General features: G+C 42.6%; 2 protein-coding genes, 1 long non-coding RNA gene and 1 pseudogene across 6 annotated transcripts in view; 2 read left to right on the top strand and 2 right to left on the bottom strand.

The window, feature by feature from the left end:
- Window positions 1-308, bottom strand: part of LOC126456667 (uncharacterized) — a 303,806-nt gene extending 303,498 nt beyond the window's left edge. The window contains exon 1 of the mRNA XM_050092410.1: window positions 246-308. Within this exon, the coding sequence (XP_049948367.1) occupies window positions 246-308 (63 nt within the window). The remainder of the gene's footprint in view (window positions 1-245) is intronic.
- A 56,249-nt stretch (window positions 309-56,557) lies between these two features.
- LOC126458601 (uncharacterized) lies at window positions 56,558-124,645 on the top strand. The gene is made up of 3 exons (XR_007585666.1): window positions 56,558-56,629; window positions 111,769-111,829; window positions 124,509-124,645. It is a non-coding gene; the product is annotated as an uncharacterized LOC126458601 (long non-coding RNA).
- Window positions 116,624-805,216, bottom strand: LOC126458600 (ankyrin repeat and fibronectin type-III domain-containing protein 1). Of its 4 annotated transcripts, XM_050095753.1 has the most exons (18): window positions 804,839-805,216; window positions 535,063-535,156; window positions 303,598-303,705; window positions 287,333-287,411; window positions 272,822-272,925; window positions 226,051-226,359; window positions 216,466-216,579; window positions 201,069-201,257; window positions 190,757-190,982; window positions 190,272-190,404; window positions 175,790-175,903; window positions 168,062-168,274; window positions 167,637-167,803; window positions 166,385-166,603; window positions 159,190-159,445; window positions 153,846-154,413; window positions 124,525-124,856; window positions 116,624-117,327 (listed from the first exon to the last, which is right to left on the bottom strand). In XM_050095753.1, exons 3-18 carry the CDS (start codon window positions 303,686-303,688, stop codon window positions 116,992-116,994), a joined length of 3,450 nt encoding a protein of 1,149 aa, XP_049951710.1. In that variant the 5' UTR covers window positions 303,689-303,705; window positions 535,063-535,156; window positions 804,839-805,216; the 3' UTR covers window positions 116,624-116,991. The 4 variants fall into 4 exon arrangements, with proteins under 4 accessions (XP_049951710.1, XP_049951711.1, XP_049951709.1 ...); XM_050095754.1 differs by lacking the exon at window positions 303,598-303,705; XM_050095752.1 differs by lacking the exons at window positions 535,063-535,156; window positions 804,839-805,216 and adding an exon at window positions 322,659-322,845.
- LOC126459694 (5S ribosomal RNA) lies at window positions 653,112-653,229 on the top strand (annotated as a pseudogene).
- Window positions 805,217-1,031,506: the final 226,290 nt, after the last annotated feature.

The following is a 1,031,506-nucleotide window of genomic DNA, read 5'->3' as shown; positions in this document are numbered from 1 at the left end:
ATATTAGCTTGCAGATGTTAAACCCAATCTTCATTACTTAGATTGCAGAATGAGTGATGTGGCTTCACACACACTTCTCCCATGAGACAAGCAACAAACTAGGTACTACAGTTACCTTGTGACTACTGATTAGTATTAAAGCTGATGATTAATAAAATGGGTGTATCACAGGTACTCATATATTTTTATCAGTTACATTGACACTACAATATGACAGGCATGGAGCAAAATTCAATTTGTATTACCTCAGGAGTCCCCAGTGCAAAATCAATAAGAGCTGGTAATGGAACAAGTGTATCTGATGGCATTTTTGTTGATAAACTTTTCTGTACAGCTTGAAGAAATGTATCTCAAAGTTTTCATGCCTGTAAACAGTGAACAATATTAGAAGCATTAAAAATTGCAATTAAGTAACAATTAAGATCTTCCGTTATTTCTCTCTAAGATCTAATCATACTGCAGAAGACTGTGTAAACTCTTAAGGCCAAGTAGAAAATGTAATCAACTTAAATCAAAATAAAGAACTTGAATAAGAACATTAAAACAAATAAGAATTATCTTATTACAAATGAATGAACATAGTTTTGCTTTTTATTTTGCAAAAAGGCTGAAGTCTCTGTCATCAACGAGAGTCATGTACTACACTAGTTTTCTAAAAGTAGTTGAAAAAAGACCTACAAACTATTTTAAATGTGTGGCTGGTATTGCTGTACACATTATAAATAAAACTGAGATCAAAACAGAACTGTATTAAATTCATTTCATCAAAAACATCTTTGAGCATTTTTTGTCTTGAAATTTAATACATTTGCTCCAGTGTTGTAACCCCCCCACACACACACACAGTGGCTGGTTGCTCTCTCTCTCTCTTTCTCTCTCTCTATCTCTCTCTCTTTCTTTCTCTCTTTGTGTGTGTGTTTTGTTTACTTCAGATGAATATGAAGATGGTATCCATTCTTTCGGACATGTCCAAAAGAACAGATCTTGCAGCTCTCAAAGAATGAAATTACACTGAAATCCAGACTTTTAGCAGCTTACAGGCGTTGATAAATATCAACGGAGACAGTTGAAAATGTGTGCCCCAACCAGGACTCGAACACGGGATCTCCTGCTTGCATGCCAAACACTCTACCCGTCTGATCCACCAAGGACACAGAAGACAGTGTGACTGCAGGGACTTATCTGGCATGCTCCCCGTGAGACCCACATTTCCAACTTAACTGTCCACACACTACATTTGCTGTGTCCCTGCCCACTATACTCATTACTGGCAGCAGTCAATCTGCCAATTCCGGTAAGAGTGTGGGCAATGTGAGTGCATCCACACTGAAGAGCATTGGCCAGTAAGCCTTATCTATATGAAGATGGTATCTGTTCTTTTGGACATCTCCGAATCGGTAGACTGACTGCCGCAAAATTTAGTGTGTGGACAGTAAGTTGGAAATGTGGGTCTCATGGTGAGCATACCAGAGATAAATCCCTGCAGTCACACTACCCTCTGTGTCTTCAGTGGCCCAAACGGATAGGGCATCAGCCATGTAAACAGGAGATCCCGGGTTCGAGCCCCGGTCGGGACACACATTTTCAACTGTCCCCACTGATATTTATCTATGCCTGTAAGCAGCTAAACGTCTGGATTTCAGTGTAATTTCATACTTCAGATGAAGGTCTTCTTGCCACAAGCTTATTTATTTAGCGGCTTTTTGTTGTGTCTGTCTGGGACTCAACATCCCCACTATATGGTCTGTACCAATCTATTTTTTTCATAATATTGTCATTATTCCACATCTGATTTTGCATAGTTTAATATTCAACTTGTTCCTGAATACTTCTTAACACCTCCTCCACATGTTGATGGGTCACTTCCACTCATTTCACTGTTGTAATCCATTATAGTGTTTAGTGCAAATTCAGATTGTTTACCATAAGATCTTGGTATAGCAGGAAATATAGTTATTAGGATAGAGGAGGGCAGAGAGAACAAGAGTGAATGCTACCTACTTTTGAAATAATCATTGCCAAAGAACATTTCTAAGACTGTGCTGTCCCATGTAAATTGGTATAGAAAAAGACCAAATAGGAAAGATAGCAGTAATACAATTTTAGAGAAAGACAGGAGGTGATGTAGGGATCCTAATGTTGTCAGCAGTATTTTTAGAGAATATTATGTTGAAGTAATGGAAAAACTCAAAAAGAAAACAATATCTCACAAAAATCAAGAAATATAAATAAAACAATATCTCACAAAAATCAAGAAATATAAATAACGTATCCAATGTATAGAATATATTTTTCTGCCACCAGCAAGTGAATCAGAGGTAGCAAATATAATACACAGCCCAAATCCCAAAAACACAGAACATATTGATGGAATACAAATATGTGTAATAAAGTACTGCACTCACTGGCTAATGAGACAGCTGACTGATTTGATTAACCAACTTTGGAAAAAAGAGTATGATTGTGCCCTCAGGATGTGATAAATGTATTATAGGGTGTATATGTGGACAAGTAAAAAAAAATCCCAGATTTTTCCCGGATTTCCCAGTTAAAAATACACTTTCTCCCGGATGAAAACAGACTTTTTCCATGTTATTTAGTGATAGTTTGTTTTCCCTTGGAACTGTAAAACTTATCAATCCTTTGAATGGTTATGTTTTTATACACGGGCATCGAATTTCCCAGCACTTTAGAAAACGAAACTCAGGGAAGAAAACTCCTTTTAGAAAGATTTTTGATAAGCAGCAACACGTCCACTGCATATTTTCTTATTACAAAAGTATAAATTTGAATTCCACCAAACACCGCATCTTACTTTCCAAAACATTGTAATCAAGATTGCAATGCACTTTTGTAAGCCAGTCATGGCTCATGTCACGTGATCCCGTCAGCCGATGATAGTGGATATTCAGACCACAGGACACGTGATGTAGTCAGCTAATAGCAACATCACTGTTAAGTAGCGTGCAAACACAAACAGGAAAAGTTAATGTTTTAAATTAATATACATAGTTTTGCTACAAGGAAAGCAAAGCTTTCACATATAGTATTGGTCTCTAAGGTTAATAAGCTGACAGAGAAGCTAAGCTTTCACATGTAATGTTGATATTTTTTGTGCTTGTTACACTTTAAGATGTATCACACAAATGTGCCAGCAAAATTTTTAGCTAAGTCCAGTGACTTGTCCTCAAAGTTTTCTACAACTAAACTGGTTACCGCAGAGGAGAGAGAGCTTCCCATAGTACTACATCAATTTGCTCATAGTAACGACATGGATGTCTGATCTTCTGGGCTCAAAATACTTCTAAATGGCTCATCATCAAACACTCTGTAATTTAAGAAATTCATCGTATATTCTTGCACATAGTTCAACTTGCGTAAAAGGAAATTTACTTTGAAAGTAACGCTTTTCAAACCACCAACGCAATATCTTACCACAACCTGTTAGAAATAGGTTCATTTCAGCAGTCGTCAGAGAGCGCCAGATAACAGGTGCCACCACACTTTGGCAGCTGCTATGACACAGGAAGTCCGTATGTTCATACGCGTAAAACATTAAAAGATCTTACATTATGTTATAAAGGAAAAAATACATCAGAGGATACTCCAAGAGCATCAGAATTTTGTGAACCATACTAAAATGGCACATTGAAATTGCATACTTAATGAGCACATTCATATGTCCAGATTCCCAATGAAGTAGGCCTCGACCTGATATTAAGCTTTTCAGTGTGGGTTTCGGGATGTAAATTTTCTGGGGGAAGAGGGAACAGTGCTGTCTGGCAGAGCATGCAGGGCCTAGAGGTAGCAGTCAAGCTACCTGGTAAAGTGTCATGAGGCTGTGAGGATGGGAAAGATGGGAAAAAAGGGAATGGAAAAGAGAGTAGCAGAGAAAAGGAGAAGATTCATGGGCGCATTGGCAGAGAGCTGTGCACAATGAGGGTGAAGGGACATGAGTAGGGAGGAGGTGATAGGATGGAAGGGGCAAAAACTGTTGGGTGGAGGGTGTCATGTCAATAGGTTACCACAGGTTGAGGCCATAATGATTTCAGGAGTTAAGAATGTGTTGTAAGGATAACTCCCATCTGCTCAGTTCAGAAAAGCTGGAAGTGAAAGGGAGGATCCAGATGCCCCTGATTGTGAAGCTGCCACTGAAATCAAGTATGTGATGTTCAGCTGCATGTTGTGTTACAGGGTGATACACTTGGCTCTTGGCAAACAGTTTGGCAGTGCCATTCATAGATGGTTGCTAGTCATACCAACAAATAAAGCTGAGCGATGATCGCAGCGGAGCTGGTACACGACATGATTGCTTCATCAGGTGGCCCGGTCTCTGATGGGGCAGAATAAACATGTGACAGGACTGGAATAGAAACTGTTGGGTAGGTGGATTGAGTGTGTCTTGCACCTGGATCTTCCACAAGGATATAAATCCCTATGGCAAAAGATTGGGGATGGGAGGGGCATAGGCATGGACTAGGCAGTTGGCAAGGTAGAATAAGTGATGGAACACCACTTTAGGAGGAGTGGGAAGGATTGTGAGTGGGATGCCCCTCATATTAAGCCATGGTGATAAATAATCAAAGTACTAACTAGGCAAAAATGCAGCTACTGTTGATGATAATTGGTGAGATTAATTTGGATGTAGGTCTGGATGGAGTCCTCATAGGGGAGGAGGTCGATGTTCAGAAAGGTGGAACACTAGGTTGAGGAGGACCAAGTTAAGGGGGTGGAAGAGAAGGTATTGAGTTTGTGAAGGTATAAGGATAGCGTGTCTTTGCCATGAATTCAGATCATGGAGATATCATCAATGAATCCGGAACATATCAGGGTTTGGGGCTTTGGAAGGCTAGGAAGATTTCCTCTAGAAAGCCCACAAATAGGTTGCCACAGGAGGGAGCCACATTGGTGCCCATGGCTGTACCACATATTTGCAGTGTTCCTCCTCGCCAGCCCCTCATGGCACCCAGATGCTGCATAGCCAATATTTTCAACCTGCCACAACCCTGAAAAATCCCTGGCAGTACTGCACTAAATCCAGAGCCAAAACAATCCCAGAACACTTTCCAATAAAATCCTCCACCCCACAGAAGTTTCAGTTCTATCCAAAGGCCTCATCTTCAGCCATCGCCCAAATTCAGCCATGTTGGACTTCTCAAAGCTCTACTCTCCTTTTCCCAGTTCCTGCAATGGAAACACTTCTTTGAAGCCAATCCTACCAACTAAAGCCAACCTAACTGCAATGTTTAACCTTGCCTCACCCAGTTCATATCACCATCTAACCGTTATTCTCCATCCTCCCTTCCACACCACCCCCTGGCTACCTTCCAGGAATTCTTTACTCCAACTTGGCTCTATCATCCATCCTCAGGTTCCTTCCTAAAAACACCAACCTTTGAGCAGAAGAGAGGACAGCCATACACAGCCTCAAAACAAATTCTGACCTGTTGTTGCGGTCTTCAGTCCAGAGACTGGTTTGGTGCAGGTCTCCATGCTACTCTATCCTGTGCAAGCTGCTTCATCTCCTAATACTTACTGCAACCTACATCCTTCTGAATCTGCTTAGTGTATTCATCACTTGGTCTCCCTCTACAATTTTTACCCTCCACATTGCCCTCCAATGCTAAATTTGTGATCCCTTGATGCCTCAGAACCGGTGCCTTCTTCTGGTCAAGTAAGTTGTGCCACAAACTCTTCTTCTCCCCAATTCTATTCGATACCTCCTCATTAGTTATGTGATCTACCCATCTAATCTTCAGCATTCTTCTGTAGCACCACATTTTGAAAGCTTCTATTCTCTTCTTGTCCAAACTATTTATCATCCATGTTTCACTTCCATACATGGTTACACTCCATACAAATACAGGGTGATTCAAAAACAATACCACAACTTTAGGAATTTAAAACTCTGCAACAACAAAAGGCAGAGCTAAGCACTATCTGTCGGCGAATTAAGGGAGCTATAAAGTTTCATTTAGTTGTACATTTGTTCGCTTGAGGCGCTGTTGACTAGGCGCCAGCGTCAGTTGATGCTAAGATGGCGACCACTCAACAGAAAGCTTTTTGTGTTATTGAGTACGGCAGAAGTGAATCAATGACAGTTGTTCAGTGTGCATTTCGAACGAATCCGCGGGAAACAACTCAGTATGAACGTGACTCGCCTAAGGTGAACGTTTTCTGTGCCATTTCAGCCAATAAAGTTTTTGGTCCCTTTTTCTTCGAAGGTGCTACTGTAACTGGGCTACAGTATCTGGAGATGTTAGAGAATTGGCTGTTCCCTCAGCTCGAACAAGAAGCACAACAATTCATATTTCAGCAGGATGGAGCGCCACCACATTGGTACTTATCTGTCCGTAACTACGTACCTGAACATCAACTACCCGAGGCGATGGATCGGCCGCCAGGCAGCCCATGACAGATCACTTCATCACTGGCCTCCAAGAAGCCCTGATCTTACCCCCTGCGATTTTTTCTTATGGGGGTATGTTAAGGATATGGTGTTTCGGCCACCTCTCCCTGCCACCATTGATGATTTGAAACGAGAAATAACAGCAGCTATCCAAACTGTTACGCCTGATATGCTACAGAGAGTGTGGAACGAGTTGGAGTATCGGGTTGATATTGCTCGAGTGTCTGGAGGGGGCCATATTGAACATCTCTGAACTTTTTTTTGAGTGAAAAAAAACCTTTTTAAATACTCTTTGTAATGATGTATAACAGAAGGTTATATTATGTTTCTTTCATTAAATACACATTTTTAAAGTTGTGGTATTCTTTTTGAATCACCCTGTACTTTCAGAAATGACTTCCTGACACTTAAATCTATACTCAATGTCAAAAAATTTCTCTTCTTCAGAAACGCTTTCCTTGCCATTGCCTGTCTACATTTTATATCCTCTCTACTTCAACCATCATCAGTTATTTTGCTCCCCAAATAGCAAAACTCCTTTACTACTTTAAGTGTCTCATTTCCTAATCTAATTCCTGCAGCATCACCCCATTTAATTCGACTACATTCCATTATCCTTGTTTTGCTTTTGTTGATGTTCATCTTATATCCTCCTTTCAAGACACTGTCCATTCCATTCAACTGCTCTTCCAAGTCCTTTGCTGTCTCCGACAGAATTACAATGTCATCGGCGAACCTCAAATTTTTTATTTCTTCTCCATGGATTTTAATACCTACTCCGAATCCTGACCTAATGAACCTATTTTTCAGACAAAGTTCCCACCACTGTCATAATGAACTGCAGTGACTACCAGGTGGAATGCGCCTAACAATTGTCTAACCCCCTCCACCTATCAAATGTGCCACAGTGATCCCTTGCCAGAAGTCCGACGTAACCTCCAGTCCCTGCGTATAGCTTTAGGCACTTCCCAGAACCTTTCCAATGGATCCATTTCCCTCCTCTGCCATGTTACAATCCACACACCCATCTTCAAAATGCTCCCCAAAGTCTACAAACCCAACAGTCCTAGACACCACATTGGAGCTGGTTATTGTGCTCCCGCTGAAAGAATTTTGGCCTTTATTAACCAACCCCTCCACTCCATTGCCCAAAATATAGCCTTCCACATGAAAGATACCAACCACTTCCTTCACCGACTCTCCACTACCCCCCCCCCCCCCCTTACCCAATGGAGCCCTACTCATCTCCACTACTTCCCTGTACACCAACATCCCTAATGCTCATGGTCTTGCCGCTGTTGAGCACTACCTCTCCCAACATCCTTCCGATTTCAAACCCAGCACCTCATTCCTCATGCACATTACTAACTTTGTCCTGACACATAACTCTCCTTCGAAGTATGCTCCCTTGGCCAGCATTACTGATGGTCTCACATAGGCCGTCACAGACAGGCACTACCGCAGACCTCGTTCACAATCAGATTTCCCATGCCATAACCCCATACACCTCAACCCCCCCCCCCCTCCCCTACCTAGAACCAGCTACAAAGGAGAATCCCCCTCGTCACCATACCATCCTGGACTGGTACACTGAACCACATCCTTCAGCAGGGATTTGATTATTTATCATCATGATTTGATAAAAGGGGCATACTACTCAAGATATTTCCCACTCCTCCTAAAGTTGTGTTCCACTGCTAACTAAATCTCCACAAGATCCTTGTCCATCCCTATGCAACTCCCAATCTCAACCCTCTGTCACAGAGATCACATCCCTGTGGAAGATCCCGGTCTAAGACATGCCCAGTCCACCCAATCAACAGTTCCTATTCCAGTCCTGTCACAGGCTTATTCTATGCCGTCAGAGGACGGGCCAGCTGAGAAAGCAGCCATGTCGTGTACGAGCTCTGCTGCAACCATTGCTCAGCTTTCTATGTTACTATGACTACCAGTGTCTATCCACTAGGATGAATGGCCACTGCCAAACTGTGGCCGAGAGCCAAGTAGACCACCCTGACACACAATGCGGCTCAACGGAACATGCTTGATTTCAGTGGCTACTTCAAAATCCAAGCTATCTGGATCCTCTCCTCCATCACCACCTTTCCTGAATGGAAGAGAAGGGAGTTATCCTTACAACACATTTTTGGCTTCAAAAAGCATCCTGGCCTCAACTTAACACTCTGCCAGTGCACCCACCAATTCCTCCCCCCTCACCCCCAAACTCACGTCTCCATCCTCATTGTGTACTGGACTCTCCCAGTGCACCCTCCAATATTTTTCCCCTCTTTGTTCCTCTCCTTTCTGCTCCCTTTTCCCCTTCCCTCCCTTGCCCACAGCCTCCCAACACTGCACTGTATAGCCTTGTCTGCCACCTGTAGCCTCTGCAGGCTCTGAAATGCAGCACTGTTTCCTCTTGTCCCAATCCACACCCTTTATTTCCCAACTTTCCCCACTCCACTAAGGATTGTTGCTCCTGTTGGACACATTTCAGTTTTAGTCTGGCCTGAGCAGCCAGAGATAGGGGTCATGTGTAGATGAGAAGTGTTTGCCTGTGTGAATGCATGTGTGTTTCTCTTTTCTAAGTAAGTCATGGCTGTAAGATTAATGCGTAATTGTAAGAGTCTATGGGTTGCATGCAGCTATACCGTACGTAACACGCTCTCACCAGCCGACCTATCTGGAACGCTGACTATTTGCTTGGTCAGTACCGGCCGCAGTGCGATTCAGGCAGTAAGCCACTGGCTGCCATCCATAGCATGCTGTATTAACTAGTGTGGCCTCAGGCGCGAATATGTCTCTTTTCTTAGCTCACCATGGAGCCTTTCGATATGGGTGCGCATAGCGTGTGTGTTTTATAATCAGCCTCTGTTAAAAAAACTACTTTAACTTACCTCTCGTGTTCGCGTATTGCCGTACCTCAAGGACCCACTGCTTACAAATCCTGACAAATATTTTGTCTAATTATCAGCAGCCTTTTCAGTAGTTGCAGGGGCAACAGTCTGGGTGATTGACTGATCTGGCCTTGTAACACTAACCAAAACGGCCTTGCTGTGCTGGTACTGCGAACGGCTGAAAGCAAGCTTTACTGTATGATTCAATGATGATGGCGTCCTCTTGGGTAAAATATTCCGGAGGTAAAATAGTCCCCCCTGTGGATCTCCAGGCGGGGACCACTCAAGAGGATGTCGTTATCAGGAGAAAGAAAACTGACGTTCTACGGATCAGAGCGTGGAATGTCAGATCCCTTAATCGGGCAGGTAGGTTAGAAAATTTAAAAAGGGAAACGGATAGGTTAAAGTTAGATATAGTGGGAATTAGAGAAGTTCGGTGACCGGAGGAACAAGACTTCTGGTCAGGTGAATACTGGGTTATAAATACAAAATCAAATAGGGGTAATGCAGGAGTAGGTTTAACAATGAATAAAAAAATAGCAGTGCGGGTAAACTACTACAATCAGCATAGTGAACACATTATTGTGGCCAAGATAGACATGAAGCTCATGCCTACTACAGTAGTGCAAGTTTATATGCCAACTAGCTCTGCAGATGACGAAGAAATTGATGAAATGTATGAAGAGATAAAAGAAATTATTCAGATATTGGAGGGACACGAAAATTTAATAGTCATGGGTGACTGGAATTTGATAGTAGGAGAAGGGAGAGAAGGAAATATAGTAGGTGAATATGGATTGGGGCTAAGAAACGAAAGAGGAAACCATCTGGCAGAATTTTGCACAGAGCATAACTTAATCATAGCTAACACTTGGTTCAAGAATCATAAAAGAAGGTTGTATACATGGAAGAATCCTGGAGATACTAAAAGGTTTCAGATAGATTATATAATGGTAAGACAGAGATTTAGGAACCAGGTTTTAAATTTTAAGACATTTCCAGGGGCAGATGTGGACTCTGACCACAATCTATTGGTTATGAACTGTAGATTAAAACTGAAGAAACTGAAAAAAGGTGGGAAATTAAGGAGATGGGACCTGGATAAACTGAAAGAACCAGAGGTTGTTCAGAATCTCAGGGAGAGCATAAGGAACAATTGATAGGAATGGTGGAAAGAAATACAGTAGAAGAAGAATGGGTAGCTTTGAGGGATGAAATAGTGAAGGGAGCAGAGGATCGGGTAGGTAAAAAGACAAGGGATAGTAGAAATCCTTGGGTAACAGAAGAGATAATGAATTTAACTGATGAAAAGATAAAATACAAAAATGCAGTAAATGAAGCAGGCAAAAAAAAGTACAAACGTCTCAAAAATGAGATCGACAGGAAGTGCAAAATGGCTAAGCATGGATGGCTAGAGGACAAATGTAAGGATGTAAAGGCTTATCTCACTAGGGATAAGATAGACACAGCCTACAGGAAAATTAAAGAGACCTTTGGAGAAAAGAGAACCACTTGTATGAATATCAAGAGCTCAGATGGAAACCCAGTTCTAAGCAAAGAAGGGAAAGCAGAAAGGTGGAAGGAGTATATACAAGGGCGATGTACTTGTGGACATTATTATGGAAATGGAAGAGGATGTAGATGAAGATGAAATGGGAGATACAATATTGTGTGAAGAGTTTGACAGAGCACTGAGAGACCTGAGTCGAAACAAGGCTCCGGGAGTAGACAACATACCATTAGAACTACTGACAGCCTCAGGAGAGCCAGTCGTGACAAAACTCTACCATCTGGTGAGCAAGATGTATGACATAGGCGAAATATCCTCAGACATCAAGAAGAATATAATAATTCCAGTCCCAAAGAAAGCAGGTGTTTACAGATGTGAAAATTACCGAACTATCAGTTTAATAAGTCACAGCTGCAAAATACTAACACGAATTCTTTACAGACGAATGGAAAAACTGGTAGAAGCCGACCTCAGGGAAGATCAGCTTGGATTCCGTAGAAATGTTGGAACACGTGAGACAATAATGACCCTAAGACTTACCTTAGAAGAAAGATTAAGGAAAGGCAAACCTATGTTTCTAGCATTTGTAGACTTAGAGAAAGCTTTTGACAATGTTGACTGGAATACTCTCTTTCAAAATCTGAAGGTAGCAGGGGTAAAATACAGGGAGTGAAAGGCTATTTACAATTTGTAAAGAAACCAGATGGCACTTATAAGAGTCAAGGGGCATGAAAGGGAAGCAGTGGTTGGGAAGGGAGTGAGACAGGGTTGTAGCCTATCCCTGATGCTATTCAATCTGTATATTGAGCAAGCAGTAAAGAAAACAAAAGAAAAATTCGGACTAGTTATTAAAATCCATGGAGAAGAAATGAAAATTTTGAGGTTCGTCGATGACATTGTAATTCTGTCAGAGACAGCAAAGGACTTGGAAGAGCAGCTGAATGGAATGGACAGTGTCTTGAAAGGGAGGATATAAGATGAACATCAACAAAAGCAAAACAAGGATAATGGAATGTAGTCGAATTAAATTGGGTGATGCTGTGGGAATTAGATTAGGAAATGAGACACTTAAAGTAGTAAAAGAGTTTTGCTATTTGGGGAGCAAAATAACTGATGTTGGTCGAAGTAGAGAGGGTATAAAATGTAGACTGGCAATGACAAGGAAAGCGTTTCTGAAGAAGAGAAATTTTTTGACATTGAGTATAGATTTAAGTGTCATGAAGTCGTTTCTGAAAGTATTTGTATGGAGTGTAGCCATGTATGGAAGGGAAACGTGGACGATAAATAGTTTAGACAAGTAGAGAATAGAAGCTTTCAAAATGTGGTGCTACAGAATAATGCTGAAGACTAGATGGGTAGATCACATAACTAATGAGGAGGTACTGAATAGAATTGGAAAGAAGAGAAATTTGTGGCACAACGTGACTAGAAGAAGGGATCGATTGGTACGACACATTCTGAGGCATCAAGGGTCACCTACTTAGTATTGGAGGGCAGCGTGGAGGGTAAAAATCATAGAGGGAGACCAAGAGATGAATACACTAAGCAGATGCAGAAGGATGTAGGCTGCAGTAGGTACTTGGAGATGAAGAAGCTCGCACAGGATAGAGTAGCATGGAGAGCTGCATCAAACCAGTCTCTGGACTGAAGACCACAACAACAACAACTCCAGTTAGGCTAGAATATGAAAGGCAGTGATGGATTTTTATTTTACATTTTAGTGTGTCATTGGCGTTAAATTAGATGAAATGTCACAATCCATTCAGAGTAACGTTGTCGATGTACAAACTGTTACTAATGAACTGCAAGAAGAGATTCGGCAGTTAAAAGCAGAAAGAAGCAAGCATAACATTCCGAAAGACTTGGCAAATGATAGTTCATGCAGTACAGGTACAACTACAATAAAGAATTTTTCATTATTGCCATCAGTACCAGTGTTTAGCAGGAAGCCTAAAGATGATGTGAAGGTGTTTTTTTTCATAAACTTGAAGGTGCCGCCCTGTTAGGATCTTGGACTGATGCCGATAAACAAGCGGTTGCCAAATTAAGAATTCAGGGAGCAGCACAAGATTTCATTAGCGCGGAGCCTGCTTGTGTAAAAACAGAAGATTACAATGAGTTTAGAGCGACTGTTGTTCAGAGATTTAAACTGATAACCGCGATCAGATTTTACAGAGAACAGCTTCACAGTTTGCGAATGAGATGAGACTAATCTATCGAGCAGTTTGCTGAGAGAATTCGAAACATCAACACTCAAATGTACAAGTGAGTAGAAGATGAAAATCGCTTTCAGTTGTTCGAAGCCGACCAGAGAGCCTTGGACACATTCATTCATGGGTTGCACAGAGAGGAAGTAAGCAAAGCTGTTCGATTGGTGTGACGTAAAATGTTTCAGGAAGCAGTAGAATCAGCTGTTGGTTTTGTTTAAGCACTAAGATGACCGAATGAGATGCAGAAACAAGAACGCGGAGTTTTCAACACAACAGTACAATGCTACAGATGCAATAAGCTGGGTCACAGGCGTAAGGATTGTAAAGAGAGTGAATCTGCTATCATTGCAGGATTCAGGGTCATATTTTGGGAGATTGTCGCAACAAGAAGAAAGGTAATGCGAACAACAGACAATCTGCCATATCTTTAAACGAGTATGGGGATGTACGCGCCACCACTCCGTCCGCCTCTTGCCAAAACAGTGATTCCTTTTAGTTCCAGCGAAAATCAGCCAGAAAATGACTTTGTGATAGGTGCTCTATATCGTGGGAGAAACATCATGGTGTACTCGGATTTAATTTCTTGTCCGCTAACGAGGCAGAGATATTTGCCGCAGAAAGAAAGAGCAGACTAGGCTGTAGCAACTACAACCTAGGAAATCATTCTTCAGATTGTACTCAAAGGAGTAGCAATACTGATGTCGTGGGAATTGACCTACCAAACAATGCAACAGTCCTAACCATCCGAGTTACTGTTCAAATTGATCAGCCTCGGCAAATTCCCAAGGCAGCAGGAAAGACATTCTACGTTGAAGTTGTCACCCCGAAGCAAGGAAGGAACTTTGTTATTAACTGAGCAATCCGAGAAAAGTGAGTTACTGCATACAATGCATTGTTATGTTGCTAGAAGTGTAGGTGTCGCTACAATGGTGAGACAGAATGTTGCAAAAGTCCTGGTTACAATAACGAATATGAGCAATGAGGATGATGTTTTGCCATGAGGAACAAAAGCTGCATAAGTGTCGAGCATAAGTAATAGTGACGTAATACATATTCCAGATGAGGTAACAAATGCTGCAGTTATAAACATAGATTTTCGTAACAGTACCGCAAAATTATGAGGAGATGAAGTTAATAATGAACTGATGCACAAGATTTGGAGGAAGATAAAACATTTGACAGCTGATGAACAGAAAATTTTAGAGCCTGTTTTGTTGGAGTATGCAGATTTACCCTTCACTCATTTAGTTCAGTACCATATTCATACAGGGAATGCAGCCCCAATCACACGGAAACCTTACCGAATATCATTTAGTCAAAGAGAGTTGGTAGAAGACATGGTTAAAGAGCAATTAGAAGCCAGAATTTTAAAACCAAGAGATCCTTTAGACCCACCGTGGTGTTTGCCTGTTGTAATTGTAAATAAGAAATCAATTTCTGGAGAACCACAGTTCCGTTATTGTGTTGATTACCGATCTTTAAATTCTGTGACCACACCTGACATTTACCCCTTACCAAATGTAGTGGAAATCTTGGATTACTTGGGCAGATGTCGAATTTTTTCAGTATGTGATTTAACAAGTGGTTATCACCAGTTAACGGCGCATCCAGATGTTCAAGCAAAAACTTCATTTGTAACAGCAACAGGAGTATACAAGTACCTTTGTCACATAGTTTAATTCTTAATTTCTTTGCGTGTTTTTGGTACTTGCATTGTTTAATTCATAAATTTCGGGTGTATTATAGTATTTGAGAGTTGTAGCATCACGTTTTAGTACCTGAATAGTGTAAATTCGCATAGTCGTCTGTCTCCTGGTTTTTTTAACTGCCAGTGTCGGTTGGTCACAGCCAGTGTGCTCCCTGCCACTGGTGAATAAGCAGCTGCCAGCAGAAAGTCGTATACTCCTAGCTCACTTATTTGTTACATAGTTTAATTCTTAATTTCTTTGCGTGTTTTTGGTACTTGCATTGTTTAATTCATAAATTTCGGGCGTAATTGAGAGTTGTAGCATTGCATTTTAGTACCTGAATAGTGTAAAATCACGTAGTCTCCTTCCGCCGCCGAGCAGTGTGTCAGCAGTGCGCAAGTAGCAGCATTACTGCATTTACTAGTCAATCTTGTATTTTAATAACCGTTTAAATTTTGTGTCGATTTGTTTGTGCTCTCTATAGATTAGTTCAGACGTTCTTTGCACAACAGTTTTTAGCTTGGATAGGGACTGCAACTGCTGTGTTCGGATGCAGGCTGGGTTGGCATCGCTTCGCTCCCTGCTGCAGGCAGTGTTGGCTTCGGTCACACAGCTTGAGGCTGTTGCCAATGGGCATCACTGTGGGGGTCCGGATGGGGGTTTGTCGGGGACGGCCAGCTCGTCCCATGCAACCCCCAATCGGACTATGACTGTGGCTGCCTGGGATACTGCCCACATTGAGGCTGATCCCTCACCTGTGGTAGAGTGGGAGGTCGTCTCGAGGTGTGGCAGGGGGAGAAAGACATTCCGGAGGGCTGAATGGAAGGCCTCTCCAATTTGTCTGACGAACCGGTTTCAGGCTCTGTCTCAGGCTGATACTGATCTTTGGCCTGACATGGCTGCTTGTCCTGTTCCACAGGTTGCCCCTCAGTCTGCAAGATCCGGGAGGTCGCAGAGGGTGGGCTTACTGGTAGTTGGGAGCTCCAACGTCAGGCGCGTAATGGGGCCCCTTAGGGATGTGGCAGCAAGAGAGGGGAAGAAAACCAATGTGCACTCCTTGTGCATACCGGGGGGAGTCATTCCAGATGTGGAAAGGGTCCTTCCGGATGCCATGAAGGGTACAGGGTGCACCCATCTGCAGGTGGTCGCTCATGTCAGCACAAATGATGTGTGTCGCTATGGATCCGAGGAAATCCTCTCTGGCTTCCGGCGGCTATCTGATTTGGTGAAGACTGCCAGTCTCGCTAGCGGGATGAAAGCAGAGCTCATCATCTGCAGCATCGTCGACAGGACTGACTGCGGACCTTTGGTACAGAGCCGAGTGGAGGGTCTGAATCAGAGGCTGAGACAGTTCTGCAACCGTGTGGGCTGCAGATTCCTCGACTTGCGCCATAGGGTGGTGGGGTTTTGGGTTCCGCTGGATAGGTCAGGAGTCCACTACACGCAACAAGTGGCTACACGGGTAGCAGGGGTTGTGTGGCGTGGGCTGGGTGGTTTTTTAGGTTAGATGGCCTTGGGCAAGTACAGAAAGGGCAACAGCCTCAATGGGTGCAGGACAAACTCAGGACATGTGGGGACCAAGCAGCAATCGGTATTGTAATTGTAAACTGTCGAAGCTGCGTTGGTAAAGTACCGGAACTTCAAGCGCTGATAGAAAGCACCGAAGCTGAAATCGTTATAGGTATAGAAAGCTGGCTGAAGCCCGAGATAAATTCTGCCGAAATTTTTACAAAGGTACAGACGGTGTTTAGAAAGGATAGATTGCATGCAACCGGTGGTGGAGTGTTCGCCGCTGTTAGTAGTAGTTTATCCTGTAGTGAAGTAGAAGTGGATTGTTGTTGTTGTTGTGGTCTTCAGTCCTGAGACTGGTTTGATGCAGCTCTCCATGCTACTCTATCCTGTGCAAGCACCTTCATCTCCCAGTACCTACTGCAACCTACATCCTTCTGAATCTGCTTAGTGTATTCATCTCTTGGTCTCCCTCTACCATTTTTACCCTCCACGCTGCCCTCCAATACTAAATTGGTGATCCCTTGATGCCTCAGAACATGTCCTACCAACCGATCCCTTCTTCTGGTCAAGTTGTGCCACAAACTTCCCTTCTCCCCAATCCTATTCAATACTTCCTCATTAGTTATGTGATCGACCCATCTAATCTTCAGCATTCTTCTGTAGCACCACATTTCGAAAGCTTCTATCCTCTTCTTGTCCAAACTATTTATCGTCCATGTTTCACTTCCATACATGGCTACACTCCATACGAATACTTTCAGAAATGACTTCCTGACACTTAAATCAATACTGGATGTTAACAAATTTCTCTTCTTCAGAAACGATTTCCTTGCCATTGCCAGCCTACATTTTATATCCTCTCTACTTCGACCATCATCAGTTATTTTGCTCCCCAAATAGCAAAACTCCTTTACTACTTTAAGTGCCTCATTTCCTAATCTAATTCCCTCAGCATCACCCAACTTAATTAGACTACATTCCATTATCCTTGTTTTGCTTTTGTTGATGTTCATCTTATATCCTCCTTTCAAGACACTGTCCATTCCATTCAACTGCTCTTCCAAATCCTTTGCTGTCTCTGACAGAATTACAATGTCATCGGCGAACCTCAAAGTTTTTATTTCTTCTCCATGAATTTTAACACCTACTCTGAATTTTTCTTTTGTTTCCTTTACTGCTTGCTCAATATACAGATTGAACAACATCGGGGAGAGGCTACAACCCTGTCTTACTCCCTTCCAAACCACTGCTTCCCTTTCATGTCCCTCGACTCTTATAACTGCCATCTGGTTTCTGTACAAATTGTAAATAGCCTTTCGCTCCCTGTATTTTACCCCTGCCACCTTTCGAACTTGAAAGAGAGTATTCCAGTCAACATTGTCAAAAGCTTTCTCTAAGTCTACAAATGCTAGAAATGTAGGTTTGCCTTTCCTTAATCTTTCTTCTAAGATAAGTCGTAAGGTCAGTATTGCCTCACGTGTTCCAGTGTTTCTACAGAATCCAAACTGATCTTCCCCGAGGTTGGCTTCTACCAGTTTTTCCATTCGTCTGTAAAGAATTCGTGTTAGTATTTTGCAGCTGTGACTTATTAAGCTGATAGTTCGGTAATTTTCACATCTGTCAACACCTGCTTTCTTTGGAATTGGAATTATTATATTCTTCTTGAAGTCTGAGGGTATTTCGCCTGTTTCATACATCTTGCTCACCAGATGGTAGAGTTTTGTCATGACTGGCTCTCCCACGGCTGTCAGTAGTTCCAATGGAATATTGTCTACTCCGGGGGTCTTGTTTCGACTCAGGTCTTTCAGTGCTCTGTCAAACTCTTCACGCAGTATCGTATCTCCCATTTCATCTTCATCTACATCCTCTTCCATTTCCATAATATTGTCCTCAAGTACATCGCCCTTGTATAGACCCTCTATATACTCCTTCCACCTTTCTGCTTTCCCTTCTTTGCTTAGAACTGGGTTTCCATCTGAGCTCTTGATATTCATACAAGTCATTCTCTTATCTCCAAAGGTCTCTTTAATTTTCCTGTAGGCGGTATCTATCTTACCCCTAGTGAGATAGGCCTCTACATCCTTACATTTGTCCTCTAGCCATCCCTGCTTAGCCATTTTGCACTTCCTGTCGATCTCATTTTTGAGACGTTTGTATTCCTTTTTGCCTGTTTCACTTACTGCATTTTTATATTTTCTCCTTTCATCAATTAAATTCAATATTTCTTCTGTTACCTAAGGATTTCTACTAGCCCTCGTCTTTTTACCTACTTGATCCTCTGCTGCTTTCACTACTTCATCCCTCAAAGCTGCCCATTCTTCTTCTACTGTATTTTTTTCCCCCATTCCTGTCAATTGCTCCCTTATGCTCTCCCTGAATCTCTGTACAACCTCTGGTTCTTTTAGTTTATCCAGGTCCCATCTCCTTAAATTCCCACCTTTTTGCAGTTTCTTCAGTTTTAATCTACAGTTCATAACCAATAGATTGTGGTCAGAGTCCACATCTGCCCCTGGAAATGTCTTACAATTTAAAACCTGGTTCCTAAATCTCTGTCTTACCATTATATAATCTATCTGATACCTTTTAGTATCTCCAGGGTTCTTCCATGTATACAACCTTCTTTCATGATTCTTAAACCAAGTGTTAGTTATGATTATGTTGTGCTCTGTGCAAAATTCTACCAGGCAGCTTCCTCTTTCATTTCTGTCCCCCAATCCATATTCACCTACTATGTTTCCTTCTCTCCCTTTTCCTACATTCGAATTCCAGTCACCCATGACTATTAAATTTTCGTCTCCCTTCACAATCTGAATAATTTCTTTTATTTCATCATACATTTCTTCAATTTCTTCGTCATCTGCAGAGCTAGTTGGCATATAAACTTGTACTACAGTAGTAGGTGTGGGCTTCGTATCTATCTTGGCCACAATAATGCGTTCACTATGCTGTTTGTAGTAGCTCACCCGCATTCCTATTTTCCTATTCATTATTAAACCTACTCCTGCATTACCCCTATTTGACTTTGTGTTTATAACCCTGTAGTCACCTGACCAGAAGTCTTGTTCCTCCTGCCACCGAACTTCACTAATTCCCACTATATCTAACTTCAACCTATCCATTTCCCTTTTTAAATTTTCTAACCTACCTGCCCGATTAAGGGATCTGACATTCCACGCTCCGATCCGTAGAATGCCAGTTTTCTTTCTCCTGATAACGACGTCCTCTTGAGTAGTCCCCGCCCGGAGATCCAAATGGGGGACTATTTTATCTCCGGAATATTTTACCCAAGAGGACGCCATCATCATGTAATCATACAGTAAAGCTGCATGCCCTCGGCAAAAATTACGGCTGTAGTTTCCCCTTGCTTTCAGCCGTTCGCAGTACCAGCACAGCAAGGCTGTTTTGGTTATTGTTACAAGGCCAGATCAGTCAATCATCCAGACTATTGCCAACTACTGAAAAGGCTGCTGCCCCTCTTCAGGAACCACACGTTTGTCTGGCCTCTCAACAGATACCCCTCCGTTGTGGTTGCACCTACGGTACGGCTATCTGTATCGCTGAGGCACGCAAGCCTCCCCACCAACGGCAAGGTCCATGGTTCATGGGGGGGGGGGGGGGGGTCCATGGTTCATGGGGGGGGGGGGGGGGTAGAAGTGGATAGTTCCTGTGAATTATTTTGGGTGGATGTTACACTCAACAACCGAGCTAGGTTAATAATTGGCTCCCGACTCAGCAGCATTAGTGGCAGAACAGCTGAGAGAAAATTTGGAATACATTTCACACAAATTTTCTCAGCATGTTATAGTCTTAGGTGGAGATTTCAATTTACCAGATATAGACTGGGACACTCAGATGTTTAGGACGGGTGGTAGAGACAGAGCATCGAGTGACATTATACTGAATGCACTATCCGAAAATTACCTCGACCAATTAAACAGAGAACCAACTCGTGGAGATAACATCTTGGACCTACAGACCTGAACTTTTCGACTCTGTAAGTGCAGAACAGGGAATCAGTGATCATAAGGCCGTTGCAGCATCCCTGAATAAGGAAGTTAATAGGAAGGTTTATCTGTTTAGCAAGAGTAATAGAAAGCAGATTTCAGACTACATAACAGACCAAAACGACAATTTCTGTTCTGACACTGACAATGTTGAGTGTTTATGGAAAAAGTTCAAGGCAATCGTAAAATACGTTTTAGACAGGTACGTGCCGAGAAAAACTGTGAGGGACGGGAAAAATCCACCGTGGTTCAACAACAAAGTTAGGAAACTACTGCGAAAGCAAAGAGAGCTTCACCCCAAGTTTAAACGCAGCCAAAACCTCTCAGACAAACAGAAGCTAAACGATTTCAAAGTTAGCGTAAGGAGGGCTATGCGTGAAGCATTCAGTGAATTCGAAAGTAAAATTCCATGTACCGACTTGACAGAAAATCCTAGGAAGTTCTGGTCTTACGTTAAATCAGTAAGTGGCTCGAAAAAGCATATCCAGAAACTCCGGGATGATGATGGCATTGAAACAGAGGATATCACGAGTAAAACTGAAATACTAAAAACCTTTTTCCAAAGCTGTTTCACAGAGGAAGACCACACTGCAGTTCCTTCTCTAAATCCTCGCACAAACGAAAAAATGGCTGACATCAAAATAAGTGTCCAAGGAATAGAAAGGCAACTGGAATCACTCAACAGAGGAAAGTCCACTGGACCTGCCGGGATACCTGTTCGATTCTACACAGAGTACGCGAAAGAACTTGCCCCCCTTCTAACAGCCGTGTACCGCGATTCTCTAGAGGAACAGAAGGTTCCAAATGATTGGAAAAGAGCACAGGTAGTCCCAGTCTTCAAGAAGGGTCATCGAGCAGATGTGCAAAACTATAGACCTATATCTCTGACATTGATCTGTTCTAGAATTTTAGAACATGTTTTTCACTCGAGTATCATGTCGTTTTTGGAAACCCAGAATCTACTCTGTAGGAATCAACATGGATTCCGGAAACAGCGATCGTGTGAAACCCAACTCGCTTTATTTGTTCATGAGACCCAGAAAATATTAGATACAGGCTCCCAGGTAGATGCCATTTTCCTTGACTTTCAGAAGGCATTCGATACAGTTCCGCACTGTCACCTGATAAACAAAGTAAGAGCCTACGGAATATCAGGCCAGTTGTGTGCCTGGATTGAAGAGTTTTTAGCAAACAGAACACAGCATGTTGTTATCAATGGAGAGACGTCTACATACGTTAAAGTAACCTCTGGCATGCCACAGGGGAGTGTTATGGGACCATTGCTTTTCACAATATATATAAATGACCTAGTAGATAGTGTCGGAAGTTCCATGCAGCTTTTCGCAGATGATGCTGTAGCATACAGAGAAGTTGCAGCATTAGAAAATTGTAGCGAAATGCAGGAAGATCTGCAGCGGATAGGCACTTGGTGCAAGGAGTGGCAACTGACCCTTAACATAGACAAATGTAATGTATTGCGAACACATAGGAAGAAGGATCCTTTATTGTATGATTATATGATAGCGTTACAAACACTGGTAGCAGTTACTTCTGTAAAATATCTGGGAGTATGCGTATGGAATGATTTGAAGTGGAATGATCATATAAAATTAATTGTTGGTAAGGCGGGTATCAGGTTGAGATTCATTGGGAGTGCCCTTAGAAAATGTAGTCCATCAACAAAGGAGGTGGCTTACGAAACACTCGTTCGACCTATACTTGAGTATTGCTCATCAGTGTGGGATCCGTACCAGATCGGGTTGACGGAGGAAATAGAGTAGATCCACAGAAGAGCGGCACGTTTCGTCACAGGGTTATTTGGTAAGTGTGATAGCGTTACGGAGATGTTTAGCAAACTCAAGTGGCAGACTCTGCAAGAGAGGCACTCTGCATCGCAGTGTAGCTTGCTCGCCAGGTTTCGACAGGGTGCGTTTCTGGATGAGGTATCGAATATATTGCTTCCCCTACTTATACCTCCCAAGGAGATCACGAATGTAAAATTAGAGAGATTTGAGCGCACGGAGGCTTTCCGGCAGTCGTTCTTCCCACGAGCCATACGTGACTGGAACAGAAAAGGGAGGTTATGACAGTGGCACGTAAAGTGCCCTACGCCACACACCGTTGGGTGGCTTGCGGAGTATAAATGTAGATGTACCTTCGTATGCCGTTTGGACTTCATAATGCTCCATCTACATTTCAATGCCTGATGGATTCAGTTTTACGAGGGTTTACCCCAACACAAGCACTTGTTTACCTTGATGATGTAATAATTTTTGGAGAAAACATGAAGCAGCATACTGAGAGACTACAAGCTGTTTTTGAGCGTATAAGAACAGCAAAGCTGTTTTATCAATATAAATTTTGCACAAAGTAAAGTTAACTACCTCGGTCATGTTATAACCAGTGAAGGTGTTCAACCTGATCCAAAATTAATTGAAGATGTAAAGAATTTTCCTGAACCACAGAATTTGAAAGAACTATAACCATTCTTTGGATTGTCAAATTTCTACAGATGATTTACAGTCTGTTATGTGAATATAGCATGTTTAATGACACAGCTACTGAAGAAAGGAGCCACATTTAATTGGTCAAAAGAATGCAAAAAGGCAATGGAAGAACTTAAAACTGCTCTAACCACAACCCCAGTGTTTGCCTATACAGACTTCAGTAAACCTTTTATTCTTTGAACAGATGCATCCAATTTTGCCATAGCTGCAATCTTGTCTCAAGAAGTTGATGGTCATGAACATCAAATCTCATTTGCTTTCAGACAATCAAACAAAGCAGAATGTAATTATACTACTACTGAGAAGGAGATTTGTGCTTTGGTTTTTGGTATAACACATAACAGATGTTTCTTAACAGGAAGAGAATTTACAGTTATTACAGATCATGCCGCACTTAAATGGTTATTGAGCTTAAAGTATCCAAGTTCCAGATTAACAAGATGGGCATTAAGACTGAGTGAGTACCAATTTAAGGTTATTCACTGACCTGGTAAACAACATGGGAATGCTGATGAAATGAGTCAAAAAGTCAATGTTTGTGTTACAATAAGTCAAGAAGAAGAGTAAAGGCAGCTCAAGAAGAAGATCCACTATGCAAATTATGGAAAAATGATCAACATTTTGTCGAAATAGATGCCTTATTGTACAAAATCACTAGTAAAGGAAACTGCCTAGTTATTCCAGAAAGCATGAAAGAGCAAATCATGAGAGAACAACATGATTCTTTATTATCAGAACAGTGTGGTAAAAAAGCAACAAATGTTAAAGTAGCTCAAATATTTAGCTGTTCAAGTCGCAAGGCTGACGTTTTCGAGTTTGTTTCACAATGTGATTCCTGTAACAGACGGAATAATATAGGAAAAGTAGAGCACCATTGCAAGAACTGCCAGAGACAAGTGAACCATTTGAACGAGTAGGACTAGATGTCGTAGGACCATTTCCTAAAACTAAAGACGGCAACAAATATATATTGACAATGTTGGATCATTTCTCTATACACCTTCTCATGATCCCAATACTTGATCAGAGCGCTGAGACTATAGCTAAAGTTTTTGTAAAAGAATGGATTCTTAAGTTTGGATCACCATTAAGTATAATTAGTGATCAAGGAATGAATTTTATGAGTGAATTACTTAAACAGACTTGTAAGCTCATGCAAATAACACAGTTAAGGACTACACCAGCACACCCTGAAGGAAATGGAAGAGTCGAGCAAGTCCACAGAAATATTATTAAAATGGTTAGCCATTATGTGAGCAGCAAACACGACAATTGGGGTGTCTGTTTACCATACTTGGTAAGTTGTTACAATGCCAAAATGCACAGTTCAACTGGCCTAAGTTCATATGAGATCGTCTACAGAAGAAGAATGCATCCACCCTTGGACTTCGCACAATCAACTGCCGGAATCAGCAATGAACACTAAAGGGTTCTAGCACGCTAGCTAAAGGAAGCATAGACGGGAGTGAAACAGCAAAATCGTCAATCCTTTCTTCAGCAAGCAAGACTACACGACTGCCAAGCAGCAGTCCCACAGTATCGAGCTGGATATCTTGTGTATCCGAGCAATGCGGTGTTAAAGAAGAGTCAAGTCAAGCAGTTTAAGAAGTTTCGGAAAGGACCACATCGAATCTTGGAGGTGTTGTCACCAGTCACTCTTAAGTTCCAATTGGCCTTTCGTTCGATTGTCATCCATGTTAGTCATGCAGAGCCATTTCTGGATAGACTTCCTGTAGTATCGCAAGACGACGAGGATCGACCGAGTGGCAGACCTGCTGTTCTCAAACCCAGGAAGTGAGAATCGCGAGGTCACAGTCCAGACTTCGAGGCCGAGGCATCGCCACGTTCTGAGCAATCCTGTTCCAGACACCCCTACAATCTGCATAAATGTGTGTAGTGTGTGAGAATGCTTATGCATGTGGTTATTTCAGCCACGTGCTTATGTGAATGTGTTGTGAAAATTTAGTACTGAAGCTACTGGACAAGTGCACAGTGAAACTAAACCTTTTATTCCACAGGTTACCACGATAAACTCATTTATTTTATGTTCATTGTTAACTCTTGTATTTAGAACTAATTAACCATGTTCATTTTTATTCTAATGTTTGCTATGATAGCGTACTCTACTAATGCTGTAGTAATAGTATCACAGAGTACAGGTGGTTTGTTTGAACCACGATCAGACATGGTAGTTTCAACAAGTAATACAAAACTTGTCCTCAAGTACAATCTGAGTGAAATCCAGCAACAGTTCAATTCTGTAAAGAAGCAAATTGATCTAGTCCAGTACAGATTCAACTAACCTATCTAATGAAATTATCATATTAAAGAATATGCAAAGAACTATTACTAACCACACAGTTTTCATTGAACAGATTGTAAAGCAATTTATCTCACATTTCCATGTAATTTGTAATGAAACGAATGTAAATATCCAGAACTATTCCAAGGATTAAACACTGTGGGTGCACACTTAGATTTAAGCACTCTTTTGTTAAGGATTACTGATAGTTTAGCAAATGCTAGAATTGGTGCCCTTAACTTAAGAACAGCCTTAGAAAGTAGTTCAAATGATTGTCTGAGCAGTGTACTACTGCATTCAGAACAATTTTTTAGATCCTACTATCAATTAAGCAGAAGCTAGATGCAACCTAAACTATGATTTACCCTGTTAACTCTTACAATTTATACAATTACCATAAGTTAACAACCACACACTCTTTAATGATTAAAGATGAATTAACTGTTATTGTTTCTCTACCCATTGCTAGATCAAAGCATAATTTTGAAATGTATAAGATTTATACTTACCCTGTGAAATGGAGACAGGCAGGTATTCATGTAAAGTATGAGCTGAATGATTACCTACTGATCAGCAAGAATCGAAGATATTTTGTGTTCCTAAATGAAAATTATTTGCATACATGTAAACGTAGTCATAAGTTAATTTTCCCCGAATCGGCAGTATTCTTAGAGAGTAGAGTGTACAGCTGTGAGAAAGAATTGTTTATGAATAGGGACAAGAAAAAATCGGTGTTATTTTATGGCAAAAATCAGTGTTATTTTTTGCACTTTCCGGTGTTATTTGTTGGTGTTATTTTATGGCAAGCTTTTTTTATTATCAGTTATCTAGTTTTGTCATATTTAACCATTTTTCAATGCTATGTAGAAAATGGAACTATTCCTAAGATAGGATGGGCCAAACATGAGGCAAGTGTAGAGAAAAATTATTTTAACAAAATTTTTGACACAAATAATTATTTAAAAACAAACACCAAAGGTAAAAATGAAAACAGCAGTATGATGCAGATATTTTATTGATGACATGTTTCCCGCTTCTTCATATCGTTCTTGAGCCATGGAGACCACAGAAGCCAGTCTCCGCTGCTCAAGAATGATCTGAAGATCCACTAGGAGCGTGAAACGTGTCATCAATTAAGTACCTGCAACAGAGACTATTATTTAAATTTTTAACATTTGTATATTGTTGCTGCGCTTGGCCACAATGGTGTGGAGTGTTACGTGTATTTTAAATACTGGGGAAAAAAATTATTTATCAATGATGTAGCCAGAAGATTAAAAAATACACAGAACTTCTTTTTTTCTTTCAGGTCCGCAATCAGTTTATGACACCCAATAATTTTTCTCATCGACTTAAATATGTATGTTAAATGCTTAAAATTTTTTATGGAATAGCAATAATGAAACTTAGAAGAAAATCTTTTAATGTAAAGAAAAATCTCTCCCTTTGCAATGCTATTCTTAATAAACAAAATGTCTTGGCTGCATCCCCGAGAGATTTTTCTGTATGATTATCACCAAGAAAGCTTGAAGGTTATTTTGTAAGTATTCCTAAGTAACAAAATATTCATAAACATTTACAAAAGGTATTTAACTTGGGTTAAAAATAAGACAAAATTTAATTTTCTTAATTTTTTTTAATGTTCACTCAGATGTTGCTGGGAAACAAAGTTTATTATATGTTTCAGCACACGTTTTAAGTTTTAAATTCCATTCTACACCAGTAACACAGTATTTCACAGTATTCAGCTGTTTTTACCAAAATCTGGATAAAGGCACAGACAAAACATCTGATATTCTTACCTTACTAATAACAATGAAGTGTAAATGTAAAATATCGGAACGCAGGAACTGCATTAGCCTCGAAACGATTGAAAAACGCGCCGCAAACAAAACACGAGTCAACTGAAGTGTACCTCCACTCTATCTCAGACAGCAGTGCGCATTCACGAATCTGGCAGCTTGGCAGCGTAAGAAAAATTTTTCCGGGTAGATGCTGGCTGCTTCCTCTCACTGTTCATGCACCAAACAGCCACACTCCAAGTGGCAAATAGCCAGAAGCAGGAGTACGCGATTTCAGTTCTGCGCATGCGTGGCAAGCTGTCTGGTAACTGCTTAAATGAACTATATTTCAACGACATTTGAAAACAATCATATCGATATTAATTAAAATTTTCGTAAGTTAATAAGTGCAGAAAAATACGCACTCATTCGCAAGGTTTGGCAGCGGGCATACGCAAAACAGTTGTCCTGCAAATGAATGGTCTCTGTAAACTTGACTAATGGCTTCAACACAGTCATGTACAATATTAACTTGGTTTGTGTACTATCATGGAGTACACCCTTTCCTTTGTTTGGGTGATTTGAGAAAGGGTTCTGACACGTGAAACCGATCATCAATTAAACAAAAGTAGCTGAATTTTGCAACTTTTGCTGGTATCTACATCAAACTGATTAACTAAAGTTGCAGTCCTGTTATTAATCCAGCGTGCTGGAAACCCAAAAGGATGAATTTTATAGCTGCTCGTTTCTGTCGTAGAAATTAACGCTGTCCTGTAAGATACCTGCCACACCAACTATTCGGAACTCATCACATATTCGGAAGTAAAGACCGAAATATTTATTTCATTCTTCGACCTGTAATCAGACGGAAATGCGTCATTTATTGCAGACCATTGTGGTAGAGTTGTAAGCTCAATGACTGATAACGGTGTTAGCAGTGTTCGCGATCACCCTCCTTCCAAATACTTGAATTACATTCATAACAAAAGACCCAGACTGTGTGGACAATGTTACGAACGAAGAAAATATACACTCCTGGAAATTGAAATAAGAACACCGTGAATTCATTGTCCCAGGAAGGGGAAACTTAATTGACACATTCCTGGGGTCAGATACATCACATGATCACACTGACAGAACTACAGGCACATAGACACAGGCAACAGAGCATGCACAATGTCGGCACTAGTACAGTGTATATCCACCTTTCGCAGCAATGCAGGCTGCTATTCTCCCATGGAGACGATCGTAGAGATGCTGGATGTAGTCCTGTGGAACGGCTTGCCATGCCATTTCCACCTGGCGCCTCAGTTGGACCAGCGTTCGTGCTGGACGTGCAGACCGCGTGAGACGACGCTTCATCCAGTCCCAAACATGCTCAATGGGGGACAGATCCGGAGATCTTGCCGGCCAGGGTAGTTGACTTACACCTTCTAGAGCACGTTGGGTGGCACGGGATACATGCGGACGTGCATTGTCCTGTTGGAACAGCAAGTTCCCTTGCCGGTCTAGGAATGGTAGAACGATGGGTTCGATGACGGTTTGGATGTACCGTGCACTATTCAGTGTCCCCTCGACGATCACCAGTGGTGTACGGCCAGTGTAGGAGATCGCTCCCCACACCATGATGCCGGGTGTTGGCCCTGTGTGCCTCGGTCGTATGCAGTCCTGATTGTGGCGCTCACCTGCACGGCGCCAAACACGCATACGACCATCATTGGCACCAAGGCAGAAGCGACTCTCATCGCTGAAGACGACACGTCTCCATTCGTCCCTCCATTCACTCCTGTCGCGACACCACTGGAGGCGGGCTGCACGATGTTGGGGCGTGAGCGGAAGACGGCCTAACGGTGTGCGGGACCGTAGCCCAGCTTCATGGAGACGGTTGCGAATGGTCCTCGCCGATACCCCAGGAGCAACAGTGTCCCTAATTTGCTGGGAAGTGGCGGTGCGGTCCCCTACGGCAATGCGTAGGATCCTACGGTCTTGGCGTGCATCCGTGCGTCGCTGCAGTCCGGTCCCAGGTCGACGGGCACGTGCACCTTCCGCCGACCACTGGCGACAACATCGATGTACTGTGGAGACCTCACGCCCCACGTGTTGAGCAATTCGGCGGTACGTCCACCCGGCCTCCCGCATGCCCACTATACGCCCTCGCTCAAAGTCCGTCAACTGCACATACGGTTCACGTCCACGCTGTCGCGGCATGCTACCAGTGTTAAAGACTGCGATGGAGCTCCGTATGCCACGGCAAACTGGCTGACACTGACGGCGGCGGTGCACAAATGCTGCGCAGGTAGCGCCATTCGACGGCCAACACCGCGGTTCCTGGTGTGTCCGCTGTGCCGTGCGTGTGATCATTGCTTGTACAGCCCTCTCGCAGTGTCCGGAGCAAGTATGGTGGGTCTGACACACCGGTGTCAATGTGTTCTTTTTTCCATTTCCAGGAGTGTATATTAGCATGCAGTGGAACCATGACACTATCCGTTACGTCATGGCTTACTCATTCGGCTACTGTCTTGTCTCAATGATCACATTTCTTCAAGCCTTATATTGTTGCTGCGTTATTAACTGCATTTAATAAGCATTGGTGAAGTGTTTGTGATAGATTATCATTGCGCCATTGCTTTGAAATGGCACACTGCAAAAGAAATAAATAATCAAAATTCACACAGAGGTGAATTCACAATGTTAGTGGCGGCTGATCTATAAAACTCAGAAGTGGAACTCTGAGCTTAACCAGACTGAAATCTCAATTTCAGTCACAAACCCAGTCTAATTAAATCAACATGGATACAGCACCTTCAAAGGCAAATTACCCCAGTGGGTCAAATCCCACGGTTGAAAAACCGCAAGTGGTCTATTCGGATTCTGGGGAGACCACAGAAGTGTGCATGGAGGTAAATCGGAGTACCTCAAAACCCCGTAATAACAAAATCAAACCAAAATCTAGAATTTGGCTAAAGACATTTAATGTAAATTCTCTCTTAAAAATGGGAAAACTGAAAAACATCCTGGACAAATCCAGAGAACGTAAAATCAAAATTATTGCATTTCAGGAATCATGATATACAGATGAAAATCCCTTTGATTCGGAAGGATACAGGATATACAAAGGAAAACCTGGAAAACGAGCCATGGCAAATTGTCCACAATTTGGAACTGGATTTATAGTAGATACATCAATACTTGATTCAGTCGCAACTTTCAAATCTTACTCGGGTCGGCTCTCCACGATGACAATAAAATCAGCTAATAAGATATACACCCTAATCAACGGACATGCACCAACTAACATCACTAACAAAAACAAAACAGAAGAAGTAGAAGAATTCTGGAACCAATTAGATAATATTCTCCAAAAAATACCAAATAACCATGTCAAAATCCTTATGGGCGATTTCAATGCACAAATCGGTAAAGAAAAGAAATATCGATATTGGGTAGATAAATGGTCAGGGCATACACAGACCAATCAGAATGGCATGCGACTCATTGAAATCTGCAAAAACCATGACCTATTTTTCAAATCAACATTTTTCAAGAAAAGAGCCTCGAAAACGAAAACTTGGATCTCACCTAATCCATTACTAGGTGAATATCAGTTGGATCACGTAATGATCTCTCGCGTAAATACAGTAGAAATCATGAAACAAAGTCCTTAATGGACTAGACCTAGATTCCGACCATTACCCAACAAAATTCTCCCTAGATGTCATTCCAGAAAAAAGAAAATTCACTAAGAAATCTCCACACCGTAAATATGATGTACAAAAGATAAATGGCAATGAACAATTTACAAAAGAAACGCAAAATTTAAAACCACAAAATTGGCAACAACTGCAAGCAGGACTTTTAAATGCAGCTGAAACTGTAGCACCGCACACAAGAACACGTAAACACCCATGGTGGACAGATGAGTGTGACCAACTGATAAATCTCAGACAACAGGCGTGGCAAAATTGGTTGTGCAACAAAAATCAAAAGACCCTGGAACATCCCAAAGATACCAGGAAAACAGTCGCAAAAGCAATACGAACAGTCCGTAAACAACACGAAGACAAAAAATTGCAAGACATAGAAAATGAGTTCAAGAAAAACAATTCCCGAAATTTCTACAGAGTATTCAAACAAAAATTAACAAAGTACTCTCCTCCATCACTCCAGTTCAAAAATGACCATGGGGAAATTGCTCATACCAACACCGAAAACTGTGAACTTCTTGCAAAATACTTTTCTAAATTACTGAACTGTGAAAAACCTGCAGAAAAATTTGAGTTCCATCGTACACAACGAAACCCAGACTCAAAGCCACCAAGTTTACAAGAGATTAAAGAGATAATTCAGTCACTGAAAAATAACAAAGCATCAGGAGAAGACCTAATCATCACAGAATTATGGAAAAATGCAGGAGAAAATCTTATTGCAAAACTCAAAGAAATTATACATGAAGTCTGGAAAACTGAAAAAATCCCCACAGATTGGAAGACAGCAATCAAAAAGGAAGTAAAACAGACCCCAACAACTATCGTGGAATCTCTTTATTGTCAATAACATACAAAATTCTGTCTAAAGCCCTACTAAGCCGTGCAGAACCTCAGCTGGATTCAAAACTAGGCGAATACCAAGGTGGGTTCAGAAAAGGTCGATCTTGCGTAGAACAAATCCTTAACTTGAAAAACTCAATGAAATATTTACATAGTACTTCAAACAAAAGTTATGTCATCACGTTTGTCGACTTTAAAAAAGCATATGACAGTATAGACCGAGAATCCCTTTTTGAAGTATTAGCAGAATTTGGACTAGATCAAAAGACAAAAAATATCATAAAAGAAACACTCACGGAAACCAAATCCAAAGTAAAATTTATGGGAGAATTGAACACAGAATTTGAATAGACACAGGAGTACAACAAGGGGATGTACTGTCCCCAGTGCTCTTCAATTGTGCTCTTGAAAAAGTTGTTAGAGAATGGAAAAAAGCAGGTGCACCAGCACACAGACTGGGACCAAGACATAAGGGCATAGAATTACACTGTTTAGCATTTGCTGATGACATGGCACTGATCGCACAAGACATTACCGATGCACAGAAACAGCTAGAATTATTACAAGAACAGGCAGCTAAAATAGGATTACAAATTTCATTTGAAAAAACAAAATTTATGACTGACGTCAAAGATGCACCTTCTGATCTCAAAATTGGTAATAACTACATCTCTCGAGTAAAAGGATTTAAATATTTAGGTGAATGGATCGCAGAAAATTGTAATGAAAAGAAATCTGTCAGATCAAGAGTCCAGAAAATGGAGATGGCATTTCAGTTAACAAAAAACATTTACAACAAAAAGAGTCTCTCGTGGAACTGCAAAATACGACTCTATACAACAGTAATTAGACCCGAAGCTCTCTACGCATCTGAGACACTAAACCTTCAACACAGAACACAAAAAGAGGAATTAGAAGTGAAAGAACGTAAGATAATGAGGAAAATCCTAGGACCAAGAACTAAAGATGGGGTACATTATCCAAAACCCAATGCAGAAATATATAAAAATATCCCCAAAATAACAAACACAATGCGTATGAGAAGAATCCAATTCATGGAGCACTTAGAAAGAATGGACTCAAACAGGTTAACGCACAAAATCCATACCTTTTTAAAGAACAAAACTACAAGACCGAACTGGTACAAACAGACGGAAAAAGACCTGAGAGAATTAGGGTCTCCAAATCTACATGATAGAAATGAAATCACAAACACACAGGGTTTTGAGGAAGAAGAGAAAAACTAACCGACATACATGGTCTACGCAACGAAAGTTGTTGTTTACGAAGGAATACTGGGCGAAAAGGAAGGCCAACAAATGTTGATTACGCGTGGTCCTAAGTGATCCATCCGCGAAGAAGAAGAAGAAGACACAGAGGTCGTTCGTACGCGCTCGCAAAAGTCGACAGTCGAAAGGCCCTAGTAACGTCACGACTGCAAAAAGTAGTGCGACAGTTGAACATCAAACGTCATTAGATTTACGACACTTCTTACGAGGACACAGAAATTTTCTTGAAAAACTCCAATTTTGCGTTACTTCCTTAAAAACTGCCGAATTCGCGTTACCTCCTTAAAAGCAGCTGAATTCGCTTTATTTCCTTAAAAAACCACCAAATTTGCGTTATTGTTTAAACAAATTTTTCCTGTCCCTATTTATGAAGCATCCCCTAAGAGATGATTGCCCTAGAATTTTAATGTGTCTTTTTCACCCATTTCTTAAACGATGTTCTGAAGGTATAATTTTCTCATTTAACTCCACCCTTGGTGTCACATTTACATATAAAAACTACACCTGAGCTACCCTTTACACTAAAATTCAATAATAGTGGATTCGTCTTGAATGCCACACATTGTGTTTTATCATGTGAACTATTTGATATGCCTAGTGTATTGCCAACTACATTTCATGCAACTGGACATTTGCCGTCAATAAGAATGTTATCTGTTTATTACAATGATTCATACATATTAACATATGGAAAGCATTCCTTATCAAGTTTTCTGAAGACAATGATTTAATTAAGAACATCCATGAAAATTCGATTTCTTCCAATAATGAGTTAAACTTCATTGAAGTAGCAAACAGAATTAAGTCCTTCGACTCATCCAGTAATGTTAACGCATACTTGATTGTCAGTATTGTGTTTTTATTGCTTTTATTAATTTGTCTTTTATCAACTTCATTTGTCATGTATGAAATTGCCATCCTGAAGGCACGCTTCTCTGTACCGAACGTTACTGTGTCTGAAAATGAAATATATGTTTCAATGCCTTCTGATGCCACGAAAGGTGAAATAGATTCATAACACCCAGGAGGTCGTTTTGACCCACCTATGGTTGCTCTTTTCGTCTGGGGAGAGTGATGTAAGGATCTACTGGTTGCACACAGCCATATGGTACATAACACGCGCTTGCCAGCCAACCTATCTGGAATGCTGACTATTTGCTTGGTTAGTACACGTGTGTCCGGCCGCAGTGCACCACAGGAGAGTAAGCCAATGGCTGCCATTCATAGTGTGCTGTATTAACTAGTGTAGCCTCGGGTGCGAATATGTCTCTTTTCTTAGCTCACCAGGGAGTGTTTCGATAAGACTGTAATTAGGACGTCAGACACAGTGATGATGGGTGCGCGTAGTGTGTGTTTTATAATCAGCCTTTGTTAATAAAACTGTTTTAACTTACTTCTCGTATTCGTGTATTGCCGTACCTCAAGGACTCACCGCTTACAAATCCTGACAAATATTTTGTCTAATTATCATCTGGGGCAACAACACAAACAACCCCCTTATATAACAATCTTTCCATTGTGCCTGTTGAAAGCAACATTAAGAGAGTGGTAGGAATTCCATTGTTATGCAGGCAAGAGTGAAGGTGACAAAGAATATTATAAAATTATCAGTAGCAAGACTGATGATCATCACTATATACTGGACACTTACAGAATACATTTTGTGTATAATTGCTAACATATTCAATTTTGTTTCCAGTTGGATATGAGTCTATGATTACTTTATCATCTACTAGGCTTGTTTTTTGCTTTTACTTCAACCGATAGAGGTACTTAAAGTACCCTCCACTACACACCGTCAGGTGGCTTGCGGAGTATGGATGTCGATGTAGATGTAGATTATTTTATGTAAATTTACTCTCATAGAAAATTTAAGAAAAACTGGCATGACATCAGTCCCTGACTTGATTTTCTAATTTATTTACTCTAGAAGTGACAGATAAATAACGTTCATTACTAAATTAAGATTCAATTTAAATGTCAACTTGCAAACAAAAATAACATTTATATTTTTAATTTAATTACTACTACTTGATGGATGAAATTTTATATAGAACAATGTACTCGACTCCAATTTAAAGTGTTGTAGAATTTTTTTCATTACTTGAACTTAAGCAAAAGTTTAAACATATTTAAGAACTATTTTGCAATAAAAAATCTGATTTATGGTATGAGATAAATATAAGCCTGTGACAGAATCCGCCACAGGACAGGTGTGGCAGAATTTTTCCAGACACTGTATTGCTCAGCATCAGTTGTAACCTTTTTCAGTTCTATTGAAGATTTTATTAGCAATCTGTGAAAGTTTGTATGGAGTTACATAGCTGAAATTATTGAGGGAAGAGCCAACCAGATGGGTATTCAAACTGGTATTTAGAATCTGTGATACTCAAGACATACTGTCAGACTTTCAGAAAAATATCATCCACATAGTTCATGAATACAGCAAGGTCAGATATATGTGAGAACAATTGCACAATCAGCTTAACAGCTGTTACTGGAACATGCAAGTTGCTGACAAGAGTAACACACAGAAGAATGGAAAAGAATATTGAGGATTGGTTACGTTTGCTTTTGGAAAGGTAAAGGCTGCAGAGAGGAAATTTCACTTGGAAACACTTACACATGCTTCTTACAGTCATGATCACCATGCAATTTCTATATTTTTGGAGCCCTGGGAAAAAAAAGAAAAAAAGATATTTGCATCCTTCAAAAAAGGCATTTGTTACCATTGACTTGCTTTGGATGAAGAGGTGCATGCCTGGGTACAACCATGATTCCATAAGCAACCACAAACATTTTTCCATGAAGGCAGTCACTGTCTTGTTTCTCAGTGGGATAATTATATTAAAAGTTATGTTGATTACTTAATTTGATACCCTTGCATTGGAGTCAGTGGATATCAGACCTAGATGAATGTGGAATGGCCCTTTTTTAATCACAGCAAAAAGAACTGAGGTATCCAATTTATTTGTGTGTCAATTTGTAGAAAACCCATTAATATTTTTGTTTTGTTAATACATTTAGTATCTTGGGAATTATTTAAGACCAAAACTAGGTTCCAGGTAGGTTGGAGAAATGTGATACACTCGTTTTCCAATGTCCTTGTAATTTTTCCAGAAACTGGAAAGTGATGTGCATTAATATTTTTTGTAATTCTGTTAGCTATGAGCCCCTCTTAACTTCAAGAAAAAGAAAAAAAAATTGAAATCAAAAGCTTCATAAAGACCTGAGCTATAAGTATTTCCGTATGTAAGGACCACTTTGCATGGAGAGTCTTTCAGACTCAAATTATCAGAACATCACTATATTGAAAACTGAATATAAAAAGAAGTATTAGTGGAAGCCAACAAAAATGTGCTGATGTTCTTATAAGTATAAGCAAATGTACAAAGTTTCATAAAAACCTGAGATAATGGGTGACATGCTATGACCCGGTAAATGTTTTAATTTAGATTCTAGGTTGTCACAATCTGAAATAGTCGATGTTCCGTATATTAAAGTGCTCTATAATTCTGCATGGTCGTAACTGTGCTCATAGATAAAGGTCTGTGTACATTGGCTGTCTATAAATAGAGTGGCTCGGGTCACTGGTTTCTGTTCAGTCAACAACTACAGAAAAGACAACTTCACTTTTTTCTGTTTCTGTCATAAACCTGATACTTAGTTACATGAAATTCTAAAGACCAAAAACTGATGTAGTGTATTCATTCTGTGAGGTCAGATTAATAATGTGTCATTCATATATTGAGAAAAATATGTTGGCCTTAGGAAAATGAAGTTCAAAGCATGTTCATCAAAATCTTTCATGAGAAAGTTGTCAGTGGGCAGTGATAAAGGAGATCTCATAATTGTGCCATAATTCATTTAGTAATATTTACCATTTTACAGAAAATAACTGATTGTTAAAATATTTTGAAAAATGTTTGATAATGCCAAGAGAAAAATATCTGGCTGGAAGATACAACATGACTATTCTACGCACTTTAATAAATTAAGATGCCAAGTGTAGGTTCAGCTTAGTGTCATTTGGGGTTAACTGTGTGTCCTTGGTTATAGCAGAGAATGCTTTAGTCAAGTACAGATGAAATGGTTACAGAGACTAAATGTAGTCACCAATATCTCATTAGGATGTTTCACCAGACTGTAAGTAGAAGTCTCAATAGCACTGATGAATACTATGCCACCTTAACATATTTTAGGGACATTATATAATCTTGACTGTATTATGATCATGACATATGGAGATTAACTTTTTGCACAAATGTGACACAGCTTGAACACCACTAAAATTTTATCTAGCAAACTTATATTCAGTATTTCCATAATGCTATCAAGTGATACAGATAATTTCTTTCTGCAGCAACAAAATGCCCCTGGCATAAGTAACATATTTTTCTGTTTCTGAATAGGCTGTAAACAGTATATAGGATACTATGTGGCAACCAAACTAGCATGAGAAAAGTTGTGTTTTATAAGTAAGATAGTTAACTTCAGTTCTTCCTGCAACAGTTTTGTAAAGAATTACTTACAGAATTTTATGCTAAAATTCGTAACTTTTTCAACTCTTCATCTTTCATTACAAAGTAGCATTTCAGAAACCCAGTGGTCACTCTCATAAATATTTCGGTATTCTTTTGTTTTTGTTCTCTTTATTCTGTGTAATCTGAGAACTGTGAAAAGGGAAACCATTAAAAAACTAGTATTCAATGAAAATCTTTTTTGTGATATTGTTATATTTTAATATATTGACTATTTACATGTGACTAATAGTACTGGAAAATGATTTTTTGCAGGATGTGCCTTCCTCTCACAGCAAAAAAGCAGGCTGTTAAAAACAAATAATTTAAAGGCAAGGATCTGAATTAATGTGAAACCTTCAGAAGAAATGCAATATTTGAATATAACACAAACTTTTTATAGTGTTGGTTGATTTATGATGAGGTCTACATTGCATTATCATTATAGATCCTCTCAAATAATATTATAGTATCTTATGTACATTCTTGAAAAATTAACAGAATTACAGCGCACATATATGCACCAGTTATACCAAAATAGTGGATTGTTTTGTATTTTGAGCAATATTATTTTCATTGCTTTGGACATCAAATAGGTCACAACAAAATGGAGTGAGCCCAGTTTATATGAAAGTTAATTACAATTAAGACATTAGATCAAACTACAATACAGCATTTTATGATAAAGATTGCATAAATAATACAAAGCATTAGGAACATAGCAGCATTACTATCAAGTAATGGATTATTGAAATGTGTGAAAATAAATTGCACTTATGATTACTGCACAGTTATTGAAGAAAAATGAATTATCGAGCACAGCCATTTTAAACTTTTGATTAGATGTATTTAATTAATAGAATAATGACAGTCTCAATATACTTACATGTTTATGATACTCATATGCTAAATTAGGCCCTAAACAAATTTAATAATGCATCATACCCAAAAGCTCAGTCATACATAAAAATTTACACAAGTTTGAAACTTCCTGATAGATTGCAACTGCATGTTGGACAGAGACTAAAACCTGGGTCCTTGCCTTTTGCTTTAAAAGTATGCCAAGAGTTTATATTTTTTAGGTGTATCTTAAATAGTACTACTACATTAATAACATTTAAATGCCTGTTGGAGATGAACTGAAAATATTTCTCTAAAAATAATTAATTCCTTGAAGCCTACATTTCTTTTTATCTCTATGTAGGCAGTTTTTTGTGATCATGGAAATTGCTATTCATTTTGCTGTGAAAATTGTTTCTGCCACTAAAGAGGTGTAATGTAGCTTCTGGTATTATTACATAAAATAAGGGAAAGGCAATTGCTCACCTGCAGCAGACCAATGCATGGAGCACAGAAATGCATGACAGGAAACAGCACTCACAATAGCTTTCAAGCTCTAGCTCCTTTTCTAGCAAAAGTACACACACTCACAACCATACAGACACCCAAATGCACACTCCCATGGCCACGACAAAACTAATTATTGATATTTTAGTATTGAAAGCAGCTGGCTTAGGTGATGAAGGTGAGGAGGGTGTTAGTGAGAAAGAGGCAGGTCTTTGAACAGATAAGTCAATAGCTGCCCAACAAGATGAAAAGAAACAAGGTACAGCAAAAAGAGGCATATTAAAAGGGAGAGGGATGGAAAAAGGGAGCAGAGAAAGGTGAAGATGAAGAGGGAGGAAGGGAGAGGAGAGACAGGTTGAAAGGGGGGAGGGGGAAGAGAGAATGCCCATGTTGGGGGGGGGGGGGGGGGCTCAGGCAGAGAAGGAGTGATGTACACGGCATGGACAGGTGAGAGAAGGGTAAATGTAAGGTGAAGCAGTGGGAACAAGTTAGTAGAGGTTGAGGCCACGAGGATTGTAAGAGTACAGGATGATGTTGGACAGACAATGCCCATCAACGTAATTCATAAAAACTTGTGCTAGAAGGGGTATCCAAATGGCATATGTAGTGAAGCTACTGTTGAAGTTATTTGTATTGTGATGTGCAGTGTGTCTGGCAATTAGATGGTCAAGTTTGTGATTTGCCACTGTTGGGCAGTGGCCATCATCCAAGTAGATATTGGTTACTTATCACACTCACATAGATTGCTGTACAATAGTTGCAGCACATCTATTATATAACATGGCTGCTTTCATAGATGGCCCTGCCTTTTATTGGATAGGAAAAGAATGTGACTGGACTGTAGTAGGAAGTGGTTGGGAGGGGTGTATGGGACAGGTCTTGCATGAGAACCGACCACAATAGAATGACCTATTGGGTGCAGGATTGGCAGTAGCATTGGACTGTCGATGAACACGGATATTCTGTAGGTCTGGTGGCATGCAGAACACTACTTTGGAGGATGTGGGTATGATATCCTTCACCTGAGGGCACGATAAGAGGTAGACGAATACCTGGTGGAGGATGTGGTTGAGCATTTTAAGCCCAGAGTGATACTGGGTGATCAGAGGAGTGCTGGTCAGTGACTGATTAATGGGTTGCTTATGTCAGAGGAGGAATGGCGTTGGTTATCTGTTTATGGAGGAGCTGCACATGCTACTGTGTGTCAGTAAAAGCTTTGGTAAGGTTATCGGTATATTTCGACAACTCTTGCTTTCCACAGAAGATGCAGCATCCAAGGATGGCAAGCTGTTAGGAGACTTTTTGACATGGAACTGGTGACAGATGTCAAAGTGGAGACAGTGTTGGATGTTTCTGAGCTTAATATGCGCAGATGTATTTATGGAGCCATCTGAATGGTGGAGATCGACATCTAGGAAGGGGGCTTGATGAGCTCAGAATGGGCAGGTGAAGTGGATTTGGGAATAGTTGTTGAGGTATTGGAGGAAAGAGCAAAGGTTGTCCTTGCTGTGAGTCCAGATCATGAAAATCCCATGAGTAAATCTGAATCTGACATGTAGTCAGGAAAAGGTGAAATAAAATTTTATGATTTTTGCATGTTTCCATGACATGCTATGACCTGACCTTACGCAAGGTCATAAAATGTGCCAGAATGATAATTTTTCTTACATAGCTCTCCCACGACTTCATTTGTGAAGTATTGTATGGCATTCTTCACTGATAATCATTTTTAAACGGCAGTTAACAATTTATGCTCAGTTAAATGTATCAGTATTCTGTCATAGGCCACTTTCTTGTTGGTGTAATTGTTGGGAAATCAGTGATGAGACAGATACATTTCTCACAGATGCCTAGGTTATAGAGAACTGCTAATTTGATGTGGATGCATGGCAGCTGTCAAAAAGCATGAACTGTTCCTTCTTGGATGATTTTATTGAACACCATCACCCCACAACCTCAGATCCCATTCTGTCACACATCTATTATCCAAATCCCTCTCCAATCCTGAGACATTCATTCTTTCCACGACCTAACTTTCTGTCCCACACCAATATTAAAAAATTATGTCTAATCAAAGATCTCCACTCGTTCACCTGAAACCTCAACTTGAACTACATGTTCCCCACCAAATACTGATCCACAAACAACAAAATGAGCATTGAATCCTGCCCAGAACATTTTCAACCCAAATCTCAAAGAGAGTTAATTAGTTATTTGTTCCATAGACCATGTTCATGCTAAACATTAGGATATGATGTGTTTGTATGCAGCACGGCAAGAGGCCGAGTCAGCATGACAAAGGAGTGTGGCCAGCTGCTATTGCGAGTTTAACCATTACAATGCAAATCTTCTGTCCATGGTGATGGGGATTTCCTCGACGTTGGAAGGACAAGTTCCGTTGAGTTGGTTACAAGTTACACAGGCCGAATGAATTGGAGTCGTCAAGTTGCTTCGATGGGTGGTGTTCATTGTTGCTGTTGTTGTTCTCCTCAGTCCTGAGACTAATTTGATGCAGCTCTCCATGCTACTCTATCCTGTGCAAGCTCCATCTCCCAGTACCTACTGCAACCTACATCCTTCTGAATCTGCTCAATGTATTCATCTCTTGGTCTCCCTCTACGATTTTTACCCTGCCCGCTGCCCTCCAATGCTAAATTTTTGATCCCCTGATGCCTCAGAACATGTCCTACCAACCGATCAATTCTTCTAGTCAAGTTGTGCCACAAACTTCTCTTCTCCATAATCCTATTCAATACCTCCTCATAAGTTACGTGATCCACCCACCTAATCTTCAACATTCTTCTGTAGCACCGCATTTCAAAAGCTTCTGTTCTCTTCTTGTCCAAACTATTTATCATCCATGTTTCACATCCATACATGGCTACACTCCATAAAAATACTTTCAGAAAGGACTTCCTGACACTTAAATCTATACTCAATGTCAAAAAATTTCTCTTCTTCATAAACGCTTTCCTTTCCATTGCCAGTCTACATTTTATATCCTCTCTACTTCGACCATCATCAGTTATTTTGCTCCCCAAATAGCAAAACTCCTTTACTACTATAAGTGTCTCTTTTCCTAATTTAATTCCCTCAGCATCACCCGACTTAATTCGACTACATTCCATTATCCTTGTTTTGCTTTTGTTGATGTTCATCTTATATCCTCCCTTTCAAGACACTGCCCATTCCGTTCAACTGCTCTTCCAAGTCCTTTGCTGTCTCTGACAGAATTACAATGTCATCGGCGAACCTCAAAGTTTTTATTTCTTCTCCATGGATTTTAATACCTACTCCAAATTTTTCTTTTGTTTCCTTTACTGCTTGCTCAATATACAGATTGAATAGCATCGGGGATAGGCTACAACCCTGTCTCACTTCCTTCCCAACCACTGCTTCCCTTTCATGCCCCTCGACTCTTATAACTACCATCTGGTTTCTGTACAAATTGTAAATAGCCTTTCGCTCCCTGTACTTTACTCCTGCCACCTTTAGAATTTGAGAGAGAGTATTCCAGTTAACATTGTCAAAAGCTTTCTCTAAGTCTACAAATGCTAGAAACGTACGTTTGCCTTTCCTTAATCTTTCTTCTAAGATAAGTCGTAAGGCCAGTATTGCCTCACGTGTTCCAACATTTCTACGGAATCCAAACTGATCTTCCCCGAGGTCGGCTTCTACCAGTTTTTCCATTCGTCTGTAAAGAATTCGTGTTAGTATTTTGCAGCTGTGACTTATTAAACTGATAGTTCGGTAATTTTCACATCTGTCAACACCTGCTTTCTTTGGGACTGGAATTATTATATTCTTCTTGATGTCTGAGGGTATTTCACCTATCTCATACATCTTGCTCACCAGATGGTAGAGTTTTGTCAGGACTGGCTCTCCCGAGGCTGTCAGTAGTTCTAATGGTATGTTGTCTACTCCCGGGGCCTTGTTTCGACTCAGGTCTTTCAGTGCTCTGTCAAACTCTTCACACAATATCGTATCTCCCATTTCATCTTCATCTACATCCTCTTCCATTTCCATAATATTGTCTACAAGTACATCACCCTTGAATATACGCCTTCCACCTTTCTGCCTTCCCTTCTTTGCTTAGAACTGGGTTTCCATCTGAGCTCTTTATATTCATACAAGTGGTTCTCTTATCTACAAAGGTCTGTTTAATTTTCCTGTAGGCAGTATCTATCTTACCCCTAGTGAGATAAGCCTCTACATCCTTACATTTGTCCTCTAGCCATGCCTACTTAGCCATTTTGCACTTCCTGTCAATCTCATTTTTGAGACGTTTGTATTCCTTTTTGCCTGCTTCATTTACTGCATTTTTATATTTTCTCCTTTCATCAATTAAATTCAATATTTCTTCTGTTACCCAAGGATTTCTACTAGCCCTCGTCTTTTTACCTACTTGATCCTCTGCTGCCTTCACTACTTCATCCCTCAGAGCTACCCATTCTTCTTCTACTGTATTTCTTTCCCCCATTCCTGTCAATTGTTCCCTTATGCTCTCCCTGAAACTCTGTATAACCTCTGGTTTAGTCAGTTTATCCAGGTCCCATCTCCTTAAATTCCCACCTTTTTGCAATTTCTTCAGTTTTAATCTACAGTACATAACCAATATATTGTGGTCAGACTCCACATCTGCCCCTGGAAATATCTTACAATTTAAAACCTGGTTCCTAAATCTCTGTCTTACCATTATATAATCTATCTGATACCCTTCAGTATCTCCAGGATTCTTCCATGTATACAACCTTCTTTTATGATTCTTGAACCAAGTGTTAGCTACGATTAAGTTATGCTGCGTGCTAAATTCTACCACACGGCTTCCTGTTTCATTTCTCACCCCCAATCCATATTCACCTATTATGTTTCCTTCCTCAAATTCCAGTCATCCATTTTCGTCTCCCTTCACTACCTGAATAATTTCTTTTATTTCATCATACATTTCTTCAATTTCGTCATCTGCAGAGCTAGTTGGCATATAAACTTGTACTACTGTAGTAGGCATGGGCTTCGTGTCTATCTTGGCCACAACAATATGTTCACTATGCTGTTTGTAGTAGCTTACACGCACTGCTATTTTTTTATTCATTATTAAACCTACTCCTGCATTACCCCTATTTGATTTTGTATTTATAACCCTGTATTCACCTGACCAGAAGTCTTGTTCCTCCTGTGACCGAACTTGACTAATTCCCACTATATATAACTTTAACCTATCCATTTCCCTTTTTAAATTTTCTAACCTACCTGCCCGATTAAGGGATCTCACATTCCATGCTCCGATCTGTAGAATGCCAGTTTTCTTTCTCCTGATAACGACGTCCTCTTGAGTAGTCCCCGCCCGGAGATCTGAATGGGGGACTATTTTACCTCCGGAATATTTTACCCAAGAGGACGCCATCGTCATTTAACCATACAGTAAAGCTGCATGCCCTCGGGAAAAATTACGGCTGTAGTTTCCCCTTGCTTTCAGCCATTCGCAGTACCAGCACAGCAAGGCCGTTTTGGTTAGAGTTACAAGGCCAGATCAGTCAATCACCCAGACTGTTGCCCCTGCAACTACTGAAAAGGCTGCTGCCCCTCTTCAGGAACCATACGTTTGTCTGGCCTCTCAACAGATACCCCTCCATTGTGGTTGCACCTTCAGTATGGCTATCTGTATAGCTGAGGCACGCAAGCCTCCCCACCAACGGCAAGGTCCATGGTTCATGGTGTTCATATTAACTAAATATTCCAGTGTTCTAAAAACCATTTGGAATTCTTCCAGTAGCTTATCACTGAATTTGGTGTCGTCACTTGATACCTTGACAGCAATTAAGGAAGTGTAACGACGCCCACCAAACAGACACGAAGCATGGCTAAACACATAGCTAGAAGTGTAACTAAGTAGTGCATAAGTCTGTGTTTGGCATTCCAAACTGCACTGAAATATTTTTCCCATTCTACCTGTTATGTCATTATTTTAGTTTGGCCTTTAACAGTGCACCGAGATTAGTCTTGCTATTCTCACTTTTACATCATTATTTTAGCGATGGTTTTAAGGGGTTGGCTAACAAAATTTTAAGTGCTGTGACTGCCCAAGTAAGTCATGGAGGTTAATGTATCTCATGCCTCAGAATATCGTCTGCCGATGATGTGTTTTATGTTGCAGACAATTGGCAGTGGTTGGCACGAGCAAACTGGGATCGAACAACCAAGGTGGCAGAGTGATATTTAAGGCCTTCCCCCCCCCCCCCACCCCCCACCCCCCTACATGCCTCAAAATATGTTGTTACTGTCCTGTAATTCCATCCTTTCGGTGGAGAGTTATGGTTTCTGAAGCTCAATCACAGTGCAAAGTTGAGTACCTCTTTTTTTCATTTACTGTCCCATGGATTTCTTGAATTGTTAAAAATCTTTTGGTGTGTTTGCGTCCGTCACTAATTCTCATGTAGAGTGGAAGCGGCCCCTGTTAAGGGAAGATCTTCTCTTTATAGTCAGGTACTGAAATCATATGAACCTGGTATATGCAAGTAGTATTGTTCTAATTAATCTGAAGTTGGCTGAGTAAACTTTAAAAATTTTGGGGCTTGTTGAGCTCAGAACTTTGATGTGAGTTAGTCATGTTAGTCATATTTTATGAATCAGATTTTATGAACATTGTAGTAGTTAATGAGAAGTTGGTCGAGTAAACCTTAAAATTTTGGTGTTTGCTGAACTCAGAACTTTTAACTGGGATAGTTATGTTAGTCATATTTTACGGGCATGCTTTTATGAATATTGTGTTTGAATTATGAAAAGTTGGCCAAGGAAGCCTTAAAACATTACTGTCTGTTGAACACTGGGTTGGTTATGTCAGCCATATTTATCTTAATAATGATTTTATGAATAGTGTTTTATTTAATGAAAAGTTGCCCGAGTAAACCTTAAAAAATATTGGTGTTTGTGGAACTCAGCACTTTTTTCTGAGCTAGTTAAGTCAGTCATATTTTACAAAGGATACTTCTACAAATATTGTTTTTAAATTACGAAAAGTTGGCCAAAGAAGCCTTAAAACATTACTGTTTGTTGAATTCCAAACTTGGATGTGATGAAAAGATAGATAAAAGAGTTTCCATGTAAGTGATGAAGTGGGTGTGATTTATTTGTCAGTCATGGTGAATTAATTATGGGTCCATGGACATGGTTTAAATTAATGTAAGTTAATGAAAGAAAATGATATGTGGAAGATGTCTTAAAAGATCTTTGTGTTTTATAAGACAAACTTTGTTGCAATTGTGGTTACTGTGAATGTATTATGAGCAATGTATTTGTAATAAAGAAGTGTGTGGCAACTACAACTGATTTTAATTGTAATTTCAGTGTGTCCTTAGGGACCACACCCCAGACGTGACCCACAAACCACTCTGAGGGATCTACACCAAATCACTGTTGAGGATTGGGGCAGTTTGGACCAACAATGCTTTGATGAATCTGTGTATAGTATGCCACGACAAATCAGGCATGCATCAATGCAAGAGGACGTGCTACTGCATATTAGAGGTACCTGTGTGTACAGCACTCTGGACCACCACCTCTGAAGGCCTCACTGTATGGTGGTACAACATGCAATGTGTGGTTTTCATGAGCAATAAAAAGGGCGGAAATGATGTTTATGTTGATCTCTATTCCAATTTTCTGTACGGGTTCTGGAATTTTCATTTAAAAGGTGGTAAATAACTTGTTAAGAAAAGGAAAATCTTCAATGCACTTAGGTACGTATGATAATTCTTAGGCTATTGTAGCCACACCTCATGAAATTGTTTTTGCTTCCCTTTAGCACAGGAATCAGTGGGCTTCCCAACAGGTGACATGTCCCTCACTCTCTCATTTTGTTTCATGGAGAGACAGCAGGGGGATGGGTGCAATAAATTGAGTTTTCTCTGGTCCCTGGGCGGTGTTGTAAGATGGATATCAACCACATAGCATATACAGGGTGAAGCGAAATTCGCGCACTTGGACTTCGCAGCGCGACTCGCCACATGCCAGGCACAAAAAAATGTGTTTCACAAAATCGCATCCGGCGAGTACATCCAGCAGAAAAAGGACTTTAAAGAGTGGCAATCTGGCAACACTGTAGCCACATGCAGGTAACCATCTCTGTTAGTACATATTAGTCATGCTGTACAGTTGGTGCAATGGATGGAGTTTTGGGTTAGCATGCAGGAGGTTGATTGTTCGATCCTGGGTTGAGGTATATGTTTTTTATTTGGTAAAAGTAGTCCAGGTGGTATGGTATCTGGCATCTTAATTGTCAACAGCGATTTCATCGGGTCTTCTAGAAAACATTTGCACTTATGTACTACTCTCATAGAAATGGAGGATTGGTCAGCTTTGAAAGAAGCCCTTTCCACTTCATGTGTGTGAATTTCTTCACACCACTTCATCTGCCAGACTCAAAACCTGTTTACTTTGTTCCCTCCTCCAATGGTCCTGTGGATTAGTAACAACTATTATTCTTGCCTCGTTCAGGTCCATTACATTTCATTAGGGCCTTATGTTACCAGTAGGAATAGCAATGTGCTTTGCGAATAATGTCCAAACTCGGTTACTATTTGTATGTGTTATCACCATGGTCCTGCTAATTATGTCTTTCTACACTGAGTCCGGTAACCACATGCTGTTTAGTATGCATCTCGATGCATTATTATTATTACTATTATTGTTATTCTATTGATGGGATTTTGGAAACATCACGTTTATTACTGTTAGGGAAACAGTGTAATTCAAAACCGAACATTTCACAATTAGTGGTGTTGGGATGAATCATGCAGAGCAATATCTGTCAGAGAGGTAACGCGCTTTAGGTGGAACAGGGCGCAGGACTGATAGCGTGTTGATACTCTATGCGGTGTTCACTAGACAGGGACTTGTTGCGAGTGGAGTAACGTGTCCGTAACAGGCTCCAATGTACATGTATACACATATCAAATTTTCTCATTGTAAACCTCTAAATCAGTATGGCAGATGTATGGTGTACACAAATGATGAATATGTGGATATGCTTCTGGTCCTTGGTGCAGCTGATACCCGGCCCGATCTTGCCACACATGAATATGCTGCTAGATATCCTCGTCAACACCATCCAGATAAAAATGTGTTTCGTTGTCTGGAGCTCCATCTTTGGGAGTCAGGTTCTCTCCTTCCGCCATCGTGTGACAGTGGTCATCCACGGACTCGCCATACTCCAGCTACTGAGGAAGCTATTCTGGAGGTCATACACCAAGAACCTCAGCGAAGTACACGTAGTGTAGCAAGGCAGCTGCGTCTCTCACAGGGCATGGTCATTAACGTGCTGCATGAGCTTGGGCTGCACCTCTGTCATTATGCTTTCACGCAACACCTGCATCCTGCAGATCGCCATCAGCAGACGCAATTCTGTGATTGGTTCCAACAACAACAGGAAGCCAATGATGACTTCATGAACACTGTAATATGGTCAGATGAAGCAGCATTCACTCCTGAGGGTGACTTCAATATGCACAATGCCCACCATTGGTGTGAGGTTAACCCGCACGTCACCCACAACTGTGGATATCAAGTTCGCTTTGGTATCAACATCTAAGCCAGAATATTGAGCAACAGGTGTTTGGGACCCTAATTGTTGCCTGACCAGCTGACTGCACGAAGGTATCATCCATTCCTCTCACACTATCTGCCTGATGTGCTGGAAGATGTTCCACTACATGTTCGCCAGAGGACATGGTTCCAACATGATGGTGCGCCTCCACACTCTGGAAGTAATGTGCGACAGTATTTGGACAAAACATTTCCAGGGAAATGGCTTGGACATGGAGGTCCAGTTGTATGTCCAATGCATTCACCTGACGTAAACCCCTGGATTTCTTCCTGTGAAGACATCTGAAGGAGCACGTGTTCTCTACTCCGTTGACGAATGTGAATGAATTGGTAGCATGTGTTCATGCTGCTCTTGTTACTGTGGACGCTGCTTTGCTGCAAAGGGTCCAGTGCGGTATGATCTAGTGGGTTTGGATGTACAGAGGGGCCCCTTTGAGCATTTGTTGTTCTGATTATAACATATTCTGTTGTGAAGGTCATGAGGTGATTAATATGGACATTTTTATTGTCACTGGTTGCTAGTGCGCGACATCTTAGTGCTCATATTACGTGTAGTATAAATGACAAGTACTGTGCTATCAGCTTTAGCATCTTGAAATTGATATTGTTTATGTAGTTATTCTGTCCTATGACAGTTCATTTGTTTCAATGTCTATTTCTTATTTGTCTAACCATGTATTTGTTATGTTCAGCATAAATTTATTATACATGTGACCTAAGAAATAGTGTATAATACAGTATGAAATGTCGGAATGAAATTAGCAAATAAAAAAAAAAAAAAAATGCACCCAACCCAGGATCGAACCATCGACCTCCTGCATGCTAACCCAAAACTCTATTCACCGCACTAACTGTACACCACAGCAAAAGTGTGCTGCTAGGAGTAGTTACCATGCATGTAGTTACAGTGTTGCCAGACTGCCACTCTTTAACGTCCTTTTTCTGCCGGATGTACTCGCCAGACGAAATCTTGTGAGAGACATTTTTTTATCGCTAGCATATGAGGATTCGCGCTGCAAAGCCCAAATGCGTGAATTTCACTTCACCCTGTATATCTTACCTACTCATAAAAGACGGTGTCCAGTAAGTTCATGCTTAACACCATGTAACAAGTTAGAACAAAAGTTCACATCCAGTTAGCAAATACACAACAACTGAGTATCAGTGACTTGTAAATGCTACCTGTCAGTATATTGTAATTGTTTTTGGTGGCTGTATAAAGACCAAAGTGATTGCACTAGTTTTGTTATGCTACATTGCCATAGTATTTTCATTCTCTGGGAGCTGTGACAAAGTTTTTATAATGTCATCAGTGCATGAATGTGTCTGGTGTGCGGAGGTCTTGTGCATTGTGAAACTGAAACTGGCCAGCCCATCAACTACAACTATAATAAAAGTAATACAAGGCACATACTATAACAATTGTGTAGTGTACATCATTCCCAATAACTTGAAAGTCAGTTTTCAGCTAATTTCTGTGAATTATCAGACTGCAAGAATCAAGAACCCAATGACAATAGAAGTAGAGGCTGTTGCACCTGCCTCTCCTATACAGGGCCCCTTCACTTACCACCGGTATGCCACTCCCAGTCATGTGGAGACGTGGTGATTGTACACATTACATATTTTGGATCATGTGGCTCACTAGAGTGAAGCGTACAGTTGTGTCTGTGATTTCTGATGTTTTGGAGAAGGTTCACTATGGCATGACCCGCAAGTAAAAGTGATTAGCATCTGCTGAGAAAGATAGTGCTTTGATCAGGTACAGTAAGCAGACGTTTTTTGAATTCTGCCCTTGCTTAGCCACAGTCATTGAATTGTTTTAGATCTCTAGGAACTGTTGTATCTTGTTTGGCAATTGGACTGGCCATTAGTAATCAGCTTATATGTCACACTGAATGAAGCAAGTTCATGAATGCAGATATTCATATTCAGGTCTTGTTTTAAAGTGATTTATATTTATATTGTTGTCTTGTTGTTATACGTTGTGTCTAATACTGAACTGTTTCAGGCAAACCTTTCAGTAGTGATTAATTCTGTTGTAGTCCATATGTAACCCATCTAAATATTTAATAGAACCAGGTGCATGTTTAAAAGCAACCAGGTTTTGAGAAAGATTGTCTGGGATCCGGAACCATCAGAGTTCTTAATCAAACAGAATCTACCTTTCTCAGACGTTTTGTTTTTAATGCTCTGTTATGTAACTGAGAGTTTCCTAGATTATTCTGAAGTTCTGTTTTAAATATTGCACTACATAAAATAACGGAAAGCCACCAACAGCTGATCAATGCAAGAAGCACTTATACGCATAACAGAAAACAGCATTCACACTAGCTTTTGTGCACTAGCTCTTTTTCTAGCAAAAGTACACACAATCATACAGACACCCAAATGCACACTCTTGTGGCCACAGTCTGAGTACCATTAAGCTTTATTTTTAAAGCTGTTCTGGTTGATAAGCATGGTGTGCATACAGTTTTTAAGTGAAATTAAAAGGAAGGTCAGCATTGGCCGTAATATTGATGTTTTATTGATAGCTGACCTTTCTTTTAATTTAACATATATGGTCATTGTGCACACAGCACTCCATAGAGTTGCCAATCAATAAGTTTTTAAGTGGCCTTTAAATTCTTAAGAGGTTGAGTTAAATTCCTTGTGAACCTGGTTTTTACATCTGCTAATGTGTCTGGTCTGCTTTAATAGGTCACTTTCTTGTGCATTAGATAAATTTTGAGATTCAACTTGTGATTTGTCATTAATTGTAAGGGTGAGAGTTGCCTTCCATCCTGCAATCTGGTACTGCTACTGTTAGCGGTAGCAGAAAGCACTGATTGACTGAATTCTGTTACATTTTAAATAATTAAGTTTCAGCTGCTATACCGACCTTATGTTTTTTCAGAATGCCTGCTGACTCAGCTAGAAAAGCTGAACTCATTTATAAGTTACAAAGAAAGAAGATACAACCAAACGGAACCATTAGGCGATATAGGAAATTAAGTGAGTCTGGAAATTAAGCGAATCAGAAAGCTAGAAATCTTGGTGGCAAGTGACTGTCCACAAAAATTCAAAATCCATTACAGGTATTTTTCACAATTACTCAGTTCTGTCTTTGGATTCAGTGGACCAGATAGTCAAGTTTTGGTATTTTACTTTTAAATTTCAGAACAGAGCACGAGCTGTGGAAATAAGAGATTTGGATGTGTTAAGGGAGGGATGGCTTGCTTGAAGAGGTACTAGAGATCATACAAGAAAATAACACCTCAAAGCAATTTCAGGCTAAATCTGCCAAATAATTTCTCCTGTAGTTCTGCAGGAGCTAATCAATATGACCGATGAACAAGGAACTCAGGAATCTGGAGCAAGATATGCATTTAAAAAAAGTGAGGTAGCTTTGAATTCTCATGTAGTGAAGAACAGGTGATGTGTCATATTTTATGTGGGCTAACATCTGGCAGCACCCAAAGAGTAGTATTTCGTAATGTCCTCAAAACTCTAGGTCAGGACCATGCGGTAGTTTGCAAAATTCAGGCTATTGAATTCATGGATTCGCAGATGGCTGTGCATATCTTAAGGGAAGGTTGTCCTAATAACAAGAGGTTCAGATGGAAGAATGGGAGGGGAGGGGTCAACAAAGAAAGGAATGAGGAATGAAAGAGTAAGTAGTTCACAAGTATATAAGAAGAAGATTATCCTAAGTTAACTTGTTGGAACTGTGGAGATGCAGGGCTTGTAAAGAGGGAGTGTGCATGGGAAACAGGCTGAAGGCAATAATTATGACAGTTAAAGCACAGGAATAGAAAATTAATTGGTGCTATTAATGATAACAAAACACCAGCTTTGCCATTTGTTTGTGCGACATTAAATAATAAACTAGAGTGCCCGTTACTTTACTTGGGGATACCACTTCTGTGGTCAGTTACAAGTGGTTTGTTGCTAAATAGGGTGTTTGTAAATGGGGAAAGTTGTAGTTAGATACTGGACAGCGTTTTACCTCTGATGAATCAAGCCTGGTTGCTTGAACATTATTGTCAATGATTTTGCATGGAAGATGGGTATAATCGTGGTGAAATATTTGGCCACCAGTTGCATTTTGGCTGCTGATGCAGTTCCCTAATTTTGTTTCTGGTCTCTTTCATCAAATGTTTATGACTCCTGGAATTTTTTAATCAGAACAGCATATTTGTTTAGCTGTGCATATTACAGCTGCCAGTTTAACATTTATTTCTTGTAAGTTCTCTATTTTCTCTAAGGCTCGCAAGATTGCTAATTTTGTACTTGGTTAATGGTGCACCCATTTTCTAGTGTCTACTTTTTAGTTGATACGACAGGTGAGCTGTTAATGACTATTACCACTCCTGAACCTGTTCCATTCTCAGAATAACTCCTTCAGATATTGCCTAGAGTTTAATAATATTGGTGTAAGGCCTTTTACAATGCACTATACTTCAGTAGGTGTCATTCTGTAAGCATTAGCAATCTTTATGTTGATCAGGCGGTGGATTCTTCAGATCTTTGTACAGTTATATTTTCTTCTTAGTGCATGAATTGAAACAGGAGCTGTGTATACCTATATTGGTAGTATAGTGCTTTTGCAAATTATTTTCATTGCTCCTAAATCAGGTCCTCAGTTGAGCCTTGTTGATTTAGATAAAATATTAATAACTTCCATGTATTTTTCAGTTGTATACTGTATATGTTAATTAAAATTCTATTTAAAATCAATAATTATATCCAGTATTTTAATTTTTGTCTTTATGCCTCCTCCTTCTTATTAGCATTATTTTTTATTTTTGCTCATTAAAACAGATTTTGTTTTGGACCCAAGCTGTGATTTTTCTCTATTGCAGAGCTGCTCAGCAATAACGACACTGTCTGCTTTCGCCAACACTATTAAGTCAAATGCAAATACTACTGTTTTTGTATTAGCTGTGTAATCGAAATTCAGCAGAGAATTATATTGTATATCCCAAAAACCTTGGTCACAGCAAGACTCCTGAGGGCACCCTTTTGTCACATTCTTTTCTAGTTTGGTGTCTGACTAATAGGGCACGCATGTCAGTCAGAAACCAAAACCATCAAATATGGAGTGCCGCAGGGATTGGTAATGTGGCCATTGTTGTTTAATTTGTTGGTTAATGATACAGAGGTCAAAGAGAGACAGAAGAAAATATTTTATGCAGATGACATGACAATACTGAACAATGACCAAACTGTGGCTCCGCTTAAGAGAAACGCATACATATCTGCAAACACCACAGCTCATTGGCTCCTGGAAAATGGGCTTGTTGTAAACCTAAAAAAGACTATGTATGCAGTCAAATGATTTTTTATTCCAGTCTTTGATCACAATATAAATTCCTTTGACAATGACAGGTTTCAGTCAGTAATGACCATCTTCATATCTATTCTGCACCATTTCAAAGGAATTTATAGTGTGATCAAGGACTGGAATTTAAAAAAAAATTTACAGTAGGCCTATTGGATTTCTGTTCACGTTCGCGACTATGTTGCAGCTAGTGTATGTATGCAGCGTTCACAAATAGAGAGAAGGCAGTGCACGTGGGTTTCGAGGTGGATGTAACGAGACCTGAAGAAGTAGAATCCACTAGGTTCTTAGGTATTAACGGAGGATAACAAGATGAAATGGAAACAACATGTTAATTCTGTCTGTAAGAAACTCAGCTCTGTCATATTTATAATGAGGCAGACAAACAGCTTCTGTGTACAATATACCATGGACTCTTCAAACCATACCTGCAGTATGGAGTGGTAGTGTGGGGAAACTCAAACGTTCAAGAAATGAAAAGGGTGTTCACATTTTTAAAAAAAGCAGTCAGAATCAAATTAAGAAGAAAGATTCCTGAAACATGCAGAAACTGCTTCAAAAGGCTAGGCATCTTAACTTTTTCCTCCTTGCACATAAATAAAACTATACTGGTACTATGTGTCACAAAAGATGGGGCAGAGTAAACTACAAATGCTAGTGTACCCACACACAACTGAAAGTGTGTGAAAAGGACCCCAGTACTCAGATATCAAATTACTAAGCAGTCTGCCTAAAAAAACTGCTTGACAACGTACATGACACTAATTTCCCAAAGAATCTAAAAGGCTGTCTGGTGGAAAAGGAATTTTACAGTTTTGATGGGTACTGCTCACACTAAATTTGTAAATATATATTAGAAATGCGTGCAATCGCTAACCGAGAGGCCACTGCCTAGCGAAAGCATTACGAAGAGGTAGAGAAACAGGGAGACAGAGTCAATGCACTCTGCGCCCGCGCCCCCAGTTAATCCCCTCCGCTGTCATGCCGCATGCATCGGCAACAATTGAATTAAACTACGCAAGCTTTTAGTCGCACGTCCATGTTTCAGTTTAGCTTTCTATTCACTTGTACAGTTGAATATGTTTACGACGTGTAGTGAGTAACCTCTTATGCGCCATGCCGCCAGAAAAAAGAAACGTCGTTTCTTAGATAGCTGAGCATCCTGGAACATTTATAAGTGGCGGAATTGTTTTACATTGTCAAGTTTGTGAGAAAAAAGTTTCGGGCAAAAAAAAAAAAAAGTTTCAAATAGGCCAGCATGTCAAGACAAGTCTTCATAGCGCAGGAAAGCAGAAGAAAGGACCACGACAACTTCTGACAAGTTGCTGTAGCTGGGATTTGTCCAAAGGTAACCAAAAAAGTCGGTTTAACACCGATCTATGTGAAGCATCCATTTCAAACAATATTCCTCTTCACAAACTTACAAACCCTATCCTCACAGGCTTCCTGCACAAATATTGCTTAAATCAAAATATACCACGACAACTTCTGACAAGTTGCTGTAGCTGGGATTTGTCCAAAGGTAACCAAAAAAGTCGGTTTAACACCGATCTATGTGAAGCATTAACACCGATCTATGTGAAGCATCCATTTCAAACAATATTCCTCTTCACAAACTTACAAACCCTATCCTCACAGGCTTCCTGCACAAATATTGCTTAAATCAAAATATACCAGATGTATCAACATTGCGTAAAAATTACATACCAATAATTTACGTAAATGTTCTGGAAGAAATAAGCAATGAACTCATGGACAGCATTATCTGGATTTCAGTTGACGAAATTACAGATACTTGTTGCCGTTACATTGCAAATTTATTTAATTGTTGGTGGTTTACAAGAAGAGCCTTCTTCGTATTTAGCAACCTGCAAATAACTCGAAAAAGTAAATCATTTTACGATCGCCAGATTTGTGAATGAGAATATTAGAAAAATACTTCCAGAATCTTCTGCAGCTGTAAAGGTGTTTGTCTTTATTTCACATGATGCTCCCTATACGATCAAAGCAGGAGAAGTCCTCCGAGTATTTTATCCCAGTTTGATTCATATGATGTGCTTTGCTCATGGAGTACAACGCCTTGCTAAAGAAGTACGTTCCACGTTTGTGAATGTAAATATACTGATTTCATTCATAATGAAAATGTTTCTAGAGGCTCCTGCTCAGATGAAGACCTACAGGCTACAACGAATAACTACTTCCCGATCCGCGGTAATTCGTTGCCCGTTGGGTACTGGGTCGAAGCTGTGTCGTTTTACAAGGAACATTTCGAGGCCATTAGAGAGGTAAAACGACTTCGATAGAGCAGAACAGCAGAGGCTTTGGCAGTTTGCCAGTGCAAGGAAGCTTTTAATGATTCCATATTAGAAAAGACATTGCGGTGATTAGCACTCATATTTTTCATATACCTGCAAGTATTAAAAATCTTGAAACCCAATGTTTGGCGTTGAATGAATCAATTATGTTAATGAATAAAATTAATCTAGTGAACTCCTCTTTGCTGGAGGCATTCCCAAGAAAACTTAAGGAAAATTTTGAAAACATTATCAAGAATAACCCAGGCTTTGAACCCTTGTGCCAAATTGATAGCTTTGTTAATGAATGGGTTAGGTGAACTTTTACCAGAAACAATAAGTGCCAACATAGCACCCAAATTTAAATATTGCCCAGTTACCTCAGTTGATGTAGAACGGTCCTTTTCTGTTTATAAAAATGTGTTGAGTGATCGAAGGCACAATCTTACTGCCGAACATTTGGAACAGTACTTGGTCGTTTATATTTACAATAGAAGAAAAATGTAAAATAAATTGTAAACGATGCTCCGGTACAATAGGATTAATTAAAAATTAATGCTGTTTAAAAAATTCGTGATTGTGTGTTGTTTTTTAAATAAAATATTACTGAGTTTTTGGGCTTGCCTCTGTGCGTGCGACGTATCTCGCTGAGACTCACTCGCATCCGCAAATTACCGACAACAATAGCAAAGAAGGAACAATTCTTGAAACATAGTATGCGTCCACAGTTTGCAAATTTTTAGAAAATAATCCCAGAAAGGCCCCCTTCCTAACATCGACAAAAAAGTATTCAGAAAATGATATCGGCATTCTAAATGTACCGATTTTTCGCATGGCCGGCGCTCTTTCTCGTAATTAATATGCACAAGTTCGAGATATAATGCACGCAGTAAGTACCATCGTTTTTCATTATTTGATCTTGCATTGTTCGACACTTTTCATGCATATTTAAGCATCTTTCATGCATATTTGAAGGTTTTTAAGATGCATATAATCTGGTCTGTAGTTATGATGTATTTGATAATGAAGGTTTTTGTATTTTTGACGTGTAAAATATATATATATATATATATATATATATATATATATATATATATATATATATATATATATATATATGCGCTGTACACTATGTTATCCTACAGGATCAAATAAAATTCAGTTCTTTGCTGTTAGTGCCAACTTTGCTATTTTGTCACCGAAATAATTTTTAGCTAGATTGCATAAGTTCGTAGGACATTTACATTCTAGTAGTGCTTTAAGGATGCTGGACACCAATCTGCAACAAAATCTCCCTTAACATCAAGACTGGCCATTATTACATACTGTCCTTATGATATGCACACCTCTACAAAGTTATTAATAGCCAACAATGCATCAACTATCCCTTTCTGTGGAGTAAATCCATACTGATTATTGTTTAGGAGATCCTTAGAGAAGACATGATTCGCAATTCTGTTAATTAATAGCTTTTCCAGAGCTTTTCCCTCCATATACAGAAGGTAGGTGGGATGAAATTACGACACTTACATGCTGTTTTCTTTACCAGACGCTATACAATTTTCAGCAGGAGTCTTGTTTGCAGGCAAAGTCTGTTATTATTTCGTCTATTTCTGTCTGTGGTTTGTAGCATCGAGATCTTAATAGTTTATGGTGTTCCATTTCTTGAGTTTGATCATCCTCAGACACAAAATATTTGAGCTTGTGTGTGGCAGTTACTGTTAAATCAGTTGTTGCCATGTTATTACTTGCCTTAGAGTTGGAGTATTATTTCTGATTTTCCGTGATGCGATTTGATAGACTGTGTTTGAAGCATTATTTGTTGGGGTCAAGCTACAGTATTCCTTGCAGGACTGCATTTTTGTTTTCAGTAGAGTTGTGCTATATTCCCTCTTTTTCTTTGCAATATTGTTGCCATCATAACTCACTCAGCTGCGCAGTCACTTGATAAATTCACCTTAGTGTGTTGTGATCCCTCCCCCATGCAGTTAATTCAGATGTCCACCAGGGGACAGATTCTCTCCCAGTCCTCTAGCTCAGCCAATTTTGTATCTTAAACACTTTATTACACTGTGTATCTAGAACTTATTGAAATTCTGTGATAAGATTTTCAGTATTTGTCTCCTCTTGAACTTTTACTGCCAAATTCTGGTCTGTTTGTTTTTAAGTTGTGTACATTGTATTTGGTAAATATTTTTGCTTAAGTCTTCCAACAAGTACCCTTCAAAGTCTCTCAGGTTTCCAGTATATACCATTGGGCAACTCCTTTGCAAAAAGTAATAATCTTGTGGTTGGAGCAACTCTCTTCTTCTTCATCACACATCCATTGGTTTAGCATCAACAGTAGATGATAGGTGGCCATATTTAAATCAATATTGCTATTTCCTTCACTATTTTTCAGAAGTGGTCTATGATTCCCTTCATTCAGTAGGTACAGATTAGTGGAAGCCAGAAATTCTTCCTTCTCCTTCCCTTTGTTACTGTATCATGATACACACTAAATCTTGTATTGGTGTCCTTAGCAATTACTAAACCAACTCCTTTATTGTAGGCTACCATCTTGTCAATTTTTCTCAGGTCATGTCTGACAAGTAGCTTATTGTCAGTTGGTGACCTTTTGCCCGAGAGGAGCAATACTCAGCTCGTGCTTACTCAGTAGAGAAGGGCTAAGAGAAATATTGAAAAAGCCCACCAAATGGAAACTAAGTACAATGTGGGGAAGCAGCAAAATATCTACCAAACTGAGAAATAAGTTTTTGTTAAGAATGTTTAGGCTATGAATAAAACCACTGAAAAAATCACAAAGAAGCTGTCACCCAACTTCAAAGGGTTCTTCCAAATTAGTAAGTTTCTAACCCCAGTAACCATTTTGTTGATTGATCTTCATAACGGAAGAGAAGTAAGAGCTCACCTTTACGAAATAAAAGACTGATTGGATTGTTTAGCAGCATGCCATCAAATCAGAGGTGGGGGAGGAGTATGTGTCAAGGGTGACACTATTTTGTTTTTATGCAACTAAGTTGGCACCACTCTGATTTTCTTAGTCACTGGGCAAAGATGGTGTATGATTCCTGTGGTGGAAACAGCAATATTGCGTAGCTCCAAGATGGGTCAAGGAAGTTTGCTGTGACCTGAGTTCAGGGTTATTGACTTGGTGGGGGGGGGGGGGGGGGGTGTACAAGGTAAGGCCGACAGCAGTGGAGGCAGGCCCATGTCCTGTCGGGCAGAGTACACATTTGGCGTTTTGGAATGTGTGAGTTCTCACATTTTGGAGACAGTACATTATGACATGACCCCACAAGTAAATGTGAAACATATTGTAAGCTGATGTACTGTGAATTCTGCCCTTGCTTAGCCACAGTGACTGAGATGTTTTAGGTCGCTGAAAACTGTTACAACTTGTTTGGCAGTTGAACTGGCCTTTAGTAGTCAGCTTACACCTTGCAGTGAATGAACCATGTTAATGGGTGCACATATTCACATCCAACATTAACATACTATGTCTTGTATCTAATAGCGAACTGTTTCAGCTAAATGTTTAAACTGTGGTTCTGTTTGATGTAATCTACAGGATGACAGTTATTGAACTATGGATGTTTGGATTTAGATTATGACATGTTCGATAAACCTGCCATCATTGGCAATGGTCTGGCACAGACGAATAGTGAAATTCTACATGGCCTGCTGAAGTGTCGGAACATCGATGCTGTTGATGACCTCCTGAATGGCAGTTTTCAGCTCAGCTATGGTTTTGGTGCTATTGCACCTTGTTTTTAATATAGCCTCATAAAAAGGAGTCACTCATGTTCAGATCCGGAGAATATGCTGGCCAATTGAAGTCCATGCCAGTGGCCTCTGGGTACTCCAGAGACAGAATGCGGTCCCCAAAGTGCTCCTCCAGGACATCAAACACTCTCCTGATTCGATGGGGTTTAGCTCCGTCGTGCATGAACCACATCGTGTCAAAATCAGGGTACTTTGGATAATGGGGATGAAATCATCTTCCAAAACCTTCACATACTGTTCGGTAGTCACCGTGCCATCAAAGAATATTGCACTGATTATTCTGTGAGTGGACATTGCACATCACACAGTCACTTGTTGAGATTGATGAGACTTCACAATTGCAGAATGCAGATTCTCAGTCCCTCAAATGCGCCAATTTTGCTTATTGACGAACCCATCCAAATGAAAGTGGGCTTCGTCACTAAACGAAACCATCCATGCACAAATAATTCCCATCATGACCTGCAGCCAGCCATGCAGTTTTAATGTCCTAACGCAAACTGGTCAGAAGTTATGATGATTTTATACGATATAGTTCAATAATTGTCACCCTGTATATGTAACTCATCCGTATGTATAATAGAACTAGCTGGATGTTTAATAGCAGCCAGGTTTTAATCAAGTTTGTCTGGGACCCAAAACTGGAACTATTTAAGGGAAGCTATCTTTCTTCAATGTTTGGTTTTTTAATACTGTTTTGTATAATTGACAGTTACATTTTGAAGTTCTGTTTTGAATTTTAATCTGACTACCATTAAACTGGGTTTTTAAAAATGCTCTCATTGTTAAGAGTTGTGTTTAAACAGTTTTTAAGTTGCCTTTAAATTCTTAAAGGGTTTAAATTCCTTGTGAGCCTGGCTTTTACAGCAGTTAACATATTTGATCTAGTTTAAGCAGTTGCTTATTTAACCACAAGTTGAATTTTGAGACTCAAATTGTGATTTGTGATGCATTGTAAAAATTTTTATTCCAGTAAATGTATCATTTATTGCAATTTGTAACTCAACTCAAACAATTGGTTCCAGCTTCCATTCTGCTGTTTAGTGTTGCCATAAGCTGCTGATCCTCCTGTACTGATAGAGGCTTATTTATTTATTTATTTATTCTTTATTTGTTATCTTTTTTTGCATATAGTCACCAATTGGTGACTTTTGCAAACGTCATAGCATTTTTATACAATTTTTGTATGCACTTGGCAATATATGGTATAGAACTTCATAATGCAACATACAGTTGTTACATAGTATAGGTATTTGCATTTACAGCATGTTGTTACAAAAATAATATACATTACAATCATGTCAGAAAGTACATTGTATAGATAGAAGAGTTAGGCCTACATTTAAGAATAGCTACATTTTAATATCAGTATCCATTCAGTGAGTACAAACATTTGAGAGTTAAGAATGATTTTAATTCCCTTTTGAATACTTTACCTCTGTGGCATCTTATAGCATTTGGCAGTTTGTTAAATCATATCTGGCCATTAATCCAAGGACTATGATCTGTTGTCTTTGGTTTAGTTCTCTTTCTGAAGAAGCAATCTTTTTGTCTTGCATTATGGGTATGCACATTGGAGCACTTAGTTTCATTATTTTTAAGGTCCACAAAGAATGTTATTAGTTTGTACAGATACAAGGAATATACTGTTAGATATTTACCTTGTACAAAGGTTTCCCTACAAGAATCTCTGTATCCTAGTCGGTGCATGGTCCTGATTGCTCTTTTCTGCAGTGTTAGGATTCTGTTCATGTGACTATCAGCAGCACATCCCCATACATCTATTCCATAATTAATATATGTAAATATTGTCCCATAATAAGCAGTTTTTAATGTTTATTCAGATTCTAATTTTGATGGTTTGCTAATTAAGTGCAGTGAACTGCTGATTTTATTGCATACAAAATTAATATGGTCTACCCATCTAAGATTTTCATCTAGGTATATCCCCATAAATTTACATTTGTCAGTGTCTACTTATTTGATGCCACTTACATTATCAATGCAGGTTTGGTAAGAATTACCAAATTTAAATGGTAATACCTGGGATTTGCTAATATTGATTTTTAGACCTTGATCATGGAAGTAGTTATTTGACTTAAGCCATCATGTCTGTGACGTGGATGGTTGATGCCTCACTTGTCTACATCTTCCAGATACCATTGTTGTTGCTTTGTGGGCTTGTATTAAATGTGGGAAGAAAGAGATTTTGGCTCTCTTGAACCTATTGGCATATAATTTTTTTTAAACATTTCCACACAACTGTACGCTTATTTTTGACAACTTTCGATGGCCTCTACAGTGACGTACCAAAGGCTATACTACAGTGGCTATTTTGTTATATATGGACATTATAGTATGATATAGGTTCACACACAGTTTAATTGCGTCCGATAGGTCTTAAAACAGTTGTCCATATGTAGACAAACATTGCACTGATCACTTCGAAAGCTGGATTCTCTGCATTGTCCTCTTGTCACTATGCACCCATCATCTTCTGGTAGGGGTTGGTTTTTTGTCTTTTGTGGTATTTTTCTATAAAATGGCCCCAGTCTCTTCAATGGAGTCATAGTTTCCTCATTAACCGAGTCTCCAGATCTGAAACTGCAACATTTTTCTTAAAGGGCACTGCCATATTGAGACAAAAATCAGTGAACCTAATTCTTCTTTTTGTTGAAGCACTCTGTCCTCAGGCCACAAGTGGCCTATCAGGACCATCCAACCGCCATCTCATCCTCAGCTGAGGATGCGGATAGGAGGGGCGTGTGGTCAGCACACTGCTCTCCTGGTCGTTACGATGGCTTTCTTTGACCGGAGCCGCTACTATTCGGTCGAGTAGCTCCTCAATTGGCATCACAAGGCTGAGTGCACCCAAAACAATGGCAACAGCACATGGCGCCCCTGATGGTCACCCATCCAAGTGCCAGCCGTGCCCAATAGCGCTTAACTTCGGTGATCTGACAAGAGTCGGTGTATCTGCTGAGGAAAGGCTGTTGCCCTCTTTTTGTTGAGTTTACCATATCTACATTACACTTGAATTGAGAATTTCCATTTGTAATATACAAAAATACAATTTTATGTTACTTCATATATCTTCTCATGAACGGACATGATAAACATTGAACACGTGCAGCAACACCACCCATTCCTTTGTTTTAATCAGTGATACACTTAGATTTTTGTCTTAGTCTTCCTGTTCTTTCTCTGTGCTTCGTAGTCTGGTCTATAATGAATGGTTGTGGTTGGCAGCATATGCACTGATTTTTTGTCAATTCATTTGACTGCTAAAATTTTATTTGCTGATACAAAAATCAGTTCACCTCTTTGAGCACTGGATTCTTGAACTTGTGGCAGCTGTACAACAGAACTGTGTGGATGCCTGCTCACCAGTATTCACCTGTTAGTGCAGATTTTACCGTAGGGCCAACATCTGGCATTGGTGCAGTGCTCACGGGCATCGGAGAGACAGAAGTGAAGACCAGCGGAAGCTAGACCTCCTTGCCTTGTGGACATATATGCCAGTTGCAGATTCTGTCAGCCACAAACCATGTAGTTTTAGTACAACACGTGCTCCCCACCATCATGCATGTGAATTGGAACAGATGCTGATCATTCATTCTGTCCTTTCATGTCTGTGAATTAAATAGTGCCCCCTAAGACAAGAGGTAATTTATGTGTTTGGCCGCATGTGCATCCTTTGTCTCTCTGTAGCTGCAGGACCATACTACGCATTCAATCAGTGAGGAGTGTGCAACCTCTAGGATCAGTGCTCAAGCTATTTACTGCAGTTATGCAACCACAGCATGTGACCATTTCAGACAGTACTTCTGCAAGTTCTTTAGTGTACCATCCATTGTCAGTAAATGTATTATTATGTAATCATGTGTTTGATCAGTTACCATCGCCTCAGTCTACACCCTGAACTTAGTGCATGGAGGCAGCAGTATGAATTGACTCACTGCATGATGGACTTGAAAGCGGGAAAAACCACTGATTTCCTGCTTCACTGGTGACCCCGAAATGATCTGTAGGCAAAACACATGGTGATGAACTTGATCAGCAGAGGTATACAGAACTGTGAGTGGACTTCCGGGCAAATGTTTCTGTGCTTGCCTGTAGTCATGAGTGCATGTGGTTTGATGTTGAACGTTTATTCTTTTTGTTTGTGTGGTTTCTTTGTTTGTGTCGTGTTGTCCTTAGTGTGTGTTGTCTCCTGTGTGTGAGAACTTAGCCATTGCATTATGATAACTATGGAGGAATTCCAGAAGGCAACAGAAGAGCTTTTGGCATGCAGTCAGCTCCTGGAGAGCGATCTACAGATAAGGCCTGCACACACAGACCTGGCTCACCTGGAGCCAGCTCGTGGAAATTTGCATGCACAAAATAGCATCACAGTGATGCCACATGTTGTCACTGGGCCAACGACTAGTGCTGGATGCTTGTTAGTTAGGCTGCCCCCCCTTTTGGCCCTGTGACCCACTCACGTGGATTAGCCAAGTGGAGGCAGTTTTCCCAAGTAACGATGTCACTTGCGAGCACTCCAAATTTGGTTTCATCATGAGCCAGCTCGATAAAAACCATGCAGCCAAAGTGTGGGACATAATCACTGCCCCACCGACACAGTCCTCATATAAATGACTGAATGAAGAATTGATCTGATGGATTTCATCATCCAAAGAACAGCGGGTGCACCAGTTGCTGCACCAAGAGGAATGCAGTGCTGGACACCTTCTCAGTTTCTGCGGAGCCTCGCATAGTTTGACATGGTCCCAGAATCACTGTTGCACACTGTGTGGATGGGCAGCAAGTGGTAATAGCTGAGCTGATAGATATGCAGTTGAACACCTTTGCAAACTTGGCTGATCGGGTACATGCAGCTGTATGCCTTTGCAAACTTCGCTTATCAGGTACTTGATGCACTGACCACAGTGCCTAGAACTGAAGCCACTACATTGTATGGCATTGTACCCCCACCTCTGTGGCAGCACGCACCTCCTGCAACCACCGACTAAGGCTTCAAAATACACCACCCAATGTAGAACTTGTCTGCCCAGGTGCCAGCACTTAACCACACAGGTCGATTGTTGGTGCACTCACTGGCAGAGGGCAGCAGACATCACAGCAACTGCAGATTTGGCTAAAGGCCACCCAGCTCACACAATTGGCAGCAGCCATTCTAACGGTATCCTGCTGGTAGTGGAACAGCCATCGAATAGTTACTTTTGTAGCCACACCCATTTCGGCAACAAAGCAACCGAGTGTTGTCCATCGTGCTCACACCCAAATGTCAGCTGCAATGAGGCCAGGACGCACTCAGCTACAGTGCAGCATCAAAGCATCTGTTCATAGCAGAACAGGTTGGGGGCATGAGGTACCTGGTTGGCATGGTTCAGATTCATCCATTTTCCCTTAGACAATGTTAGGAAACTGCAGTAAGGCTGAAACATTGTGTCTCATGGTGGCAGACAATTCTGTCATATAAACACATAGTACTCATCACCAGAATGTGGCTCTCAGGGGAACGGATTTCTTTGGCCACTGCAAGCTGCTGGCTGACACTGCAAACAACCAAACTGTTCAACTCCACAACGAGTTTTAGGTTAGCGGTGGTGTGACATCGGGCAGTGATCTTCAGCATAAAACTCGTGGCATGCTCTGGACCATACAGAGACATCCTGGAGACATTTATGGAGCTTACTCACCCGTCTGGGGCACTGAGGGAAGTTGAACATATGATTCTCCACCACGTTATCACTGCACTCAGCCGTCTAACCTTGTGCTGCCCATGTCACTTCACATTTGATAGGCTTGCAGTAGCAAAGGATGAGTTTGAGACCAGGCTGTGACAAGGCATCGTGCAACCGTTGAGCAATCTGTGGCCTTCCGCCTTATACTTATTGCTGAAAAAGGACAATTTGTTGCACCCATCTGCGGACTACTGCACACTGGATTCAACAGGTGCTGCTCCTGCTGAATTTTAGTTATACCTTGGCAGGCTCAACCATATTCAGTAAGATCAACTGTGCGAAGGCATACACACAGATCCCTGTGGCGCCTGAAGAAATACAAAAAACCATGACCTTCACCCCATTTGGGATCTGCAAGAGTATGTATATGATGGATGTTTGTCATAGTTTCCTGGATGGGGTTTTACAAGGCTTATAAGGTTGTTTTGCATACCTTGATGACATCCTTGTGTTCTTGAAGTTACCTGGGCTCCACCACAGACACCTGATTACCACCTGCTGGTGCCTCAGCGAGGCTGGCATCTTTATAAACCCACTGAGATGCATATCTAGGTAATGGAAATTGAATGTCTAGTGCATCTAATCACCCCTGCTGTATCCAAGCCTTTACTGGACAAGGTACATACGATCTTGAAACATGCCATGTCCACAGACCCACAAAGGCTTCCGCTGATACTTTGGTATCACCAGTTTTTATTGTTGCTGTCTGCATAATGCTGCCGCAGTGTTGTAACCCTTGACTGCAATGCTATGTGGTCCTACTGACAAAGCAAGGTTTCTCATTACCTGGAAAGACACAATGGAACAAATCTGTGCTGAGTCCAAACTAGCCTCACTGAAATGACACTGCTCACCTACCCGATACTTGACATGGAATTAGCCATAGTGGTGGACTCCAGCCAGACCACTATGGGTGCACTACTCCAACAACACATTGACGGCAGCTGGCTGCCACCCGATTTCTTTTGCGCAAGTTATTGGTGTCACAGTGCTCTTGGAGTGCGTATGACTGGTTTCTTTTTGTCCAAGTTATTGGCGTCGCAAAGCTCATGGAGTGCATATGATAGCGAGTTGCCTGTGGTGTACCATGCAGTTAAATACTTTCGATCATCAGTGAAAGCCCAACCTTCTATTATTTTCACTGACCACAAGCTGGTAAGTCAAGTGTTGCAGAGCAACATCAACTGTACACCACACCAATGACAGAATCTGGAGTATGTGTTGCAGTTAACCAAGGACATTCACCACATTTCCAAGATGGACAATTTTGTCACCGACTGCTTGTCCTGCAATTTTGCTGTTACCTCGCCCACCGTCATCCCTCCACCCCTATGAGTTTTGAGAGCAGGAGAGTGATGAACAATTGGACAGCTTCCACCATGACATCTTCAGTGCCCTATGACTGGAACTAGTGCCCATTCTTGGTTCCTCCCACGACATTTGGTGCAATGTTTTGACAAGTGCACACCACCCGTATTTCTCAGACAAATTCCAGCACATCACATTTGACTGTGTCCATGGGCTGTCACACCCTGGTGTAAACACCACTGTGATGCTCATGGCTGTGCATTTTGTCTGACTGGAACACTGGAAGGACTGCCACCAATGGGCACACACCTGTGCTGCATGTCAAAGTTGGGAGAAATACACTATGGGCTCCCTTACTCTGTTGCAAGGCAAGCAGTATCTACTGACAATGGTGGGTCATTTCACACACTGGCTAGAGGCAACACCAATAGCGGGCATCATCATCGAGACCATCACCACTGCCTTCATCGACACCTACCCCAATCATATAACAACAGACTATAGCAACCAGTTTGACAGCTCACTGTGCACACATGTCACCCTATGGTGTGGCATGTCTCTACATCAAACAACCAGCTATCACCTAGTGTCTAATGGCATGGTCAAGCAGCTCCATCAGATGCTGAAAGCATCCCTGATGTGTTATGACATCACCTGGATGGAGGCACTTCCACTCGTACTTCTTGACCTGCAGGTGTCACTGAAGTACGAGATCAACATTTCACCTGAGACCTTGTCCACAGTCAATCGCTCACCATTCCCAGCGAACTCATGGAGGAGGTACCACCACCAAACGACATCTTAGCCCCACCACAGCAGACTGTCTGCACAGTCACGCAGCTGGCCTCTGAGTGCACACACTGCAGCACATGGCATGGACAGAATATTTATTTATGCTGATTTACAGTAATGCAAGTGTGTTATGTTGTGCATAGACGTAATGGAGCTGCGCAACTCTGGACTGCACTACATGGTCACCAGCGATGAGATGTAAAAGTAAGCCGACTAAGGTTTCGATTTTGAATGATTTCAAGTTGGCTTATGTTTACTTCTTCAACATGGCGGAGGACCTGTCAATGGACGACACTCCCCATGCAACCATTCAGGCAGAGCACACTCCCTTAGCTGTTAGCAATGTGCAGATGCCACCAGTTGTCACCACACAGCCACATGCTCAGATGCGTCGGCCACCCCCACCACAGCAGCTAGTGGACTATGTCACACAAGTCGGCTACCACGTCCATTTCAAACACCCGTGCTGCATCATAATGTGTCATACCACATGATGCAGCCAGCACGCACCCCACTTGCTATCTGCCATTGCGAAACTATCTCTGCTGGACTGCCTCACCAGCTGCAGTCTTGTCTCTAGTCAAGCTCTCGATGGATGTCACCTCTCATCTCTGTGGCTGTTTGTCTGTTGCAACTGCTGAATCCACTGGCACTCCTCTGTGCTTCTAATGTGTCGAGCATTGAGGCTGGATCGACTCCCCCAAGTGCCTCCACTTTGAGCTCCGGACACCATCTCCCACACCGCAAGGTTTGTCAGTCACAGTTCCGGGACCAGTGTTCGAGTTCTAATGGCACGCATTCACGTGAGTGTAGACTCTCCGTGTCTCTGTGCTCCCACTGCTACAGGTGTCGAGGCCGCATCAAGTGCCATGCCATAGTTCTGCTGCATTAGGTGTATCAAGAACTCAGTGCCTTATGAACAGAACATCTACGTGGACATTTTGTTTGGTGTCTTTCATCCACATTTAACCATATGCCATTGTTCTCCAAAGTTACATCTGTGCATTGAACATCTCCAGCCACACATCGCCACAGACAGCTCCCAGACAGCACTGCCTGTCACTGCTTCACCAGTGGGCCATGTGAGGACACAACCAGCCAGCCTTGCATGATGCCATGCACCAATGCACAGTCACTCTTGTCTGGCCCACCACTGTCGCATTCACACTGACATCAGCAGGAAGTGCACAAGGCCCGAACATATGTTGGCCGTAGATGGATTAGCCTCTTGCGGTTACAGAGCCATTGTCATTAGAGGTAGAAGTTGTAAAATCACTGTTTTCGGATTCTGTTTCATCACTTAATTCATTTTTGTCAAGCAGTTAGAGTATTCTTTCAGCTTCAGTTTTGTATAGATCAGACATCATGCACGCTACTGAAGCATCGAAATCACAGCGAGCTTAACACCATAAAAATTGCCTGCTCAGGAAAATCACTGACCTGTTTCAACATATAAAGCTTCTGCCATCTGTTGGCAGTGCTTGTGAACTAATGTCAGAGTGGCCTGTAAAGCAGAACCCTGCTAAAGTGGCCTGTTAAGAGTCTGCTACATGGTGATGAAAATGTTGTTGTGCATTAATACACATAAGTAAAATGATGGATATATTGAGCATTCTAAGGCAATGAGTTAATTCCATGTCATGGTGCTAAGAAGCTTCATTACAGTGTATGGTAGTTGTACACCATACTATGTCCAAGTCAGAGTTCTGTTCCCTTAATTATTTGTTATATCACATACTTAACCCCCACCCATCCCCATAAAAAATTAACCTTGCCAGGATGTAATGGCTTGCATGCATCAATGATACAGTAGTCATACCATATGTATAACCACAAGCTATCTGAGGAGAGGCCAGACAAAGCTGTGGTTACTGAAGAGGGGGAGTACCCTTTCCGTCAGGAGTAGCAGTGGGTGACTGACTGGTCTTGTAACATTTATCAAAATGGCCTTTCATATTGGTACTGTGAACTGAAAACGACGTGAAACTACAGCTGTTATTTTCTATGAGGGCAAGCAGCTATACTGTATGGCTAACATGATTACATCCTCTTGGGTAAAATATTCTGGAAATGAAACAGTCCTCCAGTTTGATCGCTGGGTGGGATTACTTAGGAGCCTGTGGTCATCAGGAATAACAAAACTGATATTCTGTATGTAAAAGTTTGAAAGTTAGATCAAATAATAGGGCAGATAGTTTAAACAATTTAAAAAAAAATGGATAGGTTGAAGTTAGATATGGTGGTAATTAGTGAAGTGTAGTTGCAGGAAGAATGGGACTTCTAGCCAGGTGGGAGAAGGTTATAAATGCAAAATCAAATAGATGTCATGCAGGAGTACATCTGTTAGTAAGAAAATAGAAATGCAGATATACTACTCTGAAGAACACAATGATTGCATAATCATACCCAACATGGACATGTCAACACCCACCACAGTAGTACACATTCATATTCTTACTAGCCCTGCAGATGATGAAGAAATTGAAAGATTGCGTGGTGAAATAAAATAGGTTGTTCGGATGGTTAATGGAAATGAAAATTTAATTGTAATGTAAAAGGAGGAGAAGGAAATATTGTTGTAAAATATTGACTGGAGGATATGAATGAATGGTGGAAGCTACTTTGTACAAATTTGAACAGAGCATAACTTCCCCATGCAAACATTTGGTTTAAGAATCATGAAAGAAGGCTGTATACATTGAAGAGCCCTGGGGACTATGGAGAGTTTGGGATTAGATTATAAGGTGGTAAAACAGAGATTTTGAACCCAGATTTTAAACTGCAAAACATTTCCAGGAGCAAATGTAGACTCTGATCATAATTTGTTGGTTATTGACTGCAACTGAAAAATTACAGGCCGGTAGGAAATCAATGATAAATTGAAGGAACCGGAGGTTTTTGAAATTTTCAAGATGACCATTAGGCAATAATTGGTTGAAACAGGGGAAAGGAATACAATATAAAATGAATGGGTAGCGTTGAGAAATCTACAGCTTCCTCTATATTCTGCAAACCACTGTAAAGTGCATGGCAGAGGGTATATCTTGTACCAGTTATAAGGCCTCTTCCTCCTTCCATTCATGTAGGGAGCACAGGAGAATGTGTGTACTGTCATTAATCTTGTCCTCACAATCCTTCAGGCGTGATATGTAAATGGTTAAGATGGACTCACAGTTAAAGTGAAAAAAATATTGGGTCCGGCAGCAGTATATTAGTTCTTATGGGAAGTTCTATCGGTAACACAAATTTCGGTTAAGATGAATTGCGAACTCATTTTTCAGTACCTGTAATTAAATTTCATTTTAACACAAACTTTTGTAGTTACATTTTCTTGTACTCATTTTGGAAAAAAATTAACACTTAAAAATACTGTAACATCAAAGTTTAATGAGAGCCCATTTGCAGAGAACCACTTAATGGTTTTCTGAAAAACATCGTTTACAATTTCATCAGTTAATTCTTGTCTGTTGGGTGTGATAGCTATACTTGTATCATCGGCAAAAAGTACCAGCTTTGCATCTTCATGAATATAGAATGGCAAGTCATTAACATACACTCCTGGAAATGGAAAAAAGAACACACTGACACCGGTGTGTCAGACCCACCATACTTGCTCCGGACACTGCGAGACGGCTGTACAAGCAACGATCACACGCACGGCACAGCGGACACACCAGGAACCGCGGTGTTGGCCGTCGAATGGCGCTACCTGCGCAGCATTTGTGCACCGCCGCCGTCAGTGTCAGCCAGTTTGCCGTGGCATACGGAGCTCCATCGCAGTCTTTAACACTGGTAGCATGCCGCGACAGCATGGACGTGAACCGTATGTGCAGTTGACGGACTTTGAGCGAGGGCGTATAGTGGGCATGCGGGAGGCCGGGTGGACGTACCGCCGAATTGCTCAACACGTGGGGCGTGAGGTCTCCACAGTACATCGATGTTGTCGCCAGTGGTCGGCGGAAGGTGCACGTGCCCGTCGACCTGGGACCGGACCGCAGCGACGCACGGATGCACGCCAAGACCGTAATATCCTACACTGTGCCGTAGGTGACCGCACCGCCACTTCCCAGCAAATTAGGGACACTGTTGCTCCTGGGGTATCGGCGAGGACCATTCGCAACCGTCTCCATGAAGCTGGGCTACGGTCCCGCACACCGTTAGGCCGTCTTCCGCTCACGCCCCAACATCGTGCAGCCCGCCTCCAGTGGTGTCGCGACAGGCGTGAATGGAGGGACGAATGGAGACGTGTCGTCTTCAGCGATGAGAGTCGCTTCTGCCTTGGTGCCAATGATGGTCGTATGCGTGTTTGGCGCCGTGCAGGTGAGCGCCACAATCAGGACTGCATACGACCGAGGCACACAGGGCCAACACCCGGCATCATGGTGTGGGGAGCGATCTCCTACACTGGCCGTACACCACTGGTTATCGTCGAGGGGACACTGAATAGTGCACGGTACATCCAAACCGTCATCGAACCCATCGTTCTACCATTCCTAGACCGGCAAGGGAACTTGCTGTTCCAACAGGACAATGCACGTCCGCATGTATCCCGTGCCACCCAACGTGCTCTAGAAGGTGTAAGTCAACTACCCTGGCCAGCAAGATCTCCGGATCTGTCCCCCATTGAGCATGTTTGGGACTGGATGAAGCGTCGTCTCACGCGGTCTGCACGTCCAGCACGAACGCTGGTCCAACTGAGGCGCCAGGTGGAAATGGCATGGCAAGCCGTTCCACAGGACTACATCCAGCATCTCTACGATCGTCTCCATGGGAGAATAGCAGCCTGCATTGCTGCGAAAGGTGGATATACACTGTACTAGTGCCGACATTGTGCATGCTCTGTTGCCTGTGTCTATGTGCCTGTGGTTCTGTCAGTGTGATCATGTGATGTATCTGACCCCAGGAATGTGTCAATAAAGTTTCCCCTTCCTGGGACAATGAATTCACGGTGTTCTTATTTCAATTTCCAGGAGTGTATATTACGAACAGCAGAGGACCCAAGACCGAACCTTGCGGCACCCCATTCTTGATTGTTCCCCACTTTGAGAAATCACCAGTTTTTTGCATATTATGTGAACTGTTTATTTCAACTTTCTGCACTCTTCCAGTTTGGTATGATTTAAACCATTTGAGTGCTGTCCCATTCATACCACAGTGCTTGAGCTTATCTAGAAGTATTCCATAATGAGATTTTCACTCTGCAGCGGAGTGTGCGCTGATATGAAACTTCCTGGCAGATTAAAACTGTGTGCCCGACCGAGACTCGAACTCGGGACCTTTGCCTTTCGCGGGCAAGTGCTCTACCAAGTGAGCTACCGAAGCACGACTCACGCCCGGTACTCACAGCTTTACTTCTGCCAGTACCTCGTCTCCTACCTTCCAAACTTTACAGAAGCTCTCCTGCGAACCTTGCAGAACTAGCACTCCTGAAAGAAAGGATATTGCAGAGACATGGCTTAGCCACAGCCTGGGGGATGTTTCCAGAATGAGATTTTCACTCTGCAGCAGAGTGTGCACTGATATGAAACTTCCTGGCAGATTAAAACTGTGTGCCCGACCGAGACTCGAACTCGGGACCTTTGCCTTTCGCGGGCAAGTGGTAGAGCAGACCCGGACGGAATGTGGCAAGACAAGGCGCCGACTGCAAATGAGCCTTCATGCGGACAAAAGCCTGCTCACACTCGTCGGACTAACAGAAAGGAACATTTTTGCATAACAGCTGATGCAGAGGATGAGTTACCGCCGCCGTGGATGGAACGAATTTGTGATAATAAGCAATCTTGTCTAGAAACGCCTGAAGTTCTTTGACCGTAGATGGTCATGGTAGAGCAGTAATGGCCGCAACGTGCTGACGTAGAGGACGTATACCCTCACAGGACAAGTGGAAACCAAGATACACAATGGAGGGTTGGAAAAACTGTGATTAGTCCAGATTACACTTCAACCCAGCCGAATGCAGAACCCGAAACAGTGAACGCAAATTACGAAGGTGCTCCTCAGTGGAGGCCCCCGTGACAACAATGTCATCCAGATAGTTGATGCAGCCGGGAACGGAAGCCGTGAGCTGTTCCAAAAACCGCTGAAAAATGGCCGGCGCTCTAGCGACGCCAAATGGTAACCGCTGGTACTGATACAACCCACAAGGAGTGTTGATGAAGAGAAATTCCTTGGAAGACGCATCCAACGGCAACTGATGGTATGCCTCCGATAAGTCAAGTTTGGAAAAGAACTGGCCCCCAGTGAGCTTGGTAAATAACTCCTCTGGACGGGGAAGAGGATAAGTGTCAATGAGGCTCTGAGCGTTGACAGTGGCTTTAAAATCACCACACAATCGCAGACTCCCGTTTGGTTTAGAAACCACCACGATTGGCGATGCCCATTCGCTGGAGGTAACAGGAAGGAGAATCCCTGAAGCTGTTAACCTGTCTATCTCAGCCTTGACAGATGCACGCAACGCCACCAGAATAGGGCGTGCCCGGAAAAACTTAGGGCGAGCTGTAGGTTTAAGAGGAATGTGGGCTTCAAAATCCTTGGCACGACCCAGATCAGCAGAAAACACGGACGAGAATTCAGAACACAGTCCATCCAGCTGTTGATACGGAATATCCTCAGATATGAGGTGCACATCATCATCAATGGAGAACCCGAACAACTGGAAAGCATCATACACGAACAGGTTTTCAGTGCCCGCATGATCCACCACATAAAACGTGAGGGGCCTAACAACAGACTTGTAGGCAGTGGAAGCATCAAACTGGCCAACAATAGGAATTTTCTGCTTATTATAAGTCCTCAGATTTCGCGTAACGGGAGACAAGGGAGGGGAGCCCAACTCCAAATACGTGCGAGAATTAATGAGAGTTACTGCAGAGCCAGTGTCCACTTGCATGCGAATGTCTTTATCCAGAACACGAACAGTGACAAACAACTTATTTGTTGGAGAAAGCACACAGTTAACATCCATGTCCGATGACTCGTCCTCGTCGACAGGAACTTTAGGGGACTGACACACAGAAGCAATGTGGCCTTTTTTTCTACATGAATTACACGTGGCCCAACGTTTTGGACACGCGGCCCTGTCATGCTGTACGAAACATCGTGGACAAGAAGGAAGTGCGGAACGAACCTGCTTCTATTTGCGCACCAGCAGCGTGAGACACTTCAGAAGATTGAGCGATGCTTAGAACTTCTGACAACGACGGGTTTAGCAGTTGTAAGGCACGTAGCTGAACTTCTTTATCAGGAGCAAGCTGTAGAATAGCATCCCTAACCATTGAATCAGCATAAGACTCAAGACATTTCCGACTCGGACCGTGTAGTTCCGCCGCCCAAGCCCGGTAAGATTGATGGGGTTGTTTACGACACCGGTAGAACGCCATGCGGGTGGCAACGATGTGGGTGTTTTTTCAGTAATAGGTAGACAATAAGTCACACATTTCTTGGAAGGACAGAGAGGCAGTTCCCGCAGAGGGGCTAACTGAGATAGCAGCTGATAGGTCCGTGGGGAAATCCAAGGTAGAAACAACGACTTACACGTAGGAGCGTCGACAACGCCGAAAGCCAAGAAGTGTTGCCGCAAACGCTTCTCATAATCCTCCCAGTCTTCAGCGGCCTCGTCGTAAGGAGGGAATGGAGGCGGAGAAGAGGAAGACAGACGATGAGTAAGCGACATCGACAACACCTGAATAGCAGCCGTCAGCTATGTTTGTTGTTCAATGAGCGCTTGCATAAGCTGTTCCATGTCTGCCCCGACACGAACACACAATTCCACAACGCAGGAAAACAAATATCCGACCTCGTCGCCAAAAAGTGTTATAACCTTTAATCACTAATAAATTGCGTGGATATACAAACGTAGAACAATAGCGAGTTACATGCTACCAACTCCGAATCTGTCATTAGACTGCCATCCCGTGACATGTGGCCGGCGCCGTTCATAGTTAGGTGGCACTCCCGCGCTCAGCCGAGTTGCGGAGCGCCTCTATCGCTGTGTTCACGTACTGACGTAGCGGCACTGTTAAATATTGTGGCACTGTCACAACATCCTCGTCTCACCTTATTCTTTCTACTCATATGTGCAGCTAGTTTATAACCACTGATATTTACCTTTTCCATATCAGACACAATGTGATGCTCAGACAGGCATAGTATATCTATTACATTATCAGGTTGAGTGTCATCTAACCAAACCAGGATCTCATCTACTTTATCCTTCAATCCCGGAATATTTTAGTGAAAAATGGTAACATTGTTTTTTACTTTTCTTTTGTGAGAATCTACTTTTTTCTTTAATCCACCAGTATTTTGGTTAAATAGGTTAACATTAATTTTTTGCTTTCCTGTTGTGAGAATCTTGGGAGTTTTGGACCTCTTTAGCACCTGCCTGCCTGAACTTCTCATTGGTCACTGATATTAGTCTAAAAAAAGAGGTACATCCACGAGTACTAGTATCCCCCCTAATGGATTTCGCTAACAACCCTGCCAGTTTACCCTTCCCTTTCCTATTGAGGTGTAGGCCATGCCTTGTGAAATCCCCCCTATCAGTAGCCTCGACAGGAACCAATCCAATGTCTGACAGAGTGGCCGCCCTATGCAACTGATCCAACTTCATATTTACCCTCCTGACAGAGCGGTTCAACTGGGGCTGATCGTGCCGCACGAAAGTAGGCACCAGCCCAACATTGGTATGGGTCGTTGCAGAGGCTATTTTCACCAGCTCACACTCAATACTGTAGCTCTGATCCCTATCAGTACTGTTTCCCACTCCACCCACTATCATCACATGATCCTGCTTTGAGAAACCCTTGCACAAGGAACCTATATCCTCTACCACCTGGCTAAGACATGCACTTAGCTTGAAAAAGTTTGTGACCTGGGACCTGTCACCTAATTTTTCCTACTTTTTCTGGCCCACACCTCTCCCATGGATGCTACCTAGCAATCATTACTTCTATCAGAACTTGACTTTGTTCTGTCCTACCTATCCTAAAAACGGTGCTGCTCCAACACCTATGACCACTGGTATATTACCACTCATGGCAGTGCCTGCCCCCCCCCCCCCCCCCCCCTACATTTCCTGCTATTAGCCCAGCCAGTTTACCCTTCCCGTTCCTGTTGAGGTGTAGGCCCTGTCTAGTATAATATCAAACTTGTATGTGTGAGAGAGATGGTGACTGGACATAGTGAAGTATAAAACCATAATATGTAAAAAAGAAAAGTATGAGGTAATTATGTAAATGCTCATTATGTTGTCTTACTCTTCACTGAGAAAATGTGTGATTTGTAATTGTTAAGATGAATCATCCAGTTCATGGCAAGACGTTTCAATTATGATCAGTGGAATGGAAAAATAACTATACTAATCTAGAAGAGTAATGGAATAACAGAATAACAGCATTTTTGTACTGGGAGAAGAGTCAGATTGTGTCTATGCATTAGTCATAACTACAAACACTCCAATGTACACATTCTGTTTATATCCCACTGATAAGTCTGTATTTTGATCTACTATCTTTGTTTCCTTACTGTATATGTGATGCTTTTGGAGACAGTATTAGTAAAATAGATAATATTACCAAAGACTTTTTGTTGGCTTTTTAACAGACGGCAGGTCTACATGGAGTTAGTGCTATTTAGTTCTGATTTCATTTGTCAATGTAGCATACCCATCAGGGAAAATGTGGTGTGAGAACACTTCAGAACCTACTTTAAGGTAAAATTTATCATTAGTGATTTAGAGGCTATAGTAGTAATGATGGAATGGTTGTCTGTCCATAATGGTCAAAAAAATCTTGTAAGCTGTTTATGGGTAAAAAAGAAAGATGCCAAATGCTTTTTCAAAATCTTTAGCGTCATATTTACAACAGCATTGCTTTTACTCTAGTGATGAACATTTGAATGTGTAAAATTATTTAATGGCAACTATAATTGTACATGTATGATCTTGTCAACAGAGAGAGCTCTCAGATGTTCTGCTGTTTATTTTGAGAATGATCTTCATCTGTTATTTGAAACTCATTATTTAAACATTACTTTTCTAACTTGCTTTGTACTGGCCTGGAACTTGAACTCTGAAACTTGCTTTCCACAGACAATGCTCTTACCAGCGGAGTTACGCAAACCTGAATCAATACACAACCACACAGCTTTACTTCTGTTGCAAAGTAAAACATTCATTTTGGAAACATTTTCATAGATTTTTCCATATTTCATTTATTAGCAGTCATCATGTGACATAAATACGCCAACTGCTAAAAAAAGTGAACCACCCAGAAGACACAGTCAAATGTCAATGCAGTTTCATACATGTGACACAATATCAGCAGGTATGTAAACATTCAGAGTTCTAATTCTCTGTGATACATAGAATGGCCACCAGAGCAAATTGGTTTTGTTCAGACATCATGTTGGCACCCCACCTGGTATGACATACAAGTGGCCTAAACAGCAACAGATATTGAATTATCACTGCGAAGGAAATAGAAATGCCGCATTTTCGTGTGAGACAGTGCTATCAGCAACTGATGAAGTTTGAAAGGAGCCTCATTTTGGGTCTCCTTATGTCTGGCTGGCCATATCTTTCAAGCTATAGAATTTGTGGGACATTTGAATGTGACAGGAGCTCAATGTTGACTGCATGGGAACTTAAGTGGTGACATACTTGTCATCAAGGTTCTGGTCAATTATGTCTGACCACAATGAGACTCAACAACTTGGAATTACTGCATCTGGTATGATTTCAACTCCTGATAATGGCTGATTATTTTATATCCTATCTTGATACTGTTAGTTATGTAGCTTATGTATCTAAATATTTCAAAATATTGTACATGCTGAGTTTCATTCAGATTCATTGTTCAGATTGTTATTTTTAATGTGCTGCTTATTCTAATATTTGTAGTTTTCATTAAAGTATTATTAATCAAAATATATGAATAATTAGAGACATTTTACTGCAGTGTGTCATAGTAAATATTGTGTGAGCCAACACATTTGTGGGCTTAGTGATGCCACTCATTACAAATATGAATAATTAAACTTTTTACTATAGGGTGATGTAAATATTGTGTTAGCTCTTACATATAAATGGGATTAGTGACACCACTCATTATAAATACTGGCAGTCCAGCTTTTTAGTAACATAGTTCAAATTGTATGAAACTAATTAACTTACAAGATAAATGACAGTAAAGTTCAGGAGCAATTTGATTTGACATTGCAGATTTTGTCTCCGCTTGTTTGATTCCAGTGTTATCATTATACTTTTGTTTGCCTGAGTATAGTGCACAACCATGTTGTACATGAAATACTGATTGTTCAATGTTTACTATTCTAAATGCTTGATTTTGAACAGTAAATTGCAGGTTTTTGGCAAAGTTCATTGTTAGGCACTCCAAGTGAAAGATTGAGTGTAGCTGTGCTTCACATTTTACATCATTTTTGTGAGATACTCTGATGCTTTTGTGTTGTCCTTTGGCGTGCTAGAGTAAAGGGCATCAAGAAATAAACCAAGAGCAAGTTGTGTAAACTGTGTGTAGTTCACACATTTATTTACTTTTATTTATGTACATTAGCCAACTTCCTGTTTTCCCTTTGTGTTCGAGTAAAATCATGTGTCAGATAAATTCCTCTTGAAAACTTAAAACTTGATTGACATAACATTTAAACATAGTTTTCATGTTTATTCTATCAAAACATATGTGTGACATGATATAATACATATTTTTATACATAGTGTGCCATGGAGAAAGTATTTAGTGCTATAGCTTTAGTTATAATCAGCATTTGTGCTTTATAAATTTTAGCAGTAACATTCAAGCACTGTAAAGTCCAGCACGGAATAACAGCGATGTTACAAAAGGGTAGATCACTACTCAGCATGTAAAGGAGAAAGGATGTGCTGAGTCACAAACAGGCACAGTGAAAAGACTGCTAAACATTCAAGCTTTCAGACAATAAAGTCCTTCTTCAGAAATAGAAAACACATAAACACATGCACACACATTCACACAAGCAAATTCTCTCTCTCTCTCTCTCTCTCTCTCTCTCTCTCTCTCACACACACACACACACACACACACACACACACACACACACACACACACACACATGGCCACTGTGGCCCAACTGTGTGTCTGACATGAATAGCAATCTGGGATGGGAGGTGGGGGTAAGGAGGGAGGAGGCACGGAACAGAGAGGAGCATGGGTAGCTGCTTGTGAGGGTGTGTAGCAGTGTGGTGGTGACAGTATAGGTTTGGTTTTGCTAGGTGCCAAGTCACATGGCTGTGTTGGGAGAGACGAAGGGGGGTGGAGAGGAAGCAGAGAGAGAGTAGAGAAGTGGAAAAGACTGTAAGTGAGTTGAAATCGAAGGCATGTGTAGTGGTAGACTGGAGGCAGGGAAGAGGGTAGGTAGGTGGAGGACAGGGACTATCAAAGGTTAAGGTCAGTGGGTTATGGGAACAAAGAGCATGTTGTAGAGACAGTCCCCACGCGTGCAATTCAGAAAAGTTGATGTTGGTAGGAAAAATCTAGATAGCACAGGCTGTGATGTAGTCATTGAAGTGGAGCACACCATGTTGGACAGTATGTTCATCAGCTATGTGGTCTAGCTGTTTCTTGGCCACAGTTTGGCAGTGGCTATTCATATGAACAGGCAAATTGTTGTTAGTCATGCCATTGTAGAAAGTAGCATAGTTTGTAGATCATGTGGCTGTTTTCACAGATAGACCTGTCTTTGATAGCATAGTATATGCCAGTGACAGAACTGGAGTGTTGGTGATGGGAGGATGTATGATACAGGTCTTTCATCTAGGGTTGTTGCAAAGATATGAGCCATGAGTTGAGGGGTTGGTAGCAGGACTAGAGTAGAGATGGGCAACAATACTGCGTAGGTTCGGTGAGCAGTGGAATACCCATGGGTAGAATATTCTTCGTTTCAGGGCAAGACAAGAGGCAATTGACCCTGGTGGAGAATGTGATTCAGTTGCTCCAGTCCTGGCTTGTACTGAGTTACCAGAGCTGTGTTTCTTTGTGGTCAGATAGTGGGCATGTGGGAGGTTACTGGAAAACAAGGCATGAGAGATCTGTTTCTGAACAAGTTTGGGAAGGTAATTTCAGTCTGTAAAGGCCTTAGTGAGATCCTTGGCATAATTGGAGAGGGACTTACCATCACTACAGTTGCAGTGGCTAGGCTGAATGGAAGGGACTTCTTAGTATGGAATGGTTGTCAGCTGTCAAAGTGGAGGTATTGTTGGTGGTTGGTTGATGTGGTTGGAGGTACTGATCGAGCCATCCATGAGGTGGTGGTCAACATTAAGAGAGGTTGTTTGTTAGGTTGTGAAGGACCAGGTAAAATGAATGGGAGAGAAGGTGTTGAGGGTCTGGAGGAATGTGGATAGAGTGTCCTCACCCTCGGTCCAGCCTGTATTCCAGAGTTTATCACTATGTATAAAGGTACATTATTGAGATTATTCAGAAGTTCTGTGTATTGTGTATAATGTATTCTGTAACAATGGTATTTGTGATTTAGTTAGTGTAGCACGCCTCGTAACTAACATATTGTGCTATATTTCATCTACATCTACATCATACCCACAAGCCACTTCGTGGTGTATGGCAGAGGGCACATCTGGTAACACTAACTGATTTCCCCCCCCCCCCCCCCCCAACCTGTTCCACACACAAATGGCATGGGGAAAGAGTGATTGTCAGTAAGCCTCTATTGGCTCTAATTTCTTGAGTTTTCTCTTCATGGTCATTACACAAGGGAGGAAGTAATGTTGTCCAACCCTTCCGGGAAAGCACTCTCTCAAAATTTCAATAGTAAACCTCTCCATGATGCGGAATGCCTCTCTTGTAATGTCTGCTGATTGAGTTTGTTGAGAATCTCTCTAATGCTGTCGCACCAACTAAACAACCCTGTGATGAAACATGCCACACTTCATTGGATCTTCTCTATCTCTTCTATCAGTCCTGCCTGGTAAGGATCCCATGGTGATGAACAATATTTAAGAATCGGTTGGACAAGCACCTTATATGCCAATTCTTTCATGGATGAGTTATATTTCCCGAAGATTCTTCCTTTGAATCTCAGTATGGCACCCGATTTTTCTGGTCATTCCACTTAAGTCACTATGGATGGTTACTCCTACATATTTTATGTTAGATACTGTTTCCAGCAGTTTCTGAACAACATAATTTTTTTCTTTCATCAGGTGTGTATATTGTGTAAAATACCCTACATTAATGCAGTTTTCAAATTTATTAGCACCTGTAATCTCTAAAAACTTCAGGAAATTAGTAACTTTTATCCCAGAGTTTTCTATTGCCTTAATAAAAATTTCCTTTTGTGTTCTAATTACTCCAGTTATTAAAGAAAAATAGTATTGGTTTTAGCTTAACAGGTCGAGAAATTAATAGCAAATCAGCAAGCTTATCTTAAAGATATTTGTTTATTGTTCTGCAAAATATTGCACCAGCCACAATGCAACACGACTGTGAACAGTGTTCTCAAGTGCGGGATGAGTTAGTTGATGTTCATAAGCAGCTGGAAATCACAACTAACTACTCTCAAATAGTTGGAAGCTGCTGGAAATGGGTGTGTTGGAAGAACTATCAAGAGTTGTGTGACAGAGATACCAAAGCTACCTCTACTCCTACCCTCTCTTGTACTTCCTGTCTTCTGTACTGGAAGTGTTGGATCTGTCACTACTCATACACTTTACTGTGAGTGGCATGTCAATGGTAGAGCTACATGCCCATTACAGGGGGACATGAGCCAGGGACAACTCAGGGTGCTAAAGCCATTCCGATGACCAGCAAGTTCGAGGTGCTGACTTGGACTGAAACCAAAACTGAGTCAGTGAGACTGACTCCACATGTTAGAAAACTTACTATGTTGTGTTTCAAGAGGAGGCAGATGCAAAGGGTATGGGTCTATAAATCACTGGCAGCTCAATTGTGTGGTGAATAATGGTACCCCTTAGGCAGATGGCAACAAGGGTGTGGAATGAACACCAGGTGCCTCAGTGTGTGTACCTGGGAGCCTCATTCAACATGTTGAAGAGGTTATAGCAGCAGCCATGGCACATGCTGGAACAAACTATGTCTGTCTTTCTGGACACTGATGCCATACTTTGATCATTCCATTGACTAACAGAGAAGTCTGAGAAGACCAGCACTGCTTACGGAGTTTCAGTGAACTCATAATTTGCAGCATTATTCCAGGAACTGATCATACCCCCAGACTCTGAATTGAGTGGAAGGATTGAACCAGAGACTTCAGAGATTATGTGACGAGCTAGGTTGTGGCTTCCTAGACTTGTGCCATAAGTTTGAGAACTGTAGGGTCCCCCTGGATGGGTCATGTGTGCACTATGCATCAGAGACCGCTACCCAGCTAGCTGACTGTGTATGGGGTTCACACAAGGCTTTTTTTTTTTTTTTTTTTTTGATCCAGTCAAGATATGGTAGCTGTAGGGGACCTGGAAGTATCAGTTTAAAATCCAAAGAAATGCCAGGTACAGGAAAAAGCATTAAAATTCTAGTGATTAATGGCTGAAGTGTTCACAACATAGTTTGAAGCACTCCTAAGATGCGATGGAGCTCACAAAGTACTCGATAAAGAAAACTGTTTAACACCCAAAATTGAAAGCAGTGAGATTTTTGGGAAAAATTTAAGCCTAAATCAGAAGCATATGCCAGTGGTAAATGAAGATGGTGTATTTGTCGCAGTAGACAAGAAAATCAAATCCACCAAGATAGAAACTGAAACTGCATGCATGTGCAATTGTTTAGGCAAGACTCATATCAAAGTTCTGCATAAATTTATAATTAGCTCCTTCTATCAACCAACAAACTCACCTTGAAATGTAACTGAAAACTGTAGAGAAAAGTTAACTAGTATGTAAGTTCCGCAGTCATATTGTCATCATTGAAGAAATTTTAATTATCCAACAATCAACTGGAAAAATTTAACAGTTTTGTAAGTGTTGGACAAGACAACACATCCTGCAAATCCGTACTAAATTGTTTCACTAATAACTACAGCTACATGTACATGACTGCCCTGCAATTCACAGTAAAGTGCTTGTCAGAGAGTTCTTCGAATCTCCTTCAAACTATTTCTCTGCCATTCCACTCTATAACAGCATGTGGGAAAAATGAACCCTTAAATCTTTCTCTAGGAGCTCTAATTTCTCTTATTTTATTATGATGATCATTTCTCCCTATTTAAGTTGGCGACAATAAAATATTTTCACATTCACAGGAGAAAGCTGATGAATGAAATTTTGTGAAATGATGTCACAATGAAAAACACCTTTGTTTTAATTATTGCCAACCCACCTTGCCTTCCATCCCTCTGACAATCTCTCTCCCATTTTCCAATAATACAAATCGAACCACCCTTCTTTGAACTTTTTCAATGTCCTCCATCAATTCTATCTGGTAATTATCCTATACAATATAGCAACATTCTAGCAGAGAATGAACAAGCATAGTGTAGACAGTCTCTTTAGTAGACCTGTTGCATCTTCTAAGTGTTCTGTCAATAAAACATAGTCTTTGGATCCCCCACCTGAATATTTTCTATGTGATCATTCCAGCTTAAATTATTTGTAATTGTAATCCCCTGGTATTTAGTCAAATTGATGGCCTTTAAATTTGTGTGATTTATCTTGTACTCCAAATTTAACAAATTTATTTTTGTACGGGTGTGTATGATCTCTCGATCTTCCTTATTGAGAGACAATTGCCACTTTTTGCACAATTCAGTGTGGAACAACCAATATTGCTTCTGTTTTACTCGATGACTTTCCATCGATTGCTATGTTCTAAGACCCTTCTGAGAGGAAATCACAAATCCAGTTGCACATTTGAAGCGATACTCCATAGCACACAATTTGATTAGAAGACGCTTATGAGAAACAGTGTCAAAAGTGTTCTGAAAATCTAGAAATATGGAATCAATATGAGATCTCCTGTCTGTAGCACTCATTACTTCGTGCAGAAAAAGAGCTAGTTGTGTTCCACAAGAACGATATGTTCTGAATCTGTGATGACTGTGTGTCAATAGACCGTCACCACTGGGGTGATTCATAATGTTCAACATAGAATATGATGCAAAATCCTACTGCAAATCAGTGTTAAGTCTTTTGGTACAAATCTTTCATCTAGCAAACAATTGAATATGATTTGCTAGGTATGGGGCTAGTTACTCATGTTGGCAATTGTTCCCAATTCGAATTCTGGAATATTTGTATCATCTTCTTTGGAGAAGGAATTTTGGAAAACTGTGTTTAATAACTCTGTTTTAGTGGTGCTGTCATTGGTAATATTACCATTGGAAATATAGTGAAGGTATTGATAGTGTCTTGCCACTAGCGCACTTTACATACCACCCAAATCTCTTTGGATTTTTTGTCAGATTTTGAAAAAAAGAGTTTCGTTGTGGAAGCTGTTAAAAGTGTCTCACATTGAAGTCTGTGTTGAGCTTCAGTGAAACATTGCCAATCTTGGAGATTTTGTGTTCTTTTAAATTTGGCAAACTTGTTTTATTGCATCTGCAACAGTGTTCTGACCTGGTTTGTGTGCCATGGGCGATCAGCACCATCTATTATTAGTTTATTTGGCATAAATCTCTCAATTGTCTAAGATAATATTTCTTTGAATTTAAGCCACATCTTGTCTGTATTTACGTAGTTAGTTGGGAAGGAATGGAGGTTGTCTCTTAGGAAGGTGCCAAGGGAATTTTTATCTGCTTTTTTAAATAGCTATAGTTTGCATTTACTTTTGGTGAACTTAGATGTTGCAGTGGTCAGTCTTGCTACAAAGATCTTGTGATCACCAGTCCCTGTATCTGGCATAACATTCCCTGTTTGCTCAGTATTATTTGTTGCTAAGAGGTCAAGTATGTTTTCGCAACCATTTACACTTTAATTGGGCTTCTTAGCTAATTGCTCAAAATAATTTTTGGAGAAAACATTTAACACAATTTCTGATGATGTTTTATACCTACCGCTAGCTCTGAATACATATTTTTGCTGACAAATAGAGGGTAGTTGAAGTCAACACCAACTGTAACTGAATGAGTGGGGTACCTATTTGTGATGAGACTCAAGTTTTCTTTGAACTATTCAGCAACTGTTATCATCAGAGTCAGGGGGTTGGTGAAGGAAGCAATGTTCATCAGTGCTTTCTGTTAGCATTTGGAGCTCTGGTTCTTTCCTAACACAGCTACAACAGTTTACAGCTACAATGTTGATTGTTACTATGTCAGTCCTCTTCCTGTGTTAGTCCTGCACCCTTTGAAACTGAGGCTCTTTGTGCACTGCATTAGAACATTTTGTCTGAAAGTCCACTCATGATGGACATATATTGGATCTAATAGGAGCAAACACATTTGACCTCTCGGATGATGTCCACGTAGGTACTGTTACCAGTGACTATGAGGCAGTTATAGATGATAATGATTACCAAAGTACAAATAGCAGCTAAAACAAGTAGAAGAATTTATATGTGCAGTAAACTAGATAAAGAGGCAGTACTGTCATATCTCAAGAAGAAACTTAAAACATATAGCTATAGGCAGGAGCATGTAAAAGATTATATGAATGCTTGGTGTCTGTTCTTTTGGACATGCAGCTGTGAAACATTGTATGTGAATTAAAAGGGATCACTGCTATCAGCTGCAGTGGGAATTTTCACGGAATTAGCAGTGACAAGTAAAAATGTGTACCAGATCAGGATTTGAACCCACGATCTCCTGATTACTAGGCAGTAGTTAATGCACCTGCCTAGTAAGCAGGAGATCCTGGGTTTGAATCCTGGTCCAGTACACATTTTCACTATTCGCTGTTGATTCCGTGTAACATCTCACTGCAGCTGACAGCAGTGATCCCTTTTGAATTTACGTAGCATGTAGTAGAACTGTGGCTCAGGTTTAGAAGAATATTTGACCATGCACTTGATATACTTGAATTTAGTGAAACAGTTCACGATTGGAGAGACCCTCCATGGTATACAGTCACTGTAAAGAAACTTCTCATTAGAAGCTGTAAAAGAATGTATATGGCTATAGAGAGAGAGAAATATTGGATGAAATGTGTTCAGCTTTTAAATTTGTGAAGTGTTTAACGACTACTGTAGCAGAACATTACTGAAAGATCTCTCTCAAAACCTGAAGAAATGCTGGTAGTATGCAAGGTCTGGTACCAAAGTTAGGGTGCAGACACCCTTTACAATACAGGGACTGAAACTGTGGGTAGCAAATAAGAAGCAGGGAGGCTAAACTCATTTTTCAAAAGTTCCTTTCAAAAATGAAAATCCAGGGATATTGCCTCAATCTAAATCTACATCACTAGAAAGAAATCTTCAGGGTCTGATGGAATCCTTATCAGATTATATATGTAGATCCCTCCCACCTGTCTACAACAAGGCTAGCAGCAGTGATCCCCAAAACTATTCTCCAGTACCCTTTTTTTTGTAGAATCTTAGAACATGTTCTGAGCTCAAAGATCAGAGTGACCACCTCCATGTCAACCACAGGGATTCTGAAAGCATCAGTTATGTGAAACCCAACTTGCACTTTTCTCACATGACATCCTGAAAGCCATGGAGCAAGGCAGTTGCATATGGGCAGTACTTACTGATTTCAGAAAGGCATACGATTCACTATCACACCTGTGCTTATTATCAAAAGTATGTTTGTGTGGGGTATAAAATGAAACTTATAACTGGACTGAGGATTTCTTGGTAGAGAGGATGAAGTATGTCATCTTGGAATGGAGAGACATCGACAGATGTACAAATACTTTGGGTGTGCCCCAGGTATGTCTGTTGGGACCCTTGCAGTTAATGTTGTATATTTATAACACTGCAGAAAGTATAAATAGTAACCTCAGACTTTTTGCAGATGATGCAGTTGGGCCATTCTATATCAACTGAACCACAACGTGCAACCCACAGACTCCAATTTTCATGAAATTTGGTACACTTGGTTTGTTTATATATGTAGTGACTAGTTTAAAAGGTCAGGCCTCTACCTTAAGCCATTCCAGAACTAGAGCAATCTGGTTTTCAGCCTAAAATGCTAAAAAAAATTCATCTGTGGGTGTCACAAATTCAGTAAGTAGTTTTAAATTTATTTAATTTATCCCAAAATTGAAGTAGGCAAGATCTGAAATTTTCCATACTTATGTAAAATTTTCTGCAGAATTCAAATATTGTATCAGATTTGCTGTAGTCACATTTTAAGTGTCATTTGAGCATTAACAATAGCTTTAAAACACACTTAAAAATCTTTGGAGAAATAACAACAAGGCCTGTGACAGAACTGAACATGGTAAATATATACACCATGTGATCAAAAGTATCTGGACACCCCCAAAAACATACGTTTTTCATATTAGGTGCATTGTGTTGCCACCTGCTGCCAGGTACTCTATACTAGTGACCTCAGTAGTCATTAGATATCAGGAGAGAGCAGGATGGGGCGCTCCGGACTTCAAACGTGGTTAGGTGATTGGGTGTCACTTGTGTCATATGTCTCTACGTGAGATTTCCACACTCCTAAACATCCCTAGGTCCAATGTTTCCGATGTGATAGCGAAGTGGAAACAAGAAGGGACGTGTACAGCACAAAAGCGTACGAGCCGACCTCATCTGTCGACTGACAGAAACTGCTGACAGTTGAAAAGCTTCATAATGTGTAATAGGCAGAAATATATCCAGACGATCACACAGGAATTCCAGACTGCATCACGATCCACTGCAAGTACTATGACAGTTAAGTGGGAGGTGAGAAAACTTGGATTTCATGGTCAAACAGCTGCTCATAACCACACATCACACCGGTAAATGCCAAATGACTCCTCGCTTGGTGTAAGGAGCATAAACATTGACCAATTGAAGAGTGAAAAAACATTGTGTGGAATGACGAATCGCGGTACACAATGTGGTGATCTGATGGCAGGGTGTGGGTATGGGTATGGCGAATGCCCAGGGAACATCATGTGCCAGCATGTGTAGTACCAACAGTAAAACTCACAAGCAGTGGTATTATGGTGTGGTTGTGTTTTTCATGGAGGGGGCTTGCACCCCTTTTGTTTTGCATGGAACCAACACAGCACAGACTGTGCCCTCCATGCTTTCCACTGTTAAAGAGCAATTCAGGGATGGCGATTGCATCATTCAACACAATCGAGCACCTGTTCATAATACACAGCCTGTGGCAGAGTGATTACACAACAATAACATCCCTGTAATGGACTGGCCTGCACAGAGTTCTGACCTGAGTCCTATAGAACACCTTTCAGATGTTTTGGAATGCCTACTTCATGCCAGACCTCACTGACTGACATCGATACCTCTCCTCAGTGCAGCACTCTGTGGAGAATGGGTTGCCATTCCCCAAGAAAACTCCCAGCACCTGATTGAATGTATGCCCGTGAGAGTGGAAGCTGTCATCAAGGCTAAGGGTGGGCCAACACCCCATCGAATTCCAGCATTACCGATGGAGGGCGCCACAAACTTGTAAAGACACACACACTATCAAATTTCCCTCCCACACCAGATGTCACTAGTGATCATACATCTTTTAAAATGTATGCCATAACTAGTGTGGTTAGTGCACAATCTGATCATTATATTTCAATTACATTGGTAAGTTACAATTGAATACTTATGAAGCAGCATGATTAATTTACTGTTGTTCACTCTACCATAGAAATAAACCTGTTGTAAAAAGTTAACTTACTTGGAGGAGTATGACAAGTAGACCTGTAGATTGCACAAGTTACCCATCACACAACTTTGGTACTTTCCTGCAAGCAAAGTGCCATAAGACTATCTGTTTGGCCGAAAGTAACAGTGAAGACTACATCCGATGAAGACAGTGATGTGAAGACTGAAGACAGGGCAAAAGGGGAAACAACAAAAGATTAGGAAGAACTGTATAAAGTTACTACCATTTAACACGTACGAATGGATCACCAGTGAAAATGCATTCACCAGCGGCGCACCTAAATGAAAGTTATGTGAAATGTAAAATAAAGGCAGCTCGGCAACATCTACAAAATAAAGTGGCTTATCTGCTTCATGTTCGAGAAGAAGAAATACATAAAGACAGTAGGTCTGTGTCTGAAAGTATAGCAACCAAACATGAGGAAAAACAAAAGGTTAATGATTTAGATGGACTGGTTGAATTAATGAAAGAAAAATTACCAACTGTAAGTAGGTGGGAAAAGATTCATATTCTTACTTTAGCTTCTCCATCATCGGAAGAGAAAAAATTGAAAGAACTTTTGGTGTATCACGAAGAATGGTATTTGAAGCTAGGAACATTTGTGATATAAAAGAAATCTGCTCACTGCTGGACCCAAAGGAAGGGAGAAAGTTACCTGAAGAAGCTGTATTACTTGTAAAGAATTTTTATGAAAATGATGAGTACAATAGACTGATGCCTGTTGCAAAAGATTATGTCAGCATAAAAAACAATGTTCATGCTCAGAAACATTTAACACCTAGCAATTTTGAGCAGTTGCAAGCAGCATTTAAGCAAGTTCGTTTTAAGATTAAACTAGGATTTTCAAAATTTTGTGGGTACTTGCTGGTTCATCAGAAAATGCTATTTGTGTATGCACTACACACCTGAATGTTGTCTTGCTTTTATGTGGCCTAAATTTAAATGTTAAGGATGATGTAAACTCTTTCATAGATAAAATTATTTGTAGGAATAAAAGGTGGACTGCATGTTAAGAATTTGTAATACATGTCCTCCTTCAACAAATTTAACAGATTACATTGAAACTAAATTTCAACTTGAGGAAGACAATGAAATAAATTTCCAGTAGTGGGTATCAGTTGGCAGATATCAGCTTATTGATATGACCCTACCATTTAATGAATTTACTGATATGTTAGTAACTAAACTAGAAACTTTAGTTCCACACAGTTATATAGCAAAAAGTCAGGCTGCATATTTGAAAGAGAGAAACCATAATATAAACAAAAATGAGGTGAAAGTATTAATGGATTTTGCTGAGAATTATGGTTTTTTGCTACAAGATGCAGCACAAAGTTACCATTACACTCATATATTCTGCGCTACACACCCTGCTGTTATGTACTACAAAAATCATGACCCTTAAGAATTATGCTATGTATGATTGTTTTGTATTTCTGATTATTTAAATCATGATGTTGCTTTTGTGTGTAACATTCAGTCAAAAATTCCAGTGTGAAACACTTACTACAGCTATAATAAAATAGAGCATTTTACAGATGGGCACAGTGCTCAGTAACAAAAATTGAAAAAAGTTTTTAAATTTTTGTCATCAAAAGGTTGATATTTGGAATACTGCCATGTGGTCTTTCTTCGCAACAAGCCCTGGATAATCACCTTATGGCATTGGGAGCAATGTGAAATGGATGGTGACAAAGGCCAGTTTACAGAGGCCATATAAGGAGCAAATTTCTGTCCTAAAAAAATGATCAAGTTTTGCAGAGGAAAATTTTCTAAAATCCATTTTTTTATTTAGAAGAAAAAGAAGTAAGTTCCAAAAGAAGTAATCTGCAACAGCGACTTACAAAATCGAGAACTGTTGACTGGCATCAGAAGTATCCACCAATTCATAGCTTTATCAAACATGCAAAAAGAGTTAGCAGTTACAGTAACTATGCTTTACAATTTAACATTTCTGATGTGCAAACACATATTGTAGATTCCTTGAAACTAAATTCATTTGTTTGCTGTAAATACAATTCTAATTGGTATACTGCTCTTATAAAAATTATAAATTTAGATCAGGGAGATGCCAGAATTAGATTTATACATCCAGCAGTTCCAACAGTACCTTTTTACTGGCCATTTAATGTGTGCTGGATATTGTTTCAGAATATATTCTGTACAACCAACAACAATGACAGGTAGTCAATATCAGGTTTCAGTAGAGTGGCAAAAATTAATAAATGAGAAATGGAGTGGTTTGTAGCTAATTTATTTTTTAGAATAATTTTTAGTATAAACTGTTTTTTTAAATAATCAGTTGAATAAATTTCTATTCCTGTACTTTTACAAGTATTATTTGCAGTAAATTTTTGTTTCTTTGTGTAAACTTGGAATAATTTGTTAACATTCCCTAAATACTGTTTTTTATGACTATTAGTGTAGTTGCCATTTCTCCAAAGATTTTTTAAGTCTGTTTTAAAGAAAATTTCTTCTCATTCCAATAACATCAGCCAGAATATTGGGACACTATAACTACAGTCTGCAAACAGTAATACATAATTTAAGTTGTGGGCATTTAAAAGGAAGTGATATTTCTATATTTAATGCTCAGATGACCATTGTAATGTGACTGCAACAAATCTGATAGAATATTTGAATTTTCAGAAAATTTTACATAGGTGCAGAAATTTTCAAATCCTTCCTACTTCAATTTTAAGAGAAATTAAATAAATTTAAAACTACTTATTGAATTTGTTACAGCCATGGATGAATTATTTTTTAGTATTTTAGATGGAAAAGAGGCTGATCTAGTTCTGGGTCAGCTTTAGATAGAGGTCTGAAATTTTAAACCAGCCATTACATATGTAAACAAACCATGTGTACCAAATTTCATAAAAATCCAAATTGTTGGGCAGCATTTTGCAATTTTTCTGGTTCATTTGACCTGATATGACCCATTTATCTACAACAAGGTACTGTCTGAAAAAGCAACACAAATATTCATTTGAATCTTGATAAAATTTCAAAGTGGTGCACAGATTGGCAACTTGCTTTAACTGTTCAGAAAAGTAAAATTGTGCATTTCACAAAATTATGAAATATACTATCCTATGACTACAACATCAATTAATCACAACTGGTATCAGACAACTTGTACAAGTACCTGGGTTCAACACTTTGGAGGATTATGAAATGAAATGATTATGATAGAGTCAATCAGAGGGAAAGCAGGTGCCAGATTTCAATTCATTTGTAGAATACTACAGAAATGCAGTCAGTCTGTAAAGAAGAGAGCTTACAAATCACTCATGTGACCCATCCTAGAATATTGCCCAAGTTTGTGGCACCCAAATCAAATAGGACCAACAGGGGATACTGCATGTATACAGAAAAGGGCAGCACAAATGGTCATAGATTTGTGTGACCATTGGAAGACTGTCACAGGAATGCTGAAGAAATTGATCTGGCAGACACTTGAAGACAACTGCAAACTATCCTGAGAAACCCAAGTTGTAAAATTTCAAGGAACAACTTGAAATAATCAGTTGAGGAATATATTACATATCACTCTCATATGGATTGTGAGGACAAGAGTAGATTAATTACAGCACACATGGAGGCATTAAACAGTCATCCTCCTCACGCTCCATTAGTGAGTGGAAGAGAAAGTAGCCTTAATAACTGATACAACGGGAGGTACGCTCTACCATGCACTTCCCAGTGGTTTGCAGAGTAGGTTTAGATGCAGAGTGAAGTTGAAAATTTTGCCATCCTTCTGGGGTAGAGTACTGTCATAGCTTTTTGGCAGTTCTGGATTTCCAGAAGCTAGAGTTTATTGTCTATAGTGAACAAGAGAATGCATGGAAGTACCACGTCTTTGTGATTCTTTTCAAACATGCATGTGAAAGAAGCCCTGAGAGGGACAGTCATGTTTGGCCATAGTTTTTAGTACTCTCCATTGGTATTAGGTTTTTAGAGCTAATAGAAGGCTAAACAATTCTTTCGTCAAAGAGGTGTACTTGACTACATTTAGTTAAACTGAGAATAAAGCATGTTGTTTGAGAACAAACTCTTGTGTTTGCATTCATGTTACTGGGGCTTCTTGTTCTTTTAACTATTATCCTGGGACTTAATAACCCATGAATTCATGGACATTAATGGAAATCATTAAGATGTTAAGTGGAGACAGCAAGAAGTGATCAAATATGGGGTTTTGTTAGCACAATCTGACAGCCACAGGACTCAGTGCCTCACCAGTTAATCTTACCTTGCAGATCAAAGTGAGAGCTGCATCCCTTATTAAAATAATTTGATTGGTGTAGCGAAACTAGTGACTAGAGTGGTAGAGTGCAGCCCTGGAGGTCTATGGTACAAGTGACAAATTTTCCTCATTCCAGTCCCTCCAGGATGGCATCTTGGTGCTGTACTAGCATCAGGTTTCACCTTTTCTGTTCTCTCATCATCATTCTGCACAAACACAACATCAAACTATATGCTCATCCATTACAGTCAGCTACACTCTGCCTGCTATCAGAGTGAGTAAGGGAGTTTTTTTGTGGAGGTAAAAGATGGCTAGGGAATGGGCTCACCACACTCCCCCTCCTAGTGCTGCAGAAAACAAAAGGCTGCACTCTATCTGCTGTTAGGACAAATGCCCAGTCAGGGTTGAGCACCACAGCCTTTACTTCCTTCCAAAATGCACACACAAATTTTGTTTATTGGCTTCACTAGTCCATAATGCTCCTGTAGTAGGAATCTTGAGGATACGTTCACTTTGCTAAGTCCTGAGATGGCCATCGATTATGAAGCACAATGGCACCTTTCCATGTTGTGTGTGTGAGTTGTGAATATTGACCTGCTTTATAGTCATATGGAATGATCTTATGGATGCTGTATGCCAAGAACATGGCAGATTTGAGTATAGTATAACTTACAATATTATAAAAGGATAGAGTGTTACTCACCACCTGTGTTGCAGACAGGCACAACAAAAAGAATTTTACACAATGAACTTTCAGCCAAAGCCTTATTCAGAAAGAAAACACACATTCACACAAGAAGGCACACTAAGCACCAATTTAAACAAATTATATAAAATGTTTGATACATTAATAATAATATGTTATTATTTTTGCATTTGTAGCCGTCTATGGCTTATTAAAAGGGAGGGTGATAGCAAGCTATATTAGGAAGGAAGAGAGAGGGCAGTAACAAACTGTGAACCCCACCTCCCAGACCCAAACCCTAGGTCCCCTGCCTGCTCATCCTCCCAACCACAAGTTCCTCAGTTTGGTCAAAAATTTTGTTTCATGCCCATTTTATCATACTTATGTTAGTAAAAATTGATGGGATACTGAGTCAAAAGCTTTTTGAGAGTCAAGAGATGCTGCATCCACCAGACTGTCTTTATTCATGGCTTGCAGAGTGTCATGCGAGGAACATGCAAGTTGGGTTAAGAATGACGGGTGTTTTCAGAATCCATGCTGGTTGGCATGCAGATTGTTCTGTTCATGGTATCACATGCTGGATGAGTTCAGCATATGTAATGAAATAATAAGCAACCAGTTGCAGCCAGTTTTTTTATAGGAGTGTACAATAGATGGTAGTTGGTGAGATTGGATGGTGGTTTTGTCAGTGCTTTCCTCCAATTATTGGGCACACTTTTTCAGCTAACTCATCTGTGAATCCTGTACAGAATGTGACAGAAATTCCATCAAGTTCAGGAGACTGATTTAATTTTAGCTGTTTCGCAACACCCGTGATGCTAATTTCTGTATCGCTCAGTGATTTGGGGATTAAATTATGGCAGTACTTCTGCATCTCCCTTTGTAAAGGAACATTAAATGCTTCTTCACAGAGACTGCATATCATGGAAGGTCTCTCCCACCATGAGCTGCTGTACTATCTATCCAGTGCTTTGTCAGCTACTACAGGTTGAGCTACAATTCCTGCAATAGCTCCTGCCAAGTAATAAATATCTTGAGTTTCTCTGCGATATATGAGATGATTGCCTCTGCATCTAACTTACTAATTGTGTAAATGTTTCCACTTGTTTTAGTTGTCCTTTGTATTTTAGTAATCATTGTTGCTACAACTGTCTCATGATCACTGATACCTGTTTCAGTATGGACGTACTGAAAGAGTTCATATCTGGTGATGCCATTATATCTAATAAAGGGTATTTTCATCAAATATGGGCTTCTGAACTGTTTGTTCCAAGTATTTATGGCACTGGATGTATGCAATATAATGCAGTCGTGTGCATAGCACATTGTTTGAACCACATCAACATTGAAAGTTAACTCTTTTCTTAAAATGTGTGGAGGAAGGAAACATTCTTGATGATCAGACAAATGATTTAGGAGGAACTGAAAATATGAAAGTTTTATGCTACACATCTCCAAGAGTTTAAATGGTTTTGAGTCTGGGGAAAAAGTATGAGATGATACACAGATCAGGGATGTGCAGACAACACAGGCAAAAATTACATGCCAGGGCTGGTAGCCAGAGGTTTCAAAAGTTCAAGTAGGTGCCCTTGCTAGGTTATAGTGAAGGAATGAGATTGCCATAAAATGTTCACAGATTTTATGTTAGTAAACATGAGATTACTTGTATTTGTAAGTCCAGTGCAGTGGTCAGGAAATGTGAAATGAGATTTGGTTTATTTGAGGAAAGATCATGTAACTATCCCCCCACCCTCCACCCCTCAGGAACCACAGACCTTGCCATTGATGGGGAGGCTTGCATGCCTCAGCAATACAGATATCCGTACCGTAGGTGCAACCACAATGGAGGGTATCTGTTGAGAAGCGAGACAAACATGTGGTTTCTGAAGAGTAGTTGCAGGGGCAAAAGTCTGGATGATTGACTGATCTGGCCTTGTAACATTTACCAAAACAGCCTTGCTGTGCTGGTACTGGTACTGTGCTGGTACTGGTACTGGGTGAAAGCAAGGGAAAACTACAGCCGTAATTTTTCCTGAGGGCATGCAGCTTTATTGTATGGTTAAATGGTGATGGTGTCCTCTTGGGTAAATTATTCCGGAGGTAAAATAGTCCCTCATTCGGATCTCCAGGTGGGAACTACTCAAGAGGATGTCGTTATCAGGAGAAAGAAAACTGGCTTTATACGGATCGTAGCATGGAATTTCAGATCCTTTAATCAGGCAGGTAGGTTAGAAAATTTTAAAAGGGAAATGGATAGGTTTGAAGTTAGATATAGCAGGAATTAGTGAAGTTTGGTGGCAGGAGGAACAGGACTTCTAGTCAGTTGAATACAGGGTTATAAATACAAAATCAAATAGAGATAATGCAGGAGTAGGTTTAATAATGAATAAAAAAATAGAAGTGCCGGTAAGCTACTATGAACAGCATAGTGAACGCATTATTGTAGCCAAAATAGACACGAAGCCAACACCTACCACAGTAGTACAAGTTTATATGCCAACTAGCTCTGCAGATGACGAAGAGATTGAAGAAATGTACAATGAGATAAAAGAAATTATTCAGATAGTGAAGGGAGAGGAAAATTTAATAGTCATGGGAGACTGGAATTCAATAGAAGAAAAGGAAGAGAAGATAAACCTGTAGGTGAATATGGAATGGGAGTAAGGAATGAAAGAGGAAGCCGTCTGGTAGAATTTTGTACAGAGCATAACTCTATCATTGCCAACACTTGGTTTAAGAATCATGAAGGAAGGTTGTATACATGGAAGAGGCCTGGAGGTACTGGAAGGTTTCAAACAGATTATATAATGATAAGACAGAGATTTAGGAACCAGGTTTTAAATTGTAAGACATTTCCAGGGGTAGATGTAGACTCTGACCACAGTTTATTGGTTATGAACTGTAGATTGAAACTGAAGAAACTGCAAAAAGCAAAAAGATGAGAATTTAAGGAGATAGGATCTGGATAAACTGAAAGAACCAGAGGTTGTAGAGAGTTTCAGAGTGACCATTAGGGCATAATTGACAAGAATGGGGGAATGAAATACAGTAGAAGAAGAATGGGTAGCTTTGAGAGATGAAATAGTGAAGGCAGCAGAGGACCAAGTAGGTAAAAAGACGAGGGCTAGTAGAAATCCTTGGGTAACAGAAGGGATATTGAATTTAGCTGATAAAAGGAGAAAATATAAAAATGCAGTAAATGAAGCAGGTGAAAAGGAATACAAGCATCTCAAAAATGAGATCAACAGAAAGTGCAAAATGGCTAAGCAGGGATGGGTAGAGGACAAATGTAAGAACGTAGAGGCATATAGGTTGGTAGGACACGTTCTGAGGCATCAAGTGATCACCAATTTAGTATTGGAGGGAAGCATGGAGGGTAAAAATCATAGAGGGAGACCAAGAGATGAATACACTAAGCACATTCAGAAGGATGTAGGTTGCAGTAATCACTCGGAGTTGAAGAAGCTTGTACAGGATAGAGTAGCATGAAGAGCTGCATCAAACCAGTCTCTGGACTGAAAGCCACCACAACAACAACAACAACATGTAACTATAATCTGACAAGCAGCCAAAACTTTGTTGCATAACCTCATCTTTGTCTGTGGGTACCTCACAGGCTACCATGACATCAGAAACTTTGTAGGGAGCTATTTGTCGAAAGCTTAATGTGTAACCTTTTGATTGGTAAGACAAACATTGTATGTTGTTTCTTTTGAATACGTAAATGGAGACCCTGGAGAATTGACATGTTTGGTGGAATAATCACACATAATGTGAATAATGGAACATGCCATAGTTAGTCATATCACATGTGATGTGATTCCCACCTGAATGCTTCTGGTCGGAACATAGCAGAAGGCCAACTGTCAAATAGTGGCATATATATATAAGTTTGTAGGCTTCCGTGACTAGTGTCATTTCGAATAAAATTGTCTTGGGTATTAGGCAATCTCACCAATGGCCTCGCCACAGTGGTAGCACCGGTTCCCATCAGATCACCGAAGTTGAGCGCTGTCGGCCTGGGCTAGCACTCGGATGGGTGACCATTCAGTCTTCCGAGCTCTGTCGGCAAGCGGGGTGCACTTAGCCCTTGAGAGGCAAACTGAGGAGCAACTTGATAGAGAGATAGTGGGTCCTGTCTCATAAACTGACATACGGCCAGGAGAGCAGTGTGCTGACCTGTTGACCACGTGCCCCTCTGTATCCACATCCAGTGATGCCTGTGGGCTGAGGATGACACGGCGGCCAGTTGGCACCATTGGGCCCTCACGGTCTGTTCGGGCGGAGTTTAGTTAGTTAATTAGGCCATGTCATTGTAAAACACAAAAACAACTAAACTGACAACATTTCATATGACTTGCTGCAGTCCTCTTCAGGGTGGGGGAAGAATTTTACAAAAAATAAACTGTTGGCATCACATTGACAGTCAGACAATTACAACACATTCTTTTCAGTTACATTTGTGTACCAAAAAGAAAATGCACTTATCAGCAACTGAATTAATAATAGCTGTTGTGTTGGAAAGAGACAGTTCTGTCACCACAACAAATGGGATAGTTCAGTGTGTCACATATACATCCACATCTGCATACATACTCCGCAAGCCACTGTACATTATGTGGCAGAGGGTACCCTGTACAACTACTAATCATTTCCTCTCCTGTTCTACTTGCAAACAGACCAAGGGAAAAAACAACTGTGTGTATGTCTGTGTATTATCCCTGATTCCTCATATCTTATTTTCATACCAAGTGAGGTGCCGCGCTGGTTATCACACTGGACTCACATTCAGGGGGACGAAGGTTCAAACTCGCATCCAGCTCTCCTGCGCAGGAGAGCTTTTGTGAAGCTTGGAAGGTAGGAGACGAGCTGTGAGGACGGGGCATGAGTCGTGCTTAGGAACCTCATACTTGCCCGTGAAAGGCAAAGGTCCCAAGTTCGAGTCTTGGTCCGGCACACAGTTTTAATCTGCCAGGAAGTTTCATTATGGGTTTGTTTTCCCTATTCATCTGCATTAACTTACATGTTTTTACATTTAAAGCTAGCTGCAGTACATCACGCCAGCTAGAAATTTTGTCTAAGTCATCTGTATTCTCCTACAGCCACTCAATTTCGACACCTTCCTGTACACCACAGCATAATCAGCAAACAGACAAAGATTGATGTCCACACTATCCAACAGATCATTTATATATATATAGAAAATAATAGCAGTCCTAAAGTCCCATCAAACTTTCCTGGGTTACTCTCAACGATACCCTCGTCTCAGATGAACACTCGCAATCGAGGACAACATACTATATTCCATTGGGTAGATCACATAACTAATGCGGAGGTATTGAATAGAATTGGAGAGAAGAGAAATTTGTGGCACAACTTGACAAGAAGAAGGTGCAGTGCGGAGGGTAAAAATTGTAGAGGGAGACCAAGAGATGAATAAACTAAACAGATTTAGAAGGATGTAGGTTGCAGTAGGTACTGGGAGTTGAACAAGCTTGCACAGGATAGAGTAGCATGGAGAGCTGCATCAAACCAGTCTCTGGACTGAAGAACACAACAACAAGAAGTCTTCAAGCCATTTCCACATCTGTGAACATATTCCATATGCTCATACTTTTATTAAGTGGGGCACAGTAGCAAATGCTTACCGAAAATCTAGAAATACGGTATCTGCCTGTTGCCCTTCATCTGTAATTCGCAAGCAGCAATAAGGGCAAGCAGGATTTTACACGAGCGATGCTTTCCAAGCCTGTGCTGATACGTCGACATAAGCTCCTTGTTCTCAAGAAAATTTATTATTTTTTAACTGAATGTTCAAATCTATGTTGGTGTGTAATTTTGCAGGTCCATTTTTTTACCCTTCTTATATACAGGAGTCACCTGCAAATTTTTTTTCGGTCACTTGAGTTTGCACTGGGCAAGAGATTCATGATAAATGTAAGATAAGTAAGGGACTAATGCTGCAGAGTATTCTTTGTAAAACCAAAATGGGATTCCATCTGGACCTGGCAACTTAACCTCAACTCTTTCAGTTGTTTCTCTATGCCACAGATGCTTATTACTATGCCATCCATATGGGAGTCTGTTCAGTGGTCAAACAATGGTATATTTGTACAGTTCTCCTTCATTGATGATTTCTTAAATGCAGAATTTAAAACTTTGGCCTTCATTTTGCCATCTTTAATTGCCATACCACAGTGGTCAACAAGTGACTGGATGGAAACCATAAGACCCACTTACTGATTTTACATAGGACCAGAGTTTTCTTCGATTTTCAGCCAGACTTTTTGTTAAGGTATGACTGTATTAGTTCTTGTATGCTTCACACATGAATATTTTCACAGATGAATGAATCTCTGCTAACCTTCCTCTGCTGTCATCTTCACATTCTCTTTTGAACCAAGAGTACAACAAGCCTTTGCTTCCTCAGCATTTTCCAAATTTCGCTGTTAAACTATGGTAGGTTTTTTCCGTCTTTAATCCATTTACTAGACCCATAGTTCATCGGACCGTGATTTACGATCTGCTTAAACTTTGCTCATAATTCCTCTACGTCCATCTTACTGGAACTAATTGAAGTCAGTCTGGTGTCAGGTGAGATGCTACCAACTGCTTTATCTGCTCTTTCTAGTAGATACTCTCTCCAAGCCTTCTTGACTGATTTATTAACTTTTCTGCTTATACTTGATATAATGACATCATGACTACTAATCCCCATTGCTACACTGACACTGTCGATAAGGTCCATTTCTGTAGCTGCAGAGTCTAAGATATTCTACATCTACATACATGCTCCGCATTCCACCATACGGTGCGTGGCGGAGGGTACCTCGTACCACAACTAGCATCTTCTCTCCCTGTTCCACTGTCAAACAGAAAGAGGGAAAAATGACTGCCTGTATGCCTCTATACGAGCCCTAATCTCTCTTATCTTATCTTTGTGGTCTTTCCACAAAATGTACGTTGGCGGCAGTAAAACTGTACTGCAGTCAGCCTCAAATGCTGGTTCTCTAAATTTCCTCAGTAGCGATTCACGAAAAGAACGCCTCCTTTCCTCTAGAGACTCCCACCTGAGTTCCTGAAGCATTTCTGTAACACTTGCGTGATGATCAAACCTACCAGTAACAAATCTAGCAGCCCGTCTCTGAATTTGCTTCTATGTCCTCCCTCAATCCGACCTGATAGGGATCCCAAACGCTCGAGCAGTACTCAAGAATAGGTCATATTAGTGTTTTATAAGTGGTCTCCTTTACAGATGAACCACATCTTCCGAAAATTCTACCAATGAACTGAAGACGACTATCCGCCTTCCCCACAACTGCCATTACATGCTTGTCCCACTTCATATCGCTCTGCAATGTTACGCCCAAATATTTAATCGATGTGACTCTGTCAAGCGCTACACTACTAATGGAGTATTCAAACATTACAGGATTCTTTTTCCTATTCATCTGCATTAATTTACATGTATCTATATTTAGAGTTAGCTGCCATTCTTTACACCAATCACAAATCCTGTACAAGTCATCTTGTATCCTCCTACAGTCACGCAACGACGACACCTTCCTGTACACCACAGCATCATCAGCAAACAGCCGCACATTGCTATCCACCCTACCCAAAAGATCATTTATGTAGATAGAAAACAACAGTGGACCTACCACACTTCCCGGGGGCACTGCAGATGATACCCTCACCTCCGATGAACACTCACCATCGAGGACAACTTACTGGGTTCTATTACTTAAGAAGTCTTCGAGCCACTCACATATTTAGGAACCAATTCCATATGCTCGTACCTTAGTTAGGAGTCTGCAGTGGGGCACCGAGTCAAACGCTTTCCGGAAGTCAAGGAATATGGCATCCGTCTGATACCCTTCATCCATGGTTCGCAAGATATCATGTGAAAAAAGGGCGAGTTGCGTTTCGCAGGAGCGAAGCTTTCTAAAGCCGTGCTGATGCATGGACAGGGACTTCTCTGTCTCAAAGAAATTCATCATATTCGAACTGAAAATATGTTTGAGAATGCTGCAACAAACCGATGTTAAGGATATTGGTCTGTAATTTTGAGGATCCGTCCTTCTACCCTTCTTATATACATGCGTCACCTGCGCTTTATTCAAGTTGCTCGGGACTTTACGTTGGGCAAGAGATTCGTGATAAATGCAAGCTAAGTAAGGAGACAATGCAGTAGAGTACTCTCAGTAAAACCAAATTGGAATCCCTTCAAGACCTGGCAATTTATTTATTTTCAACCCATTCAGCTGCTTCACAACCCCAGGGCTGTCTATCACTATGTCCTCCATACGGGAATCTGTACGAGACTCAAATGGCGGTATGTTTGTACGATCCTCCTGCGTGAAAGATTTCTCAAATGCTAAATTTAAAATTTCAGCTTTCGTTTTGCTGTCTTCCGTTGCCAGGCCAGACTGATCAGTGAGTGAATGGATGGAAGCCCTTGACCCGCTTACCGATTTTACGCAAGACCAGAATTTCCCTGGGTTTTCAGCAAGATCTTTTGCTAAGGTATGACGGTGGTAGTGGTTGAATGCTTTGCGCATCGCTCTTTTTACAGCAGCACGAGTCTCTACTAACTTTTGCCTGTCCTCATTCTGCTGGTCTTTCTTGTACCGCAAGTGCAACTGTCTTTGCTTCCTGAGCATTCTCCGAATTGCGCTGTTAAACCACAGTGGGTCTTTTCCGTCCGTAACCCACTTTTTCGGCACATACTTGTCCAATGCGTGATTTACAATGTGTTTAAAATTTGCCCATAATTCTTCCACATCCATTGTACTGGAAGTAAATGAAGTCGATTCATTTACTAAGTGGGACGCTAACAACTGCTTATCTGCTCTTTCTAGTAAGAATACTCTCCTATCCTTCTTGACCGACTATTTAACTTTCATAACCATAGTCGTAATGACATCATGATCACTAATTCCTGTCTCAACCCTCACACCGTCGATGAGGTGTGGTCTGTTCGTGGCTACCAGATCTAAAATATTTCCATTACGTGTTGGCTGTCAATTTAGCTGCTCAAGACAGTTTTCGGATAATGTGTTCAAAAGTAATTCACATGACAGCTTGTCTGTACCACCTGTAATGAATCCATAGACATCCCAGTCTATACTAGGTAGGCTGAAGTTGCCTCCGACTAATATAGCGTGATCCGGGTACTTCTGCAATACAGAGTGTAGACTCCCTTTGAATGATTCTAGAATTGTCACGGTGGAACCTGGTGGCCGGTAATAACACCCAACAATTAACTTTATTTCTGAAACTTCCTGGCAGATTAAAACTGTGTGCCCGACCGAGACTCGAACTCGGGACTCATTCTGTGAACTTTATTTCTCCTAGCCCTGTTAAACGTGTCCAGATAACTTGCCATTGTGTGTGGGCTGCCGACCTAGGTGCTCAAGACAGTTTTCAGAAAACATGTTCAAAAGTATTTTGCAAGAGTGCCTGTCTCTACCCCATGCAATGAATCCACAGATGTCCCAGTCTGTACTTGGTAGGTTAAAGTCACCTCCCGACTATCATTGCATGATCTGTGTATTTATTCACTAATGACCAAAGATTTTCTTTGAATAAGTCTAGAATTGTCATAGCAGAATCAGGTGGTCAGCAAAAACATCCAACAATTAACTTGAATTAATAGAGGGAAACATTCCACATTCCCTCTTTCCTGATGAGGCAACAGTTTGTTGCGAAAGCTTGAATTTTGTGTGTATGTTTGTGTTTGTTTGTGTGTCTATCGACGTGCCAGCGCTTTCGTTTGGTAAGTCACAACAATTAACTTGGTTTTACTTAGATCTGTTATACGCAACCAGGTCACTTGACTGTCACAATCAACTTCAAACTCAATAGAGACAATATTTTGTCAACTCCAATGAACACTCCCCATTCCATAACATTTAATCTGTCTCTCCAATACACATTCCATGACTTGCTAAATATCTTGGAGCTTTCTACTTCAGGTTTCAGCCAGCTCTTGGCCCCAAAAATAATTTGAGTGTGAGAACTTTCCTGGAGGAGTAAATTTGGGAACTTTGTTATGAATACTTTGACAATTTAGTCACAAAATTTTGACAGTAGAAGTGTCTTTCATCTGAATGTGGTCTGACTTTCTTTACTGCATATTGATTGGCGAGTGTTCATCAGAGTACCTCAAACTTCCACCCAGTCAGAAAATCCCCAATTGCACTGCACAAGTAGTCTGCTACCTCTTCCTTTGTGTAGTTCATCCCCTGATCTATTAAGGAGAGTCCTGCAAATCCCCACCCGATAACACCAGTCTATAAATCACAGTCAAGACTGTCACAGAGTCATCTAATACATCGTTGGACTTTTTGATGCAGCAAGAAGTCCGAGAATGTTTTATACAACAATGACATGAAACTTGCGAGCTCTGCTTGCACCACATGGTGCAAGGTCAGCAGCTTTCACCACCTCTGCCAGCTGTCTGTATGTACCAAGGATGGCCTCAGAACCCAAATGATAGCCATCATTGATGCTGACATGAGCCACAACTTGTAGACGACTGCACCCGGCCAACTCGATAATGACAGGCGAGGCCACCTCTACAGCTGGGATGAGGCCTCACCAGCAGAGATACTCAGTGCATATTGGCTTCTTTTCTAGTCCTTAATGGTATGTTTCTAAGCGAATAATAATAGAAATGGGAAACTAATGTGTTTACCAAAACATGCTATCATAATAACAGACAGCAATGACACTAAGGCTGCAATAGTAATTTTAAATAGAACTTATAACATAATTAAGGTAACATAGTTATTCAGTCACCATGTAATTACCATAGAAATAACCAAAGGGAACATTACATGGGTGGTGTATGCCCATTACAGCCACCAATATGTAGATCATGTCAGAGACCTAGCAGTGTATGCCAGAGTCAAAAAATTAGTGATACGTGCTGACATTATTTCAAGATACACCTTCTGGAACTCAAACAAAACAGATGACAGAGGATGCATAATTACTGACCTAATGTGAGAAACACAATTACATGTAATGAACACAGAGGGGTCTATACCAACATACACAGGGTTCAGTGGTATGAGCAGACATATCGACTTTACTCTAGCAGACAATGCAGCAACGGCATGCATAACAAACTGGGCCGTACACAATAATACATAGGAGGGGAAAATTGGTGCCCTTCAGGCTGAGTTAGATGAGGCTAGCCGAGAACTGGGCAGGTTAAGGGGAGAGAAGGGTAAACAGGGGTGGCAAGTGGCAACAGGCATAAGGAACAGGCCAAGAAATTCTTCTGACTGCTTTGTTATTAATGTACAAAATAGGTTTGACCTGTTGCCTCAGTCAGAAACCGATGAGCCTCTCACAGAAGTAGATGTAGACAGGGCTCAACAAGCTTTCAGCAGCAAATTGAATAAGAATGTAGGGAAGTCTGCAAAGAGAAAGAAAGTCTTGTTGCTAGGTAGTTCGCATGCTAGGGGTGTGGGCCAACTTCTGCAGGATGAATTAGGGTCGGAATACCAGGTCACAAGTTTTTTCAAACCTAGTGCTGGACTGGGACAGGTTACAGAGGATTTAGGTTCACTATGTAGAGGCTTTACTAAGGAAGATACCGTGGTTATTGTGGGTGGGCCGGGCAACAGTATTGCCAGAGATCCGGGGTACAGCATAGAGTGTGACCTGGCAAAGATTGCATCAACATCGAGTCATACCGGTGTTGGGTTTGTGTCGGTTCTGGAGCGCCACGACCAACCTCATTAGAGCTCTTCTGTCAGGAGAGTTAATTTGGAGTTGGAACGGCTACTTGGATCTGGTGCAGGGTCACACATTGGTGTGGTTCCTGTTGATTCACTTTGTAGATGGGACTATACTAGACATGGCCTACACCTCAACAAGAAAGGGAAGGGTAAACTGACTGGGCTGATAGCAGGAAATTTAAAGGGGGGAGGAACTATATCTCATGGTGGAAACACTTTTTAGTGTAAGATCAGTGTCCAGTGGGAAACTCAGCCAGGCAAGTACTAAAGCTGTTAAAAAAGTTCAAGATACTCACAAAAGTAAAGTGAAAAATAATGTTAGCATATTTCATCAAAATATTGGGGGATTGAAGAATAAAATTGATGAGCTTCTGCTTTGTTTAGAAGATATAGAAACTGAGAATGTAATAGATGTACTATGCCTGTCTGAGCATCATATTGTCACTGATATGCAAAAGGTTAGCATCAATTGGTACAAATTAGCTGCACATGTAAGTAGAGATAATACGACGAGAGGAGGAGTTGCCATATATGTCAAAAGCTTCCACAGTTTAAAAAATTTAGAAACTAAAAAATTTTGTGTAGAGCAACATTTGGAAGCATGTGCCACTGAACTAAAACTAAATGATGCCACTTTCATAATTGTAACAGTGTATAGGTCCCCCTCAGGGAATTTCCAGCTATTTCTAGAAAACTTGGATGCTTTATTGTGCTATCTGTCAGACAGGGGGAAGCAAATTATCATTTGTGGGGATTTCAATGTTGATTCCCTGAAAGAGTGTAATAGGAAGAATGACCTAGTAGTATTACTCAGTTCTTTCAGTTTGAGCTCCGTCATTGATTTTCCTACTCGGATAACAAAGAACAGCAGGACATTGATAGATAACTTTTTTATAGACCAAGATAAGTTTAAGGACATTAATGCTTATCCTGTTGAGAATGGTCTTTCAGATCATGGTGCACAGCTAGTTACAGTACATGACATAGTTCCATGCAGTATATCAAATCAGAATTTCAAAGTAGTGCATTCAATTAACAATATAAATATTGCAAACTTTAGGGAAAGCCTACAGCAGCTAGACTGGGATGAAGTGTATAAGGAACCCAATGCAGACTTGAAATATAACTTACTTCACGATACATTTTTAAGGGTATTTGAAAATTGTTTTCCCAAGAAAATAGTTAAACATAATTCCAAGAAAACATATAAAAAAACCTTGGCTAACTAAAGGAATAAGAATATCTTGCAGTCTGTTGGGGTTTTTTTGGGGAAGCAGACCAGACAGCGAGGTCATCGGTCTCATCGGATTAGAGAAGGACGGGGAAGGAAGTCGGCCGTGCCCTTTCAAGGGAACCATCCCGGCATTTGCCTGGTGCGATTTAGGGAAATCACGGAAAACCTAAATCAGGATGGCCAGACATGGGATTGAACCGTAGTCCTCCCGAATGCGAGTCCAGTGTCTAACCACTGCGCCACCTCGCTCGGTGAATATCTTGCAACCGTAAAAGAGAACTGTATCTAACAGCAAGAGGGAGTACTGACCCCGAAATTGTTCAATATTATAAAAACTATTGTGCGGTACTAAGAAAAGTTATTAAAAAGTCCAGAAGCATGTGTATGATGTCTGAGATCAGTAACTCTGATAATAAAATTAAAGCAATTTGGAATATTATTGAAAGGAAAACAGGGCAACCAAGAGCACAGGAAGACTTTAATGCCATAAAACTGAATGACAAGTGTACTAACAAACAATCAGAAATTGAAAATATTTTCAATAATCATTTTTTAAATGTTGTGGAGAAAATAGGATCTAGATCTTCACTAGAAGAAGCAAGGCTACTAATAGAAGAGGCCATACCTGTGCAGTTTGAAACAACTGTATTTCCACCAACCTCTCCCTCTGAAATCAGTAAAATAATAAACTCACTGAAAAGTAAAAGCTCTTACGGAATTGATGGCATTTCCAGCAAGGTACTTAAAAGCTTGTTCCCCACAGATAAGTAGGATTCTCAGCTACATATGTAATAGCTCTTTGGAGCAGGGTGTTTTCCCCGATAGACTGAAATATGCCGTTGTAAAACCATTGCATAAAAAGGGGGATACATCGGATGTCAACAACTACCGCCCAATCTCTCTTCTGTCAGCTCTATCAAAAATTTTTGAGAAAGTAATGTATTCAAGAGTAGCCTCCCATATTTGTAAAAATAAAGTACTAAAAAATGTCAGTTTGGTTTTCAGAAAGGCTTTTCAACAGAAAATGCTATATACAATTCCACTGATCAAATATTAAATGCTCTGAATAACCGGACATCACCCATTGGTATTTTTTGTGATCTCTCAAAGGCCTTTGATTGTGTAAATCATGGAATTCTTTTAGATAAGCTACATCATTATGGTTTGAGTGGGGCAGTGCACAAATGGTTTAATTCATACTTAACTGGAAGAACGCAGAAAGTTGAAATAAGTGGTTCATGTAATGTTAAAAGAACAGCTGATTCCTCAAACTGGGGGGCTATCAAGTACGGGGTCCCACAGGGTTCGGTCTTAGGTCCTTTACTGTTCTTGATGTGTATTAATGACTTACCATTCCACATTGATGAAGATGCAAAGTTAGTTCTTTTTGCTGATGATACAAGTATAGTAGTAACATCCAAAAACCAAGAACTAAGTGGTGTAATTGTAAATGATGTTTTTCACAAAATTATTAAGTCGTTCTCAGCAAACAGACTCTCTTTAAATTTTGATAAAACACAGTATATACAGTTCCATACAGTAAATGGCACAACTCCAGCAATAAATATAGACTTTGAACAGAAGTCTGTAGCTAAGGTAGAATTTTCAAAATTTTTAGGTGTGTCCATTGATGAGTGGTTAAACTGATAGCAACACATTGATGGTCTGCTGAAACGTCTGAGTTCAGCTACGTATGCTATTAGGGTTATTGCAAATTTTGGTGATACGAATCTCAGTAAATTAGCTTACTATGCCTACTTTCATTCACTGCTTTTGTATGGCATCATATTCTGAGGTAATTCATCGTTGAGTAGAAAAGTATTCATTGCTCAAAAACGTGTAATCAGAATAATTGCTGGAGCCCACCCACGGTCATCCTGCAGACATCTATTTAAGGATCTAGGGATCCTCACAGTATATATATTCACTTATGAAATTTGTTGTTAATAATCCAACCCAGTTCAAAAGTAATAGCAGTGTGCATAGCTATAACACCAGGAGAAAGGATGATCTTCACTATGCAAGGTTAAATCTGACTTTGGCACAGAAAGGGGTAAATTATGCTGCCACAAAAGTCTTTGGTCACCTACCAAACAGCATCAAAAGCCTGACAGATAGCCAACCAACATTTAAAAATAAATTAAAAGGATTTCTAGATGACAACTCCTTCTACTCATTGGCTGAATTTTTAGATATAAATTAAGGCAAAAATAAAACCAACTTAAACATTAGTGTCATGCAATATTTTGTGTAATGTAATATCTTGTGTCCCACAAAGCAGACTGGAAAAAGTAACAGGAATTATCTAACAACAGGACTTAGAAAACATCAATGGATGTATTGATTACAGAGCACACAAACCAACACAGGTAATACAACATCTACAAAACACATCAATACCAATGACAAAGAACTCAAAACATTCACCAGCACCATGGCCCAATGAACTCATGAGGCGCAAACAAGATGCCATATGCAGACAAAAATTATATCAAAGGACGTACTAAATAGAGACTTGAAGCATATAGGCATGCATCTGGGAATTATTTGTAACAACACAAACAGAACAGAATACATGGGGGAACCATACAAAATACTGACACAGAAGATAAAGAGCCCCACTAATGCTGGGAATGCAAAGACAAGATGATGGCATGATGATGAGGGGATGGAGGAATACAGTGGAGATTCTGCTGTATAAACAGCTCCCTGATGATTCATTGATACAGATACCCAATATCGTACAACATTAAGAGAAGACTTACACACACCATACAACTCTGCAACTGTCACCTGGTCTTTTGTGCTAGAAGAGGTTGCACTAGCAATCTCGGAGCTCAAAAAACAGAAAAGTACCTGGACCAGATGGTATGCACTCAGAAAGACTGAAAAAATAGGACCTCAGATCACCCCGCTCCCAACAACATTACTGAGCAATGCCTTACCCCTGCACACGGTACCTACAGTATGGAAAACCTCCAAAGCAGTCATTATTAAGAAATCAGCAGACAGGGATCCAAAGACTCGCAGGCAAATATTTCTAAAAAACACCCTAGCAAAGATTCAAGAGAAGCTACTGTGTAAGCACTTGCAAACACGCAGGGTTCTCAGGAGCATGAGCCAACACCAGTTTGGTTTCAGAACCAGCAAATCCATAGATGATGTCATCAACCATGCCCTAATCATAGTTAACACTACAACACAGAAGTACACCATGACAATAATGACTGACATTGCTGGGGCATTTGATAATCTCTGGTTTCCAAGGTTAAGACACCTGTAGGTACCACAATGAGTGCACAACAGTTTCCTAGACTACTGTAAAGACAGAGTAGTTAAATGACAGGAGGACAGCTGAAAAGTAATTAAAAGAATTACCAAAGACTGTCCTTGAGGGCCCATCTCCTGGGACCTAACAATCGAACCCATCCTACAACTTCTAGATGCAGATCACAGATCAGACAGAATTGTCACCAACACAGATGACGTAATAGTTGTAGTCATTGCAAACAACAGACCTCAGCTAGAAGAGGAAGCAGAATACTACAAACAATTACACAGTGGCGTCACAACAACAAACTGAGATTAGCTGAAAACAAAACAATGTACACTTTATGAAAGGATCACTCCAAAAGCATCTTTCAACAAAAGGGGGGAAGGGGGGGCAAACATCAAATGAGCACCTGTTACATGCTTTCATGGGGTGCGCATAGGTGAAAAATTAAACTTCCGTGAACATATAATGCTAACAAAAGACAAAGCAGAAAAAAATACTATGCAAACTGGTAAGACTAAATTAAAAACATTACAGACTACCACCACCAGTCATGTGGACATACCACTGTGCAGTCTTTGAACTAGTACTCAGCTTCACAGCTAGCATGTGGACACACAGACTGAACCTGATGACCAGTGAAGCTTAGCTAGGGGAGGGGAGAGAAGTTTCATACTTAGGCTGTCTGGAGCCTTCAGTACCAGCTCAGCAGATGGACTGTGTGTGGTACTCAGAATATGCCCATAGATATCACAATCAAATACAGAGCTGCAAGGTACTTATTAAAGAGGGGAAGACTAGATAAGGTACACACAATATCTGGTGTGCCAATACAGATGACATGTAACATTAAAAGTTGGCAAAGTGAGTGGGATGTAAGTGATAAGAGACATAGGCTGCATGGCTTCCTCCCTCACATAGGGAGTGGTTGAGAATGAAACATATTGATCCCAGCCGTGGTATGGTAGATTTCTTAACTGGACACGGACCTTATCCCACAAACTTAAACTGCATGAGTCTAAGACACATAGATGCACATGGAGGAAAGAAGGTTCCCCAGAACACACTGTCTTTCTCTGCAGACAATATGTGAACATTAGACATACACTACTCATAGACTACAAAAAACCACACATACATATATACACAGCAATAAGAGATTGAGAATAATGGGTACAGCTGAAATGGATTAACAAACAATATTTCAATAACAACAAATGAAGAGTACCTGTAGACCTGACATAACTGACATGCCTATATGTAACGTAGACAAACTCTACGTATCAGTCAAATAATAAGAATAGTCAATACTAGAGAAAATGTAGTGTAAGGTTCCGACTATCTAGCCAAGTAAGCACCCAATGTTGTACACGGATGAATACCTAATGTTAATGCACATGATTAGCAATACTATTTTTCTACTACTAACTAAACTTTTTTTTCTTGTTGTGACTGGCAGTCAACAGCTTGAAGAAACCATTCCAAGGTGTTCACCAGAGCCATAATCAGTGATGGCACTGGTAAATCTCTCCTCTATCCTATTACCATTTTACGTTACTCTTAAAACAACAAAATGTTATTTATATTTCAACCTCAAATTATTGTTATTTTAAGAAAGTATCAGTCTTCGTCAAATGTTGCAGATAAAATGAAAAACTACAAAAAGACGACAAATGAAAACCTGTTTGAAGACATCAGGTAACAGGTTCGAACAGTTCTTGGGTATCCGAGCGGGTAGCGTCGTAATTTCTTCACAATATTTCGGCAGATGTACATACTGCCATCTTCACGTGGTTCCTGATGAATGCTGTGCTGTTCCTCTTGGTGCCCTATATATACTAGCCGTTACCCCCTCCACCATTCCTCTTCTGGTGTCTGGGTAACGGCTAGTATATATAGGGCACTGAGAGGAACAGCACAGCACTCGTCAGGAACCACTTGAAGATGGCAGTATGTACATCTGCCGAAATATTGTGAAGAAATTACGACGCTACCCGGTCGGATACCCGAGAACTGTTCAAATTGGAAATACACCGGGAAAACTTCAGATCGCACATCAGGTAACAGGTCTTTAAATTTGCAATTAATAAATAAATATCTTCCTGAGGGGCTCTATGATGTGCCCAATGCTCCTGATGACTGGCCTGTCATCAGTTCTTGTACTGGCCACTGATTTTACTGTTGATTGCTGGAGGAGCAAGACGGTCAGTGTCAGCCAATGTGATCATGCCCATATCACTGAAGCCTGTTGCAAGGGATGGTTCATCTGTGAGGTAAAGCAAACAATGGGTCTTTCATATGTCACCATTTCAAGGATATAATGTGAGTACCTCAGTTCAGGGAAAACTGCTATCCTGTGTTAACATCGCACTATGCACTTGAAAAATAAAATTCCAAAGAACACAGAACAATCCTGGAAAGAAAATGCCATTCATAATCAGTACGTGAGTTGGAACATGAACAAAAATAAGATAGTATACACTTCTGTAGATATTGAAAGAAAAGTGAGAACAGTGCCTGACACTCCTGTAATAGCTGCACAAGATAAGGTTTTAAAAATGAGTCTGTGAAAAAGTAATCATGAAAAGGACTTAGAATGATCGAGTCTGGTGTTGTGGGATCCACTCATAAACTGTTGAAAATATAAAATCAGGCTAGCAGTCTTGAGAAGGAACAAATATTTGAAGAGACACAATAACATATTCTCATGTATCTCAGCAGACATACAGAGAGGCCTTACAAAACCAAATCTCTCCATTAAATGATACAGTCACCCATACACAGCAATAACAACAATTGCACCCAACACAATCTTAATACAATCAAGTGACTGCACCAGTGCATAAATTTAGAGAAGCAGCTAAACTGAGTAACAAAGCTACTGCCTCCATTGAATATCTTATATGAGAATAAAATATAAGAAATCAGGTTGCAGACAAAGACATACAATCATTTTTCATCCGTTAACATGCACGAACAGAATGGCTAATACTGTACTAACTAGGACAATATTTCATATTTAAGTCAGTGGCAGTTCATAAACACTCACCCACAATTATCTCATAAATGGCTTATTTCACTAATGTAAGGTTTCACTAATGATTATGATATGGCCTGTATAAAAAATCATGTGCAAAATTCCTCAGCAGTCAGCTGGGCAGCAACAAAAATGGAATCAGCAGACGGATAAACTAACCAGAAGGCATGTGTACTCACGAGTCTCTGTCATTTGATGCGAAGCCAGGACACCAGCTTATTTTACATACTTTCACCAACTTTTGTCATGTGGAAGTATCTACTGAAGTAATACTGCTCAAGTGAATGAAGTACATATTCAGCTGAATGGAGCATCAATAAAATTGTGTGTAAAGTAGATCACATCAGAAGGCTCCACAAAGGTTTTGTAATTCTTACACTCATTGCTTAGTACATGCAGTCTTTAACAGCATTAGTCACTTTCAAATGAACTCTGATTCTCACAACCATAATACAAGGTACCAATACACTTCTAACGTAGCCTTTGTTTTCTTGTCTGGGCTCAATAATGTTTCTTTATTTTAGTAAAAGTTTTCAACAACCTCCCATCAGACAAAAAGCAAGGAATTGGTAGTTCTTGTAAATCCAAAAAGAAAATAAAAAGGTTGCCTTCCCAGCCATTCCTTAAACAAATTATGTGTTAGTATGGTTTCAATAATTGAAAATTTGTCTTAGCAGCATGGCAAGAAATGGGACTCATTGTAAACAGGCCTCTAGTCTTAAAAAACGTAGATACTATTATCCTTGGACAATACAAGTCTAGTCAAGTAAACATTGACAAAGGTAGTAGACAAACAGCAGCTGCTTATTATTATTCTAGAACCAGCAGTTTCTTATCTCTCTTATTTATTTTCCCAGTGGAAACTTTTCTGCCAACTATAATATATTAATTTTGATATTCTGTTTAAGTTCAAATACAAGTATGAATAGTTTGATTATAGTTAACTGTTGCTAGAGGGAAATATGAATGAAGTTTACTCAGAATCACAAAGATTGCCAAGTAGATATTTGAAAAATGAGAACCAGTAGCTCCAACTTCAAAAGCTAATGTAAATAGCCAAAGGGTTTATTAATAACCATGTGACAGTACAATGACACTTCTAAATGGAGCAGGGTGGTTGGTGCATCATACTGTTTCTAGTGATAGTGACTCATTAAAATTTAAAAAAAAAAGTGACAGATGTTCAGTTACTAATCCAGTTGCCATCCACTTGCCAAAACTGCGCATCAATGCAAATAGAGGAGGAATTTCCTGTCTGCGAAGTTCCCAAAAGTGTACTGTGTGACTGAACAGTTTATATGTTGTACCAATGATTTTCAATGTTTACACTAAGACTTTTTTAAAATAAATGTTGCAAAATAACAACAGCAGTTGTAGACATGGCAACAGGTGTTTAACATTGCACAAAATGCTTTAGGTACAGAGAGAATTATAGGCATATATCAACTTACCCTTACCAAGGTTTATCAAAATATGAACCTTTTAGATATAAAGATGAAGTTTTCATTGTCAGTTGAAGGATGTAAAAGCACAAATTCACTTCAGAGCTGGTATGTTTATAAGAACACTGCTGTGAGATCACAAAAACTGAAGGAGCATGCCTTGAGGTATGTAACATAGTAGAAGAAACAGAGCAGTTCTGAACACAAAAAGTAAAGTAAAAACTCAAATCTTACATATTAATGACACTGAATTAAACCGATCTTATACCAAGTGATGTGTAACATGCAGAACTTGCAATCAGGAAGAACAGGTTTATCTCCTCATCAGAATTCCAAACCCAATATTTCCATTATTTCTCTAATTTGCTGAAGATAGTTTCTTTGAAAAGGTCTTGGCCTATTTGATGGCACTACCCCACACCACAAACCAACCAACAAACAAATCAACCTTATTTAATCTGAACTTGTATTTTTCTAATTGTCACATTGTTGATGGGACATTAAACTCCTATCTTCCTTTCATTTTAAACAGGTCTTTGAGTGCTGTGCTGTATTAACTGATTTTGCATAACACAGGCTAGTAGTTCTGGCAGTATATACCTACTAGCAGAAAATATTTAAAATATTTAGAAACTACAGAAACTTTGTAGAAACAGCTGTGAAGACATTGTAGAACTCATCTTAAAAGTTGATTTATTGCTGACAGCAATGCTTTAGAGTATCTAGTACTGCTGATATCTACGTACAGTTTGTAACAGTAATGGACACAACAAGAGCAGAAGTACATAGCACAATGACAGTAATTAACCTTATCTTAGATCCAAACTGTGTTTAGTGAGTTATTTATAAATGCGATAATAAACAGTCTGTTTCACCATGCTGCCCTAAAGATGATATCCCGGTCAGTTATGTTTGGAGGAAAGTATATCTTGAACTAGGAAAAAAAAGAACACTGTTTAATTTCATGGATCAGCTGTCATGAAGAACTAAAACTATACTACAAACAGCACTATAGAATTCTAAATTCTGACATTACAAAAATGAAAGCCATAATCTATTAGAAATTTGGGGAATGGGGGGGCAGTGAGGAGGGGGGGGATAATGCTCATAGTAAAGCAACCATTCCTACATCACATAAATAATTATTTTTGTTTGACAACAAAAAAATAAATGTGAAATGTACTTCAGTAAATGAACAATGATTGACTAAGTGTGATGTGTTACCTATTATGTGATGCCATTTTAAATATAAATATAGTAAAGCAAATTTCCTTAATTAATATCACAGAAGCATACTACAGTTAATGATAGCTAGTAGCTAGTGGTGCATTCAGAATCAGTTTAATGTATGACTCAAGAGTTCTACATTCTTGAATATTCTCACTCGTGGTCAAACACATGAAAACACATATTTCAATTTATGAACAAATGTCATCGATTTCCTCTGTTCATTATTCATGAGTTCAGTTCTAAGGTAAGTGGCAGCCCATCAGTTCTACAAGGACACAAAATTAAAATGTTCCTATACACATTGTAATGTATGTTATAAGTGTAACAAAGTAAGCAACTTTTAGTGTTTAACTGGTAACAGAAGAAAATTCAGTTAAGAATATGGTGCTTGCTGTGAACTGATACTAGAATCTGCAGTCATACATGAAATTATAATTCAAATAGTAATTCACATGTCAACAATGTTAGTAATAATTACAGAACAGTGTATCCATGTAGAATGAAAATTTATCACTGTCCATTCCGACTGAAAGTGTTGAATGAAGGAAGCATTCACATTCTGCAAAAATATTTAAAAAATAAATAAATCGATTTTATTACTCATTTTTAAAAGTTTCTCCTCAAGAGACACACACAGTTTCTAGAGATCTGATGAGATATTACATTTATTCTTACATACATATGTGTGTGGTTGTGTGAACCAAATTCTCATAATAATCTGCACAATATATACAATTCTTAATGACGCACACTCCTGTAGGAAACTAACAGATGCTTTTGAGTGCAATTCATTTAAATTTATAAAATAATATATCTGTATTTATAATAATTTTTCAACATATACTATTTACAACAGAATAATTTTTTGCTATTAAACATTTATTTAAGTCATTTTCTCCACATTTGTAAGTATTTTCTTTCATTTTATATTTGGAAATATCACTGTCGCTCCTTTATAGTTCATGAATTACTACTAGAGATAAGCGGTGTGCCTTGAACTTTGCTCCAATGCTGCCAAGACATCGTGTTTTTGACGAACATATAGTCTGCCTTTTTTCCATGGATTCTGCAATTGAAGTGGTTTGAAATCATCTCTTAAACACCTTTCCCTGGCACCTATAACGGCAACAAGACAAAAATTCTTTAGCTTGTCATTAGGGTATATAGGCCCATCTTTCCCTTTTAATACCACGGCCATATTTAACTGCTTCACGACCAAATCTACCACTTCACGTGCTGTTGTCCTTGGTGTAATGTGTATTTTTAGACTTGTTCCACTAGCAAGACCGGTTTCATATGCCGCATAAACCTGTGAAAAAAGTTATTTAGTGAATAATTGTGGATGGTATGTTGTCTACATTCACCTTTCAGACATTTAATTTAACAATAAATGTTTTACATTGCATGTAATAACAACATATAAAATTTTTCAGTAAAGCTACAAATGTTTATGAATATAAACAAAAATAAGAAAATGCAACCCATCACCTGTAGCTGACTGACCCAAAGCGCATATATGCACACACATAACAGCACAGAAATGTTACTCAGCTTTCAGACTACACACACACACACACACACACACACAATTTAATGGACATTTAAACACATCAGTGTGTGTCCTCCACACATGAGTGGTTGGTTGCCTTTCCTCGTTTTTGTTTATTGTTTCTATTCTAGAATTTCCACTAGTGCAGAATATATGAATGTAGTCTACAAAACAGCTATTTAGTAAAGCTCACATGCTGCTGTTCATTAACAACAGAGCTACACAAGAAAACATCAGGTTTGACAAGGAACAAGACAATGGAAAAATTGACATTAACAGTATATACAAATCAAGTACTCAAATAAATAACAGTAATAACATTAACATCAAACATGCTCTTTCCACACATTTAATAAAGCTCCACTCAACTGAAAGAAATTTAGGTACCAGAAGTTATAAGGAAACATGAGCAAAGGCAATTATATCATAGCTCCACACCTCATTTGTTCTTCGAACACTCAGTCAGTAGTGGCATATGAAAAGAAAACGTATGAATAGTTGTGCTGTGTTCTTGTATGTGCAAAAGAAAGAAGAAGTTTACTGGAATTATAAAATAATACACTTGGCAAACAGTTACAATAGATATGGCATAATCATACCACTTAAGTGGAAGTTAAATACATATGGATAAAAACAAACAAAAAAACTCTTATTACTTACTAATTTTTGAGCTAGCTGGCCTGCATCTGTTCTGTGTTACAACCATTATAATGATTCCCCCGGATACTTGACTGTCTTTTCTTCTGCATTTGTGATAATGGTAAGTCCTCGTAGAATGTAAATAATTCAGGAGCAGAGATAACAACCCACTGAACAGTAGAGGCAATGAGTCATCGATAGACAGCATGTGTCCAAGAAAATGAAAAGGAAAACACTGGGAAAGATGTGAATGGACACCAAACAAAAGATAGAACAAGTAAAGGATGGACAGTGCAACATTTCGGATGAAAGGGAGTATAAGTGTGTATGTGTATTGTAGCCTGAAAGAGTTATCATCCCCATTCTTGTTTATGTACCTGTCACAGATTCAACACATCTACTATTTGGTTAGTTGTTAATTTTAAGAGCTTCTATTTTAGCCTGGATTTTACTTAATTCTAAGCCTTACTCATTTCTGTGAAATTATATTCTGTGTTCTTCTTCCCATACTTATTTTATTCTCATCACCTCTTCATGTTTTACACAAAGGCTCATTTTTCCTCTTTTCCCTGAGTAAAAAATACCTTGGCTGTAAAAGGGTGAAGTTCTGAAGTGTTGTGCATGGCTCTCGTGTCTTTTACACTGCTCATTTATAGTACTAGTCATTAACCTTTTGAGTGCAGTTTGCAGCCTTCACCTTTAGCTTTTACATATTGTAACTAATACACAGTATTTTATAATAGAGGGAAACATTCCACGTGGGAAAAATATATCTAAAAACAAAGATGATGTGACTTACCGAACGAAAGCGCTGGCAGGTCGATAGACACACAAACAAACACACACACAAAATTCAAGCTCTCGCAACAAACTGTTGCCTCATCAGGAAAGAGGGAAGGAGAGGGAAAGACGAAAGGATGTGGGTTTTAAGGGAGAGGGTAAGGAGTCATTCCAATCCCGGTCTTTAAATATGTCTGCTTGTGTCTGTATATGTGTGGATGGATATGTGTGTGTGTGCGAGTGTATACCCGTCCTTTTTTCCCCCTAAGGTAAGTCTTTCCGCTCCCGGGATTGGAATGACTCCTTACCCTCTCCCTTAAAACCCACATCCTTTCATCTTTCCCTCTCCTTCCCTCTTTCCTGATGAGGCAACAGTTTGTTGCGAAAGCTTGAATTTTGTGTGTGTGTTTGTGTTTGTTTGTGTGTCTATCGACCTGCCAGCGCTTTCGTTCGGTAAGTCACATCATCTTTGTTTTTAATAGAGGGAAACATTCCACGTAGGAAATATATATCTAAAAACAAAGATGATGTGACTTACCAAATGAAAGTGCTGGCAGGTCGACAGACACACAAACAAACACAAACATACACACAAAATTCAAGCTTTCGCAACAAACTGTTGCCTCATCAGGAAAGAGGGAAGGAGAGGGAAAGACGAAAGGATGTGGGTTTTAAGGGAGAGGGTAAGGAGTCATTCCAATCCCGGGAGCGGAAAGACTTACCTTAGGGGGAAAAAAGGACGGGTATACACTCGCACACACACATATCCATCCACACATATACAGACACAAGCAGACATAAGCTGCATTTGCTAATATTTCAAGTAGAGAGATAATCTGAAATAAGCATTGCCATAATAAAAAAAAACTTCTATTGAATAAATGAATAACAAACTCACCACAAGGCAAATTGAAATTATAATATAGAAAAGCTAACCTTACCACAACAGTAATTTACTGTTGGCAGTTATCATCCTGGTTCAGATGAAGAGAAGTGCTGTCATTTTCCTGTCAACCACACAATTAGAACACATTCACATTCTGTCTCTATCAGTCATGCAGCTACTTAAATGACAACGTCACAGTTCATCAAAGTTTCACAGAAATTTTCAGCATTTTTGGGATTCAATTTTTGATCTCTTTTACATGATTTCATTTTAAAATTCAGCTATGAAGGCAAAGAGCAAGAAATGTATGGCCATCTCTTAAACTGCTCTAAGGCCCTGTTGCTGACAGGAGAAACATATAATTGCAGTAGGCTTGCTCAAAAATGAATTTTCCTTTTAATTTAGTCTGAAAAAAAATTTATATTGATAATGGCAGTAAAAGTCTAAGTGTAAGATCAAAATGAAAATGTGGGAATACTGTAATTGGAATTCATGTGTTCTCAATGAGACAAAATTTGCAGCACCCTTTTTCCTCATGACTGACTGTGAAAATGTGTAAGGGCTACAATAATGAAATTTGCAACACTCCTAAAAATATTCAGCAACTCAAAAGGAAGTAAGTTTACCTGGTACTGAAAGACAGAAGTAGAGTATATGGTGTGGGTCAATGCAGTTATTTTGGCGTTCAAGTAGCAGAACGTGCGAAAGTAACAGAAAGCAATCAATTCTGTACAGACAAGGAATATAAAATTTTAACAACAAAATGTGTGTTTATATAAAGGAGACACATGAAGACTTTCAGGTGGAGTGTGCTGTTATAGGGCTGTAAAAACTCGACAATGTTTATAAAAATGAGAAAGCACACAAGTGCAATGCAGATGTGGTTGTAGAGAAGACTGGTGGATTCCAGTTGGACAGTAAGGAATACACTTTTGGGGCCACTGGTGTGGCCTTAATTGTATCAACAACAATGTCAGAATTAAACAACGGAAAGTCTAAGTTGGAATGTCCACAATGTAATGAAAAAAAAATAGATTGCTACTCACTGAAAAGATGACATGGTGAGTTGCAGACAGGCACAATGAAAAGACTGCTACATATAACATTTCGGACAAAGCATTTTTCAAAAAAAGAGAAACACACGCACATTCACCAAACAAGCATACCTCATACATGCAACTGCTACCTCCAGCCAGACTGCAACAGAAATGCATTGCATGGGAGCAACAATCCAGAGTGAGGCAGAGAAGGAGAAGTATGGGTGGGGGATAAGGAATTGGCACTGCCTAGTATAGCATGCAGGGCTAGAGGTGGTGGACAAGCATAGCATTGGGAGGCTGTGGGTGAGATAGAGGAGGTGTAAAAAACAGGGAGCAGAAAGTAAAACAGCAGGAGAGGGAAAAGACCAGTGGATGAGTGCTTGGAGAGAGCAGCACACAAAGTGGGCAGTGGGGGCAGAAACAGTTGGGTGGAGGGTGTGAGGACAATAGATCACCATAGGTTGAGACCGTGATAACTTCAGGAGTGGAGAATGTGTTGGAAGGATATCTCCCATCTGCGCAGTTCAGAAAAAGCTGGTGGTGGAGGGGAGAATTCAGATGGCCTGGATTGTGAATCAGGCACTGAAACTGACTATGTTATGTGCAGCTGCATGATGTGACACAGGGTGGTCAACTTTGCACTTGAACAGATCTGTCAGTGGCCACTCACCCTTCTGGACTGCTGATTGATAGTCTTACCAATATAAAAAGCTGAACAATGGCTGCAGCAAAGCTGCTCTCTGCTGTTGCAAGCACTATTTTTCCTCTTCTCTGCTCCTCTCCTTTCTGCCAGCCATTTTGCTTCCCTCCTCTTCCTTCCCCACAGCCTCCTGATACTGCACTTGTCAGCCCTGTCCTGTCATCTCTAGTCCCTGTGTGCTCTGTCAGGCACCACCAATTCCTCTTCCCCCTTCTGTATCCTGCTATCCTTACCCCTTCTCCACCCTGCTCCAGACTGTTGCTCCTGTTCAACTTGTTTCTGTTGCAGGCTGGCTGGAAGGAATGGAGGTAGGAGTCATGTGAGTGCGAAGTGTGGTTGCTCGGGTGGATGTGTGTGCACTTATATTGTTTGAAGAAGGTTTTGGCCAAAAGCTTGTATGTAACAGTCTTTTTATTGTGGCTGTATGCAACTTCATGTGTCACCTTTATGGTGAGCACAATTTATGAATGACTACACATTAAAAAAAGAGATATGAATGCTAACTGAAAGTAAGTGGCCCCATCAGTAATTGAGTTTGCTGTAATTGCTTGTTGTCAATTTATACCAGGAAGTAAATTGATTCTAAATTATTACAGAGTACTCTTATTATGAACATCTTGAACTGATTAGTTTGTTGTTATTAGGTACACATGAAACTTCCTTTTGTCTCTCAGATCAGAATGTAATCATTGACAGATAAGTTAATAATGAGCCTTAAAAGTAATAACTCAGGTGAAGTTTAGACTCAAAGACTGTTCAAAAAAGATGTTAAATATGAATAGTTATTGTGGTGTCACCGCCAGACACCACACTTGCTAGGTGGTAGCTTAAATCGGCCACGTTCCCATTTAGTACATGTCGGACCCGCGTGTCGCCACTGTGTGATCGCAGACCGAGCGCCACCACAAGGCAGGTCTCGAGATACAGAATAGCACTCGCCCCAGTTGTACGACGACTTTGCTAGCGACTACTCCGACGAAGCCTTTCTCTCATTTGCCGAGAGACAGTTAGAATAGCCTTCAGCTAAGTCCATGGCTACGACCTAGCAAGGCGCCATTAGCCTTACATAGTTGGATAGTTATCGTAGGAAATGTCTCAACAAGAAGAACGATGTATACAACAAGGATAAATAAAAGTTAAGTATTCGAGGAGCTGCATACTTTTCTTATTAGCTTTCACTACATATCCTGTTCCAGAAGTCACGCCCGTCTGCGTTAGATAGCATGCATTTAGGCCGCCTCTATCTACAAGAGATTGGCACATTTACCAACACAACAGTTATATTTCTAAACTGTTGTTTAAATACTGAATACATTCACACAGTGACACTGAATTGTCCTGAATCTCTTAACTTTTTAAACATCATATGTTGGAAGCACAACAATTCTATCTACGGCAGTAATGTAAAGCCACAACAGATTTGTTTAGCTTAAACCAAACACATTTTGTGATTACTGTTTTCTTTTTTCTTGCTTAAAAATATGAATATGTAGTGTAAAACAGTCTGATCCCTTTACCTCACATTTTACATACGGAATTATCAAAATTAAAACCCAAGCACTGATGATATAACATACTTTAAATCAAGCATATAGATTGGACCTGCTTATTTTAGCTTAACGTGCGGTGCACTAGCATGTGATAGCAGAAGATGAACCAGACCTAAACTGAATCTGCAAGGAGGATTAACTATCCTTGGTCTGGTATCCTTAGCAGCCTGAGAAGCTTTGGAGCTAGTTTTCCATACTTGTTTAGACAAATGCTGGGCTCATCTCCAACTCTTATGTTTGAAAATATGACAGATAAACAGTTAAAATACAATAACATACAGAACAAAGTTCACACAATTCACAGACAGGCTGTGTATATGGCTATCCTCTCATAAGTTAACCAATGATTGTGGCAACATGTAAAGCATCAAACCACAATTAAATAATGTAAAGTTGTTAAATCACGAAAACAGAGGATAAAAGCTAGGAAAGAAAGAGAGAGACATATTCGAATAATTTATGAAAATAAATAGAAGTGATAAATGATAATGTTACAGTCTGGCTGGAATACAATCAGTGGAGTGAGTGAAGACATTCACTCATCACATAGTGAAAATATTGAGAAGCTGATAGGCAATGAATTGTTAAGCAGGAGTAACATAAGAATTGATCAAGATATTTACCCAGTTGTGTGAGAGGCAGAGTACCAGCAGTCAGTCTCTCTCTCTCTCTCTCTCTCTCTCTCTCTCTGTGTGTGTGTGTGTGTGTGTGTGTGTGTGTGTGTGTGTGTGTGTGTGTGTGTGTGTCTGCATAAAAAGTAGTAGAAATTGATAAATTCGCAGACTATGGCACCCTACCAACACAGTTAAAATGGAAGGTAGGCTCTTGATCATCCTTACTTGAAGTACTGATTTTTGGGCTCTGTTTTGTGACATCTTTATTTCTGAATGACCCAAATTCTGGGATATGAATAAATTTCTGTGTTGTAGCAACAACAAACACATAATATATGTCATTACAGTGTTATACTTTATATAATAAAAGTAAACAATCTGCATTCATTGTAGATGGTAGAAGCAAATATCTGTACAATTATCTGCCATTAACAATACAGTTTATGGGATACAATATCAGTTCAAAATATAGGCTACACACATTTATGGCTGACATTGTTTTATGTGATGTAGTGTAATGTGGTGACATCCGTTTTTGTAAAGGATTAATCTAGGTTCACAGATATCAGTGCTGTTTTACCTTGTCACTTGAACTCTTCTGTATGCCTGTGCTGATATGAATAGATTAATGTAAAGGCTTTGAAATTACATTCTTTTAATGTATATGTTATTTATGATACTTTTTATTAAATGTAATGAAAATCTATATTCATCCATTGCATATCATGCAAGAGCAGGAAATACAAACCTGTATAATACCAGGAGCAGGAGTGGGCACAACTGCAGTGGAAGCAGCAGCTGATTCGTCCTCATCATCTTCGCCTTCACAGTGATCAGCAATAGTGGAAGGTGGTTTGGCTGGTGAGGAAGAAGATTCATCCCCAGATGACACAGAATGCATGCTGAGAAGGCTCCCACCATAAGCACCAGGTCGAACAGACAGAAGAGGGCTCGTTGAAGCAGATACTGATGCAGTGATAGTTGATGAGCGAGATCGGGTGTGTGTCTTCATGTGTGATGGCTGTGCATGCTGCAGGAGTGTGTCCTCACTGCGGGACGGAGGTAGCCGGTTTCCTACACCTGTATATGACAAACTGCTAAATGAAGTGACTGCTCTGTTACTCCAAATTTTTCAGTTATTATGCAAAATGATTATTAATTAGTAGCACGATTTGTCTGCACTATGATTGTTAGTAAGTTATGGGGTTCCTCTTGTATGTTCACAACAAATACATACAGATATAAGAAGCAATGATGAATATCGGGTCCCTAACCCAATCCTTACTGAGATGAAACTAAAGATTTAAAATCATAGTTATTTGCACACTCACTGGCATTTACATTATAAATTTTCATTATCAGTCTCAACAGTATCCAGGATTTGGACTTGAATTCTCATCTCTACTTTCCATTGATGATGCATGGTAACTATGTTGTCCAAGTATTTGTCAAGGATCCATAGTAAATTCAAGGTTGCAGCTACCTCTCTTGTACTCATCAGTTCTTCCAAAAAGATTGCATCAAATAACCATCAAGACCGAAATGCTTTTTTTCTTTTTATATTTCATATACTTTGAATTGTAGTTATTAATAATGTTGTTTTCATTGTTTTTTGTTTTGCAGAATTTGAATGATCATGGGTGCCAAGAACGCAGAAGGAAGATATATGCAAATCAGTCACTGATTACTGCACAGTAAAACTGTTAGTTTCTGTATCTACAAGTATTCTTTCTTTCACCACCTCAAGTGTAAATGTCATTAAATAGAAGGAGATATGAATAATCTCTCATCAGTGGAGAAACAACTGACAATTTCCAAAAACGATTCAAGTAATATGTTTTAATTCAACAGTTTTCTTCAGAAATGCAGGTGTCAGCCGTTGACAAAATATATATGATGTGAGCTCATGCCCTGAAAGCTGACAAGATTCATTTTTAGATGCACATATTGCATGTCTGTTGGAGAGGAACAGCCCCTGTTGGAGGGAAGGGCATGGGAGCTGGGTAGGGGGAGGGTGGATGGAGAACACACTTCCCATAACTTACTCATTGTTTCCCCATAAAGAAGAACCATAGTTGAACATTACTTTCCAACAAGATTGAGCATACCCCAATAGAACCAGGCATTGTAGGAATATTACGAATGAAACATTCTGTAATAGACAATTCATAGATGTAAGACTTACTGACCATTTAAAACGTGATATTGCCAGGATGTTTGTTCGTACATGGCCAGAAATTGAATAACATCTGTAATTTTTTTAGATTATGAAAGAAGGCTAGCTTTGACGTGGTTTGACTTCATAAATTAGGCATTTTAGAACTGTTTTCCAACAACTAGTTGTCTGTTATCCACAACTTCCACATCCTAATGGTTTGTAAAGCCAAAAGGGGATAACGGGGAACACTGTATCCCATGACTATGGTATCAATGAGTCACAACTGGAATCAGGTAACTCATACAAATACCTGGGTGTAACACTTTGTAAATTTATGAAATGGAATAATTACATATGATCAAACAATGGAAAATCCAGGATGGAATGTAACAATACCAGAGAAGGAAAGTTGCTGCTCACCATATAGCAGAGATGCTGAGTCGCGATAGGCACAACAAAAAGATTCACACAATTACAGCTTTCCGCCATTAAGGCCTTTGTCAGCAGTAGACACACACGCACACACACACACACACACACACACACACACTCATGCAAATGCAATGTGCACACACGTCTGCAGTCTCAGAGAGCTGAAATCACACTGCGAGCAGCAGCACCAGAGCATGATAGGAGTGGCGACTGGATGGGGGTAAAGAGGAGGCTGGGGTGGGGAGGGGGAGGGATAGTATGGCGGGAATGGCGGACAGTGAAGTGTTGCAGTTTAGAGGGAGGGCAGGAGAGAAGGTGCGGAGGGGGGAGGGGGTAAGTAGCGGAAAGGAGAGAAATAAAAATAAATTAAAAGACTGGGTGTGATAGTGAAATGACAGCTGTGTAGTGCTGGAATGGGAACAGGGAGGGGGCTGGATGGGTGAGGACAGTGACTAATGAAAGTTCAGGCCTTACGGGAACGTAGGATGTACTGCAGGGAAAGTTCCCATCCGCTCAATTCAGAAAAGCAGGTGTTGGTAGGAATTATCCATATGGCACAAGCTGTGAAGCAGTCATTGAGATGAGGGATATCATGTTTGGCAGCGTGTTCAGCAACAGGGTCGTCCACTTGTTTTTTGGCCACAGTCTTTTAATTTATTTTTATTTTTCTCCTTTCCGCTACTTACCCCCTTCCCCCCTCCGCACCTTCTCTCCTGTCCTCATCTAAACTTCAATACTTCACTGTCTGCCACTCCCACCATACTATCCCTTTCCCTCACCACCCCAGCCTCCTCCTTACCCCCATCCAGTCGCCACTCCCATCATGCACTGATGCTGCTGCTCGCAGTGAGGTTTCAGCTCTCTGAGACTGCAGACGTGTGTGCACGTTGCATTTGCGTGTGTGTGTGTGTGTGTGTGTGTGTGTGTGTGTGTGTGTGTGTGTGTGTGTGTCTACTGCTGACAAAGGCCTTAATGGCTGAAAGCTATAATTGTGTCAATCTTTTTGTTGTGCCTATCGCGACTCAGCATCTCCAATAATAACATATGTTTAGTCATAGTTCAAAGCAGGTGGCAGACTTGGGTTTATTGATAGTGTGCTAAGGGAAATGCAACCAGTCTAAAAAGGATATCGCTTACCAACGACTCACGCGACCCATCCTGAAATATTGCCTAAGTTCGTGGGACCCGTACCAAATAGGATTAACAAGATATATTGAAAGTATACAGAGAAGGGCAGCACAAATGGTCACACATTTGTTTGACTCACAGGAGAGAGTTGAAAGAACTGAACTGGCGAACTCTTGATGATATATGCAAATTGTCTGGAGAGCATCTCCTAACGAAGTTTCAGAAACTCTAGGAATTTAGTACAACCCCCTACATATCACTCCCATAGGGATCATGAGGACAGGATTAGATTAATTACAGCACATGCAGAGGCATTTAAACAATCATTCTTCCCATGCTCCATATGCAAGTGGAACAGGAAAAAGCACTAATAACTGGTACAGTGGGACGTACCCTCTGCCATGCACTTCACATTGGTTTTCAGAGCATAGATGTAGATGAGGATGTAGATGTAGATTCTTCTTGATTTCTTAACTGCCTATTTTGATAACAGCTATGTAAACAAATGTGTTTACGTGTCCTTAATTTCCTGCACATACTATGCAATATGGTTCAATGTGCAGAGAATGTTTTCAAAAATGCAATTTGAAGTGAAGAAACAATGCTACATTTCTGTGCAAAAAGTGAAGAAAACTTGCACAATAAACATATAACAGCAAAAGAACTGAATAAGGAATCAAGTCACGTGAGCAGTGCTAGCTATCTTGAATGATCAGTTGCAAAAAGCGACCAAACCTTTATAGTTGTAGAGATCTTAGGTGAACATGCATAGCATACTGTACTTAAAGTCTTAGGTTATGAAGTAATGTCTAGGAAGATGGTACCTTACTCACCCCAGATGCACTGTACTCAGATTCATAGGAGTTATAACTCAACCACAATATTATTGCACTTGGCTGTTATTGGATACTTGGGGTGGTGCTGCAGTAAACAAGTACACTGACAACTAAGGAAAATGCATCACTTGGTCAATGCTTTCTGGTCACTTATGCATGTACTATCAATCCTGATTACTTGCTGACTGATGATAATCCGACTGAATCACCCTCACTCTCAGGTGCAATAATATTGTGTTTGACTGGTACTAATCAACCTGAAGATATATTCAATTACTTTCCTCAAAAAAATACTTAAAAATTGAATGTTGGTGATATTGTAATAGATTAACACACAGTAAACATAAATAAAAAGTTAAAACTAGATTTTTTAAATATTTAATTATTTGTTTGTGAACTTAGTATTTCATTTGCAGCAGTGACATTTGTTACAGCTTTTAAAAAAAAAAAAAAAAAAAAAAAAAGGGTGAGGCTTTCTATATATCCTTTATAAGAAAACTGTGTCATAAAATTCTCACTGTAAATCAGGAAATAAACAGAAAGTGCATTAAATTGTATAAATTATTACTTTTGATTAAGTATATTACTGGCAGACAACATAAATAACGAAATTACATAACATAACTGGTATATAAACACTGTTCAGCCTTTTACATCGGCATGACTACCACCCAGTTATCACTCAGGATTTATAGGCATTGGCAGAGGCTGTATACAGGCAACACACAACATCCTGTTGCAGAGCATGCTGTACAACAAGACAGTCATGACCCCGGTACCTGTTTCACCACAAGTGCCATTTGTACCTGTTTCACCACAAGTGCCATTTGGATTCTTCCTCCAGACAGCAATTGCTCAGAACTCCACAGGTGGGAACTAGCCCTACAACATGTCCTTGGTTCTCACCACCCACATGGCCCTAATTTACGTTTTCCATCTTGGCATTTCTCCACAGTAACTACTCCTTTTTCCACTTCATTTTGGTTTTCTACATCTTTCATTTTCTGACCTTTCTATTTTTCACCATCTATCCCCCCCCCCCCCCCCCCCCCCCGTTACATGCAATACATTTAGCTTTTCACTCTCAGTAACTTGTGCACGATGTTTTAGTAGTAATCGTTGTCTTGCATATTACCCTGTCTTCCATCTTTAAGCTCTCGGGTTTTCAAATCTAGTCCGGTGCAGTCCCCAACAATCAGTGTTTCCTTCTCATCCCATCTGGTAAGTCCCCCCTGCCCCTAGATCCTGGGGGACTTTTCTGAACTGTACCCCTTTCCCTACACCTCTCCTGTCCATTTCCTTCACCCCTCTTCCTTCCCCTTCAACTCTTCTGCCAGATGGGGCCACTGACTCCAAAACTAGTAAAAGCTAAATTCTTTTGTGTATGTGTTCCCCTGCTGCCACTTGGTAAGTAGATTTTTTTATCTACCCATTTAAATTACATTGTCAATAATTGATTTTTATGATCATCTTTTTACTCAGAAGTGTACTAAGTAAGCAATCTTAACCATCTGTGAGTAATTCTGTGTGACAGTCCCTTTCTTAATTTCTGGCACACAGTGTGTGGATGTAGAGGAGTGAGGTTAAATGTATTTTCATAGTGAGCCAGTATCTGGTTGCAAGATGATGCAAAACGACTAAAAACATTCACTCAAATTTTCATCTCCACTTGTAGACTGACCTAAAGTGTATTGTTTAAATGGGCTGATGTCATACTTTCATCTCTGTCTCTGTCTGTCTGTCTGTCTGTCTCTCTCTCTCTCTCTCTCTCTCTCTCTCTCTCTCTCTGCACTTCATCTAACTGAGGTGAAATTACATTAGGTGTTACACAGGGTTCAATCTTGGGTCCCCTTCTGTTCTTGATATATGTGAACAACATCCCTTCTTATCTGAAACAGGAACCTGAACTGACACTTTTTTGCTAATGATACAGGCATCATTATTAAGCTGGTAAAAGAAACTCCAATTGAAAATAATACAAAAAAAGGTCTTTGGAAAAGTCATTAATTGGTTTTCTGCAAATGGACTTGCTCTAAACATTGAAAAAACACAGTACATCCAATTTTCTGCTGCAAAAAGTACACTTTCTTCAATAAATATAACACATCAACAGAAGTCAGTAGACAGAGTAGAGCATACTAAGTTTTTGGATGTACATATAGATAGGAATCTTAATTGGAAAATTCATATTTTGGATCTTCTAAAGAGACTAGGTTCAGCAACTTTTACAATCAGAATAATTGCCAATTTTGAGGATATATAAATTAGTAAGCTAACACTTTGCATACTTTCACTCTCTGATGTCATACAGAATAATATTTTGGGGTAACTCAACATTTAGACAAGTATTCACTGCTCAAAAGAAAGTGGTTAGAATAATGTGTGGGGTTCATAGTCGCACATATTGTAGGCATCTTTTTAAAAGATTGGGAATTCTTACAATAGCCTCACAGTACATGTACTCACTAATGAAATTTGTTCTCAACAACATGGACCAGTTTAAAAACAACAGTCACATTCATCATTATAATACCAGAAAAAAGAAACTTACACTATCCTTTACTCAACCTATCTTTGGTACAGAAAGGGGTAAAATATGCTGCTATAAAAATTTTTGACAATTTACCAGATGAAATAAAATGTCTCACAGACAGCAGTAATAGCTCCAGAAATAAATCTTGAATAGGAATAAATAAATCCATAAATATAGTATAAACATTTTGTGCCATTTAGGGGAATAAGGCAATTAATAGAAATATTAATCTTTAACTCTGTATTGTAATATATATATATTTGGGCAGAGATGTTTACATATGTCTGCTTGTGTCTGTATATGTGCGGATGGATATGTGTGTGTGTGCGCTAGTGTATACCTGTCCCTTTTTTCCCTAAACTAAGTCTTTCCGCTCCCGGGATTGGAATGACTTCTTATCCTCTCCCTTAAAACCCACATCCTTTTGTCTTTCCCTCTCCTTCCCTCTTTCCTGATGAAGCAACTGTGGGTTGCGAAAGCTTGAAATTTGTGTGTGAAGTTTGGAACAGATTTGTGAATGACATCTTCATGATCTGGACTCACAGTGAAGAAGAACTCCAGAATTTCCTCTCTAACTTCAACTCCTTTGGTTCCATCAGATTCATCTGGTCCTACTCCAAATCCCATGCCACTTTCCTCGACGTTAACCTCCATATGTCCAATGACCAGCTTCACACATCCGTCCACATCAAACCCACCAACAAGCAACAGTACCTCCATTATGACAGCTGCCACCCATTCCATATCAAATGGTCCCTTCCCTACAGCTTAGGTCTTCGTGGCAAACGAATCTGCTCCAGTCCCAAATCCCTAAACCATTACACCAACAACCTGAAAACAGCTTTTGCATCCCACAACTACCCTCCCGACCTGGTACAGAAGCAAATAACCAGAGCCACTTCCTCATCCCATCAAACCCAGAACCTTCCACAGAAGAAACCCAAAAGTGCCCCACTTGTGACAGAATACTTTCCAGGACTGGATCAGACTCTGAATGTGGCTCTCCAGCAAGGATACGACTTCCTCAAATCCTGCCCTGAAATGAGATCCATCCTTCATGAAATCCTCACCACTCCACCAAGAGTGTCTTTCCGCCGCCCACCTAACCTTCGTAACCTCTTGGTTCATCCCTATGAAATCCCCAAACCACCTTCCCTACCCTCTGGCTCCTACCCTTGTAACTGTCCCCGGTGTAAAACCTGTCCCATGCACCCTCCCACCACCACCTATTCCAGTCCTGTAACCCAGGAGGTGTACACGATCAAAGGCAGAGCCATGTGTGAAAGCACCCATGTGATTTACCAACTGACCTGCCTACACTGTGAAGCCTTCTATGTGGGAATGACCAGCAACAAACTGTCCATTCGCATGAATGGACACAGGCAGACAGTGTTTGTTGGTAATGAGGATCACCCTGTGGCTAAACATGCCTTGGTGCACGGCCAGCACATCTTGGGACAGTGTTACACCATCTGGGTTATCTGGATACTTCCCACCGACACCAACCTATCAGAACTCTGGAGATGGGAACTTGCCCTTCAATATATCCTCTCTTCCCATTACCCACCAGGCCTCAACCTCCACTAATTTCAAGTTGCTGCCCTCGTACATCAGGTGTCACTCAACATCTTTGCCTCTGTACTTCCACCTCAACTGACATTTCTGCTCAAACTCTTTGCCTTTACATATGTCTGCTTGTGCCTGTATTTGTGCGGATGGATATGTGTGTGTGTGTGTGTGCAAGTGTATACCTGTCCCTTTCTCCCGCTAAGGTAAGTCTTTCTGCTCCCGGGACTGGAATGACTCCTTACCCTCTCCCTTAAAACCCACATCCTGTCGTCTTTCCCTCTCCTTCCCTCTTTGCTGATGGAGCAACCGTGGGTTGCGAAAGCTTGAATTTGTGTGTGTGTGTTACTCTTTCTTGGATGGAAAGCACAGATATGAAGGGGTTATGGTGTATTTAGTGCACAATACAGGAATTCTCCCTTGTGGTGTAACTGAACTTAGGTTAAGTAAATGCATAGTTTTTTTCAGTAACTGTAAAATTTTACCATGAGTGAGAAGTGTGGGGTCTTATCGTAGGTTTGTGAGTAGTGGCTTATGGTGTGGGATATGTTCAAAGTATTGAGATCCTCTCCTGGGAAGGCAGAATCTGTAGTAGAAATAAGTTGATAGAGGAGCAGGAGTGTAAGATCTGTACCCTTCAGGTACAGTTACAACGCACAAAGGAGGAACTAGATAGGTTGAGGAGGGTGAAGGGTGGTGGGGAATGGGAACTGACAGTTGGAAAGAAGACAGCTAGGAGGAGCAGGTATTCATACAATTATACTTTGCTTGTGTGCAGTAGATTTGACCAACTGCCAGAGTTGAGCGGAGAGGAGCCTCATGTAGCTGTAGATGTAGGGAAGGGAACAAGCAGCAGTCCTCAGCAGTTAGGAGGCCTAGGTCAGTTGCAAAGTCTAACAGAAAGAAGAAGGTTCTGCTGCTAGGTAGTTCGCACAGTAGAGGTGTGGGCCAACAGTTGCAGGAAGTGTTGGGGAGTGAGTACCAGGTCTCCAGCATTATGAAGCCTAGTGCAGGGTTGGCTCAGACGACTGACAGCGTAGGGGAGTTATGTAGGAATTTTATGAAGGAGGATCAGGTAGTAACAGTGGGTGGAGCAGGGAACAGTCTTGATAGGGGTGGGGGAATATGATGTAGGTGATGATCTGGTGAAGACAGCTACTACAACTGGTGGCACTAATGTGCATTTCGTGCAACTGTCATGATTGGCCTCATCTTAATGCAGCTGTTAAGAGCATTAACGTGGGGCTGGAGAGGGCACTGACGGCAGAGGGCATGGGTCGCATTTCGGTGGTGCCAGTTGGGTCTGTCAGAAGATAGGGTTTCACTAGGCAAGGCTTGCACCTCAATAGATATGGGAAGGGGAGGCTGGCAAAGCTTATAGGTGACAGTGTAGTGGGTGGTTGTGGGATTACTCATGGAAAAATTTCTGTAGTAGTTGGTGTTAGAGTTGCACCTTTTTTAGATTGAAGTCAGCTGATAGGTATACCTGCTTAAAGGAAGGCCCTCTAACTAAGGGCTCACCTTCAGAGGATGTCATGTTTCCAAGTAGAGAAGGAATTAGCATATTTCTTCAAAATATAGGAGGTATTAGAGATAAAATTAGTGAAGTGCTTATAGATGTTGACTCTGAAATTTTTGGTATATCGGAGCACCACTTAAATAATTTGACAATTCAGAGGCTTCCTTTACCAGGATACAGATTAGCTGGCTGTTTTTCAAGTAGTTTCTTGCAGGGTGGGGGAGTGGCTATGTACGTAAAAAAACAGTATTCCATTTTAGTCCATAGACGTATCGCGGCACTGCACTGAACAGGTATTTGAATGTTGTGCAGGGGCAGTTGAATTTAATGAAATTAAACTTACAATTGTTGTTGTTTATAGGTCCCCTAACTCTGCTCAAGCTAGAGAAGATTCTTGATTCACTTTGTAGGAAATACCAGAAACTAATTATATGTGGTGACTTCAATATAAATTTTGCATGTGATGGTGCAAGAAAAAGGATGTTGGTATATCACCTAAATTCATATGATCTGATGCAAACTATGTTTCTTCAACTTGGGTGCAGGGGAACAGCAGCACAGCTATAGACAATATTTTTATACATTCTTCATTACTAGATGGGCATTCTGTTAGTAAAAGGGTGAATGGCCATGATGCACAAATTTTAACACTAAAAGGCTTTTGTACTCAAACAAATGTTACATATAATTACAAACTATGTAGGAAAGTTAATCCAACAGCAATAGAGAGTTTTTTAAACCTTGTCAAGGAACAAGAGTGGCAGGATGTTTATAGTGCCAATAACTGATTTGCTTTCCATTAGAACGTTCTAAACATGGTACTAGCAGTATTAGGCAGCCCTGTTGGCTGACTAGTGGGATAAGGATATCATGTAGAACAAAGTGGAATTATATCAAAATGTTAGAAGTAGTCACAATCAAGCCCATTACAAACAGTACTGTAAGGCACTTAAAAATGGTATTAGGAAGGCAAAGAGTATGTGGTACAATAGTAGAATAGCTAATTCACAGGATAAAATTAAAACCATGTGGTCAGTTGTGAAGGAAATGTCTGGTCCGCAGCACAAGGTCGACAATATAAATTCAGTTCATAGTAAAAATATTTCTGTTACTGATAAATGAGATATATGCACAGTATTTAACAATCATTTTCTGAGCATTGCTGGTGAATTAAATAAACATTTAGTTTCTACAGGGAATCATATAGCTTTCTTGGCAAATGCCTCCTCTGTGATACAGATAAGGGGGAGATTGAGTCAATAATTAAATCACTAAAAACTATGGACTCTCATGGATATGATGGAGTGCCTAGCAGAATATTAAAGTACTGTGCTGCACATATTAGCCCTGTATTTAGCCACATTTGTAATTTTTCCTTTAGGAATGGTCAATTTCCTGAATGATTAAAGTACTCAGTAGTAAAGCTGCTTTATTAAAAGGGAGAAAAGGATAATGTAGACAATTTTTGACTAATTTCTATGCCATCAGTGTTTGCTAAAGTTATTGAAAAAGCTGTAATATAAGGATAATTTATCATTTTTATCACACAATTTGCTATCAAATGTGCAGTTTGGCTTTAGAAGTTGTTTAACAACAGATAATGCTGTATTCTCTTTTCTCTGTGAGGTCCTGGATGAGTTAAACGAAAGGTTTTGAATGCTAGGCATATATTTTGATTTAATTAACGTGTTTGATTGTGTTGATCACAAAATATTGTTCCAGAGGTTGGACCATTACGTTATATGGGGAGTAGCTCACAACTGGTTCACCTCTTACTTTAGCAACAAACAGCAAAAGGTCATTATTCACAATGTTGAGAATGGCTGTGATGTGGGTTCTGTGTAGGGTACAGTCAAGTGGCGGAGGGGGGAGGGGGGGGGGGGGTCGTGGGTCGTCCAGAGATGTATTTCTGTTTGCTGATGACATTAGCTTGGTAGTAAAGATAGTGCAGTTCATGACCTAAGTTCATGGCTTGTAGAAAATAAACTAACGCTAAATCACAGTAAGACTCAGTTTTTAACACAAAATTCAACAAAACCTGACGTTCTAATTTCACAGAATGGGCATATGTGTGGTGAAACTGAACAGTTCAAATTTCTAGGTGTTCAGATAGATAGTAAAGTGTTGTGGAAAGCCCACATTCAGGCTCTTGTTCAAAGACTTAATACTGCCATTTTTACTATTCGAACAGTATCTGAAGTGAGTGATTGTTCAACACAAAAATTAGTCTACTTTGCTTATTTTCATTGACTTATGTCATATTGTATTATATTTTGGGGTAATTCTTCCCATTCTAAAAGGAAATTTTTGGCTCAGAAATGGACAGTTTGGGCAATAGGTGGTGTGGTTCACGAACCTCTTGTTGACCCCCTGTTCACGAGTCTGGGTATTTTGACATTGGCCTCTCAATTTATATATTCCTTACTGTCATTTCTTGTTAACAATATCAGCTTATTCCTAAGAATAAGCAGCGTTCACTCAGTTAATACTCAGCAGAAATCAAACCTGCATATGAATCACTTCCTTAACTCTCATGCATTATATTGCTGCATCCATTTTCAATATGCTGCCACTTGAATTTAAAAAATCTTAGCAGTACTCCACACGCTTTCAAATCAAAACTGAAGAGTTTTCTCATGGGTCACTCCTTCTATTCTGCTGAGGAAATTAAGCTGATTATTGTTGTATTATTGATTGCATTTACTTAAACTTATGGATTGACTTTTCTCAGGTTCATAAACATTTTATTTTTATCTGTTATTACTTTTATGTCGTAATTTCATGTACTGACGTGTTCCATGACCTTGGAGATTTGCTCCTCAATTTGGTCCTGTGGAAATTAATGTGTAAATAAATAAATTAATATAGTTGACCAGAACTTTGAGGATGTGTATGCCTGCCCTCATGCTGCTGTGCAGTCCACCATCAGACCATTGTAACATCTGAAAGCCCCACAAATCCACAGCTGGCCACATGAGACCCACAATAAAGCCCATATCAAACTCTGTCATGTGCTGATAATGCTGTGCCACATCAATACACTGCATCTCTGTGTCCTTCACAGTGATCACTAAACATCTGACACTGTTCACACCCTTTATATATTCCAGCATGCCTGGCAACAACACCAAAGATGAATAACACTAATGCACTCTGGTGGCCATCCTACCAGTCACAGAGGACTGCAACCTCAAATCATTTACGTATCTGCTGAAGGTCTATAGGTTTACAAAGTCATGCTGTCATCCAGCCATGTCTTCTGTATACTTCACTTTTTTTGTCAGGCAGTGTACATGAAAACATTACATAATAGAGAATCTTAACACACCTTACCAATGATTATCAACCTGTATTTCTACATTAGAAACTGGAGAATAACTGTTCCTCTTCCATCTTAAATGTCATTACTGTTTATGTTTTTATTTGAAATCAGTTTGGAAATTATTTTCAGACTAAACTCAAACTACATTCCTTTTACCTTAAATTAAATTAATGTAGTCAATTTCAAGCTGACAAAACTAATATATGAGGACTATCCAGAAAGTAACAGATGTTTTGGTCTGTTGCAGTTGTGGGTAGGGCTACAGCTGCCATCTTGGTGCCATAACATTCCTACTTTCAGTACACATCCAGCAGTGATAGCATGTGGCCTGTGTCTCTACTACTTTGCTTTCTGTGAAGTGTTAAAATGTTCGCTGGAATAGAAAATTTTGCCACTTATGAGGTGCTTTCTGTGATTAGGTTTTTGTTAGCAAAAAACTGCAATTTATTGTGAACTTTATGATGCATGTGGAAAAGGAATAATGGGTCAAGCTGAGAGAGGCAATGGTGAACTGATTTTCAAAATGACTGTACCAATGTTCAAGATGAGGACCGCAGTGGTAGGCCTAACCTCATGTGATTGACAAATTGGTGATGAAAACCAACAAAAAAATTTTGTGGAAATTGTCATTTCACAGTTATGGAACTTTCATAACATTTTTCTCAAATTTCGCAGAATGTGGTGCATTAAATTGTGACAGAGAAGCTTGGTTACCACAAATTTTGTGCTAGATGGGTTCCCAAAATCCTAACAAAAGACCACAAAAATAGAGACTTGTTGCAGCGCTGACCTTCCTCAAAGATTATGAGAAAAATGGTAACAAATGTATCACGTATACTGTACTGGGATGAGACTTGGATGAAGCACGTCAGTTGCGAAACAAACAGGCAATCAATGGAATGGAGACACATAGATTGTCCCAAGAAGTCAAGGAAGTGTTTGCAAATGCTGTCAACAAGAAAGATCATGTCTACTGCATTTTGGGACTCTTAAGGGATGGATTCTCATTGATGTCTCATTGAACGTGCCACAAAAGTTCACTCTGAGAGTTATTGTTAAACATTGACAAAGTTAAGGCTGGTGATACAAAACAATCATCGGGGGAAACTCACCACAAAACTTTTGTATTTTTCATGAGAATGCACTGCACCCCCCCCCCCTCTTCCCCCCCCCCCCCCCCCCCCCACCACACACACACACACACACACACACACACACACACACACACACACACACACACATGGCCAATTGCAATTGTACCTGAGAGCTCCTATTTTGGAGGGGAGGTGTTTGATCATCCATCATACAGCCTGGATTTCGTGCAGAGCAATTATCACCTCTTCACATAATGAAGACATTGCTTGCTATACAAAACTTTGATACTGATGCCGAACTGCATGTAGTATTAAACCAGTGTTTGCAAATGCAAGCGACATATAACAGAGATAGTATTGAAAAAAGTGCCATGGTATGATAAGTGCCTCAATTTGAATGGAAAGTAAGTTGAAAAATACCTTTAAAATGTATATAATAAAATTTGGTTTTCCGATACTGTTAATTTTTTATTTCAAAATGTCTTGTTACTTTCTGGACAGTCCTTGTATTTTTGTTGAGAAATGACTCTGTAGCACTCATAGATGGTTTTTTCAACAATTGTATCTATGTTTGCAGGGGAACAGAGGGTAGGGGGAGATGATAAATGTGGAAATAGGAAAGTTGGTAAGGTTGTGCAATCGTGACAGTGATGAGTGTGCCAGTAATGTGACAACAGAGAATGTTAAAAAGAATACTGAACATGGCTCATGAATGTGAAGAAATGCTGTGCTCTATCAAACTGGATTCCTTGTATGTGGTGGGAATCTGATATTTTTCATTAAAATGCACTTCACTGACTGCGTAATAGCTGCTGAAAAATGTCTGTGTAGATGACAATCACTTGCAGAGGACTGTTACTGATGTCGCTGAGAAAACGGGACAAACCTGAACATTTGTTTATGTAGCTGCCTGCAGCAGCTTGTTTGGTGTAGAATGATGTGAGGAAATTAAACTCATTGCTGAACTTATCTGTTGCAATCCTGCTTTCAGTGCTGTATTCAAAGATGTGCTTGTATTTTGCAGACATCTGTTACCTATGATTGCATATTTTTCCTAATATGAGGCTGATCTGAATGAATAGTTTTCAGTTGGACAATGTTTTAAGTATCCTTTTTAGGATCATTGACATGTCTATTCATACACCACAAATGTGAAGCGTTTCAAAATATTCATTTCTACTTATTAAAAAAAATTAAAATGTTAGAATTACATGATTTCCACCTAAGGCAGGACAGAAGTGCAGTTTAACATTGAGTTGTCTCCTGAAACATCCTCGCTGTGTGCTGGAGCAAGATATGGTTTTGGGTTCAAGTACCAGACGTACTAGATCATAAAATACTGCTTGCTAAATTGGAAAGAAGAGGAATAAGAGGTGTGGCTCACAACTGGCTATGCTCTTACCTACAAAACCGCAGACAGAAGGTATCACTTCAATACGATATTAATGTACAGAATAAAATAAATAACACAGTTTTCCTCTCAGAGGAAAGAACAATAAGATATGGTGTTCCCCAGGGTTCTGTTCTAGGGCCATTACTTTTCCTCATTTACATAGATGATCTTGTTGAACGTATAAGCCCACAAAAAACTATCCTGTTTGCTGATGATACAAGAATAGTGTTGACTGGATCTAGCCCTGAATCCCTTCAGACAATATCTGATAACTCTATGAAAAAACTTTCTGAGTGGTTTAACAAAAATGGCCTAATTGTTAATAGTGGGAAAACTGTATGTATCAACTTCCATCTAATTCCCACATCCAATCAAAAAACTATCCAAGTAAAGTTAAATAATGATAAAATTGAAAATGTAAACAAAATTTTTGGGTCTATGGATCCAACAAAATTTAAAATGGGACACACATATAAACAACTTATCAAAGAAACTCTCATCATTGTGCTATGGACTAAGAATACTAAAATCTACTACAAGTAAATCTACACTAATGCAAGCATATCATGCGCAGTTCCACTCATTGCTCCGCTATGGAATCATCTTTTGGGGAAATTCAACTCACAGCACAAATATATTTAAACTACAAAAAAGAGCACTGAGGATAATCTGTGGCCTCAAAAAGCTGGAATCCTGTAAATGTCAATTTATAAAACTTAATGTTCTAAGCAACCCATCCCTATTCATTCAAGAAACAATCCTATTCACCAGGGAATACCTCTCAAGAACAGGCAAATTAATCCAAAACAATGATATAGACGCTCATTATACCAGAGGGCAATCTAATATCCATCAAATTTTTTCAAGGACATCATCATACCAAAAATATATAACTCATCTGGGTGTCGTATTACACAATAAAATTCCAGAACAAATAAAAACTGCTCCAGATCCAATATTTAAAAATAAACTAAAGGCATTTCTGACAAAGCACTGTTTCTATTCAGTACAAGAATTCCGGGAAATGAAAAATTATAACGTTCCTTTGTAAAATACTGTGATTAGAGTAAAACATTCTGTAGGCAAAATAATAACCTAATTTCTACTATACACAACTATGTTTCAGTTTCACTTCCCAAAATCTTTGAATGTACAAGTACACGTTCTATTAGTATTAAAACTTAATTGTCTGTGAAATCTCAATGTTAATTTCATGTTTAATGTAGTTTTTAAATGACATTGTCCTTCTGTTGTGTTTCCAGTTGACATTTTCACTATTCTGTAATCTCAGAGATTATTTGTGTAAATTTAAAGTAGCACTACATTGCCTACATGTTTCTTAGCTCCCCATGTAAATTGTTTGTATTCTCTGTATGTGAAGTTACTATATTCATCAATGAACAATTTTGTGTACATTTTTTTAAATGGCAGTCCATTGCCTATTTTTTTTTCTCCAAACTACATATTTGTTAAGAAAAATGACTTGTCCTATATCATGTGTACTTTGTACAATATATGATCCACAGGATAAATAAATAAATAAAAATAAAAATACAGTCTGGCACACAGTTTCATTCTATTCAGAAACTTCAATTTTTCACTCTGCTGCACAGTAGTGCCACTTTTAAGAGCTTCATTTCCTTCAAAAGGTTTTCAGAATAACTGATGTGATGCATTTTTACTACTGGAAATGGATTGTCTGTGTTCAGTAGCAGTTTTATCAGTGCCTCAAGACCATTTGCACAACCTGTTTGCTTCATGTGGTCCTCAAGTAGATACGTGCTTAAAGTAGTTTTTGTTTTCTAGAGAATTTAAGCCCTAGTTTTCTAAATTATTTATACAAAAAATTCATGTTCAATAATTTTGGACCATTCTCAGTATCCTTCTCATCCAGCTCTTATTCCTCATATGTGAAAGGAAGACTCATATAGATAGTTAACATATTTTGATGGTTTATGGAGCTCCAAAAAGAGCTCTCTAATCAAAGGTATCCATAAATACTTTTGCAGTTAAGGATGAGAGAGATGCCTCCATTGCCAAACAATCTAAATTGCCTCATAAAAACCTCTCTGCATTACAGATTAGAGTATGAAAAACAATTGAACATTTGTAGTCTGTCATAATTGATATTATGTCACTGTGTTATGCATTTCAAGCTCATTTTATGATAGCTTTGGTTTTATGTATGATTTACTGCACCTGTGTTGGCACTCAGTTAAGTGATATTATTGTCATGTTATGACAGGACACACTGTCCGTCCCCGGTAGTTGAGTGGTCAGCGCGACAGACTGTCAATCCAAAGGGCCCGGGTTCGATTCCCGGCTGGGTCGGAGATTTTCTCCGCTCAGGGACTGGGTGTTGTGTTGTCCTAATCATCATCATTTCATCCCCGAAGTGGCGTCAAATCGAAAGACTTGCACCAGACGAACGGTCTACCCGACGGGAGGCCCTCGTCACACGACATTTCATTTCACAGGACACACTGTTTTTCACTATTGTGATGTTATGACAGAACACACTGTTTTTCACTGTTCAGTGCACTCAAACATGGAGTAACCTACCTCCAGACTTCCACAGTTACTGCGGACCCAGAATTTACAACTGTTTGTAAATGTCAGTTTCTTGTTCATACTTTCATTTTATGCAGTGATAGTGGGCCTAAACTAACAAGTGTGTCATCAAAATCATGTCACAGACTTCTAACAATTGATCTTTTATTGTACAAACTTCTTAATGGGAATATTAGTGAGAAATGTTGCTGCTTACATGCAATACTATTAAATGTTTGACTGATTTGGAGCATCGTTTAACCAAAATATACTCCATGATGGCAAGTGTAAAAGTATAGTATATAGCTCCACGGAAAAGTCCAAATTTCAGTGGTAAAAAGAAAGTGCGTACATTGTAAGGATGAGATATGAATGTGCATCCAGTTTAGAATTATTAAACATTATGCTAAAAGTGGATATAAATAAAATTATGCCTAGGAAATGTAAGATTCTGGTGTAGCAAGGAGACTCAGCCTCCTCAGGAAAGTGGAAAATAGTGGTGAAAGGAAACTGCACTCAAAAAGTAAAAATCAGAAAGCAGTGTAACTTTAATGCATAAAAACTTTTTAAGTGAAAAATGCAGTTTGTTTTGTGGAAAATGAATCCCAGAAAGTAAGTAACCCACTGCTCATTGAAACTAGATCAAACATGGACAATACTTTGCCAACAAATGTGTTCAAAATTCCAAAAATAAATACACACACCTTCAGTGCCACAGACATATATTTGAAACATGTGCAACACAAGGACAATATTAGCCAGAGGAGAAGAAGAACTTTAAATCCTATGAGTCAGATAAATGTGAGTAGCAAAAGAATCTGTATGTAAAGGTGACAGTCATGGTCATTAAATCTCTGCAGAGTTGATAGGACAATGTAATTTCAAGGCACATGATTTCATAAAGCCACAGGCCCTATTATGTGAAACAAAAAACCTAGCAAAATTAACCGTTGTAGCTAGTTTGAAGGACAATTTTGTTATGTTGCTGAGAGGATGGAATGATGTCAGAGGAAATGAGACATACAAGGCTACCACAGAAATTAGGAAATGTTTAAATAAAGTAATCCACGTGTAGTCACTGTACCTACCCTGTATCATCCTAATTTACCACCCTTGCCATGTGTGAACCACAAAATTAGTGTTGCAAATATATGTATCACTTCAGTAATGTCAATATTACAGACATAAGTACACTATGTGGTTAAAAATATCTGGACACCTGGCTGAAAATGGCTTACAAGTTCGTGGTGCCCACCATTGGTAAAGCTGGAATTCAATATGGTGTTGCCCCACCCTTGATGACACCTTCCACTCTCCCAGGCATATGTTCAATCAGGTGCTGGAAGATTTCTTGGGGAATGGCAGCCCATTCTTCATGGAGTGCTGCACTGAGGAGAAGTATCAATGTCAGTCAGTGTTTCAAAACATCCCAAAGGTGTTGTATAGGATTTAAGTCAGGACTCTGCGCAGGCCAGTCCATTACAGGGATGTTATTGTCGTGTAACCACTCTGCCACAGGTCATGCAATATGAAAAGGTGCTCGATCGTGTTGAAAGATGCAGTCGCCATCCTCGAATTGCTCTTCAACAGTGGGAAGCAAGAAGTTGTTTAAAACATCAATGTAGGTCTGTGCTGTGGTAGTGTCATACAAAACAACAAGGGGTGCAAGACCCCTCCACGAAAAATATGATCACACCACCGCCACCGAATTTTACTGTTGGCACTACACGCACTGGCAGACGACATTCATCGGGCATTTGCCATACCCACACCCTGGCATTGGATTGCCACATTGTGCAGCGTGATTCGTCACCCAACACAACGTTTTTCCACTGTTCAATTGTCCAATGTTTACGCTCCTTACACCAAGTGAGGTTTCGTTTGGCATTTACTGGCAAGATGTGTGGCTTATGACAAGATGTGTGGCTTATGAGCAGCTGCTCGACCTTGAAATCCAAGTTTTCTCACCTCCCGGTTAACTGTCATAGTACTTGCATTGGATTCTGATGCAGTCTGGAATTCCTGTGTAATGCTCTGGATAGATGTCTGCTTATTACATATTACAACCCCCTTCAACTGTTGGCGATCTCTGTCAGCCGACAGATGAGGTCGGCCCGTATGCTTTTGTGCTGTACATGTCCCTTCATGTTTCCACTTCACTATAACACTGGAAGCAGTGGGCTTAGAGATGTTTAGGGTTGCAAACAGTAAAGTCATCAGCAAGACTCAAATATTAAGTGGTTTCATTCGAAAGACAGAATAGAACAATAAAGTCATCAGACTGACACAAATAACAAAATGGTTTAAAGTGAAAAGGACAGAGGAAAATGAACTACAGCATTCAAAGTGTCTAAGCAGGAGCTACACACAACAAAGACACCCAATAAAATTACCATGTGGTAACACTACTCCATGCATTACTGAATACTGACTACAAAATGACAGTAAAATTAAGCTCATTCACAGAATGTACATAAGCAAGTCATTTTGGCCAAGATTTCTCCAAACATAACATTGGGATTTTGCTATCTTTTTGAAAGATCAAATAAATTTCTACAATATCTATAAACACTATATTGACCCAACTGAAAAAATTTCACACTTGCTACTACTAAACTATCAGAACTTCATTTCATAATTACTAACATGCACAGACCACCTAAGTGTAAATTGTCAGTCCTCATGACCAAACTATAGGTTCTAAATATGAAGCTAGTGCTTTTTGGTGACTTCAGTGTCGATTTGTCCGAAGAAAGCAGTGCTAGAAATGCTTTGATAAATTTTATCAACACATTCAATATGTTCCCCACAATACACTGCCCATCATAACATACAAATTCCATCATTGACCAAATATTTGTTTCAGACACAAACTACAAATTCACAATCTAAATACTGAACATGTGTCATAGTGATCATGAAGCGCTCTGCTGTGTATAGAGATGCCAAGAGGTAGTAGCACACGCATAAAATTAGTTGGAAAAACTTTTTCAGAAGATAACATAATTTTCAAATGCTTACTGACTAGGGAAAAGAACAAAGTTGATTGCATATACATGACTTTTCAGAACACCCTTATTTACTATCTTAATATAGCATTTCCTCTTGAAATAAACACGTTAAAATCTAATAACAATAAGCAGTGGATTACTAAAGGAATAAAAATGCCCATCAACAGAAACAGATTTCTGCAGTTTTGTTGTAAAAAGTACAAAGTTACCCAAGAATTTTCAAATTGTTCTAAAGCCAGCAGAAGAATCTATGGCAGAGTAGCCAGATGCAAAAATTAAATGGAATGACAGTCTGATAAGAAACTCAACAAATAAATTAGATCCAGGTGGGGAGTTGTAAAGATGTGAAAAGTTCAATGAATACTTCACATCACTAGCTGAAAATTTCACCCAAGTACATTCAAAGGACTGGCCCTGTATTTGCCAGCAAGCCACTGATCTTGGCTGCCTCTATGTATGATTGTGGAACAAATCCAGATGATATTTTATGTAAAATTAAACTATTAAGCAATAAAATGTCAAGTGGCCTTGATGAAATGTCTGACTTTACAATTTAAGCACATGTTTACCATGCAGCAAAAGAAAACAGCAAAAGTTTCACTATTGCTAAAAAAAATAAAACAACAAACTAGTGATCTGTGTCAAGTTAAGTTCCTTCTCAAAAGTTCTAGAAAAACTTTATGACACTTATAACTTTCATGAATAAATATTCACCTCCTACCATCCATCGACATGGCTTTAGAAAGTCTAAATCTATACAAACAACAATTTTTGAATTGTTAGAGTTTGCTTTAAATCACTCAATGAACATAAATTAGTTGCAACTATTTTCCTCGAACTTTCTAAGGCCTTCAATGTCTTGGACTGTAAAATTCTGCTTCAAAAATTTTAAAGACAAGGAGTAAGAGGTGTAGCACATAGTTGGCTGTGTTCGTATCTAAAAAGCCTCGGGCAGAGAGTATCACTTCAATGTGAGTCCAGAACTGTGAATAAAGAAAGAAACAACCCTTTCCTTTCCAGCGAATTACCAACAAAATATTGTGTACCTTAGAGCTCATTCTTAGAACTGCAACTTTTCTGAATTTGCATGGACGATGGAGGTTGAATATAAGAGACTCCAAAAGATTACCCTATTTGCATATAGTTTACTGGATCCAGCTCAGAAACCAAAAGACAACACCAGAAGGTTCTGTGAAAATGCTTTCAGAGTGGTTTGGCAAAATTTAACTCACTATAAACACTTGAAAACTGTGTGTGTCAACTTTCATTTACTTATACCATCAAGCTAAATGTCTAGTCAAGTAAGATCAAAAAGTGATACCCTCAAAAATGTAAGTGCAACAAAATTTTGGGGGGTCTCTAGGTCAAAATGGAACATGATATAAAATAATATGTGTAGAAACTCTCATCAGTGTGCTATGGTCTAAGAACATTAAAGTCTACAACAAGCAAAGGAACAGCACTGCAGTCATACTATGCACAGTACCATTCACTGCTCTGATATGAGATCATTTTCTGAGAACACACTACTCATAGCACTAATATTTTTAAAATGCAAAGAAACAGCTCTAAGGAAAATATGTGGCCTTAAAAAGATGCAGTCCTATAAATTTCACTTTACTGAGCTTGGTGTTCTGAATGCTTATTTATCTATGACTCTTATTCACCAGGGACTAACTCTTGAAAACAGGCAAACTGCTACAAAAAGAAAGTATACACAACTACTGTGCCAGAAAATCAGATGAGATGCTGAGAACCATAAGGGTCTAAGGCACATTGTCATTAATTATGAGATTGTAGCACGTGTGCATGCTCCTGATTTTATGGTAAAAAAGCTTTATCTATATATCTGTAGACTCACACTGCATATATAAATATTCATGAAAAAGCGTTTCACAGATTTCTTGTATATTCGGTTTCATAGGGGCCTAAAGCACAGCAGAGCATAATTTTGTTGCTTTGCATTGCCCAGTTGTTATCTGGGGCTGACAATGTAATTTAGTGTCTACATCACGTACATAGTAGCAGTATTTCATAATCAGAGGTTACTTGGTATTTTTACCTTTACCTCAAGCCACAGAATGTATTTAATGAAAACGAAGATAATGAGGACCATGAAGTGCTGGAATAGGTCATAACTGAGTGTATGGTGCATTTAGTATTTGTTATTTACATTCTGATTCCCATCACTAGACCTATGTCATTAGCCTGTATACAGAAATTTTGTGAATTTATATTACTAATCAATAGAATCCTACATATAAGTGAATGGAAAATCCAGGATTGAATAATGACAATATTATGAAAAGGATAGACGGCTAATCACCATATGGTGGAAATGCTGAGTTGCAGACAGGCATTATGAAAAGAGTACTAAACATGCAAGATTTTGGTCAGGAGGCCTTCTTCTGGAATAGACAACATACACACACAGATTCACACAACCACAGCTCACGTATGCATGGCCACTGTCTCTGGCTGTTGGGGCCAGACTGTGAGCATCTGCACATGACGGGAGAAGCCATCTGGGTGATGGAGGTAAGGTGGAAGCTGTGATGGGGAGGGGGAGGGAGAGCAGGGTATGGAGTGGGGGATGGTGAAGTGCTGTTTGTGGGAGCATATAGGGACAAGGTGAAGAGAGGGTAGGGCAGCTAGGTATAGTCGTGAGTTTAGACTGCACCTAGCTGCCCTACTCTTTCTCCACCTCATCTCTGTAAGCTACCACAAACAGCACTTCACACTCCCCCACCCCGTACCCTGTTCTCCATCCTGCTCCCCACCCCAGCCTCCTACTTACCCTCACCACCCAGATGGCTTTTCCCATCATGTGCAGATGCTCACAGTCTGGCACCAGCAGCCAGAGACAGTGGTCATGCATGGTTATAAAACAAGTCAGATTTATGAGACTAATCATTTGTCTAAAAGTTATGTTTTCCCAAACATCTATTTTTCTCAAACCAGTGTGTTTGCGTTTTTGGGCCTTTATGGTTCTCAGTACCTCAAACACACACCGAGCATATTCCGAAACAACATCCTATTAAAGAAATATAATTAATATTTGTGTCATATTTCTAATACAACACTGCTTTTATCATGTAAAAGAATTTCTGATAAAAATTTAATTTTAAGAATAGATACCTAATTTCAATCCACCTGCTAGTCTGCTGATACTACGTGCACTCTAAGGGGGAGAAAAAGCACCATGAAGGAATTATCCAAATGGGATGGAAATCATTAGATGTGATCTACACATACAGACAAATAAGTGATAACAATTTCAGAAAAAAATGGCCAATTAATTCAAGAGAAAGAGTTTCACACATCAAGCAAGTCAATTACGTGTTGGTCCACCTCTGGCCCTTATACAAGTTGTTATTCAGCTTAGCATTGATTGATAGAGTTGTTGGATGTCTTCCCGTGGGATATCATGCCAGATCATGTCCAATTGGTGCGTTAGATCGTCAAAATCTCAAGATGGTTGGAGGGCTCTGTCCATAATGCTGCAAACGTTCTGAGTTGGGGAGAGATCTGGTGGCCAAGGTAGGATTTGACAAGCTGGAAGCCAAGCAGTAGAAACTTTCACCATGTGCAGGCAGGCATTATCTTACTGAAACGTAATCCCAGGCCAATTTGCCATGAAGGACAACAAAACGGGGCATAGAACTTTGTTGAGAAATCACTGTGTTGTAAGTGTACCCTGTATGGCAACAAAAGGCATTGCGCTATGCAAAGAAATGGCATCCCAGAGCATCACACCTGCTTGGTGGGTCATATGGTGAGTGACAGTCAGGTTTCTATCCCACCACTGTCTGAGGCATCTCCAGACACGTCTTTGGCCTGAAATCACATTGACTGGAGTAGAACTGCCTTCAGCAATAAATCCTGCTTGTAACTGAGCCCTGATGACCAGCAAAAAAAATGTTCAAATGTGTGTGAAATCTTATGGGACTTAACTGCTAAGGTCATCAGTCCCTAAGCTTACACACTACTTAACCTAAATTATCCTGAGGACAAACACACACACCCATGCCCGAGGGAGGACTCGAACCTCCGCCTGACCAGCAAAGAAATGTCTGTAGATTCTCTGGAGAGCACTTGGGTACCAACCTGATTGTTGCCTGCCATACGGCCTGACAACCAGGACAGGTCAACTTAATGACACAATTTCGATATACTACCTATTAGAGTATCATCGTTATCCAGTCTGCTTGCAACTTACAGTATTCTCACTAAATAAATAAAACTTTTTCTGTCTCATGATTTAACCTGCTATTATTGTCCCCTTGCACAAACCAATCCCAGTGCTGTCTATTATAGCCTCATTTATTTGTTACTTTTACATGTCCATTTCTTATCATATTGTGCTCACTCTTTTAAATTGACATGATTATCACAAAGATTTTAGTAAGAGTGTCAGATTTTTAGGTACACTGTGCACACTAGTGCCACCCTATATTATGTTGCTGAAAATTCCCTGGAGCATAATATTATGTTTTCCAAACTTAGATTCAATTCTGTAGGGGAAAAAAAGTGCTCAGCCCTTGTCATCACTGCAGCTGTATGATTCTTTGCTCTCATGTCTGTTCTTTTCTTCCTTTATTCATGTAATCTTTTTTCCTCTTATCTTCTCATATTTTTATCTGTCCATTAGCTCTCCACCCCTTTGCTTTATTCCTGTGGCTTTTCCTTAGTGTTTTCGTCTTCTAATATACTTTAATTGTTGTTTTTCCTTTCCCTCCTTTGCTTATATTCATGTTCACTTTCATAGATGTGTGAAAGAACTTCTTCTACTTCTAGCAGCAGTTTATCATAAGTTATTCGAATAACAATGTGACAGAAAAAAATGTGCAGGGCATTTCCAGTTTGAAGAAGACTGTCAGAGAGACATCTGTTGTAGAATTATGGAACACATTTTATGCTTCAATACTTTAATTTTACTGTTTAACAAAATTCTCAACTGTAGTGATCAGTAAGAGTTCAATAAACAGCTCTGTTCATCTATCCAGTTAGTAGTAGGTAATGGCAACCACATTTAAGCCATGGTCCTCACCTGATCAAGGAGTGATACAGGACTGTTAATGTTCACAATAGGGTGGATAATGCCAAAGATCTCAGGATTTTTATAGATATTAATCTGATATATAGAAAAGTAACCATGCCAGAAAATTGAATCAAAATGTACAAAGATCTACAGAGGATTAGCTCTTGCTCAGACACTGGCAGTTGATCCTCAACATAAATGAGTATAATACATTGCTCATATATTGAGGCACAGTATAATGTGTTTGTGTGTGTGTGTGGGGGGGGGGGGGGGGGTGATAAACTGGAATAATCACACAAACTAGTTGCCTGAAAAATAGATGCCATGGTAAAATTCATTGGAAGAATCATAAAGATTATAATCCAGTCATGACAGAGATAGCTTATGAAACCCTCATTCAACCAATTCTTATTACTTTTTTGTCAGTCTATAACCCATACTAGGTCTTACTTAATATAAAAGATACAAATAAGAATGCCGCATTTCACCATGGGTTTGTTCAGGAAGAACTACCTTGAGTGGCAAGCACTACAAGAGAGATAGTGTGTACCATGGAGAGGCTTGCCACTGGAATTCTGGGTGAATACATACTGACCTTATCATCTTCCCAGCAGACAAAGATTCCACCACTGTGTGTTGAACTGGAGTTAGTACCTGACAGAGAGCCCCTGCCCATTGTCTGACAGTTCCACCTACCAGCTCTGCCAGAGTGACTCCATCTCAGAAGTCCAACATAACCTCCACACCCTGCCAAAATCCTTAGGTCCTTCCCAGAACTTCTCCTCTGAATCCATCGCCCTACTCATCCCAACAACATCCCACACACCCACCTTCTACATGCTCCCCAGAAACCACAAGCCTAACAATCCTGGGCACCCCATTGTGGCTGGTTACAGTGCCCCCACCAAAAGAATATCGAGCCTTGTTCATCAACATATCCAACCAACTGTCCTCCCACATTAAAGATACTAACCACTTCCTCCACCGGCTCTCCACTATCACCACACCCTTACCTCCCAGTTCGCCCGCATCTCGTGGTCGTGCGGTAGCGTTCTCGCTTCCCACGCCCGGGTTCCCGGGTTCGATTCCCGGCGGGGTCAGGGATTTTCTCTGCCTCGTGATGGCTGGGTGTTGTGTGCTGTCCTTAGGTTAGTTAGGTTTAAGTAGTTCTAAGTTCTAGGGGACTGATGACCGTAGATGTTAAGTCCCATAGTGCTCAGAGCCATTTACCTCCCAGTTCCCTAATCGACCTCCCTGTACACCAGTACCCTCAAGCCCATGGCCTTACCATGAGTGGACATTACCTCTCCCAATGTCTTGCAGATTCCAAACCCACCATATCATTCCTTGTACACCTTGTTCCTTGTACATCCAAACCCATAACTACTTCACCTTTTTAGGAAAGGTATACAAACAAATTCATGGCACAGCCATGGGCACCCTAATGGCACCCTCCCTTGCCAACCTCTTCACAAGCCACCTCAAGGAAACATTCCTAGCATCCCAAAACCCCAAACCCTTGGTATGGTCCAGGTTTATTGATGACATCTTTATAATCTGGACTGAAGGACAGAACACCTTATCCTTTTCCCCCACAATCTCAACACCTTCGCTCTCATCCACTTGACATGGTCCTCCTCCACCCATCATGCCACCTTCCTAAATGTCAATCTCCTCCTTTCAGATGGCTCCATTCGCACCTTGTTCCACATCAAACTCGCCAATCACCAATAGTATCTACACTCTGACAGCACCATCCCTTTCACACCAAAAAATCTTTCCCATACAGCCTGGCCACCTGTGATAGATGCATCTGCAGCAATGAGAACTCCCTTGCCCAGTATGCTGAAGGCCTCAAAAAGGCTTTCACAGACAGGCAGTACTTTCCAGACCTACTTCACAAACAGATCCTGTGTCATGTGCTCACATACACCTGATCCTTACATTCATTCCAAGAACCAAGCACAAAGAAGCATCCCTCATCCCTGAATGGAATGACTGAACCACATCCTTCATTGGGGCTTTGATTATCTATTATCATGCCGTGAAATGCGGAATATCCTACCAAAGATTACTTCCAAACCTTTCCAATGTGGTGTTCTGCTACCTACCTATTCTCTGCAATATCCTAGTCCATCCCTATGTCATTCCCACCCCCAATCCCCTGCCACAGGGATCGTAACCCTGTGGAAGACCTCCCACCCACTCAGCAACACCTACCCCAGTCCCATCACAGGCTTATCCTACCCCATCAGAGACTGGGCCACCTGTAAAAGCTGCCATGTTATATGGAAGCCCTGCTGCAACCACTGCACAGCATTTTACATTGGAATGACAACCAACCAGCTGTCAAATAGTGGCACAACATACAGCAGAGCACAGCACAATGGATGCTTCACAACCCATATGATCTGGATCCTCTGCATCACCAGCAGCTTTTCTGAGCTGTGCAGATGGTAGCTAGCCTTGCAGCACATCCTTCACTCCTGTAATCTTACCGACCTAAACGTAAGGTAACTCGCCTCCCCACTCCCCCCCCCCCCTCCAAAATTGTGTGTGTGTGTGTGTGTGTGTGTGTGTGTGTGTGTACCATCCCCTGCACCAGTACCCCAGCCCAAATTGTGTCCCCACATCAGCTATTTGTGTGCTGTTATTTTATGCCCAAATCTATGAAATCACATGCCCAGCCTTCTGCCACCTGTCCTCTCTACCTGCACCCCTAGCTAGCCCACAAACGGATCCCTAATCTCCCACAAGCCACTAGGCACTTCCTCCAACACCCTCCCTGCCTCTTGCTTCCTATAGCTAGAAAAAGGAACTGCTTTCTGAAAGCTAGCCGAACTCCATAAGTTATGTTTGTCTCTCTACCAACGATGCAGTGCTTCTGCCTTTTGGTGAGTTGTCTCCTTTATTCCCAAATACCAGAACTTTCCACACATTATTACATTTAGAGAAAAGTTAGGCAGCATACCTCATGAAACCACTGTGACAAGAAAACCAGGGAAATTCAAGTTCTTACATAGTCTTTTGGACAATTAGGGAAGTGAGGAAATGACAGTGGTACTAAAGAGTACTGTACATTACACATTATAAGGTGGCATAGCAATTTCCAACTCCTCCCTCACTCCGTATGTAAGAATCTGAGTGATTTATCTTCCTTCTTCTTTCCTACCCCTTCCCCCACTCTGTCTATTCTAATTGTTTCTTTGTCCTGTCTCTCCTTTATATACTGAAAAAATGGATTTTTTATACTAAAAATCTTACAATTTATCTACCTAAGTGTGGTGTGTGCATACTAACATTGTGCTAATACTTAATGATTTAGGAGCACAAACAGCTGCTTCTGTACTGCATTTTAGTTTTGTTAACTTTGTGTTTATACTGAGATTTTGTAATTTGAATTTCCTTTATTATCATTAATTGAGTGATATATATAGTAAAAGGAGCACTTCATATCACAGATGCACTTAATTAAAGTATGCTTACTTGGAAGGGTGAAGCTAGCACCACTAGCTAATGTGTTGGTTGCACTGGAACTAGAGCAGTTGCTGATGTCACTACCAGCTGCTACAGTCACAACACTGCAATGAGAATGCTGCTGCTGTCCAGAACTGAGATGCTGTTCACTTTTACTAAGCTCTGTTCCTGCTAACAAGCAGGATGTTCCTGTAGCTGCATTCCCTGGTCCAGGCCAGCTTCCACGACTAGCACTTGACTTTACTAACTTTGGATCACGGGGTGGTAACTGCAGTAAACTACGTTTCAGGCTGCCTCCACCAGCACCACCAACAATACTGGCACCACTGCCACACCCTGTCTCATTGTCACCTCCACCACAGCTGTCTTCTGCACTCCCTGACGAGCGACGTGCAAGTAATGATCTGATGGGGATTCCTGGTGTCGCAGCATGAGGTCCGCCACCACGATCCCGAGCGAAAGTCAGTACATCCATGAGCCACCTAGCACCCTTCCATGCAAGATTCAGCTGTCCTTGGTACTCCTGCAGTTGCGCCAATCTGTCTTTAGCTGCTGCTACCTCTGATGATGAGAATGCCTATGAAAACATAAGGAAAATGTCACAATCTGGGTCTAAACCATTTTAAATACTATGCTGCTGTAGGCTGTGAAACAATTATTCTGTAGAAACTGATATAAATAGACTCAGATTAATTTTCTTAGTTTTATTAGGTTACAAAAAGCACCATATATCCATATACAGACTGCAATCAGTAAACAAGGCAAAATTAATTTTCAGAAAGTTATAAAACTTAAGTCTGCTAATATCAGCCATAATGTGTACAGAAAATACTGAACTACCTACATATAAGATCTTACACTCAACATGAAAGACAGCTCACTTCACTTCTGAATTGTGTAACCCTGTATAGCAAATATACAGAGTTAATATTAATAGATAACAAATACCAATGAGTTTATAAGAAAGAACTATGTCTCATTGATAACAGCTTGTAAAGCACTGCGCGAGTCAGTACTATCCACTTAACAGCATGCAGAAAATAATCACTACATAATTGTTTTGAGCTGACCGGTAGTTTTATGCTACTTAATTCTGCTATGTTAAACGATAGTTGAAAATGTGATGCTTGTATTATCCTTTGAATAATGGCATAATTTGTGAGAAATAAAGCCTGTGATGATAGTCTCTGACTTGAACAACAGAAGCTCGTAACATTTTAAAGGAATATTTCTATTCATGTATTACATCTGTGACATCATCAGGAAAAAATATTTTAACATTTTCCCTTTCTCTGTTGCATCAGCAGTATAGTCATCAGATTTGTATCACCAACTCTTAATATGTTTTTAGCTACTCACAAAGAGACCTCTGGTTTAAACAGCTCAACACATCATTCTCATTTTTTATGTTCATTGATGAATGAGGAAGGAAGATTAGGATTAACATCATGTTGACAATGACATCATTAGAGCAAAGTACATTCTTATATTGGACAGGGAAGAGGAAGAAACAAGTGGGGCAGTACTGTAGTAAGACACTGCATCTGCATTCTGCAGGACAGTAATTCAGATCCCCATCTGGTATTTCAGACACAGATTTCCTGTCGTTTCCCCAAATCACCTAATGTAAAAGTTGGGACATTTCCTTTGAAAAGAATAAGGCTGATATCTTTCTCTGTTCTTTCTAACAAGTTTATGCTCTGTCCCTTATAACCTCATAACTGGCAGGATGTTAAACCTATGTCTTCATGGAGAACAAAACTGGTCATGTCCTCTGCCTTAATTGATTTAGAAAAATAATGGAACACGTACATCTGGATGACCAGACAGGGAATTAAACCCATGTCTTTTAAAGTGTGTTCAGTGATGAGGTTATGTAAACTACACTCCTGGAAATGGAAAAAAGAACACATTGACACCGGTGTGTCAGACCCACCATACTTGCTCCGGACACTGCGAGAGGGCTGTACAAGCAATGATCACACGCACGGCACAGCGGACACACCAGGAACCGCGGTGTTGGCCGTCGAATGGCGCTAGCTGCGCAGCATTTGTGCACCGCCGCCGTCAGTGTCAGCCAGTTTGCCGTGGCATACGGAGCTCCATCGCAGTCTTTAACACTGGTAGCATGCCGCGACAGCGTGGACGTGAACCGTATGTGCAGTTGACGGACTTTGAGCGAGGGCGTATAGTGGGCATGCGGGAGGCCGGGTGGACGTACCGCCAAATTGCTCAACACGTGGGGCGTGAGGTCTCCACAGTACATCGATGTTGTCGCCAGCGGTCGGCGGAAGGTGCACGTGCCTGTCGACCTGGGACCGGACCGCAGCGACGCACGGATGCACGCCAAGACCGTAGGATCCTACGCAGTGCCGTAGGGGACCGCACCGCCACTTCCCAGCAAATTAGGGACACTGTTGCTCCTGGGGTATCGGCGAGGACCATTCGCAACCGTCTCCATGAAGCTGGGCTACGGTCCCGCACACCGTTAGGCCGTCTTCCGCTCACGCCCCAATATCGTGCAGCCCGCCTCCAGTGGTGTCGCGACAGGCGTGAATGGAGGGACGAATGGAGACGTGTCGTCTTCAGCGATGAGAATCGCTTCTGCCTTGGTGCCAATGATGGTCGTATGCGTGTTTGGCGCCGTGCAGGTGAGCGCCACAATCAGGACTGCATACGACCGAGGCACACAGGGCCAACACCCGGCATCATGGTGTGGGGAGCGATCTCCTGCACTGGCCGTACACCACTGGTGATCGTCGAGGGGACACTGAATAGTGCACGGTACATCCAAACCGTCGTCGAACCCATCGTTCTACCATTCCTAGACCGGCAAGGGAACTTGCTGTTCCAACAGGACAATGCACGTCCGCATGTATCCCGTGCCACCCAACGTGCTCTAGAAGGTGTAAGTCAACTACCCTGGCCAGCAAGATCTCCGGATCCGTCCCCCATTGAGCATGTTTGGGACTGGATGAAGCGTCGTCTCACGCGGTCTGCACGTCCAGCACAAACGCTGGTCCAACTGAGGCGCCAGGTGGAAATGGCATGGCAAGCCGTTCCACAGGACTACATCCAGCATCTCTACGATCGTCTCCATGGGAGAATAGCAGCCTGCATTGCTGCGAAAGGTGGATATACACTGTACTAGTGCCGACATTGTGCATGCTCTGTTGCCTGTGTCTATGTGCCTGTGGTTCTGTCAGTGTGATCATGTGATGTATCTGACTCCAGGAATGTGTCAATAAAGTTTCCCCTTCCTGGGACAATGAATTCACGGTGTTCTTATTTCAATTTCCAGGAGTGTATATACTTGCATGTCACTAGTTAATTATTCTTTAATTTACCGATAAAACACCACAGGCCACTTATTACTTCATGTATTGACTAGTTCTGCTCATTGAATAGAAACATTCTGACAACTATTGTCCTGGTGGCAACACATTAAAGGTTTTAAGTATCATTCAGCATCAGCATCAATACCACTTTGTGTTGGCGATCAGATGAGTGAAACTAGTCAATACATCAAATAATACTGAACTGTACCAGTTAATCTGTTGTTGTGTGCCATGTAGATAATGCCTGTGTTTGCTGTCTGTTCATCATCATTACAATTAACAAACATATAAACAGGTACATAATTTCACTACAAATGAAGAAATGAGAATTCAGATACTTTCAGCAGTAAAGTTAAAACTCACCACATAGCTAGGTTTATGTGCCTATCTTTAACTCAGGACCTCAAGTATTCAGTGAGTTATTATCCTTACTGTTTAAATTGTTTATGTTCCACAACAGACACAAAAGAAAAATGGGTGGAAACAGTCCAGGCTGCTATATTCAAACAGACTGAAGCAATAAATGTCACACATCACAAAAATTCAACAGGTAACTAAAACAGCACAGACCAGCCACTGTCCAAAATCTTAAGTAAGTATTGTCACTAATAACAAAATAAAGATAAGCCTATCAATACTAGAAGAATAAAGAAGTAATTACATGCATTTTAAAGAATAACTGCAGATGATCGTGATACAAACATAAAAATGTGTAACATATGACTTTGAATCCTGATTATGCCATTCAGTGATTGAGATCTACAGTAAAACCCTCTTTTTACACTTTTCATTGTCCTGACCCAAAAAAGTATAAAGTGCAGGAAAGTAAGCACAGGAAAGCACAGAAAACACAAGCAAAAATGAATAAATTACTCTTACTGTCATTCTCTTTATATTGTTCAAAATATAAAACTAAAACAATTTAAATTTTGTCTATTTAAAAAAAATCTAAAATAATTAATTGTTTTTGTGTTTTTCTAACAGCAATTAGCTCTGCTTGTCTCTATACAGTATACAAATCATCCACCACAATGGCAGTGGCCAAGTGCTGAAACACACAAGTGGGTTTCCCTCTTTGTTCTGATCGTGTCCAGTAGAGTAAATGAAATGGAAACAAAAGTCTTCCATGAAATCACACTAAAAAGATATTCGTGTTCTGATGTGAGACTTATTATTGAAAATCATTACAAAACTTATGGTAAATAAAACTTGAAACACTAAAGCTGGCAATCTGTGTAAACAGAGAATACCAGGCATGAAACTACAGCTTGCTGCTGAGAAGGTCACTCAGCTCAAGGATATCCTGGGTGAGAAAGAGGGTGGAAATTGTCATCATGTAATGAAGCATCTTGAGGAGGAATTATTACATCTGAAATCATGTCATACCATCATAGGATGTGAGACTAGTACAGATTAGCATATATCATGTGGAAGTAACAACAAATCATGAAAACCCATTATAGTGACAACCATATTCAAAAGCAGTGTTTGTATGAATGGCTGCAAAATTAAATTAAAGCTGTTGTAATACAACACAATGAGCACAAGGAAGGTTGCTGCTATTAGTCACTATCATCTGATCATTATAATCATTAAGGCAGGGACTCAACGTGCTTTCCCATCCTTTCAAACACTGTGAACTTATAATACAGGCAGCTGTAACCAAACAGGCTGACAATCAAGAAATGCTATGTTACATGATCAATAATTCTGCATATAGTCTGATTTTTCTGCTTTGCAGAAATTTGTGTAACAATCAATGTTAATGGTCATGATAATGTCAAAGAAAACTTAATATACTGGAAATGTTGTAGAATGGAATTGTTAATGATGGGAAAGCTCTGAGCTGAGAGAATAAGACTTCTATTGGGACCGACAAAAAGAATGTGCGGGCATGTAAAAACAAGGTTTTACTGTGTTTGTTTTTCACTCAGCTGTAGTTTTTTGTTAGTTCTTACTACAGTATGGCTTACATTTGAAACAAAAATATAACTGTCATTAAAAATGTAACATACCTCACGGTGAGTGTGGTGGGCTAATACTGTATCTAGCTCGAGTATACAAGACAGCCGAGAGTAGCGGGAGATGACCTCTCTCTGATATGTGCCAAGATGCACCATTTCAAAGACTTGAACAGGTAAAGATATCAAGTCACCTCGCTGCAGCAAGGTATCCCTCTGTCCTGGTACAGCACATGCTGTTTCTGCAGGTGGTACTATTATTAGGAAAGATACTTCTGAACTCAGATCAACAACCTCAGTGTCATACAATCTGTAAATTAAGAAACAATTTTCATTAAAATTAACAGCTATGACTGACATGGTACATTACTGTATCTACAAGGAACAAAATAACTATCATTTCTTTCTTTCTTTCTTTGAGGAAACCAACACAATTTCAAATAAGTCAATATTTTTTTGAGGCTAGTATCCTAAACTTTTCATTTCAGTGCCTTTTGCTCACTTGAGTTTTTGGTGTAGTTTTAATGCCCCTTCAAACACTAAATAAATGTTACGGTGAAACCAAGTATAAAAATTGCAATCTTTCAAAACACATGGTTTACATATTTTAGGAATGACTTTCCTTTTGTGAATCTACTAGCTGATACAATGCTACTCTTTAAAGCCAAGGTCTTCATAGCAGCAGCAAAAACAGTTAGTTTTGCATCCAATCACAATGTAAATTATTTTCAACTTAAACTGATGATATGCATCAGTTACTTTCCCCGTGATGTCTTCTTGAATATCCCATTGTCTTTTTGTGTTAGTTTGCCAAAATAGTTTGGCAGTTATAATACTGTTAAATAACAGTTCACTTAGCTGACTGCACCAGTCATGAGTGAAGTTCATACTCCCAGTATTGTGAGTAAAATCTTCCACGCTGGCTGTTAAAATACTTTTATTAAAAGTCACTACCAGTTTAAAAGTAGAGATGCATCACATTATGCTATGCAGATTAATCAGGGGACAGATTTTTAAAAAGTTATCACCTGTCATCAGAAGAAGCAATGATGGAAATATTAGAAAGGTTCAAGAGTAGAATTAAAATTCATGGTGAAATGATATCAATGGTAAGATTCACTGATGACATTGCTATCCTCAGTGAAGCTGAAGAAGAATTACAATATCTGCTGAATGGAATGAACAGTCTACTGAGAACAGAATATGGATTGAGAGTAAACTGAAGTAAGATGAAAGTAATTAGAAGTAGTAGAAATGAGAACAGCGAGAAACTTAACATTAGGACTAATTGTCATGAACTAGATGAAGTTCAGGAATTATGCTATCTAGGGAGTAAAATAATCCATGTCGAACAGACAAGGAGTACATCAAAAGCAGACTAGCATTGGCAAAAAGGGTATTCCTGGCCAAAAGAACGGAAGTCTACTAGCATCGAGAATAGATCTTAATTAAGGAAGAAATTTCAGAGAATGCACATTTGGTGCACAGGATTGTATGGTAATGAAACGAACTGTAAGAAAACCAGAATGGAAGAGAATTGAAGGATTTGAGATGTGTGCTTCAGAAGAATTTTGAAAATTAGGTAGATTGCTATGGTGAGGAATGATGAGGTTCGGCGCAGAATCAGAGAGGAAAGGAATGGAAAACACTGACAGAAGAAGGGGCAGAATGGTAGGACATCTGTTAAGACATCTGGGAATAACTTCCATGATACTAGAAAGAACTGTAGAGGGTAAAAACCATAGAGGAAGACAGAGACTAGAATACATCCCACAAATAACTACAAGTTTGGCTGTAAACTTCTAGAGTCCAACATATCATTTCAATTTCTAGGGGTGAATGAACACCTGAAGTTTGCAGAAGGGGAGATAAAAAGGTACATTAATTTGTTGAGTGCATCAAATTTAAATTCAGTACTACTGTAATGCGAATCACATATAATTAGACTAACAGCTGCATTCACAAAGGTATTTAACAAGTGATTTTCCAACTTCCATATGTATCTTAAATGGGAAGAACTCCTAAAATATGGTACAATGTTAAATACCCACTGCCATGCACTTCACAGTGGTTAGCAAAGATGGTATGTAGATGTATAACTGTGGACTGCAGCTCCAATGGCGGTTCTTCAGTTTATGAATGATTACAGACACTGGACAAATTTAGAGATGTTGTGTTACGATTATAACAGCCCACTATAGCCAGCACAAATGTGAAGCAGAGATTTTTGGTGGAATTAATGGAGTACTTGGAAAGAAAGATAACATTGCTCTTGTCATCCCCGTTTAGTACATTTACAGAACTGGTATTTGAGGAAGAATGTGCAATAATTCTATTGCCTCTGTCATAAAAATCATGAGAATAATGTAAGAGAGATGATAGCAAATATACAGATAAACAGACAGTAATATTTCTCTTGCTGAATATGAGAATGGACAAGGACAGCTAATAAAGGTGTGAAGCACTGTCCATCGTACAATCTGCAGTCACTTGCAGAGTACACAAAGATGTGATATAAAAGGAGCAGCGTCATGTGAGAAATTATGTACATCAACGTGAGTTCAAATGATGACATGACCATATCATCATATTATTGTACCAATAACTACGAGCTGCATTCAATAAGTAGCTCAACCCTTTTTTTCTGAAAGCAGGTTGGTTTCACTCTGAATTTCAATACACCGTATTATTCCCCACTCTTTTGACTACAAAACTCTATTTTTCAACATAGTCCCGATTCAATGCGATGGCCTTATGCCATCTTACTGGGAGGGCCCGCAGGCTTACATGGTGCCACTCTACTGGTTGACGCCAGAGCCAATGTCTCGCTACATCAGTAACCTACCCATCAACCATGTACTGCTTTCTGCAGAGTGCATCCTTCATTGGGTCCAACAGATGGAAATCAGAAGGTGATAGATCAGCAGTGTAGGGTGGATGAGGAAGAACAGTCCAATAAAGTTTTGTGAGCTCCTCTATGGATTGCCGTTTTGTTTCTGGCTCAAAGTGATGAAGCCATATTTCATCACCTGTGACAATGTACAGCATAAAACTGTCATGATCAGCCTAGTAATGTGCAAGCAACAACACACAGGTGATTCTGCATTGCTTTTGATGGTGTCCTGTTAGGCAGTGAGGAACCCAGCGAGCACACAGAGGGGGGGAGGGGGGGGGGGGGATGACGCGAATGTGTCAGTACTACCAACGGAGATGTACAGATTGTGGAAAGGTGTTTTACTGTGATCCCCTGATCAACTCAAATGAAAGTGCCCACACGTTCCAAGATTGCAGAAGTCACAGTTGTGTGTAGCCGGCTGGCACGCAGGAGATCGGACAGGTTTGCACGACCTGGTTGAGGCAATTACAGGCACCTCTCCCAATGACTCACTGTGTTCCTGTTCACTGCTGAATCTCCGTAGATATTCTGAAAGTATCTATAAATATCTGCAATGCTCTGGTTTTCTGCCAAAAGAAAGTTAATGAAACCCTCTGCTTGGAACACACTTCTGTTATAGGCGTCATTTTGAAGACTACATGTAGTGCCATCACCTATCAGAACTTCATGAAACTACAGGGGCTGAAGTGAGAATATTCCTTGATGTCCCATGACAAATTCTGCATTTTTTCAACTGAAGCTGGCCAAGAAAAAAAATGTGTTGCATAACTTATTGAATGTCCCGCGTATAAAGAACATCCAAGATCACATTGTGCAGCACCAGCAAAACAAAAGCTTACTTGTGATTATAGTAACTGAATCACATTTACTTGATGCAGAAACAGAGTAACTCAGGCAAAGATGATGACAGAATAGTAATTTTTTATCTGTCCAAATTTAATTGGTTACTTTCAATCCATGATGTAATTCAGGATTATTTTTCGAGGTAAATCACCAAGCTAAGCTCAAGTTTTGCAAGTGCAAAAACATGTAACGTGAATTATTTGTGATATGAACTCAAGAACATCCTGCACAGGCCTTTTTATGGTAGTATGGATACAAACTACTCCATTATATTTATTCCTTAATAAAATTTATATGTCTCTTTTTCAAACCAATAGCTCACTTTATTGAATCAAAATAAAAATAATCTTATCAAAGATTTAGAGTCACTTACTTAAGTCCACAAAGGTTTTCATTATTCAGAAACACACATTTTCAATAACTTGTCAGCAGCCATAAAAAGTTTAACAAATGACAAATTTCACATTAAGGGGAGCCTAAGGGATTTATTTGTAGCCAACTCCTTCAACTCCATTGAAGAGTTTCTTAACAGAATCAACTGATACATGTACGTTAGTAATAATGCAAGTGTTACATACAATCTGACCTCTGTACAAATTCACTGCAGGGATGTGATCATTGTAAATAAATGTAAAATGAAATTTTTATTTGATGATGCATGGTTACAACAGTCCAACAGTCCTTGTATCACATGAAACTTAGTGTACTGAACATTTACATGGTTTGTGACAAGCTTGCTGCCACCTCCACATTCAAGAGGACCATTTCACTTGTGATCTAAGGAAGGTAAATTAACATATTTGTTTTTCTTTGTACATATTTATTTGTGTTCCTATTTTCTGACATGTTCTGCATCCTGGAGGATCTCCTCACTATGGTTCTATTGGAACAAAAAGTACATCTAATTTAGATGAGTCAACAGTGAAGTCTTGTAGCTGACATTTCTTTCTTTTTTGTGCATACTCACATTACAGGAAAACTGCACATCATCAGTGCAGTGGACATCTATCAGCCATATTCTTTCATTTCTATCAGCCAGAAAACTGGTCATGTTATATCATGTCTCCACCACTACCACAATATCAACTACAGTAATTAATAATAAAATATATAATTTAATTTTGTGAAAAATTATGTTCAGCTCCTTGCAATAATTTATGAGTTATTAATATTCTTCCCATGACATACCTCCCATCCCTCTTCTCTCTCTCTCTCTCTCTCTCTCTTTCTATCTCTCTCTAATACACAGTGTATGACAATTGTGTAACTGAGTTTGTCTCATTGATCCAATCAAAGCAAGAGTAGTGTCATTGTCCCTTATCCTTTTTTCATCCCCGAACCACCATTACCTCTCTTACTTTTTAAAACAATCTGCAGGACTGTACAAAACCTACAACCTAATATCAGTTCAGCACTAAGAGGAGTTTAAGTTTATAAAAATGGAAACTGTATGACATAAAAACAACCATTATACTCACAGAAAAAGTGCTTAGGAAAACATAGACAAGATATTGATGTCTATAGCTCATGTTCATTATATTAACACTCGTACAGGATGCACATTCAACAGGTATCTCTAACAACACTGATTTGTGTCTGTGTGTTATGGTTGAGAAATAGTAATCAAATCTTTCTTACATAGTCTACTCATTGTCCAACAGTTCTTCTATTGGTCAGTGACTGTGTTCCCCACACTAGTGTTTAAATTTCATTATTTACTTCAGGTTTTCAAGTTCATTATTTATCACTGTGGTTCTGTGGTACAACCCCAAGTCTTGTTATCATTAAAATTAATACTGATAACTAAATACAAATGCAGTTTTTCATGACATTTTTAATATATGTACAAATAACTGTCTGATCAATGAGCAGCACTGGTACTTCCTTTGGTGTTTAAATACAGTGTGACTTTTCAGAACATTCAGAAATATTATGTGTAGAATAAGCAGACAAAAATTCCTCTTCTATTTTTTTGTTTGGCCAACAATTTGGTCAATAATTGCCCACAGTAGAAGCGACCTACAGAAACTGCTTGTCACTGGAATGAGCAGCTTTGTATGGATATCAGAATAAACTGCCACATGGGAGACTTCCCGGTTCATGTAGACAATATGTGACAGATACATCCAAGGAGACATATGTCACATCTGCTTGATAACATTTAGCAAGCAGCTCTGCTGTCCAAGCCCAGAAGAAATACAGTATTTACGAAGTTATGATCCTCTTTCACTTGATTCACTACCGAAACTTTTCATGAACTGGGCGAACAATGTGCTTCATTTGATGAAGCAGGTCCATAAATCCACACTACTACAATAAATGCAGAAGTAACACTGTCTGTTACGTTGTGACAACTAAACCGCTGAACCAGTTTTGATGAAATTTGGTGTGGAGATTAAACCCCGAGAAACAACACAGCCTACTTTAGAAAGTTGTGTCATCTTTCTGAGTATTATTGATATTTTCAAATAAGGTTTATGTGAGTGGGATGTAGACAATGCTTGTGTGGAGATCAATGGTTCCGAGTGTTTATAGGTTCCTCTGTGACAGTGTGAATCCAATGTTTACTTGTGTATGCAGTTTCTACAATTTTTGAATGAATTACTACACCACCTGGTGCAGCTGTCCAGTTTTTATTATGGAATATTGTGGAGATAAAATAATATCATCAGATGGTAAGCCCAAGAACCATGTTTAAAACTATTATGTCAGGAGAGTGTTAAGAATAATATTATTAATATTATTTATTTTGTGATACACTTTACAAAGGTAAGTCTGATTTAGCCCGTAGTTCTCAGAGAGCTCAAGGTACGATAGTTATTCGAACTCAATAAACCTCAGAGTAATTTTAGATTGACCAGAACTTGTATGCAGAATGTCATGTGGCCGTAACAGATGGGCTAGCATTAGAGCAGTCACAGCCCATCACATTTTAGATGTTGAGCATCCCGATACAGCTTCCGGGACACATGATGACTCACAATGATGGCATCATTTAAATGCTGTACAACACACTGTGAGATGCTTTGCCTAAACATGCAGAATATGGAGGCTTTTAGTGATGCTGTATTTACTATGGCCCATTAACTAACTATGCTAGTGACTGACTGGTCATGTTAGGAAGATTCAGCATATGGAAAAATAAAAGAAACATATTCATTATGTAGCTGTATACTGTCATTACTTACATTTTTACGTACACACAAACACATCTCCAAAATTGAAAATTATACATCTACACCACTATATCCCCAGATATTTATAAATTACAGTTACTTTTATATTATTAATATTTATGTTTGACTATTGCCAAAAGTTACTTGCATAACTTACAAAAATAGATCATGCAACATATATTATTAATACTTAAGAAACATGTGCCAGAGCCCACTTTGTGTGTTGGTCTCTATTACATTTTTAGCATACAGCCTACAGGAAAGTAGAAGATGAAGAAGTATATGTGGCTGATAAAAACATGTAACAGAAATGTTAAAGTTCCTTAAAACACACCTATGTGCCAGAGCATCTTGTGTACTAATCTCCATGTAAGAAAATAGTCTTCTTGCTGTGGCAGCAACAAGCTCAACGAAATACCTCTGTTGTTCAGTACCCTGCTCTTGTTCATCTCCAGTTCCTTCATCTCCTGATGTTGCACTCATTGTCTCACTTGAGCAACAGCTTTGAGCTTTATGCCTTGTGCTCTGATATTTGAGCCACTCCCACTCTTCCCTGTAAACAACCATGGCTGATAATTTAAAAGTGTTTAAAACCATAAACACACACAGATATACTCTTTAATTGCTAAATTTACTCAAACAATGCCATAAATAGTTTACAGTGAACCACTCACAGTCATTTGATTGATTTGCTGAAGATGCCATTTAGTAAAAAAAAATCAAAGCAATTGTTTTAGATGCAATTTTGATGTTTCAAGTTGTTTCTGTTTACCTGTCACTTGGAATTATTTCATTAGCCCTACTTTACTTTTGTTGTTGTTGTCATCTTCAGTTGGAAGACTGATTTGATGCAGCTCTCCATAAATTCTTTTGAGCATGCTTACTGCATTCAGCTCTTGGTCTCTCTAGCTGTTTTTGCATAAGAATTAAAATTCAAAACTTGTGCTATGATGTTCAAACACTTATTGTGTACCTACCTATGCACTGTTCAATGAATTTAATATATAGTGAGATGTTGTCTCTCCAGGTTTCATTTCTCAGGCCATCCAGGTTGTATATTACACATTTGAATAGAGGGTATAGTTCATTTGGCTATTGAATTTATCAGTTCTACTCAAAATTTAAATAAAATTGATTGGACTATGCAGAAGAGCTATCTTGACAATCATTCTGCTTTCTAGAAGAACTTGGTTTGAAGATGAAAAATTCTGACTTTATCATAATACTGTATGTGCTGATAACTGCTCACATCTTTGTCCTGTATGTGAATTTCAAACTATTTTCTGGCATTTACAATAAAAAATTAATAAATTAAACTTCTTGTATGGTTAAACATTGAAACTTATGCATCGGTTCAAATAATTCCCTGAAATCAGATTTTGAATGAAGAGATGAATATTGTTTACTTTTATTTTTGGGCTGTGCATTTTACTTATGGTTGAATATCAAACTGAGATGTCAACAGTTCTCTTAATATATCCAATACGAGAGTCTACGTATCTCAGAAAGGATAAGTGAGTGTGTAACACCAAACTAAACTCATCTGCAAGGGCAGAATATTAAAGGTAAAGTATTAAAATACTCACGATGAAACATGTGGATTATCCCTGATTTTACAGTGTGGTAAGACATTTGGTGTTTTTGTTGGCACAACAACTTGTAACAGGTCAACAGAACTTCTCATCTTCAAATAACCAAGGTATAATCCACGACTAAGCTTTATGCTGCTAACCTGATGATATGTGATCTGCTCCTGAAAAAAGAGAGAAGTTTTGTTAAAATAACGATAGGTAATATGAATAATTTAAAGATAAAGCATTTTTACTACCTCATTACCAAAGCATGGCCAAAGAGAATGTCTTGGAGATATTGACTAACCCAAAGAGCTCTAAAAGGATTAGCCACATAATAAAGTAATCTAGTGAGGCATGATGAAAAAAGAAGAGCAGTAAAATATGTAATGCACAATGTGTTGAATCAATAAGCCATTAAAAACTAGTTATTTCTTTACCTGTATAGATGCCATCAGCAGTTCACCTACATTTGGTTCTTCATGAGTTGCTAACTTTTTCTGAACTTTACTCAGTGGCAACCATCTTGAGTTTAATACTGATACAGATTTTGGAGAACGGACATAGTTGACAGTGGATATCACCAAAGTTCCCTGAGAATCACGGATGGGTTTGTGGTACAGTTGTCCTAGGTCTTGTATACTTAGTGCTGTCTGATAAACAAAACATCCATTAATGATGAATGTAACACATCAATTGCATGCATCTCATATAAAAAAGCAAGAGTGGTGATAGAACAACAGTAATTTTAATGGTTAATATTCCATGAGGCTGCAGCACACTTTTATTTATTTATTGTCTGCCTTGTGACACCTTTTTAGGCATCCTGCTTGTGCACTTCTGAATAGGACAGGTGTGGAAATAGGTTCCATGGTACCTTAGCATGGTTCTCTGATTTATAGGTCTTTTTGTATGGCTCTACTGTTTATAGGAAAAAATGAAACATATTACAGAATTGATCCTACTTTGTAGTTAACATACAGTTTTTGTGTACATCTTTTCCCAGTATTCAGATCTTAGCATGTATATTTTGCATTATTTTGTATATTCTGTCTCTGTCAATCACTCTTAATATAAATGAAAATAATGACTGTTAAATTGTCATTAAAAGTCTTTCAAAGAAACCTGCTAAACAGAAGCTATACCAGAAGACTGGAAAACAGTATTAATGCATCCTCTCCAGAAAAAAAGACATAAAACTGTCCCAGCAACTACAGAGGAATTTTCCTCCTGTAATTGATTACAAAATTCTTTCAAAAACATTACAAAACAGGCTGGAAAGCCAACTAGATGAGCAATTGGGAAAGCACCCAGGAAGATTAACAACAGAACAACCCTGTGTGGCACAAATTTTAAATTTGATATTTATAATCAGGTACAGACGAAAGAGAACCAAAATACTTCATATAACCTTTGTAGACTTCAAACAATCATATTGACAACAAATCAGTTGCAATCACAAAAGGACAAACAAACTAATACAAAAAGCAAAATTAAATTTTTAGCTGAAACTCCCAAAGTTTTTGAAATCAAACTTAGTGTAAGACAAGGCAGTGGAGTGTCCTCACTGCTGTTCAGTTGTGTATGACAAAAAGCAGCCAGGGAATGGAGGAAGAGAATAGAACAAGGAATTAAAAAAAAGTCATAATTAGTAGAAAAGGGATGACCTGAGAACTGATTGTTTGGCTTGATATCTTATGTGAATCTGTAGAAGATTCAACACTGCAGATAAATCTTCTATAAGAGACAGATGGAAAAGCAAGTCTTATGCATATGTTTTGAAAAACTAAGTATAGGAGAGACATGAAAGAGGTGCTGAAATACACTAAAATTAATTCTGGAAGAAAAAAAGGATCAAAATTTAAATATCTAATAATATGACTAAATGCATTGGACAAAGAAGCTAACTTAGCAAGCACAAGGAAAATAGAAGTGGCTTTCCAATCAACAAAAAACTTGTATAGTAAAATCTTTATCCATAAATCAAAAGCCTGGTACTACAATACTGCCTTAAGACCAGAATTCCTATACTCTTCAGAATTTCTTCTGTTAAATACAGCCAAACAGTTAGGTGAAATAGAAAACAAGGAAAGGAAAATAATCACAAAAAACTTGGATACAAAATGTGGCAATGAGGAATGAAAATTAGGAAGTAATAAATAAGTTTGCGAAGGAATAGAATGTATATTAAACACAATGACAAAAAGAAGAGCTATATTCTGTGGAACCTAAAAAGGTTATATGAGAAAATAATAACAAAAAGAATTTTAACTTTTTTTTACCAAAAAACCCAAAGATGCTAAACCAGGTCCACAGGAAATGGAAATAATGGAGTAAGAAATAGAAAACAAAAAAGTTCAGAGCAGAAGTAAGTAGTTTTAAGCATTCCTATCAGAAAACAAAGAAAAAGACATGTAAAATATGGATGTAAGAATGAAGAGAAAATGTAGGGAAAGAATGAAAAACTACTGGAAAGAAAAAAGGACAAAAGAAAGAAGACATCAGTTATTTCATGTAGGCCTCAGAAGGCCAAATCAATAAAATAAAATACTGTTCAGCCTCTAGAAATAAAAAAGTGTTTTATTTGGTATTTTTACACATAATTTTAATTTACTATGAATAACAGAATCTTTATGCAATTCACAAGTAAAAATTTAAAAAAATTATTTTTGTTTACAAAATTATGATTCTGTTTTTGAATTATTCACCCAAACAATGTTGTAACCAACATTTCTGTCAAAAGTGAGTTAGAACTGTATCTGACAGCCAGCATCTGTTGGTTAAACCTTGAGTTATTTTGGACCCTACTGTTGAATTCAAAATTTTTTGTTGCAACAAACATTGTACATGAAGGCATCATAGGTGATGCAGCAAATGTTGTGGTAGAGAATGGAGTGCAAAAATGATTCTATAACACTAGTTTTATCTTGAAGCTCTTCCATTGGTCTGTGTTTGCATATGAAAAGAGAACAATATGGGATTGTGGGCTGTCTTTATGCAAAAAACTTTTGTTATTTATTTATTTATTGCCAAACTAGTTTCGGTGACAAATACTGCCATCATCATTGGATTCTTTGATTCTAAAACATGCAGGAATAAGCATCCTTGTAAAACACTGTGAAACGTTATTACATGTGTACTGTTTCTTTCCAAATATTGTTTTCTGTGAATAATTACATAATACCATACCACAGTATGGTTTTGTAATGGTTGCCACTGTTTTCATTATATTTTCTGCATTTTTTGTTGCCGTTTTTCTTGGCGTTCATCATGTCATCTGCAACTGTGTGAGTGGCTGTTGGCAAACAAATACAAAACATTCACTTATGTATGTTAGCATTATGCAGTTGGGATTGTGGTAGTGTTGTGGATACAGTTTTGGTGTGTACTAGGTTGTTATGTGTGTCCAAAAGTAGCTGCAAGGCATTCAACAAATGTGAATACATGGCTGGCAAACTATGTAACAACCTAGTACACACCAAAACTGTATCCACAACACTACCACAATACCAACTGTATAACACTGACATACATAAGTTCACATCTTGTATTTGTTTACTAACAACCATTCACACAGTTGAAGATGACATGATGTATGGGGAAAAAAGTGCCAGAAGCAGTGGCAACAATCACAAAACCATGCTTGGACATATAGTAAATAATGTATTATGAAATTATTCACAGAAAACAATATTTGTAACAAAACAGTACATATGTAATAATGTTTTATAAGTTCGCTATTTCTACATGTTTTAGAATCAAAGAATCCATTGATGATGGTGATTTTTTTCACTGAAACTAGTTTGGGAATAAATAACAAAACTGTTTTGTATCAAGGTGGGCCCACAGTCCCATACGGGTGATTTAATAAATTAAGGAAATGTAAAGGTAACATCCAGGAGCAGAAGCACAATAAATACAAGACACTGATGGACAGTGGGTGCCTCATATATCGAGTCAATCTGATCCTGTTTCCGGAAAATTGCCACCTGAAGGGGTGAGTGGAACAATGTTGTGATTCCTGCCAGTGCCTGCCACAGGTATGTAAAGTTGAGTGTTGCACCGAAGTTTCGATGTTCTATTTTTATATGACATGGTTACAAGGAAAGTAATTCTTTATCTCAGCACCTGTCTTCCTGACCTTCATTGTAAACACACTTAGAATTCATGGTGTATGATCACAAAATTCAATTTTTAAAATCCAGTTTACAATCCTGCAGAAAGTTAAGATACGTATCCATGACAGAAAAATATCTGCGGCAAAGAGCGTGCTACAGCTTATGGACTACTTAGGAAAATGTTATTGTTATGAAATGAGCTAAATTCCTAGTAAAATGAAATACATTCATTGTTTAAAAGAGAGGGAATATGAGACAAATTATACATTATGAATATACTTATTCTTGCCTCACTTGTATTGAAAATTTGCCTTCTTGCTCTTTATTGACGCAAATTTGTCAGTGACACACTGACTGAAGTCTGCGATCGCCAGCACGAGATTTCTTTCAGTGGAAAGCATCAACAAGGCTGACAATGTTTCCTGGCTAATACAGATGGATAAGAATGATTTTATTCTTTTCATACTTAAAAAGCACCTCTCTTCTTCTTCATCCTACATTATGGGTATTGTAAGAATTAGCTTCAGCAGTTTAGAACACTCAATGAACATCTTCCCTAGGTTGTTGGTTACTACAAACTACACTTCACTAATAGCACCAAACAATGATCTAAATTCTTGTGTTAGGTAGACAGAAGATTGTTCATCCAAAAACATGCCCACTGAAAACACTTCCTTTAAGATACCTTCAGGGGACTTAGAACAGTACAAGGGAAACTTTTCTGGAAGAAACAATGATGAAGCTACAAGATGGCCTGAGAAACTTCATTGAGCAACCAGTAGAATCATCACCACTGGTGATGCCAATTTCTTCACGGATATTAATAACATTTATTTAAAATGCTGAAATGGTCTTATGGGCGAAGCACATATTAGTGTGTCCATGCTGTAGCTCACCAATGAGAACTTTACCGATGAGTTCCAACCAATAATTAAAGCAACAACTGGAAATAACTTTTTATGACAAAGAGCCTGAAAATTATAGTTTCTCTTGTTACAGAGTCACCTTCCAATACGTGATTCATAGACCCAATGATGTCTTCCATGTAGTCATAAACTGTGTTTATGGATGGAGACTGAATATTCCACCTAGTAGGGCAAGATCGTGGCAAGCATTTTCTCACCACCACATCAAGGATCATGGTCCACTGTGGGCTGTTTAAGAAGAATGCATATACTCCCCACAAACTGAAAAAAGTATTTTCACATTGTGGTTGACTAATGCTACCCTTCTCATTATAAAATTAACTTGATTGGTGCAGCAATGCACATATTCTGTGTTAGGATAGAAAGTTTTCACAGCAGCGTGTGTGCCACCAGAACAACCAGCCACAAAGAGTGCCCCATAATAGGCTTGTGCATTTAATTTTTGGGGAATCTCATTTATTTTTTGCTTGTCTAATTCTTCTAGCAAAATTGCAGGTAATGTTTGTGGATCATGTTTGGAAGAAGACAGGGAACTCGATCCTTTCTATTGGTTAACCTCTCAATGTGTAATGGTATACAACATCCATTTGAAATACATTTGATATATCACTACTTTCATTTGCAGTAACAGCTAAAAATTCTGGTTCCCTTATTTGCTTTAAAATTTCTTCTTGGCATATGTCCAACGTAATTGGCAAAAATTCATTTTGAATTGTTTTGGATGTTTCTTTGAAAACAGTTGCCTTATCCAAATGATCTGTGTCACATTCCATTCAGCACTAAAATTAATCAGCCCTGTGAAAATATCAAATGAATACAATTTCTTAAAATATTTAACTCACATCTCTCATGCCTAACTTCTTCATTATACTCCATAATTTTCCTTCTATATGTGCTACCCAATTATTCAGCTACATTTACTGCTCCAAAAAGTGCCAGTCTTCAACAATTTTGGATGTGAACAACTGAGCACTCATGCTTCTTCACTTTGATACTCAGATCATGTTTGTACATAACTCTCCTTTTAGCCATGACAGTTCCCCAACAAACAACAAGAGTGGAGAGCAGTATAACATATTTTTAATTTCACATAAACAATCAGTGTATTCATAAACATCCATTTTAAATGCTCTCTTAAAATGTCAATTTTGTACATTATTTAAAACTGGTAACTGTTGTCCTGGTCTCTTTACAGCAAGCTTCTCCTCATTAGAAAGTTGAGAAAGTCTGTATCCTAAAATTTTTTATGCTGTTTGTTTTTACTCACATTCCACAACATAGAAATTATGTCATGATCTAGTCCTTACTGTCCGGAATGTATAAGACACAATAACATATAGAAAACTGCTGTATCAAGAAACAAAATACTCAGTCACCTTGTAACACCACAGCATCTCTCCACAAGATTCTCAGGAAAAATATTGATACATATGATAAACATAAACATTTAGGATACTAGACCAAGGATTGCATAAAGGCTCAGTCAATATAACTGAGTAAGTCTGGCTACAATTTGATCCGGTAATGCCATTACACTAAAGGGAAAAACATCATAAGATCTAGCAACCAGAGGTTCATCAAAACAATGGAGAGAAGTTGCTGTTGCCAACTAACGCTTCACTTTTCCCTATCTTGTAAGGTAAGCCTTCGTCAATAAAAAGCAAACTTTTGCCCATAATAGCATACTTTTGCTGACTAAAGGTGCCTAGAGAAAATATTGACTTGAAATGTATCAGTACACCCCGGCTAAAAAATGGGTTTCTATCAGCAACTATCAAGCGAATAGTGGATTAGTACATTGGTCTGACAAAACCCATTGACTGAATACTGAAAATATAAAGCTAAATGTACATGTTTAGTAAATGTACATGTTTAGTGCAACTGCAACAGAATGGTGTTAAATTTTACAGTATCTTCTGTTGCTGCTCGTGCTCATTTGCATTACAATAAATGTTATTTGACTGGATCTGTATCATTGTATTTTATGAATATAACAATATAAGCTTTCAATTCCTGTAATGTATAGCTCAGAAAAACCAGTGTTTTTTAGAATTTCACAGCTGTAACTGCAGAGATGCAATGTCCAAGACAATTACAATGATGCCATTGTTTTCAAGGATAACGAATGCAATTGTGCAATAACTGTTATAAAAATATGCAGAATGGAGTGTCACCTCATATACACTGTCTGCATCAATAAATCCCAAATAGTTTAGTGTTAAACATTTTTTGTTCTCTTGTAAAATTTGCTTTTTGTTAGCTACAATGTTGTTTCAGCACACAATTTATTTCTTAAGTAACATTTGCATTTGATAATTAATGTAGATTTCAAATAAAAGTAAAAAATTGGTGGTAGTTGCATCATCAACTTCATGATTATATATCTTATACACTATGCACTCTACTACTGACAAATTATTAAATTTGATATGCTTTTTACTCAACAGATCTCGGAAATCTTCCACTTTTCAAAGGCAATTTGTTGAGCTTTGTTTAGAATTGTGTATGAAATTGACATCTGGGCATAGATCTTTAAAACCTATAAGTATGAAATCATTGTATGAAATAATTCAGTGAAGGCCACACAATAAGGCCCACTGTAACAGCTTACTGCTTCGCCAGAAAGATGGCATCCCCACTGATGCTAATATGTTGAAATCTACAACAATAATCTGGAAGAAAAATAATGTGGTGCAGCTTTTGGCAAATTTTACTACGACATAATGGCCATGAACAAGGCTCTCCTGCTTACAATAGTTTTGCTCCTGCTGTAAGCTCTTCTTCCAGCTGCGTCACACATTTCCCCTACCTACTTATCTCTCCCACCACAGAAAAAGGTTTCTGTTGGTCTGCAAGCTTAAGACTCACTTTTCAATTATGTTTATCCTGGCTTCAATGATTGTTTATTACTTTTCCTTAGCTGAAAGGTAGCTGGAAAAACTGAACCATTAAACTTTCCAAACTAATTATAACTAAGCAAGTGCACCTTCATGTTTTATCAGTGAAATTGAGAACCTCCAGTGTTTAGGTGAAAATTAAAAATCCAAAGCTTCTAAATTAAATATTTTAATTATTATGCTTTCAAAATGTAGGGCAGTCCAATACGATAATATTAAATCTTTACCTGCATTTGTGCAGCAGCCTGTAGCAGCTTTATCCTAAAGTGTACAGTAGAGGAACTCAGACTTTTCTCCATATCTTGTCGGAGAGATTTCACATCATCCCATGTACATGCCACCTAATGCCAATAAAGTGTATCTGCATTAACAACACTAGCAAAAATTATCTTCACTAGCTATGATGACAACTCATAAATATATGGTTGAACATATTAAGCTTGCAAGCATAATGTATTATTGCATGGGAAGGATTTCAATCCACAATCAAATTTCACTCATAGGATACAGTTAGTCATACATACGTACATGAGGCGCGATCATTTTTAAAAACAAATGTAACATTACCGCTATGTTTGTGCCATTCACCCTCTCACATAGTAACCAGCAGCATCAGTGTCAACAGGTGCCCTACACAGCAAAGCCACAGGGGCCACCCCAATAGACGGCAGTTACAAAGTTCCATGCACCCGATAGACCAGCAGGCAGCAATATGATTCCTGGAATGCTGGACCTGCAGATCTGCTTGCCTCTACAGGGTCACATCACCACAAATAGACCTGGATGTATTCTGGTGCCTTTGTGGTATTTAGGCTGGCATGACAGTTCATTCCTGATGAGCTCTCTGGGCCAAGTGCTGACTACAATGGTGGTTCATCAATCAGAGTCTCACTAAGCAACCATCAGGATCTTCAATGCCATATTCTAGCCAGCAACCTCTGCATGGAGCAGCCTGTGCTGTCATCAGGCTTCACTGAGACATGGCCTCTGCACCAGGGACAACTGTGGACTTTGTACTGGCAATTGTAGAGCTTTGTATTATTAAATTTTTCATTCCAAAGTGAACTCAGAAATTAGCTTTGATATTTCCTGGGGCTGTCAGTCCAATAAACAGTTATTGTGCCATTCAAATGAAACTCTGGCACAACCATGTACTGCCAATGTAAAAATTTTATCCAAGGAGGAGATTTAAGTTCATGGGTTTACTAATAAATGTTGTTTATCTGGGCTGTGTTCTTATTGAGCCTCCAGCAGCATGATACATATGATGCTTTCATGTATCTTCCAAGTTTTGAAAGAGCTGACATTTACTTTCTGTTCCAGAATGGCTGTGGCAAGGGACATTATCACCCAAGTTTTACTGCCTCTCCAGAATGTCCAACAAACTCAAGAAGTGCTGTTGGAGAAGATGGCTGCTATGACCACTACACCATCACAAATCTCCAGCCACCTGTCACACATTGATTAGCTGGTGAAAGGATTCCAAATGGAATCCCCACCGTTCCAGTCATCTGGTTTGAACAACGTTTCCTGGCACTTGGTATCATACGTAATGTTCAGCATTTCACACTCTTTTTGGGTGCCAAACTGTAGCATTTTATTGCAGCAGCTCAACCCAGAGGTCGACTGAGTGCCCGCCACATGAATGATTGAAGTCGTGCTTACTAGTCTATTTAGACTCCCAGGTGTACATTGAAGCTGCTCGTCACTAGTTTTTCAGTTACAATTAGCTCAGTGGATAATTGTATATGTAGTGGACAGCAAAGTTACAGGTCTGTCCAGAGAATGTTGTTTCCAGTATGCAAACGCCCAGTGCAAACAATCGGACACCATGTCTTTAGTTTGGGACATGATCCTTGTTCACTCAGCTCTTTAGTGATCACCCCGGACTTAAGGACTCCTCCTTGGATACATGACTTCCCATAAGTAGGGCTACTGAATAATGTATTAGATCCTTAGCAGTGCTGTGGGTTATCTCTCAGCTGTTTGCCACCTGCCCAATTTGCCAGACCCAGCACCAGTCTCGGCTACTGCACTGTCCCAAGTCACTCACCACAGGCAAAGACACTGTCGGTAGGCGATACTCTCAACAGGACACTGTGGGTAGGCGATACTCTCAACAGCTGCTCTCCTGTTTTGTGAAACACCAGCATCAGCAAGAGCTACTATCACCAAGCCAAATGCTTCACCTGTGGAAAAACAGGGCACGAGAAAGCAGTTTGTCAGTGAATGTGGATTGAGGGTGCCTGGACCGTCTGGATTCCAGATCAGATGGGGTGCCTGGTGTATTCCCTCCTGAGTACTGTATGTCCGGGCCGTTCTCCCCATCTACAATTGCTGTCCATGGCTGTCAATGCCATTTTCAAGTTGACACAGACTCATCAATGACCAGGAAACATATCACCACTTGGGCTATCCTCCACTCCAGGAATTCTCTGAATAGCTCAAGAGCTACAGCAACATCATCAATACAGTCAATAGCCAGTTTAATGTCCAAGTCCAGTACCAAGCAGCTTCCAGAATGCCTCCTCATGGTTGATACAACAGGGATTACAAGCATTCTGAGGCTAAAGCTTTCTAACACCCTGGGGATGGAAGTCCACGATTCTACTAACAGAATCCAACAATTCATGGCCAGCTTATACCCATGGGATTTTTGCTCCAAATATGAAACAGTTTTTTCACATCCATCGACTGGCACCACTGGATTTGAGACATATGTCACACTCGTCCCCTCCGTTGTGTGCAGTGTTCTTTTGCATTCAAGGATAAACTTCAGAGTGAGCTCCAACGCCTGCAGGATGAGGGAATCTTGACCCCAGGCCTCGACAGCCTCCATTCAGCCTAAGATCTACTAGGAAGGTGGAAGAGTTGACAGACTTCATGGAAAAGGAGAACATGGAACTGATGGGACTTATGAAGTTAGATGGAAGGGAAGAAGAAGGAGGAAAATGAGAAGGCTACACACTCTACTGGAGTGGTGGACAAGAAGCCAAAAATGGAGTAGGTATCATAGTAAAACCAAACCTAGAGGAATGTGTGGAGGCAGTAGAATACACAAGTCATAGGCTGATGAGGATTTGGCTGAAGACAAGGAATGTAGTGAAGGGCTTCATCCAAGTATATGCACCACAAACAGGAAATGGAGAAGAGAACATAGAGGATTTTCTAGAGGTATTAGAGAGTACAATTACAGACGTGAAAGCAATAATAATGGGTGACCTTAATGTGCAAGTAGGCAAAGAAACTCTGGGGAAGGAGGAGATAATTGGCCCATATGAATATGGGAGGAAAAATGAGGATGGAGAGGAATTGGTTGATTTGTGTGAAAGAAACAGGCTGATTGTGGATAACACATGTTGTTATTGTTGTGGTCGTCAGTCCTGAGACTGGTTTGATGCAGCTCTCCATGCTAATCTGTCCTGTGCAAGCTTCTTCATCTCCCAGTACCTACTGCAACCTACATCCTTCTGAATCTGCTTAGTGTATTCATCTCTTGGTCTCCCTCTACGATTTTTACCCTCCACGCTGCCCTCCAATACTAATTTGGTGATCCCTTGATGCCTCAGGACATGTCCTACCAACTGGTCCCTTCTTCTAGTCAAGTTGTGCCACGAACTTCTCTTCTCCCCAATCCTATTCAGTACCTCCTCATTAGTTATGTGATCTAACCCATCCAACCTTCAGCATTCTTCTGTAGCACCACATTTCGAAAGCTTCTATTCTCTTCTTGTCCAAACTAGTTATCGTCCATGTTTCACTTCCATATATGGCCACACTCCATACAAATACTTTCAGAAATGATTTCCTGACACTTAAATCTATATTCGATGTTAACAAATTTCTCTTCTTCAGAAACACTTTCCTTGCCATTGCCAGTCTACATTTTATATCCTCTCTACTTCGACCATCATCAGTTATTTTACTCCCTAAATAGCAAAACTCCTTTACTACTTTAAATGTCTCATTTCCTAATCTAATTCCCTCAGCATCACCCGACTTAATTCGACTACATTCCATTATCCTCATTTTGCTTCTGTTGATGTTCATCTTATATCCTCCCTTCAAGACACTGTCCATTCCGTTCAACTGCTCTTCCAAGTCCTTTGCTGTCTCTGACAGAATTACAATGTCATCGGCAAACCTCAAAGTTTTTATTACTTCTCCGTGAATTTTAATACCTACTCCAAATTTTTCTTTTGTTTCTTTCACTGCTTGCTCAATATAAAGATTAAATAACATTGAGGATAGGCTACAACCCTGTCTCACTTCCTTCCCAACCATTGCTTCTCTTTCATGGCCCTCGACTCTTATAACTGCCATCTGGTTTCTGTACAAATTGTAAATAGCCTTTCGCTCCCTGTATTTTACCCCTGCCACCTTTAGAATTTGAAAGAGAGTATTCCAGTCAACATTGTCAAATGCTTTCTCTAAGTCTACAAATGCTAGAAACGTAGGTTTGCCTTTCCTTAATCTATTTTCTACAATAAGTCGTAGGGTCAGTATTGCCTCACGTGTTCCAATATTTCTACGGAATCCAAACTGATCTTCCCCGAGGTTGGCTTCAACTAATTTTTCCATTTGTCTGTAAAGAATTCGTGTTAGTATTTTGGAGCTGTGGCTTATTAAACTGATTGTTCGGTAATTTTCACATCTGTCAACACCTGCTTTCTTTGGGATTGGAATTATTATATTCTTCTTGAAGTCTGAAGGTATTTCGCCTGTCTCATACATCTTGCTCACCAGATGGTAGAGTTTCGTCAGGACTGGCTCTCCCAAGGCTGTCAGTAGTTCTAATGGAATGTTGTCTACTCCTGGGGCCTTGTTTCGACTCAGATCTTTCAGTGCTCTGTCAAACTCTTCACGCAGTATCATATCTCCCATTTCATCTTCATCTACATCCTGTTCCATTTCCATAATATTGTCCTCAAGTACACCGCACTTGTATAGACTCTCTATATACTCCTTCCACCTTCCTCCTTTCCCTTCTTTGCTTAGAACAGGGTTTCCATCTGAGCTTTTGATATTCATACAAATGGTTCTCTTTTCTCCAAAGGTCTCTTTAATTTTCCTGTAGGCAGTATCTATCTTACCCCTAGTGAGATAAGCCTCTACATCCTTACAATTGTCCTCTAGCTCCTGCTTAGCCATTTTGCACTTCCTGTCAATCTCATTTTTGAGACGTTTGTATTCCTTTTTGCCTGCTTCATTTACTGCATTTTTAGATTTCCTCCTTTCATCAATTAAATTCAATATTTCTTCTGTTACCCAAGGATTTCTACTAGCCCTTGTCTTTTTACCTACTTGATCCTCTGCTGCCTTCACTACTTCATCCCTCAAAGCTACCCATTCTTCTTCTACTGTATTTCTTTCCCCCATTCCTTTCAATTGTTCCCTTATGCTCTCCCTGAAACTCTGTACAACCTCTGGTTCTTTCAGTTTATCCAGGTCCCACCTCCTTAAATTCCCACATCTGCCCCTGGAAATGTCTTTCAATTTAAAACCTGGTTCCTAAATCTCTGTCTTACCATTATATAATCTATCTGAAACTTGTCAGTATCTCCAGGGTTCTTCCATGTATACAACCTTCTTTCATGATTCTTGAACCAAGTGTTAGCTATGATTAAGTTGTGCTCTGTGCAAAATTCTACCAAGCGGCTTCCTCTTTCATTTCTTAGCCCCAATCCATATTCACCTACTACATTTCCTTCTCTCCCTTTTCCTACTACCGAATTCCAGTCACCCATCACTATTAAATTTTTGTCTCCCTTCACTACCTGAATAATTTCTTTGATTTCATCATGCATTTCTTCAACTTCTTCGTCATCTGCAGAGCTAGTTGGCATATAAACTTGTACTACTGTAGTAGGCATGGGCTTTGTGTCTATCTTGGCCACAATAATGCGTTCACTATGCTGTTTGTAGTAGCTTACCCGCACTCCTATTTTCCTATTCATTATTAAAGCTACTCCTGCATTACCCCTATATGATTTTGTATTTATGATCCTGTATTTGCCTGACCAAAAGTCTTGTTCCTCCTGCCACCGATCTTCACTAATTCCCACTATATCTAACTTTAACCTATCCATTTCCCTTTTTAAATTTTCTAACCTACCTGCCCGATTAAGGGATCTGACATTCCACGCTCCGATCCATAGAACGCCAGTTTTCTTTCTCCTGATAACGATGTCCTCTTGAGTAGTCCCCACCCGGAGATCCGAATGGGGGACTATTTTACCTCCGGAATATTTTACCCAAGAGGACGCCATCATCATTTAACCATACAGTAAAGCTGCATGCCCTCGGGGAAAATTACGGCTGTAGTTTTCCCTTGCTTTCAGCCGTTCGCAGTACCAGCACAGCAAGGCCGTTTTGGTTAGTGTTACAAAGCCAGATCAGTCAATCATCCAGACTGTTGCCCCTGCAACTACTGAAAAGGCTGCTGCCCCTCTTCAGGAACCACGCGTTTGTCTGGCCTCTCAACAGATACCCCTCCGTTGTGGTTGCACCTACAGTACGGCTATCTGTATCGCTGAGGCACTCAAGCCTCCCCACCAACGGCAAGGTCCATGGTTCATGGGGGGAGGGGTAACACATAGCCCCGTTAAAAAAAAAAAGTAATAATAATAATAATAAAAAATAATAATAAAATAATAAAATAATAATAAAATAATAAAATAATAATAATAAAAAAATAAAAAAAAAACTGTCCAGAACCAACAGAAGCTCTTCCAATATCCAGCACTAAAGCCCCGCAACAGCAAGACTCTGTACCGCCAACTGAAGAAGAAATTATCAAACACATAAACAAACTCAAAAATAACAAAGCATCAGGAGAAGATGGAATTGTAGCCGAATTTCTCAAAAGTCTAGGGTCTAACTCAAGAAATGAGCTAGTTAAAATTATTCAAAACATATGGGTTACTGAAGAAATACCAGAAGATTGGAAATGTGCCCTAATACATCCGTTACATAAAAAAGGGGATAAATCAGATGTGAACAACTATAGAGGAATCTCCTTACTTGCCGTCACATACAAGATATTATCAGCTTGTCTTCTTGAAAGAACACAAAAACTGCTAGAACCCAAAATCTCAGATTTCCAAGCTGGTTTCAGACCAAACAGATCATGTCCAGAACAAATTTTAAACTTGAAATTGATTACAAGGATGAGACAAATGCGAAGGAAGCCTACAGTATATGTCTTTGTCGACTTTAAAAAGGCATATGATTCAATTCACAGACCCACACTATTTAAAATTCTTGAAGAACAAGGACTGGATAAGAAGACACGGAACATCATAGAGCAGACATTAACAAATACAAAATGCAAAGTGAAATTCATGGGAAAACTTTCAAAATCATTTGAGATAAAAACTGGGGTTAGACAAGGTGATGGATTATCACCTCTGTTATTTAACTTAGTTCTGGATAGAGTCATGGCAGAATGGGAAAAAGAACTCAAAAAAGAAAAGTACTGGAAACCAATATCACTGGGAACCAAAAAAGATGACCTACAAATCCCCTACTTAGCCTACGCAGACGATCTTGCAATAATGGCAGATTCTAGTGAAATGGCAGTCAAACAGATAGAAACCTTAAAAGAGTGTGCAGGAAAAGTTGGCCTACAAATATCTTTTGAGAAAACGGTGTTTACAACAACAAATCTAGAAATTTCTAAGTTACAAACCAAATATGGAGAAATTAAGAGGTTACCATACTTTAAATATTTAGGAGAGATAATTTCTGAAAAATACTCACAACAAGAAAGAATATTAAAAGCTCGTAGGGATCTAGGGCTGGTCCAAAACATTTACAATAAAAAATGTCTATCTATAAATACAAAAATTAAACATTATAAGTCGGTAATTAAACCAATAATGCTATATGCCACCGAAACCTTGACACTTAAAAGGAAAACAGATATGGAAAACCTGAAGAAAGAGGAAAGGAAAATCATTAGGAAAATTCTGGGACCAAGATGGACCAAAGAGGGGTATAGATTACAGAAAAATTCTAAAATTGAAGAATATTCTAACATAGAGATAGACATGAGGAAGAGGCGCCTAAAATTCTATGGCCACATAATGAGACTTCCCGATCACAGACTTACAAAAAAAATAGTAAGATACGTAGCATCCCTTGTTAATGGAGGAGAATGGATCAAAAATGTAAAGAAAGATCTGGAATTAGCCAACATTACTACTGAAGACATGAACAAAAGAAACAATTTCAAACTTAAAGTTGACAAATGGGAGGTCAAACCAGAGACAAAAGCGCCGAGAACTGGAACAAAATGGAGCGAAGAAAGAAAAGCTGAATTCTCGCAAAAAATGAAGACCTGGTGGGCAAACAAGAAGAATAAGAAGCCCCAGAAGTGAACCATCTTTACTTAGCGTCTTCCATGTTGGGAGCTTTACGACTAATAATAATAATAAAATACATAGCCCGTTACAAAAATAATAATAATAATAATAAAATGGGATATGGATGGGGTGATAGATGAATGAAGATGGTCATCGATTACTTCCTGGTGGAAAAGAAGAATCAGAGACTGTTGACAGATGTAACTGCACTCCCAGGAGAGATTTTTGATGGAGACCATTGAGTGGTGGTGGCAAAGATGAGATTCAATGAATTGAAAGACATAAAGGTAGAAAGGGAAAGGAAAATAAAAGTATGGAAACTAAAGGATGGGATGGTACAAGAAAAGTTTAAGGAGTTACTTTAAGTGTAAAATCCCTAACACCGATTATGCAATGTGGAAGACGAATGGGGTAAGTTCAAAGAAGCGTTTGTAAGATCTGCTGAGAAGACCTGTGGCAGAGTGTCCAGAAGGATAAAGGAAACAGGGTGAAATGAGAGGGTGAATGAGGCAGTAAAAGAAAAGAAGAAAGCCTGGCATGAATGGAACAGAGATCAAACAGCTGAAAGTAAAAGGATATGCCAGGATAGTCAAAATAAGTGTAAGAAAATGGTAGCAGAAGAAAAGAGGAAAAGCTGGGAAAAATTCACCCGAGAGTTGGAAAAACATGTTTTTTAGTGGTAAGAAGAAGATATATGGAACAACAAAGAGTATGAGAAAGGAAAAGATGGAAAGAGTACTTTGATAAATTACAAAATGTGAGGAATGGCAGTGCAAAGGGAATGCGGCAGGGGGTCAGGGGTCTGGAAGAAGAGGAGGATGTAATGATGTTAGAAGTGGAACTAGCACTGAGAAAAATGATAACAGGAAAGGCACCTGGGATAGATGAAATTACTGTGGAGATGATAAAGGCAGCTGGACCAGTTGGGCTACAGTGGCTATATAGACTAATAAAATGCATTTGGACCCAAAAAATGTGTACCTGAAGAATGGGGAAAAGGAATAATAATCCCAGTTTTCAAGAAGGGTGACAGGAAAGTATCTGACAACTATCGAGGGATCACACTCATATCCCAAGTAGCACAAATAAAGGAGAGGATACTGGAAAGAAGAGTGAGTGAAAAAGTGGAAGGGCAATTAGAAGAGGAGCAGTATTGCTTTCGGCATGGTAGATCAACAGTGGACTCAATCTTTAGTATGAGACAGTTGATGGAAAGACTTTGGGAGTATGGGATAGATCTGGTGATGATATTTCTCAGCCTAGTGAATGCATATAACAGTGTTCCCAGGGAAAAGGTATGGACAACTTTGAAGAGAAATGAAGTTGGAATCCAAACACTTGAAGTCAGCCAGGCGATATATGGAAAAAGCTCTAGTTGTGTGCCGACACCAATTGGAAGAACTGAATGGTTTAAGAATGTTACAGGACTAAGAAAGGAAGTGTGATATCACCACTACTATTTATAATGGTGATGGATGAAATAGCCAAAGAGACGAAAGAAGCCCGTAGAGGAAGGGAGATGAAGCTGTTACTATTTACTGATGATATTGTGGTGTGGGGCACAAGCAGTAAGGAGGTACAAAAACAAACAGACATCCTAAATGATAAGGTTGAGAAATATGGAATGAAATTTAGTGTGGAGAAAAGCAAGACCATGATAGTAACCAGAGGGGATAGAGAGGGCAAGGACAAATTCATATTAAGGGGCGGGATATTGAAATAGTGGACAGCTTTAAATATTTGGGAAGTCTTTTAATGGGGAATGCTTGTTTGGAGACAGAAATTAGCAAAAGAATATAACAGAGTAGTACATTTTACAGGCGTGTGAGGGGCTTGGTGTGGGGAAGGGAAGTGCCAATGAGGTGCAAGCTGGTGCTATACTAGACTTACTTCACACCCATACTAATTTACAGCTCAGAGACTTGGACTATGAGTAGAAGAGAGGAGAGTAGGATACAATCCAGTGAAATGAAGTTTCTGAGAAGTATGCTAGCAAAGACGAGGAGAGACAGAGTGAAAAATGAAGATGTTAGGAAGGAAATTGGAGTGGAGAAGATGACTGAGAAAATTGAAGAGAATAGATTAAAATGGTTGGGGCATGTGAAGAGGATGGGAGAGGGAAGAATATGAAGAAGAACGATGGAGTTCAAGATTGAGGGCAAGAGGCCAAGAGGAAGACTGAGAAAAAGATGGATTGATACAATAAAGATGAGTTTAATGAGGAGAAACCTGCTATGGAACCAAATTGTGGAAGAAGAATGTTGGAAAGACTGAGTTAAGTAGTGAAGTACCATTGATACCCCAACCCAACCAGATGTTGGATAGAGGGGGAAACGAAGAAGAAGAAGTCTGATCTATGGATTTCGCTTATAATTACAACAATGCTTAGCATTCACACAGTCAATCAACTACATGAACAAACAGCGATTGGCATTCACTCATTCGAATTTATTCAGCTTAGCTTGTATAGCCCCATCCCCTTTTGTCTGTGGGAGACTTCTTTTTATTTCTAGATGTGATGGGGATTCGCCCGGCAGAGACATCACATACTATGCATGCATTCAAACATCAGCTTATGGCATTCAAACATCAACTTTTGATTTGTTCAGATATCAACTTAGAATGTATTCAAAAATGTTCAAAAACCAACAGGGATGCATTTCAAAATCATATGAACAATCGCTAGATCAAGGTGTGCTGGACGCTAGGCACTCTGTGAAACCAGGTTTTTTTTCCCCTTGAGAACATGAATTTGGCACTCCCTGTAACAGCCACCTGAGGCAGATACCCCAGTTGCCCCCCCCCCCCCCCCCCCACCACCAGTCCAGGTCTGCCTCCATCATCATAGCAGAACAACCAAATGGTTCACTAAAGATTTGTGGAGACTTCATTCACTGGTGGCAAGATCTTCAGACAAACTGATTTGCATGACACATATCTCCAACCCTCACCAGATGAGGTGCCCAAAAAACATCTTGGTCCTCAACATGCAATTTGGACTTTTCTGGCATAACTGGGTCCCCTTTGGCATTGCCAGTGCATTAGCTACCTTTCAACAATATTTAGAGCACCTTACATGAGAGGTGCTAACAGTGGCCAACTACTTAGATGACAAACAATCCTGTTGGCAGAACATGCGCAACTGAGCATTATAGCAGTTGAAAATACCGCTTCAGTTGTAAATTACTTTTTTTTCACACGACTAGTTTCAGACTATTATAAGCCTATCCTCAGGAGTCGTAGCTGTGCTGTGGTCCCCGAGCGCCACATGTACAGGTGCGGTGTGCTCCCTATGAGCGCAGAACAGGAAAGCCTTGTCGCATGTGGGAGGCCAATTCCACGTAACGTTTTTCACTGGTAGTGCACCATGAAGAATGAATTTTCTGTAGTAGTTGACTTTTCGACTTTTCCAGGTATGGATTTTAGTTGTTTGGTGTTATTGGGCCACATCTGCGATGCACATGCCCCAAGTATTAAATTTATGGTATGAAAAACAGAATATGTCCTTGTTACCTGTGAGACTGGCCCACAGGAGCATGCCAAATAAGGAGTTAAGGTTGGTGGCTAAATCTTGAGCATTATTACCAGTAACAATGTCATCTAAGTAGCAATCTCATCCTGGCTCTGCCTTCACTTAGACTTTTTGGGCACTCTTGGGATACTATTGGTTAATTGTTATTGATACAGGCAACAATTTTCCATATGTATCTCTACTGTCTTCGACATCCTCAGCTGAAACAGTCAAAGCACAGCCTCACATTTTTTCTGTTGAGGAGTTCCCAGATACCACTGTGACAAATAATGGCCCTCTGTTTTTCATGGACTGAATTTGGCATTTTTTGTTCAGAAAATGGCCAATGTCCAACTGCCTTGTGGAGAGGTTTGCCTGCATGTTCAAGAAAATGGACAAGCTGCACCAGCATTATGCATTGGATGAGGTACTCACATTGGTCTTAGCCTCCCAGCACACCCAAAAACTGCATGGCTAGGTGCATTGATCACAACTCTCAATTATTTTAGAATGAACTCATGAACTGCAATTATGGTTCCACATAGGATACTTCAGAACAAATGACAATTTGTGCCAGACTGCTATTTGAACCTGGGTTTCCCATTTGCTGCAAGTGGTCACTTGAACCACTTCAGCTATCCGAGCTCAGGTGACTGCTCATAACAAGGGAAATCCAAGTTCATGTGCCGATCTGGCACAAATTTTCATTTGGTCTGGAATATTAACAACTGTTGTGGAACCATAATCGAGATTTGCAAATCTCAGACATTGCATTGCAGTTCCTCAATTGTTCATCTGACTGTCCTTCACCCTCTTCCTGGAAAACAAACTGCCACCAATACTTCCTACAGGATGAGGCTAGGCACTTATCTTCACCAAGTGCTGCCAACACTGGATCTCAATGGTTGTAACATATCTGTTACATTGCATAATGGATGAAGTGCAACTCTACTGTGGCTCCAGATGACACAAACACATCAACCTGGTGTGTACTCACAGTGCACCAATGCCTCTGACAGGAAATCTTCCACAGCTTTTTGTTCCAGACGGACACCTTGACAGCCAGGATCCTCAACAGCAACCTCCAGTTGCCACTGTAAAAGGCTGTGCAGTCTCCAGATGCGACAAAGTCAGCCCTTCCAAGACCCAGGTACCCATACCAATGGACATCAATAGTAAACCCCCCTCCCCCCCTCTCCCCAAGTTCACCAGGTCGCCAGTAAGGAGACCATCACTTCCTGAGACTTCAAGGTGGGCCACATCCTCTTTTTCATTAAGGGGAGAGGGATGCTATGTTGGGACCATTCACCCTCTCATACAGCAACCACTCATACACCAGCATCAAGAAGGTGGCCTAGACAGCAACGCCAAAGGGGACACACCAGCCACAAAGGTTCTGCATTGTTTACCTGGGCTGTGTTCTCATTGCACCTCCAGTTGCATGGCACATAATAGTTATATTAACCTTATGTCATTTCTCATTGCTTTATTTATGACTGGGACAGTGCTTGTATAACAATAACTGCTTTGACAGCTAGTTACAAGGACCCAACCAGGTATTTAGGCAAACCCCTTCAGTGCTGTATTCCTATTAGCGGTGACCAGATGCACTGCATATGTATCACTGATTAAGGAGGTGATGACATAAGACATATTATAATTTTCCACAGACAATGTTTGATATGTTATAAGGTGTAGTATTATAGAACAAGAGGATCAGTGTAGACCAAATCTAATTACATACATATTAGTTTCTCATATAAACAACCAGTATGCATCTGTGCAAAAACTTTTGTACACAACCTAAGATGTTCCACGTTGTAAAAGGTTATCATATGCCTGACACTGGAACATAAAACACACAGTATAAACCCAAATATCGTTAAATAATTCAAATGTATTAATTTCTGAGTGTCAGGCAGTTTGGTCCAACATTATAATTACAAAAAAGGCACATCATTAAGTAGGATACATTTCATATGAAAATCAGGAAATATTTATTTGTCATAAAGTCCAACAATTTTTGTGTTAACTGAGATCAGTATTATCTCTCTCTCTCTCTCTCTCTCTCTCTCTCTCCTCACACACACACACACACACACACACACACACACACACACACACACACACACACACTTTCCATCAAGCTCAGTATCTCCTGTACAACATTCACCACATGTCATTAACAAATCATTCAAAATATTTGAAAGGCTTTACAACTTTATTCAGTGATATTATGTAAAATTAGAATATGCTAATGAGTAGTTGATGGCGTCACTCACACTTCAGGAGTGGCACTACAATATTTTGTTTCAAGAGTAAGAAGAGAAGGATCCACTGACTACTTATAGCAAACTATTTCCATCGCTTCCTTGTTAGTGGAGAATCATATGAAATGTATAGTTCTTATGAATGTATGATCCTTAAAATTATGGAGGTTTCAAGCATTTCAGGAAAAACAGACAAAAGATTTTACATTTGTAGGAAAAACAGCTCATGTATCACATTATTCTCTGAATGCATTTAATGGGTCATAGACAACAAAGAAGGTGCTATTTACAGTTTGTGGTTCATGTCCACATCACATTAGGTGGAGAAAGTATAGTTATTAATCTAAAAAGGAAAAGTGAAGTTTGCTAAAGTTACTGACTGCAGATGATAACAAAACACACACTAGGATTCAACTAAGGCTACAGTATACACAAGGATGTTATAAATTATTAATATTGGATTATTTATTGTATTATTTACACACACAAAATTCTCAGTTCTTTCCAATATTGTATTGTGAAGTACATCAAGTTAAAACATTTTTAAATAAAGAACACTTACCTTCATAAGCCAATGGAAATCATTGTAGATGCAGCTTGGGTATGTTTCATCTACTTCAATAACAGGTAAGAAATCTTCATTTGTAACCAGCACCTTATCTTCATGATAAAGCAGACAGGCAAGGAATACACCCCTATGGAAAGGAATTCAGCATTTCAAAAACTTAATTTAGATATATTTTAGCAATTTTTTTTCCTCATGAGCTTCAGTTTGCATTACAACTGAAACTGCACAGAACAGATCTGGAACCACTGAATTCAAATTATTTAAGCTAACACAAGGTTTTATCTATGCTATCACAGTTCATTGTTATACAAATGAACTAATGGAAGCCACATGCTTGCAGTGACACTTATGAAAAAGTTTCTGTGATGCTCTGGGACATTTGACAAATGGATTTATTAGTTTCTATAAAGAAATCAAGTAAACAACATGTCAGGATATAGACATAAATGAATTTCAACTTCATGAGAACCTTTACATACCTCCTTAAATTTTTCTGGAATTTTGAAGCAACTGTGAAAAGTTGTTTAATAGTAGTTTTCTTTCTCTGGTTTCTTCTTTGTAACCCAGGTGTTTCACCTGGTTGGGTAGCAGCCTTTATCTCAGCAGCATGTTCAGGTCGAGTATTACGCATTTCTGCAAACAGGTCATCCAGGAGCCGTAGCCTTCCTGCAAACCTGGGCTCTCGACCTTCCACATCTCGCCAACCTAATGACACAAGAGATGCAAATAAATTAGGTTAAATATCAAAATAATAACCTAGGCCATCAGTGAACCTAATAAACCCCCTTCAGTCCACAACAGGGAAATCAGGAAGTAATTGGTAAACTTTCTTCTCTGTTGAGTAAATTAACATACTGTGGCATGATTGTTCTTGGTAAAACTGAGGACATGTTTCCAATCAATGAAACACAAAATCAAGTTAGAAAGACAGCTAATAGTTAAAAGTGATAAGCCATATGAATTATAAGCGGTGTAGGGAGGGTACGAGGAATCAAGATTGACACTAACAGAAACATTGATGATAGTGATGGAAGAATATACATGTGTCAATGAGGACACAGGCAGAACCTACAAAAAGAGACAAGTGTATGTACAACAAACTATTTATGATGTAAGTGCTAGGTGACAGGAGCAGAACTGACCAAAATTACATGTATCTGTAAATAAGGCTAAGTATAGCAGTTCTTTCAAGGTTACACATGTGAGCAGATAACTTAACTGTATTAGCACTGTTGCCCAAGACATCATCTGAACTAGTCTATACATACAATGATAATCTATTAATAAAAGCCTTGCTAATAAACATTTTCGACTATGAATGTAAACTTTTTCATCAAATATACAACTTGGCTTTCGTCCACAGCAACATATACTTTTGCTACCATAAGACTTGTAACTGCTACACTGTACCTACTTCAGCAAAAGTAATCAATTTTTGAAAATATGATGTAATTGGATAGATAAAATATCCACTCACCACACAGTAGCAGGAGAAAACACATATAAAGGTTAAGTACACGTGCGAGCTCTCAGAGCCAGTCGCTCCTTCCAGCAGAAGGGTTGAAGAGGAAGGAAGAGGAATGAACAAAAAGAACTTGCAAGGTTTAAGAAATGGAGAGAGTTCAGAAAAGTTGCCCAGAACCCCAGGTTAGGGGAGACTTACCAGACAGGATGAACCAGGGTTCTGGGTGACTTTTCTGAACTTTCACCATTTCCTAAATCTCACTAATAGTTTTCCTTCATCCCTCTTTCTTCCCCTTCATTCATTCCGGTAGAAAGATCCACTGAATCTGACAACTTGCACATTTACTTAACTATACTTATTTTGTACTTAAACGAATTTTACTATCAAATGTTACATGAATACTACTCCAATCATAAACAAAATTAATTTGGGTATTCTTCTATACAAAATTTTATAATTCTTCATATAAATTGTGGTCCTGTGTTTGCAAATCATAAATGGTGATGTTAAATTTTGAACTGCCTTTGCAGTTTAAATAGTAGCTATAGATCACACAAATGCACACTCGCTTGTGCACACACACACACACACACACACACACACACACACACACACACACACACACACACAGAGAGAGAGAGAGAGAGAGAGAGAGAGAGAGAGAGAATGCCACACAGAAGGAGTAGCTAACACTTTCTAAGTATGAAGGTAATTAAGAAGAGTATAGACTAAGGCTCCACAGAAATGGCACAAACACTTCGTGGTGTATCAAACACACCAGCCTGCAGTGTGTCCCTAAAGTTTTTACATGAACTTCTCTTCCCATTTTCTGGTGAACTGCTGGTGCCTCAAACAGAAGTATGAAACATGGTGGGTATAAAGTATTTGAAAATACTGCTCACACATTTTTGGTATCACTATGGCTGATGTGTGAGCAGGTATATAATTATTATGCAATAACAATCCTAATGATACAAAAATGTTTCATAGTAATCTGAGTCACTATTCCAATCCTTTCCAAACAGCCAATCATAGTTATACCCAGAGAGTGCTGAATAAAAAATCTCTACTCTTTTCCCAGTGGCATAAAGATTTTTTATCTTTTTAGAGTACATTTACTTTTGTCAAAGCATTGTTCTACTTTTTTATCTGCAATTTCGTCTCATGAGCGTAGTTTGATCCATGTTTCATCTAATCACATAATAATGGCACAAGTCTAATCACATAATAATGGCACAGATACTTCAGACCATGCTTCAGTTTTTCGAAACACAATTTTTGGATATCTCTTCTCAAACATTTATGGTTGTTAGTGAATACAGAAGACACTGCACACTAGGTTACCTGATGTGTACAGCTTTGTTCTTGATATTACATACTTATTCACATGTGTTGCAGAAATCTCAACAATATATATATATATATATATATATATATATATATATATATATATATATATATATATATATATATATATATATATATCACTATAATGGAAGGAAACATTCCACGTGGGAAAAATTATATATAAAAACAAAGATGAGGAGACTTACCGAACAAAAGCGCTGGCAGGTCGATAGACACACAAACAGACACAAACATACACACAAAATTCAAGCTTTCGCAACAAACTGTTGCCTCATCAGGAAAGAGGGAAGGAGAGGGGAAGACGAAAGGAAGTGGGTTTTAAAGGAGAGGGTAAGGACTCCTTACCCTCTCCTTTAAAACCCACTTCCTTTCGTCTTCCCCTCTCCTTCCCTCTTTCCTGATGAGGCAACAGTTTGTTGCGAAAGCTTGAATTTTGTGTGTATGTTTGTGTCTGTTTGTGTGTCTATCGACCTGCCAGCGCTTTTGTTCGGTAAGTCACCTCATCTTTGTTTTTTTATATATATATATATATATATATATATATATATATATATATATATATATATATATATATATAAAAATAAAAACAAAGATGATGTGACTTACCAAACGAAAGTGCTGGCAGGTCGATAGACACAAACAAACACACAAAATTCAAGCTTTCGCAACCAACGGTTGATTCATCAGGAAAGAGGGAAGGAGAGGGAAAGACGAAAGGATGTGGGTTTTAAGGGAGAGGGTAAGGAGTCATTCCAATCCCGGGACCGGAAAGACTTACCTTAGGGGGAAAAAAGGACAGGTATACACTCGCACACACACCCATATCCAACCACACATACACAGACACAAGCAGACATTTTTCCATGTGTGTGTGTATGTTTGTGTTTGTTTGTGTATATATATAAAGATGTCACATCTCTGCCCAAACTCTTTGCCTTTACAAATGTCTGCTTGTGTCTGTGTATGTGTGGATGGATATGTGTGTGTGTGCGAGTGTATACCTGTCCTTTTTTCCCCCTAAGGTAAGTCTTTCCGCACCCGGGATTGGAATGACTCCTTACCCTCTCCCTTAAAACCCATATCCTTTTGTCTTTCCTTCTCCTTCCCTCTTTCCTGACGAGGCAACCATTGGTTGCGAAAGCTAGAATTTTGTGTGTATGTTTGTGTTTGTTTGTGTGTCTATCGACCTGCCAGCGCTTTTGTTTGGTAAGTTTCATCATCTTTCTTTTTAGATATATTTTTCCCACGTGGAATGTTTCCCTCTATTATATATATATATATATATATATATATATATATATATATATATATATATATATATATATATATATATATATATATATATATATAAACAAAGATGATGTGACTTACCAAACGAAAGCGCTGGCAGGTCGATAGACACACAAACAAACACAAACATACACACGAAATTCAAGCTTTCGCAACAAACGGTTGCTTCATCAGGAAAGAGGGAAGGAGAGGGAAAGACGAAAGGATGTGGGTTTTAAGGGAGAGGGTAAGGAGTCATTCCAATCCCGGGAGAAGACTTACCTTAGACAAAATGTGTATTGCACATGTTTGAAAAATTAAATAAAACCTTTACAAGAATTAGACTTAATGGCCACGTGTTTAACAAAATATTTTGCCATTTTGTAAATAATTACCAGCTTTCCAATTCACACCAACCAAACTGGTGGAAGTTGGTCTTAAAATATCACAGGGACAACTCCAAAACAGTCCCACCAAAACTTGCTTATGGAAGTGGTTGCTTATGATTTCTACAAACATAACATTTAGGGGCCATTTCAGTCAGCCAATAAGCAATAAAAGATAAAGAAAACAAACCATGTGAACTTCAGTTTGTAGAAGGAAAATAATACTGGAATATTAAACACTTACAGTAATTCTATGGACTGTGTAGGAAATACTACATTTTTAGGGATCAATAGTAATTTTCAGTTAAAGTGAAATGAGGACACACATATACTACCAAGAGAATTCCATTCGCATTTATGCAGACACACATCTATTAGCAAGAGAATGTCATCAACATTTATGCCTTTATAGTCCTGTCATCAGTGTACTTCACCAAATGTCTCATATTATACAGTATTTCCAAGAACACTTAATCCTTGGTTAAGGTATATGGCTGCAGTGTTCAAACCACAGAAAGGGGCCATAAGAATAATTACGGATGAAAACAACTGATTCAGTCAGTTTTTTTAAAACAATCAACTCATCTGATTGTTTTAGGTAATGCAGTTCAAACACCAGCTGTTTTATTTAACCTATATATATAATCTACCAGTTTCAATCATAGACCACCACCACTGGATACAAGGTAGAACAGAGAGATATATTTTACCTTAAATAAAGTGACAATGGTCAACAACCAAAACCAGTAGATGATATATATGTTAAAGAAAACAGCTAATGGTTAAAATGCATTTTATAATGTACTTAATGGCTGTTAGTTCTCACCTGATGAAAATATTAAAAAAATCATTTGATTGTAGTTTGACATAGCAGCTGAATAATTCAGTCATTGTTTTGAGTGAGCCGGCCGGAGTGGCCGTGTGGTTCTAGGCGCTACAGTCTGAGGACAATTGATTCAGTCAGTTGTAGTTTTCCATATTGATGGAACTATTAATTCATTCTTTTGAGTGAAACCAAATGAAAACAGTCAACACAGACCACTGCAGTTTCGCATGTTGACTGAATTATTCATTTTTTTCCCACGTAAAAGCAGTCTATAGTCTGTTGGTTGAAGCATGTATTCATTCTTTCACCAGAGACCTATCATTAATGTTCTAGTTGACTGAGCAATCAATCCATTCTTCTGAATGAAACCAGTCTGCAGTACTTTCATTGGTTAAACCAAAGCAATGGTATACAAACAGGGTATACATACCCCCATGAAAGTACCCCTACCCGAGTAATATATGGAGACATTTCAGGGGTATGCCATGTTCTGACTCTGGCAGGCTAGTCGGGCGTGACTGACCACCAAGTCATCCTCTGCCAATGGCATCATCAGATGCGTTATGGAGGGGCATGTGATCAGCACACCATTCTCTGATCGTTGTCGGGCTCTATTACCTTGGAACTGTTGCTAAATGGTTCGGTAGCTGCTCAGTTGGCCTTATAAGGCTGTGTGCACCCCATACCAGTCCTCCCAACAAGGTAAAATCCCTGGCAGTGTTGGGAATCTAACCTAGGAGCCCAAATGGCAGCCAACCACCCTGACAATTCTGCTACAAAAGTGGATACAATAAGCATTATACATGCTGATTTAATTACATACTTAATAGACTGATTCTTCCTTATTATGTACTGCTGTGCACGAAGCTGTTCCATATGTAATAAAAATGTTATTCATTGATATATCATTGGTGATGTAAAGCTGAACACAGAAGTTGCCGTAGGGATAGTGAAGAAGAGAGGACCATTGAAAAATTTTAGAGACTGTATGCATTTTATTTTACTGAAAAGGTGTGATGATGACCATTACTTAAAAATCATTTGATTCAGCCATTTATTTGTGTGGAAGGTAAATATACCACTAAAAAAAGAGAAAAAAAAAAAAAAACAGTGAAGCACCCAGAAGATGTAGTCACATGTAAATGTGACTTAATACATATACACACCACTGGTGGCAGGTAAATGATTAGAACAGAAGTTCTCTGTGAGAGGTAGAATGGCCATCTGAGTGCATTACTATTGTTCATATTTATGAGTGACCACTGTGACAGACACGGAGATGATGCATACCCATGTTAGACAGCATTATCAGCTCCTGAAAGAGTTTGAAAGGGGCCTTACTGCGGGTCTTTATTTGCCTGGCTGGTCAAATCATACATTACCCAGATGTGTGGGATATGTGTTTGAATGTGGCAATTGCCTGATCTTGAACTTAATGTGAATGTGGGGGCAGGCGGGAGGATCGATGTATTGTGCACCAAGCAAATCGTAATGCCTTCACATCTATGCCTGCCATCCAGCAACAAATAATGGACTTCTTGCAACAATCCATGTTATTTCACACCATTACTCATAGACTAGTAGCAGCCAGACTAGGGAATTACTACCTCATGCGTAGGCTGCCATTAACACTACAACAAAAACGGCTGCTTTTCGATCAGTGCCATGACTGGGAACAGAGGACAGTTGATGAATGGTGCTGCTTTGTGTTCAGCAATGAATCACAGCTCTGCACTACCTGGGAAGAGGTTCAAGTCTTCCAGTGTTTTGGAGATATACAGCACTGTTACTCCTAGTGTTACGGTATGGGTTGCCAGGTATGACATCAGGTCACAGCTCTTAGTGACCGAGTGAACTCTTGACAGCACTACGGTCTGTCACGGACATTCTGCATCCTCACCTGCTACCTCTCATGCGACAGTATCACATTACCATTTTCACCAGAACAATATTAATCCGCATGTGTCACGTGTCTCTATGAACTGTTTGGTTGATGTTGAGGTACTCTCAAGGCCAGCAAAATCCCCAGATTTGTCCCCAATAGAACACGTGTGGGACCAGCTTGTGCATCAACTCCATCCTAGTGCCAGTATTCAGGATATCGAGGACCTGTCACAAGAGTTGCGGGCCAGGTTGCCTCAGAATACGATATGTCTACGACACCCTACCCAGTGAGTTAGTGCATGCATCCAGGCCAGAGGAGGTGCCATGCCATACTGATAAGTGAGCCATACTGCCAAGTTCTTTGTAAATTTGACTCATTATCGTAACAGACAGATACCCTCTCCACCCATGATGTTTCATTTTGTTTCCTCTTTCCTTTCTGGGTGCTTCACTTTTTTGTCAGGCAATGTCTATTATGCTGAGAATTACGTTACCAGCTGCATACATACAAATCACACCCATTCACAAAAACCTGTTTACATACTGCAACCTCTGAAAAGCAGCAGGTTTATCTTTACAGTGGCATGAAGAAGTACTGTTCACATTCACGTACAGGCTTAACTCTGAAATTGAAATACCAGTCTGTAAACACTCTCTAACAACTTTCACATCCCTCTGGACTGCTGGGACTGACAATTGGAGCTGCCTAATCCCTGGCACATTCTGTTCCAAGCAGACACTTTTGAGTCTTTTGGCATTGTTACATCATTATTGTTGACTGCACTTTGTTGTTACAGGTTATCACTTTTATTATTGATCCAGTAATTGCTTTTTATTGAATGTTAATAAATAGTTTCTAGAGACAAATAAATCTTCTACGTCTGCTGTTATTTATTTCCGTTTTGTTTTTATTTTGCATCCTATGTTGTTTTGGCTGTGGAGCTATTTTCAAACAATATGTTTAAACCATTAACTACATATGTTTTGGGTTACTAAATTGTTTAACACTACCAGACAATACTAAATGGTGTATTTATGTGCTACTGATTATATTGTACTGAATATCATGACTATAGCTTGCAAACTGTACCAACCATGGACTGCGCATAAAAATGACTATCACCAAAAACAGATGCAGTTAATGGGTTAAACATTTTACTTGAAAATGACTAACAGATGAAATGACATATTATGTAAAATAAAAATAAAATGAAAATAAATAGCTGCCAATGCAGGAAACTTATTTTTTTCACGAAGTTTATCACAGCTGTAGATTCTGTTTAAACTACATTATTTGAAATAGCTTTTAGCTAAATTATTTGAAGTAGCTTTTAGTGCAGTTTTTGTCCATATTTATAAATAGGAGTTTCATATTCTGAAACTGTATTAATTAAAGAAATTCAAAGAAAATTAACAAATTATGACGAGTATTTATCATGAAAAAATACTTCTGAGAAGTGATAATATTTGCTTAAAAAGCAAGTGATTAAGTCGCCAAACACTAAAAAATTGTATCTTATATGTTTTCTGTTGACGTCACCTCACAATTGACTGAAAGAGAATGATCAGTGATGGGAGCAGGAAGTGAGAGACAGAGCTTCAACAAATTTAAATAAAAATGTAACTGTTTCTTTATTTAAACATAAATTTATAATGCAGCTCCAGTTATTGGCTTTTAAACCAACCAAAAATCCATGTTTAAACTCAGAAGTATGAAAAATTTGTACTTAAGCAAATAAATACATAAAATTTGAAAATACTTCAATTTTAGAAATACAGGGTGATTCAAAAAGAATACCACAACTTTAGGAATTTAAAACTCTGCAACGACAAACGGCAGAGCTAAGCACTATCTGTCGGCGAATTAAGGGAGCTATAAAGTTTCATTTAGTTTTACATTTGTTCGCTTGAGGCGCTGTTGACTAGGCGTCAGCGACAGTTGATGCTAAGATGGCGACCGCTCAACAGAAAGCTTTTTGTGTTATTGAGCACGGCAGAAGTGAATCGACGACAGTTGTTCAGCGTGCATTTCGAACGAAGTATGGTGTTAAACCTCCTGATAGGTGGTGTATTAAACGTTGGTATAAACAGTTTACAGAGGACGGGTGTTTGTGCAAAGGGAAAAGTTCTGGACGGCCGAGAACGAGTGATGAAAATGTAGCACGCATCCAGCAAGCATTTGCTCGCAGCCCAGGAAAATCGACTCGCAGACCTAGCAGAGAGCTGCAAATTCCACAATCAACTGTATGGAGAGTCCTACGAAAAAGGTTAGTTATGAAACTACCCGAGGCGATGGATCGGCCGCCAGGCAGCCCGTGACAGAGCACTTCATCACTGGCCTCCAAGAAGCCCTGATCTTACCCCCTGCGATTTTTTCTTATGGGGGTATGTTAAGGATATGGTGTTTCAGCCACCTCTCCCAGCCACCATTGATGATTTGAAATGAGAAATAACAGCAGCTATCCAAACTGTTACGCCTGATATGCTACAGTGAGTGTGGAATGAGTTGGAGTATCGGGTTGATATTGCTCGAGTGTCTGGAGGGGGCCATATTGAACATCTCTGAACTTGTTTTTGAGTGAAAAAAAACCTTTTTAAATACTCTTTGTAATGATGTATAACAGAAGGTTATATTATGTTTCTTTCATTAAATACACATTTTTAAAGTTGTGGTATTCTTTTTGAATCACCCTGTATACTTTTTATTTGCCCTCCTTGAAATAAGTGGCTTTGTTTGCTTCCAAAAAAAGTTGGCAATTCTAGTGTCAGTTCTGGAAAGGGGTCAAAAGGTATGTAAATGAAACCACTCACACCCAGAGACTGAGAAAAAACTCACCAGAGACTTATGTCAGTGTGTAGGCTATAAATAAGCGAAACCACTCAAACACTGAAAGTGAATGAAAACATTCATGCAACTAATGTGGCCACAGAGTCTAGTTTTATTGAGTTGTTTCATTCAACTGAAAAAACAGACTTAACAACAAAACAAACAACTGGCCAATCAGTCGTTAAAACTAGCCATCACTACCATCTATGGCAATCTAACAACCCAACACACACTCATTAAGAAAACTGTTGGTAATTATTACACTAACAATACTGTCCACTGATCACCTTGTAATTCAAAAGGCTGTAGGCCAACACATTGCAGCACATTGGTAAAATTCTGCTCAAGCTGCCACTAGTTGGGGGCATCAGCATCTGATGTGAGGTACAAGGATGTGTGTGCAGTGCGTCCAGTGTGTGTACTGACCCATCATGAGACAGAATAAATAGTGTTAATATTAATTTTGAAACAAACCAGACTTGTAAATAATCATACATTTGTACATTCATTACCTTTTAGCTATGTGTTATTGTTGTATTAAGTTGACATGTCTAACGTGATTGTAAAATAATCTGTGGATAAATAAAAAATTAACTAACTCGTCTTCCTGTGTAATATTGTGTCTGTCTTTGAAACCAGGCTGCAAAGGACAACTTGTAACAAGTTCACAGACATGCTAACTGATTTTTTGAATATTTTCTTCAACTCAGCAATAATTTCCTCACTTTAACAGGAAATTTAAACTCTTAACTAACACTGTACTTACTTGATGGTACCACAGACGCTGGTGTTGACAGCCTGAAGTTACCATAGCCTTTAAGGTTCCCACAGGCAACTCTAAAGTAATATCGGCATCCCTGCGTAAGGTCACCAATATGACATTCCAATTGCTTCATATCAAGAATCTCTCTTTCACCCGCCAGCGGGCTAAAGTCTTCTGAGCAGCTCCACTGCACTGTTAACAGTGATAGTATCATTTGGTAAGTTAAAGTAATTTATTAAAGACCAAAGACAATGATCAAACACAACAGTTATGTGAATCACTGATTAAAATTTTGTACTGGAAAACCCAAAAACTGCAGTCCCATACTTTTCAATATAGTTCCATTACAAGTTCCATTTTGTTAATGTGGGTGGCTAAATTATCATGGAAAAGAAGTTGGAATCACCCATCCATTAACTCACTGTATTCCCTAGACAACATAATGAGTATACTGCAACACAGATTTCCAGTTAACAGAGGAAAATTAAAAACAAAAATGTCAGTGCATTAATTACAAAAGCAAAATAACACACGCTCACCACAATAGGACAAAGAAATGCACAGATTCACAGCAAATCTCTGGTTCCCTAGAAGCAAATCATAAATATCAAATAAAAATGCTGACAAATACTTAAGTCAACTCTGTCTACCCTTTTTTTCACCAGTCTTCAGACCGGTTTGATCTGGCCTACCATAAATTCCTCTATTGAGCCAATCTGTTATCTAAGGACAGCACATGCAACCTATGTTCTCAGTTATTTGTTGGATGTATTCCAGTTTCTGTATTTACCCCTTACAGTTCCCTAAAGTAACATAGAGGTTATTCCTTGATGTCTTAACATGTGTTTTGTCATCCTGTATCTTCTTCTTATCAGTGTTTTCCATATGTTTCTTTCTTCATGAATGTTTTGAAACATGCACTTCCTTATTAACAGAAATTAAAGTGTTTCTCCTTGAGAAGGGTGTTCACTATCCAAGGCCAACAAACAATTCATGTGTCAAGTAATTTTATTTATTGGTAGGCACTATGTTTCATTTTAACCAGCTTAATTGTAATCTACAGGGGAAAGGATACAATGTTTTCAATGTTCAAAAACAAATTATGTCTTTTTGCTCTAGATTTTGACAGAGAAACTTTGATTAACATTTTAAGTCTGTTGAAACAACACCAATAAAATAATTCTGATATTGACATTGCTGTTTCAAAACAACGCTTTTAAAACTGAGAGAAGCTTTTCTCAACAGGTTTCCAAAACTGCTGGATAAAAAATTATGGACCTGAAAATTTTAATATCTTTATGCTGACATAGAAACACTGGAGAAAAACACATGTGAACTTAGTTTACAACACAAGTTGTCTATTTTGAAAGGCCTAGACAAGGAAGATATATTGATTTTTAATGCTTGGAACAGTATTCCTGACTCTCATAATCATCTGAAAAACTAGCATTTGACATTCTTTCCTTAGTCATGTCTACATATTCATATAAATAATAGTTTTACAGCATGAATCTTATCAAGAGTAAACTGATAACCATGCTACTGATGAGAACCTGACATTGTACCCAAAATTAAGAATAACAACATACCCACTTTACTTATTTTTGAAAGAAATGCAAGGTCATTGTTCACATTACTGTTTGTCAGGCTTTGTCATGATTAATTTTAGGGATACCATACATTTTAATGTTATTAATAGATATATCATTATTAAAGATGACATCAAGTCTTATTCAATGCATCTACAGTTTAACTAAGACTTAAAATTTTTAGTAAACTTTATTCGTTTTAGGGATTGTTGTTGAGTGAAAAAAGATGTAGTATCGAGTATTGAGAAAAGTATGTTGAGATGGTTCTGACCTATACAGAGGATGAACGAAAGCAGACAGAAAAAACATGTATACAAGATGATCATGAAAGGAAGAGTTGGAAGCGGTCAACCTCAGCGAACATACCTGTATCAGATTGAAGATAATTTTTGCTTAGCATAGCTTAGGAGTGCTCTAATTAAGTTAATGATAATGTACTTACCTATATAGTTCAATTTTTTTTAAAGTGGCTCTCAAAAGAAATTTCAGTTGTTGTAGCATTGACATTTGGCTCTGTTGACAAATGAGTTTGTCAACCACTAATCTAGGCCTTCACAAACCAAGGTCTACCAAACATCCTACAACTGTGGTTGGGTATACATTGGAGAAACTGTATGCACTGCAGAAAAAGTGGCGCCGAGAACACAGATGCCACACTAAATTACATGAGACCACCAAACCAGCCCTGGTTGACCATAGTATTTCAGTCCTTCTGACGGCCATTAATTTTGCAATTTCTTCAAATATTTCCTGCAGCCATTTTGCCTTTGGTACCCTGCCCTTCACATTTCTTAAGTGACTTACATTGATGTATTCCTGTCTTACCTTGAACACTTTTATACTTTCTACTTTTGTTGATCAATTGCGGTAATTTTTCTGTTACCCACAGTTTCTTTGTAGATACTTTCCATACGCCTATATTTCTCTGTTAAGCTTTTGTGACTGCTCTTTCTAGAGATGTTCATTGCTCTTCAACTAATTGCCTCCTATGGTGTTTATTATTGCAGTATCTACAGCCTTAGAATACTTCAAACCCATCTCATCATTCCTCGTTACCATAGTATCCTTGTTCTTTATACATTGATTGTTCCAGACAATTCTCTTAACTTTAATCTTCAACATTACTAAATTGTGATTCAAGTCTAAATCTGCTCCTAGGTACACCTTACAATTCAATATCTTGTTTTGGAATCTCTGTCTCACCGTGATGTATTCCAGATTGGATCTTCCCATGTCTCTGGACCTTTTCCAAGTATACCTACTTCTCTTGTATTTACTATTTCTGCCTGAAATTTATTGCAGAAATTAGTCTTTCTCCTTTCTCATTACTATTACCAACCCCACATTCTTCTATATTTCTTCCTTCTATTTCCTCCCCTGCTACCATGTTCCAACACCCCATTATTATTAGATTATAATCATCCTTTACACTCTGAATTTCCCAATCAGTGTCCTCATATACTTGCTGTACCTCTTCATCTTCTGCTTGTGATGTTGGTATGTTACCTGAACTAATGTTTTTGGTGTCAGTTTGCTGTTGATTCTGATGAGATCATACATATCACTCAACTGTTCACAGTAACTCACTCTCTGGTCTGCCTGCCTATTAGTAATTATTCCTACTCCTGTAATACCATTTTCTCTGCTGTTAACATTACCCAATATACATCTGACTAGAAATTCTTATCCTCTTTCTATTTCACTTCACTGACTTCCTCTATATCTAGATTCAGCCTTTGCATTTCTCTTTCCTACCATCTTCAGACTTCTGGCACTACACATTCTGACTCAAAGAATGTTACTTCAGTCATTTCTCATGGTCACCTCACTCTTGGCAGCTCCCTTTCTTTCAAAGATCCAAATGAAAGCTCAATCCAGAATATTTTGCCAATGGAGACATCATCATGTCACTTTTTCAATTACAGGCCACCTGACATGTGGTACACATAATGTGTCTTTAATGTGATTCTCTCCATTGCCTTCTATATCCTCATGTTGTTGATCATTGGTGATTCTTCTCCCTTTAAGAGGACGTTTCCTACTCTTAGAGTAAGAGATTGCCATCAAATTCTGTCCTCTTCTCTGCCCTCTCTGAAAAGGCATTTGGCAGAATGAGGGTGACTCCTTATACCGGAAGTCTTTGGTTCTCACTGCTGCTGATTTTTATTCAAAATTTAAAAGGCAACTTGGATCAAATATGGGGACCATGATGTTTGGACCATTGGAGAAAGACACTACCCCCACACCATGGGCTTAACTTCTGGTTATCTTCTTCACCACTAAATATTTAATAATCTGCAATAGCTAAAATTAATACTTACCATTTGCTTCAATATAGTTATGAAGCACTGTATAAATTGAATACATATAGTATGTCTTAGTGCAATAATGATAATACTAATACAGAAGTTTACACATGTTCTATTCATTACAACTTCTGTCATATTTTTTCTAGCTATTCTTCTATCTTGTATTTTCTTAGGAGCTAATGACAAAAATTCTTATTTCTATGACATTCTTAAGTTTTTTTGTTGATGTTGTTCCTAACTTAGATGCAATAATTACTGCAGTTGGCGACATCAACTTTCTGTCTGTTTATCAGCGAGAGTGTAAATAACACATTCTTACATCCTTTCATCCCTAAACCATTTTTAGTCATTTGCGTGCCATAGAGGATGATGACTTCTCAGCAGTTTCTCAAATTTAACAGTTGAGTGCAACTACCTGTGAAATACAAACACCACTTATGTCCCAAAATTCCAGCATTCACAATATAAGGGTGTCATTTCTTTATGGTCTGTTTTATGTACTTTATTCTGAGATAGTAATATCTTAATACTTGGAATCAATATGATACCTTTCATGGCAAAAAAATAATTCATATTTATGCTTGCACGATTGGGACATTTTATTTATACAGTAAAACTACACACATGCATGCTAATTTATGCTAAGAAATTCACTAACTGAATGGAAGGAATTTTGCAACAGGTTTTCTTTCAATCTGCTCTTGAGTTTTGGTGCTTCAAGACAAGGACGTTTGGGGTCTGCAAGTAGGGGACTGAAAATTTCCATGTCTTTCTGCACAAGAGTGAAGTTTGCCCAGTTACTATGTTAGTCCTGTTCAGGCTTCGTACTGTGTCCATGAAACGCACTACTGGTTTTGAAAAAAAGACCAGTCTTTATAAATGGAACATTGAAAGGACAACTTATTCTGTGATGTCACGATAAAAAATCTGTAGCCTCCAGAACTAATTCCTACAAGAATGTATCAGATCAACACCAGTCATAATGCAATGGATATCTGAAGTATCATTATGTGGAGATGATGCAATTATGTGTAAGGCAAAAGTTGTGGAATGAAGTCTTCTTGTAAGATCTAGGATATGTCAGGATCAACTTAATTTGCTATCAAAGTACATATCCAAGAACAAGTCCACTTGCTCTATCTGTTGTCCATTACGTTTCATAACATTTCCTCTTGTTCTCTCTTTGTCACATAAAATGGTATATAAAAAGCTTTTCACATTCAGTGAGAATCAATTGCAGTTGACAATACCATCAAACACACTGTTAGCAGAGCTTTCTAGATTTTTTCCCTGCTGTTTTATCCACTTCAAAAAATATAAACCTGCAAATATGGCAAACTTGCTCTCTGTAGTAGAACTGAATGGGAGACCATTTATAAATGTAAGGAATAGTACCAGCTTATAGCATTCCAGTATTGACTGTGCCCCACTCAGATGAAGCTGGAATTCCATTACTGCTTATCTGTTAGATAAGACTCAATAAGTGTCCCCATTATTCTGCTTAACACACAGAATTCTATTTTATTTACCGGACTTGCATGGTTGACATAGCTGAAAGCCTCAAATAAGTCACATAGAATTCTGACTGGTGCCAATTTGTGAGGTTGTACAATTTATTCAGTGAAGTATAAATAGCATTGTCTATTGATAGTCCTTTGACTGAGAATGTTGTGGCTGTTCACGAGAACAACAATTCTATTCAATACCAGTTTCTCCATGAGCTTGGAAAAACTTGTTAGCAGCAGGACTGGGTGCTAGTTTGTTACATCAGTTTCTTCACCCTCCTTCGAAAGTAGTTTTACATATGCATATTTTAACTGCAGTAGGACAATACCCTGTTGCAGGAATTTGTTAAAGATCTGACACACGAATGTGCTAATACAATCATGACAGTGCCTAAGTTTCCTTGTGGACATGTTATATCCCAAAAAGAACTTCTTATTTTGATCTCTTTGTCTTCTTGATCTCACTAAGTGATGGACTGTCTCTGGGGCTGTTAGCTTTCTGCAGAAGGGTTATTGTATTACTGACTGAATCTTTACAGCCAATTTCCTCTAAAACTGCTTCAAATGTGTATTAAAGAGCTTAGCAACTTCTTCAGTGATCTTTTACTATACTGTCATGAGCTGTGGGGTGTACATGCAGCATACTGGTTAGCATCACTAGCTGGTTTGCTGCAAGTCACCAGTTGAAACCTAAAAACCTGAATTATTTGTCATTTAGCATTTATCATTTCTGGGAAATTCTTCAAATATCTTACATTTGAAATGTTTGTGTATTCTGGAATATTCAACATTTGTATAAATATCAGCATTCAGGAATATCTGATGTTTGTATAAGTAGCTGCACTCTGTCTAGGTAATTCTTTTCTGGCTGTATATATTGGTATTCACGATAAATGTGCTTTCAATGCAAGGTGTTGTATTTCAGTGGTGACCCTGCTTTTGAATTTGGACTTGATTCCAGTTATGAAGTGACATAGTTTCGTGGATACACCGGGTACTTCAAAACATCTACATCACTGTGGCTCCAATTAGCCAATGTAAAAGCCATCACCTACACAGACAGGAATGCAACCATTACATCATTCCTAAGATCCATATATTCACGATGCAGATGGATCCAAAACAGTGGTAAGTCAGCTACACATTAGATCTGGCATTGATCAATGTTTTCCAGAGATGCTGATCAGGACCTGACAAAATGCTGAAAGGAGTCAACTGAGTCACCAAATACAATAGATGGAACGGCATGATGAGTTTGACCAATGTATACTTTTATTTGCATGGCACAGTCCAGAAGTGACTGAAGAATAATGACAAGAAACTGAAAAGGTGATACATATTCCAGACTGAGCTCAAGGAAATATTTGCTGACAATCAACAGTAAGCTCACTTAAGAGAAAAACTGAAGAACAGGGCCCAGTGTCATGGCGAAACAAGAGAGTCTTACGTACAGAATGTTTTGGCTCTCTGCAACATTGCAAATTCGACTGTGACACATGCCGACAAAATCTCACACTGATGAAAGGGCTCACAAAGACTCATACCAATCTCCTCTGGTAAAGGATGTCACAACAACAGAACAATTCATCAAATGGTGCCAGCTTATTGAGGAAATATAACAGAACTGAACAAAGGAGGTATGACTAACTGCCAAAAGTGGTTCCTATGGCAGTTGTGGAAGACCATCGTGACCTCGCTTCTCTCATAAGCCAGGTTGAAAGACAAGAGATGCAGCATATAATGATAGCCAGAGCTATGAGACCAAGTACACAAGTGAGAGCATCCATGAATGTTAGCCTCACACTTCAGGTCATAATTAAGAATGTTGAAGAAGAGGTGTATCAATCTTTGGTACCAATCCCCACCACCAGTAGAATGCACCAGGAAGAAAGGGCTCAGCCAGCTTGGACTTATGCTGCTGCTATCAATCAGCAACCCAGTATTCGACCAATGTGGGTACAACCAACTCCTCTGCCAAATAAAATTCTCTGCATAAGAACAGACATTTGTAGGATGGAGAGCAGTACACCAGTCTGTTTTCAGAGTGGACGTCCTGACACATTTTGCACTACTGCAGAGAAAAAAGACAAGTGTTCGATGATTATTATGCTCCCAACACATGAACTTTCAGAACAGTCTTATTCATGCCAGTCAGCTGAAGATGATAATCGTTGATCTGAGGGCTGAAGTTCATCACCACACCCTGGATCATGTTGTTCTCCAACATGCCACAGCCATTCCTTGTCACCCTACAGAAGCAGCAGCTGCTTGCCTAGCCGCCAAAATCAGGAAAACTGAGCAAGGCAACCTCTATGGAGATGAGGCCACCAAGAAATCTACATGCTAATGACAATTGTACACCCTTTGGGTGGTCAACAAGAACTTTGGATCACAAATTGTCATTAGCAGCCACAGCTCATCCCTAAAGGTATGTGTGTAAGAACAGCCAAACTAGTCAAGGAAGGGCAGCTTAGTGTCGCTGAAGAAGAACTGCACTCCACTACCTGCACAGACAAGAAAAGGGAGGAAGCTGCTATCAAACTGCCAATAGGATTTGGTGTGACAGAAAAACAATGTTGATAATAGCCTTTATGCATCAATTTCCAAAAGCTTTCAAATCCTTAATGGAGGCAGTCCATGATAAAACACTTTACCAACATTTGCAATCATCCACAATTAGCCAATGCTAATACAGGGTGTCGCCAGCTGAATGATGGATACCCTGGGAGAAACTGGATAAGTTAGTGCAAGATGACATCATTGAACCTTGACAGAGTCCTTGGTTCCTTCTCTTGGTCCTTGTGAACAAGAATGGTGGCACACAGTGTTTTTGCATTGGCTACCAACAACTGAACAAAATCACAAAGAAAGATGTCTAGCCATCACCTTGTACTGGTGACACGCTGGACTGCTTGAAAGGAGCAAAGTATTTCTCAACTATGGACATGCAAAGAGACTACTGGCAAATCAAGTTTGATGAGGCTGAGCAGGAAAAGACTGCCTCCATGATGCTTACGGTCTTTATGCATTTCAAGTTACGATGTTTGGACTATGCAACACTCCAGCCACCTTTGAACAATTGATAGTACCCTGCTTCAACACCTAGAATGGATGACATGTCTTTGCTGTGTAGATGACACAGTCATATTTTTGAAGACATTTGAAGAATATCTAAGCTGACTGACATTTGTTTTGAAGTGTGTTCAGATTGCTGGTCTGTGCCTGAACCCAAAAAAGTGCCTCTTTGTTACCAACCACCTCCTTAGCACATTCATGAAATGACAGGTTTTACCAAATAGTGCTCAGACTAACAACAATTCATAAAAGACTTCTGTACAAAGGAACATCCCTTGCAAGAACTCCTGCAGGGAGACACCAAATCCTCCTGGAATGAGGCACAAGATGAAGCTTTCCTCATCCTTAAGGGGATGTCTGGAGCTCGTGGTCTTGCAGTAGCGTTATCGCTTCCCGTGCATGGGGTCCCGGGTTCAATTTCCGGCGGGGTCAGGGATTTTCCCTGCCTTGAGATGACTGGGTGTTATTGTGTTGTCTTCATCATCATCATCCATCCCCATCATCATCATTCATCCCCATTACAGTCGGAGGAAGGCAATGACAAACCACCTCTGCTAGGAACTTGCATAGTCAGTGGTGCGGGTCTCCCGCAACATTCCCTGCGCTCCTCAGAGTATGGGACTTCATCATCATCATCATCATCAAGGGGATGCTAACAGCTGCTCCAATTCTAGCACTTTATGACAAGAATTCCAAGATAGAACTTCACATCAACACTAGTAGTTTTGAGATAGGGGCAATTCTAGTACAAATTCAGCAAGGCACTGAAAAGGTGATAGCTTATGCTTACAGAGTACTCTCCATGTAAGAAGAACTAGGCCCACTCTATAACCAAGAAAGACTGCCTTACAATTGTCTGGGCCACCAACAAGTTATGGCCATATTTATTTGGCAAAGTTTTGATCATTATGACAGATCATAATTTGTATGGTGGGAGAGTAGCCTGAGAAATCCGTCTGGTTGACTGCTGAGATGTCCACTGAGGTTTCAGGAGTATAACATTACAATGGCATAAAAAAACCAGATGCAAACACAAGGATACTGACTGTCTTTCAAAGAATCCTTTGTCAGAACACAGCAGGATGGACAAAATATCAGTCATCCCTGCGTTAAACAACATTGCTGCTGAATAGTGGAAAGATACAGCATTGCTGAAAACCACAGACATAATTAAGAATGAGGAACTGACAAAAGGAGGATTACAACTAATTAATGTAACGTTGTGCAAAAGGAACTAAGATCAAATGGGACAAAACAGTTGCTCATGATCCCTGCTCATCTGTGGCCAATGATCCTGATGTATTTCCACAAGACTCCAACATATGGTCAGTTGGGATTCATGAAGACTCACAACCAAACCAGTTAGAAACTATGTGAACCACTGTAAAGAATGCCAACTACAAATTCATGTGTTTCAGCTACCTCTGAGGCATCTGATACCAAACCTGCCTGCAGCAGTACCATTCCACCAAACTGTAATCAAATTCTTGGGGAGACGACCAAAGTTGACAAACAGAAATTGGTGGATAGTAGTCAGTCTCCTCTGATTATCTCACCAGCTATGCTGTCACCAAACATATGCCAACTGCTGAAGCTCCAGAAACTGCAAATTTCCTTGTATAACACATGATTCATCCCAGGTGATGATCTCTAACAGTGGAAAAGTTTTCCACTCGAGAGTTGTATCAGAGATAGTTCCACTCTCCAATATCACCCACAGGATGACAAGTGCCTATTGCCCACAGACGAATAGTTTCACTGAATGTTTTAATAACAGTTGGCAGATATGCTCTTGATGTATGTTGACATCAAACAGAGATTTTGGGATACAATACTGCCTGTCAAGACATTTGTATTCAACACAGCAAAGCAGGACACCACAGGCTTCACACTGTTCTCTCTGTTCCATGGCTGCAAGGTCAAAACAACAATGGATACACTGGTCCTCTTTCAGTTGGATGATACTCAGGATGACTACATGAAACATGTCATCACTGGGACCAAAGAAGCAAGGCAGCTGGCTCACATACAGACCATAGACAGGAAAAAGTGCTACAATGCCAGCCACCAGCCAGTGAGATATAGCCCAGGAGATGTGGTACGGATTTTTACACCTGCGCATAAAGTGGAACTATTGGAAAAGTTACTAAAGTACTACTTTGAACTGATTCATATCCTTCATCACTTGTCAGTCAGGGATTACGACCCCTCGTAAGAAAGCCAAAAGCACAGACACTGTCTACATGTTCTATATGAAGCCCTATTACAATCCAGAGATACAAATCAATGCTGGACAGTTCAGCAAAACTGAAGACCATCTCAGTGACCATGAAGCTTCAGTGGAAGGTGCCACCATTGATGCTCTTCATAACAACATGACCAGAACTCGAGGACCCCCCGGTGTCATCACACAGAGGACTATTGTTAAGATTTAGATCCATGGTGCTGTAATCACCTCCAATGAGAACTTCTGAAACAGGAGGTTGCTGTTTCTCTATTAGAAGGAGACATGCCACGAGCTGTAGTGCTTGCAGTGTAGTGTAGCGGTTAGCATCACTTATGTCCTGTAGGTCATCAGTACAAAACTGATCACCATGAATTATTTGTTATTTAGCATTTATAACTTCTGGTAGGTTCTTAAAATTTCCGATGTTTGTAATGTCTGTACATTCTAGAATATTCTGTTTTTGTATAAATACCTGCACTCTCCATCCAGAAGGTTAGTTCTATTCTGAATGTTCATTGACATTCGTAAGAAACGTGCTTCCAGTGCTAAGTATTGTATTTAATTGATGATTTTGCTTTCCAATTTGGTCTTAAGTATGGTTATGACAAGACAATATCTCCATAGTAACTTATTTCCATATCAGGTATACATTCCTCTTTTTCCCATTCCCTCTTTTTACAACTTGCCATGTGGTTGTTGCTTTCATGTTGGAGTTATAAATTTCAGATGTAATGTACATTGTTTCAGACTTCTTAATACATTTTAAAATATTATAATGCAAGTTATACTTCTTTTTTATGGGATCATCAAAAATGTGATTCATGCAACTTTCTTGTTTTCCACAAGAAATTCTGATCACTATAATAATGCAGGGTTTCCTTTTAGTGGCCTAAAGATTGTTTCCTATGATTTTTCTCATACAGCTTCAAACAGTGACAAAAACTCATTACAAAACAGATTAAATTTGTCATTAATACTCCTTTCCATATACATAGAGCTCCTACAGATCTGTTACAAATGAAGGTTTAAGGTATCTAGGGTATCATTATTGACTGGCCTGGAAGATTTAAAGGAATGTTTAGCTTTATCACACAGGCTGATGTCAATTAATGTAAGCATTTTCCTACCATGATCAGAAAGATTTTGCTTAAAGTGACACAGCTGCCCTGCCTCTTCTAATAAATACACTGTCAGTTAGGCTTTTATAGTTACTTGTGATTCTACTGAGAAAGTTAACTACTGCAGTCAGGGTAAACAATTCCATCAAGTGCTCTAGTTCTGCCCCATTGTTATTTTTGGTTAAAAAGCTGATACTGAAATTACCCATGATCATTAAATCCTTGGATTTGGAGTACATTTGGCTCAAAAGTTGTCCCATCTGGTTTAGAAAAATAAAGATTTTCCCTGTTGGAGCCCTGTAAACTGGCAGCACTATAACTGACATACCATTTGTGGTTATTTCAGTTCCAAGGGTTTCAAAGTAGAGATCTACACAGTAGGTACTTATAATTAGGGCTTTAAATATTAGTATACAGAAATGACAGATTGCTACCTGGCATATTGAAGAGGCACTGAGTTGCAGAAAGGCACAATGAAAAAGACTGTTAAAATGTACTACTCAATACCTTCTCTATATGGTGAGTAGCAACCTATCCTTTCCATATTGTTGTTATTTCATCCTGGACTTTACATAGTTTGATTTAAATATTACATTAATTTTAACATAAATTGTTTTCTTTCATGCCTTTATGCTAACCCATGGTCGCTGCATATAGAAATTGGTTTAGTAAAGTTAATGATTTAGTCACTAAATATGCAGAAGTCTTCCGGAAATGCATAGTTTTAAAGAACATTGCATGTCATGTAATTCTAATGCTCTAGATCAGTGGTTCCCAACAGGTGGTCCACGGACCCCCAGGGGTCCGCGAGCTATGCCAAGATACTATTAGAATAAAAAATATATTAAATATATTTCATATGATAACAGATTTTTTTGTTTTGGCCGCTTCCTGCATGAGCAGAGCTTTAGCGAACGCTATCTTCTGCATCTAGCGTCTCTTTGCAGCTGACAACTGACCAGTCATTTTACACAGAAACTTGCATTTCAGACGACAATCGGCCATTGTTAATTTGCTTTCACAGACCGTGTTGTTTACACATTCAATATTCTGTATTAAAACAGTAGTGTTTGTAATCCATTGGTTTTCGTGGAAGCTACAGTTCGCATAGTCAAAAATGGTCCGTTGGTTAAAAAGTGGTTTGTTAAAACGAGAAAGGCCTACAGATGAAGAGGAAGATAATGCCTTTGATGTTCAAGCAAGGAAGTCAGTCAATCTCGAACCGAAGTTGTCAGTGTCCATTGAACCTAAATCGTTAGCGTCCCTTGAACCTAACCCTTCCAAGAAAAGTGTTAAGCTTACTGGAAAAATTAGAAAATATAACTCTGATTACTTGGAAATCGGTTTTACATTCACTGGACCTGAGCAACAGCCTAAACCTCAATTGGATGAAAGTGCAGACATATAAAAAAAAAGTTACATTGTTGGTTTTTGCACAATTCTTATGGGAGGACCAAGTGTTTGAAGATTTTCTTTTTTCATGCGTACTACTGCATACAACAGCAGACGATATTTTTAGTGCATTAAATAATTATCTCAATGAACACTATGTCACCTGGAAAAAATATGTAGGCTTGTCAATGGATGGAGCAAAGTCAATGGCTGGCAAAAAAACAGGACTTCTAGCTTGTATCAAAGCAGTAGCCCCTGAGGTGAAATAGACTCACTGTTGGATCCATCGTGAAGCCTTAGTAACCAACAGATTGCCTGAACCTTTGCAAAAGATACTTAACAAAGTACATTACATTAAAACTCGACATCTGCAATCCAGATTATTTTCTTTGTTGTGTAAAGAGATCAGCAGTGAGCATGAGCAACTTCTTATTCAAACGTAAGTAAGATGGCTTTCTCGAGGTAGGATCTTGTCAAGATTTTTTGAACTTTGAGATGAGGTTCGTGTCTTCCTTCTTGACACAAAGTACGTGGATTTTCTCACTAACTCCTCTTGGCTTTGCTCAGTTGTGTACATATCTGATGTGTTTGAACACTTGCATGTGTTAAGCTTGAGTTCGCAAGGAAAAAATGTAGACATGTTCAAAGTTGAGGATAAGATTAGTGCTATGGTAAAAAACTGTTAGATCTGTGCGTCGGGGACAGAAAACGAGTCACTAACTAACTTTTCTATTTTAAAACAATTCTTGGAGTCATCAGAGGAGAGTTTGCCTGACCAGGTCAAGGTCAATGTAGCCGAGCATCTATGCAGCCTAGGCACCACTTGTAGAGAGTATTTCCCTGAACCTGACCCTGACGACAGATGGATTCGAAATCCTTTCAGCTGTGAAGAAACAGACAAAATCCAAGGCCTCACTGAAGAAGACCAAGATCAACTTGTGGATCTGTCCAGCTGTGGTACGATGATAAACATTTTCATCGGTGATAAAATTACAGACTTCTGGGCATCAGCACGTAAGGACTACAAGAAACTTGGAGATAAGGCAATGAAAAAGATCCTTACATTTGCAACCACATATGGGTGTGAGCAAGCATTTCCTTCCATGTGTTTCATGAAAAACAAATATAGGAATCGGCTCGACATGCGGTCGGATTTCAGAGTGAATGTTTCAAGTTTGGAACCCAATATTTCAGAAATAATGGACTGAAAATTAACTGAAAATTAAAACTAACTGTATACTGATGGAGTACTCTGTTGTAACTGTATTTTTTTCACATAAATACCTTGTATGAAATTAGTGTTTTCTTGTGTTTCACACATGTCTCACATGTCTACTCAACGCAATCTCAAGTGTCGTACACTTAAAAGACCAGTACACTCAGTTTTAATTTTTTCCTGTCATTTTCAGTTCATACTCAATTTTTATTTTTTAAGGAGTTTGTTATACTAAACATGCAGATTTGAAGACAAAGATTTTGAGCAATAATTAAAAAGTTAACAATAACAATGATGGCTAAATTGAAAAAGTTTTAAGCTCAAAATTTTTTCAATAATGAATATGTCAATGGTTTTTATAAGTACCAAAAATAGAAAACATATAAAAAGACTCTTGATTTGGCTTTTTTAGGTATTTGATACTGTGATGCTTGAAGAGGGGGTCCTTGAGAAAATTTTGTTGGAAACTCCTGGTCTAGATAAAACCCTGTCTGCATTACTTGAAAATGTAGCTGTGAGTGTCTGTTAACTCTTAAGGGGGATATTGTCTAAAGGTTAAGTTACAAGTCCCAAATTTTTTGTGTAGTGCCTGTCTACCACTCAGTGGCTAAAGCAGATGATGAATAAAACATTAAAAGCTAAGCTACAAGTGTCAAATCTTGCTTATAAATCTACCACACCTACTGCCTGACACTTCATCTATATGGTAAGTGGACATCTTTACCCATTCCACTGCACATGATTTGTATAATACATCCAACTGGTTGCAACAAGATTTTACTTCCTTTCCATTGTTTGTATTGCCCACTGGATTTCTAGTATTATATTAATGAAATTATTTTGTGTATCATCAAACTGTTATTGCCATCTAACAAGATATTGGTAAGTAGAAGAAGATTGTATTAGTTGCTAGCATTTGTGATTTTGTAGATTAATAGCATGTGACGATAAAGTCTTTATAATAATTACCTTTAAATTTTGTACATATTGCAGAATCCTGCTGCTCTGGCTCTTGAAATCTAACTGTCACTGAATTAGTTCCTGTGACATCAACAGCGACTAAAAATGGTATGTCAGGCGGACCTGCAATGATTACAGATTAAAATGGGCATGCACACACAAAAAATCTATCATAGTAATATATTATCTATGGTCTAATATACTATTTTCTCATCAATAATTTAGAAGTAAAGGAAACCACTCACCGAATAGCAGAAGCATTGAGTCATTAACAGCCAGTGTAGGTGCACAGGTGTGTAGGTGTGTGTGTGTGTGTGTGTGTGTGTGTGTGTGTGTGTGTGTGTGTGTGTGTCGTGTTTTACACACATCAAAAAAACTTTTGCATCACCTCGGTTCTGAGAGTTTCGGAACCTGTACACAAAATTGGAATAGAGATCAACATAAACATCATTTCCACCCTTTTTATTGCTCATCAAAACCATACATTACACGGTGTACCACCATACAGTAAGACCTTCAGAGGTGGTGGTCCAGATTGCTGTACACACCGGTGCCTCTAACATCCTATAGCACGCCCTCTTGCATTGATGCATGCCTGTATTCGTCATGGCATACTATCCACAAATTCATCAAGGAACTGTTAGTCCTGATTGTCCCACTCCTCAACAGTGATTCGCCATAGTCCCCTCAGAGTGGTTAGTGGATCAGCTCATCCATAAACAGCCCTTTTCAATCTATCCCAGGCATGTTCAATAGGGTTCATGTCTGGGCAATATGCTGGCCACTCTAGTCGAGCAATGTCATTATTCTGAAGGAAGTCATTCACAATATGTGCATGACGGGGGTGCAAATTGTTGTCCATGAAGACGAATGCCTCAGCAATATCCTGCTGATATGGTTGCACTATTGGTCAGAGGATGGCATTCTCATATTGTACAGCTGTTACAGCACCTTCCATGACCACCAGTTGCATACATCGGCCCCACATAATGCCCCTCTAAAACAGCAGGGAACCTCCACCTTGCTGCATTCGCTGGACAGTGTGTCTAAGGTGTTCCACATCTCTGATGACTGTCTGGTTGAAAGTGTATGTGACACTCATTGGTGAAGAGAATATGATGTCGTTCCTGGGCGGTCCATTCAGCTTGTTGTTGGGTCCATCTGTACCACTCTGCATGGTACCATGATTGCAATGATGGACCTTGCCCTGGACGTCAGGAGTGAAGTTACACATCATGCAGCCTATCGTGCTCAGTTTGAGTCATAACATGACGTGCTGTGGCTGCACGAAAAGCATTATTCAACAAGGTGGTGTTGCTGTCAGGGTTCCTCTGAGCCATAATCCATAGCTAGTGGTCATCCTCTGCAGTAGTAGCCCTTTGGTGGCCTGAGCGAGGCATGTCATCGACAGTTCCTGTCTATCTGTATCTCCTCCATGTCCAAGCAACATCGCTTTGGTTCGCTCTAAGATGCCTGGACACTTCCCTTGTTGAGAGCCCTTCTGGTGGCACAAAGTAATAATGTGGGCCAGCCACAGTGGCCATGCAGTTCTAGGCGCTTCAGTCTGGAACCGCGCGACCGCTACGGTCACAGGTTCAAATCCTGCCTCGGGCATGGATGTGTGTGATGTCCTTAGATTGGTTTAATTAGTTCTAAGTTCTAGGGGACTGATGACCTCAGATGTTAAGTCCCATAGTGCTCAGAGCCATTTTATTTAATAATGCGGACGTGATCAAACCGCAGTATTGACTGTCTAGACGTGGTTGAACTACAGACAACACGAGCCGTATACCTCCTTCCTGGTGGAATGACTGGAACTGATCAGCTGTTGGACCCCATCCGTCTAATAGGCGCTGCTCATGCATGGTTGTTTACATCTTTGGAGGGATTTAGTGACATCCCTGAACAGGCAAAAGGACTGTGTCTGCAATACAATAACCACAGTCAACATCTCTCTTCATGAGTTCTGGGAATGGGGGTGACGCAAAACTTTTTTTGATGTGTGTTTTATTTTAATATGGTTAGGTCTACATATGGATACTGTTTTCTAATAAACTTTTTCCTTACCATCTCTTTTCTTAGGTTTACAGAGAGTGTATGTACTGATATGTATCTAGTCATTTTCGCCTGTGCATGCTGATACGTGCCAAACCATTTATCATCTGTGTGTGTGTAGATATATGTCTACTTGACAAGTTGACATGTCTCAGGGAGAACTTGAAGAAGACAGCAAGTCGTGCTGTCAAAATATCATGTGAGAGTGTTGCGAATTATTATTCATGTCAATGTATCATTGGGAAACCCTGAAGAATCACATGTGACTAGTTGTTTATCAATTTTCTCTTCTCTGCATTGGCTTTTTGGATGTGTTAGTTATCCTGTGTGGGGGATATCACATTTGTTTGTGCTTATTATCCTGATGATTTTCATGTGTTGTTCTAAGTTGGTAGGGTGATTGTTATGCTACTTTCAACACCTACTGTATTCTGTGTAATATGTTTTAAAATTCCTGCATGTCATGCCTATGTATATTGTGTCACAACATTTTTATATTCCTGATCCCTGGAATTTGTCCCTCTTGATTGTTGGTTGGCTTCAGTTTGGTTGGAGAGTTTGTACCATTTTACATGCTTTAAGGAGGCCCTGTATCTTAAGTATTTTTCCACTGTGTGTTAATTTATATGTGTAAGTCATGAAGTACCGGTACCATATATTTTGTTTTTGTGTGGTGTTGTCACTTTGTATGTATGAGTTGTGTATATATGTGGGTTTAGGGCTTGTGATTTTTACTGGATTCTGGAGATGTTGAGTGGGTTGTGTTTTGTTTTGTCTTTGTGTTTTAATTTTTGAATGAGTCTTGAATGTGTGTGTTACACCCATACTTCCTACCAATTTGCATGATTGTATGCATTTCTTTTTCATAATCTCTCTTATTTAGTGAAATTCTGTTTATTCTACAGAATATGTGCCTAAGTGCAGCCAGCTTCTGGTTGTGGGGATTGTTTGATGTTGTATGTTTTATTGGGTCTTTGGCTGTATGTTTTTCCATAAATGTTGAAAGAACGTTTGCCATTTTCCTTCATTAATTTTATATTAAGAAAATTTATTTGATCTTCACTATGTTCTGATGTGCTTTGTTGATTTCTGTGTTGAGTTCATCTGCTTTTCCATTTGGCTCACATAACATACAAATAATGTCATTGACATAACTTTGATCAGTGACTACCTTTTCAAATATCTTGGTTTTCTAAACGACTTATAAAAATGTTGGCTAATATTCCTGCTATTGGGGATCGCATGGCTAGCCCATCACTGTGCAGATAATATTTATTCTAAAACTGGAAGCAGTTTTGTTGAGTGATCAGTTTGTGGATACTTTTTATATCTATTATTGCTTTCCTACTAATGTTGCTGTGGGGATGTAAGATTCGCTGTGGGGATGTAAGATTCTTGCTACGTAGAATGAAGTCGCAGATGCTGTGTGTGGTATGTCTATATTCTGTATGTGTTCTATTAGACCCATTTTGACAAAATCCTAAAACATAGATCAGTTGTTTCGGAAAAGTGAAATAGGACTCAGCAGAAAATAATGATACAAAAGTAGAAATTCTAGAAAGGCCAACATTTCAAAACAAGATTAGAAAGTTCGGGTGGTTTTCAGGAAAAGGCTGAAAGTACATCACAGTATGGACAGATAAAATCATAAAAACACACACTGAAGAAATGAAGAAATATTGGAAAGACTGAAAAACAGGAAATAAAACAAAATTCTGAGGAGGTTACCTCATGTGACCTATCGCACTTAATGACAAACGTTTCCAGGAAATGAACAACTGATGGGGAGTAATAATAGAAGCAGATAAACAAAAAATAACTTTTCTTTAGCAGAACACAGGTGACACGGATGTCAATGAAACTTTCTTTCAAGTATCCTGGTACACATTGCACAGTAATGTAAGTCAAAGGTCAACATTATCTTCTCCTTACAGGTTATGTTGTAAGAGGTTAAATAGGAACTTGCAAATATTATGCAAATCTTACTGACTGACTGGAATGGAAAAGAGATAACTGGTATAAATAGCAGAAATAAAATGTATCACTTTTCTTCAAGACAATACGCATGCTATGGCAATGGAAAAACTGAGGGATTATAAAAATAAAGTCCAGTTTTCTTGCAATTAGTCTCATCTCATTTAGTCCAGTGTTAATATTTTTCACTATCTTTCTTATCAATATTATCTCATAATATAGTAAAATTATGATTCTGGGGAACCCGGGCCATCACGATCAGAGTTCTCAAGCAAACTTCGTCCCAAGGTTCCCATGTACATTGGTACCTTTAACATTCAGACCCTAATTCAACCTGGAAAATTACACAACTTAGTAACAGAGCTAGACCAACAAAAAATTAAGATCTTAGCGTTACAAGAAACTAGATTCACGGATGAAAATACAATAGACTATGGAAACTATCGCATCTTCAAGAGCAAGACTGACAAACGAATTGCCAATGGTACACCACTCCTGGGCATGGCATTTGCGGTGCACAGAAATATATTAGGCTCAATTAGAGAGGTCTCTTCCATAAATAATCGCCTCATGACCATGCGTATCCAGTGCGCCAACAAGAAATACACATTGATAAATGTTCATGCACCCACAAACATAGACAACAAAAAACGCAAACTACAAACTGAAAAATTCTGGACTAAACTTGAAGATGTCATGGCCAAAATTCCCCGGGATGATATCAAAATCTTAATGGGAGATTTCAATGCACAAATTGGCAGAGAGAAAGAACACCAAAAAACTGTAGGAAAATATCCAGCACACAGATTCACCAACAGAAACGGACTGAGATTTATTGAACTATGCCAACAAAATAATCTGAAAATAATGTCTACATCTTTGAGAAAAAAACCTAGAAAACAAAAGACCTGGAGGTCCCCCATACAAGAGATCGGCGAATATCAGATTGACCACATTGCCATCTCCTATTTCGTACAGAAAGAGATCCATGATGTCCAAGTCCACAGAGGGGCGAACATTGACTCAGACCACTACTTAACACGCATTAAAGTGAAATTCACCCCAAAAAAATTCTATCCGAAGAAAACACACATGATGAAATTTGACACACGAACAATCAAAGAAACCAATCTGAAGGAGGAGTGGGAAAAGGAACCAGCTGACTCTTGGGAAAAATTTTGAACAAAAATTACAAAGAAGGCAAAAGAACTGATCCCATTGAAAAAGAACACAAAACACCCCTGGTGGGACTCTGGATGTGAAAAAGCGCTGGAAGAAAGAAAGAAAGCCTTTCTGAAGTATAACAGTAAAAAATCCCCAGAAAATCTAGATCACTTCCACAACACCAGAAGACAAGTGGCAAAAACAATCAGACAAGTCAAGCGGAAGTACCTCAAGGAACAGTGTGAGTCTATTGAAGAAAATTTCCGTAACTATAATGTACGAGACTTCTATAAGACCTTTGCTGGGAGAGTCAATGGATACGGCTCACGAAATCTATGTTTCAGAAAACCAGATGGAAAACTAGCGCTCACAAATCGGGAAAATTGTGAGGAGCTGGCAAGATACTTTTCCGGACTCCTCAATTGCCCTGAACCTTCTTCAAGATTCCCTCAAGAAACTGCTATCTACACAAGTCCAGAATCCCCACCACCTACACTAGAGGAGATCCAAAGACATATTCATAGACTGAAAAACAACAAGGCATCCGGAGAAGATAATATCACTGCAGAACTACTTAAAAATCTTGGACCAAATTCCCTCAAAGAACTCACTCAAATCATCATAGACATTTGGCAGACAGAAAAACTACCAGAAGATTGGAAATGCGCCCTAATTCATCCACTGCATAAAAAGGGAGACATGGCAGATATAAACAACTATCGAGGAATCTCCCTTCTCCAAGTCACTTATAAAATCCTCTCAGCTTGTCTTCTTCAACGAACACAAGAACAACTCGAACACAGTATTGGTGAATACCAAGCTGGCTTTTGCCCTCACCGATCCCGTGCAGAACAAATTTTCAATTTGAAGACAACACTAAAATACAAAGCAGTCAGAAACAGTCCGATCATTTGTTCCTTTGTTGATTTCGCAAAGGCTTATGATTCAATCGATAGGCAATCTCTCTTTATTATCCTTGAGGAGCTAGGACTCAATCCGAAAACCCTAAACCTTATCAAAGAAACGCTCACAAACACAACTTCTAAGATAAAATTCCTGGGTGAAATATCAGAGCCCTTCCTGATCAAAACCGGCGTCAGACAAGTGACGGCTTGTCTCCACTCCTCTTCAACCTTGTCTTAGACAAAGTCATCCGAGAATGGGAAAAAGAACTGAAGAATCAAAATTACTGGAAGCCTATAGAACTAGGAAGATCTAAAGATGGTATTAAAATGCCATGCTTGGCATTTGCAGATGACGTGGCCATTCTAGCAGAAAACGAGACCACAGCAATTAAACAGATAGACATTCTCAAAGAATGCGCCGAAAAAGTTGGGCTACAAATTTCCTTCCAAAAAACCAAATTCATCTGCTCAAAATTTGAAACTCAAAAACTGACTACAAAATATGGACAAATTGAGAGAGTTCCATTCTTTAAATACTTAGGCGAGGTCCTAGAACCCACAGGGGGAGAGAAAACTGCACAAAAAGTTCGACTGCAAAAACTGAAAAGAGCATACTGGAAAACCCACAACATCTACAATAAAAAGTGTCTCTCCATTCACTCAAAAATACGACACTACAATACAGTAATCAAGCCCGAAGCACTATATGCCAGCGAAACACTCACACTCCACAGAAAAGGCGACCTGGAAGGCATCCTGAAAGAGGAACGCAAAATTATCAGAAAGATTCTTGGCCCAAAAAGAACGGAAGATGGATACAGGTTACAGTCTCGGAAAACTACAGAAAAATTATCTAACCTCGCCGCAGACATCCGGAAAAGAAGACTAAAATTTTACGGTCATATCCACAGACTCCCAACACCCAGACTCTCCCACAAAATTTTAAGATACATTGAAAAATTGAAAACCATACCCTGGATACAAGAAACCAAAACAGATCTAGCAAATGCACAAATAAATTCTTCAGAAGTTATAAACAGAAATGTATACAGGCAAAAAATCAATAGTTGGAAAGTACAACCCGAGAATGAAGTTTGCAAGAGACAGGGGACAAAATGGACAGAGGAAAGAAAGAGAATTCATGGGGAAAGAATAAGAGAAGTTTGGAGAATTAAAAAATTGAATCGGAAAAGCTTTGCGTGATCCGTATGGATCCAATCGCACATAATAATAATAATAATAATAATAATAATATTATGAAAAGGATAGTTGCTACTCACTGTATAGCGGAGATTCTGAGTCGCAGATAGGCACAACAAAAAGACAGTTGGAAAGTGAGCTTTCAGCCAAGAAGACCTTTGTCATAAACAAACAATATATACACACACACACACTCTCTCAAACACAACTCACACACATCTAACCATAGTCTCTGGCAACTGAAGCCCGATCATAATATCTCATATTATTTACCACAGCCCCATGTGGGTAATGTTTCAGGGCAGCTCTTGATCCTCTATCCATGAAGACATTTTTGGTTTGGAACTACAGGGATTGGGTTTAAAGATATGACTGTCAAAGAAGCATCGTACCAATGAACTTCTTATGAGAAGTTGATGAAACAGCTGGGTAACACGTGCTGAAGTGGCTGAAGCTGGCTAGAACATCCCTTCTAGATTGTTCAAGAACATTGAGGAATGTTACAGAATCTTCCAAAAGGTTCAAGAAGTTCTAGAATGTACCAGAATGTCACAGAACATGTTCGAGAATGTTCTCAAATGCTCCATTATCCTGTTTAGTGGGGATATGTACCAGTTCGGAAAGGTATAGATAGATGATGATGAGACACATGTGTCAGTACACTTCTGGAAATGTATTAGAGTGGATCAAGGAAAGGTGAAAATGATAGAAAGTGAAATAAATTTAAGTGGGAGTGAATTGCTTAAGGTAGTGAACAGTGTTATTAAGTGAAATTTTAGTGGGGTAAGTAATATTAACATCTAACAGGATGCAGAAATGTGGAAAAAGGATGACATCTGGCCAGTGGTGAACTGGAAAGAAGGAAACAGAAAGAACAATGCAGAAATGAAACAGATGAGGAAAGAGAGAGAATCGGAGAAAATGAATAGACTGAAAGAAAAGTTGACTGAAGAACAATGAGATGAAATCAGAGAAGAGGACTGAGTGAGAAACTCATAAATTATATATAGAGAATCTGATGAAGAAACAGGATTATGAAATCAAATAAATGAATGGGTAATGAGATCATAAGTGAATAAACATTAGTGTATGAGAAGAGCAAAGCAGAAAAAAATAGAGATTACAGTTTGACAAGTGGAACGTTCTGTTATGATTCGACTAAAGAGTACAACAAACACAAAAATGCTGTCACTGACAAAATGGATCAAGTGTATTAGTTCTGCAGTACCAAGAAATTCAGAAAAAAGGAACAACCGGATTGTGCTGCATGAATGAAAAGATGATTAGCACCAATGGAAGTGCCTCCACCAGAATTATGTCAATACATGACTGGGCAAACTCCAGAACAAAAACAGTGAAGGCCATTGATTCACTCCTGTGTTTTCGATTGAAGGATAAGTCTATAATAGAGTGGAATCGCTGCATGATTTAATAAAATTTTCCAACTGTTTTTCACTGGTGATGAACAGATGGAAGGTGATGAATATCATGCAAATATAAGTGGATTGATATGGGAAATCAGTTAAGAACTGCAGAGGATTTACGTAAGTATAATGAACAGTGTCAGATAAAATAGTATCCAATGAGCATAAAGTTGTGATCTGAGCCAACAAAAGACCAGTAGGAGAACATAAATGTCAAATAAATGCACCTCAAGTAAATGAAATTACCATTGTACATGTGGGCATTGAGTACACGAGCCATGACATAATTACTCATCAAACAAGAGAAGCAATGCAATGTATCACAGAAACACATCATTCTTATGAAACATGTTAATATCTGTTAATTTTTATAAGAGGAAAAAATGTAGACTCTTCAATTTGAAACAAAGGAACTCATATACAGGCACAGAGCACAAACAGAAAAGTTACTATGAAGGAATTTTATGTGTATTGCATATTTAAATTTTTTACAATGTTCTGGGATGTTCTAGAGTTTTTAAAATGTTTTTGAATATTTTTGAAAGCTTGACAATGTTCTCAGTGTTCTATACAGAAATGTCAGTGAGTCAAAGAGTAATTTTTTTCCAAACTGTGGTACTGTTAGATACTTAAGTGCATTAAAGAGTACTTAAGTCTTTTTGAGCATTCAGGAATATTTTTGAGTGTGAAATACTAATATTTTAATGATTTTTCTGAATTTTCATTTTTACTATGTTCTTGAGTAACCTAGAATTGTCTCAGAAAACAAACGAAAATAAAGACCAAGTGAAGCCATTCAAGTACTGTCATCTCTCAGTAAAAATACCCTTCACTTCATAAGTAGATTGAAAGCATTAAAAAGTCATACTCACGAGCCTGGTCAAATCCAAGAAGCATCTTCTTCAGACCCTTAGCCCTGCGCTCCCATAGCATCAGCTGTTTATCTGTGGCTGCATCTCCGCCTCCACCACAACTAGTCACTGAAGCAGCTGCTGCTGTGTGCTGAATAACACTACTGAACGATGCCCGATGCATGTTGATATTGTTATTATTGTTGTTGTTGCAGGATAGCAGATGATCATCTATGGGTGATATCGCTCCACCTCCTAGTTCTTGTACGCGGCGTTCAGCTTCTGCCAAAAGCTGCTTTAAATGTGAACCCAGTGACTCAGGGGTTTTGACTGAAAATAAAGCAAGTAGCTATCAACAATATATGACCAACACAGTTTTTACATAAAGTAATAAATGTTTGATATCAGTTGTATAATAGTTAATATGTCATAAAATCACAATGGTCGTTCATCAGGCAATACAAATAAAAAGGATAACATCATATTAGCTTTAAACATATATCATTGTAACTATAAGAATGATTGTCAACTTTGGAGATACAGAAATCAATAAGTTAACATATTTTGGATGTTTTCATTCACTGATATCTTACAGGATAATATTATGGGGAGACTCCTCATTAGGCAAAATGTACTCATTGTACAAAAGCAAGTAAGTATTCAGATGCATCAAATAAGAAGCTGAGAATATTAATAACATCCACACTAATAGAATTTGTTATCAGTAGTAACACAAATATTCACTAGCACAACATCATACAAAAAAATAAACTGCATTATCCTTTAATGAAACAAAATTTAGCACAGAAATTGAATGAAATTAGCAGTCTAGACAGCAGCCTACCAATGTAAATAAAGTGTCTGACAGACAGCAGAAGCAATTTCAAATGTAAATTAAAGATATTTCTCTTTAACAACAACTACACCTAAGAGGAATTCTTGAACAGAAACAGTCATTTATATAGAAGAAAACCCTGTGAATGACCAGCATATAACCATATAAACATTTTTTTGTTCATTTGATATGTTCCACATCACAATGATTATTGTGAATATGATATAACAATTATCTTACACAAATTGTGAACTATATGTTAATGCTGTCTTTCTTTATACTGCTAAAGTAGATTTCTTTGTCTGAATGTTGGAAGCACTGAAATCAAGTCACACTTGTCATACAGTATGCACAAACATTAGAAATTAGCTGACACATAAAACTCCGGCTCATGTGAAAAAAGAAAAATTACATTAACAGTGTTACTGACACATCTCTTAGAATTAAAAATAAGAAGAGAGAAATACATAAAATAAGGGAAAGGGAACGACTCACCTATAGCAGATCAACAAGTACAGCATACAAATATATAACAGAAAATAGCATTTACACTAGCTCTTTTTCTAACAATAGTACACACATTCACTCACACACAACCACAAACACAGCCAATTGCACACTCCTGAGTCTTGCCATAGCCACAGTTTTGGTGTCTGTGTGGTTGTGTGTGTGAATGTCTCTACTCTTCCTAGCAGAGCAGAGCTAGTGCTCGAAAGCTAAAGTGAATGCTGTTTTTTTTATACATATGTTTCTATGTTTCTGTGCTCCATGCATCAAAACACTGTAGATGTATGGTTGCCCTCCCCTTATTTTACATAAAACTGAGAAGAGAGCTAGTTTTTGGATTGTTAGTTTAATCCCACAAGCACCTATTTTTTAATAATAAAGCACTCATTATTGAACACAATATGTTGCAATTTTTTATCTTAAGTGGAATTGTAAAATGTAGATGGCAGAATATCATGCATCCGCATTACAAATTTATGTTGATAAGTCTATTAGCATGGCACAGGGAAATATAAATAGTAAACATGCCATTGTCTTTAAAATGTCTATGGACGGATTCTTTCTTCCCAAAGTAGGGGCTTCTCTGTAATACCCTAAGAATACATATAATCTTCCTTGTTAATAATAAAAGCATTTAAATGCTAATGATTGTTAATTGAAACTGTAACATATAAATGCAGTTTGTAATACATGTCTTTCTCTGTTATTATGCTTAATATCTCTTTCCAAAAGCCTGAAAGTTCTCTTTTGATAGGTTGTGTGCACAGAGAGAGAGTGTGTGTGTGTGTGTGTGTGTGTGTGTGTATGTGTGTGTGTGTGTGTGTGAACAATATTGTGCGAACTATAGGCTACTAATTGTACTTGATAAATGAAAGGTAATAACTGAAAATTTATTTGAAATGATGATGGTAAGTGGGATTTTGTTGTCAGCAATTCAACTTTTATGTGGTGTGGATTCTCTTCTTCCTGCAGAGAAGGCCACATTTTGACCACAGTAAACATGAGTAAGTGCAGGTAACTTGCATAAATGGAATGTAAAGTTATTTATTAATTACATAGTAATGTGCAGTTCATTACTCTCCATAGTGAATTACACCTACATTACTCCATGTCTAGTATGTGTCATTTCCTTTCCCTTTCAGTAAGTCTTCTGATTAACAGGAACACAATCACAATATATAAACCTCAGACAATGAAACATGTTTTTAACTCAGTATTATTGTGTATAATTTGTATAGTTCTATAAGCTTATCACCTATAATTCAAACCCTCACTCCATATACTGTCTAAAAAGATACTCATTTTTCACTTTCATTAATGATTAGGTTTAGCCTACTGCTTTCAGAAAAGTTAAGGTACACATAAAAATTATTCATCCAAGAGGAACAATGTTAAATGTCCTACCTGCCATTTAATCTACACAATTTTATATTCAGAACCCATTCAACACTGTTAAAAGCACAGTTTCCTTCAGGTTGTTTACTAACACAGATGTGTAATTATATAGGTTATCTCTAAAATATAAGCAGTGCATTACCTACTGCTAACTGTATTTCACAAACACTTATACATGTTGCTGAAACAATCTCTTTTGTGCTGCACATGATGCTACACTTGTTGGCAATTACAGCTGATGTGCAGCTGTAAGTAGAAAGTGGAGCACTCCAGCCAAGCAGTATTGTTTTCACTTCCCCCCACTCCCTACTTCCACCTGCTCATTTCTTTCTCTCTCTCTTCCACTGTAAATTTCTCCTCTTCATCACTAATGAAATGCAAGCTTTGTATGAAAGAAAATCTATCTTAATAACCTTTCTAAAACTTTACTTTTTTCACCTGTACCAATCTAAATAAAATTCTTAGCAAAAAAGAGATTTAACTTCCTAAATACTTTCTTTTATATATAGCTTAATAGATGACCGAAAGTCTAGCACATTTCCTATGCCGTTAGTTACCACAGATAACAATGGCCATCATTCTTCATTTGACAGAAATGGTTTTCATAATGAATAATATTTTTATGAATAATTTGCTTCACCTTTTTGATGAAAATATCAAAAATATAAGAACTGGTTGAATCATTGCACTAGATGTGATTTTTTTAGATTTAAAAAATATGATAATCTGTAAAGCCACAATGGCACTAAGAAGGTTGTTTGAATTTTCCTTTCCTTGACTGATATATAAAAAATGACTACCAGAAACACATAACAGGGTCTGATCTTCAAAAAGTATTAAGTCATTGTACAGTTGTACACTGATAACAAATTACGTGATGCGTGTAACTGAATCATGATGCTTCTCGGTTTGTGTTGACTCATAAAATCCACAGTTATCTTTGCCACAAAGAAAGATTGTAGGTAACATATATTTCATTTTATGTTTGAAAGTTGTAGGCCCATTAACAGAGCACTGTACAGTTATGTAATAAATTGAACTTACAAGCACACTGTGGTACAATGTTTGGCACAGCACTTCACAACATAATATTCATGTGTATATCATCACAATTTTCAGCTTGAGAGTCAATAAATAGCCACCAAGGCATCTGACTTGTTGCTAATGTGTAACTACTTCTAGTTTGCTGTAATTATACTCTGTACAGGAAGTGCATTTCATAATGAGGAAGCAGTGTATTCATTAGCTGTGCTTGTCTGAATGAAACTGAGACTAGAGAAAGCTGTACTTATTTCTTTTATCCTCCTTTGACAAAGGAATAACATTATGTAAAGTTGTTCACACAGAGAAACCCCAGAGATGTAGAATATTTCAAGATTTCAGTTATAAAAGAAATCCAGCTACAATAAAATGCTCATGAAAGCTGCAGTAAAATATAATAATTTAAAATATAATAAAAGCTGCAGTAAAATAAAAATGTTAGGATGCTTATGTATCAAGTTATCTATGAAAGGGTTGAGAATTAGTGGCTTATGTCATTATATTGCTGCTACTCTGAAAAAAGTTACTGCTCTTCCTATAGAACAGGAGCCAACAGAAAAGATATCTGCACTACTAAATATGCCTCCAAAACAAATATGTTTTGTCATGAAGGAACCAAATGTATTTTGTCATGAAGGAAGAGACCAAGAATGTTAATGGCAGAGGAGAAAGGAGCACAAATCGAAAGCTTTGTCCATAATGGGCTGTTCATCACTGACTGACAGCACTGTCCCCTCCTAGAATCTCGAGCATAGAGCTTTTATTTATTACAGAATTCTCATACACTTCTAGAAGTGAGTTGCTGTGGTTCTGCTAAGTTTAGACAGTTGTTGCATTATGTCACTGATCACAATGAGACAATACTGTGGCCTTAGTAATTGGTGTATAATATACATTCAGTTGATGAATGAAGAGCTTTGCATTCCACTTGCCCCCTCCCCACCCCTCTTCTGCCCCGGGGATAAATTTCTGTGGACACTCATGGCTGCGACTGATCAAATAACACACAAAAAAATTCAACTTACTGCTTACAATGAATATTGGAGTTTAAACCAAATTTTGTCCATAAATGACTGTTCCTCACGGAACGTTACTTTACTGAACCAGTAAATTGATAATGGTTTTCTAGAGTACAAAACAGGTAAAACTCTTGGGTTCATTGTTCAGTGGATTAGTGGGGAATTAGAATGTTAAGACATTATGACAAGATATTATGTCTTTCAAAAGATTTATCCAACTGTGTATTACATGTTGCCTTGAACATAAGCACGAGTTTAAAAATCGGTACGGACACACTCAACCCTGTTTGGCAAAACTGTGACTAACACCACATAACAGGTTTTAAGTTGTTAAATGTCCTTCAGACAAAGAAGCATTTTTACAACACTATTTCTCAGTACTAATGCACTTTTCACTCATTCTCCACACCCAAAGATCTCATTTATGGCAGAATATGTATGTGAAATAATATGAAACCAATGGATTAGAAGAATATAACAACTGACTGAAACTGTGCACTGATTCATGACACATGTGGACAGCTCAGGTGGAAGGATATTATCGCTGGGAGCCAGGGTTGTTTTCACTCTCCCCATTCCCTACTTCCAACTGCTGAGTTGTTTATGTCTGTCACTGTACATCCATCACTTACGAAATTCAAGGTGGGCACCTATAAGTGAAAGAAAATGTATCTGAAATTACCTTTCTATAACTATTGAATTATACTGTGCCTATCTGAATAAAATTCCTAGTAGAAAATGGATATAACTCCGTAATTATTATAAATTTTTCTTGCGGAAATAATGAAAAGTCTCTTATCTGAATAAATTAAGTCACTACAATTAGTCTGACATTTGTTCGAAAGTTAGTTTGTGAGAGATGAGGGTGTTTTTATGTAAATGAGACAACCCGAGTAAATCACTACAGAATTTCTTAGCCTTCTGAGGATTTAAGGAAGTTGTCTCAAGTCAGTTGTTTGATGAAGTTCAGGCAAAACATTTCTTTCCAGGTGATTGAGGTAGTAAACAAGATGACCTTAAGGTGAACTTGTTAATCTTTAGGAAGGAATCCTCCACTCTCAAGACGAAAGGAGTTACTGCTTTTACAGACTGAAAAGCACCATTAACGACTATTGTGACTTCTAATGAGTCTGGAGTTGACAGGACTAACGGGCGCTCAATTAAGTTTGAAGTAGCAAATGTCTCTCTTCAGCTGTACAATTAGTTCCTTCCAGTACTAATGAATTGCTATTGGGCAAAATGAACAATTCTATCGAAAATAGCAGCCTTTATTTTTCTCTACTGAAGAACGTTATTAAATGTTATTTTAATTAGTGCATAATACCTCTGTCAGACCTGTCAGTACGGAAGCATGGAACACGTATAGCAAGCAAGGCATTTCTTATTCTGAAAATGCAGATGGTAACGATTATTCGAGGAGACATACCCTGAGGCATTAGACGTTTAATCCTGTGTGGATTGTCTACCGTGCAGACACTGAAATAATTTCGGTTGTATGCTTGAGAATTTTTATAGTACCGTATTTGTTTCTCAAAATATTCGCCTTTAAAATTTATACACTATAGTTTGCGATCGAACCAATTCTGAAAACTATTTTCCCACTCTGATAATAAACCTAGTTCTAGAAGAATTCAACAGCTTGTGGTGATGAAACATACATTTTGTTTGTCATTACAGACCAAAAGAAGTCGTTAGACGATAAATCATCTGAGTACTGACAATGATATATTAATTGAGCTGCTTGATGTGGTGGACCAGGTGGTTTTGTTACGATGAAGATCCATGCGTCGGGCCTGGAAACCGAAAAGTCACGGGTTCGAATCCCGGCCAAAACACCGTTTCTTCGGTCTGCTATGAATGCAGCCATAATTGCCAATGACGTGTAGATTTGCCAGAATGGCAAGTGGTTCGAATTCCACATTAAATTCCAGGTTCCTATTATGCTGTAGGATTACGCGGGTAGACTAAAGATTAAAATTTTTAATAGCAGAACATTCATATGGAATGTATTGCAATCTTCGATATACGCGGAAGCCTCTGCCTCGCGATAACTCATATGTCGACCTTCTTCAACCATGACGCGCACAGCATCAATGTTTTCACGAAGCCACAACCGATTTCGATCAAACTTCACGAAATTCATCGTTGGCGGAAGCCCGACCGCGGCGAAATTCAACAAACTGATTGTGAACAGTCTTTTCTATTGCTGACTGATTAGCAAAAGTGGATGAGGCGATTCGAGGCATTTTTGTCGAAATCTTACAAAATCAACCAACGAAAAAATACACGAGTAACTTCAAATTTTTCACAATACTATTTCCTTACACAGGCACTTTAAACAAACTCTACACTAAATCGCATAATTTAATTGGTTTCAAGTTTATGGTGTGTCGCCAGAAGGACTAGGTATTACAGTCTCTCGGCGCATTTTTGTAAATAACATTAATAATCACTAGGTACACACTACACCGAGCACGAATCAACATTATTTCACAATAGTTACTTATTGTTACGGTGCACAATACTGTTACGTAGCTACAGTTAGCAACGAGAATAAACATTTCGGAGCGGCATGAAGTCGGACTTCACCATCAAAAGAGGAAGGGAGGAAGATTGGGATTGACTTACCGTCTACATCGAGGTCTTTGGAGACGGAGCACAAGCTCGGATTGTGTCAAGGATGAGGAAGGAAATCGGTCGTACCTTTTCAAAGGAACCATCCCGGCATTTGCACAGCGCGATTTAGAGACATCGCGTAAAACCTAAATCTGGATAACCGGACGTGAGTTTGAACCGTCGTCCTCCCGATTGCAAGTCCAGTCTGGTACCCACCGCGCCAGCTCGCTGGGAGATATAGAAGGGAGATTAGTAGGGGAGAGTGAACCGCCTTGGTAGGCCTATGCTTTCAGACTTTTGCCTCTACCCAGCCCTATCAGTGCCGGATTAGCCACGTATGTAGCAGGAGTTAGCAAATGCTACGGGCCGCGCGCATTTGCCGGAGCGGGGAGGGGAGGGGGGGGGGGGGCTGCAATGTTCTCCTATACCGGTCCCAGACTTGTAAGGACTTTTGGTAGTAGGGCGTCCCATTCCTCCACCAGCGCAATTGACAACTGCTGGATAGTCGCTGGGCATGCGGACGTGCCGCAGTACGTTTCCCTAACGCATAGCACTCGTGGTCGATAAGATTTAAGTTGGGTTCTACCCACCGAATATCCTCTTGTTTCAACAGCTCCTCCATCTGCACTGTTTCATGCGGTCGCGCACTGTCATCTACAAAAATGAAGTCAGGGCCGAATACAGCCATCAAAAGATGCACATAGGGAAGGGATGTATCGAGAAGGAGTACAGTCACAATAAAGTTGACCACTGAGTGCACCGGCTTCAAAGATTTGGGGGTTAGTACGCTCACGCAACATGAGGATACGACCAGAATCACTACTCAGACTGAATCTCCTCTCATCCGAGAAGCGCATGCGACTCCACCCTCAGTTGGCCCGTGGGTGCACTCCCTATGCTTTTGGCACCGCTTTTAAGTGCGGCCGACAGCGGAACACAACGTACTGGTCATCGGGCAGAGAGACCACCCCCATGCAGTCGCTGTGCCACTGTGGAGCGTGACACTAAGTGCCTCGGAGTCCTTTTGAAATGAAATGTGCCTGTGGCAGGGACTCTCGTCGTTTAGACCGGTCGTCTGACGCAAGTCTTTTTAGTCGACGCTACTTCGGTGAGCTGCGTGTCTATGAGGACGAGATGATGATGAAGACAACATAACAACCAGTCCCCGAGTGTAGAAAATCTCACACCCGGCCGGGAAACGAAGCCGGGCCCTTGGCATGGCGTTCTGCCGCGCTAGCCACTCAGGTATGGAGGCGGACTGCAGTCCAGTTGAATCAGTTGCAATTGTACCCGCAATATGACTTGGGTCCCTTCTCGCCTGTTCAACTACACTACTGGCCATTAAAATTGCTACACCAAGAAGAAATGCAGATGATAAACGGGTATTCATTGGACAAATATGTTATACTAGAACTGACATGTGATTACATTTTCACGCAATTTGGCTGCATAGATCCTGAGAAATCAGTACTCGGAACAACCACCTCTGGCCGTAATAACGTCCCTGATACGCCTGGGCATTGAGTTAAACAGAGCTTGGACGGCGTGTACAGGTACAGCTGCCCATGCAGCTTCAACACGATACCATAGTTCATCAAGAGTAGTGACTGGCGTATTTTGACGAGCCAGTTGCTTGGCCACCATTGACCAGACGTTTTCAATTGGTGAGAGATCTGGAGAATGTGCTGGCCAGGGCAGCAGTCAAACATTTTCTGTATCCAAAAAAGCCCGTACAGGACCTGCAATATGCGGTCGTGAATTATCCTGCTGAAATGTAGGGTTTCGCAGGGATCGGATGAAGGGTAGAGCCACAGGTCGAAACACATCCGAAATGTAACGTCCTCTGTTCAAAGAGCCGTCAATGCGAACAAGAGGTGACCGAGACGTGTAACCAAAGGCACCCCATACAATCACGCCGGGTGATATGCCAGTATGGCGATGACGAATACACGCTTCCAATGTGCGTTCACCGCGATGTCGCCAAACACGGATGTGACCATCATGATGCTGTAAACAGAACGTGGATTCATCAGAAAAAAAGACGTTTTCCCATTCGTGCACCCAGGTTCGTCGTTGAGTACACCATCGCAGGCGCTCCTGCCTGTGATGCAGCGTCAAGGGTAACCGCAGCCGTGGTCTGCGAGCTCATAGTCCATGCTGCTGCAAACGACGTCGAACTGTTCGTGCAGATGGTTGTTGTCTTGCAAACGTCCCCATCTGTTGATTCAGGGATCGAGACGTGGCTGCACGATCCGTTGCAGCCATGCGGATAAGATGCCTGTCATCTCGACTGCTAGTGATACGAGGCTGTTGGGATCCAGCACGGCGTTCCGTACTACCCTCCTGAACCCACCGATTTCATATTTTGCTAACAGTGATTGGATCTCGACCAACGCGAACAGAAATGTCGCGATACGATAAACCGCAATCGCGAGAGGCTACAATCCGACCTTTATCAAAGTCGGAAACGTGATGGTACGCATTTCTCCTCCTTACATGAGGCATCACAACAACGTTACACCAGGCAATGCCGGTCAACTGCTGTTTGTGTATGAGAAATCGGTTGGAAACTTTCCTCATGTCAGCACGTTGTAGGTGTCGCCACCGGCGCCAACCTTGTGTGAACGCTCTGAAAAGCTAATCATTTGCATATCACAGCATCTCTTTCCTGACGGTTAAATTTCGCGTCTGTAGCACGTCATCTCCGTGGTGTAGCAATTTTAATGGCCAGTAGTGTATTTAGCGTTCATCTGCTGCTGCAGTTCGCCGTAGTCGATCGCCTCTTCTCCTTTGGGAAGTACCACAGTGCACCGTAACTGCTCGCTGATTGATAAGCACCATCTTTCTCCATAGCTACAACTGCCTCCTGTTGCGGGTAGAGATGGGGGATCCGCTCCTGAACTGATTCATAGAGTTGAATCTTTCAAAGGAGTGAACAATCAGTGATTCAGAAAAAAAGAACTTTAGCTCCAAACGTTTCCCACAGCAGAGAGAGAGAGAGAGAGAGAGAGAGAGAGAGAGAGAGAGAGAGAGCATCAGCTGGGCCTCTGCTGGTCAGAGCACACTGCAAGCCACACAACACAGCTGGCGCCGGCCTCTGCCCTGCTTCTGCCTTGGCTGCCTGCATTGAGCAGTGCCCCATTGGATTTTGTGTTTCACATATGCCATGCCCTCTCTGTGCTTCCTCTGCCGCGTGCAGTGTCTGGCGCACATAACTTAGCATCGCAGTCCGTCGGCGATCGTTTCAGTCGCACGTCCTGCCCTCTGGGCAGTTGATGCGAGCAACTGGACAGAGAGCTTCCTAGCGGAGAACATAAGAACTACTTGCAACAACCTGCTCGTAAGAGAACGGACGATTTGTCTCGGAGCGGGTGGCAGGTGGCCGTTCACCGCTCCCCCCACCCTCGGAAGTCGCCCGTTCAACGCTCATCCCACCGTTCTCGACTCTAGCCAGAGCGTTGAGCAAAGCAACTCAAGTGTCACTCTGGTCTCTGCCGTCTCAGCTCACGCAGTAATACAGCTCGCGGCTCGACCTGCTTGACTTAGCGCCTCTGCATCGGAGTTCGTCTCTACTGGATATTGTTCTTCGTAGTAATACCGCCATGTATATTACATTATTATGTTATGTATACATCATTTGTTTCTATTTTATTTTTATTTGTTTAAACTGATCAGATTAGGTTCCTGACGACTCCTCTTACTATAGGATTTTTATTATGGACACTCGCTTTAAATATGAGCAAAATATTGATACACCAATATTTTCCTTGTTTTATTCTGCGTAAGGCTATATGCAGCACTTTAGTCTTACAGTCAAATTCATATATATTTTTTTCTTATTCTGGTACGGATTTTGCGATTTTAGGCGTCTTCGGAAGGAAACGCTTACTTTAAAAATATATGGCTTGCAATGTATTTGTATGAGGTTAATGAAATTTTAATACATTATAGCCAAATATATTGTTAATGTAAATCTTAAGTTACAACATTTTCCGATCACCCAAAAAACCACGATAGTGCAAAATAAATCAATAATCAAAAACTTTGTCATATCGTGGAAATTTCAATAAACAATACAAAATTCTTACTCATTATCTGTGTTACTTCAAAATAGGATCAAATAAGATCAAAATACAGGTATAATACTGGAATAAACCAAGTTTAAAGGGCACTGTGCCTTCCATTTATTTTCTATTGTGAATGAGTGGTGAGGCATGAAAAAGAGCTAGTTCGTTTCAGGGAGTGAACAGTTCCGATCCAATCTCTGAAAAGAACAGTTTTGCCCATATCTAGTTGCGGGGTGAGCCGGCCGGTGTGACCGAGCAGCTCTAGGCGCTTCGGTCTGGAACCGCGCGACCGCTACGGTCGCAGGTTCGAATCCTGCCTCGGGCATGGATGTGTGTGATGTCCTTAGGTTAGTTAGGTTTAAGTAGTTCTAAGTTCTAGGGGACTGATGACCGCCGGCCGAAGTGGCCGAGCGGTTGTAGGCGCTACAGTCTGGAACCGCGCGACCGCTACGGTCGCAGGTTCGAATCCTGCCCCGGGCATGGGTGTGTGTGATGTCCTTAGGTTAGTTAGGTTTAAGTAGTTCTAAGTTCTAGGGGACTGATGACCTCAGAAGTTAAGTCCCATAGTACTCAGAACCATTTGAACCATTTGGCTGATGACCTCAGATGTTAAGTCCCATAGTGCTCAAGGCAATTTTGTGTTGCGGGGCGTGCCCCATTTGCGCTTTAGTCACTCTGACCACTCGCCATGTGACGTCTTAGCTTTTTGTGCACGACTGGGAGTCCTCTGGCAACATGCTTCCGCACTTTCATTAATTTCCATCAACGTTGTTAATATGTTACAAGGTGTATAACTTTGCTTCCGTCGTTGTTCCCCAATGAATGAAACAAATTCGTTACACATGTATCATTCAAAGTATTTTACATAGCTGGCCACTACTTTCTCCCATCTTTCAGGCAGTGTACGAATCCTGCGTCGAAAAAATTGTTCATCGTTTGAGGCGGTCCACGAATCGATCCAATTTGTGACTTTTTCATGGGATCGGAAGTGTTGGTCAGCCAGGGCAGGCACCATTGATCTAAACAGGTGATAGTCAGAGGGAGTAATGTCTGGATAACACCGCGGGTGGGGTAGGACTTCCCGTTTTAACGTTTCCAAGTTCGTTTTGACCTCTTTTGCAGCGTGGGGTCGAGCGTTGTCATACTGCACAATCACTTTACCGTGCCTCTCGCTCCACTGCGGCCGTTTGTCTTTTAATGCTCTGCTCAAACGCATTAGTTGCGTTCGATAACGAGCACCTGTGATTGTTTCACTTGGTTAACACCTCATAGTACACGACGCCGAGCTGATCCCACCAGATGCAGAGCACGATCTTGGAGGCGTGAATATTCGGTCCGGCCGCCGACGTGGAAGCATGGCCGGGATGATCTTTTTGCGTTTAGGGTTATCGTAATGAACCCATTTTTCGTCACCGGTCACAGTGCGATGCAGAAATCCCTTCCGTTTTTGCCTCTGAAGCAACTGTTCACAAACACACAAACGCCGTTCAACGTCTCTTGGTTTCAGCTCACACAGGACCCAAAAAAAGTTCCTTCTTTCTGAATCATGCCCATAGCCTTGAAACGTTTTGAAATGACTTGCTGTGTCACTCCCACTAATCGTGCCAACTCTTCTTGAGTTTGACGCTTGTCTTCACTCGGCAATGTCTCCAATTCTGCATCTTCGAAAACATTCTCTCTTCCACTACAATGCTGGTCTACGACATTAAAATCACCGTTCTTGAAGCTTTGAAACCACTCACGATACGTTCTTTCACTAATAGCATCCTTACCATACGTACTTGAGAGCATTCGATGAGACTCAGCCGCTGTTTTCTTCATATTGAAACAAAACAGCAACACCTCCTGCATGCAGTTCAAGACTTGTAAGGGGTGTCCCAAGACTATATGTCTAACATATGATGACAAGAAGATAGAAGAAGTTGACAGTTTTAAATTCTTGGGATTACAGCTTGATAATAAATTCAACTGGGAGGAGCACACCACAGAACTGCTGAAGCGTCTTAACAAATCTCTGTTTGCAATGCGAATTTTGTCAGACATTGGGGATATAAAAATGAAAAAGCTGGCATACTATGCTTACTTTCATTCCATAATGTCATATGGGATTATTTTTTGGGGTAATTCATCAAGCCAAGCTAAAGTTTTCCGGGCACAAAAACGTGCAGTAAGAGTTATATGTGGTGTAAACTCAAGAACATCCTGCAGAAGCCTGTTTGGGGAACTAGGGATACTAACTACTGCTTCCCAATATATTTATTCCCTAATGAAATTTGTCATTAAAAATATATCACTTTTTCAAACCAACAGCTCAATTCATGGAATCAATACTAGAAATAAGAATAATCTTCACAAGGATTTAAAGTCACTTAGTCTTGTACAAAAAGGTGTGCATTATTCAGGAACACACATTTTCAATAACTTGCCAGCAGCCATAAAAAGCTTAACAACCAATGAAATTCAGTTTAAGAGAAGCCTAAAGGATTTATTGGTGGCCAACTCCTTCTACTCCATTGATGAATTTCTTAGTAAAACCAACTGATTTGTATATAAGTACAACATCACTTGTGCACAATTTCAGTGCAGTAATGTGTTCATTGAAAATTTGTGTGTGTGTGTGTGTGTGTGTGTGTGTGTGTGTGTGTGTGTGTAAGTATAATCTAACTTCTGCACCATTTCAGTGCAGTAATGTGTTCATTGTAAATAAGTATTACAGTAGTTGTATTACATGTTTATTACCTTATGAATAAATAAAAACTTTTTTATTTTAAATTCAGTGCATTAGTATTTGTAAAATGACTCTTAGTGTTCATTAAAAAATGACGATCATTCCACTTGGGACCTGTGGAATGGTACATTAGCTTACTCGTTTTAGTTGTAAATATTTGTCGTGTATTGTTGTTTTTCTGACATGTTCCACATCCTGGAGGACCTCCTCACTAAGGATCAATTGGAATGAAAGTAAATCTAATCTAATCTAAATGACGAGAATTAGGCTCGTAAACTGACATTTTCAATCAAGATCAACTTTATGATGCAGACATAAATCGACAAATGCTTCAAGGAGGTTATGTTAACCGAGGTCCAAGCTAACTACCTGACGTCTGCGATATGTTTCCTTCGACCGCTACTGCCGTTTTCGTCACCTATCGGCAAACGGCGGAAGCTAAGTTGTACACCTTGTATATTACTTCTTAAGTTCTGCAGAGCAGTGTACTCTAAAAATGTATAGCATTTTACTCACAATAGAAATTCTGCAATTGACGAGTTAACAATATATTCTAAATAACTTTAAAATATAATTATGGGCAGAACTTAAAGATGAAATTAATTTTCGCACGAAGTGTCACTGCCAAGTAGAGTAGCTCGATGAAACCTCGACCGTACGTAGAAAGAACTGCTACAGTGTAGAACAGAAGGTAACTGAAGGAAATACGCTCTGAGAAAAAAAGAAATGACACTTTTATTCAGAGACAATAATTACTCTGGAGTCAGCGCGATTTATGATGGTCCCCTGGACATTACGACGGGACATGGTACTTAATGCGGTGCGTGATCATCACGGACTGCAGTACATGCTCTGCGGCGTGCCCTCATATTGGTCACAAGGTTGTTATGGAGTTCCTGTGATAGGGCGTTCCATTCGTCCTCCAGCTTCGTTGAAAACTGCCGGATAGTCATTGGTGTATGTGCACATACGTCTACCTAAGTCTATTCGCTGAATATCCTCTCGTTGCAAGAACCGCTCCACCTGGGCTGTTCGATGTGATCGTGCATTGATATCCATAAAGATGTAGTCAGAGTCGAATTCATCCCTAAAAAGACACTCATTGGGGGAGGAGTACACGTCACAATAACCTTGACCAGTGAGCGTACCGTGTTCAAAGATTTGGAGGTCGGCAGTCCATGCAACATTATGCCTCCCTACACCATAACACCTGGACCACCAAAACGACATGTGCGATAATGTTCCTGGGTGCACTGCGCGTTCCCACTTCTCGCCATATGAGAATACGTCTAGCATCGTCGAGAATGGTCATTTTGGTGGTCCAGGTGTTATAGTGTGGAGAGGCACAATGTCACATTACAATAGCACCATCTAGTTTTCGTTCATAACCTTTGACTACAAGATAAATGGTTTAAAACTGAAGTTACAGAAAGTAACTTTGTGGGAAAATAAGATACAAATATGAGCGAAATAAATAACATGAAAGATTTCGACTTAGTGGTTGAATACTGTACTCGAAAACTACAACCTGCCTAAGAAAGAGCATGCTACAAAACAAAATAAGAATTGTACATCTTATATGATCTACCTTGAAACCCAGCTCAGATGTGTACGATCCAATCTGATAAGAAATTATGGTACTAGAGTGTATACAAACTAGGTCCAAGTCTCATTTGCCTCGCAAGATACCTAATATCTCACGGAAACCTGCCGATATTCTATAGACCCCTCCAACTGTGTCGCTCCAGTAAAGACTGCTGAGAAAAAGTTCGGCTCATAACAGCACGCACAGACACCACAAACTATTCTTTCCACGCTCTGTACGAGGACGAAACAGAAAGAAGTCTGAGTTTATGGTTGTTGTTGTTATGGTCTTCAGTCCTGAGACTGGTTTGATGCAGCTCTCCATGCTACTCTATCCTGTGCAAGCTTTTTCATCTCCCAGTACTTACTGCAACCTACATCCTTCTGAATCTGCTTAGTGTATTCATCTCTTGGTCTCCCCCTACGATTTTTACCCTCCACGCTGCCCTCCAATACTAAATTGGTGATCCCTTGATGCCTCAGAACATGTCCTACCAACCGATCCCTTCTTCTGGTCAAGTTGTGCCACAAACTTCTCTTCTCCCCAATCCTATTCAATACTTCCTCATTAGTTATGTGATCTACCCATCTAATCTTCAGCATTCTTCTGTAGCACCACATTTCGAAAGCTTCTATTCTCTTCTTGTCCAAACTATTTATCGTCCATGTTTCACTTCCATACATGGCTACACTCCATACGAATACTTTCAGAAATGACTTCCTGACACTTAAATCAATACTCGATGTTAACAAATTTCTCTTCTTCAGAAACGCTTTCCTCGCCATTGCCAGCCTACATTTTATATCCTCTCTACTTCGACCATCATCAGTTATTTTGCTCCCCAAATAGCAAAACTCATTTACTACTTTAAGTGCCTCATTTCCTAATCTAATTCCCTCAGCATCACCCGACTTAATTAGACTACATTCCATTATCCTTGTTTTGCTTTTGTTGATGTTCATCTTATATCCTCCTTTCAAGACACTGTCCATTCCATTCAACTGCTCTTCCAAGTCCTTTGCTGTCTCTGACAGAATTACAATGTCATCGGCGAACCTCAAAGTTTTTATTTCTTCTCCATGAATTTTAATACCCACTCCGAATTTTTCTTTTGTTTCCTTTACTGCTTGCTCAATATACAGATTGAACAACATCGGGGACAGGCTACAACCCTGTCTTACTCCCTTCCCAACCACTGCTTCCCGTTCATGTCCCTCGACTCTTATAACTGCCATCTGGTTTCTGTACAAATTGTAAATAGCCTTTCGCTCCCTGTATTTTACCCCTGCCACCTTTAGAATTTTAAAGAGAGTATTCCAGTCAACATTGTCAAAAGCTTTCTCTAAGTCTACAAATGCTAGAAACGTAGGTTTGCCTTTCCTTAATCTTTCTTCTAAGATAAGTCGTAATGTCAGTATTGCCTCACGTGTTCCAGTGTTTCTACGGAATCCAAACTGATCTTCCCCGAGGTTGGCTTCTACTAGTTTTTCCATTCGTCTGTAAAGAATTCGTGTTAGTATTTTGCAGCTGTGACTTATTAAGCTGATAGTTCGGTAATTTTCACATCTGTCAACACCTGCTTTCTTTGGGATTGGAATTATTATATTCTTCTTGAAGTCTGAGGGTATTTCGCCTGTTTCATACATCTTGCTCACCAGATGGTAGAGTTTTGTCAGGACTGGCTCTCCCACGGCCGTCAGTAGTTCCAATGGAATATTGTCTACTCCGGGGGCCTTGTTTCGACTCAGGTCTTTCAGTGCTCTGTCAAACTCTTCACGCAGTATCGTATCTCCCATTTCATCTTCATCTACATCCTCTTCCATTTCCATAATATTGTCCTCAAGTACATCGCCCTTGTATAGACCCTCTATATACTCCTTCCACCTTTCTGCTTTCCCTTCTTTGCTTAGAAATGGGTTTCCATCTGAGCTCTTGATATTCATACAAGTCGTTCTCTTATCTCCAAAGGTCTCTTTAATTTTCCTGTAGGCGGTATCTATCTTACCCCTAGTGAGATAGGCCTCTACATCCTTACATTTGTCCTCTAGCCATCCCTGCTTAGCCATTTTGCACTTCCTGTCGATATCATTTTTGAGACGTTTGTATTCCTTTTTGCCTGTTTCACTTACTGCATTTTTATATTTTCTCCTTTCATCAATTAAATTCAATATTTCTTCTGTTACCCAAGGATTTCTACTAGCCCTCGTCTTTTTACCTACTTGATCCTCAGCTGCCTTCACTACTTCATCCCTCAAAGCTACCCATTCTTCTTCTACTGTATTTATTTCCCCCATTCCTGTCAATTGCTCCCTTATGCTCTCCCTGAATCTCTGTACAACCTCTGGTTCTTTTAGTTTATCCAGGTCCCATCTCCTTAAATTCCCACCTTTTTGCAGTTTCTTCAGTTTTAATCTACAGGTCATAACCAATAGATTGTGGTCAGAGTCCACATCTGCCCCTGGAAATGTCTTACAATTTAAAACCTGGTTCCTAAATCTCTGTCTTACCATTATATAATCTATCTGATACCTTTTAGTATCTCCAGGGTTCTTCCATGTATACAACCTTCTTTCATGATTCTTAAAACAAGTGTTAGTTATGATTATGTTGTGCTCTGTGCAAAATTCTACCAGGCGGCTTCCTCTTTCATTTCTGTCCCCCAATCCATATTCACCTACTATGTTTCCTTCTCTCCCTTTTCCTACACTCGAATTCCAGTCACCCATGACTATTAAATTTTCGTCTCCCTTCACAATCTGAATAATTTCTTTTATTTCATCATACATTTCTTCAATTTCTTCGTCATCTGCAGAGCTAGTTGGCATATAAACTTGTACTACTGTAGTAGGTGTGGGCTTCGTATCTATCTTGGCCACAATAATGCGTTCACTATGTTGTTTGTAGTAGCTTACCCGCATTCCTATTTTCCTATTCATTATTAAACCTACTCCTGCATTACCCCTATTTGATTTTGTGTTTATAACCCTGTAGTCACCTGACCAGAAGTCTTGTTCCTCCTGCCACCGAACTTCACTAATTCCCACTATATCTAACTTCAACCTATCCATTTCCCTTTTTAAATTTTCTAACCTACCTGCCCGATTAAGGGATCTGACATTCCACGCTCCGATCCGTAGAACGCCAGTTTTCTTTCTCCTGATAACGACATCCTCTTGAGTAGTCCCCGCCCGGAGATCCGAATGGGGGACTATTTTACCTCCGGAATATTTTACCCAAGAGGACGCCATCATCATGTAATCATACAGTAAAGCTGCATGCCCTCGGGAAAAATTACGGCTGTAGTTTCCCCTTGCTTTCAGCCGTTCGCAGTACCAGCACAGCAAGGCCGTTTTGGTTATTGTTACAAGGCCAGATCAGTCAATCATCCAGACTGTTGCCCTTGCAACTACTGAAAAGGCTGCTGCCCCTCTTCAGGAACCACACGTTTGTCTGGCCTCTCAACAGATACCCCTCCGTTGTGGTTGCACCTACGGTACGGCTATCTGTATCGCTGAGGCACGCAAGCCTCCCCACCAACGGCAAGGTCCATGGTTCATGGGGGGGAGTTTATGGTACAAAAGCAAAATGCAAAAGTAATTCGCGGACTATAGACACAGATTTAATATAATACGGTACGTAACTGATAAGTATTTACAATCACTTTCTTAGTGCCCATTTATTGTACTAAAAAGTTATTCATTTGCCATAAATGCTGTAAAATTCGCTAATAATAACAACAGATTCTACATTAACAACTACCATCATGTAGGATTCAGAATATACACCTAAAGGTCGATACCCAATTAACAGGTAACGAGTATAAACTGATAACTACAAAAATACTGAAGTATGTTCCTCCTCAACAGTTATTACACTCTGTTCCTTTTTACAGAATTAAAAAATGTAACACAAGGCAATATTAATCCATAATAACACAGTTTACATAGGTATAAAATGTCTTCAATGGTAAATGTCAAGCAGAAGCAGTCTCCGCATTTTAGTATTCACTTTGTCGAATGATCTTCCTCTCACATCAAATTGCTGGAAACGCGCCAGCCCTTCAAGATTTCACACCCTCCGCATCTGCAGCAACGTTACGGCAAATTGCCGCCGAGAGTGGGTAGCGCTTTCCTTCAGATGTGTTGCAACAAGCAATTTCTCGTGCGCCCTCTTCAAAGGGTGGATGGCTGCTCTCGGAATTTTGTTACTGCAGCGTGGGAGACGGAAGAGAAAGTCGAGTAAACCATGAATGTTCCGTGCGTATGTTCGAACCATTACGATTTAAAGTACAAGCAAAAGCTATTTGTGCTGTATTGAAGGATATTAGCCCTGAGAGAAAACTCGGTACGTTCGAGAGAATAAGACCATATCTCGGTCTGATACTTATGTTGATCCGTCTTACTAGCTAGTTACGTGTCAACTCGAGCTAAGGAATACTTTTTTTAGGCAGCTTCTTAAAATACCAAACGGGCTCTCTAATAAGAGGTTCCTAGGTGAAATGGCTGGCAGAAGTAGCTTTTCGGAACTTCTAGAACATTAGCCGTCCAACAAATACTCGTGCGTGTTCTTGAAATTTAACCGTAACAGAAAACATACATTTCGGCGTCACAGGAGGGAAAGAACTTTATTTAACGAGCATGGAGGAACACAGTTAATCTTTTATGGAAATTAGAATTTCTTAGAATCTGCAAAGTTAACAGCAGCATGAGAACTGTCTCACAAATCTAGGAAGAATCGGTCTCTACGAACAACAGTTACGGAAAGCCATATTAACCAAGGAGCACTAAACCAACGAAAACATAGCGTCTCTGGCGGACGGCGTGTAAACTCTTTGACACTTGCCTTGTGTACATCAGCTGGCTGAAGTATGTGACGCAAATGTGGCAGTATTTGTTAAGCTCATACATATGGTCAGTAGACTGGAGATCAAAAACTTGGAAACTGGCATATACAACAGAAGTTCTTTGGATAATACGTGGGTAGAGGCATAGACACAAGGAGAGGTATTCGGAACGAATTAGTTGTTCACTACGAAACTTTAGAAACGACAAGCAACGCTAGCTGTAAAGTGGACCCTATTCCGCAAAATTGGTCCCTTCTGATTTAAAGCAGAGATTTCTGTCTGAAAGACGTTTCCAGACCATTGGGGCAGCCGCAGGTGAGTGTTTTGCAGACATTCCAGAATCAAAATTCAGTGATGGAACCCACTCAGTATAAAATCGTTGGACGGGCTGTGTTAATCCAAAAGTTGTACTTTTGGCCTAAAAATACAGTTTTACACTGGCGCACCGAGAAATTTTCCCGTTAGCCACGTAAACCTTATGGGGCGCCATTGAGAATGACATTACTATTCTTTTAAAATTAATAATGGTAATTCCGTGTAGTTCAATGGCCAGTAGCAAGTCCTTCGACCGGGCACTCTTCGGTGGCTTGCGTGTTCTTAACCTAACGCAGTTATCCAACAGGGGAAGGAGGGCCTACAGTCTAACGTGGACTCCGAAAATTTACAATTGGTTACCCTCAACACAATGGTAGCACAGAAACTGTCCGAGTAAATTGTTTACAGTGAGCGTTTAAAGAAACGATGTTGTGGAAGTACGAAAATTTAACACGAAAATTTTGCACTATTTTCGTAAAGACTCCTAACACAACAATAATGCCTCGAACCACCACATCCATTTTTGGTAACCGAACGCTCACGGAGAAGACTGTGTAAAATTGGTTTGCTTAATGTTGCCGTGGTCGAGATTTCTCTGGCGATGAACTTCGTGAAGGTTTACCATAACCGATTGTGGCTTCATGAAAAGATCGATGCTGTGCGCAGTGTGATTGAAGAGGGTCTATAGGCCTATGCGTCTTATACAAAGTTGTGTGGATCTTGCCCTCACATGGAACCAGCCCGATTCGAAAACTGGGATGTCTGTGTTTTTGCTTTGCATTAAGCACTTATTTCCGTAAACGACGCCATTGTATAGCTTTCAAATGTAAGTTGCTGTGGACGTCATTCTCGTCTGGAACTGGCCCGGTTCGAACCCTAGGTCGTAATTTTGTGATTTTTAATTTTATAACGAACTTACCTTAATACTTCACGCCCTTACTAGTGTTCTGTTGTGCAAATTGCAGTAATGTTAACTTATCACTGTAGTGACTAATGGTGGATTCGTCTTTTAGTGTTTTTATTTTACAACTTACGTTTGTACATCGAGCGCTTTTTATTGTTTTCCCGTGGAATTGCAATTATGTTAATATGACGCTTTTGTAGCTACTGTTGGCTGTACGATCTTTGCTGCCCAACGCCAAAAATAAATAATTAAATAAAAAATGCGACTAATCGGAGCCAGACGCATAGCAAGACATGTCGAAGACGGCAATGCATTCCTTTGTTTAGCAATTTAGATCTGTTCTCGGTGGCCTTTGCGAAATTTAACCCAAGCTCAAATACACACTCGAGTCAAGCGATGTATAGAAATGTTCAATGAATTCGGCCGAGGAAATAAAAATCTGTATACAGCATCTTCACATGAGACGCAAATTGGGTATATTTGTTACTAAGCAGCAGTCTGCTGTTTGAGCGATCCAAGGTGAACCTGAACCGAAGCCAAGGAAAATGGCTCCTTCGCGAAACATTTTCACGGAAATGTCACTTTCTTTATTGGTTACACTGGATATGACGCAACTTTTGCCACAGAGGATCGAAGAACAGTTAAGGCGAAATGCTTTACAACAGTTTGTTTGCCGCAAGTCATCGACGAAAACAGGAAAAAAGGAAAAGTCGCATCGTTCTTCATTATGGCAAAGGCGCCTGTCACAACGCATGAAGCAGTAGATTATTTACTATTCAGATGATTCATTGCCTGGCGATTTTCTTTTGTTCTGTAATGCGGCATGAAATACGCGTGGATAGCGATTTTCATCATTCACGAACCTGTTTAATTATTTCAGAACCATGTTTTTCCGTCAGAATGAGAAAACAGTTTTCAGAACTCGTCTAACTGTATCAATTTTAAATGCGAATATTTTGAGAAACAGTTTGCACAAAAATAACAACTTTTTCTTTCACTGTTATTGGAAAACTTAGCAGGCATGCATGATTCAACGATCCTTTGGTTCAAAGAATGGTCTTGTAGCTATGCCTAATTTTTTAAACGGAATTTTGATGTTGTGGAATCTTGAATTTTAACTTCTGTGAACGAAATGGTTTTCTGTGGTTTATGTGAGTTAATCAATTAGCATTGGTCACGTACAGGTTATTCTACAGGTTGAGAGTTCACGCCATTTCGAGTCTCAGACTTGCTCCGTTTGAACAGGAGACGGCATCTCCAAACGGGCGAATACGCCTAACTGCCTTCTATCAGTAATTCTGATACATTGGTGTACAAAAAGCTTCAGGAATTTTTGTGCTTGTATGTTCTTCAGGGCATCAGAAATGCATAATGGAGGAGGAGTATCGGAAATCTACAGCTACCTTTTGAACGCATGGGTAAGGAACGTCGTAACTATTGAAAGTGAATACTGTATAAAAACAGGCTTGCTGTTCACATGGACATAGGTGGATATTATTGTCATGGGATGAATCTTGCAGAAGCGTTTGGAAAGATCAGATGATTGCCACCGAATTTACTCTAGCAGAAATATAGGTTGACGCTTACATAGAAGATCGCAACACACAGCCACTTTTTAAGATGCTGTTTATTTATTTAAATAGCGCTGTTACCGGTTTCGAAACGACATGTTCATCTTCATACGGTAGTTCACGTTTTACATTAGCTTTCGCCTTTTGTTTCCCCAAGTGACGAAATTTTGTTGGGGTTGTGGTGAGATAATGTCTTGTTAACAGTAATTGTGCCTCACAATGATTTTAAGTGATGTAAATGTTATTAAAGGGAAGATGCTTCCATTACTTACGATGAAGAATCCGCGCCATTATGTTCCGATACAGACTGCTTATGATCCTGTAGCAGCGAATACTGCATAATGCACATTTTTTCATGTATGTGTATGCAAATAATGTAAAGCACCAGTCGGTTCGAAACCGGCAACGGCGCTATTTAAATAAATAAATAGCATTGTAAAAAGTGGTTGGTTGCTGTAATCCTCTGCGTAAAAGTCAACCTACATTTTTGTACGTGCTCAAAATGCCAGTTTTTGGCAAAATAGCATCTAGCAGAAATGTTGTTAGTTTTGACGTGCAGAGAAGGAAAAAAAGGTCAGTGACAGGAAACAAAGCAAAAACATAAGTAACAACAAAATTCACATTTTGGCCTATAACAAAAACTGATATTGCATCTGAGGAATTTTAGAAAACAGTCTAACCATCAGTAAAATTGAAGTGACTGATAAATATTTATTTCTACGGAGAAAAAAGTTTTCGGTACTCCAGTTTCTGTAAAAACAAAAAACTGCCATACGTTTCGCTTTCTGATTACAAATACTGTAGTAGGGCAGTATGTTCAGAGAAAATGGTTTTATATGCGGCGTGTGAACAACTGTGAAGCACAGACTGAACATCCAGCCGCTGTCTTTCGTCAAACGGATGCCGCCTTCGCCTTCCCGTCGTGCCCTGCGACAATGTCGGTAAAACCCGTTCGGAGCGCATTAGCCGGAACCTCGGCGTCGGCCGACCAGCTCTACTTGGGTCAGATGACCTCCCCTCCTCTTTCCTGCGACTCTCTAGTCGCTTCCTTCGGTAGTACCGGAGACAGCCGGAGGGAGGGCACTGCTTCAGAACTCCGACTTACCGGTTAACCGTATCCACTGACCAACTCTGTTTGTAATACAACCGCATATCCGACTAAAAGAAGACGTCAGTTGGTCGGACACATACTGAGGCATCAAGCAGTCGTTAATTTGGTAAAGGAAGGAGGTGTTGGGAACAGAAGTTTTAGAGCGAGACAAAGATTTCGAAACTATAAGCAGGTTTGAATGGATGTAGGTTGCAGTCGCTTGTAGAGATGAAGTGGATAGCACACTGTGCACAATCGTCGAGAGATGCATCAAAACATTCTTCGGGCTGAAGATCACAACAGCATCCATGTTGCAATAAATTTTGTCCGTATAGTGTGTTTGTAAAAAAGTGTCACATACCTTATATTGGTCAAAACTACACTGAAGTGCCAAAGAAACTGGTATAGGCGTGCTTATTCAAATACAGAGGTATGTAAACAGGCAGAATACGGAGCTGCGGTCGGCAACGCTTATATAAGACAACAAGTGTCTGGCGCAGTTGTTATATCGGTTACTGCTGCTACAATGGCAGGTTATCAAGATTTAAGTGAGTTTGAACGTGGTGTTATAGTCAGTGCACGAGCGATGGTACACAGCATCTCCGAGGTAGCGATGAGTGTACCGTGAATATCAGGAATTCGGTAAAACATCGATTCTCTGACATCACTGCAGCTGGAAAAAGATCCTGCAAGAAAGGGACCAACGACGACTGAAAAGAATTCTTCAACGTGACGGAAGTGCAACCCTTTCGCAAACTGCTGCAGATTTCAATGCTGGGCCATCAACAAGTGTCAGCGTGCGAACCATTCAGCGAAACATCATCGATATGGGCTTTCGGAGGCGAAGGCCCACTCATGTACCCTTGATGACTGTACGATACAAAGCCTCACGCCTCGCCTGGGGCTGTCAACATCGACATTGGACTGTTGACGCCTGGAAACATGTTGCCTGGTCGGACAAGCCTCTTTTCAAATTATATCGAGCGGATGGACGTGTACGGGTATGGAAACAACCTCATGAATCCATCGACCCTGCGTGTCAGCGGGGGACTGTTCAAGCTGGTGGAGGCTCTGTAGTGGTGTGGGGTGTGTGTAGTTGGAGAGATGTGGGACCCCTGATATGTCTAGATACGACTCTGACAGGTGATGTAAGCATCATGTCTGATCACCTGCATCCATTCATGTCCACTGTGCATTCCGACGGACTTGGGCAATTCCAGCACGACAAAGCGACACCCCACACGTCCATAATTGCTGCAGATTGGCTACAGGAACACTCTCCTGAGTTTAAAAACTTCCACTGGCTACCAACTCCCCATACATGGACATTATTGAGCATATCTGGGATGCCTTGCAACGTGCTGTTCAGAAGAGAAGATCTCCACCCCCTCGTGCTCATACGGCTTTATGGACAGTCCTGCAGGATTCATGGTGTCAATTCCCTCCAGCACTACTTCAGATATTAGTCAAGTCCATGCCAAGTCGTGTTGCAGTACTTCTGCGTGCTCGAGGGGGCCCTTCACGATAATAGGCAGGTGTACCAGTTTCTTTGGCTCTTCAGTGTAGATGGAAAGTTCCTACAATATATAGAAACTATTACCTGTTTAGTTATGGGCCAATCTGTCCTCTCATTTCCATCACCCTGTTACGTAGAAGTTGACACTATAGGCAGTACTTCCTGTCGTTACTGCGTGTCGTGGCATCCTATAGCCCTTCTTCGCTGCGAACCACGCACTCTTTCTGATACATCTGGCTTCATTCGGACTGCGCCACATGCTCCTGCAACGTCTGCACGTTGTCGATGGGTTGGGTATACACTGACGCCTTTAAACGCCCCCACAGTCAGAAATCAAACGGATTCTGGTCACTCACGAAACGTTGCTGTGACGTTCTGTCGCACAATCGGTAGAAAATGGGGAGCTGCTCCGTTGTGCATAAAACACAATCGTATTTCTGCAAGGATGCGATCTCTGTTGTTGAGTCGGTGTAAGTTCATACCTGACAGTTGCAGTAATCTGAATTGACCCACCAGGTTAGCCGAGAGCGAGTTCGGTCAGAGGGGTAACTGCCCTCTGCAATAAAAAGACTGAGTTAATGGATCAACGACGAACTTAAACGGGTGTCTTATGACGTCCGCTCCGAGCAGATAAAAAAAAACAAAATGAGATTTAAAAAAAAAAGCGCTAATAATGCGCTGCTTCCTGGACTCGGGTAGGCGCGCTGGCCCCGGATCGAATCCGTCCGGCGGCTTACCGACGGAGGCCGGTGTGCCGGCCAGCCTGGATGTGGTTTTTAGGCGGTTTTCCACATCTCACTAGGTGAATCCCGGGCTGGTCCCCACGTCCCGCATCAGTGTCATGGCTCGCAGACATCTGAAGACATTCGCACTATTCCATGGATTACACTCGACACAGACAGTTGGGGTACACTGCACTAATTCCGTCCTGGGGGGGGGGGGGGGGGGGGGGGGGGGGGTGGTTAAGGGGTGACGGCAGGAAGGGCATCTGGCAAGCCAAAGAAGAAAGAAATAAAGTTGTAGTGGTCTGAGTGTGATAGTTTTGCAGGCCTACCACAACCGATAACATAACTCGTTTTTGTAAACATCTCTATCGCAAGGGCTAAGTATTGTCAGAGCTCTGTGTACGGCTACTGTTTCTGCCTACAGGTGTTAGCACTTTGCAATTGAAAACTAGCTACAGTACTGCAAACTGTCAAGGTTTTTGTTATTCTTTCTCGACTACATCAGTGCTGGTAACTCATCCGACATTTATCTGCAACAGTAAGACGACCTACACCATCGAATACTACACATTACTCGTAGCAAGTAAAACAGTAACAAGTATTTGTTTCCGGTCATATAATTATTAATTATATAGGAACCTCTTCTCCAGTTCTGATTAATACTCTCTCCTGCAGGAATATGTGACTTTTTTCAAAACACCCTGTATTTGTCCATAATTTTTTGATATACTTTGTGTGCACTGAACGTACTCGGAATGGCTTTTAGGGTGGTAAACAAAACTACGCTTCGTTTTTTTGTTCATATATGACAGTAAAACCTCCATTTGGTTATAGCAACACGTTTTCCAATATACTGTGAATAATCTGTGCCTCTTTCCATCCCTCTGGTGGATTGAAAACAATTTCGTTACTTGCCTGTCAAACAAGTTATTTTCCATCGCAATATTATATATGTGGAACGGTGCACTTTAGCCGCAAACAACTACCTAAAAAGTAATTAAGCTTGTGTGATACAGGACGTGTTAAATAGCCCAGTTATAAAACTGGTAAGGGGTATTAGGTGTTAGAGGGTATTAGGCATTCAGCTTTAATAGGATGTATAGCTGTCAGAACTTCATACAGAGATCATTCAGACGAAACATACTGGGTCGGCTAACGTCAAGTGGAAATAAGTATTTACATTTAGATTCATCATGAGCAAGAGGCCGTCGCCAAACATGAACAATGTGTGGCGAGGATATTTCGTAATAGCCGTTCCGGTTGCTGGTCCATATTCTAATGGAGAAAAATCAGTTCGCATTCTTCTGTAAGCGTCCTTGTCCTTTTCAAATCCACTCAAATTATACAACAGTTACAATAAAATTATTTTACAGGTACTCTGAAATACTGGTTTTGTAAAATCAGACAAGAGTACTTCGAGAGAAGAACGCCGCCTTTCTTCCTATCATTTTGATTTATTTTGTCTGAACACTTTCGTAACACTTTTCTGTGGTCTAAACTGGACGATTACAAGCGCGGCAGCAGCTCTTCTTGAAGAAGATCCCAAAATCCGGAGTAGTAGTCTATTTACGCGGTTTGTTTTCCAGATGTACCACGACTGCCACAAAAGTCGACCAGCAAATCTAGTCGCCACCCCACCCTTTGTGCTACTGACTTTAAGATACAGTTTGCTTCGTATCGTTCTAAACGTCATCCTTCTGTCACTTAATCGATGTCCATCCTTTAGTCACTTAATCGGTGTGACAGTGTCCAGGGGGTTTCATTTACGTAATCGAAAATCATGTGCCCTTTTTTCCCCCTCTACTGCCTATGTGCATTAACTTGCAACTATCCAATACCCAAGCAAACTGCCTTTCTGTACACTTTGTGGAAGTTTGGCTACGGCCGTACTGAATTCGTAATTCTGATCCATCTGTCAGAGTTGCTTGTAAACAAGTAATTCTCCAGCAAACAGTTTTAGAGGGCTGCTTACTGTATGCTGTTGTGGTCCTTTCGGCCGTCAACGCGGTCCATGGTTGGAATATCGGACAACGATACACCGAAATACCGACATGAGTTACTTGATATTTTTAATCGACAATTGTCCAGCCAACACATTGGTAACATTGATATTTTGTGGCAATATAATAATTTATTGTCTTCATCTAACTCATAATAAAGAAAACTCAACTGTGCTTTCTTTTTAATACTGAAATATTTACTACGTAAGCCCGTACCTATAGCTTTTTTTTAAATTTTTTAAGTTCGTGCGTATTTCCGTAACATCCTCTCACTCGAAAGTAAGGTTGAGTGCTGGAAATGTGAAGAGCGTAGCCCCCCCCCCCCCCCCCCCCCCACTGACTATACGCAAAGAACGCCCTTACAACCACGTGGAACTGCCAGAACAGTCCTTCTTTGGGACACTGTTCAACTCACGCATCACACTGGTTTGAATGTCGATTATGTCGTCAATGCTTTGACCCTTCAAGTGAACTTCTGCACTGTATTGTTTTGCGGTACGTTCACGTTGGTAACAGCAAGTTCTGTCACCTGTGACGAATTCCTACAAGAGAGAATTGTCGACGTTCTGCGTTTTTCAATCAAGTCGCGGCAGGCGTCAACAAACCGTCGTTTTTGTTCGGAAGTCAAGGTACGAGTATGCGGTTGCACCCACTTTTTCTCTTCTTCCAAATCGTCTGGAGAACGTCTTGAATATTTGAGTTAGGATGTTGCTCCATTGCGATCTGTGGCCCTCAACGCTAACACACTACAGTCGCAGTCACAAATGACTCGTCGAACACACATCTGTTACTTACAGTTTTTAGTTCGAGCTGCCGCCGCAGTTACTGAGCTGACGTCGTTTAGAAACCAGAAATAAAATCAGTCTCGATAATTTTTGGACGGACGATGTACACTACTGGCCATTAAAATCGCTACATCAAGAAGAAATGCAGATGATAAACGGGTATTCATACTACTAGAACTGACATGTGATTACATTTTCACGCAATTTGGGTGCTTAGATCCTGAGAAATCAGTACCCAGAACAACCACCTCTGGCCGTAATAACGGCCTTCATACGCCTTGGCGTTGAGTCAAACAGAGCTTGGATGGCGTGTACAAGTACAGCTGCCCATACAGCTTCAACACGATACCACAGTTCATCAAGAGTAGTGACTGGCGTATTGTGACGAGCCAGTTGCCCGGCCACCATTGACCAGACGTTGTCAATTGGTGATAGATCTGGAGAATGTGCTGGCCAGGGCAGCAGTCGAACATTTTTTGTATCCAGAAAGGCCCGTACAGGACCTGCAATATGCAGTCATGCATTATCCTGCTGAAATGTAGGGTTTCGCAGGGATCGAATGAAGGGTAGAGCCACGGGTCGTAACACATCTGAAATGTAACGTCCACTGTTCAAAGTGCTGTCAATGAGACAAGAGGTGACCGAGACCTGTAACCAATGGCACCCCATACCATCACGCCGGATGATACGCCACTATGGCGATGACGAATACACGCTTCCAATGTGCGTTCACCGCGATGTCGCCAAACACGGATGCCACCAACGTGATGCTGTAAACAGAACCCGGATTCAACCGAAAAAAAGACGTTTTGCCATTCGTGCACACAGGTTCGTCGTTGAGTACACAATCGCAGGCGATCCTGTCTGTGATGGAGCGTCAAGGGTAACCGCAGCCATGGTCTCCGAGCTCATAGTCCATGCTGCTGCAAACGTCGTCGAACTGTTCGTTCAAAATGGTTCAAATGGCTCTGAGCACTATGGGACTAAACTGCTGTGGTCATCAGTCACCTAGAACTTAGAACTACTTAAACCTAACTAATCTAAGGACATCACACACATCCATGTCCGAAGCAGGATTCGAACCTGCGACCGTAGCGATCCTGCGCCTCCAGACTGTAGCGCCTAGAAACGCTCGGCCACTCCGGCCGGCGAACTGTTCGTGCAGATAGTTGTTGTATTGCAAACGTCCCCATTCGTTGACTCAGGGATAGAGACGTGGCTGCACGATCCGTTACAGCCATGAGGATAAGATGCCTGTCATCTCGACTGCTAGTGATCCGAGGCCGTTGGGATCCAGCACGGCGTTCCATAGTACCCTCCTGAACCCACCGAGTCCATATTCTGCTAACAGTCATTGGATCTCGACCAACGCGAGCAGCAATGTCGCGATACGATAAACCGTAATCGCGATAGGCTACAATCCGACCTTTATCAAAGTTGGAAACGTGATGGTACGCATTTCTCCTCCTTACACGAGGCATCAGAACAACGTTTCACCAGGCAACGCCGGTCAACTGCTGTTTGTGTATGAGAAATCGGTTGGAAAATTTCCTCATGTCAGCACGTTGTAGGTGTCGCCACCGGCGCCAACCTTGTGTGAATGCTCTGAAAAGCTAATCATTTGCATATCACAGCACTTTCTTCCTGTCGTTTAAATTTCGCGTCTGTAGCACGTCATCTTCGTGGTGTAGCAATTTTAATGGCCAGTAGCGTATATCTCCACTGTCGTTTGAGTTTCATTTGTCACCAAAAAGAGGAAGGAGAAGAAGTAGAAAAAGAATTCGTGTGAAAGCGGTGTAAGAAATTAAATCACTCTCTTTGTGGCCCGAGGCCAAACTGGCAAAAAGTCCTACGCCTCTGTATAATCTGTGTAAGGCTAATTAGTTATCTACGAAGAAGAGCAAAGAAGCTGGAATCACGTCAATCTTTCGGACTTGGCCCCAGTATTTCATGGAATACTTAATATTTCACAACACTTTTATTAGATACAGATTCTCAGTGCAGCAACACAGGTTTAGTACGTCTGTTTAACGAAAGAAAGAAAGGAGGTAAAAATCATTTACGTCAATATGCGCCATCTTTACTAAGAGAGAAAGAAATGTTATACTATTCGTTTAATCCCAGCTTACCTTATTATTTGTTTCTGAAAATAACACTTCCACACAGTATTCTATTGTTTTTATTTTATTTATCCATATTTCATTCTTTCAAAAATAAATAAAAATAAATAATAAATTGTAGCTGCGAAATTGCTGTTTCCAAATACTTCACCAGCTACGGACCCACAAATAAAATTTTCTTTTGAAAATATTGGAACACTCACTTCTAACACTATCCCTGCGATTCTTTCCTTCCATCAACTGTTCATCTCTAATAATTATCAGCAAGAACTCATGTCATAGTATGTGCACAACCGTTCTGTTGGCGCATTTCAGGAAGTTTTTATTCTTTAGCCGATCAGTCCTTTTGGGTTTCAGCAGTTTCCTTCAACAATACATTTCAAATGCTACTAATAGTTTCCTTTCAGTCTTCCCCGTTACCCACGTTTCGCAACCACACAAAGCTATGCTCCAAAAACAGTCTTAAAATTTGTATTCTTGGATATTCGCTGCTGTTTCTTTCTACGGCAAACCCTTTTGCCATAATACTTGCTACTAAGTGGGTGCAAAGTGATCCGGATGGACTATCGCTTGAACAGCACAAAAAAACAATATTACCGCCAATTGTAATAATTATAATAATGATACCTACAGCAAGAAATGTATCTTAAAGCAAACAAATCTAAAACGTTACAATACTGTTAAACCTTGAATACGCAGTATTAATGTTCCACAATAATATTTATTTTATAGTTCGTTTTGAGCCGGCTTCGACTTCCTAGGCCATCATCAGGCGGTTCACAACGAACTATTAAATAAATGTTATTGTGGAATATTAGTACTGTGTACTCCTATTCAACTTTTTAACATGTACGTGTTCCTCGAAGAAAAAATGGATCAAATGGCTCTGAGCACTATGGGACTTAACATCTGTGGTCATCAGTCCCCTAGAACTTAGAACTACTTAAACCTAACTAACCTAAGGACATCACACACATCCATGCCCGAGGCAGGATTCGAACCTGCGACCGTAGCAGTCGCGCGGTTCCGGACTGAGTGCCTAGAACCGCTAGACCACCGCGGCCGGCTTTCCTCGAAGAACAAACGGAATATTTTATAAACATTATAATATAGCAATTGAACCATAATGCTTCTATGGATCAGAAATACTAATTTTGTACAGGAAAATGTACTTCGAAAACAATGAGAAAAAGGAACCTAAAATAGTATAAAAAATTCTAGACCCAAACCATGAAGAGGTAAACGAGAAATACCGACTCGCATGCAAATAGGAAATCGAACAATACACAAATATCCATAATGGACTTGAAAACTCGGGTTAAGGTTCTGTAGACATATTAAGTGAATGAAACCTGGCAGACTTATAAAACAGTCGAACTCCTTGACAACAGGAGTAAAGCCAAAACGGACACGTTGGGGTAGATTGGCGAGGTCAAAACTGGTCTGAAAATGGCAGAAATTACACTAGAAGATATCCTAAACCGCGAAATCTTCATGTCCAAAATTCACAAATTCCGTTTCACTAAAATTCATCTGGGTATGTGACGTCACTCTGATAAGGTCTGCCTACGATAATAACCGAAGCCTCGATAATTTTACAGCACCATGACGTGGTCACACACCCAGAGGAATTTTATTGAAATGAAGCCATATTAAGCCAATTTATCAACTACGCCTGTTGTGTGATACAGAATTTTAATAATGCAGGTCCCTAGAGCAGCAGTCAGTCACAATTTGGTTTTGATTCACTCTGTAGAGAAAACACAGTTATCGGTGTCGATATGATACATCATCTTCAGACAGCTTTCATGTCTTTTGATGAAAGCGTGCAACCTCTCTGTCGGACTTGTTAACTCGAAACCAATAACTGTGGTTTTTCAGTAAAGGAATACAAAACTGGGACTGGTTTCTGCAGTACGTTAAAAATGTTCTGAATGAACTTTTCTCTCAAATTGCAAGTTGTAAGCAACCGGAAATGCTCAGGGCGTCGTATTACTTAGGACCACTCAAGATTTATTTATGCTCGTTATCGTTTGAAAATATCCGACTAAAATGTTTACTACCCATGCTTCTAGAAGTAACCTGGATTAGACGCACTCCACCAGATAAATTAGACCATATTTTGTATTAACAAAAAAGAAGCAACACAAATTAAACTACAGGAGAAACGTGATGCGCTGGAACAGTATCTGGATCTTCACTGGAATTCCGGTCTGTGTCTTTGGCAGTAAATGTTCTTCCTTCCGAGCTATCCGAACATGCCCAAAGCAATAACTTACAGGTTTCACCAGTTATTGATTATCTCCTGTATGAACTCCATGGAGGCCTGCTTCTTACAATCAACATAGTTAAAATTCCCTTTGCCAGTTATAAATTACCGCAGCAGGAGAGTAAACCAGGGTGCCTTGTTAGATACAATGATGTTAAAACTATCTTAAATTATTTAAGGCTGTGATGTATGTCACCGCGCGAGAATCTATATTCTCTATATGATGGAGATAATAAGAATGAGAAGTGAGTGACGTATTCCGCATATTACATATTGTACAAATTCTCTTACCAAGTACTTGTCAATGTCCGACATCAAAATTGCTACAGAAACATTCAGTGTGGCAGGGTGTGCTTTTAAAAGCAATAATTACTTTTACTAAGGGGGACCCAAACGAAAGAAACATAAATTAAAATTGCCACAGTTAAATTTCCACCGTATTTAATAAAGCACTCTGTTGGATTATAATTTAAGCAGAGTAATGCGAATTGCATACAACTGCGTGCAAAGTCTTTGAGATTAAATTAATTTCACTTTTAAGGAAATCAAGCTTAGTTTTTTATGTCTGACCTCTATATCGTTTCATTTATTTTACATTTTTTTCGCTTTCTCCTCCAACATTAGCTTTTAACCAGGATAAACTCATTATTTACAGATTATCTTCCGTCCTTCCGGCACAACTTCCAGTTAACAGACACGGATGTGCTGTATTCCCTAATAAAAAAAGTATCCCTCATACAGTCCAGCCTCCAGATTAAAATAATAGATTAGAAAAGTTATAAATGCCAAGTTCGCTAATAATAATCTTTATTCTCGACAACCGGTTTCGCCGGCCGGTGTGGCCGAGCGGTTCTACAGTTTGGAACCGCTGGACCGCTATTGTCGCAGGTTCCAATCCTGCCTCGGGCATGGATGCATGTGATGACTTTAGGTTGGTTAGGTTTAAGTAGTTCTAAGTTCTAGGGGACTGATGAACTCAGAAGTTAAGTCCCATAGTGCTCAGAGCCATTTGCACCATTTTGACAACCGGTTTCGGTAATCAGTGTTACCATTTTTAGATCTCGGCAGGCAGATCATAGCATATTTCTTAAACTAGCAATAAAAATACTTTTCTTCATGTTTTGGTAGGTACGTAACAGACTAGGAGACTGATGCATCGGCATGGAAAAACTTATGTCAGTCACAACAGAGCATGTCATTGCAGCCAGGACGCCGCTATGTGGAGGAATGCGGTGAATAACTGTGTATATAATTGTTTTAATTTTGACATGTAGATGCATCAGTCTTCTGTTCTGTTATGTACCTGCCAATTCATGAGAAAGAGCATTTTTATTACTCTTTTAAGAAATACGCAATAACCTATCGATAATAAAAGTTAGTATTGACTATCTAGTGAAAGAGGTTTATCTTCTCTGATGTATAATCACAGATCGCCTCTCGCGGCTCCAAAAGAGTAAACTAAAAAAAATAAAATACTAGAGCTTCTCGTTGGCAATTCCTTTAAGTTTTTACAACTCTAGAGAAAAAGAATCGCTGGCCCTTTTTTTTTTATTCGGGGCTTACATCAGACTTTCTTAGTAACTTAAAATTCCGGCAATATGAGTCTCGACCTTCCATCTCTGACACCCAACGTCTTTTGCCTAGGTACTCTTTTCTGTTTCTAGCGTTTTTCTCTTCCCATATCTGGGACAACGTACATAAGGAACACCAGATATCAAAATCAGGCTAGCGCTCGATTCCCAATTTACTTTGTTTTTGCGCCACGAAATGGCAATGTTGAAACAAACAGTACTTGTGATACCTCATCATATCATATTGGAGACGAATTCATTGGTCCTTCCGGAATTCGGGAAGTGGAAACGATGTGATGCGATTATTTTCTGCAGTTAGCTTCCGTTGTGAGTGCATCCCCAGAAACCCGCAGATAAACTGGAGTGGAAGACTTTCTGACGAGCCAGCCAGTTGTCTAGCGGCTTAACGAGCTCTAATTCAGTAATAGGTAGCATGCATGACACGCATACGGTAGCATGTGAATTTTCTCGTCACTGAGAAAAACCACAGCCGCGGCGACCTTAACAAGGGATTTGTCACATCGTGGCCCAAAGCTGTTGCCTTTAATGTTATGGAGAGGGGAAAACCATTTCCACGAGTCACAGAAGATTGTTATTTTCATTTCCCAGACACCTAATTGGCGGGTTATACAGTGTGACGTGTGGAACATGTGGTGTCCAAAGCGACCGCCTACGCTATGCTTTATCTTTATCAGGCAGGGTTGACAGAGGACATCGAAAAAGTTACAAGATGAGCAGCTAGTTTTATATTGTGAAGTAGGCGATAGTGTGTCGTGGATATGATACGCGACGTGGGGTGGCAGTCACTGAAACAAAGGCTTTCTTCGTTGCGGTGAGAGCTTTTTACAAAAGTCCCACCACCCAACCATCTCCACTGAATGCGAAAACATTTAGTTGGCTCCCACATATATAGGCAGAATTGACTACCGTAATAAAATAAGAGAAATCAGGGCTCTCAAAAAAATTAAGGTGTCCGTTCTTCCCTGGTGCTTTTCGAGAGTGGAATGGTAGGGAAATGGTCTAATAATAGTTTGGCGAACTCTCTGCCAAGTAGACAAATGCAAATTGCAAGGTAGTCATGTGTACGTAGATACAGATGTAGATGCAGAGGTAGCTGGGAGGCAATACGAGTGCAGCGTTTAATATGTTCAAGCTTGGACAGACGGTAGCCATCCGACAGATGAAACAGTGAAAATGTTTGTACTGACATCTGAGTACCACTGAAAATGATTCTAATTTCTTGGAAAGAATGGTAACATGTCAGGAATCTTGGTTTCTCACTTACGATCCAGAACCTAAGTGCTAATACATGAATTGAAAGGGCCCCACTTCACCGAGAGCGAAAAAAGTTCGAATGAGCAAATTAAGATTCAAAGCGATGATGATTGTTTTCTACGATATTCTTGGAACTGTGTATCTTCACTGGATTCCTGAAGGTCAAACTGTTAATCAACATTACTAACTTGAAGTCATTCCTCATATCTGTGAAAAAATAAGGAACAACCAACCCGAATTCTGGAAGAACAAGTTATGGGTTCTGCATGAGGACAACGCTCTGGCTCATACACCGCCTTGTACCAGGGCTGTTCGGAAAGTAAGGTCCGATCGGTCGCGAAATGGCAATGACATTGAAAGTCCGATGAAGCTTTGCACGTATGTCTTGGGCAGTGTCTCTAGTATGCCTGTCGATTGCGTCCCGCCGCTTTTTTCAGTTCTGTGCATGCAGTGAGTACGTCAAGGTGTCTAGAACAATAGTGCTCCCGCCAAGTATGGAACCCGCTGCGAGGTTTCGCTTGATTTCATGCAACGCCACATGGCGTACCTTCTTCATGACAATTCTCGGCCACACACTGCAGGGGAAATGAGGAGGGTTCTGCAGCGCTTTCGACGGGAAGTCCATCACCCGCCATACAGCCCGAACTAGGCTCCCTCTTAACGTTTGCCTCTGTTCAGATGAAGCGCTGGCCACGAAGGCAGCTTTTTGCCACAGACACCGACTTGCAGAGCAGCGCGGAACTGGCGCGAAGCCAGGCGGCTGCCTTCTTTGACGAGAGTATTAGAAAGTTGGAACAAAACCACGACAAAAGTCGGAGCGACGCCTATGTAGAGAAGTAGCTGGAAGGTGCAGCAAACTGTTGAAAATAAAACAGTTTTGATTTTCACTGTGGTTTCCATTTCGTGACTTATCATATCTTACTTTCCGAAAATTCCTCAAGAGATTTCTAGCAAGGTACAGCAACTCAAGTGTTAGATCACCCGCCTTATTCGCCTGATCCAGCACCATATCTAAGATCAGATCTACATTAAAAGGAACAAGATTTCACTCCGTTGCAACAGTGACAGAATCATTAAGGAACTCACAGAGGAAGACTTCGAGTACAGTTTCCATCAACAGGAAATTCGCATGGAGCATTGTAGGGATAAAGAATGGGAGTATATTAATGGATGCAGTAACTAAATATGGATGTTTCTGAAATAAAATGTTTTACAGCGATAGTCGCTTTATTTTTATAGCCACGCCTCGTATACGTGTGAATGGCAGTTTCTTGGTAGTTACGTCGAAGCTGTGTATTAAGCGCTGACGCCAACTAATGATTTAAATAAAAATAAAATTTTAATATTACACATTTTTAAATCGCACTAGAAAGTATAAAATTGTTTGTCCTAGCCGCCATACAGTTTTCTAGCGCCATACAGATAGTCCTGAAAATTTGTCCTCGCAAATTTTTAGTGACTATGACAATACTTGCAAGAAACGAAAAAAGTGAGTGCATGGAATATACACTCCTGGAAATTGAAATAAGAACACCGTGAATTCATTGTCCCAGGAAGGGGAAACTTTATTGACACATTCCTGGGGTCAGATACATCACATGATCACACTGACAGAACCACAGGCACATAGACACAGGCAACAGAGCATGCACAATGTCGGCACTAGTACAGTGTATATCCACCTTTCGCAGCAATGCAGGCTGCTATTCTCCCATGGAGACGATCGTAGAGATGCTGGATGTAGTCCTGTGGAACGGCTTGCCATGCCATTTCCACCTGGCGCCTCAGTTGGACCAGCGTTCGTGCTGGACGTGAAGACCGCGTGAGACGACGCTTCATCCAGTCCCAAACATGCTCAATGGGGGACAGATCCGGAGATCTTGCTGGCCAGGGTAGTGGACGTACACCTTCTAGAGCACGTTGGGTGGCACGGGATACATGCGGACGTGCATTGTCCTGTTGGAACAGCAAGTTCCCTTGCCGGTCTAGGAATGGTAGAACGATGGGTTCGATGACGGTTTGGATGTACCGTGCACTATTCAGTGTCCCCTCGACGATCACCAGTGGTGTACGGCCAGTGTAGGAGATCGCTCCCCACACCATGATGCCGGGTGTTGGCCCTGTGTGCCTCGGTCGTTTGCAGTCCTGATTGTGGCGCTCACCTGCACGGCGCCAAACACGCATACGACCATCACTGGCACCAAGGCAGAAGCGACTCTCATCGCTGAAGACGACACGTCTCCATTCGTCCCTCCATTCACGCCTGTCGCGACACCACTGGAGGCGGGCTGCACGATGTTGGGGCGTGAGCGGAAGACGGCATAACGGTGTGCGGGACCGTAGCCCAGCTTCATGGAGACGGTTGCGAATGGTCCTCGCCGATACCCCAGGAGCAACAGTGTCCCTAATTTGCTGGGAAGTGGCGGTGCGGTCCCCTACGGCACTGCGTAGGATCCTACGGTCTTGGCGTGCATCCGTGCGTCGCTGCGGTCCGGTCCCAGGTCGACGGGCACGTGCACCTTCCGCCGACCACTGGCGACAATATCGATGTACTGTGGAGACCTCACGCCCCACGTGTTGAGCAATTCGGCGGTACGTCCACCCGGCCTCCCGCATGCCCACTATACACCCTCGCTCAAAGTCCGTCAACTGCACATACGGTTCACGTCCACGCTGTCGCGGCATGCTACCAGTGTTAAAGACTGCGATGGAGCTCCGTATGCCACGGCAAACTGGCTGACACTGACGGCGGCGGTGCACAAATGCTGCGCAGCTAGCGCCATTCGACGGCCAACACCGCGGTTCCTGGTGTGTCCGCTGTGCCGTGCGTGTGATCATTGCTTGTACAGCCCTCTCGCAGTGTCCGGAGCAAGTATGGTGGGTCTGACACACCGGTGTCAATGTGTTCTTTTTCCGTTTCCAGGAGTGTATGTATAAATGAGCATAAATAATTCATCTGCTAACTATTATCTAGTGTATGCACACGACGTTGACAACCACAAATTCCGAGGACTATTGGTATGGGGTTAGAAATCTGTATGGCTCTAGGAGAAATTACTTTATACTTTTTAGTCCAGCTTTTTACATATTTGCCCATATCCGCTTACGTCACGTATACTGCACACATCTCCTCCCCTCCCTCTTACTCTGCCCATCTCCTCTTCTCTCCCCTCTCTGCTCAGTCATGCCCTTCCACTCACACATTCCAATACTACCTACACCACACACTGCTCTTGCAGGCAGCTGAAATGTAAGCCGTTCTTAAACTTTTTCACGCTCTCCCTCACACCTACCGAGCAGACTGACGAAAAAGCAAGTTGTTATTACGAAGGCCATTCGGAAAGTGAGGCATGATCGGTCGCGAAATAGAAACCACTGTGAAAATCCGACGAGGCTTTTCACAGACGTCTTGGGCAGTGTCTCTAGTATGCCCGTCGATCGCATCAAGATGCTCTTTTCAGTTGTGAGCGCACTGTAAGCTAGTAAAGCTGCCTAGAACAACAATGTCTGCCGCCAAGTTGGAGGTCCCGCTGAGAGGCTTCGCCTTAATGAATGCAGCCCACCTAACACAACTGCCACGCACTTCCTTCTTCATGGCAATTCTCAGCCGCACTCTGCAGGGGCAGTGAAGACAATCCTGCAGCCTTTTCGATGGGAAGTGCTGGATCGCCCACAACACAGCCCTAGTTGGCTCGTCCTGAGTATCATCTCTGTTCACATGAAACGCTGAATATGAAGACAGCACTTAGTCGCCGGCTGCGTACTATAGAGCAGTGTAGAGAATTATCGGAAAGCACAGGCGGCTGCCTTCTATGACGATGGTCTTGGAAATTTGGTATAACGCTCGGACAAATGCTCTAAGTCGGAGCAGCGGTAGAGAAGAACCTGGAAGGTGTAGCTAAATGTGCAAAGAAAACAGTTTTGATTTTCACTGTGGTTTCCATTTCGCTACCGATCGTGCCTTACTTTCTGAACAATCCTCGTACATTGTCATCCAGTCCTGAGCTGTGTTTACAGTTTCACATATGTAGCTCATAGGGAAGTTAATTTAAATCAATTGCAAAATTTTTACCCAACAGACAGATGGGCAAGAAAGCGATCTAATAAAAACATATTTAAATGTTTTAATACAACAATAATATTATGTAGTTATTATTTTTAAAATCTTAAACATTTTTGGCTCGTTCCAAGTGAGAGGGATCAGAACGCCATATTAGCGGGAGGTGCAGTAACAAACTGTGACCCCTACCCTAACAAACCAAACCCTAGTTTCGCGCCGAGGCCCAGGAAGTGAATAGCAGACTGCGAAGTTTTCTATAACTTATTGTAATCTTAAATGGCGCAATAACTTTTAAATTGTTTATAGTGCTCGGGTAGCATCGGTAAACATGACTAAAAATTACTATAATTTTCTATTTAGATGTAGAACCATTTTAACTGAAACCTAATAAAGGTTATTTTATAATTCTGTTCTACTCATGTATTTTCTTCTTAATAATTAGTTTGTCCTTGTGGCTGGTTTATGTGTTCGTACATGTTCTGTTGTGACCGATCTTGTCGCATTATAAAGATCCCTGCATTTCACCAATATAACGAATGAGCTCTGAATATTCTAGGGTGAAGAGCCCGAGGATCTTTGAATGACTTGGAGGTTGATAGCCCTTGTTTCAGAAAATTTTGAATATAAATTAAGGCTTGCAACTTTAATATAAATTCTATAGAGAGAGCCAAACTGCAGTCTGAGAGTGTGTGTTTAGTGAGACCATTGATTACGGTGTTAATTACAGGTAGCGGGAAATAAATAGCTAGGATACAACATTGTTGATGATAATAGATCTTCATTCAAGGTAGTATTCATCTCTGTTTCTGATAGAACAGGTTTCATATACGCTCTGTTACGGAATCTTAAATGAGACAGATGGATTAAAATAATAATAATAATAATAATAAGAGGAGGAGAAAACGACGATAAATCAGGTTCGCTATACTGAAATTCGTGTAAACATTTACTACACACTATCACAGTCTGCCGATTATTGGCAAGGAACAGTCAGTTAGCTGGGAGCGTGTATACTCATAAACGCCATTTAGCGTGTTCGGTAATTTTTGTTACACGTCTCTAATACAGTAGATTTTCTTATCCTTCAAATTGTTTATCATTCCAATGAATAAACAAAATAGCCAAAAACTGTCAGATACTCAATTCAGCATGACAGAGAGCGTGTCGAAGTGGAGGAAACGATCCTTGGCTCGTTACAATGCAGGCCGTTATTTTCCACACAATCTCATCACATCCCCTGACACCTTGTCGTGCTGGTTAACTGTGATAGGTTAGAAAACACACCCACGATGGACAATCCCCATCGTGTCTGCATGGCAAACTAACGTTGTTTACACGTTCGTCCTGACCCATATTGCTTCGTAAGTGCGTGGTGATGAAGCTGTCATCCATTAACACTATTAGGGTTCTGCGTCATATCAGTAATTGTGTCAATGAAACATCGTCTCGTCGTCTGTTACGACTTCTGACGTGAACTTAATGTCAGCGCTTTGTGCTACAGTGTCTACAATGAATAGTCGGCGAATTTGTGGACCAGAATTTGTATGTTAAATGCCTTGCAGGCTATATTAATCAGACTTTTCGCAGACGTTGCAGTTATATTCATTATAATGAAATACTGTATGAAAAAAGTTGCTCAGATATTCCGTCAGGTCTCCGTATGATTCAAAGTGGTGCAAAGATTGGCAACTTGCTGTAATTGTTCAGAATTTAAAATTTTGCACTTTACAAAACGAAAAAAAACTTAGTATCCTTTGGCCGCAATATCACTAAGTCACAGATGGAATCGGTCAACTCATACAAATAAAGCAATTTGACTTGATATGGAATGGAACGATCGCATAGGCACAGTTGGAGGTAAAGTAGGTGGCAGATTTCGTTTCATTGGTTAGAATACTTTGGAAATGCGGCCAGTCTACAAAATAGGTTGCTTACAAAACACCCATCCTAGAATACTGCTCAAGTGAGTGGGACCCATACCGAATAGGCTAACAGGTGAAACTGAACAAATACAAAGAAGGGTAGCAAGAATGGGTACAGGTTTAACCCATTAGTTCGCAGCGTTGCATTAATGGAACACGCTACACGACTGGATTTTTATTGATTTTCTGCACAACGACGATCTTCTATAATCTTTTTATGCATATTTAAGGATTGCTAGCCATCGTTAGTAGTTGTGAGAAGCAGTCCACTACTGGGAAAAATTGGTAATTGATTTTAAATATTTTTTTCTATCGCCTGAATCTAATCACACCATGGATTTACAGTAAGTATGTCAATCAAATATGTTAATCATTACGGTTACAGAACTGTAATTAGTTCCTTATTAATCACATGTCATTTATTGAAAGGAGAACTTTTCAGAGAGAGGGCAAGGTTTTGGGGGCACTGGGACTCTGAGAGAAAAACGTGTCCCCCGAAATTGCACCCTCCCAAAGAAGAAGGAAATAAAAAAAGATCAAAGAAATTCATCCAGTCCATATGTGGCATAACAGCAAACCAGTCCTTAACAGTATTGGTTAAAAACAGTCTTGGTTGCAATTTTAGTTTTTTTATTTTTCAACGACGCGTTTCACCTTATTTAGGCATCTTCAGCTTATCTTTTCTAGATGGACGCGAGAGGCACCAAGATCCGCATAACGCGTTCCCGTTCACAGGAGCGAGTAACAGTAACATGGGGGCTCAGGTAGTAAAAGAAGTACTATTCATTTTTCCACAGAAAAGAAAAATGATGTGGTGCTTCCGTTGTTTCAGCAGCATCAAATACAACTTGCTTGAACCCAGTAACTAATGTTCAAAGATATTCTCAGTGGACAAGAAAACACAATGAATTTTCTCGACCTTCGATACTGACAGAACGCAACAAGCATTCGGGTGGATCTGATCGAGTGGATCAAAATGTGAATCAGTACAGAATAAATATCCATAATAGAAAACGGTACTGGATTCTGTTCAGGAGGAGATTCGTTATCATTGTATACAGTGCCTGGATATTCTATAGCAAAAAATGAAAATTTTTAAAGAGAAATTTTTTAAAGAGAAATTATACAGGTGTGCTTGAGGAGGACGAACACTGGACTAAAGAACTGTAGCAGATGAATTCCTCATCGATGAACTGAACCATCTGACTGTGAAAATACAACTCAGAAGAAGACAATGTGTTGGAACAATCTGTTTGACATCAGCAGGTACTCCAGTACAACAAATGTAATGTGGGACTATGTGTTCAATGGTATGCTGCTTATCTTGTTATTTTCGTTTTTGATTTGTAATGTGTACTCATGTTTAGTTTATTTCATTCAGTACAAAATGTGTAACTTTTCCATATAAATTTATATTTTGCTCTCAGTAGCGCTCAGCGTTACTTAGATGACACTGTAAAGAATGGTAATAAATGCCTTTTCACTTTAAATGCCAATTTCTTAATGCAACAAACAAGGTAAATTGGGTACTAATGAGTTAAAAACTAATTTTAAGCAATGACTCTAAGACAATACTACAAACACTTGCGTATCATTCCTGTAGAGCTCAGGAAAGAAGAGTAGACTAATTAAAGAACACACAGAGACATTAAGCAATCATTGTTCACGTGTTCCATATGTTAATGGAATGAGAAAAAGACCTAATAACAGGTACAATGGAAAGTGTCCCCTGCCATACATTTCACAGCAGTTTTCAGAGTTTGGATGTATATGTAGATTTAGCAGTAAAAAAAAAAAATAATGGACGGGAATTCTCAAATTAGTTTCAAAACAGAGCCGCACTGATCCGTAATTACTAGAAACACATAATGGAAATTACCACAGCTATCAGACACAGCAGTGATACCATCGAGCAATTTTTTTTCCCAAATTTTATTCGTTACTACCTTACATCTGTAGTCTAGGAAAGTGTTCTGTGAGGCCCTCGTTATGGTACTAGCGTTTACAAAAGACTACACAAAATGATTCAGCTGCCCTTACCCATCTGTTTGCCTTCAAATACCACACACAAAATTTTCATATGCTCTCGCACACAACGTGCGTACTATTAGTCCTACTGAAAAAATGAACAGGACCATTTTACAGGAAATTTCATGTAGTTAAATTTTGTACTAGGATACGTTTTTGCTAGAGACCGTAGTTCTCGAGTTACTCGAGAAAAACGTTCGAAAGTAAGCTTCAAACGCGTTTTTATTTTGAATAATTCGAAAACTGTGGCCTCCAGAGAAAACGGATCCCAGTATAAAATTTAACTACGTTTAAACGTCTTACAAAAAGGTCCTCTTCATTTTTTCTGTGGAACTTCTAGTCTGTGCATAGTGAGTGAGAGAATATGAAAATTTCATATGTGGTATTTGAAGGCATTGCGGTTTACACAAAACCCGTCGGTAGGGGCAGCTGTATTACCGTGTATGTTGTTGTTGTGGTCTTCAGTCCAGAGACTGGTTTGCTGCAGCTCTCCATGCTACTCTATCCTGTGCAAGCTTCTTCATCTCCCAGTACCTACTGCAACCTACATCCTTCTGAATCTGCTTAGTGTATTCATCTCTTGGTCTCCCTCTATGATTTTTACCCTCCACGCTGCCCTCCAGTACTAAGTTCGTGATCCCTTGGTGCCTCAGAACATGTCCTACCAACCGATCCCTTCTTCTAGTCAAGTTGTGCCACAAACTCCTCTTCTCCCCAAATCTATTCAATACCTCCTCATTAGCTATGTGATCTACCCATCTAATCTTCAGCACTCTTCTGTAACACCACATTTCGAAAGCTTCTATTCTCTTCTTGTCTAAACTATTTATCGTCCATGTTTCACTTCCACACACGGCTACACTCCATAAAAATACTTTAAGAAACGATTTCCTGACACTTAAACCTATACTCGATGTTAACAAATTTTTCTTCTTCAGAAACGCTTTCCTTGCCATTGCCAGTCTACATTTTATATCCTCTCTACTTCGACCATCATCAGTTATTTTGCTCCCCAAATAGCAAAACTCCTTTACTACTTTATGTGTCTCATTTCCTAATCTAATTCCCTCAGCATCACCCGACTTAATTCGGCTACATTCCATTATCCTCGTTTTGCTTTTGTTGATGTTCATCTTATACCCTCCTTTCAAGACACTGTCCATTCCGTTCAACTGCACTTCCAAGTCCTTTGCTGTCTCTGACAGAATTACAATGTCATCGGCGAACCTCAAAGTTTTTATTTCTTCTTCATGGATTGTAATACCTATTCCGAACTTTTCTTTTGTTTCCTTTACTGCTTGCTCAATATACAGATTGAATAGCATCGGGGAGAGGCTACAACCCTGCCTCACTCCCTTCCCAACCACTGCTTCCCTTTCATGTCCCTCGACTCGTATAACTGCCATCTGCTTTCTGTACAAATTGTAAATAGCCTTTCGCTGTCTGTATTTTATCCCTGTCACCTTGAGAATTTGAAAGAGAGTATTCCAGTCAACATTGTCAAAAGCTTTCTCTAAGTCTACAAATGCTAGAAACGTTGGTTTGCCTTTCCTTAATCTTTCTTCTAAGATAAGTCGTAGGGTCAGTATTGCCTCACGTGTTGCAACATTTCTACGGAATACAAACCGATCTTCCCCGAGGTCGGCTTCTACCAGTTTTTCCATTCGTCTGTAAAGAATTCGAGTTAGTATTTTGCAGCCGTGACCTATTAAACTGATATTTCGGTAATTTTCACATCTGTCAACACCTGCTTTCTTTGGGATTGGAATTATTATATTCTTCGTGAAGTCTGAGGGAATTTCGCCTGTCTCATACATCTTGCTCACCAGATGGTAGAGTTTTGTCAGGACTGGCTCTCCCAAGGCTATCAGTAGTTGTAATGGAATGTTGTCTACTGCCTTACCGAGTATTGTAACAATTATTTGGCAGTTCCTGTGCTGGAAAGAAAGCAGAGGAATAAGCGTTAACTGGCAGGTGGTGGAAGCTACAAGCTGAGAGGACTCACACTGGTTTCCTTCCTGTGCCCCGAAAGCCACCAGCATCTTTGCGAGTTGTCGGTTGTTGTTGAGCACCGCCACGTCGAGGGGCGACAGACCGTCGCTGTTGACACTGCAACAGAAAGGTACCATGTCGACATCCAAACTTCGCAGCTCACAACGCATTAGGCACGATTAATCTGGTTCGTATCGTCGCTATCAGACGGGACGAGGGCCATTCTAAAAGTAAATAACATTTTGATCTGACAATGTTCATGATGAAAAACGATCAGGTCGACTTTCAGAAGTGACTGACGAAATCGAATGAATGAGTGAGGATAAAATTCAGCAACTATTGATGGACTAAACTTAGGATTTACCGAAATTTAGCGATCACTTCTTCATCAAACTGTTTGTGGTCATTTGGGCCAGGTGGATTTCTCGACTTTTGACAGCTGCACATTTTTCATATGATACGAAAAGGACGGTGAGGAGTTTTTGAACCACATAGTTACTGCTGAGGAAATCTATGATTCGCATATAAGCCCAAGACCAAAGCAGCAGTCAGTGGGACGGGATCGTTCACGATCTCCCATAAAATCAAAAACAGCCAAACACATTCTGGGCACAAAAAAGATTATGGCCAAAGTGTTTTGGAGTCGAAAGGAAGTTCTAGTCATCGACTTGATGCCTAGCGGAGAGGCCGTAATTTCAGCGGGCTACACAGCTTATCAGAGCAAACGGCGTGGCTTGTCGTCAAGTGGCATTGCATTACTTCACAACCACGCTCGCCCACATTCTGCGAAAGATTTGCTTCGGCAGTCGAAATGGGTAGTTTTTTGAACATGCGCCTTACAGCCTGGATTTAGCTCCGAATGATTACCATCTCTTCCCAATTAATGATTAATGACTGGTTATAGAACTCGGTAGTAGCTGAATAAGCAGCAGGCATAGGACTGCTTGTGGAACGTTACGATAAATGTTTAAATTTGGACAGTGACTACGCAGACTAACAGCTAGGATATCAAAAACATGTTGTAAAATAAGTCTTCCTTCATTGTCTTGAACAAATATGTCTGGAGGAACATAGGTTCTTTACTGTTATAGTGACCCTGGTAATTTGGAGTAATTATGATGCCACACTTTACCGCGTTTCGATGTCATACAAGATTAAGAATCTCTTACGTACTATATCACAATGAAAAGAATAATTCTAGCTTTATAGATAAAAATAACTAAAATATTTTCTATTTCACAAGGCATACTAAAAGCCAATTATGTTCGTGTAAATTATATCTATAGCACGATGTCAAACAGGTGGCAACACGGGCAGTAAAATTTACTGCAGTGTATACGGCGTTATCTGAAATGTTTTCATAATTGTTCTTTTTGGTTTTCACCTTATATGAAGTTATTGAACATGCTCTCCTGTAAGCACTTGTGGATATTACTGGCATGTAGAATTCGTACTAGATACTTTGTAACTTTTGTGGTACTTTCATTACTTATGAAGTGTATTTTTTTAACTTTTGTATTATATCTCAAAACGGCCGAAAATATATTATCTCACTAATTTATCCATTAGCAGATGCTAGACATATCGATTTCTGAGTTAGTATGTGAGCAACATCATCGAGATTAATCAAGACTCCAAAATTACCAGTCTCAGTCAACACTCACACGTTTTACTAAATGATGGAAGCAGAAAACATAACACTATAACATTTGGCGGGGAACAATGAGGAAATTGGCGTATCCGAATGGGTGAAACACTAAATAAATCACAAAAACTTTACAGAAATCCGTTTCGGTATGTTGTACTCACACACTGTGAAGGCGCATTGCGGCTTACCTCAGAATCAGTGGCACGAACTTAAAACAGGAATGCCTATTCCGGCACTAACTGAAATACACTAGTACTCACTTTCGCACAAAAGAAAAACTGTCAGACTTCGGCTGTTTTCGTGCCAATCGACTGGTTCGCTGAGCAGCCTATGCCGTTAACGGTCGATGGTGTATCAACGTCGATTTTTAGGGAAGCTGTTTTAGCAGTCTGTAGACAATATTGTGGTACAATTTCATAATACTGCACAGCGGTCTTGCGTGAACACTGCAAAACCTCTCGATGCAGTTAACTTACGGAACTGAAGTTTTTTTTTTTTTATATACAAGAGCAGTGAACGGTCTCTGTGGAGCAATAAGAGGTTCACACGCTGAGGCGTAACACTTCATATTGCACCTCTGTTAAGTAAGTTTAGCAACAGCTTCATACATGAGTCATGTTTCGCATGACAGATGCGCTCGGATCCAATGACTAGCTGCACGCAGTTTCGGTTGTGGCCAAAAGGTGTCAGTATCTTACGGACTATGAAATTATCAAGCAGTGAAAACTGTGTATTTGGGAAACAAAACTGTATTTATTGCGATTATTACCACTTTCATAAGTTACTGTTGATTTAATTTGTTTATTAGTGTGAATGATGGTATGAATGGAAAGTAATATGATAAATGAATGTTGTTGTGTCTACTGACTGATCGTACGTTAGCGTGTGAGCTGTGTACTGAGAATGAATCATACTCAGGGAGAATTGTGAAGTGCAACTAGCCACTTTATCGGACTGGGGAATCAAGAAACATTTTACGGTAACTATGTTACTTAAAGAGGGAGTTATTTTTAATTGTGGGTTTCATTTAGTAAATTGTTTATAAAAGCTTTTAAACGTGTGATTGCTCATAAGTAAAAGACGCGGGATTGCGCAGTTTAATTTTAATATCGGATTGGCTACGATGTGTATCAGCAACCTTTGCGAGTATTTTTTGGGCTTAAGAATTGCTTTGTGAAGTCTGAAGAGTTCAGTTCGGATCTCAGACGTGATCATGCCCGGGCATGGATATATGGAGCCCTGAATAGATATGAAAATTTTGCGGAATAGTAGTTAAAACAAGACCGTGAAGTTTCGCAAAGTGGACGCTAACGTGTGAAAATACTAACACACGAAACTCCGATTTTAATATGTAAGTTGTGAGTATTGTACAAGGCGCGACTGCCAACTGAACATTAGTAGTGGTCGAATAGTGTAATATTTGAGCGAGCATTCTGTCACAGACAATCCGTTTTATAATCCTTTCTGGTGTCACATTTGGTTCGATACCATAAGCTGGCTATTACGATTGAGTGTGACTGCTTGTGAATGACGAAACTGTAACTTAAGATTAGCTCGGGCTTGGCGGTATTTTGTATCAAACAATATAATGAAGTTTTTACTCGCAAACTGTCTTTCAGTTAATCGCACACCTAACCCGTTACTGAAAAATGTTTTGATGCGAAAGACGTGTGGATACGAAGAAATAACCTAAAGATGAGTGTAACTGTTTTCTGTCGGACGAGACACAAATAACTGCGCCTCTGCAACGCCCGCACCATGAGCTGTATGCATGAACCGCTTCTGATTCTGACTCGGTAGAAATCGGAAGTCTTCGGGCTTATAGACTAATTGCTTCCCCACATACGAGGGGCCTTTGAAATGTCCGTGCAAAAATAAAAACTGCTTACGTCTTTGGGGTAAACCTTTTTTATTTTTCGACATAGTCTCCTTATAGACTCATACACTTCGTCCAACGCTATTCTAATTTATTGATCCCTTCCGAATAATAGGAATTGTACAAGTCTGCAAAATGGCTATTAGTTGCTGCATTCACCTCCTCGTTTGAATAAAATCTTTGTCCCACCAGCCATTTCTTCAAATTGGGGAACAAATAGCAGTACGAGGGAGCCAAGTCTGGAGAATAGGAGGGATGTGAAACGAGTTGGAATCCTATTTCCAATAATTTTGCGACCACAACTGCTGAGCTGTGTGCTGGTGCATTGTCGTGACGAAGAAGGATTTTTTTGCAGTCCAGCTCGGTTTTCAAACGGTCCAATAACGATGAATAATGTTCTTGTTGTTGTTGCCTTCAGTCCTGGGACTGGTTTGATGCAGCTCTCCATACTACTCTATCCTCTGCAAGCTTCTTCATCTCCCAGTACTTACTACAGCCTACATCCTTCTGAATCTGCTTAGTGTATTCATCTCTTGGTCTCCCTCTACGATTTTTACCCTACAAACCGCCCTCCAATGCTAAATTTGTGATCCCTTGATGCCTCAGAACATGTCCTACCAATCTGTCCCTTCTTCTTGTCAAGTTGTGCCACAAACTCCTCTTCTCCCCAATTCTATTCAATACCTCCTCATTAGTTATGTGATCTACCCATCTAATCTTCAGCATTCTTCTGTAGCACCACATTTCGAAAGCTTCTATTCTCTTCCTGTCCAAAATCGTCCATCTTTCACTTCCATACATGGCTACACTCCATACGAATACTTTCAGAAACGACTTCCTGACACTTAAATCTATACTCGATGTTAACAAATTTCTCTTCTTCAGAAACGCTTTCCTTGCCATTGCCAGTCTACATTTTATATCTTCTCTATTTCGACCATCATCAGTTATTTTGTGCCCCAAATTTCAAAACTCCTTTACTAATTTAAGTGTCTCATTTTTCTAATCTAATACCCTCAGCATCACCCGAATTAATTCGACTACATTCCATTATCCTTGTTTTGCTTTTGTTGATGTTCATCTTATATCCTCCTTTCAAGACACTGTCCATTCCGTTCAACTGCTCTTCCAAGTCCTTTGCCGTCTCTGACAGAATTACAATGTCATCGGCGAACCTCAAAGTTTTTATTTCTTCTTCATGGATTGTAATACCTACTCCGAATTTTTCTTTTGTTTCCTTTACTGCTTGCTGAATATACATATCGAATAACATCGGGAACAGGCTACAACCCTGTCTCACTCCCTTCCCAACCGCTGCTTCCCTTTCATGCCCCTCGACTCTTATAACTGCCATCTGGTTTCTGTACAAATTGTAAATAGCCTTTCGCTCCCAGTGTTTTACCCCTGCCACTTTTAGAATTTGAAAGAGAGTATGAGAGAACGATGAATAATATGCACCTGTAATAGTTTTACCCTATTCCAGATAGTCGATGAGGATTATCCCTTGCGAATCCGAAAAGACAGTCGCCACAACCTTTCCTGCCGAAGGAATGGTCTTGGCCTTTTTTTGGTGCAGATTCTCCCTTGGTAACCCATTGTTTGGATTGTTGTTTGGCCTCAGGAGTATAGTAATGTATCCATGTTTCATCCACAGTGACGAAACGACGCTTAAAGCCCTGCGGATTCTTCCTGAGCAGCTGCAAACCCTCCTTGCAACACTTCACACGATTCCGTTTTTGGTCAAGCTTGAGCAATCGAGGAACCCATCTTGCGGATAGCTTTCTCATGTCCAAATGTTTATGCAAAATATTATGTACCCGTTCATTCGAGATGCGCACAGCACTAGCAATCTCATGCACCTTAAACTCTTCTGTCATCCGTCTCCATATTATGGAATTTATCAATGATTTTGGAGTCGTGACCTCCACAGTGCGTCCAGAACGTTCAGCATCATTTGTGCCCATATGGCCACTCCGAAAATTTTGAAACCACTTATAAACTGTTCTAATCGAAGGTGCAGAGTCACCGTAATGTTTATCAAGCTTCTCTTCAGTCTCCTGAGGCGTTTTGTCTTTCATTAAGTAATGTTTAATCACCACATGAAATTCTTTTTCGTCCATTTTTTGACTATCACTCGACTTCCTTGATTCACACGAATGCCAAACACAAAGAAAAAGACCGATATGGCTGAAACTTGGTGTGCGTTCCTTCCAAAGATGCTACTAACTAAACATGACATCGACACGCGCCATCTCTCGGACTTTGCACGGACTTTTCAAACGCCCCTCGTAGATCGTAACTTCTGAGGTCCAGCTATACGGGATCGAAAAGCAGCTGCTTTTCCATCGTTGACCATGAGCTCGCCGTTCCGGTAATGTACAATGCAGAGCGTTGTTATAGTTCGACAACTGCATTGCCGCAGTGGTCACACCGGCTCCAATCAGATCATCGATGTTCAGCGCTGTCGGGTTTGGTTACCGCTTGGATGGGTTACCGTCGGGCATGCCGAGCGCTCTTGGCAAGCGCGGTGCACTGAACCCTTGTAAGGCTACACGGGGAGCTACTTGATTGAGAAGCAACGGTTCCTGTCACGAAAACTGACAACGGCCGGGAGAGCGGGTGCTGACTGTCCAGTGAAGCGCATGGGCTGAGAATGGCAGTGTCGGCCTGTACCGTTGGGTCTTCCAGGCATCTTCGGTCGAAGTTTTGTTTTTTGCTTGTTTTGAGACAATTCAAAGTTGTATATGTTACAGCTGTGGCTCTGAAATACTTCACGGATTGAAAATAATATACCAGTAATTGTCGGATATAAATTTGAATTTTAGACCTGAGTGTGTTAATTCTAGTTTTTAGTGGTCAGTTTCGAGGGAGCAGAGGAAAGGGGGGCCCGGCTTTGTTCAGTTTGGATGTGTCAGGTTCACAAGAAATCTACTCTTTGTTTACAAAAATCTGGCAACTCTGTGATGTCTGCTAACAGCCAACGCCATGATAGCTTGTATTCATCATGTTTGAGGACCCACTGACTCACTCGATTGCCTTTCTTAGCTTCCTTTTTGAAGGTGGAGGGACTGCCAAGCCAGCACGCGAGCCCCCTCGAACTGAATCACTTCATCTTAGCCTGCCCCATCCTATTTACTGCATTGTCTAAGCCATATGTGACGTTCATCCTGTTTCCGTCGTATACTGGCAGTTCACCCTGTCTGTCCGATGGAAGCTAATCCGCATTCACAGCTGACATCATAAATTCTCGGCGCCTGCAGCCCATCGTAATTTTGATCGATTAAGCACTGTTACATTTATGTTGCTCTTAAAATTTACCGGTTAATCTATAGTCTAAAAACGGTTCAAATGGCTCAGAGCACTATGGGACTTAACATCTGAAGTCATCAGTCCCCTAGAACGTAGAACTACTTAAACCTAACATCGCACACATCCATGCCCGAGGCAGGATTCGAGCCTGCGACGTGTCGGTCGCGCGGTTCCAGACTAAAGCGCCTAGAACCGCTCGGCCACACCGGCCGGCTAATATATAGTCTACTCCTTCCTCCTAGCGCTTTCCTGCTTACTTTTCACTGTACACTACGTACGGAGTGTTTCAGTTGTTAGTGGCTTCAGAGAGCCGAATGCATCGATAAAAGTTCTGTGCTTACCTCCAGAGTGAAAATCACTAGTACTTTTTAACGTTTTCGGAAATTTTCAAACGTATCATGTACACCAACTCTTAGCGTTCGTTGCTTTCCCCTTTTGTAGGTCTGATGAAGACTAGACGTAATTCTTAGGTCATACAATTTTGTCCTCCTTGTAACTGTGTATACGCCTCATTTCCAATAGGACTGCCGGCCAGTGTGGCCACGTGGTTCTAGGCGCTTCAGTCTGGAACCGCGCGACCGCTACGGTCGCAGGATCGAATCCTGCCTCGGGCATGTATGTGTGTGATGTCCTTAGGTTAGTTAGGTTTAAGTAGTTCTACGTTCTAGGGGACTGAAGACCTCAGATGTTAAGTCCCATAGTGCTCAGAGCCATTTGAACCATTTGCACCAATAGGACTCACATTTCCCTCGCTGTCATTGAAACTTCAAATTTCGATTTTATGTATTGTCCCTTTGCAGCTATGTTTAGGCATTTTGAGATAAACAATGGGGGGAGTTTGCTAGGTGTTGTAGGATAAGTTTAAGAATAAACAAGTACGATTTAATATCGTATATATTATGATTTTTCAGGTTAAAAATGGTTCTGAGCACTATGGGACTTAACATCTGTGGTCATCAGTCCCCTAGAACTTAGAACTACTTAAACCTAACTAACCTAAGAACATCACACACATCCATGCCCGAGGCAGGATTCGAACCTGCGACCGTAGCAGTCGCGTGATTTTTCAGGTGCGATAATCACTGTGCAGTAGTACATGCTCACCGCGGGTATCCATTCTCCAAGGACTTTGAACGTATTGCTCTTTTGCAGTACTTCGTTGCGGAGCGAGATTCAGTCTGATGTTTCTCCCAATTCAGGAACACTACTCTGTTAACCGCAACTTATGCCTCCACTTAGGATGCAGTGTTGGCTAGGTGAGTTCATATACCGCTTTCTTTACACTCGAATGTTGAACGTAGAGTCGCACGTTAGTGGCCCTCATCCATTCCAAAATGACATCTAGTAACCCCAAACGAGATGATGCAGTGAAACTTCCTGACAGATTAAAACTGTGTGCCGGACCGAGACTCGAACTCGGGACCTTTGCCTTTCGCGGGCAAGTGCTCTACCAGCTGAGCTACCCAAGCACGACTCACGTCCCGTCCTCACAGCTTTACTTCTGCCAGTACCTCGTCTCCTACCTTCCAAACTTTACAGAAGCTCTCCTGCGAACCTTGCAGAACTAGCAGTCCTGAAAGGAAGGATATTGCGGAGACATGGCTTAGCCACAGCCTGGGGGATGTTTCCAGAAAGATTTTCACTCTGCAGCGGAGTGTGCGCTGATATGAAACTTCCTGGCAGATTAAAATTGTGTGCCGCACCGAGACTCGAACTCGGTCCGGCACACAGTTTTAATCTGTCAGGAAGTTTCATATCAGCGCACACTCCGCTGCAGAGTGAAAATCTCAATTTGGAGATGGTGCAGTGTTCGGCGGAATCATCGTTGAATCCCCTCCGAGTTGATTTAGGTTTACTGTTGCTCCCTTAATCACTTACGGTTAAGCCCGGTATACGTCCTTCAACATGTATATGCGCCACTACCTCAGTCATTCTGGTTAGATGTCTCTAATGATATCGGAGTTAACCTCTTATATGCTTTCCTACTCCATCTTTCACCGTATTTTAATAAACGAACGTGCTTAGGGAAACAGGCCATCATAGCATAAGGACAATGTTTCGGACATTTACAACGGTAGAAAGCTATGCAAGTTAGAGATCGCAGAGAACACCTGGTTGACCCATAGGTTACTCCAATATGAAGAGCATAACCCTTACTTCCAGACTGCTCACAAAAAGGTTTTGCACCACCGTCATGAATTGCATATCTTGGAAATTTTTCTTTTAATACTTTTTTGACCACAGGGAACACGTGGTGTAGGAATAGCGTCTTTGATTCATAATCAAAACGTCTTCGGTCCCGGGTTCGATCCCCGCCACTGCCTAAATTTTGATAAATAATCAGCATTGGCGGCCGAAGACTTCCGGCATAAGAAGTCAGCCTCATTCTGCCAACGGCCTTCTCAAAGAGGGCGGAGGAGCGGATAGAGGTTCAGGGCACTCTCTTGTCCTAGGGGTGGGAAATTGCCCCTAAAGGCGGAAGAATCAGCAATGATCAACGACATGAGGATGCAGAAGGCAATGGAAACCACTGCATTAAAGACACGTAACGTATATCCACAGGATATGTGGCCTGTAATTGAAGAAGTGTCATGATGATCTCTCCATTGGCAAAAGATTCCGGAATAGTCCCCCATTCGGATCTCTGGGAGGGGACTGCCAAGGGGGAGGTTACCATGAGAAAAAGATTGAATAATCTACGAAAGGATAACGTTCTACGAGTCGGGGCGTGGAATGTCAGAAGCTTGAACGTGGTAGGAAAACTAGAAAATCTGAAAAGGGAAATGCAAAGGCTCAATCTAGATATAGTAGGGGTCAGTGAAGTGAAGTGGAAGGAAGACAAGGATTTCTGGTCAGATGAGTATCGGGTAATATCAATAGCAGCAGAAAATGGTATAACAGGTGTAGGATTCGTTATGAATAGGAAGGTAGGGCAGAGGGTGTGTTACTGTGAACAGTTCAGTGACCGGGTTGCTCTAATCAGAATCGACAGCAGACCAACACCGACAACGATAGTTCAGGTATACATGCCGACGTCGCAAGCTGAAGATGAACAGACAGAGAAAGTGTATGGGGATACTGAAAGGGTAATGCAGTATGTAAAGGGGGACGAAAATCTAATAATCATGGGCGACTGGAATGCAGTTGTAGGGGAAGGAGTAGAAGAAAAGGTTACAGGAGAATATGGGCTTGGGACAAGGAATGAAAGAGGAGAAAGACTAATTGAGTTCTGTAACAAGTTTCAGCTAGTAATAGCGAATACCCTGTTCAAAAATCACAAGAGGAGGAGGTATACTTGGAAAAGGCCGGGAGATACGGGAAGATTTCAATTAGATTACACCATGGTCAGACAGAGATTCCGAAATCAGATACTGGATTGTAAGGCTATGGCAAAAAAGGCATTTCTGCCCAAGAGAAGTCTACTAATATCAAATACCGGCCTTAATTTGAGGAAGAAATTTCTGAGGATGTACGTCTGGAGTACAGCATTGTATGGTTGTGAAACATGGACTGTGGGAAAACCGGAACAGAAGAGAATCGAAGCATTTGAGATGTGGTGCTATAGACGAATGTTGAAAATTAGGTGGACTGATAAGGTAAGGAATGAGGAGGTTCTACGCAGAATCGGAGAGGAAAGGAATATGTGAAAAACACTGATAAGGAGAAGGGACAGGATGATAGGACATCTGCTACGACATGAGGGAATGACTTCCATGGTACTAGAGGGAGCTGTAGAGGGCAAAAACTGTAGAGGAAGACAAAGATTGGAATACGTCAAGCAAATAATTGAGGACGTAGGTTGCAAGTTCTACTCTCTCTGACATGAAGAGGTTAGCACAGGAAAGGAATTCGTGGCGGGCCGCATCAAACCAGTCAGTAGCCTGATGACCAAAAAAAAACCGCTACTTGCACATGTGACACGACGTTCATGTATCACTATGCCATAGTGTTTCATTTTTCTGCTTCTATTGCACGCGAGTACTGGGCGTGTTTGGTTGAGAGGAAATGTTTGGTTTTTTCTTGCTGGGAAGGTATGCTCCCGCTGTGGTTTCTAGTTCCTGATTGTCGCCAGAAAACGACCAGTGAGTTTTGTTACGAGTGGCGAGCATCCTCAGGGAGTTGAGCTGTTTCGTGTGAGTGGGACCGTGGGCCACTCCGTGCATTTGCTGGCTGGAGCTGACGCGCATCCTCGCTGAGGACACAGGCTGGCGTGCTGCCATTGCCGTCCCCGGAGGATAAGTGGACCGGAGATTTTTGCTTTTCCTGTACCGATCTCAAAAGTCGGGACGGAGGGAGCCGCCCAAGCCATTGAGTTCGTCATGAAGGTGGCGTCCAATCGGTGGGACATTGATACATTCCAATACCAACATTCTGTTTGTTAAGGTGCGTTTTGGGTACATATAGTGAGAAGTATCTGACGTGTTTCCCTGTTGTTGTTTTTTTTTGTGAAATAAACAATATTCTCGTTTGTTGCACTGGCAACAGCATAGAGTCGTTCCCTCCATGAGGCATGGGGAGCTTTCTTTGAAAGTTGAGGGCAGAGAAGAAGGTTTCTGGTCTATTCGTCTTTCGTCTCCCAGCCGCCATCTGATGTTGACCGGTGCACTCTAGCTGATTTTTCGGAAATGTGTACCAATTGAGATAGCATGATCCATATGAACCACACAGACTATGTTTGGCAGCATGATTTCAGAACAGCATCTCCTACCTATTGCCCAGCCCTGGTGTCAACATTTTGGCGGTGGGTTCGTCTTTCAGAACGGTAATGCACATGCCCACTACCTCGTGAACAGCTTCCTCCAGAAGGCACGAATCAGCCAAATTGAGAGGCCTACGGCATCAGCTGACACGAACCACACTGACTATGTTTAGGAGCATGGATCCACAGCGGCATCCGAGGAACACTCCTCATACGACGGATGATGTCAGGAGGGACACTGTTAAAGACTGGAACAACCTCTCGATCACATTTTCGACATTATTTATAGGTGAATCCAAGCACATTACAATGCATTGGATGAATCAACATGGTATTGAATTAACTTCTTGTGAACTGGGTCCTGGTGCCGGCAGAGGTTCGAGTTCTCCCCCGGGACTGGGTGTGTGTGTTCGTCCTTAGGATAATTTAGGTTAAGTAGTGTGTAAGATTAGGGACTGATGACCTTAGCAGTTAAGTCCCATAAGATTTCACACACATTTGAACATTTGAACTGGGTCCGTAGCCTGCATAAATTTCTAAACAGACATCATTTGACACTTGTGGTTGTCAATATTGTGTACGGGGTAGTCAAATGAAAACGAGACAGATGAAAAACGGTAGGTACACTGTTTATTATTTCAAAAATAATCGCCACAATTGTTAATACATTTTTCCCACTGCTAGAAGAGATGGTCGCCTTCATGGAAAAATGATAGCGGTTGCCAACGAAAACACAGTTCTACACAGGCGTTCACCTCTTCGTTCGAACCAAATCGGCAGCCACGACTGTATTCCTTCAGCGCTCCAAAAATGTGGAGAGATCGGAACCGTATGGAGGATGTATAACGGCTGCCCGGGGAAACTCCCGTAGCGTAGTCGAAAGAACCTTGGCAACACGTGGGCATGCATTTTGTTGCCAGGTTGCTTCGAGTACGCTGCAGAAGTCTCGCTGAGAAGCCCTTACACATCCTCCCCACAGTCCCGAGTGATTTTCATATTTTTGGAACTCTAAAGAAAGATTTCTGTGGCCGTCCATTTGCTTCGGACGAAGTGGTACAATCGTGGTCTGTAGACAACCGCAAACACTTTTCCATGAAGTCATTGACCTTCTCGTCTCAGAGGAATACATGTATTAACAGTTATGGCAAATACTTTTGATATAATAAGCAATTCATTTACTTTTTCCACCTGTCTCGTTTTCATTTAACTGCCTCTTATATTTTGCTATTGCAATCTCCGCGTTACGCCATTATCAAGCACAGTTAATTGGTATTTATGTCTTTTCTTGACATGGCACCAACTATTTAAGCTTGAGACCACCGCAAACTGCAACAGCAAAATAAAGCCTTTCAGTCGTAAGTGGAATATGGCGTCAATTCAGCGGTATCGCATGTTACCCAGCAGGATATCTTCGTTTCACAGATAATTATTGTTTTATTTTGGTTTTTATTTCACTATTAATTATTTTTCAGTTTCTGAAAGCTTATTCTTTCATTTCCTGTTCGCCTTGTAACTACGCCCACATTCGTTCACTGAAGTGCAGGTGGTGCGAAATATTTTTTGACCATTTTATATGGACAGTGCTCTTAGCCCTAGGAATAAAAGGGATTCTGGGCAGAAGTTTCATCTAATATTTTGACTGACAATGTTGCTCTCAAACAACATTGATTACCAATACCCATCGTAAGAGCACCAAGAGTCCTAATGCATTTCGACTGATAGAGAGATATGCATTTGGAAGCACCTATCTTTATAGCAGGAGAGCTCTTGGCATTCTTTATTGCGAATGAGGGAATATTTTCAAACAGTCTTCGTCAATTCAGTTTTGTAAAACATATGTAGGTACGTTTACTGAAAAGAAAGTAATATGTTTGGCACTGTAAGAACCTAATTACTAATTGGCACCATCCTATATATTTTTAAATAAATGGAAACATATATAGTTAGTTACATTCGGGAAGGTCCGTTTATTCGATGAAAACCAGTTAATAATTTTTTTCTCAAAATTTTATAGCAGTGCCAAATAAAGGGTTTGTACGGGACCTAGCTCTATCTTCGTTTAAACGACAGAAATGCAGAGTGGGCACCATCCATTCCTCTTGTTAGCAGTAAAAGTTGTATGTTGTCATAAAAAAGAAATTTGGTCGGTGTTATCTCAAGTATTATTCATTGGCACTGATCGCTCGAACTTAAAAAGCGTCTTCTGACTTCCTGTTTTCCTATTTTCTATGGTCTGCGCCAGCGCTGCCTTCCTCATCGTAAATTTAAATCGTTCAGTGCCAGAATCCCAGTTTGCAGAAGAAGAATATGGAGTGGAAGAAAGGAAAGTTCGTGTTCTCTCAATAGCTAGCGGTATGCTCGCTGAAATATCGACCGTATTTGACAATTCTGCCCCGTTTCAGTCTTGTGAGATTCTCTCAAACATGGGATTTAATTGTGAATGTTATCCAGACGGCGGATTTTATTTAGAGCTTACGGTTTTCGTTCACATGTGACTCCTACTTTTCTCATAGGAGCTGATGTATTGCCGTCGTAGCTTTTTAATTTCCACAACTCTTATCTTGGGAACCGCCAATTTCTTCTTCCCGTCCTCTTACAGCTAAGGTTTACAAATTTACGTTTCGTTTCAATTATACCAATAATTGTCACTTTTTTTTTCATGAAACTTTTGAACATCTTCAGTTTATATCAGCTCATGAATTTTTTTCTAAAATTAATTCAACAACGTCATTATGCTAAACACGAAAACATTATTATCTTTTTTTACGAAGTATGAGCTTTATAAACTAACAATAACGCTAGCTTCAGTTTTCTAAGTAGCTCTTCGGATTCTCGAAATCCGACAAGACGGAACAGCATTGTAATGCAAGCATAATAAGTTATTATTCAATATAATAAATAAGAAGAAATATTAAAACTTGCCAAGTGATGTTAATAAAATACATACTACGGAAAACACACCAAAATATGGCGGAGAATTGCAAAGTCTCACCTGTTCACGTCTACGTCCGTCGATTCTAGGATGGTTCTTGCCCTGTCGATGTGTCCATGCTCCACGGCAGCAAACAAGGCTGAAAAATAGGAAGGTCTTGTAATATTTGGCATATCAAGGAAGCATAATTTAACGGACTACACATTTCCTGTAATACATTAATACCAAAAGATATTCAGACAATACATTCAAAAGACACTGTTCAGAAGTAAGCAAAATGATCAAACAATACAATAGAAAAACTATGGACTTGCGTAAATGGGTTATAACAGAAGATCAAGAGCTTCAACTATAAAAATATTATATTCAGATAGATTTACAATCAGTTCAGATGTGTTTTCTAAACTTTACTTTAAAAATATGCGGCACTAAAGGTTATGCCTCAGTAATTAGCAAAGTCAGGGCGACAGTCATCGAATTTAGGTTTTCCGCGTTTTTCCTACATTGTTTAAGGCAAATGCTGGGATGTTTCTCTAGAAATTGACACGCCCAATTTCCCGTGCTCCGTCTCTAAGACGCGCGTTGTCGACAGGACATCAAACCTCAATCGTCCTTCTAAGGAATTGGTTCTCACTGACTCCATGGTTAAGTGAAGAATGCAGAGGAAACAAGTACACAACCAGGACATACTGGGAATCATGAAGTGCGCCAAAACTTGATTCGATTAGTTGATAATAGTTTCATATACCTTTCTGGAGCAAAGTTTAGAAACGTCATTCCAGCCATACGACAAGCTTAGTCCGCTCAAATGCTACCGGACGGCGAAAGTGCACTGCACAATTGTCGTTCACCTAAACAGCAGTAAAGCGACACGTGTTTGGTAAACAAGCAGTCAGATAGGTTAGAGACGCCACAGGGAACGGAGTGATAAACAGGATTAGGAAATAGCGCAATAACTCTGATTTATGTCCGATGTGGGTACCTCCATCCCTCCGTACTGAGTCAATACGAACGATCATTCGTCAACACCTACAGTCGCTTGAAATCGTAGAACATACATAAGAAGCATATTCTACTGTTGTGATTACAGCCAAAAATCTTGTCTGCCAGCAGTGGTGTAATGGCGCACTTCATGCACTTATCACAAACAGATACAAAAGCCTCACGCACAAATTTTCAGCTCGATTCCTCTGTTTTGTAGATGTTGTTTTCCTATTGCGACGATGTCTGCAGAACTATGTTATAAGGCGAGAAAAGAGCCACACACCCAGCGAATCGAGGTTAACTGTCATTATAGTTTCATGTGGTTCCCCAAACTAAAACAACCAGGCTAAGATCGTTGGCACTGCCTTCTGTGTTCAGTTACACGGTCCATTCACATTCCTAATGGAATCCAATCTCTCTGAAATTAACGTGACCGCTGGCTATACTCGACGTCAACGTGTAACAACCACTCACAGACGGCAGATGGCAGCACTAGCAGCGGGTGGTATATAAAGCGTGTCGAGCGGAGGCGGAAAAAGTGCAGTCGCCGTCGTAATGAGGAAACGGCGCGGTTTATCTGACACCCAAAATGCATTACGTTGGCTTTCGGGACAAGGATGGAAGCAGTGACGAAACGGATAAGTCTGTAAACTGTTTTCGTGCCGCCGTGCTTAAATTAAATCGTGAATGGCGAAATGGCGCTATTCAAAACCCGTGCCGAGGAAACCATCATGGGCCATAGGTGACAGGGATGGCGACGGCTGCGGAGATGTGTACGGGCGAATAGAGGTGCAATTGTTTAGCAAGTGACCGCCCAGATGAACCGAGGGGCTTCCAACAGTGTGTCTTTAACAACCGTGCAGCGAACGTTGCTGCGTGTAGGTCTTAGCAGGCGCCTGATTCGTGCACCCATTCTGACTGCTGTTCATCTCGCGACGAAGGCTGGAATTAGCACGCCAGTACCGCGATTGGGACGTCCACTGAGTGGCCACAGGTGGCCTTCTCAAATGAACGAGTTTTTATGCTCCATCAGCGTCAAACGTCTGACAGCAAACACTCTGCGACATTCGTCGGAAGGGTCCAGACTGGAGAAGGGAGCGTTATGGTCTGAGGAATGTTTTCGTTGGCATTCATTGTGTGATCGTGTCATTTTTGAAGGCACAATGGACCAACACAAGGTTGCATCAATCCTTGGGGACCATGTCCATCGCTACATGCAATATGTTTTTCCTCAGCACAATGGTATCTAGCAGCAGGACAATGCAACGTGGCACACAGGTGGCAGTGTATGTGAGTGGTTCGAAGAGCACCACAATGAGTTTGTGGTGCTGCCCGAGTCACCAACTCCCCGATTTAAAGCCAATCGAGATTCTGTGGAATCACCTCGATTGGTCCGGTCACTGCACTGGAGTTGGCATAGTTCCACTTTCCCACTGGCCCACTGGTACCTTTCGGAACCTCCCTGACTTTCTTCCTGCATCTCTCGCAGCAGGCTGCGCTGCAACACGGTGTTATTCAGGTTTTCGACAGGTGGCCATATTAACGTGGCAACGGCCTTGCCGCAGTGGATACACCGGTTCCCGTCGGATCACCGCACTTAAGCGCTGTCGGGCGTGACCGGCACATGGACGGGTGACCATCTGGGCCGCCAAGCGCTGTTGCCATTTTTCGGGGTGCACTCAGCCTCGTGATGCCAACTGAGGAGCTACTCGACCGAATAGTAGCGGCTCCGGTCAAAGAAAACCATCATAATCACCGGGAGAGCGGTGTGCTGACCACAAGCCCCTCCTATCCGCATCCTCAATTGAGGATGACATGGCGGTCGGATGGTCCCGATTGGTCACTTGTGGCCAGAGGACGGAGTGCTTCCTTTCCTTCATATTAATGTTGACTGGAGAATATATATCATTGTACTTCTTCTCATTAGTCTTCTAACTGGTTCATTGCAGCCAGCCACGACTTCCTCACCTTCTACATCTCACAGTAGCACTCACACCCAACATCCTCAATTATTATTTCATATATTTCAACTGCCACTTTCCCCAACACTTTTTGCCCTCTACAGTTCATTCCAGTAACATGTCCTACCATCTAGTCCCACATAGAGTTTCCCACGCATTCCCTTTCACCCGATACTGCGGAGAAGCTGTTCATTTCTTACATCACCAGTCAACTTCGCTTTCAGTCCTTTCCTGTAATATAGTGTCTCAAACGCTTCGAATCTTCCAGTTTTCTCAAAGTTCCATATTCACTTCCATACTCCCCTGTGCCCCAGACGTGAATTCTCTAACATTTCTTCTTCAAATTAGATCTAGATTTGATACTAGTAGATTTTTTTTTTTTTTTTTTTACCGAGTAGGCCCCTAATGCTCTCTTTGGCAGTGCTAGTCTGCTCCTTATACCCTCCTCGCTTCATCTGTACCTCTAGTATCTCTACTGGCAGTATACATCGATTGTCACGGAGGGTGGCCACATCGAAATTTTCCACGCCGCCGGCAGTACTTGCTCATCGATGACTATACAGGCAAGACCAGTCGACATCGTCCAGCCAACTAGTGTCACATTTGCCCGTAAGTTACCACCTCTACTATAGCTGCTAGTTCCAAGCCCTTCTACAGCCGTAAAGCTGGACTTTACTGTTTACGCAAACCTTGCGTTTTCAGGATTGTGATTTTAATTTCCACACCTCAAATTGCCTTTCATTTTCTAGTCTGTTGTAGCGTATTTCCTATCTTTGCATTTCTTCTTCCAGCAATCAGAAGCTTGTATTTACCATTTCCAGTTGCACTTTCTAGAAGATATCTAGGTTGTCTTTGACTTGTGCAAACTGCAGAAAGTACTGCATAGTCCAGAGCGGTGTATTTTAGTTTCGTGAGCTACTAACATCTTTTTTAATTTGTTTCTCTAAGTAACAGTAAAATGATGGGGAGTCTTATACTAGATGAACGAGTTAATATGAACCACACTAGGTGCTATCAAAAGGAGCAGAATAACCTTTGTGCATAAGACAAATATGTGACCGTCGCATATAAATTTAAGCACGAGGAAGCCTTTTATGAAATTTATTGTTTGGAGTACAGTCGTAGATGGAAGTGCAACGTGGACAGTAAACAGCGCGTACAACAGGAGAACAGAAGGTTTCGAACAGCAGTGTTATGGAAGAGTGGTGAAGATGTTACTAGAAGACTAACTAATGAAGAGGTAGGAGAAGAAATTCACGAGGTTAGTTGACTAAAACAGGGGAAAGGTTGCTAGGACCGCCCTCAGGCAGCAAAGAGTAGTTAACTGATAACGGAGACGTGTGGGTCGTAAAAATTGTAGAGAAAGACCAAGGCCGTATCAGCAGGCAGATTCAGATGGATGCAGGGGTGAATGAATTACCTATGAAAAAACTAGCATCTTTCAGTCTCTAGACTGAAAACTACTCCGACGACCAATGAGAAAGCTGATGAGGTATAGCTGAGGCAAGAGGCAGAGGGACAAATTGTTCAGTCGACAATAGCGTACATCACCTATCCGCTTCAGTGAACTGGAAATATGTTTCATGCATGTGGAAGATTAAAGTACATAGCGAACTGGGTACCTCTAAGTAACTTAGAGGAAACGGGAAACAAGGTTACCCGAAGTATTTTCGTAGCGAAGGTCTAAAATAAGGGTGTGGAACATCACCTATTTTGTTTAACATTTATGTGGAACAGGTCCTGAGAGTCCAATGAAATCAAGAAACAGAAATTCCCTAAAGGTCTGCAATGTGGATTACTGTTCTATACATTAATACTGTAAGACGTTCCATTCCGGTCTTCGGAGCGTAAGTCCTGAGCAGCTATTCGCGGTAGTCGGACAATCCTTGAAACTTCCAACAAAGGCTCCCAAATGGAACTTTGCCTTTATCGCGTTGTGTTTCTGACCGAGTGAGCTATCCAGATACAACCCACAACTCGTGTTAACAGAATGAGCTCTGCAAAGGCCTCTCTCCTCTTCGTGAACTCCACTGAAGCTTTCCTGCATACCCTGTTGGAATAGCTCTGCGTCGCATTCCTTATAACACAATCATTTGTGCCTTCCGTTACTTTTTGTACACAATATATATGACAGTTATTGTAAAAATGAAGAAATAAAACAAAAGCGTATACATGGCCTCTGTAGACCTGCAGAAGGCGTATCACAATTTCCCTAGAATAAAATTAAGGTAAGCAATGAGAAGGGTTAATGTGAGAGAAAAAGATTATACAACAACACAAAAGTAATCACTAAAACGGGAAACAAAGTTACCCGAAGTATTTTCGTTGACGAAGGTCTAAAATAAGGGTGTGGAATATCACCTATTCTGTTTAACATTTATGTGGAACAGGTCCTGAGAGGCTGGTACAAGAAATGCTCAGGTATGGGCATAAAGACTGATGATGATATTCTTCACTCTCTTTTATTTGCGAACGACCAGGTAATATTATCACAAGATGAAGAAGACATGGAATACATACTGAGAAAGCTTAACGAGGACTACAGCAAATGCTGATTGCGAATAAATCTGAACAAGTCGGAGTGTATATGTATGGGACAGGATCTGGTGAAAACTGACACAGAGGAAGGAGAAATAAAATCCAGCAGAAGCTTCAAAATATTTGGGAACAATGATAGATAATTTTGATGCACGTGAGGCGGATATTAATTCCATAATAACAGCCGGCCGTGGTGGCAGTGCGATTCTGGCGCTGCAGTCCGGAACCGCGGTACTGCTACGGTCGCAGGTTCGAATCCTGCCTCGGGCATGGGTGTGTGTGATGTCCTTAGGTTAGTTAGGTTAAGTAGTTCTAAGTTCTAGGGGACTTATGACCTAACATGTTGAGTCCCATAGTGCTCAGAGCCATTTCAACCATAATAACAATGAGGAAGAGAGTTAGTAAGGCGTTGCATTGGATAATGCGTAGTAATCATATTCGGCAGTACACTAAGAATTGGATATTCCACAATGTGGTGGAGATTGCACTCCTATGTGGAACTGAGATGCGGTCTCACACGAGAATAGTTTGGGAGAAAATTAGAAAAGTGTAAATGGACTGTATGAGAAGACGTCTGCAATTAACGAGGAGAGTTACGATACGAAATGTGGGGGCATGGAGGCGAATGGAGACAGTGTTCTCCAATACAAAACGCTGAAAAAGAGAACTTCAGTAGGAGGGACACGTACAGAGAATGTCTTACCGTAGGTGACTAAGGAAGATTTTAAAGTGGGAGCCCTCGGAAAAAGAAGGCGAGGATGACCAGGGGTAATGTGGGAAAAATGTATACTCGAAGCAATGGAAGACAGAAATCTGGGACCAGTTGACCGCAACTACAGAGACCTGTTGATGTCCAAAACGGCTTAGTCCTAGGGGTAAACATCGAGGAAGAAAAAAAATTACCTTATGTCTCCACTATGTCTTTATGTTGTTGAGCTATTGTTGTCCAGAGAAGTAATCTATTTTAAAATATTATCTCGATCACTCGTAAATATCAGACTGGAGGATGACTTTTTCTTCATCGTGCGTATTAACATGCCAACAGGGGTTTTGATGAGGCTCAAGGAAAAGAAGACCTAGGTAAACACCGCGTACCAGTACTCAGTTGTGGAGGTTTAGAGTAGAGAAGAGATAGCTAGCCGCATTTGCTCCTCCGTCCCAGACTGAGAAGACGACTGTCATTCACGGGCGGCAGGTGCCATAGATACAGCTGACGTCTGGCTACAGTCGCCCTGATAATGCGTCTACACAGCCAATAGCTCCGGGCGCCACAGCATCAGCCATTCCTTCGTATGCCGTAATGCTCTGTGCATTACTGCAAACATTCCGTGCGGCGTCAAAGGTGATCTGCACAGAGAGAGCGCATATTGACTGTCGCCCACACTCCCCCCGGCCGCGGTGTGGTCACTGCGGCTGTTGGTTTCACAGTGGGATACGCCCGGTAATTGTAATTACAGTGCAGTTACTCACAGACACGCAGTTTCAACTGTAATTAGCGTGTGGCAGAGAATATTGGTAGATATTCTAATACCTTAACGTGGAACCGATTTACGCTTGAAAAAATTAGTTCCTACACCACTGGACATTAAAATTGCTACACCACCAAGATGACGTGCTACACACGCGAAATTTAACCGACAGGGAGAAGATGCCGTGATATGCAAATGATTAGCTTTTCAGAGCATTCACACAAGGTTGGCGCCGGTGGCGACACCTACAACGTGCTCACATGAGGAAAGTTTCCAACCAAATTCTCATACACAAACAGCAGTTGACTGGCGTTGCCTGGAGAAACCTCGTTTAAGGAGGAGAAACCCGTACCATCGCGTTTCCGACTTTGATAAAGGTCGGATTGTAGCCTATCGCGATTGCGGTTTATCGTATCGCAACATTGCTGCTCGCGTTGCTCGAGATCCAATGACTGTTAGCAGAATATGGAATCGGTGGGTTCAGGAGGGTAATGCGGTACTCCGTGCTGGATCGCAACGGCGTCGTATCACTAACAGTCGTGATGACAGGCATCTTATCCGCATGGCTGTAACGGATCGTGCAGCCACGTCTCGATCCCTGAGTCAACAAATGGGGACGTTTGCAAGACAACCACCATCTGCACGAACAGTTCGACGACGTTTGCAGCAGCATGGACTATCAGCTCGGAGACCGTGGATGCGGTTACCCTTGACGCTGCTTCACAGACAGGAGCGGCTGCGATGGTGTACTCAACGATGAACCTGGGTGCACGAATGGCAGAACGTCATTTTTTTCGGGTGAATCCAGGTTCTGTTTACAGCATCATGATGGTTGCATCCGTGTTTGGCGACATCGCGATGAACGCACATCATCCGGCGTGATGGTATGGGGTGCCACTGGTTACACGTCTCGGTCACCTCTTGTTCGCATTGACGGCACTTTGAACAGTGGACGCTACATTTCAGATGTGTTACGACCCGTGGCTCTACCCTTCATTCGATCCCTGCGAAACCCTACATTTCAGCAGGATAATGCACGACCGCATGTTGCAGGTCCTTTACGGGCCTTTCTGGATACAGAAAATGTTCGACTGCTGCCCTGGCCAGCACATTCTCCAGATCTCTCACCAATTGAAAACGTCTGGTCAATGGTGGCCGAGCAACTGGCTCGTCACAATACGCTAGTCACTACTCTTGATGAACTGTGGTATCGTGTTGAAGCTGCATGTGCAGCTGTACCTGTACACGCCATCCAAGCTCTGTTTGGCTCAATGCCCAGGCGTATCAAGGGCGTTATTACGGCCAGGGTGGTTGTTCTGGGTACTGATTTCTCAAGATCTATGCACCCAAACTGCGTGAAAATGTAATCACATGTCAGTTCTAGTATAATATATTTGTCCAATTAATACCCGTTTATCAGGTGCATTTCTTCTTGGTGTAGCAATTTTAATGGCCACCAGATGCAAATCTGGTGGTGTGACTGCATACAAAGACATATAAAAATATTTCCATACGTAATAGTTTAGGAACGGATCGTGGGCAGGAAATGCCCCACGACTGAGAAACTTGATGCTATTATCAACTGCCACTTTCACACTTTGTTCGATATGAGCACCGGAGATGTCGACAAGATGCTGTACAGCGCCAGATTCGCTCCTGGTGGCCAAAATCGAAACTATTTTTGTTTAGCGTAAATCGGTTCCGCATCAACGCATTAGAATATCTGCCAACTCTCGCTGCCATACGATAATTAAAGGCCACACTGGATCTCTGTACGTAGCTGCAGTTTAATTGTAACCACCCGGTATTACACTGGGCCACAGCCTCGTGACAAACAGCTTCTGTGTTTTCATTTCTCTATACAGCACACTATATCCAAGTTCTTTAATTCTGTCAATTCTAACTTCCGAAGTGCTAAAGGAATTACTCTCTTGGACTCAGAAATATGGGAGTTTAACTATAGGGTGGTCAGAAAAATGCTGAAACGCTTGTAAGGGTGTTGCAGGGTTGGTTGCCATGAAAAATAGCTTTAAGAAGAAAAACATTCGATACTTTGAACCGTTTCTGAGTTAATTAGTACTAAAGTTAGCCAGTCAGGTCACTAAGCGCGCAAATTCAAGCGTCCATTCAGAGGCGGGTGTAACCAAACGTGTTCTTCGTTTGGTTGTCTTAAAATTTACTTGGGACAGTAGTAAGAATGGAACCCGAGTCAAAGATCGAAGAGTTTACTGCGCTATCATCTGTGCTGTGTGAGCAACAGACATTAACTGCATCTGACGGGTTGCTTGAATTTGCGCGCGCAACGGCGTTATTGGCTAACTTCAGTGTTAATTAACTCGGAAACGGCACAACGTATCGAGTTTTTCAAAAAATGGTTCAAATGGCTCTGAGCACTATGGGACTCAACTGCTGAGGTCATTAGTCCCCTAGAACTTAGAACTAATTAAACCTAACTAACCTAAGGACATCACAAACATCCATGCCCGAGGCAGGATTCGAACCTGCGACTGTAGCGGTCTTGCGGTTCCAGACTGCAGCACCTTTAACCGCACGGCCACTTCGGCCGGCCTCGAGTTTTTCTCTTACTAGTTATATCTCAACAGAACTTATCCTGCAACACCCTTAGAAGCTTACCAGACTGTTTCTGATCACCCTGTACGTAAGAGCTGTCAAACGGTTAGTGAAATGATTTGTTTAAAAGTAAGAAATAAATTAGATCCGAGAAACATTTGAAGTGCGTTTCAATGATACTCGAAATCACGTACAACAAATGAGGTGTCGATTCAGAATTTAAAGTTCAATGTTTACCTTAGAATTTTGTGTAGTAGTAGAGGATATGTGTCCGGTGGAACTTCAGATTCTCAATCGGCATATCAATTGCTGTGCATGATTTCGAGCATCATTCAAAGGCCTGTCAAATGTTTCTACAATATTCTTTAATTCTTACCTTTAGACAAAACATTTCACAAAAAATTCGACCATTTTTTCAAAACTTTCATTTTCATATTTTGTTCTTAATTTCCCTGATTATTTTCAAATTTCTTCTTTTTTTTTTTTTTAAAAAAACTAGGTCTCGCACTAGTCAATTTGATATCCCGTTCGTCCATTTTTCGGTCTTCATTTGGTTATGAAAATTCGGACAAAAACCTGTTGCATAATTTATAGCGAGTCTTGTTTTCACTTCGCTGAGATACTTAACCGAAAAAAGGAAAAGAAAAAAAAGAAGAGAATTACTTACAAGGCCTGGAGGCGTATGTGATGAAAAGAAGCTGCAGAATATCACGGCTAGCTAATGTCCCAAATACAGTCACGAAAGAAGAATGAAAATGACAGAAGATATGAAAGAATAGAATGAAACAGGCTGCTGTGTTATGGAGAGTTCCGCGAGCCACGGGCAGCTCTTATTCGCCATATTGAAGGCATTGATGAAAGTTGGTAGAAGCCCTCCAGTGAGGCAGCAGGTACGCCTCATTTTTTATTTCTGTTTCTTTAAAATGAACATGAACAGTCACAACCGCAAGAATGTTTTTTTAAGCTACCGTTTTCGGTCTGTTTGAGAGCGTCTTTAGACCTACCAACATGACGGTAGACGGTGGCAGTGAACGGAGCAGGCCATACCACTCCATGAACTGTAACTGCTTTTTTTAAATAATAAAAAAATACCTCTGTTATCCAAGAGAAATGTTCTCAAAAATTACTTGTTTCTGTTTTTCTTTGGTAAGTTAACAATTCTGGTCGCATCGTAGACTAGAAGGAGGAAATGGAGGCAACAAGATAATATTAACAATGAAGAGCTGTTAGGAGAAAAAGACGAAGGCACTTCATTGTTTCATTGCACCATTGCCGAACAAATCACTGGAAACAGTCACATCCATTAAACATCTGGGAATGTGTATGAGGGGCGACTTAAAGTGGAACTGTCACGTAGAAGTAATCGTAGGAAAATCATATGCCGGAGTGTAATTCATAGATTCCTTAGAAAGTGTAGTCCACTCACGAAAGAGAGAAATACTAGTTTGACCGATACTTGACTATGGCTCCTCAGCCAGAACTCTTAGCAGGAAAGATTTCTGGAAAAAATAGAGAACACACTAAGAAAAGCGTAGGGTTTCGTTACGGGTTCGTTTAATAAGCGTGAGAGAGCCACAAAACGGCTAGTGTACCAGATGGTACAAGAGACGACGTGCATCACGATGTGGTTTTCAGTTAAAATTCCGAAAGCGTACGTTCCTAGATGAATTACTTCCCCCTACATTTACCAGTCGTTCTTCTCGTGTATCATTCTTGCATGAAACAGGAAAGGAGGAGAGGGTGGGAGAGAGCGACAATGAAATACGAAGGACGCCCCCTACCCTAAACCGTCACGCTTTCTAGGATGGCTTGCGGATTGTAGCTTCTGGATGTAGATAACAGAGATTGTGTTCATCGGCTGAAGTAGTTCAGTACATTGAATAACTTTTCCACAGGCACTATTAGGGATATTTCTTTTATACACGTGACTAGTGTCGAGACATTTAATCTCATTATCAGAAACAGGAGAGACATTCCGGCTTGTGCAAGACACTGTGTGTTCGCTTTTTTTGACCCAATCATGTTCATCTCTTTTCGTGCTATCTTCAGTGGGACTTTTTTTTGCTGTATAGCCTGAAATTTATAAGGTGGTAACTCTTGAATTTCAGGCCAAATTTATTCATATACATATAAAGCAGTGACAGTACGACATCAATTTTTGCGTTGGTTTAGGTATACCCTACCTTCACCAACAAGGTCCGTCGGCTCTATTTCCAACTGAGTACGTTTGAAACATTACGAGCAAGGGCCCTTCAACCAGCAGGGAATTTTGACGATCTAACGCACCAGTTGGACAGAATTTGGGAAGACGTCACGCGGAAGACATCCAACAACACCATCAATCAAAGCCAAGCCGAATATCTACTTGCATAAGGGCAAGAGGTGGACCAAGGCGCTATTGACTTGCTCAGTTTGTGAAGATCTTTAACTTCAAAAAAAATTATTTTTTTCTGAAACTGTAATCGTTTCTTTTCTTTGAACAAGTACATCACATCCTTCGATTTCAGTCCCATTCGGATAATTCCTTCTTGGTCCGTCGTTTTCTTAGTTTCAGAGGATATATATGAAGTGGTTCCTTCATCTTCGGAATCAAATCAAAATCACAAGGACTTAAGTCCGGGGAGTACGGTGGACGGTACAGTACATTCCAGTCCTATCGAAAGACAGAGCAGCCACAGCTTGCGCTGTATGGGCCCGCGCATTGTCGAGCACAATGATGGGTGGGTTGCGCAGAAAATGTCGCCGCTTCTTTCGCGAAGCTGGTCGCATGTGATGCTCCAAAAACGAACAGTAATACTGTGCATTGACGGTCTGCCGTGGAGGAACGTAATGCGTTAGGACAACACCATCACAGTAGTACCGTCAACAGAACATAACCACATCGCTGGCAACGGGTTCTACACAACGCTGGTGACTACTTTGAAGGACAGTAACAGGTGCAAACATGTAACTGTTTTGTATCGGTTGTGATTAAATAGTTTCCACTGTTTGTGAGTGTGCAAGGGTAGCGGCGAGATGGGGGGGGGGGGGGGGAGAGGGGGAGTTGTAGTTGTTCATATAATTGTTTTATTGTGTCAAACAGTGTTTTTCGTAGAGTGATATGTATCCATTTGGTCTGTATTTTCCATGAGCGACTGATTTCTGTATTGATAAGTCTCTTCTATTCTTAATATTTGGTGCAGGCAACCACATATAAAAAGATACTTATAATGAGATGTTACCAACTGCTGATCTGTGACACAATGATCCACATGAGATTGAATTTCTTGAAACCGGTCATGTGAGTATATAAACACCAGTGACCGATGTAGAAAAATGTATTCATTGTATTTTTGAATTATGTGGTAGTGGTATAACAATGATGGAAGGAGAAAGAAAATTATAATGTCTCGTCCACGTCATGATCATTAGTTTCTTGGCTCAGTTGTTGAATGGGAGATATGGCCGTCTCATTTTGGAAGAAATGTCCTACGAGTCTTGAAAGTGATTCAGGGAAACCACACAGAATCCAGATGAGGACACGGACAATCGAAAGTAAGAGCTCCACCTCTCACAAACAGGGTTCTACTATAGAGACCAGTGATCAGTGTACCAAAAGGAATAGATTGGTTAGATGTATACTAACACATCCTGAACTAGTTAATTTTAAGGGAAAACCAGAAAGGAGAAGTTGTAATGAAAGACATGTAATATGCAGCAGAGCTTTGATGTTTGATGCATCAGAAATGATAGACGACATCTGACTTGTAGAAAAGGTGAGCATTTAAAATATACAGTTTTTATTGACTGTTTCCATCGTCGTATACCGCTGAACTCTTCATCAACGTACGAGTCATGTTGTCTGAGAATAATGTGGACAAAATCAGGTATCGTTATTTCTTCGTAATGTGAGCAGCGTCTTTGACGTTGCGGATAAAGCAGATGTCTCTGTATTAAACTGAACTGAAGAAAATAAAAGTCGACAAAATCAGCAAGCTTTAGCTCTCTTAAGTGGCAATGGCGTTACATGCGAAAGGCAAAGTGGTAGATTATAGTCCAGATCATCAGGAAAATGGGGAATTTCACTAAAACACACACTCAGTTACAGTTCAGTCAAGCATTTCGACTAAGCTATTCTGTACCATATTCTGTATCCCATGGTTATCGGTGCGGCAGGGTAAGAATGATAATTCTTATAGAGTTTAGAAGATAGTAGAGCCGAACTGGACGATTGAAGCTTGGAATAGCATCACGAGGCGAACATTATTTTGTATGTCAAAATATGTGAAACACCTTGTAGCTGATGTGGAATAGGATGATGATTTAAGAACTGTAGCGTAGAGCCTCGCCACAGCAGTAAGCACCGAGTAATGTAGGGAGGAATTGTGATCACGGCAGCGTCATAACACGTGGCCACTGCTGGACCGCCCCTGTTTCCGCTCTGACTCTTGCCTCTGCTCTCCACCCCCACCCCCTACCAATAAGGGGTGGGGATGGGAGGTGCAGGAGATGGGGGGAGAGGGAGCATTAAAGCCGGCAGTCTGCAGCGGAAGCTTCGATTGGCCCTCGCCGCCCAAATTGAATTCTGAATCGGAAATTTATCGCCGCGAGTGGCAAATTACAGGTATGGGGGGGGGGGGGGGGTGAAATTCTGCGAAGCCGTTATCGGCAGGAGCGAACTGGGACCCGTATAAGCGATGGAGCGATAAAATGTAGATAGGTGTGCAGAAACGCGCCAACGCGTAAGTATCTTTGCAGATTACTGTTTACCGGGAACTTATTGCCGTGACTGATAGACTGTTAATTAAATGACACTCGTGAACTACCGCATCAGTCTGATGGAAGTAAATGAAGACACACCTGAAAAATTCAACAAAGAAAAACTATCATTAGCAAGTAGCAAATGAGGGGCACTTGCTGTCGCTTCCATAGCTAAATTGATACCATGGGTAAAATTGCGAGAAGAGGACGACAATATGGCGATGTTTGGCAATGAGAATTATGTTGTCGCTGCAATGAATATCGTAGTTTCTCCTCGATTTGAGGATACAGAAAAACAAAAGGTATGTGAAGCAGCAACAAAAGTAAATCGTGTGTACTGTAGATCATATCAGCAGGATTTATGTAATATGGAATGTTCTGGGGTCTTGGTCCATATTTTTAGAAGTAATTCGTAATACGTTAATTTTAACTTCTTTTTTTTTTCACGGTAAATGATAACAGCCAAACAGTTGGCTGTTTTCATTTAACGTGAAGAATTTCAACAGTTGCTGTTTCAGCAATGTTTAAATTTTTTAACTTCTTTTCTTATTTAAAGAAAAAAAAACCTCTACGAGCACGTCCAGAGGAACGCACCATTCGGCAAAGTGATCCTCTGCTATATGGCTTCATTCGGATGTAGTATGAGGTCAGTACACCGCTCGCTTGGCCATTGTCTGCTTTCTACACTTTTTAGCCACTACTTCTGATTCAAGTAGCTCCTCAGGCTAAGGAGACCCCATTCCAGTCTTCCCCCCCAAGTAAAAGTCACTGGCAGTACCGGGAACCGAACCGCGGCCCTCCACGATCACTCAGCTACGGAGGCGCACAATATTTTTTTCTTATATCCTCTGGCTTGTCCATTAGACGTCATTTATCACCATCAGCGATTTGTCCTACACTGTTCAATACAGAGGTCCTGTACCTTTAGGACAAGAGACCATGTCATGGTTTGCAAACTAATCTCTTGAAGACAGATCTGTACAGTGGCAATATTTCGAAACTATAGCATATGTGTATGGGGAGCATTGCTGCGACATTTTAAATAGATGAATATTGAATAAAGACTGCAGCTTCCTGAATTTGTGTAGCCTTCCCTCCCTTCAACAATATTCCTTAACAAAGAGTCAGCCAACTCGAACAATGGGATTTTAGTCTTCTAGACGAGAGCATTGCCACAGATAGAATTTCACTTGCTTCTATTTTTCTTTATTCTGTTGTATATGTGCTCCTAACTTAATAAATTTTGCCCTGCAGCTCGGATATTGTCAAACCATCTATGTTATGATCGCGAGCACCAATAAGTTGCTTATTTTTGTAATCAGCATCACTGAAATCCCACAGACACCTATGCAAAGCATAGATATCCAAAAATCGAACATTATTCTCCGTTCCCCATTTCATATTTCAGTTTGTCTACACTCTACGAACACACGTAACCTCAAAACTCATGTAACTACTGTCGCCAAAGTTGGAACACGCCGAAAGTCTTTAGTTTCACAGAGTTGCGCAAAGATAGGGCGCGCATGCGCAGTGGGCGGTAGCGCAGTTGCCTGCGTGAACTAGGCTAGTCAGTGCGTCCACTTTCGTATCTCAGTTTCAAACAACAGAGCACCGTACTGGTGCAGACTTAACAATCGCCAAAGGTATTATTAGTAATTATTACACAATTCTGATGCAAGAGAACGAGCGCACTCGAAACTTGCCACAGTATATTTATAATAATAACATATTTTAAAAAATTGAATTTGCACCTACAGCGTTATTAATACACACTGCAAAACTTTAATGTAAAAAGAACATGAGCTACAGCAACTTTACACATAACTATTTTTCATATAACTTTCTTAATACTATAATTTTCAAACCAGACTAATCATCAGCAGATTCAGAGGATAGAAGTAGATACAGATTCTGCTATCAGAAAAGGTGAAGATAAAATTCTAACTACAGAGGAGTCATAGATCACATGTGTTCTGTGATTAGCTATAGTGAAAAAGGCGCATATCGACAGGAAGAGAGGTAGTGAAGAAACTAATTCGGTGTGTTGTGTTTTGATCCTTACCATGTAAATGGATATTGATTTTGTTTATTTTGGTATCTAACTTCTTCTTGGCTGTTTTAGTGAGATTTAAGCCATCGACCAGAAACTCCATGCCTTCCTCCTGCAACTCTGTAAAATAAACGGAATAAAAGAAGCAAAACTGAAAAAGCACACACATACGCTGCAGCCGTACTATAGCTAGCTCTAAATGAAAACAATTATTCTACTTGGACATAAGAAAACGTCTACAAAAATGAATGTAACGCTTGCTGCATGTATCCTATAGCTATAGCATCTAATACTAAGACACACATAGCATTCTTTCATTGTGTACTGCCAGTCGCATTGCTAAAAACAAAGGAAATCACAAAGGATTAAAAACAAAAGAGGAGGGGAACACAAAGCAAGAGGCGGCCGATGTTGCCAGCAGAAAGCCGAAACATTCAGTGGATCTGAGCACGCGGCTTGCGCCGAGCCACAACAAAGCAATTACGTTTCGGAAAGCACGAAGCGAAATCCGATGGCCGTGCTACTCGGCCACCGGCTCTTTTTCAGCTGTGAGGAATGGAAAACATCGTCACCGCCGACAACTGAAAACAAGCCTTTCAATTTGCCAAACTTTTGTTGCGGGTTCACATTCAAGCGCTAGCGCCATATTCTCGTGCGTTTATAGCGTATGCAGGTGAGGCTAATTTTCGCTTCTCTGTGTAATTAAATATACTTCCCTTTCTTCTTCAAACATCTTATCATGCTGAGCTGAGCTGCCCTTATTAACGGTGCTATGGAAGTAGCTATCTTTTTTGTCTTTCGTATTTCATTAACTGCTATCATGACGAGTTAACAGGAAGCATATAATCAATATTGCAGTCAGTGTCTATTTCGTTCTTAGAACTGATATCATAAAAATGCAACTGCAATTAGGCTGGGTTCACTGTTAACAGTGATAAGCAATCCAAACGGTTAATGTTCAGTAGGTATAAATTGTAATTGTGGTCCATGGTGAAGTCTTTTGACAAAGGTAACTCTTCTGTTTTCGTTATACACTGGAAGTATATTTCAATAGAAAAGATATTTTAGCTATCATGTAGGAAAGCGTATTTCTCTTTGCTGTACCCAGGTCGCATATCAGGAAACAATCTGAAAAACGCAGACAGTATTTTTAGAAGAGGCTTATCTACACTTTTAACAGTTCACCACTTTACGTTCCCGGTAATGATAAGTGTCTTGTTAGTATTAATTTTACGAGGCACATCACAAATCTATGCACCGGTCGACTGCAAAATGTAGAAGCCCTTCAGTGATTAGATTTTATTTACACAATAATGCACGCAAGTAACGTTCCAGAATGTGTTATTATTTTTCTTCGAGTGAAAGCGAGCTGAAAATAGCCGTGAATGGGAACAATTCTACCCTGAGTGATTAAGAAAACCGAAGCGACGGAGATGACTTTAATTCTCCCCTCCAAATCGTGACTGGTAAAAAATATGTTTCCCAATGAAACAATAATTCTACTGTTATCAGTCACTGTTTATTTATTGCCACAACGTGCTTCATCATCAGTTGTACTTAATGTGGATTAATAAAGCATGTATGTGTCCGGTTACGGCTTGGAGCTAGTTGTGGCCCTTGCTAGTAGAGATAATGCAATTATAAACCTTCGAAACGCATTGTGGAAATAGGCAATGACTGGTAACAGCAAACTTTTTGTTTTACTCGATATCAATAACATTCACGGTAAAGCATAACCAAAAATTTTTGTAACCAAAATTACTTTTACTGAGTCAATATGGAGCAATCTAAGCAATAGTGTCGTGATAACTGGGGTTTGGTAAGTTTCATGTGCCTGGAAACATCAGTAATGCAGTAGCTCGTGCTGCCAGTTTCGAGAGTCACAGCTGGTGTTTACAACGACTACATGGAAAGATGACATCTTTAGCTATGTCGATTCATGACAAGGGATTTGTACAGATAGTTATTTCGATTGCCCAGACACGGAAACTTTTCTAATTTTTCTGGTGACTATCACCTTTCCGTATACAGCAACAATTTGTTAACATTAGAATACTTCCAGAAGTTCGAGCCGATGGAATTCTATGTTGTTGTTGTTGTTGTCTTCAGTCCTGAGACTGGTTTGATGCAGCTCTCCATGCTACTCTATCCTGTGCAAGCTTTTTCATCTCCCAGTACCTACTGCAACCTACATCCTTCTGAATCTGCTTAGTGTATTCATCTCGTGGTCTCCCTCTACGATTTTTACCCTCCACGCTGCCCTCCAATGCTAAATTTGTGATCCCTTGATGCCTCAAAACATGTCCTACCAATCGATCCCTTCTTCTAGTCAAGTTGTACCACAAGCTCCTCTTCTCCCCAATCCTATTCAATACCTCCTCATTAGTTACGTGATCTACGCACCTAATCTTCAACATTCTTCTGTAGCACCACATTTCGAAAGCTTCTATTCTCTTCTTGTCCAAACTATTTATCATCCATGTTTCACTTCCATACATGGCTACACTCCATACAAATACTTTCAGAAACGACTTCCTAACACTTATATCAATACTCGATGTTAACAAAATTTCTCTTCTTCAGAAACGCTTTCCTTGCCATTGCCAGTCTACATTTTGTATCCTCTCTACTTCGACCATCATCAGTTATTTTGCTCCCCAAATAGAAAAACTCCTTTACTACTCTAAGTGTCTCATTTCCTAATCTAATTCCCTCAGCATCACCCGACTTAATTCGACTACATTCCATATCCTCGTTATGCTTTTGTTGATGCTCATCTCATATCCTCCTTTCAAGACACTGTCCATTCCGTTCAACTGCTCTTCCAAGTCCTTTGCTGCCTCTGACAGAATTACAATGTCATCGGCAAACCTCGAAGTTTTTATTTCTTCTCCATGGATTTTAATACCTACTCCAAATTTTTCTTTTGTGGAAATCTAAGCGAAGTAAATAAATAAATTTGTTCCTTTGTATTAATAGCAGGGCCTACCTGGAGAGTAACGGTGGCCGCGTATTAAAACGACCACAATGTATGTGCAAGCTAACAATTATTGAACTATATGAAAAAAACGTAAATTAGTTACAAACTACAGCGTATACATACTTTATTCAACATGTAAACGTCACTCCAGATATTCGAATTTTAGTTTTGACATGTTCGATACGCCTGCCATGATTGGCGATGATATGGCGCAGATGAATAGCGGAACTCTGCATGACCCGCTGAAGTATCGGAACGTCGATTCTATCCATGGCTTTGGCGTTAGTGCTGTACACCTAGTCTTTAATACAACCCCACAAAAAGCAGTTGCATGTGTTCAGTTCCGGAGAATATGGCGGCCAATCGAGGCCCATGCCAGTGGCCTCTGGGTACCCCAGAGCAAGAATGCCTTCCCCAAAGTGTTCCTCCAGGACATCAAACACACTCGTGCTTCCGTCTTGCATGAACCACATCTTGTCGAAATCAGGGTCACTTTGGATAATGGTCTTCTTCCAAAACCTTCGCGTACCGGTCGGTAGTTACCGTGCCATAGAGGAATATCGCACAGATTATTCCGTGAATGGACACTGCACACCACACAGTCACCCGTTGAGGGCAAAGAGACTTTTCTAAATCGAAATGCGCATTCTTAGTCCTCCAGATGCGCGAATTTTGCTTATTGACCAACCCATCCAAATGAAAAACAGACTAAACCAAACCATGCGTATACTAATTCCTCATGCCCCGCGGCCAACGGTGCAATTTAAACGCCCTAACGCAAACCGTTCAAAAGTTATGATGATTTTATTTCATGTAGTCCAATAATTGTTACCTTGTAGTTTACGTAGTACATTTCTATCTACTTCTTCTGTAACCTCTTCCATGATCAACTGGTGCTTTATGAGCTCTCCAGTTTTATGCCACGTTTGCAAAATTATTACCTACAAATATTTGCCTGTGTTACTTGACGTCATAACTGGTTTTTAGTATTCATCATAGTGTTATATCGTAATACTGCAAATTTATTTATCCGATGCAACACACTGCAGTATTTAGAGCGCATATTTCTGCTGTAATTAACAGTTTCAGGTTCACAATCATAAGTTTAATGCTATCTTTATATCATGGTAACTGAATTACTGTAATATTTCCGAGTGGCAGAAATGGTTTTATGTGTTTCATAACCCAATAACTGAATTACTGTATTATTTCCGATTGGCAGAAATGGTTTTACGTGCTTCATAACACAACAGGCATGAACAAAAATATTAAGATTAAATGGTACACTTAGGTTTAATAGTCGAGAGATTTTCATCTGAAGAAAAGACACAAAAATCCAAAATCGGTTCGAGGTACAAAGTAAACAACACACTATTTGCTGACTTTATTCTGTCCACTCCCCTCAAATAAGCTGTCGAATGTCGCTTCGATAAATATAAACCTTATTCATCCTGAAACTTCCCGGCAGATTAAAACTGTGTGCCGGACCGAGACTCGAACTCGGGACCTTTGCCTTTCGCGGGCAAGTGCTCTACCATCTGAGCTACCCGAGCACGACTCACGCCCCGTCTTCACAGCTTTGCTTCTGCCAGTACCTCGTCTCCCACCTTCCAAATTTTACAGAAGCTCTCCTGCGAACCTTGCAGAACTAGCACTCCTGAAAGAAAGGATATTGCGCAGACATGGCTTAGCCACAACCTGTGGAATGTTTCCAGAATGAGATTCCTTATTCATCCTCATTTAGGATAAAACTAGCTGCTGAAAAGATGCGGTATTGTTTAAGCAACGTAGAGTCACAGCCAACAAACAACGAATTGGGCTGTGGATTTAAATTTTTTCCGAAAAACGGAAAGTCAAATGTCTTTAATGCACTAAACTGAACTGTAAGACGGATCATACCCATATATGTCATTATTAGTAAAGAAAAGGCGATTCAGTAAAAACTCTTCCATTTGTTCCGTGTTTGCATAGAAGAACTACAGTATCAGAAATGAATCCGCCTTGATGCAAAACACCTTGTTATTCGTTTATTTTACCAAACTAGTTTCAGCGACAAATATCACCATCATCAGTGGGTTTTTTAATCCTATTTATTGTATGTTACAGCATGTTTTTGAGAATTATTGTCGTTGTTTGTGACATATTTTCTGTGCGCTTTTTTTGCCGTTTTTTCATACAAAGCTACACTGCCGAAAATTACGTTTTTGGGCAACATTCTTTAAGGCTCGCGGTTTTTTTTCGACTTCTCAATACATGTCGGGTGCATTCTATGTGAGCCAGAAGCGTCTGATGGCAAAAGAACAGTTATCTGTTCTTTCTTCATTTTGTGTCCTGGGGCAGACTTTCCTTTTGAGGTAGCTAAGGAGTATGCAGGCAACATCTTGAAATTAACTGCCGTTTCATCTACATTATAAATTTGGTCCTTGGTGTAGCCTTGGGTGTAATCTTCAAACTTTGGTTTGAAAACATCAACCGTGTCTGGGGCTGCACAGAACTTTTCTCCACATATATTCAATTGGCGAATGCCGTATCTGTTTTTAAGCCTGTCTATCCATCCAAAGCTTCATCAAAAATCATTTCCTTCCCCGCCTAACAACTCAGCTAACATTTTAGGTTTTTATTGCAGTACGAGGGCAGTCAAAGCCATGCCCTGCTCTCGTTGTTGAGTGAACAAAAAGATAAAAGGCTTCGCCTACTGATTCAGAGTTGGATTTTTTCACAGTTCTTCTGCGAGTATTTTTCACAACTTGCTCTAGAAATTCTGATTTCAGTTTCACTCATTCTGGAACGGCAGGAACACCAACAACGTAATTAGCTGCAATAGTATCCAGTAAACTTCCTTTTTCAGCCACTCGCATGCATAATTGTCGGTAGTGTAGCTTTGCTTGATCTGGTAAGCCAGTTGGTGGTGAAGCAACCCAAGATCAGATCTTCACTTCCTCCCTCTAACAGCTTATTCTCGGACAGTACAGTTTTCGCGATTTCCGGAGGCATTTCGGATAACCCGAGTTTCGGTCAACCCGAGTTTGGTTAACCGCGGTGTTGCTGTATCACCATCTGTAACACTTTTTGTCTTCCGAGGAATTTTTTAAAATAATATCACATACATCTGCAAGAATTTTAAGTGCTCGTGAAAAGGGGTGTACGCTGGTATAATGCTTATCAGTGCCCGATGTGAGTTGTTCAGTAAATGAGACAGAAAATTTGAAGACCAAAGCTGGTCTCTATTTTTTTCATTTTTCCTCTCTCTAGGTAGAGCGTGCTGTTCGCTTATTGATCCATGGTGCAGTCAGGGACTTGTCAGCCAAATATCAGAAAAGCCGATACTGGGCAGAAGGAGCGCCAATTAGGAAAATTTGTGAAGGGGATTTCCGGTTCCAGCGTTTGCGCTACGACGAAGGTAAAGCTCTTGGAAACCTTGATTAGAGTTGGTTAGAATCGGGAAGGGAAAACTATTTTTAGCTTTGAGACAGAATATCGCAGACAAAAAATGATAGTCTAGTGTATGTGAAAGCGTATGTGTTTATCAGTACTGCCTGCAGTGTAAACTTGACAATTTGCTCGACATGTGCAGTGTACCTACGTCGCTTCGCTGCCGGAACGCAGTTTCTATCTCTTATACTATATCTATGCAACAACTGAGGTGAGATGATCGAGTCAGCAGCTTCTGTCTTCACATGTTCTACTTATATAAGTGAAAAATTTGTATGCAAGCGCTGTACTGCTCTTTTATGAGGGTTCTTTGTTAAAATATTCATCGCCCCGTTAAAAATATACAGGACCTTAGGGGTACAAGTGCAGAAATTGTGACCACTGGTGCCTTAATATTTACCCATTTCATTGTGTTTGTTGGTTTTTCTCTGTGTCTAACAGTCTTCCCGCAAACACGTCACATAATTTGTTGTTTGATGTTTCCTACATGGTCGTGACTGCAGCACTAAGTGTATTACGCCTCTCAGTATAGACTAACAGTTTTGCAACCACGTGTCTACACTTTAACACCTGACTTGCTGTTCAGGGGAAGATAAGCATAATTATCACGTGTCGTGATACGTCTAACCAGCCTAAAATTATAGTAGTCATAATAATAAAAAAAAATAATAATAAAATTATAGTAGTCATAATAGCTATAAATATTAGTCTGCAAATGAAGTAAATACTGATGTAATGTTGTTCAGTGCACTGTCGTCAGTCATCAATAACATATCTGCACTTTTAACCCTAACACTCTGTATCTAAAAAAAACTGCAGTACTTCTCCAAGTACACAAAATTTTGAACGTTAGTCGCAATGTCACTTGTCGCAGACGTTGGCTGGATACCTAGAGATCCATGTCATATGGAACATATCGTTTATTGTAACCTAGTTACTAATTTGACCAACTAAATCTTTCTCGAAACCGAGGTTTAGGTAGATTTATAATGAAGATGGCAAGACGTCTGGATATGAGGTTAGTCCGTGACGAATGCGGCCAGACTAGGGTTACTTTGGTACTGCAAAATAGGTGCCGTATATATACCCAACCAACTGGTAAAAAATCAATAATTCTAGAATCAGTCGCTCAGAAGCTGTGAAAGCCCCAGTGTTCTTCGTAACTGGTAAAAGACGTCGGTGACATTATGTGGTATATCGACTGTTGTACAAATTTTGTAGCAAACATCACCGTTTCTCTTAAGATAATTATCGTTGATTATAACTTAGGTGTGATGTGGCTTTGCGGTTTGAGAAAGAATTTGGAATTGTAGCAAGAAAACATTTCATTTCTTACAAATATAGTCACATATATATTTACAGTGCAGTTTTCTACTACGAGGGTTACACCAAAAGAAATTGCACACTTTTTTTTTTTAATCCGTCTTTTATTCTACGTGTTTGAAAGTTTTACAGTGTGTAGATGCATCTTACAGGAACAATATTTTCATTTCTCCACATAATTTCCATCCCTCTCAACTGCCTTACTCCATCTTGGAACCAGCGCCTGTATACCCGCACGGTAAAATTCTGGACCAACCTGTTGGAGCCACTGTTTGACAGCGTGCACAAGGGAGTTCAAAAATGGTTCAAATGGCTCTGAGCACTATGGGACTTAACATCTGTGGTCATCAGTCCCCTAGAACTTAGAACTACTTAAGCCTAACTAACCTAAGGACATCACACACATCCATGCCCGAGGCAGGATTCGAACCTGCGACCGTAGCGGTGATGCGGTTCCAGACTGAAGCGCCTAGAACCGCTCGGCCACACCGGCCGGCCACAAGGGAGTCATCATCTTCAAACCTTGTTCCACGAAGAGAGTCTTTCAGTTTCCCAAAGAGATGACCGTAGCGGTCATGCGGTTCCAGACTGAAGCGCCTAGAACCGCACAGCCACACCGGCCGGCCACAAGGGAGTCATCATCTTCAAACCTTGTTCCACGAAGAGAGTCTTTCAGTTTCCCAAAGAGATGATAGTCACATGGAGCCAGGTCAGGACTGCAAGGCGGGTGTTTCAGTGTTGTCGATTCGAGTTTTGTGATCGCTTCCAAGGTTTTTTGACTGACATGTGGCCGTGCATTGTCGTGCAACAGCAAAACATCCTGCTTTTGTCGATGTGGTCGAACACGACTCAGTCGAGCTTGAAGCTTCTTCAGTGTCGTCACATATGCATCAGAATTTATGGTGGTTCCACTTGGCATGATGTCCACAAGCAAGAGTCCTTCGGAATCGAAAAACACCGTAGCCATAATTTTTGCAGCAGAAGGTGTGGTTTTGAATTTTTTATTCTTGGGTGAATTTGCATGATGCCACTCCATTGATTGCCTCTTCGTCTCTGGTGAAAAATGATGGAGCCATGTTTCATCACCTGTCACAATTCTTCCAAGTAATTCATCTCCACCGTTCTCGTACTGTTCCAAAAGTTAGCTGCATACCGTTTTTCTTGTTTCTTTGTGAGCCACTGTCAACATCCTGGGAACCCACCTGGCACAAACCTTTTTTAACGCCAACACGTTCAGTATTCCGCAAACACTTCCTTCCCCTATCCCAACGTAGTGTGACAATTCGTTCATTGTGATGCGTCTGTCAGCAGTCACCAATTCGTTAACTCTCTGCACATTGTCTGGAATGTGTGCAGTACGAGGCCTGCCGCTGCGAGGACAATCCTCAATATTGCCGTGCCCGCTTTCATCACGTAACCTGCTTGCCCACCGACTAACTGTACTGCGATCGACAGCAGCATCTCCATACACCTTTTCAAGCTCTTGTGGATGTTTCCCACTGTCTCGTTTCCACAGCACAGGAATTCTATGACAGCACGTTGCTTCTGACGAACGTCAAGTGTAGCAGCCATCTTGAACATGTTCCACACCCAGGAGGATTCCCTCTTTTATGGGTCTATGGACTGAATAATTAATCTAATCCAATCTAATTTAAGACATGCTGTGACGGCGCCACTCACGGGAACAGGTTGAACTAAGTTTGAAAACAAGCGGGAAGGATGTAGCTACATACTGTAAAAATTTCACACATGCAGAATGAAAACTGTATTTTTACAAAAATAGTGTGCATTTCTTTTGGAGTGACCCTCGTAGATCGAGAAAATTAATATCAGAATTAATACGCAAATGTCATTCAGAGATAACATCTAATCTTGCAGACGCTCGGAAGAGAGATAACACAACATCCTCCTCTCCTTAAAAGTGGACTGGCCAATTTTTTTGTCACAAGCTACGCACATTCTAAATGAAGAAGCGCCCATTTTCGGTTTCGATCTGAAAGACTTGGGTGAGTTTTTAAAGTAGACATGTGGCACATTAACGGCACGGCCCTTCGTGTGGGTTGTACAATGACTGTTCGTCGACCGCCCGGATGAAACGCCAGAGCGAATCCGGAGTCTCCTCGTCTCGAGCAGTGGTGCACCGATGTGCGACGGAATAACTTCCCGCTACAACAGGATGCGGCTTTGTGGCTACGGAGGCTGTCCTCGATTTCGCGTCTCTGGGCCTAATGGGGAAACATATGGCAACACAAAAACAAAATAAGTCTGCTCCGGCGAATGCAAAGACACGAGCGCCCCTGTTCTCTAAAAGCAGACAGCGTACTTACAGACGATAGCTGTAACAGACCAACTTACAACGCGACCCTGAAAGGACGACGGTGCATTCTGCAACAACTCAAATTGCAGTTTGTCCAGGGTACATTTTTGCCTTATGATGTTACATTTCTGTTGTTAAGAGGACTTGAAAAAAATTATATCGAGTATCCTAGTTGCCATTAGCCCCGAGTAAGGGGGTACAGTAGTTTCATATGTTTCATTCCGAAGAACCAGTGCCCAACCCTGCCTTCTTCGCCAGGCGCGATTTGCGTCGGCTGTGCCAACGTAAAACGTGGTGCGTGTAATGTTACCCGATTCTGCGAACTGCCTTAGGTACGGAGCAGAGAACTTCAGGAGCGCTGAAACCGTCTGTGGAGAGTTGGGAAATTAGCGGAAAAAAAGATCTATCAGCTAACACCGTGAACCTAGAGACTTTTCCGACGTATCATAACGTCCATCTGCGTATACACAGTTTGGAAACTAAACGACAGAGATAATATATAATGAGACAAACATTTTTGGCGTTTCATTCAGTTTTCACGACTTGTAATTCAGTTATTCTCGTTCGTACTCCTTTGAGGTGATTTAATTACATATTGATATACAGTAAGAAACAACACAGTATTTTATTTAATAGGCACTACTGTCTGAAGCTGATAGTAGCCAACGCTCGCACCTGATGGAAATGGAAATGTCGTGTGGCTAGGGCCTCCCGTCGGGTAGACCGTTCGCCTGGTGCAGGTCTTTCGATTTGACGCCACTTCGGCGACCTGCGTGTCGATGGGGATGAAATGATGATGATTAGGACAACACAACACCCAGTCCCTGAGCGGAGAAAATCTCCGACCCAGCCGGGAATCGAACCCGGGCCCTTAGGATTGACAGTCTGTCACGCTGACCACTCAGCTACCGGGGCGGACTCGCACCTGATAAAGAGTGATGTGAACTTTCTTTCTATTTGCACCATCGAGCAGGGTACGCTAGAATGCATGTTTGATAATCGGCCTAATTCTAATTCATTTCTATTTTTCCATTCTACTTTTACAACGTTGCCATTTCTATGGCACATAATATACTTTACCATTCATCACTGGAAAATATTCAGATGTGTTAAATCTCGATGTCATCTGGCAAACTCAAGTGCGTCTCCTCATCCTGTTTGGGGTCCCTGAGAATTCCGATACACGTATGTTCGCATGCCACAACTACGAGGGTTGTAACTTAAACAGTGGCAACTATTTATTCACAACCGATACAAAAGAGTAACATGTTTGCACCTGTTTTAACTGTCCTTCAAAGTAGTCACCAGCATTGCTCAAAGAATAGCTTACCGTAATCGAAACTCTCTGGTCGCAATGGTGGCCTAATTCAGCTGACGTTGTAAGTCTAAAAGTTAACTGCTTATTTTTTCCATTTGCGTAGGATCAACCGTCATAGTGTTTTATTATATGTTTCAGTCTCTGATCACTGAGACTGTATTATTACCTGCTCCTACTTACGACCATGTCATCGTTAGAAGATCTGTTTACGAAGAACAAAAAAGGAAGATAGTGAAATAACAAGAAATAGTACGAATAATTGTGGTGAAAGGAATGGAAAGAAGGGGGATGAGAAAGAGTTAGGAAGGAAATAACGACCTAATCGCATAGGGCATTGCGGCAGTGCATTGGCGAGAGTTGAAAGTTAGCGCCGGAACAGTGTTCAAACCCGGATGCTGTGCTTCTCTAGAACGCTTGCGTTAACCGCCTGGACATCCGGACGTGCCTTCCGTCAGACCCAAATTCTCAACTTCCCGATCGCCGCACCGCAACGACCACCGCCCATTATCGCTGTACCCGTCGGAGTTCGGACATTGGTCGTGCATCCACACCGAAACTTTTTCATCAAACAGCTATCGCGCCCATAGGCTCTTACGTATGAGTTGTGCCTATTCTGCCGGACATGACTGACAAAAACCGGTCACATATATACAGGGCGGTTCATTGACAGTGACCGGACCAAATATCTCACGAAATAAGCATCAAACGAAAAAACTACAAAGACCGAAACTCGTCTAGCTTGAAGGAGGAAACCAGATGGCGCTATGGTTGGCCCGCTAGATCACGCTGCCAAAGTCAAACAGATATCAACTGCGTTTTTTTAAATAGGAACCCTCATTTTTTATTACATATTCGTGTAGTACGTAAAGAAATATGAACTTTTTAGTTCGACCACTTTTTCCCCTTTGTGATACAGGGTTATTACAAATGATTGAAGCGATTTCACAGCTCTACAATAACTTTATTATTTGAGATATTATCACAATGCTTTGCACACACATCCAACAACTCAAAAAGTTTTTTTAGGCATTCACAAATACTCGATATGTGCCCCTTTAGTGATTCGGCAGACATCAAGCCGATATTCAAGTTCCTCCCACACTCGGCGCAGCATGTCCCCATCAATGAGTTCGAAAGCATCGTTGATGCGAGCTCGCAGTTCTGGCACGTTTCTTGGTAGAGGAGGTTTAAACACTGAATCTTTCACATAACCCCACAGAAAGAAATCGCATGGGGTTAAGTCGGGAGAGCGTGGAGGCCATGACATGAATTGCTGAACATGATCTCCACCACGACCGATCCATCGGTTTTCCAATCTCCTGTTTAAGAAACGCCGAACATCATGATGGAAGTGCGGTGGAGCACCATCCTGTTGAAAGATGAAGTCGGCGCTGTCGGTCTCCAGTTGTGACATGAGCCAATTTTCCAGCATGTCCAGATACACGTGTCCTGCAACGTTTTTTTTTCGCAAAAGAAAAAGGGGCCGTAAACTTTAAACCGTGAGATTGCACAAAACACGTTAACTTTTGGTGAATTGCGAATTTGCTGCACGAATGCGTAAGGATTCTCTACCGCCCAGATTCGCACATTGTGTCTGTTCACTTCACCATTAAGAAAAAATGTTGCTTCATCACTGAAAACAAGTTTCGCACTGAACGCATCCTCTTCCATGAGCTGTTGCAACCGCGCCGAAAATTCAAAGCGTTTGACTTTGTTATCGGGTGTCAGGGCTTGTAGCAATTGTAAACGGTAAGGCTTCTGCTTTAGCCTTTTCCGTAAGATTTTCCAAACCGTCGGCTGTGGTACGTTTAGCTCCCTGCTTGCTTTATTCGTCGACTTCCGCGGGCTACGCGTGAAACTTGCCCGCACGCGTTCAACCGTTTCTTCATTCACTGCAGGCCGACCAGTTGATTTCCCCTTACAGAGGCATCCAGAAGCTTTAAACTGTGCATACCATCGCCGAATGGAGTTAGCAGTTGGTGGATCTTTGTTGAACTTCGTCCTGAAGTGTCGTTGCACTGTTATGACTGACTGATGTGAGTGCATTTCAAGCACGACATACGCTTTCTCGGCTCCTGTCGCCATTTGTCTCACTGCGCTCTCGAGCGCTCTGGCGGCAGAAACCTGAAGTGCGGCTTCAGCCGAACAAAACTTTATGAGTTTTTCTACGTATCTGTAGTGTGTCGTGACCATATGTCAATGAATGGAGCTACAGTGAAATTATGAAATCGCTTCAACCATTTGTAATAGCCCTGTAGATAGCGCTGTAATAGTCACAAACGTGTACGTACGTGGTGTCACGTAACATTCCGCCAGTGCAGACGGTATTTGCTTCGAGATACATCATCCGTGTTAAAATGGACCGTTTACCAATTGCGGAAAAGGTCGATATCGTGTTGATGTATGGCTATTGTGATCAAAATGCGCAACGGGCGTGTGCTATGTATGCTGGTCGGTATCCTGGACGACATCATCCAAGTGTCCGGATAGTTACGTTATTTAAGGAAACAGGAAGAGTTCAGCAACATGTGAAACGTCAACCACGACCTGCAACAAACGACGATGCCCCAATAGGTGTTTTAGCTGCTGTCGCGGCTAATCCGCACATCAGTAGCAGACAAATTGCGCGAGAATCGGGAATCTCAAAAACGTCAGTGTTGAGAATGCTACATTAACATCGATTGCACCCGTACCATATTTCTATGCACCAGGAATTGCATGGCGACGACTTTGAATGTCGTTTACAGTTCTGCCACTGGGCACAAGAAAAATTACGGGACGATGACAGATTTTTGAACGCATTCTATTTAGCGACAAAGGTCATTCACCAACAACGGTAACGTAAACCGGCATAACATGCACTATTCGGCAACGGAAAATCCACGATGGCTGCGACAAGTGGTACATCAGCGACCTTGCCGGGTTAATGTATGGTGCGGCATTATGGGAGGAAGGATAATTGGCCCCCATTTTATCGATGGCAATCTAAATGGTGCAATGTATGCTCATTTCCTACGTAAAGTTCTACCGATGTTACTACAAGATGTTTCACTGCATGACAGAATGGCGATGTACTGGGAACATGATAGATTTCCGGCACATAGCTCGCGAGCGGTTGAAGCGGTATTGAATAGCATATTTCATGACAGGTGGATTGGTCGTCGAAGCACCATACCATGGCCCGCACGTTCACCGGATCTGACGTCCCCTGATTTCTTTCTGTGGGGAAAGTTGAAGGATATTTGCTATCGTGATCCACCGACAACGCCTGACAACATGCGTCAGCGCATTGTCAATGCATGCGCGAACATTACGGAAGGCGAACTACTCACTGTTGAGAGGAATGTCTTTACACGTATTGCCAAATGCAATGAGATTGACGAACATCATTTTGAGCATTTATTGCATTAATGTGGTAGTTACAGGTAATCACGCTGTAACAGCATGCGTTCTCGGAAATGATAAGTTCAGAAAGGTACATGTATCACGTTGGAACAACCGAAATAAGATGTTCAAACGTAGCTACGTTCTGTATTTTAATTTAAAAAAACCTACCTGTTACCAACTATTCGTCTAAAATTATGAGCCTTATGTTTGTGACTATTACAGCGCCATGTATCACAAAGCGAAAAAAGTGGTCCAATGAAACATTCATATTTCTTTACTTACTACACGAATATGTAATAAAAATGGGGGTTCCTATTTAAAAAAACTCAGTTGATATCCGTTTGGCCTATGGCAGCGCCATCTAGCGGGCCAACCATAGCGCCATCTGGTTTCCCCCTTCAAGCTAGACAAGTCTCGTTCTTTGTAGTTTTTTCGTTTGACGCTTATTTCGTGAGGTATTTAGCTCGGTCACGATCAATGGACCACCCTGTATAACAAGAAACTAAATTATAAGTCAAGGTAACTTCTATGGATTTGAACATAGTAACTCGTCAAAAGAGAAGACCCTGAGAGGAGACTAAAAGGCAGACAGGTAATAGCACTACATAATAACACTATTAACACAGCTAAATGTAGCCTTCAAAATCGGTTCACAAATTTGTTGAAAATGTGAGTGCCCATCAGCGTCTGTTCAGTTGACAGGCTACTATGTAAAGTATCCAAGTACGTATAGCTGTGTATAGAAGTCAGTCTGATTATTAAATTAGCTTCTTAGTATTCAATGGAAAATGGAATGACCGTGCGGCATTGTCGGCCGCGAGACCCTGTCCTGGGTGTTGGTCGCCTGGTGCAGGTGCATCTGACGCCACTTCGGCGACTTGCGCGTCGACGAAGGCGAGATGGATTTTTTAGAACAACATGAACACAAGTCCCCGAGTGAAGAAAATCTGCGATCCGGCAGGGAATTGAGCCCGGGACGTAGCGAATAAGAGGCAGCGACGTTAACCATTAGACCCCAAGCTACGGAGCAGAAGTCAGTAAGGTATATAAGAGACTCTCTCTGGAGTATGGAAAGTAGGATGGAGTTATTGCATAACTGCGAGGCAGGTACGTGGGGCGATACCTGGATTCTTATTCGGTATGAGCGTCGTCCGCAAAAGACAGGGTCTGAGTTTGAGTCCGGATTCCGAACACAGCTTTACATTACTATCAGCATATTTCATTTTAAACAGTTCATCTGATGATTACTTGATAACAAATGCAAGCTGATAATGGACTGATCTGAGGCTGAAATATAGAGCATTTTACAAGACAGTCACTGTGTGTTCCTAAAGGTAGCATGCCTAGTTTGTGCTACATAGTTTTATTTTCGTTTCTGAAAGGCGTATGTATAGGATGTAAGGTATGTATGTGCTGATATTTTTATATTGGCACCTTAATATGTATACACGTAAGGGTGTCGCATATTTTTTGGTTGCGTCGAACATCTTCCCACAAATACGATACACTTTACGGCCTTATGTTTTCTGCATGGCCACAAATGCACCACTAAGTCAACTACATCCGTCAGTATAGACTAACCGTTTTGCGTCCACGTGCCCACACTTCAACACCTGACCTGCTGCCCATGTGAAAATCAGGATTAGCGGCTTGCTCTTGCCACGTCTGCTTGGAGGTACTAACCAACCTAAAAACATACTATATGTCAGATAGCTGTAATTATTAGTCTGCAGAGGAAGTAAATTGACAACCTGTATACAGGGCGATTCAAAAGTAACTGTACACGTTTCGTGGGTGCAATGTATGCATCAAAATAAGAGTAAAATGTAAATGAAGTTTTGTCTGAAATTGCTTTATGGTGCATAATTTCATTTGTGATAGGCATATATCATGGGCCAGTAGAGGTTTTTGACGTGTCGTGTTCGCCGCATATCGAATGATGTTGCTTTGTGCACTCCTCTACACTGCTCGGTTGATTCTGCCACGGGACGCCTGTGTTTATTTGACATGGGTATAGTCCGTTGTACAGTATGGCGTTGCTGTAATGTGCCGGCTCCAGACGGACTACGTATATTCATTCTGTCGGTAGTTCATAGACTGCTGTCGTTGCGTACAATACGAAGATGTACTCAAATCGTGAATACGCGGATATACACCTCCTTTATGACACAGCAGAAGACAAGAGCAGCAAGACGACAGCATATGTAATGTTTACAGATAGACCGTTTCCAAATCATCAGACTTTTTCAGCTGTGGACAGGCGTTTAAGGGAATACGGCATTCGTAATGCACCACGGTTACGTCGCCCTCAACTGGATTGAGGAGGTGTCGAGAACATCCTGGAAATGGTACATGGAGATGCGACCACCAGTACCCACCCTGTAAGTGGCACTGTATGGGTTCCTCAACCAAATGTATGGCGTTAGCTTCGGAGACGTCAATTCCACCCATTTCACATGCACAAGGAGCAGGAGCTGACAAACGTAGACTACCCCAGGCGTTACTCGAGTATTGTGCTGCTGATCCACTGTTCACTTGTCGGGTACTGTTTACGGATGAGAGTCTCTTTCCCCTTGCGGATATCGTGAACGCTCATAAGGTGCACTTGTGGGCATTTCAGAATCCTCGTGTAACTACAATACAAGGATATGAACATCGTTTGGCAGTGATCATCTGGCGTGGTATAGTGGAGAATCAGTATCGCGGACCGTATGTTATTCTACACTGCCTGACTGGCAGAGTGTGTCGAGGTTTTGGAACATCAGTTGAGTGGTCTGTTTCATAACGTCCCACTCGCTACACGAACCAGCGTGTCTTTTATGCACGATGGTGTCCCTGTACATTTCAGTCGGGAAGCAAGAGAGTATCTCAGTGTGAGGTATCCCGATAAGTGGATAGGTCGTTCAGGACCAGTTGCTTAGCCCGCCAGATCTCTAGATCTTAACCCCCTGGACTACCACCTTTGGCGCCGTCTCAAGGAGCTCGTGTATGGTGTTACAATTGAGAATGTAGCACAATTGCACCAGTGAACTGAAAATGGTCGTGAAACTGTACAGAATGTGATTAACAGAGCCCGCAACATTCAAAGAGCGAGGAGACGTCAAGGACATCATCGTCTTCGTCTACATGGACATAATTTTGAACATGTTCTGGGGTAAATGTACAGTATGTAACTGGGTTGAATTTAGGGTCGCTTAGTGTAGTTGCTTTCTGAGAAGAACTAATTTTGTGTTGTTTGTGTTTCTCTTGTGATCCCTACTCTGCTGCATAACTCTGAAATAAAGAAATTTCAGAAAAAAACTTTATTTAACATTTTATACTTGTTTGGATGCAATAATTACGCCCACGAAGTGTGTACAGCTAGTTAAAACTGTGTGCCGGACCAAGACTCAAACTCAGGACCTTTGCCATTCGCGGGCAAGTGCTCTACCAACTGAGCTACCCAAGCACGACTCACGACCCGTCCTCACAGCTTTAATTCCTCCAGTACCTCGTCTCCTAGCTTCCAAACTTCACAGAAGCTCTTCTGCGAACCATACAGAACTAGTACTCCTGGAAGAATGGATATTGCAGAGACGTGGCTTAGCCACAGCTTGGGGGATACGTCCAGAATGAGATTTTCACTCTGCAGCGGAGTGTGCGCTGATATGAAACTTCCTGGCAGATTAAAACTGTGTGCCGGACCGGCGCACACTCCGCTGCAAAGTGAAAATCTCATTCTGGAAACATCCCCGCAATATCCATTCTTCCAGGAGTGCTCGTTTTGTATGGTTCGCAGAAGAGTTTCTGCGAAGTTTGGAAGGTAGAAGACGAGGTACTGGCGGAATTAGAGCTGCGAGGATAGGTCGTGAGTCGTGCTTGGGTAGCTCAAAAATGGTTCAAATGGCTCTGAGCACTATGGGACTTAACATCTATGGTCATCAGTCCCCTAGAACTTAGAACAACTTAAACCTAACTAACCTAAGGACATCACACAACACCCAGTCATCACGAGGCAGAGAAAATCCCTGACCCCGCCGGGAACCGAACCCGGGATGGGTGCTCAGTCGGTAGAGCACTTGCCTGCGAAAGGCAAAGGTCCCGATTTAATCTGCCAGGAAGTTTCACATCAGCGCACACTCCGCTGCAGAGTGAAAATCTCATTCTATTTACAGCTACTTTTGAATCACCCCGTATTTTCTTTGGAACACTATATTAATTGCTGCGCGGAGAGAAGATAAAAGCCGAGCTTGTTTCAAAATGGTTGCTGACGGTCTGGATGGCAGTAGTAGTAAACAGCGCAACGAGCCGCGACAGCGATCAACAACATCCCGTACTGTGGCTGTGCCTGGGGTGCGCGGCCCACATCGAGTTCCGCCTGTTGTCGGTGGCGCGGCCCTTCACGTGGGCGGCGTCCGGCAGCTTGGGCCACAGGTAGGGCGACGACAGCCTCTTGCTGATGTGCGACGGCAGCGTGCGGAAGCTGCGGCTGTGGGCGGCGTCGCCCAGGCTGTGGTTGTGGCTGCCGCGCAGCACGACCGCCTCGTGCGCCAGCTCCTCCAGCTCGGACAGCGACGACGACCGGCGCACGGCGGAGCGCTGCGGCGGCGCCGCCTCCCGCGCCGCCGCCCCCGCGTGGCGGCGCTGGCGCAGCTGCTGCTGTTCGCTGAGCAGGCCCAGCACGGACACGACCTTGGGCGGCGGGGGCGGCTGCGCGCTCAGCAGCTTCTCGGCGCACGCGTCCGGGGGCGGCGTGCGCAGCACGGGCACGCGGACCGCCTGCGGGGGCGGCGCCGGGGGCGGCGCCGCGTCCGTCTTGAAGCGGAGGCGCAGCAGCCGCGCGCGGCGCAGCGACGCGCTCAGCCCCGAGTTCCGCTTGCGCTGCGAGAGCTCCATCTCAGGCGCGCGGCGAAGTCGTCAGCCGTTGTCGTAGGTCCGGCACGCGCTCATAGTCTCCACTTCTTCACTCGTCGCGCGTACGAACGAAACCACTGTGCGAGGACGTCGAACTCGAATTCCCGTTTACTTGCACTCTCTTATCACGTCAACGTTATCACTCGACGCACAAAGTCGCTTAACAACAATCCGACAGTAGATGCGGAGAACAGTTTAACGAAAACCTAAAGAAGAACAGACAAACTCAAAGTAACTCAACGAGGGAAGCAGATACAATATACAGGGTAAAATTACTAAATAAGCAGCAACCAGTCGCAAAATCATGTTTTCTTTATTTACTTTTGCAAATCGATTTCAACTGAATAACAGCCATCATCGGTGCTTTCAACGTATACGGTCCCTGAGTAGTAACACTCTGGCTGTTATTCAGTTGAAATCGATTTGCAAAAGTAAATAAAGAAAACATGATTTTTGCGACTGGTTGCTGCTTATTTAGTAATTTTATGGTTTACGGTCGCTGCACAACTTGGGAACCATATGGAGCCTACCATTCAGATATACAGGGTAAACTAGAACTCCACCGACAAACTTTCAGAAGTGATAATATGGAGAAATGAGAAAAGAATGTCTAGTAAGCACGGGATCTAAAATGCGTACGTTAATAATTATAAGCATTTGTTCACCTCCTTCATTGAATAAGTGCTCATAGTTCTCAAGGGAAGCATTTAAGAACGCATGCTTACATCTACATCATACGCCACACGCCACCTAATGTGTGGCGTAGATTACTCTTCTGGTACCACTGATTCCCCCCCCCCCCCTCCTCCCCCTTCCCTGTTCCACTCGCGAATAGAGCACGGTAAGAATGACTGTCGGTAAGCCTCTGTACTGGCTCTAATTTCTCGGATTTTCTCGTCGCCGTCATTTCGCGAGATGTATGTGGGATGAAGTACTATGTTGTCCGACTCTTACCGGAAAGTACTCCCTCAAAATTTCAAGAATAAACCTCACACTGTTGCACAACGCCTCTCTTGTAACGTCTGCCACAGGAGAATGTTGAGAATCTCTGTAACAACTCTCGCACCTTCCTGTGACGAAAGGCGCTGCTCTCCATTGGATATTCTGTCTCTTCTATCAGTCCCACCTGGTAACGATCCCACACTGATGATGATGATGTTGGTTTCCGGGGCGCTTAACATCTTGATCCTCAGCGCCCGTATAATTTCCAAATCTTTCCATTTCCAGTCTCGGCACTTCTCGAATGATGATGAGGACAACACAGACACACAGTCTCCGGGCGGAGAACCCCACACTAATCAACAGTATTCAAGAAACTGTTGAAAAAACGCCATACAAGCCACTTCGTCCGTGGATGAGTTGGATAATTTACTGAACTTTTCTTCTTGTTGGGCCCATAACAGCTCCTCCCAAAATATGCAACGACCCAGAAGAACGCCGCTGCAACCGTGGCCGAAACGTTGGTTTTCTTCTGTAGCAGCAGTAGTTTTATACATTATGACGCGGTACCATACCCAGAAAACTTTTATGTCGAAAGTAGATGAGGTGTGTTTCACAGTATCGAAGATGAACAAGTGCAAGTATGCGTTTTAGACCCCATGTTTACTGGACTTTTTTTCTTTTTTTGGAGCGTATTACCACCTCTGCAAGTTTGTCGGTGGAGTTCTGGTTCACCCTGTGGATTATATTTAATGTATAAAATAGTCTAGATCATGCGCTACGACTGCTTTCTGTCAAATTAGGTCTTCTTCAGACTTAGGACTAAAAAACAGAGAACTATTGCTATCACGACGTCAGCTGGTGTGCATAGTGAGTTGTAACATCGCTACACCAGCCACATAACGTACAGTAATTCGAAGCCAATCTTAAAAGTGAAAATTGTGATTAACCTCCTGACATTAAAATTCATTATACTGAGTCAAATTGTGTACTCAGGTTCGTAACTGCTGATAGTAAGGATGGACATTACTAAGGAAGGGCACGCTCTGTTCTGTAGGATTTCCCAGAAGTAGCAACTCTAAACTGTAAGATGTGACAATGTGTAAAGTTGTAAAGGGCGACAACGAAAACTGGACCTGAAATAATGTGCTAAACACGCTTTATTATCTATCAAAAGGTACTCTTCAGAATGTTGAACAGCCGTTTTATAATGTTGAGATGTATCAGCTTACACCCATCTTAACTTTATACAACGGCTGTTCAACGATCTGAAGAGTACCTTTTGATGGATAGTAAAGCGTGTTTACCGAGATCTAGTGTCTACAAGGTGATTATTATTAACGTTTAAAAAAACCCTGAAGCGACTTTATATGATGCTGAGACATGTGGTCTAATATCAGACACGTGGGAACGTAAATGTCGGAAAATACCTCAAAAGTGGATGAAAATGTTGAACGTGTGAAGTCACCAGGCGATGTGCACTGCACGTTCAGCGGTTGGACTTGTGGATCATACGGTCGCCGGTGTGCGGCAGTGCTACACATCGCTCCGCTAGGCTTCGTTCTTTCATTAACCGATGTGATACGGTAGCTGCCGCGGCAGTGGTAATACAATACTACAACGAATCGGTTTACATTTAACGACCTTGCCGATATGCAGCTCTATTGTGGCGCTGCTAATTCCAATACGCTTGCAATAAGATGGATTTACGCAGATCCTTTCTCACAGCTTCTTTTACCTTCTCGTGTATCGTTTGCTACTGCGGATCATCGAATGCGTGAAACAGGGATCATGCGCGTAAGTAATTACTGAAGGCGGAAAAATGCATTGAGGGAAGGTAATACAGTGTTCAGACAGGCTGTGTTCTGAAGTCTAGGGTAATTACCAGACAAGATCTAACATGTGAAATACTTTCTACGTTGTTAATAATTGTTTTATGGGTTTTTATGTTAAGAATCAAGAAGTATGTTTTGCAAATACGTACAGTAGCTTAAAACCTTGTTTCGCGAGTTTAAACGTAGAAGTCACTACAGCTTCCCCACTCATACTGTATTTGAAGCTGCTCCCGTCGCATGTATATGTTTATCATTAATTTCAATCTTACATGTCTAGGACGTACCGGTATAAGAGACCAAATGGAGGGAGCTACGTTGGCGCGATACAACAGGACTCTGATAGGGAAACGAGTACACGGCAAGTCGCTGGCCAGTGGGGTATTTCGTTGTCAACGGTGTGGCGTGCGTGGAACGGAAAGGCTTAAAAGCCTACAACAAGGCTAAAATGCACAAGTTGTACGGAACGGATTGTGCGCCTCCTACTGAATTTAGTGAATGGTTTCGTGCGCCATACCAAGAGGACACTGCTTTTAATTCTGTTGTTATCTTTACCGATAAAGTGACATTTAATGAAGAAGCAGTGGTTAGAAAAGGAGTGAGGCACGGTTGTAGCCTCTCTCCCGATGTTATTCAATCTGTATATTGAGCAAGCAGTAAAGGAAACAAAAGAAAAATTCGGAGTAGGAATTAAAATCCAAGGTGAAGAAATAAAAACTTTAAGATTCGCCGATTACATTGTAATTCTGTCAGAGACAGCAAAGGACTTGGAAGAGCAGTTGAACGGAATTGACAGTGTCTTGAAAGGAGGATATAAGATGAACATCAACAAAAGCAAAACGAGGATAATGGAATATAGTCGGCCGGCCAGTGTGGCCAAGCGGTTCTAGGCGCTACAGTTTGGAACCGCGTGACCGCTACGGTCGCAGGTTCGAATCCTGCCTCGGGCATGGATGTGTGTGATGTCCTTAGGTTAGTTAGGTTTAAGTAGTTCTAAGTTCTAGGGGACTGATGACCTCAGATGTTGAGTCCCATAGTGCTGAGAGCCATTTTTTGGAATATAGTCGAGTTAACTCGGGTGATGCTGAGGGAATTAGATTAGGAAATGAGACACTTGAAGTAGTAAAGGAGTTTTGCTATTTGGGGAGCAAAATAACTGATGATGGTCGAAGTAGAGAGGATATAAAATGTAGACTGTCAATGGCAAGGAAAGTGTTTCTGAAGAAGAGAAATTTGTTAACATCGAGTATAGATTTAAGCGTCAGGAAGTCGTTTCTGAAAGTATTTCTATGGAGTGTAGCCATGTATGGAAGTGAAGCATGGACGATAAGTAGTTTGGACAAGAAGAGAATAGAAGCTTTCGAAATGTGGTGCTGCAGAAGAATGCTGAAGATTAGATGGGTAGGTCACATAACTAATGAGGAGGTATTGTATAGACTTGGGGAGAAGAGGAGCTAGTGGCACAACTTGACTAGAGGAAGGGATCGGTTGGTGGGACATGTTCTGAAGCATCAAGGCACCAACAATTTAGTATTGGAGGGCAGCGTGGAGGGTAAAAATCGTAGAGGGAGACCAAGAGATCAATACACTAAGCAGATTCAGAAGGATGTAGGTTGCAGTACGTACTGGGAGATGAAGAAGCTTGCGCAGGATAGAGTAGTATGGAGAGCTGCACCAAACCAGTCTCAGGACTGAAGACCACAACAACAGCAACAATGAAGAAGGAATCTTAAATACCAAAAGTAACATTTATTGGTCCGATGCTAACCCCCATAAAATGTATGAGCACGGCTGGAAAGACAAATTTAAGATTAATACATGGGCGGGAATTTTGGGCAGCCAAATAATATGAACGAACAGGTTACCTGATGAAGCAAATGACCCTAATTACTCACTCTTTTAAGGAAGGTTCTGCTAGAGCTACTTGAAGATGTTTCTCTGAAAGTAAGAGAAAACATGTGGCTACATCAGGATAGAGCTCCCCCGCACTATGCCATCGCATCAAGAAACTGCTTAAACCAGGTGTATCCAGGTAGGTGGATTGGGAAATGCGGGCCAGTCTAGATACCAGCAAGATCCCCGAATTTAAACCCACATTTATTTTTATTTATTTATTTATTTATTTTTTGTGGTTGATGTGAAGGAGATAGTTTACAGCACACCAGCAGTGTCCCAAATGAACTAACAGCCTGCGTAGCCAAATGATCGCTGTAGAGATCCAAAATACGGAGGGTGTTTTCGAGCGCGTGCTTGAAGGGATGACAGAGCGAAGCAGTACTTGTACTCAAGCACACAATACAAATTTCAAATACCTTTTAAATGTGATCTGTTGTAAACGTAGAAGTTACAGAATTATTGTCCTAGCTGTACTGAAGTAAATGTTATTTTGTTTTGTGTTTCTTTCCTTTTGCCCTACTTTTTTTATCTTATCTCAATGCAAACACATAATTGTCTAACCGAATGGAAAAAAAGTACTGCCTCCAAGACGCAAGACTCGAACCCTGATCCCCACGCGTTGAAGTCGTGCATGTGGTTTGGAAGGACGTGTGACAGACCAATGGGCTCAAAGCGCTGCACGTGCGGCAAGGTGCATCATCTGGTGACGTCACACGGTCAACATTTATCATCCCCCTTTAGGGTACTTCCTGACATTTGTGACCTATGTCTTACATGAAATTACTTACCTTAGCGACGAGTATGTTGCATCGTGGGTTTTTAAACGCTAATAAGAATCAACCAGTGTATAGGCTGAACGGGGTTTCATCTCATGAAAAGAAAAACTGACGATTAAGATGTTCCTGTACAAATTCGTTCAGAAGCATCTAGTAGAACTGAAAAGCGTAAACTGGTCCAGATGTTCAGAGCCACGTATAACAGCAAATTAGTGGGGGTGAAGATGCACGTCTTTTTCGTAATGTTCTGACACAACGATACTTTAATTGTACAGCTAAAATTGTTACGATTTTGTCAAAATTTTCTACGTTTATTTTTGACGTTATCACTATTTTCTAACGTTACGCGTAATTTCGGATCTAATTTTTTATTTGTATCAGACTGCCGCGAAAATTTGAAAACAGTTTTTGACCCAGTTTTTCTGCAGCCCTTTACCTCTAGAGTGCAACGTCGTGGCCAATACAAAAACCTACCTCAAAGGAAACGTGCGCTGATTTCAGAAGATCTATCGTTACTATCCGTGAATGTGATACTGACTTTCAACAATCATTGTTCCGAGGATTTTTCACAAAACTGTTGACTTTGCGTACCTACAAAGCAGCGTTAACATACAGCAAAAGTATACAATCTGCTACAAAATTTGATTGGTCCTTGCTATCATAATTAAGTTGTGGGAGATTTACTCACTACTGCATTAGAGCCTCCGAGTTCTTGACAAATGGGGAGCTCTCAATTTTACTTCAGTACATAACTGCAATTATACAGTCTTCTGTTACAACTGTTCTAAAAACTAACTTCGAAAAGAAAAAAATCATTTAATTTCAAATCTGTCTGCGAGAACCAGAAACAACATAACTATCCGAGCAATAAATCTACTGACAAAATATTTGTACCAGTTCTCTTATGTATCTTAGAGACAGTCAGTGGTGTTCTCACTTTCAGTACTTTAGTTTCAACGACGGACACAGCCAACGAAATTTTTTGAATGGTAACAACATCATGCTCCTACACTTCTAAGTGGTATGATACGTCACTGTCGTTTTTAATTTTAAAGTCTGCTGCATTTTAGCAAAGTACGTCTAGATAAACATTTGCTAGGTTTTAATATATTTACTTCAAAAGGCTATACACTCCATAAATTCCGCGCACTGGTTATTACAAAATGAAAGAATATTTTAATGCAACCAGCAATAGCCAGTACTTGTTATCATTTCTTTCTTTCCGACTAAACACCTCACAGCGGTACTGCAAAGAACGGAATATTACTCACTTTCACTTTATTTTCATTTATTATTGGGTTTCTCAAGCCGGTAACAAAGAACAGGGAAAAAAAGGACGTTTCTAACGTCATATCGCTAGTGGAAAATCCGGCGAAGCTGTGTCGACGCGTGAGGACTAGTTCCTCGTTTCTGCGTAGTGTTTTCGGGTGATGCAAGAAGCGCGGCCCCACCGCATGATCTTTCCACAGAAGTAGTGCGTCTGCTGTCCTAAGAGCGGGTTGCTATTGGCAGCGCGTGACGGCAAACGCAACTCCAAGTCCCCCCTTTCAGTCGGGTCGTCATTTGAACGCAGTTTGCACTTCCCCTGTGTTTTGGTTGTGTTGGCGTCTGTGCCAGGAAATATGCACAATACAGCAGCTGGCAGCTTAATATATCTCCTAATTCTAACCACGAAAGATGGAGAAACAATCTGGAGAGGACTGCGTCAGAACAAGTACAATGCAGAAGAGGTTCGTGCACCCTAGTACCGCTCAAAATGTCGATTTCCCCCTCAGTCAGCAAAAGAAGTAATCAACAGTTAGCAAAGGAAGTAATCAAGGAACATTAGTCGAAAATTATGTATCAGTCCGTCAGCTGCTATAAATACAGGGTGACAATTATTGAACTACATGAAATAAAATCGTAATAACATCTGAACTGTTTGCGTTAGGACGTTCAAACTGCACGTTTGGTCGTGGGGCATGATGGGAATTAGTATGCGCATGCTCATTGTTGTCGGCCATTTGCACGTGGAAATATCAGGGTATAGCGCTGGTGAAAGCCTACTATGCGAGCAATAACTTCGGTCAAAGGAAATCTACGACCGAAAATTTGGAAATTTGTGGTAAAGTCTTATGGGACGAAACTGCCGAGGTCATTGGTCCCTAAGCCTACACACTACTTGTTGTTGTTGTTGTGGTCTTCAGTCCTGAGACTGGTTTGATGCAGCTCTCCATGCTACTCTATCCTGTGCAAGCTTTTTCATCTCCCAGTACCTACTGCAACCTACATCCTTCTGAATCTGCTTAGTGTATTCATCTCTTGGTCTCCCTCTACGATTTTTACCCTCCACGCTGCCCTCTAATACTAAATTGGTGATCCCTTGATGCCTCAGAACATGTCCTACCAACCGATCCCTTCTTCTGGTCAAGTTGTGCCACAAACTTCTCTTCTCCCCAATCCTATTCAATACTTCCTCATTAGTTATGTGATCTACCCATCTAATCTTCAGCATTCTTCTGTAGCACCACATTTCGAAAGCTTCTATTCTCTACTTGTCCAAACTATTTATCGTCCATGTTTCACTTCCATACATGGCTACACTCCATACGAATACTTTCAGAAATGACTTCCTGACACTTAAATCAATACTGGATGTTAACAAATTTCTCTTCTTCAGAAACGCTTTCCTTGCCATTGCCAGCCTACATTTTATATCCTCTCTACTTCGACCATCATCAGTTATTTTGCTCCCCAAATAGCAAAACTCCTTTACTACTTTAAGTGCCTCATTTCCTAATCTAATTCCCTCAGCATCACCCGACTTAATTAGACTACATTCCATTATCCTTGTTTTGCTTTTGTTGATGTTCATCTTATATCCTCCTTTCAAGACACTGTCCATTCCATTCAACTGCTCTTCCAAGTCCTTTGCTGTCTCTGACAGAATTACAATGTCATCGGCGAACCTCAAAGTTTTTATTTCTTCTCCATGGATTTTAATACCTACTCCGAATTTTTCTTTTGTTTCCTTTACTGCTTGCTCAATATACAGATTGAACAACATCGGGGAGAGGCTACAACCCTGTCTTACTCCCTTCCCAACCACTGCTTCCCTTTCATGTCCCTCGACTCTTATAACTGCCATCTGGTTTCTGTACAAATTGTAAATAGCCTTTCGCTCCCTGTATTTTACCCCTGCCACCTTTAGAATTTGAAAGAGAGTATTCCAGTCAACATTGTCAAAAGCTTTCTCTAAGTCTACAAATGCTAGAAACGTACGTTTGCCTTTCCTTAATCTTTCTTCTAAGATAAGTCGTAAGGTCAGTATTGCCTCACGTGTTCCAGTGTTTCTACGGAATCCAAACTGATCTTCCCCGAGGTTGGCTTCTACTAGTTTTTCCATTCGTCTGTAAAGAATTCGTGTTAGTATTTTGCAGCTGTGACTTATTAAGCTGATAGTTCGGTAATTTTCACATCTGTCAACACCTGCTTTCTTTGGGATTGGTATTATTATATTCTTCTTGAAGTCTGAGGGTATTTCGCCTGTTTCATACATCTTGCTCACCAGATGGTAGAGTTTTGTCAGGACTGGCTCTCCCACGGCCGTCAGTAGTTCCAATGGAATATTGTCTACTCCGGGGGCCTTGTTTCGACTCAGGTCTTTCAGTGCTCTGTCAAACTCTTCACGCATTATCGTATCTCCCATTTCATCTTCATCTACATCCTCTTCCATTTCCATAATATTGTCCTCAAGTACATCGCCCTTGTATAGAACTTCTATATACTCCTTCCACCTTTCTGCTTTCCCTTCTTTGCTTAGAACTGGGTTTCCATCTGAGCTCTTGATATTCATACAAGTCGTTCTCTTATCTCCAAAGGTCTCTTTAATTTTCCTGTAAGCGGTATCTATCTTACCCCTAGTGAGATAGGCCTCTACATCCTTACATTTGTCCTCTAGCCATCCCTGCTTAGCCATTTTGCACTTCCTGTCGATCTCATTTTTGAGACGTTTGTATTCCTTTTTGTCTGTTTCACTTACTGCATTTTTATATTTTCTCCTGTCATCAATTAAATTCAATATTTCTTCTGTTACCTAAGGATTTCTACTAGCCCTCGTCTTTTTACCTACTTGATCCTCTGCTGCCTTCACTACTTCATCCCTCAAAGCTACCCATTCTTCTTCTACTGTATTTATTTCCCCCATTCCTGTCAATTGCTCCCTTATGCTCTCCCTGAATCTCTGTACAACCTCTGGTTCTTTTAGTTTATCCAGGTCCCATCTCCTTAAATTCCCACCTTTTTGCAGTTTCTTCAGTTTTAATCTACAGGTCATAACCAATAGATTGTGGTCAGAGTCGACATCTGCCCCTGGAAATGTCTTACAATTTAAAACCTGGTTCCTAAATCTCTGTCTTACCATTATATAATCTATCTGATACCTTTTAGTATCTCCAGGGTTCTTCCATGTATACAACCTTCTGTCATGATTCTTAAACCAAGTGTTAGTTATGATTATGTTGTGCTCTGTGCAAAATTCTACCAGGCGGCTTCCTCTTTCATTTCTGTCCCCCAATCCATATTCACCTACTATGTTTCCTTCTCTCCCTTTTCCTACACTCGAATTCCAGTCACCCATGACTATTAAATTTTCGTCTCCCTTCACAATCTGAATAATTTCTTTTATTTCATCATACATTTCTTCAATTTCTTCGTCATCTGCAGAGCTAGTTGGCATATAAACTTGTACTACTGTAGTAGGTGTGGGCTTCGTATCTATCTTGGCCACAATAATGCGTTCACTATGCTGTTTGTAATAGCTTACCCGCATTCCTATTTTCCTATTCATTATTAAACCTACTCCTGCATTTCCCCTATTTGATTTTGTGTTTATAACCCTGTAGTCACCTGACCAGAAGTCTTGTTCCTCCTGCCACCGAACTTCACTAATTCCCACTATATCTAACTTCAACCTATCCATTTCCCTTTTTAAATTTTCTAACCTACACACTACTTAATCTAACTTAAACTAACTTACGCTACGGACAATATACACACCCATGCCCTAGGGAGGACTCGAACCTCCGACGGGGGAAGCCTCACGGACCGTGACAACGCACCTTAGACCTCGCGGCTACCACGAACGGCTATTTGCGACCGACTTTAAGCTGAAGACAAACGGTCCAAGTGTCCCAACAATCAAGAATTTGATTCGCAACTTTGAGAGAACGGGTGGTGTTCGTAATAACAGCGCTGGCAACGTCGCCTGAAAACATCGAAAAGACACGCGCTCTGTTCCAAACCAGCACTAGAAAACTGATCAGACGAGCTGCACAACACATGAGAATCAACCGGCAGACACTGCAACAAACTGTTGTTGAATACCTGCATATCTTCCCACACAAATTTCAAAGCCATCAGCTATTAAACCCCAGGGCCATGGAACAGTACTTGTGTTTCGCCAACACTATTGTCCACATAATTGACGAACAGAACTTCGATGTGAATATGGTTGTTTTAGCGACGAAGCCCACTTTCATTTCTATGGGTTCGTCAATAAGCAAAATGTCGCATTTGGGGACTGAAAATCCGCATTTCGTGATCGAGAAGTCTCTTCATCCTCAACGGGTGACTGTGTGGTGTGCAGTGTCCAGTACGGAATAATCGATGGAATATTCCTTAATGGCACGGTGAGTACCAAACGGTACATGAAGGTATTACCAGATGATTTTATCCCCATTATCCAAAGTGACCCTGATTTCGACAAGATGTGGTTCATGCAAGACGGTGCTCGACCTCATCGAAGCCCGAGAGTGTCTGATGTCCTGGAGGAGCGCTTTGGGGACCGCATTCTGGCTCTGGGGTACCCAGGGGCCACTGGCATGAGCCTCGATTTGCCGCCATATTCTCCGGATCTGAACACGTACGACTCCTTTTGTGGGGCTATATTAAAGCCAAGGTGTACAGCAATAACGCCAAAACCATTGTTGAACTGGGAACAGTCATTCAGGAGGTCATCGACAACATCGACGTTCCGACACTTCAGTGAGTCACGCAGAATCTCGCTATTCGTCTGCGCCACATCATCGCCAATGACGGCAGGCATGACGAACATGTCACACAACCCAAATACGAATATCTGCAGTGACGATAACGTATTGAATAAAGTATGTGCATGCCGTAGTTTGAAACTAATTTACATTTTTTTTCATGTAGTTCAATAATTGTCATCATGTATGTTTGTAGGGTTCTGTGCCTTAATCTACAACAACGGAACTCTTATAGAATTGTTCTGTTGTCAGCATGTCTGCCTGTTTGTCCAGCTGTCCGACTGTTAATAACACTTTCTCTCTGGAGTGGATTGACGTATCAAGTTAAAATTTATGTCGCATATTAAGGTGTAAGGTCCCATGGCGGCGTAAAAAATTTTAGCTTCTAATTCACTTCAGTCAAAAGGTACGGCCATTTATTTCACACATTTTGATACTCGAAAACTTTGTCATCAAAACCTACTGGGTGCTGCCAGTTGACCTAGAATCATGAAATTTGGCAAGAAGCAATGTTTCACAGTACAAGTAAAGGAGAAATACGAAAATTGTTAATTTGTAATTATATAACGCGTTAAAATATTTTTTGTCATTTTTTTGTCCGTCTTTCTGTTTGTCTGTCCGCCTGTTAAGACCTTTTTCTCCGGTACACTTTGGCATATCAAGTTCACATGTATGTCACATAGTAAGATCTATGATCCCTTGGCGTTATACAATTGTAAACTAAGTCAATGCAATCAAAAGACACGGCCATTTATGTGACATATTTTGATACCTTAAAACTCACATATCAATACCTATAGGATGCTTCCCATTATCTTAAAATCATGAAATTTGGCAGTAAGCAAGGTTTCAAAGTCCAAGTAAAGTAAAAAATCTGAAACTTCTAGATTTGTAATTATATCACTCCCAAAAAAAAAAAAAAAAATCTTTTGCCATTTGAACATGCGTTGCATTCATCATCCATCAAAAGCTTAACAGATAACATTACTGCATGCAAACATATAATGTCAATTGCAATCATATTTTATTAAGTAAGTAATTTTTCTTTATTAAATCTTCTCGCTCTACATATATAAACTGACTGCCCTGCTCGTTTCTTTTCGTATGTCCGGGCTGGTCTGAGGAACTACTGTAGAGAGTCTGATACGGTCTTGGAATTTCCGGGCCCAATACGTCGCTAGTATCGATATCGATAACAGGCAAAAATCGTTGAGATTCTCGAGTCCCAGGATGGATGAACTATACAGACGTTTTGTACAGAACCTTAATTGCGCGAGTTCTGCTAGCACTTGGCCAATTATTTTTTTATTGCTACCAGCTACAGTTGTTGCTAATCATTAGGCATCTGATTACAGACATCAAACTTTTGTAGAAATATGACATACCAGTTGATGTGCTGGCGCTTTCAGTAGCATAAACAGTGAGCAAGGAATTAATCAGCGCGGACTTCGATTTTATTGCATCCTTTGCCTAGTTGTGCACGGTTATTCACAAGTAACTCCGCGGTTTCAGAAGAGGATTAGGCGAAAACTACAAGAAGTACGGAAAAAAGGCACATATTATTGGAAAGACCATTTCTCTAGTTTTCGATTCGTAAAATGCGCTGTGTCATAGTTGCAGTAGGGGATGGGGACGGGAGGGGGGTAGGAGAGCCAGAACGAATAAACAAATTATCCGCTCCGTATTTTTTGCCTCGAATTAGTTCGCGCCTACAGATAGGCAACCCAATTAACAAGTTTGCAAAGTGGGCCGCTGTCACGACGTCGCGGGCAATTTTCGTCAGCGACTTCAGTGAGTTACAAGCACGTTTTGACGCTTGTTGCTCCACAAACAGTAACTACATTGACCCCTTGTGAGTTAAAAACTTGCATAGGTGCTCCACCCACCGGTCTGTGTCTTTTCTCTGTATGTTTCTGAGTTTTAGTGCACACATCTTCTGAAATGCTGGAGGCACTTATGAATAACCCTGTACGATGGCGGTTAAGTGCTTATATGCATGAATGCCAGGTTTATCATAGAGGGACCAGAATAAGGTGCTTTGTTGCGCTGAAATCGGTAACAAATAAGGCAAGATTGTTAAATACATCTGAAGGATTCATTCTCATCGACAGAATCCACGCATATATATACGAGGGGCGTTCAGAAAGTAAGCTCCGATCGGTCGCGAAATGGAAACGACTATGAAAATCCGATAAAGCTTTGCACAAATGTGTTGGGTAGTGTCTCTAGTATAACCCCAGTTAGCATCACGTCGCTCTTCGCATTTCTGAGGTCGCAGTGAGTGCGTAAAGCTGTCTAGAAAATAGTGTCTGCCGCCAAGTACGAGGGCCTGGTGAGAAATTTCGCCTGAAGCTATGCAGCTAACATTACATAACAGTCGTGCTGTTTCTTCTTCAAGACAATTCTCAGCCGCATTCTGCAGGGGCAATGAAGATGCTCCTGCATCGTTTTCAAATGGAAATGTTAGATTACCCACAATACAGTCCGCAATTGTCTCCCCCTGAGTTTCATCTCTGGTCACATGAACCGCTGTCTTTGAAGACAACATTTTGACACAGACAACGAGGTGTAGGCCAGCGTGGAGAATTGGCGGAAAGCACTGGCGGCTGCCTTCTATGATGAGGCTATTGAAAAGTTGGTACAACGCTATGACAAAAGTCTAAGTCAGAACGGCGACTACGTAGAGCAGTAGCTGAAAGGTGTAGCTAATTGTTAGAAGTAAAACATTTCTGATGTTCACTGTGGTTTCAATTTGGCAATCAATCGGAGCTTACTTTCTGAACAGGCCTCGTATATATATATATATATATATATATATATATATATATATATATATATATATACGTGGATTCTATCGATGAGAATGAATCCTTCAGATGTATTAAAAAATCTTGACTTATTTGTTACCGATTTCAGCGCAACAAAGCATATATATATATATATATATATATATATATATATATATATATATATATATGTGTGTGTGTGTGTGTGTGTGTGTATGTGTGTGTGTGTGTGTGTGTGTGTGTGTGTGCGTTTGTGCGTCCGATCATAGTTGAGGAGATATGACGTCATAAACAATGAGATGCACAAAACCTCCCGCATCATGCATGACGTTTAAATTTATTACTTATGTGCTATTAAGTCTATTCGCAACAAATATCGCATACAGTATCCACATACGCTGCTAAATGCATGTACGAAATTATATCACGGTACGGGACATTCTTCATGAGATATAACGTCATAAACCCAGAGATGCGTGAAAAAATGCCTCGTCATGCATTACGTTTTAATCCAATCATTCTTTAGGCTACTATACATTCCTGCAATCGAGTCAGCTTGAGGAATTTTTGACACCTGGCAGCGCTTTTGAGAGCTTTCCAGTGCGAAGCATAAACGGCTGTAGGCGAACAATAGCCGTCTACAGCGCTGTGAAGAAGCGTTGCCATAGAGACGTTTACAAAATCTTGCTGCAGACACGCGAAGCAGCTGTATTTATTTATGTGTAAATGATGCATACTTCTTTGTACGACCGTTTCATAATTTCAAAGGTATTTTCACAAATATTCGGAAATGAAATGTTTTAGGTATTACGAGGCTAAGTAAGATCTGATGGGGCGCGAAATGGAAACCACAGTTAGAACCCTAGGAACCTTTGCACAGATGTGTTGGGCAATGCCTCCAGTATGCCTGTCGTCCCCTCTTTTTAGTTCTGAGCGCACAGTGAGCACGTAATGATCGCCAGATAGTGTCTCTCGCTAAGTATGAGGGCATTAAGACAGATTTCGCTTGATGTCTTTCAGCCCACATACATGTAGCATAATTGTCATGCATTTCATTCTTCATGATAATTCTCCGCCGCACTCTGCAGGAGCAATGAAGATTCTCCTTCACTATTTTCGATGGAAGTGTTTTATCTACACCAATACAGCCCGCAGTTGACTCTTTGGGTTTCAACTCTGTTCATATGAACCGCTGTCTGACAGCATTCTCGCACACACAACGAGCTGTAGAGCAGCCTAGAGGATTGGCGGAAAGCACAGGCGGCGGCCTTCTACGACCAGGGTACTGGAAACCTGGTACAACGCTGCGACAAATGTGTTAAGTCGGAGCGACGACAGATCTAGGTGGTGCAGTGGTTAGCACACTGGACTGGCTTTCAGGAGGACGGCGGTTCAAACCCGCGTACGGCCGTCAAGATTTAGGTTTTCCGTGATTTCCCTAAATAGCTCCAGGTAAATGCCGGGATGGATCCTTCGGAAGTGCAAGGCAGACTGCCTACCTCATTCTTGACACAATCAGAGTTTGTGCTCCGTCTCTAATGACCTCGATATTGACGGGACGTTAAACCCAATCTTACTTCTTTTTCAGAGCGGGGAATATGTAGAGAAGTGGCTGGAAGGTGTAGCTAACTCTTTCAAATGAAACATTTTTTGATTTTCACAGTGGTTTCCATTTTGCGGCCGATCGGATCTTACTTTCCCGTACACAACAAACACAGTTCGTTTTTTGTTTCCGTTTCTAATAGAAAACTGCCAAAATCAAAACCCGGGCAATCCGGGGTTTGCCGCCCGCTGGTGGCCGAGCGGTTCTAGGCGCTTCAGTCTGGAGCCGCGCGACCGCTACGGTCCCAAGTTCGAATCCTGCCTCGGGCATGGATGTGTGTGATGTCCTTAGGTTAGTTAGGTTTAAGTAGTTCTAAGTTCTAGGGGACTGATGACCTGAGATGTTAAGTCCCATAGTGCTCAGAGCCATTTGAACCATTTTTTGAATGCCGGGTTTGTCAGCTGGTAATTAACTAAACCCGTGTCCGCTGGTAACTAACTAAACCCGTGGGCTTACTTTCTTGGAAACATCATCCTACTTTGACAAGAAGGTAGGTTTGTGAAGTTCTAGGGAAAGATATTCAAATATATCATTTCTGTGTTCATCTGGCCATTTATCTACATCTACATCTACATTTATACTCAGCAAGCCACCCTATGTTGTGTGGCGGAGGGCACTTTAGTTGCCACTGTCATTACCTCCCTTTCCTGTTCCACTCGGGTATGGTTCGCGGGAAGAACGACTGCCGGAAAGCCTCCGTGCGCGCTCGAATTTCTTTAATTTTACATTCGTGATCTCCTCGGGAGGTATACGTAGGGAGAAGCAATATATTCGATACCTCATCCAGAAACGCACCCTCTCGAAACCTGGACACCAAGCTACACCGCGATGCAGAGCGCCTCTCTTGCAGAGTCTGCCACTTGAGTTTGCTTAACATCTCCGTAACGCCATCACGCTTACCAAATAACCCTGTGACGAAACGCGCCGCTCTTCTTTGGATCTTCTCTATCCCCTCTGTCAACCAGACCTGGTACGGATCCCACACTGACGAGCAATACTCAAGTATAGGTCGAACGAGTGTTTTGAAAGCCACCTCCTTTGTTGATGGACTACATTTTCTAAGGACTCTCCCAATGAATCTCAACCTGTCACCCGCCTTACCAACAATTAATTTTATATGATCATTCCACTTCAAATCGTTCCGTATGCATACTCCCAGATATTTTACAGAAGTAACTGCTACCAGAGTTTGTTCCGCTATCATATAATCACACGATAAAGGATCCTTCTTTCTATGTGTTCGCAATACATTACATTTGTCTATGTTAAGGGTCAGTTGCTACTCCCTGCACCAAGTGCCTATCCGCTTCAGATCTTCCTGCATTTCGCTGCAATTTTCTGTATACTACAGCATCTTCTGCGAAAAGCCGCATGGAACTTCCGACACTATCTACTAGGTCATTTATACATATTGTGAAAAGCAGTGGTCCCATAACACTCCCCTGTGGCACGTCAGAGGTTACTTTAACGTCTGTAGGCGTCTGTCCATTGAGAACATCATGCTGTGTTCTGTCTGCTAAATACTCTACAATCCAGCCACACAGCTGGTCTGATATTCCGTAGGCTCTTACTTTGTTTATCAGGCGACAGTGTGGAACTGTATCGTACACCTTCCGGAAGTCAAGGAAAATGGCATCTACCTGGGAGCCTGTATCTAATATTTTCTGGGTCTCACGAACAAATAAAGCGAGATGAGTCTCACACGATCGCTGTTTCCGGAATCCATGTTGATTCCTACAGAGTAGATTCTGGGTTTCCAGAAATGACATGATACGCGAGCAAAAAACAAGTTCTAAAATTCTGCAACAGATCGATGTCAGAAAAAAATGGTTCAAATGGCTCTGAGCACTATGGGACTTAACATCTGTGGTCATCAGTCCCCTAGAACTTAGAACTACTTAAACCTAACTAACCTAAGGACATCACACACATTCATGCCCGAGGCAGGATTCGAACCTGCGACCGTAGCAGTCGCGCGGTTCCGGACTGAGCGCCTAGAACCGCGAGACCACCGCGGCCAGCTCGATGTCAGAGATATAGGCCTATAGTTTTGCGCATCTGCTCGACGACCCTTCTTGAAAACTGGGACTACCTGTGCTCTTTTCCAATCATTTGGAACCTTCCGTTCCTCTGGAGACTTGCGGTACAGGGCTGTTAGAAGAGGGGCAAGTTCTTTCGGGTACTCTGTGTAGAATCGAATTGGTATCCCGTCAGGTCCACTGGACCTTCCTCTGTTGAGTGATTCCAGTTGCTTTTCTATTCCTTGGACACTTATTTCGATGTCAGCCATTTTTTTCGTTCGTAATCCACTCGTATGAGTGGATATGTTAGTGTGTTGTGTGTGTGTGTGTGTGTGTGTGTGTGTGTGTGTGTGTGTGTTTCAGTGTACGCGGTCATGTTCACATGTAGCAGAGTACTCAGCTGAGACTGTGATGACAGTGGCGCCGGCATAGGCAAGAAAAGCAGAAATATGAACGGCTGCGGAGGAACGGAAACCGATGTTCCGGAAGGCCGGACGGAGCAGCACGTCCGCTCACTTTCGAGAAGGCCCTAGCAAAGCGAGTTCATTTGAAGACGGGAGGAGGCCCGTAGAGTTACTGAGGAGTGGCACACAAGAGGCAATCTCATTCCTTTTGCCCCCTCAGACACTCGAGTATCTTAAAAGGCGGCGGAGGGCTCTCAGAAAGATTCGCGGTCGCCGGCGAGCGCCGATGACGCTGCCGTCGACGACGCGCTGCGCCGCCCCGCCCTTATTGTGTTTGTGGCTCCTCAAATTAAATCCGCCGAGTTGTTGACTGGATTTGGCCGCGGCGCAGTGCAGCGTCGGGTGCCCCGCCCGTTCGCCTCTGGTTACCATAAATGCATATTCATCGCAGGTCTTCGTGGCGACCTCGTGCAGAATCAATGCTTTGTGGCGCGCCGGTGACTACTGACGCGGCCGCTGCTTGTTATCCAATTAACACCGGCGGCTTATTTGTACTTCTGATTGAATGAACGGCAATGCAGTCTACACAACTAGTCCCTAACTCACTTCTTCAGCCATTTCGCCCTCCCTTGCTTCGTAATCGTATTCCATCGACCGGTAAGTTTAAATGCGATGAATATTCCTTATGTACGTCTCAAACGGAGAGGCCTTCCTGCTAAGGGCTACCATATGACAATAAAATAAACCGTTAAGGTTCGTCTTCAGCAGTGTACTTCGCTATTTAATGAGCTGCGTACACATGGGAAACTACACTGTGCAACACAATTACGGTTAAAAGGTTGAATTCCTGTTGGTGGTGATTCGAGGGCTATTCAGAAAGTAGGGAACGTTTCCTTCTGACGCCGGTAGACGCGCGCCGATAGCGTATACAGGGTGTTACAAAAAGGTACGGCCGAACTTTCAGGAAACATTCCTCACACACAAATAAAGAAAAGATATTATGTGGACATGTGTCCGGAAACGCTTAATTTCTCTGTTAGAGCTCATTTTAGTTTCGTCCACCTACGTTCAATGGAGCACGTTATCATGACTTCATACGGGATACTCTACCTGTGCTGCTACAAGATGTGCCTTTACAAGTACGACACAACATGTGGTTCATGCGCGATGGAGCTCCTGCACATTTCAGTCGAAGTGTTCGTACGCTTCTCAACAATAGATTCGGTGACCGATGGATTGGTAGAGGCGGACCAATTCCATGGCCTCCACGCTCTCCTGACCTCAACCCTCTTGAGTTTCATTTATGGGGGCATTTGAAAGCTCTTGTCTACGCAACCCCGGTACCAAATGTAGAGACTCTTCGTGCTCGTATTGTGGACGGCTGTGATACAATACGCCATTCCCCAGGGCTGCATCAGCGCATCAGGGATTCCATGCGACGGACGGTGGATGCATGTATCCTCGCTAACGGAGGACATTTTGAACATTTCCTGTAACAAAGTGTTTGAAGCCACGCTGGTACGTTTTGTTGCTGTGTGTTTCCATTCCCTGATTAATGTGATTTGAAGAGAAGTAATAAAATGAGCTCTAACATGGAAAGTAAGCGTTTCCGGACACATGTCCACATAACATATTTTCTTTCTTTGTGTGTGAGTAATGTTTCCTGAAAGTTTGGCCGTACCTTTTTGTAATACCCTGTATTTTGGTATGTGCATGCTCGGCAGCTCAGTCGGTATCCATCCGTGACAGGGGAAGGTCTCTGCGCGTCTGGTTTTTCTCGATATTCGAATTTAAAATTTGCGCTGCAATCGAATATTCCGCCAGTTGTGAGGTGCGGTCTGTCATACGGTTTTTGTTGGAAAAAAACCTAAAACCTATAAAAATTTATCGTGAACTGTGCGAAGCAACGTAATGAGTGAATGTTCCGTCCGGCAATGGTGCATTAGGTCGAAAAAGGGCCGAACCAACTTTCATGACGAAGAGAAGAGTGGACGCCCGAGCATTGTGACTGACGATCTTGTCGCTAAAATTGACGAAACGATTCGTGAAAACCGTCGTTTCACAATAACGGAGCTTTCGCTTTCTTTCCCACACGTTTCACGAACTTTGTTGTTTGAAATTGTCACTCAGAAGCTAGGCTACCACAAATTTTGTGCACGATGGGTGCCCAAAATGCTTACAGGGCACCATAAAGAACAGCGAATGGGGACAACGTTGACATTTCGGGAGGCCTACCATACACATGGTGATTCGTTACTGGATCGAATAGTAACCGGTGACGAGACTTGGGTGAAACAAGTCAATTGCGGGACAAAATTACAGTCCATGGATTGGGTTCACACAGCGCCCCCCCAAAAACTAAGAAAATATTTGCAAACCTTGTTAGCCAGGAAGCTGTTGGCGCCAGTGTTTTGGGATAGGTAAGGTGTGCTTCTAATTGATGTTCTCGAACGTGGAGCAACCATAAATTCTACCCGGTACTGTCAAACTTTGCACAGCCTAAGATGAGCAGTTCAAAACAAACGCCGAGGAAAGCTGACGTCCAAAATTTTGTTTTTGCACGACAATGACCGACCTCACACAGCAAACCGCACTAAAGAACTCCTTAATTCATTCAAATGGGAAAGTCTCTCTGATCCTCCCTACAGCAACGATCTTCAGTCAAGCAACTTCCACTTGTTTCCCAAGATGCAGAACTGGCTTGCAATGGGCTTTGATGACGACGCGGAACTCCAGGCGGGCGTGACTCACTGGTTGAAGTCTCAGGCGGCAGAATTTTACGACGAAGGTCTTTCAAAGCTTGTCCACCACTATGATAAGTACCTCAGTGTGTTTGGTGACTGTGAGGAAAAGTAGTATGTCAGTCGCTCTTTCAGATGTATATAATAAAATGTATTTCTTGTACTCAGTTTTTTTAATGCCAAAACGTTCCCTACTTTCTGAATAGTCCTCGTAGTGTTCCTAATTTGTGGCTGCTAGTCTTCTGCTGAAGAAGGCTCAGAAGAATGATACGAAAAATAGACTTTTTCGAAACCCCGTAATTATTTCCCGTTGCGATCTTTAAGTTTGAAATTTCGCTCAAAGGTGTCTACAACCTTTCTCTGTAATGATGAAAAACCGTGGTTCCCTGTGACGTCACCCTCGGGCTCGGGGATACATCAAGCAGCAGGATGTCAGCACACGCGAAAAAGGGTGACATTTCAGAAATGCCTGTGAGGTACAGGGTGGGTTAAAGACGTCAGACTGGCACCAAATTTCACCACAATTCCGCCCAAGGCCATCGTGGACGCGTCACACGTGAGAAGGTCGTCGCACCCCCTCTTGCCCACATTTTACCACTACTTTTGACGCCACTGCGACGGAGGTTAGAACCGCCACGCCCAGTGTTGAAAACATGCGGTTTTCTCACAGTGGCCGAGGAAAATGTTTCAGACACACAGCCGCTCAGAATCTACACAAAAAGGCCTCAGGGGTGACATAAAGGGCGTCAACTAAACCACCCCTTCCATTGAGACAGTGATTCCCACACATTTTGCGGTCGAAAACGACGGTTCGCAGTACTTTGAGCACCAAGACGACGGTCTTGACAGTCTTTGACACTGCTGACACTCCACAGACTCTTTAATCCTTCTCTAAGGACATCGTGGACTGGTAACCTCACTGCACGTGAGGGCACCTCCTTGGAGTGCAGTGCGATTGCAAATTTTGCTCTGTTAGACAGTGTGGAACCACAAGGAAATGTTCAAAACCATTCGACGAAATTTGAGCGTGATCCGAAGCAGCAAAGGGTGGTTACGCTTTTCCAGCCCTCCTGGTTTTGGCCCCTCCTGTGGCATGATTACGGAGGGGTGCGACATTGACACATCCGTGAATAAGTAGGAGAAGGTTCATCTAAGACATACCAGTTCGGCAATACTGTAAGTGCCACTCACCCACATTTGTTGAGCGCTCTAAATATGTACCTGTACAGAGAGAACAGGTGAGAGAGTCCTGGCCGCCGGCAAGTAGGCATGCCGGAAGGGAGAGGTGTCATGTGGTTCCCCACCTGCAACCAACCTAGGACCTGGTCCCCTTGGAACGTCGTATATGCAGTAGAACTGGTATGAGGCGGTCATATGACTCTCCACCACTCATGGCGGTGAAGTGCTGTGTATGTGCCAGTCGGTTGTATGGAATGCACACGGTAAAATGGGTAGCATGGAGACGTGGCCAAATCCAGAGAGTAGCTCACTCCGTCGATGAAGTTATCTGATTTGTTGGTGTATCAAAGCGGACTGTCCAATCTGATTACAATGTATGATGTACTACTCTCAGCAACGTAAAAGGGCGTAAGAACAGTCGTTAAAACCGACGGGGACGAGAGACGAGTGTCACGCCTTGTTAATGACTATCGGTTTCAAATCCAGTTGAAATTGCAGGTCCATCTCAACCATTTCCCGAGTAAACGTTGCGAAAGGAAACTGCATGCAGTGGACATTTGGAGTCGAGTACCTAAAAGAGCCATTGCTTGCAGCGACACATAACGTCTTCACTGGGCCAAACAACGCAGAAACTGGACAGTTGCTGAATGCAGTGTGGCCCGACGGGTCACGATTTTGTCACGGTGTCGAGTGCACCGACAGTCCAATGAGGCATTTAAGCCGGAGTGCGAGGAGGGTGTGATTCAGGCCTGTCATGGTTCTGTTACGTCTTTCTTTTTTTTTACCTTAACTTGGGCCTTCTCATTCAAGTTACCGTGAACATGAACTAGTATGTTTACTTCAACGTTCTCGGTGATCCAGTGCTACACATCCCGCTACATCTTCACGGTGAATTGGCTTTGTTGTGCCCTGTATTCGAAAATGACAACAAAAATGGTTCAAACGGCTCTGAGCACTATGGGACTTAACTTCTAAGGTCATCAGTACCCTAGAACTTAGAACTACTTAAACCTAACTAACCTAAGGACATCACACATATCCATACCCGAGGCAGGATTCGAACCTGCGACCGTAGCGGTCGCGCGGTTCCAGACTGTAGCGCTTAGAACCGCTCGACCACCACGGCCGGCCGAAAATGACAACAGACAGGTTCACAGTCATATGTTCCTGTTTTGACATAGGTGGACACTAGCGCTCATTGACTGGCCTACTAAATCACCCGATGTCAGTCCTTGCGGAAATGCTTGGGTATTTGTAACTCCAGATGAAAAATGGCAGCTGACATCTCCGCAATCTGCTAGTTCTATGGAATCCTCAATGAGTGGTTTCAGCTGGGTATGGTGTACCTGTAGACGCTCTTTTTCGTGGAATTGAGACTATCACCAAGACCGGAGGCAATGTCACAAGATATCAGCGCGATGTCTCTTCGAGGGGTACTAATATTTTATTCGGAGTGGCCAGGTAAGCTGTGCCACCAGCTACTCACTTATGGGACTCCGCACCGGATTTTTGTCTCCAATCCAGCACAATCATCATTTCGCGACCTCTTCGCACTACGGTTTCCAGCTGCTTCCTGCGGTCTTCCTACTACCTGTTTCTTCACTGCACTTTTACCGTAGCACCTGTCCTAATCCAAGCAAGAGAGCGCATCGGCAATGGAGAAGTGCAAATATTATTGTAGGTGACCTTGAACTCTTCAACGAACTGACAAAAAAATTACAGTATACCAACCGCTTGCTAGGGTTGTCTGGTGATAGGGATCCATCTCAAGATCTCGGGTCTAGTGAAGCAGGGGATACAACCCGTCGGCTTTGACCAATGACGTCAGAATTGGCCAGAGAGCATTTATTACACAGACGAAAGAGCTGACAAGACTGTTCAGAAACGAAGGAATACTAGAGACGAAAAATATAGTTGATATACATCAACGCAAGTAGTATTTTCACGTTAAGGATATCGCGTGTTTGTATCATATTATTTCTGTGGAAAAGCACGAGATGTGTTGTTTCTTTCATTTCCGCTACCACTAATAATCTGTTCTTACGTAGATAGTAGTACTACCTATGGCAGAAGGAGCTACGTGTATAATATTTGTATCCCATACTTTAGTTGACCTACGTATATGTACACTGTTAATGAAAACGTGGAAATGGACGTACATTACATTTGCAACCTGTACCTCAGTTGAATTACGCGAAGATGCATTAAGACTACACAGGAAGAGTTAAAAAATAAGTAAATAAGTAAAGGAGATAAGAAGATATGAAAATAAATTTCTCAAATGACTTGGATTAGTAAAGAATAAAACATTAATCCTGGTCGCTTTACGACGACTCTTTTGTTCACTCTGTTACGTGTCCTCACCTTCCTTCGAAAAACCGGATAGGTCGTACTTGTCGTACAGACATTCGAGGCAAATTTACTCGTGTTATCAAGGACATCTAATGAAAACAGGCTTCGTGCAACTACAATGTTGTTTCCGAAGATTCGGTGGGAAACTGACTTGGGGTACAACTATACTAAGGTGAAAAAACTCGAGGGGTACCTCATTTTGCCCGTCTTGGTGCTGCAACTCGACGTTATATGGACTGAACAAGTCGTTGGAAGCCCCCTGCGTAAATATTGAGCCACGCTGCCTCACTAGCCGTCCACGGCTGCGAAAGTGTTACCAGTGCAAGATTTTGTGTTCGATGGAATTCATGTCGGGCGATATGGGAGGCCAAATCATTCGCTCGAATTGTCCAGAATGTTCTTCAAACCAATCGCTAACAATTGTCGTCCGGTGACATGGCGCATTGTCATCCATAAAAATTCCGTCTTTGTTTCGGAACATGAAGTCGATGAATGAATGCAAATGGTCTCCAAGTAACCGAACATTACTATTTCCAGTCGATGATCGGTTCTGTTGGACCAGAAGAGCCAGTGCAGTCCACGTAAACGCAGCCCACATCATTATGGAGCCACCACCAGCTTGCACATTGCCTGTTTACATCTACATCTATATGGATAGCCTGCAAATCACGTTCAGGTGCCTGGCAGAGGGTTCATCGAACCGCCTTCACAATTATCTATTATTCCAATCTCGTATAGCGCGCGAAAAGAATGAACATCTATATCTTTCCGTGCGAGCTCTGATTTCCCTTATTTTATCTTGGTGATCGTTTCTACCTATGTAGGTCGGTGTCAACAAAATATCATTCGGAGGAGAAATTGGTGATTGGAATTTCGTGAGAAGATGCCGTCGCAACGAAAAACGCCTTTCTTTTAATGATTTCCAGCCCAAATGCTGTATCATTTCTGTGACACTCTCATATTTCGCGATAATACAAAACGTGCTGCCTTTCTTTGAACTTTTTCGATGTACTCCGTCACTCCTATCTGCTAAGGATCCCACACCGCGCAGCAGTATTCTAAAAGAGGACGGACAAGCATAGTGTAGGCAGTCTCCTTAGTAGACTTGTTACATTTGCTAAGTGTCCTGACAATAAAACCAAGTCTTTGGTTAGCCTTCCCTACAACATTTTCTACATGTTCCTTCCAATTTAACTTGTTCGTAATTGCACTTCCTAGGTATTTAGTTGAGATTGGACTGATGTATCGGGTAACCGGTGTTTCACGGATTCCTTTTAGCACTCATGTCGATGACCTCACAGTTTTCGTTATTTAGGGTCATTCACCAATTTTCGCACCATGCACATATCTTTTCTAAATCGTTTTGCAATTTGTTTTTATCTTCTGATGAGTTCATTAGTCGATAAACGTCAGCGTCATCTGCACAACAACCTAAGACGGCTGCTCAGATTGTCTGCAAAATCGTTTATATAGATAAGGAACAGCAAAGGGCCTATAACACTACCTTGGGGAACGCCAGAAATCACTTCTGTTTTACTCGATGACCTTCCGTCAATTACAACGAACTGTGACCTCTTTGTGGCCGTGCGGTTCTAGGCGCTTCAGTCTGCTACGGTCGCAGGAGCACTATGGGACTTAACTGCTGAGGTCATCAGTCCCCTAGAACTTAGAACTACTTAAATCTAACTAACCTAAGGACATCACACACATCCATGCCCGTGGCAGGATTCGAACCTGCTACAGTAGCAGCAGTGCGGTTCCAGACTGAAGCGCCTAGAACCGCTCGGCCACCGCGGCCGGCTCAAAATGAAATGTCCCACGCGTCTAGCTTCAATTACCATTACGTGTTCAAAGTCTGTTAGTTCTCTTCGTGAGGCCATAATCACATCGGACAGCTTGTCACATGAATCGCCATAGTACGCAAATGACAGCTCCGCCAACGCACTGCCCTTTTATATGTTGTGTACGCAATCATACCGCCACCTGTATATGTCTATATCGCTACCACGTAACTTTTGTCATTCTGTGTAAAAATATTTCTTTGATGGAAATTAATTTTAATGCGTACCACGCTCCTGGCGCGCGGTGGGCAGTCAGTGGTTCTTCGTGACAAATTCCCAGCACTCTTGTTCGGAGCTGTTTTCATACAATAAGCCTTAAAATTTTCTCTGCTCCGCTGGCAGATGTCTTGGTCGCTATGCCAGCGCCGATTTCGTCGAACACCGACAATCGTAAAAGTTCCGTTCGTCGATTTCTAGAAAAATATGCGTTTTCGGGTACCATGTATGATGATTACAAATTGCTCAATTTTCGGTTATCCGTAGATCCCATCAATTTTGAGTCGACTGAGCGCCAGGAACTTTAGGAATGGTTTTCTCAAAAACACGAGGTGATGAACCAAAATATCTCCAAGCCTTTCATTTTCGGTTGTCAGTTAAGGCGCTGGTTTTTCTCGGCTGCCGCGCTCCTAATGCGAGAGTGCATTGTCCAGAGGCTATGCTGTTCTCACCTTCGTGGACATGGGAACAGAGCTGCTAAGCGATCGGAGAGGGCTTACCCAAAGCTTTATTGCTATACCCTATTTCTATTTATTTATTTATTTTCCCACAGTTTAGAGCGCTGGTGTTGAAAATCTTGCAATGTGCATTCCCTTAACACCAGATTGTGCACAAACGTGCTGGTGTGTCTTAATCGATGGTGACGTTTTGAGCCCCTAGCATTCTCCCTCGCGTTCAAGATGACCTATTGCCTTCACTGGATCTCATATGACGCGTCGTCCAATAGGAGTGTTGGCTGTGCGCTGCCTTATCCCACTTCGAGCGATTGCTTCCGTCTTCGTCAGTCTTCCGTGGACTCCGAGAATGACTGCAGTTCATTTTGCCTGATAAGCGCAACTCCAGTAGCGCTGTTGCATGAACCGCTGAAAACAGATCCATTACTGGTATCCTCTCCCTCTAACGTAACGCAGATACATCGCTGCAAAAAATCTCGTTGCTCTGTAACAATTGTCAAGTGGTGTACTTCGTGAAAAGAGGCTCATCAAAAGACATCAGAAATTCATTACAACAACAACTTCAGGAGATGGCAGTACCCACACAGTGCACTCGCCAACTTCCGATGTTTCACGTAGAAAGGAATGAGGAACACAAAGTAGGGTAAACAAAGACAGGCGGTAGAGGGGGCAGAGAAACGTTGTATACGGGGAGGGGACCCCCATTCTCTAGAGGAGGAGGAGGAGAAAGGATTGTCAGCGCGCGTCCCCCACCCCACGCATCCATTCACGCAGAGCCGCCACCGGGGAGGATTCTAATCCCGCGCGGAGATCTTGCAGAAAACGGGCAAGGCCGCGGTATAAACAGAACAGAGGCTATTCTGGGCAGTTCCTTGCGGAGCACTTTGCGAGTGGCCCTCGCCGGGCCTGTACTCATTACGGCGCTACAGCGCCGGCGAGAGCGGCAAGTTTTAATTGGCAGCCGGCGGCTGGCCGGGCGCCAGGGTTCCGTAGACTGGACTACCCGGCGCGACCCGACCGCGCTCTACCCGACTCTACCAGCCCGCGGCGCGTCGGTTCCCCGCTAAACGAGTGCCGCGCCGCCTCTAATTAACCGCACGCCGCTTCTTTCCGAGACCACTTCATTTATATCGGCAATTTGTTAATTGTGGCAATTCGCGGCGATCGAGCGTAATTAGCTTCCCGCCGGATTCGGCGGATGTTGCATGCTCCGGGAACATTGCAGGTCCCGCGTTCCGTAGATTGCGGAAGGTAATCATTGTCGACAGTCTGCGTGTCGCGTGCTATAGGCTCATGACGCCAATGAAAACAACTGTTAGAATTATTAGGACTAATGCTTTGTAATTACTGAGTGAATGTGGAACCAATATCATCAAAGTCTTTTATCTTGGCTAGACACTCTTGGAGATGACTTGTAGTTGACTGAAGCTGACCTGCATTACGTGTATAAGAAAATGACAATTTTTGGCTCTGAAAATGTACGACTGGAGCACATTGCCATTTGGTCGGTCTGGTACCGTCCGAAGAGTCCTGCTACGTTTGTATACAGGTGAAGATGGAAATTGGACTCCGCCTGCGTTTGGTTTGTCTGTACGTAATTAACACTGCTGTCTGACACCCATAAACGTTTCTCTAATAATAACAACCAAATAAAAGCAAAAGGATAAAAGAGCGCACTTTGGAGAGTGGGCAAAATAAGACTTGTCATCGAAAATGTTTCATACACCTCAAGATAAACACATCAACTTACGTCACCTGCCCCACGTCTAGATAATGTAAGTTGGGTTGCCCTTCTTAAGGTCCATGAAAGGCACTGAAAAAAAAAAAAAAAAAGAAAAAGCCGTATCACGAAGGAATTATCCGAATGTCACGAAAATTGGTAGATGTGATGTCCATGTACAGACAAACAAATGATTACAATTTTAGAAACACTGGATGATTCATTCAAGAGAAAGATTTCCACAAATAGAGCAAATCAATAACGCTTTGCTCCATCTATGGCTCTTATGCAAGCATTTGCTCGTCCGGGCATTGACTGAGACATTTGATGGACAACCTGGTGAGGGATTTCGTGCCAACTTATGACCAGTTGGCCGGCCGTCGTGACCGAGCGGTTCTAGGCGCTCGAGTTGCTCAAAACTTCCTACGACATGTTCCGACTCTTCCATGCCCGGCCTATTCCCAGGACTTGTCCTTCAATAGAGCATTTTTGGGGTCAACTGAAACGCCAGAGACAGGTGTGTCGCTCTACATCATTTGGAGGTGGCTGTTCAAGATTTGTGTGCCTTTCTGCCTTGAGACAATATCAAACGTCTCATCAACTCCATGCCGCAACGTGTTGCGAAATGTATTGGAGCAAAAGGTGGACCAAAGCATTATTGATGTTTTACTGTATGTGTCTACTTGTACACACTGTGTTTACTTGTCTTGATTCTGGGATCAATTGAATCTCTCATCTGTATCATTATGTCTAAAATACTTCATTTCGATACGATGCTCCCCTCTTGGCGCGCTATTTTCAGTGAATTTCATACACCTTAAGTTAGGCAACCCAACTTACAGCGTTCACAGCCATACTATGGAAAGGTTTACTGATGAAGAAAGAGTTCGTCGTGTATGGATTTTCCGAATGCAGTGAAACAACGCTTTGATGACCAGTCCCCGAGGCGACGGCAATTACATCACAGCACTTTGGCGGACAGAGGTTGTTGTACATGGCGTATCGCACGTTTTGGTCATTGTGCACTACTGGCCATTAAAACTGCTACACCAAGAAGAAATGCAGATGATAAACGAGTATTCATTGGAAAAATATATTATACTAGAATTGACATGTGATCACATTTTCACGCAATTTGAGTGCATAGATCCTGAGAAATCAGTACTCAGAACAACCACCTCTGTGCGTAATAATGGTCTTGATACGCCTGGGCATTGAGTCAAACAGAGCTTGGATGGCGTGTACAGGTACAGCTGCCCATGCAGCTTCAACACGACACCATCGTTCATCAAGAATAGATTGCGACGAGCCAGTTGCTCGGCCACCATTGACCAGACGTTTTCAACTGGTGAGAGATCTGGAGAATGTGCTGGCCAGGGCAGTAGTCGAACATTTTCTGTATCCAGAAAGGCCCGTACAGGACCTGCAACATGCGGTCGTGCATTATCCTGCTGAAATGTAGGGTTTCGCAGGGATCGAAAGAAGGGTAGAGCCACGGGTCGTAACACATCTGAAATGTAACGTCCACTGTTCAAAGTGCTGTCAGTGCGAACAAGAGGTGACCGAGACGTGTAACCAATAGCACGCCATACCATCACACCGGGTGATACGCAAGTATGGCGATGACGAATATACGGTTCCAATGTGTGTTCACCGTGATGTCGCCAAACACGGATGTGACCATCATGATGTTGTTAACAGAACCTAGATTCATGCGAAAAAATGACGTTTTGTCATTCGTGCACCCAGGTTCGTCGTTGAGTACACCATCGCAGGCGCTGCTGTCTGTGATGCAGCGGCAAGGGTAACCGCAGCCACGGTCTCCGAGCTGATAGTCCATGCTGCTGCAAACGTCGTCGAACTGTTCGTGCAGAAGGTTGTTGCCTACAAACGTCCCCATCTGTTGACTCAGGGAACGAGACGTGGCTGCACGATCCGTTATAGCAAAGCGTATAAGATGCCTGTCATCTCGACTGCTAGTGATACGAGGCCGTTGGGATCCAGCACGGCGTTCCGTGTTACCCTCATGAACCCACCGATTCCATATTCTGCTAACAGTCATTGGATCTCGACCAACGCGAGCAGCAATGTCGCTATACGATAAACTGCAATCCCGATAGGCTACAATCCGACCTTTATCAAAGTCGGAAACGTGACGGTAAGCATTTCTCCTCCTTACACGAGGCATCACAAGAACGTTTCGCCAGGCAACGTCGGTCAACTGCTGTTTGTGCATGAGAAATCGGTTGGAAACTTTGCTCATGTCAGCACGTTGTAGGTGTCGCCACCGGCGCCAACCTTGTGTGACAGCTCTAAAAAGCTAATCATTTGCATATCACAGCATCTTCTTCGTGTCGGTTAAATTTCGCGTCTGCAGCACGTCATCTTCGTGGTGTAGCAATTTTAATGGCCAGTAGTGTATTTTACATGCTTCTGCTCTCCGGTGAAGATATTTTTTGCAGAAACTAGGGTAACCGCATAACAAACCGAATAAATCGTAATTACATCATTACTCTGCACCGATCCTATAGAGACAGTAGATCCCTTATGTCAAAAATTGGGAAGGTATCCCCGAAAACCCTCTGAAGTTTGTCGGTAGATTTGTAGTTTACCCTGTATACCATGGAATTAATGTACACTTAAGTACTTTCAGAGATTGCAGTACTACTTTATTTTTAAGTAGTTTTATGTAAATTTACCCGGAGATGTTTTATAAAAGTGAACTGCTAAAGGCTGCTTGAAAACGTTTCCTCGCTCGCGATTAAAAGAAGTTAACAACTCTCGTGCTTGAAAAATAGAATAATGAAAGACAGCTCTCGTGCTACAATGGAAGGTGGTTCCAACTGCGTTCCTAATGGATGACTGACAGCTGCACTGCCACTACAACGCATCTCATACGATGGATAGAGGTAATCAGTTTTTCTTGAGAGCAGTATTGTTAAAATATTGATAATCGGTGTTGCTACAGATCAATCAAATGGTTAATCAGCATAAAAAGCGTCTTACAGAGAGTTTACCACGCACAAAGAACGGTGCTGAATAGGTATTTCGTGTAGTGCACGAGTGGTAGCGAATACTCCCAAACGAATTAGTTTCTTTTCTAATTCTGCAGGCTATCGCGGCCGTTGTCACTGAAGTTAAAATCTTCTGGGTTATTAGTCCGCGTCATATTTCTACTAAAATGATCGACGTTTCGACCCCTCTGCTAGGATCTTCCTCAGGATCTTAGAACACTCTAGCAGTAGTGGACACCATAAGATCCTGAGGAAGATTCCAGCGGAGGGGTCGAAACGTTGATCATTTTAGTAGAAATATGCCGCGGCCTAATAATCCAGAAGATTTTAACTTCCACGCAAACATCCGCCATGCTCCGGCAGCAGATTGCCTTCCGCCATTCTCAGCATCTGTTAACTACCGTCCAGCTCCAGGGTCCAGTCCATCGCTCTCGATCGAAAGTATAATTCTATGTACCGACTTGACAGAAAATCCAAGGAAGTTCTCATCTTACGTTAAATCAGTGAGTGGCTCGAAACAGCATATCCAGACACTCTGTGATGATGATTGTGGTGTCACCGCCAGACACCACACTTGCTAGGTGGTAGCCTTTAAATCGGCCGCGGTCCATTAGTATACGTCGGACCCGCGTGTCGCCACTGTCAGTAATTGCAGACCGAGCGCCACCACACGGCAGGTCCAGAGAGACGTCCTGGCACTCGTCTCAGTTGTACAGCCGACGTTCATAGCAATAGTTCACTGACAAATACGCTCTCATTTGCCGAGACGATAGTTAGCATAGCCTTCAGCTACGTCATTTGCTACGACCTAGCAAGGCGCCATAATCCTTTGCTATATATATTGTGATGCCTGTACCATCAGACCAATGTTCACCAATTGTGGATTAAAGTTATTAAAGTTATTTGCTACTATAATTTCCCTTAACTGTTCCAGACCTCACGCCAGTCTGCGTGAGCTTAACGCGTGCCTTTCGGCCTCCTTTAGCAACACGGTGTTGGCTCTTGAGCCAACACTACAATGATGGCATTGAAATAGAGGATGACACGCGCAAAGCTGACATACTGAACACCTTTTTCCAAAGCTGTTTCACGGAGGAAGACTGCACTGCAGTTCCTTCTCTAAATCCTCGCACGGACGAAAAAATGGCTGACATCGATATAAGTGTCCAAGGAATAGAAAAGCAACTGAAATAACTCGACAGAGGAAAGTCCACTGAACCTGACGGAATACGAATTCGATTCTACGCAGAGTACTTCAAAGAACTTGCCCCCCTTCTAACAGCCGTGTACCGCAAGTCTCTAGAGGAACGGAAGGTTCCAAATGATTGGAAAAGAGAACAGGTAGTCCCAGTTTTCAAGAAGGGTCGTCGGGAAGATGCGCAAAACTATAGGCCTAAATCTCTGACATCGATCTGTTGTAGAATTTAAAAACATGTTTTTTGCTCGCGTATCACGTCATTCCTGGAAACCCAGAATCTACTCTGTAGGAATCAAAATGGATTCCGGAAACAGCGATCGTGTGAGACCCAACTCGCCTTATTTGTTCATGAAACCCAGAAAATATTAGATACAGGCTCCCAGGTAGATGCCATTTTCCTTGACTTCCGGAAAGCGTTCGATACAGTTGCGCACTGTCGCCTGATAAACAAAGCAAGAGCCTACGGAATATCAGACCAGCTGTGTGGCTGGACTGAAGAGTTTTTAGCAAACAGAACACAGCATGTTGTTCTCAGTGGAGAGACGTCTACACACGTTAAAGTAACCTATGGCGTGCCGCAGGGGAGTGTTGTGGGACCATTGCTTTAACAATATATATAAATGACCTAGTAAATAGTGTCGGAAGTTCCATGCGGCTTTTCGCGGATGATGCTGTAGTATACAGAGAAGTTGCAGCATTAGAAAATTGCAGCGAAATGCAGGAAGATCTGCAGCGGATAGGCACTTGGTGCAGGGAGTGGCAACTGACCTTAACATAGACAAATATAACGTATTGCGAGTACATAGAAAGAAGGATCATTTATTGTATGATTATATGATAGCGGAACAAACACTGGTAGCAGTTACTTCTGTAAAATATCTGGGAGTATGCGTACGGAACGATTTGAAGTGGAATGATCATATAAAATTAATTGTTGGTAAGGCGGGTGCCAGGTAGAGATTCATTGGGAGAGTCCTTAGAAAATGAAGTCCATCAACAAAGGAGTTGGCTTACAAAAAATCCGTTCGACCTATACTTGAGTATTGCTCATCAGTGTGGGATCCGTAACAGGTCGGGTTGACAGAGGAGATAGAGAAGATCCAAAGAAGAGCGGTGCGTTTCGTCACAGGGTTATTTGGTAACCGTGATAGCGTTACGGAGATGTTAAGCAAACTCAAGTGGCAGACTCTGCAAGAGAGGCGCTCTGCATCGCGGTGTAGTTTGCTCGCCAGGTTTCGAGAGGGTGCGTTTCTGGATGAGGTATCGAATATATTGCTTACCCCTACTTATACCTCCCGATGAGATCACGAATGTAAAATTAGAGAGATTCGAGCGCGCACGGAGGCTTTCCGGCAGTCGTTCTTCTCGCGAACCATACGCAACTGGAACAGGAAAGGGAGGTAATGACAGTGGCACGTAAAGTGCCCTCCGCCACACACCGTTGGGTGGGTTGGGTGGCTTGCGGAGTATAAATGTAGATGTATATGTAGATCTGAATCGTGACGGTCGGTTTCTTTATGAGAATGAAGACTTTGTCTGCGAATTGCACTGAGGGGCTCTTGTCGCATTATCATCAGTGTCACAGCGTCGTCTTCTACATCTGTACGCCAGAAATCACCTTAGAGTGTGTGACCCTTCTCTGTCCCATTCTCAAACGTTGCATGGGAAGAATGGCTGTGTATAAACTTGTGTGCGGTCTCTAATTTCTCTGATTTTCTGGTCGTGCTTATTATGCGAGATGTGCACTGCCGGAAAAAAATGCAATAGCCTTCAGGACAGGTGAATCGTGGCGGCTGGCGCTAGGGCGTTCCACTTTCATCGCTGATACCGATATTCGGCTGCAGTGCTGTCTTTGACTGCTCCGCCGGCGGGTTTTCCGGGTGAACGTGTAACGAGTGAGTCTCCGGTCGGCGTTCAACGAGCCAACTTGTGATGAAAACAGGCCCGCGTCCCCAACCGGTGTGCATGGGCCTCGCCGTGCTTGCCGCCCTTGTCTTTTGGCACGCGCCGGATGTACGGTGCCGGTCATTGGACGCCATGACGGGCAAAATTGTGGTGGGTTCGTCGTCTCACGCTGAACAGCTTCACAGCTCGTAATTTGCAAGCTCCAAGTTACGTATGACTTTTATTCTGTGTTTAACTAAGAAGATTGTTGAAACTTATTGTGGCATGGGTAGCTGCCGGAGATGGTTCTGAACTTGGTTCCACAGTGGCTACTTTAAGGAGGCTGATGTTCATCATTCCGTTTTTGATCATCCGTGGAGTGTGTGTTTTAAGTGGTTTTCCTGCAAATTTTAACTTTTTTTAAGACAATCGCTTTGGAACTGGCTGCGGTTGTATACGTGCCCGGCACCCGCAGCGGCCGGAGTGGCCGTGCGGTTCTAGGCGCTACAGTCTGGACTAAGCACTTAAGCAATTCTCCTAACTGAGTGCAAAATGTGCGATTTATAGGTCCGCAACAAAATGTTATAACACATCTAGCACATGCTCCGTTTTCTTTTCCATTCTGTTTGATGACGATCAGTTGGCTTTAGGGAAGGTAAAGGCACCAAAGAGTCAGTTCTGATGTTGCTGTTGGTAATGGAAGGAAGGCTGAAGAAAAATCATAACAAGTTCATAGGATTTGTCGACCTGGATAAAGCGTTCGACAGTGACATGATGTTCGAAATTCTGAGGAAAGTAGGTGTAAGCTATTGGGAGAAACTGGTAATATACAACATCTACAAGAGCCAAGAAGGAATTAATAAGAGTGGAAGACCAAGAACGAAGTGGTCGGATTAAAAAGAGTGTAGGATATGGATACAGTCTTTCGGTCCTACTGTACAATCTATGCATCGAAGACGCACTGAAGGAAATAAAAGAAAGATTCACGAGTGGAATTAAAATTCAAGGTGAACGGATATCAGTTATAAGATACGCTGGTGACATTGTTATCCTCAGTGAAAGTGAAGAAGATTTACAGTGTCTGCTAAATGGAATGAAGAGTCTAATGGGTACAGAATATCGTTTGAGAGTAGAACGAAGAAAGACGGATGTAATGAGAAGTAGCAGAAATGAGAACAGCAAAACATCACGAATTAGATGGAGTTACGGAATTCTGCTGCTACAGAGGCAGCAAAATAGGTCATGATGGACATAAAAAGCAGACTAACAGTGTCAAAAAGGGCATTTCTGTCCAAGAGAAGTCTACTACTATCAAACGTAGTTCTTAATTTGAGGAAGAAATTTCTGAGAATGTATGTCTGGAGCACAACATTGTGTGGTAGTGAAACACGGGGTGTGGGAAAACCGGAACAGAAGACAACAGAAGCATTTGAGATGCGGTGCCAAGGACGAATGTTGAAAATTAGGTGAAGTGATAAGTTAAGTAATGAGGAGATCCTGCATAGAAGCGGAGAGCAAAGGAATATATGGAAGAAGAAGGGACAGTATGATGGGACATCTGTTAAGACATCAGGGAGTGGCTTGCATGGTACTGGAGTTCTAGAGGGTAAAAACTATTGAGGAAATCATAGACTGGAATACAGGCAGTAAATAATTGAGGACGTCGGTTGCAAGTGCTACTCTGAGATGAAGACGTTGTCACAGGAGAGGATGTCATGGTGAGCCGCATCAAGTTTGTATTATAATGGATCCACTTTCTGTTTTCTCCATAAGACAATATGTCACAGTGTACTGAATTTCACAATGGCCTCTGAAAGCCCATCACTCTGCCTATGCCGGCATGGGGCCTGTCAGTGTCTGAAGTAGTATTTGCGGACCTGTTCCTGCGGAAGTTTGCTGTAGAACGCTAACGTGCAACAGTTAGTGAGGAGCAAGAGCTGGACTGAGCCCGTGGGAGAGATTAACGACTGTTGGAAGTCCAGTGCTTTAGCCAGCATCGAAGACGTTTTTGGTGTGTATCCAATAAGGGCTGCTTCCTAAGGAGCAAAAAGAGAATAGATGTCACACATTTCTTACACTGATATGTACAATAATCACGTACGAGCAAAAAGAGAACAGATGTCACACAGTTCTTAGACTGATGTGTACAGTAATCACGTACCTACCCTCTAACTCCCTCCTCCCTGTACCCCTCCCCCTTCCCCAAAAGATCGAATTGCATCAGAAAGAGGGGGAAGGTACTGAAATAAAAGACGACCAAATACAAAAACATGGTTCAAATGGCTCTGAGCACTATGGGACTTACCTTCTCAGGTTGTCAATCCCCTAGAACTTAGAACTACTAAACCTAACTAACCTAAGGACATCACACACATCCATGCCCGAGGCAGGATTCGAACCTGCGACGTAGCGTGTAAGTAGGCTGTTTAGGTTTTTATATTCGTAACACCACGTAGCGCTCTGTATGAAAATCACTGGCTGTGCTGTGTGCAGTCTGTGGCTAGTTTACATTGTTGTCTGCCATTGTAGTGTTGGGCAGCTGGAAGTGAACAGCTCGTAGCGTTGCGCAGTTGGACGTTGGAGGTGAGCCGCCAGTAGTGGTGGATGTGGGGAGAGAGATGGCGGAGTTTTGAAATTTGTAAGACTGGATGTCAATTATGACTATTAAGGTAAATACATTGTTTGTTCTCTATTAAAATCTTTCATTTACTAACTATGCCTATCAGTAGTTAGTGCCTTTAGTAGTTTGAATCTTTTATTTAGCTGGCAGTAGTGGCGCTCGCTGTATTGCAGTAGTTCGAGTAACGAAGATTTTTGGTGAGGTAAGTGATTTGTGAAAGGTATAGGTTAATGTTAGTCAGGGCCATTCTTTTGTAGGGGTTTTTGAAAGTCAGATTGCGTTGCGCTAAAAATATTGTGTGTCAGTTTAAGCACAGTCCTGTATAATTGTTCAAAGGGGACGTTTCAAGCGGTCGCGCGGTTCCAGACTGTAGCGCCTAGAACCGCTCGGCCACTCCGGCCGGCGGTCAAATACAGGATAAGTAGCTGATAACCAAATGCACATGTTGTAAAACAGGGGTCAGTGCCACAGGAGAGGAAGAAAATATTGATAATCTCGGCAGCCGGGCGATTCACTGGCCGCGCTCTGCCTTACACGGCGTCCAGAGCGAACAGTCCAAACATCTCGGTCGGCTGGTGAAGCAACTTTGCGCCAGAGTAAACATTCGCTTTGCCCCAGAACTCTTGGCCCCTAACGACTCGAATCACAGCTGTGCAGCTGTGTCCTAACACGTTTCGACACGGAGAGCACACGCGAAGAAAGCAGCCACTCGTGACGAAGCGTGCGGCTAACCGCAGGAAGCGCTGCTCCGCGCGTCCTGTACGCTCCAGGACGTCCTGCTCTCAGACAGAAGAGTTGCAACATCCAGAAGCGGAGACCAAACATACCAGTGTGCGGACCACAGTTCCAAGGTAGCGCTTTGAAGCCGGAAATGTAATTTTCCGAAAACACCGAAGAAAAAGACTTTATTTTCTTTATTCAAAGTTGTCCACATAAACGGCAGAACCTACGACACACATTTTATCAAGTACGCGTTAGGTTATCGATATCGAAAGAGTTAAGAGATTTGCAGCCTGAACCACTATCTGTCGTTGCTACGAGTGCGTAGCATTCCTGGCCCACTGTTGTTGTTGTTGTGGTCTTCAGTCCCTGAGACTGGTTTGATGCAGCTCTCCATGCTACTCTATCCTGTGCAAGCTTCTTCATCGCCCAGTACTTACTGCACCCTACATCCTTCTGAATCTGCTTAGTGTATTCATCTCTACGATTTTTACCCTGCCCGCTGCCCTCTAATACTAAATTGGTGATCCCTTGATTCCCCAGAACATCTCCTACCAACCGATCCCTTCTTCTAGTCATGTTATGCCACAAACTCCTCTTCTCCCCAGTTCTATTCAATACCTCCTCATCAGTTATGTGATCTACCCATCTAATCTTCAGCCTTCTTCCGTAGCACCACATTTCGAAAGCTTCTATTCTCTTCTTGTCCAAACTATTTATCGTCCATGTTTCACTTCCATACATGGCTACACTCCATGCAAATACTTTCAGAAACGACTTCCTGACACTTAAATCTATACTCGATGTTAACAAATTTCTCTTCTTCAGAAACGCCTTCCTTGCCATCGCCAGTCTACATTTTATATCCTCTCTACTTCCACCATAATCAGTTATTTTGCTCCCCAAATAGTAAAACTCCTTTACTACTTTAAGTGTCTCATTTCCTAATCTAATTCCCTCAGCATCACCCGACTTAATTCGACTACATTCCATTATCGACGTTTTGCTTTTGTTGATGTTCATCTTATATCCTCCTTTCAAGACACTGTACATTCCGTTCAACTGCTCTTCCAAGTCCTTTACTGTCTCTGACAGAATTACAATGTCATCGGAAAACCTCAAAGTTTTTATTTCTTCTCCATGGACTTTAATTCCTACTCCGAATTTTTCTTTTGTTTCCTTTACTGCTTGCTCAATATACAGATTGAATAACATCGGGGAGAGGCTACAACCCTGTCTCACTCCCTTCCCTTTCATGCTCCTCGACTCTTATAACTGCCATCTGGTTTCTGTACAAATTGTAAATAGCCCTTCGCTCCCTGTATTTTACCCCTGCCACCTTCAGAATTTGAAAGAGAGTATTCCAGTCAACATTGTCAAAAGCTTTCTGTAAGTCTACAAATGCTAGACACATAGGTTTGCCTTTCCTTAATCTAGCTTCTAAGATAAGCGATAGGGTCAGTATTGCCTCACGTGTTCCAATATTTCTACGGAATCCAAACTGATCTTTCCCGAGGTCGGCTTCTACCAGTTTTTCCATTCCTCTGTAAAGAATTCGCGTTAGTATTTTGCAGCTGAGACTTATGAAACTGATAGTTCGGTAATTTTCATATCTGTCAACACCTGCTTTCTTTGGGATTGGAATATTATATTCTTCTTCAAGTCTGAGGGTATTTCGCTTGTCTCATACATCTTGCTCACCAGATGGTAGAGTTTTGTCAGGACTGGCTCTCCCAAGGCAGTCAGTAGATCTAATGGAATGTTGTCTATTCCCGGGGCCTTGTTTCGACTCAGGTCTTTCAGTGCTCTGTTAAACTCTTCACGCAGTATCATATCTCCTATTTCATCTTCATCTACATCCTGTTCCATTTCCATAATATTGTCCTCAAGTACATCGCCCTTGTATAGACCCTCTATATACTCCTTCCACCTTTCTGCTTCCTCTTCTCTGCTTAGAACTGGGTTTCCAAATGAGCTCTTGATGTTCGTACAAATGGTTCTCTTTTCTCCAATGGCCTCTTTAATTTTCCTGTAGGCAGTATCTATCTTACCCCACTGTTAAGTGTAACGAAGCCTGTTGGCTGTTAGGTAAGGTAACGTTCTAATATGAAATAATATGAAGCTATCTTCAACCCGAGGCTGTGGGTATGTTTTAAGATTCGTGGTACGAAAGGCAAGGTTTCGGTTTCGTATCCCGGTTTTAATGTGTCAGAAAGTTTGGAAACAGCTTATAGCCCGTTGCAGAGTGGAAGATTAATTTTTCGGAATTAACCTGTCAGTTGATTTCGTGAACCTTGTGAATTGTTAATTAAATCACTAATGACTACTAGCAAGATAGTACACGCATTCATGTTGTGCTGTAGAGCGCCTGTTTGCTTCATATTAGTTGGTGATAGCTCTTGAAGAGCTCGGTTACAGAAAAGTCGAAGCGGAATTCAGCGTCATCCTGTACCACCGACAAATATGGCAGCCATACTGGCGCCTCTTACGGTTATCTCGTTCCCAAGACGAGAAAAACAAACATCAAAAGGTTCAATGTCTTGCGACCTCGCCCCCGGTATTATGTGAGCTGCAAGCGTATGCACGACGTCAGACACAATCTTGTTAGACGAAGAGAAAATCCTACAAAAGTAAGTTTATTTTTGACAATAGTCCTTGGCATATTTGAAATATGCAATTTCCGTGTCTTGACCGCATTATTTATTTCAGTGCATCTACATGCAGGAGTGTGACGAAGCATGTTGTAAATATTATTCTAGTTTGACGTTTGGTGCATGCCGCCTTCATGGGGCTCCAATTTTGATGACCAGTGCGGCATTTAATTCTTCCTAGTATAACGTTTCCAAATTTGGACATTAAAACGTCGTGATTTTTGTATCTTATTACTAAAATGTCAGAAGTGTACAATAATTATTTTTCATCAGAGACATAGTTTGAACAATGTAGCTATCATCCCTGACAACTGCAATTATATGTAATAATATCTTTTCTTCTTCTATAACAAAGCGGTCGTGATAGACGCTACGACTTCTGTCTGACTTTTGTTTTTACTGGTCATGGAGAAAGCGTCATTTACGTTGAGGAGGTGTGTTTGTTGTAATTGAACATTTATGAAATGTTACCCATGTCATTATTTAAAGTAACCTTCCGATCCCTCGTGTCATCGATTTGAACATTTAAACAGTGTCTTGCAATTTATAGCTGCCGCGCCGCCAGGAAACAGAACATCGCCGGTGTGCAACAATCAGCCGCCATTACATGGCAATTTCAAATATTACAAAATGTTTCTTGTCTGTTTCCATAGCAGCAGCCTCAAAACAGTTTAAAGCGTTTTATTTAATAAAATCTTGAATAGAAATGAGTTTATTTTATTACAGTGTCAATATTTACAATATTTTAGACCCAAGTTAGATACGGCAATTTTGGCCCTGACTACGTACAAAGGAAACTTAAAATACAGGAATTATTTAGACGCCTCATATGTTGAAAGTGAACGCACCAACAGAAAGTAAATGCAAAGCCAGTATTGTATTCCCTTTACACATTTTTATTTCATTGGCTTGCCTACGGAGTCTGACCTCTGTTATATGCAAGTTTACGTGCTTTATAGGCAGGCTTGGTGTCCGAATATCAATTAACGGGACCGTAAGCAAGAATAAAATGAAATACTAGGCGTCATCCGAAACATTGTCACCTACATGACGTGCGAAATTGGGCCTGCTATTGACACGAATTCAGCGGACGTGCCGCTCTAATTAAATGAAACAAGTACGAACGCGACCTGAATTCACCGTAGTTTATATGCGCCGCCGGTAGCGTTGTTAATCACACGATGGCCCGGTGACACTTGAGAGCGAACGTTCCATTTGGTGCGGCAGGATTCCGTTCCGGTGTCACACGTGGCCGGCACCGACGTGGCGGAATTTTCCCATCAGCACAGGCTTTTGCGGATAGCGGACGAAGCTCGGGTTTCGCAGACGACTAATTGCAGAACGAAGACTCGCAAGTGTCTGTCTCTGGGACAGACTGCAGACGACCCCCAGTAATTGGTCAGTGGTGGCACGGAAGCTGTACAAATTCGCCTCATTTAGCACGTTGCTCGAGAGATTTCGCACGGAGGAGCCGTTGTGCCACAGTCGAGAACCTTCACCTTGTTCGCGGCGCTAGGGAACTAGAAGTAGTTGACGGATTAAACTGAACACAGAGGACAAAATGGTTCAAATGGCTCTGAGCACTATGGGACTTAACTTCTGAGGTCATCAGTCCCCTAGAACTTAGAACTACTTGAACCTAACTAACCTAAGGACATCACACACATCCATGCCCGAGGCAGGGTTCGAACCTGAGACCGTGGTGGTCGCGCGGTTCCAGACTGTAGCGCCTAGAACCGCTCGGCCACCCCGGCCGGCTCACAGAGGACAGTTTGCTTCATTACAGCCTACAATATCCAGGAGACGACGATACCTTTCTAGCGTGACTAAACATTAATGACATCTAACTTGCATTTTGAAATTGTCTCAACCCAAACCATGAGGACCAAAATGGAAACTGAAAGGCGTTTTTGTTCACCACTTTTGAACATTCTAGCACCATGCAAAGAACGTAGGATCTGCCAGCTGCCGCACGTTCACTCATACAAAGCTGTATCTGAAAGCGTAGCACTAAGAATATGGAACATCTTTTTTACAAAACTCAGCTGTTAAAAAAGGTATTCTTCTCGCTAGAGAAGTTTTATTTGCCCAGATCGCAGTAAGCACATATATAGACACGCAGTTACGGAAAATTAAATTGTCATCTTCAAATGATCTACGTACATCGACCCTTGTGCCACTCAATGTAGTGCACAGTTATCTAGTCATTAACACATTTGGAAGAAACTCGCTGAAGAGGACGCACCAATGTAACGTCACGTATCATATAATAAACACATACGTACGGTAAGCACTCACTAAAGTTTAAGATAAAATACATTTCGTTCACAAAGTACTGGTTGCCGTGTCTGTACTGACAGCTGACGACACATTGCCAAACCGTCTCCGGTAAGAAGATTACATTTAGCAAATTCAGAGGTCGGTCTCCTGGTAACCATAACTCAGCTGTCTTAAAGACAGCCCTTCATTCGACGAGCAACAGGGGCATGACATGGAAGCTTGTAAGTTAAAAGAATGGAGAGGCTGAACCGTGGTGCTAGCACAGAACCTTCTTCACGTCACACGGTCTAACATCTCCACCAACAGTCACAGCACCATTCCATGACCTTGTGCTTTGTTGCCGGCCGCGGTGGTCTAGCGGTTCTGGCGCTGCAGTCCGGAACCGCGGGACTGCTACGGTCGCAGGTTCGAATCCTGCCTCGGGCATGGGTGTGTGTGATGTCCTTAGGTTAGTTAGGTTTAAGTAGTTCTAAGTTCTAGGGGACTTATGACCTAAGATGTTGAGTCCCATAGTGCTCAGAGCCATTTGAACCATTTTTTTGTGCTTTGTTTCCGTAAGAATTGCAATTATGTCAGGATTTCAATGAACGATGAAAGACGGTGCTCGGGATCAGTACTGGAATCTTTCTTCCCTAGTCAGATAAACTCCAGTGATGATAATTCTCCCACTACTAGTGTTGTGACTTGGCAAGACAGCCAAGCCACTAGGAGATAGCCGATAGGCACGCGTTTAAGCTCACGCAGGCTGGCGTGAGGTCTGGAACAGTTAAAGGAATTGAGTCTAGTAAAAAAAGAACGGAGCTTCTGGAATATTTAACTTTAATCCATAATTGGTGAACATCGGTCTGACGGTACATGCATCACAAGATAAATAGCAAATGATAATGGCGCCTTGCTAGGTCGTAGCAAATGACGTAGCTGAAGGCTATGCTAACTATCGTCTCGGCAAATGAGAGCGTAATTTGTCAGTGAACGATCGCTAGCAAAGTCGGCTGTACAACTGGGGCGAGTGCTAGGACGTCTCTCTAGACCTGCCGTGTGGCGGCGCTCGGTCTGCAATCACTGACAGTGGCGACACGCGGGTCTGACGTATACTAACGGACCGCGGCCGATTTAAAGGCTACCACCTAGCAAGTGTGGTGTCTGGCGGTGACGCCACAACTAGGTTTAAAATTATCTACCTTCGAGATGGAATACTATGGCGTTTTCGGTCACAGCAGATACAAATACGAATGTAAGTCAGATCAGTTATCGACTATGCTGTCGAAAGTCCGTTAAACTTTAAATAGGAAGAGAGTACATTTTATTACCGCAGAGTAAATAATAGATATTTCAGTAATGTTCATGAGATGCAGCAAAGTCCCTCAGAAGTTAATGTAACTGGAGGCGTTGAAGAAGGTTTTTTGACTACCGCTACCAGTGACTTGTAGCGGTAGTTCAAAAACCTTTGCGTATTTCTTGAGACAGTTACGGTCCAAAAATAGTCCAAATGGCTTCAAATTATTCAGACCCTTTTCACTTGTAGTGAAGTCGAGTCGGTCGGTTGTTGCTTACCGAAGTGCTGTCAAGAATTATTTTCGTCAGAGGTTCGATGTGTGTAAGGAGATTTCCACGAAAAACGTTTTGTGAACGCGCTAGCAACAGTGCGAGGTCTCCGCTGTTTAAAGACAGAATGGAGCGTAATCGAAGACATCTGGCGACAACCTTGCGCTGAAGCCCGGCCGGGAAGAAACCGCGTGTGACAAGAATTCGACATAGGAAGAAATCTTATGTCGCAACCGATAGTGATAAATATGTACCGCAAAGTAGAAAAAAAGTTGTAATACTAGATACAATAATTATGAAACTACGTTTTATCCTCTAAATTAGGCACGTAAGACATTGGTACTACTGTGTGTTCATAGCGATTTACAATTTGTCCATGTCGACTGTATCATCTTTTCATTATCACCGAGAGTGCGGCCATTCATTAACAAAATAAAAGAGGCTACAAATTCCAGAGATAAAGTCCTCGCAGGATACGGTTGGCCGATGTGCAGTGGCCAAGTTTCGTCCAAATGCGCTGGACGAGTTCATTCGTTTGTTCCGAAGGGGAGGCCAACACCGTTTGCCCGCTTTCGGTCGGTCAGCGACGCGTAGCGATAACAGAATCGAGGCACACGTCCTGCAATCTTTCCCAGAAGATTTTACAGAAACTACTAAATAAAAAAAATCATTTTTGCGTTACTTATAACTTTTCATGTCAGCTTCATGATGACATGGCCATCATTTCGTTAACAGTCATAGTTATTGTGATATTCGCTTTAACCAAGACAGTGCACGAATTTCGAAGAAGTATACATGAAAAATAGGGGTCGCTATGATTTTGCGTTTGGTGCATGTTAGATAATATGTTGTTGCGTATGAAATTTAGCTAACACACTGACATTTTCTTTAGACTTGGGCGAAGGTCTCTATCTATCTGTCATCAAACTCGAGAAAATTGATTTGATGTAGTACACTCATTTGCGATCGCGCCGCGCCAGCGATAAAGCCAGAACGAAATGTCCACAACATTCCTTACATTTCATAAACGGTTTGTGATATCGAAATGAGATTTTGCAAGACTTCATTACCTATTGTGTTATTCCACTAACTACAGATATTTTCGATGAAAGAATGTAGTTTTTAAGGGCCATCGGTAGCTGGTGAAAAGAGAAATGCTGTTGGTTTTGGAACAACGTAAATGAAAACATTACACGCTTATTTTTGTACGCAGGATGTGCTTTTTCAGAATCTAGTGACCTTATTTTTTCTCAGTTATTCACTTTACAAACTTAATAAATCTCTGTCTCAGATTTCTCTCACAGTTGCGTCTCTGCAACATGTCAGTGTGGTGACATTGCGTAAACTCCGTTACGTTTTGCCAAAAGAACCAAATTTTAACATGTCAAGAAGAGAAATGTAGGTGTTAGTCAAAATTTGCCACTCATGACGCTTCTCTGAATGTTACAGATGGTTAACAAGCCAGGAGAAAATAAATCGCTGCTTTTGTCTTATTTTCAGCGGAATTTTTGTTAGGCACTAACCAATGCAGAGATAATAGGGTTCTTCACAGGAGTGGTTGGTTGCTCATTGTCTAAAACGAAGACAACAGAAACAGCTAAAAGCAGAAAAACGAATAAATAATAAATGAAGAGCTCTCACCTTGCAGGACGGTGTTTTTGTTTGTTTTTGTATGCCTTCTAAGAAGATTGTCGTGCATTAATTATTAATTAACTACTCTGAAAGCATGAGAGAACAGAGCTACAGCGGTTAGTGAGGTGTGTATGACAGCTGCAAAAGATGGGAACAAATGGAGATAACGGCTACAAGACTGGAAAGAACCAGTACTATGAAAAGCACATGCTAAAAATTGAAACAAAAGGGGTTGAACGAACAAAGAGACGGTGGTGTCATACTACGTTTGGTTTCGTTTATAACAGTAGGGATAAAAGTCAGTTCAACGAACAAGCCAACATGGGCAACAGTCCTGTGGGGCCTACAGTGATGTGATGGCAGAAGATATGTAGTTGTTGTGGTCTTCAGTTCTGAGACTGGTTTGATGCAGCTCTCCATGCTACTCTATCCTGTGCAAGCTTCTTCATCTCCCAGTACCTACTGCAACCTACATCCTTCTGAATCTGCTTGGTGTACTCATCTCTTGGTCTCCCTCTACGATTTTTACCCTCCACGTTGCCCTCCAATGCTAAATTTGTGATCCCTTAATGCCTCAGAACATGTCCTACCAACCGGTCCCTTCATCTTGTCAAGTTGTGCCACAAACTCCTCTTCTCCCCAATTCTGTTCAATACCTCCTCATTAGTTATGTGATCTACCCATCTAATCTTCAGCATTCTTCCGTAGCACCACAATTCGAAAGCTTCTGTTCTTGTCTAAACTATTTATCGCCCATGTTTCACTTCCATACATGGCTACACACCATATAAATACTTTCAGAAACGACTTCCTGACACTTAAATCTATACTCGATGTTAACAAATTTCTCTTCTTCAGAAACGCTTTCCTTCCCATTGCCAGTCTACATTTTATATCCTCTCTACTTCGACCATCATCAGTTATTTTGCTCCCCAAATAGCAAAACTCCTTTACTACTTTAAGTGTCTCATTTCCTAATCTAATTCCCTCAACATCACCCGACTTAATTCGACTACATTCCATTATCCTCGATTTGCTTTTGTTGATGTTCATCTTATATCCTCCCTTCAAGACACTATCCATTCCGTTCAACTGCTCTTCCAAGTCCTTTGCTGTCTCTGACAGAATTACAATGTCATCGGCGAACATCAAATTTTTTATTTCTTCTCCATGGATTTTAATACCTACTCTGAATTTTTCTTTTGTTTCCTTCACTGCTTGCTCAATATACAGATTGAATAACATCGGGGAGAGGCTACAACCCTGTCTCACTCCCTTCCCAACCACTGCTTCCCTTTCATGCCCCTCAACTCTTATAACTGCCATTTGGTTTGTATACAAATTGTAAATAGCCTTTCGCTCCCTGTATTTTACCCCTGCCACCTTCAGAATTTGAAAGAAAGTATTCCAGTCAACATTGTCAAAAGCTTTCTCTAAGTCTACAAATGCTAGAAACGCAGGTTTGCCTTTCCTTAATCTATTTTCTAAGATAAGTCGTAGGGTCAGTATTACCTCACGTGTTCCAACATTTCTACGGAATCTACATCTACATCTACATCTATACTCCGCGAGCCACCTTACGGTGTGTGGCGGAGGGTACTTATTGTACCACTATCTGATCCCCCCTTCCCTGTTCCATTCACGAATTGTGCGTGGGAAGAACGACTGCTTGTAAGTCTCCGTATTTGCTCTAATTTCTCGGATCTTTTCGTTGTGATCATTACGCGAGATATATGTGGGCGGTAGTAATATGTTGCCCATCTCTTCCCGGAATGTGCTCTCTCGTAATTTCGATAATAAACCTCTCCGTATTGCGTAACGCCTTTCTTGAAGTGTCCGCCACTGGAGCTTGTTCAGCATCTCCGTAACGCTCTCGCGCTGACTAAATGTCCCCATGACGAATCGCGCTGCTTTTCGCTGGATCATGTCTATCTCTTCTATTAATCCAACCTGGTAAGGGTCCCATACTGATGAGCAATACTCAAGAATCGGACGAACAAGCGTTTTGTAAGCTACTTCTTTCGTCGATGAGTCACATTTTCTTAGAATTCTTCCTATGAATCTCAACCTGGCGCCTGCTTTTCCCACTATTTGTTTTATGTGATCATTCCACTTCAGATCGCTCCGGATAGTAACTCCTAAGTATTTTACGGTCTTTACCGCTTCCAATGATTTACCACCTATGGCATAATCGTACTGGAATGGATTTCTGCCCCTATGTATGCGCATTATATTACATTTATCTACGTTTAGGGAAAGCTGCCAGCTGTCGCACCATGCATTAATCCTCTGCAGGTCCTCCTGGAGTACGTACGAGTCTTCTGATGTTGCTACTTTCTTGTAGACAACCGTGTCATCTGCAAATAGCCTCACGGAGCTACCGATGTTGTCAACTAAGTCATTTATGTATATTGTAAACAATAAAGGTCCTATCACGCTTCCCTGCGGTACTCCCGAAATTACCTCTACATCTGCAGATTTTGAACCGTTAAGAATGACATGTTGTGTTCTTTCTTCTAGGAAATCCTGAATCCAATCACAAACCTGGTCCGATATTCCGTAAGCTCGTATTTTTTTCACTAAACGTAAGTGCGGAACCGTATCAAATGCCTTCCTGAAGTCCAGGAATACGGCATCAATCTGCTCGCCAGTGTCTACGGCACTGTGAATTTCTTGGGCAAATAGGGCGAGCTGAGTTTCACATGATCTCTGTTTGCGGAATCCATGTTGGTTATGATGAAGGAGATTTGTATTATCTAAGAACGTCATAATACGAGAACACAAAACATGTTCCATTATTCTACAACAGATTGACGTAAGCGAAATAGGCCTATAATTATTCGCATCTGATTTATGACCCTTCTTGAAAATGGGAACGACCTGCGCTTTCTTCCAGTCGCTAGGTACTTTACGTTCATCCAGCGATCTACGATAAATTGCTGATAGAAAGGGGGCAAGTTCTTTAGCATAATCACTGTAGAATCTTAAGGGTATCTCGTCTGGTCCGGATGCTTTTCCGCTACTAAGTGATAGCAGTTGTTTTTCAATTCCAAACTGATCTTCCCCGAGGTCGGCTTCTACCAGTTTTTCCATTCGTCTGTAAAGAATTCGTGTTAGTATTTTGCAGCCGTGACTTATTAAACTGATAGTTCGGTAATTTTCACATCTGTCAACACCTGCTTTCTTTGGGATTGGAATTATATATATGAAGTTACAACAAAGTATGTCTTACTCTGAAGCAGAGTGTGGAGTGTTGCCAAACTTCTCTACAAGTTAAAGGTGTGCACCGGACTGGGACTTGAGCCACGAACCTTACTTTCCATTCCTGGTGTACAGGTAATTTTAGATAACAGGAGAATCCTTTTTGACAGCACTGAAATCCATCATTTAAGAATGTTAATGATGCTGTATACTTCATATAACTGACACTGTCAGAGCAATTCGTAAGTTGTTTATTGCTTCTAAAAGGTATTGGTCTTAGTTCGACTCTCAGTTAGATTTACAGTTTTAATCAATCAGGAAATTTAATACTGATGGTTAGTTAATACTTTATGATTATGTGTCGATGTCTGAAAGTTGATCAACTGACTCAGTGCTTCGTACTAAGATAATGGTAGTGGTATTGTACTACCATATCCACATCAACTATGCAATCGACAACGTGAAATGCTGGGGATGTTTCTTCGGGTCTCACTTTCAGTTCCGCCTTCCCTTTTCCAATAGCAATTTATTATTAATTATCTCTTTTAATGAAAATTATTTTGTCTAGTTGTTTCGATCACTTCCTTTGTGTGTATGTAGTTCATGGTAATTTTTGTTTGATTACTTTTCTACATATGTCGCAACCATTTGTTCTCAGGCACACACACACACACACACATACACACACACACACACACTGGATATATTATTCTTCCTTTGTGTGTGTGTTTTGACTATATATCTCTGTGTTGTCAGACTGGCGCCACTAGCTTGTAGAGTGGTGTTCGTGGATTCGAGTTAATGATCCTGATAAAGATTAACAAATAACCCAGCTGTACTGTTACACACGTACTGCGTTACGACCGGTTTCGTTCGTTAAAATCTTCACTTTGCCTAGTTGTGGTAAAGTCATGACATAAACGTAATAGGTAATGTTACGTTACGGAAATTGGTGCGGTTTATAGTTTACACCATATCTTGTTTGTCTTCCATGCATGATGAAGGATATGAGACAATCAAAAAGAAAGGACGATTAAGATTTGACATTCTGTCGACGAAAAGGTCATTACATACGCAACAGAAGCTCGTATTGATGAAGGAGGGAAAGAGAAACACGACGTATCCCTTTTAAAGGAACCATCCCGTTACTTGCCTTAAGCTAATTAGGAAAACAGGAAAAGACTTCAGTGTAGTTGGGCGGACAGGGATTTGAATCGCTGTCCTATTGAAAGCGAGTCCGTTGAGTTAGCCATTGCGCCTCTTCGCTCTGGGAAGCAAGACGAAACACACAAGATATGTTTATTGGCAACCTACAAGTGAATCGTATAGAACGTTGTCTGTACAATGATACGAATTCACAATTCACGTGTCAAGCTGGCTGAATCAATAAGTCCAAGACCAAAAGGCCCCAAGGTCCTCTCCTAGTTTTTAACTCAGTTTTATTTGTGAAACTTCCAAAACCGATTCTGCCGTCAAACTGGAAGATAGTATGCTTTCAGACGTTACGCTGAGAAAATATAAGAGCTCACAAGGTGGTAGGTATTAAATACTATAAGAAACATAACGCACATTTTGGACCAATGATGAAGCGTGTAGAGGGTAAGTATAGTTTAGAATGGGATTCTACATGAAAATCGTTTCTTTCGTGGTCAACGATAAAATCAACAACTGATATTGCGACCGGTTTTTACAGCTATGTGACCGTAGCTCCTTACACTTCCTTCTTCTTTGCCGAATGCCTGATGGCGATAAAAACATTCAAAAAACGATATCACGAAGTATGATCGCACATACACTGACTGCATAGTGATGTAACCGGCTTGTACTGTTCCCCCATGTAAATGGTTGATTCAAGAAAAAGGCTATGGAATTGAGTAGTTCGTCGCGATTATCATTTTTTTAATGAAGTGTGTCACAAAATGTGAGTGCCCCTTTTGTGACGTCAAACGAGCAAATAAATAATTACGTCACATTTGATACACCGAGGCTGACAGTGTTGTGTGCCTGTAGTCCCAGTTAAAATACGGAACAGGTCATTGCTGGTGACCCACCAGGACGCACCTTTTCAGGTGCCGGAAGAAGCGATCTCTCGACCTGCCAATCGGAACGACAATCGCGCGGTGGCCCCGATAATCGATTGCGGTCAGTCCGCATTACGCGAGCGACAAAAGGGAGCCGTCCAGGATCCAATTAATCCCACGGCTATCAGAACCGGCGGGCCGATAGTGACGGTCGAGCTAATGCGGTGACAATGGAATCTATTGCGATAAAATCGCCAATCAGCCGCGCGGGCTCAGCCGCTGCGGAAAGGTGCATCCTTTTTGTAGCAGTTGGATGACGTATCGTCGCTTTAATCCTCAAAGAAAGAGTGTTTTCTCGGACGAAGGGCTTTCTGTCAACATGACTTAAAGACCCTGTTTGTCTTGGATTTACTGTCTAGTCCGCAGATCGTCAGTTTCGATGAAACGTAGGCGTACTTTCTCAGTACAGAATATAAAATCTGAATATAAATCCGCATTTTCAGGCGTTATGCTCTTCGATTTGCTACGAACTTCAGACTGAAAACTGAAGATGTATTAATTACATGTGCTCGTAAATCACATGATAACCGAATGTAAAATATGATAAAATTTTAGAAGGAAGGTCAGCGTTGGCCGTAATATTGATGGTTTATTGACAGCAAAATCGATTTTCAATCACATAGTGATGATCTTCAGTGCTGTAGTGTACAAATTAAACTTATGGCCACTGGTGTCAAGTTATTATCAGTAACCAAAGCTATGAAACGATCACAATAACTGAACTGTTTCAATTATTGTGATCGTTTCATGGCTTTGGTTACTGATAATTTAATTTAATTTGTACACTACAGCACTGAAGAGGATCACTATGTGATTGAAAATCGATTTTGCTGTCAATAAACCATCAATATTACTGCCAACGCTGACCTTCCTTCTAATTTCACGTATATGGTCGTTGTGCACACAGCACTCTATGGAGTCGACAATTGATAAAATTTTATTAGGAACTGTTTCACCGACAGCAGGCATTCTCGGCATCCCCGAAATTAAACTCTTCTGATTTCTTCTCGAAGGGCACCACAACCTCGAAAAGTAGCATATTTATATTTTGCACCAGACTGTTACTTTAATTTAAAAATTTATTTAGGGTTGCTAGTCAGTTATGAGCACCTGCTCACTCTTACTCACTCTTATGTGCACAATAGACGTGTGTGTGAGGATGGGGGGGGGGGGGGGGGCTTCGTGGATATCTCTTCTATGACTGCGCACAATGCCTAGCCATGCGCGCCATTGATTGCTACTTTAAACTGCTTACGAAGATGATGAGTACACTTCTGTTGTGCACCCGAGAATGAGCACACGCTCGAAAGTGAGAAGTAGAGCTTAGCAGAGTACACATTTAGAATAAAAGTCTGGTGAAAACGATGTTCTTGTTAAAAAGATACTTGCTGACTTGTGAGGGAAAAGCTATGGCTAGACATATGTTGTAGTGTGAGACATGTCTTCTGCACACGGTGGAAGCATGGACACTGGACATGGCCACAATGGGAAAACTGAGTGCCTCTGAATTGTAGACCTACGGTCACGCTCTCTGAATCTCTTAGACCGAGGAAGTTCCTAAGCATAAAAAGTGAGGCCCTTTTTAAAGTGTTAGAGACTATAAAATACCATCAACAAAAGGATACTTGGATTTCTCAAGCAGGTGTTGAAGCAGCATGAGGGATACAGACAGTATTTTAAGGCAATACTTTCGGCAGGTGTGGAGTTAGGAGGAAAAGAATTCCATTTTTCAGATTTCAGGCTTCAGTGAATGACCTGTTCCGTAAGGCAAAGTCTGTAACACATCATTTCCTGGCCACACTTGTGTACTGCCCCAGTGATTATTGTCTACGAAAGGGTCGGTTTCAGGGGGAAGAAGTCTTTCTTCTTGATCGGCCGGTCTTTCCCTAATCCGTTAAATGGGTAGTGGTCTGGGCATAAAGGCCTGCTCAAAGTCTAGTCATTACCAATTGACGGTCTTCGTCTTCCAACACACTTTCCAGAGAAACTACTAGGAGTCCTGACGGGAAGTGACACTTTACAAAAGCGGTACAAGCGCGAGGAGGAAATGGGCAATAAAAATGCCTACATTCTGCTCTTGACTCTGATTGGCTGGTAGGCCTAGGTCCCTGTTGTTATTGTTGTTGTTGTTGTTGTCTTCAGTCCTGAGGCTGGTTTGATGCAGCCCTCCACGCTACTCTATCCTGTGCAAGCTTCTTCATCCTAGGTCCCTATAATCATAAAAATTAATGTACGTATATATGTATGTATGCATGTTCCACATTTCCCCCTAAACCACTGGACCCGTTTCAACCAGACTTGGTACACATATCACTTACTGTTTGGAAAGTATCGCTGTGAGAATAAGTACCTCTTGTCTATCAAAGGGGTGGGGTTAGGTTGAAAAGCAATGTAGTCCACGACGCAAGAAAACGCATACTTCAGTCATGCAGAATGAGAGCACTTAGAAACTTTTTCTCACTGACACTTACAAAATGATGAAAGGGAAAAGGTTTATCGCTTGCTACATTTTCACTGTTTATAAAATAAAACAGCTGCATGAATCGTGGCGTTTTAATTTATTACTTCATTACTACTAACCGTTTTCGCGACACGTGTTGCAGACGATTGTACATATACCACTGAATGTACCAGCAAATTTATATCACTGCACGTCACAACAATGAGATGCGTGAGAAACTGGCGCATCATGCGTGACGTTTTAATTTATTACTTCTTTACTACGAAGTCTATTTATAAAGCATTTCGCAAACAGTGTCCTCATATACCATTGGATGCTCGTGCCAAATTATATCACTGTATAGCACACACCTCAGGAGATATGACGTAAACATTGAGCTACGTGAAAATGAAACTGCAGGGCGAAATTTGCTAGAGATACAGGTGAAATATGTGTACAAATACTTGTGAGATACGTTAAAAATATGTGAAATATACCTGGCATGTGCTTACACGGGCAAACCCACGGGTAAAAAAGTTCATTCTAAACTTCTGGAACGATTTCAGCCAAATTTGGTATACATATTTGTTACGATCCTGAAAGAAGTACTTAGAGAGGAAGGGTGGGGGTGGGGGGGGGGGGGGGGAGGGCAAGCAGGTAAGAAACGTCAGAGCTATTGGGGTGAGCGTTATGACGTGGAGAGAGAAGGGGGCAGCGAGGGGAAAGGAGTAGACGGACACAGACAAAGGGAAGGAGATGGACAGGGAGTGGGAGAGAGGGAACTGGATAGAGTGCAGAGGACATGGGCAGAGAGAGAGAGAGAGAGAGAGAGAGAGAGGGGGGGGGGCGGAGGAGATGTACAGAGATAGGAGAGGAGGAGATGAATTAGTAGAAGGCTGCAATAATTACATACCCGGTTAAAGCCGTTTAGTAGTATTAAATAATTTCGTGAAGCGGTCTGGAAATCGCAAAAATGACCTCTCGCACCGCAGTCCTCATGGGGTGTAGAAGTTGTGCGCTCTCTGACACGGAGTTGGTGTACTCCAGAAGTCGGGAGAACGATTCTTCGCGATCAACTGCATTTTTCTTGCAGTACGGAAAGGTGAGAGACTGCACGAATGCGTTCCCACGCGCGAGTGTGTGTTTCGGTCTAAACGGATCCGGTTTTCTACAAGAGTGTCGGCGCTTAGCGACTGTGCGGGTGTTCACAAGGTGGAGACCTCGTTCTAGGTTGTGGACGCAAGCAGCTAGCTGGACGCTGGTGTTTAGTGGATGGGCTTGGTTTTCATCGTATCCGACGATTTACATCGGTTGCTGAGAAAATCTGAGTGTGGTGTTGGATCACTCTTTCCCCACGATCTTACATTGTATTCATTTGTTGTTGTCCAGAAAATTATCGGCAGTAGCCAGTTGGAGTTAACACCGACTCAAAGGAAGGCCTCGGCGCTTGTTCGTGATGTCACGTCAGCTAGGCACGGCGAACGCCAGGTCTGTTGCAGGCATACTCATAATGGTGGTGTCTTCCTCTCTGACACAGAAAATGTGAAACTATTGGCGTTAGTTGACCGACACACATTGTTCTGAGATATTTCTGCAATCAATTAATTGTGCAATTCACTACACTTCTTAACAAACAGTGTACTCCTGAACTTCAATTTCCACCTGTTTTAAGGACTGACATACAAAAACAACTTCATGGACCAGCAGCAACAGAATTCGTGCTTCTTTACCTTATTTGTAAATCTGAGGAAGTAGCGTTTGTACTGCGTTGCTTTTACAAGAAACTGTGAACATATTGGTGCTCTTCTTTAGGTATCTTGGTTGACTATGGGGTGAGGAGCACTGAATGTTAATGAAATATCTTGCGATTGTACACGTTGGGGGAGGGGGTGGGGGACAGAAGAAGAGGCAAAAGAGAGATACTTGTTTTATCAAATAAAATTTTTTCATCTTATAAAGTTTCTCCTTTCAGTTGCAAGAGGGGAATATTTATCTTTTCTAATGTGCATGTTTAGAAACGTTTAAGCTCAGCAGTATTTTCGATGTATGAAGCTATTTTGTTTCCTGTTTAGAATTCCTTTCTTTGAAAACGACCGTAATCTAATGACTGGCAACAGTTGGACATTTACACATGTAAATTAGTTCACATTTCCAGTGACGATGTCAAACGAAAATAATAAATAAAAGAAACGAGTTCATTGTAAGGGGGTTGGGGTAAGTTTCGATAACAAAATGGATCAAGTAAATATAGTTTATTGAATGGAAAATTTCCGAAGCTTGCAATGGGGCAAAGCATCTTCTCATATTGATCTACGTTTGTTTCGACAGGATTCAGTAATACAGAACTATGATCTTCATTTGTAGCTTTACGATAGTAAGAAAATCTTTCATCTAAATAAAACTGCAGAATCCAAAACAATACCAAACAGTTTGTCCAAAAATAAGAGATTTACAGTGATAAGCACGCCCAGGCGTTTCTGCCTGCAACAGACCTGGCGTTCGCCGTGCCTAGCTGACGTGACGTCACCAACAGGCGCCGAGGCCTTCCTTTGAGTCGGTGTTGGTTGGAGGCGATGTATGAACCGCCAGCGCCATGCATTTCCAGTCGACAGGTCGGATCTCGAAATATTTCTGCCAATAGTTGCTACAGAGCGTTAATTACTGATTTTTGATTACTGGTGAGTTTAACACTGTCTTGCCGGTCACAGAAAGGCTGTCGACCCGTATTGAAACTGCTTTTACATGTGTAGCATTGCAAAGAATCGATCCGGGTCCGCTAATAGAACGTTTCTGATTAAATCCGTGAATCCGTACGAATCTGGAGCCCTTTGCGCGCTGCACATTACCAGGAGTACATTGTGTATGTTCAGTCCCGGCTACGAGTGTGACTTCTCGCGACGCAACGGAGGCTTCGAGACAAGGACGAAAGGACGTTTCACATCTGGTAACGAACCGACGCTTGAAGAACGACTGTGTGTGTCTAAAATTAAACCATTTACTATTTGAAACGCGAATGCACTCAAATTATCCTTATTACTTTACATTTCCTTAAATAATGCACTTGTGTGGCTCAGCTGAATTGTGTCATTATCACATACCAAAAAATGTAGCGCTCAGTCATCAATCGGTCTTAGGATTTGTTTCTGTCACATATCGCTTATTCTCCGTCTGGTAACGAAATGTGTATTTCGAAAATGTCGAACTACGTCGTAGTCTGGAGTCCAAGGTTCGAAGAAGACAAGGACATACCAAACAAAGCACTCCACGCGTAATAAAAAAGGAGAGCGGTGATCATACCAACCTTCGGATGGATGACACTGTTAAGGACCACAACAAAAATACTCTGGAAATTTGTACTATTTATTTTGACTTCTTTACATCATTAGTGGGAAAATAATCACTACGGTTAACGATAGGAGGATAAATTTTTAATCTGTTGCCCTTCCTCTTATCATGGACCTCATTAACACTGTCGTGGAGAACGCTGTTCCTGATGGAAACAAACAGGAATAATGACTGTGTATTTACTGAAATTTTCCCGAGGGCTAGAATGTTGCGTCACCTTTCGGCCGTGCACCCGCGATAGTATCATTATTCCCAGAATGAGATTTTCACTCTGCAGCGGAGTGTGCGCTGATATGAAACTTCCTGGCAGATTAAAACTGTGTGCCCGACCGAGACTCGAACTCGGGACCTTTGCCTTTCGCGGGCAAGAGCTTCTGTAAAGTTTGGAAGGTAGGAGACGAGGTACTGGCAGAAGTAAAGCTGTGAGTACCGGCCGTGAGTCGTGCTTCGGTAGCTCAGTTGGTAGAGCACTTGCCCGCGAAAGGCAAAGGTCCCGAGTTCGAGTCTCGGTCGGGCACACAGTTTTAATCTGCCAGGAAGTTTTAGTATCATTATTGTTCTCGATATTTCAAGCGCCAACCGTAGAGCCATCTTGAAGGTTAATCGGTGACAGAAAAAAAGTGCTCTCGACACAATGCTGAGGAGTAAACTAATTAAGAGGAACGTCGGGATCGTTTCTATGAATTACTTCATATTTTTCCCCTCAGCGCATTTACTCCACAGCATTTATTTCTGCCAGCGATTCTCTTTGAAGATGGCAGTTATCAGCCGAAATATCGGAAGAAGAAAAGTAATGCTATCCCGGATGCACACTCGAAAGATGATGGAATGATCACTGTTTAGTTGATGTGCTTGTGAAAAAGAATAGTAAAAACAGCATGAATTTATTTTTTCGACTAACACGCCGACCGACGCGGTGGAGTGGTTTTAGTCCCCGAACTCACATTCGGGAGGTGCGGAATTCAGAAACCCACCTCGACCATCCAGGTATGGCAAATGTCGGGATGGTTTCCTATGAAAAATCCACGGCCAATTTCTCTCCCGATCCTGGCCCCATCAGACCTTGTTTTCCATCTCTGACAACATAAAAATCAATGTGCCCATCGTTAGGCATTAGTGTATGTAATTAGACAATTACTTATTTTGCTTTTTCTACAGCCGTATATGATGTTGGAGAAAATACTGCATCACAAATGAATTCTCACTATACAAGGAAATTCACTTGTGATACAGTATCCACCTCCGAGAGAGATCTCTCTCCCTGCTCCCCATCCTCATCATATTGATTAAAAATCTTTTTCTCTGTAGCAAAATAGGATGCTGTATTACAGAATGACGACTATCCTAGCTGAAAAGACGCGAAATTCTGTTCGAGTAATTCGGAAATAAACCTGTTAACACCTCGTCTCTTACATATACTGATACTAGTTCGCATATGGAGTACAAAAACGTGACTGAAATATTGCATCCAAATAGTTCCATGGTAAAACGCCAGTGCAGAATCTATCATATATTTTCTATAGATATTGAAGAAGCAGGTCACGTTACTTCGCTACATAACTACTTGTTTTTAATTTCTGAATTTAAGAACGTTCCAGCAATTGCCATAGGATGAGAAGTAGTGTGACTTACGTAGTAGTCGTAGGGTTTTTTTTTCTAGTTTCCTGAGTGGAGAATATCCCACAAACCTAATAGTACTGAGGCTTTTTCAGAAGAGGAATGACTCAAATAAGCCTTCACCTCCGTGTTTGACGGGTTTCCTGCTCTGTGTGGTAGCGTTGGACACGGACAATAAGCTGGTTCGATCCAACTAGTGGGAAACAAAAATCATCACCAGAATTTCAGCAGCAAGAGGTGCAGAGATAATATGATCATTAGCATGTGCGTCATTGCCTCGGGGAAAATGTAACTCCGCAGCTTTGAATAGGAACTTTATTCACAGCTACAATCGCCACTGATTGATCTAGCTACAACTGGCAGTGTGTCATGGTGTGGGGGCGTATAACACAGTCGAATGTGTTTCGGCGTCGAATAGGGAGGGGCCTTAACTTTACTAGCCCCCTCGTGTTCTTCGAAAGGACTGAATTATGTACTACCGCAATTCGAGTGCGCTGATCTAATTCGCGTTGACCTTTAACCCAAAAAGCTTCTGTGAGTTACACAATGCGGCAAGTTTTAAACAACCCCAGCAGAAGCGTGGTTTACGATTCTCCCACGGTTAATTCCATGTTGCATAAATCAGTTGCTCGATTTCAACTGAAATGGTGTAAAACGATTTATTCATTTCCACCTGTAGGTCTCGCTATATGTCTATGGACATCTCTGTGGAATATACACATTCAGGACGGCCAGCGACTGCTAAATTAGTTGGGATTCCTTTGTATAGTTAATAAAATAGGAGAGTAAGTTTCTTAAGACTCACACTGTTTCTGATGACAAGGTGAGAGGTGACTAACAACTACGAAACAGCAAACCAACACTGCATCTACTCTATTTGTAACACGTACCAACTTGGTATGGAAAGATATAAGTGTCAACGTCAAATAAATGAAAATTTTGGGAAAAATAGGAATTGAAGTATATCCTCTTTCGGCGTAAAACTGAACATCACAATCATTCAGCGCAAGAGAAAACGCTAATAGGAGACTTGATCATACGTCTTTCAGTGCCCTGTAAGAGTGTGCTAGTATTTCTGTATGGCCGGCGACCATAACAGTTTACGATGGCCTATCCTTGATGTAAGCAATAGCAAACACATGGAGATGAGGTCGCCTGTGAGAACGCAGTTCCCCCTATAAGATTCCTTGCTACGCGACTATACGTGCGTAACACTTTTATACTTGGTTGCCGACCGCGCAATCCATCCCAGCCATCTATAGGACACACTGACCCCAATCCATTCCAACCATCTACGCAATCCATCCCAATCACCTACGTAAAGCTATGATAGAGGCAGTTCACAGCTGCCTTCTTTTGACATATGAGTCAGTGCATTCATTCACCATAAACGCGACGTACTATTTTATACAGATGGCGAGTCAGAAGGAAAGGTACATGCTTTGAGGGGTGATGCTGAACAAAAAAAACTTCATATCGGTATATGCCTATTCCGAATGGTTTCCGGGAGAGAACACATTTAATGTTCACTGTTATTTATTTTCTGTGTTATTCAAACATTGTCCTTATTTACAATGAACCACAGTACTGTAGATGAAATTCAGACGAGCAGTTTGTTACGGAACACTTGCGGTCTTTCAAGTCGCGAAACTACCTCAAATGGGCCTTAAAAAACTGCCAAAGCTACAGTGCATGAGCGTCGCGCGAGGTTTTCAATATTCTCGTGTCCTCTTTGCGCAGAATGTTGGTCCTAGAGAAAAAAAATGCGAGAACCTTTCTCGTAGAAAATTTATTGTAGTTTAATTTTGTACTGCGACACGTTTTAATGGAAGATGCGGTTTCCGAGTTTTTCAAGAAAAATAGACTACAAATGAGATATTAAACGTGTTTTATCTCGGAAACCATTCGGAATAGGGCATATGCTCATGTGAAGTTTTTTTATTCAGAATCACTAACACCATCAACCTTCAAATTATGTACCTTTCCTCCTTACTCGCCCTGTAGATGCACAGCTAACACATGTCTGGTGTCTGGATGGAAGGTATCGAAAATAAATTACAGTATAACTCGAAAACTATTTATTCTATACACCTATAGCTTCCAAGGTACACTGCCAAACGTTTTTTTCCTGAATGTCATATCCTTAATAGATTTCAGTAGTAGACACCCTGATGGCACGACAGATATCCAGCCAATATTCCACATTGTTCCGCGCAGCTTGGAGCATGCTTTTTGTCGCTATTGCCATAGCAAAGCATTAATTTTGTAGATTATGTTTCTCACGTAACCCCATTAGAAAAATCCAATGAGATTAAGTCTAGAAATCTAGCAATTGTCCCATCTCTACCAATCCACCTCTCGGGCATATCTTTATTGAGGAATTCCCCGATGATGAGGACAAAATTTGGCGGAGCGTCATCTTGCTGGAAGATAGTTTCATGTGGTAGTTGTGGGAGGGCGTCCTGTTCCAGCACATACGGATATGAAATTCCAGCCACTGTCGGTTCTTAGAAGAGGAACGGTCCGATCACCATGTTACGCATTAGGCCGACCCTCACGATGACTTTCGGGGTGAGATGCAGATTTCCATTGCCCCATATTCTAAGCTGAGTCTGTTTACAGCTCCTCTTACACGAAACATCGCTTCGTCAGAGAAACACTCCTGTTGGAGGTAGTCGTGTGACCTGTCAGTCCGTTCTAGTATTTTTAGTGCGAAGTTCGTGCGTGCAACTTTGCCATTAGGTTTTGTTGTGTGAATCATTTGTATCTTGTCTGCTCCTAGACGGAGCCTTTTATGCAAGACGATATGGACTATTGGACGTGGAATCTGTAACTGTGCAAGCTAGCAGCACGAAGAGATACACGCGTCCTTCCTTAAAATTCTGTTATAATGCCACTGACGAATTCTTTCGAGGTCCGTGGCTTCCCAGCAGATTTTAAACTTGACAAATTACATGTTGTTCTCAGTTCATTGATCTCGAATCGAATGCTTTTTTCGTAAACGATTGAAGTCCATACGGGATTCTAAAAGCTCGTTGTATGGACGTAACAGATGGCAGCTCTGCGAGCTGGGAAACCTCCAGAAAACTATGCTCAGCACTGACAGATGGAATTATTTTATTTCTGCAAGAATGTTATCAACAGTCTCAGAACAAAATTTAAAACATTCAGTGTAAGTAGTCACGAAGACAATGAGTCACAAAGCTCCTACCGTTTTTCCACATCTATGCCACTGCATCGTCGTAGATCTGCTGGGATGTACAAGCACACTGCGAAACGATTATGTATTGGGTATATGGAATGGAGAACCACATTCAAAGTGCAAATCAGGTCATATTTCGAAGCTTAGTACAGCGCTGTAAATATCGAAAGGCTTTTTAATATGTGGGACGAAATAAAATGTATTTTTCCTTTCTAGGTAGTATTGTATCGATAACAGACAGAGATGTATGGAAATTCACGCTTTTTCTTCAAAGCGAATTAGGATAGTCTGTTCTGACAGTTTTGTATAAGAAGTCACAAGCAGGAAAAGTGTAAGGGAATTCGCTGTCACCACTGATGTTTATTTGCTAAATGAAACGGGGATGCCGGCCTCTGTGGCCGAGCGGTTCTAGGCTCTTCAGTCTGGAACCGCGCGACCGCTATGGTCGCAGGTTCGAATCCTGCCTCGGGCATGGATGTGTGTGATGTCCTTAGGTTAGTTAGGTTTAAGTAGTTCTAAGTTCTAGGGGACTGATAATCTTAGATGTTAAATCCCACAGTCCTCAGAGCCATTTGAACCATTTTTTTGAAAAGGGGATGTGGAAATTCAAGCGTTTTTGTTATTTGTCAAGGACAGAAAATTATCACAATACAATTCATTGATCATGCAGCATCGTAGCCGAAAATGAACAGGGTGTGGGTTTTGTGCTAAATGTAATGGAACATGTGCTAGTTGTAGGTTAACATATGCAAATAATACGAAGAAAGCGTCACAGATGAACATGCTGAAGGACTCATATTAAGTTGCGAATGAGAATTTGGAAGGGATATAAGTACATTTTGATACCTGGGTATTAGAAGAGATAAAAGTGACAGGTACACAAAAAGGGCAGGAATAAGGTCAAGGCCAAAACATCTTTTATAAGAACATATTTTGGCTAATGTCGTGCCTAGTTTTGAATGTTCTACAATGAATCTGAAATCCGTAGAGAAACTCGCGAAACGAAGTACAAACGCCACAAAACATCAGAAAGTACGGCAAGCACGCGGATATACACATAATCAGTTGCTTTTGAAGTTAAACGCACAAGGTCACAACTCATTTCTCGTGTTAAAGCGTTCTCGAGGGTACGGTTATGTCTCGGCTACTGTGAACAGTATACATTACATTGCACTTAGTTTTTATTATTATATGTTAACATTAGCAGGAGGTGGGATATTGGTTTACTTCAGTTTTCCTATTCGTATTGGAAAAATCAACGCGCTGTTTAGTGACTGCGAAATACGGAAGTAACAGCATTAAAAATAGCAATTTCTCAGTTGATATCGAGCCATTCTGTTGTTACCGCAAGCCAGTCGCTTGGAGCGCTGACATCGCTACAGCTGTCAAAACGTTTCATTTTGTTGCCCTGTAGAGTTTCACGACTGTTCAACTCAGACTGTGGTGAAAATGTGTGTTGAGTGCGTGTTGCGTGTGTGCGCATGTATGTCGGTGTGAGTGTGCTGTACGTGCATCGTACAACGACGGGGAAAAGAATGTTTATTATTTACAGTTTAAAAATTGAAATAAATAAGCTACCCGCGGAAATATAATTCCTGTTGGTAATTAAGGCGAAGTTTTGCAAAAATGCTGCAAAACGCTATAATATATCGGATTTGCTTTTATTCTGTAGTTATATCGGATATAATACGAGGATCCGAGATATGATTCCGTAACAGAATCAAGAGTCAACAAACATTTTTCGCCAGCCTGTGCTTATAAATCTACAGTTTGGATGTTACCCTCCAAGTAATTTAACTGTGGACTGACTGGGTTTCGACGTCGGATACATGACATGCAAACAATTACGATCTGTATTACTCGCTTGTATGGAGGTTATCATCCAGACGCCACATGGTCAGTTTCATGGGTAGCGAAAAATTATTAAAATTTGTCATTGGGGTTTCACTGCATTAGTAAAATCCTCAGTTGGTCCACAAGTTCATTTTAAATGTGATGGTCAGTTTAAAGAAAAGTTATGACAGTATGCAAGCAACACTGTCGTATTTCAACGTACTAATATTCAAGGCCGCCATAAGAGTCTAACATTGTTGTTAATTCAGTGGGAGAGATGCGTCTCTTTCCAACGAAATTCCGCGCGTAACTAATGTGTGCTTGATGTAACTAAATCAGTAATTCATCCGAAGGCTGGATTGAACAGTACAGAACTTCACCAGGAATGGTCCTATTGAAAGTGCTATGCCCTTTCTTTCTTCGCCCATACTGTTATAGGGGATAACATTTTAGGATGGAATTCGAAGCAGAGTACCTCGAACACTCTCCCCAAGTTCGATAGGGATCGAAACCGAAATATTTTACGTGGGTTTGTTATTGACTGAGTTACCAGACAGTACCCGATAATCAGACTTTAAACTTTGTAACTCATCGAAAGAGTTCAAGTGGCTCTGAGCACTACTATGGGACTTTATATCTGAGGTCATCAGTCCCCTAGAACTTAAAACTACTTAAACCTAACTAACCTAAGGACGTCACACACATCCATACTCGAGGTAGGATTCGAACCTGCGACCGTAGCAGTCGCGCGGTTCCGGACTGATGCGCCTAGAACCGCTCGGTCACAGCGGCCGGCTCGAAAGAGTTCATGTAAAGTTTTTATTCTGCAATCTTACACCCACTTGAAAATTTGGCCTCGAAGAACTGCATTGGGAAAAGCATTATTCTTATCCTACATACTGCTTTCATAATGTACAGAGTGTTTCACAATTCATGTTAAACTCTTCTACAGAGATCGTATAGACGACATAGCAGATCAAGGTTTACCTTGGAACGCATATCCGAAAAGGTCATCCAACGACGCTTCGGAGCGTCAAAATTAAAGGCGCCAGAGTCTGTAATTATATGTATATGCATAGTGAGAACGTGGTAACATTACAAACTTTGTAGGACGATGGAGAAGAACAAATTTATCAATTTGAGGTAAGGATCCCTGTACCGGGAACGAACGAGTCGAAAGTTGTATGCAAAAACCGTTCTGATACTTCTGACAGTGGAATACATGTAATGGTACTGTTGTTGCTAAGACTAGAGGGTGGGCAACTTTCGGAGATGGTAGTATGGACCAAGCAAGGAAAAAATGTACAGTAAACACGGGATCTAAATCGCATGCCTGAGGGGCTGTGAGCACTTGTTCATCTTCGCTACTGTGAAACATATCTCCTCCATTGAACAAATGCTCATAGCTTCTCACGTACGCAGATATGCTACAAAGTTTGTATCATCATCACGGAATCACCCTCTATATACATACATTTACAGGTGCCGGTGCCTATAACTTCGATGCTCTATAGCGCCTTTGGATGACGTTTCCGGACATGGGTTCCTGTGTAAAACTTGATCGTCCAAGTCCCCTATGCTACCTCTAGAAGTGCGTGAGATGTATTGTGAAATACACTGTACGGTCAGCAAATTTGCCTACGGCGCAGTGTTATACAAGAATTTGCGACATGTCCATTTAAGAAGGTAAAGCTGTCCTTTAATTTGAAGGATTGTTTACTGGACTTGGTCCTATTAGGGGTAGTATGCCCTTAGAACATTTTATAGGAGGGCATACATTTTAACCATGGTCTACGAAGCACAGTGCAACGTAACATTTTTCACGTTGAAAATTTCATTCATAATAAACAGCTGCACTACTTTATTTTTATTAAAACGATCGAATTCTACCATGAATAACGACCATCCTTGTATCCCATTAAGTTATTCAGCTATGCATTACAATGCCGAATGAAACTCTTAAGACGCTGCATTCTTAACACAGCTGCCTGTGTTTAACAATCATGTGCTGTAAACATCAAACCAATTTGAGTTCAAAGTAAAAGAAAAGTGTTGGTACAGCCGGCTATTGTGTTTACACGACATAATTCTTAGACAAAGTCAGCTGTAGTAAGAATGCAGCATTTTAAAAGTATCATTGGGCATTGCAGTTACGCACTGCATAGATGAATAACATTTTGGGGACTCGAAGGCTGTCCGGTTCATGAACGAAATCGAATATCTTTACTAAAAAATAAACCAGTACAGCTGTGTACTATTAACGAAAATTCAGCCTTCATCAAAGTTTCTCAGCACGCCTACATAAACCATTTTTCACATTATCAAAAAATTACCAGAGATAAACGAAGCGATAACATTCATAAAAGATCTTGGTAAGTGCGACTAGGTCAGAGAGTCTCATACAAGCTTATATAAATATATATATAATGTGTGTGTGTGTGTGTGTGTGTGTGTGTGTGTGTGTGCGTGTGTGTGTGTGTGACGGAAGTGGCCGGTTCTATTGATGTCATCGACGTAGACGCTCAAATTTTTTACACAGGGACCGTGGACTTTAATATGTGACATAAATTTCAGCTTGATACGTCAGTTCGTTTCTGACAAAAAGGGGTCATAACAGACGGACAGATAGTCAGATAACATAACAAAAAATACAATTTTGTCTTCGTATGATATAACTACAAAATATTTTCGCATTTTTCCTTATTTCTAGTGTGAAATGTTGCTTCTTGCCAAACTTAATTAGTCTAGTACAACAGGAAGTACTACATAGGTTTTAATGCATGAGCTTGCGAGTATCAAAATATGTCATATAAACGTATCTTTTGATTGCATTGACGTAGAAACATATTTTTTACACCGCAGAGGGACCATAGATCGTAGTGTACTAAGCCCAACTTGATGCGTCTACCCGTTTCCCATCAAAAAGGTTCTTAACAGTCGGACGGACAGACTGACAGACAATAAATGATCCTGTAAGTATTCCGTTCTAATCCAGAGCGATACGAAACCCTAAAACTCCTAGGAACTTTGGATTCATAGTCTGACAGTTATACCCACAGAGTGACGCTTTGAAATAAATAGGCTGCTGTAGTAACTGAGGATACCGATATCAAAATAATATGATGCAGAAAACAAATTAACCACCTATGCTGAAAAGAAAGCAGGACAAACGAACGAAAGCTAATGAATAGAGACGTGATATTTCGAAACGTGATCTTCGGCCTTGTATAGAGAACAGTTATTAAACTTAGTATGTTCCTGTGAGGTAGGTGCCCATGAATAATTCGACCAGATAACATCCTAACAAAAAAGAAGTATACATACGTCAAGGAGGAAGACACAGATCTTCACGTCATCCGTAACCGCACATACTTGAACGGCGAGTTTATTTTGACCAGTATGAAAGTAAGATAAGTATTGAACCACTACTGCGACACTTGGTGAGAGCGGATTTTTTCACTGTAGTCCCAAAACGTAAACAATGAATGAATGGACGACAACGGTGCATCCACTGCAAACACTGTCAGCGACGCACGATAAAGCGTCCTGGGTTCCATCCCCGAGACGCGTCTAGCCGGCAGCTGATGAACACAGGGGTGTGGGAGAGCGTCGCGCCGCCCAGATTACAGCTGCCGTGTGCCCGACGCACTCCACCAACGCGCGTGTACGCACAGATAACACCACGACGCCCGCACGTGCCGAGCCCGCTGTGCGGCAGCCAGCTACTGACGGTGGGGGGGTCATCAGCTGCTCGCCTCTAGCATCGCATGCTGGCGCTCGTCGCGGCCGTACGAATGGCCGTGCGCTTACGGTAGGAGAGAGCGGTACGCGGAGTGGGGTAATGCAACGACAGGAGCAGGGGCAAGGCAGTGGCCCCCAGGAAGGGGGGGACCACACTAGAGCGCGGGCAGCTGCTGGAACTCGCTCGGCGCGCACCGGAACACCTGGTCCCGCGTGGCTGCCTCACGGGCCGCTTCCTCCCTGTAATTACTGGGGGGAGCGGAGGGCAGAGCTCGGGTAGCGAGCTGCATGGCTCTGCTGTGCGCATCGCAATCCAAGGAGGCGTTGTGCTACAGGTGCTGCCAAGATCCCAGGTTAAACACTTACGAGGTTGGCAAATACACTCTAAGACCTCGAAGAAATTATCCTAGTGGGACGGAAATCGGTCGGTCTGATGTACCGGGTGATCAAAAAGTCAGTGTAAATTTGAAAACTGAATAAATCACGGAATAATGTAGATAGAAGGGTACAAATTGACACACACGCTTGGAATGACATGGGGTGGAGGCGTTGCGCTACAGGTGCTGCCAAGTTCCTAGGTTAAGCACTTACGAGGTTGGCAAATACACTCTAAGACCTCGAAGAAATTATCCTAGTGGGACGGAAATCGGTCGGTCTGATGTACCGGGTGACCAAAAGGTCAGTGTAAATTTGAAAACTGAATAAATCACGGAATAGTGTAGATAGAGAGGTACAAACTGACACACACGCTTGGAATGACATGGGGTTTTATTAGAACCAAAAAAATACAAAAGTTCAAAAAAATGTCCGACAGATGGCGCTTCATCTGATCGGAATAGCAATAATTAGCATAGCAAAGTAAGACACAGCAAAGATGATGTTCTTTACAGGAAATGCGCAATATGTCCACCTTCATTCCTCAACAATAGCTGTAGTCGCGGAATAATCTGAACAGCACTGTAAAGCATGTCCGGAGTTATGGTGAGGCATTGGCGTCGGATGTTGTCTTTCAGTATCCCTAGAGATGTTGGTCGATCACGACACACTTGCGACTTCAGGTAACCCCAAAGCCAATAATCACACGGACTGAGGTCTGGGGACCTGGGACGCCAAGCATGACGAAAGTGGCGGCTGAGCACACGATCATCACCAAACGACGCGCGCAAGAGATCTTTCACGCTCTAGCAACATGGGGTGGAGCGCCATCCTGCACAAACATCGTACGTTCCAGCAGGTGTTTATCAGCCAGGCTGGGGATGATGCGATTCTGTAACATATAGGCGTACCTCTCACCCGTCATGGTAGCAGTTACAAAACCAGAATCACGCATTTCCTCGAAGAGAAAAGGCCCGATAACGGTAGATGTGGTAAATCCAACCCATACCGTGACTTTCTCGTCGTGCAATGGAGTTTCCACGACAGTTCTAGGATTTTCGGTAGCCCAAATTCTGCAGCTGTGGGCGTTGACAGACTCTGGGAGCGTGAAATGAGCTTCGTCGGTCCACAACACGTTACTCAACCAATCGTCATTTTCCGCCATCTTTTGAAACGCCCACACCGCAAATGCCCTCCGCTTCACTAAATCGACAGGTAACAGTTGATGATGCCCATGGATTTTGTACGGATAGTATCGGAGGGTACGCCTAAGTGCCAACCAAACAGTAGTCTGTGGAATGCCGGTGCGACGTGCGACTGCACGAGCGCTGACTTCCCCGTGCATAGGCTAACCCGCTACAGTCTCCATTTCTTCCTGCTCTGTCTCAGCAGCATTACGCCTCGTGCTCGGTCGGCCACTACGGGGTCTATCGTCTAAACAACCCGTGGCTTCGAACTTCGAAATCATTCTCGCCACAGCTGCATTTGTCAACGGATCTTTACCCGTTCGAATCCCCTTCCTATGGCGATAGGATCGTAACGCGGAACTAGCACATTCCCCATTCTGATAATACAGCTTCACTAAAAGCTCCTTTTCAGGTAACGTCAACAAGCTGCGACTGCTGGCGCAACTGATTCTCTCTCTCATTACAGCTCCTTTTACACACGCAGTCACTGACGTTTTGCTGTCCAGCGCCATCTGTCGGACATTTCGTGAACTTTGTTTTTGGTTCTAAAAAACCCCATGTCATTCCAAGCATGTGTGTCAATTTTTACCTCTCTATCTACATTATTTCTTGGTTTCAAATTTAAACTGACTTTTTATCACCCCGTACATACACAGAAAAACAAAAGATTACAATTTCGGAAAAATTTGACGATTTATTCAAGAGAAGGAGCTTCACGAATTGAGTAAGTCAATAACGTGTTGGTCCACTTTCAGCCCTTATGCAAGCAGTTATTGGGCTTTGCATTGATTGATAGAGCTGTTGGACGTCTCCCTGAGGGATATTGTGCCAAATTCTATCCAGTTGGTGCGCGAGATGGATGGAAGGCTCTGTCCATAACACTCGAAACGTTCTCAAATGAGGAGAGATCTGGAGACCTTGCTGGCCAAGGTAGGGTTCGACAAGCGCGAAGAAATGCAGCAGGGACTCTCGCCCCGTGCGGCCGGGCGTTATCTTGCTGAAGTGTAAACCCAAGATGGCTTGAATGCTTGTAACTGTTGTAAGTACCCACGACTAATCACTGTTTCGTAACGAATGTTATCTCAGAAAAGCTCGTAATGACTTCATTAGCCGGCCGCTGTGGACGAGCTGTTCTAGGCGCTTCGCCACGCGGAATTAGCCGAGCGGTCTACTTTGCTGCAGTAATGGACTGTGCGGCTGGTCCCGGCGGAGGTTCGAGTCCTCGCTCGGGCATGGGTGTGTGTGTTTGTCCTTAGGATAATTTAGGTTAAGTAGTGTGTAAGCTTAGGGACTAGACCTTAGCAGTTAAGTCACATAAGATTTCACACACATTTGAACATTTTTTTTTTTTTTTTTTTTTTTTTTTTTCCTAGGCGCTTCCGTCCGGAACCGCGCTGCTGCTACGGTCGCAGGTTCGAATCCTGCTTCGGGCATGGATGTGTGTGATGTCCTTAGGTTAGTTAGGTTTAAGTAGTTCTAAGACTAGGGGACTGATGTCCTCAGATGTTAAGTCCCATAGTGCTTAGAGCCATTTGAACCATTTGACTTCATTAACCAACAACAAACCCCTTTGCAATGCCAATGTTACGAAAGTCAAAAAACATGTGAAGTACTTGCAAATACACAACAAAAATTAGAAAAGACACTTTAGTCAAAATAGCATATGCACTTTACTTCGTCAGTTTTTTCAAACTGCTTTTACTTTGTACTGTCTTTACTTCCTTATTGATTGGATGTAATAGAAGCGCAGCGATGCATATAGAACCTTAATTACTAATGCATCTAGTTTCGTGAACTACGTAATTTAACTGCAAAAGTAGTTAATTTCCTCTTCATCGAATTAACCTTATCTTTTTCACTTATTATTCTCTCGGCCGTAATGATGAACGGATAGCATCCTGAAGATCGTTACTGGATTGGGATAATCAACAGCACACATAATATTTATAGTTTAACTAAAAACACTTTAACATTCAAAGTGCTGAAACTACAACGCTAGCAAGCTGTGCACATAACTAAAACGATAAATGGCTTGATCTTAAAAAAATGGTTCAGATGGCTCTGATCACTATTGGACTTAACTGCTGAGGTCATCAGTCCCCTAGAACTTAGAACTACTTAAACCTAACTGAGCTAAGGACCTCACACACATCCATGCCCAAGGCAGGATTCGCGCGGCTCCAGACTGTAGCGCCTAGAACCGCTCGGACACACCGGCCGGCGGCTTGATCTTACTTTGTGGCGAATTGCAGATGGTGCGACGTAATGCATATTTTAGCGGCCATTATTCTTAATAGACCGTTCTTTAACAACGAGCTACTTTTAATAATTTTGGCGGCACAGTACTCTTTCAGTTACCAGTTCTTCTTATATGCTCTACACTGTGTCCAAATACAGGGTGTTTATAAATGAATATCGAGATTTTAACGCTTTATAATATTTACTACATTAAACTTACAGTTATAAATGATATGTAAAATGAAAGAGCAACTCAAACAGTTGTACCAAGAACCTTACAAATGTTCAATGTGAGCACCATTTGTCACACGGCACACATCAAGTCTATAGTCCCAGCGCTGGATAGGCCGCAAGTGGCCCAATGACAGGGCTTGCTTTGCGAGGCCTCCACGTTCTCCCGACCTAATGCCATAAGATTTTTTCGTTTGGGCTTCATCAAGGATTGTGTGTGCGTGCCTCCGCTATCAGCAGACCTCCCTGGATTAAGAAACCAGATTGAAGCAGCTGTTGCTACAATCACTGAAGACACACGTATCAACGTTTGGGAAGAACTCGGCTAAAGACTTGATGTGTGCCGTGTGACAAATGGTGCTCACATTGAACATTTGTAAGGTTCTTGGTAAAACTAAGTTGCTCTTTCATTTTACATATCGTTTATAACTGTAAGTTTAATGTAATAAATATTATAAAGCGTTAAAACCCCGATATTACTTTGTAAACACACTGTACATTGAGATGACAATACCTCCTAACATAGTATCGGACCTCCTTTTGCTCGGCGTAGTGCAGAAACTGGAAGTGGCGTGACTCGACAAGTCGTTGGAAGACCCTTGCAGGGACACGGAGCCCTAACGCCTCTATAGCCGTCTAGATTTGCGAAAGTGTTGCCGGTGCAGGATTTTGCGCACGAACATGATTTTGTCCGATTATTGTTCGATGGGTTTCATGTCGGGCGATTTGGGTCGCCAAGTTATTCGCTAGAAACGTCCAGAATGTTCTTCAAACCAATCGCCAACAATTGTGGCCGGGTGACATGGCGCATTGTAATTCATAAAAATTCCATCGTTATTTGGCAACATGACGTCCGTGAATGGCTGCAAATGGTCTCTAAGTTGCCGAACGTAACTATTTCTAGTCAATTATCGGTTCAGTTCGACCAGAGGACCAAGTCCACGTCACGCAAAAACAGCCTACACCATTATGGAACCACCATCAGCTTGCACAGTGCCTTGTTGACAACTTGAATTCATGGATTCGTGAGTTTTGCGCCACAGTTGAACCCTACCATCAGTTTTGACCAACTGAAATCGGGACTCATCTGACCAGGCCACGGTTTTCCATTCCTCTAGGGTCCAACCGATACGGTCACGAGCCAGAGTGGTGCTGCAGGCGATGACGTGCTGTTAGCACACTACACTCACATTTGTCGTCTGCTGTCACAAGCCATTAACGCCAAATTTCAGCGCACTTTCGCAAGGGATACTTTCGCCGTATGCCCCACATACAGGGTGTTTCAAAAATGACCGGTATATTTGAAACGGCAATAAAAACTAAACGAGCAGCGATAGAAATACACCGTTTGTTGCAATATGCTTGGGACAACAGTACATTTTCAAGCGGACAAACTTTCGAAATTACAGTAGTTACAATTTTCAACAACAGATGGCACTGCAAGTGATGTGAAAGATATAGAAGACAACGCAGTCTGTGGGTGCGCCATTCTCTACGTCGTCTTTCTGCTGTAAGCGTGTGCTGTTCACAATGTGCAAGTGTGCTGTGGACAACATGGTTTATTCCTTGGAACAGAGTATTTTTCTGGTGTTGGAATTCCACCGCCTAGAACACAGTGTTGGTGCAACAAGATGAAGTTTTCAACAGAAGTTTAATGTAACCAAAGGACCGAAAAGCGATACAATAAAGGATCTGTTTGAAAAATTTCAACGGACTGGGAACGTGACGGATGAACGTGCTGGAAAGGTAGGGCGACCGCGTACGGCAACCACAGAGGGCAACGCGCAGCTAGTGCAGCAGGTGATCCGACAGCGGCCTCGGGTTTCCGTTCGCCGTGTTGCAGCTGCGGTCCAAATGACGCCAACGTCCACGTATTGTCTCATGCGCCAGAGTTTACACCTCTATCCATACAAAATTCAAACGCGACAACCCCTCAGCGCCGCTACCATTGCTACACGAGAGACATTCGCTAACGATATAGTGCACAGGATTGATGACGGCGATATGCATGTGGGCAGCATTTGGTTTACTGACGAAGCTTATTTTTACCTGGACGGCTTCGTCAATAAACAGAACTGCCGCATATGGGGAACCGAAAAGCCCCATGTTGCAGTCCCATCGTCCCTGCATCCTCAAAAAGTACTGGTCTGGGCCGCCATTTCTTCCAAAGGAATCATTGGCCCATTTTTCAGATCCGAAACGATTACTGCATCTCGCTATCTGGACATTCTTCGTGAATTTGTGGCGGTACAAACTGCCTTAGAAAACACTGCGAACACCTCGTGGTTTATGCAAGATGGTGCCCGGCCACATCGCACGGCCAAACTGCCTTAGACGACACTGCGAACACCTCGTGGTTTATGCAAGATGGTGCCCGGCCACATCGCACGGCCGACGTCTTTAATTTCCTGAATGAATATTTCGATGATCGTGTGATTGCTTTGGGCTATCCGAAACATACAGGAGGCGGCGTGGATTGGCCTCCCTATTCGCCAGACATGAACCCCTGTGACTTCTTTCTGTGGGGACACTTGAAAGACCAGGTGTACCGCCAGAATCCAGAAACAATTGAACAGCTGAAGCAGTACATCTCATCTGCATGTGAAGCCATTCCGCCAGACACGTTGTCAAAGGTTTCGGGTAATTTCATTCAGAGACTACGCCATATTATTGCTACGCATGGTGGATATGTGGAAAATATCGTACTATAGAGTTTCCCAGACCGCAGCGCCATCTGTTGTTGACAATTGTAACTACTGTAATTTCGAAAGTTTGTCTGCCTGAAAATGTACTGTTGTCCCAAGCATATTGCAACAAACGGTGTATTTCTATCGCTGCTCGTTTAGTTTTTATTGCCGTTTCAAATATACCGGTCATTTTTGAAACGCCCTGAAGATATCTGCGGTTATTTCACGCAGAGTTACCTGTCTGTTAGCACTGACAACTCTACGCAAACGCCGCACTCTCGGTCGTTAAGTGAAGGCCGTCGGCCATTGCGTTGTCCGTGGTAACGCTTGAAATTAGGTATTCTCGACACACTCTTGACACTATATATCTCGATTTCTGAAGTAGAATGTCCCATGCTAATAGCATCCACTCCGATTCCGCGTTCATAGTCTGTTGATTTCCACCGTGCAGCCGTAAATACGTCGGAAACTTTTATACTTGTATCACTTGACTACAAATGACAGCTCCGCCAATGCAGAGCCTATTTATAGCTTGTGTATGCGACACTGCCGCCATCTGTATTCGAGGAATTCGCTGTCCCATGAGTCTCGGCACCTCAGTGTATATGGTCGCTCAATCATTCTCATTGCCTTGCCATGCCTAAAAAAACATTTCGAGAACGCTCTCCATTGCGCCCCTGAGGACCGCCACTTTGCTTCCTTACATGACCACGGAAGATCGGGCTGGGCCCTGTGGTACTACTCCGTGCGCTCGCGCTCAACGATATTATTACCAACTTTGAGACAGAATCTTTAGATTCTATACAGGGTGATTCAAAAAGAATACCACAACTTTAGGAATTTAAAACTCTCCAACGACAAAAGGCAGAGCTAAGCACTATCTGTTGGCGAATTAAGGGAGCTATAAAGTTTCATTTAGTTGTACATTTGTTCGCTTGAGGCGCTGTTGACTAGGCGTCAGCGTCAGTTGATGCTAAGATGGCGACCGCTCAACAGAAAGCTTTTTGTGTTATTGAGTACGGCAGAAGTGAATCGACGACAGTTGTTCAGCGTGCATTTCGCACGAAGTGTGGTGTTAAACCTCCTAATAGGTGGTTTATTAAACGTTGGTACAAACAGTTTACAGAGAATGGGTGTTTGTGCAAAGGGAAAAGTTCTGGACGGCCGAGAACGAGTGATGAAAATGTAGCACGCATCCAGCAAGCATTTGTTCGCAGCCCAGGAAAATCGACTCGCAGAGCTAGCAGAGAGCTGCAAATTCCACAATCAACTGTATAGAGAGTCCTACGAAAAAGGTTAGTTATGAAACCTTATCCCGAGGCGATGGATCGGCCGCCAGGCAGCCCGTGACAGAGCACTTCATCACTGGCCTCCAAGAAGCCCTGATCTTACCCCCTGCGATTTTTTCTTATGGGGGTATGTTAAGGATATGGTGTTTCGGCCACATCTCCCAGCCACCATTGATGATTTGAAACGAGAAATAACAGCAGCTATCCAAACTGTTACGCCTGATATGCTACAGAGAGTGTGGAACGAGTTGGAGTATCGGGTTGATATTGCTCGAGTGTCTGGAGGGGGCCACATTGAACATCTCTGAACTTGTTTTTGAGTGAAAAAAAAAACCTTTTTAAATACTCTTTGTAATGATGTATAACAGAAGGTTATATTATGTTTCTTTCATTAAATGCATATTTTTAAAGTTGTGGTATTCTTTTTGAATCACCCTGTACAACACGAACTTCTCTGACTCCGCTAACGTTTCTTCTAGTACAAAGTTTTTACGATAATGTTTGTCAATAGCTTTTTCATAATTATACTACTATTTTTAAATGGTGATAACTAACAAAATTAATACAATACATACACATACAAGAAATTAGTTTAAAATCATAGAAGTAACTAACTGAAAAATTGTGAAGCACATACTGTTGTGTTATAACCTGTGTTGGATTCAAATCTTCCTCTATAACTGAAGGCAGTATGTGAAATGAAGCAGTGTGGCAGTGTTTTCTCATCACCAAGGGTTCACAGGAAAACACCTCCTTATTGGACCAGTCTACAATACATCAGTCTTCTCTTGGAACAGTCAGCAGGTAGAACTTACGTTGGAGAAATACACCGATGAGCCAAAACACTATGGCCACTGCTCACCGCAAGGTTGGACGCCTCCTGGTTGTGTTGTGGGTACGTGACGCAGTAAGGAAAGAATGTAAGCGGAAGAGAGTCGTTTGGGTAGTCATTATAGCGAAGATACGGACCGCAAATGCCGAATTCCACTGAAATGAGCGGTTTTGACAAAGAGCACGTTGTCGTTGCGCTGCGGCTGGAAACGAGAATCTCTGAAACGGCAAAACTGGTCGCCTGTTGGAGTGCTACTGTCTTGAGCACCAATGGAAAGTGGTTGAAGAACAGTGAACTAACGAGAAGGCTGTATGATATTGGACGTCCACGCCTCATCGCAAAACACAGAGGTCGGAGTATCCCCCACTGTGTAATCCAGGACAGACAACGATCTGTGGCAGGTCTGACGACAATGCCGGTGCTGGTACAGGTATTTCGCAGTACACCGTTCAAAGTCCACCGTCGAACATGGAGCTCCACCTCACACGAACTCTACGTGTCCCCGTGTTCACCAAACAACAACGTCGGCTATGATTGCAGCACAGCATCATCGAGTTTTCACCGTCGATCAATAGAGACGAGTCACCTGTGGAATGAATGGAATTTCTGGTTTGGCAGGTCAGTGGTTGAGTCCTTACACCCGATCATCCTGGCGAAGGGCTGCAAGAAACATGCACCATGCATGCAGGCCGGTGAGGGCAGAATTATGCTACGGGGTGCATTGAGTTGGGCCTTCATGGGATCTGTAGTAGTAATCAAAGGCATTACGACAGCAGGAACTACACGAACATTATTGCGGACCGCCTGCAACGCTTCATGCTTGATGTCTCGCCCTATGTCAATGACATTTTCCAGCAGGGCAACTGTCAGTGTTGGAAGTCAGAGTCGTGCTGCTGCAGTCGTTTGAGTGGCGTTATCGCGAACTTCCGTTAATGTCTTGACCAGCAAATGAGCCTCATCTGTACCCATTGGAACACATATTGGGCGCCAGCTGCGCGTCCGTAGACCGCCATCCCGTAATTTGTGGGAATTGCTTGACTGTGCGTAGACATTTGATTCCACATACTTTTAGAATCCTTTCAACGACTTGTAAAATCCATGCCAATCAGAATCTCTGTTGTACTGTGTTTCAAAAGTGAAACAAAACGCTATTAAACAGGTGGATATAATGTGTTGGCTCACCGGTGTAAACCGTTGTTTCACAACTTGTACCCCTCGCTACGTCTTAGGGCTGCTGGTAGAGGCAGCATGGAACTGGGGAAATTCCTTCTGGATTTCAGTCGCTTATCATTTACCTGGTAGAAGCCGACGTCGTGGAAGATCAGTTTGGATTCCGTAGAAATATTGGAACACGTGAGGCAATACTGACCCTACGACTTATCTTAGAAGAAAGATTAAGGAAAGGCAAACCTACGTTTCTAACATTTGTAGACTTAGAGAAAGCTTTTGACAATATTGACTGGAATACTCTCTTTCAAATTCTGAAGGTGGCAGGGGTAAAATACAGGAAGCGGAAGGCTATTTACAATTTGTACAGAAACCAGATGGCAGTTATAACAGTCGAAGGACATCAAAGGGAAGCAGTGGTTGGGAAGGGAGTGAGACAGGGTTGTAGCCTCTCCCCGATGTTATTCAATCTGTATATTGAGCAACCAGTAAAGGAAACAAAAGAAAAATTCGGATTAGGTATTAAAGTCCATGGAGAAGAAATAAAAACGTTGAGGTTCGCCGATGACATTGTAATTCTATCAGAGACAGTAAAGGACCTGCAAGAGCAGCTGAACGGAATGAACAGTGTCTTGAATGGAGGACATAAGATGACATCAACAAAAGCAAAACGACGATAATGGAATGTAGTCGAATTAAGTCAGGTGATGCTGAGGGAATAGGAAATGAGACACTTAAAGTAGTAAAGGAGTTTGGGTATTTGGGGAGCAAAATAACTGATGATGGTCGAAGTAGAGAGGATATAAAATGTAGACTGGCAATGGCAAGGAAAGCATTTCTGAAGAAGAGAAATTTGTTAACATCGACTGTAGATTTAAGTGTCAGGAAGTCGTTTCTGAAAGTATTTGTATGGAGTGTACGATAAATAGTTTGGACAGGAAGAGAATGTAGCCATGTATGGAAGTGAAACGTGGACGATAAATAGTTTGGACAGGAAGAGAATAGAAGCTTTCGAAATGTGGTGCTAGAGAAGAATGCTGAAGATTAGATGTGTAGATCACATAATGAACGAGGAGGTATTGAGTAGAATTGGGGAGAAGAGGAGTTTGTGGCACAACTTGACAAGAAGAAGGGATCGGTTGTTAGGACATGTTCTGAGGCATCGAGGGATCACCAATTTAGTATTGGAGGGCAGCGTGGAGGGTAAAAATCGTAGAGGGAGACCAAGAGATGAATACACTAAGCAGATTCAGAAGGATGTAGCTTGCAGTAGGTACTGGGAGATGAAGAAGCTTGCACAGGATAGAGTAGCATGGAGAGCTGCATCAAACCAGTCTCAGGACTGAAGACCACAACAACAACAACATCATTTGGCCCATGTCCGTTCAGCCGACTGCAACGCTCAGTTTAGAGTGTAAAATGAAAGAGCAGTAGATGATCGATTTGTTTTCAGAACACGTGAAAAACACAGGAAAAGCGATTATGATTTTGCTGAAGTAACTGGTGAAGAATAGTGTTTGTGTACTTAGAGAGAGCTTTTGACAGTCAGAGGTGTATGATGTATTCTAAATTTTTAATTGAACGAGGATAAACTACAGAGGTAGACGAGTAATCTATGATAGTAACTGTAGCAGAGGAAGATACAGTAAGAGGGACAAGTTTATGTTGAGAATAGTTTATGGCAGGCCTCCAGCTCGTCGCTAATGTTGCTTTACCCGTGTAACGAAACTGCAATAAAGAAAATGAAAGAAATTTCAGGACTGGAGTAAAACTGCAAGGCGGAAAAATAACAATGCGAATGTACCCAGTCGACGCTGTCCTTCGGTTTAAAAGTACAGAAGATTTATATCTGTTATATATGACGGATGTTATCGCACTAGCTAAGAAGAATAAAACTAAAAAGAACCAAACAAACATTTAAAAGTATCCAAGAAATAAGTCTCCGTCGGTGTCAGAACTGAAACTGTAGACGATTATCGGTATTTAGAAATGCATTTTTTATACATTGAGACAGACGAGTTGAAATAATTCGTGGAAGTTTTTGATCGGAACCATTATCTCGTTGAGCAAGACGTGGTTTTAATAACCACAGTGAAAGTTACTTTCGTCGTTCCGAAGAATCTGATATCTGCAAGGAAATCAGTATCGAAAATCCGCACGAGTGTAGCAGAACTGTAGCCTCTCAATCTTATTATGCAGCAGTGCGCCTGCCTGCAAGGGAATGGCAACAAACAAGGGAACCTGTTCCGTCTCTGTGGATCCCCCCCGTCTCGGTGGGCAGACCCACTTCCTTCCGGTAGGGGATAATGAGCGGTTCGTCTGCATCGCCCCGCGCCGCGCCGGTAACGACGGGGTTCTTGAGCAAAGGTTGTCGCCGAGGGGCTGCCGAAGGAAAGCACCGGCGCCGTAGCAGTCGGTGTCTGGTAACACTGGATATGCGCCAACTCTCGCGGGCATAACTTAAAGGGATTCTTTAGACGGACTATTATTAAGGATCCAGGCCAGACAGTAAAAATATTGTCAATCGAGGAGTCATATTGCAGTGCTGGGAAAGAAATCTGTCACTTTATAACGACGGAATCATAGAGATCACGCTTCGATAATTGCTGTTCGTCACTACCATCCATCATTTCGTACCTCCCGGTAATAAAAGAATCCTCGGTCAGTTTGAACCTACCGATTCCGGGCGTCGCCTTTGAGCAGTGACCAGGTTGTTTGACAAGCAGATCAATAGGATAGCCAGTTGTTTAGGTTAGGTTGAAAGGTGACAAGTTCTGAGTAGGCGAAAATAACTAACGCGATTTCATCAGCCTCACTCTAATTATTGTTATAGCGCAAATTTTATGCGTATTGCATTTCGATTAGTGGTTTACGTCCATCATTTTGGTGATGTCATGGATTAAACCAGATGGTTGGTATCGGTAGGTTCAGTACTTGCGCCTCCCCTACACTTGTCATTATGGACATGTTATTACGGGGAATGAACTGTGAGAGCCAGTGCGCCTGGGGATTAAAATATACAGGGTTATTACAAATGATTGAAGCAATTTCACAGCTCTACAATAACTTTATTATTTGAGATATTTTCACAATGCTTTGCACACACATACAAAAACTCAAAACGTTTTTTTAGGCATTCACAAATGTTCGATATGTGCCCCTTCAGTGATTCGGCAGACATCAAGCCGATAATCAAGTTCCTCCCACAATCAGCGCAGCATGTCCCCATCAATGAGTTCGAAAGCATCGTTGACGCGAGCTCGCAGTTCTGGCACGTTTCTTGGTAGAGTTGGTTTAAACACTGAATATTTCACATAACCCCGCAGAAAGAAATTGCATGGGGTTAAGTCGGGAGAGCGTGGAGGCCATGACATGAATCGCTGATCATGATCTCCACCACGACCGATCCATCGGTTTTCCAATCTCCTGTTGAAAGATGAAGTCGGCGCTGTCGGTCTCCAGTTGTGGCATGAGCCAATTTTCCAGCTTGTACAGATACATGTGTGCTGTAACGTTTTTTTCGCAGAAGAAAAAGGGGCCGTAAACTTTAAACCGAGAGATTGCACAAAACACGTTAACTTTTGGTGAATTGCGAATTTGCTGCACGAATGTGTGAGGATTCTCTACCACCCAGATTCGCACACTGTGTCTGTTCACTTCACCATTAAGAAAAAATGTTGCTTCATCACTGAAAACAAGTTTCGCACTGAACGCATCCTCCTCCATGAGCTGTTGCAACCGCGCCGAAAATTCAAAGCGTTTGACTTTGTCATCGGGCGTCAGGGCTTGTAGCAATTGTAAACGGTAAGGCTTCTGCTTTAGCCTTTTCCGTAAGATTTTCCAAACCGTCGGTTGTGGTACGTTTAGCTCCCTGCTTGCTTTATTCGTCGACTTCCGCGGGCTACGCGTGAAACTTGCCCGCACGCGTTCAACCGTTTCTTCGCTCACTGCAGGCCGACCCGTTGATTTCCCCTTACAGAGGCATCCAGAAGCTTCAAACTGCGCATACCATCGCCGAATGGAGTTAGTAGTTGGTGGATCTTTGTTGAACTTCGTCCTGAAGTGTCGTTGCACTGTTATGACTGACTGATGTGAGTGCATTTCAAGCACGACATAGGCTTTCTCGGCTCCTGTCGCCATTTTGTCTCACTGCGCTCTCGAGCGCTCTGGCGGCGGAAACCTGAAGTGCGGTTTCAGCCGAACAAAACTTTATGAGTTTTTCTACATATATGTAGTGTGTCGTGACCATATGTCAATGAATGGAGCTACAATGAATTTATGAAATCGCTTCAATCATTTGTAATAGCCCTGTATATACCGTGATTAGTTACAGTTATTGCGTTCGACAGCACTGCTAAAGGCACATGACACCTGACGTCGTCGGGCCATGTACTGCCAGTCGGTCTGACAGTCGGCAGCATGCTGCTCAAAATATGCCTCTTGCTTATACAGACGATGTTGCATATTTTGCCCTATATCCGATGTAATGTGCCAAAATCCACAAGGTCAAAGGCAAAATTTTCTTCAGTAGACGCGATTTTCGACCTTGTGGTGTTGTCAACTGATTACGTCCAGAATGAGATCTTCACTCTGCAGCGGAGTGTATTATGGAAACATCCCCCAGGCTGTGGCTAAGCCATGTCTACGCAATATCCTTTCTTTCAGGAGTGCTAGTTCTGCAAGGTTCGCAGGAGAGCTTCTGTAAAGTTTGGAAGGTAGGAGACGAGGTACTGCCGGAAGTAAAGCTGTGAGGACGGTGCGTGAGTCGTGCTTGGGTAGCTCAGTTGGTAGAGCACTTGCCCGCGAAAGGCAAAGGTCCTGAGTTCGAGTCTCGGTCCGGCACACAGTTTTGATCTGCCAGGAATAATTGATTACGTGTTTACATCTCCTTCACCTTGAAAATTAAGAAATTTTTTGACGTGCTATGCAGTTGGATGTGACAACTTATTGACGATCGAATGCTTTGTATAGAACACTATCCGCTGCAGAATGACGTGGAGCAATGGACATGCTTTTGGAAGAAATGAGGTCACTACAATCTCCATCATTTTGGGTGGATTTCCATTCGATTAAGATAAATGCAGGGATGGTTCCTTTGAAAGGGACACGTCCAGCTTCCTTCCACATCTGTATCCTATCCGAGCTTTTACTCCGTCTGCAAAGTCGTCGTCGTCCTAATAGTCTTTCGTTGCTACTTTTTCGGTGGAGCATCTCCTGCTGACCTTTCACCGTGTGGAGTAAATACTACATGCTGCAATTTAACACCATTTTTTTTTTTTTTTGTAGTTTGCAATTAGTTCTGGTCTCATATTTTCGTAAGCAGAAACACAGGAGAATAAGTTGTGCCCATGCAAATCCCAGTTACTGTGCAAACATCTCTTGTCTTTCGCCGAGCAAATATCTCCAGTTCATATCACATCGTTCAGCAGCTATTTATTTGTCTGGGGCTTATATTTAGACAGGTGTCCCAATCTCACAGTACTTTTTTTTCCAGAAAGTAAGTCATGTGTGTACTAAGTTCAGTTAAAATCGCACTAAATAAAGTGTGTAAGAAACTACATTACAAAATTTTAGAGTGGACTTGGAGAGGTTGAAAAATCAGCCAGCCAGTTGCAGGTAAAATTTTTTATTAAAATATTCGACTTAGGTTTCCATAATTCTTTATTCGTGAATTACTGCCGGAAATGTTGGGAGATTCCCATTAGCAATCGGGTAATGGTTATTATTCCAGTATGATGGACCCCCACCACACTCTACGGTTGATGCTAGACCATACTTACAGACCGTTTTCCCTAACTGTCGGATTGGAAGGGCTAGGCCAGACAATACCGGGTCACCACGTCCTCCCGCTTGCTGCCAATATTTTCTTTAAGAACTTTATAAATGTAACTGTTTACAGCCTCAGATATTTGAAGTAAAGCGTCTTGAGCCTTCAGCTGTACATGTGCAACTTTATTTCTCAACCGATTTCACATGCTACAAGCGTTAGCACTGGAGGGAGGTTTGTACAGTGAAATATCGTAACGACGTTAACACCAAATACTCGTAGTACGTGGTCATATGCCGTACGAGGGACGCTCAATAAGTAATGCTACATATTTGTTCTGAAAGCAGATTGGTTTTATTCAGGATTCCAAAACACCATCTTATTCCCCATTTTTTTTTTTTGGCTACAAAACTGTATTTTTCAATATAATCTCCGCTTAATGAGACGTCATTATACCACGTTACTCTTATGCCCGCATGGTACCATTCTACTGGTCCACGGTGGAGCCAACGTCTTGCTACATCGATGACATCCCCCGTCATCCAAGTACTGCTTCCCGCGAAGTGTAGCCATCGTTGAACCAAACAGATGGAAGTCGGAAGGTGCGAGATCGGTGCTGTAGGGTGCTTAAGATAGAACAGCCTAATGAGGTTTTGTGAGCTCCTCTAGGGTGCGCAGGCTTGTGTGATATGGGGCCTTGCGTTGTCGTGGAGTAGAATAAATTCGTTTGCATTTTTGTAGCGACGAACACGCTCAAGTCGTTTCTTCAGTTTCCTGTGGGTGCGTGCGGTCGCCGAACAGGCTTGGCGACCTCGTTGCGATGATGGCAGACGCCTCGCTCTACGACTCAACGTGCTTTTGTTCACTGCTAAGTCTCCGTAGACATTCTGCAAGCGCCTGTGAATACCTGCGATGCTCTGGTTTCCCGCTCGGAACACATATCCGTTACAGGCGCCATTTTGAAGGCTACGTACAGATCCGCCACCTGTCGGAACTTCATGAGACTGTAGATGCTGAAGCGGGAATGTTCCACAGTGTCCCACAGCAAATTCCGCATTTTTTTAACCGAAACTGGCCGAGAAAAAGATGGCTGCATTACTTATGGAGAGTCCATCGTATATGAATAATTGTCATGATGAAGTGCATATAAACGATAGAATTAATTTTCATGCTAGTATATAAGAAACTATCAGCCTCGATTGCGGCAATGAAACCAACCTTTACCTATGTTTCAGCCCAAGTAATTGAGCCTCCTTCAGAAGATAAACCCGATTCTGTAACATGTCTACGAGGGCATGGTCTATAAATAAAACTAAAACAGCCTTAATAGGCGTAATCACATTTTAAAAATGCGGTGCAATGTTGAAACTAATTTTCATGCACTTCATCGTGACATTTATTTAGACAGAACCCATGATCACTCCCTGTCTGATGTTATATGTCGTTTTGATTTTTCACTGTACAGATTTTCCTCCAGTGATGTTACTTATATAAGTTAAACTAGCCGAGAAATAAAATTGTAACGAACATCTGAAGGCTCAATAGCCTTTACTTCAAAAGTATTTTCTTTGCTTGTGCTTCAGCGGAACTACTTGTGGCGGCCGTGGAGTAGCTGCCTCGTAGCCAGAGGGCGGTCTTTCTTCGGCGACAGGGTCGGCCCAGATGGACGAGGGCCGGCGAGATTCAATTACTAATCCTTTCGGAGCACGTCGCGCGCCCAACCCCGCGCGTTCCCGATTCGTCAGGCCGCGTCCGGACTCGGCAGAATACGCCACAACGCTGGCGGCTGCCAGATTACGGGAGCCGGGAACGTGATCCGCCGGAGTCTCGAAAACGAAATCCAATTTAGACTATCTTTTGTTAATCTGTTGTGTTCCTTGGTATCTTTTCTGCTCCATTGACAAGCAATTTTATTTAAAAAATATTGAGCGAAATGACAGCAGTAACCTTTCTTCGCCGGCCGGAGTGGCCGAGCGGTTCTAGGCGCTTCACTCTGGAGCCGCACGACCGCTACGGTCCCAGGTTCGAATCCTGCCTCGGGCATGGCTGTGTGTGATGTTACCACTGATATTGTGAATCATGTACCGGCAAGCCGACGTTCTTCATTAACGGATTAAAGTTAAGTATTCCACCAGCTACGTCCGTTTTTCTAAATTCCAATTTCCTTGTCCTGTTCCAGACCTCACGCCAGCCTGCGTGAGCTAAAACGCGTGCCTTTCGGCCTCCTCTAGTAACACGGTGTTGGCTCTCCTGCCAACCAAAACATGTGTTTGTCCTTAGAATACTTTAGGTTACACACACACACACACACGCGCGCGCGCGCGCGCGCGCATTGTAAACGCCAGCGCCATCACAAACCAGAGATCACCAACGTCAGAAGTTATCGACAGTTAAATTAATAATCAACGGATGAGGTAGCATTAAATCGGTCTCCTGTTTTTTGACAAGGGAGAGAGCAGGATTCCTTGGAGCATCTAAAGAAACACCAGCATCTCTATTTATAAGGTTACTTGCTAATTTAATTTCAACTGCTTCCTTCATAACAATTTGCCGATAACTGGAAGTGCATGCCAGAATCTCCATGTAGTTACATTCCGTAGGATTACTGGTGCCACCGAGCGAGGTGGCGCAGTGGTTAGCACACTGGACTCGCATTCGGAAGGACGACGGTTCAATCCCGCTTCCGGCCATCCTGATTTAGGTTTTCCGTGATTTCCCTAAATCGCTCCAGGCAAATGCCGGGATGGTTCCTTTGAAAGGGCACGGCCGACTTCCTTCCTCATCCTTCCCTAATCCTATGAGACCGATAACCTCGCTGTTTGGTCTCTTCCCTCAACCAACCAACCATTACTGGTGCCAAGAGAATGTTCTGCAATGGCGGATATGCTCTGCTATTATAAGCGTGTGTGACACTTATGCTCAGTACATCGGTCTCCGCAGTCGTGATAGTCTGACGAATATATGACATGCCACAACCTCAAGGAATACAGCAGAAATTCGCCTTAGGCAAACCAAGGTCATCCTTTACGGAAGCTAAAAGGGTCCTTATCTTAGATGGTGGTCGAACAACACACTTCACATCATATTTCCGCAAAACACAACCAATCCTGTTCGAAATCAATATCAATGGTAAGTTCTAGGGGACTGATGACCTCAGAAGTTAAGTCCCATAGTGCTCAGAGCCATTTTTTGAACCTGTTCTTCAAATAACTTACGGGAATGCAGCCTGGGGACGTCGTTGACAACCGCCGATATTGCCAGAGGAGCACACCCTGCCATTTTCAAGGCATTATTACAGCAAGAGAGAGAGAGAGAGAGATCTATCCGGAGTTTCTCTGCAAACAGAGGTTTTAAATTCCCTTGCGCAGCGCTCCCTTGCTGTAATAATGCCTTGAAAATGGCAGGGTGTGCTCCTCTATTTATAAGGTTACTTGCTAATTTAATTTCAACTGCTTCCTTCATAACAATTTGCCGATAACTGGAAGTGCATGCCAGAATCTCCATGTAGTTACATTCCGTAGGATTACTGGTGCCACCGAGCGAGGTGGCGCAGTGGTTAGCACACTGGACTCGCATTCGGAAGGACGACGGTTCAATCCCGCTTCCGGCCATCCTGATTTAGGTTTTCCGTGATTTCCCTAAATCGCTCCAGGCAAATGCCGGGATGGTTCCTTTGAAAGGGCACGGCCGACTTCCTTCCTCATCCTTCCCTAATCCTATGAGACCGATAACCTCGCTGTTTGGTCTCTTCCCTCAACCAACCAACCATTACTGGTGCCAAGAGAATGTTCTGCAATGGCGGATATGCTCTGCTATTATAAGCGTGTGTGACACTTATGCTCAGTACATCGGTCTCCGCAGTCGTGATAGTCTGACGAATATATGACATGCCACAACCTCAAGGAATACAGCAGAAATTCGCCTTAGGCAAACCAAGGTCATCCTTTACGGAAGCTAAAAGGGTCCTTATCTTAGATGGTGGTCGAACAACACACTTCACATCATATTTCCGCAAAACACAACCAATCCTGTTCGAAATTCTCCCTGCGTAAGGCCGTAGACTTCGGTGCCATCTCGGCGTTATTATCACTCACCCAGCGCTCAGTTGGTCGATAATAGGTATGATCTGTCTTTCGATATAACTACTCTGACGAAAGGTGATCTCGAAATGGGCTGACTCAGCGGGGGCAGGCCGCTGTGGACGAGCGGTTCTAGGCGCTTCAGTTTGGAACCGCGCGACCGCTACGGTCGCAGGTTCGAATTCTGCCTCGGGCATGGATGTGTGTGATGTTCAAAAAATGTGTGAAATCTTATGGCACTTAACTGCTAAGGTCATCAGTCCCTAAGCTTACACACTACTTAACCTAAAGTATTCTAAGGACAAACACATGTTTTGGTTGGCAGGAGAGCCAACACCGTGTTACTAGAGGAGGCCGAAAGGCACGCGTTTTAGCTCACGCAGGCTGGCGTGAGGTCTGGAACAGGACAAGGAAATTGGAATTTAGAAAAACGGACGTAGCTGGTGGAATACTTAACTTTAATCCGTTAATGAAGAACGTCGGCTTGCCGGTACATGATTCACAATATCAATGGTAACTGATAATGGCGCCTTACTAGGTCGTAGCAAATGACGTAGCTGAAGGCTATGTTAAACTATCGTCTCGGCAAATGAGAGCGTATTTTGTCAGTGAACCATCGCTAGAAAAGTCGGTTGTACAACTGGGGCGAGTGCTAGGAAGTCTCTCTAGACCTGCCGTGTAGCGGCGCTCGGTCTGCAATCACTGATAGTGGCGACACGCGGGTCCGACGTATACTAATGGACCGCGGCCGATTTAAAGGCTACCACCTAGCAAGTGTGATGTCTGGCGGTGACACCACAACACACACATCCATGCCCGAGGGAGGACTCGAACCTCCGCCAGGACCAGCCGCACAGTCCATGACTGCAGCGCCTTAGACTGCTCGGCTAATCCCGCGCGGCTGTGTGTGATGTCCTTAGGTTAGTTAGGTTTAAGTAGTTCTAAGTTCTAGGGTACTGATGACCTCAGATGTTAAGTCCCGTAATGCTAAGAGCCATTTGAACCATTTGACACAGCTGACAAACTTTCAGCATCCGACATGACGCGGGCGCTGAGAATCAAGGTAAGAAGTATTCCTTCAAGACTAAGCAGGGTGTTGACAACTGTCAGACTGTTGATACAAGTCAGCGTGAGTAGGCTTCTTATAAACGGCATGTTCCAACCATCCATCGGCCTTCCTCCTAACCAAAACATCAAGGAAGGGAAGACAGTAATTCCTTTCCCACCTTGATCGTGAAACAAGTACTCGAGTCGATTGAATTGAGATGTTCTAAAAAGTCGTTCAGATTCTCAGTGCCATGAGGCCAAAGGACAAAGGTATCGTCTACATATCTGAATTGAAAAACGCAGGTTTGAGAGCAGCCAGGGCCGGCCGGTGTGGCCGTGCTTTCTGGTCGCTACAGTCTGGAACCGAGCGACCGCTACGGTCGCAGGTTCGAATCCTGCCTCGGGCATGGATGTGTGTGTGATGTCCTTAGGTTAGTTAGGTTTATTTAGTTCTAAGTTCTAGGCGACTGATGACATCAGACGTTAAGTTGCATAGTGCTCAGAGCCATTTGAACCATTTAGAGCTGCCAGAGTCGCCAAGACACGACCATCGAGGTCTTCCATAAACAATAATAGGTGACAATACGCTTCCTATCACAGTTTCAACTGTCTGCGCTCGTTGCACTGGTTTGTGATGGCGCTATTGTTTACAATATCTGTATGTGTGTGTGTGTGTGTGTGTGTGTCGTGTCTTTACGGAGTTTCCCTGCGAACGGAGGTTTTAATTCCCTGGCACAGGGCTTAATTGCTGCAGTTATGCCTTGTAGAGAAGGACCACTGACTGCATTCATCATCATCATCTTGGACAGTTTCCAGCCACTGGCTGGGTCTGTCGGGATCACAAGCCTCTCCATCGTGTTCTGTCTTTCCACCATTCTTCTTCTTCCACCTTCGTCCAGTTCTCTCCTCTTCTCGTCACACATTCCTTCACTCCCTTCACCCATCTATCTCTTGGTCTTCCTCTGGGCCTCTTCCCCTCCAGTTGCAGATCAAACATCCTCTTTGGAATTCTTCCCTCATCCATTCTCTTCATGTGTCCATACCACTGCAGTCTTGATTTTTCTATCCTGTCCTGTACTTGTTCCTCCTTTAGTCTTTCCCTCACATACACATTTCGCAATCTGTCTCGTCTTGTTACACTCAACCTGCTCCTCTGGAACTTCATTTCACTAGCCTGTATTCTACTTTTGTCGCTTTTGTGCATTACCCATGTCTCACTTCCGTATGCCAATATGGGGACAAAGTAGGTTCGGTATATAATTCCCTTGGATTTCTGTGGCACCTCCTTGCTCCAAATAAGCCCCCTAATGCATTTGTAGAACTGCCCTGCTTTTCTGCACCTTTCATTTATTTCCATTGCGTTTCCCCCCTTACTTTCAATCATGCTTCCCAGGTACTTGAAGTTCTCTACCACTTGTAGTTTTTCCCCTCGACAAGTTATATCCACATTTGGCCTATTCTTCTTCCTTGTTGTGACAATTATTTCACTTTTCTTTGCAGAGAAATGCATATCATATTGTGCTGCCGTTGCCTCCCATACATCTAACTGCTCTTGCACCTCCTTCTCGCAATTTCCCCATAACATCTGGTCATCAGCAAAAAGCACTGCTTTCATTTTATGATCTCCAATTGCATCTGATACTTGCTGTAGGATTTCACAGGACTGACTGCATTCCCATAACTTATTTCAACATTTTATACGCCGGGAGAAACTTTCTTCTCCAATTATTTTTCCATTAGCATGCATGATTCTGCTTCAGCACAAAACAATTTTCTGTTCTACTCTGTGTACGTAATAACTTGCACTGCTGGTAACGTAGAGACTGGCAGCAGGAAACAGAGTGATTCCGGGAGTGAATCACCGCGGAGATCACTAAGGGAACAGGTGATAAAAATAAGTCCAGAGAGTGGCGAAGTCGTCCTAAGCGTATACGGTAGTCCAGCTAGTAATCCAAATCACAAACGTAAATCAGGCTAGTTCAAGACTCTACTATTCAATGGCGATTCAGAGACTAGCGACAGACACAGCTAACAGGCACCGGGCTGCGATTTTTGGCGGTTAACAATGGTCAGTGGACGGCGCCAACTGAAGTGCTTGCCGCGACTGTTGCGCCTCTGGCGGGCGCTACCGGCAGCTGCAATGTGGAGCCGGAGAACTTCTAACCTGTTCTTCCTACGGATAGTCGGGCTAGGCGGGGAATCCGAGTCACCGTCGGATACTAAAATCAAAATGTCACTCTCCGCATAAAGTGCAGTTATGTTCTTTTATTTTAGATCAATAGCTAGGCAAACCGAGCACTCTCGAGGCAAAACATGTCCAGAGTGTCTACATGGAACCATCCCTGAATTGAGAGAATACGTCAGACGCAAACTGCCAACCTGTCACAGAGCGAGGTGAAACTGTGGAGAGGCACCGGACTCGTTTTCCGGGGACAGAGGTTCAAATCTTTGTGCGACAACTTAGATTTTCCCTAAATTTCTTTAGACAAATCACGGAAGTCACAGTATGGTTGCTTTGAAAATGACTCTGCTCGTTCCCTTGCCCATCCTTCCCGAAACGCAGTCGTAGTGCGACGTTACATGCTGACATTCTCCTTACCAACCACTCATTTACACGTAGTCGTCATTTGACTTTAAGCACTAATATTCTTTCCATCATTCCTTATCAAGCTCTTATTTATTTTTATATTAATTACTTACGTGATTCTGTGTGGGGCGGTATGAGATCCAAACCTACATTTGGGTGGGGCTATGCGATTCAGTCCACTTCGTCTTTATATTAATGCATGATCTTATGTAACTTTTTTAGATTACAGAAAGTCATTACATCTCTGTATTTTCGGCCATGGATGTGCTTATTTTCTGATATGTAGTATGTGATTCATATTTTGGATATTTACACAGTGTATTCCGTACTTAAAGTTAGTTGAGTTACCGATATTTAAATACTTCACCTGGTTATATTACGAAAATTAGTTTTCTTATAAATACAATAGCAAAATCTAAAATACAACTTTATTTCTAATTGTATTTTATAAAGTCAAAATACTGTGATTTATAAAAACTGTTGATTTTTGGTTAATTTACCTACGTATATTGTGGTGATTTTGTGACGGTAAACATCTGTATTTTTCAAAAACAACTAAATTATCTTGTCAATATCGTAGATATCTTTTACCTCCACAATAATTTTAAAATATTTTAATGTGTAAAACACGTTACATAACATGGATTTATACTTAACCTTCAAAAGCAGAAATAACTTTTATTTTGTATCACAGACAGTTCAGGAAGCTTCGAGGACATTATCTCTTTGAGATATAGTGTAAATTGGCACCAGAGTCACTCAAGATTCTTTGATTTATGCGTGGTATAACAAAGAATTATTACGCAGTAAGTTTTTATCAAGAAAAATATTTATTCCATGTAAAAAATGTTAGTGATGTGTTTACTGGATCTGACGATATGGCAACAAAAAAGTGGATATGCCCAAAATAAAGCGTTACACTTCAGTCTCATCTGAAAAACAACGCTGGGCTATGATACGAGTAAATTTTTTGTTAAGGTTATCCTCGAAACAAGTACCTTGTACGCTTACGCCAGCTGCAAGATAAGTAAAAGATCTATTATAAAAGTTTCCTATTAACTGCTCACTACAGCTATGGCTGTAGCAGTGGTAGACACTGAATTCGGCATCTGTGATGGTACGCACCGGTACGCCGTACCGATACCTCTGGGAAAAGAAACCAACAACAGAACCGTAGATTCTGAGATGTGGTACGATAGAACTTTTGTGGCAGTTGAAGCAGTGTAAAACAATTGTTGTATTCACACTTTTAAAATGCTCCGAAAAGCGTTAAAATAACATTTCATGAAAATGTCAAAAGCACTACCTGGAAGGTCACAGTACCGGAACGTCTTTTTTTTTTTTACAAATCAGGCACTGATTTGTGCTAATATATTTTATCACGGAGTACAGTAGATAGTTTACAGAATGCTGATTAGGAAGTTCATAAACAAAAGAAACTGAAGAATTAATGAAATGCGAAAAAATTTGTGATAGAGTATGCGAATAAACAACACATTATAGAGAGAAGTTCTCATATACTGCAAGAAGGTCCTGTACAGAACAGGAGTCTGCCCTTCGATAAATCCTTGAAGATTTTTTTTCTATTCTGTCGGAAGCGTACTGAAAATCAAACCTGCTGAATAATGTACAAGTTTCTGTCGAATACTTAAGGAAGTCTCATCTGAAAGTAAAAACGAAATACGGAAGGGAGGCTAGACACGGGGCACTCGCTCATCTGGACATACTGGAAAATACCCTTTATCAATTTTTTCTTCCTTCGTTCCTGTGGCGTGTTAATATTACAGCAGTACGAACAATGACGTCACGTGGCCCTAGGCTGCCGTGTCAACTCCCTTTCCATTGAGTGTGCCTTTGCCAACTTCCGCGTTTGTTTCGGACTCGGTGTCACAGCGTTAGTTAAAATTTGAAATCGTGAATTGTGTCACATTTTTAAATACGTATATACATATCGTACGTTTTTCTGACAAGAAATGAATGTCCTTTGTAGTAAAATACATTATTGTCAATACGTCTGTGATATTAACGCGCAGTGTATTTATTTATCCCAGAACGTGAATTGTTGCGCTTACGAAAATACGAATGTGTTATTAGGAGTGGCGTTGTAATCATGGATTATTACACCAATGCAAGTGCCCACTAAGACACTCCAAACAATACTGTGGCGCGATTAAGACAACTATCTTGTGCTTAGGAAACGCAGTTTTCAGATTCCCGTTCGGCCAATCTGATTTGTGTTTACAGCGATTTGAATAAACTGCTTTCTGTAACTGTCAAGATGATTCGTTTGGCAAGGCCACGGAGAATCCTCTCGGAAACTTTATCCACCAGTTGTTGCTCCTACTCTCATGATTTAGGTACCTCTTGTAACGTCACGGAAAGAGAACAGTTATCTCCTCAGGATCTCAGTAACATGTGCTGTACAGTTAATGCTTATGACTTTTTTCTCCCTTGCTATTACAGAACACCTCTTGTTAGGCCACAGAGTAAAAAAGGGGAAGAAATCAAAATTTTCTGAAGTTCACAGCCATAGGCGACACCAAGCCGCGAGCTATGCAGCAGAAAGAAGCAACCAACACTGTAAGTCGGTCGCAGACAAGAGCACACATTGCTACATCGGCACCAATCGCCAGCACAAGTTACACATTCAGCAGGACACAGCATGTTGTTATCAATGGAGAGACGTCTACAGACGTTAAAGTAACCTCTGGCGTGCCACAGGGGAGTGTTATGGGACCATTGCTTTTCACAATATATATAAATGACCTAGTAGATAGTGTCGGAAGTTCCATGCGGCTTTTCGCGGATGATGCTGTAGTATACAGAGAAGTTGCAGCATTAGAAAATTGTAGCGAAATGCAGGAAGATCTGCAGCGGATAGGCACTTGGTGCAGGGAGTGGCAACTGTCCCTTAACATGGACAAATGTAATGTATTGCGAATACATAGAAAGAAGGATCCTTTATTGTATGATTATATTATAGCGGAACAAACACTGGTAGCAGTTACTTCTTTAAAATATCTGGGAGTATGCGTGCGGAACGATTTGAAGTGGAATGATCATATAAAATTAATTGTTGGTAAGGCGGGTACCAGGTTGAGATTCATTGGGAGAGTGCTTAGAAAATGTAGTCCATCAACAAAGGAGGTGACTTACAAAACACTCTTTCGACCTATACTTGAGTATTGCTCATCAGTGTGGGATCCGTACCAGATCGGTTTGACGGAGGAGATAGAGAAGATCCAAAGAAGAGCGGCGCGTTTCGTCACAGGGTTATTTGGTAACCGTGATAGCGTTACAGAGATGTTTAATAAACTCAAGTGGCAGACTCTGCAAGAGAGGCGCTCTGCATCGCGGTGTAGATTGCTCGCCAGGTTTCGAGAGGGTGTGTTTCTGGATGAGGTATCGAATATATTGCTTCCCCCTACTTATACCTCCCGAGGAGATCACGAATGTAAAATTAGAGATATATCTGGCGCGCACGGAGGCTTTCAGACAGTCGTTCTTCCCGCGAACCATACGCGACTGGAACAGGAAAGGGAGGTAATGACAGTGGCACGTAAAGTGCCCTCCGCCACACACCGTTGGGTGGCTTGCGGAGTATAAATGTAGATGTAGACGTCCACAGAGAGAGAGAGAGAGTGAGAGAGAGAGGGGGGGGGGGTTCGTTAGCTCGTGTTACGTGGAGGAACGAGCCATATTTCGGATGCAATAACGCCAGTCAGAGACATGACAATGCAGTTAAAAGCCCGTAGCAAATTGTTAAGCAAACACAGCGGAACGAGGACCGCTGACCACTAGTAAACAAGCACGCCACATTCAGTCATAACGGACAGATCCCCGTCATTTTCTCTGCCCCATCTCCATCTCTGAATTCAGCTGGTCATTAGGGTCGATGGTGTTCGTACTGAAGCACTGGATTCAATGATTAGCACGATGTAGCGACTTCCATGCATTAGATTTTTCAGTACTTCTTCGGACGCTTGCCGTTCCCGAGATGACAAACGTCCAAATAACCGCAACCTGCGGGTTATCGGATTTCGCATTGGCTGCCTACCATATCGCTGATGAAGAGACGGAGGGTGTTACAAAACCAGCACATGTTTCAGTGCTCATCGCACTATCTTCATCGTCACTGCTGGGGGAGAGGAACATCCGGTGTCTCTGTTCTTAATAATAATCTCCGCAGGCACTTCCGGGTGCCACAACCTGCCTGTCTGTTGGGGCCAGGACCAGCCAACTACATGACTTCTGACAGCGCAGCAGATCCTGATGGATAACCGCAGGTTATCGACATCTTCTGGAACGAGGTCAAGGACGTTCTAATGCAGTGTGGGGGGATAATCTCTTGTTACGGCTTTGGCTGCCATATTACATCCCACAAGACTGACCGAACTGCTGGCGTAGCGGCCTTGGCTACCAGCACAGCCGAGCCGACAACAGATGTCAGCAGAATTCCTCCATTTCATTGGCAAGGGGCGTCAGCCGAGGCTGACGAGAAGACACACAAATGTAAATCTGAATCTACATCTACATGACTACTCTGCAATTCACATTTAAGTGCTTGGCAGAGGGTTCATCGGACCACAATCATACTATCTCTCTACCATTCCACTCCCGAACAGCGCGCGGGAAAAACGAACACCTAAACCTTTCTGTTCGAGCTCTGATTTCTCTTATTTTATTTTGACGACCATTCCTACCTATGTAGGTTGGGCTCAACAAAATATTTTCGCATTCGGAAGAGAAAGTTGGTGACTGAAATTTCGTAAATAGATCTCGCCGCGACGGAAAACGTCTTTGCTTTAATGACATCCATCCCAACTCGCGTATCATATCTGCCACACTCTCTCCCCTATTACGTGATAATACAAAACGAGCTGCCCTTTTTTGCTCCCTTTCGATGTCCTCCGTCAATCCCACCTGGTAAGGATCCCACACCGCGCAGCAATATTCTAACAGAGGACGAACGAGCGTAGTGTAAGCTGTCTCTTTAGTGGACTTATTGCATCTTCTAAATGTCCTGCCAATGAAACGCAACCTTTGGCTCGCCTTCCCCACAATATTATCTATGTGGTCTTTCCAACTGAAGTTGTTCGTGATTTTAACACCCAGGTACTTAGTTGAATTGACAGCTTTGAGAATTGTACTATTTATCGAGTAATCGAATTCCAACGGATTTCTTTTGGAACTCATGTGGATCACCTCACACTTTTCGTTATTTAGCGTCAACTGCCACCTCCCACACCATATAGCAATCTCTTCTAAATCGCTTTGCAACTGATACTGGTCTTCGGATGACCTTACTAGACGGTAAATTACAGCATCATCTGCGAACAACCTAAGAGAACTGCTCAGATTGTCAACCAGGTCATTTATATAGATCAGGAACAGCAGAGGTCCCAAGACGCTTCCCTGGGGAACACCTGATAATCACTTCAGTTTTACTCGATGATTTGCCGTCTATTACTACGAACTGCGACCTTCCTGACAGAAAATCACGAATCCAGTCGCACAACTGAGACGATACCCCATAGGCCCGCAGCTTGATTAGAAGTCGCTTGTGAGGAACGGTGTCAAAAGCTTTCCGGAAATCTAGAAATACGGAATCAACTTGAGATCCCCTGTCGATAGCGGCCATTACTTCGTGCGAATAAAGAGCTAGCTGCGTTGCACAAGAACGATGTTTTCTGAAACCATGCTAATTACGTATCATAGATCGTTCCCTTCGAGGTGATTCATAATGTTTGAATACAGTATATGCTCCAAAACCCTACTGCAAACCGACGTCAATGATATAGGTCTGTAGTTCTATGGATTACTCCTACTACCCTTCTTAAACACTGTTGCGACCTGCGCAATTTTCCAATCTGTAGGTACAGATCTATCGGTGAGCGAGCGGTTGTATATGATTGCTAAGTAGGGAGCTATTGTATCAGCGTAATCTGAAAGGAACCTAATCGGTATACAATCTGGACCTGAAGACTTGCCTGCATCAAGCGACTTGTGTTGCTTCGCAACCCCTGAGGTATCTACTTCTAAGAAACTCATGGTAGCAGCTGTTCGTGTTTCAAATTCTGGAATATTCCATTCGTCTTCCCTGGTGAAGGAATTTCGGAAAACTGCGTTCAATAACTCCGCTTTAGCGGCACAGTCGTCGGTAACAGTACCATCGGCACCGCGCAGCGAAGGTATTGACTGCGTCTTGCCGCTTGTGTACTTTACATACGACCAGAATTTCTTCGGATTTTCTACCAAATTTCGAGTATCAACTTGATAATCGTATTTTAATAGCGCCAAAAGACGCTCTACACGTTTCCCAACAGCGTCCTGACAACAAAGAGTTGTCTTCACTCGGCATCGCTACTGCATGCAAAATATGAATCTCACATCACAGCTTTGCAGATACATTACTGGCTATGTGTTAGAGAATTACATCGTGTACGGCTGGCTGCGAATTTTAAATTGTTTCTTTCTTAAACACTAGTACACATTTCAAGCATGTACTCATTCCAAAGTGTACAATGGATATGAAGACATCATCCTAGCAAGTAGCATAAAACAGAAACTGCATGACATGCTCAGTGATGCATGTCATGGTCGTCAGTGGATACGATCTCCGAACAGATATTCTCAAATCACACATACACAACTGTTGTCATCATTGGACAAGACCTTGTAACAGATACCTACATCAGACGTACACGGCAGTTGTGTACGTGTGGTTCTTTGGTATCTGTTATGAGTTTTTTTGTGCTACGCAGAAGGATGATGTGTCCACATCCATCATGCACTTCAGACTAAGGACAGGTTCAAAACCAACATGTAGTCACTTAAATTAGCCTATGTGAAGGACTGTGGGAACGCTACCGATCACTGTAGTGTCACTTTCGAGTGGTGCTGTACACACAAGTTACTTCAGATGGTGATGCAGCGCTCCTAGGAAAAACACACATCGTATCGATTAGATGTATATGTATGCCATAAGTATCTGAGGATGCAGTCAAAAGCGAATCTATTCCTAACTAGCTGTTACCCGTGGAAGCACTCGCGTATCAGTTGTTATGTTACGATGAGTGATGGTGAGTGAGTAAGCTACTGTGCATGCAACGACGGCGACTCCCCTCACTTACCTTACCTGCCAATTCGAGTAAGCGTAGTTCGTGATGTGCTCCCCCCCCCCCCCCCCCCTCCCACCCCTGCTGCCCCATACACGACGCAGTGACATGAGCAGCGTCGTAGCCGAGCAGTCCATGTGGAGGGGCCTGGTTAGGAATGTGCACGTATGCATCATGCAACGAATTAATTATATGATATGGTTTATATTCACTGATGTTAAAAAGAAAGATGTTCCTTCCCTACTTTACCCTCTATTAGGCAACTGAGTTTTTCTTCTATCTAAAGTAGCTTATGTTCATCGTGAGGGTTCAAGTTATCTCCAATTCAAATTTAATCGAAATCGGTTCAGTAATTTAGTCACAGAAAGCTAACAGAGTTACTTTCGCATTCGATAATAGTGACATGGAAGTATGGATTAACAAGTATTGTATTCATTACATTGAATCATATTATGTTGAACATATCAACAAATAAAAGCATTTTCACAAATATGATGAGATAGCTTTTCCCTAATTCTTCTTCTTCTTCTTTCGAATAACCCATTTGGAGGGTACGATTTCCTTCATCCTTTTAGAGTGTTGTTCCCTTTCTTCTTGAGTCCACTTTCGTCTAGTTATTTTCTTTCTCTCCTGAAATTCTGCCTTTTGAACTGCCTTTCTGAAATGTGTTCTGTTTTCTATTGTGTCTATTGTAACTCCAGCATTTTCAATGTCCTTTTCAGTCTCTATGAACCATGCTGGCTTGGATTTGTAGCTAATGAGTAATGTGAATATCCGCTTGGTTAGTCTGTTGTTATCCATTCTGAATATATGTGCAAAAAACTGTAGTCTCCTCTTCCTCATTACATCAGTTAGTTTCTCCGTTTTCAGATATAGCTCTCTGTTTGGTCCTAACCTGTATTCAGCATTATAGATTCTTTTAGCTCCCAGTATTTTCCTTAAAATTCTTCTTTCGACCTTCTCTAGTTTCTCAAGATCTCCATTTCTTCTTAGTTGTAAGTAGGCTGTTTATGTTTTCTCTATGTAAGTAGGCTGTTTAGGTTTTTTTATTGGTAACGCCACCTCTGTATGAAAATCACTGGCTGTGCTGTGTGCAGTCTGTGGCTAGTTTGCATTGTTGTCTGCCATTGTAGTGTTGGGCAGCGGCAGCTGGATGTGAACAGCGCGTAGCGTTGCGCAGTTGGAGGTGAGCCGCCAGCAGTGGTGGATGTGGGGAGAGAGATGGCGGAGTTTTGTAATTTTTCATGAACTGCTATATTTATATATGATGATATCAAGGTAAATACATTGTTTGTTCTCTATTAATATCTTTCATTTGCTAACTATCCCTATCAGTAGCTAGTGCCTTCAGTAGTTTGAATCTTTTATTTAGCTGGCAGTAGTGGCGCTCGCTGGATTGCAGTAGCTTGAGTAGCGAAGATTTTTGTGAGGTAAGTGATTTGTGAAAGGTATAGTTTACTGTGAGTCAGGGCCCATTCTTTTGTAGGGATTATTGAAAGTCAGATTGCGTTGCGCTAACAAAATATTGTGTGTCAGTTTAAGGACAGTCTTGTATAATTGTTCAAAGGGGACGTTTCATATAGTTTAAGTGTTTCTGCCGCATAGAGAGCTTCAGGTCTGGCCACTGTTTGGTAGTGTCTTAATTTCGTGTTCTAGGACAAGGATTTTTTATTATAAACGTTTTTGGTCATATGAAACACTCTTTCCATTTTGTGCACTCTAGTTTCTATAGCTATCTTTTCTTTGGCATTGTATGTAATCCACTCTCCTAGGTATTTAAAGGAATCTGTTTTGTGTATTGTGTTGTTGTCAACTGCAATATTTTGAGGAGCATCACAGATGTTTGTCATAAACTTTGTTTTTTCATAGGATATTTGTAGTCCTACTTTGGCTGCTTGTTTTTGTAGTTCTCTTATTTGTTCTTGGGCATTGTCTAGTGAATCTGTAATCAATGCCATGTCATCTGCGAAGGCTAAACAGTCGACAGTGATCTTGTTTGGATTTCTCCCTAGTTGAATCCCTTTAGTATTGATGGCCTTCCTCCATTCTCGAACTACCTTCTCCAAGACACAATTGAAAAGCAGAGGTGACAGACCATCTCGCTGTCGAACACCTGACTTTATTTCAAACGATTTTGAGAGCTCTCCCCTAAATTTCCCTAATTCATGAAATATTTAATACATTTGTCACTGAGTTAAAAAAAGTAATGGCGCCGTTTATTGGTTCTTTGGTGTAGTATGCCGCTATGATCGTGTCACTCAGGTAAACTTATCTAATGCTAAGATGAGGACACGATTTTGGATGAAACTTCAAATGACGATTCTTTTTCCTTCGTGTTCCGATTTTGGCGAAATAAAGCCCATATGTTGCTCGAAACTACGGTTAAATTTCCTGTGAAAACCCCATGAAAATTACTTTAGTATTTATGGAGATTAGCGTGTTCAAACAGACAGATATGACGCTCCTACAGTTTTTTTTTATTAGTATAGACCTTAGCTAGTAGTGTTCAATAAACCACTCATTTAAACTGTCTTGTGGAATGATGTCGTTCTGTAAATTTATCGAACAGAAGAAGTTAATCAGAGTATGTTGTAGCATAGATTTTATTAGAAACTTGATTTTTTTTCCAACTTAAGCATTTTCATTTCAATGTTTACTCAAAATTTTTATTAATCACAGTTTCAATTGTCTTGAATGGGTACGCAACTGATTCCCGGTTCCACTGTTATGAATTGTAATCAGACTTAAAAGTACAGAAGACACCAAATTCAAAAAAATGTTCAAATGTGTGTGAAATCTTATGGGACTTACCTGCTAAGGTCATCAGTCCCTAAGCTTACACACTACTTAACCTAAATTATCCTAAAGACAAACACACACACCCATGCCCGAGGGAGGACTCGGACATCCGCCGGGATCAGCCGCACCAAATTCAAAATTACTAATAAAGATAAAATAAGTTAAGGATGTAAATTTTAATTTTTTATATTCATTAGAAATATTGCATTTTCTCTTTTCTGTATTTTTTGTTCTGATGATGACGCATAAGAGTCAAAATAGATAAACTGTGGTATATCCATTCAAGACAGTCAAGGTAGCTGGTTTGCCTCAATTTGATACTGTCGCATTCCAAATTCGAGGAGAGTGAGACATAAAAATTCGTGATAGTATTAACCTAAGTCTTCCAAGTTGTGAAAACCAGAGTATATGAGTTCATGTATCGACATAGGTAATACAACAAGGAGACAGTTCACATATCCAATGTGACACATCAGTTGACACAATTAGCCCTATTCAGACAACGTTTGACAAACATGGTCAAGACATCCTCCCGTCCCAACATCCGGACTTGGAAATTGTCGGGCATCTGTAACAGACTTTAGGGCAGGGAATCAGGTAGAATTTTTCCTTCATCCTTATCACTGATACAATTTGAAATTGTGCTGCACAAAGAGTGACACAAAATTGTTTGGAGTAGAATACACTTGTGAGCGCCCAATAGCAGTTGTACCTAACATAAATGCATTTTAGTGTCTCCCATATTCTGACAGTTGCTGCGGCCTGCGAATTTGATGATACTGAGATACAACAAATGGTATAAATTAGTGCATAAACAGAAGCACAACTTCGAACAGCCAAGAGCGCTGCTGTAAACCATTTATTGTGATGACAGGTTTCAAAAAACTACGTTGCCGTCATCAAATCTTCTGCAACGTAGTTCGCTGAAACTTGTCATCACAATAAATTCTGTACAACAGCGGTCTTGGCTATTTGAAGTTGTACTTCTGTTTCTGAATCTAGACCCACCCCTAACGTGACAATGTCCAGCACGTACGATAACAGCTAACGATATGATTGCGACTGTCGTTCTGTTGAGCATCAGGCGGCTCCCAGAGGTCTGGCGAACGATGGTTCGACTGCAGCCACTCTTCCTCCACTCGGCATTCAGGTCGGCTTGCAGTGTCGCGGGGTCATCCTGATAACAGCGGCTGCTGGGCAGCAGAGAGCTGCTGCAGTCGCGCCGTTGCACAATCCTGGCTCCCTACTTCACTCAGACGACGATCCGGCACAGTGCGGTAGCGTTGTGCCCGTTATCGGGAAGTCACAGTGGTGAAACGGATACAAGAACGCCAGGGCATCGGAATTCATTCCGACAGGCACTCGGCCCAAAATTAAAAACTGAGCTTCACAAGCCTTGAATGAAGTGCGCCTTGAATATTAGCTTAGTTGAGCCTCCAGACTGAACCACATTGTCAAACTCAACGAATATAAGTATATGGATTAATTTTCGAGACCAATTAATTCCTTACGATGACGGAAGCTTCTTGGCCTGCACCATTCTTTTTGTGACCTCATTTCAATGATACATGGATTCTTTCATGTCTGCTGTCGGATTTTTTTAGTCCTTATGTTTAATTACACTACTGGCCATTAAAATTGCTACACCACGAAGATGACGTGCTACAGACGCGAAATTTAACCGACAGGAAGAAGGTGCTGTGATATGCAAATGATTAGCTTGTCAGAGTGTTCGCACAAGGTTGGCGCCGGTGGCCACACCTACAACGTGCTGACAAGAGGAAAGTTTCCAACCAATTTCTCATACACAAACAGCAGTTGACCGGTGTTGCCTGGTGAAACGTTGTTGCGATGCCTCGTGTAAGGAGGAGAAATGCGTACCATCACGTTTCTGACTTTCATAAAGGTCGGATTGTAGCCTGTCGCGATTGCGGTTCATCATATCGCGACATTGCTGCTCGCGTTGGTCGAGATCCAATGACTGTTAGCAGAATATGGAATCGGTGGGTTCAGGAGGGTAATACGAACGCCGTGCTGGATCCCAACGGCCTCGTATCACTAGTAGTCGAGATGACAGGCATCTTATCCGCATGGCTGTAACGGATCATGCAGCCACGTCTCGATCCGTGAGTCAACAGATGGGGACGTTTGCAAGACAACAACCATCTGCACGAACAGTTCGACGACGTTTGCAGCAGCATGGACTATCAGCTCGGAGACCGTGGCTGCGGTTACCCTTGACGCTGCATCACAGACAGGAGCGCCTGCGATGGTGTACTCAACGACGAACCTGGGTGCACGGATGGCAAAACGTAATTTTTTTTAGCAGTCCAGTTTCTGTTTACAGCATCATGATGGTCGCATCCGTGTTTGGCGACATCGCGGTGAACGCATATTGGAAGCGTGTATTCGTCATCGCCATACTGGCGTATCACCCGGCGTGATGGTATGGGGTGCCATTGGTTACACGTCTCGGTCACCTCTTTTTCGCATTGACCGCACTTTGAACAGTGGACGTTGCATTTCAGATGTGGTATGACCCGTGGCTCTACCCTTCATTCGATCCCTGCGAAATCCTACATTTCGGCAGGATAATGCACGACCGCATGTTGCAGGTCCTGTACGGGGATTTCTGGATACAGAAAACGTTCGACTGCTACCCTGGCCAGCACATTCTCCAAATCTCTCACCAATTGAAAACGTCTGGTCAATGGTGGCCGAGCAACTGGCTCGTCACAGTACGCCAGTCACTACTCTTGATGAACTGTGGTATCGTGTTGAAGCTGGATGGGCAGCTGTACCTGTACAAGCCATACAAGCTCTGACTCAATGCCCAGGCGTATCAAGGCCGTTATACGGCCATAGGTGGTTGTTGTGGGTACTGATTTCTGAGGATCTATGCATCCAAATTGCGTGAAAATGTAATTACATGTCAGTTCTAGTATAATATGTTTGTCCAATGAATACCCGTTTATCATGTGCATTTTTTCTTGGTGTAGCAATTTTAATGGCCAGTAGTGTATATCCTTGATTTCGTTAATGCTTTCATACGTAAACTTGAATATAGTCAAATTTACTGCCTCAGTAATCTGACCTTTCTGGACGTAAAATGATATCCGCCCAACTTCTTTGCAGTTTCTGTATATATTATTGCAGCCTACAATTTAGTACTGTGCTATACTTGTCACATTTATCTTCCCGTGCTTTATTTGCTGGGTAACGGTACCCTTTTTAATGAAACTCGAGTAATCGCTTAGTTCCTATGTCGTTCAATAATATTTTACTAACACTTCAAGCTTTTCGATAAAATTCTTCTGGGTTATAGACCGACCTCATATTATAAAACGTTGAAGCAAAGTTTCGGCTACCTTCATCAAGCTGTGTATTACTCTATTACATATCCTGTTGCAGGACATTTACAATACTGGCCAATGTGTTAGCTCATTATTAGAGAATGTAACGCAATCTTCAATCCACAAGAATTCTGTGTAAAATATCTCCGGCTGCGAAAATCCACTTAAATAACTCACGCCTTATTAGAGTTCAAACGTTTGAGAATATCAATTGTTGTATCAGAATAACGGCGCCGCAATGAATCACTTCATTATTTCATTCAGAAATCAACATTTAGGCAGTGCAGTTTGGGAACAAATCAAGACTCGCATTGTTGTGCTGATCCACGATATGGTGGAAGCGGTTTGCAGTTATCCTGGCGGTTGAGAACTGTGAAGTGTGAACATTTAACGTGTGCATTCCATTGTTAAGAACAGACAGATTTAATAACAGTTATTTATCATTCAGAAATACAAGGTTATTCTAAATAACTGAAGCGATTTCACAGATTTCGTGTCGTTAAATCATTTGAATACTGCCAGAGGTGCTCACACACATAGAAAAACCCAAACAGCTTTTTTTTTTTTTGTTTTTTGACATATTACAAGTGCTCCATATGTGCCTCGCCTACTAATTCTGCAGATATCAAGCCGATAATCAAAGTCTTTCCAAGTTAAATGCAGCATGTCCCTATCAATCTGTTGAAAAACACTATTAATGCGAGCTCGCAGGTCCGGTGGGTTTGTCGATAGAGGAAGTGTAAACACTGAATCTTTCACGTAACTCCACAGAAAAAAAATCGTCGCACTGTTGCAACAGATTGAATGCATTTCAAGCACAGTATACGCGTTCTCAGCACCTGTCGCCATCTTGCCTAACTGCTCGCTGCTGCAGTCCCGTGGCAGAAATCTGAAGCGCGACTGCAGCAATACAAAACTCTTTGAATTCGAAATAAGTGTTGAGTTTGTGAAAGTATATCAATTATTGTAACTACAGTGAATTTATGAAATCTCTGCAATGATTTATAATAATCTTGTATAGAGATTTTGTACCTCATTATACACTAACAGTTCGACGTGATACATCATCATAACTTCAAATACAAGCGGCTTATTGATTAATTCATGTTGTTCATATTATCCACAGTGAGTAAGGTGACACAGACCACACACTGCTATCGATTAGAATTGCAGCACTGTAAAAACACCATGTAAAAAGCCTTCAGATCGGCATATATTGTAGCCTGCTACATGCTTGGGTATGCGAACGACCAGCGTTTCAGCACAAACGCACAAAATAGATAGGAGTAACGTCAGCGACGTACTGTATATTACGCATCGGATTTCTAATTCAGATTTCGCACTTGAATCTTCGTTGTTTGTGAGAAAGTAGACTGTCCAATCACAAGCCCGAAGAACTGCCTGCCTTTTGCATGCCGGACCGCAGCCAGATCTGCCGGAAGAGAGTCGTTGAGAGTTTGTCCGCCCCGATAGCTGAGTGGTCAGCGTGACGGATTGCCGTCCTGCGGGCCCGGGTTCGATTCCCGACTGGGTCTCAGGGACTAGATGTTGTGTTGTCTTCGTCATCATTTCATCCCCACCCGGCGCGCAGGTCGCCCAATGTGGCGTCGAATGTAACGACCTGCATCAAGGCGGCCGGACCTGCCCCGGAAGGGGGCTCCCGGCCAATGACCCCAAACGCTTATTTTCATTGAGAGATTGGAAGGTACCGACAGGGATGTGGAACCATGCAGGCTCCATTGCTGTGCGTCCACATGCGCTAGGTTTCTAGTTTGAGAATTCACAGCGCGAACAGCCCGACCGAGGTGGTACAACAGATTCTCGATTGGGCTGAAATCCAGGGAGTCTGGTGGTCAGCGGAGTACAGCGAACTCACCCTGTCACTCTTCGAACCACACACCTACACTGCGAACTGTGTGGAAGGAGGCATTGTCCTGCTGATAGATAACATCGTGCCGAGGAGAAAACAAACTGGATATAGGGGCGAACATGGTCTCCACGGAGAGTGCATCCGTTAGCCTTCCAGAATTAGGATTACTACCCAGGGAATGCGACGAAAACATTCCCCAGACCTTAAAGCTCTCTCGATACTCGCAAGGTGTTTGCTTTCAGTCCGATGGGGCATAAAACACGGTTCATCTAATGACGTCACCCCTCGCCACACAGTGGACGTACAGCTGCGGCACTGGCGTGCAAATTCGAGCCTCCATCGCCGATGACCAGCAATCAGCATAGGTGCAGAAAGCAGGCGCCTACTGTGGGGACAAGAGCGCAGCAACGTCCACAGAACAGTCACTGACGAGACACTGTTGGTAGCCCCTTGGTCCATCTGGGCGGTCAGTTGCTCAACAGTTGCACGTCTCCAGAATGAGATTTTCACTCTGCAGCGGAGTGTGCGCTGATATGAAACTTCTTGGCAGATTAAAAGTGTGTGCCCGACCGAGACTCGAACTCGGGACCTTTGCCTTTCGCGGGCAAGTGCTCTACCAACTGAGCTACCGAAGCACGACTCACGCCCTGTACCCACAGCTTTACTTCTGCCAGTGCCTCGTCTCCTATCTTCCAAACTTTACAGAAGCTCTCCTGCGAACCTTGCAGAACTAGCACTCCTGAAAGAAAGGATATTGTGGAGACATGCCAGGAAGTTTCATATCAGCGCACACTCCGCTGCAGAGTGAAAATCTCATTCTGGAAACATCCCCCAGGCTGTGGCTAAGCCATGTCTCCACAATATCCTTTCTTTCAGGAGTGCTAGTTCTGCAAGGTTCGCAGGAGAGCTTCTGTTCAGTTTGGAAGGTAGGAGACGAGGTACTGGCAGAAGTAAAGCTGTGGGTACCGGGCGTGAGTCGTGCTTCGGTAGCTCAGTTGGTAGAGCACTTGCCCGCGAAAGGCAAGGGTCCCGAGTTCGAGTCTCGGTCGGGCACACAGCTTTAATCTGCCAGGAAGTTTCATATCAGCGCACACTCCGCTGCAGAGTGAAAATCTCATTCTGGAAACATCCCCCAGGCTGTGGCTAAGCCATGTCTCCACAATATCCTTTCTTTCAGGAGTGCTAGTTCTGCAAGGTTCGCAGGAGAGCTTCTGTAAAGTTTGGAAGGTAGGAGACGAGGTACTGGCAGAAGTAAAGCTGTGGGTACCGGGCGTGAGTCGTGCTTCGGTGGCTCAGTTGGTAGAGCACTTGCCCGCGAAAGGCAAAGGTCCCGAGTTTGAGTCTCGGTCGGGCACACAGTTTTAATCTGCCAGGAAGTTTCAGTTGCACGTCTATTGGCCCGTACACATCCTGCAGCTGTCGTTTACCCCTGTCATCCATGGCTCGTGGTGCACAAGGGTTGGCTCAGTTCCGGTTTTGGATAGTGCCATTTTACCATGCACGGTGTACTTTACCATGGCGGTATACGAAGAGTTTATAAACTTAGCCGTTTCAGAAATGCCTCCACCTCTTGCCCGAAAGGCAGTGATTATGCCCTTTAGAATGTCAGATAAATCGCTCTATTTCAGCAATACGACAACGAAAGCACTGTTTTCCTCGTCCCCCTACACTCTTTATAGGCCCTCCACTGCTAGTGCTGCCACCGAACATCTGTGAGTGGTTATTGCACAATGACGTCAAACACAGGCGAGTTCTCAATAATATAACTGAACCGTAGATTATGCCTCATGTAAGAAGAAGAAATATCTATCAGGAAATTTCGGAATTCGACAGCGGCAGTATCGCGATCTATCGAGACTGCGGCTTATCGTTCCGCTAAGTTACAAGACAAGCATCCACATAGACAATGCGACGACGTCTGGAGCATGACACCTTGTCAACACGATGACCACTGTCGCGGCTTCTCTACACAAGTCAGCACAAAGAGACACGCCGACAATGAATCATCCAACGACACTGTAGTGGCGCCATGACGTCTTTTCAAACAACTGCCCTGCGCAGAGCGCGCAGTGGGGCCAAATCTCAAAAATCTGGCCAAAAGTCGTAAACGTTATACATTCGACAAACAACCCTGTTGGAAGAACAGCCGCAATTGAGCATTATAGCAGAGGTTGAAAATGCCTCTTCAGTTGTAAATTACTTTATTTTCACACGACCGGTTTCGGACTGTTTTAAGCCCATCCTCAGGTGTCGTAGCTGTGCTGTGGTCCCCGAGCGCCGCGTGCACCAGGCGCTGTACTGCCTATGAGCAAGACGTCGCTTGACAGTGCCACTGGGACAGTATCGTCAGCATACACCAAGACAACGCTTTCACTTGCAAAAAACATACTCGTCTCCGAAAGTTCCAGAAGCCAGCGATTAGTAAGGAGTAGAATATCGATAACTTATGACATCATGGACAACACATTTGAAGAGCTACTTGAATGAAAATTAGTGGAAGCTAGATGTCGAAAGTAGACAATGGCGGGGAAAGCGGGGTTACTGGCATCATGCCTCTCGAAACCGTATCCAAATGACAGGCGGTCAGTCTCCACTGGGCCAGAACATGTAGTGTTTCCATTTTCCCTGCTATGCTACACAAGCGCAACGAGTAAAATTTCGTTATTTACATTCTTTCATGGTTTACTTTTTTATTTACATGTCAAGTTCCGTAGAACCAAATTGAGGAGCAAATCTCCATGGTCATGGAACGTGTCAACACATGAAATTAAAACATAGAAGTCATAACAGATAAAAATAAAATGTTTATGAACCCAGAAAAAGTAAGGCAATAAGTTTAAGTAAACGCGGTCAAAGATATAAAATAAGAATCAGCTTCCTTTTTCAAGGAACTCCTCAATAGAACAGAAGGAGTGACCTATGAAGAAACTCTTCAGTTTCGATTTGAAAGCGCGTGGACGTGGACTACTGCTAAGATTTTTGAATTATTGTGGTAGCTTATTAAAAATGGATGCAGCAGTTACTGCACACCTTTCTGCGCAAGGTTGGATTTCTGCTGAGTATTAACTGAGTGAAAGATGCTTATTCTTGAGAATAATCTTATATTGTTAACAAGAAACGACAGTACAGAATGTATATATTGAGACGTCAGTGTCAGAATTACCATAGTGAACAGGGGTCGACAAGAGGTTCGTGAATTTACACCACTTATGAATGTAACTCCATCTTCTGGCTGGTGTGTGGGACTACGGATGATCAATATCCAATAAAACAATACTAACTGCCGTTATTTAGGTTTATTTCTAGGCCACCAGTTTCGACGATACATTGCGTCATCCTCAGGCCTGCTTCAATCGAGTAACCTTCGTGTCACAAAATACAGCACGACATTCAGGTCTCGTAACGATTATTACGGGCATGCGTGCTCGCTGGAGAATAACGGCGATTGGCACTGTTTTATTGGGCACACCACTTAGTGCCCGAACGCCAGTTTCTGAGCCAAAAATATCCTTGTAGAATGGGAAAAGTTGCCCCAAAATATAATACCATACGACATAAGTGAATAAAAATAAGTAAAGTAGACTCAGTTTCGTGTCGAAAGATCACTTACTTCAGATACTTTTCGAATAGCAAAAATGGCAGCATTAAGTCTTTCAACAAGATCCTGAACGTGGGCAATTTTAATGACCAGCCGTGTACTTAAAGGAAGCAGGATTCAAATCTACGTCCTACGATCCAGATTTAGTTTTGTTACTTCCTTAACCCATTTTGAGGTGAATGGGACAGCCGTTCCTTAACAAAGCCATGGATCATTTCCTGCCCCGTCGTTGTCCAATTCGGACGTGTGATCCCTCTGTTGGTTTGACTTCATCGGGAGAGTAAATTCCAGTCTGTCTTCTTTCCTTCCTTCATCTCCACTCAGGATTATGTGCTGCCTAGAACAAAATGCAATTGGACAGCAGAGTCACATTACTGTGACCACCGCCTGTGTTCGATGTCAACGTGCAGTAATCAGTCACAGGCGGCATGTGGCAGCACTGGTAGGGAGTGTATGTAAAGCAGTGGAGCGTAAGCGGATAACAGTGCAGTAGATGCCGTAAAGCGGCCAAAATGCGATTTACCTGTCGTCCAAAACGCCGTCATCATTGGCTCTCTGGACAAAGGTAGAAGCATTTCCTAACACGCTAGGCCTGCAAACTATTCGCGTGCCGCCGTGGTTAAAGTGAGCCGTGGAAGGCAAAATGGCGCTGTCCAAAACCGACGCCGAGGCAACAGTGCTGCACCTCGGGCCTTGGATGAGAGGAGTTAGGGACATCTGCGGAGATGTGTCCGGGAGAATAGACGTGCAGCTGTCGGCTAACTGACCGCAGAGATGAACCAAGGCGCTACCAACTGTGTCTCTTCAACGAAAGCTGCTGCGTGTGGGACACAGCTGGTTCACGCCCACATGCTAATTGCCCTTCATCGTGGACGGAGACTGGAATTTGAGCGCCACTACCACAACCGGACTTGCGCTGAGTGGCGGCAGATGTCGTTTTTCGACGAATCACACTTTATGCTTCATCAGAAAGACGTCCTCGTCGTGTACCCCGTGAATCGGCTGCAAGCAAACACACTGCAACAGTTGTCGCAAGAGTCCAGGTCGGAAGGCATTCCGTTGTCATCTCGTCATTTTGGAATACGCAATGGATCAAGAAGTATGCACCTGTCGTTGGGGACGTAGACCACACACCTACATGCAGTTCCATCCTTTTGGCAGGAGATCTTGGGAACGACGGTCGTTTACTATTGTGAGAAAATGAAACGCCTACAGTCGTCATTATGATTTTATTTATTTTGTAGCTACCAGTTTCGGCACATAAGTGCGCTCTCTTCGGGCTGTAGTTGATGCTCAAGGGGTTGACACGATTTCCTATATACAGGGTGGTCCACTGATCGTGACCGGGCCAAAAATCTCACGAAATAAAGCGTCAAACGAAAAAACTACAAAGGGCGAAACTTGTCTAGCTTCAAGGGGGAAGCCAGATGGCACTATGGTTGGCCCGCTAGATGGCGCTGCCATAGGTCAAACGGATATCAACTACGTTTTTTTAAATAGGAACCCCCCTTCTTTATTACATATTTGTGTAGTACGTAAAGAAATATGAATGTTTTAGTTGGACCACTTTTTTCGCTTTGTGATAGATGGCGCTGTAATAGTCTCAAACATATGGCTCACAATTTTAAACGAACAGTTGGTAACAGGCAGGTTTTTTAAATTAAAATACAGAACGTAGCTTCGTTTGAACATTTTATTTCGGTTGTTCCAATGTGATACATGTAACTTTGTGAACTTATCATTTCTGAGAACGCATGCTGTTACAGCGTGATTACCTGTAAATACCACATTAATGCAATAAATGCTCAAAATGGTGTCCGCCAACCTCAATGCATTTGGCAATACGTGTAACGACATTCCTCCCAACAGACTCCCGTAATGTTCGCACATGCATTGACAATGCGCTGACGCACGTTGTCAGGCGTTGTCGGTGGATCACGATAGCAAATATCCTTCAACTTTCCCCACATAAAGAAATCCGGGGACGTCAGATCCGGTGAACGTGCGGGCCATGGTATGGTGCTTCGACGACCAATACACCTGTCATGAAATATGCTATTCAATACCGCTTCAACCGCACTGGAGCTATGTGCCGGACATCCATCATGTTCGCAGTACATCGCCATTCTGTCATGCAGTGAAACATCTTGTAGTAACATCGGTAGAACATTACGTAGGAAATCAGCATACATTGCACCATTTAGATTGCCATCGATAAAATGGGGGCCAATTATCCTTTCTCCCATAATGCCGCACCATACATTAACCCGCCAAGGTCGGTGATGTTCCACTTGTCGCAGCCATGGCGGATTTTCCGTTGCCCAATAGTGCAGATTATGCCGGTTTACGTTACCGCTGTTGGTGAATGACGCTTCGTCGCTAAATAGAACACGTGCAAAAAAATTTGTCATCGTCCCATAATTTCTCTTGTGCCCAATGGCAGAACTGTACGCGACTTTCAAAGTCGTCGGCATGCAATTCCTGGTGTATAGAAATATGCTACGGGTGCAATCGATGTTGATGTAGCATTCTCAACACCGACGTTTTTGAGATTCCCAAATTTCGCGCAATTTGTCTGCTACTGATGTGCGGATTAGCCGCGACAGCAGCTAAAACACCTACCTGGGCATCATCATTGGTTGCAGGTCGTGGCTGACGTTTCACATGTAGCTGAACACTTCCTGTTTCCTTAAATAACGTAACTGTCCGGCGAACGGTCCGGACACTTGGATGATGTCGTCCAGGATACCGAGCAGCATACATAGCACACGCCCGATGGGCATTTTGATCACAATAGCCATACATCAATACGATATCGACCTTTTCCGCAATTGGTTAACGGTCCATTTTAACACGGGTAATGTATCACTGGCGGAGTGTTACGTGATACCACGTACTTATACGTTTGTGACTATTACAGCGCTATCTATCACAAAGCGAAAAAATGGTCCAACTAAAACTTTCATATTTCTTTACGTACTACACGAATATGCAATAAAAATGGGGGTTTCTATTTTAAAAAACGCAATTGATATCCGTTTGACCTATAGCAGCGCCATCTAGCAGGCCAACCATAGCGCCATCTGGTTTCCCCCTTCAAGCTAGACAAGTTTCGTTCTTTGTAGTTTTTTCGTTTGACGCTTTTTTGGCCCGGTCACTATCAATGGACCACCCTGTATACTGCAGCATCAACTACAGTCTGAAGATGGCGCACTGAAGCGCCGCCGGCCGTTGTGGCCGAGCAGCTCTAGGCGCTTGAGTCTGGAACAGCGCGACCGCTACGGTCGCAGGTTCGAATCCTGTCTCGGGCATGGATGTGTGTGATGTCCTTCGGTTAGTTAGGTTTAAGTATTTCTACGTTCTAGGGGACTGACGACCTCAGATGATAAGTCCCATAGTGCTCAGAGCCACTTGAACCATTTTTGAACTGAAGTGCCGAAACTGGTAGCTACAAAATAAAATCATAACGACAGCTGTAGGGCTTTCATTTTCTCACAATATATGCAGTTTGTTTTCCTCGGCACGATCGCATCTGCCAGCAGAACAATGCAACGTGACACGCAATTCGCAGTGTACGTGTCTGGTTCGAAGAGCGCCAGGATGAATTTACTGTACTCCCCTCCCCTGGCCAGCAGATTTAAACCCAGTCGAGAATCCATAGGACCACCTCGACTCTTTGACTGGTGATCACATTAATATGGCAACAGTGTATAAGGACGCCAGTGTTCTGCTGGTAAGAACAGAGTAAATGTTTTATGTTCGGGAAAAGACGGAGGAGCTGAGAGTGTGAGCCCTTTAGGTTGTGCGCCATCTCCTCGATGGAGAAGGCAGGTGTTGGCGCGGGCCCGCATGCACTGCTATCAGCTGAGCGCGGGCCGTGCGGGCGTCTAACCTCGGAGGCTTCTCGACCTGCACGGCACGCGTGCGCTGACCGCCGCCATTACTCCAAATGGCCACTTTGCGGCTGCGACACTTCACGAGCGATTTCCGCCCCAGCGGCTGCGCACTGGCCGCCTCTTAAGGACAAGATGCGACGGGCAGTTTCCAGACCACAGGAGCTGTTCTTTCGGCGCGCCGGCCCTGCAACGGGCGAACCCAGTCCGTTGAAACCCTGGCAACTATTTTTATGACCGCCTAATAGGAGTGAAGTTTACAGCGCGTGGCTCGTAGAGTATGTAACGTGGTGTGGGCTGCTGAAGTGCAGCGTGTTACAAAAAGATTCATTCGATTTCACAGTACCATGTCTTCTGCACCAATGAAATCAGAAAATTGGGGTAAATTTTAACCTACGCATTGCAACTACGAGGAGCGTTCAGTAACTAATGCAAGACATCTTTTTCTCGGCCAGTTTTGGTTGGAAAAATGCAGAATTTGTTATGGGTCATCGTGAAATATTTTCACTTTAGACCCTATGTTGTAGTTGTGGTCTTCAGTCCAGAGACTGGTTTGATGCAACCCTCCATGCTACTCCATTCTGTGCAAGCTTCTTCATCTTCCCGTACCTACTGCAACCTACATCCTACTGAATTTGTATAGTGTATTCATCTCTTGGTCTCCCTCTACGATTTTTACCCTGCACGCTGCCCTCCAGTACTAAATTGGTGATCCCTTGAAACCTCAGAATATACCCTACCAACCGATCCCTTCCTCTAGGGAAGTTGTGTCACAAACTCCTCTTCTCTCCAATTCTATTCAGTACCTCCTCATTAGTTATGTGATCTACCCATCTAATCTTCATCATTCTTCTGTAGCACCACATTTCGAGAGCTTCTATTCCCTTCTTGTCTAAACTATTTATCGTCCACGTTTCACTTCCATCCATAGCTACACTCCATACAAATACTTTCAGAAACCACTTCCTGACGCTTAATTCTATACTCGATGTTAACAAATTTCTCTTCTTCAGAAACGGTTTGCCATTGCCAGTTTACATTTTATATCCTCTCTACTTCGACCATCATCAGCTATTTTCCTACCCAAATAGCAAAACTCATTTACTACTTTAAGCATCTCATTTCCTAATCTAATTGCCGCTGCATACCCGATTTAATTCGACTACATTCCATTATCCTCGTTTTGCTTTTGTTGATGTTCATCTTATATCCTCCTTTCAAGATACTGTCCATTTCGTTCAGCTGCCCTTCCAGGTCCTTTGCTGTCTCTGACAGAATAACAATGTAATCGCGAACCTCAAAGTTTTTATTTCTTCTCCATGGGTTTTAATACCTACTCCTAATTTTTCTTTTGTTTCCTTTACTGCTTGCTCAATATACAGATTGAATAACATCGGGGATAGGCTACAACCCCGTCTCACTCCCTTCCCAACCACTGCTGTCCTTTCATGTCCCTCGACTCTTATAACTGCCATCTGGTTTCTGTGCAAACTGTAAATAGCCTTTCGCTCCCTGTACAGATAGCCGTATCGTAGGTGCAACCACAACGGAGGGGTATCTGTTGAGAGGCCAGACATACGTGCGGTTCCTGAAGAGGGGCAGCAGCCTTTTCAGTAGTTGCGGGGGCAAGAGTCTGGATGATTGACTGATCTGGCCTTGTAACATAACCAAAACGGCCTTGGTGAGCTGGTACTGCGAACGGCTGAAAGCAAGGGGAAACTACGGCCGTATTTTTTCCCGAGGGCATGCAGCTTTACTGTATGGTTAAATGATGATGCCGTCCTCTTGGGTAAAATATTCCGGAGGTAAAATAGTCCCCCATTCGAATCTCTGGGCGGGGACTACTCAAGAGGACGTTGTTATCAGGAGAAAGAAAACTGGCGTTCTACGGATCGGAGCGTGGAATGTCAGATCCCTTAATCGAGCAGGTACGTTAGAAAATTTAAAAAGGGAAATGGATAGGTTGAAGTTAGATATAGTGGGAATTAGTGAAGTTCGGTGGCAGGAGGAACAAGACTTTTGGTCAGGTGAATGCAGGGTTATAAATACAAAATCAAATGGGGGTAATGCAGGAGTAGGTTTAATAATGAATAGGAAAATAGGAATGCGGGTAAGCTACTACAATACTAATAATGAAAGGCCTAAGCCGAAACAAGGCCCCGGGAGTAGACAACATTCCATTAGAACTATTGATAGCCTTGGGAGAGCCAGTCCTGACAAAACTCTACCATCTGGTGAGTAAGATGTATGAGACAGGCGAAATACCATCAGACTTCAAAAAGAATATAATAATTCCAATCCCAAAGAAAACAGGTGTTGACAGATGTGAAAATTACCGAACTATCAGTTTAATAAGCCACGGCTGCAAAATACTAACACGAATTCTTTACAGACGAATGGAAAAACTGGTAGAAGCCGATCTCGGGGAAGATCAGTTTGGATTCCGTAGAAATGTTGGAACACGTGAGGTAATACTGACCCTACGACTTGTCTTAGAAAATAGATTAAGGAAAGGCAAACCTATGTCTCTAGCATTTGTAGACTTAGAGAAAGCTTTTGACAATGTTGACTGGAATACTTTCTTTCAAATTCTGAAGGTGGCAGGGGTAAAGCCTCCCCACCAACGGCAAGGTCCATGGTTCATGGAGGGGGGGGGGGGGGGTCAGACCCTATAGTCTCATGAAATTCCAATAGATAGCGGCGCTATACGTAGTCTTCAAAATGGCATCTGTAGCGGATTTGCATTCGAGGCAGAGAGCTGTCATTGAGTTTCTTTAGATGGAAAACCTGATGTCTAAGGAGACCTGGAAGCGAACAAAAGCACGGTAAGTCGTTGGTGAAGCTTCTGCCATAGCAAACCTGTCGAATCACACTGACGCCGGCCAGCAGCACACAGCTGTGACTCCTGCAATGTTGGAAAGTGCGGGTACTCTCATTCTAGGTAATCGAATGATCACATTCGAACAACTCGCGGCACAACTGAACGTCTCTCTTGAACGTGTTGACACACTTTGTGGTACCCAAAGGTGTGTTCTTCTTTATCCACCCTACAGCCCGGATGTCGCACCTTGAGACTTCCATCTGTTTGGCCCAATGAAGGATGCACTCTGCGGGGGGAGTATGTGGTGATGGGGAGGTTACTGATGCAGCGAGACATTGGCTCCGACTTCGACCAGTAGAGCAGTACCATGCGGGCACACATGCCCTCCCAGTAAGATGGCGCAAAGTTGTCGCATTGAAATATTGAGAAATACAGTTTTGAAGCCAAAATAGTTGGCAATAATACAGGGTACTGGAATCCTCAATAGAACCAACCTGATCTCAGAGAAAAACTGTTCCATTACTTATTAAATGCCCATCGTAAAAGTTTACCGTGGCGCCAGTTGTAAGTTGCCAGTTGCCATGACTGCCGGTAGTGGCCTCCCTGCTGCAGATAGCTCACTCGTTCATTAGCCAGTGTGCATCGAGATGCCGACAACGCAGCAACAAAAGGTAAGATGACCACCAGTCCGGTTACCCCTTTTTTGGAACAGTCGCGATTTTTGTAGCTCTGTGCCGAATTTTTTCCAAAGGTAAATACGGACACCGATTTGTCTCGGACTTAACAATTATGATATGGGTATATTTTATCATTAGGTTATTTATCTTGGTGAAACTGTTTGACAAAGAGATTCTCCTCTGGTTTATCTCAAATCAGGTATATGTACGGGAGGACACTAAAAGAACTTCTCTAGTTATCAAAAATGTGTCATATTTGCAGTTTGCAGAAAAAGAAATGAGAATCTCTGTGTCAAACACTTTGTAACCAGTAAGAGAGTCAATGAATTGGATGTTAACAATACTTTCCCAACTGAAAGATGGGTCGAAACGATTTCTCATGTCAGGCAGAATCAAATGGCATTCTCAAGTTTGTGGAGCCACTCTTTTGCCTTCCCTTCCTGGCATTAATCCTACTACGGGAATGAATAATCATTGTATTAGTGGCAAAAACACACGAATGTTAGTGAGCAGAGCGAATTATGATAAAACTAGTGAAGAACTGTTGAAGAATACAGACATGCTGAAGAAAATTCACAGCACTCATGAATGCAATTCTGCTCGCACTCCTTTACCTTAGAACGTACTAACATGGTACAAACTGAATTACGTCTGTAACAAATTAAGGTGATAATCTGTATTTATTCCATTGCTTAAGGGTTTTTTTTTTTTTTGCAATACAAAATTTGTCCCGATTTTGTGTCTACAAAATATGGTTACCTTACAAAAGGATGTTTTTTTTTCCTCAGTTACAACTACGCAGGGTAATTTCACACTTAAGTTCGGCACTTCACTCGTTTGGTGTAATGGGAGTACGGATGTTGCATTGCACGACTGGCCTCCAAGGTCGCCAGATCTAAGGATATGTCTGTTTTTTTATGTGTGCGTGAGAGGGGCGGTGGGGGAAGAGGATGAGGGAGAGCTTTCAAAGATTGTGCCTCCCCTTCCGACTGGCTCAGGAAATCGTGGGACGAGTCTGACTATCGTCTGGATTTTTATCTTGGCGTCCGGTAGACGACACACTGAACATTTGTGAAAGGTAATCGAAAACTTTGGCCCCAAACGTAATCGTGAAAATTACTGCAACGTTGTGTGTGTATGTGCATGTAAAATCGTGTGGTTCACTTGAAAATAAAAGCTTTCTGGTCGCTGGTGTAAGTAGAAAGCTACCTCAGGTAGAGTTCTTGCTCCGCGCGCACGGGGTCCCGGGTTGGATTCCCGGTGGGGTCAGGTATTTTCTCTGCCTCGAGATGACTGGGTGTTGTGTGTCCTTCATCATTATTTCATCATCACTGACTCGCAAGTCGCCGAAGTGGCGTCAACTAAAAAGGACTTGCAATACAGCGGCCGAACTCCCCGCATGGGGGGCCTCCCGGGCAACAATGCCATACAATCATTTTCATTTCCTTTACCTCAGGTTTCATTCTTCGTTCACGTAGATGACATGGTTTTGTAAAATCGGATGACTCTTTTTGAAGCACCTCGTACTGTAGTTAAGAAACAAAACAATACAGTGTGACCTGTCTATAATTTGCAACTGTGACTCTGCTGCTATCATACAGGGTGATTCAAAAAGAATACCACAACTTTAGGAATTTAAAACTCTGCAACGACAAAAGGCAGAGCTAAGCACTATCTGTCGGCGAATTAAGGGAGCTATAAAGTTTCATTTAGTTGTACATTTGTTCGCTCGAGGCGCTGAACGCCAACTACCCGAGGTGATGGATCGGCCGCCAGGCAGCCCGTGACAGAGCACTTCATCACTGGCCTCCAAGAAGCCCTGATCTTACCCCCTGCGATTTTTTCTTATGGGGGTATGTTAAGGATATGGTGTTTCGGCCACCTCTCCCAGCCACCACTGATGATTTGAAACGAGAAATAACAGCAGCTATCCAAACTGTTACGCCTGATATGCTACAGAGACTGTGGAACGAGTTGGAGTATCGGGTTGATATTGCTCGAGTGTCTGGAGGGGGCCATATTGAACATCTCTGAACTTGTTTTTGAGTGAAAAAAAACCTTTTTAAATACTCTTTGTAAAGATGTATAACAGAAGGTTATATTATGTTTCTTTCATTAAATACACATTTTTAAAGTTGTGGTATTCTTTTTTAGTATTCGAGTGCTACCAGTTTCTTTTCATCTATAATTCGCTGTCACACAATTCTAAAATTGTTCCTGGATACTAAATAATTCTTTGAACATTATCAGGCGTTTTTTTTTTCTAAAAATGAATGTTTTCTTCTGTTGGGTCGGTCTGGTTCGTCTCTAGTCTAGAAAAATCGATGTTTTCCCACAGGGCACTCTTGTGACTGGTGATTGTGTATTATCGTCACTCGTCACTCTGAGAACGCCACTGAGACTGTACAATAACATGCGTCTTTAAGTGGTTCGTTACCGGATGAAAATAGAAATAAACACGACACTAAGTACAAAGCATATGTTGAACAGTACGGAAAACTATCAAGAACATTTTTTTAGATCATCAGTCTTCTGATTTGTTTGATACCGTCCGCCAAGACTCCCTCCCTAGCACCAACGTCTTCCCCTCAAAGTAGCACTTCCTGCCAACGTCCTCAATTAATTGTTACAAATATTCCAATCTCTGTCGTCCACCACACTTCTTGCTCTCTACGGCTTCCTCTAGTACCACGGAATGTATTCCCTCATGCATTAACACTTGCACTATGATACTGTCTCTTTTTCAACTCAGTGTGTTTGAAATATTATTTTCCTCGCCGATTCTGTAGAGGACCTCATTTCTTATCAGGCCACTTAGATTTCAGCTGTCTTCTTTTCTACCACATTTCAATCACTTTTACTGTTTTTTCCGTGCTCCATAATTCAGATCCAGACATCGACAATAATTCTCCAATAAACATGTTATAAAATGAAAATGAACAAAAATAAAACAAGGTTAATTTAATGTTCCAGAGTTATACCAAACTTTTCCGACGGAATTATATTAGGACTGTAGGTAGTAGATGAGTTTTGCTATTACGCAGCAAAATAAGCCACGCCGGCCGAGTGGAGAGAATACAAAATGGCAGAGTGGCTACAGCAGTTCTGAAAAAGAGAAAATTTCTGACGACGAATATAATTTTGAGTGTTTAGGTGGCATTTCTGAAGGTATTAATCTTGTGCGGTACTGAAACGCAGACGATTGTAAGTAGGCTATTTAGGTTTTTATGTTGGTAACGCCACGTAGCGCTCTGTATGAAAATCACTGACTGTGCTGTGTGCAATCTGTGGCTGGTTTCCATTATTGAAATATTTGCCATTGTAGTGTTGGGCAGTTGGATGTGAACAGAAATTAGTAAAATTTTTTGTGGAGAGCATGGGGGCTATGTAAGTAGGCTATTTAGGTTTTTATGTTGGTAACGCCACGTAGCGCTCTGTATGAAAATCACTGACTGTGCTGTGTGCAGTCTGTGACTGGCTTCCGTAAAAATCTTTTATTTGCTAACTATGCCTATCAGCAGTTAGTGCCTTCAGTAAACAGAATATTTTATTTAGCTGGCAGCATAGGCGCTCGCTGTATTGCAGTAGTTCGAGTAACGAAGATTTTTGTGAGGTAAGTGATTCATGAAAGGTGAAGGTTATTGTTAGTCAGGGCCATTCTTTTGTAGGGATTATTGAAAGTCAGATTGCGTTGCGCTAAAAATATTGTGTGTCAGTTTTGTGTTGATCAGAATAAGTAAAGAGAGAAATGGCCGAGTACGTTCAGTTTTGCTCAGCTGTTTGAATATCAAATAACGTAGAAGTTTACCAGCACAGTAATTCATAATTTCCTAAGGGGATGTTTCGCGATAAATGAGACAAGAACGCAACACGACGCTTTGAAATGTGGCGCTACAGAAGAATGCTGAAGATGGGAAGAGTAGCTCAGGTAACTAGTGAAGTGGTACTGAATAGAAATGGGGAAGACAGAAATCTTTGTCTCAACTTGACTCAAAGAATGGATGGGTTGATAGGACACGTTCTGAGGTATTGAGGGACCGTGAATTTGATAACGGAAGGATATGTGAGGGATAGAACGGAAAAGGGACATCAAGACCTGACAACAATAAGCAGCTTCAGATGAATGTAGGTAGCATTATTTATGCAGAAGTGAAAAGACTGGCTGCATCAAACCAATTTTCGGAGTGAAGACGATAACAATATATAGCTCCGTGCCTAGCGCCAAAGCGTCACGGAACCATGTATAAAGAGACGGAGGGAGACATGAACATTAAGAGAGGCCAGTATCGTAGGTCCTCCGCGGCAGATAAGATCCCGGTTCATTTAATCGTCGGAAATTTCGAGCCCGAAGTTCCATCGCAGAATTGCTGGGAAAGCGCCGGCGCTCGTGAGCTCCCGCAACGAGGCACTCTCGGGTCGTATGCCGGCTCCGCAACTGCGCTCGTTCGGTTCCGCTGTTCGTTCGCCGCTGCGCGTAATACAATTCCGCGAGCAGGGAGCGTCTGGAAACCGCCGCAGTAGCGGATATTCCGCCCCCGCGGTGCCCCCAGGCGACCGGGCCCTAGAATTCCACACCCGCCGCACCTCTGAACATCGCGGCTAATCCAATCAGTGCAGGCGTGGGGAGGAGAACTCAAATACGGTGGTGCCGCCTCGGACCAAGGAATAAAAAACGAAAAAATAAAATATCAGTATTTCACCCTAAAAGGAACATGATGTACTGTCGGATTTCAGCAGAATTCTTTCTGATCATTTTTATGTACACTACTGGTCATTAAAATTGCCACACCAAGAAGAAATGCAGATGATAAACGGGTATTCATTGGACAAATATACTAGAACTGATATGTAATTACATTTTCATGCAATTTGGGTGCATAGCTCCTGAGAAATCAGTACCCAGAAAAACCACCGATGGCCATAATAACGGCCTTGATACGACTGGGCATTGAGTCAGAGCTTGGATGGCGTGTACAGGTACAGCTAGCTGCCCATGCAGCTTCAACACGATACCACAGTTCATCAAGAGTAGTGACTGGCGTATTGTGATGAGCCAGTTGCTCGACAACCATTGACCAGACGTTTTCAATTGGTGAGAGATATGGAGAATGTACTGGCCAGGGCAGCAGTCGAATATTTTCTGTATCCAGAAAGGCCCGTACAGGACCTGCAACATGCGGTCGTGCATTATCCTCCTGAAATGTAGGGTTTCGCAGGGATCGAATGAAGGGTAGAGCCACGGGTCGTAACACATCTGAAATGTAACGTCCACTGTTGAAAGTGCCGTCAATGCGAACAAGAGGTGACCGAGACGTGTAACCAATAGCGCCCCATATCATCACGCCGGGCGGTATGCCGATGACAAATACTCGCTTCCAATGTGCGTTCACCGCGATGTCGCCAAACACGGATTCGGCCATCATGATGATGTAAACAGAACCTGGATTCATCCGAAAAAATAATTTTTTGCTATTCGTGCACCCAGGTTCGTCGCTGAGTACACCATCGCATGCGCTCCTGTCTGTGGTGCAGCGTCATGGGTAGCCGCAGCCATGGTCTCCGACCTGATAGTCCATGCTGCTGCAAACGTCGTCGAACTGTTCGTGCAGATGGTTATTGTCTTGCAAATGTCCCCATCTGTTGACTCAGGGATCGAGACGTGGCTGCACGATCTGTTACAGTCATGCGGATAAAATGCCTGTCATCTCGACTGCTAGTGATACGAGGCCGTTGGGATCCAGCACGGCGTCCCGTATTACACTCCTGAACCCACCGATTCCATATTCTGCTAACAGTCATTGGATCTCGACCAACGCGAGCAGCAATGGCACGATACGATAAACCGCAATCGCGATAGGCTACAATCCAACCTTTATCAAAGTCTGAAACGTGATGGTACGCATTTCTCCTCCTTACACGAGGCATCACAGGCAACGCCGGTCAACTGCCATTTGTGTATGAGAAATCGGTTGGAAACTTTCCTCATGTCAGCACGTTGTAGGTGTCGCCACTCGCTCCAAACTTGTGTGAATGCTCTGAAAAGCTAATCATTTGCATAGCACAGCATCTTCTTCCTGTCGGTTAAATTTCGCGTCTGTAGTACGTCATCTTCGTGGTGTAGCAATTTTAATGGCCAGTAGTGTAGTAATTACCATTCGAAAATCACATAACTATCAGTTTAATAAGTCACGGTTGCAAAATACTAAATCGAATTCTTTACAAACTGGTAGAAGCCGACCTCGGGGAACATCAGTTTGGACTCCGTAGAAATGTTGGAACATGCGAGGCAATACTGACCCTACGACTCATCTTAGAAGATAGGTTAAGGAAAGGCAAACCTACGTTTATAGCATTTTTAGACTTAGACAAAGGTTTTGACAATATTGACTGGAATACTCTCTTTCAAATTCTGAAGGCGGCAGGGGTAAAATTTGTACAGAAACCAAATGGCAGTTATAAGAGTCGAGGGGCACGAAAGGGAAGCAGTGAATCAGAAGGATGTGAGACGGGGTTGTAGCCTATCCCCGATGCTCTTCAATCTGTATATTGAGCAAGCAGTAAAGGAAACAAAAGAAAAATTTGGAGGAGGAATCAAAATCTAAGGAGAAGAAATAAAAACTTTGAGGTTTGCCGACGACATTGTAACTCTTGTCAGAGACAGCAAAAGACATGGAAGAGCAGTTCAACGGAGTCTTGACAGGAGGATATAAAATGAACATCAACAAACGCAAAACGAGGGTAATGGAATGTAGCCGAATTAAATCAGGTGATGATCAGGAAATTAGGCTTGGAAATGAGACACTTAAAGTAGTAGATGAGTTTTGCTATTTGGGAAGCTATGTATGTTGTGGAACATGGACAATAAATAGTTTAGACAAAAAGAGAATAGAAGCTTTCGAAGCGTAATGCTACAGAAGAATGCCGAATATTAGATCAGTAGATCATGTAACTAATGTGGGGGTACTGAATAGAATTGGGGAGAAGAGGAACTTGTGGCACAACTTGACTAGAAGGTATCGGTTGGTAGGACAAGTTCTGAGGCATCGAGGGATCACCAATTTAGTACTGGAGGGAAGTGTGGAGGGTAAAAATCGTAGAGGGAGACCAAGAGACGAATACACTAAGCAGATTCAGGAGGATGTAGGTTGCAGTAGGTACTGGAAGATGAAGAAGCTTGCACAGTATAGAGTAGCATGGAGAGCCGCACCAAACCAGTCTCTGGACTGAAGACCACAACGACGACAATCACCGCTAGCCTATAACAGGGATGACCGCAGTGCGTCTCGAGAGCAGCAAACGGCTCTTGCCACACTTTCATGCTGCTATTGTCGTGTTGGGAATGTTGTACACGAGCAGGGTGTACAAAAATCACGATTTTTTTTTGGGAATTTCCTTGAGACTAAAACATCCGTTCATTTCCATATTTGTTGTTGTTGTGGTTATCAGTCTTGAAAGTGCTTCGATGCAGCTCTACACACTACTGTGTGCAAGCCTCTTCGCCTCTGCGTAACGACTGTAATCTATACCCATTTCACCCTTGGTCGCTCTCAACAGTGTTCACCCTCCACTCTTCCTTCCGTTATCAGATTGGTAACTGCTTTACGCCTCAGAACGTATCCTATAAACTGATCCCTTATTTTGGTCAAATTTTCCACAAATATCTGATAAACAGAAGGCCGAAATTCTAAACATAGCTTTGAAAAACTCGTTTACGGTAGAGGACTGCAGCACCATTCCCCCTTTCAATTATCGAACAAACGCAAGGATGGCTGACGTAGTGTTTAGTGTATCTGGGATTATAAAACAGTTAAGATCCTTAGACGCCAGGAAGGCATCTGGCCCAGACGTTATCCCCGCAAGATTTTATGTTGACTATGCTACAAATATAGCACCATTCTTATCCATCATCTATCAGAGATCACTGGAACAGCGGAAAGTTCCACGGGACGGACATCGATTTGTTGTGGAATCCTGGAAGATATTTTGTGTTCAGACATAATGACCTTTCTAGACTCTGAGAAACTCATCTGCAAAAACCAGCACGGTTTTAGGAAACAGCGGTCATGCGAGACACAGCTGGCCCTCTTTGTGCATGATATACAACAGGCTCTAGATACCGGCTCCTCAATTTTCGAAGGGCGTTCGACTCAGTTCCGCAGTGTCGCTTGCTCCAAGAAGTGTGCACTTTCCGTCTGTCCGGTGACACATGCGGTTGGATACACAGTTTTCTAACAGACAGAGAGCAGTATGTCGTCCTGAATGAGGAGACTTCAACAGAAAAAAGGGTAACGTCAGGTGTGCCCCGGGGGAGCGTAATAGGTCCGTTGCTTTTTACGAGTTACCTAAACGATTTGGTTGATGGTATTGACAGCGGCATTAAACTGTTTTCCGATGATGCTGTAGTCTACAGGAAAGTAGTATCACACGAAAGTTGTGAAGAAATCAATGAGGATATGCAGAAAATAAATGCGTGGTGTAATGACTGGCAGTTATCTCTCAATATTAGTAAGTGTAACCTACTGTGCATAACAAAGCGAAAATCCCCATTAATGTACGAGTGCAAAATAAATGCCCAGTTTTTGGAAGCGGTAACATCCGTCAAGTATCTGGGTGTGACTATTCGAAATGATCTCAAATGGAACGATCAAATTACACAAGTGAAGGGTAAGGCAAAACGTAGAATGCGGTTTATTGGTAGAATCCTGAAGCGATGCCAACAAAGGAAATTGCTTACAATACGTTAGTTCGTCCAGTCTTATTGTTCGTCTGTATGGGACCCTTACCAGTTGGGTCTGATTCAAGAGATTGAGAAGGTCCCAAGAAGAGCGGCAAGATTTGTGACTAGTACATTTAGCCATCGCGAGAGCGTTACAAATAGAAAGTTTGAAGTGGGACACACTTGCAGATGGACGATGAGCTAACCGGAAGGGGCTGCTCACCTAATTCCAAAATCCGATCTTCGCCGAGGATGTAGAGCATATATTATTACCACCAACTTACAAATCGCGCAATGATCACCATTCAAAGATAAGGGAAATTGGAGCTTGTACAGTCGCGCGATCTGGGAGTGGAACGGGGGTGGGGGGGGGGGGGGGGGGGAGGGGGGATATGACGTGAATAGTGCCCTCCGCCACACACCGCTTGGTGGCTAGCGAAGTATAGATGTAGATGTTTTATGTTCGAGGGATCTACGATAATTTATAGTAAGAACAGGGACTAATTCAGCCGCACATTCAGTATAGAATCTGACAGGTATTCCATCGGGCTTTTAACGATTTCAGCTGTTCCTTAACACCAATGACAGTAATACTTATTTAACACATCTTTTCAGTGGCACGAGGGTTAAATTGGGGCAGTTCTTCTGGGGTTTCGTTTGTAAAGAAATATTCGAAAACAGAGTTAAGCATTTCAGCTTTTGCTTTGCTATAATCAGTTTCAGTTCCTGTGGCATGCGCTGGGGAGTGGACGCTAACTTTGGTGCCATTAACAGCCTTTACATACGATCAGAATTCGTGATTTCATGTCAGAAAGGTCACAGTTCATAACTGACGGTGAGTGATCGGGTAAAACTGAAGTGAAATCTGGTGTTCTCTAAGGAAGTGTAATAGGACCTCTGTTGCTTCTGAGCTAGATAAACGATTTAGGAGATAATCTGAGTAGTCTTCCGACATTGTTTGCCGTTATGTAAAGTGATCAAATGATCAAAACGAAATCCCAAATGATTTAGGCAAGATAACTGTTGGTGTAAAAAGTGTATGGTGTAAAAAGTGACAGTTGTCTTTAAATCGTGAATAGTCATCTACATGAACACTAAGAAGAATCCGCTAAATTTCAGTTACACGATACACGACACAAATCTAACGGCTGTAAACTCAACTAAATGCTTAGGGATTGCAATTACGAACAACATAAATTAGAATTATCATGTAATTGACGTGGAAAAAGCAAACCAAAGGTTGCGATTTATTGCCAGAACACGGAGAAAATGTGACCAGTTTACTAAAGAGACTGCTTACACCACACTTGTCCACCCTCTTCTAGATTAATGCTGTGCGGTGTGCGATCCATATCAGATAGGAGTGACGGAGGAAATCGAGAAAGTTCAAAGAAGGGCAACTCGTTTTGCATTATCTAGGGACAGGGGACAGAATGCCACGAACATGATACACGAATTAGCGCTGCAGTCAATAAAACAAAGGCGTTATTCGCTGCGGCAGAACATACTGCTGAAATTTCAATCACCAACTTACTCCTCAGGGTGTGAAAAATATTTTGTTGACGGCCCCCTGTACAGGGAGAAATGATTATCATAATAAATAAGAGAATTCAGAGCTTGCACGAAAATATTTAAGCGTTCGTTTTTCCTGCGCGCTGTTTGAGAGTGGAACGGTAGAAAAGTAGCTAAAGTGTGGTCCGTTGAACGTTCTGCCCGGCACGCAACAGTGATAATATGAATGCAGGTTGTCTTTTCTTTCGGACGTGTCCAAAAGAACAGACACCACGCGAAATCCGCAGCTGTGATACATTATACGAGGGTTGTCCAGAAAGTAAATTCCGATCGGTCGCTAAATGGTAACCACAGTAAAAATCAGAAACATTTTATTTTCAAGAGTTAACTTCCTTTTCCAGATACTTCTCTACATAGTCGTCACTCCGACTTAGACATTTGTCGGAGCGTTATACCAAATTTCCAACACCTTCGTCATAGAAGGCAGCCGCCTTTGCTTTCCGATAATTCTCTACGGCGGTATATAGCGCGTAGCCTGCGCCCAAGTGTGGTCTTCGTATCCAGCGTTTCATGTGAACAGAGATGATACTCAGGACGAGCCAATTAGGGCTGTGTTGTTTGTAATCGAACACTTCCCATCGAAAAGGCTGCAGGAGCGTCTTCACTGCCCCTGCCGAGTGCGGCCGAGAATCGCCAAGGAAGTGCGTGGCAGTTGTGTTAGGTGGGCTGCATTCATTAAGGCGAAGCCTCTCAGCGGGCCCTCCTAGTTGGCGGGAGACATCATTGTTATTCTAGGCACCTCTACACGCTCACAGTGTGCTCAGAACTGAAAATAGCGTCTTGATGCAATCGACGGTCATACTAGAGAGACTGCTCAATACATCTGTGCAAAGCTTCATCGGGTTTTCACTGTGGTGTCCATTTAATGGCCGACCCCGGAACTTACTTTCTGGACAACCCTCATATGTAAATTGAAGGTGGACAGGGGAGAAAGGAAAGGGAGTTTTGGTATCAGCTGCATCGGGAATTGGCGCGGAATAAGCGACGACGAATGAAAACGTGTGTCGGACCGGGATTCGAACAGGGGCTCTCTTGATTACTAGGCAGTTGGCGTCAACCGCTTGCGCCTCCCGGACACAGTGATTATTGCAACTGCGCGGACTGTCTCGGCTCGGCACTCAGTCGACCCGCACTTCCACCGAGTGCCAACTATTCACAGTCTCTCCTCCAGGAGGTGAGACATAATTGTGCATCTGCACTGAAGAAGGTGGATTCGTTGCCCATCGAGGCGTATCAATTATTTCGCCGCTAATTCCGCCCAAACTCCCGATGCGGCTGACATCAATAGTTCTTTTCCTTTCCTTGCTCTCTCCCATCCCTCCCTCCACTTTCAATTTACGTACACTGTGTGATCAAAAGTATCCGGACGCCACCAATAACATACGTTTTAGACGCATTGTGCTGCCACCTACTGCCAGGTACTCCATATCAGCGACCTCAGTAGTCATTAAACATCGTGAGACAGCAGAATGGGGCTCTCCGCGAAAGTCACGGACTTCGAATGTGGTCAGGTGATTGGGTGTCACTTGTGTCATACATCTATAGAGAGATTTCCACACTCCTAAACATCCCTATGTCCAGTGTTTCTGATGTGATAGTGAAGTGGAAACGCGAAGGGACACGTACAGCACAAAAGCGTTCAGACCGACCTCGTCTGTTGACTGACAGAGACCGCCGGCAGTTGACGAGAGTTGTAATGTGTAATAGGCAGACTTTTATCCAGGCCGTCACCCAGGAATTCCAAACTGCATCACTATCCACTGCACTTACTATGACAATTAGGTGGGACGTGAGAAAACTTGAATTTCGTTGTCGAGCGGCTCTTCATAAACCACACATCACGCCGGTAAATGCCAAACGACGCCTCGCTTGGTTTAAGGGGCGTAAACATTGGACGATTGAACAGTGGAACAACGTTGTGTGGAGTGAGGAGTCACGGTACACAATGTGGCGATCCGATGGCAGAGTGTGGGTAAAGCGAATGCCCAGTGCACGTCATCTGATAGCGTGTGTAGTGCCAACAGTAAAATCCGGAGGCGGTGGTGTTGTGGTATGCTCGATTTTTTCATGGAGGGGGCTTGCACGCTTTGTTGTTTTGCGTGGCACTACCACAGCACAGGCCTACATTGATGATTTAAGCACCTTCTTGCTTCCCACCGTTGAAGAGCAATTCGGGAACGGCGATTGCATCTTTGAAGACGATCGAGCACGTGTTCATAATGCACGGCCTGTGGCGGAGTGGTTACACGGCAATAACAGCCATGAAAGTCTCTTCGGGTTTGCTGCCGGATCCTAAAATCGACTCGCTGAGAACTCAGCCGGACTCATCAGCAGAAGCAGCATTCTCATGAAGATGGCGACCAGTTGGATCGCCGAAATACCCAGTGAAGTTGATTTTAGGATCCGGCAGCAAATCCGAAGAGACTTTCAAGACTAATTACGCCGGGAAAGCCTACATAATCACAATAACAGCCATGTAATGGACTGGCTTGCACAGAGTCCCGACCTGAATCCTATAGAACACCCTTGGTATAATTTGGATCGCCGACTTCGTGCCAGGCCTCACCGACCGGCATCGATACCTCTCTTCAGTACAGCACTCCTTGAAGAAGGGCTGCCATTCCTCAAGAAACCTCCCAGCATCTGATTGAACGTGTGCCTGGGAGAGTGGAAGCTGTCATCGAGGCTGAGGGTGGGCTAACACCATATTGAATTCCAGCATTACCGATGGAGGGCGCCACGAACTTTAAAACATTTCCAACCAGGTGTTCGGATACTTTCGAACACGTATTGTATAACTTAACTGTGAAGTGAAGAGTAGTAATGCAGATGTAGATGTAGATAGATGTAAAATTTCTTTTGGTTTGTGAAAGATCGTTTGACAATACCAGGTGTACCGGTATGAAATGAGCGTTAAGATACAGATGTGTCGATAGGGAAGATTTGTTGCGAATGAGCCTTAATTTTTTTGGTTTGGTTGGTATGACAGATGTCAAAGATATTTAGTATACATCAAGTCATGGAACAAACAACATCATATGTTTTCATTGTGTTAACAATGTCGAATTTTGTACCAGAAAGTGATGATTTGCGGATAGCATTAATTTTTTGTTTTCATTTGAAAAAAAAAAGTGTTGGAAAGTCGCATCGAATGCTTGTCGAGGCACATGGTGATCATGCTCTGTCAGAAGCAACATGCAAAAGATGGTTTCAACGGTTCAGAAATAATGATTTTCATGTAAGAAATGAAGAACGTGGAAGACCACCAAAAAAGTTCGAAGACGCCGAATTGCGAGCAATATTGGATGAAGATGATACTTTGAGTCAGAAGCAAATGGCAGCAATGCTAAAAGTTGCACAACAAAGAATTTCTGACCGTTTGAAAGCTATGGGAAAGATCCTAAAGTATGGAAAATGGGTGCCACATGAATTGAATGAAAGCCAGATGGAAAACCGAAAAACCATTTGTCAAATTTTGCTTCAAAGATATGAAAGAAAATCAATTTTGCATCGAAATGTTACTGGCGGTGAAAAATGGATTTATTTTAAGAATCCTAAACGGGAAAAATCATGGGTTAATCCGGGAGAACCATCAACATCGACTGCGAAACCGGATCGATTCGGCAAGAAGACAATGCTCTGTGTTTGGTGGGATCAGAAAGATGTGGTATATCATGAGCTTCTAAAACCCGGTGAAACTGTGAATACTAATAGCTACAGACAACAAACGATCAATTTGAACTATGCATTGATCGAAAAAAGACCAGAATGGGCCAGAAGACATGGCAAAGTAATTTTTTTACACGACAATGCAGCTGCACACAATGCAAAACTGGTTCAGGATACAATCAAAACACTTGGCTGGGAGCTGCTACCCCACCCGCCGTATTCACCAGACTTGGCCCCCTCCGACTAGCATTTGTTTTCATGAATGGGACACGCATTGGCTGAGGAACACTTCGATTCTTATGAAGAAGTCGAAAATTGGGTGTCTGATTGGTTTGCTTCAAAAGACGAACATTTCTATTGGCGTTGTGTCCACAAATTGCCAGAAAGGTGGTCAAAATGTATAGAAAGCAATGGTCAGTACTTTGAATAAAATGTTTTTACTTTTGATTTTCACCAAAAAAAAAAAACGCTCATTTCATACCGGTACACCTGGTATTCTGCTAACAAGGGAACCTCCCCATCGCACCCCCCTCAGATTTAGTGATAAGTTGGCACAGTGGATAGGCCTTAAAAAACTGAACACAGATCAATCGAGAAAACGGGAAGAAGTTGTGTGGAACTATGAAAAAAATAAGCAAAATATACAAACTGAGTAGTCCATGCGCAAGATAGGCAACATCAAGGATAGTGTGAGCTCAGGAGCGCCGTGGTCCCGTGGTTAGCGTGAGCAGCTGAGCAACGAGAGGTCCTTGGATCAAGTCTTCCCTCGAGTGAAAAGTTTAATTTTTTATTTTCAGGCAATTATCAAAGTTCAGGTACTCACACATAATCAACTTCGCTCTCTAAAATTCCAGGACATGTTCAGATTTGCTTGGACATACGCAGGATTTGACGGTCTATACACGGAAAAATTTGAAAACGTTAAAAACATATGTTTTGACAGAGCACAGGGAGAACTGTGCGACTGTGAAACTGTTGCATTCATTTGTTGCAGTTTATGTGACAAACTCTTATGTTTTCATCACTTTTTTGGGAGTGATTATCACATCCACAAGAAAACCTAAATCGGGCAATGTAGAAGAATCTTTTTACCCATTCGCCAAGTGTACAAGTTAGGTGGGTCGACAACATATTCCTGTCATGTGACGCACATGCCGTCACCAGTGTCGTACAGAATATATCAGACGTGTTTTCTTGTGGAGGAATCGGTTGACCTATGACCTCGCGAACAAATGTTTTCGGTTTCCATTGGAGAGGCACGTCCTTTCGTCTACTAATGGCACGGTTTTGCGGTGCGGTCGCAAAACACAGACACTAAACTTGCAAAAATAAAGAAAGTAAACTTTCCACTCGAGGGAAGACTTGAACCAAGGACCTCTCGTTGCGCAGCTGTTCACGCTAACCACGGGACCACGGCGCTCCTGTGCTCACACTATCCTTGATGTTGCCTATCTTGCACATGGACTACTCAGTTTGTATATTTTGCTTATTTTTTTCATAGTTCTAGACAACTTCTTCCTGTTTTCTCGATTGATCTGTGTTCAGTTTTTCAAGGCCTATCCACTGTGCCAACTTATCACTAAATCTGAGGGGGGTGCGATGGGGAGGTTCCCATGTAAGGTAATCACTGAAGACTTCTCGCATTGCTCTGTTGGCAACCAAAAAGATTCGCATTCTTGTCGTTGAGCGCCTTCCTCCGTGCTCGCATATGGTAACGAAATTGAATGATTCTAGCATTTTCTGCATAAGTGGTTCGAGGGGCCTGAGTGTGTCTCCTCCCGCTCGTATGGCGTCCCTCGCACAGTGTAGACCTCGGCCAGCGTAGCAGTTCAGACGAGCTGGGCGCCGTAAGCGCGGCGTGCTACTGATAGCAGGGAGCTCGGAGCTCCGTCCTCTAGTTCCAGCGCGGCTGCTCCCCAGGGCATCGCGCAGCCACTTTGCTGGTGCGTCGCATCGCTTGCTGCGGAGGGCCGGGGCGGGGGGAGGGGGGGAGGTGGAGGTCCGAGGTTATCAGCGCTGGAGTCTCCCCCTCCCCTCCCCTCCCGCCGGCACTCAGCTGACTGCGCAAGCACGAGCGCCACAGCTCGCAGAGGGGCCTCCAGGCTACACAAAATGAGGAGCATTCCACCACTGCTTGTGTGCCGCGTTGTTTACGTTCGCGTCTCCTGCCGTGTGCTGTTCGTTACTCACAGCACTCCCTCAGAGGTCGTTTCACTCAGATCCTTATAAAGCAAGGTGACCGTATTTTCTAGACTCAAATTCGGGGCATTAACATATTTCCTAGGCCCAAATCCGGGACGCATTAAAAATTTTGCAAAATAGGCTATATTTATTTATTTATTATATGAGAAGAAGGTTTGAATTAATGTAATAAATGCAAAATATCAATTAAATTTATTACAAAGAAAAGCACATTTACATTTTATTCATACCTTCTAAGATGAATGAGTGTGATCGGGGCAACTGTATTTATCATTGCTGTGAATTTTCTTTATCGAGTCTGTATTTTTCAACAAAATGTGAAAAAACTCGACACAAATTTCATCATAATGTATTCTACTTACTAACATTGCTTATGGTCTCTACAGCCAACTGTGTTTCGTCACTTGTCCATATATTGTTCATGTGGGATAATACCCTTTCAGTAGCAGCATTAGTGGCAGGAAGGCAGAAAAGAAACTCCACTAGCTTGAGTGCATTTGAGAATGGCACATGGAGCACATGAAGCACATGTGTTGCACCTCACTTTTCCTTCCGAGTCCGAAGAACTAATGTCACTGATGAATGGAAATTCTTTCTGCAATTGTTCATTGAAGAGCACTTGCGCTTCTTTGAACTCAATCTCGCGAAGAAGTATTGTTATTGTTATTGACGATGAAAAACAACTAAACTTATCAAACGTAATATACCATAACACGACGTAACACAAAATTCAATCTGATATAATCTTGCGCACACAGATGACAAATGGTAGTAATCTAGAGACCAGCATACACTGCGTTGGCGATGCCAAAGTCAGCGAGAGCGTATATTACTGTTCGTCTGTTCGAGTTACTTTGTATTTCGTCTGCATGTTTGCCATGAAACCTCCTCTGCCTCTTCCATGGCTATCAGAAAATACGCAGATTTCTTCCTTCTTCTGTTCGAGTTACGGTTACAACCGTTTCGACCGCGCGAATGCGTTCGAGTGCGACTTTTTCCCAGTTGCCGTGGTCTCTGACTGCCCATTAGCTGTTCGAGCTGCGGCCAGCACGTATTTGCACAGTAGAGACAGTTTGATAACGTTTTCGACAATTTGTCGTAGCTCTTGTCAAACAATTTCCTACCATAACTAAAACTAATAATAAAATATACCGAGACAGGTGAAATGAATGTCTAATTCGGGACAAATTGGGTAATTATCGTTAATTTCGGGACAAACAGGAGTCCCGAATTACCTTTGAAAAAATTCGGGGCAGACACACAAAAGTCGGGACTGTCCCGAAAAAAACGTGACGGATGGTCACCTTATTATAAAGATAACTCTTGTGAACCGTAGTTTTGTTGCGTCAATTACCTCTCCCAAGTCAGTACGTGCACAGCTTCCCTCTGATCAGCAGACAACTATGTGATTTCATACTAAGTTAACATCTTCAAAGATTTCCAGAATGAATCTATCACTCCGCTGCGGTGGGGTGCGCAGATTTGAAATTTTCTGTCAACTTGAAATTATGTGTCTAACCGGGGCTCGAAACCGAAACTTTATTTCAATACGGACTGAGCTATCCACCACATACCCTCACAGCTCCACTTTCTAACAATACCACCACTTGCAAAGTAGGTTAGAAATCAGATTAATAATGTTGCTCACGCAGCATATGTTCGCTTTATCGGGCAACTACAAAGTTTTTGACTGTGGATGGTATCGTCAGAATGGAAATAATGAGGTCACTGTAAAAATAGTCATTAATTTGGCACTTATCTTGAATGCATTCCCACGTAGATTTCGTCGAAGTTGTTATGGCTCATCTTGTTGATTCTAGGGTGATTCCACTTTGACCGCTAGAAGGTCCAGATCTGTATTTTAGCAATATTTGAAGACCTAACAAATGCGTTTTTCAGGAAATTTTTAATTATCAAACAATCCCAGATCCGAACAATGGTATGGTAGAAGTAATTTTTGACTTGGTGTTCACGATCCACATTTTTATTAAACTTCTTGTAAATTCACATATACTTCTTCTTAATTGTCACATCATCAACAAAACAGTTTTGTACCAATCTTCATATACTTAATTTCCACTTTAATCAAACACAAGACTTGACTATTCTTTTACAAAGCGAAATAAAAACTTAACTTCAGTCAAAGTGAAACAAAGACTGCTCTGAGCGCATTCGCGCCAAAACGGTTACAAGTAAGTCAAACATTATGACAGTCTCACAGAAATGAATACACACAAGAACCATATCACTGTAATATATCGATACATACCTATACATTAATAAAAGCAAATGTGAATTTTGTCACAAAAATATGTCTGTTACTTCGCAGAAAAGTAGTACATATTACTGGTATTGAGAGCTGGGGTTGGAGTGCCGTAATGGTCACGTAAATAGAGAACCATTACAACTTCTAACAGTACCTCCTACCCACTTTGAAAACTTCATGTACCTTCCGGTACTATCACTATTGGAACAAAGGATAGTGCAGAGAAATGGCTTCGTCACAGCCTAAGGGGAGCAGAAGTAGAGTCGTGAGGGCGGATCGCGTGGGGATAGCTTTGACAACGGTAGGCAATGTTCCGGATTCGAGTTCCGGTCTGGCACACACATTTAATTTACCAGTAAGTGTCATAGAAGAAAACGTCTGTAAGAAGATCTATGGCCGAAAGCATGTTCTTTCCCGACAATTGGTTCACCGTCGATGGAGAACATTTGACTTCTTATTACAACTAATTCTTTCAGCAATATAAGATCATCTTCAAATCTGCGAAAGATTGAAACGTATCTGGAAAAAATTCCCTGAGGACGAGTAAGACTCTCGCACCGGGGAGCAGCGTGCAAACTTAATTAAATATCTCCATCCTGGGAATCGACAGTCTCAACCATTTTTGCCTCTTAGCAGTGTCGGTACTGGCAAGATACTGGTCCCGGGAATTACAAGAATGTATCAAAATCTCTCTAGTACTACCTCAGACAAGGCCGGTCACACAAAAAGAAGGGAGCAAGAGACTTCACTTATAATATAATGAAGTATTTTTTATTTACTAAATAAAACATGATAACTTACGTTTTATGCATGCATGCAGTAATGTTCGTCTATTATGCTTCTGACGGATGATGAATTCAGTGTATGTTTAAATGGCAAAAAACTCTATACCTTATGACAAGTGAGTTTGCGAGTTACAAAATATGTGACATAAATGGCCTAATATTTTCATCGCATTGACTTAGAAGCTTAAATTTTTTACACCGCGAAGGGGCCATATACCTTAATATGTGACATAAATGTGAAATTGATACGCGAACCTGTTCCAGACAAAAAGGGGTCTTAACAGACGAACAGATAGACACATGGATGAAAAATGAAAACAATATATCAGAGGTTGAAAATACCGCTTCAGTTGTAAATTACTCTATTTTCACACGACCTGTTTCGGACTGTTATAAGCCCATCCTCAGGTGTCGTAGCTGTGCTGGGCTCCCCGAGCGCCGCGTGTACCAGGAAATACTATCGGTCGCTCCAGATGTGGTACGACAGTGCACTTATCGATACGCGCTGCTGCTGCCGCTCACAGGAAAGTAATGCAGGAAGTTAGTGATGCCAGTAAATGGAATAAGGAAACGAGGCGGCAGTACCGTAATACAAGATGACAAACAAAAAATGGCATGAACACGAGACTGGTACACCCGGCGCTCGGGGACCACAGCACAGCTACGACACCTGAGGATGGGCTTATAACAGTCCGAAACCGGTCGTGTGAAAATAAAGTAATTTACAACTGAAGAGGTACTTTCAACTTCTGCTATAATGTTCAGTTGCGGATGTTCTGTCAACAGGATTGTCTTTAAAAAAAATACACATTTTTTCGTGTGATATAATAACATATTCACGATTTTCGGATTTTTTTTCCTTTATTTGTAGTGTGAAAATTTGCTTCTTGCCAAATTTTATAATACTAGATCAACCAGAAATTACTCCACAGCTTTTAATGAGTGAGTTTTCGAGTTTCAAAATATGTGACATTAATGGTCGCATCTTTTGGACTGCATTCGTTCAGAAGCTTAAATCTTTTACTTTGCCAAGGGAAGATAGACCATAATATGTGAGATCAATTTGAACTTGACACGTCCACCAGTTCCTGACAAAAGGGTTCATAACAGACGGACAAGCAGATAGACGGACAAAAAAGTGATCCTATAAGGGTTCCGTTTCTACAGATTGAGGCTCGGAACCCTAAAAATTGCATGATATTGCTGAAACAAATGAATATTGTTAACTGTACTCCTGAACCTGGTCACTTTTTACTTTGACTGACAACCACGCGCACCATCCGGAACTATACATTTTATTATGTGACCGTGCTGTCCATGGAAGAAACACTTTATATGCATTCTTGGAAACGGTTAACAGTTGAGTGGAAACCGGGTGTATAAATAAAGCTGCGACACTGGCGGCTGGAGAGTTTGAATTCGATAAAATTAACTGTCAACAGTTGAAGAAGAACGCCAGTGATTTAAGGATTTGGCAAGTACTGTTATATTAAAGATATATGTAATGAGAAAATTATACTGTGATTTTTGATTTTTAATAAATATGTTCCCAACTAAATTATCATGTTTAGCCTTCGCCACATACAGAATTATTGGTAGTAACTGACTCGTGAAAATGTACAATAACAGAAGCAAAAGTGTTGTGGTAAACGAATCGGTTGCGAGAAAAATGCCACTGTGTCCTTACGAACCACCACCATCTTCAGTTATTATCATAATTAGTACAAAAGTATTAGAATTATAAGCTTTTCAGATTAATCGCTGTCTAATTGAGCTCAAATTTCATCTACATCGTCCTAAAATTGCATAAATACAATACCCAACGCCATCGTTATTTTTTTTATCTGCTCTAATATGCAAAGTCTGTTAGTATAATTTACTGTTCACTTCTATAGCCAGCTTAATTGTGTCCAGATGCCTTATCTAATCAGAATCTGTCCCTACCTCTACTAAAGATTTTCAGACGATTTTCTTCTCATATCTTCTTGGTATTTCTTCGCTTTGTACTATACTAGCGAAATATCAAACTTTATTGACAGAAAAACCTATGTTTTGGGGATTAAAATGCATTTACATTTCGACGTAAATGCCTCTATAATCGTTCCGCTTTGTCTAAACTGTTTCTTCTGTTCAGCTTTGATCCCTGAAACTAGATTGGGAACACCTAAAACACCTGTCTACTGCTCCTTTAGACCTTCTCACTCGAACTGCGAAAGAAAAATTCTAGCGGCGAATTTGTTTAAATATAGGGGTAGTTGGAAGTCATAGGTTGCTAAATCTTGAAAATGTGGATGGACGGTCCAATAACTAGTACATGAAATTTTCCAGCTGCCGAATTCGATGTTTGGGCAGACACATTATCATAATTTCTTTTTTAAAATATAGGCTTCTCCCCGCATATTTTTTCATCCAGACTTCGCCAGCTATTGTTTCAAGTTAGACACGGTAACCACCAAGAGGAATCCCGCCATGAACTACACAGCTCTTACGAAGTACGTACACAGATATAGAAAACGCTGTCGTATAACTATTGTCGTAAATGAAATAAAACTCGCCTTCGCTGATGCGGAACCATCTACCTCCAGTCAGTGCTTTTATTAATTTAACGTCGGTGGCGTGACGTGCTGGACGATATCTATGTTATCATATCTACGTTCACAGCAGACTGGTCAAACATTTCTGCATCTGCTTTGCGCCAGCAAAAAAATGGAGCTCTAATCTTTTCGAATCTGTCTGTCAATTATTTCTTCTTGTTCACTGAAGAGCCAAAGAAGCTGGTACACTTGCCTAATATCGTCTAGGGCCCCCAACGAGCACGCAGAAGTGCCACAACACAGCGTGGCGTGGACTCGGCTAATGTCTGAAGTAGTGCTGGAGGGAAATGACACCATGAAACCTGCAGGGGTGTCCATAAATCCGTAAGAATACGAGAGATCTCTTTTGAACAGCACGTTGCAAGGCATCCCTGATATGCCCAGTAATGTTCTTATGTGGGGAATCTGGTGGCCAGCGGAAGTGTTTACACTCAGAAGAGTGTTCCTCGAGCCACTCTGTAGCAATTCTGGTCGTGTGGGGCGTCGCATTGTGGACATGAATGGTTGCAGGTAATCAAACAGGATGCTTACGTACGTGTCACCTGCCAGAGTCGTATCTAGACGCATCAAGGGTCCCGTATCACTCCAACTGCATGTACCTCACACCATTACCAGCTGGAACAGTCCCCTGCTGACACGCACGGATTCATGAGGTTGGCTTCACAACTGTACACGCCCGTCTACTTGATGCAATTTGAAACGAGACTCGTCTGACCAGGCAACATGTTTCCAGTCATCAACAGTCCAATGTCGGTGTTGACGGGCCCAGGCGAGGCGTATGGCTTTATGTCGTGCAATCATCAAGTGTACAGGAGCGGGCCTTCGGCTCCGAGAGCCCACTTCGATGATGTTCCGATGAATGGTTCACACGCTGACGCTTGTTGATTGCCCGGCATTGAAATATGCAGCAATTTGCGGAAGGGTTGCATTTGTGTCACGTTGAACGATTCTCTTCAGTCGTCGTTGGTCTCGTTCCTGCAGGATCTATTTCCAACCGCAGCGATGTCGGGAATTTGATGTCTTACAGGATTCCTGATATTCACAATATTCTCGGAAATCGTCGTACGAGAATATCCCCTCTTCATCGCTGCCTCGGAGATACTGTGACCCATCGTTCGTTCCCGACTATAAGACCGCGTTCAAACTCACTTAAATCTTGATAACCTGCCATTGTAGCAGCAGTAACTGATATAACAACTGAGCCAGACACTTGTCTTGTATAGGTGTTGCCGACCGATGCGCCTTATTCTGCCTGTTTACATAGCTCTATATTTGAGTACGCATGTTTATACCAGTTTATTTGACGCTTCAGTGTATAACGAACTTCACTCTTTGTCGTAATACGCTATACCATGAACTAGCTTCTGTATCTTAAACCGCCAATCGGTCAGTCCTGTAACGTGCACTTTTTGGATGTTTTCCGCAATGACTGCAGTCTGGGCTAATGCTTCACGACAGCTTTCTTCAAGAAAAGTACCGCGACGTTTGAAGTCAGCTGCCCATTTCTTAATAGCAAGAAGATAAAAGAACACGCCCCTTACGAAGCTCCACCAGATTTAGATACATAACCGCCAGCGATAAACCGAGTCTTATAGCGGCAACCTATTTCAATTCATCCATTTGGTCAAAGCACACAAAACACGAATTTTTTAAAAAGTTTCATGAATAAAAGAATACCAGAGATAGAGTTTACAGCTGGCTTACGTTACTCCGGAATACGAAGCAACATTACATTGATATCAACACCGTTCCTGAGCCAGATCGAGGCGTTTTCACCTGGTATGCATCCTCTTGATTTGAAATTGTATCGGGTGAGTAGATAGTATATTTTTCACTCTTTAAAGTAGTGTGTTCGGTATAAGCAATATTAGTTTCCGAGGCAGCTTTCCGAATCTCGGTCTACCATTTATTTGTCTTCAGGAAGCGCTGCGCAATATTTATTTTATCCCCTACGGCGAGGTTAAGAGATATGCGAAAAAAGCTGACTGTAACGGACAGCCGGCATGAGTGGCCGAGCGGTTCTACGCGCTACAGTCTGGAAGCGCGCCACCGCTACGGTCGCAGGTTCGAATTCTGCCTCGGCCATGGATGTGTGTGATGTCCTTAGGTTAGTTAGGTTTTAACTAAAGTTCTAGGGGACTGATGACCACAGCAATTAAGTCCCAATGTGCTCAGAGCCATTTGAACCATTTTTGTAACGGACAATGCGGTATAAATCGCACGCGCCAAGTTCCTCCCGCCTACCCCGTTTGGGGCTTCCCAGTGAGCCACGCTCAGGATTCTCGAGTAGCCGTTCCTTATCGGGTGAGCAGGAAGGAGCACCGACCACGGTGAGTTTCCTGTCCACTTTCTTTCCTTATACCGTTCGCGGAACATTGACGGCGTCACTGTCGTAACAAAAGCGGGCTCAAGCTTTCCAAACATACATCCGTCTCCTAACCGGTGCCAAATGATTTCGGCCGCCCTGCTGACAAGGCTGCGAATAAATATTCTGTGGAGTCTGCTGGGACTACCGTTGAAAGCTGTACGGACAATCGACAAAGAATGACATAACATCACCTAGATGACTGTATATGGATACACGCTGGTGATAGACACAGGAATCAATGACAGAAGCAATGCAGAAAAGTATTTTCACATTTCGCCACCTTTTTACACGGCCCAGTCACATTAATGTTCCATGTCAGTGTGCAATAACAATTCATGAACGACAGGTGCCAGCACTAGCAGTGGAGAATATACGAGGGTGAGTCAAATGAAAACCTTAAATTTGTAATAATAAATCGAAATTTCGCGCCGTTATCCTGTAAGTTGGTAAGCGTGCTACAAACAGCGTGCAGAATGGCCTGTAGGTGACAGCATAGTGCAGATGCACACTTACCGTCGCAGTATCAGTATAAAGATGGCCGCCCCACTTGCGACTTACACCAGGAAAGAACAGCTTCCTGTTATTCAGTTTCGGCGTAGTGAAGGTGCGAAACCTATTGAAATTCATCGACGAATGAAGGTTCAGTACGGTGATGCATGTTTGTCACAGCAGCAAGTCTACGAATGGAGTAGGAAGTTCGCAAATGGTGTGACTTCAGTGGAAGATGCTCCTCGTCCAGGCCAGGCACAACGAGTTGTGACTCCACAGAACATTGCAGCAGTTGAAGCCATAGTGAAGGAAAACCGCCGAGTGACACTGAATGACATTGCAGCATGTTTACAGATTAGCCATGGATCAGCACACGACATCGTGCATGATGTGCTCCAGTTTCACAAAGTGTCCACAGGATGGGTGCCACGGCAGCTGACTCCTGAAATGAGAGAACGGCGTGTTGATGCTTGTGAAAAACTTCTTTGCCGCCTTGAACGAGAAGGTGATGGCTTCCTTGCAAGAATCGTTACTGGGGACGAAACCTGGGTTCACTTCCACCAACCAGAAACGAAGAGAGCGAACAAGGAATGCCGCCATTCCTCATCACCAAAACCAAAGACGTTTCGAATAGAACCATTAGCAGGGAAGGTTATGCTGACTCTCTTTTGGGACGAAAAAGGCGTCATTTTGGAGCATTACATGACTAGAGGAACAACTGTCACCAGTGCATCATACACAGATCTAAAAAATCATCTGCGGCCTGCAGTCGAATCAAAGCGACGTGGATTGCTGTCAGCAGGTGTTCTTTTCCAACATGACAATGCAAGGCCCCCATACTGCCCGTACAACAGTTGCAACAATCACAGACCTGCATATTGAGTGTGGTCCTCACCCGCCATACTCACCAGACCTTGCCCCAAGTGATTTCCATATGTTTGGACCACTCAGAGATGCAATGGGAGGAAAGAAGTTCCATTCCGATGAAGAGGTACGCCACGCGGTGCATGAGTGGTTGCGCGGACTACCAAAAGAATTTTTTTTCTAAAGGAATTTATGCACTTTGTAAGCGCTGGAGGACTTGCATTGAGCGTGGGGGAGATTATGTTGAAAAGTGATACAGCTTTGTACCACTTCCGCACAATAAATAAAGTTTAAAAATATATTTAAGGTTTTCATTTGACTCACCCTCGTATAAATACTGTCGGAGGGACGCGGAAAACAGTGCAGTAGATGTGCGGAAGCAGAGCGATTTATCTATCGTCCAAAATGGCATGAGCATTGGTTTTCGCCCAGGGTGCAGCCCTTTCTTAAACGACTTAGTTGTAGCCCCCGTTGATATTTATCGACGTCTGTAGGCAGCTAAAGGTCTGGATTTCATTATAGTTGTAACTGTTTGTGTGCCGCCATGGTTAAAGTTTACCGTAGATGGCAAAATGGCGCTATCCAAATCTGACTGTGGAGAAACTGCGGTGCACCAGGGCCATAGATGATCGGGGTGGATGACGGCTGTGGTCATTCGTACACTTTAAATCATTAGGTGACTAACAAAAACACATTGGCAGTAGCACTATTCACTTCTTGCCGATAGTCTTTTTCAGTGCTGAGCAGTGAAGATAAGTTTTTCTTCTATAGTTTCAATTATTTAGGGTCATTTATAACAGAGGTTATTTGACCAACCGTTCCTTATAAAATTTTAATCCTCTAGTTCATGAATTCTTTTCTCTACCTTATAAATTCTTTTAAACTGCAATTGCTCGTAGCAATAAATTTTAAGAGAAAATGTGAAGCAGTAATGAAAATAGAAAGTTTCTCAACATTTCTCTAGAAGACAGTCACCAAAAGATATTGCTAGTTGCGCTTAAATTTTCTTTCGCAGAGATCAGTTACCTCACAATATAATTTCATAGGCCATTACTGTACGAAAAGTTTTTGGTCTCCGATAATAGTAATGACACGAATTCAAAAGTAACCAGTACTAAAGAAAGGTGGCGTACTGGTTTCCTTATGCAGCTAAAATTATTGAAGACTCAACCCGAGTCATTACATAGTAGCTACGAAATACAATTAGCACTCTTCCTACACAAATTTTGTGTTATTATCATAACGTAAGGCAGAGATCTCTTCCAGAAAAGCTGTTAATAACTGTTTTATAGGTCTGCTGCTGTGTTTCAATTAGGATTCATTGCAGAACCTGTGGTCTTGAGTTATTTGCAAAAATAAATAAATCTGTCTGTTATACACTAACGGGAAAAATCGCAACACCAAGGAGGAGTCGTGCGACATCAACGGAAGTTCAAGGCGTGTCATCTGAAAGATGATGTCTATTCGAATTTGTCGCGCCTGTCGCTTAAGACTGGTGTAGCGCTACTCTGAGGAAGTAAATCAGGTTTGCTTTAAATACTCGCTGTAACGGTTTTGACAGTCAGTTGCCTTTGAGATAGAACGTGATGAGTCGATGTTAGTGAAGAATGCCTTTAAGGCGACAAAGACGCTAACCACCGAATGTTTTTGTAACATAAAGCAAACGTTATTAACATTCTACAAGATTATTCTCGAAGCCAACATATTTGCGGCACTCTGCCCTTTGAGGGCTCCGATTATTAGAGTATAAAATTGTAACGTGTAACGTGGCTGTTTGTAACGCATCCATGTCGATGCATGAATCGAGTTTCGAAGTCGAGGAGTTCGTTCACACATGAAGGACCTTCTTCTTCAGTACGATAATGCCAGACCACACACAAACGTTGCGGCCAAGTAAAAATACTAAAGTCGATGGATCGGAACAAAAGTGGTACAACTCTTAGACATTTTAGTTCGCTTCGTCGGATACAAAGACTCATGTCAATTGGTTCAGTAGATTTGAAATTACCATACCTCCAGATAAAAAAAAAATCGTTTCGAGGAAAACGCGTTTGAAGCCTTGGACTCACTGTCATCGATCATCGCCCATACAGTCCCGACTCAGCAGAATCCGATTTTTATCTGTTTCCCAAACTTACAGAACACGTTCGATGACTTCACTTTGACGGTGATGAACGGTGCAAGCAGAGGCGATCAGTGTCAACAAACTGATCTCTCCTGGGAGAAATGTGTTCGTCTCCAGGGTTACTATGTTGAAGAATAAAAACGTAGACATGAAGAATAGGGATGTAGATTGTTAATAACGTTTTGAAAGACATCACGTTTACACCAGTGACTGTTAAACTTTTTATTTCCACTATTGCAATTTCGGTCTTACGCCATTATCAAGTGCAGATGTTTTGGCTTTAAGCCATGTCGACTTTATACAGGCTGACACATTTATATTGCGTTGTCATTTGCTGCTAACAAGGGAACCTCCCCTTCGCACCCCCCTCAGATTTAGTTATAAGTTGGCACAGTGGATAGGCCTTGAAAAACTGAATACAGATCAATCCAGAAAATAGGAAGAAGTTGTGTGGAACTATGAAAAAAAATAAGCAAAATATACAAACTGAGTAGATCATGTGCAAGATAAGCAACATCAAGGATACTGCAAGCTTAGGAGCGCCGTGGTCTCGTGGTTAGCGTGAGAAGCTGGGGAACGAGAGGTCCTTGGTTGAAGTCTTCCCTCGAGTGAAAAGTTTACTTTATTTATTTTTGCAAAGTTATGATCTGTCCGTTCGGTCATTGACGTTTCTGTTCACTGTCATAAGTTTAGTGTCTATGTTTTGCGACCGCACCGCAAAACCGTGCGATTAGCAGACGAAAGGACGTGCCCCTCCAATGGGAATCGAAAACTTTTGATCTCAAGGTCATAGGTCAACCGATTCCTCCACAGAAAAACACGTCTGATATATTCTATACGACACTGGTAACGGCATGTGCGTCACATGACAGGAATATGTTGTCGACCCACCTAACTTGTACACTTGGCAAATGGGTTTTACCTTGCCCGATTTAGGTTTTCTTGTGGATGGGATAATCACTCCCAAAAATGTGATGAAAACATAAGAGTGTGTCACATAAACTACAACAAATGAATGCAACAGTTTCACAAAAAAATGGTTCAAATGGCTCTGAGCACTATGGGACTTAACATCTATGGTCATCAGTCCCCTAGAACTTAGAACTACTTAAACCTAACTAACCTAAGGACATCACACAACACCCAACCATCACGAGGCAGAGAAAATCCCTGACCCCGCCGGGAATCGAACCCGGGAACCCGGGCGTGGGAAGCGAGAACGCTACCGCACGACCACGAGATGCGGGCAACAGTTTCACAGTCGCACAGTTTTCCCTGTGCTCTGTCAAAACGTGTTTTTAACGGTTTTAACGTTTCCAAATTTTACCTTGTGTAGACCGTCAAATCCTGCATATGTCCAAGCAAATCTGAACATGTCCTGGAATCTTGGAGAGCGAAGTTGTGTGTGAGTGCCTGAACTTTGATAATTGTCCGAAAATAAAAAATTAAATTTTTCACTCAAGGGAAGACCTGAACCAAGGACCTTTCACTCCGCAGCTGGTCACGCTAACCACGGGACCACGGCGCTCCTGAGCTCATGTTTGTCCTTGATGTTGCCTATGTTGCGCATGGACTACTCAGTTTGTATATTTTGCTAATTTTTTTTCATAGTTCCACACAACTTCTTCCTGTTTTCTCGATTGATCTGTGTTCAGTTTTTCAAGGACTATCCACTGTGCCAACTTATAACTAAATCTGAGGGGGGTGCGATGGGGAGGTTCCCTTGTAAGTAGAGCGAGCGCACATGTCCATATATCGTAAAACAGCACAGTCTGTATATACGCAAGTTCGTTCCACCATCACTAGTAACTTTTGCACTAAACCACAGCGTTGACATGGCTTAAAGCCAAAACATCTGCACTTGATAATGGCCTAAGACTGAAATTGCAATAGTGGAAAAAAAAGTTTTGCAGTCACTGGCGTAAACATCTTGTCTTTCAAAATAATTTTGCATGACTGTGAATCCCAGTTATGAAAAGTAATTAGCAACGTTTGTTTTATTTAAAAAGCTTTAAAAGGTTTCACAAAAAATTCGGAGGCATTACTTTTCAGGACGCTCTTTACATTTGTGGATTTACTTTTCTTAGTATACCGTGTTTGTATGTGCGTGTGTGTGTGCGTTGTGTTCCTCCAAAAAATCGTAACACAACACACATATGTAATACTAACAAATGTAAATCCCCCTGATGATGCAGTTTTAAACCTTGAGGTCGTGAAATAGGGCTGAGAGAAACTAGATGTTCCTCCTGCGATACTGCAAAAATGTAGCCACTGTACATTACTACTGGCAGCCGTGGTCACGAGAAACACGGTTGCAAGAAGACCAAGCCCTGGACAGCTACTTGGCTGAGAGGGAAGACCATCGTTTTTGCCATGTTGCCCTCGCGCATCGTACTGCATCTGCGACAGCGTTTTTTACGCAGCATTTGGGACCACAGTGACACAACGAAGTTACAAATCGGTTACTTCAAGTACAGTACGCCCTGTAGCATGTCTTCTACTGACCCCACACCACGGCAATAACAGACTTCTGTGGTGTCAAGCGAGAGGTCACTGGAGGGCTGGATGGAGGTCTGTCGAGTTTTCTGAAGAAAGCAGGTTCTGCCTCGGTGCCAGTCATGGCCGTGCATTGGTTGGAAGGAGACCAATTGAGGGCCTGCCTCCAACTTGTCTGCGTGATGGACACACTGGACCTACACCTGGAGTTATGGTCTGGGGTGCGATTTCGTATGACAGCAGGAGCACTGTCGTGGTTATCCCACGCACACTGACTGCAAATTTATTGACTGCACATTTATACGTCACTCTGGTGATTCGACCTGTTGTGCTGCCGCTCATGAACAGCATTCCAGGATAACGCTCGCCAACATACCGCTGTTGTAACCCAACATGTCCTACAGAGCCGGCCGGAGTGGCCGTGCGGTTCTAGGCGCTACAGTCTGGAACCGGGCGACCGCTACAGTCGCCGGTTCGAATACTGCCTCGGGCATGGATGTGTGTGATGTCCTTAGGTTAGTTACGTTTAAGTAGTTCTAAGTTCTAGGCGACTGATGACCTCAGAAGTTAAGTCGCATAGTGCTCAGAGCCATTTGAACCATTTTGTCGTACAGAACGTCAACATGTTGCCTTGGCCTGCCCGATCATCAAACCTGTTTCCAATCGAGCACGTATTGGACATCATCGTACGACAACGTCAGCGTCTTCCACAAGCAACCTTAAGAGAAGGTTTACCATCTTTGGCCCGAAAAAAGCATGTTCTTTGAGAATTTTTTTCTCGGGATATGTCATAGACGTCAATGGCAAATTTGTTACAAATGTTTATTCATATCTCCTCTACAAACTGGAATTTTTTCGACCGGAAATGTCGAAGGCGGAAGTGCCGTCGGAACGAAACAAAATTTCGATGTAGACCTCCACGCGCGGTATGTCGCAGGTCAGCCGGCTCGTCTTAAATCAAAATTGAGTTGACGTTAGCAAGTATATAAGATTCTTTAGGAGTTGTACCTCGCTTAAGCTATTTGGACCATAGGAAAAAAAATGGTAGCCATTTGAAAACAAATAGGGTTTTTTTCATCGTAAATGCAATATTATGCCACTTACGTTCAATCTGCTATTCCGGATCCATAAACTATTCCTTCCTCTTCCTCAAAGAGGGCGTTCTGCTCCAGAGCCGCTCGTACGGCCGGTGACAAGTGGTTTTCCGCCGCTTGAATCCGGTGGTCGTCCGAAGGCTTGGCGAGCTGCATCGAATCGAGTTCCAGTGTGACGTCCATCGTTGTCATGGTCTTCAGAATTGCTGAATACCCTTCGTTGAAGCTGCTCACTTCCAGGAAAGTCACAATCTCCACTATCTTCGCACCATAATGCAAATGCTTGGGGTCTAACTTCCAAACACACGCGTTCTAACTTTGATTTGAGTTTTGTGTATTTCCTCCCAAGCACCGGTACAGTAACTTGTCCTCCGAAACAAAAAAAAAAAAAAAAAAACTTGTGCGTGAAAAGAGCCGATTTCAGGCAGGTGCATTTTTTTGTTCAACCGCGAATAACAAAATTTTCCGTTCCATATTCGGAAAAACCTTTTCAGGGGTGGATTCTAAACACTTTTATGTATCCAAAAATGCAATTAAAAAATCGATATTTTTTAACGAAAAGATAGTAAACCTTCCCTTAACTGTCCCTGTATTGTCAGAACGACATCCGGCACCTGTACGACACAGTGCATGGGTGTTTGCATGGTTACCTTCTGGCTGTTACGCTGGATATTAATGTGTGCTGAAATGTCATTAGTGTAAACTAACTATTTCTTGGTGTTGCGATTTTTTTCTGTCAGTGTAGCTTGAGTGATAAGTTACGGGAACCAAAGCTGAACCAGAAACTGATACTTGCGGAAATCCACGAATAATTACTTGCGAATCGGAATATCTCCTCTCCATATTTTCATGTACACTACTGGCCATTAAAATTGCTACACCACGCAGATGACGTACTACTGACGCGAAATTTAACCGACAGGGAGAAGATACTGTGATGAGTAAATGATTAGCTTTTCAGAGCATTCACACAAGGTTGGCGCCGGTGGGAACACCTACAACATGCTGACATGAGGAAAGTTTCCAACCGATTTCTCATACACAAACAACAGTTGACCGGCGTTGCTTGGTGAAACGTTGTTGTGATGCCTCGTGTAAGGAGGAGAAATGCGTACCATCACCTTTCCGACTTTGATAAAAATCGCATTGTAGCCTATCGCGATAGCTGTTTATCGTATCGCGACATTGCTGCTCGTGTTGGTCGAGATCCAATGACTGTTAGCAGAATATGGAATCGGTGGGTTCAGGAGGGTAATACGGAATGCCGTGCTGGATCCCAACGGCCTCGTATCACTAGCAGTCGAGGTGACAGGCATCTTATTAGCATGGCTGTAACGGATCGTGCAGCCACGTCTCGATCCCTGAGTCAACAGATGGGGACGTTTGCAGCAGCATGGACTATCAGCTCGGAGACCATGGCTGCGGTTTCCCTTGACGCTGCATCACAGACAGGAGCGCCTGCGATGGTGTTCTCAACGACGAACCTGGGTGCACGAACGGCAAAACGTCATATTTTCGGATGATTCCAGGCGTCGTTTACAGCATCATGATGGTCGCATCCGTGTTTGGCGACATCGCAGTGAACGCACATTGGAAGCGTGTATTCGTCATCGCCATACTGGCTTATCACCTGGCGTAATGGTAAGGGGTGCCATTGGTTACGCGTCTCGGTCACCTCTTGTTCGCACTGACGGCACATTGAACAGTGGACGGTACATTCCAGATGTGCTACGACCCGTTGCACTACCCTTCATTCGATCCCTGCGAAACCCTACATTTCAGCAGGATAATGCACGACCGCATGTTGCAGGTCCTGTACGGGCCTTTCAGGATACAGAAAATGTTCGACTGCTGCCCTGGGCAGCACATTCTCCAGACCTCTCACCAACTGAAAACGTCTGGTCAATGGTGGCCGAGCAACTGGCTCGTCACAATACGCCAGTCACTACTGTTGATGAACTGTGGTATCGTGTTGAAGCTGCATGGGCAGCTGTACCTGTACACGCCATCCAAGGTGTGTTTGACTCAATGCTCAGGTGTATCATGGCCGTTATTACGGCCAGAGGTGGTTGTTCTGGATACTGAATTCTCAGGATCTATGCACCCAAACTGCGTGAAAATGTAATCACATGTCAGTTCTAGTATAATATATTTGTCCAATGAATACCCGTTTATCATCTGCATTTCTTCTTGGTGTAGCAATTTTAATGGTCAGAAACTTTTCCATTTTGTCCTTAATTCCTATGTGATTATAATTTTAGGTACGCTACTAAATAAATCATTGTTTCCGAGTAAGACTCGTATTATGGGGCGTTTTTCTGTTCACTTTTTTGTCAAAGGTCATGCAGACTTCCATATTTTCCATTCATCTGACGTCATCAGGAACCTTCAAACCAGTGCACAGATTGATGACTCCACTGAAATCGAATAAAACACTTCGGCTGAAGGCGGGAACTGGCGGGGCGCCGCCCCTGGCCGCCTGCTGCAGTCCAGCCTGTTATCTGCAGTCACAATTTGAACGAGGCGAGCTGCGGCCGCCAGCCTGCCACGGACGTTTCAATCAGCGAGCAAGCTGACGCCCTGATAGGTCGCGCTATTGACGCGCGTGCCACTGTGCGCCGCTGACGTACAGATTTGACGCATTCACTGGCCGCTGCGCAAATCATATGAGGCCCTTTTGTTGTGGCTTATCTGGCGGAATGTGACTGCAGCTGTGAAATAATTACAGCAACCTCCGAACCCCCTCCACTCCCCACCTCTCTTCCTGAGTCCACCGCAAATGTGTGGAATTCGAAGCAACGTGGGCTGTTGGTAGTCACAAAGCTAATAAACACAAGATTGGCGGGCTCTGTCAGAAACTGAAAAATTAATGATAATCGGTACAGTACTCTGTATCAACAGTCACATTTATCTTGCAATACCATCCATTAACGGTTTTCCCACTTCGAAAGCATATGGAAATGCAGTGTAACGATTTATGAGAGCAGTTGATAGTTCATTTCATGGCAAAGTTATTTTGACAGTTCCACTTTTGTTATTTAAATCAAAGACATTTAAACTCTGAATTACAACAAGACGTACACAAACTCAACGCTCTTGGTGTAAAGACTGCAGCTGATTCTTAATATAAGGAAACATATGTATCACGGATAAATGGCAAAAAATGCCCTTTGTTATTGACTATATCACTGGTGATCAATCAGTGGGACAAGTCAAAATAGTCAAATATGTAAGTGTATGAAACTCGAGCGATTTATCGTGGACCGATCTATTACATGTGGTTGTGGGATAAGGAAATCCGCGGTTGAGATTCACTGGAAGAATACGAAGGTTGTGTAATTTATCTGCTCAGCAAGTTCCTTACAAAATGTCGTCCACAGGTTTATTAAGGTTTATTTGAGAGTATGGTACCCTTATCCTGGCCAACGAAAGACAAAAGGAAGACTTACAAAGGAGTTACTGGATTCGCCACGTATTTTTTATCAAGTAAAAGTGTGTCGAATAGTTCATAAAGTCCATTGTGATACCTTAAAATAAAGTGATATGCATCAGGTAAAGATTTACTTCTCAAGTTGCGTTGAGTACAAGACTATGAAAAAAAAAAGAAATGAAAGTTTTCTGCACGTACAGCCATTGTACAAGTGTGGCTGAGAATTTTGACATTTTGAACACGGTGCGTTAATGCGTGATCCTCAAGTACATGTGGTTAGCATGTGCGTAGAAAACTGATTCCGCTAATTCTGCCCTCGCTTAGACGTAGTGACTGAACTGTTTCATATCGCATGAAAATCATGCGGATTGCGTCGAGACATAACTATTGTCTGTGGTATATGGTTCACATGGCTCTGAGCACTATAGAACTTAACCTCTGAGGTCATCAATCCCCTAGAACTCAGAACTACTTAAGGGGCTCCGGAACGCCCTATACTTGCAATGTTAAAATAACGCTTATAAATTACATCTTTCCTCACAAAGTATTTGAGGTAGGAAGTTGAACTTTTTACAGATTATTTATTGGAATATGGGCTACAACTTAACACAGGGATTTTACAAAATTTTAGTTCAGTTATTAAAGATGATTTTTTTCAATTGTAATGAAAATTCACAACATTTTTTTGCAATTTTTTATTTATATATTCAAAAATATACAGTTTTTTGGAAAAAGGCTGTGTTAAATTATGCAGAAGGTACTGTGTAACATTTACTGAAAGTTTGAAACAAATATGTTTGGAAGATCCTTAGAAAACATGTAATTAGTATGAGAAAATAAAAGTTTTGGGAATCGAGCGACAAAGATTGGATTAACTTTTTAGTGCATTCCAGGTCCATAGGATGGATTATCTTCATCCTCTGCAAACTCCTCCTCCAGCTTCCTCTTGTTCCTCCTCCTGTTTACTCTTGCTTGTATTTCTAGACTCTTTACAGCCCTGTCTGCAGCCCGAAGGCGTTCCTTGTCTAAAGCAAGCATCGCTCGTTGTTGTGTTCGTAGATTTTGCTACCATTTTCTTCAGTTGCAGTAACTGCAACACTGTTCCAAAAGGTGGTCATGTATGAACACTTATCACATTTCAGTTGTATTTCACTAGCAAGTCCTACGTGCTTTATTATGGAGAGTTCCAGACCAACTTCACTACAATGAATACATCTTACACAGTTTGAAAAAATTCCTTTGAGAACCGACATATCAAATATTTCATTCACATCCGATTCGCCAAGAAAACATTCATAGTTTTCACTCATTGAACCAAGCTTCTTCTGTGAAGTATTTTCTTTCCCACTTTGACTGCTATGGGCAGGTGTACTTGAGAGGTTAGGTTCACTCACTTGGTTATCGTCTTTATTGTTTACAGTAATAACACATACCTTTGGCTTTCCAACATTTCTCCTTTTCTTAAAAGCCTTCAGAGGATTTCTAATAACTTTACTTTTACTCATTATTATACTTCAACAAAACAGAGACTCAAGAAACAGAATTAATTACGAATATTTTCGAGATAACGACAGAGTAAATAAACATGAAACAATCGACAATCACACCAGCGACATATACTGAACCATCACAGATTAGCCACAACACATACTTTATCTCACATCACTAAAATGTACCTGATGAACACGGACGTTAATAATAACACCATTTGACAGCAGTGTAACAGCGCCACAGTGGGTCACGCCCATGTAGAACACATTTCAAAAAAAAATTTAAAAATAGTTGTAGTCTTCGGAATTGAATAAATTATATATCTATTAAAAGGTAATAGTCTGCAGATTCAGAAAACGCAAAAAAGTAAAAATTGAACTTTTCATGATTTTGAGCCTTTCCGGAGCCCCTTAAACGTAACTAACCTAAGGACATCACACACATCCACGCCCGAGGCAGGATTCGAACCTGCGACCGTAGCGGTCGCGCGGTTACAGACTGAAGCGCCTAGAACCACTCGGCCATTCCGGCCGGCGTCTGTGGTATACATGTATCGACATCGGCGTGGTGCAGCAATATTTGGACGATACCACACCTACCATACATGAAATGCGTATCCGAATAGTCCTCTTTACTGTAATGTTCCATGTTACCGCCAGCACTCGTACAACACTATTGACGCTCCGCAAACAACTGACATGAATGGCATTCTTCCCGTGCACTGTGCTGTCGTATCCATTCTGTTTACAACACCACGTCTCCCAAAATGTGAAAAAAGATTGCAGCACGGACCACCATGCGCTATTTACACAGAATTTACGGATCTATGTTTACTGACACTGTTTTGCCTCTAACATCGTGTACTTTTAGCTGTAAGCGTTTAAGCCAGTAATTATGGTACACACAGTGTATCAACTGGTCGTAATCCCGTAGAAAATGTGACAGGAATCAACGTCACCGAAATTTAATCGCTCAATGGAATCTAATTATCAATGGCTGGCTTCAGCTGGTTGTATCATTCCTAAGGAATCTCGTGTACTCTCGTCATCGCCGAGCTGACAAGATTACCTAGGTTACAAGTGTGTTACAGCTATTAGCGTCATGTAACCAGGAGGAGACCAATTTTTTGTCCGTTGCGCATCCATTGTGTATGTATATCAATATAAATTCTATAATCCTGTATAATAATAACAATAATAGATTAAACTACAGAGAGTGTGCTGATTGTAAAAAACACAATCTCTAGATATTTATTTATGGCGTTGCCTCGCACCTGGGAATCGCATGTTTTCGCGTTCTGTGTTTTCGTACGACACTGAGGAGGCAATGTGCGTATCCCGTGTTGGAAGCAATGGGCAGGTGTTCGCGTGGTGGTGTTGTCGATGGAGGTGTAGATTCTACGAGGCCGCCGGCGGTTCGCGGTGACGCAGCCCTCTCGGGAGCAAGATGTGGATAGCGAGGCCCCGAGTTTTGACGAGAGCTGCCGCATTCGTGCCTCTGCAAATCCCCTACAAGCGCCCGATCTGCCTCGCCGCATGCCGTGCAAGCGAATCCTATTTCGCCTGCCTCTGCTGGCTAAGCCAAGACGCCCGTCGTCGAAGAGGCACCAGTCACGTGGAGGCAGATGAAAGCGCAGGCGCTGACAGGTACTGCTATTTCCCCCTAAGGCAGAGCGCTGGGTTATGACAGATACGCCGTCTGGAATCGGAGATCGCATCCGACATTTTTCTCGTGCTGGTAAGCGCTGTTGTAGGTTTGTTAGGCTTATTCAGGGTGTTTCCAATAAGATGTTCCGCTAAGTGAAAGGACTGCTCTTTTAGATGCGTAAACGTAGGAAACGTTACTCTTTCTGTGGACTTATGAACGCAGTTTATTTAGTCATTTTCCAAAGAGTTACCTCAACGAGTAATAATCTTTCAGACAGTGCACTATTTTTCCATTATGCAGCTGACGTCTTTAAACCAACTGCGTGCAAATAAATTTAAATCGAATTCATGTCACTTTCAGTTAAGGAGCTAGAAACGTTCAATGTTTTAGATATACACAATGTCATCAAAAGTATTCGGACACCTGGCTGAAAATGACTTACAAGTTCGTGGCGCCCTCCATCGGTAATGCTGGAGTTCAGAAGGTGTTGGCCCACCCTTAGTCTTGATGACAGCTTCCACTCTCGCAGGCATACGTTCAATCAGGTGATGGAAGGTTTCTTGGGGAATGACAGCCCATTCTTCAAGGAGTGCTGAACTGAGGAGAGGTATCGATGTCGGTCGGTGAGGCCTGGCACGAAGTCGGCGTTCCAAAACAACCCAAAGGTGTTCTATAGGATTCAGGCCGGGACTCTGTGCAGGCCAGTCCATTACAGGGCTGTTATTGTCGTGTAACCACTCCGCCACAGGCCGTGCGTTATGAACAGGTGCTCGAGCATGTTGAAAGATGCAGTCGCCATCCCCGAATTGCTCTTCAACAGCGAGAAGCAAGAAGGTCCTTAAAATATAAATGTAGGCCTGTGCTGTGATAGTGACACCCAAAACTGCAAGAAGTGCAAGCCCCCTCCATGAAATACAAGACGAAACTATAACACTACCGCCTCCGAATTTTACTGTTGGCTCTACACACGCTAGCAGATGACTTTCACTGGTCATTCGCCATACCCACACCTTGCCATCGGATCGCCGCGTTGTATACCGTGATATGTCACTCCACACAACGCTTTTCCACTGTTCAATCGTACAATGTTTACGCTCCTTACACCAAGCGAGGTGTCGTTTGGCATTTACCGGTGTGATTTGTGGTTTATGAGCAGCCGCTCGACCATGACATCCAAGTTTTCTGACCTCCCGCCTTTCATAGTGCTTGCAGTGGATCCTGATGCAGTTTGGAATTGGTTCAAATGGCTCTGAGCACTATGGGACTTAACTTCTGAGATCATCAGTCCCCTAGAACTTAGAACTACTTAAACCTAACTAACCTAAGGACATCACACACATCCGTGCCCGAGGCAGCATTCGAACCTGCGACCGTAGTGGTCACGCGGTTCCAGACTGTAGCGCCAAGTACCGCAGTTTGGAATTCCTGTGTGATGATCTGGATAGATGTCTGCCTGTTACACATTACGACCCTTCTGCCGGCCGGAGTGGCCGAGCGGTTCTAGGCGCTTCAGTCCGGAACCGCGCTGCTGCTACGGTCGCAGGTTCGAATCCTGCCTAGGGCATGGATGTGTGTGATGTCCTTAGGTTTGTTAGGTTTAAGTAGTTCTAAGTTCTAGGGGACTGATGACCTCAGATGTTAAGTCCCATAGTGCTCATAGCCATTTGAACCATTTTTGAACGACCCTCTTCAACTGTCGGCGGTCTCTGTCAGTCAACAGACGAGGTTGGGATATACGCTTTTGTGCTATACGTGTCCCTTCGCGTTTCCACTTCACTATCACATCGGAAACAGCGGACCTAGGGATGCTTACGAGCGTGGAAATCTCGCGTACAGACGTATGACACGACACCCAATCACCTGGCCACGTTCGAAGTCCGTGAGTTTCGCGGAGCGCCCCATTCTGCTGTCTCAAGATGTCTAATGACTACTGAGGTCGCTAATATGGAGTACCTGGTAGTAGGTGGCAGCACAAAGCACCTAATATGAAAAACGTATGTTTTTGGGGGTGTCCGGAACTTTTGATCTCATAGTGTAGATACAACATACTGCACATAATTAGCTGTGTTCAGATCGAAGTTTTACGACGGAATGTTCATTTAAGTGAGGTTTTCAAACAGGTTTACATTTTACTGAATGCACAACTGAGTTCGACTTCTAAACGTTTTCCGGACGAGATGTAAAGTAGCTAGTGTCACGGAGCGACAAGCTTCCTTGATGTGCTGTTTGAACTCATGGCCAGGTGGACTGTGTCTTTAGATTACGTAGCCATATACAGGGCAGGTAAGAATGCACAAACAAAAGAGGTTCACTCTGCCACGGACATGGACGTGGAATAAATGCGGCATACTCGTGGACGTGGAATAAATGTGGCATACTCATGGACGTGAAATAAATGTGGCATACTCATGAATGTGGAATAAATGTGGCATACTCATACATATCCAGCGAGTACATTGGCAAGCCGCTGGTGCTTGGCGAATGCCGACACAATGGCAGTGAAGCGGCCATAGCTTGTACCCTGAGATATCCTGGACGAAGGGCTCCATCCGTCGTTTATTCAGGATAACGGGCACTCATTTGAACGCTTCATTTAAATGAACATTCCGCCACCGCAAGATTCATCTGCACACAGCCGATTATGTACAGCATGCTGCATCCAGCCCTAACACTGTGAATGTTTCTATCTCCCTGTCTGAAATTAATAGAAGCTTGATTTAAACTGATTTGTACACAGCTGGATAAAATACATGAGCTACAGGACAGAAAAAATAAAAAGATTATAAATCGCTGCTGTAACTCTCTGTAAAATGACTGAATAAACCACTAGTGTGTTTGTAACTCCGGAGAAATAATAACGTTCTTACTTTTACCTACCTGAGTAACTATTCTTTTCACTTGTTAATTTATAAGCTACAAAGGAAAAACACCTCCGTCTATACTAAGAGTAATACCAAATTTTCAGTTAGCTGAGTAGTCCATACATATTATGAAAGTAGAAATACTGATGGTATCATCTTTTTTTTAAATTTTTGACTCATTCACTTTCTTATGATGCAGTCGTAACTGGTTTCAGCCTTCAAAGGCCATCTTCACATCCCGTGGTCAGCATTTTATGAACAAGTGTTCACGCGTTTCTGAACACTTGTTCATCAATTGCCACGCACAGTGTTTGAAGATGGCCTTTGAAGGCCGAAACTAGTTATGACTGTATCATAAAAAAGTGAATGAGTCCAAAACAAAAAAATAATACCTCATACGTAATTTCAAACATTTATGAGACCTTTGCTTGATGAAAACCCCAACAAAATGATTTAATAAAATTAAAAAAAAACTCTTGTTGAATTTTCGCTGTTCATGCAGTAAAGCTGCCGCATTATGCATGTCGTTTTAATTTATCACTTCTTTACTAGTAAGTCAATTTAAAATACATTTTGCAGACAGTACTCCCATATACCATTGAATGTATCTACAAAAATAATTCATTGTGCGACACACCATTCAGGGTACATGAGATCATAAACATCGAGCTGCGAGAAAACAAAACTGCGGGACGGAATACTCAATACGACCACGTAGTGGCAATTAATAGTTACTTCATGTGATTCAAATTTAGTTTATGTACATAAACTGTGTTACAATATAATCCTCGTCCATTTTCTCGAACTGAGCATGATCTACAAGAACTTGTTTTCTTTGTTCAGAAAGCATCATTTTATACGTTAGATATGCCGTTCTTTTCAAATCTTAAATGAAATACTAAGGTTCCCATTTTTAAAAAATTACTTTAATCTCCAAACTCCCTTAAAAATCACGTTCAACGTTATGGCCATTAGTAGCAATGCGTCCCCCTTTCTGCCACCTACAAATTCTCTCTGAAATATTTTGCTGTATATCATCGGTGTCCCGAGTTATTCCCCATTATGCATTAAAATGGTCCACCCTATATATACTCCTATGTGTAAAACTCTTTTGATGGCTACTGTTAATTTATTTTAATACTTAATCTCTATCCAGGGGACGTGTAACGATTACATTGACATATACACATTCTTGACACGTTACCGAGTCTGTGACGGCATTACAAGAAAACTGGACACGAAGATGAATGTATGCTGTAAATGATGATCAATTATTAAAATAAATATACAGCAGTCTTCGAAAAAGTTACAAAAATGAAACGCAACACAACTCGCTATTAGCCGATAAACGAAATTTGCCATGGCCAAAAACTGCGCAAATCGTGCACTTTTTGATCGCAGGGACGTAAGAGTGACGTTACTCTGTGCACTGTTTTCGTTTGACGGAGCGCAAATGTATTCTCATGTTGGAGGTGGAACAAACAAGAACGCAACCATTTTTATTACATAGGGCGAACTTTGAAGGTTTTACCTGTTGATTACAGCACAGAAATTTTCCAACCATCACTCTTGCTCTGGTATACACCGCATGACTTATTTTTTGTTGTCCACCCTCCACAGTCTCATAATACACAGCTTTGTTGTGTCCATCTGATCCCGAGAATCTGTCATATTCGCCCTATCAGTGCCACTCGACAAGAGCATGATCGCGCTCAGTTCTGACGTCACGGCTAGTGTTACACTCCCACGTGTTTCCGCCGGCGAGTAGAAACCAACCGCGGCACCACCGTTCTAAGACTCTTCATATTCGCGGAACTGTAGCGGGAAGGAAGGAAGCCAGAAGTCTCCGAGCAGGCAATGTCGTGCGGCTCTTTCTTTCTTCTCTTCCGCCTTCCTTCTTTCATTCAGTGGTCTGACGAGCGATATGTGGAATTCCAGTTGCTACATGCCTTCCCCCTCCCAAAATTTACACATACCGTCATTGTCAAACACATCTAGAATGTCATCGAAAACTTCATATTCCACAGTAGCAGCACTACTTCCGCAGTAGAATGGTATCGCCTATCTCATTTTCAGTCATACATCGAAGACTTGCAGAATACCTGCTATGGTCAACTGCAACATTTTTGCCGGCCAAGCCTTGGTTGGTGCGCCCTGATAAAGACCGGATTATATGCATTTGCTTATGTATTTGCATATTTGGCTCCCTTTCACCTGTTATTGCATATTTTAACTTATGGTTTATGGTTTTTGGTAGAAGGACCATTAAGGACTGGAAATGATGTGTTTATACGTTTAATGAACACTCAAAACTTTACTTTACTTGTAGCTACTATAGAATGTGCGGTGTCAGGAAGCCGCTGCATAAATATGGTTTCCAAAAAATCGTCCTTGACTTGCGTACCAGTTAAAGTTCGCATCTCACGTAAGAGCTGAGTTGGCTTCTTATCAACTAATTCCACTTCTGTTAATAATTTCGTTACTTTGCTGTTTTCTGATTCTTCAAATTCCTGAATTAGTCTTGTTTTAAGGTCTGTGAACGGAGTTGTAGACAATGGTCGAGTCAAAAAGTCGCAAATTAATTCTGCAACTTCCGCTTTCAGTGACGCAACAACATGATTGAATTTCGTGGTTTCGTTAACAATACCCAACTTGGTAAACTGTGCTTCAACTTGAAGGAACCAAAATACCTTTTTTTTTCAGACGGGCGGATCTCCACTGAAACACGTACAATGTCCACTTCGTTCCGTACTGAAGCGGGCTTTGGATTTGCTGCTCCGGCTCGATTTCGTTCCAATGTCTCACAGAGTGAAGGCGACCTACAACTGCGTGGGATCGCTAACCAAGAGGCTACTGGCTAGCGAAATGAGTGATTACTGAACCAGAAGAGGCAGGCAGAGTCAATGCGCCTGCCGCCGCCGACACCACTTAATCCCCTCCCCCCGTCATACCGCACGCGTCGGCAACAATTAAATTAAACTATACAAGTTGTTAGTCGCTCGTTCATTGTTTCCGTGAATTTTTCTTTTTATCTGTACGTAGTTTAACGTGCTTAAATGTAGTGTGTGACATGTTGTGCACCATACCGCCCGAAAAATGAAATGTCTTTTCGTGGATTGTCGACCATCCTGGAACATTTTCATATGACGGAAATATTTTATATTGTCGAGTTTGCGAGAAAAACATTTCGTGCAAAAAGAAAGTGTTTCAAATAGACCAACTAGTCTTCATATTGTAGGAATGCAAAAGAAAGGTCCACGACAGCAACTTTTGACAGCAGCAAATAGCTGTAGCAGGGATTTAATCTCCAAAGGCAACTGAAAAAATCGCTTTAATATGGGCCTATGAGGAGCATTTATTGCAAGTAATATTCCTCTTCACGAACTTACAAACCATATCGTCAAAGGTTTGATGCGCAAATATTGATTAAATCAAAAACCAGGTGAATCAACACTGCGTAAAAATTACATCTCGACAATTTGGCTGCATGTTCTGGAAGAAATACACAATGAACAAACTGCCGACACTTGAGGCCCTTACATTGAAAATTTAATTGTTGGTTCGTTAAAACAACAGCATTATTCTTCCCATTTAGTGGCCTGCGAAGAACTTGAAAAGAAAAATGAGTCTAAGATCGCCAGATTTGTGAATGAGGGCATTAGAAAAATATTTCCAGAACCTTCTGCAGATGAAAAGGTGTTCGTGTTTCTCTCAGATGCTGCTTGCTGTGTGATCAAAGCAGAAAAAGCTCTCCGAGTATTTTATCCCAGTTTGATTCACGTGACGTGCTTTTCTCACGGAGTGGATCGCCTGGCTGAATAAAGAGTTTCTTAAGGCACCTGCTCGCACCTGCTCGAGACCTACAGAGAAAAACTACCGAATGTGCCTTTACCACCCGAAACAGTGGTAACTCGTTGGGGCACGTGGGTCGAAGCTGTGCTGATTTACAACGAGCATTTCGAGGCTATCAGAGACGTAGTAAACGACTTTGTTAGTGGAGACACCTTGACAATTTAATGATTCCATTATTAAAAACAACACTGCTGTGATTAGCAATCATTTTCCTATATACCTGCGGGTATTAAAAATCTTGTAACTCGAGGTTTGGCGTTGAATGAATCTATTCAGTTAATGAATGAAATTAATCTAGTGAACTCCTCATTGCCGGAGATATTCCCGAGAAAACTTAAAGAAACGCACGAAAATATTTTGAACAATTAGCCAGGCTTTGAGAATCTTTGTCCCAAATTAATGTTTTTATTAATGAGAGGCCGGCCACGGTGGCCGTGCGGTTCTAGGCGCTTCAGTCCGGAACCGCGTGACTGCTACGGTCGCAGGTTCGAATCCTGCCTCGGGCATGGTTGTGTGTGATGTCCTTAGGTTAGTTAGGTTTAAGTAGTTCTAAGTTCTAGGGGACTAATGACCTCAGATGTTAAGTCCCATAGTGCTCAGAGCCATTTTTTTTTATTAGTGAGACGCTTGAACTTCTTCCAGAAACTATAAATATCAGCAAAGCACCCAAATTCGGCTACTGCCCAGTCACCTCAGTTGATGTATAACGGTCCTTCTCTGCTTGTAAAAATGTCTCGATTGATCGAAGACACAATATTACTACAGATACATTTGGAACAATACCTGATCGTTTATGCTTACAATAGTAGCAAAATGTAAAATAATTTGTAAACGATGCTTTAGTTCGATAATATTAACTAAACGCCGGTTTATTCAAAAAAATCCTGATTGTATGTTGTTGTTTTTTTAAATAAAATATTAGGGAGTTCTTGTGCGTGCCCTCCCGCGTGCGACATATCTCGAAATTGAACCTGTGCGTATCGATTGTCTCGCAGCGACTAGCTCGCATGGCCTTCGCTTGTTACTGATAACAATAGCAAAGAAGGCACAATATTTGAAAAACGGCTTGCGTCTTCTCTTTGATTTTTTTTTCGAAAACTAATAACAAAACGTACGCTGCCTGACCTCAACCACTTAGTATAGAGATAACGAGATCATCACTCTAAATGTCCCGATTTTTCATGCGGCCGGTGTTCTTCCTCGCAATCGATATGCACAGGTCCGAATTCGAGATATATCGCACACAGTAACTACTACGTTTTTTAACATTTGAGCTTCAAGTTTCCATACTTTCCATGCATATTTTAAGCTTTTATCGTGCATATTTGCATGCATATTTTTAGCTTTTTCTGTTGCATATAATCTGGTCTCTACTGATAATTCCGTAGCCGCTTAAATTTTGCGCTCCCCAGGATCGCCGCATAAATGCACTGTGCCACTACCCGTATTACAAGCAACGTCAGCGGATTCCTTCGTGATTACGGTGTAATACCGACTGTTTTTTGACGTAACATACAGCACGCAGAGAAGCGTCACGTTACTTAAAAGGATTCAGTACTTGGTGACCATTTGACGCATATATTTTGGTGTCGTAGATTTCTCTGTTTCGATGCTGGAGAACTTTTTTAGTTTCTTGGAAGGCTGGAGGTGTGACGTGAAGTCGTTTGGTCCTTAATGCATTCTACACACGCCCTTCGTTAAGGATACGTTAAAACGTTTTTCACCCTCAGCCCATCTTCCGAAGTTAAGCTGCAGAGTCGTAAAACCACTGGGAAGTTCCGAGCGTCACAGGCGCCGTAAAACCCTTCTACGGTCTTGAATTAATTAATGTGTTTTCTTGAGGAGCTTCGAGCTTAATGAATGAACTGGTATGGGAGGTACTTTGTACTGGTCGTGATAACACCACCGAGTCAGAGAATGGACAGTGCAGAAGAAAAATGCAAATATTGTTTGCACCTGAACTTTGTTCTTTAGATTAGTGTGGAACTATCAGGATGAAATACAGTTGCTGATAACAGATGGAGACTGTCTCTCTATTTAATTACACCTTCTTGAGCTGCGGGTCACAAGTGTTTAAATTTTCACTGACTTTGGTCGAACGCCGCACGATCAATTGAAAACTTCTCGGCAACTGTCAAGCGGCAATTAGTAGTGGTTTCTTTATCCCATTTTGTGTAGGAGCTGAAATTTTACAGTAACAGCACCTATCATGGTTTTGTGGTGGTATTGCCGTCACTTTGGATTGTCGTCTCAGTTTGCTCAATTCGTCTTTTGTTCTCTTCATTATTGTCTGGAGTAGCAACCAGTAGGCATTGGACAGCGATGCAAAAACCGTTTTAATAAAAAAAAAGTGGCATATTCATGCACTATATTGTGACATGTTAATAAAAAAGGCACACATCATCTACTATTTTTGACGGTATTAATTATATATCGTGGAGCAATGGCTTAGCCACAGCCTTTTTGAAGCACTGTCCGTCAACGGCAAGGTTCCTGCTTCGAATCCCAATGTGACACTTTTCCTCTTAGGAAGATTCAAAGGGCCATTCTGTTTGATGGCCTGTGCTATGGCGCTTAAGTTCCCACAAAAAATTATAGATCTATGCGAAGAAGCAGGAGCCGGTGCTCTTCACTCCAACTAAAAAAGATGAAAGGGCTGCACCGCAATGTTGGGCTCAATAAATAGTGCCAGTGCATGTCATAAGCACGATAAACAATGAGGAGGAGAGATGCAATGTACATCAGCGACACACCCTTAGTGAAACAGCAAAGCAAATCACCTCTCACCGTATGTTGTGTGAAATGTGTTCATGAGAGAACACACTACAAGAACAGTTTCAGTACTAACAGCTTCAAACCAGCAAAAGCACCTATATCAGTAAAATTATACTTGCAACTAACTGAAATCTCACACCATCATCAATAGGTCTAATTGATGCTGAAGCTGTGAGGCAGCATCGAGCAATCTTCGGTTGTGCATATTATGAAGTACAAGTACTATAGTGTTTTATATTACATATTTATGTGTGCTTTTCACGTTCTTGTCGTAGTTTGTTGACCTCCCTACTTATCTTGCAGAAGGCGCAGAACAGTAACCATCTGTTGTTCACTTGTCGTGGCAACAGTGATGATTTTCTGCATATCGCTATTAATTTAGGGTCTTTCCTAACTATTCTTTACTAATAGACATACTTTTAGTTACAGTACAACACTTGTTATTGCGGTAACTGTGTAACGATTAGGCAAACAAGCGACCACTGAGCAGATGCGGATCATGTCTGGAATTATTAATACTTCAAATAGCGACTGTCTTCCTCAATACACAAATTTTCACCGTTTCTTGTCAAGTCTGAGTAAACCATTATGGACCAAGTACGTCTCGCTGCTCATTAAGAGAGTAAACATCCGCACGTTTTCGAACAAATGGCGCGAATCAGTTTGCATTTGTAAAATATCTTTACCTCGAATTTTGTGAATAATCCCATGTGCTCCCTGTAACACAAGGAAAACTTCATGCTCAGATTTTTTTTTTTGGGGGGGGGGGGGGGGGTGATCCTTTTTAATTCGGCTTCACTTCATTCTTTACACATTCTGACTAAATTATTTAAGATATAATTATACTCGTATCTATCTAAATCTTCTTAGAGTCCCAAGATTGCTCCTTGAATAAAGTATCTCATGTAACACTTTTCAGAAGTCTATTTTGTAGACCACTGTATTTAAAATTGCTTTAATTTTACTTTGTAAACGGTCGCTGACCACACAGCCATGTTTAAAACTTTAATACCACTGCATTTATTTGAGCTTCCGAGTACATCTTCATTTCTCATTTTATTTCTGAAAATTTTGAATGTTCTTCTGTTGTATTATATTTCATATGTTTCCAGTTCATGCTTATGCTACTATCTTTCACTTCCGTAATATACCTTGATCCAGAATTGCTGCTACAGAAAATTGTTCCTGGAAATTGTGCCAAAACTGGATACATTCCTTACTGAAAAAGCGTTTTTTTTTCCACATTAGCAAGCCATCACGCTACAGAGAAAAAAAAGAAGCAGATCGCTTCCCTTAAAATCTAATCGCATGTAGACTAAATTATGAATGAGCCAAAATAATGTGCAGTTACGCTGTAACAGAATTCGGTTGTAGCATCTGTGACTGAAGTTCGAGCGGATATAAAACGTTCAAATAAAAGACGTTTGATAGTCTGAAGGACTTCGTTCTCACACTGTCGATGCGACCGTTATTCTTGTACAGATTTAATTTGGATAACTGCCAAAAGACACGAGAAATGATGGAGGAAAAACGACTATCTCCTGGGAATATCTCCAGGAGAAACGTTGCTCGCCAGCAGTTAAGGCATGCTGCCATTTTCGAAGTTCTCAGACAAATGTCAGAAGCGAAAGCAGAGAGAGAGACTCGGTACATTCGCGAATGTGACGGGATATCTCGTGGGCTACTTCTCGCCGTCGTGATGCTATTTGTCTTTCGTTGAGTGTAGCTAACTATACAGAGTAATGGTATCGGCTGCTATCTACGGAGTGAAGTGGTAATAAATAATGCTGCGTGCAAAAGCTGCTTTCTTCTTTCTAAATGGCAGAAGAAGCTTTATCGCTTCCACATCATTCTTAAGGAAGATTCTCAATTACTCTCAGATGTAGGACTGTGTGGAGCTATTAACTTTGAACAGTAAGGGCTACAGCCAGTGAAATACGACCCAGACGTCGGCTACAGAAACGTTTAGTTTCCGCCTTTAGCCTGCTGATGTAATTGAACTAAATTGCAGCAGCGGAAATATCATTACTGATGCTAACAGTGTAGTTATCTTAATATATGTGAGACCCCGTATACTCTACAGCTAAAGACGCACATAACTTGCAGACAGCCCCTACTCGCATCCAAGTATGCAGCACGCACAGCTTTCCCGTCACGAAAGATGCCTATCGATTAAGGGGAAAGCGCCACACGAGGCCGGTTCACCATTCGTGACCCGATCTACTTAATTGCCGGGACAGTTTATTTTCATTGCCGGATCTAGTCCTCAATGAAAAGATATACTGCTTACGATACAATGTAGAATACAAAACGACTCACTTATCTTCCGTTGTTTACTTTCATGCGACAATCACAGATTTTCTCAAAAGGTGTAATACAGAGAAGAGTATTTCTTAGCGAACAAAACTACAGGCTGATCAAAAAGTCAGTATACATTTGAAAACTGAATAAATAATGGAATAATGTAGATGGAGAGGTACAAATTGACACACATGCTTGGAATGACATGGGGTTTTATTAGAACCAAAAAAATACAAAAGTTCAAAAAATGTCCGATAGATGGCGCTTCATCTGATCAGAATAGCAATAATTAGCATAGTAAAGTAAGACAAAGCAAAGATGATGTTCTTTACAGGAAATTCTCAATATGTCCACCATCATTCCTCAACAATAGCTGTAGTCGAGGAATAATGTTGTGAACAGCACTGTAAAGCATGTCCAGAGTTGGATGTTGTCTTTCAGCATCCCTAGAAATGTCGGTCGATCACGATACACTTGCGACTTCAGGTAACCCCAAAGCCAATAATCGCACGGACTGAGGTCTGGGGACCTGGGAGGCCAAGCATGACGAAAGTGGCGGCTGAGCACACGATCATCACCAAACGACGCGCGCATGAGATCTTTCACGCGTCTAGCAGTATGGGGTGGAGCGCCATCCTGGATAAACATCGTATATTCCAGCAGGTGTTTATCAGCCAGGCTGGGGATGATACGATTCTGTAACATATCGGCGTACCTCTCACCTGTCACGGTAGCAGTTACAAAACCAGAATCACGCATTTCCTCGAAGAAAAAACGCCCGATAATGCTAGATGTGGTAAATCCAACCCATACCGTGACTTTCTCGTGGTGCAATGGAGTTTCCATGACAGTTCTAGGATTTTCGGTAGCTCAAATTCTGCAGCTGTGGGTGTTGACAGACCCTCGGAGAGTGAAATGAGCTTCGTCGGTATACAACATGTTACTCAACCAATCGTCATCTTCCGCCACACCCACACCGCAAATGCCCTCTGCTTTACTAAATCGCCAGGTAACAGTTGATGATGCCGATGGAATTTGTACGTATAGCATCAGAGGGTACGCCTCAGTGCCAACCAAATAGTAGTGTATGGAATGCCGGTGCGACGTGCGACTGCACGAGCGCTGACTTCCCCGTGCATAGACGAACCCGCTACAGTCTCCATTTCTTCCTGAACTGTCTCAGCAGCATTACGCCTTGCGCTCGGTCGGCCACTACGGGGTCTATCGTCTAAACAACCCGTGGCTTCGAAATTCGAAATCATGCTCGCCACAGCTGCATTTGTCAATGGACCTTTATCCGTTCGAATCCCCTTCCTATGGCAATAGGATCGTAACGCTGAACTAGCACATTCCCCATTCTGATAATACAGCTTCACTAAAAGCGCCTTTTCAAGCAACGTCAACATGCTGCGACTGCTGGCGCATCTGATTCTCTCTCTCATTACAGCTCCTTTTATACACGATTGTCAGGCGCTGTCAATCACGTTTTGCTGTCCAGCGCCATCTGTCGGACATTTTATGAACTTTTTGTTGTTCTAATAAAACCCCATGTCATTCCAAGCATGAAGCCACTTGTTTCTATTTCAAAATACGATTCACTGCAGCAGCTAAAGATGAAAAGTAAATTCCAATAATTTTTCAAGAAAATTATACATTTTTTTTCTTTTTTTTTAGCCTCTTAGGAGAGATAGGATTTTACTGATTAGCACAATAGAACGTTACTGATGAATTACCATGGAGCTAATCGTTCTAGGAACTCACAATTACTTCGTCTCCATAACGAAAGGAATCACTTCTAACTGCAGGAAATGTCTTTCAAAGACCGGAGTAATATGTTCCCAAAAACAATTTTTATGACTTCGCGTCTTTTGAACAGTGTCCGTGATGTGTCGTACACCCAAACTGTAAATCTTCGCATCCATTAAGCGCTCACGTGAAATTCTCTATGGTAATAAAAGAGAGTTCTCTCCTTTCTTATGGCTGAAGAGTTTAATAGCAACAATCCTCACTAGTCTTCTCCGCGTCCTACAGCGAACTTTCCACCCTAAAAATCTTCTCACTCTTCCTGTTCTTACGCAAGCAGTAGAAATATCTTCTGTCGCTAAGGTAGTGCCACTAGCTGAAAAACAATGCAATGTATTTCTCACTAAAGCTACAATTAGCAAATGTGAAAGAATTTGAATAGGAAAAGGCTACGTCTTGTTATGCTCCTCTCCGTGTTATCGCAAGAGAAAACGCTTTGGTAAAACACCTACTCACAACTCATTCACTAAATTCCTCAGTATATTTTCATTCCATCGTTACAACTACATCATACGTGTTTCGCTTTATTGCGGTAAAGCATCATCTTTCGTCTGTAATTAATGATATTTACAACATGATTTCTTTTTAAGATCAGAAACAATTCGTTAACAGTTTGTTGGTTTTTACTTATGGTGATTTCTGCTTGGTTTGTCGACTGGATCAGGAAATGCCGTCTGCTAGCACGTTTTTGGGGTCTTTCTTCATTAGACTCTGATACTTGTCTAAATTTTGGTTGCTATGTACAAAAAATGTGTTGTGTCGCCCTTTGCGACTTCATTTTGTCAACGTTTCAATTATGTTGAAAACTTACGTACAAGGGGATACCTACAATTGCATTATAGAACTGCAGAACATCAAAGAAATTACACGAATCCTTTAGAGGAAGATCACCTAAAAATGAAATGGGAGCCAGGCTTGCTTAATACCAATGGCGGGCGCAGTGGCACAACACCCCTGCTCACTGTTTTCAGACATGAAAGTCGCCAGGTACAAAGTAATGAAGCGAAACATGCCAGCTTATGCGAGCCAACCATTTAGAGATTAGCAGAGAAAATTACACATTGGAACATCGCCTTAAGTGAAAATAAATTCGTGTGGCTCAATGGCCTTTTACAGATGTTTCAATTGGACACCACTTCAGCGACCTGAGTGTCTCTAACCCACCCCAGTGACCCCACTGGGGGTGGGGGTGGGGGGGGGGGGAGGAGGAGACCTACAGTTTAACGTGGACGGGAAACCACGTGTCGTTTCAGAAGAATCTTCACCATCATTGAGAGGTGAATGCTAGGATGAAAGCAAACTGATAAAATTCGTGTTCTGGTGAGGATTCGATCCATTTCCAGGCACGCGCTTTACCATTGGATCACCTGGCCCGACCGATCGGCTTAAGCGGTACGCTTTTATAGCACAGCGGAATGCTGCTTTGAAAACGCTCAGTGTAATTAACCGAACTACGGTCGGTAGCTTCTCTATTAATACACTACTGGCCATTAAAATTGCTACACCACGCTACACACGCGAGTGGCGAGACCTACAACGTGCTGACATGAGGAAAGTTTCCAACCGATTTCTCATACACAATTGGCAGTTGACCGGCGTTGCCTGTGAAGCCTCGTGTAAGGAGGAGAAATGCGTACCATCACGTTTCAGACTTTGATACAGGTCGGATTGTAGCCTATCGCGATTGCGGTTTATCGTGTCGTGCCATTGCTGCTCGCGTTGGTCGAGATCCAATGACTGTTAGCAGAATATGGAATCTGTGGGTTCAGGAGGGTAATACGGAACGCCGTGCTGGATCCCAACGGCCTCATATCACTAGCAGTCGAGATGACAGGCATCTTATGCTAATGGCTGTAACGGATGGTGCAGATGGGGACGTTTGCAAGGCAACAACCATCTGCAAGAACAGTTCGACGACATTTGCAGCAGCATGGATTATCAGCTCAGAGACCATGGCTGCGGTTACCCTTGACGCTGCATCACAGACAGGAGTGCCTGCGATGGTGTACTCAACGACGGACCTGGCTGCACGAATGGCAAAGCGTCATTTTTTCGGATGAATCCACGTTCTGTTTACAGCATCATGATGGTCGCATCCGTGTTTGGCGACATCGCGGTGAACGCACATTGGAAGCGTGTGTTCGTCATCGCCATACTGGCGTATCTCACGGCGTGAAGTTACTCGGTGCCATTGGTTACACGTCTCGGTCACCTCTTGTTCGCAATGACGTTACATTTCAGATGTGTTACGCCCCGTGGCTCTACCCTTCAATCGATCTCTGCCTCAATCTGTAATAAGGAATCCTTCTGGAATCGCTTTGTCGTCCGTCGGTCCAACTGTCGGACTCTTTTTCTCAGGAACGTGTAGGCGTACCAAGTTCAAATTTATGTTACATATTAAGATCTATTTTCCTTTGTCGGTGTAAAATTTGAAACTTCCAAGTCTATGCAATTTAAAGATACGCCCATGTGCGTCACATATTTTGTTACTCGAAAACCCATCCATCAAAATCTATAGAATATTTACCGTTGACCTACAATCGTGGAATTCGGTAGGAAGGAATGTTTAACAGTACAAGTAAAGTAAACAATCTGGAACTTGTTAAATTGTAATTACATCACATACAAAATATGTTTTTGCCGTTTGAACATGCATTGCATTCATTACCTGTCAAAATCTCAATAGACGAACATTACTGCATGGAAACGTAAAATGTAAGTAGTAGTCACGTTTCGGTAAGTAAATAAAAAAAAGTTTTATTAAATGTTCTCTCTCTACATATATAAACTGAAGTACCTGCTCGCTTCTTTCTGTGTGCCAGGTGTACTCCGAGGAAGTACTATAGAAATTTTGATACGGTCTTTTAATTCCCAGGACCATTATCCTGCCAGTGTCAGTGTCGATAACAGGCAAAAATCATTGAGATTCTCGATTCCGACGATGGATGAACTTTATATATTCACTTTTAAGTTTGTACGAAACCCACAGTGTGTGAGCCCTGCTCGCACCAGGACCATTTATCGATGTATGGGATGTGTTTAAAAGCTTTGCATTAAACATCTACAGAAGATAGGTCAAGTCGTGAGAAACACCTTTTGTTGGAGACAAAATTTTTACTGACGCTTCCCGGCGATTCTGGCTATTCTGTAGTATTCGCTGCCTCTCGGAAGACGAGATTGCACAGAACTGGCATGGTCTATAAACCTGGTGTGCTGCACACTACCGGCCCCAGTAAATCGATAGAGCGATTTTTAAAAATGAGAGTTCCTAAGTGGAGGAAGTTATTTTACAAGCGGATCAGAAACTTCAATTCTGCTGGGCCTACTCCTTTTAGTACGGAGCAGATGAGTGGATTTTAGATAACACACTTTGCATACGTAGGTCGTCGAGTGCCTAAGCCCCGCCTCCTCTCAGGGGCATAACTGGTATTAAACAGACACCTAGCGTCGCGGGAAATGTCAGAGAACGTTTTGTCTCTTAACAAAAGATGTTCCTGCTGACGTGATCTCGAAAGACAATGGAAAGCTTTCAACCATGGGAGTAACAAAGCTGACTGAAAGACCATACAAATGTCAGACCTTTCAATTTTTTTTTGAAAATTGCTGTTAAACGTTTTTCATCAAATGCTACCATAATCATAGCATGTCATAAAAGGCACACTAGATAATACTGAAAGGCGCATAAATATCCTTGGCGTGAATTCACGCCCGGAAAGAGACGTTCGCTGTCGTTATTGCGATGTAATATGTAAATTGTTTTCTTGCAAAAAACATTCTCGTGGTGAAAACCTTTTTTGTTATGAGCCTTTGAAATTGTTCATTATATTTCAATGAAACCCCGTCCTGGGGTGGGTGATTTCAGGCATAAAAGCTACAATAACGGCCGGTTTATTCTTCATAGATCAACTTTGCACGAACTAACATCATTTTTTCCAGGAAATAAGGAAGGTAGGAAGAATATGGTTTAGCATTTTGTGAAGGACGAGGTCACTAGAGACGAAGCATAAACTCGGAGGGGGGATATAAAGGGAAAGAAGTCGAACGTGGTCTTTTGAATGGAACCATCACGGATTTTACCATAAGTAGTTTATCACGGTGGCACAACTGGGATTCGAAGCCCGGTGTACTAACCACATCGACATCTCACTCTGTACTTCTTGGGGTGTAGACTGCCTTCGTCGCACTTTCCTACTTAGATACTCCTGTTTCACTTCTCTCCGTAGTTCCTCTTTCAAGTAGAATAACGTATAAGACCCAAAGAGCTCGGAAAAGTAGTGTGGTACGGAACGGAGTGAAGCCACGTTCCAATGTACTGGAACACAAAGCAAGTTTGTGTGAAACATGGTGTTTCCATATTAAGTTGTTGCTGGGCATGTTTACAGATATGAAATGCTAGATATTTAATCACATCTTTTAGTCGGCCCAGTAGATAGTTATTTACGTTTTCATTTTCTAGTATTACTGTGCTTGACCACGAAAGGCGCTCATTGTGGACGAATACTGGAAAAAAATGTAAAAAAAGGAAGCAAGAAATCAGCGCATGGCATGGCCAGCAGTATTTCAGACCTGAATATATTGCTGCATGCTGGTATGCTCTAGGTGGGTTTGTTTAGTTTGATTTACTAATTTGTATGTTACGTGGACTATAATTGGTATGTCTCGCTCTGATGTAGACCATAACTGTTTTACAATTATAGTATACTTTCTCCGTGAAAAGAAAGACAACATAATGACAGTTTATGTGAATGGCTTACAATGATTTATTTTTAACTAAATTCAATGCCTCTTTCTCCCTCCCTCCCTCTCTCCCTCCCTCCCTCTCTCTCTCTCTCTCTCTCTCTCTTCTCTCTCTATCTATTTTACACACTCACAAGGGAACCTCCCCATCGCACCCCCCTCAGATTTAGTTAATAGTTGGCTCAGGGATAGGCCTTGAAAAACTGAACACAGATCAATCGAGAAAACAGGAAGAAGTTGTATGGAACTATGAAAAAATAAGCAAAATATACAAACTGAGTAGACCATGCGAAGATAGGCAACATCAAGGATTTTGTGTGCTTAGGAGCGCCGTGGTCCCGTGGTTAGCGTGAGCAGCTGCGGAACGAGAGGTCCTTGGTTCAAATCTTCTCTCGGATGAAAAGTTTAATTTTTTTATTTTCAGATAATTATCAAAGTTCAGGCACTCACACGTAATCAACTTCGCTCTCCAAAACTCGAGGACATGTTCAGATTTGCTTGGACATATGCAGGATTTGACGGTCTACGCACGGAAACATTTGAAAACGTAAAAAACATATGTTTTGACAGAGCACAGGGAAAACTGTGCGACTGTGAAACTGTTGCATTCATTTGTTGCAGTTTATGTGACAAACTCTTAAGTTTTCATCACTTTTTTGGGAGTGATTATCACATCCACAAGAAAACCTAAATCGGGCAAGGTAGAAGAATCTTTTTACCCATTCGCCAAGTGAGCAAGTTAGGTGGGTCGACAACATATTCCTGTTATGTGACGCACATGCCGTCACCAGTGTCGTATAGAATATATCAGACGTGTTTTCCTGTGGAGGAATCGGTTGACCTATGACCTTGCGATCAAATGTCTTCGGTTCCCATTGGAGAGGCACGTCCTTTCGTCTACTAATCGCACGGTTTTGCGGTGCGGTTGCAAAACACTGAAACTAAACTTATTACAGTGAACAGAGACGTCAATGAATGAACGGACAGATCGTAACTTTGCGAAAATAAAGAAAGTAAAATTTTCACTCAAAGGAGGACTCGAACCCAGGACCTCTCGTTCCGCATTTGCTCACGCTAACCTCGGGACCACGGCGCTCCTGAGCCTATCTTGTCCTTGATGTTGCCTATCTTGCACATGGACTACTCAGTTTGTATATTTTATTAATTTTTTTCATAGTTCCACACAACTTCTTCCGGTTTTCTCGATTGATCTGTGTTTAGTTTTTGAAGGCCTATCCACTGTGTCAATTTATAACTAAATCTGAGGGGGGTGCGCTGGGGAGGTTCCCTTGTCAGAAATTCGTCTAGGAATTAGACAGAGTTGATCATCACTTATGCTTTTTATGTATCTCAGTAACTATTTTTCAGTTTTGCACTACGGCCAAATGAAGGACAGTTTCCTCCTAGTGTTGCAATCCATTCGTTTACGTTACTGTTATTTTTGAATTGTGATTGTTGACTGCATATTTCATGAAAGAGGAAGTATACAGTGAAGTTGTTGTACTTATTCCCAATTGCTTGAAAATTTTTCTCTAAGAGCTTCTGCAGCGCACACTATTTAATATTATCCACATTACACTCTTCTGGCAAAGAATACTTGCTTCCTCAATGACTAGTTGCCCCAGAATATGACTCCATACAACATTAGGTGTACTACTTGGCCGCCTACTTAGAGGTTCACAGCACTTAGAGGAACTTTGCAAGAAAAATAACGTTATCTCCTTTAGGGTCCACAGGTGCCATCATCAAGTGCATATCTAACCAAAAGAATGCAGAAAGGTGTACTTAATAATTCAACCACTGTGGCCAGGGGAGAAATCACGTGTGGGGTTCCCCGATGCTCAAATGTACAGCTCCACACACACACACACATACACACACACACACACACACACACAAACACACACATACACACACAGATGACACTAGTATTGTAATCAACCGAAGCATATGAACAGAAACAGAAGAAATGGTAACACACACAGATGACACTAGTATTGTAATCAACCGAAGCATATGAACAGAAACAGAAGAAATGGTAAATAGAGTTCTTAAAAGTATCATTGACTGGTTTTTTCCGAATTTTAAAAAGACGCAACATATTCAGTTCTGCACATGTAGGAGTACTACACCAATGACAACTGCGACACATGGTGGGGAAGTGATATACAGGTGGAAACTTCAAAATTCTTAGGTGTCTTTATTGAAGAGAATATAAAGTGGAGAAAGCATATTATGGATCTCCTAAAACAACTTAGTTCAGCCACATTTACAATTAGAATCACTGCATATCTTGGGGACAGGCGAATTAGCAAATCAACATATTTTCCATATTTTCATCAATAATGTCGTATGGCATAATGTTCTTGGATAACTCACAAAAAGGTGGTGTGAAAATAACATGTGGTGCTCTGCCACGATCATCTTGCAGACATCTGTTTAAGAAGTCGGCCTTTTTGCCTACTGCTTCACAGTACTCATGAAGTGTGTTGTAAATAATCCACAGAAGTTCAAAAGGAACAACGATGTACGTAATTACAATATCAGAAGAAACACTGACGTTCATTATTCAATATTACGTACGTCTTTAGCACAAAAAGGAATGCACACTTCTGCAACCAAAATTTTTGATCACTTACTCATTTATATAAAATGTCTGATAGTCAGCAAAGTAAGATTTGAAAACAAAGTGCAGAAATTTCTGTTTGACCGCTCCTACTCCGTAAATGAATTTCTGTTATTGTAATGCGTAAATGGTGGTGGGTAGAAATTATTAACTCATATACGTATATTTTTTCTTTAAAAAAATGTCTATAAATGGGTATATTTACCAATTACTTTACGATGTGAATGCAAGATGACTCGTTCCACAGCATTACAATTTATCAAGCAAAATGAACCAATGGAACATGAAACTGATTAACTATCTATCACATTTATGATACACAGCTCGTCTTGGTAGTCGTAATTAGTACTAAACTTAATTGCTACAACGTTTGGGTATGCTAGTCGATTTCTCTCACATGTACAAATGTTTTGTCATATTATATTTGTGTCACGTAAATTCTTGCATGATTCGTTAAAATTTCATCTCTACCGACACACAAGTTTATGATTGAGTTATGAAAACGATATGTGTGGTTGTCGCAGTTTCGTTGCTTGCTCTTCTAATGCTATATTTGATTTGTTCTAAAGATACCGTGAAGTGGGGAAAATACAGGGCAGTGGAACGGAAAGAAAGGATGAAAAATAGTCTCCGAGTGTCGTTCTGGCAGAGGCAAATTCACACTCCGTGAGATACCGACTTGACGGTGTGTGCCGCTGCTTTCCGCTCTATTTACTTGCAGACTTTCGCTCTCGCCGGGTGTATGGAGTCCCGAGACGGTGCTGCGGTTTCCACAACAGCGAATTCGGGCGTAGAATGTGGAACCAAACACGACCAGCGCTGAAGTTCCTCATGGAGAGGCCGCCAAAGATATTCTCACACAGATGACCGCTCTCAAAGGTGTTTCCATATGTTTTTCTTGTCCTTTTTGTAGCTGTAGGAATCAAATTTCGTTCGTAGTACAAACTCACGAAATGAAAGCACGATTTTTATTCCTCTCCCCAGTGAAAACTCTGCCGAACCGAGATGTAGGTTACTCCGAACGCTGGAACCAATAATTATTTTGAGAAAATCAAGTACTCGGGTCGGGAACGTACTTGATGACATCCATGTTGAGCGACACGCTACACGTGTTTTGCAATTTCTTCGCAAAAATTTGAGCACCAATAATTGTGATACCGAAAAGAAAGAGCCTATATTATGGGCTGTTGTGCTCACAAACACTGTATAGGTATCTGTCACTAGTAAGGTCATTCTCTGAGTTAGTTTCATTCGCAGTGGTGACTAGCTTCTCTCTTTTTAGGAACAGACAGAGAGAGAGAGCATTTTACGAAAATTAGTGTAATGATGAGTTTCTTCCTTCAAAGTGCGTCGTCATCAAGGAATTAAGGCGTAATATTCTTTGTTTTCTTCAATGCGGTCACTGTCGATTTATTTTGCCATTCCTTTCGAAAGAGACCAAACTCTATTCGTCTAATAATCTCGCAAGGATACGAGTGGGGGGGGGGGGGGGGGAGGGGGGAGGGGGTGGTTATGATGCTTAAGAAGAAGAAGACGATGTTAATGATTATATGTTTGTTTGGAAGCACTACTGCTAGGTTGTTAGAGCCTGCACTAAAATCATTTATGACGCTCGTGGCGTTAAAAGCGGTAAAACAGTAAAAATTCAACAGTAATCTAATCATGTTGTAACTGAAGTCGCTCGCCTCATTTTTCGCTCCGTATATGTAGGATAATCTAATTGAGCTACTATAACTGCTAAGTAATTATGACTTTACAATATTTGTATTGTTATCTGTTCCACTTTTAATTGGCGTTTGGAATGACATCTCGTGGCAGTGATGGGAGTTACGAGCTGGTCAGCTACAATGGAGGCGGTATCTGGTGGGAAAAGCAGGAAAGTATACAGCACAGCAACTCCAGAGAGCGGCAAAGTTTGATCAGAATCTATACACATCCCAACATACCTACAAATATTATAAACTCCCCTGTCGCACCCCCTTGATATTTAATGGTAAGAGGGCCCAGTGGATAGCCAGCCCGTCAAAAACTGAACACAGATCATGCACGGGAACAGAAAGAAGGTGTACTGAAATGTGAAAAATAAAGCAAAATTGAAACAGTGAACGGTCCAGAAACAAGAAGTGCAATAAAGATCAGCCTCAAAAGACAACGGCGTCGTGGGTAAGTGGTCATGGTGTTGGAATGTTAAGTGGGCGAACTGTGTACGAAACTCTCTCGGGCTGTTATTTTTTTTTTTTTTTGAACTGTCCGCCCGGTCACTGTAATGTTTGTTCTCTTTGTATTGTCTTGGCAGTTGTCATACTACGCACTGGTTATAGAATATGAGCCATGTGATAAAAATACGTTACCGTCGCAAGTAAATATGATGAAGAGTGACAGCAAGTGAGAGATACCACATAGAGGTCTCACATAAATGAAAACAACAAAGAAACGGGTGTGAGCTATGTTACAACAGAGGAATTCAAGAGCCAAGTCTTCAAAAAACGTTGAATACATACGTTTTGACAGAGCCCAGAGAAACTACGTGATTGTCAAACTGTTGCGTTCATTTGTAGCAGCTTATGTGACAAACTGTTTACGTTTTCATCATTTCCTTGGGTGTGATCACATTTACATTCGTACGAACACCTAAATCTGGAAGGAGGCATATCTCACTCACTTACCAGGTACAAATTACGTGCGTCGATAGATTCCTATGATAAGACATACGTACTGTCACTAATGCCGTCTATGGCACATCAGACGTGTTTTCCGGTGGAGGATTCGGTTGACTTGTTGCCTTCTCATCAAACGTTTGCGGTTTCGATTCAAAAGCAACATCCTTTCGGCTGCTAATAGAGTTATTGTGTAGAATCAACCTACACTACTGACCATTAAAATTGCTACACCACGAAATTGAGGTGATACATACGCGAAATTTAACCGACAGGAAGAAGATACTGTGATATGCAAATGATTAGCTTTTCAGAGCATTCACACAAGGTTGGCGCCGGTGGCGACACGTACAACGTGCTGACATGAGGAAAGTTTCCAACCGATTTCTCATACACAAACAGCAGTTGACCGGCGTTGCCTGGTGAAACGTTGTTGTGATGCCTCGTGTAAGGAGGAGAAATGCGTACCATCACGTTTCCGATTTTGATAACGGTCCGATTCAAGCCTATCGCGATTGCGGTTTATCGTATCGCGACTTTACTGCTCGCGTTGGTCGAGATCCAATGACTGTTAGCAGAATATGGAATCGGTGGGTTCAAGAGGGTAATTCGGAACGCCGTGCTAGATCCCAACGGCCTCGTATCACTAGCAGTCGATATGACAGGCATGTTATCCGCATGGCTGTAACTGATCGTGCAGCCACGTCTCGATCCCTGAGTCTACAAATGGGTACGTTTGCAAGACAACAAACATCTAGACGAAAAGTTCGACGACATTTGCAGCAACATGGACTATCAGCTCGGAGACCATGGCTGCGGTTTCCTTTGACGATGCATCACAGACAGGAGCGCCTGCGATGGTGTACTTAACGACGAACCTGGGTGCACGAATGGCAAAACGTTATTTTTTCGGTTAAATCCAGGTTCTGTTTACAGTATCATGATGGTCGCATCCGTGTTTGGCGACATCGCGGTGAACATACATTGGAAGCGTGTATTCGTCATCGCCATACTGGCGTATCAGCCGGCGTGATGGTATGGGGTGCCATTGGTTACACGTCTCGGTCACATCTTGTTCGCACTGACGGCACTTTGAACAGTGGACGTTACATTACAGATGTGTTACGACCCATGGCTCTACCCTTCATTCGATCCCTGCGAAATGCTACATTTCAGCAAGATAATGCACGACCGCATGTTGCAGGTCCTGTACGGGCCTTTCTGGATACAGAAAATGTTCGACTGCTGCCCTGGCCAGCACATTCTCCAGATCTCTCACCATTTGAAAACGTCTGGTCAATGGTGGCCGAGCAACTGGCTCGTCACAATACGCCAGTCACTACTGTTGATGAACTATGGTATCGTGTTGAAGCTACATGGGCAGCTGTACCTGTATACGCCATCCAAGCTCTGTTTGACTGAATGCCCAGGGGTATCAAGACCGTTATTATGGCCAGAGGTGGTTGTTCTGGGTACTGATTTCTCAGGATCTATGCACCCAAATTGCGTGAAAATGTAATCACATGTCAGTTCTAGTATAATATATTTGTCCAATGAATACCCGTTTGTCATCTGCATTTCTTCTTGGTGTAGCAATTTTAATGGCCAGTAGTGTAAAAATAATGTTGGCAACGGCTGGCCCGCTGTTTTTTCCGGCACCCAAAGGGAGGGGGGTGGGTGCAAAGTGGGCAGGGGTAGCAACTCGAGGTTTGGCCGCCATGTCTCGTTTCCACCCTCCAGGAATCCAGGAACCAACGAAAATGTAGGGAACGTGGAGTAGAGGTACAATGAACATCGCTTATTTATTTATTTTTAATTTCGTTTTAATTTTTATTTTTTTTAATTATTTTTGTCGTTAATACACCGAGAATATCAGGAAACGGGCGGCACGCGAGGGGAAGAGCGCAGCACGACGTCAGATAACTGAGACTATCAACGTACAGTTCTTCCGATAGAACATTCCGATTACCAATGTATACAACGGTTCTAAGTGTGGGAGAGGCGGGGATGAGCTCTTCATGACAGGAACAGCCCATCTCTGGGGTGGATTAAGGAAGTACTTAACCACGACGCCGTTGCCCTACAGCTTGCTCTGTATTGCACTTCTTGTCTTTGGAGCGTTCGCTGTTTCTATTTTGCTTCTTTTTTCTCAGTTCAGCACACCTTCTTCCTGTTCTCGTGCTTGATCTGTGTTCATTTTGTGACGGGCTGCCCACTGGACCTTCTTACAACTAAATCTGAGGGGGGTACGACAGGGAGTGTTCCTTGTTAGTGATATCGGTGCGAAGTCGCGACTGGTCGCTGGTTACAATATAAAATAATTCTGAAAATAGAGTGCCCGACAACACACACACATACCACGGTAATTCTAAACTCATATTTACAATCAGTTCTAAAACTTTCAATACGACAGAGACATTCTATGCAATTACTTATAAATGCGACTGATCACTAGGCTAATACAGACAGAGGTAACCACTCTGCAACACACTTAACCTTCCAGCCTGAAATCTTAGGCAAGGTTCCGACATTCGCATCATCCGATTTTGAACAGTAAGGATTAGTTGCACGAGAACGTGAACTGCACATGTGCAAGAGTCCAGCATCTGAGAGCTGCTCACCATCAGGCTGTTTTGTCATTGAGAAGTGAACGGGATATTAAACACTAATATTGCGTAAATCCCCTGCTTGTGCTACTAGAATTCGTAACTTTTTGTTTGGCATGTTATTATTTCCAAATAAGATCTTTTAATAAAGATGTCAAAATTATTATTATTGTTATTAGGAGCGACTGAACAGTAGCAAAAGGTATTATGTTTCAAGCTATCGAGTTTCGAAGCAGTGCTCATTTTTCCCATGGATTCATTTTCTTCCTTCATTCCACTTTGTCCCTGATCTGGTGGTGTTTGGAAACGAATTGTTCCATTCATTCGTGGTAGCTACTCGCTTGATGTTGCCTGTCTTGGGCATGGACTACTCAGTTTGTAATTTTGCTTATTTTTTTCATAGTTCCACACAACTTGTTCCTGTTTTCTCGATTGATCTGTGTTCAGTTTTTCAAGGCCTATCCACTGTGCCAACTTATAACTAAATCTGAGGAGGGTGCGATGGGGAGGTTCCCTTGTTAGAATCAGGAGACGGACATAGGATACTTTTTATCCCGTTCGACCGCTATAAAACGTGGTATAACAAAAACGCATCTGGCATGGAATAACAAAACGCAAATGTCAGCTAAACGACGGCTGGACCGATTTGGTTGAAGATTGGTGGAGAGGTAGCTTAGAACCAGGAGACGGACATAGGATACTTTTTTTATCCCGTTCGACCGCTATAAAACGTGGTATAACAAAAACGTATCTGGCTTGGAATAACAAAACGCATATGTCAGTTAAACGTCACTATAAAACGTGGTATAACAAAAACGCATCTGATATGGAATAACAAAACGCAAATGAGAGTTAAACGTCTATGGTTAGGTTGTTCTTGCGCCTGATAATAAAACAAAAAAATGTCGTGTATCACAAGGTACTTAATGGAAGAGTGGAAACTATGCACCAAAAGACATAAAGAATAAAGAATCATTAAAATACTTAATTTTTATTTGTATTTCCTAATAAAAAATTGAACTTAACATCCAAAATCTGATTATTTATTGGCTTTAAGGAGGAAGAGAATGCCTGGCTTACCACCGTACAATTTACGCCTAAAGGTTGGCTCCGTAGTAATCATGCTTCGAAACATAAACCAACCAAAACTGTGCAACGGTACGCGTTTGGTGGTAAGTAAACTAATGAACAATGTTATTTGCGCGACGATACTCAAAGGAAAATTCGAAGGTGAGGAAGTTCTCATTTCGAGGATCCCGATGATCCCAAACGATATGCCGTTTGAGTTTAAAAGACTTCAATTTCCGATCCGTCTTGCATTCGCCATGACCATTAACAGATCACAAGGCCAATCTTTGAACGTTTGTGGTTTAAATCTGGAATATCCATGTTTTTCACATGGTCAATTATATGTGGCACGTTCACGGGTCGGAAGACCATCTGCGTTGTTTGTTCTTGCGCCTGATAATAAAACAAAGAATGTCGTGTATCACAAGGTACTTAATTGAAGAGTGGAAGCTATGCACCAAAAAACATGAAGAATAAAGAATCATTAAAATACTTCATTTTTTATTTGTATTTCCTAGTAGAAATTGAACTTAACATCCAAAATCTGATTACCTATTGGCTTTAAGGCGAAACAGAGTTCGCCCGGTCAGATAGTTAACTATGTATGTTGGTTGACTGTCGCCCGACACAATATGTATGCTGTGAGGCTTGACAGTTAATTGTTTGCTATTTGACGGTTAATTAATTGCTACTCATCGCACATATCACATATTTTTAGCAATGTGACTCTATTTTACTGATTTTGTAGCACTACCATCCGATTCTTATTTCGACGCTGGGTTGCCAATGATTTGGGCCAGTTTCACGTCTGAAGATGACCTTTTAAACTGTCGAAACCGGCAAAAACCGACTGACTTTTTATCGTTGTTGAACTAAAGCTTTGAACAAAATCAACCGCGGTACTCTGCTTTTTCGAGGTGATAATCAGTACTTTAAGATAGTTACGACGCAGTTAAGGCCTGCGTAATACGGACCTTCAAATTTTTTCTTGAGAGAAAAGCTCCTGACTGCACTAAACTTTTTCCTCGTCTGACAGCTGAGGGTGAGGATGGGTGGTGAGGGAGTGGGCCACCCCCTTACCTCGGGTAAGGTCGCCCTTGAGTCGGCTCCGAATGGGGTATTTGGGGAATTTTGGGAACGGAAATCGATAGTTCCTTTTCCGAATTAGCCAATAGTTGTCTCATGCTATATAGGAGACCTAAATCAGTTTGGTCGGACAGAGAGTTGAACCGCCGCCTTCTGAGTCCATTGTCTTAGCAATGCACAGCTCGCTCACTGACTGTAGCCGTTGACAAACTCCTCTTTTTGATGTTGCTGAGCAACAGTCACACAATAATTTTTAAATGAACACACCCGCCATTTGACGTATTGTTGTTTATTTAATCACGACCCACAATTCGGCCTTTTGTGTCATTTTCAAGTGATTGAGTTTATGTCATTAACATATGTTCCGGGACATCAAGCTCAAAATAGGCCATAAATTAACAAAAATATTCGCTCCCTACGAAATGCCAAATGTAAAATCATCATCTTGTAAAAATATCATTTAATGATAGTGGGAGCACGTCATATTTAATAAAAACAGGTTTACTTTGGTATATAAAAGATGAACACATGTACGGTAATGACTGAAGCAGAAGAATATATGTCTTCGACATAAAAGATGAACACATGTCTTGGACATCTTTCATATAACAAAGTAAACCTGTTTTTATTAAATACGACGTGCTCCCATTATTATTTATTGATCTTTTTGTAACATGATGATTTTACGTCTGGAATTTCATTTTGTTTTGGCCAATTTTGAGCTTGATGTCCTGCAATATATGTTAATGACATAAACTCAGTCTCTTGAAAATGGCATAAAAGGTCGAAAGCTGCGTCGTAGTTAAATAAACAACAATAGACCCATGGCTATGTGTTCATTAGACATTCCTTTTTATTGTACTCAAAGAAAACCCTGTCGATTGCCAACCTTCGTTATTGCTCCATGCACTGGAGTTGAAATCCGTCCGTTAGAAACGTCTTTCGTACAGAGTTGCTAATATCTTGTATAATACAAAGACTACATTGTCCATGTTTCGTCTGCTAACACAGTCTCATCTTTGGTTATGCAGCGTCACAGAATAAGTCAAAATAACTAGACTGCGCAATGGCGCCAATGTAGCGTCCCCTTATTGAAACCGCCATTTGCAGCGCAACGCTGTGCGTGCACTTAGTAAATGATGCCAAATATCGGGTAAAATGTTGCATACACAATGAAATAACCGACACAGATATAGTTCGTAAGGACTCTGTAGGCCTGTTGTTAAAAAAAAAAAAGTGTGAAAACAAAGTGGCTGGTTGAAGTTAGATTGGAAATTACAGTCATTCATGCCCAAGCTACTTGAAGGAAAAATACGATAAAATTATGGATAGGAAGGCAGAAAAATTATGACAAATTAAAATAAATCAATTACATACTGAAACGTAAGAGCAAAAGATAGACGCAGAGTAGGTGCAAGGAATATTAAACCAGAACAGAAACAGAAAAAAACTTAGTGAATGATAAAATAATATCAATATTTGCTACTTCACGAGTTTCATGCAGGTATCTTGAGTGGATAACTTGGCACACTTTCGCTTCTGCTTGTAATACGAACCCTACTTTCTTGAGCAGATATCTGTTACTTCCCGTCTTTTGATAGCGACATATTACAGAAATTTAGAGAACTATATTCATTAAAGACACATCTGATTACTTAGTGGGAATTGCGAAGTAAATACCTCTTATTTGGTTTCCTTTTATTGTCTCTCGTACCCTTTAAATCACAGGCCAACATTCATATTCGTCCCTGCGATTGGCGGTTTTCAGTTCGGAAACACTTGCCCCATTTCTCCGCTACGGCGTGGCAGGGGCTTGTACAGCGTATCTGCTAAAGATACTTTGGAGGCAGAGCCTTGTCAACCTATCGGGGCGCTAGGTGGTCAGATTCGAGTTCGCTTGTCCCCAGTATGCGGACAGAGCACACTTACTCTTTCTTCCTTCCTCGCAATACTTGAAACTGGAATGAAAGGTGTTTACTTCGCAATTCCTACTGAGTAAACAAGCGTGTCTTTAATGAGTATAGTTCCCGTGGACGCTATTTACATCTTGCTGTAAGCCAGCGACTTAATAAAAATTCAAAACTCTAGTCTTGTGAATTATTTGAGACGGGCATTATTCTGCAACATTTTCCCATGAATTTTGTTGAGATTGTTGATGCTTGCGCTGCCTTGGAGTGATTACATTTAATTTGGCTTTTTATGTGTATTTGTGTCTCCATGAACGTAATGTAGGGTTACTTTTTTCCGGTGGAGAATTTGTTCATATGTGGATGGATCAATATCGGCCTTTCATTGAGTCATTCGTGGATATAAACCGAATTTCACGTTTTTTCCCCACTCTTTTAACAGTATTATGGGGTTTGAAAGCGTCTTGGGCTCTTTTCCGCTTTTGTGAATGTTTTATATTTGTACAAACATGTGGTCCGATTGTGGACATTTGTACATACGATTCAGGAATTTCCGTGTTTATTTTCAAAATGGCTCTGAGCAACTTGGGACTTAACTTCGGACGGTCACGCGGTTCCAGACTGAAGCGCCTAGAACCGCTCGGCTACACCGGCCGGCTCCCGTGTTTATTTTGTACAGTAATTGAAACTGATTTGAAATTTCTAATGCACTCTTTTCTCCTGGTATAATTCTTTCAGATTACGAACCCTCAGAGTCGGTGGCGAACGTGTCGCTTAGCCTTAGTTCCGAGAAGTGGCTGGTGCGAGCACAACTTACTATAAACGAATTACCTACCGTCAGCAGAATCGATGCCACTATAGCCCGCCTTCAGCAGACGAAATATTTACTGGTTTTCTAAGCGCTTTTGAGCCCAGTCAGGTAAGTCGCGAGCCGCAGAGAACTTCAACAAACGTGTTCCAGCTATGAAGATTTTTAGACACTACATTTTAGCCATTCATTCTTTTGTTATCAGGCATTAGATCACACTAAAGGCCGTCCCATCTGCATTACACCGGTATTTTCTATAGGAAAAGTCGCATTCATACTTATAGGTTGCATTAGTACGGCTGAAGAAGTTAGATACAATTTTATACTACTTTAACTCGCGTTATGTATTCCGTTGCGCTATGAATGTTCTCTCACTAAAGCATATTTCGTTAACTGTAGTAAGTTCGCTATGCTTCTTCATTTAAGGGTCAAATCTTTGAGAAAGGGCAATAGTGCCGGAGACATAACTTACGTTCACTCTTAGGTAGCGAAAAATGTATAGCAGCGAAGGCTTTGAGAGTGCATGGTACAAGTATAAATCATCCCTTGCTTTAGCAACATATCTGAATAGTAACAATAACAACTTCAATTTTTTCAGGATAATGTTTTTTGTCACAATTATTCTTCACTGTAAGATCGTAACTGTCACAAATATAAATAAAAGGGCCATTTCCTATTGTTGCTTATTGGCTACAGCTGTATGTACTTCGAAAGTCATAAACCAGCGGCGGGCAAACGTTGCACGCGGCTCATGAGCGCACAGCGCTGCACGTGTGCTGCTCGCGTGCAGGAGTCGACAGGGGCTGTGGCGACAGCCGGCAGGTTGCGGCAGTGTAGTGCCAGGCTAAGCTGCGGACGTTGACGCGAAGCGAGCACTATGTAGTGAACGTTGTAGTTCAAGAAACGGAGAAGTGGAGATTTGCTATCTTTTAAAAAGTAATGGGAGAATCATTTTTTCTTTGTGCAAAAACGTGAAAAATCGAAATGTTTAATACGTGGCAGTATTCTCGCTGGTCAACGGAAGTTTAGCATTGAAGGCCATTATAATAAATTTCGCAAGGACGAGTACAATTTATTGTCGGATTCTGAGCGGATGGGGAATTGACTGAGCTTAAGAAGAGCGATCTGACGATACCAGATGAATCTGTCGTAGTTGGCCGGCCGGAGTGGCCGAGCGGTTCTAGGCACTACAGTCTGGAACCGCGCGACCGCTATGGTCGCAGGTTCGAATCCTGCCTCGGGCATGGATGTGTGTGATGTCCTTAGGTTAGTTAGGTTTAAGTAGTTCTAAGTTCTAGGGGACTGATGACCACAGCAGTTAAGTCCCATAGTGCTCAGAGCCATTTGAATTTGTCGTAGTTGCTGTTGTCACGAGAGATCTGCGACTTTCTCTCGTCATGTCTCTCAATTAACTGATTTAACATTTTATGGAGCACTGTTTTCAAGTTTTCAGGACGACAACAATAATAGCCCAGCGGTATGTGCAAGTTATAAGACTGCGCTTAATATAGCGAGAGCTGGAAAACCATTTGCTGAATTAATAAGTCTCGGTTAAGAGCAAACATCAGTGATGAAAATTTACGTAACTGTTTGTGTTTGCCTGTATGTAGAAATTTTGTTCCAGATATTAAACGTATTGTAAACTCCACCTGTGATAATTAAATAAAACGTATCGTAGGTAATAGGTACTCTTTCAACCCATGATTTCTTTCAAACATTCCTACTAACCTTAGTCATTCACTCAATAAAGCAAGCTAGGAAACAAAACACATTACAGAGGAAGGAGAGGACAGAAGGTATGGTGGGGGTGGGAGATAAGCGGGTGGCCAGCTTGCCCCTGTGTGCACGCGGAACACCTGTTAACTGCACGCGTGCAAGTGCACCGCACACGTGCAGGATTCCTGCCCGCCCCTGGCCTAAACCGTACTGGACAATGTCTGCCCGGATGTTTACTCAGTGCGACAGTTTTATGCACACCCGAGGCGCAGAGCGAGCGCCGTTTTCGCAGTGAGATGCAGCGACAAACAAACATGTTCTCCAGCGCGGCACCGGACGTCACAACAACAGAGGCCGAAACAAAACACGGTTGTATTCAGCTCGTCCAAGCGACGTATGTCTCGCGACGGGGACAGAGCTGAGCCATGTTTTGGTGCGGAGTCAGAAAGAGGGCAACTTAATGGGTTACTCAGAGCGAATGGAAAATGGAGTACTAAACTGAAACCTTTCACAATCAGTGTTAGTCTTCTCTGTGAAGAAATATTAAAAATCTGTGCGGAACAAAAAATGTATTTGAAATGCTTCATAAAATGAAGAAATAAGTTTTTCCTATAGAAGCAATAACATCTTTTCAAATGTCAGACGCGTAAACCATTCCGTCGTAGCGGACTGACACCCTGCGTCATCTACACGTCATCTGTATTCAAACCCTTCTGTTAGAACAGTCTTTTAGACCTCATAACGAACATGCTTGTGATATCTGTACCTATTTTAAAATACTGTATTAGTATGCAGTCCACATTACTGTTTCTTATACAGCCCGGTCTAGAATGTGCGTTGTCAAATGGCTTTGAGCACTATGAGACTTAACTTCTGAGGTCATCAGTCGCCTAGAACTTAGAACTACTTAAACCTGACTAACCTAAGGACATCACACACATCCATGCCCGAGGCAGGATTCGAACCTGCGGCCGTAGCGGTCGCTCGGCTCCAGACTGTAGCGCCTAGAATCGCACGGCCACTTCACCGGCAATGTGCGTTGTCCGTGCTGTTACTCTAGTACTTAGGACTAGTAGTCATCGAAGACTCGCTCAAGTGCTAAAAACTAATATTACTGCAAAACAAGGTACAAAGTGCTCCGGTGCATAGAATTGTGGTGTCACCGCCAGACACGACACTTGCTAGGTGGTAGCCTTTAAATCGGCCGCGGTCCGTTAGTATACGTCGGACCCGCGTGTCGCCACTATCAGTGATTGCAGACCGAGCGCCGCCACACGGCAGGTCTAGAGAGACTTCCTAGCACTCGCCCCAGTTGTACAACCGACTTTGCTAGCCATGGTTCACTGACAAATTACGCTCTCATTTGCCGAGACGATAGTTAGCATAGCCTTCAGCTACGTCATTTGCTACGACCTAGCAAGGCGCCATTATCATTTGCTATTTATCTTGTGATGCATGTACCGTCAGACCGATGTTCACCAATTATGGATTAAAGTTAAGTATTCCCGCAGCTACGTACTTTTTTTACTAGACTCAACTCCTTTAACTGTTCCAGACCTCACGCCAGCCTGCGTGAGTTTAAACGCGTGCCTTTCGGCTACCTCCTAGTGGCTTAGCTGTCTTGCCAAGTCACAACAAGAATGATGTTCCAAATGGTTCAAATGGCTCTGAGCACTATGGGACTTAACATCTATGGTCATCAGTCCATTAGAACTTAGAACTACTTAAACCTAACTAACCTAAGGACAGCACACAACACCCAGTCATCACGAGGCAGAGAAAATCGCTGACCCCGCCGGGAATCGAACCCGGGAACCCGGGCGTGGGCAGCGAGAACGCTACCGCACGACCACGAGCTGCGGACAATGATGTTCCGCAAGACGTTTTATGATGACTAACACCAGTAGAAATCAGTTATGTGTACATGAGAAATAGTAATCTAGGCTATTTCCACTGCAATACTTTCATTACAATTGTCAGTTCCTCTAGACATTGTGCCTAAAGTGTAAACAAGTTTTTAGGGGTGACTAACTTCCGTTTAGTAACAAACGTCGTGCACTTTCTGAACTCTCAAATCTCATTGTGAAATCCTAGTCCAGAGCACTCATTTGCTTACTGCAGCAAGTTTGGTAGTCATATGCAGAAGTCTTTGAAAAAGTTAGAATTTTGGTTCAGTGAAAGCAAATTACTCTGATGTCTACGACTTGTCTCGCCAGAAAGGCTTAGTTCTTCTGTTATTCCAGTTATTCGATGTAACAGACTGTACTGACAAAAGGGCTTGCTCTTGCAGTACTTCTCTCGAGAGACACCGTTCTTGTGCCAGGCACACGCTTGGCTCGGAAAAGGAATTTTGCTGTTTATGTGAGCTTGCGTTGAAGAACAGTGACGTTCAGCAATTTGTCAGCGTGACACAGAGGTGGTGTGAACATGGACAAAGTACTGCGAATATTGCCGGTTGTGAGTTTACATGCTTGTGGCGATCGTTCAGGCTTTTATAAGGAATGGATAAAACTGATTTCGGTGTACTTATGGATGACTTCGTTATAAAAGTGACCCAGGAACAGACACTGATTTCTCCAGACTGCCTGGAAGTGTGCACCTTCGAACAAAAATCATCCTTTTGCGAACGTAATTTATCGTGGCAATATTCTTGGATAAATGTTTTTCTGGTTTTGTGCAGCGTCATTTTCGTTTGTAAACTCTTGTTTCCATGAACGTCCTCTGTCGTTATGGACAGGAGTTAACCGTCGTTCTAGTAGGCCGTGTTGTTCATTCGTATGTAGTTGGGCGAATTACGTCATGGAGCCAGTGAACTCCTGAAGATAACGGCCAGGGGAAGTGATGAAAGCTTGAGTTGGCCTGCAAATCTGACGCGTCAAGATATACGAGAAACATTTATCCACAACTGTCCTGTCTTATCTGAAATACGTAACTCACCACTAAGACAGGGTATTTCTCCAGGGGGATTCTAATATATAATTGTCAAACCCCTCTATAAGAGAGGTGATAGGAAACCGGCCTGTTTCACTACCGACATCGTTTTCCAAAATGTATTCTAGAATAGTAACCCACCTCAGCAACAATGATATCCTACGAAAATCATAGTTTGAATTTCAGGACTGTTGCTCTGCCGAGACTGCCATTTAAACGTTCGCTCGCCAAATTTCACAGGCATTAAGTAACAAAATACCACCGGGTGGTATTTTACGTGACCTGCCTAATGTATTTAACTGTGTGGACAGATTCCGAGATAATGAGACGAAAATCTCCCACAATATTTTTAACTTCACTACTGCAGCCCTGACAAGCGGCTGGCAAGTACAAACATAAAGTGAAATGATTCTGTATTGTATATATAGTGCACAGAAGCACGTTAAAAATGCAAATGTGGTTTCGGAGTTTTTGTGGCGCTATAAATTGTAGAGCAATCAAAAATATTATCCGGAAATATCATTTTTTCTATTTATAAAGGATGCTGAGAGGCAACTGGAAAATTTTACGAATAACAAAAGCTTATTTTAGGATGGTTAGTTACATTTTCAGGCATGAGAGAAAATGTTGAACGTTTCCGAACACTCAGAATGTCTTCAGAACGCTGTGTGCTGGAGGGACACGCGAAATCTCATCCAGATTTTCGTGATTCTACTACTGTGTAACTATCTGAACGTTTCCCGATTGCAGGTAAGCATATCAGCCTTCAACTTTTTCAGCTTTTCGTGACGCTACTGTGTAACTAGCTGAACGTTTTCTGATAGCAGATAAGCATATCAGTCGCCAACTTTTTAAGTAACTGGTTTCACATTTCACATAAAAGTATAAATACGAAGGTAATCCCAAAAGTAAGGCCTCCTATTTTTTTATAGGTACATAGACCTGTTTATTTCTACAGTGGTTTACACCAGTTTACAGCTTGAACATTTAGCCATTTTTCGACATAATCACCATTTCTGTCGATGCATTTTTGTAGGTGCTGTGGCAGTTTTTGTATGCCCACGTCATACCAGCTCGCCGCCATGCTGTTCAGAAAGTTATGAACCTCTTCTTTCACCTCGTCGTCGGAGCTGAATCGATTTCCGGCCAAATGTTCTTTTAACTTGGGGAACAGGTGATAGTCACTGGGCACCAAGTCAGGACTATAGGGTGGGTGGGTGATTACATTGCACTGAAACTGTTGCAGGAGAGCAACGGCTTGCCGAGCGATGTGTGGGCAAGCGTTGTCATGGAGAATGTGTACGCCCTTGCTCAAGATTACTCTTCTCCGGTTCTGAACTGCCCGATTGAGTTTTTTTCAGAGTCTCACAGTACCTGTCAGCGTTAGCTGTGGTCCCAGCGATCCAGCTCCATCGACAAGGTGAAAGAAGAGGTTCATAACTTCCTAAACAGCATGGCGGCGAGCTGGTATGACATGGGCATACAAAAACTGCCACAGCGCCTACAAAAATGCATCGACAGAAATGCTGATTATGTCGAAAAATAGCTAAATGTCCAAGCTGTAAACTGATGTAAACCATTGTAGAAATAAACAGGTGTATGTACTTATAAAAAAATAGACCTTACTTTTGGGATTACCCTCGTACAAGGATATTTTTGTTGCTACCTACTAGACTGGGTAAGGAATTACGTAGCTCCATTTGCAAGCTATTAATGTGGTTTATGAAAGCAAATGGGACGTGCGAGCGGCGTGCAGACCGAGGCTCGGCCTGTCTCGGCTTCTTTCTGTCCCTAGAAGTAGCCGGTGTACGGCGCCACATTTCATCCAGTATTGCGGTGTGGCGTATTTTGATCGGTACAACTCTCTTTAGCTCGGCAAAATCTTAGTGTCAGGCCTCTTTACCCTTCGCTATTTGCTTCTAGTGTAAGAGACATTCACAGGTCCAAAGGCTACTTGGGCAAAAAGAGACCATCTAGCGATCTATCGGCATAAGGCTTTAAAACTTAATGGGAATGACAGATGAGAGGGGTGAGAATTTCAGTATCTGTTATGCAGTCCCATAATGGATCACGACTGCAAATTTGCTACGAAACGACATTACAGTACAATACAGAAACAATTTAAACATTGAGTTGGCGATCAAGGAGCAAAAAAATTACAACTATCGACAAACGTGATTCATTGTTCCGTACGTTAAGAAGCACTTTGTGCTAAATTTGTAGACATGGAGCACATGAAGAAATTAGTGGCATAAATACACTCCTGGAAATTGAAATAAGAACACCGTGAATTCATTGTCCCAGGAAGGGGAAACTTTATTGACACATTCCTGGGGTCAGATACATCACATGATCACACTGACAGAACCACAGGCACATAGACACAGGCAACAGAGCATGCACAATGTCGGCACTAGTACAGTGTATATCCACCTTTCGCAGCAATGCAGGCTGCTATTCTCCCATGGAGACGATCGTAGAGATGCTGGATGTAGTCCTGTGGAACGGCTTGCCATGCCATTTCCACCTGGCGCCTCAGTTGGACCAGCGTTCGTGCTGGACGTGCAGACCGCGTGAGACGACGCTTCATCCAGTCCCAAACATGCTCAATGGGGGACAGATCCGGAGATCTTGCTGGCCAGGGTAGTTGACTTACACCTTCTAGAGCACGTTGGGTGGCACGGGATACATGCGGACGTGCATTGTCCTGTTGGAACAGCAAGTTCCCTTGCCTGTCTAGGAATGGTAGAACGATGGGTTCGATGACGGTTTGGATGTACCGTGCACTATTCAGTGTCCCCTCGACGATCACCAGTGGTGTACGGCCAGTGTAGGAGATCGCTCCCCACACCATGATGCCGGGTGTTGGCCCTGTGTGCCTCGGTCGTATGCAGTCCTGATTGTGGCGCTCACCTGCACGGCGCCAAACACGCATACGACCATCATTGGCACCAAGGCAGAAGCGACTCTCATCGCTGAAGACGCCACGTCTCCATTCGTCCCTCCATTCACGCCTGTCGCGACACCACTGGAGGCGGGCTCAACGATGTTGGGGCGTGAGCGGAAGACGGCCTAACGGTGTGCGGGACCGTAGCCCAGCTTCATGGAGACGGTTGCGAATGGTCCTCGCCGATACCCCAGGAGCAACAGTGTCCCTAATTTGCTGGGAAGTGGCGGTGCGGTCCCCTACGGCACTGCGTAGGATCCTACGGTCTTGGCGTGCATCCGTGCGTCGCTGCGGTCCGGTCCCAGGTCGACGGGCACGTGCACCTTCCGCCGACCACTGGCGACAACATCGATGTACTGTGGAGACCTCACGCCCCACGTGTTGAGCAATTCGGCGGTACGTCCACCCGGCCTCCCGCATGCCCACTATACACCCTCGCTCAAAGTCCGTCAACTGCACATACGGTTCACGTCCACGCTGTCGCGGCATGCTACCAGTGTTAAAGACTGCGATGGAGCTCCGTATGCCACGGCAAACTGGCTGACACTGACGGCGGCGGTGCACAAATGCTGCGCAGCTAGCGCCATTCGACGGCCAACACCGCGGTTCCTGGTGTGTCCGCTGTGCCGTGCGTGTGATCATTGCTTGTACAGTCCTCTCGCAGTGTCCGGAGCAAGTATGGTGGGTCTGACACACCGGTGTCAATGTGTTCTTTTTTCCATTTCCAGGAGTGTAGTAAAATGGTTCAAATGGCTGTAAGCACTATGGAACTTAATATCTGAGGTCATCAGTCCCCTAGACTTAGAACTACTTAGACCTAAGTAACCTAAGGACATCACGCACATCCATGCCCGAGGCACGATTCGAACCTGCGACCGTAGCAGTCACGCGGTTCCGGACTGAAGGGGCTAGAACCGCTCGGCCACCGTGGCCGGCGCATAAATAGTAAAATTTCTTTAGCCGCACACATTACTCCACTGCCAGTTGGAACAGTTTTCGATGAAAATCACAGAAGAGTATGAACACTTTATATACAGGGTGAGGACAAAGTCTTGCCCTGATTATAACAATCTATTACAGAATAACCGTTTGACATAATAAGTTACATTTGATGCGGTTACATAGGTTAGCGGTACTACTAGTTTTTTAAAGACCACTTACGGTAGTAAACTTCAACGTGTGCTCCCTTGGTAGCTCGGAGAATGTCGAGGCGGTATTGCAGTTCCCGCCAGGTGTTTCGTAACACGTCTTCTGTCACAGCACTCACAGCAGCTTGTATCCTAGCCTTCAGTTCGTCGACGTCAGCAACTGGTGTGACGAAGACTCTGTCCTTGATATAGCCCCAGAAAAAAAGTCAAGGGACATAATGTCTGGAGAGGGGAGTAATGTTCGGATCGGTGGATTGGAAGGAACGATCCAACACCCTGGCCAACCCGCTCTCCAGACATTACGCCCCTTGCCTTTTTTTTTCTGGGGCTATATCAGGGACAGAGTCTTTGTCACACCAGTTGTTGACATCGATGAACTGAAGGCTAGGATACAAGCTGGTGTGGGTACTGTGTGTGGCAGAACACATGTTACGAAACACCTGGCGAGAACCTGAATGCCACCTCGACATTCTCCGAGCTACCAAAGGAACACATGTTGAGGTTTACTGACGTAAGTGGGGTTAAAAAAACTAGTAGCTCTAACCTACGTAAAGGCATCAAATGTAAATTATTATGTCAAACGGTTGTTCTGTTATAAATTTTTATAATCATGACAATATATATATATATATATATATATATATATATATATATATATATATATTACTGCAAAATCCGTTGTTTAAGTCAAGAGGCATCTCTGGAACGAGTTTTCGATTTAGAGCCGTTATTGTTGAATTTATGAAGGAAAAATGAGCGCAGGAACGAAAATTATTACATCCGGAATGGACTTGACTGCGCAGTGGCCACAGTAGAACTTTGCAAGGTGAGAAACAGCTTGTTTCTGGTTTAATGGGGTTGCATTTTAAAAAAATGGCATTGTAGAAGGGATAAATTCTGAAAAACCCAGGTCGGTTCCCTAAGCTCGTTGGCGTTAAAGAAAACGTGTTATTTGAAGAATTCATTGTGGACCTGAAAGAATTGCAAGGATAGCTTTGCTGAACTGTCAGTCTTATATCTGCACTCGAGTTATTTTCGAGACCGCTTGTCTTTCAGTTGAAAGCTCTCCTGTGCATTTAGAGATATAACTCATTCATCGGCAGTGTAATTTCCGTTTTAAAGACAAATCCTTTCCCATTAAAACTGTCCTGGACGCCTGCATTGTTTGTCTCAGGACGAATTTCCACGCCTCCATAACGAAGTTGCAAAAGCGCTGCAATATTTCTATCATCACGCTTGTCTGAAAAACCTTTTTCTATCATGAAACTAGATAAGTCACGATTACTTGGGAACCTGAGTGCAAAAATCTGTGAAACTGTCTTTGTATGTCCGTATGCCAGCAGTGCGTACCAGATAAAAATATTATGTCTTCAGCGCGACAAAAACAATTAAAAAATACTGAAAATTTGTTTTGTTTGCGATCCGTGTTGTCGAGAAATGTGAAATATAAAACTAATTTGTATGCAGGGCGATTGCATTGCCATTAAAATGCGTCACGTTCGCAGGTTCCCCCCCTTCCCCGGCCTCGTACTCAGACTGCGTAGCATGGCAGTGGCGGAAGTGTGGTAGCCAGGTTGAGCGCTCTGGCATTCGTGCTACGGCACAGCTCGCAAACAGAATTGTTAGCCATCCGTGGGCTAGATTATGCAGACATAAACGGAGAGATAATTATAATATTTAATGGATTATTTACAAACATTTTGTGGTACAATATGCTTGCGTTCTGCTCCTTTTTCACAAGCTTTTATTTTCGCTCCCCAGGCTCAAGAAGTGGCCTATAAAGACGAGAATGTGTGAGCTTATGAAGCAGGATACGCAGCATCTGTACAAGAGTATGAGGACATGTGCTCTCCATTTTGAAGCAAGTCAGTTCATGAATGCGGACAAGGAGAAATTAGTACGGAGTACAGTGCGAACATTGTTTGACATTCCAAACCAACGCCCGTTGATTCACTCAATGCAAATTGCCCAGCAGATGCACTGTGTCAGTAGAGAGGAAGCAACAGGCATTGTGCTCTGTCGCTGGCGATAAACAGATGAGTGCATCAGTGAGTGACCAGCGTGCAGACTCTAGCACAGAGCCGGAGTGGCCAAGCGGTTCTAGGCGCTACAGTCCGGAACCGCGCGTCCGCTACGGTCGCAGGTTCGAATCCTGCCTCGGGCATGGGTGTGTGTGATGTCTTTAGGTTAGTTAGGTTTAAGTAAATGGCTCTGAGCACTATGGGACTTAACATCTATGGTCATCAGTCCCCTAGAACTTAGAACTACTTAAACCTAACTAACCTAAGGACAGCACACAACACCCAGCCATCACGAGGCAGAGAAAATCCCTGACCCCGCGGGGAATCGAACCCGGGAACCCGGGCGTGGGAAGCGAGAACGCTACCGCACGACCACGAGATGCGGGCGAGTTAGGTTTAAGTAGTTCTAAGTTCTAGGGGACTGATGACCTCAGCAGCTAAGTCCCATAGTGCTCAGAGCCATTTGAATCTCTAGCACAGAGGCTGTACTAGTTGATTTATATGTGACACTCATTTCATACAGGGAAAAAATAACTCAATTAAATGAAGGAGTTGACAACATGCAGAATCAACTGAAATATAAAGCTGAAGTGATCGCGAACATGCAGTTTAAAAAGTTTTTACACCACGCAACAACTGCTAGTAGACATTTGAATGAAAAACAAGTGGCTAAAGACATGGAGATACTTAAGACCATAGTCTGTCAGTATTTTACGAAAACAGTTTTACATCTCGTTTTGAGCCACATTAGTACACTTACTAAGGGAGAATGTGGCTTCGATTTGATGATAAAATAAAGGTGTTTGTATGGTGTCATCTGAAGAGCGAGGTGCCAAAGCAAGATTGGTACCTCGCAACGCAACCATAAGAAAATAAAGTCGCTGGAAGCAGCATCGACGAAGGCAGAGAGGGAGGGGAGGGGGGTAGAGTGGTGGGCACTTCACAAACAGTTTTGACACATTGCCAAATTACACAGAAAAACGATCTGCGTTATTTTTATAAGGAAGAAGGCAGTTTACAATGTAGGTTGAAATAAAATAGCCAGCCACGGTGGCCATACGGTTCTAGCCGCTGTAGTCCGGAACCGCGCGACTGCTACGGTCGCAGGTTCGAATCCTGCCTCGGGCATGGATGTGTGTCATGTCCTTAGTTTAGTTAGGTTTAAGTAGTTCTAAGTTCTAGGGGACTGATGACCTCCGATGTTAAGTCCCATAGTGCTCAGAGCCATTTGAACCATTTTGAAATAAAATATCTTTCCTTTTTTAGGCAGAAGAGTTTGACAGAGCACTGAAAGACCTGAGTCGAAACAAGGCCCCGGGAGTAGACAAGATTCCATTGGAACTACTGGCGGCCTTGGGAGAGCCAGTCCTGACAAAACTCTACCATCTGGTGAGCAAGATGTATGAAACAGGCGAAATACCCTCAGACTTCAAGAAGAATATAATAATTCCAATCCCAAAGAAAGCAGGTGTTGACAGATGTGAAAATTACCGAACTATCACTTTAATAAGTCACAACTGCAAAATACTAGCGCGAATTCCTTACAGACGAATGGAAAAACTGGTAGAAGCCGACCTCGGCGAAGATCAGTTTGGATTCCGCAGAAATGTTGGAACACGTGAGGCAATACTGACCCTACGACTTATCTTAGAAAATAGATTAAGGAAAGGCAACCCTACATTTCTAGCATTTGTAGAGTTAGAGAAAAAGTTTGACAATGTTGACTGGAATACTCTGTTTCAAATTCTAAAGGTGGCAGGGGTAAAATACAGGGAGCGTATGGCTGTTTACAATTTGTACAGAAACCAGAGGGCAGTTATAAGAGTCGAGGGGCATGAAAGGGAAGCAGCGGTTGGGAAGGGAGTGAGACAGGGTTGTAGCCTCTCCACGATGTTATTCAATCTGTATATTGGGCAAGCAGTAAAGGAAACAAAAGAAAAATTCGGAGTAGGTATTAAAGTCCATGGAGAAGAAATAAAAACGTTGAGGTCCACCGATGACATTGTAATTCTGTCAGAGACAGCAAAGGACTTGGAAGAGCAGTTGAACGGAATGGACAGTGTCTTGACAGGAGGGTATAAGATGAACATCAACAAAAGCAAAACGAGGATAATGGAATGTAGTCGAATTAAGTCGGGTGATGCTGAGGGAATTATATTAGGAAATGAGACACTTAAAGTAGTAAAGGAGTTTGGCGATTTGGGGAGCAAAATAACTGATGATGGTCGAAGTAGAGAGGATATAAAATGTAGACTGGCAATGGCAAGGAAAGCGTTTCTGAAGAAGAGAAATTTGTTAACATCGAGTATAGATTTAAGTGTCAGGAAGTTATTTCTGAAAGTATTTGTATGGGGTGTAGCCATGTATGCAAGTGAAACATGGACGATAAATAGTTTGGACAAGAAGAGAGTAGAAGCTTTCGAAATGTGGTGCTACAGAAGAATGCTGAAGATTAGATGGGTAGATCACGTAACTAATGATGAAGTATTGAATTGAGTTGGGGAGAAGAGGAGTTTGTGGCACAACTTGACAAGAAGGAGGGACCGGTTGGTAGGACATGTTATGAGGCATCAAGGGATCACAAATTTAGCATTGGAGGGCAGCCTGGAGGGTAAAAATCGTAGAGAGAGACCAAGAGAAGAATACACTAAGCAGATTCAGATGGATGTAGGTTGCAGTAAGTACTGGGAGATGAAGAAGCTTGCACAGGATAGAGTAGCATGGAGAGCTGCATCAAACCAGTCTCAGAACTGAAGACCATAACAACATGGTATCGACAACAATGAGAGAGGGATAACCCATTCTCTCTCTCTCACTGCAAAGTGAGTTTGAGTGGTCCGTACTGTCTAATTTGTATAAGGAGCCAAATCAAACCAGGTAAGCTGTAAGACGAGAATGTTCGTCACCACTTATGGTTGTCTTGTATTTTGAAAACGAAATTAGGGAGATAAAAGACTTTTTGTGCTTATTGAGAATAGAATATCAGCGCAATACGATTAACTGATAACGCAGCGGTGGTAGCCGAAAGTGAACAAGAACTGCGTTTAGTGCTGAATGTCACGGAACTTGTGTTCGCTGTAGTTAGATATGCACATAAATAAAAGGAAGCGTCACTGATGGACATGCTGGAGGACTAAATGTTACAATCGGGTACGTGAATTTTAAACACTGGCCTATAAACAATTTGGTACCTGGGAAACAAAACAAATAACAGTGAGAGGTAGAAGAAAGGCATTCTACGAACAAGGCGAAAGATGCGTTTGTAAGAAGTAGAATCTAATCTCCGAGAAAGTTTTGAGCATATTAAAATGATTCCGAAAGCCCCAAAACAAACTTGTAAAACTGACTACAATCGACGCAAAGTGCGTTCCAGGTAGGTGGATATACTCTTAATCGGTTCCTTTTGAACTTGAACACATTCGGTTGCAGTTCATCTCCCTTCTTAAATGATTTTTGGTGATACGGTTACGTGAACCATATAAATCACATTGCACTAAGATTTTATTATTATATGTTTCTTTAACAGGATACGGGATACATTTTCATATTAATATTGGAAAAGTCACCGCCACGTTTAATGAATGGGACATGTGGATGTAACAACATTAAACATAGTAAGTTCTCCGTTTATATCATACAATTCTTCTGTTACTACACGCTAGCGGCTTGGAGCATTAGTATCCCTTCAGCTATCAAAAGGTTGCATGTTGTAGAGTTTCGTGACAGTTTTTTGTAGACTGTGGTGTCACTCTGAATACTCTTTTAGAGCACTGATGTACGGACTTGCAAATAGAGCTTGCCGCAAACACGTCACTGTGACTACATGAGGGCCGGAGAGAAAAGTTCACAGAATTTATTTCATAACCATTTCCTCTAACAAATAATATCAATAAAAATGAGGTTTAGTAGAATTGATGATATAGCTACCTAATGGATAACGTTATGTCTAACTAAAGGAGTACAAATAGTTGTACTTAGTAATTCAACCAACGTAATCAGTGGAGATTATTCTGACTGGGGAGCAATCAGGTATGAGGTTCCCTAAATCTGTTGTTCCTCATACATGTAAGCGCTCTTCCGTCTAACAGAAAACAAGCAGAGTTAGCTCTTTTTGCGAATGACACCAGTACTGTAATCAATGTGAGCATACGTACAGCAACAGAAGAAATGATAAACAACGTTCCTAAACATATCGTTGACAGGATTTTTTCGAATGTTATCAAGCTCATATAAAAAAAAATACAACGTATTTAATTCTGCACATCTAGAGGTACTGCAACAATGATACGTGTAACACACGGTGAGAAAATAAATAAGTTCTCTATTTTTTTTTTCAAGTCGGCGTTTTGTATTGTGCGTGTGTGTGTGTGTGTGTGTGTGTGTGTGTGTGTGTGTGTGTGGCTATTAGTGACGTGTGCCTGTTCTGTGTGTAAGCTGTTACGTGCTCTGTATATCTGGTGTTGATATCCAGGCCTATTTGTCTTATGTACAACATGAACCATTCCTGACATGTTATATTCCGTGTTCTAAAGTCTGAATATGAGTGATGATTACCTTTTATGTTATGTTTTTGTTGTAGTGTATTATATAAGAAAAAAATTTTCACTTTTTGAGTTTTGAAAATATTTGTAATCTTTTGTGATACCAATGTATGGAAATAAAAAAAAATACTAAACCCCTCCCGAACAGGCCAGGAAGGCCCAACGGTATCGACCGGCCGCCGTGTTATCCTCAGCCCATAGGCATCACTGGATGCGGATATGGAGGGGCATGTGGTCAGCACAGCGCTCTCCCGGCCGTACCATAGTTTCCGAGACCGGAGCCGCTACTTCTCAGTCACGTAGCTCCTCAGTTTGCCTCACAAGGGCTGAGTGCTCCCCGCTCGCCAACAGCGCGCGGCAGACCGAACTGTCATCCATCCTAATGCTATCCCAGCCCCGCAGTGCTTAAATTCGATGATCTGACGGGAACCGGTGTCACCATTGCAGCAAGGCCGTGCGTAGCCATTTATTACAACGGTCCGGAAAAGCTGGTAATCGCGCAGGAAAAAGAGTTCCATTCGTATTATTATTTTAGACGCTCTGATGCGATTTCAGAGTTTCTCCCTTTGATATTCATTGTTCCGCCGGCCGAAGTGGCCGTGCAGGTTAAAGGCGCTGCAGTTTGGAACCGCAAGGCCGCTACGGTCGCAGGTTCGAATCCTGCCTCGGGCACGGGTGTTTGTGATGTCCTTAGGTTAGTTAGGTTTAACTAGTTCTACGTTCTAGGGGACTAATGACCTCAGCAGTTGAGTCCCATAGTGCTCAGAGCCATTTGAGCCATTTTTGATATTCATTGTTGCTGAGTAGCTTCTAAGTTTTACATAGCATTTCCTCCCCAGCTACTGTTTTTTAGATGAGATCATTGTGAATTCAGAAACTATGTCTTATAGCGGAAAATCCAGAACACATAATTCTGTAATGATTTTTAGAAACGCTAAAGTATGAAATCATGGTAAAACAATTTGCCAGTACCAATAACTGATTCTTGAAACCGAGTTAATAAAACTCGTAGTTTTACGCGATTTGTAATTGAACGTAAAGAGATTATGATCCATGATTTGTTAACTGACATTTCAGCTCGATAAATACCATTCAAATAAAAGTGACAGCGGGAATCGAACTGCTAACAGCACGATTTATAATCTTGTACACGATTTATAGAGATGCTCGTGACGGTACAACAGACATGGGAAATGTTTTACAGATGACAGCGCCCCAAAATTTGTGAAATAGATTTATTTTCTTCCCATGAGAAGAAGTCTGTTAACGTGGTATGCTGTACACGGAAACAGTTTTCCAGAACTTTTCAAAACAATAGTCCAGCTCCAGAAAGCACTGCGAACAAACGAATCGAGACAGACCCATGGCCAGATGAAAAAAAAGGCCCCTTTCATTCTCTCTCTCTCTCTCTCTCTCTCTCTACATATATATATATATATATATATCGTGACACCTAGTAGCCAATTCCGAATTACGCAGAAGGGCCCGGATACTTTTGTTCGCGAAGTTTTCATTTCTGTAGCCAAGCAATTTATTACTACATTAATGCGTGTTATACTGGGTGATCAAAAAGTCAGTATAAATTTGAAAACGGAATAAATCGGGGAATAATGAAGATAGAGAGGTACAAATTGACACATATGCTTGGAATGACATGGGGTTTTATTAGAAAAAAAAATACAAAAGTTAAATAAATGTGCGACAGTTGGCGCTTCATCTGATCAGAATAGCAAGCGACAGATGGCGCTTCATCTGATCAGAATAGCAATAATTAGCATAACAAAGTGAGACAAAGGAAAGATGATGTTCTTTACAGGAAATGCCCAACATGTCCACCATCATTCCTCAACAATAGCTGTAGTCGAGGAATAATGTTGTGAAAAGCACTGCAGCGCATGTCCAGAGTTATGGTGAGGCATTGGCGTCGGATGTTGTCTTTCAGTATCCCTAGAGATGTCGGTCGATCACGACACACTTGCGACTTCGGGTAACACCAAAGCCAATAACACGGACTGAGGTCTGGGGACCTGGGAGGCCAAGCATGACGAAAGTGGCGGCTGAGCACACAATCATCACCAAACGACGCACGCAAGAGATCTTTCACGCGTCTAGCAATATGGGGTGGAGCGCATCCTGCATAAACATCGTACATTCCAGCAGGTGTTTGCCAGCCAGGCTGGGGATGATGCGATTCTGGAATATATCGGCGTACCTCTCACCCGTCACGGTAACAGTTACAAAACCAGAATCACGCATTTCCTCGAAGAAAAAGGCGCGATAACGGTAGATGTGATAAATCCAACACATACCATGACTTTCTCGTCGTGCAATTGAGTTTCCACGACAGTTCTAGGATTTTCGGTAGCCCAAATTCTGCTGTTGTAGGCGTTGACAGACCCTCGGAGCGTGAAATGAGCTTCGTCGGTCCACAACACGTTACTCAACCAATCGTCATCTTCCGACATCTTTTGAAACGCCCACACCGCAAATGCCTCCGCTTCACTAAGTCGCCAGGTAACAGTTCATGATGCCGATGGATTTTGTACGGATAGCATCGGAGGGTACGCCTAAGTGCCAACCAAACAGTAGTGTATGTAATATCGGTGCGGCGTACGACTGCACGAGCGCTGACTTCCCCGTGCATAGACGAACCCGCTGCAGTCTCCATTTCTTCCTGAACCGTCTCAGCAGCATTACGGCTTGTGCTCGGTCGGTCACTACGGGGTTTACCGTCCAAACAACCCGTGGCTTCCAAACAACCGCCACAGCTGCATTTGTCTACGGACCTTTACCCGTTCGAATCCCCTTTCTATGGCGATAGGATCGTAACGCTGAACTAGCACATTCCCCATTCTGATAATACAGCTTCACTAAAAGCGCCTTTTCAGGTAAAGTCAAGATGCTGCGACTGCTGGCGCATCTGATTCTCTCTCTCATTACAGCTCTTTTTATACACGATTGTCATTCGTCACTGACGTTTTGCTGTCCAGCGCCATCTGTCGGACATTTTGTGAACTTTTTTTTTTGTTCTAATAAAACCCCATGTCATTCCAAGCATGTGTGTCAATTTTTACCTCTCTATCTACATTATTCCGTGGCTTATTAAGTTTCCAAATTTACACTGACTTTTTGATCACCCGGTATATTTTAATACCACTATTATTACGATCGTACGCATCGGTGGCGCCTTGAAAGAGGGTGGGAGGAGAGATACATTAACAAAGTGTTATCCCCCCTCAGCTCCGAACTCTGGATCCACGCTTGTCATAAAGACTGTGTTTAATTTGCACATATAATTTTATAAATTGAGCAGCCGCAGCCATTCAATTTCAAGGTAAAATGAACTGGAATAAAATCGCAAACAACTGTTAATTGATGAATAAATCGTCAGTTCACAGCCGCTTACGGTTTTATTCAAGCTCAGTTTACCACGTGTTTCATTTGTCTCTACGCGAACTTTTTATACGTCGTTCGAAAGGTGGTCATACGCTATACAGCTCGAAGGCGTGTCCCGGTGGTTATGTTTAACAAGGCGCAACGGTTGCTGAGTTTCGCTGTCGTGCCTGCAGCCATAACGCGAAACCGAACGCTGGTAGGGGGTACGGGTCGAAAGGCGGTGGGGGAGGGAGTGGGTGGGCGCTTGAGTGTGTCCGCCGGAGGCGGCGCGCCGGTTCGGGTTTCCATTGTCGCCAGCCGCCGCTGCCGCCAGAAATCCTCTGCAGACTGGCGCCAGCGCGCCGCCGAACTGGCGGTAACCCGAGTGCTTCGGGAAGTATCTGCGCCCGCCTATGATGTAACTCGAGGTTTCCCGTCCCATTTCACAGGACGCGGCGCCGCCAAGGTGAGCGCAGGCGCGCCAGATGGCGCCAGTAATGATACTGCGCCAGTGGAGGGGCAAGAACTGTTGCCAGCTCCCTCTCTCCGCTTCCTCGCTCCATCCGCCCCGTGGAACCTACCTGCTGCCTGTATTTCCGAGCGTTCGGCCGTGTTAATGGAGACGTTGGCAAATGTTTGGAGAAGTTAAGCCGAGATTGTGCAAGAGAATAGCAGAGCGCCATCTGTGAGAGAGCTCACAGGAATAGTGATGTAAGTCAAGAGACTACCTGAATACGGTTTTCATGTGATACGTGTAACTTAGGTTTCTGTAGAAGCAAACTACGTCGTTCCGTTTCCACCATCAAGTGCGCTTAATAGCAAAGTTGGAAGCGCTTCGTATCTTCTGGCCTCCAATTTACGTCAAACGACTTTGAATCTTCGGAGAGGCACAAGTGTCAAGACGCCTGCGTGAGAAATGAAGTAGATTTGGACTAAGCGAATCTTCAGCATAAGTGATGTGAAATATTTCGTGTATTATTGACTAATGTTTCAAACTGATTAGCACGGAAACACCGAGCGAGGTGGCGCAGTGGTTAGCACGCTGGACTCGCATTTGGGAGGACGACTGTTCAAACCCTTGTCCGGCCATCCTGATTTAGGTTCTCAGTGATTAAATCGCTTCACGCAAATGCCGGGATGGTTCCCTTGAAAGAGCATGGCCGACTTCCTTTCCCTAATTGCCGGCCGAAGTGGCCGTGCGGTTAAAGGCGCTGCAGTCTGGAACCGCAAGACCGCTACGGTCGCAGGTTCGAATCCTGCCTCGGAAATGGATGTGTGTGATGTCCTTAGGTTAGTTAGGTGTAACTAGTTCCAAGTTCTAGGGAACTAATGACCTCAACAGTTGAGTCCCATAGTTCTCAGAGCCATTTGAACCTTTCCCTAATTCGATGGGTCCGATGATCTCGCTTGTTGGTCCCCTCCCCCAAAATAAACCAACAAAGCAACACGGAAACCATGCAGCCCTATAGATAACTCCCATATGCAGCAGGGCTCGTATCGATGTACCTTCGTCCATTTTGATTGTGCAAGTGTTCATACATGCAAGTGTTGAGAAGTAAACGGAGAATTTTGCTTTCGTTATACAGGATGTAACAAAGCGATACAGGCAAACCATGTAGGCTTGTGCAGAGTGTCTTACGTAATAAATTGACAATGCGACACAAAACCGGAACCGTCACTAACGGCGCTGCAGAGTTGTGAAGTTATAGGGGACGCTTTTCACTGCTGGCAGGTGATGTTTAAAGTGACCGCTGTCTCAAAAATCTACGGATACCAGTCATTGAATGCTGGTCCCTTATTATCACTGGATCAGGGGCGAGAATCTTCCTACACGGGGGCCTGAATATGGTTGCTCAGAAAAATAACGCTTTGGAGATTTTGATGACTGAAAGGTGTTTTATTTTGACAGCCGAGGTCCCGCAACAATCTGTAAAAAGATGGAAATGCAGAGATTTTAAGGATATGGAATCCCATACACTGCTAGAGGAATACAGGAACCAGAAGGCGAGACGGGAACGAAATGAAACTTCACGAGTTGAGATGGTATGCGATGTTATTTCAGTGATTACAAAATCGAGTCAGTTTTACAAAGAGCTTGGCAGTATAACCCCACTAGCGAGTAAGGTGTAATAACATCATTGTGTCATCATCTAGGCAAACTGGCCCACAACTGTTGTAATTCAGTCACTGTTGATCCATCATGGAACGAGGACATCAGCTGGTTAAGGAATTGTCAGTATTAATGAAATTCTCCAACAGCCGTGTAACCAAGATGTTATTTTGTTTTATTTTGACGACAACCGGTTTCGGCATTCCACTATGCCGTCTTCAGGCTCCCTATGCATCACTTAAAATAAACGATAGTGGCATACAGTGCCATTTATCCCTTTGAGTTGCTATCAAGTGCTCGAGTGAACGGTTTGAATTCACGAAACCCAGGGATAAAGGGCACTGTATGGCGTTATCGTTTATTTTGAGAGATGCATATGTTGCCTGACGAAGGCATAGTGGAATTCCGGAACTCTTTGTCGTCAAAGTCAAATAACATCTTATTTACACGGCTGTTGGAGAATTTCATTAATATTGACAAGTACTGTTGTAACTGGTCCTTGATAGCCTGGATACTGGTCCTGGAACGGAGTTGGCGTCTGAGCTGGTCTTGTACCTACTCCATTGGGGACAGATCTGAGGATCTTGCTGGCCACGGAAGTTGCTCGACATCGCGCAGACAGTTCACAGAGATATGTTACTTTTGTAGACAAGCGACAAGCGTTGACCTGTTGAAAAATAGCACTACGATGCTGTCACTTATGAGGTAACACATGAGGACGCAGGATGTCCGTGATGAATCATCGTACAGTCAGGGTTCCCGCAAATGCACCAGCCGTGATCTGAAGTCACATCCGATGGCTTACCACACCAACTACAGTACATAGAGACAGCGCGACGCGCCGTACTGGACTTGACGGGGGGGTACACTGTACTACTACTAGTCACTGCCTTTCCTGTCCCACTCGCAAGTAGAGCGAAGGAAAAACGACTGTCTGTCCGCCTCCATATGAGCCCTAATTTCTCGAATCTTATCTTCGTGGTCCTCAAGTGCAGTGTATGTGTAGAATCGTTCGGTAGCCAGCTTCAAATGCATGTTCCCTAAATTTTCTCGAAAACATCCCTCCAGGGATTCCATTTGAGTTCTCGAAGCATCTCCGTAGCACTTAACTTGTGCAGCCCGTCTCTGAATTGCTTCGATGTCATCCTTCAATCCGACATGGTACGGATCCCAAACGCTCGAGCAGTACTCAAGAATAGATCGCACCGGTGGCCTATATGCGGTCTCTTTTGCCGGTGAACCACTCTTTCCAAAAAGTTCTCCCAATAAACCAAACCCAAAAGCAGTTATTACATGCTCATTCCATTTCGTATCGCTTTGTAACGTTACCCCCAGATATTTCAACGACTAGACTACGACAAGCACGACACTAGTAATACCGTAACCGAACATTACAGGTTTGTTCTTCCTACTCATCCACATTAACTTACATTCTTCCACATTTAGAGCTAGCTGTCATTCATCACACCAACTAGAAATATTGCCTAAGTCGTTTTGTATGTTCCTACAGTCAGACGACAACGTGCACCACAGCATCATCAAGAAACAACCGCAGATTGATGCCCACCCTGTTCACCAAATCATTTATGTATACAGAGAACAACAGCAGTCCTATCACACTTCAGTGGGGCATTCCTGACGATACCCTTGTCTCTGATGAACCTTTGCCGTGGAGGACAACATACTGGGTTCTGTTATTTAAGAAGTTTTCGAGCCACTCACATATCTCTGAACTTATTCCATATGCTCGTAACTTCATTAACAGCCTGAAATGGGGCACCGTGTCGAATGGCTTACGGGAATCTAGTAATATGTCATCTACCTGTTGCCCTTCATCCATAGTTCGCAGTATACCAGGTGAGGAAAGGGCAAGCTGAATTTTGCACTAGCAATGCTTTCTAAAACCATGCTGATTCGTGGACATAAACTTCTCAGTCTCAAGAATGTTCGAAACCTTCGAACTGAGAATAGGTTCAAGGATTCTTGAGCGAACCGAAGTTAGGGATACTGGTCTGTAATTGTACCGGTCCGTTCTTTTACCCGTCTTAGATAATGGAGCCCCTGCGCTTTTTTCCAGTCGGTTGGGACTTTGTGCTGGGTGAGAGATTTAAGACAAATGCAAGCTACGTAACGGGCCAATGCCGCAGAGTAGTCTTTATAAAACCGAATTGGGATTCCATCCGAACCGAGTGATCTATTTGCTTTCAAATCTTTCAGTTTCTCTACGCCAGGGATGCCTTTTGCCATGTCGTCCATACAGGAATTTGTTCGACGGTCGAATTACGGTATGTTTGTACGATTCTACTGTGTGAATGATTTGTGGACGTGAAATTTAAAACTTCACCATGGCACCAGGAGTAATATAATGATATCCATTATTTCCAGGTCTAACTACACTACTGGCCATTAAAATTGCTCCACCAAGAAGAAATGCAGATGATAAACGGGTAATCATTGGACAAATATATTATGCTAGAACTGACATGTGATTACATTTTCACGCAATTTGGGTGCATAGATCCTGAGAAATCAGTACCCAGAACAACCACCTCTGGCCGTAATAACGGCCTTGATACGCCTGGGCATTGAGTCAAACAGAGCTTGGATGGCGTGTACAGGTACAGCTGCCCATGCACCTTCAACTCGATACCACAGTTCATCAAGAGTAGTGACTGGCGTATTGTGACGAGCCAGTTGCTCGGCCACCATTGACCAGAGGTTTTCAATTGGTGAGAGATCTGGAGAATGTGCTGACCAGGGCAGCAGGCGAACATTTTCAGTATCCAGAAAGGCCCGCACAGGACCTGCAACATGCGGCCTGCAACATGCGGTCGTGCATTATCGTGCTGAAATGTAGGGTTTCGCAGGGATCGAATGAAGGGTAGAGCCACGGGTCGTAACACATCTGAAACGTAACGTCCACTGTTGAAAGTGCCGTCAATGAGAACAAGAGGTGACCGAGACGTGTAACCAATGGCACCCCATACCATCACGCCGGGTGATACGCCAGTATGGCGATGAGGAATACACGCTTCCAATGTGCGTTCACCGCGATGTCGCCAAACACGGATGCTACCATGATGATGCTGTAAACAGAACCTGGATTCATCCGAAAATATGACGTTTTGCCATTCGTGCACCCACGTTCGTCGTTGAGTACACCGTCGCAGGCGCTCCTGTCTGTGATATAGCTTCAACGGCAACCGCAGCCATGGTCTGCGAACTGATAGTCCATGCTTCTGCAAACGTCGTCGAACTGTTCGTGCAGATGGTTGTTGTCTCGCAAACGTCCCCATCTGTTGACTCAGGGACCGAGACGAGGCTGCACGATCCGTTACAGCCATGCGGATAAGATGCCTGTCATCTCGACTGCTAGTGGGATCCAGCAGGGCGTTCCGTACTACCCCCCTGAACCCTCCGATTCCATATTCTGCTAACAGACATTGGATCTCGACCAATGTGAGCAGCAATGTCGCGATACAGTAAACCGCAATCGCGATAGGCTACAATCCGACCTTTATCAAAGTCGGAAATGTGATGGTACGCATTTCTCCTCCTTACACGAGGCATCACAACAACGTTTCACCAGGCAACGCCGATCAACTGCTGTTTGTGTATGAGAAATCGATTGGAAACTTTCCTCACGTCAGCACGTTGTGGGTGTCGCCACCGGTGCCAATCTTGTGTGAATGCTCTGTAAAGCTAATCTTTTGCATATCACAGCATCTTCTTGCTGTCGGTTAAATTTCGCGTCTGCAGCACGTCATCTTCGTGGTGTAGCAATTTTAATGGCTAGTAGTGTGTAAACAATACATGATTAAAAATTCAGTTCACAATTATAGTTATCTCAGTGCGTCTGCAGAGCATCCGAAGATGCGACCTGAGCTCACAGCCATACTCGCCGACAACAGTCGTCCAGGGCAGTGCAGAACCGCGATGTATTACTGAACACAGTACGACGCCATTCATCAACAGTTCTTGCCGGTCACGGCTCCACTAGAAACGCAGCGGCTTGTGTTGTGTGTGGGATAGTAATTCTGTAGTATGGCTGTTGCTAGTCTTTGACCAATGGTGTGATGTGACACCATTACTTGTTGTCGGATTGCGGGTGTGAGGACGGGGGTGGGGGGATGTGCCTTGTTATTGTCAGACTTGATCGGCCGAAACCTTGGGACGAGTATGCCAGAACTTCACGTTCCCAAGCAGTCAAACATCGGGCCACTGTCACTTCCGAACGGCTCACAAATCTACATACGTGCACAATTCAACCAGATGGCCAAATGAGAGCCACAATAAGGCCCGCTTCAGACTCTTGTTAGTTGCTGGCAGCGCTGCCTCGTAGGATTATGTGGCATCTCCGTGTTCTTCACAGCAATCCCTCAACATCTGACTTCTTCACAACATTCATATACCCTACCAGATACGGTAACAACGCTTAACATGAACAGCATTCATACACTCCAGTTGCCGAGCTACCTTTCACAAAGCTTTGCTGCTCTATAGTCATTTACACACTCAGCGACACTGTGTACGTATAAGGGGTTGGAATGGTTTCCGATCATGTCTTCCGTGTGCTTCACTGTTTGTGACAGGCAGTGTATATGCCCCTATAAAGCTGCTACATATATAATATTTTTTACTGATCATCTGGGAGATACACATGACAGAAAATAACATGAAAGCATTTTTCATATATTGTTATACCAGTTTAAAAAAAATGAAATGAGTACTCACATAATATCAACATAATGATTGCTCAAAAGGAAAGTTCCTTAACGTCAGATACATGAAGAGAAGGTAAGTCTCCATCACATTGAACCCGCTGGACCTAAGGAGAGGCATCACAATAAATAAAACTCAACATAATAAAAAAAATTAAAATTGAAACAATAAAAATATTTCGAGACAGATCTAAAAAATGCAGCTGTTATCTGTTAGCACATGGATATTCAGTATAGCAAATCACAGTAAAAACTTTCGTGTAACAACGTAAAACCGGCTTTTTTTTCTTTATTGAGGGGGGGGGGGGGGCTGGCAGCAGCGAAATGTGCTGCTCTGCAGCATACAGAAAAGTTAAAAAACGTATTGAGAATATAAACAAACAAGAACAACAGGTGATAAAACGGTGACATTGTAAAAAACTGTAAAATGGCGGGAAGTTGTGGAATTCAAAATATAGAAACACTGTGGTGACGAAACGGATGAAGATACACAAGAAGGAAACAGGCACAATTAAAAAACATGGCGACAGTCTGGTTTCTGTTTCCACGAGACTAAAAACACAACTAGCGACGGTATGGTGGCTGTTCGCAACACTGACAGGGGACTTGCAACACTGAACACTCACTTACAACAGCACTATACAGGTGACATGGCGGGGATGGGGGGGGGGGGGGGGACCTGGACCTAAGAGGGAGAGAAAGGGGGGAGGAGAGAAAAGAAAAAAAGAGGGAACCAATGGAGGGAGGGGACATAGAAAAGCGGGGAGGTGGACGCGAGAAGGAATGGGAAAGGCAGGGGAGGGGAGAGCAAAAAAAGAACTTGGGGGAGAGAAGGAAGACAGCAGCGAGAGGGTAGGCGGGGAAAAAACAGGATGGAAGAGGGGGGGGGGGGAAGAGGGAGCCCGGGGAAAGGACAGAGGGAGGTAGGGGGAGGTGAGGATCAGAGTGGATAGGAGGGATAAATGGAGGGAGAGAGGGCATCATCTGGGAGGGGGACTCGACGGAAGCCACCTTGGGAAAGGAGATGAAGGGTGTAGAGATGGAGGGTAGGGGGGACACAACAGTGAAGGCACGGCAGGGGGCAGGGGCTGGAGAGGAGAGGAGCAACCAGAGGATGAGGGGGATCAAGGTAGTGGGAGGTGTAGAGTACGCGGATATGTTCAAGGAAAAGGAGCAGATGGGGGAAAGGAATGAGGTTGTAGAGGATCCGCATAGGGGATGGGAGGCATATACGTAGGTGAGGTGGAGTGCATCGTGCTTGAGGATCTGGAGGGACTTATAGAATTTGGGGGGGGGGGGGAGATATCCAGGTGGGACTGGCATAACAGAGGATGGGATGGATTAAGGATTTGTAGGTGTGGAGGATGGTAGAGGGTTTCAACCCCCATGTTCAGCCAGAGAGGACTTTGAGGTGGTTGTGGGCTTTGGATTGGATAGAGCAGAGATGAGGGATCCAGGTGAGGCGATGGTCAATGGTGAGGCCAAGGTAGGTGAGGGTGGGGGAGAGGCACACAGGACGGGCGCAAATGGTAGGGGAGAAACCAAGGAGTGAGTGGTACGACCTGGGTCTTGGAAGGATTGATTTTCTGGAGCCACTGGTTACACCATGCAGCAAAAAGGTCAAGGTGATTCTGGAGAAGGCGTTGGGACCGCCGTAGGGTAGGAGCGAGAGCAAGGAAGGTGTCATCGGCGGTGGTGTACTGGAGGGGAGGTTGAGGCATATCTGCCGTGTACAAGAGGTAGAAGAGAGGGGAGAGGACAGAGCCCTAGGGCACACCTGCGGAGGGGTAGAAGGTGCGGGAATCGGCATTATGGATGGTAACGTAGGATGGGCGGCGGGAGTAAAACCGGCTGGTTCCATATTCATATTCAATGCAGAAGTCAGCCAAGTAAGGGAGAGAGGAGGCTTTAGACGCTGACAGGAGCCTCAGATGATGTCTACACGGGTCAGACGAAGACAATGTTCCTTGTAACACCGGCTTCACGATTGGCGTGGAGTGCCAACGTGACAGATATGAGCAGTTTCACAAATGTCAGAGAGTTATATGCAGTTGATTGTTGTCTCGTGGAGCCCATACTACAACGCCACCTGGGAGAAAAGAGTTATTACGGGTTGCTAGAAGGATGTCTCAAATTCAGTTTGCTCATGAGAGTATGTTCATTAAGGAGTACAAGCGAATGAAAAACAGCACTTGTAAATGGTACCTTTTTTCCTTTTCTTGTTCCTTGGTTCCGCATCGGCGCAGGCCTGACAATGCTATTTCCGGATTCTGTACGGTTAGTTTAAGAGATGGCCGACTGCCCGTCCTGTCGCCATTTTTGCCAATTACTCGATGCGGCCTTCCAAGTCTGGAACAACTATTTTTTTACCTATTTTAAACCACCACACAACTAGAGAACTTGAGTGAAGACTACGGTGTCAGAATCAATGCACGTAATTAAAAAAATAGTTTATAATTAAACTGATCACGAGTATCGGTAGGAATTGATTCGCTAATTTCTAAAACGTAGGACTTAGATCGTTATTGCAATATTTCTGGTGTACTGTATAAGAGCCATTTCGTGATTTGTTGCAGTGATAAACATTTATCCCTCTTTTTTCTTATTTTTCAGGTACAGCAATGTCCTTGCTTATAATGCTTCGGAAAAAAAGTTCGAGAGGAAAGGAAGCCGACGGGCGTGAGAGTTGTAATTACCGACAAGAAAACAGCAGGAAGTAACGAATTATCAGCTGGAGGCTGACTATTTTGTTTTGTACCAGCGCTCTTACCTACAAGCCATGCCGGTGGCCGTGGAAGCCCATCTTACCTTGGAAGCTGCTCAGTTTTCGCAGTGCTGCTTTCTAAAATGCCCTTTGACAACATGTAGATGGGTGTGGACGAACAGGTGATGACAGGACGACAATATGCTTCAAGAATACCACCAACAGCCCCCATTTAGTACTACTAGTAGCGAAATTTGGACAGAGCGTTTATCAGTTGCGTAGATGGTTTGTGACAATGAAAACCCTGATTGACAGGGTTTGGTTACAACATTTACATTCATAAACCAGAGCAGTGGCGAACTGTTAACAGTAAGTCCATTTTACGCGTGTATACCACTAATTAATATAATGTACAGGAAAGTAAAATGAGGTAAAGAGTTACTGGTAAAGAATTAGTACATAAATAATTACACTTATAAAATAAGGACAGAATAACAATAAACGACTCCAGCAAACAGTCACTAATGTATGGTGCAAAATAATTCTAAAAGTCCAGAATAAAATCCTTTTATTTGCGTCTGTGATCACATCATATAACAGCTAGTCTAAGGACCAATTAACTTTGTGATCATAGACGGAAATAAAAGGATTTTATTATACACTTTCTGCATCGTTGTTCTATTCGCGGCTATGTCGCAGCTTGTGATAATAAAGCACAGATACAAACAGTCCTCATTATCTACGAAGTCAAAATCAATCGAGAAAAAGGACTTCCTGTTGACACGAATATGAGAAGCCGGTTTGCAATTTATCTTTAGAATTATGTTATGAACAGAATTTTTGTCCAGGATTGTCCATGACTGTAGCTTATAAGTCACAGATGTCTTTACTGTTCAAACCACATCTTTAGTCATAAGTACATATTTTCCTGTTCGAGTCCCACGTTTTTCGGAGATAGAACGTTGTTTCCAATGAATACATTAACATTTTGGGATGTTCCATGTATTTCCTTTTCTCACTAAGCAATAAATGAGGAACACAGTTGTTAGTTTTACAAGAAAAGCGTGTCAAAGAAAATTAACGAATACATACAGGATGTTTATGGTTACTTTCAAAAGATTATCTTCTGCACTAGTGAAAAACTTCCGATTCACATTTACGCGTCAAGAAATTCAACATGTTAATGATTGTGCTGCATTGTCAAAATGACACAATTGAACTTATTAGGTTGCAATGCAGAAGAAAACGATGAAGTAAAATAAAATTACTCACAGAAGTGGAGGTTGAATACTATTATTTTTGTACCTTTGTTTTCTAAGTCATAATGTACGAGAGTCGCAAGACGTAATCTGCTTAACGAATTTACTCAATAAAAATTAGCAGTTTTAATGAGAACGGTTGTCAAAATTTTTGTTTACAATTTCTTGAACGCTCCTTGCACTTACGTCTATCAGCTAGGTTTTGACTTCACATAAATCTGTGACGAAGCTTTCCTTGCTTTCGTAGCAACTTTCTAACATGACTACAGAACCACGCTAGGTCTTTCTCGTCCCTCATAACCTCACTCCGCACATATTGGTACAAAGCGTATAGTATAGAGTGTATTGTACAATACTTTTGAATTTTATCGATTTGTGCTCTACACCTTCGTCCTCAACACTGAATATTTGATGTCGACTAATGAGGTACTACGCGTCTTGTATCCTGTCAGTCTGGCGAAGCAAAAGTATCTTCCTGCCTTTCTTAATTTTCCTTATAACAGACGCAACCATGGCTGTCACACAGTTTAATGATCACTGACGCCATCCTATACGTTAGCTGACCTTAAATGTTCGTGTCTGTTTAACTGTCGAAGCTCTAAGAAGTTTCCCTCACGAAGCAGTTTCTCTACCTGCTCGAAATAATTTTCAGAACAGATACAACAGTCTCGTACGATGCCCTGTGTCTAATGAGACTTTCAATTTCTTGACTCTCCCATTCTGCAGATGACAAATACAAGTCTCTCTCTATTTCAGTGGCTTGATCCGGAAACTTGCCATCGACATTCTTCAGCTTTTCTCCGAAATGCTCAGCCACCACAAGTCCAGACGCAGATCGTCTAAAGAACCATCAGATAACTATTTTTGAACCACCTCTTATAGTCAGCTTCACATAATTACGATAGTGGAATGTTCTCGATGATTAACGTACAGATGTAATGGACCGGTTGACGTTATAATCTGAAAGTACGGCTGGCTCGCTTGCGATGTCCACAAGAATTTTCGTATGTGCGAAATGCTGAAATTATCGTTCTGAACAGTTTGCACACCGTCTTAAGCCAAATTCATGAACGATAAATCAAGAGATAATCTTTAGACCTGCTATCGGCCTGGGACCTGCGCATGGCAATAGAGGAACAAATCTGCTGCTCAATATGACGCCAACGCTTGCTTGAATTATTTGTCCGCTACATTCGCAAAATATTGTGAAATGTATTGCAGTACTGACGTAAAAACAAAAATATAGAACAAGAAAATATAGTTTCTAAAAGATTATGCATCCATTTGCGATGGAAGTCATAAAAGGGAAACATGTTGTTGTTGTGGTCATCATTCCAGTCCGAAGATTGGTTTGACGGAGCTCTCGATGTTGATTTATCCTGTACAAGCCTTTTCATTTCCGAATAACTACTGCAACCCACATCCTTCTGAATCTGCTTACTGCATTCATCTCCTGGCCTGGCTTTACAATTTTTGCCCCACACACTTCCCGCCAGTACTAAATTGGTGATCCCTTGATGTGTCATAATGTGTCTTATCAACTGATCCCTTCTTTTTGCCAAGTTCTGCCACAAATTTGATTTCTTCCCTCTTCTATTCAACACATTCTCATTAGTTACATGACCTACCCAACCAATCTTCACCTTCCTTTTGTAGCACTACTACATTTCAAAAACATCTGTTCTCTTCTTGTCTGAACGGTTTATCATGCACGTTTCACTTTCTTACAAAGTTACACTCCAGACAAGTGCCTTCAGAAAATATTTTCTAACACTTAAATCTATATTAGATGTTAACAAATTTCTCTTAATCACAAATGCTTTTCTTGCCATTACCAGTATACATTTTATATCTTCTCTACTTTAGCCAGCATCAGTTACTTTACTGGCCAATTACTAAAACTCATCTGTTACTTTTAATGTCTCGTTTCGTAATGTGATCCCCTCAGCATCGCCTGATTTAATTCGACTACATTCCATTATCCTTTTTTATGTTCATATTATATCCTCAAGGCGCTGTCCATTCCTTTCATCTTCTCTTTCACGTTCTTTGCTATCTCTGACAGAAATACCATGTGACAGACAAATCTCAGAGATTTTATTTTTTACCCCTGAACTTTTATTCTATTTCAAATTCTTCTTTGGTTTCCTTTTCCTGCTTGCTAAATGTACAGACCGAATAAGACTGGGGATAAGGTACAACCCTGTCTCAATCCTTTTTCAATTACTCTTCCCTTTCATGTCCCTCGACTCTTCTAACCGCCATTTAGTTTCTGTACAAGTTGTAAAAAGCCTTTCATGCCCTGTACTTTACACCTGATGAACATCAACAAAAGCAAAACGAGGATAATGGAATGTAGTCGAATTAAGTCGGGTGATGCTGAGGGAATTAGATTAGGAAATGAGACACTTAAAGTAGTAAAGGAGTTTTGCTATTTGGGGAGCAAAATAACTGATGATGGTCGAAGTAGAGAGGATAATAAAATGTAGACTGGCAATGGCAAGGAAAGCGTTTCTGAAGAAGAAAAATTTGTTAACATCGAGTACAGATTTAAATGTCAGGAAGTCGTTTCTGAAAGTATTTGTATGGAGTGTAGCCATGTATGGAAGTGAAACGTGGACGATAAATAGTTTAGACAAGAAGAGAATAGAAGCTTTCGAAATGTGGTGCTACAGAAGAATGCTGAAGATTAGATGGGTAGATCACATAACTAATGAGGAGGTACTGAATAGGATTTGGGAGAAGAGGAGTTTGTGGCACAACTTGACTAGAAGAAGGGATCGGTTGGTAGGACATGTTCTGAGACATCGAGAGATCACCAATTTAGTATTGGAGGGCAGCGTGGAAGGTAAAAATCGTAGAGGGAGACCAAGAGATGAATACACTAAGCAGATTCAGAAGGATGTAGGCTGCAGTAGGTACTGGGAGATGAAGAAGCTTGCACAGGATAGAGTAGCATGGAGAGCTGCATCAGGACTGAAGACCACAACAACAACACTCAGTCAGACTTGTCGTAAGCTTCCTCTAAGTCAACAAATGGTATCAACGTAGGTTTGCCCTTCCTTAGCCAATTTTTTGAAAAGAAATCGTAGGGTCGGTATAGCCTTGCGTGTTTCCTGAATTATTGAAAATGAAAAAAAAAAATACTTTCACATTCGTCAAGCCATTGTACAGTGCACGCAGAAGGGTACATCGTACTGATATTAGCGACTTTCTGCGCTATTCCATTCGCATATGGAGCAAGGGCATAAGATGTATATGCCTCAGTATGCACCGTAATTTCTCTTACACTCATGAGTACTACGCGATGTATTGTATACGGCAGTGGCACCAAAACTGTTACACAGTCTTCCTCGAATATCGTTTCTCTCAGTGTTTCGCGTAAGGACGATGCTTTCCTCCCGAAGATTTCCCCTTAAAGCGGGGATTTGAGTATCCTTTCACACCCTCTGTAGCGATCCGTTACGATCCTGGCAGCGCAACTCTCAATTCCTGCTAGCACGTCTACTTGATAAATATCCCAAACGTTGCAGCAGTACTCTAGGATCGGTCGCAGCAGCGCCTCTTTCTTTACTGATGCACCCCAATTTCCTACACACAAAAATGTTAAATTCGCCTTTCCTGCAGCTTTTGGCGTGGTTATGTAAGGTGCAGCGCTCCTCTGCAAATAATGATAATACAAGCCTACGTTCATAAATTTAGCGAACGTTAAATTCAGTTATTACGCAAGAGAGGGAAGTGTCTTTGTACTATTCAGTCCTTTTACAGTTTCTTTGTTCGTTTTATCATTACAAGTAGCGCAGGACCATGACGCAACGTTTCTTGTAACAAGGCGCAATGCAAGGCGGTTTCAGGTGACGTAAGTCCATGACATAGCAGGATCCAGAATGGTCTAGCGGAACGACAATTCTGCCGAGACGCACTGAGAACAAAATGAGAGCGAACAACCCTCTGGGGTGTTACCTGTGACGCTTCCTTACTCTTGTTTTTTGCATAATATCAAACAAAAATAAATACCGACCGAGAAATCCTGCAGAGTACGACAATACATTTGTAGTGAGAAAAAGTGAAATACGTCTCTTGAATATAGCATTACATTAATTTTAAGGGGCAAGACGCCGCCACCCGTTGCCTACCAATTCTTTTGACTGTATTATGCTAGAACGAAGCTATCTCATGGGCAACCGTTCACTGTTAGTAGAGCAGGTGGGTGAGACTGAAACGGAGCGATGGTCAGGTGTGACCTTCAAAGCGGCACTATAACTTGCATGTGCATACGCATGTGCTTCTCCTCACATTTAGTTAGCAACAGAGTTAAATTAGTTCCCTTTGAGATATTGCAAACTGATTCGCATGTGGAGCGTTCATTCCATTTCATATCGCTTCTTAATATAACACTAACATAAGCTGTCGTAAATCTGAAGGTCTGAACGCCACACCGCTTTATTAGGTATGGTCCTATTGAAGGTGGTATGTCCTCTTCCTCCAACCTTTGAACTAACTTTGCATCGAAGTTTCCCGCGGGAGCATCGTTATACAAAATCTTCTCGGTGGTGAGAACGCGCCCGATCGGAGTTAAAACTCGAGCTTTCGAAGATCTGCCTGTCTTCTTTGTCAGGAGACGACTGTGCCGGGAGGGAAGTCTACTTCCTTCATAGTGACGTTCGAGCTTGTCATTGGTCGGGCGCCGTCGCTAGGAATTCTAACTTCTATGGCGGTGACGTCACCTGGAGAGGGCGAGGCCAACGAGGTAGACAGCCCGTGGCGCGTACGTCACAGCACGTGACACTGTAGATCTTAAGCCTAGTTTACACGACGACATTGGGTTGCGCCACTCGCGTGGAATGAGCTGCACGCAGATGGTTTCATATTTGATTTTAGACATGGCGAAACCAGTATACACTTCAGTTTCGTCGTTTTGTGGGTTCCTGAGTCCTGTCTGAAATGAAAGTTTTGGCAGCTGCACGTCGCACGAGTTGTGATAGAGTTAAAGCTTGTTGGTGAAATCGCTGCATAAGGAAAAAAAAAGAAACGTATTTAGATTCGTTACTGGATAAAGAAAAGACGTCAGCTCGGCTGCTCAGCATCCTTGCTGAAATAATTTATAATGGAAGACCCAAGAAGTTCTTTTAACTATCGTAGAATGTCACCAGAACAGTTCACGTTTCTGCTAAATAGAGTTAATTATGCGATAAGGAATAAAGGTACTGTAATACATGAAGCACTGTCTCCAGAACAGAAATTACATATAAGTTGTGTGCATTACAATCGAGAACACTGGGCATGCTATAAGATGCGATTTTAGTTGGTGATGACGCTTTTTCATTAACACCAATAATTATTAACAGTAATAATTATTAACACTAACAGCAGTAATTATTCGAAGCAGGCAGCATTAAGAAGAGAATGGTTTGCAACTACTTTCTTGAAGATAGATCTGTACAGTGGCAATATTTCAAAATTCAAACATATGTGAATTGGACGTTTTAAGTAGATAAATATTGAGTAAAGAATGCAGCTTCTTCATTTGTGTAGCGTTCCCTCCAGTCAACAATACTCCTTAAAAAAAATAGTCGTCGAACTGGAACGATGGGATTTTTCTCTTAAAGACGAGAGTATTTCCACAGCTAGACTTACATTTGCTTGTATTTTTCCTAATTTAGTTGTGTACGTGCTCCTAATTCAATAAATTTTGCCCTGTAGCTCAGATACTGTCAAACTATCTATCTTCTGATCGCACGTGAGCAGCAATATGTTGCTTATTTTTGTAATCAGCATCACTGAAACCCCACAAACACCTATGCAAAGCATAGATATCCAAAAAGCGAACATTATTCTCCGTTCCACACTTCATATTTCAGTTTGTATACACTTTACGAACACACATAACCTCTTTGTCACGCAACTAGTGTCGCCAAAGTTCGAACACGCCGAAAGAGTTTAGTTTCACCGCCGAGTTGCGCAACCGCGCGGCGCGCATGCGCAATGGCCGGTAGCGCAGTTGCCTTCAACCTAGTGTCGTCGTGTAAACTAGGCTTTACGAGTCCCAGCAGCCGTTTCCGCCGCGAGTGAGTAACTATTTCAGACGAGTTTCATCATTCTTGACTGTGCGTTAAAAAACATTCGAGCTCACGAAAGCTCAAGGAAAAGTTACCATTAGTGGGTGCCATTTTCCGCAGCTGTATTCAGTACCTCCCCATTACCCGATCTGCACAACTTACCTTCAGCGCTGTTCCGCAGCACAACATTTGAAAAATTTCTGTCCTCTTCTTGTCTGAAGTGAATATCGTCCACGTTTCACTTCCGTACAAAGCTGCACTCCAGACAAATACTTTCAGACAAGTCTTCCTAACACCTAAGTTTGTATTAGATGCAAAGAAATTCCTCCTCTTCGGCAATGCTTTCTGTGCTACAACTATTCTGCATTTTATATCCTCTCTACTTCATCCATTATCAGTTAGTTTGCTGCCCAGATGGCAAATCTCATTTACTACTTTCAGTGTCTCATTCACAATCCCATTCCTTCGGCATCATCTGTATCGAGATGCCAGTATAACAGCAGTCTTAAGATGCAAGCGACTAAACGGCGGGCTGGACAACTGGCTCGGATGGAAGACGACAGGTGGCCACGGAAGCTGCTGGTTTTCATCGCCACAGGTAGGAGACTCCTTCAAGGCCAAGGAAGAGGTGGATGGATGGCCTCCTTGAAGACCTGCAGCAGTTAGCGGCAGGTTTGGACGGGTGGTGGATGGCAGCGATGGATAGAAAACAGTGGAGAAGGAAACTTGTAGTAGCGCGCCGTCCTTTGGGCCCGATCGTGTAAAAGAAATGGAGATGGAACATAGACTACTGTGTGTGTGTGAATGTTATGAATGTTTTTCGATATCGAACAATTCCTCTAAAGAAATCAATTCGCATTCACAAGCATCGATTTGGTGATCGATTCGTTCACTTAACCCAGAAGTCTAGATGGCGGTATTCAGGTTTCGGTATCGTACCCAGCTTTCGATATTTTACTGGTAAAAAAAAAAAAAAAAGGGTGACAGGCCAGATACTGTTTACGACATACATAAATATTTTTAGTTCCCTAAGACTGATCACATGCTGTGATGCTGTGAGGATCCTATATCCTCGCACGTCGACATACTTGCCTTCTTGGTGACATTCAGTCATAGATTTTGTTTCTGCTTAGCGTGAGCGCTTGTGTTAAACGCAGTGACTGCGGTATTAGGCAAGCAGTGAAGTTCAGGTCATGTGCTTGCCGGCATTCTTCGGACATACTTGCTAATTTGATTTCAGTATAATTATTCGCGTCGCGTTCTTATTGCTTTTAAGGTTTCAGAGTGAAATGACCAGTTCTGTATCGTGACATGTGAAATATTACTAAAACCGAGTGTATTTAAAAGCTTTTCACTTTCAACATTTGCCGGCCGTTGTGGCCAAGCAGTTCAAGAGGCTTCAGTCCGGAACTGCGTGACTGCTACGGTCACAGGTTCGGATCCTGCCTCGGGCATGGATGTGTGCGATGTCCTTAGGTTAGTTTGGTTTAATTAGTTCTAAGTTCTAGGGGACTGATGACCTCAGATGTTCTGTTTGGGAGTGGAACAGGGAGAGAAGATGCTAGTTGTGGTACGAGGTACCCTCCGCCACGCACCGTATGGTGGATTGCGGAGTATGTACGTAGATGTAGATGTAGATATTAAGTCTCATAGTGCTCAGAGCCACTGAACTTTCAACATTTTGTTGACAGCGGATCAGCACCTGTGTTAAATTTCATAAAGTATTTATTAACGATTCTGTCAATAGCTGCAGTACGTACGTTGGGCGACTAGTTTCAAATCTTACAGGTTCATTTTGAAGTCTGGCCTACTGAGGCTGCACTGTCAGTGCCTGATTTTGATAACGAACGTCAAATTGGCAACACTTGCTTTGTAAAATGTTTGCAGAATGAATAAGACAATCCATACGTGCCTCTTAGAAATTCAAAAAGGTCAAAAACAGGGAAATACACGATAATACTCGTCCAACACCATATGTTTCTCTTTAGACTACCTGGCCAAAGTGCTAACGCAAAGATAAACTTGAATGGGAGAGAAAAATTGGATCTTTGACGGCGCATTCAAGTTTACCGTTTAAATCTTTGTCCGTACCTCGTGGTCTAGGGTTTAGCCTCGGTGCCTCTAGATCGCGGGGTCCCGCATTCGATTCCCGCCCAGGGCGGAGATATTTATCTCTTGGAGACTAACTGTTTGTGTTCTCCTAATTGTTTCATATCGTCTTCATCATATATATGCATAAGTAACCGAAGAGGCGTCAAATATAAAGACTTGCGCTAGGCGGCAGAAACAATTTCATTTCAACCATCATTTCCTCTCATTGAATATCTGAACAGTGAGACATAATAAACCAGTTAACGAGCAGAACCGTGGGTAGGCTCACGACTGTTGCACGTGTCTCCCTGTCTGGGATGGGGAGACTCCTGCGTCTTGGCACGGTAAATCAGAGATATGCGCGACTTTACACCATTGGATGCGCACCCTTGCCTCTTCGTGCAACGGCCACATGCACCAACTGCATACGGAAAGTTGCACGGTTACAAACGCACCTTTATCCTGTCTTATGCTGTAACCAAGCAGTGAGTAGCCCGCTAAACATTTTAGACGCCTCTGTTTCTCTTGACCGATGTCCAAGTAACCGAGTCCAGTACATTACAGTAATTTCCCTATTCTCTGAACCAGCATTCATTATACTGTTCACACGATGTGTCTAAAACTACGTTTAACGCAGCAGTCGTGTGGTTTATGATACGGCACGTCAAACATGTCAGACTATGTTGAGACACAAAGCAAGAAACATATTATTTCCTCCAGTGGAGCATGATAGGGAGATGGTGTGACTCTGACATACTACGACCCTGCACCTCGCACTATTAACTGGCTTGCGGATTACAGAAAGGTCATGCAGCGTAAAAGTAACCTAATGAACAGCAGGATGTCTGTAAATAAAAATTATTATCGCTTTTTACATGCAATGCAAGCATATTTGCACTCGCTCTGACACTAGGTTTCAGAGCAGAAGACATTGATCCACACGCCAGAGTATACATTTAATCATTTCTACGAAACGACAGCAATCCGACAAAATTCAGTAACCCTGCTGGAGAATAAATCATTTTCTTCGTTAGTTTGATATATGGAAGACGACAGGTGGCTCTGTCGGGAGGAAAGGTAGGTTTGATTTATCTGTTATACCGGAGCGCCACGCTGTGCAGGGCGGAGACCGGGGATTCCCCCGGCAGCTCACGTGCGCGGCGAGACACCGGCCGTAAATCGCGAGACGAGAAAGCGGCCCGGCCGGCTCTTGATGCGGGGGTGGAGAGGCGGTGTGGGGGCGGAAGAGAGCAGGGGGGGCGGGGAAGAGGAGGAGGGGGGGCGGCAGAAACTGGGCCGCCGCCAGACGTGGATGCGGATAGCGCCGCAGCGGCAATTAGTCGGCCCGGACACGACCTGCCGCGGGGAACGAGCGTGCGACCGCAGATAAGAAGTCGCCGTGAGGCACGGCCGCCCACTAACGGCACCCAACGAGACCGCCGACTAAAGCACTGGGCGGCTCTCCGTCATCGCGGGCAAAACACCGCAGTTTATGACTCGATGTTCTAACACTTGTAACCTGAGCACGCTAGAAACCAGCACTCCCACCCGCATTGCTGTAAAGGTATGTTGTCCAAGACGCGACGCACACTATCGACTACGACGGGTCGCTACGTGACGTCAGAAGTTGTCTGCTGGCGCATGCGCAGTTCGAGTTTGGGATGCGACGCGCGACTGTTGCGGCAGCTGCCGCAGCACTGCACCAGTGAGCAGTGTTGCGACGGAAGTTGCACGACACAAAGACGTACGGCTGCCAGAAAGATGTCGAGCCAGTACTTATCGCATGATGTACTGTGAAGCGACAATGCAATACTCACGGGAAGTAATAGCCAAACCCAATGTCGCTATGATTTACCTACCACATCATATACAAAATATAATTGATGGCAAGGCGATATTAAACTAATTTCAACGTTTTTTCGCTCTGTTGAAAAACGTTAATTTTTGACATTTGTTGGTTTTGTTAGGACGTCTACTTCTACTTGGGTATCCTCTGCCGGGTTGAGAAGAAAATACTAGAGGTGAGTAATTTATTCTCTTCGCAAGAATGAGAAGAAAATATATTGAAGACAGCATGTCTTTTCTTTTAAGAAACCTACATTTCGTGGCATTTTAAATGAAATTGTCAAGAGCATATGGAGAAATATTAGTAACTCATACCGGGGAAATATATGACATAAAATGGTTTCATTAGGTCCACATGTGTCAGCGAAACAAAACAAATGCATTCTCTATCGTGTGATCACCACACGATTCACGTTGCGCGTCGACAGAACCGGCGGCCAGTCGCGACGCTCCCGGAGATATTGAGCCCAAATCTCGGACACAGAGATCGATATCATTCTGATCTCAACTTTAAAAATAATTTCGATATGTTAGCTTCTTTTCATCGGCAACGATGTATGACCTAACGCGAACCATACGCAAAGTAGCCAGCGACCACATTTCTCACTGTACACAATTCAAATTTTATGCAGTAGGTTACTTGTAAATTAATTATCGGAATAATTGTGACGAATATCGGAAAAATAGACACCTCATTATCAAGCTGTGATGCGAAACTGTAAGATACGCAAACATCAATTTTTTGTGCCTTTTACTTTCCTCACAATCGATAGAGAAGTAATATACAGCGAAAAAAACACGCAAAACCGGAAGAGATACTTTTCAATTTTTTAATGTAAAAGGAGAATCTATATCGAAAAACTAACTCTCGGAGCCGATGTAACTTTGTTCCATTAACATACAGTATTTTTTACAGCAAGAAAATCGGAATTCTTATTTTTCTTGTGTATTTGAATCCGCCGCCGCCGACCAGAGCTTGGGAAACAGCGACGACTCCTGTCGTGTTGCGACGTTGTCGCTGTCTGCCACGGTGGGAAAAGAGGAGGGGGCAGCGTCGCAGTCGCAGCCAACTGTCGCGTCTTGCGCAACGTAGCTTAACTATTACTACACCTATCTTTGTTCTGCTGTGTTGTGAATACAGGGTGGCGCACGAAATGTGTTACCAATTGTTTATTTCACAATTTACGACGCACATTAGATATCCCGCTGGGATCTCTACAGCAGTACCAGCAGAGCTTGGAAAAACAAATGAGTTACGACATGACGTGTAATTCACGATACTGCCGCTAGGAGACTAGCAAGCAGTAGAGTTGGGCAACACGATTCTTTTTCCCGATTCGATTCCTACGATTCAATCTCACATTGCGAATCGATTCCTACGATTCGTCCACGATTCATTCTAGTCTGCGATGGCACGATTCTTACGGAATGCAAAAAGTTCTACATCTTACTCATAGATGGCAGGACATGTCTGAAATTGTCAATGGAGTTAGAATCGAACTGTGTCATGATAAGATATGCCAGAAGTAGTTTATTTATGTGTAAACATGCATATGACGTTACAAGTGTGATTCTCGATTTATACGTGTAATGCCTTAATTGATGAAAGGTCACGTTTGATTTGATTGCATCTATTGTTTTATTTCAGTATGCCAGGAAAGAGGAGTCGATTTGTGCGAAAGTTGGTGCAAAATTACGTGGTATGCCAGTTTGGTTGTATAGCTTGATCGTATCTAACTACAGACGTCTGTTTTATAGTAACAAAATCTAGCAGTGAGGCAGACGTGGTTTGGTTCATATCATCCTATGTTTTTCTGTGCTAAGATGTCTTCCCAAGTCCACATCACCTTTGTAATTCTTAACGCAGCTGACAGCCCTCCCACACAGCAAATTTAGCTTAACTTTCGATTCTTCTAAACACAAAGCATACGTATTTTGCTTTTAATTTGTCTGTGAACTTGCCGCTGCCACTACTGTTTACGTGAGAAGACGACATACTTCTAAACAGTAGGATTCAATCGTATACAGCGACATTATATCACTAAAATTTAATATGAATCTGAACACGATAACATTCGAAAACTCGAACTTGAAATTACTAACTAAAAAGCTTTTGTTTAAAGATAAACTTAAAAATCAAAATCCGTGTCTAAATATAAAATTTTATCCAAACTGTTAAAGCCGTTCCCAAGAAACAGGAAATTCGCGTTTTTATTTAAAAAATTCTTTTGTGTAAAATCGCGTGCTGTCACATAAAGACAGATAAACATAAAAACCAAAACCTTAAGTACATTCAATACGTACTAACAAAGTTTTACGAGATGGCGTTATAAAAACATGTGAAATAGCGTTTTTATAATATAAAATTGCGTTTTTACGAATGGAACTATGTAGGTGAACTCAAAAAGCAAAAACCAGTCTAAATACAAAATTTCATCCAAATCGTTAGGGCCGTTTTCGAGATACGCGAAATATAATACATAATCGTGTGTATAGAAGGTGTGTGTGTTTTGCATTGCATCTGCAACAAATACGAGGTACGTATTTATTCATCATACTTGGATTTCTTGATTTTAATCGTCTGTCTTGGGAGCTGTGTACTCGCTGTATATCGTTTCTGTCATCGCTAGTTCTTGTATTACTCGCGCATACTAAGGTGACGTCGGCGCGGTGGCTGATGGTAGCGATAGTAAATGGGAAATGCCTTTACGCTCGTTCCCGTCAGCCACCGCCAAGTGTCAGCTTGGTTTTCACGAGTAATATTACGGCCCAAGTGTCATCTTGGTTTTCACGAGCAATATTACGGCCCACGGACTTCGTTTGTTCGTTCCGAGCTTCCTTTGTTCACACGCATCCTCCACTTGACTGCCATCTGGCAGTCATAATCATTAGGCACGACTCGGCATGATTCGGAAGTTGCCTCCGAAAAATAACGTACTAAGAATCGATGAATCGTTGGAACTTGGAATCGTCACGACTCGCAAACACGCAATCGTTCTTACTACTCTTTTGAACGACGATTCGTCCGTATCACGATTCGATTCTTACGATTCTTTATTTAGTGCCGTTCAAATGAACGACTCATTCACGAATCGCCACAACTCTAGTAAGCAGCAATGGCTGACAATGGAAGACTGACGACACAGCAAGATCGGCAATTGTGTTAATTTTTCATGAAACGAAAAGCCTTGTTGTGACTCAGAGGCGTTTTCGACAACAGTTTAACACACGATGCGTCCCTTGCAAGAAGACCATCCACAGGTTGTACGATAAATGTGTACAGGAAGGAACAGTATTGGAAGCGAAGCGACCTCGGTCTTAGCCTGTTTGTTCGCCGGAGAATATTGAAGCGGTACGAGTTGCTGTACAGAGTGTAGAAAGGCAGCAGTGCAACTGGGAATATCCAGACGCTCCGTTCAACGCATTCTTAAAAGTGACCTCCATATGTACCCATACAAGATGACCTGTGCACAGAAGCTCACTGAAGAACGCAAGCAGCAGAGACTACTGTTTGCTCAGTGGGCGGAGGATAGGGAAGAAACTCTCACCAACGTTTGGTTTTCAGACGAGGCGCATTTTCATTTAGACGGTGTGGTTAACAAACAAAATGTACGCTTTTGGGCCACTGAAAACCCACAAGTGCTTCATGAACGACAACATTATGCTCCGAGAATTACAGCGTGGGCAGCAATTTCCAGTCACGGACTTATTGGACCCTTTTTCTTTGAAGAAACTGTGAAGAGTGAGCGTTATTTGAGCATGCTTCGCAATAGCTATGCAAGATGGAGCAAGGCCACATACTGCAAACACTGTCTTGGAGTTTTTACGCGAGCATTTCGACATGCGGATCATTTCATTCAGGTTTCCAGGTCGCTTCAATGACGGACAAAATTGGCCCCTCAATAGTCCAGACCTCAATCCATGTGATTTTTTTCTTTGGGGGTACCTAAAGGAAAAAATGTTCCCGAAACGTCCACGTGACTTAACGGAGTTCAGAAGACTTATTCTTCAAGCTTGCAGTGAAATTGCGGAAAACATGTGCCGTAGGGTAATCACTAACTTCGGTGTTCGTTTGAAGGAAGTTAGGAAACGAAATGGTAGACATATTGAGCATGTGCTGAGTTAGAACAAATGTCCATGGACGGCTCTTCATTGTAGTATATGTTCCTTTCAGATTGTATTGACAATAAAGTTTATATTCAAAAACAAAATGGTGACACATTTCGTGCGCCACCCTGTAGATCTTTTGTGTTGCGAATAGATCTTTTTTAACATCGATTGCTGACGAGTTCAGTTGACACTCCCCGTAGTGGTGGTGCTCTTCTAGAACTGTTGACTGAATGTTTACTGAAAAGTATCACTCCAGTTGCCGATTACGCTGTAGTTTTCTTCATGCAAACGTTTTCGACTCAACTGTAAGTTAACGTGGCTGTCGGGAACAGAAGTACCGCGTGGTTATAACTAAAGTGCAGCTATTCACGGTGGTCCAGTATGGGCAAGGATACTTGGTAGATGTGCCTAAAGGGTTACTGCATAACCGATTTACACTGGCAAAACAATTAGTTCCAATCGTAACCACCAGGCACAAATCTAGCGCTGTACACTGTTTGCAACCAGAACGGGCGTGAAATGTATGGCTATCGAGAACAGAGCCCGTGCATTGTTAGTGAAACTATTTTATGTGAACGACAGTAATTACAGCCGACAGAAAGATCTAAGGAGAGGCGCGACGCCAACGAAAGGTTTAAAGAAGATAATAATGAAGTTCGAAAACACGAATGAGCTTGGTCTTCCCGGTGGAAGTTACACTGCTGGCCACCGTAAATGCAACACCAAGAAAGACAAGAGGTAGCACAACAAAATTTATTTTGTAGATAACATGTTGACCAAGTATCAAATGATTACGTTTACAGACGTCTGTGACATGTGGTTCCTGCCAGAATCAGTAGCCAGAGTAGCCGCCATTGTTGGAGATCACCGCTGCCACACGTCTCGGCATTGAGTCAAAGAGACGTTGGATGTGTTCCTGGGGTACAGCAGCCCAAGCAGCTTCCACACGTTGCCAAAGATCATCTGGTGTGGCAGCTGGGGATGTAATCTGGGTCACTCGTTGAGCAACCATGGACCACATGTTTTCTATCGGCGAAAGATCCGGAGAGCGAGCCGGCCAGGGAAGCAATTCAATCTGGTTATTGACGAAGAACCTTTGGACAATGCGTGCCACGTGTGGTCGCGCATTATCCTGTTGAAATATGGCTGTGGCCGAGCCCTGAAGGTAAGGAAGAACAACTGGCTCCAGCACCTCGGATATGTAGCGCCGGCAATTTAAAGTACCGGCAATGCGTACTAGAGGCGTGCGAGAGTAATATCCAATACCGCCCCATACCATAATACCCGGTGCAAGACCAGTGTGGCGGTGCATAATGCAGCTGTCCAGCATCCTCTCTCCACGGTGTCTCCACACTCGAATCCGACCATCGTGGTGCTGCAGACAGAAGCGTGCCTCGTCAGTAAAGACAACGTCATTCCATTCTGCCGTCCACATCCGTCTGTCATCACACCATTGGCGACGGAGACGTCTGTGGTTTTGCGTCAATGGTAGACGAAGCAATGGACGTCTTGCGGACAGATCACTCTGCTGTAAACGGCGTCGAATGGTACGCTCAGACACTGGATGATGCGTTACAGACGCAATGTGCTGTGCTATGGTTCGGGATGTCACTGAGCGATCCGTCACTGCCATGCGCACAATTTGCCTATCAGCACGTGCAGTGGTGCACCGAGGTGAATGCGATCGACCACGTCGGTCCGTCGTACCCTCCTGCATCCAACGGTCACATATCCGCATTACAGTTGTTCGGTTTCGTCCAACACGACTAGCGATTTCTCTGTATGATAATCCACAATCTCGGTAAGCCACTATCCTTCCTCTGTCGAACTCGGATACTTGATCAAACGATGTTCGCTGTTGTCTACGAGGCATAACTGATCGTCTTGTGAAACAACCACAAGGTAAACACACGTGCCGAACGTACACTCGTCGAAATCGCCAAGCCTTAAATGGCGCTATGAGGTGGCGCCACAGGCGCGCGTGATGTGCGTCTGCGCTGAAATTCTAATCAGTTGCATATCTCATCGCTGCAAACCCATGGGGTAAATTTCACTTGATTCGGATGCTTCCTTCAGGGTGTTGCAGTTACGGTGGCCAGCAGTGTATTTACAAGGTTGCTGTTGCTGTAACCTACCATACAGTACGTCCCCCAGGTAATGCTAGTGCCCTTGCAGAGCCACGAGAATTGAGCATCTCACGGTAAACATTATGGAAAGTTTTGTGGGCTATTTTTCACTGGTACCCGTACAAATGTACACGGCGCAGCAACTGAAGCTTTACGATGGGCAGCAATGTTCTGAATTTGCCCTTCGGTTTCTGGCGCGAATCGAAGTTGATATCACGTGACTGGGCAATATTCTATGGAGCAACGAGGCACACTTTATTTATTTATTTAACCTGATCAGATTAGGGCCATCAGGCCCTCTCTTACATCGGACCAGTGTTCCACACATGCAACATTTCACACATCAGAGTTACATCATGAACATAGTGTAAATCAGAAAATTAGCTTACTCTAGTGACAATATGAATATAGAGTAGTGACTAAGACCTAATAAAATAAATGCGGAAGTATTTTCACAATAGGTGCTATACATACAGATTATGATAAAAGCAATAATAATAACAGTAAAACAAAAAATCAAATAATAATGATAAACATGACTAAGACCTAATAAAGTAAATGCTGGCAGTATTTTCACATCAGGTGCTATACATACAGATTATGGTGAAAGCAATAATAATAACAGTAAAAAAATCAAATAATAATGACAAACATGAGAAAGATTGGCAATAGTAATGAAGGTTTGTGCAGATGTACATTAATATCTTGGTGTGTAAAGTAGATGTTTACTAGCATAGCGAGTTTTGGGTAAGGGAGATATAAGGAGGGGGAAAGAGGGAAGTAATGAGGTGAAGTGCACTCATTTACAGAGGGAGGCATTACTGTTGCTTAAGTAGATACGTCATTAACGGTTTTTTGAAGCCGGTCATGTTTTTAAGTTCTCTAACATAACGCGGGAGGTTATTCCAGAGTCGGGTTCCCTCTACTGTAAAGGACTTGGAGAAGGTGACTGAGCGATGCAGTGGAACGGAGAGGATTTTATTATAATGGGAACGTGTGTTTCTGTCATGTTGTTCCGACATGAGCGTTAGGGACGAGGAGAGATATGAGGGACAGTGTACATTTATAAGGCAGTAGATGAGACAGAGTGTATGGAAATCTCTGCGTTTGTCTGCACGCAGCCAGGACAATTTTGCATATGCTGGTTAAATGTGATCAAAAAGTCGAACGTCACAGATATATCGGACGCAGGCATTCGTGACCAGTTCTAGACGTCGGCAATTTTCCTGAGAGAGGCCTTGTAGGATAATATCGCTGTAGTCAATGATTGGGAGTATAAGCGTTTGTACTAATTTCTTTTTCAGATCGCAAGGGAAGAGTTTTTTTATATTTTTGTAGGACGTGAAGGGATGCTGATGCTTTTTTGCACACTGCAGTTACGTGCTCTGTCCAATTTAGATTTTCATCTATTAATACTCCCAAACTCTTTGCTGAGGGAGAGAAGTTAATATTTGTTCCATTTAGGATAAGAGGTGGTACGGATTCCCGATGTTTTGGGCTAATGAGCTTAGAGTGACCAACAAGTACCGCTTGGGTTTTAGATGGGTTTAGTTTTAGACCTATGTCCTGTGCCCATTTTGACAGTGCATTGAGGTCAGTATTGAAATTTTCAATAGCTTGCTTGAGATTGCTTGGTTTCGGACTTAGATACAACTGAAGGTCATCAGCATACATACGGTATTTGCAATAGGTCAGGACCGATGACACATCATTGACATAAAGAGAGAAGAGTATAGGACCTAATACTGAGCCTTGGGGAACGCCTGACACTACCTGCCGCCATTGTGATTTTATATTCCCAGACAGGACGCGTTGCTGACGAGACGTCATGTATGAGCGAAACCATTGCACTGCACTTGGTGAGAAATTCAGACCGCTAAGTTTGGCTAGTAAGATGTCGAAGTCGACAGTATCAAATGCTTTGCTGAAATCTAAGAAGCAAATGATAGTCGCTTCTTGTCTGTCCATGGCAAGTTTCAGGTCATCTGTCACCTTTATCAGAGCGGATGTTGTGCTTCGATGTTTACGGAAACCTGATTGGTATTCGTCTAGTAGGTTGTTAGTAGTTAGGTAGTTGGCGAGCTGGTCATGAACTATATATTCTAAGGCCTTTGATAGTGCAGGAAGAAGGCAGATGGGGCGGTAGTCAGAGGGTGCTGTGGCGATGTTCTTTTTAGGCAGTGGCTTAATTTGTCCCAGTTTCCGGCCGGCCGGAGTGGCCGTGCGGTTCTAGGCGCTACAGTCTGGAGCCGGGCTACCGCTACGGTCGCAGGTTCGAATCCTGCCTCGGGCATGGATGTCTGTGATGTCCTTAGGTTAGTTAGGTTTAATTAGTTCTAAGTTCTAGGCGACTGATGACCTCAGAAGTTAAGTCGCATAGTGCTCAGAGCCATTTGAACCATTTGAGCCATTTGTCCCAGTTTCCAGGCCTCAGGGAAAACACTTGTGATTAATGAATCGTTTAAAATGTCTGTTATAGAGGGCAGTAGTTGGTCAATAATAAGTTTTACCATCTGGATAGTGATACCATCATGTCCAGTAGATGCTGATCTAATCCGCATTATGGCTTTCTTGACAGTACTGCAAGTGACGTGCTGTAGATAGAATTTTTCTTTGCTACAGTCGTTCATCCCCATGAAGTAATCAATGATTCTCTGTTTTTTTTTTTTTTTTTTTTTTTTTTACACGACAGGCTGCAGTCAACAGAAGAACTGCCGAATTTGGGGTACTGTTAAACCGCGTGTTGTGCATGCAGAGCCACTGCACTCGCCTTACATGACTGTGTGGTGTGGTTACACAAACACCTTTATCCTCGGTCTGTTCTCCATTGAAGAGAAAACACCAACAGGTCCTGTCAGGTGTACTGTGACGTCTGCATGTTATAGAGACCTCCTTGTGGAACCTGTGATTTCTGCTTTTGAAAAATGTAACTGTGTGGAAACCACTGCATCCATGCAAGATGGGGCAAGAGCTCATGTCTCTCGCCAAGTGAAACATCTGCTTAACGCAATCTTCCACGAATGCGTTATCTCCTTATGTTTTCCAGATGCATGGCCTGCAAGATCATCTGATCTGAATCTATGTGACTTTTCGCTCCACGGATACCTGAAAGAACGCATTTACCAGGGATACGTTCAGACTGCAAGTGATCTGCAGTCTATTATATAGCAACATGTATTTCAAATTCCATCAGCACTGCGAACAACTGTTGATCACATCGTTTTAAGGATGCAGTATCTCGACATCTCATACTGAACAAACTGTGTAAGTGAGGGATCATAAGAAAATCAACATTATGCCTTTGTCAGTTGTTTGACCTTTTCTACCCACGCCCCATTCCTAATTCACGACATATGGAACTACTTATAAGTAGTGGAGCAAAACTGCCATCACTGCATTTTGTTAGTGTGGGTTGCATACATCAAGGGCAGGTATGCATTCAGGGGCAAACGTATTGTACTCCAATTTAAGACATGTCAATCAAAGGAGAACATTAGGTTAATAACATGATGCACTGATCGTGGCTTTGCTCCACTACTCTTATATACATCTTTTTTGCACTCACAGCGCCAGATTTGCATCTGCTAGGCCACAATTGGAACAATTTTTTTTCCAGCTTAAATTGGTTCCACATTAGCGCATTAGCATATCTATCAAGTATTACTGCTATACGATAGTTAAAGCTCACACAGAACCTCCGTGAGTGCCTGCACTTTAATTATAACAGCACAGTACAAGAATACAGAAAGTTGCAACCAGTAATTTTTTTGAAATACTGCATTCATTTATTTCCATAAATTATTTTTCGAACCTTTTCCTTCTCATCTTCAGATGGGAATATAGGAGTTACATGTTTACTGCCTTAGCGTGACTCTGGCTACGGCACCTTTAACAGATAAAATCACTTTAATGTATCAGCACGACTAACAGTTAAAAAATATAAATATTAATATTTCCCCCGAAAAAATATAAATATTAATGTTTCCAGCTTAATCAGGACAATCGGTGTACATTAACATTCATTGTGTAAAGTGGGTTATCTGTGGCCATTTGGAAATCACCGTCAAAGCTGTCAGATGCATACCAAATATGCTGCCACCCACACTGCCGTATAAGTAACCCAACTCGATTTTAGATACATTCCGCCGTTTACATTTCGCCGTATATCTATTACTCATGGCGAAAGATTAAAAAAAAGTTCAAATGTGTGTGAAATCTTAACTGCTAAGGTCATCAGTCCCTAAGCTTACACACTACTTAACTTAAATTATCCTAAGGACAAACACACACACACACCCATTCCCGAGGGAGGACTCGAACCTCCGCCGGGACCAGCTGCACAGTCCACGACTGCAGCGCCCTAGATCGCTTGGCTAATTCCGAGCAGCGAAAGATTAAAGCATTCTTATCTATCTTCTTGTCACAAAGCCTTTACTCAGCGATTTTCAGGTCTGCGGAAATACACAAGTAACTTCCAAATCCCCCACAGGAAGATGGTCCCGAAAAACTTCTAAATCTAATTTATGGAAATAAGGGAATATTTCAGAAAATTGATTAGTTGCAGTTTTCTGTACACAGTCACGGATTTTGGAACATCCGTAATGAATAAGATTAACAAAAGTCGCGCTACTCAATAATATTTTACCTAGAAGATTGCCACATTGTTGCTTAAGGAGCTAAGAAGAAAAAACGTAACAACACATGGTATACGTATACACAGCATGTCGTTCCAGAAAACGATGTCATTCGGCCAGGGATGAGCTCAGAAATTTGTGTAAAAGATACAGGATGAAGTTCATGTAACTATACAGGTTGTTACAAAAAGGTACGGCCAAACTTTCAGGAAACATTCCTCACACACAAAGAAAGAAATTATGTTATGTGGACATGTGTCCGGAAACGCTTACTTTCCATGTTATAGCTCATTTTATTACTTCTCTTCAAATCACATTAATCATGGAATGCAAACACACGGCAATAGAACGTACCAGCGTGACTTCAAACACTTTGTTACAGGAAATGTTCAAAGTGTCCTCCGTTAGCGAGGATACATGCATCAACCCTCCGTCGCATGGAATCCCTGATGCGCTGATGCAGTCCTGGAGAATGGCGTATTGTATCACAGCCGACCACAATACGAGCACGAAGAGTCTCTACATTTGGTACCGGGGTTGCGTAGACAAGAGCTTTCAAATGCCCCCATAAATGAAAGTCAAGAGGGTTGAGGTCAGGAGAGCGTGGAGGCCATGGAATTGGTCGGCCTCTACCCATCCATCGGTCACCGAATCTGTTGTTGAGAAGCGTACGAACACTTCGACTGAAATGTGCAGGAGCTCCATCGTGCATGAACCACATGTTGTGTGGTACTTGTAAAGGCACATGTTCTAGCAGCACAGGTATAGTATCCCGTATGAAATCATGATAACGTGCTCCATTGAGCGTAGGTGGAAGAACATGGGGCCCAATCAAGTCATCACCAACAATGCCTGCCCAAACGTTCACAGAAAATCTGTGTTGATCACGTGATTGCAAAATTGCGTGCGGATTCTCGTCAGCCCACAGATGTTGATTGTGAAAATCTACAATTTGATCACGTTGGAATGAAGCCTCATCCGTACAGAGAACATTTGCACTGAAATGAGGATTGACACATTGTTGGATGAACCATTCGCAGAAGTGTACCCGTGGAGGCCAATCAGCTGCTGATAGTGCCTGCACACGTTGTACGTGGTACGGAAACAACTGGTTCTCCCGTAGCACTCTCCATACAGTGACGTGGTCAACGTTACCCTGTACAGCAGCAACTTCTCTGACGCTGACATTAGGGTTATCGTCAACTGCACGAAGAATTGCCTCGTCCATTGCAGGTGTTCTCGTCGTTCTAGGTGTGCCCCAGTCGCGAGTCATAGGCTGGAATGTTCCGTGCTCCCTAAGACGCCGAGCAATTGCTTCGAACGTCTTCCTGTCGGGACACCTTCGTTCTGGAAATCTGTCTCGATACAAACGTACCGCGCCACGGCTATTGCCCCGTGTTAATCCATACATCCAATGGGCATCTGCCAACTCCGCATTTGTAAACATTGCACTGGCTGCAAAACCACGTTCGTGATGAACTCTAACCTGTTGATGCTACGTACTGATGTGCTTGATGCACTGTAGAGCAATGAGTCGCATGTCATCACAAGCACCGAAGTCAACATTACCTTCCCTCAATTGGGCCAACTGGGGGTTAATCGAGTAAGTACAGTACATACTGACGAAACTAAAATGAGCTCTAACACGGAAATTAAGCGTTTCCGGACACATGTCCACATAACATATTTTCCTTATTTGTGTGTGAGAAATGTTTCCTGAAAGTTTGACCGTACCTTTTTGTAACACCCTGTATACATACATCCATCACTGACAATTAGATGTGAGTCACTGAGAATTAGATGTTAGTTATTGCAGTGGGATTGTAAGAAAAGAACTGAAAACGGGATATAAGATCGATGGCAGATATCTGTCCTGTAGCAGTGCCGAAATGTGGTCTGTGCACCTCATACAGAAGACTTTTTTTACTATCATCTTCAAATCTTTTTATGATGACATCGTCGCTGGGATTTAGTTTTCGCAATACTGATAGTAATATAAAGTTTTCATGATTCGATTGAAACATAATTTTATGAACATATGATGCGCTTCAATGTCTTATAAATCGTTATCAAAAATAAAATGATATGCTACGAATAACACCTAAATGTGAGCTTTATTTTGTGCCAGGCCCTCAACAAATACACCCAGGGGACGTGTGCTGAGGGATCCCAAACTACGTTGTCTCTATTAATGTGTCCACGAATCAGAAATGGTTCGTAGAGCTGTATATGAGGTTATCGAGAGACTAGCTTGGTAAAACGTCGCTGGGAGCAGATGCAGGTTGCGTGTGGATGTAGCATGTTCCCTATTCCAGGAACTAACACATCTCCAAATGAGAAACACCCGTATACGAACAACTATGATCATCATATATGGCCGGCCGGTGAGGCCGTGCGGTTCTAGGCGCTTCAGTCCGGAACTGCGTGACCGCTACGGTCGCACGTTCGAATCCTGCCTCGGGCATGGATGTGTGTGATGTCCTTACGTTAGTTAGGTTTAAGTATTTCTACGTTATAGGGGACTGATGACCACAGATGTTAAGTCCCATAGCGCTCAGAGCCATTTGAACCATTTGATCGTCATATATGAATATAATATCGTCTGTGAACAGAAACATGAAGTGCGGAATAGCAACGTAAATTTATGGCGAAGGCTGCACAGTCGTACAACAGGGTGTGTAAAATCAGACTACACGTCGGCTGGAGTAATAATTTTCAAAAATCATGTGTACGAATAAGGTATTCAGGAGACAGGTCCCCAAGTAATCGAAGGATTTTGCTCCTTTTGACTTGCTAGATTTTGGCTGAGACAACCTATTCCGGTTTTACTAGCTTCTTCTTGGTCTTTCTAATAGCTTCTTTCTGGACATTTGTAATTTAGTCTCTGCTCTGGAGACCCGGTCTCCATAATTCGCAGAACATATTCTTTCAATTTAACTTGTCTTTCTCATTACATATCACTCGTAAGATACTGGAAGCGTGGCATCGGCTCCAATATTATCGCGCTGGGACAATCTTTAATGGATTGCGATAGTTTCTAAAGAATGCTACTACTTTTAGCTTTTAGCGGCTAAAATGTGTGAAATATAATTGTGGTTGAAACATTTTAGTTTGTGTACCGTAATTTGCTGTTAGTTACTTGATTATTAGCACTGAACAGAATGTTTAAATATTCGTAATTTCCTATTTCTGTTGATAAAATGGTGTCTTCTTCCTTCAACGTTCTTATCAAATTATCGGCACTGCTATTAAATGCCATAGGAAATGTACCAAACTTTGCTAAATACTCTGGTCTGTATTTCAGCTAACATCTTTCTTCCTATATCAATAACGATTTTATGTTGACTTTAATTAAAAGTACTTTCTTTTCCGCAAGCATATTTTATTTTTAGGGAGGAGGGGGGAAATATCACTACTCCCAATCAACGACACTATTTGCGAACGACAGGAGCAAGGAAGATTAGAACTTAAGGTCCCGTTATCGAAGATGACATTGGAGGCGAAACACAAGCTCGCACAAGAAAAAGGCGATAAAGGTAGCGGTCCGTCTGTTTTTTCAAGGGAACTGCGCTGAATCGTGGAAAAAGGGCATCGGTCCAAAATATGCGAAAACAACCTGTTCCTGTCACGGGGCACCCTTGTTAGTCAATGGCTAAAACGGCTCCATAATTTGCAGTATTTCATTTAATTATTGACTGAAGCCAAAAATGCTACCACAATCTACTCATTAGAAGGTTTAACCTTACATTAAAGGTTTAGTACAATGAGTATTAAGTTAGTATCAATTAGCATCTGAGGCAGTTTAACTCATGGTGCCCAAATTAGCCAGACTATGTTCGTCTAGTATATGGCAAAGAGAGCACGTAGTAGCTTCCAAGAAATTTTACACATAATAAATCAAATCATTTCGAAACTTTTTCTCGCTGACACCCCCAACACAATAAAAAGAAAAAAAAACAAATTTTTCATTTACTACATTTGCTGTTGATGCAGTAAAGCTACAGCATCAGGCATGTCACTTTTACTTATTACTTCTTTGCTATTGAGTCTATCCGCAGCATTTGACGGGGTTATCACTTTTTTTGTTTACTTGTTGTGGTTCTGACTTTTTCATTGGTCTGTGTATGAATCACCCGAAGTAATAAACGAACATATTTTTACATTTTCGGCCGTAAAGGTGTTTAACTTCAAGTACTTAACACATTAATTAATTTGTAAAGTAATTAGACGTTTGAAAGTGTTTTCTAAAAAGTTTGAAAGCGTTTTCTAAATGGGTGTTCGGATATTTAAATAATTATTGCGTAGGGGTGGAGGTTGCTGATTTTTGACTATGTGCCAGAAAAATGCCTTGATACAGTCTAACACGTAAACTTCGTCACCCTGTATCGTTGCCTGGAAAGGAGATGGCCGAAAAGCGCCGATTCAATAACCACATCGTAGCTACGACTGTAATAAATCATCAGTTTCACTTAATGTATGTACTGCGTATTAGATGACGTTACCATATGCTCGTATTGTTCTTTCTACGGTAAACCACGCATAAAAAAAATATGTTCTGGTATTCAAATCTTGTCATGCTGGAGTTGAAGTGTGAACCTTCAAAGATCAACATCTTCTTGATCTGGGACTGTTTGACTGTCAAGACGACGTATGTTTCTTGTGTAGTAGTGGTTTGCTTACCTTACTTCCAGGAGAGTGACCGTTCTTTGTCCGCTGGACCATTTTCTGCTCCCATAACACTGGGCCAAGGTGTCAGGAGAGGGGGTGAATGAGGGGGTAGGGCTCACTTCCACATGCAGATTCCCAACACTACGACGTCACTTCTGCAATAGTTTAACTCGTACGACTCGGTTTGAACTCGGTGTGAAATTTTTAAACGTAAAAAGCTGAAGCAGTTGAAGCCATATTAAGCTGAGAATACAGTATTTATGGGAGAATTTTATGTCAGGCCACACATGCAAGTTCATATTACTTTTCATTTCTGAGTTTTTAATTAGTCATAGAACACGGGACACATGATTGACAAACGTGGCTACTTGTAGTTGAATCGGGTCTTTATAGCAGAGAGTAGTTACGCGTAACCTTCTGATCGGGATCACGGAAAAGAGTTGAAATGACGAGAAGCTGATACTAAACTAAATGAATTACACACAGTAGCAAAAAATACTTTATCGTAAAACACGCCAGGAGGAAAGGTATTAGGGGACAACTAAACACTATTCGCACAACAGAATTAAACGGTCACTTTTTTTGAAACCTATCACATTGCCCCACTGCGACGCAGAGTTCGAAATTTCGCTCGAAGGTGTCTGCTATCTTCCTCTGTACTACTACTACTACTACTCACTGGTCGTACCGTACTCGAGAGTCCATTACCGCAGCAACATATTTTCGCCACCTGTCCCTGTCTTGGGCTATTTCCTTCCATTCACCTTCAATACCTAGGCTCCTCAAATCAACCTTCACATTGTCCTCCCATCTACGCCTCGGTCTCCCCACAGGACGTTTTCCCTCTAAGTGCCCTACCAGTACTCTGCGCGCTGCCCTGCCCTCATCCATTCGAGCTACGTGACCCGCCCATCGCAGCCTACGTGATTTAATAATACTGATTATGTCAGGGCTTGAATAGAGTTCGTGAACCTCTTCGTTATGCAGTTTCCGCCACTCTCCGCTAATGTCATCCCTTTTTGCTCCGAAAATTTTCCTCAAAATTTTGTTTTCAAATACTCGAAACGGCTTTTCATTTTGCACAGTGAGAGACCAAGTCTCACACCCATACAGCATAATTGGTAGAATAGTAGTTTTGTATATTCTAATTTTTAAATTCCTAGACAATATCCGTATGAAAGTAATCTATTCAGTGAGAAGTAGCACGCATTTCCCGCCCGTAATCTCTTCTTCAGTTCGGATTCAATCTCATTTCTCGAAGTGATGTCCACGCCTAGATACTTAAATGTGTTTGCTTTTTCAAACTGCATGTCTCCAACTCTTAACATTTCCTGATCTACTGCTGTTGGCTGTTGGCATTCTAGTAGTAACCAGGTATTTAGTTTTGTCTTCACTTATCCTTAGACCTACATCTTCACTAGCCTTGATTAACGCATTCACATTTGCTGTTACAGATTCTTTCCTATCGCTAATGATGTTTCGATCATCTGCATACCCTAATATCTTAATATTTCCATTTAACTCCACACCCTCTGAATTATCTGCTGCCATTCGTACAATATATTCTAGGACTAAATTAAAAAGTAGCGGAGACAGGGCATCTCCCTGATTAAGTCCGTTCATTATTACAAATTCTTCTGACTCCAATTTCTCCACGCGTACTCTACCTTTTGTGTTTTTCAAACTCGCTTCTATAAGTCTAACATACTTCTTTGGTATTCCAAGTTCCAAAAGAATTCTGTACAATTTTGATTGCAATACTGAATCATATACTTTTGTAAAATCTATGAAAAGATTATGAACTGGTTTCTTGTATTCCCATTTCTTTTCCAAAATTTGACGCAGGGTGAATATTTGGTCTACAGTTGATCTGTTCCTCCGAAAGCCGGCTTGGTAATCCCCCACAATTTCATCTGTATATGGTGTAAGCCTGCTTAGCAGAATATTCGAGAAAATTTTGGAACGTACTGGTAATAGCGATATCCCTCTATAATTACTACAATCCATTTTGTCGCCCTTCTTAAACATTGGGATCCGAATCGACTCCTGCCACTCTTCAGGTATCATCTCTGAGTTCCATACTTTAGTTATCACTTTGTGAACTGCTTCCACCAATTTCTGTCCCCCATTTTTAACTAATTCTGCAGTTATGCAATCTGATCGTGGTGCTTTATGGTTTTTCAATTTGTTGATTGCATCTCTTACTTTCTTTAACGTTGGCTCATGTATCTGGGGTTCTGCTGTATGTATTTCGTACGCCTGCTCATTTCCTGCTTCCTGGTGTACATTTAATAGATGCTCAAAATGCGTCCTCCATTTACTTAATATAACACTGGGGTCTGTCAGTATTACCCCAGCATCCCCTCGAAGTGCATTTGTCCTAGCTCTCAAGCCCTTCCCATACCCATTTATGTCTAGGTAAAGTTCCCCAATGTTTTTTGTTTTACTGTTTGTTTCCATTTCTGTAATTTGATTGTTCAAATAATCCCTCTTCTTTGTCCGTAGCCTACGACCAACTTCCCTTCTCAAGTTCAAGAACTCCTCTCGTTTTCTGTCTCCCATTCTATCCCAATCTAATCGTGCTTTTCTCCTTTCCTCTACCAGTTTCTTGCATTCCTCATCCAACCACGGTTTCCTCCTGTTCTTCTTAACTGTATCTATTGTGACCTTCGCTACCTTCGCTGCCTCTTTGATATTATTCCTCACAGTGATCCACTGTTTATTTACATCCTCGTTTTGATCTTCGTGTGTCCTGAGACCATCAAACCTATTTGAAATTTCTATCATGTACCTTCTTCTAAAGTTTTCATCATTTAGCTTGTCAGTGTCGAACCTAACAAGTTCTGCGTTGTGACACCTCGATGTTGCTGTAGATAGCCGTTGGTGAACTTTGGCAACTACAAGAAAATGATCGGAATCGCAGTCTGCTCCCCTGAAAGTCCTAACATTTTCTATACTAGTGTGCCATCAACAAGAACATGATCAATTTGGTTTCGGGAGTGTCCATCCGCAGAGACCCAAGTTGCTTTATGAATGTCCTTCCTTTTGAAATATGTGCTTTCAACAATCATGTCTTTAATGTCTTTTGACATGTAATGGAACAAAATCGTGACGCACCGTTACGTCACCCTCGGGCTTGTCGACACTTCAAAAAGCAAGATGTCCACTCGTGCAAAAAAGAATGGTCAGAGTTCAAAAGTTTACGTGAAGTGTAATGTAGATTAATGACGTCAGACTGGCATGACATTGGCGTCACATTTCACCGTAATTCTGCTCAATGACTGTGTTGATGTTTCACACCAAGGGGAGGTCGCCTGCCCTCCCCTTAACCACATCTCACACCTTCTCCTGGCGCCTCTGAGAGTGTCAGAACCGCAACGTCCCGCAGTGAAATCACGTGATTTCCCTTATGACTGGCAGAGAAAAACATTTCGGACACGCCACCGCTGAAAATCGACACAAAAAGGCTTCACGAAATGTCATAAGGCTCGTGAATAAAATCACCTCTTCATTTGGGGCGTTCATTTTTACACACTGTGCGGTCGGAACCGAAATCTTGCAGTTAACTGCTGACAGGCATCGGGCGATTCAACTCTTCTCCAAGAATATCATGGGGCTGCAGTACAACTGAATGCGTTCACATCCCTTTGGAGTACAGCGTGAGCGCAAGTATTGATCTTGTATACACGGTGGTTATACTAGGGACTGTTCAAAACCATTCGACGAAATATGAACTTGATCAGAAGCAAATAACGACGATTATGGTTTTTCATCCCTCGTTTTCAACGCCATGCTCTTGATACGTACGTGAATTACACGACAAAGGATCCCTGTAACACCTTCCTCTTCGGTAAATCCTTCCTGCACCTTTATTAGGCGCTTTAAAAATGTCCTGTACAGAGTCACCCATCCACCGGTAACGCACAGAGTGAGGTGACACTGTGGTTAGTACACTGAACTCGCATTCAGGAAGACGACGGTTCGAATCCCCATTCGCCCGTCCACATTTAGGTTTTCTGTGATTTCGCTAAATCGCTCCAGGCAAATGGCAGGATAGCTCCTTTGAAAATGGCATGGCCAGTTTTCTTCTCCATCCTTTCATAATACGAGATCGTGCTTCGTTCCTACTGACTGCACTACGGAGACATGAGACCGTAATCTTCCTTCCTTCCTTGATTCCTAGGCGCCAGCAGCACAGGCAACCCTTTTAACACCGTTCAGAAATCGCAGGCGGCTCGTGTGGAAAGGGTTGCCTATCAAAAAAGTAACCCTTTAATTTTGTTGCAAATTATATAAAATATAGAAAACATGGCAAAAGGACATAGAAGCATAAAACAGGGAGGAACATACATACCACGACTGGTTCCACTAGATAACAAATTTGTTGTACCTGTAATATAATTAAGTGACCAATCATAGTTAAGCAGTGAGAATGTAGCACATACACTAATCATTAAGCAGAATTGGAATTCAAGTGATTTGTGATGTTTGAATTAACATTATTTTGTCTATTATCACCGGCATTTATTTTTTACTCTTGTTAATATTATTCGTTTAATAGCTTCAGCTACATCCACACTATGCTGCACAGTGCACCCTGCCATTGTATGGTGGGAGCTACTGCCGGTACCATAATCATTTACCACTTTTTTGCACGATTCGCGAATAGTGTGTATCAACAAGGACTGTCGGTCGGCCTTCGTTTCTCTGTGATTTTACCGACATGACCATTTTTCAAGATATCTATGGGGAGCATGTTACCTGAATCTCCTTGGACCGTGAATTTTGGAATTTCAACAATGAACTCGTGACGCACAACAGCTCTCTTGTACCATCTGTCGGTCACGCGCTTACTAAACAAGCCCATGTTGAAATGTATTGCTCTTCTTCAGATAGTCCCTACTTCCCCCCATTAATCCTAGAGTACCTAGTGAGGAATGTTAGAGAATCAGTCGAATGAAGATTCTTTATGGTTCCGCTTTCGTGGGTATAATAAATATCCTTCAGATTTTTTCACTGAATCTCTGAAGGCAGATGTCCTTCCTATAACAAGTTTCACGAGGTCGTTCCGTTTTAAGTCGTTCGCAGGCATACTGCTGGATGTTTTACGGGTCTCCCTCTTTCCAGTGATCACTGTAAATGATCATTTTGCTTGATGTAATATTCTGGGACGAGGCTCATAGATAGTCTAACACTATGGAATATGTAAGTACTACGAGCTTTTCTCAATGGACTACATAGTATTAATACATTCAGTTGTGTGTACTGGTGGGCACGAGAGAAGGACGAAGATGTACAAAGATATTAAAACACACTTCACCGAAAACCTTCATGAATTGTGATTGGAATATAAAATTATTCGGTCATTATACGATGGGATGGTCTAAAACTGGAGGCCGGTTGCCATCGGAAGACGAAGCTAATAACCGACATACTTCATCGCCGCCTGCCTTCGCTTCTCCAGTGACGCATGCTTGCCTGCAAGTTTTAATGAGTCAGATGGGAGCAGCTGGGATCAAGTGACAATTAGCGCACATTCAGAGCATCATCAACAGACCGCTGCCTCAGTCAATACGCCCCCTTGCACAGTCTTCTTCTCCCTGTTCAGTTTCTTTTTTTCTCAGCGAAAAACGAAGTATTATATTACTAATAGAATATGCATAGTAATAAGACATGTATTGCTCTCTCATTAAAAACAAGACAAAGCTGTATACACGGACGGGAAAAGAAATTCCCAGATTATTCAGAATTTCCCGGTTAAAAATACACGGTTTCCTGGGCGGAAATTCATTTTTTCCACGGTGGAAGTAGATTTTTCACGTTAAGTGGCAATATATTTTCCTTTGGAGATGTAAAACTTATCAATTCGTTGAATAGTGAAGGTTTTATACGCCGGCCTAGAGCTTCCCGACACTTTAGTAAACGAAACGAAGCTAAAAAAACAATACGTTTTTAAAAATCTTTGATGCGCGGCAACATTTACTGTGCATATTTTCGTATTACGAAAGTATAAACACAAATTCCACCACGTATGGCACAGGGACTTCTGAAGCACTGAAATCTAGATTGCGACGCGCTTCTGTCCATCAATTATAGCTCTTTTCACGCGATCTCGCCAGCCAATGGCAGTAGCGATTCAGAGCGATAGGACATATGATTTAGTCAGCCAATAGCAACGTCATTGTTCAGTAGAGCGACCATACAAATAAGAAAATTTATATGTCACAAATTAATATGCATACATATAGCTATAACTAACTCCTAAGCTTTCACTTTTGTTTTTGTTTTTTTTTTTGTTTTTGCGAATACGATTCTAAGTTCCACTGCTGTGTGTCGAACAGTTTGTAGGTTACCTGCCTGTATACATTTTCCGACAAGCACTACTTCTGCATAAAAAGCCAGTTACGTGTGAAGTTGCTCCAGAACTCATATCACACTTCTTTTAACGTTTTCCCCAACGTTATTGCATAATTTGTAACCTATGAAAGACTTAAAAGAAATATATCAAACTAACCTTCGAACTTGGACAAACACAATTGTGTCAGTAAAATTTTAAGTAATGGCACAAATGGCTGGTCTTTTGGCCCGACATTTTTCTCAATGCCTGGTCCTCAGTGTTAAGTTTTGAATGAGAGTATAACGCTCCGTTATTTAACAAATTCATCGCACGTTCTCGCACGTAACATAATGCATCTTGCTTAAAAGGAAATATGCTGGGCCCACGAGAAAGATGCCTCGAAAGCAGTTTGACTCATTGCGTAGTCTTTGACACATTTTGCTGTCGGCAGACGCTTGTGTGTTCACCGTGTTGTTGTAAATGGCTCATTTTCTTTCCAACTGAAGTTTCATTTCGGTTGAATGTTGGGCTCTATAAGGGTCCCTTTATGTGCAGCGAGCGTGGAATATAAAATTATAAAGAATGTAGCAACCAGTGGCGGAAACATAATTTATTTATCTTGTTGCAAAACGGTTTCGACTGATATCAGTCATCATCAGTGCTAAAACAAATACAAGAGACAGGGCATAAGCAACAACTTCTTTAACAAACCAAAATGTGACAATGAAACATGGTTACATCAATTACAACATATACAGATGTATGAAATTAAAAGTCAAAGTCATAACATACCATGTGTGGCTTGTATAGGTTAGAAAGGAAGGCCACAATTTAACCGTTTCATCTCGCTCTGTTGTACACTACCGGCCATTAAAATTGCTACACCACGCAGATGACGTGCTACAGACGCGAAATTTAACCGTCAGCAAGAAGATGCTGTCATATCAAATGATTAGCTTTTCAGAGCATTCACACAAGGCTGGCGCCGGTGGCGACACCTACAACGTGCTGACATGAGGAAAGTTTCCAACCGACTACTCATACACAAACAGCAGTTGACCGGCGTTGCCTGGTGAAACGTTGTTGTGATGCCTCGTGTAAGTAGGAGAAATGCATACCATCACGTTTCATACTTTGATAAAGGTCGAATTGTAGCCTATCAGATTGGGGTTTATCGTATCGCGACATGGCTGCTCGCATTAGGCGAGATCCAATGACTGTTAGCAGAATATGGAATCGGTGGGTTCAGGAGGGTAATACCGAATGCAGTGCTGGATCCCAACGGCCTCGTATCACTAGCAGTCGAGATGACAGGCATCTTATCCGCATGGCTGTAACGGATCGTGCAGCCACGTCTCGATCCCTGAGTCAACAGATGGGGACGTTTGCAAGACAACAACCATATGCACGAACAGTTCGACAACGTTTGCAGCAGCATGGACTATCAGCTCGGAGACCATGGCTGCGGTTATCCTTGACGCTGCATCACAGACAGGAGCGCCTGCGATGGTGTACTCAACGACGAACCTGGGTGCACGAATGGCAAAACGTCACTTTTTCGGGTGAATCCAGGTTCTGTTTACAGCATCGTAATGGTCGCATCCGTGTTTGGCGACATCGCGGTGAACGCACATTGGAAGAGTGTATTCGTCATCGCCATACTGGCGTATCACCCGGCGTGACGGTATGGGGTGCCATCGGTTACACGTCTCGGTCACCTCTTGTTCTCATTGACGGCACTTTGAACAGTGCACGGTACATTTCAGATGTGTTACGACCCGTGGCTCTACCCTTCATTCGATCCCTGCGAAACCTTACATTTCAGCAGGATAATGCACGACCGCATGTTGCAGGTCCTGTACGGACCTTTCTGGATACAGAAAATGTTCGACTGCTGCCCTGGCCAGCACATTCTCCAGATCTCTCACCAACTGAAAACGTCTGGTCAATGGTGTCCGAGCAACTGGCTCATCAGAATACGCCAGTCACTACTCTTGATGAACTGTGGTATCGTGTTGAAGCTGCGTGGGCAGCTGTGCCTGTACACGACATCCAAGCTCTGAGTCATTGCCCAGGCGTATCAAGGCCGTTATTACGGCGATAGGTGGTTGTTCTGGGTACTGATTTCTCAGGATCTATGCACCCAAATCGCGTGAAAATGTAATCACATGTCAGTACTAGTATAATATATTTGTCCATTGAATACCCGCTTATCATCTGCATTTCTTCTTTGTGTAGCAATTTTAATCGCCAGTAGTGTAGGAAGCGCGATTGCGTCTCCGTGGGATGGTTGTCTGCTTGCCTCACATGTTTCCACCATAGTGAGCCTTCTTCATTTGAGCATTCCCTATTAAACAAACACTCTGGCAGCTCTGCCACTAGCTACCTGTTGGCGTACGAAGTTGAAACAATTATCAATACATCTACTATACCCTAAGTGGCATACGTTGTCATCGGATAAAAATCGACGTTGTCTTTCCAGGTGAACTATTTTTTTTCCGTCGTTGTTACATGTAATGAAGTGATAAGATTAACACAAGACAGTAAGAAATAGTGTACGGTATCAGACAAATGGAATGAATGATAAATGGAGAAATAAAAGTATGTTTCAGATTGTCGTAGATCAGAAACAGAAGGATTAGTTACGGGTTTATGTGGAGAAAACGAAAGAACCCAGTTTCTTTTGTTTTTTCTTTTGCAGCGACACCGTCGTCGTAGTAAATGAGTTCCAATAAATATTCCTTAAAAGTCAATACTTACCCGAAAATGAAATCGACTTGCGTGACTCAAGGAGGTACGAAGTAAATCAAGTACTGGTGCCACGTATTTCTGCATTAAGCATCTACCGCTTGCAGGAGAGAGTAGGCATTTAGAGACTCTATGACGGCAGTCATTTAAAGTTGAAAAATGCCACAAAATGATGCACTTTATTTCGTCTGCTCATATATATACATATCTAAACTGCAAGAGACGCTCTTGCCTTAGAAACTTTAAATCAAAAGAGGAAGTGCGACAGCAAGTGTACACTTTCTGCGAGCTGTGGTGGGTCATTCACTTCTCTCAAGCACGGTCGTTAGTAACGCACATTATTCCGCGGAGCGAAAGGTCAACTCGGCTAAAATAAAATGTGGAAAAGTCCCTTTAATAAGCTCTTCATTAAAATGGCAATTTGTTACGACCTGGCTTCTCCGCAGACGCACCCAGATTGTGTGGTATATCTCGTGTGTAAGGCCACTTGCATCTGGCGTGGTGCGAATTAAACTGCGTGCTCTTGAATTTATTGTCGTCATAATGAAAGAAACATTAAAGCGAAAAAGATATTCCAGGCAGAAAATAAAGACAAGTTAAAACACAGTACGTAGAAATGAAGTCACAAACGACAATCGAACAGTAACTATGTTATATTTTTTTGACATAGCACTTTGTTCTGCGCTAGTTCACACGCATTATCAAGTTACTTCGGTTGACTTACTTAAATGTACTCCAGTATAGGTTTAGTGCAAATTGGGATTAGAATGTAAAGAGAATTTCAGCCGTTACCTTCAGTTCAAGACGATCGATACTACCCAGACGCAGAAAATACTCCTATCTGACCGTCCGGTCGTAAAACGTCTTTTACGAGCACCCTAGTACAGGGATGCAATGCCGGATATGGCGAAGTACAGGAGCTTCGTTACCAAGTGGATTACAGCAGTATTAACGCCTGAAAACCGGAGCGCCTGTATTAAATCAGAAATTGCAGAGGGGACAATGTCACCAGGACGAGTGAAGACAGGGAGTACTCCAGCATGTCTAAAGATAAGGAAGATACTAGTAATTCTGGCCTGGCTGAAATGAAGGAAATTAAGTCCACACCCCGCAAGCCACGTCATGGTGTATGGCAGAGGGTTCTTTCTTTATTGCTTTAACTTCTCTCCTGTTGTAGTCACAAATGATTGTTGGTAAGCTTCCGAGTGAGCGCGAATAGCTCTTAATTTTACCTTCATGGTGTTTTCGTGAGGTGTGTGTAGAATGAAGAAATATACACACCATGACAAAAAATGTACCACAAAAGACGTATCCGAACGGGATGGAAATCGGTAGGTGTGATTTACAGGTACAGGAAAACAAATGATAACGAATTCAGAAAAAATTGGATATTTAAGTGAAAGAGCTTCGCAAATCGACCACGTCAATAACGTATTGGTCCACCTCTGGCCCTTATTCGGCTTCGCGCTGACTGGTTAGAGTTATTGAACGTCCTGAGGGACATCGTGCTGAATTCTGCCTAATAGGCGCGTTAAACGTCAAAATCCCGAGATGATTGGAGGGCCTTGCCTATAATGTTCCAAACGTTCACTGTGGTGTAACGGCCAGACACCACACTTGCTAGGTGGTAGCCTTTAAATCGGCCACGGTCCGTTAGTATACGTCGGACCCGCGTGTCGCCACTATCAGTGACTGCAGACCGAGCGCCGCCACACGGCAGGTCTAGAGAGACTCCCTAGCACTCGCCCCAGTTGTACAACCGACTTTGCTAGCTATGGTTCACTGACAAAATACGCTCTCATTTGCCGAGACGATAGTTAGCATAGCCTTCAGCTACGTCATTTGCTACGACCTAGCAAGGCGCCATTACCAGTTACTATTGATACTGAGTCATGTACAATCAAGAGCGACGCTCATCATTAATGGATTAAAGTTAAGTATTCCACCAGCTACGTCCGTTTTTTATAAATTCTAATTTCCTTGTCCTGTTCCAGACCTCACGCCCGCCTGCGTGAGCTAAAACGTGTGCCTTTCGGCTTCCACTAGTACCCGGTGTTGGCTCTCCTGCCAAACCACAACATTCACAACTCAGGATGGATTGTCAAAATGGTTCAAATGGCTCTGAGCACTATGGGACTTAACATCTGAGGTCATCAGTCCCCTAGAACTTAGAACTACTTAAACCTAACTAACCTAAGGACATCACACACATCCATGCCCAAGGCAGGATTCGAACCTGCGACCGTAGCCGTCGCGCGGTTCGGGACTGAAGCGCCTAGAACCGCTCGGCCACCGCGGCCGGCTTCTCAGTCAGTCTGTTTAGACCCCCTTTCCTCAGGAGTGGTTGGGCGTATCACGTTGAAATTTATGTCACATATTAAGCTCTACGGTCCCTTGGTGGTATAAAAATGTGAGCATTCCCTATTAAACAAACACACTGGCAGCTCTGCCACTAGCTACCTGTTGGCGTACTAAGTTGAACGCAGTCAAAAGTACGGCCATTTATGTCACATATTTTGATATTCCTAAACTGTTCGTTAAAACCTACAGGGTACTTCCCGTTGACCTGGAACCACAGAGCACGTACGAAAAAAAAATTTCTTTTGAATGAATGATAATTAATTGAAACCCTCAGCTGCCGACAGATGTTGTTAGTATACCTTGACGGGGACCGCTGAAAATGTATACCCCACTGGGACTCGAACCCGGGATCTCCTGATAACATTGGAGACGATCTATCGATCTGAGCCACCGAGGACACAGACGAATGGCCCGACTGCAGGGACTTATCCCTTGCACGCTTCCCGTGAAACCCACATTCCCAACTGTCCACAATTCTACATACGTGATGTACCTAATAGATATTTGCCCATCCACTCATTACTCGCGCACACTAAGGTGACGATTCCCGTAAGAGTTCGGGCAACCTGTGCGCATTCGCACAGACCAAGGTCAGTGGCTGGGTAGCCTTTAACTATATATATGAAGATAGTAATTGTTCTCGAAATAACAGATACAATTGATGACCGTGCAGCTTTCTCTAGAATAAATGGTAACTAATTGAAACCCTCAGCTGCCGACAGGTGTTGTTGATATACCTCGATGGGGACTCTTACGGGAATCGCCAAAGCGTGCGCGAGTAATGAGGGGATGGGCAAATATCTATTAAGTACATTACATATGTAGAATTGTGGACAGTTGGGAATGTGGGTCTCACGGGAAGCGTGTAAGGGATAAGTCCCTGCAGTCGCGCTATTTGTCGGTGTCCTCGATGGCTCAGCTGGATAGAGCGTCTGACATGTAACCACGAGATCCCGGGTTCGAGTCCCGGTCGGGGCACACATTTCCAGCTGTCCCCATCGAGGTATATCAACAACACTTGTCGCCAGCTGAGAGTTTGAATTAATCATCATTTAGTCTAGAGAAAGCTGCACGGTCATCAATAGTATCTGGTCTTTCGAGAACAGTTACTGTCTTCATATATAAAATTTCTTTTGTTATTTGTTATTCGACTTCAAACTTAAAACCGAAACATTCCCGCGACGAATATCTTGCCAGTATCAGTGTCGATAGCAAGCAAAAATCGTCGAGATTCCTGACTGCCGGGATGGATGAACTGTCTGTACACATAAATAAGTTTGTACGGAACCCTTGGGCGGGAGTCCCACTCGCACCTGGCCTTAATTTTTAATTTTTCAAGAAAATATTTTTTTGACTCACCGCGAACTAAACAGTAAATAGCAAGTATTGAAACGCGAATGTTAACGAGTTACAGAGAATCCGATTTTTAACGCTTTTTTCCATGTGTCTCTAAATGTAACAATGCAATCGGTACTTGTACGAAAGCAATCGACAGATCTTTTTGAGTCCTACAACTTTTTAAAATTTTTCTGTTGGACCTATAGTTCTTTATGTATTTAAGAAAAACTTTTTCGCAAATTTATGGATTTTTGTCCACATTCGTCACCTTGGTTAGAGTTTCCTGAAAAAGAAATTCTACTTAAAATCTGATTTCCTATACGCTTACATTTTATTTTTGTTTCCCGCTAACAGTTTTTACAAATTTAACGTTTGGCCGTCACAGAATGCTTTGATTACAGTAGCATACAATGCTGGATTACTTCCATGGGCCAAATAACACAGGAAGTGTGTAATGTCTCTTGCAGCGGTCTCTCCGCGATATTTTCAGAAATTTTATAAATTATATAACTCTGTACATATCTCGAAATATCTCTTCTTATCTTACCGATTATCAATGCAAAGTGCTTTCAAGCCCAATTATTCCTTGGAGCGTCCATTTACTCCATGGAATAGCTTCTCTGCTATCTATGTTTTCTCTTATGAAAAGAATGAAGGAATTCTTGCCGATTAGTCGTGAAAGAAGGAGGATGTATATGTATGTATTCTTCAGCTAGTCGCCATCTTGATGAGATTCTGTATGAGAAGGAATTTAATACATGAACTAAACTAAAGTAAGTGTGTTTGCGTATTATTTAACTGATTATTGTTGACAGTGTCTGCCTACTACGCTGTGTTGCACGGGATCAGTGGGGAACGTCTGATTTAGACTGGACGAACCTGCCGTTTTGTATGCTCAAGATATCCAGTTACTTAAAATAAATAGGCTAACACGGTCTTACCAGCAGATCTCCGGTCTTCTCCATGTGATCACCGAAAGTTAATAATTATTACAAATGTTTCCAGGAGATCGACTGACAATTTTCGTCGCACCGAGACTTCGAAATTGCTTCACTGCCTTATGGAATTTAAGTTAAGCTCAATTTAATCAGGATAGAACAGTATTGAACTGTGTGAATGTGATAAGCCTACTTTGTGAATGAAAATTCCCTTAACATACGCATGTATTTACTATCCTGATCAGTGAAGCTCAATCAGGCCGGTGTGAGAGAGGTTTTTAAATTTTAGATCCCACACAAAAAAAATATTAAAAGTGGACAGAGCTCAGCAGGGGTGCGCAATGTGGTGCGACCAGTCGTGATTTCGCTTCTTATCAAATGATGGCAGCCTTAGAGTGTACCGACAGCCAAATAAGACGTTTAACCCTCAGTTAACACGTAGTCGAGGCCGGAGAGGTAACAGAGATAGCATTGTGCCACACGGAAAAAGGGAGCATCTGAATAACACTGATCAGCCAGAACATTATGGCCACCTGCCTAACAGCCGGTACATCCACTTTTGGGACGGATAATAGGGGCGACGCGTCGTGGCTTGGAAGCAGTGAGGCCCTGGTAGGTCGCTGGAGAGAGTTAGCATCACATCTGCACACGCAAGTCGCCAAATTCCCGTAAATTCCGTTGAGGGAGGCGATGAGCTCTGATACCAGGTTCAATCACGTCCAAGATGTGTTCGATTGGGTTCAGATCTGGTGAGTTGGGGGGGGGGGGGGGGGGCAGAGAGACAGCGCACAGCGCATCCACTGTCTACCTCGAACTACTCCATCAAACTCCTGGTCTTGTCACATGGTGCAATATCCTGTTGAAAAATCCCACTGCTGTTCGGAAACATGATCGTATAAAGGGGTGTACGTGGCCTACGACCAGTTTACGATACTCCTTGGCTGTCATGGTGCCTTGTACGAGCTCCACTGGACACACGGCTGCCACCATCTTGTCTCCGTCCCACAGTACAGGGATCAAGGAGCTGTTCCCCTGGAAGACGACTCATTCGCGCACTCCCATCAGATTGATGAAGAGGCTTCATCAGACCATGCAACGCTCTATATAAGACAACAAGTGTCTGGCGTAGCTTTTAGATCAGTTACTGCCGCTCCAATCACAGGTTATTCTTAATCTTGCATTTTAGTAGCTCGATCGAAGGTAAGCGGGAACAACAAATCGCCATCGTTATCATCATTATGTCCGCAGCTCGTGGTCTCGCGGTCGCGTTCTCGCTTCCCGAGCACGGGGTCTTGGGTTCGATTCCCGGCGGGGTCAGGGACTTTCACCTGCCTCGATGTGGTTCAAATGGCTCTGAGCACTGCGGGACTTAACTGCTGTGGTCACCACTCCCCTAGAACGTAGAACTACTTAAACCTAACTAACCTAAGGACGTCACACACATCCATGCCCGAGGCAGGATTCGAACCTGCGACCGTAACCTCGATATGACTGGGTGTTTGTGTTGTCCTCATCATTTCATCATTATTCACGAAAGTGGCGAGGTTGGGCTGAGCAAAGGTTGGGACTTTGTATGGGCGCTGATAACCGCGCAGTTGAGCGCCCCATAAACCAATCATCATCATCATTAACAGCCTCTCTTTCTCTCTACGTCAACAAAGACAGCGAAATCAAAGTGTTAGTCTTCCCAGTCTACGCTAACCAGCAATTTATGACGTAGAATGTTGCCTACATTATAGAAAATAAAAAAATATGGTGGTCAGATGAAGATATCAACAAATGCACACGACTACTGCATCAGCTTTCACAGTCCGCTATTGGGTCTCTAAGTATAGCGCGGTATTCAGTCGGTCGCACCAACATGACGGAGTAACGAAATTTATTAGTGATACTGCGTAGGCATATGTTGTAGGAACTACATCCCACCATAGATAACATCAAGAAACAGTTTTGGTCAGACTATTCAGCCTTCCGAGATCTCGAAATTCCTCTATCCACCTTTCTGTGGTCTTCCTTTTCCCAACACCATACATCATTTCTTGGAATCTATTACCGTCAGTGATTTAGCCGTTTTACATGATGTACTTGAATCTCTTCCCAGATACTCTTCACACCTGAATCTCACTCTTACATCTTCCCTTTTAGGATACATCAGCTCTTGTGCAACCTAATGTCGACTTTAGAAACCACATTTCTGCTGCCTGGCCTCTTCTGTTTCTGCAGTTTTCCAACAATCTATAACCACAGAAAATGTTAATAATATTAATCTCAGGTCATAACTAGAAGTGGACACAGGCTTTCAGGTCTTTGAAACAGACGGGTGACAAACAGGATGAGATAATGACTCCAGAGACAACCGAAAGCTCTTTCCTTCTCAACGGCTGACCAAACATGACAGTGGGGATTATTCTTGACGGTTCGCCAAGGCGACGAGGGTCGAGGTCACAGACTCCAGTGGAAATATTCTGATGCGTGTAATGGAGGAATTTCTAGGGGAAGATTGAATGACAGTCAAACATTAATACGATCACGTCGAAGAAAGCTGCCAGTGGAATATTCCCGACATATACTGCAGAGGGACGTGTGCACCCAGAATCAATGTACAGCGGAATGAAAGCACACAGAGGGGCGGATTAAAGGAGGGTAGACGATCAGCGAGTAATCCGAGCAGCTAGAGTGCCATGACTCAGCTGACGGAGCAATGGACGCTTCAACTGCGAGAAGACGGTGGACACATGAAGACTGAAAACTAAACAGCAATTTTCAGTATTCATTGGAAAAGCACTGAACAAGGACTGTCCGTCTCTGTCTCAAAGAGTTACAGGAATTTCAGTGAATAGCAGTAAAAAGTTACTGATTGGTACTTGTCTCTTGTACCTCGAAACTAACTCTTTAATTATTTTTCTATTGAACACTGACCTACAGAATTTTCCGAGACAGAGACAACTGGGACTTAACCTATTCATTTATTACACACAGTATACAAGCCCAACGCAATATGACTGCTATAGATTAACAATATGGCTTCCAATAATTAACACATAAAAACAGCCCCGAATTGCTAAAAATCCTAACAACAATACAAATCCAAACAATATCAAATTAAAGAAATATGAAGCTACCTCCAACTCCGTTAATTGCCTAAACTCATTTCAATCATGAAAACCAGATAGTGGAAACCCCATTCTTTTTCGTAAGTCACTTATCTCACAGAAAATCTTCATAACACGAACTACAACAATTACAGCAAGTAGCAACAGCCAACTAAATAAAAGGATTCTAATTACTATAGAACCTAACTACTAAGAGGCATATGGTTAGCAAAAGAAAGATTTTGTTGAAGAGCAAACAATGTATTTAGAAAATTTTACCTTATTCATGTGACATCCAGTTCCAAAAATTATATTGTTGGCAATAATTCCACTACCCAAACATTATCAACCATACATCCATTATCATACCCTTCCTTGCATATTTTCGTATAAGAAATTTCATCTCACTTTACATTGCGTGTCCTGCCGACACAGAGTCTCCACTAAGAAAAGCATGTCCATACACTTCTCTATCCACTCGCTAACTGCTAGTCCGCCCAACCACAGAATCTCTTGCCGAGGGCGCAGAGCGGTGTCAGCGATATTAACACAGTCTGTTGCGCTGCCAACATGCAAACGGGCTACTTACAACATGACTGATAGTGAATTATATCGAAGTGCTGATGATTTATGATTTAGGCCTAGCGGCCAGTAGTTACGAGACCGAGTGGCAGTGAAAGCACTTGTCTCTGATAAAAGGTCCTTCCTACCGACTATTGAAAGCATATGACATTCTGTTAAGAGGTTTTGGTCTGACACATCAATAAATAACTGTGTTGGTTAGAACAATACACGAACTGGCTAAAAGTGTTAACTTGCTATTTTAGCGCCGACCGCGGTGGCCAAGCGGTTCTCGGCACTTCAGTCCGGAACCGCGCGACTGCTACGGTCGCAAGTTCGAATCCTGCCTCGGGCATGGATGTGTGTGATGTCCTTAGGTTTTTGTTGTTGTGGTCTTCAGTCCTGAGATTGGTTTGATGCAGCTCTCCATGCTGCTCTATCCTGTGCAACTGCTTCATCTCCCAGTACGTACTGCAGCCTACATCCTTCTAAATTTGTTTACTGTATTCATCTCTTGGTCTCCCTCTACCATTTTTACCCTCCACGCTGCCCTCCAATACTAAGTTGGCGATCCCCCGATGTCTCAGAACATGTCCTACCTACCGAACCCTTCTTCTAGTCAAGTTGTGCCATAAACTCCTCCGCAATTCTATTCAGTACCTCTTTATTAGTTATGTGATCTACCCATCTAATCTTCAGCATTCTTCTGTAGCATCACATTTCAAAAGCTTCTCTTATGTTCTTGTCCAAACTATTTATCGTCCACGTTTCACATCCATACATGGCTACACCCCATACAAATACTTTTAGAAACGACTTCCTGACACTCAAATCTATACTCGATGCTAACAAACTTCTCTTCTTCGGAAACGCTTTCCTTGCCATTGCCAGTCTACATTTCATATCCTCTCTACTTCGACCATCATCAGTTATTTTGCTCCCCAAATAGTAAAACTCCTTTACTACTTTAAGTGTCTCATTTCCCAATCTAACTCCCTCAGCATCACCCGAGTTAATTCGACTACATTCCATTATCCTCGTTTTGCTTTTGTCGATGTTCATCTTATATCCTCCTTTCAAGACACTGTCCATTCCTTTCAACTGCTCTTCCAAGTCCTTTGCTGTCTCTGACAGAATTACAATGTCATCGGCGAACCTCAAAGTTTTTATTTCTTCTCCATGGATTTTAATACCTACTCCGAATTTTTTCGTTTGTTCCCTTTACTACTTGCTCAATATACAGATTGAATAACATCGGGGAGAGGCTGCAACCCTGTCTCACTCCCTTCCCAACCACTGCTTCCCTTTGATGTCCCTCGACTCTTATAACTGCCATCTGCTTTCTGTACAAATTGTAAATAGCCTTTCGCTCCCTGTATTTTACTCCTGCCACCTTCAGAATTTAAAAGAGAGTATTCCAGTCAACATTGTCAAAAGCTTTCTCTCAGTCTACAAATGTTAGAAACCTAGGTTTGCCTCTTCTTAATCTAGCTTCTAAGATAAGCCGTAGGGTCAGTATTGCCTCACGTTAGTCCTTAGGTTAGTTAGGTGTAACTAGTTCTAAGTTCTAGGGGACTGATGACCTCAAATGTTAAGTCCCATAGTGCTCAGAGATATTTGAACCACTTGCTATTTTAGCGGGTCAGTCCTGCCAACTCTAAAGAATTACAAACGTGTTGCAACCGAGCCAACTACAGCTCTTCGGTTTCCACTATAAAGCTTGACAAAGAATCGGTTTGTTTATAAATAAATAAATCTTCTGCTGCCAGTCACGATTTTTCTTTATTTTACTATTCGCACGACGCGTTTCGAGAAATAATTCCCATTTTCAAGTGCGTTTTCGTGTGTATTAAGCCATTTCTTTTGATGTTGTCAGTGTATGTGAGTCTGCTTCATTTTGTTGACTTTTGCTGTAATGCATAAAAAACGTGTGTGATGTTAAGTGTGTGTGCGACTCTACACAAATGGACCATTAGAAAACTGTAAGTACAAATTCTTCTAAATTGTAGCCACTAACCTCACAAAAAGAATTGATACCCAACTAAAAAGTCGCGTGTTTCTTATGCATTACAGTAAAAGTCAACAAAATGAAGCAGACTCACACACACTGACAACATCAAAAGAAATGGCTTAATACACACAAAAAAACGCACTTGAAAATGGGAATTATTTCTCGAAACGCATCGTGCGAATAGTAAAATAAAGAAAAATCGTGACTGGTAGCAGAAGATTTATTTATTTATGAACAAACCTATTGTTTCTACAGTCGCAGGCGTTCAAAAACAATTTATAATGGATCAAACTTGACAAAGAAGCTAATTAAATCCAAACTATTACTAACGTCCTGGCTGCGCCACGCAAATAACACCGAAGCAAAATAAATAAATAAATAAATTTATAGGGAATCTGTGCCAGGAGGCGACAACACAAATTTCGAGGACCAGTCTTTTGAGAATGGAGCTGGAGTGATTTTATTACTCCAGCGGCTGCCACTAGAGGGAAAACTAGTTCCGAGCAATCTCTGTCGCCCGACGGCAAACAGCTGAACCTTTTCCCTCACGGTCCTTCGGGCTACGAGAAGGCAGACATAAAACTTTTATACCGCTGGCGGATCTGGGACAGACGGCTGGTCATAAAAAAAAAAAATAGGAATCCTTGCGGCGCGTAACGGTGAGGGGATCGATGGGATGCAGGCGCAATTAATGGCGTGGCGTGGCGCAGCACGGGGGGCCCCCGCGTGAGGGATGGGTTGGCGGTGACCGCTGGCGCCACTGATTGCGGGCCGGCTCCCACCAGATACAATCTGCACGCCGCGCCCTGGCCCCGGGCAATAAATCCGGCCAGCGCGCCGGGCACTGGCGCCAGTGGCGACGGCTGCAGCGGGCGCGGGGCACGCGCCGTGTGTGGCGCCAGCAGCCGCTAAAGGCCTGCGGCGGAGCCGTACACATTCCCCCTCACCCACAGGGGCCAGAAATCTGCATCTGTATTCAGCCAATAGCAATTTCTTTCAATAACCGTCAGTATTTCGACTGCTCTGCTGTCCTTTCCTCTTCCTATCTGGTGTCCATTTTGTAATCGGTGATGTTTGGAATTTGAAATACGGCTGCAGTTGCACAGAGCAGGGGTAGTCAGCGAGCGAGGTTGCAGAGTGGTCAGCACGCTGGTCTCGCAAACGCGAGGACAACGGTTCAAACCCAGATTTATCTTTTCTACATCTACATGAGACCGACAGGAAGCGCAAAATGGCAAAGAAGGATGGCTAGAGGACAAATGTAAGGATGTAGAGGCGTATATCACAAGGGGTAAGTTAGATACTGCCTACAGGAAAATTAAAGAGACCTTTCGAGAAAAGAGAGCCACTTGCATGAATGTCAAGAGCTCAGATGGCAACCCAGTTCTAAGCAAAGAAGGGAAAGCAGAAAGGTGGAAGGAGTATATACAGGGTCTATACAAGGGCGATGTTCTTGAGGACAATATTATGGAAATGGAAGAGCCAGCCGATGTGTCCGAGCGGTTCTAGCCGCTTCAGTCTGGAATCCTTCCTAGGGCATGGATGTGTGTGATGTCCATAGGTTACTTATCTTTAAGTAGTTCTAAGTTTTAGGAGACTGATGACCTCAGACGTTAAGTCCCATAGTGCTCAGAGCCATTTGAACCGCTTTTGAAATGGAAGAGGAGGTAGATGAAGATGAAATGGGAGATATGATACTGCGTGAAGAGTTTGATAGAGCACTGAAAGACCTAACTCCAAACAACGCCCAGGGAGTAGACAGCATTTCATTACAACTACTGATAGCCTTGGGAGAGCCAGCCCTGATAAAACTGTACCATCTGGTGAACAAGATATAAGAGACAGGGGAAATACCCTCAGACTTCAAGAAGAATATAATAATTCCAAACCCAAAGAAAGCAGGTGTTGACTGATGTGAAAATTACCGAACTATCAGTTTAACAAGCCACGGCTGCAAAATACTAACGCGAATTCTTTACAGACGAATGAAAAAACTAGTAGAAGCCGACCTCGGGGAAGATCAGTTTGGATTCCGTAGAAATATTGGAACACGTGAGGCAATACTGACCTTACGACTTATCTTAGAAGAAAGATTAAATAAAAGCAAACCTACGTTTCTAGCATTTGTAGACTTAGAGAAAGCTTTTGACAATGTTGACTGGAATATCTATTTCGAATTCTAAAGGTGGCAGGGGTAAAATACAGGGAGCGAAAGGCTATTTACAATTTGTACAGAAACCAGATGGCAGTTATAAGAGTTGAGGGGCATGAAAGGGAAACAGTGGTTGGGAAGGAAGTGAGACAGGGTTGTAGCCTCTCCCCGATGTTATTCAATCTGTATATTGAGCAAGCAGTAAAGGAAACAACAGAAAAATTCGGAGTAGGTATTAAAATCCATGGAGAAGAAATAAAAACTTTGAGGTTCGCCGATGACATTGTAATTCTGTCAGACACAGCAAAGGTCTTGGAAGAGCAGTTGAATGGAATGGACAGTGTCTTGAAAGGAGGATATAAGATGAACATCAACAAAAGCAAAACAAGGATAATGGAATGTAGTCTAATTAAGTCGGGTGATGCTGAGGGAATTAGATTAGGAAATGAGGCACTTAAAGTAGTAAAGGAGTTTTGCTATTTGGGGAGCAAAATAACTGATGATGGTCGAAGTAGAGAGGATATAAAATGTAGGCTGGCAATGGCAAGGAAAGCGTTTCTGAAGAAGAGAAATTTGTTAACATCCAGTATTGATTTAAGTGTCAGGAAGTCATTTCTGAAAGTATTCGTATGGAGTGTAGCCATGTATGGAAGTGAAACATGGACGATAAATAGTTTGGACAAGAAGAGAATAGAAGCTTTCGAAATGTGGTGCTACAGAAGAATGCTGAAGATTAGATGGGTAGATCACATAACTAATGAGGAAGTATTGAATAGGATTGGGGAGAAGAGAAGTTCGTGGCACAACTTGACCAGAAGAAGGGATCGGTTGGTAGGACATGTTCTGAGGCATCAAGGGATCACCAGTTTAGTATTGGAGGGCAGCGTGGAGGGTAAAAATCGTAGAGGGAGAGCAAGAGATGAATACACTAAGCAGATTCAGAAGGATGTAGGTTGCAGTAGGTACTGGGAGATGAAAAAGCTTGCACAGGATAGAGTAGCATGGAGAGCTGAATGAAACCAGTCTCAGGACTGAAGACCACAACAACAACAACAAGAGTGTGAAAGTGTAACTAACAAAATTCTGTACATATAAAATAAAAGATTTCGAAGTGACTGCGAGAGTTTTCATGCTTACGACTGATGATTTTGACTACTCGTACTAACGGGTCTTCATTTCTTACTCTGCGTCCATATTGTTCTAAAGCAGTAGATTTCGAACACTTCCAGATATACGCCAAAGCACGATTATGAGTGCAATACGTAGTTGATGACGTAGTCAGTACGGAGGACTGCTGTTCCTCTACAGGCAGTGAGAACACTGAAGCTTCTTGTTGTCTATGAACGCCTGCACGCCTGCACGCTTAATAAGGTAAGGAATGAGGAGGTTCTACGCAGAATCGGAGAGGAAAGGAATATGTGGAAAACACTGATAAGAAGAAGGGACAGGATGATACGACATCTGCTAAGACATGAGGGAATGACTTCCATGGTACTAGAGGGAGCTGTAGAGGGCAAAAACTGTAGAGGAAGACAGAGATTGGAATACGTCAAGCAAATAATTGAGGACGTAGGTTGCAAGTGCTACTCAGATGAAGAGGTTAGCACAGGAAAGGAATTCGTGGCGGGCCGCATCAAACCAGTCAGTAGACTGATAAAGAAAAAAAAAGGTACATACAGCTGGCTGTAGTGGCGCTCGCTGTATTGCTGTAGCTTGAGTAACGAAGATTTTTGTGAGGTAAGTGATTTGTGAAAGGTATAGGTTAATGTTAGTCAGGGCCATTCTTTTGTAGGGATTATTGGAAGTCAGATTCCGTTGCGCTAAAAATATTGTGTGTCAGTTTAAGCCCAGTCATGTATAATTTTTCTAAGGGGACGTTTCAAGTAGCACATACACACTCATACAACGTATACACAACATTTTAACTTTTGGCGGAGACAACGTTCTAATAGGAGCTGCTCTAGAAAGAAATTAGTATGTCCCATTCCCCCGTTTCTGTCAAAGCTTTCCGATAGGCTTCCCTTGGTTGTAAGGTGTGTGCCGGAACTGGTAAGCCTCTCCAATCTATTGGGGGATTCCAAATGGATGCTAATGCCTTCAGTACTACGATGTACCTTACAACCAAGGAAACCATACCAAAAGCGTTGGTCGGACCCAGCGAAGTGGCACAGGCACAGTCACAAGCTGTGGAAAGACGCACCCAGCAGCGCGAGTAGGCATACACTACGTGTTCAAAAGTATCCGGACACTCCCAAACATACGTTTTTGAAATTAGGTGCATGCTGCTGCGACCTACCGCCAGGTACTCCATATCAGCGACCTCAGTAGTCATTAGACATCAGATAAGATTTTCAGAATGCAGGACTTCCGTTATAGACTCAAGTCGTTTTGGACACAGCAACTTTAACTTCTCGGATACTTATTATTCTTTGTGTCTTTGGAAGTTCGTGTCTGCAACCTTGCTTTACATTGAAATTCCCACTCCACAATACCGTAGCAAGCTCCTAGAGAAACCAGGACCATATTGCGTTACCCATTCATAAAGCTGAGGACTGTTTTCTGCATTTGAGGGGGAACCGACGTTACAAATATTCACGCAGATTTTGTGGAAAAATATTGCAACAATGCGCCGTCATCTTGGACAGTGATCAGGTTTCGCAAATGCTACGAGTGAGGTGAAACTAGCCTGAATGGCGAAGGATTTTGTTGCAGACTGTCTCTATGGACCTTGCTTTACATTGAAATTCCCACTCCACAATACCGCAGCACGCTCCTAGAGAAGCCAGGACCATATTGCGTTAACCATTGATAAAGCTGAGGACTGTTTTCTGCATTTGAGGGGGAACCGACGTTACAAAAATTCACGCAGATTTTGTGGAAAGTTATTGCAACAATGCGCCGTCATCTGGGACAGTGATCAGGTTGCGCATATGCTACCAGTGAGGTGAAACTAGCCTGAATGGCGAAGGATTATGTTGCAGACTGTCTCTGGGGAGAACCGGGAATTGAAAGAGAAAACCAGGCCTGTCGTAATCGATCGACAGTGAAAGAAGAGAAAATCTATCGTGGATCAGTTTTGAACATCTTGCAAGACATCTTGAACATGGCAGATGTCCCCATCCTCTGGGATATGTGACTCTGGAAGTGGATTCACCAGCGCTTGGGGCTGTCTTGGTATGATGCAGACAGAATGTGGTGTCACCGCCAGACACCACACTTGCTAGGTGGTAGCTTTTAAATCGGCCGCGGTCCATTAGTACATGTCGGACCCGCGTGTCGCCACTGTCAGTGATCGCAGACCGAGCGCCACCACACGGCAGGTCTCGAGAGACTGACTAGCACTCGCCCATTTGTACAGCCGACGTAGCTAGCAACAGACACTGACGAAGACGCTCTCATTTGCCGAGACGATAGCATAGCCTTCAGCTAAGTCAGTTGCTACGACCTAGCAAGGCGCCAGTTATCCTTTGCTATGTATCTAATGAAGCATGTACATCAACAAGAGCAATGTTCACCAATTGTGGATTAAAGTTAAGTATTCCAGCAGCTGCGTACTTTTCTTTATAGCATTCATTACGTATCCTGTTTCAGACCTCACGCCAGCCTGCGTGAGTTAAACGCGTACCTTTCGGTTACCCGTCACTGTGGACTGGCTGTCTTGTCAGTCCACAACACAGATTACGCTCGTAAAGAGTAAACTGTCACAGGATCGTCCTACCAAAATCTCCTGACAAGGTTACAAGACACGACCCGTCGTTTCCAGCTATCCGAGGGCATGTTATTGTACCCCGACAACGCCGCAGTCCATTCTGCATGGATCACACACGTGCTGCTTGTTTGGGCATTAAAATTTTTCTCTTCCTCTGAACTCTCTTTCCTTGGATGAAAACACCATTGCCTGACTCTCATTTCTGAAGTGATTTCCCAGGTGTAACCTTTGGGTCAGCAACCAGCAACGTACGTCTCCGAAAAGTCATCGATCGTGGGAAAAATGTGAATGTACAGGGATGGTCTGACACTGTCGCCAAGCCCTATGGTCGGACCATGAGCTTTTTTTCCAGATAATAATTAAAACTTCATGATTACCCTGGAACGAAGGGAGATTAGGGTCCTTCGATGAGAACGTTGTCTCCTCAAAATCGAGGTCATTAGAGACGGCGCACACGCTCGGAGAGCAAAAAAAAAAAACCGGCTGTGCTCTTTCAGAGGAACCATCCTGGTATTTGTCTGGAGCGATTTATGGGAAATCACGGAAAACATAAATGATCTGGGGGGCAAGGTGGGAAGCAGATTGCTGATGATACTGTGGTGTACGGCAAGGTAAGAGAGATTTGAAATCGATCGAGCACGTGAGGATTGTGGAAGGGGAGGTGAATGGTCGATTTCGGTTTACTGGCAGAATTTTAGGAAAATGTGGTTCATCTGTAAAGAATACCGCATGTTCGACGCTAGTGCGACGTATTCTCGAGTACTGCTCAAGTCTTTTGGATCTGAACGACGCCGCATTAAAGGAAGACATCGAAGCAGTTCAGAGGCGCGCTGCTAGATTAGTTACCGGTAGGTTTGAATGAACGACACGCAAGTACTGCGGAGATGTTTCGGGAATGCAAATGGGAATCACTGTAGGGAAGGCGATGTTCTTTACGAGAATACTACGGAGAAAAAATTTAGAGCATCGGCATTTGAAGCTCACTGCAGACCGTTTCTACTTCCACCAACATACGTTACGTGTAAGGACCACGAAGATAAGATACGAGAAATTAGGGATTATATGGAGGCATATAGAGAGTCGTTTTTCCCTCGTGAGTGGAACAGGAAAGGAAATGACTAGTAGTGGTACAGAGTATCCTTCGCTACGCACCATGCAGTGCCTTGCGGCGTATGCATGTAGATGAAGATGTTGTTTGTGGTTCTGGTCTTCAGTCCAGAGACTAGTTTGACGCAGCTCTCCATGCTACTCTATCCTGTGCAAGCTTTTTCATCTCCCAGTACTTACTGCAACATACATCCATCTGAATCTGCTTAGTGTATTCATCTCTTGCTCTCCCTCTACGATTTTTACCCCCCACGCTGCCCTCCAATGCTAAATTTGTGATCCCTTGATGCCTCAGAACATGTCCTACCAACCGATACCTTCTTCTAGTCAAGTTGTACCACAAGCTCCTCCCCAATCCTATTCAATACCTCCTCATTAGTTACGTGATCTACCCACCTAATCTTCAACATTCTTCTGTAGCACCACATTCCGAAAGTTTCTATTCTCTTCTTGTCCAAACTATGTATCATCCATCTTTCACTTCCATACACGGCTACACTCCATACAAATACTTTCAGAAACGACTTCCTGACACTCAAATCTATACTCGATGTTAACAAATTTCTCTTCTTCAGAAACGCTTTCCTTGCCATTGCCAGTCTACATTTTATATCCTCTCTACTTCGACCATCATCAGTTATTTTGCTCCCCAAATAGAAAAACTTCTTTACTACTTTAAGTGGCTCATTCCCTTATCTAGTTCCCTCAGCATCACCCGACTTAATTCGACTACATCCCATTATCCTCGTTTTGCTTTTGTTGATGTTCATCCTCCTTTCAAGACACTGTCCATTCTGTTCAACTGCTCTTCCAAGTCCTTTGCTGTCTCTGACAGAATTACAATGTCATCGGCGAACCTCATTGTTTTTATTTCTTCTCCATGGATTTTAATACCTAATCCGAACTTTTCTTTAGTTTCCTTTATTGCTTGCTCAATATACAGATTAAATAACATCGGGGATAGGCTACAACCCTGTCTCACTCCCTTCCCAAGCACTGCTTCCCTTTCATGCCCCTCAACTCTTATAACTGCCATTTGGTTTCTATACAAATTGTAAATAGCCTTTCGCTCCCTATATTTTACCCCTGCCACCTTCAGAATTTGAAAGAAAGTATTCCAGTCAACATTGTCAAAAACTTTCTCTAACTCTACAAATGCTAGAAATGTAGGTTTGCCTTTCCTTAATCTATTTTCTAAGATAAGTAGTAAGGTTAGTATAGCCTCACGTATTCCAACAATTCTATGGAATCCAAACTGATCTACCCCGAGGTCGGCTTCTACCAGTTTTTCCATTCGTCTGTAAAGTATTCATGTATGGATGTAGTTGAAGATGAAATAGGAGATATGATACTGCGTGAAGAGTTTGACAGAGCACTGAAAGACCTGAGTCGAAACAAGGCCCCCGGAGTAGACAATATTCCATTGGAACTACTGATGGCCGTGGGAGAGCCAGTCCTGACAAAACTCTACCATCTGGTGAGCAAGATGTATGAAACAGGCGAAATACCCTCAGACTTCAAGAAGAATATAATAATTCCAAACCCAAAGAAAGCAGGTGTTGACTGATGTGAAAATTACCGAACTATCAGTTTAATAAGTCACAGCTGCAAAATACTAACGCGAATTCTTTACAGACGAATGAAAAAACTAGTAGAAGCCGACCTCGGGGAAGATCAGTTTGGATTCCGTAGAAATATTGGAACACGTGAGGCAATACTGACCTTACGACTTATCTTAGAAGAAAGATTAAATAAAAGCAAACCTACGTTTCTAGCATTTGTAGACTTAGAGAAAGCTTTTGACAATGTTGACTGGAATATCTATTTCGAATTCTAAAGGTGGCAGGGGTAAAATACAGGGAGCGAAAGGCTATTTACAATTTGTACAGAAACCAGATGGCAGTTATAAGAGTTGAGGGGCATGAAAGGGAAACAGTGGTTGGGAAGGAAGTGAGACAGGGTTGTAGCCTCTCCCCGATGTTATTCAATCTGTATATTGAGCAAGCAGTAAAGGAAACAACAGAAAAATTCGGAGTAGGTATTAAAATCCATGGAGAAGAAATAAAAACTTTGAGGTTCGCCGATGACATTGTAATTCTGTCAGACACAGCAAAGGTCTTGGAAGAGCAGTTGAATGGAATGGACAGTGTCTTGAAAGGAGGATATAAGATGAACATCAACAAAAGCAAAACAAGGATAATGGAATGTAGTCTAATTAAGTCGGGTGATGCTGAGGGAATTAGATTAGGAAATGAGGCACTTAAAGTAGTAAAGGAGTTTTGCTATTTGGGGAGCAAAATAACTGATGATGGTCGAAGTAGAGAGGATATAAAATGTAGGCTGGCAATGGCAAGGAAAGCGTTTCTGAAGAAGAGAAATTTGTTAACATCCAGTATTGATTTAAGTGTCAGGAAGTCATTTCTGAAAGTATTCGTATGGAGTGTAGCCATGTATGGAAGTGAAACATGGACGATAAATAGTTTGGACAAGAAGAGAATAGAAGCTTTCGAAATGTGGTGCTACAGAAGAATGCTGAAGATTAGATGGGTAGATCACATAACTAATGAGGAAGTATTGAATAGGATTGGGGAGAAGAGAAGTTCGTGGCACAACTTGACCAGAAGAAGGGATCGGTTGGTAGGACATGTTCTGAGGCATCAAGGGATCACCAGTTTAGTATTGGAGGGCAGCGTGGAGGGTAAAAATCGTAGAGGGAGAGCAAGAGATGAATACACTAAGCAGATTCAGAAGGATGTAGGTTGCAGTAGGTACTGGGAGATGAAAAAGCTTGCACAGGATAGAGTAGCATGGAGAGCTGAATGAAACCAGTCTCAGGACTGAAGACCACAACAACAACAACAAGAGTGTGAAAGTGTAACTAACAAAATTCTGTACAAATAAAATAAAAGATTTCGAAGTGACTGCGAGAGTTTTCATGCTTACGACTGATGATTTTGACTACTCGTACTAACGGGTCTTCATTTCTTACTCTGCGTCCATATTGTTCTAAAGCAGTAGATTTCGAACACTTCCAGATATACGCCAAAGCACGATTATGAGTGCAATACGTAGTTGATGACGTAGTCAGTACGGAGGACTGCTGTTCCTCTACATGCAGTGAGAACACTGAAGCTTCTTGTTGTCTATGAACGCCTGCACGCTTAATGAATAGCACGCATATTACACCAGCATCGCTAATTTGCCATGTGAGCATCATTTGTAGCGTACGAGCCACTGTCGGTCGGCAATAGCCAACTAGATTTGTGGGGCGCGTTTGCTTTCGAAGTTACTAATTAAACACGTCAATGCCGGCTGATGATACTTGATGCAGCAAGAGGCACATGTGTGGACTAACGAACGGGGACCAAAAGAGGTGGGAGCGACGGACGGCAAACACAAACACTGCAAAACGCACGCGCCCGCGGCTCAGGGGACGACGAGTGTTGTACGAAGCGTTGTTTGGGCAGCGGGATCGCATAATGCATGAAGCTCCACAAAAGACCGTTGATTACAGCTTCATTGGTTCCGACACAGAAATTACCATCAGCGACACGTTAGCCTATATGAATGAAACACGACGCTAACGAATTTTCTTTGTATGCAGCTGTACGCGAGCGTTCGACACAGTAAGATTGTACGGAATAATAACAGTAATAATGATGATAAAAATAATAAACACAGGATATGCTTCACAGAAACACGGGGGAGCTGATAGCGGAAAACTTTGGAAAACGAGAGGAAATAAGTATTTTAAAAAACTTGGGACCAAAGTATTTAGTCGATTAGTTCAGGATAAGAAGCAACCAAGAGACGTAAAGGTAAACACTCATAGTGGCATTAAAAAGTGTGTAACACCATAGCTCTACTGATTTATTTTGCCATTTGTTTTATTTAATGTTATATGGCTGAGTTTGTGTAAATGTTGTTGGATTGAATCCATACCATGAGAGTGTTTATTCTTTTCTCTGTTATAAACTTTGATGTCTTTTAGAATGTGGGACGTTTGACCTATGTAATATGTACGATATGAGCAAATGATATGTTTGGCTTTCTCACTTAATGTCTTTGGTTATCTTTGAGATTGAATAATTTTGTTTTAATACTTTTTTGTAGAAGTACCAATATGTGCAAATGTTCTGCTTTAATTAATATGTTTGGCTGTTGTTTTGTAAACTGATGACCTTCACTTAGGGTTATTAGTTATTTTGTATGTGAAAGGTGTTGTGGTTCCCCTGGGGAACGGAAGCATGCAGCGCGCGCAAAATGTGGTGGGCATGGATAGAGAAGGTGGAATTGAGAATCAGTCGGGGACGAGCTACCAAATTATCAACTGCTCATGTAAAACTTGTATATTGTGCTGGTTCCGAGAGAGGCTTTTCCTGGCGCTTTCAAATGCCTCGGATGGCTGGAACTATTCTGGAATTGGTATCTATCATCATCATCATCATTTAAGACTGATTATGCCTTTCAGCGTTCAGTCTGGAGCATAGCCCCCTTATAAAATTCCTCCATGATCCCCTATTCAGTGCTAACATTGGTGCCTCTTCTGATGTTAAACCTATATATTGCCACCAAGAAATGGCAGAGTCCAGCAATTCTACCCGCAAATCCACCTACCAACATGCAATCGCCACCACATTGCGCAATCACTGTAATGGAACACTATAGTAATGTACAGTGAAGGATCAGCTCATTGGATGTTTTGTGTGCTCAAATATAAGGTAAAATTTGACTGAACTCCTGTACCTACCGTGATCTATCCTCAGTCACTTATCCACTTAGGGTCCCTCCCACGCTAAAGTGTTTACCGAGTGTTCTTTATTGAAGGCATATTAAAATTAATATGGCATTAGAGTGTGCTAAAATTAATACTGTTTGTTGAAAGGATCTTACAAATATCTCAAATTTGTGTTTCACTGCAGTAAAAGTTCAGAACTGCACCTGTTGAGAGTTATATGTTCATGCTTGCTAAGTACTTGTTTCTCTAGTGCATTGAAAGTGTGTTTAGTTTGCTATTCAAGTGAAATTCTGTACAATATTGGGTTCCTATTGTGTATTAAAAGTGCATATTAATGGCGTAACAGGACCAACAGTTTGTCTATTGTGCTCATGCGATGTAACGATTACTAGAAAGATCACTATTTATGAAAACAATAATTTCTTTATTCAAAAGACAGTGAGAAGTAACCTGTTAGTGAATTCCATTTAACTTTCAGTCTAAATAGAAAAGTATTTAGCTGAGAGAGACTTAACCTACGACCAGTTCATAATTTTGCAGTGAACAACATTTACAATTTTTTGTCAGATAGGAAAATGTTTGAAAAGTAATACTCAACCTATGTCCAATTTATGATTCTACAGTGAATATTAATAGTAATGTTATAAAGACCATTCAGTTTGAATAAGCCCTGAAAGTAATAGTGTGTATTGTTATCTGTTATATTTATGCAAATAGTTAGTTCTGCTCTGCCAGCTCCAACCTTGCCGTGAACACATGCAGGTGTCAGAGTTCACTGCACTCTCGAGTGACAAAAGTATAGGCAGTGTTTGTCCATTTAAGCTGTACACATCTATTTTCTTGAACAAGAATGTTACCCATTCTTATGCCTTATTAGGCTGGCGACCGTTTTCTTTATTCTTTGAACTGTGTAGCTAGGTAAAATATTGTTTGTTACTGTTTAAATATTTACGTAATTCTGACTCAATTCCAATGAGCCACCTCCCTTAGGTATAACACGGTCAACATAACAAAATTCCTCTCAGAGGCTAACACTGCTCTTTTGCTTTATACTGTAATTGCTTGAATAAAAATAATTTCATTATACAAACTGCATCCGGCTTAGAGGTTATGGTATAGTTGTACCAGACGGGAGTGTTATAAGTGGAGCTAAAAATTTACAGCCATAATAATTGAAACCAGATAGAAATACAGCTGAGTTTTATGAAAACAAGTGTACAGCGCAACATACACAATGAAATCAACCGCGAAATAAAAACTATTCTGTAGCTGTGATTCTGAAAAACGTGTGAAAATTTCTAACTTCGATAAAACGAAGCAATACAGAAGGGGTGATCAAAAAGTTTTCGTCCTAAGGCAGGACAGTCAGAATCGGTATACTAATCAGGATAAATCACCGTTGTCATTCAGGGAATCATCTCACAGACGCACCAAGTTGAAGATACCCGTTTGATAAGGCACTGCGCGAAGAAGTCCGTAACTACTTGCTGCATATTCTCGTCCGGTACAAATTGCCGACCGTTCAAAGCCTGTTTTAAGAGACCGAAGGTGTGATAATGGCATGCGGAGGGATTAGGACTATAGAGAGCTTGCACGAATGTCACCCGCATGAGTTGGCGTAACTTCTGCGTTACATTTGCGATATGGGAACGTGCGTGACCATGCAGCAGCCGGATCTTGGCGCACCAACCCACAACGGTGGTTTTCGACAGACATGCTGCCCCATACACATTCTTCATTCTCCGATGAATTTCTACTGGTGTTTGTCCTCCGGCAGCCAAGGAAACAATGAGAGCACATTGGTCCTGTTTGAAAGCGTTATGTAATAACATCGCCATGGTTCACGTTTCCGCATTTACCACACGCGCCTCGGAAAGACACGAATGCCTACACGTCGGTGCTTATAGACCCGCATCGTAGTCGGCGCTACGTCGCATGTATGCTGCAGCAACGCCCACAGACAGAAACTTGTTAATCGACCTGACAGACGACAAAGTACAACCAGAACCCAGAAACAACGGGCATTATTGCCACCGTTGTGAGGTGTCCTACCCTGATGCCGCTGCATCTCATTAAAGTAGCTTCTCAAAAAATCCCTGACAGTACTGGCAGTCGAACCCAGGATCGCTGTGTGGTGTCACCGCCAGACACCACACTTGCTAGGTGGTAGCCTTTAAATCGGCCGCGGTCCATTAGTATACGTCGGACCCGCGTGTCGCCACTGTCAGTGATAGCAGACCGAGCGCCACCACACGGCAGGTCTAGAGAGACGTACTGGCGCTCGCCCCAGTTGTACAGCCGACGTTCATAGGAATGGTTCACTGACAAAAACGCTCTCATTTGCCGAGACGATAGTTAGCATAGCCTTCAGCTACGTCATTTGCTACGACCTAGCAAGGCGCCATTACCAGTTTATATTGAAATTATACTTTTGTATCGTCAAGAGCGATGTACACCGATTATGGATTAAAGTTAAGTATTACATCAACTACGTACTTTAATTGCTACTATTAATTCCCTTAACTGTTCCAGACCTCACGCCAGTCTGCGTGAGCTTAACGCGTGCCTTTCGGCTACCGGTCATAGTGGATTGGCTGTCTGGCCAGTCCACTACACCCTGCATGGCAAATACGCTGGTCGCTGAGCCGTAGAAACGAACAACAGAAATATTACATTAGCTCTTACTATCCTTCCAGTTGACGCATGTCCTGGTATTTGGTTTCGTCTTCTATGAGCATAAATGATGACACGTACCGGGTCTTTCACTTCCGGCATTCACTGATAAATGTGAAAAACGTCAAATTGTTCCATGGTGTGCCGTGCTCACGTTAAAGCTGTAGGATCTCAGAAAACTGGCTGGGTAAGGCTGTTCAAAGGCTGGAGGAAGAAAAATTCTTACCATCTCAATAGGAAGATGCGTAACAAAGCATTGTGGATTTCAAACCAAATTTCGGATTGAGGACAACATTACCTCAACACGGAAACTCACAATACGGTTGATGTCTGAAAAGAAAAACTGAACGGCATATTCGGTAAATAGACATAGATCTGTAGTTAAGCCGGCTAGGTCGCATAAAAAGTCAGGTGAAGTAGGACTTTATTGATCATTTAGTATGGATGACCCGTTTCCATCTTCAGAAATCCAAATGCAAAGGCACTGCAAGGACAACTGTATTACCAGCTGTGTACGTAACATGAAGGGACAGACTACATATGAAGTATTGAAAAACATTGCTCAAGCAGTCTTTTCCCATAAACAGAACAATCTGGTAGTTTGGAGGCACTTTTAGGCAAGTGTAGTAATTGTGGACCTTAATGGTGACTACTGTTCAAGAACTTACGTCTGTATCAATTGAAGGGCTAGGCAGTAAAAAATGGTAAGGGACAAATCATTAGTTCTGAAAAACGCGCGACTGCTACGGCGCAGGTTCGAATCCTGCCTCGGGCATGGATGTGTCTGATGTCCTTAGGTTAGTTAGGTTTAAGTAGTTCTAAGTTCTAGGGGACTGATGACCATAGATGTTAAGTCCCATATGCTCAGAGCCATTTGAACCATTTTGAGAAAACGCACCACAAATATTTTAATAAAATCCCATAAATCAGATACCTGAAATACATACAAAACCACATTTTTTCAGGAACATCATTGCTTTATTCCACAGCGGCAGTAGTTACATATTTTTAGCATATAATATCACATGGCAAAAAAAATTTTCAATGTTTCAGAAACACATATTGAACATTATTTATTTGAAACATTGTAGTCTCACACTTATTTCACTATTTTTTTGTATGAAAACATTTTATTCTCAATGCAGTTACTTAACTTTATTATTTTACTTAACACATTGTTTTCTCAATACATGATTCTTCGCCTTCTTGTTGCTGAACCGCAGTACCTTGGAGTGAGTTGTACCAATCACGGTGTACAGGAGGTATCCATTTTAAGCTTGAGGAAATGTCTTTTAGCTTGTCTCCTTTAATATGAGAGGCCCAGAATATTTCAGTTTAAGTTCTGTCACGAAAGACTTGTTTGCTGGTCTTCCACGTTTTGATAAGGCAACAGATTCTAGGCAACCATTGTATGTATCACTATACATTAATGTTGGGGAGGGGTAAGTAGTGTTAAGGATAATCCTTAACATTATGGGCATCACATTGCCAAGTAAATACATGTAAATAATGTTAAGGGACGCAACTTAACACTGATTACTTGCAGAAATAAACATTTTTTTTCCTTTATTGATTTTTGATTCCCTCCGAAGGGGGTGGGCTGGAAAAATAAACATTCATATTTACCTGATTATCAACAACTCTGGAGGTGCTTTATCTTCAGGAACGTATTCAGAGTCTTTATCAGAGTCATAAGTGTCCAGGTCATCTCCAACAGTTTTTCACACGAACATTGGACTCTTCATTTTCACTTGTCGCCATGTTTCAGGCACATACCATTGTTTACTTGCACACAAATCGAAAAGGCGCCAACAGCGAAAATCTGAAAGTTGACAAAGTGATGCCATCTATCGGTTTTTCATGGAACTTTTTACTAATATGAATGAAACATGCCATCTCTGACATATTACAATTAATACCTCTGTTTCTCGCAGACTGTCCCTTACCATTGTTTTCCGCCGAGCCCCTCAGTTTTGTTCTACAACGGTCAAATGTTTGCACATCTACGAGTGCTTACATATTCTGCAAACCACCGAACGGTGCGTGGGGGAGTCTAGTCATTTCCTTTCCTGTTCCACTCGAAAATAGTCCAAGAGAAAACCGACTGTCTGTATGCCTCGGTATGAACTCTAATTTTTGCTAACTTCGTAGTCCTTGCGCGAAATGTTTACTGGCGGCAGTAGAATCGTTCTGCAGTCAGCTTCAAAACGCCGGTTCTCTACATTTTCTCACATAGTATTCCTCGAAAAGATCGTCGCGTTCCCGCCAAGGATTCCCATTTGAGTTCCTGAAGAAGCATCACCGCAATACTAGCGTGTTGTTCGAACCGACACATCAGCCAAAAGTGAAACATCATGTGGTTGTGAAATGCGCATCAACTGTTTGCACTCTGTGGAGATATGTCCAGCAGTGATTGTACTTTACTTGTTACGTAGGAGGTAACTGGTGATATACATACACGGAGTCCGGATGCAGCCGTTTAACAGTTTGTTTTGAGAAGCGAGACACGTCTTACAAACAATGCGACAGCGGCTGGGTGGCGTGAAATACGATTGTGTCGCTACGACTCCCGTACGAGCCGTTAGCGTCTTCGTAGAAGCGAGGACTCTAAATTGCGGTACGTCAGACGGCGTTACTCTGCTGCTGAACTGTCGCCAATCCAGTTGGCTCTAGGCCATCGCTGTCTGTGTTACAAGCGCGTACTGTCCGCTGCCTGGCAGCTCCGGGAAGCGGGCGACTCGACAGCTGAGGCGATTGGCATTTAGAACAGTTAACATCAAGCCAACATTGAAGTCCATAGAGGGGAAACGCCACCACAGGTATCGCAGCCACGTGGGACCGGAAATGACGGTGGCGTTGTTGAATTAATGGCATCTCGGCACTGCCATGCCGCTGTTTGAAGAAAATGTAGGCGATACAATTCGAGTTGCGCGGGCTAGCATTCGATCTAGCTTCTTTCGCCTACGAGTCTGGGCGTTTTATTTCCTTGGTTGGAGCTAGGAGGATGAGATATGTGACTACTGATTGTCAGACAGGACATGATAAGTTGGAATCCTGCAATAGACTAGTTTTGATTTATCGAGTCATTCATTAATTTGCGATGTGAGTATAATAAAGAAGTGGTATTTACGGAAATTTAGGGGAGCTGCTAAATTTCTTTATTTTATAATATAATGGAACAGGAGGCGACCGAGAAGACAGACGACGGAAACTGAACACATTCTTATTTATAAGGGCGATCTAAAGTTTACTTTAGAAAGTCACATCATCCCCCAGCCTACATGTCAGTGCTTATTCAGGGTGTCACCTAATATTACCGCTGGATATATTTCGTAAACCACATCAAATACTGACGAATCGATTCCACAGACCGAACGTGAGGAGAGGGGCTAGTGTAATTGGTTAATACAAACCATAAAAAAATGCACGGAAGTATGTTTTTTAACACAAGCCTACGTTTTTTTAAATGGAACCCCGTTAGTTTTGTTAGCACATCTGAACATATAAACAAATACGTAATCAGTGCCGTTTGTTGCATTGTAAAATGTTAATTACATCCGGAGATATTATAACCTAAAGTTGACGCTTGAGTACCACTCCTCCGCTGTTCGATCGTGTGTATCGGAGAGCACCGAATTACGTAGGGATCCAAAGGGAACGGTGATGGACCTTAGGTACAGAAGAGACTGGAACAGCACATTACATCCACATGCTAACCCCTTTTTATTGGTCTTTTTCACTGACGCACATACACATTACCATGAGGGGTGAGGTACACGTACACACGTGGTTTCCGTTTTCAATTACGGAGTGTATAAAACGTCCCCTTTGAACAATAATACACGACTGTCCTTTACCTGACACACAACATTTTTTAGCGCAACGCAATCTGACTTTCAAAAAAATCCCTACGAAAGAATGGCCCTGACTAACATTAACCTATACGTTTCACAAATCACTTACCTCACAAAAATCTTCGCTGCTCAAGCTACTGCAATACACCGAGCGCCACTACTGCCAGCTAAATAAAAGATTCAAACTACTGAAGGCACTAACTACTGATAGGGATAGTTAGCAAATGAAAGATATTAATAGAGAACAAACAATGTATTTACCTTGATATCATCATATATAAATATAGCAGTTCATGACAAATTTCAAATCTCCGCCATCTCTCTCCCCACATCCACCACTGCTGGCGGCTCACCTCCAACTGCGCAACGCTACGCGCTGTTCACAGCCAGCTGCCTAACACTACAATGGCGAGTATTACAACAATGCAAAGCAGCCACAGACTGCACACAGCACAGCCAGTGATTTTCATACAGAGGTGGCGTTACCAATAAAAAAACCTAAACAGCCTACTTACAAGTGGAATAGAGTGTGTCCCGACATGTCAGGACAATAGATGTTCAATGTGGTGGCCATCATTTGCTACACACAATTGCAATCTCTGGCGTAATGAATGTCGCACACGCCGCAGTACATCTGGTGTAGTGTCGCCGCAGGCTGCCACAATACGTTGTATCATATCCTCTGGGGTTGTAGGCACAACACGGTACACATTCTTTAACGTACCCCACAGAAAGAAGTCCAGAGGTGTAAGATCAGGAGAACGGGTTTGGCCAATTTATGCGTCCTCCACGTCCTATGAAACGCCCGTCGAACATCCTGTCAAGGGTCAGCCTAGTGTTAATTGCGGAATGTGCAGGTGCACCATCATGCTGATACCACATACGTCGCCGCGTTTCCAGTGGGACATTTTCGAACAAGGTTGGCAGATCATTCTGTAGAAACGCGATGTATGTTGCAGCTGTTTGGGCCCCTGCAATGAAGTGAGGACCAATGAGGTGGTCGCCAATGATTCCGCACCATACATTTACAGTCCACGGTCGCTGTCGCTCTACCTGTCTGAGCCAGCGAGGATTGTCCACGGACCAGTAATGCATGTTCCGTAGATTCACTGCCCCGTGGTTTGTGAAACCCGCTTCATCGGTAAACAGGTAGAACTGCAACGCATTCTCTGTTAATGCCCATTGACAGAATTGCACTCGATGATTAAAGTCATGACCATGTAATTGCTGATGTAGCGACACATGAAACGGGTGAAAGCGGTGACGATGCAGTATGCGCATGACACTACTTTGACTCAGTCCACCGGCTCTCGCAATGCCTCCTGTACTCATGTGTGGGTTCATGGCAACAGCAGCTAACACACCAACTGCACCCGCTTCTCCTGTGACGGGCCTGTTACGGACCCGTTTGCGTGCTACGACCATACCTGTTGCATACAGTTGGCGGTAGATGTTTTGCAATGTGCGGCACGTTGGATGCTCTCTGTCCGGGTACCGTTCTGCATACACCCTGCAGGCTTCAGCTGCATTTCGTCGACACTAGCCATAGATGAGTATCATCTCCGCCTTTTCAGAGTTCGAATACATCATGGTCACAGTTCCTACAACACTACACTATCACAGACGTCTGGTAACACGGTGTACTACAGTTGGTATGCGTGCGGAGACGAATGCAGAATAACAATAGCAGCAAGCGCTACATGCGGACACTGCGACAGCTAGACCAAACCACAACAGTGCACTACAGCCACACTCGTAAACACGGTCGTCATCGTAAACATGTCCCTGCAGATGCTGCTCGCCGACCGTGGCCCGTGTTTGTTACAACACGTAACTGAACGTCGGAGGTTTCAAGCGTCAACTTTAGGTTACAATATCTCCGGATGTAATTAACATTTTACAATGCAAGAAACGGCACTGATTACGTATTTGTTTATATGTTCAGATGTGCTAACAAAACTAACGTGGTTCCATTTAAAAAAACGTAGGTTTGTGTTAAAAAACATACTTCCGTGCATTTTTGTGTGGTTTGTATTAAACAATTACACTAGCCCCTCTCCTCACGTTCGATCTGTGGAATCGGTTCGTCAGTATTTGATGTGGTTTACGAAATATATCCAGCGGTAACGTTAGGTGACTCACCCTGTATACTAACATCGGAGTCGCGCTGCGTTGAACATACGCTGCAGCAACGCCGTCAGACAGTAACTTTTTGATCGTCCCTTAAACATTCACATGTTCATTTATACCGTTCACACTAGCATACGAAGGATCGTGGCGGGTACTACCACCTCTCTGCTTTATTGTCCAGTTTGCGAATGGCGCGTGAGAAGAACGATTAATAATAATAAAGCTTCGAATTCAGTTTTCACAGAAACGTAAATTTATTTAGAAAAATATGATTCAACGAACAAGGGCAATGATAATTTTCTTTTCTGTCAGTGTCTTCCCTGTTTCAGGAGAAAACTTACTCGCAGTATTTATTTTCAAAACTAATCCAAGGGGGACATCTGAAATTTTGGATATGACAGAGGTTTTATTAGGTTTAATGCAGTTACTCACATTGAGAAGTAAATTCCAAGCACGGAAATATATTCAGATGTAAATTATCGAGTGTTTATAAACCGGGCAGGCAAATATTTATGAAATTCAGGCACGCCAACTTTACTAAATAAAGCTGAGAAAACGTAAAACTGGGGACGCTCAAAACACAGGACAACCGTTAAGAAAGAAAGATTTGTAGAAATTCTCATTAATTTCCACGAGACACAGTGGAACATACACGGTCCAGTCACACTTATGTGGTCTGTCCACAGCCTGAATAACCAGCTTTTGCAGCGCTGACGGGTAGGAAGAGAGTCATGTTGGCGTGCTAATTCCCGTCCTCGTCGTCGACGACCAACAGCCAACATATGTGCAAGAAACACGCGCTTGCTGCGGAGGTCCATACGCAGCAACGTTCGCTAAACGCTCGTTAAGAAGACACTGCTGGTAGCCTCGTGGTTCATCTACGCGGTCAGTTGCTCAACAATTACACGTCGGTTCGCCCATACACATCTCCGCAACCATTGTTCACCGGCATGTTCTATGGCCCGTGGTGCACCACAGCTGCCTCGACGCTGTCTTTGGATGTCGCCTTTGTCATGCACGGTATACTTTAACCTCAGCGGCAAGCGAACGGTTTACAAACGTAGCCGTTTCGAAAATGTTCCACCCTCGATCAGAAAGCCAATGATCATGCCCTTTTGGATGTCAGATAAATCGCTCTGTTTTCACACTATAACAACGACACTTTATAGTATGCGATGAAGATCAGAAGCCTTGTATATCATTGCATATTATCGTCTTCACATCTGAGTATCAATGGATCGCAATTGTCTTCCTTTCCGTTTGGTCGGGTATCGATTCTGTATGTATTATGTAAATCAAACAACGAAGACTAGTTTTCCAATAATTTAAAATCTGCAAATTTTGATTCAGACTCGTTTCCGAGGCTCAAGATTTTTTCTGCATATGTTTCGTTTCACCTGAAGTAGACTTGTTCATGTTGTATGTCGGAAAGTGCGTTAAATCTTCATTCTAGCCGCTAGCAGAAAATCCTGAATCTAGTCCGATATTCCGTAAGCTCGTAATTTGTTTACTTGTGCGGGCCTGTAACGAATGCCTTCTTGTAGTCAATTACACCTACATCTATACTCCGGCAGCCACTTTGCGGTGTATGGTGGAGGTTATTATGGACAGTGTAGTTCCATCGAGTCCTCTGTTCTTCAGGATCCTAACAAGTTTCCGTCTGTCGATGGAGTCATATGCCTTTGTGAAGTCCACGAAGGTTATTACTGTCTTTTTGTTTTTTAAGGCCCTATGTTCTATCAGTTGCTTCAGGATAAATATCTGTTCTACACAGCCTCTTCCCCTCCTGAATCCCGCTTGGTAGTCGCCAACTGTACTTTCTACCTGTTCCTCTACTCTCCTGAGCAATAGTTTTGACAGCACCTTGTATCCGACCTCTAGTAGCGATATTCCTCTGTAGTTGTTTGCATCTCTCTTGTCTCCCTTCTTGTGTATTGGTACTACAATTGCATTCTTCCATCCTTCTGGCAACTTCTTTGTTCTCCAGATCTGGTGAATTATGTTGGTCATGTTGTCTATTGCTTTGTTGCATCCCCACAATCATCTCGGCTGCTACACCATCTTCTCCAGTTGCCTTATTATTCTTTAGATCGCTTATGGCATGTGCGACTTTATCCCTGGTTGGAGGGCGTGGCTCTCTCTCTTCTGTGTCAAACGTCTTTGCCATGGTGCAATGTAATCAGCTGCAGAGCAGTCATGCCCGAGGTGAGGCGTGAACACTGACCTTCACGTCACAGAGGGCTGCCATTAGTCTGAGAGCGCCGAGGTCGGCAAATTGCTCCCTGCCGTTGCTGCTCCCAGTAAGCGACTGTAGTTACCTGGTGGAAGCGGACAGCGTGACATACGGGCGTGGAGCATGCCATGCAGACTGCAGTCACGCCGCAGTCCGTCCCCCAGTGTAGCTGCTTTGTGCACGGCCTTACAGCTCCCCATTTCATTTTATGTTTCTGCGTTGGTAACGAACGCAAGTGAATTCGTCACGGTGCAAGTGAATGAGGCAGAAGGATAAATTATGAACACCTACAGTGATTAACATTACACACACGTTAAAATATAGGTATAAGACAAAACTAAAAACAAATCACTGCTTACTTGATGTTGTGACGGTACATTAAATATGTAGACATAAGGCACATATGAAGGTCAGCTTCAACCCCATAATAATAAAACCACAAAATATCGTGCTAATTCTCTTTAGAAAGTGCTTCACAAATGCAATTAATCATTTGACGATGTGCCGATGTCTTTTGAGCTGCAGAAAATTTAACACGCGAGAAGACAGTAGATTGTATCGCCGGATATGCATATCCTCCTATTTTCATCTATTGTACTATAATTTTTTTCCTTATTTTGTTACCTGAAGATATGACATATACATTGTAATTATTTTACTATTTGTATATATATATATATATATATATATATATATATATATATATATGCATTTATGTCAATGTATAATTGGTTTGTTTTGTAAATACTATTTGTATTTTTACGCTGGGTCTTCCCTACGGAAAACTATGCTATCGAACGAATGCATCGATAGGTCGTGTGGAGAACCAAAGTGTTTAGGATCTTTGGTAGTGTTAACTCTGCCGCATGGAGCGCGGGCAGGGAGAGTCTGGCTGGAGTAGGGCGGTGGAGCAGGTGTGTTGTGTGACGCTCCCGCGAGTTGCCGCGCTTTCGGGGTTAGGCAGCATGTAATTGCTATGATGGTTTCTGACACGGTGTCGCGGACGGGAAGCATTAGCTGGTGCACATCAAGAGCCCGTTTCACCTGGTGATCGTGTCGAGAAGAAGGCGCGCCAACATCCAGCTTCTGCAACAGCGACGGCCGACAATGAGTGACTTTCACCACCTCCCCGATCGACGACTTCAAACCTTCAATCAGCCAACAAGGAAGACTGGAAGCACGTAAAGTTTTAGAACTGTATGGCAGACCTCAGCTTTTCAAACTGTTCCATTTGCATCACTAAAGTACAGCAACTTAGCATGAACCTTAGTTGCTCATTGTCCCAATTGCATTACCAAGCAGGGTCCCTTCCTTTTTCCGGAATGAACTAGAGTGTCGTTGAAATTCAAACGCCCGCATTAAAGTAATATCATTCCATTTCACTGCTTTAGTTTCAAAGTTCAGTTAAAGTATTCATAGCTGGCTACAATATTTAGATTACACAAGCACAAATTAAGAGTGCGAGTTTTGTTACCATATTTTAGCTTACCTGTGACTGCAGCTCAGCTTGGTACGTACTAAATTTTCCTATTGTTAATTGTTCAGAATCATTTAATTCAGGTTCAAACTCTTATTTCCAAATTGCGTAGGTTCAAGTAGCTTTTGAAATGATTGTTGAGGTAGCCCAAGACTGACCTTATTTTATTGAATTTCGCAGTGCTTCAGAAACAAAGTTCACTATTAATTTCAGTCACTAAATTAACTTTCAATTTTCCGGTTTTATTAATTCTTTTGCTAAATTAAGTCAGGGTGTAGCGAAATTTATTATTTCTGACAAACTTTCAGTTTTCACACTACACGTGTCAACCTTCAGTTGCCACGCTTCTAGTGCTAATTATATGTGCATTAATCTTTCATTTTCAGTTATTATAGTAGTTGTCCATAGGACTGGCGACCGTAATTTTCCCCAAATCTCAAATATCTAATTAACGCCAATTAATTGTTAACGTAACGACCGCACATTTACTTTCTTTATTAATTTTACCCTTTTCTCAAAATTAATTTTCACCAATTTAATTTGCATTTTTCCTTTCATTTAGATGTAACCCTTTCCTCCCTCTTTACCGACAAATTAATTTCGGTGACGATTGCTTTTCCCAAATTTCCATTAGGTGCACGCGGTTTAATTTTTCACTGTCATTAAGGTCGATAAGTGAGGGGGAGGTTACGCACTACTAACAGATAAAAGAACTGTTACCTGCAGATCTGTCCGTCGACCGTGAAGACGTCGAGATTCTACCCTACCACAGGTATTTCTGTTGCCAGAATGAATGATGCTCTTTACAGATACTGGCAGAAGTAAAGCTGTGAGTACCGGGCGTGAGTCGTGCTTCGGTAGCTCAGATGGTAGAGCACTTGCCCGCGAAAGGCAAAGGCCCCGAGTTCGAGTCTCGGTCGGGCACACAGTTTTAATCTGCCAGGAAGTTTCAACAAGTTTACTGTTACCACTCACTGTTTATTTATATCAACAACGCGATTCGAAGGTTTAATTCGGCATCATCAGGTGGATTTACATGTGTTAGTATGACATATGTGTGTGTTGTGTTACGATTTTGCGGTAACTTGTGGCATTGCCTAGTCGAGAAACGAAAACACTACTTTAGAACAAGGTTTGGTCGGCTTTGACTAAAAACTACACATGTATCAAAAGGCGAAAATAAATCGAGTAAAACAGAATACCTCCAGTAATCACAGGGTCCTTTCTCTGTCGTAACACATCACATGTAAACCGTCATATATTTTGTTAACAAAGATGATGTCTGGAAATTAATAGATGCAAACAAGGAATATACATCGTAACAAAATTATTATTTCGGAATAAGTTTTAAAGGATTGTAGAGATCTTTGTTTGAGTTGCTGAATACATGCGTTGGAATAAATGTTTCAATTGGTATACCAATCCGGCTGTATACGATTGGTATACAAATCCGACTGTTTCAAGGAGGTCTATTTTTTTGCCCTTAGGTTTGGCATGCAGGATGCTGATGGTTGAGTTCTTGACGTGGTGTTTCATTGCATACAGGTGGGTGGCACACTATAACACTCAATAGCAGCAAAGCAATCAGATTACAAAAAACAAAAAGAAAATAACATCTGCCACACAATCGCATTTCTAGTAATATTTCATATTAGACTGCCAATGTATTCAAACGATAAGGCATAAACATATCCTTTATCACTGACATCAAGAGTGGACAAATGTTACCTCACGGCAGCAACACAGAGAATCCCCTTCACCATGTAGGTGTGTACAGAATTGAGTGTGTGGACTGTGACTGTTTCTACAGAGGCCAGACAGGTAGAACATTTTGGATTAGATTCAAAGAACACATGGCAGCAGTAAAGAACGAAAAATACCACACATCGGCAGTGGCCACCCACCAGTACGAAACAAACCAAGTGTCAGCACCCTCTACACCCAAACTAAAGGCAAAAAACTAGACCTTGAAACATTGGGATTTGTATACCAGTTGTATACAACCGGATCTGTATACCACTTGAAACATTTATTCCAACGCATGTATTCGGAAACTCAAACAAAGATCTCTACAATACTTTCAGCCTTATTCTGAAATAATAATATTGTTATTATGTATATTGCTTGTACCTCGAGATAACGTTTCTCTTTTGTTATATATTCTTTGCACCTATTAATATCCAGACAGCATCTTTGTTTACAAAATATGATAGTTTGCATGTGATGTGTTACATCAGAGAAAGGCGCCTATGGCTACTGGAGATATTCTATTTTACTTTGTTTATTTTCATCTTTAGATGTACGTTTAGTTTTTAGTCAAAAAACCACGAAAACCATGTTCTGAAGTAGTGTCTTTTGTTTCTCCACTAGACAGTGCCACAAGTTAACCAAAAACCGTAACACAAAGCACACATATGTCATGCTAACACACGTAAATATATCTGATGTTGGAGGTCTAAACTTTAGAAACGCGTTGTGGGTATAAATAATCAGTGACTGGTACCAGTAAACTTGTTGAATCATTCGATCACCCTCTCAGTCTTGTGGTACTCTAAGAGAGGTTCAGTTAGGTCGATGCAGACTGCTAGCGTAAGTTTGCTTCTTTAAGCTTTCCAACCCGTTAAATAATCGTTAGAATCGATCCTTGATTATCATCTTTGCATTTGTAATTTAGTCTTCTGTATGACTCCGTGATTATAAATGTTGATTATTAAGTAACTAAGTACTCTTCCTTTGTAATAGATTGGACTGCACAGCCGCAGAGGTTCCTCTACGTGTGTGTTATACTAGCCCCCCCCCCCCCTCTTTTTTTGTCCAACTTCTGATCGGTCGCGAAACGGAAACCACAGTGAACATCAAAAATGTTTCATTTGCAACATTTAGCTACACCTTCCAGTTACTTCTCTACGTAGTCGCCGCTCTGACGTAGACTTTTGTCATAGTGTGGTATCAGATTTCCAATGCCCTCGTCGTAGAACGCATCTGCCAGTGCTTTCCGCCAATTCCCCACACTGGTCTGCAGCTCGTCTGTACCGAAATGGTGTCGTCATGGCCAGCGGTTCATGTGAACGAAGAGATGAAAATCGGAGGGAGCCATGTCCAGGGTGTACGGTGGGTGACCAACCACTTCCCATCGAAAATGCTGCAAAAGTGTTATTGTTGCACCTACAGCGTACGGCCGAGCATTGCCATGAAGAAGGAAACGTATGACACATGCGTTACGTGGGTTGCATGAAATCGGGTGGAAGCACTTCAGTGTATGCTCATAAATGAAAAAAGACACTGCACATAGCTCCCCAAAGCTTCATTGGACTTTAACTGTGGCTTCAATTTCTTCATCGATCTGAAGTGGGGAAAAAAACGAGAAAGACCTCGTATATCGCGGAAAAATTTCAGGTTTACAAAATGTTGTGGGAAAATGTGCGTATTATTGGCACAAAACTTAACAAGATGCAATAAATACAGTAAAGAGACTGCCTACAGTACGTTTGGCCGTCGTTTTCCAGAGTATTGCTGCATCATATGGGGCCAGATACGGTTTATGGAGGACATCCAAAAAGTTCAAAGATTGGCATCTCGCTTTTGTATCATCCGGAAGCAGTGGAGAAAGTACGACGGATAGCTTAAGAGAGTTAAGGTGGGAATCATTAAAACAAAGAAGTTTTCCGTTGCAGCGAGATCTCACGAAACTTCATTCGCCAACTTGCTCCATCGAATGCGAAAATATTTTGTTGACTCCCACCAACGGACGGAGAAATGAGAATCGAAATAAAGTAAGAGATCAGAGCTCGCATGGAAAGAGTCACGTGTTCATTGCTCCCGGGTGCTATTCGAGAATGGGTCGAGAAGTAGTCTAAAAATTATTCTGTGAAGCTTTCGGCACAGAATTAATTGTGATTTGCTGAGTAATGATATGTTTTGGACCAAACACTTCAGAGCAGAATTTTACACTGAAAAGCCGAAGAAACGGGTACACCTGCCTAATATCGTGTAGGGTCCCCCGCGAGCACGCAGAAGTGCCGCAACACTTCGTGGTATGGCTTCGATTAATGTCTGAACTAGCGCTGGAGGGAAATGACAACATGAATCCTGCAGGGCTGTCCATAAATTTGTAAGAGTACGAGGGGGTGGAGGTCTCTTCTGGACATTACAAGGCAAAGCATCTCGGATATGTTCTTGTCTGGGGAACTTGATGGCCAGTGGAAGTGTTTAAACTCGGAAAAGTGTTCCTGGAGCCACTCTGTAGCAGTTCGGGACATGTGGGGTGTCGCACGGTTCTGCTGGAATTGCCCAAACCCGTTGGAATGCATAATGGACATGACTGGATGCAGATGATCAGACGGGATGCTTACGTAGGTCATTACAAAGCCTCCATCAGGTTGAACAGTCCTCCCGCTGACATGCAGGGTCCATGGATTCATGAAGTTGTCTCCATACCCATACACGTCCATCTTCTCGATACAATTTGAAACGAGACTCGTCCCACCAGGCAATATATTTCCAGTCATCAACAGTCCAACGTCGGTGTTGGCTGGCGCAGGCGAGGCGTAAAGCTTTGTGTCGTGCAGTCATCAGGGGTTCACGAATGGGCCTTCAGCTCCAAAAGCCCATATCGATGATGTTTCGTTGAATAGTTCGCACGCTGACGCCTGTTCATAGCCCAGCACTGAAATCTGCAGGAATATGCGGAGGGGTTGCACTTCTGTCACGTTGAATGATCCTCTTCGGTCGTCGTTGGTCCCGTTCTTGTAGGATCTTTTTCGGCCGCTGCCATGTTGGAGATATGATGTTTAACCGGAGTCCTGATATTCACGGTGCACTCGCTTAATGGTCGTACGGGAAAATCCCCACTTCATTGCTACGGCGGAGGTGCTGTTATCCATCGCACGTGCGCCGACTATAACACCACGTTCAAACTCACTTAAATCTTGATAACCTGCCATTGTAGCAGCAGTAACCGATCTAACAACTGCACCAGACACTTGCTGTCTTATATAGGTGTTGTCGACGGCAGCTTCGTATTCTGCCTAACATATCTCTGTATTTCAATGTCCGCAACTCGTGGTCGTGCGGTAGCGTTCTCGCTTCCCACGCCCGGGTTCCCGGGTTCGATTCCCGGCGGGGTGAGGGATTTTCTCTGCCTCGTGATGACTGGGTGTTGTGTGATGTCCTTAGGTTAGTTAGGTTTAAGTAGTTCTAAGTTCTAGGGGACTGATGACCATAGATGTTAAGACCCATAGTGCTCAGAGCCATTTGAACCATTTTTGTATTTCAATATGCATGCCTCTACCAGTTTCTTTGGGCTTCAGTGTAATTACTTTTGTTAATGGAAATTATCACCAATTTACCTAAGGTCCAAAGCAAATAATCTTATGGACATAAAAAACAATTATGGTGCACTTTAATTTCCTTCTTCTAATTCGTGCATTTAGGTCTTCTAATTTAGTGAGCACAAATGAAGCGCTTATTGTATTACTTCAATTGTATGTACAGTTTTATGCTCTTAAGTGCACTATTTATAATTAAAAATTGGATTACATACACAAGCTTCCGAAGCAGAATACCAAAGTAAAATGCACCAGTGCACAATTTTACTGTCCAATATGGAGCTAACAATTAGTTCCCTACACCAACGGTCACAGTTCTAACCTTGTCCTCTGTGTTTAATGTCGTCATTCAACGAATGTTAAACCTAATCTTCAATGTCTTAAGCATGTACGCTATAGACTACATATGTTTCCTGAATGCACAGGGCCAAACATTTGCGTCAACAAATAAAGAGAATCCAGAATGTCATTTCGCAAAACGTAGTGTCTTTCATTTGCTGTGTTTATTGTCGGTTGTGATTATTTTGTCAACAATTTCCTTGTATAAAACGTTCATCGCTGTGTAACTTACGTGGAGCATTAACAGTTGCCAGGAAATAGCTATGTTGTTTTATGAAAACGTTCTTTAAGTGCAGCCTTTCATGACATTCTCGCGAAATAAAATGTAGTACACGTTTCACTTTTCAACAAGCAAGCCACTCTAATAAAGTTTTCTTCCGTTGCGTTGCATATATTTTTCACGTTCGAAACTACTATACTTACCAAAATTTTTCGCGTTGTTTTGCCTTCAACCTACGCATATTCTTCAAAATGTTTTGTCACTATCTGTAGAGAACAACTTCCGGGAGGATTGTAGTTTCGATAAATAATCGCCGCACTACATGTTTCGGTAGCGACTGGATGAGTCTTCCAATCCATATGTGGCGTACAGCAAACCAGTGCTTAACAGTATTGGTTAAAAACAGTCTTGGTTGCAATTTTATTTTTTTTATTTTTCAGCTACGAATTTCGCCTTATTTAGGCATCTTCATGTTTTCTTAATTTGGTATTACTTAGAAGGATCCTTTAGTCAGCCAAAGGGCACCGTCGAATATATCAGGCTAACATCGCCTTCGTTAAACTCAGAAAAAACTTTTTTTTAGATGGACGTGAGTGACACCAAGATCTGCATAACGCGTTCCCGTTCAGAGAATGCTATTCCAGAAAATTTTGAACAGATTATTTTGATACCTATTTTAGCCGGTATTTCAAATCGTCGAATATTTAGAATGGTCGTATATTATACTCAGAATCAAAAAAGAAGGAAAATTCGGGACAAAATACACTCCTGGAAATTGAAATAAGAACACCGTGAATTCATTGTCCCAGGAAGGGGAAACTTTATTGACACATTCCTGGGGTCAGATACATCACATGATCACACTGACAGAACCACAGGCACATAGACACAGGCAACAGAGCATGCACAATGTCGGCACTAGTACAGTGTATATCCACCTTTCGCAGCAATGCAGGCTGCTATTCTCCCATGGAGACGATCGTAGAGATGCTGGATGTAGTCCTGTGGAACGGCTTGCCATGCCATTTCCACCTGGCGCCTCAGTTGGACCAGCGTTCGTGCTGGACGTGCAGACCGCGTGAGACGACGCTTCATCCAGTCCCAAACATGCTCAATGGGGGACAGATCCGGAGATCTTGCTGGCCAGGGTAGTTGACTTACACCTTCTAGAGCACGTTGGGTGGCACGGGATACACGCGGACGTGCATTGTCCTGTTGGAACAGCAAGTTCCCTTGCCGGTCTAGGAATGGTAGAACGATGGGTTCGATGACGGTTTGGATGTACCGTGCACTATTCAGTGTCCCCTCGACGACCACCAGTGGTGTACGGCCAGTGTAGGAGATCGCTCCCGACACCATGATGCCGGGTGTGGCCCTGTGTGCCTCGGTCGTATGCAATCCTGATTGTGGCGCTCACCTGCACGGCGCCAAACACGCATACGACCATCATTGGCACCAAGGCAGAAGCGACTCTCATCGCTGAAGACGACACGTCTCCATTCGTCCCTCCATTCACGCCTGTCGCGACACCACTGGAGGCGGGCTGCACGATGTTGGGGCGTGAGCGGAAGACGGCCTAACGGTGTGCGGGACCGTAGCCCAGCTTCATGGAGACGGTTGCGAATGGTCCTCGCCGATACCCCAGGAGCAACAGTGTCCCTAATTTGCTGGGAAGTGGCGGTGCGGTCCCCTACGGCACTGCGTAGGATCCTACGGTCTTGGCGTGCATCCGTGCGTCGCTGCGGTCCGGTCCCAGGTCGACGGGCACGTGCACCTTCCGCCGACCACTGGCGACAACATCGATGTACTGTGGAGACCTCACGCCCCACGTGTTAAGCAATTCGGCGGTACGTCCACCCGGCCTCCCGCATGCCCACTATACGCCCTCGCTCAAAGTCCGTCAACTGCACATACGGTTCACGTCCACGCTGTCGCGGCATGCTACCAGTGTTAAAGACTGCGATGGAGCTCCGTATGCCACGGCAAACTGGCTGACACTGACGGCGGCGGTGCACAAATGCTGCGCAGCTAGCGCCATTCGACGGCCAACACCGCGGTTCCTGGTGTGTCCGCTGTGCCGTGCGTGTGATCATTGCTTGTACAACCCTCTCGCAGTGTCCGGAGCAAGTATGGTGGGTCTGACACACCGGTGTCAATGTGTTCTTTTTTCCATTTCCAGGAGTGTATTAATAACAAATTTGGAACTGTGTAAGCCGGATGCGTCTTACTCTGTGATGAAGCGTACGTCGAATGGACGGAGAATGTTTCCAATAAACGCATATATTGTTAAAATGTTCTATGATGATTTCGCACGGGAACCACACGCTGTGTGAATTTTGAGCGTGGTGTAACGTTGTTACAGACTCAATTTTCTTTGTGGCACAAATAAACAGCTGTTTCTCAACGCTGTGTTTTGGTTCATGCCAGTGACTGAGGGCTTCCTGCCGCAGACTGCGCAACCGCAGTAAGGGCGCTTACTCGTCCGGGGAAGGCCCCGGGCCAGCGCCCTGCGTGAAGTACACTTCCGCCCATTCGGAGTAGCCGGCGTGAAATACGAGCGCACAGCATGCCACGGTCGTTACAGTTAGGCCGCCTGTAATCTCCTGCATGCAGAATCGCGGAGCAGCTAGCGCACACGCTCCCACGAGAGTGATTCAGTTTGCAAATGTAACCGTCTCTGACAGTGTCACCGGGTAATGCAATAATTACACCAATGAGCTCATCCGTCACTCTTTGGTAGAATAATTTCACATTAAAATCGCAACTACTAAATAACTTCACCAGTCAATATATTAATCACTCTCTTCATACAACACGCGATGTACACTACTGGCCATTAAAATTGCTACGCCAAGAAGAAATGCAGATGATAAAACGGGTATTCATTGGACAAATATATTATACTAGAACTGACATGTGATTACATTTTCACGCAATTTGGGTGCATAGATCCTGAGGAATCAGTACCCAGAACAACCACCTCTGGCCGTAATAACAGCCATGATACGCCTGGGTATTGAGTCAAATAGAGCTTGGATGGCGTGTACAGGTACAGCCGGCCATGCAGCTTCAACAAGATACCACAGTTCGTCAAGAGTCGTGACTGGCGTATTGTGTGAGCCAGTTGCTCGGCCACCATTGACCAGGCGTTTTCAATTGGGGAGAAATCTGGAGAATGTGCTGGCCAGGGCAGCAGTCGAACATTTTCTGTGTCCAGAAAGGCCCGTACAGGACCTGCACCATACGGTCGTGTATTATCGTGCTGAAATGTAGGGTTGCGCAGGGATCGAATGAAGGGTAGAGCCACGGGACGTAACACACCTGAAATGTTACGTCCACTGTTTAAAGTGCCGTCAATGCGAACAAGAGGTGATCGAGACGTGTAACCAATGGCACCCCATACCATCACGCCGGGTGATACGCCAGTATGGCGATGACGAATACACGCTTCCAATGTGCGTTCACCGCGATGTCGCCAAATACGGATGTGACCATCATGATGCTGTAAACAGAACGTGGATTCATCCGAAAAAAATGACGTTTTGCCATTCGTGCACCCAGGTTGGTCGTTGAGTACACCATCGCAGGCCCTCCTGTCTGTGATGCAGCGTCAAGGGTAACCGCAGACATGGTCTCCGAGCTGATAGTTCATGCTGCTGCAAACGTCGTCGAACTGTTCGTGCAGATGGTTGTCGTCTTGCAGACGTCCCCATCTGTTGACTCAGGGGTCGAGAAGTGGCTGCACGATCCATTACAGCCATTCGGTTAAGTTGCCTGTCATCTCTACTGCTAGTGATACGAGGCCGTTGGGATCCAGCACGGCGTTCCGTATTACCCTCCTGAACCCACCGATCCCATATTCTGTTAACATTCATTGGATCTCGACCAACGCGAGCAGCAACGTCGGCGATACGATAAACCGAAATCGCGATAGGCTAGAATCCGACCTTTATCAAAGTCGGAAACGTGATGGTACGCATTTCTCCTCCTTACACGAGGCATCACAACAACGTTTCACCAGGCAACGCCGGTCAATTGCTGCTTGTGTATGAGAAATCGGTTGGAAACTTTCCTCATGTCAGCATGTTGTAGGTGTCGCCACCGGCGCCAACCTTGTGTGAATGCTCTGAAAAACTAATCATTTGCATATCACAGTATCTTCTTCCTGTCGGTTAAATTTCGCGTCTGTAGTACGTCATGTTCGTGGAGCATCAACTTTAATTGTCAGTAGTGTAGATGGTTCAGACCAGCGCTGACGGAAATTATGGCTTTGAAGTGTTGTTTATGTGCCTGTCGACTGAATGGAAGCAGTGCAGTAAGATGGATGGACGAGGAAATGTGACAGACAGGAGTTACAATGTCTGGACCTGCCGATAACCACAATGTGAATGAATTAGCCCAATTTGTTGGTGTTTCTCCGCAGACCGTCGAACATCTCTACAAGCAGGCGTTTTTTTTTTTAAAAATGTTGCTCTAAAGTGCTGCCAGCTGGGTGACTGGAATTCCTATGTGACAAGTTAATAAGGAACGTGGCCTCTGGGTCACTTTCCCCTTATGTTGTATTGGCCCTTGGCACCTTGTACCTGTGACAGTGTTGCGATGTTTCTGATCCTGTGTACTCGAAACGTCTAGATGTAGGCCTCAGGGCATCGATTTTGCCCCAGAGCTTCTGCGTGGTCTGGATAATAGGCTCCTTGATCTCCTTGATTGTTTGTTGATTTAGTTCCAGAAATCCAGAATTCTTGCCCACCTGGGGGCACCGACGATGAGACGTAGGCTCTTGTGTTGCAATGTCTGGATAGTTCTTAAGTTTGATACACAAGTTGTCCACTACATAAAGCAACCATGTCGAGCCGTCGGGAGTACTGCTGCTCTGAGCAATGGGTTTTGTACGTACTTCCCTGTTGGAGCTGGCCAGTAGAGGATGCAGCTGGTGAATGAGGCGAACGATCTTCACCATCTTTTCCTGACTGTGATGTTCAAACAACTATTTGTTGTCCAAGATGACCCTAGATATTTGATGTGGTCGCTCCATGCAATAGCCACGTCTTGTAGTGTTGGTTGACCTAGCAGCTCCAGACGATGGCATGTAAAACTGCTCGAGTTTTGTCTGCGTTGAGAGTGATAGCCTTAGCCTTCTCTCATTGTTCCATTATCGTAAGTCGGTGTTGAAGGAGCCCGACAACAGCAGTCACTCGCCAGCTGCTAGTTAAGAGAGCAGTGTCATACGCAAATTGGGCGAGGATATGGCAGCAGTAGTAAGTTATTGACGTAAATGACGAACAGTGTAGGACACATCACCGACCCCTGCGGGATACCATCCCTGAGTTGTTTAGTGCCAGATCGTTCACCACCAGTTCACTGTCCTGAAGGAAGGTTCAAATTGGTTCAAATGGCTCTGAGCACTATGAGACTTAACTGCTATGGTCATCAGTCCCCTAGAACTTAGAACTACTTAAACCTAACTAACCTAAGGACATCACAAACATCCATGCCCGAGGCAGGATTCGAACCTGCGACCGTAGCGGTCTTGCGGTTCCAGACTGCAGCGCCTTTAACCGCACGGCCACTTCGGCTGGCATTCATTCATGGTCAATGACAGTTGTAAATTATCCCATAATCCTGTGACTAAGAAGTGTGTCGAAGTTAAGTAAATCTTTTATTCATTTATGTAATAAAGTGAGCCAATATTGGGTGTTCTTGTTTGATGTGCCTTCTTCCAGGACAGTCTAGGAACCCACAGTTGTGGCCAGACAACTGTAATTTCACCTGGTCACAATAATTTTACGGTTAATTATTACACGTGCCGGGGTAGTATTTATCGTAAAAACGTGGAAATCAGTAATTTTCTCGGCAATTGCATAGTTTATAAAAGCCCCATTTTTGCAACTACACTGTTGTTTTAAAGTTTGTATGTTGTTGTGGTCTTCAGTCCTGAGACTGCTTTGATGCAGCTCTCCATGCTACTCTATCCTGTGCAAGCTTTTTCATCTCCCAGTACCTACTGCTACCTACATCCTTCTGAATCTGCTTAGTGTATTCATCTCTTGCTCTCCCTCTACGATTTTTACCCTCCACGCTGCCCTCCAATACTAAATTGGTGATCCCTTGATGCCTCAGAACATGTCCTATCAACCGATCCCTTCTTCTGGTCAAGTTGTGCCACAAACTTCTCTTCTCCCCAATCCTATTCAATACTTCCTCATTAGTTATGTGATCTACCCATCTAATCTTCAGCATTCTTCTGTAGCACCACATTTCGAAAGCATCTATTCTCTTCTTGTCCAAACTATTTATCGTCCATGTTTCACTTCCATACATGGCTACACTCCATACGAATACTTTCAGAAATGACTTCCTGACACTTAAATCAATACTGGATGTTAACAAATTTCTCTTCTTCAGAAACGCTTTCCTTGCCATCGCCAGCCTACATTTTATATCCTCTCTACTTCGACCATCATCAGTTATTTTGCTCCCCAAATAGCAAAACTCCTTTACTACTTTAAGTGCCTCATTTCCTAATCTAATTCCCTCAGCATCACCCGACTTAATTAGACTACATTCCATTATCCTTGTTTTGCTTTTGTTGATGTTCATCTTATATCCTCCTTTCAAGACACTGTCCATTCCATTCAACTGCTCTTCCAAGTCCTTTGCTGTCTCTGACAGAATTACAATGTCATCGGCGAACCTCAAAGTTTTTATTTCTTCTCCATGAATTTTAATACCTATTCCGAATTTTTCTTTTCTTTCCTTTACTGCTTGCTCAATATACAGATTGAACAACATCGGGGAGAGGCTACAACCCTGTCTTACTCCCTTCCCAACCACTGCTTCCCTTTCATGTCCCTCGACTCTTATAACTGCCATCTGGTTTCTGTACAAATTGTAAATAGCCTTTCGCTCCCTGTATTTTACCCCTGCCACCTTTAGAATTTGAAAGAGAGTATTCCAGTCAACATTGTCAAAAGCTTTCTCTAAGTCTACAAATGCTAGAAACGTAGGTTTGCCTTTCCTTAATCTTTCTTCTAAGATAAGTCGTAAGGTCAGTATTGCCTCACGTGTTCCAGCGTTTCTACGGAATCCAAACTGATCTTCCCCGAGGTTGGCTTCTACTAGCTTTTCCATTCGTCTGTAAAGAATTCGTGTTAGTATTTTGCAGCTGTGACTTATTAAGCTGATAGTTCGGTAATTTTCACATCTGAGAAAAACAAAATTGATTTACTTTCACAATTCGTTGTCTCTCATTGCACAGTTTGACAGAAAACCACGTGTAACGCGTCGTATCGCCAAATATTGGTGAGGATGGAATGTATTCTGATGCAGTCTCCTTGGGATGCGATTTGTTTTTCTCCCTCGATGGTTTTCCATTTCGCCAAGCATAAACGACATGTTACTAACAGAGAAGTGTAAACACACGTCAGCTTGTTGACGAAAGTGAGAACCACGTAGGTTAGAATAACCTCCTTTGTGAGAACATGTGACAATGACTTTATTCATCAGCGATTGCCTGAAAAGCTTATAGACATAGGAGGTTGTCTCTAACTTTATATCTCCATTAACAACTTTGCATCTCCAAGTTGCCTTCTACTGCAATGCACGGAGTTCACCGCGGTCAGCCGGCCGCGGAGCCGTGCGGTTCTGGCGCTGCAGTCCGGAACCGCGGGACTGCTACGGTCGCAGGTTCGAATCCTGCCTGGGGCATGGATGTGTGTGATGTCCTTAGGCTAGTTAGGTTTAAGTAGTTCTAAGTTCTAGGGGACTGATGGCTTAAGATGTTAAGTCCCATAGCGCTCAGAGCCATTTGAACCATTTGAACCATCACCGCGGTCAAATGCGCGGTTGGTTGACGACGGTTTGTTGACAGGCGAATAACGTTGGTGCACCCCACAGAGGTTTTAAATGCTTTTTATATTTAACCAGGGCCACGGGACCTTGGTTATCTAGATTTTTGACTGAGACTGGTGCACTCGGCCTTGAGAGTTTCTAGGAAAACTTCCCAACCTTACTTCCACTCCAGTGCTGGGCAGAAGCACCTGCAGTAACGAGCGGTAGTTCCGTACGTAAACACCAGAGGCTCTGCGGTAGCGGATACTGCATAGCCGTGCCTGGGTGTTGCCCCTTGCTGCTCTTTCACCCGACCCACAGCGGTGGAACGGCTTCATTCACAAATTACAGGTCGCTGCCCCGTGCAGCAGAGATAACCTGCTTTTGTCTGCTGCAGATATTAAAAGCCTTTGTGCCTCGTTCTGCAAATACAGGAGGAACAGAAAATAGCTCGAACGCAGCATGCTGCTGAAGGGGAAACGGGTAATCTGTCAGTTCCGCAGTGGCTCTCAGTCACGAAAGAAAAGGCGAAGGCACAGCCGCATGGTCGACGATATGGTTGCAGCTGATTCAGCCCAGCGATATTCTACTAGTCTCACTGAGGAAGAATGCCTGTTCATCGCTACTGTGTTGCAGTGCTAACAACATCTATGCTGCTACATCAGCATTCACACTCCGCAAGTCATGGTGTGTGGCAGATGGTACTTCGTGTACCACTGTCAGTTCCCTCTACTTTTTCCAGACGCGAAAGGTGCGCGAGAAAAACGATTTTTGGTTGGCCTGTGTGAGTTCTAATCTCTCAAACCTTAATTTCATTCAGCGCAATCGACGTCTTTGGAAAGCGTGCAACTGCGTCATTGACGATTCAAATAATAAATCACAGAACCAGTTACAGAACTTGTGCAGTGTTTCATTATTTAAACCTCCATAGTCTTGCGAGATATGCGCATGGGGACACAATATAATAGTTGACTTTTCTAGGAACGAACATTCACGGCCGGCCGCAGTGGCCGAGCGGTTCTAGCTGCTCCAGTCTGGAACCGCGCGACCGCTACGGTCGCAGGTTCGAATCCTGCCTCGGGCATGGATGTGTGTGATATCCTTAGGTTAGTTAGGTTTAAGTAGTTCTAAGTTCTAGGGGACTGATGACCTCAGATGTTAAGTCCCATAGTGCTCAGAGCCATTTGAACCATTTTGAACCTCTATCTCTATTAATTTAACTCTTCGCCAACCGAAAGAAGCCATTGGAATTCGGTTGTTTCTATTTACTTATAAAAAAGCAATAGAAAGAAAGAATATAAAGTCTGTGTAATATATAGGGATTTTTTTTTCAGAGTTGGCACCAATGAGGTGTGGAGTGCTCCGTAGCGTTCAAATTAAGACAACGCCTCAGTCAGTTACGAAACATCTTCGCAGTGTGCCCTCCGTTTACTCCACCTAAGGCAGGTGTGCGATTCGTTTAATGTCCTTTTCCTCATTTTGCGTAACGAAGTAACGAATCGGCGGCAAGAATCCATCGCCAACTTGTGTAGATCTAAGGATTCGACGTAACGAATAGTCGAATGCCTAAGCAAGGCCCCACCGACTCCCACAACGAAAGTGGAAGTGTGAGACCGTCTGATACTTAAGGAAGTGTGCACGGTGGGTGACTACAATGTTGACTCCGGAACACTGCGAATATTGTGTGTAGGCTGCACGCGAATTTCTTAAACGTTTTCAAACTGAGGGTGAATCTTTCCTCTACTCGCTTGAGACTGGGGACATAACGTGGGTGTGTCTCTACACTCCTGAATCAGAAAGACAGTCTCTGCAATGGCATCATGCCCGTTCTCTATCTTCCAAAATATTCAATCTTTAGAGAGAAAAATCGTTGTCAGTGTTTTGGAACCGCAAAGTTGGTTGATTTCATGACCAATGGAACCACCGTCAACGCTGCTATATACTGTGAGAACCTACAGAAAAGAATCAAAGACAAAAGGAGGGGAATGTTGACTCCCGATGTGTCACTCCTTCATGACAACGCCAGACCCTATATCATCTGGCTCCTCATGACCTAATCGTGTCTTTTGGACGGGACATTGCGAGTCACCATCCCAAACCTACTCCCCTGACCTGGCTCCATTGGATTACTATCTTTTCAGTAAACTGAAGGAATTTTTGGGTGGACAGCGCTTGTTGAGAGATGAGATGACGAAGTGGTTTGAGGAGGTGAAGCAGACGGTGCACGACGAAGGTGTAAAAAAGCTGGTGCCCAGGCTTCAAAAGACCATTGATCTCAAAGACTATTATGTGGAGAAATAATTTACATATTTTGGGACATATCTTGTAAATTTCATTAAAATACATTCATTTTTCGATTCTTATTTTCTAGATGCCATCGTGCCACGTGTCTTTTTGTTCTACAAGTGAAATCCGTCTCTTCGGATCCAGTCGTTAATCTCAGAGGCGCCTCAGAACGACTTTGTGCACTTGTCGTACTGTCAGAGTGAATAAAGATATAAACATCGTCTGGCTAAGTGAACCCAAGCACTGGACGGCTAGTCACTATATTCAGAGTTACGGCCGAATCAGTAGGACCAGACGTACACGATAGTTAAATTTCGCATTACCTCTGCGCTCTTCACAGGCTGTTGTGCCACGAGTCTACCGCGTGCACTTCTGTTGCACCCCCCTCCCCCCCCCCCCCCCCCTTCTATTAAGATCGACATTTCTGTCGTAAAGAAAAGCAGCAGCAGTTTTCAAATGATAGTTTTCAAAATTTTCCGGCACAATTACACACAGTTTCAATAAGATAAAACAATTTCGGCAGCCACTGGCCATCTTCAGATCATACGGCGGATGCAGCAGTTCACTCCAACCACTGAGAAAACCTTGTTTGACAGCCTCCATCGGAATTTGTATAATGCGGTATACTTGTAAGCACGCACGGAAATGATCGAAAGATCACACCTAATAATGGGAAAAAAGCCCTCGAGGATAAGACTTATATCATTGATCGGGAGGTTCCGAGCTTCGATTCTCGGCCGGGTCAGAGATTTTATACGCTCTGGAACTGGGTGTTAGTGTTGTTCTAATCATTTCATCTCCTCTTCATGGACGCGCAGCTCACGTAAGTGGCGTCAAACAGAAAGCTGTGGTGGCCGGCCGTGAGCTCGGGCCTACATAGGTCATAACGGTGGAGCAGTGGCCGCGAAAGGCAGAGGTTCGGGTTCGAGTCCCAGACTGGCATACAGTCTTGATGTGGCAGAAAGTTTGGAAAGCCAAACATCCTCACGACACCGTCTCTCCGGATCACTAATACCACGATCATTTCATTTTAGTAGGGTAACTCAAGATCGCATGCTGGTCGTGCTGTCCTGATCTACCTCTAACCTCTACACAGAGGGGGTGAGTTGCTGCCCAGACCAGCACTTTCTCCACATCTCTCATCCACTGAAAACATCTGACTATGGACTATCGAGAGAATGGTACGCCAGTATGGTTGATAGCTTGCGTCAGACTTGAAACAGAATGGAGTGTCGTCCATGCTCAGTTCGACTTCACCCTCAGCCTGGAAAGTTAAGCTCATATGTATCGGTTGGCAGCTGAAGCACCATGGGACAGGTGCGCGTAACAGGTGAGGAAGGAGCAGTGATGCGTTACGCAACGCGTGTGACGCCATCCTCATTGTCCATGCGACTCACGCGAGCCGAAATCAGAAGGTGTCCTAAGTATGTCCTCGTAACAGAAGCGCACTTCCTCTGTAGAAGCGCGCACGTTTGCGTGCGCGCGGTCTTTCTCATTATCAAATCGGTAGTTTAAATTGTTGCTTTTCTTTTACATTGGGTTGCTATCATAAAATTTTAGTATTGGTCACTGGTTCGAGACTTCGGGGATGCGTTCCAAAGATGATCCATCAGCGTGCACAGATCTGAAAAGAATTTGGCGAAGGTCGTAAATGTTGACGCAAACTGTATCTAGGTCTGTTGTTGCATTTAATGAGAAAGTACGTCAATCGACAAACGGATAGCTCCTACAAAATCAACCTTGTCCACCTCCATCTATCGAAAATGCAACAACTTGGTCCATTCAGTTACTGAAAACAGAGAGAGAAAATATGGAAACGAATCAAGTCATGGAACCTGAAAGCAGTTTGCAACTCAGAATAAATTAAAAACGTCATCCGACAAATACTGTTCATTCTCAGCAATGTCCCCCCCCCCCCCCCCCCCCATCAGCTCTTATCCCAGGAGCGTCCTAGTGGACATCATCTACATTGGGCGTTTTCGATCTGTTTATAGCGTGACTTGGATAACACGAGTGATAGTTTATAGTGCAGCTGACATTGAACTTTGTTTCTCAAGGTCATCTGATGACAGCAATAGCCGAAACGTAGTAGTAAGTGAAAATACATCAAGCTATATCCAATAATTAACACTGATTATTTTTATTACTAAGTTGAATTTCATATCAGTCGAGCAAGAGTCACGTTTTTTAGAAATTTATTGTCTTTATCGATGAATGTGTTAATAGCATGGCGCTGGTGACCGTTGATATTTAGGAGCATCACCAATTTAGTACAGGAGGACAGCGTGGAGGGTAAAAATCGTGGAGGGAAACCAAGAGATGAATACACTAAGCAGATTCAGAAGTATGTAGGCTGCAGTAGGTACTGGGAGATGAAGAAGCTTGCACAGGATAGAGTAGCATGGAGAGCTGCATCAAACCAGTCTCAGGACTGAAGACCACAACAACAACATCACAGCAGCCACTAGACAAACTTTTTCTCCCATGGATATTCTTTCTACTACATATATATTTAAATAGAAATTGTATACACAACAACGTGGTTTTGTTTTCTTCCTCGCAGTCGGTTTTTGATAGGAAACAGTAAAGTTGTATTTATAGCTTTTCGGTTTACTATTAAAATACTACTACGGAATCTGAATTCGCAATAACAATAAACAAGGTACAAGGTAATGGAGAGGGGGGGGGGGGGGGAGTGGCCGTGGTCGGACAGATGGGATTGAGGGGGGGGGGGGGCGTGGACATAGAGAGGGGGAAGGAGGAATTGTAGAGAGAGAGGAGGGAAAGAGGAGACGGATTGAGAGAGGAGGTGGAAAGAGATTAGTATACATACCCAATTTACACACATATTTAGCACTTGCGAGACATTGCCGGGTTCGCTAGTAGCAATATGTTTTTCTTTAGTACTGGAGTAAGGTACCCTCCGCGGAGTATTTCTGTAGATGTAATCTTTGTTTTATACGAAGCAGACTGTGTTACTGAAAGCGTAACACGGCTCTCGCGAATACCAACTGAATGTGGATGACTAAAAGTACTTCTTCTGCCACATAGTTAGCAAATTACGCTCTCATATAGGTGATTCAGTTCCTATCCAACACGTAATGCTTGGCGCACGCAAGCGTTTGTCAACTGATAGTGGATCTGTAACCCGAACGGAAGCCGGTGAAACGAAAAAAACTGGTAGGAATTTCAGAATGAATTTACACTCTGCAGTGGAATGTGCGCTCATTCGAATGCTTCCTGCAGTAATGAGATATCCCCATCAACATTTTTTGTATCCCGATATCGATCGCTTCTACCAGGCAACGGAACTGAGATCCCAATAGACGACGGATTCCGTAATTTAATATGCATTCCTGGGGTAGAGAAACAACTGAAACATTTGAAAGCAAATAAATCACCAAGTCCGGGTCGAATCTCAATTCGATTTTACAAAGAGTACTATACAGATTTGGCACCTTGCCTAGTTTGCATGTATCATGCATCTCTCACCCGGTACAAAGTCCCAAGCGAGTGGAAAAAAAGCGCAGGTGCCTCCAGTATGTGAGAAGGGTAAAAGAATGGATCCGCAACATTAGACCAATTCTGCGATACTGTAGAATCCTTGAACATGTACTCATTTCGAATATAATAAACTTTCTTGGTACTGGTAAGCTTATGTCAACGAATCAGCATGGTTTTAAAAATCACCGCCCGTGTGAAACTCAGCTGGCTTTTTTCTCACATGATGTAATGCGAACTGTTGATGAAGGTCAACAGACAGACGCCATTGTAGGCTGTTAACGAAGGTACGAGCATATGGAATAAGTTCACAGATACGTGAGTGGCACGAAGACTTCTTAAGTAACAGAACACAGTACACCGCCCTCGACAGCAAGTATTCATCGGTGACAAGGGCTTCGCAAGGGGGTGCCCCAGGGAAGTGTGATAGCACCGCTATTTTCTCTACACACATAAATGGTTTGGCGGACAAGGTTGGCAGCAATTTGCGGTTGGCTGCTGACGATGCCATGGTGTACGGTAAGGTGTCGAAGTTGAGTGGCTGTAGGAAGATATACGACGTCGTAGACAAAATTTCGAGTTAGTGTGATGAATGACAGCTAGCCCGAAATGTGAAAAAAAGTAGGAAGATCAAACCTGTAATGTTCGGTTACCTTATTACTAGTGTGCTACCTGTCACAGCAAGTCGTTTAAATATCTGGGTTAATGTTGCAAAGCGATATGAGGTGGGGAAGTGTGGTAGGGAGAACTGTGGTAGGAAAGGCGAATGGTCGACTTCGGTTTATTGCAAGAATTTTAGGAAAGAGTGGTTCACCTGTAAAGGAGACCGCATATACGACGCTGGTGCGACCTATTCTTCAGTATTGCTCGAGTGTTCGGGATCCGTACTAGGTCGGATTGAAGGAAGACATCGAAGCAATTCAGAGGCGGGCTGCTAGATTCGTTACCGGTAGGTCCGAACAACAAGTCAAGTGCTACGGACAGCACGTATTACGGAGATCCTTCGGGAATTCTAATGGGAATCCCTGAACGGGAGGTGGAGTTCTTTTCGAGAAACGCTGTTGAGAAAATTTAGAGAAGCTGACTGCCGAACGATTCTACTGCCACCAACATAAATTGCGCCTAACGCCTACGAAGATAAGATCCGGGAAATTAGGGCTCATACAGAGGCATACATACGTTCGTTTTTCCATCGCTCTATTTGCGAGTGGAACAGGAAAAGAAATGACAAGTGGTGGTACAGGGTACCCACCGCCACGCACCTTACTGTGGCTTGCAAAGTATCTGTGTAGCTTTAGATGTAAAGGTAGAATTGGATACTGCAAACTTGGTAGGAATGGCAGTCATTACCTGTGGGACACTCGTGTGGCGGTAGCGTCGATGACGTTTATATAACTGGATCTGCTTTTCCGCGCGGCGCGCCAGTGGCAGGTTAGGCAAACAGGTATTAATTCCCGACGACGCATGTTTATTACAAATTGTGTACTCCTGCGGAACAGCGCACGCGGTGTCGCGAGTGTTTACGAACTGTTAATTACCGGGGGACCGCCGAAGTGATACAAGGCCGGGCCACACGCGCTGCCGTAACTCCATTTCGCACACCCACGCCCTATTCCCATGGTCACCCCACGGTTAAACAGCGAAGCGACGCACCTGAGCTGGAGGCAGGGCTTTTCGTTGCTTCCTAATATCACATGTTGCGTCCCAGCTAATAAAAAAGATTCAACACCCTAGATCACATAAAATATCTCTCTATTTGAGACAGACAGTTTCGACAGACTTTGCTGTCATTTTCAGGTCTTAAAAATCTTCTTGTTGTGAAGTGTGTTCATTTTACGTTGAACCTTACTCCAAGTAGTCATGTGGACAAAAATCAACACATTATAAAAGGTTTGCCACAATTAAAATATTTACACGAGGGTCATTCAATAATTAAAGGGACAAACTGGTGTGGGGAAGAACTGTTAATAGGGCAAGTTTGGTACTTTTATGGCTTTAGGTTGGCATCACCCTGATGAGCCCTGACCAGTTGATGTATCAACATTGTTTTGTTTATAACCTCAAAAATACGTTTCAAGATGGCGAGTTTGCTCCACGTTAGTTCAACAACGTTGTGTTATTCGTTTTTTGGTTGTTGAAGGTGAGAAACTAGTGAAGATATATTGTAGAATGTCAAAAGTTGATGGTGAAGTTTGTATGAACTGTGCAAATTTTTACAAGTGGGTGGAGCAGTTCAAAAGTGGTCGCGACTCAGTGACTGACGGACACGGTTCTGGGCGACCAGTTGCAGTTTCAACTCCCTCACTTGAAAGCCGAATTTATGACATTATGTGTGCCGACCGCCGTGTGACTGCGGAAATGATAGTTGATAAGGTTCAAGTTAGTACTGGTACAGTTCATAACATTATCTGTAACAGGCTGAAGTATCGCAGTAGATGTGCAAGATGGGTCCCTAAGGAGTTGACGCGGCTACATAACGAAACAAGTTTGAGAGTTTCAACAGCGCTAAAGGAACGTAATGAAAGAGAAGGTGAGCACTTCCTCAAAAAAATTTTAACTTGTGATGAAACTTGGGTTCTCTATTATGAGCCAGAATGTAAAAGACAAAGCATGGAGTGGAAACACACCAACTCACCTGTCAAGAAAAAATTAAAAACCGAAGCATCAGCAGGAAAAGTCATGTTGACGGTGTTTTGGAATGCTGAAGCTCCACTTTTTTGTGATTATCTCGAAGAGCAGCATACAATGAACAGCCAATACAACTAGGATTTGCTTTTGAACAAGGTGAAGTCAGCCATGACAGAGAGATCGTGGATCTCAGAGGAGAGGTGTGATTCTCCAGCAAGAAACGCACATCCTCGTATTGCTCAACTAACCCGTGAAACCATCGACAAACTTGGGCCGGGAAGTAACACCACATCCCCCTTACAGTCCAGATTTACCACCTACTGGTTTCCGTTTGTTTGGTGCACTGAAGGAGGCATTACGTGGGAAGAGGTTCCAGGACAGCGAGGACGTGAGAAAGTTTGTGGGAAATTGGTTCAAACACCAACAAAAAAAGTTCTTTGCAGCCGCAACAAAAAAGCTTGTAGCCCATTGGAACAAGTGCATAAATGTTCAAGGGAATTATGTAGAAAAAAATATTGTTTTGTAAAAATAAACGTTTTTTTCTGCAGACCGATAAAACAATAAAAAGATTTCCGATTTGAATAAGTACCACATCAGCTGCGTAAAAAAACAATTTTTAACGCAACTAGTGTGTTACTTCTTCACATCGGAATTCTCCAAAAGCAGTTGCTGGAAATGATGAGAAAAAAATGTAAATGACAGGATTGGCCTATGCGTGGGCGGAGACGTGTGAGGGAAAATGTTGACGTAATCGGCGCTCGGCGCTGCTAACACAAACTGCAACGTTTAATTTCACCGTTTAATTTTGTCACTGCAACTGCTAAGTCGCTGGCGTTTGCAGAAATGAAAAGAACATGGAAATCGACAAGAAGTGTTCCAGACAAATCCGATATCTGAGGAAACAGAATGACGGACCCAACGGACACCTTTTATCGTGGCACGTAACACGCAGTTACCATTGTTAGCAAAGTGGCTATCGTCAAAAGTTAACGAGCACAGTTTTTCTTCCATGTTTTGCTCTAAGGGGGATAAGCAGGCTGCTTGCTTGTTGATGTACAGAATATTTAATAATAAATCACTACTTAAATATACAGCTCTAAAGTCATATTTATAATGTGCAACCGATATTTTTATAGGTTGGTACGTCGATATTTTCTCCGCCCCTATACCGTTACATCGATAAAAATTTTTGATATATTGTGGCTCGTTAAAGTATTTTTTTTTAATATCCATATATCGGATTCCCGATATTTTTAATAATATCAATAGTCTCAAAATGGCTCTGAGCACTATGGGACTTAACATCTGAGATCATCAGTCCCCGAGAACTTAGAACTACTTAAACCTAACTAACCTAAAGACATCAAACACATCCATGCCCGAGGCAGGATTCGAACCTACGACCGTAGCGGTCGCGCGGTTCAAGACTGAAGCGCCTAGAACCGCTCGGCCTCACCGGCCGGCTCCAACAGTCTCAGTTTGGCACTCAGACGGCGACGATGCGAACTGTTACCTCTCTGCTTAGAACACATCACGCACGTGCATTCATACTTGCACATCTCTAAAGGATTGGGCAAGAAATCAGCTGTGGCCTGTCCGAAGCAACCATCCCTGACTTTATCTTGAGTGATTTAGGGAGACCCCAGCAAATCGTAAATCTGATCCTCGGCCCTGAACTAGGAAACCTGTCGACTCACGTGATCTGGCTAACCACTGCGGCACGTTGGTAGGTAGGCAGTTTATTGTCCTCTGAACGGCGAGGTCTGTGGAGACGGAATTTTACTTAGGAAAGAAACAGGGGAGGGATGGGCTTTAAGTTTATTTGAGGCACCATCCAGACATTCGACTGAAATGGTTTTGGAGAAACTGTCGAAAACTTAAAGCAGTGTGGCCGGGCGGGAGTTTGAAACCTGCTCCTCTGCCAGCCGGGGTGGCCGAGCGGTTCTAGGCGCTACAATCTGGAACCGCGCGACCACTACGGGCGCAGGTTCAAATCCTGCCTCGGGCATGGATGTGTGTGATGTCCTTAATTAGGTTTAAGTAGTTCTAAGTTCTAGGGGACTGATGACCTCAGAAGTTAAGTCCCATAGTGCTCAGAGCCATTTGAACCAGCCTGCTCCTCCCGAATAAAAATTGACTATCTGGATCACACTACAGCCTCGGTATGTGGGCTGCAAGAACGGTAAAAAAATACTACTTTTTAGCAAACCTGAGGCAGTAAAATAATACTGTCTGAAGAGGGAAGAACATGAAAACAATGAATATTATTTTTGTTCCGTCTACAGGATTAGTAATGGCGCAAGAGGCCAAAATCAGCTGTGTTAGACTTTTTCGGCCTAATAACTAATAAAGGAAACATGACTTCACTGAATAATGGAAATTGTATATCATTGTCATGTACTGGTGAAATATTAAAAATAGTGTTTGACCAGTATGTGAACAATGTTTATGCAATCATCATTATTATCAGAGGTCATTTTTCCTTTATTTGGCTACAATTATTGGACTAAAATCTTAACTTCTGACATTGCTGATTTTGGCCTCTATGACCATTATTAAGTGATTTTGTAAACAGAAGGGAAAAAATCTTCGTTGGATGTATGCTCTTCTCTCTTTAGCCACCATTCTTCCAGTCTAACTCATTGTTGTGTATATTCTGAGCTCATTTTTAAGAAATTTCTTTTCTTTTAAAACATACTCTTCCTATAAATTATGCTACCTGAATCATCTTCCCTTTCATTCTCATCCATCGCGTCGGGCTCTGCGCTGCTGGCTCGCTCCCGACTTCGTCGATAGCTGACAACATTTGTTTCTTTTATGACTTGCTCTAACCCATGCCGGAATTGCTGTGTTTTGCGGTAATCCGATTACATTATGATTTACTTGAATTACAACCAAAACGTCACGGAAAGAGAGATCAACATTCCGGAGTTAACAAATACATTGCTATGAAGCGACAGCTTAAGACAGACGTATCTTCAAATTTTCAAATGTTACCTAGACTGGACGTATTTGTGTATCACGTACATTGATTATTTTCGCCACTGGCACATTGAAGTTTGGCAAATTTACGCTTCTATACAACATGTCATTGCTACTTATTCTTTTCCATCATTATTCATTTTAAATTAATAACATTGATTTACTTTATAAGAAATTCTGTTTACTTCTTTGCGTGAGGTGTAAACACAAGTAATGCGAGTATACAATGTGTAACAGTGATGAATATGACCCGTATTATTCACCACATGGCACACATCTTACGTCAAACCATTACATTAAGTCATTTTTACACTGTATATAAGTTCGTCAGGACTTTCCTTGATTGGGGGTAGAATTGGGGAAGGGGGGATCAGTCTTTCTTCTGGGTTGACACGGTCACCTACGACTTCCTCGAGGTTCTTAACACATGAATACAAAAAAACTCTCCTCGCAATGAACGAGCAGTTTGAGACCTATAACTGTCAACCAAAAAGCGTCAGGAGAGCAACTTCGCTGTGAGCCGTCATAGACGGTGAACGAACACCGCGGTTAGGTGGTGCGCTGTGACGTCACGACAGGCATCGCCAGGTGCCAGCGCAGGCGACACGCCGTCATGTAACGCTGCTTACGTAACCGTTGCTCAACGGCCACCCGGGTTTCGCAGTGCATGAATAAAAATACAAGGACACCCGAGCAGGTCAAGGACTCTGGCTGTTGTAACGCACAGCCACTAAGAGGAAAGATGAACTTCATGCTTAAGAGGAGACGGGAGGTTCAGAGCGCCGCAAAATGTGGTACTGTTGGCACTCATTATTAAAGAGTGTTTCTGTACAAAGTGATAATAATAATAAACATAATAATAATAATAATACACTGTTTTCCACAGGATACGTAGATTAAATGTTACAAGCAGAGCCAAGACAGACATGAAAAACAGACCTTCGCAGCTTTTAAACCCTTCTTAATCCAAAGTGCTCTATTAGTGTTAAATGGTATAACTAAATACGAATTTAAAAGAAGAAAACACATTAACCAGGTTTCGATAGTTCTAAGACTATCTTCATCAGAATGGTGAAAGTTACATGAAATCACATAACAACTTCAAAATTTTCAACAACAGTGCTATCGTCAAATGACATGTTTGTGTTCCATGAGTCAAGAATAAAAGTTCTCACGCCTCTTGCGCTGTGTATGTGTCGGTCTTATCCGGCTATAGCTGTTAAACTTGTGCCGCCGCTTGCAATCATGGCTTTATCGTTCTTTGATAACTATCCGTCTCATTGTTTCATGGGAGGGTGGAGAAAAATGAAAAATGGAGGAAGGGAACTAAGAACAATTTTTTACAAAATAAAACCGTGGAATTGTATCTATTAGTCACCAAAATAATGTTGCTGAAATGATCGTGTGGCACTTATTGGCCGGGATATCCCCTTCGGTGTTCGGCCGCCGTATTGCAAGTCTTAAAGTTGACGCCACTTCGGCGACTTGTGGGTCAGTGATGACGAAACTGATGATGAAGGACACACAACACTCAGTCCCCTGCCGGGAATCGAACCCGGGTCCCTGTGCGTGGTAAGCGGTAACGTTACCGGTGCGCTACGGAGGCGGACATAATATTAATACTTTCTAGTATGTAGCTCAACCTATGATGAGGATGTATAGTTCGTAGGATATTTGTACAAATCACTTCGCTGCCAGGCAGGTACCGTTCAGATATATACGAATATTTTCTATGCTGCCCGATCAACAGTATCCGGATGTAATACGGCGTAGACCCGCCAGTATGAAAGGAGCTGGGGAGTATTGTGTTGTCGGTGGAGAAGCAAAATGGACAGCTCTGTGTCTACGAATGTGGACCAGTTCTTGCAGTCACTTTAGTAATAAGTCCATCAGCGACATTTGGACTCTTCTGCAGCCAACCGAATCGACTATCGGTGATGTGACTTTGAAGTGGAAACTCGAAGGAGCAACGACAGTTTTACCAAGACCAGGCATTCCTCGTGTAATGACGGACAGAAAACGTCGATTATTGCGGAGGGTAGTAGTAAAAAATCGCATGAAATCAGCGGAAGGAATCACTGTTGAGCTTCAAAGCGCTAGCAGCAGTCCAGGTACCGGAATGGCTGTGCGTAGGGAGGTAAAACGGTTGGGGTATCATAGGCGAGCAGCCGCTCACAAGCCGCGCATTTCATCTACTTCGACATCTACATCTACATGGATACTTTGCAAATCACATTTAAGTGCCTGGAAGAGGGTTCATCGAACCACCTTCACAATTCTCTATTATTCCAATCTCATATAGCGCGCGGAAAGAATGAACACCTATATCTTTCCGTACGAGCTCTGATTTCCCTTATTGGTGATCGTTCTTCCCTATGTAGGCCGGTGTCAACAAAATATTGTCGCATTCGGAGGAGAAAGCTGGTGATTGGAATTTCGTGAGAAGATACCGTCGCAACGAAAAACGCCTTCCTTTTAATGATTTCCAGCCCAAATCCTGTTCCATTTCAGTGACACTCTCTCCCATATTTCGCGATATTACAAAACGTGCTGAGTTTCTTTGAACTTTTTCGATGTAGTCCGTCAGTCCTATGCCACACCGCGGAGCAGTATTCTAAAAGAGGACGGACAATCGTAGTGTAGGCAGTCTCCTTAGTAGGTCTGTTACATTTTCTAAGTCTCATTCTCTGATTAGCCTTCCCCACTATATTTTCTAGGTGTTCCTTCCAATTTAAGTTGTTCGTAATTGTAATACCTAGGTATTTAGTTGAATTTACGGCTTTTAGATTAGACTGGTTTATCGTTTAACCGACGTTTAACGAGTTCCTTTTAGTACTCATGTGGATGACCTCACAATTTTCGTTATTTAGGATATACAGCCACTTTTCGCACCATTCAGATATTTTTCTAAATGTTTTGCCGTTTGTTTTGATCTTATGATGACTTTATTAGTCGATAAACGACAGCGTCATCTGCAAACAACCCAAGACGGCTGCTCAGATTGTCTCCCAAATAGTTTATACAGATAAGGAACTGCAAAGGGCCTGTAACACCACCCTGGGTAACGCCTGAAATCTCTTCTGTTTTACTCAATGACTTTCCATCAGTTACTACGCACTGTGACCTCTCTGACAGGAAATCACAAATCCAGTCACACAACTGAGACGATATTCCATAAGCACGCATTTTACTACGAGCCGCTTGTGTGGTACAGTGACAAAAGCCTTCCGGAAATCCAGGAATACGGAATCGATCCAAAATCCCTTGTCAATAGCACTCACCACTTCATGTGAATTAAGAGCTAGTTGTGTTTCACTTCTATGGTCACTACTAAGCTACGTTTGAGGTGGCGTAAAGAGAGCTGCAAATGATCAGTGGGTGAATGGGAACGAATAATTCGGAGTTACGAATTACACTACAGCTGGGACAATCTGATGGCATGGTTTGCGTTTGACATATGAGTGGAGAACTTTACCTACCATCACTTACAGTACCAGCAGTGAAATACTGACGAGGTGGTGTTACGGTATGGGAGTATTTTTCGTGCTTAAGATGTGCTCACCATATTGTGCTTAAGAAAACACTAAATGAGGGAGTAAATCAACATATTTCACAATATTGTGAACTGCGTGCAGTAGAGGAACAGTCGAAGACGGTGACTGAATTAGCATGACAATCGCTTTGTCATACGGAAGTATCTGTGAGGCTACGAGTATTCCTGAAATGGACTGACCTGGTCAGAGTCTGACCTGAACGCATCGGAACACCTTCGCCATGAGCTAGGGGGTCGATTCCACTCCAGTACCCAACGTCCAACATCACTTCTTTTAGAATGAGATTTTCACTCTGAAGCGGGGTGTGCGCTGATATGAATCTTCCTGGCAGATTAAAACTATGTGCACTACCGAGACTCGAACTCGGGACCTTTGCCTTTCGCGGGCAAGTGCTCTACCATCTGAGCTACCGAAGCACGACTCACGCCCGGTCCTCACAGCTTTACTGGAAACATCCCCCAGGCTGCGGCTAAGCCATGTCTCCACAATATCCTTTCTTTCAGGAGTGCTAGTTCTGCAAGGTTCGCAGGAGAGCTTCTGTAAAGTTTGGAAGGTCGGAGACGAGATACTGGCAGAAGTACAGCTGTGAGGACCGGGCGTGAGTCGTGCTTCGGTAGCTCAGATGGTAGAGCACTTGCCCGCGAAAGGCAAAGGTCCCGAGTTCGAGTCTCGGTCGGGCACACAGTTTTAATCTGCCAGGAAGTTTCATATCAGCGCACACTCCGCTGCAGAGTGAAAATCTCATTCTGGAAACATCCCCCAGGCTGTGGCTAAGCCATGTCTCCACAATATCCTTTCTTTCAGGAGTGCTAGTTCTGCAAGGTTCGCAGGAGAGCTTCTGTAAAGTTTGGAAGGTAGGAGACGAGATACTGGCAGAAGTAAAGCTGTGAGGACCGGGCGTGAGTCGTGCTTCGGTAGCTCAGATGCTAGAGCACTTGCCCGCGAAAGGCAAAGGTCCCGAGTTCGAGTCTCGGTCGGGCGCACAGTTTTAATCTGCCAGGAAGTTTCATCACTTCTTTTGTTTCGGCTCTGGAGGCAGAACGGGCTGCCGCTCCTCCTCACAGATTGATACACGTTACTGAAAGTGTCCCCAGCACAGTTCAAGCCATCTTTAATGTCCACTAACAGGTGTCAGCACACTTTTAATAAGATAGTGTACGTGCAAGCTTTTGGTGGTTTCTGGCATTTGCTGGTAGCTCTAGAAACATAATTGCGATTTGGAGATATAATGCTACTGGAATCTTTTAAAATCCAGACATATCTGGCGTTTTGATTTGCAACAAGAATAACAGCGAAAGGTGGAATACGAGGGTCACTTCAATAGAAATGAACACTATTTTTCTAAAATTCCGGTTTTCATTCTGCATGTGTGAAAGTTTTACAGTGTGTAGAACATACATCCTTCCCGCTTGTTTTCAAACTTAGCTCAACCTGTTCCCGTGAGTGGTGCCGTCACAGCATGTCTTCAAGATGGCTGCTACACTTGACGTTCGTCAGAAGCAACTTGCTGTCATAGAATTCCTGTGCTTTGAAAACGAGACAGTAGGAAATACTCACAAGAGGTTGAAAAAGGTGTATGGAGATGCCGCTGTCGATTGCAGTATAGTTAGTTGGTGGGCAAGCAGGTTACGTGATGAATGCGGTCATGGCGATATTGAGGATTGTCCTCGCAGCGGCAGGCCTCGTACTGCACACACTCCAGACAATGTGCAGAGAGTTAACGAATTGGTGACTGCTGACAGACGCATCACAGTGAACGAATTGTCACGCTACTTTGGGATAGGGGAAGGAAGTCTTTGCAGAATACTGAATGTGTTGGCGTTAAAAATGGTTTGTGCCAGGTGGGTTCCCAGGATGTTGACAGTGGCTCACAAAGATACAAGAAAAACGGTATGCAGAGAAGTTTTGGAGCAGTATGAGAATGGTGGAGATGAATTTCTTGAAAGAACTGTGACAGGTGATGAAACATGGCCCCATCATTTTTCACCAGAGACGAAGAGGCAATCAATGGAGTGGTATCATGCATATTCACCCAAGAAAAAAAATTCAAAACGACGCCTTCTGCTGGAAAAGTTATGGCTACGGTGTTTTTCGATTCTGAAGGACTCTTGCTTGTGGACATCATGCCACGTGGAACCACCATAAATTCTGATGCATATATGACGATACTGAAGAAACTTCAAGCTCGACTGAGTCGTGTTCGACCACATCGGCAAAAGCAGGATGTTTTGCTGTTGCACGACAATGTACGGCCACACGTCAGTCAAAAAAACCATGGAAGCGATCACAAAACTCGGATGGACAACACTGAAACACCCGCCTTACAGTCCTGACCTGCCTCCATATGACTATCATCTCTTTGGAAAACTGAAAGACTCTCTTCGTGGAACAAGGTTTGAGGATGACGACTCCCTTGTGCACGCTGCCATACAGAGGCTCCAACAGGTTGGTCCAGAATTTTACTGTGCGGGTATACAGGCGCTGGTTTCGAGATGGCGTACGGCAGTTGAGAGGGATGTGGAGAAATGAAATTATTGTTCCTAAAGGATGTATCTACACACTGTAAAATTTTCAAACATGTAGAATTAAAGATGGATTTTATAAAAAGTACTGTGCATTTCTTCGGGAGTGACCTTCGTAGATTTGGAATTCTACGGGAAATAATGCTGCGTGCTCCAATATTCGTTATACGCTCTCGCTTTCTTCAAACTGAATTGATACTTGTTGTGTACATAGTTCCGCGTAGTCAACGCGTACACAACTTTCCCAATAGCGCGCGCCCCGCTAAGCACAACAGCGCAGGCGCAGCGCTCGTCCGTCTCCGCACTACGAGATGGCGCTGTCTTAGAGACGGACCAAATTCTGCTTCCGCCGATCCGCGTATTAATATGTAACGCAGCCAATGACATTGCTGCTAACGTAGAACCTTTTCTCCTCGCGGATCACACTCGCGCAGTGGTTCCTGAACGCGCGAGGTTTTATAACGAGTGTAGAGACCTCCGATTAGTCAGTCTGCATTAGTCTGTACCAGTCTATAGCCAAGTTTCAGTCTGCGCCTAATAAGATTATCATATTCCTGTACATAGCCATGAAGATAAATGTATAGACACTTTGTCATGTATCAGAGATATGTGAGAATAGGATTAACGTACCAAGACCAAAGGAACTTCAGATTGTCAATTGTAGACAGCATCCAGAACCAAGTGAAGTTATTGTTATGCTTGTTATTATTTTAATAAATGTGTATGAAAATTAATCAAGTTCTGTTTTAAGTTGGTCACCGTCAATCTGCTACTCGAAGCGTGCAAGTGGCATTTCTATCGTCTGACCTAACGGCAGAAGATAAACAAGCCACGATAAGACCACGAGACATATTGCTGACACTCGCCTACTTCGCTAGAGCGACAAGTCAAATAATCTGATGGTGTGTGTACCGAAGGTCTTACAGTACGCGCAGCACAGTACTACTGTCTGTGTGGCGGGGGAGGGTTTGAGTTCGAACACTAACTTTTGCTTGTAGAAGATTGAAAGGAAGAGGTGAGGGGCAGGGAGTGGAACCCGCACTCCTCTGCCCTAGAGGGGCAAAAGACAGAAGAGATCATGGCAGCCAGCAGCCAGAGAATCGAAAGGCTTTTGGCTTAAAGGGTTGAGAAATTTTGTCTATTGGAAGGCTTTAATTACTCTTGTCGGTGACACGTAGTACAACCCGGCGGTTCCATCGTGTGCACAGGAGACGTACGTGGCGAGCAGGCAGTGACGAGGCAGAATAAGCCGGCACAGCCCCGCGGCAGATGAGCTTCGAGCCCTCTGGCCCACTGGTCTGCGGCTGACAGCAATCGCCTGTCCGCTGTCAAAGACTGCGGCTGTTCGCGGGCGATGCGTATTTACGCAGATTTCAAGCGATCCGTGCCAGCGTATCGACCGTGCTGCCATCACACAGTCCCTCCCTCTCCCCCATCCTCCCTCTCTTCTCTCTCACACACTCACACGCACGCACAAATCCATCTGGCTACCAAGCGACGCGTTGAAGGCTTGACGTGTCGTACTTCCCTCTTCTAGCGATCCAATCAACACGTCTGCATTTGACGCAACCCCCTGAAGCAAACGATCGTCGCTTCTACTGCGCGCTTGCCAATCACAGGCGGAATACTGTGGGACAACTAGAGGGACACCGTTTCTCAGCTCCACTAATCGAAAGCGACCTCAGGTGGATGCCGATCGCGTCGAAGGCTATCGTTGAACAAGTAAAGACATTTCCATCTTTCAGCAGCACTTTGCAAACACTGTTGAAAACAGTCTGGTCGGCTTCCATCAGGATTTCTCTGCATCAGTTGCGATCCGCAGCCTCAAAGCTTTATTTCCGATAGAATCTCTCTCTCTCTCTCTCTCTCTCTCAAAATCCGAATTCGCAGAACCGTGCATGCCTTTCAGAAGTAGCACTCCTGGAGGAAAGGACATTGCACAGAGCTGGCTTAACCACAGTCTAGATAGTCTCTACAGTGTGAGGATTAAACATTACTTTATGAAATACAAAACGCCTGCCTCAGGAGACCAAAGAGAAGCTTGCAAAACATTACGGCGACTCTCCACCTTGGATTAGGACAGTTTATAAGAGGTTTCAAAATTTTCGGAGTGGCCATATGGACACAAGTGATGCGGAACGTTCTGGACGCCCTGTGGAGGTTACGACTTCAGAAATCATTTATAAAATCCATGGTATGGTGATGGATGACAGAAGAGTTACGATGCGTGAGATTTGCTGTTCGCAAGATGGGTTCCGCGATTGCTCACCCTTGACCACAAACGGAATCGTGTGAAGTGTTGCAAGGATGGTTTGCAGCTGTTCCGGAAGAATCCGCATGAATTTAAGTGTCGTTTCGTCAATGTGGATGAAACATGGATACATTACTATTCTCCTGAGACCAAACAACAATCTAAACAATGGGTTACCAAGGGAGAATGTGCACCAAGAAGGCGATGACCATTCCTTCCGCCGGAAAGGTTATGGGTACTGTCTTTTGGGATTCGCAAGGGATAATCCTCATCGACTATCTGGAAAAGGGTAAAACTATTACAGGTGAATATTATTCATCGTTATTGGACCGTTTGAAAACCAAGCTGCAAGAAAAACGCCAACGATTGGACCGCAAAAAAGTCCTTTTCCATCACGACAATGCTCCAGCACACACCTCAGCAGTTGTGGTCGCAAAATTAATGGAAATAGGATTCCAACTCGTTTCACATCCCCCCCCCCCCCTATTCTGCAGACTTGGCTCCCTCGGACTACTGTTTGTTCCCAAATTTGAAGAAATGGCTTGCAGGACAAAAATTTTATTTAAACGAGGAGGTGATTGTAGCAACTAATAGCTATTTTGGAGACTTGGACAATTCCTATTATTCGGAAGAGATCAACAAATTAGAACAGTGTTTGAAGAAGTGTACAAGTATAAATGGAGACTATGTCGAAAAATAAAAAAAAGGTTTACCCCAAACGCGTAAGTAGCTTTTATTTTTGCACGGACTTTTCAAACGCCCCTCGTACATACTGTACATGGTGCATTTACATTAATGTGACCGCCGCCTATGTTCGATGACAATGTTCAATAGCCACTCACAGACGGCAGCTGGCAGAACTAGGTACAGGGTGATACAGGAAAACGGGAACATTTCCACAATCCAACAAAACTAGAAGTGATGAAGTAAAGAAATTGCATTCATAGTAATTGAAACCTCACAACTTTGCCATTTACGAAACATTGATGGCATTTATCATTTTTTTTAAAAAATTGCGTCCTTTAGATGGCGTCCTCCTGAACGAATACGTTCGTGAAATCTGCTATTCAGATTCCTCGTTGATCGCTGCAACATCTCAGCTGGGACATTGTGAGTTGATCCCGAATTCTCTGTTTTAACTCATCCAGGTTCCTTGGCCGAGTCGTGTAGACTTTGCTCTTGAGGTAGCCCCACAAGAAAAAATCACAAACCTATAAATCTGGCGATCTAGGGCCAGGAAATGTTACCGAACCGTGAGCTCACACGGTTGCCAAACAATTCTCGCACATATGCCACTGACTGCCTGCCGTACAGTGTGTGATGTCGCTCCATAATGTTGAAACTAGGCTTCTGGAACGTTTGTAAAGTTGGTCAATGCAGGTGTAACGAAAGTTCGTAACATCTCTACGTAACGATCGGCATTGACAGTTATTGTGTTTCCCTGTTCATTTGCGAAAAAATACGGTCCGATAATACTATGTGATGTCACTTTATTGGCGTGTAAAGGCTGCTCATGAACGTCACTATGATTTGTGTTTGCCCAATAACGGTGTTCTGTTTATTCACATAAGCTGTGAGATGAAAATGAGCCTCATCTGACATCCACAACTTGTTCAGAAATTCATCGTCATTGTTTATTTTTGATATCAATTGCTGATAGAATCCTAATCGTACCCGGCAATCGTTGTCCTTCAATTGTTGCACCATCTGTAGTAGTACGAATGAAATTTTAAATCAAGATGAATTCTGCGAACACTCCCTCGGGACATTCCAACCGCTGCTGCTTGCTTACGAACTGAGCGACGTGGGCTCCATAAGACAGACTCGTGCACATTATCAATGTTCCCTGGAGAACGCGCAATTCTCCATCCTCCAGTTGGTTTCTTCTTGAGGGCAGATCCAGACTCTTCATAGTTATTAATCCAACATTTTATCGCGTGTTTCGACGGAACGGCATCATGACGTCCTAAATTATAAAAACGTCGAAACTTCCTCTGCGTCGCTACCAAACCATCGTCGTTTTTATAAAACATTTTTATGGCTAACGCACGCTGTTGTCCGTTAAACTCATCCATGATTATTGAAATGGCGGATTGTTTACTCGCAATCTGTCACGAACCCCCAGTACTGCCACCTACCCATGCTTGTCACTACTCATTTCAAACATTCCTGTTATTCTGTGTCACCCTGTATATAAAGTGTTTCGAGGAGGGGGTATAGCGGGGGGGGGGGGGAGAGGGGGGGGTGGAAAACAGTGCTGTCGTTGTCGTAATGCAGAAATGGAGCGATTTACCTGAGGTCCAAAGGGGCGTGATCGTTGGCTTTCGGGCCACGGGTGGAAGCGCGCACACGACCGCACGCCAGGCTGCTGCAGCACTCCACGCTGCTCAAACCAGTGGTTTTCTGAATACATCAGAATAAGGATTCGGGAGAAAGCCAGTTAGTTCCTTTAGCGTTAATCACGGTTGCCGTTTTCTGTGTACGTAAATCTCCATTCCCTCGAGCAGGTTCAACAATTGCTCAGAAAAATACGTTGACGCCATATCCACTGATGACAGTCCTCTGCGAAAGTATGGGATGATTACAGACCTGTTAAACGGGATGAACTGTCTACTAAACACAGAATATAGTCTGAGAATAGGCCAAGGAAATTATATGTAGAGGGTGTTACAAAAAGGTACGGCCAAACTTTCAGGAAACATTCCTCACACACAAAGAAAGAAAATATGTTATGTGGACATGTGTCCAGAAACGCTTACTTTACATGTTAGAGCTCATTTTATTACTTCTCTTCAAATCACATTAATCATGGAATGGAAACACACAGCAACAGAACGTACCAGCGTGACTTCAAACACTTTGTTACCGGCAATGTTCAAAATGTGCTCCGTTAGCGGCGATACACGCATCCACCCTCCGTCACATGGAATCCCTGATGCGCTGATGCAGCCCTGGAGAATGGCGTATTGTATCACAGCCGTCCACAATACGAGCACGAAGAGTCTCTACATTTGGTACTGGGGTTGCGTAGACAAGAGCATTTCAAATGCCCCCATAAATGAAAGTCAAGAGGGTTGAGGTCAGGAGAGCGTGGAGGCCACGGAATTGGTCCGCCTCTACCAATGCATCGGTCACCGAATCTGTAGCTGAGAAGCGTACGAACACTTCGACTGAAATGTGCAGGAGCTCCATCGTGCATGAACCACATGTTGTGCCGTACTTGTAAAGGCACATGTTCTAACAGCACAGGTAGAGAATTCCGTATGAAATAATGATAACGTGCTCCATTGAGCGTAGGTGGAAGAAGATCGGGCCCAATCAAGATATCACCAACAATGCCTGCCCAAACGTTCACAGAAAATCTGTGTTGATGACGTGATTGCACAATTGCGTGCGGATTCTCGTCAGGCCACACAAGGTTTTGTGAAAATTTACAATTTGAACATGTTGGAATGAAGCCTCATCCGTATAGAGAACATTTGCACTGAAATGAGAATTGACACATTGTTGGATGAACCATTCGCAGAAGTGTACCCGTGGAGGCCAATCAGCTGCTGATAGTGCCTGCACACGCTGTACATGGTACGGAAACAACTCGTTCTCCCGTTGCACTCTCCATACAGTGACGTGGTCGACGTTACCTGGTACAGCAGCAACTTCTCTGACGCTGACATTAGGGTCATCGTCAACTGCACGAAGAATTGCCTCGTCCATTGCAGGTGTCCTCGTCGTTCTAGGTCTTCCCCAGTCTCGAGTCATAGGCTGGAATGTTCCGTGCTCCCTAAGACGCCGATCAATTGCTTCGAACGTCTTCCTGTCGGGACACCTTCGTTCTGGAAATCTGTCTCGATACGAACGTACCGCGCCACGGCTATTGCCCCGTGCTAATCCATGCATCAAATGGGCATCTATCAACTCCGCATTTGTAAACATTGCACTGACTGCAAAACCACGTTCGTGATGAACACTAACCTGTTCATCCTACGTACTGATGTGCTTGATGCTAGTACTGTAGAGCAATGAGTCGCGTGTCAACACAAGCACCGAAGTCAACATTACCTTCCTTCAATTGGGCCAACTGGCAGTGAATCGAGGAAGTACAGTACATACTGACGAAACTAAAATGAGCTCTAACATGGAAATTAAGCGTTTCCGGACACATGTCCACATAACATATTTACCTTATTTGTGTGTGAGAAATGTTTCCTGAAAGTTTGGCCGTACCTTTTTGTAACACCCTGTATATTTGACTGGTGTCTGACACCACTCAAATATATATTTTTGAAAGAGCGTGAGGGCTCCTTGACGTTTGCTTCAATGCGGACGCACTAATATCGTCCAAACTTCTACGGGGATCAATAATCTGCGAGTAGTGGGTTAAAGGACGAGGGACGCTGCAATGCAGCGTGCGATGAGTCGGAAATTTAAGACTCAGTCAGGGACCGTGTCCGGATGGCCGAAGCGCCGGCAAGCTTGCTCAGCGCGTTCGGTCAGGAGGCTGGCCGCCCTCTGTAATAAAAAATAAATAAATAAATAAAACTGAGTCACGTTTTCATCGATAGAAGCTGGGTAAATAGGTGTTCGAGGCCTGGTCACGTACAAATTTTCAATCTTCGCCATTGCGTTACCACCACGCCCTGTACGGCTGGGAGTCACGAACTCTCCTCGCTCTCTTCCCTTTGTTTCCCCAGTTTCCATTTCATATCTAACTGAACAGATTGTCGAGAAACAGCAGAATAGAGCGTGTAAGTAGGCTGTTTATGTTTTCTTATTGGTAACGCCACGTAGCGCTCTGTATGAAAATCACTGGCTGTGCTGTGTGCAGTCTGTGGTCAGTTTGCATTGTTGTCTGCCATTGTACTGTTGGGCAGCTGGCTGTTAACAACGCATAACGTTGCGCAGTTGGAGGTGAGCCGCCAGCAGTGGTGGATATGGAGAGAGAAATGGCAGAGTTTTGAGAGCGGATGATCTGGACGTGTGTCCATCAGAGACAGTAAATTTGTAAGACTAGATGTCATGAACTGCTATATATATTATGACTATTAAGGTAAATACACTGTTTGTTCTCTATTAAAATCTTTCATTTGCTAACTATGCCTATCAGTAGTTAGTGCCTTCCGTAGTTTGAATCTTTTATTTAGCTGGCAGTAGTGGCGCTCGCTGTATTGCAGTAGTTCGAGTAACGAAGATTTTTGTGAGGTAAGTGATTTGTGAAAGGTATAGGTTAATGTTAGTCAGGGCCATCCTTTTGTAGGGATTATTGAAAGTCAGATTGCGTTGCGCTAAAAATATTGTGTGTCAGTTTAAGCACAGTCTTGTATAATTGTTCTAAGGGGAGTTTCAAGCGACGAGCTTAGCATCGAATTTGAGAACCATGTAGTAGACGAAAACAACGGAATAATAGATATGGAGATGATCAAACCCAACGTCGGCGCTATTTTCCGTATCTCAGTTCCTAATCTTATTCAGCCAGTATCATTAGATTTCATTCGATTATATTTCACAACCTTTGTTGATATTCACTTTATTACTTCTTTTCAAGACGTTATCCATTCCGTTCAGATGACCTTCCAAGTACTTTGGCATCTTGGCCAGAATTACAATATAATCGGCAAAACTCAAGGTTTGTTACTTCTTCGCCGGCCAATGTGACCGAGCGGTCCTAGGCGCTTCAGTCTGGAACCGCGCGACCGCTACGCTCGCAGGTTCGAATCCTGCCTCGGGCATGGATGTGTGTGATGTCATTAGATTAGTTAGGTTTAAGTAGTTCTACGTTCTAGGGGACTGATGACCTCAGATCGTATTCGCCCAGCGGATTGACGACGAGAGGTCGGTGTGCAGGCCAGCCTGGATGTGGGTTTTTAGGCGGTTTCCTATGTCCTACAAGATGAATGTCGGACTGGTTCCCATGTTTCGCCTCAGATAAATACTACGCACACATTTAGAACATTTTATCACACATGCACACAGAATTTACTCTATATGCAGACACACTGGGTACACTGCTCTGTCTTGGCGTGATAGTAGCGGGGCGTGGGGTTGGTGGGCAGGGGGGATGGAGTGGGGGATGTGATGAACAGAATAATGATGGCCTTCGCTGTCTGCTCTCCTTGAACAGTAGCAATTTTAACCACCGACGTGATACAGACACGTTTTTCTTTTTAAAAAAGCCTTTATTCTGCAAATACATGATACACAATAACCCACCACCTAATAAATTAGTGGGTCCTAATTTATACTTATATTACAGTTACTGCAGCTTATCAAAGTTCTAGGAATGTAGTGTTGTTCCTTTTTCCACTATGGGCATTACTTGCTATGTCTTTGGCTTACCGGTGTTTTCTTATCTACTGCTTATTGCTAATCTACTCTACCTGCAGCGTTAAGGTGTGTCAGCGTTTATAAACCTGCATTGTTGACCCTGCCCACCGAGCTAATCCTAGTGGGCATGCCTCTGGCACCGGACTGGCCCAGAATAGCGAATCGCTTCAGTACTATGCTAATGGAATTATAGAGACATGTTGTACATCTAGATCTACATGCATACTCTGCAAATCACATTAAGTGCCTTCACAACAATTCTTTATTATTCCACTCTCCCAACAGCGCCCGGAAGCAAACGAACACCTGTATCTTGCTGTGGGACCTCTGATTTCCCTTATTTTATTATTATGGTCGTTTTACCCTATGTAGGTCGGCGTCAACACAATATTCTCGCATTCGGAGGAGAAGGATGTTGATTGAAAGCAAATACATAACGAACAAGGCAAAACGCCGCAACGGAAGGATGTTCTCGTGACCCAGAAGGGCTGCACATGCCGTCACGAATTCAGCTGTGACGCACGACAAGTGACGCTTCTACTTCGTTGCACTTCCGCTGAGCCAATGGAAAGCGACCTGCCTGGAAACCCGATGCCGCTAAGGCCATTCTCATACGGCTCATACGGGACACGAATGCAAACGTGAACGTTAAACACGACGAGCTTCACGACGTCAACAACGTTTCGAATCATTTTGTGAACTTCAGAATCAGGTACGTCAAATTTTGCAAACATGCCGCGAAAAGTGAACCATCGCGATACAAGAATACGTTTTCCGTGACGGACCGAATTGAGCATACGTCATATTGAATTATAATCTTTGTGAAGCTGCAGTGGGTTATTTGGTGGTTTTTTGTGTTATGACTTACGTTCTATGAAAATAACTGTCATGCTTTTAATAGAGCTTGTTGTTAAGATACAGTCAATGCCTTCTCTGCGCGATAGCAATAGAAATACTATCGACGGAAGTGCTGAGAAATGCGAAAACAGAGTTACTAAGCACAGTCTTTACTACGAAATAAATATTCCAGAATTCGAATCAAGAACAGCTGCCAACATGAGTAACTCAGAAGTAGATATCCTCCGATTAGTGAAGCAACTTAAATCACTAGATATAATCAAGTCTTCTAGTCCAGAATGTATACCAATCAGGTTCCTTTCAGAGTATGCTGATGCATTAGCTCCATACTTAGCAGTCACATACAACCGCTCAAAAATGGTTCAAATGGCTCTGAGCACTATGGGACTTAGCATCTGAGGTCATCAGTCCCCTAGAACTTAGAATTACTTAAACCTAACTAACCTAAGGACATGACACACATCCATGCCCGAGGCAGGATTCTAACCTGCGACCGTAGCGGTCGCGCGGTTCCAGACCGTAGCGCTTAGAACCGCTCGGCCACTCCGGCCGGCTATGACGAGATCATTAGCTTGAATTGGACAGGGGAGGAAATTAATCATCTCCTTTTCAAAGGAACATTCTATATTCTTCGCGATTGATGGAAACTACAGAAACCACGACTTTGGCTGGCCGGAAGAAGGGGGACGGGGATCAGAAAATTAGCCCCTGCCGGACTCGATTAAGTTTGTGTAACCGCTACTGTTCATTGTTTGGCACGTTGATTCGAATTTGTCGTTCTACTAATGATGAAGTCGGTAAACACGGAACATTAATTATCTTGGGCGAGAAACGTAAAAGGAAATAGGCTGCAGGATTTTAGACCCGTTGCTTCCGAATGTTCTTTAACCTTTTAGCCATCTTGCCCCGTCCGTTTGAAGGAGTACACTGCTATTTGCCTTTTTTTCCGAACATTTTTTCTTGTTTGGCAAATATTTCACCAGTGTGAAAAATAAAGTAAATTAACATGTTAACTATTATTTCTTGTCTAGATGTGTAGTCTACTTTAAAAAACATGACATTTGCTTAATTTTTCCGTTCATGAAAAATTTACAAAATACTTCAATGGGTAAAATTCTTCTAACATTTTCTTCAACGGAATGTTGATGTGCAGTAATGAGGAATGGCAATAGGAGCTGTCTTTGCGCGGCGTTGAAGATACACTTTTTCTACATATTGGATAGAAACATCAAATGAAAGGATTACACATTTTGCATTATTTCCTCATAATTCACAAATTCCCAGAGCACTGAACTCATTATTATTTAGTTCTGGGAAGGGAGACAAAATTCTCGTCTTCTTCGCGTTAAATGACAAAGCCAAGTTCCTTGATCTCAGTTCAAATGTACTTGTACACCTGAATTATGTAGGCCGTGTTGCACGCGTAGGAAAAGGGTGTGCCAAATGCTACGTCTGTGGAAGAATTAGGTCCGAAGTGGATCACTTACAAGGTTCATGTGCGTTCCATTATTCATTACTCTTCGAGGGAGTGGAATCTTTGCCAATTTGAGGCTGGGAGGGGAGGCAGGGAATTTTAACTGCTTCTACACGTGGCTACTGCTGATAATAGATGGAAAAAAATCACACATATGCTCACTTATGCTGAAGGAACCTTATGATGGTTGGTTTGAGGAAGGTTTTCATCGGAAACTAGTCTTTTTAACCACGATGTTTCTCCAAGAAAAATATCTCGATTTTGATGGAGTTGATACAAATTTTATTCGTCTTACAACCCGTTAACAAACGCGAGGGAAAATAAGTACCCTATTTTCTGCTAAGCTTTTTAGCCACGAACCTCCGCTAGACGAAATATTCTACGAAATACGACTCTAAAATTTTTCCTTCTTAAAAAAAAAAAAAAAAAAAAAAAAAAAAAAAAAAAAAAAAAAAAACGCATGCTCCAATATCAATTTAATACTTTTCACTTAATTTGTAACATTCTTAAGGTAATAAAATTGTCAAAGAGCAAACTCGTGGACAATTTTATGTTGTACATCGTACTGGATGTTAAGCTAGTTGTCTCTGGAAATAACTGTTGTGACTGCCTGGACTTCAAGAAGTTTTCTCATCATTTATAAATACGGGAGTCGTTCTGAAGGAAAGAATGATTGCGTCTAGAGCCTAAGCATCTCTTTCGTACCTGCCGATAATCGTACGGTCTAGTGGGCTGTTCGTACCATGGAGCCATCCATGTGCTGTTATTAAGCCGTGATAATAAACGTGGCGATTGCGAATTCTTATATTTGCCGCTTTGTTGACGAAAAGCTCCTGTGAGCTCATTAGCTTCGACCTTAAAGTTTATATCGGTCAAGGCTCACGCGATTTTTTATTTATTGACTACAGCAAATAAACACAGCAAAAACAAAGAGTATGGTCACCAGTACAAGATGCAGACTGTCCAGTATTAAAATAGGACAATCTACCATTAGCCAAGTAAGTGTATTTAAATATCTTGGAAGCACAATAACTGAAGACGTGAGATGTCACCAGGAGGTGAAACTCGAATTGCCATTGCGAAGGAGGCATTCAACAGAAAGAGGAGACTCTTATGTGGCAAATTAGATAAAGGACTAAGGAAAAGGCTTGGCAAATGTTTTGTCTGGAGTGTGGCACTATATGGGCCAGAAACATGGACGCTGAGACGAGAGGATGAAAAAAGGTTAGAAGCATTTGAGATGTGGATCTGGAGGAGAATGGAGAGAATAAGATGTATGGAAAGAGTGAGTAATGCATGAGCATTGGAAAGGGTTGGTGAGAGAAGATGTCTGCTGAAGGTTGTAAGAGAAAGCAAAAAGAACTGGTTGGGACAATCGTTGAGAAGGGAGTGCTTGCTAGCAGATGCTTTGCAAGGATTGGTTTATGGGAGAAGACTGAGAGGAAGAAGGAGATACAAGATGATAGACGACATAACGGGAAGAGGAAATTATGCAGACCTGAAGAGGATGGCAGAAGACCGGAGAGCCTGGAGAACTACCATGTGAATACCTGCCTTTTGGCAGAACACTGATGATGATGTTGATGATGACTACAGTGGTTAAGACTTCTCAGTTGCTATCAACAGCCGTACAAAATTTGAAACAGGGTCCAAAAACACACATGTCAACATTGCATTACAAACGTAAGTAAACACAAAACTGCATTACATAAATTAAAAGTTATACCAAAATGTTTCTTGGCCGATGGTTGGATCAGAGTACGGTAGGTAGGACCTCGAAGTTCCTACCAGATTGGGGCTAGCCAGTGGAAGGCCGTAAAAATGAAAAGTGCGAGGCCTTCCATACGATTACTAAAAAAAGTACGTTGAATTTCACAAATTTGAAGGTTTGGGGTTTATTGTTCGCCCATGCTATTAGACATTGGAACTGCCGAGAAATAGTACGAAAGAGGTTCTATAAATGTTCTGCTAATACTTAAATGTGGATGCAGAGCAGTTATGTAGATGTAGATGAAGACGGTTAGATGCGCCTGTGGAAGCTAATACGATTTCCCTAGTAGGGTAATCTCAAAGATTACTACCCACTGGCTGCAGATCGCCGTACACGGAGCGACGCTACTTAATTATTTAATAATTTCAACACTTTTTAAAATAATTCTTGATAGCCTTTTACTAGTGTAAAGTGCTCTTGTGTATTATTTTGCAACATAATTTAAATCGTATACAAATCAGATTGTGTTTTGGTCCACAGGACTTTCACTGGCTAGGTCCACTCAGTAGGAACCTTAGGGGATGTTCATTAACATACTATGGAACCATTTGCCAAGAAAAACTGTGATATCAATTTTATATTTACATAGTTTAGTTAGATTTAGTGTAGTTAAGACGTCTGTTTAGTTTGTTAGTGTAATGTCGGCAGGTGTGTTTCCTTCCTGTTTCTTATTTTATAGGGCTATTGCTAATGACCGGAAATTCGAAACCGGTATAACCAACAAATAAAAAAATTCATTTCATTCTCATTGTGGTTTTGTTCTCGTGGAGACGTGTCGGAGAATATTTATTCCTCGCGGTAATGTACCTTGTGCAATACTGGACGGCGAATGTTAACCTGAAGGGGAAAAAAATGGTTCAAATGGCTCTGGGCACTATGGGACATAACTTCTGAAGTTATCAGTCCCCTAGAACTTAGAACTACTTAAACCTAACTAACCTAAGGACATCACACACATCCATGCCCGAGGCAGGATTCGAACCTGCGACCGTAGCGGTCGCGCCGTTCCAGACTGTAGCGCCTAGAACCGCTCGGTCACCCCGGCCGGCCTAAAGGGGAAGTAACATGGAATACGCCAGAGGAAACTGTAATAGGACAGCTAACGTTCAGAGAGAGGGTCAAGAGCACTGTAAGACTGATCACAGATGATGCTCATGTTTATAAGTATCGTCGTTATATGTCTAAGTAAATCCTCGATGTAGTGTGTGGTAACTTGCTTTAAATGTCGGCGAATGCAAGAGGAACCGACGGCCTTGCCGCAGTGGTAAAACCGGTTCCCGTCAGATCACCGAAGTTAAGCGCTGTCGGGCTAGGCTAGCACTTGGATGGGTGACCATCGGGTCTGCCGAGCGCTGTTGGCAAGCGGGGTGCACTCAGCCCTTGTGAGGCAACCTGAGGAGCTACTTGATTGAGAAGTAGCGGCTCCGGTCTCGGAAACTGACTTACGGCCGGGATAGCAGTATGCTGACCACATGTCCGTCCATATCCGCATCCAGTGACGCCTGTGGGTTGAGGATGACACGGCGGCCGGTCGGTAACCTTAGGCCTTCATGGCTGTTCGGGAGGAGTTTACTTTTTTTTTAAACGCAAGAGGGCGCTCATTACAAAGAGAAAGGATTAATTGATTAAGGTTTGCAGCCTCCCACAACTTTCTGATATATATAGGTATATTGCATCATTAGGGAAGGCGAAAGGAAAACCTCGTATATTTGTTGTAAGCGATCTGGGAAAGTGCACAGCATTTGTAAAGAAAACGGCGTAAAAGACGCAACGTGACCAATGCAAGAGTACTGTTCCAACGTTTGGCGTCCTTAACATAGACGTGACAGCGGATACAGAATGGATTTAGAGGCACGGTGCCAGGATGGTTACACCGCAGTACAGTCAGTCACATGATATCTTACGAACCATGAATGAAGGGTATCAGAAGGATGCCATATTCCTTGACTTCCGGAAAGCGTTTGACTCGGTACCCCACTGCAGACTCCTAACTAAGTTACGAGCATATGGGATTGGTTCCCAAGTATGTGAGTGCCTCGAAGACTTGTTAAGTAATAGAACCCAGTACGTTGTCCTCAATGGTGAGGGTTCGTCGGAGGTGAGGGTATCATCTGGAGTGCGCCAGGGAAGTGTCGTAGGTCCGCTGTTGTTTTCTATCTACAGAAATGATGTTTTGGATAGGGTGGATAGCAATGTGCGGCTGTTTGCTGATGATGCTGTGGTGTACAGGAAGGTGTCATCGTTGAGTGACTGTAGGAGGATACAAGATGACTTGCACAGGATTTGTGATTGGTGTAAAGAATGGCGGATAGTCGTCTTCGGTTCATTGGTAGAATTTTGGGCAGATGTGGTTCATCTGTAAAGGAGACCGCTTATAAAACACTAATACGACCTATTCTTGAGTACTGCTCGAGCGTTTGGGATCCCTATCAGGTCGGATTGAGGCAATTCAGAGGCAGGCTACTAGATTTGTTACTGGTAGGTTTGATCATCACGCGAGTGTTACGTAAATGCTTCAGGGACTCGGGTGGGAGTCTGTGGAGGAAATGAGGCGTTCTTTTCGTGAATCGCTACTGAGGAAATTTAGAGAACCAGCATTTGAGGCTGACTGCAGTACAATTTTACAGCCGCCAACTTACATTTCGCGAAAAGACCACAAAGATAAGAGAGATTAGGGCTCGTACAGAGGCATATAGGCAGTCATTTTTCCCTCGTTCTGTTTGGGAGTGGAACAGGGAGAGAAGATGCTAGTTGTGGTACGAGGTACCCTCCGCCACGCACCGTATGGTGGATTGCGGAGTATGTATGTAGATGTAGATGAAGAATATTTTCAGAAATTCGCTCCTTCCATTGTGTATTGCAACGTTGCTCGTGGAAGAAATACTGACGTTTCCCAGAGAGAAGTCACTCCTATCAGAGCTTGTTTCCTTAAATTCTGGGACATCCGGTGTGTACCAATCCGGAGTGATTCTCGAGGAATGTAGCTCATTCTCGCCACGCTGTCACACATTTTCATTACCGCACTGAGAGACGTCGCCAGCGACTTTTGACCCAACCGTCTGGACCCGAGCAGTGCTACTGGGCAGTGTTCGCTCGTCGGCCACCCGCGGCTGCAGTGCGGCCACCGCGGCGGCCTCGGCAGCCCTTTAGGTGGGCGGCAATTGTTTCATTATGCCATCAGCGCTCACGCGATTGCAGACACCGCAGCCGGCCGCTGCGCCAACGCACCGTCCGCTGGAGTCTGCTGCTGCTGCGCAGAAAAGTCGCTCCTGTTCTGACAACCACGTGGAGCTTAAATATTTTTAAAAATCACTTCTCACGTAAAAGAGTTAGTTTAGTATTTTAGTTAATGTACGGCAAAACTACAGAAAAATGAGACACACTTAAGACTGAATAATAAGATATAAAAGACGTGATTAATATCACAGTGCCATCTAGTGCTGTAAGTTCATGGAAGCTACGAAAGGGCCTTTGCAACGCCCTTTATAAAGTAGTTTATCATCAGCCCTGTGTCTGGTTTTATGCGACCCGCCACGACTTCCTCTTCTGATCTCAAAGTATCACTTACAACCAAATTTCTCAATTATTTATTGGCTATACCCCACTTTCTGACTTCCTCTACAATTTTTACCCTCTAAATCTCCCTTTAGTACAATGGAATTTATTCGCCTTAGTGTACTCTGCAGCCGAGTACTGTGCACCAGCGTAATTAACCAGCAAGCATATAAACAAGGTGGACACCCAGCTCAACGCTGCTATGAGAACCATAACTGGATGCATAAAGACTACCCCACTATTTTGGCTTCCAACAAGTCGTACAGCTCCACCCTCCCTACGAAGACAGGAAGCTCTGATGAAGGAATACACAAAAATAATGAATAACCCCCTACTTCCCATCCATGAAGATGTCCCAAATTTGGAAAGAACCCGACTCCGCTCCAGAAATCCCCCTTCAAGACTGGCCCAGCAACTGACAACTTCAGCATGAACACTAAATGGCACGAGAGCTGGAGTGATAGTGGCTCCCCTGTCAACCGCGAACTTATCTGCTCATCAGAGAAACCTAAGGGCTTTGAACTTCCACGACAGCTATGGAAAAGCCTACACAGAATCCGAACAGTACATGGCCTATGTGCACACAATCTACACAAGTGGGGAAGGCTTCCCGGCCCTAGCTGTGACTGTGGGGCACCTAATCAAACAATACAGCACATCGCCCAGGACTGTGAATTAAGAGCCTACCAGGGTAGTCGGGCTGACTTCTTCAACGCCACACCGCCCTGCCTCGAATGGATCGCCAATTTGGACGTCAGATTTTGAAGACGTGTGTAGCGCAAAATAAATGCTGTGACGTTACTTTTTATTGTGTTTATGTATTATATTTTATCTGAATATGTATCCTTCACTTATGTATTCTATAGTGTATTTTATCATATAATTTCATAATGTAATAAGTGTAAACCATGTGTGTAGCGCCATACGCTAAATAAATATTAATAAATATTCCCTGATGCCTCAACAAATTTTGTGTCATCCTGTCCCTTGTTCCTGTCAGTGTTTTCCACAGATTTCTTCCCTGGTAGATTTTGCAGAAAACATCCTCGTTTCTTAAGGCTATTAAGGCTCTGAGCACTATGGGACTCAACTGCTGTGGTCATAAGTCCCCTAGAACTTAGAACTACTTAAACCTAACTAACCTAAGGACAGCACACAACACCCAGCCATCACGAGGCAGAGAAAATCCCTGACCCCGCCGGGAATCGAACCCGGGAACCCGGGCGTGAGAAGCGAGAACGCTACCGCACGACCACGAGATGCGGGCACAGATTCCTCGTTTCTTACCAGTCCGCCTAATTTTCTACATCCTTCTGTAGCACTATATCTCCGACGCTTCTTCCGATTCCCCCCCCCCCCCCCCCCCCCCCCCCCGTCCATGATGCATGTCACTACAAGGCTGTTTTTCAAACGTACATTCTTAGAAATTTCTTCCTCAAATTAGTCCTCGTATATACATTACCCGTCATTCCCTGTAGCTTACTTTTCTGGGATTTTCGAATATCTTGCACAATTTTACAATGTGCAACGCTTTCTCTAGGTCGACAAATTCCAGGAAAATCTATTGATTATTCTTAAGTCTTGCTTCCATTATAAAGTACAACTTTATAACTGCCTCTCTGGTGCCTTTATCTTTCCTAGAATCAATTTGACTGCCATCTGACAGACATATCCTATCATTCTGTTAAATCTTCGTACTAGGTATTTACTAATACAGTGTTCAGCTGTCTGTTCCGTGAGATAACTAAAGAAAGATGAATGTAATGAAATTTATCAAAATTGGGAATCACGAAGTAAACAAAGTGAAGGAATTCTGCTATCTTGAAAACAAAATCGCACATAACGCACGAAGCTAAGAGGACTAAAAAAACAGACTAGCTCAGAGAAAGGGGGGATTCCTCGCCACTGCGTGTTGTGTGGTGTCCTTAGGTTTGTTAGGTTTAAGTAGTTTTAAGTTCTAGGGGACTGATGACCGTAGCTGTTAAGTCCCATAGTGCTCAGAGCCATTTAAACCATTTTTGATTCCTCGCCAAAAGTTGTCTACTAATATCAAACATCGGCCTTAATTCGAGGAAGAAACGTCTGAGCGTGTGCGTTTGGAGCACAACAAAGTACGAGGTGCATTCAAGTTCTAAGGCCTCCGATTTTTTTTTCCAGACTGGAAAGAGATAGAAACATGCGCATTGTTTTAAAATGAGGCTGCGTTCATTGTCAATACGTCCAAGAGATGGAATTTTACCGCCAGCGGCGAGAATGAGAACTGTTTTAAATACTTAAAATGGCGACGTTTTCCTTACTTGAACAGCGTGCAATCATTCGTTTCTGAATTTGCGTGGTGTGAAACCAATTGCAATTCATCGACAGTTGAAGGAGATATGTGGTGATGGAGTTATGGATGTGTCGAAAGTGCGTTCGTGGGTGCGACAGTTTAATGAAGGCAGAACATCATGTGACACAAAACCGAAACAACCTCGGGCTCGCACAAGCCGGTCTGACGACATGATCGAGAAAGTGGAGAGAATTGTTTTGGGGGATCGCCGAATGACTGTTGAACAGATCGCCCCCAGAGTTGGCATTTCTGTGGGTTCTGCGCACACAATCCTGCATGGCGACCTGAAAATGCGAAAAGTATCATCCAGGTGGGTGCCACGAATGCTGACGGACGACCACATGGCTGCCCGTGTGGCATGGTGCCAGGCAATGTTGACGCGCAACGACAGCATGAATGGGACTTTCTTTTCGACGGTTGTGACAATGGATGAGACGTGGATGCCATTTTTCAATCCAGAAACAAAGCGCCAGTCATCTCAATAGAAGCACACAGATTCACCGCCACCAAAAAAATTTCGGGTAACCGCCAGTGCTGAAAAAATGATGGTGTCCATGTTCGGGGACAGCGAGGGCGTAATCCTTACCCATTGCGTTCCAAAGGGCACTACGGTAACAGGTGCATCCTACGAAAATGTTTTGAAGAACAAATTCCTTCCTGCACTGCAACAAAAACGTCTGGGGAGGGCTGCGCGTGTGCTGTTTCACCAAGACAACGCACCCGCACATCGAGCTAACGTTGCGCAACAGCTTCTTCGTGATAACAACTTTGAAGTGATTCCTCATGCTCCCTACTCAACTGAGCTGGCTCCTATTGACTTTTGGCTTTTTCCAACAATGAAAGACACTCTCCGTGGCTGCACATTCACCAGCCGTGCTGCTATTGCCTCAGCGATTTTCCAGTGGTCAAAACAGACTCCTAAAGAAGCCTTCGCCGCTGCCATGGAATCATGGCGTCAGCGTTGTGAAAAATGTGTACGTCTGCAGGGCGATTACGTCGAGAAGTAACGCCAGTTTCATCGATTTCGGGTGAGTAGTTAATTAGAAAAAAAATCGGAGGCCTTAGAACTTGAATGCACCTCGTACGGTAGTGAATCATTCATTAACTGCCGGCCTGTGTGGCCAAGCGGTTCTAGGCGCTACAGTTTGGAACCACGCGACCGCTACGGTCGCAGGTTCGAATTCTGCCTCGGGCATGGATGTGTGTGATGTCCTTAGGTTAGTTAGGTTTAAGTAGTTTTAAGTTCTAGGGGACTGATGACCTCAGATGTTAAGTCCCATAGTGCTCAGAGCCATTTTTGGACCATTCATTAACTTTGGGAAAACCGGAATACTACTGAAGGATATTGAAAATAAGGTGGACTGATAAACAGTGTAGCGATTCTGCTTAAAAACGGGCAGAAGGGGAACATAGAGAAAACATGTGAAGAACTGAAACGTCCTAGTAGATGAAATTTAAGCGCCTGACTGGGAATCGAACCTGGGTCTTTCGCCTTTAGTAGGGAAGTGCTCTACCGACTGAGCTAACTACGTACGCCTCAATTCTCGTCCTCATTGTTGTACTTGCGCCACTACCTCATCTCGCTCCTTTTTTAGTTCTTCTGCACAACTTGCGCGACTAACACACCTCGATGAAAAGATGTTGCGGACGCATGGGGTATTCGCAATTCCATTTAAAAACGCGGAATATTTGCAACACTTTAAATCTCTTACTGTTACACTAGATACGGAATCAATTGCAGAATTTAGTTCTCAAATGCTAAATACAGGGCGTCTGCCGATCACAAACGTCAACTGTCACGCCGTTCTTAACGGAACAAAATCGACAGTGTAATAGGACAGTTACTGTTTACAGAATGAGATTTTCACTCTGCAGTGGAGTGTACGCTGATATGAAACTTCCTGGCAGATTAAAACTGTGTGCCGGACCGAGACTCGATGCTCCACCATCTGAGCTACCCAAGCACGCCTCACGACCCGTCTCCTTACAGCTTCAATTCTGCCAGTACTTCGATTCCTACCTTCCAAACTTCACAGAAGCTCTTCTGTGAAGCACGAGCCCGCGAAAGGCAAAGGTCCCGAGTTCGAGTCTCTGTCCGGAACACAGTTTTAATTTGCCATGAAGTTTCAGTTACTTTTTACACTGTACATAAATGACCTAGTAGAAAGCCTCGAAAGCGCTTTAACACTGTTCGCAGAAGATGCGGTTAAGAAAGTGGTAACGCCAAAAGACAATACTAGTTTGCAGAATGACCCGCAGAGGAGTGATGAATGTTGCAGACTCTGGAATTTGACCCTGAACATAAATCAACGTAACATAATGCGCATACATAGGGAAAAACTATACTTTTGATGACAAATTGCTGGAAACAGTATGTAGAATAAAACGTCTAGGAGTAACCATCGAGAGCAACGGGGCATGTACACTAAATTCCCACGGATTCCCTTGAACGACACAATAGGGCCATTACTTATTATAGGGGCATTGCTGGAGGTGGTGTTTATCCATAATAACTCATTAAAGGTAATGCCTTGTATTCATAATCACTCATTAAAGGTAATGACTTGTTGATGCTGTCATTCATCTATGTCTCCCTCTCTGCCTCTTCATCTCAACCATTCCTTTGTAACTATTACCCATAATTCTTCTATTCACACTTAGGACTACGGTTGTTCAGGGCCTCTTGATTTCTTCCCAATATTTTCTCTGCAAGGATTTTCTTTATGAAGTCGTTGCGCTACTTAGACGTAGAGTTACTTTAGTTTTCTGAGTGGCGTTAAACTCCTGCTCCTATCGATTTCTTCTCCAGTCACTCCCCCCCCCCCCTCCCCCCTCCTCTCCGCCTTCTGACTCGCAGTTTGCAAAAGTTTTTTGTGAGAATCCTCTTGGTCGAGTGGAAAATGCATGAACCCCTCACGTGGCAGTCCCTGTCCGACTTCGAAAATAAAAAAAAATAACACAAATTCCTATGAATTTGTATAAGCAGTTTTAAGCGAACTGTAGGTCTGCACTTTACGTCTACGAGCAAAATCGTTCTGTTGCAAGTGAGCACGTCAAAGTTGTGCTAATCTATACAGTAGTTGAGAGGCTAAGGAGATATCTCTGCTCGGCACTTGGAGCCTTAATGTGAAAACGGCTGCCTGTGGAAGGGGAAAGCTCGAAGGTGGCTTCACTGAACCCAGAACAAGCGCACGTGCAGAACACGTGCGAAGGGCTGCTGATGTGTCTACCGCTACGGGAACAGAGGATTCGTGGTCCGCCACCCCACATATTCACTCATCTGCTCATCTGGCAGGCACTGTGAGCAACAGAGACGTGAACTTCACACTGGACTTTCGATTCCTCGGCAGGAGTGGTTATACAACGATCTTTGAGAACTCGCTGGTAGGTTGCGGCTGGTGAACATAAACAATGGCTGGCTGTGACTGTGTGGGAAAAAGACACTGAAGGCTGTCATTATTCTTTTTACAAAGATAGGCCACAGAAGGTTGCGAAACTGACATTCTACAGCTGCTGTAAGATATACATTTTTTCTTCATCACGAATGTTTTCCTTGGATGCTACGATGCTGTGTCGGTATCAAACTATGAAGAAACTGTATGACCAGCCATTGATCTAAGAAAGTGGAATCACAATGTCACATTATTTACCGAACACAGTTTTTGCGCGGGCACCTATCAAGACGTAAATGATATTGAGAAGAGTTCAGAAATTCAATCCTACACATGTTCCGTCGTCTTAACGGAATCCACTCCAAATAAACTGACGAAATAAATTAACCATGCATAGGAAATAAGGTTTTCTCGACACTATAAAAACTTCTCGAGTTCTAACTGCCTTAGTTTGCAGGTTGTCAGCGGCGTTTCAAGAAAAATGCCTGCCATTTCCCAAGAACTCGCGAAAAAATTTCCTGCACAGTTCACTGACATAACACTAGATAAATAAAGGTCAAAAAGTGTACATGACAAAAGCATGTCGCTCTAATCACCACGGGAAATGGAATCATCGAATGATGATTTTATTTCATTATTGCATTATTGCAGTCATGCATTGACGGCCTATAACTGCAGAAAAATTCAATTTTGTATCACTATAAAACAGCTATCAGTACATTTCAGAAATGATGCTGTTGCGTTCCACGTCACGAAGACTTACGTCCTAGTGTTCGCATGGTGTTTATGGTTGAACCTTACATAAACACGAAGCCAATTTTTTTTTTTTTTTTTTTTTTTTGTAGATTTATGTACACACATCAAAAAAAGTTTTGCATCACCTTGGTTCCCAGAACTCTTGAAGATAGACGTTGACTGTGGATATTGTATCACAGACACGGCCCCTTTGACTGTTAAGAGATGTCACTAAACCCTTCCAAAGACGTAAACAACCTTGTATGGTTCAAATGGCTCTGAGCACTATGGGACTTAACTGCTGTGGTCATCAGTCCCCTAGAACTTACAACTACTTAAACCTAACTAATCTAAGGACATTACACACATCCATGCCCGAGGCAGGATTCGAACCTGCGACCGTAGCGATCGCGCGGTTCCAGATGTAGCGCCTAGAGCCGCTCGGCCACAACCATGTATGAGCAGCGCCTATTAGACGGAGGGAGTACGACAGCACATCACTTACAGTCATTCCACAAGGAATGAGGTACACGGCTCGTGTTGTCTGTAGTTCAACCACGCCTAGAAGGTCAATACCGCGGTTCGATCGCGTCCGCACTGTTACTTTGTGCCAGGAAGGGCTCTCAACAAGGGAAGTGTCCAGGCGTCTCCGAGTCAACCAAAACGATGTTTTTCGGACATGGAGGAGATACAGAGAGACAGGAACTGTCGATGAGATGCCTCGCTCAGCCCGCCCAATGGCTACTACTGCAGTGGATGACCGCTACCTAGGGATTATGGCCCTGAGGAACCCTGACAACAAAGCCACAATGTTGAATAATGCTTTTTGTGCAGCCACAGGACGTCGTGTTACGACTCAAATTGTGCGCAGTAGGCTGCATGATGCGCAACTTCATTCTCGACGTCCATGACGAAGTCCACCTTTGCAACCACGACACCTTGCTGCGTGGTACAGATAGGCCCAACAACATGCTGAATGGACCGCTTAGGATTGGCATTACGCACTCTTCACCGATGAGCGTCGCATATGCCTTCAACCAGACAATCGTCGGTGACGTGTTCGAGGCAACCCGGCCAGGCTGAACGCCTTAGACACACTGTCCAGAGAGTGCAGCAAGGTGGAGGTTCCCTGCTGTTTTTTGGGTGGCATTATGTTGGGCTGACATAAGCCGCTGGTGGTCATGGAAGACGTCGTAACGGCTGTACGATACGTGAATGCCATCCTCCGACCGATAGTGCAACCATATCGGCAGCATATTGGCGAGGCATTGGTCTTCATGGACGACAATTGGCGCCCCCATCGTGCACATCTTGTGAATGACTTCCTTCAGGATAACGACATCGCTCGACTAGGGAGGCCAGCATGTTTTCCAGATATGAACCCTATCGAACATGCCTGCGTTGTTTATGGACGACGTGACCCACCAATCACTCTGAGGGATCTACGCCGCATTGCCGTTGAGGAGTGGAACAATCTGGACCAACAGTGGCTTGATTAACTTGTGGATAGTATGCCACGGCGAATACAGGCATGCATCAATGCAAGAGGACGTGCTACTGGGTATTAGATGTACCGGTGTGTACAGCAATCTGGACCACCACCTCTGAAGGTCTCGCTGTATGGTGGCACAACATGCAATGCGTGGTTTTGATGAGCTATAAAAAGGGAGGAAATGATATTTCTGTTGATCTCTATCCCAATTTTCTGTACAAGTTCCGGAACTCTCGGAACCGAGGTGATGCAAAACTTTTTTTGATGTATGTATGTCAGCTTTCAATCTCTGAACTACTTTTTATAGTGTATGTAGAAATATAAGATACAACGCGTATAACGTATCTTCCAGAGTCCATATTTTGTGTACGCTGTCCTATACGACAAGCAAGTACAGTTGCTATACGTACGAAAGTCAGTAGTAACAATATAGTCCGAATATCTTCCCTACAGAACTGAAGTTTGATTGTGGAACCACTCTTGAGATAAACCAGTGTGCCACATCCTTCTAAGCTGGTCGTAGGTTGTGTTCCAAAAATGTACAGCATAGAGACAGAAGTGATGACACTTTCTGCAGGACCTGACCATCATTTTGCACGAAAATGCTCAAGCACGTACAGTGCAAGCTGTTAATGATTTGTTTGATTGATGGGGCTGCTAAGTGATATACCGCCTACTGCACTCCCCTGACTTAAGTCCGCGTGTGTTCAACTCGACTTCTAAACTGAAGGAAACACTTCATGGCATTCGCTTCAGAACTGTTACAAATTCGTCGGGCAATAGACCGCGCCGCTCGAACTGTCATCACATCTGGCACTGCTAAGAGTATCCTGCGACTTCCACATCGCTGGCAACGGGTTATACACAATGCTGGTGGCTACCTTGGAGGTAAGTAAAACTTTGACACACGTATCTATTTTGTACGAACTGTAAATAAATATTTTCCACTATTAAAGTTCCAACCTTCGTACTTGCTCCGTGAAGATGCACTACTTGGAGATGAACCGCAGGCAGGGGTGTTTGATTTAAATGCAAAAAGATTATTACACTTCGCAGTTCAATCTCCGACCTCTCATCCGTCAGGTCCTCCACCTTGAAACTGTATTTTGAAGCGCAACACACAGCTACCTCCTTCAACTACCGGCGTTTGAGATGTTTGATCTAGACATTAAATTTAACGTAGGGCACAGAGTGTTATGGTGTGTGTGACGTAACACGACAGACAAATGAGCCTGTGACCACTGCAGACAGTGCCACAGGTTAGCCGGCCGCGGTGGTCGAGCGGTTCTGGCGCTGCAGTCCGGAACCGCGGGACTGCTACGGTCGCAGGTTCGAATCCTGCCTCGGGCATGGGTGTGTGTGATGTCCTTAGGTTAGTTAGGTTTAAGTAGTTCTAAGTTCTAGGGGACTGATGACCTCAGATGTTAAGTCCCATAGTGCTCAGAGCCATTTGAACCATTTTTTGAGCCACAGGTTACCTCAAAGTTGTAACACAACACAAACATGCCATCCTAACCAACATAATTTCACCTGATGATGGAGGTTCATGCTTCTGAAATATGTTGTGGAAATAAATAAAATTTGACTGACACTAAGCTTGTTGTTTCATTTGATATGTATCAGAAAATTGTTCTCCCTTGAACATTGGAAGTTCCGTTCTAGAATGAAACGTTTTGACTTTGGAACAAGCGTTAGTTACACAGTTATTTAGATAAAATCATCTGGTTTTCTGTTTCGTCAATGGCTTGCTTTTCTTCAGTTCACAAATTTCTAATTACACTTTTCTGAAATTCTAGACATTCGAATTGAACTTCTACGGACCATGTAGTAAGAATCAAAATTATTTTCCTTGTTCTGGTTTAGTTTCCCAGTCGGTTTTAACGTAATGCCAGCAACTCTTAAGCGTGTCGGAAGAAACCTCTTTTTTTCCTCCGACAGACCTGTTCCGCTTCCAAAATTGTTCTGCCACCCTAAATCCCTGGTAGTCGTACACCGTAAGTTCACCCCTGTGCCCAACTCACCTGTTTTCTGCCACAACAGCCTTTCGCAAGATTCCTTCGTGGATTATTGATAATATCTGCGACGTGCTTTCTTTCGGAGATATTACATTCCATATCCTCTTACTGAAATTATTGTGTCCACTTTGTATACCTAACCATAGAACAGAATTTTCTCTTTTTTTAAAATAACATGCCTGCGAAACAGCAACTGTGTAAATTTGAAGAGGTTGAAAAATCAGCCAACCAGTTGCAAACAATGGTTTATTAGCCATTGACCTACGTTTCGCCTAGTTCAGGAGCTAATAAACCTTTCGATTGTGGGCATTTGCTAGTGAGCATTCATTCTGAAGTACGATATATGTAATCTGGCTGTTATCTAAAGCCAAGGCTTGGAGTAATTCTTGTTTTGTCAATTTTTTATATGACAGGAGCCGCTAGGCTTCATCTAATCTAATGTACCATCGTGTGATGTAACAAGTTCCACAACTTCTGAAGAATATATTTTTACAAATATTGAAAGCTACGCCAAGGGCTAATAAACCTTTTTTTGCATCTGGTTGGTTGATTTTTCTACCTCTTTTCTTTTTACCTAATGTTATTTAGTTCTTCATTGCACCTTAGTTGCACTTGTTTATAAATGGTTCAAATGGCTCTGCGCACTATGCGAATTAACTTCTGAGGCATCAGTCGCCTAGAACTTAGAACTACTTAAAGCTAAGTAACCTAAGGACATCACACACATCCATGCCCGAGGCAGGATTCGAACCTGCGACCGTAGCGGTCGCTCGGTTCCAGACTATAGCGCCTAGAACCGTACGGCCACTCCGGCCGGCACTTGTTTATAAAGCCGTCTATTGCCCATCATTTTACTCAGTAGCCACACTATGTTTTAAAATTTACAATGTTAAAAAAATTGTCTAGAAGTAGAAGAGAATGTAAATCTGAAGTTCCCTCCAATCGCTAACCTGTTCTTAAGCGGAGGGGGGGGGGGGGGGGGGGAGAAACCGCACACAGAATAGCCTAGCCTTGAATCCGAACAGGAAATTTTAATCGAAAATCCCCTTCTATTCATTCTTGCATAACCTTTTTTCACTCTGAACATACATCTCTCGTAATGGTCACAACGGCAAAAGCGGAGAAATTCGAGCTCATGCGCAGACTTCCCGACAGTTGCATCATTGGCGAATAGATCGAGACAGAGGACAGCAATAAATGACAGTGGTTCAAGTTATCTCCGTATATAAACTACAAGATAGCTCGCGTAGTATGTACGTATATGCACGCAAACGGAAAGACTTTAGGCAACAGACCTGCTGTAATGATACTGTAGATGACAAAAACATATGTGAGAGATTTCCTCGTATTCGTGGCTCCATGAAATAAATGTACACGCATAAAGCACCGGCGAGACAGGCTGCTAAGTTTTTCCCGCTGCCGCACGTTCGCGGAATTTTTTATTAGCCGTCCTGAATGTCAGACTGGCCGCCGCTCGTCCATCACGCGTTGCCGCGAATGTCCTGCGGTGTGCCGGGAGGCTGGTGTGGCGCGATGAAAGTCTTTAACAAACTACAGTACATCGCTGACACTGCGCGCACCGGTAAAACCGAGGAAAGTGCTGGAGCCAGTGAAGTGCGCACTGTACACTTTGCACTGACTTTTTATAAAAAAACTTTTTTAGTCGGCGACAAATCTAACTTCTTGTACCTTTGCGAATGCTTCGGTTCAAACTATAAACAAATAATCCGGCTGTCATGGGTGTGTCACTCTTCCCATATTTTTGTTCATTATTTCGGTTATTTAAGGGCCATACACCTCTGTGACCAACCTAAATTGTATTCTAACAAACACTTTAATCAATATCCGTATTTGGTGGACAGTGAACAGCTCCATATGTTGACTGCTTTTACACTGCTGGCCACCGTAAATGCAACACCCTGAAGGAAGCATCCGAATCAAGTGAAATTTACACCATGGCTTTGCAGCGATGAGATATGCAACTGATTAGAATTTCAGCGCAGACGCACATCACGCGCGGATGTGGCGCCACCTCATAGCGCCATTTAAGGCTTGGCGATTTCGACGAGTGTACGTTCGGCACGTGTGTTTACCTTGTGGTTGTTTCACAAGACGATCAGTTATGCCTCGTAGACAACAGCGAACATCGTTTGATCAAGTATCCGAGTTAGACAGACGAAGGATAGTGGCTTACCGAGATTGTGGATTATCATACAGAGAAGTCGCTAGTCGTGTTGGACGAAACCAAGCAACTGTAATGCGGATATGTGACCGTTGGATGCAGGAGGGTACGACGGACCGACGTGGTCGATCGCATTCACCTCGGTGCGCCACTGCACGTGCTGATAGGCAAATTGTGCGCATGGCAGTGACGGATCGCTCAGTGACATCCCGAACCATAGCACAGCACATTGCGTCTGTAACGCATCATCCAGTGTCTGCGCGTACCATTCGACGCCGTTTACAGCAGAGTGGTCTGTCCGCAAGACGTCCATTGCTTCGTCTACCATTGACGCAGAACCACAGACGTCTCCGTCGCCAATGGTGTGATGACAGACGGATGTGGACGGCAGAATGGAATGACGTTGTCTTTACTGACGAGGCACGCTTCTGTCTGCAGCACCACGATGGTCGGATTCGAGTGTGGAGACACCGTGGAGAGAGGATGCTGGACAGCTGCATTATGCACCGCCACACTGGTCTTGCACCGGGTATTATGGTATGGGGCGGTATTGGATATTACTCTCGCACGCCTCTAGTACGCATTGCCGGTACTTTAAATAGCCGGCGCTACATATCCGAGGTGCTGGAGCCAGTTGTCCTTCCTTACCTTCAGGGCTCGGCCACAGCCATATTTCAACAGGATAATGCGCGACCACACGTGGCACGCATTGTCCAAAGGTTCTTCGTCAATAACCAGATTGAATTGCTTCCCTGGCCGGCTCGCTCTCCAGATCTTTCGCCGATAGAAAACATGTGGTCCATGGTTGCTCAACGAGTGACCCAGATTACATCCCCAGCTGCCACACCAGATGATCTTTGGCAACGTGTGGAAGCTGCTTGGGCTGCTGTACCCCAGGAACACATCCAACGTCTCTTTGACTAAATGCCGAGACGTGTGGCAGCGGTGACCAACAATGGCGGCTACTCTTGCTACTGATTCTGGCAGGAACCACATGTCACAGACGTCTGTAAACGTAATCTACAAAATAAATGTTGTTGTGCTACCTCTTGTCTTTCTTGGTGTTGCATTTACGGTGGCCAGCAGTGTACATTATAGCTGATTTGAGAAATCCAAACAAATCCTCACGTAATACAGTGAAAATAACTCTAATACAGAAACACGAGCTCAGTTACCGCCGGCTGGTGTGGCCGAGCGGTTCTAGGTGCTTCAGTCTGTAACCGCGCGGCCGCTACGGTCGCAGGCTCGAATCCGACATCGGGCATGGCTGTGTGTGATGTCCTTACGTTAGTTAGGTTTAATTAGTTCTAAGCTCTAGGGGACTGATAACCCCAGATGTTAAGTCCCATAGTGGTCAAAGCCATTTGAACCATTTTTTTCAGTGAAGTTATTTTGTCCGGCAACGTAAGAGAACTGGACGAGAGATTGTGGGGAGCTACACTCTGGCTGAAAAATGAAAAACAAGTTGCCTTTCCCTTGAAGAACGCCACCGTTGCCGTACAGGATGACTACAAATCAGTTTCCTCTCCAGCGGTGTAGGAGGGTGTGCAGAGATTTCCGCGGATTTAGTCCGTGTGCGCCTCTCGTGTTAGTATTATTACCGTAACTCGTACCTGTATTCAGTGTAGTGTTAAGGCACGTTGTGGAGAATAAACACCCCCAAGCATGTTCGCGCAGTGCATCGGCAGTGATTCATAAGGCGCGCTGCGGAAGGATCGGTATAAATTTGTGAATCAACCCGTAGTTGCTTCTCGTGGAGTATACAGAGTCGGTAATGAAGGAGGGAAGTGCATGACGACAATCTGCTGACTACAAATGGGCAAAGTCGTTCATCCTTGGGAACTAGCTCACTGGTGACCGCTCTTTGTTGGGGACCATTCATTTTTACTCGTTCACCGTTCATTGTGCTTGGTATACGGTTCTTATGAAAAACTGAAAATTAGTAGCATACGTGACTGAAGATGGAAGGCGCCGAGAGCGGGCGCTTGCCTCCCCCGTGGAGTACAAAGGATTTATTCGTAACAGAATTCTCACACACTTGTAATTTTCGTGATTCTGCAAAACATCTCGTTTAGCCAACTGTAGCGTTATGTGGCTGATCGCAGTGAAATAATACGAGGTGGCGCGCGAAAAATCGGCCCCGAGTACAGGCTGATCGCCAGTTGTGCGCGATTTGTTGACCGCTACGAGCAGAATAGTTAAACATGTAATAATTAGGCAGTCAAATAAGCAAATGCAAACAACTTCGAAACAACAGATGATGATTCGTAAGCGCCAATGAGCAGTCTAGTACTCGGGGCCGATTTTTCGTGCGCCACCCTGTACCAGTGAAACAATATTGTACAAGTTATCATATTCTCTTTACAAAATGTGACACCATAGACTTGATTACGAAGCGCGGGCTTAATTTGGAAGTAAGTCGGTCTGCCTTCCATGACAATGAATATGCTCTTTTACCTTGGATCAAATAAAGACGGAAAATGGGTACTCGTGTGTGCCGTGCCGACGTCCTTTGCATGTGTAATAACAAAAAATCTTGCCTTTTTACAAGTAATTCTTCTGCTGTTTATCGAAATACCGAAGTAATCTAATAAGCCGTTTTGTTACCTGAAAAGGTGTATGTTTTACATACCACGTAATTTTTATGTCATTAACGTAATTATAAAATTCATTTTAATTGCCGGTCGTGGACGCTGAATGGAATACGAAAAGAACCAGAAGTTCAAAGTTAAAAAAAGATATGAAACAGATCTAGAATAGGCTTGCGAAGCGAACGAGACGAACAACTACTCGATACTTAACTAGCTAGGAGCAGACGGCAGTGGAACTGCGACGAGTGGCCACGCGAAGGACGAGTCCGGCCGAGAGAGACAGAGACAGCCGCGTAGGGGGACCGAGGCTGGAACGACACCGGCCGACGCGCCGTTCCCGGGAACTATAAGTAGAAAGCCGCGACCGAAGTGAACTATGAAAGACCGTTCCTTAGAATTCGTTCCGTTCATCTTGGTGACCCGTTCCTTTGGACGCTGCTGACCTACCTCTCTCGTGCCTCTACCCTTTACCCGCGCCCTCTCGTCCCTTTTACACCACAACGCAGTTTATCCCTCAATACGGCTTTACTGCACACGTGTAATACTCATTCTTAACCCACTTCACGTAACAGTAAAGAGTAATTTAATATCATTAAAAACAGTCTTTATTAACCTGCTATTTTTTCTATTCCCTGCAACGCGGAAACTATTAGCCCTGGAGAAAAAAAAAAAATGAATAGGACCGCGAAACATTTCTGCCAGAAATCGCTGTTTTCCAGTTATTCAAGAAAAATGTTAAAAAGTGCTCTTTAAGCGCCGTCCCACCGCCACGATCACACCCCATCGGTAAATGTAAATGCTGTGTGGCTAGGGTCTCCCGTCGGGTAGACCGTTCGCCTGGTGCAACAAGTCTTTCGAGTTGACGCCACTTCGGAGGCTTGCGTGTCGATGGGGATGAAATGATGATGATAAAAACAACACAGCACCCAGTCCCTGAGCGGGTAAAATCTCCGACCCAGCCGGGAAACGAACCCGGGCCGTTAGTTATGACACTCCGTCACGCTGACCACTCAGCTACCAGGGGCGGACACCCCATCGGTGAGGTTTCTAGTATGTTGGTCATGATAATCGCCGCTACTACTGCACAAAAATTTGTGATTATACGATTTTTCCCGAGACTTTCCTTCGTTCACGAGACTAATGAGCCACATAAGCCTGAGACCATTTGTGTCGTCCTTCTTCGTATACATCAGTCACCTGCTACTTTCATTAGGCGTTGGTTCATTATACTTTAACAAAGTTATAGGATGGGTCACAAGAGTACTTTTTATGCAATCTCTTTTGTAGACCGAAGCGTACCGCCTGCTATACCTATAATGGCGCGTATATGATCATTCCTTAAAAATAAAATAAAAGAAAAGAAAAGAAACACAAATTGTTACACCCCAACAGTAGTTAGAAGACTTGCTGTACACTATGAGCTGTACGTAAAATATTTAACTGACTGACCGGTATTCCATGTTTTCATTCCGTGACAACAGTGTCCAATATGACAAGGAAATGTGGCCGTTTAACGTTTGGCAGCTGTAGTATGTACGCACTACGACCTGCGTACTGCAATTTTGACATCATAGAGATTTTATAGCTGACCAGCAGAGGAAAGAGCACAGAATGGTAAACCGAGTGTGGTGGGGTCTTTTCATTTTCAATTTTTACTTCACTTAAATTGCATTTAAACCGAAATAATGCTCAGTACAAGGCAATTATTAATATTTTCTTGAAAGGCATGACAAGGAAAGGGAAAGGAAAATTTGGAATTGTAAGTAAGTTTTCAGGTAGGAATTGTAAGGCGTACACGACAACTTCATATATAAAATTAGATACTTTTATTACTGTGTAGTTGATAATTTCCACGTGTTAGCTTTGTCCTCAAACGGTCGACGGGCCGATTTAACCCGCACCAAGAAACTGGTTGGCGTGCAGCGGTCAAGAGCTGCGCGAAGGTCAAAATGAAAGTAATGGAATACGAACAGCTGTGTGCATTAATTACTGTCCATTGTTGGAAAATAATTTGCAGAGCCCCGTGGACGTTATAAGCACAGCCCTTTGTTTCAAATTTTTTTGCACTACCAAAACTTTCCATTGCCTTCATGCTTTTAATGAAAGTATTAATAAATACCATACAATGAGCATAATTTAGGTTTATTTGCAATGTAACACAAAAATTGAAAGTAAAGAAAAGACTGTTTTCGCACAAGGACTCGACCACACGACCCTCAAATAACCGTTCTGTGCTCCTATCGCTGTGTCATCCGCAGCCTGGAAACAAGGCTAACATTATGGCTCATGGCTAGCCCGACCCGCGCCAAATTGGCTAGTTTTAGGGTTCCGTACTTCAATTGGTAGAAGCGGAACCTCACTTTGTTGTCCTGTCCGTCTGGCCGACTGTTAAGACCTCCTTTTCTCCGGAATTGATTGATATATTGTTGCATACTAAGGTCTACGCCCCCTTGACGGTGTAAATAATTTAAGCTCCCAAGTTAATGCACTCAAAAGAAGCGACCATTTATGTAAAGATATTTTGATATTCACAAACTGACGCATCAAAAACATATAGGGTACTTCCCGTTGTTCCAGAATCATGAAATTTGCGAATAAGCTTGGTTTTACAGTACCAGTACAGGAAAAACTCTGAAAATTGTTAATTTTTGTCATTTTTTATCTGTCTGTCTGTGTGTACGTTTGTTCATCGTCGAGATTCTCGATTCTCAGGATGGATAAACTATCTATATACACTGATAAGCCAAAATACACCCCTGGAAATGGAAAAAAGAACACATTGACATCGGTGTGTCAGACCCACCATACTTGCTCCGGACACTGCGAGAGGGCTGTACAAGCAATGATCACACGCACGGCACAGCGGACACACCAGGAACCGCGGTGTTGGCCGTTGCTCAACACGTGGGGCGTGAGGTCTCCACAGTACATCGATGTTGTCGCCAGTGGTCGGCGGAAGGTGCACGTGCCCGTCGACCTGGGACCGGACCGCAGCGACGCACGGATGCACGCCAAGACCGTAGGATCCTACGCAGTGCCGTAGGGGACCGCACCGCCACTTCCCAGCAAATTAGGGACACTGTTGCTCCTGGGGTATCGGCGAGGACCATTCGCAACCGTCTCCATGAAGCTGGGCTACGGTCCCGCACACTGTTAGGCCGTCTTCCGCTCACGCCCCAACATCGTGCAGCCCGCCTCCAGTATTGTCGCGACAGGCGTGAATGGAGGGACGAATGGAGACGTGTCGTCTTCAGCGATGAGAGTCGCTTCTGCCTTGGTGCCAATGATGGTCGTATGCGTGTTTAGCGCCGTGCAGGTGAGCGCCACAATCAGGACTGCATACGACCGAGGCACACAGGGCCAACACCCGGCATCATGATGTGGGGAGCGATCTCCTACACTGGCCGTACACCACTGGTGATCGTCGAGGGGACACTGAATAGTGCACGGTACATCCAAACCGTCATCGAACCCATTGTTCTACCATTCCTAGACCGGCAAGGGAACTTGCTGTTCCAACAGGACAATGCACGTCCGCATGTATCCCGTGCCACCCAACGTGCTCTAGAAGGTGTAAGTCAACTACCCTGGCCAGCAAGATCTCCGGATCTGTCCCCCACTGAGCATGTTTGGGACTGGATGAAGCGTCGTCTCACGCGGTCTGCACGTCCAGCACGAACGCTGGTCCAACTGAGGCGCCAGGTGGAAATGGCATGGCAAGCCGTTCCACAGGACTACATCCAGCATCTCTACGATCGTCTCCATGGGAGAATAGCAGCCTGCATTGCTGCGAAAGGTGGATATACACTGTACTAGTGCCGACATTGTGCATGCTCTGTTGCCTGTGTCTATGTGCCTGTGGTTCTGTCAGTGTGATCATGTGATGTATCTGACCCCAGGAATGTGTAAATAAAGTTTCCCCTTCCTGGGACAATGAATTCACGGTGTTCTTATTTCAATTTCCAGGAGTGTATTATGACCACTACCCGCTGCGACGTTGGATGCAGCCTGGTGGATATGGGGGCACGTGACGCGGTAGCAAAAGTATGTTAAACGGAGCAGAGACCGACAGGGGATCACCTTAGCAAAGATATCGGCTGCAAATTGGGAAAGACAGTGAGATAATCGCCTCTGGCAAAGGACAGATTATTATTACGCAGTACCTTGAACGAGTTTCTCGAAAATGGCGAACCTGGTCGAATGCACACGTGCTACTGTCGTGACCTCTACGGAAAGAGGTAGAAGAGCAGTGAAACTATCACCAGGCGCTAAATGGTTGGACACCCAAAACCCTTCACAAAATGTGGCGTTTGGAGGCTTGTTTGCTCCATAAAGTGGGATAGATGGTAACCTGTGGCATCTCTTCCAAAAGAGCACAATGCTGGCACACACACAAGTGTTTCGGAGCACACTGTTCATCGTACATGTTGAACATGGAGCTCCGCAACAGACCAACCCTACGTGTTCACATGTTGACCCAACGACATCGTCAACTACGATTTCAGAGGGCACGGGGCCATCGGGATTCGACCGTCTGTCAGTGAAAACGTGTCGGTTCTACGTTAGGTCTCTGGTCGTCCCCACAAACGCCGTTACCGAGGTGAACGGCGGGTCGAAACGTGAAGCGCGCCACGGATGCAGGCTTGCGGGAGCAGTATTCTGCGGGAGGCATTCTCCTGTGCTTGCTTGGGACCTGTGATAGTAATCGAAGGCAAGTTAACTGCTGCGGATCACCTCATCCCATGTTTGATGTCTTGCCCGAGGCGATGACGTCTATCAGCAGAATAATTGTCCCTGTCTCGGAGCCAGAACCATGCTACAGTGATTTGAGGAGTATTATAGTGAACTCACTTTGATGTCTCTGCGACCAGTTTCGCCTGACGTGAATCCTATGGAACCCATCTGGGTCGCTATAGGGCGCTATCACGACGACGCGAATCAGCGGCCCGTTATTTACGTGAATTACATGACCTGTGCGTACACAACTAATGCCACATACCTCCACAAACCTATCAACAAACTGTAGGATGCGTGATACGCAGAGTGACGTATTTATACGAGAATAATGGAAACCTGTGAAATCCCCAGAGAATGGAAAACAGCCAAAATCTTTGCCATACTTAAACCAGGGAAGAGTGGAACTGACGCAGGGAACTTCAGGCCAATCTCATTACTGTGCATAACCTACAAACTGTTTGAAAGGATACAGTTGGAAAGACTTAAACCAGTACTGGAGGAACAACTACCAGTGGAGACAGCAGGTTTTAGACAAGGAAGAAGCTGCTGCGACCAGGTGCTGGCACTTACAACACACATTGAACGAGGCTTTCAGGGAAAGAAGAAAACAGGGATAGTCCTCCTTCACCTGACATCAGCGTACGACACTGTATGGCTAAATGCTCTCATGTTAAAACTGGCAAAGATAGTCAAATGCATAATAACGTTGACGCTCATGGACAACATGCTGAGCGAAAGGAAGTTCAGGGTCAAATTAAATGGTGAAACCAGCAAGTGCATTATCCTAAAAAGTGGTCTTCCGCAAGGATCAGTCTTAGGTCCCTGGCTCTTCAACATATATATATATATATATATATATATATATATATATATATATATATATATATATATATAGCAGATTTGCCTGATCTGCACTCACATAAATTTGCCTGCGCAGATGATTTAGCTATTACAGCGCAAAGTAAATCGTTTGAAAACCTGGACTCAACACTAAATGAAGATCTAGCTACACTGAAAAAATAGTATGAGACATGGCATCTAAAAGTCAATGTGACAAAAACAGTAAGCACAGTCATGCGTCTAAACAACAAGGAAGCGAGAAGGGAACTGCGCCTGGTTATAAATGGTAAAGCTGTCAGCCACGAGAATTTCCCAAAATATCTCGGTATTAAGCTAGATCGCAGCATGACTTTCAGACAACACCTAACTGATACTGCCCAAAAGCTAAAGACGAGAAATAACCTGCTCAACAGACTGGCAGGCACCACTTGGGGTTGTGATGTTGCCACTCTACGAACAGCTGCCCTGGCACTGGTGTATAGCGGTGCAGAATACTGTGCCCCAGTCTGGAGCAGAAGCCCGCACGCCAAAAAAGTGGATGTACAACAAAATGCCACTCTGAGAACCGTCACCGGCACTCTCACGCCAACCCCCGTCGAGTGGCTTCCGGTGCTGGCAAACATCGCTCCTGCTTCCATATGTAGAGAGAAAGCAACCTAGGACATAGTAGAAAAAATTGAAGCAAACCCGAGGCTACCCATACATGCCGACATGGGAGGACCCACGAATCTCAAGTCCAGGAAACCTATCGTCTGGAGCAGAGCATTGGACACAGAGGATCTCGATGCTGAATGGAAGAATGCATGGCAGGGTCTGAGAAGAGGCGTCGTGGAAAACCATCACCTAATCCACGACCCAACCAAAAGGGTTGAAGGCTTCAATCTCAACAGGAAACACTGGTCGGTTCTAAACAGGTTTCGCACGGGAGTTGGACGTTGCTGACAGCAAACGACCAAATAGGGCTATACAGACGATTCGTGTTGTGACTGTGGCGAGGTACAAACAATGGACCATCTTCGGGTTTGTAACATTCATGGTTTCGTAGACGGCTCTCTGATGTCGCTCCACAAGTTGACGGACAATGCCAGGAAATGGCGCCATAATCTTAATGTTACTGTGTAACTAATTGTCTTCAATTTATGTGATTTTTGTTGCATTTAATGTAATAATGTAGTGTCCCTGACATAATTGTAATGGAATAACTGATACAATTTGTTTCCACATTGTAAGTTCCAAACGTTTATTGTGATTCATATTAATCTTATCTGTTCTTTGTAAAATGTACGTGGCATATCGAACGAGAAATAAATAATAAATGAGTAACGTATTTCGTTCCAAAGGAGGGTCATAATATATTGGCTCTCAGTGTACATAATTAAGTTTGGACGGAACCCTTCGAAGGCGAGTCCTACTTGCACTTGGAAACTTTTTCTAAACGCTTGGCCGTCTGAAGTTCTCTCTTCTTTCGCTGTCGTTTCTGGCCAAGCCCTTGATCTACCATAAACCTGGACGAAATGGCGTGATTGAGAGCAGGGGGTCCCCTCGCGGTCGCGCGCACACCGCAGCCCGTGCCCGGGTAAGACGGCCCCCACGCCTCCCGCCTGCCCCACAGTTGGGCAGGGCCGCGTTGTCCTCCAGCCGGCCACAGCTCGGCTTAGCGACCAGAGGCCGCCGGGCCGGTCGCGGGCTGCAAAAAGAAAGGACAAAAGAGGCGGGCAGGCGCGCGGGTCAGCCGGCCGGGTTCATTGTTCTCCATCGGCGTCTGCGACACGCTCGCAGCGGACACCCCAGCCTGGCCCAGGGCGGCCCGCTGCCCCTGCCGCAGACGTCTCTTTCTCCCTCCCTTCAACGCACTCGGTCGTATAGCTGCGATTCGTCACGCAGTGGGTGTCAATGATCACGCACTTCCGTTTCCAGATATTTTCCTTTCCCAACCTCAAAGCAATGCAACGCTACTGCCGAAATGATAGCGGAATCCACTCCCGATTCTCTTCTCTGACAGTACACAAATTGGTACGAATGCAAATATTCGTGACATTTTAATGTTATGCATGTCATCGAATGTGCAAAATGGCTCTGAGCACTACGGGACTTAACTTATGAGGTCACCAGTCCCCTAGAACTTAGAACTACGAGGGCAGTTCAATAAGTAATGCAACACATTTTTTTCTGAAACAGGGGTTGTTTTATTCAGCATTGAAACACTCCAGGTTATTCCCCAATCTTTTAGCTACACAACACTATTTTTCAACGTAATCTCCATTCAATGCTACGGCCTCACGCCACCTTGAAATGAGGGCCTGTATGCCTGCACGGTACCAATCCACTGGTCGATGTCGGAGCCAACGTCGTACTGCATCAATAACAGCTTCATCATCCGTGTAGTGCCTCCCACGGATTGCGTCCTTCATTGGGCCAAACATATGGAAATCCGACGGTGCGAGATCGGGGCTGTAGGGTGCATGAGGAAGAACAGTCCACTGAAGTTTTGTGAGCTCCTCTCGGGTGCGAAGACTTGTGTGAGGTCTTGCGTTGTCATGAAGAAGGAGAAGTTCGTTCAGATTTTTGTGCCTACGAACACGCTGAAGTCGTCTCTTCAATTTCTGAAGAGTAGCACAATACACTTCAGAGTTGATCGTTTGACCATGGGGAAGGACATCGAACAGAATAACCCCTTGAGCGTCCCAGAAGACTGTAACCATGACTTTATTGGCTGAGGGTATGGCTTTAAACTTTTTCTTGGTAGGGGAGTGGGTGTGGCGCCACTCCATTGATTGCCGTTTTGTTTCAGGTTCGAAGTGATGAACCCATGTTTCATCGCCTGTAACAATCTTTGACAAGAAATTGTCACCCTCAGCCACATGACGAGCAAGCAATTCCGCACAGATGGTTCTCCTTTGCTCTTTATGGTGTTCGGTTAGACAACGAGGGACCCAGCGGGAACAAACCTTTGAATATCCCAACTGGTCAACAATTGTGACAGCACTACCAACAGAGATGTCAAGTTGAGCACTGAGTTGTTTGATGGTGATCCGTCGATCATCTCGAACGAGTGTGTTCGCACGCTCCGTCATTGCAGGAGTCACAGCTGTGCACGGCCGGCCCGCACGCAGGAGATCAGACAGTCTTGCTTGACCTTGCGGCGATGATGACACACGCTTTGCCCAACGACTCACCGTGCTTTTGTCCACTGCCAGATCACCGTAGACATTCTGCAAGCGCCTACGAATATCTGAGATGCCCTGGTTTTCCGCCAAAAGAAACTCGATCACTGCCCGTTGTTTGCAACGCACATCCGTTACAGACGCCATTTTAACAGCTCCGTACAGCGCTGCCACCTGTCGGAAGTCAATGAAACTATACGAGATGAAGCGGGAATGTTTGAAAATATTCCACAAGAAATTTCCGGTTTTTTCAACCAAAATTGGCCGAGAAAAAAAATGTGTTGCATTACTTATTGAACTGCCCTCGTACTTTTAAACCTAACTAACCTAAGGACATCACACACATCCATGCCCGAGGCAGGGTTCGAGCCTGCGACCGTAGCGGTCGCGCGGCTCCGGACTGAAGCGCCTAGAACCGCTCGGCCACCGCGGCCGGCGAGATGTTGATGGTTTCTTGAGAAACAGACTGAGAATACGAGTCTAAGAGTAGGTCTTAAATGTTGTACAAGGAGGCTAGATAGCATCCAAGTTACAGAGGCCAATGCCGGCCACATCGACATACGACGACTATAGTGTTGCGGCGACGCCAGCTAACGACGCGTCAGGGCCATTGTGAGGAGTTGGGCTTGCCGTCTGTCGTCCGTGGGCAAACCTGGTCCTCTCAGCAACCCTATAATATCGCTGCTCTGTAGCGTCCTTGGATCGCGTTTCCCGACGTGTGTTCGTGCACTAAAGCCACTCTCTACAAACCCTCGACGGTTGTCGGTACCCTGACATGACGGCAGAGAAAAAAGATACTATTGAGAAAAGCGATAACTGCGAAAGACGTGAAATGAAATGTGAATAATTTAGCAGATCAGTGGGTAACAATAGGTCGCGGTTCACAGTTACAGACAACGAAATGGCGCTTGGCTTGAACAAAATCCAGTGGATACAGTATCCGAAGAGAATTACTGCAAACTATAAATTTTACTGAAACAACGTGAACAAGTAAGTGAGGCTGACAATTTAAAATTCTTAGAATTTAAGACAGATTAGAAGTCATCTTGGAACTATTAGATACAGGATATTGCACAGAAGCACAATACTTTTGCGTGTACTATAAGAATAGTCTCAAATGTCTCTAACGTGAAAATTGATAGCTCCTTTGCTTTGAACGCTTTCACTCTGTCTTGTTGAGCAGCGTCAGAATTTGTGGCAATTATGTGCGTTCATAGATGATAATCTTAGCCGAAAAAATTAGTAGCCAGAAAGGTATGCGGTATCAGTTGACGAACTTCATGCAGGCCTTCGTTCAAACACCATAGAATTCTGACTGTGATCCCCTCAGGGAATTTGTGATGAATAGTGTTCAAAAATGGTTCAAATGGCTCTGAGCACTATGGGACTCATCTGCTGAGGTCATTAGTCCCCTAGAACTTAGAACTAGTTAAACCTAACTAACCTAAGGACATCACAAACATCCACGCCCGAGGCAGGATTCGAACCTGCGACCGTAGCGGTCTTGCGGTTCCAGACTGCAGCCACTTCGGCCGGCGATGAATAGTGTGGACTCAAACACATCAACTGGGATTAAAGTTAGCAGTTTCATTGCATATGCTTCCAGCAGAACTGAAACATCTGAGTGATACATCAGGTTATGAATTCTAAGTAGAACAGCCCCTCTGCGACTTACTCCTCGCGCTGGAGCGAATTATTTATTGTACGTACTGTTAAAAAATTTGCTTTTTATATTTTTTTGAGTCCGCAGCTCGTGGTCTTGTGGTAGCGTTCTCGCTTCCCGCGCACGTGGTCCCGGGTTCGATTCCGGGCAGGGTAAGGGATTTTCCCTGCCTCGAGATGACTGGATGTTGTTGTGTCATTATCATCATTCATCCTCATTACGGTCGGAGGAAGGCAATGGCAAACCACCTTCGCTTCGCCTAGTACGGCGGCGCGGGTCTCCCGCATCGTCCTCTACGCTCCTCGGAGTATGGGACCTCATCAAATTTTTTTCATTTTTTTTTTTTTTTGTATTTTCAGTGTCCTTGAAAGCCGTCTGTGTCAACGGCCTTGCCGCAGTGGTAACACTGTTTCCCAGCAGATCAGCGAAATGAAGCGCTGTCGGGCTTGGCTAGCACTTGGGTCACCGTCCGGATTTGACGTGTGGTGTTGACAAGTGGGTCGCACTCGGCCCTTATGAGGCCAACTGAGGAGCTACTTAACTGAGAAGTAGAGGCAACGGTCATGAAAACTGACAACGGCCGGGAGAGCGATGTCCTGACCACATGCACCTCCGTATCCGCATCCGGTGACGCCTACGGGCTGAGGATGACACGGCGGCCGGTCAGTACTGTTGGGCCTTCAAAGTTTGTTGCGGCAGTGTTTGTTTATCAGCTATCTGTGAATTACGTACCGCCTCGTTCTACGGTGAGTAAGCTTTTGCTCACAAGGTTGCACGCAACTTGGTAAATCAAAATTAAAAAAAAGATAAAGTGAAATGGTTCAAACTGGCAGTCGCCTGCCATTGTTAAGTGACTGTCTCGCCGTGTGGTTGGCGACGTCGATATGAACGGATTGCTGGTAGTGATAACAGTGGTATGGAGTGCTTTAAAGTGGAGCGACCACATAAAACCAATCCCAGGAAGGGCAAACGCCAGACTGAGATTTGTTGGACGAAAGGATATGTAGTCCGTCATCAAAGGAGGTAGTTTTCAAAAGACTCATTTCGACCAGTATTTGAATATTACTCGTCAGTATGGGAACTGTACCAGATAGGATCGATAGAGCGAATACAGAAGATCCAAAGATGAGCAGTGCGTCTCGTTACAGGTTCATTTAATACGCACGAAGACCTCATGGAGATGGTCAGTCAACTCCAGTGAAAGACGCTTTGAAGACATTCCGCACCATTGTGTGGTTTGCTGTTGAAGTTACGAGAGCGTAAGTTCCTAGAAGAGCCTCCAAATTTATTCATACAATGAAGGCTTTCACGGCCGGATGTTTCAGCTGCTGAGAATTCTTCTGGGTTGTATGGCCGTGGTCCATGGAACTCTTCTATGGTTTACATAGCGGATGTTTTCCCACCTGATTTGACTGCTCTTTTCAGACACTGTCTTACCTCTAGTGAATTCCAGTGGGAAGAGAAGTTTTATGAGCAGGTTTATGGTGTGGCCATGGGTAACCCATAGTGTCCTACGATCGCCAATTATTACATGGAAAAATTCGAACAATTAGCTCTGGAAAAAGCGAGTACGAAACCATGTCGGTGGTATCGATATGTGGATGATACATTTGTGGGTCCGCAGCTCGTGGTCGTGCGGTAGCGTTCTCGCTTCCCACGCCCGAGTTCCCGGGTTCGATTGCCGGCGAGGTCAGGGATTTTCTCTGCCTCGTGATGACTGGGTGTTGTGTGATGTCCTTAGGTTAGTTAGGTTTAAGTAGTTCTAAGTTCTAGGGGACTGATGACCATAGATGTTAAGTCCCATAGTGCTCAGAGCCATTTTACATTTGTGGTTTGGTCACTTGCCAAAAAAGCTTTAGAGGAATTCTTTTGTTATGTAAATAGTATAAATCCCAAAATCCATTTTACCATGGAAATGGAGAAAGACAATGCAATATCCTTCTTGGATGTCTTCGTTATGAGACAGACTGATGGCAGCTTGAAACATAATGTCTTTCGGAAGGTTACACAAACCGACGGGTACCTGCATAAGGATTCCAATCATCATCCACAACAGAAACGAGGTGTGATTTAAAGTCTAGTGGACAGAGCTGTAAGGATTTGTGCGTCGGAACACCTGGACGCCGAGTTAAAAAATCTAAAGCAGGCTTTTGACAGGAATGAGTGCTCCAGTAAGGAAACAGAGTTTTTCGACCGAATAACAGAAGGCCTAAGGACAACAATGGGATACAGCGATGGAAGAACACCGGCTCTCTACCCTTCATTAAAAAAGTAACGGATCAAATCGGCAAGATTCTAAGGAAACATAACGTTCGGCCGATTTTCAGACCAACTAAGAAAATAGGCCAAGCACTTCGTTCCGTTAAGGATAAACGTTCCGCTGTGTCTGCATTGGAACTACAAAGAGAAGTGTGAATACACGGTTGAGTGAACATAAAAGTCTTTGCCGACTAGGGAAAACAGACAAGTCAGCCGTGGCGGAACATGCTCTCCGGTCAGGTGATCACGTAGTGAAATTTTCGGAAACTGAAGTTTCATATACTATGACGAACTATTGTCCACGACTACATAGAGAAGCCATCGAAATATATAAACATGGGGGTAATTCTGACAGAAAAGAAGAAGCCATGAAACTCAGCGATATATGGACAGTGCTTCTACAGAATCGATGAGAAGTTTTTATCTTTGACGTACTATGATAGATAGTTATATTTATCTCTGCTATGAAGTGAAATCCAGACCACGCCCACTTTCCACGGGGTTCAGGCCGCTCTTCGACGTCCGACTCGTCAGTCGGCGAGACTCAGCACAACGAGGAACAACTCCGAAGATGTCCAACGTAGCTTTGGACGAAACATCAGGGATAGAAGAGTTCCATGGACCACGGCCATACAAGCCGGAAGAATTCTCAGCAGCTGTAACAAATTTATTGCTTCCATCCGGAACAGGAAAGGGACCAAGTGACAGTGGTACAGAAAGCATCCTACGCCACATACCGAAAGGTGGCTTGCTGACGATGGACGTAGAATTAGGTGTTGATATAGAGATCATCGTCACATGACGCATTAAATGCGTTTTGCCCACTGTGTCCGCTTCAGCCTCGCGATCACGTGAGAAACAGCCCAGCTCGAAGCTAATGTCTTTATTGGCTAAGAAGCCGAAAACCAAGTAGTTAATTTATAAATATTGTTACAGTCATTAAGAAGATTTCCTTGTTATAATTTATGTGTTTGACTTACAGGGAAGTGACAGGGATGGGTTGAGCGGTGAGTGACCATAATTTTAAAACTTTTATTTAACAATATGGCAGAGATTTTGTATTACAAACAGACTTTAAAAATTTATAGGAGCAATGCGTTAAAGTCCAACAAGTGGCTAAATAAAGAGAAATTCAATCACGGCAGAACGCGAGAACCGGTTAAATCATTCCTGTTCGGCTGCTCGGTGGTACTCCAGGGTTCCCTCTCGTGTTCCTCGCTCGGTCGTACTGCCAGTTCTGCCCCGCGTGTCCAGCTAGCCTCGCATCCACACACACACACACACACACACACACACACACACACACACACACGTGTCAGCACTCGCGTCACTGCACCTCTCGCTGACAGCGCCCTCATGCAGTCGGGATGCTGCGGCCGCAGCTCTGTTCGCGCGGCTTTCTGAACTGCTGCGGCTGAGTGACGTGACGGCTCACAGTCGCATTTATAATAGAGTTGCCACAAAACCTGAAATTTCCTGCTAGCGTTACATCAAAAAGGAGTCGCCGAGAAATCCGACAGATGTGACACGGCGTTCAGATTAAAGACACTTCCGTTTAAAATTCATATTTGAACCATCAGCTGTTTTTACTTTACAGCCAGACATCTACCGCTATCGGTCTTGGCCCATCTTCACCGCTCTGTATACATCTAGTGTTCGTATGTTTGCTTTTAAAGTCCTCTGTCATATACACTACTGACCATTAAAATTGTTACAAAAAAATGGTTCAAATGGCTCTGAGCACTATGGGACTTAACTACTGTGGTCATCAGTCCCCTAGAACTTAGAACTACTTAAACCTAACTAACCTAAGGACATCACACACATCCATGCCCGAGGCAGGATTCGAACCTGCGACCGTAGCGGTCACGCGGTTCCAGACTGTAGCGCCTATAACCGCACGGCCACTCCGGCCGGCCAAAATTGTTACACTAACAAGGGAACCTCCCCATCGCACCCCCCTCAGATTTAGTTATAAGTTGGCACAGTGGATAGGCCTTGAAAAATTGAAAAAAATGGCTCTGAGCACTATGGGACTCAACTGCTGTGGTCATAAGTCCCCTAGAACTTAGAACTACTTAAAGCTAACTAACCTAAGGACAGCACACAACACCCAGCCATCACGAGGCAGAGAAAATCCCTGATCCCGCCGGGAATCGAACCCGGGAACCCGGGCGTGGGAAGCGAGAACGCTACCGCACGACCACGAGATGCGGGCGATTGAAAAATTGAACACAGATCAATGGAGAAAACAGGAAGAAGTTGTATGGAACTAGGAAAAAAATAAGCGTAATATACAAATTGAGTAGTCCATGCGCAAGCTAGGCAGCATAGAGGACAGTGTGAGCTCAGGAGCGACGTGGTCCTGTGGTTAGCGTGACCAGCCACGGAACGAGAGGTCCTTGGTTCAAGTCTTCCCTACACCGAATATTTTAATTTTTTATTTTCAGACAATTATCAAAGTGCAGGCACTCACACAAAATCAGCTTCACTCTCCAAAATTCCAGGACACGTCCAGATTTGCTTGGACATATGCAGTATTTGACGGTCTACACACGGAAAAATTTGAAAACGTTAAAAACATATGTTTTGACAGAGCACAGGGAAAACTGAGCGACTGTGAAACTGTTGCATTCATTTGCTGCAGTTTATGTGACAAATTCTTATGTTTTCATCACTTTTTTGGGAGTGATTATCACATCCACAAGAAAACCTAAATCGGGCAAGGTAGAAGAATCTTTTTACCCATTCGCCAAGTGTACAAGTTAGGTGGGTCGACAACATATTCCTGTCATGTGACGCACATGCCGTCACCAGTGTCGTATAGAATATATCAGACGTATTTTCCTGTGGAGGAATCGGTTGACCTATGACCTTGCGATCAAATGTGTTCGGTTCCCATTGGAGAGGCACGTCCTTTCGTCTACTAATCGCACGGTTTTGCGGTGCGGTCGCAAAACACAGACACTAAACTTATTATAGTGAACAGAGACGTCAATGAACGAACGGACAGATCATAACTTTGCGAAAATAAAGAAAGTAAAATTTTCCCCCGAGGGAAGACTTGAACCAAGAACCTTTTGCTCCGCAGCTGCCCATGCTAACCACGGGACCACGGCAATCCTGAGCTCACCTCTCCTTGATGTTACCTATCTTGAGGATGGACTAGTCAGTTTGTATATTTTGCTTATTTTTTTCATAGTTCCATACAACTTCTTCCTGTTTTCTCGAGTGATCTGTGTTCAGTGTTTCAAGGACTATCCACTGTGCTAACTTATAACTAAATCTGAGGGGGGTGCGATGGGGAGGTTCCCTCGTAAGGAGAAATGTAGATGATAAACGGGTATTCATTGGACAAATATATTACACTAGAACTGACATGTGTTTACATTTTCACGCAATTTGGGTGCATAGATCCTGAGAAATCAGTACCCAGAACAACCACCTCTGGCAGTAATAACGGCCTTGATACGCCTGGGCACTGAGTCAAACAGAGCTTGGATGGCGTGTACAGGTACAGCTGCCCATGCAGCTTCAACACGATACCATAGTTCATCAAGAGTAGTGAATGGCGTATTGTGGCGAGCCAGTTGCTCGGCCACCATTGACAAGAAGTTTTCAGTTGGTGACAGATCTGGAGAATGTGCTGCCCAGGGCAGCAGTCGAACATTTTCTGTATCCAGAAAGGCCCGTACAGGACTAGCGGTCGTTCATTATCATCGCAGGAATCGAATGAAGGGTAGAGCCACGTGTCGAAACACATCTGAAATGTAACGTCCTCTGTTCAAAGAGCCGTCAGTGCGAACAAGAGGTGACAGAGACGTGTAACCAATGGCACCCCATACCATCACGCCGGGTGAAACGCCAGTACGGCGATGATGAATACACGCTTCCAATGTGCGTTCACCGCGATGTCGCCAAACACGGATGCGACCATCATGATGCTGTAAACACAACCTGGATTCATCCGAAAAAATGACGTTTTGCCATTCGTGCACTCAGGTTGGTCGTTGAGTACACCATCGCAGGCACTCCTGTCTGTGATGCAGCATCAAGGGTAACCGCAGCCATGGTCTCCGAGCTGATAGCCCATGCTGCTGCAAACGTCGTCTAACTGTTCGTGCAGATGGTTGTTGCCTTGCAAACGTCCCCATCTGTTGATTCAGGGACCGAGACTTGGCAGCACGATCTGTTACAGCCATGCGGATAAGACGCCTGTCATCTCGACTCCTAGTGATACGAGGCCGTTGGGATCCAGCACGGCGTTCCGTATTACCCTCCTGAACCCACCGATTCCATATTCTGCTAACAGTCAATGGATCTCGACCAACGCGAGCAGCAATGTCACGATACGATAAAGCGCAATCGCGATAGGCTACAATCCGACCTTTATCAAAGTCGGATACGTGATGGTACGCATTTCTCCTCCTTACACGAGGCATCACAACAACGTTTCACCAGGCAACGCCGGTCAACTGTTGTTTGTGTATGAGAAATCGGTTGGAAACTTTCCTCATGTCAGCACGTTGTAGGTGTCGCCACTGGCGCCAACCTTGTGTGAATGCTCTGAAAAGCTAATCATTTGCATATCACAGCATCTTCTTCCTGTCGGCTAAATTTCGCGTCTGTAGCACGTCATCTTCGTGGTGCAACCATTTTAGTGGCCAGTCGTGTATTTACTTTCATGGCACGCACCACACATTTTAAGTAATGGCTAATGCCACATGGTGGCTGAAACCATTTTAACCCTTCATTCGTGAAGATGGTTCAAGACCGAAACCGGCATATGTTTGGGCGTAAAATAAAAACAGCTAATGGTTCAAATATGCATTTTATACATTACTTAACGACAGTTGACAGTAACCTTCCCAAAATATTTAAAGACACTTCGACTGTCAGAATTTTATCAGCAAACTATCGACGTATTCATAATAAAGTTCCCGAATTTGCTGCCCTCAATGAAATTCCTGGCGCTCGAATTATTTTTGGGACCGAGAGCTGGCTGAAAACCGAAGTGGAAAGGTATGAGATATTTAGCGAGCCGTGAAACATATACCGGAAAGACAGATTAGAGGTGATAGGAGGAGGAGTGTTCATTGCACTTGACAAAAATATTCTCTCAGTTGAGGTCGAAGTGGAGCGTGACAGTGAAGTCATCTGGTCACGTATAACATTTATTTATTTATTTATTTATTTCATTAACAGTACAGAATAAACCACCGCCTTGAAATGTAAGGTGGGTCGGATCCTTCTGAATCTAAAAGCAAAGACATCTCATTGTTACCATCTTTTTGATATACAGTTGTTAATGCTTTTTTAAAAAATAATATAAAGAACATAAGTTAAAATTCATGTATTCCATTTATCAAGTGCTCAATCAGTATTTAATCTGTATAATGTGTGAAAACATACATTTGCACAAACCATTTGAGATGAGACCTTCCAATCTCAAATAGGTAGATATAGGCCATTATCAACCAACATGCTACTTAGACTATATTAGACATCCAAATACAGCACATCACTTCCCTCTACACACAGCAAATTATTTTCACCACACTCATTGTATTACATTTTCTTTTTCTCCCCTTGACATTTGCATTATATAAATTATATTCTCATCAACCAGGTCACGTATAACGGTTGTGGGTGAAACCAAATTATTTGTGGGTGTTTCTTTCCGCTGTGACAATTGTAAAGCCATTCAAGAAAGTTTACGGTCCGTAGTCCGGAAATACCCAGATCATGAAATACGAGTTGGGGGCGACCTTAACCTAACGAATGTAGTCTGGGATGTCTATGGATTCATTGCAGACAGTGATACAAAAGACTTTTGAACATGTTTTCCTAAACCAGTCGCGGGCATTTAGCTCGGCAGCCACACTCAATGCAAATATCTTAGATCTTGTAGCTACAAATAGGCCGGACCTTATAGACAATGGCAATATAAAAACGGACCATGACGTCATTGTAGCAATTATGTGTACGAAAGTTAATAAATCAGTGAAAAAGGCTAGGAGAGTGTTTCTGCTAGATAGAGGAGAACAGCAGTTGTCAGTGTCTTACTTCAGTGAATTGACCTCACTTTGTTTCCGTAAGATGGACGTAGAGGAATTATGGGCAAAATTTAAGCAATTCATAAATCGTGGTCTGGAGATTTATGTGTATAGTAAGTGGATAGAGGATGGAAAAGGCTCACTATGGTTTAATAACGAAATTCGGAATATGCTGAGGAAGCCGAGACCGTCGCACTCTCGGTTCAAAAGGGAACGCGCAAATGAAGACAAAGGTTAGCAATGATTAGTGCGTCTGTGAAAATATCTATGCGAGAAGCATACAAAACTACCCACCGTCACACTTTAGCAAGAGATCTGGCAGACAACCAGAGAAAATTCCGGTCCTACATGAAGTCACTAAGCGGGTCTAAGGCTTCCATTCAGTTCCTCGTTGATCAGTCTGGTGCGACAGTTGAAGATAGCAAAACGAAGCCGAAATTTTAAATTTCTTGTTTCGTTCACAAAGGAGAATAGTACAAACATACCGTCTTTTGGCCATGGGACAGCCTCCCGTATGGTCGACATAGTAATTAGCATCTCTGTCATGGAGAAACAACTGAAGGATTTTAAAGCAAATAAGTCATCAGATCCGGGTGGAATCCCAATTTGGTTTTAGAAAGAGTACTCTATGGCATTGGCCCCTTACCTACCTTGAATTTATCGTGAATCTTTCGCCCAGCACAAAGTCCCAAGCGTCTGCAAAAAAGCACAGGCGACTCCAGTATAAAAAAGGATAAAAGAACAGATCCGCAAAAACTTCGGTTTGCTACAGAAGCGTTGAACATATTCTCATTTCGAATATAATAACCTTTCTCGAATATGAGAAGCTTATGCCCACAAGTCAGCGTGGTTTTAGAAAGCAACGATCGTGCGATACTCAGCTTGCCCTTTTTTCACATAGTATAATGCGAATTATGGATGAAGAGCAACAGACAGAGTCCATATTTCTAGATTTCCGGAAAACATTTGACACGGTGCCCCGCTGAAGGCTGTTAATGAAGGTACGAGCACGTCCTCTAACATCCCTAGCCACCAAGGCGCTCTCGCACTATTTGGCTGGGTCGTTTTGAACCACCCCTCTCCCAAATGTCCCTTACTTGAGGTCTTCCGATTAACATCTTTTCACCTCCTTGAAGATGCACATGAGTGGGATTAAATTTTCAACGGACGAGCTGTTGCAGAAAGAGGTCGTGAAGTGGGGAAGGAGTTCCTGGCAGAGTCCTTCGAGAAGGCCATAAAGAAGCTTAGGCCGTAACTCACCATATGAATTGAACGGGATGGCGATTACGTAGATACTTGACTAACAAGTGCATCAAAAATAGCCTGTAATATTTTCAAATACAATTTTTCTAAAAGTAATGTAAAAAAAATCTAGTACACTTACTTTCTGAGCATGCCCCGTGATGCCAAGCTGCACCTTCGTTCGCAATCCAGGTTTAATATGGGTCCCTCTATGATTCACTGGTTTAGTCAGATCAAAGGTCAGAGGAAGGTAAGAGGCACTGCGACGTTCAAACCAACCTTCGGACTGAGTACTGGTTCTTTATTTTTGTTTTTTTATTTACGAAGAAGGTTAAAGCACCGATTACTGAAAATCCACCATTCTAACCCACGAACGACAAAAAGGACTGCAACCTCTTGCCCTACCTCTTTGTGCGCCTCCTGTCCTACAGTTTAAGGGCCCTAATATCTTTTACTCTGTACGATGAGTCAGCACTGTTTCGTACAGTAAAGGACCTAGCGACTGGAAGAAAGCGCAGGTCGTTCCCATTTTCAAGAAGGGTCATAAATCAGATGCGAATAATTATAGGCCTATTTCGCTTACGTCAATCTGTTGTAGAATAATGGAACATGTTTTGTGTTCTCGTATTATGACGTTCTTAGATAATACAAATCTCCTTCATCATAACCAACATGGATTCCGCAAACAGAGATCATGTGAAACTCAGCTCGCCCTATTTGCCCAAGAAATTCACAGTGCCGTAGACACTGGCGAGCAGATTGATGCCGTATTCCTGGACTTCAGGAAGGCATTTGATACGGTTCCGCACTTACGTTTAGTGAAAAAAATACGAGCTTACGGAATATCGGACCAGGTTTGTGATTGGATTCAGGATTTCCTAGAAGAAAGAACACAACATGTCATTCTTAACGGTTCAAAATCTGCAGATGTAGAGGTAATTTCGGGAGTACCGCAGGGAAGCGTGATAGGACCTTTATTGTTTACAATATACATAAATGACTTAGTTGACAACATCGGTAGCTCCGTGAGGCTATTTGCAGATGACACGGTTGTCTACAAGAAAGTAGCAACATCAGAAGACTCGTACGTACTCCAGGAGGACCTGCAGAGGATTAATGCATGGTGCGACAGCTGGCAGCTTTCCCTAAACGTAGATAAATGTAATATAATGAGCATACATAGGGGCAGAAATCCATTCCAGTACGATTATGCCATAGGTGGTAAACCATTGGAAGCGGTAACGACCGTAAAATACTTAGGAGTTACTATCCGGAGCGATCTGAAGTGGAATGATCACATAAAACAAATAGTGGGAAAAGCAGGCGCCAGGTTGAGATTCATAGGAAGAATTCTAAGAAAATGTGACTCATCGACGAAAGAAGTAGCTTACAAAACGCTTGTTCGTCCGATTCTTGAGTATTGCTCATCAGTATGGGACCCTTACCAGGTTGGATTAATAGAAGAGATAGACATGATCCAGCGAAAAGCAGCGCGATTCGTCATGGGGACATTTAGTCAGCGCGAGAGCGTTACGGAGATGCTGAACAAGCTCCAGTGGCGGACACTTCAAGAAAGGCGTTACGCAATACGGAGAGGTTTATTATCGAAATTACGAGAGAGCACATTCCGGGAAGAGATGGGCAACATATTACTACCGCCCACATATATCTCGCGTGATGATCACAACGAAAAGATCCGAGAAATTAGAGCAAATACGGAGACTTACAAGCAGTCGTTCTTCCCACGCACAATTCGTGAATGGAACAGGGAAGGGGGGATCAGATAGTGGTACAATAAGTACCCTCCGCCACACACCGTAAGGTGGCTCGCGGAGTATAGATGTAGATGTAGATTCCGGTGCATGGTTACCCTGACGTTGCACGATCGCGCTATTGGCGCCCGAGGTCTATTTGCTTTGATCACATTGGCTCTGTCGGCAACTGTTTGTTCAAGCGTAAGTGGTTGTTATGTGAAGAGACCCATGGGACCTCAAAGCATGGTCGAAATTTCCGATGTGTTTCCACAAAACGTAAATGAATAGAGTGTAGGTGCACTGTTTGAAGGAGAAAACTCTTGTCTTCTGCCGTACTGAAAAGACAAGAACATAGACATCATAAACAATATCTGTTGTACAGACATGTAGCTGTATGTCCATCTAACTCAGGAGCCGTGCACGAGAGAAAATGCAGGATATGATATTGTAAGATAGCCGACAAGTAGCTTTTGACATAGCTTCACACAATAAGTTACAAAAGCTATAATGACATTTTTCGGAGACTTCTTTCTGACGTAACGTTCAGAGGGAATCTCATTTCTTGGTGCATCTCTGTGAAAATGTCAGATACTTGTGCGCATTTCAGTTACGTTATGAGAATAATATAAACAACTGCAGTAAATGTCATTAATATGTTGTCCTACACATTGTTTGACACATTCTATGATCACATTAATTACATGAAGTTCTTGTAACAGATAACGGTTTCGAAATAAGCCACATTCATCTCGGGAGGTGGCATATACAACTACGTAGACCAAACCGTGATACAGGGTGCCATGTGTAACCACATCTTAGACATGGTTCAAATGGCTCTGAGCACTATGGGACTCAACTGCTGTGGTCATAAGTCCCCTAGAACTTAGAACTACTAACCTAAGAACATCACACACATCCATGCCCGAGGCAGGATTCGAACCTGCGACCGTAGCGGTCGTGCGGTTCCAGACTGTAGCGCCTTTAACCGCTCGGCCACTCCGGCCGGCTCTTAGACATGTGTTGGAGGCAAAATTCCTACTATGTTTCACATTTACCCTGCTCTCTGCTGTTTCGACCGCAACTAGTTTCATAATCTAAAGGAGAGGGGCAGATAACCACACAATTCAACGTATAAAGCGCTTACACACACGTAGATCATAGAAAATGCTGCGCATTCTAGAAATATTTCATTGGACGTTCGACTCTTGAACCCATACTCGTTTCCAGATTTCTTTTAATCACAACGGAGTGGTAAAGTATGGCAATTAAACAAACTTAAAAGTGCCACACTTTTCCTACAATGCCTTGCATACATCTGTAAACGATTTACCTATTGCAAATTCGTGTACCAAGTTTCTTAACTATAGTCCTAATATTCTCGTTCTAATCCAGCCACCTCCGTAACTAATACCATACAAACGTCTATTTCGACATTTTGGAAATAAGTATGTAATATTGCCGCTCCATAACCTGAATCATACAAACATCTATTTTAAGACACTGAGGCAAGTATGAGACCATGTTGCGATGAAACGAAATAAAAAAGGACAATGCCTATATGAGAATCGGGCTTTTTTGCACTCGAGCTCAGTTCACCACTTTATTTACGATCGCATATTGCCAAATAAGGTAACGCAAAGCCTGGTTGTAGCTAGCAGACAGCGTTACGAATTTCCTATTCTAATTTTTGCGCCATTTGTACTTTTGCTTTTCAGTACTGTGTTAAAGATTAGCGTTAACGATTTCTACTGTATTCTGATACTTCAGACCCTCTCGCCTCGCTGTTACATCTACAACGATACTCCGCAAGCCCCACTGAAGTGTGTGGTGGAGGGTATTTCGTTTACAATGATCATCTCCCTAGCTCTTTCGAGGTCATATTCAATGGCGCCTAGGTGGAACGACTGCCGGTCGATTTTCTATCTCACGAAATAAGCGTGAAACGAAAAAACTACAAAGAACGACACTTGTCTAGCTTGAAGGGGGAAACCAGATGGCGCTATGGTTGGCCCGCTAGATGGCGCTGCCATAGGTCAAACGGATATCAACTGCTTTGTTGTTGTTGTTTTTTTTTTTTTTAATAGGAACCCACATTTTTATTACATATTCATGTAGTACGAAACAAATATGAATGTTTTAGTTGAACCACTTTTTTCGCTTTGTAATAGATGGCGCTGTAACAGTCACAATCGTATAAGTCGTGGTATCACGTAACATTCCGCCAGTGCGGACAGTATTTGCTTCGTGATGCATTACCCGTGTTAAAATGGACCATTTACCCCTTGGGAGTGGGGTGGGAGACAACTTTAAAATTTCAAATGGGAACTCCCATTTTATATTACAGAATCACCCCAGAAGGCTGGGGTGGCGGGCTAATTTTAGCACTAGCAGATGTCCCCCTTGAAAATAATCGACTTTAGATTCTACACATTTTTTCGTGTGAAGCTTATTTTTCGAGTTATTCTAGTTTGTCAACTTCAAATTTACGCCCTGTATTGTCGGAGTATTTTGGTGAATCGATCGACCGCCTACAGTCGCTCGTTACAGAGTAACTGAATTTAAAAATATCTGATGGACGTGGTGTTGTACAGCCTTAATGAATGTTAAGAACTGTATTATGCAGTGCTCAGCTGTTTCGGTATCTTTCACTACAGACGATCGATTTCGGTGTAGGATGAGATCGTCATCGACTCCCATGTAATCTGATAACTGTTATTCCAATTACGAAAATGCATAACTGAGATGCTTTTGGACCCGATGGTAGTCTGGTTCTAGGCGCTTCAGTCTGGGACCGCGCGACCGGTACGCTCGCGGGTTCGAATCCTGCCTCGGGCATGGATGAGTGTGATGTCATTAGGTTGGTTAGGTTTAATTAGTTCCAAGTTCTAGGAGACTGATGACCTCAGATGTCAAGTCCCATAGTGCTCAGAGCCATTTGAACCATTTTCAACAGTGCAACGGTACGCGCTGTGAGTTTTGTTTGGAAACAGACTTGTTCCACTGTCTCATGGGACTTGCTGTTGACAGCAGCACGGCCAACCAACAGTGTTGCTAACTTCACTCTCTGCCCTCAAGCTTGCATTTAGTACAGCTCTATTCTGTTTTGGTTATATTTTCCGACAATATTAGCTGTACGGTGACAGTGATACACAGCAGTACAGGCAAGATCATTGATGAAGAATATCATTTCCGTGGAGATTTCTTATTTATATGAGGAATGTTCCACACTTTTCCTCTCAAAGCAGGCTGGATTTGTTCAGAATTCCAATGAGCGTATTTTTCCCCGCTCTTTTCGCTACAAATTCCAATATTTCAACATAACCTCCATTCAGTGGGACAGCCCTCGCCATCTCACTGGGAGGGCTCGTATGACCACATGGGACCAGTCTACTGGTTGAGCCAACGTCTTGCTGTTGTCTACGTACTACTTCTCCCGGAGCGAATATTCCGTGGGCCAAGCAGATGGGATCCGAGGGCGCGAGAACCGGCCTGTAGAGCTGGGTACCCGAAATCGCGAGCAAGTGTGTCAGCACCACCAATAAAGACGTCCAATTGAGCAGCGAGATGTTTGATAGTGATTCGTCGATCACCTCGAATGAGAGTGTCCGCACGTTGCAATATTGCAGGAATCACAGTTCCGAGCGGCCGGCCAGTCTGCGGGAAATCAGGCAGGGTTGCCCGACCTTGTTGCGATGATGACGTCCAGTGACTCACCGTGCTTTTGTTCACTGCCAGCTCTCCGTAGGCATTCCTAAAGTGCCTAGGAATACGAGGGTAATCCCAAAAGTAAGGTTTCCTGTTTTTTTATAAGTAAAGAACTCTGTTTGAGTTGCAGTTGGCCACACTGTTATGAAGAGTGTTTCACGCGCTGTGTGTAAATACGCGCACGCCACGCTGAGGCGCTCAGTCTTGGGTTGGCAGCCGTTGAGAATGGGGCTCCTGTTGGATGTTGCCGCCAAGTGCGAATTGCGCGCAGTTATTCGGTTTTTGAACGAAAGGGCACTGCACGGATTGAAATCCATCGGCAATTGACGGAAGTGTATGGCGAGTCGTGCACGGATGTCAAAAATCCTTCTTCGCCAAAGCCGCGTAAATTCAAACAAACACAGGCTGCCGGTAAAATCATGACAACCGGTTTTGGGATCGGAAAGGGGAATTTTTGGTCAACTTTATGCCCACTGGGACCACAATTATCGCTGACAGGTACTGTGAGACTCTGAAAAAACTCAAACGGGCAATTCAGAGCCGGAGAAGAGGAATGTTGACCAAGGGCGTACACATTCTCCATGACAACGTTCGCCTACACATCGCTCGGCAAACCGTTGCTCTCCTGCAACAGTTTCAGTGGAACATAATCACCCACCCACCCTATAGTCCTGACTTGGCGCACAGTGACTATCACCTGTTCCCTAGGTTAAAGTAACATTTAGCCGGAAAGCGATTCAGCTCCGACGACTCGATGAAAGAAGAGGTTCATAGCTTTCTGAACCAGATGGCGGCGAGCAGGTATGAGATGGGCATACAGAAACTGCCACAGCGTCTACAGCAAAGGATCTACTGAAATGGTGATTATGTCGAAAAATAGCTAAATGTTCTAGCTGTAAACTGATGTAAATCATTGTAGAAATAAACAGGTCTATGTACGTATATAAAAATAGGAGACCTTATTTTTGGGATACTTAGTTTTCCGCCAAAAGAAACTCAATGGGAGCTCTCTGCCTCGAACGCCACCTCCATTACAGACGCCATTTTGAAGGTTACGTACATAGCCGCCACCTGTCGGAATTTCATGGAACTATAGGGACTGAATAGGGGATATTCCACAATGTCCCATAGCAATTCCGAATTTTTCCAATGGAAACTAGCCGAGAAAAATGTGCTGCATTATTTATTGAACCCCCCCCCCCCCTCGTATATTGAAGCGGAGAGAAAGTTGAGAGAAACCTTCAGCTTTAACCTTAGCAGTGTAATCTGTAGTTGATCAGCTGAATGGCCTAATTTGGCAGCCTTCTTTGATGGTGACGGAGCCTCTTAGGCGTCGGGTTGTTAGCCGCACAGCCTAGTGGGATCTGAGGCAGCGTGGTGCGGTGCTCCGGGTATCGCGTGAGGAGGCTGGAGGCCGTTAAGACCCCCGGGGCCGGTAATCTCATCACGGCGTTACTGAGGACGGGAAACTGTAGTTACCGCCTACCTGCCGCCGGCATCCCCTTACCGAGTGACGTCGCGCGGCGCCGATTATTACCGCGCCACCAGCGAGCTCTAACTACCCAGGCGTGTGCGTGCGTGCGTGCGTGTGTGTGTGTGTGTGTGTGAGAGCAAACTCGGCTACTGCCAGCTCGAGAGGGTGCCGAGCCAATGTAGTTACCCTCTGCCAAGCACTTCACAGTGATTTACAGAGTATAGATTACACATACTTGTACACTGACGCAAAAAAAAGAAGAAAATCGCAACACCCCAGAAGGAGTTATGCAACAAAAACGAAAGTTATATTGGAACAAATAAGCCCTCGGTCACAAATATTAAGTCAAAATTGACCTGGTTTCGAATCTACTATGAGCGTCGTCTTCAGAATTAGACTAACTGTACTAAAACATATTAGGTATATAGTACATTAATAAAATTAAAGTTTGTACTGACTGGAAAAGATGCAGTACTTACTAGCCACATATCAAAAAAGATCTAAGCCGGAAAGGCGACGTCATGAACAGTTGTGAGATGGCGAGCCGCTAAGGGCTGCTCGTACTGTGAACAAGGGATGCAACAAGACTGAGGTGCCCACTTTAGAAAGTGTGGGCAAGTAAACATGGTGTTGCTACGAGCGCCATCTAGTAGCCGCAGAAACAACTAGGCTACTGTACATTCAAAATTAGACACATGAAATTATGATGCAGCTGATTCAGGCATAACGTAAGCATTAATAATAACAGGATGAAGTTAGATATTTATCTGCTTTAAATAGAGATACACTTTGTAACGTTAAAATCGTTAGTTATGACACACAAGAAAACAGCAAAGATGTGACAGGAAAACAACATGTCGGTAAACTGCATGAGGAATTCTGAATCAAAGATCAAGCAATGGCTTTATACAGTCAAAAAAGTTTTTATTTCGCAGCTGCAGCTGTTCGTTGAGAATGAGGCCATCATGACGAGTGAGATGTTTGAAAATCTCCAATTTCTCTAAGACATCTAACCTACGCCCCTTCTTTTTGGTATGCAGAATATTGTTATCGCTTATGGCTTTAGGCACGTGTCCAGTAATTAAGAGATGATCGGCAAAGGATGAATTTAGGTGACTGCTACCGTTCTTTCTCAAAAGATGAACCTTTATATTTGATGGTGAAAGCACGTCCGGTTTGCCCTATATAATAGGAGGAGCAGGTATCGCAGATGATCGTATAAACGCCAGAACTTTCTGTAGGGGAGCGAATGGATTTCAAATTATGAATGAAGTTTCTCTTTAGATTATTATTAGTAGAGAAGGCAACATTGCAGTTGTATTTGTTGCGAAGCGTGCGCTGAATCTGATAGGAAATGGGTCCTACGAAAGGAATAGAAAAACGTTTTTTTGGGTTAATTTCAGTGCATGAGGTGTTGAGCGTGGTAGTTCTTGCAGTTTTCTTTTTTAGGATATCGTCCACTGTTAGGCGTATATTCATTATTGACTGCTATGGTTTTAAGTAAATTAATCTCCCTATTAAACTTTTCTGTTGAAAATGGTATGGAGGTGGCTCGGTGGACGGCAGAGTGAAAAAATAAACGAAAGTTATTAGGCGTGTTTCTACATCTGAAAGATAATATTTATTCATGTTTCACTCCAGACGCATAACATTCGAGTTAGTGGCGCCACGACGACGATGCAAATCAGGTTTGCTTTAAACAGATGCATAACAGTCGTGAGCGTCAGCTACCTTTGAGAATGGACGTGGTGAGCTGATGTTGGTCAAGAATGCCTTCGAGGCGATAAAGACACCATTATCAACACCTCAGTGAATTTGAGCGAGGGCATGCAATAGGGCTGCGAGAAGCTGGATGTTCCTTCTGCGATATTGTAGGAAGACTTGACAGGAATGTAGTCATTGTACGAGGGCAGTTCAATAAGTAATGCAACACATTTTTTTTCTCGGCCAATTTTGGTTGAAAAACCGGAAATTTCTTGTGGAATATTTTCAAACATTCCCGCTTCGTCTCGTATAGTTTCATTGACTTCCGACAGGTGGCAGCGCTGTATGGAGCTGTTAAAATGACGTCTGTAACGGATGTGCGTTGCAAACAACGGGCAGTGATCGAGTTTCTTTTGGCGGAAAACCAGGGCATCTCAGATATTCATAGGCGCTTGCAGAATGTCTACGGTGATTTGGCAGTGGACAAAAGCACGGTGAGTCGTTGGGCAAAGCGTGTGTCATCATCGCCGCAAGGTCAAGCAAGACTGTCTGATCTCCCGCGTGCGGGCCGGCCGTGCACTGCTGTGACTCCTGCAATGGCGGAGCGTGCGAACACACTCGTTCGAGATGATCGACGGATCACCATCAAACAACTCAGTGCTCAACTTGACATCTCTGTTGGTAGTACTGTCACAATTGTTCACCAGTTGGGATATTCAAAGGTTTGTTCCCGCTGGGTCCCTCGTTGTCTAACCGAACACCATAAAGAGCAAAGGAGAACCATCTGTGCGGAATTGCTTGCTCGTCATGTGGCTGAGGGTGACAATTTCTTGTCAAAGATTGTTACAGGCGATGAAACATGGGTTCATCACTTCGAACCTGAAACAAAACGGCAATCAATGGAGTGGCGCCACACCCACTCCCCTACCAAGACCATACCCTCAGCCGGTAAAGTCATGGTTACAGTCTTCTGGGACGCTGAAGGGGTTATTCTGTTCGATGTCCTTCCCCATGGTCAAACGATCAACTCTGAAGTGTATTGTGCTACTCTTCAGAAATTGAAGAAACGACTTCAGCGTGTTCGTAGGCACAAAAATCTGAACGAATTTCTCCTTCTTCAAGACAACGCAAGACCTCACACAAGTCTTCGCACCCGAGAGGAGCTCACAAAACTTCAGTGGACTGTTCTTCCTCATGCACCCTACAGCCCCGATCTCGCACCGTCGGATTTCCATATGTTTGGCCCAATGAAGGACGCAATCCGTGGGAGGCACTACGCGGATGATGAAGAAGTTATTGATGCAGTACGACGTTGGCTCCGACATCGACCAGTGGAATGGTACCGTGCAGGCATACAGGCCCTCATTTCAAGGTGGCGTAAGGCCGTAGCATTGAATGGAGATTACGTTGAAAAATAGTGTTGTGTAGCTAAAATATTGGGGAATAACCTGGTGTATTTCAATGCTGAATAAAACAACCCCTGTTTCAGAAAAAAAATGTGTTGCATTACTTATTGAACTGCCCTCGTACAAGATTGCTGGCACTGGTGGTCATGAGAATGTACGGTCGCAAGACGACCAGTCTCCAGACGGGTACTTTGCATTGCCGATGGGGAAAAATGGTTCAAATGGCTCTGAGCACTATGGGACTTAACTTCTGAGGTCATCAGTCCCCTAGAACTTAGAACTACTTAAACCTAACTAACCTAAGGACATCAGACACTCCCATTCCCGAGGCAGGATTCGAACCTGCGACCATAGCGGTCGCGCGGTTCCAGACTGTAGCGCCTAGAACCGCTCGGCAGGAGCACTCTCATAGTTATCCCACGCACCCTGACTGCAAAACTGTACGTCAGTCTGGTGATTCGACCTGTTGTGATGCCATTCATTTTCAGCATTCCAGGGAGTGTTTTGCAACAGAATAACTCTCGCCCACATACCGCTATTGTAACCCAACATGCCGGCTATCCTTATTTCGAGTTTCCTGCGTATATTCAGATAACTGGTTAATCGGCAACGGAGCAGCTTCCATTCTGCCATATCCGTGAATCACAACTATTTGGACCGATCTTGGCCTCGGGCGTTATTGCAGAATATTCCGAGTCCGGTTAAGTGGGCACCCTACTTTCGAGAAATATACATTTTTTCAGAGTTCTTGATACGTATGTTTTACTTCTACAATCTATTGTATAAAATTTCAATAGTTCTGCAGCATTTCGCGAATAAAAACAATATTAGACAGGGAAACTTTAATCGCGGAAAAAAAAATTATTTGCCAACTGGCGAAAAAAATTATGACCATAGTTCCGAATAGCTCCCTAAGAATTCTGCCCAATGACTTTTTTTTCTGCAAGTGATGTTTTATGAGATGATTTCAATAACGAGGAACCCCTTTTTGCCGTGTGGCACTGCCCCACGGTAGAAAAATGACTGTCCATTAAAAACGTGCAAATATGTGCACGAAAATACATTTGAACTCATGGCAAGAGAGCAATTTACGAAAGTGCAGAGGAAATTATGTACGCAAAGCTTCCGGATAATATCAGTAATAGTTTAGTATTGAGTCGATCTTCGTCCTCAGACCAGTGACGTCATCTGTATTATCGCAAAATATGAGAGAGAGTGTCACAGAAATGATACAGGATTTGGGCTCGACATCATTCAAAGAAAGGCGTTTTTTATTGCGACCGAATCTTCTCACGAAATTCCAATCACCAACTTTCTCCTCCAAATGCGAAAATATTTTGTTGACAGCGACCTACATAGGGAGGAACGGTCACCACGATAAACTAAGGGAAATCAGAGCTCGTACGGAAAGATATAGGTGTTCATTCTTTCCGCGCGCTGTACGAAATTGGAGTAATAGAGAATTGTGAAGGTGGTTCGAGGAACCCTCTGCCAGGCACTTAAATGTGATGAGTATCCATGTAGATGTAGATGTAGACATCTAGGCAGGATCACTGTCATATGTTAAACAGGCCACACAAACAGTATCTGAAAAACGTGTCATTGTCCGATTCACTGTTTGCTATCAACTGTCACGGAACATATAATATCGAACATATCACATCTTCTCATGACACTATTAATTCCGTTCAACTGTTCTTCCAAGTCCTGGGCTGTCTCTAACAGAATTACGGTGTCATCTGCAAACGGCGAAGCTTTTATTTTTCTCCTAGAACTTTACTTCCCTTTTCCCAAATTTCTCACGCGTAGCCTGCCTGCAGGCACCTACAACTCCGTCACAGTTTGTCTTTGCACAAATACATATTTCAAGTGCTCAACAAAGGTGAGTGTAAGGCACCGAGGGTGTTGTCCAATTGGATAGTCTTAAAGGACGTTGCCGTTTTATTCAGTCGTGTGTCAGTAACGCACCCGCCCCCATACCCCCCCCCCCCCCCCCCCCCCCACGGCTGAACAATCACGAGCATCCTCTGCTGCCTCGGATCACGTTCTAATTTCGTTGAACTGTTTTGAACGAACGCTAGTTCAAATGGTTCAAATGGCTCTGAGCACTATGCGACTGACTCAACATCTTTGGCCATCAGTCCCCTAGAACTTAGAACTACTTAAACCTAACTAACCCAAGCACATCACACACATCCATGCTCGAGGCAGGATTCGAACCTGTGACCGTAGCAGCAGCGCGGTTCCAGACTGAAGTGCCTAGAACCGCTCGGCCACTCCGGCCGGCCCGAACGGTATGACTCCACACAGTACACCAGAGCAAAAATTGTTGTCGCGCTGCGCTCCAAAGTTGTGCAGTCACCTTCAGTGGGGTTGAATCTTCAACGGGGTGTCGGCAGTGTCAAAGGCTGTCAAGAACTTCGCCCTGTCGCTCATCGCATTGTAAACTGTCGTTCTCGACCGCGGAATGTGTGGGAATCAACCCCCAAGGAAGGGATTGGTTCCTTTGACGCCGTTTATGCCACCGCCTGAGAGGCCTTTTCTGGTCGAATCTGAGCAGCGTTGTATATGAAATGACTTCCTCGGCCTCCCGTAAGAAAACCGTCGCGGTTCTGACCGACACTGCAGATGCGTCAAAAGAAGTGAAATGTGGGTAAGAGGGGGTGTGACAATCTTCCCATTCTGTGACACGTCCACAGTGGTATTGGGCACAATTATGGTGAAATCTGGTACCAATGTGACGTCATTAACCTACCTTACAGCGGACACCTTGGCGTTTGATCATCGCCGAGCCCGAGGGTGACCAGACACGGCGCCACGCTTTTGCACGCCTGCAGAGGAAGGTTGTGGGTGCCTTTGACCCAAATTCCATACTTCCACGTAGCAATGGTTGACAGTTACCGGGTTTCGTAAAAGTGACCCTTTAATTGTGTTTATCAGTGCATATTTAGGCAGCGGACTGCATCTATCATGCTGCTGTAAGCGTTTACGGGACTAGTGCGTCCGTGCGCCCCTGTATGGACACGATGCTGGCCTGCTGGCCCAGCGCGTGCTGCAGGTGGAGCCCTCTGCAGACCGGAAGCACGCCCACGCGAGCGTAACTTCCGGCCGCGCCCGCTTCGCACGGCCGGCGCTGTTTGTTTCTCACCGCGACGACTCTCTCAGCCGTGCCCGTTCTTATCGCGTAACGGAACGCGGCTCAGCCCATTCATCCAGGTCGTGGCTCGCGGTTCTCCGTTGTGAATTTACGTTGATAGTCAACGACCGAGGAACTACACTACTGGCTACACCACGAAGATGACGTGCTACAGACGCGAAATTTAACCGACAGGAAGAAGATGCTGTCATATGCAAATCATTAGCTTTTCAGAGCATTCACACAAGGCTGGCGCCGGTGGCGACACCCACAACGTGCTGACATGAGGAAAGTTTACAACCGATTTCTCATACACAAACAGCAGTTGACCGATGTTGCCTGGTGAAACGTTGTTGTGATGCCTCGTGTAAGGAGGCGAAATGCGTACCATCACGTTTCCGACTTTGACAAAGGTCGGATTGTAGCCTATCGCGATTGCGGTTTATCGTATCGCGACATTGCTGCTCGCGTTGTTCGAGATCCAATGACTGTTGGCAGAATATGGAATCGGTGGGTTCAGGAGGGTAATACGGGACGCCCTGCTGGATCCCAACGGCCTCGTATCACTAGCAGTGGAGATGACAGGTATCTTAGCCGCATGGCTGTAACGGATCGTGCAGCCACGTCTCGATCCCACAATCAACAGATGGGAAGGTCAGCCAGACAACAACCATCTGCACGAACAGTTCGACGACATTTCCAGCAGTATGGACTATCAGCTCGGAGACCGTGGCTACGGTTACCCTTGACGCTGCATCACAGACAGGAGCGCCTGTGATGGTGTACTCACCGACGAACCTGGGTGAATCCAAGTTCTGTTTACAGCATCATGATGGTTCCATCCGTGTTTGGCGATGTCGCGGTGAAAGCACATTGGAAGCGTGTATTCGTCATCGCCATACTGGCGTATCACCCGGCGTGATGGTATGGGGTGCCATCGGTTACATGTCTCGGTCACCTCTTATTCGCATTGACGGCGCTTTGAACAGTGGACGTTACATTTCAGATGTGTTACGACCCGTGTCTCTACCCTTCATTCGATCCCTGCGAAACCCTACATGTCAGCAGGATAATGTACGACCGCATCTTGCAGGTCCTGTACGGGCCTTTCTGGATACAGAAAATGTTCGACTGCTGCCCTGGCCAGCACATTCTCCAGATCTCTCACCAATTGAAAACGTCTGGTCATTGGTGGCCAGAGGTGGTTGTTCTGGGTACTGATTTCTCAGGATCTATGCACCAAAACTGCGTGAAAATGTAATCACATGTCAGTTCTAGTATAATATATTTGTCCAATGAATACCCGTTTATCGTCTGCATTTCATCTTGGTGTAGCAATTTTAATGGCCAGTAGTGTATGTCTAAAATAAAGAGAGACCGTAAGAATACGTTGAGCATACGTCGCACATCTATGCGGTACAGGAATTCTGTGCTAGTGTTTAACATGTGACTGAGATAACAAACAGCCATACGAAGATCTTGATCAAATGTTGCTTGAGTACGGGGTGCAGCAAATAATTCTGTACCACAGAGAAAAAATATGTGGAGAAAAATGGGTCTTGTACCACGTCTTCGAATGCTAAGGAAAGATTGACGAAATAATAACCAACAGCCTTGCCCCAGTGGAAAGACCGGCTGCCGTCAGATCACTTAAGTTAAGCGCTGTCGGGCTTGGCTACCACTAAGATGCGTGGCGGTCCGAGTCTGCCGAAAGCTGTTGGTAAGCGGTGTTCACTCAGCCTTGTGAGGCCAGTTCGGAGCTACCGGATTGAGAAGTAGCGGCTCCGGTCAAGAAAACTGACAAAGGCTGGGAGAGCCGGTGTGCTGACCTCATGCCGCTCCATACCCGCATCCAGTGACGACCGGTGAGAATGACGCGGCGGTCAGTCTCTGTCGTTGGACCTTCCGAGGCCTGTTCGGACGAGTATAATAATAATAATAATAATAATAATAATAATAATAACGATATAATAATTATAATAATACTGCAGTGCATACCAACAGACCAATAAGGGATCAGCGAGTGCAGCGTAGAAGGTTTGGAATGCAAATTCGTCATGGATTAAAGTTCTCTCAGAAGTTGCACAGGGGCCAGTCCAGGGCCCACTTTTGTTCTCTTTGCAATTCTATGGCATTTCATCGGTTTTATGGTCCTCTAAATATACGAGAGTAATCCTAAAAGTAAGGTCTCCTATTTTTTATACAAGTGCATAGACCTGTTTATTTCTACAGTGGTTTACATCAGTCTACAGCTTAAACTTATAGCTATTTTTCGACATAATCACCATTTCTGTCGATGCATTTTTGTAGACGCTGTGGCAGTTTTCCTACGCCCATGTCGTACCAGCTCGCCGCCATGATGTTATGAACCTCTTCTTTCTCCTCGTCATCGGAGCTGAATCGCTGGCACCACAATTAGCGCTAACAGGTACTGTGAGACTCTGAAAAAACTCAAACGGGCAATTCAGAACCGGAGAAGAGGAATGTTGAGCAAGGGCGTACACATTCTCTATGACAACGCACGCCCACGCATCGCTCGGCAAACCGTTGCTCTCCTGCAACAATTTCAGTGGAACATAATCAGCCACCCACCCTATGGTCCTGACTTGGTGCCCAGTGACTATCACCTGTTCTCTAGGTTAAAATAACATTTGGCCGAAAAGCGATTCAGCTACGACGACGACATGAAAGAAGAGGTCCATAACTTTCTGAACAGCATGGCGACGAGCTGGTATGACATGGGCGTACGAAAACTGTCACAGCGTCTACAAAAATGCACCGATAGAAATGGCAATTATTTCGAAAAATAGCTAAATGTTCAAGCTGTAAACTGATGTAAACCATTGTAGAAATAAACAGGTCTATGTACTTGCAGTTTTTGCCCTCTACAGCTGCCTCTACTACCATGGAAGTCATTCCCTCATGTCTTAGCAGATGTCCTATCAAAAAATGGTTCAAATGGCTCTGAGCACTATGGGACTTAACATCTGTGGTCATCAGTCCCCTAGAACTTAGAACTACTTAAACCTAACTAACCTAAGGACATCACACACACCCATGCCCGAGGCAGCATTCGAAGATGTCCTATCATCCTGTCCCTTCTCCTTATCCACATATTCCTTTCCTCTACGATTCTGCGTAGAACCACCTCATTCCTTACCTTATCAGTCCACCTAATTTTCAACATTCGTCTATAGCACCACATCTCAAATGCTTCGATTCTCTTCTGTTCCGGTTTTCCCACAGTCCATGTTTCACTACCATACAATGCTGTACTCCAGACGTACATCCTCAGAAATTTCTTCCTCAAATTAAGTCCGGTATTTGATATTAGTAGACTTCTCTTGGCCAGAAATGCCTTTTTTGCCATAGCGAGTCTGCTTTTGATGTCCTCCTTGCTCCGTCCGTCATTGGTTATTTTACTGCCTAGGTAGCTGAATTCCTTAACTTCATTGACTTCGTGACCATCAATCCTGATGTTAAGTTTCTCGCTGTTCTCATTTCTACTACTTCTCATTACCTTCGTCTTTCTCCGATTTACTCTCAAACCATACTGTGTACTCATTAGACTGTTCATTCCGTTCAGCAGATCATTTAATTCTTCTTCACTTTCACTCAGGATAGCAATGTCATCAGCGAATCGTATCATTGATATCCTTTCACCTTGTATTTTAATTCCACTCCTGAACCTTTCTTTTATTTCCATCATTGCTTCCTCGATGTACAGATTGAAGAGTAGGGGCGAAAGGCTACAGCCTTGTCTTACACCCTTCTTCATACGAGCACTTCGTTCTTGATCGTCCACTCTTATTATTCCCTCTTGGTTGTTGTACATATTGTATATGACCCGTCTCTCCCTATAGCTTACCCCTACTTTTTTCAGAATCTCGAACAGCTTGCACCATTTCATATTGTCGAACGCTTTTTCCAAGTCGACAAATCCTATGAAAGTGTCTCGATTTTTCTTTAGCCTTGCTTCCATAATTAGCCGTAACGTCAGAATTGCCTCTCTCGTCCCTTTACTTTTCCTAAAGCCAAACTGATCGTCACCTAGCGCATTCTCAATTTTCTTTTCCATTCTTCTGTATATTATTCTTGTAAGCAGCTTCGATGCATGAGCTGTTAAGCTGATTGTGCGATAATTCTTGCACTTGTCAGCTCTTGCCGTCTTCAGTATTGTGTGGATGATGCTTTTCCGAAAGTCAGATGGTATATCGCCAGAATCATATATTCTACACACCAACGTGAATAGTCGTTTTGTTGCCACTTCCCCCGATGATTTTATAAATTCTGATGGAATGTTATCTATCCCTTCTCCCTTATTTGACCGTAAGTCCTCCAAAGCTCTTTTAAATTCCGATTCTAATACTAGATCCCCTATCTCTTCTAAATCGACTCCTGTTTCTTCTTCTATCACATCAGACAAATCTTCACCCACATAGAGGCTTTCAATGTATTCTTTCCACCTATCTGCTCTCTCCTCTGCGTTTAGCAGTGGAATTCCCGTTGCACTCTTAATGTTACCACCGCTGCTTTTAATGTCACCAAAGGTTGTTTTGACTTTCCTGTGTGCTGAGTCAGTCCTTCCGACAATCATATCTTTTTCTATGTCTTCACATTTTTCCTGCAGCCATTTCGTCTTAGCTTCCCTGCACTTCCTATTTATTTCATTCCTCAGCGACTTGTATTTCTGTATTCCTGATTTTCCCGGAACATGTTTGTACTTCCACCTTTCATCAATCAACTGAAGTATTTCTTCTGTTACCCATGGTTTCTTCGCAGCTACCTTCTTTGTACCTATTACGTAAACCTAACTAACCTAAGGACATCACACTCATCCATGCCCGAGGCAGGATTCGAGCCTGCGACCGTAGCGGTCGCGCGGTTCCAGATTGAAGCGCCTAGAACCGCTCGGTCACACCGGCCGGTTCCTAACAGTGAAACAGAAAATGACGAAGAACGTGTTTGTAACTCTGGATGAGCACTTCATCAAATAGAACACTTTTGCAACTTACAGAAAAACTTTCGCTCACTTCTATGCCCTCCGTAACTTTAGCGGTATATTTCCACACGATGCGCTGCACACAAGTACCGGAATAACTGGGACTGAGGAATGAACATTTGTACCTCAGATATCGCACTCAAGACCAATTAACTAATTAAATTTAATAGACAAAGTGTCCCTATTTCGTGAGATTTCGATTTAAGGATTTTAGATTATTAGGACGTAAGAAAGAGTACTAATAATGTGGGTGAACTCAGAGGTGGATCCACGTCCGATGCGAGGGACGTAAGACGCCGCAGCCAGCAACATTGGAATTCAATGCCCGCCGTAGAAGGCGACGCCCAAGCCAATTGCTGTCGCTGGCCGTGCAAGACGGGAGCTAGTGTGCGTGATACGTCTGGGTTCGTTGCCTCTTCCATTGACAAGTGTAGACAAGATGTCGCACTTCGTGGTCCACCTTTGTATCCGATCAGGCACCTGTAGGACGTTGCATTGGTAAGCGGGCCTCTTCGAAACAGACGACCACATTTACACATCCTGCAGCCATTATGTACTTGTAAACCCGCTGTCTAGATGTAGAGTCTTTGACTAGGAATCAAAACACCCTCGCTCTCGTGTTCGGACACCGCCACTGCTTAGATTTTGAGTAAAAATCAGAAATGGCGGTCAAGAAGATCCGGCACAAGAAGTTACCCCTCTCTGCCAATTGCTTTGTCAAAGAAGACGGAGGAGCAGAAAGAGGCTCAGCGCATTCTTTTGCCCTTGGGGTGGGAATCCGCCCATAAAAGGCGGAAGATCAGCAATGATCAATGGCATGAGGATGCAGAAGGCAATGGAAACCACTTCTTTAAAGACATATTCTGTAGTTAACAAATATGTCGTGCGTAAAGGATAGATTGTTAAGGGTCTACGACCGATTATAAACAAAAAATTACTGATGCAATGCTTCAGTCACTTTTAATTTTAAACACCACTACGCGTTTCTACGTCATGCCATCACCGCCAGCTGGATTAAGATGCTTTTAAATGGTTGAATTTGTTTGCGACCTACAAATGTGTTTATTTGGCAGACAGCGCTGTGGCAGGGAGGTTCTGTGTCGCCGGGCACTAGAGGAGAAACGTGTCTTGTGTGTTGCTACTGGTGATCTACCGACACACGGCAAAGACACAGGGCATCAGTTCGAAAACATAAACAATATCACCAAAATATAGCATATATAGCATATATTTAAAAAAAATGGTTCAAATGGCTCTCAGTACTATGGGACTTAACTTCTGAAGTCATCAGTCACCTATAACTTAGAACTCCTTAAACCTAACTAACATAAGGACATCACACACATCCATGCCCGAGGCAGGATTCCAACCTGCGACCGTAGCGGTCGTGCGGTTCCAGACTGAAGCGCCTAGAACCGCTCGGCCACTCCGGCCGGCCATATATTACAGACAGACCATAAATGGATCAGTATGAAGAAAATGAGATTTTCTTCCATAACAAGCACATTGTCAGCAACTACAGAATGAAAAAGATTTCTTTATAAGTTTTAAATTGTATTAATGTGAGACCACTAAACTGTAAACAACTGTTATACAGCCCACTTCGAATTGGATTTTTAGGAAACAATGTTTGTGAATTGTGAAGCAGATGATGCAATCGTATAAACTGGCCAAAGTCAACATATTCAAATTACCGAGTTTCATCACAGTTCATTTTTTACATTGAATTAGTTAATTTGACGTTACTGTACTATTATATATAATTAAGAATGCATAGTTCATACTCTGGTAGCAAGTCTTGCCATGTCTAGAATCTTTGTGAAAGCGAACATGTTTGAACTGTGAGGCTTCCGAAGCAGTTAAACACTCAAAAGTGTATACAGCAAGTAAATTCAGCCAGATATACACTAAGTACAGCTTGCGTGGTCTAGCTAGGGACAGCGTCACTGACTAATAATCAAAACGTCCTATGTCTCGCATTCGAACCAAGCACCCATTTACATTTAGAATGAAAATCGTCAGTAATGTTCATCGAATATTGTCGGTGCAAGGAGTTTCCGTAGTTCTGTCAACGGCATTGTCAAAGAGGATGAATGCGTGGACAGTTACAGGCCTTCCCTTAGGGGTAGGACAACTGCTCCTAAAAAGCAGAAGATAGAATGATGATCAGCAGCAAGAGAATGCAGAAGGCAAAATGGAAAGCACTGCATTAAAGACGCAGAAAGTGTATCTACAAGTGGTCTGTAACTGAAGAAGAATCATGCTGATCTCTCTATTGGCAGTAGACTTCTGATTGGTTCATCATTCAGATCTACGGGAGAGAGCTGCCAAGAGGGAGGCAGACGTGAGTAAAACAATGAATCACCAAAGAAAGGGTAACATTCTGAAAGTCGGAATCCATGAGACACTGTGGGGCGCACACGGTCCATTCACATTAATGTGACCAGCTGTCAAAAACTTGAATAACCACCTTTTGCAACGCAGACATGCGGAAGAGAGTCATTCAAGTTCTGCAAGATACCGACAGGGATTTAGAGCCTCGCTGAATCCAATGCCGCAGCCAGCCCAATAGAGGTGGCCCCACAAATTCTCGATTGGGTTTAAATACGGTGAGTTTGCCGGAATGCGGTAAACTCATCCTGGTGCTCTTTGAATCAAGCACGTACTCTACGAGCTGTTGTATTAACCTGCCGGTAGATGAGAGGATGGACATGGTCCCCAAGGATAGATGCATACTTGTATTGATCCATTGCGCCTTCCAGAAAGACGATATCCCCCAGGGAATGCCTCGCAAATATTCCACAGACCACAACGCTGCTTCCTATGGCCTGAACTCATTGTTGGTTCAACGGCCATCTGTCCGCTAGACTATAAAAAGTGATTCATCTCAAAAGGCCACCTGTCATCATCCAATGGCCGTCTAGTTGCGGTACTGGTGCACAAATTCCAGGCCTCGTCACCGTTGAACAATAGTCAGCATAACTGCAGGAACGAGGCGCCTGATGCAGAGGACCATAAGCAACCATGTTCTCTAAACGGTCATTGAGGAAACAGTGTTGGCAGCCCATTGGTACATCAGGGCAGTCAGTTGCTCAAGAACTGCACTTCTATTCGCCAGTACATATCTCCGCAGTCATCGTTCACCGCTGTCATCTAAGGCCCGTGGTGCATCACGCATGCCTCGGCGCCGGTTTTGGAAAGCGCCTTTTCGCCATGCACGGTATACATGCAAACTGCTAACAGACTTAGCCGCCGTTTCAGAAACGTTTTCAATCTTGGACGTCAGATAAATCGCTCCTTTTACGTATTACAACAACGACTACACGGTTCAAACAGAATTCGGGCTGGCAGCCGGTCCTTCAGCACATCCCACGGTAGTTGAACTGTACACCTGTCAGTCATCCTCAGGTGAGCCGCTGAAGACTGACAAACACGTCTTCCGTTGCGCAATATACAGAGTGCTCCATTGATCGTGACCGGGCCAAATATCTCACGAAATAAGCATCAAACGAAAAAACTACAAACAACGAAACTCGTCCAGCTTGAAGGGAGAAACCAGATGGCGCTATGGTTGGCCCACTAGATGGCGCTGCCATATATCAAACGGATATCAACTGCGTTTTTTAAAGTAGGAACCCCCATTTTATTACATATCCGTGTAGTACCTAAAGAAATATGAATGTTTTAGTTGGACCACTTTTTTCGCTTTGTGATAGATGGCGCTGTTATAGTCACAAACATATGGCTCACAATTTTGGACGAAGAGTTGGTAACAGGTAGGTTTTTTAAATTAAAATACAGAACGTAGGTACGTTTCAACATTTTATTTCGGTTGTTCCAATGTGATACATGTACCTTTGTGAACTTATCATTTCTGAGAACGAATGCTGTTAATGCTGTTACAGCGTGATTACCTGTAAGTAGCACATTAATGCAATAAATGCTCAAAATCATGTCCGCCAACCTCAATGCATTTGGCAATACGTGTAACGACATTCCTCTCAACAGCGAGTAGTTCGACTTCCGTAATCTTCGCACATGCATTGACAAGGCGCTGACGCACGTTGTCAGGCGTTGTCGGTGGATTACGATAGCAAATATCCTTCAACTTTCCCCACAGAAAGAAATCCGGGGACGTCAGATCCGGTGAACGTGCTGGCCATGGTATGGTGTCTCTACGATCAAACCACCTGTGATGAAATATGCTATTCAATACCGCTTCAACTGCACGCGAGCTATGTGCCGGACATCCATCATGTTGGAAGTACATCGCCATTCTGTCATGCAGTGAAACATCTTGTAATAACATCGGTAGAACATTACGTAGGAAATCAGCATACATTGCACCATTTAGATTGCCATCGATAAAATGGGGGCCAATTATCCTTCTTCCCATAATGCCGCACCATACAGTAACCCGCCAAGGTCGCTGATCTTCCACTTGTCGCAGCCATCGTGGATTTTCCGTTGCCCAATAGTGCATATTATGCCAGTTTACGGTACCGCTCTTGGTGAATGACGCTTCGTCGCTAAATAGAACGTGGGCAAAAGATCTGTCATCGTCCCTTAATTTCTCTTGTGCCCAGTCGTAGAAGTGTACACAACGTTCAAAGTCGTCGGCATGCAATTCCTGGTTCATAGAAATATGCTACGGGTGCAATCGATGTTGATGTAGCATTCTCAACACCGACGTTTTTGAGATTCTTGATTCTCGCGCAGTTTGTCTGCTACTGATGTGCGGATTAGCCGCGACAGCAGCTAAAACATCTACTTGGGCATCACCTTTTGTTGCAGGTAGTGGTTGACGTTTCACATGTGGCTGAACACTTCCTGTTTGCTTAAATAACATAACTGTCCGGCGAACGATCCGGGCACTTGGATGATGTCGTCCAGGATACCGATCAGCATACATAGCACACGCCCGTTGGGCATTTTGATCACAATATCGACCTTTTCCGCAATTGGTAAACGGTCCATTTTAGCACGGGTAATGTATCACGAAGCAAATACCACCCGCACTGGCGGAATGTAACGTGATACCACGTACTTATACGTTTGTGACTATTACAGCGCCATCTATCACAAAGCGAAAAAAGTGGTCCAACTAAAACATTCATATGTACACGAATATGTAGCAAAAATGATGGTTCCTATTTTTAAAAAAACGCACTTGATATCCGTTTGACCTATGGCAGCGCCATCTAGCGGGCCAACCATAGCGCCATTTGGTTTCCCCCTTCAAGCTGGACGAGTTTCGTTGTTTGTAGTTTTTTCGTTTGATGCTTACTTCGTGTGATATTTGGCCCGGTCACGATCAATGGACCACCCTGTATAGCACGCTGCGAGTACTCCGAGCATGCATCAAATTCGCGTTGACAGAAGGACCACAATTCTCCGCCACAGCGCCCTCGGTGGTGGAACCGTGATAGTGCGTGGAATCCTATCACCTCCACGGTTCGTTGTAATCGAATACGACAGAGTAAGGCGACGGCCGCGGCGAGGAGTAATGCAGAGGACAGCTGCGCTAGGCGGTTCCAGCAGCTTGGCCGCTGCCGCCGGGAAGTATAGCTCTCCTGTCAACTTGCCGCGCCGGAGCGGCCGCGCGGTTTGAGGCGCCATGTCACCGACTGCGCGGCGCCTCCCGCCGGAGGTTCGAGTTCTCCCTCGGACATGGATGTGTGTGTGTGTCTTGTTCTTAGCATGATATAGTTTAAGTAGTGTGTAAGTCTAGGGACCGATGATCGCAGCAGTTTGGTCCCTTATAATTCACACACATTTGAACATATACCTGTCAACTTCATTTTGAAGCAGGCGCGGAATGACTCACAGCGCACTATATATTGCAGAACGGAAGACGTTTTCGGCGGTTTTCAATAGCTCACTTGAGGATGACTGGCAGGTGCCCAGCTGAAATATCGTGGGATGTATTGAACGATGATCGCCTGCAAGCGCAAAATTTTCTTGAACGTTCAATACGCCTGGAAAACTTTGAAAGATTGGACTTTTTCCTGCGTCCCCCCTGGAACGGTTTATATAACCTACACCGCTAGGGTTGTCAAATGCGGGTTTGAGTGGTTATTGCACGTTGACGTCCGACGTACGCGGTGGTCACATTAATGTGTCTGGACCGTGTAATATACTAATGATGCATCAGGGTCTTCAGAATGGTAAGTATTCACTAGCGCTGAGCCAAAGACACAGCTATCACCCACTTGTTGCCACTTTCACTCGGGAGCCCTTACATATGCTCCTTAAAGTCCCGATCCCTCCCCACGCAATTTACATATTTTTAGAACCCTGCAGAAAGGCATTCGTGGCATGGCTACAGTTATGATTCCGCAGGCAACCCCAAACATTTTTCTATGAAGGCAATGACCGTGCTGTCTCGCAGTGGGAATTAAAAGTTACGGCAAATACTTTCGAAATAATAAGCAGTTTACTTTTTTTCCGTCTGCCTCGTTTTCATTTGGCCGCCTCTTATAATTACTGCATGATATTCCTCCGTATCGGAAGGATCTTTTGTAAAAGGAACCATAGATTAAGTGTTCTTTCTGTTCGAATCAGCGTGGAACCATGGGAAGAATGCTTCTATGTGTTTGTGAGAGCTGTCATTTGCCTTATCTGCCCTGTCTCCTTGGTGGTGGTGGTGGTGGTGGGGGAGGGGGGTAATTTTTTGCCTTGGAAGACTGTCCTTGAAGTTTAATACGCATGTTCTGGTGAAATATGGGGTATTTTTCCATGAGTGTCTACCAAGGAGTCTAAGGATTTTTAAATATTCATGTTATATTAATGCAATTTTGTCAACATATATGGTTGGAGACCGCGGACGTTATATAAGTTAATTTTCGAAGGTGTACAGCAACCAGCCTCAAATTGGTTTCAAGTTACTCTATTCAAAAAGTACCGTTACCGGCTTCCATCTTTTTGCAATGAAACATTCTCAAGGATGTTTGTATTTTCATGGTCACAAACGCTGCACTGCGTTGTAAACCACTTTCGTTCGGTCACGAAACAAATTTTCTATGTGTGCATATTCTGGTTTATACCATACCAAAACAGATACACAGTTTGCAAGACACATGATTGGCAAAGATACTACAATAGAATGACACGAAGATAGGGCCTTTTTTGGGGGGGAGGGCGGAGGTGGAAAGAAACCTAAATTACTGTTATATTAGAATTGAAATAGTGTTCCACGTTAAATATGCGGCATTAAATGCAGACAGAAACGATAAATACATGGGATTTTGTGAATTATATCACTACGAACTTACTTTATTCAACGATAGAGATACAAGTGTGGGCACGAAGTGTGTGAATTCTTATGTGCTATTTGAGGAGCCGGCCGGTGTGGCTGATCGGTTCTAGGCGCTTCAGTCTGGAAGCGCGCGACCGCTACGGTCGCAGGTTCGAATCCCGCCTCGGGCATGGATGTGTGTGATGCCCTTAGGTTAGTTAGGTTTAAGTAGTTCTAAGTTCTAGGGGACTGATGAACTCAGATGTTAGTCCCATAGTGCTCAGAGCATTTGAACCATTTTTTTGAACTGTCGGATGCGTGATACACAGAATCACTGATGCGTTTCGTTCCAAAGATGGACAAACAAGCTGTTAAGCAGATGGTCATGAAGCTTTGGGTTACCAGTGTATACAGATAGTTATTCGTCACATACATGTATTATGTCACTCCCAACAGAGTATATCATTGTAGCCAAGGCACCGCTACACTCGGAAATCGCTATCTGCGAAGGATAGACGTTGACAACTCGACCGACAAGTGTCACTAGTGTAACACGTATTTCATACTTAAAATCATTTATGCTAGCTGGACCGTGGACGAAAATAAATCTGAAAACATATTTACAAAATTATTGCCATTTAATAATGAAGGCAGACTCTAAAAAATTATTCTTATATCGTTAACTACGTAAAGTACCAATGTAAAAGTTAAATTTATATTTGGCACACTTACTGCAAAGTGATATACAGTAGAATAGACTGCCTAGCATCGGATTAAAAAATTACAAAACTGGTTGTGGATAATAAAAATTATTATCGAACTGGAAAAGGAAGCTTATCTTCCCTATGTATTATCACAGGTCGCCCCCTTGCTTCTCAAAATGAGGAAACTGAAAAATATTTAATAAATTGTAACACAACTTGCGGGATAGTTACTATATGTTATACAGGTTCCCAAATGCTAAACTGAGACATGGCCGGGGCCATTACTAACGTGGGAACTGCAGTGAGGAGCTACTCGCGCGCTTGTAGTTCATTTCTCTATGGTCTGCCTTACACCACACTCTGCAGAACTTCGTGCCGGCGCAAGCAGCGTTAGGTTACCCAGTCCTGTGCAGATTAGGTCAGGAAACGCGACGCTGCGGCGGTCTGCGCTGCTGAGAGTTGAGCAGCGCTCCCCTCGCAAGTTATGCCCTTCCTCTCACCGCCAGCAACCTGAGCGCACTACATCTATCTCCCTCCCTCTTAAGTCTAGCAGCTTCCAGGAGGAAGAAATGTCCGATTCCGACGTTCCTCCAGGGACTGCTAGAGCGTACGCCCCAATGTAATATTCGCCTCCTGCTTCTAGGATAAGTTACATTTCTCGTCATTTTTTCCTGCATGGGCATTCCTATCGTATCGTTGAGGCCGTATAGAAGCAAACTTGGCGTAAATGCATCCACTATGCGCACCAGTCTGGAAACAAAGTACACAACAATTAACGCTTGCACACCAAGCCACGCCATTTGTGAAGAGCCCATCTACCATCACGTACTGAGTCTTCACGAAATATAACTGAAAGAAACTTATGTTATATTACCCGGTTTCATGGCAAAACTGCGAGAAGTAATGCAGCGCTACTTGAGATAAGTGCTTGGTTCGGCTAGCCCACCTGAACCGTTTTCAAAACGGATGTAGAACAATATCACTCGCAGCCGTATGCGGCAGTACGCTATATCATAATCCGATTCAACCTTTCTTTTTGAGTCATCTCTGTTCTGACTGGTTTGATGCGGCCCGCCATGAATTCCTCTCAGGTGCCCACCTCTTCATCTCAGAGTAGTACTTGGAACTCTCAGTTACTTCCAGGATCTTTTCCAATATCGGTTATCTTCTTCAGTTTTCACCTTCTTCATATCCCTTCAGTACTACGGAAGTTTTTCCCTGATGCCGTAACATGTATCATCCTGTCCCTCCTTCTTGTTAGTGTTTTCCATACATTCCCTTCCTCGCCGTTTCTGCCGAAAACCTCCTCATTCCTCACCTTTTCCTTCTACCTAATTTTTAACATTCTTCTGTCGCGCCACATCTCAAATGCTTCGATTCTCAAATGGCTCTGAGCACTATGGGACTCAACTGCTGTGGTCATAAGTCCCCTAGAACTTAGAACTACTTAAACCTAACTAACCTAAGGACATCACACACATCCATGCCCGAGGCAGGATTCGAACCTGCGACCGTAGCGGTCGTGCGGTTCCAGACTGTAGCGCCTTTAACCGCTCAGCCACTCCGGCCGGCGCTTCGATTCTCTTCGTTGCCGGTTTTCCCACCTTCCATGTTTCACTACCACACAGTTTCGAGCTCCAACGTACATTCGTAGAAATTTCTTCCTCAAATTACGGCCTACTTTTGGGCCTAGTAAGACTTCTATTGGCCAGGAATCTCCTTTTTGCCACTGTAAATCTGCTTTTTACGTCCTTCGTGCTCCAACCGTCATGGATTATTTGACCGCCTAGCTGGCAGAATTTCTTAACCTCAACTACTTCGTGGTTACCAAACCTGATGTTAAGTTTCTCGCTGTTCTCATTTCTGACCCTTCTCATTACTTTTGTCTTTCTTCGGGTCACTCCCAATCCATATTCTGCAGTCATTAGGCTGTCCATTCCATTAAGCAAATCCTATAATTATTCTTCACTTTCACTGAGGATAGCAAAGTCACTAGCGAATCTTACCGTTGATATTCTTTCACTTTCAATTCTAATTCCACTCTTGAATCACTCTTTTATTTCCGTCACTGCTTCTTCGATGTACTGATTGAATAGTTGGGGTGAAAGGCTACATATCTGTCTTACACCCTTTTTAATCTGAGCACATCGTTCTTGGTCTTGGTCTCATTGTTCTCTCTTGCTTATTGTACATATTCTATATTATCCGTCTTTCCCCAAAGCTGTCGCCTATTTTTCTCACAATTTCGAACTTCTTGCGCCATTTGACATTGTCGATTGCTTCTTAAAGGATGACAAATCCTACGAACGTATGTTGATATTTCTTTAGTCTCGCTTCCATTATCAACCGCAATGTCAGAATTGCCTCTCTTGTGCCATTACCTTTCGTGAAGCCAAATTGATCGTCATCTAACAGATCCTCAATTTTGTTTTCCATTCTTCTGTATACTATCCTTGTCGGCAACTTGGATTCATGAACTGTTAATCTTATTGTACGATAATTCTCGTACTTTTCGGCTCTTGCAATCTTCCGAATTTTTGTAGAATATCATATCTGGGAACAGTACCCAAAAAAATTGGCAGACGCATGAGATCCAAAAAACATTATTTTACGTTTTCAGATCTAGGCAGGAAACTCAGGCACAAGGAAAAAGCTGTGGTGAATAAATATAACGAAGCGAGTGTATACAGTATTCATGCAATGATTGCCCTAAGAAACATATAGGACAAACCGGTGGGTCATTTAGAATAAGGTTTCAGGAACACCTTAACTTAAATAATCCCCGCTCTGCATTGACAGCGCATTTACATGACGAGAGACACACCCCACAAGCCCTTCAAAAAGATTAAAAATACTACACAAAAAAGAAAAAAACATATTCTGAATATATTAGAGGAAGTGAAAATTTTTAGACGTAAAAAAGAAAACGCACATTTCACATTGAATAGCCAGTTGGAATTACAACACCATAGCAATCTGCATAATTTTGATTGTTTGTATGACTAGGTGTTAGTTCAAACGGTTCAAATGGCTCTAAGCACTACGGGACTTACCATCTGAGGTCATCAGTCTCCTAGAACTTAGAACTACTTAAACCTAAGTAACCTAAGGGCATCACACACATACATGCCCGAGGCGGGATTCGAGCCTGCGACCGTAACGGCAGCTCGGTTCCGGACTGAAGCGCCTAGAACCGCTGGGCCACAACGGCCGGCAGGTGTTAGTATGTAATAAAATTCCGTACTATTCTCGCTTGAAAAGGTAGCGACCCAGCTCTCCTAGTCATAAGTACGTGACATCATAATGCGCACATGGATAGCTTCTGTTCCAGCAGCCAGCTAGTCTCTCTTTGTCGTTCGTGCGGGCCGCTTTCACCTTGCCCTGCACTGACCTGCCCTGCTGTCATACTGGTAAGACGCTGCCACCTAATGTTTTCCGCATAGTAAACTGCATGTGCCGCGACTACTCATGTTAGCAGTGACTGTTCTTTGTCGCCAATCCAGCCTCTTTTGTAAAAAAAAAAACAACGCTGAGTACAAAATATTTCCTTTTCTTTTTAGAAGCAGTCAAATTATGAAAAATGGGGCACTTCTACATTTTAAACGTCCGCTTCGAAAAATTATAAATGACTGTGCTGATAAACACCTTACGTTATTTGATTTTCAAACAGCTGAGCAAAAGTGAACGTACTCAGACACTTCTCTCTTTACTTATTCTGATCATCACTAAACTGACACACAATATTTTTAGCGCAACGCAATCTGACTTTCAATAATCCCTACAAAAGTATGGCCCTAACAATAACCTATACCTTTCATGAATCTTCGTTACCCGAACTACTGCAATACAGCGAGCGCCAATACTGCCAGCTAAATAAAAGATTCTTACTACTGAAGATACTAACAACTGATAGGCATACTTAGCAAATGAAGGATTTTGATAGAGAACGAACAATGTATTTACTTTAATAGTGTTCTAAAGTCATTATATATATCAGTTCATGACATCCAGTCTTACAAATTTACTCTTTCTGATGGACACACGTCCAGATCATCCGCCCTCAAAACTCTGCCATCTCTCCCCCCACAACCACTACTGCTGGCGGCTCACCTCCAACTGCGCAACGCCACGCGGTGTTCACATCCAACTGCCCAACGCTACAATAGCAAATATTCCAACAATGCAAACGAGCCACAGATTCCACACAGCACAGTCAGTGATTTACATACAGAGCGCTACGTGGCGTTACCAACATAAAAACCTAAACAGCCTACTTACATAGCAAACAGCCTACTTACACATTACCTCTCGCTCGCCATGGTATTGACGATATTCTCTGAATAGTAAATTTTGACTAGGAACGATGGATATACCCATGATCTTTTAACTTTGTGAGTATACTTTATACATTCCTTTACTACTTTATTGTACTTTGCTCTTTAGCAGATCATCCGATGGTGCGGCTTAAGGCCGCGAAACCGGTCGAGTTTTAATAAACAACAATTTTACCAGCTGTAAGCGGGTTTCTTCCTAACGTAATTCCTCAGTTGGTTCCGAATCTCAATAGTCTGGATTGTGGACTGGATCCACTGTAACGTGTTGCTACTTAGTGCAGAAGGTTTGAAACATCTTGTATAGAGTGGCAGAGTGTAGTGTGTAGGAGAACTACTGCAAGACACCAGGTAAGGTTGAAATATTGGGAAATAAATTGTTCTGAAATGCAATCCTAAAGTGTTAGCACCATTATTCATTTCCTACGAAGGCAACTTTTCCTACCCGTTCTTAATGCTGTGCGCTAAGCAGCGTATGACACACTTACTGTCTCTCACTCTGTAACGATAACTTATAGGACCTCAGCTTACACTGTCGTTAACGTCCCGATTGCGTCAAGTTTGCCACATCTTCTTCTTGAACTCGCGACAGGATGTGTCCGGGACGGGACAATTAGGCATCGAGTGGCCACGAAAGCCGCAAAAACTGTGAAATTAAAGTCGGTTTACTCGTTGAAGAATTTTTTTTTACTGTGTAGTATTGGCTGAAGAGATCATCCTTGATGACTTATTCTACTGGGATGGGGTGTAAAGATAAAAGGAAAACACTCTATTTGTTAGACATTTAGTTAGGCTTGGGCACTCAATGGGTCCTTTAGCCTGCTGTCTTTGGTGATGTCTATCTGCTGTGGAGGGTGAGATGTGTCTAGGCTGTTACGTGTGACTGTTTCCTCGTGTTATGACAGATTGCCTATGGGGGGTGAAACGCTATTGATTTCGGTACTCGATACTTGTGCCATCTTGCAGGGTTTCCCGTTCCTACCAATTCTAATTGTCGAACTTCGTCCCTAGGGCCTCGATTTTGTCAAAAACTCGTAGAGCCTTGTCATGGACCTTATCTTGTATAGTGGTCTCGTAGAGTGCGATGCGGATGTCGACGTTTCTTGTCCACCATGGAGCTCCTGTGATCCATCGATAGCAAATGTTTTGCAGCGCTTGGAGTTTGTTATAGTTGGAGACGCACGTAGTTCCCCACGAGGAGGAGCCATATAACATTGTGGGTTCCACCGTTGCCTTATATAATTGGAGGCCAGTCTTAGGGTTGAGATCCTTACTCTTCAGGAACGGAATCAATGACCTGGCCATCTTCTGGGCTGCCGTCTTCTTGTCGTCAATATGCTTCGTAAAGAGCAATTTTTTTTTTGTCAGAGTAGACACCGAGGTACTTCACTCTCGGCGACCATGGGATAAAGTGATCAGCTATTTGGAGTCTGTCGTTCAGAACTGGTTTCCTCCGTGTGAACAGAACGGCTGTCGTCTTCGTCGGGTTGATGGTTATCTTATTTTGCAGCGCCCAGCGATCCATTACAGCAAGTTGCCGTTGTATCCTAGCGATTAGCTGGTCCAAGTGTCGTCCAGTTGTCAGAAAGGCCGTATCGTCCGCCTAAAAACTCGCCGTAACAAGGGGGACTGTTGGGTTGTCATTCATAAGTAAGTTGAAAAGCAAAGGCGAAATAACAGAGCCCTGCGGAATTCCTGCGGAGATCAGTTTCATTTCGGAGTTTTTATCGTCGACTCGGACATACAGTTTCCTGTCCTGCAGAAAGCTGTCTGAGTCTAATGTAACAATCCTCAATAGGTGTAGTGCGTTGCAGTTTGAGGATAAAGTTGGGCCGCCACACCTTAACGTAAGCTTCTTCGATGTCAAGGAATAAACCAATCGTGAAGTGCTGCTTGTTGTATCCTTCTTGTATCCGTTCGGTGATCTGTAGAAGTTGAAGTTGGGCAGATAACTTGTCCTTGAAACCCAATCGTTCGGGTCGTATAACATCATGCGCTGCAAGCGTGTCATGGAGCCTCTTCAACAGCACACTCTCGAGCACCTTGCCGAGGGTCGGCAAGAGGCTAATTGGTCGGTAACTGTTGGGTTCTGCTGGGTCTTTACTTGGCTTAGGTATTGGAACTACTCGAGCCGTCTTCCATGCCGTAGGAAACTATCCCTGCAGAAGACAGCTGTTGAAAATTCGGGTAAGGAGCGCTGTTGGCTTCCTGGGCAACTGTTTCAAATCGCTTATGGAGTCGTTGCCTGGCGCGTTATTCCGAGTCTTCCGGATAATTTTACGGGTCTCTGCTGGTGTGGTGAGTTGTGGGCGGCCCTGCACAGGCGCAGTACGAAAAGCAGTCCGTTCTGCTGTAACGACGGCTTCCTGTTCTTGCAGGCGGACGCCGTTGAAGTGGTCCTAAGGTCCCGGATTGTGATTCAGCGACGGGCCGCGGCTGGCGGCGCCGGCAACGGTTGCGGCACGCGCCGGCCGCCAGGAAGCGGCGTGGCTGCCGGCCCCCCTCCTCCCCCTCCCCCCCCCCCTCCTCCCCCTCATCGGCATGCAGCGCCCAACGCGCAGGCGCAGCCGCGCCTGCGTCCCCGGCATTGCAATACCTGCGGCTGTGGCGCGGCCCGCACCACGCGCCTCCTTGCGGCTCCTCGGTGCTGCACGGGCACGGGGCTCGGCCGCGCGCTTCCTCTACGTCGGCGGAACAGCGCATAGGGGGAGGTAGCGGAGTATCGGACAAGCGGGCTTTCTTGAGTGACAGACAATTCGGCTTTGGGTCGGGGCAGTCTGACGCAATCGCTCTGGCCGCCGAGGTCTGCGACTCAGCCCGGCACAAGTATGTCGTCGGCATCATGGTGGATATCAGAGGCGCCTTCGACAAGCTGTGGTGGCCCTCACTCATCTCCTGCTTGCGCGAGAGGGACTGTCCAGGGCTGCTATATGGCTGTCTGAGGAGCTATTGTGCAGACAGGGAGGTCTGGCTATCGGCCCCCTAGCGGCGAAGTCAGTAAGACAGTAACCAAAGGATGTCCTCAGGGCTCTGTCCTAGGACCTCTCGTTTGGGACCTCAACATGGAGCCGCTACTGGAAGATCTGAAGAGTAGGCACGATGTGCTAGAGATCATAGCATACGTAGACGACCTCCTCCTGCTGGTCGGCGGCAGCAGCCGCGAGAACCTAGAGCCCAAAGTGGAGAGAGCCATAACTATACTTACTACATGGCGCCTAATAAATCAACATATCTCTTACTCAAAGGCCAACTTGTCAGAAACCCCACAGTGAGAATCTATGGCTCACCAGTTCTGGCGCCGCGAGGTCCGATATCTAGGTGTAGTCATCGACGAGAAGTGGAACTTTGGATCACGTATTGATACCGTATCTCAAAGGTCTTCTGTACTGCTAAACAACCTCATTGGGATAGGCCACAAACGCTTTCATTTTCCACCCAATCCAATTAAACTGTACCACAACAGTATTCTAACATCAATAGTAGGATACGGATCAGGAGTCTGGGCGCACAGACTCACGAGGGTCATGCCTGCTATGGCCGTAAGAAGAGTGCAGCGTAACATGCTCCTACGTTCAGCAGGGGCATACAGGACAACACGTGGAGGGGCGCTTCTTCTGCTAATGGGGATCTGTCCACTGGACATCAAAATCCGTGAGCAGGCCGCCTGGTACTGGGTGAAGAAGGAGAAAAGGGATAAGATAATGGAGATACTGGGGGTTTATGCTGGGGATAAAACTGCAATTAAAAAGAGAGGGATAGAACTATGGCAGGAACAGTGGAACAACTAGGATACGGGGCGCAGAACGTATGAGCTGTTACCGGTTTTGAGGATATACAGTCAACTACACTGTCGGGAAAGAATCTCAGACCCACAAAAACTAAAGTACAATAATGAAATTTTGGAAGTACACTATGTGATCAAAAGTATCCGGACACCTGGCTGAAAATGACTTACACGTTCCTGGTGCCCTCCATCGGCAATGCTGGAATTTAATATGGTCTAGACCCACCGTTAACGTTGATGACAGCTTCCACTCTCGCAGGCATCCATTCAGTCAGGTGCTGGAAGGTTTGTTTGGGAATGGCAGCCCATTCTTCACGGAGTGCTGCACTGAGGAAAGATATCTATGTCGGTCGGTGAGGCCTGGCACGAAGTCGGCGTTCCAAAACATCCCGAAGGTGTTCTATAGGACTCAGGTCAGGACTCGGCAGCCGCCCGGAGTGGCCGTGCAGATAGAGGTGCGGCCTCTCCCGCCGGAGGTTCGAGTCCTCCCTCGGGCATTGGTGTGTGTGTTGTTCTTAGCGTAAGTTAGTTTAAGTAGTGTGTAAGTCTAGGGACAGATGACCTCAGCAGTTTGGTCCCATACGAATTCACACACATTTGAACATGCAGGACTCTGTGCAGGCCAGTCCATCACAGGGATGTTATTCTCGTGTGTCAACTCCGCCACAGGCCGTACATTATGAACAGGTGCTCGATCGTGTTGAAACATGCAATCGTCATCCCCGAATTCGTCTTCAACAGTAGGAAGCAAGAAGGTGCTTAAAACATCAATGTAGTCCTGTGCTGTGATAGTGCCAGGCAAAACCACATGGGGTTCAAGCCCCCTCCATGACAAACACGACCACACCACAACACCACCGCCTCCGTATTATACTGTTGGCACTACACACGCTGGCAGATGACGTTCACCGGGCATTCGCCATACTCACACCCTGTCATCGGATCGCCACATTGTCTATCGCGATTCGTCACTCCACACAACGTCGTTTTTCCACTGTTCAATCGTCCAATCCTTACTCTCATCACACCAAACGAGGCGTCGTTTGGCATTTACCGGCGTGATGTGTGGCTTATCAGCAGCCGCTCGACCATGAAATCCAAGTTTCCTCACCTCATGGTTAACTGTCATAGTACTTGCAGTCGATCCTGTTGCAGTTTGGAATTCCTGTGTGATGGTCTGGATAGATGTCTCCCTATTACACATTACGACTCTGTTCAACTGTCGGCGGTCTCTGTCAGTCAACAGACGAGGTCGGCCTGTACGCTTTCGTGCTGTAAGCGTCCCTTCACGTTTCTGTTTCACTATCACATCGGAAACAGTGCACCTAGGGATGTTTAGGAGTGAGGAAATCTCGCGTACAGACGTATGACACAAGTGACACCCAATCACCTGACCGCGTTCGAAGTCCGTGAGTTCCGCGGAGCGCCCCATTCCGCTCTCTCACGATGTCTAGTGGCTACTGAGGTCGCTGATATGGAGCACCTGGCAATAGGTGGCAGCACAATGTATCTAATATAAAAAAAACATATGTTTTAGGGTGTGTCCGGATACTTTTGATCAGATAGTGTACATTTGTCTAGGTACCATATTTAAGTGATTGCTAGACCACACGTTAATGTAAGCTTGAGATAAACCATTGCAAATGTGAAATGCTGTACCTTAATAACAGGTGTAGCCGACAGAATTTTGAATGCAAGCATGCAGATGTGCATGCGTTGTGTTGTAAAGGTGCCGGACGACAATGTGTGTCCCTGCTGCAATTGGTAGGTCAGTACAAAGACGGTTAACGCTGTTCGTTGATGATGCTGAAGTTGTCTTCCGGTGATGTCCCATACATGCTCGACTGGAGACAGATCTGGCGCATCGAACACGCCAAGGAAACATGCTGACACTCCGAAGGGCATGGTGGGTTAGTACAGCGGTATGTGGGCGAGCGTTATTCTGTTGGAAAGCACCTCTTGGAATGCTGTTGATGAATGACAGCACAACAGGTCGAATCATCAGACTGACGTACGAAATTGCGGTCTGGGTGCGTGGGATAGCGACGAGAGTGCTCCTACCGCTATTGGAAACCGCACTCCAGACCATAACTCCAAGTGTAGCTCCAGTGTGTCTAGCACACAGACAGGCTGGTTGCAGCCCTTCGGCTGGCTCTTTCTAACCAACAAAGGGCCGTCGCTGGGAACGAGGCAGAAACCATAGCATCTACGAGGGCCGTTTAGAAAGTAACCTCCGGTTGATTTAAAAAAATACACCAAGTTCAATAAAAATATTTTAATATATACATCTTACAACTACATCTTTGCACTATTTTTCTACATAGTCTCCATAGCGATTGAGGCACTTATCGTATCTCTTCACAAGCTTTGAAATTCCTTCTGCATAAAAATCACCCGCTTGTGCCTGGAGCCAGCCTGTGACCGCATCTTTGAGCTCTTCGTCATCAAACCGCTGTGACCCGAGCCATTTCTTCAAATGCATGAAGAGGTGATAATCACTTGGCGCCAGGTCTGGGCTGTAAGGTGGATGGTTGATAACGTCCCACTTGAAGGACTCAAGAAGGGCCGTTGTTCTGCGAGCAGAGTGAGGACGGGCGTTATCGTGCAAAAAAACGATACCGGAAGTCAGCATACCACGGCGTTTGTTCTGTATAGCCCGTCGTAACTTTTTTATTGTTTCACAGTACACGTCTTGATTAATGGTCGTACCACGTTCCATGAATTCAACCAACAACACCCCTTTGGCATCCCAAAACACCGTTGCCATCAGTTTTCTGGCAGAAAAATCTTGCGAGGCTTTTCTTGGTTTGGTAGGCGAACTTGAATGTGCCCACATCTTTGATTGTTCTTTTGTCTCAGGGTTCACGTACTTAATCCAGGTTTCGTCACCAGTCACGATTCTGTTTAACAATGGTTCTCCTTCGTCCTCATAACGTGACATAAAGTCTAATGCAGAGGCCATTCTTTGAGTTTTGTGGTGGTCGGTAAGAATTTTGGGCACCCATCGTGCACAGAACTTACGGTAACCCAATCTTGCTGTCACTATCTCGTACAAGAGAGTCTTAGAAATCTGTGGAAAACCAGTAGACAACTCCGACATTGAGAAACGTCGATTTTCACGAACTTTTGCATCAACTGTCTGAACGAGTTCGTCAGTCACCAATGATGGTCTACCACTCCTCTCTTCATCATGAACGTTTTCTCGTCCACTTTTAAATAAACGTACCCATTCACGGACAACTCCTTCACTCATAACTCATGGTCCGTACACGGCACAAAGCTCACGATGAATAGCTGCTGCAGAATATCCTTTGGCTGTAAAAAATCTTATGACAGCACGCATTTCACATTTGGCGGGGTTTTCTATTGCAGCACACATTTCAAACTGCCACAAAAACTAAACTAGCGCAGGTACGACGTTCACCCGACCACGGCTTGATGCCGACTGACCTGTTGAGTGCGTGAACGCACAGATGGCGTCGCTACTCCCCCCACAACCCGCACTGTGACCAATCGGAGGTTACTTTCTGAACCGCCCTCGTAGATCAACTTCCTCATAAAATTCGTCATGAAACTGAAAAATCCATTCTAGTGTTAAATTTACTGTGCAAACATAGTACTCAAAACGCCGAGAAAAGTTAGAAATGCAGAATTAAGGCGTTTCTTATACTGACGTGATTCGAACCGACCACACACTGAACTAGCACCCCCGCGGTACTACAACTAGTAACGGCAGTTGGGCATTACCGCCATAATGAAGTTGGGAAGGGTACCGTGAGAAAACACGGACAAGAACACTGGGCTGCGCTTGGTCGCTCCGAGTCACTGGGGCGCTGTTAAAATAAAGCGCACGGGCGCGTGCTTCCTCTGCCAGCGACTTCTTCCGGCTTTTGTTTTCATGCTTCGTTCAAGGAGAAGGCAACTACACCGACAGTTCTAGAGAGGCGTAATTGGAAAGTCCAACAGTCAATCAGTCATAGTTATTTCTCATGAACTGACATACACTGCAGCAGGAGCAATGGAAGTCAAATGCGGAAAGTGTTTAGCACGAAATGTGGGCATGTCGGGTGGCTGGAAGTGAGACGCTTACAATCATTCAAGGACGGCCTGCGCCCGATGAACCTACCACCTTAGTACTTCGTCACGCTTCGTTTCGATAGCAACCCGTAAAGTGACAGAAATTAAATATTGGCCAAAGCCCAGCTATTATTTGTCAACAGTTAACATTGATACGTGTGTAGCTACTTTATGTGATTGTAAGAAAGTATTGTTTTTGGAGGATCGTAAAACGGTGCAGAGAGACTTGAACAAAAAAATCTCACGGGATAGATAAGGATGGTTCGTTTATTATGAATGGTAATACAGAGTAATGTCTCCTTGTACAACAATATATTTAGTCAAAACACCACTAAGCTTGGTCCATATATTTAATTTCTCGTTAGCAATCTTCCTCCTGTTCCTAGTGGACAACTAGCAGATAAAGCCCATTAAGAAAGAGGAAGAAGACGATAATTATCGATTAGCAGATCAGGAATTGACATCCTGAACACACCTTATCTCGAAGCATTGCCAGGAAGCGATATGGAGTGGGACAAGCGCAAAAAAATGCAAATGGGAAACTTAGATTTACTGCAAACGTTCTGAAAAAGTGCAGAGCACATGAAAGGAGGGTAGTGCACAAGAGGCTGCTACTATTGTACTCGAGGAAAATCTCTGCTACCACTATCGTATATCTCACTGGGCTACCACTACAAAAGGCTGCTAGGATTGTATTCGAGGAAAGACTGTACTAGCGCTATCGTATATCTCACGTAGAGACCATAAGAATACGACAAAATTTATCTACATACAGGTTCCACAAGCATTGTACGTGGCGCAGGGCACCACGTACCACAATTAGTAACTTCCTTTCATGTTCCACTCACAAACGGAGCGAGATAAAAACATCTACATGCCTTCGTACAAGTCCTAATTTCTCTTGTCTTCACAGTTCTTGCGTGAAACGTACGTTGGTGGTAGTAGAATCTTCTGCAGCCTGCCGCAACTAACTGTTCTCTAAATTTTCTCAATAGTTTCACGAAAGGAACATCTTTCCTCCAGTGATATTCTCTTGAGTTCACAGAGCATCTCTGCACTACTCGAGTGTCGATCAAACCTACAAGTAACCTAGCGGCACGCCTCTGAAGTACTTCGATGTCTTACTTTAATTCGACCTGGTGGGAATCCCAAACACTCGAACGGCGCGCACTAGTTTTCCTAACATTTTCTCCATAGCCTAACGCCGACCTTACGCGCTTGTTCCATTTCAAATATTACGCCTAGATATTTAATCGTCGGGGCTGCGTCAAGCAGCACATCACAAACACTGAATCAGAACAGGTTTTTTTACCTTATTCACCAGCATTAACTTACACTTTTATACACTTAGAGCAAGCACATTGCATGGGGGCTTATTTATATAGAAAGCAAATGTTTTTAATTTTAGTAGCTGTATGTACGATTACGAAGTCTCGTAACCGGTTGGCCCTGACTAGTATTACTCCGCAATCTGACTGCATAAAATAACAACAAAGAATGGAAGGAAATTTGCGTTAACACAATTAATTAATTAAGTCCCCAGCAACTATAAAAGCTACGAAACAACAAGGCACAAGTGTAGCTGTTCTGTGTGTGGAAGTGTGATTCAACGTACACATCTGGCACGGTTCTTCCTCAATAAGACAAGATATTTTAAATACCATTTACACTGAAGTAATTAAAAAAAACTGAAATACTATAATTGCACATAGAAACCAGAATTACACTCTAATACATGAATACAAGCCAGATGCTTTGTTGACTGAACCTGTGACCAAGAGGCATTGTTAGTTAGGAAACTTGAAATAAATTAAAAAAAATTTTTTACCTTCATATATATTGACGAAAAATACACTCTGATCATCACAACATCCCCATTCGAACAACATCTGCTGTTTAGCCCATCAAAACAACTGCACAGACATGGCCTCAACTAGTACAGCTATCGACATCCTCTCAGCAAAGCAGTAACCACCACAACTTCTGAACAAGCACTGCCAGTGGAGGCGGCGGAATAAAACTCTTTGGCGCAATCTCTGGCGCTGTGACTCAGTGTAGCCACCTTTCAACATTCATCAAACCAAACAGTAATATTGTGTAATAAGTTGTCCTGGATCCTGATACAGCCACTCAACGACGACACCTTCCAAGTACACTACAAAAGAAAAGTCGCAGATGAAACTCAACCAACCTATCAGACCATTTATGTATGTAGATACGGCTCCCTATTACTAAATGTTGACACGTGTGATGCAAAATCTGGGTTTGAATCTTATACGTTTTCGTTCCCATCGGATTAAGAATGAAAGTGATTCAATTCAGTCGAGACTGATAATGCAGTGTGAAATAAGATATGAAGAGAAATGAAAATTAGAGCATAAACAAATAAAGTTATCACGAAATTAACTACGTAATTAGAACATTTAAATACATAAAGACTTTTAATATGCAAAAGATAGTCTTGTGGCTTGGAGGGCCCATCAAAAAGTGATAGTACAAATTACCACGTTTCCATCCTTGCTCGGTTTCAGATTTTATTTCGTGCAATACCAGTCACTTTTATTAACTTTTGTACTACGCATTTCGGTGGATTATACCTCAAGAGGGATTTAGTTAAATTTATTTATTTTTCTTTACTGTTTGTACAAATCTCCGTGTCACCAGCTAATTATAGTGGCCTATAGCAATATACCACTACACCTCCGATCCCTTAAGAAATCGAACTTCCAAATTAAAAAGTGTGATTATTTTACAAAAGCATTATTGTGTTAAGTATTTGAATTTAGGCATGTAAGCGAGAAACAAAATTTGGAAAAGATTTAAAATTATGTTTAAAGTTCGTTGGAAGTCGCTAAGTGCTTTCATAATGAAACATTGGATGAAAACAGTCTGGATAATTTGCGTTCCATTTTAAGCAAAAGCTAGTGTTATACGCTTCCAAATGTTAATACGTCATATCTCCTGAACTGTCTGTTGCACAAGAACATAATTTTGAGGCTACGTTCGGTGTCGCATGTGGATACCATCAAACTGTGTGTGGTCAACAGTAAAGACCGTCATGACTGATGCTGGTTGGTTCAAATGGGTCTAAGCACTATGGGACTTAACATCTATGGTCATCAGTTCCCTAGAACTTAGAACTACTGAAACCTAACTAACCTAAGGACATCACACAACACCCAGTCATCACGAGGCAGAGAAGACTGATGCTGTAATTTTACGTCATTAGCAATGACAGTGTAGTAAGCGATAAACTTTTTTTCGTTCATTTTGTGGGGTGTATGAGCGGAGAGAGTATTTTTTTTTTAAGTCACCGAGTGCTCTCCTCCTCTAATACTTGAAGAATATATAGTTCGGGTATTCGCGCCCCGTCAGCTTCGCTGCCTCAGGACAAACACACACAGTTTCTAGAACGAAATTTTCACTCTGCAGCGGGATGTGCGTTGATATGAAACTTCCTGGCAGATTAAAACTGTGTGCCGGACCAAGACTCGAACTCGGGACCTTTGCCTTTCTCGGGCAAGCGCTCTACCATCCGGAGGGTAGGAGACGAGGCACTGGCGGAGGTAAAGCTGTATGGAGGGATCGCGGGTCGTGCTTAGGTAGCTCAGTCGGTAGACCACTTGCCCGCGAAAGGCAAAGGTCCCGAGTTCGAGTTTTGTTCCGGCACACAGTTTTAATCTGTGAGGAAGTTTCACTAACAGTTTCTAACTGTAATACTTCTCTTACTGCGTTTAAGTTTTAACATAAGATTTTACCTCTTAACGAGCAGACTATGACTGCATTTTAAGTTTTTAAATTCGGTCAACAATCACCCGGAATACTGAAGAAGGAGTTTTTGTTGCCTTCGGATTCTGTTAGCTAGGCAGCTTGCAGCTAGTACTGGGTTCCGGGATGGCGCTCTAGTAATATTATTCTAACGAGTAACTGATACAGAGATAACTTGTGGTTTGTAGCATACCGGTAGGTTTTCGCACTGATGAAGGTGGCTGTATACGCAAGATATGCTTATTTCAGTGTAAAAGATTGAAGTGTAGTAACGCTGTGCCCAGTGAAAGAGTGCCACAGGTAGGGTTGTTCGAATATGACTCATACGAGCAAGTATAGATAATTCTTTTAGATGCCTGTGGTACAGGTAAGTAGACCAAGTAATTGACAATTTCACAGTATTGTAAAAGAAACGCCAAAAGGTCGCTATGACAAGTAACGTATGAACTGAAAGAACATAATAACCCCTCATTACAAGAGCAAAGAGAATGAAAATGTGAGATATTCTCTGTAGTCTACAGGAAACACAAGTGCGGTAGGAAAAACTACGTACCAAGGGCTGTCTATAATGAACGTACACAGCGTCTCCCAGTTCCGTTAGGACCGTAGCTGTGAAAAATAAAAGTCATGGCTTATGTTCACAAAATCACTGTATTTATTCGAAATAGTCTCACCCTGAATCAATACACAACTAAAAGCGTTTTGGAAGTGTTTCGAAACAGACACTATAGTCCTTTTGAGAATTGAATTTAGTACTGCAGTACAGCCTTTTGGGTGTCCTCAATTGCATCGTAATTGTGCCCATTCATTGCCAACTTCAATTTGGGTGATGATAACAAGTCGGCTGCGGCCAAATCCGGAGAATACGGCGGATGATCCATTTGCTGACCAAAACACGCACACACAGTCCTCACTCACCAGCAATCTGCAACTCGGTATTCGGGTCAAATTCAATGACTTCACAAAGATGGGGGACTCAAAAAAACTTCATGTTGCCCCGTTGCTCCACCGCCATTTCCCGACAAGTGTCAGACATATACTTCACATTGTACTCAGGGCGCCTGCTGCATTTTGCCCTTCTAGATGGCTGTTGTTGAAACTTCGAGGATCATAAAGCCACAACTCGCCACGTGATAGCATTTCAGTTTGGGGTTTCACACAAGTACTCCTAACGGAGTGGGAGATACTGTGTAAGTACGTATCCAGTTACATCGACATGTCAACTTCTGCACGCCAGAGAATTCGCCTTTCCGAGAAACAGAACTGTTTTGTAGGAAACCAACCATAAAAGAGTGATTAATGTTTGCTCATAGTAATTCTGCGTGCGTGTTACAAGAAAGTTACGCCAAAGCGTTTTTCTTGAAATACTTGTTCTCTGCTGCATACGTTGACGTTTGCTTTTAGACTCGCCGTGGTTCCTGCGAACATGGCATAGTTCTCATTTTTTGCATTGTATTATAACTAAGCACTTGTACGTTAAAGAAAAGCTTGTTGATATGGAAAAAGTATTCAGTATCACGCAATAATGTCGGTATCAATACTTTTTTGCCAATATTACGAAGTATCTTAACGGAGGTAATTTTCTATCGTAAAATGTTCTTCTATTTTTAAATAAATATTTTATTGACTTATTTAGCAATTAGATAATTTCTTCCCTTGTGCATTATCAAGTTAACACAATAAAAATTGTTATGGTTATAGCATGTCATGGTACACGCAGCAGCGTGTGGGAAAAACACATAATGGAGCGTCTGATACGAGTTTCGCACATCCATAGCAAAGAACGACACTTCACAAATGTGAACTCCATGTTCAAAACGAAAAAAAATGCAACCATTTTGTGGGTTTTATCAGTATACAACACATTGCAGTATGTTATCGTAAGTAATAATACGGCATTGATATCGATGAATTTCTGGTAGACCGCAGCTCGTGGTCGTGCGGTAGCGTTCTCGCTTCCCGCGCCCGGGTTCCCGGGTTCGATTCACGGCGGGGTCAGGGATTTTCTCTGCCTCGTGATGACTGGGTGTTGCGTGATGTCCTTAGGTTAGTTAGGTTTAAGTAGTTCTAAGTTCTAGGGGACTGATGACCACAGATGTTAAGTCACATAGTGCTCAGAGCCATTTGAACCATTTTTTGAATTTTTGGTGGCCAACGCCTTCTATTCCATCCATCAGTTTCTCAACAACTGCAGTAGACCATTTTAATGAAAATTTATTATACTTTAATTTTTGACAATACTTGGTTGTAACAGCCAAGTAACTACCAACTGGTCGGCTAAAGTGGTCGAGTGGTTCTAGGCGCTTCAGTTTGGAACCGCGCGACCGCTACGATCGCAGGTTGGAATCCTGCCTCGGGCATGGATGTGTGTGATGTCCTTAGGTTAGGTAGGTTTAAGTAGTTCTAAGTTCTAGGGGACTGATGACCTCAGATGTTGAGTCCCATAGTGCTCAGAGCCATTTGAAGCGTCATTCCCGGAAAGCACATTGGATCAATATAATTATGCACCCACTCTTGGAGACCAGGTCCACTCCTACATGCTGTATATTTTTCTAAATGATTCAAATGGCTCTGGGTACTATGGGACTAAACTTCAGAGGTCATCAGTCCCATAGAACTTAGAACTACTTAAACCGAACTAACCTAAGGACATTACACACATTCATGCCCGAGGCAGGATTCGAACCTGCGACCGCAGCGGTTCCAGAATGACGCGCCTAGAACCGCTTGGCCACACCGGCCGGCGGTATATACTGGGTTATTACAAATGATTGAAGCGATTTCACAGCTCTACAATAACTTTATTATTTGAGATATTTTCACAATGCTTTGCACACACATACAAAAACTCCAAAAGTTTTTTTAGGCATTCAAGTGATTCGGCAGACATCAAGCCGATAATCAAGTTCCTCCCACACTCGGCGCAGCATGTCCCCACCGATGAGTTCGAAAGCATCGTTGATGCGAGCTCGCAGTTCTGGCACGTTTCTTGGTAGAGGAGGTTTAAACACTGAATCTTTCACATAACCCCACAGAAAGAAATCGCATGGGGTTAAGTCGGGAGAGCGTGGAGGCCATGACATGAACTGCTGATCGTGATCTCCACCACGACCGATCCATCGGTTTTCCAATCTCCTGTTTAAGAAATGCCGAACATCATGATGGAAGTGCGGTGGAACACCATCCTGTTGAAAGATGAAGTCGCGCTGTCGGTCTCCAGTTGTGGCATGAGCCAATTTTCCAGCATGTCCAGATACACGTGTCCTGTAACGTTTTTTTTCTCGCAGAAGAAAAAGGGGCCGTAAACTTTAAACCGTGAGACTGCACAAAACACGTTAACTGTTGGTGAATTGCGAATTTGCTGCACGAATGCGTGAGAATTCTCTACCGCCCAGATTCGCACATTGTATCTGTTCACTTCACCACCAAGAAAATATGTTGCTTCATCACTGAAAACAAGTTTCGCACTGAACGCATCCTCTTCCATGAGCTGTTGCAACCGCGCCGAAAATTCAAAGCGTTTGACTTTGTTATCGGGTGTCAGGGCTTGTAGCAATTGTAAACGGTAAGGCTTCTGCCTTAGCCTTTTCCGCAAGATTTTCCAAACCGTCGGCTGTGGTACGTTTAGCTCCCTGCTTGCTTTATTCGTCGACTTCCGCGGGCTACGCGTGAAACTTGCCCGCACGCGTTCAACCGTTTCTTCGCTAACTGCAGGCCGACCCGTTGATTTCCCCTTACAGAGGCATCCAGAAGCTTTAAACTGCGCATACCATTGCCGAATGGAGTTAGCAGTTGGTGGATCTTTGTTGAACTTCGTCCTGAAGTGTCGTTGCACTGTTGTGACTGACTGATGCGAGTGCATTTCAAGCACGACATACGATTTCTCGGCTCCTGTTGCCATTTTGTCTCACTGCGCTCTCGAGCGCTCTGGCGGCAGAAACTTGAAGTGCGGCTTCAGCCGAACAAAACTTTATGAGTTTTTCTACGTCTCTGTAGTGTGTCGTGACCATATGTCAATGAATGGAGCTACAGTGAATTTATGAAATCGCTTCAATCATTTGTAATAGCCCTGTATTTCCTCACCACGGTAGTGTCTACCGGCAGGACAATGAACGCTTTACACAGCTTGCGATGTACGTGCGTGGTTCGAGGAGCACCATGATGGGTTTACCTTGCTCTCATGGCCGCCAAACCACCCGAATCAAAACCCAGTCGAGAATCTGTGGGGTCACCTCGCTCGGGCTGCTAGCACCGTGGATTCCCAACCGAGAAACCCAGCGCAGCTAGGCGCAGCACTGGAGCCGTCATGGCTCCAGATCCCTGTCGGCGCCTTCCAGAACCTGACTCTGTTCCTGCACGTATCGCAGCGGCCTGCGTTGCAAAAGATGGCCATTCACGCTTTTGACGGGTGGTCACGTCAATGTGACTCGACAATGTAAAATCACTGGACTAGACTGAAGTACAGAACTGTGTTCCTAGGTACACTAGCCTCTAGGTACAACATTCTCTCCTTACATAGATTCTGTTAATTTAAGTAAATCTATCTGGAGGTGCAATTCCCCGAACTATGCAGGGGAAAGATTAATAAATTTGAATAATATTTCAAACAGAGTCGCATTGTATTTCCCTCTGAGACCGAGGATCTCCATATCAGAATGTTTAGAAACTTTTACCAGGTGATCAAAAGGTCAGTAAAATTTGAAAACTTACTAAACCACGGAATAATATAGATAGAGATGTAAAAATTGACACACATGCTTGGAATCACATGGGGTTTTATTAGAACAAAAAAAAAAACAATGTTCACAAAATGTCCGACAGATGGCGCTGGACAGCAAAACGTCAGTGACTGCGCATGACAACCGTGTATAAAAGGAGCTGTAATGTGAGAGATAATCAGACGCGCCAGCAGTCGCACCGTGTTGGCGTTACCTGAAAAGGCGCTTTTAGTGAAGCTGTATTATCAGAATGGGGAATGTGCTAGTTCAGCGTTACGATACTACCGCCACAGAAAGGGGATTCGAACGGGTAAAGGTCCGTTGACAAATGCAGCTGTGGCGGGAATGATTTCGAAGTTCGAAGCCACGGGTTGTTTAGACGATAGACCCCTTAGTGGCCGACCGAGCACAAGGCGTAAAGCTGCTGAGACGGTTCAGGAAGAAATGGAGACTGTAGCGGGTTAGCCTATGCACGGGGAAGTCAGCGCTCGTGCAGTCGCACGTCGCACCGGCATTCCATACACTACTGTTTGGTTGGCACTGAGGCGTACCCTCCGATGCTATCCGTACAAAATCCATCGGCATCATCAACTGTTACCTGTCGATTTAGTGAAGCGGAGGGCATTTGCGGTGTGGGCGGTTAGAAAGATGGCGGAAGATGACGATTGGTTGAGTAACGTGTTGTGGACTGACGAAGCTCATTTCACGCTCCCAGGGTCTGTCAACGCCCACAAGTGCAGAATTTGGGCTACCGAAAATCCTAGAACTGTCGTGGAAATTCCACTGCACTACGAGAAAGTCACGGTATGGGTTGGATTTACCACATCTACCGTTATCGGGCCTTTTTCTTCGAGGAAATGCGTGATTCTGGTTTTGTAACTGCTACCGTGACGGGTGAGAGGTACGCCGTTATGTTACAGATTCGTATCATCCCCAGCCTGGCTGATAAACACCTGCTGGAACGTACGATGTTTATGCAGGTTGGCACTCCACCCCATAATGCTAGACGCTTGAAAGATCTCTTGAGAGCGTAATTTGGTGATGATCGTGTGCTCAGCCGCCACTTTCGTCATGCTTGGCCTCCCAGGTCTCCAGATCTCAGGCCGTGCGATTATTGGCTTTGGGGTTACCTGAAGTCGCAAGTGTATCGTGATCGACCAACATCTCTAGGGATGCTGAAAGACAACATCCGACGCCAATGCCTCACCATAACTCCGGACATGCTTCACAGTGCCGTCCACAACATTATTCCTCGACTATAGCTATTGTTGAGGAATGATGGTGGACATATTGAGCATTTCCTGTAGAGAACATCATCTTTCAGAATGAGATTTGGAAGTTAGGAGACGAGGTACTGGCAGAAGTAAAGCTGTGAGTACCGGGCGTGAGTCGTGCTTCGGTAGCTCAGTTGGTAGAGCACTTGCCCGCGAAAGGCAAAGGTCCCGAGTTCGAGTCTCGGTCGGGCACACAGTTTTAATCTGCCAGGAAGTTTCAACATCATCTTTGCTTTGTCTTACTTTGTTATGCTAATTATTGCTATTCCGATCAGATGAAGCGCCATCTGTATTTTTTTGGTTCTAATAAAACCCCATGTCATTCCAAGCATGTGTGCCAATTTGTACCCCTCTATCTACATTATTCCGGGATTTATTCAGTTTTCAAATTTATACTGACTGTTTGATCACCCGGTATATTCAGAAATCTTCATTTCAATTGCTACATCGTAGTTTGTACCATAAGGTGAAAATATGAACAAACAGCATGTCGTCATAAAATTTCGATGTCGCCACCATGCAACAACATGCTGTACAGGGTGACATCAGGGCACGGATGAACGTGCAGAAACAAAATATCTGTTTCAGAGTGCGCTGACAGCACAGACCGGTCGCTGAATGGAGTCTGCATGGGGTGACCCTCGCAATTGCCCCACGCCCGCCGGTGATGGCGCTTTATAAAGCGCAATAACCTAGCTAGCGGCGTCATCCGCTGTGTGGGTTTTTCTGTTTTTATTCGCGCCAGTGGGAGCGCGGCGCGGCATGCAGAAATTAAAAAGGGGTCCGCCACGCGTGTACAGGTCGGCCATTATGGTGGGTCCTGACCGGCGGGGCGGGGCGGTGTGGTGGGGGAGGGGTCCTGGGGGGGGGGGGGGGGAGGAGACGGGGACGACAGGGCGCCAGCGCCGCTCGCTTTCAGCCGACTGTCGGGCCTCATTTGCAGGAATTCCGAACGGATCGCCGGGTGCCGCTGTTTGCTTTTAGTGGTTCTCGCGCCGCGTGTTTCAGCGCGCATTTCCCAGCCCCGCCGTTTGAATAGGGCTGCATTCGAGGCACTCGTGCGCGCCCCGGAAAGGGTGTTAGTAACAAAATGCTACGCCTGGTTGCCCTACGGCAGTCGCGTCCACTCCCGATTACGTGAAGCGTGCTTCGAGAGCTTGTTTCAATACCTAACATTCAGTTATACGAAAGGTTATACACTACCTCGGGTTGTACTTTATTATTCCAAAAATACTATACAATTATTTCAAGAAATGGAGACTCAAGCCAAACCCTAACAAAACTGAAGTATCTACATTCCATCTTAATAACAAAATGGCGCCGGCCGGTGTGGCCGTGCGGTTCTAAGCGCGTCAGTTTGGAACCGCGTGACCGCTACGGTCGCAGGTTCGAATCCTGCCTCGGGCATGGATGTGTGTGATGTCCTTAGGTTAGTTAGGTTTAAGTAGTTCTAAGTTCTAGGGGACTGATGACCTAAGTAGATAAGTCCCATAGTGCTCAGAGCCATTTGAACCAGTTGAACAAAATGGCAAATGAAATTATTAACATAAAACTCGGAAACACCAACCTCAAACATAATAAGTTTCCAAAGTACTTAGGTATAACATTGGATCGCACTCTTTCTTACCGAAAACATCTGGAGAACACCACTGCAAAAATTGGAACACGGAATAACATCATCCAAAAACTTAGCGGTACTACTTGGGGAGCTGACGCAAAAACACTACGCACCTCATCTATCGCCTTAGTGTTCTCTGTGGCTGAGTACTGCGCTCCAGTCTGGATTAATAGCTGTCACACCAAACTTATTGACAGGCAATTAAATAACACAATGAGGTTGATTTCTGGAACTGTTAAATCAACGCCCACGTACTGGTTACCGGTGCTATGTAATATCCTGCCCCCGGACCTGCGTAGAAAAGCGGTCCTACTGCGCGAATTCAGAAAGATTGAGACAAAACCAGAACTATCAATTAAAGAAGAATTCTCACAACTGCGACACACTCGATTGAAATCAAGAAAGCCACCCATATGCACAGCTGAGCAGCTTCAAAATAATAACTATGACCACATGATTGGAACCAAAAGACAAATGACCAACTACAGACCTGGTTTGAGAGCTATAACTGCAACATCTCTGGAATGGAACTAAAACGGAAAACATGGTCCGCATTAAATCGAATACGTACTGGACATGGCAGGTGTGCGGATTCACTACACAAATGGGGAAGAGCGATGTCACCAGAATGCGACTGCGGTGCCCCTAGACAGACGATCCAACACATCCATGGTGAATGCTCCTTGCGAGCATATGCAGGGAACTGGTCCGACTTCTTGGAGGCATCCCCATCGGCGCTAGAATGGATCTCAAACCTCGATATAACCTTTTAACTGACCAATATAAACATAAATTATATTCATGATTGTTATAAGATTTTAATGTCTAACACTTGATGTATTAATGTTGCATGTATAGCCATACGCTAAATAAAATAAATTCAAAAAATGTGTCAAATGGCTCTGAGCACTATGGGACTTAACATCGGAGGTCGTCAGTACCCTAGAACTTAGAACTACTTAGACCTAACTAATGAAAGAACAGTACACACATCAATGCCCGAGGCAGGATTCGAACCTGCGACCGTAGCGTACTTTATTATTGTTCATTATGCTTACAACAAACATGATCGACTTCGAAATGAACATTCCCAATCCTGCCTCCTGACTTCCGTACTATGGAAGGCTGTGAAACTGTTACAGCTGTGGTCAAATTCTCGAATGTCGGAGGTCGAACATGTTTTACGAGGGTCATCATAAGTAAGTTTCCGAATTTTATTTCTCTGAAAAACACGCTGATCAGCCAGAACATTATGATCACCGACATACTATCGATATAAACGCATCCAGGCGATAGCAGAGTGAGCTAGTCAGACACACGCAAGTTGCCTGTAGTGTCAGTCAGCGTTTATAGAATCTGAAAGGCGGGCGGTCTATCTGAGTTTGACCGAGGGCAGATTGAGTGTTGGCCCGGAGGCTCGGCACGAGCGTTTCTGAAACTGTGCGACTCGTCGGGTGTTCGAGGATTGCTGTGGTGAGTGTCTTCAACACGTGGCGAAACCAAGGTGAAACCACGTCCAGACGCCGCGGGGTTGTAGGACGTCGTAGGCTGCACAGACTGTTAAAACTGGACAGGTGGTGAACTGTGACGGAACTAACATCAGCCTTTAATCCAGAATGAGATTTTCACTCTGCAGCGGAGTGTGTGCTGATATGAAACTTCCTGGCAGATTAAAACTGTGTGCCGGACCTAGACTGGAACACGGGATCGTTGCCTTTCGCAGGCACGTGCTCTACCATCTGAGCTACCCAAGCAGACTCACGACCCGTGCTCCAAACTTTACAGAAGCTCTCCTGCGAATGTTGCAGAGGTACTGGCAGAAGTAATGCTGTGAGGACGGGGCGTGAGTCGTGCTTGGGTAGCTTAGATGGTACAGCACTTGCCCGCGAAAGGCAAAGGTCCCGAGTTCGAGTCTCGGTACGGTCACACTGTTTTAATCTGCCAGGAAGTTTCATCAGCCTTTAATGCTGGGCAGAGTACAAGTTTGTCTGAGCAGACACTGCACCAAACACTCCTAACGATAGGCCTACGCATCTGACGACCCATGCATGTGCCTATATTAAAACGACGATATCGGCAACTGCGACTGAAATAGGACGTGACTATCGAAGAAATGGTTCAAATGGCTCTGAGCACTATGGGACTTAACTGCTGTGGTCATCAGTCCCCTAGAACTTGGAACTACTTAAACCTAACTAACCTAAGGACATCACACACATCCATGCCCGAGGCAGGATTCGAACCTGCGACCGTAGCAGTCACGCGGTTCCAGACTGTAGCGCCTAGAATCGCACGGCCACACCGGCCGGCGTGACTATCGGCACTGGACGCTGGTGCAGTGGCAGAACATTGCATTGGCTGATAAATCCCGATACCATCACGCCGATGGGAGGACGCGAATCCGTCGTCTTCCAGGGGAACAGCTCCTTGATACCTGTACTGTGGGACAGAAACACGCAGGCGGCGGCTCCAGTACACTCTGGGGAACATTCATGTGGGCACTCGTGGATCCAGAGGACCTCCTGCAAGGCATCTTCATCGCCAAAGACTACTGGACACTGGTTGCAGACCACGTGTACAACTTCATGACGATCATGTTTCCAGATGGCAGTGTCATTTTTCATCAAGATAATGCGCCATGTCACAAGGTCATAAGTGCGATGCAATGGTTCGAGAAACACAGTTGCGAGTTCCAGTTGATGTGCTGGTCCCCCAGATCATCAGATCTGAACCCGATCCAACACATCTGGGATGTGACTGAACGTGGCGTCAGAGCTCATCGCCCCGCCCCCCTCCCCTGCCCTGAATTCACGGGAATCGGGTGACTTGTGTGTGCAGATGTGGTGCCAATTCACTCCAGCTACCTACCAAGGTGTCACTGCTTCCATGCCACGAAGCGACGCTGCTATTATGCGTGTCAAAGGTGGACATACAGGCTGTGAAGCAGGTGATTCTAATCTGAGCTCTATCTTTTTGTTTTTTTGACAGCGAAGCAACTGTTCGCTGTCGATATCCATCCGGAGAACACCTGCCTATGGGGACGGGTGCATTGAGTAATGAAACTGTTCGACTTCGGCGAGTACAGTTTTGGGGGAAGCGCACGAAGATGTGCACTACGAACAGCGCACCCGGGAGGTCTACTGCAGCGAATGTAATGATGCGGCCATTGCAGTTGGCAGTGTTGTGGAGGAACATCGTCGTGTTGTCGTTGATAACATCCTGATCTAGCTACCTTCTGGGCCTGCAGTTGGACGCTCATCCACGGCAAACATCCTGACAGCCCATCTTCGCTATCGCAGAGTCCGTGCATGGTGAGTGCCACGTTTGCTGAGTGATGTCCACAAGCACCAACGGATGAATTCAGCCAGAATGTTTCTGGAAGTGCACCAGAGAGAGAGAGAGAGAGAGAGAGAGAGAGAGAGAGAGAGAGAACGGCTTGTCCTTGCGAATGAGACCTCCTGCGACAAAACGTCTAGTGTGGTAGAACATGGCGAAAGTGCACCAAAAAATGCAAATGTCACACATTCAGCCAAAGTTATTATTCCATTCGTCTGTCGGGACTGTTACAGGTTATGATCGTTCACCACAGTGAATGCAGAGAGGTAATGTCTTGCCATGAAAAGGAAACATCCTGGAATTGTGCTCCGCCAATTTCTCTTCCTTCATGACAATGCCCGGCTTCATACAGTGCGGATTACCCAGGTGGAGGTCGGATGATTCAATTGGGAGGTGTTCCTGGTTCTACATATTCACTAGATCTTGCCCCAAGTGATTGCCACACGTTCTCCTAAGGTCATCTTGGAGGTAAACTCTCCAATACTGATGAGGGAGTCACATCAACACAGAACCGTAGTACAACACTAATTTGAACTTTATGTATGTATACGTGTGTGTGTGTGTGTGTGTGTGTGTGTGTGTGTGTGTGTGTGTGTGTGTGTGTGTGTGTGTGTGCGTCGCAATCTAGACTCTCTTTTATTAAAATATCTTTTGGAGCGGCTACTATACATCAGAGCCATTAACTACTCACCATCGCCTACCCACTTCATCTTCGGATCTACGTGGGGAAACAATCATCTCTATCGACCGAAATAGGTCCATACATGGATAGCCGCTAACCGCCGATATCCTGCTGTATCAGTTTAACACGTTGTTGAAACCACGTACAGTTATGTGAAAACTTTTTTAAAATTTAATAACATATATGAAATATAAACTGACCGTGAAGTATACCAAAACTCAAACCTTGTATCACCAAACTATCAAGTTCGATGAGGTTCCCAAGTCTCGTCATAGGAAGGTACGTCCAGGTGTCTTTCTTTTTTTTTTTTTTCTCCATGGGCGTACTGACCTCCGAACCTTTCAACACTGTACACTAACCAGTTAACATCATTGTGCCTCTGTACCTCTTCCCCATGTACATATTTTCATTGGTGCACTCGGCCCTGACTTCATTTTGCGGATGAAAATGTACGACCGCATCGAACGACACAGGCGGAGGAGCTGTTGAAACGAGAGGATATGAGAGAATTGGGTGGCCTACCGGTTCCCCCGACTTATATCCAACCGAGCATATTTGGGTGCACTGGAGAGTCGTATAGCAGCATGTCAACAGGCACCAACGGCCATCCGGCAGTTGTCAACTCCGCGGCTGGAGGAATGGAACGCCCCACCACAAGAACTGCTCAACAACTTTGTGGCCAGCATGGGAGCACGTCGCAGAGTAATGGTGATCACACACGTCATTAAGTACCATGTTCCATGTAAGGGAACCATCATAAATCGCAGTGTAATCATCGCCTTTGAATAAAAGTGTCAAATCTGTTGGTCGGATTGCGTATTTGTTTCAGTTACCTTCTTTGCTGTACTGTAGCTGTTCTTTCCGCGTATGTTCCAAGTTTCCTAGAGCTATTTTACTTGTCAGTGACGCATCGTGCTAAATTTGCTATAGTAATATTAATATCAAAAGACTAATGCACTAATGTAATAAGAACAAAAAAAAAAAAAACAATAAATATGCAAAATCCGTTTCACTGCAAAGAGCATGTTGTAAGCGCTAAAAACGTCTGGCTGCCTCCCTCAGAGGCTGTTAAAAGAAAATAAACCATCGAAGGTACGACGACTTAACTGACTCACTCTCGGGGGCTCCTACGACATAAACAACTGGATTTCGGTTGACTACTCTGTGGACTAGACGTGAATCACTGACTGGTGTAGACAATCCTACCAGTATCGGAGATGGAATAGTGTACGTGTGAATTTTTCCAGTAAATATCAGTAAACTCTTCCGGGCTAAGTTGCCGTGGTCGATCTGTAGAACTTCTTCTCCCTGACGTTTCGTTCTCAACTACGGAGAACATCTTCCGAGGTGAGCCGACGACTGGCTGCTAGGAGCTGGGGCCGCCGCTTATATAGAGATCGTAGGGGGCGCCACCACACGTCACGTGGCGTCGATGTGCAGCTATCTCTGGCTATCGTCTGTTCTCTCGATTGCAGGCAATCGATTGTCACGTGATTGATGCAACATCGACCGCCATATCTTATCCAATTTTAATCCTTCTTCTTTACGATTAAAATAGTATTGATGTTTGTGGATTTCAATTGCCTCTCTATACATACGTGTATAATAGTGCGACGTCCCCGCTAGCACGCTTGTTTCACCAAATTTTATTTCGTGATCTCCATCCTTAAAAACATGTTCCGCTACTGCCGATTTGTCGATATGTCCCAAGCGACAGTTTCTTTTGTGCTCCGTCAACCGTGTATTGATGCTTCTTTTTGTAGTTCCTATGTAAACCCTGCCACAACTACACGGAATTTTATATAGCCCTGGGGTGGCTAGGGGGTGACGAGCATCTTTTGTTGATCTTAGGCATTCACTAATTTTCTTAGTAGGTCTATAAATGGTCTCTACCTGAAACTTGGCTAGTACTTTTCCAATGCGATCCGTGATATTATGGATGAACGGAAGAAATACTTTTCCAGCTGATGGTTGTTGCTGTCTCCTATTTTTAGGCATTTTTCTATTTGGGTGAAGTGCTCGGTTAATCTCGTTTTTCGTATAACCATTTTTCGCAAAGGCCATTCGTAAATGATTTAGTTCTTCTCGTAAGTAGCCTGGTTCACAAATATTATTGGCCCTATCCACCAGTGTTTTTATGACCCCCCTCTTTTGCCTAGGGTGGTGGTTTGAGTTCTTATGGAGGTAGCGATCAGTATGTGTACCTTTTCTGTAGACCTTATGGCCTAAGGTCCCATCCGCCCGTTTGATAACTGATACATCCAAGAAGTTAAGTTGTCCATTCTTCTCCTTCTCCATAGTAAATTTAATCTTTGGGTTGATGCTATTTAAGTGTACCAGAAAATCATTCAAGTTTTCTTCCTCAAGATTCCATATTACAAAGGTATCATCCACATACCGATACCACTTCGAGGGGTTTTTTTTGGCCGACTCCAGTGCTTGATGTTCAAAATATTCCATGAATAAATTCGCAATTGCGGGACTTAGGGGGCTTCCCATGGCTACCCCATCGATCTGTTCATAAAATTCACCATTGTACTGAAAATAGGTTGAGGATAGACAGTGTTGGAACAAGCCTGGAAGAGTTTACTGATAAAGACGCTGGCCGTGAAAGCCCACATGGAATGATTTTCCAGTAAAGTTGTCATTGCCGAAATATAAAATTACAATTATTGAACCAGCGTGTTCCTCATTACTTTTTTGTCGAAGACGTTCGCGATACAAGTGAGCGGAGTCATGAGCGAATGAAAATATTCCCCATTCCGAGACCGAGACCGCTTCATGCAATAGGAGTGCCGGTGCCCGATGGTGACACGCAGAGATGGAGAGGATTGCTGTGCCGAAGGGAGCGCACCCCTGTGACTACTGCGAATGGAACAATTTGACGGGCCACGTAACTGAGATGTTATGACCTTGTACTGGTCTTCGAGATGACAGTCGGTCGTAGGATGGACAAGACGTTCGACATCAGCACATTCAATTAAATTCGGATGATGCGTTCTTTGCGTAAGGGGCACTTCATCTCCGAGGATGCGAATGCATTGGACTTCCCATATGACACTGTACCATACATGTGCCGCAGATTCCTCGATTCACGAAAAACTACTGACTAGACGGCCGTTTACAGCTCGGCAACACCCGCATTTTTTGTATAAGGTGCGACAGCTAGTATGGACTCAGTTTAGAGATTAGGGAAACAATTTATCCAGCTGCAGTGAACGCTCTTCCTGTCACACATGCGTCTGAGAACATGGCTATCTCCACCGGTGGAAGGTTATCTTTTCTGTTGCAACTGGTCATTTCGGACTCGAGACATTATCCATTATTACAACCGCGCGCATGACATAGTTTGGAAAGGCAGCAGTTGGATTCTGGTCGTGACAACCATTTTACTGAGTACGTGAGGAATGTAAATAGTGCTTCAGAGTTTCCTAGATCCCTCCACAAACTCCAATGAAAGAGAATGCAATGTTTGTTTAGGGTGCCCTGATCAAACAACTACGTGATCAGAGAACTGTAAGCATTGTCGGTTTGTTTTTCGCTTTCGTTTAGTGAAAATATTTGTTCTTTTAGTGGGAGACAAATTATTTTTACTCCGCATCTATTTTCTATTCTGTGCGTAAACTTCAGTTTTAACATCATATGAAAAGTGTAGTGATAACACATTTTAATTGATCACAGCTATGTGACAATTGTGTCAGGGGTCTCGACCGTGTAACGACATTAGCTGTTGAGATTTTTTTGTGTGTCTGTGTAATACCTCACGGCATGGAAAAGAAGCATAATTCGACCCATCCCTAAGATCGAAAACCCGCAACTGCCTAGTGATTACCGACCAATTAGCATACTGCCTGCTGTTTCCAAAGCACTTGAATATATTGTTCATGACCAATTCACTGAACACTTTCATGAATTCAGCCTATATGACAAATTTCAATCCGGTTTCCGTAGACATCACAGCACAAACACTGCTCTAATTAAAGTAACTGATGACCTGAAATATGCCATCGACAATCGAACAATATTGACGCTACTGGACTTCAGCGAAGCTTTTGACACTGTTAACTTTGACATATTGCTCAGAAAAATGCAACAGCTTAATTTCTCTGATAGTGCAATGAGATGGTTTGAAAGCTGCTTAAAAGACAGACAGGAATGTGTTGTCTGCGTAAATGAAAAATCTTCCTGGAACCATGTTTCCTCGGGAGTGCCACAAGGATCAGTCTTAGGACCACTTTTGTTTTCTTTATATGTCAACGATATTTCGTCGGTTCTGTCCTCCTGTCAATATCATTTCTATGCCGACGACCTCCAGCTCTACCTAAGCGTCAGACCTGAAGATGTAAACACTGCAATCGCTCAGATGAATGTTGATCTGTCTTCAGTAGTGACATGGGCGAAAAACCTGGGGCTTAAACTAAATGCAAAAAAAGGCGCAAGTAATCTTAATAGCCCATCAGAAATTAATAAGTTCAGATTTCCGCGAACGGCTGCCTCCTATTCTGCTCTACGGTACTCAAATACCATATCAGAAAACAGTGAAGAACTTGGGTGTAACTTTGGATGAGCATCTCAACTGGGCGGAGAATACAGTCGCAGTGTGCCGAAAGACGTCTGCTTGTCTCTATGCTCTCAAAAAGTTTCGGAACGTATTTCCACAGGACTTGAAACGCCAGCTCGTGCAAGCACTCGTTCTACCGAACCTCCACAATTGTGATGTGATTCAACAAGGCATGAGTAGTGAAATCAAAAGACGGTTAGAGCTAACCATGAATGCCTGTGTGCGTTACACCTGTAACATTCGCCGATATGATCATGTTAGTGACTCATACTCCCAGGCTAGGGTGGCTGCGGCCGGACAAATCGCGTGACTACCACACTCTATGTCTACTCCACCGACTCCTCGTCGCGCAAGCACCCCAGTACCTTGCTTCAGAGATTAAAAACCTGTCATGCCATCATAATCGAAACACGAGGTCACTGTTATTTGGTATCCTAACTGTGCCCACTCACAAAACAAAAACTTTTGCAAACTCCTTCTCAGTTGCCGCTGTCTGCCTCTGGAACAAACTGCCCCTTACCTTGCGCAAAATTCAATCTCCTGCTGCTTTTAAGAAGAAGTTGAAGCATTTCCTACTATCATCCTCATAAAGTTCTCCACAAAATTAATGTACCAGGCCAATCCTCTCATCTGTCAAATAGCAAAGCTAGCGTCTCCTATCTTGCTCCTGAGATGCCTTCCTTTTCATCTATCTCTATTAGCCACGCAATCTTCTTTTACTTTATATTTCCTTAATTATGTTTCATCATGTCTCTCTATTCTTCTCCTCCCTTCACCATCAGTCTCCCTCATACTCCCTGCTGCTAGCACTCCTATCTAAAATCTGTCTCTTCAATAATGTCTAATTATAACAGTACTTATGATCTACGAATATAAACTCTATATGTATGTATTTTTCCAGGTGTACCTTTCTAATTGTTTATTTAACTTTTTGTACTAGATGAAGTTTAACATGCCTACTAAAACATATGAATGTATAATAAGTAGAATGCCTGGTTAGATGTAAGAGAGGGCCTGATGGCCCTAATGTTGCCAGGTTAAATAAATCAATAAATAAAAATAAATAAATAAAAATAATCGACGTGCTTTACTGATGAGCTGCTTGTGATTTTGGGGGCATCACAACAACAGTGAGAAGCAATCGCAAACCAAAATTCTTCCGATCTCCCATTAACTATGAACACTTCACGCTATTTGGCTTGCGTCTCTGGCATATACGAAAACGTGTAAACAAGGTAAACAATAACATATGCCTCGTCCTCTGTGTTCCATATTGACGATAGATGTGCTGAACCCATCGTCCAAAGCCGGAGGTAGTTCTTAGCTGAAATCTGAATTTTTCCTGGCGTAGACAACGTTCAAAGAACTTAAGGAAATTCAGCCGGGAGACATCTTCGACAACCGCCGATGTTTCGGCAGGTGCACACACTATCATTTTCAAGGCAAAACTGCAGCAAGTAAGTGCTATCCAAAAGGAGTTTAAAACCTCGGGTTGCAGAGCAAATCCGGGAAGATAAGGCACATTAACACGTGCTATATTACTGTAAAGACTAGGGCCATCACACAACCAAAGATGACCGACGTCGGAAGATATCGTTAGTGAAAATTACTAACCTACCGCGGAGGTGTCATAAACGTTGTCACTCTGTTATTTTTTACAAGGGAGAGAGCAGGATCCCACGTAAAATTTATGTAAAAACCTCCAACTCCATTTATAAGGTAAATTGCTAATTTAATATCAATTGTATCCTTATTAACACTATCCCGATAACTGGAAGTGCATGCCAAAATCTCCATATTGTTACATTCCATACGAAGACTGATGTTGTTGTTGTTGTGGTCTTCAGTCCTGAGACTGATTTGATGCAGCTCTCCATGCTACTCTATCCTGTGCAAGCTTCTTCATCTCCCAGTACTTACTGCAACCTGCATCCTTCTGAATCTGCTTAGCGTATTCATCTCTTGGTATCCCTCTACGATTTTTACCTTCCACGCTTGCCCTCCAATACTAAACTGGTGATACCTTGACGCCTCAGAACATGTCCTACCAACCGATCCCTTCTTCTAGTCAAGTTGTGCCACAAACTTCTCTTCTCCCCAATCCTATTCAATACTTCCTCATTAGTTATGTGATCTACCCATCTAATCTTCAGCATTCTTCTGTAGCACCACATTTCGAAAGCTTCTATTCCCTTCTTCTCCAAACTATTTATCGTCCATGTTTCACTTCCATACAAATACTTTCAGAAATGGGTTCCTGACACTTAAATCTATACTCGATGTTAACAAATTTCTCTTCTTCAGAAACGCTTTCCTTGCCATTGCCAGTCTACATTTCATATCCTCTCTACTTCGACCATCATCAGTTATTTTGCTCCCCAAATAGCAAAACTCCTTTACTACTTTAAGTGTCTCATTTCCTAATCTAATTCCCTCAGCATCACCCGAATTAATTCGACTACATTCCATTATCCTCGTTTTGCTTTTGTTGATGTTCATCTTATATCCTCCTCTCAAGACGCTATCCATTCCATTCAACCGCTCTTCCAAGTCATTTGCTGTCTCTGACAGAATTACAATGTCATCGGCGAACCTCAAAGTTTTTATTTCTTCTCCATGGATTTTAATATCTACTCCGAATTTTTCTTTTGTTTCCTTTACTGCTTGCTCAATATACAGATTGAATAACATCGGGGAGAGGCTACAACCCTGTCTTACTCCCTTCCCAACCACTGCTCGACTCATATAACTGCAAATTGTAAATAGCCTTTCGCTCCCTGTATTTTACCCCTGCCACCTTCAGAATTTGAAACAGTATATTCCAGTCAACATTGTCAAAAGCTTTCTCTAAGTCTACAAATGCTAGAAACGTAGGTTTGCCTTTCCTTAATCTTTCTTCTAAGATAAGTCGTAAGGTCAGTATTGACTCACGTGTTCCAGTATTTCTACGGAATCCAAACTGATCTTCCCCGAGGTCGGCTTCTACTTGTTTTTCCATTCGTCTGTAAAGAATTCGTGTTAGTATTTTGCAGCTGTGGCTTATTAAACTGACTGTACGGTAATTTTCACATCTGTCAACACCTGCTTTCTTTGGCATTGGAATTATTATATTCTTCTTGAATTCTGAGGGTAGTTCACCTGTTTCATACATCTTGCTCACCAGATGGTAGAGTTTTGTCAGGACTGGCTCTCCCAAGGCCATCAGTAGTTCCAATGGAATGTTGTCTACTCCGGGGGCCTTGTTTCGACTCAGGTCTTTCAGTGCTCTGTCAAACTCTTCACGCAGTATCGTATCTCCCATTTCATCTTCATCTACATCCTCTTCCATTTCGATAATATTGTCCTCAAGTACATCGCCCTTGTATAGACCCTCTATATACTCCTTCCACCTTTCTGCTTTCCCTTCTTTGGTTAGGATTTGGTCTCCATCTGAGCTCTTGATGTTCATACAAGTGGTTCTCTTATCTCCAAAGGTCTCTTTAATTTTCCTGTAGGCAGTATCTATCTTACCCCTAGTGAGATAAGCCTCTACATCCTTACATTTGTCCTCTACCCATCCCTGCTTAGCCATTTTGCACTTCCTGTCAAACTCGTTTTTGAGACGTTTGTATTCTTTTTTGTCTGCTTCAATTACTGCATTTTTATATTTTCTCCTTTCATCAATTAAATTCAATATTTCTTCTGTTACTGAAGGATTTCTACTAGCCCTCGTCTTGTTACCTACTTGATCCTCTGCTGCCTTCACTACTTCATCCCTCAAAGCTACCCATTCATCTTCTACTGTATTTCTTTCCTCCATTCCTGTCAATTGTTCCCTTATGCTCTCCCTGAAACTCTGTACAACCTCTGGTTCTTTCAGTTTATCCAGATCCCATATTCTTAAGTTCCCACCTTTTTGCAGTTTCTTCAGTTTTAATCTACAGGTCATAACGAATAGATTGTGGTCAGAGTCCACATCTGCCCCTGGAAATGTCTTACAATTTAAAACCTGGTCCCTAAATCTCTGTCTTACCATTATATAATCTATCTCATACCTTTTAGTATCTCCAGGGTTCTTCCATGTATACAACCCTCTTTCATGATTCTTAAACCAAGTGTTAGCTATGATTAAGTTATGCTCTGTGCAAAATTCTACCAGACGGCTTCCTCTTTCATTTCTCTCCCCCAATCCATATTCACCCACTACGTTTCCTTCTCTCCCTTTTCCTACTCTCGAATTCCAGTCACCCATGACTATTAAATTTTCGTCACCCTTCACTATCTGAATAATTTCTTTTATCTCATCATACATTTCTTCAATTTCTTCGTCATCTGCAGAGCTAGTTGGCATATAGACTTGTACTACTGTAGTAGGTGTGGGCTTCGTATCTATCTTGGCCACAATAATGCGTTCACTATGCCGTAGTAGCTTACCCGCATTCCTGTTTTCCTATTCATTATTAAACCTACTCCTGCATTACCCCTATTTGATTTTGTGTTTATAACCCTGTAGTCACCTGACCAGAAGTCTTGTTCCTCCTGCCACCGAACTTCACTAATTCCCACTATATCTAACTTTAACCTACCCATTTCCCTTTTTACATTTTCTAACCTACCTACCCGATTAAGTGATCTGACATTCCACGCTCCGATCCGTAGAACGCCAGTTTTCTTTCTCCTGATAACGACATCCTCTTGAGTAGTCCCCGCCCGGAGATCCGAATGGGGGACTATTTTACCTCCGGAATATTTTACCCAGGAGGACGCCATCAATATTTAATCATACAGTAAAGCTGCATGCCCTCGGGAAAAATTACGGCCGTAGTTTCCTCTTGCTTTCAGCCGTTCGCAGTACCGGCACAGCAAGGCCGTTTTGGTTATTGTTACAAGGCCAGATCAGTCAATCATCCAGACTGTTGCCCTTGCAACTACTGAAAAGGCTGCTGCCCCTCTTCAGGAACCACACGTTTGTCTGGCCTCTCAACAGATACCCCTCCGTTGTGGTTGCACCTACGGTACGGCTATTGTATCGCTGAGGCACGCAAGCCTCTCCACCAACGGCAAGGTCCATGGTTCATGGGGGGAGGGAAGACTGATACCAAGACAAATTTCTACAATAGCAGAATTACTTCACCGTCTTTCCTAAATCAGAACCTGGGTTCCATCTCTAACGACCTTACTATCAACGGGACGTCACACTCTAATCTTTCTTTCTTCTTTGCCTTCCTGACGCGAAGCACACTTTTGAAACCGATTTCTAGAAAGTTATTTTCTTTCCCTATAAAGAATGTTACCGATTAAGGAAAGAGTCACAGACGTTACAGCCTGATTGGTGGACATATGAGGTGGGGCACCTCGGATCCAACAAACGGCAGTATGTCGGAGATGAACAATTCATGAGAAGTACAGGGGATGATGCTTCCAGATGCATAGGGAATCATGCGAAAGACGGAATATCGAGATACAGCAGAGGAGAAATAACTTCGATGCCTCTGTGAATACATCACCCGCATATATCGTGTCTTCGTTAAAAGTCAGACAGCCTGTCATAAGATTTCGTGCGTCATCCAGACAAGCATTTCTGCGACGTGTCGATAACGATAGAATGCAATGTGAACCGTACGCGTATCAATCGACTTTTTGTTTAAGTTCTGACAAGGAAACGAGAATTCCAAATGCTCTGGTAGACACGTATGTCATTACTCTTTACACGGTTCTAGGCGCTACAGTCTGGAACCGCAAGACCGCTACGGTCGCAGGTTCGAATCCTGCCTCGGGCATGGATGTGTGTGATGTCCTTAGGTTAGTTAGGTTTAATTAGTTCTAAGTTCTAGGCGACTGATGACCTCAGAAGTCAAGTCGCATAGTGCTCAGAACCATTTGAACCAACTCTTTACACTCGCCAATATCTGCACAGTGTCGACTTACAGCCAGTGGCTGAATTCTCACATTGTCTTCTTCCTCTAGTATTAAGGCAATGGTTCTCCACTGTTTCTTATATCGAGCCCGTAACTCGATGATCCGTTTTCGTAATGCATCTTTCAGTCTGAATGATTAATGCTGCTACACAACCTACTGATAGATGCGTCGGTCAAGGAGACGAAGCCAGACTTTCGTATTTCGATGACGACACTCATATAAATTAAGTATCTGATTATCCTTCGACATAAAGCTTCCGTCTACCACCGCCTCTCCCCTGTTCTACAAGTTTCTTAAAAACTTCCCAGCATTTCTAAGCATGGGTGTTTCCAGTGAAAGAGAAAGTCTGGGTTCGTATCCCGGTATGACAAAATGCTTTAATTCGTCACGAAGCTTGAATAATGTTTTTCGTTTTCCGGCCTTTCGTTTTATACACTTTTAACAAAACGAAACTGTATGCTAAACGCCATGATTAGCTCTTGGATGTTACTCTCTGCGATACTTTGCAGCATTTAAGATTTTTAATACATCATTCATGTCAAGCATGACGGGGACGAAAACATGGCATAAGTTAATGATTTTTCATGGTTTCGCAGTCCTCTATTTTGAGACCGAGTAGTGGGTGCCATTACGTCTGGTGATTGACGTCGGCGGCGGCTGCCAACAGCAGACGTAATTGTTTGTTTTTCACAGTCAGCTACCATGAAGAAGACTCCGCTTTTTATTCACGTCTGGAGAAGATGTAATGTGATACTTCGTGACGCCAGTACTTCAAGCCTTCCATGACAAACACAAATACTTTCTGAGAAACCTGATCCTTTAGCGAATGCGATATTATTTTCGTCCATAGCTCGACTCTTAAGCGTTAAATGATTACAAAATGTGATTCTTGAGTTTCTCCCGGCGTATTTGATAGTCAAAATACTCACGGGTGTACTGCTGGTCTACAGTGTCCAACGGGCAGAGAGGGAGAGAGCAGTTGGACCACGGGTGTACTGCCGGTCTACAGTGTCCAACGGGCAGAGAGGGAGAGAGCAGTTGGACACTATAGACCGGCAGTACACCCGTGGATATTTTGATGATTACAAAATGTTTGCAAAAATTCTATTTAAAATTAAAATCCTCTCTTCTTGGAACAATGAAACTAGCTCCATCCTACAGTTACGAAAGTATTATTAAAGTTCTACAGAAGATGAAAGCTGATAATGCCGTTATTTTCTGTACTGTTCCACATATTTAGTTCAGTTTTGTTGTCTAGATTCACTCTTAGAATGAGTAATATTATTTTTAACTTCAGTACTGTGCCTTATACACACATCAAAAAACGTTTTGCATCACCTCGGTTCCGAGAGTTCCGGAACCTGTACAGAAAATTGGAATACAGATCAATATAAACATCATTTCCGCCCTTTGTATTCCTCATGAAAAACATGCATTACATGTTGTACCACCATACAGCGAGACCTTCAGAGGTGGTGGTCCAGACTGCTGTACACACCGGTACCTCTAATACCCAGTAGCACGTCCTCTTGCATTGATGCATACCTGTATTCGTCGTGGCATACTATCCACAAGTTCATCAAGGCACTGTTGATCCAGATTGTCCCACTCCTCAACTGCGATTCACCGTAGATCCCTCAGAGTGGTTGGTGGGTCACGTCGTCCATAAACAGCCCTTTTCAATCTATCCCAGCCATAGTCGATAGGGTTCATGTCTGGAGAACATGCTGGCCACTCTTGTCGAGCGATGTCGTTGCCTTGAAGGAAGACATTCACAAGATGTGCGCGACGGGGGCGCGAATTGTCGTCCATGAAGACGAATGCCTCGCCAATATGCTGCGGATATGGTTGCACTATCGGTCGGAGGATGGCATTCACGTATCGTACAGCCCTTAAGGTGCATTTCATAACCACCAGTGGCATACGTCGGCCCCACATAATGCCACCCCAAAACTGCAGGGAACCTCTACCTTGCTGCACTCGCTGGACAGCCGGCCATTGTGGGCGAGCGGTTCTAGGCGCTTCAATCTGGAACCGCGCGACCGCTACGGTCGCAGGTTCGAATCCCGCCTCGGGCATGGATGTGTGTGATGTCCTTAGGTTAGTTAGGTTTAAGTAGTTCTAAGTTATAGGGGACTGATGACCTCAGATGTTAAGTTCTATAGTGCTCAGAGCCATTTGAACCATTTGAACTCGCTGGACAGTGTGTGTAAGGCGTTCACCCTGACCGGGTTGCCTCCAAACACGTCTCCGACAATTGTCTGGTTGAAGGCATATGCGACACCCATCGGTGAAGAGAACGTGATATCAATCCTGAGCGATCCGTTCGGCATGTTGTTGGCTCCATCTGTTCCGCGCTGCATGTTTTCAGTAATGAAACTAATGAGGATTTATTAGTAGAAACAGTCGGCGAAGAGACAATCTGATGATGACCCAAAAGTGTGAAAAGCATCATTGATATTCGACAGCTTTTCAACCAATACTGTTGTTATTTTGAAAGAATTCAAAACCCGTTGCTAGCCAAAACGACAGGAGCAAAAAAATATAGATATACGGGTAGAAAGAAGTCTAAGAGCAGGTACACACGGGCATACAGAAGAGAATGATTTAATCGCTCAGGTACAACGAACCAGACCTGAATTCTGTATCAGCAAAGAGAACGAGCAGCACTGTGATAATCACGAACCAGACAGAAAAAATAGAATCATAGCTAAGGGAGTGAAGTAGTAACACGACACGCGGTAAAAAACGTTATGGACGAGTCGGAAGAAAAAATGTATAGAGAGCGTCGTGCAACAACAGAATCTGCGAAATAGGTGGGATAAAGTAGCCTGGTGCGATTTTTTTCTTGCAACTGTTCCATTTTCATGAGATTCCTTCATTCGTGAGTAACACATTCAAAAATTTTAAACTGCCAGTACATCGTCTTCTCGCACGTCTCAATATCTTCATTAAGACAGACTCACTTCGAATCATGCGGTATTGATTCGTGTCATTACTCCGTTAACTCGCCACATGTGGCATACTACGACTGTATCTGCTGAACAAGAACACAACTGTTGAAGCAGCCATTGTTATAAACTCGTACCGTAGCTTCAGCGATCAAAGCAAAATACGACACTGAAAGCTCGGAAGTACAAAGCTCGTTTTACAGGACGCAACGCATTAGGCATCTGAACGCGGTGTCCGCTGAATGTGGCCGTCCGCCGCTTCTTGTTACGAGCACTTCCGTAGTTATTACGGGGCACCAGTAGCTGGTTATCTGAGAGGCACGCTGCTCATGCAAATAATGTAATCGGACAAGGAAATGGGGTCAGTTTAATTCCGAACGCGCCCTTGTCATGCCGTAAGTCATCCCGGCCGTATTGTCCGCCTAATTACCGCATAGTGCAGAAAATCGATTATCGGTGCGATTAGCAACACAAATTCTGTTTTGACAGGTAATTGGTACGCATCGGAGTAGATACGGCTGCTATGTTAAGGCACCAAGTTCTGTGGACTATGTAGCCAGGCCTGTTCGCTAGCCGCATTCAGCTAAAGAGACCTGCAGCCCATATACAGGACGAGTACAGTTGGGTAGTTGTTTCCCTTTACTGCAAGAAATATATAATAAATTAATTAATTTGACATAACACTGCGTTTTAACCTAATTCCTGTCAACTGGGGAGACATCGGCTACGAATGAGACACGTTGGTAGTTCACGTTGGTATTCTGCTCAGCTAAAAACTCTCCCGAACAGTGACTCCACCGTTTTGTCGATGTGAGGGCCAACGTGAAAATCATCTCCGACTCCTTTCGACAGTTTCTTCTTTACAGATTTTTGAATCTTCTCAACAAGGATTGAAGCTCACTCGTTGTGTGATTGGATTGAAGAGTTCCTAGATAACAGAACGCAGCATGTCATTCTCAATGGAGAGAAGTCTTCCGAAGTAAGAGTGATTTCAGGTGCGCCGCAGGGGAGTGTCGTAGGACCGTTGCTATTCACAGTATACATAAATGACCTTGTGGATGACATCGGAAGTTCACTGAGGCTTTTTGCGGATGATGCTGTGGTATATCGAGACGTTGTAACAATGGAAAATGGTACTGAAATACAGGAGGATCTGCAGCGAATTGACGCATGGTGCAAGGAATGGCAATTGAACCTCAATGTAGACAAGTGTAACGTGCTGCGAATACGTAGAAAGAAAGATCCCATATCATTTAGCTACAATATAGCAGGTCAGCAACTGGAAGTAGTTAATTCCATAAATTATCTGGAAGTACGCATTAGAAGTGATTTAAAATGGAATGATCATATAAAGTTGATCGTCGGTGAAGCAGGTGCCAGACTGAGATTCATTGGAAGAATCCTAAGGAAACGCAATCCGAAAACAAAGGAAGTAGGTTACAGTACGCTTGTTCGCCCACTGCTTGAATACTGCTCAGCAGTGTGGGATCCGTACCAGATAGGGTTGATAGAAGAGATAGAGAAGATCCAACGGAGAGCAGCGCGCTTCGTTACAGGATCATTTAGTAATCGCGAAAGCGTTACGGAGGTGATAGATAAACTCCAGTGGAAGACTCTGCAGGAGAGACGCTCAGTAGCTCGGTACAGGCTTTTGTTGGAGTTTCGAGAACATACCTTCACCGAGGAGTCAAGCAGTATACTGCTCTCTCCTACGTATATCTCGCGAAGAGACCATGAGGATAAAATCAGAGAGATTAAGAGCCCACACAGAGGCATACCGACAATCCTTCTTTCCACGAACAATACGAGACTGGAATAGAAGGGAGAACCGATAGAGGTACTCAGCGTTCCCTCCGCCACACAGCATCAGGTGGCTTGCGGAGTGTGGATGCAGATGTAGATATTGTCATATTCTCAAACCATAACAAGCAAGGTGGCCCACTGAAGACTGCTAATGAATCTACGGACATACACAATAATTTCACAAATAGGTGAGTGCCTCGAAGACTTCTTAAGTAATAGAACCCAGTACGTTGTCCTCAACGGCGGTCGTTCATCAAAGATATCGTCAGGAGTGCCCCAGAGTAGTTTGATAGGACCGCTGTTGTTTTCTATATACATAAATGATTTGGCGAACAGGATGGGGAGCAATCTGCGGTTGTTTGCTGGTGAGTTGTGGTGCACGGTAAGGTGTCGAAGTTGGGTGAGTGTAGTAAGGGACAAGATGAATTGGACAAAATTTCCTGTTGGTGTAATGAATGGCAGGTATCTCTAAATGTGGAAGAGTAAGTTAATGCGGATGAGTGGGAAGAACAAACCTGTAATGTTCGGATACAGTCTTACTAGTGTCCCGCTTGACACAGCAAATCATTTAAATGTTTGGGTTTAACGTTGCAAAGTGATACGAAATGAAACGGGCATGCGAGAATTCATACGGGCGGCTGCTAGGTAAGCGTTACGGAGATGCTTCGGGAGCTCAGATGGGAATTCCTGGAGGGAGGACGACGTTTTTTTCGAGAAACACTATTGAGAAAATTTAGAGAACCGGCGTTTGAAGCTGTCTGCCAAACGATTCTACTGCCGCCAACATACATTGCGCGTAAGAACCACGAAGATACGATACGAGAAATTAGGGCTCATACGGAGATATAAAGACAGTAAGTTTTTCCTTCGCTCTGTTTGCGAGTGGAACAGGAAAGGAAATGACTAGAGTGGTACCCTCCGTTGGTACCCTCCGTCACACACCGTACGGTGCCTTGCGGATTATCTATGTAGATGTAGATGTAGATGTGGATTTAAAATACATATGTTCTTCTTCTGAGCTTTTGCATTTCGAATTCAATAGTGGTTGCTGTAGAAGAATCTTCTTACGAGCAAAATCTTCTTAAAATTATGTTTCAGAGCTTTCATGAAAGACATTTTGTTGAAAATAACTACCACGAGCTGCTAAGAAGTTTTTGTTTGTATTATTCTGCCACTAGCTTCAACCTGGCTAGAGGACAAATGTAAGGATGTAGAAGCTTATCTCACTAGGGGTAAGATAGATACTGCCTACAGGAAAATTAGAGAGACCTTTGGAGAAAAGAGAACCACTTGCATGAATATCAAGAGCTCAGATGGAATCCCAGTCCTAACCAAAGAAGGGAAAGCAGAAAGGTGGAAGGAGTATATAGAGGGTCTATACAAGGGCGATGTACTTGAGGACAATATTATAGAAATGGAACAGAATGTAGATGAAGATGAAATGGGAGATATGATACTGCGTGAAGAGTTTGATAGAGCACTGAAAAACCTAAGCCGAAACAAGGCCCCGGGAGTAGACAACATTCCATTAAAACTACTGACGGCCTTGGGAGAGCCAGTCCTGACAAAACTCTACCATCTGGTGAGCAAGATGTATGAGACAGGCGAAGTACTCTCAGACTTCAAGAAAAATATAATAATTCCAATCCCGAAGAAAGCAGGTGTTGACAGATGTGAAAATTACCGAAGTATCAGTTTAATAAGTCACAGCTGCAAAATACTAACGCGAATTCTTTACAGACGAATGGAAAAACTGGTACAAGCCGACCTCGGGGAAGATCAATTTGGATTCCGTATAAATGTTGGAACACGTGAGGCAATACTGATCTTACGACTTATCTTAGAAGAAAGACTAAGGAAAGGCAAACCTACGTTTCTAGCATTTGTAGACTTAGAGAAAGCTTTTGACAATGTTGACTGGAATACTCTCTTTCAAATTCTAAAGGTGGCAGGGGTAAAATACAGGGAGCGAAAGGCTATTTACAATTTGTACAGAAACCAGATGGCAGTTATAAGAGTCGAGGGGCATGAAAGGGAAGCAGTGGTTGGGAAGGGAGTGAGACAGGCTTGTAGCCTCTCCCCGATGTTATTCAATCTGTATATTGGGCAAGCAGTAAAGGAAACAAAAGAAAAGTTCGGAGTAGGTATTAAAATCCATGCAGAAGAAATAAAAACTTTGAGGTTCGCCGATGACATTGTAATACTGTCAGAGACAGCAAATGACTTGGAAGAGCAGTTGAACGGAATGGACAGTGTCTTGAGAGGAGGATATAAGATGAACATCAACAAAAGCAAAACGAGGATAATGGAATGAAGACGAATTAAGTCGGGTGATGCTGAGGGAATTAGATTAGAAAATGAGACACTTAAAGTAGTAAAGGAGCAAAATAACTGATGATGGTTGAAGTAGAGAGGATATAAAATGTAGACTGGCAATGACAAGGAAAGCGTTTCTGAAGAAGAGAAATTTGTTAACATCGGGTACAGATTTAAGTGTCAGGAAGTCGTTTTTGAAAGTATTTGTATGGAGTGTAGCCATGTATGGAAGTGAAACATGGACGATAAATAGTTTGGACAAGAAGAGAATAGAAGCTTTCGAAAAGTGGTGCTACAGACGAACGCTGAAGATTAGTGGGTAGATCACATAACTAATGAGGAGGTATTGAATAGAATTGAGGAGAAGAGGAGTTTGTGGCACAACTTGAGAAGAAGAAGGGACCGGTTGGTAGGACATGTTCTGAGGCATCAAGGGATCACAAGTTTAGCACTGGAGGGCAGCGTGGAGGGTAAAAATCGTAGAGGGAGATCAAGAGATGAATTCACTAAACAGATTCAGAAGGATGTAGGTTGCAGTACGTACTGGGAGATGAAGCTTGCTTGCACAGGATAGAGTAGCATGGAGAGCTGGATGAAACCAGTATCAGGACTGAAGAGCACAACAACAACACGCCGACCGATGTGATCGAGCGGTTCTAGGCGCATCAGTGCGGAACCGCGCTGCTGCTACGGTCACAGGTTCGACTCCTGCCTCGGGCATGGATGTGAGTGATGTCCTTAGGTCAGTTAGGTTTAAGAAACATTAACGAAACTGTTCCTCGCTGACAACCCTCACGAAGGGGTGAAAGGAAAAAAAGTTTAACGGTTACTACATTTTTCGCAGTTCATTCAGTAAAACTGCTGCATCAGACATGGCGTTTTAGTTTGTTATTTCTTTGCAACTAACCGTATTCGTGACACATTCCGCAGACAGTATTCAAATATACCACAAAATGTACGTGCAAAATTACATCACTGTACGAGAGACACTTCGTAAACAATGAGATTGGTGAAAAAATGCCGTATCGTGCAAGACATTTAAATTTATTACTTCAATGACAGAGTGAGATTTTCACTCTGAAGCGGAGTGTGCGCTGTATATGAAACTTCCTGGCAGATTAAAACGGTGTGCCGGACCGAGACTCGAACTCGGCACCTTTGCCTTTCGCAGGGCAAGTGGTCTACCAACTGAGCTACCCAAGCACGACACACGACCCGTCCTCACAGCTTTAATTCCACCAGTATCTCGTCTGCTATATTCCAATCTTCACAGAAGCTCTCCTGCAGACCCTGTAGAGCACTTGCCCGCGAAAGGCAAAGGTCCCGAGTTTGAGTTCGGTCCGGCACACAGTTTTAATCTGCGAGGAAGTTTCGTTTGTTACTTCATTGCTATGAGGTACATTCGCAACACATGTCGCAGACGGTATCGATATGCCGCTAAATGTACTTACAAAATTATACCATTGTACGACACATAGTCTAGAAGATATGATATTATAAACCTTGGGATGCGAGAAAATCAAACTGCAGGGAGAAATTCACTTGATATTCGGGTGAGCTATGTGTACGAATGCGTGTGAAATGTGTTAAATCGTAAAAGTGTGTTAAATTGTAAAAAGGTAAGTGACATATGCGTATGAGGGCAAACCAGCTGGTAAAAAGCTTCTCCTAAACATCTGAATCGATTTCAACCAAGCTTAGTACAAGTATTACTTACTATCTGGAAAAATACTGTAGGGGAAGAACCAACAACTGTATGTTGGGATAGAAGAGATTACCTGGTCAGGCACAGGGGGAGGAGGGGCTGGACAGACAGAGAGGGCGGAGAAGGAGATGGTCACAGGTAGGAGGAACAGTCGGTGTTAGCGAGAGAGGAGAGAACGAGCTGGGCAGAGAAACGAAAGAGGAGATGGATGCAGAGAAGAAGGGGAAGAGAATGAAAGAGAGGAAGGAGGAGGAAATGGGCAGGAGTAGGAGGAGGTAGACTAGAAGAAGTTTGGAATAAACACGAGTACATGCCCAAAAAACGCTGGATACTCAGCTAGTGTTGTCATAAAATCTTCCACACTGGAATAAGTCGTCACGCCTACGTGGTCCTTACAAAAGAGCACACGTGCCTCCTTCAGAAGCACGCCGTAAGGTGTATTCTTCTCATGGCACCTATTGTTATTCGCTTCGAGAATTTTCAAACACACGGTTCCTCTTGCTGCATATTTTTTCGTAGCTTCTCCTTTCTCTCAGTAGACACTCGGCATTCACGACGCCCCTCTCTATTATTCGGGGGACCTCACGTCTCGCGTTACGTTGGCATTACGTCAGTGCGTCGAAGTGGCGTCGCCATGAAAAACATCTGAGTGTCAGAACAAAAAATGTATCGCTTCTCAAGAGTATTAGCGACAGCGGAGAGATGACGCGTCCGAAGGCAAGACGCTCCGCAACAAGCATACGGGTGCATTGGACACGTGGTAGTAGGGAATCGTCGTCCATATTTTCAGTTCATTCTCAGAATGGCCTTTCGGAGAACACCGAAAGTTGCCGTTAAGACCTTCTGTTCCCGTATAGATTGTTTCAAAATGACTCTTCTTAACAGTTTCAGACTATGCTTACCGAATGGAATCGGTATCTCTGACCTTGATGACAGTTGCTCGCCGGACGCAGTGGCCGTGCGGTTCTAGGCGCTAGAGTCTGGAACCGCGAGACCGCTACGGTCGCAGGTTCGAATCCTGCCTCGGGCATGGATGTGTGTGATGTTCTTAGGTTAGTTAGGTTTGAGTGGTTCTCAGTTCTAGGGGACTGATGACCTCAGAAGTTGAGTCTCATAGTGCTCAGAGCCAGTTGAACCATTTGACAGTTGCTCACTGGCGAGTCCAAAGTTTCACCCTGGTGCTGAACCTCTTGCTTTCCAGAATTTCGCCGGCCGTGGTGGTCTAGCGGTTCTAGGCGCCCAGTCCGGAACCGCGGGACTGCTACGGTCGCAGGTTCGAATCCTGCCTCGGGCATGGCTGTGTGTGATGTCCTTAGGTTAGTTAGGTTCAAGTAGTTCTAAGTACTGGGGGACTGATGACCACAGATGTTAAGTCCCATAGTGCTTAGAGCCATTTGAACCATTTTTTTCCAGAATTTCACTCTCTCCTAACGCAAATGTAAGACAGCCATCACTAAGAACAAACATATTGCGCAGGGGGACTTCACCCCGTCTAAAGGGCCGAAAGAAATCCTGCGCTATTCAGCAGATTATTTGCGCAAAAGTCTTTGTGAAATTCTAGGTATATGTGCTAGTGACATACGAACCCATATCACTTCCTTTCATTAGAAGTATTTTGACAGCAGGACTTTTCGAATGCGGCTTATTGACTGGCTCAGCACATGAACTCAGCCTTTCCTAATTCTATGAAGCGCCGGCCGTTGTGGCCGAGCGGTTCTAGGCGCTTCAGTCCGGAACCGCGCTGCTGCTGCGGTCGCAGGTTCGAATGCTGCCTTGGACATGGATGTGTGAGCTGTCCTTAGGTTAGTTAGTTTTAAGTAGTTCTAAGTTCTTGGGCACATGACCTCACATGTTAAGTCCCATAGTGCTCAGAGCCATTTGAACCATCTGAACTCTATGAAGCGATGGAAACGTGGTAGTCATCCCTGAATAAGTGCTGAAACCTTGTCTAGAAGAGTAAACGTACTTTCGAGTCCCGATCAGCAAAAATTTTTTATGAAAAAATATTGGGAAAGTGTTCACATGGAAGGGGAGTTTAATCTAATACCGATATCATTACAGGCAGCAACTCGGCTAAGCTAGTGTGTGCCATGATGAAACATCCCTCCCATCGTCGATGGGAGTGATTTAGGGAAATCTGGTTAGCAGAAGACAACTTGATGGCTCTCCCACCCGAATACGAATGTAGCGTTTCAACTAAGTATTTCTTGCCGGCTCAGGGAAGGCGTTTGGACAGATCGCAATGACACGATGGTTTCTAAGCTTTGCTAGACTGTTCGCAAACAGTAAATCAAGTTAATTCATTCCTGAACGAAGTTTAAAAGAATTTTATGCGACTCACCCTCTTCCTTCTCCTCCACCACATAACCGTGACCGTGGCTTCGCACACGGCAAAAGCCTTACGCAATCCTGAACCGGGGACCGAGTGAGGTGACGCGATGTTTAAGTCAACTGGACCCATTTTTGGGCCGAGCAAGGTTCAAAATTCACAAAAATAGTTCAAATGGCTCTGAGCACTATGCGACTTAACTTCTGAGGTCATCAGTCGCCTAGAACTTAGAACTACTTAAACCTAACTAACCTAAGGACATCACACACATCCATGCCCGAGGCAAGATTCGAACCTGCGACCGTAGCGGTCGCGCGGTTCCAGACTGTAGCGCCTAGAACCGCTCGCCACCCCGGCCGTCTCAAAATTTTCAGCTGGCCTCTTAATTTGTGCATTTTTTTTTCTAAATGACTTGACGTAAATGCCAGGATTGTTCCGGTGGAAAGGTGAACCCGATTTCCTGCCCCATTCTTGCCCCGAGCGCATTTGTGTCCCACATGTAATGACCATGTCGTCGTTAGGACGTTAAATAAACACTACCGGTCCTGCTCTTTTTTATTCGGTTTGGCGCCTCCAAGCATGCAATAATAAAATCCATCTTTTGTAATGGATGGTATAGAAAAAAAGTGTATTGGAAAACAAGTAAAGCCGACAGACGCTTAGTATGCGATTCAGAACCTTCGACTGATATACTCCGGGCCAGTCGAACGACTGTGGAATTAAATGGGGAAGAGAGCTGTGATCTCATTGAAATTCTCGGGAAGCCTGGAACAATATTTTTGCTATGAAATTGCTGTAACTTCTGTATTTTAACGTGTTTGAAAAATCAGTATAAGATTGAACTATGAAGAGAAAGGTCTGTTATTGATCCGCTAATATGCAGACGGGCAGCTGTCTTCTATCAACGGTTTCGCTTAACAAATCGCGCGTGTTCAGGTTGAAAAAAATCAGCGCGTGTTCATAACCCAAAAAACATGTTTGTAAAACTGAAACACCAGCAACTTTTCCCCAAATCAAAAGGGATGCGAGTGCTGTTTTGTTTTACTCTCCCTAACTACCATTTTGAATCTATTAAAACGGGAATCTAATAAACAATGTTTAGCGAATAACTGAATTTCCAACATGATTTCGCTCTTTCTGAACAGACGTAAATGAAACGTTTTGCCGAAACATTATTTACATGCAGACGGCGCAAGTCATTTGTGGGCAGGTTCAACAGGGACTATATTGACAAGGTAATTCACAGCTCGTAATCTATGAGCATTGACAAGTGAAACATGGATTCTCTGTTTAGCGTGAACTGATCGTCAGAAACAATATTTGAACAACATATCTGTTACGGGAATAGCAGTTAATAAGCCCTTGTCAGTCGTGCAGAGCATCACAGTTCACAACACAAAATTGTAATTGCAGCTGTGCGACTAACGAACTGTTAGCATCCGAAGTTGTGAAAAGTACCGATGAATTCCAAACATTACGTTAAGCGCTACAGAGCAGCCAACACTGTGGTGTTTATCGAGAACACACAGCAGGAAGCCACAAGTATAGTTGATTGATTCTTTTATGTTTACTTCAGAAATCTATAATTGTGAGACGCGATCTTAGTTCGTTTCGTAAGCCTCTTCCATTGCATAGAGTCTTAATGTGCTGTGGACGCCGCTAATGTTAAAGATATAGGTCAAGGTAAAGTGCAGTTTTCGGCATATTTCTCCGCGATATCTTTCCTTGCAGGAATGCTGCCCAAGAAGGAGAGCAGCAAAGTTTCTGTGAAGTCAAAGGGGCAAACTTTAGAAGCTGTGCAGTTCGCTCTGTGAGAGCACCGCACACGAAGGCAAGGTGCCGGGCTCGAGTCTCAGGGCACCAAACGGATTAATCTCTCAGGACGTTTTGTACAGTCTGCAGTGCAGTGGTTCCCAACATGGGGGTAATTACCCCTGAGGGGTAAAATGAAATTTTCTGAGGGGTAAAGACAAAAGTATTTGATTGTGTCTGGATCAAGAGTCTAAATTTTTAAAAGATCTTTACTATTACCACTATTTCGTAAGACTGAAATACTGACTACATAACTTACCAACAACAACATTTTTTTTTCCACTACATGACAGAATGTGGCTGAGATCGTAAAACAAATGTATGAACATCCTCCTCACGCGGTCAATCCACTACACACACACTGTTTGCACTTGGCACCATGCATTTATGACAGTAAAACCGAGGCACATACACCATAAATGTTTAAATATGTCATGAAAATGCCTTCTCCGAGTTGTAGGTCCCACAACTACTTCGTTATTCACTTTGCACCGGTAAACGAACTAACTGACAGTACAATTTTTTTTATTCGTGTCAGAAGCACCATGGATACAGGAATGTAAAAAAAAATGAATAGCACACAGAAAAAAATTAATTACAGGCATATGAAAATATATATAAAATATACACTCCTGGAAATGGAAAAAAGAACACATTGACACCGGTGTGTCAGACCCACCATACTTGCTCCGGACACTGCGAGAGGGCTGTACAAGCAATGATCACACGCACGGCACAGCGGACACACCAGGAGCCGCGGTGTTGGCCGTCGAATGGCGCTAGCTGCGCAGCATTTGTGCACCGCCGCCGTCAGTGTCAGCCAGTTTGCCGTGGCATACGGAGCTCCATCGCAGTCTTTAACACTGGTAGCATGCCGCGACAGCGTGGACGTGAACCGTATGTGCAGTTGACGGACTTTGAGCGAGGGCGTATAGTGGGCATGCGGGAGGCCGGGTGGACGTACCGCCGAATTGCTCAACACGTGGGGCGTGAGGTCTTCACAGTACATCGATGTTGTCGCCAGTGGTCGGCGGAAGGTGCACGTGCCCGTCGACCTTGGACCGGACCGCAGCGACGCACGGATGCACGCCAAGACCGTAGGATCCTACGCAGTGCCGTAGGGGACCGCACCGCCACTTCCCAGCAAATTAGGGACACTGTTGCTCCTGGGGTATCGGCGAGGACCATTCGCAACCGTCTCCATGAATCTGGGCTACGGTCCCGCACACCGTTAGGCCGTCTTCCGCTCACGCCCCAACATCGTGCAGCCCGCCTCCAGTGGTGTCGCGACAGGCGTGAATGGAGGGACGAATGGAGAAGTGTCGTCTTCAGCGATGAGAATCGCTTCTGCCTTGGTGCCAATGATGGTCGTATGCGTGTTTGGCGCCGTGCAGGTCAGCGCCACAATCAGGACTGCATACGACTGAGGCACACAGGGCCAACACCCGGCATCATGGTGTGGGGAGCGATCTCCTACACTGGCCGTACACCACTGGTGATCGTCGAGGGGACACTGAATAGTGCACGGTACATCCAAACCGTCATCGAACCCATCGTTCTACCATTCCTAGACCGGCAAGGGAACTTGCTGTTCCAACAGGACAATGCACGTCCGCATGTATCCCGTGCCACCCAACGTGCTCTAGAAGGTGTAAGTCAACTACCCTGGCCAGCAAGATCTCCGGATCTGTCCCCCATTGAGCATGTTTGGGACTGGATGAAGCGTCGTCTCACGCGGTCTGCACGTCCAGCACGAACGCTGGTCCAACTGAGGCGCCAGGTGGAAATGGCATGGCAAGCCGTTCCACAGGACTACATCCAGCATCTCTACGATCGTCTCCATGGGAGAATAGCAGCCTGCATTGCTGCGAAAGGTGGATATACACTGTACTAGTGCCGACATTGTGGATGCTCTGTTGCCTGTGTCTATGTGCCTATGGTTCTGTCAGTGTGATCATGTGATGTATCTGACCTCAGGAATGTGTCAATAAAGTTTCCCCTTCCTGGGACAATGAATTCACGGTGTTCTTATTTCAATTTCCAGGAGTGTATATACAAATATGTGTGCACAGAAACAAAATGTTATAGGCATTTGGCCCATAAGCGGGCTACGTCGACAGCATTTGGGGTTGCCAACATCAGATCCTCTAAAGTGCAGTGTGAAGGACATTCAGGGCAGTTATACATGTGCTGGGTCGTCTGCACCTCTTCACAGTCGCAGAGATTAGTTGTAGTAGAATATCCCCACTTCAGAAGGTTATCTCTTGACCGTGCAGTGTTGGTGCGTAGCCTGTTTAGTGATCTCCAGACCACCCAATCCTCATCGTAACCTGGTGCGAATTCTTCCTTTGGTTCCATCCAGTGCCCTTCTCCCGACCGCTTCCATCTCTCCACCCTAGATCCAGGTTGGTCGCTAAAATCTTCGGTTGCTCTGAGAAAACTGCGTCTAGATTTCAAGCGTTTAGTGGCTGGCTGAGTTTTGCGGACAGGGTGGCTCTCTGCCATCTCAGCCCTCTCTCTTTCACTATAGGCTGCCGCTTCTCTTCGCACTGCAGGAGGTGCAATCCCAGCAAGATGGTAGAGCTTGTCTGTTGGCGTCGGTTTCAGTACAGTACAATACAACAGTAACAATGTGATGAATATTACACTGCTGTAAGGCCTACGCTTTTCTTTTAATTTTCGTATTGATTAACTAGGATCACGTAACAACCTCAATTCCTCTTCTTTTTTCATTTTCTATTTTTTCCGTAGTCCTTCATCTTCTCCCCATGCTGTCTTTTCCTTTCTTCTGTCCACGTTGTTCCCGATTTATTATTTCTTTTGCGTTGAAAGGCTTCTAACGTTAATATTTTATTCTTGAAAGGATTTCTGTCTAATATTGTTTCCTTCTAGTAATCCACTAAATTACAGGCCCACACCATTAACGCCGATATACAGCAAGATTTTGGAACATATATTGGGTTCGAACACTATGAATTACCTCGGAGAAAACGGTCCATTGACACACAGTCAACATGGATTTAGAAAACATGGTTCTTGTGAAAACACAACTGGCTCTTTATTCGCATGAAGTGTTGGGTGCTATTGACAAGGGATATCAGATTGATTCAATATTTTTGGATTTGCAGAAGGCTTTTGACACCGGACCACACAAGCGGCTTATAGTGAACTTGCGTTCTTATGGAATATCGTTTCAGTTACGTGACTGGATTCGAGATTTCCTGTCAGAGAGGTCACAGTTCGTAGTAATTGACGGAAAATGATCGAGTAAAACAAAAGTAATTTCTGGCGTTCCCCAAGGAAGTGTTATAGGCCCTTTGCTGTTCCTTATCTATATAAACGATTTGGGAGACAATCTGAGCAGCCGTCTTAGGTTGTTTGCAGATGACGCTGACGTTTATCGACTAATGAACTCATCAGAAGATCAAAACAAATTGCAAAACGATTTGTAAAAGATATCTGAATGTTGCGAAAATTGGTGATTGACCCTAAATAACGAAAAGTGTGAGGTCATCGACATTAGTGCTAAAAGGAATCCATCAAACACCGGTTACCCGATAAATCAGTCAAACTTCAAGGCCACAAATTCAACTAAATACCTAGGAAGTGCAATTACGAACAACTTAAATAGGAAGGAACACACAGAAAATGTTGTGGGGAAGGCTACCAAAGACTACGTTTTATTGGCAGGACACTTAGAAAATGTAACAGATCTACAAAGGAGACTGCCTACACCACGCTTGTCCGTCCTCTTTTAGAATACTGCTGCGCAGTATGGGATCCTTACCAGATAGGGATGACGTAGTACATCGAAAAAGTTCAAAGAAGGGCAGCACATTTTGTATTATGGCGAAATAGGGGAGACAGCCATTGAAATGGTGCAGGATTTGGGGTAGTCATCATTAAAACAAAGACGTTTTTCGCTGCGGCGGAGTCTTCTCACGAATTTCCAATCACCAACTTTCTCCTCCGAATACGAAAATATTTTGTTGCCACCGACCTACATAGGTAGAAACGATCATCATGATAAAAATAAGGGAAATCAGAGCTCGTACGGAAATATATAGGTGTTCGTTCATTCCGCGCGCTATACGAGATTGGAATAATAGAGAATTGTGAAGGTGGTCCGATGAACCCCCTGCCAGGCACTTAAATGTGATTTGCAGAGTATCCGTGTAGATGTAGATGTAGAACTCTGCCGCCCTGGTCCTAGAGGTCCCAAGGTTGGCTGTCACAAGCCAGGATAAAAGAGGAGTGATGAGCAGTAACACCTCATAAAAACCGTGGTTCCCCTGGCCGGGCTGATAGTACCACACAAGGCCCCCTTGCCAGGATTACGGTGAAGACCTCAACGGCAGCGACGACAGAAGAGATGGACTTCGGTACGGCGGAGCTCTTGTCCAAGGCTAATGTGGACAGAGGGCATGACGGTTCCACATGTTAATGGCGGTACCCCGATGGCGTCTGTTCTACATGTTAGTGGTGGCTGAATCAGTAATATTCCAGGCTAACAACTTGGTCTTATGAATAGTCTTGACGGGTTTGCCGCCGGATTAGGGTGTGCAAATTCCAATGATTGTCGTCAGTCGTACCTAGCCACCAACAAGGTTCAAGCGCCTGAAGATGTCGTTCAGTTGCTCCGAGCAACTGTTGTGGAATTTGCACAACGCCATACGCCGGCAAATCCCTGAAGACTTTTTACAACATATCCGCCGGGAAAGCTTGAAGAGTCAAACCTGGTCGTATATGGGGAATTCAAGGATGACCCTAGATTTACTACTCCAATTTACAACTTGAAATCCCCTACACATTATTATTATTATTATTATTACCATTGTTACTGTCAATGTAATTATTAATGCCAGTGGTACTTTCTTTTAGTTCAGAAGGAAGGATCCAACGGGTAAGTGATTTACACACAGCAGACCTAAGTATAGTGAATACATTTTAAATTTGTTGATTTGAAATAAGGGATCAGGGTTTGGGTGAAGCAGCTGCCGCTATGGAGACTGAAACGTCCCCTTAGAAAAATTATACATGACTGTGCTTAAACTGACACAAAATATTTTTTAGCGCAACGCAATCTGACTTTCAATAATCCCTACAAAAGAATGGACCTGACTAACATTAACCTATACCTTTCACAAATCACTTACCTCACAAAAATCTTCGTTACTCGAACTACTGCAATACAGCGAGCGCCACTACTGCCAGCTAAATAAAAGATTCTAACTACGGATGGCACTAACTACTGATAGGCATAGTTAGCAAATGAAAGATTTTAATAGAGAACAAACAATGTATTTACCTTACTAGTGTCGAAAACTCATAATATACATAGCAGTTCACGACATCCAGTCTTACAAATTTCAAAACTCCGCCATTTTTCTCCCCACATCCACCACTGCTGGCGGCTCACCTCCAACTGCCCAACGCTACGCGCTGTTAACATCCAGCTGCCCAACACTACAATGGCAGACAACAATGCAAACTAGCCACAGACTGCACACAGCACAGCCAGTCATTTTTCATACAGAGCGCTACGTAACGTTGCCAATAAGAAAACAAACAGCCTACTTACAAGATGAATGGTGCAACGGAAACACGTTAGATAACAACTGCCTGCTCTCAGTGTGAATAGTTAACATCGGTTTGCTTTCTGAGAGGGAGTTACAAGTAGCTCTCCCAATGGACTGAAAGTTACATTATTTTTTTTTTACAGAGTTTTACAAACAAGTGTTACCAATTATCTCACTGTATCTTTTCTTCGTGGTTTCATAGAACCTGTAAAAATCAAATCTCGGTCATCTTTAGTTTTTTGGAAAATGGAAGTGTTCAAAGGAAATTCATTTTCATTCTAAAGTTTAGCTAGCGCAAATAATGATAATTTTGGGAGGACGGAAAAGGGAGAGGGGTAAGAGCAAATCGCTAATATCTGACTACACTCAGGGGCAATGGTTTCAGAAAGGTTGGGAATCACTGCTGTAGTGGAACGTAACGCAAACGCTGTCAGGAAATTGCTAATTCCAGGCTGCAATTGCCCACGACAGCCCACATTCGACGTCCACGTGGCAACCTAGTTTTGCGGGTTGAAGTGGCGCTAATTTCTTCTTCTTCCTATTTAGTTACTATCTCAAAAAACTAAGTGGAACAATTTTCTATCTGCTTCCTTCTTTCCACTCCAATTTCACTTAAGAAAATCGTTTAAGGCCAACTAAGGGCCACGTCAAGCTAACTACTCGTATTTATTTCTCTTTTCGTTCACTCCTGTCCAAAACTCTTTCATCTCCTCAGAATGAGCCCTTTTCGTCTCATCTGGCAATTTGATTCCAGTTGCTTATCTGTTTTTACCTTCCTGAAAACTTTTGAATTTCTTGACTGCATTTAGTCTCTATCGAGTAAGGCCCTCTGTGCAATCTGCATTTCTGCTTAGCCCTTTCTTGTCTCCTCACCCATTTTCTTAGTCTGTTTTCCTGTTTTCGAAGAATGTGTGGATTTTCGTTGTTAATCTCTCCATCTTCATGCTATTTAGATGCCCAAAAAGTATAACATGTCTTTTCCCAAGACTATCTGTTGCTTTAGGGTAGAATGAGTATATTTCCCTATTTAGCCTCAAAACCCAATTGACTTCGCGAAATTCTTTTTTGTTTCTTTTCTAAATCTTCACATATCATGTTGCACCGGATACAAGCAATGTTACCGACCTGCAGACGACTTCTGGTTTTACAACTGTATGTATTCAAATGCCTTCATTGGAATACAATTTCTACCGTACAGATTGCCGGCCGCGGTGGTCTAGTGGTTCTAGGCGCGCAGTCCGGAACCGCGGGACTGCTATGGTCGCAGGTTCGAATCCTGCCTCGGGCATGGATGTGTGTGATGTCCTTAGGTTAGTTAGGTTTAATTAGTTCTAAGTTCTAGGCGACTGATGACCTCAGAAGTTAAGTCGCATAGTGCTCAGAGCCATTTGAACCATTTGAACTGTACAGATTTATCAATTTCATTTACTCTGTTTTCATTTTTTTCAGTTCTCATTTTGATTACGTCTTTATCACTTTTCAATTATGTTTTCACACAGATGTTTATAGTTGTCTGTTTTCTTGAGATTGCAATGTTTGGGGTACAAAATTTTTTCACTGATAATGTATTGCGTTTTCTGAAAATATAACTGAGTCCACAAATTACATTTGTTTCCGGTGACGGGTAGTGCGAGTACAGTATCTGTGCAGAATGTTGCTGACAGATGCAAACTGTGTGTCGATCTGAGACTCGAAACGCGAACCTTGGTTTACGCGGGCAAAGCTCTTACCGTCTGAACGACCCATCCTCGCAGTTTGAATTCTATCAGCACCGCTTTCCTACTTTCTAATTTTCCACTCTTCCTACATAACTTGCAGGAGAAGCACAGCTGTAGATGGACGTGTGAGGACGGATCCGCGCCAGGAACACTGACACCGGAAGGCAATCAGTTTTCATCCATCAGGAGATTTTAAAAATGGTTCAAATGGCTCTGAGCACTATGGGACTTAACTTCTAAGGTCATCAGTGCCCTAGAACTTAGAACTACTGAAACCTAACTAACCTAAGGACATCACACACATCCATGCCCGAGACAGGATTCGAACCTGCGACCGTAGCGGTCGCGTGGTTCCAGACTGTAGCGCCTAGAACCGCTCGGCCACCCCGGCCAACAGGAGATTTTAAAACAACGTGCATCTAATCTACTTCATACTCCTCAAGCCACATTATGGTGTGTGGCGGAAGGTACTTTGGTACCACTATCTGATCCCTCCAATCCTGTTCCACTCCCGAATGGTACGTGGGAAGAATGATTGTAAATAAGTTATACAGAACTGCAACCAGTCACTTTTTTTGAATAATTATGTTTTATTCCATGAACCGGTTTTTGAACCTTGTCAGGTTCATGTTCATATGGTTTCAGGAAGCTATATCATTACTGGTAGTAGCATAATGCTGGGTGATGGCTCTATGGCAGAAATATGGGTCACACTTTAATGTATCGCCATGACTATAGCTTATCTGTCGATATGGATGTAAATTTAGTTTTTACTTACTGCGACAGTATAGGCGGCTTTTTTCGGTTAGTGTCCACTTGTCTGCCTCCATTTTGATGGTCAGTAGTTATATAAGGACACACACTTCCACACAAACTATATTACTTTACACGTTGACAGCGAGACTATTCCAGCATCCAGCATGCGCTTCACAACTGTTGCTTGTAACAAAGATCTTGACAGAAAGATATGGCGTAGGCCTACTTTGTACAGAGATGTAATTTGTTATTCTTTACATGTATTAAAGTCGATATAAGGGCAAGTATTTTAATCAGAATGGTGATAACATGAGAGCACAAGATAAAATAAATAAATTACTACAAGAACAAACTTCAGGTGATTTGATATCTTATTTCTAATTTTTTTTTTAATTACATCTCTGTACAAAGTAGGCCCATGCCATATCTTTCTGCCAAGATCTTCGTTACAAGCAACAGTTGTGAAGCGCATGCTGGATGTTGGAATAGTCTCGCTGTCAAAGTGTAAAGTAATATAGTTTGTGTGGAAGTGTGTGTCCTTATATAACTACTGACCATCGAAATGGAGGCAGACAAGTGGACACTAACCGAAAAAAGCCGCCTATACTGTCGCAGTTAGTAAAAACTAAATTTAGATCCATATCGACAGATAAGCTACAGTCATGGCGATACATTAAAGTGTGACCCATCTTTTTGCCATAGAGCCAGCACCCAGCATTATGCTACTACCAGTAATGATGACTTCCTGAAACCATCTGAAGATGAACCTGAAAAGGTTCGAAAACCGGTTCATGGAATAAAACATAATTATTCGAAAACGTGACTGGTTGCAGTTCTGTATAACTTATTTACATTCAATATACAGTCACGGTTCTAAAATATCCGTAATGGATAAGCATAATCGGAAGAATGATTGTCGGTAAGCCACTGTATTGGCTCTAATTTCTCGAATTTTCTCCTCGCGATCAATACGTGAGTTGCATGTGGGGGGGGAAGTAATATGTTGTCCGACTCCTCTTGAAAAGTGCTGTCCCGAAATATCAATAGCAAATATCTCCGTGATGCACAAGGCCTCTCTTGCAACATCCGCCTGTGGAGTTTGCTTAGCATCACCGTAACGGTCTCTCTCCAGCTAAACGATCCCGTGACGAAAAGCGTTGCTCTTCGTTGAATCTCCTCTAACTCCTCTATCAGTCCTACTTGATAGGGATCCCATATAGACGAACAATACGCAAGAATCGGGGAACTAGCGCCTAATAAGCTACTTCTTTCGTGGATGAGTTACATTTCCTAAAGATTCAAACTGGCTCTAAGCACTATGGGACTTGACATCTACCGAGCGGGGTGGCGCACTGGTTAGACACTGGACTCGCATTCGGAAGGACGACGGTTCAATCCCGCGTCCTGCCATCCTGATTTAGGTTTTCCGTGATTTCCCTAAATCGCTCCAGGCAAATGCCGGGATAATTCCTTTCAAAGGGCACGGCCGACTTCCTTCCCCGTCCTTCCCTAATCCGATGAGACCGACGACCTCGCTGTCTGGTCTCCTTCCCCAAAAAACAACCAACCAACTTAAGATCTGAGGTCATCAGTCCCCTAGACTTAGAACTGCTTAAATGTAACTAACCTAAGGACATTACAAACATCCATGCCCGAGGCAGGATTCGAACCTGCGACCGTAGCAGCAGCGCGGTTCCGGATTGAAACGCCTAGAACCGCTCGGTCACAGCGGCCGGCTCCTTAAGATTCTTCCGATGAATATCAGTCTTGCATTATCTTTTCCCGTTATCTGTTTTATGTGGTCATTCCACATGAGGTTGCTCTGGATAGTTACGCCTAGATATTTTACGGCAGACGCTGTCTCCAGCTGTTTGTCATCAGTAGTGTAGCTTGCAGTAGTGGAGTTCTTCTCCTATGTATGCGCAATATGTAACATTTATTTACGTTTAGGGTCACCTGCCAGAGCCCGCACCATTCATAAATTCTCTGCAGATCGTTCCGCAAATTATTACTATCTTCTGGTGTTGCTACTTTGGTACAGACAACTGCATCATCTGCGAATAGCCTTAAAGAGCACCCGACGCTTTTTACTGGATCATTGATATATATTGTGAACAGCAACGGCCCTATCACACTTCCCTGCGGTACTCCGAATATTACCGTTACATAAGTCGATTTTGTTTCGTTAAGAGCGACGTGTTGAGTTCTGTTTGCAAGGAAGTCTTGTATCCAATTGCAAGTCTGCTCCGGTATTCCGTAAGCTCGTATTTTTTTTTCATTAAACGTCAATGCGGGACGGTGTCAAATGCCTTTCTGAAATCAGGGAACACGGCATCAACCTGAGCGCCGTTGTCCACTGTGCTGTGGATCTCATGGAGGAACAGAGCGATCTAAGTTTCGCAGGATCACTTTTTGCGAAATCCTTGTTGATTTTTATAGAGGACATGCTCATTTTCCAAAAACATCATAATTCTTGGGGATAAAACGTGTCCTGGAAGTCTACAACAGATTGACGTCAACGATATAGGTCTATGTGTGGATCCGTGTTACGGTCTTTCTTAGAAACGGCAATGCCCTGCGCTTTTGCCTATCGTTACGTACCTTTCGTTGCTCAAGCGATAGTTGACAAATTACTGCTACAAGGAAAGCAAGTTCTTCGCGCAATCTTTATAGAATCTTATAAGTATCTCATCTAGTCTGACGCCTTTCCACTACTAAGCGGTTGTAACTGCTCTTCAATTCCACGATCGGTTATCTCAATATCTGCCATTTCGACGTTCGTACGACGATTAAAAGAAGGGACAGTGTTACGACCTTCCGCGGTGAAACAACTTCGGAAGACCGAATACAGTATTTCGGCCTTCTCTCTGTTATCTTCCGTTTCGGTGCGGGTGTGGTCGCTGAGAGAATGAATTGATGATTTTGATCCACTTGCTGTTTTTACCTACGACCAAAGTCTCCTAGGATTTTTACTCAAATTGGTTGACAACATCTTACTTTCATGTAACGCTTCTCTCATTGCTCTCCTTCCACTCCAAAGTAGGGCGAATAATTACGGCCGGCCGGTGTGGCGGAGCGGTTCTAGGCTCTACAGTCTGGAACCGCGTGACCGCTACGGTAGTAGGTTCGAATCCTGCCTCGGGCATGGATGTGTGTGATGTCCTTAGGTTAGTTAGGTTTAAGTAGTAAGTTCTAGGGGACTGATGACCTCAGCAGTTAAGTCCCATAGTGCTCAGAGCCATTTGAACCATTTTTTAATAATTACGGAAATAAACCCGACACTGTGGGTAAGTAATCTTTTCTCAATAAACTGTTGGTCCCGCAAGATATGCAGGAGAGCTGTGTTGTCCGGAAAAAAGTAGGAGTGACGTTCTGCCAGAATGTGAGGATGGATCCGTTGGTCGTGTCTGCATAGTCCAGTCGGTGAGACCAGTACGTCAAAGGCAATATGTAAGGAACTTTCAAAATAGAGCACACTCGGCCAGAGACTGGGAGATTCATTCTAGAAACAGTCTAACAGATTGTTGACACGCCACTTCTCTGTTACATCGTTTGATCATGCCAACGGTTTCTAACAAGGCTGCTACAGATATTTTTCGAGGTTATAAGTTGTTATAAATTTCTCCTTCTTGTCCCTGTGCCGCACGTGGCAGTTACGTTCGAAGTACGCAGTAACTACACCTTGCGAGCTGGAAGACCACCCACGCGGCTTTGGCAGGACTCGACGGCTCTTAAGAGGTTGCCGGTGCAGGCAGCTTTAGCACCGGAAGTAGTTTTACGACTCTTCTAAGTAGATTGAGTGGCAGCGCATCATACCAGTAATGCTGAGCGAAGTGCCTCACAGTCAACATTACCAGCGCCTGCACGACTGTGCACGGTGCTAATATGTTCCAAAAAGACACGCACGAAAATGAGATTTTTCAGAAGTTCATACTCGGGTTCTATTGATCACAGAGATAAGGGATCAAATGTTTTTGATAGCTCTTGGACTAGCGGAGATTTGTGTTCCTATTGGAAGAACGGACCGAGTGTATCTATCCTACAGTACAGAGTCAAAAAATTTAAACATTACACACTTTCTTCAGCCCAGGCCGATTGAGGAAATCGGTTGGTTCTTTTGCATTAGGTGTGATCTAGGGTGGACATAATGCGGCTTATACACTACTGGCCATTTCTACACCGAGAAACGGATATTCATTGGAAAAATATATTATACTAGAACTGACATGTGATTATATTTTCACGCAATTTGGGTGCATAGATACTGAGAAATCAGTACCCAGAACAAACATCTCTGGCCGCCATAACGGCCTTAATAAGCCTGGGGGTTGAGTCAAACAGAGCTTGGATGGCGTATACAGGTACAGATGCCCATGCAGCTTAAACACGATACCACAGTTCATCAAGGGTAGTGACTGACGTATTGTGACGAGCCAGTTGCTAGGGTATCATTGACCAGACGTTTTAAATTGGTGCGAGATCTGAAGAATGTGCTGGCCAGGGCAGCAGTCGAACATTTTCTGTATCCAGAAAGGCCCGTACAGGACGTGCAACATGCGGTCGTGCATTATCCTGCTGAAATGTAGGGTTTCGCAGGGATCGAATGAAGGGTAGAGCCTCGGGTCGTAACACATCTGAAATATAACGTCCACTGTTCAAAGTGCGGTCAGTGCGAACAAGAGGTGACCGAGACGTGTAACCAATGGCATCCAAAACCATCACACCGGGTAATACGCCAGTATGGCGATGACGAAGTTCGTTCACCGCGATGTCTCCAAACACCGATGCGACCATCATGATGCTGTAAACTGAACCTGGATTCATCCGAAAAAATTACTTTTTGCTATTCGTGCACTCAGGTTCGTCGTCGAGTACACCATCGCCGGCGTTCCTAGCTGTGATGCAGCGTCAAGGGTAACTGCAGCCATGGTCTCCGAGCTGATAGTCCGTGCTGCTGCAAAGGTTGTCGAACTGTTCGTGCTTGTTTTGCAAACGTACCCATCTGTCGACTCAGGGATCGAGACGTGGCTCCACGACCCGTTACACCCATGCGGATAAGATGCCTGTCATCTCGACTGCTAGTGATATGAGGCCGTTGGGATCCAGCACGGCGTTCCGTATTACCCTCATACAAAAATTCACGGAACTTGTATGCGGACCCTCGAGCTCATACATGTCGCGTATACATTTTGTATATCGCTTTTTGGCCATATACGCGACATGTATGAGCGACATTTGAAGAACTCGCGCATGCGCAGTACTATCATTTCCTGTCGTCTTGTCGACTGCCGCTTATTTCGACGATTAGCGCATGCGTAGTACCAGGCTCTTTGGCGGCTGTTTGAGTTTTGAAGGTGCCGACTGTCGTTTCGACGTTAATGTATTTGCATAGAATATCAAAAAGTGCCAGATGCAACATTATTCTTCGTGTTTGCGAGGCCATTGTGCAAGTTTTATCCCAAGAAGTGAAGGTAAAAGTTTTATATATACACTCCTGGAAATGGAAAAAAGAACACATTGACACCGGTGTGTCAGACCCACCATACTTTCTCCGGACACTGCGAGAGGGCTGTACAAGCAATGATCACACGCACGGCACAGCGGACACACCAGGAACTGCGGTGTTGGCCGTCGAATGGCGCTAGCTGCGCAGCATTTGTGCACCGCCGCCGTCAGTGTCAGCCAGTTTGCCGTGGCATACGGAGCTCCATCGCAGTCTTTAACACTGGTAGCATGCCGCGACAGCGTGGACGTGAACCGTATGTGCAGTTGACGGACTTTGAGCGAGGGCGTATAGTGGGCATGCGGGAGGCCGGGTGGACGTACCGCCGAATTGCTCAAAACGTGGGGCGTGAGGTCTCCACAGTACATCGATGTTGTCGTCAGTGGTCGGCGGAAGGTGCACGTGCCCGTCGACCTGGGACCGGACCGCAGCGACGCACGGATGCACGCCAAAACCGTAGGATCCTACCCAGTGCCGAAGGGGACCGCACCGCCACTTCCCAGCAAATTAGGGACACTGTTGCTCCTGGGGTATCGGCGAGGACCATTCGCAACCGTCTCCATGAAGCTGGGCTACGGTCCCGCACACCGTTAGGCCGTCTTCCGCTCACGCCCCAACATCGTGCAGCCCGCCTCCAGTGGTGTCGCGACAGGCGTGAATGGAGGGACGAATGGAGACGTGTCGTCTTCAGCGATGAGAGTCGCTTCTGCCTTGGTGCCAATGATGGTCGTATGCGTGTTTGGCGCCGTGCAGGTGAGCGCCACAATCAGGACTGCATACGACCGAGGCACACAGGGCCAACACCCGGCATTATGGTGTGGGGAGCGATCTCCTACACTGGCCGTACACCACTGGTGATCGTCGAGGGGACACTGAATAGTGCACGGTACATCCAAACCGTCATCGAACCCATCGTTCTACCATTCCTAGACCGGCAAGGGAACTTGCTGTCCCAACAGGACAATGCACGTCCGCATGTATCCCGTGCCACCCAACGTGCTCTAGAAGGTGTAAGTCAACTACCCTGGTCAGCAAGATCTCCAGATCTGTCCCCCATTGAGCATGTTTGGGACTGGATGAAGCGTCGTCTCACGCGGTCTGCACGTCCAGCACGAACGCTGGTCCAACTGAGGCGCCAGGTGGAAATGGCATGGCAAGCCGTTCCACAGGACTACATCCAGCATCTCTACGATCGTCTCCATGGGAGAATAGCAGCCTGCATTGCTGCGAAAGGTGGATATACACTGTACTAGTGCCGACATTGTGCATGCTCTGTTGCCTGTGTCTATGTGCCTGTGGTTCTGTCAGTGTGATCATGTGATGTATCTGACCCCAGGAATGTGTCAATAAAGTTTCCCCTTCCTGGGACAATGAATTCACGGTGTTCTTATTTCAATTTCCAGGAGTGTATATCAGTGTATGTAATACATTACATAATTTTTTCATGCATCTGGCACGTATATCAATGTTTTGCTATTATTCCGGCGGCCTCGCGTGATAATGTTGACAACGGATGCCGACAATCGTGTGTGAGACGTTGGCATTAGCAATCGCGCGACAATGCAAATGTTTTGTAATGAAATCTTCGTTTCAAGAGGAATCCCCAGTGTCCAAAAAACGGAGTGTTACTGCCAACTGATCCTCTGGTGGAATCGCTTCCCGAAAGTTTGTGTTGGTTTTGGACACAAGAGGAGCCACAAGTGATAACAAACCGCGGAAATCCTCCATACTCATCCTAACATAATTTTTAAAACATGCACCATCTTCTAGCGTTAATTAGCGAGAAACTCTCTGTGCCACCATCTACGCTTCCTCCGCCTTTTCTTCCTATCATCTTCTAAAAGAGCAAGTGTATCAGCACATAAAAATGTGAAATCTTCCAAATCGTCGTCGGAAGCTATCGCACAGTGATACATCACAACCAGTGTAAACGCACGCTCATACATGTATGAGGTTGATACTTGTCAACTCATACAAGTCGCGATACATGTCGCAAAGTTGGTTGGTTGGTTGTTTTGGGGAAGGAGGCCAGACAGCGTGGTCATCGGTCTCATCGGATTAGGGAAGGATGGGGAAGGAAGTCGGCCGTGCCCTTTCAGAGGAACCATCCCGGCATTTGCCTGGAGTGATTGAGGGAAATCACGGAAAACCTAAATCAGGATGGCCGGACGCGGGATTGAACCGTCGTCCTCCCGAATGCGAGTCCAGTGTCTAACCACTGCGCCACCTCGCTCGGTGTCGCAAAGTCGCATATACATGTATCTCATACATGTGCCGATACAAATCGCAGTGTAAACGCACCTTTACACGGAGCATCACAAGAACGTTTCACCAGGCGACGCCGGTCAACTGCTGTTTGTGTATGAGAAATCGGTTGGATACTTTCCTCATGTCAGCACGTTGTAGGTGTTGCCACCGGCGCCATCCTTGTGTGAATGCTCTGAAAAGCTAATCATTTGCATATCGCAGCATCTTCTTCCTGTCGGTTAAATTTCGGGTCTGTAGTACGTCATCTTCGTGGTGTAGAAATTTTGATGGCCAGTAGTGTAGAAGCACCGTTTGTTCATGGGCAGTTCCTAAGAAAATTCCAAAAAACCATGATTTTCGGTACGAAAAGTACGGGGGGGGGGGGGGGGGGGCGCTCTCTTCTATAATTTATATTCATGGTAGATCATCGAAATTTTTATAGCAGTTTCTTATGACGATATTCTCGGAGAACTTCGAAATTTTATACGATATCGTTATCCTTTACTGATACCCAGAGGCTCAAATTTACAGTACTTGTGTTAGTAAAATATGTACGTAATATCCGGTATGAGACGTAAATGTATTTTTAACTGATGTAGTGAACAGATGGCAAGAGTTGTGTAGTCATTATAAGGGTTCTGAGATCGCCAAACTAAGTTTTCAGTAAGCATTTTGTCACCGATAGAACCTCCTGACGTCCTGTCTCTGTATAATGGGCACTTTACGACTGTACAAGTATGCCCAAAGTGCTACTACAGTGACAAAAAAACCGGCTAAAAAGGGTCTAAACATGTCTGAAAAGAACTTAAAATTCCTGCCAAAAATTATGTAAAACTGGAAAGACTGCAAATTCAGAAAAATATCTCTAATAATATTCTTAGTCTCTAAGATAGAAAACATAAGGCGAGCATTTTCGACGAATTTCGATCGAAGAGAGAAGAATCCAAAAAAATGTAAATAAAACGATTTTTTATCTTATACTATGCCCATTTATTTGTTGTGTATGTGTGTCAAAGTACGAGGGTCGTTCAGTAAGTAATGCCCCACATTTTTTTAAAAGCCATTAATTTACACAGACAGCTGTCCTGGTTGGTGCTTCACATCTGATGTTTGTTCTGCACACCGGTGAAATTTCGAACCGTTCTGGCAGATGGCAGAGCCGTAGTACAACGTCAAAATGGCGTCTACATGTGACTCAAAGTACAAGCAGTGTGCAGAAAAAGAAACGCGGGTAAACATCTATAAACGTTTGTATCCAATGTATGGCGATGCTGCAGTTGATAGAAGTACAGTTGGGTGATGGGTAGAGAAAGTTACAGCCTCAGGAAATGCAGAGACAGAGCTCCATGATCAGCCACGCTCCGGACGTCCTGTCACAGCCACTGCTCCAGACATGCTGAATCGTGCGGTTGCCATTAATCGAGCCGACCGGTGCATCGCAACTTGACGACTAGATCTGTAGTTGTCGGTCAGTTTTGGAAGTGCGTCTGCAATTATCGAGACTCTCGGATATTCCAATAGGTGCTCACGATGGGTTACACGAATGCTCATAGCGGAGCACAAGATTCACAGGAAGGCCATTTCATCTGAATTGTTGGGGCGTTTAGAGACCGATGGAGAGGCCTTTCGGGGGACGAAAGCTGGGTGCTCCACTTTGCACCGGAAACAAAAAGGCAGTCCACGGAGTGGCATCATCCTCATTCACCACAAAAGAAAAATTTCAAGACAACCCCCTCTGCCGGAAAAGGCATGGTGACACTCTTCTGGAATTGTGATGGCGTCATTCTCGTGGATGTGGTGTGAAGAGGGTCAACAATCAATTCAGAGGCATACGTGAAGGCTCTTAATAAACTGTAGACGTGTTCGATCAGGCAAGCACGCAGCAGAAATCTTGCTCCAACACGATAATGCCTGCCCACACACAAGTCTGAGAAACTGGGAACAGGTCGCCAAATAGGATTGGACATACACCCTACAGTCCAGACCTGGTACCCTCGGACTTCCAACTCTTTGGGTCGCTTAACGATTCTCTACGGGGAACACACTTTGGAGACGACGAGAGTCTCAGTCATGCACTGAAAACATGGCTATGCCTACAGGGCGAGAGCTTTTACCAACAAGGAATACATGCTCTCCTACAACACTGGCTGGCGTACGGCCAAAGAACGTGATGGAGACTACGTAAAAAAATAAAACATGGACAAGACATGTTGATGTATATTGTCACCAAATTCTGACTTTTAACAATAAATACGTTCTGAGAAAAAAAAGTGAGGCATTACTTATTGAACCACCCTCGTATATAAATGAATCGAAGTGTACAAGTAAACTGTCAAAACTTCACTGACTGACAGAATTCGTTTTATATAAGCAGCACGCCTTGCTCCATCAGGGAAAAAAAGGCAAGCAGCGGAAAAATGCTCCTGCTGGACTACAAAATAGGCGAATACGTTTCTCTTTGAAAGCAGCTGCCTCAATCCTCATTCCCGCTTCCTCACCAAAGAATTTGGCATGCGAACATATACGCGCGTTTTTGTGCTGAATGTGAGATTTAGGGAGACGGTGAGAGAGGAAACAATGATATGTGGGAGAGAAGGAGACAGTGAATATGGGGGAGAGAAAGTGGCAATGAAAGAGAGAGAGCGATGGATGAAGACAACAGCAGTGCAACCGAACAGAGTGGAGATGGTGATGGTCAGTGGGAGGCAGTGAAAGAGAAAGAGAGAAGGATGGAGACAGCAGTGGGAGAAAAAGAGAGAGGAGACAGTGGAAATAGAAATGCAGATGCTTACAGGCTGTACATAGGATTTAGGGGTCGCAACCTTCCCAGACCAGATATAGGGGAAGGCACATTTCAGACCGAATTTTTATACAACTGGGTGTAGGGCAGGAAAAAAGTCGGAATCCCCAGAATTTCTGAACTGATGATGTGTGGTAGAGACAGTGGCGTTGGGGAATAAAGACAAAAAGGGGGCAATGTAAGTAAGAAGACGATGCAGTGGCAGTGGGATATTCGCTTAATCGGAGAAAAAGGAGACAGTGAGTGAGAGGCACGAATAGATAGTGACAGTGAGATGCTGAGTATGAAGGCGTAACTACAAAGAGAGATTGAGTAAAAGTGTTCAGAATGATCTGTGTTCAAAGTACGCGAATATGTTCGGACGTCAAAATTTTTGGTGGGAAAGACGGAATGAAGATTGAGGCAGCTGGTTGCCCACTCTTTTAAAGAGGACCATATTCGGCTTCTTTGTGCTCCTTTTTCCGCTTGTTTTTAGTGAGTGTGTTTGCCGAGTGTTTGAGAAACGGAAGAAAATCTGCAGATGTGAAGGTAATTCGAGAGAACCGCATTATAGAGGCGTTACTGCTTACAACGTTTACAGGCTTGAAGTTCCAGGAGGCTGTTCGAGTACGACGCAAAGTTGCAACTCCTGAAGACGATAGTGGAGTACAGGAAGGCCTTCAGAGGATCGACGATTGGTGTAAAGGCTGGTAGTTGTCTCTGAACGTAAATAAAAGTAATGTACTGCGCAACTGTAGGCGAAGAGATCCACTACCGATCGGTTACACCGTTCACTACAAATGAATGGAAACAGTAACTGTCGTAAAATACCCAGGAGCGACCTGAAGTGCAATGATTTCATAGAACAAACTGTACCTAAATCAGATGCCATGCAAAGATTCATTGGGAGACTCATAAGAAAATGTAATTCATCCGCGAAAGGAGAGACTTACATAATACTCACACGAGCGATTTTTGAGTACTGCTCGTCAGCCGGCCCTTACCAGGCCAGGTTAATAAAAAGGAGAGAGAAAATTCAACAAAGACTGTTACGTCACATCTCGGGATCGTTTAGCAAGCGCGGGAGCGTAGTGGAGATTCTCTGCAATCTCCAGCGGAAGATGCTGGAAGAGAACCGTTCTGCATCACGAAGAGGTTCACTGCTGAAGTTCCTAGAGCGTACGTTCTAAGGAGGATTGGGCAACATGTTACTCCCTGCCACATACGTCTCTTAAAATGACCAAAATGATCACAATGAGAAAATCGGGGAAATTGGAGCTCATACGAAGGTTTACCGACAATCGTTCTCCTCATACACATTTCCCGAATAAAACAGAGAAGGGCGGGAGATAGTGGTCTTAGAGGTACACTCTGATACATACCGTGAAGCGGCTTATGCTGTATAGACTGTGGAGTTACTGGACTCCCATTTCAGACGAGAGAGGTTCAAATCCCAGTCCCATCATCAAGATTTAGTTGAACATAAAGTACTTCAGGCTAATACCGGCACTGTTCCCTTAACAGGCCAAGGCGAATTTCAGCTTCTCCAGCAGGAATACCGTCCCTAACAGCTTCTTCCTAACTTCTGAATTATGTCGTCCGCTGTATGCACAGCAGGACGACATAATTCTGAAGTTACGAAGAAGTTGTCATACTTCGCAGGACAGCAGCGAATACAGGTTGTCGCACACCTTTTGGGTCAAATAGAAAAAGTGATTGTAGGTCCAACCAGTGGTCGAAAATCCATATTTGCTGCGTTATCGACATACACAGCGAACACTGCGTAACAATAACGTAGCTCATAGTAAAACAATAACGTAGCTCATAGTAATTGTTCAAAGCGACGACCGAACAGATGAATACGCTTGCTAGGGTCCAAGCTGCCTTTCTCCCGGTACAACAGACACCAGAGATCTCTGTGAGAGGGTGCGGGCAGAACTTCATTACCTGTTGCCACGCATGCACTGAGACTGTGGGTCGTCCCTTTCAACAATTACTTTGAGCTACGTTGTTGTTGTGGCTGGCTCATGAATTAAACCTTGGTTAGCTATTCTGTGTTTAGTCTCCCGCTGTTATAACGATTATGCTCTTATCCTCTCTCTCCGCGAGTGGCAGCGGCGGTGTGTATCGATATTCGCTTCTTGTACTAACTTTGGTCTGGCGCTTATAGTTTCCGGCTGTGCTGTGTACGAGGAGTTGGTCGGTTGGCGTGGAGCAGCGAGGAAATTTCCGCGGTGCGCAGTTTGGCCGGGGGATGCTGGCGGCGTCTACGCGCGGTAGGAGTGTGTGGTGCTGTTCTGATTGCTACGAGGTCCATGACTCACCTAGCCGATTTTCAAATTAAGGTTGTTTTGCCCTTAAGGCGTAAGATTGTTTGAGCCTTCAGCCTAATTTGAAGAACCCTTTTAAGTAAGGGGGTTGGCCTTTTTAAAAATTTAATTTTGTTGAGTTTTGAGCGATGGGCCTTCAGCCGATTTTGAATCAAAGTTATTTTGCTCTTAAGGTGTCGGATTGTTTGGGCCTTCAGCCTAATTAAAGAACTGTTTTAAGGTAAGGCATTTTGGCCTTCGAAGAATTTATTTTGGTTTGAGTCTTAAGAGATGGGCCTTCAGCCGATTTAAAAAAAAAATTAAAGTTGTTTTGCTCTTAAGGTGTGAAATCGTTTGGGCATTCATCCTAAATGAAAGAACTGATTTAAGATAAGACCTTCTGCCATTTAAATTTCTGATTTTGATTTGAGTTTTAAGTTATTGGCTTTTAGCCGATTTTAAATTAAAGTGGTCTTGCCCTTAAGGCATGAGATTGTACGCCGTATTCAGCCGGTTATTAAGTTCCAAAAATTAATGCTGTGTTTCTTTTTTTTAATTTTCCTGGCTGTTGTAATGTTTGGTCAAATAAATAAAGTTGTACGTTCGAGTGTAACTGACAGCCGCTTATTTTGGCCCCTTTCCACAATTTAAGCTACCTGTCCTATCCTGCGGGTTTAGCAGGGCATCTCAGCAGTGTTCTCTGTGTATGTCCATAAAACAATAAATATGCACTTCCAACAATTGATTTACACTCTCAGTATAATCGGTTAAGACCCAATATCACCTGTTTGAATCTCGTTTTGTATTTCAATAAGATTGTATGGCTTCTAAACGTATTTTACCCTTTTGGTTCATGGTGGCTTCTTATACATTCATTTTGTTACTGGCGCCACAGCAGTATTAATTCGATATAAGCTTAAATATCGAATTTTGTGTTGACTGATTATCAGATAGACTGAAAGTAGTACTACTTATGGGTTTGTCTATTGCCAGCTCATGTTGTTACATAGAATTGACTCTCTATAAAAATTACGAGCTGTGATGTAGCACCGTTACGGAATATGCTTTTCACTCAAAACATCTACAGGGTGAACCAGAAATCCGCCGACAAAATTTCGGACGTTGTTTGGGGATACTTCCGGAGTATATTGGTATAAGGGACGGATCTTTGGTGGCTCGATACAGAGTAATAATGTAATTATGATTTTTTCGGTTTGTTACCTCCAGTCACCTTTGTTTCCAACAGTGAAAAGCCTGTAATTCGCAATCACTAAAATGCACGACACATATCACAGAGTAATGCAATAAGCCTCACGCAGATCTGAAAGTACTGTGACGTGGACCTTCGCTGCGGAAACGGCTCACCACAGCGTTGGCGTCTGCTATTTCACTGCATTCGGAGAACCAGTACACGAGGTGCATAGCTCGCAACCTCCTGTTAGCACACACATCCATGTCTCTGTGTTTCGGTCTTAACGTACAACCATCAACGCCGGAAAAACAAAGCCTAAATATAACTGCTGAGTACTGAAAGCGCGGTAGAGAGGGATGAGTAGAGTGGGTATTATAGTTAAGAGCAAGTTCGGAAAGAAACAAGACACACAGTGTACATTGTAGGCATTTACACTTTTCTGGGGTTATTTTCTGTGACATAGAGAAACGAAGATGAATGGGGTTCAGACATCAAACGAAATGCAAGTAGTCTGAAACGAGCCAATGGAGATCTCAGTCCCTTGTACTAAAATACAAGGAAAATAGCTCTGAACGACGTCCGAAATTATGTCGGTGGAGTTATGGTTCACTCTGTATATCATATGACTCCACAAGTGTACAGTTGAAAAAGTTTACCCGCAATTTTCTGTTATATAACTCCCCTTATCCTAAGCAAGGCAGCCAAAGAGCAAAATTTTATGCTGTCAAAACTGAAATGTAGAACACTAATGAATATATCAGGCATATGGCGAACATCTGCTTGATATAGTCCAACAACGGATTTTCATAACTAGCTACACATTTTCCGTTGTGAAGGCAGAGCTGACCCTAGACTTTCGTAAAGGAATACAACCAATCACTGAATTCTAGCAATCATTCCCCCACGACCCATTTCTGAACAAAGTGAAAGGAAACATCAGTGTTCTACGCAAAGTATTTTGCACTGATTTGCAGGACATACTTTTCAATCCTTAATTCCGCTTCGTCACCTTTTCTTGAGGGGTGAGAGATGTGGGGGGGGGGGGGGGGGAGAAACCACGTTCAAGATCAGTAATCTTTCGAACAGAATGCATAAATACTGTCTCAAAATAATTAGCATTAGTGATGTGTTAATATTTCAGGTGATAGATGAGGCAGCCAAGCCGCCCAACGTTAGTCGAATGCACCTGAAAGTATTTTTAATTACTCGCTTTTCTGTTTTGTGTTTTTTACCTGGTAAATTCATAAACAGGAGAGGGTTGAGAGAGAGAGAGAATCTGAATTAATGCGCCGCATTAAAACGTGCTTTACAGATGGCGCCATTAGTTGGGTAACAAATAGCCTTCTTGTTTAGGGATTTAATTAACTTTGGGAACACATGTATAATGGCCTGAATCGCTGTTGCCATTTGACAGTGGAGATGGAAAAATAATGCCGCTAATTTAGCGTCCTTACGCAGCCTGAATGTAACAAGCGCCTGAGAGGTCGTGTTGCTCAGAAAGTACAGGAAGCACTCACAACACACACTCGTTGCGCTCATGTGGAAGATGCAGATGGTGGCTGTGTGAGGCTCTCCACTGTAATTAACTTCATATTTCACAGAGTTCGTTGGAAGCAACTTGCCCGAACCGGCGAAAACGTGCGGTCCTCTCTCGTGAAAATAACAGCACATTTTTCTATAGTTAAAGAAGCAGATTAATTCAAGAAATATTCAGCCGTGGTGCAAAATATAGAAAAAAAATGTATTTTTGGAAATTAAATTGCTGTCTAAAGTGTAGCAACTAGTACAATATTAATAACGATGGAAGGAAGATTACCGTTTAGCACACCGTCGATGACGAGGTAATTAGAGACAGAGCAGAATATCGGACTGTTTTGTTAAGGCTGGAATTACACTATCAGATTTTCTTAGACAAAGAAATGTCATCAAATATTCATCATAGTACCGAGCGAGGTGGCGCAGTGGTTAGCACACTGGACTCGCATTCGGGAGGACGACGGTTCAATCCCGTCTCCGGCCATCCTGATTTAGGTTTTCCGTGATTTCCCTAAATCGTTTCAGGCAAATGCCGGGATGGTTCCTTTAAAAGGGCACGGCCGATTTCCTTCCCAATCCTTCCCTCACCCGAGCTTGCGCTCCGTCTCTAATGACCTCGTTGTCGACGGGACGTTAAACACTAACCACCACCACCACCTATTCATCATAGTTTCTTTCACAAAGATATTTGACGTGGCACAAATAGGGATATTATACTGTCATCAAATTTCCTTTGATAAAGATCTTTGACGTCACGGTTTCTTCGGAGTGGCCGCCGGAAACTTATTACTGTGCTCTGAAGTTTCATGTAGCAGAGTTGCACCACATTTACATTTGGAAGAGGAGCAAAGGAAAAGAAAAAGGAGACATATTTGCGTGCAGCTCTGGGTTTCACGGTGAGATGATACAAGCATCCCACAAAATATGTTACGGTAGCTGCCACAAAATATGTTACGGTAGCTGCAAGTGGTGGACGAAAAATCGTATGAAAAGTTACTTGCGAATGGACGAGATTACATTTCAATATGTGTTCTAGAAAGTGGCTCTTCTTATTACGAAGCATAACGGTCGCCTCAGAAATGCTAAATCAGCAAAAGACAGATTTAACGAGACGCTGCGATTTCTTGCAAGAGGAGAAAGCTACTCTAGTTTACAGTATACCACTGGAATACAGCAGGGTACATTAATGAAAATAATAATACCAGAAACGTGTGAAGATATTTACAAAGCACTGAAGGAAGAATATGTGAAGCAAATAACTGTTTACCACATACTGCAGTCATTAAGAAATACTTTTACACTCCTGGAAATGGAAAAAAGAACACATTGACACCGGTGTGTCAGACCCACCATACTTGCTCCGGACACTGCGAGAGGGCTGTACAAGCAATGATCACACGCAAGGCACAGCGGACACACCAGGAACCGCGGTGTTGGCCGTCGAATGGCGCTAGCTGCGCAGCATTTGTGCACCGCCGCCGTCAGTGTCAGCCAGTTTGCCGTGCCATACGGAGCTCCATCGCAGTCTTTAACACTGGTAGCATGCCACGACAGCGTGGACGTGAACCGTATGTGCAGTTGACGGACTTTGAGCGAGGGCGTATAGTGGGCATGCGGGAGGCCGGGTGGAGGTACCGCCGAATTGCTCAACACGTGGGGCGTGAGGTCTCCACAGTACATCGATGTTGCCGCCAGTGGTCGGCGGAAGGTGCACGTGCCCGTCGACCTGGGACCGGACCGCAGCGACGCACGGATGCACGCCAAGACCGTAGGATCCTACGCAATGCCGTAGGGGACCGCACCGCCACTTCCCAGCAAATTAGGGACGCTGTTGCTCCTGGGGTATCGGCGAGGACCATTCGCAACCGTCTCCATGAAGCTGGGCTACGGTCCCGCACACCGTTAGGCCGTCTTCCGCTCACGCCCCAACATCGTGCAGTGGTGTCGCGACAGGCGTGAATGGAGGGACGAATGGAGACGTGTCGTCTTCAGCGATGAGAGTCGCTTCTGCCTTGGTGCCAATGATGGTCGTATGCGTGTTTGGCGCCGTGCAGGTGAGCGCCACAATCAGGACTGCATACGACCGAGGCACACAGGGCCAACACCCGGCATCATGGTGTCGGGAGCGATCTCCTACACTGGCCGTACACCACTGGTGATCGTCGAGGGGACACTGAATAGTGCACGGTACATCCAAACCGTCATCGAACCCATCGTTCTACCATTCCTAGACCGGCAAGGGAACTTGCTGTTCCAACAGGACAATGCACGTCCGCATGTATCCCGTGCCACCCAACGTGCTCTAGAAGGTGTAAGTCAACTACCCTGGCCAGCAAGATCTCCGGATCTGTCCCCCATTGAGCATGTTTGGGACTGGATGAAGCGTCGTCTCACGCGGTCTGCACGTCCAGCACGAACGCTGGTCCAACTGAGGCGCCAGGTGGAAATGGCATGGCAAGCCTTTCCACAGGACTACATCCAGCATCTCTACGATCGTCTCCATGGGAGAATAGCAGCCTGCATTGCTGCGAAAGGTGGATATACACTGTACTAGTGCCGACATTGTGCATGCTCTGTTGCCTGTGTCTATGTGCCTGTGGTTCTGTCAGTGTGATCATGTGATGTATCTGACCCCAGGAATGTGTCAATAAAGTTTCCCCTTCCTGGGACAATGAATTCACGGTGTTCTTATTTCAATTTCCAGGAGTGTATTTCTGTGAAAGCTGTAGAATTTCTCCTTTATATCCTCTGGGGTACATCCTGGCAGTACGTTATGGCTAATCGCCTCTACTTTTTTTTTTGTAGCTCTCGCTTCTTCTTATTCTATTTTTGTATCATCGCGAGTTACACAGTGCTTCATCTGCCTCGTACATTTCTATCAGTTTCGTCGGAGAAGAGAAGCACCATGTAAATTTCAAAGCCAAGGCGATAAACATTGAATGTCAGGCAGCATCGGCAATGCTAACGCTTCAAGCGTTTATATTTCTCCATGCATTAAACTAAAGACGAACGCTTTTTTTGATCAAATCTAAGGCGAGGCGCTTGATTTGGTCAAAGAAACTTTGTCCAAAGCTTAACTTTGACAAATTTCTTATTTCGCTATCAAATTTTATGTGACAAAGAAATTTCGTCAAAGAAAATTTAATAGTGTAATACGGCCTAAGGACGGCGAAGGTAATCGACCGCGCCCTTTCAAAGGAACCACCCCAGCATTTACCTGGAGAGAGGGGCGTAATCAAATGTTGAAATGGTTCAAATGGCTCTGAGGACTATGGGACATAACATCTGAGGTCATCAGTCCCCTAGGACTTAGAACTACTTAAACCTAACTAACCTAAGGACACCACACACACCCATGTCCGAGGCAGGATTTGAAGTTGCGACCGTAGCGGTCGCGCGATTTCAGACTGAAGCGCCTAGAACCGCTCGGCCACAACGGCCGGCTAGGCGAAATCACGGAAAACAAGATCTAGATAGCGAAAGACGGATTTGAACCGTGGTCATTCCGAATGCGAGCCCGTTGTGCTTATCACTCCACCACCCCTAGCCATGAGTACAACATTAGAACAGAAATACAAATACGGCAGGAAACTGCAACAACATGTTAATTTAAAATAAGCTGCTGAACAAAATTCTTAGTCCCACAAGACGGTTCATTTTAGCACCAGTATTTTACGAAGGACTTGAAACAATTACACAGTGTCCACGGTACATTTCGAGCAATGACCGAAACGGGACTCTACAGAAGGCCACAGAATATCGTCATTCCCCGTCATTCTGTACAGTTTCTCAAAGAATCGGGCCAAACTGCTAATAGTAATAAGTACCCTGCCCCATGGACGATGCATTCCCTGTGATGTAAATAAGTATCTGAAGAATTTCGGAAATTTGGAGTTGAATATAACGGATGACTTACACTGTTATACAACGGAATAAATAGCAGTTTCCGTAGCCGAGCTCGCAAACACACCGTTGTACGACGTTGCTCGACTAGGAGGTAGCCACTTCGAATCCAGGTTATGGAGCATTGCGTAATTTCAGGATTTTACGTATGTAAAAGCTAAGTTGTTGACTTGACTAGTGCCTTCCACGTAAGCCACGCACGGTCGTGGCGCACGGAACACTTGTCGGTGCTCCAACGCCATCCAGCGGGTGCCATGTCTTCCGCAGCGCAGACAGTTCGGCTTGACACTACAGCTCGAACCTTATGCCTGTCGGGTTTCTTGTCTACATTAAGTTCCTAATTGATGAAGCTTAAGCTTAAACTGCGGACACGCGACTGGTTCGTTAAAGTCAGTTGTACCTATGTACTCTACGGACTATTGTTTTGTTGTAATGCCCATCATAAGACTCTTGTAATATCTACAATATTTAAAAAGTTTTGTTTATTTTTCGTATCATTAGAGGATGGGATAATCCCGAAGCGCGTCATTATAACAAACAATAAAGAAATTCACAAAAAACAGTGAATGATTTTGAGCAACCTTACACTCTATTTCATAATTAAAGAATTTTCATTGACAGTATTTAGTCGGAAAGGGGTCAGAATGTGCTAGCTTGCATTTCCTGGGAACCTTTGTGCAAATGACCTTGTTCAAATACTCGGTTTCTCCGTAGTGTCACACGGAGTGACATAGTGTGACGCTGTTAATGGTGACTCACGCGCCAGCTGGGGACGTTAAACACGCCTACCCCCGGTGCTATCCGAGAGGAGTGGTGCTCGCACTAGCTTTCATCCTCTTTCTTCTCTCTCTAACAACATATAGGTGATATCAAACTAAGCACACACTCGTTACAGTACCTTACGAAGGACAGACAAACTTATGATACAGCAGTCACATTTCACAAAAGGAAGTGTCATTGTTCGCATCGCGAGAAATAGGCGGCTGAATTACCAGTGGTGGGCATGGTCTCTCACTAAAAAATATCATATCACTTTACTTTTGCAATGGAATCAGATTCTATTTCTTATACAGATTTCCTTTTGCAGACCACCGTTACCGTATGACGGTAGACTTGCATCTTTATTCGTCAGCTACATGAAGTGTTCGCAATTGCGAATGTGGACAATTATCAGGTGTATGGTGGAATGACGACAACCAAAATTTGTGCCAGACCGGACGTCGAATCCGGATCCCACGCTTATCGCGGGCAGGGGCCTTACCAGTAGGTTACTCGCGGCCTGCCAGTTTTGATTGTTGTCATTCCATTATGCTGTATTCGTTGTTGACATATGGAAGTTCGGATCTGGCCATGAGTGTGCTCGAATAGCCGACTGGTAGGCGCCCGCTCCCGATAAGTGGCGAGAAATCCAGTTCTGAGTCCCGGTCCAGGACAAATTTTCATCTTCGTTGATCTATTATGGACCGTGGGACAACGGGTGGCATGTATTTCTTGATGGAATAATTTACCAACAGCCCTATGTATTGTAGAAATTTATTTTATAAACTTCTTGTGTGCTACCAGTTTCGGCATTACATTGATGCCATCTTCAGGCCCCACAAGTCATAGTCGTAAAATCGCTATACACGAAAGGAGCCATATAACTGGATCCGTGTCGCCTGCCCACCAAGAGCTGTTGCACAACGATTTGATTCACGGATCCAGTTATATGGCTCCTTCCGTGTATAGCGATTTTACGACTATGCCGTGTGGGGCCTGAAGATGGCATCAATGTAATGCCGAAACTGGTTGCACATAAGAAGTTTATAAAATAAATGTCTACAATACATACGGTGCTGGTAAATTATTGCATCAAGAAAAACAAATTTTCATTGTCGTCATTCCATTATACAGGTGATGGTTGTCCATATTCGTAACTGCGAATACATATCATGTATTTCATAATGGCTGTAGTTGTCGCAGTGCCTGTTCCTTCGGACATGCATGCATGTTTAACGGAACTTGGCGTCGTATCTCTGAACAAACCAGGCACTGCAATATCGTATTGAGCATGTCATGTTAGATGTTAAGCAGCATGTTCAGGAACTAATAAAGTATCAATCGATTTCTAGACAGTAGCGGAATTCCTGTTTGTTTACTTCAAGCGTAAATACAGAAAAGGAGAAGAACATGACGTTTTCTGGTACGCTTATTGCGTCCCAGCCAAGACAGTGCACCAAGCTGTTGACAGTCGGAGAGGAAGTATCGCTGTGCAGAAATTACAAAACCTAGTACGGCAAGGAAAGCGTTTTTGAACAAGAGAAATTTGTTAACATCGAGTACAGATTTTAGTATCAGGAAACCTTTTCTGAAAGTATTTGTATAGATTGTAGCCATGTATGGAAGAGAAACGTGGACGATAACTAGTTTAGACAAAAAGAGAATAGAAGCTTTCGAAATGTGGTGCTACAGAAGAATGCTGAAGATGTAGATGGGTCGATCACGTAGGTAATGAGGAGGTACGGTACGGAATAGAATTGGGGAGAAGAGGAATTTGTGGTACAACTTGACTAGAAGAAGGAATAGGTTGGTAGGACATATTCTGAGGCATCAAGGGATCACCAATTTAGTATTGGAGGGCAGCGTGGAGGGTAAAAATCGTAGAGGGAGACCAAGAGATGAATACTAAGCAGATTCAGAAGGATGTAGGTTGCAGTAGTTATTCGGAGATGAAGAGGCTTACACAGGACAGAGTAGCTTGGAGGGCTGCATCAAACCAGTGTCTGGACTGAAGACCACAACAACAACAACAACAACAACAACAACAGTATGGGCTTGGGTGATGGAGCACCACGTGCTGGAAATATTTTCAGATTTCGAAGTCACAAAGAACACGATATACATTTGCACCTTCTATGATTAGATGGTCACGCTGTCATAGTCTAACTGTGAACTACCTCGCAAGAGAAGCACTGGGATGCTCAGTTTGTAAGTATTCCTCGTACAATTAAAAACGATTTATACATGAAGGGTGTGACGGAACAGAAGACATTTCAGCAGCAGAAAGGTAAATACTTACACTCTGTAAATCCATCTTTGTACGGAATGATTGAGAGACTTCGGCTGTTCAGTGTAAAATTTCGAATGTAATTTATTTTTGCGACTTGTTTCCGCGTTCCACTTCACTGTCTTCTCTCCCACAGACTGACGTGTAGGAAGAATCCAATCTCAGTTGATGAACGAAGGGATCATGTTGTTGAAAGAGAGGTCTACGGACACCAGCTATTGAAGACTGACCCTTATTTCGATTGCACATGACGCTGAATTCTTCCTAAACGTTGGACAGGGGGCCTGAAGATGGCGTAGTGAAACGCCGAAACATTCGAAATATAGACAGATGAAGGTGTTTTTGATTTTACATTTTATTTTGCTAAACGTGTAGGTAGTATACATCCAACGTGATTTTAAACCTTAGTTTAAGATCAGACTCTGAAAACATTAAACCACGTCACAGTTCGAGTGAGGACGGGGTACTGATGTTATCTATATGTGCAGCTATCCTCTGCCAAGCCACCTAGCGGAAGATCATTCGGTACCACTTTCATTCCCTCCCTTTACTGTGTCACTCGCGAAAGATTCATGGAAGGACGACTGTCCGTAAGCCTACCTAAGTTTTTGATTTTCTCTCGGAATTTGAGTAGTACAATTCTCCGTGACCCACAAAATGACTCATGTAACGTTCGCCACCGGAATTACGGAGCTTCTTCGTAATGCTCTCGTGTCGACCACAAGACCTCGTGACGATATGTGCCGCTTTTCGTTGGACGTTCTCTATCTTTTCTACACCACTGGCCATTAAAATAGCTACACCACGAAGATGACGTGCTACAGACGCGAAATTTAACCGACAGGAAGAAGATGTTGTGATATGCAAATGATTAGCTTTTCAGAGCATTCACATAAGTTTGGCGCCGGTTGAGACACCTACAACGTGCTGACATGAGGAACGTTTCCAACCGATTTCTCGTACACAAACAGCAGCTGACCGGCGTTGCCTGGTGACACGTTGTTGTGATGCCTCGTGTATCTTATCCGCATGGCTGTAACGGATCGTGCAGCCACGTCTCGATCCTTGAGTCAACAGATGGGGACGTTTGCAAGACAACAACCATCTGCACGAACAGTTCGACGACGTTTGCAGCAGCATTCACTATCAGCTCTGAGACCATGGCTGCGTTACCCTTGACGCTGCATCACAGACAGGAGCGCCTGCGATGGTGTACTCATCGACGAACCTGGGTGCACGAATGGCTCTACCCTTCATTCGATCCCTGCGAATCCCTACATTTCAGCGGGATAACGCACGATCGCATGTTGCTGGTCCTGTACGGGCCTTTCTGGATATAGAAAATGTTCGACTGCTGCCCTGGCCAGCACATTCTCCAGATCTCTCACCAACTGAAAACTTCTGGTCAATGGTGGCCTAGCAACTGCCTCATTACAATACGCCAGTCACTACTCTTGATGAAGTGTGGTATCGTGTTGAAGCTGCATGGGCAGCTGTACCTGTACACTCCATCCAAGCTCTGTTTGACTCAATGCCCCGGCGTATCAAGGCCGTCATTACGGCCAGAGGTTGTTGTTCTGGGTACTGATTTCTCAGGATGAAAATGTAATCACATGTTAGTTGTAGTATAATATATTTGTCCAATGAATACCCGTTTATCATCTGTATTTCTTCTTGATGTAGCAATTTTAATGGTCAGTAGTGTATTAGTCCGGCCTGGTCACACAGCTAAGCAGTACTCAGGAGTAGGTCGAACGGGTATCTGTGAGCCATTTCTTTCGTCGATGAATTACGTTTCCCGAAAAATCTTAACCTAGCAGCTGCTTTTTCAGTAATTACTCTTTAGGCCACTTGAGGAGGTAACTCACAAATATTTTACATTAGCTACCGTTGAGAGTGAATTATTGCCAATAGCATAATGTTACAGTAATGGATCTCTTTGTCTATTTATTTATAATACGTTATGTTTATTCACATTCGGGGTCAACTTCCTGTTCCGATGTTCGATCCTGCACAGGTATTCTTCAGGTTCGCCAGTCTTCCTATCGACAACAGATCATCTACGAAAAGCCTCACTAAGCTTCTGACTTTAACCACTGGTACATTTATACATACTGTAAACAATAAGGACCGTATAACCATTAATTACTATACACTCAAAATTAGGCTATCTGGTTAGTTTATACAAAATAGAAGTTCGTAAAAGATAACACGGAACTGAATCACGTAAAGTGGCTGCCCGCGGTGAGCGTGACTTATTTCAAAAGGGTCAATTTACTTCATCCCTATTTTTGACCAGAAAAATACCCAATAGTGTGCAAATTCTTAAAAAGGATTACAGGTATTTAACATTAATAAACGGAGGCAAATATTACTAGGGAAGCGAGCGAGTGCTGTTTGCGAATCTGAGTCAAGGGACATGAGAGTAATCACGACCTCTATATGAGAGCCAAACGATCAGATAACACCAACACATGTGACTACGTCATCGGCAAACGTCAGCTGCTTATTTCAACACCCGACATATACCACAGACACAAGACAGATTTCCACGCCATTAACTTTAGCATGGATACTGTGTTAAAAAATGAGGTAGTGTGGTGAACACTTCTCTGACTGTTTTAATAGAACAAACCGGTGATGCTAACGTCAACATTGATGGAGCTACTTCTTGTTTAGCCCTTCGTTTCCTGACATAAGAAAAAATTTACTTTTTAACATTTTCTTTGCAGAATTTATGCTATTGTGGCCTCAAATGACGGTGGGATTTTTTGTAAAATTTTATTTTATTTTTCACAACTTTTTCTCTCCTGGTACTTAGAACTACCGTCAGACTCCATGTACAGAATCACAACATGCGCAGAAAAATGCTCCAATTTTTATCACTTGTACCTTATTCCACATAAATATTAAATATTTTTACATTAGAAAATTAATTAACCGAAATATGATATTTCTGAATTTTTTTTAAAATTTCGCATACATTTATTCTAGAGCAACTTCACAATACATAGTAACTTAGCTATACATTTTTGACAGTATATACATATCACATATTTAGTGTTAGCGATACCTCATGAAATTGTAGGAAACAGTTCTTTTTCTCATTGCAGCACAAATACACTTTACATGTACTACATTGTGAATGTGGTCTCGACTGAATTTTATTTTTCGCACACATTTCGCATCGTCCTCTTTTACAACTGAACACTACAAAATGGTTTCCTCGGTTGCCAAGACGTACATCTTTCGGAACAGAAAAGTTATCCTTCCTTCTCTTTGGGAGGGTTATTTCATCTTTACCAGAGTTCCTCTTTTTGAGATTTGGCACTTGCTGTTCATTCATTAGCCCTAGTGCCACAGCACACCTGAATTCCAGCAGTGGCAGTGCCACATGTAGATAACTGAAAATGACGTAAGGATTGACAAAAGCAATTTCTATTGCTCCCCAGAAGAGACGGTGCCACCATTTCTTTGATCGCTTGTCAAGACCATAAGTTGAATGTAATCTGTCTGCATGATCCACACCACCCATGTTTTCATTGTAATCACATACAATAACTGGACATGGTATAGTCCAACTAGTTCCATCTTTCTGTTTTCTTGTCACTACGCTCTGTTCAATGCCATGGAAGTTTGACGCAAAATATACTACTTTATTTTCCTTCCACTGAAATACTGTTAGGCCTAAAGATGACTCTCTGTGATTTGATTTAGACATTTTTCTTTAGGTAAATTCCCTGGCAAACCTTTCCTGTTTGTTCTAATTGTTCCACAGGCAAATGTATTTACCGATTTCTGTGTGAGAAAAAGTGGACAGAACAACTAGTGAGAGGTAACGCATTGTTGCTACAATAAAGTGTTCGCACAACCTGACGGTACTAATAAGTCCGCTTTATATTTTCCACTTTATCTCATTCACTTGTAACGTAATGCTTCAAACTATTATAAAAAAACAAAGAAGGTAAGTACGTACAATGGAAAACTCAACGGAAGTTTCAATAAATTGCGCATAAATTCAGGCAACACCATGGAAACAAGCACATACAATCTTCTGTTTTCACAGCAGCGCGCGAAAAACAGTTCTGACCGCCAGAGAGGTCTATGTATTGCACAATAACATCTATGCAACAGTAGAGCAGAGTTACTGTTACGTACCGACAGGCTCTCAGATCACGAAACTGCACCACGAGAAAATAATTAGAGTCAAAACTTACTGGTACTTTTAAGTACCGTCAGGCAACAAAGGGTTAACGTTACTCCTTCAAACTATCATTTGACTTAAAAACTGTAAATGACGGACGTTCTATGTGTGTCAAACAGGGCACCCCATTGTATAATGTGGTGATTTCAAACGTGAATCACGTAAAACATGTGAAGGGCTTATTTCAATAGTGGTACAAGTCCATTACCTCCACTTTTCTGTCTATAATGCTTCTGACATTAATGGTCCAAACAAACAGAAAGAAAGGTTCATCTCTAGCAAGAAGCTATATGCTTGAATATTTCTGATATCTCAACTGCAGATTTTTCAGCGCTCATTTAACTTTAGGCCTCTGTATCTCAGAATGAACAAAAGTGGACTTTTACCACAATTGACATAAGCCCTTCATATCACTGTATACCGTATCTAGCTGTATGTTGTGCTGGCTGTATGCAATACCTCGAAACGCCTGTTAAAATGTAAATACTGCTGAATAACGAGTGATTAGATATTGTCAGTGACATTCTTAATGTATTACAGAGTCTGTCTACTTCCCTGGTAACTCCTCTTCATAGTACGTTCCATGTATCAAGATGTTTTGCACACTAAATATTATTTTACTCAAAATAAACTACTGTGTGAAGTCTCCAGGTGATTAACCATTTACAAAGAAAATTATATCCTGCAATAATTATATTTATAATTGGTTGACAAATATTTTCGATTGCCACTCGATCAATATTATGCAAAAACGTGCACGGGATCTGAGAGAAAAGGTGGGTGGGTGGAGCAAGAAATCGACTAATAGTAGTTTCGCTCAAGATTGATATGTTTGTGGGTAGAGAAAACAAAGTACAATTTCTAACACAATGAAAACTTGTCGTTATTAACCACCAAACATACTACTGCTATATCACCTTGCAATCGGTGTCTTCTAACATAATGCACGTCGCAGACATAGTGTACTTCGTATGAGACTTGTACATATTATTTTGCAATTAGGTATGTAGCATCCAGATAAATGAGTATAATTCCTTTATTCACATATTTCGTAGTTTTTGACTCTGGCTGTTAAGCACTAGGAAAAAGAAACGTATCATGAACGGGAGGCATAATTTAAAACCTGGAGCCATCTGACATTTTCAGCTGCAAAGAGAGTAGCAGCTAACGACAGAATAGTTTTGAGATTTCATGTAAATAGCGTTGGGCACTCTTCATACTACCCACTATCCATTAGATGTTCTGACTTCCCTCAAACATACACTTGTGTGGTAATGTGGCGATGCAGAATGTGAGTACAGTTCGCTATCATCACAATCTTCTTTCCTGAGAGAGGTGGTTCAAATGGCTCTGAGCACTATGGGACTCAACTGCTGAGGTCATTAGTCCCCTAGAACTTAGAACTAGTTAAACCTAACTAACCTAAGGACATCACAAACATCCATGCCCGAGGCAGGATTCGAACCTGCGACCGTAGCGGTCTTGCGGTTCCAGACTGCAGCGCCTTTAACCGCTCGGCCACTTCGGCCGGCAGAGAGGTGGGGGGAAGTGACAGTTGCCCTACGCTACCTCTCTTTGGGTACGCCCTTTCACTTGTGTTGTTTCCACACTTTGTCCTGTATTACAGAGAGGCATGTAGGACGTCTTTCATGAAGTCACCTGCGTCAAGAAGAGATGAGAGATTTGACACGTGCGAATAACAGACGCTGTTAACACTACACTATGTACGTTGCCGCCGCGCACCGAAGTACATCAGTCACTGCACATTGCCTACAATTATGACGATCTACAGCGAGTATCGTATTTCCAAAACGCACACTGGCGTCTCGTAATATCTGCAGCTCATGTCTGACTGGAAAAATATCGAATAGTCGAATAAGCATGCTGTGAATGCACGACTAACGATACAAAATAATCCGGTTGTTGTGCAGGGGAGCATCGATTATCGTTTTATTTGAAGGCTTTGTTTTGTGTGTATGCAACTAATTTTGAGGAGACTGGTACAGTAAGAAATATGCATAATTTAATATGTCTAATCTGCAGAGGGTATTGCTTCTTCTGGGGAAAGAATATTTTATATTTAATCTCATTTGATCTTGCTTATAGCCCAGTAAAAATGATGCCTTTCTATTCTTTGTGCATTTGCTCTCATAAAATAATTTCTACATTACAAATTGTTTGTAGACATAAATGTATTGTGCAGCGTTTATCGAATTCGAAACGAGAACGATTTCGGCCTGTGAGTAGTATCGGAATATGCCGCGTAATTTCAAAGTTGTTGGAGACGCGGATTCGCTTAATCTTGATACAAAGGAAACCGAGCGCTGCAACATACTGGAAGCAAAAAGACTCACTGCTTTCCTCTGTGTAGGAACCACCTGTCTTGCCGGTATCCCCTTCTGAGCAGTCAGCAGGTCCCACACAGTGGGAGCCCTGTTTCCTTTAAGCTTCCCTCCCTTTTCCAGCTGCTTCCCACCTGCGCATCCGACTGACAGCGAGCAGTGGGGCATACCGCCGGCGAGTGTTGGCAACCCTGCGCGGCAGTTTAACTTTTGTTTGTCACACCTGTGCGCCGCAGCTCCAGTGTTTTCCACTCCGCGTTTCAAATCTGCTCTGCTCTACATGACCACATGCACAACATACAAGGCCAACGAAACAAGTACCAGCTGCCAACTCACATATTCAGCACCAAAACAGCTCACACAGTAGACTACCTGCGCCTGCAGCGGTGAACATGCAACGTCCTAGCTTTTCGCCAAGACACTGTTCGCATGTGAATCAAAACTTACAAAATAAAATGATAATCGGGTACGCGACGAGTGCCGTCAGCCATACACGATATTTCAAATGGGTGAACTTACCTTGATGCAGAAGTTCCAGAGAAGCCTCTTTACAGAGTGCAGTATGCAATCACATTTTTGACAGTGCACTTTGTGTGGGAATACTCCAGATTTAGAAGTATAGAAGGGAGGAAGTCATGCGTGGAATTACCACACTATCTTCAACATTGGTTACGATCAACACGCACTTCTGTTTGTATTTCACAGAACACTTTGCAGTTACACATGTTTGCGCTGGTCGGTATCACTCGTTTGTCTTCGGCAGATCGACGCTGTCAATCGGGCTCCGAAGCTGTGTGACCCCGCGACTGTCGGGATAAGAATTAAGCCGTCCCGTACACACACACAACATACATACACAGACACGGATAATATGCAACTCGACGGAGGTGGCCACCGGAGGCGGTCAACTGGCTGGCGCGCGTCGGTTCGCCTTCATTGTCCCCTCCCTCCCTCCCGCGCTCGCGTTCCCCCCTCCCTCACCCCCCCCCCCCCCACCCCCACCACCTTGGTGAGGAATCCGGTCTCCCCACTACACCGGCAGACACCCGTCAGCCAGGGCCCCTGCCGCTTGTTTCGTCTGTCTGCAGACGGGTCCCGCCGACCCTCCAATTACAGACCTGGCAGGTAGATGGGATCTTAGCGAGACTGTTTTGTCTGGATCAGGTATGATGCCGGTGCAAAAATACAGACCGTTACCTACGCTATAAGACGACGCGAGTGACCGACCTTGACAGTGAACTTCACTTGTGCTCCGTTCGAACCTGAAGCACCACACGGTGAACCAGTCACTTCCTGGGACTAAATCTTATCTCCGTCAACGTCGAGCAAGGTCGAAGAGCCGAGGCGAGTAACATCTGCCACAATTTTTACGGACAAGACGGCCACCCGACTGGCCCGTGAGAAGAGTGACCGAGGAGAAAGAAAGAGAGAGAGAGAGAGAGAGAGAGAGAGAGGGAGCTAATACCGGTTTGGGTGGCAGAGGCTGCAGCCGCCAGCGCCTATCTGTGAAGAATGTAGCCTCGAGCCGGGTTCAGTTTGTGTCCCGACGTCCACGTGAGGAACGCCCAAGGTTCCTCAAAGTTTAAAGACCTCTCGGCAGCTGGAGACAGAATATGTAACAGTTCACGAAAGTCGTTGTCACGGAATGAGGCAGGATGAAGGTCAGTAACCGGAATAGGACCACACAAATCGACAACCTGCTGAACTGTGTGCATATGCTTGGATATGATGACTGCTTATTAAATGTATAGCCTTCGACCAACGTTAAACTTATCATTCATCGAGGAGATTTCGTTCTTTTTACAGTTACTAGGGAAAATACAGACATTCACTTCTGTATAACGAGTAATCATACCGACCATTAATGTAGCTCATGAACATAAGTCAACAAAGGGGACTGAATGCTCCAAATTTTTGCGTGTACGGACTATTGGAAACTTGAACTGGAGGCTGCACATTACTCAGCTGCTCATATAATTAAGTTCAACAATTTTGTAATTCGTGTAACTGCTAGTCCTGCAGACAAACCAGTCAGACTCCTATAATGTTTTGCACATTTCCACTTAGACTGAAGGTAGTGAAATTCGTCATAAATAATCATCACAATCTGGGAAGAATACAAATTTCCATTCACACAACACACGAAGGAAAAAAAAATTATCCTCATTACCCGTTATTAAACCTGTCAGTGGCTCAAAAGAGTCTTCAATATCAATCAATAAAATTTTTTGTTCATTTGTCCCGTGACATAATAAAATGTCTGACAGCAAAGCAAGTTTTGAAACTAACCTAGAATCATTTACTCTGGACAACAACTTCTATGCCACAGACATATTCTGATTTACAAACTACTAGATTGTTTCATTAATGTTATAAATAATCGTGTATAAATATCCTGTAAACTGTCTCGTTCCACATCATTTAGATAAATAAAATCTTTCAAATTATTTATGGGACTAACTAGTCTAAAACTTTTGGCGATTGAAAGCTGATGCACGCGTGAGATGATTCGTCAGATAATTCAGACTGCAGCCAGACACATCGACTGACATTATCTTGCGATCTGATCTACACTCTGTGATCAAAAGTATCCGGACACTTGGCGAAAAATGACTTACAAGTTCGTGGCGCCCTGCATAGGTAATGCTGGAATTCAGTATGGTGTTGGCACACCCGTAGCCTTAATGACAGCTTCCACTCTCGCAGGTGTACGTTCAATCAGGTGCTGGAAGGTTTCTTGGGGAATGGCTGCCCGTTCTTCAAGGAGTGCTGCCCTGAGGAGAGGTATCGATGTCGGTCGGTGACGCCTGGTACGAAATCGCCGTTCCAAAACATCCGAAAGGCCTTCTATCGGATTCAAGTCAGGACTCTGTGCAGGCCAGTCCATTACAGGTTATTGTCATGTAACCATTCCGCCACAGGCCGTGCATTATGAACAGGTGCTCGATCGTGTTGAAAGTTGCAATCGCCATTCCCGAATTGCTCTTCAACAGTGAGAAGCAAGAAGGTGCTTAAAACATCAATGTAGGCTTGTGCTGTGTTAGTGCCACGCGAAAAAACTATGGGTGCAAGATCCCTCCATGAGAAACACGACCACACCATAACACCACCGCCTCAGAATTTTACTGTGGGCACTACACGCACCGGCAGATGACGTTCATCGGGCATTCACCACACCAACATCCTGCCATTTCATTAACATTGCAAGATCACAGGTTTAGGTGAGAAAGAGATAAGTTATTGTAAATGTGGATGCTGGTACATTAATAATCGTTGTAACCGCCATAATGTTGAATGCAAGCACGGAAACTTGCTTGCAGTGTGTTGTACAGGTGGAATTCCATGCCTGTTCTACTTGGTCGGTTAATGCAAAATGGTCAAACCTGATTGTGGGATGATGCTAGAGTTGTCCCATGTGTGCTCGATTGCAGACAGTTCTGGTGATCGAGCAGGCCAAGGCAACAAGTCGTCATTTTGTGCTTTCTACTCCATGCACAGCCATTGTCGGTCAGTTTGGCTTTAGCTCTGAAGATAAGATGATCATGTGATGATCGAAACCGGCCATCTTGCAATAAATGTGTCTTGTGATCTAGACTGCTGTAATTATTTTCAGAAATTATACACTACTGGTCATTAAAATTGCTACACGACGAAGATGACGTGCTACAGACGCGAAATTTAACCGACAGGAAGATGCTGTGATATGCAGATGATTAGCTTTTCAGAGCATTCACACAAGGTTGGCGCCGGTGGCGACACCTACAAGGTGCTGACATGAGGAAAGTTTCCAACCGATTTCTCGTACACAAACAGCAGCTGACCGGCGTTGCCTGGTGAAACGTTGTTGTCATGCCTCGTGTAAGGAGGAGAAATGCGTACCATCACGTTTCCGACTTTGATAAAGGTCGGATTGTAGCCTATCGCGATTGCGATTTGTCGTATCGCGACATTGCTGCTCGCGTTGCTCGAGATCCAATGACTGTTAGCAGAATATGGAATCGGTGGGTTTAGGAGGGTAATACGGAACGCCGTGCTGGATCCCAACGGCCTCTTATCACTAACAGTCGAGATGACAGGCATTTTATCCGCTTGGCTGTAGCGGATTGTGCAGCCACGTCTCGATCCCTGAGCCAACAGATGGGGACGTTTGCAAGACAACAACCATCTGCACGAACAGTTCGACGACGTTTGCAGCAGCATGGACTATCAACTCCGAGACCATGGCTGCGGTTACCCTTGACGCTGCATCACAGACAGGAGCGCCTGCGATGGTGTACTCAACGACGAACCTGGGTGCACGACTGGCAAAACGTCATTTTTTCGGATGAATCCAGGTTCTGTTTACAGCGTCATGATGGTGGCATCCGTGTTTGGCGACATCTCAGTGAACGCATATTGGAAGCGTGTATTCGTCATCGCCATACTGGCGTATCACCTTGCGTGGGCGGTATGGGGTGCCATTGGTTACACGTCTCGGTCACCTCTTGTTGGTATTGACGGCACTTTGGACAGTGGACGTAACATTTCGGATGTGTTACGACCCATGGGTCTACCCTTCATTCGACCCCTGCGAAACCTTACATTTCAGCAGGATAATGCACGACCGCATGTTGCAGGTCCTGTACGTGCCTTTCTGGATATAGAAAATGTTCGACTGCTGCCCTCGCAAGCACATTCTCTAGATATGTCATCAATTGAAAACGTCTGGTCAATGGTGGCCGAGCAACTGGTTCGTCACAATACTCTTGATGAACTGTGGTATCGTGTTGAAGCTTCATGGGCAGCTGTACCTGTACACTCCATCTAAGCTCTGTTTCACTCAATGCCCAGGCGTATCAAGGCCATTATTACGGCTAGAAGTGGTTGTTGCGGGTACTGATTTCTCAGGATCTATGCACCCAAATTGCGTGAATCGCATGTCAGTTCTAGTATAATATATTTTTCCCATGAATACCCGTTTATCATCTGCATTTCTTCTTGCTGTCGCAATTTGAATGGCCAGTAGTGTATTTAATTATATTTCCATCGCTGATGTCTCCAATAATGTTTTCAAAAATACTACGTCGACACACTATAGAGCAGATCGGGTTATAACAGTGGTGTGTGTGCGTGCGTTGTTCTGTTGGAAAACTCCCCCTGGAATGCCTTTCATGAATGGCTGCACAATAAGTTGAATCACCAGACTGACATATAAATTTGCAGCCAGGGTGCGTGGAATAACCATGAGGGTGCTTCTGCTGTCATAAGAATTTGCACCACAGACCATACTTCCAGGTGTAGGTCCCGTGTGTCTAATACACAGACCAGGTGGCCATTACCGGCACCGAGGCAGAACCAGCACAACAGACCTCCACCCTGCTCTCTAAGCGGTGGTGTGGGGTCAGTGGAATGCATGTTACAGGATGTTCGACTCGGAGTGTCCTTGAAGTAACCGAATTGTAACAGGTCGTTGTGTCACAGTGGTAGCAACTGCTGCTCAAATTGAACAGACGTCTGAAGATGAACCTATGGGTTTGAAACCGGTAACGGCGCTGTTTGTCTAAACAAATAGCATTATCAAAAGTGGCTGCTCGTTGTTTTCTTCTTTGCAAGAAACAACCTGTATTTTGGTCACAGCCACGGTCTCAAAATGTCGGTTTTCAAAGAAATAGCAAGTGCTAATACACAAGAGCGTACTGTTAGTTACTCCATATCATAAATTTGGTTAAATTCAATGACAAGAACATGAACACTGTAACTGAAAACAGTTTATATAGTAGACAGCAGTTTCTTGAGGTACATTACCATTATGTAGTACATCCGAAAACACAACAGTCAGCATGATGAGATTAATATTTACAAAATTGACGGTTGGCGCTTCCTTCTCCAGAGATCTACAGATGTCCGAAAGAATATCAAGACAACTCAAGCACATTGGAAGTTGCGGCCGGTATTGGATGCGAGCTCGGATGGCCTACAAAGCTCAGGCGGGTGCTTGCGATAAGCAGAATATGCGGGTTCGAATCTCAGAGCTAGCGGGCTGGCACAGTCAGCTTGATGGCGGTTCAAATAGCCCTCTAGGCATCCGGACTTAAGTTTTCCGTGGTTTTCCTGAACAGTTTTAGGCTAACGCTGGGATGGTTCCTTCGAAAGGGCACGGCTGATTTCTTTCTCCAGTCCAAGGTTGTGCTCTGTATGCAATGATCTAGTCGGTAATGTGACGCTAGAACCTAATCTTCCTTTCTTTCGAATTTCATTGTGGCACAAATTTTCCAATTCCTTGCAATAAGTTTATAACTGCTCATTCTCTCAGCTCAATTATATCCAGAGGCTGCTCTCTTACGTGTAAGCTGGGCGAATGTATCTAAAATGTGCCTCATATACAATAACGCCACAAGTACAAATCACGTTTCCTTTCGCCAGAGAAAGAATACATGCATCGGTTATGAGAAGCACTGAGTTAGATCGTGCCAAGTACAGAGCTATCTTTAAGCTTAATGAATATCATATTTTTTAGTCTCTTTTTATAATGCACGAACGGTACTAGAATTGAGAGTTGCCTTACTGTAATATGTAATTGGCTTTTGCAAATATGACAGCATTTCAAACACTCAAAGCCGTTACACATCACCTATGTGACATTTCGTATAAAAATCAACGAAAATGCTATTCCACCTGTAAATATTGAGAAATTTTAATGCAGTATATAATTTTGGCTTCCCCACGTTCGATGCAAAAAGTTGCTGTGCACCATTATTATTTTTAAGCTCTCAGGTCCCATTCATGACCAAAGCGTGCCTAAAAACTGGTCCTACACGCTATAACGTTCTGTGTTTCACACCAAATGAATACGGAGTACGCCTAGGTATTTTTTATGCTGTTGACACAAAGCACTCAGAAGGTACTGTTCGTAAGCTGTCTTTGATTCAGAGGGGCAGACTGCCGTATGGAAAGTACACTGCTTTGGTCTTAACGTTCAAGGTTAGCTACAGTATCTGCGAAACTAAGTAAACCCTGCTCAATGTGAAGTAGGCGAGAGGACGGGTTTTCAACCATTCCATGAACCATTTCCTTGAGGTAAATGGCATCGACCTGGATACGTCGACGTAGATGTTACGGCAGTTCAGTAAACCCTTCTTTTTTTTAATATAAAAGGATCTGGTTGAAAGTATCCAGCCTGAAACTGAGACGGAATTCATATGAACGAAATTTTGCTTGTATTACAAAGGTACAAGTTGTGTAATAATGGAAGTCTGGTGTCAACTTGTTCCACTCAATAGTTTTTATCATACGGCTTTTTAAACTAGTGATGTCTTGTCTGTCTCGTTTAAATGCTGAACTAGAATACAATGGCGTCGCGAAATTGTATGTTTTTGATCGTTAACGAAAATCCATCAAAGTTGGCGAAAGTATATGAGGAGTCTGTTCCTTCGTTTTTAATAGTTTCCTTGGCATTGCACCAAAAAAGGCGAAGTCAGTTTCCTTTATCGAGAAGACTATGACAGACGTTTCCTGATATCCCAAGCAGGTTCCTCTTATTGAATATCTTGTGGAGAATGGAACAGATATTTAGGTAAAGAGAAGCAAAGATTATAAAAGTTAAAGAGAAATAAATAAAGGGCTTTTTTTTTAAGGCATGTATGTTCTATCTATATCCTACAAAGGGAGAAATGATCATCACGATAAAATAAGAGGAATCAGGGCTCGCACAGAAAAATTTAAGTGCTGGTTTTTCCCGCGTGCCGTTCGAGAGTGAAACGGTAGAGACAGAGCTTGAATCCTCTGCCAGGCACTTTATTGTGAATAGCAGAGTAATCACGTAGATGTAGATGTAGAATTACTGCCAATGGCATAGCAAAAATGTGTGTTTGGCGTATTTGGCAGGAGTTCCCTTCTGGGTGGATGGGGGGGGTGGGGGGTGTTCGACCGCCTGGTGCATGTCTTTTTATGTGACTTGCACGATGACGGTTGAGTTTAGACTTTTTCTGCTGATCTACGTCACGCGTTCTCCGAAAGCCAATCAGTGCTCATTAGTGTTCTGAGCGTTTTGCTGTGAATGTTGTATGCAGTGCGAGCGTTATAAGTGATCGTAGCGGGGAATTTAGTGAATTGTTGTGTCATTTGTTGCGAACTATCTTGGTTGATGGCGGTGGTCAGCGACAAATTCTACACAAGCAAGAGAAAGAGAGACATAATTTGCGGAATACACGCTTTCACCAACTGCAATGTACCTATATGAGCGTACCGCGAAAGTCGCTTGGAACCGGTAACCAATGCAATCCTAGTCCTGGTTTCGACCTGCGCGAACCTTCATCTTACGTGGATCGCACTGTAGTAACGCTGTCTAAGTGAAGTCGCTTAGAAAATGAACTTCATGAATGTGTTTTAAGTATATTTCTGCTGGTGACAAACTGTTGAGGCGTAGATGCAAGCAACTAATGAGCGGAAGTTAGGACGTGTGCGGCCCATCGTACCCAAGTGTGAAGGTAGAATACTATCAAGCAGTTAACTACTCAAGTGTTTTGTTAGAGTCGTCGCAGGTGACCTTTTGGTCGTGGCTTGTTATTTAGTGGAATTTGATCAGCTTGGAGAATATCTAATGAATCATTTAGAGCTTTTCCAAACTATCCTGGCGAGGTGTGATACGTCCTGTATGGCAAAGACCATTAATCGAGTGCCCGCAACATAGATTAGCTATGTTCTGGGATTTGTACAAAATAAACTCTTACGTGAGTGAAGTTTCCACGTGTGGCTTCTGTGCAAATGGTATCGCCACACTCGTGTTTGAGCAAAGTCTGTGAATGCCGATAAGCACCATCTTCGATGCAGCTTCTATGTAACTAAGATTGTGCAACCAGTCATTTTGAGGACACTGGACCTCCACAAGGTAACATTTACCAGAATTTGTTTCTGTTTATTTGTGGGTGTACTGAAATTCCCCAAGGTCGGTTGCGTTGAATACTTAATTAGGCAGAATTCACATTTCGGAGCGCACTGTGTCCAACAGCACGTTGTTTCTTCGGGCTTGAGGTTCCAAGTTAGTTCACGGTCGGCCATTGTATTTCGCTGCGTTCGACAGCAATACAACAGTTAAATTCAGAGGAAGAATTAATTCGGCTGCAAGAGATTATTAGAAATGTTTCGAGCTGTCTGCTTAATTTTGTCTGGGTGATCTTCACTGGTTAAATATGAAAAGAATTGAACAACGCATTTCTGTAATGTAAGACGGTTCCGGAAGAGATGTAACATATTGTTCTTCGAGTATCAGAAAGTCAAAAATTTTCAACTTTTATATTACACTCTCTGAGTGGTCAAACAACTACATGACCTTCCGTATTACATTCACTTCTTGTGTAAGCATCTTCTTCCGACAGTAGTTGTGTAGGTTCGGAATACACAGTCCGTGCCGACATTCTGTGTTCATCACTGGTCCGACTCTGTATCGCTCCCGAGTCCAGAGCCAATGACGTCATCTCGATGTACCAGTCCCACAGTGCACATCAACGTTTCGGTTGCCGTGACAACTAGGAGTTCTGCTTTCCTTGCTGTAGGCCATCACACTGCAGCATACGTGGTGACTTGCCATGCGTGAACAGCTCTACTGTCCCCTATGGTTACGTCTGTGTTGTAGAAGCACTACCGCACCAAACACGACGTAAATGTCAATCATATATTTTAGTTCATTAGATTGATTGAAAACATACGTTATCTGGTTTATTTGTGTAAAAACAGTTTTTGTATAAGAAACATGTACAAGCTTATAAACTTTCGGCCACGGTTTTTGTAAGACAATAAATAGTTTACGCTTATGTTCTCCTTAAATTCCCACGATCACTGGCTGTGTTCTCTGCCTGATCAGATCTGCATAAATTTTTGCGTTCCTGTATAGCTATCATAAAGCACTCACTTTTTTAGACTTACCAATATTATCGTTATACTGTGTGGCATGTTACGACTGACGTACACTGCAAGACACAAAAAAAAAAAAAAAAAAAAAAAAAAATAGCCGGCCGTGTGGCCAAGCGGTTTTAGGCGCTTCAGTCCAGAAAGGCGCTGCTGCTACGGTCGCAGGTTCGAATCCTGCCTCGGGCATGGATGCGTGTGATGTCCTTCCGTTAGTTAGGTTTAAGTATTTGTAAGTTTAGGGGACTGATGACCTCAGATGTTGAGTCCCACAGTGCTTAGAGCCATTTGAGCCATTCTGAACAAGAAAATAAGTGAAACAACGACGCACCACGAAGGAATTATCCGAATGCGACGGAAATCGGAAGAGGTGTTGTACATGCACAGACAAACAAACGATTACAATTTCAGGAAAAGTAATTCAAGAGAAAGACCTTCACAAACAGAGCAGGTCAATAACGCTTCGGCCCATCTATTGCATTTTTGCAAGCAGTTACTCAGCTTGGCACTGACATTAAGTTGTTGCTTGTCCCCCTGAGGGATATCGTGCCAAATTCTCTCCAGTTGGTGACTTAGATCGTCAAAAATGCCCATAGAGCTCAATACGTTCTCAACTGGGGAGAGATCCGGTTACCTTGCTGGCCAGGGTGGGGTTTGGCAAGCATGAAGACAAGTAGTAGAACCTCTCGTCACTTGCGGACGAACATTATCTTGTTGAAGTTTAAGACCAAGATGGTTTGACACGTAGGGAAACAAAACGAGGTGTAGTATATCGTCCACGTACTGCTGTGTTGTAAGGGCGCCGCAGATGACAGCCAAAGGGATCGTGCTATGAAATGAAAGGCAAACCAGATCATCACTCCTGGTTGTCGGCTCGTATAGCGGGAGACAGTCAGGTTGACATCCCACTGCTGTGCGGGACGTCGCGCTGGTCAATCAGTCCAAAGCGGGAGTCGTTGCTAAAGACGGTTCTACTACAGTCAATGAGATTCCAGGTCGAAGACGTGTCTGGAAACGCCCCGAACAGCGGTGAGAAACAAACCTGACTGTCGCCTGCCATATGCCCCAGAACCAGGAGTGATGGTCTGGGGTGCCACTTCTGTTCATAGCAGGTCCCCTCTGGTTGTCATCCGCTCCACCCTTAGAGCACAGTGGTACGTCAACGTATTCTACTCCCCGTCCTGTCGCCCTTCGTGGCAAGCCATCCTGGAGTTACATTTCAGCGACATAATGCCAGCCCGCATACCGTGAGTGTTTCCGCTGCTTTTCTCCATTCTTGCCGTACCCTACCTCGATCAGCAAGATCGTCGGAGCTCTCCCCAGTTGAGAACCTTTGGAACGTTATGGGCAATGCTCTCCGACCAGCTCGGGATTTTGACGATCTTACCCGCCAATTGGACAGAATTTGGCACGATATCCGTCTGGAGGACATCCAACAACTCTATCAACCAATACCAAGCTGAATAACTGCTTGCATAACGGCCAGAGGTGGATCAATACGTTACTGACTTGCTAAATTTCTGAAGCGCGTCCTCTTGACTAAAGAATGCGATTTTCTGATGTAATCATTTGTTTAAGATGTAACACGTCAGCCTCAGTAGCACATTTTAACATTTAAGAACTGTTAATGTTTAGCAGCCCTGTCAGTAACTGTGATAACTGAACATGTAACACGTCAGCCTCAGTTGCCAATAGAAACCAATCTTTACCCAGGTTTCAGCCAACATAATTTGGCCTTTTTCAGAAGCCAGTGACACTAAACTATTGCATGCGGTAATTTGTCCATGTCAAGTATAAAACTGTAGCATCGTAGTAACCAACCAGTCATAAATCTACATTACTTAGATGAAGAAAAACAGCAGGCCCCACTGTGAGTGTAACGGCCCCTTAGAAAACTTATGATTGACTGTGCTAGTAAACTTCTACGTTATTTGATACAAAGACAGCTGAGTAAAACCGAACGTTCTCAGACAGTTTTATCTTTACTTATTCTGATCATCACTAAACTGACACACAATATTTTTAGCGCAACGCAATCTGACTTTCAAAAATCCCTACAAAAGAATGGCCGTGACTAACTATAACCTGGTTCTAGGCGCTTCAGTCTGGAACCGCGCGACCGCTACGGACGCACGTTTGAATCCTGCCTGAGGCATGGATGTGTGTGATGTCCTTACGTTAGTTAGGTTTAAGTAGTTCTAAGTTATAGGGAACTGATGACCTCAGATGTTAAGTTCCATAGTGCTCAGAGCCATTTGAACCATTTAACTATAACCTATACCTTTCATGAATCACTTACCTCACAAAAATCTTCGTTACTCGAGCTACTGCAGTACAGCGAGCGCCAATACTTCCAGCTAAATAAAAGATTCTAACTACTGAAGGTACTAACTACGGATAGGCATAGTTAGAAAATGAAGGATTTTGATTGAGAACAATGTATTTACCTTAATAATGTTCGAAAGTCATGATATATATATCTATCAATTCATGACATTCATCTTTACAAATTTCCTTTTTCTGGTGGACGCGCGTCCAGATTGTCCGCTTACAGTAACCTCTCAAAATTCCGCCATCTCTCTCTCTCCACATCCACCACTGCTGGCGGCTCACCTCCAACTGCACAACGCTACACGCTGTTCACATCCAACTGCCCAACACTACACTAGTGAATATTCCAACAATGAGTCCAACCAGCCACAGACTGCACACACAGTCAGTGATTTTCATACGAAGCGCTACGTGGCGTTACCAACATAAAAACCTAAACAGCTTACTTATACGCGGACGAGGTCGGTAGGCCGCGAGACCTGCGCCGGAACTGGCTTCTGAAGAAGGCCAAATTATTTTGGCCGAAACCTGCGTAAAAATTGGTTTCTATTTGCAACTGAGGTTGACGCGTTACATGTTCAATTACCACAGTTGCTGATAGGGCTGCACAACGTTAAAAATTCTTAAATGTTAAAAATTCTTAAATAATTTGTTTGTCTGTACACGTACATCACATCTATCGATTTCCGTCCCATTCGGGTAATTCCTTCGGGGTGCGTCTTTTTTTGTGTTAGAATGTATATTCGTTAATCCTCTTCCATTGAATATGTACATAAATTAAATTATTGCCGTCTTTAAATAGCCATCTGTCACGGTCCGCGCGGCTCCCCCCGTCGGTGGTTCGAGTCTTCCTCGGGGGATGGGGGCTGTTTGGGGGAAGAGACCAAAGAGTGAGGTCACCGGTCTCATCGGATTAGGGAAGGACGGGGAAGGAAGTCGGCTGTGCTCTTTCAAAGGAACCAGCCCAGCATTTGCCTGGAGCGATTTAGGGAAATCACGGAAAAACTAAATCAGGATGGCCGGACGCGGGATTGAACCGTCGTCTTCCCGAATGCAAGTCCAGTGTCCTGGCCACTGCAAAACAAACGGTACCAACTGTTCCAGTCGGAACGAATGCTCTGGATAATTAATTGCCATTCATGAGTGGAGCGACTAAAGTACACAAGGTTTTGTCATTGTACGACAGAGCGCTCTGAATTACTTCGTGCCGACTCACGTTTAGACTGACCTTGGGGCCTGCCTTTACTTGAGTGGACTCTGTGAGTCACGTCTGCTTCCTCTATACCAGAGCTTTGTCTTCGCGCTTGGTGAAAGTATCGGTTGTATCCGTTCTTCACTAGTTGCAAACTCTGAACTTTTTACCAAAATCTCTATCGTACCAGGTAAAGCAAACTGAGTAATGACACCAGTTTAAATGATTATACGTAACTAGCCACATATACAGCTAACACAATAAGACCCGACAAACAAATTCTCAATATTTTCCTCCTCTCTTCGACAGACATACGCACACACAGATACAAGTACACGAGGACCAAAATCCACTTCGAAAAGATTTACGTTTCGCAATCGACACTGGCAAACAAATTAACATAATAAATAACATAAAGTTCCTCTATTTTACGTCTCATTTTTGGTCATCAGACTACCGGTTTCTGTCTATAATGACCATCTTCAGATCTGTTCTATAAAAACATGTCCTCATGTAATGCAGCCGTAGTGGCATCATCGAAAGTTAAACACAAAATTAGCACCAGCATCGTCAAATATATATATAAGTAACAGCATATACAATAGTTATCTTACGAGGAGCACTACTGCTAAAACAAGTTCATAAGTAACTGTCGGCCACTCAATTGTAACAGGAAATGTACGGAAGTAGCTAGGAATCGCATAGCACATTTCGCAAATTGCTGCACTGGGCGCTATGTAGTGTAGTTACTGCCAATATTAGTAGCTTTCTGTACTATTCCGTTCGTTAGCTTATGGATCGAAAGAAGAAGCAATGCTTGTGTCCCACTGTACTGGCTTTCTGTCTCTTACCTTAGCGATATACAGACGAAACAGGGTAATGTTTCTCTTCCTCGAATCTGCAAATACTTGTATAATGCACCGACCAGCAATGGCGCATGATGGAGGGTGCGCACGACGGTGGATACCCTGCACCACTACTAATAATTTCATTTCCTATTCCAATCGCAAATGGATCGCTGGGGAAGCAGGTATCTATATGCCTCTGTACGATCCCTGATTTCTCTCATCTTGTCTTCCTCGTCCTTACATGAAATGTACGTCGGCGGCAGTAGAATCGTTCAGCAGTGATCTGCTAATGCCTGTCCTCTAAACTCTCTCAACAGTGGTTCGCGTAACGAACCTTGTCTTCCCTCCAACGATTTCCATTTGAGTTCATGCAGCATTCCGTAACACTGAAGTGTTGATCGAATCTACCGCAACAAATCTAGCAGCTCGCTTCTGAAGTGCTTCGATGTCATCCTTTAATCCGACATGGTGGGGATTTGAAACACTCTAGCAGTACTAAAGAATCGGTCGTACAAGTGTTCTAAACACGGCCTCCTTTGGATACGAGCTACACTTTCCTGAAACTCTCCCAATAAAACACAGTCGACGATTCGTCTCCTCTACTACCGTCCTTATGCGCTCGTTCCATTTCATATTGCGTTTTAACTGTACTCGCAGACATTTAATCGACGTGATTATGTGGAGCATCACGCCACTAATACTGTATGCGAAAATTGCAGGACTGTCTTTCCTACTTACAGTTTTCAACATTAGAAATTCTGTGTTAGTTGTCCCGTATCCTTCTACAGTCAGTCAACGAAGATACTTTCTGTGGTGTCACCGCCAGACACCACACTTGCTAGGTGGTAGCCTTTAAATCGGCCGCGGTCCGTTAGTATACGTCGGACCCGCGTGTCGCCACTGTCAGTGATTGCAGACCGAGAGCCGCCACACGGCAGGTCTAGAGAGACTTCCTAGCACTCGCCCCAGTTGTACAGCCGACTTTGCTAGCGATGCTACACTGACAAATACGCTCTCATTTGCCGAGACGATAGTTAGCATAGCCTTCAGCTACGTCATTTGCTACGACATTACCAGTTTATATTGAGATTGTAATTATGTATCATCAAGAGCGATGTTCTCCAATTATGGATTAAAGTTAAGTATTCCAGAAGCTATGTAGTATTTTTGGCTACTATAATTCCTTGTCATTTTCCAGACCTCACGCCAGCCTGCGTGAGCTTATACGCGTGCCTTTCGGCTTCCACCAAACTCCGTGAATTGGCTCCTGCTTTCCGTATCATCAGCAAACAGTCTCAGATTACTGCTCACCCACCAGTCAGATCATTTATGTATGTGGAGAATAGGTGCCGTCCTATCACACTATCCTGGGGCTTTCCTGACGATACCGTTGTCTGTGAATAACAACCGTCGCCAACGGCAACGTGCTGGGCTCTATTACTTAAGAATTCTTCGAAGTATGGGAACCTGTACAGTATGCTCGGACCTTCGTGATCTGCAGTGGGACACCGTATGAAATGGCTTTCCGGAAGTCTAGGAATATGAAATCTGCGTGTTCCCCTTGATCCATGTTTCGCAGGATATCTTGTGAGAAAAGGATAAGCTGAGCTTCGCAGGAGCGATGCTTTCTAAAGCCCGTGCTGATTTGTGGACAGAAAATTTTCTGCCAAAAGGAAATTTATTCTATTCGAACTTGGAATACGTTCAAGAAGACTGGAACATTCCGATGTTAAGGATAAGGATCTGTTAATTTAGGGCCCTTTTTTCCCTTCGTACATACACCAGTCACCTGCGCTTTTTTCCAGATACTTGGGATTTCGCGCTAGGTGAGAGATCCGTGAAATAGTGGTGGAGGGAATTGACACCATGAATCCTGCACGGCTGTACATAAATCTGTAGAGTAGGAGAGGGTGGAGATTTCTGAACAGCGATTTGCGAGGCATCCCAGATAGGCTCCAAAATGTTCACATCTGGGGAGTTTGTTGACCAGCGGAAGTGTTTAAACTCAGAAGAATGTTCTTAGCGCCACTATGTAGCAACTCTGGACGAGTGGGATGTCGCATTGTCCTGCTGGATTTGCCCACGAACGTCGGAATTCACAATGGACATGAATGGATGCAGGTGATCAGACAGGATGCTTACGTACGTGTCACCTGTCACAGTCGTATCTAGGTGTATCAGGGGTACCATATCACCCCAACTTCACACGCCCCACACCATTACAGAGCCTTCACCAGTTTGAACAATCCCTTGTCTCCACGCCCATACACGTCCATCCGCTCAATACAATTTGGAACGAGACTCGTCCGACGAGAAAACATGTTTCTAGTCAGTAACAGTCCAATATCGGTGTTGATGGGCCCAGGCGAGGCGTAAAGCTTTGTGTCGTTCAGTCATCAAGGTTACACGGACAGGCCTTCGGCTCCGTAGCCCATATCGATGATGTTGCGTTGAACGGTTCGCGCGCTGACAATTGTTTATGGCCCAGCATTGAAATCTGCAGCAGTTTGCTGAAGGGTTATACTTCTGTCACGTTGAACGATCCTTTTCAGTTGTCGTTGGTCCCGTTCCTGCAGGGTCTTTTCCTACATCCAACGATGTCGGAGATTTGATGTTTTACCGGATTCGTGATATTCACGGTACACTCGTGAAATGGTCGTACGGGAAAATCCCAACTTCAACGCTACCTCGGAGGTGCTGTGTCCCATAGCTCGTACGCCGACTATAACACCACGTTGAAACTCACTTAAATCTTGATAACCTGCCATTGTAGCAGCAACAACCGATCTAACAACTGCGCCAGACACTTGTTGTCTTATTTGGGCGTTGCCGACCGCAGCTCCATGTTCTGTCTGTTTACGTATCTCTGCATTTGAATACGCATGCCTATACCAGTTTCCTTTGCGCTTCAGGATCAGTTTAAGGGGCTCTAAAACCGAATTCGGATTCCGTCCGCTTCGGGTGTCATTCGTTTTCGACTCTCTCATTTGCTTCCAACGCCAGGGATGTCTGTTTCTATGTACTCCGTACGGGAGTCCGTGAGATGGTCAAACGACGATACGCCAGTACGATCCTGCTGCGTGAACGATTTCCTAAACGTGAAACTTGGAACTTCAGCTTTCGTTTTGCTCTCTTCTATTGCTATACCAGACTGGTCGACGTGTGCGTGGGCAGAAACCTTTGGCCCGCTAAGTGATTTTAAGTAGGACCAGAATTTTCTCGGGTTTCGTAAAATGCACCAGCGACCTGTCTCAAGAAGAAAAGTGCATTCCCATTTAAGTTCCTTGATCATCTTCAATAAACTGGCGTTTGGGTTATATCGACCTGTTACAATCTTCTCAGCGCATTTCTACATCTGTTTCAAGTCTGTTAAAACTAAAATCTTAAGGTAGTGTTGGCTGCAAGTCTCCCTAGAGTTATATACTTATATGGATATGGTGTCTGTTCTTTCGGATATGACCTTCTTCTGTGCGGATGCACACATATTACCCGAACTCTTACGAGACTTGGTAAGAATGTCTTCCACGAGTAATGAGTGTCTTTGGTAGGGACTCTACGAATGTAGTGTGTGGACATATAAGGTGAGAATGTGGGTCTCGCGGGAGGCGTGCGCGAGATAGTCAATGCAGTCGCACTATCCTCTGTGCCCTCGGTGGCTCAGATGGATGGAGCGTCTGCCATGTAAGCAGGAGATCCCGGGTTGGAATCCCGGTCGGGGCACACATTTTCCCCTGTCCCCGTTGATATATATCAACGCCCGTCAGTAGCTGAAGGTATTAATATATAATTCTAATTCCCTAGAGTTAGGTTTTCTTCTTCGCTCACGTTGACACAATTTTTTTCGCGAAGTTTGGGAGTTGTGTTGTCAGTGGAGATGTTGGGTGTAGGTGAATGTCCTTTTTTATGACTATCCGAGGGAAGGAAGAGAGCAAAACCTGGTCCCTCCACATAACCGGCTCTTTTAGAATAGTCGCCTTTGGACGGATGTATTGCAGTGTCACATGTCCTCACAGGACGTGGCGCTGCGGGTAAATTAGGAATTGAACTCAGGACATTGTTGCAAGTCTAACGTTGAGAAACTGTCCGCCATCAACTCTCCTCCATTTTCCGGTCTAATACTGATCACGGAAATCCCTACCGACCAGATTTCGAACACGCTATCTCTGGGTCGAGAACCATCGCCCTCAGCTACGGTAGCGGATGTCTTCCGTCAAGTCTTAGCAAGAACTGGAAACATTCAAGGAATTTTGAAGAAAACGTTGGGATTACACTGATAAAATACAACATATACGAAATTACTGATGGATAAGTAGGAGTTTTCATTGATAAAAGTTCCAGATATCTCGTCTGTCTAAATGTCATTGTGTCACATTTACTCTTTGGAAAGGAATGTGACGCCTACGTTTCTCCAGTAGGCAATTTAGTTTCTCCTGCAGGTATGTTACGAGCTTTCTGTCTGAGTGGCAGTTCAGGAAGATGAGCTCGTTACAACCCCCCCCCCCCCCCGCCCCTCCCCTAGTTTATCTCTATGACGCAAGATAGAGGCTGAAAGCGTATGTTGTAGCATGCTGATCCCTCTCCCTTTGGGAATATGGACGTCTTAACACTTTGCGTGTTCCTCAGCTGTTTGTTCATTCTTTTCCAGAGCTTGCATATATTCAAAGATTTTCGTCTATTATTGTTACTAATAGTACCTAAAGTAAATAACTGATCAGTCATACATAGAGTTTGCAGACAGTAATGCTATCCTGCATTAATCCCCCATTCGCATCCTCAGGAGAGGGCCATGAGAAAAAGCTTGAATCACCAAAGTAATATTCTACGAGTCGCAGCGTAGAATGTGGTACGGTAGCTAGAAGACGAAAACGCAAATGCAAAGATTCAACCTAGATGTAGTAGGCGTCCGTGAAGTGAAATGAAGATCGGGATTTGTGGACAGATGAGTATAGGTTCGTACTGACAGGAACAGAAAATGTTGTAAGGGGAATAGGATTCGTTATGAATAGGAAGGTAAGGTAGAATGGCGCGTTCTTCTCATTGGAACCTACAGTAATTCAACCCCAACAAAAATAGCTCAGGTATACATTCTGAAGTCACAAGCAAAAGTTGAAAGAGATAGTTTTATGAGAACACTGAACTAGTAATACAGTATGTAAAGGGATACGAAAATCTAATAATCATGGGGTACTGGAATGCTCCAAAGGAATTAGAAGAAAGAGGAGAATAGGAACGAGAGAGGAGAAAGACTGACTGAGTCCTGCAATAGCTTTCAAGTAGTAATAGCGAATACTCGGTTCAAAAACCTGAAGTGCAGGGGATGGAAACGGCCTGGCGACATGGGAATTAAATCATGATACGGCAGAAATTCCGAAATAAGATAGTGGATTGTAAGGGGTACTCAGGAGCAGATATAGATTCAGACCACAATACAGTAACCATTACGAATAGACTGAAGTTTAACAGAATCGTCCAGGAGAATCAATATAAAAAGAAGTGGGGCATTGAACTACTGAGGAATGATGAGGTGCGTTGAAGTTATTTAAGGCGGTAGGTACTCCAATAATGAATAACACAGTATGGAGATCAATTGAAGAGGAATAGACATGTCTAGAAGAAATGCACTTACAGAAGTTGGACAGACAAGTATAGGTACAAAGATGGAAAATGCGAAGAAAATTCGGGTAACAAGATTAATACTTCAATTGATAGACGAAAGATGTAATTCTAAAAATGTATGGGGTAAGACAGGAATAATGTAAGTCGCTTTGGAATGAAAAGAATTGGAAGTGCAAAGAAGCTAAGGAGAAACAGATGTAGGAAAAATGTGAGGAAATCGAAAAAGAAATGGTTATCTGAAGGACAGACTCACGATATACAAAAGTCAAAACAACCTTCGATGAAACTAAAAGCGAAGATATCACCACGAAAGTGTGCAACAGCAATTCCACTCTTAGAGGAGGGAGTGGATAGGTGGAGAGACTACATAGAAGGCCTCTACGAGGGGGAGGAAATGTCTGATGACATAATAGAAGAAGAAATAGGAGTCTATGTGGAAGACATAGTGGATCCAGTATTAGGGTCCGAATTTAACAGAGCTTTGGAAGACTTGCAATCAAATACCACTTAAGGCATAGATAACACTCCTTCAGAGTTTCTGAAATCGTTGGGGGAAATGTTAATCAAACGACTATTAAAGCAGATTCGTGGAATTTATGAGACTGGAAACACATCATTAGATTTTCAGAAAAATGTCGTCGTTATCATTTGGATGCTAGCCAGATTCATAAGTGAGGGCACCATCGCACAATCAACTTAACAGCTCATGCATTCAAGTTGCCGACAAGAATGATATACAGAGGAATGAAAAAGAAATTGAGACTTCATAGATGACTTTCAGTTTGGGTTTAAGAAAGGTGAAACCACCAGAGAGGCTGTCCTGACGTTGCGCTTGATAATGGGAGCAAGACTGGAGAAAAATCGAGAGACCTTCGCAGGATCTGTTGGTGTAGAAAAAGTGTCTAACAATGAAAAAAAAAGAAAAAAAAAAGATGAGTGTGAGTAGGACACGCGCACTGTGTATTCCGTATAAACTTAGTTATGTGTTGTGACGGTACGTGACATTAATTGACATTTTAAAAAGGAAAAAGGTTTTTGCTTGTGTGACGTGTGAACTATAAATTATTTCAAGACTGCGCACGAGTGCGCGATGTATAGTAAATATTAAAAAGTGTAATTATTGCCACCAAAGCTCACAAACAGCGATCTGATTAACAAACAATATTTTTTGTCTATAATCTCTGTGTAATGGAAATGAACATGACCAGAGACTGTTGTTTTATTGAACTTTCTCTCCTCTTTTGTTTCGTCTAGCGGAAGGCCGCCATTGTATAGCAGATTGGTATTTAATGTAAGTTTGGCTGTAATTTATCAAAATATACTTTTAGTTGTTATGAGAAAGTGTATATTATTGATTTAGTGGGCACCTCTCAGTAATCACTAGTTATAATTAACAAATTTATTTTCAGAACTTCCTGTTGCAGGGAGCTCATCTCCCCTAGCAGCATTTAGTCGGCCATTAAGCTGACGATATTTTATAATTAGAAATTCATGTCATAATATTAAATGTAAATGTGAGAGATTTCTTAATTTTGATCTTCCAATAGCTTCAGACTTAACAGAATAAAAATTGATTTCATTTATTAATATTTAGAATAATGAATGAGTTCAGTATGTTTTAAGTTTGGCCGCTTAACGGCAAATGAGATTCTCTCCAGTTTTGCCTTGCAAATAACGAATAATAAATAATAAAAAATATTCCATTCAACGAGCATAACAGTATCTCAGTTACTTTATGGAGTTTGGTGCATAATGACCAGTAGCTCCTGAGAACCAAATTAATTATTACAGGTTGCGTAAAAGGACGCACAATTTCTTTTCAAAATAGCAGCGCTCACGTGAACTATCTATTAAAAAGGTGGTGAGTCGCTCGTTGTGTTTAAAATATTATTTCGTACGTACTTCGAAATAGCCGAGGTCCGTACGTATATTATCGTGGTATTGGGTTATTTCAAAGTCTCATGCTAGCTCACAGTATTTAACAAAGTAAATGATATTGCAGTATTTAATAGATATATATTTTTTATTAAGTACCGCGATAAATGAAAGAAAGAACCAAAAATACCCGTGTACCGCGATAATGTATAGAAGGCCATTCATCCCGGGAATCAAGAATCTCGACGATATTTGCCTGTTATCGATACCGACACTGTCAAGATATTGGTCCAGGCAATTTCAGGCCTTTCGATAACATTTTAATTTTATGCTTTAAGTGCGTATTTTGTGTAATTTCGCAATTGCTACAGTAATTTTTTATTTTATGAACTTTGAGTTATATTAACAGGCTGTTCTGACTGGCAACCGCGTTTATGTCTCATATTTTGATTCTCTGAAACTTAACTCATTAAAACCTGTAGCGCACTTCCCGTTGGTCTAGAATCATGAAATTTGCTGACAAGGAAGTTTTACAGTGCAAGTAAAGGAAGAATTACGAAATTTGTTAATTGCACCGCCAAGAGACCATAGACGTTAAGTATGTGATGTAAATCTATCTGTTCCTGTTCAAAAAGAAGTCGCAAGAGACGGATAGACAGACAGACAGTCGGATAATAAATGAGAAAATCTTTTTTTGTGTGTGACATAATTATAGATTAACGATTTTCGGATTTTTTCCCTTATTTGTACTGCTTCTTCCAAATTTCATGATTCTAGGTCAACGGGACTTTGCGAGTGTCAAAATATGGTATAATGACCGTATCTTTTGATTACATTGACTCAGGAGCATAAAATTTTTACATTGCCAAGTGGCTAGAGACATTAGTATGTGACAAATATGAACACGATACGTCTTTCCGTTCCTGGGAAAAAAGGGTTCTTAACATACTGACTGACAGACAGACGGATAACAAATGATAAAGAAATATTTTTGTATGATATAATTACAACTAACAATTTTCGGCTTTTTCCTTTACTTGTACCGTGAAACCTTACTTGCTGCCAAACTGAGTGTTTCTACATCAACTAGAAGTACCGCATAGGTTTTGATGAGTGACTTTGCAAGTATCAAAATGCAGGGTGTTCGGAAATTCCCATTACAAACTGCTACGACTTGTAGAACAGAGTGAGTACGTAGTATTTTGAATAGTAACCCAAGTCCGGAAATGTACCATTTCCACTCTACGACGGTTTCAGTTCAGATATTTAACTCATCCACCTGTGCTTGAGGAATTCAATTAGGCATGAAGATTAGGGGGTGACGCAGCACAGTTATTGTGTAACAATACGAAGGGGAGCGTAACGAAACATCCATGTATCACTCAAGCACACTAGTTCCTGCTATCACTTAAACATTTCGTGTTTACGTTATTACAAAACAAAAAACAACCCAGCATAACGTACGTACAGAACAGTACTGGTGCATTACAACAGCGGCTCCATGTTCTCACCAGTAACTTTTAACAGACACAGTGTGTACGAAAAAATTTCTGGTACGCACGATGTTCGTCTATCTCTACAGGAGTCTCGCAAATTAAACTTTGCGTACTTTCCTACATGAAGTGGACAATAGGAGTTAAATCCAATGACTGCGGCGGCCATGCGACTGGCCCACCATGTTGAGATGTTTCCCAACCGCATGTGGGAAGCGAGATGGTGCACCATCATAATGAAACCACATTTCCTGGCGGACATCCAGTGTCACAGCTTCCAAAAACGGGTCCGATACGTTTTGTAGGAAGACTGAACATGCAGGACCAGTTAGGTAGGAGGTATGGCCCAATCACATGACCATCCAGAATACCTGCCCAGAAGTTAATACCAAACCAGTACTGAAATCCTTGAACATGTGTGGCAGGAGGGTTGTCGTCTGCCCAGATATCGCTGTTTCGCGAATACAAAGCAGCATTCCTGGCCCAAAGAGTCTACTAGCATCAAATGTTGGCCTTAATATAAGTATAAGGAAGAAATTTCTGAAAATGTTCCTTCTGAGTACAGAAATGTATGGAAGTGAATCACTGACAGCAGGAAAACCGGAAAGGAAGACAATCTGCGCGTTTGAGATGTGCGGCTAGAACAGGACTAACAACAAAAAGAACGAAGGGCTTCTCCGCTGAATCGGTAAAGATTATCTGGAGAATGAGAAAAAGAAGGGACAAGTTGATAGGATATGCATTAAGACCCCATCGTTCTAGAGGCAGCTGTAGAGGCTAAAATCGGTAGGGGAAGGCAGAGGTTGAAATATGTCCAACAAATAATGGAAGACTCTGGTTGCAAGTGCTACTCTCGCACAGAAGATGAAGCTGTGGTGGGCCGCATCAAACAAGTCAGAAGACTGGCAGGAAAAAAACAATATTCAAAAATGGCTCTGAGCAGTATGGGACTTAACAGCTGAGGTCATCAGTCCCCTAGAACTTAGAACTACTTAAACCTTACTAACCTGAGGACATCACACACATCCATGCCCGAGGCAGGATTCGAACCTGCGAACGTATCGGTCGCGCGATTCCAGAATGAAGCGGCTAGAACATCTCGGCCACACCGGTCAGCAAAACAACATTACATCGCCTCTACAACCGAGGTAGTCTTAGCATTACTGAGGGTTCTGGTGTGTTAGCACACCATTCCATGGGCAGCTCGTCTATAACTGAGAAGTTGTTACGTTCGGCGTAACGGGCAACGTATTGTCTGGAAGTTTGTATAAAGAAAAAATGATTATTATCGTTAATTAAACGTTTATGTGCACTTTGCCTTACAGCGAACGAAATTTTTTTAAAATGACATCATCGTCACCACCACTAATAGCTGCTGCACCAATGTTTTACTTGACAACAACTCGCCATGTTTCCCGATAAATCCATTAACAAGAGCCAGTCGTGGAAATGTGCAGAATTAACTTTTTTACGGCCTAGTGACTAGGTTGTTAAGTGCGGCTTCTTCTGACTGAACAAGGTCGTCAAATGCACACTACATCCGTGTCATACATGACACGTGTTTGCATTTGGGAATATGGAAAGCCATCAGCTGTATTTTGGAATGACGACAGTGAGAATTTGTGCCGGATCGGGACTCGAACATGGATTTCCGGCTCATAGCGAGCGGTCGCCTTACCATTAGGCTATCCGAACACGACTCACGGTCAGACCCGAAGTTTCATATGTCGTCAACCAAGTGTTTACAACCTGCACTCGTACATTGATTACATATATTCCCGTACAAGGGAGACATTTTAGTTCCTTGTTGAAAATCGCTTCCCGGCGTCGCTGGATAAATATGACACTGCAGCACCGGTGCTGTTCAGTGGTACGATGCATGCGTGCATGCCCGAATGAAATTTGCATCGTTCTTCTGAACAACAGAGGCACTACGTTATCGTAGATATCCATGTCACGCGAAGCCCAGTGGTGTTTAAAGCAATCTTTGGTTTGGTGACAGCTTTACTTGGAGATTTAAAAACTATTAATTCTGAACATTTTCACATGTGACTATAAAACAAAAGACTGGTGCAGCTAAATGGTATTATTGAAAGTGATGTCATGCGATAAACTGCCTTTAGGAGTTCTTTGAGTGAATGGAAAGGTTTATTGTGTCTATTTTTAGAGGCAGGCTACTTGTTCTGGCTACGCATGCTGTGGCTCAGTTTGGTTAAATGTAAAAGAAAGAAAAGAGAAAACACACATTTCTAATTATATGGACACACGAACTACCCTGCTTCTCCCCTCTGACTATGTCCAAGCCTTCTTCGCCCTCTGTTTTTTCATCTCCTCCTACTCCCCCCCCCCCCCCCCCCCGTCTCTCTGTCTTCTCCTTTCCTCTCTCACCCCATCTTCTCCTGTCCTGTCTCCCTCCCGCTACCTCTACCCATCACCGCCTTCTCCCTCTCTCCATTTCCTCATGCCCCTCTCTCTGTCCATATCCTCTTTTCCGCTTTCTATGTTTATTTCCTTCCATCTATTTCCTTCCACCCCTTTTTCCATCTCCTGTTCCCGTTTCTCTGTAACCATTAGCCTTGTAGTAGTATTCTAATCATAAGCCGATAAGCCATAAATACAACTTTCTTGTTTGCTAACAACATTTTAGCCCAAGTCCGTCTGAATGTTTATTACACCATTGCTTAAAAACTGGAAGTATGAAAACACGCACGTATTCGAGTTTAATGTGTGTCGAAATTTCATAGCAGTCGGCGAAGAACTTTCGGAGATATATGATTCTGAACAAATGAACCTTTATATTTTTACAAAATTGTTAAGCCTTTCGTGGCCACTTGTTGACAAACTGCCTATTGGCTTCTGTCTCGGGTTCTTCGGCCGACGTTCATCTAATGATTTTTCTGACGTTTCGCCAGCACGAGTGGCTGGCATTGTCAAAGCTTCACCCTCCATTGCCGGTGGTGAACTGGAGCCGAGCTCGCGGGCGCAGACTGTATGTACCTGGCGCGCCAACGTCCGAGGGCTTCTCTGCGGTCATTTCCGGTGCGGTTCTCCTCTTGCTACCTGCGACGGTCGTTCGCTGCAGTACGGGAAGCCAGGATCCGTTGACCTTAAGGCTTTCCTCTTTCTTGTTGAAACTGTTCGCGTGTTTTTGTATTTCTACAGCTTCTCTAAACAAGCGCGTGTGATAGTGCTTCTCTACAGCCAGAACTTCTGTGTCGGCGAATTTTATTACGTGGTCGGTCTCATTCAGTGCGTGCTCTGCCACGGCCGATTTCTCCGCCTGCCCCAACCTGCAATGTCGCTTATGCTCTTTGATTCTGGTGTTAATGGATCGTCGGAATGACGATGGCCAAAGCATCACTACCATCCTCCTCATGCCAAGGAAGCACGATTCTTGCCTTGTGCCGTGGACCGTTATCCTACTGGAAGATGCCTTCGCCTTGGGGAAGACATTAAGAAAGATGTAGATAGTCCGCAATAATGTTCACGTAATCGGTACCTATCATGTTGCCTTCGATTACTACCACGGTTAACATGAAGTCTGGGTGAATGTTCCCCATAGGATGATATCCCTCCATTCCCCCCTCAAGCTGGGCCTTGCGTCCGTGGCACGACGCATCTTCGAGAAGCTGTTCGCCTGGATAACGGCGTAACTGGACAGGGCGATCGACCTGTTGTATCAGAGGAACGTTTCATCCGACCAGGCGACATGTTTCCATTGATCCACCGTCCAACCTCACTGGTTCCACGTTCTTAGCAAGTGTAATTGGCGATACCATTGGGCCACACGTAGCCCCGTGGGAGACTGTCCTCAGCTCTGTCACAGACCTCAGCCTATCCTGCTTTACAGAGACGGAAAGCTCGATGGTGTGGGACGTGGACGTCTAGCACCTTACCGCGAACGTAGCCTCCCCATACTTCAACTACTTTCCACAGATGTTCGCGACGGTGGCACACGGAAAGCTTCTCAGATCCCGAAGTACTAGTTCCCAGACGCCCCGTCGCAACAATCTGCTCTTTCTGAAAGTCGTTTATGTCACTGTATTTCGCCATTTTCGGCCCGTATTGTCGCAAAAATGATTATCCACTCATTTCCGCTCCACTTATTTCTGCTCCGCACTTGGGCGCAGCGCTACCATGCAACATTCATCTTTTTTTTTTTTTTTTTGCTTTGTTTTTACTTGATCCTCCTCGTCCCATGTGGGAGGCTGAGGGGTGTGGATAAAGAGATAGGGGTCGGTAAGGTGGGGAAACTATGGAGATGATAGATAGGAGGTGAAGCAGATAGTGGAAATACAGACAGAAAAGACAGAGAATGAGAAGAAGTAATGGTATATAGGGAGGGTAGTGGTAAGGTGCGTGGGGAGGAGAAGGGAGAGAGGAGCCGTGATGTGGCGTGGGATAGGTGGCGATGAGTTAGTAGGAGAGAGAAATATCGGGGCGGATATCATGGACTTCGTGTAGGTGTAAGGATGGAGAGATGTGCTTGTGAAGACGCGGCAGCTTGTCAGGGTTGGTGATCACAGGCGAGACAACGGGGTTATTGGAATACAGTTCGCAGATAGTATAGGAGATGCGGAGGTCTTTGATGTAGGTGACGAGGGGGCGGCATTCAGTATCGTGCTCGGCAGTGGTCATTATATTTCAGGTCACTAGTCGAGACGAGAACAGCCCAAGTAACGTATATTTTGAAGATGTACTCTTTGAAATTGGTGGCACCAATATACAACCGCGATCACGTGGCAGGAAGAATGTGTTTTTATGTTCCGTCGACGAGGAGGTCGTTAGAGGTGGGACGTAGGACAGAATAGGAAAAAAAATGGAAATGAGCGTTTGGCGTCATTGGCCGGGAGGCCCTTTACGGGGCAGGTCCGGCCGCCTTGGTGCAGCTCTCATTACATTCGACGCCACACTGGGCGACCTGCGCGCCGGATGGTGATGAAATGATGATGAAGGCAACACAACACTCAGTCCCCGAGAGGAGAAAATCCCCAATCGAGCCGGGAATCGAACCCGGGCCTCTGAGGACGGCAATCTGTTACGCTGACCATTTTTTTAAAAATTATTAATCTCATTTTGTTCGTCCGTTTCAGTTCGTCGTTGATCTATTAACTTAGTTTTTTTTACTACAGAGGGCAACTGACAGAACACGCTGAGCTACCGTGCCGGCGACCACTCAGCTATCGGGGCGGACACAGTGTAGGATAAACACGGAGAGGGAAATCAACGTGTCCTTTAGAGATACCATCTCCGATCCGCCGTAATTCATTCGGAGAACTCACGGAACACATTCATCTCCCGATTAAAAAAAAAGAAAATGAAAGGAAGATTAGTTTTGACCGTCCCGTCGACTACGAGGTCATTGGAGAGGGAGCACAAGCATGGGGTACGGCAGGATGGGGAAGGAAATCACCCTTACTCCTTCAATGAAACCATCCCTGGCATTTGTCTGGAGGCATTTAGAGAAATCATGGAAAATCTAAATCTTGGTGACCGGATAGGGAATTGAATCATCGTTCTTCCGAATCGAAAAAATGGGTCAAATGGCTCTGAGCACTATGGGACTTAACGTCTGTGGTCATCAGTCCCCTAGAACTTAGAACTACTTAAACCTAACTAACCTAAGGACATCACACACATCCATGCCCGAGGCAGGATTCGAACCTGCGACCGTAGCAGTCGCGCGGTTCCGGACTGAGCGCCTGAACCGCTAGACCACCGCGGCCGGCCTTCCGAATCGAGTCCAATGTCCTAGCCACTACGTAACTTCGCTCGGACCTGAGTAAAAGTCCAGTCTGTTTACTACTGTACCTCATGGTCGCTGGTGGGAGCATGAGAAAAGGAATAAGCGGTAGTGATCTGTTTCTACAGAACAGAATAGTTCAGCCCGCAATGGGAAGAGGGCCCTCCAGGAGGATGGCTTTTTTTGAAAAGTGTGTTGACTTTGGTTTATAAACTACTCTGCGAATGTTCGTTTCGCGTACAACCTGAAACGTGATATCTACGTACAGTAACCGCTCCTGGATATGTGATGATGAATATATTCCGAAACGTGTCATACTATCAATAAAGGCATTCCTTATCTGATGTTTAACTTTTATCACTGCGACCCAGTCAGCCTGAATGGAGAACAGCTGATTATTAAAATAATGGCTACCTGCCTCCTGCATAACTTTGTCTCATTCACGATGTATTATTGAACTTAAACCATTTTCAAAAATCTTGGAATCCCTGGGACCGATATTTTGCCAGTATCAATATCGATAACAGGCGAAAACGGTCGAGATGCTCGATTTTCGGAATTAGTGAACCGTCTGTATACATCATTATGTTTGTACGGAACCCTTGTAAGTAGGCTGTTTATGTTTTCTTATTGGAAACGTTACGTAGCGCTCAATATGAAAATCACTGGCTGTGCTGTGTGCAGTCTGTGGCTAATTTGCATTGTTGTCTGCCATTGTAGTGTTGGGCAGCGGCAGCTGGATATGAACAGCGCGTAGCGTTGCGCAGTTGGAGGTGAGCCGCCAGCAGTGGTGGATGTGGGGAGAGAGATGGCGGAGTTTTGAAATTTGTCATGAACTGCTATATTTATATATGATGATATCAAGGTAAATACATTGTTTGTTCTCTATTAATATCTTTCATTTGCTAACTATCCCTATCAGTAGTTAGTGCCTTCCATAGTTTGAATCTTTTATTTAGCTGGCAGTAGTGGCGCTCGCTGTATTGCAGTAGCTTGAGCAGCGAAGATTTTTGTGAGGTAAGTGATTTGTGAAGGGTATAGTTTAATGTTAGTCAGGGCCATTCTTTTGTAGGGAATTTTGAAAGTCAGATTGCGTTGCGCTAACAAAATATTGTGTGTCAGGTTAAGCACAGTCCTGTATAAATTGTTCAAAGGGGACGTTTCACCCTGAATGCGGGGAGTCTCACTCGCACCTGGCCATTATTCAGAAGTTCGGTAAATAAATCGTTGCGTCTCACCATCACGTAATTTGTGTTAAAACATGGAGTTTCATCGGAAGGTCAATATGGGAGAAACCCATTCCTGCTGCTGTTTACTTTCACTGATGGAGTTTCATCGGAGAGTCTATATGGTAGAAAACCATTCCTGTTGCTGTTTACTTTCACTTATGGAGTTTCATCGGAGACTCTATATGGGAGAAACCCATTCCTGCCGCTGTTTACTTTCACTGTGGAGAGCCCTACTGATCTCAAGAGCGGCGTTAAGAAGTTAAGCACAGATTAGAACTCGAGCACAGCAACCGATAATTTTCATCCCTCATCCACCACGCTATACAGGCTTACTGAGTCATATTTCAGATCTCTTTGCCGTATCCCAATGGGGATTTATGACACATTCGGATGATGAATCGTTCCGACGAGGACGATAAACTCGGTTACTTCGGAGACCCCATTGCTATTATTCTACAGCCCTGGAGGTCATGTTTCACACTTACATTTTCTTTCATTCTACGCTTAACCTTAACAACAAAAACATAGGTTTATACTACAAAAGCACTCAACTTCGTTACTCATACATTACAAATACTTCACTGAGAGGCCAGGTAGATCCCCTGACAATGGGAAATGAACTACAGTATGTGCTCAAAGCAGTTCACTCTTCTAGTGACATAACATTACATAAAATTTACTGTTTAGCTGATTCGAAAATAACATTCTTCACGAATTTCCTCACTTCTTCATTTACGTTGCAGTAATTACTGAAATCCAATTCTGTGTCGACAAATCTTTTATAGGCGGAGTGTTAGGGCGTTACCAAGAGACTCCTTGTGACCGCCCAAGCGGGGCAACAGGGTAAAGTGTTTACAGGATTACAGTCCCAAGAGGCGGAGCAACATGTACTTAGGCTGAAAAGTCCACACAAAGCCGCTTAGGACGCACTTAGTGTTCCAGGAGCCCAGGGCAACTTCTGAACGACACGCACGACTGCTTTATAGGGGCCTCCTTCTTCCATTCACAGGAACTCCACTCTGAGACTTCATATGTCTAATCTTTAACATCCACATTACGACATAACAACCTGCCTATATTGGAAGTTTGTGAATGCAGAACGCTCGATTTCGGACTGTCCGATTTTGCTGCTGTTGTAGACATTGTATGTTCTGTCCTGTATGCGAAATCACAAATCCAGTAGCATTATTCTTGGCGTCGGGGCACTTTCCATAGATTATAACTATAGAAACAGACAATTTTCTACAGTTAATACGTTTTCTGTACTTGAAAGTATTGTGTCCTGACATGGGTGTGCGAGAGGGAGAAAAGGGGTTACTGGTCAGTCTGCGCTCCCGAGCTTTACAGAGCAGAAGGCGGAAGGACAATTCACAGTGAAGGCATTTGATTGTTTTCTTCTATCTGTGCGAACACTTGTACAGGCATTTACTAGAAATTCAGGTGGCGCGACTTGGTAGGGAACTCGTTGTGGAGACTCTTGGACAAACAGGGTTTTGAAATACTGTAGTTGTTTATTCCAGACAGGACTAACTAATACACTGGAGGGTAGTTGTAGAGTTAGAAAAAGCATGAATAACACTGTTACAACATAAGCAAGTGTAGAAGTCCCAGGAGTGGATGCTAACCAAAGTAGCAAACACTAGCAGCATCTTAAGGCAACAACTTAGTTGCAAAACAAAACATATTGAATGTGACACTGTTCACTGAGGCATTCCAAGTGAGAGAGCAGAGTTATGCGGAGCCGGACCGAGGCTGAAGTCGACGGACGCGGATTCGGCGCCCAGATCGTCTGACTGAGAACTCCGCCAAAATGCGGAATCTAGGGGTTTTAAAGAGTCGCGTGGGGGCACTGTTTTTCCCACTTAAAGCCACCCGGCCAATACCGCAGGTCTCTTGCAGGCGCATGCCAATCACGGTTTAGTTAGGTCTCCGCTACTGCTCCTAAGGTTGGGATGTTAATGCGGTCGCACTAACTAAGTCCGTATTTGGTATCAATATTGTTCAGATGAAAGCTAAACGTAACTGCTCTGACAAATAAGGCTTGCAACGTAATTGTTATACGTTATTTAGCCCCGCCTCTCGGGCTACCCGGAGTAGGGAATGCTAGGTCAACAGTTTTTTGGCGTTTTTGCTCTCTTTCTAACCCTTGTGAGCCTACTGACGTTGCTGTTCTCAGGGCTGGTATCAAGCTGGCTTTATCGCTAATACGTCCCTGTTGGTTACAAAGTTCTACGCTGGCAACCTACCACAGCGTCTAGACGTCATATGAAGTTACATGTTCTAACATTCTGCGTGGTGTCTGTTGTTCTATGTCGTGTCTCCCTACCACTTTCGCGCAACGACGCTCTGAGCGTGTTTTTTTAGGTAATTGACTAGTTTGAACCTGGGACCTGTTGCTGGTAAGGAGACGCCAGACCACACATGACATGTAGAGTTCAGAAGAGTTCAGTGAGACTAGCGATGATATAACCAAATACTTAATGATTTCAGCGTCAGCTCCACTGCACTCCCTGTAAGAGAATCTTAATACTAACTAAATTTAGTGGAAGGGGTTCAAGGCTTTCCTATTTTTAGTTAGCTGGTAAAATAACGTCGAAAAAGCAGTTAAGTTTACCATTGGAAATTTTATTCTACCCACAAAACATTGTTTATAAATTGCACTATTGATAAAAGGAAATGTTTTAATACAGGATGATAAAAACCAACTGCGTTCAACAAAAATGTGAACGAATATTCCCTGAGTTGGTTTCCAAGTTCTACAATGGATCGAAGGATGACCTATGCCATATCACATCTATAATCTAGGTTTAAATTAAGATTCACAAAAGAGAAAACTATCAAAATGATCTACAGTGATCATCAATTATCTTTAATTACTTATCTAACTTGTCGTAAATTACAGTGGCTGATGTGGCTTCTCAATAATTGTATAACAGAGAAATCATTGCGTTTCAGATTTTAACTTACGTAGCTAATGTGAATACCATGAGATTTAATTGACAATCGACACTAGTATTACGTAAAAAGGGGATGTAACAGATGAGACTTCTGCAGTTATGAGTGAAGCCTTATGCGCTCAAAAATGCGGCATCGCGTGCGTTCATTACCTTGTCAGTGTTCGTCAGGGGACGGCGCTCGGCGCAGCTCCATACAGCTCGCCGTCTCTGAAGCAACTCTCTCCTAACTTCTCCTTACTACAATTTACCGAAGTTGGTTTTAAAAAAAACTATCTGGCTGTGTTTTCATCTGACCAATCAGGGTCTCAATGTTAACCTTAAGCTCCGCCTACAAAAATTCTGTCTATCCAATGAGAAACGTTATACTTTTTGCGGTGGGGCAATGTTTTTAATGTTTGCAACGTAACAGAGACGCGAAAAAGTCTCACGCTAAAACTTGCAGCTGGTGTGGCCCTTTTAGTGTTATCGTAAGATCTATACTGTTCTTCTGGAGGGCTCTATCTTTTAACATGGGCTGGGGGGTGGTCCTGGCGGTTACTTTTCGTGGTGGGGCAATGTTTTTAACGCTTGGAACGTAACAGAGAAGCGAAAAAGTCTCACGCTAAAACTTGCGGCTGGTGTGGCCCTTTTAGTGCTATCGTAAAATCTATACTGTTCTTCTGGAGGGCTCTAGCTTTTAACATGGACTGGGGGGTGGTCCTGGTGGTTAGCTGGCGACGTGGGTGTCCGTCCCTTATCATAGGGCCTTCTAGCTTAACACGGTTCTGCCCTCGGCTTCTGTTCTCGTTTCTCCCCTCGGAACTGCGTCTGTCTCACGGTGGGAAGGTATGACATGCATTTAGGCATTCTTGTGTTAGTCTGTGGTATTCCATTTGCTCACTCGTTACTCGTATTACTTTGGTTAATTTAATGTCACGATTTATTCGGAGCTATGTGACATACTACTGGATTTGCTTCTCATGTCAGGGTTTTCATGGAAGGTGTTGGATTTGTCTGACACCTTACAATGTTAATTGCTTGAAGAGTAACTAGCGCCCTGGGGGCGTCTGCATTTTCGCAAGGCTCTTTACTTCATGTAACAATATCTCTCCTAGTTTCGTCTGCCCTCAGCACCGTCTGTGCTTCCGCGCCTTGGAGCGCCTGTCCTCCTTTCTCACAGCTTCAAGATAACACTACAGCAGCAAGGAATAATCAATATACTACAGTGTGTTTGTTGGGCAGTCACGTGACTTGCAACCTTGAATAGAAACTTTGCCGGAGCCTAAGCCAGTCGGCTTTTATGTGCGAGTCTAGTGAGCGATATACGTACAGATACTCCTCATATTTGTCTATTGGCCCCGTAGACGGCGCTTGACACTAAGATACCCGTATTGTGTTCAAGTGCGTGACATTTACGTGACATTAAGGTATCATCCGTTTGGCCATCGAACCGTTAGATTAAGCTAACCTTCTGGAGTGGTGCTTAAATTGAGTAATACAATTTTTTTGCGCTCACTTGTCGGGATGCAAAACTGTGGCTTTAATATTGACGTTTAAACTGCCTTCGCCTACGAACAGCGTCATTCAGTTTCATTTCACCAAAGAGTCACTCAACGGCATATGCGATATTTCACCAACGCAATACGTTGATCGTAGTGTCCTGTAACTTTTAAAAAGTTTCGGTTGACAGGTGTATTACAAAGTGAAGTATTTCCTTTTGAGTCAGAATCACATGTTCGTGCGAGGCTGCAAATGTTGCAAGAAGGCCGTAACGTTCTGGCAGATTAAAACTGTGAACCGGACCGGTATCAGGACCCGCGGCCTTGCCCTTTTGCGCGTGCAGATGTTCTACTTACTAGGCTATGTAAGAGTGATCGGCGTCTTACCCTCATAGCTGTACTTCCGCCGGTTCCCGTCTGCTGCCTTTAAAACTATTTAGTTATTCCCTCAGTACCTGCGAGACAGGATCTATATCACGAAACCGCTGTCCCTGAATACAGTAACAGTTGCAGGCAGCCTATGTACCGGATTCCATGTGGCCAAAAAATTGACTTTCGATATTTCACATAATTGTCGGTCGAATTTAATCTATTCAAAAAGTGTAATGTTATGTTATGTTAAAAGTTTAACGCAATAAAACAACTAGTATAGTTCGAAACTGTGTGTTTATCTTGAGACTGTCGGTGCACAAATACCTGGACTTTGTTCATCCAGAAATGGAGAATAAGAGGACTTAGTATTTTCAGACAAACTTACACATAATTTCAAACATTTACGTTATTTTTCTCGTTGACTCTCCCCACAAAATGATGAAAGGAAAAAAACTTTTTCACTTACAACGTTTTCGCTGTTCGTGCAGTTCAAAAATGGCTCTGTGCACTATGGGACTTAACATCTGAGGTCATCAGTCCCCTAGAACTTAGAACTACTTAAACCTACCTAACCTAAGGACATCACATACATCCATGCCCGGGGCAGGAGTCGAATCTGCGACCGTAGCAGCCACGGCGGTTCCGCACTGAAGCGCCTAGAACCGCTCGGCCACCGCGGCCGGCTGTGCAGTAAATTTCAACATTTGACATGACGTTTTAGTACTAATCCTATTGTGAACAAAATTTGCAGACAGTATTTAAATATATCACTGAATGTACATAAACAATTATATCATTGTGCGACTCACAGTTTAGGAGATATGACGCCATAAATAGTGAGATGCGCGAGAAACCAGCTTTTGCTTGAAGTTGAGCGAAATCACCCAGGCGATAGTCTTCCACTATTCTATTATGAGAGCACTCGGCGACTTCGAAAAGCTTTAAACATAATTTCAAACCCTTCGTATAATTTTTCTCTTACACGCTAAAAGTAAAATACGGGGGAAGTCACTAACTATAGCCACCAACAATAACTCCGAAAGTATGATAGGAGCTGTAAAGTTTGTGGGACAAAAGTTGCGTGGAACAACGGGGGCCATAATATGACGTTGGTTTCTTGTGGCTAGGTGGGGTCGCATCAGAGAGATGAAGGTCAACGTTGTATTTTTAAATGGGATGCTATAGTTTGGTACTTATTTTCTGATAGCGGCTATAGAGACGAATCCAGTGATGTGTAACAGTAAGGTCTTTGAAGGTCTACGAACGTCAAAAAGGTGGCATGAACGTCCATTTGCAGAAGTTGTTCGAAGTGGTATCAGTGCAGTGCTGGAATCTTCTTATGATCTATTGAGTGGTATTCCGTATCACTTCGGCACTTATCGAAGCACATGCTCTGACAATTCTCTGACGCATAACTTCAGGTGTAGTTGTAACGTCTTTGTAAACAATGTCTTTTACGAATCCTCCCAAGAAAAAATCCAGAGACGTCAAGTATGGCGAACGAGCCGCCACGACACATCTCCTGCACGTCCAATCCATATATCTGGGAATTGTCTCTGCAACTCATTTATAGCCATCAGAGAAAAATGTGCCAGACACCCGTCGTGTTGATACCACATTCTGTTTCTTTTTCCTAAAGGTGTTTCTTCCAACAACAGATCTAATGTTTCTTGCTGGAATGTGGTGTACTTCCTACAATTAAGATTTCATTCGATGAAATAGGATTGGTTGGTTGGTTTGGGGAAGGAGACCAGACAGCGTGGTCATCGGTCTCATCGGATTAGGAAAGGATGGGGAAGGAAGTCGGCCGTGCCCTTTCAGAGGAACCATCCCGGCATTTGCCTGGAGTGATTTAGGGAAATCACGGAAAACCTAAATCAGGACGGCCGGACGCGGGATTGAACCGTCGTCCTCCCGAATGCGAGTCCAGTGTCTAACCACTGCGCCACCGATGAAATAGGGGCCTATAATTCTGTCCTCCAGAATCCTACACCATACATTCACCGACCACAGTTTTTGGTGTGCAACTTGGCGCAGCCAACATGGATTTTCAGTTGCCCAATAATGTATGTTATGCAAATTAACATTTCCATGGATCGTGAATTTAGCCTCCTCAGGAAATAAAATCAAGTTAATAAATGTGTCAGCCCTCTGAATCTGAAGTTGAGCCCATCGTCAGAATTCAATGCGACGCGTACAGTCCGTACCATTTAATTCTGGGGGGAGACTGATGTGATAAGGATGATATTTACGGCGATGCAGAACACGAACAACACTACTCTGGCTCATGCCAGATTCCCTTGCGATTTGACGCGAACTGACACAAGGATCTTGAACCACAGTGGCAAGAGTACCGATTTCCGCTTCCTCGTTAGTAACTTTCCTTTGCCGGATATATTTCCGAAGCTTTAAAAATCCACTTCTTCTCAATTTATCACACACATATTTAAATGTACGACGTGCAGGGTGAGTACGTTGAGGATATCTTTCAGCGTTTAAGTCTGTAGCTCTCACTGAATTTCGTTGGCATTTCTCTGTAAATATGAAGCATATCGACTTGTTCTTCGAAGACATTCACTTGATTCGACGATACTAGTCTTACCGTTCCTTTTAGTGTTGTATAGCAAAACCGTCGAATGGTGTTTACAGGTCGAGGGCACTTTAGATGGATTCGTCGAATATTTACTATTTGCACGATATGCGAGGGAGAATTGTTCAAATCAAATGGCTCTGAGCACTATGGGACTTAACATCTATGGTCATCAGTCCCCTAGAACTTAGAACTACTTGAACCTAACTAACCTAAGGACAGCACACAACACCCAGGGAGAATTGTCAGAGCACGCGCTTCGATAAGTGGCGATGTGGTAAGGAATACCACTCAATCCATGATAAGAAGATTGCAGCACTGCACTGATACCAATGCTCACCACTTCGAACACCTTCTATAAATGGACGCCGGCCGGGGTGGCCGAGCGGTTCTAGGCGCTTCAGTCTGGAACCGCGCGACCGCTACGGTCGCAGGTTCGAATCCTGCCTCGGGCATGGATCTGTGTGATGCCCTTAGGTTAGTTAGGTTTAAGTAGTTCTAAGTTCTAGGGCACATAGTGCTCAGAGTCATTTGAACCATTCTGTAAATGGACGTTCATGCCACCTTTGTGACCTTCGTTGACCTTCAAAGACCTTACTCTTGCATATCATTGGATTCGTCTCGATAGCCGCTATCAGAAAATAAGTACCAAACTATAGCATGGCATTTAGAAAAACAAAGTTGACCTTCATATCTATGGTGCGACACCACCTAGCAACAAAAAACCAACGTCATATTACGGCCCCCGTTGTCCCTTGCAACATTTGTCCCACAAACTTTTGAGCTACTATCATACTTTCGGAACTATTCCAGATGGCAATAGTTAGTGATTCACCCTGTATAGGCGCCAATCGGAAAGTTTCCGTTTGACGGCGTTGTGGCAGCGTGTAAGCAACGTAGCACAACTCTGATGCGGGTATATGAGCACCGACATGTAGGCTAGGGGTTCAGTAAGTAACGAGACACACGCTACGGCGAAGTTACTACCAAATGCGTCGAAACAGAAACAACGATCTGTTATTCTTTTCTTGGTAGCGGAACGACAAACACGGGTAGACATCAATCGGTGAGTGTAGAATTTGTATGGGACAGCGTATCTGTCCAAAACCACCGTTGTGCTCTAAGGTGTGCTGGGTCCCCATCTCGCAGAAGTTACGCCAACACGACACGAATGGGAGACACTCGAGCACCCGCACTATAATTCTCGTCTCCACACGCGTTTCGTTCCTTAATAAGGGCCTTTCCCAAGTGTCAACTATTCCTGTGCAGCAGGCTGTTAAGGACTTCTTCACGCAGCGCGCTACGGTGTTTTACCGAAGGGGTATCTTCAGCCAGATGTGCCGGTGGGATGACTGCCTCAGAGCACACGGCAATTTTCCTGATTGGCATACCGATTCTGGACCGTATGGTCTTCGAACGGAAACTTTTTGCTAGCCCCTTACATTTATAACATTAACTCATTTGTCAAGCAATGAGACCTTTGAAGCTGTTTTAGACGTACAATTTCGACTCTTTAAAGAACCAGGTGTTTTCTGGTAACTCTTGAAATAGCTGCCTTGTGTATTACAGTTTCACAAGGAGAGAACTGTCACAAGCATAACTTAAACGAGAAGGGCGTATGAGTGCGTAAACTGTATTTTATCGACTTCTTATAGGACGAATAATGATATCTGATAAGAAACTTCATCGCTGGGTGGAGTGAAATTTTTTACGTTTACCACTGCAGCAGGTGCTTCTCCCGTGACTAAAGTAAACGGGAAGAAAAGAGAAGGATTTTACTGGTTAGTCCCTTTGGTTTGCAATTGAAAGGGTGACTATAAGGTTGAAACGAGGGTAATTATTGAAAGACTTTCGCAGAAAGGACAGATTAGCAATTATGTTACAAGGGATGAAAACTCGAACCATACCAGGAAACTGTCAGCGACTGTTAGCGCTCCTGAAGGATGAAAAACGGAGGCAAACTAAAACCATGATCATTGGTCAAAGAATGAACTCTTTTCTCTCAAATAAGAACCCAGCCTTATTTCGACGAACGTTAGAAAGCACCAATATACCAATGACTACGAAGTGTATTAAAAAACTAAAAACCCGCCTCGATTGCGAAAACAGCACCTAGTGTTAACCTAGGTTTCGGCGTAGATAACTACACCTTCTTCAGAACCTTTTGACTACGAAGTGTGTTCAGAAGGTAAAGGCCATTTTTTTATTTTATTTATTTTCATTTATTGGAAAGGATTCATTTATTCGTGTAAATCAATATTTCCTTCAAAAGAGTCCCCATTAGATACGAAGAGCGTTCAGTAAGTAATGCAACAAGTTTTCCGAAAGCGCGTTAGTTTTATTAAGGATTCCAGTACATCACGTTTTCCCCCGCTCTTTTGACCACAGAACCCTGTTTTCCAACTTAATCTTCGTTCATTGCGACAGCCTTACGCCATCTTACCGAGAGGGCCTGTGTGCCCGAATGTCAGCGCTCTACTGGTCGACGACAGAGCCAACGTCTCTCTCCATCAGTAACCTCTTCATCATCCACGTACTGCTGCCCTCGGAGTGCATCCTTCATTGGGCCAAACAGGTGGAAGCGAAAGGTGCGAAAGCGTGGTTAGAAATATGAGATGGGTCTGTGTAGGAATGTTTAAATACGAAGTGCTGTACGAGCTGGGAGACGTCCTTTGTCAGTACCTCTCCGTTTTTCACTCTGTACATTGTAATGATCCCGATAGGAGGGAAAAGAAGTATGGAAGTATACGATACTCAGGATAAATTACGATTTTTCAATAAATTAAACTCAAATTGTGATTCTTGAGTTTCTCCCGGCGTATTTGATAATCAAAACACCCACGGGTGTATTGCCGGTCTACAGTGTCCAACGGGCACAATATTTCGGAGATCATACATGTCGCCATCATCAGGTGAACTGACGGACTGAGCCCCTGTGAACGTGCCGGCACGGAGATCCGTACGCTGGACGGCCATATGGGAGTGGTCCAGTCGAGGTATGATGGGGCACCTAAGACACTACGCCAGAAACAAGGGTTCTCGGAAGAACAAAATGCCTACAGAATACTCATTGTGAAGATGTACAGCTGAGTACAACATCTATTCACCGAGAATGCTGAAACGCACAGTGCGAGCTAACATCCCCAAGAAGTTCGGGCTCACACGCGTTTTCTCTTCATCGAAATGTCTTAGCTCAAACTCGTCTGGGGGTTGAACCGCACTTGTCGCATTATACGCCCTAATTAGACACTTGTGACCCATTGTTTAGATTGCCTGGCTGATGGCAAGTTTGCGAAATCGTATGAAACATACAACGTTAATACAACATATAACAACTCTAATAATAATATCGCTAGCTAAATTAACTATCCATAAATGATGCAGGCCACACAGTTGCGATTTGGTTAGAATAATGTTCATTCAGAAAGCAAACTAATACTATAATTGGTCGTATTTAGAATTACTATTGCACTCGAGCGCATATCATCTGACACAGTTCGATCATTCGCAATCTCACCGCGAATTACAAGTCCAATACTCCACATCGTTAACTACGCGCAAAGTTAAGAGTTCACACCAGGCGCGCGGCTGCTCACTACTCACAAGGGAACCTCCCCATCGCACCCCCCGCCCCCCTCAGATTTAGTTATAAGTTGGCGTAGTGGATAGGCCTTGAAAAACGGAACACAGATCAATCGAGAAAACAGGAAGAAGTTATGTGGAACTATGAAAAAAATAAGGAACATACACAAACTGAGTAGTCCATGTGCAAGATATGCAACATCTAGGACAGTATAAGCTAGGGAGCGCCGTGGTCCCGTGGTTAGCGTGAGCGGCTGCGGAACGAGAAGTCCTTGGATCAAGTCTTCCCTCGAGAAAAAATTTTAATTTTTTATTTTCAGACAATTATTATCTGTCCGTCCGTTATGTTTTCATCACTTTTTGGGAGTGATTATCACATTCACAAGAAAACCTAAATCGGGCAAGGTAGAAGAATCTTTTTATCCATTCGCCAAGTTTACAAGTTAGGTGGGTCTACAGCATATTCCTGTCATGTGACGCACATGCCGTCACCAATGTCGTATAGAATATATCAGACGTGTTTTCCTGTGGAGGAATCGGTTGACCTATGACCTTGCGATCAAATGTTTTCAGTTCCCATTGGAGAGGCAGGTCCTTTCGTCTACTAATCGCACGGTTTTGCGGTGCGGTCGCAAAACACAGACGCTAAACTTATTACAGTGAATAGAGACGTCAATGAACGAACGGACAGATCATAACTTTGCGAAGATAAAAAAGTAAACTATTCACTCGAGGCAGGACTTGAACCAAGGACCTCTCGTTCCGCAGCCACTCACGCTAACCACGGGACCACGGCACTCCTTAGCCCTTATCGTCCTTGATGTTGCCTATCTTGTGCATGGACTACTCAGTTTCTATATTTTGCTTATTTTTTTCATAGTTCCACACAACTTCTTCCTGTTTTCTCGATTGATCTGTGTTCCGTTTTTCAAGGCCTGTCCACTATGCCAACTTATAACTAAATCTGAGGGGGGTGCGATGGGAAGGTTCCCTTGTCAGTGACTAAGTGCCGCAATACCACACAACGCGAAATTTTCTACTTCGTTTCACTTGCTTGCTACCTAAGGACCGACTGTCAGCTGTGTCATCTCCACCAACACTGTCCCTCTGCCCATCCCCGGCCGCATTACCCGCACGCCCGACATCCTCGCTCAAGTGTCTAGTGTGGTTCCGTTTCCTGAAGCTGTCCATCTGATTGGCTACAGCTTATTCTACATCATTTTACATCTTAACACACTTAAATAACCAAAGCTTGCCCACTGTTACGTTCTAAATAAAGTAACAATAATGGTGATGATGTTGATGATGAGTCGCATACTTCTTTACAGAGCGTAGGGGAGCGACGCAGGAGACCTGCGCCGCCTTACTAGGCAAGGTCCTTGTGGAGGTGGTTTGCCATTCATTACATAATAAACGGTAAATTCTTTTACATAAAACCAATATACACCACTGGCCATTAAAATTGCTACACCAAAAAGAAATGCAGATGATAAACGGGGACTCATTGCACAAATATATTATATTAGAACTGACATGTGATTACATTTTCACGCAATTTGGGTGCATAGATCCTGAGCCCAGTACCCAGAACTACCACCTCTGACCGTACTAACGGCCTTGATACACCTGGGAATTGAGTCAAACACAGCTTGGATGGCGTGTACAGGTACAGCTGCCCATGCAGCTTCAACAGGATACCACAGTTCATCAAGAGTAATGACTGGCGTATTATGACGAGCCAGTTGCTCGGCCACCATTGACCAGACGCTTTCAATTGGTGAGAGATCTGGAGAATGGTGCTGGCCAGGGTAGCAGTCGAACATTTTCTGTATCGAGAAAGGCCCGGCCGGGACCTGCAACATGGGGTCGTGCATTGTCCTGCTGAAATGTAGGGTTTCGCAGGGATCGAATGATGGGTAGAGCCACGGATCGTAACACATCTGAAATGTAACGTCCACTGTTCAACGTGCAGTCAATGCGAACAAGAGGTGACCGACACGTGTAATCAGTGGCACCCCATACCATCACGCCGGGTGGTACGCCAGTATGGCGATGACGAATACACATGTGCGTTCACTGCATTGTCGCCAAACACGGATGCGACCGTCATGATGCTGTTAACAGAACCTGGATTCATCCGAAAAAATGACGTTTTGCCATTCGTGCACCCAGGTTCGTCGTTGAGTACACCATCGCAGGCGCTCCTGTCTGTGATGCAGCGTCAACGGTAACCGCAGCCATGGTCTCCGAGCTGATAGTCCATGCTGCTGCAAACGTCGTCGAACTGCTCGTGTAGATGGTTGTTGTCTTGCAAACGTCCCCATCTGTTGACTCAGGGATCGAGACGTGGCTGCACGATCCGTTACAGCCACGCGGATAAGATGCCTGTCATCTCGACTGCTAGTGATACGAGGCCGTTGGGATCCAGCACGGCGTTCCGTATTACCCTCCTGAACCCACCGGTTCCATGTTCTGCTAACAGTCATTGGATCTCGACCAACGCGAGCAGCAATGTCGCGATACGATAAACCGCAACCGCGATAGGCTACAATCCGACCTTTATCAAAGTTGGAAACGTGATGGTACGCATTTCTCCTCCTTACCTCCCTACACGAGGCATCACAACAACGTTTCACCAGGCAACGCCGGTCAACTGCTGTTTGTGCATGAGAAATCGGTTGGAAACTTTCCTCATGTCAGCACGTTGTAGGTGTCGCCACTGGCGCCAGCCTTGAGTGAATGCTCTGTAAAGCTAATCATTTGCATATCACAGCACCTTCTTCCAGTCTGTTAAATTTCGCGTCTGTAGCACTTCATCTTCGTGGTGTAGCAATTTTAATGGCCAGTAGTGTAATTTCCTTTTTAACTTTGAATTTCACGGCCAGTAGCCTTGAACCAATGTGCTTTCTGATAAATAAATAAAGAACAAAAGTACCATAATGTACTAAACTTTACAACAAATATTCTGTTACCTAGTGATTCAATAAGGTGTCATGCTGTTATCGTTCAATGTGTTTTGTGTGGAGAAAATGATGTGATGCTTAACTGAAAATACTGATAATTTAAATTTACTGTATCGTTTAGACAAATAAAGTTACACAGTTGATATTTACAACGTTTGTCATTTTAATGTTGCGCTTCTATATGAAATGTCGAACGTTAAAATCGACCAAAGTGTTCAGATTTTAGCATTCAGGTCTTTGTTACAAAAGTTGATAATTTCACTTTAACAGTAAATCCTAAACCATTATAGATACGATCAATAGTCAAGTTTTATTGTAATCACCATGAAAATTTCTGAAGGATGATAGATTAAAATTACTGTGGCTTCATTTCCTGAATTAAAACACAATTACATAGTTTTCATAAATGTTTCCCTTTATGGCCGATCTTAGGTGCGCCATATTTAACACTGCTACGTTTCCCTGGCCGCAAACAGCTTCTAAGGAGTTTCCCTATGACGTAGGTTCTCATCTGTCTCACTCGCACGCTACAGCGTTTAGGCCTCATTCAGCACTATACATGCCTGTGAGTTTCCCCATCTCGTGGTGAATATTTGCTCTCTGTAGCACACGCTCCTGGACGACAGGGTTCGTTTCACAATTCCTGAAGGCTGCCTCTTTCGGTGATATACTTAAATGAGATCGAAATGCTCTTTACCTCATAGCAGGGTAAGGAAAAACGCCCCGAAAACGCCACAGACCCACACACACCATCCACACACACTCTTTGGATCGTCGGTGTACTCTACGTGTGGTATAAAATCGTGACTTGTCGGACGATGCTACAAGCCTCCAGTTACTGTCCAGTTTCAGTGTTGTTTGGCATTATGGGAGCGAGCAGTTCCACTCTGAGCAATGGCCTTTTGAGGAGTAACGGGCTCCCAACGCCTGTTGGCACATGCCTGTGCGATGTTTGCTCGGAAGCCAGCATTAATTGACAGCACCAGTTTCCGTCGAGTTTGGAACCGACTGTTCTTGGAAAGCGTACACCCGATTTCTTGGCCTGTCGGTTGCGATGTTTTTACGAGCGCTGTGTTACGTAGCTGCGAGTAGTACACCATTCCTTGTAGACACTTTGCTCAGTCCGCTTTGGTAAACCAATGAAGCAGCCAGCTTCAGTCATCGCGAGGTCACAGGCGCGTCCAAACACAGTAGAACATCCCCGCCATCCGGCAAGTCTCCACGTCGACCCATATTGCTGCATTGACTGCTTCCAACCGACTAGTGTACAGGATATTGCAGTGCCTGTCTTATTACGATACAAAGTTCCTTCGGACATGCATACATATGCGAAGGGGGCACAATGGCGACTACAGTGCAATGTTGTATTTATCCGCCAACACCGGTCAAGCGACTATCAAGTAAAATGTCTCCTCTGTACGGGAATATACATAATGGGTTTACGAGTATAGGTTGTAGGCAGATGGAAGTTTGGGTCTGGCCGTGAGTCTGCCATAATAACGTGGAATTTAGGTTTTTAAGTCCCTTCGTATTAAAGTCTGACCAGTTCGAAGGAATTACTACAACTCCCTGGTTATTCATTGCAAGCTAGACTAAGGTCGCGAATTTATGAGGGTGCACAATAAGCCGGGTGAAACTTCCTGGCAGATTAAAACTGTGTGCCGGACCGAGACTCGAACTCGGGACCTTTTCCTTTCGCGGGAAAGTGTTCTACCAACTGATCTACCCAAGCACGAGTCACGACCCGTCCTCACAGCTTTAATTCCGCCAGAACCTTGTCTCCCACCCTCCAAAGTTCACAGAAGCTCTCCTGCGAACCTTGCAGAACTAGCACTCCTGGAAGAATGGATATTGCGGAGACATGCTGTGGACAGGCTGTGGATAAGCCATGTCTCCGCAATATCCTTTCTTACAGGAGTGCTAGTTCTGCAACGTTCGCAGGAGAGCTTCTGTGAACTTTGGAGGGTAGGAGACGAGGTACTGGCGGAATTAAAGCTGTGAGGAAGGGTCGTGAGTCGTGCTTGGGTAGCTCAGTTGGTAGAGCACTTGCCCGCGAAAGGCAAAGGTCTCGAGTTCGAGTCTCGGTTCGGCACACAGTTTTAATCTGCTAGGAAGTTCATATCAGGGCACACTCCGCTGTAGAGCGAAAATTTCATTCTAATAAGCCGGTGTATACCTCTAAAAAAATGAGCAGAACAGATAATTTTAAGCCGACAAACAAAAATCGAAAAATATTATGTTTCACGTAAATGAAACAAAATTGCACCAGTTTCTTCGACTGTTCCCACGCGCCATTGGCGAACTGCACAGGAGAGAGAGGGAAACAAACAAAGCCGGTACCAGAAACAACACTAAAGTAAGATCAAGACACGTTCATAGGGTTTGGCGACCTGGAAAAAGCGCTCGACAATCTCAAATGGTGCAAAATTTTCGAAATTCTCTGAAAATTGGTGGTAAGCTGTAGGGAAAGACGGGTAATACAGAATATGTACGAGAGCTAAGAGCCAACAATAAGAGTGGAAGGCCAACAACGATGTGCTCAGAGTGAAACTGTAGTAAGTCTGAGATGTAGCCTTTCATCCCTATTGTTTCACCTGTACATCGAAGAAGCAATGACGGAACTAAATGAAAGGTTCAAAAGTAGAAATAAAATTCAAGGTGGAAGGGTATCAATGATAAGATTCGCTGATGACATTGCAATCCTCAGTGGAAGTGAAGAAGAATTACAGGACCTGCTGAATGGAATAAACAGTCTAATGAAAACAGCACTATACACGGAGAGTAAATGGAAAAAAAGGTGAAAGTAACGAGAAGAGGCAGAAATGAGAACACCGAGAAAATTAACATCAGGATTGGTGACCAGGAAGTGGATGAAGTTAAGGAAATCTGCTACCTAGGCAACCAAATAACCCATGACGGACGGAGCATGGAGAGGTTGGCACAGGTAAGGAATCCGTGGCATTACTCTCCGTCACACACCGAAAGATGGGCCGTGGACGGTGCAGATATCGATTATTTTGACCCTGTGGGTTTGCCTTGAATTCCCTTCGAGTCGAACATTCCAGCGTAAACCTGTGGCGTTAAAACTGCTTCATGCGGAAGTACATTGTGTAAGTAGGCTGTTTAGGTTTTCTTATTGGTAACGCCACGTAGCGCTCTGTATGAAAAATGACTGGCTGTGCTGTGTGCAGTCTGTGGCTAGTTTGCATTGTTGTCTGCCATTGTAGTGTTGGGCAGTTGGCTGTTAACAGCGCGTAGCGTTGCGCAGTTATAGGTGAGCCGCCAGCAGTGGTGGATGTGGGGAGAGAGATGGCGGAGTTTTGAAAATTGTAAGACTGGATGTCATGAACTGCTATGTATATTATGAGTTTTCAACACTATTAAGGTAAATACATTGTTTGTTCTCTATTAAAATCTTTCATTTGCTAACTATGCCTATCAGTAGTTAGTGCTTTCCGTAGTTTGAATCTTTTATTTAGCTGGCAGTAGTGGCACTCGCTGTATTGCAGTAGTTCGAGTAACGAAGATTTTTGTGAGGTAAGTGATTTGTGAAAGGTATAGGTTAATGTTAGTCAGGGCCATTCTTTTGTAGGGATTTTTGAAAGTCAGATTGCGTTGCGCTAAAAATATTGTGTCAGTTTAAGCACAGTCTTGTATAATTGTTCAAAAGGGGACGTTTCAATTGGTTCAAATGGCTCTGAGCACTATGGGACTTAACATCTGAGGTCATCAGTCCCCTAGCACTTAGAACTACTTAAACCTAACTAACCTAAGGACATCACTCACATCCATGCCCGAGGCAGGATTCGAACCTGCGACCAGAGCGGTCGCGCGGTTCCAGACTGTAGCGCCTAGAACCGCTCGGCCACTTCGGCCGGCTGGCCAGCACATTCTCCAGATCTCTCACCAACTGAAAATGTCTGGTTAATGGTGACCGAGCAACTGGCTCGTCACAATACGCCAGTCACTACTCTTAATGAACTGTGGTATCGCGTTGAAGCTGCATGGGCAGCTGTACCTGTACACGCCATCCAAGCTCTGTCTGACTCAATGCCCAGGCGTATCAAGGGCGTTATTACGGCCAGAGATGGTTGTTCTGGGTACTGATTTCTCAGGATCTATACTCCCAAATTGCGTGAAAATGTAATTACATGTCATTTCTAGTATAATATATTTGTCCAATGAATACACGTCTATCACCTGCATTTCTTCTTGGTGTAGGAATTTTAATGGCCAGTAGTGTATAATCCGCGTATACTGTAGTGCGAAAACTTGTTCATGTGTGCCGCATCACTTGTTTTGACACCACTTGCGTTGCCTCTTACGACACACGAACACTTTCGTCATTCTCCGCTAGATATTGGCCGGACCATTTACCTGGCGAAGCCTTCAATCCTTGTGGTGTACCCCATGGCGCTACCTCCGGGCATATGAATTATGATCAAAGCTTAACGGAGGAAGCGCTCCAGCCAACTCTGCAGCAAAAATGATGAAATTTTAATGCTGTTGTGCGCATCGTTGGCCTGATGCTTAAATACTAGAAGCGGAATGTACATAACTGGCGGAAACCACGTTAGCTACCATAGCTCACTACGTGGAACAGACCCAAAAGCATCATTTCTTTTTCAGTATGTATCACTGGACAGGTAATGTTTTCCCTGTTTTAGAACCTCAACAAGAACTAATAAACTCTTGTCTGTTATAGGTGAATAATTTAAAACAAGTGCTGAGATCCCAGATTTATTCCCCGCTTCTTCGTTACTTCACATTCCAAGATTTATGAAATAATTTTAAGCACACAACAGTTACGTGGAACTACTATCGTTCGTGTTCCTGTAGATGACGAAATAATACTAACATATAAGTTGAAATTATATCAACCTCGCACAACAAATTTAAGTGCAGATTGGTTCAAAGCAGTGCACTTAGCTAAAAGTAAAAACTTAGCACCTTAGGTTCCGCGCTTATGTAGTTACAACTTTAGTCTATCATGTCATACAGATTTCTGAGATTAAAATTTTGTGGCGATATATGGCTGAATCATACCGATAAGTTGCAGTACTAAGATACTGGGAAACTGCAGTTTCACGACGAAAGATGTTGGTTGTAAAACGGATATATGACCCATAGTTGAATACTGGCGCTCTGCATTCTTGAAATGTCAGACACCCGTAGGAAGAATATTTCAAGGAAGCGTAGTGAGAAATTTTCAAGGACAGATTTACACGGCTGAATCTACGAATATTCTTTAGTCTCTGCCTATCTCACCGGCAAAGATCGTGAAAGCAAAACACGCTACAAAACAAATGAACACCACACAGCCACAACAACACGTAATGGCAGCGAAAACTCGGCGTATGTTTTGAGAAATCGAAATAAGTGCAGTGCCCAGCGACCATAGGTTAAGAAGTAAACCTGTTCACTTCGCCAACAACACTGGAGAACGCACCACAACTTCAAAACTGTAAGTTACACACAAAAAACGTGATACAGACTCATTTCCGTTCGTAAATGCATAACAAATAGGAAATGAATTACGTTTTGCTGTTTGCAGGTGACAAGTCGTATATTGTGTAGCAGAATAGCTACCAAAATAAATGCACAATAACATCATGTAAGGTATGTTAACTAATGCTTACATCCACTTTTCACCAATTAAGCTATAAACGGAACTTTTACATAATGTTGTAAACAACACAAATGTTAATATGTAACAACAATTTTACAGTTAAAAATAAAAATTGAACCCACTGACGACATCACAAAAGTGCTGAAACATGTATGGGTGAAACAAAACAAAAAAAGGTGTCTTGCATAAGGCGGAACTTCTCAACCCATTTTCGTAGCAAGCACGGACACAACAAGAAGCAGTGCACCGCAAGATGATTAAGATTACGCTTATGATGCTTCACACTTCGATAATGTAAGTAATCTTTCTTCCCACGACTCACTCATGAACGGTACAGCTCGAGTAGATTCCTTAACATTTACTAGTAGGAAGACACTGTAGATTCGAGCATATAGAAATACATAATGATGTTAAAGATCTTTCTACGGCAAATTGTACTGACACGTACTACAATCGTAGTGAACTGATTCAGAAAGAAACTGCCTTGTATTTTGTAGCATAATCTTTTCCCCTGAATACAGAAGGAAGGCCAAAATACTTAATTCGGTCTTCCGAAACTGTCTCACTGCGGATCGTAACACTGTCCTACATTTCAATCCTCTTACGAACTTCGTACAGAGATACACTAACTTATAACGGAACAGAAAAACAATTACAATTTCTTTGTAGTGGAAAGTCCTCGGGACCACATGAGATACGTGTAAGATTCTACAAGGATTATGCGAAAGAACGTCCTCCCTTTCGAGCAGCGGTTTATCGAAGGGTACCTAGCGACTGGATAAAAGGCCAGGTCATTCCCGTTTTCAAGAAGGATCTTAGGACAATGCATGTAATTACAGGCCTGTATCGTTGATGTCAGTCTACTGTAGAGCTGTGGAAGACGCAACGTTTTATGCTCATGTTTTATTACGGTTCTGGAGAACGAAAACCTCCTCTATAAAAATCATCGATTCCGCAAACAGAGATCTTGCGAAACCTAGTTCGCTCTGTTCCTCCATGAGATCCACAGCGCTGCAGACGACAGTGATCAGGTCGATGCCGTGTTCCTTGACTTCATGAAGGTGTTTGACACCGTCCCGCACGTGAAAAAAAATACAAACTTACTGAGTATCGGAACTAGATTTTCGAATGGATTCAAGACTTCCTAGCAGATAGAACTCAACACGTCGCTCTTAAAGGAACAAATTCAAAATATATAAAGGTAATCAGCGGAGTCCTGAAGGAATTGTGACAGGACAATTATTGTTTACAATGTATACAAATGATGCTCTTTTAAGAGTGTTCGCAAATGAAGTAGCAACTTCAAAAGACACTACCGATTTGTCGAATGAGCACAAGAGGAGTGATGAATAGTACAGGCTCTGGCAGTTGACCCTGAACATAAATAAATATAACATGTTGCGCATAGAGACGCAAAGAAATCCGCAATTGTACAACGACACTAATGATGATGATTTGCAACGTTAAATATTTGAAGCTAATTTCTGTGGAATGGCAACATATAAGAACTGGTAGGAAAAGCAGATGCGAGAGAGTTTCATAACAAGAATCTTAATGAAATATATCTCATCCACGAAGGAAGTGGCTTACAAAGGCCTTTTTCGACCGATTCTTGAGTATTGTTCATCAACCTGGGACTGTTATCAGTTAGCCTGGTGGAAGGACAGAGAAGATCCAACGAAGAGCGGCACGTTTTGCCACAGAACGGTTTAACTGCACGTGAGGGTCACAGAGATGCTCAAACTCCAGCGGCAGAGGCTACCAGAGGTTTACTATTGGAATTTCGGGAGGGTACTTTCCGGGGAGAGCCGGCCAACAGATTACTTCCTCCCATACGCGTCTCGCGAAATGACAACAACGAGAAAATCAGAAAAAATTTGACGTAATCATTGGTCCCACAGACCATTCGCGTGTGGAACAGGGAAGGTTGGCTCTGTTAGTGGTACCAGAAGTGCGCTCCGCCACGCACAGTCCGACGTCTTGCTGCCATGGACTCCAGGAAGCATTTAAAGAGCTGGCAGGCATCATGATTCACGACCGCTCAACCGTCACACACAGTATATATGTATATATATTTTTATTACGAGTGGAATACGAACGTGCGGAAAATTATGTAACTCAATAATATTCATTCAATTATGTAATTATTTCTTAAAAAAGATGATAATTATGTAAAACAGAGACAATATTTGTCTCACACTCTTTGTTAATCTATGTAATTCTTTTCTTTTGTTTTGTACCCTTTTGTCGTCTTCTTCTGATTTACGTCGCCGACGCAAGACGCGCAGCCATTGTTAGTTGCGATTATACAGCAACTTCGTCTGTACTTCTGGTCGAAATATCCTGGATTTGTGTTAAACTAATTTGGAAAACAGTATTAATAATTTTTATGGTGGCATCAATTTAAATGATTAATTATTTATTGAGCAAAGGAAAATCTTAATTAAAAAAGAAATCCTCTATCTTTTGTTGGCCGCCATCTTAGCCATCTTAACTTTTATCTCAGCGGCAAATTTAAATTACTTGAAACTGCAAACAATATTCCGATGTGTAAGAAATAAATGTGCACCAGTGGTACTGAATTCTAATTACAAAAGAAAAAACTGATCGAATCAGATTTCATTGCTGATGTATGAGGCCAAAATTAAACTACGCACGAATCACGGAGAAAAATATTTCTGGTAGCATACGTCAGTGTTGTGTGCGGGTGATATTCTGTTGTTCCCTTTCATGATCAATTTGCTAAGAATAATTGAATCCATCGAAGACAAAAATTATAAAAGCTCTGATGTACGATCTGTAATTTTATTGATATTAACACAACTTACAGTCAACATTATTACACTACGTCAGGTGGAATTCTTGTGCAATTTAAACAAAATAATTATCCGGGAGAAGTTGTAGTATGAATAATGCATTATACATGTGTATAATATTATCAGTATCATTTACAAAATCAAATCAATGCAACTGCTAAATACAGAGTGAATTCAAACCGCAGAATACCATAGAGTATCATATCATCCATATCCATTGCATTTGTCCATGTTGATAAAAAACGCAAAAACCGCCACAACACCTCACGGAGATATGTTGCAGCTGGCTTCGCTGGCGACCCAGATGTGCCTTACGAGATTGTAATCAAGTAAACGGGGGGAAATCGGGAGTACAGCGGACATTCTGGGCGTTCGGACTGGGGATAAGAGGGCGATTAGCAGAAGAGGTGAAGACCTGTGGCAGGAGTCACGGCAAGCCGATGACACTGGCCGAAGAACATTGCAATTTCTACGAGACGTGAAAGAACGGTTAGGTATGAGATACTTTGAGCCAACACGGGGACTGTTCTGTTTCTTCACTGGTCATGGGTCCTATCCGATATATCAGTGTCGGTTTGGGAGGAGGGCTTCGCCTGCGTGTGACTGTGGCGCACCGGAAGGTACTCCCGCCCATGTGGTTTACGAGTGCCCCCTTTACAATGATGTGGCAGCCGCGCTACGACTTCAACCACCAAATAACGACACGTACACATGACTGAGACGAGAGGACACATTTCGGACACTAAACAACCTAGCAAACCACGTATCACGAAAAGTTCTATCGGAATATCTGAGGGACAATCGTGAGTAGTAACAAAAAATCAAATGTGTCCCAGTACATCAATACCGTACAGCCTGTGCGTGAATAGGTCGACTACCATTACAATTGGAATGTGCCACGTGCACGGCTAGGGGAAGTGGGGTACAACAATACCGAACCAAGACAGGCACCGGAATTGACATAGGTTAGATTCTTAGTAAGTAGGACTTAGAATTAGGAAACGAAAAACAGGAACCTGCAGCAATATTCAGTTATCCCTGGCCGGCCATGTGTCAGGGGCACGATAATCGCGATTAACTTGGTGAGCAAGGCCACGCAGTAGGTTTATGCGCTTGACTGACACACCTCTGACGCTGCAGGCAGTGTAGAGGCTAGTCACTAAGTACACCATTAGAATAAGTAGAGTAATATTAATAGTAAACAAATCGCCCATCGTAACACTACTGTAGCTCATCTGTAAACCTTCTAAATTAGCTGATAACAATATTGTCACAATTAAAAATATCAGGGGGACACCCTCACCCTCATGGAGCGTTTCGTAAAGCGCTGGGTGAAAGCTCGAGTGCGGTGTTTTGGTACACTGTGTGAGACACCAACTGGTCTCTCGACATGCCTTTTTGGCTGTCGCAATGATCAGCTTCGGTCGGACCTCCCGGAAGTCAGACCGCTCCCCACTACTTCAAATGCCGTAATGAGAACTGATGTGTAACGGAATAACAATACGGAAAAGAGAGATCCTAGCAAATGAGTCCCTCGGTATCACCTAACTGATTAAACACAAAATCGGTCTAAAGTAACCCCAATTTATTATAATATTCTCAACCCTCACGTACATGAACATGAATTAATGAATGTTGCTGAGATCGATGACGCATAGAGAACACGAAAGCTAACATTTACAGACATTGAACAAATCTGAACTAACGACCGAGCGAGGTGGCGTAGTGGTTAGCACACTGGACTCGCATTCGGGAGGACGACGGTTCAATCCCGCGTCCGGCCATCCTGATTTAGGTTTTCAGTGATTTCCCTAAATCGCTCCAGGCAAATGCTGGGATGGTTCCTTTGAAAGGGCAGGGCCGACTTCCTTCCCCATCCTTCCTTAATCTGATGAGACCGATGACTTTGCTGTCTGGTCTCCTCCCCCAAACAACCCCCAACCCAAACTGAACTAACGGTTGAACAACTTGGCATAGTACGCATGGGGTGGGTGAATGGAATGACCATCATCTGAAAAGCCATTTACGAAAAGATAAGGCCGCGATGGTTGCGCAGTGACTGCTCCGATCTCTCCAGAAGGGCATACGATTGACGCATGTAAACAAACGTAATTATCCTGTTCATGAATGAGACTTCTATCACTTAAGAACAGAGGTCGCAGAACTTACTCAAGCAAAACAATGCACCTACACACAGTTAATAAATTTCATTCGTCGGTCTGCTATGCTGCAAGTTCTCACCATACTTTGCATGCTGGGTGATCGGAAGCTGTGAGTGTTGTGGTCTGGTGCCCCAGCAAAACATCAGCCGCAGGAATTTGCGACGTCCTCATCGACAACAAGTGTCTTCTTCCCAAGCCGAAGTCGCAGGCACGACTCTATCCTAGGCTCGACTGTCTATGAGCGTATTCTAAACTCCAATGTGTGCTAAACAGAACTCTCTGCGAAGCCCGCGTAATCCTCCTTCTGCAGTGAAAAAAGCCCCCATAAACGCTGGCCTATGGTATTATCTACATCTACATCTACATTTATACTCCGCAAGCCACCCAACGGTGTGTGGCGGAGGGCACTTTACGTGCCACTGTCATTACCACCCTTTCCTGTTCCAGTCGCGTATGGTTCGCGGGAAGAACGACTGTCTGAAAGTCTCCGTGCGCGCTCTAATCTCTCTAATTTTACATTCGTGATCTCCTCGGAAGGTATAAGTAGGGGGAAGCAATATATTCGATACCTCATCCAGAAACGCACCCTCTCGAAATCTGGCGAGCAGCCTACACCGCGATGCAGAGCGCCTCTCTTGCAGAGTCTGCCACTTGAGTTTGTTTAACATCTCCGTAACGCTATCACGGTTACCAAATAACCCTGTGACGAAACGCGCCGCTCTTCTTTGGATCTTCTCTATCTCCTCCGTCAACCCGACCTGGTACGGATCCCACACTGATGAGCAATACTCAAGTATAGGTCGAACGAGTGTTTTGTAAGCCACTTCCTTTGTTGATGGACTACATTTTCTAAGGACTCTACCAATGAATCTCAACCTGGTACCCGCCTTACCAACAATTAATTTTATATGATCATTCCACTTCAAATCGTTCCGCACGCATACTCCCAGATATTTTACAGAAGTAACTGCTACCAGTGTTTGTTCCGCTATCATATAATCATACAATAAAGGATCCTTCTTTATATGTATTCGCAATACATTACATTTGTCTATTTTAAGGGTCAGTTGCCACTCCCAGCACCAAGTGCCTATCCGCTGCATATCTTCCTGCATTTCGCTACAATTTTCTAATGCTGCAACTTCTCTGTATACTACAGCATCATCCGCGAAAAGCCGCATGGGACTTCCGACACTATCTACTAGGTCATTTATATATATTGTGAAAACCAATGGTCCCATAGCACTCCCCTGTGGCACGCCAGAGGTTACTTTAACGTCTGTAGACGTCTCTCCATTGATAACAACATGCTGTATTCTGTTTGCTAAAAACTCTTCAATCCAGCCACACAGCTGGTCTGATATTCCGTAGGCTCTTACTTTGTTTATCAAGAGACAGTGCGGAACTGTATCGAACGCCTTCCGGAAGTCAAGAAAAATAGCATCTACCTGGGAGCCTGTATCTAATATTTTCTGGGTCTCATGAACAAATAAAGCGAGTTGGGTCTCACACGATCGCTGTTTCCGGAATCCATGTTGATTCCTACATAGTAGATTCTTTGTTTCCAAAAACGACATGATACTCGAGCAAAAAACATGTTCTAAAATTCTACAACAGATCGACGTCAGAGATATAGGTCTATAGTTTTGCGCATCTGCTCGACGACCCTTCTTGAAGTCTGGGACTACCTGTGCTCTTTTCCAATCATTTGGAACCTTCCGTTCCTCTAGAGACTTGCGGTACACGGCTGTTAGAAGGGGAGCAAGTTCTTTCGCGTACTCTGTGTAGTTAACAAATTAACTATCACCTTGGGAAAGTTTTATTACGTTAACCAATCCACTGTCTTTCCGCATATGCCGTTATAAACAATTTAGTCAGAATCTCTCAGTCTTCAGTTAAGTCCTTATTACAGCCTAAAACGGAGCCTCCTCTCACTAGTTTCTCGACATGAAGCTGTTCACCCCACATGGAGCGCCTCTGACATGACGGCACACCTCCCTTACAAAGAGAAAGAATTTCTAAACGAGACACAGGGCATTCATTCCAATGGGACAATGGACATCACTATCTATGACCGGTATCCTACTCCACTACCTTCTAGGAAACGGGCAAAAAAAAAAAAAAAGAAAGTTCTATGTCAGTGTGCTTTGATAGGATGACTCGGCTTGTAAAACCGGAATATCCTGCACAGATCTAGTAGATTATCATCATGACCCAAAACACAAAATCTTTAGTTAAAACTCTGACCCCATATCGCTTAGGGCACGGCTAGTGGAAAAACTTGCCCATGCCGACAGTCAAATACCAGCCTAGACAATGCATGGCCCGGACGGGAAGCGTCTCCTCAAGCTTTCTCTATTGGAAGCCAGGCTGTGACTCTCTGGGAGGATCATAGGGGGCCCAAGTCACTGCCCTAGACCTCATCTCTTCTTGGACGTTCATGACCCAGAAAAACAGTGCAGCTACAGAAACATTCAGCGTGCAACCTCCCACCAACTTATAGGAAATATTAAGATAGAGAGATATCAGCTTAATCCTTGCAAACAATCGGTACCCGTTGCCTACAGGTTTCTGTATGCTAAAGAATGGTTGCACGTGCTCAGATGGTAGTGTAAGTAGGCTGTTTATGTTTTCTTATTGGCAACGTTACGTAGCGCTCTGTATGAAAATCTCTGGCTGTGCTGTGTGCAGTCTGTGGCTAGTTTGCATTGTTGTCTGCCAATGTAGTGTTGGGCAGCGGCAGCTGGATGTTAACAGCGCGTAGCGTTGCGCAGTTGGAGGTGAGCCGCCAGCAGTGGCGGATGTGGGGAGAGAGATGGCGGAGTTTTGTAATAAGTAGGCTGTTTATGTTTTCTTATTGGCAACGTTACGTAGCGCTCTGTATGAAAATCTCTGGCTGTGCTGTGTGCAGTCTGTGGCTAGTTTGCATTGTTGTCTGCCATTGTAGTGTTGGGCAGCGGCAGCTGGATGTTAACAGCGCGTAGCGTTGCGCAGTTGGAGGTGAGCCGCCAGCAGTGGTGGATCTGGGGAGAGAGATGGCGGAGTTTGGAAATTTATAAGACTGGATGTCATGATCTGTCATGTATATTATGATTTTGCAACACTATTAAGGTAAATACATTGTTTGTTCTCTACTAAAATCTTTCATTTCCTAACTATGCCTATCAGTAGTTAGTGCCTTCTGTAGTTTGAATCTTTTATTTAGCTGGCAGTAGTGGCGCTCGGTGTTTTACAGTAGTTCGAGTAACGAAGATTTTTGGTGAGGTAAGTGATTTGTGAAAGGTATAGGTTAATGTTAATCAGGGCCATTCATTCGTAGGGATTTTTTGAAAGTCAGATTGCGTTGCGCTAAAAATATTGTGTGTCACTCTAGTGAATGTTTGAGTACGTTCAGTTTTGGTCAGCTGTTTGAAAAGCAAATAATGTAAGAGGTTTATCAGCACAGTAATACAGAAATTTTTCTAAGGGGACGTTTCAGTAGGTCTTTTTATAGTTTTAGTATCAGACGCTTTATTACATCGTGTTTGTTTCCCCAATGTGCTTGTTGCCGAACCCTGTCCTGGTGGCATGCGTACTGCATCGTAACATGTGGTTTTCGATGGCCGAGTACCCAACTTCAGTCGTGATAGTTGGTGATTGGTGGCGTGTGTGTGGCGCCAATCAATGACAGACAGGTCAAGACAGCACAAGCAGCATGCGGTCTTACATTGGCAAACCTCTCTCTGCTGCCACATAAAGTGAACGCCCAACAATTGCAAGTTGTTTCCCAGTTCTGGATCAGAGTGGAGTAGCGTATGTGCAATGCTTGTTATAAAACAAAACTTTGATCAAACAAGACGACTGAGTGCAATGCGCGTTCTTTTCTCTAAATTCTTAATATAAGTGATGTTGGATTTGGCCACTGTGCACAACGATAACGCCGTCACAGTGGAACAATACGCTTAAGTGTGCACCAAGTTGTATTTATTATTAGTGGGTCGCCTAACCTTGGAAAAATTGTAAACAATGTAAAGGATCTTAGTATCTAAGTCAAGACCGGCGTTTTTTTTCTAATGACTGACAAAAATCACAGTAAAATTTATTAGAGAACAAAGTTCTCTAAAATTGAAATCAAATTACAAAATGAATAAAAACACTGTGGGGAGGTATCCGGAAGGGTGGGGGACTATATGGAGAGAGCGCAACTAGTTCAGCTCATTTCGGCAGCTCACGAAATCAAAAGTAATATACACTCCTGGAAATTGAAATAAGAACACCGTGAATTCATTGTCCCAGGAAGGGGAAACTTTATTGACACATTCCTGGGGTCAGATACATCACATGATCACACTGACAGAACCACAGGCACATAGACACAGGCAACAGAGCATGCACAATGTCGGCCCTAGTACAGTGTATATCCACCTTTCGCAGCAATGCAGGCTGCTATTCTCCCATGGAGACGATCGTAGAGATGCTGGATGTAGTCCTGTGGAACGGCTTGCCATGCCATTTCCACCTGGCGCCTCAGTTGGACCAGCGTTCGTGCTGGACGTGCAGACCGCGTGAGACGACGCTTCATCCAGTCCCAAACATGCTCAATGGGGGACAGATCCGGAGATCTTGCTGGCCAGGGTAGTTGACTTACACCTTCTAGAGCACGTTGTGTGGCACGGGATACATGCGGACGTGCATTGTCCTGTTGGAACAGCAAGTTCCCTTGCCGGTCTAGGAATGGTAGAACGATGGGTTCGATGACGGTTTGGATGTACCGTGCACTATTCTGTGTCCCCTCGACGATCACCAGTGGTGTACGGCCAGTGTAGGAGATCGCTCCCCACACCATGATGCCGGGTGTTGGCCCTGTGTGCCTCGGTCGTATGCAGTCCTGATTGTTGCGCTCACCTGCACGGCGCCAAACACGCATACGACCATCATTGGCACCAAGGCAGAAGCGACTCTCATCGCTGAAGACGACACGTCTCCATTCGTCCCTCCATTCACGCCTCTCGCGACACCACTGGAGGCGGGCTGCACGATGTTGGGGCGTGAGCGGAAGACGGCCTAACCGTGTGCGGGACCGTAGCCCAGCTTCATGGAGACGGTTGCGAATGGTCCTCGCCGATACCCCAGGAGCAACAGTGTCCCTAATTTGCTGGGAAGTGGCGGTGCGGTCCCCTACGGCACTGCGTAGGATCCTACGGTCTTGGCGTGCATCCGTGCGTCGCTGCAGTCCGGTCCCAGGTCGACGGGCACGTGCACCTTCCGCCGAGCACTGGCGACAACATCGATGTACTGTGGAGACCTCACGCCCCACGTGTTGAGCAATTCGGCGGTACGTCCACCCGGCCTCCCGCATGCCCACTATACGCCCTCGCTCAAAGTCCGTCAACTGCACATACGGTTCATGTCCACGCTGTCGCGGCATGCTACCAGTGTTAAAGACTGCGATGGAGCTCCGTATGCCACGGCAAACTGGCTGACACTGACGGCGGCGGTGCACAAATGCTGCGCAGCTAGCGCCATTCGACGGCCAACACCGCGGTTCCTGGTGTGTCCGCTGTGCCGTGCGTGTGATCATTGCTTGTACAGCCCTCTCGCAGTGTCCGGAGCAAGTATGGTGGGTCTGACACACCGGTGTCAATGTGTTCTTTTTTCCATTTCCAGGAGTGTATATGAAGATAGTAACTGTTCTCGAAAGAACGGATACCATTGATGACAGTGCAGCTTCTCTAGAATTAATGATAATTAATTGAAACCCTCAGCTGCCGACAGGTGTTGTTGATATACCTCGATGGGGACAGCTGAAAATGTGTGCCCCGACCGGGACTCTAACCCGGGATCTCCCGCTTACATGGCAGACGCTCTATCCATTTTTTTTTTATTTCGTTGTTGATCGCTGTGGTTGGTCGTTGCGGACGTCACATGACATCCATTCAAGTAAATTTTGTCGATCCTTCTACTCAGTTTTTTATTACAGAATCCAACCAGCTCTCTGACCGAACACGCTAAGCTACCGTGCCGGCGGTCCATCTGAAACACCGGGGACACAGATGAATAGTGCGACTGCAGGGACTTATCCCTTGTACGCTTCCCGTGAGACCCACATTCCCAACTGTCCACAATCTACATACGTGAAGTACCTAATAGATATTTGCCCATCCACTCATTACTCGCGCACACTAAGGTGACGATTCCCGTAAGATTTCGGGTAACCTGTGCGCATTCGCACAGACGAAGGTCAATGGCTGGGTAGCCTTTAACTATATATATGAAGATAGTAACTGTTCTCGAAAGAACAGATACAATTGATGACCGTACAGCTTCTCTAGTCTCTACTACATACATTCATAACTTTGTAAAATTTCGTTTCTGTTTCCTTCCTTGCTTTTCTTCCACTTCTTCTGCATGTACCCTGATATTTATGATTCTCAGTGCCTTTGTCACGGTTAAAATTGATATCACATCCTAGATAACTGAAGTGGGAGACTTTTTCTGATATTTTCTCATTTATTATTATTTTAGATCTAACTACATTCTTCGCTTTTAAAGCCATTTTCTTCGTCTTATTTGTAGTGATAGTTAAGTTTAGTATATTGCGTTTTGACTTAGTCTATATACTGGTGTTTGTAAATTATCTTTTGTTTCCTATGTAATTATCCGTCATTGGCATATAGGAGAGTATTCAATGGTATGCTACATTCTATTTTAATTCATGACTGTATATAACTAGGTTGTCAATATGTAAGTTAAATGAAATGGATGATAGACTACATACTAGTCCAACAGTTATATTTATCAACATTTCACCTGACGTGTATGGAAAAATTACCACAGGTTGGGAGATTACAGAGATTAGCATCGAACCAATCGAAAAATTGAAGACTTAAATATCGTTACTTTCGGCAGTTTCAACAGAGATCAGAGTCTCCGAGAAGTTCAGAGCTCCCTTTTTCTTTACAAATGGGAACTACCCATCAAGTATTGCACGTTTGAAACGATTAAAGGTGTAATTTGGTAGCAGACAACGAAAACAACGTTTTAAATTCTCAAAGGTATATCCATAGGGCAATGGGTCTTCTGAAATGATCTTACGATGGTAATTTTCTTCAACAAATCCATACCCCCTTCTGACAATCAGTTTGAGAATTTCGAGAGGAAGATGAAGAAATGTACCGTTCCGTGCATCAGAGGGATTCTTCCTGATGACGATTGGATTCAGTAAATCAGAAGGGCGAAATTGATAAATGGGTTCATCTAATTGAAATTGAGTGACAATTTACTCTGATTGACTGTAGGGTAAATCAGTGGACCGTGTGAAATGTACTGAAACTGTTACATATTGGACGAGGGGTGACTAATACGAAGAACCAAGTGTCTGAACTAAACTCTTCAGAACAGAAACGAATCGTACGCCAGTCAGCACCGAACAGGTTTAAATGAACTCGTCGGAAACTGATAATGACGAAACTGACTAAGTATATGACAAAACAGAGACATTTTAAGATATGTTGAAGGGTATGCAGCGTCATTGTCTTGGATGACGAATGCTACAGCAGGAGAGTGAAAGGAATAATTTACAGGGAATACGAACCGGAGGTAGGGAACGAGAGTGAGAGAGGTTTCTAAAGTTGTCGAATAACTTTGAACTCTTATGAATTCATAGGAAAAGTAGATGCAGTTAAAAAGCCTGGAAACATGTGTGAGTTCATAAAGTTTAGAAAAAGACGCAGAAAGGAGGTGCTGCATTTCAGTGAATATACATATAAGGAATAAATCCACTTGATACAATATTACTGTACAATAGTAAGTTGAAATTCTAAAGAAAAATTTTGAATTGTCAGCAAACGATTAAGTGGAATACTCCAAACTGAGGACGGGATTAGGAGAAACGGAATTCTCCGAGTCACCGAGAAAGTGTTTGTGTAAAAGCCTCGAGAGGAGTTTTGTGCAAAAGTAGTGAAATGTAAAAATAAGAAAGAAAATGAAGGCTAGCCTCCCGGCACATGTACAACGAGATCGCATATGAAAAATACTGCAAACAGCTTATTTCCGAATCAAGAAAACGTAAGAATTAATAATATCAGAAACCAATAGCACCTTAGAAATAGAATAAACTAGCAGCGTAAAGAAATTGAACCAGATTTAGTGGGAGAGATTTGCAAATAATTTTAGAAAGGGTGTTTTTTGGAATAACTGACACAGTGTGGAAGTACTCGCGAAGACTGCTTAAGCCGTAATAGAGTTTCAAAGAGATTTAAATTAAGCACAAATCGTGTCTAGATTCAGTTGTCTACGATTTTTCTTCTGTGATTCTTCGAGATTTCCATTTTATCTCCATTTTAAAAAAGTACTCGAGTTTGAAGGGAAAGCCTTGATTTCTCCTGGGGGTTGCTACCGCTCCTGTTAAAAGCTTATGAATATTTATCTACGTATTTATAAGCGGTTTGCGCCCCTCCAGAGAAAGAGAGAGATTCTCGGTCGTCTTCATAATTACGTCGAAAGAGATATGGCGTGATCTGATTGGCTCTTATCGTAAGCGGCTCTGCAGGATTCCGTGACACGGTGCGGCATTGGGCTCTGTCTGCGAGCACGGAGGTGCGTCGGGGGAGTTGCCGTCAACTCGATAGCGGGACGTGGGATTTCGGGGGGTAGGGTGGGCTAACGAGGCTATCAGCCGATCCCCAATTATGGCTGACAACACGCCGCAGGTCAACACTTGCGGCCGTGTCTGGCGCCGTGATGCAACCACCGCGCCGCCGAGAGCGTCACGTAACGGAACAGCACCTGGGCAGAGAGCGGTCTCCTGATGCACTCTTAACAGAAGGCAGCTGCCTGGCTGTCATGATGCGAAAGAACCTTTTGACACATTTTTCTTTCCAAGCCTGTGTGACGAACCACGAGATCCTATATGGTCATACTGGAATCAAGTAAAAACCGAAAAACCTGCCACAGCGGACCATGAAATGTTTCTATTAGAAAGTAATCACCACATGCGTTGAGACATTTAACCCACCGGGAGACGAGAAGATCAATTCCTGAAAACTTCCTGGCAGATCAAAACTGTGTGTTGGATCGAGACTCGAACTCGGGACCTTTGTCTTTCAAGGGCAAGAGCTCTACCAACTGAGCTACCCAAGCACGACCCACCCTCACAGCTTAAATTGTGCCAGTACCTCGTCTCCTACCTTCCAAACTTCACAGAAGCTCTTTTGCGAACCTTGCAGAACTAGTACTCCTGGAAGAAAGGATATTGCGGAGACATGGCTTAGCCACTCCGCTGCAGAGTGAATATCTTATTCTGGAAACATCCCTCAGGCTGTGCCTAAGCCATGTCTCCGCAATATCCCTTCTTTTTAAAAAAAAAAAAAAAAATGGTTCAAATGGTTCTGAACACTATGGGACTTAACTGCTGAGGTCATCAGTCCCCTAGAACTTAGAACTACCTAACTAACCTAAGGACATCACACACATCCAAGCCCGAGGCAGGATTCGAACCTGCGGGTTCCAGACTGTAGCGCCTAGAACCGCACGGCCACTCCGGCCGGCTCCTTTCTTCCAGGAGTGCTAGTTCTGCAAGGTTCGCAGGAGAGCTTCTGTGAAGTTTGGAAGATAGGAGACGAGGTGCTTGCAGAAGTAAAGCTGTGAGGACGGGGCGTGAGTCGTGCTTGGGTAGCTCACTTGGCAGAGCACTTGCCCGCGAAAGGCAAAGGTGCCGAGTTCGAGTCTCGGTCTGGCACACAGATTTGATCTGCAAGGAAGTTTCATATCAGCGCACACTCCGCTGCAGAGTGAAAATCTCATTTTGGGATCAATTCTTGTTTTTTAGAACGTAGTCGGCCGCCGACAGAACCACGACCGCACCTACTCTTCCACTTCCGACCTCCACGCATACCTTGCTTCAGCTCACCAAAGATGTGAAAATCACACTGTGAAATATCTTAGCTGCACGGAAGATGTTGAAGCGAAATCGCAGAAGCGTAGCCTTCATCAGCAGTAAGTGAGGGCATGTGGCGTTATAGTGCAACAGGGTGACGGCATCTGACAGCATTCCGACAGTCGGAGGGCAAACGGGAAAGCCAACAACGAAAACATCCCATATTTCCCCCACGAAAGAAATCTAAGGCTGTTGACCCAAGTTCCGGTAAAGTCTTGATGACCATCTTCTTCGACTACGGGGCCACTCAGCTCGTCGTGTTCCTCCAGCCGCAATCGATGCACAGTGAGTGGTATTATTTATTTATTTATTTATTTTTTATTTATTTATTTAACCTGTCAAGATTAGGGCCATCAGGCCCTCTCTTACATCTAACCACGCATTCTACTCATTTTACATTCATATGTTTTAGTAGGCATGTTTAACTACATCTAGTACAAAAAGTGAAATAAACAATTACAAAGGCACACCTGGAAGAATACATACATATAGAGTTTATATTCGTAGATCATAAGCACTGTTATAATTAATTAGACATTATTGAAGAGACAGATTTTAGATAGGAGTGCTGGCAGCAGGGAGTATGAGGGAGACTCCTAGTGAAGGGAGGAGAAGAATAGAGAGACATGATGAAACATAATTGAGGAAATATAAAGGAAAAGAAGATTGCGTGGCTAATAGACACAGATGAAGAGGAAGGCATTTCAAGAGCAAGATAGGAGACGCTAGCTTGGCTATTTGACAGATGAGAGCATTGGCCTTGCACATTAATTTAAGACATTTTGTAGAAACGGCGACGCGCGATGTAGTCACAAGGCCCAGGAACTTTGACGGACGGAATCATCCAGTTGCACGATAACGCACGACCCACTCTGCCAATCGGACGAAGGCTAAGCTTCAGCGATTTCGTCAGCACTATCAGGTAAGGATCATACACCGCACGGCAGTACTCCAGAAGAGGACAAGCGTAGTGAAGGCCGTTTTATTAGTAAACCTGTTGCGTTTTCTAAGTTCTATCAATGAAACGCAATCATTGGTTGGCTTTCCCCACCATGTTACCTACGTGATCGTTACAGATTAAGTTACTCGTAATTGTTATTCCTACGTATTGACAGCCTTTATATTTTTGTGATTCGTCAGTTAACCGAAATTTAACAGATTCCCTTTAATACTACATCTACATGGTTACTCTGCACTTCACACTTAAGTGCCTGGCAGAGTGTTCATCGAACCATTTTCATATTACTTCTCTACCATTCCACTCTCGAATGGCGCGTGGGAAAAAGGAACACCTAAATCTTTTCGTTCGAGCTCTGATTTCTCTTATTTTATTATGATGATCATTTCTCCCTACGTAGGTGGGTGTCAACAAAATATTTACGCATTCGGAAGAGAAATTTCGTAAATAGATCTCGCCGCAAAGAAAACCGCCTTTGTTTCAGTGAGTGCCACCGCAACTCGCGTATCATATCAGTGACACTCTCACGCCTATTGCGCGATAACACGAAACGAGCTGCCCTTCTTTGAACTTTTTCGATGTCCTCCGTCAATCCTACCTGGTAAGGATCCTATACTGCGCAACAATATTCCAGCAGAGGACGGACAAGTGTAATGTAGGCTGTCTCTTAAGTGGGTTTGTCGCATCTTCTAAGTGTTCTTCCGACAAAGCGCAGTATTTGTTTCGCCTTCCCCACAATATTATCTGTGTGGTCTTTCCAATTTAAGTTGCTCGTAATTGTAATTCCTAGGTATTTAGTCGAATTGACAGCCCCGCCTAGATTTGTGCGATTTATTGTATACCCAAAATTTATCGGATTTCTTTTAGTACCCATTTGGATGACCTCGCACTTGTCTTTGTTTAGCGCTAATTGCCACTTTTCGCACCGTACAGAAATTCTCTTTAAATCATTTTGTAATTGGAATTGATCGTCTGACGATTTTAATAGACGGTAAATTACAGCGTCATCTGCAAACAATCTAAGGGGGTTGCTCAGATTATCACCTGGATCATTTATGTAAATCAGGAACAGTAGAGGGCCTATGAGACTACCTTGCGGAACGCCAGATATCACTTCTGTTCTACTCGATGATTTACCGTCTATCACTACGAGCCGTGACCTCTCTGAGAGGAAATCACGAATCCAATCAAACAACTGAGACGGTACTCCATATGCACGCAATTTCATTAATAGTCGCTTGTGAGGAACGGTATCAAAAGCCTTCTGGAAATCTACTCATCTGGATGACCTCACAATTCTCATTATTTAGGGTCAATTCCCAATTTCCGCACCATAAAGATATATGTCAAAAACATGTTGTCATTGGCTTTGATCTTCTGACGAGTTTACGAGACGGTAAATGATAGCTTCTGCAGACACTCCTATATATGGCTGTCAGATTTTGTCTTAGATCATCAGAAACAGCAGGGACCCTGTAACTCTTCTTTGGGGAACAAAAGGTATCAGATAGATTATATAATGGTAAGACAGAGATTTAGGAACCAGGTTTTAAATTGTAAGACATTTCCAGGGGCAGATGTGGACTCTGACCACAATCTGTTGGTTATAACCTGTAGATTAAAACTGAAGAAACTGCAAAAAGGTGGGAATTTAAGGAGATGGGTCCTGGATAAACTGAAAGAACCAGAGGTTGTACAGAGTTTCAGGGAGAGCATAAGGGAACAATTGACAGGAATGGGGGAAAGAAATACAGTAGAAGAAGAATGGTTAACTTTGAGGGATGAAGTAGTGAAGGCTGCAGAGGATTAAGTAGGTAAAGAGACGAGGGCTAGTAGAAATCCCTGGGTAACAGACGAAATATTGAATTTAATTGATGAAAGGAGAAAATATAAAAATGCAGTAAATGAAGCAGGCAAAAAGGAATACAAACGTCTCAAAAATTAGATCGACAGGAAGTGCAAAATGTCTAAGCAGGGATAGCTAGAGGACAAATATAAGGATGTAGAGGATTATCTCACTAGGGGTAAGATAGATACTGCCTACAGGAAAATTAAAGAGACCTTTGGAGATAAGAGAACCACTTGCATGAACATCAAGAGCTCAGATGGAAACCCAGTTCTAAGCAAAGAAGGGAAAGCAGAAAGGAGGAAGGAGTATATAGAGGATCTATACAAGGGCGATGTACTTGAGGACAATATTATGGAAATGGAAGAGTATGTAGATGAAGATGAAATGGGAGATTAGATACTGCGTGAAGAGTTTGACAGAGCACTGAAAGACCTGAGTCGAAACATGGCTCCCGGAGTAGACAGCATTCCATTGGAACTACTGACGGCCTTGGGAGAGCCAGTCCTGACAAAACTCTACCATCTGGTGAGCAAGATGTATGAAACAGGCGAAATACCCTCAGACTTCAAGAAGAATATAATAATTCCAATCCCAAAGAAAGCAGGTGTTGACAGATGTGAAAATTACCGAACTATCAGTTTAATAAGTCACAGCAGCAAAATACTAACGCGAATTCTTTACAGACGAATGAAAAAACTAGTAGAAGCCGACCTCGGGGAAGATCAGTTTGGATTCCGTAGAAATACTGGAACACGTGAGGCAATACTGACCTTACGACTTATCTTAGAAGAAAGATTAAGGAAGGGCAAACCTACGTTTCATGGAGAGTTGCATCAAACCAGTCTCAGGACTGAAGACCACAACAACAACAACTCCGAAAGGAATATATTTGGTATACTATCTGGACCAGACGACTTGTCTTTTTAAGATGGTTTGCTACGCTGAGGATATCTACTTCTCATGTTAGCGACGGTTTTGAATTTTGGAACATTTACTCCGCATTACGTAGTGAATGAATTTCTTGAAACTGTATTTAGTAACTCCTCTTCAGTGGCTCTGTCATCTGTAACATTACCGTGTAGTGAAGGTATTGATTGTGTCTTGCCGATGGTGTACTTTACTTGCAACCAGAATATCTTTGGATTTTCTGCGAGATTTCGAGATGAGTTTCATTGTGGAAACGACTGAAATCCGCACGTAATTTCGAGCGTCTGTGAAACTTCGCCAGTCTGGAGGCTTTTGTGTTCTTTTAAATCCGGCACGTTTTTTTCGCTCTTCCTTAACAGTGTACTGACCTGTTTTTAGTACCGTGGAAGGTAAGTTCCGTTTTTTATTAGTTTATTTGGTATGAATCTCTCAGTTGGTGTCCAAACTATTTGTTTCTAGTTTTAAGCCGCACCTCGTCTATGTGTACTTAGTTCGGAGGGAATGGAGTGTTCTTTTAGAAAGGCGTCAAACGAATCTTACCTGTTTTTTTTAATATTTTGAGTTTATTTTTTATGAGTTTCGGTATTTAGTCTCGCTACAGCGACCGAGTGGTTGCTAATACCTGTATCCATCACAGCGTTCCGTGTTTGCTCAGGATTATTTGCTGCTAAGAGTTCGACCACGTTTTCGCAACATTTTACGCTTCTAGAGGGCTCCCGAGCTAATTGTTCAAAATAACTTTCGCAGAAAGCATTTAGTACGATTTCGGACAATGGTTTATGCTTACCTCTGATTTTAAACACGTACTTTCGCCACTATCGACGGCAGATTAAAGTCACCACCAAGTATAATTACGTAAGTGGATGCTTATTGAGGGAAATAGGGTTCAAGTGTTCTTCGAAGTGTTCGACAACTGTTTCATCTGAGTTGGTAGGTCGGTAAAAGGGACCAGTTATTAATTCCGATTTCCGTCTCGCGTCGCGTAAACATCTTTCTTGTGAACAGAGATACATTTGCTCTTTCTGCTTGTTTGCCATCGCCCACTTATCAGTCTAGACACTTGTTTTGTCGACGTTCTCTGAACGTCGTCTGTTGTCTTTCTCAGTGTTAATTATTTATTATGTGTCTCTGTGTTAAATGCTATATATTTCTATGTTTTGTTTTACTTTTAAAAGATCGCACTTAGGTCATTTATATTTTGTTTCTCATGTACAATTTCCCTGCCCGTTAAAGGCCATCTCTGTGACCAGCTCCCTCCCTACTGAAGCACTACCTCTTCACATGCTTCACTAGTCTACATGCGTGTACCCACACTTGCGCTACAGTCGTCATTCCATACGTAATTTATGTCAGCGTTTTAAAATTTCGACAGATTGTTGTACAACATTATATATTTTACAATCCTGGCTTCTTTCGATGATGTTCGTTGTTACTTTCTCTTTCGTACAACATATTCCATTTGTATGTGCAGCTGACGTATTTGATCGATGTTTAATCTACGTGTCATACTTATTTCTGCGCATAAGAAACGTCCTCTGCACTGATTAATGCAGCCAAATTAACCCCTGAGGGGCGTTGTAGTGCGCGGCAGACAATATAAGGTAACAGCCTCGACTTTGGCAATAAAGTGTTTGCACTTGTTGAGAGGCTGTCGGACGTTTCCCATCAGACCGAATAATTTCGTTTCTCCCAGCGTCTGGCAGCGAGCAAGTTTCACCAGCTCGCGAACTTCAGACTGGCTGCCACAGAAAGTTTCGACGCGTGGAGCCGTCAGCGCTCATCGTAGTTTATGGCTTTCGGCTGTCGGCTCGTACAGCGACTGCGCATTAGGCAGCAGAGAGGCAGGTGGAGATGTCCACTCGCCGAGGTCTACCCACCAGGGTTGGAGCGTCGGCAGCTGTGGTTCCTGGATCCCCTTTTACTCCGCTGTGGAGAACTTGTGCCATGAACTGAAGAGGCTCTGCCGCAATTACTAGCCAGGTTGTTACACAAGGCTAATAATTATTCAAAAAGTTTAACCGTGCCTTGCAAGCTAATGTAAGAGCTGTCAAATGAGTCTAAAAGTAGCACAGAATCAGAAGTGATGCAAGAAGAGGACTTTTGTTTATGCATAGCAGAGCAACAAAAAAAAAAAAAAAAAAAAAAAAAAAAAGATGGCTCTGAGCACTATGCGACTTAACTTCTGAGGTCATCAGTCGCCTAGAACTTAGAACTAACTAAATCTAACTAACCTAAGGACATCACACACATCCATGCCCGAGGCAGGATTCGAACCTGCGACCGAAGCGGTCGCTCGGTTCCAGACTGTAGCGCCTAGAACCGCACGGCCACTCCGGCCGGCAGCAGACCAACAAGAACTTAACCAGAATCAGAGGTGGACTGGAACTGATAAGTTTCCTGGTAGTGGAAAGGAGGGGGGAGGGGGAGGGGAAGAAGCAATAGAACTCACAAAATAAAGCTCAAAACAACGTTCAGTAATCACCAAACATATTAATATTACTTTACAACAGGTTGCTGTAAGACAAGTGCTCCGATACATACAAATACACTACTGGACATTAAAATTGCTACACCAAGAAGAAATGCAGATGATAAACGGGTATTCATTGGACAAATATATTATACTAGAACTGATATGTGATTACATTTTCACGCAGTTTGGGTGCATAGATCCCGAGAAATCAGTACCCAGAACAACCACCTCTGGCCTTGATACGCCTGGGCATTGAGTCAAACAGAGCTTGGATGGCGTGTACAGGTACAGCTGACCATGCAGCTTCAACACGATACCACAGTTCATCAAGAGTAGTGACTGGCGTCTTGTGACGAGCCAGTTGATCGGCCACCATTGACCAGACGTTTTCAGTTGGTGAGAGATCTGGAGAATGTGCTGACCAGGGCAGCAGTCGAACATTTTCTGTATCCAGAGAGGCCCGTACAGGACCTGCAACATGCGGTCGTGCATTATCCTGCTGAAATGTAGGGTTTTGTAGGGATCGAATGAAGGGTAGAGCCAGGGGTCGTAACACATCTGAAATGTAACGTCCACTGTTCAAAGTGCTGTCAATGCGAACAAGACGTGACCGAGCCGTGTAACCAATGGCACCCCATACCATCCCGCCGGGTGATACGCCAGTATGGCGATGACGAATACACGCTTCCAATGTGCGTTCACAGCGATGTCGCCAAATACGGATGCTACCATCATGATGCTGTAAACACAACCTGGATTTATCCGATAAAAAGACGTTTTGCCATTCGTGCACCCAGGTTCGTCGTTGAGTACACCATCGCAGGCGCTCCTGTCTGTGATGCAGCGTCAAGGGTAACCGCAGCCACGGTCTCCGAGCTGATAGTCCACGCTGCAAACGTCGTCGAACTGTTCGTGTAGATGGTTGTTGTCTTGCAAACGTCCCCATATGTTGACTCAGAGATCGAGACGTGGCTGCACTATCCGTTACAGCAATGCGGATAAGATGCCTGTCATCTCGACTGCTAGTGATGCGAGGCCGTTGGGATCCAGGACGGCGTTCCTCATTACCCTCCTGAACCCACCGATTCCATATTCTGCTAACAGTCATTGGATCTCGACCAACGCGAGCAGCAATGTCGCGATACGGTAAACCGCGATCGCGATAGGCTACAATCCACCCTTTATCAAAGTCGGAAACGTGATGGTATGCATTTCTCCTCCTTACTCGAGGCAACGTTTCACCAGGCAACCCCGATCAACTGCTGTTTGTGTATGAGAAATCGGTTGGAAACTTTCCTCATGACAGCATGTTGTAGGTGTCGCCACCGGCGCCAACCTTGTGTGAATGCTCTGAAAAGCTAATCATTTGTATATCTCAGCATCTTCTTCCCGTCGGTTAAATTTCGCTTCTGTAGCACGTCATCTTCATGGTGTAGCAATTTTACTGGCCAGTAGTAAACTTTCTGTTTTCACAGTTACAGTAGTTTTTGACATTTCCTGACAACACCAGAAAAAACATCATGACTTGAGGGTATAACGCTACTGGAAGCTTTTAGGACCCAGAGCCGTCTGGTTCTTTGATTGCAGGGTGAACAGTAAGGAACGGCAAAATATTTGGCTATTTCACAACAAATAGCCCCAGCAACAATTCGAGCGTCACAGAGTGGCAGTATGTTCAAGAGCGTACCACAGGGAGAAAGCGGTGGAGAAGTCTTCAGATTATTCGGATGGGATAGTAAAATCGTCGATTCATCGTTCCCAAAATACGTGTGGCAGAATGACCTTCATGACAACAGTGATTGAAAAGAGCTTTGTACCCACAAAAACAAAGTTTTTACTTGTAATTACGTATTTTTGTAATTTACTATAGCTAATTCGAAGAGCGGTGTACCCATGACTATAAGGTTCCCACATGTTATTATTCGCATGTAGTTCGGCTGGCTATCGGTGGTAGCTAGGGCCTCCCGTCGGGTAGATCGTTCTACGTGTGCAAGTCTTTCGATTTGACGCCACTTCGGCTACATGCGCGTCGATGGGGAAGAAATGACGATGATTAGGACAACACAACAGCCAGCCGGAAATAGAACCCAGGCCCTTAGGATTGACATTCTGTCGCGCTGACCTCTTAGCTACCGAGGGGGACTATCCAGTTGTTGAAAGAATGAGAAAGCAACAGGCAGTGATACAGATGTCCGCATTTGTATTACTACGTACCGCAGTGCTGTGTAGTTATCGAAAAGAATTGTGTCAAATTCTGTCAGCATACAGAGGTGATGTTGTGATTCATACTATCTGAACAGAAGCTGAGAGGTTGTAAATCAGAATAGAAAACGAAGCCACGCATCCACGTCGGTAGTAGAAACACTATCTAGAATTTCAGTGTGAAAAGCTGAAGTCGTATCTTGTGGAGCATATTGGGCCATATTTCGAATTTTTGTGGGGTATTGGATGGCAATCGCATTCAAAAAATAACGATAGTGACCCATAATGTTAGCGTATTGTGGTAAATTAAATCCAGTAATTGAAACGCTAATGAGGTCGTCCTATGCTGGACGCCAGAAACGTAATGAATTACAAATTGACGGATTGATATGCAACTGGGGACGGGGGCCAAAATATCGATTAAAAAATGATACATGGAAACATTCACTTTAATTGCCATCGTCATATACAAATCAACAATACAAATAAGATTTCGGAGGCGATTTGGCTGAATACTGACACGACTCAGTAATTGGGAAAGTAAGGGGGGATGGGCGTAAGTACTTCGTCTCTCCACTTCCAAGCGCGGGCGGCTGATGCGATGTCAGCATGACGCTTCGATTTAATTCGTGTTGTGTAACTGTCATTGTGATTGACAATTGGCAGCCTTCATGCCCCGCGTCCCACGGCTCTGAGGCGCCAATCGCTGCCAGACTGACGGCTTACTTCTTTGGCTGGTTGACAGCTGTACCCAGCCACCTATGCATACGCTGCCGGCGTTGACCTCCTGCACGGTGATTGTTGTCGGCGTTGGTTATCTCGCGGAGACAGTATCAACCTAACAACTAAACGCTGAGGTCAGACGAGGGATACACAGTTGGATATTTAGTCTCAATCATAGGACCGTAAGGAAGTAGTAGATGTGACATGAAAATGAGAATGTTGCAAATCGATAATAGAAATCGGAATGTAAGTAGCAATCCGACTCAGAGCCTGAAAAATGGGTATATAGTAGGCTGGCATATCTCTAGAAGGCAAAATGAGAACACTTCCTGCGAAGCAGCACGCAGATAATGTCTTCTCAGGTATTTCTGAACCTTTCCTTCACTAGTCGATTGCTATTGCGTCTCTGATTCTGCACTCTGTTCTTCAGGGCATCAGATTTAGTGTCGTGAGGTCTTTGTGATGGTGTACTCAATTTGCAGTCTCGCCCAGTGAACGATGGACAATGCATAACGACACTTACCATTCTTCCTGGTGGGTAATTAAACTTCCGCTCGTGAGAGTCGCGAAGTGTCAGTTACCCATTTAGGTGATCCTGGGTCTCTTGTTTCGTGACTGGGAGTGAGAAATTACTAGCGAATACTCAAGTGGACGAATAATGCACATTAAGTTAGCACCACAAAACACAAAAAAAATTTAAAATGTGTCCAATCGTTCTACGTCACATCACATATTGTTTGAACCTTCAGTAACTGAAAACCTGATAGATCACTTACTTAGAGGAGTGTAATGGATGAATTGCATTCGAGATGCCAGGATATGTCTCAGATAAATATTGTCTTCTGCTAGCAATGAGTTGATACAAGTTCGTCAAGTGCTGCTACATTTTTCGAACATGTGTTTCGAATGTACATAAAAGTGGAGATTGTATCAACCTGAACGTGAGATTGAAAGTATTATCTTCGTAGATGGTCAAAATCCTGGTTTACGTTTCAGGTCGTTAGCACTGCGTTGTAGCTGACACATTGTGGACGGGCTCAGAATTTATTCGTGTTTTCTATACGCTGTCTGTAGATGCATAATGCTGTGATATATTTTAATTACTTCGTTTGTCTAGATATTTACACCAGTAGTCAATGTTTCAAATTTGATTGCCTTATATATTTCTCTGCTTATTTGGCATTTTGATCGTATTCTGATATTTCAGGTGGTAACTATTTTCATTCTGAAGTTTCTCCTGCTGTTGGTGATGGTCCAACTGAGGAGACGGAAGGAAATGAACGAATCTGAAATACAGTTTTGAACTAGGCCGTTACTCAGTAACCGTATAGTAGTTTCATCACAGGATAAATAGCCAACCGGCTGCACGTAAACTGTAGGTACATTGACTTTGGTTTCGACACCTACTAGGAGTGTCTTCATCAGAATGAAATGTTGCTAAATCCTAAAATTACGTTGATAAAAAGCAAGTTTGGAGCAGCTACGCTCAAATCAAAAATAAAATAAAATAAAACGTTCTAGCCTCTCCCACGTGTGCTCAGATGGGAACAACATCTGACGTTGGCTCTTTAATCCTATGTCGAATCTGAAATACTTTCGGAAGTTTTTGACGTTGATTTTTCACATTTACCTAGTGAGAATGCAGATCTTTATCTACATCTACATCTACGTGATTACTCTGCTATTCACAATCAAGTGCCTGGCAGAGGGTTCAATGAACCACCTTCAAACTGTCTCTTTACCGTTCCACTCTCGAACGGCACACGGGAAAAACGAGCACTTAAATGTTTCTGTGAGAGCCCTGATTTATTTTATCCGGATGACTTTTTGAGTAAATGTTTTTTATGGTTCCAAGGATGATTATAATGACAGTGATACCATTAGAACTGAGAAGACGCGTAACGAGGCAGTGTTTTCAAGTGATTCCGTCAATAACGATAAGGGTTATTAGGTTCTTGAGAACGATTCGTTTTGCCACAGTCTTAATCCTTACGAGACGACGCCTAGTTCCCTCATGCGCACTGGGTATGCCACTGCAGGAGTGAGACCCAGGCGCCATTATCGAATTACTGTTTTCATTTATGTGTGTTTCGAGTTTTATGTAATATTATTACTAAAATCCATACACTATATCAAACGCTGAATTTTTATGGAGAAATCTCCGCAGGCTTTGATAGTCTATGTTCATTGCGAGTGGAGCATATTTCTTGATTCTCTCTTTGTCGGTTTTGGACACGCGATGTCTGGCAGCAGTCAGTTCGCGTTCACATGCTTATCCAATAGCGAGTTCGAGAGATATATGCGTGTCTCAACATTGTTTAATATAGCCCCAATTTTAACAGTTGCTGACACGCTGACATTTCATGTGACACATGCTTTGAATATTAATCATTTGCGCATTATTAATTAGGAGCACGGCCGTTTAGTTACATAGTTTATGTTGGCGACACCGTATTGTTAGTGTACGACAAGAGTAAGTAAGTCAACTTCGGCAGTATTCTTCATTACTCGTCCGTTATCAGCCACAAGTTCCTTATAACATCCTCCTTGGGAGCCACATTGTCAAGAAAACGACAGCCTACACTCCATAACGGTCTATTACATTTTTCGTATTGCAAATGAACGTCATAACCGTACTCTCATATTCATAGCACGTTAAGTAATTCGTAAAACAAAAGAGTTTGCTACAGTAAACTGCGCCTAGCCAGTATTCCCTTTATTCCAAACACATACTCTGAATTACTATTTACAGGCTGGAGGATATTCCGTGGTCACACAATTGCAGCGACATATAGCCTTTTACGTTCGTCTCAGACAGAAGAATGACGTTACTGCAGTAAACCAAGATCATCTGCAGGACGGCTGAAGTTGGCGAAACGTAAGTATAAAATCAGAAGCAGTGCAATATTAGTATTACAGTACCAAATTATTAATTTTCGATTATATTACACGGTTGTATCGTGAATTAGCAGACTTAAAACGTTGCGCTGTTACGAAGATGATCTCCGTTACACGGACGTTGTATTTTCTTCCAGAACAATACTTTAGAATTATAATGAAATTATATACGATACAAATGGAGGTCGCTGAGTAATTTATTACGCTATATGAAATCGATGAAACGTGGGGAACAATTTTAGACTTGAGAAAGTTCTTATTGCCACCCAATACACTATAAAATACACTCATGCTCATAAATTAAGGATAATTGCAGAATGTGGCTCCACACAACTTGGCACTACACAAAACTGGTGCTAATAGCATAGGCACGTAGGGAACACACACGACACAGATCTGTAAGTCCACGGTATTGGTGATAAGTTGAGAAAGCCGTTCCGGAACACACGTGCTACAAAACGCCACTGTTTCCTGCAAATGTACCCCGACATCAATAAGGGATATGGTCACCACGCACACGTACACAGGCCGCACAACGGGTTGACATACTCTGGATCGGGTGGTCGAGCAGCTGCTGGGGTTTGTTTTTTTTTGGTCATCAGTCTGCTGACAGGTTTGATGCGGCCCGCCACGAATTCCTTTCCTGTGCTAACCTCTTCATCTCAGAGTAGCACTTGCAACCTACGTCCTCAATTATTTGCTTGACGTATTCCAGTCTCTGTCTTCCTCTACAGTTTTTGCCCTCTACAGCTCCCTCTAGTACCATGGAAGTCATTGCCTCATGTCTTAGCAGATGTCCTATCATCCTGTCCCTTCTCCTTACCAGTGTTTTCCACATATTCCTTTCCTCTCCTATTCTGCGTAGAACCTCCTCATTCCTTACCTTATCAGTCCACCTAATTTTCAACATTCGTCTATAGCACCACATCTCAAATGCTTCGATTCTCTTCTGTTCCGGTTTTCCCACAGTCCATGTTTCACTACCATACAACGCTGTACCTCAGACGTACATCCTCAGAAATTTCTTCCTCAAATTAAGGCCGGTATTTGATATTAGTAGACTTCTCTTAGCCAGAAATGCCTTTTTTGCCATAGCGAGTCTGCTTTTGATGTCCTCCTTGCTCCATCCGTCATTGGTTATTTTACTGCCTAGGCAGCTGAATTCCTTAACTTCATTGACTTCGTGACCATCAATCCTGATGTTAAGTTTCTCGCTGTTCTCATTTCTACTACTTCTCATTACCTTCGTCTTTCTCCGATTTACTCTCAAACCATACTGTGTACTCATTAGACTGTTCATTCCGCTCAGCAAATCATTTAATTCTTCTTCACTTTCACACAGGATAGCAATGTCATCAGCGAATCGTATCATTGATATCCTTTCACCTTGTATTTTAATTCCGCTCCTGAACCTTTCTTTTATTTCCATCATTGCTTCCTCGATGTACAGATTGAAGAGTAGGGGCGAAAGTCTACAGCCTTGTCTTACACCCTTCTTAATACGAGCACTTCGTTCTTGATCGTCCACTCTTATTATTCCCTCTTGGTTGTTGTACATATTGTATATGACCCGTCTCTCCCTATAGCTTACCCCTACTTTTGTCAGAATCTCGAACAGCTTGCACCATTTTATATTGTCGAACGATTTTTCCAGGTCGACAAATCCTATGAAAGTGTTTTGATTTTTCTTTAGCCTTGCTTCCATTATTAGCCGCAACGTCAGATTATCCTCTCTCGTCCCTTTACTTTTCCTGAAGCCAAACTGATCGTCACCTAGCGCATTCTCAATTTTCTTTTCCATTCTTCTGTCTATTATTCTTGTAAGCAGCTTCGATGCATGAGCTGTTAAGCTGATTGTGCGATAATTCTCGCACTTGTCAGCTCTCGCCGTCTTCGGAATTGTGTGGATGATGCTTCACCGAAAGTCAGATGGTATGTCGCCAGACTCATATATTCTACACACCAATGTGAATAGTCGTTTTGTTGCCACTTCCCCCAATGATTTTAGAAATTCTGATGGAATGTTATCTATCCCTTCTGCCTTATTTGACCGTAAGTCCTCCAAAGCTCTTTTAAATTCCGATTCTAATACTGGATCCCCTATCTCTTCTAAATCGACTCCTGTTTCTTCTTCTATCACATCAGACAAATCTTCACCCTCATAGACGCTTTCACTGTACTCTTTCCACCTATCTGCTCTCTCCTCTGCATTTAACAGTGGAATTCCCGTTGCACTCTTAATGTTACCACCGTTGCTTTTAATGTCACCAAAGGTTGTTTTGACTTTCCTGTATGCTGAGTCTGTCCTTCCGACAATCATATCTTTTTCGATGTCTTCACATTTTTCCTGCAGCCATTTCGTCTTAGCTTCCCTGCACTTCCTATTTATTTCATTCCTCAGCGACTTGTACTTCTGTATTCCTGATTTTCCCCGAACATGTTTGTACTTCCTCCTTTCATCAATCAACTGAAGTATTTTTTCTGTTACCCATGGTTTCTTCGCAGCTACCTTCTTTGTACCTATTTTTTCCTTCCCAACTTCTGTGATGGCCCTTTTTAGAGATGTCCATTCCTCTTCAACTGTACTGCCTACTGTGCTATTCCTTATTGCTGTATCTATAGCGTTAGAGAACTCCAAACGTATCTCGTCATTCCTTAGTACTTCCGTATCCCACTTCTTTGCGTATTGATTCTTCCCGACTAATGTCCTGAACTTCAGCCTACTCTTCATCACTACTATATTGTGATCTGAGTCCATATCTGCTCCTGGGTACGCCTTACAATCCAGTATCTGATTTCGGAATCTCTGTCTGACCATGATGTAATCTAATTGAAATCTTCCCGTATCTCCCGGCCTTTTCCAAGTACACCTCCTCCTCTTGTGATTCTTCAACAGGGTATTCGCTATTACTAGCTGAAACTTGTTACAGAACTCAATTAGTCTTTCTCCTCTTTCATTCCTTGTCCCAAGCCCATATTCTCCTGTAACCTTTTCTTCTAGTCCTTCCCCTACAACTGCATTCCAGTCGCCCATGACTATTAGATTTTCGTCCCCCTTTACATACTGCATTACCCTTTCAATATCCTCATACACTTTCTCCATCTGTTCATCTTCAGCTTGCGACGTCGGCATGTATACCTGAACTATCGTTGTCGGTGTTGGTCTGCTGTCGATTCTAATTAGAACAACCCGGTCACTGAACTGTTCACAGTAACACACCCTCTGCCCTACCTTCCTATTCATAACGAATCCTACACCTCATTTTCTCCCGCTATTGATATTACCCGATACACATCTGACCAGAAATCCTTGTCTTCCTTCCACTTCACTTCACTGACCCCCTACTATAACTAGATTGAGCCTTTGAATTTCCCTTTTCAGATTTTCTAGTTTCCCTACCACGTTCAAGCTTCTGACATTCCACGCTCCGACTCGTAGAACGTTATCCTTTCGTTGATTATTCAATCTTTTTCTCATGGTAACCTCCCCCTTGGCAGTCCCCTCCCGGAGATCCGAATGGGGGACTATTCCGGAATCTTTTGCCAATGGAGAGATCATCATGACACTTCTTCAATTACTGGCCACATGTCCTGTGGATACACGTTACGTGTCTTTAATGCAGTGGTTTCCATTGCCTTCCGCATCCTCATGTCGTTGATCATTGCTGATTCTTCCGCCTTTAGGGGCAATTTCCCACCCCGAGGACAAGAGAGTGCCCTGAACCTCTATCCGCTCCTCCGCCCTCTTTGACAAGGCCATTGGCAGAATGAGGCTGACTTCTTATGCCGGAAGTCTTCGGCCGCCAATGCTGATTATTTATCAAAATTTAGGCAGTGGCGAGGATCGAACCCGGGACCGAAGACGTTTTATTAATCAAAGACGCTACCCGTAGACCACGGGTACTTGCTGGGGTATAGCCTATCATTCTTGCACCAGTGCCTGTCGGAGCTCCTGAAGTGTCGTAGGGGTTTGAAGTCGTGCAGCTATACGTCGACCGAGAGAATCCCAAACGTGCTCGATGGGGTTTAGGTCTGGAGAACAGGCAGGCCGCTCCATTCGGCTGATATCTTTTGTTTCAAGGTACTCCTCCACGATGGCTGGCATCTAACTCGGTGGGGCCGTGCGTTACCATCCATCAGGAGGAAGGTGGGACCCACTGCATCCCTGAAAATGTGAACATACTGGTGCAAAATGACGTCCCGATAATCCTGACCTGTTACAGTTCCTCTGTCAAAGACACGCAGCGGTGTACGTGCACCAATCATAATCCCACCCCACACCATCAAATCACGACCTTCATATAGATCTCTTTCAAGGACATTAAGGGGTTAGTATCTGGCTCCTGGTTCATGCCAGATGAAACCCCGGCGAGTATCACTGTTCAGACTATACCTGGACACGTCCGTGAACATAACCTGGGACCACTGTTCCAATGACCATGTACTGTGTTCTTGACACCAGGCTGTACGGGCCCTCCTGTGACCAGGAGTCAGCGGAATGCACCTTTCACGTCTCCGGGCGAATAAACCAAGTCTGTTCAGGCGTCTATAGACTGTGTGTCTGGAGACAACTGTTCCAGTGGCTGCGGTAAGGTCCCGAGCAAGGCTGCCTGCAGTACTCCGTGGCCGTCTGTGGGCACTGATAGTGAGGTATCGGTCTTCTTGTGGTATTGTACTCTGTGGACGTCCCGTACTGTAGCGCCTGGACACGTTTCCAGTCTGCTACAATCGTTGCCATTATCTTGAGATAACACTTTGTGGCACACGGAGGGCCCGTGCTACGACGTGCTGTGTTTGACCAGCCTCCAGTCGCCCTAGTATTCTACTCCTCATAACGTCATCAATATGTGTTCTTTAAGCCATTTTCAACATACAGTCACCATTAGCACGTGTGAAAACGTCTGCACACTTACTCGCTGCAACGTACTCTGACACGTATATGGACTGCTGCCAGCGCCACCGTGCCTCGACCGCAGGGCAAATGCACCGCATGGTCATACCCCGAGGTGATTTAAACACCCGCAAACCGTCCACCAGAGCGTTGTTTCACCATGTATCAGCATTATCCTTAATTTATTAGCATGAGTGTATATACCGAGTGGTTATAATGAAAGTGCGTGTACTCACAGAGGACTATTGTGGGCTTTTATTATCATGCGGCAGCGAAACTTGATAGACATTCTAATTCGTTAATGCAGAACCGACTTCCACTGTAACAAGTTCCAATTTCGGCCATCAAGTGCAAATCTGGCGCTGTGAATGCATGAAAGACGTATAGGAATGCTTCCAGATGTAATGGATTAGAAACGGGACGTAGACAGGAAAGGTGAAACATGTGAAAGAGGCATAATATTGACTTTGTTATTAACCGTCGCTTACACAATTTGATCAATATGAGCACCAGAGAACTCGACGAGATTCTGCATCCGTGACGAGTCGTGATCAACAGTTGCTCGCAGCATTCCGGTGGAATCTGAGCAAGCTGTTCCTGTACAGTGGCTTTTAGATCAGGTAGAGACCGAACATGTCCCAGGTAAACTCGTTCAGGTATCCTCAGGGCCAGGAGTCCCATGGAATCATATAAGGTGAAATTCCGGGGCATGCATCTGGAAAAATGGTTCAAATGGCTCTGAGCACTATGAGACTTAACATCTGAGGTCATCAATCCCCTAGAACTTAGAACTACTTAAACCTAACTAACCTAAGGACATTACACACATCCATGCCCGAGGCAGGATTCGAACCTGCGACCGTAGCAGTCGCGCGGTTCGGGACTGAAGTGCCTAGAACCACTCGGCCACCACGGCCGGCCATCTGGAAAACCTCTGGGTATAACATATTCGTGGCAGTTTGCATTATGCGGATGTTTCACCGGGCGAGTGGCACGTCTTGTTGACCCATCGTGCATCAAAGCAGTGGTTTCAACACAGTTGCGCTCTTCCGAATCAGGAACCATAAGTTGTATAAGGAAATCTCGATAGTGTTCGGGCCTCACGGTACGCCTGACAGGCCCTTTGGGTGTGTTCTCTTCGAAGAAGGAGGGACCGGGAATACAGGTGCTTGTTAATCCATACCACACAGTCATATTCGGCGAGTGTAATGGCTCATCGTGCACAACTCTCCGTTTAACAGTATACAAATTATGCATTTCTGTGTATTCACTGCAGCCTTTAGTGTAATATGTGCGTCTTCACTCCATGAAACATTTCCCGGCCTCTTGTCATCAACTACGATCAATGTAAGAAATTCAGAACGTTGCTGTGGATCGTGAGGTTTTAGTTGCTGCACTGTCTGGACCTTGTTCAGGCACTACTATAAAGTAGACATCAGAACTTTCCATGCTGTTCCAGTTGTCATGCTAATGTCATTTGTGTTCTCGAATTTCAGTGACATCATCTTTAAACCATTCAATGACAATGTGCCCCCCCTAGAGACCTTTCAGTCAGCGATACTGTTTCAACGCACCACTGTAATTTTTGCCGTTTACACAAAACAGTTCCTGTAATAGCGCACTGTCGCTCTTCTAGTTAACCATACTGTTCACACACTTCGTAGCTTGTCAGATGCCAGCATGGATGTCACAGCGTTATACAATCAGTTTACATCGGCGAATATGCACCTGGTGGCCATTAGAACTAATGTTTTTTCAACGTTAATGGGTTTCGCATTAACGCATTAGTGTGTCTACCAAGTTTCGCTGCCATATGATAATCACAGCCCACAATGGAACTCTGTGAGTAGCTGCACATTCATTATAGCCACCCAGTATGAGTAAATGTATTTGAAATCACTACTGAAAAGGAAGTGAGGCAACAGTTACTCCAAAATCTGCTTTTTAATTTTTATGGAGCAACAAAGACTGCAAAATATGGTACAGATCGGCGTTGATCTTATCATGAAGAGTACACAGGGATTAAGATTACGTAAAAAATCTTACGGGTACGAAAAGTGACAAGGGTGTGTTTTTATCTGTGCTCCCTTGACTTAAAGCAGACACACTATTCAAAAGCGTTGTTTCCGTCTCGTCCAAGCAAATTTAGTTTTCTTTTTTTTTGTTATTTTACAAATCCGAACGAAGAACGTAAAAGCTTCTTAACAGTTGCGACAGTTACTTCCGAAATATTCAGTGATCCTCGATTTGCAGAGGAGTGTACCGTTTCAAATATTCACTTTAACGATTTAAGTGCGCCACATTAGGTTTTTCGCAGTGTTTATCCCTCATTATTTCACTGAAGTATTGTAAGTGTTAGTTGTGCAGTTAAGATTCAGATCGGCAGTTAACTTAAAACCAACGTTTAATCCTTACGTATGTAAACGCACCATTTTGTCGCCAGTCAACAGTCTGATGTAAATTCTGTACAGTTTCCAGAGTAAGGTATTTCTAAAGCATTGCCATTAATACAAAAACTTTTGGTTAAATGATTCTGGGTCGTGGAGGTCAAATTAATAGTTGATGACTCGCAACGTGACAGACAGTTCATGAATACAGATTGTCCGGGTAATAATGCGTTGTAACACGTCGCTCCTCTGAGGCCTCTCTCCGGGCTGATAAAGCAATTACTCCGACCCGAATTGCGTCGCAGTGCGATTGATGCAGCGGAATGACGCTCACCGTCTTGCCAAGGCCCCTTCCAACTAGACCACCCGTCAAACGCAGGAGTTGCGGACGCAGCATACTCGAATTCAGTGAGGCGTTTTTTTTACATAGACTAGGCATACCGCCTTCTTAATTCACGAATTTATATCACTGACAATATACCGGGTGATCAAAAAGTCAGTATAAATTTGAAAACTGAACAAATCACGGAATAATGTAGATAGAGAGGTACAAATTGACACACATGCTTGGAATGACATGGGATTTTATTAGAACCAAAAAAATACAAAAGTTCAAAAAATGTCCGACAGATGGCGCTTCATCTGATCAGAATAGCAATAATTAGCATAACAAAGTAAGACAAAGCAAAGATGATGTTCTTTACAGGAAATGCTCGCTATGTCCACCATCATTCCTCAAAAATAGCTGTAGTCGAGGAATAATGTTGTGAACAGCACTGTAAAGCATGTCCGGAGTTATGGTGAGGCATTGGCGTCGGATGTTGTCTTTCAGCATCCCTAGAGATGTCGGTCGATCACGATACACTTGCGACTTCGGGTAACCCTAAAACCAATAATCCCACGGACTGAGGTCTGGGGATCTGGGAGGCCAAGCATGACGAAAGTGGCGGCTGAGCACACGATCATCACCAAACGACGCGTGCAAGAGATCTTTCACGCTTTAGCAATATGGGGTGGAGCGCCATCCTGCATAAAACATCGTACATTCCAGCAGGTGTTTGTTAGCTAGGCTGGGGATGATGCGATTCTGTAACATATCGGCGTACCTCTCACCCGTCACGGTAGCAGTTACAAAACCAGAATCACGCATTTCCTCGAAGAGAAAAGGCCCAATAACGGTAGATGTGGTAAATCCAACCCACACCGCGACTTTCTCGTTGTGCTATTTTCAGTAGCCCAAATCCTGCAGTTGTGGGCGCTGACAGACCCTCGGAGAGTGAAATGAGCTTCGTCGGTCCACAACACGTTACTGAACCAATCATCATCTTCCGCCATCTTTTGAAACGCCCACGCCGCAAATGCCCTCCGCTTCACTAAATCGCCGGGTAACAGTTCATGATGGCGATCGATTTTGTACGGATAGCATCGGAGGGTACGCCTAAGTGCCAACCAAACAGTAGTGTATGGAATGCCGGTGCGACGTGCGACTGCACGAGCGCTAACTTCCCCGTGCATAGACGAACCCGCTACAGTCTCCATTTCTTCCTGAACTGTCTCAGCAGCATTACGCCTCGTGCTCGGTCGGCCACTACGGGGTCTATCGTCTGAACAACCCGTGGCTTCGAACTTCGAAATCATTCTCGCCACAGCTGCATTTGTCAACGGACCTTTACCCGTTCGAATACCCTTCCTATGGCGATAGGATCGTAACGCTGAACTAGCACATTCCCCATTCTGATAATACAGCTTTACTAAAAGCGCCTTTTCATGCAACGTCAACACGCTGCGACTGCTGGCGCATCTGATTCTCTCTCTCATTACACCTCCTTTTATACACGACTGTCATGCGCAGTCACTGACGTTTTGCTGTCCAGCGCCATCTGTCGGACATTTTGTGAACGTTGTTTTTTTTGTTCTTAGAAAACCCCATGTCATTCCAAGCACGTGTGTCAATTTTTACCTCTCTATCTACATAATTCCGTGATTTATTAAGTTTTCAAATTTATACTGACTGTTTAATCACCCGGCACTTAGAGTGAATCATTACAATCTGTGTTATACATAAACATATAACAATAATAATGAAAACAATAATAATAGTAACAATAATAATAATACCTGTGGAGGCCCGGGAAAAGAATAGGCCTCCGGTATGCTCTCCCAGTTGTAAAAGGCGACGAAAAGAACAAACCACTAATAGGGCTAACCCCCCTTTTAGTGTGATTAGTTGGTTCAGGACAGAACTAATGAAATCTCGGACAAGCGCTGTCATGGTCGGGGACGACGCTTGAACCCTATGCCCGTCCACAGTGGTAACGACACTGCTAGCCACATGGAAAATGATTTAAATCCAAATAGAGGTGTTTTGCAGGATATTCTTCCTGCAACTACTCTAGAAGGAAAACAAAGACAGAGGATGAGATGGTCAGATGAAGTTAACAGACACCTCATGTTCTGTTATTACCAAGCAACAAACTTAGGAACCAACACAGCTGGATACAGATCACAAGTATACACAACATTTATTACCAGATACCCAGAATTAAATTTTTTAGCAGAACAACGACTAGCTGATCAGATCCGCGTAATAATAAAAAATAACAGGATACCCCAGTCAGAATTAGAAAACATCAAACAACAAGTACAACAAATACTGGATCAAAATAATGTGCAATCAGAAGAAGAAGAAGAAAATACAGTAACGAACTCAAACATCCCAGAGAAAAGAAACAAAGAACAACACGCATCAATTAAACAATCAGAGGAAAACGAAATCTTAAGACATCCACCAGAACAAGCACAAATAGAACACGAAGTGACACACATGTTAGATATAGAATAAAAATTTCAGCTGACATATATAGAATACAAAGACACAAATACAGTCATTAGACCATTCTTGCATAGACCACCAAATAACCCACAAGTCGAAACAACAATAACTATCAACAAAATCATACACAACAAAATAAATGAAAATACAACTATGGAAGAATTAGAACTACTGGTTTATATAGGAGCACTCACTACACTAAATATACACACTAGGAAGAGATCAGAAGCAACCACCCACAAAACCAGCATGGCAACACAGGCTACAGACCAGAATAGAAAAACTGAGAAAAGACATCGGACAGCTAACACAATTTATAAGAAATGAAATGTAAGACAAAAAACGAAAAAGGTTAGGTAAAATCTCACAACAAGAAGCGATAGAGCAATTAAATGAAAAGAAGCAGAAATTACAAGCATTGGCCAAACGACTTAGAAGTACAAAAAAAGTGAAAATAGAAGGAAACAAAACCAAATATTCAACACAAACCAAAAGAAATTTTACCAGACAATAGATAACACACACATTAAAATAGACAATTCACCAAACATAACAGACATGGAACACTTCTGGAGCAACATATGGTCAAACCGGTACAGCCTAACAGGCATACACGGTGGAAACAAGCAGAAACAGACGCATACAAGATGATACCACAAATGCCTGAAGTGATAATTTTGCAACATGAAGTCACCCAAGCAATTAATTCTACTCACAATTGGAAAGCTCCTGGAAAAGATAAAATAGCAAATTTCTGGCTAAAGAAGTTCACCTCAACACATACACATTTAACTAAATTATTTAACAGTTACATTGCAGACCCACACGCATTGCCTGATACACTTACACACGGAACAACTTATCTGAAACCTTAAGATCAAGCAGACACAGCAAACCCAGCAAAATATCGCCCCATAACATGCCTACCAACAATATTCAAAATATTATCTTCAGTCATTACACATAAATTAATGACACATACAACACAGAACAAAATTATAAATGAAGAACAAAAAGGCTGTTGCAAAGGAGCACGAGGATGTAAAGAGCAACTGATAATAGATGCAGAGGTGACATATCAAGCTAAAACTAAACAAAGGTCGCTACACTACGCATACATTGATTGCCAAAAACCTTTGGTAGTGTACCCCACTCATGGGTACTACAAATATTGGAAATATACAAAGTAGATCCTAAATTGATACAGTTCCTAAACATAGTAATGAAAAATTGGAAAACCACACTTAATATCCAAACAAATTCAAATAATATCACATCACAGCTAATACAGATTAAGCGTGGAATATACCAAGGAGACTCATTAAGTCCTTTCTGGTTCTGCCTTGCTCTGAACCCACTATCCAACATGCTAAATAATACAAATTATGGATACAATATTACTGGAACATACCCACACAAAATCACACATTTGCTATACATGGATGATCTAAAACTACTGGCAGCAACAAATCAACAACTCAACCAATTACTAAAGATAACAGAAGTATTCAGCAATCATATAAATATGGCTTTTGGAACAGACAAATGTAAGAAAAATAGCATAGTCAAGGGAAAACACACTAAATAAGAAGATTACATATGGCTAACCACAGCAACTGCATAGAAGCGATGGAAAAAACAGATGCCTATAAATATCTAGGATACAGACAAAAAATAGGCATAGATAATACAAATATTAAAGAAGAACTAAATGAAAAATATAGACAAAGACTAACAAAAATACTGAAAACAGAATTGACAGCAAGAAACAAGACAAAAGCTATAAATACTTATGCCATACCAATATTGGCCTACTCATTTGGAGTAGTGAAATGGAGTAACACAGACCTAGAAGCACTCAATACACTTACACGATACCAAAGCCACAAATATAGAATACATCACATACATTCAGCAACAGAAAGATTCGCATTAAGCAGAAAGGAAGGAGGAAGGGGATTTACCGACATAAAAAACCTACATTATGGACAGGTAGACAATTTAAGAAAATTCTTTCTAGAACGAGCAGAAACTAGCAAAATACACAAAGCAATCACTCATATAAATACATCGGCTACACCACTGCAATTTCATAACCACTTCTACACCCCTTTAGATCACATAACATCAACAGATACGATGAAAGTAAATTTGAAAAAGGAAACACTACATGGCAAGCACCCGTAACATCTAACACAGCCACACATCGATCAAGACGCATCCAACACATGGCTAAGAAAAGGCAATAATTACAGTGAGACAGAAGGATTCCTGATTGCAATACAGGATCAAACAATAAACACCAGATATTACAGAAAGCATATTATTAAAGACCCCAATACTGCAAAAGATAAATGCAGACTTTGCAAACAACAAATAGAAACAGTAGATCACATCACAAGCGGTTGTACAATACTAGCAAATACAGAATACCCCAGAAGACATGACAATGTAGCAAAAATAATACATCAACAACATGCCATACAACATAAACTAATAAAACAACACGTTTCCACATACAAGTATGCACCACAAAATGTACTGGAGAATGATGAATACAAATTATACTGGAACAGAACCATTATAACAGATAAAACAACACCACATAACAAACCTGACATCATACTCATCAATAAAAATAAGAAATTAACACAACTAATCGAAATATCCATACCCAATACAACAAATATACAGAAGAAAACAGGAGAAAAAATTGAAAAATACATCCAACTGGCTGAGGAAGTCAAGGACATGTGGCATCAGGTTATGTTGACATTATACCAATTACACTATCAACTACAGGAGTCATACCACACAATATCCACCAGTACATCAACGCAATACAGCTACATCCAAACGTATATATACAACTACAGAAATCTGTAATTATTGATACATGTTCAATTACCCGAAAGTTCCTAAATGCAATCTAACATATACCGTACAGTTAAAAGGAAGTCACGCTTGAACAAGGTCCGCGTCACTTTCCATTTTCGACCAGACATAACGTCTGAGAAAAGAAAGATAATAATAATAATAATAATAATAATAATAACAACAATTTTTTCAAGTTGAAAGTGGCTGTTGTAATCTCTGTTTGTAGCAACACTCTGCAACAATAGTAAAGAAGCACTAGGATACATGAAGTCTCTGCCAAAACATGTCTACAGGTATTATATGGGAAAAGGCAATACATGGAAAGAACAACAACAACAACAACAACAACCAAGCCGTGTACACAAAACACGGAAAGGTTAACAGACTGGACTATTTCAAACATATTGGGAAAAATATAAAAAGAAGACTATCAAACAAGACATCTGACAAAAAAAACGGTCAGAATTTCAGGAATCATACAAACCGACATGGAAACAATACAATAAAAGAAACATTTCAAGACTGGCCAGACTTAAGAACTACAGTAGAGATGTACTACCAGAAGCACTCTACGCTTCAGAAACGACCACGTTCGGAGCATCAGGCATCACAGACAGAGAAAAAAATAGAACGTTCATGGCTGAAGAGACCAACCAAAGCATTATACGAACGCACAGACAGACTCACAGACATGATCACAAAACGGCGACTAACATTCTATGGACACATACGTAGCATGAACAACAACAGACACTCAAAGGTTTCTGATGTAGTTAACAAGTCAATCAAAAAGCCAGTTGGTTTCAAAAAATAGAAGAAGACCTGAAAGGAGCAGGGATCAGTAGGGAAATGATAAATAAAAGAGAGAAATTCTGGAATAAAATTATGAACACGAAATTTGAAGAAAAAGAAAGTAAGGAAACAGGAACTCAGCCAAAGAATGAAGAGGTTTCGAGAAGGGAAAAAAGAAGAAAAAATGAATAATCATGTAACATTCGAGTTAATTACTGTCCTAGGGGCAAAAACTATGTAATAGTAGTAATAATAATTATAATAACTTTAATATGGGACTGTAACTCTGCGTTGTTGCAGAACACTTTCGTTTTATTTCTTCTTCAAGTAGTTTCAGTGAAATATCGCCATCATCAATGGGTTTCTTTATTCTAAAACATGCAAAATTAGCATCCTTACAGAACATTACGAAAAACGTTATTACATACACTCCTGGAAATTGAAATAAGAACACCGTGAATTCATTGTCCCAGGAAGGGGAAACTTTATTGACACATTCCTGGGGTCAGATACATCACATGATCACACTGACAGAACCACAGGCACATAGACACAGGCAACAGAGCATGCACAATGTCGGCACTAGTACAGTGTATATCCACCTTTCGCAGCAATGCAGGCTGCTATTCTCCCATGGAGACGATCGTAGAGATGCTGGATGTAGTCCTGTGGAACGGCTTGCCATGCCATTTCCACCTAGCGCCTCAGTTGAACCACCGTTCGTGCTGGACGTGCAGACCGCGTGAGACGACGCTTCATCCAGTCCCAAACATGCTCCATGGGGGACAGATCCGGAGATCTTGCTGGCCAGGGTAGTTGACTTACACCTTCTAGAGCACGTTGGGTGGCACGGGATACATGCGGACGTGCATTGTCCTGTTGGAACAGCAAGTTCCCTTGCCGGTCTAGGAATGGTAGAACGATGGGTTCGATGACGGTTTGGATGTACCGTGCACTATTCAGTGTCCCCTCGACGATCACCAGTGGTGTACGGCCAGTGTAGGAGATCGCTCCCCACACCAAGACGCCGGGTGTTGGCCTGTGTGCCTCGGTCGTATGCAGTCCTGATTGTGGCGCTCACCTGCACGGCGCCAAACACGCATACGACCATCATTGGCACCATGGCAGAAGCGACTCTCATCGCTGAAGACGACACGTCTCCATTCGTCCCTCCATTCACGCCTGTCGCGACACCACTGGAGGCGAGCTGCACGATGTTGGGGCGTGAGCGGAAGACGGCCTAACGGTGTGCTGGACCGTAGCCCAGCTTCATGGAGACGGTTGCGAGTGGTCCTCGCCGATACCCCAGGAGCAACAGTGTCCCTAATTTGCTGGGAAGTGGCGGTGCGGTCCCCTACGGCACTGCGTAGGATTCTACGGTCTTGGCGTGCATCCGTGCGTCGCTGCGGTCCGGTCCCAGGTCGACGGGCACGTGCACCTTCCGCCGACCACTGGCGACAACATCGATGTACTGTGGAGACCTCACGCCCCACGTGTTGAGCAATTCGGCGGTATGTCCACCCGGCCTCCCGCATGCCCACTATATGCCCTCGCTCTAAGTCCGTCAACTGCACATACGGTTCACGTCCACGCTGTCGCGGCATGCTACCAGTGTTAAAGACTGCGATGGAGCTCCGTATGCCACGGCAAACTGGCTGACACTGACGGCGGCGGTGCACAAATGCTGCGCAGCTAGCACCATTCGACAGCCAACACCGCGGTTCCTGGCGTGTCCGCTGTGCCGTGCGTGTGATCATTGCTTGTACAGCCCTCTCGCAGTGTCCGGAGCAAGTATGGTGGGTCTGACACACCGGTGTCAATGTGTTCTTTTTTCCATTTCCAGGAGTGTATGTACTGTTTGGTTCCGGGTGCTGTATTGTGTGAATAATCATATAATACGTTTTTGATTTTGAGGCACTACATAATTTCTGGGCCTGTTGCTGTTTTCGTCGACATACAGCATGTCATCTGCAGTGGTATGAGAACCTATTATTAAAAAATATGAAATCGAGAACTTACAAACATCAGCGATGCACTACTGAGAATTGCGGTAGTTCTGTGAGTACAATTTTGTAGGGCATTAGGTTTTAACGTAGTCTTATATAATGGCCGTCGGTTGGTCGGATTCTGATTGCTCTAAATCACAGAAAAAACGCGTCAGCTCGACATTACGCCATCTTGCTGTTCGTGCATGTCGCGAGATGTATCGCGCATCGCGGGAAGGTTTTGAAAGCTGTAGCAGGAGTACTGAAGACTTCTGTTCCTCATTTAGGTTTCTGTGTGTGATGGGGGAGTGATCGTGCGTGTGCGTATTTTATTTCTGTTCTGCGTACTGTGTCAGTTCTCTTTCACGCAGACACGGACCACGAGAAAGAGGTTTTCAAGTTACAATGATGATGATGTAATAATAATAATAATAATAATAATAATAATAATAATAGTAATAGTGTATAGTAATGTATATATGGAATTTAAAGAGATGTTAATCTTATTAACAGTAAGCAATTTCATTACATTCTTGTCGAAGGTGAGTAATGACATCTGACAGAAACGTGTGACATCAGTTCAGAAGGAATCAATGTGGACAAGAAGTTGTTCACTGCTTAGAGTGAAACAGTATGAGTCATTGTCAATTACCGCCTGATAAACACTGTTCACAATTCTTTTATTGTATTTTTCAGTCTCGGATAGCGAAAATCGTAGTATAGCACGTTTCGATTTCTTACCATGTCCTCATCAGATGATCTGAGTTAGTAACTCGCCGAAGTACGACTCCCCGATTTCAGGAGTTCCGAGATCTTGAAATTTGTTACGCCGTATCTGCGTCTGGCTCGAATATTTACTCCTTCGGCAAAGCATCATAAGGCAGCTACTATCTGAATCAGTACGAGGGACTTATTCATTCGAATGCCAGGGATTCGAATTACTGAGGTACTGTTAAAATTAAATCAGACTGGAAATGCCGTGATAAGCAATGCCCAAAGACACGCTATTTAATGTAGTATAGGCATCCAAACGCAACGTAAAGAGACCACCACCACGAAATATAAGTACAGTGTCATTTATTCCCCTTACAGCTAATGTGTACGCCACCCGCCGAGTATGTAAAAATCACGTCTACTGTTGCACAGTGTGATATAACTTTTGTTTTCGGTCCTTGTAGCAATTAAATTCGTGGCGACAGTTTCTTTTTCTTCATCGTCGTCACAAATACCTAAGTAGCGGCACGCAATACCCCACCTTTGTTTTAAAAGACCCATAAACACATTAACCATCTCTCCAGTATCATATGACAGTCTTTGTCTCGAAGATTCTCATCTACCAAAGACTCTCCCCCGCTAAGGCACCACTGTTTCACTCCTTGTCTCGTTCGTGTAAACCTGATGCATTTGAAGAGTACGTCTATTGTTGCCACGATTCACTCATTAAGAATACAAAAATGGATTTATACTGGTGACTGCTTAGCTCCCACATTTTACAGAGAACATATCAGTTCTATCCTTACACAGACCTATCCCCATTTTTACGCAATTCGTAACTAAATGAAAATGTCACGAATTCTTAGTTAAAACAGTCTGAGTTATTGAAAACACAACGAACACAGTGACCTATTAAGGAATGCTCAAAGGAACCAAGTTTTTCTGGAAAACCCATCGAAATTCGTAAAACATTTTTTGACTGTGGTAACAAAGTATTTCATCCTGGCTGTGAACCCGTAACACTAATCTATGTTGCTGTGGCTTCCTGCTTTCAAACAACATTCTCATTGTTACGATTTCCTGAGCAGTTCCCGGACTATTTGGACTGTGCGTTTTCCAATAAGCGAGAGAAATTGGAACAGCTCCTCTGACAATGGCTCATTTTCCGCTGTCAGCACATGACACGGTTCAGCATTAGCAGGAGCTGACACTCTCCGTGTCGTCTGTGTACCGCAGTGGAGTCCGAAATACGAGGTAATGGAGTTGTGTCCTGCATTTGGAAAAAGTTTGCTTTTTAGATTAATTTCGGAAGATATTTCGGAAGATATTTCGGAAGATATTTCTGCTTTCAGCGTCGATTACTTTGGAAATTAGCCTTAAACAATACCCATTGATGATAACAAGGAAATGTAAACCATATTCAAGTCAAAATACTAATACTAACTGCGTTTTGTAGAAATAGGCTTGTTTCCTGAATAAATTCGCTGAGAGATCTGTCAGGTAGCATGAGCTTGAAAGGTTCAAGATTCAGGCTAGACTGTAGGACTTTCGACAACGTAAATTTTCGTTCTTAGTAATAAAAAGTCAATGAAAGAAATATATCCATCAAGCTAAATGTCGGGAGACAGTTCTATTTCATGAGGAAACATCATATTCACTGTTGGTAAGTGGCAGGAAGATCTATTAAATCAAAACAACAATCAAGCAATAGAACCTTGGAAATCTGGAATATCGTGTCAAGGTGGAATTTAGCTTTTTACTGGTTTAGAACTGCACGATTGAATTGTATTCATCAGATTACCATTCTAGAGCCAGTGTCAGATTTCCGTGAAAATATTATATTTCCATTAAAGCATTTAGTAGTTACACTTAGAATCATTTGTGTGTTGTCTTTATAAGGATATTCTCTTCTTTTTACTCTCCCATTGTGAAGGTAACTGGTTTAGTTGCTCTTCCTCAGAGGGCCGCGCTGGTACTTCAATACAGTTACCCAAGAAAATTAGGGAGAACTCAAATTAGGGTGACCACTGAGAGACTGGAACAGATCCCATAGTTTAGGGCTCCCACAGTATGTAAAGCAGGGAGTGTGACTATAGAAGTTTTCCTTCTTTTTCATTTAGTTTCTCTTCCTTCCCCTTTTACCAGTTGACGTTTTTATCTTTCCAAGTGTAACAACAACAACTGTACATATAATAATTTTTTCTTCTGATTTTCGATAAATTAGTGTAAGCGATGTTCTGATTTCATTTCTTTTTTCTTTTCATGTCATTATGTTAAAGAAACTGTAAACAATTTTCGATGTGAATATTAATGTTTATGTCAAATTGCAAGCAATATTATAACAAAATGGAAATGTAAGAAATGTTGAAACTGTTGTAAGATGTTAAAGTTGTAATTGTGCGCCTGGTCTATACGTAGGCCATGTATTAGGATATGTAGAATGCAAAACCTTTGGTGAATACCCTGTCTGTAGGGGAGCGGTAAAAGGTGGATGGCAGGCGAGCGCGGGAAAACGCACACGGGCGCGGCACGGCATAACGGGCTCAGCAGTAGTAGTCGGAGTTGGGCATCGGTCTGAGAAACACGCTCTGGATCGAGGAGCCTCCCCTGGAAAATGTGATTTCATTGAGCCTCGGATGTGCCGTTTCCGGCGACTATACAGCATGGCTATATTCCATAGGCACTAAATGGAAAAGTATTGCGACGCTAAGAATAAGCAAAGTGCCGATACATCAAGAGCCAAAGCTGTGATTGTATGTGTGCTCTGCGCCTCGCCATCTCGCCGCCCGCCAACCGCCGCATCGATACGAACAGGTTGAATCTTTTAGTACTGTATTCGTGTGGACCAGTGTTACTTTTGTTCCTTACTGTTCAATAACAACTTAACTTTTACCAGAACTGTCCTATCATTTAATTATCCTCATCAATAACCTAGACAGGGTCCTTTCCACATGTTGTGCAATCCGAGTGTCCCGAAATGAGGATTTAAAGTTTATGTTAATAATACTTACCTGCAGACCTATCCATGTTAGAATGATGTTTAAAGAACTTTGTTGTTAACAAATAATGTAGGTCTGACAAAGTTGGAAGATAACGTTGAAATTGGTTTAGTAATGAAGTTTAATTAATTTGAGACAAAAATAATGGTAGTTAAATGAGCAGGAAATATGATAAAAAGAGTAGTAATTCATATATTGGAAATCTTGAGTGCTTAATGCTTTCAATAGTTAGTAGTTTCAAAACAGTGACCATAACAGTTTCAGGGTCCCCTCCCCCCCCCCCCTTTTCTTTTCTATTCATGTAAATTCTGAAATGTACTGAACTGATTTGACCAGCAAAGTTAAAGTCGGGATAAAACCAAAAGTTATTAGTGTTTCACCTTTTTCAAAATTGACATTGTATGTGTGTTTCGAAAGTGCTATTTCTAGGGTAACCTATGCCCGATTTTAATCAGATCAATAGACAGTACGAAGTTTGTAGTAAACATTATAGTGTATTGTTGTGTATTTATGGCTCGTCCATATTAGTACAGAAAGTGAAATCATTAGTTCAGTAAATTTTCTGGTTCTAAAATTTACCATAGTATGCAGTGTTATTATGTGTTGTTTTGTATGAACGTACTTCAACTTGTACTGGGAAGAAACTCAGTTAATGCCTAATTAGGCTGGCGACCGTATTATTAACAATTTGGTAGCATCTGATGTGTTGTTTCTTGTCCGTCCTAACGTGTAGTTGCACTTCAGACTTGCTTGACGTATCATTGTTGTTACTGAGTGGGTGAAAGTCTGATTTTGCCTCCATTCAGGTACACGCGGTCAACATATATACCAAAATCCTTTCTAATAAGGTGAAGCCCGTTAACTTACCATAGTACAGGCTTTAATAAGTATCGTGCGCAGTAGCGTAGTGTTACACAAGGTTGCCTTCATGAATGTTGTAACGTCCTATGCAGGAGCATTTATAAAGTCCTGGCCTCTTCATTTTTTCAGACAGTGAGCCTACAAGTTTTTCACAGTACGTTTGATTGCTGTAGAAGAATGAACCCACTAGCAAGTTTTCTCCTTCAGCAGTCAACTTCAACACTGAATTTCTCATGGCATATGCAACATGAACTGTATTCTACCAGAGCGCGCACGCTCACTTGTCGCAACATGCTTTCATCAAGACAGTTAACTGAACATGTCAGTTGTGGCCTTCACATAATTCGCTAACAGTGGAGTGTTCATATTCGCAACTTTCAGATCACTTCTGACCACGTTTCTCTCTCTCTCTCTCTCTCTCTCTCTCTCTCTCTCTCTCTCTCTCTCTCTCTCACGGCTATGCTGAATTATGTTGAGAGCAGAAATATGTTTATGTACAAAATTTATTGTGCTGTAGCAACAAATTACGACCGTTGACACACACTGATCGACATTTGCAACGTCTCCCGCACAGTGCAATTTCTCGCGGACTCAGTTGACTGCTTTCCTAGCCACTGCTGTCCACCACTCCTTCATTGTCTGCGTCTTCTAATCTCTTTCTCCCGCTCGCATACTCGCCATTTATTTAGACACAAGAGCGATCGCGCTGACACAGAATCTGAGGGCATAACGCGCTCCATTTCTCTCCCCCCCATCGTTCTTCATTTTATAACCTCCTGAAACAATGTTGCGAATCGTATATGCAACATTTATATCAGTTACTCGTCGACATTCTTTCTTTCCTTCAGTCGCACAATCATGACAACATCTGCATTTGTAGTACCTGTCGGAAATTATCCCACCTTTTCGCTGCACCGCCTGCTGGGTGTATTTAAGATATGCAGGTGAACCAGAATTCCATCGACAAACTTTCAGAGGTTGTTCAGGGATACTTTCAGAGTCTCCGGCTGCTCGTAATCACGATTTATTCGGTTTGTTAGCGCAGTCACTCTAGCTTTTTGTGAAAATACCTTCACAATGGGGAGAAGCCTGTTACCTACCATAGCTCAAACACACAACACAGAGTAATGCAAAAATCTCAGACAAAACCTGTACGCTTTTTTCACTTTGCGTTCCATCTGTTCTGCCAGGGTACAACACAGACCTTAACAAATGCAGAACTGTTCCCTTACAGGTATTGTTCAAAATTTCGACTACCACGTTTACGGCACAGTGTGCAGCGACGCTCCAGCGACTTTCTTACGCGCTCTAAGAACTCCAGGAATTTTGCGTACTGCTACGTCGGCTGTGATATTCCTAGCAAGAAGGTCCTTGCGAGTATCGACCGGAGTCTCGTAAACTAGACTCTTCATATTCCAGCAGAAGTAGCGTAGTGACGTCGTGTGTGGGGACCGACCTGGCTAAGGAACAGGAAGACCGTGGCCAACCCACTGCCGTCCAAACGAAATGCAGTAACTTTGTAACGAGCAGCCGGAGACGGTGGGTATCTTATAGCAAAATACTCAGGAGCCACCCCAGAACAACTTCTGCAAGTCTGTCGATTGAGTTCTCGTTAATCCTGTGCATTTACCAGGAACGGATTACACAAAAGAAGGAAACTATGTTGTCTTCTGTTGTTGATTCATATTAAAAATGGCTCTGAGCACTACGGGACTTAACATCTATGGTCATCAGTCCCCTAGAACTTAGAACTACTTAAACCTAACTAACCTAAGGACAGCACACAACACCCAGTCATCACGAGGCAGAGAAAATCCCTGACCACGCCGGGAATCGAACCCGGGAACCTGGGCGCGGGAAGCGAGAACGCTACCGCACGACCACGAGCTGCGGACTGATTCATATTATTTCACTCGCATACAGATGTGCGAATATGAACACTGAATAACAAAAACGCATTTTACACGTGTGACATAACATTCGCCACAAGGTTATATGATTTTCCAATAGATGAACTGGCGGGAGTAAGAGAAAAAAAATCGCGGTGTTTTAATTATGGCTAATTAACGAGGCCCAGCATGCCAGAACTACAAAAAATACGCTTTTTAATTTTTCAACGAAACTTTTCTGTATAAAATTATATTCACGGGGTTGCAGTACGATTTAATTGCTTAATTAAAGGAAAATATATTTCCAAAAGCGAACACTGTCCAACATGCAGTTCCCACCCGCGCAACACGTAACTGTCTTCAGAGCGGACCCTGCCGATCATAGTGTTACTAAATAAATAAATGTCGTGTGACTAGGGCCTCCCGTCGCGTAGACCGTTCGCCGGGTGCTAATCTTTCGATTTGACGCCACTTCGGCCACTTGCGCGTCGATGGCGATGAAATGATGATGATGATGATGATGATTAGGACAACACCACTCAGCCCGCGAGTGTAGAAAATCTCCGACCCAGCCGGGAATTGAACCCGGGCCCTTAGGATTGACATTGTGTCGCACTGACCACTCAGCTACCGGGGGCGGACGTAGTGTTACTGATATGCCTTCTGATACGTATAGCTTAATTTTAGCCACTTCCAGAAGTTTCACGTAAACAGAGAGTGCACAACTGGCTCCGAACTGTTTCCAGTATTTACAAATAATATGGAGTACACCAGTATCTCTCTCGTATCATTAAAATTTGGGTAGAAGTTGCATGCTTGTTCCTATGACAGTATGTACCATGTATTTTATTTATGTTATTTCACAGGAAGATAAGGTCGCTTTAATAGAAATCAAACGGGTTGCCTGCAATTGCTGATGTCTAACAGTAAATCTGCCTTCTAGTTACTTCTGTAGAGTGTCGTAACAGATTGTGCTTACAAAACTGAATTAAATTGAATTCACCAGTTTGTAATCCTTTATTTACGAGCTTGCGTCGTATCGTGCATAACACAGTTCGTGCACCGTCAAATTTTTGTAACAGGCATCGTTTAGGCGGTTAAAGCATGAGTCATATCAAAGTGAGCTCCATTCCTGATGGTTTCATAGATAATGTTGTTTGGAACTGTCACAGATGACTGGGGAGTAGCATATTGTAAATTAATGAATTGTTAGTTGTTGTACATCTTTGGCAATTATTCTTTACAGCTTATGTTAAAAAAATCTGCATTCTCCTATCTACAAACTCCTGACTCCCCACTTTAGCCACCACAGTTGAACTGAAAAGTACGAATTACCTTGTCAGCCAAGCTATAACTGTAGAAAAGGTTTCAGTGGCGTAATGTACCATCCTTGAGAAACTCATCTCTACGCTGTTCATTCCAGCCCTGCTTGGTAGAGGAATATTGTCCACGTATGCCTGTAAATTTCCCGAGCATCGAAAACGTTCATATTACTGACGGCTCCTAAGCAGATAGTTTAGAATTTCGTCCCAGGAAGTCCGTACTCCCAACTTCTTCCAGGAAAAGACTGTGCCTTTGCCTTCACGAGAAATGTAACACGTGAGCCAAATGAAAACACTTCACAGACAGTTCTGAAGGTTTAATCTGCCAGTACCTTTTCCTTACTTTTTCAGATTCGGATACAAGTTCTGCATCAATGCACATTTATCATCTACCAGGAAGATCAACGTCAGCATACACTTCCTGCGTAAGAATACACCTGTTGCTACTGAGACATGTGTATTTTTCTGGTCACGCCTTGATCAGAAGCGTATTCGCTGTACGATATACAACAATAGCTTTTGTGGAAATAATTACACCCACTAATAATGACCCGAACTAGTACAGATTCTGAAGATCTGTGGAACAGCGTATCAGCGATAAGTGATCGACAGATTAGAGAGACGGCGTTCGTGTGGGATCAGCAGTGGCATCTCTTACGTGACTAGAAACGTCAGTCCTACGCTAAGTTCTGTGAGTGAAGAGACATCAAATGAAGTGGACAACAAAAAAATGCTTGACAAACTGCCTATTGGCTTCTGTCTCGGGTTCTTCGGCCGACGTTCATCTAATGATTTTTCTCATTTTTCTGACGTTTCGCCAGCACGAGTGGCTGGCATTGTCAAAGCTTCACCCTCCATTGCCGGTGGTGAACTGGAGCCGAGCTCGCGGCCGCAGACTATATGTACCTGGCGCGCCAACGTCCGAGGGCTTCTCCGCGGTCATTTCCGGTGCGGTTCTCCTCTTGCTACTTGTGACGGTCGTTCGCTGTAGTACGGGAAACCAGGATCCGTTTACCTTAAGGCTTTCCTCTTTCTTGTTCAAACTGTTCGCGTGTTTTTGTATTTCTGCAGCTTCTCTGCGCGTGTGATAGTGCTTCTCTACAGCCAGAACATCCGTGTCGGCGAATTTTGTTACGTGGTCGGTCTCATTCAGTGCGTGTTCTGCCACGGCCGATTTCTTCACCTGCCCCAACCTGCAATGTCGCTTATGCTCTTTGATCCTGGTGTTAATGGATCGTCCAGTCATTCCGACATAAACTTTTCCGCATGTGCATGGTATACGGTATATTCCCGACATTGCAAGTGGGTCTCTTTTCTCCTTCGCCGATCTAAGACTCTCTTTGATCTTCCTCGGCTCCAGTTCACCATCGGCAATGGAGGGTGAAGCTTTGACAATGCCAGCCACTCGTGCTGGCGAAACGTCAGAAAAATCCGAAAAATCTTAGATGAACGTCGGCCGAAGAACCCGAGACAGAAGCCAATAGGCAGTTTGTCAACAAGTGGTCACGAAAGCCTCAACAATTTTGGAAAAAATGCTTGTCAGTAGGCCTTGTCACACTATGCCTCGTGAGCCGAGAGAGCGGGGTGGTGAGCCCATGAGCCTCTACTCTTGGCCTTTTGTAATAGGCCAAATTTCTGTACTATACAGCATCGCAGGCTTCATCGCAGACTTGTAAAGCTCCCTCGTACATACAGCAGCGTAATTCACGAACAATGTCATGGATTTCCCAATGTTATTCATTTACATTCAACACACTACTGCAAACTTAAATGTGTATAGGTAGTTATATGCTAATGGAATGGGGTTATTCTTTAATGTAGAAACTAAATATTTAGAATTTGAGCTTGTAATTTCTTCCCCGTTCACACTTTGACCTCAATCTTTAGTCTAGTGGAGAAACACCAAATGACTTTGATAATTTTGCTGCAGCATCAGAGCGACTGATCAAATGTTAAAGACAAATCTCATTATGCTTCTGAATCACACTGAACCAATCAGAAGTAGTTGAGATTTTCGAAGGGAGCGAAAGAAATACAGAGAAAGATCACTGGGTAGCTACAAGAGATTAAATAGTGAAGGCAGGAGGGGAGGAACAAGGTAAAACATTATTCCTAACAGAAATTCCTCGATAACTTGATAAGTCATGGTTGCAAAATATCGATATGAATTTACAGAAATATGAAACGACTGACAGAAGCTGATCTTGTAGGTAGGTTGGTTGGTTGTTTGGGGAAGGAGACCAGACAGCGGGGTCATCGGTCTCATCGGATTAGGGAATGACGGGGAAGGAAGTCGGCCGTGCCCTTTCAAAGGAACCATCCCAGCATTTGCCTGGAGCGATTTAGGGAAACCATGGAAAACCTAAATCAGGATGGCCGCACGCGAGATTGAACCGTCGACCTCCTGAATGCGAGTCCAGTATGCTAGCCACTGCGCCACCTCGCTCGGTGATCTTGTAGGGAAGATCATTTCGAGTTCTGGGGAGTTCTATGAACACACGAAGTTTTATTGATGCTACGATGTTTCTTGGAAGATCAACTGTAGAAACATTAATCTACGTATACGACATTCGGAGATTTAGGAAAGACATTTGACAATGTTGAGTGGAATACCGTTGTGTACATAGTTCCGCGTAGTCAGCGCGTACACAATTTTCCCACAAGAGCGCGGCCCGCTAAGCACAACAGCGCAGGCGCAGCGCTCGGCCGTCTCCACACTACGAGATGGCGCTGCCTTAGAGATGGACCAAATTTTGCTTCCGCCGATCCGCGTATTAATATGTAACACAGCGAATGAGATTGCTGCTAACGTGGAATCTTTTCTCCTCGCGGATCACACTCGCGCAGTGATACATGAACGCGCGAGGTATTATAATGAGTGTACAGACCTCCGATTAGTCAGTCTGCATTTGTGTGCACCAGTCTGTACCTGTCTGCATTAGTCTGTACCAGTCTATAGTCAAGTTTCAGTCTGCGCCTAATAAGATTACCATATTCCTGTACATAGCCATGAAGATAAATGTATAGACACTTTGTCAAGTATCACAGATATGTGAGAATAAGATTAACGTGCCAAGACCAAAGGAACTTCAGATTGTCAATTGTAAACGGCTTCCAGAATCAAGTTACGTAATATCTATGCTTTTTTATTATTTTAATAAATGTGTGTGAAAATTAATCAAGTTCTGTTTAAAGTTGGTCACCGTCAATCTGCTACTCTAAGCGTGCAAGTGGCTTTTCTCTCGTCTGACCTAACGGCAGAAGATAAACACGCCACGGTAAGACCACGAGACATATTGCTGACACTCGCCTACTTCGTTAGAGCGACAAGTCAAATAATCTGATGGTGTGTTGGGTACCGAAGGTCTTACAGTATGCACACCACAAATACCCTCTTAAAAATTATGAAGTACCAAGAGTAAAGCACAGGGAGCGAAAGATTATAGAGAAGAGAAACAAAACTGCAATTATGAGAGTCGAAGACAGTGAAGAGGAGGCAGATATTGGGAACGCAGTCAGACAAGATCTTATATTGCAGTCCCTCATGCTATTCAATCTATACATAGAGCAAACAGTAAAGAAAAACGAAGAGAAATATCTAGAGAAATTGAAATTATGTGAGAAGAAATAAAAACCTTGTAAATTCGATACATAGAAGTAAAAGTATTATATACGACGTATTAAAGGCTGAGGAAATACTGGCAACATATACATCATGAACGTTTTTGGCTACAAATTTATGTGTCTTCTGTATTATATAGTTTCGATAGAAGAAAATTGTTTTTTGGTATTTCAAGGTTAGATTTTTCTTTTAAAAGACAAAAACTGTGGGTTAAATAAACAAAAAATAAAAATAAAAACGTACAAAATAAAAGGAAAAACGTACAAAATCAATAGAGATAGTGGTTTCAACCTTGATAAATCATGGAATCTGGCACTTGGGGTAATCATCTCACAAAGACGTTGTCACAGTGCAGCTCACAATGATATATCGACATGCCAACACAGATCGACTGAGGAGTCATAGATGTAGCTTGCACATTGTGCTCGTCTCTGCCGCCGACCAACGTCTCTGGAGCATTTGCATCTGTGGTCGTATGCGCAATTGCGCGGTACAACAGTATAAAGGGACGAAGCGAGCACTGGAGCGGCAGTCTTACGGCTCACTCTGAAGATGGCTGAACGTTATACAGCCGAAATATTAGAAGATGGAGGAGAACTCTTGCGGCTGCACACCCGAAGCTTAATGGAACAGTCTTTGCGCCCCCAAAACCTGAAGATTCGCAATGAATGAGGTGGTTGTCTGCAGAATTGGTGAAGAAAGGACCATAGGGGATTAACTTGCACGGTCATAGAGGGAGCTGTAGGGGGTAAAAACTGTAGAGGGAGGGAGAGATTGAAATACATCCAGCAAATAACTAGGACGTAGGGTGCAAGCGCTGCTACAAAGTGAAGAGGTTGGCGCAGGAGAGGAACTTCTGGCGGGCTACATCAAAACATTCAGAAGACTGTCGGAATGTTTGTTGGCTTTACTGAAAATTTGTCACATAGTAGGAGAGAGGCTTTGCCTGTTTCACTGCGCCGTGGAGTAATAGACCTTATTGGTTAACATGATAAAATCCGCAAGAACAGGAAATTGTTAAACTTGTTTATTAATTTTTCAGTGGTCTTCTGCAACTGGTCCGCAAGATTGTTTCAAATGGCTCTAAGCACTATGAGACGTAACATCTGAGATCATCGGTCCCCTAGACTTAGGGCTACTTAAACCGAACTAACCTAAGGACATCGCACACATCCACGCCCGAGGCAGGATTCGAACCTGCGACCGTAGCAGCGGCGCGGTTCCGGACAGAAGCGCCTAGAACCGTTCGGCCGCAACGGCCGGCGGCCGGCAAGATTTCGGCTCTGGTAGGACTGGCTGAAACTTAAGTCACAACACATTTGCTTCAGAGAGTTCGAGGAGTACACCTCGCCTTTAGGCAGCAGTAGAACGTACTTGCCCTAGGTTGTTGCAGAGAGACGTCTCCAACTTAGAGCAGAGTACAAAGGCTGAGCTGAACTTAGAATTTTCGGCCATTATTGCAGCCATCTTTCTACCCTCGCACCGCTTAAGAACGGTAAGCATTATTGCAACCAACGAGATGAAGCGAGTACAAAGTCAGTTAATAAGCATCAGGGCTACATTTTGCAGATCTAATTTTTACATCCAGCTAGTTGCACCCATTATGCACTTACGACTCACAGCGCTCTTTCGCGTTCTCTCGGCATTATTTCCTGAAATCACTAACCTTTTCGGCAATCTCTGACAGTATTCGTCACATATTTCCACATGGTCGTGATGCAGAACGTCTCTCCTGCAGCGTGTGCCACTGTAGTTGATTGATAATCTCTGTATCATATTCTCTCGTTCTAAATGTGCCTGTAACGAAACACGCTGCGCTTCTTTAGGTCTTCTGTACTTCCTGTATCAATCATACCTGGTACGGACCCCATGCTACGAGATATATTCAAGTATTGGTTGACCAAGGGGGTTTCTAAGCTACATTCTTTGTTGGTGGACTACATTTCGTGAGGATTTATCCAATGAATCTCAGTCTAGCAGCTGCCTTTCCTGCTATTTTTTTATATGGTCATTCTACTTTAACTCGCTCCGTACGCAAACTCCTAAATATTTTATCGAAGTAACTGCTTCCAGTGACTAAATGTGCTAAGAAAAAAAGGACATCCGAAATACTTGTAGTGGCAGGTGCCGTTGTTGCTTTATTTCATTATTTCTCTGCAATAGAGTAACTAGGAAATCAACCGTGATGGAAAAGATGCTCAACTGACTTTGAAAGTGAGTTAGGCAGAACAGAAGTGCATCTGATATTGCGTGCCGTATAGTTTAAAGAGACTCGAGAACGATACAAATATTTATTGAAGACAGGTTTCACTTGTAATATAAAGAAGAAACTTACGAAATATCAGAAATATTGCTGTAATTACACCGTGGATGTAAGTTTTCTGATTATAAGAAACAGGAGTAATTTATTGGAACATCCTCCCCTAGGGATCGCCGAGATCGTCTATCAATTCTGTCTGTTTAAATAAGAACTTTGCGAAGGCGATACTCAACGGCGAACTTCTGGAAGAGCTCTTTTATTGAACAGAGTACCCCAGTGCCGAGCCCTCGTCCAAACAGATGTGATCAATAAGGGTCTGCCGGAAAGATCAGCGGACCAAGTTCCTGCGAAGATAACTGGGAGGTACTAACAGAGTGGTACCTAGTAAGCCGATAAGTTACAAGTCCTATTGAGGAACCACAGTACCCACCAGATGGAATCTCTCTAAGCAAAAAGTTAGCTGTTTCCCACAGAATGTAGGCAAATTTTAGTCAGAACATACGAATGAATTTCATTTGTCTTTGTAATAGGGAATTTTAAACTTTGAGGGTCTTATGTTGGATTGTATGTTAAAATTTCCTTGTTTCTGTTGTAATGGTGCTGTCAGACTAATGTATCTTGTTGACCACTTACGTATCTTGCGAACTGGGAGATTGCAATAAACATTTGCGGATTCAAATTTATCAACTATTACTTATAAGAGTACTATGCTTGGATGCATATTTTTTCACTGTTAGAAGTCGCACGCTGTGGCCGAGCGGTTCTAGGCGCATCAGTCTGGAACCGCGCTGCTGCTACGGTCGCAGGTTCGAATCCTGCATCGGGCATGGATGTGTGTGATGTCCTTAGGTTAGTTAGGTTTAACTAGTTCTAAGTTCTAGGTGACTGATGACCTCAGTCCCATAGTGTTAAGAGCCATTTGAACCATTTTTTGGAAGTTGGAAACTTATTTTCTAACTAAAATTTTCAGTTGTTGTCTTCCTATGACATTTTCGTGAGCCCACGGCTTTCTATATACAGTAGATAAAAAAACTTGATTTCAAGCATAAGACAGCTACCTTATGGATTGCATCAAACTATAAGCTGTTTGTATTTCTAATATAAATTAAGACATAGTGAAAGTCAGTTCCGATGTAGTATGAGGCACAATTTTGACTTATTTAAAATCGTACTGGTCCACTGTGCGATCCATATAGCAACTGTGTAATTACTGGGCAGTAGGTTCAGCAATCAGAATATACACTCCTGGAAATTGAAATAAGAACACCGTGAATTCATTGTCCCAGGAAGGGGAAACTTTATTGACACATTCCTGGGGTCAGATACATCACATGATCACACTGACAGAACCACAGGCACATAGACACAGGCAACAGAGCATGCACAATGTCGGCACTAGTACAGTGTATATCCACCTTTCGCAGCAATGCAGGCTGCTATTCTCCCATGGAGACGATCGTAGAGATGCTGGATGTAGTCCTGTGGAACGGCTTGCCATGCCATTTCCACCTGGCGCCTCAGTTGGACCAGCGTTCGTGCTGGACGTGCAGACCGCGTGAGACGACGCTTCATCCAGTCCCAAACATGCTCAATGAGGGACAGATCCGGAGATCTTGCTGGCCAGGGTAGTTGACTTACACCTTCTAGAGCACGTTGGGTGGCACGGGATACATGCGGACGTGCATTGTCCTGTTGGAACAGCAAGTTCCCTTGCCGGTCTAGGAATGGTAGAACGATGGGTTCGATGACGGTTTGGATGTACCGTGCACTATTCAGTGTCCCCTCGACGATCACCAGTGGTGTACGGCCAGTGTAGGATATCGCTCCCCACACCATGATGCCGGGTGTTGGCCCTGTGTGCCTCGGTCGTATGCAGTCCTGATTGTGGCGCTCACCTGCACGGCGCCAAACACGCATACGACCATCATTGGCACCAAGGCAGAAGCGACTCTCATCGCTGAAGACGACACGTCTCCATTCGTCCCTCCATTCACGCCTGTCGCGACACCACTGGAGGCGGGCTGCACGATGTTGGGGCGTGAACGGAAGACGGCCTAACGGTGTGCGGGACCGTAGCCCAGCTTCATGGAGACGGTTGCGAATGGTCCTCGCCGATACCCCAGGAGCAACAGTGTCCCTAATTTGCTGGGAAGTGGCGGTGCGGTCCCCTACGGCACTGCGTAGGATCCTACGGTCTTGGCGTGCATCCGTGCGTCGCTGCGGTCCGGTCCCAGGTCGACGGGCACGTGCACCTTCCGCCGACCACTGGCGACAACATCGATGTACTGTGGAGACCTCACGCCCCACGTGTTGAGCAATTCGGCGGTACGTCCACCCGGCCTCCCGCATGCCCACTATACGCCCTCGCTCAAAGTCCGTCAACTGCACATACGGTTCACGTCCACGCTGTCGCGGCATGCTACCAGTGTTAAAGACTGCGATGGAGCTCCGTATGCCACGGCAAACTGGCTGACACTGACGGCGGCGGTGCACAAATGCTGCGCAGCTAGCGCCATTCGACGGCCAACACCGCGGTTCCTGGTGTGTCCGCTGTGCCGTGCGTGTGATCATTGCTTGTACAGCCCTCTCGCAGTGTCCGGAGCAAGTATGGTGGGTCTGGCACACCGGTGTCAATGTGTTCTTTTTTCCATTTCCAGGAGTGTATTATCTAATCATGTTTAACAGAATGGTTCCGAGAACAATGTTTGTAACGATAAGTGACTCAGAAGTATCCTGCAAAGTAAATGTGGTTGATACTGTCAACACGAATTGATTGGATTGGAGTTTTTGATTTAGAGTCCCGTAAAGGTGAACTACTCTTTTTGCACTACACAGTCAAATTTTTTCCCCTGAGGATAACCGGTTTCAACTACGGATCATCTCCAGATCAATAATAGTTGTAGAGCAAGCACCGAGGATGTGCTCGTCGTTCATGAGTTACGGTACACAGAGATTAAGTGCTTATTTATTTCGTACCTTAGCGACAGATAAACGCTGTGTATAGCAGCTGAGACTGGCCCGTTGCTCCTAAATTCTTACTGTTCTAAAGAACCAGGTGGAACTATTTACCATCATAGAATATATATATATATATATACATATATATATATATATATATATATATATATATATATATATATATATATATATATATATATGTGTGTGTGTGTGTGTGTGTGTGTGTGTGTGTGTGTGTGTGTGTGTGTGAGAGAGAGAGAGAGAGAGAGAGAGAGCGCTTGCGATCGCAAAATAATTTGAAGGCATCAAAACGTCAAACATTGAGAGGCACAAATAAGTTCATTAGACACTGCCCAGAGAAGACTAAGCACTCCCACATCTGTACATACCCACACAACAATGCACAAAGGAATGGTATGGAAAGAACTAAAGCAAAATATGTACTGTTTCAAAAATTCATTTACTGATGGTTATTGTGATGTCAGTGTTACCTGTATTATCTGAAAAGAAAATAAATGTTCTTTGTGAAAATTACTAGTAGAATTTACTGTCACTTATTTGACCGAAGACCTGTTCGTAGGCTGTTTCGTCTCTTTTGGTAAGTGTGGCAGTGAGTTTTTTTGCATGTATTTAAACCTTAAATCATGAACACAAACTCACTACACTAATATGTATGTGGTGGAATATGTAAATTAAAAGTTCCGCTTTTATGTAGAAGTGTGTATTTATTTAAAGCTGCTGAAGACAAAACATGAAAATGCGTTTATTCAGTTACATGTAAAGAGTTGTAACCTGGAAATCACTGATATAATGTAACCAGCAACCAAGGATTGACAGTCCAATATCGCTAAACACGTCAGTAACTAATAGTTACTAAAATGTACCTCCCTTGACACAAGGGAATGGTCGAATCTGACATGTCGAAATATGCCCTGAAATTTTTTATACAGTTAGAATACTGCTAAAGAAAGACCCTGTCAGCCTTTTAGCTGGTAAGACAGACTACAAGTTTTTTTAAAAAAAATGGCGAAACTGCGAAATTCATAGCTCTCCAGGCAGCTGGAGAATTCTACACCTCTACTGGAGCTGTAGCGGACTGCGCATGTTAATACGATGTAGCAGTGCCTGTTTAGTTATGAATTACGACCAGGTGTTCCTATAGACTTGCATGACTGTCCAAAAGAACATTGCATCGTAATTCAGAATGGCACAGGCAGTGCAAAACCGTATTTACCCGCCGATACGGGGCAAGCTACTTTCAGGGAAATGTACATAATGGATGTACGAGTACAGATGGTAGACACATGGTTGACGACATATGGAAATTTGAGAACTGGGCGTGAGTATTCCTCGGCTAGTCTAGTAGTAGCCGGCATGGTAGCTCAGCGTATTTGATCAGAGGGTTTAGCTACCCTCTGTAATAAAAAAAAAAAATTGAGTGAACGAATCAACAAACAACCTGAACGGGTATCACCGGACGTCCGCCACGAACAAATTCAACGAACAGTATAGAACAAAATGAGATAAAAAAAAGTGGTAAGATGACCGCTCGCTGTGAGCGGGAAACCCGGGTTCGAGTCCCGGTCGGGCACAAATTTTCACTGTCGTCATTCCGTTATACAGCTGACGGTAGTCCATATTCGCAATTGCGAATACACTTGATGCACATGTTTAACTTGGCAGCCACATGTCCTCGGCTGACGACGCATCAGAAACAGATAACACGACTCGGTGCGATCGTAATACGTACAGCGAAACATTTTTTATTGATAGCTTCTCCGAAATAATTGTCCGCAGTTACTGTTCACTCAAATTCGCAACTCATTTAATATCCATAAAAATTACCAGTTGCCGATGGGGATCTATGAGACTAGGTCCTCCAAATCGCAACTGAGTTGACCAATGGTGATTTTAAGTTTTCCTCGACTTGGTTAAGCACCCTGAGGAAATCATACAACATCGGAAGTCGAAAAACAACGAAGTTTACGTGTAGTAAAAGTGTAGAGGAGACGCCGTTAATTCACAGCTGACGTGAAAAGGAAGCTTACTGTTATACCCGCATCTGCTGTGTTTGACGCTGGTCAGTCAGGTGTCGTAAAAGAATTGCGAAAAAACAGCACTTTATTCAAATGGTTCAAATGGCTCTGAGCACTATGGGACTTAACTTCTTAGGTCATCAGTCCCCTAGAACTTAGAACTACTTAAACCTAACTAACCTAAGGACATCACAAAGATCCATGCCCGAGGCAGGATTCGAACCTGCGACCGTAGCGGTCGCGCGGTTCCAGACTGCAGCGCCTTCAACCGCACGGCCACTTCGGCCGGCTTAGGAAGCGCCTTTAAACTTTTTCACAGTTGATTGGCAACGAACGAGGAATTGTTTATAGTGAAATGCTACTAAAATACATTCAATCATACATCACCAGTTTTCGGCACAGATATTTACGGAAAATCTTGCATTATGCATGGTTTACATTCAAGTTGTCGAAGATAGAGAAATTTCGCAAAAATGTCCACGAGCTTTGTTTTTCCTTAGAAACTCTGAAGGTTCCTTGTGCATGCCGGAAAATTGTGTTCATTCAATGTACCACTTCCCGTTTTAATTTACGGTTTCCGTGTCTAAATGAAAAAAATCACCCTGGAACTTGTAATGTCGGAAGCAAATCCCGTACATTACCTTCATAACACGTTTCTCGTAGTGGCCATTTTCGCAGCAGCTGTATACAAATTGCATTTGTTTCAAAGAAAATGCCTTTTTTGCATGATGGAGATCGAAATTTTTATTTTTATTTATGCAACCAGACGCGTTTCGCCTTTTTCACTGGGCATCTTCAGTGGGTATCAGGTAACTTCTAATTCATTGCGTCCAAGCAAACTGCTTTTTCTCATCTGGCAACCGGGTGGACATCATACAGGTCACTGTTTACGTTACACATCAGCAGAACTGCCATCTTTTTAATAGGATGGCAGTTACAGTGATGTGTAACGTAAAGAGTGAACTGAAAGTGAACTGAAAGTGAACTGAAAGTGAACTGAAAGATGTCCACCTGGTTGCCAGATGAGAAAAAGCAATTTTCTTATCTTGAAAACTTCATGCGTTTAGTCATTTACTTGTCGATAGTTACAGTATTTGTTGTGATAGTAAAATCAGCAAACTACTAAATAAAGTTGGAAATTCAATAAAAGTTCAAGCAAATACACGTGTCTTTCCATCACGTTACCTACGGCTCCAGGCACTCTGGGACTTAACATCTGTGGTCATCAGTCCCCTAGACTTAGAACTACTTAAACTTAATTAACCTAAGGACATCACATACATCCATGCCCGAGGCAGGATTCGAACCTGCGACTGTAGCAGCAGCGCGGTTCCGGACTGAAGCACCTAGAACCGCTCGACCACAGCAGCCGGCCCATCATGTTACCTTTCAGATGTAATACGTGTGAAATATTATGACTAGCGTTGAAAAAAATATGAATAAAAAAAACCTAAGCGGTACTCGAACAAGCAACCCATCGATTAAGGAGCTTGAACGATAACCACATGACTGCCACCAGCTCGTGCTCAGAGTCGCAACACACTCGTACATCGCTGATGCGTAAGACTTCTCTTGCTATTATCTCGAAACGGCCTAGGCAGTACTAATGGACTACTAAAAGTGTACAGCGTTCGAAGTAATGCATGATCCGAACGTCGTGGCCGCCTCTTGTCATAATCGGTGCATACTTCGCGCTGCTAAATGCAATTACCGCAGTGAGCAAAGTGGAAGCAGACTCTCTCATTAGCATCCAGTTTCCGGACGAAGCGGGCTGAGAGCGCAGCGCATCTAGCCCCTGATTATTGTTTTCGTGGCTCCGTAGTTCATCCCAATTGGGCAAACTTGGCGCGCTAACGGCGCGTGCCGGTGGCTGCTGCAACATATTCCCCAGCACTTGCTGCAGCAAAGCGGATTACTAGCGGCTAGGCGGGGGCCGCGGGCGTTAACGAAACTGCCGGCCGATTTATGGCGCACTTTGCTTACGGGATCCAGAGTTGGCAAACTAGCGGCGCCGCGCAACTGAACTTTCGAAGTCGGGCGGGTGCGGAAGTAAGGGGGGCTACGCGCACCGAGTTGGGTGAATGGTCACGAAAGGACATGCTAATCCGCGACCGCCTACGAGGCGAATTACTCAGGCTCTGAGCTGGCTGTACCGCGGAGGGAGCGCCGTCCACGGCACAGAATGTCTCAAGACGAATGCAAAGCAGACAACATTTGCGCGGCTGTTCTCAGCTCGCCGAGGTTGGGACGTCCACGTCCACTGCCTTTGGCAACTGCCAACAGCAAATGGATACGGATGTTGTAGTATAACAAAAAAAAAGAAAAAGAAAAGTATTTTTCATGTAGCGGTGGAATAGCGCAATTCCCTGAAAGAAAGAGGTAAAACTAGAAAACCTCGCAAAACAATAAATGAATAAACAAAAATAAAAAGTAAACATCGCCTCAGTAAATCATCGAGCTAATATAAAATGTGTTTCTATTATTCACAAACGACGTTCACACTTAACAATAATAAAAGCAAGCACTTTGCCTTTGTTAATAATTGGCAACCAATGCTGTACAATCGCAATAAAGTCATGAGATGTTCAATTGACTCTTATTAGAACATGTTACGCGTTTCGGGATTATACCCATCTTCAGACATCACAAACTTCAACTCCTTCCTAACCAACCAGGCGTACAGCCTTGACAACTCAAAGTGTCCAATAGCATGTGACTATAACTGCGACACAAGCGCTCTTGAAGCTCTGCTTAAACTTGTGTCACAATTATAGTCATATGTTATTGGATACTTTGAATTGTCAAGGCTGTACGCCTGGTTGGTTAGGAAGGAGCTGAAGTTTGTGATGTCTGAAGATGGGTATAATCCCGAAACGCGTAACATGTTCTAATAAAAGAGTCAATTGAACATCTCATGACTTTATTGCGATTGTAGAGCATTGGTTGCCAATTATTAACATAAAAATGATCGCAGGCCTCAGACGGGATTTTATGTCCTGTCTATCTCACTTTGTCTTTGATTATGATAAGGTCGTTCTGTTGAGTACAAAATATTAACAAAAATTATGTAGAATTTTTTATGTTTGTGCATTTAAAGTATGTTCTTGTTGTTGTTGTTGTGGTCTTCAGTCCTGAGACTGGTTTGATGCAGCTCTCCATGCTACTCTATCCTGTGCAAGGTTCTTCATCTCCCAATACCTACTGCAACCTACATCCTTCTGAATCTGTTTAGTGTATTCATCTCTTGGTCTCCCTCTACGGTTTTTACCCTCCACGCTGCCCTCCAATACTAAATTGGTGATCCCTTGATGCCTCAGAATGCGCCCTACCAACCGATCCCTTCTTCTAGTCAAGTTGTGCCACAAATGTGTCTTCTCTCCAATTCTGTTCAATACCTCGTCATTAGTTATGTGATCTATCCATCTAATCTTCAGCATTCTTCTGTAGCACCACATTTCGAAAGCTTCTATTCTCTTCTTGTCCAAACTAGTTATCGTCCATGTTTCACTTCCATACATGGCCACACTCCATACAAATACTTTCAGAAAAGACTTCCCGACACTTAAATCTATACTCGATGTTAACAAGTTTCTCTTCTTGAGAAACGCTTTCCTTGCCATTGCCAGTCTACATTTTATATCCTCTCTGCTTCGACCATCATCGGTTATTTTACTCCCTAAATAGCAAAACTCCTTTACTACTCTAAGTGTCTCATTTCCTAATCTAATTCCCTCAGCATCACCCGACTTAATTTGACTACATTCCATTATCATCGTTTTGCTTTTGTTGATTTTCATCTTATATCCTCCTTTCAAGACACTGTCCATTCCGTTCAACTGCTCTTGCAAGTCCTTTGCTGTCTCTGACAGAATTACAATGTCATCGGCGAACCTCAAAGTTTTTACTTCTTCTCCATGAATTTTAATACCTACTCCGAATTTTTCTTTTGTTTCCTTTACTGCTTGCTCAATATACAGATTGAATAGCATAGGGGAGAGGCTACAACCCTGTCTCACTCCCTTCCCAACCAGTGCTTCCCTTTCATGTCCCTCGACTCTTATAACTGCCATCTGGTTTCTGTACAAACTTAGAACTACTTAAACCCAACTAACCTAAGGACATGACACACATCCACGCCCGAGGCAAGATTCGAACCTGCGACCGTAGCAGCCGCGTGGTTCCGGACTGAAGCGCCTAGAACCGCTCTGCCACCGCGGCCGGCCTCTATTATTCACCAACAACTTTCACACTTAACAATAATAACAGGAAGCACTCATGCCTTTGATCATGATAAGGTCGTTCTGTTGAGTACAAAATATTAACAAAAATTATGTGAACTTTCTTCTACGTTTGTGCATGTAAAGTACGTCTGCACCAAAAGCAATTGCTATGATTACATAAAACCGCACAAGTTTTCTATCAACTAATTTTTATTACTTTCAAGATGCAATTTATATTTTGTATGGATGGAAAACGCATAATGGACTCACACAGGTCGGTGGCTCTCACTTTCTCTCTCACACATTCCATTATGTTTCTTTTCGTACCAGTGTTACCAGTACTGCCGGTAATCCACCAATTTACTACGTCGTTTATGTACTGCACCAAAACTACCGAACAGTGCTTTTGTTAGAGCGCAACTCTAGCGGACACAGATATGAATGTGCATGGAATGACTTACCTGAGCTGTGCGCGTGTTACAATCGACTGGTGCCGCCCATGGAACTTCTCTGCTCGTTTCCAAGCGACGGGACGACAGGTGTCTCGCGAAAGGGAGGGGGGGGGGGGAAGTCGCTCTCGGAGTTCACTTAACCGCATGCACCCTCATTCAGAGTCTGTGGTGGTCTGCTGTTCGATAAATTACCTACGGTCACTCACCGATTCGTCGTGTTGTCGGTGGCTGTGAAAACAGGGGTGGGTACGGCAGTTTAGTTACTGTTTCTGTCGGCTTGTATGACAGCGGGTTCGCGTCTTCGGAGTCGACAGGTTTCTTATTTCTTCCGCTCTGGTTGTTGTGTATGCTCGCTGTTACGAGTAATTTACGGCCAAACACAGGCACAACTCTGTTACGTGTAGGTAACGGACCTAAAAGGACGTTGGAATTAGCGAAATGGTACAGTCGTTAAGCTAAATTCAGTTTACTTTCTCGCGTCTTCAGTCACGGTTAAGTTTACCTTAGGTTTTTATGTGGATCAGCATACAATGTTAACAGTTTAAGCCCGAGTTGTTTTGAGCCTACTAGTTAAGGGCAAACAGAATTTTAATGTTCATCTACGTCTAAATGGATCCTCTGCAAATCACACTTAGTGCCTGCCAGAGGGTTGATCGAAGCACTTTCACAATAACTCTCCATTATTACAATTTCGAACAGCACGAGGAAGAAAACGAACACTATATCTTCCCGTGCGACATCTGATTACCCTTATTTTCATGATCGTTTCCCCTTATGCAGATTGGCCTCAACAAAATATTTTTACATTTGGAGGAAAAAGTTGGTGACTGAAATTTCGTGACAAAATTCTGCCGCAACGAGAAACGCCTTTGTTTAATTATATTCACCCCAAATCCCGTATCCTGTTAGTGACACTCTCTCCCCCTACCGCTCGATAATTCAAAACGTGTTGCTCTTCTTGGAAATTTCGCGATGTACCCTCTCTATCCTATCCCAAAGGGTCTCCACCGCACAACAGTACTCCAGAAGAGGAGGGACAAGCATAGTGTAGGCAACTCTTTAGTAGATCTGTTGCATCTTCTACGGGTTCTGGCAATAAAACACAGTCTTTGCTTCGCCTTCCCCACAAAATTTTCTGTGTATTTTTTCCATTTCAAGTTGTTCGTAATTGTAATTCCTAGGTATTTAGTTGAGTTTACAGCCTTTAGATTTGATTGATTTATAGTATAACCGAAGTTTAATGGATTTCTGTTAGTATTCATGGGGACGAACTCTCACTTTTCATTACGTAGCGTCAACTTTGTTTTCGCACTATACACGCATCTTATCTACATCTTTTTCAATTTGTTTTGATTTTCTGATGACTTCACTAGACGATAAAGAACAGCGTCATCTGCAAACAACCTGAGACGGCTGCTCAGATTGTCTGTTAAATCGTTTATATAGATAAAGAACAGCACATTGTTTTGTTGAAGTCTCCTTCCTGTACTCATCTATTTATATAAAAAGAATATTATTTTTGAATTATGTGCTTTCCTTTAACTTTATTTCCTCAGCGTTAAAATGCCGTTGAGACATAAGTGTTATTAACAAAACGTAACTCCGTCTGATCAGGCCTTAAGGGCGGAACGGTACCGACCGACCATCGTGTTATCTTCAGCTCATGGGTGACTAGATGCAGACTTGGAGGGGCATGTGGTCAGCACCTCGCTCTCCCGTTGACTGTCAGTTTTTCGTGACCGGAGCCGCTACTTCTGAATCACGCAGTTCCTCAATTTGCCTCACAAGGGCTGAGTGCATCCCGCTTGTCAACAGCGCTCACCTGGTCCTGATGATCAAAAATCCAAGTGCAAGCGGAGTCCAACTGTGCTTAATTTCGATGATCATACGGGGATCGGTGTTACCACTGTGACAAAGCCATAGGCTAAGTACAAGCATTTTCTTTCTTTTCTTTCAAATTTTGGCTCAGTCCTTAGTCGCTGTCAGATCAAAGATCCCTACCATTTCATTACCTCTACCTGTCATCCAGGCTCGGTTTGACTGTGCCCAGCCGTTTAAGTTCCCTTGTTGCTGTCGGGAGTGGCAGCTCTGATCGTAAATTTCGCGCTCTGTATACACCCAAAGCACTGAAAAAGTAAATTATATACTTTTATAGTACACTATATATGCACGATAGATAAAATTTCATTGTTAGCTATTTGTCCTGATGTTACAATTTTACGGTGTGGTAGTTTTTGAGGTTGGCTGGTAACACGAAAAAGATAATGACGAATTTAGAAGGAAGGTCAGCGTTGGTCTTAGGTTTGATGATTTATTAACAGCAAAATCGATTTTTGATCACAATGATCATCTTCAGTGCTTCAGCATTCAAATTAAAGCTCGTAGGCACTGGTGTCTAGTTATTATCAGTAAAATAAACTATGAAACGATCACATTGATCTGCTCGTTTCATAGCTTTTGCTGTTAATAAATCATCAAAATTACGACCAACACTGACCTTCCTTCTAATTGCACTTATCATCTGGTCGTTGTGCACACAGCACTCTATGGAGTCGCCAGTCAAACACGAATTTGTGTATAACGCTGAAGGAAGCTTTTTGAACGAAGGTGAGCCATGGCGGCGCTCGGGATACCGACCCTTGCTCTCTGTGTTGATCTATATCATAATTCGATATTTGGTGAACACGTTTTATGGGAATTTTGATGTGGTTCTGACCCGAGCGTCTGGGGTGTCCGTAACTTAATGATGCTTGCTCCGAGCTGCAAGTATCTGCACTAAATTTGATGGCCTATGCTCCTTGCTTCGCACGCCCTTAGTCTAGATGTATTCTGTCTGTCCCTCCGGCAGCTGTCGAGCGGTTACACTAGCGAGATATTAGCTGTGTCTACCGTTAAGTGCGGCGGTGTTATTGGAGCTCATTCGGTGCACAGAATTCACACGCAAGGTAAGTTTTACTCATTTTGTTCTACCCATTGAAGTGTTTAACACAGTTTTGGAGTGTTTACTTTAATAGCTTGTGTTCTCCAAGCGTTACTAAATTATATGTCAAGGAAAACGGTTTTGTGTATTACCATACCTTTGGTATGTGTATTGAGACTAGTATATTTGTCTACTGTTACTGTACTTTTATATTTCTAAAAGGACAATTTCGCCCGTGGTATACACTGAGAGTATGAGGGTCTCTTGTCCCCGTTAGTTTCGATTATTGTTCAGACTTATTTTAATAATAAGGGCTGTGACGTCATTTAGCTGGATCGAGTTCTTGCCTTTTCTTGCCATCGTCTTGCTCTTTCCAGGGGCAGATTATCATCAGTACGTTTGCCGCCCCTTGGGGCTTGTTATCTGTTGTTAAAAAAAAGGGAATTGTCATTATTCGTTCGACCTTTTATTGATTGCTAAAATTATTATCTTGCTCATGTGAACTGAAGTAATGAAGTGTTATTGATCTCTTGGCCACCAAGGGGTGGTTGTTAAAGTCATTCAAACAAATTTTGAAGCTCCTTCAAATTAAATAATTGTTTTTCTGTCTGAAAGATTTATACTGTCGCATTGTTATTTTAGATTCATAAACTTAGTTTGAGTTTAGAAAATCTTCATATTTTCATTAATTCTCAAAGTTTTATAAATGAATGACTTTGTGTGCAATAAATCATGAATGACGATCAGAAACCGTGGGGTCCAGTGCTTCCACTAAAATCCTTATTGGCGATTTTGGTGCGTCGAGATTTCCCCATTACACGAGGGGAACTTATTTTCAATTGCATGGAGAATACCGTCGAAATAGTTCTGGGGTTTCAAGACAAATTGCTCCGTGCACACTTGCTGCTAGCCAACACCTGCTTCATATCCAGTGCCTAGCGGTGAACCAAATGTGACGGAGGTTGCAACCATGGCAACGGTCCAGACGGCAGCCAGGCAGACTAGTGGTGGGGTGAGGGTTGGCGATAAGGGGAGGGGAGGGGGGAGGGACAGCGACGGGGTCGGGTTTCGCGTCGGCCGCCATCCGTCAACTGGACGGCAGGGGTATGGGGTGCGGCGTGCCACGGCGAGACGGCGACGGCGTTCTGTAACGTGAGGCCGGTCACCGCGGATCACTAACTCCAGTCTCACCCTAACGCGCGTCCAACATGTTTACGGAGTAACGCCACGCTTGTCCTACTTCTTCGGTGGCGAAACACCCACAGCGAAGTAGCCCACGCGTTTGACGTGTCAGATGCTAGCATGCGTTGATATGTCGATAGTGACGCAAGTAAACACAAACTGTCTCAGTTACGCATCTCTCAGTGGTGAGCGAGATGTATGAGACAGGCGAAATTCCCTCAGACTTTAAGAAGAATATAGTAATTCCAATCCCAAAGAAAGCAGGTGTTGACAGATGTGAAAATTTCCGACTATCAGTTTAATAAGTCACAGCTGCAAAATACTAACGCGAATTCTTTACAGACGAATGGAAGAACTGGTAGAAGCCGACCTCGGGGAAGATCAGTTTGAATTCCGTAGAGATGTTGGAACACGTGAGGCAATACTGACCCTACGACTTATCTTAGAAGAAAGATTAAGGAAAGGCAAACCTACGTTTCTAGCATTTGTAGACTTAGAGAAAGCTTTTGACAATGTTGTCTGGAATACCCTATTTCAAATTCTAAAGGTGGCAGGGGTAAAATACAGGGAGCGAAAGGCTATTTACAATTTGTACAGAAACCAGATGGCAGTTATAAGAGTCGAGGGGCACGAAAGGGAAGCAGTGGTTGGGAAGGGAGTGAGACAGGGTTGTAGCCTATCCCCGATGTTATTCAATCTGTATATTGAGCAAGCAGTGATGGAAACAAAAGAAAAATTCGGAGTAGGTATTAAAATCCATGGAGAAGATATAAAAACTTTGAGGTTCGGCAATGACATTTTAATTCTATCAGAGACAGCAAAGGACTTGCAAGAGCAGTTGAACGGAATGGACAGTGTCTTGAAAGGAGGATATAAGATGAACATCAACAAAAGCAAACGAGGATAATGGAATGTAGTCGAATTAAGTCGGGTGTTGCTGAGGGAATTAGATTAGGAACTGAGACACTTGAAGTAGTAAAGGAGTTTTGCTATTTGGGGAGCAAAATAGCTGATGATGGTCGAAGTAGAGAGGATATAAAATGTAGACTGGCAATGGCAAGGAAAGCGTTTCTGAAGAAGAGAAATTTGTTAACATCGAGTATAGATTTAAGTGTCAGGAAGTCTTTTCTGAAAGTATTTGTATGGAGTGTAGCCATGTATGGAAATGAAACATGGACGATAAATAGTTTGGACAAGAAGAGAATAGAAGCTTTCGAAATGTGGTGCTACAGAAGAATGCTGAAGTTTAGATGGGTTGATCACATAACTAATCAGGAGGTATTGAATAGAATTGGGGAGAAGAGGAGTTTGTGGCACAACTTGACTAGAAGAAGGGATCGGTTGGTAGGACATGTTCTGAGGCATCAAGGGATCACAAATTTAGTATTGGAGGGCAGCATGGAGGGTAAAAACCGTAGAGGGAGACCAAGAGATGAAAACACTAAACAGATTCAGAAGGATGTAGGCTGGAGTAGGTACTGGGAGATGAAGAAGCTTGCACAGGATAGAGTAGCATGGAGAGCTGCATCAAACCAGTCTCAGGACTGAAGACCACAACAACAACAACAACAACAGTGTCCAGTGTAACGCGGCAAAACTAAAAACCCGAAACATTATTCCTTTAATTTCTTCGTCTCAGTTTCACGAACATTTTTGTTGTTGAACTTTCGGTGCGGTATTAATATCACCTTTTACTTCCTCGGGCTGAGTCTCAAATGAAACCCAAGCATTTCATCAGATGCATGATTTATTATCACACCCGTCTTCGTTAAGTAGCCATCATCACATTTTTTGTGTATAGCGATATGTGGTATCCTTTTATGATTATTGACCATTTGATAATGTGACTTTTGTAAGCATACAAGGCACTCCGTGATTAGGAGGTCGCAAAACACCAATCATGTTCACGCAATTCGACGCCACACGTATTATCTATCTTGCAACCACAATGTGGACTGATAACGACAACAGAGGGGTGGGATTGAAGTTATCCAATGCTGAGCACTGAGAGGGGTTGTGGAGTGGAGTGGAACTATTTGGCCGACGACTAAATCTCAATAGAGATAGTGGTGTTGATACAATGCAGGGCAATGGCAAGGATAAACACAGCATCAAGTTGACATTTGGTCAGAAAGGAACCCAAGGAATCTCACAGTGAGAAAGAAGTGGCACATGAAATATTAGCGTTTCTGCAAGGCGAGTCAATGCGGAGTTTGATGTATATGCTCGACTGTGCGGACAATGAACATGAGGAGAACAGTGACGACAATACGTGCTTAACAAGTGCAGGTGATATAGTAACAGGTGTCGAGCCATGCAGCTTATCGTCCTTGTCCGACAGGGAGCCAAAAAATCTCGTCTCCAGTGAAACGTAATTAAGAACAACCGTTGTCCAAGAAGCGGGTACTAAACGTAATTATGTAGATCGAAGATCATCCGCAGCATTTTAAGAAAAATATTCGAATAAATCAGCTGTAGTATGACAGTATAGTGTATAAGAAGAACTACTGTTATCGAAGTGTGGACAAGCCGCACTTGTTACGAAAACTGGAGTTTCAAGGATACTCGGTACAATTGTGACATCCTACGACATGCATATCAAATTGCGCGCGACGTAGATTACAGTTATTTCGTGGGAAGCAGTGGATGGTTCCGTAACTTGAAACACTGGTACAGAATTGGAAGCCGAAACATAAGGAAATTAAAAAAAATGTATCAATTTGATGATGCACAGGGAACTGCGGAATCGGCACGACAATTTGTAGACGAGATAAACAGTCTGATCCCATCACTCATCTCAGATGAATCGAGATTTGAAGAGGAAATGTATGCGAAAAGAACCCTGGAAGTTATGCCGACTGTTAATCTGGATGGTAAATTGGCTGGGAAGTTATTTATTGTACTGCGAGAAGTTAGAGGTGCTCTGGGTCCTACGATTCTTTGTCTTGTGCGTGATCTTGCAAGGGCAGTATTTACGTCACAGCAACCAGGAGTGGGAAAGTGGGTGTAAGAGAACTACAATAATGTAATGAGCACGGTTTTTGGCCGAAAGCTGATGAAAATATCTTGCTTCTGCTTCATTTCTGGATTGCGTGTAAAAATCATACTCAGAGCAAACTTCCCTCCTGAAAAGTGTGTGACATTGCAGCTCATGCCACCTGGAATCACTGGACAAATTCTGTATGCAGAATGAGATTTTCACTCTACAGCGGAGTGTGCGCTGATATGAAACTTCCTGGCAGATTAAAACTGTGTGCCCGACCGAGACTCGAACTCGGGCCCTTTGCCTTTCGCGGGCGAGTGCTCTACCATCTGAGCTACCCAGGCTGTGGCTAAGCCATGTCTCCGCAACATCCTTTCTTTCAGGAGTGCTAGTTCTGCATGGTTCGCAGAAGAGCTTCTGTAAAGTTCGGAAGGTAGGAGACGAGATACTGTTGTTGTTGTGGTCTTCAGTCCTGAGACTGGTTTGATGCAGCTCTCCATGCTACTCTATCCTGTGCAAGCTTCTTCATCTCCCAGTACCTACTGCAACCTACATCCTTCTGAATCTGCTTAGTGTATTCATCTCTTTGTCTCCCTCTACGATTTTTACCCTCCACGGTGCCCTCCAATGCTAAATTTGTGATCCCTCGATGCCTCAAAACATGTCCTACCAACCGATCCCTTCTTCTAGTCAAGTTGTGCCACAAACTCTTCTTCTCCCCAATCCTACTCAATACCTCCTCATTAGTTACGTTATCTGCCCACCTTATCTTCAGCATTCTTCTGTAGCACCACATTTCGAAAGCTTCTATTCTCTTCTTGTCCAAACTAGTTATCGTCCATGTTTCACTTCCATACATGGCCACACTCCATACAAATACTTTCAGAAAAGACTTCCCGACACTTAAATCTATACTCGATGTTAACAAGTTTCTCTTCTTGAAAAACGCTTTCCTTGCCATTGCCAGTCTACATTTTATATCCTCTCTGCTTCGACCATCATCGGTTATTTTACTCCCTAAATAGCAAAACTCCTTTACTACTCTAAGTGTCTCATTTCCTAATCTAATTCCCTCAGCATCACCCGACTTAATTTGACTACATTCCATTATCATCGTTTTGCTTTTGTTGATTTTCATCTTATATCCTCCTTTCAAGACACTGTCCATTCCATTCAACTGCTCTTGCAAGTCCTTTGCTGTCTCTGACAGAATTACAATGTCATCCGCGAACCTCAAAGTTTTTATTTCTTCTTCATGAATTTTAATACCTACTCCGAATTTTTCTTTTGTTTCCTTTACTGCTTGCTCAATATACAGATTGAATAACATCGGGGAAGGGCTACAACCCTGTCTCACTCCTTTCCCAACCACTGCTTCCCTTTCATGCCCCTCGACTCTTATAACTGCCATCTGGTTTCTGTACAAGTTGTAAATAGCCTTTCGCTCCCTGTATTTTACCCCTGCCACCTTCAGAATTTGAAAGAGAGTATTCCAGTTAACATTGTCAAAAGCTTTCTCTAAGTCTACAAATGCTAGAAACGTAGGTTTGCCTTTTCTTAATCTTTCTTCTAAGATAAGTCGTAAGGTGAGTATTGCCTCACGTGTTCCAACATTTCTACGGAATCCAAACTGATCTTCCCCGAGGTCGGCTTCTACCAGTTTTTCCATTCGTCTGCAAAGAATTCGCGTTAGTATTTTGCAGCTGTGACTTATTAAACTGATAGTTCGGTAATTTTCACATCTGTCAGTATCACGAGATACTGGCAGAAGTAAAGCTGTGAGAACGGGGCGTGAGTCGTGCTTCGGTAGCTCAGATGGTGGAGCGCTTGCCCGCGAAAGGCATTGGTCCCGAGTTCGAGTCTCGGTCGGGCACACAGTGTTAATCTGCCAGGAAGTTTCAAATTATGTATGTTTGCTTTTTTCGTGCCTATATAATATATTATCGCAGTATCTGCATCTGCGGCTGAATGGATAGCCAATTGACGATAAGCTCCAGGACGGGCTGTTTCGCATTCGGTTGCGTACCATCACCTTCTAACAGTTGAACGTCCTGCCCTTTGATCTTGGTGGCGCGAACCTTTGTGGTCACTGTGGCGCGCCACTTTTCATTCGGTATTGAAGATGCGAGTTAATGCTCTCTTTCGAACATTTTTTGAAAGTCGACGGTGTCCATTTTGTGAACTGTAAGATATACGATCCATAGAAGATTGATCTCTGCAACTCCGGCACACACATCTTTTTGTTGTCCAACTAATATACAGGGTGAATCATCAGCAGTTAATACTATTCCTGTCATAACTGTTAACAACGCTTTTAAGTAAGCCTTATTAAAGACTGAACTTGCGCCATTGCACTCTAGCTGTGCCGTGTTAGACATCATTAGACGAATGTTTTACCTTGGTTTTGCAGTCTTTTGTGACTTACACCATCCCATCGAAATTGTCCAGCCACAAAGAAGTGTCCATCGCTTCGCCGTTATGGTTGGCTGAACTCACCTGGGGTACACCTTCACAATCAGATGTGTCAATGTCTGTGTAGGAAATGCAGCCAGTTCTCCCTGAAGAACCGAAACCAGAGAAGACAGTGATAGTTCACGCTTGAGTCTGAACTCAAGTCGGCTCTCCAACACCCCAAAGGTGTTCCAATGATTTCAGTTCGGGACTCTTGGCTGGCTAGTCCAGTTCAGGAATGTTATTCTCCACAATGCATTGCCTCACAGATTCTGCTTTACGAGAGGATGCGTTGTCATCGTCTACGAACTGTTCCACCACTGTACGCAGTATACAGTGCTATAAAGCGTCTTCATATTATTTCTCAATTAGCATTTTCTTCAGCGCAGTACGGGACATAGCCTAACCACAAATCACGATCCTCTACTGCCCCCCCCCCCTCCGCCCCTCCCTAAACGGAAACACCACTTCTTCCATATTTCACTGCTGGAACTAAACATAATAGCACGTAACGTTTTCCAGGCATTCGCCAAACCCAAACTCTTCCATTGTATTGCTACAGTGTGTAGTGTGATTCACCGCTCCAGAACACTCGTTTCCAGCCATCCACTGTCCAGCGTCGTCGCTTATTAACACCTACCTCAAGCGTCGCTTCGCACTGACTGCATAAATGTGTGGTTTACGAGGAGCTGCTCGACCAGCGTTCCCCATTCTACAATAAATTCCTTTATTTCAGTCTATGATCACAAACTTGCTAGGTCCTCAGCCAACCGGTTTTGGTCAGCAGTGACCATCTTCGGATCTGTTTTAAAAACATGTCCCACTATAATGGAGCCATAGAGGCATCGCCAAAAGATAAAGACAAAATCAGCATGTCGCAGCTTGTGGTACCCCATTATTTTCAACTCCATACTCTCAGTTACTGAGCTGGCTGTGTTAATGGTAGCACTTCCGCTGATTTCATGCAATTTTTGTGGTGATCACCCTCCGCAGTGCTCTACTATATCTTTCCGCAGTACATGGTGGTAGTAGTGGTAGTAGTAGTAGTAGTAGTAGTAGTAGTAGTAGTAGTAGTAGCTTTATTCATCCGTAGATTTCTTTTTACAAGGATATAGGACTTGTCAAAGTATTTACAAGTTTAGACCAATTTAAAATAAGCTAATTCGTATACACATACATTTACAGATTTCTACTCAGAGTCAATCATTAGATTTATTCCTGGTGTACATTACTTTTTTTTACAAATAACTTATTAAATAATGTAATGTCACACTGTTCATCGTATCACACACACACACACACACACACACACACACACACACACACACACACACACACACGCACAGAGGAAGAGGTCTTAGTATTGCGGTATGCATAGCTTGGGGTTGGGGGTGAGTTTTTCTAGAAAAGGAAAAAAGAAGGAAGAAATATAGTGTTAAGGTGTTATGTGGATTGTTGTATGTTTTATTATTATTATTTGTATAACTTTTCTTTTCACCAAACTCCTACTCTGTTTTAGCTACTAATCCTTCAGAGTATATACTGTGCTGCATAACAGGTAATTTTTAGCTGCCTTCTTAAATAAGTGTATTTTTGCAATTTCTTTTATCTCGTTTGGCAATTTATTGTACACTTTTATTCCTTCGTAGAAAATGCTGTTTTGAGTTTTATGTTTATTTTTTCTTGTTATGTATGTTGAGTCTAGCTCTTGTTCCATGGTCATGGACAGAGGTGTTTGTGCAGTAATTACTGATGTTATTTTTGATGTGTACAACTGACCGGTAAATGTGTTCACGCGGAGCAATTAAAATCCACAGCGATTTGAACAGATCTCGACTAGTATTTTTGGTTATTATTCTTGTGGCTCTTTTCTGGCGTTTGAAAATTGTGTTCATATTTTGTGCATTTGTTACCCAAAACAGAATGCCACAGCTAGGAAGTGAGCGTACATATGAATAAAATGTTACTAAAAGATACTGCATGTTACACACTGATGATAGGATTCTAAGGGCATGACATGATAATGACATTCTGTTGCAAGTAGCTTTGTGTTTTCACACCACTTCAACTGAGAATCACTATTCATTCCTAGAAATTTTGCATTTGTTGCACCATCTAGAGAGGCGCCATCTACATTTAATTAACATTATCATTTTCCCTCTTCAAACTGAATTTCATGACATTAGTTTTCTTTATGTGGAATGTCACTTTATTGCTTATTGACCAATCGTGAACTTCCTTGAGAGTTTTATTTGCTTTCTCTGCAAGGAGTTCTCGTTTTCTCAGTGACTGTAATATTGCTGTCATCAGCGAAGAGAATTTTTTCTCCATGAATAACACTATTTGGAAAGTCATTGATGTATATCAGGAATAGTATTGGTCCTAATATGCTACCTTGCGGAACCCCTCTATTAATATATTTTGGTACTAAATGTTTAGATCTATATGAAGTATGTGTTATCTGTTCTGTTTGTACCCTATCCGCTAGGTATGATCGAAACCAGTCATTAGCTACCCCTCTTATTCCTAATTCTCCTAATTTATTTAATAGAATCTTGTGGTCGACTGTATCAAAGGCCTTAGAAAGATCTAAAAATATGCCTGTGACACACTCATCTTTGTCAAGAGCGTCAAGTACAACTTCTGTGAATTCTACTATGGATGGCTGTATTTTTGCCACTTCAGAAGCCAAACTGTGATTCGTAAAAAAGATTGTATTTATTCAGGTAATTCATTAACCTTTCTTTCATAATTACTGCTATTATTTTTGGGAAAGGTGACAGCAAGGAAATGGGGAGGTAATTTTCTATGTCTTCTGCATTACCTTTCTTAAGCAAAGGTACAACTGTTGCCTGTTTTAACCCTTTCGGTCATGGCGTCCTCATATAAGGACATACTAAATAAATACTTCGTGTATTAAAATTCGTTAAATTTTACCATTTGTAATTGCTTTCCTCATATTGTCACAAGCAGAGAGTTTATTTGAGAACAGTGTCGACTTCTCCTGTCAATCTTTGGTACCACAAAATAAAACAATGTGTGCAGTCACATGGTCGCTTCCAATAGTCTTTGTACCTCCCATCAGCCGGTAAGCATAATCTGAGTTTAGATTTAAAAAAAAAAATTGTGCGTAGAACGGCGCACTCTTGAAGGTGAAACTAAAGGTGTCTTATGGACACTGAGAATCATGAAACACTCGTCCCGTCCAAAAGACAATGCATTGGCAGCAAGAATGTTATTGTTGTGTACGAATTTATTACAGCGCAGCCATCCTAAAGCTGGATAAGTAAAATATCCATTCTAATCATCACAGACTGAAAGGTAGCTTTGAATGTCCAGATTGGTAAGTCTGGTGTCTGTTCACGTGCTTTGTATCCGGACATGGCAGAGTGACAGCTACGCCTACTGGGCATTTAGCAGGCTTTGCACCCGAAGCCGATATACAGTTAGCTGCTTTTGAAACTGAACACGATTTTCGACAGTCATATTCGACAGTTTTGCAACCTGAAAGTTGACGCATGTTTGCTCATGAAATTGATATATCATGCGTAAGTGCATGGATTGAGTACAAGAAAAATGCATCAGGATTAGGTGCTCCTAAAAATGAGACCCTTGATTTGATTCACTTTAGAGCAAGTGTGGTCAAAGTACTGACAAAAACAGATAAGCCAGTTGCCAGGAAAAGGCGGCGTCCCACTAGTAAGAGTCCAAGTACTTCAAAACGAGCCAATGCTGAAGTTCGTTCAGAAACTGAAGTTCCTTTGGACAACGTTGGGAATCTTCCAGTGGTCAGTGAGATAAAAAAACATTTTACAGGTGCAAGAAACCGGGTTTCAAAGGCAAAACCAAATTTTATTATGTAAAATGTAACTTTCACATGTATCTGTACAGAAAAAAAATTGTTCCTTTGATTATCATTCTTTACAAGTGTAAAACCATAGTTTATGTATATAATCATTAAGTAAACTTTGTGTAATTTATGTATGGTGGTGAAATAAAATACTTTGATTTTTCGACTCATACTGCACCCACTTGAATATTTTATGCATCTGAAAAATCATTATTTATTTCGTAGAACTGGATAACAAAGCTACGATTTTTTTTCAGGAAAAAGATAATTCGTGACCGATAGGGTTAACTGCTCTGGAAATGTCCCTGATGTGAAGGATTCATTTATTGTATTTTTTAAGGGGCCTTGTACAATCTCTATGCATTGTTTCATTACACACATTGGTACTCCATCTAAGCCTACTGACTTTTTGCGTTTTGAACAGTTTTATTGACTTCATTCTCTGTGGCTGAAAGTACGAGGGCGGTTTGAAAAGTTCTCGGAACGGAATAGAAAAAAAGTACTTACATCACTGAAACTTTTTATTTTTTAATGTAGTCTTCTTGTAGATTAATGTACTTGGTCCAACGGTGTTCCAGTACTTTGATCCCATCTCGAAATAGTTTCTTCCAGGCCTGCAAAATAGTTGTCAACTCCACCTATCAGTTCTTCGTTTGAAGTGAATCTTCGTCCACCAAGAAAAATTTTCAGTTTTGGAAAGAGATGGAAGTCTGACGGAGCCATATCAGGTGAATAAGGCGGGTTTGGCAACAATTCATTCCTTAGTTCGCGTAATTTTCCCTTGGCCACGGTACATGTGTGCGGGTGCGCGTCAAGTCGCGGCACTCATCTTGCAAATAATTTTTTCATTTCTAATTCTTCAGTTAAAATGTGTTATACCCTTTCAGATGGCATTAACAAGCGCGATCAATTTTTCGCACTCTGAATCGGCGATCCTCCATGACCATTTTGTGCACTTTTTCAATGTTTTCTGGAGTAGCGACACATCTTGGCCGACCACTGCGCGGATCATCATCTAAGCTCTCCCGACCAAATTTAAATTCATTCGCCCACTTGGCAGCAGTTGAATATGAAGGGGCACAGTCCGCCAGTGTATTCTGGAAATCGGCAAGAATTTCCTTTGCTTTCATACCGTTCAGTTTCATACCTTTCTTTACGAACTACTTAATCACTGTTCGAATCTCGATTTTTTTCCTTCTTCGCAAATCACTATGCGGGAACAACAACAGAGCCACGTCACCGCCACAACTCTCTTGCAAGAGCACTGACGTGGCACCTGTTTACAGGTAACAGTCCAATGAATATCACGTGAACAACTCGTTGCGCTAGCGCTGAACTCTCGTGGTGATTCTGAGAACTTTTCAAACCACCCTAGTAACTTCATTGTATTTAGTGCAACATTATTTACGGGTGTTATATTTATTTTGGGAAATTTTTGCTGTAACTTCTCTGCAAGACTTGAAAAATGCTAGTTTATGTAGTCTGCTAAGTGTTGTGCTGCGTTACTTCTTCTCTACTGCAACACGATGATCCCCACCACCTTTTATACTGTTGAATCCGCCTCTCGTGGCTTCCAATGTTTAATTGTACATTACTTGTGTGTGTCAGTATACTTCTGATCAGAGTATCTATGAAGACAGTAACTATTCACAACTTCACTGTATCACGTATAATGAACTTCAGAGCTGAATATGTTATGCGACTTAGCTGCCATTTCTGTTCCTCACATTAGTGTGTACTTCATGATTCGAGCCCACTACGGCGCTACATATTAGACACTGGAAGTATGAGAAATTACAATTTCAGCTCTGATTAACATTGCTATTTTTACTCACATCTGACTCATGTTGAATATACCAGTACGTTTGATACTGTCTACAAAAGTCCATTTGACTAACTTTGGTTATTTAAGCAGATCTGATTAGTACTGAATACACACACACACACACACACACACACACACACACACACACACACACAACGAACTGTACAATGAAAGACTATGCTTCTGCCTGTAGCGAATATCTAAACGGAATTTACGGTTAATTACAGAAAAATGCACACGTGGTTAACACCTCTGACTGCATAAGAGCAACGTGGTGGTGGTGGTGGTGGTGGTGGTGGTGGTGGTGGTGGTAGTTAGTGTTAAACGTCCCGTCGACAACGAGGTCATTAGAGACGGAGCGCAAGCTCGGGTTAGGGAAGGATTGGGAAGGAAATCGGCCGTGCCCTTTCAAAGGAACCATCCCGGCATTTGCCTGAAACGATTTAGGGAAATCACGGAAAATCTAAATAAGGATGGCTGGAGAGGGGATTGAACCGTCGTCCTCCCGAATGAGAGTCCAGTGTGCTAACCACTGCGCCACCTCGCTCGGTAAGAGCAACGTACTATCTGCTTTATATTGCTCTGTACCTAACCAACCTTTGAATATTCTGGCAGCCCTGTGAAGATAGCGGACAATCGGCACTTACTGGGATATGGATCGCAGTGCACTTCACACTGTAACAGAAAGCTGGAACAGAGAGGTGCAGTTCTAGGTCTTGTAAGTAGTCATCGTGCAACTGACAGTACTGATCATCTGGTAACCAAACCTGTCTTATCTTCTAGTGCAGATTATCTTGTGCTACCTCTCTGGACGTAACAGCTTAATATTCAGACACAGGCTCTTTTTTAGTAAAAAGGAATTGAAGTTGCCAATATAATCGGCGCAGAATGAACGAGAGCAAAACAACTCGAGAAATGTACATCATTTGCACGCTGTAGAATTTATACTGTACATTACTGAACTAAAGGCACCCATGTTCAACTCATCTTGCACCTTTCTTGCCCCAGGACAAAGCAATCAAGAGGAAGGGAAATCCCTAACCAAAACTCACGTCGTCTCTTTCACTTAGACTGTCGGGTCTTAAAAATCGAATTAACAACAGGAGTTACACGATACATAATGTGCAGATAATTCTGGTAAGTGACCCATCAAACTCTGCTGGCTTCTACACACACACGCCATGGTGGCCTCGACTTTCCGCGGCTTACAGCATAAATCATCTCGAAATTGACTCAATAACCGTAACTTCCGATAGAAAATGAGAGAGAATTCTTACTTCGTAAATTCCGCTCAGGTTCTGGCTCCATTAATCACTGTCTGACAATACAAAGGACTCTGTCAGTAGCCACTACGTGGTACGGAAAATCTCGAGCTTACGGTGGATTTACCCTCCAAGTCGTTAAGGGTTCACCACTCATTTCAGCGTAACAAATTCCCAAATAGTTAAGAAATACGCAGGCAAGAAGCAACCACAATATCGGCTTATGAACTCATACGAAAGAACATGGCGAGAAAATTAGTACGTTAATTTGAAAGCATTACACGTACGGAAAGACGAACTTAGGAAACGTTACGAGGCCAAGTATTCATATATTAAAACAGCAAGGTAATATTAATACTACTAGTTAGCTGAAGGCAGTGTAGGCTTTGAAGAAACAGAATTCCAGAGATTTTCACTACACTGGCAAGAAAAACTTGAGGACGGAGAGTAACTTTCGAGTGCTCTGTCACAGCGAAGTAACATACTTCGATGAAACTTGGACCCTAGATAGAAAGGACATAGTACGGAAAGTAACAAAGAAATAAGCAATGACCGAACAGAAATGACACTTTTACTCAAAGACAATAACTACATTAAGTCACCGTGATTGTTGTTAGTCCCCTGGACATAACAAAACGCGACACATGAGAGGGTGTAAGGTAACCACCGAAATCAATGCATGCCCTGTAACGTGCTGCCATGCTGCCCACAAGATTGGGGAGTTCTCGTGGTAGGACGTTCCGTTCCTCCACATGCGCGCGGTTGACAATTGGTGGATGGCAGTTTGTGCATGAGGGCGTGGGCGTGGACATGCTGCAGTTAGTGTCACCAACGCATCCCGCCCATGATCGGTCTGAGGGACGGAATACCTGGTCCACCAAAAAAAAAACCATGTTCGACGATATTTCATTTCTTGGGGCATTAATTATTACCACCCCGCGCCGTATGAGGGTACGTCCAGAATCACTACTCATATTGAATCTGCCCTCATCCTACACCTCATACCTCTTTTGTCCAGTGCCTGTGCTCTTGGCATCTTTGGAAATGGCGCCGCCGATGTGCGGGTGTCAACAGAACACAACATATTGTTGATCAGGCAGAAAGACGACCCCGATGCAGGCTCAGTGGCACCGTGAAGAGTGTCACTGCGCACCTTGCAGTCCTGTTGAGTGTGGCTGCAATTGCATTCGCTGTTTGACGGGAGTTCTTCCTTGCCTACTGTGCAATGTAGCTGTCTGCTGATGTAGTTGACCAAAGTCTATCATCTTGTCCTTCGGGTAGCAATGCTCGTGGTTCGCAACGTTCCCCATCTGTGTGAAAAAATGCTTGAGCAATACCAAACTCCTGGGCTACATCGTCAGACTACGCCTCCCCTACAATTCTCGCGATGATTATTCACTGCGTGAAGTCATACAAATCCGTCAGGGCCATGTTGTAAGGAACACCACAACCGTGGAATGTAAATGCTCGAAACTGACACACACTGGGTCTTCCTGCTCCTTCAACTATCTCGTGTTGTGGGTCCAATCCCCCTTTGGCGCTATGGTCTTGCTGTACTCACACCTTTTGACGTCACTAGTTAATATATTATGTAGCTTTATCCATCTTGTTCTTAAGGTTTGCAGAGCAGTACAGAAATTTTATATTTTATCGAAGTGATTAATTAAACCGGGAGGAGATACGTAATGGCAAAGATGAGTTGAAGTTATTTTCCCTTGCGCAAGCATCTTATGCACAAAGCTCTCTCGTATTAGCAGCAGTGGTGACGGTGATGTTTATCATAGGCACTGTTCCAAGCACAAGTGTCCTCGTGAGTCTGTACCGACGGTTTTTGGTTCACCCGTTCCCGCGATGTCCGTTAGTGAACCTTACGGTACCCAACGTGTCAGTGGTCGCAGATTGTGCTCAAGTCGACAGTCATTTTCTTACGGAGTTACAGATTACGTGGCATTTCTGAGTACACTAAAGCCCGAATATGCGTGAGAGAGAAATATTTACGATACTTGGTTAGTCTCTCTCTAATCCCGCATGTCAGAGAGGTATGCGACTTGAATTAGAATACACGCGGACACTAAACAACAACACGAAAAGCTATCTGCTGTTACCGAGAGAGAACCACACATAGCAGGGGCCTTTCAATATGTAACTTGACACTGATACTTATGAATCTTAGTTTAACATCTTTTGTGTTTTATTTCTTGAAACAGTTTTCTCTGCTCACCGTATCTGTTAATGGTATTAAGGAAAAAATTAATGATATTTCTCTTTCACAGTCCGGCATCACAAATGAGTGGTCAGCGTGGCAGAATGCCATGTGAAGAGACCGGTTTCGATTCCCAGCCAGGTCGGAGATTTTTTTCCGTTCGGGGACTAGATGCCGTGTTTTCATTATTTCATCCTCCCCGACACGCAAGTTGCAGAAGTGCCATCAACTAGAAATACTTGCATCAGACAACCGACCTACTCGACAGGAGGCGCATACCCACATGCGCACTTCACATTTCATTTCTCTTTTACACTGATTGCAATGTTTTCACAACTATATCCGAATTTCGTTCTACGACTGATTGGTTACCATCGTATGTGTGAACATGCCATTTTTAAAAATTCTTAAGAACTCTTGGCTGTCCCCTTCAAAAGAATGTTTAACCCTAAAACAAGCACAGATCAACCTTGGTTCGCACTGTAAAATGGTCTGAGGTAGCTACTAGAAGCAGTTATTCGTTAATTCAATTGAATCTTTGTCCCATTTGGTTTAACTGAACATATTGTCTTCTGTGAAATTTGGAAGGTAGGAGGTGAGATACTGTCGGAAGTAACGCTGTGAGATCGAGTTTTGAGTCGTGCTCGGATAGCTTCGTTGGTAGGGAGATTGCCCACGAATGACAAAGGTCCCGAGTTCGAGTCTCGGTCTGACACACAGTTTAAATCTGGCAGTAAGTTTCATATCAGCGCACACTCCGATGCAGTGTGCAAATTTCATTCTGCATAGTGGTACAGCTTCCTAGCGGTACTGAGTTCTTCAAATGGTTCAAATGGCTCTGAGCACTATGGGACTTAACTTCTGAAGTCATCAGTCCCCTAGAACTTAAAACTACTTAAACCTAACTAACCTAAGGACATCACACACATCCATGCCCGAGGCAGGATTCGAACCAGCGACCATAGCAGGCGCGCGGTTCCGGACTGAAGCGCCTAGAACCGCTCGGCCACTTCGGCCGTCCGTCCGTAGCAGAAGCGCGGTTCCGCACTGAAGCGCCTAGAACAGCTCGGCCACAACGGCCGGCTATTGAGTTCTTGCTCTAGTGAAATTTTGACACTGAGCCACCCGTAACGTGGAAATTGACTAAACTATCTATGATATTACTGGCGTTGTTTTCTAATAGAGTAACTCTTTGATCAGGATTTGCTTCATTTGCAAGTTCGGTATATGTAATGAACGCACAAGTCACGCAGGATTTGTTGTGGACTGCCATTGTCATTATGCGCCTCGCATGTTGCATAAACCGTATCACTGATGCTTTTTTCGTTTTCGTCGAATATTTTCCCAAATCTATCATGTAAGAGTAATACACATAGTTTTTATGTAAAGTATTAGTAACTCGGTTGTTGCACGTATATTTCAAAAGCTCTCACATTGCATATTATCGTTGGGTAGTGTTCAATGTCATTCTGTTATTTCTGTCACTGTTTTTATATGATCCAATACTTAGGAAGTCATATAAAGGATTTATTTCCTCTCCCGACCTCAAAGTACCCTTTTCCTCTATATTTGTAACTTCATTAGTTATAGTTTATGTTATTAATATTATAGTAAAATATTTTCCACTGAACTAGTATTTATCGCAATTTTGGTTATTTTTTTAAAAAAAAGTACCTAAAATGCATTTTCATGCGAGTCAAGATAAACATTTTCCACGCACAGTAACGTATATTGTAAAGTAATATCGTGTTTCATAATGTAACATGTATATGCAGGAATTCTAATACTTGTGGAGGGAATAACTGCTTCAAATTGAAATAATACTGTAAATCATAGTCAATGTACGCCTTTCACTTCAGCCATCTTGTGACCAGTAATTATCAGACAGTTGGTAAACCAAAAATTATATAACACGTGTGCTTTGAACTTGTAGCCAAATACGTGTTATGATCCCTCATATCTCAAATCACTGAATTTAGGTTTGAAAATATTTATTTGAATACTTCCTGAACCAAATAGATCAGGATATGATTTAAGAACCACACCTCTACATACTATTGCAAATAGGGAACCTCTCGCTATTGTATTTTCCGCGGTATCTATCACTAATATACCAGAACAGTGTGAAGTGGCTCTTGCCTGGTTAGACGAAGAGGAGCTAAAGTCTGGGCAAACAATGAAAAGCAGGTTTATTGAAATTAATAAAACTTCAGTTCTACTTCTTCACAGAGTAATTACACAACATTGGAACTACTTCACAATGAAGTGTGTGTGTCCTTAAAGTCCAGTGGACTGTCGGCCGGAAGAAAAAAATCGCATTTATTGGAGTCAAAGCTCTGGCTGAAGTGGAATTGATTATCTAATTACACGAACTTAGCATCGGACCAAAATACCGAAGTCCCTGAGGTCAGCACTGTTGGCCAAGTCTCGGCGTAGCTCGAGGTCGACTACTGCGGGCTCCACGTGGATTCGGAGGCAAACAGTAGGGTCGAGCGTCGGATAATAGGTCGCGAGATGATTCCTGGAGAGATTCTGATGAGAAACCGTGGCAACGGTCGATGTAAAGCCGACAGAGCTCGTCTTTGAAGAACTGACTAGCTGTAGCTACACGCCGGCCTAGAAGCTGCTAAGGCGCGCCGGGATACGGTGGGACCTATTTTCGAGAACGTGATCCTGCGGGACCAAGTAGGTTCACGCTGAGTACACACACACACACACACACACACACACACACACACACACACAAACTCTCTCTCTCTCTCTCTCTCTCTCTCTCTCTCTCAAAACAATCCCGGTGCCCCCCCTCCCCCCACCCCGTCGGCGAGACGTGCACTTAGAACTGCAGTGATGGTAGTCGCCGTTGAATCCCCTGCGATTTTTGATATAGACTACCCGTGGTGCAGGGCTGTTAGGCTGGAAGGCTACGAGTCCCGACAGCACGTTGTAGGCACAAATCATGTCTTTCAGAACAGCACTCGAGGACTTACCTTTCTCCGCCTGTAACCTTAATCCATGAAAAGAATGATTTATTTACTACTAATGGTTCGCAATCCTACGACTAATTAACTGTTTTTGTCTTACATGAGCACAGATATGACGAAGCCTGCAGAAATAGGTGTCGACGAGATAGTGGCACAGCTGCATTTAACTATGATACTTAAGGTTAGAAATGAAATGACGTAAGTTGAATGAAATGATACAAATATACATATCGTTCTCAAAACAGTGCAAATTATTTCCGAAGCCCACGTGGGCTCTCATTGTAGTTAACACAAAGTAATTTTTTCTGAAAGAGTAACGAAATTACGTATTCTCGATACAGGACTTCTAACAATAAAAATTATTTATGAGACAGGAGAGGATAGTAAGTTTGTATCTACAACACGACTGGGAACAAGTTACTCTATCCTATAATTAGCTTCCATTTCACGAGAAGTGAGAACTGTGAACCTTCGTTTCACCAAGCTCAAGGACATCGCTGCAAAACGACTGTGCATATGCGTAGCATGCACAACTGAAATAACCCGTAAGTCACCTATTAGATACCACGACAAGTAATTGGAAAGATGTCACCCATAATATTCATCATTGTAAATATTCAGAACCAGCTCACATCAACACCCAATAAACCAAGAAGCCGAAGTCCAGACCGCATCCAACACATAAAAAAAAGGAATAGATTGGCGAAAACATTAGGAACTATATTGGCTTATGGTTCCACGCCCGAAAAGCGTTTCCCATTGGCTGATGGCTTTAATAGCGCAACGAAGATACAGGCTCCAAAGGACATTCAAAGAGATATGTCAAAGAGGTTGTTTCTACCAATCGAAGCTGGGCTAAATAGACACACAGGAAGTACTACGAAGAAACGCTCGCGATTTAAGGAAAGCGGAGATATATTGTGTGTGTGTGTGTGTGTGTGTGTGTGTGTGTGTGTGTGTGTTTGGGAGGGGGGAATGAACGTGCTGAAGCTGGTACATTTTGTCCACGTGAAGTCGTTCATTCTTCGTACGTGACACAGCATAAGATGAGTTTCCGCGTTGTCTGTAAATTTCTCTGTAAACTTGTAATAATGATTTTTGGTATTTTTTTTGAAAAGCACGCTTTGTTTATGATAATATGGAGTGCGCAGTACCGGCCATACGGAGATGACAAAAGTAATGCGGTAGTTCCTGATGTGTCGGTCTTCCTCTTGCACGACTTTGCGTGGACTCAACAAGCCGTTGGAAGTCCCATGCAAAAAAACACTGCCTTTGTAGCAGTCCATAACTGCGAAAGTGTTCCCGAAGCACGATTTTGTGCACGAACTGACCTCTCGATGATGTCGCACTGATGTTCGATGGGACTCACGTTGGGTGATCTGGGTGGCCAAATCATTGTCGCGGACAACTGTGGCCGGTGAAATGTCGAGCTGTCATTCATGAAACTTCCACCGTTGTTTCGGAACGAAGTCAATGAATGGCTGCAAACGGTCTCCAAGTAGCCGAACATAACCGTTTCCAGGCAATGATCGTTTCAGTTGGACAAGAGGACCAACTCCATTCCATGTAAACACAGTCTACACTGTTATGGAGCCACCTCCAGCTTGCACAGTGCCTTGTTGACAGCTTGGGTCCATGGCTTCGTGGGGTCTGCGCCTCATCTGACCCTACCATCAGCTCTTACCAAGTGAAATCGGGGCTCATGCGACCAGGCCACAGTTTTACAGCCGTCTAGAGTCCAAACGATATGATGTCGAGCCCAGGAGAGGCAAAGACACTCGCGTCGGTCTTCTGCTGCCCAATAACGCCAGATTTCGCCGCACTGTCGTAAGGGATACGTTAGTCGTACGTCTAATCTTGATTTATGCAGTTATTTCTTTCAGTGTTGTTTGTCAGGTTTGACAATTTGTAACGCCGGAAATGCATATCCTCCTATTTCCATCTATTGTACTATAAATTTTTTTCTTCTTTTGTTACCTTAATATATGACATTCCTGTGTCTTTACATATTGTAATTGTTTTACAATTTATATATATATATATTGTTATATCCTAGCCATGAATGCCACCCGAGCCCGCTGCCAAAAGGTTGGCAGCATCACAGTCCGGACGCCATCCGCAGTAGCAGCGCCAGCGAGACAGGAAATCGCCGCAAGTCTGCGCGCGCCACCGCTGGCTTCTGGCTTCTTAAGCGCTGGAGTCGCGAGCGCTAGGACAGTTCTGTATTCGCTGCTCAGTTGTATACTCGCCACTGAATTGTGTACTTGCTAGTCAGTTGTGTGTTCATCGCGGCAGAGTAGTTGTTTGTCGTCAGCCGACGCTGACCTAGCCGCTCCGACTCGAACTAGACAGATTTCTGTAGACACGGAGTTCATTACTGTATTTCTGTATCTTCGTAATAAAGATAAGTACCGACTTTTATTTAATCTTTCTGTTTACTGTTCCAGCGGACCGGTCGGCCCGCTATTAAAAGTGTGGCGGTGACTTCGTAAGCCGTTTCTACAGGGAATTGTTTGTCGCTACGAACATCGCCACAATATATATATATATATATATATATATATATATATATATATATATATATATATATATATATATATATAATGTCGAGGTGTAATTGGTTTGTTTTGTAAATATTATTTGCATTTTTTTGCTGGGCCTGGCCTAGGGAAAACTATGCTATCGAACGATTACATCGATAGGTATTGTGGAGAACCAAAGTGTTTACGATCTTTGGCAATGTTAACTCTGCCGCGTGGAGCGCGGGCAGAGAGGGTCTGGCTGGAGTAAGGCGGTAGAGCAGGTGTGTTGTGTGACGCTCCCGCGGGTTTGCCGCGCTTTCGGGGTTTGGCAGCATGTAATTGCGCTCGACTGGCTACGATAGTTTATGATACGGTGTCGCGGACGGGAAGCATTAGCTGGCACACATCAAGAGCCTGTTTCACCTGGTGACCGTGTCAAGAAGAAGGCGCGCCAACATCCAGCTTCTGCAACAGCGACGGCCGACAATAAGTGATTGTCGCCACCTCCTCGATCGAAGACTTCAAACCTTCAATCAACCAACAAGAAAGACTGGTAGCACGTAAAGTTTTAGAACTGTATGGCAGACCTCAGGTTTTCAAACTGTTCCATTTGCATCACAAAAATACAGGAACTTGGCATGAACCTTTGTTGCTCATTGTCCCAATTGCATTACCAAGTAGGGTCCCTTCCTATTCCGACATCAACCAGAGTGTCGGTGAAATTCAAACGCCAGCATTAAAGTAATATCATTCCATTTCACTGCTTTAATATTCATAGCTGGCTACGATATTTAGATTACACAAGCACGAATTAAGAGTGGGAGTTTTGTTACCATATTTTAGCTTACCTGTGACTGCTGTTCAGCCTGGTAGGAACTAAATTTTACTATTGTTAATTGTTCAAAATCATTTAATTCAAAATCAAAGTTAAATCTCTTATTTCTAAATTGCGTAGATTCAAATAGCTTTTGAGACGATTGTTGAGGTAGCCCAAGACTAACCTTATTTTATTTAATTTCGTAGTGCATCAGAAGAAAAGTTCACTATTAATTTCAGTCACTAAATTGACTTTCAGTTTTCCGGTTTTATTAATTCTTTTGCTAAATTAAGTCAGACTGTAGCGAAATTTATTACTTCTGACAATCTTTCAGTTTTCACACTACACGTGTCAACCTTCAGTTGCCCCGCTTTTAGTGCTAATTATATGTGCATTAACCTTTCTTTTTCAATTGTTATAGTAGTTGTCCATAGGACTGAAGACAGTAATTTTTTCCAAATCTCAAATATCTAATTAACGCCAGTTAATTGTTAACATAACGACCGCACGTTTACTTTCTTATTAACTTGACCCTTTTTCAAAATTAATTTCCACCAATTTCATTTGCATTTTTCCTTTCATTTAGATCATTTAGATGTAACCCTTCCTCCCTCTTTACCGACAGATTAACTTCAGTGACGATTGCTTTTCCCAAAGTTCCATTAGGTACACGCGGTTTAATTTTTCACTGTCATTAACGTCGATAAGTGAGGGGAAGGTTACAAACTTTACACAAACGCCGCTGCACTGTCGTTGACTGGAGGCCGCCGGGCACTGCGATGTCCGTGGTGAGAGATAATGCCTCAAATTTGATATTCTTGTGACCTCCCGAATGTTAATTCCACAGGTTGTGTGTATCTCGAATATTGATTTCCCTAAGGAGTTCCGAAATGGAATGTCTCATGCATCTACCTTCAACAACTATTGCGCGTTGAAAGTCTGTTAATTCCTGTGCTGCGGCCAGGACGTCGGAAACCTTTTTTCACGTGAACCACCTGAGAACGAATCAGAGCTCCCCCAAAGCACTGCCCTTTTATGCTTTGTGTACGCGATACTACCGGCACCTGTAGATGTGCATACTGCTGTCCCATGACTTATGACACAGGTGTTATTTCTGTCAAGGAAATAGATGAAACTCTAAAATGTGTAGCAGTTTGCAGGGTAACTACCTTTCAAGGACTTCCATAGAGGAAGTGTCTCTGTTAGCATGTGCCTAATTGTTTTCCTACTCCAGCTATTCTGAAACGTTGTGAACTAACTTCGTGACTTCCTGTAAAGAACAAGAATTGTTACTCTAAGTTCTTTCTCGTTAATTTGTTTCCAAGATGCTGTTTGTAAAAGAAACGCAACGGCGAAATTGCAACGCGAAAAAAAAGAAAAAGAAAAATAAAAAAAATGCCGAGATGCACTGTCCCCCTTGGCGAGAGGGGCTTAACTTCGTGGCCGCCGGCGCGGCCGATGACAAAATGATGCGATGCGACGCCTTGCGGCGGCTATTATTCTGGGAGCGGCTGGGCTGGATTAATGGCGCGGCCTCGCCGCTGCACCCACTTTGTCCCGGCTGCCGCCTAACAAATGAAGCTCGCCTCGTAGCTAGACGGGCGGCGGCACCACGCCCATCCACCGGAACGACAAAGTGCGGGCAGAAGCAGCGGCGACACGATCCTCTCTCCCCCCCACCTCGACTAAGGGGACATTTGTAAACGTTGGCGGCGATGACTGAACAATGTCCTCATTCCGGGTGCTGTACGAGCTCCGTAACACACACGCAGGAGCGAAATCGTGATCTGTGGCAGCGGTCGGTGAGCCGTAAGACCCGTGGACGCTTACCAACAATTCGGCACGTTGAACTTGTTCGAAAACTTTCTCAGCATGTTATAGTCTTAGGTGGAGATTTCAGTTTACCAGATATAGACTGGGACACCCAGATCTTTAGGACGGGTGGTAGGGACAGAGCATCGAGTGACATTATACTGAGTGCACTATCCGAAAATTACCTCAGGCAATTAAACAGAGAACTGACTCGTGGAGATAACATCCTGGACCTACTGATAACAAACAGACCCGAACTTTTCGACTCTGTAAGTGCAGAACAGGGAATCAGTGATCATAAGGCCGTTTCAGCATCCCTGAATATGGAAGCTAATTCGAATATAAAAAAAGGGAGGAACGTTTATCTGTTTAGCAAGAGTAATAGAAGGCAGATTTCAGAGTACCTAACAGATCAAAACGAAAAGTTCTGTTCCGACACTGATAATGCTGAGTATTTATGGAAAAAGTTCAAGGCAATCGTAAAATGCGTTTTAGACAGGTACGTGCCGAGTAAAACTGCGAGGGACGGGAAAAATCCACCGCGGTTCAACAACAAAGTTAGGAAACTACTGCGAAAGCAAAGAGAGCTTCACTGTAAATTTAAACGCAGCCAAAACCTCTCAGACAAACAGAAGCTAAACGATGTCAAAGTTAGCGTAAGGATGGCTATGCGTGAAGCATTCATTGAATTCGAAAGTAAAATTCTATGTACCGACTTGACAGAAAATCCTAGGAAGTTCTGGTCTTACGTTAAATCAGTAAGTGGCTGGAAACAGCATATTCAGACACTCCGGGATGATGATGGCATTGAAACAGAGGATGACACGCGTAAAGCTGAAATACTAAACACCTTTTTCCAAAGCTGTTTCACAGAGGAAGACCGCACTGCAGTTCCTTCTCTAAATCCTCGCACAAACTAAAAAATGGCTGACTTCGAAATAAGTGTCCAAGGAATAGAAAAGCAACTGGAATCACTCAACAGAGGAAAGTCCACTGGACCTGACGGGATACCAATTCGATTATACACAGAGTACGCGAAAGAACTTGCCCCCTTCTAACAGCCGTGTACCGCAAGTCTCTAGAGGAACGGAAGGTTCCAAATGATTGGAAAAGAGCACAGGTAGTCCCAGTCTTCAAGAAGGGTCGTCGAGCAGATGCGCAAAACTATAGACCTATATCTCTGACGTCGATCTGTTGTAGAATTTTGGAACATGTTTTTGCTCGCGTATCATGTCATTTTTGGAAACCCAGGATCTACTCTGTAGGAACCAACATGGATCCCGGAAACAGCGATCGTGTGAGACGCAACTCGTTTTATTTATTCATGAGACCCAGAAAATATTAGATACAGGCTCCCAGGTAGATGCTATTTTCCTTGACTTCCGGAAGGCGTTCGATACAGTTCCGCACTGTCGCCTGATAAAGTAAGAGCCTAGGGAATACCAGACCAGCTGTATGGCTGGATTGAAGAGTTTTTAGCAAACAGAACACAGCATGTTGTTCTCAATGGAGAGACGTCTACAGACAAAGAAACCTCTGGCGTGCCACAGGGGAGTGTTATGGGACCATTGCTTTTCACAATATATATAAATGGCCTAGTAGATAGTGTCGGAAGTTCGATGCGGCTTTTGGCCGGCCGCAGTGGTCTAGCGGTTCTAGGCGCTCAGTCTGGAACCGCGCGACTGCTACGTCATTGGTAGAGTCCATAGAAAATGTAGTCCATCAACAAAGGAAGTGGCTTACAAAACACTCGTTCGACCTATACTTGAGTATTGCTCATCAGTGTGGGATCCGTACCAGATCGAGTTGACGGAGGAGATAGAGAAGATCCAAAGAAGAGCGGCGCGTTTCGTCACAGGGTTATTTGGTAAGCGTGATAGCGTTACGGAGATGTTTAGCAAACTCAAGTGGCAGACTGTGCAAGAGAGGCGCTCTGCATCGCGGTGTAGCTTGTTCGCCAGGTTTCGAGAGGGTGCTTTTCTGGATGAGGTATCGAATATATTGCTTCCCCCTACTTATACCTCCCGAGGAGGTCACGAATGTAAAATTAGAGAGATTCGAGAGCTCACGGAGGCTTTCAGACAGTCGTTCTTCCCGCGAACCATACGCGACTGGAACAGAAAACGGAGGTAATGACAGTGGCGCGTAAAGTGCCCTCCGCCACACACCGTTGGGTGACTTGCGGAGTATAAATGTAGATGTAGAAAGCAACTAACGAGGTATTTATGCTGAATAAAATGCCATCAGCAACTTAACTTTTTATTTTAAAAACTACCACTGATTTCGTGCCACAAGGACATCATCCAGTGGTATATCGTTCGTGCAGAGAGAAAACTCTTGAGTCGTTCTGTCTTCTCTGGCCATGGCTATTAAAATAGAAACTGCATCTAGTGCTGACATATTATTCAGAATCAATGCTTAAGTTGCGGACCTGCATCCACATGCTGAACAAGGAGGTACTTATAGCTTCTACAGCATTTTACAGCATCTGGAGAGGAAACGACAGGCACAGAAATGTATCTCATGGCTTAGTTCCTGTATAACTAATATCAGCAAGGAAAAAAATCTGCTTTGTTTAAAGAATTTCAACAAGCTGTCCTCTTTTTTTAAATTATTCTGGGAAGTATTCAATCTACAATACATGACGTACCGAGGTGAGGTGTGAGAGGAAAAAACCGTTAAGGAGGGAAAAGAAATCTGCAGAGGAAAAAAAAAGAAACTTGCAGAGTGTCCTACCAGTTCTGCTCGCTCTAATTCGGCTCTGTATGACCGATCGAACATGGAGCACTCAGGCAATCCCAAGAAGCAACAATCCCAAGAATTACCTGTTGAAACTTATACAAATGAAGAAGATGAAAAAATCTCCTGTAAATAACAGCAATATTCCTCAAGGGAACCTTTCCACTAGGGCATGTTTAACGCATCGGAAGTTGAACGAAAAGTCGAAGCTTTTTAAATAAAACGTTAGAAATGTTCTACATCTTTATACTTAATATCTGCACACTTGCAGTACTCTGCCGCAAGGGACCTCCGAAATACAGCGCCTAATGTGGTGATGTGTAGCTTAACTCTGTAGGTGCTTGAAGAACAGCGTGTGTAATCGATGTTCGATTTCGAAGAATTCGTCCACATATGAAGCAGACTCTTACTCAGCATGACACACATGAGATCTGCCGCATTTTGAACAGTCCGATGCCTTGGATTCATTGTCATCGATTATTCTGCGTACAGTTCCGGCTTGCCCCCATCGGACTATCATCTGTTCCCAAAACGTAAAGAACATCTTGAAGGACCTCAATTTGATGATTATGAAGCGATGCGTGTAGACCTCAGGTTGTCGCTCCGTATCGTTCGGGGAAATGTATTCGTCACCAGGATGACTAGTTGGTAAACAAATACGTAGACATGGAGAATACAGATCTAGTCTGTTAATAACGTTTTAGTTAAAAAGCTTGATGAGTTTTCACATAAAAATTCGGAGACTTTTTTTCAGCACGCCCTCGTGTAAGTATGCTTACATCCGAATTGTTTCCATGTGTTTATAACGTATTTCCATTTGTCAAGGATCGGATCGTACAGTTACGACGACCTGCAAAAATGTGAGAGGCGTTGGCAGACGAACCATTTCGTCCCATACAGACATCTCACAATGGAGAACACTTCAAAATCCCCCGAATTGTGTCTGGTCGATCAATTTTTATTTTTTCTACTACTACTACTACTACTACTACTACTAGTAGTAGTAGTAGTAGTAGTAGTAGTAATAGTAGTAGTAGCAGCAGCAGCAGCTTTATTCATCCGTAGATCTCTTTTTACAAGGATATAGTACATGTCAAAGTATTTACAAGTTTAGACCAATTTAAAATAAGCTAATTCGTATACACATATATTTACAGACTTCTAGTTAGAGATAATCATTAGATTTACTTCTGGTATACAATCATTTTTTTACAATAACTTATGAAATAATGTAATGCCATACTGTTCACTCATATCGCACCATCAGTCACTGCATACACTATACACACATTGTTTCATAATACTTCACACACACACACACACACACACACACACACACACACACACACACACACACACACACACGCGCGTGATCTCTGGGCCATTTTCTGTACCCCAACTTCGCATTTGCTATCCTGAAAAACTGAGTCAACATCCCTCCATAATGAGTAAGATGTTGGGGTCAGAAAGAGGAAGAGGTGCTAGTATTGTGCTATGCATAGCTTGGGGCAAGCATTTCTAGAAAAGAAAAAGTGAAGGTGTTATGTGGAATGTTGGATGTTTTATAATAATAATAATAATAATAATAATAATAATAATAATTATTATTATTATTATTTATCTGTGTAACCTTTTTGTCAAACCCCTACTCTGTTCTATCTAAGTAATCCTTCAACGTATAAAATGTATTGCATAACGGGTACTTTTTAGCTGTCTTTTTAAATAAGTGTATTTTTGCAATTTCTTTAATCTCTTTTGGTAATGTATTGTACAGTTTTATTCCCTGGTAGCAAACGCTGTTTTGAGTTTTATGTTTATTTCATCTTGGTAAATGTAAGTCGAGTCTAGCTCTTATTCCGTGAACATGGACAGAGCTGTTTGTGCAGTAATTACCAATGTTATTTTTGATGTGTACAACTGACTGGTAAATATATTCACACGGAGTAGTTAAAATCCCTAGCGTTTTGAAAAGATCTTTACAATGACCTCGGCTAGTAGTTTTCGTTATTATTCTTATGGCTCTTGTCTGAAGTTTCAAAATTGTGTTCATATTTTGTGCCTTTGTTTCCCAAAAAAGAATACCATAGCTAAGAATTGAGTGTACATATGAATAATATGTAACCAAACGACAGTGCATGTGACACACTGATGATAGGATTGTAAGGGCATAACATGCTGATGACATTCTGTTTGAAAGTACCTTTGCGTGTTCGCACCACTTCAACTGAGAATCAATATTCGCTCCTAGAAATTTTGCATTTGTTACACAGCCTATTGAGGTGCTATCTCCATTTAACATTGTCATTTTTCCTCTCAAAACTGATGTGACTGTACATCCGTCTGCTTATATCGACTTGAACCACGGCTCATCAGCGCTTGCACAATCTTTCCATTCTTGGAGCGTCCAACAGTGGTCCCACGCCAACGTCAGTACCCATTAAAGAGCGTTGGACGGAGGCATATGTGTAAAGCAGTGGCTTCTGAACGCCTTACAGAGGACAGCGTTTCCGGTTTCAAGGACATAACGGAGACGACTTTTGTACACGAGGCCTCACCCAACTCCTACTCACGTGGATGTAGTCACACTGCGATATTGTTAATTTTGGTAATTTGTAAGTCTATCGTTGGTGGACAAAATTAGAAAGTACCAAAACTTAACAAAACTTTGTCGTCCTCTTTTTGTTGTCGTTTCATCAGAATCTGTTTCAAGCAATTTATGAGTTAAACGGGGCCATTCGAAATTTCACAGGTGTTTAATGGAATGCTCCACCAGTGATAATGACAAGGAGGTGACAGCTACTCGCACTTTCTACGTATGGACGCTATCCAGCAAGTAATGATGTGAGGCTGCCACTGAAAAAATTCACTCCCTCGTATACGTATTGTTCGTGATTAGTGAAGTCTTTGCACGAATATACATTTATTTCATGTTCATAAGAAGAGGGGGGGCCGATAACCGGATCCATCTGTTGTGTGTAAATATGTATTTACGTGTGTGTGTGTGTGTGTGTGTGTGTGTGGAGGGGGGGGGGGGGGTGAGGGATATCTATTGTTTCTGTGAAAGTCACAGCGTAAGGAAATTCACAGGTGCGCAACCCCTAGTCAGAGGCAACACACACATCGACAACACTGAACGAACGAGAAGGGCAAAGGAGAAAATAACTGACACTCGTCATAACATATAAAAAGTGTTCCGTTGATCTTGATCACCCCAAATAACATTTTGTCCAGAGGCAAAATAAAAAGAAAAGGCTTTCCATTTCATGGCGTGTTGGTAGAAAAACCAGAATGAAACATTTGGTGGAAACAACAGTCATAGTTTTATTGCTTTTTCGATTCATAACGTGCGTTTCGCCTACTACAAAGCATTTTCAGATTGACCAGTATTGTGTTGGTTGTAGGGTTTTGACTGTCACGAATATGGCACCGGCAAAAATAAATTGCCCTCGTCGTATATAGGGTGCCTCTCCTAAGAGAGGACAGGCGCATTTCCTCTCTTGTTTTGGCAAATATTTGCAATTTCGTATCTGCTTTGAGTAGCTGGAATCAGCCCAAACAAATAGTGCTCATCACGTCTTTCGTGCGACGCCAAGTGTCAACAGAAAGCTTCGATTTGTTTTGCATTACGAGGAGAATAGTTTTTAAACAGGAATTTTCCGTGCTCATTCGATTGTATGGAGCGCACCCAAATTAATGTAGACCGATGTCCGTTTTATCGATATGTATTAACAGGGACAGTAAAAACACGACAAACAGCTACCCAGCAGCGAATCAGTAGTGCTGCACGCGTGGCGGTAGAAATAAGCGCGGGCCAGGGCAGTGCCGTCCCTGCTGGAATCCGTGTTAGTGTTTTACTGTCGCCGTAAATACACATCGATAAAACTAATATCGCCGTAGACTATTCTAGGTCCGTTCTGTCGAATGCGCACGTAAAATTCCGCTTCAAAAATCATTTTGTCTGTAACAGGATACACCGTTGGAAGTCGCTTGAAAGACGTGTTGAGCAGTAAGTGTCTGGGCTGACTCCATTTACACAGTGCAAAAAACGAAATTGCAAATATCTGTTCAAACACAAGAGAAAATGCGCCTGATGATTCTTAAAAGGGAAATCCTGTATAGAAAATAAATCGAAACAAAAGTGTGCTCATTTCAGAAGCTAAAATGTTAGCAGTTCGATAACCTTGCAGGTCTGTGTATCATAGGCCAGTGGATACAAGGCAGGGTCAGGTTTGTACACAATCCGTCACCTGGTATACGCGCTGGAGGCTCCGTTCTTCGTTCACCGGACTGATACACCACCAGTTCCGCAACCAGGACTGTCGGTTTCATCAGATAAAAAGAAAATATCCCAAATAAATGTCAAATAAATGTTCAGCTACCAGGCGGACACTAACCAGCATGACTGCTTTTCTTATAACTGTCTTCGTTGTGTACAGATGAACAACAGTACTCAGCATTTTTGTCCTAAATAGCACCCTACATTCTTACCCGGTAATCCACTTCCTGTCCTCAACATGTGTTCAGAAACGTATCTCAATTTACCATTCACTTAACCATGACCATTAAAAAGATAACACGAAAATGGCTCTCTTCTGTATTAGTATACTGTGCAGGTACCTCGGTAACGTGACTCATTCACTTGGTGAAGTTGACGGTTAAAAAAAAAAAAAAAAAATGAAGGAGGAAACATGGAAATTGCACACCCATTATTCAGTCAACCCTCTTCAGTGAACGTTTGTGTAACATCAGTCTACACCAATTAATACGAGGTGGAAATGTTCTGCTGGTGTACACTCCACCCTCCGAAGACCGAAGACGATTGACTTAATGACCGGTGTGCATTTTCGTAGTGTTTCCATTTGTTTGTTACCTCAGCTCCAGCAAGTGGGCGAGTGAACGTTGCCTCAGAAACATGCACTGAGTGCTACCACAGGGAGTCAAAGTAAATTTGCCGTTATGGTTCTAGTATCTCCATATTTACGTGAACTGTTCATTGATAACTTTCTGAACTGGTCTTGAGGGGAATAAGGGATTACCAAACGAAAAATACAGGGTATCATTTGACAAACAAGTACTGGTGTTCATATCTTCATAACGAAAAGTAGCAAGAAAGGCAATAGTGTTGGTTAATGTCCTTCTGGTAGCTAAACATTATTTGCTTGACACATTTTTTTTCTTTCTGGATAAAAATTATTTGGCTTCGTGAGGATAAATGGGACATTCTTTGCATCTGTGAACACGTTAATGGAACAAGATTCTTATGTTGGATATTATAAATCAGTCACTGTTTAAGCACATTCAAACAACGCACCAGCAAAGAGAATAGTTCGGAAGCCCAGTCACGACAGAAATGTATTATCTAATGCCAACGTAATGTCCACATTGAAACTGATGGACGGAAAGTTGTACTAAGAATTATTACCGGAGTACAAAACGGAACTACATTCAGTGCATCGACATCTACATCCACATGGATACTCGTCAAATCACACTGAAGCGACTGACAGACGGTTCATCCAAACACCTTCAAAATAATTCTCTGTTATTCCAATCTCGAACAGCAAGCGTAAAAAACGAACACATATACAGGGTGTTACAAAAAAGTACGGCCAAACTTTCAGGTTCAAATGGCTCTGAGCACTATGGGACTCAACATCTTAGGTCATAAGTCCCCTAGAACTTAGAACTACTTAAACCTAACTAACCTAAGGACATCACACACACCCATGCCCGAGGCAGGATTCGAACCTGCGACCGTAGCAGTCCCACGGTTCCGGACTGCAGCGCCAGAACCGCTAGACCACCGCGGCCGGCCCAAACTTTCAGGAAACATTCTTCACACACAAATAAAGAAAAGATGTTATGTGGACATGTGTCCGGAAACGCTTAATTTCCATGTTAGAGCTCATTTTAGTTTCGTCAGTATGTACCGTACTTCCTCGATTCACCGCCAGTTGGCCCAATTGAAGGAAGGTAATGTTGACTTCGGTGCTTGTGTTGACATGCGACTCATTGCTCTACAGTACTAGCATCAAGCACATCAGTACGTAGCATCAACAGGTTAGTGTTCATGACGAACGTGGTTTTGCAGTCAGTGCAACGTTTACAAATGCGCAGTTAGCAGATGCCCATTTGATGTATGGATTAGCACGGGGCAATAGCCGTGGCGCGTTACGTTTGTATCGAGACAGATTTCCAGAACGAAGGTGTCCCGACAGGAAGACGTTCGAAGCAATTGATCGGCGTCTTAGGGAGCGCGGAACATTCCAGCCTATGACTCGTGACTGGGGAAGACCTAGATCGACGATGACACCTGCAATGGACGAGGCAATTCTTCGTGCAGTTGACGATAACCCTAATGTCAGCGTCAGAGAAGTTGCTGCTGTACAAGGTAACGTTGACCACGTCACTGCCGGCCGAAGTGGCCGTGCGGTTAAAGGCGCTGCAGTCTGGAACCGCAAGACCGCTACGGTCGCAGGTTCGAATCCTGCCTCGGGCATGGATGTTTGTGATGTCCTTAGGTTAGTTAGGTTTAACTAGTTCTAAGTTCTAGGGGACTAATGACCTCAGCAGTTGAGTCCCATAGTGCTCAGAGCCATTTGAACCATTTTTGAACCACGTCACTGTATGGAGAGTGCTACGGGAGAACCAGTTGTTTCCGTACCATGTACAGCGTGTGCAGGCACTATCAGCTGCTGATTGGCCTCCACGGGTACACTTCTGCGAATGGTTCGTCCAACAATGTGTCAATCCTCATTTCAGTGCAAATGTTCTCTTTACGGATGAGGCTTCATTCCGACGTGATCAAATTGTAAATTTTCACAATCAACATGTGTGGGCTGACGAGAATCCGCACGCAATTGTGCAATCACGTCATCAACACAGATTTTCTGTGAACGTTTGGTAGGCATTGTTGGCGATGTCTTGATTGGGCCCCATGTTCTTCCACCTACGCTCAATGGAGCACGTTATCATGATTTCATACGGGATACTCTACCTGTGCTGCTAGAAAATGTGCCTTTACAAGTACGACACAATATGTGGTTCATGCACGATGGAGCTCCTGCACATTTCAGTCGAAGTGTTCGTACGCTTCTCAACAACAGACTCGGTGACCGATGGATTGGTAGAGGCGGACCAATTCCATGGCCTCCACGCGCTGCTGACCTCAACCCTCTTGACTTTCATTTATGGGGGCATTTGAAAGCTCTTGTCTACGCAACCCCGGTACCAAATGCAGAGACTCTTCGTGCTCGTATTGTGGACGGCTGTGACACAATACGCCATTCTTCAGGGCTGCATCAGCGCATCAGGGATTCCATGCGACGGAGGGTGGATGCATGTATCCTCGGTAACGGAGGACATTTTGAACATTTCCTGTAACAAAGTGTTTGAAGTCACGGTGGTACGTTCTATTGCAGTGTGTTTCCATTCCATGATTAATGTGATTTGAAGAGAAGTAATAAAATGAGCTCTAACATGGAAAGTAAGCGTTTCCGGACACATGTCCACATAACATATTTTCTTTCTTTCTGTGTGAGGAATGTTTCCTGAAAGTTTGGCCGTACCTTTTTGTAACAACCTGTATCTTTCCGTGCGACCTCTGATTTTCCTTATTTTATTATGATGATCATTTCTCTCTATGTAGGTCGGCGTCAACAAAATAGTTCCTGATTGAAATTTCGTGAGAAGATTTCACCGCAATGAAAGACGTCTTTGTTTTAATGATGTCCACCCCCAAATCATGTATCATGTCAGTGACACTGTCCCCCACATTTCTCGACAACACAAAACTTGCTGCCCATCTTTGAAATTTCTGGACGTACTCCGTTAATTCTATCTATTAAGGATCCCAGACCCCGCAGTAGCACTCCAAAGGAGGACGGACAAGCGTATTGTAGGCAGCCTCTTTAGTAGATCGGCAGCATCTTCAAAGTGTTCTGACAATAAAACGCAGTCTTTCGTTCGCCTTCCCACTACATTTTCTGTGTGTTCTTTCCAATTTAAGTTGTTCATAATTATAATTGAAAAGCGATTTAGTTGAATCTACAGCCTGTAGATTTGACTAATTATCGTGTAACCGAAGGTTTACGGATTCCTTTTGGCACTTATGTGAATGACCTCACACTTATCATTGTTTAGGGTCAACTGCTTATTTTCGCACCATACAGATATATTTTCTAAATTGTTTTCGATTTGGGATCACCGCAAACCACTTCTGTTTTACCCGATGAATTCCCGTCAATTATTACGAACCGCGACGCCTGACAGGAACTCACGAATCCAATCGCGCAAGTTAGACAATATTCCACAAGCACGCAGTTTCACTATAAGCTGGTTGTGAGGTACAGTGTCAAAAGCTTTCTGGAAGTATCTAGATACGGCATCAATTTGAAATGCCTTGCCAGTAGAATGCAACACTTCGTGTGACTAAACGTTAGTAGTGTTTCACAAGAACGATGCCTTATAAATCCTTGTTGACTGTGTGTCAATAGACCGCTCTCTTGGAGGTAATTCATAATGTTCGAACAGAATGTATATGTTCCAAAATCCTGCTGGAAATCGACGTTAATCATATGAGTCTGTAATTCAGTGGATTATTCCTACTGTCTTTCGTGAATATTGGTGTTACCTGTGAAACTTTCCAGTGTTTGGGTACGGATCTGTCGTCGAGCTAGCGGTTGTGTATGATTGTTAAAGTATGGAGCTATTGCGTCAGAGTCTCTGAAAGGAACCTAACTGGTACACAGTCTGGACCGGAACACTTGCTTGTTTTAACGACATGCGGTCCGGCGACACCACAGTGGTGTCGTCTGCTTAGTATCGCTCAGTGGCCGGCGACAGCACTTTAGTATCTTTTGCATTCTGTTGGTGTTTTGTTTAGGGAGCAATAAGTTACACACGTCAACAAGTCTTTTGATTTTATAAGTACCTGCGCCCTCTCATCTTGGCGGACGAAAGAGACAGTAGGATTATTTACGATGAATACGCGGACGTCTTGTCTGACTTTCCGGACGACTTGCCCGATTAGGAAGAAGACATTGGGCATCAAAAAAATGAAAGTGAAGCAGAATCGTAGGAAGATAGTGAAATACGTCCAAGGAGAATTCGGCGGACGCTACGGTTGCCAAATGATTCGCCTGAGTCAGACGAAGAAGACAGTACACAGTGGTCAGATTTTGATTTACCGAGGACCAATAATAAATTCGAAGGATCCCGGGTCCAAACATATTTCCTAAAGATACACAGAACGTCGAGAATATCGTAGAATTATATATTTGGAACGATCTATACGAATATATTAGCAACGAAACCATCAAGTACTACAGTCAAAATCGCAATAGAAGGAAACTGGATTTAAAAAATGCCAAATTTGTCAACGTTACGGGACCCGAAATTAGAAAATGGTTTGGGTTTGCTATCTTTATGGGTACTGTAAAAAAAAAGCAACGATCGATGATTTTTAGTCAGCGAATCCGTTGATAGACACGCCGATATTTCGCAAAACGATGTCCCACTACAGATTCAGAGAAATACGATCATTTTTACATTTTTCCGACAGCAACAATAAACCGGATAATGCCGACCGGCTTGTCAAAGTGGAATTCGTAATTGATTATTTTTCCAAAAAGTTTAAAGAAACGTTTAATCCAAGTCAAAACGTGTCAGTTGATGAAGGAATGATACCGTGGCGTGGACGGTTAAATTTTAAAGTTTACAATCCGTCGAAAATTACGAAATACAGCATACTCATTTGGATGCTGTGTGATTTGAGTACGGGATACATTGCCTCATTCAAGGTATATTCCGGTGCTGGACAGCCTTTAGCAGAAACAGTGATGGAACTATTGACACCTTCTGATGGAAAGTGGCATCACTTCTGCATGGATAATTATGACAGTGTAGAACTTGCAGAGTTTGTGGAACGATACGGCAAAATAGAGGATTTCTGGAAAATTAAAGCGCGCAAAAGTCAATGTGTTTGAATCTTGTCATCAACGGAAAGGAGACAAGCCAAGTAATCCGAATTAGCGCTGCCGGCGTCAAGCGAATAAATTTGTAACTGACGTGCGGACGGCAAAGTGTTAAGTGATTTAAGTTGTTTCACAACTATGAGTATATCTGCTTCTAAGTTTCTCATGTTGGCAGCTGTTCTAGATTCGAATTCTGGAAAATTTACTTCGTCTTCTTTGCTGAAGGATTTTCGAAGGGCTGTGTTTAGTAATTATGCTTTAGCAACGCTGTCATCGATAGTATTTCCATTGCTATCGCGCAGAGAAGGCACTGATAGTGTGTTGCCGCTAGCATACTTACATACGACTAGAATCTCTTTGGATTTTCTTCATGGTTTCGAGACAGTTTCGCTCTGGAAACTTTTGTAAACATATCGGATTATTGTGCACTTTTAATTTGTAAGAGGTGATCCCGATTTCATGTCCGCCTTCCTTGAATTAACCTGCATTCGAGTAATTTACAGTTCAACAATCGCAGCGGCCGATGCAGCCAACGACGCCATTACGTGGCGATATTAACTAATAAAAATTAGCAGAAGCGAAAAACTCGCCCGCTCTTAACATAATATTACTTTTTCTCCACAGCCGCACGAAGTTGCAGAAATACGTAGCTTTAAGATTCTTATTTTCAGTACCATAGCCGAGAGCCAGAGCCAGGACTCCGATTAAAATACAATGGTTAACAGAGGTAAGAAAAATACTCTCGCGCGTGTGTGGGCCGCAATTGTAATTAATAACTAAAGATCTTTTGCTTTAAAGTGAGCTGACTAGCCGAGGATAGTAATATGAAAGGTTTATTACATTGTACAACTTATATGCTCATGTTTTAAGATTCAGCGAGTCTAACATTCATTAACGTAACAAATAATTTAAGATTAATATTGTTAAAAAGGAGAACTTCAGGAAAGCATTTAATCGTAAAATCAAAATTAAATGAAATATAATTTTTATTAAGGCCCACCACGTAAGTCGGCAAAAAAAAAAAAAAAAAAACAATATATTAAATTACTACGGCCGACGGACGCGAGAACACCTACGAAACTAGAATATTCCATAATCGCCCACATAAATTCTGCATTGTTTTCAGCCGAAACTGGCCGAGGAAAAAAGTGTGTTATGCTAGTTACTGAACGCCCCCTCGTAAGTAACACTCTGACCTCCTTCATGCCAGCAACGGTCATTCAGTGCCCAAGTCGTACATTTCCCAGGGGCAATTCGAAAGCCCTGCGTCAAGGCTATGTACGAGGGCTATCCACAAAGTACACTACGTTTTCGTTTGTGTCCGTTAGGGGCGGGGCTAGCGCGGCCATCTTGGTGTCATGGCATTCCGCCGCTCAGTCGGCATCCTGCCGTGCTAGTGAGAGGTTCGTGCTGTACTCCGTTGAGTTACTGTGACAGTTTGAAATGTCAGCGTTAATTGAAAATGCCGCGAAGTGTGAAGTGCGTGCTGTAATAAGGTTTCTGACTGCAAAAAACTGTACACCGATAGAAATCTATCGGCAGCTTTGTGAAGTAATTACTGAAGGTGGAGTTCGTCAATGGGCTATAAAATTTAAAAATGGCCGAACTAACGTTCACGACGAAGAGCGAAGTGGAAGACCCAGCATAGTGACTGCCGAACTTGTCGAAAAACTCGATGCCGCGGTCCGTGAAAACCGTAATTTCACAATAACGGAACACACTATGAGTTTTCCACAAATTTCACGAAGTTTGTTGCACGAAATCATTACCGAAAAGCTTGGTTACCACAAGTTTTGTGCACGATGGATACCAAAAATCTTGACAGAGATTCACAAAAATTAGCGAATGGCTGCAGCGTTAACGTTTTTGGACGCTTACGAGAAAGATGGCGACTCATTACACGATCGCATCGTTACTGGTGACGAAACATGGGTTAAGCATGTGAACTGCGAGACAAAATTGCAGTCAATGCAGTGGGGGCACACAAATTCCCCCCAAAAACCCAAGAAATGCATGCAGACAATGTCGGCAAGGAAGGTGATGGCGACTGTCTTTTGGGACAGAAAAGGTGTGATTTTTGTGGATTTCCTGGAAAGAGACACTACAATAAACTCTCAAAGGTATTGCCAAACTCTGCACAACCTCAGAAGAGCAATACAAAGCAAGCGCAGTGGAAAGTTGGACTCAAAGACCTTGCTGATTCACGACAACACCCGGGCCCACACGGCAAATTCCACTCGTGAAGTTGTAGAATCTTTTAAGTGGGAGTTGTTTCCTCATCCGCCGTACAGTCCCGACCTGGCACCGAGCGACTTCCACTTATTCCTAGCAATGAAGAAGTGGTTGGCTATGCAGCGTTTTGATGACGACGCACAGCTTCAAGAAGAGGTAACCACGTGGTTGAAGGCGCAGTCGGCCGAATTTTACGACGAAGGAATTTCCAAGCTCGTCCATCGCTACGATAAGTGCCTTAATTTAAATGGCAACTATGTAGAAAAGTAGTATTTAAGTGTGGCTTTCATCTGTATATAAAAAAATTTCCAATACTTTATTTTTAATTCCAAAACGTAATGTACTTTGTGGATAGCCCTCGTAAAAGCAGTATTTCTGTACTTCCGAACAGCATCTGACTCAGAACCGCATCCCCGCTAACTAACGGAAGTACGATCCTAGGGGTCAAAAATGGTTCAAATGGCTCTAAGCACAATGGGGCTTAACATCTGAGGTCATCAGTCCCCTAGAGTTAGAACTACTTAAACCTAGCTAACCTAAGGACATCACACACAACCATGCCCCAGGCAGGATTCGAACCTGCGACCGTAGCAGCAGCGCGGTTCGGGACTGAAACGCCTAGAATCGCTTGGCTAAAGCGGCCGGACCCTAGGGGACATATCAAGGGAAATTTATGACAGTATGAGGCTTTGTTTTGAAGGAGTCATTGAAAGATGAAGTAACATCAGTCATGCTGTTCATGGTGTATATTAACTAACTTGTCAGAACCTATCAATAGTAACCCCAGACATTTTGCAGATGACGCTGTTAATTGTAATGAAGTAGCAGCTGAAAAAGCTGCGCAGAATGTTCACTCAGATCTTGAGAAAGTTTCTAAGTCGTGTAGCGGTTAGAAATTACTTTAAATGTTCAGAGATATGATACTGTACGCTTAACAAAATTTTAAAATATGGTATCCTATAAATACAATATCTGTGAGTCATAACTAGAATAAGTCAACTTATATAAATACCTGGGGAGATATGAAGTGGAATTTACATCCACAGCCACACCACGCAAGTCACCGTATGGTGTATAGCAGCTTGTACCACCACTAGTCATTTCCTTCCCTGTTCCACTTGCAAATTTTTTTTTTTGTGGTTTTAGGGCGCACAACTTCAATGGTCATTAGCGCCCTGACTACGTTAAGAATGCACCGCGAGGCACAAGTTTAAAACAACAACTAAAAGGGAAAACACGATAAAAGACAGACTGACAGGCATAGGATTAAAAAACAGCATCATCAAATGTCCTTAGAGAGGTTTGTCAAATTGATAAAACGAAGAACACGAGCAGCTGCTCGTGGGTCATCCGCTAAAATGGCATCTAAAGTACATGGCAGGTTAAGATCTAGACGCAGTGTTTTAAAATCCGGACAGGACAGTAAAATGTGGCGGACCGTCAGCAATTGCCCACATGGGCAGAACGGTGCCGGCGCAGCCGTCAGCAGATGGCGATGGCTGAACCGGCAGTGTCCAATGCGTAACCGGGCCAAAACGACCTCCTCCCGCCGAGAAGGGCGGGAGGAGGACATCCAAGCCGCGGGAAGAGGTTTCAAGGCCCGAAGCTTGTTGTCTGTAAGTGCAGCCCAATCGGCATGCCACAGCGATAAAATGCGCCGACAAATGACCCTGCTACAATCTGATGAAGGGACACAACAAGAAGCTGTCCGAGGCTGGAGGACCGCAGCCTTGGCCGCGGCATCTGCAGCTTCGTTCCCAGGGATACCGACATGGCCAGGGACCCACATAAAGCTAACTGGAGAACCGACGTCCACCAGCTGCTGAAGAGAGCGTTGGATCCGGTGCACAAAAGGGTGAACCGGATACGGATCACTGAGGCTCTGGATGGCGCTCAGGGAATCGGAGCAGATGACATAAGCAGAATGTCGGTGGCGGCAGATGTAAAGAACAGCCTGGTAGAGGGCAAAGAGCTCACACTTGCAAATGGAGTGAGGCGAAAAACGATTGTCTGTCTCTCTCCGTAGGAGCCTTAATTTCTCTTTTCTTGTATTCGCGGTCTTCACGTTAAGTGCGGTGGTGGTGGAATTATTCGGTCGTCAGCTGCAAATGCCTATTTTCTAAACTTCGTCAATAGTGTTTCGCGAAAAAATGTATTATTCTCTCCAAAAACTCCCATTTTTCGTGAAGCAATTACGTAACATTCTCTTGTTGATTGAAATTACCGGCTACTAAATTATCAGCACGTCTCTGAATTGTTTCGATGCCTTCCTTTATTCCGACCTGCTGAGGATCCCAAATACCTGAGCAGTACTCAAGAACGGGTCGCACTTGCGTTCTATAAGCGTGCTCTTTGGAGTTAAAATAAACTTTACTAAAATTCTCCCACTGAATTGAAGTTGTTGATGCGCCTTCGCTGCTACCGTCCTTTGTGTTTCGTTCAATTTCATACTGCTTAGCAAATTTACTGTTAGACATTTAACCGACATGACTGTGTCAAACTGCGCACAACTACTACTGTGTTAGAACATTACAGAATTGTTTCTCCTACTTATTAATTGCAACTTGTATTTTCCGCGTTTAGAGCAAGCTGCTCTAAATTCTAAGCCATCCTGTAGCATTCTACAGTCACTGAACTACGATACTGTCCCGTATACAAGAACGTAATCGGTGAACAGTCTCAGATTGCTGCTCACCCTGTCCGTGTGTGTGTGTGTGTGTGTGTGTGTGTGTGTGTGTGTGTGTGTGTGTGTAGAGGACGCTTCGACGATACCAGTACCCTTATCTCTGATGAACACTTGCCGTCGAGGACAACCTACTGGGTTCTACTTATGAAGTCTTCGAGCAGCCACATATCTCGGAATCTGTTCCGTGTGCTCGTACCTTTCCTAACAATATACAGAGGGGCAAAATGATAAACGCTCTCCACTTCTCCATGTAAATTCGCATCTAGAGAGAGAAATTCCACATAACACGCGTGTCAACGCTTTAATGAGAAAAACAATGTTTCTAACTAGAAATGACAATCAGTAGCTAAAGATACGGTACAATGAACGTATCAGGAAACTAATCACTACACATTTGTCACACATTGAAAGTAAATAGCTATTCCACAAATATGTTGCAAGATACGATATTATCGGAGCAAATAGTCCCAACAAATATTTCAACGGAACAAACACATCACAAACAGGACTAGCGAAGAACAACTGACAGACGACCAAAGATATAGAAACAACAATACAACGTTAAGGCTTTTGACACTGTACCACACATGCGGCTCGTAGTGAAATTGCGTGCTTATGGAATATCGTCTCAGTTATGTGACTGGATTTGTGATTTACTGTCAGAGAGGTCACAGTTCGTAGTAGCTGACGGAAAGTCATCGAGTAAAACAGAAGTGGTTTCTGGCGTTCCCCAAGGTAGTGTTATAGACCTTTTGCTGTTCCTTACCTGTATAAATGAATTTGGAGACAATCTGAGCAGCCGTCTTCGATTGTTTGCAGATGACGCTGTCGTTTATCGACTAATAAAGTCATCAGAAGATCAAACAAAATTGCAAAACGATTTAGAAGAGATATCTGAATGGTGCGAAAATTGGCAGTTGACCCTAAATAACGAAAAGTGTGAGGTCATCCACATGAGTGCTAAAAGGAATTCATTAAACTTCGGTTACACGATAAATCAGTAAATTCAACTAAATACCTAGTTATTACAATTAAACTGGAAGGAACACACAGAAAATGTTGCGTGAAAGGCTAACCAAAGACTGCGTTTTATTGGCAGGACACTTAGAAAATGTAACAGACCTACTAAGGAGACTGCCTACACTACCCTTGTCCGTCCTCTTTTAGAATACTACTGCGCGGTGTGGGATTCTTACCAGATAGGACTGACGGAGTACATCGAAAAAGTTCAAAGAAAGGCAGCACCTTTTGTATTATCTTGAAATATGGGGGAGAGTGTCACAGAAATGATACAGGATTTGGGATGGACATAATTAAAAGAAAGACATTTTTCGTTGCGATGGAATCTTCTCACCAAATTCCAATCACCAACTTTCTCCTCCGAATGCGAAAATATTTTGTTGATACCGACCTACATAGGGAGGAATTATCACCCCGATAAATTAATGGAAATCAGAGCTCTTATGGAAAGATATAGGTGTTCATTCTTTCAGCGCGCTATACGAGATTTGGAATAATAGAGAAAAGGTTGTTCGATGAACCCTCTGTCAGGCACTTGAATGTGATTTGCAGAGTATCCATGTAGACGTAGATGTTAAAGCCAGCCAAATATGTGATATGGCTAGAATGTAGACACGACGCGGAATTGTTTCTTGTTCGAGGCCCTTGCATTCCGGCGAGTTGCAGACTACCTAAAAATCTCTAAAAGTAAAATCTAGAACCCTAGTTTCTTTCTCAGTATCCTTGACTCTCCTTACGATGCGCATGTATTGTGTGCGGGAAGAGTAAGGCAGAGTGAAGAGGCAGGTGCGTTGGTAGGGGTGGGTCTCTACTCCGCGAGTTGCAAAGGTCGCATCGCAGACGTGGGCACCCAGGCGGTCGTGGTTTGTGTTCCAGATGACGAAGCTGAAATAACGACCTCGAAAACTCGCGGTCTGCAGTGGAGGGTCAACAGAGTGTGCATATCTGCAGCAGCGAACACTTTTGGAGTATGTCGCCTGTACCTCGGGGAACCAGCGAAATATCCAACTGAAAACTTCATGCTCACGGCACGAACAGAGTCCGCATTGCTGACAGTGCTGTGAATAAGTATTTCCCGTGTTGTCGTACTGCAGTATAAGAGAAAGCGAATAAAATGATCTGTATTCCTTACTATCCTTTTCCCGTGTCTCCACCGGGTTGTCATGTTATTTCAGATTTCGCATTGTTTGTGGTGGTGAGTCATTGGGTGACCTTTCTTTCCCACGGGGATGGAATTGGTATACACATCTACCTGCTGGCAGCGTTCTCATGTGTGTGAGAAGGTTTTCTAAATGTATGGGAATCGTGTAACTGAGGCGAGAGCCAGCCAGGGTCTGGCCCTTTGTATTTATCTAGTCAGATGTGGGGAAGCATCTAGAAACGACATGAAGGCTAGCCGGCACACCGGCCATCGTCGTTAATTCGTCGGAGGGATTCGATTGGATCCGTCGTACCTCCACGCTCCCCGGAAGAAAGCACTTTAATGCTGTCGGCTGCCGGGCGGGACTTAATAAAATCATCACTGTGGCCCACATAGTCACAGCGGGAGAGTTAGCACCGGTATTGGTACCTAAACATTGTTAGATATTTTGCCGTCTCGGTTGCACACTTACTTTGTGGTATGACTAGTTTCGATAAAAGCTGGTCACTCTCAGATGCAATTGCGTAAGCAACCCGCAGTGTCCTTGTAGAACTACACATCAGAATACCGTATTCTGGAGTGTAGTTTCTTAAGAATACAACGGGTTGCTTGCGCATCTACATGCATCTCACGATTATATTATTGTGGTCTTCAGTCCTGAGACTGGTTTGATGCAGCTCTCCATGCTACTCTATCCTGTGCAAGCTTCTTCATCTCCCAGTACCTACTGCAACCTACATCCTTCTGAATCTGCTTATTATATTCATCTGTTGTCTCCCTCTAAGATTTTTACGCTCCACGCTGCGCTCCAATGCTAAATTTGTGATCCCTTCATGCCTAAGAACATGTCCTACCAACCGGTCCCTTCTTCTTGTCAAGTTGTGCCACAAACTCCTCTTTTCCCCAATTTTATTCAATACCTCCTCATTACTTACGTGATCTACCTATCTAATCTTCAGCATTCTTCTCTAGCACCATATTTCGAAAGCTTCTATTGTCTTCTTGTCCAAACTATTTATCGTCCATGTTTCACTTCAATTCATAGCTACACTCCATACAAATACTTTCAGAAACGACTTCGTGACACTTAAATCTATACTCAATGTTAACAAATTTCTCTTCTTCAGAAACGCTTTCCTTGCCATTGCCAGTCTACATTTTATATCCTCTCTACTTCGACCATCATCAGTTATTTTGCTCCCCAAATAGCAAAACTCCTTTACTACTTCAAGTGTCTCATTTCCTAATCTAATTCCCTCACCATCACGCGAGTTAACTAGACTACATTCCATTATCCTCGTTTTGCTTTTGTTGATGTTCATCTTATATCCTCCTTTCAAGACACTGTCCATTCCGTTCAACTGCTCTTCCAAGTCCTTAGCTGTCTCTGACAGAATTACAATGTCATCGGCGAACCTCAAAGGTTTTACTTCTTCTTCATGAATTTTAATACCTACTCCGAATTTTTCTTTTGTTTCCTTTACTGCTTGCTCAATATACAGATTGAATAACATCGGGTATAGGCTACAACCCTGTCTCACTCCTTTCCCAACCACTGCTTCCCTTTCATGCCCCTCGACTCTTATAACTGCCATCTGGTTTCTGTACAAATTTTAAATAGCCTTTCGCTCCCTGTATTTTACCCCTGCCATGTTAAGAATTTGAAAGAGAGTATTCCAGTCAGCATTGTCAAAAGCTTTCTCTAAGTCTACAAATGCTAGAAACGTAGGTTTGCGTTTCCTTAATCTTTCTTCGAAGATACGTCGTAGGGTCAGTATTGCCTCACGTGTTCTAATATTTCTACGGAATCCAAACTGATCTTCCCCGAAGTCTGCTTCTACCAGTTTTTCCATCCGTCTGTAAAGAATTCGCGTTAGTATTTCGCAGCTGTGACTTATTAAACTGATAGTTCGGTAATTTTCACATCTGTCAACACCTGCTTTCTTTGGGATTGGTATAATTATATTCTTCTTGAAGTGTGAGGGTATTTCGCCTATCTAATACATCTCGCTCACCAGATGGTAGAGTTTTGTCAGGACTGGCTCTCCCAAGGCCGTCAGTAGTTCTAATAGAATGTTGTCTACTTCCAGGGTCTTGTTTCGACTAATCAACAGTATTTTGAAGTGTAGTTCCATTTGGACGCAGAGGGTTGCTCTCGGAACCGCGTACATCTGAGGATAACCAACTTTGATCGAAACTAGTCATACCACAAAGTAAACGTGCAACTGAGAAGGAAATGTAAATGATGTATTTTGAACAACGTAAACTGAATTGTTTAATAATTATGAAAAAAAACAATTTTTCTTCAGTTTTAGTTAATCGAGAACGTATATGGAACGTATTCGCAGTTGCGAATACGGACAACCATCAGCCGTATAACGGAATGTCAATGAAAATTTGCGCTGGACCGGGACTCTAACCCGAATTGCACGCCTCACGCGAGCTGTCGCCTTAACCTCTTCGGCTATCCGTGCACGACTCACGTCTACTCAAACTTCCTCATGTCGTCGTTCATGTGTCACAACTTGCACTCGTACACATTATGTCATTCCCGTAAAATGCGAGGGCATTTTAATAAATACAATACGCACTGCATGTCAGAAGAAACATTGCATCGTACTTATTAACAACACAAGCAATGCAATTGCCGATGCCAAGCAGCGGGTTTCAATTAAAATGTCCTCTTCTGTATGGGAATTATGTAACGTTTACGAGCGCAAGTTGTCCCACATGAACGGCTGCGTAAGGAAGATTTCGTATGTCCATCCTTTTAGCTGGTCATGGGGACGACGTCCGTTTACTATTGCGAGGAAATAAAACGCCTAAAGCCGTCCTTACGATTTTGTTTTGTTGCAACCTGTTTCAGTCCTTCAATGCGCCATCTTCAGGCCGTTAGTTGAGGGGGAAGAGGTTGATACGATCCCGACATGTATCGCATCAGAGGCGAGCATAACTGAACACGAAAATAATCTGTCAGCACTCTAACCATCAAATACCAACTGAGTTGGTGCAGTTGATGCTTCGAGTGCTGACATCCAAGTTTTCAGATTACCTGCGTATTGAGTTATGCTAACCACTGATACGATATATATACAGGATAGTCCACTGATCGTGACCCGGCCAAATATCTAACGAAATAAGCGTCAAACGAAGAAACTGCAAAGAACGAAACTTGTCTAGCTTGGAGGGGGAAACCAGATGGCGCTATTGTGGGCCCGCTAGATGGCGGTGCCATAGGCCAAAAGGATATCAACTGCGTTTCCTTTTCAAATAGGAACCCCCATTTTTTAATTACATATTCGTGGAGTACGTAAAGAAATATGAATGTTTTAGTTGGACCACTTATTTCGCTTTGTGATAGATGGCGCTGTAATAGCCACAAACATATGGCTCACAATTTTAGGCGAACAGTTGGTAACAGGTAGGTTTTTCAAATTCAAATACAGAACGTAGCTTCGTTTGAACATTTTATTTCGGTTGTTCCAATGTGATACATGTAACTTTGTGAACTTCTCATTTCTGAGAACGCATGCTGTTACAACGTGATTACCTGTAAATACCACATTAATGCAATAAATGCTCAAAATGATGTCCGTCAACCTCAATGCATTTGGCAATACGTCTAACGACATTCCTCCCAACAGACTCCTGTAATGTTCGCACATGCATTGACAATGCGCTGACGCACGTTGTCAGGCGTTGTCGGTGGATCACGATAGCAAATATCCTTCACCTCTCCCCACAGAAAGAAATCCGGGGACGTCAGATCCGGTGAACGTGCGGGCCATGGTATGCTGCTTCTTACGACCAATCCACCTGCCATGAAATATCCTATTCAATACCGCTTCAACCGCACGCGAGCTATGTGCCGAACATCCATCATGTTGGAAGTACATCGCCATCCTATCATGCAGTGAAACATCTTGTAGTAACATCGGTAGAATATTACGTAGGAAATCGGCATACATTGCAACATTTAGATTGCCATCGATAAAACGGGGGCCAATTATCCTTCCTCCCATAATGCCGCACCATACATTAACCTGCCAAGGTCGCTGATCTTCCACTTGTCGCAGCCATCGTGGATTTTCCGTTGCCCAATACTGCATATTATGTCGGTTTACGTTACCGTTATTGGTGAATGACGCTTCGTCGCTAAATAGAACGCGTGCAAAAATCTGTCATCGTCCCGTAATTTCTCTTGTGCCCAGTGGCAGAACTGTACACGACGTTCAAAGTCGTCGCCATGCAATTTCTGGTGCATAGAAATATGGTGCGCGTGCAATCGATGTTGATGTAGCATTCTCAACACCGATGTTTTTGAGATTCCCGATTCTCGCGCAATTTGTCTGCTACTGATGTGCGGATTAGCCGCGACAGCACCTAAAACACCTACTTGGGCATCATCATTTATTGCAGGTCGTGGTTGACGTTTCACATGTGGCTGAACACTTCCTGATACCTTAAATAACTTAAGTATCCGGCGAACGGTCCGGACACCTGGATGATGTCGTCCAGGATACCGAGCAGCATGCATAGCACACGCCCGTTGGGCATTTGATCACAATAGCCATACATCAACACGATATCGACCATTTCCGCAATCGGTAAACGGTCCATTTTAACAAGGGTATTGCATCACGAAGCAAATACCGCCCGCACTGGCGGAATGTTATGTGATGCCACGTACTTATACGTTTTAGACTATTTCAGCGCCATCTATCACAAAGCGATAAAAGTGATCCAGCTAAAACATTCATATTTCTTTACGTACTACACGAATATGTAATAAAAAAATGGGGTTCCTATATGAAAAAAGCGTAGTTGATAACCGTTTGACATATGGCAGCGCCATCTAGCTGGCCAACCATAGCGTCATCTGGTTTCCCCCTTCAAGCTACACGAGTTTCGTTCTTTGTAGTTTTTTTGTTTGATGCTTATTTCGTGAGATATTTGGCCCGGTCACTATCAATGGACCACCCTGTATAGGGGATCGTATCAACCCCTTCAGCATCAACTACAGCCTGAAGATGGCGCACTGAAGCGCCGAAACTGGTTGCAACAAAATGAAATCATTAAGGAAAATTTGGTCTAGCCGTGAGACGTGCAGATAGGGAAAGCGTTCGATGCGAGCGATTTCGTCAAGCGGAAAATCCGGGTTAGCGTCCCGGCGCGGCACAAATTTTCATTGTCATTCCATTATACAACTGTTCAAATGGCCCTGAGCACTATGGGACTTAAGACCTGAGGTCATCAGTCCCCTAACTAAACTAACGACATGACACACATCCATGCCCGAGACAGGATTCGGACCTGCGACCGTAGCAGTCGCTTGGTTCGCGACTGAAGCGGCTAGAACCGCTCGACCACCGCGGCCGGCTTATACAGCTGTTGATTGTCCGCTTTCGCAATCGAGAATATATTTCATATATTTCATGGCGGCTGTAGTCGCCGCAGTGGCTGTTCCTTGAGACATGCACACATGTTCGAAGGAACATTGCGTGTCCGAAAGAACATTGCATCGTACTTTCGTACTTTTTCCCAATACAGATACTGCAATATCGTAATCAAGAACGGTTTTTCGGCTTCTTAGGCCCGGTAATAGATGACTGCATCCACAGTGGAAAAATCTTAGTATAATTGGCTCCACCAGTCTTGTTAATTAACGCGGAAAATGTAAGTTTGTTTCGTTGCAGTTAGGTGATATGAATATTTCGGTATAATCCTGTGGAAAAACGTACCAGATGGCGGAAGAAGCGCGTAGACGCTAGCCTAATGTGAGGAAGAACCTGCTGAACCAACTTGTAACACACGAGAAGCATCGTTTACTTGTGCGGAAGACATTTCCTATTAACAACAGTACGAACAGTCCCTCGCATGTGGACTAGTTAGTGAAATCGCTAAGAGTTTATCTACGTCTAATATCAGCAAACCAGGGTGCTTTTGGTATCAGTATATTCCCCCCTCCACCTTCATATTCCATTCACAACTGATGAACGACTGTCGGCAAGCTTCCGTATGAGCTCTAAATTCTCTCTCATCGCGACATCAACGTCGAAATAAATCGTACTTTCAACGTGCACTATCTCAGTTTCAAGAGTAGACCTCACCGTGATGGACAACGCCTCTTTCGTAGCGTTTGACATTGGAGTTGTCGAGCATATCCAGAGCGCTCTCGTGCCAACTACACCAACCTGTGACGAAACGCGCAAATCTTTGTGCGATCTTTTCCCTTCTATCAATACAACGTGATGAAAGTCCCAGGCTCATGAACAACACTCAAAAATCTGTCGAAGAACGATTTTTTTAAGTCACTGCTTCCTTGAAATGTGTTTCAGTAGACTGGTTCACATCTTTGAACCACGCTGTAGCCGACAGTAGTGTGTAACCCCAGAAAATATAAAGGACGTGGAATGTGGTAAACCCCACAAACGGTTTTCGGGTGAGAGCCACTGCTCTGAACTACTTTGATGTTGAAACTTCCTGGCAGATTAAAACTGTGTGCCGGACCGAGACTCGAACTCGAGACCTTTGCCTTTCGCGGACAAGTGCTCTACCAATTGAGCCACCCAAGCACGCCTCACGCCCCGTCCTCACAGCTTTACTTCTGCCAGTACCTCGTCTCCTACCTTCCAAACTTTACAGAAGCTCTCCTGCGAACCTTGCGGAACTAGCACTCCTGAAAGAAAGGAAACTTTCATCTTGAGTGTACGTGCAGACTTGTGTATTTTCAGTTAGTCTTTGAAATGGTTGCCCGTGATTGCACTTCAGTAGGTTCTGCTTAACTTCGCTGTCTCGCCTCAACCCATGAGGTAATTTGTTATGACGAACTATCAGTTAACGAGACTCCTATTCTTTTATTTACAGTACATATATTTCCATTATATCTTATGATTGGTGATGTCATACTTGGCTGTATAACTAGTTATATAAATAACTGAAAATATTCTAGAGTAATGTTTATCAGGACTGTTAATACTGGCCATAGCAGCGTTTAATAACATCCCAGATATATTCTGCCAGTCCCACTGGATTAACGCCCGAGATACTGGAGCAGTTTTAGATAATAGGTCGCACCAGTCTTGTATGCGGTTTCTTTAACGGGTTCAGTGCACTTTTTAGGGTTCCGTTCCTCAAAAGATAAAAAACGGAACCCTTATAGGATTGCTTTGTTGTTCGTCTGTTCTGTCTGTCTGTCTGTCTGTCTGTCTGTCCGTCGAAAACCCTTTTTCTCAGGAACGAGTAGATTTATCAAGCTGAAATTTATACATACACTAAAGTCGACAGGACTTCGCGGTGTAATAAATGGAAGCTTCTAAGTCGATGCAACCAGTAGCTAAGGTTATTTAAATCCTCCCGAACAGGCCATGAAGGCCCAACGGTACCGACCGGCCGCCGTGTCATCCTCAGGCCACAGGCGTCACTGGATGCGGATATAGAGGGGCATGTGGTCAGCACGCCGCTCTCCCAGCCGTATGTCAGTGTGCGAGACCGGAGCCGGTATTGCAAACAGCGATCGGCAGACCGGATGGTCACCCATCCAAGTGCTAGCCCAGCCCGACAGCCCTTAACTTCGGTGTTCTGACGGGAACCGGTGTTCCCACTGCGGCAAGGCCGTTGGCTGAGGTTATTTACGTCACATATTTTTCTACTCTCAAACTCACTCATCAAACCCTATGGGATACTTCCTATTGGGCTAGAGTCGGGAAATGTGGCAAGAAGCAAGGTTTCATAGTAGAAGTAAAGGGAAAAATTCCGAACCAAGTTGGATGTGAAACGCCGTATCTAAGTGAAGTAATCGCTCCTGGATATCTGATTGTGGCTAAATTCCGAAACACACCATATGATCAATGAAGTCATTTCTTGCCTGATGTTTGACTTGTATCATTGCGATGTAGCCTGAATGGAGAACTGCTAGCTTTTATAATAAAGGTCGCCTCCGTCCTGCATGTTCTTTGCGTTATTGAAATTAAAACATTTTCGAAAATCTTGGAATCCCTGGGACGATATGTTGTGGTATCAGTGTCGATAATTGCAAAAATGGTTTAGATTCTCGATTCCCGGAACGGATGAAAAGTTTGTATACATAGTTTGTGCGGAACCCTCGGTGCACGAGTCCTGTCGCACATGGCCAATTTTTTCAGAATCCCCTTACGGCTCTTTCCGACTACCTATTTCACGAGTTAGCTCCATTTCATATGACTTCGTAGTACCGCCGTCAATCAGACGATTTGATATGCCGAAATATTTAGCATTTATGGTGTCATCTGCTACTAACGGTTTGTTAAAGAGCTGCATATTTTTCTGACTACACATCGAATTCCTTAGATGGTTCTAGCACGTTACGCTTGTTTATGCAGAAAACCTTTTCACGCCTGAACTCATAGCAACTTTTCAGTTGTGCGTAGTTTTCTCAACAGAAAACAAATCTGCCTTACCAATACCGGATTTTCTTTTTTTTGACTTCGCAGACTAACACGTTTTCATTAAGTTGTTCCCGGTTACAAATAGGCTTCTTCGGGGCTCCACCGGAGTTACCACTATTCTACGTTCATTACTTCATTAACTTCTAATTTACTTCAGTAGTTGCAAGAAATTTTGGCTGTACTTATTGTCAGAGTCTCACACACAGTGAACGTTATCGCTCGTTATTTATTTATTTTACTGTTTGCTTAACCTGAACGGATTATGGCCTAAGGCCCTCTCTTACAACGGGCCAGGAATAACATTTCAACATATATATACATACGCTAGTAATAATGTTCGTACAATAAAAGTAATTGGCATTAATAACAAAAGAAAGAATAATAAAGATAGTAATAATGGTATTAACTTAGCACATTTGAAACTGTGACTGGAAGTAAAAGGAATAATGAAGGAGGAAATGACTGAAAACAGTGACAGTAGCTATTAAAGTACTGTCTTTCAATAGAGGGCTGAGAGATGAGGGAGGAGGGAAGGCAGGAGGGATGGGGAAGGGCAAGGTTTGTGGACAAGAGAGAACTGCGGCAGAGAGAGGGGAGAGAGAGAGAGAGAGAGAGAGAGAGAGAGAGAGAGAGAGAGAGAGAGAGAGAGAGCAGTTGTTGTAAGTGCACCCTTACCTGTCTTTTGAAGTATGAAAGGAATTTAATTTCTCTGTTATTTTGAGGTAGATCATTTCAAAGTCGTGTTTCTGATACACAAAATGATTTGAGAAGCTTCCTGTCTTATGTAGTGGTATAGACCAGATTTTACTTTGTTGAGAACGATTACTTCTGTTGTGCTGTTCAGATAGTAGTGTAAGAGTTGGAGATAAGTAACAAGGAGTGTAACGACTGAGTTAAAGATGGAGAAAACACATGGTTTGATAGCCTCTACACTTGTCGGTACGTAGCCATGATAATTGTTTGCAGGCCGAAGTGTTATTGTCGAAGTAGCGGACGTCACGAATGTCGCACACGAGCATCCAACGTTAATTTTCATACCGTAAGCCCTCCTCTAAGATAAGGATCACCATAATCATGTGCGGGTAGTGTTAGTAATTCTATGACTTTCTTTGTAAGCCCGAGAGGAAATACTTCTTTACATTTCCGTAGTGAATGAAATGAAGCAGATACCTTCTTTTAGACTGCAGCTATATATTCAGTCCAGGCTAAATGAACGTTCACAAGTTATGCGACATTTGTCTGACTACAATGCGAAACTGAAACCCATAAACTAACTAAAAACTATTATATGTCAATACGTTTTGATACATCGTCTGAATCTTTTGAGGCAAGCATTTCGGCTACATTACGGAACTGAAGCCAGTCAATTCCTGCCTTTCCCTAGCCTTATGTGTAATCATATTCGTCTGTTACTTAACAATAAAAATCTGCGTTTGACCTTTGGACTACACGTACGCCTTACAAGCTGTACTGCCTCTCACTTAGTACGGTTGAACATGTAGACCGTGCAGAAGGGAAGAATACTGTATGATGTCTCTTCAAAAACGCCGTTAGATATAAAACTTGTGAGAGACTGATTCTGTCATCAGTGTTCACTGAAGGATTGAGCTTCCGCAATGCTTAAGCATGGAGTTACTATATTTATGCGTAGTTTGAAAGGTTTTGCGTCTTATGAAAATGTGAAGGTGGCCGACCACCTGCACGATGACGATTCACAGCTTTTAGTAAGATAACGTTTTGATGATCCTGTGAACAGTTTAATGCTCGATGAACCGTCTCAGTCAACTCAAGACTTAGCAATTGTCAGTTCCGACAATTACAGTGTGATATTTGAGTCAAATTTGTAAGATTAACGAATCCAAGCTATTTGAGACTATTTTATGAGAGAGCGAAATCTGAGGTTCCTATCAAATGTCGTTACCAAATACAAACCAGTATATCAGTCGAAAGACAGACCTAAGAAAACAACGCTAAGTATAATAGTTTTTCCATCCATAAATTATTTCTTATGAAATAAATAATATTAATTCTTTCGCAGGCATGTGTATCTGGTGAAGTTATCTGCATGAAGAAGGTATTCTGTAACCTTCCGGGCCCCACTGGCAACGATCCACAGTACATACAGATGATGCAAGATACTGATGTATCAACAAAACAGAAACTGGGTTCTGTGTTTCCAAACCAATAATTATCCTGCCGTTGTGTCCGCTGTTTCCCAATATTCCCGGTCTTTACCCAATGGTATTATTCACTAAACTTGCATGAGCAGTTAAAGGGAATAGATATCTTAAAAGAGGCTCTAAGATGACTGTCAACAAAATTGAGGCAAGGGCAATGGAATGTAGTCGAATTAAATCAGGTTGTGTTGATAAAATTAGATAAGGAGACGGTAATAAGGCAGATCAGTTTTCCTATTTGACACAGCAAACTTACGGACTGTGGCCGAAATAAAGGTGACATAAAATGAAGACTGGAAGTAGCAAGAAAAATATTTCTAAGAAAGAGCAATTTGTTCAGACGTATCTATTTGAGTGTTAGGAAGTCTTTTGTGAATGTATCTGTCTGGAATGTTGTATAGGACAGAAGTGAAAGTGGATGATAAGTGGTTAACACAAGAACAGAAGGGAAGCTTTTGAAATGGGACGATACAGAAGAATGTTGAAAAATTAGCTCAGCAGATGGAGCAACTAATGAGAACCTACTGAATCGCATTAGGGGGAAAAAAATTGTGACAACTTGACAAAAAAGGACAGATCGGTAGCACCGGCTCTGAAGCATCAGTCAGTCATCAGTTTGATGATGGAAGGAAGGTGGAGGGTGGTAGAACTTGGAGTTGAAAGCTAGGGACTGAATGCAGTAAGCAACTTAAAATGAAGGCAGATTTCAGTAGTTACGAGGAGATTAAGCTTGGACAGCCGCATCAACCCAGTATTCGGGCTGAGACAACAACAAGAACAATATTGAAAAGTATACTAGAAGACTACTAAGACAATGAATATTCAATCATTTTGCCTTTTAAATCTTCCTATCTGATTCCCATACTTTTAGACCAAGGAACCGCCTCGTTGGCTTGAGAGTTTGGAACGAAATCAACCGACGTTTTCTTTCCCAAAAAAACTGTTATCACAGACAAAGAAACTTTACGAGCGCGTGCATCAACGCAGTAAAATGGAGCCATTATGTTAAACGACGCAATCCTAAGACTAAAGAAACAGGCGAATCTAAAGCATCCATGCAGGCCGAGTAACAGACAGTTGGCAAAAAAACTGAGTGTTTAAGAATGATGCTTGGTTGTAGCCAGGCGGGTGATGGTATATAACTAAAAATCCAACCACTTCTTTCGGTGGAATATACGAATTAATTACTACGGCTTTCGAAACTGAAGTGCAAGATTAACTTGCCTGTTCGCAATTTTAAGGTAGGTTACTGATTTTGCTATTATCTGCTGATATTAAAACATCTTTTCCCCCAATATTTCGCGATTTCCAACGTTGTGGGTGGGTTAGGACTTAACAGGCTAACAGAAATGCCTAAATTGCTGTGAATGAAACGAGTAACAAACACATTTAAAGTCATGATTATAGGCTAGTGTGTAGTGGTGCACCCCAGCCCCCTAGCTCCCATCAGAACCTTAGCTGTATGGCAGATTGACCTGTAGCGTAGCCCAAGGTCTAGGTTAGGTTAGGTTAGGTCAGGTCAGAACGTGATATTTTGGTTGAGAGTTGGCTAATACGAGAGTGGACACAATAACACGACTATGGTGACAATCTGTAGCGTAGCTTGAAGTCTGCGCTCATTTCAGTCACCTGCTAGTGTGCCTTCTTTCTGCATCTGCTGTTTCCATGGATGTGGTTAACTTAGGACGAAATAGCGCAACATAACAGCTAACGTCATTTGCAAAGAATAGCAAATTACGAAACAGCAAAGATATTGATTACCCATAAACGACTCGTAATTCGTCGAGTTCACTTACAATCATTTATCACACGAATCTTTCCAATAGCAAGACGCAGATACCGTAAGTGCACTTTTACCGTAAGATGCAGTCAAGCCTTTGGCATGAAAATTCCTCACGAGCATCCTTAACTAAACCCAAAGGGAAAAGCGTTCTGTCTACATTCAGGTCACTGGAAGAGAACTGAGAAAGAACTGAAGGAATTTCACAGCTTTACTAGAACAGTCATACCAGCATTCCGTTGGAGCGACTATGCTAATCGCGTAAGATCCAAAACAAGGCTGACCACAATTTCGTTCTCAGTCTGGTTCAACGATAGCAACGCCTCGCGAAGTAACTTTGTAGCTCAAGAAAAAAGTAGGGTAAATTAGCTATCACGATCCGAAGAATTTGTAGTTGCGTATTATTACGTGTCATGCTTTTGATATTACTAAGCTAACAATGTAGGTCAAAACAATTACTACTAATCCACGATTTGTTTTGTAGCTAGCTACTAAATCAGAATAAAAAATCGGCACCAGCAACCATTTGTTCAGGTTTCGTTTCATTTTACGGGCAACATATCAACTTTGGCAAACCCAGTTACGTTTTATCATATGATTCGCAAGATTCGATGACTTTAGATCCCTTAAGCAGAATACTGGTAAGAGTGCAGCTACATTACTTATGGCCACAATCAGGATTGCGACAGCCCACCCTCTGCACCATTCGTGGATGAAGCAAGAAAGGCGTAGGGTGGGTGGTGGGGAAGTAAAATGGTACTTCTGCACTAAGAACTTGTCCTCCGCGCACCATAACGTAGCTTTCGGAATATGCATGCAGACAGAGAACCACAAGTTGCACCCACGCACAAGAAATAAAGCCCAACTGAACCACATTTCTTTCTTCGTAATGAACCTGTCAATGAAATTGCCGCCATTAATTTTTTTTAATATTCACTTATTTCTCACTATCGCGATTTCGAGTTTATACCCATTGTCAGGGACAAATGAGAAACACTTATTAAACATCCGACACGTCTGAATGACATGTCGTCGGAATATTACGAGACTTATGTTGTCATGTACACACGTCGCTGCATTATGTTCGTACATTGTTGGTGCCTGCCACAGCACTGTATTTGCTACTATTAACACAGCACAGTGCGTTCGTTATATATTTTTTTCGTTGTACATGATGGCTGCAGTAATACCTATTTTTGATTCGCACTCAGATCTCATACTGCGACGACTGGTGCATATGACCCTTGATGTGTTTTAATATTTTGACAACGAGATATCATCAAACTAATCTATGCCGTATTCTGAGGCAATCAGCATAGGTTCTAAAAACACTGATATTCCAAATACGTATACGTTAGGCATCACAAGGAAATCTTAACACTCCAGGGGCTTCGGTATTTCCAGACCGGCTTAAGACAAAAAACACTGGAGAATAGTGAAGCACGTGTTCATACTTCCAAACAAAATTGTGCGCTGTGCCGAACCGGATTAGGATTCAATCCCGGACGACTGCTTTTCACGACCAACTCAGCTGCGCCAGCATTACCCACAACCAGCATCTCAGCTTCCGTATTCAAATTAATCCTTTTGGAAGCTGTGGGGGCGGGTTGTGTGTAATGTCTGGATATCTCGGTTAGGTCATTGTCTATAGAAAGCAACAGTAGTCCGTCAGAACTTCGATGTGACTCAGTCTTTTAAGACATGTTTACGCCAATGACTTAAACTTTTTAGTTCCACTATTGCAATTTCGGCATTAGGCCACTATCATATACAAGGCAAAACATCTGCACTTAATGGCCTAAAACCGAAATTGCAATAGTGGATATAAGAAGTTTGTTACTAGCGTAAACATGTCTTACAAGAAATTTCACATGACTGTGAAACCCAGTTATGAAAAGTTAATTGTCTGAGCAGTGTACAAATCGTTTCAGAGAGAAAGATTCATTCTGGATGCGTTCGGATGACATTTCTTGTCAGACTCGCAATTGGTTTGAAGCCGCCTTGAGAGACACACCGTAGGACATTTTCTGGATAGTCATCTGCAAACTAATAGCATCGTCTGTGCCTCATTATCGACATACCTATTTAGATTAATGTCCGAGGTGGTGTTAGGTACCATTTATTGGCGCCTTTCGGCATACGGTGAAATTTGAAGTAATCGTTGACAAAGCAACGGAGTAAAATGTCAGTTATGTTACACAAGCATTTAAGATTAAATATTTAGCAATGTGAAGTGCAATTACGACAAACTCAGTTGCTGGCAAAGCGAATGACAGTCTTCTGTTTACTGATTAACTTCCCGTAGCTGGGGTTAAAGGATCTGTAGTTTTTTCTTTTAAAGACGCCGTGGTCAGACTAATTTATAAAATTAACTGTCGCACTTTCAGCTGTGTGACGGTTATTAAATGGACTACTGCATGTCAAAAAATATTGGAGTGTGTAGCTGTCACATCCGTATGCTGGGTATCTAACGTTATCTTTTATGTACAAGATAACATTAAATACACAGCATACGGATGTGACAACATATATACACATCAAAAATACACAGCACACGGACGTGACAACATACATAGACATCACAAATTTTTATAAGTTTCAACGTACTTAAACAATTTCGCAATACTTCACTTCATAACGGCCGCAGCTGCAGTAGTGGTTTTCATAAATAATTTTACAGTCAAAAGCGACCACGGTATTTAAGTTTTTGTTAGTGTAATGAGAAACTATAGTCATCTACGAAAGATTACTTAAACTTACACGTTCAATACCAATCAAGTGTACAGGGTCGAAGATGGTCGGTCCACAAACATTGATGTTACAGCACGACAAGCGCTTTCTTGCCAGATGGCAGAAGAGTATCTTGCGGAAACCGCGTTGAAAATTTCAAGAACAGAGAACCAGGATTAAATTTTAGCTTTCAGCCTACCGGACAGTTAAGGTAAAACTAGTCAAACATCAGCATGCAAAGTGGCATATGAATAATCTTTGTTGCCTCCTCCCTCTCTCCCCCCCCCCTTACACACACACACACACACACACACACACACACACACACACACACACTCTCTCTCTCTCTCTCTCTCTCTCTCTCTCTCTTTCTCTCTCCCCCCTTGAATCGTTTGGGAAGGAGAGGATTGGGACGGAGTCTAAATACGTGGTGCAATAAAAACTACCCTCTGCGATGCACTGTAGATTCATAGAGTACAAGTATGCTTAAAAAAATCTGACGAACCCTTCTAATTACTTGAGTACGGAACTTCGCAAAAGTTTGTATGAATCTAAACATACGGAAGAGAAAGGGGTATTACTGGGAGTTCCAAACCCACGACGCGTACAAACAGGACATACTTTCGTTGAGAATTTGCATTATAACAGAGTTAGATAAATTATCGTAGATTACCATAATAAATGAAATGTGTAGGAATATTTATTTAACATTGTGTGTTCAAATACCGTTTCAGTACGAAAGAAAAACTGTATACCTATGCGGCGACGAACGCAGCGTTCCGCTTAGCTTCGCCTGACTACCAGTTTGCTGCGGCTAGAGCAGGTCTAGTTGTCTGGATGGACGCCCGGCGGCGCCTCTGCCTGCGCAGCGACACCTTCTGAACGTCTAATTCAGGGAAGTGGGGTATAAGAAGTGTGGCCAGGGCACACTGTGCTATACTTCTGTTCTGCTTTGGCATCGGAAAAGACCTGTACAGTAAGTGTCGTGTCGTGTCGTGTCGGTGTTTATGCTTGCTTTTAGAGGTTTTTGTGATGGTTGATTACCCCTCCGTGTAAAGTAGGAAACAAATGATTGTTAAGACTTTATTGGTATTAGTATCATACGCTTCTCACACAAAGTGCTTTTTAAATAGATTCATTAGCGCAATGGATTGATGAAACAAATATGGTTAGGGTTAGTGTTAGTTTAGCTAATTCATGGTAAGATCCTTAGTGCATTACAAATCTGCTCGCCATTATTCAGACTCAAAGAGCTATTCGTATTGCTCATTTCAACATCTTTCATTATAAACTTTTACAAAAATCCTCGTAGTAATAAGATTCTGCATTGTTGGTTCTTTTAGTTATCAATGTTCACAATCGCATTGAAATTATAGAAGTGATAGTTTTCTCCATCACATTTTTTTTTCTCTTCCTGTTCTGTGTCTTGACGACTCTCGGTAAATCAATAATTCGTAGTCTTAAATTATAAAATTTGTTAAAATTGACGCTGTGGTTGGTTTTAAGCATTTTCACGGTGGAATTTGCGTTAATTTGAAAGACGTGAAGATGATACGCTGTTTGTAATTTTTCTATTTGTAACTGTTAAAAATTAACCAATTACGGAAGCTTTCTTTTTGTAGAAAGCCGACAAAAAGAGGACTTTCCATAGCGGATAACGTAAGATAGCAATTCTTACGCGATTAAAAAACGTAATAGTAAACTTTCACCGGGTGAACAACACAAACTGTTTTGTACTTAACGCAGGACTTCAAGCAAAATGGGTCCTTCGGTGTTTTTGCTGCTGCTCGTATCGGGCGCCTTCCCTGAGCTGGAGTGTGCCGACGGATCCAATGACGCGATGGCCTCTCCCACGGAGCCCACCATCCAGGAAGGCGAGGTAAGGTAGAGCCGACCTTCATGGGTTGGTTACGGTGAAGCACATTAGGCCACAGCTGCTTAGAAAAAGTTAAGATTGCTCACTTCAGTGTTACGCTCCCCACTTAAAATTAGAAAACATCATTGGTAGTAAAGGCAGAACATTTGTAGAACTAATTTAGCGTTTTAAAATGGTACAGCTTTTAGTCTAACGTAAATTTATAAATTTCAAATACGTTATAGTCCTCGATAGTTCTGTGAATTCCATCAAATGAGTAAAAAATTGAGCTTAGACCTCCAGAAAACAAAAATTCGGAAGTCGGTGACTACAGCACAAGCACATTAAACATGTAGATTGAAAGCTTTATCTTCTACAAACAAAAACCCACGTGTGGTAGCGCATAGTCCACAAGTTACCAAACCAATAGCCTCTCAACGCAAAGAAATACGTAAAACATAACACTTCTATCCACGATTTCTTTCGTAGTAAATGTGAGTTCAGTAATCCTACGTAACTGTTAAACGTTGTTGTTGTTGTTGTTGTTGTTGTTGTCTTCAGTCCTCAGACTGGTTTGATGCAGCTCTCCATGCTAATCTATCCTGTGCAAGCCTCATCATCTCCCAGTACCTACTGCAGCCTACATCCTTCCGAATCTGCTTAGTGTATTCATCTCTTGGTCTCCATCTACGATTTTTACTTTCCACGCTGCCCTCCAGTACTAAATTTGTGATCCCTTGATGCCTCAGGATATGTCCTACCAACCGGTCCATTCTTCTAGTAAGTTGTGCCACAAACTTCTCCCCAATCCTATTCAATACCTCATCATTAGTTACGTGATCTACCCACCTTATCTTCAGCATTCTTCTGTAGCACCACATTTCGAAAGCTTCTATTCTCTTCTTGTCCAAACTATTGTCCATGTTACAGTTCCATACATGGCTGCACTCCATACAAATACTTTCAGAAACGACTTCGTGACACTTAAATCTATACTCGATGTTAACAAATTTCTCTTCTTCAGAAACGCTTTCCTTGCATTGCCAGTCTACATTTTATATCCTTTCTACTTCGACCGTCATCAGTTATTTTGCTCCCCAACTAGTAAAACTCCTTTACTACTTTAAGCCTCTCATTTCCTAATCTAATTCCCTCAGAATCATCCCTGTGAACGCGACTAAATTCCATTATCCTCGTTTTGCTTTTCTTGATGTTTATCTTACGTCCTCATTTCGAGACACTGTCCATTCCGTTCAACTGCTCTTCCAAATCCTTTGCTGTCTGACAGAATTACAATGTCATCGGCGAACCTCAAAGTTTTTATTTCTTCTCCATGAATTTTAATACCTACTCCGAATTTTTCTTTTGTTTCCCTTACTGCTTGCTCAATATACAGATTGAATAACATCGTGGAGAGGCTGCAACCCTCTCTCACTCCCTTCCCAACCGCTGCTTCCCTTTCATGCCCCTCTACTCCTACAACTATCATCTGGTTTCTGTACAAATTGTAAATAGCCTTTCGCTCCCTGTATTTTACCCCTGCCACCTTCAGAATTTGAAGGAGTATTCCAGTCAACATTGTCAAAAGCTTTCTCTAAGTCTACAAATGCTAGAAACGTAGGTTTGCCTTTCCTTAGTCTTCCTTCTAAGAGAAGTCGTAACGTCAGTATTGCCTCACGTGTTCCAATATTTCTACGGAATCCAAACTGATCTTTCGTCGAGGTTGGCTTCTATCAGTTTTTCCATTCGTCTGTAAAGAATTCGCGTTAATATTTTGCAGCTGTGAGTTTTTAAACTGATAGTTCGGTAATTTTCACATGTCAACACCTGCTTTCTTTGGGATTGGAATTATTATATTCTTCTTGATGTCTGAGGTTTTCGCCTATCTCATACATCTTGCTCACTAGATGGTAGTTTTGTCAGGACTGGCTCTCCCAAGGCCGTCAGTAGTTCTAATGGAATGTCCTCTACTCCCGGGGCCCTGTTTCGACTCAGGTTTTTCAGTGCTCTGTCAAACTCTTCATTTCATCTTCATCTACATCCTCTTCAATTTCCATAATATTGTGCACAAGTACATCGCCCTTGAATATACTCCTTCCACCTTTGTTTTCCCTTCTTTGCTTAGAACTGGGTTTCCATCTGAGCTCTCGATATTCATATAAGTGGTTCTCTTATCTACAAAGGTCTCTTTAATTTTCCTGTAGGCAGTATCTATCTTACCCCTAGTGAGATAATCCTCTACATCCTTACATTGTCCTCCAGCTATCACTACTTAGCCATTTTGCACTTCCTGTCGATCTAATTTTTGAGACGTTTGTATTCCTTTTTCCCTGCTTCATTTACTGCATTTTTATATTTTCTCCTTTCATCAATTAAATTCAATATTTCGTCTGTTACCCAGGGATTTCTACTAGCCCTCGTGTTTTTTACCTACTTGATCCTCTGCTACCTTCACTATTTCATCTCTCAAAGCTACCCATTCGTCTTCTACTGAATTTCTTTCCCCCATTCCTGTCAATTGTTCTCTTATGCTCTCGCTGAAACCCTGTACAACCTCTGGTTTAGTGAGTTTATCCAGGTCCCATCTCCTTAAATTCCCACCTTTTTGCAGTTTCTTCAGTTTTAATCTACAGTTAATAACCAATAGATGGTGGTCAGTCAACATCTGCTCCTGGAAATGTCTTAAAATTTAAAACGTGGTTCCTAAATCTGTCTTACCATTATATTATCTATCTGAAACCTGTCGGTATCTCCAGGCTTCTTCCGTGTATACAGCCTTCTTTCATGATTCTTGAACCAAGTGTTAGCTATGATTAAGTTACGCTCTGTGCAAAATTCTACCAGGTGGCTTCCTCTTTCATTTCTTAGCCTCAATCCATATTCACCTTCTGTGTTTCCTTCTCTCCCTTTTCCTACTACCGAATTCCAGTCACCCATCACTATTAAATTTTCGTCTCCCTTCACTACCTGAATAAATATCAATTTCTTCATCTGCAGAGCTAGTTGGCATATAAACTTGTACTATTGTAGTAGGCATGGGCTTCGTATCCATCTTGGCCACAAAAAATGCGTTCACTATGCTGTTTGTAGTAGCTTACCCGCACTCCTGTTTTCCTATTCGTTATTAAACCTACTCCTGCATTACCCCTATTTGATTTTGTGTTCTTAACCCTGTATTCACCTGACCAAAAGTCTTGTTCCTCCTGCCACCGAATTTCACTATTTCATTTCCCTTTTTAAATCTTCTAACCTACATGCCCGATTGAGGGATCTGACATTCCACGCTCCGATCCGTAGAACGCCAGTTTTCTTTCTCCTGATAACGACATCCTCTTGAGTAGTCCCCGCCCGGAGATCCGAATGGGGGACTATTTTACTTCCGGAATATTTTACCCAAGAGGACGCCATCAGCATTTAATCATACAGTAAAGCTGCATGCCCTCGGGAAAAATTATGGCCGTAGTTTCCCATTGCTTTCAGCCGTTCGCAGTACCACAACAGCAAGGCCGTTTTGGTTAATGTTAAAAGGCCAGATCAATCATCCAGACTGTTGCCCTTGCAACTACTGAAAAGGCCGCTGCCCCTCTTCAGGAATGACACGTTTGTCTGGCCTCTCAACAGATACCCCTCCGTTGTGGTTGCACCTACGGTACGGCTACCTGTATCGCTGAGGCACGCAAGCCTCCCCACCAACGGCAAGGTCCATGGTTCATGGGGGAAATGTTAAACATTAGCAATGAAGTCCAGCTCGGTCTGACATAACGAGAGCAGTTCCCTCGTACAGCACTATTGCTAATAAAGCTTTAAATATTTTTGAAAAATAATTGATAGGTGAGTTGTCTGGGGATTCCATTACTGGAAAGTGAATTAAATGTGATACATACCTGTTACACAGTTGATGGAATTAAGTGAATATTTAAAGTGCTAACGTAGAATGTTAGTGTAGCACTAACATTAGCTTCGAAAAGTGTCTGTTCCACATATCACCACAGACCTTAAGACTTGCCTTTCCTGACAGTGTATGGAGACGTCCTCTATATGTCAAAAGCCTACGACACAAGCGCCCTTTTTCCATCCCCACCACCCCTTGACCCGTTCCTCATTAGTTCAGATTCTTCCATAGCTCCATTACGGAAGCTACTGCCATACCGCAATGTGTCGGGACATTTAGCCCTGATAACATACCAGCGCTTAAACTTAGTTACGCAGAATTACGCATTGCAACTCTTCAGTTTCCAAAACGCTGTCATAGTAATGGTGAACCTTTCGTTCAAACTGCGTACATTTTATATTCATTTATCTAGTTTCATCCTTAAAATTTGTAAAACAGTCAAATTAAGTCTGTATTAGAAATACAGATGCATAAACTGCGGACAACGATGAAAACAGACGAGCTTCAAAGATTAAGAAATTTTTCTAACGTGTGAAAAGTCTGTTGGATTCCTTTCATGTTAATTTTTAACTGTTATTTACGACATACATTCCACGTCTAACTTTACTGTGGTGTTTGACTATCTGGTAGGAGACTGAGCAGTGGAACGTGTTACTTTCACACATAAACAAGACCGATCTGTCACACTACTACACTTCAAAATACAGTTTATATGTAATTCATGTCAGTCTCATACGGAACCTACATCCGCTTTCTTTTATATACTGTATATGATAAGATACTATCATCCCCTTTCCCTTCTATGTGAAAGGATGAATGAGCAATGTATTTCTAGTTGCATGCTTGAGGGTAGCAGACAAGCCTGTCTGCTAGAGAACAGTAGGACCAACGTCGGAACAGGTAGCTGTGCTTTCTATTCTCAGTATGGCCCTGTCCATCCCTTGTCATGTTGGTATAGGAAGCTGCCTCTATGGTCACTTCCGTTTGTATCTGTTAGGCACCCTCGGCAGGGGCCCAGGCTAGTCTGTCCACGGCGAGTGTCTGAAGTGGTAAGATCTCCGGCTAATTGCGTCTCTGCTAAGTCTGTAGGACAATGGATTTGGTAAGTTCAGCCGAACTGAGAATTTAATCACCTTTATTTCAGGTTTAGATCTGAAATATCTAATATTACCTTAAGTTACAACGCAGAGTAATTAGTGTGAAGTTAATATCTTCCAGTAGTTGCTTTGTCACTACTTTGTGATTAAAGTGGAACCACGTGTGGATTATCCGTAACTCTAAGATCATCAATCTTAAATGCGAATGTGCGTGAGATTATAACGTCTTGTCTAGACAATATTTTTTTCAGTATAGCAACTTTTCTTTATGTTCAACCCACGTGGGATGTACTTTGTGAGACCAGTACCACGTGCTTATAGAAGTGTTTGACCCATCAGGTTAATAGTGAGACAATAGTAACCAGTTCGAGGTTTTTCTTTTATAAATTGCGTTTCAATGTGATTTATTTTAATTACCAAAATTACTGTGGAGTTACTCTTCGTGTAAACAAAGTTGATCATGTGGTGTAATCATCAAAGTAGCCCTCAGGTATTCTTTCCGGGAAGATTTCACAGCGAGTTAGTATGAATTTTGTCTACCAGTGTGATAATTTAATGACGGACAGGATTGCGCTAAGAACGTAACTTCTTTGGGTGGAAAATTTGGTTGGTTGTAGTTAATTTTCTCTTGCGAATGTTCCAACGTCAATGTTATTTCATGAATGCAGTCTCGTATGCAGTCTCCAAATCTTGGCTCCATGTTTAATGTGGTAAGTAAGATTACGAACTCACATTTTCACAATCCTAAATAAGGCACCAGTTTAGTTATGAATAAAGTTTAATATCCTGAAATTTTAACGGAACAATGATGAACGTTAAAATGTTCAAATATAAACCATATAAACCTATTTGTTTTTAAATTTATATATATATATATATATATATATATATATATATATAAAAATCACTGGTTATCGTAAGACGAGTACTAAAAGATAATTCTTAGTCAGGTTGGGAATTTCGTAAGCTAGACTGGATACCTGGTGAAACAGTTGCTCAGTAATGCAAGGTTAACTTCCCCAAATAGCTCAGAGCTTTTTAAGCCGCTTTTATTATCTTGAATATCAGCACAGCTTTCAGAACAAACTGATGCATGAACATTACACGTGGTTCACTTGGATTCAGCCAGGAATTATAAACTGGTCCGTGCCTGTATAATTTGCGTATTGCACAAAGGATTTACATACTTCAGAGTATATCAGTTTACAGTTAGCAGATCTATCTTAAAGCAAATGCGGCAGCGCAAGTTGTAAGTTCTCCATTTAGTTCAGCTACCTCAATTGGCTTCTTGCCGTCAGTTCCACTCTATTTTGGACACTAACTCAGGCAATTAAAAACAGCACTAAACAAATGCCAAATGCCTGCCAAACAACAGCTGCGTAGCTCTAACTTGGAGGTAGACTGCGAACATTCGAAAAAATAAACGATGGTTTAAGTTAAACTGATAAGGCCTTAGACCGCTTCAAAATAACTTGCGCACGGGTGCAGGTCAATATTTACTGTCTAAACTATAAACAGTAGAAGTTGATAGTATTAAAATTTCTGTACATGAAACCAAACAAGTTCCCGATGCACCCCGAATGATTTTCCGGGCCGGTCAGTGTCGCCGAGTGGTTCTAGGCTTCAGTCAGGAACCGCGCGACCGCTACGGTCGCAGGTTCGAATCCTGCCTCGGACATGAATGTGTGTCATGTCCTTAGGTTAGTTAAGTTTAAGTAGTTCTAAGTTCTACGGGACTGACCTCAAATGTTAAGTCCCGTAGTGCTCAGATCCATTTGAACCATCTTGATTTTTTTTCACGTTCCATGGCCACTGATGAACAATAGTTGGCAAGTTAATGCATTCAGTGGTCTTCTTAAAGATCTCGCCCAAATGTTCAGGGATGTTCGCCACACCCCATGTCGAGTTTAAATACAAGAAATCGCTTCATTTTTGACAACTGACACCGTGCCCTTATGTTGCGGCGGTCAGCGGATCTGCCTGACAAGCAAGAGACCCAGGTTAGAATCCCGGCCCAGTACAAATTGATTTCCCCTTGAGGTAAAGCAATGCCCACTGGCAACTGTCGTTAACTCCTTTGTATTTATCGGAAGTACTTGCCTATTACGTCAGCAGCTATTGTTATCAAAGCAGTCTACAAAAATAGGTTTCTGCGAACTAGCACTTTTTTAGTTAAAAGTGCATTATGAATTTGTCTAGCTTAGCTTCGTAACTCCGGAAACATCTCTTGTTCCGGCGAAAGATTTTATCTTGAAAAGGTATTTCAGATACGGAACAGATTTTTTGTTCTTTTTTGTTCTTTTTTTACTGTATAGATCCCTCTAGACACGAAAGATTGGAATAAATCTGGTGTCTCCAGATTCAAGGGAGTACGTATAACGAAATTGTACGCATGATATCCAGCTCACGCTGCCCTAGAGACGTCTCTGTTGACGCGAGAACGAAAAAACATGTACTCCCGGTTGCATGGAAAGACTCCAATTAATCTGTTATACATCGTACACTTACCTTCTTGAAACTTCACTGACCTGCACATGAGCCCCAATTTGGCACGTAAGATCTACGTTTTAACTTATCTTTCCTTTTATCAGGTCTTCTCAGAGCACCGAAGAATCTTGCTTCAGCCCATATCCGTAGAAGAGTTCGCTTCAGAAACGGCACCTGTAGACCCTTCGGAAGGTTTCTGCATGAAAAGGGTGAAGTGCGATGACGACAGCTCTTCAGACGAAGTGGTAAGGGCTAACGTTGTTTCACTGCTGACGCCAAACTGTGGGTATACAGTGGTGTTAAGTTTCTAGGCTTATGCACGAAACTTCTGTCCAGTAAGAGGTCTAAATGGCCACTCTCTTCACACCTATAGACATAATTAAGACACCCCCCTCCCCCACCAGTCGGAGGTTAGATCTCCGTCGGGCAAGCGCGCGCGCTTTTTGTCCTTAGTGTTTGGTACCATAGACCTTACAATTTCCAAATTTTTATTACGTAATAAGTTGCATGTTGACAACTACGTTATTTCTGCAGCCTCAAAGGGGCGAAGAACATCAGGATGTGCCAAGAACTCTGGAAGGGAAGGCAACCGCAGAAAGTTCCACGGCTGGCTCAGTATGGTCAACGAGACCTCCGTTGACGTGCTCCATTCCAGTTCAAACGGTAAGTGCACCTGCACGGTCGCATTTGTGTAGAAATCGCCGGTTGCACATCTGTCCCCCGTGCCTGATCCAATGTTAACTAGACTTCCTGCTTACATATGCTGAGAGCTTAAGCGCTTCGCTTCTCACTGGCCATGAATTTTTCTCGCATCTCCGTGAACAAACTTGAGCCTGAGGCAGGCTTAAATGCGAGACAGCTTAAAACACAGCGGCGGCTGGTTTTCGTGTTGCAGATGTACAACTACCGGGGCCACTGCGTGCGGCTGAGCCGGACCCTGGGAGGCTGTCGGTCCGGCAGCATGATGTCACCCATGCAGCCACCCTGCCACCCTCCCCCTAAAATCTAGCGCACGCTGTCACGCCTCACCACGTCGGTCGCCAGTCACTTGTCTTTTTAAATCTACTCTCCAGCATTGTAAGTTACTCAATAACGGTTCTAAATACAGTAAACTGCAAATAAAGGTACTGATATTAACAGCCTTTAACCTTCCATGAAATGGTATACCCCCTCATGACATGTGGAAACCAGCTTTTAGAGAAGCTAACAGCAGGCAGCATGGACAATTTTCTTCCACAGGTTTTTCTAAAATAAAAACAATTGCAAACATTTAATTTTTCTCCAAACATTAGTCCATACAAAAGCTGAAACTAAAGAGTGATGTACCTGCCAAACATGTGTGAATTGCCAATCAGTAGGCAGTATTGGTGCCACGATGTTAAGAATTGTATGGTCGTTATTACATATAATTAATATCTATGTGCACATTCATTGAAATTAAACTTCGTTTTCTTCTTCGTGTTCCTACGAGTCCACAAAGTAGTTTATGCATTCCTGTCCACCCTTCCACAAAGGAAAAATTTGAATCCAAATGACGATATGAGCAACCATATTTGTGGAGCCTAACACCGGTATTCCAAAAAGTTAAGTTAGGGACAGAATGATACTCTGAAACGACCGAGTTGATATGGAACTCGGTATAAGTTTATTAACCCTTTGCACCCTGGCCTGCATTATTGTGCGGATTCTATATTGTTTGTTTGTGGCTCAGCTTCACAGCTTTCCTGTGTAACTCCAGACTGCAATAATTCTGCAAGTTAACAGCTTCTGTTTGGCTGTTCTTTTGTTCAGTATTGTGACCACCAGAGAGCAACATGTCATTTCAAACTTTAACAAGAATACAAAGCCATGTGTCATTGAGCGAAATACAATGTTCCCTTATATTTCGTTAGTTTAAGGCAATTCCTGCATTGTCTTAGAATATTTCATTTAACTCGTGTAAGGTATCCAAACACATGCATGAAGTGAAGTGACTTTCGCATATTATAAATGTATGTGTTCTGAGTAACATAAGCGTGCTAGTGACTTCGTGAACAAACTATCACCATGAGGATTTTTTCAGTATTTTTTGCCCAATTCTAGAGGTCATAAGGTACAGAAACTGGTACCTACCAGAAAAACTTCTAAGAAATTTTCTCTCAGCGTGGAAAGGGTTAATGCATACCTAGGTTCGAATTGTCTGTACTTTCGTAAGCAATATTCAGAAAATACTCGCAGTCCGTGTCAGGTATTTCCGTTTAGGAATTATCACTTCTCACAGAACTTCACGTTATTAAGGAACCATAACAACTGATCGTTGCTTGCTGACCTTTCGTCTCATGATGCAGAAATACAGCCGTAGTTGAAAACGAAGTATCTTAATTCAGTAGGCAGGTTTGGGGCTAACACCCAGTGGCGAACCAACCGAGACTTGCAGAGTTAAATGTATCGAAAATAACAAATAATGCGCTCGCACACATATGTCTGGTCTCAAATGAAGACGCACTGAAGTTCGTGAACGAACTTCAGTGACTTTGCAAGCCTTGTTCGGTACAATAAAAAGGGCATTAACCCAAGGCAGGTCGCCTACTACTGAACATCTTTTTTTATGCTTTAAGTATGCATATTTCGTTTCACTGTTGTGGAAGTAGGAAAAAACAAACGAGTGTCGAACGCAACTCAGAGTACTTCAGTCTGAAATTTGTAAAAAATAGTACATGCGTTGCTCTATGCTGTTCTCAATGGCTAATTGCACTTAGGATGTCGTCGGCGCTTGTTGTTCTTGTCAGCAAATAGTTGACACCATCGTAGCCAATTGGGTGGAAGTAATGGGTAACCAATAAATAGTTGAAAGTGATTTCTTTAGACGGAGATGCGAATGGATTGTATTTCTTTCCGGTATAGACAGCACCAGAGTAACTTCTGCTGACATATAGTTACGTAATTTGCGTTACCAGTCTTTCGTATTTCTTGAAAGAGGTGACATTGAACTGTCGAATAGATCGTGGTCTGTTACGAACGTTTGCGAAGCCAAAGGATCTAAAGACTAAAGTAAGAATGCCATACTGACCTGATACGTAGCGTAGCGTGAAATATAGCTCAGTAATTGCGATGCTGCCTTATTTCTGGATTTGTCGAAGACTCCAAAGAAGCTGAGTACAGGTTGTTCTCAGGATACGTATTTCTTTCAGTCCTGTCTCTTGTTTTTTTTTTGTTTTTTTGTGTCCCCTCCCTCCCTTTCGTTCTGACTCTGACAGTAATAGGACCCTTGAACTAACACCCACAGTATTTCTTCCCTATTCGTAACTTACGTGTGCCAAATTTGGTGGAACCCCTTCCAGGGGCTTGAAATGAACTTTTTACACGTGGCTTTGCTACCGTACAAACATGCCAAACGCATTTAACATGTTTCAGGATAAAATAAGCAGTCGAGACTGCAATATTTGATTTGCCGGTTTCGGATTACGTCAAGGCTATCTTCAGAACTTTGCCCCCCGCCACCCCCCCCCCCCCCCCCCCTCCCCCCAGGGTTGGTGCTGGCGGCTCGACGGTTTTTCGTGGTACCACGAGAAAACCGAGGAGTCACCAGCACCAGACATAAGGGGCGAAAAATCTTGAAGATGGCTTTAACATAAACCGAAACCGTTAAACAACCATAGTATTGCGATTTTGACCCTTGATTATAGACATGGCACCAGATCACTGTACTCCAAAGACAACGCTGGCTAAATTTATGAATGTGTTTCGCATACCTTTAATACATTTCACATTTATCTCTAGTGAATTTCACCCTGCATTTTGATCTTCACGCAGCCTGATGTTCATATGTTCATGACGCCGTATCTCCTGATATGTATTCGCTGTACAATGACGTAATTTTGCAGGTACATCCACCGATGTATGTGGCTCTGTGAAATGTGTTCACTCGTTAGTAATAAAACAGATTTAATCATACATGTGGCAGTTTCTCTGCACGGACAGAGAAAAAGTAGTACACTATTTTCTCCCTCGTTTTGTGGGGGTTGTCAAAGATGAAAAACTAATGTAAAGGATTGAAAGTGTGTGAAGTTCTAAGTAACAAAGTACATTTTAAAACAGTGCACGCGCGAAGTATGGCTATTAGCACGTAGTGGGCTGCTTGTCTTTCTCGCCACCTGCCTTTTGATAGGTAGGTGGTTCTTACTCCCACAGCAACTATTTCTGGAAAGTGATGGTTGCGTACAAAGTCTGGTTGAAATCGATCCCCTGGTTTAGGAGATGAAAAGATAAATGTGGGGGGAAGGGGAGATTGAGACTATTTTAATTGGTTAGCTGCTCAAGAGTCTTATTTCCTCATCTTTCAACACGGGTGTTGTTACTAACATTAGCACGCAACACGAGAGCTATTGGCACTGTTAAACTGTTAAATGCAATTTTACCGTTAACATTTCGCCTGGCCAAGTAAGTCGTTCAAAATCGTGCTAGATTTCATATACAGAAATGAAGAACTGTAATTGTCGGTTTCACCTCATAGTTCTTAACTGCAGAAACTCTGCTTTTCTTCCTTACCTGGTCTAAGCCCGAGCATAAGCTTCATAGAGATTTACTCTTCCCTCGAATGTCTACATGGGTAATCTACAATCCACTGTTAACTACATAGATAAGGGATTTTGTTACAGAAGGCTTCCACGCATTCAGTTCACATGGGGGGGGGAGGGAGGGAATGGAGGGAATCTCCACTCCTCTGCGTCCACTGCAATTGCGAGAGTTGCAACGTTTAAGTGGCAACTGTTTATTCACAACTTACACACTACAAGTAAATGTTTCACACACCAGCACTGTGTACAACTCTAAAGCTCTGACACTTCAAAAGCTGGTACCATGAAGTGCTTCATCTTAGGAACCAGGTTGAAGTCGTAAAGGCTTAGGTACTGGGAGTGTGGTGGGTGGTACAGGACACCTCGATGTTGGAACATTTGGACGGGGTTACTTGCTTTTCACAGGTACAGGGACACCAAGATGTCTAAGAGTTCGGCCCACCTCCTCGTGTGAGCTGGCCTGCGTTCGCGCTGGAGCAGGATCAACCATGTAGCACTTCAGATTGGTTCATTAAGGCGTTTCGTAACAAATATATTTTAGGACTGTTGTTTTAATGAAAACTGACAATGAAATACAACATGTTTCAATATTTTCTTGATGGAAAGAACGGGAGCCAGCTAAGTAAGGAATATGGCATTTCTTACAACTGTTTCAACCTTATGACTGCCGTTTAAGGACGAAATTTAAATCTAAGGATTTATATTTAGTTAGCATTTCTTTTTGAACGTTGAAACACAGAATGCAAATATTACTTATTTTGGTTTTCACTAAATCATTGTCTGGTACTACTTAAGTTGAAATCTGCGAGTGAGCTTGAAACGCGGCAATGTGCTGTACACGAATAGCCACGCTTCAAGTAAGCAATACTATTAAGTCTTACTTAATCAAGCGAACGCCGATTAGAATGCAACGGGATGGCAAGTGGACGGATGGCCAGAGCTGAGGTAGCGTGCCGAAGGGTTACGATAAGAGCAGAGTCAGGCGCGGTAGGGCGGCTGGGTGACTTGCAAGAATGTGAAGGTGGAAGAACACAGAAAAGCCAGGGGTAGCTTAGAAATGCGACGCACCATCCAAGGGCGGGCAGCCCTTACGGATGGAGAACGTGGACTGGTCCGACCAGAGGCTGCAGAAGGGTAAATAAAAATAAAATAAACCACTACCGGCCATTAAAATTGCTACACCAAGAAGATATGCAGATGATAAACGGGTATTCATTGGACAAATATAGTGTACTAACAGTGACATGAGAATACAGTATCACGCAATTTGGGTGCATAGATCCCGAGAAATCGGTACACTGAACAAACACCTCTGGCCGTAATAACGGCTTGATACGCCTCGGTATTGTCAAGCAGAGCTTGGATGGCGTGTACAGGTACAGCTGCCCATGCAGCTTCAACACCATACCACAGTTAGAGTAGTGACTAGGGTATTGTGACGAGCCAGTTGCTCGGCCACCATTGACCAGACGTTTTCAGTTGGTGAGGGATCCGGAGAATGTGTTGGCCAGGGCAGCAGTAGAACATTTTCTGTATCCAGAAAGGCCCCTACAGGACCTGCAACATGCGGTCGTGCATTATCCTGTTGAAATGTAGGGTTTCGCAGGGATCGAATGAAGGGTAGAGCCACGGGTCGTAACACATCTGAAATGTAACGTCCACTGTTCAAAGTGCCGTCAACACGAACAAGAAGTGACGGAGACGTGTAGCGAATGGCACCCCATACCATCACGTCGGGTAATACGCCAGAACCAATACACGCTTCCAATGTGCGTTCACCGCGATGTCACCAAACACGGATGTGATCACCATGATGCTGTAAACAGAACCTGGATTCATCCGAAAAAATGGTTTGCCATTCGTGCACCCAGGTTCGTCGCGGAGTACAGCATTGCAGGCGCTCCTGTCTGTGATGCAGCGTCAAGGGTAACTGCAAGCATGGTGTCAGAGCTGATAGTCCATGCTGCTGCAAATGTTGTCGAACTGTTCGTGCAGATGCTTGCTGTCTTGCAAATGTCCCCATCTGTTGACTCGGGGATCGAGACGTGGCTGCCATTCGGATAAGACGTCTGTCATCTCGACGGTTAGTGATACGAGGCCGTTGGGATCCAGCACGGCGTTCCGTATTACCCTCCTGAACCCACCTATTCCATATTCTGTTAAGTAATTGGATGTCGACCAACACGAGCAGCAATGTCGCGATACGATAAACCGCAATCGCGATAGGCTACAATCCGACCTTTATCAAAGTCGGAAACTTGACGGTACGCATTTCTTCTCCTTACACGAGGCATCACAACAACGTTTAACCCTCTATCGTATCTTCCTTCGCCGTCGGCGTTGTCGTGGTTACCGTGAGACACCGTTATACCAAGAGGAAGGGCGCGTCGATCTTAGAGCATGAGATATGATGACCTTAAGCCATAGACAACACACAACGATCACCGTAGCACCTGATTCCAGAATAGCTGCAGTAGTTAAGATCTACGAACTATCCCCTGTTGACCAGGTCCCCAAAACTTAACTCGTAACGAGATCCCTTCAAAGCAAATTGTCATAACGATCGTCTATAAAGGCTTCGAACAACGAGAATAAATGTTACGGTTAATGGAATGATAACAGATACGACCAAACTGTCTTGTCTCTTCTGCTTTATTTAACATAACTTCGTTCAGTTTCATTTCGCATTCACCACTCATTCACCGAAACCCTTTGATGAACAGTTTTGGTTGCTTAACACCAACAGTCAATGATAATGATACAGCTTGTCTCCTTTTTATACATTGAAGCCCGCTCTCCGTGATATAATAAAAAAAAAGGTCTCAATACCGCGTCCCTCGTGAGATGCGAATAGACTTATCCCGGAATTGACTGCCCTGTAGGTATACTCAATTTAATGACCACACTTCACTGTCCGCTATTTCGCGTTACTGAATGTCCATTTGTTAGTCTGATTATACACTGTAGCTATTTAAAATTATTCGCACCTATATTTTTCACAACGCATTATTAGCACTTCGTTACCTTTTTTTTTTTTTTTTTTTTTCCTAAGAGTAAACGGAAAAAAAGACGCCGTATCATCGGCTTAGTCGATATAAAGCAAAACACCTTAATATGCCCAATTTTACCTCTTCTTATACGATCGGCTACCTTACTCATTAATGTATTACATATTATTTCCAATAACGCTAAACAGGTGTCGCCGTTATATTTTAATTGTATTCAAAAGCATGTTACTACTATTATGACCGACCAAATCGTAACAAATCGCGCGGCGAGCGTCTTTAACGATAACTTTACGCTATTCAAGTTCCGTTACAGCTGTCTTGACTCGTAATGTTACAACCCGGCAACGCCGGTCAACTGCTGTTTGTGTATGAGAAATCGGTTGGAAACTTTCCTCATGTCAGCACGTTGTAGACGTCGCCACCGGCTCCAATCATGCGTGAATGCTCTGAAAAGCTAATCATTTGCATATCACAGCATATGCTTCCTGTCGGTCAAATTTCGCGTCTGTAGCACGTTATCTTCGTGGTGTAGCAATTTTAATGGCCAGTAGTGTAGTTAATTAGAGAAGAGGGTCAGAGTAAAATTTGCAGAAGAGTGAAGATTAAAAGTGTATTTGCACAGAAAGCAACAGGGAAAGTAGAAAGTAAAATGTGTTTTAAGGGCAGAGATGGTGGCTGACGTCACAAGCGGTTTAGTGGGGAGAAGGAGCGCACAGCTCGCCACTGTTGAGTACTAGCGGTTTGACCGGGGAGGAGTACTGATGACGCGCGGTTGCGCTCCCGCAAGATTACCAACTAAGCTTTGCTTTGCGGCTTAATCGGCTGAAGACATCGACAAAGTAACGTTCGCTTAGGTGGTGAAATTACGTCGATGGTGAATAAATGTTTAGCATGATATGTGACAGTTACCGAGGTATAGACGCCAATAGTTAACTGAGCAAAGCTTAGTGCGTGACACAACACGACAGTCATTGCACACGGTAAGTCTGCTGCTGCTGTGCTCGCTCCTGCTACAAATTCTGTTTTTGTTTCCTGATAATGATCATAATGGCCAATTGGTTATGATCATGCTTATTTTTATGCGGGGAATCAAGTGTGAGTGAAGACTTGAGTTTCGTGGTATCCGGTAATGAGAGATCCTAGCCCTGTGCACTATAAGACCCTCATGGAAGCTGAGTGCTTTATATTAATACGATCACAACTGGGATTAGCCTGATTGAGACGACAGCAAAATGCAATCGGTACCAGACAGTTGTCTAAAACCCATTTGAGAGGGGCATATCCGTCTGTCCGCTATCTGGCTGGATTCTGGCGTGCAATCTACGATTTTGCAACTTGTTTGTAATAAATTGTCGGGGGATTTTGAGGCTACTACAATTGCTTTTATCATATTATTTAGTAGCACCGGAATTCCTCTTCAAAACCTTAGTTCTACGTACTTACTATGCCCATAATTCACAGGGTGCCGAATAACGTACGAGCGGCTGAACTGCAGGTAAGATGACAGGTGGAAGAATTGCGGAGGCTGATTACGCTGCCACCGCGCAGGTAAGTCAGAAAGAGGACCTGCCACGCACCCCTGGAAATCTACCGCTTACCGTACCAGACAGTCCAAGGGGGTCCAGTACGTTGTAAGTTACGGTTTGTCATTCCGCAGAGGGGATGCTAAAAAGTAGTACATCGGCCTAGGGAATGTTACAAGCTCCTGTGGGTAGAGTTCGTTCCCTTTATTGCGTGAGAAAGCAGCGTGTACATGTAACTCAAAACATACACAATAGAAGCTGCGAACTTGTAAAGCCGCGAAGAGTTGCATTCAGGAAACATAAGACTAAAAAACTGATTACGTTATGAAGCTAACCCCTCAAACGTCACACTGCAGGTGTAAAAGTTCTAGCAGTAGCATAGTTTCCACAATGTCGACATAACCCGAAAAATCAGCGGATCTGCGGAACGCTTTGGAAGTTGGAAAAACAATATGGTAAATTCATCCGTTCACTGTTTCGTAGTGGCCGCAGCTCGTGGTCGTGCGGTAGCGTTCTCGCTTCCCACGCCCGGGTTCCCGGGTTCGATTCCCGGCGGGGTCAGGGATTTTCTCTGCCTCGTGATGCCTGGGTGTTGTGTGATGTCCTTAGGTTAGTTAGGTTTAAGTAGTTCTAAGTTCTAGGGGACTGATGCCCATAGCTGTTAAGTCCCATTTGAACCATTTTTGAACTGTTTCACAGTGAAAATGTTGGGAAAGGTATTGAGACGTTTATTTCTCTACTACCATATGAAGGGTATTCTTCTCATATAATTTAAAAAAAAATTAATTTTTTTTATTTTTGCACATTAGCTTCTCGCTCTTCGCTTTCCAAGTGTTGATAATTTTTGTACGGAACTTACTGTAATGTTGTAAATTGAAATGTCCCTTTGTGTTTAAAGTTTTAAAACACATTAATAGAACACTAAGCGTATCAAGACACCATCGCATATACTAAAAGTATAGACGAGGCAGCCTGCACGGATAGTTAATGTGTCTGACGGCTTTGAAGTTCCTAACCCGATCATGTTCCTTTTAATCCCTCAAAAACAGCTTCTCTCTATTTTAAGGGGACACTCCACCCTGAAACATTTCTTTAAAAAAAACTGATGTCTATTTAACATCATTGGAGTGTTCACTGTTAAATCCCAAAACGAGTCGACATGTGTTCGAATTACATGTACACCTAAGAAGTGTTTGAAACGCGGACTACGTAAGGTGTTGCGGCACAGATTCAAAAGATAGTTCTTTTTATGGTGATAGAAATCAAAAATTATCTTTACTCGGAACTGGGAAAAACAAGTCGCAAAATTTCCAGGAAACTGAAGGGAGACAATTGGTAGCATGTCGTTAGAAGTCTGTTTACTGAGTAAATACAAACTTAGTAAATATAAATTTAGGGAACACACCGAAGTCCTGTTCAACAGAATTAACAATCTCCAAGGAAATAAGCATTGGTTTACAATCAGACATTTCTACTACTGCACGGCCTGAAGAATACTGAGTACATTTTTATTCAATTCAAAGAGCTGGACAGATCTTCAAATTACGAGAAGCAGCCTTATATAAGCAAGATGGGCAAAAATTTATGATGAATTTAATGGTTATTTTTGTCTTGTAGTAAAATCTATTTTGCCTGAAGTTTTTTTAGGTTCACTGTCACCTTTATCATGAGTATTAACCAATATGAATGAAATTTTTGCAGCCGCTCAGGGTAGCCGTGTGGTCTACGGCGTCTTGCCACGGTTTGTGCTGCTGACCATGTCAGAGGTTCGAGTCCTGCCTCGTGTGCGTGTGCGTGTGCGTGTGCTTTTGGTGCCATAGGAACTTACAACACATTTCCAAACTTTCGAAATTTTTGCAAGCGGTCTTCATGATTATATACTTCCATGCATTAACGTAGCGATAATTAAAGAAAATTTGAGGCTGAAATTTGAAATAAACACTGAAAGCAGATTGTCTCATATAGTTAATGCACAGAACTGTTGAAGTTTGTCTTGCGAATGTAGCTACAGATTCTGGCATGTGAAAATTGTGAAGTATCAGAAGTAGGTTTTCAAGAATACCATTACAATCATACAAAAATTCAAAACTCTGGAACCAATGGAGTTTCGGACTTCAAAATTTGGGTATTGCCATATCCGTGCATAATAGACATGATTTTAAAATTTCGTTGGTATCCGGGAAGTAGAAAAAACTTACATTTTTTGGGGCAGAAATGCGCGTTTACATTCAGGCACGTTAGTTTTAACAGCTTTAAAAATAAAGATGTTCACGTGTTTTTCGCTTCTTATTTCCCAGCAAAGCGTATACCACTGGACTGATGTTCGTTTCCTCTAAAAAGCTATTAAATTTGGCGTAGGGTATAAAAACAGTAGAAACTACTTACTCGAACTCTTGAACGTACCATCCAGAAAGAATTATTCGCAGTTCATTAAACAGGCTTTTTCCCGTTTCGCTGGCAAACAACAATGTTGTCACTCGGATTCCTGTTACCTGCAAGTAAAAAAATAGCTGCCATCATTAATCAGTGCCGGCCACGGTGGCCGAGTGGTTCTAGGCGCTTCAGTCTGGAACCGCGCGACCGCTACGGTCTCAGGTTCGAATCCTGTCTCGGGCATGGATGTGTGTTGCGTCCTTACGTTAGTTAGGTTTAAGTAGTTCTGAGTTCTAGGGGACTGATGACCTCAGATGTTAAGTCCCATAGTGCTCAGAGCCATTTGAACCATTAATCAGCAAATTATTTTGTTGGTATCTTGTGTGGTTTTCTCCTAATGCAACGTAACGCTTGTTTCGCACTTCTGTGTGATAGTAATGATGTTACCAAGCCGTAGCCTTGTACGAAGTGCTGCCTTACTTCGTCAACGCAAACAGATGAAACTGTAGCGGATAATTTTTTTAATTCTTTTTATCACAGACAAAATGGTTTTTGTATTTATTTTGTTGAATCACCAGGAATAAATACATGGCTACCTTCCTCTAAAACTGCTACTTTCTCGTGGATAGCCTTCCATTTGAATTTCTTTTTAGTTTCCACAACGCCAGTAAGTCGATTCTTTGTTAGTTTGTATAGTTCACTAAATGCCGACACCCATTGTAAATCACTAAAGGCTTCGCTTTGGTAGTTTCTGTGAACTCTATTATCTCGGCATTAAAACACGAAACACTACTTGCCAGTCAGAGGCCAAGAGCAGAGCTGAACTCTGGGAGAAATAACCGCACACTACGCACTTGTGCAGGGACAAAGAAATTTGGTGTATGAAATGGACTTTGGCCTTCCGCACAATACTTCGCGGGTAGCGGCGGACAGACCGGTGTATCCTGCTTCTGGAATACCATGTCGACTACCTACAGTGTTCCGGGGTCCGTACAAGTGTCACTCTGTGCAAGTGTCACGAACTCCACTCCTCGGCCCCATCGATCGAACAGGTTAAGTCAGAAGTTGCACCACCTGCGCCCGAGGATTGTCCTGCAAAGTGACGGGCGGATCCTGCAGTAAGGGTCACCGCTTCTTTGTCCAACCTGGTCGCATGTCTGGTTCCAAAAATAAACAGCTTATGGAAAGAATTATTGCGTTCTAGCCCTTACAAGAAGATCGCCTCAAGTAACTGAATGTGTGGCAGATGGAGTGCTCATATCGCCCACTAACGGAGTTCTTTTTGTGGAATGTACGTTTTTATGTGTGAGAATTTCTATTAAGCCTTGCCATCAAGTTTAATTTTCATCTGTATCCCTTTCTTAAGCTCAAACTTTTCGATTCTGTCCATCACTCTGATGTATGTGTTGTGAAATAAATGTTTCCAGCCCTGGAGCAATGATTTACCCAATGATGTAATTTAGGGATACGATAATTTAAAAGGCAATGTGTGCACGTAACACATCTAAGTGGATTAGAGCAGTATTAAGGGATAATCTCCTGGGAGTTGTATTTCCCACAAAGCATCCATGTGTGTTAACACAATATTAAGTACAGTATTAAGTACAGATATGAGTGGCTAATAACAGTAATACAAGACGCGCTTAAGGACAGATTCTACGTAAATCTCTGTACACTGTTCCACGTTGCTAGAGAGGGAAATGGCTGTGATACTGCACGGCCGATGTAGCGTTCATCCGGGAAAAGCTACTTCCTCTACCACCAACGCTGCTGGATTTTCAATTTACCAACAGATTGTATCTCTCTAGCATTGCCCGTCCAGTTCCCTTATGTCAGTAGACAACTTCACTGAACTCATTTTCAATTAATAGAGTGGGTACTTACATGCAATTGTTAAGTGACCTTTTATGTAAAATACAGAGTGGGGCACATAAAACTGGCCCGAACCGGACTGCGAACGCGCGTGAGTAGCATTTCTAGCTCATCAGTTTCTTTGCCACCTTCCAACAGCAGTAGCGAGTTCGTAGTTCATACGGAAAGTAGTAGTTATAAACCGTGTACTTCATTGTCATGCCTTACTCCATTGAAGAACATGTGATCATTTTTAAAGAATATGTGTGGTCTGAATTACAGTTGTTCGTGACACTTTTCATGAAAAGTTTTCTGAAAGTAATATTTATGCGAAATCAACGATTCAGGATCTAGTGAGAGAGTGGCGTTCGCCAGGCAGTGTTGATAATTCCAAGAGAAATAACGCACAGACTGAAGTTGTGGCAAACGTGACGGCACACACCGAAAGAAGTCCCTACAAGTCAACACAATGATCATCACAGCAATGTGGAATATCTCGCAGGTCATGTCAACGCATCCTTCGTGGCTTAAAAATGAAATCGTACCGTTCAAAATGGTTCAAATAGCTCTGAGCACTATGGGACTTTACATCTATGGTCATCAGTCCCCTAGAACTGAGAACTACTTAAACCTAACTAACCTAAGGACATCACACAACACCCAGTCATCACGAGGCAGAGAAAATCCCTGACCCCGCCGGGAATCGAACCCGGTAACCCGGGCGCGGGCAGCGACCACGAGCTGCGGACGAAATCGTACCGTGTGAGTGTTGTTCAGCAAATAAAAGAAGCGGACAAGGGTAAGCGTACACATTACTGTAACTGCTTGCTGGAAAATGTCGCTGGGGGACATCTTGATCCTTTATATATTGTAACTGTTATATGCATTTATGTCGATGTATAATTGGTTTGTTTTGTAAATATTATTTGTATTTTTACGCTGGGTCTGGCCTAGGGAAAACCATGCTATCGAACGATTCCATCGATAGGTCGTGTGGAGAACCAAAGTGTTTAGGATCTTTGGTAGTGTTAACTCTGCCGCGTGGAGCGCGGGCAGAGCGCAGTCTGGCGGGAGTAGGCCAGTGGAGCAGGTGTGTTGTGTGACGCACCCGCGGGTTTGCCGCGCTTTCGGGGTTTGGCAGCATGTAAATGCGCTCGACTTGCTATGATAGTTTCTGACACAGTGTCGCGGACGGGAAGCATTAGCTGGCGCACATCAAGAGCCGGTTTCGCCTGGTGACCGTGTCGAGAAGAAGGCGCGCCAGCATCCAGCTTCTGCAACAGTGACGGCCGACAATGAGTGACTGTCGCCACCTCCTCGATCGACGACTTCAAACCTTCAATCAACCAACAAGGAAGACTGGAAGCACGTAAAGTTTTAGAACTGTACGGCAGACCTCAGCTTTTAAAATTTGCCTCAAAATTACAGCAACTTAGCATGAACCTTTGTTGCTCATTGTCCCAATTGCATTACCAAGCAGGGTCCCTTCCTTTTCCGGAATGATCCCGAGTGTCGTCGAAGTTCAAACGCCTGCATTAAAGTAATATCATTCCATTCCACTGCTTTGATTTCAAAGTTCAGTTAAGGTATTCATAGCTGGCTACAATATTTAGATTACACAAGCACAAATTAAGAGTGCGAGTTTTGTTACCATATTTTAGCTTACATGTGACTGCAGTCAGCTTGGTATGTACTAAATTTTACTATTGTTAATTGTTCAGAATCATTTAATTTAAGTTCAAAGTTAAATCTCTTATTTCTAAATTGCGTAGATTCAAGTAGCTTTTGAAATGATTGTTAAGGTAGCCCAAGACTAACCTTATTTTATTGAATTTAGTAGTGCTTCAGAAACAAAGTTCACTATTAATTTCAGTCACTAAATTAACTTCCAATTTTCCGGTTTTATTAATTCTTTTGTAAATTAACTCGGACTGTAGCGAAATTTATTACTTCTGACAAACATTCAGTTTTCACACAACACGTGTCAACCTTCAGTTGCCACGCTTTTAGTGCTAAATATATGTACATTAATCTTTCATTTTCAGTTATTATTGTAGTTGTCCATGGGACTGGCGGCCGTAATTTTCCCCAAATCTCAAATATCTAATTAACGCCAATTAATTGTTAACATAACGACCGCACATTTACTTTCTTTATTAACTTCACCCCTTTTCAAAATTAATTTCCACCAATTTCATTTGCATTTTTCCTTTCATTTAGATGTAACCCTTTCCTCTCTCTTTACCGACAAATTAACTTCGGTGACGATTGTTTTTCCCAAATTTCCATTAGGTGCACGCGGTTTAATTTTTCGCTGTCATAAAGGTCGATAAGTGAGGGGGAGGTTACAGGGTTACGTTAATTCATAAAACAAAAGACACGGGGCTACAGAGAATCCCCATGAAATACCGCAAAAGCCGTTACACGATTTAAAAATTGGTGTATGGTGTGCTGTATCTGGTAACAGAATTATCGGGCCATTGTTCGTCAATGAAACTGTCAACTCACATGTTTACTTACAACTACACAATGAGTTGTCGGCTCTGTTAACTCCAAACGAAAAATTTTGTGGATATTTCTAGCAAGATGGGGCAACTTCTCGTACGTCGGATTTGTCCTTAGCTCGTTTATATACTGATTTTACAGAAGAGAGGACCATTAGTAAGGGCTCGTGGCCACCCCGCTCTCCCGACTTGTCACCATGCGACTTTTACCTCTGCGGATTTCTAAAGGCTAGAGTCTACCGCAACAGTCCCACAACATTTGACAGATTAAAAACTACGTATTTGAAGAAATTTCTAACATTCCTCAGAGAGTACTGAAAAGTGTTATCCTTAACATGCTTGGACGTGCACAACTTTGCTTCGATGTTGGCGGAGAACATTTTGAACACAGACATTAAATTCCTTTCTAAAATATGTTTATTAAACTAATAAAAGTAAATTTCTATCAATTAAAACATTACAAGACGGTGGTTCAACCAGAGGTTACATACGGAAGTGAAACTCTTTTTAAAGTCGCCCAGAAAAGCAGAATTGACAAAATTTTAAAAGTAGAGAGAAGAATTGCTAGAACATGCATAAATAAGAAATATCAAAAAGCTGGGCAATGGCGGATAGTTCCAAATGAAGTGGTATACAGAGAACTGGAGCCCATCACTGATACTATACGAAAGAACAGGATCTCTTTTTGTGGTCACATTCTGAGAACACCAGAAACCAGATTATCAAGGAAAATTATTGAGAAACTCTGGAATTTGAAACAACAAGGAGGATGGCTTAAGGAAATAAGAGAGGATATGGAAGAACTGGAAATAACTCTGGATGATTTGCAGAACAAAACGCCAAATTTAAAGAAGTTGAGGAACACAGAAATAAGATTTAGACCAAAAATTGACAAACGACATACAATGAAAAGGGTATTTACAGATAAGGAACGACGAAAAGCATCGGAACAAATGAAGAGATACTGGGCCACTCGGAAGGGGAAAATACCAAAGAAGAGGACCAGAAACGATTGACTGAAGTGGTCCAATGAGGCCGTAAAAGGACCAAGGGGACCAAGGTTAATTAACAGTTAAAGTAAGACGTTAGTAATGAAACTGTGCAATAAAAACGTAAGAATGCGATGATGTACGTTGATTTTCTTCATTCATATTCCTTTCAGCGTAGGGACCGGTTTTATGTTTGTCACTCTGTATGTTGTTATGTGAATGGCCGAGAAATGCCTAATTCGTATGTCAGTGACATATGTGGTGTTGGTCGGAAAGGAATTAGGTTAGTAAATGTGGCACCTTGTAACTCTATCGTTGACAGGATCCTGTCGCAAAGTTGTGTAACCGTGTTTTCATCACTTTGTGATGAATTATTGGATGTCCACAACGTTCCTATACTTCTCTCAACTTGGTGTTACAAGTAGACTGCATATATATCTTACATTCACGAAATCCTGGACCTTGTAGAGTGGGCTGCACTCAATGGAGCCACTTACAGCATTTTCACAGTATACCTTGCAGGCCGAGTGGGTGGGAGTCAATGTCTGATGGAAGAGTAATGATCATGTTCAAACCTAGACCCTATTAATAGACTGTAAAGCGTTGCTAGTGTTGAAACATCTGAAGTTCCATAGCAGCTAGGTGACCCACTTTTGTTATAGAGCGAGCGAGCTGGGTGGGCCCGTAAGATGGTGGAAGGGCTGAGAGTGAGGTGGTGCGTTTGATACTCCTCATGTTGTGAAGGGTGTGCCAGCATTAACAGCAAAGTCAGTTAAATCAACGGTGTCGAATACAATTTGCGAGCATGATACAATTGGGACAGCTGCAGCTGTGGGATATTTTTTCACATAACGATCGCAAACAGATACTTAATAAACTGAAAAGAACTCCACTGTATAAACAGGAGCTGCATGAACGTATTTTGTCTACAGTCATGAGAGAAGTGGATATGAAAAACTGAAGAGGAATACGCTGTAAAGTGTAAAGCGAACATTGCTTGAATGTTTCCGAGAAGAATGTTATAACTGCTGTACAGGATGACTTACAATCTGTTTCCCTCTAGCTGTGCAGAACAGTGAGTAGAATCTGTTTTGGGTTAGTATTACTGATAACTCACATAATGTTAATGCACTTTGTGGAAAATGAGCCCTTGGGCGTTCTTCACACTGTGTTGTCAGTGATTCATAACGCATGTAACGGAAGGATCTTCACAACTTTGTGAAACACCCTGTAGTTGGTTTTTCTGACTCTGTGCAGAAGGGAGAATGGGAAACGGCCTGCTCGCTCTTCAGTTTGCAGACGTATGATGGAGGGAGGAACAGGACCCCATTCCGGCGAGGCAGCGACCTACTTACCTACCTACCTACCTACCTTCCTTCCTTCCTTCCTTCCTTCCTTCCTGCCTCATTTAACAATAAACATCAATTTCGTAACAGTAAAACACGATCGTTAATGAACTATGATTTTTACGCCCCCTGTAACGTGGGAATTATTAGTCGTATAGAAAAAATGAATACGACAATTTCCGTAGGAAATTTAATTTAGTTTTCGTACTGGTAAACATTTCGCCGGAAACCGTTGCTTTTCAACGTCCCCCTTCCCCAAGTTAGCACCTCACCCCTCAAGATCTTTAGTACATCGTTCAAGACACTTCCTCCTACCATATGAACGTCTTTTAAACTACAGAATAGAACAATAACAATAAGAACAAAAAATCATAATCGAGCTCATTATAAAGATTGTTCAAATAACTGGGTATTTTAATTACACCATGAGAGTATATTTACCAGTCAATTTTGCGAATAAAAAAGAAAATTGATAATTACTGCGCAAACAGGTCCGTCCATGACTATGGAGCAAGATGTAAACTGAACCTACATACACCAAGGAAAAAGAAACATAACTGCTCAAAACAGCATTTTGTATCAAGGAATAAATCTGGGCAATAAATTGCGCAATGTTCTATACAGTGAATGATGCCACAAAACAGATTGCATATTTGTAGTCAATTTGCAATAATAATATTTATTATTATTATTATTATTTCATTTTACATACCACTTTCACACTATGTTTCTTACTTTCCTTTTATTTATTTGTTTTTCTCCTGGAATACCTGACTCAAAACTGTGCAGTGTGTACAACTAAAACCTTATCCTTTCTCTGAGCTCAACATCTCATTCATTACTGAGGGATTCTGAACCAATTATTGAGATAGCAAATTGGAAGTTGCGGTACTCAAAACGGAAACCGAAAATCCTCGCTATGGTCCTGATGTCAGCTTAGAGAGCGTATCTAGTGTGTATAGCGTGGATTCCGGCTCGTAATGGTGATACAAAGTCTCATCTTTGGTAATGACGGAACTGAGAAAATTGTTACAGCCAATGTGTTTGTTTAGCATGTTGTGACCGATTTCCATACCACGACTTTTCTTTGGGCTTGCGTCGCAGTACACGGCATCCATCTCCACACACTTTGCGATGGCCAAGGTTGCGTATCATCTAATCTAATGCGTCACAGGATTTATACACGGGTGTAGAACTTCCTGGCAAATTTGGAAACGAAACCCAACAAAAACAACGCATTTTGGAAAGATCTGAGGTTCGGCAACATGTGCACTGCATATTTTGGTATTACGAATGTATAACTACGAATTCATGCAAATAGAGTACGGTCATTTCTGAGGTACTGAGCCCGCATCTCGTGGTCGTGCGGTAGCGTTCTCGCTTCCCACGCCCGGGTTCACGGGTTCGATTCCCGGCGGGGTCAGGGATTTTCTCTGCCTCGTTATGGCTGGGTGTTGTGTGCTGTCCTTAGGTTAGTTAGGTTTAAGTAGTTCTAGGTTCTAGGGGACTTATGACCACAGCAGTTGAGTCCCATAGTGTTCAGAGCCATTTGAACCATTTTTTGAGGTACTGAAATCGAGATTGCGATGCCCTTTCGTCAGCCAGTCATAGCTCATACCACATGATCTCGCCACTCAATGGCAGCATATACACAGAGCATAGGACACGTCAGTTAATAATATCCCTACTTAAGTAGCGCGAACACACAAATAGGAAAAGTTAATGCTTTAAATTAATACACATACAGTGTAGGTACAAGAAAAGATAGTTTTCCACATAAGATATTGGTCGTCAAAAAATGTTATTTTCCAAGGGTGTGGTAAGGCAGGATCCTAAGAGCACAGCTTACATTGCAGTAGCTGAGTATTTCTGACAAGCAATATTACAAATGTTACTGCTGTGCACCGAACTTTTAGTTGATTATCTGACTGAATACTTGTTCCGTCGAGCGCCTCCACTCTTGTATAGAACAGCCAACTTTAAAAAATGACGTATATGGCTAGTCTTCGGGGCCCGAAATTTTTCTGGGTGGCTGGTCAACAAAGTGTTAAGTTTTATATGAGAGTAAAATGTTCCGTGATTTAAGAAATTCATCGCACATTCAGGTAACATAATTTATCTCACATAAGAGGTAATTTACGTTGAAAGTAACGATTCTCAAACCACCATTCGTATTATTTTCCGGCGACCAGTTAGAAATGTAAATCATTTGACGCCACGCTGATCGAGAGCAACTTGTTGTTACGAAGTACTGCAGTCTTCGTCCAAAAGTCTTTGACATATATAGCTGTCGACAGACGATCGTGTGTGCCCTGTGTTTTGTTGTTGTAAATGGCGTTTTTTCTTGGCAACTCAAATATTTTTGTTATTCTCTGGTTTGTGTTTTATTGCTGCTTTATTATTCTGCAGTAGCGGAAGAAAGTAAAATTCTTTGTTAGAATATCAGTTGCTAATAGTCAAAATTACAAAAAATTATCTGAAAACTGAAACAATGAAAAATTCCCAGAACTCTAAAAAATTCGCGGAATTCTAAAAAATTCAAAAATTCCTTTGTTTCTCCCGGAACACCCGGTTCTCCCGGGGCGTACACTCTCTCTCTCTCTCTCTCTCTCTCTCTCTCTCTCTCTCTCTCTCTCTCTCTCTCTCTTTTCGCAGCGATCACAGACCCTGTAGACTACGCGCTGCATCAACGATCAGCTTCCACCGCCTTCTATCTCTCCCAGCCCCTCTCCACCCTGCGGAAATTCCTAATACTGCGATGTCCTTCTCTATGTCATCTTTCCATCTTGTACGGGATCGGCCCAATGGTCTTGTCGCCTGGAAAGTTTCTTCAAATGCTTTGTTGGTGATTCTGTTGTTTTACATTCTAGCCCCATGTCCAGCCCATTGCAGTCTTCTACTTTTTAATTTCTGGATGATAGTGGGTTGCTTCATTAACTGATAAATTTCGTTGTTCTTTCGAATTCTCCTTGCACCATTCACCAACAGAGGTCCCCAGGTTTTTCTCATTACTTTTCTTTTGAAAACGTTCAGTTTTTCTCTTTCATTCTTTGTAAGCGTCCAGCATTCTGAACAGTACTATGGGGCAGATGATAGTGTTGTATATCTTCATCTTTGTGGTGATTGACAAAGCTTTACTTTTGAGTGGGTTGCTTAGTGAGTACAGATATCTTGACCCTGAAGCTATTGTTTCATTTGTATCCAGTGTTATGCTATTTTTACTGTTGAAACGTGATCCAAGGTATTTAAACTGGAGAACCTTTCTGAATTTAGAATGTTGGTCAATTTCAGTGTAAGGAGTTGGGTTTATGACTCGACCTATTTTCATATATTCGGTTTTCTCTTGGCTAATCAAAAGCCCCATTCTGCTGGCTCTGTGCCAGAGAGATCTGTACATGTCTGTCAGTTCTTCTTCAGTTTCACTCAGCAACACTATATCATCTGCATAAGCCAGGAGTTTTCCTTCACTGTGTTCGAATCGGAGACCACTGTATAGATGTAAATTACTCTCCCGAACCATTTTCTCGAATGCTAGCTTGAAAAGGACACATGAAAGAGCATCTTCCTGTCGTAAGCCTGTCTTAATTGGAAAGGTGGGGGATATGGATCCTCTGAACTTAACTGCTGCCTGGAAGCCATCCGTGCACAGTTGTATCATCCTAATGATTTTACTCGGTATACTAAATTATTCTAGAGTGTTGTAGAGGCTACTTCTGTGGATGCTGTCGTAGGCTCGCTGGGAGTCAATGAAGAGACAGTGGATGTTTTTGTTAAATTCCCAGTATTTCTCAAAGGTCTGTCGTCTATCTATATCCGAATCCCGCTCCAGCTACTGCCGGGTCTGGGTGCTGACGAGTCCTCTCCATTTGGCTCGGTCCTCCCACCACTCTTCTTCCTCCACTTGCTGCCAGGTCACACCTCTCCTTTCTACAGATATTCTCACTCCCATTTTCCACCGTGTCCTTGGGCGCCCTCTAGGTCTTTTCCCATCCATCTTTAGTTCTTCCATAATTTTGGGGAGTCTCTGCCCATGCATCCTCTTAACATGTCCATACCATCTTAATCTCTTTCTTTCAATTTCTTCTCTCATACTTTTTTGTTTGAGGTCCTTTCTAATCTCTACATTCCTTACTCTGTCCATTCTTGTTTTTCCCTTAACTGCTCTGAGAAATTTCATTTCCCCTGCTCGCAGTCTGCTCCAGTCCCTTTCTGTCATTGTTCATGTTTCTCCACCATAGGTGACAATAGGGATGTAATAATTCTTATACCTAAGGAGTTTTGCTCTTTCTGAAACTTCATTATTGCAAATCAGATGTTTTATTGTTTGGTAGAAATTGCTTCCCTTCTGTAACCTCCTATTAATTTCGTTAGTTATTCTTCCATCCCTGGATATTTCACTCCCTAAATAAGTGAAACTTTCTACCACTTTGAGGGGTTCCCCATTCAAGGTAATATTTCCGTTGATTCCTTCCTCCCTTCCAAATACCATTACTTCACTCTTATCTTTATTTATTTTTTAATCCATACCTTTTCATTATTTCCTTCCACGCATCAAGCTGTAACTGTACATCTACCTCTTTATCACCCCATATTACCATATCATCTGCAAAAATCATCATTTTGTCTTTTTCTTTTACTATATCTTTAACTGCTCTATTCATTCCCTCCATCATAACATTAAAAAGCGCAGGAGATAGAATACTTCCTTGCTTAAGTCCTTGTCTTATTTCGAAGTATTCAGAGTTCCCCAATGGTGTTCTAATTCTACAATTGTGGCCTCTGTACATTGTCTTTATAACATTAATGTATCCATCGTCTATATCTATCTTCTTCAGTTCGTCCCAGAGTCTTTCCCTGTTAACTGAGTCATATGCCTTTTCTATGTCTATAAAAACCATTATCACCCTCTTGTTATACTCCCAACTTTTTTCCATCAGTTGACGGATAGAAAATATCAGGTCGATCTTGCTCCTTCCTTTCCTAAACCCATGCTGTTTTTCACTCAGCTCCTTTTCTATCTTTTCACTTATTCGATTTAGTAAAATTCTTTCAAAAATCTTGGCTGTGTGGCTCATGAGGGTTATTCCTCTGTAGTTTTTACAAAGTCTTTTATTGCCTTTCTTGAAGATGGGAACAATGTCTCCTGTTCTTCAGTCGTCAGGTATTTTACTATTTCTCCACACGCTTGATAGTACTCTATACTGTGGTGTTACCGCCAGACACCACACTTGCTAGGTGGTAGCTTTAAATCGGCCGCGGTCCATTAGTACATGTCGGACCCGCGTGTCGCCACTGCGTGGTCGCAGACCGAACGCCACCACAAGGCAGGTCTCGAGATACGGACTAGCACTCGGCCCAGTTGTACGGACGACATTGCTAGCGACTACACTGACGAAGCATCGCTCATTAGCCGAGCAGATAGTTAGAATAGCCTTCAGCTAAGTCCATGGCTACGACCTAGCAAGGCGCCATTAGCCTTACATAGATTGATAGTTATCGTATGAAATGTCTCACCAAGAACGCTGTATACAAATGGTGGATTAAAGTTAAGTATTCCAGCAGCTACGTACTTTTCTTTATCGCATTTATGAAGTATCCTGTTTCAGACCATCCAGTCCGCCTGCTTGCTTAATGGCCGCCTCCCTTAAATAATGTGCGTAGTGTTGGCAATCTGTCAACACTACATATACAGCCACTGCATTCCCACTGGGCCTGCTGCTCTTATCATGTCCACTGATACTTCATCAGGTCCTGGGGCTTTCCCCCCATTCATCTTCTTCACAGCTTTTTCCATTTCTTCCCGTGTAATTCGTCCTAATTCTGCTTCCCAACTTCTCTCAATTTCTTCATTATTTGTTGTGAGGAAAGGTCTGTCGTATAGTAAACAAATTATCACTTGTGGAACGGTTTGTTCGAAATGCAGTCTGGTAATCTTGAATAATGTTTCCTGCGTAAGGTTTAAGTTTTTCCAGAATGATAATTGACAGGATTTTGTATTTTATGTTCAGCAAACTGATTCCTCTGTAATTTACACATTCCATTCAGTTTCCTTTCTTGTGCATGGGACAAATTATTGCAGTTTTTCCAATCTTCAGGCAGTGTTTCAGTTTTCCAGATCGTTGTGATAAGGTTATAAATTTACACCTACTAGTTATTATGATAGAAGGCAATCGAGCGGGGTCTACTGGGGCGCGTGTTGTCGGCCCAGCCTTTTCGACACTCCTGATGCTGAAACGCGGTATCCTCCGTATCCCACGGCTCTCGTCTACTGTAGCGTTTCGATACACCTTCAGCCAGTGTCGGACGAAAGCAATTGGCGCAATTTCTTCAGCAGTGATGAAACGAGCGTCACCTTGTGACATTATTGTTCATATTTTTTAAAAAATTTTTTGTAAATATTTTATTGAAACTGTTAAAGCAGAAGTAGAAACATCTTGTTTGAAGCGAAATCGATACTGAAACTCTTTGATAAGATTAAAATGAATGTACATATTAAAAATAAGAGTGTAATATTTACTTTTAAATATTGTAAATATATCTGTTATAATTATTAATTGTAAAAAGGTGCTATAATGTAATTATGTATGTAATAGTTACTGGCACTCACTTAGGGCTGTATGAGATATGTGTAGTATAAAAGATGGAACGGAGAGCTGTGTAAGCGTAGGAAAAGGTGGGAGCGGAAACGTCTGGCGCGCTTTGGCGGGCGCGAACAAAGTCAGTCGGCAGCCAGTGATCTTAGAGGCAGCACGTACAGCGCCAGCATAGTGTGGAGTGCGCCGTATTCTTGCATCTTGCCTCGGTTGGAAACTGCAGTTTATCACGCCCTGGTATGGGGAGAAAAACGGGCTGTTTATAAGATGGATCGTCGCTATGAAGAGGAAATAAGTCCGACAGGGACAACTGCTCTCGGCCATTCTGATATTAATGCAGTTTGTTGCCACCAACGCCACCGTCGCTGATCACAGCTTACAGGGTACGACATTTTAGCTATGTATTATAGTGTGTGCCAGGAAGTTGAAACGTGCTTTAAGAGTAATAACCATAATCCAAATTAACAGTTGTGTCATCCTGGTAATTTATCCCGCTCATAAACCAAGCAGGATCCTAACTTGGTAAATGAAAATTCCGAGTGGCCTGCATTCAGCCAAGACTGTGAAATCTTTAATATATTGTTGGCAAATCAGTGATTAATCAGTGAAATAATTGATGGAAAGAATAACTGAGAGTTTCATAATTAACATTGCTATTATTTTCTGTGTTAAAATGATTACATAAGGTTATGCCAGATTCAGAGACCACATTAGATAAATTGTTTGCTGCTTTCACATTACGTATTAATGAAATAATGAATAAGTTGATGATTAATGGTGATAAATAGTAACGTTAAACAGTTTATAGTGAATCAATGAAGTGTTGAGTACCAAATAAGTTGATGTAGAAACAGCTCCTGTCCAAATTTGCTTTTGCTTTCATGAAATCAGTCCGTTTGCTTAAGCAATTTGGTGCTGTAGTTTTGTTTCGAGCGGGTAAACTTTTCTTGTACTGCTGAACCATTTTTTATCTAAATCTAAAGTGAAGTCAGTTAGGTAAGTAGGGAGTTGCAATCTTTTCTGCTGTCCTACTCAGCTTCATGACGTGTGCCTAGTTAGACTGGCGAATAATAGTGTACCACCAACCACATATATTGTTATCGATGCAGAATGGTAGTCTAACTACTGTTATTTGCCATACCTCTGAACTAGTGACTTGTTTGAAGAAACGAGTTAAAGACTGATGCTTGTTCCTTAGATTAACACACACGGTTATTGCACTTGTTTTTGTGATTTTGCTCTCCGGATAGGTAACTGTATTTCTGTTTGTTACATTGCTTATTATTAGCAGTATAGTATAACAGTCACAACACAAGGGTATCTGTTGAGAGGCCAGACAAACGTGTGGTTCCTGAAGAGGGGCAGCAGCCTTTTCAGTAGTTGCAGGGGCAACAGTCTGGATGATAGACTGATCTGGCCTTGTAACATTAACCAAAACGGCCTTGCTGTGCTGGTACTGCGAACGGCTGAAAGCAAGGGGAAACTACAGCCGTAATTTTTCCCAAGGGCATGCAGCTTTACTGTATGGTTAAATGATGATGGCGTCCTCTTGGGTAAAATATTCCGGAGGTAAAATAGTCCCCCATTCGGATCTCCGGGCGGGGGCTACTCAAGAGGACGTTATTATCAGGAAAAAGAAAACTGCCGTTCTACGGATCGGAGCGCGGAATGTCAGATCCCTTGATCGAGCAGGTAGGTTAGAAAATTTAAAAAGGGAAATGGATAGGTTAAAGTTTGATATAGTGGGAATTAGTGAAGCTCGGTGGCAGGAGGAACAAGACTTTTGGTCAGGTGAATACAGGGTTATAAATACAAAATCAAATAGAGGTAATGCAGGAGTAGGTTTAATAATGAATAAAAAATAGGCGTGCGGGTAAGCTACTACAAACAGCATAGCGAACGCATTATTGTGGCCAAGATAGACACGAAGCCCAAGCCTACTACAGTAGTACAAGTTTATATGCCAACTAGCTCTGCAGATGATGAAGAAATTGATGAAATGTATGATGATATAAAAGAAATTATTCTGATAGTAAAGGGAGACGACAATTTAATTGTCATGGGTGACTGGAATTCGAGTGTAGGAAAAGGGAGAGAAGGAAACATAGAAGGTGAATATGGATTGGGGGGAAGAAATGATAGAGGAAGCCGTCTGGTAGAATTTTGCACAGATCATAACTTAATCATAGTTAACACTTGGTTCAAGAATCATAAAAGAAGGTTGTATACATGGATGAATCCCGGCGATACAAAAAGGTATCAGATAGATTATATAATGGTAAGACAGAGATTTAGGAACCAGGTTTTAAATTGTAAGACGTTTCCAGGGGCAGATGTGGACTGTGACCACAATCTATTGGTTATGAACTGCAGATTAAAATTGAAGAAACTGCAAAAAGGTGGGAATTTAAGGAGATGGGACCTGGATAAACTGAAAAAACCAGAGGTTGTACAGAGTTTCAGGGAGAGCATAAGGGAACAATTGACAGCAGTGGGGGAAAGAAGTACAGTAGAAGAAGAATGGGTAGCTTTGAGGGATGAAGTAGTGAAGGCAGCAGAGGATCAAGTAGGTAAAAAGACGAGGGCTAGTAGAAATCCTTAGGTAACATAAGATATATTGAATTTAACTGATGAGAGGAGAAAATATAAAAATGCAGTAAATGAAGCAGGCAAAAAGTAATACAAACGTCTCAAAAATGAGATCGACAGGAAATGCAAAATGGCTAAGCAGGGATGGCTAGAGGACAAATGTAAGGATGTAGAGGCTTATCCCATGAGGGGTAAGATAGATACTGCTTACAGGAAAATTAAAGAGACCTTTGGAGAAAAGAGAACCACGTATGAATATCAAGAGCTCAGATGGAAACCCAGTTTTAAACAATGAAGGGAAAGTAGAAAGATGGAAGGAGTATATAGAGGGTCTATACAAGGGCGTTGTACTGGAGGACAATATTATAGAAATGGAAGAGAATGAGATGAAGATGAAGATGAAATGGGAGATACGATACTGCGTGAAGAGTCTGACAGAGCACTGAAAGACCTGAGCCGAAACAAGGCCCCGGGAGTAGACAACATTCCATTAGAACTGACGGCCTTGGGAGAGCCAGTCCTGACAAAACTCTACCATCTGGTGAGCAAGATGTATGAGACAGGCGAAGTACCCTCAGACTTCAAGAAGAATATAATAATTCCAATCCCAAAGAAAGCAGGTGTTGACAGATGTGAAAATTACCGAACTATCAGTCTAATAAGCCACAGCTGCAAAATACTAAGACGAATTCTTTACAGACGAATGGAAAAACTGGTAGAAGCCGACATCGGGGAAGATCACTTTGGATTCCGTAGAAATACTGGAACACGTGAGGCAATACAGACCTTGCGACTTATCTTAGAAGAAAGTTTAAGAACAGGCAAACCTACGTTTCTAGCATTTGTAGACTTAGAGAAAGCTTTTGACAATGTTGATTGGAATACTCTCTTTCAAATTCTAAAGGTGGCAGGGGTAAAATACAGGGAGCGAAAGGCTATTTAAAATTTGTACAGAAACCAGATGGCAGTTATAAGAGTCGAGGGGTATGAAAAGGAAGCAGTGGTTGGGAAGGGAGTGAGACAGGGTTGCAGCCTATCCCCGATGTTATTCAATCTGTATATTGAGCAAGCAATAAAGGAAACAAAAGAAAAGTTCGGAGTAGGTATTAAAATCCATGGTGAAGAAATAAAAATTTGAGGTTCGCCGATGACATTATAATTCCGTCAGAGACAGCAAAGGACTTGGAAAGGCAGTTGAATGGAATGGACAGTGTCTTGAAAGGAGGATATAAGATGAACATGAACAAAAGCAAAACGAGGATAATGGAATGTAGTCGAATTAAATCGGGTGATGCTGTGGGAATTAGATTAGGAAATGAGACACTTAAAGTAGTAAAGGAGTTTTGCTTTTTGGAGAGCAAAATAACTGATGATGGTCGAAGTAGAGAAGATATAAAATGTAGACTGGCAACGGCAAGGAAAGCGTTTCTGAAGAAGAGAAATTTGTTAACATCGAGTATAGATTTAAGTGTCACGAAGTCGTTTCTGAAAGTAATTGTATGGAGTGTAGCCATGTATGGAATTGAAACATGGACGATAAATAGTTTGGACAAGAAGAGAATAGTAGCTTTCGAGATGTGGTGCTACAGAAGAATGCTGAAGATTAGATGGGTAGATCACATAACTAATGAGGAGGTATTGAATTGGGGAGAAGAGGAATTTGTGGCAGAACTTGACTAGAAGAGGGGTCGGTTGATAGGACATGTTCTGAGGCATCAAGGGATCACAAATTTATCATTGGAGGGCAGCGTGGAGGGTAAAAATCGTAGAGGGAGACCAAGAGATGAATACACTAAGCAGATTCAGAAGGATGTAGGTTGCAGTAGGTACTGGGAGATGAAGAAACTTGCACAGGATAGGGTAGCACGGAGAGCTGCATCAAACCAGTCTCAGGACTGAAGACCACAACAACAGTATAACAGTATTACAGTTGGATTTGCATGACAGTATGTTTTGTAAACCAATTCAGATATATTGCGAACCATGGATGAAGGGTATCAGATGGATGCCATATTCCTTGACTTCCGGAAAGCGTTTGACTCGGTGCCCCACTGCGGACTCCTAACTAAGGTACGAGCATATGGAATTGGTGCCCAAGTATGTGAGTGGCTCGAAGACTTCTTAAGTAATAGAACCCAGTACGCTGTCCTCGATGGTGAGTGTTCATCGGAGGTAAGTGTATCATCTGGAGTGCCCCAGGGAAGTGTGGTAGGTCCGCTGTTGTTTTCTATCTACATAAATGATCTTTTGGATAGGGTGGACAGCAATGCGCTGCTGTTTGCTGATGATACTGTGGTGTACGGGAGGGTGTTGTCGTTGAGAGACTGTAGGAGGATACAAGATGACTTGGACAGGATTTGTGATTGGTGTAAAGAATGGCAGCTAACTCTAAATATAGATAAATGTAAATTAATGCTGATAAATAGGAAAAAGAATCTTGTAATGTTTGAATACCCCCATTAGTAGTGTAGCGCTTGACACACTCACGTCGATTAAATATTTGGGCGTAACATTGCAGAGCGATATGAAGTGGGACAAGCATGTAATGGCAGTTGTGGGGAAGGCGGATAGTCGTCTTCGGTTCATTGGTAGAATTTTGGGAAGATGTGGTTCATCTGTAAAGGAGACCGCTTATAAAAGACTAATACGACCTATTCTTGAGTACTGCTCGAGCGTTTGGGATCCCTATCAGGTCGGATTGAGGGAGAACATAGAAGCAATTCAGAGGCGGGCTACTAGATTTGTTACTGGTAGGTTTGATCGTCAGGCGGGTGTTACGGAAATGCTTCAGGAACGCGGGTGGGAGTCTCTTGAGGAAAGGAGGCGTTCTTTTCGTGAATCGCTACTGAGGAAATTTAGAGAACCAGCATTTGAGGCTGACTGCAGTTCAATTTTACTGCCGCCAACTTAACTTTCGCGGAAAGACCACAAAGATAAGATAAGAGATATTAGGGATCGTACAGACGCATATAGGCAGTCATTTTTCCCTCGTTCTGTTTGGGAATAGAACAGGGAGAGAAGATGCTAGTTGTGGTACGAGGTACCCTCCGCCACGCACCGTACGGTGGATTGCGGAGTATGTGTGTAGATGTAGATTACAAAATACACGCAGGTATTACATCTGGCTCTACTTATCAGGACAGTAAATAACACACACAACATAAGGAGGAATATTACAACCTCTGTGTTTTATACATACTGCGACGTCAAACGCCGTTTTGGTACGGTCCTCTGTTGCTGCAGTCTCTCGTGGATCAACGAAGCTAGCGTGAAGACTGAAAAAATAGTATCACACGAAGTAGAGCTGACCGTCAAATTAACACAAAAGAGCCATTCGTTTAAGAATGACCCTGGTGTTTGTTCCGGTTTGTTGATATTTGCTCCGAACCTGGTCGCTCCCTGTATAAAGCCAACACCACCTAGACTGCAGGCCTGCGCGCACACTTGTGACGTCACATAGTGATGGCCGGGTCTGTATCGGAACGCTCCTGTTAAGCACTCTGCAGCTATACGAACTTTGCGAGTCTTAGAGCTGAGACAGCATAGGGATTCTCGTGCTTTCCTCTTCTACGTGGCCTTGTAATGAAAGTATGGAAATTTATATCATTGCGTAAAGTAACTGAACAAAACTGCCTATGATATTTCAAGATGTACAATTATTTTGACGATTTGCCTTAAATACGCGTTTCTAGGCTTGAATACAAACTGTAATTTTAAATTCTTTTACTCAAGAAGGTACGTTTTCTTGCAGTAAAAAATCGGCAATATGCAACAACAAGCAGACGTTCTCGGTTTTAAATATAGCAGCTGGAGCTCCTACAGAACTTAAGAATTTGTTTTCCCGGTTATTTTCGTAAATTTTCCTCTCCACTTCAAGATTTGCTGACCTCACACGAAACTCAGATCATTCGACGAAATGGAGCACCTCCTGACATAATGTTTAATAAACCAAAAAACCCGAAAAAATATCTTATTTCCCCGTTTCTCCAGAACTTTAGAACCTTAAACATGAAAAGATTGTTTCTCCTATATTCTTGACTGAAATTCGTGTCACAGAGTGCTGTTAATTTAATCACAATGCACTTGCCTCGAAATTCTGCTTTATATACTGCTTAATCTGTCGAACACTGAATTAATTAAAACAATTTTCTGAGTTGGTTTACTCAAATCGAAATTATTTCCGAATAGCTTTATATCTAAAACTGAACAAAATCATTCTGTAGCTCTTCCAAATAAAGGTACTGGAAACTCAATAATCTCGTAGGAATGATAAGGAATACTAAACATTTTCGAGCCACAATAATTAATATAACTATTCTGTGTGACAATAGTTGCAAATATGAGAGACATTTCACAGCCAGCCAGCTATTCTCCAGAAGTAAGAAGCAGGTTGTACTGGCACATGATACGTAACTGCTTTTAAAAACAATTGACAAATGCGGTGCAATGGAAACGAATAACACGTTATAATTTTTTTTGTCGTTTACTTACCCTTGAATGATGCGTAGACACAAATTCCTGTCTGGGAATAGCTGCAATCTAGCGATTTCTCAGCTTCACACATTTGGGAAATCGAAACGTGTGCACTTTCATGCCTTTTTGAGATTATGGGATGGGAAGTTGCCCCTTATGCAAGACACCTTTTTTCTTTTGTTTCACCCGTACATGTTTCAGCACTTTTGTGCTATCGCCAGTGGGTTCTGTTTTTGTTTTTAACTGTAAATTTGTTGTTAACATATTAACATTTTCCTCATTTACAACATTATGTAAAAGTTGCATTTATAACTTAATAACCACCTGGTAACACATAACCACCACCCAACAAACATTGAAACTGACCTTCACATCCTAAAAACTAGCAGCAGTCTATACCAAAAATTAACTATAGAAGAAAACTACCACATCCAAAAATCAATAGCCCAAGGAAAGAAAGTACTCAATGAATACACATCACTGTGCAACAAAACCCTCTTCGCCACAATAGAAGAACGATACAAGTAACACACACCCACACACACACACACACACACACACACACACACACACACACAAACAAACAAATCCTCTCTCTCTCTCTCTTTTCTTTCTTTCTTTCTTTTCAGTATCTCTCTCTCCCTCTCCTCCAGTACTCATCACACACACGCAAACCTACACAAACCACACACCACTAACACCAAATACAATTCAAACTCGCGCGCCTCACCCGGCAGAACACGCTACGAAACAAATGAACGCCACACAGCCACAACAACACGTAATGGCAGCGAAAACTCCGCCTATGTTTTGAGTAGTCGAAAAACTGCATTGCCACGCTAACACAGGCAAAGAAGTAAGCCTATTTACTTCGCCAACAACACAGGAAAACATACCACAACTTCAATAACTGTAAGTTACAGAAAGAAAACGTGATACAGTCTTATTTCCGTTCGTAAATGCATAACAAACAGAAAATAAATTACGATTTGCTGCTTGCAGATGACAAGTTGTATATCGTGTAGCAGAACAGCTACCAAAACAAGTGGACTATAACATCATGTTAGGTATGTTACTTATGATTACACCCACTTTTCGCCAATTGAGTTATAAATGCGACTTTTACATAATGTTGTAAATGAGGCAAATGTTAATATGTTAACAACAAATTTACAGTTGAAAATAAAAATAGTACCCACTGATGATAGCACAAAAGTGCTGAAACATGTATGGGTGAAACAAAAGAAAAAAGGTGTCTTGCATAAGGTGGGACTTCTCATCCCATTTTCTTAACAAGCACGGAGACAACAAGAAGAACTGCACCACAAGATGATTATTTTTGAGATTTATAATTTCCCTGGCAAAAGGGAACGCAACACTTGTGTCACATACTTCGAAGAACTGTAGGCGAATACTGTATGAAATCTATATCAGTTTCACGCGGCACACACTTTCAACTGAACAGACACGCCAACAGGACTGCCGACTAAAGATAAGGTGGCCAACAGTTTGTGACGTCACGTGCCAATATGGCCGCTGTGCGTAGGCCTTGTATCTAGAAGGCTTTGATGAAGCCCGCTTCAGACGTCGACAGAGCATCACGTGCGCGTGGTCGCACACCTGCCGGGGTGAGGCTTGATGGTCGGGAGCAGGGCAGGGACGCCGGATTGCCTCTGTTCAAAGCCGCGGTGATGGGGCGCAACCGACCGCTGTCCTGTGTCCGCCGACGAGGCGTACGCCGCCGACCCGTGTCCCACCCCTCAAGCGCACGTCAACGTCAGTGTGGGGACAGCCAATCAGCCGTCCCTCTGCATATCAAGGCACTGGAGGACAGCTGCGTCGCACCTCGCCTCGCGACACACCTCAGAGCCCTCTTGGTATCGACAGCATCGCGTTGTTCCTGTTCCTCGCCACGACGGGTAATTTTGAATCAAATATTTTACGGCATTAGGCTATGTCATTCTGGAATTAGAAACAGCTATAAAGACCCACCCTTCGACCGTAGTTGCTGCAGACCTCTTTAGGGCGACTAAATGCTAAGCTGAAAAGACGATCGAAACTTCGGTTTTTATTCGTGTGCATCTATAACTACATGGTGTACATTCAGTTTACGACTCACAGAATTGCACTACTGGCCATTAAAATTGCTACACCACGCAGATGACGTGCTGCAGACGCGAAATTTAACCGACAGGAAGAAGATGCTGTGATGTGCAAATGATTAGCTTTTCATAGCATTCACACAAGGTTGGCGCCGGTGGCGACACCTACATCGTGTTGACATGAGGAAAGTTTCCAACCGATTTCTCATACACAAACAGCAGTTGACCGGCGTTGGCTGGTGAAACGTTGTTGGGATGCCTCGTGTAAGGAGGAGAAATGCGCTCTATATGAAAATCACTGACTGTCCTGTGCGAAGTCTGTGGCTGTTTGGCATTGTTGGAATAGTCGCTATTGCAGTGTTGGGCACTTGGATGTGAACAGCGCGTAGCGTTGCGCAGTTGGAGGTGAGCCGCCAGCAGTGTGAGCCGTCAGCAGTGGTGGATGTGGGGAGTGAGATGGCGGAGTTTTGAGAGCGGATGATCTGGACGTGTAGAGAGAGTAAATTGGTATGGATGTCATGAACTGACATAAGTTTTTGAACACTATTAAGGTAAATACATTGTTTGTTCTCTATCAAAATCTTTGATAAAGATCGGATTGTCGTATCGCGACATTGCTGCTCGCGTTGGTCGAGATCAAATGACTGTTAGCAGAATATCGAATCTGTGGCTTCAGGAGGGTAATACGGAAGGCCGTGCTGGATCCTAACGGCCTCGTATCACTAGCAGTCGAGATGACAGGCATTTATCCGCATGGTTGTCACGGATCGTGCAGCCACGTCTCGATCCCTGAGTCAACAGATGGTGACGTTTGCAAGACAAGAACCATCTGCACGAACAGTTCGACGACGTTTGTAGCAGCATGGACTATCAGCTCGAACATCATGCTTGCAGTTACCCTTGACGCTGCATCACAGAGAGGAGCGCCTGCGATGGTGTACTCAGCGACGAACCTGGATGCACGAATGGCAAAACGTCATTTTTTCGGATAAATCCAGATTCTGGTTACAGCATCATGATGGTGGCCTCCGTGTTTGGCGACATCGCGGTGAACACACTTGGAAGCGTGTATTCGTCATCGCTATACTGGCGTATCACTCAGCGTGATGGTATGGGGTGCCATTGGTTACACGTCTCGGTCACCTCTTGTTCGCATTGACGGCGCATTGAACAGTGGACTTTACATTTCAGATGTGTTACGACCCGTGGCTCTATCCTTCATTCGATCCCTGGGAAACGCTACATTTCAGCAGGATAATGCACAACCGCATGTTGCAGGTCCTATGCGAGCCTTTCCGGATACAGGAAATGTTCGACTGCTGCCCTGGCCAGCACATTCTCCAGATCTCTTACCAATTGAAAACGTCTGGTCAATGGTGGCCGAGCAACTGGCTCGTCACAATACGCCAGTCACTACTCCTGATGAACTGTGGTATCGTGTTGAAGCTACATGGGCAGCTGTACCTGTACACGCCATTCAAACAGTGTCTGACTCAATGCCAAGGCGTAACAAGGCCGTTATTACGGCCAGAGGTGGTTGTTCTGGTTACTGATTTCCCATGACTGAAGCACCCAAATTGCGTGAAAATGTAATCACACGTCAGTTCTAGTATAATATATTTGTCCAATGAATGCCCGTTTATCATCTGCATTTCTTCTTGGTGTAGCAATTTTAATGGCCAGTAGTGCATATTTTAGAAATACATACAATTTAGTTGTAATAAGATGAGATAAAATGACATAAATTATTACAGTCAGATACATCTATATGAATGTACTATAAGCAATAAAGAAAACTGGAGATACGACAGTAGATACGAGAAGTTAGATCCATTTTTCGTCATAGCTGTATATCCAAAAGACTCCAAACAGTTAATTGCTGAAGGTGTTGCCTCCATAAAGCTTTTTCAAGCATCCATGAATTTTGTTTTTGGGCACTCGTGCAAAATGTACTCCCGTGTTCTTTCTCATGTTCCGCATTCGCATTGGTCATCATTGGTGATTCCTCACTTATGTACCTCTGTTTTGGTGACTGCGTGGCCAGTTCTGATGTGGTTCAGGAACCTCCATATTTTTCTATGTTGGTTCGCACCGGGGTGTTGGACGGTCGCAGCTTCATTGTTTATCTTCTTACGACTGTGAATGTTCGTCCACTGATTTCTCCGTTCATCTCCTAGACAGGAACTGTTAAATCCACCCCAACACTAAGGCTGCCACTACTCGCCAATATCGCGCTCCCACATTTCCCCCCCCCCCCCTCCCCAAATTTCCGACGATAGCAAGCGATAACACATGGGTGGATGAAATTCAAAAGTTCTAGTGACTTAACTGTTCACGAAACACTGGGCAAATTAACACGCACTCGACTAACACTTAGAGAACTAATATGGGTAATTACTTGCCAACTAATAGTGGTAACTATTTATTTACAGCTCGTACAAAATAGGTACGTGTTTCAAAGTTTTTCTCACCTTCAAAGTAGTCACCAGCATTGTGTATAACTCTTTGCCAGCGATGTGGAAGTCGTAGGATGCTCTAGACTTAGCAGTGCCAGTTGTGTTGACAGTTCGAGAGGCGCGGTCTATTGCCCGACGAATTTGTAGCAGTTATGAAGCGAATGCCGTGAAGTGTTTCCTACAGTGTAGAAATCTAGTTGAACTTAGGAGAGCCTAAGTCAGTGGAGTGCAGTAGGTGGTATGGCACATAGCAGCCCCATCAGTCAAACAAATCAGTAACAGCTTGCACTGTACGTGCTTGAGCTTTGTCCTGAAAAATGATGGTCAGGTCCTGCAGAAAGTGTCACCACTTCTAAGCTGGTGGTAGGTTGTGTTAAAAAAATGAACAGCATAGAGACAGAAGTGATGACACTTTCTGCAGGACCTGACCGTCATTTTGCAGGACAATGCTCGTGCACGTACATTGCAAACTGTTACTGATTTGTTCGACTGATGGGGCTGCTAAGTGCTGTACCAGTTACTGCAATCTCCTGACTTAAGCTCTCGTACGTTCAACATGATTTCTAAACTGAAGGAAATACTTCATGGCATTCGATTCAGAACTGCTACAAATTCGTCGGGCAATAGACCGCACCGCTCGAACTTCAACACAACTGGCACTGCTAAGAGCATCCTACCACTTTCACATCGCTGACAACGGGTTATACACAATTCTGGTGACTACTTTGAAGGTTAATAAAACTTTGAAACACGTATCTATTTTGTACGAGATGTAAATAAATAGTTGCCACTATCAAAGTTGCTGCAGACGACTAGAAAAAATACTCCAGTAATGTTCAAAAACAGTATGTGTGATTTGCTGCTTGATAAAGTCATGTTGATTAAATATTTAGGCGTATCGTTGCAAAGCGACATAAAAATGGAACGAGCAAGTAATGTCGGTTTTAGGGAAAGCGAGTCTTGACTGTGATGTCCTGGTCAACTCTAGGACAGTGTAGCGCATCTGTAATGGAGACAGCGTACAGAATACTTGTGCAACCCTTTATTGAGTAATACGCGAGTGTGTTGTACCCCCACCAGATCCGATCATAGGAAGACATGTAAAAACTCAGAGACGTGTTGTTACATTTGTTGCTGGTAGGTTTGATCAACACGCGATACACAAGATACTCCGGGAACTTAAATGGAATCCCTGGGGAGAAGGAATTCTTTTCGCGAAACACTATTGAGAAAGTTCAGAGAACCTATTTGCGACAGTTTCTTCTTCACTCCATTTGCAAGTGCAACAGAGGACGGGAAGTCTAAATGTGGGGAAGGTACTCTCTGCCGTACACTGTATGGTAGCTCGTGCAATATGTACATAGATATGGATTTAGATCTTAGTTTTGTACTTATTATTGCTCTGTACGGTGCCAAAATTACTGCAGCGGTGAGAGGAGTAATGGATTGAGAAGAGAAATGGATAAGAGCGTTTGAGACGTGGCTGTGGAAAACAGAAGATATAAAATGATCAGGTAAAATAAGGAATGAGGATGTGTTACAGATGATTAATGTAAAAGACAAGTATTGGAATAAGACGAGGAAAAGAAATCGGCTAGCGCAACGGATGAAAGAGAATGCATAATAAAGGATGCACAAGAGAGAATGATGACTGGAAAGCGGACCAGAGGGCTGAAAAACAAAAGAGCCTCAAAGAGTTTGTTACGCGCCGAGAATCGAACTCAGCTATAGCGGTGCGAGACTAGAAATGGTTCACAGTCTGGTTTGAGCTGTAAGGGGTCAACCGCCCCTTACGTATTGAGAACAATATATCTTTGCCTCACGCAGGTCGCGGTAGGTACTATCGATAGTCGAGCGCTCAGTGCGCCAGAGAGTAGTCAGTGTCGAGACTCCGAGCAAGTATGTTGTTGGCTGCTAAGCGAGCAGGGTGGATTTCGGCAGGACAGCCGAGCGCGTTTACAATTGTTCAACTGCTCTGTGTGTCACCCAAAGCCGTGGGCCTGACCACGAGCAAATACGTAAATGGCGCTAATTGAGTGATTTGTTTGATATGTTTAAGTGCTCATTAGTGCACCGTGATTACGTGGCAAACCGCGCCGACCACCCACCATTTGGACTGCAGTGGGGATTGTGCTTTCAGTGCCACATAAAGAACATTGGCGTGTGACGACACTGATAGGTGATCTGTGATGAGTTAACCGTTATTACTTCGCAAGACGAAGGGAGTGACTGCCTCATTGGTGCTGTTTAGACAAAAGATACATAACATTAACAACAAAGTACGTACCGTTTATTGCTACGTGACATCCTAATTAACTTTGTTAGATTTGATACGAAACAAATCCCGTGCAAATATTAACCGATCAGCCTTAATCTGTTGCACTGTTAGGCTATAATCCACTAGTCAATAACGGTGGGTTTAATAGGGAGTTATAACCCTCCTACCTCTCCGACTAATTAGGCTTTTCTACATGACCGTGTACCTGAAGTCCCTAATCCATGGGGTAAAGGCATCTACTCCGAAGCATAATGCAAAACCGCGAGAAATAGATGAAGTCATAACCGCATCGCCACTGCTCAGTATTTTAGCAAAGACGCTTAGCAACGAAGTTTGGTTTACTTTATATATTTTTAATTACGTAAACTAGTTTTTTAATTAACAGTAGTTAGTGGAAAATTTGGAAGGAAGGTTTTCAAAGTATGTCATTAATGAAATAACCAACGGTCGCCAGTTCCACACCGGAACAAGAATAATTAAATTGAAACTGAACTTTTTACCCGGAAGCAATCATACCTAAGAATAGTTTTTGGCTACATGATGTAGGAACAGTACGTAACGCACTCTTTCAAGTACTTTGCACCACACATATCACAGTAGTCAAATAATAATCAAACAGCAAACACATACAACATATCATATTAATTTTCAAAGATCAATTAAAGTAAGATTGTTTACTGGCTATGGACAGAAACTTTTTGTTACGTTACTCACCGTAATGCTGACTGTATTAAACGTAGCAAGCACAAAGATTCTTTGAATTTAGCAGTTACTTTTATATTTCTTTGTAATGAAAGTTAAAAATTATGCCGCAAGCTATAAATTAGAACTGTGCTTTGACTATGAAATTCATTGTCCAAGTTATGTTAAGTTTTACTAACAGTTTTTTATTATGAAAGTTACTCTGTTTTTAGCAAATGAATTAATACTGGCTTTTGCGTCATTCTATTTCTGACATTATTCATACTACAACAAAAGATTTCATCATTACGAAATTGTTCAGAAGTTGGAAAAATTGTGTTTTCATAATGTAATGAATTAATATTCACTTCATTTCCAGTTCATTTTCTAGTTATCTCGGTTCATACAACGGGATAGGACGTAGGAACATTATTTACGTGAGAATATGCACGAGAACAATGTTATTCAAACAATAAAATTCCAACTACGCTGGTCAGTCTATTACACTTCTAGTTATAAAAAGTTTAGAGCTTAATTAACTTCATGATTCCGTTGGTTTGTCGAGTGGCTTCATTTAGCGGTAAATAGGGCACAGGCTGATCTTCTTGCCGTACCATAGCCAACAACAAGGGCCCACAGTACTCTTGCATTTGTACTGTGCCCAATAAATACCATGGCTTGCCCATATTAAACATCCGCCAAGACAACCATTTCTATTTTCACTGCTCCTCACTTGGGAAACAGACTTGTTGTCTCCGCACTTTTGCATAGCGATACTGACGAATACACACAACCAACGACACCAATCGTCTCCTCGCTACTCCCAACTGCTACCTTTTTTAGCGCTCTCGCACGGCCAGCAATAATGCATTTACAATTTATTACACTCTTTGACAATGACTTTTCCCTGACTAGGCCAGCGTGTCTACTTACAAAATGTTAACATTCCTTGCGTATTCTCTTTCTTAAATAACAAACAGCATTTGTAACTTGACAACATATTTATAAGAATAATATTC

This window comes from Schistocerca serialis, chromosome 2, assembly GCF_023864345.2.
Source record: "Schistocerca serialis cubense isolate TAMUIC-IGC-003099 chromosome 2, iqSchSeri2.2, whole genome shotgun sequence".
Classification (NCBI taxonomy): domain Eukaryota; kingdom Metazoa; phylum Arthropoda; class Insecta; order Orthoptera; family Acrididae; genus Schistocerca; species Schistocerca serialis.
This window is presented reverse-complemented; position numbering and strand designations above follow the sequence as displayed.

Bases quoted from the DNA above. Each gene is read 5' to 3' on its own strand.
- LOC126458600 (XM_050095752.1), bottom strand. From the start codon at position 322,689: ATGTGGGCCGCGCACCCCAGGCACAGCCACA. The intron at 226,360-272,821 runs GTGAGTCCTCTC...CTTTATTTTCAG, and splicing joins GGCACAGGAAGGAAACCAGT to TCAAAACCCCTGAGTCACTG. The intron at 190,983-201,068 runs GTAAGTACAGTG...TTGTGTCATTAG, and splicing joins AGCGTCTGTGGTACCATCAA to GTTGGCGAGATGTGGAAGGT.